This window comes from Lithobates pipiens, unplaced genomic scaffold, assembly GCF_037356315.1.
Source record: "Lithobates pipiens isolate NorthernLeopardFrog02 unplaced genomic scaffold, aLitPip1_a1.2 Scaffold_18, whole genome shotgun sequence".
Lineage (NCBI taxonomy): Eukaryota > Metazoa > Chordata > Amphibia > Anura > Ranidae > Lithobates > Lithobates pipiens.
In genome coordinates, this window is record NW_027507758.1 from 95,890,708 (window position 1) to 97,044,140 (window position 1,153,433).

The window sequence follows — 1,153,433 nt, forward strand, 5'->3', positions numbered from 1 at the left end:
CATTTTGGAACCTGCCACTGAGGTACAGCACATTCCACAAATTCACGAAAGGGGCAGAGTCTACCAGCTAAAAAGGTAGCAGTTGCAGTGCTAGCAATTTGGCCAAGTTAGCATTTAGACGCTGAGCATGTGGATGGCTGGGACCAAATTTCTTTTTACGGTTCAGCAACTGGGGTAGGGAAAAAATTTGCCTGCTAAAATCAGATGGTGGTGTACTGTTAGCAGATTGGCTGCAAGTACTTGGGACACATACTACTATCCCTTCATTCCTCTCAGTGCAGGTTTTTGAGAGGACTGGAGGTATAGTAGTGTTGGAGATCCCAGATAGGAAGCAAGGAGAAGTGGGTCTTTGATGTGGCTCTGTCAAGTACTGTTGCCAATGGACTGCATGGCAGGTCATCACATGTCTGGTCAAGCATGTGGTGCCCAAGCGGATGCTGTCATGGCCAGGCTTGATCTACTTCAGACATAGGTTGCAAACAGCAATGGTGCAATCTGCTGCACACGTGTCGAAAAAGGCCCACACCAAGGAACTTTTAAAAGTCAGCAGGAAATCAGCAGCACCCTGCATCTGAGGAGCTCTGTGATGTGATGCAATAGGGTGGCTGCCCTTAATCTGCCCCCTAGAGGACATGGGGGGGGCAGGTTGTTGGAGTTGTGCCTCCTCCTCCTCTATATTCTCTCAGGCACCCAAGTACAGTCAGTGACCTCATCACCCCCTCCCTCCTCGTCACTGGAGCAAACTTGGCAGTATTCTGCAGCTGGGGGAACATGACTGCCAGTTTCTTGTCCTTCTGTGGCACCCCCTCTCTCTAGGCTCACGTTACTCCCTTCCTCAACCTGGGAACCAACACCCGAGCCTTCAAAGGACTGCACAACCTCCAGCAGCATGTACCCGACACTGTAGTCGAATAATTCTGGGGACTCTTCCATGCATGATGGTGGGGCTACGGAAGGAGTGACTGTGGACAAGGAGCCGTGGAACAGGCCACTTTGGCAGCTGCGTTGGAAGGCAAGCTATCCTGAGCCTGGGTGACAGAGGAGGAAGAGGATGACGATGGATGTTATCCACTCCACCAACTCTTCTGAATGTTCTGGCTCAATAAGACAGCTAGCAGCAGAAAAAAAAGGGAAGCATGCCCCACGGCCACCTGCAGAGGATGCACCATGTCTACAACCACCACTGTTGACTGTAGACACAATGGCTGCTTGCCCTCTATTAGTGGCCTGTGAGCTTCAGCCTCTCCTTGGTGGCCTTCCAGACATGATGTATTTTTTTTTATTTGCAACACCACACTACACTGTATTAGATACTGTGTAAACCACCTGAAATGTATTAGAAATTGTACACACTGTATATATATATATATATATATATATATATATATATATATATATTGACTTTAAATGGGTTTGTTATTCGGGTCGGGACTTTCTTGGTGTTTGAAAGTACTGGCGTGAACAGAACAGGGTTCCGTTCAGCCCATCCCTATACATTAGCACAAGGGGAAAAATGATTTGTGCTAATTGTTAGTGTAACATTAAGGTAAGATTAACCGGTTCCCGACCAGCGCACGACGATGTACGTCGACAGAATGGCACGGGCAGGCATATTGGCGTACAGGTACGTCCAATCTTTAATGCCGCCCTGCCATCGGGAGCATGCCGCCGCCGGCGCGCTCCCTCGCTGGTCGGGACCCCCGTGAGTCCGGTCGCGAGACCCACGGACTCGATCGCCGCGGGCATACCCGCGATCGTCTCACGGGACGGCTGAATGGAGGAAATGCCGTGTAAACAGCATTTCTCCATTCTGCCTAGCAACTAGTGACGCTGATCTCTGCTCCATGTGATTGAAGCAGAGATCAGTGTTCACTAAATGAAAGCCCAACCCCCCCCACAGTTAGTAACACACCCCTAGGAACACTTAACCCCTACACTGCCACCCACTGGTTAACCCCTTCACTGCCAGTGTCATTTACACAGGAATCACTGCATTTATATAGCAGTGATTACTGTATAAATGACAATGGTCCCAAAAATATGTCAAAAATGTCCGATGGGTCCCCCACAATGTCGCAGTCACAATAAAAATCGCTGATCGCCGCCATTACTAGTAAAAAAATAAATAATAAAAATGCTATAAAACTATCCCTATTTTGTAAATGCTATAACTTTTGCGCAAACCAATCAATAATCGCTTATTGCGATTTATTTTTACCAAAAATATGTAGAAGAATACGTATCGGCCTAAACTGAGGGAAAAAAATTGTTTTTATATATTTTTGGGGGATATTTATTATAACAAAAAGTAAAAAAGAATGCGTTTTTTTCAAAATTGTCGCTCTATTTTTGTTTATAGCGCAAAAAATAAAAACCGCAGGGGTGATCAAATACCACCAAAAGAAAGCTCTATTTGTGGGAAAAAAGGATGTCAATTTTGTTTGGGAGCCACGTCGCACGACCGCGCAATTGTCAGTTAAAGCGACGCAGTGCCGAATCGCAAAAAGTGGTCTGGTCTTTGACCAGCAAAATGGTCCGGTCTGTAAGTGGTTAAGGTGTAACTAAAGGCAAAACTTTTTTTTTCATTTTGGATGGAGTAAGGGAAGCTTATAATCTCTGTCAGTTTTTGATATTGCCATCTGCGCCTCATTGGGGAAATGATGCTTCACTTCCTGTTCAATAACCAAAACAGGAAATGAGAGGAAATCCCTCCAAAGTGTGTCACCAAAACTAGTGTCCCCATTAGAAGATTTCCCCTCTATTTGGGATTTTTTTTTACTTTCTTTCAATGATGATGGTAAACAGGACATATAAAGAGGGTAAAGCTCCCTGATGGGGGCACAGACATAAATAAAAACTGACAGGGGCATGGGCGTCCACAGGTAGGGGCAAGGGGGGTCAAGTGCCACCCCCTGGAATCAAGGACCAGATCTTAAATTCAACACAGTTCCATCGCTATCGAGGTGCGGGTAGCCCACACCCGTGAGCACCCCGCCAGTGGGGTGACACCATCATGGTTCTGTCAAGCCCCCCTATAAGTGTAGTGTGACTGCAGGCTCTTTTCCCTGCTCAGTCCAGCAGAGAACTCGGCGGCGCTGTGATAGGAGAAAGGCGAACCGTGGGCTATCAGGTTTCCCCCGCCCCCCCCCCCCTTTTCTCCTATCAGGGAGAAGAGACGACAGCTCTCACAAGGTTCCTCACCCAGCTTCCTTCCCGCTCCGTTCCTTCCCTATTGGCCATAACTGAAGGCCAATCAAAGGAGACTAGGAGAAGAGAGCATCATGGGACATGTAGTCCCAAAGATTGGCGGCCCCATTTTCCACAGGGAGGCTACAGCTCGATCAAGCGAGAGATTGAGAGACTGAAGCCTGGAAAAAAGCTGAGAGAGAGAGTGCTACAGGAAAAAGAATGAGGAGTGTGCTGGGCAGAAGCCAGAGAGAGAGAGAGAGCCATGCTGCCCCAGGTCCACCAGAGAGAGAGCTACACTGCCCAGCGCCACCAGAGAGAGAGCTACACTGCCCCGCGCCACCAGAGAGAGCCATGATGTCCAGCACTACCAGAGAGAGCCATGCTGCCCAGCACCGCCAGAGAGAGAAAGACTGAGCCACTGCCAGGGTACAGACATGCTACACTACTGACCAGAGTTGCCCCCGGGGAACCCAGAGTGAGCGATCGTCCAGCTGGAGAGATCACTGCTGTAGTTTTGCTGGGTCTGGTAAGAGGGCCTGTTGGCCATTATCCATTACCTATCCTAGGGACTGTACTACGTCTGCAGTCTCTGACCATGATAATGTGATAATGACATTGTCGAAAGGGGGTGACCCTAAAATTATGCCCCCCCCCGAAAAAAGTTCTGCGGACGCCCGTGGACAGGGGTTCTAATCCCTCTCCACTCTATTCAAAACTAAAAAGCATATATGTTTTGCCTTTAGTTTCACTTTAAGTTGGGTTGGGAGAGCACTAATTTTCATGATGAAGACTTTTACACAGGTTGGCAATCACTAAAAAGTTTATTTTTCCTAACTCCATCATGACTAGCTAAATATAAAGGAGTGTGGAAACATTCTGTTTATCTTCTGTTACAGTGCATACTCATGGAGCGTCAGAAGCCCAGGAACTGATCGTTTCATTACTGGGCTTAGTTCTTGATGCTCGCAGTCACAAACAGCTGGCAATTCCAGCTTGGTCCCACAGGAGCCACTGAGACTGAGAATTTAAAACAGCATTGGGTACTCAAGGCATTAGGAACTTTGTGCTTGAAGGAAAAATTATTGGAGCATTCCAGCAACATGGATGGCTAGATGGAAAATTCACAGTACAATACATAATAGTATTGAGAGAGCTGGTTGGTAGTTTGAGCATTCTAAGTGTCTTTTTACACCAAAAAGCTGTGCATTAAGTGATGAGCACAGGTAAATGCATATGCATTGTGGCAGAGTGTTGTCCTGCCAGGGTCTAGAAAGAGGTTGTGACCCAGAATTCTCAACTAGGCAGGTTGAGGGGCTCCAGGGAGCTTGCGCAATAGAGAGGAAACTGGCTTTTCAGTTTCCTCAGTGTTTTGTAGTCTGTTTTAGGGCCTGGAGCCTGGACATTTCTAAGTGATCTGGTTGGGATGAAATCTTCTATCCCGAGTCCAGGTTTTCAGAGCAACCAGCAAACTAATTGTTCAATTGTATGCTGAGCTATTAGTAATGACCTGACCGTGGTTCTGGTCTCCACCCCAGTAGACAGGAGATCTGGCCCAGGAGTGAGGGGAGATCCACCTAGGAGAGAGATGGGGGCCAGTACAGCAAGAGGTTGGTATGCACCAAGTTGGTGAGTAACCACTCTGTGAGAGACATACCAAAGGCCTAAAGGGTAAGGCTAGAGCAGGCTGAGTGATCATTTGTTTTGAAGCAAGAGTAACATTCTGAAAACCCCTGCAAGGGAAACTCAAATGTTTTGTGTTTGCTGAACTCCCTTTTAAATATAAATGGGCAAAAAAAATGAGTGGTGGTGTCCTTAAAAGCTTTACATTTGATGCTAGTTCTCACAGCGTTTATGTGCATTGGCATGCTGCATTGCGGTATGTTGTGTTGCATTTTAAAATGCACTTTTCTCACTTCTTGAACTTTGCAAAGGATCTACCACTTGGTAGGGGAGCTAAGCTTGTGTTGACCTGCTGTTTTCCCTATGTGTTGTGGCGTGTTGCCCTGATATGCATCACTATTCATTGTGTTATTAAAAAGTAGGGCATGTCAGTGCAAAAACCAATGACAACTGCTACCATTCACATACCTCATATACGTTCTTACATTTACATACATTGAAAAAAAATGTGCCAGCGCATCAGGTATGAATGGACTCCAAAATTAGATGAACTAGTATAAAAAACAAATTGAATCAACAAGATTAAACTTGGGACAATATTTAACTCTAGGAAAGGCTATTACAATTTCAAGTCAAAATGAAACTGGTGTGGTTGAGGCAAAAAACCTCAGGTGACTGCTGGTATTTATTGGAATCAAGGAAGTATGTCCCCTGGTACCATAAAGGCTGTGGATTCAGAGATTGCCTCTGCCTACATACTCATACCTCTCGGCCCAATGTGCCCTGAAAAAATAGGCACTGTGCTTTAAATGCAAGAAAATTGAACACGTAGATATAATCTGCTGTACTTCTATGAGAAATTTGTGCAGTTACTGCCCCAAAGGTTTTCTTAATTGTAGATAAGTGTAATGCTTCCATTCCAGATAAACTAACGGTTTCTGCTAAAAATGTATATAATGAAGACCACATGGCCATATTAGGTCTATGCTTAATATGACCATACAGCCATAGTAGGTTGATGATGTCACAAGCATCCTTGCCCCTATGTGTCCATGCAGCTGCAGAGCTGGAAATACCCCAGCCACAGCTGAATGGGTTGGCACTGACATCTTCCTTCCAGGTTCAGCCAAACAGGAGTTCAGACTAAACCCATCTTATCCCTAGTCCCTACTGATTACTGACTATGCTTACAGCCCTCCTGCTACCTGTATGTGATTTAAACATAATTTTTTTCTTGATCATTGTCAGTAGGAAGGTCCCTGGGGGCCCCATCTAAATTTTGATGTGAGTCCCATGATCTATATTTACACCATATTTCCACTTGCCAATCGCCCTACAGCAGTTTTACCAGTACAGAGCGTCACTCCTGTGCAGGATCACGTATATATACGTGAAAGAGGAAGAGAGAGTGGTGCCACTCTCAGTGTAACATAGAGTTAAATCTGGAAGTTTAATATAAATTGTTCTACTCACATTTGAGCAGATAAAAATTGGCACCTAAGTGGTATGGTCACGAGAGTCCCTTCTGCACAGCTAGAGCAGAGAGCAGTCATCAATCCCGGCTGCTCCATTGGCATCCGAGGCTCAGACACTAGAGGAGTTCTGCTGGACATACAGTGAATACAGCATGATGGACAGGGGGTGTAACGTACCTTGGATGTGAGCCTGACGTTTAGAGGGAGGCCTCCCATACCACCCCGGCTCGGAGACCATTGGAGTGGGGACAGTGGTGGTAAGAGCACAGGTAAAGGTGCCTGTTTAGTCCTCACTGCTTGGAGCTGTATAGCCAAGTGGATGCCGAAACAACAGATATGGAGATCAGCAGATGCAGGCCAGAAAATGTAGCGGATGGAGGTCAGCAGATGCAGGGTTGCAGAGCAGTGGATGTCGGTCAGCGGATGCAGGTTTTCGGGGTTGTGGATGCAGGTCAGCAGATGCAGGGTTGCGGAGCAGCTGACGTGGGTCAGCAGATGCAGGTTTGCAGGGCTGTGGATGCAGGTCAGCAGATGCAGGCTTGCAGGCAGAAGTGTAGTCAGACTAGCCGGGTCATACACATCAGGTTGGGTCCTGTTGGGTTTTAATTAACTAGGGGCTATTTGGTTTTTGATGTTTTTAGCTCTCCTATATGTAATGGTGGGTTTGTTTTTTAGAGAAGGTCGAAGGTGTTGGTCTTCGAGCAATATTCCCCAATGTTTGCGGAGTATATGGTCCATCTTTTTGTGTTGTGTATGAAATTGAGTGACAAATCTGGTAGTTTGGGAGGGTACTGGATGATGACTGTTTTTCGGAGGTGTTTCATTGAGATAATGTGTGTATGCCTCTTGGACCAATAAGGAGGGGTGCCCTTTTTCCAGAAACTTTTGTTTAAACAGGTCCTCTTGTTCTATATAGTCCACCTAGCATGTACGGTTATGCCTTAGCCGACAAAATTGCCTCTTACTGATATTAGATATCCATCTTGGATGGTGGTAACTACTGAAATGCAAGTAAGAGTTCCCCACAGTGGGCTCAACATAATTAGTAGTTTCTGTGGGTCATAACGCCAAGCCCAAGAATGACAAGTTGTTGGGGTCACAGACTGAAGTGAATGACAAGCCTAAGTTATTGGTGTTACAGTGGGAGACAAAGTCATCAACCTGGGATTGGGAGCCATCCGATATGACTATATCATCGATGTATCCTTCAAAAAAAACAATGTTTTAAAAAAAGGGGTTATTATGCCAGATGAATCGTTGTTCCCAAAGGCCTATAGTCAGGTTGGCATAGCTGTGGGCAAAAATAGCCCTCATATCTGTGCCTTGGTTCTGTAAGTAGTACTGGTTGTTAAATAAGAAATATAGTGTCTTGCAAAAGTATTCACCCCCTTGGCATTTTTCGTGTTTTGTTGCCTCACAACCTGGAATTTGATGATTTGCGTCATTTAATTTACAGAGCATGCCCACAACTTTGAAGATTTTTTTTATTATTGTGAAACAAACAACAAATAAGACAAAATAACAGAAAAAGTCAATGTGCATAATTATTTATCCCCCTAAAGTCAATAATTTATAGAGCCACATTTTGCGGCTATCATAGCTCCAAGTCACTTTGGATAAGTCTCTATAAGCTTGCCACATCTTACCAATGTGATTTTTGTCCATCCCTCCTTGCAAAACGGCTCCAGCTCCTTCAAGTTGGATGGTTTGCGCTTGTGAACAGCAATCTTTAAGTCTGACCACAAATTTTCTATTGGATTGAGGCTTGGGCTTTGAGTAGGCCATTCTAACACATTTACATGTGTCTCCTTAAACCACTCAAGTGTTGCTTTAGCAGTGTGTTTGGGGTCATTGTTCTGCTGGAAGGTGAACCCCTGGCCTAGCCTCAAATCACACACAGAGTGGTACAGGTTTTGCTCAAGAAAATCCCTGTATTTAGCACCATCCATCTTTCCCTCAACTCTGACCAGTTTCCCAGTCCTGACAGCTGAAAAACATCCCCACAGCATGATGCTGGGACCTTTCACTGTGGGGATGGTGTTCTTTGGGTGATGTGATGTGTTGGGTTTGCACCAGACGTAGTGTTTTCTTTGATGGCCAGAAAGTTAAATTTTAGTCTCATCAGACCAGAGCACCTTCCTCCATACATTTTGGAAGTCTTCCACATGCCTTTTTGCAAACTCAAAAGGTGCCAATTTATTTTTTGCTGAAAGTAATGGCTTTCTTCTGGCCACTCTGCCATAAAGCCCAACCCTATGGAGCGTATTGTTGTTCTATGTATAGATACTCAAGTCTCTGCTGTCGAACTCTGCAGCTCCTCCAGGGTTACCTTAGGTCTCTGTGCTGCCTCTCTGATTAATGCTCTCCTTGCCCGGTTCATGAGTTTTGGTGTGCGGCCGTCTCTTGGCAGGTTTGCTGTTGTGTCATGTCTTTTCCATTTGGTTATGATAGATTTGATGGTGCTCCTAGGGAATTTTCAAAGATTTGGATTTTTTTTTTAACCTAACCCTCTACTTCTCAACAACATTGTCCCTTACTTGTTTGGAGAGTTCCTAGGTCTTGGTCAGCCACACACTGACGCGTTTCTTCATCACCACCCTCAGATGATGTCGATGACAAAAAGCTTTTAGTACACTGTCCGGAGACACGTCATTCACTACCACCGAAAAGGAACTATATTGCGGTAGGAGACACCATGTGGTTTCCGTTCATGCTGGCTGATATAACCTGTATGATGCTATGCTTTGTGACTTTGTGATTGATGTAAGTGCAAGACCTAAAGGGGGCGTTTTTTGAGGAAATAAATCGTGTTACCAGGATTGCACTATGGAATCTATTTCTTTCCTTTTTCTATGATTTAAAACGAGCATATCACTGTGTGATCCACACCCTTTGATGCAGTTGGTCCTGACATTGTCATTTATCTGCTTATACCTTATCAGATCCAGTAAGAATGTAATTCAGAGGGGGATGTGACTATTCCCCTGCTTCTTCACGTGTGGTGGTGTTGGTGACAGTCTACCATCCTGCAAGCAGGAATTAAACTTGCCTTGGATAAATCCTATGGACTTTTTACTGCTATCATTATGGACATGTATGCACTTCCTTGATTTCACTGCATGATGACTATTATATTTTTCTGGTATTTTTAATGTGATTAATAGGCTTGTGCACAACGGAAAATTTTGTTTAGTTTGGTTTGTTGTCATTCGTAAAATACATAATTTCTCTCTGTTATATTCATTATGTTATGTTAATACGTTTTCAGATATTTCGTTATTTCTGTAAAGTGTCAATATTCCTTATACTGAATCTCGAATCATGTCGAATTCATTCGTTATATGCACTACAATTTTGTTCGTATTAGTTTAAATTCCATATTTATGTATGTATATATATTCGGGATAATGATTCGTAGTTTGGAAAGTCGTTTGTTTATTGAATCTTTTAACACACACAATGAAAATATCTCTTCCCCTCTGCTCAAATACAATACAACATCCTTCTCACTCAGTTCTCAGGAATGCACTTTGCCAGTAATCTAACCTCCATAACAATATTAATCAGCTGACTGGACTGTAAGATTTACTTTGAGTTCACCTTTTGTTTCATTAAAATGAATTACCGAATCATGTCGAATTGATTCATTATATCCGCTATAATTTCTTTTGGATTCGTTAAAATTCATTGTTTTTATTCGGACATTCGGATGCATTCAAATGTCAGAAAGATGCAAAATTCAGCCGAATTTCAATTCGTTATGAAACAAATTGCACAAGCCTAGTGATTATACCATTAGTGTGTTTAGTGCTGCCTATACGTGTATTTGTCTATAGTAATCGGGGGTCAGATTACACATGCGCTTGAAAAAACAACCTGATAAAAACTCTGAATGTATGGGCCCTTAACATGGTTGGGGTTAAAAAAAGATTTTTGTTGGAAAGTAATGTGTTGTACTGGTGGAAAAGTGCAGATATGTTGTGTTAGATAGACAGTGTATGTGTCAACATCTCCTGTAAATAATTTTTTCAAGAGTGCTAGACAAGCAGTGACAAGCAGATCAAGAGCAGACTCTGGCTCATGGTCCTCCGTAGGATTATTATTGGCATATTTGATATTGTAGTATCTCTTAACTGTTAAATTCTGAACAAATTTATTCAGATCCACAAATAGAGTAAAGGGGTTGGGTCATGCTGAGGGGGCAAAACTAAGGCCTTTACTCAATAGGGATGTATCCTCAAGGGTAAGTGTATGAGGGGACAGATTGAAGATTTTCACAGTTTGAGGGATTTCCCTTTTCGTTCTATTTCTTCTTTCCCCCCTCGTCTTCTTCTTCATCAAGCTTTCTTATTAGGGCAGGTAGAGGTATCTAGTGCTTCATACACACCCTTATCGTATATATATGTGATCCTGCACTTCTGCATTCAGAGGACTCACGCACACTGCCACTGGGCCACTTCTGCTTTGATTATTCACAGTAGAAGCCGATCTGCAGGCACTCAATGTCCACCGACACCCACCGATCATCGGGCAGAGACTCAGAATGGACCTTTGCCTATGTAAATAAGGCAGAGTTCTGTTCTGACAAGGGGAAGGGATGGATTTTGTGTTCCTGCAAAGCAGAGACTAAAATCCATGTCTTTCTCTGGTAAACGGAGCATATACCATACACAAAAACACTGGCTAGGCACACAGTTAATCCTTTTATTGCAAATTAAAACAATGTTATTGTGCTGGAGTTTTGTGTTTAGGCCTTCCATAAATACATACCATAGTTTTTAGATGCTGTAACATTTGTGTAAGTGTATAAATATACACTTATTATGATTTTTTTAAACTGAATGCCGACCAGCCGTCGCAGTTCTACTGCGGCAGCATGGCTCGGCTGCGCAAATCGCCGTTATGTTACGTCATAACATAAACAGCCACTAGGGGGCTCCGGTGGCACGTGCATGCACCCACTCCCTCCCCAAGCCGGTGCGAGTGCCCGGCGGTCTCGATTGCCACCGGGCTCCCGCGATCGCTCTGGGCACACGGAGAACCCGGCAGCTGTGTGTATAAACAGACAGTTTCCACTTCTCTGAGCAGGGAACTGTCAGATCGTCTGTCCATACAGAATATGGACAGCAATCTGTTAGTTTCCCTGCACAGTCCCATCCCCCTTCAGTTAGAACAGAAAATAGGATACACATTAACCCCTCAACTGCCCCCTAGTGTTAACCCCTTCACTGCCAGTGACATTTTTACAGTAATCAATGCAATTTTAATCGCACTGATTGCTGTATTAATGACAATGGTCCCAAAAATGTGTCAAAATTGTCCGATGTGTCCACCATAATGTTGCAGTCACAATAAAAATCGCCATTACTAGTAAAAAAAAAATATATTAATAAAAATGCCATAAATCTATCCCCTATTTTGTAGACGATATAAATTTTGTGCAAACCAATCAATAAACGCTTATTGCGATTTTTTTTTCCCAAAAATATGTAGAAGAATGCTTATCGGCCTAAACAGAGGAAAATTTTTTTTTATATATATATTTTTGGGGGATATTTATTATAGCAAAAAGTTAAAAATAATGCGTTTTTTTCAAAATTGATGCTCTTTTTTTGTTTATAGCGCAAAAAACTAAAAACCGCAGAGGTGATCAAATACCACCAAAATAAAGCTCTATTTGTGGGGGAAAAAAAGGACGTCAATTTTGTTTGGGAGCCACGTCACCAGACCACGCAATTGTCAGTTAAAGAGACGCAGTGCAGAATCGCAAAAAGTGGTCTGGTCTTTGGCCAGCCAAATAGTCCGGGGCTTAAGTGGATAACATATAGCAGAATACATATTGGTCTAAATTTATGAAAAAATTAGATTTGTTACTTTTTTTATTGGATATGTTTTATATTTTATATATGTGTTTTTTTTTTTCAAAATTGTCTGTCTTTTTATATTTACAGCACAAAAAATAAAAAAGTGGTGATCAAATACCACCAAAAGAAAGCTCGATTTGTGGGGGAAAAAAATACATCATTTTTATTTGGGTACAGCGTTGCATGACTGTGCAATTGTCAGTTAAACTAACGCAGTGCCGTGACACAAAATTTGGCCTGGTCATGAAGGGAGATAAATCTTCCGGAAGTCAAATGGATATACACACCAATGGTCTTACTTTCACAGCAACATTTTTACATTAGAATTTGGGATGTCTCAGTGAAAAACATTGTTGTTTTTACGCTGATAGGGACACTTCTCTCTTCTCAGATCCTAGAGAGGGCAGGAAACAGAAAGATGAAAGGATGATTCCCACACTTGAAGTTTATATTTGCTTCTAAATTTTGTAAATGGAGAGAACTACTGTCATGTATACTTCACCTGATTCTGTGTATTTCTTAAATGAATTCTCTTTCTTCTTTTTTATGTGAGGTATACATCTAGAAGATGAACAGCTTTCTTATAAATTATCTTGCTCCAATTTTCCTGCCTTTGGCGGCAGCATCACTTGGTAATACGGATCTTGGGGAAAAAAATACATTTGTATTCTACAGCTAGTTTCCCAAAAATGTCCAGTTCAGGCATTTCAAATTAAAAAGTCTGCACTAAGTTACAGCGTCCGTAACGTCCTGAAGAATTTGCAAAACAAACCATTTTAAAATAGTTTTTCGTGGAAGGAATAAATCATTCTACACTGGCTTCAATGAATATTGAAAAATGACCTAATAGGAGATTAAACTGTCCCTCTGATATAAAACTTTACTGTAGCAACTTGAGCAGTAATATATTTATGTGTGTATGTATTTCTTTATGGCTCCACTGAGTAAGCAGGGTTTGCAATTTCAAGCAACACTTTAATATACAAAGACAGATTGCTTCTATCCCAGCCTGTAGAACTTTGCATTAAAAACTTTAGAAAATTAAAACTGGAAAAAATATGGCTGACAGGCACCAGAAGTTGTCAATATCATCAGATTCGCAGTTGTCTGTGTTTGGACAGCAAGCTGAGTTAGTGAAAAGGACTTTAGATTTGGAGGACTGAGGTCTCGTATTTAATCTATACATATATATCACTTGTACTGTCTACATACACTCACGGCCACTTTATTAGGTATACCTTGCTAGTACCGGGTGGGACCACCTTTTGCCTTCAGAACTGCTCTAATTCTTTGTGGCATTGATTCAACAAGGTGTTGGAAACATTCCTCAGATATTTTATTTCATATTGACATGATAGCATCACGCAGTTGTCTCAGATTCAGCTACTCATCAATAATGTGAATCTCCCATTCCACCACATCTCAAATGTGCTCTATTGGATTGAGTTCTAGTGACTGTTGAGGCCATTGGAGTACAGTGAACGCATGGTCATGTTCAAGAAACTAGTTTGAGATGATTTGAGCTTTGTGACATGGTCAAGGCCGGTGCTACCACTAGGCAAACTAGGCAGCCGCCTAGGGCGCACTTCTGCCTGGGGGCGCCGGGCCACTGGTGTTCCTACTTTCTGCCGCAAGCAACTAAGTCTCAACACCAGCAGGCAGCCGCCTTCGCACATAGTGTCAGAGGTGCAGCGCGGGCAGAGGACTGTGTCTTTGGCCTGACTCCCGAATGAATGGAAGCAAGCAAACATTCACTGATGGGCACTGGTAGGCTGCATTGATGGGTGCTGGTAGGCTGCATTGATGGGTGCTGGTAGGCTGCATTGATGGGCGTTGGTAGGCTGCATTGATGGGTGCTGGTGAGGCTGCATTGATGGGCGTTGGTAGGCTGCATTGATGGGCGTTGGTAGGCTGCATTGATGGGTGCTGGTGAGGCTGCATTGATGGGCGTTGGTAGGCTGCATTGATGGGTGCTGGTAGGCTGCATTGATGGGCATTGGTAGGCTGCATTGATGGGCGTTGGTAGGCTGCATTGATGGGTGCTGGTAGGCTGCATTGATGGGCGTTGGTAGGCTGCATTGATGGGTGCTGGTGAGGCTGCATTGATGGGCGTTGGTAGGCTGCATTGATGGGTGCTGGTGAGGCTACATTGATGGGCGTTGGTAGGCTGCATTGATGGGCGTTGGTAGGCTGCATTGATGGGTGCTGGTGAGGCTGCATTGATGGGCGTTGGTAGGCTGCATTGATAGGTGCTGGTGAGGCTGCATTGATGGGTGATGGTAAGGCTTCAGTTGACGGTGAGATGTACATGGGCAGGGGATTAAAAAGGTGGGGTGTACATGGGCAGGGGAAAGGGGGTGGAGCCAGAGGAGGGGCGGCAAAAGGAGGTTTTCGCCTAGGGTGTCAAAAATCCTTGCACCAGCTCTGGACATGGTGCATTATCCTGTTGTAAGTAGCCATCAGAAGATGGGTACACTGTAGCCATAAAGGGATGGACATGGTCAGCAACTATACTCAGGTAGACAGTGGTGTTTAGACAATGCTCAGTTGGTACTAAGGGGCCCACAGTGTGCCAGGAAAATATCCTCCTCACCATTACACCACCACCACCAGCCTGAACCGTTGATACAAGACAGGTTGGATCCATGCTTTCATGTTGTTTATGCCAAGTTCTGACTCTACCATCTGAATGTCACATCTGAAATCGAGACTCATCAGACCAGGCAATATTTTCCCAATCTTCTATTGTTCAATTTTGGTGGGCCTGTGCGAATTGTAGCATCGGTTTCCTGTTCTTAGCTAACAAGAGTGGCACCCCGTGTGGTCTTCTGCTGCTGTAGCACATCTGCTTCAAGGTTCGATGTGTTGTGCATTCTGAGAAGGTATTCTGCATGAGTTATTGTTGCCTTTCTATCATCTCAAATCAGTCTGCCCATTCTCCTCTGAACTCTGAAATCGAACAAGGCATTTTTGTCCACACAACTGCCGCTCACTCTGTAAACCCTATAGATGGTTGTGTGTGAAAATCCCAGTAGATCAGCTGTTTTTGAAATACTCAGACAAGCCCGTCTGGCACCAACAACCATGTCACATTCAAAGTCACTTAAATCCCCTTTCTTTCCTATTCTCAAGTGCTCGGTTTGAACTTCAGTAAGTTGTCTTCACCACGTCTAGATGCCTAAATGCATTGCGTTGTTGCCATGTGATTGGCTGAATAGCAATTTGTGTTACCAAGCAATTGAATAGGTGTACCTAATAAAGTGGCCGGTGATTGTAGATTCATATGTTTTCCTCCTAAATATAAAGAAAGAACTAAAAGCAAACCAGTTTTTTTTATTTAGAACAAAGTAAGGGAGGACCATAACTTCTATCAGATTTTTTTTCTTTTTCTTGCCATCTGTGTCCTATTGGGAATATTTCAGTTTACTTCTTGTCCCATATCCAAAACAGCAAGTGAAAGGAAATTCCTCCAAAGAAGTGAGGGTTGCACTAGGGTCATCAGAAATAGTGTCCTCATTGGAAGATTTCCACTCTATTTCTGTTCTGGAGACAACCAAAAATCAAATTTACTTTCATTTTCAGTGATAACAGTAAACAAGCAAATGGAGAGGCTGGCACACAACAATAAAAAAACCTGACTTCTCTCCCCTCCATAAACTAAAAAAATTCCCTTTACTTATACTTTAAAACAATCCTGTGCTATACCAATTCAGGACAAAGTAACATCTTTGCTCTAATGCACCCCTCCCAGGCAACACTATCGCAGCGAGCACGAGAGGGAATTCCCCTTCAAGAGCATACCAGGCTCTTAGGTCTGGTATGGATTTTAAGGGGAACCCCCTATGCCGAAAAAACGGTGTGGAGGCCCCCCCAAAATGTATACCAGACCCTTATCCTGAATCGTACCAGGCCGCATGGCCTCAACATGGTGGGGTGAGTGCTTTGGGGAAGGGGGGCGCCCTGCGACCCCCACCCCAAAGCACCTTGTCCCCGTGTTGATAATGACAAGGGCCTCTTCCCAACAACCCTGGCCGTTGGTTGTCGGGGTCTGCAGGGGGAGGGCTTATTGAAATCCAGGAGCCCCGTTTAATGAGGGGGCCCCTCACCCCATGTGAATGAGTATGGGGTACATCATAACCCTACCCATTCCCCTGGGGGGGGGGGGGGAAGTGTCAATAAAAAAACACACTAGACAGGTTTTTAAAGTAATTTATTAGGCAGCTCTGGGGGTCTTCTTTCAACTTCGGGGGTCTCTTCCGACTTCTTCACTCTCTCCGGCCTCTTCTCCCGGTGTCCGGTTCTTCTCCTGCTCTCCGGCCTCTTCTCCAAATCTCCGGTTCTTCTCCCGCTCTCTGGTTCTTCTGCCGGGCTCTTCCGCTATCTTCTGCTCTTTTGCCGCTCTTTTGCTAGCGGTGGCCTGGTCTCCTCCGTCGCCTTGATCCCTCTTCTCTTCTTCCGATGTTGACACAACGCTCTCTCCCACTGTAATGCCATGTGTGAGGTGCGCAACGTCTTATATAGGCATGGGGCATGGTCACAGGGCGATGTCACCCAGTGACCCCGCCCCTTATCACGTCACAGTCCCGGGGCATGATGGGATAAACTGACCTTATTGTTTGTGTCTGTTCAATTATGGCAAGGATTTTAGACTGTAGATAAAATAATATTTGCAATAACTTAGTTGTGGACAATTGAGACAGCACAGAAATATTCTTATTTAATCTTTATTTTTACTTTCTTGGTACCTCTGAAAACAAATATGTGAATCCAGCATCAAAGCACTGGGAGTGGAGGATTAGAACTACTTTGAGGAGTCACAAGATGCCCTCTCCCTTAGAAAATATGTTGCAATATCATATTTACCTACTCAAGTAGCACATTAGTATAATTATTTTCACAGTCATAAATATGTAACATGGTTTGTGAGGAAATGGGTGTATCACTCATGTGTAACTAGGGCAGCAGGAATGCTAACTGTTGCCCCAGGACAGGAACTAATGAGAATGTTTTCACATTATATCCTAAAGATTACAGAGCATGTTGGTGTTATGTACATAGATAACCTAAAAAAACATATTTTTGCATCTTCTTAAATGTTGATTTTATGTATTGTGAAGCACTGGCTGGCAGGGGTTGTGGATGGTGTATATGTTTCATCAAGGTCTATGATTTATAGTGAGGGGCTCCAGGGTCTGCATCTTCTGGTCTGAAACTTGGAGCTGGGAGCCTTTGTACAACCTTAGGTAAGATAAAGATGCCAATCCCAGGACCCAGGTGGTCCACACTTTACCTGTAAGCCCAACCTCACTTATTAGTCAGCTGTCCACAAGCATTTTTGTATCTAAGCTGATTTATGCTAATGGCTCTCTACCACTCCCTTTGCTGCATGAGAGACTGCTCCTGGATGAAAAGACCTTATAATTTGGCGCTCAAATACAAGACAGCCTTAAGGAGACAGAGCAGGAGACAGAGCAATAGGTAGATGAACTAGCAAGATTGTTTAATAGGGGAGCCTCAAAATGCCTACTTTGACCTGCAACCTCATGATGCCAGGAAGTGTCCTAAACTCAAAGAAGAAATCCTAGTCAGGCTCTGGGTTGCCATGGCAGCCCAAGTGCAGTATGCGTTCTCATGGGAATATGACCCTGGAAAGACTGTAAAGTTACGAGTGTATGATTTGCTCCACCTTACAAACAAATGGTTGCAATTGGAGATGCTCAATCCTGCACTAATTGTGGAACAAGTTGTTTGTGACAGTTACATTGGAGCCTCTGCTAGTTAAGATACAGCAATGCATTAGACACATCAAACAAGAGAATGGATGAGCTGGTGTTGCATTAGAAGATAGTCATTACAAGAGGTGTAGGCTAGAGTTTATAACTGCTTTACTTTAATCATAGATTACAGGAAAAAAAAATTGAGAAAATCAGTGATGTCAGCTACCAGGCATACCAACCCGGAAAAAGAAAACTATTCCAAATATACTGTGTTATCTTAATAAAAACCTTTAACCACTTCCATACCAGGCCTATTGTAACACTCCTCTCCTACATGTAAAAATCTAAAAAATTTTGCTAGAAAATTACTCAGAACCCCCAAACATTATATAGATTTTCTTTTTGCACAGTATTTGCACAACAATTTTCCATGATTTAATAAAATAACAAAACAGTAAAGTTAGCCCAATTTGTTTGTATAATGTGAAAGATGATGTTACGCTGAGTATATAGATACCCAGCATGCCACACTTTAGAATTGCACACACTCATAGAATGATGCCAAACTTCAGTACTTAAAAATCTCCATAGGCGATGCTTAATTTTTTTTACAGGTTACATGTTTAGAGTTACAGAGGAGGTCTAGGGCTAGAATTGTTGCTTGTGCTCTAACACACACTGTGATACCTCACATGTATGGTTTGAACAGCGTTTACATATGTTGGTGGGACTTACATGTGCGTTCACTTCTGAGCGTGAGCTACCGGGGACAGGGGCGTTTTATTTTTTTTTTATTTTTTTTAGACTTTCTTTAAAAAAAAAATTAATCACTTTTATTCCTATTACAAGGGATGTAAACATCCCTTGTAATAGGAATCGTTTGTGACAGGTCCTATTTATGGAGAGATACGGGGTCAATAAGACTCCACATCTCTCCTCCAGGCTGGAAAGCATGAGATAGGAAAAAAAAATCCACAATCTCATGCTTACCAGCCGCAATCGCGGCTTTGTTTACATCTGCGGCCCAGACGTGATGTCATAACATCGCGCCTGGGTCTCCATGGTCGTCATCCAGCGGCAGCCGATTCTTTCTCTGGGTCCCCAATGGCACGGAGAGCCCGGAGAAGCACCAGATGGTGGCTGGAGGGGGGATGTTCCCTCCCATTGCCTGTAAGCATGATCAGTTGGTGGAACTGCCGCTATGATCATTCTTATGGTGCACAGAATCGCGGGCTGAAAACAAAGATATCTGAATGATGCCTGTAGCTGCAGGCATCATTCAGATATTCCCACTGAAAGTCAAAGATGTCACATGACGTCTTTTGGCGGGAAGTGGTTAAGGATCGGGAGGCTCTCTCAGCAGAAAGTATCCCTAAAGTATTACCAGTGAATGGTTAGAATCCCAGATATTTCCGTAACTCAGATTCAGGAGACGGGAGTTCTTGCAGAAAAATTGAGAGGTGTTTTTAGAATAACCTGGATGATCTAAGGCAGTTTACCATGACATTGTAACAGTGCCTCACAGAAAAGTAAAGTTAAACCTTATTGGGCACCTGAAGCTCAAAGAAAAGCCATTTTAAAGGAGGTACAGAACATTTTAGCCCTTGGAGTTATAGCAGAATTTAATAGCAAGTAGTCAAGTCCCATAGTGCTCATTAGTTTGCTGGATGGCAGCCTAGGTTTATGCAATGACTTCAGAAAACTACATTGAATATGCTTGGGTCCTGCCTGTTACATTAGCACACTTGATCTTACTAAGGTGTATTGGTAGGTTCCCTTTACAAACAGAAGAAGGCAACTATTGTGATACCACATAAGCTGTACCAGTCGGCAGTCCTCCCTTTTGACTTACATGGTGCCCTCAACTCATTCCAAAGAATGCACATATTCTTAAGCCCCAGACAGCATATTCTTCAACATAACTAGATGATGTTGGCATTGTCAGTCTAGACTGGAATTCACACCAAAAAAAGATCCAAGCTGTTTTAGATTTAATGTGTAAAATCGGGTTAACAGTCATTCCTAAAAAAAAAATGTGCAATAGCCTTGGAAGAATTCCCAGTGTTTGGTCTACAGCAGTGAGCAGGTGGGCCATAAAGCCTCAGAAGCAAAAGACTGAAGCAATTTACAGCTGACCTTTGCTAGTATAAAAAAAGTTTGAACCTTCCTAGGAATTCTATCAGAGGTTTTGCTAGTATAAAAAAGTTAGAACCTTTAGGAATTCTATCAGAAGTTTGTGTCTAACATTGCTATTACAGAAGCTCCAGTAACTAATTTCATCAAAGAGAGCAAGTCCACCATGGTGAAGAAGCAGAGAAAGCTTTGCAAAGCTGAAGGTAATATTGTGTAAGCAATAACTATTAATCACCCCCAACTTCAGTCAGGAATCAGGTGGCTCTGGTGCTTATCTGGGAGCAGTATGTCCTAGGAAATTGATGGGTAGGAGAAAGGGTCAGGGTCATATCTCAGCTGGAAACTAACGCCTGCAGAGGGGTATTATTCAATTGTGGAAAGGGGGGGTCTGGCCATAAAGTGGGCATTGAGTAATTGAGGTATTACCTTTTGAGCATGTAGTTCTGATGAATTGAGGTATTACCTTTTTGAACATATAGTTCTGATGAATTACCGACTACCTCTACAATGAATAGCATGGGACAAAGGGAACAATGTAAGGAACACATGGGAGGAGATTTACTAAAACTATAGCATCAGAATCTGGCGCAGCTGTGGATGCTATCAAATCAGCTTCTAACTTCAGCGTGTTCAGTTAAGCTTTGGCAATAAAACCTGGAAGCTTATGGGTTTATATGCAGAGCTACACCAGATTTTGCACCGTGCAGTTTTAGTAAATCCTCCCCATTCTGTTTTCTGACTCTGCAAGACCTCAAATTTTATGTTTAACACAAACCAGGGACCCAACAAGGAAATACTGATGGGCTGTCTTTTATTTTTAAGGGCACCGATGGGCTGTCTAATGGGAAAATGTTCCCATTCTCACAGGCCTGAGTAGAGGGGGAGGGTACGTGAGTCACTGACTGTCAGGATTGTGGACTGTATGTATTTGTCACCTAAATTTCTCACCTACACATGGTGACTGCTATGAAGGAAACATTTTTTGTTCTTTTCTCAGATATTAATAAGTTCTCATTTGGGTCCTTGAGCCCATTGGCTCTTTGTAGAGCTTTGGGTGGGATAAAGCCTCCAGTCCTAGGTCCATATTTTTCCAGTTAGCCAGACCACACTAACTAGTAGTCATCTATACCCAGGCTTTTTTTTACATTTGAGCTCTGTGATGTAAGAGCCTGTTGCCGGGTGATTGCTGTAATACCACTAAAAAGGTACTTGTGCTGCCTGTTTGATTGAGGAACCCATTAGGGGATGCCATGTTATCCATGAACTGACTTACAGGAAGTTCAGTTAGCAGCTTGGGCAAGCAGATGTTATGTTTATTTTATACTATGGACTTGCTGTACAAAGCCCTCCTGCACTGAAATTTGTTTTCTGCCCTACTGAATAAAAGTGCAGGACAAACCTACGTGGACTCTTCCTGGGTGTCCCTTTTTTATGCACAGTCACCACTGTCAATTCCATTTGAGTCATTTCCACTTACAGTATATACTGGCTGATTTATATAGAGCAAAATGAGAAATGTAATAATACAGGAACCAAAAATAACTCCTTTATGAATGATTGTTTGCTATATATTGCTTCACCTTGCACTAATTATTTACTCTTAATACTGCTACACTGGAAACCATAACAGGTCTGATAATTGCTGGGTGCACTTACATTTGTTTTTGTGTGACTGAGTCTCTTTAAAGGTTCCATTATAAGATACACGTACTTTCTTTCTGCAGGTCCTTTCCTCTGGTAATTGATACTGGTCCACCACTCATCCATTCATTGTTTAATCTGCCTTAAAGCATAACTAAAGCCCACAAATACTCACCTCCCCAGCAATAGTCTGATATCCCTGTGTTCTCTAGTTGGTTCCAGCATCTTCTTCCCATCTTCTTCCTAGTGCCAGTCTCGATCACCCTGAATAGGGTGGCATAAACCTGAAGCAAAGGTAGGAGTTCAGTCATCCCAGTACACAGGCAGAAACGTAAAATGATCTGCACATGAACAACTCACTGAGCAGTCAGATAAGTTTACTTTATGGCAGAAGAGACATTTTATTTTAATCTATTTTGCAATAATAAGCCTTCATGCTGGAAACTTTTTAATGTTGAGTAGACATGCCCCAATCCCAGTTTTAACATCCAGCAGTTTTAGATCTAGCACTGCTCATTTCAGAAAGTACAAGCAAGCAATCCGCATCCAACACCCCTTTCAAAAACAGTAAATGTACCTTCATCATGTTGCTTAAAATGTATTGATGGACTAATTATATATATTTAAATACTTAGAACATTGTTATAAGTGAACGTGAATGCAGCAGTAGAAGTTGTTACCTGAAGGAATGGCTCTGAGATCCCGCAGTGACCATAAGTCAGCTAGAAGCCCTTCCATGCTGCTAGATAATAATTGTAGGTAATTTTAGAGAGGGTTCATCTTGATGCACGTTTGTTACAAATCCAAAACCATCATTATGATGTGTAATGATGGCTGGACTTTTGTTCTGATGGACCAACATGGCATGGGATATAACAATGAGTTATGACTTGGCTTTTGTTTCTGAGAACCAACATGGCATGAAGTATAGTAATGAGTATTTGTTGCTAAGCATTAACATACTGTAGCATAAGGCATGGTAATAACTTGGCTATTGTTAAGGACCAACATGCTATATTGGTAATGAATAATAATTTTTTTTTCCCCAATTAAAAGTCTTAGTAATAGCATTCAACAGACGTCATGAATATTTCTTCACGGTATGCCTACAATCTTTCAATTGTCTACAGGAAGCAGGCAGGCAGTTCATGATGCCTTAGAAATTCCCCAGGTGACAATATACATCCTAGCATGTCATTAATACCTCATACATTAAATGTCATCTGCAAGAATTATAGGGACTTTGCATGCAGCAGGACTGAAAGCTTCAGGGATGAAGAGGTCACATGTAAGATCATAAATGTTCCTGCTGATGAAATCATTCCCTTTTAGCCAATCAAAGAAGCAAGACAGCAAGATATTGGCAGTAACTGCTTCTCAAATACAGAATTGTGTGACCCATAGAGAACTCTGTAGGTGAAATATTTCCTGCACTGTAAACTATAACGACTAGTGCAACCATTTTTTTGTAGCGGGTGTTTTATACAGGGACAAGAAATTGAGATCCAGTATTAATTTTGTATGCGCAACAAATGCAGAAAAACTACTACAGTTAGAAATGTTGAAATGAAAGAAAGTGCATGTTTTTGTATGTATTTTCTTTATCTGTAATATTCAGGACTAAAATACACAATTATTTTGTCAGGTAAAAATGAAATACTGTATATCTGCTGTTATACTGGATCTGGCATTTACAGTTTGGGAACTGCTTTTCATTTGGGACTTTTTGTAACTTGAGGTCCCTATGTCTATCTTGCTGCACTAAGACAGCAATGCACAGTGCTCTTCACAAGGTCACAAGACAAGTATCATTCACAGGTGGGATAGTAAATTCCTTTTACAGGTACACAACCTCAGTAGTGAAGAACCATACTACTCTTATAGCATCAGTACAGATTCCACAATATTACTTCCATGAGCTATGTATGGAGCTGTGGTTACACTATGTGGTGTATGGTGTGGGACTGTGGGCTCCACCCACACGGTCAGGTCATTCCCAGTTTCCTGTAAATGCACTCCTATGAGTACCATCATCCATTGCAGCTGATGACTTATAGTTCTCAATCAGCTGTGAGGGTGCTGGTGAGTGCTTTGGTAGTCCGTTGATTCTTCCTGCCCTCAGATAACTGCCTACTAATGAGCAGAAAACTATGCTGAGAGTCTGCAGGGGCCAGACATTGCACCCACGGTCTGCTGGACTACATTGTTCCTTGTGGAATATATATCCTATGATCCATTGTGGCTGCATAGCATAGCAGTGATTGGCTCAAGCACTGCTGAAAGGAGGGATGAGAAGAAGGGGGGATTTTACACACAGACACTCCAGCAGCACAACCAGCAGGAAAGGGGATAAAGCCGGGTGATAAAATACACAGCCCAGCGCTCTGACACAGTGCAGTGTCATGTACCAGATAAAAGAGCCTGACACGATGAGGAAGGCCATCAACCTCACCTACTATGTAACTATTAACAAGACTCGTGGCCACTCATTAAAATTAGAAGAAAAGAGGTTTAACCTTAAACTACGTAGAGGGTTCATTACTGTAATACACACGGTCTAAAATTCAGACGGAAAAGGTCTGATCGCATTTTATTGTCGGAAAATTTGAGAGCAGGATCTCAAATTTTCAGACAAAAAAATCTGATCTGACTTTTTACGATCATTTGTAGAGAATTCTGATCAGACAAAGTGCCATGCATGCGCAGATCAAATTACGAAACCAAAGCTATTGGCTACTAGCATCAGCGTAGTTCCGTCGTAACGAATGAACGAACGAACGTCGTCACGTCCCGAACGATCAGATTTTCCGACAGCTTTGTCAGACCATGCAACACCAGTTTAGGACAAAATCCGTCGGAAAAAATCTGACGGAATTTGTTGTCGGAATGTCCGACCGTATGTAAAAGGCATAAGAGTGGCAAGGATGTGGAATTCCCTTCCATAGGCGGTGGTCTCAGCGGAGGGCATTGATAGTTTCAAGAAACTATTAGATAAGCACCTGAATGACCGCAACATACAGGGATATACAATGTAATACTGACATATAATTACACACATAGGTTGGAATTGATGGACTTGTGCCTTTTTTCAAGCTCACCTACTATGTAACTATATGTAACTATATAACTAAGGCCTCTCCTACACTTCAGGCTTGAGGCCCCTGAGTGAGCAGATGGCACACAAACACATGGTCTTAAAATATTGCTAGCAGTGGAGCCAAATAGAATATCCAGGCCAAGCGGCAGGAAGCCGATGATAGACCATAGTAGAGCAGGTGAGCTGAAACAGGCTGGCCCTGGTGACAGCAGACAGGGAAGGCACAAACTGATAGCCAACAGGTGATGAGAAAGCACTAACAGATAGAAAACTATGCTTGCAGCAGGAAGTCTCTGCAGGAGATAGGAAGTAGCAGAGTCAGGGAAGCTGGGTCAGATACTGGTAGTCAGATCAGATGTAGGTGCATAGGCAGGAGCATAGTCAGGGTACAGGCCAGAGTTAGCAACACTTCATTGACGCAGGGGCAAGGAAACAGGCAAAAGTGGAGGTCAGGACACAAGCTGGGGTCAGTACAGGTGCATTTCAAGAAATTGTCAAGACAAGCAGTCACAGGAATCAGCTTCAGAGTGACAGTATGGGTTGTATGGGAATGCTATAGGTGAGACAGTACCGGAGCAGAGCACTGGCTCTGTTTAAATAATCCATTTGGCACCATCATCTGTGACAGATGCGTGTGCACGCTGATGCACGTGAGTATGTGTTCTTAAGAGTATGTGAACTGGATTGCAACTGGGCACAGGAATACACCCAGAGTGGCCATTTTGCTTACTGCCATGCCCTTTCTGACAGGGGTGGGGGGGAGGGCAAAAGAGAAGAGCAGGCAAAGGAATTCACAGTTCACTCTTACAGCTGGCAGGCTACACAGTAATAGAAATAGACACAACAACATCCCCAAATGCATTCATATGAAATATCTCCTGTCTCTTAAGTTATAATCACATGGTTGTCCATGGACAAATTGTGACATCATCAGCATGCACTTAAATGTTTATTTGTTTGTTTTTGGATTGGACACGGCCGTCATGTGATCAGGAGGGCCAATCACAGAGCCCTCCTGCTGATCCGAGATGCGCCGTGTCCGGGTGACACGAGCACATTGGGATTGCGCCACTGCGCGGGCACGCGCGAGCGCGATCCCCCTCCTTCTGAAGGACGTTCCTGAACGTCCTATCAGAAGTAGATGGCTCCCACCCGGCCGTATATGTACATTGGCTGGGTGGGAAGTGGTTAAGGTACATCAAAAGCAAAAGACATTTTTTTCTATTTACATGAAGATCAGGTTAATATAACTGTGACAGACCTAGCTGGGACCGAGGCTTTTTGAGAGGACTGAATGCGAGCCTCTTGCCAACGGATTATGGGCCCTGGATTTTAAGGGGCACAGAGTGAATGAGAACCCCACTATAATCTGTGCTAGTCAGATTCAATGCTGTATATATGTATATATAATGTGTGTTGCCTCGTGCTGTTGGGACACAAACTGTTAGATGCAAATGTCTTGAACTCCAGCCAGCTGTCTGTTGTGTAAATGAGTCTAGTCGAGTATTGAGTATTCACACATTGTTGTTTGTGCTAATTAACCCAGTGTTTATGTTTATGGTAATGTTTATTGAATTGTTAGTGAGCTAGGAGCCGAAAAGTCTTATCCCTCAGTCAACTAGTCTGAGTGTTGATTTAGATAATTATCTTATGCTAATTAGGTTAGGTTTTAGTCTTCTACTGTATTATAAATACTTGGCATTTTGGTTCTAATAAATCAGTCCATGTTAGCACTAAGCAAGTCTCGTCTTGTTTTGTGCTTGTGAGCGGTTAGATTATCTGATCTCTATATTCAGACTTAGGAAGCGGTATACTGACGGAAGCACTCAATCGGAGTGTGGGATCGGTTCCGTCACATTGTTGGCAAGCAGTGGGATACTTCCTGCAGTCTGGAACATCCAAACCTCCACCTGGATCCAAAGTTCGGATAGCAGGAGAGGAGGAGAGGTACAGATACCAGCTGCCATGGAAAAGGAATTCAGAAGGAGGTTGCGAGAGATGCAGCTACAGCACAGAGGACCAGTATCAGAGCAGGTCCTGCTGGGAGGGTTTGATTATATTTGCTGCGGAATCTGGAAGGAAGCGCTAGCCCGTGAGCACCGCCATCAGGGAAAAGTTCTCCCCTCCAACCAGGAAAGGTACTGGTCGCAGTATGGATTGCGGGTGCTGTCTTTAGGAGAAAAACTGCACAAGGAGCAGACAGCTGAATTAAGCAGGCTGGTCTGCGCAGAGATGAAGCTGGATGAGAGTTACAGAGCCCTCCGGTGGCATGTATCCCAAGCATATCCCTGGATAGCGGATGACAGCCCAACGGAAGGCTTAAGCTACGGCGGCCTGGGACTGTTGTATGTGAAGCTGACAGGGGACTCTAACTTTGGGAGTGATTTGGAGTGGCGGTTGGATGAAATCATGGATTACAGAAAAGAGATACTGAGCATCTCGGAAGTGCACTGGAAGATTTGGAGTTTCTGGCCGATCAGGAATGGGAGCTGTAGATCGCCTACAGACGGCTGCTAGACTCTGCTCAGTGTCAGGGCTGGGCTCCCTTTGCCTGGGACTATCAGGAAATACCAGTGGACAACTCTGAAATCCTGGCTGAAGAGTCGGCAATGTGGCAGAGTAACAGTGTGCTTTGCCAGCCTGCCCCCACAGCTGTGGACGCGGAGGTCTTATGGTGGATGCAGCAAGTGCTGACTGACCTTGATGATCCTGTTTCTGCATGGGATGATCTTGGATGGATGAATGTGCCTGTCCAGCAGCATGCCAGAGAACCGGCAGTGGAAAATCTGGAGATTGCCATTCCCAAATCTGAAGTGCTGACAACAGGGCAAAGCTCTGCTAACCTCTGCTCAGCACCGATAGCATCTTCTGGGTTCCACAGACAAGAGATGGTGAAACTCTATCCCCAGACACCAGTTGCAGAGACAGGGGATTTGATAGACTTTTCTGCCGAGGAAGAAGAACCGGATGAGCCTCCAGCAGAAGAGCTGGTATTAGGGCCAAACTTTACTGTGCTCTGCCAAGTACCAACAGCAGTATCCCTGGAATTACAAGGAATTTCCCCAGCTGAAGCGCTGGTCACCGGACAGAGGGTCCAAGGTCTCTGCCCCACGTCTGTGGCAGTTCCGGAGGTTCAGGGTGACATGGTGGTGGTCACTTCCCAGCAGCAGATCAGGATACAGGGGGAGAAGGGAGAGGATGTGTTCGTCGTCCCTCCCCAACAGTTGGCCAGGGTGGAGGAAGCAGTCTTTCCTCTCCAGCAAAGATCTGTGCACCTGGAAGACAGTGATAGAGAAATGTCATCCCAGCAGCCAGATGAGGGAATGGAAAAGGAATCAGCCGGCTCACCTTCCCCATGGCAGTTACACCATTTGGGAGTGGGAGAAGCCAGCCTCCCGCCACAACAGTTAACCAGAGCGGTGGATGTGGAGTCCCCAGCAGAAGTGCTGGCAACAGGTCAGAGTGCTACCAACCTCTGCCCAGCACCGGCAACTGTGGAGTTACAAGAGACTGCTCCAGCTGAAGCGCTGGCCACCGGACAGAGGGTCCAAGACCTCTGCCCCACACCTGCAGTAGTTCTAGGGGCCCATGGTGAGAAGATGGCGGTCATTCCCCAACTGTTAGCCAGAGTGGATGATGTGGGGCCCTCGGCTGAGCTGCAAACAGGGCAGAATGCTACTGGCCCCTACACACAACTGCAGCTTGAGCTGACATCAGGGTATGGAACTTTGGTCTCCACTGACACAACGTCAGAAAATGGTGCGGCACTGAGACAGGAGGATGTCAGCCTTGCTTTGCAAGAACTGGGGGATTTTAACCTACCAAAAGTGGATGGGACTTCAGTCCCCACTTGTATACCCCAGGGATGCTGGGCGGTCGGCCCAGATCCCCAACAGCATTACGGAGTGAGCCAGTCACCCTGGCTTTTTGAGAGGACTGAATGCGAGCCTCTTGCCAACGGATTATGGGCCCTGGATTTTAAGGGGCACAGAGTGAATGAGAACCCCACTATAATCTGTGCTAGTCAGATTCAATGCTGTATATATGTATATATAATGTGTGTTGCCTCATGCTGTTGGGACACAAACTGTTAGATGCTAATGTCATGAACTCCAGCCACCTGTCTGTTGTGTAAATGAGTCTAGTCTCAGTATTGAGTATTCACACATTGTTGTTTGTGCTAATTAACTCCGTGTTTATGTTTATGGTAATGTTTATTGAATTGTTAGTGAGCTAGGAGCCGAAAAGTCTTATCCCTCAGTCAGCTAGTCTGAGTGTTGATTTAGATAATTAGCTCATGCTAATTAGGTTAGGTTTTAGTCTTCTACTGTATTATAAATACTTGGCATTTTGGTTCTAATAAATCAGTCCATGTTAGCACTAAGCAAGTCTCGTCTTGTTTTGTGCTCGTGAGCGATTGGAATATCTGATCTCTATATTCAGACTTAGGAAGCGGTATACTGATGGAAGCACTCAATCGGAGTGTGGGATCGGTTCCGTCACAATAACCAAGCACAGAATCTCCCCTTACATCAGAGTCTGCAGGATTCCCCCTCACAGTGCAAGGGGAAACTCTGTGGACCCAAAGCAAAAGGGGAACTCTGATGCAAAGGGGAATGTTGCAGAACATAATGAAAGGGGGAATGCTGCAGACTTTGGTGTAAAGGGGAACTCTGATATAAGGTGGTCTCTGGTCATCAAAGCCGCCCCCCCTTACATCAGAGTCCACAGCACTGCCCTTTACATCAGAGTTCCCCCTTGCACTGTAAGGGGGAATTCTGATTCCGGCACTTCTTCATCTAATTCCACTGATAGATCTTGTTCTGTTGGATACAATCACTCTCTGAGCTGTAACTTTTATCCCAGTTTCAGAACTGTGCCCTAATTTTTATGTCCCTTAAACAGGCTTTTGCCACCTCCAGGGACCATGCAGTTGTCCCAACCCACGCAGGCACAACCTCATGCATTGCAAACATTGCAAGTTTACTTGAATGGCTTACATTTGGTGGCAGTCTGGAGAATGTCCTGCTATTACATCTTTGCCATAGCTGCAATGCTTTGGGTATAGCCCTCATTAGCTGTACTCTCAGTTTAGGTTGGGGGGAGGACAAAATGTGTCTCAAGCACCGACATTTTTTCACCCCTTAGCCTGATCGTTCATGTGATTAAACCCTAATTGTGTTGCTAATTTGCTTAAGCAATATCCCCAATGCAAGGAGGGTGAAAAAGAAGGAACTCTGGAATAAAGCAGCATATTTTCTTCTTGCAGAATAATCAATTAGCCATTTTAGCAATTTCTGCGATTGATTAGTCATATTCTAAAAGTATATTTGCTCAGCTTCAGCAACATTAGCAATGGCATTTGCCATATTTATTAAATAGCCATGGGCTGTCTTGAAATTATAAATCTCTGGTTTTATCATTGATTCATCATTGAATTACTGAAACAGGGCAGCAAAACCAACTAAAACCACTAGAACCCTGCTAAATTTGGCTGCAATGAATTATATAAACCTCTTTCTGATGTTAGCACAGCTGCTGTGCTTCAAAACTAAGATTAGCCATTCACTGATCAGTTTCGTTCTCGATTAAACTCCCATTTTAAAAAATACGCATTGATTATTTTTTTGAAAAAGTCCTTATCCTTTAAGGTCATCACAGACGACAAGGGGGCACACTTTACCTCTAAAAGAAAAGAGATTTAACTTCCAAAAACAGAAAGGTTTCTTCACAGTAAGAGCTGTGAAAATAAATGTGGAATAGACCCCAACACCTGGTTCTGTCCAGCTCAGTAGATTTTTTTTAAAAAGGCCTGGATTCTTTCCTAAATGTACATAATATAATTGGATACTAACATTTAGGTAAAGTTGATCCAGGGAATATCCGATTGCATTCCTTTGGATTGACTGTGGTTATAGGATTGTTTATATAGAGGTTTTCTATTTGTGTGTGAATTTATTTTATTTTTTTCTCTGTGGGTTGATCTGGATTGACTTGTGTCCTCTTTCAACAAGACCAATTATGTAACTGTAGCACTGACCCCCGAAGGAGCTGCTGGTTTGATTTGGGTCTGCACTCTAGTAACAAAACCCCACTAATTTGCCTCAGTCCCCATGATAACATCTGTGGTGCAATGCAATACAATACAATATAATATATTACAATATGCCTGCATTGTCTTCTCAGAATCCACTGGCTCCACCTGCTGGGAGATAACAATACTCCTCACAAAGAGGTACTTAACCAAAGTATATTTTACTATATATATTTGTAAATAGGTGATTAGAGCAATTGTACTGCCATCCCAACATAGAATGACAGGAAAATGAATTTTGATAAAACAGTTGCAAACAATATATATATATGTGGGAGCTCCCCCTACTTTTATAGCTATGCGTGAAATCTCACTTAAAGTACTCAGTCTTTATCTTCTGATCTTCGCTAGCAATGATAATGCCTTATAAATTTGTAATCCAAGGTTAAAGCAGTTAAAGTTGAATTAAGGATGATCCTAGTGTTGCTTCCGCAAATATAGTACTATGCTTGAAGTGTGATAGTAAGTAGGCCTTATGCCTGCCTAGCGTCAGTTGCTATACTCCTCCTCCGTGGGACTAAGTATCCCAGCGAGGCCTGTATATAAGTCTGACTAGGTGCAATGGTTTAGAAAACGGTGGGTAGCAACCCGCTCACCAACTGGATCGGAAATTTGGTATGGTAACTTTGGTTCGGTAGTCACTCCGTCACTCCGTCCTATTCCAACAGGTGGACCTGCTCCTCCGATGCTCAAACGAGTGTCTCTGGATCCTCTCAATCTGATCTCTGTGTCTCTGGCACTTCAGGTCACTCACACAACCGAGCAGAGTGGCACTCCGCAAGGGCAATAGGCTGCTTCCCCCGGGAGGCCTCCACACAAGTCCTCACAGGCAGGCCATGTGTTCCCAAGAGATCTAAAATGGCTGCTCAGGGTCCTTTTATCTCCTACCCAGCATGCAATTCAAGAGAGGGTGTCCATGGGTATGTCACTCGGCATCCTGGGTAAAAAGGTCAACTCTCCAATGTAAATGACAGTCACTTCCTGTAAATAGTTCAATGCTTGAAAGCCAAAAATCATTTAAGTTCACTTTCAGTATTTGACCGCTAGATGGCGCCAAACACTAAGCTATAGAACCGTCCATAGAATTTCATTATAATTGCTAATACACATCAGAAGACAAGGATACCAGCATTACACAACTATACAAGTCTTTTCCTTGGTTGCTGAGTATATGAGACCAGAGGGTATTCACATTATAACTCTCCTTTGAGTTTGAATTAGGGTGTTTTGCTCTATTTCTGAAGGGTTACTCTGTGCATTTGTGAAGACTGCTAATATTTAGATGGTAGATATCAATATGTGTTTAGATTAGTTTGTCTATTCTATATACAGTGCCTTGAAAAAGTATTCATACCCCTTGACATTTTCCACAATTTGTCATGTTACCACCAAAATCGTAAATTTATTTTATTGGGATTTTATAAAATGGCACATAATTGTGGAATGGAAGGAAAATAATAAATGATTTAACATTTTGTACAAATAAATATCTGAAAAGTGTGGTGTGCATTTGTATTCGGCCCCCTTTACGCTTCAAAAGTCACCTAATTAGTAAATAGAGTGCATCTGTGTGTACCTGTGTGTAGTATTTAACCTCAGTAAAAAAAAATACAGCTGTTCTGTGAAGTCCTCATAGGTTTGTTAGAGAACCTTACTGAGCAAACAGCATCATGAATGCAAAGGAACACACCAGACAGGTCAGGGATAAAGTTGTGGAGGAGTTTAAAGCAGTTTAAAGCAGGGTCAGGGTTAGGTTATAACAAAATATCCCAAGCTTTGAACATCTCACGGAGCACTGTTCAATCCATCATTCGAAAATGGCACACCTGCAAACCTACCAAGACATGGCTGTCCACGTAAACTGACAGGCTGGACAAGGACAACTATTAGTCGTGCACTCCACAAATCTGGCCTTTATGGAAAAGTGGCAAGAAGAAAGTCATTGTTGAAAGAAAGCCATAAAAATTCCCGTGTTGCAGTCTGCGAGAAGCCATGTGGAGGACACAGCAAACAGGTGGAAGAATGTGCTCTGGTCAGATGAGACCAATATTTAACTGTTTGGCCTGCACTGCATATTACCCTAAATACACCATCCCCACTGTGAAACATGTTGGTGGCAGCATCATGTTGTGGAGATGCTTTTCTTCAGCAGGGACATGGAAGCTGGTCAGAGTTGATGGGAAGATGGATGTAGCCAAATACAAGGCAATCTTAGAAGAAAGGAAAAAGTGGGGGAAAACACTGCGCTATAACTGAATGTAAAACAAAAAAAGCAGCTGCCAACACTTAAAACAAACAAAGTTCCACAATCAAAAGGTAAAAAATAGTGTAGCGCTTCTGTAATAGTGAATGTGATCAACACATACACAAAAAATTCCAAATAAATGGTCACATGAGAAAGTCCATATACATAAAACAAAGTCCAATGGAATTGGGTATGGGTGATGTAACTGGTACAAAGATGGTTAGGCCATTTCAAGGAAAGAGAGGGATCTTGCTAAACAGATATACCCATGTAAAACAGCTTGTCTGTAGACATCAGGGAAGTAAATAAATACTCTTACCAACTGTGTTGGACTCACACGGTCATATGACAGTTGAGTCTGTAAAGCTTGGGGTCCCAATCTAGGGCCAGGGGGTGGATCGATGAGGGTCCGTCAAACTGGTGAGAGAACTCCAACCGACTGTGTACCAAGCGATGTGTTTCACGGATGGAACATCAGGATGGTTTCTTATCCAACTCGGACATAGCACAATCAACACCGATACTCTGATCACCCCAAAATAGGGTGAAAGATGTTAGAGGTTTTTTAGGCCAAAAAAGTGAAAGGAAAAAGAGAGCTCCACATGGTGCGGGTCAGACGGTATAAAACGGCAAATTTATTTAAAAGTCAAAAAAATTATATAAAATATTTTATGACTTAGTGATCACAAAAAGATTAGATAAAAATGAAAGTAAAAGCAATGTAGGGTGCCAACAGCTATCCCGACGCGTTTCGACACATATGTCTTCGACAGGGGCATGTTGGAGCCCACCACATTGCTAGCAAATTTATGGAGTGTCTGAGACAGTTCCGCCTACAAAAGGGGCGGAGACTTCAGTCTGGGACAACCCCTTACAGGTAAGGTAAACAATCATGTCAAACCAAGGTAAACATATTCAAACATGATAAACAAATGTAGATATCAATCTATCATCTATATGTGGCAGTACCTTCTCATACAATACTCAAGTTGGATTTGGTAACAGCAAAAAATGAATTAAAAGATAGCGATAATAAACAAATCTCATGCATTGGTCGGAGCCTCCCCAAACTTGTAGGTCAAGGGGGGACCAGTGATAGAGTGGTACACGTGCGAAATTGAGTCAAGCACATAAACATAGTTATCAAAACATGTAATATTGCCGCCATATATACTGTATTACAAATCCGTCACCTGGGAAAGTTTACTCACAATTGTATTGTATCAAGGTAGGTCTGTGCGTGTCAAGGTGGCAATGTCTGATGATGGTCTATCGTTGTGTGGGTTTAGATGGATCTTGATAACTTGCTGACAGTATACAGCTGGAAATTGTATGTGCGTTACCATAGCAACTGTTAATACGTGCTATCTATTTTGATAAGATTCCGGTCGCATGGCGGAATTACGTCCCGACGTATAGCACGAACGTAACGGCTCTACCAATCCCTGGTGTGTGCATTGCATCACCATGTAAGGGAGGTGTTAAAAGAGACGTATGTCCCTCTGACCACGAGGCTGAGGCGTGTACGTTTGAACGTCGCATAATGTATCCCCCATGTGAAACCATGGAGGAGGGGCATGCAGGCTTCGCGCCATTTTGCCGCGTTGTGCACATCTCGCACCACGAGGCGTGACGCGCGGCATCTATTCAAGGCGATCGGAACTTACGATGCAATCGCGTCGCGTCGTGCGTCGTGGCGTACGATGTCAACATTACACCCGGAACAGACGAAGCGTGTGACGCGACTACGTCACATCACAGTGCGCATCAAGCCACGTCGAAACCATGGCAACCCGTCCCCAATGCATGGGAACCGTCGTCATGGAGAAAGGGATGCCACAAAAAAAGGGAAAGAAAAAACCAGACTCCACACTAAGGCTGACATACTAAGGATTAATGTTAAATCAGTAATGTCAAATGGAAAATAAAATGAGTAAAAAAGATGATCCAATCCTATGAAATCTAGTTCTGGACCTACAAAAAGAACAGAGCCTCGTGGGCACCAAGGGCACATAAGCCTCAAAATGGGCCAGATTTAAATTGGCCCAAGATGATGCATACATGACAAAGACGCAAGCTATACCCAGTGGTCAAATGGAAAAGTTATATTTGTTTATATGTTTCCCAGAGAGAGCTGCACTTGCCCTAAGTCATATGAGGCTCGGGGGAGAGTGCAATGTTGTACATGGGCACACATATCTGTGGTGAGGCATAAGGCAGAAATTCAAAAACGTGTGAAAAAAACTATAAATTGAGCTGGAGACGTGAATGTGAGTGAGTCCCCTGTAGATTCAAAAAAGCAACACGAGATGTACGTAACAAGTTCCAAGGACAGTGATTGTCACATGGTTGAAGATTGGCAAGATCAGTGAGGTAGTAATAAGAATAAAGAAGGTAGGACAAATATTGTGTCTAAAAGAGAAATAAAAATTAAATAAATAAATGGTGGAAGTGGAGACGTGGTGTTAATAACCTGTAACCAAATGTATTAAGCCTGATTAATGAAACTGTTAATGTCCCAATCTGTATTCATGCCATGGGGGGAGTAGCACCTCAATTCATAGATCCAAAAAGTCTCGAGGCGTGACACCCCCCGTAGGCAGGAATCTCCCCTCCAGCTTGGAACAGATTTGTCTATGATTTGGAAACGTGTGCCTGTAGGGTCTCTATTGTGTTTTTCGAGGTAGTGTCTCGGGACCGTGTGTTTGTCACAGCCTTTTTTAATTTTACTAAGGTGTTCATTGACCCTGATTGAAAAATTGCGAATGGTGCGACCGACATATTGTTTGTTGCAAGGGCATGTGATCAGGTAAACAATATATCTGGTGGTGCAAGTAGTGAAGTGTTTCATAGAGTACCTACGTGAGGTGGCCGTGGATACAAAGGAATCGCTCTTCCTCTTGCCCAACATATTATGTATACAGACATTGCATTTTCTGCAGGGAAAGTAACCTTTGCTCTGTGGAAAAAATTGGATGAATCTGGGAATGTCTATTACATTGGGGGAGATATCACTTTGTATCGATCGGGCTCCTCTGTAGATAATTCCAGCTTTCTCAGGGATTGTTCCTCCTAGAATTTGGTCACTGCATAATACCTTCCAGTGCCTATTGATAATTTTCTTTATCTCGTTGTGTTGTGTAGAGAAAGTGGTAAAAAAAGACCATTTGAATTTATCATTTGTTTTTGTTTTGGGTTTCTTTTGGACAAGGGAGGACCTATCAGTTTGTAAGGCTGTTTGGATATCAGCATCAAGAGCGCATGGGTCATAACCCTTGTCTAAGAACCTCTTGCGAATGGTATAGGATTGGGAAATAAAATCGCTAACATTAGTGCAGTTACGCCTCAGTCTGAGAAATTGGCCACGTGGGACGGATCTAAGCCATTGATGGTGATGGCAGCTATCAACAGGAATGTATCCGTTCCTGTCTGTTGGTTTAAAAAAGGTTCTCAAGACTAGGCGTTTCTGCACTACTGTGACTTCCAAGTCCAAAAAGTGTATGTTAGTGGTACTGGCTTCAAAGGTCAAATGGATACCGCGATCGTTATTGTTAAGGGTTGCCATGAAGGCATCCAGAGATGGCCGGCTACCCCTCCACAGGAGGAGGATGTCGTCTATATATCTTGCCCACAGTACCAATTCAGGCCTGTCCAGGGCATAGACGACATCCTCCTCCCACTGGGCCATAAACAGATTGGCCAAACTGGGTGCATATTTTGCCCCAGTAGCAACCCCTTTGATCTGGGTATAAAAGGTGCCCTGAAACCAGAAATAATTGTGGGACGTAGCGAATTCTAGTAATTGCATAAGAAAATTTCTGTGTATCACAGGAAGTGTAGAGTCCCTTGAGAGAAATAACTCCACAGCACCTAAACCTAAGTGCTGTGGGATGCAGGTGTACAGTGCAGACACATCAGCTGTGACTAGAATAAGATCGTCATGGTACTGTATGTTTTCTAATAATCGAATAGTGTCGCCTGTATCCTGTAAATAAGATGGTATACTTCTTACTAAGGGCTGGAGATAAAAATCTATATATTTCCCTATTCGCGAAGTAATGGAATCTATACCACTAACAATTGGACAGCCTGGTGGATTCACTGGGTCCTTATGTATTTTGGGTAGTTGGTATATTGTCGGGATACGTGGTGCCAGTGGAATCATAAATTCCCTCTCCTTTTTATTTAGAATATTCAGAGAGAAACCTTCATCTATAATCTGTGTAAGTTCTTTTTTATATTTGGAAGTAGGATTCCCAGATAGGGGGCTGTAAGTGGTGACGTCGCTCAACAATCTATTCATTTCGTCAACGTAACGTGTTTTGTCTAGTACCACTAGACCGCCCCCCTTGTCTGCAGGGCGGATGATAAGGTTTTTTCTTTCACACAGGGATTTAAGGCCCTGTGCTATAGAAGGGTCTTGGTGTACCCTTTTAGTAGGCAACTTATCCAAATCATTTAAAACAAGATTTTTGAAAACATTAATGGATGGGGGTAAAATACCTGGGTTGAACAAAGAAGGGTTGCTCAATCCAGAATGTCTAACTAGTGTGGAGTCTGGAACTGCATTGGTTCTGCTAGGTGAAGACAAAAAATGTCTCTGAATATGTAACTTACGGATGAATTTCTGCACATCAATAAATGTATTAAATTTATTGAGTTTTTTTGGTGGGACAAATTTAAGGCCCTTATCTAAAATGCGTTTTTCACTCGCTGACAATGTTGCTGTACTGAGATTAAAAATACCCGCTCCTACTGTGTCCGTTTTCTTTTTCCATTGAATGCGCCGCCCCCCTCTGGTGCCTCGTTTGGTTTTAAATTTCCTCCACGGATGGGGGTGGCCCTGTGAAAATCCTGATGATAGGGGGGCCCAGGCGGATAGTTATAATTATATGTGGGTCTGGACGGGGGCTCGTCATTATATGTCATGTAGGGGGGAGGGTCACATTGAGAATCATAGTGGCCCTCATCCCTAAGAGGCAAGTAACGATTATAAGTACGTATAGGGGTACTATGGGGATAATCCTCCCTCCTATAACTAAATTTATCATCTCGCCGAGGTCTACTAGATTCACGGGGGGTGTGTTGATAGCCACCCTTGGTGTCACCATGGTGTCTGTCTTGACCGTGACTCTGGTTACCTCTGCCTCTACCCTTGTTTCGGGGTTTAGAACCTTTACCTTGATGGTTAGGGTATTGAGCTTGGGCAGGAGATCTATATACATAGTCATTTGTTCTGACAGAGCCAGAGGGAATGGGCTGGGACGGAGGAGGTTCATAAATCAACCTTCTTTCCATCTCCATGGCCTCAGGCTGTATATTATCCAATATTGGATTACTACCTGATTCGGAGGCGATTTTCTTCTGCCAATTGAAGACAAAATTAGTCTTGTAATCGTTAATGTCCCGATTATATTTCTTTTGTTTTTTGGTACGTTGGTCTTTTTCCTCTTTCTCTAAATGGTTTTTTAGATTGGAGGATAACGTGTTGTATTCCGATGTACCTAATGCTGGTGTGAGTTTTTCTTTGATATCTTTGATTTCTTTGTCAATGAAGGGTAACCTAGCCTGTTTCCTTTCTATCAAGAAATTTAACAGTTTGATACCCATATCATTGAAATAGTTAAACCAGACATCAAACTCCACCTCTCCTTGTTGGGGATATATGTCCCAACGTAGTCCCCGAGGGACCATCTTCTCCTTGATATATTGCCTCAAAAAGGCCCACTGGAGATGGACTTCTGAGACCATCACATTTTTGAGTCTGATAAAGAGACCACTGACTTCAGTGTTAGTGGAGTTGGTTGTGAAAACACCATCCGTGTTAAAGGATCTAGAGGTCCTATATTCGAAAATATCCATTAAAGAGTGAGACAATATGAAACAAGCTGCAGTGAATAATGTGTCACAAGAAACAAAGGAAAAAGTGGGGGAAAACACTGCGCTATAACTGAATGTAAAACAAAAAAAGCAGCTGCCAACACTTAAAACAAGCAAAGTTCCACAATCAAAAGGTAAAAAATAGTGTAGCGCTTCTGTAATAGTGAATGTGATCAACACATACACAAAAAATTCCAAATAAATGGTCACATGAGAATGTTTATGTGCTTGATTCAATTTCGCACGTGTACCACTCTATCACTGGTCCCCCCTTGACCTACAAGTTTGGGGAGGCTCCGACCAATGCATGAGATTTGTTTATTATCGCTATCTTTTAATTCATTTTTTGCTGTTACCAAATCCAACTTGAGTATTGTATGAGAAGGTACTGCCACATATAGATGATAGATTGATATCTACATTTGTTTATCATGTTTGAATATGTTTACCTTGGTTTGACATGATTGTTTACCTTACCTGTAAGGGGTTGTCCCAGACTGAAGTCTCCGCCCCTTTTGTAGGCGGGACTGTCTCAGACACTCCATAAATTTGCTAGCAATGTGGTGGGCTCCAACATGCCCCTGTCGAAGACATATGTGTCGAAACGCGTCGGGATAGCTGTTGGCACCCTACATTGCTTTTACTTTCATTTTTATCTAATCTTTTTGTGATCACTAAGTCATAAAATATTTTATATAATTTTTTTGACTTTTAAATAAATTTGCCGTTTTATACCGTCTGACCCGCACCATGTGGAGCTCTCTTTTTCCTTTCTCTTTTTTGGCCTAAAAAACCTCTAACATCTTTCACCCTATTTTGGGGTGATCGGAGTATCGGTGTTGATTGTGCTACGTCCGAGTTGGATAAGAAACCATCCTGATGTTCCATCCGTGAAACACATCGCTTGGTACACAGTCGGTTGGAGTTCTCTCACCAGTTTGACGGACCCTCATCGATCCACCCCCTGGCCCTAGATTGGGACCCCAAGCTTTACAGACTCAACTGTCATATGACCGTGTGAGTCCAACACAGTTGGTAAGAGTATTTATTTACTTCCCTGATGTCTACAGACAAGCTGTTTTACATGGGTATATCTGTTTAGCAAGATCCCTCTCTTTCCTTGAAATGGCCTAACCATCTTTGTACCAGTTACATCACGGAAGTTCATACCCATTCCATTGGACTTTGTTTTATGTATATGGACTTTCTCATGTGACCATTTATTTGGAATTTTTTGTGTATGTGTTGATCACATTCACTATTACAGAAGCGCTACACTATTTTTTACCTTTTAATCTTAGAAGAAAACCAGTTAGAAAAAGGCTTGAGACTGGAGTGGAGGTTCACCTTCCAGCAAGACAACACTCCTAAACATACAGCCAGAGCTACAATGGAATGGTTTAGATCAAAGCATATTCATTTTTTAGAATGGCCCAGTCAAAGTCCAGACCTAAATCCAATTGAGAATCTGTTGCAAGACTTGAAAATTGCTGTTCACAGATGCTTTCCATCCAATCTGAAAGAGCTTTGCTATTTTGCAAAGAATGGGCAAAAATGTCACTCTGGATGTGTAAAGCTGGTAGAGACATCCCCAAAAAGACTTGCAGCTGTAATTGCAGCAAAAGGGGGTTCTACAAAGTATTGACTCAGGGGGGCTGAATACATATGTGTGCCACACTTTTAAGATATTTATTTGTAAAAATGTTCCTTCCACTTCACAATTATGTGCTACTGTGTGTTGGTCTATCACATAAAATCTCAATAAAATAAATGTTACGTTTTTTGTTATAACATGACTAATTGTGGAACATTTCAAGGGGTATGAATACTTTTTCAAGGCACTCTATGTCAAACACAAGGCCCACAGGCAGAATCTGACCCCCAAGCCTTGTTCTGTGGCCCTCACTGCCAGTTTTGCAGCTAGAATGAGTCACCTCCAGCTCTCATTGCCTGCTCCCATGGTCGGGACAGATCCCCAGAGAAAGAACAATCTCCCTGCAAAGTGAGGCAGAGCCACCTACACAAGGAGGTACGAGAGCCAGGCCAGGTAGTAGGGAGAGATACGAGAAAGCTTGGGGGGTGGGGTTAGGGTTGGGGAGGGAGGGGGTGGTGGTACAAAAGGTAATAGCTGATTTGATGGGGATGGATAGGGTACAGTTTTTAGGTGGGTGTGGGATAGGCTTCCCTGAATAAATTAGTTTTCACGGATCGCCTAAAGGTGGACATGTGGTGGGCTGATTGGACATATCAGGGCAGGGAGTTCCAGAGTATGGGAGAGGCTCTGCAGAAGTCCTGAAGGCGAGCATGGGAGGAGGTAACAAGGGAGCTGGAAAGCAGGAGGTCCTGGGAGGAGTGGAGGGGACGATTTGGGTGATATCTGCAGATAAGGTTGGTGATGTAGCTGGGGGTGATGTTGTGGATGGCCTTGTATATTGTGGTTAGTATTTTGAATTTTATACGGTGGGGTAGGGGAAGCCAGTGAAGGGATGGGCAGAGAGGAGCAGCAGTCACAAATCAGTTAGTGAGGTGTAGTACTCTAGCAGCAGCATTTATAATAGACTGAAGGGGGGATAGCCTGTGTAGGGGTAGGCCATTAAGGAGAGAGTTGCAGTAGTCGAGGTGGGAAATAACCAAGGAGTGCATAAGTTGCTTTGTAGTGTCGTTAGTCAGGAAGGGTTCGAATTCTGGAGATGGTTCGGAGGTTAAGGTGGCAAGATTTAGCCAGCTATTGGATGTGGGGGCTGAAGGAGAGATCAGAGTCAAGGATTACACCCAGCACCCTGGCATGTGTGGAGGGACCAATGGTTGCGCTGTTGATCTAAATGGTCAGTTTTAGAAAGCTTAGTTTTAGAAAGATTGGGTTTGAGAGCGCAGTGTGACATTCATAGCGATATGTCATTCAGTAAGTTTGAGATCTGTGAGAAGATTGAGGGGCTTGTATTGTAAGCCGTAAAACTGCAAATTGGTCCTGTATGAGAACTAGTCTGGCAGCTCTGGTAGACATGTCAAACTTAAATGAAACACTTGAGTGGCCAAATTGAGTGAAAAGATTCCTTAAGGGTTCACATTACATCTACTGAGGGCCACACCTATATCATTCCAGAAAAAGATTGTATTACTGGTAAGTAATAACTGCAATCTATGACATTTTATCCCCCCAAAATGAGCCATAAAGCAATTTCTGAATGAGAGGGAGAATCACATTCCATCTAAAAAAAAACACCATCCTGACCTACATACTTGAGATCAATTCATGAAAGGATTTCATGCTTTTCTTAAGGAATAAAATATAAATAGTTCTTTGGAGTTTTGTCTCAGATATTTACACTTTAGATAGAAATCGTATCCCATCAAAACGGATACACCCTTGTCTTCCAATGGATCAACTAGGATTTTCAAAATGGTATTTTTTTTACTTTTTTTTTCATTCCGATGGCAGTATACCTCTATGTCTCTTCTTGACTGAACAATTATCCATAGAAGTATGGAATTTAAAATGATGGAACTAAACAGGAAATATGCTAACTGCCAACACCATCCTAAAAATCCCCAATAAATGTACACAGGATTGGTTTATGCTAGCTTGCTATTTCTATGTGTTAAATATGAGTTCAAGCAATGCCAGTTAAATCTTCTTAGGATCTACAGTAGTTATACATGTTGCATCAAGGTGTGTCCACTCGTGAATGTCATACCACTGAAAAAATGGCCAGTGCAGCATAGGTGATATCATTTGCCAACATCTCATGTGTAAATGCAACTTTTCTAATAAATAACACATATTACAAAAAATACAAATCTAGGTAGATAACTTGCCCTTGGATTAATTATTACTGAATTTTTTGTTTTGTTAAAAGTTGTTCTGGCCAAGAAGATATCAATACCTTAGAGTAACCCTTAACATGTATATAAACCTTAGCAATTATCTTCTTGAATTTGCTCCATTTTGGTCTGTAAAATATAATATTAATTATGTACTTTGTTATTTCTATTCAAAAGGGAAAAAAAACTAATTGATCCTGCCAGAAATTCCATTTGGTGATAACCTTCTTTACACTCGGCCCCTGTTGCACTGAAATCTCAAGCACTGTTATAAGCCCTGCTCAGTTTTCTTTGTGAGCTACAAAACAACTCTCTCTGTATTATTCCTAGAAAGCAAGGATAACTTGCCACAAATTTGTAGCAGTGTTGAATTGTAAGTCTGTTAACATGTTGCACATTTTAACTGGAAAGTTGTACACTTGCAGAGCACCTGAAGCACAAGTTCTAGCTGACACTTTTCCGATTTGTAGCAAATGTGCATGGAAAGTCTCTAGGAAGAGCAAAGTTGCAGTGGTGAGTCTACAGCAAGACCTCTGGAAGTCTACAGCATGAAAATTCAGCCACAGTGACCCCTGTGGTGGGATGACTATTGCACAACATAACTGAACCAGAACTTTTAGCAGACTTTCAGAATGTTTGCAAAGACCATTGATCTGGAGTTATGCAATGAGGACTTGCTGCAATTGTGCAACACATTTGTGAAGCCTGGCAAGTCCCCCAATAGCTTAGCAAGTCATTTTCAAACTTCCAGCTTAACTGCTTAGTATCTGGCTTGAAAAAAGGAAAGATACAGTATGGTGAGTGTTGTTACGTTAGGACAGGAAGTGTGAATCACAGGATGAGAATAAAGGAAAAAAGGACGAAAAATAAATAAAAATAAAACAAATTCAACCCTAACATCTAAGGACTGTTAAGCTGCAATGCATTTAATGTTTGTTCTTGAATTTGGATCCACTCGCATATTTATGAATGAATGAATGAATGAATGAAATACTTGTATAGCGCACAATGCGAACTGAATCGCCTCTAGGCGCTGTGGCGAGCTTTGATCATGTGCTAAAAGAGGAAGGTCTTGAGTTTTTTCCTAAAAGCCAGGTGATTTTCTTCCAGGCGGATGTTGATTGGTAGAGCATTCCATAGCCGAGGCCCTTGGACAGCGAATCTCCGATCCCCCTTGGATTTATACCGGGCTTTGGGCACGAAGAGGAGGTTTTTGTTGGCTGATCGAAGACTGCGGTTTGGTGTGTAATGATTTATTTTCTCCATTAGGTATTGCGGAGCTTCTCTATGCACGCATTTGTGGGTGAGGCAAAGGGTCTTGAACGTGATCCGATTTTTTACGGTTAGCCAATGTAAGCTCCTTAACGAAGGAGAGATGGATTCCCAGGTTTTTTTTCCTGTTATCAGCCTTGCCGCCATGTTTTGGATAAGTTGTAATTGCGCAAGTTGGTATTGTGGTAATCCTATGTAAAGCGAGTTTGCGTAGTCCAGTCGTGAATTAATGATTGTTCCAACAACCACTGCTTTGTCATTCTTTGGGATAAAAGGGATGAGTCTGTGAAGCATGCGTAGCAGATGGTGAGATCCACTGACTACAGATCCTATTTGCGCATCCATTGACATTTGTGCGTCTAAAATAACCTCAAGACTCTTCGCTTTGGTCTTTGGGGAGATTGTCTGCCCAAATACAGTTGGTGGAGACCAGGAGGTTTTGGTTGCGGGCTTATGATTTGGGTGTAAGATAAGAAGCTCTGTCTTTGATTCGTTCAGCTGGAGGGAGTTAGTGGTCATCCAGTCCTCTGTTGATTTGAGGCAGTTTTCAAGTTGTTGGTGGTGATCTTTTTTTCCATTGTTCCGGAAATAAAGTTGCGTGTCGTCAGCGTAAGAGTGGAAGCAGAGATCTGAGCATCTTATGATTTGGAGAAGTGGGCGAATGTAAATGTTGAAGAGAACGGGTGATAAAGGAGAGCCTTGAGGGACTCCGCAGGTGACTGCCCGAGTTTCGGAGAGGAATTTTCCTAGTTTCACTGTCTGTGACCGATTTCCTAGGAAGGACGCGAACCATTGGAGATCTATGTCTTGGACTCCGGCTACTTCTGTGAATCGGACGAGTAGAGTATTGTGATCTACTGTATCAAACGCTGCACTTAGGTCTAGCAGTACGAGGAGACACGGCTCTTCGTCATCTGCTGCTTCGAGGGCGTCATCCCAAATCTTGAGGAGAGCTGTTTCTGTTCCATGACCCGGGCGGAAGCCTGATTGCAGCGGGTCCAGGAGTTTGTGGGTATCCAGGCGAAGTTGTAGCTGATGTACTACAGCTTTCTCCATGATCTTAGAAATGGTGTTGAGGCTTGTAATTGGCCTACGGTTGTTTGGATCCTGAGGGTCCAGGTTTGGTTTCTTGAGTAGAGGTTTGACGATGCCTTGTTTGAGGATGCTGGGAACAATCCCTTCGTGGAATGATCAGTTTTTCGAGGTGGGTTATGGTTGGAGCCGCGATGTCGGAGCATTCTTTCAGTCGTTTTGGGGGAATGATGTCAATAGGTGAGGTACTGTCACGCAGTTTATTAATGATGTTTTTTGCGGTGTCTACGGTAATTGGGGATAGTAAAAATTTTGGCGGTTGCGGTATGTTGGTGCAGACATCCTCTTTATGTTTTTGCTGGCTGAGGTTGGATGTTTTCTTCTGACAAATTGTTTCCCTGATGGTTTTGACTTTATCGATGAAAAAATCCGACAGTTTGTCACAGTAATCCTGGGATTTGCTTTCTGGGGGTTCTAGGCACACCGGATTCATTGATTGATTAACCAGTTTAAACAGTTCCCATGGTTGGTTTGCGGCCGTTAAGATTGTATATGAGAAGTGGTCCTTTTTGGCTTTGAAGATTGCTTTCCGATAATTCTCTGTAAGACCTTTGTAGTTAAAGTGGTTTTCCTCTGTGGTATTTCTTCTCCATGTTCTTTCCGCTCTTCTGCATTCTTGCTTTAGTACGGCGAGGGAGCTATTAAACCATCCAGAGTTTTTCTTCCTAAAGAGAGCCCTGCGTTTTGGTGCTACCGAGTCTGCTGATTGCAGCAATGCCCTGTTCAGGGAGTTGAGTGTTTCCTCCGTAGAGTGGTTTAAGGTTATTGTAGTTATCTTGTTAGACAGAGTGGATTTGAAGGATTCGGAGTACAGTTTTTTTATGCGATCTGGTCCAGAGCGTTGTTGTTACAGGTTTCCGTTTTTCGTTGGTGATGTTGGTAGCTATTTTGAATTTGATGGCGTGGTGATCCGTCCATGGCAGAGTTATGTTGTCGAGTATGTTGACGTCAACGTTCTGTTTGAAAATGAGGTCCAGGGTGTGTCCTGACCCATGCGTGGGAGTCTTTATCAGTTGCTGGAGACCCAGTTCTTTTAGTTGATTGATGTAGGCAGTCGCAATGGGGTCTTTAGACTCATTTGCCCAAAGGTTGAAATCTCTGAGTGCCAGGAAATTTTTGAATTTTAGGGTGTGCTTTGCAAAAGATTCCATGAGGGGTGAAAGAAGATTGGACTTTGGTCCCGGTGGTCTGTAGCACAGTAGAATATGAGTGGTGTCATGGGGTGTTGGTTGAAGATGTAGCGTCAGGGTTTCCATAAAAGGCACTGGGTTCTGAGATGATGGTTTAGTGAGATCCAGGTGACCTTTAAAGATCACTGCTAGGCCTCCTCCTTTTTTCCCTATCCGGTGTTCGGTTAGGATCCTGTAGTTTTCCGGCACCAATTCGGTGAGGATGGTGTTGCAGTCAGAGGTTAACCAGCTTTTGGTGATGAAGAGGCAGTCTACATTGTTCTCGATGATGAAGTTGTGTACTTCAAGTCTATGTTTGACTGCAGACCTGGCGTTAATCAAGGCGCAATCTAATTGTAGTGGTCGAGTAGATGTCTTCCTGTGGTTGGGAGCTGCTTGTCATCCGGTTTTTAATAGTTGTTCTCTTTGAAAGTATTTTTTATATGGAAGATGGCAATGTGGTGTTGATGTTCCTTAGTCTGTGCAGAACTTCAGCTGAGTATTTGAAGTAGCACATGGTTTGTGGATGCTGTTGATGGTACTATGGGCCTAAGATGATGATCCTGATCAGAGTATTGATCCTGAGGAGGGGCTAGGTATCAGACTTGCTGCCGTGCTTGAGGCTATTAGCGCTAAAGTTGATCAGGGGATGCCTATATGGATGCGGAAGGAGTTGTTGTATTCGGTTGCTGGCTGTTCAGGCTACCTTTACTTAAGGTGAAGGTCTCCGCTCAGAAAAGAAGTCTGGCTGTGATCTGGAATAGTCGTCCTAGGATAGCGTGAAAAATGGAATGGAGGCCGGGGGTAGGGGTATGCTAACATACGGTTGTTCCTGATTGTTCCAGAGGAAGGCGAAAAACCCCCTGACAGTAGCAGCCAAATGCAGCAGTGGGGCAAAAATACCTTCCTGACCCCCGTAGGCGGTCGGACAGAGTCCCTGGAACAATCACGGGGGGGGGGGAGTGGAGGTGCGAGCTTACCTGGCTGCGGTGGTCCCCGTTAAACACTCTGGTTCCGGTGAATCTGGCTTGCTGTCAGCCTGACGTTTCCAGAGAGCTGTCTGGTTGCCCCTTGCAGTGGGATCTTTAAAATGGAGGGGAGGATGGAGGTAGGATAGAGGTTAGAGACTCCTGTCTTAACTCCTGTTTTCAACTCCTGGCTATTAACTCTCCACTTTAGTTCAAAAAATCCACTTGTGTTCACAAAATCCACATGCAAGCCACCATCAGGGAGCAAGCTCCTGGAGGAGTTTGTATAACTACCTTTTATACACCTCTATTTATAACATGAGAGATTAATTTGTATATATAAGCTGTACTACATATCTACCAACACCCCCATATTTCCCATGGTGCTCATATTATAGACAAACAAGCGGTAAGTGCCCTCTTATGTTTCCAGGCAGCTCAGAACACCCCAGCCTTATATCACTATGAGAGACAAGCACATTATCAATGCATAGGCTTTGCCCGCTAGACAACTGAGTAAAACGTTAAGTAGTGGCAGACACAGTAAAACAAAGAGTAGAATTGTTAAAATAAAGGACCTTATAAATATTTAATCCTGCCTTGTGACATTATGAGACCCGGGCTCAAAATATTTGTAATAGCGCAATTAACTAAAGGCACATTATCTGGCTAGTATCGGTTCAGTATTTACTTACAAATGATCCCGCAGGGGATTAATACTGTCCTATCTGGGGAGGAAAAGATGCAATCCACTTCTAAATTTTTAATTTTTTAATTTAAATGCCGTATTCTAAGCAGAGCAAGTCATTAAAAGTGTATGAAGCACAAAAAACCCAGTGCATCTAGTTATAGCACTATTGATGTATGTTGTAATTACACTGCTGTACAAAATACATTGCTTTCATGGTAAACTATTGTTATGAGCAGGGGATTTTAATGTTTCCGCACATAACTTATGATTGGTATTGCTTAAGCAGTGTAAAATCATTTATACAGCACATGTAAATCTCTCTGGGGAATGCAGGTGCGGAATACATAATTTACTTTTTTGGGCATTACAATTTTTATGTAAAATACCGGAGTTATATAATCATAAAGTGTTGTGCTGGAAAGACAGATTTACAGAGTTATAAGCTGTGAATGTTGTCATAGCGCCATATTTTACTGCACCGTCAAAGGAAGGATTGCTGAAATGGACTTTTTATCTTTAGTGCGTTATCTTTAAGACATATGAAAATAATAATCTTGGATGGTTTATACTGTATTTTACACGACATTACAGATTTCGTGCTGGAAGATTACAGAAGCAAGAGGTTTTTTTTTTAGGTTTTTTTATCACAAGAGGTTTAATGCTGTGTTAAGATGCAGAGTGCTTCCCATTACTGTGTAGTCAGCCAGGTAGTAATGGGAACATATAGCCATTAGGAAAACGATGCATGAAAATTAGGAAAAATGCACAGAAAAAAAAAAAGATTTAGATTGTTTGAGGTGAAAATCAAATTAGTAGAATGATGATAGCATATTCTGAACTGGTATACTATATATTATCTATACTCATTGAACTTCATTTGTAGTATCTGCACTATTGGTAAACAGTCACCATGATGCAATAGCAAGATTGCCGTCTCATACTTCCAGTTTAACCAGAATTTGCAAGATTGAACTCTTGAACCTCTTCTGACCTCCCTCACTTTTCTTTTGGTCAAGAATACCAATGAGAAGGCACAGGAGGCAAGGGAAAGCCAGAGCTTGACCTTTCCAGCTGTGGTGAGTGTTTTCATAAAAGAGCGTATGGGTGCCCTAAAATAAGCCTAAAAAAAAACTATGTGCACCCATAGGTTCCAGCTATTGCATTCAGGTGACAGTTTACTAAGAGTGTACTACAGTTGATTTTGCAGAATTTAAAGCAAATAAAAATAAAAAACTGCTTATGCAGAGGTACATTGTGTACATTATTGTTTATGTCCAGCTAAAACGTTTTTGGGTAAGGATTAGAATTCCTGTTGGGGTTTTTTTTAATAGAAATGTCCCCTTACATAATGCACTATCACAAAAACACCAGTTTCAACAGAAAGAAAATGTGCTATAATCTTAAACTGAGAATAGCAGTAAAACCCAACATGGGCCGGTATCATTCTCCACTTTATCCAAAACTAAACAACAACAAAAATATTTTTTTCTGGACATAAATATTAATAGCTTCTACATCCCCATCAGATCAGCTAAAAAAAAAAGCATAGCCGAAGAGCAAAGGGTAGATCTAGCACTGAATTTGCCATATCTACCAAGTGTAGTTAGCAATGCAGTGCAGAATAAATCTGGCAGAGATTCTTTGACAACTGGAGAACCTGTGTAGAATTGCATTTGTCCCTATGTAGCACCCTCAGTGTACAGAGTAGCTAAATTTGATTTGACTCATAAGCAGAGGATCTGGGGTTAATTTGTTTTTGTTTAGCTGTGCAGAGCTCTAAGGGTTGGCCTTCTGATACCTCCCCCTGGCTAGTAAAACTTGCTGGATAGTTCTGGAACTTGGAGGGTGGAGGAACAGAGGCTAAAGCCTAAATATTTATGCAGTTTCCACCAATCCCTGGGGAGGTGAAGCCCAGAAGATAGAGAAATAGGCCAGAAATGTCCAGGAGCTTGACACTGAGGGAGCAGAGTCCAGGGTCCAGTTGCCCGGAGGGGACCCCCGTGATCAGGGGATATGTCCTGGGCAGATGGAAGGAAAGGAGAAGGAGAGAGCAAGTGAAAGAGAGAGAAGGTGCAGCTGGAAGTCTCACCCCTTTACCAGCCTCAGCTAGGCTTAATAGAGCAAGATATGTTTTATTCCTCGTTCTTTGCAATTTCCATCTTACTTGTTGGCACGTGAAGCCCACAAGCACTATCTTACGGGCTCTAGTGCAGCTGAGTGACCAGCATGCACTGCCCATTCTCGCGCATGCGCAGTATGTACGTCTCGCAGCGCCGTACACTTCTGACGTTGCCATTGCAACGGGCGTCATCATCGTAAGTGCCCATCCTATTGTGATGGCAACGGAGCCCTCGGCGCTGCCCACTGACTCCCGGGAAATGATGACACACATCTCCCAGGAGCACTAGCGAGCATGGGCGCTGAGGAAAATTATGTCAGGCGCCAGGGAGAGGAAGAGGCAGATTCCAATGCACCCCTTAGCAACAGACTTGAAAATGTGAGTTAAAAAAAATTCCAAATGTTGTTTATAAGGTTTTAATGCTGCTGAATAATGCAAAGTTAATTTTATGGGTGGAACACCGCTTTAAGAAATGTGGAAATGTCTGAATTATCTTCTGACAATTTTTATATGATTTTATATAAAAATGTCAAAAGCATTACTTGAGTAACAGTGACATGTTTATTTCTACAGTCATAACATGTCAAAACAATTAGATTTTTACTGACAACTACTATAAAGGACCCAATGGATGGGTCCATTTATATTTTTACTGACAACCCAATGAAAGACACATCATGAATCACCATTTATGATTTCAAAAACAAAAACAAAAACTCACTTGCAATATTTGTGTGTTTCCATAAATATTACTGTCTTTTATAGAAAAGAAGATTAGGCAGTAAATCTCTGTTTGCAACAGAATAGTTCCAGTTTCTTTTGATACAGCAAGATATGTCTTATTAATTGTATATTAAGTCTTAAGAGGAATCTATTTTTTCTTGTATTTTTTGTTCATATATTTTCACCAAGTGAATTTATATTTCCCTTCGGATTTATTCTCATTTTATGAGCCATCTGCTTTCTGATTGGTTTAAGTAAAATCTGCATTATAATACGCCTCAACCAGCTGTTTTTGGCTAGTAAACGATAGCTTTATCTGTAAATAAAAGGCTGCAATTTAGCAATTGCTTGAGTGACGCATACGCACTTTGTTATGTTGAAAAGGACTTAACTTGTTTACACTGCTGGCACATAGTTTTATCACCGGCTTTTCGTTCATTTACATTATACTGTGCCTAGCAGCAAAATACAAATTTGAATACATAAAACATGGATGGAAATCGCTTTTGTCTCAGTTTGCAGATAGCTTTCCTAAAGAAGAACAGGGAAAATAATGAAAATATGTCACCGGTGTAATAAAACACATCGGTTTCTGTACATCATAAAATTAACCAACTTGTATTAAAGTATTCTTGTCATTTGTAAACCGCTAAGGCTCCTTGTCCTCATCTTCTGAAAATGCTAGTTGCCTTGCTGTCAGCCTGATCCTCTTTCTTTAATAATTACTGAATCGCTGAAGCATGTTGATCAGAAATATAAATTCCTTACAGTATCTGCATACTTGTTCTGGTCCTCTCAGCTCAAAGTGTTGAAGCATACTGAAAGCCAGACAACTGGCATTTTCAGTAGAGGAGGATAGCAAAAAAACAAAAAAAACTGCAGGCTAGAGAACTATAATAAGCAAGCAGATTCTGACTTTCCTCTGCCCTTCCTGATTCGGCTTTTAGATGAATAATTCAATATATTAAAGCCAGAGGATAAACATTGCAGCCATACAAATGGTATTTTCAGAAGGGGGGCAAGAACGGCACTCAGTCTATTTCGCTCATAATAAATCTACTTTAAAAGAGAAGTACAGCCAAAGCTTGTTTGGCTGTAATTCTCCAGTGTATCACAGGAGTGCGGATCATTCTGCACTCCTGTGACCTATTTTCAGCAGCCCGCTGTCTGTTGACCTCAAAGAGCCAGTCCAGGCTCGGACAAGATCACGACGATAAAGTAGAGATCCGTCCACATGCCTGGACCGGCACCCAGCTCAGCCTCTCAGAAAGTAGCTGAGAGCCTAAGCTACCCGATCCTGCCACCTCCACAGCCCAGCGCTTCAGCGAACGAGGAGGGGGGGGCAGAGCAGAGAGCAGTGACTGACAGTCACCAGCTCTCTGCTCTGGGAGCCCTGAGAACCGAGTGATCTGTGGTGTTAGATCGCTCGGTTCTCAGTGGTTGAGCCAGCGGAGAAAAGATGCAGCATTGGACGGATGCTGCATCCACCTAGGAAAGTATGATTTAGAAAAACGAATGAACCCCATACTTCTCATTTAACACTTTACCATTCTATTTGATACTGCTTATATTGTCAACAAGATGACTGGATGGTGTACCCATTACTTTTAAACTTAAAGTGCATCTGTACTTTGCCAATACGGGTTCACTTTATTGCAGACTTCCCCTGTGTCTCATACTAACAACTCCTCACACTGAAGAAAAGTCCAGTGTAAGGCCTTGTTCACACAGATTTCCTTAAAGTGGAGTTTCACCCAAAAATGGAACTTCCGCTTTAAGGGCTCATGACCATCTGATATGCCACATTTGGCATATCGTTTTTTTTTGGGGGGGGGGGGGTTGCGGGTACCTAGCTTTGACAGATACCCACCTCCCACTTCTGCTCATGGCGCCGCAGCACTGAGCGAAAGTTCTCCTCTCCCCCTCCCTTCCTGTAATCTTCAGGGACAAGTCACAGGTCCAGAAAGCTCCCAATTTCACATCCATGTGGGTGTGTGTCCCCGAACTCACACTATCTGCGATTGGGACCCAGGCTTGCACACACCCACATCTACATGGATGCAAAATTGGGAGCAGCATAAATCTAAAAAGGGCAGTGCTAAGTTCCCTTAATCAACAAAAAAAAAGTTATATACAGTATAAAAAGCGAGTACACCCCTCACATTTAGGTAAATATTTTATTATACCTTTTCATGTGACATCACTGAAGAAATTGCACGTTACTACAATGTAAAGTAGTTAGTGTACAGCTTGTATAACTGTGTAAATGTGTCTATCCCCTCAAACACACAGCCATTAATGTCTAAACAAAAAGTGAGTACACCCCTAAGTGAAAATGCCCAAATTGGGCCCAAAGTGTAAAAATGTTGTGGGGCCACCATTATTTTCCAGCACTGCCTTAACCCTCTTGGGCATGGCATTCACCAGAGGTTCACAGGTTGCCACTGGAGTCCTCTTCCACTCCTCCATGAAGACATCACAGAGCTGGTGGATGTTAGAGACCTTGAACTCCTCCACTTTTCATTTGAGGGTGCCCCACAGATGCTCAATAGGGTTTAGGTCCGGAGACATGCTTGGCCAGTCCATCACCTTTACCCTCAGCTTCTTTAGCAAGGCAGTGATCGTCTTAGAGGTGCTTTTGGGGTCGTTTCACTATTTGTGAGGGGTGTACTCACTTTTGTGGGATACTGTATATATCTATAACTAATACGTATAGTGCAGAATTTACACATATTTTAGTGGAAGACAATATTATAAAGTGACGGTGTGAACCCCATCCATCAAATATAAAGTGCATGTGCCTTTATGTAGTGTCTGAGAAACATTTTTTGGGGGCATTTAAAGTGCAAGTGCTTAAGAATTCCAACTTAAACTAATAGTAATATTATATGCAAAGTAAAATTCCATAAATGTCCAGAAACGTAAAATGGCAGTGGTAGCCCCTCATGTGCATTCCTCTATACAGAAAGCCAACACCGCTTCACGGTATTCAAATAAACTTAAGTGCTTATGTGCATGTAAGTTCACTTCCACCGTATTACATAGTTTGGGTGATTTTACATTGACAGTATGTCTTGCTTTCTATTATTTATTAAAATGTTGTTACATTCACATGATAGAAGAATAAATGGAGCCTTGTAGTTCAGGCCTCATTCACAGGCTCACTTGTCCCACCTGCTCACCTGCTCACCTCTCCAGGCTCACCTGTCCCCTACCTATCCATTATAAATGCATGTGCTTCCAAGATGGAGACTTTCAGTAGTTAGGGACTGCAGGAAACAGGATGCCTTGGCGGGGCCTGCAGCTTACGCATGTATTTTCAAATGTGTGCGACTAAACCCCTGTTTTTAAAGCATATTGTTAGACAGGTCAATTCGGTTGGTCACTGGGTGGTTGGTAAGGTTGAGCTTGGAAATCTCTTTATATTTGTTTGAAATATGTTGCCATTCCATTGCTCCTTGCTACAAAGACCAGTCATAGGTGGGGGCAGTGGACACTTTTTTGTACCTGAATATATTGGTCAGGCAATGTATTGATGCCCTTGCTGCCATAGTGCTTTTTTGCTGGATGTTCAGTGAGGCCCTGTACCTTTAAGGAAGGGTGGCTCCTTCCAGGCTCACCTGTCCCCTACCTATCCATTATAAATGCATGTGCTTCCAAGATGGAGACTTTCAGTAGTTAGGGATTGCAGGAAACAGGGTGCCTTGGCGGGGCCTGCAGCGTACGCATGTATTTGCAAATGTGTGCAACTAAACCCCTGTTAACACATAGTGTTAGACAGGTCAATTTGGTTGTGCACTGGCTGGTTGGTAAGTTTGAGTTTGGAAATCCCTTTATATTTGTTTGACATAAGTTGCCATTCCATTGCTCCTTGCTACAAAGACCAGACATAGGTGGGGGCAGTGCCCACTTTTTGTACTATCTTACACAGGGCTATGGTCTCAACATGTGACAGCACAGATTGGCCCGACCTTGCATCATGGAGTGAGTAACAATGTTCTCATACTTGAAAGGGTCAGGAATTTTTAATTTGGCCCCCAGCTTTGAACAGAGCAGTGGGGGAGTAAAGAAAAGCTCAATTTATGCTGTTGAGGATTGAGGGCATTCCAAAAAAAATACACAGGTGTGTTTTAATGAAACTCTAGCATTGAAATAAAAAATAAAAAACAAAAATATTATGTAAAGGAGGGGGCCTATTTGTCCCAGCACCCAATTCTGGAATATGTGCGCTGTTGCTGAGTATAGCCACTCCAAGTTTCTTCACATCTATCAGATGCCTGTGTTCCCCTTTGCGCTATGTGATTCTTTCCCCTGGCTCCTTTATCACTGCTGTGTCCTGTGGTGATAAAGAAGCTTGTAGAAATAACCATAGTTCTTATTTGAGTTGCTACTCAAGGGATCCATACAGAATCTGCTATGATGTCCCCAACATTTATTGAAGTGATAGACAATCAGCAGATCTCCAGCTGATGGGGTTCTACTAACTGTTGCTAACCTTGAAGCCAAATTTATTCAAATAGTTTGTTCCTTTAAAGACAGATTTGTAAAATGACTTATGAAAATATTTCTTAAATGTCCTTGAAGAAGCTCTAGAGTATAATGAATGGAAATTTCTATATAGTTTTATGTTGAAATGAAGAAATAAATAGCTCGGGGACACACTCTGGGAAGCAGACCAATTACACTGACATTGCATGGAGATAATGCGCACAAATAATTCTCGATTCAATCAGTGAGTTTTTCTAAAAGGCATGTCGTGTTTATATCACTCTGTGTGCTCACTGCTTACTTATCTTCACAAGTTATACAGTTTTCCCAAGGGAAGGAGGAGAGGGGTTAAAAGAGTTTTGGGTGAAATTTACATAGATCAGGTAGAAAAAAGGTGCTTAAAGTGGTTATAAAGTCAAATCATTTTTTACGTTAATGCATTCCTTGCATTAAGGTAAAAAATGTCCTACTGCCTGTTCCTTTCCCACCCTCCCTAACACTTACCTGGCTCCTCTTTTGATCCAGCACTGTCCCATCTGCAGTAGCACTGCTCCCTCTTCTCACAGGGCAGATTAAGAGCAGCGGGAGCCATTTGCTTCTGCTGCTGCCAGTCAGATCCTGCAAAAAGGGATCATGGGAGCAGGGTCTGTCCATGCTATGTGTGTCGATGGGCACACAAAAAAAAATCTAAAACATGTGCTGCGTGCTCATGCAACAAACAATAAAGGATGCATCTATATTATGCAAATAGCACTCACTGACACCAGGATACATGAATATCAAAACTACAGTATAAATACAAAAAATCCGCTGCGCTTTTTTTCAAGAGAAGTGCAATGAAGTAGCATAATAAATTATATAAAAGTCGCTTTTTCCCTGATGAAGTCACCTGACATGAGACACATGACGCAACACGTGCAATGAAGTAGCATAATCAATTATATAAAAGCTGCTTTTTCCCTGATTAAGTCACCTGACATGAAACACGTGACGCAACATGTATGATGGAGCCTGTGGGATAGCAGACTGGAAATGACGCCATACCAGGAAGAGCAGTATACCTGTTTAACTCCATTAAATGGCAGATTTTTTCAACTTTATTTGAGTGTTATTTTAACTTATATAAAGCACAGTCATTAATATACTACACTATTGGGAGCAATCCTTTCTGTCTTATCTTGACATGGCACTGGAATTATATAATATGGCAACACGTGGATAAGGTTTTCTTAAAGGGACCAGCACCCAATCTCCTAGGAGGAATATCCCGCAGGACACAGGCACCCTAGTGATTCGGAGGCTTTATTGCAAGTACACAGAGGATCCATTATAAGATATCGGCTGGAACGATTCAAGCCGTATATGACCATACATGTGCTGTGTCATATAACTAAGGTGAGGGCACTGAGAGCACAGTGGTGAATGGGAAGAGGTTTCAGTTGATGAACTGTCACTTTTTACAATATTTGATGAACTGTCACCGCTTAGTAATGTAGCGGTGCCCCTGTGGGGTCGCTGCGTGTTCTAGCATCCACACATCACCCTGCTGGTGACATCCATTTTAGGCACACTTTTCCAGTCAATGAACTGTCTCTTGCTTTTTTTTATATTTTTTTATTAGGGGATTAAACTTGGATGGGGAAAATGGACATGGGATGCCCAGATAATGAATACTTCTCAATGAAATCAATATTGGTTGAATCTAGATTTGATAGTCTCTTCCTCTGCACATCTCCATCTCCAGCACAATACATGAGATCACTTGCTCCACTTCACTGTCTAAATATAGGTTCCTGACACCATTAGCACATGGCTAGGCCTTAGTCTGAATAATTTTTTGGGGGTAATTGCCTGCAGCCAATTAAGACAATTAATGGGTGGAGCATGTGATCCTTAGAGCCAGTATTTATTTCAAAAGTTTCATGTCAGTAATGACTAAGGCCTTATAGGCTGAAACGCGTCAACCTTTCTTATTTGCGTTTGGTCACTGTGGCTTGTTATTAAATACTATATTTTTTAAGAGCAATCACCAGAATGGGGATCATCTTTTCCTTAGTCTGAATAAGTTCTAACATTTTCCTCATAGTCCATTTCAGGCAGGGGGCTGCAGTACCCTTAGAGGTAGCAACCACTTTAGTAGTGGAGAATGAATTTGCTAACAGACACTTGGTGGACTACTGATCCCAGCATGTCCAATGCAAATTCTGCCAGCCTTTGACTCCAAACACCACAGTCTCTACCTCTGGCTCCACATCCAACTCCTGGCATGTCTCGCCCAGAGCTTCACAGTGTGTTCATCACCCACCTACCCCGACATGGATCCCTCCTGAATGACTTGCCTGGCAGTGCTCCCAACTGTCCTCTCCTGCTCCTGTTCCAGGACACCTCTAAATGGCCGTGTAGAGAGAGGCTACCACCCAGCTCCTGGGCTCCAGGCCTGAGTTCAACTTCACCACCCCCCGACCATTTCAGTCTAAGCCCTTGTACACACGGTCGGAGATTCCGACAACCAAATCCGACGGATTTTGTCCGTCGGATTTTGTCCGACGGATCTTGTCCGAAACTGTTGCATACACACGGTCGGACAAAGTTGTCAGAAAATCCGATCGTTCAGAACGTGATGACATTATTTCGTTACGACGGGACTACGTTCAGGCTAGTAGCCAATAGCTCTGGTCTAGGAATTTGATCTGAGCATGTGTGGCACTTTGTCCGATCGGAATTCTCTACACATGATCGGAGTATGTCCGATCGGACCAGTTTGTCGGAAAATATTTCCAGCAAGTTGGAAAATTTGGTCCGACGGATATTCCGACGGAAACAGTCCGATGCATACCACACACATTATCCGACAAAACGGTCCGATAGGACACATTCCGAGGGATTCTCCGACCGCGTGTACAAGGGCTTACACTCCATCATTCAGTTCTTCCACCCGACAACTCCTCCCACAACAGGCTTACCATGGGTATACATAGCTCCCAACTGTCCCTGATTTCAAGGGACTGTCCCTGATTTGGAGCAATGTCCCTCTGTCTCTTTCTTCCTCATTTGTCCCTCATTTTAGTTTGATCTATACAGTTGTATATATAATGCAATATTTATCTTTCAAAAAGTGTTTCCAAGTGCAAAACCTTTCATCCAAATTCTAAATTGCTGCATTTGTAAAATGTAAAAGACAATATAATAGAATAGTAGTGGTTGAAAAATAGCACTTTGGGGATTTAATTAATCCTTTTTTTATTTAGGTGATTTTCCTTTAAGGGGGCATGGCAGGGGATGTGTCATATGCCTACATACCTTTGCTAGTAGGTGTCCCTCATTCCCATCTCTAAAAGTTGGAAGGTAAGGGTATATATAGGAGGCCTGCCCCCTGCCAATCCTAGTTGGGAATTGGTCAGGGCTCCAAAGTACACCCCATGTCACTCCAGCACTCTGCCCTGCCTCTTTTCAAGAACATTCTCACTGGAAACAGAGGAGATGCCAGAGAGATAAAGTGCACTTCAGTCACCTGCTGCTACACTAAACCCCTTCCCTGCCCCCAGATCAAAAACAAACAGGACTAGCTCACAGCTAGCCTGCCTAAATGTACCTGCACTGGTAGTATACACAAAAACCCACTACTCTAGCACCTACTTAAAGGTAGAGAGTGCTACACTAAGATTTTTTCAGAATAAGAGCAGACTGTTTTCAATCTGTAACATTGGTGTTATTATTTTCATGTGTACATATGTATCACTTTTATAGTATTGATTTATAATCTAAGTCTAGGATTTTGAAAGATTGGTAGAGAAAGCATTCATATAGCATCTATTTATTATATTCTTGAAATTGTAGAAACACAATTTAGTGCTTGCCGCCACCACATTATTATTAGTTGTCTTTTGTATATTATTATTTGTTTGGGTCACTGGGCTTAAATTGGGAGCACAGAAGTTACTCACGCGAATAGATATAAAAGTCCCAATGATGTGAAAAAACAAGTTTAACCTTCGGTGCCACAATAAATACTTCAGTGCTTCATCAGTGCCAAAGAAAACATCAATGCTCCTAAATCGACATATACAGCTGCTTGCCAGAATCCTAGGTCCTACACCGTTAGAGATCTAGCAATGCTATATACTATAAGAAACCACTCAGATCCCTGATGGATGGATAGATGCAGGCATAGACTGGCCATCGGGACTACCAAGAGTTTCCCGGTGGGCCGAATGGCTCAGTGGGCCAGTCAGATGCAGTCCTGGAGCCGCTCCTCTCTGACAGTGAGTTTCACTTCTGTCAGGAGGAGCTGCTTCCATCACTTTTGGAGAGAGCATTAGGCGTTATGCTCCCTCCAACCTGCAGGAGGAGATAGACACCCGGCAGACTTTCCTTCCTCTCTTCCTAACTGGAGAGAGGAACGAAAAGTTTCCTTCAAAACTGTGAGTACATGTGGGAGGGGGAGGAGAGGGAGGACACTCTGATGTGAAGGGGGCTGTTGGTGGATACTCTGATGTGAAGGGGGCTGTTGATGGGGACTCTGATGTGAATGGGGCTTCTGATGGGGACTCTGATCTGAAGGGGGCTGCTGATGGGGACTCTGATGTGAAGGGTGTACTGGTGGGGACTCTGATGTGAATATGGCTTCTGGTGCGAAATCTGATGTGAAGGGGGCTTCTGATGGGAACTCTGATGTGAAGGGGGCTTCTGATGGGAACTCTGATGTGAAGGGGGCTTCTGATGGGGACACTCTGATGTGAAGGGGGCTGCTGATGGGGACTCTGATGTGAAGGTGGCTGCTGATGGGGACTCTGATGTGAAGGGGGCTTCTGATGGGTACACTGATGTGAAGGGGGCTGCTGGTGGGGACTCTGATGTGAATGGGGCTTCTGGTGGGGACTCTGATGTGAAGGGGGCTTCTGATGGGTACTCTGATGTGAAGGGGGCTGCTGGTGGGGACTCTGATGTGAATTTGGCTTCTGGTGGGGACTCTGATGTGAAGGGGGCTGCTGATGGGGACTCTGATGTGAAGGGGGCTGCTGGTGGGGACTCTGATGTGAAGGGGGCTGCTGGTGGGGACTCTGATTTGAAAGTGGCTGCTGATGGGGACTCTGATGTGAAGGGGGCTGTTGATGGGGACTCTGATGTGAAGGGGGCTGCTGATGAGGACTCTGATGTGAAGGGGACTTCTGGTGGGGACTCTGATGTGAAGAGGGCTGTTGGTGGATACTCTGATGTGAAGGGGGCTGTTGATGGGGACTCTGATGTGAATGGGGCTTCTGATGGGGACTCTGATCTGAAGGGGGCTGCTGATGGGGACTCTGATGTGAAGGGTGTACTGGTGGGGACTCTGATGTAAAGGGGGCTTCTGATGGGGACTCTGATGTGAAGGGGGCTTCTGATGGGACACTCTGATATGAAGGGGGCTTCTGATGGGGACTCTGATGTGAAGGGGGCTGCTGATGGGGACTCTGATGTGAAGGGGGCTTCTGATGGGGACTCTGATGTGAAGGGGCTGCTGGTGGGAACTCTGATGTGAATAGGGCTTCTGGTGGGGACTCTGATGTGAAGGAGGGCTGCTGATGGGGACTCTGATGTGAAGGGGGCTGCTGGTGGGGACTCTGATGTGAATGGGGCTTCTGGTGGGGACTCTGATGTGAATGGGGCTTCTGGTGGGGACTCTGATGTGAAGGGGGCTGCTGGTGGGGACTCTGATTTAAAAGTGGCTGCTGATGGGGACTCTGATGTGAAGGGGGCTGTTCATGGGGACTATGATCTGAAGGGAGCTGCTGATGGGGACTCTGATGTGAATATGGCTTCTGGTGGGAAATCTGATGTGAAGGGGGCTTCTGATGGGAACTCTGATGTGAAGGGGGCTTCTGATGGGAACTCTAATGTGAAGGGGGCTTCTGATGGGGACACTCTGATGTGAAGGGGGCTGCTGATGGGGACTCTGATGTGAAGGTGGCTGCTGATGGGGACTCTGATGTGAAGGGGGCTTCTGATGGGTACACTGATGTGAAGGGGGCTGCTGGTGGGGACTCTGATGTGAATGGGGCTTCTGGTGGGGACTCTGATGTGAATGGGGCTTCTGGTGGGGACTCTGATGTGAAGGGGGCTTCTGATGGGTACTCTGATGTGAAGGGGGCTGCTAGTGGGGACTCTGATGTGAATTTGGCTTCTGGTGGGGACTCTGATGTGAAGGAGGGCTGCTGATGGGGACTCTGATGTGAAGGGGGCTGCTGGTGGGGACTCTGATGTGAAGGGGGCTTCTGGTGGGGACTCTGATGTGAAGGGGGCTGCTGGTGGGGACTCTGATTTGAAAGTGGCTGCTGATGGGGACTCTGATGTGAAGGGGGCTGTTCATGGGGACTCTGATGTGAAGGGGGCTGCTGATGAGGACTCTGATGTGAAGGGGGCTTCTGGTGGGGACTCTGATGTGAAGAGGGCTGCTGGTGGGGACACACTGATGTAAGGAGGACACTTTTTGGGGACACTCAAAATTAAAGTGGGATGGTCATGATGAAGTCCAGGGCCAAATTTTTGTCCCAGTCCAGCCCTGGATAGATGAATCTCCTCCTCACCATGTTTCCTAGTAGTGGTTTCCAAGAAAGTTCAGTATCACACAGAGGAATTATAAAAGGTGCAGTAAATCAAAACAACATTTTATACAAATGACAGATACTCACAAAATACAAGTCAACTTCAGACAGATCACAATAGCACAGCTCATCCAAGCGGGTGCGATGATGTCACTGCCAGGCTCTACTTGACACATTTCATAACAAGGGACCTCATCCAGGGGTGTCAGACAGGGAGCCCAGTGGTGATGTCATCTCGGATGAGCTGTGCTTTTGCAATCTGTCTGAATTGGACTTGTGTTTTGTGAGTACCTGTCAGGGACCTGGTGGCCATAGCGCAGCTGGAGCTCCAAGGCGAATTCAAATGCGCAGGCGTGGCTCTGCGGGTGTCTGTCTTGCTGGGCACAGGTGCACGCAGATGCACAGGTGCACGTGCACATTAGATATTGACACTGGCACCAAGTGGCCTATATAAGTCCAGCAGCTGCACTAGTCCATTGCTGTCTGATCTGTAGCTGTATCCATGTTCCTGTATCTGATTCTGCTGACTTCTGTGTTTGACCTGGCTTGCTTCTAACTTTGCTTGAAAGCTACCTGCCCTGACTTTGGCTTGTCTTTGGAGTTTGCTCTGTCTTCTGCCCATCTGCCTGATCTGATGTTGTCAACCTCTGCCAGTATCCTGACTACTTTCTGCCTGCTGTCTATGTCTGTATCTGACTGCTGCTGTCCTGGCTTGTCTGACTAAGCATCCAGTGAGTTTCCTGCCCTGCTTCCATCTACCCAGCACCCGCTTCCTCTACTGTGGGCCACCTGTGGGCTACATCCGGCACCTGCTATCAGCTATTGCCTACTACTGCCTGTTGTCTACCAGTACAGGGTCTGCTGTTCTAGCTGTCATGTGCTACTCCAGGTATCCGGCCAGTTCTGGTGACGCACCTGCTATGCATCACTACTTCCAGCAGAAGACTACACAGGCACTCATACCTCATGGCGCTCTTGTAACCACTGTTGCAACATCAGTTATCCCCGGGCTGGTGCTGTATGAGAGCCCTTCCTCTGCACATCAGGCTTAGCCACAAGGTACGTGACAATACCTGTCCTCATTTGAATAAAATGTTGACTTGTTTTTTCACATCATTGGGACTTTTATATCACTTTATTACATCACTTCATTGCACATATTGTATGTGTGTGTTTATGTGTCTGTAGCGCTGACATGCTTGTTTATTAATGTGTGTTTCCATGTAATAATCAAAAGTCTATGGACATTTCTATGGCTTAGTATTTGGGGCCATCTAGCGGCCAAATACTTGTGCTGAACTTAAATGTTTATTGCTTTGAAGAAAGCACAAAAGACATATACAGGAAGTGACTGTTGTTTTGATCAGAAGGTTGACCCTTTAACCCAGGAGGCTTGATGACCTACCCATGAACACTTTCTCTGGCCGGGTATGCTGGGTAGGACATAAAAGGACCCTGAGCGGCCATTTTTAGCTCTCTTGGGATCGCATGGCCAGCCTGTGAGGATCTGTGTGACGGTCCTCCAGGAGACAGGGCCACAGCCTTTGTGGAACGAGTCATCTGACGGTGCCAGAGAGACAGTGACCGGATTGGAGAGATCCAGAGACAATCGTTTGAGCATCAGTGGACCGGGGTCACCCAGTGGAGCGTCGGGCCCAGCTGACGGAGAAGCAAGCTGCAGTCACTGGACCAAAGCTACTACACGGAGCTCCGATCCAGTTGGTGAGCGGGTCACAGCCCACAGTTTATTAACTTTCACACGCAGTTAGACTCATACACAGGCCTCACTGGGATTTATAGTTCCACGGAGGAGGAGCAGAGCAACTGAGCAGGCTTGAGGCCTACCTACTCTGATATCCCAAGCCTTGTAGTATAAGTACTGAAGTTATATCAGGAGCACCTTCATGTCAACTTAACCTTCTTTAACCTGTGGATTACAAATCACAAGGAATTATTTTAGCTAGCGAAGACAAGAAGACCAAAGACCAAGTACTTTAAGTGAGATCTTACGTATAGCTTAAAAAGTAAGGGGAGCTCCCGGTTATTTATCTATATGTATATTGTTTGATATTGTTTATATTGAATCCCATTGTACTGTCGCCCTATGTTGGAATGACAGCGCAATTACTCTAATCACCTCTTTGAATATTTTCGCAGTAAAATACACTGTTGTTTAAGCATCCAGTTGTGTGGCGTACTGTTTTCTCCCAGCAGGTGGAGCCAGTGGATCCTGAGGTTATAATACAGGTACCTTGCATTGTATTATATTGTACTGTATTGTATTGCACCACTGTGTCAAGGGGATAGAGAGCCAAGTTAGTGAGGTGTTATTACCAGAGTGCAGGCCCAAATCAAACCAGCCGCTCCTTCGGGAGTCAGTGCTACATGCCTATTTAGGATTTTTTAATGATTGTCACCTTCATTGCTTCTCTTGAAAAACAGCGCCGATGAAGACCCCAGAAGGGGAGGTAAGGACTTGCTCCAATACCATTACACAGAGCAGGTAAGTATAAACTTAAGTAAGAAAACAAATTGACTTTATAAGCACTTTAAAATATGTCTAAAACCAAAAGGCAAGTTATTTTTTAGGTCAGAACCTTTATTACCTTGTACACACGGTCGGACATTCCGACCACAAAATCCGTCTGATTTTATCTGACGGATTTTATCCTAAACTGGTGTTGCATACACGATCGGACAAAGTTGTCGGAAAATCCGATCGTTCGGAACGTGATGACATTTGTTCGTTCGTTACGACGGGACTATGTTGAGGCTAGTAGCCAATAGCTTTGGTCTCGTAATTTGATCTGAACATGCATGGCACTTCGTCCGATCGGAATTCTCTACAAACAATCGGAAAAAGTCTGATCAGATTTTTTTGTCTGAAAAATTGAGATCCTGCTCTCAAATTTTTCCAGCGGAATTTACGATAGAGCCCACACACGATAGAGCCCACACACGATCGGATTTTCCAACAATATAATCCGATCTGACCTTTTCTGTCAGAATTTCTGACTGTGTGTATAAGGCATATCAGGTTTTATTACTGTATGTGTGTTGTGTCTACAAGACAGAAAGGAGGGGTGAGTTTTAGCGGCACTTTAGCGCTGTTTAAGCTGCCCTTTTCATCCGCTAGAAGGGGTTAAAAGCACCAACGCGCTTTTCAGGGGCTTTGGATTGGATTGGATTTGCATTAATTTCCATGGGTAGGGTATTTTGGGAGCACTGCTTGCAGGACTTTTCCTAATGTCCCACAAGTGCACCACCCCAGTGTGAAAAGACACACTGAAATGAATGGGAGGCAGTTTTCAGGCACTATTTAGAGGCTGTTTCTAGTGCTAAAACACCTGAAAACCGCCTCAGTGTGAGAGGGATCTTAAAGTAAATTGATGCTGCAGAGATAGATAGATATGGAAAAACATAAGCATTTTCTTCTTGTATGTACACAGTATTGGAAAGGGTGGTGGCTACAATTCAGACTGCATTTTAATTTTATCCTCTAAATGGCTATATTATGATTCTTTTCAGAAAAAAAACACCACCAGGAACCTGTAGAAGGATGCAGATATACATACAGTATATAATGTGATGATTTGTCCTATTTGGTGCAATGTGAGCTGAACTGTTAATAAATACAGATGGAGGCATGTGTATGACAGCGTTAAAAGACTTACAAGCTGGGCTTTGAATGTAAACTGCCCACCTAAAACATCTACATCCAAGTATTAAATTGATATACCGTAATTTTAACGGGAAAGTGAGTGTGGAATGGAGTATAGATTAAACATACACTAATTGAGTGACTCAGGGTATCATCCCGATATATATGGTGAAGGAAATGTAAGGGAGGTTTTGGGAGTTTAAATATATCCCTAGTGTCACTTATGTATAATTCAGAACATATTAGGTAATAAAATATTTTTTGTTATCAAATAATTCTATATCAATATACAACAAAAAATGGGCGGCACAGTGGTGTAGTGGGTAGCACTCTCGCCTAGCAGTAAGAAGGGTTGCTGGTTCAAATCCCAACCACAACACAACCTGCCAGGAGTTTGCATGTTCTCCCTGTACCTGCTTGGGTTTCTGCCAGGCACTCCGGTTTCCTCTCACACTCCAAAGACATGCAGGTAGGCTTCTGTCCAAAATTGGCCCTAGTATATGAATGGGGACCTTGGATTGTGGGCTCCTTGAGGGTAGGGCTTTATGTCAGTGTGCAATGTACAGGGATAGGGACAATTGTAGTCACTCACTCAGGTTGAACTGGTGTTTTTATTCAACCTTACTAACTATGAAAACATTTCCATCAAACTATTTTTTGTTTTTTATATTTGCGCCCACCAGACTACACTTCAACCATTGGTCAGGACCCTCCATCACCTCAAACCCAATAACCCCCCTCCTCCCAGATAAGGTTAACAGCATTATGAAATTAACCAGAGTATTAAATTTAATTATTACGCCTTACCAACACACACACACACACATATATATATATATATATATATATATATATATATATATATATATATATATATACAGTTATCCCCTTCACAATTTTATTTAAAAAAACTAAAAACCATATAGAAATCATAATAGGCATCATAAAGTCTGCGCGTTTCACAGACAGTCTTCAGGACCCCCAAACGTATTGTATATTCAGAGAGCTTGTTTACAATCATAAAAACAAATCTACAGAGAATAATCCATAATCAAGACAAGCTATTACATTGGCATATTTCATAGGTACAAGGCCAGTCACATTGTACATGATATATGTGGTTATACCAGTATAAAAGAAGAAAAAAGAGTAGGGTGGGTTTTTGTTTCCTGGAAGAAGCCTTGAATCACCTTGGGGCTGGACCTTGGATGTTACATAGGTTTATGGCCTTATATTCCAACTCTAGAGCAAAAATACACACATATGGTATACTCTCGGAATATGTACAAATAAAAAATGGTACCCAACAAGGTTGTGCCCTGTCTTCCTTGCTATATGTGATAGTAATGGAACATTTCACTACAGCTATTCGCAATAATAGTGATATTCAAGGAATGAAAGTGAACGGAAAAGAATATAAGATGTCGGTATATGCGGACGCTTTATTAATATATGTCACCAATCTGATAATGACACTATGTAATCTTAATCTTATCCCAACAAGTGTATTTCTGTTATCTCCCTGGAGTCAACACAAACTTCAATGCGATGTAACATGTCCCTCTATGGGTGAGAGAACATTCCGATTTCAAACTAAGACATGGGCTTTAAGTGTGATTGGTCATCAGCGTATAACTTAATGCAAACCTGCTGTACTTTTCCCATTCAAGGTAAAATACGTGTTTGTATGAGAATCCACCTCTCTGTTACTGATAATGACACTCCCCCTCCCTTCTCCTCCTCCATGTCCTTCTATTACTAAACACTATGGGGACGGGAATAGCTTCGTTTTAATATAACTCAGCATTAAATGTAATTGCTAATACAGGTAAAGTAAAAAAGGAGCCTTGGATGCAGATGCCATCCGAACAAAATGAAAGCTAGTGTCAATCATCTCTCACTCCTACACCATATCAATGCACAATAAATACACGTGATGTTCAATAAAGATTTATAGGGAGCCGTAAAACAATTTTTGGATGTTTATAAATTAATTTAAATTTCTCTTCTGAAATTGTTTTTTTTGTTTTTTTTCTCATGTGGCTGGCACAGTACCAATCAGGGTTGGTCAGACACAGACTCACACTGTAGAGAGCATACATCAGCAGAGTAATAGGAACAGACAAAACAGACCACAGGAATAAGGTTCTTATTTTTTCCTAAAGAAAACAAAATACAGTGGCATGTACTGTATTTATTTATGTGAATTAATTACTATATTTCAGGGGCCTCCAACATTTCTAAACAAAGGGCCAGTTTACTGTTTTTCAGACCTTAAGAGGGCCGGACTGTGGCCATTGTAATTAGAAAAGATCCTGTCTATGGGAAAAAGCAATGCCGCATCTTTGGTGTCAGTAGGAGGAATTGTGCCCCATCGTTGGTGTTATTGGTTGCGATTGTTGGTGTCATTGGGAGAAATTTTGCCTCATCATTGGTATCATTGGGAGAAATTGTGAACCATTGTTGGTGTCATTGGGAGACATTTTGTCCCATCATTCGTGTGTCTTTGGGAGGAATTGTGCCCCATTGTTGGTGTCATTGGGAGGAATTATGCCTGTTAATTGGTGTCAGTGGGAAAATTTGTGTCCCTTCATTCTTGTCAGTGGGGGGAATTATTCCCCATTATTAGTATCAGAAGGGAAATAGTGCCTCAAGGGCTGCATAAAAGCAAGCAAATGGCCACTGGGGGGTGTGCATGTGCTGCCAGAGGCACGTTCGTGCACTGTCCGGACACAGGGGATGCCAATCAGCAGACCTGATGTCCACCCGCCACCCACGATCGTTCCCCAGAGAGGTAGAACGGGGATTTGCCTATGTAAAGAAGGCAGGGTGCCTTTCTGACAGGGGAGAAAATAGAGATCTTGTGTTCCTGCTAAGCAAGAACACAGATTTCTGTCTTCATTTAGTTAAGCCATCTACACACAGTTAGAAAGCATCCTCTAGGGACACATTTAACCCTTTGGTCACCCCTGGTGTTAAATCCTTCCCTGCCAGTGTCAGTAGTACAGTAACAGTGCATATTTTTTGCACTGATCACTGTAATAATGTCACTGGTTCCCAAAAAAGTGTCAACAGTGTCAGTTAGGTGTCCAATTTGTCCGCTGCAATGGTGCACTGCCGCTAAAAATCGCTACTACTAGTAAAAAAAAAAAATGCCATAAAAACACCCCAGGGTGTGCAAACCAATCAATATACACTTATTGGGATAGATGAATAACTTAGTTTTTTACTGGGTATGTTTTATAGCAGAAAGTAAAAAAAATATTGTTTTTTTTCAAAAAATTTTGTTTTTTTTGTTTATAGCACAAAAAATAAAAACCGCAGAGGTGATCAAATACCACCAAAAGAAAGCTCTATTTGTGGGAAAAAAGGGACATCAATTTTATTTGGGTACAACGTCGCACAACAGCTCAATAGTTAGTTAAAGTAACGCAGTGCCGTATCACATAAAATGGTCTGGTCATGAAGGGGGTAAAACCTTTTGGGGCTGAAGTGGTTACAGAAATAAAAAATGATCATTGCAAGAACCCCTGCTAGTGGTAAATGGTTTGTTTTATCCCTGTAAACCAATACATTTGCAGGAGAGCTTGTTCTTTTGAAAAACAGGCTTACTGGCTGGATCACCAGATGAAAAGAAGGGAAAGAAAGCTCAAAAATGAAAACAAATGCAGCCATTACATCTAGAAATTGTTAAGTGGCCATATAAAAAAAAGTTTGCTTTTGGTTTTGTTACCACTTTAAGGGCTGTACTGATTAAAAAAATAAGGAAGGTTTTGCAGGTTAGGAAAAGATCCTGTATAGTGAACTTTGGGCGTGTTTTCTGCTGTATGTATTATAGAGCCCTTAGACTACATGCAACATTATATGGCCATAACTGTAATATTGTTTATTAGCATATCTGAAGGCAAAAGATCCACTTGAAAAGACGTGAGATTCTCATTCTGTGATTTATAGGTTTCATATGGGCAACACAAACACATAACCCTTCTATCTTCATGCTAGTGATGGCTCTATCTTTTGGCGTATTTCCCTGTAATGCATCCATATTGGTCAATAAATCTACATTAAGTCAGTGGGCACCAGAGGTCACAATCCAAATCATCATGTAATGCAGACAAATGGAAACAAAAAGCAAGAAAAAAATCTATTAGACCAATGTAGTATTGGCAATAATAATGTTAATTGTGACCTATTTTCACATGTGCCATAGGCATCCCTGTGACTACAGTCATCATCTCTTATTCATTATATTTATGTTCAGCTTTGTTTATTTGTTTATTTTTTTTTTTGTGTTGCAATGGATTTTCTATATATCATATTGCAGACATTCAATGTCAAAGGCAGGGCAAAAAAAAAATACTTTATAGTAAATAGTACATGCAAATTTACAAATATTTTATTCTATAAAAAATGTGCAAGTACAGAAAAATAACTGTTGAACAGCCAGACATATAGCATGCTCCTATTTTCCTCTTTAACCTCTTCAATACCAGGCCCTTAGACACCTTCCTGCCCAAGCCAATTTTCAGCTTTCAGCGCTGTCACAATTTGAATGACAATTGCGTGGTCATACAACACTGTACCCAAACTAATTTTTTTATCATTTTGTTCCCACAAATAGAGCTTTCTTTTGATGGTATTTAATCGCCTTTGTGGTTTGTATTTTGAAAAAAAAATAGTTTTTCTTTGTTTCTGTTAATTTTTTTTGTAAATAAGTACATTTTCTTCTTCAATGATGGGCACTGATATGGCTGCACTGACGGGCACTGATAAGGACGACACTGATGGGCACCAATGAGGTGGCACCGATGATGGGCACTGATAGGCAGCACTGATGGGCACTGATAAGTGGCACTGATAGATGGCACTGGTATGCGGCGCTGATGGGCACTCATAGGGAGCACTGATAGGCACTCATAGGCGGCACTGATGGGCACTCGTTGGCGGCACTGATGGGTACTTCTGGGTGACACTGATGGGTACTTATGAGTGGCACTGATAGGTGGCATGGGTGGGCACTGGTGGGCACTGATAGGTGGACACTGATGGGCAATGATAAGTGGCACTGATGAACAATGATGGTTGGAACTGATGACACTGATTGGTGACACTGATGACACTGGTGGCATTACTGGGCACCCTGTTATATAATGGTGCCAGTCAGTGCCCATTTGTGGGCACTGATTGGTACAGATTGGGCATAATTTGCACATGTGGATGGCCACGGAGTACATACCTGGCCATCCACACGTTGCCCCCTTCCTTGGTGGTCCTGGCGGCTCTCCTGGTGGTCTAGTGTGGGCATCCGAGGGGGGCTGCACTGATAAATAATCAGCGCAGACCCCCCCCCCCTATAGGAGAGCTGCCGAACAGCTCTCTTCTACTCACGTCTGAGAGATGCGAGTGAGGAAAAGCTGATCAACGGCCTTTCCTGTTGACATTGTGACATTGTGATCAGCCGTGTCATATAACGCCCAGTCAGGATAACGCAACCACCGCCCGGCCGTCGTTTTGCTATAGGCCAGGCGGGAAGTGGTTAAACTTTGCTGAATTGAAATCCTAACCAAACCCTGCCTGCTGGAGTACATGACTACACCCATATTCAACCCTTCTTTGTCCCATTCCACCTGCATACATTGATTTCCTTTCCAGAAAACCATTCTGCTTCCTTGAATCCCAACAGCCTACCCCAACACTGTATGTCGGGAAAAGGCTCTTTTGAAGATGTAGTTCTGGATGTGTGCCTACATAATTAGAAACAGCTCCAAACGGTTGTCATTACAAGAATTGTGCCTTTTTTTTACTTCTTTAAATGATTTGTATTTAAGGATTAAAGGCTTAGTTCACTTTAAAAAAAAAACTGACCTAACACTGGAGCCCCCCCCAACCCTGGTCCATGTGATGTCACTGACCACTTAGAATCCATCTGGTCCATTCTAGCAGCATAGGTTTATTTATTACAGGTACCTATATACAGTGATGTAAGTAACTCAGTTAAAATAAACAGAGTTACTTAACGCAGTTACTTTAGAGGGTAATGAGTAAGTCCCCGGGGATGCTGGGACTGTGACATCATAAGGGGTGGGGCCACCATGTGACATCACCTGGTGACCCGGCCCCTTATGCCTATATAAGTCCCTGCCATTACGGCCGGAGAGAGCATCGTGTCAACATCGGAAGGAAGAAGAAGAAGAAGAAAAGAACAAGAAGAAGAAGAAGGTGGTAGCGACAGCGACAAGACCAGGCCAACGCTGGTAAAAGAGCTATAAGAAGATAGCGGAGGCCGGGCAGAAGAAGCGAAGAGTGGCACAAGACCCCCAAAGTCAGAAGAAGACCCCCGGACAGCGGCGGTGACAAAGGAGAAAGCCAGGCTCCTCCGCTAGTAAAAGAGCTAGCGGTAAAAGAGCAGAAGATAGCGGAGGGGCCCAGCAAGAAGACCCCCGACATCGGAAGAAGACCTCCCGAAGCTGTCTAATAAAGTACTTTAAAAATCTGTGTTGTGCTTTTTCTTCTTAACACTTTTTTCCCCAGGTGAATGGGTAGAGGTACATCGTACCCCATACTCATTTACATAGGGTAGGGGGTCGGAATATGGGGGCCCCCTTATTAAAGCCCCCCGCCCGCAGACCCCAACAACCAACGGCCAGGGTTGTTGGGAAGAGGCCCTTGTCCTCGTCAACATGGGGACAAGGTGCTTTGGGGCAGGGGGCCACAGGGCCCCCCCTTCCCCAAAAAAACCCCCATGTTGAGGGCACGTGGCCTGGTATGGTTCAGGAAGGGGGGTGCTTGCTCGTCCCCACCCCCTTTCCTGACTGGCCAGGCTGCATGCCCAGATAAGGGTCTGCTATGGACTTTGGGAGGACCCCCACGCCGTTTTTTCGGCATAGGGGTTCCCCTTTAAATCCATACCAGGTGATGGGGCTCGCGAGGTGTCAATCTCGCCGATGGAGGCGTGACATTCACTTCCTTTGCTAGTCCCATCTATAGAATATTAAAGTCACAGTTACTTTACTGAGCAACTAATTACTTTTCTAATGTAGTAACCGAGTTACTAATGCAATTACTTTTTGTGAGAAGTAGTTTGTAACTTAACTAATTACTTTTTTAAAGTAAGATGACCAACACTGCCTATATAGCACTGTCGATGTATGCAGCGCTTCACATACATACAGTATCTCACAGAAGTGAGTACACCTCTCACATTTTTGTGAATATTTTATTGTATCTTTTCATGTGACAACACTGAAGAAATGACACTTTGCTACAATGCATTGCAGCGCTGAAGAGTGCATTGCCAGCCCTGATTGGCTGAAGCGGTGAAAGCTTCAGCCAATCGGGGCGCAGAGCACTGTCAGAGTCATGATTGGACACTGTCATCATGACTTTATCCAATCATGGCTTATTCCCACCCCACAGTATAAAAGTATTCTTTCAATAGCAGCCATTTTAGTGTAATTTTGGTGTGGAGAGAGATAGAACAGGGCTCTGTTCAGTGCTATTAGTTAGTGTGCTATACTGTGCTATTTTGCTTCAATTGTCAGTGTAGAATATTAGTTTAGAGAAGAAAAGGGTGTCAACACTCCAGGTGGGGCTAACGAACGTAAACCTCTTCACCAGTTTAGAAGCCACAGGTGTTGGCAATGCATATAGCAATGGATAGAATGTAATTCTGGACTGCCACACTCCCAAAAAAATGTGCCTTTTATTCAAAATGCAAGATCAAAAATACATGCTACTGCAGAACAGACTGACGCGTTTCACACTACAAATAGTACTTAACCACTAGCCTACCTCCTGCCATCACATGACGGCGGGATGGTAAGGCTCTTGTTCTGGGCAGATGTCATATGATGTGAGCCCATTTACACAGGGCATGAGCGCGATCATGTGCACACAGCCCTGTACTGTCAGTGGCGGCGCGTCACTGAGACACCACTCGTCACCGACGGGGTGAACAGCCACTGGGCGTGATAAAGTGTGAGGAAGTCACGGGCGATCACAGGTGGTACCGCCCCACTTTGCACGGCCCATGCGTGCAATCAGGAGCGAGCTGTGCGTGCATGTCGGTGGCAGCGAGTTCCCAGGAACACTGCACGTCACTGACGGTGGTAAATAGCCACTGGCCAGTGGCTGTTTATCATGTGATCGGCTGTGATCCTTTCACTAAATGTCAACAAACCAAGTTAACAAGATGTTACCGGTTCTCCTCTTCACACACAGATCGTGTGTGAGAAGGAGATTGTGGTAACATCTCGTTACTGCCTACAGTGTACACCAACACACACTGATTACCTCCCCAATAAAGAGGATCTGTCACCACCCATCAAAGTACCTGTCATCACCTATCAAAGTACCTGTCACAGTTCATCTGACTACCTGTCACAGTCCACCAGAGTACCCGAGTACCTGTTACGGTCCATCAGAGTAACCGAGTACCTGTCACAGTCCATCAGAGTACCCGAGTACCTGTCACAACCCCCCAGAGTACCCGAGTACCTGTCAAAATATATCAGAGTACCCGAGTACCTGTCACAGTCAATCAGAGTACCCGAGTACCTGTCACAGTCCATTAGAGTACCCGAGTACATGTCACAGTCCATCAGAGTACCCAAATACCTGCCACAGTCCATCAGAATACCCGAGTACCTGTCACAGTCCATCTGAGTACCCAAGTACCTGTTAGTCCATCTGAGTACCGAGTACCTAACACAGTCCATCAGAGTACCTAAGTAACTGTCAGTCCATCAGAGTACCCGAGTACCTGTCACAACCCCTCAGAGTATCCAAGTACCTGTCACAATCCATCAGAGTACCTGAGTACCTGTCACAGTCCATCAGAGTACCCAAGTACCTGTCACAGTCCATCAGAGTGCCCGAATACCCGCCACAGTCCATCAGAATACCTGAGTACTTGTCACAGTCCATCTGAGTACCTGAGTACCTGTCAGTCCATCTGTGTACCCGAGTACCTGTCACAGCCCATCAGAGTATCTGAGTACCTGTCACAGTCCATATGAGTACCGAGTAACTTAGTACCTGTCACCGCCCTTCATAGTACCCGACTACCAGTCACCAGCCCATCAGAGTACCTGAGTATCTATCTGTAGCCCATCAGAGTACCCGAGTACCTGTCCCAAGGCCATCAGAGTACCCAAGTACCTGTCACCAGGCCATCAGAGTACCCTAGTACCCGTCACCAGCCCATCAGAGTATCCGAGTACCTGTCACCAGCCCATCAGAGTATCCGAGTACCTGTCACCAGCCCATCAGAGTACCCGAGTACCTGTCACCAGCTCATCAGAGTACCTGAGTACATGTCACCAGCCCATCAGAGTAACCGAGTACCTGTCACCAGCCCATCAGAGTACCTGAGTACCTGTCTGCAGCTCATCAAGTTACAGGAGTACCTGTCTCCAACCCATCAGAGTAACGGAGTACCTAACTGCAGCCCCTGCCTCATAGAATATACGTTAGGGTGTTTGCTTTACAAATTGGGGTCATTTTGTGGGTAATTCCACTGGGCTGGTGCTCAAGAACCTTCAAAAGTGTTATGGGTAAAAATGAAATGAGATGTGTAATTTATACTCCTAGAACGCCTGAAGGTACTACTTCAATGCTGGTCCTCTGTATGTGGCCAGGTTGTGTAAAAGTCTCACACATGTGGTATCGCTTTACTCGGGAAGAGTACCAGAATGTGTTTTGGGGTGTCATTTTTGCTATATATGTGTTGGAAATATCTTATAAATTGACAACTTTGTGTAAAAAAAATGCATTTTCACTTTTTTCCACGTATTCCAAAAACTTGTGGAAAAAAAGAAACCATTCAAAAGACTCATTCTGCCTCATAGAATATATGTTGGGGTGTTTGCTTTCCAAAATGGGGTAATTTTGTGGGCAATTCCATTGTACTGGTGCTCCAGGGCCTTCAAAAGTGTAATAGGTGGTTGAGAAATGAGATGTGTCATTTATGCTTCTGAAAGTGCCACTTCAATTTTGGTCCTTTGTATGTGGCCAGGCTGTGTAAAAGGCTCACACATGTGGCATCGTCATACTCAGGTAGAGTAACAGAAAGGGTTCAGGGATTGGAATAGGGACCTCCTCCAAATGTCAAAGGTCAGCAGGCATGTCCCCCAGAGGTCAAGGGGTCTGGCTGACCCACCCCCATCAAAGTGTTCTGCCTACCGCAACTAAATCAGGGCATTAACAAGTTGGGGTAATCTTGTAATACCCTTTACACAGGGTTTGGATTGGGGGTATGGGAGGCAGAGCTAGAATCCAATCAGACTTTGCTGCAAAGTACATGTGCTGATAGGAGGAGAGAGCAGAGCAAGCAGATTGCAGAGAACACAGCTAACAGCAAACTATGTAGACTTTTTGAGATTTGCTAGCATTAGCAGCTGCCTGATTGGTCTCGCTTGTTTCCTCAAAATGATCTTTAAATCACATTCTACTGAAGGATAAACTATAAAAAGCGGAGAGGTTTGATGACTTTTGAATTCTACTTTAAATGTAAAACAAATCAAATTGCAATTCAGCACACAGGGATCTTTGATAAGTAACCTTATCATCTTTCAAAGAACCAAATATTCCCCCCATGTCCCATGTGTAAATCACTGGTGAATCTGATTTAAATACACTGGCCCTCTGATTAATTCTTTCAAAGGATTCGTCTTATGCATCAAGTCTATTTTTAATCTAGCTGTATAATCCATTATCTTTCTCTTTGAGAAAAGATAAAAGACATTCCCATCATTTATTAGATAATAGAAACTGAATTAAGTCTGCCTGTGAAGAGTTTAAGTATTAAAATTGTAACATGTGTAAGTTTATTGTTCATTTGCATCCCCAAGGACTAAAATTAAAATTTGAGGTCAGTGACAGTCTGGTAAAGGAAGGGGATTTTATAGCATTTTTGCAGTCCCATACATAAAAATTACTTGTAAGCTGTGTAAAAGATAAATGGAAATACCACTATACACAGTTGTGCTCATAAGTTTACATCCCCTGGCAGAATTAATGATTTCTTGGCCATTTTTCAGAGAATATGAATGATAACACAAAAACATTTCTTTCACTCATGCTTAGTGTTTGGCTGAAGCCATTTATTATCAATCAACTGTGTTTACTCTTTTTAAATCATAATCACAACAGAAACTACCCAAATGACACTGATAAAAAGTTTGGGCCTGCACCATTTTTCCTGATGCATTGCTCAAAAATGCACATATGGATGTGCTGGCTGGGAGAGTTTGTTTTAATTCAGACACATTGGAGGGTTTTCCAGCATGAACAGACCGTGTAAGGTCATGATACAGCATCTCAATTGGATTTAAGTTCAGGCTTTTAGGCCATTCCAAAATCTAAATTTTTCTTTGTTTGAACCATTTGGAGGTGGACGTGCTGTTGTGTTTCAGATCATTGTCCTGCTGCATAACCCAAGTGCACTTGAGCTTGAGGTCACGAACTGATGGCCGGACATTCTCCTTTAGGAGTAAAGCCGTGTACACACGGGCGGACTGTCTGGCCAACTTAGTCTGTCGAAACACATTTCAGCGGACAGTCCGCTCGTGTGTGGGCTTCAGCTGACTTTTTCAGCGTGCAGTCTGGCGGACTAAGTATTTCGGAATTTCCGTAATATTGTCCGTCATACTTTGGTTTCAGCGGACAATCCGCTCGTGAGTAGGCTAGTTCGACGGACTAAGTATGGCGCATGCTCAGAAAGGATTTACACGGCGAAAGGTTGCATTGCTGTGTATTGGACTTCCTATTTCTAGTCCCGTCGTACGTGCTGTACACGTCATCGCGCAAGCTTTCGACGGACTGTTTGTGCATCCGTGTGTGGTCAAGTCCGTTCATTCGAAAGTAGGACGGACTGTCCGTCGGATTGTCTGAAGGACTAAGTTGGCCATACAGTCCGCCCGTGTGTACGCGGCTTAAGTTTTCCAGGTCCTGAAATGGCAAAGCAGCCCCAGACCATCATGCTACCACCACCATCTCTGACTGTTGGTATGATGTTCTTGTTATGAAATGCTATATTTGTTTTATGCCAGATGTAACGCACACCTTCTCATCAGTCCACAGAATATTTGCCTAAAAGTCTTGGGGATAATCAAGATTTTTTTGGTAAATGTGAGATGAGCCTTTGTGTTATTTTTGGTCAGCGGTGGCTTTGGAACTCTCCCATGGATGCCATTTTTGCCCAGTCTCTTTCTTATTTTTGAATCATGAACACTGATCTTCCCTGAGCCAAGTGAGGCCTGCAGTTCTTTAGATGTTGTTCAGGGTTCTTTTATGACCTCCTGGATTAGTGGTTGTGCTCTTGGAGTCATTTTGGTTGGCCGGCCACTCCTGGTAAGGTTCACCACTGTTCCAAGTTTTCTCTTATTGTGGATAATGGCTCTCACCGTGGTTTGCTGGCATCCCAAAGCCTTAGAAAGGGCTTTGTAATCCTTTCCAGACTGATATACGTCAATGACTTTGTTTCTCATCTGTTCTTGAATTTCTTTAGCTCACTGCATTATGTGTTGCTTTTTGAGATCTTTTAGCATGCCCAATGTGTGGGGTTCCCCCCAGGTCCATACCAGGCCCTTCGGGACTAGTATGGATTCAGAGGGACCTCCTCCCCCCCCCCACGGTTGCTTCTATTAAGTCTAGGTTCACACCTATGAAGCTGCGTTTGATGCATTTTTCAGGCAAGCTTTTCAGTGCATTTTGCGTTTTTAAACCAGAAGCTTTTATGCCTTTTTGCATGCAGTTGTTATGCTCTTTAAACATACTGTAAAACACACTGTATAAAGCTGGTAGCTAAGGAGAGGGCCTGGAAGCCGGCCACCGCGTCCTTAGCAGCCGATGAGTTATCAGCTGTTTGCGGTGTTTCCCGCTGAAAGCTGAATGTAAAAAGAAAAATTGCCGGCAAAATAATTTGTGAAAAAAATGTGTGGGGTTCCCCCCAGGTCCATACCAGGCCCTTCGAGTCTAGTATGGATTCAGAGGGACCTCGAGCTCCACCCCCCCAGGCAATTAAAAAAAAAACAGTGTGGGGTCCCTCCAAAATCCATACCAGACCCTTATCTGAGTATGCCACCCGGCAGGTCATGAAAGGGAGGGGACGAGCGAGCCCCCCCCCCCAAATCATACCAGACTGCATGCCCTCAACATGGAGAGATGGGTGCTTTGGGGCAGGGGGGCTCTCCCTATAGTATGAATTCTGTCCCCTCTGAATCTATACTAGATCCAAAGGGCCTGGTATGGCAACCCCACGCTGTTTTCTTCCAGAATTTTTTTTGCTGGCAATTTTTTTTTACATTTGCCGGTTGCTAAGGATGTGGCTCCCAGCCCCCTGCTTAGCAACCAGCTATATACAATGATAAAATAATAAACACATCCAAAATGCACCACTTGCGTTTCTGGTGCAGCTCCATTGAAGCCTGTTAGCCACAAATCGCGGGGAAAAAGTCCTCGACCCTTTCCAAATATGCATTAGCCACAAAACGCATAGATGTGACCATAGAAAACCATGGTAAATGGACTGTAGTGCATTTCTGCAAACTGCAAAATGCACAAAAAAAACGCATAGGTGTGAACGTAGTGTCAAGGGATTTTTTGATTCAACAGGTCTGGCAGTAATCAGGTAAAAGAAAGAGGTGGAAGGCACGTGATCTGACACACAGCGGGTCTCACATGATCATCCTCTAATTCCCTTCCTTTGAAAGTACTACCATTCTACACCTTCACGAGCACATGAGAAAGTATTTCTTTGCTTATATTATCACTGGCAGTAATCAGGCCTGGGTGTGGCAAGTAAAATTTAACACAGCTTTTCAGCTGTCTTCTCCCTCTGTTCTTCTTCCGATATTAACTTGATGCTCTCTTCTGTTGTAATGCTGGGTGCGCGGTGTGCCACTACTTATATTGGCATGGGGCGGGGTCAACGGAGGCCCTCCCCTTATGACGTCATCGCCCATCATGCCCCAGGCGGTGACGCCAAAAGGGACGTGCATCCTGTGACTCCGCCTCATGCCAATATAAGTAGTGGCACATCGCGCACCCAGCATTAGAGTGGGAGAGAGCTTTGAGTTGACATCAGAAGAAGAACAGAGTGAGAAGACAGCAGAGAAGATCAGGAAAAAAGGGAGAAGATAGCGGAGAAGACGCGGCAGAGGCAGAAGACAGCCGACAGAGGGAGAAGAATCAGAGAGGGCTAGAAGACATCAGCAGTGAGCGGAGAAGACCCAGAGAGGGGAGAAGAACTGGCAGAGGCAGAAGACATCAGCAGAGGAGGCAGAAGACATCGCCAGAAGAGCCGGAGAGGGGAGAAGAACTCATAAGAGACCACGGAACTGCCTAATAAATTACTTTAAAAACCTGTGTACTGTGTTTTATTTTTGACACTGTTTTTTTTAGGTGAATGGGTAGGGGTACAATGTGCCCGATACTCATTCACATAGGGTGTGAGGCCGGGATCTGGGGGCCCCCTTGTTAAAGGGGGTTTCCAGATTCCGATAAGCTTCCCACCCGCAGACCCCGACAACCAACGGCCAAGAAGTCCCTACACAATTTTCTGTGCGAATCCAATGCGAGCTCAGCCATACAACTGTATGGCTGAACTCACATTGCTCAGAGATCTCATGTGATCGGTGCCTGCAGTGCGGGTGTGAATCACATGTGATCTCTGAGATCACGCTAGTGTGAACCTAGGCTTAGTGCCAGTTAACACTAGTGCGATTCGAGAACCCTGCTAATCCAGTGTGGGTTCCCGCATAGCACCTAAATCACACTGTGGTTCACACTGAGATCTGCGAACCTCTGCGGGTGTCAATGTAAAGTTAACAACACCCCCAGATTGGTCAGCAGATCACAGTGTGAACTTTGAAATGATGCAGGAATCAGATCACATAAGTGTGAACACCCATGCGATCTGATTCCACTGCGGACCAAAGAAAGGGTCCTGCACCATTTTGGTTGCGAATGTGATGCAAATTCAGCCATACAGTTTGTATGGCTGAAATTGCATCGCACAGACATCACATGTGATGTCTGGCATCATACTAGTGTGAACTGGGCCTTAAGGTCAATCTCACTTCAAGTCCATTCACATTGTGTTCAATCAAGCCCTGATGAAGTAGGCGTTTTTTGGACCCTCAAACCCCATTGGATACTCTTTGGACTGTCTTGCTGACATCTATTAGAATAAAGTTATATCTGGACCTCTTAGCTGTGGCATGGCTCTTCAATTTCTATTTTATTTTATTATACCACTGTCAGAAACCATGAATCAGACCGAGACAGAAGTACAATTAAGTCACACTTGTTTATTAATAAAAAATAAAAAGGTAAATAGAGTAAGCGTAGTGAAAGCATAGCCAGAGTCCAGTAACCAGATCGAGTAGTCAGCCAGTCCAGAGTTCAATAACCAGATCGGGTAATCAGCCAGGCCAGAAGTCAGGGATCCAAGTGGAGCAACAGTAAACAGGATAAGGTGCCAGAAGGGATGTCAGCAAGCCAGTCTTTGCGCAGGAGATGGTTTCTTGTGATGTGACCAAGGCGAAGGCAGAGATGAAGTGAGCTGGACAGCTTTAAGTAGGCAGGTCAGACGAGCAAGATCAGGAACAGCTGGGTAACTGTGGAGAGAGATGAGAGCTGGCAATTAGCCGACAGCTGAGCAACCAGCCCAGAGAAGGAAAGGCTAAGCCAGTCCTAACAACCACACGCCAAGAAGACTATGGATATCCTCTGGGGTGTTGAAGCCCCTTGCCTGGAAACCATATTATTTATGTCAACACTAGGGATGAGCTTCGTGTTCGAGTCGAACATATGTTCGACTCGAACATTGGCTGTTCGCCCGTTCGGTGAATTCCGAACGTTATGGGCCGTTCGCGCCAAATTCGTGTGGCGCTCACGGCCCACAATGCACTGCGTCATCGCAGTGCATTGCTGGCTCACGATTGGCCAAGCATGCACTGTGACCCCGCATGCTTGGCCAATCACAGCGCCAGCAGGGAGGAGAGCCATGATTGGCCACAGGCAGGATGCCTGTGGCCAATCATAGCTCAGGCTGTGTAGTACACGCCCCACACTATATAAGGCCGCCAGCACGGTGGCCTTGTGTAGGGTGTTGGCGTCTGAAGCAGTTAGTGGGTGTTCTGTGTACCTTCAACACAGTATACACTGATCGTTATCGGCCGATTTTCGATCTTGTTCTTCTGTAGTGGTTATTGTCTGCGTGCCCTGACCGCAGTATACACCGCTATATTAACCTCATATATAGCTAGTGATCTATCTTTTATAATAGAGCTTGCAGTCAGTAGTGTTAGGAGCTTGTGCGTGCTGTCTGCGTGCTCTGTACCCAGTACACACCCCTATATCCACCTACATAGCTCTTCTCTATTTGAGCCATCTGCCATCTGCAGGAGTTATTGGAAGTTGTGTGTGCCTCTAGCACAATATACACCTGTATCTACCCTTTATTGCTGTTCTCTAATAGAGCCATCTGCAAGGCTTAGTGGGTGTTGTGTGACTCCATTACAGTATACCCCCTTATCTCTGGTGTTCTATAATAAAGGCATCTGCAGGAGTTAGTGGGTGTTGTGTGCCTCCAGCACAATATACACCTGTATCTACCCTTTATTGCTGTTCTCTAATAGAGCCATCTGCAGGGCTTAGTGGGTGTTGTGTGACTCCATTACAGTATACCCCTTTATCTCTGGTGTTCTATAATAAAGGCATCTGCAGGAGTTAGTGGGTGTTGTGTGCCTCCAGCACAATATACACTACCCAACTGCTGTTTTACCCAACTCCCTTCAGGCCATTACCATGTCTGGAAGGCCAGCAAGGAGAGGCAGACAGGCACGAGCCGAAAAAAGAGGGCAAGCAGGCTCTGTGTCTAGAGACAACAGTGCTGGTCGTGGACGTGGTGCATTGTCATCAGCACGTGGCCATGGGATACGCTTGTCCTTCTTTTCGGCAGCTGGACATGTTGAACCGCAACATGCCAACGACTTGGTAGAGTGGATGACCAAGCCCTCTTCATCCCCCTCATCCTCTCTCACCCAGTCTCAGGGTACTAGCAAAGCAGCTGCCAACGCATCGTCTTCCCTCGTCTCAATGTCATCATCAGTGACTCCTTCCCTAGACCCACCACGTCCTCCTGAGGAGTCTCCTGAACTCTTTGAGCACAGTGTTGGGTACATGCTCCAGGAGGATGCCCAGTGTTTTGTAGGCTCTGATGATGACACTCAGCTAGAGGAAGGCAGTAGCGTGAATGCAGAGAGAGGGGATGCTCAAGAAGAACAGCAATCTGGCAGTCATGTTCCACAAGCTGCAGCATATTTCCAGGTTTGCTACAGCGATGAAGAGGGAGGGGATGATGAGGGCACTGACTCCACGTGGGTGCCTGGTAGGAGAGAGGAGGAGGAGGCACATGTCCAACGAGGCAGGATGCCCTCCGGGGGCCAGCTTAGGGGCAGCACACCGACTGAATCACACCGCAGAGCTCCGCCTGTGCAGGGCGCTGCCTCTGCGCGTTATTCTAAAAGTTCTTTGGTGTGGTCCTTTTTTGAGACGAGTGCATCAGATCGCACCGCTGCTATTTGCAACATATGTCTCAAGCGTATCTCCCGTGGCCAAAACATCAGCCGCTTGGGCACCACATGCTTGACCAGACATATGTTGACCTGCCATGCAGCTCGTTGGCAAGCGTACCTCAAAGACCCACACCAAAGAACAAAGAGGACCTCTCCTTGCTCCTCATCAGCTGGCATCTCCAACCCCACTAGACCTTCAGTCCTCTCTGAAATCTGCTCTGAGAGGAATGAAGGTGTAGAATTAGGTGTGTCACAGCCAAGTGCTTCCGGGCACTCTGCTAGCAGTACACCCACGTCCGATTATAGCAGGCAAATGTCCCTGCCCCAGCTGCTGGACCGGCGAAAGAAGTTCACTCCCAGCCATCCGCGGTTGAATGCTAGCTTGGCTAAATTGCTAGCACTTCAACTGCTGCCTTTTCAGTTGGTAGACTCGGCCCCCTTCTGTGAGTTTGTACAATGTGCGGTTCCTCAGTGGCACTTTTTCTCACGGAAGGCGATTCCGGCTCTCTACCGGCATGTGGAAGGCAATGTCCTTGCCTTGCTGGACAGGGCGGTCAGCGGTAAGGTGCATATTACCGCTGACTCATGGTCCAGCAGGCATGGACAGGGACGTTACCTGTCTTTCACGGCCCATTGGGTCACTCTTCTGGCAGCTGGGAAGGATGCAGGACAAGGTGCAGTAGTGTTGGAGGTTGTTCCGCCACCACGCCTCCAAAATGCTACTATTGGTTGTGACGCACCTCTCTCCTCCACCCCCTCCTCTTCTTCTTCCTTCATGGCCTCTTCCAGTGATCTGTCCTCAGAAGCAGCGTTGCTCCGTAGGCGTTCCAGGGGCTACGCAAGTACGCAGGCAAAACGATGCCATGCCGTGCTTGCGCTGGTTTGTTTGGGGGACAGGAGCCACACTGGGGCGGATGTTTTGTCAGCTCTGCAGGAGCAGGCCGAGAGGTGGTTGACGCCACGCCAGCTTAAGCCAGGAATGGTGGTTTGCGACAATGGCACCAACCTCCTCTCCGCCCTCCGACAGGGACAACTGACCCATGTGCCCTGTGTAGCTCACGTCCTTAACCTGGTGGTGCAGCGGTTCTTGGGCAGGTACCCCGGCTTACAGGATGTCCTGAAGCAAGCCAGGAAAGTCTGTGTGCATTTCCGCCAATCATTTACTGCCTGTGCTCGGCTGGCTGAGCTCCAAAAGGAGTTGAACCTGCCCAAGAACCGCCTTATATGTGACATGCCCACCAGGTGGAACTCAACATTGGCCATGCTGCAGAGGCTGCACACGCAGCAGAAGGTCATCAATGAGTACCTGTGCAACTACGGCACCAGGACAGGGTCAGGGGAGCTCGGTTTTTTCTCACCACGCCAGTGGGGCATGATCAGGGATGCATGCACTGTCCTGTCACCGTTTGAGGAGGCCACAAGGATGGTGAGCAGTGACAGTGCATGCATCATTGACACTGTACCTCTTGTCCACCTCTTGGAGCATACGCTGCGTGGAATAATGGACAGGGCACTTGAGGCAGAACAGAGGCAGGAAGAGGGGGACTTCCTTGCCTCTCAAGGCCCCCTTTATCCAGACAGTGTTCCTGCTGTGCCACCCATCACACAGGAAGAGGATGAGGAGGAGGAAGAGGAGGATGATTGTGTCAGCATGGAGGTGGAGGCTGGCACTCAGCATCAGCAGCAGCAGTCTTGTAGGGATGATTTACAGTCCCAAGAAACACGTGCACTTGTACGTGGCTGGGAGGAGGTAGCTGCGGATCATGTTGTCCTTAGTGACCCAGAGGACTCCAGACCGAATGCCTCAGCTAACCTACGCTGCATGGCCTCCCTGGTCCTGCAAAGCCTGCGGAAGGATCCTCGTATTCTTCGGATCAAGGAGAGGGACCATTACTGGCTGGCCACTCTCCTTGATCCACGGTACAAGGGTAAGGTTGCCGACCTTATCTTGCCATCGCAGAGGTAGCAGAGGATGAGACATCTCCGGGAGGCCTTGCAGAAAGGTCTGTGCAACGCGTTCCCAGAGACTGGGAGGTTACAAACTCCTGGTCCTGGACAACGTGTTGCTCAGGCATCGGCCAGAAGGAGCGGTGGAGAAGGTGGCGTCTGACTGATGCTTTCAGACAATTTTTTAGTCCACAGCCCCAAGGTATGATCGGTTCCAGCAACCATCGCCAGCGTCTGATTTACATGGTGCAGGAATACCTAGGGGCAAGATCAGACTTGGACACCTTTCCCACCGAAAATCCTCTTGCTTACTGGGTCTTGAGGATGGATCACTGGCCAGAGCTTGCACAGTATGCAATTGAGCTACTGGCCTGTCCTGCATCCAGCGTTCTTTCGGAACGCACCTTCAGTGCTGCTGGTGGCTTTGTTACCGATCACAGGGTGCGCCCGTCCACCGAATCAGTTGATCGACTGACCTTCATCAAGATGAATCAGTCTTGGATCACCCACAGCTACCAAGCACCTGAAGCTGATGTAACCGAATAATTTTTTTTGAAATATCACATCCCTTCAAGACTGCCTATGCTGATGCTGAGTGACTGTCCTGTTATGTTGATTGTCTATCCTCTTCCTCCTCCGCTGATATGTTGGAAGAACATTTCTGGTTCTGAGTGATGCCATCAGCCCAATTTTTCTGCCCCTGTTTAACAGGGGCGTTTATTTACAATTTTTGATGCAATGCTTTGCAGCAGGGCTAATTCCTGCAATAAAAATAGAGTATATGGGAGAGGTTGCAGTGTGGTGGCACCAGCACCAGTGTCTAAGGCCCAATTTTTCTGCCCCTGTTTAACAGGGGCGTTTAAGTAAAAATTTTGATGCAATGCTTTGCAGCAGGGCTAATTCCTGCAATAAAAATAGAGTATATGCGAGAGGTTGCAGTGTGGTGGCACCAGCACCAGTGCCTAAGGCCCAATTTTTCTGCCCCTGTTTAACAGGGGCGTTTAATTACAATTTTTGATGCAATGCTTTGCAGCAGGGCTAATTCCTGCAATAAAACTAGAGTATATGGGAGAGGTTGCAGTGTCGTGGCACCAGCACCAGTGCCTAAGGCCCAATTTTTCTGCCCCTGTTTAACAGGGACATGTAATTACAATTCTTGATATAATATTTCACAGGAGGGCCCGTTCCTGTGCCCACCCAGAGTAACTGTGAGGACTTATAGTGTTGTGGCACCAGCACCACACCCAACAAAGGTCAATTTTTCTACCACTGTTCAACAATGGCATGTAATTACAATTCTTGATATAATCGTTCACAGCAGGGCGCTCCAGCGCCCACCAAGAGTCACTTTGAGGGCTTACAATGTTGTGGCAAAACCAACACCTTGTTCTGCCATTTCTGCAGAGCATATAGGGCAGGCCCCTACTTTCAAACATCCAACTTACAAACATCTCCTACTTGCAAACGGAAGGAGACAACAGCAAGTGAGATGAAAAAAGATGTACGACAAAACAAATTATACAGGGGTGATAACCCTTCCCTATGTTTTCCAAAAAGCTTAAAAATTGTTTTTTTGACTGGAGCTACACTTTAAAAATGTACCAGTTGAAAATTACAAACAGATTCAACTTAACACAACAAACCTACACAGTCCCTGTCTTGTTTGGACCGCCTGTATACTGCTGTTCTGAGTATATAGGGCCTGGGGGCCACATGCATTTCCTTTTTTTAATATGGGTACGGGGTTCCCCTTAATATGCGTACAAGACCCAAAGGGGCTGGTAATGGGCAGGGAGGGCTACCCATGCCATTTTTCTCAATGATTTTCAACCATATTGCAGGAACCAGATATAACATTAAAACCGCAAGCAGTTTTAAATGATGTTATTTCCGTTTAATGTCATTTTGTGCAGGGACTGTTCTAAACACGGGAAACACGTGGCACTTCACAGGCATACTACAGACACCCCCCATGGACCATATTTAAAGGAATATTTCACTTTTTTTTTCACTTTAATCGTCATTAAAATCAGTGCTCCCGCCAAAACGGCCATTTTTAAAAACATTTTAGGCATTGACCCATGTCCCCTGGGGCAGGAGCCAGGTGCCCAAACCCTTTTTAGGACAGTATCTTGCATATTAGCCGTTAAAATTAGCACTTTTAATTTCAAAAGTTCGAGTCCCATAGACTTCAATGGGGTTCTAAAGTTCGTATGAATTTGGGGTCCGTTCGAAAGTTCTGGTGCGAACCGAACCGGGGGGTGTTCGGCTCATCCCTAGTCAACACCAATACCTTAAGATAGAAATACCAAATACATAATCATATGGTTTTTTTCCCACTTTCCTCAACTAGCTTTAGTGCGTAAAGGCTCCTTAGAGTCCTTAGGATGTGTGACACAGGAAGTAGTTCACCAACTGAACTCATTAGTACACTCCCTGCATCATCTACCCTCCTACTCTAGGAGATCATCACCATCCACCTCCTCAGGTGCACGTTTTTTAAATGCAATAGATGATCGATGTTCTCATTTAATACACAGGCTTAAAAATAAATCTACATTAATTTCATCTTGTATGAATCGTTCATTTGAGTGTGCAGGAGCTGAGTGATCAGGTAACAGCATATGTGGATAGAGCTGGATACTTAGTAGGGACAGTGGTCACTGATTGCATTTAAAAAAACTTGCATCTGAGGAGGTGGGTGGTAGTGATCTCCAGGAGTAGGAGGGTAGATGATGCAGGGTGTGTGCTAATGAGTTTAGCTGGTGAATCACTTCCTGTCACATGTCCTAAGGTCTGTCCAGGAAGAAATGGAAACATTTTTTATACAAGCACTGACACTGTGGAAGGACTGTGTAGGATAAACAGAAATCTTTTTTTATTTTTGCAAAAGAACTACCTCAATGCTATAGTGGTACATAGGGGAGTTGGAATTTAGAAAAAACAAAGGTGGACTTATGCCCTGTACACACGGTCAGACTTTCCGACGCAAAATGTGCGATTGGATAGTGTTGGAAAATCCGATTGTATGTGAGCTCCATCTGACTTTTTCCGTCTGAATTTCCGACACACAAAGTTTGAGAGCTGGATCTAAAATTTTCCAACAACAAAATCCGATCGTTTAAATTTCCGATCGTATGTTGACGTATGTTCTGACAGACAAAGTGCCACTTATGCTCAGAATAAATTACAAGACGAAAGCTATTGGCTACTGGCCCGTTTATAGTCCTGTCGTACATGTTGTACGTCATCGCATTCGGAACGATCAGATTTTGCGACAACTTTGTGCAACTGTGTGTATGCAAGACAAGTTTGGGCCAAAATCCGTCAGAATAAAACAGACAGATTTTGTCATCGGAAAGTCCAACTGTGTGTACGGGACATTAGCCTTTAAGCTGTCATTTACTGCTAATAATTTGTTCCTAACTACCTTGGAGGTAATGTTCCCTCATCTAAATGTAAAATAACCACAAAACTCAAAAGGCAGAGTGAGGATCCATTATAATGACCTCAGCAGATGAGCATACCAAGAAATTCAAAGACAGAGGATTTACTTTTGGAGTCCCTGAGAGATGTAAGAAACATTTAGGTGGCTTAGGTGATAATGAGAAGTAATTAAAACAATATGCAGATCTAAATAGCAATGCGTATACTCTGGAGGTAAAAACTAAAGTGATTCAACTTTGTAGAAGTATTCATAAATACTGTAATATTTTGGTGCACTCTTTGATTTGCTATAGAAAGAATTCATAGAAGCCCTTCAGAATGTGAGTTTATGTCAATTTAGTCATTTAAAAGAAACATTCAATAAGGTCCATATCTTTGATCAACATACAGTATGTAGAGTTAAACTGTCTCATGTTGCTATTGCTGACCCATCCTGGCCTGACCTAGGCTGACCTAGCTTCTTGGTTGTCATAGTGGAACTGAACTAAAAAAATCAAGATATGCCATGCTGAGGGAACATCTAAAAAGTGTTACCTCTGCCTAAGAAGTGTTCTGAAAAATCATCTTCTAGCCCAAATTCCTCCTAAAATAATAGCAGTGCACTGGTATGTGAGTGTGCCTAGGCACTGCGTATAAAGCCTGCTAGCTGTATATCACCCCATGGTGATTGGTGGTGTGGTGTGTCGCTCAGACACTGCATCTTGCATCCATGATGTAGGCTCTTTACCATGTGATCTGCTGTGTCTAATCACAGCTGATCACAGTGTAAATAGGAAGTGCCGCTAATCAGTATTGCTCTACTCATGCTGACAGTGTGTGAATAGAGAAGAGCCGATAAGCAGCTTTCCTCACGGGGGGGGGGGGGGGGGATCTACACTGATAATCAGTGCAGCCCTATCAGTGATGCCAATCAGTGCCCATCATTGCTGCTGTTTTGTCACATATGGCGACCTATCACATTTGGCTACCTGCTGTACTGCACATGCGTGATGCTGCAATATGTGTTCCACCCCTGAGTCCAGGTTCAACCCCCACCATCCAAGTGGACATAGAGTTAGATTATAATAATGCCGAGCGAAGGGAGGCCATGCCCGAAGCGTGTCGATTGAAGCGAGCCTGTGAGGGGCCCTGTGATGGAACACATATGGCGGCGTCGCGCATGCGCACTACAGCTGGTAGCAAAATGTGAAGGGTAGCTGAATGTGACGTGACACCGCCTATCAGTGTCCATAAAGGTGGCCCATCAGTGCTGCCTATCAGTGCCCATCAGTGCTGCATATTTGTGCCCATGAGTGTTGCATATTAGTGCCTCCTCATCAGTGCCCATCAGTGCAGCCTCATCAGTGCACATCAATGAAGGAGAACAATTACAATTTTATAAGAAAACCTTTTTTTTCAAAATTGTTTTTTTTTTAAATTTGTTTAGCAAAAAATGAAAAACTTAGTGGTAATAAAATACCACCAAAAGAATCTGTCTAAAAAAAAAATGATACAAATTCAATTTGGGTACACTATTGCATGACTGCGCAATTGTCATTCAAAGTGCGACAGCACTGAAAGCTGAAAATTGGTCTGGGCAGAAAGGGGGTGAATGTGCCCGGTATTGAAGCAGTTAAGAAACAAGCATCTACACTATATTACAAATATGAAGAATTTATCAAATCCTTTCTCAGTTTCTATGTATTTGTTAGGGTGTATTTGTCATACATTTCCATTTACAGATCCCGTGTTATCCATTCAGTGGGGCACAGTCAATGAAGGATTGGTAGCTTGGAGTCCATTATATCGATCACATGTAATATCAAGATTGTACTGAGGAGCACTTTCTTCCTTGCTCCTTTACTAGGCGTTCGAGGAAGGTCCCAACTGCACCCAGAGAGAAGTGATTCTAGTGTCAAATGTTTTTATAACGTTTTCTCATTTCTTTCCTTGTGCAATGGACGTTCCATTGGAAACAAAACAATTCTGATTGCTGCTTGGTAAAAATAAAACACAATAGCTTTTGCTCTTCTATAAATACAAATTAAACTAGAAGCTATAAAACAGGAAGATATTGTAGGTTTAAAAATGACCCTCTAGATTTTGACAATAGAAAACAATAGATAATCAATGCCGGCTTTGTCTCCAATATATTTATATACAAGACAAAAGCATACATATTCATTCTGTGTACAACTGAGCCACAGCAGTTTCTCTTGTTAAAAATAAATAAATAAATCTAACCAGCAGAAGATGTAATTATATATGTTTAATAAACATTATAAGAAATACTATACTTTATAACCATTCATTAGCTATGCGTGTTTAGTGGATATTGCAGAATAGCATACAGCTATGACCTTATGACCTTTGATAATAGAAGCAACTTTTCATTTGCTGTCAGCTTGAGTCTTTGGGGTTGATTTACTAAAGGCAAATAGGCTGTTCTCTTTGCATGGCAAATTGCACCAGAGCTAGGGATGAACTTTGAGTTCGAGTCAAACTCATGTTCAACTCGAACATTGCCTGTTCGCCAGTTCACCAAACAGCGAACAATTTGGGGTGTTCGCGGAACACCCTGTAAAAGTCTATGGGAGAAATCTAAATTGCTAATTTTAAAGGCTTATATGCAAGTTACTGTCATAAAAGTGCTTGGGGACCTGGGTCCTGCCCCAGGGGACATGTATCAATGAATTTTTTTTTTTAAATGGATTTTTTTTAGGGAGCAGTGATTTTAATAATGCTTAAAATGAAACAATAAAAGTTAAATATTCCATTAAATTTCATACCTAGGGGGTTTGTCTATTATGCCTGTAAAGTAGCGCTTGTTTCCCTTGCTTAGAACTGTCCCTGCACAAAGTGTCATTTCTGAAGGAAAAAAGTAATTTAAAAGCACTTGTGGCTATAATGAATTGTCGGCTCCCAGTAATACAGAGAACATTCATTGAAAGTCATTGATAAAAAAAAAAAATCGTGGGGGTCTCCCCAAATTCAATTACCAGGCCCTTCAGGTCTGGTATGGATATTAAGGGGAAACCTGCATCAAATTTTAAAAAAATGACGTGGGGTTCCCCCCAAATATCAATACCAGACCCTTCAGGTCTGGTATGGATGTTAAGGGGACCTCCATGCCAAATAAAAAAAAAATGGCGTGAAGTTCCCCCCAAAAATCCATACCAGACCCTTTATCCGAGCACCCCCCCAGAAAATTAGGGGGGATGAGAGCGTGCCCCCTCCTCCTGAACCATATCAGGCCACATGCCCTCAACATTGGGAGGGTGCTTTGGGGGTAGCCTGGACAAGGGCCTCATCCACCCTTGCCCGGTGGTTGTGGGGGTCTGCGGATAAGGGGCTTATTGGAATCTGGAAGCACCCTTTAACAAGGGGACCCCCAGATCCCACCCCCCCATTTGAAATGGTAACGGGTACATTGTACCCCTACCATTTCACAAAGAAAGTGTAAAAAAAAAACACACAGACACCGTTGGGTAAGTCCTTTATTAAAAATAAAAAAAAGATTCCAGTGGTGGTAATCCACTCTCGGCATCCTGCGATGAGTGATCATCTCTCCGGGGTCCAGTGATGGATGATCTCAGTCTCCAGGTCCAGGGTCCAACAATGATGACCAGCGCAGCGCATCCTGTCTCCACCGGAGACATATGGGGAATCACAGCAGCCTGACAGGTCTCTTAGTTGAGGGCGGGGCCACCCGTCACGTAACCCCATCCCCCTCTGACGCAAGGGGAAACCCGGGCCTTTTTCAGTGACGTGCGGGTGACCCCGCCCCCCTCTGATGCAACACTGTAATAATAAAAGTAAATCGAACAAACATAGTCAAAAGATAGCCAGAGTTCAGGAACTGGAACGGATAGTCAGATAAGTCAAAATGTCAGGCACCAAGAGATGAGTGTAGAACAGCAAGAAGGATCTGGAGCCAGAAGGAATGTCAGCCAAGCAAGTCTTTAACAGAAACACAGGAGAGTGTCTCTAGAGATGTGACCAAGGCAAAGGCAGAGATCATCTGGGCTGGACGGCTTAAGTTGGCAGGACTGATAAGCAGGTTATCATGAACAGATGAGTCACTTGGAGAGATAGGAGCTGGCAATTAGCTGACAGCTGAGCGGTCAGCTTTGAGAAGGGAGGGCTGAGCGCAGCCCTAAAAGCTTCGGTATGTAAACAAGGCCAGTGAGACGCAAGTTGATATCTTCTTCTGGTTCCGGGTTTTTTATTTACAGTGATTTTAACACGTGAGTGGATATTGTTTATTTTAAGGGAAAATAAACAGAATTACACTATAATGCTTTTATGGGCCATTTATTTACACCTTTATGGACACACAATAAGGACAACCTTTGTTGCAGCCTGACGGACATCAAAGCCCAGCCATCTACACAAGCATGGAGGCTTCTAGAGAGGGCACACAGAGGGGAGCACAGGTTTGCATGGGATAATCTGTTTACAGCACTTAGCACTTTTCGTTTTCACAAATGAAAATTTTAATCAGCACTAAAGATTATGGAAACATATGAAATTTATTTATTAGTTATTGTTATGTGTTGAACATTATTGAATTTCACCTACTGGAATCTTGCTGCACTAATGTCAACTGTGTTATAGTGTATGAATTAATGTTGGGTAGTGCTCATATATTGATTTTCACTTTCAAAGCCACAGTCACCTTTGGAGAGCAGCAACCCATTAAAGGGGTTGTAAACCCTCGTTCAAAAAAATAAAAATAAATAACAAACATGTCATACTTCCCTCCACTGTGCCGTTTGTTTTGGCAATTTTGAGGGGCCCCACACATCTTCTTCTGGGGTCCCTCAGCGGTGATGGTGGTTCCTCCCTGCATCGAGTGTCCATGATGGAGAAGCTCTCTCCTTGGTGGACACCCGTGTGGTCACGCTTCTGAGTCCTGCATCTGTGTCCATTTACACAGAATGCAGGACTCTGCCCCGCTCCCTGGCACCGCATCATTGGATTTGATTGACATCAGTGGGAGCCAATGGCTGCGCTGCTATCAATCTATCCAATCAGGACACGAGACATCAACTACAGATGGTGTGCTTGTTCCCGGTCAGAGAAAGATCAGTGTCAGGTAAGTAAAATGGGGGGGGGGGGGGGCTACTGCAGTACTACAGAAGTTTTTTCACCTTAATGCATAGAATGCATTAAGGTGAAAAACCATGAGGGTTTACAACCCCTTTAATCTAAGTTTTTTGCCACATATTCCAAATAATATTTGTACACATTCATTCATATATTCCGCCCCCGAAACCAACTACATTGCATTACGGCGCTGAACAGTGCATTGCAAGCCCTGATTGGCTGAAGCAGTGAAAGCTTCAGCCAATCAGGACACAGAGCATTGTCAGAGTCATGATTGGACACTTTCATTATGACTTTATCCAATCATAGCTCATTCCCGCCCCACAGTATAAAAATATTTTTTCAATGGCAGCCATTTTCAGTGTGATTTCCGTGTGAATATAGAACAGGGCTCTGTTCAGTGCTTTTAGTTAGTGTGCTATATTGTGCTATTTTGCTTCAATTGTCAGTGTAGAATATTAGGTTAGTGTCAGTCTAGGGATAGTGTGAGCGTAGTGAGGAGGACCATGATTCAGCTTTGCATAGTGTGCAGCTAGAGTAGGGACAGCTCAGATAGTTTCAGTGTAGTGTAGTGAGAACGTGTCACTAATCTTTACATTAGTGTATAGCTAGAGTAGGGACAGTTCAGATAGCGTCAGTGTAGTGACGATTGAACACCGTCAATTTGATTGCGTTACTGCCAGTTTAACGCCATTTACTTCTGTGTGCATTACTGCCAGTTTAACGCCATATAGTTTTGTGTGCGCCACTGCCAGTTTAACGCCAAATAGTTCTGTGTGCGTTACTGCCAATTTAACGCCATATAGTTTTGTGTGTGTTACTGCCAGTTTAACGCCATATAGTTTTGTGCATTACTGCAAGTTTAATGCCATATAGTTTTGTGTGTTACTGCCAGTTTAATGCCATTTACTTCTGTGTGCGTTACTTCAAGTTTAACGCCATATAGTTTTGTGCGTTACTGCCAGTTTAACACCATATAGTTCTGTGTGCGTTACTGCAAGTTTAATGCCATTTACCTCTGTGTGCATTACTGAAAGATTAATGCCATATAGTTCTATGCATCACTGTACGTTTGGCGCATTATATTGCAGTATATAATAGTGTATCCATGGAATGTGTCTGTGTAGTGTGAGTACTCAAATTAAAGTGCACCAAACACCACTTTACATTGATTAAAGTGCATCTACATACAGATTTCCACTTCTTTACATTTGCATAAGCACCGCACCCTCCCTCCCTCCCAATAATGTCGAGGAGGCAACAAGGAGAAGCAGACATTCCATTGACAGTGTAAGGGGGTCAGCAACAAATGTGTCCATAGGCAAAGGTGGACATGGTGGTCAGTCCTCAGGCAGGGCATACTTTCCTCTGTTTAGTGAGTTTGCCAGTGCTATTTTGAATATATGTGGTTTGATGCAGCTACGTTTCAGTCAGGGTTTGGGTAACATGATAGCTGTGGCATCTCTTCTTCTCCGCGCTCCAAGAATGACCAAGAGCCTCGGATTCCCAATATACATCTGTCCTAGCACATTCTATAGAGTACTGTGTTCTGTCCCCATACTTGAAACAGTCTATTTGACATACTGATTTGAGATTTTAACATTGCAAATCCCAGTATGATTTTTGGATTACTGGAAATTCAAAGAAACATAGATTGCACACAATCATATGGGTATTATTTCAAGTGGAACTCAAGCCACGTATAACGTTCTAGTTTTGGATAGAATAAGGTTAAAATCAGTCAACATTTTAGTTCTAAATTATAGTAGAAAACTCTCTGGCAGGTGCAAAATCAAGCCGCTGGCAAAAAAGCAGTCAGATACACTGTGTAACAGAAGAAATGCATAATTTGCTGCACTAAATGTGAAAATATACACAATCAATTCAATGTGAAAACCAAAAAAGCATAAAAAAATTTAAAGTCCGCTTTGTGTATGTGTAAAATATTAATAACAGTCCCAATCAAGTAATAAAGCACCACTGTGTTATTGAAAATATCTTGCTGAGTCAAACCTTGTGATTACCATGTGAATCATCACCACCATAAGGAAAGGACCATTACCGATTCAAATCAGCCTGGATGAAGTCAGTTATGACGATACGCGTTGGCTTGGGGCTAATATATGTGACGTTGCCAAGCCTGTTTGCAACATTACCTGGGAATGTTTACAAAAGCGCTGTTCTAAGATTCAATTGTGAGTAGTTTTATGGACTTTGAATATAATAAAAGTTTTATACAGATTCAAAAAATGTGGGCTTTCCCATTTTGATATCATGGTGGATTTTTGTGAAAAATATATGGTTGCTATTCATTTGTAAAATACACTGGAGAGTTGGAGGTACCACAGGAGTCCAGCTAAGCAGCATGGGTCAAAGACCTCCATGATGAGACTATCATTTAGAGGATGATTTGACTCTGTGAAAGAGTTTATCTGTTCTGGTAAGAGTCCATTCTTTATGGTGGTGATGGTTCAAATGGTGCTCCAACATTGAGTGGAATATATTTTATTTAATGTCACGGTGACACCCAATTTCTCCCTAGGATAGGAAGTTAGAGTAAATCTCCCAAATGCAGCAATTATAAGCCTAACAGTGCATTTAATTCCTTCTGCTCACTCTATAAGCAATTAAAAACAGCTTTAGCTGGAGGTTTCACTTCAAACTGCACTAGAAACGAGGAAAAAGAAAAATACAATGGCATGATTAAATCATGAACACAGACTTTATGGATAGAAGTGTTTTTTTTTTTTTTTTTTTATTGATATGTGATTTGAAAAGGTGTTTGCTCTAGTTCCACAACAATAGAAGGAATGCGAGTATTGTATGCTGAGTCATGTACTATAAAGACAACAAAAAACAGGATTTTTAAAACAGCTTACCTGTAAAATCCTTTTCTTTGAGGTACATTAGGGGACACAGAGCCATAGCAGTTATTATGTGGGTTAATAGGCCACCTTTAGGTGATGGACACTGGCACGCCCCAAAGACAAGAAGTGCACTCCCCATTTAACCCCTCCACTACTGGGAGTACCTCAGTTTTGTAGCCAAGCAATACACGTGTATACCAAAGAAGGGAGGGACCTCTGTGTCACCTGATGTGCCTCAAAGAAAATACATTTTACAGGTTTTCTTTTCAAACATCAGGGGACACAGAGCCATAGTAGTTACTATGTGGGATGTCCCATAGAAATGGGAACTGAAGGGAGGGAGACAACAAAAAAGCAGGGCATTAAGAGGCTAGAGGACTTATACTGCAGCCTGCAGCACACTACGCCCAAAGGCAATATACTCATGACCTTTAACATTGATTTGATAGAATCTGGTAAATGTATGGACTGAAGACCAAGTTACGGCCTTGCATATCTGAGCCATAGAGGCCTGATGATGCACTGCCCAAGAGGCACTAACAAACCTGGTGGAGTGCGCTTTAACACGAAAAGGAGGTTTTTTTTCTTCTTTAGACCATAAGCTTGAACAATCACTTGACAAATCCATTTGGAAATAGTAGATTTTGATGCTGCCTGTCCCCTTTTAGGACCTTGTGGCAGTACAAACAAAACATCTGTTTGACCTGTTTCTGTGCGAACCTGAGTGGTCTCCTTTAAATAGACTTTGATCGCTCTTCCTACATCAAGGGAATGTAGTGCCTTCTCTTCCCTAGATCGAGGCTCTGGGAAGAAAGAAGGTAGAGTAATATCCTGGTTCAAATGAAAATCCTGTCACCACCTGTGGTAGGCATTCAGGATGAGGACGCAAAACCACCTTATCCTTATGCATGAGCAAATATGGCTCTTTACAGAGCCGCCAATTCGGATAGTCTTCTAGCAGAGGATATGGCAACCAAAAATACTATTTTACTTGTCAAAAGAACCAAGGGAATTTCCGTTATAGGCTCAAAAGACTGATTCTGTAAAGCCGATAAATTCAAATCCCAAGGATTTAGAGGTGCCCTGACAAGGGGCTGGATTTGTGTTACCCCCTGAATAAAACTACGCACCAGAGTGAGAAGCAAGAGGCCATTGGAAAAACACTGATAAGGCCAAGAACTGGCCCTTAATAGTACTCAAGGCCAGTTTAATTTCCAATCCAATTTGCAGGAATTCAAGGATCCTACATATGACATACTTCCTGGGGTGCCAACCCCTGGATCCACACAAGGAAACATATGCCTTTCAGACTCTATAGTAAATGACTCTGGAGGCCAGCTTCCTAGCATTAACCAAAGTAGACACTACTGAAGAGGATAACCCACCGTCCTTTAGAATGTGGGTTTCAATAGCCAAACTGTTAAATTTAGCGTTTATAAGGTAGTATGGAATACCGAACCTTGCGCGAGAAGGTCTGGCCACAATAGCAAGGTCCAAGGGACTCCTATCGCCATCTTTATGATCTCGGCAAACCAAGATCTTCTGGGCCACCAGAATAACCTCCTTTCGTTCAAGCTTGATCCTGCGGAGAAGGCGCGGAAGTTGCAGAACCGGAGGAAATGCATAGATCAGTGAAAAATGATCCCATGGGAAGACCAAGGCATCTGTTCCGCATGCTAGCAGATCCCTCGTCTTTGATACAAAGTTGTGGACTTTGTTGTTGAACCTGGACATGAACAGATCCACGTCCGGAATACCCCATCTTTGACATATTGATAGAAAGATGTCGGGGTGAAGGGACCATTCTCCCAGAAATAATTTCTGGTGACTCAAGTAGTCTGCCTGCCAATTTTCTATCCCTCGAAAGAAAATCGCTGATGGGCAAGGAATGTTGCTTTCTGCCCAAGCTAGAACATGATTCACCTCTTTTTGGGCTGCATGACTTCTCGTGCCCCTCTGGTGATTGATGTAAGCCACAGCCGTGGCATTGTTGGCTTGAATCCTGACAGGACAATCCCGTAGCCTGAGCATCCAGGATTCTAGGGCCAGACGTACTACCCAAATCTCTAGAATGTTGATGGGCAAGGTCCTTTCTGACTTGGACTATTTCGCCTGGACAGAAGCTTCTTCCAGGATTGCTCCCCAGCCTAGAAGGCTGGCATCCATTGTTACCACTTTCCAGGATACTGGTAAAAAGGATTTCCCTTTTTGGAAGTTGCTGGATATCAACCAAAAATCGAGGCTCTGACGCACCTCGGGGGATAAGCGCATTGGAAAGCCTGAACCTTCTTGTTTCAGGCCGACAGAATGGCGTTTTGTGGCAGTCTTGAATGAAACTGCGCATAAGGGATTGCCTCGAAGGAGGTCACCATCTTCCCTAACAACTTCATGCATAGCCGAATGGAAGGATTTCTCTTTGCTTTGACAAGTTGAATCAGTCCTTTTATGGAGCCAATTCTTGCCTGGGATAAAAATACCTTCTTCTGTACGGTATCTATGACCAGCCCCAAGTACTGTAATCTCCTTGATGGTTTTAAGGAGGATTTTTCTAGGTGGAGTATCCAACCCAGAAATTCCGGGTAGCTTACAGCTGAGATTAAATTTTGGTTTAGACCAAAGACTGATTGATCTACTAAAAGCAAATCATCTAAATAGGCTAAGACAGTTGTGCTCTGAGCCCTTAACCTGTCTAAAGGAAGTGCCAAGATCTTTGTGAACACCCGTGGTGCAGTGGCTAGACCGAATGGCAGAGCCACAAATTGAAAATTATGATTTTCTATCTCGAAGCGTAGAAATCTCTGATGAGTGGGAAATATCGACACATGGAAATATGCATCCTTGATATCGATCGATACCAAAAACTCCCCTCCTTGCAAAATGGAAACAACCAATCAGATTGACTCTATACAAAAGGACCGGATATTTAAGTGCCTGTTCAGATCTTTGAGATCTAGAATTGGTCTTACCTCCCCGTTTGGTTTTGGAACCGAGAAAAGGTTTGAATAAAACCCTGTGCCCTGTTCCTCTAAGGTAACCATTGATATCACCTCCTGGGATAAGAGATGATCCAGAGCTAGAAAGAGAGACTTCCTTTTCTCTGGATCTCTGGAAACATTTGATCTTTGAAAACTTTAATTTGTAACCTAGAGAAACTAAGGAAGCCACCCATCTGTCTTGACATTGTTCCTGCCAGGTCTTTGAAAATTGCAGAAGCCTTCCCCCCACCCGAGCGAGCGTGGGCGCCCCTTCATAAGGAGGCTTTAGCATTCTGTTTTGCGGGCTTTCTGCCCCAAGTCCTCTTTTGGCCCTGGGGCTGCCCTTTAGGTTTTCCTCTTGAACCTGACGGTGGAGGCCATCAAGACTGCCTAGAGGCAGATGCCCCTGGCACTGGAGAGGAAGCACACTTAAAGGAGAAATGTTTAAACGTCTTCTTTACTGGTAAAAGAGAACTTTTCCCATTAGAGATTCTGTGGATGTATTTATCCAGATCGTCCCCAAATAACCGTTCACCATGAAAGGGGAAACTGGCCAAAAGCTTCTTACACGGTGCTTCGGCTGACCAATTCTTCAGCCACAGGACTCTGCGAGTATGCACTAGTCCTAGCATAAGCCATGAGGCTTGAATGATAGAATCTTTCATAGCATCCACCGTAAAACATACATGGCGTATCAGTGCATCTGATATGCCAGCCCATTGCTGGGCCTGCTGATCAGGAAGAATCTTAAGTATCTCCACAAACTGATCCTTTATGGACTGAGATACACCAATTGCCACAAGAACCGGCTGTGCTACTGAACTTGCCAGAGACATGTTGTTCTTAAAAAGAAATTCCAACTTTTTATCTGTTGGATCCTTTAACATCTGCGCATTATCCACCGGACAAGTGAAATTTTTGTTCACCGAGGCGATTGTAGCATTAATTCCTGGAAGCCCCCATTTCTTATGGAATTCCTCCTCCATAGGATACAGTGTAGTACACTTTTTTGGAGGAGAAAAATGATTATTCCCATTCCAAATATATCAGCTTTTTTTTTTTTTAGCAATGAATGAATAAGAAAAACATCCCCAGATCGGGGAGGCTTTAGTGATCCCAAACCAGAGGTGGGTTCATCAAAAGACTGCACTACAGGAAGCAAAAGTGTTGAATGAACCAATTTAGTAAGGGAGTGTACAAGCAAACTGTCTTGCGACACTACTCCCTCCATTTTAGGATCCTCGGAAGAGGATATATTAGTATCTTTCAGATCTTTTGGAAGACCTTCCTGATCCCCTGCCCCTTGCATCTTAGTATGAGGGTCCTGACCACTGGATGGGGATCTGCTACTCTTGGATCGACTATGGAGGGTGATCATAGCATCAATCTTCTTTTCCAAATTAGAAATGGTAGAAGAAAAAACTTCCTGTGTGATATATATAGGGGCTGAAGTGTCCAGCGCTGTTGAAACACCAGTCTCCCCTGACGGCTCAATCTGACCGGCCGCATCACTCTCAGAGGAGGATGACATTCTTTTGGAGATGGATTTAGGTTGTTGTAAAACAATCAAAACCCTAGAAACCCTTTGAGGAGTTCCTGGTCCCTCTTCCACTCATAGCCTGATGCACAAAGCAGAGGCACTACCAGAAGAATGCACACTGCTAGCCTATAGTCCAGCAATATAATGCTGCTATTAATGCCCAGCCTGAAGCAGTAATATTGTGTCAAGGGAAAATGCCTGTGTCACCAAACCTGAAGTAATGCCACCTCTCTGCTCTTGCGTCCCTCCATAGCCAGCAACAGCACACAGTGTGCTTTTATAAGCTTATTCCACGTGCATCTGGCATTCGGAAAACACAGGTGCCATTAGTCCCTTTAAAAGAATGGGTTATCCCATACGAGCAGCGGACTATAGGTACCTTAGCACCCAGAGCTAGCATTACAGGGGGTATATGAAAAAAACGCTGAGCTGCTGCTGCATCCCCCCCCAAAAAAGTGAATTTGGGCTTTCAAACCCCCGAGGGGGGGAATCCCAGCATAAGGGTGCCACATGCGGGGTGACAAGTCCCCCTCTAGCTTAACGGAGGACTGCTGCTTTGGCCGGAGGAGGAGGAAGTGATCGGCTCCTGAAAAAGAGCTGTTTCCAGCATGAGGCGGTGAGTGCTCAATACAGCCCCCAGTGGTGACACATAGGCATGACAACATTATTTACTTAAAGGAGACATTCATAAGAAAAGTCCAAGATATTTCTTAGAAAACTCCACTTACCTTCCCGCTGCAGGGTTTTCTGAAGTAAACCCAATCTTCAACCTTAACAGTGGGCTCCATAACCTTCAGGAGCAGGGGAACCTAGAGGTAACCCACAATCCTAGACCTGCAACAGCACCCTGCCAGTAAAACTTTTATGGCCTTACTACCAAAAAGTACTGGATCCCAGGGTCCAGCTCTCTAAAAATAGAAGTATTCAAAGGCAAAACCTTGTTTCTTCGGATACCAGGCCCGGGTACCATTCTATTAGGCCCAAAAAAGGACACATTGAACGGATCCAGTCAGCATGGCTAGCCCCAGCAAGGATTGTTCCAGTGGAGCTCAGCACAGCACATCTTTACTCGTGACCAACACCTTAGACACTGGCAAAAAAACCGAGGTACTCCCAGTAGTGGGAGAGGTTATATAGGGAGTGCGCTTCTTGTCTTAGAGCGTGCCAGTGTCCATCACCTAAAGGTAGCCTATTAACCCACATAGTAACTACTATGGCTCTGTGTCCCCTGATGTATGAAAAGAAATACAAATATAGTGTGCTGGGACTTATTTAGATTACTTACTAGATTTAAAAGGATGGGGGTAATCCAAGCATTTTGTACGGACTACAGGTTTTGAAGGCATATCCGTGAGGCCAGCTGGGACCGTAGTTCCACAGAGCAGGGAAACAGTCTGCATATGTACTAAGCAAATATGGCTGCCCAAAGTACCCATATAATTACAATTCATTTAGGGGGGGTGTCGCACAGTTTCTCTTTCCTCTCTGAGTGGGCAAAATTCATCACTTACTTTGGGATTTTCAGCACACTGCAAGGATTAAGTGCTCAAATTATGCCTAGAAGACTAGGAAAAGCTGCAAGACTGGTTCCCGCAAACCTCTTCTCCATGTGCCCCAACTCTCGGATGTGCTTCTAATGCCATCAAGACCGATGCAGATCCACTGCTAGAACATAAGGGATTGCCATCTGATGGGGCCAGAAAGGGCCAGTTTACTGTGTCTAGTGGGATTAGAAAATGCTGCAACGTAAGTGTAAGTAAACAATGCCCCATTGTTGATGTCATTTGTTGAATCCTGTCCTTTCAATGGTGTAAGTGGAAGAATAATGTCCAAGGGCCACAGAAAGGCAGGCAGAGGCCACCTTCCAGCCCACAGGCCACAATTAGGAGACTCAAACCCCACAGCAAGAGAGCATTTGTAATTTTCTGGCAGTTGGTTTTTAACAAAAGTTGGTTTTTAACAAAATACATTATGGAAAACCTTGTAACAGTAGAGTATTTCTTCAAGTAGCGTACCTAAATAAAGGTCATTCCTGCAGTGCTCTGCAGTGCTAGAAAAAAACAAAACAAAAAAAACAAGTCACATCAAGAAAAACATGTTTTATATTCAGTGAAAACAGATTCATACAAAGAATTACAAATTGCATATAAATTAAAGTATACAATGATAGTGATGTAGTTTATTTACAATTCATTATTATAAAGTTTAACCTGGTGTTCTTACAAATGTTATTACATGCCCCAAAATGAACACATGCCAATGAAAGTACATGCATTTAAATTTTAATTGCACCGCAATTAACATAATGTGTGCATTTATATTAAGAAAACAGAAGCTTGCAAAATATTAATGTTCATTTATTCAGTGCATTATGTGCTAAGAATTGAGGTAACGATCAAAATCTTGCTTTACATATATTTATATAAAACCTATAGAAATACTACATAGCATGATTGTACATGAACAGTGCAGATGTATAAAAGGCATACAACACAGATATACACAACTGAAAGTCCTTTTATGATTATCACATTAAGTGCTAATATGTGTAAGTTAAAGTAGTGGTGATATGATAAGCATTTCAATGTCTGGAAGAACAAATCTGTGCTTTATTAAGTTTTTACATAAAAAATGTGCTAAGGGCAAGAATAGCTATACTTAAAAGGGGCATACCATCTTCAAATCTTCAATGTAATTGCTTGTGTTTATCTTTCTGCAACTTTCACTTTATAGCTAAGCAAAGGAAAGACGTGTTATGTTGCCCAAAGCAACCAATAAGAAATTTACCTTTTTTTTACCTCCTTTAAAACATGACCTGAATCTTATTGCTGAGGACACCTTTTTTCTCTTCAATTATTTAAAATAAACGAACCTTGATTCTTTTCCCTACACATAGATGTCAAATCCATAGACAACAAAATAATAGTGTCATGCACTGTTGTCATTTGGAAAACCAATTCTCAGCCCTGCCTTAAATGTATGTCACAAGACAGCTGAGCTGTCAATGTTTGTCAGACACTTATCTGTAAAAAAACGTGGACCTTGTACATGGTCAAGTTTATAAATAGGGCTTGCACATGGGCAAGCTTAGAGGCAGGAGTTGAACTTGGCCCAGTTTAGAGGCTGGACTTACATGCTCTTCTACCATGCTGCGAGATTCATATTATCTTTCGAAGCGTGACTCTGTTTTATATAAATGTGGACTTACACATGGCCGATTTTAGAGGCTGGGCTCGCATTCTGCCAAGCTTAGAGGGAGGGCTCACCCATGGCAAAGACTAGAGGCTGGCCTTGCACTTGGCCTAGTTTAAAGGCAATGCTTGCACTTGGTCAAATTCAGAGGCAACACTTGCACATGGCCAATTTCAGAGTCAAAGCATGATCGAGTTTAGAGGTTTGGCTCGCATTCGTCCAGGCTTAGAGGGAGGGTTTGCACATGGCCGAGCTTAGAGGCAAAGCTTGTACATGACCAAGCTTAGAGGTAGGGCTTTGCACATGGCCAAGTTTAGAAGTGGGGTTTGCGCTTAGCCAGTTTTATAAGGACTTCCACATCCCCTTCTTCAGGCAGGATCTTAGGACTGTAAAAGGTTGCTGTTTTGATTTAACACTGGAAGTAAAGGCCCACAACTTCCATATACCAGTAACGTGGCTTAACCAATGCAAAAAGCACAATTGGAAGATCTAACACTATGTATGAACTATTTAATAAAAGGCACTTTCAAGAATGTAAATTCATCCATATGTGGACATCCCCCTTTAATAATATAGAGTTGAGATTTCATTATTTGAGATGGTTATATGCTTTAAACTATATTAAATTGTATACATCTTGCCATCAATGGCTGCTCATAACCGTTCTATAATTCTTTAAAATAAATTTGTCCAGGGGTCTGCTGGACCAGTGTTACCCCCAAATATGAATAATGTTTAAATATATCAAAGTTAAATTTTTCATACAATTTTCCTCTAGAATTAACATTATTACACCATTCCAACTTATTGAAGGAGATCTTATTGTGGGTTACTGTATTTATCTGGCATTATACCCACATATAGAAATAAATGGCAACTTTAAGAATATGCCAGCAAATAGACAATAAAATAGTTTGCATAGCAAACATCTTTAACTTGCTACATTTCAGTGTCCAAATCTGTTGGTTGGTTGGTTGCACCTATGCAGTCTTGGTTACAAGGAACACTTGTCTCAGGAACACAGAACTAGTCTTGAAAATTAATGGATGCTCAGATTTCTAACTTGGCTTGAGGATCTGAAGCCCCCTAAATGCTTAAAAAACTTGGTAAATAAAGCGCTCCCTGCAAAGATGATAATTATTAACCACCTTTCTCACAGCCCACACATGATCTTTGCTGTATTGAAAAGAAACTGCCACTTGAAGAATCTCTGGAACACTTCCAGGAGTGTCGATTTACTGGTCCCCTGCTGTACTATGTGCTTTATACAGCTGACTGCCAAGTCACTGTAGGACACAATAAGTATGAAGGGGTTGGCAGAAGGAACCGCAGGGCATGACTGGGGGCTAGGAAATCACCAATCCTGGAAGTGTTGGATTCTTTAGGCAATGGTTTCTCTGCAATACAGTTGAAATCATCTACATGACAGTAGGAGAGGGGAGAATTAATTATATTCTTCGCAGAAAGCACGTAAGTAAACAGTTTAGTTTTAGCAAAATATTCACTTTCATGATGATGGAAGAAGGCTGCTATCTCTGACCTTGCCTCCTGAAAATGCTAGCTGTTGGTTAGTCCCACAAACATTTTTACTTCAATCCTTTGAGTCAATGACCTGGAACATGTATGCAGATAATGGCTCAAAATACCCTGTATTTCTCTCAGGACAGTTACCTGGATTTTAAAGTGGTATTAAACCCAAAACCAATGTACAAAATTGCAGTTTACCAATCCTTAGATGAGGTGGCTGCATTGGTTTCCTTTTTTTGGCTCTTTTCTCTCTGTTTTCACCTGGTGATCTGGCCAGTAACATACCTCCTGTATTAATGTGTCTCCACTCTGGATAAAGGAGAACATGAGCAATTTTCAACAGCAGCACTGTCAGTCTGGGGGAGGGGAGTGTTAGCCCCTGCACACACGGTCGGAGATTTTGCCAACCAAATCCATCGGATTTTGTCCGTCGGATTTAGTCTGACGGATTGTGTCCGAAACTGTTGCATACACACGGTCGGGCCAAGTTGGCGAAAAATCCGTTCTTTCAGAACGTGATGACGTAATTTCTTTACGATGGGACTACATTCAGGCTAGTAGCCAATAGCTTTGATGTAGGAATTTGATCTGAGCATGCGTGGCACTTGGTCTGAACCAAATGCTACACACATGATCGGATTAGGTCCGACCGGCCCAGTTGGTCGGGAAATATTTCCAACATGTTGGAAAATTGGGTCGGACGGAGATTCGGATGGAATCAGTCCGATGCATACCACACACAGTCGGATTATCTGACGACACGGTCCGATAAGACGCATTCCGACAGATTCTCCGACCGTGTGTACAGGGGCTTAGATGTACTAGCATATCTAGATACACTAACAAATTGAAGCCAAACTCCAGCTCACACTGCAGTTACAGCAACAGTTCTATTTCTTTTGGGATAAAGGTTTTACATAAATAATCGAAAGCTGATATTTTTAAGCACCCCTATCAGTGGTAAAAAGTTTGTCTTAACACTCTAACTGCCACATGTTGAAAAAAAAACTTACTGGCTGCATAACTAGGTAAAAACAAAGAATAAAAGCCTAAACATGTTTTGCAGCCATCACATCTAAGAATAGGTAAGCTGCAATATAATAAATGTTTGCTTTTGGGGTTATTACCACTTTAAGGTTATACAATGGTGGCAATGACTTGGAAAAAGTAAGCAGATTAAGTGTACATAAGCTATAGAAAGCAAGGCATCTAGCATTTCCAGCAATGGCAAATGCCATATTCTCCCAGTCCAGATTTCTTTTAACAACATCAGTAATGACTAAGTATCATCTATATAGCTTTGACACCTAAGCTAGATATGCTTGATTGCATCTAATAATATTTTACAGCTATGTATATATACTTCTTTGCTTTCAATAGCTACAGCGTAGTTAAAAGCATATTTCGTGGCTTGTTATTTTCAGATTTGGTGAAGAATATTGTTAGCCTGCATATCATTACATAAAGAGATCTATATAGTTCAGTGCCATGGAAGGCGACAGGCTGAGAAGGGCCAGTATACTGTATAAATAAACCTAAATGGGAAAATCATGATTCGGTATACAGCGAGGTTCATACATTTTAATATTGTGAAGGCAATATAACCTGCACAGGAAGAGCAAATCCTTCACTGACTGTTATTTAAATGCTGCAATAAATAGCGTAGTAAGTAATCATTTATGGGAAAAATTTCACATTTTTAAAACGCTGGGTGTCTGTACAATATACAAGTGATTGAGACCGAAAGATAATCATAATTTATGAGGATTTAAAGGAACCCTATTCCTTTTTTAAAAGTGGAAAACAGAAGCTCCCTACAAAGCAAGCAATTATTACCCACCTGCCCCACCAAGATTCATGGATTGGAAAGACAATTTTGCTGAAAGATATTTTACATTTGACATGTCCAGGAGTGTTGGATGCTGACATCTTCTGCTGCACTCTGAGGCTCCATCCACCCACTATGTTGTCGCTGCAGGATACATTAGCTATGTAGAAGCCAGCAGAAGGGACCCAGAGTGCAGAAGGTGGGTATCAGATGCTGAATGACATTCAGCAAGTTTATATCTTCAATGCAACAGAGTTCTGCAGAGCAGTCGTGGGACAGGTGAAAATGAATTGCTTTCTTGGATGAGCCCTCGTTTTTCAATTTTAAAAAGGCATCACCTTAAAGAGACCCTCTCTATTTGCCCTGTTTAGCATTATCATTGAAAGTGAAAGAAAATAACAAATGTTGCGTTGTCCCCACAAAAGTAGGAGAGGGGAAATACTCCAATGGGGACACTTATTCTGATGACCTGGGGGCCCCAAGGGATTCCCCTAATTTTCAGGGATTCTTCTCATTTCTGGTTTTGTCTATGGGACAGGAAGTGAAGGTAAATCTCTCCAATGGGATACAGATGATGAAAAAAAAAATCTGACAAGAGTCCTCCCCTCTTCCCTACTCTATACAAGTTGAAAAAAGGTTTGCCTTTAGTTCTACTTTAAATAGGTAACCTATACAGTCATAATAATTTAAGACAGAATAATCAGACCCTTATCTAACTGTGGTTGGCTGTTTTTGAGCTGGAGTTTCCCACAGGGAAATCACCTGTTACAAAATCTGTTACAAACCATAATATTTGTAACAGAAACCTCTGATGGAAGCAACCATCCTCTGACTCCCTGGCCATACATCAGTTCAGAAACATGGAACAGAGCCTTGCTAGATGTGAATTCAATATTCCCAGAACTACGGTAGCAAGCAGACCAGAAGTCAGAAAATGCCTGCTTCAGTCTGAGCTTTTTCAAGCAGTTCTTTTAACTTTGGGGCAGATCTGATTTGTAGTACACTAAGTTACACTGGGGCATATTTGAGAATGAGACTAATGTATTGCTATAATAACAGGGGGCAAAGTAGACTGATATTGAATGCTTCTCACACATACACACTTTGGGCTGAATAACCAAAGCTAACACACCAAGTTATAGATACTTTTTTTTTTAAATGGACAGTTATTTTTAACAAATTCGATTTATAAATAATGAATTATTAAATAAGTATGCTTATTGTTGGGTTGAAGCTTTGTTAGTTGAATCTTTTGTGCGTTGATGAGGTCCAATATGCTCAAACATGTGTATGATGTATCAAAGCTGGCAGCATTATCAATACGGAGCTTAGAACAGGCATGGGCAGTTACTTCAAATTAGAACATACTTCTTTTGTCTTAAAAAAACAAAAAAACCATGGTGGTATTTGAAAATATAATTCACTTATGCACGTGTACTTAGATTTGCCAATTTTCTTTGATTTGAAAGTCTTCAGGTTTAAAGCCTAACCGCTGAGACTGTTTTTTTTTTTAATGTTCACTCAGTGGGGAAGTTAGAGAACTTCTCTCGGGATTTATGGCCATCTTGGGTCCCCACTTTGGAGATGTCCCCTTGTTCTTAGCTGGGCCAGAAAAGTGATAGAAAATCTCTCCAATGGGGACACAGATTACAAAACATTTCTGTTCAGTAAAATGTGAGAGAATTAGAACCTCTGTAAATTTACTATTACTGCCCTTTTTGTCCTGTCCCGGAGATAACATCTTCCCTCATTTCCTGTGGTGAAATCTACTCAAATGAGTTACAGAAAACAATAAAAACGTATTTATTGTTCCCAAGTCTAAGAAAAACTAGAAAAATGTATTGGTTGAATTTGTACTTTAACTTTTTTTTTTACCAGAAATATGTAAAATATGCATTTTTTACATGTGCTGCCAGAATATCAGTAGCCAATATTAAAATATCCCTGTCATAAAAGAAATACTTACCTGAAAACTTTTCTGAACAAAATTTCTGAAGACGCTAGCAGCCTGGCTTTCATGCTGATCTAATTAAACTTTCCAAGTCATTGACCCAGAGCCCATGGGCATGCAGGTCAAAAAAGTAAAATGTCCTAATCTGCATGCTTGTTCCAGGTCAATGACTCTGCATATTAAAGCAAAAAGACCAGGCAACTTGTATTTTCAGAAGGACAAGTCAGGAATGTGAGCCTCCATATGCTTCTAATGATACCTTTGTTAAGACTCAAGAAACAAGTCTGGCCTGGTTTGTGACAAATTGGTAGGCAATATGGCTGTTAATTAGCTGCATTTCCCATGACCCTTAGCACAGCAAACCATCATGTTTGTCCCAGTTCTTCGGCAAAGATAACAGCAAAAATCTGTACCTTGTGTACATGAGGAGTCTAATGAGGAAGTGTACAATATTGTGCTGAAGAGGTGATCATTTGGTTCTGGCCATTTGAAAAATGAAACACAAGTGCAGTACAGTCATGTTAGCTGTGAGATTCAGGATAGTTGTGTTGTTTGATGTACTTATACATTTAATCTGCAGTCTGCACATAAAGGCACTTTTTATCTCTTGTCGTGGTATAAGTCCTTATCCGGTTCCATGGCTGCTGTAGTCAAAGACTCCTTTCTTGAAGAATGGGGAGAACTCGCAGATTGTATGCTTGGAGAGGGTCAGACTGACCTTATCAATGTGCAATGGAGATGTAGGAGACTTCAGCATCACAGAGAAGAAGTTCCGCAAGTATTTCTAGGAAGGAAAATAAGAAACATTCAGTTATTATATGGTGTTTTCACCCATTGAAAAAATGGACCTAAACTTTATCCCAGAACTAAAACAAGTAGTCAGAATAGATAGATTCACTACAATTCTATTGAAGACAGTAACTAATCAGATGCCAAAATAACACCAGGGAACCCATCTCATTTATATAGGACATGTGAACAGCCAGAATATGTTCCTAAAAGTAAAACATTGGCAGACAATCCTGCTATAGAAGTCTTATTTAATTTAAATCAATATCTTGTAACATTATACTTGACAGATGTTAAAGCGCAATTTCAGACAGATTATTATTTCGGTTTGGATGTAGCAGATTTAGGTTTTGCTTGCCATCTGTGCCTACATTGGGGAGGCATCCTCTCACTTTCTATCAGGAGAGGAAGTGATGGGACATCTAACAGGGACAAAAAGCAAAAATATATTTTTTTAGCAAGTGAGGAGGGGGTATCAATGTTGTAACTGCTGTCTGTGCCCTCCTCTGCCAGTAATAACCCCCCCCACTCCCAACATTTCTTGTATGGAAAGCACAAGGACAGAAAGATAGGAAAAATATCTTCAAAACAGTCACAGATGGAGATAAAAATCTGATTGAAAGTAACTCTCCCCCACTCTATCTGAAACTGAAAAAAATGTGTCTAACTTCCACCCATATCTTCTTGTTTAGTTATCAAGGGTGCCAATTACAAAGATGGGCAAAAAAGTGAGGTTCACAAGGTGGGACATATCTCCTGGTAACTCTTCAAAAATGTGCAAGTACCTGTACAGTGTTATTGACAATTAAACACTTGAATTTACCCCTCATGTCTACATTAAAGAGTAGGTCTAGCAAAAACATTTTTTGGTTTGTTTCAATAGATAATACATGTAAACACAATTGAAATCAATGGTATAGAGAACTGTAAAACTTACAGTGCCTTGAAAAAATATTCATGCCCCTTGACATTTTCTGACAACTTCTGTGAACAGCAATTTTCAAGTCTTTGGACTTTGACTGGGCCATTCTAACACATGAATATGCTTTATTCTAAACCAGTGGGCTCCAAACTGCGGCCCTTTGCTTGCCTATATCAGGCTCTTGGGGCACAAATTCTCCCACTAATCCTCCCACTCATATGAGAGACTATTCTGCCATCTAACACCAACAATGGAGCACCATTTCTCCCTCACTAATAGGGCACTATTCCACCGCATGATACTAATGATGGGGCACTATTTCTCTAACCTAATTCCAAATGTGGTGATGTTTACTTCTACTGATGCCAGAAAAACTCCACTTCTGCTGGCCATGATCTGGCCACCCTCAAGTCTGGACAGTAAACCCGCCCTTTGTTCAAAAAGTTTGGCGACCCTTGATCTAAACCCTTTTTTCATTGTAGCTCTGGCTGTATGTTTGGGGCTTTGTCCTGCTAGAAGGTGAACCGCTGCCTCAGTCTCAAGTCCTTTGCAGACTAACGGGTTTTCTTCTAAGATTGCCCTGTATTTGGCTCCATCCAACTTCCCATCAACTCTGACCAGCTTCCCTGCCCCTGCTGAAGAAAAGCATCCCCATAACATAATGCTGCCACCACCATGTTTCACAGTGGGGATGGTATATTCAGGGTGATGTGCAGTGTTAGTTTTCTGCCACACATAGCATTTTTCTTTTAGGCCAAAAAGTACAATTTTGGTCTCATCTGACCAGAGCACCTTCTTTCACAGATTTGCTCTGTCCACCACATGGCTTTTCACAAACTCCAAAACAGCAAACAGGACATCTTATGGCTTTCTTTCAACAATGGCTTTCTTCTTGCCACTCTTCCATTAAAGCTGGATTTGTGGAGTGCACAACTAAGGCTGGGTTCACACTGGAACATGCAGTGGCTCATACCAGGATTCCGGTGAGTCTCCATACACCGTTTGGTTCAGCCCGAATTTTGGTCTGAATTCGGACCTGAAAGGGATCAAAAAGATGCACAGGGCTCCTGTGCAATTTGCCATAGAGTGCCAGTTCACACATCTGATAGCCTCATAGTTGTCCTGTGGACAAATTCTCCCACCTGTGCTGTGGATCTCTCCAGCTCCTCCAGAGTTACCATGGGCCAATTGGCTGCTTCTCTGATTAATGCTCTTCTTGCCCGGCCATGTTTTGGTAGGTTTGCAGTTATGTCATACTATTTAAATTTTTGGATGATGGATTAAAACAGTGCTAAATGAGATGTTCAAAGCTTTTTAATAACCCAATCCTGCTTTAAATGTCTCCACCACTTTATCCCTGACCTGTCTGGTGTGTTCTTTGGTCTTCATGATGCTGTTGGTTCACTAAGGTTCTCTAACAAACCTCTGAGGGCTTCACAGAACAGCTGTATTTATACCGAGATTAAATTACACCCAGGTGGACTCTATTTACCAATTAGGTGACTTCTGAAGGCAATTGGTTCCACTAGATTTTAGTTAGGGGTATCAGAGTAAAGGGGACTGAATACAAATGCACGCCACACTTTTCACATATTTGTAAAACCTTTTGAAAACCATTTATCATTTTCCTTCCCCTTCACAATTATGAGCCACTTTGTGCTGGTCTATCACATAAAAGCCCAATAAAATACATTTACGTTTTTGGCTGTAACATGAGAAAATGTGAAAATTTTCAAAAGAGGTATGAATAGCTTTTCAAGGCACTGTACAAAGATGATTCAACCTTATGGCAGAAATAATACAGTATAATTTTATTGCAATCCTTTGGTTGTTAACAATCCAGCCCCAATTACTGGGCATAAGAGGACAGTAAGGGGTCCTTTTACACAGGTTGCTGCACTCCATTCAGCAGGGAATCCATGAGCAGATCAGAGCAGAACGAGACTGGTGTAGTTTTGTGTCTGAAATTTTTCAGCTTCTCAGACTGTAGCAGATCCATGATGGCTCATTGAGTGGATGGATGTTACCAGACTTGTGTTAGTTTACATCAGGCTACCGCCAATTTGTCATGTCCATTTTTTCTTTCCAGAACTGGATGGACTGAGGTAGGCAGATGAAAATGGTTACAAGTCGATCAGGTCTTCCTAAAAAAACTGACAGGAAGACCCAATTAGAAAGCCTGTGTGAAAGGGACTTGGACAGGTTGTAAAGGCACAAGGTCTTTTACCTTCATGCATTATATGCATCAAGGTAAAAAAAACCTTCTGTGTGTAGTAGCCCCCCCAGCCCTCCTTAATACTTACCTGAGCTTTCTCTAGATCCAGCGATGTCCACAAGAGCCTTCCCTCTCTGGGGACTTGCACTCATTTTTTATTATTGGCTATTGGCAGCAGCTGGAACCATTTGCTCCCACTGTTGTCAATCACAACTCATGAGCCAACAAGAGGACGTGAGAAGTGGGCCAAGCACGCTTGCTTGGTCACCCTCAGAGCAAGCTGCTTGCTGTGGGGGCACCTGACAGGAGTGAGGAGCACCGGTTAGGGATCTGAGAAGAGGAGGATCTGGGTTTCTCTGTGCAAAATCATTAAGTATACCAGGTTTTATTTTTTTGAAAAAAAGGCTTTAATATTGCTTTAAGACCATTCATAAAAAGGGGCAAAAAAGAGAGAAAGAGAAAAACAGAAGAGGGAAAAGGGTAGGAGTGAGACCAGATAGCAAAAACATTTTTTTTAAATTATTTTTTGATGGTGTAAGCCCTCGTGTAAGCCCCGATCGGACAAAGTGCCACGCATGCTCAGATCAAATTCCTAGACCACAGCTATTGGCTACTAGCGTGAACGTAGTCCCATCGTAACGCAATAACGTCATCACGTTACGTACGATCGGATTTTCAGACAACTTTGTCCGATTGTGTGTATGCAACACAAGTTTCGAACAAAATCCAATGGATTTTGTTGTCGGAATATCCGACCGTGTGTACAAGGGCTAAGAAGGGTCAGAACCCATGGAAGGGTCTTACTGCTATCTGGTACTCCTTTAGAGAAATTTCCTATACATTTTTGTTCCATTGACAATATACAGGAAGAGAGACAAAAACTCCAACAACACAAGCAGAAATATATATATATATATATATATATATATATATATATATTTTTTTTTTTATTTCAGTAGAATAAGGGAAGGCTAGAACTGCTCTTGGCATTTCATTGCTGTCTGATGGTTGTCCTCAGAACAGTTAGTGAAATTTCTCAAACTGCTCCTTGCATAGCAACGGCCCCTTTCCTATTTTATACGAATTAAAAAATAAAAAATAAAGAATAGTTTAGGCTGAGCACAAACTATGTACGAATCTTCAGTAAATTACAGTTCATAAATCAACAAACAAAATTAAAAGTTGTCAGGTTTGGTCACACCTGTATATTAATTGGCAGCTGAAGACCTGGGCAGAATTCAGAATATAATAACGTGAAATATTAGGACTTCCAGAATAGATGTTGGAAATAAGCACACCAACAGTTCTGTGCCACATAATAACCTCCAGGCATATGGCGTACACAGGACATCGTCTTTCTTTTCCAAGTCACAATTTACTTTCTGGCTATTATACCTCATCCAGAATGTAGTTAGAATGTTAAAAAAAAAATAATTGAGGGTCAAGAACATTTTCAGATAGACATCCTGCTGCTGAGACAGCATAGGTCAGTAGACAGGAGCTAACACTCTATTGGTTTACCTTATTTAACTGGTCTGTGTGTTATACATAGTGATCAGCACAGTCTGTTCAGCAAAATAACAAGAGGATAGAGCACTAAAAATGAATAGATGCATTTTTTTTATTAATAGAAACTTCTCTGCGTTTTATGAGCTTTTTACGAGCTTAAAACGCTCAGGTGTGAATGCCTCAGTCAAATGTGTCATCTGAACATTCCTGATAGGCGGCACAACTGTCTGAAGACTACACTGTAAATAGGTAATGCAATACAGCCTGGTCTAGGACCCACAGCTAGGACATGTCTTCTGTTAGACTGACACTAAGCATAGCGTAAAATAGCTGTGTTGAGAAGATCAGTGCTGTTTATCTGCCTTCTGCTAACACCAATCCCCACCACTCCCCGCTCGCCCAGCTTGTCACAATATATTTCCATCCTCACATTTTATACTGAATTGTGTCTATGCTCTGTTCAAAAACATCTCGATTGCTCATGCAGCTTTACTGGCTAATAACTCTCTTAGTTCAGCATCTAGGTTCCTTACATAGATTCACACAGGAAAGCCCCATGTTGAGTCCATTGAAAGCTCCTATTTTAACTAAAGTTCTGTTGAAGGGAGAATTTCTTCTGGCCTCCAAAACGCATTGTTTTTTTTTCCGCGTAAACCAATAAATGTATTTGGACTTTATTATTTGATGCTGGTGCTCCTTTCGTTGGTGCATGATTTTTTTTCTGGTAACCCATTGGGTACCCACAGAAGGATTGCCCTGTCTGTTGTAAGCAGCCGAATCTGAGCCAGTGAGCTTTTCATCCAACTCCCAGTGCCTCTTGGATGTTGTTTTCTTCATTCAAGGCAAAGTGATAGATTCTCTGTCAAGACCCCCATCCCTCCCTGCCTCACCTTTGCAGTGCAAATGACCAGCTCCTGGCATTTGGCTGTGAGGCTTAAGCATCATGGGAAGAGGTAGCATACACCCCTATACCTAGAAGCACCAGTATTTTACAGTGGCTGTAAATGCACAAAGAAACGAGGGACACCTCTTAAGGTGAGTATGAATGGATTGAGATGTGGGCTTTGAAGAGGCTATCATTTTGGCCTAATGTATCCTTTTACTAAAAACAATATACTCTCCAGGGGAGTCCACTGCACTGACAGCATGCAGGCACCCACAAAAGGAAGAACCAACACATCTGTACAAGCAAGATCCCAAAATGTGAAAATCATGATGATTTCAGGTAAACGTAAATATTTCCTGAAAATACGGGATTGTTTCTGTTAAAGGCCATGGCCGTTAAATACAGATAAGCCAGTGCTGGGCTGCATGTGCCAGATGCTTTCCTATTATGGGCTCCAACACAACTGTTAACTTGCGCTTCAGGCTGAAAGGATTCAGTCTCCCCATGTGAATTTCCAATTGACTCCTATGGAGTATTCAGATGGTGGAGCTTATATATTACATTTGGCCTGAAGACAAAAGTGATGGAATAGATCTCCTGAGGTAATATAAACAGCTGGCATCTGATCTAAATCACCATAATCCATCCAACACTGAACTTCCATTTTGCTGTATTAACCTAAACAAGTACTTGATATTTTGAACAAGAGAATCTTTGAACACTAAAGAGGCTTTTTCAAAATTTTAGGGCCAAGTAACTTACATGGAAATCTAGAAGGATTTACTTAAAAGTATATGTAAACCCTCACCTTTTAAAACAACCCATTCTGTTTAAAATAGAAATGAAAGGCAAAACATTTGTGCATACAGTTGTGCTCATAAGTTTACATACCCTGGCAGAATTTATGATTCCTTGGCCATTTTTCAGAGAATATGAATTTAGAAGAAAAATAGAGAAAAACAGAGAATATGAATGATAACACAAAAACTTTTTTCCACTCATGGTTAGCATTTGGCAGAAGCCATTTATTATCAATCAACTGTGTTTACTATTTTTAAATCATAATCACAACAGAAACTACCCAAATGACACTGATCAAAAGTTTACATACCCTGGTGATTTTGGCCTGATAATATGCACACAAGTTGACACAAAGGGGTTTGAATGGCTATTATAGGTAACCATCCTCACCTATGATCTGTTTGCTTGTAATTAGTGTGTGTGTGTGTGTATAAAAGGTCAATGAGTTTCTGTACTCCTGACAGACCCTTGCATCTTTCATCCAGTGCTGGATTCTGAGTCATGGGGAAAACAAAAAATTTGTCAAAGGATCTGCGGGAAAAGGTAGTTGAACTGTATAAAACAGGAAAGAGATATAAAAAGATATCCAAGGAATTGAGAATTCCAATCAGCAGTGTTCAAACTCTAATGAAGAAGTGGAAAATTAGGGGTTCTGTTGAAACCAAACCACGGTCAGGTAGACCAACTAAAATTTCAGCCACAACTGCCAGGAAAATTGTTCGGGATGCAAAGAAAAACCCACAAATAACTTCAGGTGAAATATAGGACTCTCCGAAAACATGTGGTGTGGCTGTTTCAAGATAGGAAAGCATCTGGTACATGCACAATAAGGAGGCACTTGAAGAAGGATGGGCTGTACGGTCGAGTTGCCAGAAGAAAGCCATTACTACACAAATGCCACAAAGTATCCCGCTTACAATATGTCAAACAGTACAGAGACAAGTCTCAAACCTTTTGGCACAAAGTCCTTTGGAGTGATGAGACCAAAATTTAGCTTTTTGGCCACAACCATAAATGCTTCATTTGTAGAAGAGTCAACAAGGCCTATGATGAAGGGTACACCAATCCTACTGTGAAACACGGAGGTGGATCGCTGATGTTTTGGGAATGTGGGAGCTACAAAGGCGCAGGAAATTTGGTCAAAATGGATGGCACAAAGAATGCAGAATGTTATCAAAAAATACTGGAGGAACATTTGCATTCATCAGCTAGGAAGCTGTGCATGGGCCGTAGTTGGACATTCCAACAATGATCCAAAAAACAAGGCCAAGTAAACCTGTCATTGGCTACAGCAGAATAAAGTGAAGGATGTGGAGTGGCCATCTCAGTCTGCTAACCTCAATATCATAGAGCCACTCTGGGGAGATCTCAAACATGCAGTTCATGCAAGAGAGACCAAGAATTTAAAAGGAACCAGAGGCTTTTTGCCAAGAGGAATGAGCAGCTTTACCATCTGAGAAGATAAAGATCCTCATCCATAAATACCACAAAAGACTCCAAGCTGTAATTGATGTTAAAGGGGGCAATACACAGTATTAGGAACTGGGGTATGCAAAATTTTGATCAGGGTCATTGGGGTAGTTTCTGTTGTGATTAGGATTTAAAAAGAGTAAACACAGTTGATTGATAATAAATGCTTCAGCCAGATACTAACCATGAATGAAAGAAAAGTTTTTGTTTTATCATTCATATTCTCTGAAAAATGGCCAAGAAATCATAAATCCTGCCAAATCCTGCTAAACTTATGAGCACAACTGTAGATATAAAAAACATTACCTTGTTTCCCTTTTTGTTTTATAAGTGACCAAAATAAACTCTGTTCTCACATGCACAGAGGTGAGGGAGGAGAAAAAACAGCAGTATCTAATAGGCTTCAATATAGGGTGGACTCAGGTCACAGAGAGTACGCTCCGATCCCACTCCGAGTGGCTGAAAGGGCAGGCGATCCTATTGGACGCCAAGGAGGGGAGGAGCTGGAAGTTACCACGGAGGAGAGGACACGGAGCTGCTGCCTGCCACCCGCCATCATCGAGGTAAGCAGCTCAGGGGCATAGGTGCCGCTGGAGGGGAGGGGGTCAAAAAAACAAAAAACAAAAACAAACACCAGCTTCCACTGTATGACATTAGGACACAGTTTCAAGCAAATTGATTTACTCATCTTATATGGAGCGAGGAAGGGTTAGAACCCTTATTCAGATTTTAGTGCTGTGCCCCCACTTGGAATAATCCTCCTGTTTATGTGTCAACAGGACATGATATAAAATGAAATGTACCCAAAAAACTACACTACAAGTTTTTACGATGAGTTGAGAAACGCCTGAATATCTGTCAGGTATTAGTAGTGCCTGAAGAGACTTCTGGTCACTTTCTGGTCCAGTGACACACTTTGCATCAGAGTGTGACAATGTGTCACTATAGGGGGAATAATCTACCCTGCAGGGATAGACACTTTAGGAAAATGACAAAAAAAAAACATTTCCCTTTTCTCCATGTTAAACTTTACCCACTATAGTTTACAATAATAGATTAAAGTGGAAGTAAACCCATCGATTTAAACAGTTAAAAAAAAAAGGCATGCTGGGAATGCTAACTGCACATTGGCTGTGCTCTCAGCCAAACTATCAAACCATCCAATGGCTGGTGTCATAACAAATCACATGTGCAGCACCATAGCAGTTGAAGATTAAACAGAGGCAAAGATGGCAGCTTCCTTGGCTGAAAACGATAGGGGAGTTTACTTACACTTTAACAAGCAGTAAAGAAGCCTAAAAACAAGCTCACTTTCTCACTAACCCCTGTAGCTGCGGGCACTATGGAACAATTCACTCTGACCACTGACATTTTTCTTCAAGTAGTTCTCTCAGCAGCTCAATATACTGTGAACCCCCCTCCACCCAGCAGTGATTTAGCAGCCTTCTAGTCTCTAATATACTCACATTGCAGAAGTTCTGGGAGGGGAGAGTGTGGGGGGTTGAGCTGCTGAAAGAATGACCTGAAAATTTTCACTGCTTCTATTGTAAACTTTGAGGGTCCCAGAACAAAGGCTTTGTTTTGCATTGATGTCATTTCACACCACTAGCTTTGTGGTGCTGTTCATTGAAAAAAATAAAAAATTTCAGCATAGGTTGTCACACAAATTCCTGCCACAGTGGCAAAAGGAAGTTTATTAAATGTCTTGTGACATTTCAATGATGTTCCAACAAGAAAAAAAAAAAAAAAAAGAGAGAGAGAAAAGTGTTTACTGTTCACTCTCAGCGCACACCAGCGGTCATGTGATCAGCCAGCTACTGGTGTGAATGGGCCATGAGGATGTTTTACTTTACAATAGCTACAAAGGTTGGTGAGGGCTTATTTTAAAGCTTATTTACTGCTTCTTAACCACTTCCCGACCGGCACACGATGATGTATGTCGGCAGAATGGCACGGACAGGCATATGGGCGTACAGGTATGTCCCTTTAAGAATGGGTCGCGCCGGCCGGGACCCCCGTGAGTCCGGTTTGTGGGTCCCGTGGACTCGATCGCCGCGGGGATACCCGTGATCGTCTCAAGGGGAGGCTGAACAAGGAGATGTGGAAGTAAACAGCACCTCCTCATTCTGCCTAGCAACAAGTGACACTGATCTCTGGCTCCCTGTGATTGGAGCAGAGATCAATGTTCACTAACACACAGCCCAGCCCCCCACAGTTAGTAACACGCCCCTAGGACACACTTAACTCCTACACTGCCACCCCCTGGTTAACCCCTTCACTGCCAGTGCCATTACACAGGAATCAGTGCATTTGTATAGCACAGATTGCTGTATAAATGACAATGGTCCAAAAAAATGTGTCAAAAATGTCCTATGTGTCCGCCATAATGTCGCAGTCACAATAAAAATCGGCGATCGCCGCCATTACTAGTAAAAAAAAAAATGATTAATAAAAATGCCATAAAACTATCCGCTATTTTGTAAACGCTATAAATTTTGCGCAAACCAATCAATTGCTTATTGCCATTTTTTTTTGCCAAAATTTTTTTTATATATTTTTGGGGGATATTTATTATAGCAAAAAGTAAAAAATAATGCGTTTTATTCAAAATTGTCACAGTTTTTTTGTTTAAAGCGCAAAAAATAAAGGCTGGGGTGATCAAATACCACCAAAAGAAGCTCTATTTGTGGGAAAGAAAGGACGTCAATTTTGTTTGGGAGCCACGTTGCATGACCGCGCAATTGTCAGTTAAAGCGACGCAGTGCCAAATCACAAAAAGTGGTCTGGTCTTATGCCAGCAAAATGGTCCGGTCTGAAAGTGGTTAAGTGGCACTAGATTCTGGATTTAAAAAAGAAAATCTATTCAAATTATATATCTAAATAAAAAAAAGTACCTTCTATTGCTCTCAGCCTCCTCAAAATTCCTTTATTTTACTGCTGTGGTCCGACCACATGTAAGCTGGTGGCTACGTTAGTTCTCCATAGATCCACTGTATGTAGGAATGTGGCCATCCTTTTGTGCTTGCTCCCAAGATGGACTATGGAATGTGCAATGTGACTAGAGCAGTGCACATGACTACAATTATTTGTACACTGCTCATTCCAAACAAACGGAAGGGAGGGGGATTAGGAGCCCACTGAAAGGACGTCCATAGCCTGACCAAATCATCAAATTAAAAATAAACACATTCTGTTTTAAGCCTATACTGCAACAGAAATGTGTTAGGATCGCAACAAAGGGGTAAAACTGGTTCTCCATTGATACTTCCCACCTAGCAGCCTTGCTCTTATGGTTTTGCATGGATTTGATCTGGGGTAAGGCAATTCTGAGCGATTTTACTCGTTCTACTGCCCCCACCACAATCCTACTAGGGTGCACACACTAAACATTATTACAATAACTCTAATGTACGACTGCAGTTTTTTTTACATCTGCCGTTAAACTTATTTTTACACATTCCGAACAACTGCTGACAGCTCTATTCTGCAATAAACAGTAAACAAAAGGATAATTATATCTCTAATGCCTTAATTACTATAGAAAAATTCATATCTGTCTTCACAGTTGTGGGGGGATCACAAACTTATCAAATTAGCAAATTTGGTTCACTTACATTTTCTGTCATCACCATGTATAACAACATAACATAACATTTAATCTTCTCATTATACAAGGAATATTTTATTTTATTGAACATATCATGTAATAGAAGCTATCTGCACCTTTGTATGATGTGAAAACAAATAGAAGTTATTATGCTTTGGCTTTCTTCCATCCTTTTATTTACAGATTGTTTCTCTTGACGTGAGGTAAAATTTCTGATTGCGGAGGGCATTGTGTGTGATTGGTAAGTATGCTGCCCACAACACGTTACTTTCTGTAGCTGGTCCAAAAAGATATGGAATGTTATCTTGTCTTCCAAACGGTGCAACCCAACCACAAAGCAAATAAGTGAACAGCTTGTCATTTTGCATGTCTAGGACTGAATTTCGCCATTGACAGGAGTTTCCCTTTAAGTCTTCCCACTGACTAATGAGTGAAGGGAAGGAGAAGGGATGGAATTTATCAGAAATGCACCCCCCCCCCCCCCCCCTTTACTTTTTCTTTTAAGTAAAAGGCTGCAATAAATATCCCAGATAGTGATGGAGATCAATCCTGTGGAGTACAAATCAAAACAAGTCATGTCACTGCTATTCACAAATGACAACAAAGGAATTGAATTTACCACAGAGTCTGGGCCAGTAGCGACAGCTTGTCATCTTTTGGAATGGCCTTGGCAAGCAGCTACCAAAGTGTTTGACATGAATCATCCTCAAAACCCTTCGCCCAGATGAGGGAAAAAAAATGAAGAGTGACAGAGTTTGCAATAAAAAGTATAAAGCTAGCTGGCTCATCAGCGGCATTTTCACTAGCAGGTACAATATGTTACTTTTTGTACTAGAATATGGTAAAGCTTCACGCCGCAGAATGAGGAAAAAAAGAAAAGGAGGAATAAAAACTTAACTACCATTATTTTTATCTACAATTACAACATAAAGTAACACTATAGTTATTTTTATTTCATAGTTATTTTAATTTGACTCAAAATATACAAAATAAATATTTGGTAATGTAATGTAAGCAGGTTGCCTACCATTTACTGATTTACATGTTTGGCAAATGCTACCACCTCTGCCTGTATTCATGTTTTTTTACTGCTACTTCAAAATCTTCTCTTGCACGTCCTGTGTCCATCAACAAATGTGCAACTTTAGAGGGGCATCATAGTGGTCAGGGCACATCCCCGGTCATTTATTAATTTCATGAAGTTTCCTTATCTCGGTACTTTACAAGTAATGTGCCTTAAAGTACAGCAGTGATACCAGGTCTGAGAAAAGCTATTAGGCTATAGAAGTGATCTCCAAACTGCGACTTCTTTCCAACTTCCTTGGGTGCCAACCCCTGGATTCAAACCAGGACTCCAGACTCTAGAATATATGATTCTGGAAGCCGGTATCCTTGCATTAATCAAGGTAGAAACCACAGAACCTGATAGCCCACGCTTCTTCAGAATGTGGGTCTCAATAGCCAAGCGTTAAATTTAGCATTTGTAAGGTAGGATGGAATACTGGACCTGTGTGAGAGAAGGAGCGAGCGGGGGCACCCCTTCATAAGGAGGCTTTAGTATTTTGTTTTGAAGGTTTCCTCCCCCCAGGGGAGCTTTTATTCCTGGGGTTGACCCCGAGGTTTACCTCTTGAACCTGATGGCGGAGGCCGTCGTGACTGCCTGGAGGCTAATGCCCTTGGTACCGGAGAAGGAGCTTGTTTAAATGAAACATGTTTACGCCTCTTCCTAACTGGCAAGAGTACTTTTTCCACCAGAAATTCTCTGGATGTATTTATCCAAATCATCCCCAGTCATTTCACCATGAAAAGGAAAACTAGTCAGGAGCTTTTTGCATGGCTCCTCGACTGAACAATTTTTCAACCATAAAATCCTACGCATATGCACCAGCCCAAGCATAAAAAGCGAGGCCTGAAGAATCTGTCATGGCGTCTATTGCAAAAGATAACTCCGCTGGTAGTTCGGGTAAATCCTGGGCCTGCTGATCAGGAATAACCTTGAGCACCTGTTTAAACTGTTTCCTCAAGGATTGACATACACCAATTGCTGCCAGCGCAGGCAGTCACTAAACCTGCCAGAGAAAAGGTGTTTTTTAATAGGAATTCCAACTTTTTGTGCGTTGGATCCCTAAACATTTTAGCTTCGTCGACAAGTCAAACTTTTATTCACAGAGAATATAGCAGCGTCAATTGCTGGTATGTCCCACTCTTTTTAGTGAATTTCTCCTCCATAGGATAAAGTGTTGAAAACTTTTTAGGAGGAAAAAATTCTTATCTGGGTGATCCCACTCAGAATACAAAAGCTTTTCCAGCAATGAATGGACAGGAAAGGCATGCACAGCTTGAGGAAGCTTTACCAAACCTAAACAAGAAGTGTCCTTATCAACCGACTCAGTTAAGGGTAGCAAAAATGTGCAACGGACCATCTCAGTAAGAGAGTTCACCAACAACCTATCAGATTGTAAAGCTGATCCTTCTGCATTTGATCTCTCAGAAGAGGAGTCATCAGCCTCTTCATGGTCCCGTGAGGGAAATTCATCTTCCCCACACCCGAGATCCTCACTTGTGGGCATTGATAGGTGGCACTGGCAGGGGGTACTAGTGTACATAGATTAGGCATAATTGCCTCTTCCTCTTCGGGACCGATGTCCCTTGCAGATGAGCCGGTGATCGGCTTTTTTTTCTCCTCATGCTGTCAAAAAAACAAAACGATTACCAAGCTTTTGTTTACATCATGTGATCAGCTGTCATTGGCACTCTCCTGGACATGTAAAACACCCCACCATGAAAACTTTCTGGCTGAAAAAACCAAAGCACTGGATCCCGGGGGCCAGCTCTCTAAAAAGAGAAGTGTTACAGGCTAAACCTCGTTTCTTCCGCCATGAAGCCCAGGTACCATTCAATTCAGCCTGAAAAGACACTTTGAATGGATCCGGTTGCATAGGCTGCCCCAGCAAGGAATATTCTAGTGGAGCTCAGCCCAGCACATCTTTAGTCGTGACCAACACCTAAGACACTGGCAAAAAAACTACTAAGGTACTCCCAGTAGTGGGAGGGGTTATACAGGGAGTGTATTTCTTGTCTTGGGTTGTGCCAGTGTTCATCACCTGAAGGTGGCCTATAACCCACATAGTAACTACTATGGCTCTGTGTCCCATGATGCATGATAAAGAAATAGGAGAGGTCCAAGAACAGAACCTTGGGGGACCCTGACAGAGAAAGGAAGAGGAGAGGAGGAAGTAGAGTTGTAAGAAACGCTAGAGGTGCGGCTGGATAATTAGGAAGAAAACCAGCAAAGAGTACAGTCACGGAGACCAAAGGCGTGGAGTTTTTTGAGGAGGAGGGGGTAGTCAACCATATCAAAAGCAGCGGAGAGGTCCAGGAGTAGGAGTACAGAATAGTGTTGATTGGTTTTGGCCCTTAGTAGATTGTTTGTTAGTTTTAGGAGAGCAGTTTCTGTGGAGTGTTGAGGACGAAATTTAGACTGAAGGGGATCAAGAAGGCTATTATAAGCGAGGTGGACGCTCAATCCGTTGTAGACCAGACGTTCGAGGAGTTTGGATGAGAAGGGGAGCAAGGATATGGGGCGTAAGTTGTTAAGATTGGATAGGTCCAGTGAGGGCTTTTTAAGTATGGGTTTGACAAGTGCATGTTTTAGAGAGTTGGGGAAGATGCCAGAAGAGAGAGAGATTGAAGATATGGGTTAGAGAGTGTAGCAAAGCCCCAGAAGGTGAACGTAGCATTTGCAAGGGAACAGGATCCAGAGGTCAGGTGGTAAGGTGGACATTAGCAAGTAGTTTAGCAACCTTGTTTATAGATGTGGGGTTGAAAGAGGAAAAGTAATGATTGTACCTGTGGGCATGAATCTTCTCGCAAATTGTATAAATCTTCTGTTTGAAGTAATCAGTGATCTCCTGGGCAGTGAGTGGGTTGGCGGGTGGAGGACGAAGTAGAGAGTTGAAGGTAGAGAAGAGTTGAAGGGGACGGGATGATACAAGCCACTATTCCATCTATAGACATCAACAATGTAACACTATTTCTCCCTCAATGGCCCTGGCAATGTTCCTCTCACTGACAAAGTTGGGGCACTATTCATTCCCTAGTATGAAAGATATAGTACTTATTCCCACTGACAACAGGACATTTTTTACTGCCACTGCCCACAGTCCGGCTACTCTAAAGTCTGAAGGACAGTAACCTGGCCCTTTGTTTAGAAAGTTTGGAGACCCTGGGCTACATAATGTTTTACACATGCCGAAACATGCATCAATACCAGTTTCAATTGAAACTTTTCTTTCACAATATTTTTATTGAATAAAGACAAACTCCCATAACAGTGAACAGATGCCAAGGCCAGTGGCAGGAAGTGATTTGAGAATGAGAACATATATACCACAAATAAGTAGGCCTCTTATATGATATAGCTAGTAACTACAAAGACAAAAGGTAACCATTAGAGCATGCCCCGGTATTTTTACGGTATCTGTAGAATAATAACGAACCATGTAGCTCTCAATGATCAAAGGCTAGAAAGTACACTAAGCTAGCAGTATTTCAGGAATCATAACACCATACAATACCTGAGATTGACCTATGTTCATATATAAAAAGAAAGTCTGGCCAATTTGAACTTTTCTTCCAGTGCAGCACATTACGACACATGGGGCTTGATTTACTCAATCTGAGGAGTGCAAAATCTGGTGCAGCTCTGCATAGAAACCAATCAGCTTCAAGGGTTTTTTTTTTGCCAGCGCTTAATTGAACAAGCTGAAGTTAGAAGCTGATTGCTTACTATGCACAGCTGCACCAGATTTTGCACTCTCCAGTCTTAGTAAATCAACTCCATGGTGACAGAGCCGACATGTTTCTATTCCCTTAGCCCCTTTACCCTCACCGAGAAAAGCGGTGCATAGGTTATGTGATTTATGCTTTTGAAATATATAGCATTTTTTTAATACAATATGTACAGTAACTTGGAGCCTGGATTAGTAGCATTAGCTGTAAAAAGAAAACATTATTGTAGTTATGTAATAATTAAAATATGAATGTACTTTTTTTTGTATTTTTCATGTTATTTGATTTTTTAAGCAATTTTTTCAGGTATCATATACTGATACAACAGGCACGAGTTCATCATATTTTTTTCAGTTTGCTTTTACTTTTAGTATTAGGAGATTTGGGATATTCACATATATTTTTTTATAAAAAATAATAATTTGTATGACACCACAGTTATAATTATACACACTTTTTAAATATTTGTTGTAAGCAGCACCAAATTCCCTTCCTTTTCTAATTAATTAATTGGCTCAGGGGGGCCGCAGTTTAGCACACACCTAAACACAGAATTTTAGTTAAATAATTCCCATGTATGTAAAATGAATATGGATTAAGCTGTTTGCCTGGGGGCTAGTGTGTGACCATCCTCTGGAGTAACACCCCCATTTACAACCATGTAGTTTAATTCCCACCAATAACCTCTGGGCACCATTATATGTGTAATCCACCCCGTTAAGCCTCTTCCTTTTAGATGTAGTTGCCATATTCTTTAACCAGTCAAATACTGCACAAATGTCTCTGTAGTGAAAGAAAATGTAAACTGAATGAAGTTTTGTTTCTTAAAGCACTTCTGTATCATAAATATGATGGCTTTCTATTAACTAGGGATGAGCTTTGGGTTCAGGCTGAACAAGAGCTTGATCCAAACCAGATCTGTTTACAGTTTAGTGAACAGGTGAACAAACTAGCCATAATTGACCAGTTTGCTCACTCAAAGCTCTGCCTGATGTTGGTAAAACTGTATTTTTGTACTTGTAAAATCGAATTCTTGGAGTACATCACGGGACACAAAACAGGCTAAAATGCATGACTATCTGGGTTACTTACCACCAATAAGTGAATGGACACTGGCAAAAACAGACAGGGAGTCCTTCCCTATATAACCCCTTCCATACAGGAACCACCTTAGTTTTGAAGCTAGCAATAAACCACCAGAAAGAGGGGTAGGACCTCTGTGTCCTGTAATGTACTCCAAGAAATGGAAAGTTTAGAAACGCAGCTTTCTTTTTTGTACATCATGGGACACACAGCATCATGACTACCTTGCATGTCCCAAAGGAACCAAGGCAGTGTTTTAAGCAGCTCTAATATCCACCTGATAAAAACTCACAAAAAGGAGTGGATCTAATATCAGGTTATGGCCCTGCAGACAAGAGCTAGTGAAGCACGATGATGAATAGCCCAGGAGGGACTCGCTGCTGGTGGAATGAGACATCACGGGAAAACGGTAGATTCCCCTTTCAAACCACAAGCTTGAAGGTTGACAAATTAAATTAGAAACAGAGGACTAGAACTCCCATGACCCTTCTCTGATCCTACTGGAAGGACAACCAGAGAGTCTGACTGCCTAAGCCATGGTTGCTCAACCTGTGGCCCCCCAGCTGTTGCCAAACTAAAATTCCCATTATGCCTTTGGGAGTCATGCTTGTAATGATCAGCTTTGCAATGCCTCATGGGACTTGTAGTTCTGCAACAGCTGGAGGGCCACAGGTTGAGCACCCATGGCCTAAGCAAAACAGTAATAAAATATACATCCTGACAGACCAAACCAGAGTGTGTAGGGCCTTCTGCTTTGGTGAGGCCAGGGGAAAAGGATAGAAAAGCCTGAAAAAATAACCTGGTTCAAGCAACGGCTCCATGAAAAACACGACACACTTCGGGACGGTGAAGGCAAGAAGCCTAAGGGAAGGGAAGGTCTTGCTTCAGGTCAAATAGTAGTTTATGCAAACTGTTAGAGCTAAATTGAGATGACACAAAGCTACTGGAGACCTAGTTGGAGGAATAATCAATGTTACACCCAGAGCAAAGACATGCACCAGGGAATGAAAAAACAACTGGCCTCTGGACAAGACTGCCAATGCCTAAACTGTCCCTCGATCGCTCTCCAGGCCAAATTCCTATCAATTCCAATTGGAGAAAAGCCAAAATACTGCCCATCACCTACTTGCAAGGATGTAACTTTCTAGCTTCACCACAAGCCACATAGGATTTCCAGGTTACATGCTAAATCCTCCTTGTGGTAGGCTCCTTGACCCATCAAAGCAAATGCTCCAAGACTTCAAGACGTTTGACTGCAAACTATAACATCAAAGGTTTTTTCAGTCAGAATGAATAGATGATCGGATCTTGCAACAGGAGGCCTGGGCAGCTCAAAGCATCCATGGACCATCCCTAGACATGTTCACAATAACACCATGTTCTCCTGGACTAAGCTGATGTGAAAAAATCCCTGGTGTTGCTTTCACCTAAATCCTTTACTGAGAACATACTCCCCTACTTAGTGCATTTCTCCTCCATAGGGTAAAGCTGAGCAAAACCTCTTTGGCATAGCAAACACCTCATCAGCGTGTTTCCAATCCACATACATTAAACCCTTAGATGAGGGTGTAAATTTAATGACTCAGGGTCGTGACTGCCACAAGCCAAACGCTGAAGTCTTTATTGAAGCAAATTTTAGGAAGTGACAATCCCAGATCAGAACACAAACCATTTCCACAACTGACATCAAGGCCTTCTAAGTTCCTGTCTGACCCTGGGACAAAATCAAGCAATGCTGGGATCCTCTGCCCTGGATCTGTACAGTAACCCTCTGGAAAACCCTTGGTGAGTTTTTACTGCATAGGGTTCTGTATTATGCAGGGTCCAGCGTCGAATAGTTGCAATACAAAGAATCCCCACAGAAATTTTGTCCGTATCCATCATAGCACGGCCCGGGTACCATCCATCTTTGTGCCCCAGCTATAGGAATGGATCTAGACATCCAGTCTCTTGTTCCCTGTTGGAATCACTTGAGAATCTGGTAATAACCATACAGAGAGTTGTACTTCAGTGATCATCAACTTTATGAAAATGGAGGTACTTCCTGAACGTAAGGGGTTATATCTGTTTGTTTCCACCAGTGTCCATTTACGTATATGTGGTGCATAACCCAGGTAGTCTTGATTTATATAAAATCTGACAGTCCACATGATCCATACACCCACACTTGAAGTACCACCACTGCGCCAGGAATATACTAACTTAAAAAAGCTGTCACTTTAAATTGAAACAAATATATAAACAGTATTTACGAAGTAGATTAAAGTAAATACTAGCGCTAATAATTAAATAATAAAAACACCCAGTGCTAAGCGTTAATGATTGCCAAACTGATAATACATAAAGAATACTATTGTAAACATTAGAGGTCGACCGATATGGGTTTTTCTCTGGCCGATGCCGATATTTAGAAATCATGGTGGCCGATGGCCGATATATGATGCCGATATTTTTGGGCCGATATGTTAGGCCGATTTTTTATTTATTTTTATCCCCCTTCATCTCATAAAACCTAACAGACACCTTTCCCACTGGGGTGTTTTTTTTAGGCGCTTTTGGGCTAAAAATAGCGCCTGTAAAGTGCCTGCAAAACGGCTCCCCTGCAGTCTGTGTGAAAGACAGAGTGTTTTCACACTGAGGCGATGCGCTGGCAGGATGTTAAAAAAAAAGTCCTGCAAGCAGCATGTTTGGAGTGTTGTATACCGCTCCTCCACCACTCCTGCCCATTGATATTAATGGGCACCACTGACGAAGTGCATACAATGCGATTTGGCAGCGGTGCTTCACGGGCGCATTTAACCTCTTCTTCGGCGCTAGCTGGGTTATATGCGCGCCACTAGCAGCCGAATAGCACCGCTAAAATGATGGTAAAGTGCTGCTAAAACTAGCAGCATTTTACCATCCACGCCTGCTCGCTCCAATGTGAAAGCAGCCTATAAAATAAAAACAGGTAGTCAAAACTTTTGGACGAAAAAAAAACGGGCTAACTTTACGGTTTTTATGTTTTTTTTTAATCGTTTAGTGTATTTTTTCCCCTCCAAAAAAATGCATTTGAAAGACCTCTGCGCGAATGCCGTGTGACATAAAATGTTGCAACAACCGTATTTTATTCACTAGGATCTCTGCCTAAAAAATATATGTAATTTTTTGGGGTCCGAGTGATTTTCTGGCAGAAAATACAGGATTTTTACTTGTAAGCAATAAGTGTCAGAAAAGATTTAGTCTTTAAATGGTTAAACTGAGAACTCTACACACAGAGTTGAGTTCATTCATTCAAGTGTAAACATTGTATCTTTTTGCTCTTTTCTTGGCAGACTGCCCAGAGAGGAGACAAGTCGTTTCTATGAAGACGCAGGCAACTTGCATTGACTTCTATTACAGAAGTAATTTCAAAGTCGCGCTGTTCTAAATCGGCCTTTTTATCAGCTCAATTGGCCGATGCCGATTAATTTAAAAACGGCAAATATCGGCCGATATATCGGTCGACCTCTAGCAAACAGTCCATAACTAAACAGTCCATGAATAAGACATGTCGTCTTAATTGATATATAATCTTGAAGATCTTCCACTACATCCGTGCACTTGGCGATTTCACACCCCTCTAAATATGCACTCACCAGATGAAGATGCCTTGCATTCTCATACTCTGCAAATTAGCATCAACCCTCACAGGGTTAAATCATACAATGATATCCAATCATGAAACCAGATGTCATAGACTCTCCACATATAATAAAACAGAGTGCAGTATGATTATGATAAATGTATTATATTAAAAAGTTTCAAACATTGCTCTCACATGGACCAAGGTAAGTAAAAGCATGTGTAATTCACTGCAACAGAAAGAACTGGTGTGGTATGGTCACAGCGGACCCAGCATGGGTCCACTGTGACCATACCACGCCAGTTCTTGCTATTAGAGCACTTTGTTTTATTATATGTGGCAAGTCTATGACATCTGGTTTCATGATTGGATATCGGATGATTTAACCCTGTGAAGGTTGATGCCAATTTGCCAAGCATTAGAATGTAAGGCATCTTCATCTGGTGAGTGAATATTTAGCAGGGAGTGGAATCGCCAAGTGCACTTATGGTGGAAGATCTTCAAGATTGTATATTAATTAAGACGGCATGTCTTATTCATGGATTGTTTAGTTATGGAATATGTTTACAATAGTATTCTTTATGTATTATCAGTTTGACAATCATTAACACTTATCACTGGGTGGTTTTATAAGTCATGATTTATAGCCTGCTCTCTGCCCGGCTGATGTTCAATAAAGAAACAAACATTAGTCAGAATTCTGTCACTTTCTCCTGATACCTGTTCGAATCACTTGAAAATCTGGTAATAACCATACTAAAAGTTGTACTTCAGGGAGCATCACCTTTATGAAAATGGTGAAAACAATTGGAGGTACTTCCTGTATGGAAGGGGTTATATAGTGGAGGTCTTCCTATCTGTTTGTTTGCATTCACATACATGTGGTGCATAACCCAGGTAGTCCCGATTTATAGCCTGCGCTCTGTCCCGTGATGTTCAATAAATAAACAAACATTAGCCAGAATTTTGACATTTAGCAGTGATAGCACTACTATCGCTAAATTACATGGCAGATCATTGGCTGGCTTCAGTTTGTAGACAATCTGGCAGAGATCCTGGGTGATGTCATTGATCAAATATGGGCAGGATTATATTTGGTCAATGGTGTCCCTTAAGAATCCTGCTGGCTTATTTACATACAGAAGTGGCAGGGATCTGTCATTGGAGGTGAGTGGTAGCACAGCATCATCAACTGGCGGGTCATCATGGCGGTGTGTCAACATCATTGGGTGCTCATGGTGATTGATTTGGACACATCACTGGACCACATGATTGAGATTAGATTTGGACATTTTTTTTCATCATAAAGGACTTTTTCACAGCGTCGCTGTTTTTAATTACTTAATTTTTCATGAAGAATAACAAATGGTACTATGCAACCCGTACTCATTCACGTAGTGAGAAAATGATATGTGGAGTCCCTGTATCCTTAAGGAAGTGTCTAGATTCTGACAAGTCCCTCCTACAAACCCCCCAAATCCTTTTGGGGAGGACCAGATGTGGGGATGAGGCCCTTGTCCTCTTAGCATTAGCACAAGGTTCCTTGCAAGCCCCTCTTTACAATGTACCCTATCCCAATGCCCTTTCCAATACTCTCATTAAATGTCATACTCCTGCCTGTTTTTGTATGTTCATCTGCAGTGGAGGGCAGAGGTGACAATGAGAGTCTAATAGACCCCTGATGTCTCCATAAAGGTGACTGGTTACCTGCTATGTTGATAGCAAAATGTTTAAAGCAATAAAGTGAAAAAAAAGTAACTTAAATTGTAGAAAAATAAAAAACACATGTATGTAAACAGTATTTGGGATTGAGCCATCATTTGCTTTTAAATTCAAATTGGTAATCTGTACAATTTTGGGTACCGTAGAAAAATTAGCCATTATATTGTGTGTGTATGCATTAAAATGAATTTTAGTGTTTTTCCTACTGAAAATATGTGTGTGAAAAATAGTTGGGAAAAAAAAATTGTGCTACATAAAAAAATTGCATTGCGATGCATACTAGCACATTTTGACATTGCCTTGAAAGGCGAAAGCTTTATCTTTTTCATGGAAATTATATTACCACTCTAAGGCCGCGTACACACGCGCGGACTGTTGGCCCAACTTTGTCCGTCCAACAGTTTGAGCGAACAGTCCGCTCAAACTTAGCATGGACGGACATGGCCACACACGACGGACGAACAGTTTGCTGAAACCGTGCGCGAGGACGTGAACGGCACGTACGACGGGACGAAAAATACGACGTCCTATACACTGCAATGCAACCTTCCGACGTGGAAATCCTTTCTGAGCATGCGCGAGACTTAGTTGGCCGAACAAGCCTACACACGAGCGAACAGTCCGCTGAAACCTTGTTTCAGCGGACAGTTTTTCGGAATTTCCGTAAGACCTTGTTCGGCCAACTGTCCGCTGAAACTGTCCGCTGAAGCCCCACACACGAGCGGACTGTCCGCCCAAACACTGTTCAGCGGACAAGGTTGGGCGAACAGTCCGCGCGTGTGTACGCGGCCTAAGCCTTTGTACACACGGTCGGAGAATCCGTCGGAATGTGTCCTATCGGACTGTGTTGTCGGATAATCCGACTGTGTGTGGTATGCATCGGACTGATTCCGTCGGAATATCCGTCTGACCCAATTTTCCAACTTGTTGGAAATATTTCCCGTCCAACTGGGCCGATCGGACATACTCCGATCATGTGTAGAGAATTTTGATCGGACCAAGTGCCACGCATGCTCAGATCAAATTCCTACATCAAAGCTATTGGCTACTAGCTTGAATGTAGTCCCATCGTAACGAAATTACGTCATCACGTTCTGAAAGATCGGATTTTTCAACAACTTTGTCTGACCGTGTGTATGCAACAGTTTCGGACAAGATCCGACAGACAAAATCCGACTGATTTGGTTGTTGAAATCTCCGACCGCGTGTACAGGGGCTAAGTGTATGTGTTTTTTTTTCATGCTGCCATTTAAGTTGCATTAAAATACTCTCTATTTACTGAATGGTATTCTTTGAGAAAAAAGTTTGCAATGGTACATATCTCCATGGCAGTAGCAAGCTGCTCATGCCCTTTTTAATAAAATCTTGCATATTAGCCTTGTAAAAGGGCAGAACAAATTAACAAGAATCATCTCCCATAGATTTCAACGGGGTTCAGCATTTTTTGTGAAATCCCTGATAGGGTCAGCCAATGTGCAACGTGCAGTGTGACAACACAGGAGCAAAGTTGGAAGTCAGGACACAGCATGGTCACCCTATAACAGGAATTGCCTGAACAGAGGCCTTAATGGCAAGATACCCATGTTAAAAATATTGAACATGACTTTTGAAATTACATTAACGTCTTTAAACTTATACAAGATTTTAGTTATTGGGTTTACATATACCTGACATAAATTCACAACTCTAAGCCCTTGTACACACGGTCGGAGATTCCGACGGAATGTTTCCTATCAGACCGTTTTGTTGGATATTTCCGACTGTGTGTGGTCTGCATCGGACTGTTTCCGTCGGAATATCCGTCGGACCAAATTTCCCAACTTGCCAGTAAAATTTTCAGACAAAATGCTCCTATCGGACATACTCCGATCATGTGTAGCCTACTCCGACGGACAAAGTGCCACCCATGCTCAGATCAAATTCCTAGACCAAAGCTATTGGCTACTAGCCTGAACGTAGTCCCGTCGTAACGAAATAACGTCATCACGTTATGTACAATCAGATTTTCCGACAACTTAGTCCGACCGTGTGTATGCAACATCACTTCCAGGCCTCTTCCGGAATTAATCAGTCGGAATTACTCCGACGGATTTGGTTGTCGGAATCTCCGACCGTGTGTACAAGGGCTTAGAGGGGCTACATCCAACAGCCTCTTAGGTTTAGTAAACCTAAAGTTTAGAGGTTTTTAAAGGAATAAGGGAGTGGTTGATATGGGCAGTAATAATGGTTCCTTGTCCTTCAAACTCTTTGAATGAACATGACACCTTTGGATTAATGGCAAAATGCTTGGCACTACTTGGTAGGTGAAGAGATTCTACACTTTGTTACAGGAATACTATACTTTGCAGTGCTTTAGTGAAACACTCTTTGGTTCCTTTTAGTTAAGCTGAATACAAACTGAGTAGCTATTATAGCATGGCAACCCCCTGCTATACCATTTTCACAGAGCTGTGATTTCAATACCTTGCATATAACCTGTAACAGTTTTATGCAAGTTGGAATGAATGGCTCCGTAGATCTGTAATGTACTATAGTAGCAGTGGTTGTAGATGCACAGTAAGCTGAAGGGGCATAATGGAAAGAACTGCATGACGTTGACTATCATCATATAAGGAATAAAAGCCTTATTCTTTAGATTCATGATGGAAGTGATGACAAGAACAAGTTTTTGCTCTAAAGTTCATCTCTGGGAAACTGTTTCCTCTTCTTTTCCTTTTACCCTCTCCCACGCAATAAAGTGAACCTGAACTCAAAGTGAAGGTTTCGTCTAGTATAGAAAACCTCTAGATATGCAAATTTTACCCTGCATTTGTATAGTAATGGACTTCCTGGTACGTAATGGTACCTGGCTACTCCTGTCCATAGCCTCATAGCTGCATATCTTTAGTGTGATATATAAAGTACTGCTGCCAAGGACAGCTAGTCTCATGGAATTTGGAGTGAGATTTATGCCGCGTACACACGATCAGACTATTCGGTGGACTTAGTCTGGCGGAGAAACCACCGGACTGTCATCCAGACTGTCTGAACGAGTGGACCTGCCCACACGCGGGACTTTTTCAGCAGACTAGGTCCACCGGACTATCCACTGTATAGTCTGCCGGACTATTGAAATGAACTGACTTGCACACACACACGGAGGAAAGTCTGTTCATTTTGAGTGCGGCTCCAGGTAGCTGGGACTAGCGAAGGAAGCGTCACTGGCCCTGTCACCTGGTATGGAGTTAAAGGGGAAGCCCTACGCCGAAAAAACGGCGTGGGGTCCCCCCCCCAGGTCCATCTCAGACCCTTATCTGAGCACGCTACCCGGCCAGTCAGGAAAGGGGGTGGGGACGAACGAGCCCCCCCTCCCTCCTGAGCCATACCAGGCCACATGCCCTCAACATGGGGGGTGCTTTGGGGGAAGCACCTTGTCCTCACATGTTGATGAGGACAAGGGCCTCTTTCCGACAACCCTGGCTGTTGGTTTCCGTGTCTGCGGGCGGGGGGGCTTATTGGAATCTGGGAGCCCCCTTTAATGAGGGGGCCCCTGGATCCCGGCCCCCCATCCTATGTGAATGAGTATGGGGTACAATGTACCCCTACCCATTCACCTGTGAAAAAATGTAAAAAAAAAAAACACAACACACAAGGGTTAAAATAGTTTATTGCACAGCTCCGGGGGTCTTCTTCCATCTTCGGGGGTCTTCTCACCGGACTCCTCTGCTATCTTTTGCTAGCTCTTTTACTAGCGGAGGAGCCCGGCTTTCTTTTTCACCACCACCCGGGGGTCTTCTTCCGACTTCGGGGGTCTTGTCCCCCTCTTCGGTTCTTCTTGCCGGGCCACCACGCCTTCTTTTAGCTCTTTTACAAGCGATGGCCTGGTCTTCTGTCGCCACCTTCTGTTCTGTTCTTCTCTTCTTCTTGAGCAGTTGCCCCGTCGCTGTCTCCGGTCACAAATGACAGGCACGCGGCGTGCGGTGACTTATATAGGGACATCGCCGGATGATGTCCCCGCACCATTATGATGTCACAGTCCCAGCATCCTCTGTAGAATACAGGTATCTGCACCCACTTCCGGGCATAGATAGCCGCAGAATGTGCAGGTATTTACACCACTTCCTGCAGGGCCCCCGCTGTCTGCTGGGAAACACACGGATCACAGAGACAGCAGGGACCATCCTTATTGCACAGCGTGACTCGCGCATGCGCAGTAGGGAACCGGGAAGTGAAGCTGCAAGGCTTCATTTACTGATTCCCATACCCAAGATGGCAACGACAGCACCCGAGACAGATCAGCTTCGGGTGCCGACATCGCGGGTGCGCTGGATGGGTAAGTGTCCATATTTTAAAAATCAGCAGCTGCAGTATTGGTAGCTGCTGACTTAAAAAAAAAAATGGCAGAAAAATAATTTCAGACACAGGTACTCTCTGTGCAGTGTCAGCTTTGTTCTTCTAAAAAAAATAAAGCTTGCCATTTTAATATGTTATCAGTAATATAATGGAGCAGTGTTGTTTGGTTCATTAAAAAGGTAACATTTACAGGAAATTTAGGTATTGTTAGAAGAAGACATCTCTTCCATGGAGTAATACACAACCTGCCCATCTAGTTCTACATATACTAAGCAAAACTGGAAGAAAGACAAAGTTAAAGTGAAATTCATAGCAAACAACAAGTTCCAGGCAGCCATTTTCCTTTAAAAGTATGATGTTTCTGCTACTGGCAATGCAGTAGCAGACCACCAGAACCTGCACAGTTATCAAAGACCATGGTCTAGTGCAGCAGGGCTAGAAGGACAGCCAGGCAGCCACCTATGCATCATGCTGCTGTCAATAAAACATTACAATGTATTATAAAGAGATTCCAGATTATAACTCTGCCTACCAGGGTAATCCAGTTGGATCCTTATTGTTGCTGTTGATGTATGTTTATTTTGATGGAATAGTTTCCTGTGTACCCACAGTTTCACCCACTCTGGGCCCATATACTGGAACTCAACTGCAGAGAAGGGTGAAAGTTTTACCTATTTTTCAGGTTACTGATTTTGGGTGTTGCACGGGATCTGGGCACCTGGAGGATCTTCCATGTCTTGATAGCAGACATATCTAAAAATGCAGCGAGTGACTGAATTCTGCCTCTCTCTAGCCCAAGCAGAACACTTAGTCCCGGGTAGTATTTTGCTTGAACTATTCTACAGTATTCTTATAAGCTGCACATGCCTAATAATTAAAAATACACACATACACACACACCATACAATTTCACTAGTTTCATTTCAGTAAACCTTTCAAACCTCTCAAGGCTTTCTGCTCAACAGTTCCCTTGTCATCTCCTCCCGTGCTCCCCTCCAGGACTTCTCCAGAGCTTCTCTTCCTCTGGAATTCCTTACCCCAATCTGTTCGACTTTTGGCAATTTCTAAAATCATCTCTTCAAAGAGGCCTATCCTGCCTTTAACTAATAAACTGTGCTTTTACTTTCTTCATTAGCTCATCCCTAACAGTTATTTGTATCACTTGACCCTTTCTCAGATTGTAAGCTGTAATGAGCAGGGTCTTCTGATCACTTTTGTATTGAATTGCATTGTAAATGAACTGTCTCCCTCCATTTTTCAAAGTGCTGTGCAAACTGCTGTAAATCCCCAATAATAATAATATGGTGGCCCTCCTGGAAATGCTAGGTGCCTGACTGTTACACTGACCTCTGTTTCCACTACTAAGTCTTTTACGTCCTAGAACAGGAAAGTTAGAGAAAAGTCCTTAAATGCAGATTTGTTCTGGATTGCTGACTCAAAGTATTTGAAGCAAGACAATCAGCATGACAGCCTAACAGCTAACACTTACAAATAAGAAGTCAGCAACTGCAGACTCTGTATCTCTCGGGAAGGGTTTCCTTAGAAGAAGAGCTGTTGTCTAATTCTGTTCTATAGATCGTTGCTCACAAAGGCTTGGGTAAATTTTCTAAATGCAATTGTCCATCTATTTGTACAGCTTCTTGGCTTAGGGATAGCTGATACAAAGCAAATTACCAGTTCCCCAAGACCTTGACAGATTTAGTCTATGCCACTGTCCTCATGAGTTAGGATGACCAACAGCAGCTTAATGAAACAAAGAGCAAAAAGCCTGCGGTTTGTGAAATTTGGCATCAATAGAATCCCTGCTATACATAACATATCTGCCAATATTTGATGGAGTTTAGGTTGCCAGAGCTGTAAAATATAAGTGAGTTAACTTCAGATAGCATATGTTACTGGAAAAATGTGCACCTCTAGGAGTGTGAAAATGCTTCATTTTGGAAGATAGCAGGTTTAAACATAATTGTATATATGTGTTGATTGCATGAATCAGCTAAGGTTTGCTAAGGAAAGTCACATTCAAGCTAGCACAAGGATAAAGTAACCTTTAGGAACATTTTAAATGTCTCCCCCCCCCCCCCCCGTTTTTAGGGTTGAACATCTAACAAGTTCCCAATGCTGCAGCCACTACCCGATCCCCCCTCTCTGTGACAGCAATACGGGGAGAATTTTCCCATACTAGGTGTCAGTTTTTCAAATCAATGCCGCATGGGGGTCCAAACTCATAGCCATGCCATTCATATACAGGGCTCTGTGTATGAATGAATTACAAACCGGGTCATCCTTTGTGGATGTCGGCTTGTAGTCCTTAATGAATTACCATGGTGCTGCGCAGCGTTGTGGTAGTTCATTAATTGTTCCTGTCAGTGTATCTGCTTTAGTGTATTTTTTTCCTGAAATATGAGCTTGATAAGTGGTTGCCCAACAGAAAAGTTTGCAACAGCTACCATTTAAATCTACTGGGCCTCTGCTTTTAGAAATTATATAATTGTTAGGGGTTTTCTAGCAAAAAAATGCAGATTTTATCATGTGTGTGAGAAATTTAAAAACTGCCTTGCTACTAACGTGGTTAAAGTTCTAATCAGGGTTATGGGTTCTTAGGGCCCAACAAATGCAAAGACTGCTAATTTCCTGTTGAAGCTTATAGAACAGAGGAGTGAAAAGAATGTTAGGAAGGCGTTGTCCAAGAGCCAAGCACCACTCATGGAGAGCTTCAGAAAGACCTGGAATTAGCAGGTACAGGTCATTTAAAGTTTGCTGCACAGCATTTAGGCAAGCCTGTGAAATACTGGGAGAATATAGTCTGGTCAGATGAGACCAAAATTGAACTGTTTGGATGATATAATACACACCATGTCTGGAGGTGAAATGGCACTGCACATCACCCAAAAAACACAAACAGTGAAGTTTGGAGGTGGGAACATCATGGTGTGGGGCTGTTTTCCAGCCTACGGTACTGACAAACTTTATATCATTGAAGGGAGGATGAAACAATTGTGGATCTTTCAGCAAGACAATGATCCCAAACACAAAGTCAAGTAAACTCCCAATTGGTATCAAAGAAAGAAAAAAAGCTGCTAGAATTGCCCAGCTAATCACCTGACTTGAATCCAATAAAGAATGTATGGAAAGAACTAAAGATCAAAGTTCATAAAAGAGGCCCATGGAACCATCAAGATTTGAAGACTGGGCCAAAATCACACCTGAGCAATGCATGTAACTAGTTTCTTCATACAGGAGGCATCTTGAAGCTGTCATTACCAACATAGGAAGTATTAAATAGATTTCAGTTAGCGTGTTTAATACTTTTTCCCTGTGACATTCCATTTAATTACACATAACTTAATTTCTGAACTTTTGGTTTATTTGTATGTATGGATTGCAAAAGTTGTTATCCACGTAGTGAAAATGTCGTGTCAATAGCACCTTTAGAAATATATTTACCTAGAAAAATGGTGACGTGTTCAATATTTATTTTACCCGCTGTGTATGTGTGTATGTGTGTATATATATATATATATATATATATATATATATATATATATATATATATATATATGAATGAGAGAGAGAGAGAGAGAGAGAGAGAGAGAGAGAGAGAGATAGAATATTGTATATATATATATCTATATATTTATATATATATATATATATATTTTTTTTTTTTTTTAAACTTCCAGATTGCCTTAAATGGCACTTAATAAAAAAATGAAATTAAATTAATTTATTAAGCTAAAACTTTGCTTCCATAACTGTCAATGTTACAGTTTATGTTTTTATTGCATTTAGGATGCATTGTTAGTGCCATTGTAGATTGTTTAGCTGGATAAGAAGTAGAATAGAGTGATGGATATGGAAGGGCTCAGTAATTCCATGAAGAGGCAGACCAGAAAAGACAGTTGTCAGACAGGCTGTGTGACCCTCTGACATTGCAACTGAGATCATTAGGAGTTTACAGCACAGGCTGAGACGAGAGGGGTGCCGCTCAATCGTGAAGATGTGAAAGGACAGTGGAGCGTGTAGCAACGGTTAAGCCTGCCTAACATTAAGCTAACTTGCTATTGATTCTTGATTTTCAAAAAGCCACTCACCACTGCATCCCATCCTAATTGAATTTCCTAAACCACAGTGATATAAGACACAGAAAAATTCTAAAATACAATTTTGATGGCTGAACTGTTCTGCCTTCCAGAATATCACATTTTTCTGTTCAGTCTCATATTGTCATGTAATTATACTATATTTAGAACGACAATGGACTTGATTTAAGCAAAAGAAAATGTTATATTCACAGTAAAGCAATCAGATCTGTGTTCCAATTTAAATCCTGCCCTCTGAATACCAGTTGGCATCTGGGAAATCTATACAGTCCAATGCTCAACAGCTTTGCTTCAGTTTTTATATCTGCTCCATTGGTAGACTGCATGGTTGTCTACGATCTCAGCAGTCACGCCTTTCAGTGCACAGCCAGCTTATTTGGCTTTACAGCAGTGATGAGCTATAAAAACGTGCAGGAACTCACAGTGACCAACCACAAATAATTCTTGTTTTGACTGTAATAAAGTAAAATCTGGTTGGTTACTATGGATTGCTGCACGTTGCAAAACAATGTTGCATATTGCATGAACTTAGAAAATGTAATGACTTGCCATCAACCATGCAAATGCTACTTTTAAGCTGTTATGTGATGCCAGCTAAGCTGAACTATTTACCAACATTTCTGTAACTCTTCTCAGCATTTCTAGTGTCAACACAATTATACCATGCTATAAAGCTAGGAGACCGAGCTTAAAAAAAAAAAAAAAATTAAACAACCATATTACCAATGGTGTGTGTATGTTTTATATGGAGATTGCTGTAGCTCAAACATGTGTCTTTAGGCTCCTTTAAACCAACATATTCAATCACCAACAACTATCTCTCCATCAGTGAACCATTAATAAAACCTCATATGTCCCATATGCATAACAAATTTACATCAATATTAAAAGGTCCTATATCATGTGCACAATATTACCACATAAAACATCAATACTGTGTCCTAATATATATACGTGTACCACAAAGATATGACCACTTTATATTATTAAAAAGGGCCAATCTTCCATTGTCTTGTGCATAATATTAACACAAAGTTCTATCACCATCTAGGGAACTAGCTTTGATTTCTGAACAAATACCATACTGGTGACCCTACAATAGGGTTAAAACATTTTCCCAGAAGTAAGTTTAGCAAGATTCGTGGCCACTCATTAAAATGAGAGGGAAAAGAGGTTTAACCTTAAACTAGGTAGAGGGTTCTTTACTGTAAGAGCGGCAAGGATGTGGAAATCTCTTCCACAGGTGGTGGTCTCAGCGGGGAGCATTGATAGTTTCAAGAAACTATTAGATAAGCACCTGAACGACCGTAACATACAGGGATATACAATGTAATACTGACATATAATCACACACATAGGTTGGACTTGATGTCTTTTTTCAACCTCACCTACTGTAACTATGAACAGTTAGAAGCTCTTGGTTTTTCCATTGGAGTTATATGTGAGTGGAGTAGTATTGGCCATCGTGGGAACCTGGTGAAAGACTGTGGAGGATAACAGCAAAGGAATACAATTCATACCATAAGACCCCGGAAGGTTATATCCACCAGCGAGACAGACCCTCTTGCTGTAAGGCAAGGGGTCCACAATCTCTGAGTGCGGGGAAATTGGGGTCACAGAGCACTGCACTGGATCACAATTGCATGAATGTTTAAAGACACAACACTGGTGGACTTTGTGTTCATATTATGCACAAGGCACAAGAAGATTGGGACTTTTTAATACTAATATAAAGTGGTCATACATATGTGGTACACGTGAATGGATTAGGACACAGTATTGATGTTTTATGTGTTAATATTGTGCACATGATATAGGACCTTTTAATATTGATGTCAATTTGTTATGCAGTTGACATCAATATGCGATATATATGATAAAGGGTTTATTAATGGCTCACTAATAGAAAGAGAAAGCGATGTGGATGATTGGATATACACTATATTAGGGTTCAATATTGAGTTGGCCCACCCTTTGCAGCTATAACGGCTTCAATTCTTCTGGGAAGTCTGTCCACAAGGTTTAGGAGGGTGTCTTTGGGAATGTTTGATCATTCTTCCAGAAGCGCATTTGTGAGGTCACTGATGTGGACGAGAAGGCCTGGCTTGCAGCTTTTTTTTTTTAAAAGATATTTTTATTAAACTTTTGTGTCAACATACACATACAAAAGGTATAATACAAAGAAAAATGGGTACAGCGCCAATTGAATTTATCATACACTATCAGCTGATGAATTAGTGAAAACTAATAAGAAAATAGCAAAATAATAAAGGGCACGACAGTAGTGCAATACAATTAGGCTCAAGATCATATGTGAATATACAATCAATAAAAATGTATTATACAAGTCCATATGTATATATCTCAAACATTGCTGTGAGACATGAATGGGTAATTCTTCTATATGTTCCCAATCACAATGTGAAATTAAAGTGCTAGATGCTTGAAATAAAAGTGCTGAGTGCTTCAAATAAAATACTTCAAATTAAAGTGCTTCACCCAAAGCGGTATATTAAAACGCTCTCCAGATTGCATTGGCCATCAAAGGACCACCAGGCATGTAGTAAAGCGAAAGACCTCTTTCATCCCGTATACCCCTTCATGGGTCTTTCAACATAGACCAGCTGTATATTGATCAAACAATTTCAATCCAAATGAAAATTCGTATGCTTAAGCCTCATACACATGATCGGACTTTGCACAAACCTTCCCATGGACTTTTGTACAAAGGGCGTTCAATTATTCCAGCGCCATCTTTGGTCAACTTCTGTATTGTAGTCTGATCTTTTGCATTGGTTCTGAGCATGTGTGTTTTTACTTTGTACAAAGAGTCTTGGATCCAATGTATGTTTGCTTTCTGTATTAAGATGTAGGGAACTGGCACACTGTGATAGTAGATATCATAGTGAGCAAGTATAGTGAACCATGCAAGTTCCCATCTTTAGCAACATGCAATGGAGTGAGATACAGCCGCTATAGCTAGATGGGAGATTGCACACTAGCTTATGCTCCGTAGTATATGTAGAAGGGGCGGGACTTCAGACCAATGACACCTGTGATAACGTTAGCAGCGGAGCCCACCACACATGTTAAGTAGAGAGTCGCACTGCACGGCCACGCGGCCCATCAGCTCCACACAGCCAGTGTCATCCCGGGACTCATCACGACAGATATTTTGGGTGGAAAGCCGATCAGTAGTGAGCTTGGCGCTAACCTGTGATAAGCGGACTAATGTGTTTTATTCTTGTAAGCTGCATTTTTATTGGGGGGGATTGTTTATTTTAATAAAAGGTATAACACTATGGAAAGCATCCCCTTGCATTTTTACATGTAATTTATCAAATATTATAAAAGAGCGACAGATGCAAGTGTTAAGGGATCTTACAGGCTCTGTGTAAATACCTCTGTTACGTAGAAGCACTAAGGGGTGAGCATGTGGTGGACAGGTGAAGGTGTAGCAGTTGAAGGAGCATGCTTGTTTAATCACCAGTGGATTGGAAGCTCTTTTCCTCTCCTTTTCTCACTTTATACTGAACTGCCAATAGGAGGAAAGGATTTGAAGCACGTTCATTATATTGTAGTACGTTTCTCCTTTTTTATAGTCGGACTGATGGACAGATCCAGAAGGAATCGGATTCCATTTTAATTATGTTTCTAATAAGCAAACCATGTAGTTTGAGATTAGTAAACTACCAATAACTCTGAGTATTGCACCATATGAAATATTATTTGGATGAATATTGTGGATTCATAAGAAGCACTGTTAATGTTTAATTTTAAATTAGGCATATATATATTTTAGCATTAAAAGATTGAGCCAGCCAGGGCTGCCTGAGGCACCTTGTTTTAGAATAAACCAAATGTGTTTCCAGAAGACAAATAATGTGGGGACGCTGCTTTTTAAGGACCAAGAACACTAGGGAGCGCTTTTGAGGTGAGTTCAGTCCTCTAGTGTTCCAGCAAATTATTTTTAGCGGTGTAGCCATGGCAGAGTAATCAGCATAAGGTATACATCCCGAGAGGTAGTAGCACAGGTGCACCATTGCATGCCATGCCGTTTGGGGTATATACAACCAGAGACACACAATAACAGGCATAAGGCACAATTCAAGTTAGAGCAGCACAAATACATAGCGCAAAAACAGAATGTTTTCAAAAACCTGGCCAAAAATAAGGTCAGCCAAAATAATAAAAAAATTTAAAACCCTGTACCCCCCTCCCCGCTTCACCATCCCAAACACAGCAAGCCTTGGATCCCTGAATATAGAAAAAAAAACCTTCACTTAAGTGAAGAGAGAACGGTTTCGTGGCCTGGTTTGTGGTGTCTAGTGTGGCTCCCGAACCACAAAGCAGGAGATGAGGAAAAAAATGCCTCAGCATTAAAGCAATCTGGCTTCGGGATAGTCAACACTTGCTGTTGAGGGGATGCAAGAAGGATATAATAACGTATTAACATCTTCAGCAAAGTGGATTTGGCCTCAGTAAATGAAAGGGTTTTCATCTGAACTGGTTCAACTTGAACAGGTTGTAAACATTAAGGTTCTATTTCTGGAACCAATAGGAAAGGAGGTTGCACTTTTCCCCAGGATTGAAGAACAACTGTGGGTGACACGGTGTATGGTTCCCCTTTCTTCCCATAGACATGGTGAAACCGCCAGTCCGCAACAAATAAAGATATGCAGGGAGCCCAGCGACTTGTGCTCAAACTGCTCTGCGTCGTGGTACATTACCATACTGGTCGTTCAGCCATGCCATGGCTTCTTTGGGATTGGTGTAAAAAGTGAGCCTTGCCATCATGGATAATGCGCAGTTTGGCGGAGAAAAAGCATGACGTAGGGGAAACCCTCTGTGTGTAGGCAATGTTTTATTGCTGTGAAGGAGATGGGTTGTCACTGAACATCAGTTACCCTGATGAAGTCACGTGATGTGATGTCACGCGTAGGGACGGGAAGGAAGCTGACTGTGGATGCACTTTGCTGATTACTAGAAAAAGGCTTTTTTCTATCTATTAATGTGTGAGTACCCTGTGTATGAAAATTTTTAATAAATGCCATTTGTGAAATACTACACTATGGTATTCCCTCTCTATTAATCTATTGGGTCCTATGGAGCAATAAGAATAAAATTTAAAGGAGAAGGTGACCGAATTTACCAGGAGAGACATATAAAGAAATCTATATACCTCTATGCAAATCCCTCCTTGCTATAGGTAAGGGGCCACTGCCCACTAAAGTGTGATCACAGCGGGATTAAGCACTGGGAGATCCACACCTCAGTTGAGTTTGCACAAGTTTGCACTTAAAGGAGACTGTTTATTTAAGGACTTGAATATTTATATATTTTTATTTTTTTTATTTTTGATGGATTTCAATATGTATACTTAATCTATAGAGGCCGGATTCATTCTGATATAACCTTGTTACAGCCGGCTCTGTAGTGCGTTTACTACTATATATATTTTTTGTTTAATTCTAAAGTTTATTTCCATGTGATCAGGAGAAGGTACCCCCTTTTTGGTCTAGGTATACTTTCTTATTTTCTTGTATATCATTTGTTTATTATTAGGGTGGTTCACTTATAACACCTCTGGAGAGTGTTTACTTATTTGCACATTTATAAGACGCATTTGGCACTTTATGATCAATTCACTGTTTTTTGGCTTTGCACTCAATTGAAGCAGTTGTGTTTCTGTGGAGGTTTTCAATTAACTCTGTAGTGCGTTTACTTTTTTTAAGAGACTGTTTTTAGTTACTTACCTTTGTTCACTTGATTTTCATTTATTTGGATTCTATCACCTCTGTGGTGTGTTTATTTTATTTTATTTAATGTAGCACTTTGCACTTTTTGATATTATTCAGTAGACATTTATATATATATTTTTATATTGCACTATTGATTTATGTAACTAGGCATTATACTTATCACCCTCGGAGGGTTATTTAATATAGGGGCAGCGCAATACCAACATATCTTAAGTTTCATATTAATTGGATACGGTGTGATCCATTCCGGTAGTAGCAGCAGCCCTTGACATTTGATAGATCACCAGTGGTAGCGTAGGAATAAAACACTATCATTTTACACTGAACATCAGCTGAAAAACTGAAATGGTGTTTCCATTATACTTCAATGGGCCTTTCTCTCGTGAAAGATGCAAAATGGCAACTTTGTCTTGAAAGTTAAGGATCCGTGCAAAGCGTGGGGAAACTCCAGAAGGAGGAGGACGCCAAGGGGTACGATGTGCATGTTTAATAACATAGGAGAAGGAGGGTGCACTTGTCCCAAAAATATCCCTCAGGCAGGTATATAGGAATTTTTCGGAGTGGGAGCCTTCTCTATGCTCCGGGAACCCCACAAAGAGGAGATTGTTCCCACGGGAACATTTTTCCAAATAGTCTATTTTTGTGCAGAGGGGCACCAGTTTACCAGTTTGATCTCTCACATTAACAGATAAGGGGTGTACTACGTCCATGCGGATAGATGCAATTTGTGTAGTAAGGGAGGCCTTACAATCCTGTATAGCTAGCATTATGGTGGCAAGTGTAGGTTCTGTGGAAGGGGAACTGGGCCTGAGCTGTCGCCGCCGGCCTCTTCTTCCAACTTCGGGGGTCTTGTCCCCCTCTTCGGTTCTTCTGCCGGGCCACCGCGCCTTCTTATAGCTCTTTTACAGGCGGTGGCCCGGTCTTCTGTCGTCGCTGTCGTCGTCGCCTTCTGTTCTTCACTTCAGATGTTGCTTCGTCGCATCCTCCGCTCACAATGGCTCCGACGCGACGCGTGGCGACTTATATAGGGACATCACCGGATGATGTCCCTGCCCATTATGGTGTCACAGTCCCAGAGGATGCTGGGACTGTGACATCATAATAGGCGGGGACATCATCCGGTGATGTCCCTATATAAGTCGCCGCGCGCCCGGTCCCCGTCATTGTGAGCTGAGGGAGCGACGAGTCAACATCTGAAGAGAAGAACAGAAGGCGTGACATCGGCGACAGAAGACCGGGCCCCCGCTTGTAAAAGAGCTATATGAAGGCGCGGTGGCCTGGCAGAAGAACCCGAAGAGGGGGACAAGACCCCCGAAGTCGGAAGAAGAGGCCGGCGGCAAGGAAGAAAGCCGGGCTCCTCCGCTAGTAAAAGAGCTAGAAGAAGATAGCGGAGGAGTCCGGCGAGAAGACCCCCGGAGCTGTGCAATAAACTATTTTTACCCTGTGCTGTCTTTTTTTGTACTTTTTTTCACAGGTGAATGGGTAGGGGTACATTGTACCCCATACGCATTCACATAGGGTGGGGGGGGCGGTATGCGAGGGTCCCCTTATTAAAGGGGGCTCCCGGATTCCGATAAGCCCCCCGCCCGCACACCCCGACAACCAACGGCCAGGGTTGTCGGGAAGAGGCCCTTGTCCTCATCAACATGGGGACAAGGTGCTTTGGGGTGGGGGGGGCGTGCGGCCCCCCCTTCCCCAAGGCACCCATGTTAAGGGTACGCGGCCTGGTATGGCTCAGGAGGGGGGGGCGCTCGTCCCCCCCTTCCCTGGCCGGCCGGGTAGCGTGCTCGGACAAGGGTCTGATGTGGACCTGGGGGGACCCCACGCCGATTTTTTCTGGCGTTGGGGTTCCCCTTTAAGTCCATACCAGGTGGCGGGGTCAGCGACGTCTCTTTCGTGGGCCCCGCCTACATGGAGACCCGCTCAAAATGAGCGGACTTTTCTCCGAGTCGGTAGAAGCACCAGAGGGCGGCGGGAGGGGGGACGTCCCCTCTCGCCTCCTGTAAGAACGATCAAGCCATTGTTCTTATGGTGTAAGGAATCGCCGGCTGAAAAAGCTGAAATCTGAACGATGCCTGTAGCTACAGGCATCATTCAGATATCCCCTCACAAAGTCAAGGACATCATATGACGACCGGCGGGTGGGAAGTGGTTAAAATGCTTCTTTTTTTTTAACACAAAGTTGTCCATTTATACAATATTTCTAACACATAGCATGTACATAGCAAAACTGACACACCAAAATAGATTCTCCTACTCCTCCTGAGTACGGCGATACCACATGTGTGAGACTTCCACAGCCTGGCCACATACAGAGGCCGAGTACAGCCGAGCATGGCCGGGTATCACAGAGTATTGCAGGGTATTACCGAGTAAGGCTGGGTATTGCAGCATATCACAGAGTATGACTGAGCATGGCTGGGTATCGCAGGGTATCCCAGAGTATGGCTGAGCATGGCCGAGTATGGCTGGGTATTGCAGAGTATCACCGGGTATGGCTGGGTATTGCAGAGTATCACCGGGTATGGCTGGGTATTGCAGAGTATCACCAACTATGGCTGGGTATTGCAGGGTATCACGACTATGGTTGGGTATTGCAGGGTATCACCGACTATGGTTGGATATTGCAGGGTATCACCGACTATGGTTGGATATTGCAGGGTATCACCGACTATGGTTGGATATTGCAGGGTATCACCGACTATGGTTGGATATTGCAGGGTATCACCGAGTATGGCTGGGTATTGTAGAGTATGGCTGGGTATTGCAAGGTATCACTGAGTATGGCTGGGTATTGCAGAGTATCACCGACTATGGCTGGGTATTGCAGGGTATCACCGACTATGGCTGGGTATTGCAGGGTATGGCTGGGTATTGCAGGGTATCACTGAGTATGGCTGGGTATTGCAGGGTATCACCGAGTATGGCTGGGTATCACAGAGTAGGGCTGGGTATGGCAATTTATGGCAGAGTATTGGCAGGGTATTGCAGGCTATTGCAGATTATTGCTGGGTATTGCAGAGTATTGGCAGGGCATTGCTGGGTACTGCAGAGTATTGGCAGGGCATTGCAGAATATTGTCAGGGCATTGCTGGGTATTGCAGAGTATTGGCAGGGCATTGCAGAGTATTGTCAGGGTATTGCAGAGTATTGGCAGGACATTTCTGGGTATTGCAGAGTATTGGCAGGGCATTGCTGGGTATAGCAGAGTATTGGCAGGGCATTGCAGAGTATTGGCAGGGTATTGCAGAGTATTGGCAGGGTATTGCAGAGTATTGGCAGGGTATTGCAGAGTATTGGCAGGGCATTGCTGGGTACTGCAGAGTATTGGCAGGGCATTGCTGGGTATTGCAGAGTATTGGCAGGGAATTGAGGGGTTAATTGTCGGTGAGCAGCGATGTGGGCACTGCAGATCAAGCCCACATCGCTGCTGACACCGATCTCTCCCCCTCCGCTGTACCGATCGGTACAGAGAGGGGAGGGAGGAACCGGCGTCATAACATGATGCCAGTTTGTTTACAAGTGATCGCTCCGTCATTTGACGGAGCGATCATGTGGTAAACGGGCGCGATGATCTGTGATGCACAGGACCCGGCGGTCACGGATGCTCTCGAGTGCATGCCCCAGGGGGTGCGTGAGTGTAATTCTGGGAGGACGTCATGTGACGGCCTCCCAGAGTTAAGCAACCGCCCTGTAGCCGTCATTCGGCTATGGGACGGTTGTTAAGTGGTTAAAGGGCATATCCTTGAGATCTCCACTGACCAGGTCTTAATGCTGATGTCCACTAAGTCCTACAGTCAGTAAGAACTTCAGCCTTTCAGTGTTTTCCAAAAATTGTAACAAGGTTAAGGCTCCCCTTACACATTAGGTGGTGGTCAGATGGTAGCAAGAAAACTTTTTACACAGATGATTTGTGTATAAACATTCATGATTAGAACTCTTAAACATGTTTCTACACTGAAGAGCACCCCAGGCCCATACTATATCCTTGACCAGCAATAGCAATCAGATGTGAAAATCCAACCCAGCCAAACCCTCATTCCATGTCCTCTACCCACTAAAAAAACATCTCAGCCAATACGGTCTACATAAATCTGAAAAAACCCATAGACCCTATGCCCTTCAGACAGATTGAGAGACTATTATCGAATGTCTATGACTTTTGGTCTTTAAAGCAGATTTAGAATTATTCTTGCTAAAAAACTTAAAAATTCAAAGCATGCATGAAAAGGCCCTAAAGGATACAACATAATTTAATATTAACAGTTCTTTTTTCTTTTCCTAAAGCATTTACACACTTCTAAAAGTGAAAGGATTTTAAGGTGAAAGGCTCCATTCACAGTACAGCGGACCCAGACTGACAGCTAATCTTTAGTGTGTTTAAAGTACTTTTAGATTAAACTTCAATCAATTTAGCCAGACTTTCATTTATCTGGCATCAAGACTTTTTACATTCTTCAAAAGTAACACCAGGAGGTCTAAATTCAATGAACATTTAATGCATTTGTTTGTAAGATTAAAAAAATACTTTGCAAATTAAGTTAATTTGTCAAAATACAGTATTAATTAGCATTTGATATGTTGTTGCAATTTTTTTTACCCCGTATTGTATTTCTATTTTTGTTCAGCTTTTTCCAACTTTACAACCAAGAACAAGGTGTACCTAGGGTCAGCAAACAGGTTGATATCATTACAGAACAGGGAAGAAAACCTAATACGCAATGAATTATCAATATTATGTTTGCAGACTCTGTCATAGCAAGCGTAGACTACAGAAAATTAAGATTATAGAAAGAAAAAGTTGAGAAAAAAAAGACACGAGGAAGAGAACAGAAAAAAAGGAATTTAAATGTAGTTAAACACAACCTTGTGTACTTTTTGCATGAAGACAAAAATATAGAAAATTAGATGTAACAGATTATTACAGAATATTACCATCTTTTCAGTGGTATCCCTCTTTTAATACACCACTGTAGAAACTAATTTTGGGTTCCCAAAATTTACCAATCAGAGCCAATCTGTTGCCACCCCTAGAAAATTTAATATTTATTTTTCAGATGCACATTTTGCGATATGTATTTATAATCTGTGAATTGTAAAGCTTTGTATTGAAATCATTTTTGGTTTCCTCTACTGAGCATGCAGGGTAGCAGAGGAATGTTTATGGCCACCAAGTGCAGCAGCCCCTGTGAGCTATAACATTTCGGCCACTGGAATGCCCCCATATTTCATTACATTTTCAAGCATTGTAGTGGATTCTGATTGAATGGGGAATATTCCAAAGCACAATTTTAAAGTGTGACATGTAAGGTATCTATTTACTTGGCATAACATAATTGTTGATGTTTTAATAAATAATTAGTTATTGTATTGTGTGTGTCTGCACTACAATTCATTACAGTGTATTTTTCTCCCCCAAGAAAATTGCATTTGAAAAAACGCTGCGCAAATATTGTGCGACATAAAGCAAATTGCAACAACCAACTTTTTTTCTCCAGGGCATTTGCCTTCAAAAATGTATAGTTTTGGGTTTCCAAGTAATTATCTAGTACAAAAAAAAAAGTTTTCATGTATGAGAGAAGTGTCAGAATTGGCTTGGGCAAGAAAGTACAGTGCCTTGAAAAAGTATTCATACCCCATTGAAATGTTCCACATTTTGTGATGTTACAACCAAAAATGAAAATGTATTTTATTGGGATTTTATGTGAAAGACCAACAAAAAATTGCACATAATTGTGAAGTGAAAGGAAAATGATAAATGGCTTTCAATTTTTTTTACAAATAAATATCTGAAAAGTGTGGCGTGCATTTGTATTCAGCCACCTTTACTCTGATGCCCCTAACTAAAACCTAGTGGAACCAATTGCCTTTACAAGTCACCTAATTAGTAAATAGAGTCCATCTGTGTGTAATTGAATCTCAGTATAAATACGGCTGCTCTGTGAAGCCCTCAAAGGTTTGTTAGAGAACCTTAGTGAACAAAGCATCATGAAGGTCAAGGAAGATGCCAGACAGGTCAGGGATAAAGTTATGGAGAAGTTTAAAGCAGGGTTATGTTATATAAAAAAAAAATGAAAATCCAATGGAGCACTGTTCAAGCCATCATCTGAAAATGGAAAGAGTATGGCACAACTGCAAACCTACCAAATATGGCCGTCCACCTAAACTGATAGGCCGGGCAAGGAGAGCAATAATCAGAGAAGCAGCCAAGAGGCCCATTGTAACTCTGGAGGAGCTGCAGAGATCCACACCTCAGGTGGAAGGACAGCTATTAGTCGTGCACTCCACAAATCTGGCCTTTATGGAATAAGGGCAAGAAGAAAACCATTGTTGAAAGAAAGCCATAAGAAGTCCCGTTTGCAGTTTGCGAAAAGCCATACGGGAGACACAGCAAACATGTGGAAGATGGTGCTCTGATCAGATAAGACCAAATTGAACTTTTTGGTCTAAAAGCAAAATGTGTGGCAGAAAACTAACACTACACATCACCTTGAGCACACCATCATGTTGTGTGGATGGTTTTCTTCAGCAGGGACAGGGAAGCTGGTCAGAGTTGATGAGAAGATGGATGGAGCCAAATACAGGTCAAGGTCACAGGATGGAGCCAAATACAGGTCTGCTGGAGTCTGCAAAAAAGACTTGAGACTGGGGCAGAGGTTCACCTTCCAGCAGGACAACAACCCTAAACATATAGCCAGAGCTACAATGGAATGGTTTAGATAAAAACATATTAATGTAATAGAATGGCCCAGTAAAAACTCAGACATAAATCAAATTGAGAATCTGTGGCAAGACTTGAACATTGCTGTTCACAGACACTCTCCATCCAAACGGACAGAGCTTGAGCTATTTTGCAAAAAAGAATGGGCAAAAATTTCACGCTCTAGATGTGCAAAGCTGGTAGAGACATACCCAAAAAGACTTTCAGCTATAATTGCAGAGAAAGGTGGTTCTACAAAGTATTGACTCATGGGGGCTGAATACAAATGCACGCCACACTTTTCAGATATTTATTTGTAAAAAAATGTTGAAAACCATTAATCATTTTCCTTCCACTTCACAATTATGTGCCACTTTGTGTTGGTCTATCACATGAAATCCCAATAAAATACAATTACTTTTTTTTTACTTTTTTGGTTGTAACATGACAAAACAAGTATCAATACTTTTTCAAGGCACTGTATTTATGAAACTCTGTATTTTAGCAACTATAGCAAACTATAATTCAATTGAGGTATATGCTTTTTTCATAGTAACTTCCAGTGTAGCTTCAATATTCTTTATATAACATTTCGTTTTTGAAAACTTCCAAAAACATTAAGACAAGCTGCTGCCTGTGATAGTAAATACAATTTTTTTAATGGAATTTATAAGGATTAGCCAACCACCAAATATGCTGGAAATATGACACTATAATTGCTGCAAATAGGGCAGAACACTCTGTCCCTTCAGAAGGAGGTAAAGGCACTATCCCACTGTGACTCTGATGTGAAGGTAACTGCACAAAGAACTGTATAAAGTATGTTTTTATTTATTTAAATTTGAGGCCTGGAAATGTCAGTATGCAGTTCTGTGAATGTCAGTGGAGGAAAGGCCTTCTCCTTTAGAAGTACTTCTATCCAAAGCTCTGCAGTAGGATTAATAAAAAACATATCATTAGAGGGGAAAGAGACAGACTACTGTGTATATTTTTTTTCCTTGTTTCTGCCTAAATAAGATCCTTAAAATAATTTTCCTGGTTCAATATTATTATTGTAGTTTTCAGGAAGAACAGAAAAAAAAATAAGGGGGGGGGGGGGGGTGTAAACAATGTCAACCATACAGTAGGATATACGAAGTAGGGTCGTATGTATGGGGTACAACTGAAAGAGCAATTATAATAGGATTTTTATAACAGCTTAACTGTAAAATCCTTTTCTTCTAAGTACATCACGGGACACAGAGCCATAGTAATTACTATGTGGGGTTAAAGGCCACCTTCAGGTGATGGACACAGGCACACCCTAAGACAGAAAGTCCACTCTTTAATAACCCCTCCCACTACTGGGAATACCTCAGTTTTTGTAGCAAACCAATACACATGTATACCAGAAAGGAGGGAGGGACCACTGTGTCCTGTGATGTACTTCAAAGAAAAGGATTTTACAGATAAGCTGTTACAAAAATCCTATTTTCATAATTGTACATCACATGACACAGAGCCATAGTAATTACTATGTGGGATGTCCCAGATCAATGCCAACTGAAGGGAGGGAGACACAACTAAATTAAGGCACCATGAGATCAGAGGACTTATACTGCAGTATGCAGCACGCTGTGCCCAAAGGTGATATCCTCATGACTTTTTACATCTACCTAATAGAATCTGGTAAATGTATGGACTGAAGACCAAGTTGCACCCTTGCAGATTTGAGCCAAGAAGGCTTGGTGATGCACTGTCCACAAAGCACTAACAGCCCTTGTGGAGACGCTTTGATTTGAAAAGGTGGACTCTTCCTCTTTAAACCATAAACTTGAACAATTACTTGTGGAATCCATTTGGAAATAGTAGATTTCGATGCTGCCTGTCCTCTTTTAGGACCTTCAGGAAATACAAACAAAACATCATTTTTTTTAATCTGAGCAGTCGCCTTCAAGTAAACTTTGACTGCTCTCACCACATCAAGAGAATGTAATGACTTTTCTTCCGTAGAACCGGGTTCTGGAAAAAATAAAGGTAGAACAATTTCCTGGTTTAAATGAAAACTTGACACTACCTTTGGTAGAAAGTTAGGACAAGGATGCAATACTACCTTATCCTTGTGAATAATTAAATATGGCTGTTTACAAGAAAGAGCAGCCAACTCTGATACCCTTCTTGCAGAAGATATGGATACCAGAAAAACTAGTTTCCTTGTCAAAAAGACCAAGGGAATATATCGGCTCAAAAGAGTGTTTCTGTAATGCTGACAGAACTAAATTCAAGTTCCAAGGGTTCAGGGGTGACTTAACCAGTGGATTAAACCGCGTAACCCCTGAATAAAGCTACGAAACAAAGAATGTGAAGCAAGTGGTCGCTGAAATAATACAAAGGATTCTACCTATGACATACTTCCTGGGGTGCCAACCCTTGGATTCACACCAGGAGACATATGCCTTCCAGACTCTATAATATAAGATTCAGGGGGCCGGCTTCCTTGCCAGATCAAAGGACCACACCACCCGCTGATAATGCTCCGCGCCCACAACAAGACGTGGGAAGTGCTGGAGTCGGGCACATAACAGAAAGTTTAAGCATTTGTGATGTCTAAGCCCTTGTACACACGGTCGGAGATTCCGACAACCAAATCCGTCGGAGTAATTCTGACGGATTAATTCCGGAAGAGGTCTGGAAGCGATGTTGCATACACACGGTCAGACTAAGTTGTCGGAAAATCCCATTGTACATAACGTGATGACGTCATTTCGTTACGACGGTACTACGTTCAAGCTAGTAGTCAATAGCTTTGGTCTAGGAATTTGATCTAAGCACGCGTGGCACTTTGTCCGCTGGAGTAGGCTACACATGATCGGAGTATGTCCGATCGGAGCATTTTGACGGAAAAAAGAGAGCGAAAGTCAGAAGAAGAAGAGAAGAGGGGTGGGTGCCTTGGTGGTCAAAAAAATCCATCAAAAAGTGCCTTAAAAGGCAGTGCTTGTAGAAAGGCAAAAAATGTGTCCCTGAGACTTGTAAAATAGTACGAGCCTGAGGGACAAAAAAAACTGCCATGGGTTAGATTCTCTATAGGAGCCATGGGCTAGGTGGAGGCGCAATGACAAATACTGGGGTTAGAGCGGCCTAACAAGACAGTATCAGTTGTCAACCATAAAAACATGGAAGATATAAATGATGCATTAACCGGTGTAATATAAGCTTTAGGAGCTCAATAACATGGGGTGGGGGAGATAGGGAAACTGAATGGGAGTTGAATCTAGCCATAGTGTTCCCTAGAGCTAGTCTGTGTCTTAGTAGTTATGATACCAGCTAGCACATTAATAATTAGGAGCGAGTGGATGGCGTATGGTCTCAGCCTCAAGGTACAAACCAGCAGTAGTCTCTGTTGGAATGGTTTGAAAGGAGGTCTGCTGGGACCTGAGCAGTAGTACCACTGTTTTTTTTTATATATTCTTTATTTTTATTTTTCACAAACATATTTTTTCACAAATTAATCACTCATTATTTTACAAATCTTAAAGGAGGAGTCGTATAGTATATTACAGAACTACCGACTCCTTAACATTCTCTTCTTAAAAAATAAATTTAAAAGAATACATCTCCTCCCTCCCTCCCCCACGGGCAAAAAAAAAAAAAAAAAAAAAAAACGGACGGAGTTGTGCCCCCTATTCTCCGCCCGTGTCCTTCGTTCTCCTCCTCTTCTCCCTACTCCTATTTACTCAGACAAGACAGATCCCGCTCTCTATAAATGTCAGCCATTGTTGCCATTTCACTTGGATTGCACTCTCTGGCTCCAGGGTTTTATTGATCGAATCTTCAATCAGTCTACTCTGCTCCACCCTTTTCACCCACTCTAAAATTGTCGGCCCCTGGGGGTCTCCCCAATGCATTGGGATTACGGCTTTGGCTGCATTCAAGAGATAGGGAATGAGTGTTGCTTTATACTGTCTTACACCCATGTCTGTGTCGTGGAACAGGCAAGACCATGGACATTTCCTAATCCTCATTCCAGTTATCAAGTAGATATTTTCAATTATCTTATCCCAAAAGGGTCTTATTTTTGGGCAGTCCCACCAAATATGTTTAAACGTGCCTTGTTCTTTACATTCCCTCCAACACATCAAGTCCTCTCCTTTTCTTAATTTCTGCATTCTATTGGGAGTCATATACCACCTCGCTATTAGCTTATATGCCATTTCATATGTTCGTGAATCTTTCGCTAGTATGTATGTCATTTTTAATATTTTATTCCTTTGTTCGTCATTACTCAGAGTCCCCAGTTCCCTTTCCCATTTCCCTAAATATGTGGGTAATTCCCCTTCTCCCTCACCTCTTAATACTTTGTATACTTTAGATATCCTTTTCACTATGCTTTGTGGGTCCTTAAATAATTTTTCTAGTGGCCTTAAATCATTCATTCCTCGTAGGGGTTGTGGGAGCCCTTGTGTGAAATGTGCTAGTTGATTGTATCTCCATTTGTCTAAGGGTCTATTTCCCCATTGTTGAGTGATTTCCCTATATGTTAAGATCCTATCTCCAATCATCACCTCACCCAGTGTTACTTCTACTTTCTGTGCCCATCTGCTATAAAACATTCGCTCTTCCATTCCTGGTATAAAATATTTTGTGTCTAATAGTGACATTAAAGGGGAATTACATGTCCAGTTGTGTGACTTGTTTATTTTGTCCCATGTTCTCAGTGTGTGCCTTGTGATCATACTAGTGCCTATTCCTAGGTTCCTTACTTGGGATGGTATCCAAATCATTTTTGTTAAGTCTGTCCCGCTTAAGCTTATTTCCAACTCTGCCCAGTTCTTCCCCTCTGAGTTGTGTATCCAATCTACTATCCTGGATAATATTATGGCTTCATAGTATTTTTTAAAATCTGGTAGACCCACTCCTCCCTTTTCCTTCTCCTTTACTAGGACCTTGTGAGCAATGCGCGGTTTTTTGGGATACCATATAAATGCGAGAACAAGGGATTTTAATTTTCTAAAAAAACTGCTCGGGAGGACGATGGGGAGCATTTGGAATGTGTATAGTACCGTTGGCAGTATGAACATTTTTATTACGTTCACTCTGCCTATCCACGATATTCTTTTATGTTTCATATTTTCCATTTGGGATTTAATTTTATTGAGTAAGGGTATATAATTTGTTTCATACAGTTTCATTTTTTTTGCTGTCAGTTTAATCCCTAGGTAGCTCAATTCCCCTCCACTCCATTTAAAGGGTAGGCTTGAGGTTAGGTCTTTCTGAATTTCTTTGGATACATTCAGATTTAATATTTCTGATTTAGATAAGTTGATTTTAAAATTTGATATTCGACCGTATTGTTCTATTTCCTTCACTATCATTGGTATTGATACTCTGGGGTGCGTCACATATAAGAGCAGGTCGTCCGCAAATGCAGACACCTTATACTCTTTCCCTCTTACTGCTATTCCTCGTATGTCCTGATTGTCCCGAATTGCTGCCAATAATGGCTCCAGGGCAATCACAAAAAGGATCGGGGATAGAGGGCATCCCTGTCTCGTCCCGTTGAATAATTCAAAGGGGCGAGACAGGGAGCCGTTCACCTTAATCCTAGCTGTCGGTTTTTTATACAGCGCTTTTACCCTCTGCATCATTTTCTCGCCCAGCCCCAGGTGTTCCAGGGTCTCATTGATGAACTCCCAATCTGCTCTGTCAAATGCCTTCTCGGCATCCACCGACAAGAGCAGAGTGGGAGTCTCTCTTCTAGTTACTTCCTGTATCAACATTACTGACTTTAGGGCATTATCCCTTCCCTCTCGGCCCCTGACGAAACCCACTTGGTCGGTATGGATCCACCTGGGGAGGAGAGATTTGAATCGTTCCGCCAAAATTTTCGCGTAGAGCTTTACGTCTACATTCAGCAATGAGATCGGCCTATAACTTTCCATCGCTGCTGGATCCTTTCCTTCTTTTAAAATCAATGAGATGTGGGCAAGTAGGGCCTCTTCACGGAAGGTCCCCCCATCCCCCACCTCATTATAATAGTCGCAAAGCTTGGGTGCTAGAAAGTTTTTAAATTTTTTATAGTACACGATGGAATAGCCATCTGGCCCGGGGCTTCCCCCCATAGCTGTTTCCTTAATTGCCCTTTCCACTTCCATTACTGAGATAGGGTTCTCTAATTCCTGCAGATCCTCACTTGACACTTTTAAGTTTTTAAACTTCTCTAGGTAATCCCTGGTTATTTCTTTCCTTTTCTCCTTCCCCTCCCCTCTCCTACCTATGTTATATAATGCACTATAGTATGACTGGAAGTTCTCTGCAATATCCGATGTTGCGAATTTCATCTCCCCCTCCCTATCTCTGATCCTCGATATATAGGTCCTGTTCTTCTGTTCCTTTACTCTTCTGGCTAGCCACTTGCTTGATTTGTTGCCCCACAGATGTCTCTCCCTATTTATTCTATGGAAAGCAGTCCTCCTCTCTTGTTCTAAATATTCTTCTAATTCTCTTTTTTTTTTTTGTAGTTCCTGTGACTCCTGGAGCCCTCTGGGTCTGGAGGTTTGTTCTAATTCCTCAATCTCCTTATATAGCAGTCTCTTCGCCTTCTCCCTGTCTTTCTTTTTCCCTGCACCAATTCCAATCAGGATCCCCCTGATGACCGCCTTATGGGTCTCCCAAATAGTAGCCTTCGAGCACTCTCCTGTGTCATTCGTCGTATAGAAGTCACTTAATTCCTGCAGGACTTTTGCACTTACATCTTGTTCAAGGATGAGTGAATCATTTAATTTCCACGCGCTTCCTGTCCCCGTCTGACCTTGTATATCTAATTGGACACTTACAGGGGCATGATCTGACAGAGTAATTGACTTAATTTCTGTTTTTTTTAGGGAGGCTACCAATTGTTGTCCCACTAGGATATAATCTAATCTTGTAAAAGTTTTATGTACGGAGGAGAAGTGGGTATAGTCCCGCTCTTTCTGATGAGTAATCCTCCACCCATCATGTAGCTGAGCGTTATTAAGTGCTTTATTTATTTTCCTATACTGATGCTCTGCTCTCCATGAGCCACCCCCTGAGGAGTCCAGTTTAGGATCCAAGCACCAGTTTAAATCACCCGCCAAGATTACCATTCCTATTCTAAAATCTTCTAGTTTACTTAATATTCTCAACAGGAATTTCTCTTGGTTGCTGTTTGGTGCATACACGTTAACAATCGTACATTTCATATTTCCCAATTTGCCCTTTAAGAATAGGTATCTCCCCTCTGGGTCGGTCAGCCGGTCTTCAATCTCAAATCTTACTGATTTTTCAAAGCCGATCGCTACTCCTCTAGAGTGTACTGATGTGGAATCTCCATAGAACCACAATGGAAATTGATGAGATGATAAACTTATCCCGGAGCTACTAGTGATATACGTTTCTTGAAGGCATATAATTTTCCCCCCCATAAATTGGAGTTCTTTATTGATTTTGTACCTTTTTTCACTTGTATTTAATCCCCTTACATTATATGTTATTACGTTAATAAGAACCATTGGTATCTACTATTTCCTTGCTTCCCACGCACCGACCCAGAGTGGGTCCACCTCTTCCAGCGGACCAGGAGGACACGAAGGACAGATAAAAAAAAAAAAAAAAAAAACATCCCACTCCTTCCCCTGCTCAACACCCCAAACCCCCATCCTCCCTCCCTCCCTCTCCCCCAACTCTGCCACTGCAGGCGTTGGTAGGGGGTCTCTCCCCCCCAATGGATGTACATGAACCTGGCTCTGTCTCCCTGACAGTGTCTATACTTCATGTTTCTTTGGGGGTTCATACCTAGTAGTACCTACCCAATGACGACGATTCCCTCCTCCCCGCCTCCTCCCCTCCCTTCCCCCTGGATCCCTCGAGCCCTCAACTTTGCTGTCTCCTGTATCTGTTATCTTCCTCTCCCTCATTCCTCCCTTTAGCGCTCCTTCTCTGCCATCTTAGCTTTCTTTGGGGGGAGTGCGTATCTATCTCCTCCTGCCAACCAGGTAGCGGGTGGGGAGTGATCTCTAGGTTCTCGCAAAACCTTCTTAGGTCCTCTGGGAAGCGAAGTACCGCCCGGCGGCCGTCTCTTCGCCCCCGCAAACACGCTGGGAAACCCCACTGATAAGAGATGCCCGCAGCGGTCATAACTTCTGTTAGGGGTTTTAGGAGTCTTCTTCTCCTCAATGTTTCTGGAGCTAAGTCTGAGAATACTCGCAGATCTGTACCCTCAAAGGGAATCCCTGAAACTGCCCTCAATTTCTCCATTATTTGCCCCTTCTCCTCTACATAGTGGAACCTCACAATCACATCTCGTGTTGCTTCCCTGCTTACTCCTCCCCGATCTGCTATCCTGTGAACCCTGTCTAGTTTTATGTTCTCAGTTGGGTCTCTTTGTAATAGTGGGTTGAAGACCTGCTGCACTATTTTGCTCAGCTCTGCGGCGCCATATTTTTCAGGGATACCTTTAATGCGTACATTCTTCCTCCTGCTCCTATTCTCCTGATCTTCTAGTTTATAAAGGAGGGACCTATTTGTTCTCCGTAGATTCTGCACCTGTTCTGCTATCTCCTCTATTCTCAACTCCTGGTTATCCATTCTCTCTTCAACCTCCTCTACCCTTTCCAGCACTCTACCTATATCCGCCCGTATTCCCGCTATTTCTGTCTTTAAAGCCGTCTCCATTTTTGCAAACATTTCTCCCAACATCTCTTTTATTGGGGCGGGGTCAACTTGGGGATTGGGTCGCGGGGTCTCTTCCTCAGGGATGGATTCTCCCATTGCTCTCTCCCCCTCTTTCTCCACTTGGCCTCTGTGGGAGCTTTGGGTTATAGTACTTGTAATACTTGGGCTCGTTTCTTTCCTCCCCCCACTTCTAACCCCGTCTGCTTTTACACCTTTACCTTCTTCTCCTAACTTCTGTCTACTCGGCCCTGACCTCCTTCCTCCTCCCTGTTTTGGGCTTTCCTGCCCCTCCTCCAGCGTACTGGTGTTCGCATTATTACATGCCATGTATCTCTGTATCCCGCCAGGGCTGGATATCGGTGGGGCACTTTTACTTGATTTTGTCTTCCCCCTCATTTTGCCCCCTCCTTTGCTTACACACCTATATACCGCAATATCGTTGTACACCTGCAATAATCACAGAAGAAAAATATACAGATATATGTACAATATTCTTCCCCGTCAGCCTATATGGACTGACGGAGTTGGCCCTTGGGGGGATATCCAGACGCACCCTGAAGAGGCTTGATACCTCCCTACTCTTCTGAGGCAATAGGTTGGTAAAGGGTGCGCACGACAAAACCAGGAGAGAAGGAAGAGAGAATAAAAAATAAAATAAAAGATAAAGGAGGGAACTAGGGGGTGTTTTTATCCCCGTCAGAACTTAGTCATACACTGGGAAATATCACGTTGGTCAACCCACTACTAGGGGAGGTCAGCTTCTTACAGTCCTTTCAAAGGGGTCCTTCAGTCCCGAAAGTGGCTCTAATTTAGCGTCAGCCTGTGCTCCCCTTACTTCCTCAGGATATGCCACAATGTCAGAGTTAACCTTCCGTGTGCCCACTCGGGATATACTAGAGAAGAGAGAGAGTTTTCTTTCCAGACACTCGCACTAGGATGGAAGATTTATGGTATTTATGGTATGGTATGTTTGTCTCCAGAGGAGGTCGAATGACATAAATAGATAGTCTATTTCCAGGTCGGTCAGATTTTGGGAGGTTAATATACAGAGTGGTCTCAGCTGATGTCTTGCTACTACCTGAAAAGGTTTTCGAACCGACTCACTCTTCTGAGGCAAGATTTTGGAGGGATGAACTCGAAAGGAGATTGAGGGATTTGCGTATCTCAGATCAGTCTTTTCCCCACTCTGAAGATGAGTCCTCTGGTCACCGACTGCTAGCCCAGGTACCGACACCCGAACTCGACTCTACCACAGTTCATAAAGAGTCGCTTCTACTTCCATGTAGCTTTTTTTCTTAGCATTCGGGTAGGGGGAGGTCTGGTCTAGTCAAGAATCGTATGTAGACCTTCTATAAATGTTCACCCTCCATCATTCCCCCCTATATTTCCAGGACGATCTATAGAGTTACAGGATTAGTCACAGGGCTTATTTTACTTGCTTCGTGGCTGAAATACCTTTTGCACTTTACCATCTAAAGAGCTATGGTAATTTGAATCTCAATGGATTGGGGGATGACAGAACCCTTTTCCCCTCTTAATGCACAAACATGTCAGTCCAGGTCAGCCAATTTATGTCTTATCTCATCAGATCATCTGCAAACATTTCTATAGCAGTCTTTTCTTAGTAGGATCCTTATGCAGCAATATATGGCAGTTTACTCACTTGATATCAGGGTCCTGCTCCATCCCCCTACCCCGTCCGGTACCTTTACGCTCAGTCTCAGGCTCAGGCTCCGTCCCACGCTGCTTCCGGTTGCTGGCTCCTTGGCTCACACTCGGCCTGTTGATGTTACCCGTTTAGGGTCCGACCAGCTAATCCCCGGGCCGTCTGCTGAGTTGTCAGGTTGATACTCCCCTTTGCGCTGGTCCAGCGCGGCTTCGGGTTACCATATCATAGCCTCTCTGTAGCCTCTGACTTCTGCCGTGCAGCTTGCGGGTCTTCCGCGTGTCCGAGCCTCGCTCTCGGGTCCGGCGTCGGCGCTCCACTCATACGTCGGCATCTGTCATAGGCTGCTTCTTCCCGCGGGGATCCAGTGGGTCGCTCGTTCGGAGGGAGGAGGCGGATCGAGGGCCGTCCTCACTGCGCGCCTACGTCATGGCACTCCCCTCTGGTAACAGCTCCAGACACTATTGTATAGAAGCAAAGCCAACATACAAAAGTAGTTATGATACCAGCTAGCACATTAATAATTAGGAGCGAGTGGATGGCGTATGGTCTCAGCCTCAAGGTACAAACCAGCAGTAGTCTCTGTTGGAATGGTTTGAAAGGAGGTCTGCTGGGACCTGAGCAGTAGTACCACTGTTATGTGTAATTGAGGTGTAGATCATATCTCAAATATGAAATTTGGTACATTCGTTAAGGAGGCAGGGAACAGGGGTTGAGTCCTTGGAATCATTAGTATAGTTTTGAATATGTGTGCTTTGGAGAGGAAGAATTTAGGGTTTACTAAAATGTGTGGAGTTATGTGTAATGTAGGGGCTTTTTAGGGTTCCGAGGGATCATAGAGGTCCTGTAAATCAGGAGGCAGCGACCTTGGGGATCATTTGCTGTAAATTACATGGAATAGGTGGATTTGGTTTCCAAAAATCTAAATCTAGGGTTTGTGGCGTGAAGAGCAAAGGTTCTGGTGTCATTGAGTTACTCAGTTACTGCATGTGAGGAGGAGCATTTCAGTCCACTTACCAACCGAAATGACTAAAAGTCTGCAGCTGGCCATGTGGGTGGAAAAAAAAACCCCTAACAGTCAATGGAGGGGTGATTCAATCACGTTGTTGCGGTGTTGGGGATGAGTATCGTCCTCTTTTGCTAGAGTAGGCTTGACCGCGGGCTGTCTTGGCATTCCAGGTTTTCTGTGCGAGCTTGAAGCAGATCAGCGATGGGAATCATCTGTCGGTGTGCTGGTAGGCAGGAGTTGAAGGTGGTGTAGAGTTGTTTGAAGGTCGTCGGACGATCTGCAGGTGTAGTCGCTGCCCTGGTAAGAAAAAGCGAACAGCAAACGGGAAGCTCCATCTGTAAGTGATGTGATGTTGCTGTAGAATTTGGAGAAGGTGTTTCAAGGCTCTTCTTTTGGTTATCATGAGTGGGGACAGGTCTTGTAAAACTTGGTAGGTGTGTCACTGAAAGGTCAATACATCTTAGTTACGGGCACCAGCCAGGAGCTGCTCCTTGGTTTGGAAGTAGTGGAGCTTTGCAACTATATCGCGGGGCGGACCATCTGTCTGACGAGTGGAGAGGTCCCAATGGACCCTATCCATCTCTAGACGTTTGATTGGTTTTGCCCCCCCCCCCCAGGACCACCGAGCAACCATTCATCTGCTGGTTAACTTAACTTGAGAGGTTAATTGAGCTCTACTGTGAAGATGAGCGAAAGAATCTGGGAGGAGGCAGAGGTGTGTACACGATCTCCTGCTTTACACCAACTTACCGCCACAACAGCTCATACTTTTTTTTTCTGCTCGCCCTCCATTCAGCTTTAGGGAATATAGAACATACCCAGTACTCTCCAGGGATCGAGGGACATTTGACTCTTTGCCCTTCCTCTCATGTGATAGTTTTTATTCTTGGTGATTGGTCCAGTGCTGTTATATGGGAGCAGGGAGAAAGTCAGCAAAGGTTCACCTTACCATTTGATCATTTAACCACTTCAATACCATGCACTTTCCCCCTTCCTGTCCAAGCCAATTTTTAGCTTTCTGCGCTGTCGCACTTTGAATGACAATTGCACATTCATGTTACACTGCACCAACATTTTTTATTAATTTGTTCCCACAAATAGAGCTTTCTTTTGGTGGTATTTGATCACTGCTGGGGTTTTTATTTTTTGCGCAACAAATAAAAAAAGACCGAACATTTTGAAAAAAAAATTTTTTTTCTTTGTTTCTGTTCTAAAATGTTGTAAATTAGTAGGTTTTCTCCTTCACTGCACTGATGAGGTTGCACTGACGAGGTGACACCGGTATGCAGCACTGATGGACATTGACAGGTGGCAACTGATGGACACTGATGGGCGGCACTGTTGGGCATCACTAATGAGGAGACCTCTGGCAGGCATTCATAGTGGGCACGAACTGGCACCATTTGTGGGCACTGATTGACATCTTTTAGGGCACTGTGTGGCATCCCTGGTGGCCATGGGGGGCATACCTGCTCATCAATGTGTGGTGGGCACACTGGTGGTCCTGGTGGCATCCCTGGTGGTACATTGTAGGCATCCCTTGGGGGGAGCCTGCGCTGATAAACAAACAGCACAGACCCCCCTGCCAGGAGAGCCGCCGATCGGCTCTCCACTACTCGTGTCTGTCAGATGTGAATGAGGAAAAGCCGATAAATGACTCTTCCGGTTTACACTGTGATCAGCCGTGATTGGTCACGGCTAATTATGTGGTAAAGAGCCTCCATCAGAGGCTCTTTACCGAGATTGGTGTAGCGGTGTGTCAGACTGACATGCTGCATCTACAGGCACATGCTGCATCCACGGGCGCACGCCGGCAGGTAACCTGCTGGACGTCATATGACGCACAGTCAGGATAACTGAACCACCACCTGGCTGTCATTTTGCTATAGCCCAGATGGGAAGTGGTTAAAAAGAAAGCAGTTTTGGATCTGCAAAATAATAAATACCTTCCCAGTGTAATCGCAGCATACCTATAAACTTCATTCATTTCAGTCATCAGACTGTAGTTTTCTCCTTTCTTATAAGCAACAGAGTAATAAACCTTTCATACCACTATGATCCAAATATTACACAGTTTGTCACATCGACCAAAGTCTAAGTGCTTAAAATGAAATAAATCAGATATGACCAGAAATCTCCATATAATTAAGCTGTCATGGTGGATAAATAAAGCAAACACTATACAATATATTGCTGGTAAAAATGAAATTCTCCTACAGGATCTCTTACTTTATTTTGTGGAGCGTGCCTGGAGACATGTAATTAATCTCCCCATTCATGTTTTTGCAGTAGTTCCTGACAAATGTATTGGTGGCAGCTTGGGAAGTGACACTTTGTTTCTGCGAGGGAAGAAAAACCCAAGTGGTCCTTATGCTTTATATTTTGTCACATTGTGGCTGGAAGATGGACCTATTAGAACTAGTGGAAATTGACAGGTTTTTAACAGCAGGTTTCTTGAGCTTGGAAAAAATACATCTATTAATGTCACACCCTTTATACATGGCACAGAAATCAGGCATTTTATAGCTTTCCATTTTTAGATGAAAGTTTTGAACTCTGCAGAAAAATAACTGCATTTCACTAATTAATTTGAAAAGTTGACAATAAAGAAATAGAGTCAGACAAGGTAAGAGATGGGAATTTCAAAGAGCAAGGTCGAGTGATTCTCTTGTTAATTTAATTTGCTGAGGTGCAAATTAAATCCAGATTGTTTTTTTCTTAATTCTCTTTGTGTGTTTGATGATTCCGTAAAGCACAAGCTATACTAAGTACCATTTGCACGCTAATGACATATTTCAGATGCAATACTTTCTAAAGGAAAAAAATAAAAAAATTCTTTCAGTCCCAGGCTTAAAAGAAAAGTATGGTCAAAGCTTTTTTCTCTTGTGGGTCACAGGATTACACTTACTTTTTCTCTCCTGTGACTCAGTCAGCTATAGCCCGCTCCCAGCTGACATGGCAGAGTCGCTCCAAGTTTTGGAGAGATCACGACAATATTGTTGGGATCCACCCAGTTGCCTGACTGATAGCTGGCTCCACCTCTCAGCATGCAGATGAAAGCTGGATCTAGCTGTGCCCACCCCCTTCCCTGCCTGGCACTATAGTGAGCACTGGAGAGCAGACAGCAGTCACTGTTCTCCAATCCAAGGAGACCGAGGACTGAGCGATCAGTGGTCATGTGGTCACTTTGGACTTGGAGTTGATGTGGACAGCTGTGGGATAAAACTGGAGCTGCAGCATAGAGATAAGCATGGATTTTTTTGATCTGATTTCTTTGTATTTGAAATAAATTGCAGTTTTTGCAAACTGACAGCCAATACAGGGCAGCAGGGGATTGTCTGTGACCACTGCGTACAGAAGCTCCTGGGAATTAGTATGGTGCAGCCACTGACATGCCCCCATCCAACAGCAACATTGCATAAACAGATTATGTAATGGACATGGCATGTTTTTCTGAATCATTCCCCCAGATTGATACCTGTATTGCCACTCCATAGCCAGAAAGTTGGAGAGCCATTTTTTTTAAAGAATGAATCTCTTAATGCAAATGCAACTAATAACATGCAGAGATCACACAGAACCATTGCGAATAATCAATTGCGAATTCTGAAAAAGATACATTTAAACCCTTCTTTGTATAATTTTGGGGATAAGCACAAGATTGTTTCCTATGAATCAGGGGCAGATCCCCCCTCCCCCCCGAGAAAATAGTGAGCAGGCTGTCGGTGACTTAGTGGACAGGTTGCTGAGCAGGCCGCAGTCGCGGGTGAGTGAGCAGGCTGGCAGGTGCTGCGAGTCAGTGAGCAGCTGGCAGGTGAGGAAGCAGGCTGCTGAGCGAGCGAAGAGATTACATCATCTCTCACCAGTGGCGACATTATACTGTGCCCCCCCCCCCAAATAAAATGCCTTTTTTTGTGTAGTGTATGCTGATGCTGACCCCGCACATTCCATCAGGCACTGCTGCCAAAGGACACAGGGCATCGGCGCTGAATCTGACAGGCTCGGTGAAGGGACACAGGCAGAGCCGCAACTGCGGGGGAATTCCACTCCTCCTTGAGCCGAGCAGCTCTCATTCACCTGGCCCAGCAATGCCTGCTCCTATTCAGGGCCAATGACTAGGAAGTAACCAACTAGAGGATTATGGGACATGTAGCCCCGGACACCAGCAGGCCCCAGGATGATTCCCCGAGAGTGTCCCTGAAGCCCCCAACATGCCGAGCGGGACGGGAGAGAGGAACGTGAGAGGAGAAGAGGGACCACAAGGCTGTCGGGTGGAGGGAGCCAGAGAGAAAGTGCCAGTCCTCCTACTATATATCCCCCAAGGTAAGAACTTACCTCCAGGTGGGGGGAGCGAGGGGGGTGGGGATGAGGGGGGGCAGGGATGCAGGCTTCCATAAAGTTACAGGACCCTATCACTGGCTGCTCCCACCCTGTGCTCCCCTCCACCTGGCTGTCCTCACTCTGTGTTCTCCTCCACCTGGCTGCTCCCACCCTGTGCTCCCCTCCACCTGGCTGCATCCACCCTGTCCTCCCCTCCACCTTGCTGCATTCATCCTGTCCTCCTCTCCACCTGGCTGCATCCACCTGTCCTCCCCTCCACCTGGCTGCATCCACCCTGTCCTCCCCTCCACCTGGCAGCATCCACCCCGTTCTCCCCTCCACCTGGCTGCTCCCAAGCTGTCTTCCTCTTCACCTGGCTGCATCTATCCTGTCCTCTCCTCCACCTGGCTGCTCCCACTCTTTCCTCCCCTACAGCTGGCTGCATCCAGCCTGTCCTCCCCTCCACCTGGGTGCTCCCCTTCTGTCCTCCCCTTCACCTGGCTGCTCCCACCCTGTCCTCCCTTCACCTGGCTGCTCCCACCCTGTCCTCCTTTCCACTTGGCTGCTCCCACCCTGTCCTCCCTTCCAACTGGCTGCTCCTACCGTCCTCCCTTCCACCTGGCTGCTCCCACCGTGTACTCCCTTCCACCTGGCTGCTCCCACTTTGTCCTCCCTTCCACCTGGCTGCGCCCACTCTGCTGTAAATAAAAACATATCAAGTAAAGTTGTAAAGTTCACTCTAAAAATAACAGTTTGAAATTATGGAATCATAGCTATTGTAATAGCCTATAAATGCACACTATTGGCAACATGTTCTAAAACTATAAGCATGTCTATCTTTACAAATGTATGTTCCATTTTGTAAGAATCCAAATATCCATATCATAATAGATTAGCCTAACCTTTTAAGTATAGGTGTTATTTAGTTGTGTTATCTTCCTTGCCACAGCAAAAATTTCAGCCCAGTGCTTTGCCTCCCACGGAGGTTGACCTGTCTATTATCTGAACTCAGGGCATATCATTGTTGCTGAAAATGGACAAAACTGACAATTAAGACTTTTCGTTTTCTTGCATGCAATCCTTATTACACCTTTGTGATAAGGAAGCCGAGTGTTATTTGATGAAATTGAGATCAAGCAGAAATTAGGATAACCTTACAACCTAAGGCTGGCCATACATTATACAATTTTCTTATTAAATTTGCTTTAGATTTACCTTCAACTATGCAGTGCAAGGCCCTGCCAGATTGCATACAAACTGACAGCGTTTAGGTTTGACCCCAAATTATATGGTTTTGGTAAATTTAAAGAAGAGTTGTACAAGAAAATGTACAGCCACTTTTGATTTGGTAATGAGAAACTAAAATTAAGCAATCAAATTTTCCCTGATTTTTTATTTTTTTTGGGTAGGTTCACTTTTTTTCTGTCAAATCTTATTATTATCAAAATGTAAAGATGCACAAAAGGAATAATTGTTATTCCATATGAAACATAAGACCATTATCCAGCAGAAGCTGCATTAAAAAGGTATAGCGCTAAATAATACATTTCTAAGGAGGACATGATCAAAAAAACAGCCATTACCTCTTGCAAAATACTACAAGTAAATAAATAAGATTCACTATTTATATTTAAACAAAGCTTGTGCCATATTGTCTTTAGCTTTAGGATTGTCTGCTTGAGTTTGGTACCTCCAAAACGAAATCTGTCAGAAAAATGCCAGGATTCAAATTACCAGTCAGTGATCCAGAGACTAGGATGCAGTCCAGGAAATGCCAGGATCCAACATTGCTGATTTAGGCCTCAGCCACACCTAAAATGGCTATTCAATTCTAACCAGTACTCGTGCTAATCTAATGTCTTTGCTTTGTCTGTCACCACTTCCAGGCACACAGACAGGAGTGACAAGATTGAGCATCACTCAAATATATGTGAAATCTCAACCTTTTGATCATTATAAAACTAAAGCCCTTAACTCAATCCCCCTTAACTGCACTCCCTGAACTACAGTCTATAAACATTAAAGACCTTTAAGCCACCTTAATTTACAGCCTCCTAAGCTGATGTCCCCAACATTTAAAATCCCCTTAAACAATAACCTTTTCCCTAATGCTTCCAACAATCCTGCAATCTTCTAAACTAAACCCCATTACCCTTTACATTTCCTAATCTAGATTCACTGTTCCCACTGCCCCATAATAAATTGGTTCTCCCTAATTTACAGCGTCCTAAATTAAATATCCTACCACTAAAACATTCTAAATAAAGAAGTGTGGGAATATAAAAAAATAAACATACATTCTTACCTACCTGCTGCAGCATTGGTTTGATGCTGCAAGCTATCCCCCGCTGGCTCTAAGCCTGAGAACTGAACAATCACATGATTGCTGATCACTCAGTTCTCGGGTCCACTCTGAGCGCGGAGTGGTTCTTTCAGTAACCGCTCTGTCCTCTGGCCCTATAGCACTCGCTGGAGTTCTGGGCAGGAGAAGGGGTGGAAGCGGCTGGCTCAGGCTCTTAGCAATGTGCTGAAAGGCTGAGCCAACTGCCTGTAAGGCATCTGGGTGGATACCAACATTATTGTCAGGATACATCTATTGACTGGAGTGGCTCTGTGATGTCAGCAGTCTTTAGCCAACTGTAGGCTGATTCTGGGTCACAGGAGAACAGGAGTGCTCTCCTGTGGCTTACATGAGAAGTTTTGGCCATATTTCTCTTGTAAAAACACCTAAACTAAAACATCATAACTTTAGTCTCTAAACATAATCTTTAAACCTTAAAGCAACCCAGACTCTTAAAACAAACACGTGGGCAGTTTATGGACATTCACGTATTAACATTTTCCCAACAAGCTGTGCAAAAACACCCTATCAACACATAACTAACAATACATCTAAATAAACCACACCACCAACACACAAATTAGAAGCTCAAAGAACTGGCATATTGTGCTAGTCCTACATGAAGTAAGCTTTTCCTTAGACAAAATACAGGTAAAGTAAAGAGTTAACATTACTGAAAACCAGGAACCCTGAGGTACCAGAACGTACCTTATAAAATATTTCAGAGGTCCCTAAAACCCTGAAATCCAGGGTGCTCTAATATGCCCATATCAAAAACAGGAAAGAAAGTTGAGATCTAGCATATCCACTTGTACATAACCAACAGTCTCTAAGGCCAACCGTAATGTTTTAAGGATAATTGCATGATTAGACATACAAACAAGCTTGATGCAGAAGCTGGTACATGCTTCTGGCAATTCAGCAATTGGGTTTCCATAGAAATGCAAGCATTAAGACATCCTCTTCAGCTTGACACATGTGGCATGTAGCCTTTCAAACAATGCATTTATCTTTTAAATAGCAATTAGGATTCCTGAGTGGTGCAATAACGGGGTGGCCTGCCCTAAAATCTGCTTCCTTTAAACTTTGAAAACATTGTAGAGAAAGTATTCCTTTTTTGAGTGAAGTGCGAGGCTTCATTTTGTGTAGCGTGCAAGTACAGGGGAAGGCTTGGTTGAAGATAAGGGGGCATTTGCCTCCACTGCCCATATGAAGCAGATAAGTGGCCCTGAGTGAAGATACATCACCATTTTGACATCTATCTGAGCAGAACTTGCAGTCAGTCACACATTCTATAGATACTCTCTCCCCACAAGAAAATTCTTGCAGCACTAATTGTCATTGTAGATTTAACATGTGATGTAATTAAATGCATAGCACAAAGAAATCTGATGTTTTCACAATAATCTATATCCTTAAGAAACACTTACCATGTCCACCAATGTGCCCCCGTGGCACACTGTGGCAAAGTTTTACAATTCATTTGACCCACAGAAACCTGTCCCTACAATCAAAGTTTTAATTACACGAGTTTGGCCCTAGGCCAAAGGTTCCCAGTCATTACTTGTACAAGCATTTGCTTGCTTGGGTGCTAGAGGTAGTATTACCATGTTGAGCAAAATAAAAGATGATTAATGCACTCATATATAGTTGAAAAGAGGGCCCTTTCCTTCTGGTGGACCTGTGGGTAGAAGTAATGCTGTGTGCCAAAATGAGAATTCCTGTGAGTGTTTTAACGTATGTACTCTTGGTCAGAACGTGTTACTTTCCCAGTGTTTAAAATCATCATAATTATATGCCCCCCCCCCCCCACATTACACCTTGCTAGGTGTGCAAATCACCCCAGATTTCATGGTTCTTCAGACACCCAGCGAGTTTTAAAAAAGGTATGTGCAGTCATTTGTGGGCGCCCACTGTTTATGGTATTCAAAACTTTATATATTTTTTTTTTTTGCAAGGAAATATTGACGATAAGTTTTTAATACTGCCAAGACAAATACTGGTCTTTTTGAAATGTCGATCATTTCCTTTAATGTAGAAAATTATTTATATTAGGAAAGATTTTAGCTCTCTTCTAGAACTGATGACAGATTGATAGGCAGGGATGAATATGTTATTCACATCACAAGCGGTTGTGCCTAGTATGTTTATAATACATATCACACGCTTAATGCATCATTCATCAATCAAAAGTTTCTTCAGTTGATATAACCACAATGCTTTAAACAATGGACGTGTTCTTTTCTACTTTCAACGAACATAACAAAAAAAAAGAAAAAACAACAGAGCTATTACCGTATATACTCGAGTATAAGCCGAGATTTTCAGCCTCTTTTTTGAGGCTGAAAGTGCCCCCCTCGGCTTATACTCGAGTCATCGCTGTCTGCCCGCTCGATCAGCGTGTCGAGCAGACAGACAGCGGCCATTCTGATTCAAAAGCCGCGCCTCCGGCTCCGCCTTCGCCTGTGATAGGCGGAACACTGAATTTCCCAGCAGCCTGTGTTCCGCCTATCACGGGCCTATCACGGGCATCTTCTCATCCTCGTACTACGGACGAGGATGATACGACGTCCGTGATAGGCGGAACACAGGCTGCTGGGAAATTCAGTGTTCCGCCTATCACAGGCGAAGGAGGAGGCGCGGCTTTTGAATTTTACAATGGCCGCCGACGAAGAGGGCACGGGACGGAGGCAAGGCAAGGCACGGCACGGGACAGGACAGGACGGGACGGGACGAAGGCAAGGCACGACACGGGACAAAGGCTCGGGACACAGGTAGGCTGGACACACACACACACACACACACACACACACACACACACACACACACATGGAGACACACACACACGGATGGATGGATGGATGGAGACACACACACACACAGGGATGGATACACACACACACAGGGATGGATGGATGGATGGATGGAGACACACACACACAGGGATGGATGGATGGATGGAGACACACACACACAGGGATGGATGGACACACACACACACAGGGATGGATGGACGGACACACAGGGATGGACGGACACACAGGGATGGACGGACACACAGGGATGGACGGACACACACACAGGGATGGACAGGCATGTCTCACCCTCGGCTTATACACGAGTCAATAAGTTTGCCAGTTTTTTTGGGGGTAAATTGGGGGCCTCGGCTTATATTCGGGTCGGCCTATACTCGAGTATATACGGTATTTGAATCTGACATTGTAATTACGTTACGCATAAATCTGATCACTGCATCATTGTAAATAACATATAATCTCTGCAACACATTTTCTCTAGAGATAACAGTCTTGTAAATTCTATTGCCATTGAATATTAATTTTATAGTTGCATGTGACATTTACAATGTCTGTAGTGACTTATGTCAATTCAGTTCTTGTCAATGGTCTCTTTTTTTTTTTTTTTTCAGTGGACGATATTCTGCAGTAATTCAGCTTGCTTGACATTAAAAATCAGTGGTGTAGTCACTATGTCAGTGTAAAAACAGAAGTATTACTCTGACATTGGAGATGTATAAAGATATATCATACTGTGATAGCACATAAACAAAGATTCATTGCTGGGCATACACAAGTCAACACCTAAGGTTGCTGAATTAAAAACAAATCAGTGTCAGGCTAGTTTACAGGGAAGACGTTAAACGAGAGGGTGGTAGAATCTAAATTGATTTTTGTCTCTGTAATAAGAGCAAATGGGGAGAGAGAATAGATCAAAGTGAAATGCGCTTTTGTTAGGTTATAAATGCAATTTTAGATAATGCTTTCTTTCCAGCAAATTACAGTGTAGGAGTTCACTCCATTGCAGCAAAAGTTTGCAAAGGTTCTGACTTTCGTGCTGACCCCTTGCCAAGCAGGCCACAAAATCCACTTTCCAATCTATGATTAAAATGTTGCTTTTTGCCTGCATAAATATATTGATTTGATGAGTCAGACAAAAAAATTTCAGAATGTCTAGCAGGTAAATCTAGTGAAAAAAAAGTGATGGAGAATTTGTGATACATCAATAAAAAAAAAACATTAATTTCCTATGCACCTTGTTGGTTAGGGCAATGAGACATATTAATACAGACTGTGAAATGACATATTAATACAGACTGTGAAATGTCAAATGCTCCATTTACTACACAGTTTAATGAGCCATCATCTAATGACATTGGCAGAAAACTGAGGTCTCATAGAGTGGGCAGGGTTATAGAGATATGCACAGGGAGCATGTGCAGTGAAACTTTGCCAATCTCCAATTATACAGGATTTACATTACAGTGTCAACATTTTGCACAGAACTTTACACTATAAAGGCAGAGAGTGCAATTACAGTACTGTACAATTCAATTTAAGAGGGTTAGGAGAGTCTCGCTCCTGAGAGCCTACAATCAATGATAATAGTATAGACCGTGAAATGTCAAATGATCCATTTAATACACAGTTGAATGATCTAAGCATGTTAGTGTGGACTTCTGAGGCTCAATGCTCAATGGACTGTGGAAGTCCACTAGATACATTCATTTTGTAGGAGAAAGCATTTAGGAACCCCCTGTTCTGCACAACGCATAAAGGCCAAGGGTTGGGTCTGCCAATCTTGGCCACTTACCTTTCATCACCCTTTAATACTCCTGTGTAAAATTGTCCCTTGTATGCGTGAATGTGAGTTAGGGACCTTAGAGTGTAAGCTCCTTGAGGGCAGGGACTGATGTGAATGTACAATATATATATATATATATATATATGTAAAATGGTGCATAAATTGACGGAGCTATACAAGTACCTGTCATAAATAAATTAAACAAATAATGCTTTCATGTCAGCAGGCTTAGTTTGATCAGTGAGGAATCTCATGTGCTGTTACCTTGAACTGTGGTAGAACATGTAGTGGAGGGATGGCTGTTGTAATCGGTGGATAGACAATAGGCTCCTACATGCTAGAACAATACTGGTGTAGTTTATGATATACATGGCTTGCGCTAGCCTTTACGTGCTATGCTTGGCCTTATGGAGTAGTTTAAAGTGGGGGTTCCCAACCCCTGGGGCCATGGACCAATGCAAGTTCGTTGCCTGTCTGCAGCTGTTCCGCAAAGGCTGCACTGTGGGAAGTGCGGTGGGTGAGCAGAGAGATGGCATCATCTCTCACTGCCTGCCCCACATCACCACTGTTCCACTCTCTCTAGGTTAGGATGGAACCCAGCAATTGCTCATGTGCTGGTTTCCACACTCGGATGCCAAAGCGCTGGGGAGAGGCTCCAAGAAGAGCCTTTCACAGCAGAAAAAAACCCCTTAGAAATGACCTTAAATTATTAAAGTGACAAGCTGCATCTGGTGGCAGGCAACAGTGGCAAGTGACATGCTGCATCTGGTGGCAGATGACAGTGGCAAGTGACATACTGCATCTGGTGGCAGGCGACGCTGGCAAGTGACACACTCAGGGCTCCCACATATTCTGCATTATGGGGAGTTGAGCTATTTCATTAGATTTTACAATGTTTAGAATAGAAATAATGCACTTCCACAATCCTGACACCATATCAAGCAATACATGATAAAATATACTAATGTGCAAACCAATATCTAATAATAATGAGTAGCTGCCAACACAAAATATGTTCCCACTGATAAATAAAAATGAATATATGTGGCGTTTTCTCAGTGAACAAAGTAGTAAAGTCCATAAAGTGCTTGGTGCAGTGAATTGTCGGTGTACAGGAATAATTCATACACCATGTCACTGATCACAGTGCAAATTCCTCAATAGTGCTTCACCATCCGTGTCTACAGTATGCCCCAGCCTCTCACCTCAAAGGAAGACCATTAGATCTGTGGTAACTGGGAAGGAATATATTATAGATGAATTCATATCATGCAAAATGGAGGGGGTAATATAGCTCATAGAGTATCCTTCTAAAAATCACGATGTAGGTAGAACTAAAAGACCATTATGGAAACGGTTAAGGGAGCACATACAGAATATAAAAAATGGTTTCCCAAAGAAAGCCTGTCTAGGCACTATGCTCAATATCACAATAAAGATCCGTCTACACTAATAGTGATTGGCATAGAAAAATTCAAGCCACATTGGAGAGGGGATAACAAAATTATAGAGTTGAGTCAAGCTGAATCGCGATGGATACATGAATTACAGTTTCTGGCCCCTCTGGGGCATAATGTAGAGTTTGATTTTAACTGTTTCTTATCTAATTATTGATTATATAATGGAGGAGTCTAATGTGTTTTATCACTCTACCACTAGAGGTCGCCATTTGCCATTTACGATCCCATATCTGTAATTGTTCAATTTCACCACTAGATGTCCGTGATTTGAAAGGGTGGTTATAACATTGTGACGTAGCGTGTAGGGAAAAGCTGGGTGAATGTCACTTCCGGTCGTGGCCGAGACCGGAAGTACCTCACACATGAGAAAGCTGATGACTGATTTTTTATGTGAGTTGCTACATTTTTTAATAAAGTATCCTATTGGAATACTACACATGGAGACCTATTTTTATTGCATATGAGCCTTGTTTGGTGAAAAGTGAAGGAGGTGGAGGAGATAGCTATGTTTTAATGGAAATACCTGCTTGTATCTGTGAACACCACTGCACTAGTAGACTACAAGGAGAGAGCCTTGCTGCTGTGGATGCATATAAGAGATTCCTCATTGGTGCGACCAGACCCATAGGGGGTCTTCCTTTGAGCTGAGAGGCTAGCACACACTGTACACACGGATGGTGAAGCACTATTGAGAAATTTGATATATTGGTCTGCACTGTTATAGGTGACACTGTATGAATTATTTCTGTGCACTGAAGATTGACTGCACCAAGCACTTTATGGACTGTTACAATTATTATTGCACTTTTCGTTATATTTATCCATTATTGATTATTATTACATTACTTGAATTGATTATATTTTATCAATTTGCAAGGTGAAGGTTTTAACACCTATTTCTGGATTGAGGATTTGTTGCACTCAGCGCTGTATTTGCCATTGTAGAATTAGATATTTGGCTATCATTACACTTTACGATTTATTATAGCATTACTAATTTGTTCCCTGAGAAAACGCCACATATATTCATATCAAGAAATAACACCCCCCCCCTCCTCGCACCTGCCCTCCCAAGTCCGCAGTCCTTGTCAAAATTTTCCTTTACACGGATCTGTCAAATATCACTAAAATTTATTCATTTATTATGTAATGATTCATATCAGCTAAACATACCCTTTTGCCCATCCCCATTTTTCCCTACAATCTCCAATATGTTCCTTGGAAGGGGCAATACTGGACAAACTGAATTATTTCTATAACTATGCACAGCGTGGCTGCAAGTGGTGAAGGGATTAACACCTGTTAGGTGTATATCCTCCTTATTTATCACCATCTGCTGAGTCCCAGCATGTTACTCTTTCATCTGACTTCCCTCACCACCATAGGTGCATGAGCCATTAGCAACATTATTTGATATCGGGCATTACCTATCCAGGGTTCTGCTTATTCTCAATGTGCATCACCTTCCGACAAACTCTTTGAGTTACTGGACTTGGAGTCAGGGTCTGTCAACTATGCAATTTCCTCCTCTCAAGACTGTTTAGGAGGACATCCACTTTATGCTAGTACTTTAGCCACCACTTAGCTAACATCCACCTGCCTACAAGGAAACCCCCCAGCTCGAGCTTCCAAGGGGCTGACACATGGGAGTGCCTCCTTAGATAATTTACCTGACACTGACATACGGCTTCTTGCCGTGGTGGTCATCCCGTGTGCCAGTACACTTGGGCAATCTTAGAAAAAAACTTGTTAGAGTCTGCAAAGACTGGGGTGGAGGTTCACCTTCCAGCAGGACAACAACCCTAAACATACAGCCAGCGCTACAATGGAATGATTAAGATCAAATCATATTCATGTGTTAGAATGGCCCAGTCAAAGTCAAGAACTAAATCCAATTGAGAATCTGTGGCTTGAAAATTGTTGTCCATCCAATCTGAGAGAGCTTGAGCTATTTTGCAAAGAAGAATGGGCAAACATGTCACTTTCTAGATGTGCAAAGCTGGTAGAGACATCTCCAAAAAGACTTGTAGCTGTAATTGCAGTGAAAGGTGGTTCTACAAAGTATTGACTTATAGGGGGCTGAATACAAATGCATGCCACACTTTTCAGATATTTATTTGTAAAACATTTTGAAAAACATTTTCCTTCCACTTCACAATTATATACCACTTGTTGTTGGTCTATCACATACAATCCCAATAAAATGCATTTATATTTTTGGTTGTAACATAACAAAATGTGGGAAATTTCAAGGAGTATGAATACTTTTTCAAGACACTGTAAGGTTAGATCTAGTGTGTTCTCCTGGGGACATATCTCTCAAAGTCCCATACCGATTATATATGGGTGTTTGTAAACAGGTTTGTAGAAAAGGTGTATAATAAAACCACCATGAAAAGAATAAATAGATTAGGCCACAACATGGATAGAGAAGAGTTATTAAAGAACAGAAAAAGGGAAATGCAAGGATTTTATGATATGATGTTTGTTACGGGGTATAATAAAACACTAAGAAGTAGAAACAAGAAAGGGATTGTACATTGGGCAACATTTTATCAAAAAAAAAAAAGAAAACAAAAACACAAAGTTTAAATACAGGAAACCCCAGGCTTATAGAAGGAAATTGTTTATAACTGTCAGGAAATGCTCTGTAGAAGGAATCCTGCTGCTGGTGCACACTTGTGCGCACATGAGTCTTGGCGCTAGATAAACTATTTAAACAGGGCTTGTAAACAGAGCCAGTGCTGTCTTATCTTCAGCTTTCCTGTGACCCCTGCTACCTGTAACCTGCTCAGAAATCTATTCCATTGTTTGACTTGGCTTGCCTTTGACTTTTCCTGCCTTCTGCCTGTAACTGACACCATCTTCTCCTTAACTTTAATCCTGCCTGCTCCTCTTGTTACCATGCTGACCGCCTGCTGCCAACCTGGCCTGTACTCCAACCTGTCTTGCCCTCTGCACCTGTCCTGGCTTCTCAAACCTGTGTGTGCTTGTGCCTGTCTGTGCTCCACATTCCCTCAGGGCTGACCAGCTTAGCGCTGCTGCTAGCATCCAGGTGTGTGTTATCCTGATATCCACTGATCCAGCTCCACAACTGCCTGCTGTTATGACTGGTCTTTATCCCTGTGGCATCAGGAATTCTGGAGCAGCTCCTCTGACAACAAACCTGCCAGGCACTCAAACCATTCTGCACTCTCAGGTCCCCTGTCTGCTCTATCAGGGGCCGTGAGTTAGATACATAAGGGAGGCCTTCCTCTGCATTACCGGGCTCATCCACAAGGTATGTGAGAACACGACAATAACATCCCTGCCCCCCCCCCCCCATTTAAATATCACATTTTTGAACCAGATAGTATTTTAGAGGTGCGGATGTCTATTATGCAGAACAGTAAACAATAAAGAAAGGAAGAAGACGGCATTTTAATCGAAGTACACACCCAAAAGGTATTGAAAGGATACATTTATTTCATGTGACAGTACATATGTACCCATGTAGCCTCCAATATGTGGGCAAGACCACTAGAAGGCTCTTGAATGAGTAAACATATAAATAATATCTGCAATGGATACAGGAAACATAGGGTTTCAAATAATTTCAGGCTAGTCCACAAAAGAGACCCCAGTTCTAAACACTGGAGAAGATCCGATTTAAAAACAAATAGTTTTTCAAATCCAAAGCACATTGGATATAGGAGTTGGGCACACTAAATCCACATGGTCTTAACACTGATGATAGAGATCACAATTGTTTTGTTACAAATAACAAGCAGACGTACCTCTAATTGAGCTCTGCGTTCAGCAATCACTCGTTCATCCTTGTTTCCAAAGAGCTTCTTTGGAGGAAATTCTAAGGCATTAAGCTACAAAACAGTAAGAGAAAAAAACTACATTAGTTTCTATAATGAGTACAGTCACAGAAACACAATTTTTTTTATTACATTCTCTTTCATTGCTCCTACTTATTGTATGTTAGGAAACAATAATTTCTGAAGACTGCCAAATGTCTATAGTTAGCTCATTAGCATAGGTCTTAATACCCAGCAAAGAGTATGGATGCACAATCAGATTTTTAACCCTTTTAAGTGTATACAGATTGGTTACAATGACACAGCTGGAAACCCATTGCATTTATGTATTTTCTTTACAGTCTTTGTGTTGTGTTCCCTTTAAGCAGTTTTCCTTACTATAGGATGGGTCAGTGTTAAATGCTACATCCAAAATCAACGCAGAGTGAGTATGTGACCCTCTAATGTTTCTGTGTACCCACAATATTAAGCTCTATACAACAGGGGTTGGAAGAAAAATAAAATCAATTGTTGATGGGGGGGTGCCAATACTGAAATACTGATTGCTATCTCAAGCTTGACATTAAGTGGAAGTTCAGACAAAGCTAAACCTGCTCTCTGCCACATTCTAAAACTAATCTAGCTAACCCTGTAAAGCAAAAATTCCTATACTTATCTATTCTGCAGCGGATTTGGTCCTGTCCCAGCATCAGCTGTCAGCAGCGGCTTCAGTGCAGAGGCGGGTGCAGGAGAGGCAGCTGACAACAGAAGACCCATAATAACTCTATGGGTGTCGTCACTTCCCAGCTGTTGATCCTCTCCTGCACGCAGCTTCTGTTGTTGGAAAATGGACATGATCAGCTGCAGAATAGGCAAGTACAGTGATTTTTGATTTACAGGGATCGATAGATTACATTTAGAATGTGGCAGAGACCAGGTTTAGAGTTAGTTTGTTTTTGCCTGGACTAACACTTTAAGTGAATATTGCTCAACTTTAATTTAAAAAAAAAAATATATAAAAATCCTAAGAACAGAAAACAAGATACCTGCCTATAGCTCTGTTAGCCAGTCTCCTTTTTAATGCGCCCTTTTGTGATTTAATTTCACTTTTTTTTACAGGAAGAACATCAGGTGGTAGAGTGCCTACAGGGCCACCCACTAAGGGAATTTTGGCTGGTTAATGAGGAACCAGACAATTTCCACTCACTGTATGGCCAGTTTTAGGCAGCACTTTAAATTCCAAATTTTCAAGTGAAGCCCAGGTTCACTTAAAATAAAATGATGGAAAGGATGACCTTTAGCAACCCATGGGATCAATAATTGGACCCATGAGACAAACTAAAATGTCAGGGGCTTAGGGCAGTTTTAGATCTAAAAGACAGTCAAAAGAGTTACGTTCTAAGCATTCTGCAGCATGCATAATCATTCAGCTCCTCAATAAAATTAATGTGTGGTTTGGCCAAGATAAAGATATTAATGGATCATTAAAAAATTCATATATTTAACAAAGAGTCATAAAACATTAGGAACATAACTAAGGATAAGACAATGTATAAAGGGAATTTAAGCAGTAATATACTCAGAACAAAATAGTTGTCTATATAAATGATTCATAAAATAAAAGAAAAAATTAGGTTGTGGGAATATAAATGGCATTCCACCCCAAGTTTCGCAGCATTTCATCTAGCTGACAGTTTGAAGACATATAGCAGTATAGTAAATTTGATAAAGAGTGTTGGTGTAAAGTTAATGAGGGCTAAAATTAAACATGTATCAGGGAGATAAATCATTGCTAGATGCTGATAATTAGAATTAGCACAGATCATATATTCCCTTATAAAGCTCCATGTTAATGGCTCATAAAATGAAGGTAAAATAAGAAAGGGCAGAAGGTGGAAATAAAGAGAAAATTACTGTACCTTAAGTGAAAGAATCAAGAGGAAGAGAAGGAATAGAGAATAGCAATAAAACTATAACAAGATCCTCCCATTTCCCCACAGTCCTTTCTCCACCCTTTGCCTAGGTGGGCCTGGCCTGTTTTTTAAAGAGGCTCCAGCAAGAGAAGACTATGGCGGAAGCAGACATTCCTGAAACCAAAGACGTAACACTAATTTCATAAGAGAGACTATGAATCAGTTCATCTTCCCTGCTCCTGTGCCAACCAATGGCAAAGAAATCCAGAAATAGCCGCTTCCATCAAAGTCTTGTCACTGTTTGCTTTGTCCTTCGGCTGGCTCCTTTATCTGTATTCCCACAAGCTGGCTATACAATAAAAGATTTCTGAATGAACACACATACAAAAAAAACTATTAGCACATATGATGACATGACAAACTATGACGAATGCTGTTCAAAAGTAAACAGTGCTAATTAAAGTGCTTATACAATCAATCTAAATCAAAAAAATATTTTGCAAAACACTTGCACTTTAAGAGACTCATCTGCACATCTGCACGAGCGCTTTGTTTTTCACAATGGACTTTTTTTGATTTATATTGATTAAGTATTTTAAGCAGCAATGTTCACTTTTTTGCTGTATATAGATATTATAAATGGTTTGGAGTTAATTTGTTTATAAATTTTTGAGCACATTGCAATTTTTAGTAATAGAAGTGCTTGGTCTCTTATTCAATTCTACTAGTGTGTGGCCAGCTTAAAACAAGCATACACCAGGTGAAGTTAATTGTAAAGTGTGATCTGCATGCATTTTCTAAGTCAGCGATCCAGAAAGTAGAGAAGACAGAGGATCTACATGATGCCCAGGCAACTAGAAGGAGAGACCAGTGATTACCACCTGCCTATCTTTCTCAGCAAACTATTCTTTTATACAAGTTAGTAATGGAAAGTCTGCACCCTACAAAAAGGCTTTTTTGCTATGAAGATTTTTTTAAACTGATATACAGGCATTAGGAGATGTGTCTTAAACCTACTTAAAACCCTAGTAAAAAGGTAACTTTCATTCACCTCATTAACTTTTACTGTATCTATTAGTTTCTAGCTACAACTTAATACAGCAACATAAAGAATTAAAAGTTAATGTAACTCGTAAAACCCGGAGATCAATTAATTACATTCTAAAAGTCTTTAATGAAATCCATATAGAATTACACAATTTGCCCCTATAAACCTGTTATGTGTGTGTGAAATGACTTGTATTTAGGAACTAGGACCTAAGATATTGGAAGATGGATTTTTCACTAAGTAAAGCAGATGTTTCAGTGTGGGAAGCAAACGTACTCTAAAATTTCCAAGTAGAGAAAAGTGAATTAAAGTAAAATTTGATACTCAGACGGAGATCATGGAAATCTGCAAATGTTGCCTAATCTGTTGCTGATGAGTGAACATAAATATGAATAGCTTTTCCCTTCCGGGATACCAGCCTGCAACACCAGGGACATGAGCTGGTATTCCACTAGGCAGGAGTATGAGGGTCCCTTACTATGATGGTACCAGATCATATATTCTTAGGCTCCAGTTAGAAAATGCTATGGAAATTGAGGGTTTACCATGCAACCTCTTTCATGGTAAACATGTAGACAGGTCCACAGAACCGTATAGCATCATGTTAACTATATACAGGCTTAACAATGTGTAAGTGTAACACTCACAGGTATTATTATGAACTCTCACAGAGATCACATTCCTCTTCCAAACAATGCCTTCAGCTGCTTTTCCTATTAAATGAACAGTGTGCTTTGATCAGGCATCTTCCAATATCAGCATCGTCCTGGGCTGCTATGCTAAAGATAATCACAATCATGTTACTCCTGGTGCCTATACAGTTCACAAATGTCAGACACAGATCAGATATCTGCTGTAGCCTCTCACCCTGTGACCTAAGCCTACACACACAGGCCGAATGTTGGGCAGTTTATGTTGGCCTGTGTGTACTGCATTCGGTCCATTCAACCGGCTTCTGTCGAAGGTGCATCACCGAAAAAGGTCTACTGATCGCCACCCAGATCAGCGCTCTCAGCCAATGGATGAGAGCGCTGACCGGATTGTTCTTGCGGGGAAGGGGCACATCCCCCTGTCAGAACACAATAGAACAGCAGGGGAGATCGCTGTACGAACCTTGGATAGTTAATAGAGCAGCTGCTCCTGTACTGGGTTAAACGGAAAAAAAAACTACTAGTATGTACTAGGTCTAACTACTAAGTTTTCTTTGTTGCAGTCTCATAACCTGGGAATAGGAGACTGAGGAAATGCTTTATCCTGCCTGGAACAGACGAATAATATAATCTCAGCTTGTGCAAAGTCATTTGCCTGTAACTTAAAAGATGATTTAATGAGGTAAATAATGTTGCTGTATTTAATTTTTACACACACTTGTAAAGTTATTGAACCACGTCAAACACATGGTTGTACAGAGGCCATACATTGTGTAGAGCCTGCATAATCAACTTCCTAGGACCCACAGCTATCACATACAGCTTCCCAGTGAAAGTGATTAGAAGATGCATTGGTATGCAATTATGCGCCAGGCTTTGCATAAAGCAGTGTTTCTCAACTCCAGTCCTCAAGGCCCACAAACAGGTCATGTTTTCAGGCTTCCCATTATCTTGCATAGGTGATTTGTTCAGTTTAACTGCCTTAGTAATTAACACAGCCATTTCATCTGAGGTAAATCCTGAAAACATGACCTGTTGGGGAACCTTGACGACTGGAGTTGAGAAACACTGGCATAAAGTACCTGAATATAGTGTGCAATCGGCGCATATGTTGGTACTCCATTGAGTGCTTTCCACAACCCCCCACGGATAACTGCACACAGCTGCATCTTCTAATGCCTCGTACACACGTAGCAGACTATATGGCGGGTTTAGGCAGATTGTCCGCCGGACTTTCCGAACTAGCTACCTGCCCACACCCGGCACTTTTGCGGTGGACTAATACGGCGTACTAAGTCCGTCGGACTATCCGCCATACTTTTGAAATGAACGGACTCACCCACACACGCGGAGGAAAGTCCACTCATTTTGAAAACAACACACAAGGGTTAAAATAGTTTATTGCACAGCTCCGGGGGTCTTCTCGCCGGACTCCTCCGCTATCTTCTGCTCTTTTGCTAGCTCTTTCACTAGCGGAGGAGCCCGGTTTTCTTCTTTGCCGCCGCCCTCTTCTTCCGACTTCGGGGGTCTTGTCCCTCTCTTCGGGGGTCTTGTCCCCCTCTTCGCTTCTTCTTGCCGGGCCACCAAGCCTTCTTCTACATACTGTCCAAATGTTGGCTGGTGCCTGCTGAACCAGCTGATATATGGATTGTGTGTACCCAGGTTTAGCCTCTGGCTGCTTTGCTAGCCACTTGAAACCATTTTGTTACTTACCCTGACCCAACTAGAAATCCTCTGCTGCCAAACAACCTAACCGCTGCTGGTTTCCAGTCCCGTCTACCAGCACGGAGGTTGTTGTCTTTGCACTCACTACGCAGCTCAAATCTAATCGTTGTTGAATGCTCCAGAAGGTAAAAGGTACTGTCACACCACTGACAACTACATTCAGGGTCAATGAAGGCCAATGAGAGCTGCACAGCAGGTGTGCGCCTGTGTGTAAATCCAGTAAGTGAACAGGCAGCAGCTTCATCTGTCCACAGTTAAAATGGCTGCAGCCAGGCTTAGTCGAGGGAGATTTCTGCAGCATATTTGGCAAGTACAGAATCACAGTATGTATAAAATAATATGCAAAGTGGTTGGAGGGAAGCTTCAGAATGGCAAATATGTTTTTTTTATTACAAATTATGTGAGCAGGCTGCATTTTCTCTTTAAAATACCTATAAAGCAGCCATAGAATATCTTTTCTGCACATCAATGCCAATAATGTGTAACCTCCATTTATTGGAACTCTTCATTTGAGGAGGGGCAACTTCTACATGTTAGAGTGCCTTAGTATGACCGCTCTCAGCTCTACTGTTACTATGGTCAAGAAGACCAATGGAATCTTTTGTATGGTGGAATCACTACTAGGGTGAGCTTACCCCTGGCCATCAGATCACCTATTAGATGAAGGGCCCGCAGAGAACATATAATAGTGTAGTGTAAAAGGGGAACACGTCTGGATCCCTCCCTGTGCCTCAACATTCAGGGTTACTTGAGAGTCCACCTATGTCATCAGATACATAATAATAACATTTCTGCAACTATATTTGTACATATTCTGGATTTTGGATTGTACTGTAAACATGTATCCTATTTTGTATAAAAAATTGCTGAATTCTAAATACAGAGAGCTAGCATTTGTAAAAGCACACTGATATAAATTACATAATAAGTAACCACGTATGGGTGACCTACCTGCAGCACATCAACTACAAAGTAACAAGTCCACTTTGAATCATCTAATAACTATTTTTTTGGTCTTTTTCCCCCTGAAGCACCCCAAATGTCTCACATTTCAGTGTTAATTTAAAGAATAAATATAATAAAATATTTATAACTGTAGAGATTGACAAGCCCTTTTAACAAACTTTCAGTAAAAAGAACCAACATTGTACATTTCCATTAATTAACTCATCTTCAACACAGCAACGGATTAGAAGAACTTTGTCATTTTTGACAGAGTGTTCACATATAGCTTAAAGAAGAAAGGAGAGTAAACAACATTTACAGCCCTAGGAAATATGTGGATTTGCTTTCTTGTGAGGAATGAAAGAAGGAACTTTGCCTACTTCCACTTCTTAAAGCCTACACAAAGTAGCTTGAAAAACTGGGCTTACAGTTATATCAGTGCCAAAACAAAAAAAAATAATTAAAACCATTGTATAACAGTTTAATAAAATTCCTTTATTCTCAAGGACTCTCAAAACATTTAACACTAAAATATATTTGAACAGTTGGAAATAGTTCCAACAAGTGTTTAAGTACAAGACAACATACAACAGCCATCAATATTTCAATATTCTCAAAAAAAAAAAAAAAAAATGGAACTTCCCTGAAAAGTAAGTCAATAGTCCGGTTAAGGAGGACCAGCATTGTGGAAGCTGTTCACAAAAAAGGCAAGCAGAGGACACACGAATAGTCATCAGTATTGCCTGTAGGCTTTTTGAAGCTGATCTTTTCCTCACTGATGTATTATGTCTCCTTCTGCACTGTGTCGCTGTGTGGAGGGGTGCCAGAAACATTATGCCAGCAATCAGGTTAATGCATGTGTGCACAAGCATAAGCATGCTTACAGGCATAGAAGCCTAGCTAAATAAGTGATGGTGTGCATATATACAGGGAACGTACACTGGCACCAAGTGGGCAATTTAAACCTTGCTTAAAGTAATTGTACACATAAAAAATAAAATTAAAATACAAAAAACCCCAGGTCTATACTTACCTGCTCTGTGCAATGGAATTGCACAGAGAACATGCAAGCCTCATCTTCTCGGGTCCCCCGCCGATGCTCCTGGCTGCTCCTCTCTATCCAGTACCCCCTTGCTTCCGAGCCCCACCCTCCCCACTGGCTGTGATTGACAGCACTGGGAGCCAATGGCTTCCGGTGCCCCGGCAAATCCAGGAGACCAAGAAGTGAGGGGAGAGAAGAGCTGCAGACGTGCACAGCCATGGATCGAATGAGGACTCAGGTAAGTTAAAGGGGGGGTGGGGGTGATGCTGATGCCTAAACATTTTTTTACCTTAATGCAAGGAATGCATTAAGGTAAAAACATTTTTAGGCTTTAGAACCACTTTAATACGCTACCCAGTTACAAAAGTGGCATGGTTTTTGCTTGTGTGAAAGAGGCCTTACAAATGCCAACAAACAGCAAACAGAGCTAAAGACGCAAGATTTAGGCTCTGAAGTCCCTATTCACCTCAGGCCCCATACTTTACTGATGTGCCTTGAGCCTCATATACAGTATAAATCATGGAGGTAAGGGAAAAAGGGGAAAAACAAAAATGCCACTTCCTTTTGTAATCAAGAAGATCCCAGCTAACAGTTTTCCACAATAGGAAAGTAAAATGACACACAACATCCAAAAGTTTGCTCAATTTGGGTAAATCCGTATTTAAATATTTGTACTGAAAAAGTTCAGGCAGTAACAAACAAGACATTTAAACAATAACCCGTGCACGGGTTGTCAATCTGGTAAAGGTATAAAGCCATACAGCAATAGTAAACAGAAATAATGTAAATCATCAGCGGGAGAACAGATATAAGCAATATGACTGGAAAACCTCTATAATTATACCTGAGAATATTTATGTAAGCAGAACCATGTAAGGCCCTAAAGATAACCTGACAAAACAAGATTACTGTCAGGAAAGGCTTGCTGGGAGCAGCAGTTCTACACAAACTGGATCGTGATCGCGTGTGCCTGTGCGCATGCACGAGTGGGCACGATCCCTGGCGCCAGGCGGGCTATTAAAACTCAGCTGTTACAATTAAGCTCTGCTGTTTGATCTACAGTGTTCCCTGAGTTATCTGCGTATCTGATCTGTTCCTGTGATTACCCGGCTTGTCCTGTGACTACCTCTGCTATCTGCCTGCACCTGACCCCAGCCTGTCCACAACCTTGCACCTGCCTAATGATCTGGTCTATCTGTGCCTGCCTGTTACTGAGCCGGCTTGTCCAGGGACTCTCCTCCTGTCTCCTGCATCTGTTACAGTACTGCCTGTCTGTGTATGACCCGGCCTGCCTGACCTTCATGTGTTCCAGTTCCTGGAACCTCCTCTCTGTATCCTGTAAGTGCCTTCCTGATACAAGCCTGTTCCAGGCTTCAGTCCAGTCTGCTGTCTCCAGCCTGCTGACCCCTATAAGGTATGGGGGTACCTTTTTATTTATGCTTTACTTTTATTTTATGAGTAACAAAGCCTGGGCTATGTGTACGTAACAAACTACTGATAACGTGATAATTAGTAGCGTGACAAAAAGAAGATATTACTCAAGTCTGACCAGAAGGTCTGTCTCAAGTTTCTATACAAGCATCAATTGTCTGTTTCAACTTGTGACACCAACCGCATGGTGAGGTAATGCTGGTTGAGAATGGTTTTGCTGAACTCTTGACATATTTGGGGTCAGTCAGCAGACACTGATGTGCAAGCGTAACGAGCTAGGACAAATTTACTAACTTTTGGTCTATATTTCTTAACAAGGACTATTGTTTGAGGAAGTATAATGCTGACGTATGTTTATGTGTAATGACTTCTACGGGGCAGGGTCTTTTTCTTGTACTGCATAAAAGGCTATGTGTGAGTTAATAAATTTCGCAGTCATTATTCACGTACAATCGTGTATGTGTGGTGTCTGTCCACCGGTGATCGGGACCTCCGCTCCTCCATCCTAGCCTAGGCAACCAGGGGTGACTGATATTACTGAGAAGACGAGCACCTAACAGTTTTGGTACCAGAAGTGGGGTGTCATCTTGCGGCAGGTAAGTCACTTTACTCCTTTTTGCCTAAAAGGTGAATGGTGTGAATACTTACTCTGTCCAGATGGTCGCCATGAACTTAGTTTAATTTAAAAGAAATAACTGTGCCTTCGCGACGGACTAGGTTGGTCCCTCGGGAGGTTAAAAGGGCTCGCAAGGAATTTATAGGTTTAGGGGAGTCCGACTAGGTTGGTCTGACTTAAAACTATTGGTGGTAGTATTTTAGACACGGGAGGTAGCAGATTACGCCCGTGACAAAGGGATTGGTGGAGTGGACGCCCATCTAGAAAATTTAGAAAAAGTGCACTATAAACTGATAAATGTATTGCAATATGGTTGTTTTATGCCTTAAAGTATAATAAAGAATATGCCTGTTTTTCTCTAGGTACACGTGTAAGTATATAGAGTATAAGAATTACTATAGAGTATAAGGAAAATATTTGTCGCAGAAATTGCTTTTATTTTATCCCTATGGAAAGCTGTAGATGGGGCCACACCACAATTATTTACTACTACCATCATGTCGGGAGGCGATCCCAAAGTGACGCACTTGCTCAAATTCACAAACCCCAAATGGGCAGAGCAAGCACCAGATGAATTCATGAAGGACGCTAGGTCCAGAGAGACTTCAGGAGTCTTTGAACAAAAAGGGGGAATTTTCCCCTCCTTGACACAAACACAAACCCTAGTCACACCTGAAACCTCATCCTCACCACCGCACCTCATGACCATGCAGCCCTACCCACCTGACCAAGGATGTTTTAATTGTGGGGAACAGGGACATTGGAAATCACAGTGCCCATATAGACAGAGGGCGAGCTATCCAAGGGGCAGGGGAAGGGGGTACAATGCTGCTAATCGCCCCCCCCCTCACACTACAAGGTACCCCCAATATCCGCCACCTCCCCAAACACCATCTCAAAACCATGCGCTTGCACAGCCACCCTACACCCCAACCTCTAACAGACCTCCCCCTCGAATTCCCATGCAATGGCCATCTCGCCAACAACAATCACCCCAATAGGGATGCCTAGAGTATGTCCCTTCCCTCAGCCTAGTGTGTTACAACCCCTCATGGAAAAGCCTTCCTCAAGTTGTATTGCGAGTAGACAATCACCTAGTGTGTTTTCTACTGGGTTCCGGGGCCACATTCAGTTCAGTGAATGATGTTATTTTTGACACACCACAATGTACTGAGGGAAACTCTATTGGTATAAATGGGACATCTGTCACCCACCCCATCACACCACCGTTATCTGTAGCCACTCCAGAAGGACAAGAACTATGCACCCAGAGTTTTGCAATCTTGCCCTCCTGTCCCGTGTCTCTCATGGGCAGGGATCTACTGTCCAAACTTAACATTACGATAAAATTTGACAAGAAAGGTTCCCTCACAGCCAGCTCCCCACTTTGTGACTTGCATGCCCCGAAACGACATACACACAGAGGCTTCTTCATGATCTTACCCGCCCCCCTTGAAACACATGCCATCTGGGCAGAAAATAAGGGGAGCGTGGGTTTCATCAACTGTACACCTTACTCCCCACAGATGCGCCCTGATGCAGAGACACAATATCACAAACAATACCCCTTGCCCCCCGAAAAACCCCAAGGCATTTCCCCCCAGATCAATGATTACATATCTAAAGGTATCCTAAAACCAATTATTAGCCCCTGGAACACACCCATTTACCCTGTAAAGAAGGCCAGTGGCGAGTGGAGATTAGTCCAAGACCTCAGAGCAGTAAACAAACAAGTGGTTCCACTCCCGCCCTTAGTGTCAGATATCACATTTATTTTCTCACGCATACCGGCAGGCTCCCTCTGTTATACGGTAATTGATCTAGCGAATGCTTTCTTTAGCGTTCCTATTGCTGAGGAGGCGCAACCAATCTACGCCTTCTCCTGGGCCGGGGGCCAACTAACCTGGACGCGTTTACCGCAAGGGTATGTAGACAGCCCAGCCGCCTTCTCAATGGTGCTCAATGAGACTGTCAAGTCTTGGACATCTGAGCGAGGGTCGGTACTGATACAGTATGTGGACGACTTGCTCCTATGCAGTCGAACTGCTGAAGATTGTGCGGTCGATTCAACATCACTGTTGGGACACCTAGCCCGAGCTGGACACCTCGCCTCCAGGAAGAAGGTGCAATGGTGCCAATCCCAGGTTGAATACTTAGGTTGTATCCTTAGAGAAGGAACAAGGCTGGTGTCACCCAAACGCGCCGCAGCCCTGCAGGCTCTCAGTCCTCCAAAAGACAAAGCAGCACTTCTTTCTTTCCTAGGCGCAATTGTATATTGTCGCCAGTGAATCCCCGACTGTTCTCATTACGATAGCATCCTACGAGAGGCTACTGGGTCAAACGCCCCCAAATTGATAGATTGGACAGAAGACAGACTGAAAGCTTTTAAAGCTTTACTATACAGCCTGTCAAGTGCCCCCGCCCTAGGGTTGGTGAACTACGGTAAACCTTTTCAACTTTACTGTGTAGTTTCAGGAAGCTCTTTTGCCGCCATGCTAACACAACAACATGGATCAGGGTATCGCCCTGTCTCATATCTATCAAAAAAACTCCCCATCCAAGTACAGGGAATGCCATCCTGTCTCCAAAATCTTGCTGCCTGTGCAATGGCTGTACAAGATGCAAACAAATTAGTGCTAGGTCACCCATTGACTCTCTATACCACTCATTCAGTCACGCATCTTATTCAGAACATGAATACCCAACATATGACCTCGCAAAGACTTAGTGGTTATGAGATAACACTGATGAACACTGATAACCTCACACTCAAATATGTGCCTGCCAGCAACCCCGCTGTGCGCCTTTTGCATTCCATGTTGCGTTTACCACATGACCCAGACATTATACATGACTGTTCGGAAAAGGTTGCTGCTATTACCAGTCCCAGACCGGATCTCACTGACACCCCTATCTCAGGTGCAGAGGATGTTTTCGTTGACGGTAGCTGCTCACGTCCCTCTGACTCCACCTTTTTAACCAGTTATGCAGTTGTTCAACTACCAGACATCGTACTGGAGGCAAAATCATTACCTCCTTCTTCAGCCCAGGTAGCAGAGTTAGAAGCCCTCACTAGGGCCTGCATTCTATTCACCGGTAAAGAGGTGAACGTCTACACAGACAGTAGATATGCTTTTGGAGTGGTGCATGATTTTGGTGTGATATGGGCCAATAGAGGTTTTAAAACAGCAGACAACAAAATAATTGCCAACTCCACACAGATTAGTGCTCTCCTCCAAGCCATTCTTCTTCCAAAAAAGGTAGCCATAATTAAAGTAAAGGCACACTCCTCTGACAGCAGTCGTGTTTCAAAAGGGAATGCTCTTGCTGACAGAGAAGCTAAAAGAGCTGCTGCCTTTTCCCCTAACCCACCTGCCCCCACAACAATGTTTTTCAAGGAACACTTCGCAGCACCTAACTTTAAAACTGTCATAGCACAGATGCAATCAATGGCCACAGAAGATGATGTCCATTTTTGGACAAAGGAAGGATTGACCAAAGACCCTGCAGGTCTTTGGTCAAAAGAGGGGAAGATCCTGGGCATACCCGAAACAAACTGTGTACTTATACTCTCATATCTCCATGGTCCAGGACATATAGGGTCACCTACCCCCACCCTTGGGCCCCCTGACGGATTTGCAAATAGATTTCACTCACATGCCCAAGCAGAAAGGCAATCTGAAATGCCTCTGCGTTATCGTGGATAAATGGTCAGGATGGGTTGAGGCGATCCCCTGTACAGGTGAGACGGCCAACATAGCAGCAAAGTGTTTGCTCAATCACTGGATTTGTAGGTTCGGCATACCTACATCCATTTGGTCAGACAGAGGACCCGCATTCAGTTCCTCTGTGACCCAGACTGTAGCCAAACTTTTGGGGTTGCAATGGAAATTGCACATCCCTTATCACCCACAAAGTGCAGGAGTAGTGGAAAGAATGAATAGGAATATCAAAGATAAACTAAAAAAGGCCACAGGAGGCACGTTGAAAGGATGGCTTGACCATCTGCCTGCTGTATTGTTCCAAATTAGGACCACACCACATGCAAGAACAAAATTATCACCCTTTGAGGTCCTCATGGGAATCCCCGCAAACATAGAATTACCCCCATTAGACCAAGACACTGATATTGAAATTTATTCCCAACAGGAAATGTATGTGAAAAACCTGGTAAGTATGCTTCATGAAATGAACGAACAAGTTTCTGTCACCTTCTCTCCTGTCCCCACAGAGCCAACACACCCCTTCATCCCAGGAGATCAAGTGCTAGTCAAGCAACTGGCACACAAGAAGAGGATCGGACCAATCTACTCTGGACCTTGGAAGGTTGAAAAGGTGTCCAGAACTGCGGTCCTGACTGACCAAGGAAACACCTGGATCCACGCCAGCAGGCTGAAAAAGTGCCCACCGCTTCCCGCAACTCCGGACCCCCCGCTTGTTGAAGAAGAACCCGACCCACCCGAACAGCCACCGGAACTCCAAGAGATTCAGGAAGGCATTGGACAATTAACCCTTGAAACTCAACAAAATAGCGAGGAAGACGGACAAGCATAAGAACTACTTGTAGAAATGTTTTTACCTTTAATATCAGGAAAGGCCTTATGCCTCTTATGCTGTACTGCCCTAGTAGTGTTTTTACCAACCTGGTTGATAGCTAATTGTATATACCACCCAGAAGATTTGGGACCATTAAAAGGGATTTGTGGGACTCCCTCCCCCAAGACAAATAACACACCCGCTGTTAGACACAAAAGAAGTGAACCTCCCCAAGAGTTCACTGATAAAATGTTGTTATTAAAATTTAAATACAGTTATGCCCAAAAATCAGGTTTTGATAAATGCTGGATATGTAGTAAGCTTCACCCTAGTACTGCTAGGATTCCTTTGATGGCCATACCTTTAAATTTCACCCTTCTCCTTAAAGGCACACCCCCAATAGTTCTTACCGATGTTACAAGAAAAGCTTCTAACAAAACCCTCACTTTTCAGATCATAGGTAGAAGCCATTATCCAGATTGGTGTTTTAGGTTGGGAAATACTACCAAGGGAGCCGAAATTTGTAAGCAATCAAAGCTTAATATTTCAATGACAGCATTAAACGAGACCTTTTATAGAACTCAAGACACCACCTTAAACACCACATTATACCAATTCTTAAATACCAGCACCACTTCCCCTATGGCTCAACTCTTATCAACTCTTACATTTTCTGGCTATTCCGACAAATTGTATAAAGTGTTCCTCAAGCGCCCCATAGCCTTGGGGAATAATACTTATATCTGTTGTGGGAAGCTTTGTCACCCTTGGATCCCCACAAAACCCCAGGGATGGTGTTATCTCGCAGCACTAGCCCCCATTATGGGTGTGTTGGGGGATAAAGAAGGGAGTCACCTTCTTGAAGCCAGTGTTCATCCCAGATATCCCCTTAAACATCGTAATAAGAGAAAGATATTCCTAGAAAAAGATATGGCATGGGCCTGGTTCCCATCCTGGACAGGATGGGGAATAGATTTAATGAAGAGACTGAATAATTATACTGGAATTATTGATGAGATCTTGGAAAAGAATTCCAACGATATCACTAAATTAAACATAGAAACTAGGGCAATAAGGAAACAGCTAGAACTACATGAACTGGCCATAGAAAGTATGAGTGCTGTACCTGGATTCATAATACTAGCATTGAAATACCTGATTACTATAATATAATTGCACAACACAGAAAAGAAGTAAATAAACTCCAAGACGAGGCTAGGAATATTGCAATAACATGGGACCCTCTAGCCAATTTTAGTCTTGGAAATATAACCTCTTGGTTAAAAAACACAGCCATGACTATTGTGATCATATTGTTTTTTATTTTATTTTTATACGCTTGCTATAGAATTGTAGGATGTCTTTGTTCTGCTAAGGGGACTGTATCAAATCAGGAGACCCTAAAGTTAACCGCCATTCCCAATAGTTCAAATATTTGGTATGAGAATCAGGAACATGAACCTTGATTAGGTTTTGACCATTCTGTATAGTACAGAATGGCCAAAGGGAGGATTATAAGGTATGGGGGTACCTTTTTATTTATGCTTTACTTTTATTTTATGAGTAACAAAGCCTGGGCTATGTGTACGTAACAAACTACTGATAACGTGATAATTAGTAGCGTGACAAAAAGAAGATATTACTCAAGTCTGACCAGAAGGTCTGTCTCAAGTTTCTATACAAGCATCAATTGTCTGTTTCAACTTGTGACACCAACCGCATGGTGAGGTAATGCTGGTTGAGAATGGTTTTTCTGAACTCTTGACATATTTGGGGTCAGTCAGCAGACACTGATGTGCAAGCGTAACGAGCTAGGACAAATTTACTAACTTTTGGTCTATATTTCTTAACAAGGACTATTGTTTGAGGAAGTATAATGCTGACGTATGTTTATGTGTAATGACTTCTACGGGGCAGGGTCTTTTTCTTGTACTGCATAAAAGGCTATGTGTGAGTTAATAAATTTCGCAGTCATTATTCACGTACAATCGTGTATGTGTGGTGTCTGTCCACCGGTGATCGGGACCTCCGCTCCTCCATCCTAGCCTAGGCAACCAGGGGTGACTGATATTACTGAGAAGACGAGCACCTAACAACCCCCAGCTACAGCATCATCTGGAACTCCAGACATATCTTCCAAATGTTGATCCTGCCAGGCACTCGTGCTACCTTGTACTCCCACACCTTCTGTTCGCTCTATCAGGGGCCGCGAGTCAGGGACATAAGAGAGGCCTCCCTCTGCATATACTAGGTACTTGACAATTACCTAACAGGAAAAAGGGAGAAGGAAAAAACAGAATGAAGGAAAGAGAGAGAAAAGAATGAAAAGGGTCAACCCGAGACTCATCAAGGAACCGAGATATTTTGGATCCACGGATCCCATATTTTATCAAATTTCTTGATGTTATTATAAAGTGTATGGGTGAGTTTATCATTGATCATGAACCAATTAAGCTTGCTGTTGACATAGTCAAGGAGAAATTACCGATGGTTTCTAATATTTAGCAATGATAATTCTTGCCACTAACTAGATTAAATTTGGGTAAATTTGAATGCTATAGAGGTTAAAAAATATTAACCTCTTGGAGCGGACGGCTCCTGGCCCTTGAAGAGGTTTAGGACACTGGAAAGTGGGGCAGCTTAAGATCACATGACCACCATGGTTGGCTGTCACAGCGGCCACCTAGTCCGAAAACTCCTGATCATAAGGAGTGATAGGGAGCTTTCAGTAAAGCGACAATAACTGTGCCGGAAACTACGTCTTGGCACAGGTGTATTGGGAATTAAGGCAAATATGCGGCCTTCGGTGCTAAGGACCAGGCCCTGAAGGGCCGGATATTTTCCTACAGCCAGCATCAAGGAGTTAAATGCTTTCATGTGCTTCTGGTTTGGTTGGTCATAACAGGTTTTCGGAGATTAGATCTCAAACAGTACCACTTTGCAATGTACTATGAAGGAATAAAACCTTCCATATCTTGTGGAAAACTACTGCAAGGGACCTTGATCATATATTTAATTAGCCAGGTCATTTAACTGACCAATGCCCTCTCAAAACGTAAATATACATTTTGAGCAGAATTACCCCTTTAAAAATGGGTAAACTATAATCCATCAGGTAAGCAAGTGATAAGCAGGTTCCACAGGCTCCAGGTCTAAATCCTATGAGCTAAAGCCATAATATGTGTGTATCTTGGTGTACTTTGTGTATCACTGTTTTCAGACCTGTGCAATAAACCAACATGAAACTTTCCCTTTGTGCAGAAGCTTCTTGTGATAAAGACCGCTCACTGCTGCTCTCTCCTTGTGCAGGATGAATGGTTTTGTATCTGCCCTTCCTGTAGTTTTCTGCAGACAACCTCTAGTGGGTGAAGTTGCTAGGTCCCAACCACAGCTCTGTTCCAGTCATATGCAGCACAGTGATGACATTACTACTACATTTATATGATAATAGGGTTTTTTTAAGGTTTGGTGCACACAAAGCGGATGTATATCCTCTTGGATAGTGAGAAATATTGATGATGTGCCCAAAAATTAAGGGTTAACTGTTAAAGTGTGTAAAGATTTTTTTTGATCTCGGTCTACTAAAAATATAATTAAAAGCATTTTGAGATCTGTCAAAAAGTGTAAAAAAAATACCTGTTGATCCTGCCAGATATCTTTATAGCTGATAAATTCCTGTCTTCTCTGCCTGTGCTGCACTCATAAGTTACATTGTTTCAAGCCATCTCTGTGCAGCACACCTTGCCCAAGGAGTTGGAGAAAAGGAGAGGGGAAGATGTTTGTTAGTCCTGTCCTAGGAAGACAATGCTGATCCTTTACAAATACAGTACATGGAGTGACCATTGTCACCCTAGGACAGGAAGTGTGTTACTGGAAGGATCACCAGGTGAAAATGAGGGAAATAAATAATGCAGCCACCACAACTAGGGGCTGGTAAGCTTCAATATATTGTGTTGTTTTTAGGTTTGGACAGTTTTTAACCATCTTTGAAAAACAGTTTTTTAATTTACTAAGCAAAATATTTCTTAAAGGGGTTGTACGTTTCTTTTTTTTAAAATAACAAAAATGGTATACTTACCTTCTCTGTGCAAGGGTTTTACATAGAGTGGCCCCGATCTTCCCCTTCTGGGGTCCCCCCTTGACGCCCCTGGCTCCTCCCCTCATAGAGTGCCCCTTCAGAGACCCGCTTTCCAAGGGGGTACTCGTGCAGGCTCACTTCCGAGTCCTGCTGCTGCGTCCATTGACACAGACAGCAAGACTCTGCTTTGCCCCGTGTCACTGGATTTGATTGAGAGCAGTGGGAGCCAATGGCTCCGACTGCTATCAATCTGTCCAATGAGGACCCGAGACAGTGGCTGGAGCTGCCAGGCTCATTCCCGTCCCTGAAAAGATCGGGTTCATGTAAGTAAAACGGAGGCTCTCGGGGGGGGGGGGGGGGGGCTCCTGCATTACAGAAGGTTTTTCACCTTAATGCGTGGAGTTACAACCCCTTTAAAACTTGAGCTCTTTAAAAACAAAAAACAAAATGCATAGCAAGGACAAAACTGGATAATCCAAAGCGATATTTCTAAGTTGCTGTTAAAGACTCAAGCCATCAAAGCTGTAAAGTATAAACTGTAGTATGCACTTTGCCTTGCATCTTAGCAACCAGTTTGCAATTATTAACTGTGACAAATTAATCATTGCAATTCTGCTCTCACATACAGCTATTAAGTCTTAATTGAAGTAAACTGGTTGGAGCCAGATGCATAATAATGTTTTTCAAATCATGTTTATTCTTTTTTTTTTTTAAACTTATAATCTGGCTAAAAAAAAAAAAAAAAAGCAATACATTTTTAACTGAGAAAATCGAGAATTACTCCCAGTGACAAGATAAGTGTTGATAGAAGACACCCCAATCAAGAGCCATTAATGTTTTCTACCATGCTGATATGGAGACTAGTCAGGACAGTGTAATAAAAATCCAGATTTACATGAAGGAAATTGAGATAATTTACATTGCATTTTCCAAGAATTAACTATGTGTGAAATGTGTCTGGCAACAATACAGCTGAATGCAAGAGTAATGAAATGTGTTTGCAAGAAACATATGCTTAAGGTATCAAGATACATTTATATATACCAAAAGGTGTGATGTGTTGCTGAGAAACTGAAATAGGATTGATTCAACCGGTGTTCTTACTGCCCTTTGTAGAAAGGGTGGTTTTCTTCGGGAGTGTCTTTCTGAACTCTCAAAAACTTTAGCAAAGTAAGAGCATGTTTTTCTGTAGAGAGGCAGTAGCTTTTGACAAGGAACTACAGTTTTTGGGGGATCTAAGCACAAGGTCAATTTTCCTTTTAGGGATTATATTTGCGCAGTTAGCACTGATATGCACAATAAAGATGGTTGCAGACAGTTTGAAACTGAAACTGCTGTGTGGTTTCAAAGTATGGTCACCTTGGTGGTTCTATGCTCTTCCCATCTTGCATCCAAACAGCGTGGGTTTTGCCTAAGTACCGATTTGTTACTTCCTCCTCCTGCAGGACTTCTCCTCCTCCTCTCCCTCTATTCTCTATCTTGATCCTTACTTCTTTGTCTTTTTCCTTTTTTCTTCTTCTTCGCTGCTGAGACAGTGGTTATGGTCACCCTCAGTCTCTTTTGCTGTAGGGTGACGCTAAGTCCTTGGTCTCAGGGTCCATTCCTTGTTGGCAAGCGGCCACTGTAGTCTTTTTGTACCTCTCTACAGATTGCTCAATCTGACCTGTGTTTGGGGGGGGGGGGGGTTGGTGCAATAAACCAGCACATTCCCTTCTGCTGTAAAGCAGTGTACCCTCAACCCAGGCCCCTGTCAGATGGCCCTTAGGCCCTGGTGATCTATATGGACCTTTGGTTTACTCCACTAGGTTGCCCAGTGGACAGTTAATACTTAACCAGTTCTCGACCAGCTTGCGTACATATACGGGGGCAGAATGGCTCCCCTGCGCGAAACCCCCTTACAGGTATGGGGTTCCTTTAAGAGCCGCCAGAGGGCGCATACACGACACCGAAGGAGCGCTCGCCTGTGGCATGTGTAAACACAGAAATCCCTGTGCTTGTCAGAGGAGAGGAGACATGTCGTTTGTTCCTACTATGTGCATAGAGCAGCCCAGATCCTCCTCTTCTTGGGTCTCTTCAGTGCTCCTGGCCCCTCCTTCCTGTCAAGTGTCCAGATAACAAGCAGCTTACTATGGGGGCACCCGAGCCAAGTCACAGTTCCCCGTGCCCATTCAGATACTGAGCCGTGGCCCGGCCCCGCAACCTCTCTATCCTGATTGGCTATCTGACTTTGATTGACAGCAGCGGGAGCCAATGGAGCCACTTCTGTGTCTCAGCCAATTAGGAGGAAGAGTTTCCGATGGCCGGGACACTCTGGGACATCAATGGACCGAGAGGGAACTCAGGCAAGTATTAGGGGGGCTGCTGCACACAGAAGGCTTTTTATCTCAATGCATAGAATGCATTAGTTGTATGCAAAAAAAAAAAACTTCTGACTTTACAACTTTAAAGTAAAATAGGGCAGACAATGACTGACACAAAATATTCACCTATAAAGATTGAGGTGACCATGGAAGCTTCCATATATCTAACTTGACAGGTTCTCTTTATTCTGATTAAACCCAAGCCAACGTCAGGTCAGCTCAGGTATTAGGCTGCAGTAATATTAGACATTTTTTTTTGTATTGTAGAACTGAATATTAGCAGTCTGCTATGTTGTTCTGCAAAAAAGTAGCTAGAGTGGACTAACAGTATTACAGTCCTTATAAAGATGGTAGTAAAATCTGATTAAAGCAAGTAATTAAAAAGTAAACCACTCTCTAAAAAATAATAAACTTTATTTTATTTATATTTTTTCTCCGGCTTTCAAAATGTTATACTCTATCTTCTGCCTCTAATTGCATTCAATTTTATCTTATAATGGTATTAGCGATGCAGCATGAGAAAAATGCTGGAAGCAAACTATTTGATCAGGTTTTAAAACAGCGCCTCTGAATGAGTAAATAAATAAAAAAAAGTGTAGATAATTTGGCGCTCTGTGTAGTTACTGAAATGCAATTCCCATGAGGGTTATTGCAGTGAATCCCTCATCAAACTGTCAGAAACAATAGGGGAACAGACTATTTTACCAACAAACTTGACTGGCATCTAGCAAAAAGCAATATACTGCATGCAGTCCATAGAGTATTAATATCATATAGCAATGTGCCAGAGTTTAAAATCTCCATGACCGTGCTTGCAAGCTACAACAACATGTTCATAAATACAGATTTTGTTTTTGAGCACACTATGGGGTTAATTCACGAAATGTTTGGATGATAGAAGTCAGCAGAGCTCCTGCTAATTTACTAAGCTCTGGAGCAACAGCTCTTGCAGTTGGCAACTGCACTTTGCAAAGTGTAGTCTATTTAGTAAATCCCCCCAATGTGTTCTTTAAAGAAGACATAAGTGAGATAATAACAGCCAATAACTCTATAGGGGATTACGTTATGGGGACTAGACCAGTGTCTGCATGTGAGTAAGGGTGCTTACTGGTGGCACACATCATCGCTATAGTTGGACATTTCTGGGGTCAGCACGTGTTTGTGGGGGGTCTATAAATGTCCCTGAGGACCTTCTGCAGATGGGGGTGTGTCAAAACAGACTTCTGGGAGCATAGCTAAGTGGTATATATGGTCATTTTAAATAGCACAGGTGGCACTTAGACATTGCAATGGGTGTGGTGGTGGCATCCAACACATTGCTCTAGACAACTACAACTAGCCACATGTGGCAGTTGTGACATGGCATAAATTATAACTAATAACAAGAGACAGTTGTGGTATATCCACAGTACAAATGAATAGGCAGGCATTTTAGGCCCAACACCTGAAGTATCATTTATTCCCTGCTGTCCCTTTGAAAAAATTGAAAGCAGGTACACAGGAAATTGGTAAGTGGCTATTTACTCAGGATAGTTATTCTGTATTCTTGTAGGTAATAGTTGAGGAAGTATGAGTTTTTTTTTTTAACTAACCACTTTAATTTCAATGTGAAATAAATTAAATGCTACTAGAACATCACTACAACAGAAGCTTCTCTAAAAAGTGCGCTTGCGAATTTCCATTTCTGCAGCTGCACCAGGAAAATAATAGTGATCATTCAAATGAGAAATAATGCTTATTTACCGAAAGCAACTCAACGCCTTAGAAACATTAACACCATGTTGGCATACTTTTGCCTCTAAGAAAAATGTAGGATTGTCTCCCTCTTGAATTGCAAGTTGAAGCCTTTTACATACTAGTTATTTATTGATCATCACAATGTTTAGACAAGCAAAAAAGGGGCAATGGGCAGCACCAATTTGGGTAAAAAAACAAAACAAAAAACAATGAACCGCAATATTACCACCCAGCCATCAATCCTATAACCCAGTGGCTAGTAAATGTACAAATGGGTCATAAATAATAATAATATCCACTGCCCCATTTTTGGTTGTCTAAACATTGTGATGTGCTACACAACCATCTGCTGCTTCTGTGTATGGAAGCAATGTCCAGGCATGCATTTCGGTACACATCCTTTCTCCAATTATATTTGACCCATTTGGACATTCACTAGCCACAGGTTTATAAATAAAGGGACAGATAGATGGGCGGTAATATTGTGGTTCACTGGAGGAGTTTTTTTTTACCCAAATTTGTGCCACCTATCCCCATTGTCCGTTCCTGGTTGTCTGTCCTACTAACTTCATGGTGCGCTATATGCGATGGTGCCCCATCTGTCTTTCACAGATGGGAGCCACATCGTACAAGATTGGGTTTGCAATATACGTTATATTTGTGTGTCAATTCTCTTTGTCTCTCTGTGTCTTGTGCTGTCTGTTTTTTTGTCCTATTCCTATGTTAGGATATCCCCCCATTCCAATATGTATGTGCTTATATGTATCGAATGTTGTTTATATCAGGATGGGAGAGGATACGGTTGTCTATTGGTTAATTAGGACATGGGGTAACACAAGACTATATGGTGTTTTAAGATCATGTTTTTATATATCGTTTATATCTAGTGTTTATAGAACAATGTTTTCTCTTGTTAGAGCACATGTACATTTTTGGTTATCTGTTTTTTGTTTTTTTTTATATGCGTTATATATAATTATATATTCATGGGTCTCTTTCTCACATGTGAAGTCTATGTAAAAGGACTTCTGTAATTAGTACCTGGTGACACCTGTTATAGGTGGGACTATATAAGAACTGTCTTGCTGACACACCTGTGTAATGACTAAGCGCATGCGAAGTGTGCGAAACGCGTCTACCCAGCATTCTGATCCTGTAATTTTTGTGATGTCCGAATAAAAAGAATTTTGATCTACAGTGGTGTGAGCCCATTTCTTCTAATTTCATTAATGGCTGTGTGTCGAGTTATTTTGAGGGGAAAGCACATTTACACTGTTATACAAGCTGTATACTCACTACTTTACATTGTAGCAAAGTGTCATTTCTTCAGTGTTGTCACATGAAAAGATACAATAAAATATTTACAAAAATGTGAGGGGTGTACTCACTTTTGCGAGATACTGTGTGTGTGTATATATATATATATATATATATATATATATATATATATATATATATACACATATATCTTTATATACATTTCCTAATCATCCTTTGCTGAGCCCTGAGAGTACAATTCAGTTAAATAAAAAATAAATCCTCATGCTGGAACAATAGCCTGTGATTGTACAAGAGCTGCAACTATGCAATCACTTATTGTGCTTCTTTGATTTTTAGTCCTGGGTTTCTTGCCAAGTATCTTTTAGACGGCATAAAATGTTTACAGGGATGAGACACACTATGATAAGTGCACTGTACCGATTAAAGCTCAGAACATCAGTACAGTTCTAAGTTGTACTATATACCATGCTGAGATCCCCCCAGAGGCCCCTGATATACAAAGGATTCATCAGATCTAAATTCTGTGTGTCGAAATTAGGCATAAAAATAACATCTATTTCCATAAAAAAGTCAATGTTATGAAATAAAAAGAAAAGTTAAAAAGCTTAGCATTAAAGTAGACCTAGCATTGAAGATTTTATTTAATGTTCAGTGTAACATTTGAAGAAACCAACGTTAAAGGAATCGCTAAACAATTAAAGGAATATGACATAAAATTACAAACAATATTAATAAATTATATCAATCATGCAAAATACGGAAACACAAGTCCTAATTTAGCAATGAAATCTTGATCCATCACAAAATTCCCCTCCAGTGCCACCATGTATGGAAAATGACTCACCGTATTTATTTGACCTCTAAACATAGAAAGGTCAAAATTATATCATGGTCAATTCCATTAAGATACAAAAAGATTGATTCCACCAACAGTAAGGGAAGTAGATTCTTTTAAATGTATTCTACCTTTAGCAAGGTATCTCTGCTAAATGTGCTAAAAAAACAAAACAACGAAAAACACGTTTCCAATAGTAAAAAAATAGCTTGCAGCTATTTATCAAAACCTATAAAACAATTGCCAGATCAATCTATTAACCTTCTACGAAGAAATGAGCTGCTATCTAGATAAAGGAAGGCCTGTAGATGTGGTGTATCTGGATTTTGCAAAGACATTTGATACAATTCCCCACAAATGTGTACTGTACAAACTAAGGTCTGTCAGCATTGATCATAGCGTGAGCACCTGGATTGAAAACTGGCTACGGGGGCGAGTCCAGAGAGTGGTTGTAAATGACGAGTACTCGGAATGGTCTGGTGTGGAAAGTGGGGTCCCCCAAAGATCTGTCCTGGGACCAATCCGGTTTCATTTATTCATAAACAATCTAGAGGATGGGATAAAAAGCTCTCTATTTACAGATGATACAAAGCTAAGCAGTGCAATGACTTGCATGATGTGGAAACCTTACAAGAAGGCCTAAACAAAAACATGGGGTGGGCAACTACATGGCAAGTGAGGTTTAATGTTGAAAAAATGTAAGGTAATGCATTTGGGTACCCAAAATATCAATGCAAGTTACTCGCTGGGAGGAACCTCTGGGGGAAATTGAGGATGGGAAAGGACCTGGTGGTCCTAGTAGAAGACAACCTCAGCAATGTCATGGAATGCCAGGCTGCTGCCAGCAACGCCAACAGAATACTGGCTTGCACTAAAAAGGGTATTCATTCCAGAGATAAAACGATAATTCTCCCACTCTATAAGAATTTGGTCCGGCCGCATCTCGAGTATGATGTCCATTTCTGGGCACTAGTCCTCAGGAAGAATGTGCTGGAACTGGAGAGAGTCCAGAGAAGGGTAAAAAGCTAATAAAGGGGCTGGAGGACCTCAGCTATGGGGGAAAGACTACACGCATTGATCTTTTTCTCCCTAAGAAGAGACGCTTGAGAGGGGATAAGATATCAATGTACAAATACCGTACTGGAGACCCTGGCACAGAGAAACAACTTTTCAGTGAAAAGGAATTTAAAAACACACATGGCCATTCACTAAAATTGATGTAGATATTATGTAGAGCAACAATTATTTTTTTCAGAGCCTCAGAGTTCTTTGCCATGAGGCGGCATGTTGAAATTCCAGTGACCAGTATGACAGAGTGAGAGTGATAACACCAAATTTAACACACCTGTCCCCATTCACACCGGAGACCTTGTAAGACTAATGAGTCAAATGACACCATGGAGAGAAAATGGCTAATTGGGCCCAATTTCGACATTTTCACTTGGGTGTGTACTCACTTTTGTTGCCAGCCATTTAGACATTAATGGCTGTGTATTGAGTTATTTTGAGGGGACAGCAAATTTACACTGTTCTACAAGCTGTACACTAACTATTTTACATTGTAGCAAAATGTAATTTCTTCAGTGTTGTCACAAGAAAAGATATAATAAGAAATTTACATAAATGTGAGGGGTGTACTCTTTTTTGTGAGATACTGTATGTATGTAACCATGTAAATAAATCTCACATTGAAACTCACAATAGAGTTCAATATTCCCCCAACATACAACAAGGAACAGAGCAGATCCGCGAGGCAGATATAGCAGCAAATGCTACCAGCATGGAGAAACAGGATGGCATTACCAAAGATGCAACCTAGTCAGGGTCTAGAGTGCATTTTGATCGTCTAATGCATGGGGATCAAATAAATAGTAATGTGAGCTGCTTTTCCACAGCTGATGGCACCAGAGGGTGGCATGTGCACGGATTTGGTGTTACATGAAGATTTTATTGCTACATAAGGAATTCTTTCCACATTATGCATAAATGATGATATCATTTATTTATATTGTTTGTAATTTTAGTTTTTTAAATAGTTTAGTGATTTAATGTTAATTGACTCATGCAACTGCATGTTGCTTTGAGGTAGTGGTCTTATGCAGCCCTAAAACATTCCATACATCTGTTGTGATGGAATAAAAGCTAAGTAGATGTGATTTTGGAGTGCTGGTGGCATTATTTTACAACTGGGACTGTATGTTACAGTGCCATCGGTTACCAAGTTCCTTCAGCACACACCATTCAAAATAGGTCTTTTGAAATGGAGTTCACCAAGTTTTTTTTTGCCCCAGTGACACATCTTGGACAAATCAGCCCTGAGCTGCTGTCCTTTGCTCTATGATTTGTCACAGAGCATACAATGCACAATGTGTGAGTGGTAACTGGTGGGAAGGCTGAGGCATTACTTCTTTCTACATCCAACAGACTTTGTTATTATCTCAGACAGTACCATTGACGTCTAGTCAATAGTTATAAGATTGGATTTTATTTTTATTATATTGACAGAGAAGACTTGCATAGCTGATGCAGGTCCCTGCAGTCTGCTTAAAGCTGAAGTTTAGCTCTGGAAATTGATTTTATATAGTTGTTTTGGTCCAGCTAGGACCAATGAAATTTTGCATATGCCAAGCTGAAAATCACTGTAGTAAGCATTGCTCCTACAGTGATCTTCCCTAGCTTCCGGGTCCCCTGCTGAGCATCTTCTCTTATGTATTATAAACACAAAAAGTTTTAGGCTACTTTTACACTGAGGTAGTTTTCAGGCATTTTAGTATTAAATTAGCGCCTGTAAAGAGCCTGAAAACTGCCTCTCATGCCTCTCCAGTGTGAAAGCCTGAGTGCTGTCACACTGGGACGGTGCGTGTCCGGGACGGGAAAAAAAGTCCTGCAAGCAGCATCTTTGGGGCGGTGTGGGGGCGCTGTATACAGTGCTCCTACACCACCCATGCCCATTGGAATGAATGGGTAGTGCTTCCGAAGTGCCTGAAAAGCACCAGAAACACAAGTGCTATTAACCCCCTAATGGCCGAAAATCGCTGCTAAAACTAGCATCGCTTTACTGCTAACGGACTCGCTGCTTCAGTGTGAAAGTACCCTTAAGTTAAACTTACACTTTTAGATTTCTCTTGTTCAGCTCATGTCATTCTATATATTACCCAAGAAATTCACCCACTTTTGCTAGCCAGCAAAGCCATGTCCTTGACCTCACGCTTCTTTACTGCAGTTAAAGCAATACAGCTATATGCAGGTTACTCAATCTTTCCTTCTATACTTCCAACCCTTCTTTTGTTCCACATACTCACAGTTTCGTTTATTGCCCAAGATCTTTTTATGATTGATCCCTTGTTGGATCTCTACTCTCTAGCCACAGACTATTCGAAAATTCACTCTTTTTTTGCATACCTCAAGGTTGTTGTAGCTTCACCCCCAATGATTATGAATTATCGTGATCATTCATGCATTGTAAACAATCTTTTTTACAGTGCTGTATCAATATGCTGTCTTGTATGGGAAATGTTTAATACAACTTCACTATTTAAAAAAACAAAACAAAAAAGCAAAACAGCTCAGTCAACGACCACCCCAGCCTACAACTGGAGAGCAAAGGAGCAGCAGCAGATCAATGAAATGATCCATCTAGTCAGCAAGCTCTGTATACTGCCTTGTACACATGGTTGGAAATTCCGACGGAAAGGGTCTGATCAGATTATATTGTCAGGAAATCTGATCGTGTGTGGGCTCTATCAGACTTTTTCTGTTGGAAATTCCGATGGAAAAAATTTGAGAGCAGGATCTCAAATTTTCCAACAAAAAAATCCAATCTGACTTTTTCAGATCGTCTGTAGAGAATTCTGATCGGACAAAGTGTCACACATGTAAAAAATGGACCCTCGCGCCACTAAGTGCTAAACGTGAAAATGTATCTAAGTACGTGTAAAAAATGGAAAATATACCAATACACAATATAAGTGAAATAACCAGTGAAGTGATACAAAAGTGCAAGTGCTACTAAATAATACAAAATGCAGCGGGACAAAATAGTAAACACAAACTATCGCATCAAAATGAATAAAATGAAAAGTCCTGCGCAAATCGTGCCACTGAAAAAATTGATGATGAATATAAAAATAAAAACAGTCAATAAAAAAATCAAAAAATAAACACACCGATGAGTGAAGGTATAAAGTGGAAAACAAGAGAAAGAACGGGACCAAATGTTCCAAAATATATAAATCCAGGCTCTCAGAACTCTCACCTCAAGATGAAATATTCAGACAAATGAAAATAACCCCAAAAACTTCTCCTTTGCTTCTTTGTATACAATAACCAAGGAATTGCAGATAAAGCATGTAGTATACACTTCTGCCACTAGAGGGCCATTTCCAGCTCTTGAATGTAATACTGCAGCTATGAACTTGTATTTCCGTGGTGTGGAACTTGAAAAGAACACAGAGGAGAGGGGGAAAGGGGGAGAGAGAGGGCACTCCAATCGTGTAGTGGTTTCAATAAATGAACAAAATTTATTAAGCGATAAAAATGGACTCTCACATTTAAAAGAAAAAATTCAAACAGATAGAGTAAGATGGAGATCTGGCGTCTTCTGCCAGTCTTACGCTACTTCCGGTTTGTCCTACGGCCACTCCCTACGCGTTACGTCATACCACGTGACTTCTTCATGGGGATAACGAAAGGCCGTTCGAGATATATTTATATATAGAAAAAAACGGAAAAAAACGGAACCGGAAATGTCTGAACGGCCATTTTGGAAGAGGTAAGCAGGATGTAAACCAATGTAGACCGGATGTAGTAACTCCGCCATCTTGCTCCTCCTAAATGGTAAAAGGGAAGTGTATATACCACCATTTTAGACCGGAAATAGTTCCTCGGCCATCTTGCTCCTCATAAATGATGCAGAGGAAATACACATTCTCCCATCTTAAAAAACAATAGACCCGAACGGAAATACTAAATACCAATATTATAAAAACAGCGCATAAGGGTAGATAACTAAAATAAAAGAGAGCTATATGCATCTGGCAATTTTAGCATATATTAAAATAAACGAAAAAATCACAACAGGCACCAGTGTGTAAATGTCATATAAACAATAGAGGTATAATGGCAATATGGATAAAGACTATAAATACTATCCTAGCCATTTAAAGTGCTTAGTCACTATAATAAAAAATATATAGAATATATATAGCGACAGTGCTGACTCAACAAAAAATAATTTTAAATGTATAAAAAAATATTATTAAAAAATATTATTGAAAAATGGTAGATATGATAAAATATAAAAATAAAACCCATCAAAATATTCACCAAAATGGATAAATAAAAATGACATACCGGAAATAGAGCAGGACTTTACATAAATTATGTCCTATCATAGTAGTTCCCACAAGGGGATCAGATATACACACATAATAAGCAGCATGTAAAGTCCTGCTCTATTTCCGGTATGTCATTTTTATTTATCCATTTTGGTGAATATTTTGATGGTTTTATTTTTATATTTTATCATATCTACCATTTTTCAATAATATATATTTTTTTTTTCCCCACAAAATTTTATTGATAACAGAAAACAACAAGAACAAGCAAGTACATGCTTACACGTATGTTTACAGAGCCAAAAAAACAAGTATGATAAAGAACATATACTTGGATGTATACAAGCAAAGGTGTTATCCAAACAGGTGAAATATAAGGCTCGGTATGTAATCAATGAAGGAAAAAGAAAAACAATAGAATGACTATTTTCTTAGAAACGGTGATCACTAAAGGATTGAATTGTATTGATTCAAAGTATTTTATATTGCTATCTTATACTGTAAGCAATAGGGTATAACAGACATCAGTAGTTGTAGTAAACATGGAGAGGAGGGGGCGGTACAAACGGAACAAGAGTAAGCATAAGGGTGTTCAGCTAGACATGTGTAGTAAAATATTTTTTAATAATATTTTTTTATACATTTAAAATTATTTTTTGTTGAGTCGACACTGTCGCTATATATATTCTATATATTTTTTATTATAGTGACTAAGCACTTTAAATGGCTAGGATAGTATTTATAGTCTTTATCCATATTGCCATTATACCTCTATTGTTTATATGACATTTACACACTGGTGCCTGTTGTGATTTTTTCGTTTATTTTAATATATGCTAAAATTGCCAGATGCATATAGCTCTCTTTTATTTTAGTTATCTACCCTTATGCGCTGTTTTTATAATATTGGTATTTAGTATTTCCGTTCGGGTCTATTGTTTTTTAAGATGGGAGAATGTGTATTTTCTCTGCATCATTTATGAGGAGCAAGATGGCCGAGGAACTATTTCCGGTCTAAAATGGTGGTATATACACTTCCCTTTTACCATTTAGGAGGAGCAAGATGGCGGAGTTACTACATCCGGTCTACATTGGTTTACATCCTGCTTACCTCTTCCAAAATGGCCATTCGGACACTTCCGGTTCCGTTTTTTTCCGTTTTTTTCAATATATAAATATATCTCGAACGGCCTATCGTTATCCCCACGAAGAAGTCACGTGGTATGACGTAACGCGTAGGGAGTGGCCGTAGGACAAACCGGAAGTAGTGTAAGACTGGCAGAAGACGCCAGATCTCCATCTTACTCTATCTGTTTGAATTTTTTCTTTTAAATGTGAGAGTCCATTTTTATCGCTTAATAAATTTGTTCATTTATTGAAACCACTACACGATTGGAGTCCCCTCTCTCTCCCCCTTTCCCCCTCTCCTCTGTGTTCTTTTCAAGTTCCACACCACGGAAATACAAGTTCATAGCTGCAGTATTACATTCAAGAGCTGGAAATGGCCCTCTAGTGGCAGAAGTGTATACTACATGCTTTATCTGCAATTCCTTGGTTATTGTATACAAAGAAGCAAAGGAGAAGTTTTTGGGGTTATTTTCATTTGTCTGAATATTTCATCTTGAGGTGAGAGTTCTGAGAGCCTGGATTTATATATTTTGGAACATTTGGTCCCGTTCTTTCTCTTGTTTTCCACTTTATACCTTCACTCATCGGTGTGTTTATTTTTTGATTTTTTATTGACTGTTTTTATTTTTTATATTTTTATATTCATCATCAATTTTTTCAGTGGCACGATTTGCGCAGGACTTATTTTATTCAAAGTGTCACACATGCTCAGATCAAATTACGAGACCAAAGCTATTGGCTAGTAGCCTCAACGTAGTGCCGTCGTAACGAACAAACGTCATCACGTTACGAACGAACGGATTTTCCGACAACTTTGTCCAACCGTTGGTATGCAACACCAGTTTAGGACAAAATCCGTCTGAAAAAAATCTGACGGATTTTGTTGTCGGAATGTCCGACCGTGTGTAAAAGGCATAAGAATGACAGTGCTGAGTAATAAGGACCCACTCCTGCCCCTTCCTCCTCTCTTTACTACAAAGCTAGAGTGAAGTACTTAAATACATGTTTAAGGATTTTTTTTCTTTATAAATACAGAACTGTATTCAATTTGGATCTTTGACATCTGTCTATATGTCTGCTTTACGTTAGGATTTCTTATTTAAAAAAAGATTATCCCAACAGGCAAAGCATAAACAATACAGATGATCCAACCACAAAAGAAGACCTCTGTGACTTTGACTGGATAAAAGAGCATAACAAAATAGATAGTAAACCTGTTCTATCTGCCATAATATACTCTGCTTTTATTTTTTTTAATCTATTGGCTACTGAACATTAAGTTTACTGCATACCGCAAACTACTGTTTGTGCTTCCTTGTAACCTTTATTTATAGGACTAATGAATCAAGATTGCATTCGCTTAAAAAAAAAAAAAGTCCATCCCACACTTCTCAGCAGCTTCTTTCAAATCTACAATAATGAAAACCCATCAGAGGTCAGTGTATGCTCTCTACTGCTGACTGGCTCTATACACTTCGAGCAATCAAAATTAATAGCCGATCCCATTGCGCCATAAAAGCTACTGTCACAGAGAAATATGATTGTAAACAAATACGAATTTATCCTTGAATCTTTGATTTATTGTGGCTTTGGGCTGGCAGGCTTGTTTAACTGTGTCGAGATATCAAGAGTGATGCTGGAGAACAGTCTTCAACGTGGGTGCTTAAGTGTGTCATAGGATAGTTTTTATGCCTCCTTTTACTACACTTTTAAACTTGTTATTTCAAAGTGTCTCTGAGGAGTTTCTGATACAACTGTAAAGACGGAAGACGATATTTTTATTCAATGCCGTAATAAGACTTTACAGAGTATTTGTGGAAGCTGGTTTATGACATCCAAGTGTTACATGGATAACAATACTCGTGGAGATTGGAAGCACATGAATTTTGGTGAGCGGTTTCAGGTTTGTTTGCCTGTAGAGATGAGTCAGTATGGAGCAATATTGAAATAGCTGGCAAGTTGCACAAACATTTTAATCTCTCCTTACATGTCAGGCCTAGAGGATTAGACCAATCAATGAGAGATAATCCTCTAATGCTGAAAGCCCTGCACATACACATCACAGGTGGTGTAGAACTGTGATATACGGACACTCCAATAGGGAACAAATTGACCATTTCTCTTGAAAACTGTGAAATAGTATTCTTTGAGTGTGTTATTGTGACAGTATTACGGCAAGGAGACGCACCTGCTTTGTAAGTAACTATTTGTCAACAATAACTTCCCATACATATTCTGTAGCGTTTAAATTGGCCAAGGAGCATCCCCTTAAGCAATTTACAGGTATTCTCATTAAATATGCCGGGATTCTATCTGTTCAGCAATGGAAGGCATACTGGAAGCAGCAAAAGAAGCACACTGTGCTAAAGTTAACTTTACAAGAAAAGATACATTAAAGTGTCAGATCAACAAAAATTATGGTATTGGTGGATTTTGATGCCCTGAATCAGCTCCTGGCTTCTACAGTATATGTCTTGGATACACTGGCAGTGGAATTTCCCTACCTAAATGCCCGACTCCGTTCCTGGGGGTTTTAGACATTCCTTCTCACCTTATATGCTCCACCTTCTTCTGTTGCATTATCCAGAATATAACATATATTTAATATATTTAACAAAATCATATAAGGGCAATGCACATTATAAGACATTAAGACCACACAACAATGGCTTCTGTCTCAAGCAGCACCAACCAAGTAACCAAGTCAGCTAAGACATGTCAATTTATTCATTTTGAACAAGAGTTTGTTAGCACACTAACGCACCTCCATGATGTGATGCAACTGCATTGCAGTGTGCAGTAATGCATTACTGTGTGCTGTGGTGCGCAGCTTTGAAACAGAAAGGTGCTGGTACATTTCCAATCCGCTCTAGTCTGTCAGCATTAACATGGCACACCACAGCGGAAAAGCGTGAATAAGCCAAAACTTCTATTGCAGACAATGCTTAAAATTTGACTTCATCACACTGCAGACTTTTGAGAAATCCAGTGAGCCAATCACCCATCCACGAGATTAGATTTCTGTGAGTCGCCTCAGGTTGCCAAACTAAAAGGCAGCAACATTGGACGGTTTCAGAAGATTACAGTTTTTGCAGAATGAAACAAAGAGGTAATCGTAAATAATACATTGAATTTTGTACCAATTACATATAACTATTATTTTTATTATTATTATTTAATTTTTTTTACAAAAGTGGAGTTTTTCCTTTAAAGGGTAACTCCACTTTAGTGGGGGAAAAAAAATGGCAAATAAAGAAAAACATGATAACGCATATAACTGCGACACTAATCATATTGTAATTGAATGTTATTAAAAATTTCCTTTCCTTTTCAATCTGCAGCTCTGTAATTTTATTAGAATGCATTGCAACGTGGCTACCTGGAGTTGTTCCGTACACAGAGTGTGTACTGACCACTCCCCAGAAACATAATTTCCTGCTTGTGTGATTGGCTCACCAAATTTTCCCAGAAGTCTGTCTAAGGCCCCTTTCACACGGAGGCAGTTTTCAGGCGCTACAGTGCTAAAAATAGCACCTGAAAAAACCGGCCCCTTTTACTACAGTGTGAAAGCCAGAGGGCCTTCACACTGGAGCGGTGCGCTAGCAGGACGGTGAAAAAAGTCCTGCTAGCCACATCTTTGGAGCAGTAAAGGAGCAGTGTGTTCACCGCTCCTACCCATTGAAATCAATGGGGCAGCGCGGCTATATCGCTGGCATAGTGCAGCGGCACTTTAACCTTTTTTCGCATACCGCCGCTAAAACGACGATAAAGCACCGCTAAAAATGGCGGCGCTTTACCGCCGACGCCCGCACCGCCCCAGTCTGAAAGGGGCCTAAAATACAAGTCAGATTTCAGGCATCCCCTGCAAAATAAATGTCATTTTTGGAGAGATACTTTCAATAGGAACACCTCTAAAGGGATGCAGGCCCAGCAGATTTCCTCAGAGTCCTGCAGCTGCACACCTGACAGTTAATTATGAAACCACTCCCACTAGACTCACTCAGAACAGAGGCACAGAAGAACATACAGGGATTACTTCAGAATAATAAAAGGTAGGAATCTGCAACAAAGTTTGTTATAATTCTTGCAATGCACATAGATCACCCAGAGGGGAATGTTTTTTCTCAACAAAAGTGGAGTTACACTTTAACAACCTAAATACACTCCTTGCTTGTTTTTTAAAACCCTACAGCAAAAAATGCAAAAGTGAAGATTACGATTATGTGAAAATGTCTCCCAAAATGCAAAAGCACCAAGGCGATAAAATACAATTTTGAAAAACTTTCCTTGTAATCGGCTACAAATATAGTGTGTATAAGGCATTTGAGAATACAGCAGATATTCCAACAGAATAGAAAACGCAGATGTGGAGAAAAAGACAATGTCACCAATGTACTTATCAGCTGTACACACACAGACACACACACACACACACACACACACACACGAATTGAAGATCTGCTTGCTAGAAAGGTGTCAGAATATCATCCTTCTTTGTAATGTCTCAACCTGATGAGCATCTTTGCTCTCTTGTAATCAGAGAAAATATAGAAACATGACGTTTTCACTCCGGCTGTCATTAGTTCTTTACCACAGAACGATGGAACTTGTCATAACCATGAGTACACGGGGCACAAATTCATATAAGAGTAATCCACAGTATAACACATGAAGGTCACGCAACAATGGCTTCTGTCTCCAGCACCACCTACCAAGTAACCAACAAGTCAGCTAAGACATGTTACTTTATGCTGTCTTAAGAATCTTGCAATGCGCCAGGCAATTATGTGTAGACAAATTTCATGTCACAAGAAGGACAGATCAAAAAGGTAAGCTTCCTGTAAATATATATACTCAACGGCCACTTTATTAGGTACACCTGTTCAATTGTTTGATAACACAAATTGTAAATTTGCCAATCACATGGCAGCAACTCAATGCATTTAGGCATCTAGACATGGTGAAGACTACTTGAAGTTCAAACTGAGCATTAGAATGGGGAAGAAAGAGGATTTAAGTGACTTTGAACGTGGCATGGTTGTTGGTGGCAGACGGGCTGGTCTGAGCATTTAAAAAACTGCTAATCTTCTAGGATTTTCATACACAACCATCTCTAGGGTTTACAGAGAATGGTCTGACAAAGAGATAATATATCCAGTGAGTGGCAGTTGTGTGGACAAAAATGCCTTGCATAAACATGAAAATATAGATCCATTCTGCCTTGCATCAATGGTTCAGGCTGGTGGTGGTGAAATGGTGTGGGTGATATTTATTTGCAACAATTTGGGCCCCTTAGTCCCAATTGAAAATCTTTTAAATGCCCGAGTATTGTTGCTGACCATGCCCATTTTTTAATGACTACAATGTCCACAAAGCTCAAATCAAACTGCTTTCTTGAACACGACAACGAGTTCACTGTACTCAAATGGCCTCCACAGTCACCAGATCTCAATCTAATAGAACACCTTTGGGATATGGTGGAACGGAAGATTTGCATCATGGATGTGCAGCCAACAAATCTGCAGCAACAGTTTGATGCCATCATGTCAATATGGACCAAAATCTCAGAGGAATGTTTCCAACACCTTGTTGAAGCTATGCCATTAAAAATTAAGCCAGTTACGAAGGCAAAATGGGGTCCAACCTGGTACTAGCAAGGTGTACCTTGCTAGTACCAGGCAGGACTTCTCCCTGACGTCCTGCCAGCGCACCACTGTAGTGTGAAAGCCCTCGGGCTTTCACACTACAGACAATGGTACAGCTTTTTTTGGGCGGATTGCAGGCGCTATTTCTAACGCTATAGCGCCTGCAAAACGCCCTGGTGTGAAAGGGGTCTTAGACTTGCATTATAAGAAGGAGCAAATCGCAACAACCAAGGTGCAGAATCGTAAAGCAGGAAGTAGAACCAGTTTGTAGTGCATCTCCTAAGCACATAAATAATTACTAACTACAGACAGTAACATGGTTAAAAAAAAAAAATACAAATTAATAAGATTATTTACATCAAGTTGATGTCTCTAACACCCAAAAAACACACAGAAAACATGATACATTCACTTCTAAAATGCTGCATACATTCTTGTACTCTGAATGAAAACAAATGAACAGAAAATGTATGCCTGCATATCTGTATATCTGAAGCCACTTAAAAATACAGCAATTCTCAGATATTTATTTTATTCCACAAATTTTCAAGTCATAGTTAGTCATTTAAACGAAACCCCACTCTAAGAATAGAAACAAAATTTGACACATCCATAATGTTGGCTCCCAGCTAACTCATTGACATCTGTTTTGTTCATAAAATTAGAGACTGTTACAAAATAAACGCACTGCTAAGGATGAACAGTGTCAATCATGTTATGAAAACTTTATCCTATCAAACCCATAACTTGAAGCAAGTAGCTAAATTCAAAGTTAAAGCAGATTGATGGAGGGCAATTTAACTGCCAGAAAATCTTTATTATTTGCAACCAGTTTTGTGATTTAGGCACCACTGTAATGCCTGGTACACACTACAAGTTTTGGGTTGAATGAAAAAAAAAAAAAACAGCTCTGGTCAGAGTCACAGTACTATCCATCTGAAGTTAATGATGAGATTTCCCCCACTGAGTGGTTGTGTTCTGACAGGGGGACAGCCGCCCCACCATAACACTCCAATTAGCGCTCTCTACCATTGACTGAGAGCGCTGATCGGGAGTCAGACGGCTGATGGTTTTCCAGCATACACGCCCAGCTTCTGTATGACAGACCGGCATACACACGGGCCAAGTGTCTGCCGATTTTTATTAAACCGGCCAAAGTTTCTCGACATTTGGCCCCCGTGTGTACGGAGCTCAAACTGATACTAAAGTCTCTCGCTCTCTTTTTTTTTTTTTTTAAATAACAAACATGTTACACTTACCTGCTCTGTGTCATAGTTTTGCACAGAGCAGCCTGGATCCTCCTCTTCTCGGGTCACTCCCTCCTGCAAGCAGCTGGCTGACTTTTTCTCTCCTCATTTGCTCACTAACTTTGAGTGACAGCAGTGGGAGCCAATGGCGTTTTGCTGCTGTCTCAGCCAATGAGGGAGATTCTCAAACAGAGAAACAGCCCCAAAACATGTTTCCACCCTTGTGCTAGACGGTAGAGATGGTGTTCTTAGGGTCATAGTCAGCATTTTGCTTCTTCCTCCAAACACGGCGGAGGTGGAAACATGATGCTTTGGGGCTGTTTCTCTGCTAAAGGTACAGGCCAACTGTGCCGCACTGAGGGGCCAATGGGTGGGGCCATGTATTGTAAAGTCTTGGATGAGAACCTTCTTCCCTCAGCCAACACTGAAGATGATGCTGGGTCTTCCAGCATGACAATGACCCAAAATATACTGCCAAGGCAACAAAGTAGTGGCTCCAAAAGAAGCACATTAAGGTCATGGAGTGGCCTAATCAGCATCTAGATCTTAATCCTACTGAAAATGTATGGAGGGAGCTGAAACTGAGTTGCCAAGAGACAGAAACCTTAAGGATTTTAGAGAAGATCTGTAAAGAAAAGTGGACCAAAATCCCTCCTGAGATGTGCGCAAACCTGGTCACTAACTACAAGAAACGTCTTACCTCTGTGCTTGCCAACTAATTTTACAAACTGAATTTCAACTTAATTTATAACATTTGTTTTATGTGTTTTTTTCTGGATTTTTGGTTGATATTCTGTCTCGATCATTTAAAATACACCTATGATAGCAATTACAGACCCTTCATTTCTTTGTAAGTAGGCAAACACACAAAATGTTCAGGATATCAAATAATAATTTTCCCCACTGTAAGTGGGCAACACTGTTTTGTGCTAAAAAACCCTAGCATTGTGACCAAGCTCTCATTGTCGATACTCATTCACTGTTATAACTGAAGCTGTGGAATAGGCTCCCAATCACTGTAATCGCATGATTTGGTGTTGAGATCCATTTAAAGGGTCAGAACACGCTAGCAGAAAAGGGTTAAAGCTAATCTGCATGTTTAAAATGACTTTAAATTGTTTTGCTCAAACAAACGATTTAGTGCACTAACAGGTGCGATCGCTGGGGGTGCTGTATTACTGTATGTAGCCTCAGCTCCATTCAGTATACAGTGCTGTGTTCTGACAGGGAGACACAGATTTTGTCTCACTCTGAGAACAAAATAGAGTTGGGCTAAGCGCCCCTCAACCATTCATGGAAGCTCTATATTCGATGAATGAGATGAGCTTGAGAAAACATTGCAAAGAGAGGGCAGAACTGGGTTTCTGGCATGATATATAATATAGGTATTTTTATAAGAGAGAAGAGATGGCAACTCAAAAGTCCTTGATGTAAAAATGTATTGGCTACATATGAGCATTAAAAAGCATTTTGGCGTGAACCATAGTCTATTTTTTTTACTGATCAAACAGCTATAATATTAATACTTTCAATAGACATGTATAAAGATGTCACCAGTCCAAGCCTGTATTAAAATCCCCCACAGCTGGAACGCTTTCTGCCAACTAAAGGAAGTCCAACCATAGCACCCTGCAGCCCCACCCAAAACTGAGGAAGAAATTTGTTTTTAAAACTATTTTGGGATATTTATTATAGCAAAATGTAAAAAATATTGCTTTTTTTTGTTTATAGTGCAAAAAATAAAAACTGCAGAGTTGATTAACTACTTGCTTACTGGGCACTTAAACCCCCCTCCTATCCAGACCAATTTTCAGCTTTCAGTGCTGATGAACTCTGAATGACAATTGCGCGGTCATACAACATTGTACCCAAATTAAATTATTATCATTCCCCCCCCCCCCCCAAATAGAGTGTTCTTTTGGTGGTATTTGATCACCTGTGCGATTTTTATTTTTTGTTAAAAAAATTAAAAAATAAATACTTAATTAAAAAAAAAAATGTATTTTGTTATAAAATTTTAAAAATGGGTAATTTTTGTCCGTCATTGATGTACGCTGATGAGGCGGCACTGATGGGCATCGATAGGTGGCAGTGATGGGCACTGATTGGTTACACTGATAGGCAGCACTTCTAGGTGGCACTGATTGGCACCACTGGTGGGCACTGATAGGTGGCACTTGTGGGCACTTTCATATGGAATAAACGAGGCATAATTGCCTCTTCCGTTTTGGGACCGATGTCCCTTTAAGATGAGCCGGTGATCTGCTTTTTTTCTCCTTTGCTGTCAGCGTGAGGAGGAAAAAAAAAGCGATCACCAAACTTTTCTTTTGATCATGCGATCAGCTGTCATTGGCTGACAGCTGATCACATGGTAAGGGGCCGGGATCGCCCCTTACTCAGATCAGTGATCACCCGAGTCTCAGTGACTCGGTGATCATAGCGCACTCCGCGCCTGCCCTGCAGGGCGCGCGCAGGGAGCGTGCACAGGGGAGGCCGTCATATGACGGCCATATCACGGATGTCAAGCGGTTAAATACCACCAAAAGAAAGCTCCATTTGTGGGAAAAAAGTCAATTTTGTTTTGGTACAGCGTTGCACGACTGAGCAATTGTCAGTTAAAGCAATGCAATGCTGTATCGCAAAAAATGGCCTGCTCATTAAGGGGGCAAATCTTCCAGAGCTGATGTGTTTAAATTACTTCAGGAATGAGTGATAATTTGCAGTGCTATATCTGAATCCTATGACATTTTTGCAAGTTTCCTTAAAGCACATGTAAACCTAATATAAAAAAAACACAATTTACACACATTTCTTTAATCAAAATGGATGTAAATACCCTTTTCTCAAAGATTTATTAGTGAACACATGACTATCTGTGCTCCATTTAATGCACGCAAAGGGTGTGGGTTGAACCTAATACTGCTAATCAGGTGCAAAACTGCTGTCAGGATAAATGACGGTGAAGCTCTGAAGGATTTGCTGTCAATCATTTGATATAATCTGATCTGGAGGTGGTGCTGCATATGACTGGGAACATCTTGGGGCACAGTAAGCTACAGATGCAACTTTTTTAAAAATACAAACCTGGAGTATGTGCATGAAGCATCGCTGCAGATAAGCCACCAAAAATCAGGAAGAATGAGACACTGGCAGGATCAACAGATGTTCAAACAAATGCAAATTATGTATAATGCTGGGTTCACACTGATCCGACTTTGCCTTGCGACTTGAAGTCCTGTAGTAAAAGTCTTGTAGCAAAATACACCAGTGGGCGTAGCTATATTAATTTTCTGTCGCTACATTAATGCTATAAGAAGATAGCGGAGGCCCGGCAAGAAGAACCGAAGAGGGGGACAAGAACCCCCGAAGTCTGAAGAAGACCCCGGACAGCGGCAGCGACGAAGAAAGCCAGGCTCCTCCGCTAGTAAAAGAGCTAGCAAAAGAGCAGAAGATAGCGGAGTCCGGCAAGAAGACCCCCCAAGATAGAAGACCACCGGAGCTGTCCAATAAATTATTTTAAAAACATGTGTTGTGTTTTTTTATTCACACTTTCTTTTCACCAGGTGAATGGGTAGGGGTACATGGTACCCCAATACTCATTCACATAGGGTGGGGGGCCGGTATCTGGGGGCCCCCTTATTAAAGGGAGCTCCCGGATTCCGATAAGTCCCCCCCACAGACTCGGACAACCAACGGCCAGGGTTGTCGGGAAGAGGCCCTTGTCTTCATCAACATGGGGAAAAGGTGCTTTGGGTTGGGGGGGCCACAAGGCCCCCCTTCCCCAAAGCACCCCCCCATGTTGAGGGCACATGGCCTGGTACAGCTCAGGAGGGGGGGTGCTCGCTCGTCCCCACCCCCTTTCCTGACCGGCCATATTACGTGCTCGGATAAGGGTCTGATATGGACTTTGGGGGGACCCCCATGCTGTTTTTTCGGCGTAGGGCTTCCCCTTTAAGTCCATACCAGGTGACGGGGCTAGCGAGGTGTCAATCTCGCCAATGGAGGTGGCAACATTGACTTCCTTCGCTAGTACCGGCTACCTGGAGCCACGTTCAAAATTAACGGACTTTTCTCCATGTGTGGGCAAGTCCATTAATTTCAAAAGTCCGGCGGACTCCGGCCACAGTCCGGCGTGTTGTCCGCCAGACCTAGTCTGCTGGAAAAGTACGGTCGTGTGTGGGCAGGTCCGCTCGGAAAAGTCCGGCGGACCTCCGCTGCAAAGTCCGGCGGATAGTCCGATCGTGTGTATGTGGCATAAGAAGAATTAAGCTCAGCATTAAAAATGTGTAAACTCAAAGTACCATGAATAGGTTATCAGTACAAAAAAGGCTAATTACATATTTGAGAAAAATTTAATTCATTGAATTTCAGAGCAATTATACTACTTATTCCCTAACGGGACTCACAGATGAAGAGTCATGTTGCTTTTTTATTTGTATATGTGCAAGGATACAGAGTTCTAATGTAATATAGATTTGTTTTAATTACAAAGCACACCATGTTCCTAATATGTGACAGTGCCCAAAGCCCACCTATATCCTTCTAGTAATAGTATAAAATGAGGAGAACCGACCTATGGGTTACCTTTAACAAACTATATGCTATTGTATTTTACAATAATTACCATAATAGTTACAGCACAGGAGGCGTAACTAGCAATTAACATGCTCATTCAGTAGATGCAGGAAACCTAATTTTAAAAGCTATATCCACCTAAAATTAATATCTTTGCACTGAGTGTGCCATATTGCAGTTTTTTTTTTCTTTTTATAACAAACACGTCCTGTACCCTGTATTTTAGGTGAATTAATTAGCATTTTTCCATGCAAATCAACTGAATGGATCTCTTAAAGTGGTTGTAAACACTTATAACACACTTTGACCTACAGGTATGCCTAGATTAAGGCTTACCTGTAGATCCAAGAAATATCTCCTAAACCTGCACGGTTTAGGAGATATTTGCCCAAAGACAGGCACCGCTGTCTACGGTGCATGCGCCGTAGACAGCGGCGCGCAGGCCCACTGAGTGCACCGCGGTCAACGGTGATATACCGCGAGTGGCGGCTCCCGTGCGCATGCGAGGGAGTGACGTTATCGTGGCTTCGCCGAATGACAGGGGCAGAGCGGCGAGACCCACCGAGAAGATGGATGCGCCGGACTACAGGGGACAGCGGCGACTTCGCTGGGTCCTTTGTCAGGTAAGTGACACATAATGGACTACTATGCGATGCATAGTAGTCCATTATGCTTTACCTTTGCAGGGAATGAAAGAGGAAGTAAACCCATCAGGGTTTACTTCCTCTTTAAAGTATATCTAAATACAAGATGAAAATTGTTATATATTGCAGCTTGCTAGTCCTTAAATGTGGGGTAGTCCAAAGAGATAACTGAGAACAACATACTGACAACGAGTGCAGCACAGGCAAGGAACACAGGAAATTAGGAGCTTCTAACTTCCTGTACTGTTATCAGTTGGCAGCATTATTAGCCCTGCCTAGCTCTCTCTGTGGATTACAGAGCAACTTCTCCTCCCTAAGTTAAGGAGATGATGGGGCAGGGGGTGTTCTATAGTCCAGATCTCACACTAGCTAGGCTTTCAAATGTGGAAAGCACTAAAAGGAGCCAGACAGAAGCAGCATTTCCTACAGGGAAGGCTTAGTGGTATATCAGCCTCCTGAGAACATTGATGTATCTAAGCAGGGTTGTTACTATAGCTTAAAGCCTAACTTTTAGCTTAGGTGTGGATGGGCAAGAGTTCGATTTTCTTTATTTTCCTTTCTGTGACCATGTTATGGAGATTTCCTTTCACTTCTGGTCCTTGTTTTAGTGGAGGATAGCCAAAGTTAGGGGATCTCCCTCCCTCTCTGCTCCCTTAGGGTGGCTGGCAGACTTGAAGGACCTATATTGGGGGACGTTCGCAATTACTGGACTAGAGATTGTATTACAAGGTTCCAAGATTTTGGGTCCTTTTATTATCGCTAATGTTCCTTAAGCAGGAGATATCTTTATTTGGATGTACATGTTACGACCCAGGAGTCTGGTATTGTCATAAAGATTCACCGCTTGTTTTTTATGTTCCAAGATTTTACTGGCTTGGAGCCTTCCTCAACACCCCATTTTCACACCTTAGGGATCGGGGGCAGTCAGGTATACCCCCCATTTGTATCTATGTGCATGATCTTGAACTGAGGAACACCACTGTGTCAGCACCACCCATCTATGATCCTACTGTATAAATATAATCCACACTTCCAGAGGAAACCGGTCAAAGAACCTGAGAAATATGTAGAAGAACTGTACCCCCGCCCACCAAGACAGATTTTCTAACAATTATTGAAATAGGGTTATATGTGGATTTATATACAAGTAGCACATAAAAAATACTGAGGGGTGAAGAGCGGTACTATTTTGGTGGAATATTTGTCTTGCATTAAACTAGATAACTTATTGACTTAGTGATATGGTCGTGTTAAATAGTTGTACGTACGTTTAGACACAAGGGGGTTGATTTACTAAAACTGGAGAAAGCTGATACAGCTGTGCACGGTAGCCAATCAGCTTCAAACTTCAGCTTGTTCAATTAAGCTTTTATAAAAAAAAAAAAAAAACTGGAAGCTGATTGGTTTCTATGCAAAGTTGCACCAGATTTTGCACACTTCGGCTTTAGTAAATCAACCCCAAGTTTGTTTGAGGCTTGTGTGTATGTATGTATATATATATATATATATATATATATATATTATAATATTATAAATATAAAAAGAATTGAATTTTATGTCAACAAAGAAAGTTGTTGTATCTATTCTGACTCTAAGTTGTACCTGAAAAGTCCTGATACTCTTCCTTTCTCTCTATAATCCTGTCCCTGTGTTGCACCATACCAGAAATGGGGGAAGGGGGACAGTTGTCAGCTGGTCAAAAAGGTACAGACGGCGTTAAAACCATTTTCAGAAGTTGTAACCCTTTCCCACTCTAATACAAATGTTGTTTTTATTAGCGAGATATTCCATCACTAACTGTCCTGACACAAAGTGAGTGGAAATGTTCCCAACAGGGCAAAGATGGCAAAACAAAACAACTGGATTTTCCAACCATTAGCAGTGCTATCTAAAACAAATACAACATTTTAGCTGGAGTTGAGCTTTACATTTGGGCCTGGGTGCACTTAATATTCTGAAAAATGTTTGTGCTTACAAAAAAAAGTTTTGCTAAAAATAATAATGAGAGTTGAGTAAAAAATTTCAAAGCAAAGAAGACTCTCTTAGAAGTGTAATGTGATGCTGGGATTTGACACCGGAATCTGTGAACTGAAGAATACAGTGATTAGAAAAGAAAATACAGTTGCTCACGCAGAATGAAATTTTGCTTGCGGCACAGCAGGCGCATTCATTTCCCCAAACTTTGGATACTTTAATCTAAGGGAATCTTAATGAAACAGTTTAAACTGGTTTTACATTTGATTCTTGGAAGCCTCACCTTTTTCTCAACCTTAAAAGCAAGGAAAATGTGAAACAGTCTACATGGCTTTAAATGCTCGCTGTTCATTGATGTCTTCTGAGCTCATCTGCTTTGAATACAATGGAACATTAAAGAAACTTGTGGCAGAGACTGTGCTGATTTTAGAGTAAAAATAGCTAAAATAATTACACCGCAGGTATTCAGCTGTGGAAATGCAAGTTCTGGGCTGATTCGATTTATTTGGTTTTGACAGTCATAAGGTTCACTCGGTGAAGTCAACTGTCTGCTGAATTTCAATAACTGAAGCGAGACATGTCAGTAGCTAAAACACTTCAAAAATGTTCTTCCTGTCAGTCACATTCTTTTTAATTGCAAACTAACTGAGCCAAAATAATCCTATCGCTGTCTACATGCTTGCTTTGTGGTGTGACCAACCGTGTCCCTCTAAATGCACAGTCATTGTTTCATCTTAGTGTCTTCTGAGCTTCAGATTTAGAAACTACTTGCAGCAAACCATTCAAAAAGTAAATGTATTAAAGTTCTTAAAGCAGCCTTCAGCCCTAGGCAGAGAGTGCTGAATGCAGATTTTAATGATTTAGTGTTGGATGCAATTGTGAAAAAACTTTCAGCAGACTTTACGCAAGATTCAGTACTGCTAGAATATTGCTCCCAACTGTCCCTCATTTGGAAAGACTAAACCTCTTTTTTTGGACCCAATCTCAGTGTCTCTTGTTCATTCTTTGTTGTCCCTCTTTATTTATCTGATGTGTACATCTCTACAAAATGTATTATTTAAAGTGTTAGGCCGCGTACACACGGGCGGACTGTTCGCCCAACTTTGTTCGTCAAACAATCCGACAAACAGTCCGCTCAAAATTTGCATGAACGGACTTGACCACACACGATGAACGAACAGTCCGCTGAAAGCGCGCGCGATGACGTGAACGGCACGTACGACGGGACTAGAAATACGACGTCCAATACACTGCAATGCAACCTTCACCGTGTAAATCCTTTCTGAGCATGCGTGAAACTTAGTTTGTCGAACAAGCCTACACACGAGCGGACTGTCCGCTGAAACCAAGTTTCAGCGGACTGTCTTACGGAAATTCCGAAAAACTTTGTTCGTCAGACTGTCCGCTGAAACTGTCCGCTGAAGCCCACACACGAGCGGACTGTCCGCTGAAACACTGTTCAGAGGACAAAGTTGGGCGAACGCAGGCCTTACCATTATCCCAGGACCCTGCATTCACTATATCAGGTCTCCAACAGTACACAGAACATGGAAATGCAATTATTTTAGTAAATATAAACTGCTACATACCTTTTCTCATGAGCACTATATAGCAGACTTGTGACTTATATCAGTGCCTGGTTAAAGCTGCTGTTGTATCAGGCTGCAGGACCCCTGACCCTCTGTCAGGACAGTGCTTATTGGCCCTGTGCTGAATACATGCACCCTCCCAAGGAAAAAAAAACCTCTAGAAATACACACCAAACTGAGCATGTTCAGAGTGACTCTGTCTTAGGAGATGGATTGGGGACGGTGGAAGACGGGGAGGACCAGAGAAGACCGGATCAAACAGCCTTTTTACACAATGCGGAAGATTAACCCCTTAGGTTTCCCAGTGACTATAACAAGCATGCTTTACTGCATATACAAATTGATTTTATTGCTGTGGGTTTAGTAACACTAACTACCAAAAGTGTTATTCCGTACTTAACTTTTTATACAATAAAAGAGCTAAAGTAGAAATAGAGGTCAAACAAGCACTTGTGTGGTTTAGATGGTCATTTTCTGCATATTAGATCTTTGTGGTCTATATAACTAGGACCATGGCAGGGATGTGTCCTTTGTCTCCATACCGTGTGCTAAAAAGTGTCCCTCTTAATAATGTAAGAAAGTGGGGAGGGTATACTAGAGACTTGCTAAGGCCTGCTAAAGCTTTTATATAACCTACAGCCAGCATTCCCACACTGGAGCTGATTGATACCTTAAAGTAAACCCTGTTGCAATCTCAGCAATTCATATTGAGCATATGAAGAGCAACATAACCCAAATTTCTCAAATTTCTAAAGCCTCCCTATTGCTACTTAAATGTGATGGGCAACCTCATTGACCAGAAGTGAGAAGCATGGGAAGGCACACATAAAATTATTTAGGTAGTGAAGTGAATCAACAATTTTTTTGCACGTCAACCTATGTATATTGAGTGTCTGGGCATCAAATACCTCCATCACTACTACCCTCCCCTGCATCATCCCTCCTCACCATTTTCTGACCCATTTTTTCTGTTTTACGGGTAATGACCCTGCACTTCTGGCTTTCTTGCCTAGATTAAATTAACATCTGTATTGGTCATCATGCATCCCAGAAGGCTTTGGGCAATTTCTGCTACATTGCTCATAAGACTTGCAATTTCCTTACCACGCTGAACAAGTGCCAAGGTGCACCATCGGGAGCCACTGCAAGCACCAAGAAGAGACAACTGGTCCCCTGAAGTCTGTATAGAAGATATTGGGACCCAGCATGTTGCATAGGTGCACAAGATTACACCAGACAATGTATTCGCTGAGCGATGGAGCACTATACACTCAAACTCAGCTCTAATTGCTCTCAAATGCCAATTTACACTTACCCTAAACCTATTTATGTATTTAATTTCTCATAGCTCCAGGTGTAGAAAAAAAGCCTTAATATGGGTTACTCTTTGGTAACTTTACTGTTGAAATACATACCCTCTATATTTGCATAAGATCAAACCTAGTGGTAGGTGGAAACCAGCATTGTACATATTGTCTGCTCTCTGGGTTTTGACCACCATTGCAGACTTGGGGGAAAAAAAATTAAGTTAAACTGCATCCAAATGTAATTATACATAACACTAAGACATTACACAAACATACCTCTGGATACTTTAACTTAAACGTTTTATGCATTTCTCTGAATCGGCTGTAACGTCTGAACACCGTCCATGTTTCCTCTAAGACAATGATCTGCATAAGAAACAATAAAAAAAAACTTCATCTATGCAGGTCGAATGAACAGCATAGCACTGACCACATCTGTAGGATACTCAGCTTCCTTAATTCCCCTGCCCCACTGTTTGACTGCCAGAAGTGAATAAATAAATAACCGCTAATTCCAGGTATGCTGGAACATCTGATACCCCCCCCTTCTTCCTTGCGTACAAAAGCTTGGCAAATGGCTACTCAGTCTGCTCTGTCACATGAAAGTACCAAGAGAGCCCTAAGCCCTGTGCATGCTTGTAGTAATAACCTGAAGCTTGCATAGGAGCTCAGTCATTGATCCCAGCAGCCAAAACAAAGGGAGGGTAGCTATGCACAGCTAGAAATGAGAGTGAGATGGCATTAAAGTGAACCTGCTGCTGTGTCCTGTATAGGCAAAGCACAGGTTCACTTTAAATGTAACCTAAGTCAATAATGACCTTTGGCGTTAAATAATAAAAACAGCAAAAAAGGTTTATTAAGGTGAAACCTGTAAAATTAGGTTAATAAAGAGATTTAAACTGGACTAAAAAATCTTAGCACTAAAAACAATGCATCAAATGTTCAGCCCCCAAATAACCCCACTCTAAAATGATAGATCTTAACACACACACAACAAAAAAAATAAAAAATAATTTCAAGGTTACCTTTATTTCAAACTCATAGTGCTCATCCTTGCCTTGTCCACAGAGAACGTAACGAGGGATAGTTATTTTCACAGGATCGGTAAGATCATCAGGATTCACACCTAGTGACCGCGAGACCAATTTCTACAGGCAAGGAAAAAAAGGAAGAAAATGCTTAACGAGTGCACAGAACCTGGGTCATTTTTTTTAAAGAATAAAATGTTCACACCACTCAACACTTAAAATAAACATTGTGAATCTACACTTAAAAAAAACAAAAAACTGTAAGCAATGCTGTTTTATTGTGTGCACTGAATGCCTAAAAGTACCAATGCCACCTAACACTGAACATTCAAAGAGGGTGGATTCAAGAGCGCTTAAAGTGGTTGTAAAGACAATTTTTTTTAACCTTTTAAAGACTGCAGCTCCCCCCTCAGCCCCCCGTAATACTTTCCTAAGCCTGATCGCGATCCAGTGATGTGCACGAGAGATGAGGCTCTCCATCCTCATTGGCTGAGGTGCAGCAACAAGAGCCAAGGACTTCTGCTGCCAATCACAGCCAGTGAGGTGGGAGTGGGGGGTGGGGCTGAGGTGCACTCTCTGTGCCCTATGGGCACAGAGAAAGGGTCTCACTAGTGAGCATGTACAAGTTCTCCCGTAGCAAGTGGCTTGCTTTAAGGGCACACGGCAAGGAGGGGCAGGAAGTGCTGACGGGGAACCCAAGAAAAGGAGGATCGGGGGTTGCTCTGTACATAACTATTGCACAGATCAGGTACGTATGACATGTTTGGTATTTTTTTTTCCCCTTTACAAATTCTTTAATGACACATCAGACCTTAACATTTTTCCATACAAAAGATTATATTTTTGGGTAAGGCATCACTTTTTGTAAACCACAAACAGTGATCAAGGTCTAGGCACAGAATTATCTTGGTTCCTTTTTAAAAAAAAAATCATGTACAGTGCCTTGAAAAAGTATTCATACCCCTTGAAATTGTCCACATTTTTTCATGTAACAACCAAAAATGTACATGTATTTTTGTTGGGATTTTATGTGATAGACCAACACAGAGTGGCACATAATTGTGAAGTGGAAGGGAAATGATAAATGGTTTTCAAATATTTTTACAAATAAATATATGAAAAGTGCAACGTGCATTTTTATTCAGCCCCCTTTACTATGATAGCACTAACTAAAATCCAGTGGAACCATTTGCCTTCAGAAGTCACCTAATTTGTAAATAGAGTCCACCTATGTGTAATTTAATCTCAGTATAAATGCAGCTGTTCTGTGAAGCTCTCAGAAGTTTGTTAGGGAACTTTAATGAACCAACAGCATCATGAAAGCCAAGGTACACTAGACAGGTCAGGGATAAAGTTGTAGAGAAGTTTAAAGCAGAGTTGGGTTATAAAAAAATATCCCAAGCTTTGAACAACCCACAGAACACTGTTCAATTCATCATCCGAAAATGGAGAGTATGGCACAACTGCAACCTACCAAGACTTGGCTGCCCACCTAAATTGACATGCCAGTCAAGGAGAGCATTTATCAGAGAAGCAGCCAAGAGGCCCATGGTAACTCTGGAGGAGCTCCAGAGATCCACAGCGCAGGTGGGAGAATCTGTCCACAGGACAACTATTAGTTGTGCACTCCACAAATCTGGCCTTTATGGAAGAGTAGCAAGAAGAAAGCCATTGTTGAAAAAAAAAAAAAACATGAGAAGTTCGATTTGCAGTTTGCGTGAAGCCATGTGGGGAGATATGGAAGAAGATGCTCTGGTCAGATAAGACCAAAATTTAACTTTTTGGTCTAAAAGCAAATGCTATGTGTTGTGGAAAATGAATACTGCACATGGCCTTGAACACACCATCCCCCCGTGAAACATGGTGGCAGCATCATGTTGTGGGCATGCTTTTCTTCTGCAGAGACATGGACAGGGAAGCTGGTCAGAGTTGATGGGAAGATGGATGGAGCCAAATACAGGGCAGTCTTAGAAGAAAACCTGTTAGTCTGCAAAATACTTGAAAAAGGGGAGGAGGTTCCCCTTCCAGCAGAACAACAATCCCAAATATACAACCAGAGCTAGAAATGGAATAGTTTAGATCAAAGTATTCATGTGTTAGATTGGCCGAGTCAAAGTCCAGACCTCAATCCATTTGAGAATCTGTGGCAAGACTTGAAAATTGCTCATCACAAACGTCTCCATACAACCTGACAGAGCTTGAGCTATTTTGCAAAGACGAATGGGCAAAAATGTCACTTTCTAGATATGCAATACTGGCAGAGACCTCCCCAAAAATACTTGCAGCTGTAATTGCAGCGAAAGGTGGTTCTACAAAGTATTGAACTCAGGGGGAATATAAATGCAGGCATCAGGAATGGTTTCACCTGCTGGTGGCGCTGTCAGATCTATGGGCCGCAGTACTGGTGTTTACCAGCGGGCGACTCCTGACAGTCTGGAGCCGACATCTCCTGGAATCAGGCATCACCTGAGACTTATTGCAAGAGGTGTACTTATACCCGGCAGATGCTTGAGCTCATCGCCTTGGTATTGTTCCTGGAGCCCTGACCTGTATTTGCTATCCTGAAACCTGTATTCCTGTAACCTGTACCTTGTATCCTTTGTTCCTGAACCCTGCATCCATTCCTGGACTCCTGTCTTGCAGACTGATCCCTTCCTCCTGTTGTCCTCTCCCTGTCCTGTCCTGTTCCCTGTTCAATCTGATTGATCCCCCGTGTATGACACTGGCTTGGTTACTTTAATGATTATATCTTACACCTGTATATACATTTGGTTTGGAGAGTTATTATTGTGTGACACCATGGTTGGTTGCTGGTTTATTTTATTGTTTGTCACATCACAAGTACTTTGGTGTTTTACTTATCCTTACAATAAAGCATATCTATCGCTGTCCACATATTTCTGGTCGCACTGGTTCATAATAGGATGCCACACTTTTCGCATATTTATTTGTAAAACAAATTGAAAACCATTTATCATTTTCCTTACAGTTCACAATTATGTGCCACTTTGTGTTGGTCTATCACATAAAGTCCCAATAAAATACAGTTATGTTTCTAGTCGTAACATGACAAAATGTGGAACATATCAAGGGGTGTGAATACTTTTTCAAGAGACTGTATATAGACTTGCTCCATCTATTTGTGAGGGTGATCAGTAAATGTATCTCATTGATTTCGAAGGAGAAACTAAATACAAACTCTAACTTGAATTGGCTATGCCGAGGAAGAGGGAGTTAAGAGTTGTTAACCATGCTCACAGAGCTGGATATGTCTCTATAGCAATGCATGCTGCAAACTGAGGTTTCACACATAGCTAGCTAAAAGTTCATGAACGGATACTTGCATATAGATACGTAAATGCACAAAAACTTCCACCAGCCTACATGATGGAAGGGCAAATCTCAGACTAGGAGAAGAAATAGCAGGTTTTCTGCCATCAGTGAACATGCTTATATGTGGAAAGAGCACAGACTGATCTCATCAGTTGACTGCTGCTCCTTTACACTCCAGTCATAGCCTAGGGTGGGCCCTGAACCATTATGATGAACTGCATTGTAGTCTACAGAGATATCCATGTCCTAGCGGTGCAGGAATGCCTAAAGCCGCGTACACACGAGCGGACTTTTCAACGGACTGAGTCCGTCAGACTATTCGATCGTGTGTGGGCTGCAACGGACTTTTGACTCGCCAAAGTCCGAAGGACTTTAGAATATGGAACATGCTTCAAATTTTCCCGACGGAACTCCGCCGGACCCGGGTCCCTTCGAAAACTCCGCTCGTGTGTGTGCTATTCCGACGGACTAAAACCGACGCTAGGGCAGCTATTGGCTACTGGCTATGAACTTCCGTATTCGAATCCAGTCGTACGTCATCACGTTCGAATCCGTCGGAGTTTAGTGTGATTGTGTGTGGCCAAGTCCGCTCCGCCGAAAAGTCCGTCAGAACTCCGTCGGAACTCCGGCAGAACTCCGACGGAACTCCTTCGGAAGTCTGTCGGACATAAGTCCTCTCGTGTGTACGGGGCTTAAAACACTGATCTGAACACAATTACAAACCCTTTAAAAGGTAAACCAATCACATATTTGCAGTTAAACTGTGAATTTAGTTGTTTTCCTGCAGCTGAGCTTTCATGCTTTCCTCAATAACCTCTTTCAAGTAATTATTTATTTTAGTAGGTGAAATGTATTGCTAGAAAACCTTTTAATACCAGTTCAGTAATTAAACTGAAAGAATGTCGATTCTGAATGGTGGTTTCCAAACTGCGGCCCAGGGACCAGATGCAGACCTTTGCTTGCTTTTATCAGGCCCTTGGGTAACGATTTCATCCACTGATACCAACAATGGGGCATAATTCCCTCCTCACAAAAAACAGTGAAGGGGCACAATTCCTCCCAATGACACCAATGATGGGGCATGAATCCTTCCAATGAAACCAACAATGGGGCACAATCCCGCCCATTGACACTAAAGATGGAACATTATTTTTCCTGCTGTCTGGACCTTTTCTACTCCCCCCCTAAAATCTGAAGAACAGTAAACTGGCCACTTGTTTGGAGAACCCTAATTTAGATGAATAGTGAACTCAAAACCTTTTTTCTTACTTTCCCTTGATGCACACAAGCGTGGATGACCTGTAAAATAAATACTGTAGCACCCCCTTCCCCTGGGAAGGTGGTTAGGGTTCCCTAGTGGCTCGGTGGGTTAGCATTTTCACATTAGGGGTGAATCTCCAACTCTTTGTTGGGTGGAAGATATAGGGCATGAGTCACTTTAAGGCAGTTTAAGAGAGTTTATTATAGGGCCAATAAACTCAGGGAGAGAGGACCCTTAATATTAAAACTGTAGAACAGCTTTAGTTCAGCATAATTATCCTTTGGATGAGTCACCAGGATGCCCCACCAGCAGTAGATTCTACCCAGCTCTCCAGGACATGCTTCATTGGTAACGTCTTCACCGATGGTGATCCAGTTCAAGCTATCATCTTCCTGTTCCACTTGCCCTGGATATATTTTCCAGCAGGAAGCTTTAGACCCCAGTTTTTGTCCTCTAAGTCAGTGGTTCTCAACCCTGTCCTCAAGTACCCCCAACAGGCCATGCTTTGGGAATTTCTCTTAGATAAAATATCTGTCCAAAATACCAAGCCATTGACTCAAATTTAAAGCACCTGTGCAAGATAAAGGAAAACCTGCAAACATAGCCTGTGGGGTACTTGAGGACAGGGTTGAGAACCACTGCTCTATGTAACACAGCACACCCTCCCCAGGCAGAGCATGAGAGGCATGCAAGCATTCTATGGTAACCCCAAACATTTATATAGTGCCCCAGCATGCATCATTGACTATAAACCTCATAGAAGTGGATTAGGGATACTTACAGTTGTGCTCATAAATTTACATACCCTGGCAGAATTTATGATTTCTTGGCCATTTTTCAGAGACTATGAATGATAACACAAAAACTTTTCTTTCACTCATGGTTAGTGTTCGGTTGAAGTAATTTATTATCAGTCAACTATGTTTACTCTTTTTAAATCATAATGACAACACAAACTACCCAAATGACCCTGATCAAAATTTTACATACCCTGGTGATTTTCATACCCTTGTCATGTCCAAGTACGTCCCATGCGCAGCTTCCTGGCTGATGAATGTAAATGTTCTTCAACTATTTTTTGATAACATACTGCATTCATCTTGCCATCAATTTTGCCCAAATTTCCTGAGCTATTGTAGCTTACACCTTCCCGAAACATCAGTGTTCCACCTCAGTGTTTCACAGTAAGAATGGTGTACTTTTCATCATAGGCCTTGATGACTCCTCTCCAAATGTCGTGTTTATAGTTGTGGCCAAAAATCTAAATTTTGGTTTTATAACTCCAAATGACTTTGTACCAGAAGGTTTGAGGCTTGTCTCTGTGCTGTTTGGCATATTGTAAGCGGGATACTTTGTGGCATTTGCATAGTAATGGCTTTCTTCTGGCGACTCGACCATGCAGCCCATCTTTCTTCAAGTGCCTCCTTATTGTGCATCTTGAAATGGCCACACCACATGTTTTCAAAGAGTCCTGTATTTCACCTGATGTTATTTGTGGGTTTTCCATCCAGAAAAATTTTCTTGGCAGTTGTGGCTGAAATTTTAGTTGGTCTACCTGACCGGGGTTTGGTTTCAACAGAACCCCTAATTTTCCACTTCTTGATTAGAGTTTGAACACTGCTGATTTGTATTCTCAATTCCTTGGATATCTTTGTATATCCCTTTCCTGTTTTATACAGTTCAACTACCTTTTCCACAGATCCTTTGACAATTCTTTTGCTTTCCCCATGATTTAGAATCCAGAAACGTCAGTGCAGCACTGGATGAAAGATGCAAGGGTCTGTCAGGAGTCCAGAAACTCATTGACCTTTTATACACACAGACTAATTACAAGCAAACCGATCACAGATGAGGATGGTTACCTTTCATAGCCATTCAAACCTCTCTGTCATGGTTATGTAATAGAGTTCGTCTGCTTACCTGTCTCCAAGTGTTCATCTCTAGAGACCAACCGACCCTCACCTGACTGCTTTTGTAATCTATCCTCTGGCATGGCTCCACCCTAGCTCCTATCAGAGAACTCTATATTAACCTGTGCACTGCAGGCTAACTCTGCTGATCAACCTTTGTGTGTTTAGCTTCCTGTAACCTGCTGTGTGCTCTTCTGTTGTTCCGTTACCGACTTTGGCGTGTCTTTGACTATCCCCGTTTGCCTGTGATCCTGACCTTTTGGCATGTCCCTGACTATTCCTGTCAGCTTGTGGCCCTGACCTTGGCTTTATCCCTCACTATCCCTATCCTCCTGTTGCCTACTGTGGGTGTGAGCTGGGGGACCCCGGGGGTCGCGACCTGGAGCCAGTTGCAGCCCAGTCTAGCAGTGAACACCTGCTGGCTCTTAGACTCCGCGCCCAAGGGAATCTTACACTCTAACCTCGGTGGGATCTGTCTTGGTGTTCTGGCGGCCCTGCCTTCCTTATCACCTTGACCCCCGTCCACAGCAGTCAGCCGTAGGGTCCACAACCTTGCGGTGCACTCCTGATCCCTACGGTGTGCATCTGTCACCTGGCCTCAAGGCGACCGGAGACCCTCTGTGTCAACTTGTGTGCATGTTATCAGGCCAAAATCTCTTGATCAGGGTCATTTGTGTAGCTTGTGTTATCCTTATGATTTAAAAAGAGTAAACACAGGTGATTGATTATAAATGGCATCAGCCAATCACTAACCATGAGTGAAAGAAAAGTTTTTGTGTTATCATTCATAGTCTCAGAAAAATGGCCAAGAAATCAAAATTTTCTGCCAGGGTATGTAAACTTATGATCACAACTGTAAATAAGCATAGCTCGGGTTAGTGGATCCTCTTACACTACTATCAGAGGGAATCCCCAATAGCAGGCAAAAGCAAACACTGAGCAAAGGAAAAACCTGGTTAAGCTGGACTAGAAATTAAAGTTTAGGCTGACTACAGCCCGGCAGCAGTAAATCTAGGACAAGGGACACTACTACTTAGGGCAGGGCCCTTACAACATATAATACTTGTTCATAGTCTATAATGTTTATAATAGGACACATCATCATACTAGATCCGGTCTATGGTGTTAAGGGTTAAAAATTAGTACAATTCATGGACATTTATGTAAACCACATGGGTAGAATATAGAATATGAAAAGCACACCTAGGTTTTTCCATTATTTAACAGGATGCCCCGATGTGCTTACACTCGACACAAAAGCCTCTGTTAAAATGCACACATTTTATTAAGCTTTTATCCAGCAGCTTATAAAGGTCTGCTGTTCTGCAGTTTAAAAAAGCCAGACAAAAGTACCTGTGGTCCAAAACAATTCGAAAAATGCCACAAAAACTGATTCCCACAAAAAGCTGCTTTGCAATAAAAAGGCATCCCATAAACTCACCACCCCCAAATCCATCTACAATTCAGGTCTCTCAGATATTATCGATTGGAATATGTGAAGTGCGCTTGTTTGCACTGACTGCTGTTATACTCGGGTGGCTGGGTCTGTCCAGGAGAGACTTCACAGTTATTACCAGCAGTAAGATGATTCATTTTTCTGCTGAGTAAAAGGCAAGTGCACCGCCAAAAGCAAAATTAAAATAAACGTTGTGTCTTTGTGTATTAGCAATTATTATGCCACTGTGTTTAGTCACCTCAATTATTTTCTATTGGGATAATGCAATAAAAGAAAAGAAATGTACACATCACACATTATTGTAAAAAAAAAAAAAAAAAAAGACAAACGATATACTGTACACTGTAAAGGAGCATGTTAAAATTGCATGCGTCATGAGAAAATTATGTAGGCAATTATGTAGGGAATTATTAAAGTGGTTCTAAAGGCTGAAGTTTTTTTTTTACCCCAATGCATTATCTCACCCCCCCCCCCCCCACTGCCCCAAATACTTACCTGAATCCATTATCGATCCAGCAATGTACAGATGCTCTCTCTTTCCTCATTGGCTCAGATACAGCAGTGAAAGCCGTTGGCTCCCACTGCTGTAAATTACAACTAGTGAGGAGGGAGTGAGGGGGTGGAGCCAAACCACGCTTTGTGTGTCTTATGGACACACAGAGCCGACTTTGGATCAAGAACGCAAACGTTCCCCCATAGCAAGCACTCGGCAAGGGGGAGAGATCACAAGCGCTGGTGAGGGATCCCAGAAGAAGGGGATAAGGGCTGCTCTCTGGAAAACCATTGCACAGAGCAGGTAAGTATGACATTGCCTTTAGAATCACTTTAAAAGAGAAGTAAAGGATTTTTTTAGTCAGATTCATACTTATCTAGGTGGCTGAAGCATGGGACAGATGCTGCATTTGTCCCCTGGCACCTCCACACTGAGAACAGAGCGATAGAACACTGCTGATCGCTCGGTTTTCAGAGTTCCTTGAGCAGAAAGCTGCAGACTGTCAGTCACAGCTCTCTGCTCTGCTCCCTCCTCGCTCATTGGAGCACTGGGCTATGGAGGGGGCGAGGGCGGCCAGCTCAAGCTCTTAGCAGCTCGCTGGGAGGCTGAGCCAGATGTCAGTCTAGGCACCTGGTAGATCCAGACTTTATTGTCTTGACGAGTACAGCTGTGAACTCTTTTTAGAAAATGAAAATGAACAGTTCTCTTGGAATATTTTTTTTTGTGCATTAAAGTGTCACTAAACCCACATCATAAAAAAAGCTATTAACAAACACTGTATTACACGCTGTTCACTCTCACTAGTCATGAGATTGTTTTCTGTAATCTGCAAAAAACCTGGTGGATCCTGCTGTTCTCCATCTCCCCCTTTTATCCATGTCCCCATTTCAGCTAGGGATTTTGCAGAGCAGTGTTGGCAGCTCTGCGCATGCTTAGCTTTTTAGTGAGTGTCTATGCTGAGCATTTCCTTCAACCCGTGTCAATATATAGAGTCACACAGGTGGACGAATACGCCATAGTAAATGATAAACAACACACCCTCCCTTTTCTAATATATATATATATATATATATATATATATATATATATATATATATATATATTATTATTTTTTTCCTTACCTCCTCTTGAAATTACTTCCCTAGACCTTATGACTCTCGATGTTCAGGGTCTCAACTCTCCTCTTAAATGTACCAAAGCTTTCCGATACTTTTCTAAACTCTAAGCTCATGTTGTCGGTTTACAAGAAACATATTTCACAACACAGTCCACACCTAAATATTTGGGTTGAAAATATGATTGCTTCTCATCACACTACTCCATTTACCCTATGGAAAGAACTCAAAGATCCTAAAGGGTGATACCTTATACTCTCCGATCTCTTTTTAGATGATGAAGTCACTATAGTTTCTTACTATGCTCCCAATAAGAATCCTTTATCTTTCCTCTCACATTTATTATCAGTAGTAAAAACACATAAAAGTGGCACACTCATTCATTCTTGGTGGTGATTCAAATCTAATATTATACCCATTTCTACACAAATCCCCAACCACAGCCCCTCGACTCTCTTATCAAAAACTCCTTAACCAATACTCACTCTAGGACACATGTAGAGAACATACCCCAGCCAGAAGACAATATACGTATTATTCCCATCCCCACAAACAGTTTTCCAGAATAGACCACATTTTGGTGAACATTAGTACCTCAGCACTTATTCTTAACTCTATTATGCCTTGTACCTGGTCAGATCATAATGTAGTTATAACGACTCTTTCCTCTTTGGTTCCCAATCCAACCTCCACGCTTTGTATATAAACGATAGTTTATTGACAAATACCAAATATTGATTACAAATAGAAACAGCCATACAAGATTATCTTATGAATAACAATACTACTAAAACAGACCCTCAAACCCGCTGGGAAGCCCTCAAATCATATATTAGAGGGGTCTGTATTAGCCAAGCCTCACACCACCGTAATATAAAGCGTCAACTTCATAAACAATTAGAAGAGGCTTTCTATAAAGCTTCTGAGAAATTCCAAACAACACCCTCTCCATCAATCAAGATAAACTATGACAAAGCACGTTTAGAATTCGATCTTTAATTGACAGAATCAGCAGAAAATATTCTTTGCAAATCCAAACATTCCTTTTATATGAAGACAAATAAACAGGATACATTTTTAGCCTTAGCACTCTGAAAACTTGATCATCCCCCGAAAACCTATTCAATTAAAACGATGACTATACCAGCAATCCACTCAAAATTTTAAATGAATCTCGTATAAAACTTATCACGCTATACAAAACTACAAAAACATTTGATCATTCTCATTTGACCACGCTGTTATCCTCTATTAATCTTCCTTCCTTGTCTCCATATCACATCAGGAAACCATAGACAAACCTATCACACTAGCAGAAATTCAAACCGCAATAAAAACATTGAAACCCCATAAACGGCTTTTCATCTGCTTATAAACAGTTTTCCACAATTTTATCACAACTTATGGTATAGCGGTGGCTGTCTTCGGGTAAATATCTCCTAAACCGTATAGGTTTAGGAGATATTTCTTGGACCTACAGGTAAGCCTTAATCTAGGCTTACCTGTAGGTCAAAGTGGTTTGTAAGGGTTTACAACCACTTTAACCACTTAAGGACCAGCACACGGCGATGTACATCCTATTTTTGAAGAGGGATATCTCGGTAACGACAGCAGCTGCTGCCACAACCGAGATATCCATCTCTTCAGGTGGCGGTTGTCTGTACGATAACGGTGGTCTCCGCGGCAGATTCGCCGCAAGATCACCACTATCGGCGGTGGGAGAGGTGCCACCCCCCCTCCCGCTGCCCTCCCGCCGCTTACCGGAGCCATCGGTAGCGGCGGAGGCGATCGGGTCCTTTTGCTAGCTGGGTATGGAGACAAGTGAGGCTAAGATGGCCCCCACTTGTCTCTATGATCCATTTTTTTTTTAAACAGTGTAAAAATAAATAAAATCAATTAAAATAAATAAGAAAAAAAAAAGGTTTTTAAAAACACCCCGTCGCGACGAGCTTGCGCACAGAAGCGAGCGCATACGTGAGTAGCGCCCGCATATGAAAACGGTGGTCAAACCACACATGTGAGGTATCGCCGCGATCGGTAGAGCGAGAGAAATAATTCTAGCCCTAGACCTCCTCTGTAACGCAAAAAATGCAACCTCTAGAATTTTTTAAATCACGCTTATGGAGATTTTTGAGGCTAAAAGTTTGACGCCATTCCACGAGCGGGCGCAATTTTGAAGCGTGACATGTTGGGTATCAATTTACTCGGCGTACCATTATCTTTCACAATATAAAAAAAATTGGGCTAATTTTACTGTTGTCTTATTTTTTTATATTTTAAAAGTGAATTTTTTCCAAAAAAAGTGCGCTTGTAAGACCGCTGCGCAAATACGGTGTAAAAAAAAGTATTTCAATGACCGCCATTTTATTCTCTAGGGTGTTAGAAAAAAAACAATATAAAATGTTTGGGGGTTCTAAGTAATTTTCTAGCAAAAAAAACAGTTTTAAACATGTAAACACCAAATCTGAAAAAGAGGCCTGGTCCTTAAGTGGTTAATGGACAATGTTTTTGTACTGAATCTTTCACAGCTTCCATCTCAATGATACCTAAACCAAATATGGACGATACCTCATGGTCAAATTACAGACCGATTTCCATTGTTAACCTAGATATTGGCAAAAATTCTTGCAACCCGACTTAATCTCATAATAGGTACTTTGATCCACAAGGACCAAACTGGCTTTATCCCCTCCAGACAAATTGGTGACAATATTCGCAGAGCTACACTTCTGGCGCATACAGCCCGCTCTTGTCCTATCCCTACCGTTTTCCTTTCGTTAGATATACAAAAAACTTTTAACTCGCTATCTTGGCCTTATCATCATACAATTCTCCAGCATTGGAGATTCGGAACAAATTTTTGGTGTTGGATACTTTATATCAAAACCCAAAAGCTTATATTACTTATTCAGGATATCGTTCCAACCCCTTTAATATCGAGAGAGGTACCAATAGGGATGCCCATTATCCCCTCTCCTCTTTGCCCTAGCTATTGAACCCCTAGTACAACTCATTCAATCTAACACAAACATCCAAGGACTGGAACTTGGGGGTCATCATTACAAATTATGCCTGTTTGAAGATGATGTCCTGACATTTCTAACTTTGCCCGTTTGCAGCACCAGCTCTCATGGATATTCTTTCTAAATTCTTACAATTATCAGGCCTAACAATAAATTTCCATAAATCCACTGCCCTAAACATTTCTTTATCACCTACTCACCAAACTCAACTTCATGATTCTCTCCTGTTTGTCTGGTTGACTTCCCATATTTCTTATCTAGGCATTCATTTTACAGCAAATCCATCTGACCTCTGCACAGTCAACTACCCACCTATGCTTACACAATTTACTAAACTCCTAGCTAATTGGTCTTCTCTACTGCTGGCATGGATGGATAGAATAACAGTGATCAAAATGTCTATCCTTCCTAAACTTTTATACCTTTTTAGAGTACTGCCCATAACAATCCCTTCAAATTTTCTGCGTATTTTACAACAAAAAAAACAACCAATTCATTTGGGGCTCCCTCAAACCTTGTTAACTTTATGCATTCACCGCATTAGAGGCGGTCTTAGCCCCTGTACACACGGTCGGAGATTTCCACAACCAAATCCATCGGATTTTGTCCGAAACTGTTGCATACACACGGTCGGACTAAGTTGTCGAAAAATCCGATCTTTCAGAACGTGATGACGTAATTTCGTTACGATGGGACTACATTCAGGCTAGTAGCCAATAGCTTTGATGTAGGAATTTGATATGAGCATGCGTGGCACTTGGTCCGATCAAAATTCGCTACACATGATCGGAGTATGTCCGATCGAACCAGTTGGTCGGGAAATATTTCCAACAAGTTGGAAAATTGGGTCCGACGGATATTCCGACGGCATCAGTCCGATGCATACCACACACAGTCGGATTATCCGAGAACACGGTCCGATAGGACACATTCCGACGGATTCTCAGACCGTGTGTACAAGGGCTTAGTGTGCCAGACTTCACCAAATATTATTACGCAGCACAACTAGCACAATTACCCAAATATCACGCTACGAAGGAAACTCCATTATGGGTATCATTGGAGTCAATCGACTGTGACCCTCTTTCTATTGCAAATTTACTATGGTTAACTCCTACACAGCGGCGGTCAGAAATCCTAATATCAAACACAGCCTTTCCATTTGGGACAGATTGAAAACCAGATTTGGACTCCTGTTCAAACATAATCCCCTCCTCTCCTTGTTTCGTAACCCTTCTTTCTACCCAGCCTGGTCCTTCCCAAAATCTTTTCAGCATGGTCAAATGTAGGTTTGATTAGGGTTCATCATTTCTTTAAATCTCAAAATATCATACCATTTTCAGACTTATGCAAAACATATTCCCTTCCTTCCACAGAAACCTTTTGATATCTCCAAATTAAAAAAAAATGGAACACAACAAACCCACTTACACACAAACCCCTGACTTCAGGGTTTTTGAAAATGCTTCCAAATCTGACTCCCATAGACTTGGACTTATTTATGCCATATATGAACAATTACTCTCTCATGTAACCTCTTCTCCTCCAACATACACAACCGAATGGGAAACTGATCTTCATTTTCAACCAAACTAGACTGACCTCAAATTTGGCAAACAACTAAATCAGCCATGCCTAATATAGTGGCTCTCAAAACAAATTATAAGGTGCTAACTAGATGGTATCTGGTCCCATCCAGAATATCCAAAATTTCCCCCCAATATCCCTCTCACTGTTTGAGGCTATACTACTCTGGTACATATCTGGTGGGAATGTCCCATAGTAAGCTCTTTTTGGACAGAAATCTTCAAAATTCTTTTTATGTTCAACATAACCCTTATACCTGATCCCTCAGTAGCACTCTTGAACAGAAAAACACAAATCATAACACACCACCAATTCAAATGACTTCTTTTTATAAACACGGCAGCTAAACAAACTGTAGAAAAAGCATGGAAATCAAACTCTGCATAGAGTCAGTCAAACAATCTACTGTATGAATCATGTTAAAATTGAAGCTATACTGCTAGATAAAGTTGCATATTTTGAATCCTTATGGAGACCTTGGATTAAACATTATTTACCTCCTGGTCTGGACTGTTCACTAATTTCTGCCTGAGAGTTTATAATATTCACCCCGCTACTATGATTACTTTCACCGGACCCTCTAACCATTAGTCCCCCTGGACATTTCCTTCTCTCTCCCTTCTGTGCCCTATTCCCTCCACTAGGTTTATTCTTGTTAATTACCTAATATATCAACTGTACTAGAAGATATTTTGAATAGTTGGGATGTTTGACCTAGGCAACAGATAAAGCCTAGCCAAGAGAAGGAACTTGGCCCTGGTTTAGCCTAATTTATTCCCCAGCTATTGTACAACACATTAACTTTAGATTTCTTTAGGTTCTATATATTTCTATAGGTTCATTCAATTCTATTCTTTTCATGGATAACATAATTATATTATTTCAATCAACCCAATTTCTCAATTTCCCAATTATTTGTCGTCAAATAGCTGCCATGAAGCTATGATTATGACACTTCATGTTACATAATCTTATCCTACAATCCACTATGTTATCTATTTTCATTTATAAGAGTTACTTTCCTGAATGAGTAATTTTTTTTTCTACTATACTATTGTACATGCTCTGCTAATGGAATATCTCTATTTCTATTATATTATTGTACAAGCTCTGTTAATGGAATTTTGTTGATAACTATAAAATTCAATAAAATATTTGAAAAGAAATTAAAATAATTACAGTGCCATCATCCATGCACAGGAATAGAAGGGACATTGTAAATTAAACAGTTTGGGGGTCATTTACTATAGCACTAATATGCAATAGCGCCCATAAATACTCTCAAAATAGTGATATTGCACTAATTAGCACCCAAACTGAATTCACTATAGCGCTGGGGAATAATACTAACAAAATTTAATTTACTATAGCTCCCAGACAACAGATACCGCCAAAACCCTTACTCTAACCTGGAGTATTGCACATGGAAATAATTTTTAGAGCATGATATGATCGCTTAAATGGTACTTAAATATGTGGTAAATTGTATAACCACTTAAAGACCAGGTGCCACAGTTATACTGCAGCAGGTTGGCTCTCCTGGGCGAATCGTTGTCAGGATAAGTCAGCCACTTTAAGACCACTAGCGGTGCGACGCCGATGCGTGTGGCCGGTGGCCACCATGTCCGCCGGCCACCTGTGATCGCTCCTGAGGGAGACAGAGTATGGATTGGCAATGTAAACAGACAGATCCCCGTTCTGACAGGGGAGGATAGACCGATCTGCTACTCCTAGTGATTAGGAACAGCGATCTGTCTCCTCCTCCAGTAACTACACTGCCCCCACAGTTAGAAACACCTCCCTAGGGAACACTTAACCCATTGATCACCCCCTAGTGTTAACCCCTTCCTTGCCAGTGACATTCCTACAGTAATCAGTGGCTATTTTTAGATTTGATCGCTGTATAAATGTCAATGGTCCCAAAAAAGTGTTAAAAGTGTCCGATCAATCTGCTGCAATGTTGCAGTCCTGCTAAAAATTGCTAATCACCTCCATTACTAGTAAAAGAAAAAAATATATATAATAATAATTATATATATATATATATATATATATATATATATATACACAATGTATATATATTTAATAAAAATCCCATAAATCTATCCCCCATTTTGTAGATGCTCTAACTTTTGCACAAACCAATCAATGTAAGCTTATTGCAATTTATTTAAATCAAAAATATGTAGAAGAAAACATATCGGCTTAAATTGATGAAAAATGGCCTGGTCATTAAGGGGGTAAATCCTTCCGGTCCTTAAGTGGTTTAAGTTAATCTGCTTTTAAATTGCTTTAAAAAGTAATATATATACTGAAATATGTTTAAAAGTCTGAGAAGAGAAATTCCCCCTCTCTTTACAACTAGGTGCCAGCACAACTGCTGCTCTCATTTGAACTCCCATGCCTTTTTTACCTAGAGTTATAGTAAACACCAAAATTAGTGCTGGGCTAAAAAAAAAAAAGAAAAGCGTTTTTGAGAGTGAAAATAAGAGTTATGTAGCCCAATGAAACTTTCAGCCATTGATTCTAATGGTACAATTGTAATTTCCCCAAATAAATATGTTTAAAGGGGTTGTAAAAGTAAATGTTTTTTCACCTTAATGCATTCTATGCATTAAGGTGAAAAAACATCTGACAGTGCCTGCGCCCCCAGCCCCCCGTTTTACTTACCTCACCCCTCGAAAGTCCCGCGCTTGTCCCCCGACTTCCTTTTCACCGTTCAGCCTGGCCGCTGATTGGCTGGAGTGGATGGATGGAAAGCAGCGCAGCCATTGGCTCGCGCTGCTGTCAATCACATCCACTGACGCGGAGCGCCGGGGGCGGGGCCGTGTGATACAGCGAGCGGCTATAGCCGCCGGCTGTATCACGGGAGCGTGCCCGCAGATGCTTCTCACCATGCGAGGGAGCTCGCATGAACGTGAGAAGCACCTGCGGGAGGAAGCCGGGACAGCCACCGAGGGACCCCAGAAGACCAGGTTCGGGGCCACTCTGTGCAAAACTAGCTGCACATTGGAGGTAAGTATAACATGTTTGTTATTTAAAAAAAAAAATTCACTTTACAATCCCTTTAATGATGAGATGAAAATGTATCTTTCTCTCCAATAAATTCTCCTTGCAACAATGTTGCTTCATCTATTTTGTTTTTAAGAATGCTAGAATGTGGAATGTTTTCATGTTTTTGTAAAATAAATTTTTCTCTGTCTCTCTCACCTGTTGCTCTCCATCTCACAAAAATCTTAACCCAAACTCACACAGGTGTCTTCACAAACAACAAACAATACCATTGCTGATGCAAATTTAAAATGAGTGACAATTTTGTGTTGTTTAGCATTTCCAAATGATCATAAGTTGAGCCCACAAAATGGGATATGTGTACCTACAGCAGAAATAAAAATGTAATTCCCAAAATTCAGAGGGTAACATCAGTATTCTACACTCACACCCAAGAACGACCAAATATCACAGAATAAAAGAAGAATAACTCCTGACTAATGTAATTCCACCAACTATATGTCCAAAGAAATGCACTATTTATGTGTATTTAAGTATAGGAGAGTTCCACATGTGGCAGCACAGTAGCTAACAGGTTAGCAGTTCTGCCTAGCAGCACCAAGGCTCTTGGTTCAAATCCCAAGCATGCCATTTCAAGTAGAGAAGTTGTCCATTCTCCCTATTTTGTTAAACATAACTCTTGACTCAGGTCCGTACATACATTATGTCTAAATGTAGTATTTATGTGCAAGAGGGTTCCACTACCATTGCAAATTGTGTCATATGTTTTCCATGGGCAAGGACTATGATCAGCCTTAACATTTCCCCACCAGCACTAATTGCAGCCACTTACCAAGCTTAAACCCAAAAAATGACAGCTGTGTATCTCTCAGCATGCTGACAGTAATCAGCCCTAACCAACCTTCAAAATAGATGGCATATGCCATAAACCGGTTGTTCAATGGCTCTCTGGCCTACCACAGTACATCTGCATTGATTAACTTCTTGCACCCCTGGTACTTAGGACTGTTTCACACCACAGAGCCTACATACATGTGGCAGCACAGTGGCTAACTGGTTAGCACTTCTGCCTAGCAGCACTGATGTACTTTGTTCAAATCCCATTCCCACTACATGGCTAGAGGTTTGTATCGTCTCGCTCTGTTGTGGTGTTAAAGTTTCTTTTTCACCAGTGATTACATTTTTGATGGGTTTCACATAATGGAACCCCAAGAAATAACCTTATAAATCAAGCAAGTGTGGGTTTGAACCAAATCTAGACCTGATATGGATGTATAAGACTGTTGTGATCCTGCACACATATTCTAATGTTGTATGCTGATGATGAATGAGGAATGTGCCTTGTCAACAATGTGTGTGACGCAAAGTTGCCATTTCCTGTTTTGTACTCTCCAAATGCCCAACAATGTAAAAGTTTAATTTGGAGATTTTTGAGATCACTGATCATGGACATTTGTTATTTTGAGGTTTACCCTGCACAGATAGCTATGCTGATGCATTCTTTCATTTGTAAAGCATGTGTATTCCTGTTGAACAGGTGTGAGAACTTACACGAAGAGACAGTAACAATTACACTGGTGGGTGTGTCCTTTACTGTGTGGGTCTAGGTGGGTGTGCTAGCAATCATAGCTAAGTTATTTAACCGCTTGCCACCTGCTGGCTGTCATATGATTGCAAGGCGGCGCGGCTCTCGTTCGGGGAGGGCGTCATATGACATCCCTCCCTTTAAACAGGGAATGCGCGCATCCCTGTTCCTTCCTTCAGAGCCACCGCTCGCCACCGAGGGGGGTGAACAGCCATTTGGCATGGCTGTTTACAACATGATTGGCCGTGCGGAAGTCACGGCAGATCACAGGTGGTACCGCCCCACTTTGCACGGCGCATGTGTGTGATCTCGAGCGCGCTGCATGTTGGTGGCGGCGTGTTCCCGGAAACACTGCTCATCACTGACGCTGGTAAACAGCCATTGGCTGTTTGCCACGTGATTGGCTGTGATCCTTTCACAGCCGATCACTAAATGTCAACAAACCGCGGTAACCAGATGTTACCGGGTTCTCCTCCTCACACCGATTGTGTGTGAGAAGGAGATTGGAGTAACATCTCGTTACCGCTTGGTGTACACCAACCACACTGATTGCCCACCCCCAATAAGGAGAATCTGTCACCACCCACCAAAGTACCTGTCACATCCATCAGAGTACCTGTCAGTCCATATGAGTACCTGTCACAGTCCATCAGAGTACCTGAGTACCTGTCACAGTTCATCTGAGTACCCGAGTACCTGTCACAGTCCATATGAGTACCTGTCACAGTCCATATGAGTACCCGAGTACCTGTCACAGTTCATATGAATACCTGTCACAGTTCATCATAGTACCCGAATACCAGTAACCAGTCCATCAGAGTACCAAAGGAACTGTTACCAGACCATCAGTATCCAAGTACCCGAGTACCTATCTGTAGCCCATCAAAGTACCTGTCACCAGGCCATCAGAGTACCCGAGTACCTGTCTGCAGGTCATCAAGTTACCCATGTACCTGTCTCCAGCCCATCTGAGTACCCGAGTACCTATTTGCAGTCCACGATTCATAGAATATACGTTGGGGTGTTTGATTTCCCAAATGGCGTAATTTTGTGGGTAATTCCACTGGGCTGGTGCACAAGGACTTTCAAAAGTTTAATAGGTAGGAATGAAATGAGATGTGTAATTAATGCGGCTAGAACGCCTGAAGGTACTACTTCAATGTTGGGCCTCTGTATGTGACCAGGATGTGTAAATGTCTCACACATGTGGTATCACCATACTTGGGAAGAGTAGCAGAATGTATGTTGGGGTGTCATTTTTGCTATATACATGCTATGTGTTAGAAATGTCTTATAAATTGACAACTTTGAGTAAAAAAAATAAAATAATGCGTTCTTTTTTTTCCCCACATTTGCCAAAAACTTCTGGAAAAAAATGAACCGTTCAAAAGACTCATAATACCCCATAGCTTATACGTTGGGGTGTTTGCTTTCTAAAATGGGGTCATTTTGTGAGCAATTCCATTGTCCTGGTGCTCCAGGGCCTTCAAAAGTGTAATAGGTGGTTGAGAAATGAGATGTGTCATTTATGCTCGTAGAACGCCTGAAGGTGCCACTTCAATGTTGGTCCTTTGTATGTGGCCAGGCTGTGTAAAAAAGTCTCACACATGTGGTATCGCCATACTCGGGAAGAGTAGTAGAATGTATTTTGGGGTGTAATTTGTTGTGTGTGAGAAATAACCTGATAATATGACAATTTTGTAAACACAAAAAATCTTCATTTTGCAAAGAATTGTGGGAAGAAAATTACAACTTAAAAAAAAAAAATCATCATGCTACTTAATACCTTGGAATGTCTACTTTCTAAAAAGGGGTACTTTGTCAGGAAAGTACAAATACCCCACTTGTTAGTGTCTCAAGAAATTAGATTCACCTGATGTACTGAAGGTCTGTTCAGATGTGATCCATTTTTAGTGATTGGCACCATAATTTGTAGACTCTATAACTTTCACAAAGACCAAATAACATACACTAATTTTGTGTAGCAGTATACATTTCGGTAAAAATTTATGAAGAAAAAATTCCTAATTAGCAAAATTGTATGACAGAAACAAAGAAAAATGCATTTTTTTCACTAAATTTACAGCCTTTTTTTATTTATAGCACAAAAAACAAAAAACCCACTAGCGATTAAATACCACCAAAAGAAAGCTCTGTTTGTGTGAAAAAAAGGACGCAAGTTTAATATGGGTACAGTGTTGCCTGACTGAGTAATTGTCATTCAAACTATGAGAGCGCTGAAAGCTGAAAATTGGTCTGGGCAGGAAGGGGGTGTAAGTGCACTTTATTGAGGTGGTTAAAGGCCTGCATTTGTGGCAGCTGTTTGGCCTAAGAACAGGCCTGAATATTTCTTTGCAGTGTGTTTAATGGGTTACACATAGATATGTTTTTTTTTGTGTGGGGGGGGGGGGGGGTGGGGTGTGCATAATTCCCAACCCACCCCAACTAAGGCTGTTGATGCATGATTGCTTCTAAATCTCACATGTTAGACTTACAACTGCTATGTAATGGTTTAGATGAAAAAGAAGGTTCCTGCTAATTCATTCCTGCTGTGTGTGTCAATGTAGTTTGTGCACTGCCTTTTTTGGCTTTTGTATTAATTTTGTCTGTTTTTGCTTATGATAATCCTGCCTTTAACATTTTTGGGGTTTGGAGGAGGACTTATGAACACCACAAAGGTTTGCCATGGATGTTATCAGCTTGAATTGTATCCCTGCCATGTAACTTTTTTGGGGTTTGGGGCAAAGACTTTTGATCACCAAAAAGGTTAGTCATCCTTGTTGTTAGCTTGATTTGTATCCCTGCTTTTCTAATGTGATTTTTTTTTCTTGTGTCTAATTTTTCAATTTGCAATTTTTCATTCACATGTTTACCTAGTTGAACTCTTAGGCTACTGTCACACTGGGGCGGGGGCGCTTTTAACCCCCGCTAGCAGCCGAAAAAAGGGTTAAATGCACCCGCAAAGTGCCACAGCTGAAGCACCTACATTGATTTCAATGGCAGGGGCAGATTAGGAGCATTGCATATACTGCTTAAGTACTGCCCCAAAGATGTGCTTGCAGGACTTTTCTTCCTGTTCTGCAAGCGCACCGCCCCAGTGTGAAAGCACTCGGGCTTTCACACTGGGGTGGCTTGAGAGACGCTTTACAGGCACGATTTTCAGTGCAAAAACGTCTGAAAAGAGCCCCAGTGTGAAATGGGTTTAAATTGCCTGAAATGGGCGCAATTACATGTAGAGCACCCAGTACTCACTAGGACTCTTAGTAAATGCCCCCCTGTGTGTTTAGTATTGCTTCAAAAGTTCAGGAGAGGTTTGGCCATTTTTGTTGGGCTGTCTGTCAGATAGGACTCTACTCAGTAAATAAGCATATATCTCCAGCAGCACACCATCAGACTAGTAGCAGGGCCAGAAACATTCAACTGATGGTTTACTGTTCATCGAGCCAAGAATTGTATATAGGCTTCTCTTCAGGTTACAATAACATGGGAAAGTGTGTGTGATCGTCATACTGATGACTTGCAGATCCAAATCTAGCCGCTTCTTACTAACATAGATTCTTAAGATAGGTTTGTGCTGTATTTGCCTGGCCCCATAAATTACAGGTTTCTTCTATCATATTTCTACCTACGGCTTCTGAACCTGCTTCATGAGAGTGAAAATCGTTTAATTATAATTCTGAGATATTCATAAAAAAAATTACACTGGTTTAATCCCATTAAATGCTACCAAAAACACCAGTTAGGTGGACTGACCCTTTAACTGTCATGATTAATCTCTGGTGGGGATCTGAACACAGAAGGCTGTTACTTTAACCTTCTTTTACATTTTCATAGAATTTTTCATGGAATTAACCCTTACCTACCCAGAGATAGAGTTTGCATTCTATAGTGTTTTAGATGTCAGTATTTCTGCACCACTATATTTTATGTATTCTGACATCTCCTACATTGCCATTAAATCAAACTGATTGATCTTTGCTGTGGCCTTAACTTTTCCCCATTATACATCACAAGCATATTGCTTTCATGTCACTCGACTTAACAGATGCTTAAAAAATATCCGTCTCTATCCATGAAGCCTCGGTCTTGCTGGAAAATCAGTTTTACAGGCATCTGCAAATTTTCTCTAAATTTGCTGTGTTCAAGACTTCTGCAGATTTGCTTACTGCCTTGCTGATGCCGTATTACATTAATGAAAGCTTACTACAGACTTTAGATGACAGATGCAAGGGAAATTTTGATGGATGATTGATTGAACGAGGATTCAATTACCTTGCATATGCAGATTGCATATTAATGTCAACAGTAGGGGTGGGGGTAAAGCAGTTAGATACTCCAAGCATTGGCCTTATTTTGGGGTAAATAATAGTGGGCAGCTGGAGGATGGCCACACAAAAGGGCATTGTTCCTGGTGCTAAAAAAAAAACAAAAAAATAAAACCCAACAGTGAATGCTTGTGATTTCATACAAAGATGAAACCATGTAGTAGTGATTGACTAGTAAAAATTGCCTGCGTGTTCCCAGCCTAAATATTCTACCTGGTCAATGCCTGGTGTGCCCAGCCTAAATGTCCTACCTGATCAAAGCCTGGTGTGCCCAGCCTAAATGTCCTACCTGGTCAAAGCCTGGTGTGCCCAGCCTAAATGTCCTACCTGGTCAATGCCTGGTGTACCCAGCTTAAATTTCCTACCTGGTCAAAGCCTGGTGTGCCCAGGCTAAATGTCCTACCTGGTCAAAGCCTGGTGTGCCCAGCCTAAATGTCCTACCTGGTCAATGCCTGGTGTGCCCAGCCTAAATGTCCTACCTGGTCAATGCCTGGTGTGCCCAGCCTAAATGTCCTACCTGGTCAAAGTCTGGTGTGCCCAGCCTAAATGTCCTACCTGGTCAATGCCTGGTGTGCCCAGCTTAAATGTCCTACCTGGTCAATGCCTGGTGCGCCAAGCCTAAATATCCTACCTGATCATCATACCAGGGACGTTGAACACCAGTACCAAGCAATGATCATATCATAACTATAGGTATTTTGGCAACACTGGGGTATTAATGGTACTTAATATTCTTGGAAAAATGATTTCCCTTATTCAAAGAAAGACCCATTCATGGTGACACAACTGCATACTAATCAAGTAACTAGTCATGAAACTGAACTGAATATATGGGGAATTGTATAGGTTGTGCAACAAGAGTTGTCATAGAGGTCTGCCAGGACGGAAGGACATTTCTGCAAATGAATAAAGAGAAATTCCACCGAAAACTTTTCTGGTTTGGATGGAGTGGGCGGGATATTAAAGAAGCATTAAACCCAAAGGTGAACATTTTTTTTTAAATGCAGCTTATTTCTTAGATGAGGTGGCTGCATTAGTTTTCTTTTGTATGCTTTCTTTCTTCAATTTTTATCTGTTGATCGAGCCATTAATGTTGTTTTTGAACAGAACAAGCTCCCCTGCAGCTGTATCAGTTACATCGTTGAGACAACCATTTAACACTGGCAGGAGTTCTCTATTGATCCACTTTAATTTATTTAAAACTTTTTTACCAAAGGTATAAAAAAATATTTACTGTAACTGCTTATAACACGTAAGCCGGAGTTTGGCTTCAATTTGTTAGTGTATCTAAATCTGCTAGTCCAACGAACACTGCCCTTCCCCAGACAGACAATGCTGCTGTTTAAAGGTACCCCTGTATTCTTTCATCCAGAGTGGGGGCATTCTAAAACAGGGATGTGTGTTACTGGACAGATCACCAGGTGAAAACAGAGGGGATGAAAAAGCCCCCCCCCCCCCCCCCACAAAAAAGGAAACAAATGCAGCCACCACATGGAATGATTGGAAAGCTGTAATATATTACATAATATTTGGTTATTGCTTTAATACAACTTTAATACTCTAGTGAAAGCACCTCCATCAAAAGCTGTAAAACCCGGTATTTCAGCCAAGTTATTTGTTTCGACCAGTTTGAGTTTTCATATATTCTGCCTGTACTAGATTCCAGAAGATTCTCATTAGGAATATAATAGGAAACCTACATTGGCTCAAGATGAGGACAGCTGGTCTGACTATCCAAGCTGATCTTGCAGCAGCCATGCTGGAGATGGTGGGGGTTATCCCCCGGCTGGGGTCACAGTAATATAGAGAGAGAGAGAGAAATCTATATATCTTGATATAGATAGAGATCTCTCTCTCCCTCTCATATATGATAAATCTATCTCTCTCTCTCTCTCTCTATATATATATATATATATATATATATATATATATATACACAATCTCTATCTATCTATATATATATATATATATATTGTGAGGGGGTTCGCTCGGTAGCGGGTGTGTGTGACCCCCTGGATGGGTTCACAACACAAAGTCAGGCACAGCAGACAGCGGTGTAGGTGCAAAAAACAAAAGATCCGGTTTATTTAGGCTACATGCAGTGATACATATAACAGCCAAACAAAATAAAACAAGAAAATAAATCCTGGTCAGCTTGACCTCTAACTACACACGTAGACTCCCTGTCTAACAACTGGGTGCAGCCTTGTGCTGCCCCAGTCCCTGTCTCTATTGTAGGGGTTTGCCACACAGGCGTTAACTCACCGCACAGAACAGATCTCAGACTCCCCAGTCTATACACACAAAACTGGTTCCAGGATGGAGCATCTCCCTATGCATGCTGGGGTTTTTTGTATAGGTCTTAATGAGCCCACTTACTACAGCTGGGCTCATTAACTCTTCCCCTCTAATTGTAAAAGTCTGCATAAAGCCTGAATCTAGGACACACATATTTCCCATCCTGAATACAACCAGGTGATTTTACCTGCGTGCTGCCACAATATATATATATATATATATATATATATATATATATATATATATATATATATATATATATATTTTAAGAATGGTGTATATTCAAGTGCTACATGAAACAAGAACACAGGAGAATATAAGTAATGCAGAGCAAGGGAGCTACACAGCTTTCTAACATTACACATAAATCTACTATGACAACAAGGGAGCAACTGAAAGTCTTGTACAAAAAAAAAAAAAAAAAAAAAAAACGTATAACACTGTCAATGTTACCACTACATTTACCTGTACAAAAGGTACTCTTTTGTGCTCCTCAGTATATATGGTATATGATATGTATATACCATAATGCATATTGTATTTACATATATTTATACACAATTCTCCTCAAGAACCCTGCAATGGAGGTTGCAGTAACCCCCTGGAGTTGATTTACTAAAACTGGAGTTAAAAATATGGTGAAGCATTGCACAGAAACCAATCAGCTTCCAGGTTTATTGTCAAAGCTTAACTGACCACTTAAGGAGCAGCCGCCGCAGTTATACTGTGGCAGGTCCACTCTCCTGGGCAAATCGCCATCATTGTACATCAGCCGCTTTAATAGCTCTAGTGGGCATGTGCCCACAGCGCGACGCTGGGGCCCAATGTCCACCGGCCACCCGTGGTCGCTCCTGACAGAGACAGAATGGGGATCTGTCAAAGTAAATAGACAGATCTCCGCTCTGTCAGGGGAGGAGGGACAGATCTTCTGTTCCTAGTGATTAGGAACAGCGATCTGTCTCCTCCTCTAGTCAGTCCTATCCCCCATCGTTAGAAACACACGAGGGAACATTTAACCTCTTGATCGGCCCCTAGTGTTAACCCCTTCCCTGCCAGTGACATTTATACAGTAATCAGTGGCTATTTTTAGCTCTGATCGCTGTATAAATGTCACTGGTCCCAAAAAAACTTCAAAAGTGTCTGACCTGTGCGCCGCAATGTTGCAGTCCTGCTAAAAATCACTGATCGCCGCCATTAATAGTAAAATTAAAATTAATAATAAAAATGCCATAAATATATCCCCCATTTTTTAGACGCTATAACTTTTACACAAACCAATCAATATACAGTTATTGCAAATTTTGTACCAAAAATATGTAGAAGAATACATATTGGCCTAAACTGGAAATGTATTAAAGCAAAAAATTTTGTTTTTTTCAACATTGTCCTTTTTGTTTGTTTGTTTATAGTGCAAATAAAAACCACAAAGGTGATCAAATACCACCAAAAGAAAGCTATTTGTGGTGGGGGGAAAAAAATACATATTTTATTTGGGGACAGCGCCGCACACTGGCATAATTGTCAGTTAAAGTGACCCAGTGCTGCATCGCAAAAAAAATGGCCTAGTCATTAAGGGGGCAAATTCTTCCAGTCCTTCCAGTAAGTGGCTAAACAAGCTGAAGTTAGCAGCTGATTGGCTACCATGTATGCACAAGATTTTGCACTCTCCAATTTTAGTAAATCAAACCCACTGCATATGTACACTTTTCAAGAATATCTCCCAAATCTGATCAGATAAGAAGGGAACATCTATTACAGCCATTATATCAATGTTTCAGATTCATGACCTCTGAGTAACACAAAAAAAGCACAAGACTTCCTCTACTGCTTATAATGGGGTTGTGTGTGAGTGTGCTCCATCGTGCTGCTATATGACGGGGTCAGAAACAAAGAAGAAACATATACAGTCCTACTAATTAAGGAGGACCGAAGAGCAAATTATTTAATCTATGTATTTGTTTCATGCTCCGTAATCCCACCAGGGACAGGGCCCACCTCCTTACCACCACCACAAACCACACCCTCACCCTTCTTTTAACCAGCTGCCGACTGCCCCATAGCAGTTTTACAGCTACAGGGCGGCCGTGCTGTGCAGTGCAGAATCACAAACCTATACATGATTCTGCACTCCCTGGTAGGGGACGCAGCGCTTCTGCTGTGATAAGTCACAGCAGAAGTCGATCAGCGGGTGCCGGCCAACAGATGTCCACCAGCATTCGCTGATCGTGGAGCACAGGATGCAAAGCAGGGAATAAAATCCATCACATTCCTGAGTGAAAGCACCTCATATAGTACACACACACACTGGTTAGGCACACATTTAAACCTTTGATCGCCCTAGATGTCTAACCCCTTCTAAACCAGTGTCATTAGTACAGTGACAGTGCATATTTTTTAGCACTGATCACTGTATTAGTCTCACTCTTTCCCATAAAGTGTTCATTAGTGTCTGATGGCTCACCGTAATATCGCAATCCCGGTGATCACTGCCATTACTAGTATTCATTTTTTTTTTTTTATATATGTATACACCATAGTTTTTAAGACGCTATAACCTACCTATAACCTATATCATAGGCTCTTTACCATGATTGGAGACGTGGTGTGTCCGAGGGACAAACCACACCACTGATCTCTGTGCTGTGTGACCCTGGCATAAGCAGCCCGGTCTGAAGAATGTCATATGATGTCCAGTCAGCACGGTAAAGCCACCAACCAGCCGTCAATCCACTATAGGCTGGGTGGGAGGGTGTTAATCTCTGTATCTCCTGAGGATAGTCACTAGGTCAGTATAAGTAAAGGTCTACTGTAAAACCACTTTAATGTTAATACAGAACAGATAAGAGGGGTTAGGCAAGAGGGACAGTTCATTTTGCCTGGAGATGGGCTTTAAAACCTAAGCAGCCTAGATCACATGGTCTACCAAGGGCATTGTGGATGTTTCACTTTATTCAAGATAACAAGTATGTTATTTCCAATTAGACAGACCTTGTCTGACCCAAGAAGTATTGTGCCCTGTGCCTGGGCACTGCAGATCATTATTCAGGATGGCTTCTCCCACGCTGAATCTAATATTACATTGCAAAACAAAATTCGATCTTCCTTGGCACACATTCCCCATTAGATACAAGGAAGATATCCTTTTTTCCACACTTCATATATTTATCTCTTCATATGCCATTCATCAGAACCATATTAAACATCCTGTCATTTCTAAGAATTTAGTGATGTCTTCAGGATAGCTGAGGCCACATATAGACCAAGAACTGTCAGTTACATAACCCCCCTCCATAGACCATGTCAAATAGGCCCTTAATAAACCCCATAAAAGAAAAATAAATGAAGCCTCTACCTCAAGTGCCATAAATGTGATATAATTTAGAAACTGGAATGACAGGGATTATTTTTCACTCTCTGACACTTTATATATTACGGAAGGGAAAAAAAAATATATATATATTTTTGCAAGACGCACCATTCATTTCAAATTAATCTAAAATAAGCACAGCCCAGTTTTGAAAATGACTAATACCTGGGTAGATTTATGTGTTTAATATTTTACAGCAGTTACATATGAATATGTTCTGGTCACATTTCCCATTACACGGCAACGCAGGTAAGGTAGCATCAATCTTGACATGACAGCTCCTCCGGGCATAGAGTCATGTCATGTTGCTCGGAGTCTTGTTAGGGGTCCAAGTGTCGGCAGGGAAGGTTGTTACAAAGGAGGACTGGCCTCTGGAGCCCCGGCACACTGAAACAAAATTACACACACAGGATCGGTATGGATATCACAAGTCGCCTGCCGCAGTGGCCACTTGGCGTCTGGAGCCCAGGTGTGTGGTTGAAGATAGGGAGAATAATTGAAGCGGCAATGGATCTATCAGCGGAGATACTGACACTTTACTATCTATGCTGTGTTTCAGTGATGAATAATTATGAAGGATGATATAGCACTTCTGCAGCCTGCAGATAGGTAAATGCATTAGCTTCTGGGAAATGACTATATTATTTTTTGCTCACATTTCAGACTATTTTTGCCTCTAATAGGCTGCATATTATGGGACCACACACTACAGCCTCAATCTAAGCTTCTATGGATACTTAGAAATACTTACATCGCCTCTCTATCAACAACGGAAAGCCAGAATATAGATATTATAACACCATAACTAAAATAAGACTATCCATTAACTGCAGGCCTATTGCAAATAAGCACAATCTTCTATTATCTTCACAAAATACACAGCTATTCGAAGAATTCTGTGTATTCCAGTAAAAGAAAAAGGCCTGGTGTTTGAACTTAAAGCTTTATGTTCTATACCTTTCTGATAAACCTGACATTTTAGATTATGGTGGAAACGTAGTCACTTTCACTGTTTTAGTTACGCTTTTTTACTTTGCCAGAATGAGCTTTCAAAGTTGTGCTCATTTTCATTCATTTTATTATTTTTTGCTACAAGGTGTGCCATGGAGTATCAACGTCAAAATTTATAGTCTGTGTCCCACAGATTACTTTGACCACTTCAGCCCCTTTCCTGACCAGGCCATTTTTTGCGATACGACACTGCGTTATCTTAACGGACAATTGCGCGGTCATGCAATACTTTATCCAAATAAAAGTTAGGTTCTTTTTCATTTTTTTCCCCATAAATAGAGAACATTCTTTTGGTGGTATCTGATCACCTCTGCAGTTTTTTTTTTTCCTATCAACAAATAAAGACCAACAATTTAAAAAAAAAAAAAAAAAAAAAGATTTTTTACTTTCTGCTATAAAACATATCCAGTAAAAAAAATTTTTTTTTCATAAATTTAGGCCAATATCTATTCTGCTACATATTTTTGGTAAAAAAACAAAACAAAAAACAATAAGCGTATATTGATTGGTTTGCGCAAAAGTTATAGCGTCTACAAAATAGGGGAAAGATGTATGGCACTTTTATTATTATTTTTATTTTTTTACTAGTAATGCCATTGATCAGTGATTTTTAGCGGGATTGCGATGGACAGATCGGACACCTAGCTGACATTTTTGACACTTTTTTGGGAACCAGGAACATTATTACAGTGGTCAGTGCTAAAAATATGCACTGACATTGTACTACTGACACTGGAAGGGAAAGGGTTAACATTAGGGCGATCAAGGGGTTAAATGTGTTCCCTCAGTGTTTCTAACTGTGTGGGGGGGGGGGGGTGGGCTGCATGGGACAACACACAGATCCGTCTTCTTGCATAGCAGGAAGACAAGATCCTGTGTCATCGCCTGTCAGAGCGGAGATATGCCTTGTTTACTTCAGAAGATCCCCGTTCGGTGAATGATCACCAGATCTGCTGATTGGCTCCCCCATTGGTCAACCGACGCCCACAGAACCTCATGCACGAGCTGATGTACACCTACGGTGATTTGCGCAGTCGAGCCAACTTGCCACAGTATAACTGCGGCCGCTGGCCGGCAAAAGGTTTAAGCTGGACTCAAGGTACAAAAACTTCCATCTAAAGTGATTGTAAACCTCAGACATGGAATATGAACAAAACATATCCCTCTATAACAGCCTATTTCAACCAGGGTGCCTTGAGGTTCCTTCAGGGGTGCCTTGGCAAAATGCCTAAACATTGGCAAAAAAACGTATACAAGCTGGCGTATGGATGAAGCCTGCCTTTTAGTTACATAAAGCCACAGATTTTCATTGTGCACCAGTAGAACCTTCTAGCTGCTGGCGTTCCAACAACCAATAACATCATCAGCTGATAAGGAGGATGAGAGTTGCCTAGACGGCATCCTTGTTTGATCCTCTCTATTAGCATTGGGGTCACATTAGCTGTGTGATAGGTGAAAACAGAGGGAGAAGAGAAGCAATGGAAAATTAGTCAGTACCGGATTGTAAAATTGTATTTTCTTTGGAAGAATAAATCGCCTCTAATGTTGGGTGTCCTACATGTGTGGATGTTGCTCCATTATGTAAAATTATTAGAATACGTTTTTACATTTTAAAACTGGGTGCCTCAAGACTGACCATAATTTTGGAGGGTGCCTTGAGATTGTCCATACTTTTTAAAGGGTGACTTGACTGGAAAAAGGTTGAGAAACACTGCTCTATAGTGTGTATTTGTCTCAATCCAGAGCACTAAAGGAAAAGTACAGCCTAAGCAACTTTGGCTGTACATCTCCTAAGGATCAAGTTAGTGCAGTTAGTTCTGCACTCCAGTGACCATTTTCAGCTGGCAGCAGGCTTAAGACCGCTGTCAGCTGATGTCATAGAGATGGTCCAGGCTCTGAAAAGATCCCAACCAAATGGTCAGTATCTACCCAGAACCGTGGACTGGAAGCTAGTTTGGGCTATCAGAGGCTTGCTCCCCTCCTCGGCCAGTGAGCGTGTGTGGGGGATTGGTTTAGAGCTGAGAGCTGGAAACTGGCAGACCTTGGCTCTCTGGTCACAGAATGCAGAAGAACGTAGCAATCAAGTTTTCAGTACAAAGCAGACAGGGGACAGTTGCAGCATTTACCTAGGCGAGTATAATTTTTTTTTTTCTGTGTAATTTCTGTTCACTGCCTTTGCTGCCTCTTCTATCTGCACGAGTCACTTCTGACAAGGTATTCAGATTCAGATTACTTTATTAATCCCAAAGGGAAATGATTAAGATACAGTTAACAAATGGAACAAGACACAACACATTAAAACACCAAGAGATAGATGGGTGATGGTGGAGGAAGCACCAGCACACAGCCTGTTATTGATAGCCTCAGCTCTGTGTGCTGTGTGAAGTGGGGTGTGTCCGTTCACTGAGTATAACTTCTGCTCCCCGCCCCCTTCTTTCTGAAAGCTCAGGCAAGCTATATGAATTCTGCACTTTGAACAGTTGTAAATGCAAATATAAGGCCAGTCCCCTGCACAAGAAAACAGTATCAGAGAATTCCTGCAAAGGGTCAATTTGCAGAGTTATTTCATGTTGGATTATTGCACAGATCTGAACAACTATACAAACTATAGAAAGGAAATTAAGATTCAAGCAAAAACATGCTTCTTGTGCACCATACTTGGCAGATTAGCCAAATGTTATGGTTTAATTTGGTGCTGCTGCTTACAGGGCTTAAGGAGACCATTGACCTGCAGTAAGTGCTGCAGGATGGACAGTCACCTAAATTTATCTACATATGACCTTATTGTCCTGCTACACATGAGTGCACACCTTTGAGGTTTAACAATTTAAAAAAAAATGTGTTTGAATATTTGGCATTTGTACATTTTGGTATTCGGTATTTGTAAATTTATACACGAGACAATGCATTTCAATCCAAATTTCTCCTTGGCTTGTTGCCCTTCAAATTCCCAGGTTTAAAAGTGTGTATTGTGCGAAGTACTGTAGCTCACTTAATACTTTGTTGATGGGGACATAGGTGTGCAATGTCATGTAATTGAACCACCATGTCTCAGCCAAAAGCTAGCCCACACTATTCGCTCAGCTGTGTTCTGCTCTTCTACACATCATGGACAGGTGTTGGCTGCTTCCTCTTCCTTTTCTGGACTCTGGTTTAACCCTTTCAGGACCAAAGTCTCTGTAATCTAGGAAGTTCTTTCCCACCCAAAGGTCTCTCCGAGACCTTTGGGTCCCAAATGAGGACTTACCAATCTAGGAAGTACTGAAAATCAAGGAAAAACAGGTGTGTAAGCGCTACAACCTTCCCACATAACAGCTCCACCCAATGCCCAAACCTTGGTGCTGTCAACACCCCCAACATTCCAAAATAAGGAAAAGGATGATTGGCACACAGAAATGACATCCAAAAAGAAGTCCGTTATTTTACGACATGTACAATGCTGTAAAAACAGCATAAGTGCTTCAAACATTAGCCCTTAGTCATGGCTAAGGACTAATGACTGAAACACATAGTCCGTTTTCTACAGCATTGTGCATGTCTTTCAGTAAAGGAATACCATTTCCTTTTTTTTTTTTTGTCATCCTGAGTGCCATCTATTTCCTCATTCTAGTAATGAAAATCAGTCCTCTCCTCATATCGGACTACCCCAAACTCCCGACCCTGCATGGGTGAAAACTCCTGAGCACTAACAATGTCCCTTAAAAGGGACCACAACCCAAATAGTGGAGAAATACATCTCCTGTCCAGGACCCATCCTTGGCATCCTATGCATTACACATTTGGGCTCCCCTCATCCCACTTAAAAATGATTGGTGTCAAAGTTGATATTCTTCTCAGCAAGATTTATTATGAAAGATTGGATGAAAGGGAAAAAAAAAAAAGAGAAAGGGGATTGACAGCGCAGAAAAATAGTAAAATAGCATTAACAAACCATTTGACTACTGGAAGCCAGTCTAAAGAATATTTTTTACTCACATGAGTAAGCATCAACACCTTTTGAGTACCACACAATACGAGGCAAAAGCCCATAGGTTAGGCAACTTGGGTGTATAATATAAATCTCGAAAATGTAAAATGTAAAATGCTACATTTCACTAGAACCCAATAAAGATGACAAATGTCTAAAATAATAAAAAAAAAAAATGTATAGCCTATATATGACGACAAATGTCTAAAATAATAATAAAAAAAAATTCTAGCCTATATATGACGACAAATGTCTAAAATAATAATAAAAAAAAATATAGCCTATATATTTCTATTATTAGTTCATAGTAGTAGCCAAAGCACTAACTATTCAAAATAATATTTCAAGTTATTATGTATAGTGTGAAAACACTGTATTATTGAGTGGCAGAAATTGAAAAAAAAAATTGTTTTTAATCTCCAGAGATCGTCAGAGTCAGAAGGTAGTGTGTTTAAGATGTTGATTTCTCCAGTTAAAGTCAGTCTATGGCTATCTCACCCACTGGCTAGAATGCAATATGTCAGCTATGTACTGCATGACCCCAGGTCATCTTTTCATTTTCCCATTTTCTCCATAGCTCCACATAAAAGCTTGATATCTCAGAGACCTTAGAGTTGCAATGCCCAGCTCCAGGGAACCAACACATTCCAAACTTTGTTTTAAAAATAAAAGCTCTAAAACTTTATTCCACAGGTCATAAAATCAGCATTTGATAACTCCAACAAATTTAACTATCTCGCAGGCGCTGGTTTATTTTTAAAGATAAAGTTAACCTAACCTAGCCATGTCTGGCTGTACTAAGTAATGATAAAGGCAGCATATTAACTTGGCTGACAGAACTGTGGCCTTACAGCACTACAATCCATGGTTCAGTTTCCACTTACTTGGAAAATTTTCCTATACGTAGACCTCATATACATATTTCAGTTTCTGATCTACCCTGCGGAAGCTGCACAGAAGTGTTATTCCAAAAGAGATTTAAATATACAGTATGCTGTAGTTTCCTGAAAGTCAAACGGAATGGCCTTTCCAGCAGCAAGAAGGGTCAAATTGTACATATGTAAAACAATGAATTAATAATTAATTTATACATTGTATTTTAATTATTACTATTAATATGAATGATCTTGAAGTTTGTAAATTTGCTTTGCGAAGATCCGCACGTATTTACTTTCTTGAATTCTGTGGTCCATTTTCACTATATCCTGTTGATAGGCGCTGCTGTGTCACACGTTTTACAGAGCCTAGCTTCTGAACTACAGAGGTGCTGAGAGGAGGGGGTTTCAGGAGGCAATACAGAGATCTATGCTTGCAGACAGCAAGGTACCATGGGATATGTAGTCCTTAGAAAATTAAAAGTAAACAGAGGAGAAAATGCAAAGCACAATCCAGGAAGTCGTGGAAACAGATGGGCAGCAGATAAGCAGTATTCTCAATATGAAAATTAATTTTATAAAATAACCTTATATTAGATTGTCAAATATAAAAGGTTTCTGTATTGCTGTTACAATGATGATGTTATAAAATGTGTATGCTGTGCCTATAGATCTCCTTTAAACAGTAGGTGGGAAAAGGCTGTGATAAAAATAAAATATACTTAAAGCTGAAGGGTATATATATATATATATATATATATATATATATATATATATATATATATATATATATAATATAAAACCTGCACTAGGGATATAACTTTACTGTAATGAAGTGTGTCTCATGTTAGGCGGGCTGCTGCATAGTATAGAAGTCTTCCCCCCCATTGCCCCGGCTCCTCCCCATAGTGCTAATCTTCCAGCGCTCCTGGGGTTAAAGTGGTTGTAAAAGGCAGAATATTTTTTTTATCTTAATATATTCTATACATTAAGATAAAAAGCCTTTTGTGTGCAGCAGCCCCCCTAATACTTACCTGAGGTCCATCTACACCCAGCGATTTTGCACAAGCGACTCGGCTGTCTGGGACTCCCCTCCTCATTGGCTGAGACAGCAGTGCAGCACCATTAGCTCCTACGTCTGTCAAAGTCAGTTAGCCAATGAGGAGAGAAAGGGGGCAGGGCCAGGCCGTGGATCTGTGTCTGTATGGACACAGGGAGCTGTGGCTCAGCTCGGGTGCCCCAAAGCAAGCTGCCTGCTGTGGGGGTACTCAACAGAAGGAAGGGGCCAGGATCACCTAAGAGGGACCTGAGAAGAGGAGGCTCTGGGCTGCTCTGTGCAAAACCACTGCAACAGAGCAGGTAAGCATAATATGTTTGTTATTTTTATAGAAAAGAAAAAAACAAGATTTTAGTATCACTTTAACATCAGCTGCTAAGAGTGTGAAAGAGTTGTGCCGCTCCAGCTCCTCTTTCAAAGGCCTACTCTATTCATAGAACTCATACTATTCTTTCCCAGAATGCAAAGCATTCTGTGAATGGAGGACAAGCAGATGAATTACAGGATCTGCCTCCTCTAATTACAGAAAACTTTGGATTTAGGTAAAGAAAAGTGAAAGCTCTATGGATAGAGGAAGCGGGCAAGTGTCACAACTCTCTTACTCTTATATCAGTTGATGTTAACCCCCAAAGATAGAAAATCAGCTCTGTGGGCACTGGTTTATTTAGGTTTTGTGCTGCCCTAGGCCTGACTAAACTCTTGCGTACCCAAATTGAAATATGACCCACCCCTTCCTGTCAAGGCCACACTCCTTCATGTTTAAAGTGGTGTTGCCACCAAAAAAATAAAACTACTTAAAATTAGTAAAAAAAAAAAAAAAAAAATAATTGGCAAAAAAAAAATTTTTTACTCACCTCTAAATACCGGTTGCTAGGGGGTCCCTCGTAGTCTGCCTTCTTCATTGCCCAGGCTGGTGACATCACTTCCCCTCGCGCCGCACATTCACCTGGGACCTGTCATGTGTCCCAGGTGACTGTACGGCGTATCACGGCGCCCTGCGCCGCTCGCGCATGCGCAGTGGGTGCCCGGCTGTGAAGCCACAGCCGGGTGCCCACAGTATGCATGACGGCGCCGCGAGCGGAGCGGGGAGCGAGGGGGGGCTTCGTTCCCCCGCATCGCTGGACCCTGGGGCAGGTAAGTGTCCGATTATTAAAAGCCAGCAGCTGCAGTATTTGTAGCTGCTGACTTTTAATTTTTTTTTTTTAGGGGGTACCCCACTTTAAGACCTGCCCTGTGAGCAAATACACACACACACAATCTAAAAAACTATCTAAAACATACATATGCTATAAAAATATGCATAATATAAAACATTTAATGATTTAATAACTACAAGAATTAACAATGAAACATTTTTGAGATAATATAGAGTTTTGATATGGATAATAGAATATGCATTGCACACTGTACAGTATGTTGTAGAGAAGAAATATTTATACTACTGACTTTAGCTAATATGTAAGATATTATCTGGTACTTTGTTTTAGTTAAACTAGGACCTGCCAGCTTATATGTGCCATCACAATGTGTCACTGGATTAGTAAAATTACTCCTATCTTGTAAGATATTTGGACTTGTGTTTTCTGCCACTGATTATAATCATAGAATTATTTCACTTATTTGTACAATGACTAGGAAGTCTCTAGTCATACAAAAAAGTGAAATAATCAGCCCTCGGCCCAATCCACCCCATAAGACTGGTGCTACACTAAAATTGTAGCGTAATCCGGTGGGAATTCTTAGCTTGTTATGAGGGAACTTGTGCGGGTTCGATCCCGAGCCCCACTCTATTGACACACACAGGACGGCTCAGCCCCGACTCCCAGGATTTGATACCAATGGCTCCTGCTGCTGCTGAGCCTCCTGTGAGAACTGGGGAGAAAAGAGCAGCACTGCTGCAGACATAAACAGCACTGAATCAACATCGGGCATAGGAATTTAAGGGGGGCTGGGGGAGCTGACATTGAAAGTTTTTTTACCTCGGAGAATGCATTAAGGCATAAAACATTTTACCTTTACAACCACTTTAATATGTTCGGGTTTATTTGGTTATCATCTACTAGCTTTAGAAAAAAAAATCAGTATTTGGACAAATTCATAAAAAAATAAAATCTGAGCAGGTCTAAAGATAGTATGTATGAATAGAAAGTTTATTATTCTCAAAGTATCATACCAGAATGCTGGAAAGAAAACCAGGTTATTTATATGTGCCTTAGGTAGTAGACTGCCTCACTTAATCTTTTCCTGCACAAATAAGAATTGAGAAGCCTGTACGTACAGTATCTCACATAAGTGAGTATACCCCTCACATTTTTGTAAATATTTTAACTGTGTAAATTTGCTGCCCCCTCAAAATAACTCAACACACAGCCATTAATGTCTAAACCGCTGGCAACAAAAGTGAGTACACCCCTAAGTGAAAATGTCCAAATTGGGCCCAATTAACCATTTTCCCTCCCCAGTGTCATGTGACTCGTTAGTGTTACAAGGTCTCAGGTGCACATAGGGAGCAGGTGTGTTACATTTGGTGTTATCTCTCTCACTCTCTCATACTGGTCACTGGAAGCTCAACATAGAACCTCATGGCAAAGAACTCTCTGAAGATCTGAAAAAAAAAAAGAATTGTTGCTCTACATAAAGATGGCCTAGGCTATAAGAAGATTGCCAAAATTCTGAAACTGAGCTGCAGCACGGTGGCCAAGACCATACAGTGGTTTAATAGGACAGGTTTCACCCAGAACCATGGTTGGCCAAAGAAGTTGAGTGCACATGCTCAGTATCATATCCAGAGGTTGTCTTTGGGAAATAGACATATGAGTGCTGCCAGCATTGCTGCAGAGGTTGAAGGGATGGGGTGGGGGGCAGCCTGTTAGTGCTCAGACTATACGCCACACATTGCATCAAATTGGTCTGCATGGCTGTCGTCCTAGAAGGAAGCCTCTTCTAAAGAAGATGCACAAGAAAGTCTGCAGTTTGCTGAAGACAAGCAGACTAAGGACATGGATTAATGGAACCATGTCCTATGGTCTGATGAGACCAAGATAATCTTATTTGGTTCAGATGGTGTCAAGCATGTGTGACGGCAACCAGGTGAGGCGTACAAAGACAAGTGTGTGTTGCCTACAGTCAAACATGGTGGTGGGAGTATCACAGTCTGCAGCTTCATGAGTGCTGCCAGCACTGGGGAGCTACAGTTCATTGAGGGAACCATGAATGCCAACATGTACTGTGACATACTAAAGCAGTGGCCCAGTACTTTCGGAGACTGGGCCACAGGGCAGTATTCCACCACCCCAAACACACCTCCAAGATGACCACTACGTTGCTAAAGAAGCTGAGGGTGAAGGTGATGGACTGGCCAAAAATGTTTCCAGACCTAAACCCTATTGAGCATTTGTGGTGCATCCTCAAATGGAAGGTGGATGAGCGCAAGGTCTCATCCACCAGCTCCATGACGTCATCATGGAGGAGTGGAAGAGGACTCCAGTGGCAACCTGTGAAGCTCTGGTGAACTCCATGCCCAAGAGGGTTAATAGTGCTGGAAAAGAATGGTGGCCACACAAAATATTGACACTTTGGTCACAGTTTGGACATTTGCTCTTAGGGGTGTACTCACTTTTGTTGCCAGCGGTTTAGATATTAATGGCTGTGTGGTGAGTTATTTTGAGGGGACAACAAATTTACACTGTTATCCAAGCTGTACACTCACTACTTTACATTGTAGTAGTGTTATTTCTTTGGTGTTGCCGCATGAATATATGAAGATATAATAAAATATTTACAAAAATGTGAGGGGTGTACTCACTTTTGTGAGATACTGTACATTTAGTTCAATGCAATCATTATGCAGTAACCTTAAGCAACTAATTCGAAAATAAACATCCTTTATTGCAGCTATGTTAAACCACAAAATATTGATTTCCCAAACTATAAATCCCTAATGCCCAACCAGCAGCCTTGGGGCTGCATGAAGTCCTTTGGCACTTCTAGTGAGGCCCTAAGGGGCCCCTGCAATTAATAATCTGTTTTATTGTTTGCTCAAGCCAGTGAAGGAAAAATCCTCTCTAGACCGCCTTCTAGTAAGTCATGGTTTGGTTTATTTTTTTCTAAGCCGTCACTCCCTTGTTTTTTATTATCTCCTATATTATAACAACATTTTCAGACAGAAATAATTGTGGCACAAGCAATATTAAAATGGGCTGTAAGCAACATAAATGATGATTTGTAAGGGGGCTTGTAATGCTGTAATGCATACCTCCTAAATTTTTGAGATGTGAATGAGGGACACTTATAAGCAACAGTATGTAGGCAAAGGACACACCCCCTGCCACACCCCCTCAAAGGAGCATTATACAAATAAAAATATTAGTTAAACCCAAAAGTGCTTTTTTTACCACTATTATTCTTTTATACTCGCTTTTGAAATTTACAAATGCAGCAAATTAGAAATTGGAGAAAAGGTTTAGCACTGGGAAACGCTTTTTGAAAGATACAAAAAAAAAAAAAAGATTTTGCGGCTGGAACATCACTTTAACCTTCTGTTCCATACTCAAAACAGGAAGTGAGAGGAAATCAATGTAAATTAAAGGGAATACCTTGGGCCCCCAGCTCACAAGAACAGGTGTGCCCATTGGAAGATTTCCTCATTATTATTACTATGAAAAAAAAAGTTTTGCCTTTAGTTATACTTTAACCACTTCAGCCCATGAAGATTTTACCCCCTTCCTGACCATAGTACTTTTTACAATTTGGCACTGCATTGCTTTAACCTCTTCGCGCCCGCCCTATAGCCGAATGGCGGCCGTAGAGCAGGCGCTTTCGTCCGGGAGGCCGTCCCTGGATGTCCTGTTGTTTACTTTCGCAATGCGTGCTGCCGCGGGCGCGCATCGGGGAAGTTCTGTGTTTGCCGTGTCCCCCGGAGACAGGCAAACACAGATCGCTGTAAACGGCCAATCACAGCGGCCGTTTACAGCACGATCAGCGTGTCCAATGAGAGATGATCTCATATGTAAACATATGAGATCATCTCTCAGCGCCGCTCTCCCTCCTCACACAGACAGAGTGTGAGAGGGGAGAGATGAACGGCTGCAGCGGCCGTAAGTGTAAAAAAAAAAAAAAAAAAGTAAAAAAAAAAAGTGCCATCCTCCCCCAGTGACATCCTCTCCCAGTGCCATCCTCCCCCAGTGCCATCCTGCCCCAGTGCCATCAGCCCCAGTGCCATCAGCCCCAGTGCTATCTGCCCCTCGTGCCACCTGTTAGTGCCATCTGTCCCCAGTGCCACCTGTTGTCAGTGCCATTTCTCCCCAGTGCCATCTGTCATCAGTGCCACGTGTCATCAGTGCCACATAGTGCCATCTGTCATCAGTGCCACGTATCAGTGCAATTTGTCATCAGTGCCACCTATCAGTGTCACGCGCCATCTGTTGTCAGTGTTGCGTGTCATCAATGCCACTTATCAGTGCCATCTGTCATCAGTGTCACATGTCATCGGTGCCACGTATTAGTGCCATCTGTCATCGTGGCACGTATTAGTGCCATCTGTCATCAGTGCCACGTATAAGTGCCATCTGTCATCAGTGCCACATATTAGTGGCATCTGTCATCAGTGCCACGTGTCATCAGTGCCATGTATAAGTGTCATTATTGCCACGTATCAGTGCCATCTGTCATTAGTGTCACGTGTCATTGTCCTGGTGCTCCAGGGCCTTCAAAGGTGTAATAAGTAGTCAACAAGTTAGATGTGTAATTTATGCTCCTAGAACACGTGATGGCGCTCCCTGCATGTTGGGCCTCTCTATGTGGCCAGGCTGTGAAAAAGTCCCACACATGTGGTATTGTAATACTCAGGAGGAGTAGCAGAATTTTTTTGGGGGTGTCATTTGTGGTATACACATGCCATGTGAGAGAAATAACTTATTACAATGACAATTTTGTGGAAAAAAAATGAAAAATCTTAATTTTGCAAAGAATTGTGGGAAAAAAATGACAACATCAAAAAGCTCACCATGCCTCTTACTAAATACCTTGGAATACCTTTTCCAAAAAGGGGTCATTTGGGGGTTATTTGTACTTTCCTGACTTGTTCGGGTCACAAGAAGCGAGTGTGATCAATTTTGTGCGATTCGCACCACAGCTTGTAGACTCTCTAACTTTCACAAAGACCAAATAATATCCACTAATTTGGGTTATTTTTACCAAAGATATGTAGCAGTATAAATTGTGGCCAAAATGTATGAAGAAAAATTTATAATTTGCATAATTCTGTCACAGAAACAAAGAAATATGCGTTTTTTCAAAATTTTCATTTATAGCGCAAAAAATAAAAACCCCAGAGGTGATCAAATACCACCAAAAGAAAGCTCTATTTGTGGGAAAAAAGGACAAAAAATTAATTTGGGTACAGTGTTGCATGACTGAGTAATTGTCATTCAAAGTGTGAGAGCACCGAAAGCTGAAAATTGGTCTGGGCAGGAAGGGTGTTTAACCACTTAAGGTACCGCCGCATGGCAATGAACGTCGGTGAAATGGCACTGACAGGCACAAGCACGTACATGTACGTGCTCGCCTTCCAGCGGGTGGGGGGTCCGATCTGACCCCCTCCCACTGGATGCGGCAGTCCGTTTCACTGCAGGAGCGATCCAGGATGAGGGGATGGCCGTTGGTTTCTGGCCATCCCCTCTCGATTGCTCCTGGCCAATGAGAAGCTTCCCCCGCTGTGTATAGTAAACACAGGCAGGGAGGAAGTGATGTCATTCTCCTCGGGCGGTCTTTTTGACCGGACTACGAGGAGAACAGTGAAAGTAAGTGTGCACCAACACTACACTGACATGTAGGCACACAACCCCCCCCCCCTGATGACCCCCCCCCCGCCCCCTCACAGTGTCACTGATTGCAGTGATCATTTATTTTCTGTCAGTTGTGACAATAAAAACTGTCAGGGCAGTTAGTGTTAGGTCCAGGGTAGCCCCCTACCCCCCCCATAAAGGTTTAACCCCCTGATTGCCCCTAGAGTTAACCCTTTCACCCCCTTTTGCCAGTGTCACTAAGCGATCGTTTTTCTGATCGCTGCATTAGTGTCGCTAAGTAGCTAGTTATTTTTTTAGGTTCACGCCAGGTTTTTATAGCGCTAGGTACCCCGATATACTACCCAATAACGGTTTTAACCCCCTGATTGCCCCTAGTTAACCCTTTCACCCCCTTTTGCCAGTGTCACTAAGCGATCATTTTTCTGATCACTGCATTAGTGTCGCTAGGTAGCTAGTTATTTTTTTAGGTTCACCGCCAGGTTTTTATAGCGCTAGGTACCCCCATATACTACCCAATAATGGTTTTAACCCCCTGATTGCCCCTAGTTAACCCTTTTACCAGCGATCACCATATAAGTGTCACTGGTGATGCTGGTTAGCTAGTTAGTTATTTAGGTTCCCCGTCAGGTTTTTATATAGTGCCAGGGACCCCCATATACTACCTAATAAAAATGTGAACCCCCTGATTGCCCCTAGTTAACCCTTTCACCAGTGATCACCGTATAAGTGTTACGGGTGACTCTGGTTAGTTAGTTTGCTTTTTATAGCATCAGGGCACCCGCCATTTATTACCCAATAAAGGTTTAACCCCCTGATCACCCGGCGGGTGATATCAATTAGGTTTTAGGGTCAGGGTCTGCATCGCCCCAGACAGCGCTAGGTTAGTGCCAGTACCGCTAACACCCACGCGCAAAGCATACACCTCCCGTAGTGGTATAGAATCTGAACAGATCAATATCTGATCTGATCAGATCTATACTAGCGTCCCCAGCAGTTTAGGGTTAAAAAAAAAACGCATTGTTAGCGGGATAAGCCCAGATACCTGCGAGCACCTGTGTTTTGCCCCTCCGCCCAGCCCACCCAAGTGCAGTATCGATTGATCACTGTCACTTACAAAACACATAACTGCTGCGTTCGCAGAGTCAGGCCTGATCCCTGCGATCGCTAACAGTTTTTTTTTGGTAGCGTTTTATATTTAAATCCGGAAGGCAGTGCTTGGTTTTCTGGGTCCCGTACGTGGCTTGGCTCCCAAAAAGTCCCCCATATGTGGTTTCCCCATACTCGGGAGAAGCAGCAGAATTTATTTTGGGGTGTAATTTCACTTATGCCCATAGCATGTGTGAGCAGTATATCATTTAGCGACAACTTTGTGCAAAACAAAAAAAAAAAAATTGTAATATTCCTGCAACTTGTGGCAAAATATAAAATATTTCATGGACTCAACATGCCTCTCAGTAAATAGCTTCGGGTATCTACTTTCCAAAATGGGGTCACTTGGGGGGGTTTTGTGCTATTTTGGCATTTTATGGCCTTCGAAACTGTGATAGGTAGTGAGGAGTGAAATCATAAAATTTGCACCCTTAGAAATCCTGAAGGCAGTGATTGGTTTTCGGGGTGCCGTACGCAGCTAGACTCCCACACATGTGGTATCCCCGTACTCAGGAGAAGCAGCAAAATATATTTTGGGGTGCAATTCCACATATAACTATGGCATGTGTGAGCAATATATCATTTAGTGACAACTTTTTGTAAACTTTTTTCTTTTTTTTTTTGTGTCATTATTCAATCACTTGGGACAAAAATAAAATATTCAATGGGCTCAACATGCCCCTCAGCAATTTCCTTGGGGTGTCTACTTTCCAAAATTGGGTCATTTGGGGGGGGGGGGGTTTGTACTGCCCTGCCATTTTAGCACCTCAAGAAATGAGATAGGCAGTCATAAATTAAAAGCTGTGTAAATTCCAGAAAATGTACTCTAGTTTGTAGACGCTATAACTTTTGTGCAAACCAATAAATATGCGCTTATTGACATTTTTTTTACTAAAGACATGTGGCTGAATAAATTTTGCCCTAAATGTATGACCAAAATTGAGTTTATTCAATTTTTCTTATAACAAAAAGTAGAAAATATTTTTTTTCTCAAAATTTTCGGTCTTTTTCCATTTATATCGTAAAAAATAAAAATCGCAGAGGCAATCAAATACCATCAAAAGAAAGCTCTATTTGTGGGAAGAAAAGGATGCAAATTTCGTTTGGGTACAACATTGCATGACTGCGCAATTACCAGTTAAAGCAGTGCAGTGCGAAATTGTAAAAAGACCTCTGGTCCTTAGGCTGATAATTGGTCCGGGGCTGAAGTGGTTAAGTGCCCAGTAAGCAAGTGGTTAACTGACAATTGCGCAGTCATGCAATGCTGTACCTGTAAATATGCACTGATTAATGTATATATGTCTGCCAGGGAAGAGGTTAACATTAGGGGGTGATCAAGGGGTTAACTGTGTGTGTTCCCTCACTGTGTTCTAACTGTGTGGGGATGGGACTAACTAGGAGAGATGACAGATCTGTTGTTTGCAAGTTAAAAACATTTTTTTTTTTGCTGGAAAATTACTTAGAACCCCCAAACCTTATAGGTTTTTTTTCCTAACACCATTGAGAATAAAATGGCTGTCGTTGCAATACTTTGTCACATCGTATTTGCGCAGCGGTCTTACAAGCGCACTTTTTCTTTGGAAAAATACACTTTTTTGAATTAAAAAATAAGACAGCAGTAAAGATAGCCCAATTTTTTTTTTTTTTTTTTATATTGTGAAAGATAATGTTACGCTGTTAAAAATCTCCATAGGCGAAGTTTAAAAAATTCTACAGGTTACATGTTTTAAGTTACAGAGGAAGTCTAGGGCTATTATTATTGCTCTTGCTCTACCGATCGCAGCGATATCTCACGTGTGTGGTTTGAACACCATTTTCATATGTGGGTGCTACTCACATGTACGTTCACTTCTACACGTGAGCTTGGCAGGATAGGGCGCGTTTAAAAATGTTTAGTTTTCTTTCTTATTTTACCTTTTATTTTTAATTTGTACAATGTTCTTTAAAAAAAAAAATGGCACTTTTATTTCTATTACAAGGAATGTAAACATCCCTTGTAATAGCAAAAAAAAAGAATGAGCTCTTAAATATGAGATCTGGGATCAAAAAAGATCTCTCATCTCATATTTACACTAAAATGCAAAAAAATAAATAATGTTTTGACGTCGCTTCCACCCTGTAATGGTATGGAGACAGGTGGGGACCATCTTTCCCTCACACATCTCCATACCCAACACCGAGAAGGATCCAATCGCCACTGCTGACGGCTTCAGTAAGTGGTGGAGGGCACTGGAGAGCGGCGGGATGGGAGGCACCTCTCCCGCCACCGAGAAAGGTGATCTTGCGGGGAATCTGAAACAGAGACCACTATTATTGGAAACCAGACTGCCTGATGAAGAATAGGATACTGGGGTTATGGCAGCTAGCTGCTACAATAACAAAGATATCCCTCTTCAAACAGCTGACGTATATCGGTGTGCGGCGGTCCGGAAGTGGTTAAGCTGATTGTTGGCTTTCTGGTGGAAGTGATATGGGTGGCTGTAAAGCTGCCTGATCAATTTCGCACCCCCTCAAAAGGTAGTGCCCCCGCCATGTATTCCAGGCTCCACTGTCCCACCTGTGGGCTCGGAAATGGCATGGCAGATATTGGCAGGCGGAGCAGAGTAAGATCAGTGAACCTTTATTCATTTGTCTGCCCTCAAGTGAATGAACACAGAAGCGGTGAGGATTACTTCACGTCCACGTTCAGCACGGTCATTCCCTGGCTGTGCTAAACATTCTATATATATCGCCACGCACTCTGGAGAGAGAGCAATAATTCTAGGGCCATCCTTCATGGCAAATTTTTTATTATTCTTTAAATATAACAAAGATTGACAAATTGATTACATACAGGGATGGTGGTACAATATTCAAATAGCAATAAAGCTAAACATATCGATTCATGAACAGAATGAGTACATAATGTAAAAAAAAAAAAAAAGACGAGTAAAGCAACAAATAAACCAATAAAATATTACATCAAAAGCATTAAAAAATGGGCGTGGCTACCGCGCGTTGCTGGATGGACGGCTGAGAACAGCGCTCTGTTCTAGAGCAAGGATCCCACGACCTCAGGGGCTCTATCCTCCGCGAAAAGCCGTCTATCACGCGCTGGAGTGTCCGCCAACCTCTGGAGATGTCCCACAAGCGGGGAGCGGCAGTACAGCCTAAAAAACTGCTGAATTTCTTCTCGCTGGCCTCCCGCTAATCAGACCAAGATGTTGCCGGCGGCAGAGCCAGAGAACAGGCTTCCCCTGGCTCCTCTCCTGCAGGATCTGGCAGCCCTGACTCCCGCAACGGATCTGGCGGGCACTCTCCGGGAACCTCCACCCCGATAATCGGGAAGTCCTGTCAAATCAAGACCCAGGCTAACCACAGACACCCAGCAGGTGAGTGCTTGGAAAGACTCCATGGAGGATACAAGGGAGATGGCAGAGTTCATATCAGAGTTCCCCACCTCTGACAATCCACTTTCTGACACAACTCTGAAAGACATGCTCATCTCATTAAGAGCATCCCTCCACACAGACATGATGCAGTGCATAAGCAATTTTAAGACAGAAGTTGCAATGGAGGGCAGATTGGACCATGTTGAAAGCAAAATGGGTGACTTTGCCTCTGCACATAACTCGCTGGTGGATGCCCATAACGAGCAGGCTGAGGACATCTCTTGTCTAAAATCCAATATGGCGGACCTGGAATACAGGTCCAGGCGTAATAATGTTAAACTGCAGGGAATTCCAGAATCCTTATTACCCGCACAGCTTTCTCAATGCGGCCAGGACCTGATGAAGGTCCTTTTGCCTGCTCTTTCGGAGTCAGAGCTGACTATTGACAGCATTCATCGGCTACCGAAACCATCCCACCTCCTGGATAATATCCCAAGATATGTGCTAATGCGTTTACACTTCTTCCATGCAAAGGAAAAACTTATGTCAGCCTTTCACAAAACAAGCATTCTCCCGGACCAGTTTTCTCATATCCAAATGTATGCTGATCTTTCCCAGTATACAATGCGAAGGCGGAAGGCACTTCTACCGATTACAAAGGCGTTGCGTAATCACAACATCCCCTACAGATGGGGATACCCGCTAAAGTTTCAATCACTCATGAAGGGAATACCAAAGTGATCACCACTCTGGAGGAGGGCCTGGCATTTCTCCGCTCCGTGGATATTCTCCCAGAACAACCGGCTGGAAGCTGTCCCCTGCCTAGGCCGTTAGACACCCAGGAAGAGTGGAAAACAGTATCGCGGAAGAAAAAGAACAAAAAACGTAACATTTGATGTGCCCCCTTAATAGCATTAACAACCTGCTAAGGGATCCTTGCCACCCTTGGAGCTAGATGATGATCCTAGTTTTTCTTTTCCCCCAACAAATGGGCAGTGACTCTGCCCTTAGACCCAAGAGGGGTCTCACCTTTTTACTGCCTCAATTGGCAATTTGTTGTTTGTTGTTTTATTCTATTTTTTCAGCTGACTTTCTTTCCGTATGGCATGGTCTGTTTCCGGTCTGAAGAACCCTACTCTATTGGGTGTGGTGTTGCAGGCGCCCCACAACACGCCTTTCAAATAGTCCAGCAGTTTTCAGAACTTTGCAGGATGCACAGAAGGTACTATCAATGCTTTTCTTATCCCTATACCTATGGTGCTTAATTTTGTTTCCTTCAATGTGAATGGCCTAAATCACCCGGCCAAAAGGGCCTCGGCGTGGAGAGAGGCTCTCAAACTCAAGGCAGATGTTCTGTGTATTCAGGAATCAAATTTCTCCGCTACCGAGGTACCCTACTTTCGGCACCCTAAATTTCCACATATTTTTTTGCATCCGCCCCGAAGAAACAGAAGGGGGTAATCATAGCCATAAGAGACACGGTAGCTTTTACTTTGCACACCTCACAGACTGACCCTGAAGGGCGATTTTTGATCTTGACAGGAGAGCTCAATAACAAACTCTTCACGATTGTGAACCTATATGCACCGAACTCGCATCAACTACGCTTTCTAAACAAATTTTTCCGCACAATCCACAAAACGCGAGTAGGTTCATTGGTCGTGTGTGCAGACTACAACCTAACCGTGGACCACCTAATGGACAATACCACCAAGCCTAAAAGACCAACTCTGGGGCTACAACCAATCTTGAATGCTGAGGACGTGTATGATGTTTGGAGGTGTCAGCATGTGAGTGAGAAAGATTATTTGTTTCATTCAGCTAGGCACAACTCATATTCCAAGATTGACCTTATTCTGGTTGTTAAAAGGTTACTACAAGCAGTGTCCTCCTCCGCCATTCATGACATATCATGGTCAGACCACACTCCTGTCTTGATAACAGTGGAGGAGGAGCACACTCCAATCCAGATTACTTGTGGCGAGCTAATTCTCGCATTCTCCAGAACTCCTCGCATGCTGACACCATTTCTAAAAAGTTAGCTGAGTTCTTTGCACTAATGACTGTTTGGTAGATAGCCCTTCTACCCTTTGGTGTGCCCCGAGACCTTTATTAGGGGGATTATTTTACAACTATGTTCAAGGGAGAAGAGGCTGAGGACGCAGAAGCTGGACCACATTCTTGGAGAGATTAGATCCCTTGAATCCCTGAACAAGAGTAATACTGATCCAAAAATAGCCAGCAAATTGTCCCAACTGCGCCTAGATCTTAGATGCCTGGTCGTCGACCAATACGACAAACATGTTCGAGCACTTAAAATAGCCCACTATTCGTCGGGTAACCAAGCAGGCAAGCATTTAGCTCTCAGCTTGATAATAGCTAGAACTAAAACCAAGATTCCCTTTATATATCACCCTGTAGATTAAAAGAAAAGATTCAACCCAAAGGACATAGCTGATGCCTTTGCAGAGTATTATTCCTCACTTTACAATCTTCAGTCCGACCCAAAAACATCACAGCCAACAAACGAAAACATCCTCACTTTCTTGTCCAGCGTTAATCTTCCTTTTCTTTCTCACAACCAGCTAGCCTCACTCAACTCTCCCATCAGTGAATTAGAAATAAAGAAAGCTATTAAAATGCTCCCACTAGGGAAATCACTGGGTCCAGATGGACTCAATGATTATTATCACATCTTTTCTGATATACTCTCTCCTAAGCTAGTTGCGGTCTATGCTGAAGCAATGTCCTCCGCCTCTCTTCCCCCAGAAATGCTGAGAGCATATGTGGTCACTATCCCCAAGCCAGGCAAGGAGCCCAATGCCCCTGCTAATTTTAAGCCAATCTCCCTACTAAATTTGGATGTTAAGCTCTATGCGAAAATTTTAGCACACAGATTACTTCCTATACTGCCCGCTCTTATCCAACCAGATCAGGCCAGCTTCATGGCAGGCAGGCCTCAGATGCCACGAGACGTGTCATTGACATCATCCAATATGCTAAGACATGTCGAACGCCTTCTCTGCTCTTATCTTTGAACACAGAGGAGTTTGACAGGATTCATTGGGGGTATATGACACATACACTACGCAGATTTGGCTTTTCAGGACCGATCCTCTCCGTTATTTTGGCCCTCAACTCAGCACATGTGTGTACCTCGAACACCCTATCTTCCCCTTTTGCCATATCCAATGGGACGAGGCAAGGGTGCCCTCTCTCTCCAACCATTTTTAACCTTCTTATTGAGCCTTTAGTGGAAAGGATCAGAAACAACTCAGAAATTGCAGGCTTTTCCATACAAGGGAGGCCCCACCACATACATTTATTTACAGACAATATTATCTTATTTCTCACATTCCCTAAAAATTCACTACCTGCAGCCCATAAAGTACTCGAGGAGTTCAGCCAAATTTCTTTTTATAAAGTAAATTTCACTAAATCATTCATTTTAGACTTGGAGATCCCACCCACTCTCCGCTCTCATCTACAGGTATCTCTTCCATATAAATGGAATAAGTCGACCATAACCTATCTAGGGCTCCAAATCACCACAGATACCCACAAGCTCGCTGAGGCCAACTATGCTCCGTTGATTGGGAAACTCACCAAAGAGTTAGACAGGCTGGCTGGAGTGGAACTATCCTGGTCTGGCCGTTTGGCTTCTTTCAAAATGTTAATACTGCCCCAGATACTTTATATCTTTCAGACATGGCCCATTGTCCCACTCCCCACTTTAACCACTTTAAAGCTCTCAATGCACTGATGTCCCGATTCATCTGGAGATCAAAGCGCCCCAGATGCTCTAAAGTTTTATTAGTTAAACTTAAGCTGGCTTGGGGTATGGGCCTGGTTGATATATGCGATTACTACCGTGCAGCCATCATCACCCAACTAAAACACTGGTTCAACCCCGCCCTCACTTGTCTGCGGAGTGACATTGAGTGAACCTTGAGCCCTACGAAAACCTAAAACTCCTCCTCTTTATGGACATAATCAACCCCCTCCCTCTTCGGCATCTCCCAGATGCTTTGCAGGTTTCCCTGCTGGTGTGGAGGGATCTCCAACAGTTAACACCCAATTCTGCAAACAAGACAGTAGTCCCCATTCCTTTTAGCATCTTAGAACACACTATTCCTAATTTCTCCATAAAAGGGTGGATAAATAGAGGCATAGAGTGGTTGGCAGACTTATTTCAAGAACAGGCTCTGATCCCATTCCCTGAACTGCAGAGTAGATTTGGCCAAGAGCTTAATGATCTGTATTAATACAACTAAATCTCTAATTTCTTTAGAAATTGCAACCACCGTAGTATTCAGCTAGCGGATGAAGTATGGCGGTTTTTCACTGCACAATCCACCCCCCCCCCCAGAAGGGAATTGCCCTTTTCTATACATTTTTTCAACAGAAACTCACTTTTACTAAATCCTACCCATATCGGAGATGGGAGTCCGATCTCTGTCTCTGATGATCAATGGTGACATGCGCTTGATGCTAACTACAAAGCTTCCAAGTGCGTGGGTCATTGGGAAATAGCACAGAAGATAGCCCTTAGGTGGTATCTTACACCGTATAAGATCTCCAAGTTTGGTCGGGGCACTTCTCCGCTCTGCTGGAGGAACTGTGCGTAAGTGGGCAACCTTCTTCACATGTTCTGGACCTGCAAGCATCTGAAAAGTTTCTGGAACTTCATATTTCGTAACATATCATCTCTTACAGGGATTTTCACTAGCCCAAACCCAGGGTTAGCTATACTCAATTTGAGCATAAAAAAATTTCCCCCTAATTTTCGAGTGGTGGTCTCCCATATCCTACTAGTCGCCAGAACTTCAATTGCGAGGTATTGGAAGAGCAACGAAGCACCTAGTGCCTCGGAGGTAATGGTGAACACCCAACTTCACTACATCTATGAAAGAATTATAGTTAGCAGTGACTGCTCTAGGAAAAAGTTTGATATGAATTGGCAAATATAGGACAACTGGTATAAGAGGAATAGTTGACTAGCAAATATTTCATTTCCTTGACCTATACAGAGAATTGGAACTGTGGACCTGCTGCACAGCCAGGCCCACCCGATCTGGGACTAGGGACAGACCAACCGGTATTGTTTTTGTCATTGTTAATTTGTTGTTTATGTTTATACTTTTAACTTTTTCTATCTTGGTCGCACCATAACGTTGACGGACAATTTTCTGTGGCGTAGCCTATGGAATAGCAGATAAGCGCCATAAACCTTCTCTTATGCAAAACACTAAGCAACTTTGGGTTGAGGTGGGGGTCACTGGTGGGGGGAGAGGCTATGGTCCTCTCACCCTACCAGTAAGATGCTATGCTTAGTTGTCATATGGTAATTCAAAGATGTAATGATAAATGATCCCTACTGTAATATGTGATGGCTGTATACTTGCTTCTTTGTTCTATGGCTGTGCCGAATTTTACTGTATTGAATTAATTTTTTTTTCAATAAAAAGGAATTGAACAAAAAAAAAAAAAGCATTAAAAAATTCCAACAGAAGGAAAAAAGTAAGCTAGTGACTGACTACTGGTTTATTTTGGAAGAACAGTACTAAGGAGATCAATCCAATAGGTATATATAAAAAACAGAAGAGATAATGTGTATACAAGTATCGCACAATATTAAAAGAAAGGTAGAAAACAAAAAATAGGAGTAGATGGAGAGAAAAGGGTAGAAAAAAAAGAGGGGGGGGGGTTTACAAGTGGTGATGCAATCCCAAATGAATAAAAATTATAGTCAAGGAAAATAGAGTAAAATTACCAAGGCAATAATAATCGGTAAACAATGCTTAACTCAAGGAAGCCAGAATTTCTCAAATTGACCAATTCGATCTCTTTCGATTGCTTCCACTTTAGCATGAATAAGAGCTTTGTTAGTTCCGTGTATAATTTCAGCTAGAATTAAATATTTTGTTTTCCATGCCTTAGCAATGGTTTGTTTTGTGCCTGTAAGGAGATGTAAAAGAAGACTAAATTGATTCTGTGTGATCCCATCAGGTTTCAGGTTTAATAGGGCTGTATAGGTGTATTAAAGATTTTGGAGGCCAAGTCAAAACCTGCCATCCAGGATTTTTGGGCAATCCCACCAAATATGAAGTTGAGTGCCAGACTCTGAACAGCAGTGAAAACAAGCTCCATGGTAATCAGAAGCATATTTTGATAGTCCAACAGGAACCAAGTACAAAAGGGTTAACACCGTAAAGTTATGTTTCCACAGCAACAACAGTAGAAGAAGCAGCCTTAGTGGCGGACCATAGGGTAGACAATTCGGTAGCATTAAATGAGCGATTAAGGTCTAGTTCCCAATTGGAGACATATGAGGGGGAACCAGTGTTAGTACTAGCTAAAATTTACTGGTTCTCGCTCTGGCTGCAATAGGAAAATGTCACATTTTCCTATAGTAGCGAGTGCGAGAGATAAGCGACAATGTCGCCTCTCTAATGAGACCTGCATGCCTTCAGGGGCATACCAGGCCCTTAGGTCTGGTAGGGATTTTAAGGGGAACACCCCTACGCCGAAAAAACGCCCAAAATCCATACCAGACCACTATCTGAGCACGCAGCCCGGCCGGTCAGGAAAGGGGGCGGGGACCCCCCTTCTGAGCTGTACCAGGTCGCCTGCCCTCAACATGGGGGGGTGGGTGCTTCGGGGGAAGGGGGCGCCCTGTGGCCCCCCCCACCCCAAAGCACCTTGTCACCATGTTGATGAGGACAAGGGCCTCTTCCCGGCAACCCTGGCAGTTGGTTGTCGGGGTCTGCTGGTGGGGGCTTATCGGAATTCGGGAGCCCCCTTTAATAAGGGGGCCCCCAGATCCTGGCCCCCCACCCTTTGTGAATGAGTATGGGGTACATGGTACCCCTACCCATTTACCTGGGGGAAAAAGTGTTAAAAAAAACCACACAACACAGGTTTTCTTTCGACTTCTGGGGTCTTCTTCCGACTCCTTCGCGCTCTCCTGTTCTTCTCTGAACTGTATCTGTACTCATTCACATAGGGTGCGGGGCCGGGATCTGGGGGCCTCCTTATTAAAGGGGGCTCCCGGACTCCGATAACCCCCTCGTCCGCAGACCCCAACAACCAAAGGTCAGGGTTGTCGGGAAGATGGGGACAAGGTCGGGGACATGGGGACAAGGTCGCCCCCCTTCCTCCAAAGCACCCACCCCTCCATGTTGAGGGCATGCGGCCTGGCACAGTTCAGGAGGGGGGGCTCGCCTGTCCCCACCCCCTTTCCTGACTGGCTGGGCTGCGTGCTTAGATAAGGGTCTGGTATGGATTTTGGGGGACCCCCACGCCGTATTTTCGGCCTAGGCAGTTCCCCTTAAAATCCCTACCAGACCTAAGGGCCTGGTATGCCTCTAGAGGGGGAACCCATGCTGTTTTTTTATTTAAAATTTGGTGTGGAGTCCTCCCTTAAGATTCAAACCAAATACAGTGCCTGGTATTGGCGGGAATCCAATTTGGATCCCCGCACCAGTGTGAACCCGGCCTTAATGTCAGTGATACTGGTCAGGAAAGGAAAAGAAAAAATTTTCATTTCCCGATGTGAGGGCCGGCTCGGCGCTGGCTCCCACGAAGGGGCTCGCAGGGTGTCAATCTCGAGATCGACGAGATTGACACAATATCACGGGCATCTACTGTACGCATTCAAAATTAAACATCTGGGATAGTTGGCAACTGAGATAAGGTAAATGGAAATTTTTTTTGATTTGCAAATATTGGAACAGTTCCGATTAAGTCCAAATGTATCACACAAAGTAGGAAAATAATGTATAAAGGAGGCAGATACCAAACTATATAAATGGGATAAATTAGCTGTATCCCATGCTTTGAAAGAATTAGGAGCGATCCAGGCAGGGTAAACAGCGTGATTTTTAACACAAGAAAGGAACAGCAAATGAGGAGATTGAAGGCCAAGAGAAGTTTTGAATCTGTCCCAGATGGATAAAGAATGTTTTGTGACAGGATTGCGAATGAAAGTCCAATCAGTTGGTCTTAACCAGAACATGTTTGATACTGAAATAGGGTTACAGTCAATATACTTGTTACCCATACAGCAATTTCTTTCATTGCATGGTATTTTGGTAAATGTGCAGCATGACAGTAAGCAGAAATATTTGGGAGACCTAAACCTCCGCAGCATTGTGGGAGACAGAGAGTGGATTTAGAGGTTCGAGGTTTTGTTTTACCCCAGATAAAGGAGATAATTCTCCATTGTATAAGCCGTAAAAAATGAGATGGAACTGGGATGGGCAAAACTCTAAAAGATATAAAAACTTGGGCAATATAGCCAACTTAATTACATTAATTTTGCCTATCCAAGATAGAGGGCTAGAGAACCATTGTGATAATAATTCAGTAACCTGTTTTAGTAATGGAGGGAAGTTAGCTGAGTATAAGTCAGTTATCGTAGGAGTGAGTTGTATTCCTTGGTATGGAAGCCTATGAGGTGTCCAAGAGAAGGGAAGTGAATCTTTAGTAAGCTGAAGGTCTGAAGGAGGCAAGGAAATGTTGAGTACAGTAGATTTTTGATAGTTCACTATTAAGCCTATAATGTGTGCAAAACGGTTTAGGACAGAGAGGAGATTAGGTGCTGTCATATGGGAGATGACATGAAGAGTAATGCCGCATACACACGACCGGACTGTCCAGAAGACTAGGTCCAACGGAATCAGTCCATCGGAAAATCCGATCATTTTTCACATAAAAAAAAAAAAATAATCATACGGACCTAGAAATAGAACATGTTTCAAATCTATCCGACTGACTCAATTCCTATCGGGAAAACCATTCGTCTGTATGCTGGTCTGACGGACCAAATACGAAGGGAAGCTATTGGCTACTGAACTTTCTTTTTTAGTCCCGTGTTACGTCATCACGTTCAAAAAGAACGGACTTAGTTAGTTTGTGTGTGGGCAAGTCTGTTCGTTCGGAAGGTCTGTCGGAACTCCGCCGAAAGTCCGTTGGGAAGACCGTTGGACCTAGTCTGCCGGAAAGTCTGGTTGTGTGTACGTGGCATAAGGTTTTTATCTGCAAAAAGACATACTTTACGATGACAGCCAGCTAATTCAATAACTTTTATATTTGACTCAGATCTAATTAAATGGGCCAAGGGTTCAATAAGGAGTGCAAATAGGAGGGGGGAGAGAGGACACCCTTGGCGCGTGCCTCTTCCAATAGGGAGAGGGTCTTATTTAAAACCGGCATATTTGATAAATTCATTCGGCTTGACATATGAGGATAAAATCCACTTGAAGAATATATTGTAAGTATGGCTATGAAACAGTGTCAAATGCTTTTCTTATATTGAGCGATAAAAACACACAGATAGAGGTCTGGATTTGACAACAAGAGCAAGTATGGTAAGGTATGTCCCTGGAAAACCAGTGAATCTTTTGCTTTAGCTGCAGCTAGAAGTTGTTTCTTGGTACGGAAATATTGAAATCTGGCGATATCGCGTGGTGTTCCATCAGCTTTGCGAGGTGTGAGGACTCTGTGAACCCTGTCCATCTCCATTTGTTCTACTGGTATGGAAGGCTGAAGTTTTTGAAATAGGGATAGCATAGTGGCTTGCAAATCAGTGACAGATTCTGGTATTCCACATATACGGATATTGGAATACCGGGCCCTATGTTTGTAATCTTCTAAAAAAAAGGACTGCGTTTTCCTCTTTGAAGTTTTCAAATTCAACTGCATAAGCATGGGTGTTATTTTCAAGTTCATCAACCCGCAGTTAAATGTTTGCAGTGTGTTGGCGCAGTTCTCTGATTTCCCTAGTCAGACTGTTTTTTATATAATCTGTAGTTTGTTTAATCACTTAAAGAGGTGTTCCCAGTTAAAAGAAGAAATAAATAAAAGTCAGCAGCTACAAATACTGCATCTGCTGACTTTTAATAATCGGACACTTACCTGTCTAAGGGTCCAGCGATGCGGGGGATCGAAGCCCCGCTCGTCTCCCCCTCCGTTTCGGCAGCAACAGCATTGTAACTGTGGGCACCCGGTTGTGGCTTCACAGCCGGGCACCCACTGCGCATACGCAAGTGGCGGCGCACGCTGTGAGTCGCTGTGCAACCATCTGGGACCGGTCACGTGTCACAGATGATTGACAAGAGGGAGAGGGCAGAGCTGAGCCCTTCCTGCGTCGAGTGGAAGTGATGTCAAGAGCCCAAGCACTGAAAGAGGCAGACTATGAGGGACCCCCTAGCAACAGCCATTTAGAGACATGCTTGGCCAGTCCATCACCTTTACCCTCAGCTTCTTTAGCAAGGCAGTGGTCGTTTTGGAGGTGTGTTTGGGGTCGTTATGTTGGAATACTGCCCTGCGACCCAGTCTCCAAAGGGAGGATATCATGCTCTGCTTCAGTATGTCACAGTACATGTTGGCCTTCATGGTTCCCTCAATGAACTGTAGCTCTCCAGTGCTGACAGCATTCATATAGTCCCAGGCCATGACACTCGCACCACCATGCTGGACTGTAGGCAAGACACACTTGTCTTTGTACTCCTCACCTGGTTGCTACCACACACGCGTGACACCATCTGAACCAAATACATTTATCTTGGTCTCATCAGACAACAGGACATAGTTCCAGTAATCCATGTCCTTAGTCTGCTTGTCTTCAAACTGTTTGCAGGCTTTCTTGTGCATCATCCTTAGAAGAGGCTTCCTTCTGGGATGACAGCCATGCAGACCAATATGATGTAGTGTGCGGCGTATGGTCTGAACACTGACAGGCTTACTCCCCCCCCCCCCCCCCCCAACCCCTTCAACCTCTGCAGCAATGCTGGCAGCACTCATACATATATTTCCCAAAGATAACCTTTGCATACGACTCTTAGCACGTGCATTCAACTTCTATGGTCAACTATGGCAAGGTCTGTTCTGAGTGGAACATGTCCTGTTAACCACTTCCCGACCAGCGCACGACGATGTACGTCGTCAGAATGGCACGGGCAGGCATATTGGCGTACCGGTACGTCCAATATTCAATGCTGCCCTGCCATCGGGAGCGTGACGCTGGCGGCGCGCTCCCGCGCTGGTCGGGACCCCCGTGAGTCCGGTCGCAGGACCCGCGGACTCTATCGCCGCGGGCATCCCCGTGAACGTCATACGGAGCGGCCGAATGGAGGAAATGCTGTGTAAACAGCATTTCTCTATTCTGCCTAGCAACTAGTGACGCTGATCTCTGCTCCATGTGATTGGAGCAGAGATCAGTGTTCACTAAATGAAAGCCCAACCCCCCCACAGTTAGTAACACACCCCTAGGAACACTTAACCCCTACACTGCCACCCCCTGGTTAACCCCTTCACTGCCAGTGTCATTTACACAGGAATCACTGCATTTATATAGCAGTGATTACTGTATAAATGACAATGGTCCCAAAAATGTGTCAAAAATGTCCGATCGGTCCCCCACAATGTCGCAGTCACAATAAAAATCGCTGATCGCCGCCATTACTAGTAAAAAATAATAAAAAATTATTATTAAAAATGCTATAAAACTATCCCTATTTTGTAAACGCTATAACTTTTGCGCAAACCAATCAATAATCGCTTATTGCGATTTTTTTACCAAAAATATGTAGAAGAATACGTATCGGCCTAAACTGAGGGAAAAAAAATGTTTTTTTATATATTTTTGGGGGATATTTATTATAACAAAAAGTAAAAAATAATGCGTTTTTTTCAAAATTGTCGCTCTATTTTTGTTTATAGCGCAAAAAATAAAAACCGCAGGGGTGATCAAATACCACCAAAAGAAAGCTCTATTTGTGGGAAAAAAAGGACGTCAATTTTGTTTGGGAGTCACGTCGCACGACCGCGCAATTGTCAGTTAAAGCGACGCAGTGCTGAATCGCAAAAAGTGGTCTGGTCTTTGACCAGCAAAATGGTCCGGTCTGCAAGTGGTTAAACCATTGTATGGTCCTGCCACCGTGCTTTAGCTCAGTTTCAGGGTCTTGGCAATTTTCTTATAGCCTAGGCCATCTTTATGTAGAGCAACAATTCTTTTTTTTTTTTTTAGATCCTAAGTGAGGTCTTTGCCATGAGGTGCCATATTGAACTTCCAGTGACCAGTATGAGAGAGTGAGAGCGATAACACCAAATTGAACACACCTGCTCCCCATTCACACTTGACACCTTGTAACACTAACAAGTCACATGACAACTGGGAGGGAAAATGGCTAATTGGGCACAATTTGGACATTTTGACTTAGAGGTGTACTCACTTTTGTTGCCAGCGGTTTAGACATTAATGGCTGCGTGTTGACTGCTGAGTTATTTTGAGGGGACAGCAAATTGACACGGTTATACAAGCTGTACACTCGCTACTTTACATTGTAACAAAGTGAAATTTCTTCAGTGTTGTCACATGAAAAGATCTATATAATAAAATATTCACAAAAATGTGAGGGGTGTACTCACTTTAGTGAGCTACTGTCAGGATTATATGCATAAAGAACTTCAGGGATTTTGTACCAAAACATCATACATTTTGTAAACAGTTTCCTTATAAGAAACACAAAGATGACCTAGCAGCAGTCTCCCAAATTCTATTCAATTTAGGCAGTAAGAAGTGTCGCTGGTTCAAATCCCAACCACGACACTACCTGCCTAGAGTTTGCATGTTCTCCCTGTGCCTGCGTGTGTTTCCTCCGGGTACTCCGGTTTCCTCCCACAAACCAAAGACATGCAGGTAGGTTAATTGGATTCTGTCCAAAATTGGCCCTAGTATATGAATGGGACCTTGGATTGTGGGCTCCTTGAGGGTAGGGACCAATGTGAGTGTGCAATGTACAGGGATAAGGACAATTATAGACACTCAGGTTGAACTGGATAGACTGGTGTCTTTATTCAACCTTACTATGAAACTATGAAGAAGCATTTTAAAGGAGCTTATATATTGATCTCCAATTCAAATTGTGTGGGTTAAGGCTGTAGCATGGGCATATAATGCCTAAATTGTAAATAAGAATAAAACATACAAGTAGGTAATTTTTTGTGTAGCCTTAAAGTGGATGTAAACCCACTCTCATCATTTCTAAATGACTTCCATAGTGCTGATCTATAAGGATATACATGCCTCCTGCATGTATCCTTACCTGTCAAATATCTCCCCTTTAGCTGTTTGCAGCTGTGCAATACTCCGGATTCTGTGAGCGGCTCTGTTGTCCTTGGTGGGTAGAGTCATGATGTTAGTAGACTCCCTGTCCACCGCTACACTGCCCTTGGCCAGGCATCAATATTTCTTACACTGAACTTCTGCTTGTCTTATGGATTATGCCCCATGATCACTAACATCCAGTCAAACCAGGAAAGTCACCACATGACTTCAGCATGCCCAATCATGCCGCCAATCGAGCCACCAATCCCGGGAGAGCTGGAGCAGAAAGGAGGGGGGATGTGAAGTACACAGAATGCCTCTCTCACACTTGTGCATGATATAAGGAAATCATCTGTCACTCACAGCAAGGGGGAAGAAAGAGACACTTATTTCTCTGTGTGTCTGTTTTTATCTTACTGAAGAAAGATAAAAGGATTGCTCAGAGCTGGATTAACTCATCGTGGCAAGACTGGGCACAGCTGAAGTGACATCCTCTGCTGTAACAGATATGAGTCTTAATTAAATGTTTTTTTGGGGGTTTACGTCCACTTTAAGTCTTTAAAAGTGTGACGTTTTCAGGTGGTTGGACAGAGATGTTTTAGTTCGAATATACGAGTTTTGGGCCCAAGGCCTTATTTCAGTCTGAGAGACTTTCTGGAATCTCTGGGTTATATAGAGCGTTAATTAAAAGGGAGCTTAGAAATGCAATTAAATATTTTTTGCTTAAATCGCTGCCAGATGGTGAGTGAAACAAAATCACAGGGGACAAGAAGTAGGGTTTCACTGTTTTAAGAGTCTGTGCACAAGCAGACCAAATCAAATAGTTGGGATGTATGGGGGTGCATTTGGGCTCTTACTATTTCAGTTCATCTGTTAGAGGCATACTGAGCAGACCCAGACCAGGATACTAGCTGATGTAAATTAGTAGCCACATAGTAATTAGTTAGATCAGGAACACCCAATCCACCTCTAGCCTTTGAAGGATACAACAGAAAAACTAGCAATTCTATATATTTTATAATGCTATATAAAATTTGTAAAAGCCCTGTGAGAGCTACGTAAATGAGACATGGGCGTGTATAACAATTTAGGTAGTACAGACATTTTATGTGCTGTAATATGACCCATAAAAGTGGAAGACTATCCCAGAGTTTAAAATTTTAGTGCCATTCCCGAATCAAAGGGGGGAAATCTGCCTCAAATAAAGTGGAGTAAGCTGGGGTAATGCAGACACCTAGATATTTAAGAGAACCTGTACACTAGTAGTAAGAATAGTAAGACTAAAAGCTGAGAAGGAGGGATGTGGATACCTTTTGAATACTGCTTTATTGTGTAGGTACCTGGATTTGTTTGCTGTGTATTTCCACCAGTGGTTTGTATATTTTACTTCAGTTTTCCTTAAACTACTTACATACATGAAACCATTTGATTAATAAGAGCAACAAAGGCTAGTTAGCAATTAGGGGCATCACGTACACTCTGCTCTCCACTGGCCAATGAAAAGAACGCCCAAACACTTGGCGCACTTAAACTATTTTGAAAAATTAGGCTTTAGGCGTGTTTTTATGCTGCTTTTCTTCTGCCAGCCCAAAGTTACTAAAAAATGGTTGACTGCTTTAGAATACTATAAATACATTTCTTTTAATATATCCCTTTCATTTTACTAAGTGAACTACAATACATCAATAACATTGCATCCTGTTGTATTCTTACATCCTTCATTTGAGGATTTGATTAGATTGAACAGGCCACACCTGAAAACTGAAACTAGAATGTGTCATTCTTTCCCATAGGAAGGCAAGTAAACATGGCACTTCTAAAATACACTAAAGCACCTTATTGCAGAACTAAACAAGTACAGTACATACATGTCTCCTTCACAGCAATGTGTTTAAGCCAAGTCTACAAAAAAAAGCTGCGATTCTGTTCAAAGGTCTGTTGTGATGGCCTGGAAGCCCTTTCCAAATAAACGGGCTGCCTTAACTTGCATCACAAGTGCATGTGGAAATACACTGCAAATATTTAAATCTGAATCTATAAAATGAAATTATAAGGTTTAATTGATTTCATGAGGTCAAAGTCTGTGTTCAGTTACTGTTCAATACTTGTTCATACTCTATTTCTGGACTATAGTTGCTGTCAGGTATCAAAATTCAACTATGTTTTAAAAAGGAACAAAAAAAAAAATCAGAAATGAAATCCTTTTTATATAGATGTCTATAAAACCACTTTCTTTTAGACAAGGACGAGTGGTTTACAGGAAAATTGTGGCACATATTGCCATTGCAAGGTAATAAGAAACTTAATTTCATAATCCTGTGCTGTAGACTTATTACAAATCAATTGTCTGAATAAGTGTCTATAAAATGCTAGTAATTTTGGAGACAGCAGTAAATGAACAGGGAAATACAATAAAATATAGAAAACATTATTACTTTCCCAATCGATATTTTATTCATTGCAATGTCAAATTCAAAAATGTCAAGCTACCGTGACAAAATAAAGTCACTAACAGATTATATTGTATCGCACATAAAAGGAAATTGAACACACAAATTATGAAGATTTGCAATCAAGCATTAGTCTTTTTTTATCTGAATCTCATGAAGTTCATAAGCATTATAAATGTACACAGTGCCTGTTTAGGTTACAACTAGGCCAGTTATATCACAAGCGTGCAAAAGAAGTCAACAATGTCATGTCTATCCGCACCAACCTAGCTGAAAGATTAAAAATAGGAGGTACAATTGGCCAGGTAAGAACATCTTGTCCAGTTATGGTTTACTTTTTAGGTAGTTCTACATCAGAGAAATTGGCTCTCTGCTCTACAGGAATAAACGTGCATGCCCATGTGACCTGAATGTACTTGTTAAGGCAAAAAGCTGCTAAAAGCCCTTTCCAGACAGTTGAGTTTCGCTTGTACAACCAGTCGTCCATTGAGGCTTGTGGCCTCCATTAATACAAACTCTTTACCATTACTGATCAACTTGGTGAGCAGGGAACCCACTGTATGATAGAATAACCCAGGGAATGAAACAACGAGGCTTATTTAATCATGTGAAGCCATGGTGGCCAGATTTCCACTGAAAAGAAAAACTCTGATCATAAACGCACAAAATACCATGATCATGAAGGGGTTATACTCAAAGTAGATATGGCATACATATTTTTTTTTATTTTTACAGGTTAACTAATTTGTGAGATGTTTAATAAGAAAAAGTGCCTGTTTATGGGAGCTGAAGGTAAGTCTCCATGCATCGGTTACTGTAGATAACCTGTGCTCTGCATGCATCTCGGAAGTAACTGAAATTAAGTCATCTATTTCCACAGGCGTGTGCAGCTCATTGTCACTACTAGAGAAAACGAGAGTCATTTTTGTTAAATTATCTTTGTCTGTAAAGATAATGCATCTGACATCAGTCAAACTGTGGATTTTTATTTGGTTAAAAGTTGAAGATAAAGAACACAAGCCTGGAAGCAATGCTTCATCATGTACAAGAGCAACAGATGTGTTTGTAAGTGCTAGCCATGTATATACACCCTGCGCCCTCCCTGTTTCAACTTTAATGGCTGTGTACATCAACAAGCGCATATCTCCTAATGGTGGCTTGAAGCCGTTGATGTTCTCATGAAGGAGATAGACCATATCTGCTAATGCATTTTTGAAGTTACAAGTCAGTTTGAAGCCATTAGAGCAGACAATGTCAGATACATCAGCATTCCAGTCAGTTGACAGTTCCATCAGATCCATACTCAGCAATGGATGACTGACGAGCCTTTCATAGCTCAATTCAGGCATCAACATTTTTGCTAAGTCTTGACATAGCTGCAGGGTACAGCGGTTGTCAAATGTATATACAGCCAGAGGCGAGGACTCAAATGCCCCCAGGAGGTGTACACTTTGCCCTCCAAAACAAATGTGAAGTTCTTGCAAAGAAGTCAGAGGAAGAGAACAAAAAAGTTTCGGAGCATGGCCCAGAAATAAAATAAAGAAAAGATCTGATGTGAACGCAAGTAAACAGGCTGGCTGGGGTTCTTGAAGATGCTTGCAGCCAAGAGAATGCCAATATAGCCCTTTAAATGTAGTCTTGTCAACATGAAAGCCTGGCAATGTGCAGATGAGGTAATCCAAAAGTTCATCAAAAGAGTAGTCCATCAGTTTGAAATACTTATTAGGAAACTTCAGGAATGCAAGTGAGACCAAACTACCACTCTCTCCTGTGACAGAATAGCATTTTTGGCCATCACAATCTTCTGATCCTTTCCTCAAGGACAATTCAAACAGCACCAGCTGTTCAGCATTTTTATCATCTACATGTGATTGGCCAATGCTGTAAACCTTTACCTTGTTGTCATATGGATCAAAAGTAGCGCAACCTTTATTTAGCCTGTTTGACTCTATGAATGGTAAATACTTTCCAAATGGCAAATCTTTAATAAACGAAAGACTCCGAATGTTCTGTGTGCTATCAGCTTGTATGCTGTATAATTCTTTAGCTTGCTTAATAACATTCTGAATGGTTGGCAGATTTCTTTTTTTATAAAGATAAGAAAACTTGCTAAAAAGACTTTGCAGGTTGTATTTCTGATGTGTTAAATTTTGGCACACAGAGCTATCGCTGTTAGAATCAGAGTCACGCTGGTAAGCACGAGGCTGCTGGAGGATACCCTGGTGAGTTGGGCAGCAAAGCTTGTTCTCCTTTAATTCATTTTCAGGAAGCATATTGGTCTCAGAGAGATTACAATGCAATATATCATTGCACTCAGGTTGCTCATTATCAAGCGTCTTCATCTTGGAGGAGGACATCTGCTGGAAAAAAGTGTGGTCAGATTCCATTTGAAAGAAATCGCGGTCACCAGATACACTTTCTAAATGCTTCCCTTTGGTCTTGGCAGGAATTTTCTGAGCGGCAGATGAAATATTTTGATGAGAGCATTTGCTGTTACAGAGCTCTCTGCAGAGAAGGTGACTTGGTTCACGTTCTGTGTCAGACAGAAAGTCAAAATATTCACTAATGGATGATCTATTTTTCCTTTTCTCATTCTCTTCTTTCAAATGTTTCTCTTGAGAGTCAGAACATTTTCTTGTGAAGCAAGAATATGAATTAGCAGTCACAGGATTTAGATTTTGCCTTTCAACAACTGCCATCCTGGCTTGTCTCGTAGGCGGCAACGGGATGGATCCAATGTCAAGAAAAGATACCTTTCCAGGGTTTGCCCGAGGTTCTTGTATTTTCTGTTTAAAATGTTAAAGACAGGAAAGAGCCCAATATTCCCCTTGTGCACACACATCATTTTCAAAGAAAAGATCATTCATTGTGTGATTGGTGCTGATTAAGAATTTAGCCGGTTTCCATCACTTACTTTACAATATTTTACATAATTTGAAGTACTGTTTTGGTAGAGTTTTGCCAAAAAGGTTATGCTTCAACTTCATTTTCTTTGAGTTTTTCACATATATATTTTACTTAACCTAGCATGCCGCTCAAAAGAGATTGAAAAAAATATATTTTTATTTTAGTTTCAAATATGTTGGCGTCATGGACACCATATAGAAACAGATCAAATCAGCTACTAAGCAAGGATCTTTGTAATGACACATCAAGACAAATTGTAGATTGTCAATGCAACAACGGGAAGATAGGATGACAGGAAAATCTAAGTTGGACATATTGTTTACATTAGAGAAGGTTATTAAGTGCCAATATAAAACGCAGTATATATATTGAAAATAAGCTGGCATGGCCTAAAAAGTGCCCAAAGGTAACAATACTACTGGCAAGTGAGTTTTAATTTTTTAGATGTATCCCTTTGGAACACTTTTGATTAGAAGCCAAAGCTATACACAAGGATTTGATGTCTCCTTCAGTCCAAAAATAAGTACAGACTCTTTCAAGGCAAAACTATACTACATCACTCAACTGTTAAGTGCCAAAGCCTCCACAGCCCAATGAAGTTTTGACATCTGCTAAAAGGTTGGGGGAGAGGCAAAGCGCTAGGAATGGATAGGTCTTAATCTTGTATGGAGAGAAGTAGAGGCTCCATGTACAACCTAGACCTAAAATTCAACAGATTTTGCAGGGACACAGATCAAATTAAATACCTAAGCTGCTTATACGAGTATCACAAGGAACTAGGCACATTTTGTTAGACTAGCTACTGTCGAACAATCCTCTTAAAAAAAACAGCATTCGGTCAGGGCTTATAGGTCTGTTTGTTTTGTTTTTTTAATTCAACCTGCAGGTTGAAAAAAATAAATAAAATTGTCACCGTTAAACCTTGCATATGCAGGTATTTGCAGATACTATAAGGTTCCTGCCCCCCAGATGCATTTTTACTGTAGGTGAATTTGAGGTCAGGTTCATGGTTGCAGCAGTCATATCCTGCAGTTTCAATAGACTGGAATATAATGTACTGTATATGACACCAATGACTGCAACAGCTCTATGTTAAGACAGACGATTGTCTTCTGACACATTCAGTTAGATCCCTTTTGTTCCTAGTGTCATTGATGATTAGTGATATGATCCCACATCACAAATGATCATATAGCACGAGTATGAAGGCCCATGCCACTTCGTAAAAAAAAAAAAACGTATATGAAATTGTAACACTTTCTGACCATGTTCTGTTCTGACCATTTAAACAATGCTACAATCCATTCTATTGCCTAATCAACTGGAATCTGTATTGCTGTTCAGATGATTGCAACTCCATTAGCCCTGCAGTGCAGTATTTCACAGCTATGTCTGTAAAACAACAGGAAAAGGCAATAGAAATACAGCAGTGTCACTTACAAATCAGGGTGCTGACAACACCAAGCCTGTGCAATCACAGTATGTGATAAACATATAAGAACCAAAGTTGCAGTTCTGGTCAGCTTGTATTTCCCTTACATAGTGACCCTATGTTTCTGCTGGTGGAAAAACTGTAATGATCAGTTCATGGGAAAGAAATGTTTATCCATTGGAGATTTCCTAGAATTTTAGGTCTGCCAACATGCCATGGCTATCAAGAGGGAGTCTTCCTATGCATGTAGTATCTTATATTAATGCGAAGTGTTTGTATTTATTGCTACAACCAGGAATTTTGATGGGAAGAGCTTATTACTGCAGTTGCAAGGAGTACACAAAGTTAGTTGTCCAACCATAACTAAAATGTAAGTTGATGGAGGGCTCACCCTTTAAACAAAACAATATCAATCTCAATCTGATGCCACCAAAAATACATTAGATTACCAAAAGTATTGGGACACCTTGCCTTTACACACACACATGAACTTTAATGGCATCCCACTCCTAGTCCGTAGGGTTCAATATTCAGTTGGCCCACCCTTCACAATTATAACAGCTTCAACTCTTCTGGGAAGGCTGTCCACAAGGTTTAGGGATGTGTCTATGGTAATATTTAACCATTCTTCCAGAAGCGCTTTTGTGAGGTCAGGCACTGATGTGAACAGAAGACTTGTCTTGCATTCTTCACTCTAATTCATCCCAAAGGTGTTCTATCAGGTTGAGGTCAGGACTCAGTCAAGTGCCTTCACTCCAAACTCGTTTTACTATGTCTTTATGGACCTTACTTTGTGCACCGGTCCAAATCATTTGGTGGAGGGGGGATTATGGTGTGGGGTTGATTTTCAAGGGTTGGGCTTGGCCCCTTAGTTCTAGTGAAAGGAACTCTTAAGGCATCAGACATTTTGGATAATTTCAAGCTCCCAACTTTGTGGGAACTGTTTGAAAATGGCTCCTTTATGCTCCAACATGACTGCACACCTATGCACAAAGAAAGGTCCATAAAGACACGAATGAGCAAGTTTGGGGTGGAGATTGCGAGCCAGCCCCTCTCGTCCACATCAGTGCCTGACCTCACAAATATGTTTCTGAAAGAATGGTCAAACATTCCCATAGACACACTCCTAAACCTTGTAGACAGCCTTCCCAGAAGAGTTGAAGCTGCAAAGGGTGGGCAAACTCAGTATTGTACCCTATGGACTAAGACTGGAATGCCATTAAAGTTCATGTGCGTGTAAAGGCAGGTGTCCCAATACTTTTGGTAATATAGTGTATATTAGAATAAACATGATCTCAATAAATGGTAAAAAAAAAAAAAAAATCCCACCACCAAACTCAGCTTAAATCAAACTACAAATTAACATTGATCAAAGTGAATGAATCATTAGTCATGCAAATTAATTTTAGTGTCCCAAAAGGCATTAAATACATACCTCATACTTCATTTTTCTTTGAGTAATGCTGTTCAGAAAATTGTCCTTCCCCTGAAAACAACAAATAACTTATGAGAAGCGTACCACTAAAGTAGTCACAAAATGAAGGGTTTTCCTTAAGAACTAAACTTAATCTCAAAAAACACAGAGCAGCCAGTCAGCTTCCAGATTTTCTTTTCACTAACTGTCATTTCTCAGTTTGAGTTTAAAGTGGAAGAATTGAATTCCTCCCATAACATATTATTATTACCTGACGCTCCTCCAGGTAGATCACTTATTGTAAGAGACCAAACTATACAGCTAAAGTTGCAGTTACAGTTATGGAAGTCCCAGTCTCAGCTGCTAAATAGTCAGAGCAGCTGTCAATCATTCTATAGGGGCATGGACTGCGGCAAACTGGGTGAAAACACGGCTGCTTATAGTTCACAAACAAGCATGACAACGCTCCTACAGCATTGGTAGCTGGAGGTTACCATACTAACTTGCCACAGCGCAGACCTAAATTTCTGGGAGGCCATCATAGGAAGTCCTCTACTTTGCGCGCTCCCCACGTGCCCCCTGCAGAGACTTAGGTGATCACCGATCTGAGTAAGGGGGCGATCGCGGCCCCTTACCACGTGATCAGCTGTCAGCCAATGACAGCTGATCACGTGTGTAAACAAAAGCTCAGTAATCGGCTCTTTTTTCTCCTCATGCTGACAGCGCGAGGAGAAAAAAAGAGCTGATCAAAGGCTTATGCTCAAGGGAAGGAGGCACATCTGCCTCCTCCTCTGTGCCTGCAAGTGCCACCTGCCAGTGCCCACCACTGCCACCTATCAATGTCCATGAGTGTCATCTATCGATGCCCACCAGTGGTGCCAATCAGTGCCACCTAGCAATGCTAGGTGTTTCACCTGTCACTTGTAAACAAACCGGCGTTTCCTCCCTCCCCTCTCTGTACCGATCAGTACAGTGAGAGGGGGAGAGATGGCAGCAGCACTGTGGGCTGGATGTGTAGTGCCACAGTACTGCTCAGTGACAATCTGCCCATACTCTGCATCACTGCCAATATTGTGCAATACTCTGCCAATACATTTTAAAGCGGTAGTAAACCCGCTAATTTTTTTTTTTTTTTTACCACCTGCAAAGCAAAAGGCATAATGAGCTAGAATGTACCGCATACTAGCTCATTATGAAATATTTACCTTAGAACGAGGCCCCGGCATCTGGCCCGATCCACGCCGAGGGAGCCGACATGCTCCCTCGGCGTTTCTTCCGGGTATCGCGGCTCCGGCGCTGTGAGCGGCCAGAGCCAGATATCGTCACTCCCGCGAATGCGCGCGGGAGATTTCATCCCGGCCGGACCGGCCACTGCCGGACTTTCAGCCGAGAATCCCTTTGTGCGCATGCGCCGCTGCAGTCAGCAGCGCGTACCGAGGGGAATATCTCCTAAACCGTACAGGTTTACGAGATATTTTTTTATTACCTACAGGTAAGCCTTATTATAGGCTTTCCTGTAGGTAAAAGTTAAAAAAAATGAGTATACAACCACTTTAACAGAAACAAAGAATTCCTTTTTTTTTTTTTTACCAAATTTTCTATCTTTTTTGATTTATAGCGCAAAATAATAAAAAATAAAAACAGCGGTGATTAAATACCACCAAAAGAAAGCTCTATTTGTGTTAAAAAAAGGACATAATTTTCATTGTTGCATGACTGAGTAATTGTCATTCTAAATGTGAGAGCACCAGAAACTGACAATTGGTCTGGTTAGGAAGGGGGTTTAAGTGCCCAATGGTCAAGTGGTTAAGTGCCCAGTAAGAAAATGGTTAAAGAAGGCCTCAGAGCACAGAAAGTGCCAGAAACAACAGGTATTTATTAAACATATACACATAACCAATAGGAAAAAAAAACGAAAAAGGAAAAAAAAAAAGCTGGGATTTTTTTTACATCATTCTTACTTTTTCTGCAGGCTCTCTTTCCACATATTTCATAGCAGAGGACTGGTTTTCTTTACTATATTTTACTGAATTTAAACATTTTTGGGCAGTTTCTTTTTTTCTTTTTCTGTTAAGCTTACTTGCTCTGCGCAATGGGATTGCACAGAGCAGCCTCAAACCTCTTCTTCTGGGGTCCCCCACCAGCGATCATGACTCCAGGCTGTGTGGGTCCATTGACACAAACAGTGTGTTTCTGCCCTTCCTCCCGCTCATAGGATTTGACTGATAGCAACCAATGGCTCCCGTCACCCTCAGCCAAGCTTGTGAGAGCAGGGAGAGAAGAGAGAAGACAGACACAACACTGGACTGATATACTGTAGGACTCAGGTAAGTATTTGGGGGGGGGGGGGGGGCACAGCAAGTGGCAACAGATTTTTACTTTAATGCAGGGAATGCTTTAAGGTACAAACATGTTTTATCTATAGAACCACTTGTGGGCAGAACATCCATCTAGTAATGGGGGGTGTAGTCTGTGCCCAAAGCATGGGCTACAGGGAGTGCCACAAGTTCTAACCACCATGAAGACAACTATCTTTTGCAAAAGATTCTGGTTCTTTTGCTTTGGAATAGAAAAGGAAAGCAGTCAGCATTTTCCAAAGCATGTAAGGTGTGCTATCACAAAACATTTATTAAGAAAACTTTAATTGTGGACATTCAAATACCCTAGAAGGACACAGAGTTAAAATTCAGAAATAGAGGGTTCTATTGGATCAAATACACTACCTCTGAAGAATACGGGAAACAATGGAAGTGATAATGCTTGGATAATCTTACATCTTGATGCTACTCTATGTCCCTTATCACACATTTCTTTCCAGCCCACATTCTGCTTTCTCCTTTTCCCCTCTTTTCATACAACTGCCCACCCCTTTCAAATTACCGCTTCCCATCCCCACGTCCCTCAGACCACTCTAGTATGGCCACCTGAGTTCCCAGTGAACCCTTGCCTTCTCATCCCCCATACACATACTCCTTTCTTCCTCTTCCTCTAACTGCCCTCTTGTTGTTTGGTTACTAGTTCCTCCCCATCGTGACTTATTCAAGTTTACCTATACTACTCACAAGTTACAAACCACCATTATACCTACTAAACCCTATTTCCCATACACCTTTTCCCCTCTTCATTTAGTAAAATAAATGATCTTGAGGACATTTCTATCTATCGTATCTACGGTATGTAACAAATAATTATAAGCACACATTTAGTCTTGCCACAAAAAATGAATGGCATGCATAAGGATATTTCAAACATTATTATGATACTCCTGGAAAGTTGTCAACTCGATGTTTAACTTTGCTGTAACCCAGCAAACACTCTCAAAAATCATACAACCATTGACCATGTATGCGATACTGTATATCTGTATCTTCTGTATATATATATATATATATATATATATATATATATATATATATATATATATATATATATAGACACACACATACATCATACATACATATATATATATATATATATATATATATATATATATATATATATATATATATATATATATATATATATATATATATATATATATACATACATGTATAGTATCTCACAAAAGTGAGTACACCCCTGACATTTTTGTATATATTTTGTTATATCTTTTCATGTGACAACACTGAAGAAATGACAATTTGCTACAATGAAAAGTAGTGAGTGTACAGCTTGTATAACAGTGTCCCTTCAAAATAACTCAACACACAGCCATTAATGTCTAAACCTCTGGTAACAAAAGTGATTACACCCCTAAGTGAAAATGTCCAAATTGGGCCCAAAGTGTCAATATTTTGTGTGGCCACCATTATTTTCCAGCAATGCCTTAACCTTCTTGGGCATGGAGTCCACCAGAGCTTCACAGGTTGCTAATGGAGTCCTCTTCCACTCCTCCATGACGACATCACAGAGCTGGTGGATGTTAGAGACCTTGCACTTCTCCATCTTCCAGTTCAGGAGACCCCACAGATTCTCAATAGGGTTTAGGGCTGGAGACATGCTCGGCCAGTTCATCGCCTTTACCCTCAGTTTCTTTAGCAAGGCAGTGGTCGTCTTGGAGGTGTGTTCGGGGTTGTTATGTTGGAATCTTGCCCTGTGGCCCAGTCTCCAAAGGAAAGGGATCATGCTCTGCTTCAGTATTTCACAGTACATGTTGGCATTCATGGTTCCCTCAATGAACTGTAGCTCCCCAGTGCTTGCAGCACTCATATAGCCCCAGACCATGACACTCCAACAACCATGCTTGACTGTAGGCAGGACACACTTGTCTTTGTACTCCTCATCTGGTTGACACCACACATGCTTGACAGCATCTGAACCAAATAAGTTGGTCTCATCAGACCACAGGACGTTCCAGTAATCCCTGTCCTTAGTGTACTTGTCTTCAGCAAACTGTGGGTTTTCTTGTGCATCATCTTTAGAAGACACTTCCTTCTGGGATGACAGTCATGCAGACCAATTTGATGCAGTGTGCGGCATATGGTCTGAGCACTGACAGGCTGACTCCCACCCCTTCAACCTCTGCAGCAATGCTGGCAGCACTCATATGTCTATTTCCCAAAGACAACCTCTGGATATGATACTGAGCACATGCACTCAACTTCTTTCCTCGACCATGGCAAGGCCTTTTCTGAGTGGAACCTGTTCTGTTAAACCGCTGTATGGTCTTGGTCACCGTGCTGAAGCTCAGTTTCAGGATCTTGCCAATCTTCTTATAGCCTAGGCCATCTTTATGTTGAGCAACAATTCTCTTTTTCAGATCCACAGAGAGTTCTTTGCCATGAGGTTCCATGTTGAACTTCCAGTGACCAGTATGAAAGAGTGAGAGGGCTAACACCAAATTTAACACACCTGCTTCCCATTCACTCCTGGGACATTGTAACAATAACGAGTCACATGACACCGGGGAGGGAAAATGGCTAATTGGGCCCAATTTGGGCATTTTCACTTAGGGGTGTACTCACTTTTGTTTCCAGCGATTTGGACATTAATGGCTGTGTATTGAGTTATTTTGAGGGGGCAGCAAATTGACACTGTTATACAAGCTGTACACTCACTACTTTACATTGTAGAAAGGTGTCATCTCTTCAGCGTTGTCACATGAAAATATATAATAAAATATTTACAAACACGTGAAGGGATTACTCACTTTTGAGAAAAACTGTGTGTGTGTGTGTGTGTGTGTGTGTGTGTGTGTGTGTGTGTGTGTGTGTGTGTGTGTGTGTGTGTGTGTGTGTGTGTGTGTGTGTGTGTGTGTGTGTGTGTGTGTGTGTGTGTGTGTGTGTGTGTGTGTGTGTGTGTGTGTGTGTGTGTGTGTAAAAAATATTTTTTTATTCAACACACAAAGTAAATGCAGAGTAAATATGCTACCTTTCCAATTTCAGAAGAATAAGACAGACTCAAGCCACTGAGGTCTTCAGAAGGCAAATTAATATTTTGCAACCGCCGCTGTACTTCTTCTTCAATATATGCGTGTATTCTGGAAAAGCATTAATATGTTAAACAGACAGTCTGAAAGTAAATTGCACTTCTCTTGCTATAAGGGCCAAACAGGATTTTGTATACACTTAAGCCCAGCAATTTACGCCCCTTATATTGCACATAAAAAAAGCTAACATAATCAGAAAGGGATATTTGTCAGCAGTATCCACTTACTGCACTATGCACCAGGCAATTTAGGTATAATCACATAAATACGCTAAAAGCAGTGAAAATTACATTTTTTACTACAGTAATATTTTATGTGACGGTACAAGCCAGAATAACAATACGCTTCCCTAAAACGATAAAAGCATTGGACCACAATGTGTAGTTATTATAGCTGTGCCCGTGTTGTACCGTGCTTACTTAGCTGAGGATTTAAACATGATTATATACCTGTCATCAGTCAGCTGAAGGAAATGTGGCTGAGACTTCACCGGGCTTGCTGGAGAAGTGGCATGGGGAGGCTTTTCTTCTTGGGCTCCTGAAAAGCTTTTTGAAAGTGGATCAGTAGTCACGTGTATCTTCTGCTTTAGCTGTTGGATTTCATGAGCTAACCTGCATGTAATTCACAAGAGTCATCAGAGTCTGCATAAAAGAGTTAGGTGGGGACAACAATTTCTAAGACACAGTCAGGTTTATAATCACAACAGCAGTGCGCAAAACACAAAAAATACACATAGCAAGCAAGCCGCACTTACTGAAATCAGATCACTTTCCAGAGATAACTTCACCCTGCTAAGGGTTAGAGCAATGCGCAGTTCCTTTCTGAAGAAACCCAAACAAAGAAACCTCTTGGAATAAAATGCAAGATGGCATTTAACCACTTTAGTACCAGGCACCCCCCCCCCCCCCTTTTCCTGCCCAGGCCAATTTTCAGCGCAGTCACTTTTTAAATGACAACTGTGCGGCCATGCTACACTGTACCCAAACAAAATTTGCATTGATAGGCGGCACTGATGGGCACTTATGGGCAATGATAGGTGGCACTGATGGACAGCACTAATAGGCATCACTGATGGCACTGACAGGCATTACTGATGGGCACTGATTGGCATGTCTGGGCACTGACGGGCATCATGTCTGGGCACTGACTGGCATCCCTGGTGGTCATCCATTAACAGCATCCATGGTGGGCCTGGCGGCATCCCTGGTGGTCCTGGGTGGGCATCCGCAGGGGGGCTGCGCAGACCCCCCCCCCCCCCCCCCCGTCAGGAGAGCAACAGATAGGATCTCCTCTACTTGTGTCTGTCAGACACGAGTGGGGAAAAGCCGGTAAATGTCTTTTCCGGTTTACACCATGATCAGCTGTGATTGGACACAGCTGATCACATAGTAAAGAGCCTCAGTCAGAGGCTCTTTACCGAGATCGGTGTTGTGGTGTGTCAGACTGACACGCCCACCACCAATCGCTGCACTACATCAGCTGTTAACCCAAAATAAATCATATGACGTCTGGTCAGGATTACTGAAGCACCGGCCCAGCTGTCATTCTGCTATAGGCCAGGCGGGAAGTGGTTAAGCAAAACTACATCAGTTTAAAAGATTTTACCATAAGGAAGGTTTTACCATAAGGAATAAAAAGTTTGGTGAATGGTATCAGAAAATAAAACAAAACAGAAGATACAAACAGATTACCTTTATTGGCCTTCAACATAATCTCCATCCTTTACAACACACTTTTGGCAATGTTCATAAAGCTTCTGGAAACTGTTAGCAAAGGTCTCTTTAAGACTTGATTGCAGAACCACCATCACACATTTTTGGATTGCTGCCACGTCCGCAAAAGTTGTGCCTTTCATGGCGTTCTTCCGGCAGGAAAATGGAAAGAAGTCCGCAGGCACCAGACCAGGGGAGTATGGTGGATGGTCAAGAACAGGTGTGCCGTAATGTACCAAGAACTGGCACATAGGTCTTATCCCCTGTGACGATGGTTCGCAGAAAGGATGGATCCTGGTCACACATGATAATGAAATCTCAAGAGGTTTCCATCCATTTTGCTTCCTGTTCGTCTTTCAGATTGTGTGGTTCAAACCTCGAAACAAATCTTCCGCGTACCCAAATCTTAGTGGAATGGTGCTCAATTCCTCTGCAATCAACTGTAGAGTCAGTCGCCAATCTTGTGGTAGCATTTGTCGCACTCGCTCGATCACGTCTGGGGTTTTGCTCGTCGACAGCCGAAACCAAATGTGGCTCATCCTCAGTCGTTTTTTTACCACCATAAAAAGCGTTTGTACCAGTCGAAAACATATTTTCTGCTCACAGCTTCCGCCTTGTAAACTTGCACCAACATTTCATGCGTCTTCGTCACCATTTTGCCCCAATTTGTAGCAAAACTTGATGTTCCCTCGTTTTGCTCCATTGCACTGTAACCCTACCTCTCACACTGACTACAGTTGACTGCTCACAGCAGGTTTACCCTGATGGTCATGCATACTCCACACTAGACGTTGCTTCTCAATGTGTCTCTGGATAGCCATGTGCATGCGCGCACCTGGCTCATCTTGCCGTTGAGATGTCAGATCATTCGCTAAATTTTTAGACAAACCTTGCATAGCACTGAAGCTGGACAAAGACACCTATCTAGCATTTTCAGAAAATCAGCAACGGTGGGCAACAGATTTTTCACACCTCAGGCTTCCTTTATTTTAGGATAATCATGCTTAAAATGGTTGTAAAGGTGGAAACTCACCCCATGCGCTGATTGGCTCTCCCACTGGCAATTGTACGAGCTGACGTACAATGATGGTGATTCTCGGGAAGCAGCCACATTGGCGTAGTACAACTGCGGCGGCAGGTCCTTAAGCGGTTAAAGTAGAACTATAGGTAAAATGTTTTTTTTACATTTTGGATAGAGCAAGGGAGGGTTATAACTCTTTGATTCATTTTTTTTTTTCTCCCATATGTGTCCCATTGGGGAGATTTCTCTTCACTTCCTGTCCCAAAGCCAAAACAGGAAGCAAGAGGAAATCCCTGCAAATTAAGGGAATTCCTTGGGGACCCTCAGGTCACCAGGACTAGTGCTCCAATTGGAAGATTTCCCCTCTATTACTTTTCTGGGGACAACAAAAAATGTGTGATTTTCTTTTACTTTTAATGATAATGATAAAGGTAAACTGACAAATAAGAGAGGGTGCATCCCCATAACAGAGGCGCTGTTATGAGGAATGAAAAATATACAAGCATTCTAATACCTCTGAACTATATGCAAAACTAAAAAAAAAAAAGTTTAGTTATACTTTAACATTTTCAGAAAGTCAGTGGCAGCTTACAGCATTCTCATGGTCTGGGTTTATTTTATATTATGATAATCATGCATTAACGCAATTATATTCATTTAAATACATTTATAAAAAAAATCTAAAATTGCCAGAAAAATTTTAGTCCTCTGATTATCTTACTTTAAATGATTGCCCTAAGCAAAAGTACTAAGTATTTAATTATCACAGTTTAAATTGTTTATACCATTTTTCATTAACGGTTTTTATTTTTTTTATTTTGGGAAGCCCAGAATGTTGTACTTTCATAAGTTTGAATTTGGAAGACTTTCAAAATGATTTTTAGAACTTATATATCCAGAACTCATAACCACCCATTCACTGTGAACTGAAAAATCTCTTCGCTCTCAAATAAATGCCTATAAAAAAATACTGATACTTATGCTTACCGCTCTCTGTCTTGCTCCAAAGCTTTCTGTTCGGCTTCTAAGCTTGCTTGAAGACCAGCCTGTGCCTGGCTGCTATCCATTGCCGCAAGTGTACGCTTTTGCTCTTCTATATCAACATCTATTGTGGAATGTCTCTGGAGAGCGGAATGCCTGCGTTCCAGTTTAGCAACTGCTTGCTCCAAGGCTTCTCTTTGCTGCTTTTCCCTCGATTCTAGTATCTCTTTCTCCTTTTTCCTAACTTTCTCTTCTTGGCGAGCAATGTTTGCAGTAAACTCAAATGTTTCCTGCAGGTGCTGTAGTTGGTCACTACTGGCTCGAAATTGTGCAAGCTGATCAGCCTTTTCTTCAATCTCTTTCTCAATCTGATACAACGTTTTGTCTAACCCTAGCAGACCACTGTCCAGAATCTCAGATGCTCTCTGCTTTTCATCCAGCAATGCAGGCAATTGGCTGTGCTTTATGTACCCAAGTTGCCGCTCTTTACAGTGCAGTTGGTATTCCGTTTGTTTTATTGTGTCCCCATCTTCTGTTATTGGGGTTGTCAGAGAGCAATCATGTTCTTGCTTATTATCAACATTCAAGAGATTAAATCTACTAAGGATGTCTTGATCAGCAAATATTTCCCTCTCTAAGAAATCTTTTTGTTGATTTAAATCTTCCACCAAACTAGACAATTGCTCTACCTGCATTTTCTTAAACTGTGTATACTTATTTGTTGCTTTCTCAACCTCATCTAGATCTTCTTCACCTTCTGATCTTAACTCTTTAGCACGTAGAAAATCTTCTCTGACATCTTCAAGAACTCTGATTTCTTCTTCTAATCTCAAGAAATCCCCCTGCTTTAGAAGCTGGATCATCTCCTGTTTTTCTCGAAGTTGCTCTTCAAGGCGAAATACAATCTTCAACTGTTCTCTCTCTTGTTCCTCCAGCCTTCTCTTCTCCATCTCTAGTTTCATGTAATGTTCATCCTTTTCTTTTTTAAGTTTTTCCAGTTCTTTAAAGATTTCTATTTTCTCTGCTTTTTCTGTACTATGCAGCTCTTGAAGCCTCTGAAGTTCTTGCTGGACCTTCACAAAACACTCTTCTTTTTGCTTTTTTTTTTGCTGTTCTATCTCATGCTGTTCTCGCATTCTTTCTTCTTCAAATTTTTCCTTTTCGGCCAATAGGTCTTTTAGTCTGGTTTCAATGTCCAAACTTCTCCTCTTTAGGCTTTCTTCTTGTTTACGGATATGTAGTTGGACAATCTCTGTTTCTTTACGCTGAGATTCTACTTCCTGCTGCATTTTCTCTAGTTCAGCTTTTTCTGATTGTTGCTTTTCTTCCATCTCCTTTATCATTTTCCTGAAATAACAGATGAAATAAGGAAACAATACAAAAGAAATATATATTTATATATAGATATATACACATACAAATATATATATATTTATGAAATAAGCTTGGCCTAAAATTTCAGTCCATATTTCCAAATAGAACATGCAAAATACATCTCTGTAATGACTTACTGTCATTAAACATTGGAATTCACTGAAAGACTGTCAGCAGTGAAAGTGAGACCCAGAATTTTGATATTCAACTCAAAAGAACTGCTCCTTGTATATGAGAGAAAACTTCTGTTTGAAAAATTTAAATTGATACATGCAGAAAAGTGGTTTAAAGAGCTATATCTCACAGGGTGGAGGCCCATCAGCAAATCCATTTAAATGGAAATGCATTTAAACTCCCCATAATAAGCGTGTGTCTATTATCACCCTACACATTTTTTGGTTTGTTGTTCTTAAGACCCCTTGCAACAATCACATCATCTTCACTGCTCTGCTTTGTAATAATTGCTATCCTCAAGTCTTCTAAGATGAATGAAACATAGCACCATGACCCATGAGGACATACAGTAAAAGCAGTGAGTCATGGGCTCACCTCTTAATAGGCATCACAATGGCAGAGAGTGGCACTGGTTTGGGGCAGCACAGTGGCTAAGTGGAGAGCACTTCCACCTAGCAGAATTAGGGCCATTGGTTTGAATCCCAATCATGGGTTGGGTTTCCTCTGGGTACTCCGGTTTCCTCACTCACTCCAAAAACATGTTGATAGATTAATGGCTCCTGTCTAAATTGGTCCTAGTATGTGTATGTATATGAATGTGAGTTAGGGACCTTAGATTGTAAGCTCCTTGAGGGCAGGGACTGATGTGAATGTATAATATATGTAAAGCGCTGTATAAAATGACAGCACTATACAAATACCTAAAAATAAATATCATCCCATCAGCATCACCACCTGCAAGATCGAGGACCACTCACTGCCAGGAAAAGATCTGCAGAGGAAAAGGACCTTGCCATGTGACCAGCCTGAAGACATCTGGAAATCGTAAGTGTGAAAGAAAAAATGCTAAAAATACACACGTTGGGAATCAAAGAGGGTAGCAGGTTCTCTGGGATGAAAGAGCGTATCTCAAGCAAAAATGTTTATTTTTTTTATTTAATTTGAACACAGTGATGAGTGTTTAAAATACCTGTCGGGTTGTTATTGCTGCCTGTGTCCCCATTGGGAATGTGTCAAGTAAGTGAAGGGAAATGGGAGACTAATGGAAACACGAAAAAAAAAAAAAAGAAAACATATGGCAGGGGTTTAATCATAACCTACATAATTAAGATAAATGAAGGGGGTTCTGGCTTTAGTTTATGTTAACAACAGCTGATCTGCTCATTCACTTGTGCCTACCAACAATTGGCCCAAAAATGTTAGAGACCAAGCAAGGTATACTGTGCCTGTAAAAATTGTTAATACAGGATTTTTCACATCTGCTTGAAAGTGCTACAGATATTTTCGATTTCTTATACATGTAGCTATCTTTCTTTAGGTTCCAGCAATATTAGGTCCCAGCTGACATTCTACTGTGCAGAGGCAGTTAATTATGTAATTACATGACATTTTTAAGAATAGTTACAGTTAGACTATTCTTCCAATTTAATGGCCATGCATAACATTTATGCATTTCTACTACATATACATGCGTACACACGACCAGACTTTCCGGCAGAAAAGGTCAGACGGAATCATTCCGTTGGATATTATGATCATGTGTGGGCTTCATCTGACTTTTTTTCTTCAAAAATTCAGACGGATTAAGAAATAGAACATGTTTCAAATCTGTCCGACAGAATCAATTTCGGGAAAACCGTTCGTCTGTATGCTGTCGGTTAAAAGAATAGAAAATCTGGCAAAAAAAATCTATACTGTATAATTCCCTGCTGGACAACAGTGCCAAATACTATTTGCTAACTATCACTGCTCATTTCTCAGTTTCATTTCTCACATCCAGCTCATAAATTCAAGTGACACCAACAATAAGTGATGAATATATCATGTAAGCTTTAACATATGGTAACATGGACAGTACACTATGAGGCAACAAAATGGTATTGCTTAAAGTGGTTGTAAACCCTTACAAACCACTTTGACCTACAGGTAAGCCTAGATTAAGGCTTACCTGTAGGTCCAAGAAATATCTCCTAAACCTATACGGTTTAGGAGATATTTACAAAAAGCCGTAGACAGAGGCGCACAGGTGCACTGGGCAGGCCGCGGCGATATGCCGCTCGTGACGGCCCCCGTGCGCATGTGTGGGAGTGACATCATCGCGGCTCCGGCGAATCACAGCGCCGGAGCAGTGAGACCCGGAAGTCACTCCGGGATACATGGCAGAGGCGAACATAACGATGGAGGACCGCTTCGGGGGCTTCGTTCTCAGGTAAGTTATTCATAATGAGCTAGTATGCTATGCATACTAGCTCATTATGCCTTTGCCTTGCAGGTTGCATTATTTTTTTTATTTTTTTAACTGCCTTTACTTCCTCTTTAAGAATGGAGAAAAAATAAGATTACTTTTTGATAAGTAAATAGTTAATAAGTAAATATTGTAAAATATTTTGAAAATGAACTAAATTACTTTTTAAAACAGCAGTAGAGTATTTTTTATGCAAATATTCAAAATACAAAATTGCAAGTTAAACATTGTGCATAGCTAATTTCATGCCATTAGCTGCTGGGTGATGATATGTTATCTCTAATGTCAGTGAACCCGAAAGCTATGGAGACTTTAGTCAAGTCAAGCATCTTGTGCATGCAGAGTATGATCCTATGCTCTGTTGTCTCAAATAGCTAATCTATTGTGACATGTAGGCACAGGTAAGCTTCCGTAGGTATCAAGGTAAGATAGTTACTTTTTGTTTTAATTTTTTATAGATCAGCCTTGTTTAAATTCATGTTTTTTTCTTAAATAAAAGAGTATTGTTTAACCTTTTTTCTAGATTAGAAGTCCCCAAATTACAGTCCTCTGGTAGCCCCCGCAATGAGAAGTATGGCAGCGGGTGCTGGAATGCACAGTGTTCTAGCACCCAGCAATCTGTTACAAGCAATGTGGGCAGAACGATTTCCTGCTTGGTGGTGCCAGTACAGTCCTGGCTGTGAAGTCATTGTAAAGGGCAACATAGGACACCTGCCCATTGAATACCAAGCTCTGGATGGGACAATCAGGATTCCATTCATTATGGGGGGGGGGGGGGGGTTAGGTTTAAAGACTCCATTTAGAGGGGCGCATTCGCGACTTCCGCGGGACTGGCTGCATGTTTGAGTAGCTCCACACTACTCATTCCGATTAGCCTGCTTCCTGGGCCAGAAACCTACAAATTTCATCCCAGCCACCTCCACTAACACTTCCAGTATCACGCTGTGCATGCCGATTAAAAAAAAACTACCTGCTGCGGACACAAGAGAGATTCAGCATGCCTCTCCATCACAGATCTCACAGGAAGTCTACGTTCCACTGCATGACAGTAAGTACACTGCCCTCCTCACAAAAGAGAATGTAGACAAGAGCTTGGAATCTATTTACAGCAAAATAGCCACCAAATTCCAGCAAGAATTACACAAAAGCACAAATACCCTGACACAGGAGATTGCTGCTTTAGGAGCCCGTACTGACCAATTAGAAACCAAGCATGATCTACTCAGTATAGCTCACAATAATGATCTCTCCAGAGAATATGAATCCCTTGCTGCGACTGTCACGCAATTGCAATACCAGGTCGAAGATCTCGACAATCTCAGGATCAGAGGAGTCCCTGAATCTAACACTGACCTTATCCCTGCCATGCATAAGTTATTCCGGTCTCTGTTACCAGATCATGAAATTGAATCCCTTACTTGTGACAGCATACACCGGGCTCTTTGCCCAAACCCCCCCCCCAGATAAACCCCCTTGAGACATTGTACTCTGCCTGAAAGACTTCCTTATAAAAGAGGTGATATTCGGAACTGCCTGCAACTATCACCCTGGATGGTACCCCTGTACAAATCCATCCATACATCTCCCCAGCAATCCTGCATAGATGTCACAAAATGAAGGAAGTTACCACAGTGCTAGCAACTGCACACATTCATTACAGGTGGGGCTTCCCCTTTAAGCTCTTAGTCCTCCATAATGGTACAACTTACACAGCAACTACACTTTTGGGAGGGCAAGAACTCTTAGTTAAGCTGGGCCTTTTGGAAGCAGAAGCCCTTCCTCGTCCACCTTCCACACCTAGGCCAACACTTATCTGCAGCACGCCTTCCCAAGACGTGATAGAAGACAAACCAGACATGACATTGGCCAAAACTTCAATTGAATCTTATCTTGCTGATTATTGACACTAACATGGATCCTACGCCATCTTCTCACAATATGACTATTAGCCATTCCCTGATGTCAGAACTACACCTAATGGCCGTTTTTGGAAGTTCCTCTGTGCAGCATACCATAGACTGTGAACTATATCTCACTTGGTGCGGCAAACATCCAAAATATTCAGATGACAGGATCCCCCCAACCCAGATGACACCTGAACCTTGTCAGAAAAGACATCAGAACACTTGAACATTCCACCAAAATACCACCTAATATTTTATTGGCTCCATACCAACCATCCCTTTTTTTCTTTTTTTTTTTTTGGTAAAACTCTCTACTACAAACTGGTAAGGTGGTTATACAGGTAATACCTCCATTCTTTCTAAGACACTTTCATCAGGTCCCCCGGCATTAACTGCATTAATTTGCTTTCTGTCTACTTAAAAATAATTTCTTGAGCCTCTTTAGAAGCGTGACAAACATGCCCCCACGCAGACACTCTAAACGGAGGTACCGGTACTGCGCACGCAAATAACCGACCTGCTGCAATATAAGGCCAAGGCGGCTTTGCAATTTTGCCGCAAACTCTCATATGAAACGGGAAACAAATGTGGGAAATTACTAGCCAGGTCGGTCAAAGAAATTGAGTCAGCATCTTATATCCCCCAGATATCCGGCCCTACCGGTCAGTCAGAAAGCCGCAACCCCAAAGCAAAGTTCCAAAGAATTCAGAGACTTTTATTCCAATCTATACAACCTGCCGAGTCCAACTTCTACTCAGACAACTATAGACAGATACATTTCCGACTCCCAGATCCCGCCTCTCCCGACAGAGAGCCAGGAAATACTTGACTAGCCGATATCTTTGGAGGAGTTACAGGTGGCGGTAAATTCTATGAAGTTGGGAAAAGCCCCAGGCCCTGAAGGACACACCGCCCAATACTATAAAAGCTTCATCCAAATTCTAGGACCACGCCTAGTGACATTTTTAATGCTCTGGGCTCTGATACAAATTTTCCTAGCAATACCCTAAGAGCCCATATATCCCTGATCCACAAGGAGGGTAAAGACCCAGACCTATGTGGCAGCTACAGGCCCATCTCTCTTTTAAACACAGACCTGAAACTGTTCTCGAAGGTCATAGCCACCAGTATGGCACATCACCTTCAAAATCTGATACATCTCGACCAGGTCGGGTTCATACCCACGAGAGAGGCAAGAGATAACACCATTAAAGTGCTTAATCTCCTTCATGTAGCAAGATCCAATGGGATCCACTGTATATTTGTGAGCCAAAAAGGCCTAGGGTGAACTGGAACTACATGTTCTCCGTTCTCCGGCACATTGGCTTAGGAGATAAGATGCCGAGATGGATTAGCAGTATATACTCAAACCCCTCAGCCCAGGTAAAGGCAAATGGTGTGCTCTCGTGTGCAATCCCTATTGGAAACGGAACAAGACAGGGGTGCCCATTATCCACCCTTCTTTTTACCCTCTCACTAGAACCGTTCCTTTGCACCATCAGATGAAACCCAGACATTACAGTGCTCCAAGTGGATAGCCATCACTGCAAAATTTCTGCATATGCAGATGACCTATTATTCTCCTTAACAAATCCCAGAATTCTCCTTTGGGAATTTAAAGTTTACGGGGCAATCTCCCATCTAAAAATAAACTTCTCTAAATCTGAAGCTATGGGGGGTAGTGGTCACCCCTCACACCCTACTGGATCTACAAGCCAATTTTCTTTTAAGTGGACAAACACAGCATTAAAGTATCTAGGTACGAAGATGCCTTCTGATATTCTACGGACGTTTGACCTTAATTTCCCCCAATTATTGACCAAGACTCATATCCTACTGGATAAGTGGCACACTGGCCTCCACTCCTGGTTTGGAAGATGCAACCTTCTTAAAATGAGCATACTGCCCAAAATTTCTTTACCTTTTACAAGCCCTATCGGTCCATATCCCATCCCGCCCTTTTTTAAGCAGGTACATGCCCTCTTCACTAGATTTGTATGGGCGCATAAAAAGCCCAGGGTTCCCCCGCTCTCAAATGACACTCCCTAAACACTGCGATGGTCTGGCGCTACCCGATGTCTGACAATACTATCTCCCTTCACACTTGGGCCGGATACTCGACTGTAGACGAAACAAGTTATCCAAACTATGGGTGCAACTTGAGCAATCCCAAACTCACATCCCATTGAAAGGTGCGTTATGGTGTTATGAGGATTTCCCCCAGGGAGTGAAATCACATCCGCTGTTGGGAACTACCTTGAGGCATAGCCAACGCATAGCATTCCAGACAGCCCTCACGTCCAAGGACTCGCCACTACTCCCAATACTCGGCAACCCTAAATTTGAACCAGGCATACATTCGACTGAATATACTGGCCTTAGAGAATCTGAATGTGATCATGCAGCCAAATTTGTTATAGATGGGAAGTGGCCATCCGTCACGGATCTGACCAACTTAACAGGAGTTTACAAACTCCCTTTCTGGAAAGCGATACGACTGCACCATTTCCTCCATTCCCTCCCTAACCCCCAAGATTCTGTACATCAGCAAACATTTGAGGACCTTTGCTCGGGAACTGACCAGTTGGCCCATATTTTATCCCAAACATACTCATTACTAATCACTCCAAAAAAACAACCACATATACCCTGTCTGTCCAGCTGGGAGGTAGATCTTGACTGTACGTTCTCGGTGACACAAAAGCAATGGATTATCACTCTTGCCCTTAAATCCTCACTGTGCACTAGAATACAAGAAACAAACTTCAAACTGATGACCCGCTGGTACCTCCAGACTACAGAAATTCTTTCCTTCCGCCTCGAGTAGGTGTTGGCACTGCAATGAGGATGAGGGAACGCTGATGCATATATTCTGGTCTTCCCTACATTAAAAGACTTCTGGGGCGAAGTTCGCAGTATTACACAGAAGTTTACTGAATATGTCATCCCAGAGGACGCCGTATTCTTCCTACTGCACCATTTAAAGATCCCTATCAAAACATATAAGTCACTTTTACGGCATTTGCTCAATGCAGTAAAGGTGTGTATTCCCCTCAGATGGAAACAGAACTCCCCCCAGCGATTGCTCACTGGCTGTGAAAGGTGGAGGAGGTGAGGAAACTGGAGGATTCAAGAAGACCTGGGACATTTGGAACGCCTTTATTTACTCCGAGGAGGGACAACGTTTACTGGGTTCGTAGCATTTCTCCCTCTTTCTATGAAACTCGTAAACCTCGACTGCTGCCATGTCTTCTCTTTCTTTCCTTTATACCCCTCCTTCCCCCTCCCCCCTTTGTTCCAAAACTCACCCCCCGGTCCTGCCCCTTTTGCTACAAAAGTCAGATCTTCCTCTTTATATGGGAGATGGGGGGGGGCAGAGGGAGAGACCTAGACACTGACATTTCTCAACAAACTCGGATCCGGGTTGTGTGTGACCCGAGTGAGAGTTGGGCACTGGATACAGGAGTGTATATTAACACATGGACGGTAAACTATTTTAAATGTTGGTTATCCTCTGTTGATGATCACACTCATGTCTGTAATGTGTGGCTCTCTCCCTTGTTTTGAGTTGAATAAAATAAAGATTTATATTTTAAAAATAATTTGACATGCACACGTAATTTTTAAGCTTAGTAGGCTAGTTTGTGGAACATCAATGCTATGCCACGCCATGGCCCTCATATCTTCACTACTACTGGAAGTCTGGATATGACTCCTGGAGGTAGGGGCTCCTTACATATCTAATTTCCCTGTTTCAGGTTTTTGCTTTTCGCAACCTGACCCGACACTAGACTAGCTCAGTTTATGTTTCCGTTTTTTCAGTTATCAAAGCATATCAGTCAAATCATAAATTGCAATGGTCTTAATACTGTATATTCTAAAAGGTATCCCCTTATTGGCGTTGCCCTTGTGTTGGAGAATTCTGGCGGTGCACTGACATTACCACTATACCCACCAGGTAAGCCTAAATTGATTTCATTACATAAATGGTAATTCCGTGTATTAGGCCGCGTACACACTCGCGGACTGTTCGCCCAACTTTGTCCGTCCAACAGTTTCGGCAAACAGTCCGCTCAAAATTAGCATGGACGGACATGGCTACACACGACGAACGAACAGTTTGCTGAAACCGTGCGCGATGACGTGAACGGCACGTACGACGGGACGAAAAATACGACGTCCTATACACTGCATTATAGCTTTCGGCGTGAAAATCCTTTCTGAGCATGCGCGCAACTTTGTTTGACGAACAAGCCTACACACGGGCGGACTGTTCGCTCAAACAAGGTTTCAGCGGACAGTTTTTCGGAATTTCCGAAAAACCTTGTCCGTCCAACTGTCCGCTGAAACTGTCCGCTGAAAGCCCACACACGGAGCGGACTGTCCGCCCAAACACTGTTCAGCGGACAAAGTTGGGCGAACAGTCCGCCCGTGTGTACGCGGCCTCACACATAATGTGCAGGGCTTTAACTCTCCACACAAGCAGAAAAAAGCCTTTACCAGCTATAAAAATTGGGAGCTCAAATTATATTATTACAGGAGACTAATTTTGCCTCTAATAATCATCCTACCTTCTTTCACAGAGCATACAAGCAAGCCTTTTATACTCTGCTATGCCCCATACACACGGTCGGAAATTCGACGGAAATAGTCAGATTGGATTATGTTGTCGGAAAATCGAATCGTGTGTGGGCTCCATCTGACTTTTTCTGTTGGAATTTCAGACGGAAAAAGTTTGAGAGCTGGATCTAAAATTTTCCGACAACAAAATCCGATCTGACTTTTTAAGATCGTGTGTAGAGAATTCCGACGCACAAAGTGCCACGCATGCTCAGAAAATATTTGGAGATGAAAGCTATTGGCTGCTGGCCTCTATGTAGTCCCATCATCAGTTTTGTACGTCACCTTGTTCTGAACAATCGGATTTTCTGACAACTTTGTGCGACCGTGTGTATGCAAGACAAGTTTCGGTCAAAATCCGTCAGAAAAAAATCCGACGGATTTTGTGGTCGGAATGTCCGACTGTGTGTACAGGGCATTACAGTCAAAATGCAGAGGGGCAGCTATATTATTACATAACACATTCCCCTTGGAGGTGCAACAGGTCTATAAAGACCCAGATAGCAGATTCCTTATAATTAAAGGTTTAGTGGCTGCACAGGAACTTACAATTGCGAATGTGTATGCCCTCAATGTAGCACAGAACTCCTTTTTTGCCGTCTTCTTTAAAATCCTTGAATGATACTCTTCAACGCATATGTTTGTAGGAGGTGATTTTAATCTTGTGGCCAATCCCCAGATAGACAGAAGCACCTCTTCCCATCTCACTACAGCTTTCCCAAATCAATGTCCAAAACACTACAGTCCTTCCAGTTATCTGATGCATGGCAATCACATAATATAGGTGCAAAGGACTACACCTTTTATTCGCACCCCATAATTCTTTTGCCAGGTTGGACTACATTTTTTGCACTCCCCATTATTCTGGTCAACTCCATGAACTCTGTAATCCATCTCTGCCCATGGTCTGACCATAACCTTTATCTACTTCTATAATTGGATTGTCAGACACGCCTTATACTTGGCGTTTAAATGATTCTCTGCTTACGGACCCTATTACACGCCAAGAAATCTCTACTGCTATCCAAGAGTACTTCACCTTAAATGCCACACCAGACATATCCCCTAGTACTCTGTGGGTTGCCCATAAGGCAGTTTTAAGGGGCTGTCTCATTAGTATAGTCCCAAGGAAAAACAAAGAACGCTGGCAACAAATTTGTGTGTTAACCACAGAATTAGACAAACTATGCAAAATACAAATAGAGAATCCGACAATGTCCCATGAACGAATGGTAGCTCAGAAGAGGTTAGAGTTAGATACCCTGCTATCTGCCAAAGTGAAAAAGTCCCTCCAATGGTCCAAAGCCAAATTTCTCCTACATATCAACACAGCATCCTCCATGTTAGCCCGTAAACGTAATCAGACCTTGCACACCACCTCACCCCATCTATACAAACTCTGCAAATCGTCGGGTAATATGATCTCACACCCTAAAGAGGTCCTGAATATTTTGAAACCTTCTACTCCAAACTACTTACCCACCCGACCTCCTTCCCTTCCCAAGCCTCCCATGATGGGTTTACTGCTAGTTACAACTAACACTACGCCTCCATCTTAATTCCACGCTTAACCACTATCTTCAATAAATTTCTTAATGGAGACCATTTCTCGAATGAAATTACCCTGGCCAACATGTCCCTACTAACCAAACACCTTAAGGACCACTCACTCCCACAAAACTACAAACCAATATCGTTCATTAACAATGATCTTAAAATCTTTAGCCGTGCCCTGGCTGATAGTCTGGCTAACATTGTTGAGACTCTGACCTCTTCTGACCAATGAGGATTCATTCCAAATAGACTTATCACAGACAATATTCGCTTGACCCTGAATGTTCTCCAAGATGCTAATCTACACTCAAAACAGGTCCTTCTATTTTGGGGAGAGTCACGGCAGTCAAAATGACCCTGTTACCAAACTCTTATATCTGTTTAGAGCCCTCCCTATCACTATCTCCAAATCCTTTATTGACAAGCTACAGCAGGCTGTTAATGGATTTATCTGGCAGAACAAAAAGGCCCAGGTTTTCCAGACACATTTTATATACAGTCATGGCCGAAATTGTTGGCACCCCAGAAATTTATTGCAGTAACACGTTTTGCTATACACGTTTATTCCCTTTGTGTGTATTGGAACAAAACAAAAAAAGGAGGAAAAAAAGCAAATTGGACATAATGTCACACAAAAATGGGCTGGTCAAAAAATTCTTCACACCCTTAACTTAATATTTGGTTGCACACCCTTTGAAAAAAAAATAATTGAAATCAGTTGCTTCCTACAACCATCAATAAGCTTCTTACACCTCAAACCCGGAATTTTGGACCACTCTTCCTTTGCAAACTGCTCCAGGTCTCTCTTATTGGAAGGGCGCCTTTTCCCAACAGCAATCTCTCCACAGGTGTTCAATGGGATTTAGATGTGGACTCATTGCTGGCCACTTTAGAACTCTCCAGCGCTTTGTTGCCATCCATTTATGGGTGATTTTTTACGTATGTTTGGGGTCATTGTCCTGCTTGAAGACCCAAGATCTTGGAAGCAAACCCAGCTTTCTGACACTGGGCTCTACAGTGCGACCCAAAATCCTTTGGTAATCCTCAGATTTCATGATGCCTTGCACACATTCAAGGCACCCAGTGCCAGAGGCAGCAAAACATCATCATTGAACCTCCAACATATTTCACTGTAGGTACTGTGTTATTTTCTTTGTAGGCCTCATTCCGTTTTCGGTAAACAGTAGAATGATGTGCTTTACCAAAAAGCTCTATCTTGGTCTCATCTGTCCACTAGAGGTTTTCCCAGAACGATTTCGGCTTACTCAAGTACATTTTGGAAAACTGTAGTCTTGCTTTTTTATGTCTGTGTCAGCAGTGGGGTCCTCCTGGGTCTCCTGCCATAGCGTTGCATTTCATTTAAATGTTGATGGATAGTTTGCGCTGACACTGACGCTCCCTGAGCCTGCAGGACAGCTTGAATTTCTTTGGAACTTGTTTGGGGCTCCTTATCGACCATCCGGACTATCCTGCGTTGCAACCTTTCATCAATTTTTCTCTTCCGTCCATGCCCAGAGAGATTAGCTACGGTGCCATGGGTTGCAAACGTCTTCACAAGTTGCACACTGTAGACAAAGGCAAATCTAGATCTCTGGAGATGGACTTGTAAAATTTAGATTGTTGATATTTTTCCACAATTTTGGTTCTCAAGACAGTTCTCTTCTCCTCATTCTGTTGTCCATGCTTAGTGTGGCACACACAGACACACAATGCAAAGACTAAGTGAACTTCTCTCCTTTTTATCTGCTTTCAGGTGTTATTTGTAGGTTTGCTCACACCTGTAACTTGCCCCAGTTGAGTTTAAAGGAGCATCACATGCTTGAAACAATTTTATTTATCCACAATTTTGAAAGGGTGCCAAGAATTCTGACCAACCCATTTTTGGAATTGTTTGACATTATGTCCAATTTGCTTTTTTTCCTCCCTTTTTTTTTTTTTTTTTTTCCAATACATACAAAGGGAATAAACATGTGTATAGCAAATCATGTGTTACTGCAATACTTTTCTGTGAGAAATACTTGATTTTCTGGAAAAATTTCTGGGGTGCCAACAATTTTGGCCATGATTGTAAATCTCAAACCACAGGGGGCCTAGGTCTACCAAATTTATGGTTTTCTTAGCTGCTCATTTTTCCCAGATAGCTCAGTGGAATATCCCGGATTCAAGGGTACACTGGGTCAGGTTTGAATCCAACACCATCAGACCTTATTGGTCACCCTCCAACTCTATACATAAACTTACCCTCCTTAACTCCATTGTAACGCACTCTTTCATCCCCTGGAACCAGTATAAAATTAAACTTGGCCTGATTTCATCTGCACCCCAAGATTCGTCCTTTTTAGGAGAACCCTTATTTGCCACAGCGTTTGACCATCCGTAAAGTTTCTCACAGTGGATATCCAACTCCCTGGTCACCTTAGCTAATCTCCAACTAGGAGATATATTCGCCATGTTTTATCTCCTCCACACACAAAAACAAATCCCACTTAGAGAATACTATCACTTTATACAAATAAGACACTTTTATATCTACCATTTTAGTCTTACCCCATCCTTCCCACCTACATTGTTCAAACAGATCTGCCGTGACTCCCCCAAAGCCAAGGGCCTCATTTCAGTTCTCTACAAAACAGCGCTGGCTTCAGGTTTCTCTTCTCCATATAGAAGTAAATGGAACACTGACTGCAAGGAACAGTTCGCTCCAGAAGATTGGGATACAATGCTGGATAACTTATGCAAAGCTACAAAATCCTTGGCAGTTAGGGAAACTAGACTAGATGGTATTATACTCCTTCCAGACTCCAGGCCATATTCCCTGGAACGTCTGGACTATGTTCCAGGAACTGTCAGCTTCCAGATAACTTTAAACACATATTTTGGGATTGTGGGCTACTTTCTCCAGTGTTGAAGAAAGTGACTGCTATTGCTTCCGCTATACCTGGTACTCCCCTACAGTTCACAATCTCAAGGTATCTACTTGGAGCATCAAACCCAAGGTATCTTTCGAAAGGAGGAATGTCTTATAAACACTATTTGCATATACACCTTATGGGCCATTGCTCTTCATTGGATGTCCCCCGCAGTACCCCTATCCTCCATTCTAAACAGAATTGATATGGTTATTATAATGGAGAGGATTTTGTATACCTTGCACAGCACCTAATGTCTGAGACCTTTTTGATACTCTATTTAACCAGTTGCCGACTGCCCCATAGCACTTTTACTGCCACAGGGCAGCCATGCTGAGCAGGATTATGTACATATATACATGATCCTGCACTTCTGGATATCTTACACGAGTGTGCGCCACCGGAGGCTCACTCCTGCTGTGATTCTACACAGTGGGAGCTTAACATCGGGTCCCGTGGAATCAATGTTCACTGGCACCCACTGTTCGTTCTGTACACAGGCAGAACGGCAGTAAACAAGGCAGACTGCTGGTCTGTCAGTACAGAAGGCATGGATCCCGTGTTCCTGTAATGCGGAAACACAGATCCGTGCCTTCCACTAGTAAAAGCACCTCCCCACGGTCAGAAAACACATTTTAGGCACACAGTTAAGCCTTTGTTTGCCCTTTACCAGCCAGTGTAATTAGTAGTGACAGTGCATTTTTTGGTAAATCTTCCGGAGGTGAAGTGGATAATACAGTATAAACTACAATCATGGCAAAGATTTTCTGCTGTAAAGCCGGAGGCAAAAAAGGCAGAAATGATGCAACTTTTTACATGACATACAACATTGAATCTATTTAATTTAATATAATTCTAATATTTAATTTTACATTACAAATTTAGAAAACTATCCAATTAGTGCCGTTACTTCCAACTTGGTTAAGTACGTCATTGAATACTTCCTATTTGCACTAATAATTAATTTTCAGAACAAACATCTAAAGCGGCATTACATCCAAAATCAAAAATGTGATATATTGCAGCTTATCAATCATTAGATGTATTGGCTGCATTTGTTTTTTTCCCCCTCTGTTGACCTGGTGATCTGACCAGTAACTCACCTCCTGTATTAGAGTGTCCCTTCTCTGGATTAAAGTGGAAGTAAACCCTTCTATCTTTTTCAGTCAAGGAAGCTGACATCTTGGCCTCTAATAAAACTTCAACTGCCATAATGCTGCACATGTGATCAGTTATGAAACCAGACATTGGATGGTTTGAAAGTTTGGTTGAGAGCACAACCAATGTGAAAGTTAGCATTTCCGGCATGCTGGGAATGTAAGTGTATTTTGAAACGGGGTTTACTCCCGCTTTAAAGAGCACAGGGGGCAACTTTAGACAGCACCATGGTTATTTTGAGGGGAGTGTTAGATGGACTAGCAGATTTAGATATACTAACTGAAGCCAAATCCCAGCTAAAACTTAATTTTAAGTTACAGCAGTTTTTTTTTCTTTTTGTGATGAGGTATTTTTTACGTAAATATTGAGAACTGATCACTGAGCAGCTCCGTCAGTGGCAAATAGTTTGTCTCATTTCTGTAACTGATACATCTAATATCCGTTATCAGTTACAGAAATGAGACAAACTATTTGCCACTGACAGGGCTGCTACGGTGGTCAGTTTTCTATATTTACGTAAAACCCTCATCACAAAGGAAAAAATAAAAAATAAAAAAAAACTGCTGTAACTTAAATCAGTGTTAATTTTGACAGAAAATTTTGATTTAGAGTTAGTCATAGTCTTTTGACCTAAATGCCATTTTAGTTTTAGTCATATTTTAGTAATCTGAATTGCTTTAGTTTTAGTCATCTAAAATCTCCAGTACATTTTAGTTTAGTAAAATCGAATGGGTTTTGTTAAATTGTAATGCATTATTTAAGCATTTCTCTAGAATTGCCAAATTCACTATATACTCCTGGAGTAAAAAATCTACACGTTATTTATGGAATTAAGGTTTGAACATGCACTACAGATTAAGCCCCAGTTGACACTGCCGCAACTTTGAATCCGACATCCCTGCACGACTTCATCGCGGCTTGCATACGACTTCTTTAACTGTCAATGCAAGTTGTGTTAAAGTCACACCAAACGTAGTGCAGGAGCCTTTTTCTAAGTTGGAGCGACTTGAGTCACCACGACTAGAATTGTTCCATTGTCGTTAATAAGGTGTGACCCGTCATGCGACTTTGAACTCTTAAGTCATGGCAGTGTGAACCAGGCCTTAGCCATTGTGATATATAATGTAATTATTGCTTTTTTGACAAACAGAAGTGCAACTTTAAAATTATTTATATATATATATTTATATATATATATATATATATATATATATATATATATATATATATATATATATATATATATATATATATATATATATATATAAAATACACTGTACAATTTATTAGCTGTAATGCCTTTGCCCATATCTGAATATACAGTTGTGCTCATAAGAATTTATTTCTTGGCCATTTTTCAGAGAATATGAATGATAACCCAAAAACTTTTCTTTCACTCATAGTTGGTGTTTGTCTGAAGCCATTTATTATCAATCAACTGTGTTTACTCTTTTTAAATCATAATGACCACATGACCACAGGGGCTGCATATTGGGAACATCATGCAATAAGTGCAGTGCACTTTCCACTCAACATATTCAGGTAACACACTTAGCACACATCAATTTCCCCTGTCCTTCTTTCACATGCTTGTGTTTCACACTTTTCTCACTTTAAATGATAGTGTTCACTATGTTGGAACATCCCTATTGTTAGCAACACAATTTCACTATTACACATTTGAGTTCTCTCACCTCTAAACGATAGCGTTCACTAGGTTGGAGCATTCCCATTGCTTCCAACACGGATTCACGGTCACACATTTTCTGTTTCCTGCTCCCTATCTTTCCTTTTTCCTTTTCTTTCTCTATTTCTTTTCTTCACTGTTCCTTCCTTCCTTCCTTTTCTTCTCGTTCTTTCCCCTCTTCTCCTTTCTCTCCTTTTTCTCCCACCTTTCAATGTTAGCGCTTACTATGTTGGAGCATCCCCATTGTTTCCAACACAGTCTCACTATCACAGATACTTTGTCATCACACATTTTTCTTTTTTTTCTAAATTTTCACTGATTATCGTCTTTCACTGTTTTAGTATAGGGCTTGCTTCCCTGCTTTGCCATGTGTGCCATCTCAGCTCCCCTGCCAGATTCTGTCCCCGGCTGCCCACTCAACCACTGCCACATCCTCTCCATTGCCTCACCTGTTAATATGGGTGGTTGATTCAAGCAAATTCCGTCTATTTCTAGTTTTACTTTTTATATACAAGACTTACTCATTGTCTGATATAATACTCTCATTTTATACACATCCAATTTACATCATCTCCTGATGAGCGGCAAGATAGCCGTGAAACGCGCTGAGCTTCAGATATCAAATTCTATCATGCAGTTTTGTAACATATTCTGTATATACTGTTTTACCTTGAATATCATTGTCAATGTGCAATGTACTAATGTATGAATCAAGTAATCATGATGGAAGATGCAATAGGTACCACTGCTTGATGCATTTTACTGTGTAATATTTAATAAATTCAACATCATCAGACCCATACAGCTCATTTTTTGCTTCCAAATCCGCATCAAGTCCCAACTTCTTCTCTTGCTCTTATAGAGGAAAGGGAGCAAAATTCACGGAGAGCTAAAAGTAAGGTCTAGGGGTGATGCAGGCTGAACTTATGTTGGGAAGCCACGACCCTAGAGCAAAAGAGATACTTCGATATGTCAGGCCCAGGGATCCCAGATACATTTGAATTTCTCCAAATTGTCTAGGATAGTGTTGGAGATTTTTTCCTGGGACATTGTCCAGGAGATTTTTTGTTTGGTAAGATGGTATGAAACTGAGGGGGATTTCCAAGCACGTGCGACTGTCAGTTTGGCCTCTAGAAGTATAAAGTGAATTAGAGTCTGGGCTAATTTAGAAATTTTGGGAATTCGAAAGGTTGAGGTGTGATAGTAGGGTCTTGGTTAACCGCAATCCCAGTGGTCTTGCGGATTAAAATTTAAATTTTTGGGTGCGCATGCGCGGGACTTCCGGTCGGACGCCTTGATCGGGAGCTCCGTACCGCTCCGGCCCTTCGGCGCTAACATTAGCTTTTCCAGCCAGCGGGAACCTCCGCCGAACGTTACATCGAGCTCCGGAAGACACCAGGAGCCCGCACATATGCCCAAAGGCCGGGCAAAAACGTTCGCCAGCCGCCAGTTACTTTACGGCCTAGACGAGCCTGATCCGTCCAAGATGGCGACCGCTCCTCTTCCCGGCGGGGACACGGACACCAGGGACGATATAGCGGATCCCCCTCCTCCCCAGCCCTCCTCCACTGCCGTGAGTAACATCCAGGACCCCCAGACTTCTCCTGCTTCTACCATATCCTTGATCCATAGATCGCTGGCAGGCTTATCTTATTCACCTCAAACCATCTCTCCACACAGCCTGGCTGAGGCCCTGCAGGCCTCCCCTCAGCCTATACATCCACCTGACCTGACACAGCTCCTCAGTAGCTTTTCTGAAATGCTGGCAGCAGGCCTAGCTCAAAATGCTGTTCAGATAACTTCTTCAATCAAAGCCGACTTGCAGAACCTAGGGGCAAGAATAGATGTGATCGAACAGGCAGTAGATAATACTGCAGCTCGCACTAACCAGAACTCTAAATGCTTACAGTCCCTGCAGGAACAACTGGATTCAGCCCTTTCTAAATTAGATGATTTAGAAAATAGAAGCAGACGGTATAACTTCCGCATCAGAGGTGTGCCTGAATCTGTCACGGACATTCAAAGCACCGTCAAGGCCTTCATTAAGGACATTATCCCAGACGTTCCAGACCACAAGCTAGAGCTGGATAGGGCCCATCGAGCGCTACAAGCCCCCCGTCAGGACGGCTTACCCCGCGATATTGTGATCAAGCCTCACTTTTATGGAATTAAAGAGGAAATTATGATGCGATCCCGCAATCGTGACAATCTCACCATCCAGGGCAACAAAATCCAAGTCTTCGCAGACATCTCTCCCGCCACGATTCAAAAGCGAAGAACTCTCAAGCCCCTTCTGGAAGTTCTAAATCAAAATTCGATCAAATATAGATGGGCCTTTCCATTTCGCCTCCAGTTCCAGTGGAAAGATAGACAATACAGCTTTACCAACTTTCCTGACGGGGAATCCCTCCTCCTGCAACTTGGGCTCATTACTCAAGAGCTACAATCCATCCAGATGGAGAGCCGGCCGAACGCATCTAAAAGACCCCCCCCGAACAGCCCATTGGCCCCCCTGTGGGTGAAGCAAAAGTCGAAGAGGCAACGCGACTCTGCACCTCAAAAGTGACTCCTGAACCCTTAAGGCCTCTGGGCCACTGACTTTTTTTTTTTCTTTTTTCATTTTTGAATCCTGATGATTGTCGGGAGGGGCCGATGGACTTTCCGGCTTCCCTCCGGTCCTTTTAAGGACCCTCTGAACTCAGTTTTTCCATTTTGCGATATGTGATTTTTTCCTTTTTTCTCCCAATCCCCTGGCTCCCTCCTTCCCTTCCCCCCCCTTTTTTTTTTTTTTTTTTTTTTATTATTTTTATTTTTTTTTTTATTTACTTTTACGGGGTGTGAATGTCTGCCTAGATTTTCCTTAACATCCACCTAACATCCCGTGCTCTCCGCCCCCCCCCCCCCCCCTGCCCATGACACATCTCTCCTAACATTGCTGTCGTACTGATACCATTTGTTTTTTTAGTAATTGGTCTCACTATCTTGCTGGACAGTCCCGGATCTTATTTGTTGATAAGTTCTTCAAGGTTGATATGTTTTCTTGTTGTTTTTCTCTTTGTTAAATTTTTATATGGTTCCCTGTATTTGCCTGCTGGCACCTATTTTTTTTTTTTTGGCACGTCGATAGAGGCGCCGGTGCCGGAGCGGGGCTTAGTGCCATGTGCCACTCTACCTGCTGCCCCTTTGCGGAGATTTCTCCCTTAGGGTCTTCAGGAATGCAGTCTGATTTCAGACTGCCTTTGATTCGGGCCCTCCTGGCTCAGGAGGCTCGAGGTGGGCTCTGCCATTCCAGACCCACCACAGAAGGATCCGAGCTTTCCCGTTCTCGAGTCCTTCACCTTCTCCCCCCCCCCCCTCCTTCCCTCCCCCACTTTCCCTCCTCCTCTCACTCTTTTCTTCTCTACTTTTTTCTCTTTTCAGGAGCCCTCGGGGAGATCCCGCCTCTCAGTCTACGACGCATTTCAGCACATGTATCCTGCACCTTGGAACAGCAAACAAGTTCTCCTACCCAGGGTAAGATTGCCATTCCCTACCTTGTTCCCACACTCTGATAACCATGGCTGATCCGCATATTGATAAGACGACGCTCAAGATAGCGTCACATAATACTCAAGGCCTAAACTCCCCTTCTAAAAGACGTAAAGCTCTTCACAGCTACTACATTAGGGGCCTTAATATTGTTATGCTTCAAGAAACCCACTTCCCCAAAAATTATAACCCCACGTTCTTACACCGGAATTTCCCTACCTTCTTCTTAGCAAACGCTGAGGACAAGACGAAGGGGGTCGCCATTTTATTCTCTAAACATACCCCGTTCACCCACATTCAAACCATCAGAGATATCAAAGGGAGATATCTTCTGGTTAAGGGTCTTATTAACGATGTCCTTTTTTCCTTTGTTTCCTATTATGCGCCCAATAAAAACCAAGCTCCTTTCTTTTCGTCCATGCTGACTGCCTTATCCTCCCACCTGGAGGGTAAGGTGGTCATGGGTGGTGATTCAAACATCGCGTTTGACCACCTTATGGATAAGAGTTCCAATGGTAGATCCCACTTGAAACGTCCCCCTAAACAGAGTCTAAAAATTGCTAAACTTTTTCATTCTCTGGGGATGATAGACTCCTGGAGAGAGCTCCACCCTGATGCTAGGGACTTCACTCACTTTTCAGCTCCACACAGGACATTCTCCCGCATAGATCACATCTTTGTCCACACGGCGGATATTACCTTTTTATCTCGGGCTTGCATTAAAGAGGTTCCATGGTCTGATCATTCAGTCATTTACATTCAGCTCGTGGGCTTTCTAACTCCGGCGGGCCCCCCCCAATGGCGCCTCAAGGAGTCCCTCCTTGCCAACCAAATACACTGTACGCAACTGGAGAGAGACCTGAAAGAGTTCTTTCAACTTAATGACACTCCTGAAACATTGTGGGGGGCCCATAAAGCGGTCATGAGAGGTAAAATTATTCAGCTGACCTCCCAGCTCAAGAAGGAAAAAGCCCAAAGCGTAGTCAATCTGGAACGGGACTTCCAGGTACTGAGTGCTGCGCACAAGAAAAATCCATCACCCACTTCATTAGCCAAAATGGATACCGCTAGAATTGCTTTGAATTTGGCCCTGACTTCCAGTGCAGAGAGCCACCTTAAATGGACAAGTGGAAGATTCTATCTTCACACTGATAAATTTGGCCCTCAGCTGGCTGCGAGGCTTTCCCCCCGGCACAGGATTCAGGCCCTCCCCAAAGTAAAGTCCCTATCCGGTAAACTGACCCAAAACCCTAAACAGATTCTAGAGGCCTTCAATAAATTCTATTCTAATCTATACTCGGACACCAACCCCGCTGGTATTCCACAGTTGGAGGCCTTCCTGGACAGTATCGCACTCCCCAGAATCTCAGACTCCCATAGGGAGCTTATGGAATCCTCTTTCACGGAGGAGGAGGTTAGAGAAGTCATTAAAGGACTTAAACTTGGCTCGGCCCCTGGCCCTGACGGGTTTTCTACTAAGTACTATAAACAGTTTATAGAAGTCCTGGCTCCTTACCTGGCCCGATTCTTCAACTCCCTCAACAATAAGTCTTCCCTGGATCCGACAGCCAACCTGGCATTTATCTCAGTAATACCTAAACCCGATAAAGACCTAAGCCTAGTGAGCAATTATAGACCTATTTCCCTAATTAATAACGATCTGAAAATAATGACCAAGATTCTTTCAAACAGACTGGGCTCTTTCATAGGTTCATATGTCCATGGGGACCAGGTTGGCTTCATACCAGGCAGGCAGGGGCCGGACCAGGTGAGGAGAGCTATAGACATAATCTCCATCCTCCAGTCGGGCTGGGATGGCGGTCCTCTCCAGGAGGGTTTCCTATTATCCATCGACCTCCAAAAGGCCTTCGATACCGTTACCTGGCCATATTTGTTCCGCACACTAGAGCGATGGGGTTTTGGCCACAAATTTGTCAATACTCTATCCGCCCTTTATTCCCATCCTAGTGCCCGGATCAAACTTCAAGGCCATCTATCAGACCCTTTTCCCATTGCCAAGGGTACTAGGCAGGGTTGCCCGTTATCCCCCCTATTATTCGCTATAGCTATAGAAACGCTAGCAATCTCCTTTAGGACTCATCCTGATATCCACGGCGTGCGCTGTGGCCCCTCCTCGCACAAATGCGCGTTATTCGCGGACGATGTCCTTCTATTCATTACATCACCACTCATCTCCACTCCCAACGTTTTAAGGGTGCTTCATGAGTTTGGGCAAGCCTCTGGCTTGCAAGTCAACATGACCAAGTCAGTAGCTCTCAACGTCTCCGTTAACTCGGATTCGGTAGCAAAACTCCAATCCCAGTTTCCCTTTTCGTGGAACCCAACATCCATTCCCTACTTGGGGATCCACCTCACCCCGAGCATTGGTTTACTCTATAAGCACAATTTCCCCCCGATGTATAACAAATTGAAGGCGGATCTGGATCAGTGGTCCCTTTATAAGCTCTCCTGGCTAGGCAGAGTTAATGCCATTAAAATGACCCTACTCCCCCGAATCCTCTATCTTTTCCGCTCGCTCCCTATCTCAGTTCCCAAATCCCAAATCAACAGTTTGCATTCTGCTATACTCCGCTTTGTGTGGGGCGGCTCTTCCCATAGACTACCCAAATCGGTTCTCTTCAGACCAAGACGAAAAGGAGGACTTGGACTACCTAATCTATGGTGGTATTATCAAGCAGCACAGTTGAGCCAGATCTCCTGCATCTACTCTAACGGTAAGAAACCGGATTGGGTGGAAATGGAAAGACAAGCCATTCCCAACTTTACCATAGATTTTCTCATGTGGCGACCCCCCAAGTCCAGGCCTCCGATTATGTCACCCACTCTGTCTCACTCAATGGCCCTCTGCGATTCGGTTCACTCCAGGAATTTCCTGACTTCCCCGTGGCGCCCTCTAGCACACATTTTTAACAATCCTCAGTTTCCACCTGGACTTAACGTCAAAACATTTCAATGGTGGCTCAACAAGGGTCTCATTAGAATTGGGAACTACGTCAACTCTAATGGTCCCCTCACATTAGACCAGTGTATCTCTAAACTAGAGATGCCTCTGACCGAGAGATTTCGCTTCCGCCAAATCTCTCACTTTCTACACTCACTTTCCTCTCGTACATTAGGTCCACTGACAGTCACTCTCTATGAACAATGGTGCACATCAGCTGAGGTTATGAGAGGTGGTATCTCCCTGATTTATGCAGCTTTAGCAGATCCACAGGTTAAGACAGGATACATGCTGAAATGGGAGCGGGATCTGGACTTCGACTGGGACCTGGATACTTGGCATTGCAACTTTATGAGAGGGTTCAAGGGGATCATCAACGTCTCTCTAATGGAGGCCAGCCTCAAGGTGATTTCCAGATGGTATTTAGTCCCGCAACGACTTGCATCTATCTTCCCCCAATCTTCCCCACTTTGCTTTAGGGGCTGTGGCCACCTAGGATCCCTGATCCATACTTTTTGGGAATGCCCCAGAATCAGAAGTTATTGGAATGGTGTTTTTCACCTCATCCGCAAAGTCACGGGGCTTGGAATTCCCCAGGACCCCAAAATCGCTCTCCTCAATCAAGATATCCTTCGTGCGAAGAAATCCTCTCGAATTTTGGCCCAATTCATCCTTATTGGGGCAAAATTGTCCATTGCCAGGGCCTGGAAATCGCCTAGAGTCTCCCTCCACTATACTAAACGAAAGATTACTTGGATCATGCTCCAAGAACAGACTTCCGGTATAATTCTTGACAAAGTTGACCGATTCAAGAGCATATGGGAACCCTGGGCGAGTCATGTGGGGATCTCACTTGGTTATAACCTGTTCTCTTTTCCCCCCACTAGGGGTACTCCCTCAGACAGGTCGGGCCCTTCCTGAGGTCTCCTCTCCACTCCCCTCTTTCTTCATGTTATTCTTCTCCTTCCTCCCTCCTCCCTCTAACTCTTTCCCTAACCCTTCCTCCCCTCTGCCTTTTTTCCCTTATCTGCTTTTGTCCCAACTAACAGAGGCTGAAAATTTGGACCCTGCTCAGAGCGGGCTCCTGCTAACAGTGTTTTGCCTTAGTTTGGGAGGGCTCTGAGTTCCTGACACAGCAAGATCCCGGAAGGGGTGTTGGGGGCTCGGGGCAACTCCTGCCTCAAGTTGACTTTGGAGCCTTGCTCAATGTTGTAATTGAGAAAAGTTCAGATATGAGCAGGCTGATGGGTTTTGTTCCATTCACTCAGCGCTTCACTTTGCAAACTATAGAACTTTTGCCAGTTATGATTGTACCTATGTTGTGTAAACTCCTTCTTCACGACTCCCCTGCGTGGGAGACCCTCTGTTACATTTTTTATTATGTTTCAATAAAGCTCTTTTGAAACTCAAAAAAAAAAAAAAAAATAAATAAATAAATAAATTTAAATTTTTGTTCCAGTAGCCCCTGATTCTAGGACATTCCCATAAGGTGTGGAGGAGAATGCCTAAGAGACCACAGCCTCTGAAGCAGAGGGGGGAAGACTGAGCATAATATTTAGCGAGGCGGGTGGGAACCAGGTACCAGCGGGACATGACCTTGAGGTTGGCTTATATCAAGGAATTGTTGAGAATCCCTTTAAATGATCGGGCAAAATTAGAGTGCCATATGTCCATGTCCAAATCTATCTCAAAGTTACGTTCCCAGCTCAGCATATACAGTGGTGTGAAAAAGTGTTTGCCCCCTTCCTCATTTCCTGTTCCTTTGCATGTTTGTCACACTTAAGTGTTTCGGAACATCAAACCAATTTAAACAATAGTCAAGGACAACACAAGTAAACACAAAATGCAATTTGTAAATGAAGGTGTTTATTATTAAAGGTGAAAAAAATCCAAACCATCATGGCCCTGTGTGAAAAAGTGATTGCCCCCTAAACCTAATAACTGGTTGGGCCACCCTTAGCAACAACAACTGCAACCAAGCGTTTGCGATAACGTGCAATGAGGCTTTTACAGCGTCCTGGAGGAATTTTGGCCCACTCATCTTTGCAGAATTGTCCTAATTCAGTTACATTAGAGGGTTTTCGAGCATGAACGGCCTTTTTAAGGTCATACCACAACATCTCAATAGGATTCAGGTCAGGACTTTGGCTAGGCCACTCCAAAGTCTTCATTTTGTTTTTCTTCAGCCATTCGGTGGTGGACTTGCTGGTGTGTTTAGGATCATTGTCCTGCTGCAGAACCCAAGTTAGTTTCAGCTTGAGTACACGAACAGATGGTCGGACATTCTCCTTCAGGATCTCTTGGTAGACAGCAGAATTCATAGTTCCTTTTATCACGGCAAGTCTTCCAGGTCCTGAAGCAGCAAAACAGCCCCAGACCATCACACTACCACCACCATATTTTACTGTTGGTATAATGTTCTTTTTATGAAATTCAGTGTTCCTTCTACGCCAGATATACTTGGACACCCACCTTCCAAAGAGTTCCACTTTTGTCTCATCGGTCCACAGAATGTTGTCCCAAAAGTCTTGGGGATCATCAAGATGTGTTGTGGAGAAATTGAGACGAGCTTTGATGTTCTTTTTGCTCAGCAGTGGTTTTCTCCTTGGAACTCTGCCATGCAGGCCATTTTTGCCCAGTCTTTTCCTGATGGTGGAGGCATGAACGCTGACCTTAACTGAGGCAAGTGAGGCCTGCAGTTCCTTGGACGTTGTTGTGGGGTCTTTTGTGACCTCTTGGATGAGTCGTCGCTGTGCTCTTGGGGTAATTTTGGGCGGCCGGCCACTCCTGGGAAGGTTCACCACTGTTCCATGTCTTCGCCATTTGTGGATAATGGCTCTCACTGTGGTTCGCTGGATTCCCAAAGCTTTGGAAATGGCTTTATAACCCTTTCCAGACTGATAGATCTCAATTACTTTCTTTCTCAATTGTTCCTGAATTTCTTTGGGTCTCGGCATGATGTGTAGCTTTTAAGGATCTTCTGGTGGACCTTACTGTGTCAAGCAGCTCCTATTTAAGTGATGCCTTGATTGTGAACAGGTGTGGCAATAATCAGGCCTGGGTGTGGCTAGAGAAATTGAACTCAGGTGTGGACAACCACAGTTATAGTATGTTTTAACAAGGGGGGCAATCACTTTTTCACACAGGGCCATGATGGTTTGGATTTTTTTTCACCTTTAATAATAAACACCTTCATTTACAAATTGCATTTTGTGTTTACTTGTGTTGTCCTTGACTATTGTTTAAATTGGTTTGATGTTCCGAAACACTTAAGTGTGACAAACATGCAAAGGAACAGGAAATGAGGAAGGGGGCAAACACTTTTTCACACCACTGTAGGTTGCTTTCTCCGGTGGCTCAGCCAGGGCTGAGTATATCAGGGAGATACCCCCTCTAGTCTCCATCGATACCCCCTCTCGTATGGGGCTAATGATAGAGGGTTCACATTTTCGTTCCATATAGAGTTCAGGAAATAGGATATTTGGTAATAGCACACTTTTTCCATGGGGGTCATTTCTATTTTTCAGACACAGTAGCTTAATTTGAGGGGGCCATTCGAGTTCAAATAGTGCCCAATTTGACCTTGGTCTAGCCACCACTGGAAGGCCTTGATATTCGTCCCTGGGGGGATTTGGGGATTGTGAAAATGTGAGTCAATGGGTGCAAAGCTGATGTTATGAAATTTAAGTTGTATAGTGAGTCACAAAGCTATCGAGTGGGACAATGTTGGGGACAGAATTGGGGGGGCAGCTTCTGGGGGGGACTCCAGAGCAAATAATCTAAGGTGTAATTTAGAATCGCTTGTCGTTCCATCCCTATCTAGCACATTTATGGGTCGATTGACTACATTGGACTCCGTGGAAAAGGAGAGGGAAGAAGGGGCATCCCTGCCTTGTTCCTTTTGTAATAGGGATGAGATCAGAGTAGTGTCCATGAAGTCTGACTTGTGCCTTGGGGTGCGAGTAGAGTGTCTCCAAAGATTTGATGAATTTAGGGCCGAAGCCCCATCTCTTCAGTAGTAAACAGGAATGGCAAGGTGACCATGTCGAATGCCTTTTGAAGGTCTAGGATAGAAGAAAGCCCTCCTGAGGGGATCCTCCATCCCGACTTCATGAGGGATATAATATCTACCGCTCTGCTTATTTGGTCTGGACCCTGTCTCCCGGAATAAAAGCCACCTGGTCCTTATGGACATATGACCCTATGAAGGATGCTAGTCTGTTTGATAAAATTTTTGTCATTATTTTTAAGTCGGTAATTAAAGAGATTGGTCTGTAATTGCTTACTTCGCTTGGGTCTTTGCCCGGTTTGGGGATCACAGAAATATGCTCAATTAGCAGAGTCTAAGGGAGAACCCTTGCTGAGGGAATTAAAGAATCGGACCAGATAAGGAGGGAGGACATTGACAAACATCTTGTAGTAGTGTGTTGAAAAGCCATCAGGGCCTGGGGCCGAGCCTTTTTTGAGGTCTTTAATGACTTCTCAGACTTTGATTTTCACAGATAGAGGAGTCTAATATATAGCGATATGGATCTGAGAGTTTAGGTAGGGTAATGTCTTCTAAGAAGGTATGAAGCTTATGGGGTGTGTTTGGGCTGTTCTCGGTATAAAGGTTAGAGTAGAACAATTGGAAAGTATCTAGAATCCGTTTTGGGTTCTGAGTCACAGAGCCGGCCAAGGATTTAAAGAGGGATTCCACCTAAAAAAAAAATATTAAAAGCCAGCAGCTATAAATACTAAAGCTGCTGACTTTTAATAAATGGACACTCACCTGTCCCGGGTTCCAGCGATGCCGGCAGCCGAGGCCGAGTGATCGCTCGGCTCTCGGCTGCTGCCGTCACCATTCTAGGTGAGAGAATCAGGAAGTGGCTTCACTTCCCGGTTCCCTACTGCGCATGCGCGAGTCGCGCAGTGCAATAGGAATTGTCCGCGCTGTCACTGGGACCCGTGTGTGTCCCAGCAGACAGCGCGGCAGGACAGGAAATTACATAGACTCCCACGGGAGTCTATGCCCGGAAGTGGGTGTAAATACCTGTCTTTGACAGGTATCTCCACCCCCCTGTAAGGTGCCAATTGTGACACCGGAGGGGGGGGTTCCGATCAGCGGAAGTTCCACTTTAGGGTGGAACCCCGCTTTAACTTTGGAAAAGGAGTAGATTCTCTGTTTAGAGGAAAGTTTAGCCGCCAGGCGTGGACCAATTTTGTCAGCTTAGAGGTAGAACCAGCCACTCACCCATCTTAAATGTTTTTCTGCACTTGAGGCGAGGACCAAATTTAACGCTATTCTAGCTGATTCCAGTTTAGCCAGAGTGTCTGGCGTGGGTTTTCCATTTGTGTGTCGTACTGAGAGACTTACATTTCTTCAGCCTCCAGTTCCTGTAAATTCTTGGGCTGTCTTGCGCAATGATGTTGAGGTCAGGAGTCCGAGATGGCCACTCCAGAACCTTCACTTTATTCTACTGTAGCCAATAACAGGTCGACTTGGCCTTGTGTTTTGGATCATTGTCGTGTTGGAATGTCCAAGTACATCCCATGTGCAGCTTTCTGGCTAATGAATGCAAATGTTCCTCCAGTATTTTTTGATAACATACTGCATTCATTTTGCCAACAATTTTAACCAAATTTCCTGTGCCTTTGTAGATCACACATCCCCAAAACATCAGTGATCCACCTCTTTACCTTTCATCATAGGCCTTGTTGACTCCTCTCCAAATGTACTGATGACTCAACCATGCAGCCCATCTTTCTTCAAGTGCCCCCTTATTGTGCATCTTGAAAACACCACGTGTTTTCAAAGAGTCCTGTATTTTACCTGAAGTTATTTGTGGGTTTTTCTTTACATCCCGAACAATTTTCCTGGCAGTTGTGGCTGAAATTTTAGTTGGTCTACCTGACCATGGTTTGGCTTCAACAGAACCTCTAATTTTGCACTTCTTGATTAGAGTTTGAAAACTGCTGATTGGCATTCTCAATTCCTTGGATATCTTTTTATATTCATTTCCTGTTTTATACAGTTCATTTACCTTTTCCAACAGATCCTTTGACAATTATTTTGCTTTCCCCATGACTCAGAATCCAGAAACGTCAGTGCAGCACTGTACGGAAGATGCGAGGGTCTGTCAGAAGCCCAGAAACGCATTGACCTTTTATACACACACACACACACACACTAATTACAAGCAAAAAAATCACAGGTGAGGATAATTACCTTTAATAGCCATTCAAACCCCTTTGTGTCTACTTGTGTGCATGTTATCAGGCCAAAATTTTTTGATCAGGGTAATTTGGGTAGTTTCTGTTGCCATTATGATTTAAAAAGAGTAAACACAGTTAATTGATAATAAATAGCTAAAGCCAAACACTAACCGTGAGTGAAAGAAATGTTTTTGTGTCATCATTCATAGTCTCTAAAAAATTGCCAAGAAATCATAAATTCTGCCAGGGTATGTAAACTTACAAGCACAACTGTATTTCCAACAGTAAATATTAAGAAAAAAATGTATTTTTTTTGACAAAGCTTAATTGAACAAGCTGAAGTTAGAAGCTGATTGGCTACCATGTACAGCTGCACCAGATTTTGCACTTTAGTAAATCAACTTAATCATCCTTTAAAACAGTGGTTCTCAACCTCAGCCTTCCAGTACCCCAAACAGTCAGTCAATGTTTTCAAGTTTTCCTTTACTTTGCATAGCTGCTTTAAATCAATATAATGACATGGTATTGATAAGAGCTATTTTATCTAAGGGAAGTTCCCAAAACATGGCTCGTTGGGTGTGCTTGAGGACTGAGGTTGAGAACCACTGCTTTAAAACATGCCAAGATGCTGTAAGAGTCACCATATTTTGTACAGAGCATTGAAAAAGTATTCATACTCCTTGAAATTTTCCACATTTTGTCATGTTACCCCCAAAAATGTAAATGTATTTTATTGGGATTTTAATGCGATAGACCAACACAAAGTGGCACATAATTGTGAAGTGGAAGGAAAACAATAAATGTTTTTTTACAATTTTTTACAAATAAATATCTGAATTTGTAGTCAATACTTTGTAGAACCACCGTTTGCTGCAATTACAGATGCAAATCTTTTTGGTGATGTCTCTATTAGCTTTGCACATCTAGAGAGTGACATTTTTGCCCATTCTTCTTTGCAAAATAGTTCAAGCTCTGCCAGACTGGATGGAGAACACCTGAACAGCAATTTTCAAGTCTTGCCACAGATTGTCAATTGGATTTAGGTCTAGACTTTGAATGGGCCCTTCTAATACATGAACATGCTTTGATCTAAACCATTCTATTGTAGCTCTGGCTGTAGGTTTAGGGTCATTGTCCAGCTGGAAGGTTAACCTCCACCCCAGTCTCAAGTAAAGCCTTTTCCAGACTCTAACAGGTTTTCTTCCAAGAATGTCCTGTATTTGTGTTCAGGGTGATGTACAGTGTTAGTTTTCCGCCACACATAGCATTTTGGTTTTGGGACAAAAAGTTCATTTTTGGTCTGACTAGAGCATCTTCTTCCACACGTTTCCTGTGTCCCTCACATGACTTCTTGCACATTGCAAACAGGACTTCTTATGGCTTTCTTTGCAGAATGGCTTTCTTCTTGCCACTCTTACATAAAGGCCAGATTTGTGACATGAATGACTAATAGTTGTTCTGCGGACAGATTCTCCCACCTGAGCTGTGGATCTCTGCAGCTCCTCCAGAGTTACCATGGGCCTCTTGGCTGCTTCTCTAATTAATGCTCTCCTTGACCAGCCTGTCAGTTTAGGTGGACAGCTATGTCTTAGTAGGTTTTCGGATGTGCCATACCCTTTCCATTTTCGGATGATGGATTGAACAGTGTTCTGTGAGATGTTCAAATCTTGGGATATTTTTTTATAATCTAACCCTGCTTTAATCTTCTCCACAACTTTATCCCTGACCTGTCCAGTGTGTTCCTTGTCCTTCATGATGTCGTTTGTTCATGAAGGTTCTCTAACACACCTATGAGGGCTTCACAAAACAGCTATATTTATGCTGAGATTAAATTACACATAGATGGACTCTATTTACTAATTAGGAGAATTCTGAAGGCAATTGGTTTGACTAGATTTTAGTTAGGGGTATCCGATTAAAGGGGGCTGAATACAAATGCATGCCACATTTTTCAGATATTTGTAAAAAAAAATTGAAAACCATTTATCATTTTTCTTCCACTTCACAATTATGTGCCACTCTATGTTGGTCTATCACATAAAGTCCCAATAAAATACATTTAAGTTTTTGGTTGTAACATGACAAAATGTGGAACATTTCAAGGGGTATGAATACTTTTCCAAAGCACTGTATATATGCCCTGTTATCACATCTAACTGGGTTGGATTTTTCTGTACCTTCTTCCGCCACATAACAATCAGGAGCACAAAATACTTCTGCAATCTGAAGAGAAATTTTCAATGCAACGTGTGCTATACATTGAATTATTCAAATATACTCAGAGAGATGCTTTTAAACTATTTACTTGGCTGCTAAAACTCTAAAGTAATGGATGTATGGGTACTCACACAAATTCTGAGTTTTGCAAGTGCAAACTGACTGACATATCTTTATGTTTTCCATTAAGGTAGGACAACGGCCATCTTTTGATTTGCGATATAATGTCTTGCCTTGGAAACTCTATTTAGATTAAGGGCCTAATCTTGGAAATTGACAAACAACACCTATTTTTTTTACTCCTTTCTCTTAAATTGCTTTGGTTCTCATGGCCACACAGCTCAAGAGAGGGTAAGGTAAATTTCATGAATAATATTTTTCAGACAGGAAAATGAAGGTGAAAGCAACATACGCTTTACACAGAAGAAAAACACAAGGCTGGCTCTATAAAGTGAATCTTGCAAGCAAAAACAGACATTTTTATGTACATGGGTCAAGTTCATTTGGCTTTAAAAGCACGTCATCTGTATTTAAATAAATAAAAACATAAAAAAGTACCTGTGTGTTTCTAACCTGCCCTGACCTGTATAGTGATCCTGTTGCTGGAAAGCTGTTTCCAGAGACAAGAAGGCAAGTGTGACATTGGGGCTAATTCAATGTCTTCCCCAATATTTTAGCAGCAGCCGAAAGAACCCCACAATCCCGGAGGGGAAATAATATACACATAAAATCAATGCTCACTACCAGCAATCCTAAAAGTCCCAGTACATATAGATGTCTTTCCAAAATGCTCTCAATTTTTTTCCAGTCCAATGTAGACCAAAAGCTCCAACACCATCCTCTCTGGTTATGAATACCTAGTAGTGCTCTATTCAAAAAGGTGAAAATATAGAAAAAAAAGAAAATACCATATAGTGTAGTATGTCTAATCCAAGTGGTGTGTTTAGCCGGTTCCCGTCGGCGCACGCTGAAGTGTGTCAGCAGAATGGCGTGGCTGTGAAAATGGGCGTACAGTTACATCCCTTTAAATTTGCCACCATGCCATCGCGCGCACGCCGGCCGGGACCTCCATGAGTCGGGTTGCCAGTCCCGCAGACTCGATTGCAGCGGGATACCCGCGATCATCTCACGGGGAGGAAGAACAGGGAGATGCTAATGTAAGCAAGCATCTCCCTGTTCTGTCTAGTGACAGTGTTGCAGATCTCTGCTCCCTGTGATTGGGAGGAGAGATCAGTGACGTTGTCACATGTAGCCACGCCCCCCACAGAAAAACACGCCCCAGGACACATTTAACCACTACCCAGCCCCCTAGTGGTTAACCCCTTCACTTGTATAGCACTGATAGCTGTATAAATGACAATGGTCCCAAAAATGTGTCAAAAATGTCCGATGTGTCCGCCATAATGTCGCAGCCACGATAAAAATCTCAGATCACCACCATTACTAGTATAAAAAAATATATTAATAAAAATGCCATAAAACTATCCCCTATTTTGTAAATGCTCTAACTTTTGTGCAAACCAGTCAATAAACGCTCATTGAGATTTTTTTTCACCAAAAATATGTAGAAGAATACATATTGGCCTAAACTGAGGGGGGAAAAAAAATAATTATATATATTTTCGGGGGATATTTATTATAGAAAAATGTAAAAAATAATGTGTTTTCCCAAAATTGTTTTTGTTTATAGTGCAAAAAATAAAAACCGCAGGGAGTGACCAAATACCACCAAAAGAAAGCTCTATTTGTGGGGGAAAAAAAAGGACATCAATTTTGTTTGGGAGCCACATCGCAGGACCGAGCAACTGTCAGTTAAAGCGATGCAGTACGGAATTGCAAAAAGTGTTCTGGTCAGGAAGGGGGTAAAATCTTCCGGGGCTGAAGCGGTTAGATAATGCATTAATATTGTGCTTACATGAAAATCCTAAAAATAATTCCACTGGATCACAAGATGTGTATATATATATATATATATATATATATATATATATATATATATATATATATATATATATACATACATACATACATACATACATACATACATACATACATACATACATACATACATATATATATATATATATATATATATATATACCCCCTTACATAACACTCCAAGGCAGCTTTTCCTCTGTGTCTCTATATCCCCTCCAGAAGAATTCTTTCTCCCCTTTCTCCAAATAGGTAATATAAGCTCCCAAAAAGGAAGTATAAGCACAAAGCTTAATCACCACAAATTAAAATTTCATGCTACTCACAAAAGTGCATTTACATATGTGTATGTCCCTTTAAGCCCAGTACCAACTCCACTGTGCATATATTGGAGCATCAATAACTCTATATACCACACCACCTTTCTGAGTGAAGCACTGCAAAGGATTCATAACCAGAGAGGATGTTACCGGAGCTTTTGGTCTTCATTAGACTGGAAAAAAATAGAGAACTTTTTCAAAAGACATCTTTATGGACAAGAAATTTTAGGATTGCTGGTAGTGAGAGCAGATTTTGTGTGCATCTTATTCATCTAAAGTCTAGTTATAAGTAAGATTATCCAGGAGATTATGTCAAAGCTCTATAAAAAAAAAAATAACTTGTTAATACTTATAGTGGTTTTGCTACTAAAAAATAGGATCAAAAATATTGAAATAACAATGGTAACAAAAGTAAATGAGAGGTCATCTCCCAAACAGTAACAATACAAACTTGACAGAGGTTCTCTACCAGAGCTATCCATACCCCTGTGGGTTATGGGAACCAAATGAAGGGAGTATGGAGGTGAACCTCAGATCAATTAAAACAAATTTAAATATGATTCTCTGCATTACTGAGCCAGAACTCAAAGTAGAAAAATCAACTTGATGTGTCAGACATGCGAGTAACCTCGTTAGAAACCACGCCTCAATTCCAATGCATTTATTGTCCCGAAACCAGAGCAAAAATCTCACTAGTTGTAGCTAGCTTGTCTACTTGTGATCTGCTGTTTTCAGACAAATATATACAGTAAAATGCTTAAAAATTGCTTTCAGTTCTGTTCTTACCTATAGAAAAAAATGCGGGGGGGAAGAGACCCGAGGAGTTCAATGGGGAAAAAAGGAGCTGTTCTTACCTAGCCGTATGCAAAGTAAAACCTTTATAGTGGTAATGCACCTTTATAATGTTATCATACATGTAACCAATAGGAATAGGAATGTTGATGATTTTGACAGTTTGGTGAACAGGGTATGGAAGACATGTTGGGTAATACATCAGTGTTCTTGCAGTTGTAAACAGGTTAAATTCTTGTTGTAATCCAGGGATCACCAAACTTTCTAAACAATGGGCCAGTTTACTGTCCTACGACCAGAGGGAGTAGAAATTTCCCAGCATCAGTGGTAATAGACATTGGGGTTGATTTACTAAAATTGGAGAGTGCAAAACCTGGTGCCGCTCTGCATAGAAACCAATCAGCTTCCAGGTTTTTTTTTGTCAAAGCTTAATTGAACAAGCTGAAGTTAGATGCTAACTGGCTACCATGCACAGCTGCACCAGATTTTGCACTATCCAGTTTTAGTAAGGCGCCTTTCACACATGCGGACAGTATGTCCGTATTTCATCCATCTGTTTTTGGATGAAATATGGACATACATGCATCTCTATGGGATAGCGGGTGTCAGCGGATGAACATCCGCTGACACCCGATATCGTCCGTCTCCGCTGTGGTCCGATTCTGCAGACGGAGGAAAATCCTATTTTTCTATCTGTCTGCAGAGCGGATCGGATGAACACGGACAGACGGTCCGTGTTCATCCAATTCCCCATAGAGGAGAGCGGCGATCTGACAGGGCAGTCCCTGTCATCTGCCGGCTCCTTGGGGATAAACGGAGCGATCCCCGATAAGCAAGCAGATGTTCACAGGGCGGATCATTACGGATCCGCCCCGTGTGAAAGGGGCCTAAATCAACCCCAATGTCTCAGGCTGGATGGTCACTGGGAGTAGAATGATTACACAGTGCCAGTGGTTAGTAGGGGGAGGAATGGTGCTTCATTATTGGTATAGTGGTAAGCATAGTGTGCCCCATCATTGGTGTCACTGGAAGGAATAGTGCCCAATCATTTATATCAGTGGGAGGAATTTAGCGATATTGTTGGAGTCAGTGGAAGGAATGGTGCCCTATTGGTGTGAGTAGAAGAAATAATGGCACACCATTGGTGTCAGTGGAAGGAATAGTGCTCTACTGTTGGTGTCAGTGGAAGGAAACGTGTCTCATCTTTGGTGTCAGTGGGAGGCATACAGTCTCATTGTTCATTTGAGTGTGAGGAATATCAGTGGGAGGAACAGTTCCCCAACGGTCAGATAAAGGCATTGTTGGTCTCAGTGGGATGCATAGTGCATTATTGATGGTGTCAGGGAGAGGAATAATGCCTCATATCGGTGGGAGGAACTGTCCCCCCGAGAGTCAGATAAAGGAACTTAAAGGGTCCCATCTACCCTGAGGGCCACAGTTTGTAGACCACATTTCTAATCTATTCAAAAGTAAAAATAAAAACAAAAAACAAACTTTAGGCAGTTAACTTGTCACACTGTAATATTATCCAACGTGGCACTGGCACAATAGGCAGTAGTACGTTTAAAACTTTTACAATGCTACAAAAAATACATTGTTGCAAAATGGACGTACAATGATTGTAAAGTTATTTTTTTTTACAATCAGTGTGGTTTTGCTATATAAAAATGTATCTTTCTACCATCTCTTATTTTCTCCGTCACTTAGTATTTCCAATTCATCTTAAAATTAAAATATACATGTAAGTTAAGAACACATTGGGACATATGGCACATTTACCCATTTTTATATTCCTGTTTTACATACCTCTTATGTTCCAGTTTTTCAAGTTCTTCTCGTTGTTGTCTTTCGAATTCCAGTCTGGCAAGAAAGCAAAATTCTGTTACAGGGGCACCTTGATATTAAAAAATAATGTAGCAATGAATGATGACCATGGGAAATGTAGAGAAAGGACGATTTAAGATGGAGGGTTTATTTTTTCAGTTTCATAGGAAATGAAGAATGGGTTGACCAGGACTGCTAATTAGGTTTCCAGCTGCTGGGCACATCTATTTGAAAAGTTTGAATGCAAATGAATTTCTTAGGAGAAACTATTGAGGTGATAATGTTAAATAAGACGGATAAATGATTAGCACAGGCTTTGAGAGTTCACTACATTCAGGCACGGCAATCAATACACAGAAATTGAGTTTCTCTACCTTAGACAGATTGGTCCTTTTACAGGGAAAAAGCTGCCACCGGAGGTAGAGAGAAAGCAAAGTGATCAATTGTGAAAAGCTTTGGAAAGAGGTAAAAAAAATAAAAAAGAAGTATTAAAGGGTAAGTCCACTAAAAAAACATTAGTTCACCTATAGGTAAATGGTACCTGTATGAATCATCCCGCAGGCAAAGAGGAGGTCTTTACTTATACAGTCATGGACAACACTTCATCTATTCTCACATATATATATATATATATATATATATATATATATATATATATATATATATATATATATATATATATATATATATATATACATTTTATGTGTAATAGGGTGATCCTAGCAAAGGGAGTTTCATTGGGTGCCCAAGGTTGTGTGCCTACAGGCTCCTGTGAGGGAAATTCAGCCCTGGGTGATAAGATTGGTGCACTTGTTCCCATTGTGGCGGGAGGGGGTTCCACTCTAGATAGAAAGTGCACATTGCAGCAGGACAGAAACTTTTTCAGCTAAAGAGAAATACGTAGAAGCACATGGGTGATTATATACATCAACATCAACCCATGAATGATAGGAAGAGTGGACTGACCCTTTAAACTGACAATGTTCAGTTTGGTGTACACCATAGTGGAAGCATACAGTAAAATTAGGTGGGTAGATGAATTAAAAACCATTAAAAAATGTACAAAGTATAAATTTGAGGTAACAGACAATTAGGGGGGGGGGGGGGAGCTGGTAACTGACTGCAGCAAACACCCCTAAGTAGTTCTTCAGTCTGAAACAAAAAATTAAAAGTCAGCAGCTACAAATACTGTAGCTGCTGAATTGTAATAACACAACACTTAAGCCCCATACACACTATCAGATTTTCTGCTGAGTTTTTCCTTCAGATTTAAGCAAATTTTACCAAAACCATATAATATGAAGGTCAAACCTTAGGAGTTTAAATTTGTATGCAACCAGGCAGGCCCTTGCCCTACATGGTTTTGGTAAATCTGAAGACAAAAATCAGCAGAAAATCTAGGGTGTATGGGGCTTTACATGTCCAGAAATCCAGCGCGATCCTCTCTGAGCCAGCCCTTTGGCTGTCTTTGGGTCCAGGCGCCGCCAGCATGTTTACTTTGGGAAGCCGGCTGTGACGCCACTGTGCTTTCTAAATGGTCCCCCAGCTTTCTGGGACCAGTGGTGTGCCACAGAAGGCTGGGAGGGAAGGAGGGGGAACCAAACTTCTGCCAGGCTTGCTGCAGCGATCAGAGCAGTAGTAGAAGAGGTTATCAGTCAAAACCAGGTACCTGCTCCCCCCAGGTACCTGCCAAAAATCGATCCTATTTTGTAGATGCGATAAACCTTTTGCGCAAACCAATTAATATACGCTTATTGCAATTTTTTTTTTTACCAAAAATATGTAGAAGAATATATATTGGCCTAAACTGTGGAAGAAATTAGTTTTTTATATATATTTTTGGGGGCTATTTATTATAGCAAAAAGTAAATTTTATAGCCCAAAACAAAAACCACAGAGGTTATCAAATACCACCAAAAGAAAGCTCTATTTGTGGTAAAAAAAAAGGATGTCAATTTTACTTGGGTGCAACGTCGCACAATTGTCAGTTAAAGCGGCGCAGTGCCGTATCGCAAAAAAGGGCATGGTCAGGAAGGGGGTAAATCCTTCTGGGGCTGAAGTGGTTGTAAACCTCTGATGTGAAATATGAACAAAGCATAACCCTCTATAATGTGTACCTGCCTCAAGAGCACTAAATGTAATTTCGGTCTACTGCCTCTTTCCTCTGCTATCTGCACGAGTCACTTCTGACAGGTTTCCCAGACACCAAGAGAAAAAGGGGAGGGGGGAGGGAGCTCCAGCACACAGTCAGTGATTGACAGCCTTAACGCTGTTCCTGTGTGTTGTGTGATGGGGTGTGTCCCTTCCCTACCCCGTTTTCTAAAAGCTCAGACAAACCATATCAATTCTGCACCTTAAATGTCTGTAGATAAGATTCAGATTAATATGCACAACAAACGTAAGTGGATTTGTTTAATATATGTATCTTCTGGGGCTAGTCACTTCACTGGGTATAAGTAAGGCTTTACAGCCACATTACATGACACTAAATGATATCCTATTTTTTCCAAAAATAACCCATACACATTTACTACCTAAAGAGGTTCTAACCCTGTAACCATGGCTGCTGATCCACATTACTGATTATGTGTCGCCATCTCGCTGTGTATAGAGTCTCTCCCTCGCCCCTCCTCCCTGTCTGTCAGTTCCTAATGTGTGAGCCTATCTCTAAACCCACTCATCCCCTCCCCTTTCCTCCCTGCTGCCATTTCGTGTGGCAGTAAAATCAGTGGGCACAATTACTGCCAGCCCCTCCGTTATAACAAGCTATACTACACGGTGTCTGTTTTTTTTTTATTCTGCCGCTAAATACCTTATTTCACAGTGCTGATGCAGTTCTTAGATCGGGGAAGGAGAGCGGCAGGAGGTCACGACACCGTACAAATAAGTTAAATATGTTATATAGCTGCAGAATTTGAAGAGGAAGTAAAGTCTTACTTTTTAATTGTACCTATAGGTAAACCTAAAATAAGGTTTACCTATAGGTACTGTAAATATTTTACTGTAAATATTTCCTAAACTTGCACCGTTTAGGAGATATTTACTATATACGCTGCTGCTGACGTCATTGACACATATGTGCGGTTTCTTCAGAGCCCTGTGCTGTGACCAGTGGCTCCCGTGCACATTCTGTGTGTGTGGCTGGAGCCCGTGAACCCAGAAGAAACATCAGGGGAACATGTCAGCCCCGGTCAACTGTGTGTGGGCACTGCCGCAGGGCTTCGTTCTAAGGTAAGTATTTCATAATGAGCTATAATTCATACTTGCTCATTATGCCTTTGTCTTATGTCACGTACACACGATCGGAATTTTGGTCGTAAAAAGCTCTGATGGTTTTCCTGACGGAATTCCGACGGATTTCGCTCAAGCTGTCTTGCATACACACGGTCAAACCAAATTCCGACCATCAAGAATGCGGTGGTGTACAACACGTATGATGGGAATAGAAAAAGGAAGTTCAATAACCAGTAGCCAACAGATCCATCTCGTAGCTGAATCTGAGCATGTGTGAGTTTTTGCACATCGGAATTGCATACACACGATCGGAATTTCCGTCTGAAAAATTTACAACATGCTCTCAAATTTTTTCTGGCGGGAATTCGGCCAGCTAAATTCCGATGGCGCATACACACAGTCGCATTTTCCGATGAAAAGCTCTCATCGGTCTTTTGCTGGCTGAAATTCTGATCGTGTGTACGCGGCATTACAGGTATATATATATATATATATATATATATATATTTTTTTTTTTTTTTACAACCTCTTTAATAAAAACAGACACTGTGTAGTATAACTTGTTATAACAGAGGGGCTGGCTTCAATTGTGTTCACTGACTTAATAACCACTTTAAGGGCTCATGTACACAGGGCGGTTGAAAACCTTTTCTGAACACTGGAAACTTGACAGATGGAAACAGACAATAAAAAAAAAAGTCTGTTTTACAGCTTTTACATACTTTTTTTGTGAGTTTAGCAGCAGTTATGAGCATTTAAGGTTAGAAGCATTTTTTAAAGATAACCTCAGGAGACCCTCCCAAATACCCACAATGCATGAAAAACAAGTACATGATTAACTATTTCAGCCATTTTGTGAGAGAAGTGTGAGCAGCAGCAGAGAGAGCCATGAGCTTGTAGATAGTGGTCTTTTTTTTGTATTTTCACGATGGATCTCATCATGAGCATGTGAGAGGAAACGCTCCTGGTGTTGCTGAGGCTCCAAAGGGGTTAAAAGTTGCGTGAGAAAACCAGAGTTCATCGCTACTGGACTCATCCAATGATGCGGGCACCCACATGTGGGGGAACGTGTATAAAATGCGGTTACAAGCATTTGAAATGCCAGTAAACTACAGTCTTGAACGTGATTTTTCTGCGTTCAAAAAAACGGCTGTAACCTCTACTGCCTCTAAACATCTTATGTGTACAAGTACACTTTATAGTAAACAGAGGAGAGTTCAAGGGCTGCTGAAAACACCCAGCTACTCCTATACTTCAGTTTAGCAGCTGTAGTGTACATGAGGCCTTATGGCCCTGTAATCTATTTTTCATTATATTGTTTGTGTTTTTCTGCCTCCTTGAAATGTCTTCTGAGCTCCAGAACCTCTTCTTTTTACCCCTTACTTCAGTTTGTTTGGAATGAGCAATTCATTCTAGCCATGCTCTATGCCCAACAAATCCCATGGTCCTTATACTGCATCTCAGAAGAGCTCAGAAGAGAGGGTGGCTTTGTTCCTACATACAGTGGGACCATGGAAAACATGGTAGACGTTCTCAAACAGAAAGCCATTTCACAGCAACAAACAGGAAAAAAAGAGATTCAACTGTCCTCAGTTGTCTACAGTTACTTCATTTGCTGCACAGGACCAGCATCTTTATAACCTCTGCTTCCTCAATATTCTTTGCAAATGTGTTTTCATGTGTTGAAATTACGCTCACCACCAATGTTTACTGTGCTTATTCTACTAATAGATAGACACTTAGGGGGTTATTTACGAAAGGCAAATCCACTTTGCTCTGAAAGTGCACTTGGAAGTGCAGTCGCTCTAAATCTAAGGGGTAGATCTGAAATGAGGGGAAGCTCTGCTGATTTTATCATCCAATCATGTGCAAGCTAAAATGCTGTTTTTTATCTTCCTTGCATGTCCCCCTCGAATCTACAGCAACTTTACTTCCAGGTTCCCTTTCAGTGCACTTGCAGTGCAAAGTGGATTTTCCCTTAGTAAATAACCCCCATAGAAATAAACAGTAATACAAGCAAGTCAATACAAACATTCATTAAAGTGTTACTAAACCCAGGACCCTGCATTCACTATATCTTGTCTCCCACACAAGACAGAACATTGAAATGCAATCGTTTTAGTAAATATTAACTGTTAAATACCATATATTGAAAATGTTGGATGGTTTCTAGGGACAGATCAACAATTCACATCCCTTAGTAAAATATAAAAAGAAGGAAATGAGAGAGACAATCTCTCAGAGAATGATGGGATTCTAGTGAAAATGTTTTAAACTGTCAGTTTGAGGCAAGCACAATCACAAGTACTATAATTTTTTTTTATAAAGATTCATTACAAAGAAGCATAGTTAAAATAACAGTACAATAATCTGACAGGTCACATAGAAATTTGACCAGGGAAGATACTTAGTGCACACAATATGAAAAAAGATGCTTGGAATGCAGAGAAGACAACGCGTTTCACAAACTGCCTCTTCGTTGCTACTCAGCATGCATCTATAACATTACATAAATTGCTGTTCTTCCTCTTCTTTCCCTAGGGACGCTGGGACAGATCACAGAATTTCTCACTGGTCAGTACACTCATGTCCCCGTACTCACCAACAGGGCCGGTGCTACCACTAGGTACACTAGCCAACCGCCTAGGGTGCCCTGCTGCCTAGGACACCCGGCCACTAGTGTTATTACTCTCTTCTCTCTGAAGCAAGCAACAAAGTCTCAGCATCAGTAGTTAATGAATGGAAGCAAGCAAACATTCATTGATGGGCACTGGTGAAGCTGCATTTGATGGGGCGCTGGCGAGGCTGCATTTGATGGGGCGCTGGCGAGGCTGCATTTGATGGGGCGCTGGCCAAGGCTGCATTTGATGGGGCGCTGGCCAAGGCTGCATTTGATGGGGCGCTGGCCAAGGCTGCATTTGATGGGGCGCTGGCCAAGGCTGCATTTGATGGGGCGCTGGCCAAGGCTGCATTTGATTGGAACTGGTGAGGCTGCATTTGATGGGCGCTGGTAGGCTGCATTTGATGGGCTCTTCATTAAAAAGGCAGGGTATACATGGGAAGGGCAAAGGGGTGGAGTCAGGAGGGTGGATAAATGAGATTTCGCCTAGGGTGTGAAAACTCCTTGCACCAGCCCTGCTGGTTGACTTTTTATTTTTTTCTGAAAAAGTGAGATAGCACTTTAAATTTCAGCTTTAAATGCATCTAAAACCCAAAATATATTTTTTTTATGCTAGAAAAGGAAAGGGTTAGTGGCCCTATCAAGTTTAATTCAATTTGGCTGAAATATTATTACAAAGCTAACATTTATTGTGAAATAAAACGATCTTCACATATTTTTTCTCCAAGAATGAGAAATAAAAATGCTTGTGATTTTAACAGTGAACTTTGCCACTTTACTTCCAGTGCTAAATTGTTCTTTTCAGGGAATCTACAATTTATTGAAACAACATTTGTTAATTAAAAGAATCCGGAAAATGTGTAAATATTGTGCAATAGACTTCTTTGGCTTGCTAAAAAAAAAAAAAAAAATGATAATCTCAGACGAACTGAAAAAAAGGATGAAAAATTAAGGTAGGGTGGCAAATTTAGACGAAAGGTAAGCATTATGAAATGGAACCTGTTTTGACAAACATATGAAGACTGTCATTGCGGACCTCTCCTTCTGAAAATACTAAATATCTGGCTGTCATAATGGTTCTTCAATACCTTAAGTTACTGACCTAAAACATGGTTGAATATAAGGGGTTTCAGATATTTCTCTGTTTGCTGTTTTGTTGTTAAAGCCAAACCCAGCAAGACAACTGGCATTTCAGAAGACCTCATCTGGAATATGCAGTTCAGTTTTGGGCACCAATTCACAAAAAGGATATTGGGGAACTGGAGAAAGTGCAGAGAAGGGAAACCAAACTGATAAGAGGTATGGAGGAGCTCAGCAGTGACGAAAGAGGAACTGAATGTATGCTCTCTACAGAAGAGGCGATTAAAGTATATGTAAACCCTCACCTTGTAAACCAACCCATTCAGTTTAAAATAGAAATTAAATGATGAAATGCAAAACATTTGTGTATATATATATATATATATATATATATATAAAAGTGTTTTAAAAAACCTTTTTTCCCTTTTTTTAGAAGTTATCACATAACTTCTGTTTCCCACTGCAAAAGAATCTTCGAGAACTGGGGGAAGAGAAGCAGCAGCACACTGGTCTTCCCAGTGAATGGCTGTGCAGGCTAATTCCCACACACAGCAGGAGCCCAGCGGTGGGGGTACCATGGACGCGATGTCCGCCGGCACCCGATTGTTCAGTACACAGGCAGAACGGCTCTTTCAGTAGGGAAAGCATTAATCCTGCGTTCCTGCAAAAGCAGGGACATGGATCCATGCCATCCCTTATTAAAAGCACCTCCCCCAAAAGTACAAAAGCACTGGCTGAGAACACATTTAACCCTTTGATTGCCCCCCGATTTCAACCCCTTTCAAGCTAGTGTCATTAGTACAGTGACAATGCACATTTAAGCACTAATCCCGTTACTAGTGTCACTGGTCCCCAAAAAGTGTCAGTGTCGGATACAATACCGCAGCCGCTATATGTTCCCAATCATCGTCATTACTAGTTAAAAAAATAAAAATAAAATGAAAAAATACCCCATTGTTTGTAAACACAATAACTTTTGCACAAGCCAGTAGATATACGTTTATTAGGATTTTTTTTTACCAAAAGTATGTAACAGAATATATACTGGCCTAAATTGATGAAGAAATTCGTTTTTTTTTATTTTTCTCTTATTGGATGTGTTTTATAGCAGAAATAGAAAAAAAAAAAAATTTCCCAAAATTGTTGGTCTTTTTTTGTTTATAGCGCAAAAAAATATAAACTGTAGACGTGATCAAATACCACCAAAAGAAAGCTCTATTTGTGGGGAAATAAGGACATAAACTTTATTTGGGGTGAGCGTTGCAAGACCATGCAACTGTCAGTTAAAATAACGAAGTGCTGTATCGCAAAGAATGGTCTGGTCATGAAGGGGGGGGTAAATCTTCTGGAGGGAAAGTGGGGATATGATCACCATTTATAAATGCACAGGTGGTCCATTTAGTTAACTTATCATGACAAAGGACAAGGGGGCACTCTTTACATCAAGAGGAAAAGAGATCTAACCTCCAAATACAAAAAGGCTTCTTTACAGCAAGAGCGGTGCAACTGTAAAATAGGATCCCCCCCCAAGAACAAGTTCTGGCCAGCTCGGTGGATTGTTTTAAAAAAGAGCTGGATGCATTCCCAGATGCACAACACATAACAAGATACTAATATTTATAGGTAATAACACTAGGGGTAGTTGATCCAGGGAGTATGTAGGGGAATTTCCCCCACTGGAGCAAACTGGATCCTGCTTTATTGTGATTTTTTTTTTTTTTGCATTCCTCAAGCGTAACCGTGAGTATAGAATTGTGTAAATGGAGGTTTTCTATTACATTTGTTATTTCTTTATGTTGTATGAACTAGATGGACTAGTGTCTTTTTCAACCTGTAGTTATTATATTTTCTTTGAGGAATATTTGAACCCATGTTCTTGCATCCACTACACATGATGGCCATTGACCATGTAAATCCATCCAGTTCTCTACTCAGAGAAGAGTACAATAGTACACTAAACATGCTCTGACAGCCTTATATGACACACTGTGTAAAGGCAGGCCACATCACACCTTCATAAACAGACACCATTACAAAAGCAATAAATCTTATTACATGGTTTACAACTATTTTTCCAGGCTAGGTAGAAGATGTAAGGCTGTGAAACAGCCAATATTCTACTAGACATCTTGGATACAAGATACCCTCAGGGAAGAACTGACAATCAAAATGAAACTTGTTCCAATAACATTTTCCACTGCAGTTGTGGATCTTGGTTGCCGTCGACCTGCACGTCAAACAATTGTTCCGTTGAAGACTGGAACACACCCCCCCCCCCCATATGCAATCCCCATTCTTTATTTCATAGTTTGTACAGCATTGGTGTAAAGTTGGCAAACAGATGTCTCTATCCTTCAAAGCAAAGTGCATCAGATAGCTCTGGGCTTGACATGAACATAAGGGTGGTATACATGCAACTACCCTTTAGCCCATGGGTCTTCAAACGATGGCCCTCCAGTTGTTCAGGAACTACAATTCCCATCATGCCTAGTCATGTCCTTGAATGTCAGAGTTTTACAATGCCTCATGGGATGTGTAGTTCCGCAACAGCTGGGGGGCCGTAATTTGAGGATCTCTGCATTAGCCTATAGCTTCAATCTTTCTAGATTTAGCTGTGCCTCATCTGACATCTTAGAATAGCGTCAACAGTCATTAAAGTGATGTTTAAAATCGATCAGGTTTTTAATTTAGCACCATTCAGATGTTGGATTTATTTTTATCACTTCATATATGCATTTATGATTATTATTACAGTTACAGACAGTTTACGCAGCGCTTTACAACATTGGGGTAGACATTACAATACAGTACAATTCAAGACAAGGGGAATCAGAGGGCCCTGCTCGTTAGAGTTTACCACCTAGGAGGGAGGGTCAAGTTATAGAAAAGGGTAATAGCTGTGGGGGATGAGCTAATGGAGACAATAGTGCAGTTGTTAGATGGAGACAGGATAGACTTCTCTGAAGAGGAAAGTTTTCAGGGATCGCCTAAAAGTGGATAAATTTGGAGACAGTGACAGATTGGGGTAGTGAGTTCCAGAGGATGGGCGAGGCTCGGGAGAAGTCCTGTAGGCGGATATGGGAGGAGGCGATAAGGGAGCTAGCGATCAGGAGGTCTTGGGAGGAACGAAGTGGGCGAATAGGTTGTAATTTTGAGACTAGGCTAGTGATGTAGCTGGGGGCAGAGTTGTGGATGTCTTTGTAAGTGTTAGTATTTTGAATTTAATTCGTTGGGCAAGTGGCAGCCAATGGAGGGATTGGCAGAGAGGGGTAGCAGACACTGTGCTGTTTGTAAGGTGGATGAGTCTGGCAGCAACATTGATGGACTGAAGGGGGGATAGTCTATTTAACCACTACAATACAGGGCACTTTCGCCCCCTTCCTTCCCAGCCCAATTTTCAGCTTTCATCGCTCTAGCGCTTTCAGTGACAATTGCGCGGTCATGCTACACTGTACCCAAATTACATTTTTATCATTTTGTTCGCACAAATAGAGCTTTATTTTGGTGGTATTTATTCACGACTCAGTTTTTTATTTTTTGCGATATAAGCGCAAAAAAGCGGAAATTTGGAAAAAAAACAATATTTTCTTTTTTCTATTTTAAAAGAAATCCAATAAAATCTAATTTTGTCATAAATTTAAGCCAAAATGTATTCTGCTACATGTTTTTGGTAAAAAAAATTCCGTTAAGTGTATAATAATTGGTTTGTGTGATCACGGACATATGTACGCAAATGATCATGTACATATGTGTGCAGGTGATCACGTATATACATGTGCAGATAATCATTGGAACATGTGATTTTAGTGGGACATATGTGGGGGACATGTATTTATTATTAGGGACATGTGTTTTTATTATTTGGGGACATGTATGTTTTGGGGACATGTATGTTTTGGGGACATATGTGGGGACTGTGTTTACACTGTGTGGTGATGTGTGTATTACACTAGACTGGTGATCAGTGAGTAAAAAGCTGTAAAAAACAGCTCATACTCACTGATCATCAGCCGGCTGCAGCGATCTGCTCTCCTCTCCTCAGCGATGACTTCTGTGTGAGGAGAGGAGGAGCCGATTGCCTAGCAACCGGCTGTTTGTTTACATCAATTAGGCCAATTAGAGAGCCCTCCTGCCGATCTGAGATGCGCCGTGTCCGGGTGACACGGGCGCATCGGGATCGCGCCGCTGCGCGGACACGCGCGTGATCCCACTCCTTCTGATGGACGTTCCTGAACGTCCTATCAGAAGTAGACGGCTCCCACCCGGCCGTATATGTGCATTGGTCGGGTGGGAAGTGGTTAAAGGTGAGCCAATGAGAAGGGAGTTGCAGTAGTCAAGGCGAGAGATAACCAGGGAGTGAATCAGGAGCTTTGTGGTTTCATTGGTTAGAAAGGGACGTAGTTTAGAGATGTTGCGGAGGTTGAGGCAGCAAGCTTTGGAAAGTGATTGAATGTGGGGCATTTATGTTTTCTTATACACAAATCGATAATCTTTAACCACTTGCCTATTGGCCACTTTTACCTCCATCCTACCCAGGCAAATTTTCAGCTTTCAGCGCTGTTGCACTTTCAATGACAATTGCGCAGTCATGCAACATTATAGATATGTTGGTATTGCGCTGCCCCTATATTAAATAACCCTCCAAGGGTGATAAGTATAATGCCTAGTTACATAAATCAATAGTGTAATATAAAAATATATATATAAATGTCTACTGAATAATATCAAAAAGTGCAAAGTGCTACATTAACCACTTCAGCTCCGGACCAATAAACACCTTAAGGACCAGAGGTCTTTTTGCAATTTCGCACTGCGCTGCTTTAACTGGTAATTGCGCGGTCATGCAATATTGCACTCAAACGAAATTTGCGTCCTTTTCTTCCCACAAATAGAGCTTTCTTTTGATGGTATTTGATTGCCTCTGCGATTTTTTTTTTTGCGATATAAATGGAAAAAGAGCGAAAATTTTGAAAAAAAAAGATATTTTCTTCTTTTTGTTATAAGAAAAATCGAATAAACTAAATTTTAGTCATACATTGAGGGCAAAATTTATTCAGCCACATGTCTCTAGTAAAAAAAATGTCAATAAGCGTATATTTTTTGGTTTGCGCAAAAGTTATAGCGTCTACAAACTAGAGTACATTTTCTGGAATTTACACAGCTTTTAATTTATGACTGCCGATCTCATTTCTTGAGGTGCTAAAATGGCAGGGCAGTACAAATCCCCCCCAAATGACCCCATTTTGGAAAGTAGACACCCCAAGGAAATTGCTGATGGGTATGTTGAGCCCATTGAATATTTATTTTTTTTGTCCTAAGGGATTGAATAATGACAAAAAAAAAAAATTTTTTTACAAAAAGTTGTCACTAAATGATATATTGCTCACACATGCCATGGTTATATGTGGAATTGCACCCCAAAATATATTCCGCTACTTCTCCCGAGTATGGGGATACCACATGTGTGGGACTTTTTGGGAGTCTAGTCGCGCACGGCACCCCGAAAACCAATCACCACCTTCAGGATTTCTAAGGGTGCAAATTTTTGATTTAACTCCTCACTACCTATCACAGTTTCGAAGGCCATAAAATGCCAAAATAGCACAAAACCCCCCCAAATGACCCCATTTTGGAAAGTAGACACCCCAAGCTATTTACTGAGAGGCATGTTGAGTCCATGGAATATTTTATATTTTGCCAAAAGTTGCGGGAATATTACAAACTTTTTTTTTTTTTGCACAAAGTTGTCACTAAATGATATATTGCTCACACATGCTATGGGCAGAAGTCAAATTACACCCCAAAATAAATTCTGCTGCTTCTCCCGAGTACGGGGATACCACATGTGGGGGACTTTTTGGGAGCCTTGCCACGTACGGGACCCCGAAAACCAAGCACTGCCTTCCGGATTTGAATATAAAATGTTATAAAAAACAAACTAACCAGAGTCACCCGTAACACTTATACGGTGATCAGTGGTGAAAGGGTTAACTAGGGGCAATCAGGGGGTTCAAATTTTTATTAGGTAGTATATGGGGGTCCCTGGCGCTATATAAAAACCTGACGGGGAACCTAAATAACTAACTGGCTAACCAGCGTCACCAGTGACACTTATACTGTGATCGCTGGTGAAGGGGGGTGAAAGGGTTAACTAGCAGCAATCAGGGGGTTAAAACCATTATTGGGTAGTATATCGGGGTACCTAGCGCTATAAAAACCTGGCGGTGAACCTAAAAAAATAACTAGCTACCTAGCGACACTGATGCAGCGCTCAGAAAAATTATCGCTTAGTGACACTGGCAAAAGGGGGTGAAAGGGTTAACTAGCGGAAATCAGGGGGTTAAAACCATTATTGGGTAGTATATCGGGGTACCTAGCGCTATAAAAACCTGGCGGTGAACCTAAAAAAATAACTAGCTACCTAGCGACTGTAGCGACACTAATGCAGCGATCAGAAAAACGATCGCTTAGTGACACTGGCAAAAGGGGGTGAAAGGGTTAACTAGTGGCAATCAGGGGGTTAAAACCATTATTGGGTAGTATATCGGGGTACCTAGCGCTATAAAAACCTGGCGGTGAACCTAAAAAAATAACTAGCTACCTAGCGACACATGCAGCGATCAGAAAAATGATCGCTTAGTGACACTGGCAAAAGGGGGTGAAAGGGTTAACTAGCGGCAATCAGGGGGTTAAAACCATTATTGGGTAGTATATCGGGGTACCTAGCGCTATAAAAACCTGGCGGTGAACCTAAAAAAATAACTAGCTACCTAGCGACTGTAGCGACACTAATGCAGCGATCAGAAAAACGATCGCTTAGTGACACTGGCAAAAGGGGGTGAAAGGGTTAACTAGCGGCAATCAGGGGGTTAAAAACATTATTGGGTAGTATATCGGGGTACCTAGCGATATAAAAACCTGGCGGTGAACCTAAAAAAATAACTAGCTACCTAGCGACACATGCAGCGATCAGAAAAATGATCGCTTAGTGACACTGGCAAAAGGGGGTGAAAGGGTTAACTCTAGGGGCAATCAGGGGGTTAAATCTTTATTGGGGGGTGATAGGGGGCTACCCTGGACCTAACACTAACTGTCCTGACAGTTTTTACTGTCACAACTGACACTGAATGCATTGATCAGTAAAGAAATGATCAATGCAATCAGTGACACTGTGACTGGGGGGGAGGGGGGGCGGGGGGGGATCGGGGGGCGATCGGGGGGGCGATCGGGGGGGGGATCGGGGGGGGGTTTGTGTGCCTGTGTGTACCTACATGTCAGTGTAGTGTTGGTGCACACTTACTTTTAGTCTTCTCCTCGTAGTCCGGTCAAAAAGACCGCCCCGAGGAGAATGACATCACTTCCTCCTTCCTGTGTAAACAATACACAGGGGAGGAAGCTTCTCATTGGCCAGGAGCGATCCAGAGGGGGTGGCCGAAAACCAACGGCCATCCCCTCATCACGGAGCGCTCCTGGACCGAATCGGACCGCCGTAAACAGCGGGAGGGGGTCCGATCGGACCCCCCACCCGCTGGAAGGCAATCACGTAGATGTACGTGATTGTGCCTGCCTGTGCCATTGTGCTGACGTACAATGGCAATACGGCGGTCCTGAAGTGGTTAAATAAAATAAAATAAACACACCACAGAGGTGATAGAATCCAAATAAATGAAAATCAAGTGAACAAAGGTAAGTAACTAAAAACAGTCTCTTAAAAATTACTATTTTGATAAAGTTCAGAGAAAATGCAAAAAAAAAAAAAGGGTAAACGCACTACAGAGTCAATTGAAGGGGTACCCTCTTTTTGGTCTAGGTATACTCTCTTATTTTCTTGTATATCATTTGTTTATTATTAGGGTGGTTCACTTATATCACCTCTGGAGAGTGTTTACTTATTTGCACATTTATAAGACGCACTTGGCACTTTATGATCAATTCACTGTTTTTTGGCTTTGCACTCAATTGAAGCAGTTGTGTTTCCGTGGAGGTTTTCAATTGACTCTGTAGTGCGTTTACCTTTTTTTTTTTGCATTTTCTCTGCACTTTATCAAAATAGTAATTTTTAAGAAACTGTTTTTAGTTACTTACCTTTGTTCACTTGATTTTCATTTATTTGGATTCTATCACCTCTGTGGTGTTTTTATTTTATTTTATTTAATGTAGCACTTTGCACTTTTTGATATTATTCAGTAGACATTTATATATATATATATATTTTTTTTTTTTATATTACACTATTGATTTATGTAACTAGGCATTATACTTATCACCCTCGGAGGGTTATTTAATATAGGGGCAGCGCAATACCAACATATCTTTAGTTTTTATATTAAGTGGATACGGTGTGATCCATTCCGGTAGTAGCAGCAGCCCCTGACATTTGATAGATCACCAGTGGTAGCGCATGAATAAAACACTATCATTCATGCAACACTATACCCAAATGAAACTTGTATCATTCTTTTTCACACAAATAGAGCTTTATTTTGGTTGTGTTTAACCACTTCCCGACCAGCGCACGACAATGTACGTCGACAGAATGGCATGGGCAGGCATATTGGCGTACAGGTACGTCCAATATTCAATGCTGCCCTGCCATCAGGAGCGCGCCGCCGGCGCCGCGCTCCCGCGCTGGTCGGGACCCCCGTGAGTCCGGTCGCGGGACCCGCGGACTCGATCGCCGCGGGCATCCCCGCGATCGTCTCACTGAGCGGCCGAATGGAGGAAATGCTGTGTAAACAAAATGAAAGCCCAACCCCCCCACAGTTAGTAACACACCCCTAGGAACACTTAACCCCTACACTGCCACCCACTGGTTAACCCTTTCACTGCCAGTGTCATTTACACAGGAATCACTGCATTTATATAGCAGTGATTACTGTATAAATGACAATGGTCCCAAAAATGTGTCAAAAATGTCCGATGGGTCCCCCACAATGTCGCAGTCACAATAAAAATCGCTGATCGCCGCCATTACTAGTAAAAAAAAAATAATAAAAAATTATTAATAAAAATGCTATAAAACTATCCCTATTTTGTAAACGCTACAACTTTTGCGCAAACCAATCAATAATCGCTTATTGCGATTTTTTTTACCAAAAATATGTAGAAGAATACGTATCGGCCTAAACTGAGGGAAAAAATGTTTTTTTATATATTTTTGGGGGATATTTATTATAACAAAAAGTAAAAAATAATGCGTTTTTTTCAAAATTGTCGCTCTCTTTTTGGTTATAGCGCAAAAAATAAAAACCGCAGGGGTGATCAAATACCACCAAAAGAAAGCTCTATTTGTGGGAAAAAAAGGACGTCAATTTTGTTTGGGAGCCACGTCGCACGACCGCGCAATTGTCAGTTAAATCGACGCAGTGCCGAATCGAAAAAAAGGGGTCTGGGCTTTGACCAGCAAATTGGTCCCCGGTCTGCAAGTGGTTAATCATCACTGGGTTTTGTATTTCGTGCCGAAAAAAAAAAAAAACATTTTTTTGTAAGTTTGTTATAACATTTTTCTGCTTCACTGATGGGCTGCACCAATGAGGAGGCACTGAAAGGCACTGGTAGGTGGCACCGATTGAAAGCACGAGTGGGCACTGACTGGTAGCACTTAATCAGTGCCCTGATCATCAGTGTAGATGTCCCTTTCACCCAAGCCAGCTATGGGCTCTCCTCTCCTCATGCTGTCAGCGTGAGCGGCACTGATGAGGCGTCAAGTCCGTCACCCCCTCACCGCCCCATCAGCCATTCAGAGAGAGACGCCACACTCTTCATAATCGACAGGTCAGCTGAACCAGTGAGGCGGGGGTTGAGTGGTGACAGAGTGTCAGGGTTGAGAGGAGTGCGTCTGGCTGGACACATGACTTAACCCCTTGTGTGCCCACAGCGGTCAGCGAGACATACAGGGAAGGAGGGAGGGAGAGAGGAAGAGAGGGAGGGAGAGAGGAAGAGAGGGAGGAAGAGAGGGAGGAAGAGAGGGAGGAAGAGAGGGAGGGAGAGAGAGAGGGAGGGAGAGAGAGAGGGAGGGAGAGAGAGAGGGAGGGAGAGAGAGAGGGAGGGAGGGAGGGAGAGGGAGGGAGGGAGAGAGAGAGGGAGGGAGAGGGAGGGAGGGAGAGAGAGAGGGAGAGAGAGAGAGAGAGAGAGAGAGAGAGAGAGGGAGGGAGGGAGGGAGGGAGGGAGGGAGGGAGGGAGGGAGGGAGAGAGGGCAGGGACAGGCAGTACTGTGTGCACGGATGACGGCTCAGAGATGACAGCAGCCCAGAGAGCGAGGGAGGAGAGACTGGAGAAGCAGCCTGCTTTACAGACAGTCCAAGGGAGCTCCACCGCCGGGTGGGTGCGGACCTGGAAAATCCTCCAGCAGCAGTCACTGTTCAAACCCTTGGCTTGTCCCCTTTGCAGGTGGTATGCAGGTGGTACCTTACCTGGTGCAAAGATAAGTATTGCCTTTTGAAGTGTCTGGAGGTAAATTAGATGAGATAACTCTGTAGCTGGATTGGAGTTCTGAAATCAGCTCATTATCCCAACCTCTGCAGCGAGCAGAGCCCACAAGACTGTTTAGTCAGTCCCTAGGTCAGTGATGGCGAACCTATGGCACGTGTGCCACAGCTGGCAAGCAGAGCCATCTCTGTGGGCACGCGAGAGGGTCCTGGTTCACGGTGGGGAGAACATGGCAGCAAACAGCGGCGAGGTGCAGGAAATGAACTGCAAGGAAGTGAGTGGGTGCCCGCAGCCTCTGCGCGGAAGGCTACAGATCTGAGAGCACGCGAGGGAAAGAAGCAAGCAGAAGCGAGGTGCGGGAAACTGTCTGCATGAGTGAGTGGGCGGTCCCACATTCTCCACGTGGTAGGCTACAGGCCTGACAGTACGCACGGGAGGGAGAGAAGAGCTTTACTGCTTCATTGTATGGCTGAAGAGGGGCGCAGCATCCCTGGCGCCTTCCGGAGCTTGGACTCCTCAAACCTCCTTCAACAGTGAGGCCCAGAGAACAGACTGACCATGGGCCCAGAAGACAAGGACAGGCGAGAGGCGCAGGCTGTGAGGGAGCCGCTGGATGGAACAGGGATGGAGACAGGTAACGGGCACAATTATACACTGAATACCTGCAGACAAAGACTGGTGCAGTGAGGCAGAGCAGGGATTGCAGATAAGGACAGAGCTAGAGGTCTCCCTTTCTCTCAGCTCTCCTCTTTTTCAGCCCCCGTGTCCCCCTCTTTCTGCTCCCCTCTCTGTGCCTCCCCTCTCTCTGTGTCCCCCTCTTTCTCTCTCTGCCCCCCCTCCCTCTCTCTGTCCCCCTCCCCTCTCTCTCTCTCTGCCCCCCCTCTCTCTCTCTCTGCCCCCCCCTCTCTCTCTGCCCGCCCTCCTCTCTCTCTGTCCCCCCTCTCTCTCTGTCCCCCTCTCTCTCTCTGCCCCCCTCTCTCTCTCTGCCCCCCTCTCTCTCTCTGCCCCCCCCCCTCTCTCTGCCCCCCCTCTCTCTGCCCCCCCCTCTCTCTGTCCCCCTCTCTCTCTCTGTCCCCCCTCTCTCTCTGTCCCCCTCTCTCTCTCTGTCCCCCTCTCTCTCTCTGTCCCCTCTCTCTCTCTCTCTGTCCCTCTCTCTGTCCCCCTCTCTCTCTCTCTGCCCCCCCTCCTCTCTCTGTCCCCCCCTCTCTCTCTGCCCCCCTCTCTCTCTCTGTCCCCCTCTCTCTCTGTCCCCCTCTCTCTCTGTCCCCCTCTCTCTCTGTCCCCCCTCTCTCTCTCTCTGCCCCCCCCCTCTCTCTCTCTCTCTGTCCCCCTCTCTCTGTGTGTGTCTCTCTCTGTTTATCTGTGTCCCTCTCTCTCTTTCTCTGTGCCCTCCCCTTTATCTCTGTCCCATATCTCTCTCTCTGCCCCCTCTCTCTCTCGGCATCTCTCACACTCCTCCCCCTCTGTGTGCCCGATCTCTCTGCCCCCCATATGCCCCCCTCTCTGTGTGTGTCCCTATCTCTATCTGTCCCCCCCTCACTCTGTCACCTTTCTCTCTCTATGTGTCCTCTCTCTCACAGCCCCCTATCTCACAACCCCCCTCTCTCTTACACACAACCCCCATCTCTCTCACACACCCCCTCTCTTTTGCTCAGCATCCCTCTATCGCGAATGGCTGTGTTGGCACTTTACAACACAAAACCAACTTATTTATTTCAGTTTGGGCACTCAGACTCAAAAAGGTTCGCCATCACTGCCCTAGGTTGTCTATAAAGGTCAGGACATAGCATTTTCCTCATGCAGCTTATATTATAAGAAAGAGTAACTCATCTCTCCACAACTAAAATTTTAGGTATAATGAAAGGGTTTTGTAAGTCAGGAAACACAAGCCCTTAGAATAAAGTAAAAACAGTATCAGACAGGCACATAGAGTACAATTTTCTGGCTTAAAAAAAGTAATAGCAGGACAGTCTGCTCTTAGAAGGACTTAGATCTAAAAGTAAAAAAGGCAAACAGGGTTGACCTAATTACTTTTCATTGAACATGGGGAACTTAATGGTATTTTCTATATTCATCTGGAACCTATCTGAAGGTTTCGAAACACTGACGACGCTTCACAGAAAAGGCAAGTACCGTATATACTCGAGTATAAGCCGAGATTTTCAGCCTCTTTTTTGAGGCTGAAAGTGCCCCCCTCGGCTTATACTCGAGTCATCGCTGTCTGCCCGCTCGATCAGCGTGTCGAGCAGACAGACAGCGGCCATTCTATTCAAAAGCCGCGCCTCCGGCTCCGCCTTCGCCTGTGATAGGCGGAACACTGAATTTCCCAGCAGCCTGTGTTCCGCCTATCACGGACATCGTATCATCCTCGTACTACGGACGAGGATGATACGACGTCTGTGATAGGCGGAACACAGGCTGCTGGGAAATTCAGTGTTCCGCCTATCACAGGCGAAGGCGGCGGCGCAGCTTTTGAACTTTACAATGGCCGCCGACGAAGAGGGCACGGGACGGCACGGCACGGGACGGGACGGGGGCAAGGCAAGGCACGACACGGGACGGATGCAAGGAGGCAAGGCACGGCACGGGACGGAGGCAAGGCACGGGACGGAGGCTCGGGACAAAGGTAGGCTGGACACACACACACACACACACACACACACACACGGATGGAGACACACACAGGGATGGATGGATGGATGGATGGAGACACACACACACAGGGATGGATGGATGGATGGATGGAGACACACACACACAGGGATGGATGGATGGATGGATGGAGACACACACACACAGGGATGGATGGATGGATGGACACACACACACACAGGGATGGATGGACGGACACACAGGGATGGACGGACACACAGGGATGGACGGACACACAGGGATGGACGGACACACAGGGATGGACGGACACACACACAGGGATGGACAGGCATGTCTCACCCTCGGCTTATACACGAGTCAATAAGTTTGCCAGTTTTTTTGGGGGTAAATTGGGGGCCTCGGCTTATATTCGGGTCGGCCTATACTCGAGTATATACGGTATATATCTAGGGGAGCAGGCAAGGTGAAATGTATTTTTCCGCATTGTTTGAAATGTTCTTTTTTTTTTTTTTTTTTAATAAGAAACCAGAACAAACATAATTTGTGTTTGCTTGCAATTCATCTCTTGGTCAGAATGCATTACGTATAAAAAGGGAAAAAAGCACTTTGGCATCCATGCGAAGTTATAGTTACCATCATCCTCCATGGCCTCTGTGATTCTGCTTTATCCTGGTTCTCTTCCTACCTATCTCAGACACTTTCAGTGTCACAACTCCATCTCCTCCGCTCCTCTTCCTCTCTGTTGGGGTACCCCAAGGCTCCGTCCTTGGGCCCCTCCTATTCTCGCTCTATACCTCAGTTGATATACCACCTCTATGTCGATGACACCCAGATATATCTCTCCACTCCTCAACTCACCCCCTCTCAAACGTACTCAATGACATCTCGTATGGATGTCAAAACACTTTCTCAACTCAATCTTTCTAAAACTGAGCTTGTTATATTTCCCCCTTCCCGATCCCCCCCATGACCATTAAGATCAACAGCACAACCAGTGGTCCCTCCAACACATTGCAGGGTGCTGTATTTAATCCTGGACTCTGACCTTTCCCTTCAGCCCCCACATCCAATCACTGGTTAAATCCTGCCGCCTTAACCTCCGCAACATTTCCAGAATTTGACCCTTCTTGATTAATGGCACCACAAAGCAACGTATTCACTCCTTGATTATTTCCCGCCTTTCCCGATTTTGTAGTGGGGACCACCCTCCTGACTGATTAAAAGGTGGAGGATCTTTTCTTTGGAACTCATCACTGTTCTCGGGTGCTTCTGGTGTGATGCCACGATTAATAGATCACTAAGGATTTAACTTATTTGGTGGACTTTCACTTTTTGACTGGTTTTTCCAGGACTTTATTATTTATGTACTGTTTTAATCATTAATTCATTTCATTGTTGGATCATATCATTTTATTGCACGTTTTGATTTATTTATCTCACTAGATTCATTGGTATTTTGAGATATTTTATGTAAGCTTTTTTCAGCGCAGCTAATAAGTTTTGGAATTGTTTTGGTGTGGGTATCTCACTTTTTTTAGTTGCAGCAGTTAATTATTATTTGTTAAAATATTTTTTAGGACAGCGCAGTATTACCCTTTTTTATTCTTACATCTAATTATTAGTAAACTGCAATATAATTCATTTTTGGTTTGGGGTTCACTGTCACTTAAATGATATGTTTTATATGAGCAGTGCGGCTGATTGTCTATAAGGGGATTGTGGTGGTTTAAAATGTAGGCCTTATTGACACAGGGTGATTTGATTTATGCCCTTTGCAGGGCTGTTATTACCAACACAAGGATGCATAAGTGTTCCATGCATCCTCGTGCAGGTAGTCCCATAGATGTCTATTGGGATGCAGCATCTGCACAGACACAGCTGCTGCTCCCAATGTGGCATCTGTGCAGGTGCGGGTGCATGGATCTGAATGAACCCAGGCGGAGTTTGGGCCATGCACCTGAATGAACCCACACCCACATAAATGTCAATATTTGGAGCAGCAGCTGTGTATTTGAAGAAGGCAAATGGATGGACAGAAGGCTTGTGCATCCTTGTGTTGGTAAACAAGTCCCTGCACAGGGCAAGGTCAAATCGCCCCATGTGGACGAGCCCATAGACCAGTGTTTCTCAACTCAGGGGTGACACGACTTGCAGCGCGACTCACAGACGCGACCTGCACGCGACTTGCAAAACAACTTCTGTATAGAAGTCAATGCAAGTCGCCTGAAGTAGTACAGGAACCTTTTTCTAAGTCGGAGCAACTTGAGTCGCTCCTATTAGAACGGTTCCATAGTACAGAACGGAATGCGACTTGTCAGGTGGCTAAGTCACCTGACAAGTTGCTCCTGTGTGAACCAGCACTCAAGGCGCCCCAACATGTCACGTTTTCAGGCTTTCCATTATTTTGCACAGGTGATTTGATCTGTTTCACTGCCTCAGTAATTACCACAACTGTTTCATCTGTGGGAAATCCTGAAAACATGACCTGTTGGGGCGCCTTGAGGACTGGAGTTGAGAAACACTGCCATAGACTATCTTTGGCCAGCACACATGGTTGTGTACGTGTGGTTCTAATTTGGGTTAGGCAGTATAGAAGGTGGGTTCCGATCCAACATTTTCTCGGCAGCCAGCCTGGACTTATCTTCTCTTAGGCCCACCGAATGGATCCACCTATCAGTTTTTAGGTAGACCTGATCAGACCATCCACTGCCCTCCATGGAGCAGCGGATGTAAACGGCCACGTGTCCATTTACTTTCACTAACCTTCAAATCTTATTCTATCCGCTAAAAAAAAAAATGGGTGGGGAATCCGTTTGGCGGATTGGATGACAGGCTGTCCATTTCCATCCGACCACCCCATAGAGGAAAGCGGAGCAGATACAGACCTGCCATCCTCCTTCTCAGTGGGGATCAGTGGAGAGAGCCCCCCAGCTGGTGGAGTCTGCTGGTGTGAAAGAGTCCCATTGCATTGATGCACATGAATGCTGGTAAAATTAAGGCTTTTTCAGCAGCTCTGTAATTTAAAACAGCGTCTTCATTTTTCTATTAAACCAAAGTTTTTCTTTAACATAAGTCATGTTTATAAACTCAACAAATCAAAAGAGTAAATATTAAAAATATTGACCAACGATTGTGATACACGCCAGACACTTTGTTATTAATCTTGCTTTGTTGTCTTCTCAGAAATACCTCTTGGACTATTACTAAATAATAAAGCAGCTTTTTCGATTTGAAAAGCATAAAGCACAGTATGTAATTTAAGTCGTGCCTCTGCAAAACCTCGCTGTGATAAACAGGCGCACTAAAAGGAATAAGACAAATCACTAGTAGAGAAGAGAGCTAGAATTGAAAATGAAGAAAAATAAACAAAAAAGGGAGCTATAAGTACACATTTCATAATCAATCCAGCCTCTCCAAAATGCAGAAAACAGCAGAGCCTGGATAACCTTCAATTTAAGTCTCAAAGTCACTAAAGAGTACTCCCAGGAAATATGACAACATGTCACTCATACAGAGAAGACACAAAATAAAATCGAAGGCATATAATGTATACGAGCAGATAAAATAAGATCAAAGGCACTGGACATAAAATACAACATTAATGCGATGGCAGCTTTCAGCAGTGTGACAAAACTGCTGAACATTACTTACTTAAAAGCTGGTAAAAAGTGATGGCGAAATGACACCTCGCCCGGGATGTGCCATAGTTAGTAAATAAAGCTTTGATGTAATATTATTAGTTGTGACATATACATGAGCATCAGAGGGCAAAAGGAATACAATATTTGGAGCACGTGTAGATGGCCCTTAAAGGGCATATCCACCCCCCCCGCCCCCCGTGTTTTTTAAAGCACTGGTTACCTCCTAAACTGGGCTATCTTTAAAAATATACTCGTGGAGAGGAGTGAAGGTAGATGAGCTAGAAGACAGTAGAGAGCTGGGGTAGAAAGGTGAGGAGTAGAAGAATGATGGGAAAAGATAAACTGAATCCACTTCGAGGAAGTACCCATAGACTGATGATTGACATTGGCGGAGTGTAAGATGTTGTGCAGAGTGTATCTATGTTTCTACTAGGCTTGCCTTACCATATGTTATGTTATTATAGCCAGAGAGGTGCAAGGTTTGTTTTGTGTGTTTTCCTACTTTATTAACTTGATATATTATTTGTTATATATATATATATATTCCAACAAAAATATCTTATGGATTAATCTGATATATTTTGATTATATGAGATATATATATATATATATATATATATATATATATATATATATATATATATATATATATATATATATATATCCCCCAAAAATATGTTTAAAAAAACTATTTTTTTCCTCAGATTAGGCAGATATGTATTCTTCTACATATTTTTGGTAAAAAAATAAAAAAATAAAAATCACAATAAGCGTTTATTGATTGGTTTGCGCAAAAGTTAGAGCGTTTACAAGATAATGGATAGTTTTATGCCATTTTTATACATTTTTTTCCAGTAATGGCAGTGATACGTGATTTTTATCATGACTGCGACATTATGGCGGATGCATCGGACATTTTTGAGACCATTGTCATTTATACAGCAATCAGTGCTATACAAATGCACTGATTCCTGTGTAAATGACACTGGCAGTGAAGGGGTTAACCACTAGGGGGCAGTATAGGGGTTAAGTGTGTCATGGGGAGTGTTTCTAACTGTGGGGGGTGTGGCTATGTGTGACACATCACTGATCTTTGCTCCCGATCATAGGGAGCAGAGATCAGTGACACTATCACTCGGCAGAATGGGTAGATGCTTGTTTACATTAGTATCTCCCCGTTCTTTCTCTCCGTGAGACGATCGTGGGTATCCCCGCGGCGATCGAGTCCGTGGGACCCACTACCCGACTCTTGGAGTTTGCCGTGGGAGTGAGGCGGTCGGAGAGTGGTTAAAAAGCCCACTGGGCTCCACCTACATCACGTTGCAACTTTTAGTTTTTATAGATCTTTAGAGATTTACACTGTAGCCACACAGTAGGACTGTGCACATAGTGTTCAATGAACCCTAGAAACAACAGGTAAAGGGACATCAAACTTCTGCCTACATTAGTCTCATGATATGAGATAATCATTTAAACAGGAACAGCACAGAGATATAAACTTCAACCCCTTTGCATGCAAATATGTGGCCTCTTGGTGCCTGGTCCTTGGCGCAGAGGGGCCACATACTTGTGTGAATTGCTGTCCATACAGTGGTGCCGAGAGCACGCGCAGTGCGCGCTCCCGGCATCACTGCTCCCATACCGCACACCTGACTGGGGCATGTATATAAGGCACAAATTGTAACCCTATGTTATGGCAACTATTCCCATTTGTGGTTCCCTATATGTGGACAAACTTTTACTCTATGACATAACCTGGTTAGGTATGTACCTATCGTATCTATTTAGCAATGTTGCAGTAATATTAGGTTACTTGGATTGACTTACCATAGATCATTCTATCTTTACAGATGGTGTGGATCTAACCATTTTTTGCATTCCTTGTGCTTTAAGCTTTAGCGTTATGCTTGAAAGACACCTATATGAGATTCTCCGTTGATATAGTATATCTCCAGCTCTATTAATGCTGGCATTACATTTATTTGCCAATTATATTTATCAGGTGAGACTATATTGTATCATGCATACACTGAGTTTCTTCCCCTTTTCATTTTTTCACTTACAATATTTGATTAAACTCCTGGCACAGGTACCAGCGCCTAAACGAAAAGCTTACAATTAGGGCTGAAACAACTAATCAATTAATCGACAACTAATCGATTATGAAATTAATCGATTACTATTTTCATAATCGAAATAATCGGCCACTAACATAATGGGGTTAACAAAAAACTAAAATTAGCCCTTTATAGTACAAAAAGAGCAAATCGCTACTGTAAATATTACTTTCACTGTCCCATAGTAAAAAATTAACCCCTTACAGTAGCGATTATTTGCTCTTTTTGTACTAATTTTAGTTTTTTAACCCCATTTTGTTACTAAACATCTCAGGCCTGGGTCACACCTCTGTGTTTTTTGGTGCTTTCTTGCAGAAACACACTACAGTTCATGTACATGGTTTCCTATGGGACACGTTCACATTCATGATTTTTTCAGCTGCTGCGTATTTGGAAAAGACAAAGACTTTTTTTTTATTTATTTTTTTTCTTTTCAATACATTTATTATTGAAAGGTACATTGCTTAATTAACAGGCACTCTGTTGCTGCATGGTTTTAGCCCTCCAAAATGTGCAGACCTACCACTGAGCAGCTTATCTAGTGATGGGTAATATGCTATTCACCATTGCTTTAACTCAAAATTACACATTGCCTGTCTGAGCACAACACATAGCATTTCCCATACTATACATATGCTACAACAGGGGAACTTTAGGGTTAAACTACATAGTCAATTGTACCAAGCAGTCATTTAAATGACTCGTAGTTTTAAAAACATACTCATATCAGGCTACATCAGAGCATAAGTGTATATAAAGGGGGTGGAAGTAGTGGCAGTTAATACTAGTTGGCACATACATGCTGCATTAGAGCCACTGTACCCAAAACTCAGAGTGCATTGTACAGCAATTAACTGGCCAAGCTTTCCAACCTGGGATTGTTAGTAAGAGTGTTCATAGTGCAACACATCTTGCATGGTAATGTGGTGCATTGGGATGCCATTAAAAATGAATGGCACTGCAATGCATCAATATCACGTACAGTGCATTAGCCCACTGTGCTGGTGTGAAAGAGCCCAAAGCTTATCAATCATGAAGGCATAAGGCTAGCACCACCAATCAGAAAGGATTCCTATTCATTTGCAATATAAAGCACTCCAAATTTTGGGAGTCCTGAGCAGCTATATAGACTGCCAACTGGTTGTGCTTTCTAACTGCCGTAGGAGCCGCCCCCCCCCCCCGTTTCGCCACATACATACGCTAACCCTAAACACCTCGCTATTAATAATTACACTTTTGTGAAAGGTATGTATACACGAAAACATAAGTAGCAAAACTGATATACAAAGAATGCCAAATTTGCATCTGCATGTTTTTGCCCTAAAGATTCACAGGTGACTCAGTGCATTTACTTTAGTTCCAAATATTCCCCAGTTACAATATTCTGCTGTTAACAGATTTTTCACAATTGACAGTACCAGAAAGGCCTTTAACACTGTTTTTCCTTCTGTCTTTGGAAGGGTGTCAGGTCATGTACAGAAACAAGTCTTCATCAAGGGAATGGAGCGTAAGAAGATCTTGTCCTTTTCACTTATTGCCTAGCAGACCATGGCTTCACTAAACCAGGTGTGATGTTTAGGATATCGGAGAACAAAACTTGTAGGGGGAAAAAAAAAAAGCCCAAAAATCGCTACAACAGACTCCTACCATGTTTACATATGAACTGCTAAGGTTTCACTGAACCTTAAAAACATGCCTCAGACTTTAAAGTCAAACCTAAAAGGCCATTTTAACAAGTGTGAAAACAGTTTGTACCTAAAATCCTACACAAGCCCTTAAACAGCAGAAGTTACCCTTTACTAGGAGTAGATAGTTGTGTTTAGAAGTTTAATCTGCCTTGTTCAGAAACAAGTGCCATACATTTTTTCAACTGTGCAAAAGGTTTGAACGCCAAACTAGTACAGGCAGATCTATATTAAATATTCAGCAATGCAATGTCACAATAAATTAATTCAAAAAGTAAAGTGCATTTTTTTCCTTTTTAGAAATATACAGGACTTGGGTTTACATTTTAGATCAAAGATGGCAAACATTCTGTACTCATTTTGCATTGCTGGATACTTTTGGAGTTGAGTAACCTGGATGTTGTCAATCCTTGATTTAAATAGTAGTGTATTTTTCTTGACCTGATTTTAATCAGGTCCCATTCACACTTGGGCATTCTAATGGGGTGCATTAATACAGGTTATAGCAGCTATTGAAATGCATTGCATTAAGGCAGTCCTTTTTATGAATGGGCTGCCAGCATAATACAATGGATGAAAACCGTGCAGGTTGCCACAATGCTTAAGCGTGAATGGGTCCTGAAGCTAAAAACACAGTAGCATACTGGTTTTAGATTTCAGTCTGCTCAGCTATAAAAGTGGGAAAAGTACAAGTCACTGCAAGCAAAATCAACTGTATATGCTTACCAAGTTTTCTGAATTTTAATATAACTAAAGCTGAATTGCAAAGTTGACTTTGCATAATGGAAACATCCATCAATTAGCCTTGAATCAACTTTTTTTTTTTTACAAGGGATACTCTACATTAACTAAAAAGTGAACTTCTACATTAGTTCCTCCTGTATACTAACACTGAGGGATCCCATCAGTTTTCACTTTGTTGCTTATAAAAAAAGACTGATTATGACAATTTTATGCAACATTTCTGAAGAAAAAAACCAAGACTTGCAGGGGGAGGTGGGAAGACCACCTCAATGCATTGGCTCGAGATGCCTGTAATATTTCTAATATTAGAAGGCATGTATAGAGGCATGCAATAAGGCATGTATAGAGGAAGAAACTACAGCAGCCCTTTGATGCCTCCCTCTCGTCGCAAAGCATTTAAATATGTAGCCATATTTGTGTAGATTAGTTACTCTGAGGTTTAGGCTCACTAAACTGCACTTTCACATTTTCTGTTACAGTCTATGCATTAGTAAGGTCTTCAAACTGTATATATTTCCCCTATCTAAAACGTGTTCTAAGTTTTATGCTAAAGAAAAATGTAAACTAGCTGCCATTTTCTCTTTAGGCTTCACAGTTGTGCTTTCCTAAACAAGTGTGCCAAAGTCCATAAAATTATAATCACACTATTCGTATGCCATCTTCATTTGTATAACCTTCAACATCAGGAGCCAGTTTCTGGAATTGTGGGTAAATGTGCTATCTTGTAGTAACTGTGCTTCAGTTGTCTTGCTGTGCGACCCGATACAATCCATTTTAGCTTTTGTACATTCGGCTTGGAACATTTGTTTGAAGCATACTCTGCAAGGCACTTTGATACAAACTCTTTCCAACAAAACAAGTCCCGGCCACTGATCCTGGAATGTTTCTGTAGAGACTCCACCACATCTGTCAGTTCATGCAACTTCTGTTCCTGAACTTCAACAGCCAAAATTGACAAGGCCAACACAGAGGGCTTTGCTTTGGAGAATCCAATCTTACAATGACAGGCTTTCAGATTTGTTTCAAGTCTCTCTAATGTAAATAGCCTTTGCCTTTCACTAGACAGGTTCTCATAAATGAGGGAATGGTATAGGTGTAACAGGTTTAATGCAGTTGTAGCTTTCACTTTCCAGCTCAGCTTTTCTAACACAATCTTCTCCATCCGCATCATGTCAAACACTGTGAACTTATACTGGCTTATTCTGATTAAATCTGTTGCCAGGGGGACATTTCTCTCCTCTTCCGTGGCCTTTACAGCTAGATAGAAGCAGGTGAGGCCAACACAACCTAGGTGTTTTGGCTGCACCTTCATTTTAGCTAAAAACCGGTCCAGAAGGTTCACAGATAAGGAGAAGGTCTCTGTATTGAAACCAAAGAACTGCGTTAAGCTAAATAAATCTTTCACTTCAAAGTCACGAAGTCTTGCAGTCATCCGGAGGCCATTGTCATGCGTCGTTTCAATCAGCCGCAAACCACAAGCTTTTGGCTGGCATTTCAGCTCCTGTTCCAAGAGCAAGTTCAGCTGGTGAAGAAGGTCCTAAACTTCTGATGTTACAAGCGTGTCAATCATCTTCCGTGGGGTGCGGGGAGGTCGGTCTCTTGAGAAGTTCCTGTCCAATCTTGTCCGATGCTTTATAAGAATACTTTCTTCATCTACTACTAGAAATCAGGACGGCAGCTTGATGAAGCGTCCCCCACCCCAACCAATCGTTCCCCCCGGAGCCGCCGTACTCAGCTGACTGACAAAGACTTTTTTTTTAACGCAAAACTGTGCTATTTTGTTTTTTGGTTCAATATACTTCAATGGAGAAGCTGCAGAAAAGCATGTAATAATGCGTTTTTGCGGCAATTTGTGTTTTTTTAATCTGCCCAACAACAAATTGGCCAAAAAAATATGTAAAAATGCAAATTGCAGCAAACTTTTTTTTTAGGTTATTAACCGATTATTCGATTAATCGAAACAATAATCGGCCAACTAATCGATTATGAAAATAATCTTCAGTTGCAGCCCTACTTACGATCGCCGCTTGTGAAGTCTTTGGATCACATGACCACCGATCATGGCTGCCACATGCTCTTAAGGCCCACCCTGCCTCCCAGCGTCATAAAACTCTTAAAGGGCCAGGAGGTGCCAGCATTCAGAGGTTAGGCAGGATTTCCACCAAAAAGTTTTAGTTGAACAGCCCAAAAATCTGATATTGCTGCAATACCTAAAAGTGGAACTTTAAAAATAAAATTCGGTCCTGCAAGGTTACTTCAGGCTGACCCTTTTGCAGGTATAGCCATGTAAAACATTACAAATAAGTGTCTATACTGTTTAACATCTAGTAATATACTGTTTCACCCTGTTGTGCACATGCGCAGTTGTTTTCTATTTATGGGCATTTTTAGGCACTGCTGAATTTGTAGAGGCCAATTCATTTTGCATTAATGCAAAATTAAACCCTCCTATCCTTTACGGCCAAGGAAGCTGCTTCTGTTTGATCTGCAACTGCCATGGTGCTGCACATGTGATCAGTTTATTACACCAGCCATTTGATGGTTTAACAGTTTGGTTAAGGACGCAAGCAAATGTGACAATTAGCAATCCCAGCATTCCAAGAATGTAGATGTTATTTGAAACTGTTAAATCGATGGGTTTAGTTCAGAAGAAAAACAGGAGCAATGCTGGAGGCAATTTGTAGCACACACTAATTTTGATAGAATAATTATGAATGTGAAATATGCTCCTTGCTAAAGAATGTTATTTTTTATCAAGTTGTCATGGGTAAAGTTCTGCTTTAATCTTCAATCCTCTGCTGTACCATGTACTTTTATGAGAATATATCCTGTTCTCTCTGTATTGCTTATTTTATGTGAAATCCCTGGTGTTCCTGCCAGTCCCCTTGCTTTTCTATTAAAAACTGACCACACCAAGACATACAATAATTATCCTACAATAAGACTGCATGAAATCGGTCTTCAATGGTTTTTATTAAAATTAAGTGCTTTCAAAATGTCGTACAAAAGTTTTTTCCCCCTTTCTGATTTTTTTTTTCTTCTGCATATTTGTCACATGACTCAGATCATCAGGCTAATTTTGTTATGTATTTATTAATTTATTAAGGCAAAAAATCTGTCCAAACCTGCCTGGCTTTATGTGAAAAAGTAATTGCCCCTTAAAACTAATATCTGGTTGTGTCACCCTTGGTGGCAACAACTGCAATCAAGCGTTTGCGATAACTGCCAATGAGTCTTTCACATTTCTGTGGAGCAATTTTGGCCCACAGAAATGTTTTAATTCAGCCACATTGGAGGGTTTTCCAGCATGAACGGCCTGTGTAAAATCATGATACAGCATCTCAATTGGATTTAAGTCTGGGCTTTGACTAAGCCACTCCAAAACCTAAATTTTGTTTTGATAGAATCATTTGGAGGTGGACTTGCTGTTGTGTTTTTCGGATCATTGTCCTGCTGCATAACCCAAGTGCACTTGAGGACACAAACTGATGGCTGGACATTCTCCTAGGAATTTCTGGTAGAGCTCAGAATTCATGGTTCCATCAATTATGGTAAGTCGTCCAGGTCCTGAAGCTGCAAAGCAGCCCCAGACCGTGAATCACGCTACCACCACCATGTCTGACTGTTGGTATGATGTTCTTGTTAATGCAATGCTTTATTAGTTTTATGCCAGATGTAGCAGGACGCACTTCCAAAAAGTTACATTTTTGTCTCATTAGTCCACAGAATATTTGTCTAAAAGTCTTGGGGATAAGCAAGATGTTTTTTGGTAAATGTGAAATGCACCTTTGTGCTCTTTTTGGTCAGAAGTGGCTTTGGCCCGGAAACTCTCCCATGGATACCATTTTTGCCCAGTCTCTTTCTTATTGTCGAATAATGAATACTGATCTTACCTGAGGCAAGCAAGGCAGTTCTTTAGATGTTATTCTGGGTTCTTTTATGACCTCCTGGATGAGTCGTCCTCATGCTCTTGTAGTCATTTTTATAGGTTGGCCGCTCCTGGGAAGGTTCCCCACTGTTCCAAGTTATCACCATTTGTGGATAATGGTTCTCCCTGTGGTTCACTGGCGTTCCAAAGCCTTAGAAATGGCTTTGAAACCCTTCCTAGACTGTACATCAGACATGTACATTACTTTGATTCTAATCTGTACTTGAATTTTTTTAGGTTGTGGCATGTGTGGCTTTTTGTGATCTGTTAGCGTGCTTCACTTTGTTAGACAGCGTCTATTTATGTGATTTCTTGATTCAACAGGTCAGTAATCAGGCCTGGGTGTGACAAGTGAAATTTAACTCAGCTTTCCAAAAAATTGTGGTTAATCACAGTTCATTCATGATTCAGCATGGGAGGGGGCAATTACTTTTTCGCATAGGGCCAGGCAGGTTTGAACAGTTTTTCTTTTCCCTTAATAAATTAAATAATAATTTAAAACTGCATCTTGGATTGACTCGGGTTATCTTTGTGTATTATTAAAATGTGTTTGATGATCTGAATCATTTAAGTATGAGAAATATGCAAAAAAATAACAAACATCAGGAAGGGGGAAAATACTTTTTCACAGCATTGTACATGGATTTGTACCTTGAAAATCCCATATTTCTGTAATATAAAGAAAATCTGTATGATAATTCTTATATGTTTGTACAGAAATTCTGAAAAATCGTTCCTCTAAGCATTCCTTCTTGCCATCATTATGTCAAGTAAATTCCAACGAAAGCCCTTACAATTTTGTCCACACCTGCTACTTGAATGGAAACCCATTCATGTTTAATACAAACAAGTTTCTTTTGTGCTTAGAACATGGGCAATACAAGAGGTAAGATGTTTCCCTAATGAAAACCACATTCATAGTTTACATTCAAGAAAAAATGTCTATGCTGCTCCTTCAAATTTTCTATTTATTTGGTAAAAAAAAAAACGAATGTTGATTTGACCCCACTAACCATTAGAGAATCAAACCTTCCTGAAAAAAAATGTAGAACATTTTCTAACAAAATTCTTCTGGTGCTTGGCCAGCTTTACTTTCTCACTTTTAATACCCTGTGTGTTTCTTTATAAACGTACAGTCTTTGCAGATATTTTCTTAGCTTGCTAAACCTTTGTGTATCAGTACTGTATGAACAGAGAAGAAAGGGTAGACACCCTTGAAAGATTGTCCTGCAAATGTAATGGTCAGCATGCAATTGTTAGCCTAAATCAGTGATGGCGAACCTTGGCACCCCAGATGTTTTGGAACTACATTTCCCATGATGCTCCACCACACTACAGAGTGCCTGAGCATCATGGGAAATGTAGTTCCAAAACATCTGGGATGCCAAGGTTCGCCATCACTGGCCTAAATAAAATAATAAATATGATAAACAGCACTCAATTTCTTATTGCTGTCTTGGTCTACATTGTGGTTTTTCCATTAACTTATGTCCAACGCATGTCAACCGTAATAAAAAACAAAATAGACATTAAATCTTTCTCTAAAAAAAATCGTCAGGAGTTCCACTTAAAAGCCAACCTGTGCTTTGGCCATACAAGATAAAGTAACAAGTTAAAGTGTTACTAAACACAGGACCCTGAGATGCAAGAGAGATCATGGAGACCTGATCCACATGTTGTGGAGATGCCCTAAACTGCATATCTACTGGAGGGATGTGATGGATACAATTAACGGAGTATTTCGGGTCCAGCTGAAGGCACATCCTAAATTGTGCATATTGGGTATCATGGATGATGTCCCGGAGGAGGATCCCTTTAGGATAGTGATAACTAGAGCCCTCTTCCAGGCCAGGAACCTTATACTGAGGCAATGGAAGTCGGAAGAACCCCCTGTGGCGAGGGAATGGTTGAACCAAATGGGCGATACTATTAGATTGGAGAAGTATATATACCAACACAGGAGGAGTATGAAAAAATTTAAAAACATATGGGCATCTTGGTTGAATGTCCCTGGTTTATCTCTGATTGATCTTGTTATGGATCATCTGCTATTATAAAAGCTGGGGGTTGGGTGGAGTACAGCCTGAGGTACTTACTGTTGCCAGTTATATATGTCCCATCTGGAGCCACCCCATGGTATATGTTTCTGTATGGTGTAAATGACTGTTACCTATGTTATATGTCATTGTTTTATGGGTATAAGAACAATTGTGAAAAAGAACATATGACCATCCTGCTTGTATACATTTTGCATATTATCAATAAAATCCTTGTTGATTTAAAAAAAAAAAAAAAAAAAAACCCAGGACCCTGCACTCACTAGATCTGGACTCCCACGGTACACAGAACATGGAAATGCAATTGTTTTAGTAAATATAAACTGCTAAATATATTTTTTCATCAGCAGAATATAGCAGGCTTGTGATTTCTAGCAGTGCCTGGTGAAGCTTGTAGGATGAGTTTTCATACTGCACTGAGCTGTCCTATGAGGATGCAGGGCTCCTGACCCTCTGTCTGGACAGTGCCGATTGGCTCTGTGCCGATTACATGCACCCTCCCAAGAAAAGAAAAACCTCTCTAGCAATACACATCAAACTGAACATGTCCAGCATGACGCCAAAGACGTCTTATCTGGGACCATGCATCGAGGGCAGAATCTGTGCATACAGGCTCAAGCAGCCTTTTTGCACAGTGCAGAGGGTTAACCCCTTAGATTCCACAGTGAGTATAACAAGCATGCTTTACTGCATATACACACTGATTTTACTGTTGTCGGTTTAGTAAAACTTTAAGTTTAATCCCCCCTTCCCTAGCTGCATATACTTATTATTCCTTCGCTCCCTCGCCTCTCTTTTATACCATTGGGGATGGGTATTACCTAGTCCTTAAGGGTACAGAAGGGCAAATGACTTACTCCCCTTCCTTTTATATAACAGTGCCTAGGCTTGCGGATTTTCCCAGCACTGTCAAATGGGACAAGGAAAAAAAGTACAGTGCTCTCACTAGAAAGGCTCAGAGATGAAAGAAAGGTAGTAGTGCATTGGCAGATTACAGGTTTGCTTTAAAAGTGATCCTGTGCCCAAGACTATGCACATTAAAGTATTTAAAACAAGCCCTTATTCTCCCTAGTAGCCACAGGCATTTTTGAGAAATTCATCAACTTTACAATGGAAACACTGACACATTAGCTCTTTTTCTAAAAAAATTTATTACAAAAGAATCTTGACAGCCTATCAGCCCTCTAATGTAAACACATATTAAAGCCTAGTATACACCACTAGGTCGGAGTGGCCGTACTAACAACCCAATGTTAGTACAGCGATCTCCCCTGCTGTACTACTGTGCTCTGCCAGGGGGATGCCCCCCCTCCCCGCCAGAATATTCCAGTCAACGCTATCAGCCATTGGTTGAGAGTGCTGATCGGGAGCCGATCGGCAGACCTTTTTCAGTCATGAGCCTTTTGACAGGCCAGGCTTCTGTCAGACCGGCTGCCATACACACGGGCCAAATAGCGTCTGGTTTCTACTGACTGATGCCAGCCAACATTCAACCCATGTGTACTAGACTTAAAGTAGAATTATACATTTATTTATTTTTGGGATAGAGTAACCAACCCCTGTCAGACTTGTTTTCACCATCTGTGTCCCATTGTGGCGATTTCCCTTCACTTGATGTCCCATAGCCAAACAGGATGTGAGAAAAAATCCTGGTAAATTAAGGGAATTGCTTGGGAATCCCCCAGGTCCCCATTGGAAGGTTTTGTCTCTATTACTTTTCTGGGGGCAACCCAAAATGTAGGTTTTCCTTTTACTTTAATTTTCAATAAAGATGGTAAACAGGACGAATACAGAGGGTGACTCTCCCTAACGGGGGCACAGACTGACAGGGGTTCTCATCCCTCTCCACTCTGTACAAAACAAAGAAAAAAAAAAGGTTTTGCTTTTACTTATACTTTAATTTGTTTGTTTCCCTAACATTTCACATTGCTGTTATGCGTCTGCTGTACCATGTACTTGTATGAGAAAGTATTCTGTTCTCTTTTTTTTGCTTCCTCTATGTGGAATCTCCGGTGTTCTTGCCAGTCCCCTTGCTTTTCTATTAAAAAAAATTACCACACTAAGCAGGAGAGCCCATTATGGTCAGTTCGGTGGCTATGCTGGGAACTCAGTGTACTCTCCTCCAATGATCAGACTTGTCCTGATACGCCCCCACTGCACAGCTATTTAATGGGAAGCTCAGTGTGCTACTGCTTCTCCTGCCCCAGCTCTTATGCAGCTGAGAACAGAAGGAATGTGATCACTTATAAAAAAGCAAAAAAAAAGGTATGTTTTTTTTAACTATATAAACAAAAATGTTTTGCCTTTAATTTCCATCTTAAACTGAATAGGTTGTTTTACAAGGTGATCATTTACAATAACTTAAAGTGTCTCTAAGCCTTTACTGAAACCTTGTTTTGGAGTCTTTGTTGTGATCTTTAAGAATGTATTACTTCATAGTGCAAGCAGCTACGGAAGTCAGTGGAAGCTTGCTCTGGAGCTCGTTCCCTGCTCGTTAAAAATATATAAATAGAGGCTACCCCCTCCTTATAAATTTTAAGTCCTGGTTGATTTTGCTATTGCTGGGTGTTCTAAAAAGGTTGCCCCTGCACTTCATTTTAAAGTGGTGTTCCACCCAAAAAAAAAACATGAATGTGCCTAAAAAAAAAATTGGATTTTTTTTTACTCACTTCTAAATGGCTATTGCTAGGGGGTCCCTCATAGTCTGCCTCCTTCAGTGCCTGGGCTCTTGACATCACTTCCCCTCAGTGCAGGAAGGGCTCAGCTCTGCCTCCTCCCTCTTGTCAATCATCTGGGACACGTGACAGGTCCCAGATGGTTGCGCAGCCAATCATGGCACGCGGCGCCGCTCACAGCCACAGCCGGGCGATCACAGTTACAATGCCGGTGCCGCTGAACAGAGGGGGAAAAGAGCAGGGCTTCGATCCCCGCATCGCTGGACCCTGGGACAGGTATGTGTCCGATTATTAAAAGTCAGCAGCTGCAGTATTTGTAGCTGCTGACTTTTATTTATTTTTATTTTTTTTATGTGGGAACCCCGCTTTAACTAGAACTAATGTTGTATTTTCTGTTGGTTTAGGACCTCTTTTGGGTCACTTCATGCATATTCCTTTTTAATGTGATCTACTGCTCTGTGAATGCTGGATACCTTAAAAAAAGAATTTGAAGGAAAAATCTATAAAAATGAATATATAAATAATTGAATGGCAATAGTCTGGGTACAGTTGTGCTTTATGGGAATTTCATCTTCTAAAAAAACAAAAAAAACAAAAAAAAAACCTTTATGTTCCAAAAGAATATTGGACAGATTTGTATAGACTACATCTTTTTGGCATCTACCTACATATTTTCAAGAAATTCCAATTAAAATCAGCAAAAAAATGCACATTAAAGCATACAGAACTATGTCCTGCTTCTTAAAAGTATTTTTACATTTGCAAGCACTGCATGTTTGACATCTACCTGAAGATATGTGATAATTAAAAATAACTAAACTCAGCAAATAAACAGTAATTGCACATTACAACCTGCAGAAACATATCATGTCAGAGAAGAAGCATCCTTACATAGTCCTGCATCCACTGCATTTGACATCTACACACATAATTTCAGTAATTACATATAACAAAGATCAGCACAAAAAAAGTAATTGTGCACTAAAATTTACGTAATGTGTCTTACCATTTAGGTAATATTCTTCATTTGTCTTGCATGCATGGATGTTTAATAATTAAAAATAATTACCTTTAGTATATAAAAAGTAATTGTTGAAACTTAAAGAAATATGTCATGTTTAAGTTGGTGCCCTGTTAAGCCTTTGATCAAACTGAACTGAAGGCAGATATAAATAAATACAAATTAAATAGTTTTGTAGTCATTAAAAATCATTAACTGTAGTTTTAAATGCGACAAGTGTAAGTACCTGAATTTAAAGTGGTTGTAAACTTCTGAGCTAATAAATGTTTACTAGCTCCAATCCAAAGCACCAAGTGTAATTTCTGTCTGCTCTTTCTTCCCATTCTTTCTTATGACAAGTTATGCTAATTCTACAGAATTCCAGGGGGGGGGGGGGGGGGGGGTTACAGCTGTGCAGGTTTCCAAATGAGACTGTGTAGAAGGGGGTGTCCCCCCCCCCACTCAGGTCTCAGATTACACTCAGTTCCCTGCTCTAGGCAGTGCAGTGTGAAATCAGATCCCCATCCCTCGACCCTTGGAACTGAAAAATAGTCTTTGATCGGTGTACTTTGAACTGCTGTAAAGAAGAGATTGCTGCAGATAAACTGGTACAACTTATGTAGGAGGATTTATTTCATCTCTGTGTATTACCTGAGGCTAGTCACTTCAGTGGGTATATGTAAGGGTTTACAACTGAGTTTAAAACAGCCCCTCGCAATGAATTCACTCTACAGCAGAGCTCATCCCTTGTAATAAAAAAAAGCATGACAGGACATCTTAAATATGAGATCTGGAGTCAAAAAGACCTCACATCTCATATTTACACTAAAATGCAATAAAAAAAAAAAAATTTAAACAAAAAATGGCCCTTTAAGAGCTGTGGGCGGAAGTGACGTGTTGATGTGGGGCCATCTTCCCCTCACTCGTCTCCATACCCAGCATGGATGAACATCTGATCGCCTCCGCCACTGCCGACGGCTCCCTAAAGTGGCGGAGGGCACCAGAGAGTGACGGGGGGCCCCTCTCCTGCCATTGATAAAAGTGATTTAATGGCGAATCTGCCGCAAAGACCATTATTATCGGAAACCGGACTGTGAGCCGAAAGAGGAAACCAGGGTAATGGCAGCTAGCTGCTGCCATAACAGCGATATTCCGCTTCAAACTTAGGACGTATATCGGCGTGCGGCGGTCCGGTTAAATAAACAAGAGTGAAGTGAATTTGGATGTTATGATATAAACATTGGGGTTGTTGAAATTTTGATGGTTTTTCATTTTAAATACAGGGGCTGGAGTTGACAATTCAGAGTAGATGAATGTTGCAAAACCTCTTTTTAAAATATTTTTGCTATTAGCTGATTTACCAAGTGCCAACTAAAAAAGGGCAATCTCTTAATTTTATTCGTAAAACTACAGCTCTTAGCACAAACAAAAAACATATTATTTTGCAGAGCCCAAGCCCTATATAGATCGTGCCTCTTACCATGCAACATAAAAACTTGAGATTGTTTAGCTGCATTGCATTAGCTTTGGCACTGCCGGCAGAGATTGATCCGAGTGTTTCCTGTAGCTGTCGTGACATATTACACTCTGTCTGTAAGTCTAACTTGAAAACATTTTTTTCATAAGCTTTTGGACACTCTTGGCTTTTCACTGGATGCTTTTTTCTTGCTTGCTATAGATCTCGTAGAGATTTATTTTCTACCAAAGTAGAACTGAATCAAAGCAACTTAAATTTCTTTCTCTACAGTAGCTGGATAAGAGTTTATTAAAGCAAGCCTATCACAAGCCTGAGCAATTCAAACTGAGTTCTGGATTTAAAAAAACATAATTTGACTTTACTGTCACTAAAAAAACACATCAATATCATTAGAAGATGCAGATACGGGCAGCTGAAGGTACACTATATTACCAAAAGTATTGGAAACACCCTTTGCATCTATAACAACTTCAAATCTTCTGGGAAGGCTTCCCACAGGGTTTAGGAGTGTGCCTATGGGAATGTTTGACCATTCTTCCAAAAGCACATTTTCAGGGTCAGGCACTGATGTTGGACAAGAAGGTCTGGCTCGCAGTCTCCGCTCGAATTCATCCCAAACATGTACTAAATCGTGTTGAGGTCAGGACTCTGAAGGCCAGTCGAATTCCTCCACCCCAAACTCACTCATCCATGTCTTTATGGACCTTGCTTTCTGCCCTGGTGTGCAGTTGTGTTGGAACAGGAAGGGGCCACCCCCAAACTGTTCCCACAAAGTTGGGAACATAAATGTGTTCAAAATGTCTTGGTATGCCGACGCCTTAAGAGTTCCCTTCACTGGAACTAAGGGGCCCAAGCCCAACCCCTGAAAAATAACCCCACACCATAATCCCTCCTCCACCAAATAAGTTGGACATGTGCAAAAGGTCCACAATGTCTTCCAACAAACTTCTTATGAGCCTAAGCTGTCAATGACACACTCCTGGGGATGAGTCATCATACCAAACTGGACTCTTAGTACTCCTGGACAAATCAGTGCACACATGTCATTAAGCAAGTGCCAGTATGTCCAGTAGTATAACCCAAAGGAGAAAAGGAAGTACACATGAAACCACTATCAAGCAAAATGGACCCTGACATTGGGTATAAGGAAGCAGGGTTCTCCTATTGCTCTGACATAAGCCACATAACACAACAGCTGAAAATCAAGCTCTTCTTACTTCACACCAGATGTCCATACTGCTAAAGGGGTGTGCATTGCTAATGTTCTTTGCCCCACACAAAATCTGGGACTCTGGTGATCCACAGGCAGTTTAACCAGTCGAAGTATAATGCCTAGTACCGTGGTAAGGCTAGGAATGTTATACCAAAACATATGAAATGTCCAGAAGTGTGGCGTCCCCTTATAACCCTGAAAACAAGGCAGCTGGCTCGCTTTTATGGCATGTGAGTTCCCGGAGGAAGATCTAATCGCTAAACAACTGTGGCAAAAACATGCATGATCTAATTTGGGGAAACATCATGCATGAAGCTCCTTTACTTGCCTGAGAAAATTTGATCTTTTCCTTCCCAGGGTTTATTGGCCGAGCAGTGTCTGGGAGAGTCAGGCCTGCGGGTTGAATCCAGCCCACCAGACCATTTTATGTGGCCCTCACACCCAGGGGGAAAAGTGGAAATGAGATGTGGACAGCCCCTGAAAGAGCTGAATCCTGCACACTGTGCATAGCACACCCCTGAACCCTGATCTATGTACATAGGTCACCCCTAAAACTTCACTTTGTACATAGCACACCCTTAAACTCGATGCAGTAGGTGATCCGGTCCATGATGAAATTGAGTCTGACACCACTGCTATAGACATTTGCTTTCCAGTTTGGTTTGGGCAATGTTAGTACCTGGGGTTTACATTGTCTGAACTCCAGGCTAATAATAAAACACACCAGTTAGTACAATGATTACATCCATTTTAAATGCAACTAGTGTAGGTGCAATCCCCTGTACAGAAATACTGGGAGATAGAGTGCCAGTACTAGAAGCCAACCAGGTTCTGCAGCAATGCACATGTGCTCCTAGTACAATAATGTATATTAAGGGGGGAGTAAAAAATTGTCTCTTCAGTATGTTGCTACTACTTTACTGTTCAATCATTGGGCTGGGGGTGTTCCCTGGACCAGACTGTTTTTTTGCAGTGGTGGAAGTCCAAGACTTGGCTGTGCCGTCAGACAGAGGTGCTTGGATCAGGAGGATGACTGCACAGAATTGCAAATCCTTAACAAGGTAAGCCAGTGCATACAGTACATCTTTAATTGCATATTTGCTTGTCTAAAGCTTTAAAGTTGAAATCCGGGAATTAAACCAATTCTACCCTTGAAGTGGGTCTCCTCTGCACAGCAAGGCTTACATGCTTGTTTAGTTTAGTTAACTACTTCCATACTGGTACCCCCTTCCTGCCCAGGCCAAATTTAAGCTTTCATCACTGTCGCATTTTGAATGACAATGACATGGAAAATGGAAAAAAAAAATTGAATTTTTTTTAAAAAAAGCTAATTTAAAAAATAAAAATAAAAATAAAGGGTTTTCTTAATTTCTGTTATAAAATTTTGTAAATAAGTATGTTTTCTCCTTTATTGATGTGAACAGATGAAGATGCACCGACAGCAATGATCAGGTGGCACTAATATCCAGCACTGATGGGAGGCACGGATATGCAGCACTAATAGGTGGAACTGATGGGCACTGATAGTCGGCACTAACAGGCATCAATGATGGGCACTGAAAGGTATCACTGATGGGCACCACTGATGGGGCTGTACGGCTAGTCACTGCACTGATTATCAGTGCAGAACCCCATCAGGAGAGCAGCTTATTGGTTCTCCTCTACTCACGCTCTGTCAGCGTGACTAGAGAAATTTAAGAAAAAGAAGATTGGTCGCACACCATGGAAGGAAACACTTCTGTAGAACAGTTAACTTATTGTTAAGGTGCCAAAGAACGTAGACAGGATGTTACAGGAACATTGGTAGACCGATTTCACACGGATAACTTGTGCTTGTTCACAACAAAAATGTAGCCTCAAACCTGAGCTATTTAAAAGCTCCACCCAAAAGTGATGCAACAAAAAAAGCCCGGTTTGATTGGCTGACCAACATGTATAGCAATTAAACACACCAGATAAAACCAATTAATCACAAAGTGTGTAAAAACTAAACTTGAAAAAAAATTCAAGAATAAAACCAAAACAAAAAGAATATAAAATCATATACATTGATTGGTTAGTTAAACTGGAACAGAGAACACAAGAAGCAACCACTGAATCTAAAAGTGAGAACATGTATATCGATTGTAGGAGAGCGATCGAAAAAATGACACATAGAAAAATTATTACATAACAAAATAAAAACTATATATAAATGTATATATGTAACGTGTATACAATCAGATCGTAAATCCAACAACAGAAAAAGTCCTCTTTTGATCTCCTATAAACATGTATCTGAATATATGTAAAAGTACACATGGAAATATATGAGTGGGAAAAAAGTATGAGACAAAACAACCATACAAAAAGAATTGCAAGAAGCAGAGATGCAAGAAATTTAGTTATGAAAATGTGTGACATCCCATTTGAAATTTATACCGTATGGTATACGAGTTTTAGAATGAAAGATCCAAAAAAACGCTGAAGTACTTTTTTTTCCCTACAAATAGAGCTTTCTTTTGGTGGTATTTGATCACCTCTGCGGTTTTTATTTTTTGCGCTATGAACAAAAAATGAGCGACAATTTTGAAAAAAATGCAATATTTTTTACTTTTTGCTATAATAAACATCCCCCCCCCCCAAAAAAAAATATATAAAAAATAAATTTCCTGACAGACTCCATGGCAGCAACATGTGGGTTAAGTCCCGCCTCCACTACCCATAGGACACTACTCCCATAAATCTTTGCTCCCTGCCCCTGGCCGTGTTCTTTTTTTGTCCTCCTCGGAAGGACCCAGAGGTGGTCTTTCTACCTGAAGATTTATCATCCCCACGATCGAGGTCGGCCGGTCTGCGACTCTGGGTCTGGAAAGTCGCATTACTCCGCTAAGCCCTAGCTATTAGCAGGGTATGGAGTGGGCAGTGGAAGAGGCGCTGTGAAGAAGCCCATGTCCTTGCCACTGGCAGGCAGGCTGCGCATTGGTCGGATAGCCAGCTATTAGCAGGTGACCTGTTTTGCCCCCTGGAAAGTCCGGTGTCATCTTACCTTATCTTCGGCCGAGTGATCGATCGTGGTGGGAGTGGTGAGAGGTTCTAAAAGTTCTTATGGCAGCAGTTTTTGTATTTTTTATCTGTCTTCGTTTGTTTCTGTTTGTTTGTATGTGCAGGCATGGCGGCTGGTTCTTCCGCGTTCCAGCCGCCGTTCTACTTCCGGGTTTGCGTTTTCGGCCGTACTGCGCATGCGCGAACGCGGTTGAGATCGAGGCTTGGTTTCACGCATGCGCGATAGCGGCAAATTGCCGCTGTTTCGCGCATGCGCACAGGCATGGCGGTGACATCACAGGGGCGGGCTATTTAAAAACGGGGAATTAGTCTGCAAGCTTTGGGAATGCTTGCGGGCTGTTGCGGTGACTTCCCCCTGCCTCTGTGTTGCATCTACTGGTAAGTGGCATTCTGGGACAGGGTGGCTATCCCTTCCCTGTCCCTTGCACTGATCCCTTGTCATCTTTTCAGCGCGTATGGATATCGCTGAGGACATGGATTCTTTACCGCCTGTTTGTGGCCAGCCCTCTCATAAAAGGTATTTCTAATGTTCACCTGAAGGTCTGGTGGGGGAGGGGTAATTATCTGTTAGCTCTGTCCTGATGTCTTGTCTCTTGTGGTTTCTTGTCTTGTTCTTGTTTCAGCCCTTCCAGGTCAGAACAGCATCGCAGCTCTCATAGAGGGAGCGACTCCTCCAAGTCGCATCACCGGCACTCCTCTTCCAAATCTAAACATTATGGTTCCTCCTCAAGATCAGGACACAGTAGTGAAGAAAGATCGCACTCCTCGAGGACTCAATCTAGTCACTCAGCTAGTGCCTGTTGGGGGTGCAGAGCTCTTGTACCGGCAGGAAAATCTTTATGCGATCCTTGCTACGCCAAGGCTTCCAATGAAAGGGGTGACGCGGATCAACAACTTAAAACCCTGGTGGAAAAAGTTGTTAAGGAGTCCCTCAGAAATATTGAGGGCCAGTCCTATGTTCCCCCGGCAGAGCCGCCACTTTCTCCAGGAAGGGAGACTCAGCTGCAGGATACTTAGGAATCCTCTGCGCATAGCCACCCCTCAGCTGCCATATCTGACAGTGACTCTGATGAAAGTGATCCCTGTGTGGGCTTTGATTTCGCGCTACTGCCTCCTCTGGTCAGAGCTGTTAGAGAGACACTGAACTGGGAAGGTTCTGTGGCTGCTCCTTCCAAACAAAGAAAATTCTTTAAGCAATTAAAGAAGGATCGGATTAATTTTCCTTTTATCTCTGAGCTAGGTGAGATTATCACAGATGAATGGGGCAAGGTGGAGAAGAAAAATTCCATGCTATCGAAGGTTTCGAAACTCTATCCTTTCAATGAAGAAGAGGTGAAGCATTTGGAGTCAGCGCCATTGGTAGACGCAGCAGTCATGAGGCTGGTGAAACATGTCACTCTTCCCTTAGAGGATACCGTGTCTTTTAAGGACGTTCTGGACAGACGGATTGATGCTGATTTGAAGAGAGTGTATCTCACAGCAGGAATGGCCTGTAAGCCAGCGCTAGCTCTGGCCGCTATGTCCAAAGCAATGGAGATATGGACAGATAGTGTAGATGAGACACTTAGAAATATCTCTGAAGATACAGCTAAGAGCTCGCCTATCCAAGAGCTTAGGCTGGCCTCCGCCTTTCTTGGGGAGGCCTCTATCGACATCATACGTCTGGTGGCTCGGGTGATGCTTTCTTCTGTTACGGCTAAACGGGCTCTTTGGCTCCGCCCTTGGCTGGCAGACCCAGCCTCAAAACAAGTATGGTGCCGCATCCCCTTTGAAGGGTCCTCCCTTTTCGGCAATAAGTTGGATGAGGCTATTACCCGAGCCACTGGTGGGAAGTCGGGGTTCCTCCCCCAGGACTGGCGTTTGCAAGCCCAGAGAAGGTCTTTTCCAAAGAGACAGTACCAGGAACGAGCCAGGGAAGCTCGCAGTTACAGACCAGGCCGTGAATTTTCCACTCCTGGAAATCAAGACAATCCTCTTTTAAAAAATCTACAAAAAGTGATTTGAAGGGAGAGAGGGAACCAACTAAATCCTTTTGAGGTTGGGCCCGCTCAGACAGGGCAGGTGGGGGCTCGTCTTTTCCACTTTCGCCATGTCTGGGCGGCCTCGATCCAAGACTTCTGGACCGTCAAGACCGTCTCCTCAGGTCATGTTTGGACCTTCAAGGAATCTCCCAGACTCAGATGGGTCCCCACCTCTCTCCCGACCTCAGACGAAAAAAGTCTAATTCTTCTAGCCTACGTGGAATCTTTGTTGGCTCAAGGCGCCATTATCCATGTTCCAGTCATTCAGCGAGGCATGGGAATCTACTCTCCTTTGTTTATGGTCCGGAAAAAGAGCGGGGCCTGGAGGCCGGTCATAGATCTAACCCACTTGAACAGTTTTATCAAAAAAGAAAAATTCAAGATGGAGTCATTATCCACAATTCAACAATCTGTCCAAGCAGGGGACTGGATGGTCTCCATAGACCTCAAGGACGCCTATTTTCATGTCCCAGTTGCAGAAAATTACCAGCAGTATCTCCGCTTCTCCGTGGGCGAAAGCCATTTTCAATTTACTTGCCTTCCCTTCGGGCTATCAACTTTTCCTCGTGTATTTTCAAAAGTACTGTTGGCAGTGGTAGCTCTTCTGAGAACCAAAGGGATTCGTCTACATCACTACCTAGACGACCTTCTGTTGTTGGCTCAAGACAAGGATCAACTTCTGGTACACAGAAAGCAGGTCATCTCCACCCTACAGGAATTCGGGTGGATCTTGAACTTGGAGAAGAGCCAGCTGGTCCCATCTCAGCGGCTGGTGTTCTTAGGGGCCCTATTCAACACTGTCAGAGGCACCATCTCATTACCAGAAGAGAAGTTGTCAGTGGTCAGGGACAGAATCCGTCCAGCCCTCTCTGCCTCTCATCTCCAGGCTCTCCAGTGCCTGAAAATTATAGGCACTATGGTAGCGACAATTCCGATGGTGAGGTGGGCACAGTGGAGGATGAGGCCCTTTCAGAAGGGTTTCCTTCATCAATGGTCAGGCAGCAAAACCCAGCTGATTCGGATCACCTTATCCATGAGGAATTCCCTTCTGTGGTGGCTCCAACGGGAAAATCTCTGCAACTGCCATTCCATTCTCCCCATCTCATGGGTCACCATAACAACAGATGCCAGCAACAGGGGTTGGGGCACCCACTGTCTGGCGGAAGTGGCTCAGGGCACCTGGATTCTCCCCTCCAGAGGGACGGTGTCAAACATCCTGGAGTTAAGGGCAGTCTTTCAAGCTCTGCTAGCCTTTCGGCATCTGATTTCAGGAGCCTCGGTCTCACTCAGGCTAGACAATACCACAGCAGTGGCGTACATAAGAAGGCAAGGGGGTACCCGAAGTCTATCCCTTCTCCAGGAGGTGGAACCGATCATGACCTGGGCTCAGAGGAACCTGAAGGATCTGACAGCATCCTATTTCCCAGGGATTCAGAACGTTCAGGCAGACTTGCTTTCCCGGATACTTATGGACAACAACGAGTGGTCTCTCCACGAGGAAGTGTTCAACTGGATCCTGACAATGGGGCTCTCCCCAGAAGTCGACCTGTTTGCCTCCCCTTGCAAAAAAAAAACTGGAGAGGTAGTATTCAAGGTACAGGGATCCTCAAGCCTACGGGGTGGATGCCTTGACAGAGAAATGGTGGTTCCACAAGGCCTATGCCTTTCCCCCAACTCCTATTATTCATCAGTTCCTGAGGAGACTCAGGTCAGAGACAGCAGAAGTGATAGCCATAATCCCTTATTGGCCCAACAGACCCTGGTTTCCGCTTCTGATGCTCCTCAGTGTCAGGGATCCAATACCTTTACCATCCAGGCCAGACCTTCTGTCTCAAGGGTCGAGATTACATCCTTGCCCGGATCACCTGCGCCTAAAGGCTTGGTTTTTGAAAGGGGACGGTTGAAGGCTTTAGGCTGTCCTGAAGAAGTCATTCCCACTCTTCTTAGTGCTCGAAGAAGCAGTACTAACCGGGTATATGATAGAATTTGGGCGAAGTTTGCAGATCACTTGTCTTCAAGGTCCAGTTCCTGTAATACCCTGACAGTCCGGGACGTTTTAAGCTTTTTGCAATCAGGATTGGATATCTCCCTTTCGGTTAGTTCTCTCCGGGTCCAGGTTTCAGCAATTTCAGCTTTTTCTGGAGTCGCATGGGCCAATCATCCCTTGGTCCAACAATTCTTCAAAGGAGCAGTCAGGCTTAGGCCACAAAGGAAGCCTAGATTCCCCAAATGGGACCTTCCATTGGTTCTAGATTTCTTCTCTCAACTTGACAAAACGCTCTCAATCAGAGAATTAACCCTTAAAACCTCTTTTCTGGTAGCCATAACTTCGGCGAAGAGAATCTCCGAAATTCAGTCTCTAGGTGCAAAGGAACCTTTTCTCACCTTCTTTCCAGATAGGGTAGTCCTAATTCCGATGTTGGGGACAAATCCCAAGGTGACCTCTGTTTTCCATGAAAACCAGGAAATCACTCTTCCTACCTTCAATTCTGCTGGAAGTCAGGATCCACATCCACTCGATTTGGGAGTTACTCTAAAACAATATCTGGATATTACAGCTTCTTTTCGTCAATCTGACTTCCTCTTCGTGCTATTTAACGGGAAAAGTAGAGGCGCCAAGGCCTCCGTTAGATCCATCGCTGCTTGGGTGGTCCAGGCAATTCAATGGGCTTATAGAGAGAAGGGCTTGGCTCCTCCTGAGGCGGTTACAGCTCACTCTACCAGAAGTCTCTCAACCTCATGGGCGGCTTCGCGCCACGTTGCACCTGATGTAATCTGCAGAGCGGCCTCCTGGTCTTCTATTCATACTTTCATGTCTCACTATTGTGTTGAACCAGCATCTTTATCCTCTGTTGATTTTGGTTTGAAAGTCCTGTCGGCCGACAGTGTTAAATAAATCTTTTGTTCAGCATTTTGCCCACCTGGGTGTGTTTGGCGAGTTATTTCCCACACGTTGCTGCCATGGAGTCTGTCAGGAAAATGGAAAATTCCTATCAAAATACTTACCGCAATTTTCCTTTCCTGATGGACTCCATGGCAGCAGGAGTTCCCTCCCAAATGGCTGGAGTAGGCTAGTTACCGAACACGGCCAGGGGCAGGGAGCAAAGATTTATGGGAGTAGTGTCCTATGGGTAGTGGAGGCGGGACTTAACCCACACGTTGCTGCCATGGAGTCCATCAGGAAAGGAAAATTACGGTAAGTATTTTGATAGGAATTTTCCATTATTTTTCAGTTTAGGCTGATATGTATTCTACATATTTCTTCATAACTAATGTCTTCCAGACCCTTTATTATCATTGTTGCCCTTCTTTGTACTCGCTCTATTTCCAGCACATCCTTTCTGAGGACTAGTGCCCAGAACTGGACAGCATACTCTAGGTGAGGCCAGACCAGAGTCTTGTAGTGTGGGAGAATTATCGCTTTATCCCTGGAGTTAATCCCTTTTTTTTTTCATACATTTTTTATTGAAGTCAAAAACAGATACATGTTACATCAGAACATCACGTACATCATACAAAAGGTTTTATGGGCTAAAAATATTCTTCAGGTCGCATTATGTACCAAAAAGAGAAAGAGAATGCAAAAAAATCAGGGAATCATATAAAGCATGTTCTCCATTTAGCACATTGATTATAAGCCTAATTTTAATGCATGCCAATATTCTGTTTGCTTTGTTAGCAGCAGCTTGGCACTGCATGCCATTGCTGAACCCATCATCTACTAGGACCCCCAGGTCCTTTTTCATCCTAGATTCCCCCATAGGTTCCCCCCTATTGTAAAGATTGCATTCATATTTTTGCCAACCAAATGCATTATTTAAAAATTTTCTACATTAAACCTCATATGCCATGTAGTTGCCCACCCCATTAATTTGTTAATATCTTCTTGCAAGGTTTCCACATCCTGTGCAGAAGTTATTGCCCTGCTTAGCTTAGTATTGTCCTCAAATACAGAGATTGAATTGTCTACCCCATCCTCCAGGTCATTTATGAATAAATTAAATAGGATTTGTCCAAGCAAAGAACCCTGCCAACGGACCTAATTTTGTACAGTAAACGTTTATGGTGATCTGTGTCACATTTTTTGCAAAATCCAGATACACGTCTACGGGCCTTCCTTTAGCTAGATGGCAACTCACTTCCTCATAGAAGGTTAATAGATTGGTTTGCCAAGAACGATTCTTCATGAATCCATGCTGATTACTGCTAATGATACAGTTTTCATTACTAAAATATTGTATATAGTCCCTTATCATCCCCTCCGAGAGCTTGCATACTATTGATGTTAGGCTATAACTGGTCTGTAATTCCCAGGGATGTATTTTGGGCCCTTTTTAAATGTTGGTGCTACATTGGCTTTTCTCCAATCCGCTGTCAGTCAGTAGACTGTCAGGAAAAATTAGGAACAATGGTCTAACAATTACTTGACTGAGTTCCCCAAGCACCCTCGGGTGCAAGTCACCTGGTCCCAGTGATTTATTGATGTTAAGTGTCCCAGATCTAATTCTATCCTATGTTAGACTGGATTCACACCTATGCATTTTTAGTGCTTTTTGCATTTTGCAGATTTGCACTACAGAACAAGTTCCATAGGAAACCATGTTAAATGGGCTGTAGTGCAAATCTGCAAAATGCAAAAAGCACTAAAAATGCATAGGTGTGAATCCAGGCTTAGACACGAGGGTGCTTCCTGTGATGTGTCACGAGGATAAACACTGCAGTTTTGGTTACTGAAGCCCCATGATTCCCTCGTGAAGACTGAGGAGAAGAATAATATCAATACCTTTGCCATCTCCCCATCCTTCCTAGATGTCCTTCCTCATTCTTTAAGGGACCAACATGGTCCGTCCTCCCTTTTTTACAGTTTACATACTTCAAGAACTTCTTGGGTATTTTTTTTTTTTTGCTCTCCTCCGCTATGTGTCTTACATGTTCTATCTTAGCCTCCCTAATTGCACCCTTACATTTCTTGTTGCTTTCTTTATAAAGTTTGAATGCCGATGATGAGCCTTCAAACTTTGTATTTTTTGAAGGCCTTCTCTTTTACTTTTATATGCATTTTTACATTTACTTGGCATTAAGTACTGGTCTTTTGTTCGCTCTTTTCAATTTATTACCCAATGGAATGCACTGGTTAATGCCCTTATTTAATATGCTTGTAAAGCTAACCCATCTCTCCTCCATGTTCTTTGTTCCCAAGATTTAATCCTAATTTATATCTTCGAGCAAGGTTCATAGTTTAGGGAAGTTGGCTCTTTTGAAATTCAGTATCTTTGTATTTCCCTTATGTTTCCTATTTGTGTAATTTATACTGAAGCCAATTGACCTGTGATTTCTGTTTCCTAAATTGCCCGTATTTCCACATCCATGATCAGGTCTGTATTGTGGGTAATCAGTAGATCTAGCAACGCTTTATTTCTAGTTGGTGCAACTACCATTTGACCCATGAAATTGTCCTACAAGACATTTAGGAACTGGCGAGCCTTCGATGAATGTGTGGTGCCCTCCGCCCAGTCTATGTCTGGATAATTAAAATCCCCCATTATGATAACACTTCACATCCCTGATGGTAATCCAAATTGTGATAGGAGTTCCGCCTCCTCCTCGCTCAGGTTAGGGAGCCTATAGCATACTCCCAGTATTATTTTCCCCTTAGCTCCATCCCTTTGGAGTTCTACCCATAAGGATTCCTCCTCCCTAGCTCCCTTAGTGATGTCATCACTCACATTCACTTGTACAATATTCTTGATATACAGGCATACCCCCTCCTACTTTTTTACCCTCTCTATCCATGTAATAAAGGGTATACTCATGAATGGTTGCCAGACAATCATGAGAGCTGATGAACCAAGTCTCTGAAATTACCACAAAATCCAAATCCTCCTTGTACAAAAGTATCTTTAGTACACCCAATGCCAGGAGCGTATCTGTCACGCTCCTGGCATTGGTGAACACGTAGTTTAGAACGATCGCATACTATCCTCTTATTGGATGTTCTGAGATTTATCGCTTTTGGTATTTTTTGTCATTTTGCATTTTTGCACAGATATTTGCCGGCATGCTGGACAGTTTTCCAGGATTTACTGTCATGTCATACTTTTCTATCTTTAAGTATTGATATATTATTGGATTCCACAAGGTTATCATAGCATTTTATCAATCATGATACTTGTGATATTTGGATGGTTTTAGATCCGGTCTAATTATAATCAGTTTTAGTGCTACAAACATCCGTGATAAATAAAACCATAAATAACTTAAATTATTGTGAATAGATTCTCCGTGAAAAATAAATAACTTTAACTATAAGAATCTCCGTGAAACAAATAAATTATTAAACATCACATAATTAAATAAATAAATAAATAAATAAATTCACTAAAGGTAGTTGAGTGATTGTGGCAATAACGTTAATTGTTGCATATAGATAAATTCCTCCGTGTGCAAGTAAAAATCCCTCACTCAGATTCTTGCCGACTTTTTTCAGTTTTTTTTATATCAGGGTTTCAGTGTTTCAGTATATGGTGGTACTCACATTGGGACAAAAACAAAAAAAAAGCACATCAATAATTAATAATGACAATCTCCAAGGGTGGATATTCTCACTCACATTTGTTGAAATAACAACTAGCGCTTTGTGCAACAATCAGACGTGAGTATCTCCTCACTCCGCATCTAGTATGCAAAAAGCACTACAGATGTCGTCACTAGGCTCCTCCTGACGCCTTGAGAAAGTCACGTGACATGTGACGCAGCACGGATTGGAGCGACTTCAGGTAAATATAGCAATTTTTGTTTTTACAGGATTAGATCAGGCTTAGAATGGGGTTGGAGTAGGTGTAGAGTTAGTTGGGCTTTGCCTTTGCTTCCACTTTAACCTATCCATCCATCCCGCAGACTCCAGCACTGTTATCTAATGCCCAATAAGGATGAGCTCCGGCGTGTTTGCACACCCCACTTACAGAGCCCGCCAGGAAGTTGGCACTGCACTAATCACAGACAGGGTGACATTTCTGATCTCTGCAGCCGCGCATTGGGACGATGTTTCACTGCTTGTGATTAGCGCAGTGCCGACTTCCTGGCGGGCTCTGCACGTGGGCTGTGCGAACACACTGGAGCTCATCCTTATTACGCCAAGCTCCAGATAGTCCCTCAACATGATTACCTACAATGCGGGGCTATTAACCCTGCATTGTACGTGGAGGAGTTGAGAATGCAACCAAGGTTAACAGTGCCTTAAAGAGGCAGTAGCGCTGGACCTGGACTGGAAGGAGGCTGCTGGAACCAGGAATAAGGCAAGTATTACATCTTAGCCACACACCCTAGTATAAATAAGCATTTAACCTTTGCAGTGTGGGAGGGACCACTGGAAGGATAGCTTGTGTCTAAAAAAAATGCTTATCATAAGTTTTTTTTTTTTTTTTACTGAAATATTCAAATAGTAATTTTATTCAGAGAAAGAACATTCATTTTGCTATCCACTAAATTCTTTCCTAAACCATAGTTGCAAGCAAGTAAACCTCTACCAACTGGAGAAATAGCTTCTGGGTAAATGCCATTTTTGCAGTTACAAGCAAGAATTGGAAAGTCAACTGTAAGAAGCAATGCCTATTTCACAGAATATGAAGATGTGTAAAAATGAATATCTGAGGGATGATGAGGGAAAGCAGAAAAAGGCAGCAAGCCTTGTGCAAGAATCCAGCACGCCGGCTGCAGTAACTATGGCAGCAGCTTCTGACAGGTGATTTAGGAAGGAATAAGTCATTCGAACACGATAAAGATATGTATGCAGCAGGAACTTTTCCTCAGCTATGAAAAGTTTGAACCCTTTGAGAATAAGTATATGTAGATCTAATAAGGTAGGAGAACTAATACTTATCTCTAAAATGGCACTGTAACATAACCCTATCATAATTCTAGAAAACCGATAACCTTAGCAGAAATGAATAATACTGTTTATGATGTCCCCGGGCCTCTAACTGCGAAACACATAAGGGGAACATGAACCAGAGAAAACGAAAAAAAAAAAAAAGGCTTAGCTTTAATGATACTATTTCTTTTCATTGTATGATGTATGCAAGCATTTATCTGAGCTCCCGTAGCAAACAAACCATACAAAAGCATAAAGCATAATTCTAGTCTAATAAATAGGTGAAACAGCAACAAACTTTGTTAACCCAAACTTTACAAGGCTGACCCTTTATTTTTGTTTAATAAATCTTTACTGAAATGAAGTATATACGTACATTATTATAGAAAAACTTGGAGTGCAATGATATATACCCAATATTCATACATCCGGGTGACCCTTTAAATTCTATTACAGTTCAACCCCTTCCTGTTTACCCTGAGGCCCCTTTAGAAAGCACTAAACACCAGAGGGGGGGGGGGGGGGGGTAAAGAGCAGCTGATCACATGACCACAGTAAATGGCTGTCACATCGGTGACCTGATCAGAAGCCGGTGTTCTATCGAATAGTGCATCCTCAGTGGATAATGTTTTTGTGCTGAGAGCGTGTTCCCAGCACAGCTGTGAAAGACAGCTGTTGGTTCCTTCTAATAATTGTTAGCCAGCAGGACTATCGAAAAGTGCCCCCGTCGGACAATGCCTCTGCAGGACGCAATGACACTCCAGCTGATGTTTATCAGCTGGCGTGACATCAACATTGCGCATGCGCACATCATCGGAGGAATTATCAGACAATCAGCCGAGAGAGAATGTAATCGTCAAAGTCTGACTGCCTCTCATAAGGTTTCGTACTGTGCATGCGCACATTGTCGGAGGCGTTATCCAACGGGATGCACTTTGATAGTCCTGCTGGCTAACAATCATTAGCAACCAACAGCCGACTTTCACAGCTGTGCTGGGAGCACGCCCTCAGCACAAAAACATTGGTCGCCCAGAAAAGCATATATGCAGAGTTTGGGTGTTAAAGCTCTTTTTGTCACCACACGTGTATTAACTCATAAAGAGTTTAAGAGGGTAACACAGACACACAGAAGTTTTTTTTTTTTTAACCTTAATTCAGAGAATGGTAATAAAAAACCTTTTACCTTTATAACCACTTTAAGAACTAGTAAGCTTCCATATATTACATTTAGACACTCTTTAAAATTACTTTTACTTTTAATGGAAATGCACGTCCTGCTCTCCTCCTTCAGGGCTCTATGCTGGCAGAGCTGAGTACCAGCCACTCAACAATGTCCTCACATAGGTGTATTTAAGAGAAGGGGTGGGGGTGTCTAACCACGTCTAGTACAGTAAAGACTGTGTTTGGTCCAACTGTTGCCTATAATGCCGCATACACACAATCAGACTTTCCGGCTAACTTGGTCCGGCGGATCGGAATCCGTCAGACAATTCGATTGTGTGTGGGCTCCAGCAGACTTTTTTTTTCCCAAAAATCCGATGGACCTAGAAATAAACCATGTTTCAAATCTATCCGACGGACTAAAAATCAGGAAACCGTTTGTCTGTGTGCTAGTCCGATGGACCAAATACGACGCAAGAGCAGCTATTGGCTACTGGCTATTGAACTTCCTTGTTTAGTCTTGTTTACGTCATCACATTAAAAACGAACGCACTTTCAAATAGACTTTGTCCGGTCATGTGTGGCCAAGTCTGTTCAGAAAGTCTGTCAGACCTCCACCGAAAGTCCGTCGGGGAGACCGTCAAACCTAGTCTGTCGAAAAGTCCAGTCTTGTGTATGTGGCATTACAGCACAGCTGCTGTAACAGAAAAGTAGAGGTAAGACTATAAAAATTTAGGTTAGTAGAACAAGGGATATCTGAATGCTTATCTATTTCTGTCATTTCAGCTGGGTTTGCAATTATAGATCACAATCAAACACAGGAACACTGCTAAAACGAGGGTTGCATCGATACTGGATTTTATTGGCAAGTATGAGTACCGATACTTTCAGTCAAGTAATCGCTGATTGCACGTACTGATTACCTTTACAGTACAATTTTTGCCCATTCAAAATGGATGGGCTCAAATCACAGTGCAAAGAATCGCATGTGATTTGAACAGGAGTGTGATGTGATTCCTGTCTGAATCGCATGCCGTTTCCCCACCACTCCTGTGATCCCAGGCTGATATCACTATGACAAGCCTGGGTTCACACAGGAGTGATGCAGGAAACTTCATGTGATTCAGATAGAAAACACACCACATTCCTATTCAAATTGCACATGATTCTTTGCAGTGCGATTTGAGCACTTTCATTTTGTATGGGCACAAGCCGTACCGCAAAGGTATTGGTTTTGGGTATTGCAGCATTTTCACAAATACAAGTACTCTGCTAAAAGAAAAACAAATGCCATAAAGTCAAGGACCAACAACACATACAATAGGGCCCATCAGCTCAATGTTGACCTAGGACAAGTTCATAATCTCAGATGTGGAATGGTTACTGATATTTTTTTGCTTAGTTTTTACATTGCAGTCCCCGATTTTTTGCTATCCATACCTCTTAAACTAAATACACAATTTATTGTCAAGATATCCTTACTAAATGTTATATAAGGGTTTACATAAGAAAAGGGGATGGTGAGACAGTTGGATGACACATGGTGAGCAGATACAAATCAACTGGTAGACCAAGGAGCAAAGAAAGTCTACATAAAACATCCTTACTGATATACTCAACTCCACAATAAGAAATGGGGGGGGGGGGGACTGGGGTGTGGGAGTTGGGAAGGGGAAAGGGGAAGAAGCAGGGGGAAAGGAACCAAAGACCACAGCACAGTAAGCTAGTTAAGTACAAAGTCTACATCAGAACTAGTAACTTGTGATCAGTCCATAACAGTAACAGTTAGTAAGCCAACAAGACCAATGTTTATGAAATTTCAGATATGACATATTCTTAACAGACATTAGCTTTTCCATTTCACATTGATAATTAAGTGTAGCTAGTGTGTCTGTAAAGGAGTTCCAAAGCCTGGAAATGCTCAATTTAGGGGCTAGAAAGGGGTGAATTAATACAGTTTCTGTGTTTGACGGAAAGGAGTTTATGCCAAAGTGTAGGAGAGCTAGACATGGACCTGGTGGGACATTATATCCCACAAGGTCTGCATTTAGGCTAAACACTTTGTTCCAGAAGGAGCTTATAGACTTTCAGAACCAAAATATGTGGCAGGTGGAGCCTACTTTGCCCTGCATTGTCTCCAACATCAGGTGGTGTGGGAGGAGTATATTTTGGACAATTTGAAAGGAGAGAGGTACCATCTATGTACTATTTCTTGGAAAAGTTCCCAGGAATCTGTAGATCAGGAGGACGTATAAGTAGCATGCAAGGCTTTTTGCTATGATGTTTCAGTGGAAGAGACTCCTAGTTCTTTTTTCCCCATTTATTCAGTGTTAGATTTAGCGAAAGTGTCATTGCTATTCAGTAAGTTGTAAAACATGTAGATACCTTTTAATTTCCTAAGGGAATTATGGAGGAACTGGTAAATCAAGTTGGGTTAATACACAATTTAGAAATATGCATGTTACATTTTTCAAGTTTGGTACATATTGATGAGGAGAATTGGTGGTTCTGGGACAGCAGGACATATTTTTTAGTATAGTCTTTTTTTTAATGTGCTCTATTTGTGTATTTTATTATTTAGAATAAAGATATTAATTTTAATGCAGTTGTGAGCCTTCATGCATATCTCTCTCTCTCTCTCTCTCTCTATATATATATATATATATATATATATATATCTAATATAAATACATACATATACATACATATATATATATATATATATATATATATATATATATATATATATATATATATATATATATATAGATAGATATTTATTTATTCCATTTTTGAATAAGCCTAACCTTCCCCATAGTATAGAATTAGTGATCAAGACATATAAAGGAGGGGGTTGAGCCTATATCCATCTATTGTGGAGTTTTTGTGGTGATTTTAAAGATGGCAAGCCTATGCATTTCAGCCAGAAAATGAATTTTCTTGGAGTTCATCTTTTTCAGCAGTTACAGTGTTTCCTAGATACCATATCTGTCCGCTGATTGATTGTACTTTTTACCTGGAGCCGATCTTTGAGATTATGTAAGGTTTCTTTTATCATGTAGCATTTAAATGTACAAGAGACTAAAGATTCTATGTTAAAATAAAAATGCCTCAAAGCCAAAGTCCTTTTTTTTGGCAAATGCACTAAACTTGCATGAGCACCTAGCGCTTATGTCTGTAAACAGTCTGTAAAATAAAATATAACTAAAAGGCACATTTTTATTGCCTTGTGACTACAGCAATATTTCTTGCACAATAAAACTTCTATAAAATCCTTCAGTACTTGGATCACCCTGTTTAATGTAACATGTTGCCTCCATCACTGAGATGCCAGTTTATATTCAAGATTTGTGGAATATTTTAGGATTTTACACAGTGTAAGAAATGTCAGCAAGTTCATTTTCTTACCCGGGATTGTAAAGCATCACCGCAGAGAGATTTTCACATGATTTTGACAGATCTGTCATTGATAAACTGAAAGAGGACAGAAGGCCACTCTGGGGAGAAATCAAAAGATATCCATCAGTCTTTTATTCCTTACATGCAAATTGATTCACAAAGGGCTTTCTTTGCTGGAATAAGCAGCAACGTTGGGCACCTTGCATAAAACCTGCTCAAATGGATTCTTGCTTATGAACAGCAGAAGGATCACATTCCAATACAAAATAATTAGCATGTTTAAATGGAGAGCAGTAAGATTTGACAAGTGACCTTTTCATGTCAAAGACTGTACCAGGGAACAACTTGCTGCTTAAGGGAGAAATAGATTTCACCATAAGCTTAGGAAGGTGTTATTTTTACCCTTCTATCTCTTTGGCCCTACTTCTATAGGCCACCAGGGCACGTAAGTCTGCACTTCTGTGAACCATATTCAGCTAACAGCAGGCTAAAGTCCACAGTCGGCTAACGTCACACTCCGAGGCAGATCATGACTGTTGGGACCTAGCCAGATGCTGTGACCAGTAGCTGGCTCCGCCTCTCAGCACATCGCTGAGAGGCTGAGCCAGCTGATCCCACCCCTTCCACAGCCCTGTGCTCGAGTGAGCGCTGGAAGGGCAGAGCGGAAAGCCGGTGACAGAAACAGGCTTGATCATTGAAGACCGAGAACTGAGAGGTCTTTGATCACTCAGTTCTCAGTCTTTGAGGCAGCAGGGGACAGATGCAGCATCGATCCACCTAGGTGAGTATGTACCATATGTTTGTTTTTTTTCTAATTCCCAAGCTTCTCTTTTAAAACCACCCCACCATTTTTTTCATGGTATACCTTTCCAACACTCCTCTGCCCCTCAGCCTGTTGTGAGTGAGAAGAAACAGCCCTAAGTTCACACCACATATACTTGCCTAGTATATTTTGGGTTTGTTCACACCATGTGCAGAGACGTGCATTTTTCTAAGGTAGGTCTCTACAAGAACATAAAAGAAAATCGTTTTTTTTTTATTTTTTTTTATGTGTACTGTTCACACCACACTGTTTTTCTGTGAAAACAAATGTAACATAATGGTCTTTGCAAGGACACAGAGAAAAAAACAATTGTCACACAACTTTTTTTCTATACAGAAAAACATGTACAAGTTGCATATTTCCCCACACAGAAAAAAAAGCACATAACACTGGAGTTGTGGTGTGAATAGGCACATAGAAAACAATTGTTTTCTTTGTGCCCTTGCAGAGGCAGGTGCAGAAAAATGCATGTCTGAACATTGTGTGAACAAGGCCTTAAGTATGCCCCAGTTGGATCTCAGTTTGAGCTTACAAAGGGCAGTTGACTCTCCATCTGCCACATGTGACAGCAGTGACCCAATTACCAAATGCACATCTCTACGATGAAGCCCAGGGGATGTTAGCAGGGTAGACCTAGGGTGGAGAGCCACAGTGTGTGCGGTCCTTCAATAAGCTTGTTGGACTTTTGTGACATCATTGAAGTGTGATCCAAACAATCTATTTACTTTAATACAAGATGCAATGACTGTGTGCACTGTATTCGCTCTTTGTAGTTTCAGCTACATAGAGTTTGCAGGGCTATGTTCTTCCAATGGGACAAGACCTTCTTGTGGCACTTTGAAAAGAACATAGGGCTGGGCTAAGTGGCACTCAACTTTTTTTTACAGGGAGCTTTGTATTCTATGAATGAATACAAAGCTTCCACTGATAGGCAGAGAGGCAGGCTGATGATCTCACAATCTTTGATTCCGCCAATCAGGAAGGGAGTCAGTCAGGAATGGGACAGGAAGGTCTGGTCTCACTGCCGGACCAAAGAACTGTATACTGAATGTAGCTAAGGATACATACAGCTAATACACCACACACAGCCATTGCATCTCTTAGTAAAGATAAAAGTCCAAACGAATAAAGCAAAACTCCACCCAAAAGGGGAAGTTCTGCTCTTCCTCCTACTACTTTACATTTACCACTTTTTGGGGGGGGGGGGGTAAGCGGGGTACATGATTTTGAGAGGAACATGCTCCCCAGATCGCTGTGGCGATCCAAGCAGAAGTTCATCCCTCCCCCTGCAGCCATTCAATGCTTGGTTGTGCTGGCTGCAAGGCTTTATTTCTGGCTTCCCTTAGTCAAGATCCCGGCGCCTGGACCCAAAGCCAATTGAATAATGGGCTCAGGTGAGGACAGAGCTGGATCCAGGGGCAGGTAAGTGTCCTTATATTTAAAACCAGCAGCTATTTTTTTTTTAGCTGCTGACTTTTTCTCTTTTTTTGGGGGGGGGGGGTTGTATAGACTGGAGCTCTTCTTTAAGTGACATGAAAAGCTGGAGATCAGCTTTAATTACTTGTTTATGGATAAATACAAACCAGATAGTAATTTGTTCTCACCTTCCTTTTTTCTCTTAATTTAGCAGCTTCTTTTGGATGATTAAAGCGAAACATGTTGGTCCTACCCAAGAGGATGACCGCCCCTTTAAAAAAAAATAAAAAATGTATGAACATAGGTCAAAGGTTACATCAGATCATAGTAAGATATACCCACCAAACACTAGGGCCTATTAGGTGGAGTTCAATCTGCCTACTAGTATGCCTTTTGGAAATAATAGAAAGCCTGTACAAAACATTGGTAGGTTTTGAAGTCAGGACCAAACGCCACAAATCAAGAATGGTACTGCCTGCCTACACAACGTGATTAACATGATTATTGGATTTTATTTTTTTATATTTTTTGCTAATCCTATTCATACCCTTCCTTTATATGTTGCTACAATTTTTACAGCCTGCCGTAAATAAAACACACAAGGAAAACAAAACTGTCTTTTGAGGTCAACTTCATATTAAATTGCTACAAAGATTTCAATGAATGTCAGCAAAATAAAATTAAACCATCATACATAACTGAGCCGATAGATTACGTTAAGTCTCTGGCTGTCAGATGGAAACAAAACTAGCTTACGCACAGCAGCTTTTCAATACAAAATAGTACAAAAGGTGAAATATACAATTGCACACCAAAGTGTTACTGTCATATGAAAAATAATAATGAAAATCCTTATTGGGACACAACTCTGCATGACCCTGTACAACCTCTCAACAGTTTGATTCAAGGAGGCATAATAAATTCAGGAGTCTATACTGCCACTAGGGCATTGTAAAAATAACAGTGTAGAGCAATGGTTATTAACAAGTTGTATGTGTACCCCAGGGGTAATTCTCATGGGCTTAGGGGGCATGTCTGCATCTCACAGTAAGTTAATCATAACAGAAATTTTGGAAACTAGCAAACAATTAACATATATTAGTTTTTTTAAATATGGTGCTGTTTGAAAAAGTGCATACAATTAGAAGATATCAGAAAATAAATCTATGCATGCCAAGCATTACTTGAACTTATATATATAATGCTTTCTTCAGGTCAGCCCATATATAGCTAGCCAAGCAAAAATGTACATCTAGGCTCGTTCCCAGCCTTGACAACATCAAAGCACAGAAAAAGTGACAACTGTAAACGGTGTCCTCTAAAAATGTATTCTCCTTTTTCCAAATAAGTACAAGAAGATGGTTTTGCTTCCATTGCTGCCCCCCTTACTGCTATGACTAAGAAAAGTACAAATTGCAAGGTGTGGCCCTCAGAAGCGGAATTAGCTTTCCAACAATTAAAAAAAGACATGTTCAGCAAGGCTCCAGTTCTTCAGCATCTAAATCCCGATCTCTAGTACATTGTTGAGGTTGATGCCTCCAAGGTAAGGAATCAAGAACTACTGGCCATTGAATTGGCATTGCCTGAATGGCAACATCTTCTGTAAGGGGCTCCCAAGCCTTTCTATCCTTTTCTATCCTGACTGACCATAAAAATCTGCTGCATCTTTAGACTGCTAAACGTTGAATTCACATCAGGCTCAATGGGCTCTGTTTTTCTTCCGTTTTAATTTTGTTCTCTCTTATGTCCCTGGGCATAAAAACAAGAAAGCCAATGCTCTTTCCAGACAGTCCGCTACTTCTGAAGAAGATCGACCTACCGAGCAGTATATAATCCCACCTCACAAAATTGCCACACAGATCTCTAGGGCTCTTTCCCAACAGTTACAAGAAACCCAGAACCGTGTTCCCCTAGGCCAGTGATGGCGAACCTTGGCACTCCAGATGTTTTGGAACTACATTTCCCATGATGCTCAACTGCACTGTAGAGTGCATGAACATCATGGGAAATGTAGTTCCAAAACATCTGGAGTGCCAAGGTTCGCCATCACTGCCCTAGGCTATCACTCGTAGACTCCAGCCTTCTGGTGTACCCGCAGCAGACCAGCGGGTGAAAAAAATTCTGCTACACTGGAAAAAGATTTGGCTATTACTACGGAAGTCAGCAGGAAAGTATGCGTATTTCTCTAACAAACGAAGACGCCATATACCACCATATATGAGTTCGGCTATCAATGAAATATGTGAGACGTTTCATCAGTCCTTACAGAATTATTGCTCGAGTCAGGCCAGTCTACTATCATTTGAAATCGCCCTCCTCTCTCCGGATACATCCCGTATTCCATGTTACCCTCCTCAAAAAGGCAATTTTCAATCGCTACTCCAGAACACAACAGCTACCACCTCCTGTACTTGTTGTTGGAGAAAAGGAGTTTGAAGTCTCTAAGATTCTTGATTCTAGAAGGCAGGGTCATGGCCTATGGTATCTGGTTCATTAGAAGGGATATCCCATCACAGACTGTTCCTGGGTCCCAGGCAAAGATTTGCATGCCCCTGCTCTTATTCAAGACTTCCATGCCTCCTTTCCCGCCTGAGGGGTCTGCCTGAGGGGGCCCCGTCATGTACTTGGGTGTCTTCGAATCGGGATGTTCCCGGTCCCACAGCTGCAGTCTTACCTGTTGTGCCACGGAGGAGTTCTTGAGTTATTGCAATGTTCTAGCTTGATGCATTGCCTTGGACTCACTAGCCCCACCTGCTGCCAGCTGCGGACAATGAACAATCAAGCAGCCCATAAATAGCAGCACTTCCTGTTACTCAGTGCCTGTTTGTTTGGACTAGTTCGCTGGGTGTATTGATAACTCTGATTTGGACAACCGTGTATTGAACCTTCACCTGAATTCTTGACCATTCTCCAGCCTGCAGATTTGCTGCCGGCCTGTGTATGACCTTGGCCTGTCTGGCCATTCTTTGGATTTTGATTTTGTACCACTTTGCCTGATCTGTTGCCGACTTGACCTGCCTAAGTTTTCATCTGAGTTTTTGTCAAAGCTTGTTGAAAAAATTAGAAGAGGATTGGCTACCATGCACAGCTGCACCAGATTTTGCACTCTCCAGTTTAATGCCCCTTTCACACGGGCGCCTACGCTAAGAGGAATCTGCTTTATCAGCAGGAGGGATCTCTCTGCTGATTCCCGCTGAGCAGGCAGATGATAGGTCTGTGTCCACTCCACTATGCAAAGCGAACACAGACACAGTCATGCTCTCCTTTATGGGGCAATCAGATGGAAAGGGGCTGACTGTCTGTTTCCAACTGAAACCATCTGATCCGATCCGCCAGATGGATAGGGAAAAGGACCACCATCCGCTTGTTTTTGGCAGACAAGATCGGATCTGATGGTGGCGAATGTCAGTGGACATGAGGAGCCTGGAAGGTCCAATTGGACAGTCCGTGTAAAAGGGGCCTTAGTAAATCAACCCCAGTGTTAGATTTTAATTTTCCTTAGTTTGGGCAATTGAGATTAGCAAACCTTCATTGGGACTACTCTGGGAACACAGGGTTTTATTGTGGGGTGCATTAAAATAGAACTAAAACACAAACCTTTTTCAATTTGGATTGTTACAACCATTTTTTTTTTTTTGCCACGTGTGTCCCATTAAGGTTTTCCTTCCATTCCTGTCCCCATAGGGGGTGAGAGTAAAATCTCCAAACTTTGAGAATTCCTGGTTGCCTTGCCACCAAGATCACCAGAACTCGTGTCCACATAGGAAAATGTCCCCTCTATTCCTGTTCTGGTAACTACTCGTTTTTTTTTTTATTTTCTTTTACCTTGACCTTCTAGTTTTGCCTTTAGTTATACTTTAAGGTCAGAAACACAAAATTATCAGGGGAAATATAGTAAAGAAGGTATACTATTTTTATGTATCACCAGCTAAAGCAGCCATTGTCAACCAGGATTCCATGAAACCCTAGGGTTCCTCCAGAGGTTGCTATTTGACATTACATTTAAAGTGTTACTAAACCCACAACAGTAAAATCAGTCTGTATATGCAGTAAAGCATGCTTGTTATACTCACTCCTCTGCGTTGTGTAAATGCATTTCTCGGCATTGTGTAAAAATGCTGTTTGATCCTGCCTTCTCTGATCCTCACCCTTTTCCACAGTCCTCAATCCATCTTCTGATAGTACAGAGCCACTCTGCACATGCTCAGTTTGGTGTACATTTCTAGAGAGTTTTTTTCCTGGGAGGGCTTTTTTCTTGTCAGCACAGGGCCAATCAGCACTGTCCAAACAGAAAATCTGGGGTCCTGCAGCCTCATAGGACAGTCAGACACCAATAGAAGTCATACTATTGTTTTATACTGCTGAGAAAAGGTATTTAGCGGTTTATATTCACTAAAATAATTGCATTTCCATGTTCTGTGTACTGTGGGAGAACAGATATGGTGAATTCAGGGTTCTGGGTTTAGTAACACTTTGATACCAACAAGTTTCCACTTGGCAGAGCCAGCTTTTTGACACCAACAATCTATTTTGGTTCTCTGTAAGGGTGGCACTCTACCTCTGACCCCCAATAAACTGTTTTTTTTTCATAGAGTCCCAGGGGTTCTCTGAGACCTGAAAATTAGTTTCAAGAGTTCCACCAGGATAAAAAGGTTGAGAAAGGCTGCTTTAAAGACTCTCATCCTATAATATTCATATGCAGTGTGCAATTTCTAATAAAGGTCTGGTCTATTCTATAGACTAATACAGGTCAGGCCTTTCATGTAGCCTCCTGCTAAGTATTGTAAAGTATATATTGGTGACAGAGTAATCAATCTTCAGCAATCCAATAAGATATATTTACATCACTGCGTTTTAGCGGGATCTGTGAAAATCTGTTTTACTGGCTTTTTACACCTTTGTAATGAGAGAACGGTCAATAAACCTTTTGTTTAAATCCTACTTGTATATTTTGGTGGGGCCCCCTTCCATAGGGATCAATAGTAACATGTAAAATGTGTCTAAAACTCACCTAAAGCACACTGCATAGCAACTACAACACATGTGAACACAGTGATGTGAAGGTTGCTGTATTATGTACGAGTCTACCAACATTCATTATAGCCACAGATACAATTATCACGGGAAATATTTGCTACAAGCAAAATGCCACACACAATATTCATCCAGGTATCATGGGATAATACTGAAAAAAAAACACCTACTGGCCAAAGGGGAAAATACTAGGAACATCCATCAAAGAGGGGAAAACATGCAACATACATCCATCACATCCACAATATATGTTGACACCAGTCCCAATCATTGTGGAAAATGCCACACAACACCTTACAGCGGGAAGGAAAAAGGGCATACACAAGAATATACACAAATTCTCAGGTTATTCAAAGGTAATGTAATGTACGCCTGGACTAACATGCGTCACCTAAGACAAATAGAACAAAGACAGAATGATCATTTACCTTCACTGACACATAATATTTTCGGGTTTTTTTCAGTAGCAGTGACTGAAGCAAAATTGTAAGAAATACACAAAATGTTAATTAAGATCAATATACCCATTACCGCCTAACCAAATTATTTTCTCTTAGGAGATATTGCAATGGGAGGGTGATTTAAACATGGATGAGCAGCCAGTTGTTGCCAACATACAGACCTAAAGTGATATGAATGAAATTAGTCCTCTAAACAACAATATGCTCTAGCAATGTACAGAAGAAATTGGATGGACCCTTCATTTTTTTACATAAAAAGGTAAAGCTGGCTATACATGCATTGAATTTCAGATGATCCCTGCTAAATCAGCCACTCCCGGCTCAATCAACTTTGATCTGGAGATTCTGAAGGAGCTGCACAAAAAGTTCTCAGCTGTACAATGACAGTATCCACTCGGTAGCAGGTATTGTTCAGGTATTCTGCCAGCCAGTGGCACTAGCTGCCAGAATACAATAGCCGGCAGGGGAGATTTGTCCATCTTTGCCATTTATGGATCAAATAATTTGTTTAGCTTTTCTCTTTGGCCCTTTTAACACGGGCACCGCCATGCAATGGATTCTGCTTGCTTAGCGGGGGATCGCTCTGCTGTTTCCCACTGAGCAGGCAAATGACAGGTCCAGTCTGCTCCACTGTGCAGAGCAGACACAGTCTCGCTCTCCTCTATGGGGAAATCAGATGGAAACAGACAGCCTGTGTTTTCATCTGATCCTGTCTATCAGATGTATGCAAGATAAGATCACCATCCGTCTGAATTCAGGATCAGATAGGTGTCCATTGACAACCACCGCTCCATAGGGAAGACTGCAAGATCTGATCAGGTCCACCTGAAAAACGGACAGGGGGACCTCCTGATCGGACAGCCCGTGTGAAGGGGCCCTTTCAGACAACAAGCAAAAAAAAAGTGTGAATGGGCAGCTTAAAGAGCCAGTTCCCACCAGACGCAGTTCCGTTCAGTTCCGCGTGCTTTTTTTCTGCACTAAAAATGCATGCACAGTGTTTTCCATGTGTTCCAATGACTCTAGATCACACCATGCAGTCAGTTTCCAGGCAGTTTCTGGTGCAGAAACTGACCAGAACTGACTGTATTGGCCCCCAAAAAAACGGAACTGCATCTGGTGTGAACTGGCCCAAAAAGCGGATTTTTAGGGTGCAGTCCCACAGTGCCTGGCTTTGGGATCCAAGCACCTGTCCCTGCTAGTAAGTCAAATTTTGACATGTGGCTGTCCATGCAGCTGCTTTGTCTGCATCTATTTTTATGGGCTGCCTGCATGCAGCTCTGAGGTGGATGCGCATGCAGCAGAAAGTAGCTTAGCACAGAGAATGGGGCTCAGCATCCATTTGAATGAGGCCTTAAAATTACAATTCCTTTCTGGGTGTGTTTCTTTGTGCATGCAGGGCATGTCAAAATGAGCAAATAAGGGCTGAAATTTGCAGCCACCATGAACTGCAATACTAAGTAACAACCGGCATGGTGAAGGTTTAAAGCTGATCATTACAACCTTCCATCCAATATCTTGACTAGAACTGTACACTGAATATAAAGAAAAATATTTCAAACTTTTGCAGGAAAACTTCCAAGAAAATACACCAATTTGACAAAATAAGTCAACCGAAGTAAAAAGCATTTCATTTTTATTCACCTTTGTAGAGAATCATCTTAGTTTCCTTCTAAGTTCTTCCAAAGCTGTTGATCTTCCAGATCATATAGCTTTCCGCCTCAGTTCCTTTAATCAGCCATCCACCAGCTGGGTGTCTCAAAGCTGACTGAGGTCCACTTACAAAACCTACAATATTCCAACACAGTGGCTCTTTGGTTCAGCTATATAGCATTATAAAAGGACTAACAAGATAGAAAGATGACTGAGGCTAATAACAGCATTACAAATTAATGTATGATTGCCACTGAACTATAACAATGATAGATTTCCCTACTGGAGGGGGAATAACCCGATTATTAACCTTCCATTAAAGTTTCCAGAACTGTTCATTAGCTCTTTCAGTGAAAACCACCACACGTAGTTTAATATTTTCATGTAACTTTGATCACCTCAGCAATCTGAGAAAAGCGTGTTAATAATCATAACAAAACAGATGGTAAAGTGATGTACTAGGCGGAAGGTTAAGCATAATGGTTGTGTTATGTACTATAGCTCATTTCACTCACAAGGTATTTTGTTCTCGCTTACATGCAAGCGTTCTTTTTAATTTAATAAGCCTGGTAATGAAATAAATTGCTACCTATAAAAAAAAAAAAAAAATGAAAAAAAATTACATCTCAGCTCTAGCAACCAACTGATGATCTAAATCAAGCATGTCTAACTCCAGTGAAACAAAGTGGCAATTTTAAAAGGTTTGTTCCCCTTGTATTCATTGACCTCATGTTGATGATCGCTATGGTCTTCTTGATGCAATACAGGTGCCAGGAAGAGCCATTATGGGGAGTGTGAGCTGCAGTATGGACAATGACCAGTTCTGCAACTGCTACATTCTATTTATTGCAACGCAAAGTGAGTATTCCACTGTCTCCATACACTTATACAATGGATGCAGGTGAGAACAAAGTGATGGCTCCCTTTTGGTGCTCATGTGTTAATATGAGGGCCATGCTTGAAGTGCACATTTTACACTGAAAACATAATCGCTGTGAATTTTATTTCAAAGTAATTTATTTTCTTTCTTTTTTCACATTTGCAGGTTTATTGACATTCATAGGGATTGCCATTGGGGAAAATTAAATATAACAAAAAATATTTCCAGTTATAACACTATACTTTTCTGTGGCTGTTTTTTATAAAAAAAAAAAAAAAAAAAGAAAATGGGATAAACTTGAAGGGAGGAGTCACATTAAAAAATATGAGGGGGGGGGGATACAGGAATGCCGTTGCAGGAGAGGGAAACAGGGAAAGCAAAGAAAAAAGAAACTAAGCCCTTGTACACACGGTCAGACATTCCGACGGAAAATGTCCGATCGGACCGCGTTGTCGGATAATCCGACTGTGTGTGTGGGCTCCATCGGACTGTTTCCATCGGAATATCCGACGGACAAAGTTTTTGAGCTGGGCTATAAAACTTTCCGACAACATGATCCGATCGGACTTTGTCCGATTGTGTGTAGAGAAATCCGATCGGACAAAGTGCCACGCATGCTGAGATCAAATTCCTAGACCAAAGCTATTGGCTATTAGCCTGAACGTAGTCCCGTCGTAACGAAATAACGTCATCACGTTACGCATAATCGGATTTTCGACAACTTTGTCCGACTGGGTGTATGCAACACAAGTTTCGGACAAAATCCGATGGATTTTGTTGTCGGAATGTCTGACCGTGTGTACAAGGGCTTAAAGGTTAATTACACTTTTGTTGTTGTAAATTTGAAAAAAAAAGAAGCTTATCCTGCTCAGTAGTTCAGAAAGTTTAGACAGACATAGGTTCCTTCATTTCCACTACATTGGGTCTAATGAATATTTTGAACCTCAAGAATTGTCTGTTGGGTATATTTTGGGACCTAAATGCTCTTCATATGCTAAGAGATTGCTACATATACTATATTTTTATGCCAAGAAATCCCTTCTGTTATCCTGGAAGGGATCAACATCACCTAGTTTGAGGCATTGGTTAAAACTCATTAATGACTCCCTACCCTTATATAAACTTACCTTCGGAAGAAACCAAAAGCTTTCCATAAAATTTGGGGCAAGAGAATTACTAGTCCTTTAACTCTGGCTTCTGTACAGTCATAATAACTCTATACCTAATAGTGTTCTGCACTTTATTCTGACTGTTATTGTATTTGCATTTATTGCACTTACTGGGTGGCACGATTGTTACCAGCATGAGACATGTGAAATGTTCTGGTACTAATTTTTTATTTTTTTGTACAGTTTTCTTTTGTACACTTGTAATAGGTTTTGTCTTTTTATAAACTCAAAAATCAAAATTTATTTAAAGAAAAGAAAAAGCTTACCTGCCGTTTCATTTTTGCTTGCATCAGTCAATCATTTTAGTTTATTATAGCTACTTGTATAGTGCTGCCAATTTATGTAGCACTTTAAGATTTTGTATTTTGCCTAGTTTTCGGTTGCATGTGTATTTTGGGCGGTTTCTTTTGTTCTACGAGCCATCATTCTGTTTTCTGAGGATGGGTAAGAAAGATACAGTGGTGGTGTTGTGGGTATGTTAGTTTTCTGCAACCAAGAAATCCCAGCTTGGATTGGCAGATGTTTTCACTTGCAGGAATGTCCAAAGAAACTCTGTATATATAAAGGCACATATTGTGCATTCACACAATATAAATGTGAAAGAGTGACCAGAATGAAAAGACGCACCTTTTTTTTGTGTATGCAAGCAGAATGGACCCAGACCAAGTAACCAAAAAGAAGGCTGATCATTAGTAAGACCTCATCTGGAATATGCAGTTCAGTTTTGGCACCAGTTCATAAAAAGGATATTGGGGAACTGGAGAAAGTGTGGAGAAGAACTACCAAGCCGATAAGAGACATGGAGGAGCTCAGCTATGAGGAACGATTAGAGGAACAGAATTTATTCTCTCTTGAGAAGAGGAGATTAAGGGGGGATATGATCAACATGTATAAATACATACGTGGTTTAATACTTGGCATTGAGTAATTCCCTTTAAGGTCAGACTCACCACAGAGGACAAGGGAGCAATCTTTAGGTCTAGAGGCAAAGAGATTGAATCTCCAAATACGAAAGGGCTTCTTCACTGTAAGATCTATGAAAATGTGGAATAGACTCCCTGGAGAGGTGGTTCTGGCTAGCTCAGTAGATTGTTTTAAGAAAGGCCTGGATTCTTTCCTAGATGTAACCGGATACTAATATTTATAGGGAAAGTTGATCCAGGAAACATCTGATTGCCACTTGGGAGATCAGGAAGGATTTGTTTTCCTTGCCAGAGCAAACGGATTCATGCTTTATTGGGGTTTTGTTTTTCCTTCCTCTGGATCAACTGTGGGCATAGGATTGTATATATATATATTTTTTCCTTCTATTGGTTGAACTAGATGGACTTGTGTCTTGTGTCTATACAGCAGCCAATAAGCAAAGATGGACAATAATGCCTACAGCTATATTGCGACTTTGGTCAAAGAATAGGGAACATTGCAAACAAGAAAAAACACAAAGATAAAACTACTATATACACACTTTTACAGAGCTAAACAAAACATTATATTACATATTTAACTAGCAAAATTGGAATTACCCTTTAGGGAAATGGGCATGCCAAAGACCCTAGTGTATGTATCGTGTCTTTCATATATAGCATATTTTTTCTTTTGCATTTAGTCGTTCCCTCAGTCTTGGGACTGTAGTTTATTTCCATCAAAATAACTTATTTTCTTATTGTGTGATACTGTGTTATACTGCAAAAAATGGCATATGATTTTACCTTGCTGAAAAATTACATTTAAACTCGCTTTTCACCTAGTCCTTAATACACTTTGATTGTGTAGAAGCCACTTTTTACACCACTGAGTCACTGCCCTGAAATAGGCATGGGTATATTGGATATCTCAGCACCTGATATTTGCAGGCTTGTTCAGGGTCAGCGACTCACCAGGTGTTGAAACAAAGATGAACATAATATCCGTGAAATGTGCAACATGGAAACCAAATCGGCAGTAGCAGCTTCTAGATTTTTCTATTTTTGAACAATTACAAGGAATCCCAGGCATGACTTAATGAAAGTTCTCCTACACCTTATTACATGGGTCTAAAATTTGTAGTACTTCTGCTGATCTGAAATGAAAGGCAAAGATTAGCTACCAATTGTATGTTTTTGGTGTGCCCTACTGGCTCCAAGCATCCATCCATGTCCTGCACCTACCTACCTACCATAATTACAAAACTTCAGTCATAACTATGTATGTTACATGACTCGTCGACTATATCTAAGCAGTAAAAGCTAATCTTCATACTGCCAGGGTTCTGTAACAAGATGAATATTTAGCTCTAGAGACGTAGATGTACTCCATGTTCAGACTGTGGAAGTACTGCAAAACACTTTGACAAGCAGCAAGTTTAGAAGTCACTAAAGCATAAATAATTAATGCAGGGAAGAAGTCGGCAGTATGAAGACAAGCGTGGACCGCAGCCTTCCCACGCTGTGCCCGTCATTAACAGCGCACCTAATTCAACAGAGGTGGGAGACTGAAACCATGGTACCTGCAGCTCTGGTTTGAAATGATAAAAATTATGCAATGAAAACATTGAATATTTTATCCTGGAAAAAAATGCTAAAGAATATAAATGTGTATGTAGATCACAAAAATGTTACTTGTTTTGGCATTTCAATTGACCAATTTAATTTTTTTTTTAGACCAAAAAGGTATAAAAGATCTAAACTATGAAAACTATTTAAATTATTCATTCTTCATAAAAGATCATCTTAGTCACTTCCAGAGTCATCAGCTCAGTAACTTCTTTCTACAACAAAGTAGTATGATTATATTCAATTTCAACAAGAACATTGCTTGCAAAATACTGTACCACTCTTTTAAAAGGAGTGTTTTTTGCATATATTTCCTTATTTATTATGTTCAAGGATAAAAAAAAAAAAAAAATCTTAGTAGTCAGGTAAATTTGACAAACTGCACATGAATATATTATATTTACCACTTGCAGCTAAGCAGATGAAGATCTAGGCTATATTTCCACATTTTCATAAGGCCGTGTTGTCAAGCAGACTGTGTTGTGGACAGATAATATAGCCAGATGTAAAACTATATCCAGCTGAATGACTTAGAGCAGTGGTCATCAACCCAGTCCTCAGGGTCCACTAACAGGCCAGGGTTTATGTATTACCTTGGGGAGATGCAGACTAGAATACTGCAATCACCGAGCAGCAAATGATACCACCTGTGATGTATTTCCGTTATCTTGCAAACCTGGCCTGTTAGTGAGTCCTGAGGACAGGGTTGATGACTATTAACTTAGAGGACTTGTGTAAACCCTTCTACCCCAACAAACAAAATACCCATTTTGGTTTTCTACCTGCAGGGGCAGTCCAAAAGGGAAAAACTGGAGCTGGGATTTCATAAAACCAAACAGGCTGCTCTTTATTAGTATCAGTATAAAGAGCTCATATGGACAAATATTGCTGTGTGCTGTCATCCCTTAACTACATATAAAGAACAGATACCCCTCTTGGGAATGGGACTTTAAAAGGTACAAACTAAAAAGTATTAACAATAAAAAGTTTTGGTCATTTATTGGTACAAAAAGTAAAAAGCATCCAAGAATACATATTGTTCACAGCGACTGAGATATATACAATATATATATATATATATATAGATATATATATATATATAGATATATATATATATATAGATAGATATATATAGATATACACATACATACATACATATATATATATATATATATATACACACGCACACATATACACATGCATAAATACACAGACATATACATACACCAATCGCTGTGAACAATATGTATTCTCGGATGTCTATTCTAGGATGCTTTTTCACTTTATTAGTGTCATGTATAAATTACATTTTTTTTTCTAAAATAAATGTAAATGTTTTACAAGCTAATAATATTAAAAAAAAAAAATAAACTGGCTAAAAACCACATTAAGCCATGAAGATATCAAGATAAAATGTAGCTATGTATAGGCTTTTAGATTTCATATAGATATGCATTTTAAAAGTGAACTGAAGGAGATTATATATATATATATATACACACACATACATACATATACACACACATACTTACACATACATATATATATATATATATATATATATATATACACATATACACACACACACACACACACACACACACACATATACACACACAGTACATACACATTTATACATATGTACACAAAGATCATCAGGTCTGAGGCTGCTGTGCATATGACAGGAAGCTAAAAAGATTAAAAAGGTATGAATGAAGGTTTTATGGTAAATAAATGTAATAAATGAGTACACAACTGGATTCAATTTTATATCTGGAATAAACACTGTATTTTTTTCATTTACTAAAGAATAGAGTATGTTCACTTTGCAAAGCATATGTATTCTTTGTCAAATGATTGTTCACTTAGCTTGGTGTACAAGGAGAAGCCATTTTACACTTAGAATAACCAATTATGTGCAAAGGACAAAAAAAATAAAATACTGTATTTATCGACGTATAACACGCGCATTCATTTTAAGAGGGAAGTTTCAGGAAAAAAAACGTAAATTTTAAATAACGCAGCTAAAATTGAAGTATTGGCGTATAACACGCACACGCTATTTGCACCCAATGTATATTGAATTTAATAGAGCTTCAATTCATTCACACATCTAAATGAACATTCACTTTGCACAATGCACACATTCATTTTACAATGGGGACAGTCACTTTGGAAAGTGAGCAGCCTCTATTACTTTAGTAAATCAGCCCCAAGGTAATTGATTCTAGTGTTATGCAGGGGGTGGCTAAACTTAAAGAGGAAGTAAGCCCTGATGAGTTTACTTCCCCTTTCATTCCCTGCAAAGGCAAAGCATAATGGACTACTATGCATCGCATAGTAGCCCATTATGTGTCACTTACCTGACACAGGAGCCAGCGAAGTCACCGCTGTCCCCTGTAGTCCGCCGCATCCATCTTCTCGGTAGGTCTCGCAGCTCCGCCGCTGTAATTCGGCGAAGCCGCGATGACGTCACTCCCGCGCATGCGCACGGGAGCCGAGACGCGCGGCATCTTCATTATCGAGGATGCCACGCTCAGTGCGCCTGCGCGCCGCTGTCTACGGCGCATACGCCGTAGACAGCGGTGCCCGTCTTCGGGCAAATATCTCCTAAACGGCATAGGTTTGGGAGATATTTATTGGACCTACAGGTAAGCCTTAATCTAGGCTTACCTGTAGGGTCAAAGTGGTTTGTAAGGGTTTACAACCACTTTAAAAGTCTCAGTAAGGTAAATTGCATAGTAGCTCTTTTGTACTCATAGTAACCATTAACATTTAAAATCAAGATGGGTTGGATGCAATATGAATCAGCGATGTACAGAAATATAACTACTACTAAAGATATAAATAATTCACAGAAAATTTGAGTTAGGTAGAAATTGTGTAAAAGAGGAACTTGATCTTTAAATCACACTCTTCATCTATTAATGTAATGCAGTCAGCCTGCATATGCTTCTCTTTTGCTAGCAGTGGCCCAGCTCTTCAGGACACCCCTCTGAACACTGATCTGCTCAACAGCTCTACTCAGGAAGAAAGAAGGATGTTGATTTGAGCAGTTTTCTGCAGAGTCTCAGATCTCTGGAATACTTAAAGCTGAGTTCCACCCAAAAAATTGAATTTCCGCTTTAAGTGATGGTGACCCCCTGATATCCTGAGGAGGGATACACTCTTTTTAGAGGCACCCAGCTCCAACTTCCTCCCAGGGTTCATGGCACCGGAAGGAAGTTCACCTCTCCCCCCTCACCCTGCAATCTTCTGGGACACGTCACAGGTCCCAGAAGATTGCCCGGCCATTAACAACACGCATTGTGAAGCCACAGCCAGGTGCCCACAGTTACAATGCCGGCACTGCAGAGAGGAGCGGGGCTTCGTTCACCCGCATCACTGGACCATGGGACAGGTGAGTGTCCAATTATTAAAAGTCAGCCGCTACACCCTTTGTAGTTGACTTTTAAAAGGGTGGAACTTTAGTCTGCTCATATAATCTGTAATAAAAACATATTTTCCATTCTGAAACTTCCCTCCAACCACTTTGCATATTATTTTATTTATACTGTGATTCTGTACTTGCAAAATATACTGCAGAAATCTCCCTCCACTAAGTCTGGCTGCACCCAATTTAACTGTGGGCAGCTGAAGCTGCTGCCTGTTCACTTCCTGGATTTTCAGAGACACCCAAAGGCACAACTCAAGCTCTGCAGCTCCATTGGCCCTCTTAGGACTCACTCTCCCTCCCTTCCTGGCAAACTCTCACAAGAGAGAGAGAGCTGTGCATGATGTCATAAGCCTAGGCCAGTGATGGCGAACCTTGGCACCCCAGATGTTGTGGAACTACATTTCCCATGATGCTCAAATACACTGCAGAGTTCATGAGAATCATGAGAAATGTAGTTCCAAAACATCTGGGGTGCCAAGGTTTGCCATCACTGGCCTAGGCTTTTTACCAGACAAGAAACTGAAAGTGGGCCGTATCAGGTATTTACTGGCAGAAAAAATATTTTACTACCCAAAGTTAAAACAATAAGGGCAGAAGATTTAATAGATGGAAAAAATAAAAAAAATGACTGAAGGCCTGCTTTGAGTGAGTTTTTTTACCCTTGCTGCAGCACCTGGATGATGAAAAAGTAAAAAAAAAAGGCATATTTATTATTGTATATGCTGCCTGACTGCATTAGAAGAATAAACTAAGAAGGTTTAACCACTTTCAGACCGGACCATTTTGCTGGTAAATGACCAGAGGTCTTTTTACACTTTGGCACTGCGCTGCTTTAACTGGTAATTGCGCGGTCATGCAATGTTGTACCCAAACAAAATTTGCGTCCTTTTCTTCCCACAAATAGAGCTTTCTTTTGATGGTATTTGATTGCCTCTGCGATTTTTATTTTTTGCGATATAAACGTAAAAAGACCGCAAATTTTGAAAAAAAATGATATTTTCTACTTTTTGTTATTAGAAAAATCCAATAAACTCAATTTTAGTCATACATTTAGGCCAAAATGTATTCAGCCACATGTCTTTGGTAAAAAAAAAGTCAATAATTGTATATTTATTGGTTTGCGCAAAAGTTGTCACATCTACAAACTAAGGTACGTTTTCTGGAATTTACGCAGCTTTTAGTTTACGACTGCCTATCTCATTTCTTGAGGTGCTAAAATGGCAGGGCAGTACAAAACCCCCCCAAATGACCCCAATTTGGAAAGTAGACCCCCTAAGGAAATTGATAAGAGGCATGTTGAGCCCATTGAATATTTTATTTTTTTGCCTCAAGCGATTGAATAATGACAAAAAAAATTTTTTTTTTTTTTTTTTTACACAAAGTTGTCACTAAATGATATATTTCTCACACATGCTATGGGCGTATGTGAAATGACACCCCAAAATAAATTCTGCTGCTTCTCCTGAGTACGGGGATACCACATATGTGGGACTTTTTGGGAGCCTAGCCGCGTACGGGGGCCCGAAAACCAAGCACCGCCTTCAGGCTTTCTAAGGGCGTAAATTTTTGAGTTCACTTCTCACTACCTATTACAGTTTTGAAGGCCATAAAATGCCAAGATGGCACAAAACCCCCACAAATGACCCCATTTTAGAAAGTAGACACCCCAAGCTATTTGCTGAGAGGCATGTTGAGTTCATGGAATATTTTATATTTTGCCACAAGTTGCGGGAAAATTACAAACTTTTTTTTTTTTTTTTTTTTTTTCACAAAGTTGTCACTAAATGATATATTGCTCACACATGCCATGGGCATATGTGAAATGACACCCCAAAATAAATTCTGCTGCTTCTCCTGAGTACGGGGATACCACATATGTGGGACTTTTTGGGAGCCTAGCCGCGTACGGGGCCCCGAAAACCAAGCACCGCCTTCAGGCTTTCTAAGGGCGTAAATTTTTGAGTTCACTTCTCACTACCTATTACAGTTTTGAAGGCCATAAAATGCCAAGATGGCACAAAACCCCCACAAATGACCCCATTTTAGAAAGTAGACACCCCAAGCTATTTGCTGAGAGGCATGTTGAGTCCATGGAATATTTTATATTTTGCCACAAGTTGCGGGAAAATTACAAACTTTTTTTTTTTTTTTTTCACAAAGTTGTCACTAAATGATATATTGCTCACGCATGCCATGGGCATATGTGAAATGACACCCCAAAATAAATTCTGCTGCTTCTCCTGAGTACGGGGATACCACATATGTGGGACTTTTTGGGAGCCTAGCCGCGTACGGGGCCCCGAAAACCAAGCACCGCCTTCAGGCTTTCTATGGGCGTTACAGTTTTGAAGGCCATAAAATGCCAAGATGGCACAAACCCCCCCCAAATGACCCCATTTTGGAAAGTAGACACCCCTAAATTTAGGGGTACACTAGTGAGACTAGGTAATAAATGGCGGGTGCCCTGAAACTATAAAAAAATAACTAACCAACCAGCGTCACCTGTAACAGTTATATGGTGATCACAGGTGAAAGGGTTAACTAGGGGGCAATCAGGGGGCTTTATGCGGTAGTATATGGGGGTCCCTGGCGCTATAAAAAGCTGCGGCGAACCTAAATACCTACCTGCCTAACTAGCGTCACCTGTGACACTAATACGGCGATCAGAAAAATGATCGCTTATTAGGCTGGGTTCACACTGGAGCGATGCGGAAACGCCGCGAATCCGCGGCGGGTTCCCGCATCGCATGCCTCCCGGCGGCAGTTCACACTGCCCTATGCGAACTGCTGGGAGTGTCAGTGAAATGTTACTGACACCCCCAGATCAGTTCGCATATCGCAGTGCGATCTGCAAACTTCGGATCGCATGGTGTGAACACCCATGCGATCCGATTCTGCTGCGGGCCAAAAAAAGGGTCCCGTGCGAATTTGCGGCGGGTGCGGCGGGTGTGGCGGGTGCGGCGAATGGCTGAACTCGAATCGCACAGAGATCGGATGTGATTTGCACTGCAGTGCGGTGCGAATCACATTCGTTCTCATAAACCGCTGCAATGTGAACCCAGCCTTAGTGACACTGGCGACGGGGGGTGATCACGGGGTTAAACCTTTATTGGGGGGGTTAGGGGGGTACATTAGAACTAAAGGGGGCTAACTCTAACTGCCCTAACAGTTATTACAGTCACAAATGACACCAATGCAAAAAAAAAAAAAAAAAAAATGACATTGGTGTCACTGTGACTGGGGGGCAGGGGTAATTGGGGGGGTGATCGGGGGGTAAAGGGGGGGTGTGAGTGTGCCTGGCATGTTCTACTGTGTGTGTAGAGTGTTGGTGCAACTCACCGATCCGCTCTCCTCCGTGTCGGAACGAAAAATACCGACACAGAGGAGAGAATACATCACTTCCTCTCCTGTGTTTACATTACAGGAGAGGAAGTGATGTCACGGGGGATTTCCATTCGTCGAGAGCGATCGCGAGGGGGTGGCCATGAATGAATGGCCGCCCCCTCATCCCGGATCGCTCTCGAAGGAATGCCGACCGCCGCAGGCACCGGGGGGGGGCCCGATCGGGCCCCCCACCCGCGGGCAGGCAGGGACTTATATATACGCCCATATGCCTGCCCGTGCCATTCTGCCGACGTATATCGTCGTGCGGCGGTCGGCAAGTGGTTAATTGGGCTTCAAGATTGCATATCCCCCATCTTAATTATACGTTATAGTTCTAACTGCCCTCATCTTCGCCACAGTCTCAATCTTGAACATCATCCAAGACTTACAGGGGAGCTGAAAAATATAGTTCCACAAATTAGAAGAGGTTTTTCTGTAGGCTACCTCCTGGAGGAGCTCCTACTTGGCATATGTACACAATACTTCCTTCCTTGTGATGTTTTAAAGAAGTAGTGTCTTCTGGACAGTCCCGTTCTTAAATTTACCATTAAAATAGTAGCAAACTGCGGCTTGTTTAAAAAAAAAAAAAAAAAAAAGACATGTAAGGAAACTGCATAATGTGCTAGTAAGCAGATAAGAAATTAAGCCTTCCAGTGACGCGCTGTCACTGTTGAGAGAGCGGACATCTTCCCCCAGTTTTTCTTCCGGGTTTGCATGTGCTCCAGCTATGCGATTAGCCGGAGCCGCGATGACATCACTCCTGCTAAAGTGATGCGTGAGCCCTCAGTTGCGGCACAAAGATCTGAAGGTCCGGACCTTTAGAGTGCATGCCCTGGTGATATCACCAACTGTATCCAGGGTATCCATAGTAGCTCTTTTGTACACATTGGAACCATTACCATTTCAAATCAAGATGGGCTGGATGCAATATGAAGAATCAACAGTGTGCAGAAACAAATACTACTAAAAATATAAAAATCACAAAGCGGGCTACACTATCGCTTTAGGTAAGCCTGGTGATTCTTTGGAAATACGTTTTTGGTGTGGACCTCAGGTCCTAAGTAGATCAGAAACTGCAATTTTGTGGAAACTGTAAGGGTTTATGCCAGGGAAACAATTCATCAGGAAGAAAAAAAAATGGATGGCTAATAATAATGCAACAAACAACCATGTTTTTTTCCTTACCTTGGTTCAACTGAGAAGGTCCTCCAATCTGGATTCCATTTACAGAGCACTGTGCTTCATTCAGTGGAATAAGAGTTACTGTACCATTGAGATTTTCAAAGATACAATGTTCACTTCCCAAATCGAGTCCATGCAGCACTGTGTTTTGAAGATAAGGATGAATATGATTATTGCAGGAATGAATACAAAATATTCAGATGTGATGTATATAAAGTAATTTGTATACTATTAGAAAAGCGAAAATGGATATCTGGAAAATCCACATTTCCAATTTAGGAGAGAGAGCCTAGGGGACACACACAAGATGTTTTTTTCCCATTTCTAAGAGGTTTGTGAGTTTAGTACCCTATAACTCTGCATCCAAAGCCTATCCTAATAACAGATTAGTGGTTAGTTGTTTGTAGACCTAGGGCTTTAATAAGGTAACCAAATAGTAAACATTATATTTTTTCTAGGTTTTACTTAAGAAGGAAGAGGGGAGTTTTACAAAGCTATATAGGTTTTTGTCACTTACACAAAATAAGATTTACATTGTTAGCATGGAGTCTGATATTTACCCCTAAAATAATTCAAAGTCTTCTGATTTTAAAGATAGTTTTACATATTGTAGTAGATTGGTAAAAAGTCAAAATCTGTCTTTCAGTTTCAGACATAACTTTTCTATTTCATCCCCACAGACTGCTGCGGAGACAGGTAGGCCAGAGCTTGCATCATTCTTGCCCTTCAACAAAATGGCTGCTGGAGATCCCAAGAAATGCTGATAATATCCAAGCAGTCATTAGTGCTTCTGTTTTTTTTTTAGCAGATCAGGCTGGAGGTGGGGGGGGGGGTTGTAAAAGGACAAGTCCATTTACATGAGGTGAATGGAGGGTCCAATTGGGTCCACCTATAAAACGAACCTGTGGCTTTCCTGTAACTTTGTTGCACTTTGTAATACACTTCTATTAACTCCTGCAGGCGTGCTGCACTTTGTGAAAGTGCACCAAAACTCCTGAATGCAGGAGAACCCACAGGTAAAGACCAAAGTCTATGGCTCAGTGCAGGTAACCAGCAGGTACACTGCGCTGCACCTACGGATCAGTTTGGAAGCAGCCCAGTAACCCCTGTAGAACAGCTACGCCCATATATACACACTTTGATTTTAGTAATAAACTGACCTTTAAATAGCAGTCTTCCATTCAGGTATTGCTGGCTGTAGCTGTCCCAGGCATTTGGTATCACTCCGCCTGTGACAGGAGTCGGTGCTATGCAGGAAGCATTGGCTTATACCGCTCTGCTTCACAGCCACTTACTTCCTCTACCGCCGGCTCCATTCACAACACTGATGCTCTGGGATGGCTTGTCAGCTAACCGTGATCTGGGCTTGCTGATTCGCCATCCCATAGAAGGTCGCGGGCCACTGGTTGGGTGCCCCTTCCTTAATCTCTGCAGTAGGGTCAAAAAAATGCCCCACTACCTTTCCTACCCCCCATCCCTAAATACTTACTTGGCTCCAGGTCACCACTCCAGTGCTGTCCCTCAAACACCCCTCCTTTTTACTACCTGCTTTCACAGGAAAAGGTGAGGGAAGCCATAGGCTCCTGCTGTCAGTCAAACTCCTGAGGCAGGAGTAGGGGCTTGGCTTTCTGGTGCAGTGTGTGCTTATGGATGCACACAGCCTGGCTCAGGAGCACGCATGCACAGGTGTCTCCTTAGTACCCTGCTTGCTACAGGAGGCACCTGGAAGATGAAGCTGATAGTACTGAGGGGGGACTCCTAAAAGAGGTGAAAAACAACCTGTGAAATACAATTTTGAACAACCCAGGGGTACAAGACAACAATTTAGTATAGAAACATTTAGGAAATTAGAATTTTCTTCAGGAGACCTACAATGGTAGCCCCAATTCTTCCTTCTCTATGGTATCACTTTAATCTCTACAGGCCAGCAATAAAGGTCTGGACACTAATACCTATAGGCAATTTCTATTATCCACAATTAAAGAACAACAGAGATAATAAGTCAGACAGATCATACTTAAAACAGACTACAGTGCCGCTGTTAGCTGAGAGTGGGTAGGTTTTTTATTGTAGAAGACACATTAAATGTCTCTTCTGCAGTAAAAAAAAAAATGTACCGCCTGCTTGCGGTGTCCCCTGGCAAGTAAACGGAGCTGCGCGTGCACAAAATACAAGAACTTGATGGAAGTTGTGGTTTCTGTTTGAATCCACTTAGCTGCTTCAGATCCGCAGTATAGCCGAAGGACTGCTACAGAGCGGATCTACTTTGCCAGGAGTACGTCTTATTGACGTCCTCCCCTTTTTAGGCTCGCCACGCCCCCCTGAAGGGTGTGCGGCACACACTGAGATCACCCGATCACAGATCCTGGCCCCTTACCACATGATCAGCTGTTAGCCAATGACAGCTGATCACATGATGTAAACAGAGGATCGGTAATCGTTTCTTTTTTTTCCTTCTCACGCTGACAGCGCAAGGAGAAAAAAAAGGCAATCTCCGGCTTCTGTTTGAAGGGAGAGCCTCCTATGTGCCCACCAGTACCACCTGCCAGTATGACCGCACAATTGTCATTAAGAGTCACAGCCCTAAAAGCTGAAAATTGGTTTGGGCAGGAGGGAGGTTAAGGTGCCCAGTAAGCAAGTGGTTAAAGAACCCTACTGCAAGTAGAGTTAAACAATATTGTTTGTGTTAAAATACTAATACGTCACATTTTTTAGTCTTACCTATGTCTTGTTCTGATGCAGCATCCTCCCTTCCGACATATGTGCGGCCCTCCTAGAAAAAAAAAATACAAACAAAAACAAACAAAAAAAACAGGAAATTACAATTTTAATATTATTGTTTTTTTTTTTTTTTGCAATACATTTTTTATTGAAGTAAACAGAGAAATACATCTGATAACCAAAGTGACATAAACCTTTTTGACAAAGTTTGATAATACAACTTTTGAAAACATAAAGTAACAACCGTGTGGTATTTATACTAAGGTCAAGACTTCACTAAACATCTTGAATAGTAGAGGGTCAAATACCATATGTGGTGTATGTACATATGTCGTTTTTCAAATATTATTGTTTATTAACATTGTCTATTTTATTAGGGCTGTTTAATAATTTGTCCCTGTTTTTAACAAAAAAAAAAAAAAAAAAAAAAAAACACTACTCAGAGAAGTCTGCAAATAAATAATAAAATGATCATTGTACAAATTAGCAAACATGCCAAGTCTGATAGCGTGTTTGCCAGACGTGTACACCTTAGTGCACAGACACTTTGCAAATTTGGCTGACACAAAGACCCTCACTCATTGCAGTAGGCACAAGGGATGGGAAGGCCTGTCTTGTACTGAATTACTATCATCAGTAAAGAAATCGTCTACATCTTAGACCACATTAACCTTTAGCACACTTGTATTAAATCCATGGATCAATTCCAAAAACACCAAGATGCAGTACGATTCAAAAGGAAGGGAAAATGTACATATTGGCACCTGTTTAAATGTCCTCCATCTACTCAACAAAAAGTATTGTTAACAGACTGCTTGCAAAAAATGGCATTTTAGGCCTAAAGAAGAACCCTAACCAGCAAAAAAAAAAAAAAAGAAAAAAAGATGATTGAATTCTTTAAGGTACTCTGTATAAATAGATTTTGTCCCTTTTTCCATCTTTAAAGAGGTATCAGAACAGCACTTGTTGTATAACTGGCCCCCACCTCCCGCCAATGCTATCTGGTAACACTAAGCAATGGAGATGGAGTTCCAACTGACAGCACACAATGAGAACTAATTCTAAATTTTAGGAATGATTCAAACTCTGTGTGAAGAATAGTCGATTGTTAAGGAGTGGCCCAGGAATCTGGTAATGTAAACAAAAGAATGTCGGCAATAGAAATATTCAGGAAAAAAAACAGCGTGGGGTCCCCCCCAAATCCATACCAGGTCCTGCGGGTCTGTTATGGATTTTAAGAGGAACCTCATGCCAACTTTTTTTTTTTAAATAGCATGGTTCCCCCCCAAAATCCACACCAGACCCTTATCGCGCATGCCGCTTGACAGACCAGAAAAAAAGGCAGAGGGAGAGTGAGTGAGCCCCCCTCCAGACCATACCAGGCCACATACCTTCAACACGGGGGTGTGCAATGAAGGGACAACAATGCTGCACAGCTCCTAAATTCAGAGCAGATCTGCCGCTCCTATGTGTGTTCTCTCCCTCCTCATTGACTCAGAGGCAGCAGCAGAAGCCACTGATGAGGGAGTAAGGAGTAAGTTCTCATGAGTGTCCTCATAGCAAACTATACATGCAGAACTGAACCATACCATGCCCGCAACATGGGGGGGATGGTGCTTGGGGGCTGGGGGGGGCTCTGGAGACTGATTTTAGGAGTGCATAGTGCCCGATTGCACCTCTGTGGGATAAGAGAATGTTGTTATTGTCACTGCTGATTCACAAGCCTGTAGCTTGTCAGTTAGCGCCTGCCCATACCTAGCCCTGCCCGCTACTTTTTGGACTAGCACAACTTACTGTCATGCTGGAACCCTTCCTATTCTGAGCTGCAGTGTCTGGAAAGGGGAGTGTCTGAGACACAAATCAAGGAGGATTTGGCTGATTCAAGGGAGGTAAAAAATACTGTCTTGACCAAAAACAAACCTTCAGCATAATTGTGTTTGTGTGACATTGGAGGGGATATTAGACTGTACATTATGCTGCGGCAGGAAGTGAAGTAAATTAGCAAAATATGCCAAAAAAATAAAACAATTCAGGTCGATCAGTTTATAATTACAGTTTCCCAGTCCTTTCTGAGACAGTCAGCGTCTAGCTATTATAATAAACTTTACAGATCACAGAGATACTCTGAAAGGAAAAGTCTAGCATGTCTCTAAATTACTTTAAATGTACATTTCCTATGGATGTCTGCTCCAAATGAGCAATGCATTTACATATGGCACATCGACTTTAACGGAAAGCTGTCACTAAAAATACACTACTGATATTGAAATAGACAACCCTAAGCTATGTACCGTACTGCTGAAAAGTGTGTCTTATTCAGCATACATTTGTGAAATAAGGCATTTCCCATCGATTCCCCTGCAGCAATACATTGCTATTGCACAGTAAGTGCATCTCCATATTCTGGCCTTCGCTAACAAAGAGCTTCTGATCATTAAAATCTCACCTGAAGCTAAATGCGGCGGCACGTCAAGCTTCAGATAAGGATGCACATTGTTATGTATAATGCTGCCAAGAATTCTCATCTATATTAATATGTGGTGCTTCCCTTACCCTACCCCTAATACAATTTAAAGTGTAGCTATTATAGAAAGAAAATCACATTTCCAGCATTTTCATGTGGATTTTAGCATCACGTATAAGTCAAAATGTCTATTTTTACTTTTAAAGTATATAAGCACTTTTAGGAATACAAATTAGTGCAGTGATGGACAGGATGTGACTAAATATGTGAAAACATCTACTGACCTACACAAAGTAATGTGATCAAATACAAACTACATCTAATGAATTGTATGGAACACAATACACGGACCGGTGGAATGTGTAGCAGTAGTGAACATGCTATAATGTGTGAATAATATGTTCATGTAAAAATGGCAAAAAGAGAAAAATGAACACAAGTGTAAATCAAAACGACTGTTCAAAAATTGTGACAAAAATAAACATAAATGTCCAAACAAGTGCAATGAAGAGGAGAAACTTCCAGATGGAATTTTGACATAAAATCCAGATGAATCGATCAAATGCCAAAGTACACTTAGAAGGTGTGCAAATGAAAAAAGTTGGGTACTCTTATCGGATGCGGTGGACACACATACCGTACGGCAGTGAGTCAAACGAGCTCATAGCACCTCGGTTCCTGTGGCGTGGCTGCGCTCCTGGATAGGGGGGGTGTGGGCACATATGACGCACATCATGATTTTTAAGGCTATGCCTCCCATTATCTTATCCCACCATGTTGGACACCAGGTGATTTATCTATTTGATTTATTTTTTATGCTGGTAGATGCCTATTTCTACTGGTATTCATCTATCATGTTATTGGTTCTTATTTGTTCAATATGTGGTTATACATGCACATTGTGCAGTTCCTTTATTGGTGTATATATTTTTGTAGGTCTTTACAGCTTCCATTTGGTACCTCTGATGTATTACCAGACCATTAACATCTTCCCCTTGCCTCTTACCTCATCCTGTTTGATATTGAGGCTTGAGACGCAATCTTTTCGCTGACGCCTCCCCATATCAATTTTGGTACAGAGGCTATGGGCGCATGACGGCGGTGACGCTGTGGCGTGGCCACGCTCCCTTGTTTGGGAAGCTCTGGCACGTATGACGCGCATCGCGCCCATTGAACATGCCCTCCTTTCGGCAATTGGCCGCTTGGGGGGCATGTGACACACCAAGTGATTGGGCTTTGCCCTGTGAGTCTTTCATGATACTATGGGCGGAAATGACACCTAGTCTGTGTTCCAAGCCTCACTTTGAACAGCAGGGCAAGGATCAGTCTTATTAGGCGTTCTTGCACTGATCCATATTGTGCCACTGTTCTGTTCATATGTATCCCAAATTTCATTTGGAGTATTTGGCATTAAATACGATCTAATGTTTTATTAAAAAACCCTTTTATTTAGACCGATATAGAGGCTTGAGGCACATATTTGTTGCACTTCCAATTATGCCATGTTGTGGGAGGTCCTTGGACCCAATTTTCATCTATAAATAGCTTATACTGTACAGTGCAATGTGGGGAGGCAAAATGATGTTCCAGTTGTAGACCCATAGAGTCGAAACGCATCGGCCCAGCTTTCTTTCGCTTCCCACATTGTTTTTATCTACTTTTTTTATCTTGCATTGAGTTGTACGATATATCTTTTATTAAAACCATTTTTGGTTGATCTGCACCATATGGAGCCCATTTTTCTATTCTATTCCACGTCCGGATCATGCTGATTTCCCCTGCTCTCCTTATGGTACCACCCTTCAGATCCATCTGATTGTTGGTTCTTTTGCCATTCTGACCCACGTCTATAGACGTACGGTTGGAGTCACTAAACAACTACATCTAGTGCGAACATCAGGCTGTCGGTCCCATTGCTGTTCTGGCGTACGGTATAGAAAACGCATGGTTGAAGTCGCAGGACCATTATATCCAGCGTGAACACCAGGAACTGAGGTGCATTTGTTAAGAGTACCCAACTTTTCATTTGCACACCTTCTAAGTGTACTTTGGCATTCGATCGATGCATCTGATTTTTATGTCAAAGTTCCATCTGTAAGTTGCTCCTCTTCATTGCATTTGTTTGGACATTTGTTTATTTTTGTCACAATTTTTGAACAGTAGTATTGATTTACACTCGTGCTCATTTTTCTCTTTTTCCCATTTATATTTGAACAGATAATTCACATGTTATAGTGTGCTCACTACTGCTACACATTCCAGCAGTGGAACAAAAATGCATGAAAAAATGTATCCCTCTAAATTCTATGGAACTCTTCACACAAAGGCGCTGCAGGTGCAATGCGTTTTTAGAAGTCCTGTATGCTGCATTTTTGGTATAAATTTAAAAAGTGCACCATAAATGCACCTCCCCTTTGAAATGAATGGAAAACACATCAAAAAACTATTTTTGTATGCTTTTTGAGTCACATGTCCATGTTTCACAGGAGCATGATTTGAGTCAGGCAATCAGAAATATACCAAAAACGCATTTGTGTTTTTACTGTGTTTTTTTCTAATGAAGCAGTGTGAAAGGGCCCTTAAAAATCAATACTAGGGTTACCATTCAGTTCCATTACTCGATGTACTGTAAGACCCCTTTCATACTGAGCTGCCCCAGGCATCAGTGGTAAAGCGACGCTATTTTTAGTGCCGCTTTACAGGCATTTTAGCGGCGCTATTTAGCCGCTAGCGGGGCGGTTTTACCCCCCCCCGTTAGCAGCCGAAAAGGGGTTAAATCCTTCCAAAAAACCCTGCTGAGTCGGTATCACAGTGCTGCCCCATTGTTTTCAATAGGCAGGAGCGGTGGAGGAGCAGTGGAGGAGTGGTGTATTCACCTCTCATACATCGCTGCAAAGAAGCTGCTGGCAGCACTTTTTGTAACATCCTGCCAGTGCAGCGCTCCAGTGTGAAAGCACTCGGGCTTTCACACTGGGTTTGCAGCTGAGGCTTTTTTCAGGCGCTTTACAGGCGCTATTTTTAGAGCTGTAGAGCCTGAAAAACGCCTCAGTGTGTAGGGTCTAGGTTAGATTCCAAAGCAGATATTCAAGTTAAAAAGTGACAGTAAAGGCAAAAAAAAAAAAAATGCATGACTTGCATTCTGACACTAAAATTAAAGCAGAACTAAACCCGTCTCTCCTTTTCAGCCAAGGAAGCTGCCATGTTGGCCTGATTTTATCTTCAACTGTCATGATTTTGTACATGTGATCAGGTATGACACCAGCCTTTTGATGATTTGACGGTTTGGTTGAAAGCACAACCAATGGGACAGTTACATTCTCAGCATGCCAGAAATATACCCGTTTTTTCGAAATCATTAAAACAATAGGTTTAGTTCCGCTTTAACACAGCAGTCAGTTTTTCTGTGACATAGTTCTATTACCTGTAAAGAGGATAAGATCAATGCTACTTTTGACCAGCAGAAAACTGAAAGCTGTAAGTGAAACCCAAATGAACCTCAAGGGTGGGACCTCATGCCATTTTTACTTTGCGTGAGGTGAGGTCCCTCCAGTCTATATTAGGCCCTTCAGACCCTTTTTTTAATTTTCGGTTCTTTGGTTTACACTCTACTGTCAGTGGGCAATCTCCCGCTGACAGCAGGGATGAGTCCTGGTTGTTAGGATGCCAGCAGATGCAAAAACAGCCTGTTGTCCATTCACATCTGAATATATCCATTCTGGTCCATTTCAATGGACCTGGATGGAGCCTTGTTTCATAAAAAAAAACACAGACCTGAAAGGACGCGGGTGTAAAAATATGTAAACGGATGATCGTCTGTTTACACTTGTTTACCCATAGAAATTAATTGCTGTCCGTTTTACATCCATCAAGAGATGGATGAAAAATGAACAGATGACACACCCACGTGAAAGGGGGTGTGGGGAAAGTCTGTGGTTTCCTGCCTTCACATGCAATTTCCAATACTGCTTCAACACTCCATGAATTCTGACTCCTACTACTGCTAAAAAGAACCCATCTTCAGTATTCTGGCCTAGGGGCCCAATTTAAAATCATAGGGTCCCACAGCAAAAATCGGTTTCCTCCTCTCTGTTCAGAGCTATGGCCTAGGACATATGCCAATCAAATGTGCTTTTCTGCTATGTAAAAATACAATTTTGGAAACAAAGTCTATCAGAACCAAAAATACCTTGTGTAAAAAGAAAGTCCTGCAGAACTGCAAAGAGAAGTTCTATGAGCTGGGACTGATGGCAAACAGCAGGTCATACATAGAACACTTTGCAGACAGAGAAACAGCATGCTTCACAGCACATCTTAGCAAGTCATTGACATCCCCCAGTGCCATTAAAGGAGAAGTCCAGCCTGAGCTTTTTAGGCTGGGCTTCTCCTAAGGGTCACAGGAGTGCAATTAACATCACTCCTTTGACCTGTTTTAAGCAGAAATCGGTCTGAAGTCTGCTCTCCCCTGACGTTGCTGCTATCAGTCGAGGCAGTGCGTCATCCCGACGATTGATGGCAGACTCAGCGAGCTATTGAGACATTCTCTCTCGCCCCTCCACAGCTCATCGCTCCAATGTGCGTGGAGAAGCATACCCTGAGAGATGATGACTGACAGGCAGCATCGCTCTGCTCGGGAAGGGTGGCTTGGTTCTCAGTGCAGAGACACCGGGGACAGCTGCAGCATCCGTCTGATGCTCCATCCACCAACGTAAGTATGATTAGCAAAAAAAAACAAAAAAACTCTTCTTCTCTTAATGATTCCAAACACCCAGCCCTATCCTATCTGCCTTTCCTTCCAGCCCAGGGTCGTAGCACCTACACTATAGTTAAGTTATAGTTATAGTTAAGCCATTAGATTTTTTTTTAATTGGGTGCAGTTGGATGACTCTCCCAGTGTGGCTACTGTAGTTTGATAGTCAGTACAACTGGCTGTCGAAATATCCGAACAGTGGTTGCATCTGATTCTGATGCATCTGATTCAAATGCTGTTCTGCCAACAATTTTCCAATGGAGGGATGTCAGACACCCAACAACTCTAATATGGCAAGAACATAATGAAATCCTAAAGTCACCTTTGACCTTATATACTCCCATGTCACAGAATCAGCTAGGAAAGGCTCTAATCACAGTGATGGGAACAACACTGGCGTACAGTAGGGGGTGGGGCAAAGCAGCTACAGGGACGGAAGTCACTATTTGCATATAACCGCTTCCTAGGCTTCAGGACTCAAGCTACGTGAATATACAAGCAAGCATGTTTACAGGATTAACAACACTAACTTGAGCTTCTGATCACTTTAAAGACTAATTTAGGATGGGCTGACCTTTTACATACATTCTTAAAAGGCCTGGTTTAAAATCTGCTGTTCATTCTAATATCTAGCATTTCAGACAGAAAATATTCTCAGAATTCCTTTAGGAAATATTTGTATCTATGCACTCACAGCAGACCGAGCCTCCACATTGACGTTTATTGGGCATGGCATGTAGATTAAAGTTAGATCAGCTGGTGTGCAATTCTTAAAGATTAAAAAAGCGACAGCATAGTGAGGAGGAAAGACACAAGTTTTACCTTCAAGTGATACAATATAATGCCGGTGCTTAGAAGATCGTCATCAATGCCAATGAGATGAGGCAGTTCAGAATCCAACACGACACCAATCCCCTCTTTCCGGAGAGCCAGAGTTTGTTCCTGCATGGAGATAAGACATCGGGTTACTGTTTTGTGAGGTGACAACAGGGAGCCGGGTGACCGCACTGAAAATTACATTTAGAGCAAAGTGGCAGGCAGGCATTTATTCGGTTACAAAAATAATATTTGTCTACATGACAAATGGAACTGTGGATGCAAAATTGTGTAAATTGATGTTTGTTTATGCTTTAATAACAAAAGCAGGGCTCGCTCATAATGTTGCTTCAGCGTATTCATTTCACCGTTGTTAGCTTGACAGACATATCTGCCCTTGTTCTGTCATGGTCTGTATAAAGGCATTAGGGGAATACAGGACGATAACCCTTAAAGAAAAAAAAAACTTTATTGCCAAATTTCCAGTAAGTACACTTTCTGATTTATTATTTACCTACAAGTAATTGGACAAGACTTTCAAATTGGCTTTCTGAACTATATTTCAATCACAGTATTTTATACACACATCTGTAAACGCTTCCTTAAGTGGTTATTTGTAGGTTAGTACATGTCATTGGTAGTTCTGGCCCTATAAAGTATAATCAGGGGAAGTTGATTACAAGTCACAAGGAGAAGCCAACCGTACTAAATACGTTCTCCTCAGTTTTTTCAATAATAATAGAATATATGGTTAGTAACACAACATGGAACGTACCCCTGTGGCTAACAGAAACCAGCGTTCAAAAAATTACTCAAAATATCTAATCTGAATAAATCACCAGGACCAGATGGCTTACACATGGAAGTCATTAAAGAACTTAGCTATGTTATAGCCAAGCCATTAATCATAATCTTAGAAACTGGAATGGTACCAGTTGATTGGCAAAAAGCTAATGTGATACCAATATTCACAAAAAGGACCAAGATACATACCAGGAAACCAGTCAGCCTAACAATAGTATGTAAACTACTGGGGGGGATGATAAGGGACCATCATTTCCAAAAATTTGCTGATGAAAAGGGAATCATTAGTACAACGTAATAACTACCATTGGTTCATGAAGGATCGCTCTTGCCTTACCAACCTGTTAACATTCTATGAGGAAATAAACTGTAATCTGAAAAAATGAAATATAACCAGGGTCACTTTCCCTTCCCTGTACTGTGATTGAGCTCTTCCTTCCACTCTGTCCTCCTGTCTGCATGTTAAATTTCAGTATATTTGCATGAAGCACAGCTGATTGGCTCCTCATACTACCCCTTCCTCTTCTGGACTCTTCTGTGCAGGGTATTGCAAAGGGCCAATACCAAAAATATGATATTTAGTGACTAAGTTTTTTCCACTTCAATTTGGTATCTGCTTGGAGTTTAGCTTTAATATAAAGGTTTTGTAAACCTCTATAGTAAAGAAACACACATCTGTTTCTTCAACTCTTGAATCATTGTAAATGGCACACTGCTTAATATGTTGCTGCTTTTTAAATAAAGGATGATAGTAATAATATATAACTATAAAAGCCGTTCACAGCCCATATTTACTGGATATGCCCCTGTGCGTAAGGAAATCAATTTACTGTTAAGTACAATGGAGAGATAAGCTTCAGAGCACTAAGATGATAGTAAAAATGAATGGGACTTTTTATTAATAATGTATTAAGGCTATCAAAAAAAAAATAATGCCCAGACCATTGAAATGTAACTAGGTCATTTACAAAGCATCTATTAGCTCTTCTGTAGCCTTGCTGTGTACTCAGTGGAGCCTTCGTCTTATGTCATGCTCTAGTATCCCTGACTGTCTGTTTAGAGAATATTGCTGTGATAAAAGACTCAGTAGTTGATATTGGTGTAAGCCCTTTTTTTACTTGAACAAACAGACTTAGTCATGTTTGATGCCTCCTCAATCTTTAAAGAAGGTTCAGTAAAATAATATGGCAAAAGTGTTTAGACAGTGTGTTTAGCCTGCTGTTGCTGTCATTTACAAAAGTTTTTTTCTAGCCAAAACCCAGTATGTCGCATTTTTTACAATCAGTTTTTAAATTTATATAAGCTGGGATCTTCATGTTTGAAAAATATTGAATTCATTCATACTAGAGCTGCATGATTCTGGCTAAAGTGAGAATCACAATTTTTTCGCTTAGAATAAAGATCACGATTCTCTCAAGATTCTTTCAAAGTCATTATCTTTCACATTAATACAAAAAATTGGGCTAACGTTACTGTTTTTTTCCCAAAAAAAAAGCGGATGAAAGACTGCAGCGATAATACAATGTGACATAAAATATTGCAACAACCGCCATTTTATTCTCTAGAGTCACTGCTAAAAAAATAAAAATAAATAAAGATATATACACGTGTGTGTGTTTGGGGTTTCTAAGTAATTTTCTAGCAGAGAGTACTGATTTTACCTAACGAATGTCAGAAAAAGGCTTGGCCTTTAACCTAACGAATGTCCGAAAAAGGGTTGGCCTTTTAGTGGTTAAACTGACCTTATTTACACACAGAGGTTCGTTCCTTTGTTCTAAAAGATAGGAGCAATGCATTGCATCTCTTCTCTATCTCCCAGTGCTGAGGAATGTTGATACACATTGCGTTTTTTTTTTTTTTTTTTGTTTTTTTGGACAACTCTGAGTGGCTCTGCACTTGTCACATAGAATCGAGGAACTGGGTTAAGATTGCGAGGGGGGGTTGAATCGAGGTTGCAATCTTTTAACGATTAATCGTGCAGCTCTAATTCATACTAAATTATTTCCTGTATGGATACAAATTAGGATAGTCTGTGATGATGTGCATGGGTTAATAATTTGTTTTAAAGTATCCAGGGTTTGGGCAGGAATGGTGAGGTCCATACATATATATATATATATATATATATAATCACATGCATCACTAATCCGGCAAACGGACCTCCCTCTTCCATGGGCAGTCAAATTACCCAAGGTGACACCCACGGGAGGGTGATGACATAGCTCTTGCTAAAATAGGAGAGACATAGGATGATTGTTTAAACATGATTAATAAAAAATATTTAATACTGATAAGCATCATTGATAGTAAAGTCAAAAATGATATATATGATAATAAAAATATAAAAACCAACTCAAGGGAGCATAAGTGCAAGGGATAGTGACAATGCTGGCAAATTAATTATTACCAAATAGACACTTATTATACACAAGGAGAGCACAGAGAGCTGATGTGCATACTGTATCTAATCCTACTATTAGGACAGAAGGAGGGTGAAGAGTAAAGTGCCAGCGATAACCTACAACAGGACGACTTGCAGGCAATGGCATAGTGGCACATACAGCTAGCAAACAATCACCAGTCTTAGCGGTTGATAGCCACTAAGTACATGGTGCCAGATAGAGAATCTTCCCTCCTATCGATTGAAACACTCCTAAACCAGTCCCGCATCTGGGACGCACGCTACCGCGTTTGCATTCCACACAACAGGAAATGCGGGCCTTACGTCACTTCCTGCGCATCAGCCATCACTCTTTGATAACGTGTATGGCTACAATGTGCTGCCACCATTTTCTAGTAGATGAACCCATAGAGGGAAATTAGGGACAGTAAAAGTTACTACAAGAGGGAAAAAACTAGGGGATATTGAGACGGACGATTACCTACCGTCTCACCAATGCCAAAAATCAAAGGTGGAGGAGTTCCCATCAACCCTCAAGGACAATGCTGTCAATTGCATTTGCTCAAAAGGATGCATATATAATATAATGGTGAATAAATATCAGAGGTGGAAAACGTGCAGCCAATGACTGATTACAAAGGGGAAGTTGGCAATACCTATGTCATCCGTACACGTATAAAACAACCTTAAGCCCAAAATAGAAATTTGGTGCTTTTTGTTCTGTGCATGCGATGGAAACCACATCAGCATGTACGTGAAAATGTGCACATAGCGTCAATGGGGCCTCGATGCGCAGTATTACTAAGAAGAAGAAAAATCAGGTGAGTTTTTTGTTCCCTTGACACTCTTAAATAAGGACTCTTGCACAACAGTGAATATGCCTTGAAGCCCAAAGACAAATCATAGTTTTTTTTTTCCTTTTAGACAGAACATGAACAGAATTTTAAAAATTGTCAACTGTTACTACACTCTAAATCCCATTTAAGGAGAGGGTTCCTAATGAACAAAAAGCAAGTAAAAATCTCTCCACTTCCTGTCCATTTAATGAGTGGTGGGCATTAAAAAAAGGGAAGGAACAATAATGAACAGAGCAAGCAATAAACTTTTTTCGAAGTAATGAAAGATACTTTCAAGCAGAATGCGTGTGTTATCCATTCAGTCATGTCCACCTTTTAGTGATCCTATGGACCCGTTCTTTCCACATTTCCAGATTGCGTACTGCTTCGTTTAGTGGCTCTATGTTCTCCCTGGTGTTGACTTGCATGGTGTCTAACCATGGTCCCTTTTGGCTGTCTAGATTTCTTTTACCACAGACCATTCTAAGCAAAATGACCTTCTCCACTTAATTTGAAGACATGACATATCCAAAATAGGTGAGCCTGAGTTTTGTAATTTTGCCATTCATCTGGTTTTATGAACAACAGTATTTGTGGTGCATGGAATGCTCAGGGACAATCTATAGCACAATAGGCAGCTGTGGGGAACACAATAACGCAGACTAGTCTGGATTTGGTTGCCAGACTAACATTCTTGCATTTCCAGATTTTTGGAAAAGCAGTTGGGTAGTTTAACCCTGTTCAGGATTCTATTACTTTCTGTTTCCCCATGAGGTAGAGTTCCATTCACTTCCTGTCCAGATGACAGGTGTCATATAGAATAGGTGAAAAATGTCCCCTATTGGAATGAAGTGCTATTTAAAATCTAGTAGAAAAAAAAAAATCTTCTCTACAGGATCTCTCGAGGATTCAAAATCGAACAGAAAAACCTCCTAAACAGAGATGTAGATATCATTGAAAACCTGACAGAAGTTCTCCTGCCTGCTCTATCCAAAGCTAGGAAAAAGTTTTGGCTGGTTTTAGGCTTTTAAGTGAACCACATAGCGCCCCCACCGCACATACTTCCCTTCCCTTTGTAGGCCCTATTTCGTCTCTGGTAGTAAGAAGAGAAAGTACATTGTAAATTCCAGCTCGTTGACTTGGAGCTTACAAAAAGGATTGTTCCTGTCAATAAGTGGCCATACTGGATACCTGAGTAGACAATCACAAACCACCACTGCTGTCACATGGAAGGAAAGTTTGTGAGCCCCCTGCTTACTATGTATTACCTGGTATTCTTCTTCACTTCTGGTGGCAGAATGGGAGACAAAAAGAAGGGAGCGCATATATATTAGCGGTATATATTTTTCCCCATGTATCCGGTAGACAACAGCTGTGTTATACTGGATGTATGTATCTAATACCATTTATTTCATCCTAGATATAATACAAGACAATGGAACAGCAAAACATTTGTTACTGTTAAATTGAATTCTGTTTTTTACAAAGCAGAAAGTCATTCTTTTTTGTGCATATTATTGTCGATGTGCTCTTTGTTTTGTATAACAAAGAATTTAGGCTCACAAATAATGTTCCCGTCTTTCAGACTGTTTTTGTGTAATGCAACTTTGCAGAATAAGAATGTACAAGCTCCAACTGGGAAAATAAAATGATAGTGGGAATTGAGAAACACCTGAAAGCTGTCTATTAATCACTGCTTGGCCTGTCACACTGAGCTCCTCAATAGCCCCTCTGGATCGATTACTTCCTCTATATCTGTGCTCCGCTAAGCAATGAAATTTGTCATTTCAAAGCAAAAGAAACTCATATATCCAGACACTTCTCTGTTCACTGGTAAAGTATCCCATTGCAGATTATGATGATTCAGAGGTTATAGAAATATTTTTTTAACTTCCAAATTTTACTGTGACGCTAACAAAAAAAAAAGGAAGAAGAGATTGCTGGTAATGCTGACGCTGCAGCAGCATGACATTGAATAGTTAACACCTCCATGATTCACCCTGCCAAGCACAGGAGATATTGCATTATCCACATGATTGGGCATGATAGATTTTTCAGAGAAGCATTGTCACATCAGGTTTTAAAAGCTTTCTCAATGTCTTCAGAAGAAAAGAAACCAAAACTAATCACAGTTTTCCTCCTGGAGAAGAGGAGATCAATACACCATGCATCAGACAGGCATTTCTATGTATTTGTGTAAGCTGTCATTTTAGAAAAGTGGATAAAATTGAGATTATTTGAATAAATTCAGATTAATCAGCTTTCAACGAATAATGTAAAAAGTACTACAGGTTTAAAATGATTATGCACTCATTTCCATTTAGCAGATCTGTGGTTTGCTTACTGTAGGAAAGCTGTGCTTTAACAACCAGCCAAAAACCATGGTTTAGAACCTTAAAGTGGATGTAATCCCCCCCCCCCCCCCCAGTGAAGTGAACAGCCTCAGGTGATACACAAAGATGAAACAAATCTCCCTACATAAGTAGTACATGTATAGCCAATGTCTTCAGCTTGCTATATTATTTAGAATTCTAACATTGTGTTAGAATATTTACTTCCTCAGTCAGCAGTAGGAGTGGATTCTTGGTATAAACTGTGTGACAGCTGATTGGAGGAAAGGCACACACCCCCACTCCAGATTAGTAGAGGAAGGAAGGAATGTGCAGAGCTGTGCCCAGACAAGCTCTCTGCTAATCTATTTATAGCAACCTCCCACAACACAAATTTCAGGCTGGTTCTATCTTAGTTGATGGAGAACTTTTAGAAGTTATCATCCTGATAACCGAGCAAAGAAACAGCAGAAAGACACGAGACTTAGTGCTATGGAGAGAGATAAGTAAATATTGCAGATATATGTGCCCATGTCAAATTTCATGAATTGGGTTTATATCCACTGTAAGGCAAATGTAAGTGACTTTTTGCAATCAAAAATAATTTTACATTATTTATTATGCTCCAAAAGCAAAGTCTTAAATCCAACATATAGATATTCATCTTTGTGGCTGTAACAAAGCATAATACCTTTTCTGCTTACCCATCAGTCCAAAATGCAATAACAGCACTCAAGTGAACCCTGTGATGTCACCAACTGACAAATTTAGCTTGGTGATCTTGGTGGCTTTATGACCAGGGATCAGACTTGGTGATCTTGGTGGCTTTATGACCAGAGATTTAGATTCTGGTCTGTCAATTCTCATATGATCATATGCCCAATACTTCTCTCAGCCACTATCTTCTACTCCTTCCTGATATTTTACCATAAGCCCTGACTTTAAACTGCCCAAAAGCCATCTGCTAAAACATTACTTGCTAGGTGGGCTTTTGCCTGCATATCATCTATTACCAGCATGGAAAGCCTGAAAGCTTGGAGCTGGGAGCACCATGCTGCTCATCTCTATGTCCCCTTGCTCATGAAGCTTAGACACTTAGTGGAACTTCACCCAAAATGGGGAAAGTTCCACGTGTTTGCATCCTCCCCCAGCTTCACTGCTGGGTTCTCTTATCCAAGATGCTGGCGCCTGCACCTGAAGTTGATTGAAGAATCAGCTCAGGTGAGGACATCGCTGGATATCTAGACAGTTAAGTGTCCTTGTATTTAAAGTCAGCAGCTACAGTATTTATAGCTGCTGACTTTTATTTTTTTTCGGGGGGGGGGGTATTGGAGCTCCTTTTTAAGCTTGCCATGGATAGAGTACATTTCTTTCCCAAAACCACTGAACCACTGACTGTGTTGATAGGAGAATACCTCCTGTGGAGCCATTGTGTTCTCCCGGGGGTGGGGGGAGCTGTCCAGGCCGGGAGAATACCCAGTGATTATTGCTAGCGGCTATAACCACTGGCAATAATCTCATGAGAAATCCAACAGGCTGGTTGTACCCAAGTTGATTTATCAACTTGGGTACATTCAGCCTGCCCATACATAGTTCAAATCTCGGCTGGTCCCTGTTGAACCGACTGAGATTTAAACAGTTTATGGCTGGCTTTAGTTTCTGCATCGGAGGACAGCCAATGCATACTACCGATGACATCTGAAATCCACAATAATGTCCCCCATAAAACCAATCTAAAAGTTAGGTTTTATCAAACCAGTATTTGAAGCTGGATGGACAGAAAAGCCACTTTTGCTTTCACATTTACATATAAGATATGTATAAACCAAAAGATAAGGTGGCCTTCATGGGGCTTGAAAGGTGCATACCTTTCAAACCCCATGGGTGCCATATTATCTATTGGATCATATGTATCTTATGCTTTTCTGAGCACCCAGGCCCATTTTGTCTGCTGGATACGTGTGCACTGGCAACTATTGGATCATATATATATATATATATATATATATATATATATATATATATATATATATCACATATACCAATATCACTGGTAATTTCATGTTAATTAACAGTATTACTTGGGTAACACTTTAACACTTGACATTGAAAACATACTGAGATAACAGAGATCTCATTTGAAACCTCGCTTTACTGAGCAACAAAATACTGGCAGCTCTGAAATTAGACGCTGCGGCCCAAACAATTGTCAATCAGTGAACACACTTGAAAACGGATCAGAAAGGGAGATTAGAAAATTGCAGATTTTCTTCTCACGGCTCAGTGACAAGAGGCAGGTGGTAGAACAGGAAACAACCCAGGCATCAGTAACTCCCTGAAATGAATGTCAATTAAAAAGCTGCAGAGCGGTATCCAAATATCACAAACTGGGTCATCTAAACTTTAACAACCTGTTATTTTACAAAGAGTGTTTGGCCTCTTGAAAATAAGAGAGGAGTACGATTAAAAAAAAAAAAAGTATGGTATTCCGCAATGAAAATCACTAAACCCTACAGGAGAATGTTATGTGACTGAACCCATATAATCTCCGCATTGTACAGCATACCAATCAGAGTTTATAGGACAGGAAGCCGCAAGCCCAGGAAAGGACAAAGTCATGTTGTAAAACTGTTATAGCTCTACAAGTCTGTTAAAACAGAAAATTCATGTCTAAAGCACCCGAACAGTCTGTCTTCTTTCTCTGTCCTTCTTTAAAGAATTTTTTATTTATTTTTTGTAGACACTGCATGATTATTCCAGGGAAAGTATTCAAAAAGAGCCATATTAAGATCAATATTCTATCCAAAACTGTTGCCTATACTAGTGTTTAACCTTTTTTCAGTCATGGCGCCCTTTAAGGTTATAGGCAATCTCAAGCCACCCTTTAAAACTATGGACAGTCTCGAAGCACCCCATTCTAAAATGTAAAAAAACGATTCTAATGCCACGTACACACGGTTGCAATTCCGGCCAGAAAAAGACAGATGAGAGATTCATCAGAAAATGTGACCGTGTGTATGCTCCATCAGAATTTAGCTGTCCGAATTTCCTCCAAAATCATGCATGCTCAGATTCAACTACGAGACAGAAGCTATTGGCTACTGGCTATTGAACTTCCTTTTTCTAGTCACGTCGTACGTGTTGTACGTCACTGTGTTCTAAACTATCGGAATGTGGTGTAACCGTGTGTAGGCAAGACAGCTTGAGCGGAATTCCGTCGGGAAAACCATCAGAGCTTCTTCCAACGAGAATTCCAATCGTGTGTACGTGGCATAATAGATTTACATAATGCAGCAACATCCATGCATAGGACATCCAACGTTAGAAGTGATTTACTCTTCCAAAGCAAATATACTTTTTCACACTGGTACCGACTAGTATGCCAATGTTTCTCTTCTTTTTCAATTTCTCTGCTAATGTGACCCCAGTGCTGAGGGAGAGGAGCAGAGGAGGGTCATACAAGGATGCTGTGGAAGCGACAGGCATCCTTATCAACTAATGATGTCAGTGGTTGTTAGGATGCCAGTATCTAGTCGTTATGGTGCAAATGAAAACCTGTGGCTTTGTGTAACTAAAAAAGGCAGGCTTGATCCACCTGCTGGCTTGTATACAATTTTTGATACATTTTTAGGCTTTTTGCCAAGGCACCCCTGAAGAAACCTCAAGGCATCCTGGCTGAAAAAGGCTGGGCTATACATACACTTTACCCTGATTTACCAACTCAAACGTACTAGAACGGCTATTTCACACAGCCACATGTGCTTTAAAAGGTACAATCCTGTTCTAGTAATACCACATAGAAAACCAACCATTTCTCTAGTAAAATTAGTACCATAGAAATAACAAGCTAGAAAAGTTCAATAGTATGCCAATAGTCAGGTGTGGTGTGATGCCTCTGACACCAAATTATTGAACAACCTAACCTGTAACTGCTTAAGGTGGCCAGGCTGTGCATGCGTATGTAAACCATGGTCGCACCCCACGTGTGACATATCGCCGCGAACGCCAGAGTGAGAACAATAATTCTAGTACAAGAGCTCTTAGTTAACTCTAATTTGATGAGCTGTAAAGGCTTTTAAAGTGTCACGCGTGGTGATTTTTGGGCACTATAGATTTTGGCGATATCACGGGTGCATTAATCTTTAAGACATGGAATGTTTGGCCTCTATATCCTTGAAGGAGCCTCAGCTTTTTATAGTTTAACCATAAATGGGTATTATATGGTATATATTTGCCCCAAAATTAATTTTATTATATTTTTTCCAGAAAATTAGTGTTTAATAAACAGTTTAGGAAATATTATGTGACACAAAAAATTGCAACTATTACCTTTTAATTTTACAAGGCCTGTGCCTTCAGAAACTATATAATATTCTGGGGGTTTAGTAATTTTATTGACAAAAATTAAGATTTTTATATGCATGCGACAAATAAAAAAAAAGGCTCTAGAGCCAAACTGGTTAAAGGAAAGCTGTACTCCGAGAAATACAAATGCCCCCTTGCTTACCTTCTGGAATTAATAGGTGCCAAAACTGGGAGTCAAAACTGCCAATCTGCTTCAGGTCATTAGCAAAGGGATAAAGTCATTGGACTGGTATGACAAACAGGTTTCTGTTGTTTTATGGTACAGCATGCTAGGGGTGTCACAGCTACTTCTCAGGGGGGTTCCGCAGAGGGGATTTTTATTTTCTCATAAATGGCCCTAAACATATATAGTATATGACATCAAGTTTGTGACATCAAGACACTCCTCCAAATTACTGAGCACTGTTAAAGCTGCAGTATATAAAGACATTTTAAACCAGGGGTGTCCAACCTTTTGACCTTCCTGGGCCACATGGGAAGAAGAGGAATTTTCTTGGGCCACACATAAAATACACAGTAACAATAAGGATAGCTGATGAACAGAAAAGTTGGGCAGATCACCAGTTAACGATCACTGATACAGATAACATATCTATCTTATTGATAAAAAATATTTTTTATTATAAATGTAAAAGAGGGAACATAAAACTAGTGCGATATTTGAAACTCTCAATGAATTGTCAAGATCCTCATCAGATATTTTGGTTCCAACTTTGCCTTTCATCCGTGAAAGTAATTTCTCACAAATATAGGTGCTGCAAAAAACTGCTGACAAGATTGTGAAGAGTAGGATATATTTCTTTGGGAAGATACAATTTATAAAAGTCTAGTGCAAAGTAAATTTGCTTAGTGCATGTGTTTGCTAAGTGTAAACTCATTTTTAGCAAAAATTTGCAGTGGGCCGCATTCATAACTGTCTTGGGCCACAGATTGGACACTCCTGTTTTAGACAACTTTGCGCTTCCAAGTTTTTCGTAAGCAGTTTGGGGAAGGCTTTTTTTTGTTCCAGCATGACTGTGTACGAAGCCAGCGCCACAAAGTCCAGATTGGACAAGTTTGATGTGGAGAAACTCGATTGACCTGTACAGAGTCCTGACCTCAACCCTGGTGAACACCAAGGTAATGAGTTGAAAATGCCAACTGTAGGCCAGGCCAACATCACTACCTTTAATTGCAAATGCTCTTTTGAATGAATTGGCACAAATTCCCAAAGATACATTTAAAAATGTGGAAAGCCTTCCCAGAAAAAATGGAGGCCGTTAATGCTGGTCAGGGGGCACATTCCCCATCAGTGCCCATGGTTTTGTAATGAGATGTCCAACAAACTCATAAAGATGTGATGCTCAGATGTACACAAACTTAAGCTTTAGAACATAAAGTAATTTCAAAAGTAGTTTTCCATGTTTAAATCTGCCATTTTCATTAACATAGAACTTGGGGATACAGTGATGAAGTCCTTGTTAAGGCACTTCCTGTTATAGAATGACAACACTATGGGAGTGATTTACTATAACTGGAGAGTGCAAAACCTGGTACAGCTGTGCATAGAAACCAATCAGTTTCCAGTTTTTGTTTTGTTTTGTTTTTTGTCAAAGCTTAATTGAACAAGCTGATTGGTGCACAGCTACACCAGATTTTGCACACTCCAGTTTTAGTAAATCAACCCCTATATCTGTTTCTCCCAGTTGTGCTCCAGTGTTGTGACCATGTGACCTACGATAAATGCTTAAGGGTCCACGCTCAGGTTATCAAAGTCCAACGGGTTGGATGCCACTGACCAGTAAGGGTGCAGGCTGAGAGTTCAGTCCAGACCCAAAGCACACTGCAGAAATAGAAAGATAGCCCAGTGGCTGCACGCCTCGTCCGGCAAGAGTGGTTAGCAGGTAAAAGCAGCCTAAGCTCGATTTATCCAGGCAACGTCTCCAACATGTTTGCCCCAACCCCCCCGGGGTTCTCCGTGGGCTGAAACATGTTGTTGATGTGGCCCGAAGGAGTCGAACTGAGGCTGCTTCTACCTGCTAATTACTCGGGCCGGGCGAGGTGTGCAGTGGCCGGGCTATCTATTGCTATTTCTGCAGAGTGCTGTGACCCTGACACATGGGCATCCAATGGAGATGAAAAGTTTCAATACATAGACATGGTGCACCAATATCATTATCCGTAAACCATCACTGGACTGCATGTAGAAAGAAGTGACTGCAGAAGCTTCAAAAAGGATGTTAAAGGGGGCGTGTCCGGAAGCCGAGCTGGAAGGACGCTGTGAGTGAGAGCTCTCCTCCAGCCCAGCACTACATCGGCGTATATCGGGGGTTCTCCGCCGCTGTCCATGGGGAGATCACGGGCCACCAGGTCCTCTTCCGCCCGGGGGTCGTCCCAACCGCCCCCGGGCTCCTCGGCCTCTCTGAAGGCCTTCTTTATTCAGCCGGGAGGATCGCCGAGCGGGGGCCGCAAGATGGCGCCGGCCGACCCAGCCACGCTGCGGAGAGGTCCGGCCTCGCCTCCTCCCCCGCTGCACCCGAGGGACCTCTTCGTGGAGCACCATACGGCCCCACTCCGGGACGTGACCAGCCCGCACTACACCGCTGACCCCCCCCGCGGATCCCGGAGCACCCAGGCCGAGCAGGGGGACAGGCCGCGATCCGGCGTAGGCCGCGACCTCAAGATGGCGTCGGGGACGCAGCATGCGAGCAGCCGATCGGACCCCCAGGATGGCCGCTGGTCCCCACAGGAGCCGCCGCACGCTGGAGGAAAGCCAGGGGTGAGTGATGGTTCCCCCTCTCCCACCCCATCTTCTGCTGTGCTGGGACTGCGAGCTGCAGCCCCACTGACCCCCCCTTCCTCTACTCAGTGCTCTGAGGCCTTCCCCCGCTTGCTGCGGACGGCCTCGGACCCGGCCATAGTGGGGTCTTTCTCTTCCTATCTGCTGGGGGCCACGGAGGACCCCTCCTGTCCCGCTGGAGCCGCAGCACCCCCCCTGGCTGAAGGGGGGGCCCCACCTACGCAGCAGCCACCCGTTCCCCCCAAGGCCCAAAGACTGCCTCGATCCAGGGACGCCAGCCTGCCCCGACCCCGAGTAGCCAGTCACCCTACCTATGCTCAGGTGGTCCGTCCTCACTCCCCACTTCCGCTAGAAGTCCGTCAGGACCCCTTATCCGGATCTCCCCATGCCACGTCCTGGTCGGACCATCTGGATCCCCCACCGTCCTGGCCCCCATCTTTGGCAGCAAGGCCGCGACAGGGAGGTTCCCCTCGTCGCCCGTCACCACCCCTTTCCCCGCCGAGGCATCACGACGGTGATTATCCCCCCTGGCATGCCTATTTGACAGCCATCCCCACAAAAGAAGACTTTAAACAACTTGTAGCAGATGTGAAGGCTACCTGTCGCTCTGAAATCCAGTCACTGCACGCCGGCCTCAAACACCTAGCGGAACGGGTCGAGATGGCTGAGGAGGAGATCCAGGAGACAAAGCTGGCTGTCCATCGCACCCAGGTGGAGAACTCAGATCACCGGCTCCTACTACGTGATATGCAGCGCCATGTGGAAGATCTCGACAACCGGGGTCGGCGGAACAACATCCGCGTCCGCGGCCTCCCCGAAGCCGAGGGCCCTGAGGATCTGCAGGCCTCCTTGCAAGCTCTCTTCAATGGGATGTTGGGGGAAGACCCAGCCAAACCCATAGAAATGGACAGGGCCCACCGCGCACTCCGACCCAAAGGTCCTGCCTCCAAGCCGAGGGATGTCATTTGCCGGATCCATTCTTTCCCCCTCAAGGAAGACATCATGCGTAAATCCCGCTCCATCCGCAACCTTATGTTCGACAATGCTCCGATCCAGATCTACCCGGATGTCTCCTGGATAACCCTTCAAAAACGGCGGTTGCTGATGCCCCTTCTTCGAGCCTTGCAGGACCAGGACATACCTTACCGTTGGGGATTCCCCTTCTGTCTTACGGCCAGAAACCAGGGGAAATCTGCATCCCTCCGATTCCCGGAGGACCTGGCCCCCTTTTGTGACACCCTGGGCCTGCCAGTCCCCACGTTACCCGACTGGGACCTAATTGCCTCCCCGCCACCTCCGCCGGTGATCTGGCAGAAAGTTCCCTCCACCAAGCGGCACAGAGGACCGGAGCCGGCTCGCAACTCACCTTTACATCAGTGACTTGGACGGGCCCAGTCCAGTGGTCGTCTCCCCTTGGCAGCTTTAGCTTCCCCCCCCGTCTTAGGGGGGTTCCTTTTTTTTTTGTTTTTTTTTCTCTCCTCCCCCCGATTGCCAAAGCTACACCTGATTTTTCTATCCCTGGGCTGATTCCGGTTGAGTTCCAGGACGGTTTCTGCCCCCCCCCCCGTGGTTTTTGCACTAGTTGGTTCCTTTTGTGGTGTGGACTGTTGGTGCCTCCCTGACCCGGGTTCTTTTTTCCTGGATTTTTTGGTCAGGGAGTCGATAAGGAACTGTACAGATCCGGTGTCCCTATAGGACCCCCGGACCTGTTGTTTGATAATGTTCTCTTTTTTTTTGTATTCTGTTACTGTTTTTCTTCTTTCTCTTCTTTCTAGGCTTTCTCCCCCCCTGGTCTTACCTATGACGCTCTGCCAGCGGTTCTCCCGGTCGCCGCCTCTCCTCCAGTGGTCGCAGCTCCTTCCGAGGCATCCAGGCCTCCATCTCAGTAAGCTAAGTATGCCCTGTACCCCACCCTTACTTGATCATGGCTAAGATTTTGTCCCTTAATGTACACGGCCTGAACTCCAACAAAAAATGCCACCTAGCGCTTAGGGAGTTCCGGCAGGCAGGGGCGGATATAGTGCTGGTCCAAGAAACACATTTTGACCGGGGTGACTCCTTTACATTTGCCTCCAGATATTTCCCTCAGGTCTATCAGGCTTTTAACCCACGGAAGAGGGCAGGAGTCGCAATTCTTTTTCGACAGGGTACCCCCTTTACTTGCACTTCCGTATACCTGGACCCACGAGGCCACTACATCATTCTCCGCGGTCTATGGCGCACACAGGCCCTGACCCTCTGCGTCATCTATGCCCCTAATGTCCGTCAACACCAATTTCTGTCCAGGGTGCTTTCCCGCCTGTTCAAGACACCCCCCGGACTTCTGGTGATAGGGGGGGACTTCAACCTTGCTCAATCCGCACTCCGTGACCGCCTGGCTGTAGACCTTCGGGCACCCCAGGCCAGGACCTCCAGAGACTCTAGGCTGTTCCGCCAGATCACCAGAAGGCGGGGACTGTTTGACGCCTGGCGTGCTTTGCACCCACAGGACCGCCAATACACTTTTTACTCGGCCCCCCACAGCACACACTCGCGTATCGATTATTTTTTTGTCAACAACGCGACGCTTAGGGCGACTCGCTCTGCACATATACTTCCCATCACCTGGTCTGACCACGCCCCCATAACTCTGACCCTAGACTTGGACCTCCCCCTCTGTAAGCCCAGTACCTGGAGGCTGAACAATTATCTCCTGCAGCATGTCCCAGCAAAGGCGGAGCTGGAGGTTTCGCTCCGGCACTACTTTGTAGAGAACGCTACGCCAGACATCTCCCTCACTACCCTCTGGGCTGCCCTCAAGGCGGTCATCCGGGGGCGTTGTATTGCCCTGTCCTCGGCCTTGAAGCGAGACGCACGGGCCGCTGGGTTACTGGCCGAGAAACGACTCGCGACCTTAGAGGCCCGTCTTGCGGCATCCCCCTCCCTATCCACTCTTAAGCAAATTGTCCAGGCCAGGCAGACGCTTCGGGACCTGGCGTTGGGGTCGGTAGAGAAAGCACTGGTCCGCCTATGTCAACTCTACTACGACAAGGGAAACAAAGCACAGTCACTGTTGGCTCGGAAGTTGGCAGACCGCACAGTGTCCTCCACTCCGGCCCAAGTTAAAAATAGGGGGGGAGACCTTTTGACCCACCCCCAAGCGATAGTGGACGCGTTCGCGGACTTCTACACGGACTTGTACAATAGGCCTGACATCCCCCACAACCCCCCGACCCCGGGCCTGTCTGCCCGTATTGCCCAGTATTTAGAAGACATTGTGCTACCCCGACTGCGGGACGCGGACCTCCAGGAGTTGAACGCCTCTATTACTGAGGAAGAGCTCCTCGAGACTGTGAAGGCTCTCCCAGCCCATAAGTCCCCGGGACCGGACGGGTTCCCCTACGAGTATTACAAGACGTTCTTACCCCTCCTGAGCCCGCATCTAACCAAACTGTTCAACTCCTTTCTCCGCCAAACCCCGGTCCCGTCCGACATGCTGGGCTCATTTATTTCCCTCATTCCTAAGCCTGACAAAGACCCGACTTCTTGCGCTAGCTACCGGCCTATAGCTCTGCTGAATGCTGACCTTAAAATTTTCACGAAGCTCCTTGCCAACCGCTTAAATACGATCCTCCCTTCCCTAATACATAAGGACCAGGTGGGCTTTGTCCCCCTGCGACAGGCGGGGGACAACACCAGGAAGGTCATTGACCTCATTGACGTGGCGAACAGGGGTGACATGGCGTCTTTGGTCTTAAGCTTGGATGCCGAGAAGGCGTTCGACCGCCTCAGTTGGCCCTTCATGGAGGCCACGCTGCACCGTATGGGCTTTCGGGGCCCGTTTCTGCGCGCGGTACAACACCTCTACACTACACCTTCCTCACAAGTTAGGACCCCCTTCGCCACATCCTCCACCTTCTCCATTGCTAATGGCACTCGCCAGGGATGTCCGCTTTCTCCTCTTCTTTTTGCCTTGTGCGTGGAGCCTCTGGCGGCTGCCATTAGAAGTAATCCTGATATCCGTGGGATCCCGGTCAGGGGTAGAGAATTCAAGATTTCGCTTTTCGCGGATGATATTATCCTCACCCTGACTCAGCCTAGGATCTCACTACCCAATCTCCACTCAGAGCTGGACCGCTATGGAGGGCTCTCGGGCTACAAAATTAACTCTTCCAAATCGGTGGCCCTCCCTCTAAACATGGTCACGGCTGAGACGACCCATTTGCGCTCCGCGTTCCCATACAAATGGGAAAGCTCCTCCCTTAAATATTTGGGGGTCCTCCTTACACCGTCATTCCGTACCCTGTACCAAGCCAATTTCCCTCCCCTCTTTCGGACGATTAGGGATCTGATCCGTAAATGGAAGACCCACCACATCTCTCTCCTGGGACGGATTACGTCCATTAAGATGGTGGTCCTCCCCAAACTTCTTTACTTGTTTCAGACACTGCCAATCCCGGTTCCATATGCTCAGTTACGCGCACTCCAGAGGGACTTGCTGAAATTTGTTTGGAACTACAGGAGACATCGGGTCCCGAGTTCTGTTATGACGGCCGCACGTTCAGACGGCGGCCTGGCGTTTCCTGATTTGGTTCGTTATTACCAGGCCACTCAGCTGCGGGCCATAGCATCCTGGTTCCCACAGAGATCGTTTAATAGGTGGTCGGAGATCGAAAGAATCTGGTTAGCCCCGGTACATCCGAACAGTTTCCTCTGGGGTGCGGGTGTTGAGATGGACTCGGGTCGGCTTCTAGGGCCGATGGTTCACCTCCGTCTGCTCTGGCGGAAGCTCTCCCGCGAGCACAGTCTCCATTCGGAGTTCTCCCCACTGACGTCCTTCCTGTATAATCCGCTCCTGCCGGCTGGCCTGACCCATCAGATGTCCTGGCCCTGGGCTTCGCGCGATCTGTTCCACTTAGGGCACCTGGTAGATCCCAGAACAAGACAGCTTTTGTCCTTCTCGGAGCTCCAGGACAAGTACGACCTACCCAAAGAATTGTTCTACAGCTATTTACAAATTCGACATTTTGTGCAGTCTAAAGCCCCCCGCCTGCGTCTCTCCCCGCCCTCCCCTTTCGAACAGATAATTCTGGAAGGCAGACATCGCAGAGGCCTGATCTCGGACATATATCGCATTGTTAACACATATCATTTCCTAACGAAGGGTAAACATTCCTATATGAGACGCTGGGAGAGGGAGTTGGGTGAGGAGCTCTCCCTCGAGACTTGGCAGGGGGTGTGGGGCCAGGCAGCCAAGTCCTCTATGTGCACATTGTACAAGGAGAACTCCTACAAAATTATTTATTTCTGGTATCAGACCCCGGATATCCTCCACAAAATATACCCCTCCACCTCGGACCGCTGCTGGAGATGCCTGAAGGAGCGGGGCTCCCTGTTCCACATTTACTGGGCCTGTTCCTTGATCGCCCCGTACTGGCTAATGGTCCGCAGGCTGCTCCAGCGCTTGTTTGACGTCCCAGTACCCCACTCCCCTAAATTGTTTTTATTAGGCCTGTCCCAGCCCACACTGGCCAGGCCTAGTCGGAAGCTCCTCAGGCACGTCCTAACAGCGGCCCGTTGCTTGATAGCCTTAAACTGGAAATGCCCGGTGCCCCCGTCAAGGGAGGCTTTATACACCAGGATCAAAGATGTTGAGCTTATGGAGAAGATGACAGCCAGACTGAGGGATAAGCTGGAGGAGCATGACCTGGTCTGGGGGAGATGGCGGCTGCTGGAGGATTGATGGCGAACCGGTTTGGATGTGGTGATGTAGACCGCTGGCGCCCTAGCTCCTTTTCTTTTTCCGTTTCTTCTTCCTTGTCTCACTCTCTTCTTCTTTTCTCCGTCCTTTTTTTTTTTTTCTTTGTGTATGTTGTTGATGGTCTTTGTCCTGTTTCCCGTGTGGCATACGAGCTGAGCAGTAGACCCTGGGCGGCTTCGTGGTTTATTGTGCGGCCGCTTGACTTTCTGTGTCTCTCGTCCCGCTCTGCACCCCCTGGTCGAACCGCCTGTTTTTGCTATACCGCCCTATACCAAGTTACTATATGCTGTATCCCTGTAATGGGCCCTCCAGATTTTGGGAGCCTTGCTGTTTTTGCTGTATGCCTGCACTGGTATCTCTGTTTTACGACCATGAAAAATAAAATTGTTATTTGAAAAAAAAAAAGGATGTTAAAGTAGATTTCATTTACAAATGGCAGCTGTTTATGATACACAAATGTTATTAAGTTAGGGTTTACATCTTAGTTCAACAGTGGCAGTTTCCAGCATGAAGAAGGGGTTAAGCGCATTTCCTCTTAAGGAAAAATACAAAGGAATGGTGTTCTTTTAACCTCCTGATTGCAGCTGTATCATTTTGCACAATGACACAAAATCTAATTGTCTGGTTGAACTTCCTCATCACATCACCTCCTAAATCAAGCTTTTTATAAAATTACTACCTTTATAAATGCACAGGGACAAAACGTTTATCAAACCTCTCTGAGGACACAAAAAAATGCGGCAAGATGTAAAAAAAAAAAAAATAACGTGTAGTTTTCCTTTAAAGTGACTGATCAGATGGGTACATCTCCATTTCTTCTTGGTATATACCTTGTTATACCCTGTTAAAATATTTATAAATTCAAGTACAACAAACAGATGCAGAAGAAAACCTTAATGATTAAACATTTACATCTGCTTAGCGTTCTAAATATATAACATGAAAAGTAACACATTTCCAATGAGTTCTGACATCAAATCCCTATTTTGTACGTCAAAATCTATCCCACGGTGTATTAGGCTTTGCTAATTTTGCTAATGACAGCTTGAACCTGCCATGGCTATAAAAAGGTGAGAGCAACACAACATGATGGCTTACAGGTTAGTATTGATGGCTTGCAGTGTGGTCATACGATCCCTACTGTTTTTGTTTTCTGCTTGGAGGTGGCTCGTTCTCCTTCTGTTTAGGCAACTTTCCTTCCGATTTCTTTTTAGGCGACTTTCCTTCCGATTTCTTACTACAGTTTAAACCAGGGCTTGACAAATTTTCTTGGAATCTAGGAGCCAGCTAAAAAAAGTTAGGAGCCAGGTCGGTAACGTCGATCTGGACCTGTCCCTGGCCTGACATGGAGACGAGTGAGGGGAAGATGCCGCCCCCCCCCCCCCGTCTCCAAGTCATTGCCCATAGCTCTTAGAGGGACATTTTATTTCTTTTTCTTTTTTTATTTCTTTTTTTTCAAATGACAACATTTTTTTAAATTGCATTATAGTGTAAATATGAGATCTGACGTCTTTCTGACCCCCCATATTCTCATATTTTCATATTTAATTTTTACATTCCTTGTAATAGGAATAAAAGTGACACATTTTTTTTAAAAGTACAGAGAAAAAAATAAAAATAAAAGTAAAAAAAAAAAAAAAATAATAATAATCTTAAATGCGCCCTGTCGCGCCAAGCTCACGTGCAGAGGCAAACGCATACGTGAGTAGCGCTCGCATAAGAAAGCGGTGTTCAAACCACACGTGTGAGGTATCGCCGTGATCTGTAGAGCGAGAGCAATAATTCTAGCCCTAGACCTCCTCTGTAACTCAAAATATGCAACCTGTAGAATTTTTAAACCTCACCTATGGAGATTTTAAAGGGTAAATGTTTGTCGCCATTCCACGAGCGGGGGCGCAATTTTGAAGCGTGACATGTTGGGTATCAATTTACTCGGTGTAACATTATCTTTGACAATATAAAATAAAATTGGACTAACTTTACTGTTGTCTTATTTTTTAATTAAATACATTCTTTTTCCCCAAAAAAGTGTGCTTGTAAGACAGTTGCGCAAATACGGTGTGGCAGACAGTATTGCAACAACCACCATTTTATTCTCTAGGGTGTTAGAATAAAAATATATATAATGTTTAGGGGTTCTAAGTAAAGGGAAGGAGATAGGTGGGCAGTGAAAACAGGCAGGGGATAGCTTCATTAGCATTGCTGGTTGTCATACCAATGGCCACCACAAGAGGGCACCAGATTTCAGACGGAAGCATAGGATCGCAGAAGGCCTCAAAGCCGGGGCCTCAATTACCGGCCGGCGTTTGCGCGGCCCAACGCGATCACGCTGGGGGGGTGCACGGAGACAGAATACCCCCCAGCTGTGCTGCCCCAGGTCGCTAATTCTAGTCACACATGCGACCTGGCGCCTGGGGTTTGTCGAGCCCTGGTTTAAACATTAGGGGTTTTGAAAAGAATTGTTGACTTAATGAATTGCAATTCGGCGGCGAACGATTCTGCATCGATGCAGAGAGCGGCTGAATTGCGATTCAACAAATGACGTCAACCCAGCTGCTCTCCTGAGACAGCCCTGCCAGCATACTAAAAAGTTTTTAAAAAATCACTGTCGGTCTCTTCTAATAGAGCTTCTTACAGTGTGTCACTGTCATTGTAACCCAAAGCATGTAAATACCTTATTAGCTCCGTTCTTTCCGGTCGCTCTCCTCCGAGTGAGGAGGAGAGCGACCGGAAAGAACCTCCTAAATCTGTGTGGCAAAGAGGTCCTGTCAGAAAATGCAAAGCACAGTGGATACCAATGTACTGTATATACTGATGTCAGTGGACTGGAATCTAAATACAAGAGAACATTCCTGCTAAAAAAATGCTATCCCCTCTAACTACACATACATAATAAAAGTATAAAATGAAATACAAAGAAACCACCTATAGGGCAGTAAACTGAACTTTCTTTGTTGTAATGCAGGACTGGTACATCGGTTTGCCTAGGAAGCATACAGCCAATTGATTACACATCAGAAGGTAATGGGTAAATGCAGGAAATGCAGTATGGAAATAGCTGCAGTGTGAGTTGTAGGACTATTTAAAAGCACAAATGCCTAGAAGGTAATCAATAGATTATAGCGGGACTGTGAAAAAGATTAAAATATCTCAGCAGTTTGTTTATCTTCCTTGTTCTTTCACATCTCTGAGCTGAATTCCATTCTCCTCTATTTTACTTTCCAAGTACTAGACCAACAAAGACATTCACAAAAGGCTGGAAATGGAGGTTATGACTGTGAATCGCCTGTGCTAGCGAACAGTTCAAATATAAAATTGCTTCAAAAGTAAAACTCCAGTTTTGTTAAGAAAAAGAGGGGAGGGGAAAAAAAAAAAAAAAAGAAAAGATGCTCCCCGGGTCAATTACATACAATGCATGGATTTCAAGAACTTATCGCAGAGAATGCCCTGCTTTTGACCTGTAAATATCCAAAAGGTTCATTCAGGGCTGATTGTGCAAAGAAATTTGAGCTTCCATTAAAGTGGTTGTATAGTCATTTTTGGGACTTTTACCTACAGGAAAGCCTACAATAAGGCTTACCTGTAGGTAAAAAAAAATATCTCCTAAACCTGTACGGTTTAGGAGATATTACCCTCGAAATGCGCCGCTGGCTGCAGCAGCGCATGCGCACAGGGGATTCTCGGCTGAACGCCCGGCAGACGCCGGACCCTGCCAGGAAGAAATCTCCCGTGCGCATGCGTGGGAGTGACGATATTGCGGCTCCGGCCACTCACAGCACCGGAGCTGCGATACCCGGAAGAAACGCTGAGGGAACATGTCAGCTCCCTCGGCGTGGATCAGGCAAGATGTCAGGGCCTCGTTCTAAGGTAAGTATTTCATAATGAGCTAGTATGCGGTGCATACTAGCTTATTATGCCTTTTCCTTTGCAGGTGGGAAAAAAAAGAAAAAGACAACAGCGGGTTTACAACCACTTTAACACACCTAATGCATTAAGATGCATTAACGGTGCTTTTTTGGCGCATTTTTATTGTATGGAGTTTTGTATTATCATTTTGGCTATAATATTTTCTAAACGCATCGCAAACATGCTGTAAACGCCATAGGGGAGTTTGCAGTTTGTTTACATTGACATCAATGGAAGAATTTTGGGAGCGGCAAAGCCTCGAAAACAACTCGTTGGATTAGCTGTGGAATGATGCCAACGCAACCATGTGAACGACAATGGGAGTTAACATACACACAATTTTGACAGTTCGAAAACGCTCATGAAACACCTGCTTTTCAAGCTAGTGTAAACTTGATTTTTTTCTTTTCGTTACATGAATAGGACCTTTTCAGATTTTTTAAGCCTGCTGCAGTTATTGCCCAATGTAGCTTATTCATTTTAAATAGGATGTCAATGTATGGCAACTGATGAGAAACCACACCCGCAAAAAAATGCATGTTACTATAATACATATACTGTATCTTAGGGTGTTCCCAAAGCTCTTACCAAGGATTTACTACATGTTTTAAACCTACAGGCACTGCTGAAGATGCCAAATAAAAGCTTCTGAACAAGTAGACAGCCCCTTATAAGAGCAGGGGAATGAGGATTCTGGGTTATTCTACTGATAAACTAAATAGTTTCACTATCGATACCAGGGTATAAAGTAAAATCCAAAAGCCTAATTTTGTACCTTTAAGAAAACTATGCATATTAGGTGTAGACAAAACTTGTCAAGGTCTGGGGTCAGGCTGAGAGACCAGAATCTTTAGCAACAGAGAAGGTCCCAAAGACCAACAAGATAAGTGCAGCAGCAGGTGACCATGGCGGATGGCAAGGGCTCACCCAAAGTGTGGAGTCTAAGCACTAATCGGTATTGGCCAGAGCTACTGATGGTGGAGATGTTTTGCTGCGTGTTGGTACCAGATTGTAGTCCTCAGCAGATATAGCAGGTAGGTATTAATCAGATGCATAGTCCATAAACAAGCCAAAAGGTCAGCAACATGTGGCAGCAGGTTGGGATTAAGTATATTTTTACTGCTCTCTGAAATAACTAGTTCCATGGATGTCAGGCTGGCCATTTGCTTCATCACTTTGATCACTCAGAATGCGTATGCGGAATGGAAAACTTTTTTTCGAACTATCCTGACCTGCAATATTGTTCGGAAAACTCAGAGAATCAAACAGTTAAAACCAGTGCGACTACCGAACCAGGCAAGTAGACGTTTCACAAGCACATTAGCAATGGCAGGTTCATATTTTTCTCATGCAAGGTCTATTATATACATGGACTGTAGCTTAAACAAAGGTCATGTGCCTGATAACCTCATTATTGGATGAGAAGAGGTCACCATATGCAAACAGTGTACTATATCTCATAGAGAATTTGTATCAGAGTTCTCTGTCTGCAGGACACCACAAAGAGTTGTCACAATGTCACAGCAGGGATGATGCCGCAAGCAGCAAGAACAACCTTAAGGCTTCTATGGCTCACACCAACATCTCTAGCAGAGATCTTAGAGAACAGATTGATTACAAAGACATGGGAAAAAAAAAACTGCTACCTGGTCATCCATATTAAGTTTAACTTTTTCTATATTTAAAAAAAATATAATATATATAATATAATATTATATATACACACATACATACACACATATGGGTATACGGCTCTGCAGAAATTACCTGGCATGAACTACAGTCTACCAATTGACTGTAAACTGTCTGAACTTTGCAGACCAAGCCATTATATTAAATGCAGGAGAAAGTAGAAATCATTCTGTACCTTAAATGTCTTATAAGTGTTGTATACAACGATAAATGTAGTTTGTAATTCACCTCTTAGTTAATCTGTAGCATTAGAGGGCATAGCAACCTATACAATATTTATTTCAAGGAAAACAAGTCTCACGCTCTCATTCTGTGATCTATATCAGTAAAGCTCACCACATGCTCTACAATCTTGCTGTGCAATCTCTTTTAGATCTACCATCAACTATAAATTGCAATGGCATACCTGACTAAAGACTTTAAATAGATTTGGTAGGTCTTCACATTGCATGTATATGTTGAGCTTAAAGTGATCGTAAACAATCACTATGTAAAGCAACTCATTCAGTTTAAAATAGAAATGAAAGTTTTAAATTTTATATTTTGTACAAATATAAAAAAAAAAAAAAAAAATATGAATACCATTTTCCCTTTTTTTTTGTAAGTGATCACATTTCACCTGTTCTCAGCTGCATATGAGTTGGGGGAGGAAAAACAGCAGCTCACTGATCTTCCCAGTGAAAGGCTGTGCATGGGGGGGGTTGGTGTCAGCACAAGTCTAATCATTAAAGGAGACCACACAGAGTTCCCAGCATACCTAAAAAAGTGACTCTGGATGAATGAGCAGTCAGGGGGGGTGGGGGGGGGAGTGTTGGGAGTGTTGGATGTTCTAGCAGATTTAGATACACTAACAAATTGAAGCCAGACTCCAGTTCAAACTTTATAAGCAGGTACAAACAACAGTTTTTTTTTTTTGTGTAAAACATTTTATCCCAAAATGAAAAAAAAAGAAAAGCTATGGCGTCTTTCCAGAATTCCGCTCTCGCACGCCCCCTGGGGCGTGCACCTGAGAACATCCATGATCGTGGCCGTTTACCACATGATCGCATGACGAAGCATTTCACTTGTTCCTCTCTGTGTACCATTCAGTACAATGTGAGAGGAGAGGGGGAGAAAGCGATGGCGGCAGCACTATGGGCTGGATCTGTAGTGCAGACAGCGCTGCTCTGTGACAATTGCAGTCACATCCATCCATCCATGCTCTGCCATACCCAGCCATACTCTGCAATACTCGGCGATACCCATCCCTACTCGACGATACCCAGCCCTACTCGACGATACCCAGCCATACTCGACGATACCCAGCCATACTCAGCTGCACTCGGCCAGGCTGTAGAAGTCTCACATATGTGGTATCGCTGTACTCAGGAGGAGTAGGAGAATTTTAACCACTTCCCGCCTGCCGGCCATCATATGACGTCCTTGACTTTGTGCGGGGATATCTGAATGATGCCTGCAACTACAGGCATCATTCAGATATCAGCTTTTTCAGCTGGCAATTCCCTACACCATAAGAACAATCATAACGGCTGTTTCACTGATTGTTCTTACGGGAGACGAGAGGGGACGTCCCTCCCCCTCCCACCACCCTCCTGTACTTCTACTGACTCACCGCTACGATGGAAGCCAGGATCTTTTTTTTTTTTTTTTTTATTTCAGGCTCACCAGCCTAGAGGTGAGATGTGAGGTCTTAATGACCCCATATCTCATTGTAAAGAGGACATGTCATGCCATAATTCTATTGCAAGGGATGTTTACATTCCTTGTAATAGGAATAAAAGTGATAAAAAAAAATATTTTTGGGGAAAAAGTGTCAAGCTAAAATGAATAAACTAAAATGAATAAAAAAATAAAATAAAAATTTAAAGCGTCCCTGTCCCCGTGTGCTCACATGCAGAAGCGAACGCATACGCAAGTCCCGCCCACATATGAAAACGGTGTTCGAACCACACAAGTGAGGTATTTCTGCGAACGTTAGAGCAAGAGCAATGATTCTGGCCCTAGATCTCTTCTGTAACTCAAAACATGTAGCCAGTAAAAAAAAAAAGTGTCGCCTATGAGAATTTTTAAGTAGCGAAGATTGGCGCCATTCCACGAGCATGTAAAATTTTGAAGAGTAACATGTTAGGTATCTATTTACTCGGCATAACTTCATCTTTCACATTATGCAAAGACATTGGGCTAACTTTACTGTTTTGTTTTTTTTAAATCACAAAACTGTTTGTTTTTAAAAAAAAACCTGTTCGAAAAATTGCTGCGCAAGTATTGTGCGAGATAAAAAGTTGCAATGACCGCCATTGTATTCTCTAGGGTCTTTGCTAAAAAATATATATAATGTTTTGGGGTTCTATGTAATTTTCTAGCAAATAAATGATGATTTTTACATGTAGGAGAGAAATGCCAGAATTGGCCTGGGTGCTCCGTGTATGTTGGGCCTCTGTATGTGGCCATGCTGTGTAAAAGTCTCACACATGTGGTATCACCATACTCTAGAATAATAGCAAAATGTGTTTGGGGTGTAATTTGTGGTATGCATATGCTGTGTATGAGAAATAACCTGCAAATATGACAATTTTGCAAAGATTACAACTTCAAAAAACTCACCATGCCTCTTTCTAAATACCTTGGAATGTCTTCTTTCTAAAAAGGGGTCATTTGGGGGGTATTTGTACTTTTCTGGCATGTTAGGGTCTCAAGAAATGAGATAGGCTGTCAGTACTTCAGGTGTGATCAATTTTCAGGGATTGGCACCATAGCTTGTGGACTCTATAACTTTCACAAAGACCAAATATACACAAATTTGTACTTATTTTTACCAAAGATATGTAGCAGTATAAATTTTGCCCAAAATTTATCAAGAAAAATTACTAATTTGCTAAATTTTATAACAGAAACAAAGAAAAAATCTTTTTTTTTTTTTTACAGAATTGTCAGTCATTTTCTTTTATAGCGCAAAAAATAAGAAAAAAAACAACAGTGATTAAATACCACCAAAAGAAAGCTCTATTTGTGTGAAAAAAAGCACAAAAATTCCATACGGGTACAGTGTTGTATGACTGAGTAATTGTCGTTCAAAATGTGAGAGCACTAAAAGCTGAAAATTGGTCTCGTTATTAAGGGGGTTTAAGTGCCCCGTGCTCAAGTGGGTAAATACTTTAGGGTGGGCCAGTTCACACCACATGCAGTCCAATGCATTTTTTTCTGCATCAAAAACGCATATAAAGTAGGTTATATGGTTTTCAATGGCATAGTTCACACCAGTGCTTGCAGTTCCAGTGCGTTCCAGTTCCAGAAAAAAAGTAGAACATGCTGCATTTTTCCTGTACTGGAACACTGTAAAAAGCATCAAAAACTCACGGGAATGCACCAGAACGTGCAAAAAACGCACTTTAACACCCATGTTCTTATTTAAGGTTAAGGAAAAAAAAAAAGGGGGGGGATGCACTACACCGTTTTAAAAACTCACCAAAAACGTGCACGCAAAAAAGCATCTGGAGCGAATCTGGACTGCGATTCTATGGTGTGAACTGGCCCTTAAAGTGTAAAAAAACATTTCCCCTCCCCCGAGTGATCTCTGTACATTGGAAGGGTTCCAACAAACTTTGTTGCCGATTCCTACTTTTTTGTTATTCTGAAGGAGTAAGAAAGTTGGTCTAATGGGAGTGGTTTCATATTTATCAGTCAGCTGTGCAGCTGCAAAGCACTAATGAGGAAAGCTGTTGGGTCTGCATCTCTTTAGATGTGTTCCTATTGGAAATGTCTCACCAAAAATGACATTTTTGGTGCAGAGGATGCCTGAAATCTGACTTGTATCTTAGGCAGACTTCTGAGAAAATTGGTGAGCCAATCACACAAGCAGGAAATTATGTTCCTGGGGAGTGGTTAGTATGCACTCTGTGTCCATGCTGCCATATTGCATTGTATTTACATAAAATTACAGCGGTTTCACATTGAAAAGGAAAGGTAATTTTTAATAACATTCAATTGCAATATGGCTTGTATCGCAATTATACACGCTATTTTTCTTTATTTGATATTTTTAACCCCACAAAAGTGGAGTTACCCTTTAAGGAGTAAAATGTTGCAAAAGGATATTCTAAGGGCTCATGCACATGGCCAATCAAGGCCATACATCATCCAGATCAGGATATTTCTGTGGCCGTTATGGCCAAGTATTTTTGATCAGCCATGGACAGGAATCCTGTACAAATCAATGACATGCTAGAACTGTCCACACCTGTTTGCAGCTATTCACAAGCAGACACAATTATTTGTAGTTTGGGATAGATGTACACTCTTGGATTGTAAACACCTGGTTGTACCAGCCACAGAAATCCACTGATCCTGGCTGTGTACAGCTCTATTTAGCTGTGCATGAGCCCTAAACACAAGGGCATGTGGCAATGTTCAAACCTCATTGGCTCTTAGTACAATCCAACGAAGGCCCCATCGTTCCAATATCCCCTTAGTTGCGATCATGCTAGGTGCTTTCCATAGGAGCTCATCCAAGCTCATCCAAGCTCCATTAAACTCCATTAAACTCCACGCAGAAACACCGCAATTGTCCCTTCAACAAACTTAAGGTCCCCACTCAGCAACTGCCCCTCACTGACATTTCACCATCCTGGGCTTAGTCATAGAGATGAGGGAGGTCAGCACAAAAGGGTGAAGCATAGTAGCGGGTGCTGAAGCAAGAACTTGCAGAATACAGTAGGTTGTCGGATTAAATAAAGCTTGTTGAAGGGAAGAGGCACAAGACTGTGGCTTTTTTGAGTCTCTTATTAGCCCTTAGCTGAAAATAACATTCATTTTACATAATAAGGCCCCTCATCATTGTGCATCAGCTTTATGAATTGAGCCTTATGAATCTTTATATGTCCCCGATGCAAGTGCAGGCTAGGTTTACAGAGCCTGTATAGAAGGATAGAAAAGGTATTGCTTAGCTACACAACTTATGCTGGAGAGGACAAAAAGTATAGCGAGGAGCAGTTTGATAACGTAGTCTGCAGACTAGGGGTCTCCAGACTATGGTCTGTTAGGCCCACTTTGAGATTTCATCCAGCCTGCAGCTAGGGTCAGTGGCTTATTCTTAGACACTGGGCACAGACTAAGGATTAAGATCAGCTGATTTTCACTTCTGATGGGGACCCTGATGTAAAGGAGGACTGATGGGCATCCTAATGTATGGGGGAACTCTAACAGAGGACCAGACGTAAGGGGGGTTCTAATATGTTGGGGGGCTTCTGATGTGAAAGAAGGACTTTAATACAATGGGAGTAATCCTGGACAGAGCTCTAGGGCACTGGGTGCTGTAGCAACCATCTTCAAGAGACTGGATCATGAAAGCCACAATGAATATATTTGCCAGCACACCATGAATCTTCAAGTTGAGTCCAAATCACATCACAAACAAGAGAGTGCAACATTTATGAATTACGCGGGACTCCTTGTGATGATCACATGCCTGATGGAGACAACCACCCCCCCCCCCCCCGGTGGCGTGGCACTCACAACCCCCCCCCCCCCCCCCCAGGCTCCAGGCTAGCATGTGCAGGGTCCGTGCAGCGGCTCTACGGTGGTGGGCTTCCTCTCTGGCTCCAGTGGCTTCCTCCTTGGCTCCACGTCAGGCGTCAAATAGGATCGCCTGACATTTTGTCCAATCAGTTAACAGGTCTCACACCTGCTTCCCGATTGGCAGGGAGAAGATTTAGTGTGAAAATAGAGAAAATCAATTTACTATCGTCACAACTGGGTGGGATCGGGACGCAGTGCTCTGAGCCCTGAGCCCACCCTTTTTTGAAGCCTATTAGAGATTCTGGCTCTAAGCATGTGCTTTAAAAAACACACCCCCCCCCATAGGAATTCATGCATCTGGCGTCATAAAAGGGGCCAGGCACATTGATAGGGAGGGAGGTGGCAGTGTTGGGGGGGGGGGGGGGCGGTGCCCATGCGCCCGCAATGCACGGGGCCACTTCTGTTTGTGCTTAACATTGGTGACCCCTGTAGAAGAAGGGGAAAGACGAATGCTGCAAAGAAGAAAATGTATTCCTAATATGGAGTAGAATGGAATACCCAATCTGCTATTTCTCTCTCCTATGGGCGCGTATTAAGAATATCATTTTTTTTATTGATTTATAGAAGGATGGTGCCTCCATAGGTACATATTTTATTTCATTCACAACAACAAAACACAAAAATTCAAAGTGTAGATTCCAGAAGACCCAGCTAGATATTCAGAGGTTAGTCTGACTCTAAGACACCTTTCACACTGCCGAGCCTATAGCGTTTTTTAGCTGCGTTTTACCGTCGGATTTGCAGCGCATTTCAGCCACTAGCAGGGCACTTTTACCCCCCGCTAGCGGCCAAGAAAGGGTTAAAACCGTCCGCAATAGCGACGTTTTGCCGGCAGTAATACACAGCTGCCCCATTGATTTCAATGGGAAGCAGCGGTGGAGGAGCAGTAAACACACAGCTCCTACACTGCTCCAGAGAAGCTGCTGGCAGGACTTTTCCTGACGTCCTGCCAACGCACTGCTCTGGTGTGAAAGCCCTCGGGGCTTTCACACTGGAGACAAAGGAGCAGCAGTTTGCGGGCGGATTGCAGGCGCTATTTCTAACGCTATAGCGCCTGCAAAACGCCCTCAGTGTGAAAGCGGTCTAAGGCAATACAGCAAAACCGGGCAGGAAGGTTGTTTGCCATGGCTTGGTGTATATCCTTAACCTCTTTACGACTGGCACACGCTGATGTATGTCCATTTTTTGAAGAGGGATATCTTGGTAACAGCAGCAGCTGCTGCCACAACCGATATCCATCTCTTCAGTCGCCGTTGTGTACGATAATGGTGGTCTCTGTGGCAGGTTCGCCGCAAGATCACAGTTATCGGCAGCGGGAGAGGTGCTACCCCCCCACCACCGCTACCGAGGCGATCGGGTCATTTCATGTCCTGGGTATGGAGACGAGTGAGGCTAAGATGGCCCCCACCCGTCTGTATACCACAGCAGGGTGGAAGCAACATCAAAACGTCACTTCCGCCCATACCTCTTAAAGGCACATTTTTTTCAATGTCATTTTTTCAAATGACAGTTTTTTTTGTTTTTTGTTTTTTATTGCATTTAAATCCAAAATATGAGATCTGAGGACTTTTTGACCCCAGATCTCATATTTAAGAGGAGCTGTCATGCTTTTTTCTATTACAAGGGATGTTTACATTCCTTGTAATAGGAATAAAAGTGATCCATTTTTTTTTTTTAAACAGTGTAAAAAATAAATAAAATCAAGTAAAATAAATAATAAAAAAAATGTCCCGACGAGCTCGCGCGCAGAAGCGAACGCATATGTGAACGCATATGTGAGTAGTGCCCGCATATGAAAATGGTAGTCAAACCACACATGAGAGGTACCGCCGCAATCGGTAGAGTGAGAGCAATAATTCTAGCCCTAGACCTCCTCTGTAACTTAAGACATGCAACCTGTGTTTTTAAATGTCGCTTATGGAGATTTTTGAGGGTAAAAGTTTGACGCCATTCCACGAGCGGCACAATTTTGAAGTGTGACATGTTGGGTATCAATTCTCAATACTCGGCGTAACATTATCTTTTACAATATAATTGTCCTAGTTTTTTATTAAAAAAAGTAATTTTTCTCCAAAAAAAAGTGCGCTTGTAAGACCGCTGTGCAAATATGTTGTGAAAAAAAAGTATTGCAATGACCGCTATTTTATTCTCTAGGGTGTTAGGAAAAAAACATATAATGTTTGGGGGTTCTAAGTAATTTTCTATAAAAAAAAAAAAAAAAAAAAACTGTTTTGAACATGTAAACACTGAGTCTGAAAAAGAGGTTTGGTCCTTAAGTGGTTAATGGAGGATGTAAAAATGTAGCATGATAAACCTACCATAAAATCCCAAATTATTATAATGGGTTGGTAAAGATTACAGATATACATGAAATATTCAATTTTTTTTTTAAATAATTCAGCATAACACATTTTTAAAAACAACTGTCCTATCTTTCTCTGGAGAACAAAAGCAGAGCTACTTTAGGCAACCCGACGATTTACGGCATCTGCCTCAAGTTATCTCAGAAATACTTCAAAACAAAATAGTTAGAATCTCAATGTGTTGCACATTCAGTAAATTACCTGATAATATTTTGAAGCTTGTGGAATAATCTCACTTCCATTATGTGGCTTTCATCTGAATATTAAATTATTGTTTTGGCATTTTTTTTTTTTTTTTACCATGTAAATGCAGTCTGTTCAAAGACATCAAAGGAAAAACGTGACCATTCTACTGTATGTTAACTGAGTTGCTATTTAGTTATATTATTGCAATTGAACATTATTACTTTGAGTTTTGTTCCACTTTTATGTTTTGATAAAACAAGGAATAAATAACATCCGTACAGAACAATGAACACAAGCAGCTGTAAAAGGAAAAATATACTCTATTTACAAGTATGATTGATATCATCCCTTCCAAACTGACTACAGAAAATACCGAGAGAAGTGAACATTGGGCAGCACATTTACTTCTTCCCTGCAGAATTGGAACCCTAGTTTGAATCCCGTACAGGACAATGTCTGCATGGGGTCTGCATGGGGTCTGCATGTTCCTCCTGTACTTGCAGGAGTTTCTTCCAGGTACTCTGGTTTCCTCACACACTCCATAGACGTGCTGGGAGATTATAAGGTTACTGTCTCAATTGGCCCTCATATGCATATGTGAGATAGGGACAGTAGATTGCAAGCTTCTTGAGGGCAGAGACTAAGTGTACAACACTTGCATAAATTGTCAGTGCTATAAAAAATACATGTAATAATACATTTACTATATAAATATTTCACAAACTTAAAAAAAAAGTGTAACTAAACCCACAACAGTAAAATCTGTCTGTATATTCAGAATAGCATGCTTGTTATACTCACTGTGGAAATTAGGGGTTAACCCTCTGCATTGTGTAAAAAGGCTCTTTGATCCTGCATGGACAGATCCTCCCCCCTCCTGCAGGGTCACTCTTGGCAAGACCAGATAAGGGTAAACCAAATAAGGGTAGACCAGATAAGACCAGCGAGGGTAGTAAAGCTGCCTAAAGCTGGAAAACCAGTGATCCAATCAATAACACAAGCAGGAAATTATGTTTCTGGGGTGTGTTCAGTACACATTCTGTGTACAGAACAACTCCAGGTAGCCACATTGCATTGCATTTTCTGAAAATTACAGCAGCTGCAGATTGAAAAAGGAAAGGTCATTTTTAATACCATTCAACTAAAAATGTACTTGTGTTGCAACTTTATACGCTATATTATTATTATTTTTTTCTATATTTGCTATTTTTTTTCCCCCATGAAAGTGGAGTTACCCTTTACGATGGGCAGATAGGTTTGTTCCCCCCCCCTCCCCCCATTTAAAGAGCGGACTGAAAAAAAACAAAAAAAAAAAAAACATCATCATCTAATAGGTTTCTCCATCCACACAAGCAAGGTGGATGGAAGAACTCCCTCACTGGGGCATTGACTTCTGTCAAATAGGGAAACCTACACACTGATCGGAATTCCTGCTAAACCAGACAAATTTCAATTTGTCTATGGCAAGCTTTAGGCAGCTCAACCTACGTACATCATAGGATAAGAAATACATGAAATAAAAACATCAAAATGACCGGTAAACCTAGAGATGTACATGCTTAATGTGTATGCAAGAGCCAAATAAAAAAATGAAAGAAAAATTCAGGACATCTCTGCAATACATTAATGTCTACCCATATTTAAAGTGTTACTAAACCCAGGACCCTGCATTCATTATATCTGATCTCCCACAGTACACAGAACATGGAAATGCAATTGTTTTAGCAAATATAAACTTCTAAATACCTATTTTAATCAGCAGTACATAGCAGTCCTGTGACGGCTGAGGACAGGTTAAAGCGTGTAGGAGAATTTTCATTCTCCTCTGACTGTCCTATGAGGCTGTATGAGCCCTGATCCTCTATCTGGACAGTGCCAATTTCCCCTTTGCTGATCACATGCACTGCCCTCCCCCAAAAAACCGAACAAAACTTCAGCAATGTACAGGAAACTGAGCATGTGCAGAGTGCCCCCAAGGCTCTGTATTATCAACAGATGAATTGGGGACTGTGGTAGAAGGGGAGGATCACAGAAGGCAAGATCAAACTGCCTTTTTACACAATGCAGAGGATCAACCCCTTAGGTTCCACAGTGAGTATAACAAGCATGCTTTACTGCATATACAGACTGATTTTACTGTTGTGGGCTAAGTAACACTAAGTTCACATGTAAATCCAGTCCATATGCATACATTTTTCCTAGCAAATCCGTGCTAGGTGTGTCCTCCGAGACACGTCAGCTTGCCAATACGGTGGTGCATGGGTTAGGTCACTTAATGCCACAGCAGCTGCTCTTGCTAAAGAATGAAGGTTAAAGGAAATACATAATGCTGGTATAAGATCTAGGGGGGATGGAGAGGTTTCAGGACAAAGTGAACAGATCATTTCTAAAAGCTCCGGTCTGCTTCCAGCACTGGATTAAAATGTTATTGACCACCAATCTTGCAGAATTGTTTCAGAGGCTTAGTGTTTTGAGTTTATCCATGACATCTAGTCGCTGCAAAACGATGCAACAACTTTAAAAAGCCAAGTACATCCTAACCACCTTATTACCAGCAGGTTTCTTTATAAGCAGAAAAATGTGGCTGAAAAATGAGATCACCATACTTGTCCTGAGGTTTTTATTCTATATGTTTTATAACAAATTAAAGGGAAAACATATTTTTTAAATTTTTTAGTCGCTTTCCATTATATAGTAAAAAAAAAAATGAAAATAAAAAAAATTATATTTAAATAAAAAGTGGCTATTTATTATCAACAGATTGGTACATAGATTCAGCTGCGACTTATGCTTTTTGCTTTTTTTTTTTAACAAATGTTCAATTTTCAATTTAAAAACGGAAAAAATAATGATCCATGCAGTAGGGCTCCCCCAGCACTCCATGGGTCAAATGCTCATTTTGTGGAGGGAGACAATAAGAAAATGTACCCACCTTATCCCTCACCCCCACAGGATTCCTTTGAGCTCTACAACTGGCCCCCTCACTTCTCTTCATTGCTCCATCGGTCACACTCTGAGGTTATCATGTGCAGTGCAGGGCCGGCAGTGCAGCATTATAAAAGTGAATGCAGAAGGCCCACCTACAACCTGAAAAGTCGGTGGGAAGAAGAGTGCTGGCTGCTTGGGAAGTAACGATTCGGGTAAGTATAGTTGCTTTTCCTGTACCCCTTTCATGACACAAGCAATGGGGGCACGTTTCTCCCCCTGGAGTCCAGCTTTAAATTGCTAGGTCTCATTTAAAAGGAAATTCTACTTTACTTACAGGGCAAAATAATAGGGACACATTAATGGCAGCCACCCCACTTGTACATTGGTGGATTATGTCTATAGGGAAGTATCAAGATTTTACTTTCTCTTCTAGAAGCATAATGCTTATGAAAAAAAACAAAAAACAAAACAAAAAACAAACACACCTTAACCACTTCAGCCCCAGAAGGATTTACTCCCTTCCCGACCAGAGCACTTTTTGCGATTCGGCACTGCGTCGTTTTAACTGACAATTGCACGTCAGTGCGACGTGGCTCCCAAACAAAAATTGCTGTCTTTTTTTCACACAAATAGAGTGTTCTTTTGGTGGTATTTGATCACCCCTGCGGGTTTTATTTTCTGCGCTATAAACCAAAAAATATATAAAAAAACTTTTTTTTTTCCTCAGTTTAGGCCGATACGTATTCTTCTACATATTTTTGGTAAATAAATAAAAATCCCTCCATGCTCGCACACACAAGTAAAAGCGTACATAATTCACACAACCATATGTAGTGTTCAGATATCACTGTGATATCTAAGACACTGAGATAGCACTGTGAACGTTAGAGCGAGAGCAATAATTCTAGCATGAGACCTCATCTGCAACTCTAAACAGGTAACCTGTAAAAAAAAAAAAAAAAGTTGCTTTTTTTTTTTACCATAGTTTGTCGCCAATCCACGAGCGTGTGCAATTTTAAAGCCTGACCTGTTAGGTATCTAATTACCCAGCGTAACATCTTTTAAACAGTCTTTTACAAAAAAAACGTGGTTATCTATCGTGTTTATTGCATTAAAACTAATTAAGGTGTATATTTTCCAAAATAATTGTGATTAAAAGACTGCTGCGCAAATACTGTGTGACATAAAATATTGCAATGATCACCATTTTCTTTTCTAGGATCTCTGTTAGAAAAAAAAATATATATATATATATATATATATATATATATATATATATATTTATTTATTTATTTATATAATGTTTGGGGGTTCTAAGTAATTTTCTAGCAAAAAAAATACTAGTTTAAACTTTTAAACAAAAAGTTCCAGAATAGGTCTGGTCAGCAAGTGGTAAATAGTATAAAGCTTTAACATGTTAGAGGAATTTTGAATAGTTGGTTTAATTATTTATTTATTGTTTTAATCTGCAGTTTTTATTAAAATAACACCTGGCAATCTTGCAAAGAAGGTTCATGCTCGGGTACATCCTGTTATTATGTGACACCTCCGTCTCTGTCAACCAATAGTGCTTTTGCACTGTCATCCTGTCAAACATCCTCCTGGTGAAGACACCAAGCAGCCATGCTACCACATACAGTATACAAAGACATAGTCCAAGGAAGCTCGCCCAGAACACTCGGGTGCAAGCAAACGCTGGAGCGAGTGTTTTTGTTCAACTCGCTGGTTGAATGAAAAAAAAACTGATACATAACGAGTAGGGCCCTCGGATTCCTCTTGTACCAAAGTGTATTGTAACTGTAATGTCTGTCTTCATTTTGCAAAGCACTGAGCAAACTTTTGGCACTATATAAATCCTGAATAATAATAATAATTATACATGTATGGGCTTCTTTACAGTTTAGATCCATTTAAAAGCTTGCAAAAATAAAAAATAAAAAAAATAGCAATTACACAAAGCCTTTCCCTTCCTGTAGGCGGTTATTTGCATACATTTCACAGGGAGTGTTGTCTGCAATTTCCTTACTGTAGGTGGTGGTTAACAAAAACTTCAAGTGTGCATCAAGAGCTTAAGTTCTTCTGGGCTAGATAACATAGTCATGTATATAGGAAATCAATTTTCTATTAGACTGCTACATGAATTAGCTGACCTTTTGTGTTTCTCTGGTTTACAGATTCGATAAAACAGTACCTCCACCGTGTACTTTTTCAACAATTTATTTATTTTTTATATATTTAAAATAAGTACCATATAACTACATGAAATGGGATTTGTGGATCACATAACACTTGGTACATAGGCACGTGTACTGCACAGTACATTTATGCAGTGATGTACTGGGAGGAAAGTCCATATAAAGGTACCACCCACTTAAAGGATGCCCCAGTGCAGTGCCGCCAACATGCAGAGTAGCAGCCGTGTTCTGACTGTTAGAACAGAACCCAGCACTCAACTGTTATAGTAGAACTGTAAAAAGATATATCTGTGAGGTGTGATGAAGTGCCCGCTGGCACAGATAGGTAACATACCTGACTAATAAACAATATTCACAAAATGTGTAGCGCCCAAAATTGCATAAGTGACAAACCGTGAAATAAAGTAATAAAGTCCAAAAACAAAAACTGAAAAAATATATAAATTTTCTCAGCAGTACCAAGAAACAGGCTCATGCACAGAATCCCATGAAGGGATACAATTTGTGAAAAAAAAAAAACGTCCAGTGTAATGGTGTGCAGGAACATCAACTAATATATCTTGAGGTAAAGAGAAGTGATCCAATGAAGTGCTCCAAGATCAGCACCCCTGTGAAATGGACACTCACCAGAAAGGATGGCTGCCATTACAGTAGCAAACACACATTCAGTAAGTATCTGTCATCCAGTTAAAATGACTGTCCAGTGACACTCTTCATCAGGATTGGCTAATATAAATGAAGCACATAGGCCAAGGGTTCCCAAACTCTTCAGCGCATTGATTCCTTTGTGAAGTTTTAGATTGTTCATAAACTCCCGAACATCTTTTGGTTCAGAGGTAAGGTTCTATACCGGGGAATGGGATTCCTGGCTCACAGGCAGGTACAGCACAACACAATGGCTAACCAGACCATACAGCTTCGAAATCAGTGGTTCTCAACTCCTGTCCTCAGGACCCACTAAACAGGGCAGATTTTAATTATTACCTTGGGGCAATGCAGACTAGAATACTGCAATCACTGAGCAGAAAATTATATCACCTGGGATGTATTTCAGTTTTCTTGCAAACCTGGCCTGTTAGTGGTCCTGAGGACAGGAGTTGTGAACCACTGATGTAAATGAAGATCAAGCACCCTTGGAGCGGTTCTGGCTCGTAGGCTCTGCAGGGCGGGATGGTGCAGCGTCCAACATGGTCCTGCAAGTCAGGAATCCCATCCCTTGGTACAGAACCGCTCAACAAAAAGAGGTTTGGGAGTTTATGAACAATCTAAAACTTCATGGAGGAATCAATTAGCTGAAGAGTTTGGGAACCCTTGGTCTATATGCTTCATTTGTACCACCACCCCCTCCCTTTAGAATGTAAGCTCTACGAGCAGGGCCCTCCTGTACATTTTGTATTGTACTGTAATTGTGTTGTCCCCCCCAAACATTGTAAAGCGCTGCTTAAACTGTTGGCGCTATATAAATCGTGAATAAAAATAAATAATTTATTTTAGCTGATGAGGAGTGTCGCTGGATAGCCCATTTTAACCGGATGACAGATACTTACTAAATTCGTGTTTGCTGCTGTAATGGCAGCCATCCTTTATGGTGAGTGTCCATTTCACTGGGGTGTGGTGGCTGATTTTGGAGCATTTAATTGGATCACTTCTCTTCACCTCAAGATATATTCGTTTATGTTCCTGCACACCACTACACTGAACTTTTTTTTTACAAGTTTTATCCCTTCATGTGATTCTGTGCATGAGATGGTTTCTATGTTCTACTGAGAGGACTTTATTTTTATTTAGTTTCTGTTTCTGGGTTTTTTGGACTTTATTACTTATCACTTTATTTCACGGTTTGCCACTTATGCAATTTTTGGCACTACTACTACTCAAAATTGGTAAGAAATATTTAAAACGTCACCTATGGAGATTAAGGGTCAAAGTTTGTCGCCATTCCACAAGCGGGCACAATATTGAAGCATTACATGTTGGATATCAATTTACTTGGTGAAACATCATCTTATTTTATATTATAAAACATTATCATATATATAAAAAAATAAAATAAAATGGGCTAATTTTATTGTTTTCTTTTTTTTTTTAAATGTGTATTTCTTGCAAAAAAAAAATTGCGTTTGAAAGACCGCTGCGCAAATACATTGTAACAAAGCATTGCAACGACTGCCATTTTATTCTGTAGGGTGTCTAAAAAAAAAAAAAATTATATTATATATATATATATATATATATATATATACATACACACACACATATACATATACACACACAGTATATTATACATACATATACAATATATATACTGTATATATATATACTGTATATATATATATATATATACTGTATATATATATATATATATATATATATATATATATATATATATATATATATATATATATATATATATACATATACACATACATACATACATCTATAATGTCCGGGGGTTCTAAGTAGTTTTCTAGCAAAGACAAAAAAAACAAATTTTAACTTGTAAACAAGAAGTTTAAATAATAGACCTTAAAGAGGAAGTAAACCCTCTGAAAAATAAATAAATAAATACACCCTGCAAGACAAAGGCATAATGAGCTAGTATGCATAGCATACTAGCTCATTATGAATTAATTTCTTACCTGAGATCGAAGCCCCCACAGCGGTCCACGTTTCCCTCCTCTGTCTCCGCCATGTCTCCCAGAGTGCCTTCCGTGTTCGCAGACTCCGGCTGTGTGACTGGCTGGAGCCGTGATGACTTCCCTCCCACGCATGCACTCCAGAGCTGCCAGTGACGGCACGATCGCCCTCGGAAACGGCACACTCAGTGCACCTACGCCATTGTCTATGGCTATCGTTACAGACTTTTTTGCAAATAGCTCCTAAACCTTGTAGGTTAAGGAGATATTGCAAGCACCTACAGGAAAGCTTTAATCTAGGCTTACCTGTAGGTGAAAGTTGTCCCTGAGGGACACATGTGCAGTAGAGAAAAGTCTGATTGGATCCCAGTTCACCCCCAACCTTCCAATGTGAGTGCTACTTTACAGCGGATTACAGATGGCAAAGCTCAAGACGAATACATGGAAACTGTACTTTAAAATATATTTAAAGGTTCTTTATTAAAGCATACTTGCCATTGACTGGTGTTTTATCATAAATTGAGGAGTTCTGCTTTAGATAATAGATAATGAAGAGTATTTTATGTGAGCCATAAACGAATATGTAACTATGGAAACTGTAATGCTCCCTGAGAAATGTATACAAATAATGTCTCCATATCAGGAGGGATGGAAGTCATGTAATGTATGGAATTGAAAGAACTGTAGACAGCTGCTTTTTCCAATTGGAGATATTCTGACTGATCAAAGTTCCTCCCGCTATTTGGAGATGTCACCAAGCCATTCCTATAGAGGTGTCATCTTCCAAAAGTGTTATTTACATGATCAGTACTGGTGTTTTATCTGCTTAGTCTGGTGAAAACAAGAGACTTTTTCGTATATTCCCTAAAAGCAAATTTACTTATTATTTCTGATCGCTTTAAAGTAAAATAAAATATTGTGGGCTAGTGATCACCCAAAGATCTCAGTGCTTGGTGGTGACAGGGGAATAGTGTCCACCAAGGACACACAAGGGACTGTGTCCCAAAAGACCGGAGCTGTGAGAGCCACTAACTCAGCTCCCTACAGTTACTCAATCACAATAACAAAACTGGAGCCAGAAGACATTTTAAATGACCGTGGTGGTTCAGTCAGCTGAAAATTGTACCGGTTAGGCTGGCCATACACACATTGAGCTGTTTTAGTAAAGGGATTGAACAGATTCACTTATTTTGTTTTATTTTTTTAAATAAACAAACATTATACTTATCTGCTCTATACAATGGTTTTGGCCCTGATCCTCCTCTTTTGGGGTTCCAATGGCTTTGGGCACTTCCCATGGGGACATTTGTGTGGGCTTGCTCCCAAGCAAGTGTTTCCATAGACACATGCAGTGCAGCATGGCCCGCCCCTGGCTCCCTCCCCACAGGCTGTTATTGACTGCAGCAGGAGCCAATGGCTCCCGCTGCTGTCTCTGAGCCCATGAGGGGAGAGTGAGAGAGAGAGAGAGTAGCGTTGGATCAACATCAGACTCAGGTAGGTAACACCTTAAAGTGGTTCTAAAGGAAGACGTTTTTTTTTATCTTAATGCATTCTATGCATTAAAGCGGAGGTCCACCCTAAAATGGACCTCCGCTCATCGGAATCCCCCCCCCCCCCTCCGGCGCCACAATCGGCACCTTTCAGGGGGGAGGGGGGTGCAGTTACCTGGATAATCCAAGTAACTGCACCCACTTCCGGGCTAGCTCTCTGCGGAACGAGCGTAGGTTACGCCCCCGTTCCGCAAGCGCCCGCCCCCTTCAGCAAGTGCCCCGCTGCCTGCTGGGAAACACACAGCTCCCAGAGGCAGCGGGGACCGTCCGGATTGCGCCGCGCGGCTCGCGCATGCGCAGTAGGGAACCGGGAAATGAAGCCGAAAGGCTCCATTTCCTGATTCCCATACCCAAGATGGCGGCGGGACCCGGCAGCCGAGCGAGCGATCGGCTTCGGGTGCCGACATCGCGGGCGCGCTGGACAGGTAAGTGTCACTATTTAAAAGTCAGCAGCTGCAGTATTTGTAGCTGCTGGCTTTATAAAAAAAAAAAAAAAAAAAAAAAAAAAAAACGCGGAGTCCCGGTGGACTCCCGCTTTAAGATGAAAAAAACCTTCTGTGTGCAGCAGCCCCCCTAATACTTACCCGAGTCCATCTATAGCCAGTAATGTTGCAGGAGAGACTCAGCTTCCCAGGACTCTGCCTCCTCATTGCTGAAACAGCAGCAGAGAGCCACTGCCTCTCACTGCTGTCAATGTCAGTGAACCAAAGAGGAGAGAGGGGACGGGGCCTAGCTGAATCTCCATGTCTAAATGGAGCGAAGAGCACTGTGGCTTGGCTAGGGTATCCCCATAGCAAGCTGCTTGCTGTGGACGGCACACAACAGGAAGGAGGGGCCAGGAGCACAGAAGAGGGACCTGAGAAGAGGAGGATCTGGACTGCACTATGCAAAACCATTACACAGAGAAGGTAAGTATACAAACTGTTCCCACAAAGTTGGGAGTATGAAATTGTCCAAAATGTCTTGGTACGCTGATGCCTTAAGAGTTCCCTTCACTAGAAGCAAGGAGCCAAATCCGACCCCTGAAAAACAACCCCACACCATAATCCTCCCTGGACCAGTGCACAAAACAAGGATCATAAAGACATGGATGAGCGAATTTGAGGTGGAGGAACTTGACTGGCCTGCACAGAGTCCTGCAAGCCAGGCCTTCTCGAATAGTTAAACATTCCTATAGACACACTCCTAAACCTTGTGGACAGCCTTCCCAGAAGAGTTGAAGCTGTTATAGCTGCAAAGGGTGCGCCAACTCAATATTGAACCCTACGCACTAAGACGCCATTAAAGTTCATGAGCATGTAAAGGGAGGCGTTCCAACACTTGACGATATTGTGTATGTATAATCTCTCTCTCTCTCTCTCTCTCTCTCTCTCTCTCTATATTATATATTTTATATATATATATATATATATATATATATATATATATATATATATCCAAGAAGAAACTACAAGTCAATGAAAACCCTTATTCTTTATTCAAGCTTGAAGCTCAGCACACTGTAACCAACATAGTCAATTTAAGCTGATTTTCATTTTTAATACAATTCTTATACAATACTACTTCTCTTAAATTCACAGAAAATGTAAACAGTGAATTCAATTGTGAAATGTTATATTGTGAACAACACTTTTTAATTTGTTCCATTTTATATGTTTCCATTTTATATATGTTCCCCTGTCTGGTATAAATGCAATATCCTGAATTTTATAGAATTGTGTCTACAAATGCAAAACATAAAATAATCTTTTTTTCCTGGCAATGAGATAACACACAGAGGTTCCTGTAAAATGTCACACAGTACAATTTATGAATGTATAGAATAGATCAGGTGATCGTTTACACCGAGTTGTCAGGTATCGCATATGTTGATAAGGCCATAGAATGTTTTCCTAAATAAAAGCAGATAGCTGACATCATAACTGGAGTAGTCCACTAATGACATCTAGTGGCCACAATGTTAAGCGCACTAAAGGCAAACGGTGGAGGAACCATTTATATAAATAAGGTCAGAATTTATTCTTTGATGTTTTCTCCATGGAAAATACTGGTTCCAACAATTCTTCTTATTTATAAAGCTGCTATGGGCAATTTCTCCTGTCATTTTTACCATTTTTAAATCAGGAGACATTACTTCAGTCGTATATACAGATGTCATCAAATGTGCTGTATATGCATGTTAAGGTGCCTTGCCATTTATTTGCAAATACTGTACTTTGTTTTATGGAACTAATTAACACTCAACAAAAAAACATTTTATTGTGCAAAATTATTTCTACAAGATCAAACTCAAACAAGCCCATACACTTAAATTGTAACATAATTTTTGTGAAAAATATAACAAATAAAAAAAAAAATATATATATATATAGCAGCCTTTTTTAACCAGGGTGCCTTTAGGGGTGTCTTGGCTAAATGCAAATGGATAAAGCCTGCCTGTCTGTTACACAAAGCCAAGGTTTTCATTGGGCACTATTGCAACCTTCTAGACACCAGCATCCTAACAACCATGATGTCAACATCCTAGCTTGCCCCTCTCCTCTGCCCTTTTCGGTCAGAACTGGGGTCCCATTAGCTGAGTGATGTAAGAAGTGTTGAAATGTAAGCGCCACACCACTGCCAAGATAAGAAAAATAATAATATGGGTGCTGAAAGAAGAAAAAATAAAAATATAAGACGAAAAATAAAATTTAATAATAGTAATTTTTATTAGTGTTTTCTTCTTTCAGCACTCATTCTTTTTTTTTTTTTTTTTTCCAACACTCATGTTCTCTTTTTTATGTAGTTATTTTGACACTCATTACTATTGACTGTTTGGGGGACATTGTTTTGATGTCAGATTCACATGATAATCTACTTATGTTCTTTCTAGACCTAAAGGAGGCAAATAGACCCCTGAAACGCATTGGCTATTTCTTAATCTGTATCCCTAACCTTTAAAGGAATAAAGGTGTATCTGGATCTCTTAGCAGTGGGGTGGTGCCTACATTTCAACCCTTCTTACATTACGCTACAAGCCAAGGAGACTGTGGAGGTCCTCTGGGATATAGATGCCGCCTGCCCAGTAACCAGATCATTTACACTGATATTAATACCTTATGATAACAATAACAGTAAAATAAACCTACAGGTCCAGCCGGTGATGCCCTACACCATAAGAACGAACGATCATAGCGGCTGTTCCACCACTTGATCGTTCTTATGGGCAGCGAGAGGGGACGTCCCCCCCTCCCAACGCCCTCCGATGTTTATACCGACTCACCACTTCCATCGGCGAGTCGGAGAATGGATCCACTGGCCCCAGATGGTGACCATAGAGATTTCCAGCGGATCAGATGGTCGTCAGTCTCTATGATCGTTTGGAGGCTGGGTGCAATGTTATGATGTCACGGCCTCTGCTTTCAAACAAACGGCTCCACCTCGGCTGGGAAGCCGAGATCTTTTTTTTTTTCTGATTTCAGGCTTCCCAGCCTAGAGGTGAGATGTGGGGTCTTATTGGCCCTATATCTCACTGTAAAGAGGACCGATCATGCCATATTCCTATTACAAGGAATGTTTACATTCCTTGAGGGGTGCAACAGATCGTGACCGATCTGTGATCCGAACGGGCCGATCTGTTCGGATCGGCACCCCATGCGATCCTTCGGCCTAGCTCCGGAGCGGGCGGCCATCTTGGTACACCCGGTGGCGGCGAGCTGCACGCGGACGTCACCCCCTGCGCAAGTTGTTCAGCCTGTGTCAGCCCAAGTGAAGGAATTCCGGAGGAGTCACGCTGGATGCCTTGCCTGCCCTCATTCAAAACTTCTTTTATGCAGGTACCACTATATCTATTAACCTAATAACCAACTACTATCTATTAAATAGTAGTTAGTTATTATCTAATCCTATCTAAGCCTTTCCACTTGCTTTTATCATTCAGTTATGGTGGGCACTTAAACACTCGATAACAGGTACAAGGCACTGGCAGGCATTGAAGGCAATGATGAGATAAAAATTACATAAAAATACAAGGGAATGCTCAGCACAGCCACATTGTTTATTTAAATAAAAGGTATAACACTATCTCCCCCCCCCCCCAATAAAATGCAGCTTATTACAAGCATAAAAACATAGCATATCACTGATGATTTGCGCCAATAGGCGTCATCCCGGGACTCATCACGGCGGTCTGTTTGGAGGAACTTTGATTGGTGGTGAGCTTGGCGCAAATCATCAGTGATATGCCGACTATGTTTTTATGCTTGTAATAAGCTGCATTTTATTGGGGGGGGGGGGGAGATAGTGTTATACCTTTAACTTAAATAAACAATCTCCCCCCCCCCCCCCCCCAATAAAATGCAGCTTATTACAAGCATAAAAACAGTCAGCATATCACGATTTGCGCCAAGCTCACCACCAATCAAAATTCCTCCAAAAAGACCGCCGTGATGAGTCCTAGGATGGCGCCAATCGTGTCGCAACCCATCAGCGCGTCACGATTGGCGCCATCCCAGGACTCATCACAGCAGTCTGTTTAGAGGAACTTTGATCGGTGGTGAGCTTGACGCAAATCATCAGTGATATGCTGACTATGTTTTTATGCTTGTAATAAGCTGAATTTTATTGGGGGGTAGATAGTGTTATACCTTTTATTTAAATAAACAATGTGCCGAGCATTCCCTTGTATTTTTACATTTAATTTTTATTGCATCATTGTGCCTTCAATGCCTTGTATCTGTTATGGAGTATTGAAGTGCCCACCACAACTGAGTGATGAAAGCAAGTGGAAAAAAAGCATCTTAAAGGTGCTGTTTAATAAAACCTCTGGTAGCAGCACTAAGCAGAATCACGAAGGGGCTCTCACGAGGTGGATCGGTGAAGTTGTAGCGTTTTAGAGGAGCATGTGGATTCCATCACAGGGGGATTTGATGTTGTTTATAACTTCTCTGCACACCTCTGCTTTGGCGTACTAATAGGACAAAGGGTTTTGTTGCTTTCACTATCAATTGCAGCATTTCTATCACTTTTGGACTATTTAGAATTCAGTTCCATTTAAGCGGGGGTCCCTGTCTCTGCCGTGAAATGGGGGGGTCCCTTCTCTGCCGCAGAATGGGGGGAGGGGGTCCCTGTCCCTGCAGTGGAATGGTGGTAAGGGAAAGTTTTTACACCAATTCCTGTGTATTGGTCGTTCCCTATTGTAATATTACGTTTAGCGCAATCCTATTTTTCTCTTTTATTCGCTGTATTGGGGTTTTGTGTGGAAGCATTGCTGCTTCCACTGAGTTTGGTTGGTCGCACAAGTTCGCTTCTAGGTCTTAGCGCAGTTTCTTTCCTTTTTTCCCAGGTGAGTTCCCCTGCCTTCCCTGACTGGCGAGTCGAGCAACCGACTGCCCACTGTGTCCAGTGTTCCGTCCTCCCCTGGAACGTCCTGCAGGCTACCAAAGCACCTCCACATCCTGCCCTCTACTTTGGGGAAGGAATCGGTCCACGCACATACAGTGTGGTCATGGCGAGCGGAGGAACGGAGGCTTCCCTGTCAAATATGATGATGTAGGAAAGAGGTTGGTGAATAAAACCATGATGGCGTGTAGGCACTGTGGCACAAGAAAGCCATATGACACTGGAAACACATCAAGCATGGCCACGCATTTGAAGCGACATCACCCCGGTGTTTCACTGACAGGAGTGAAAACGAAAGCTGCTAAACAACCGCTTATCGCCACGGCATTTAAGCAGCCCCTTGTTGCGCAATTGGACTGGGCTAAAGCCATCACAAACGCTATCGGTGTGTTTATAGGTGCAGACATGAGGCCATATTCGGTTGTGCAAAACGAGGGCTTTAAACACATGCTGAAAGTGCTTGAGCCACGTTACGACATCCTGTCGCACACCCACTTCAGCGAAAAGACTGTACCAGATCTTTATGAGCAGGAGAAGAAAAAAAAACTGGATGAACTATCCCAAGCATCCTCTGTTGCGCTCACGACAGACGGGTGGACGTCCAGGGGAACGGAGAGCTATGTGACGATAATCGCTCACTTCATCACAGCAGACTAGGAGATGAGAAGTCTGGTGCTGTAGACACGCCCCCTCTACGAAAATCACACAAGCATTCATCTTGCGCAGGTACTGACACAAGCAGTGGAGGAATGGAAGATGAAGAGGCCCAGTACTAATATCCCAGTCACAACTGTTAGTGCCAAAAATCAAATAAATGCAGTGAATGAGGCAGGACTGGGCCCACAGATAGGGTGCTTTGCACATGTAGTGAATTTGGCATCACAGAAGGGAATCTCAGTCAATAGGATGGACCGCCTCCTTGGGAGGATCAGGAAGGTGGTTTCCTACTTCCACCGAAGCACAACAGCTGCTCATGTGCTTAAGACAAAGCAAGAAATGCTAAAGCTGCCTATTCATAAGCTCATACATGATGTCTCAACAAGGTGGAATTCCACTTATGATATGCTGGAGTGTTATCTGGAACAGCAGGCAGCTATATACTCTGCATTGACCAACAAGACCCTGAAGAAAATTGTCAAAGACATCATTACCCCATCTGATAATGATGTGAGAGTGGCAGAGTAGGTCCTCCAGGTGCTTAAACCCCTCAAAACTGTTACAACTCGGCTGAGCACTGAAAGTTCACCATCTATGTCAATGATCATTCCGCTGAAAACAAGGATTCTACAATCCATGGCTCCAAGTGTGGAAGACAGCACCATCACTCGAGATGTCAAGACTGCTATTAGCCCTTGTACACACGGTCAGACATTCCGACAACCAAATCAGTCGGATTTTGTCCGAAACTGTTGCATACACACAGTCGGACAAAGTTGTCAGAAAATCCGATCGTACTTAACGTGATGAGGTTATTTCGTTAGGACGGGACTACATTCAGGCTAGCAGCCAATAGTTTTGGTCTAGGAATTTGATCTGAGCATGCGTGGCACTTTGTCCGATCGGAATTCTCTACACATGATCGGACAAAGTCCGATCAGATCATGTTGGTGGAAAATTTTATAGCCCAGCTGGAAAACTTAGTCCGTCGGATACTCCGACGGAAACAGTCCGATGGAGCCCACACACTGTCGGATTATACGAAAACACGGTCCTATCGGACATTGTCCATCAGAATGTCCGATCGTGTGTACAAGGGCTTAGAGAGGACCTACCAGATCTACTGCCCTGGATCCGAGGTTCAAGTCCCTGTCTCACATGGACCCTGCCCTACACCCGAGGACATACAGTGACCTCTCCACTGAGATTGTGAGCAGTCTGGGCACTGAAGACTGATGAGATAAAGAAAAAAAAAATAGTATTTAAAAATGATAAATTTAAATCTAAATACATTTTTTATTTTCGTAATAATGGATTTTATTAAATGTTATTTAATAAACAAAATTGTTGATTGATTAAACCTATTTATTTTTATGTTTCATAGACATGAAAAATGTGGCAATAATAGTGCCACATTTTTCATGTCTATGAAACATGAAAATAAATAGGTTTAATCAATCAAAATTTTTTTCTGCAGGGTCAAGCTGCAGAGCCAACAGGAGCAAACTTGGACTCTTCTCGCCCACAAAAGAAGTCGGCGATGGCAGAGCTTTTTGGAGAGACCTTTGCCAGCAAAGACAACAAGACTCCTGCTGACATCAAAGAGGAGGTGGCATCCTACCTACCAGCAGCAAGCGGCATTACAGTGGATGGTGATCCGCTGACATGGTGGAAAAGCAATGACTGTAAATACCCTCATATTGCCAAGATGACAAGATGCAATCTCGCTGTGCCAGGCTCATCAGTTCCTTCCGAGAGAGTGTTCTCAACAGCAGGGGACATGGTGACTGCAACGAGGTCCACACTCTCCCCAGACAATGTAGACATCCTTGTCTTTTTGAAAAATAATTTGAAATTATAAGCTCAGGAATGCTTTGCTTTCTCTTTTATTCTTCTTTGATTATGTGGACATACTAGGCTTTCACTATCCATGTTTCAAGGAAGATGATGTGCCATCTGTTGCACTTTAAGTTGTTTTAGGCTCATTGCCCATTGGTCCATGTTTAAAGGAAGGAGATATGCCTTTTATGTTGCACTTTAAGTTGTTTTTCATTTTCATTATGCCAAAATTAAAAATAAGATATTATGCCTTGTGCACTTTAACTTAATTTTATATATTTTCAAGTAATTTAAAAGTGTTAATAAACAAAAAGACAAAAAAACTTATGTTTATTTGTCTTGTTTTTTTTTTTGCTGATCCGAAAATTGATCAGATTTGTGACTCTGATCCGAGGAACGATCCGATAGTTTTTGATCCTTTGCACCCCTAATTCCTTGTAATAAGAATAAAAGTGATCATATTTTTGTAAAGTGTCAAGCTAAAAAAAAAAAAAAAAAAATTTAAAGCGCCCCTATCCCTGTGTGCTCGCACGCAGGAGCGAACGCATACGCAAGTCCCGACCACATATAAAAATGGTGTTCAAACCACACATGTGAGGTATCGCCGTGAACGTTAGAGCGAGAGCAAGAGAGAGCGAGAGCAACAATTCTAGCCTTAGACCTCCTCTGTAACTCAAAACATGTAACCAGTAAAAAAAAAAAAAAAATGTAAAACATCGCCTATGGGGATTCTTACGCACTGAAGTTTGGCGCCGTTTCACGAGTATATAGTATTATATAATGTTTGGGGGTTCTATGTAATTTTCTAGCAAAAAAAAAATGAATTTTACATGTAGGAGAAAAATTTAAGAATTGGCCTGGATGGGAAGTGGTTAACATTAGCTGAGTGAGGGAGAGAAACGTACATGCCTCATGCAGATAACAGAGGAACTAGGCAGAGGAGATAAATTACACTTAAGGGGTTATTTACTAAAGCTAAAGAGTGAACCAATCAGCTTCCAGGTTTTCTTGCCAAAGCTTAATTGCACACGCTGAGGTTAAAAGATTGGTTTCTATGTAGAAGTGAGCCTGATAATGCACTCTCCAGCTTTAGCAAATAAACCATATAATGCTTTGGAGAGAGGCAAGCAAACACAGAAATATGTACTTTGTTCAGATTTAATGTCTGAGATTTACAACCTCTTTAATGCAGGTAATGCATTAAGGTGAACAATGTTAAAGTGGTTGTAAAGGCAGAAGGTTTTTTTAACCAAATGCATTCTACGCATTAAGATAAGAAAAAAAAAATGTGTGCAGCAGTCCCCCTCAGCCCCTCCAATACTTCCCTGAGCCCCATCTCTATCCAGCTATGTGAACTAGTGCCTAGGCCACCCGGGACTCTCCCTCCCGATTGGCCATGACACAGCAGTGGCTCCCGTTGCTGTCAAAGTCAGTTAGCCAAGCAGGAGAGGGGGGCTGAACCGCAGCTCGATGGCTTGCTGTTGGGGCACTCCACGGGAGAGAGGGGCCAGAAGAGCCAAAGAGGGACCCGAATAGAGGAGGATCTGGGCTGCTCTGTGCAAAACCTCTGAACAAAGCAGGCAAGTATAACGTTTGTTATTTTTAAAGAAAAAAGATAAATACTTTGTCACTTTAAGATTTTCACATCATGTTTTTAAAAGTTACCATTCCTTTTCAATCTGCGGCTGCTGTCATTTTCTACAAAATCCCATGCAATATGGCAACCCAGAGGCATTCTGTACAACATTGCTGTATAGAACACTCTCACAAATTGATTTTCCTGCTTGTGTGATTGGCTCACTGATTTTCCATAAAGTCTGCACTAAGATACAAGTCAGATTTTAGGCATCCTCTGCAATAGCAATTATACTTTTGTTGAGACACTCCCTATGGGTTAACTACTTCTAAAGAGATGCACACAACCACAACTTTCCTAATTAGAACACAATAAATCAGCTTATTAGAATGAATCGGTCTTCCGAGAACATGGCCAAACATAAACAGGTAGGGCACTGCTACAAAGTTTAATAGCTTTGCAATGTACATTGAGCATCCAGAGGGAGTTTTCTCAACAAAATTTGAGTTACCTTTTAAAATATCTATACAATTACACCTCCTGGACTCACATTCCATTGGGTGTATAATACTGTTCCATCTTCAATCACTCCCTGGTCTTACAATGTTATATTAATATACATCATGGTGGAAATTTGATGACTAAAGACTACGCATTTCACTGATCTTTCTGTAACTTTTTTTCAGGAGTACTGCAGAGATGATCACTAAAATGAATATTGTCCCGTACACACGATCCAAAAATCGGACAACAGATCATCTGGGGTTTTTTTTTCATGCTAGTCGAATATCAGAAATGGAGAGTTTACTAAAGTAACGAAAATTCTCGTACGACAGAAAAGAAAAAAATAAATAAATCGGAAGTGATGTCATGTGTATTTCTATTTTCAGACAACTGTACTGTTTAAAATGAATATCGTACAATCTGGTATCGTTTAGAAAAAAAATAATAATAATTGTGCTTGTCCCATAGGATAATATCGGATGAACTGTTGTGATCGGCTCTCGAAAACTCTGTACTACAGATCCGATTATAGTACGATCTCGTTGAAAGCGGTGTTTTCCATCCGATTTTCGGATCGTTTATACAGGCAATTAGTCCATCTCAATATTTCAGAGACATTCCATGAAATTTTCAGAGCACAGCAACAAATGGAGTGTCCGTGGTAGAAGACAGTGAGGTATTAAAGTTAGATTTAAATTTGGTTTGATGCAAATGGAAGAGCAGGGGACGGACTATTATTGCAATTTTTCATCCTAGATATACACCAGTTCAATCACACAAATCCCCATCCTGAATATTCTACAGATCAGATCAATTAATATGTTCCTTCAACTCCTTGATCACCCACATGCTCCTGGAGCCCATTATAAGGGAATTATTCATCTTGGGGTTTTTGTTACCCATGACAATATTGATGATGATAGGTCCCTTTCACTATCTCTGCCCCTCCTTCTCCCTTACACCCCAGAGAGCTGCCCTCTGCCGGAGTAGTTTGGGGTGTGGTTGTATTCCATTGTTTGTGTCTGTCTTGGAAGAAACGTATATTATGGGATGGATGTCCATGTGGAGGGAGGGGGAGGAACTCCTCCAGCAGCCCCTGCTGATAAGCTTGAATACACCTGACTTATGTGGCTATTGTCATTGGACAGTTAAACCCGCCCTGCTTCCAAGGGTGGGAGGCAAGTGTGTCAGAGATTTTGCTCTGTTGAAACATGTTCTGGAAGAAAGGCAGTTGTGCGTTTTGTCAGTCCTGCGGCCTCCATCCAGGGAGTGGGTTACCCCTGGCTGTGTACCATTTTGAGAGTGGATTACCCTTGGCTGTGTGCCATCCTGAGCATGGATTAACCCTGTGATCACTTACTCTGTGAGTAGAGCGAACTTTATTCTTATGTATCCAAGACTGAGCAAGGACTAGCCCTACTTGCCAGAACCCTGTTACTTCCTTTGTTTGGCCAGCCTGGCGCGTATTACCCTTTATCAACACAGACTCTGCTACCCCGCTGTGCATTTATACTGTATTCCGGACTCTTGCTTTGCCCGGCTGTGATAGCTGCTACCAAGATGTGTGTTAACCCTGCTACTGTAAAATAAAAAGCTTTCTGGGTGCGCCTACTCTCCGTGTGTGTCTGTTACACCTACATCTCCATTACATTCCCTATACGTACGTACTCTTAAGTCAAATTGCCCTTTATTCTGATTTGCACCCAATGCACATGAACAAAGTTGCCAGGTATTCTAAATGGGATCCCAATGCACATATAAAGCAAAGCCCCAAAATCTTTGTTTTTTTTGTGCATTGAGGTTCGAATGAACCCTCTTAACACAACTCGCTTTAATGGAAAGAAAAGGTATGTATAGAACTTTTCAATATAATGACCTTTATTTGCCAAAAATATACACCACTAAAATTAGAGGAGGAACTCAACTCAATGTCAATTTATATCCCTTAGTTTTTTCTTTTTTGCTCACAAGTCGGTCTACTTTTCACAATGTATATTTATTTTACACTTTGATATCACACCTTTCCACCTCAAACATCTACTACCGCAAATACATACAGCAAACTGCAGCAAATCAAAAAGAAAAAGTTATTTTGGTGATCTTTAAAAAAATGAAACAGGCTCCAAAGTTTTAGATCATTACTACTAAGAATAGCATCTAGTTCATGTAGGAGCAAGGCACAGAGAAGTTCCTTCTGCAACATGAAGCTTATTTTTTTCTGATTCAAACCAACTCAGCTAAGACAGGCATGTGGAATATTATGTGTAAAATAAACAAAACCTATGCTATTATGTTCACAGCAGGTCAGAACCGAGGAAAGAAATAATGTATGAAAATGTTTGTACAACAAAAAGGATTGTGTTTCGTTATTTGTGGTTTCTGATCATGTGCAGTCTTTGGTATCTGATATTTCTCGTAGAAAAAAATAAATAAAAATAAATAAAAATAAAATCGCACAAAAAACAGTACACATTAAAATGAAAAAATTGTTCATCTCTACAAGAAATATTAGTTTGGAATTAGTTTGGAAGCTCAGTATCTGCTGTCGAAAGTTGTGTACGCCCTATCAGAAAATAATACAATTGTTCCTTGGATGCAAATATTCACCCGATTCACCCATAGTATGTATGGTTATTAGTCTACTCATAAATACAAGAAAGAGATTTAAAGCAGCTCAAAATATAGCTAAAGTTCTAGCATCTAAATATAGATAAAACAAAAAAAAAAAAAGTGTGAGCTGGAGTTCAGCTTCAATTTGTTAGTGTATTTAAATCTGCTAGTCTGACAAAGCTGCTGCCAGACTGACAAAGCTGCAGTCCAAAGGTGATAAGGTGGTCTTTGTGCTCATTCATCCAGAGTGGTGGCACACAAATGGAGGAAGCGTGTTACTGGCGAGATCACCAGGTGAAAACAGAGGGAAAAGTGACAAAAAAAGAAAGCAAATGCAGCCATCACATCTAATGATTGGCAAACTGCAATATATTAAATTTTTGGTTTTGGGTTTAATACCGCTTTAAATAATACATTTAAAAGGTAATGTTAAGGAGCAATGCCCAGAAGCCCTACCACCAACTTTTTGCTGGTCTACCTCTTGGCCTCTGTTTTCTCCTTTTATTTCCATTTTCATCTGCCTTTTTTCTTCCTACTTGGTTTATCAATTAGTATAACTGCCAATGATGATTTTTCCAAAGAAGGAAAAAAAAAAAAAATCACTTCAAGATGTATAGGCAATTTTATAGTACTATGATGTAAACTATATATTTTCTTTCCTTCTGATGTCAGTCTTTACTTATTATAAGCTCCTGTTTCCTTCCTTTTTATAATGATTTCTCTGGTACAGAGGGACTGCCAGAGACGCAACAACAGTCACTGTGACAGCAGCAAAACAGATGCTGTAGACCAAGTGAAGGAACACTCCATGTATATCCTGGAGAGCATTTGGAAAGTTTAAAGAATATGGAGCCCAGCACAGTTAATCTCTCCTTCTGAGGATGTGAATATCTCTCACGTTGGTTCAATGGCTTCAGTCCTTTCTAGATCACTGACCTTGAACTAGTAAGCAGATCTGGAGTTCTTACTTCACTTTGATATTCTAATTTGCATGCTTGTTCCGAGTCAATGACCCATACTGGGGTCAGAGACAGGAAACTAGCAGAAAGTTAAAAGTTGGAATTGAAGCCTCCATGTTTCTCTAAGTACCTAAAAGCTGACCTCCAGGATCTTCTCCACAAACCTTGTCCTTCAACCCCCATCTTCACCAAGAAAGGTGAAGGGTCCTTCTATACTTCCTACTGGCTGCCAAATGCTTGATCCTCCCCAGGATCCAGAGGTTTACAGCAGCTTGATGTCATGGAGAGGCAACTGGTTGGAGGTCATAAACTGTAGTGCTGGCTTACCATCAATCGCTCCCAGAAGCAGGGATGGCAAGGGACAGAGATGGAGGAGTTAGGTGACTAAAAAAAAAAAAAGAGGAGACTTAAGAAGGTAGGCAATTTATTAACAAGCCCCATCTAGGTGAGAGGAGGTATTAAACAAAAGAAGCCTGTGTAGCAATGGATTTTTCTTTTGAGCATGTAGTCAATAGTACCACAAATTAAATCCTTAAAACCATTAGAAGCTTGATAGGACGCAACCGGAGAATGCGGTTTGGAATATTTGGACCTGCCATCTTACATACAGTGCCTTTTGGGTTAAAGATTTGGGTGGACTGATGCATCCCCTTTATGGATGGATGAATGGATTCAATCTAGATTCAAACCTTTGTATGAATATATTGTGTCCTTAGTTTCTGAAGTTCTTATTTTTGGTGTATTTTTGCCAAATGGAAACTTTAAACTATACTAATTTCCGCTCCTTGGTTCGGTTAATGAAACTGGCCCGTTTGCGAGTCCCTGAGAACAGGTCTAGGAAACATGGCGACGCGCCGCGACCTGACAAGTCGTCCCCGTTCTGTACTACGGAACCGTTCTAAGAGGAGCGACTCGAGTCGCTCCGACTTAGAAAAAAGGTTCCTGTACTACTTTTGGGCGACCTCGGGTGACTTGCATTGACTTCTATACAGAAGTCGTTTGCAAGTCGCCGCTGAGGTCGCGGCAGGTCGCGGAGCGGCAAGTCGTGTCGCCCCCTGTGTGAACCGAGCTTTATGATGGTCACTTACTAATACAAATGAAAATGATTGAAAGAAAGAACAACCTAACATTAAATCAATACTAAACACAAACTATTTAATTTACATTGCCCCTTCTATTTCTGTATGTGGAGTACCTTTTTCCTAATCATTATATGGCTGTCCCATGACTCAGATCTTTCCCAGCCTGTCTGCAGGGATACATAAGCAGGTGGAGCTTCTAGTCCCCTGCTGCTGTTCACAGTAAAAAAAAAAAAAGAAGAGGCATGTAAAATACAGAGTAGAAATCAATAAATAATATCAATAAACAGTTTTAACTTGTCATACAAATAAATAATTGAAATTAAATCTTTCTTATTTTGTGGAGTGGGTGGATTTCTGCTAGTCACAGGCTGCGTCACTCCCCTCCAGCCTGTGTCTGTGAATAACAGAGAGGTGAAACCGCCGTTAATCTACATGCAATATCCCACTTCCATTGTATGAAGCTGGTTAGTGGGCATGGAGGAGAGAGGGGGGGAGTGGGCCATCATTTACCACTGTGTATACACTCACGTGTCAATCGAACATCACATGTGCTGCTCAAATGTTATAGGGAGAAAATGCTCAGCACAGAAAAACACTGAAAACTGTGCAGAGTTGCCACACAAGCTGAAAAATCCCCAACTGCATGGGAGACATGGACAGGAAGGGGAGATAAAAAGCAGCAGGATCAACCAGGGTTTTTTTCAGAATACAGACAACAAATCTCATAGTGACTGAGTGAGTATAACAGCATGTAATATAGCATTTATTGATAGTTTTTTTATGATATGGGTTTAGTGACACTATAATTAAACTGGCAAACTAGCAGATTGTATGATATTAAATAGATTACTATTATTGAGATAAAATAGAAATAAATCAAATACAGGAACCCCCATCAAACAAATGAGGGGGTTTCTGCTGTATCCAATAATGGTTTCTTCAACTAGACTGCCCAGAGGTCTACTGAAAATAGTGGATTATTCTATTTTTTTATTTTATTTGTGGACTTAAAACGTAATTTAATTTTACCAGTCAGGGTACAAAGTTATGGTATGTATGCGAGTCACTCAGGCTGCAAGGAAGTGTACTCCGGTGCCTGCTGGTCAGGAAGGAGCCTGCCCAAACTCCAGACAATGGTAAATAAGAGTTGAAGGTCCCAGGAGCGGCACATCAGAACAAGACTCGCTGTGTGTGAATAAGTGGCAGTCTCAGCCTGGACCCCCCCAGGCCATGCCCCCAACATGTTTCACTCCGCTGACACTTATTCACATTCAGTGGGTCTTGTTCTGATGTGCAGCTCCCAGGGCCTCGCATTGGTTCAACTAGTAAGGCTGCAATACCACCTGAGAATATGAGTTGAGGCTTGAAGGTAGCAACAGAATCACTAGTGTGGCAAGGCCATTAGTCTTCATGTAGGTGCAAGACATGAAATAAAAGAAGTTATTTATTTTCAATTGTGTTACTTTTCTGAACCTTCTATATAATTTGCTTTTAGATAACACATCCAGAAAAATACAGCAACTAAGCATTTTTATTTTGCATTTCTAAACTGTGGTAAAGCAAGGAATGTTTCTCCAGATGCATAGACTCCGTTCAATGGGGATTAGGCGCAGAGGAAGGCGAAATACTCGCTGTACAGTATGACAGAAAGGCTAATAATCCAACACAATCAAACTATTCAACAAAATGTTAGACCGGTCTACTAATTTAAGACTTTTCTTCAAGCTAACAAGCTAGGATTAGGGAAATTGCTTGGTGATAAAGAGGCAGCAAAGTCATTTCAGTATCCCAATGGAAAAGAATGCTCCGATACCTTTTTCATTATCTCTCAGAAATTGGGTTCATGTATTGCCACAAACTGCAAAAGGCTTTGTGAAATGGAGACCGCCTTGTACTTTATTACTGCGGCCAAACTGAAACTGACTGTACCTTAATCTATGTTTATAATGGAAAAAAACATTCTCCTCCCCTTGTCTGCTTCAAACTGCAAGCTTGCAGCAAGCATTACCAGACTTTAAAGCAAAATTGTGGCTTAGATTTTCTACGGCTATAATAGTTGTAACCTACTATATTTCCCAGCATAGCCAGTTTACAAATCTGTCAGTTGTCTGTTATGCAATAGAAATGCTTTACCCTGAACTTATAGGCTCTATAATGACTATAGCATAGTGTGTCAACTTGACTCCGCTTATTAAAACATGTCTGACTTATGAAGCCCTCCCAAACCATTCATAGTGTGTGAAATATGACAATGTTTCAGCCTTGAGAGTCACAGCTATTGATGCAGCAACGATTACTGTAAAAGGTCTCAACTTTCAAGTGACAACTAGACTATGCTTAAAAATTATGTTTCCTTAACACCTTCAGAGTTACTTCCCTTGTAATATGATATATTTTCTGCTGTAAAGAAGAATTTTGTCTCCACCACCTGTACTATGATACCAGTGTATCAAATTTAGGTTACCCAGTTTTACTGTGTATTTTACTGTGTATTAGCAACTTCAGCCTGTTTTTTGCAAAGACAGGCATGATAATTGCACACCCGTGGGCTGGCTTTATATTACGATTGAGAGCCGGTTCACACAGGGGCGACTAGTCAGGCGACTTAGCCGCCTGACAAGTCGCGTCCCACTCTGTGCAATGGAACCATTCTAATCGGAGCGACTCAAGGCGCTCCGACTTAGAAAAAAGGTTGCTGTGCGACTTTTGGGGCGACTTGCATTGACTTCTATACAGAAGTCATTTTGCAAGCCGCCGCTAAAGTCGGATCCCGGTCGCCTGAGGCAGTCGCGCCGCCTCAGTGTGAACCGGGTCTCAGGAAGAGAGCTCAGAGCTCACACTTGGGAACAACTCTACCCTACAGGCAGGTGACCTGGTCTAGGAGTTGGGAGGGTTTCATGTAGAGACGGCTCCACGAGAGAGAGAGAGAGAGAGAGAGAGAGACAGGTGGTCTCTAGGAGTCCAAGGCTGCAGGTGGCAGTCAGAGTGCATCTCTGCAGGAGGCAGATGTGGCCCGCGACCAAGCAGAACAAAGCTGAGCCAGTAAGCTCCAGGAGGGAGTTTGATTGAGTGAGCCAGGAGACTGAAGTTTCTGTTATACAGTGATGGTGGAACCCCCTGCGAGGGAAGAATGCTGTTATTTTCTTTGAACTTTGTTTCCTTTAAATAAAAATTGGGCTGCCATGCCCTTAAAAATACAGTCTTGACTGACTGGTGTTCCTGAAAACGCATACACCACTTGAGCAGAATCATCCGGATCTTTCCAATATATGCACACGTACGCACACATTTTTTACCAAAAGTATTGGGATGCCTGCCTTTACATACACATGCACTTTAAAGAGGAAGTAAACCCTGATGAGTTTACTTCCTCTTTCATTCCCTGCAAAGGCAAAGCATAATGGACTACTATGCATCGCATAGTAGCCCATTATGTGTCACTTACCTGACACAGGAGCCAGCGAAGTCGCCGCTGTCCCCTATAGTCCGCCGCATCAATCTTGTTGGTGGGGTCTCGCAGCTCCGCCGCTGTCATTCGGCGAAGCCGCGATGACGTCACTCCCGCGCATGCGCACGGGAGTTGACACGCGCGGCAGCTCCATTCTTGGAAATGCCGCGCTCAGTGCGCCTGCGCGCCGCTGTCTATGGCGCATGCGCCGTAGACAGCGGTGCCCGTTTTCGGGCAAATATCTCCTAAACCATATAGGTTTAGGAGATATTGCTTGGACCTACAGGTAAGCCTTAATCTAGGCTTACCTGTAGGTCAAAGTGGTTTGTAAGGGTTTACAACCACTTTAATGGCATTCCAGTCTTAGTCTGTAGGGTTCAATATTTAGTTGGCCCACCCTTTGCAGCTATAACAGCTTCAATTCTTCTGGGAAGGCTGTCAACAAGGTTTAGGAGAGTGTCTATGGGAATGTTCCATTGTTCCAGAAGCGCATGTGTGAGGTCAGGCACTGTGGTTGAAAGGGAAGTCCTTTCTCGCAGTCTCCGCTCTAATTCATCCCAAAGGTCTTCTATCGGGTTGAGGTCAGGACTCTGTGCAGGAGAGTCAAGTTCCTCCACCCCAAACTCTCTGATCCATGTTTTTATGGACCTTGCTTTGTTCACTGGTGCGCAGTCATGTTGAAACAGGCAGGGACCATCCCCAAACTGTTCCCACAAAGATGGCAGCATGAAATTGTCCAAATTATGTTGGTATACTGACGCCTTATAAGTTTCCTTCACTGGAACTAAGGGACTAAGCACAACCCCTCAAAAACAACCACACACCATAATCCTCCCCCCCCCCTCCATTAAATGATTTGGACCAGTGCACAAAGCAAGGTCCATAAAGACATGGATGAGCGAGTTTGAGGTAGAGGAACTAGCCTGAACAAGGTCCTGATCTGAACCTTATAGAACACCTTTGGGATGAAGTAGAGCGGAGACTGCGAGCCAGGCCGTATCGAAAAACATCAGTATCTGAAATCACAAACGTGCTTCTGGAAGAATGGTCAAAGATTCCCATAGATCAACTGAAGATTACTTGGCACACATGCAGCGTGATCTTAGCTATAAATGTTCATCTCACTTCACGTAGTTAGGCTGGATGACCTGGAAAACAGGCTAAGGCGCAATAATGTGCGTGCCATAGGCATCCCAGAAAAAGATGAGGAGAAAAACCTGGTCGCTTTTATTGAAAAATGGCTCACAACTGTATTTGGCGCTGATGAATTCTTCCCCATGTTCACTTGAGTCCCAGTGCGTCCATTACCACCGGGGGCACATCCTCGTCCATTTCTGTTCAAACTTTTAAAATTACAAGGACAGAGATGTCATCCTAGCCAAGGCCCAAAATATGGTTGTGGAAACTAGTCATTGATAATAAAATATCGCTCTTCCCTGACTTTTCTGTGGAATTGCAGAAAGAGTGAAATTCATTGATCTGAAACGGCACCTCAGATCTCTGGAATTGAAATATGCGATGCTGTACCCAGCTCTGCTGCGAGTTGTGGTGAAGGGGGTGGTCCATTTCTTTGGCAAGTCCAACATGACGGCACAATGGCTGGATAGAGAAGAAAGCTCCCTCCAAGCATCGCAGGAGAGAAGGCCGGCACCTACCTGATTGCACCATCCAAACAGGTGCTTATACAGCACTCCGTTTAACCCAAGCATTATCCTCGGTAAAGGTGGCATATACCTGCACTGTTGACAAGTTTTACTACCTTATCTGCTTTAGAGAAGCACTGCTGTAGGGACTAATTACCCTTCCGTTAAGCCTCCACTGTTGCCTTTCATATTATCTGCTGCAGAGAAGCTCTGCTGTAGGGACTAATCACCCTCCTGTTGAGCCTCCACTGTTGCCCTTCACATGGTCCTATGTAGACTGACTGTTTTTTGTTATGTTGTTTGGGAGCCCAGTTGGCCCAAACCTGGCTTTCTTGTTCTACTAAATGGCTCAATATTACTACTGCCCAGTTTGTGCATTCAAGATTGTTACTGACAAAGTACCATGCAGATCTGTACTTGTTCTACCCCTGTGAGAACTGCCACTATCCGAACTGATTATTTGACTCCCAGAATGCTTTCATTCTGGCTCATCCTTCTCCTAAGGATATATGAGTTATTGTTGCCTGTTACTAGGGTTATTGATGTTACATTGGTGAGATCATGGCTAAGAATTTGAGAGTTCTGTCATGGAATGTCAGAGGCCTCAAAAATCCAATCAAATGATTGGCAGTTCTGCAAACTATTAAAAACATGGACACCTCTGTCATATGTTTACAAGAAACTCACTGCCATGCACTCCTCCTATTCTAGGGGCGTGAGTATACTCATATGCCAGAAGGACTCCATTTTCCGCACTGAATGTATTTGTTGATCCAGATGATCGATATGTTTTCTTGCTTTGCTCTTTATATGGCTATGTTGCATTTTAGTGGGTATGTACATTCCTCCACCATTCTCAGCTGAACCTTTAAAGACCCTGGCACCCTATATGGCTAGTTTCCCAGAGGTACCACTACTATCAGTGGGTTATTTTATTAAATTATATAGACCACGACCTGGATAAACTCACTGGTGTAACAACTGGGACACAATCCATGCCTAAGGGCCCAACTGCATTTGCTCACCTGTTGGGGGAGCTCGGCTTCATGAATGTGTGGAGGATGCGATAACCCAAGGCATGGCAATATTCGTGCTGCTCTGCTTCTAAAGGGGGGGGCTGTCTAGAATTGATCTGGGTCTCTGGAATGGGTCACTGCTTCCATTACTGGGTATGTCTGGGTACAGCACCAGAAATATCTGACAATTCTCCATTCTGGTTGGAGCTTTCAATTCCTGCTCAGACTGGACGATCTTTTTGGAAACTTGTTCCTGGATCCAGACCCTGTGCCGGAATTGTTAAACTTTTTTTGGGGCAAAATACAGATACAGCTGACTTATAGGTGGTATGGGATGCTGCTAAAACATACCTGAGAATGCAATGTATTACCCTTATTAATCGTATTAAGAGTGATTAAAAACTAGGGGAAACTTTTGTGCTATCAGAGGTGCAAAGGACTGAGTCTGCTTACATTGCCACTCCATCAGATGACACTAAATGTGTATGGTTAGCATCCTAATCTCTGTCCAGACAACTTGCATTACAAAATGCTAAAATAAAAAAAAAAATCTTTTTGCAACAGCAATACTTCGAGGAGGGTGAAACCACACAGGGCGTATGCTGGTCAAATAGAACTTGATGATTTTTTTAGATGTATAGCCTATGCCTTCACTGACAAGAGACACTGAAATACATAATGCCCCACTGACTGAAGAGAAGCTTCTTACTGCCTTGGCTCAAACACATAATGGGCAGTCACCGGATGTGGACGGAATGCCGGCCAAGGTTTACAAGACATATTCGTCTCAGCTGATACCAATCCTTCTCAAGGTTTATAATGATGCTCTCAGCAAAGGCAGATTGCCCCAGTCCATGAATGATTATTGTAACTCCTATTGCCCCATTTCACTCCTTAGCCTTGATGTTAAGCTTTTGGCCAGAGTCCTAGAAAATAGATTGGCCACGATTATCCACAAATTTATACTTGGAGAACAATAGGGCTTTAACCCTACAAGATCTACAGCACATAACATACACAGGCTTATTTGAATATGCAGTTGACAGTGGACAACTCAAGAAATAGGGCCATCTTCCCATTGGATGCAGCCAAAGCATTTGACAGCATAGAGTGACCATATCTTTGGGAGGTGCTGTCCAGGTTTGGGTTGGGCCCAGTTTTTATTTCATGGGTTAAACTGCTGTATGCTGCCCCATCAGCTAGAATCAGGGTAAATCGGGGAGGTATCAAATTCTTTTACGCTTCACAAGAGGACTCGGCAGGGATGCCCTTTGTCACCCTTGCTATTTTCCCTGGCTCTGGAGTCATTGGCTGTCCATGTCCATGTATCCCAGAGTATCACTGGGTTCATCTGTGGCCCCAGGGAGGAAGTCATCTCATATGCAGATGACACACTGGTGATACTCTGGACTCCCTGCAGAATGTTATGAGGCTAATTAACCATTTTGACATGCTATCTGGCTTCTCCATTAATTGGAGTAAGTCGGTTCTGATGCCACTAGACCCCACCTCGGCCCCTATCCCAGAGTGTGCTAGAGCAGTTAAAATAGTGACCTCATTCCAATATCTAGGTATAGAAATCACACCGGATCCTTTGCAGCATATTGAGCTGAATTTGATACCATTACTTCGTAGCTTTCGAACTAAGTGCTCCTCCTGGTCTAAGCTTTCATTGGTAGTGGTGGGAAGGGTACAATTTATTAAGATGGTGTGTTTCGCAAAAAAAAAAACCTATATGGTTACTACGTAGTTGGTTCTCAGAAATCACTTCTCAGTTCAGAGCATTGATATGGTGTAATAAGACATCTAGGATCAGTCTATACACATTACAATTCCAGAAGGATCGGGGTGGCTTAGCTGTCCCGTATGCAAGACATTACATTGCTTTCCAAATTCAGCATCTGGGGGCATGGGGAATGGAAGACCATCTGGATTTTGTCCGCAATTTGTTGGTGCCCTGTGGATCTCCCAGTCTGGCGCTAAAATTTTTGGAGGTGGATTGCTCGCACTTACAGCCTGATTTACAGACCATCTGCATGTTAAATACCCTGTGGTCATATATCAGACGGGCTTTGGGTGTTCGGGGAAGATGTCCCTGTACACATATATGGAAAGTTTCCAGCTTTACCAAAAATACTCAAAATTTGAGACTTTTAGGACTGGGAAAGAGCGTGAATCATTTATATGGTACAATTGTATACCAGATCAGTATTTAAGTAATTTTTCTGAACAAAAAAAAAAAAAAAAGGTTTGCCCTTCCTATAACCCACTTCTATAAGTATATGCAACTTAAGCGAGCAGTTCAGACCCAGGCAAGAAAAATTATACTCACTCCTATTGAGCACCCCCTAATGCATGGGATCCTCTTAGCGAAAGATAAAAGGGGAATGATCTCTAGAGGATTTTACATCAGTCCACACACAATGCCTCTAAACTCCCATGTAGAAAGGGATGGGAAAAGGACTTGGGACCTATTGATGTAGATGTGTGGGATATTTGTCTGACCTCTGCCGACACCTCTCTGGTGTCGGTTTTCGGCTTCTCAGAGATTGTCCTGCATTTATCTGGTACATAGAGTGTATAGAACGCCTGTTCAACTTCATAGATGGGGTAACAGGAGCTCCCCATTATAAAGCGAGAGAGACAATGGGGATTTGATAAATATGTTTTGGAGATGCCCCAAACTGTTCCGATATTGGTCTGATATTACTACCGCAATTTTTCAGGCATTTCAATTTTGCCTTCCATACAACGCCGTAGTATGTGTATTAGGTGCTCTAGAGGAGGAACTTCTCAAACCACAAGCACATCTGGCAGTGATACGTCTACTTTTTATCACACATAAACTGATAGCCTGGTATTGGATTTCACAACTGCCCACTAGGACCCAGTGGATGGAACAGGTTAACAATGTACTAAGAGAAACACTCACGTATATGCACAGGAAAGTACCTAACAAATTCTATAAAATGTGGCAGCCATGGCTGAATTCTCCGAGTCTGGCACCCCATCAATTGGTCAGGAATAGGCTTTTACAGGGCATTTAATAAATAAGCTTAAATCCAAACAATATGTACTCTGGCTGGAAACGCTTGGTTGATTTATATTCATGTATGTTTGGGTCATGACTACTTGGCCTAGTTTTGCGGCCTTTTTTTTTTCTTCTCTTGCTCCTTTTTATTCTCATAACTGTGCAGTTTTCAACTTAATCCAGGTTATGATAATATGTCAATGTCTAAATAACTGCATTTCCAGCTTCAAAATCTGCATGAGTATGTCTTTTTGCTTCATCCATTGTGGAGTGAACCTCAATCTTGTATGCAATATACCTTAATAAATGAATATACATATGCTGTCAAAAATGCTTTTTCGCCTTTTTAATGTTTGTTTATTATTTCTCCAATAATTTTTTTTTCTGATTAAAAAGATTCCCATATACACTCCTAAGCCTTATGGACAGCCTTCCTAAACCTTGTGAACAGCCTTCCCAGAAGAATTAAAGCTGTTCTAGCTGCAAAAGGTGGGCCAACTCAATATTGAACCCTATGGACTAAGACCCCTTTCCCACTGTGGCGCTCCAAAACTGCCCAAAACTGTGGCACTTTTGCGGCATTAACGGTGCACTTTTTTTTTTAAGGTCTCACGACATGATCTTTAACCGCTTCCCGACCGCCTCACGCAGAAAAGCATGTACATTGCCCTTTAAGAGGCGGCTCGCGGGCGCGTGCCCACCGGGAGTTCCATGACCGTGATTGCGGTCCCGCGGACGTGATGTCCATGGGGATACCTGCGATCGTCTCATGGTCAGGAAGAATGGGGAGATGCTAATGTAAAACAAGCATCTCCCTGTTCCGCCTAGTGACACTGTCGCCGATTAGCTTTCCCTGTAATCGGGAGCGCTGATCAGTTTCACACATAGCCCCTCGCCCCACAGTTAGAATCACTCCCTAGGACACACTTAACCCCTACAACACCAGCTAGTGGTTAAACCCTTCACTGCCAGTGACATTTTACAGTAATCAATTTTTTAGCATTAATCGCTGTATTAATGCCAATGGTCCCAAAAATGTGTCAAAATTGTCTGATGTGTCCGCCATAATGTCACAGTCACGATAAAAAAATCGCTCATCGCCACCATTACTAATAAGAAAAAATTATCAATAAAAATGCCATAAAACAATCCCCTATTTTGTAGACGCTATAACTTTTGCGCAAACCAATCAATAGACGCTTATTGCGATTTTTTTACCAAAAATATGTAGAAGAATACGTATCAGCCTAAACTGAGGAAAAAAATAGTTTTTTTTATATTTATAATAGCAAAATGTAAAAAATAATGCGTTCTTTTCAAAATTGTCGCAAATTTTTTTGTTTATAGCGCAAAAAATAAAAACCGCAGAGGTGATCAAATACCACCAAAAGAAAGCTCTATTTGTGGGGGGAAAAAAAGGACGTCGATTTTGTTTGGGAGCCACATCGCACGACCGCGAAATTGTTAAAGCGACACAGTGCCAAATCGCAAAAAAAGTGCTCTGGTCAGAAAGGTGGTAAAGTCTTCCAGGACAGAAGTGGTTAAAAAAAAATAAAAAAAAAATTCAGCACTTTTGAAGCGCTTCACATTCATTTCAATGGACAGGGCGTTTGTGAAAGCATCAACTGAAATTAATGGGAAGCAGTTTTTAGGAGCTTTTCAGGCACTATTTTTAGCGCAAAAGTGTCCGAAAAGCACCTCAGCGTGAAAGGGGTCCAAGACTGGGATGCCATCAAAGTTCACGTGCGTGTAAAGGCAGATGTCCCAATACCTTTGGCAATATAGAGTGTGTGTGTGTGTGTGTGTGTGTATATATTTTATATATAATTTATTTATTTATATACACACAAACACACACAATAGAGTATACTGCAGAGCAGGCATCCAATTGCGGACTACAGACCTGAACTATGTAAAAGCCCTATCCAGACTACCAGCCAGCCTGTACCTACCATAGATTCCCTCCCCTTCTACAGAGTGATTGGCTAGAAGAAACAAGCAGCATCCTAACAACCAGCGATGTCACATGTGTGCCCCGCCACCAGCATCTTAAGAAAATGGAAGTGTAATTTTCTCTGTTCAGACCTCCAGCATACTCCACTTCCTGGCTCCTACCCTCTGCCTGGTGCTAAAAGGTAAGAGGGCACTCTGATGCAAGGGGGCACTCTGATGGGGGCACCGGATGCAAGGGGGGCACCGGATGCAAGGTTGCATGCTGATGGGGACATATGATATAAGGGGGCACCCACTGAAAGGGAACACACTGATGGGACCACCTGAGGTAAAAAGCACTCCGATAGGGACATCTGATATAATACTGGTGGTGTGAGAATGGGAGGGCATCCATGTACACCCTCCCGGCATTTTTAAAGCCCATGCTGTAGCTGTCTTTCAGATATAGCATGGGTACAAAGTGGTTAACATTTTAATCCAAGACCCCTGCGGTCAGTAGATATATATGTATAGATAAACATGTGTCTGGTCTTTTTTTAACTTGCTCTGAGCAGAATCAAACATTAGAGAAGTGAAAATAAGCCAAGCACGGTAGATCATTTTGCAACTGATTGTGTAAGTAACTCGTTTAACCTGTAAATATCCAGGGCTTCTTGATTAAGCTTAGTTTTTGGCTCATCGCTGTTCAGATCCCACATTTAAGCAGCAATCTGTGTTTGTTTGCCTGCATATGTGTAATGGGCGCTCTCAATGAAATAACTTTTGTTTGATTCTTCAAGCAGAAGTTGGCAGTGTTCTCTCTATAATCAGACTGTCTTTTGTGCCGAGAACAAAGTGGTTGGGGAATTCTAGGTATGCACTGAATGAGATCTCAGGGTTTTAACATCTGTTTCACATCTGTCCAGGCACCAGAAAGATTTCAATGTGCCTCTCTATGATCCAATGTATGTCTGTGTCCTTGGCCCATAGTGAGTAATTTACAGAACTCGGAAATCAGACTCTCCCAGACAGTTGCACTAAACCAGGTGGGTACCAAAATTTAGGATAACAAATACTTCTCTTTTAACGACCGCTCAGACTTACGACTAGCTCTCCCCACCTGAACGACGCACTGTACATAACTGTATTATACAGTGCAGAATTTTCGTTTGCGTTCTGTACTTATGCAAATTAAACAATGTCATTGAGCTGGAATATTGTGTTTAGACCTTTTTTCACAATACAGTACAGTAGTTAAGAATTCTTAAAATATTCATGACTTGTGGCTCCTCATTTAACGAGCTGGTAGTTGGAACGGAACCTGGTCATTAAGTGAGGAGGGCCCGTACATAAAATATTATAACTTTTTGGAAAATCAGATAAAAAAAATATGAAGAGCGCAAAGTGACCTTCACAGGAAGGAATATAGAGGCTCCCACTACTGGCTTCTCATAATAATCTACTATAGATACCTTGTTGTCATTCTGATCCAACAGCTTTAATACTTTGAAAAGATCAGGAGTTCTGTCTTCATTATGGCTTTCTAATCCGCTTGCTTGATCTGGGTCAGTGACTTGGAAAATACTAAAGCCAGAGTAGGCCAGACTAAAACTCTTAATGCCAGCAATGGCAGCCTCAAACCGTGCACCCGGAAAGTATTCACATCGCTTGTTTCACTTTTTTCACATTTTGTTACAGCCTTATTCCAGATTACAAAGAATTACCGCTCTAAGGTAATGACTTCTCCCAAAACAGCTGTCTCCACAATCCCACAGGGTGCTGGCTCTGTTTGCAACAGGAACTGAAATAGAAAAGATGTAGGTGGATAGCCGCACTCCGAATTATTCAACTTTATTTCAAAAATGTAATTAAAATCATAGCATCTAGGCTGGTAAACAGACTAACTGCACAGCCGCTGACATGTTTCACACCGGACACGGTGCTTAGTCATAGCTCATGACTAAGCACCGTGTCCGGTGTGAAACATGTCAGCGGCTGTGCAGTTAGTCTGTTTACCAGCCTAGATGCTATGATTTTAATTACATTTTTGAAATAAAGTTGAATAATTCGGAGTGCGGCTATCCAGCTACATCTTATTCCAGATTAAATTCATTATTTTCCTCAAAAATTCTACAAACAATACCCCATAATGACAACATGAAGAAAGTGTTTGGAAACAGGATGCACCTGAGCTCAATTTTGAGTGTCATGGCAAAGGATATGAATACTTATGTTTATGTAATTTTTAGATTTTTAGATTTTTAATACATTTGCAAAGATTTCACTGATCATTCTTGAGATGTTTCTACAACTTGATATATGAGTCCACCTGCGGTAAATTCAGTTGATTGGACATGATTTGGAAAGGCACACACCCGTCTATATAAGGTCCCACAGTTAACAGTGCATGTCAGAGCACAAACTAAGTCATGAAGTCCAAGGAATTGTCTATAGACCTCTTAGGCAGGATTGTATTGAGGCACAGATCTGGGGAAATCTACAGAAAATGTCTGCACCATTGATGGGCCCAAAGAGCACAGTGGCATCTGTAAATGGAAAAAGTTTGGAACCACCAGGACTTTTCTTCAAGTAAACGATTAGGGGAGAAGGGAGGTGGCAAAGAACCAAGAGCTCCAGCATTTCTCTGTGGAGAGAGGAGAACCTTCCAGAAGGACAACCATCTCTGCAGAACTCCACCAATCAAGCCTGCATGGTAAAGTGGCCAGACGGAAGCCACTCCTCAGTAAAAGGCACATGACAGCCCGCATGGAGTTTGTCTGGAGGAAACCAGGCACCGCTCATCACCTGGCCAATACCATCTCTACAGTGAAGCATGGTGGTGACAGCATCATTCTGTGGGGATTCTTGTCAGTTGTATTAACTGTGAGACTAGTCGGGAAAGATGAATGCAGCAATGTACAGAGACATCCTTGATGAAAACCTACTCCAGAGAGCTCTGGGCCTCAGACTGGGGTGAATGTACATCTTCCAACAGGACAACGACCCTAAGCTTGTAGCATCATACGCAAAAAGACTTAAGGCTGTAATTGGTGTCAAAGATGCTTCAATATTAAGGGCAAAAAAAATTCCTTTAAAAAGCACAAAAGCAAAAGGGTTATTATCAGCATTCCAACACTACGAGGAATGCAAAAAGAAGTGTAATAACGCAATTAGGGCAGCTAAAACTATGAGACACATAGCGGAGGAGAGTAAAAAAATAATCCCAAGATTTAAAAAAAAAATGTATTAACAGTAAAAAGACAAGGTCAGAACACCTAGGCCCCATAAAGGACAAGGAATTTTACAGATGACAAGGAGAAGGCAGCTATACTAAAAGCTTTATTCTCCTCAGTCTGCACAGTGGAAAAGGAAGGGTATAACAACCATGACTGTATGGTTGGTAACACGTCACAGGGTCTACCCTTGTGGCCAACAGAGGCCAGAGTCGGGAAAGGATTACAGAAGCTCAACATAAATAAATCGCCAGGACGGAGGGGCATGCACGACAGCACCCGACATGGACACCTAGTCCAGGAGCTATGTCCCACTCCAGCCGTTTGAAGCCCTCCAGCTCTGTGGGCGCCCATGCTACTGAGCCTGCTTTACCCTCCACAAGCAGAGGAACCCCACTGACCTCCCTGATGTCTACGGTGAACGCCAAGCAAGATCTCAGGAGCCAATTTGGAGCAAAGGAGCCGTGGGTCTCTGATCCCAAGATGGCGGCCGCTCCACTGCTGCTAGCACCAGCCCGCCTCTCCAACTTGCAGGCAGCTTCTCTGGTTACTCCACAAGCTATGGGCACATAAGTGAGTACAACTCCCATGGGCCCTGCATCCCCTGCTTCCACAGAATCCCTGATCGATCACACCTTTGAAGCAGGCCCTCCAGAGCAGCCAGTAAAGCCCAGGGAATTGGGCCTAGCACATACAGAGGCTCTAGCAGACTTATTGTTAGGGACATGCTGTGGCAAGACAGAGGTGCGTGTACGTACACGGGTGTCAGTCCAACAAACTGGTCAGCAGCGTGGGTGTGCGCGAGGGCACACAAGGGAGGCGTGTGTGCAAGGGCATGTGCCAGATGCGTGTGCACTAGACGGTGCTTGGCACCAATGGGCCTTAAAGGGACAGCAGCTGCACAAGTGCAGTGCCGTTTGATCTGCGGCGTATGTGTCCCGATACCTGTACCTAGCATCTGATCATCTGTATGGATCTACCCGATATCTCCAATCCTAACCTCAACTTGCCTTGACCCTGCTAAAGAGACTTCCTTGTTTAATATCCTGTTGCCAACGTCAGCCTGTTTATCTGACCCTGCTCCTGCTTACAGCCCTACTCTGCTCGACTACCTGTGTTTGACCTGGCTTGTCTCACCTTGCTCCAGCCTGTTGCTACTTCTGTACCATCCAGCTCACCGGATCACTGACTTGCATCTGCCTCTGCTGACATCGGCATCCCGGACCTACCTGGTGGCTCATCATCCACTCATCTGTGCCAACTATCACAGATTCCACAGGCACTCCTAACTTGCTGTGCTCTCGAGGACACTGTTCCCACTCCAATGGCTCCTGAGCCAAGGCTGTGAGAGGTCTCCTCCTACAAGTCAAACTCCACCACAAGGTATGTAACACTTATTTTCTCAATGTTCAGCCCTACTTGACCATGGTCTACACAATACAGCTAACAAAATAACCAGTGACATTAAAGCAGCGCCCTCCAGACCTTAAGGCCCTGCATTGAAGTTATAGAAAACAAACTGGACTCCACAATCTCCAGAACAAACCAAAATACAGATCACATCCAAGATCTGAAAAATCAACTCAAGACAAGTCAAGATGATGACTTTGAAAATAGAAATAGGAGATGCAACTTCAGGATTCAGGAGCTCCAAGAAACCTTTAAAAGATGTCCCTGAAACAATACGCTCGTTTATTAAGGAGCTGATTTCTGATACCCCACAGCACAGACTGGAGCTAGATTGTACTCATAGGTCCCTTAAACCTCCACACTTGGATGGGCTCCCAAGGGGCATTGTGGTAAAACCACATTATTATGCCGTTGAGGAGGAGGTGAAGTCCTGCTCCATATCCAAGCCATCATTCTAGGGCCATGAGATCCATTTTTTTTTCAGATTTGTGCCCTTCTACGATACAGAAACGTAGAGTCTTCAAACCGCTGCTCACAATTTTAACAGAAAAGGATATCAAAGCTTTTTCTGTCCCAGCTCAAGTTTCTCTTCAAAAAGGTAAAGCCTACAAATTAGCTTCATTTTCAGAGGGAGAACACCTTCTTCCGCAGCTGACCTCATCCGGCAGGACCCACGTCAATCGTCCCCTGGCTTCGCTCCCACCTCCTCACAATGACAACTTCTTTAAAGCCCACTGACACCAGTTTGGGAGAAATCCAAATCCAAAAAGTGGAAGCAAGCCCTAACCCCTTGAAGAGATCAGGATTTACTTCTCTGATTTCTGGGAAGTTTCCGCTCTCCTGTTGAAACTCATTGAACCAACTGTTTTACTTGTGATTCTATAGGCCTCAGTTGAGGCTTGATTAAATTGTCCTTAGCCTAAGGAACCCTCCGTTTGTTTTCCCTATTTAGGCTGTTATACAATCTAGTTACATCTCATGTGAAGTAGAATTTTTTTACACTCAGGCTTCTCAATATCAGCCTGCTCAACTGTTATGTTTATTAGTTGTACTCAAGACTAACAAATCATTTTGGGGCTTTTTTTGATGGGTCTTCAGGTGCTACAGAGAACAGATCAACGCTCTAGACTTGCTAATCTAGTCCATAATTTAGCTTACCCTCCCTCCCTAGTAATCCTTTGATCCCGCTAACGCCCAGATTTTTTACCCACCCTCTCTCCTGTCAGAACATCGAGATCCAGAGCGGAGGTACATATTAATTAAAAGGGGTCATTGACGACTAGACTTAGACTTGTTTCATATTACACCCCAAACAAAAGGTTAATCCTCCTTATTTCCCCCAACGATCCCTTTCACCTTTGCTGGAGGGTACAGTGATCTTTGGGGGGGGGGGGGGGGGGGGGACTCAAATATTCCATTCCTCCAAGGCCTGGATAAGTCCCATCCACCGGGCAAATACCTCACTCGACCAACCAAAGAGAGCCTTCATATTGCTAAAATAAATTCATTATGACTTAGTAGACGTTTGGAGAGAAATCAACGATGCAAGATTATACACATTATTTGAGTCCACACAACTATTTTGCCAGGATAGATCACATATTCATTGCTACCAATGCGATTCCCCCGGTTTCTAAATCTTATTCGGGACTCTACCTGGTCGGATCACTCCATGGTATTCCTTACTCTACAGCGTCCCTTAGGACATAGAAGTAGTGGATGTTGGAGACTCAACGAGTCCATCCTTAATGATCCGATCAGGACTCGGGAAATTGAGCGTGTGATTAAAGACTGTTTTCAAACTAATGACACTCCAGAAACCACACTAACATGCCTCTGGGCAGCCCATAAAGCCATGATTAGGGGGAAACTCGTTTAATTAGCACCCCAGATCAGCAGATCTAGGCGAGCGGATATAGATAAACTAGAAAAGGAGTTTGTCAATCTTTTGAAAAAACACAAAGCGAATCTAAAGTCAGACATGGCCCGCTAAGCCCTGAACTTAGCCCTCCCATCCAAGGCAGAAAAATGCTGGAATAAAGCTTTGTTTTATTGCCAAGGAGACAAAATAGGTTCCATGCTAGCAAATAGATGGACTCCAAAGTCCAGGTCCTTTGCTGTACCCAAAAATGAACGTAGAGGGTATCACACTATCCCAGAACCCACAACGTATTATGGGAGAATTTCACAACTTTTACAAAAAAAAATTACATAGTGCAGGGGCACATCCAACACTGTCCAAGCTAGATCAGCTTCTCGATAACATTCAGATCCCTAAATGGGTGGTTTGTCACTGCCAGAAACTAGAAGCCCCAATTACGTTGGAAGAAGTATGTTCTGTCATTAAAAACGTAAAGGTCCAAAGTTTTCCGAAACATTGGCGCCCTATATGGCTTGTTTCTTTAACCACTTACCGCAAACCGCAGTAGCTGTGCCCGCTGTGCTCCAGCAGTCTCCACAGCTTATAGGACCTGCCGTTAGCGGCGGAGACGATCCAATACTGTCAGCTCAGTAGCATGGTGCTGAGTGAGGGAAAGATGGCCCCCACTCGGCTCCATAACATTGGATGACGGAAGCAACGTCAAATGTCACTTTTGCCCAATGGTCTTAAAGGGGAAAAAAACATTTTTGAACAAAAAAAATACTTTTTTTTTATTGCATTTAAGTGTAAATGTGAGGTCCTTTTGGCCCCAGATCTCACATTAAAGAGGTCCTGTCATGCTTTTTTTTTTCTATTACAAGGGATGTTTACATTCCTTTTAATAGAAATAAAAGCGACCCAAGATTTTTTTTTTTTTTTTTTTTTTAAAGGACCGTGTCAAAATATAAAGTAAAATAAAAAAAAATTAAAAATTAAAGCCTTTAATGACTAAGCCTTTTTTTTTACATTTGGTGTTTACAAGTAAATACTGAGGAATATTACAGAAACAGTCTTGGGTCCGATTTTACGTCCACGACCTAAGTTAGGCTGCATTCACACCTGAGCGTAGCGTTTTCAAGCAGAAAATCGCGCAAATTTACCGCAATTTTGTGGCGTTTTTTACCGTGATTCGCCACGATTTTGTGCAGGGCAAAAGGTCACCAATGTTAAAAGAAGAAAAAAACGCCCAAATCTGCTCAATTCGAGCGACAAAAAAGGGTCTGGAACTTGTTTGAGCTTCAGGCGTTCGGCTTCAGGCGACATGGAGTGGAGATGTGAACCATCTCCATTGAGAATAATAGATTTTTTCCCCTCTAGCGTTTTGTAGCTTCAGGCTTCAAGCTACAAAACGCTCAGGTGTGAATGGGGTCTTAGCCCCAGGGGAGATTGATCCCCAATAAGAGAAGCTGTTCGTCAGGATTTTATTCTTGTGGCAAATAAAGGGCGTGCAATACCTCTAAAGTCAATATGAGGAGAAAGAAGGAATTTGTGTCCTTTGCAACTGATAAAAAGTAAAAATATACGCAATTTCATTACCCGTATGACAGAGGGAGTGGTGTACATGCTGGAGTGCCTCTGTGGCCTTCAGTATGTGGGCCACACATCTAGGCAGCTTCAGGTATGCCTAACATTAAAGGAGGGGAGAAAATCATAATGTTTAAAGCTTTTTAGGTTCCACCACAATAAAGAGCCAAGTAGATTGAAGTTTTGAAGAGTGGAGAAAGTATAGAAACTCTGGAGAGGGAGCCACTTTATTAGACAGTTGAGTTGGAGGGAGTCTTTTGGATTTACAAGAACATGATCCTATCTCCCTCTGGTGTCAATATTGACTATGACCTATACCAGGGGTAGGCAACCTCGGCACACCAGCTGAGATGAAACTACAAATCCCAACATGCCCTGCCTCTAGAAGTCATGCCTGTGATTGTCAGGGTCTTGCAATGGCTCATGGGACTTGTAGTTTCACCACAGATGGTGGGCCGAGGTTGCCTACCCCTGATCTATACTGTTTCATTAGTGATTTGTGACCTTTTTTTTTTTCCCCCCCTTCCTTCCTCAGTAGTGTTTGGATTTATTTTATGCTACATCTCTTTTCCGTTTATTGAGTAGCTAGGGATTTTAGTAACTATCCTCCCCTATATATATTATTTTTGAATATATAAAATGTATCCTTATATTATTTTATCCATCATTTTAATGTTTAGATTTATTTGGTCTTTTTTACATATATTGCCTAGGAAGTTTAATATCATATTTGTGTGGTTAGATAGTGCTCGTTTTTATGGAATGTAAAGATGTGCAATGTTCAATGTTTCTTTTTTCATATTTCGATGTGCAAAACAAATTTCTTTTCAAATATTTTTATTGACATAACAAAAATAACAGAGGATAACAGTACACAAGTACAGAAGGTCGCATAGTAAAGAGGTACTATAACATCAAGATGCAGGCAACACTTCCAGTACAAGAATAACAATTGAGTTATAACTACCAAATATAAACACCAAGGATCTATTAGAACCCCAACAGAACGTTTAGGTTAGAAATAGTCACATTGGATCCAGGGTAAATCATAATGGGGATCCCACTAGCAGGAGGTCCCCAAGCAGGGTTAATCACCCCCAAGACTGGGGAACCGAAATCTTACCAAAGAGAAATACCCTACCACAGTGCAATCATAAAAGAAAACACAAAAAGACCGGTAAGGTCAACCAGCCATAGAGAGAGAGAAGAACAGAAAAGAGAACAGAGGTAAGTACAGTAGAGGAATGGGAAAAATGCAAGAGAGCACAGGGGAGAAGCAGGACAGAAAAGGACAGGCAAAGAACAGCTGACAGCCCGAGGTCCCCACGGGTCATGGTGAGGGATCAAAGATTACTATACGAGTTACAGTACTAAAAGCTGGGGGTCAAAATTTGGGGGCAAAAAGTGGTCTACCCATGGTTGCCAAACCTTACTATAGAGTGGAAGTTTATCTAAAATAATTGCTTCAATTTTACTATGAATCATGGCCTGGGTAACCCGGTTTTTCACTTCAGTGATGCTAAGGGTTGTGGTTTTCCATGCTTTTGCAATGGTCTGTTTGGCGGCCGTGATAATCTGTAAAAAGAGCCGCGTCCGATGTCGGGTAAACCTGCTAGGTATGAGACTCAAAAGGGCAATCGTTGGGTCTGGAGATAGAGAATGTTGGAAGAGTCTGGATAAAATGTTAAAAATATGTTTCCAAAACTCTGCCACCACCGGACATGTCCACCAAATATGGAGATGTGTGCCAGCTGCATCACATCCCCGGAAACAATTTGGGGAGTAGCCCGGCACAAATCTAGAAATCCTAGCCGGCACCAAGTACCAGCGCATTAAAACTTTATAATTGGCCTCAGCCGCAACTATGTTCTGGGTAGCGATCTTAGTATTATACCAGACTCTGCCCCATTCCTCAGAATCGATATTTAGGGAAAGATCATAGGACCAGGCATTAGCATACAGTAGAGGGGAGCTAAGGCTAGAGGAGAGGTAAGAGTAGAGGCATGATATGATTCCTGGGGAGTGTGGATCCGCTTTACAAATTGACTCAAAGGGGGACAGGTGGCCCAAATCTGCACATGACTTCGTGTGCATTTGAACAAAATGAACAATTTGGAGGTATCGAAAACACTCCTTGTGAGGGAGTTTTGTTTTGGCTTGAAGAACCGGAAACTTTATAATTGCGTTATTCGATACCAGGTCACATATTCTGGCTAAGCCCCGTTGGGACCAGGCATCGAACAAGGCAGGATCCGAATAAGCGGGCATAAACCGTGGATGACCGAGAAAGGAGAGTAAAGGGGAGTGAGATGATTGTAACTTATAGGCAGATTTCAGTCTATCCCACAACCCCAGTGAGAAACGGGTGACAGGATTGCAAATCGACTTCCTAGCCTGGGGAGGCAACCACAGCAGGTTGGATATAAGTAGGGGATGAACATCAACAGCTTCAAGACTGACCCACAAGGGCGACTCAACTGTCGCGTGATAAAGGGCCATTTGGGCTAATTGTGCTGCATAAAAATAAAACCGAAGATTGGGTACTCCCAACCCTCCCTGCAGTTTATGGCGAAACAGAGTCTGTCTAGAGACTCTGGGTCTTGTGGAACCCCAGATATATTTGAAGATACGACTCTGCATAACGCGATGGAAATACGGGGGGATCGCGACCGGGAGTACCCTAAAAAGATACAGTAGTTTAGGTAATAAAGTCATTTTCACGGCCGTGATCCTCCCCATCCACGAAACACAGAGTGGCTGCCATGAGGCCATAAGTGATGGAAGATTACGTAATGCGGGAAGGTAATTGGTCTGATATAATTGGGTTGGGTCACTAGTTAGTTTAACACCCAGGTATGGAATAGAAGATGATGACCATTAAAAGGGATAATTATCTCTCAAATTTTGGAAGATTTCCGATGGCAGAGACACGTTGAGGGCCCGTGATTTAGACTGGTTAACTTCTAGTCCCGAAATCAAAGCAAATTTATCTAAAATATGACAAAGATTAGGGAGCGAGGTGTGAGGTGAAGTAATAAACAATAGAGCGTCATCAGCGAATAAACAAAGCTTGTGCGGTACTGAAGCGACATCCAGACCTTTGATATTGGGATCTGCTCTGATTAAAGCCGCTAAAGGCTCTATAGCGAGAGCAAAAATCAACGGGGAAAGAGGGCACCCTTGCCTAGTTCCCCGTTGAATAGGGAATCTCTGAGATGTAAAGCCCGAGTATTTAACATATGCTTGTGGATGAGCATAAAGGGCCTGGACCCACTGTAAGAAATGCGGGCCAAAGCCCCACAACTGCAGCACATACTGCAAATATGACCAGGATAATGTATCAAAGGCTTTACGAATGTCTAGTGAGAGCAGGTGCATAGGTATTTTACGAGTTCTGGCGACATGTTGCAACAGAACCACTCGACGGATATTGTCACTCGCTTGCCGCCTAGGGATAAATCCCACTTGGTCTTTGTGGATTAAATTACCAATAAATCTATTAAGGCGCAGGGCCAATACCTTTGCTAATAACTTTATATCGGTATTGAGAAGTGATATGGGCCTGTAATTTGACCAAATTGTGTTATCATTATTGGGTTTGGGAATCATTGAGATGATTGCGGTCAGCGTGTCTCTACCAAAGGAGCCATCTTTCAGGAGAGAATTAAATGCGTTAGCTAGTAACGGTGCCAAAGTATCCGCAAATTTTTTATAATAAGAATTAGAGAGGCCATCCGGGCCCGGTCGTTTATGTGGTTTCAATGTACGGATAGCAGAAAGTATTTCCTGTAAGGTGATAGGAGCCTCCATAATTTCACGATTAGGGTTAGATAAAGAGGGAATCTGTAGGTTCCGGAAAAGGGAATCAGCAGCTTCTCTGGGACAGGGGGTATTAGCTTCATATAATTTAGCCAATTGTTTACTAAATTCAGACACTATTTTAACTGGATTACTAGTTAGGTTGTTTTTACCCACTTTTAACCGAACCGGTTTAAAGGAGCGTTCTGGATTCCTAAGACGTAAGGCTAAAAAGGTGTCAGGTTTGTTGGCCTTCATATAAATAGAATGCTTAGAGCTACGAATAGATTTATCGGCTGCTTCCGCCAGAAGCAGGTCCAGTTCTAATTTCGCCTTCTCCATGGCCAACTTATTATCGGCTGTTGGAGAAGCTTGAAACTGAAAGAGATTCCTATTATAACTGGCCTCTAAACGCTGCATTTGGAGAAGTTTATCCCGCTTAAGATGTGTAGAAATGGAGATACATTTACCTCGGATTACTGGCTTATGCGCCTCCCAAAGGAGGATGGGGGATATACCCGGGGTAGCGTTATATTGAATATATTCTGTTAGGGCCACTTGAATGTCCAGGCAAAATGACTGATTAGCCAGATGTTTATCACTAAAACACCAAGTCCTATCGGTAGATTGGGGGATCAGAGAAGTGATTGAGGTAACAACAGCACAGTGATCTGACCAAGATATCGGGTGTATGTGAGATTGTAACAGAACGGGAGAAGAGGACACAGGTAGGAATATATGATCTATCCTGGAAAATGAATTATGGGGGTAGGAGTAAAATGTAAAATTTTTCTTTGTCGGATTGCATTCTCTCCAGGAATCAAGGAGAGAGGCCTGTTGCAATAAAGTACGAAAGTGGGAGGAAACTGAAGAATGCTCCGGAGTATAAGGTGATCTATCCAAATGGGGGTGGATTACCAAATTAGAGTCACCACACACTAGCAGGGTACCCTTAGAGTGGGCCTTAATTGTTTGAAAAAGATGGGAAAAAAAGGGAACTGGGTTTCTATTTGGGGCATAATATGACACAAGAGTGACTTCCGTGTCTTGTAGAAGGCCAACTAAAATAATGTAACGGCCTTCTGGGTCCTTAATCTCTGAGATAAGGGTAAAGGGCAGCGAGCGATGTAAAGCTAAAAGAACACCCCTTTGTTTAGTTGTCGCTGAGGCGGTGAAAACTTGTGGATATTTATAGCTAAATGACCTAGGGGTATTGTGGGATGAAAAATGGGTTTCTTGAAGCGCAACTATGCTCGCCCGCAAAGCCGCAAAGGAGCGAAATGCCTTGACTCTCTTGTTAGGGGAGTTTAACCCTTTAACATTGAGTGACAAAACATTCAGGGGGGCCATGTTCTTTTTAATGGAGGAATAGGCTGATATACCCACGGGGACGCACGGGCTGCCCAGCAAAGGAGATAAAAGGAAAAGAGAGAGAGAAAGAAAGCAGAGAAGCAGACAGAGAAAGAGAAGAAGGAGAAAAAAAATGCATGTAAGGCGTATACATGGACCATCATACTATAACACGTCAGACTAAACACGCCCGACAGAAATGTGCACCGTCTTCCTGGCCCCAAAATCAGATCAGGGAGAGGGTGTACTAAACTATAGGGGGGAGCAGTGACAGCTCTCCGCCGAACACCGGGACATATGTTAAAACATGTTTGAGATCGTTGTATCATACCATCAAGTAACCATAACATATAAATGGGTGTGATAATCGAACAAATGCAAAAAATAACATAGCATAATAAAAACAACCACAATAAAGCTCCCCATAAGGGGTGAAAAGGCGTAAGGGGGGAAGGGGGAGGGAAGAAGGGGAAAAAGGGAAAATGGAGGGGAAGGGAGGAAAATGAAGGGGGGATTGGGAAAGAAGAGGAAAGGGGAAAGGAGGGGGGAGGGGGAGGAAGAGGAAATAGGCATATTTGGTTACTATTTTAGGAATAGAGAACCTTAGTCAGATTACAATTAACTAGAGAACAACGGGGACATGTGTCAAGTTAACTCCCTATATCAGGAGAAGGCAAAATACCGAAGCACACCAAAGGACAGGTGAGATGCCATGTCCAGATATAAACCACTCAACGGGGTACAAATACTTTAGGACTGACATAACTTGCAGCCTCAGGGCGTAAGGGGGTACCCTTACGGATTGCTGATGGAGTCGGAAAGTCACGTAGACCCCTCTTGGGTGTAGCCGCATAAGGATATGGACCTGGTCGGGCTGGAGTACGTGGGAGGACTGTGTCCAGAGGTTGAACTGGAGGCGACAGATGTAGCGATTCCAATAAGTTCTGCAGAGCTTCCGGAGTTGAAGCAACGTGTTACTGACCTTTATAAAAAAACTGTAAGGCGAAAGGGAAGCGCCACGTATATTTAATTTGTTGTTGAGTGAGAATTTGCAAGTGCGGCTTCATAGCGCGTCGTTTTGCAATAGTAAGGGGGGCCAAGTCAGTAAATAATTGGTAAGAATGTCCCTGGAAGGTGAGGCTATCCTTATTGCGGGCAGAAGCAAGAAGTTGTTCCTTTGTTTTGAAAAAGTGGAATTTGATAATTATATCTCGTGGGGGTCCGTCCGTTTGGCGACGGGTAAGGGCCCTGTGAATTCTGTCAAATTCCAACCGTTCCACCGGAATTGAGGGCGAAAGTTCTTGTAACAACGCAAGCGTGAATGCATGTAAGTCATCAACTGATTCTGGTATTCCCCGGAGGCGCAGATTCGACCTGCGGGAACGATTCTCTGAGTCCTCATACCGGGAAAGCAACATGGCGTTTTCTTCACGGAGTGATGAAAGCTCTAGTGCATGTTCACGGAGTGTTAACTCCATATCATCAGCACGGGTCTCAAGATCAGCCGTCCTCTGTCCAAGTTCCCTAATCTCCCTTGTAAGTTTATTGGTAATCTGGTCAGAGGTCGCTTTAAGAGCCTTTTTTAGCATTGTGTCCATATGCATTAAGAAGTCAGCCTGTGACATACCTGCTGAGGAGAGGTTAGGAGAGTCATCTTGCGCTAGAGTGTTTTCCTCATCCTCATCGCTGTGCTGATCCTCCGAATGTGAGGGGCTGTCACACTGCTGCTGCTGCGCTCGTTGCTGTGCTTGAGCCTGAGCCTGAGCTTTCGCCGCCATCTTGGAGGAGGCCCGGGCGAGCGCCTCCTTGATCGGTTTTGGCTTTGTTTTGCCTCGATGGCCGGTGAGGACCATCGCCGGATGTGCCTGAGAGGAGCCCGCTGCAATCCCGGTCGATGTGAAGCTGGGATCTCGCTTTAGGAAGCAGAACGAGTCCCGGGTATACGACGGTGAGTGCGGAGCTCTAGTGAGGAACGTCCATCACGTTGAGCTTCGCGCATGCGCCCCCGTGCAAAACAAATTTCAGTCCTGTGATCCATAGGAGAAGCTCAGCCAAACAAGCTTTGGCTGGACTTCTCCTTTAGGCTGGGTTCACACTGAAGCGATGCGGGAACGCCGCAAATCCGCGGCGTTTTCCCACATCGCATGCCTCCCGCCGGCAGTTCACACTGCCCTATGCGGACTGCTGGGAGTGTCAGTGAAACCTTAATGACACCCCCAGATCAGTTTGCATATCGCAGTGCGATCTGCAAACTCGGACAGGAATCGGATCGCATGGTGTGAACACCCATGCGATCCGATTCTGCTGCGGACCAAAAAAAGGGTCCCGTGCGAGTTTGCGGCGGGTTCGATGCGAATTCAGCCATACTATCTGTATGGCTGAACTCGCATCGCACAGAGATCGGATGTGATTTGCACTGCAGTGCGGTGCGAATCACATCCGGTTCTCGTAGCCGCTCCAGTGTGAACCCAGCCTTAAAGAAAGCTGGGCTAGTAATTCATCTTCTAGCTGCAGAGTATCACAGAGGAGGATGCTAGAGCTGTGCATCTCAACATTGTAGAATTCATTGCTCACAGACTCAGGTATAAGAGGGACAGCCTCATTTCAGAGAGAGTGATCCACTTCACCTGAAGAAAGACTGCAATTGCTCTTACAGGGTCAAAGATCTGCTTTGCTGCCCATAGAGTGCATGCAATTTAGTAATTCAGTAATTAAAAGGCTGTTCCTAGAGGGCCTACTGCTATTACTATTTTAAAACATCTATCCTTTCTTCTTGTTCTTTTTAGGTATCCTGGGCCACTAGACCGTCTCCTGTTCTTACGTTCAGCAAAAAATTTGCAAAAAGACTAAAGTGACTGGCTCAATTTTTTTCTTTCAAAAAGTTTTATTATCAATAAACAGACAGAGTATACAGTACACTGTTTACGTAGTTTCAGTATAACAGAGTATATAAAACAATAAACTAGGGAACAAGCGACATCATACTAAAGAATACGGTACAAGCAAACATATGCGTATGCCGCTTAGAGTTGTACAAAGAGTGTCAACCGAAGCATATATCGAACAGAATTGAAACACTCCGATTGAGTCGGAGTCAGCCAACTTAGATACACTCTTCCTCTATATTGGTAGCTAATAGAGGAGTAATGGTACTGCATGTACAAAAAGATTTCCAAATAAAAAGAAGGGTGGAGAAGGAGAGAACAGGTAGAAGAGGACAGAAATACAAGTCGGAAGATAGAGTAAAGGGAAAGGGGAGAGAGAGTAGGAGAAAAGGAAAGCAGGAGAGTTGGTCAACCGGTCCGCACAGACCCAGGCTTTCAAACGTCTGAGGCCAACCCAGTTCTGCAATTAACCTAGGGCTCAAGTAGATAGGGGTCGAGATCTGGGGGGAGAAAGTGTTGTATCCAGGGCTGCCATATTTTATAGAATTGGGGCATACGATCAAGGAGTTTCGCCTCTGATTTAGAGTGAATCATGGCCTTTGTAACCCTATACTTCATTTCAGCCACTAGAAGCGTGGGGGTTTTCCACGCCTTGGCAATAGTTTGTTTAGCTGCTGTGGTAAGCTGCAAAAATAAAGCCAATTATAGTTATGGGGAGTAGAGTTGAGAAGGGCTAGCGAAGGGTCTGGTAAAATAGAGTGTCCCGTAAGGGTCGATGCTATCTGGAAGGAAGTTATCCAAAAACGCTGTGCTACTGGACAAGACCACCATATGTGGAAATGTGTGCCCGCTGCGTTACAGCCCCTGAAGCATGTAGCGGGATATCCCGGAACAAATTTGGCAATCCTGGCTGGGACCAAGTACCAGCGCATAAGGACTTTATAATTAGCTTCAGAGGCTATAACATTCTGCGTTGCTTTATTTGTGTTAGTCCTGATTGTGTTCCATGCATCTTCTTCGAGGTCTAATTCAAGGTCTGCGGACCAGCCCCTAGTATAAGATGGGAGAGTTGTAGGGGGGGAAGAGAATTGAGTGTACAGCTGGGAGATAATGCCTGGTGCATGCGGGTCTGTTTCGCATATCTGCTCGTAAAAAGAGTTAGTATCATGGGGACTAATAGGTTTAGGGATCGAGTTGAGGAAATGGGCGATCTGCAGGTAGCGAAAACATTCGCCATTAGGTAAGCGTGATTGGGCCTGGAGAGCAGGGAAGGACCTGACTTTGCCATTGCGTATAAGGGTGCCAACTCGGTCGAGCCCTGCCCCAGACCAAGCCGTAAAGAATCCAGGTTCAGAAAAGGCAGGGATAAATGATGGGTGGCCGATAATAGAGAGTAATGGTAGATGACGAGATTTAAGCTGGAAAGATTTGTGGGTCTCGTCCCAGACTCTGAGGGAGTGTGCTGTGATCGGATTACTAAGTCTGCTTCTCAGTGTATGGGGGAGCCACAATAGATTGGATATATTTATCGGAGAGGCGTCTATAGCTTCTAGGCTAACCCATATCGGTATCTCCGTTCTAGCATGGTACAGGGTGAGTTGTGCAATTTGAGCAGCACAGTAATAGTGTCTAAAATTAGGTACTCCTAACCCACCTAATGTTTTGTGGCGGTACATGGTGGCTTTAGTGACTCTAGGCCTAATTGTTCCCCAGATGTATTTGAAGACTCTACCTTGAATCAATCGGTGAAAATATAGCGGGACACGAATCGGAAGGACCCGGTATAGATACAATAGTTTAGGCAGCAGTGTCATTTTGACTGCCACTATGCGACCTAACCACGATACGCACAGTGGCTGCCAGGACGACAGGAGACTGGTCAGCTTCCGAAGCAGCGGAAGATAGTTATATTGGAACAAATGTAACGGGTCTTTTGTGAGATTGACACCAAGATACGGGATAGAGGATGAGGACCATTGGAAAGGGAAATTGCTGCGAAGAAGATTAAGCTCATCACTCGGCAGAGATACGTCTAGAGCTCTAGATTTAGCCTGATTGACCTCTAGGCCGGAAATAGCAGCGAACTGCTCCAGCAATTTACATAAATTAGGCAAGGTCGTATGAGGAGTAGTAACGAACAGCAAAGCATCATCGGCAAACAGACACAATTTATGTGTCGTGTTTGCTATCTCCAATCCCCGGATGTTCGGGTCTGCCCTAATTAAAGCAGCCAAGGGTTCGATAGCCAAGGCGAACAACAAGGGGGAGAGGGGACAGCCCTGTCTCGTTCCTCTCTGTATAGGAAAGCGTTCCGACTTAAAGCCAGCATAGCGTACATAAGCACAAGGCTGGGTGTAAAGTGCTCCTATCCATTTGAGGAAATGAGGACCAAATCCCCAGTATTGAAGTATATATTGCAGGTATGGCCACGAGACCATATCAAATGCCTTGCGTATATCTAATGAGAGCAAATGCATGGGGATCTTACGAGCTTTAGCAATATGCTGCAGCAAGATGACCCTCCGGACATTATCACTGGCCTGTCTCTTGGGGATAAACCCAACCTGGTCCCTATGTATTAGCTTCCCAATGACTGGATTGAGTCGTAGCGCCAGGACCTTGGCTAGAATTTTGACGTCAACATTGAGTAATGATATCGGCCTAAAGTTAGACCATATTGTCGAGTCAGTGCTTGGTTTAGGAATCATTGAGATAATGGCTGTTAGCGCATCTCTGCCGAAGGAGTGTTGCTGGAGGAGAGAATTAAAGGATTTAGTTAAGAGGGGGGAGAGGGTGTGGGCAAATTTTTTGTAGTATAAAGCCGGTAAACCGTCGGGGCCGGGCCTTTTGTTAGGTTTAAGGGATTTGATAGCTGCAAGAATTTCTACAGTAGATAAAGGTTCTTCTATTGCTGAGCGGTCAGCGCTTGAAAGATTAGGGAGAGATAGCGGATTGAGGAGGGAACTCGCCTGGGTGCTAGAGAAAGGCGTACCTGATTCATACAGTTTAGATAGTCGAGTGCTGAATTCTGTTAAGATTTTCATAGGGTTATTGGTCATGCCACCTTGTGCCAGCCGAAGCTTAATAGGCTTAAAGGACCTATCAGGATGCCGTAGGCGCAGTGCTAAAAAGGTGCTAGGCTTATTCGCCTTTGTATAAAGTCTATGCGCCGATTTGTGGATAGACTTATCCGCCTCTTCAGCAAGCACAAGATCCAGGGCCAACTTGGCTTTATCTAGAGCAAGTTTATTAGCCTCAGTGGGGTCTGACTGAAAGAGAAGAAAAGAACGCTGATGGTCTTCCTCTAGCTGTTGTAGTTGGGCCTGTCTGAATTTCTTAAGTTGAGAGGATACCGAGATAATTGTACCACGGATAACTGGTTTATGAGCTTCCCAGAGAAGGGTAGGAGAAATTCCCGGGGTGTCATTAAAGGAAACATACTCATTTAAGGCTGTCTGAATGTCTAAACAATATGATGGGTTAGAAAGCTGAGATTCATTTAAAGACCAAGTCCTGTCCGTGTTCTGTGGGATTATTGACGAAACTGTCGTGATCACCGCGCTATGGTCAGACCAGGATATCGGGTGTATGCGGGAATGCATCAGAGTGGGCGCAGCAGCAAGTGGGATAAAAATGTGGTCGATCCTCGAGAAGGATTTATGAGGGTTTGAGTAAAAAGTATAGTTCTTCTTAAGGGGGTTGCATTCACGCCATGTATCGAGGAGGGTCGCGTGAGCAAGCTGTTTGCTTAGTCTTTTAGAGAGAGAAAAATTTTCTGACGAGTATGGGGACTTATCTAGGTGTGGATGTAGGACTAAGTTGGAGTCGCCACAGACATACAGCGCTCCTCTAGCATGCGTCTGAATTATCTGTAGTAAATGCGAGAAAAAGGGGTTAGGGTTAGTATTGGGGGCGTAGTATGACACAAAGGTAACTTCGGTGTCCTGTATATGTCCCGAAACCAATAGATAGCGACCTTCCGGATCTCTTACTTCCGACGAGATAGAGAATAGAAGTGAATGATGGAAAGCTAAGAGAACACCTCTGTGTTTCGTGGAGGAGGAGGCTGTGTAGACTTGAGGGAATTTGGCACTGAAAAATTTAGGCGTGGTATGGGCTGCAAAGTGTGTTTCTTGTAGTGCGACTACTTGGGCTTTCAAGGAGACAAAGGTTCTAAAGGCCTTAACTCGCTTGTTGGGGGAATTGAGTCCCTTCACATTAAGTGATAAGATACTCAGGGGGGCCATGAGACTTGGTAAAAATAAGCGAACATTAGCCTACCCAAGGCTGCACGGACCGATCGACCAGAGAAAGAAGGGGGAGAGGATAGAGAGAGACCTGAAAGAACAAAGGTTAGAGTAAAGAAAAAAGAATAGCAAAGGTAAGAGGAAAAAAAGAGTGTTGCACGGGGCGGTGTGGGCCGAACCCAGCAACTAGGGGGAACGACAATCAACCTGCCGACTCGCCAGTCAACAGGGGGTCGCACCATTAGGAGGGGGAGCAGTGACAATTCACCGCTGCGAACCGGTAACGAAAAAACATACATTTGCAAATAGATAAAATAGATAATAACAGAAAACGATCCAATAATAAAACAGGCTAGAAAACCTAGGGGTACAAACTGTGATACTTAAAGGTTATCAAGTAATACTAACTATTTTAAACCTTGTTACTGTTCTGCCGGGATTTGGGAAATCGCAGCTGCTTAAAAATAGGGAGATAAGGGGGGGACGGGGAACAGGAAAAAGGTGTTGGGGGGGGGAAGGGAACAGGGGGAGGGGGGGGGGCAAGATAAGGTAGGGAGGGGGATTCAGGATGATAAGAATAAGCACAGACCATAAAAGCATCATGCGACATTAACATTCTAAAAGTAGTTAAAAGTATATAAATAAACAAAGAACTCGCGAGGAGACGGTCAGGCCTGCGAGTCAGTGACCCGTCAATCTTGGCCAGATCAGCGGCCCGCGAGCTGGTATCTAGGATGGTCAGTAGGTACAACCATTACCGGTCCAACTTGATCGTCAACTGTCACGTAGAACACATATAAAAGTGGACCGGTTTAGGGAAGAAAAAAAAAAAAAAAAAAAGGGGGGGGGGCAAATGGTTGGAGGGGAAAAGATGTGGTTAAAGTACTTCGAAGAAAGTGGCAGCGTCTTAGACTCGGCTCTCTGCCTGGAACAGTATATGCTTGCTGGCCTGCGCTCAAATAACGTTAGTCTCATGGTGAGTTCAGGTTACGGCATTAAAAATTGGATAGAGAAAAATAAAGGAAGAAGTAATTGAACAAAGGGAGATCAGCGAGGTATGAATACCTTTGGGCTAGGATAACTCAGTCTAGAAGAGGATTTAGGAGTGCCTCCCCGAGGCACAGAAACGCCAGAGAGATCCTGCCGATTCCTCCTCGGGGTAGCCATGTTAGGGTAGGGTGCAGCTCGTGCCGGGGTCCGAGGCACCACTTCTCCCACTGGTGGGGGTGGGGCTGACGGGGCCAATTGGAGGCTCTCTAAGAGGGTTTGAAGAATCGCCGGTGTAGAGCAAGTATGTTGCTGTCCCTGGTATGAAAAGTAGAGAGCAAATGGGAACCGCCATGCATACTTAATTTGATGCTGTTGAAGGATTAGCAACTGTGGCTTCATTGCACGCCTCTTTGCAATTGTTAGTGGGGCTAAATCTGTGAACAGCTGGTAGGAATGGCCCTGGAACTGAAGGTTATTCTTTTCGCGGGCTATAGACATGAGTTGTTCCTTCGTTCGGAAGTAATGTAGCTTAACGATAATGTCGCGCGGTGGTCCGTCCGCTTGGCGTCTAGTGAGCGCTCTGTGGATACGATCGAATTCCAACCGTTCGATTGGAATAGAGGGGGATAGCTCTTGAAACAAAGCCGTCGTAAATGACTGGAGATCATCAACTGATTCAGGAATACCTCTCAAACGAAGGTTCGACCGACGCGACCGGTTCTCGGTATCTTCCAGTCGGGACAGCAGAGCAGCATTTTCCTCCCGGAGAGCCTCCTGTTCTTGTGCCAATTCACGCAAATTGAGCTCGGTGTCGTCGGCCCTGGTTTCCAAGTCCGCCGTGCGTTGACCCAGCTCACGAATTTCTCGGGAAAGTCTATCAGTTATCTGATCCGATGTCGTTTTCAGCGCTTTCTTAAGCATTAGGTCCATATGCGCCAGAAAATCGGCCTGAGACATGCCAGATACCGGTGGTGTTGGGGAGGCCGGAGATTGAGGCCTCTCATCATCCTCCTCGCTACTGCTACCATGGCCTCGAGGTAGGCCTTGTAGTTGTGTGGCAGCAAGGGCCTTCGCCGCCATTTTAGAGGTAGCGCGCGCTAAGGCCTCTTTAATAGATTTCTGCTTTTGCTTCCCTCGCTGACCTGTAAGAACCATCCCGGGTGAGGGGCAGTGGGGTACCCGAGGACCGGAGCAGATTCGGAGATCGTTAGCAGCGAAATATAGCGATTTATGAGCCGGTACAGCAGCGGTGAGTGCGGAGCTCTAGTGACTTGCGTCCGCCATGCTGAGCTCCGCGCATGCGCCCCCAACTGGCTCAATTTTTTTTTCTGTCCATATACCAAGGATCAGACCCTAATATCAAGCCATTAGCCAAATAAGTCACCTAGGGAATCACATCTACTGCTTTTATTCGCTTCCTGGAATTGCTCTTTAAAAGTGTATCATCCATAAACTTTACCAGTCCGTGTGAATAAGTGATGATGTCCCAAATTTAGAATAATAGGATAATAAAAAAATAAATAAAAAAATAATATGTTTTAATCATTAAAATGCAGCCCTTAGGGCTTGTTCACACCATGTCTGTTCCTGACTTCAGCAAGGGGATGAGCTGTATCAGACATGTATAAATACAGCCAAGAACTGCACAAGTGCCTCGATTTTCATGACTGTATCCTCTCTGAGCCAACATCTCCATCCAGGAATTAAATGCCAACCCTGGACAGTGCCTGAAGGAAGATGGTGCAGTGCATTGTCAGGTGATTTAATATTATCCAAGCAAGAGGAAATAAGAGTTAAAATTAAACATTACTGAGTCTGCATGCACTTAATATGAAATTATATCTGATGCTTGGTCCACTTTGGGAGTTTTCTAGAGAAGATGTAATGAAATTGCTTAAAACGTAAATCCACTTTTTTTGAGAAGAAAAACATTCCCCTCTGGGTCTATGTACATTGCAAGGATTACAACAAACCTTTGCTGCAGATGGTTATTCTGAATAAATCCATGTGCGTTTCTGCCTCCCTTTAGATATGTTGCTATTGGAAATATCTCACCAAAAATGATATTTTTGTTGCAGAGGATGCCTGAAATCTTTGGCTCACCAATTTTCCCAGAAGTCTGCCTATCACACAAGCAGGAAATTATGTTTCTGAGGAGTGGTTAATACACATTCTGTGTACAGAACAACTCTATGTCGCCATATTGCATTGCATTTATATAAAATTACAGCAGCTGCAGATTGAAAAGGAAAGGTATTTTTTTTTTTTTTTTTTTCAAAAAGAGTTTATTGAGATATCACAATAACAAGCATGCGAAGATAACATATTGTACACTATATGTTGAAAGTCATGCAATGGTAGGACCCAATATACAGTTACATAATAAGTATTCAGCAGGGAATGTATGCTGCTAGTACCTGGGATCACAGGCTTAGGGTCCTGTAGCCAAGATCCGTGATCCGTGGGTGATAAGGTCCGGTAAGTCCGGAGGTGAACCATTCCCCCCAGACACCCCTATGGGCTGTGCCTAGGGGGGATGCAGCACCACCTAGCAACGACAAGACAAGTATGACAATGTGTAACAGGTAGTCCCTCTATATCTAAAGGGTAGCTGCTGAAGATATCTAAGAGCTACACGTGGAATCTAGCTGACTTATAACAGATAGATAAATAACAAGAGAACAACAATCAGGTGATTCTCACTGCCGGCTCTATCTGGTCTGGGTGGAATGCTAAAAGAGGTCATGTGAGGGTTATGCAGCCAGGGTGGGCCAGCCAGGAGGACCAGTGTTTGTCAAATCTAGAATTTGTCATGTGAATTTTTGAAAAAAAATTCCATGCGACAATGTTCATTGAGGATGGCTCAAAAAATGAGCTCAAAAAGGGATGGAGGAAGGAGGTTTTTCCATGCACGTGCTATGAGCAGACGTGCTGAGATTAGTATATGATGTATCAGAGGTAAACTGATGATGGGCCAGTGGTGAGAGTCCAGACCAAATAGAGCCATACGTGGAGACAACTGTTGGGAAGAGTTGGTCAGAGACTGTACAAGGGAGGATACTTGGTTCCAGAAGATAGCTATAACAGGACAGCTCCACCAAATGTGGAACATATCCCCTGTAGAGTTACAGTTCCTCCAACATTGTGGAGAGTGATTGGGGAAGATAGCAGCTAATTTGTCGGGTGTGTAATACCACTTATGAAAGATTTTCATGAGTGTTTCCCAATGGGAAATGTTCCTGGAGTAGACTAGCGGGGTGCGTAGAACTCGATGCCAATCGTCTATCGAAAAAGAGTGTCCTAACTGCGATTCCCAGTAGATCACATTCGGGGGTTTAGTAGAGGAGGTAGATCTGGCGAGAAGAGAGTAGATGAGGGATATTCCTTTAGTAGCACTAATGGGACGGTTGTAGTATTTAAGAAGCTCCTTGGAGGTGTTTTCTGTCGAAGTCAACACTTTGGAGAGGATATGTCTGATTCTGAGATATATGTAGAAGTCCTTATGTGAGAGCCCGAATTCCGAGGACAGTCGTTGAAAACATTTTAGGTCTGAAGAAAGATAGAGATCTCCAATCGTTTTGATTCCAGTTGTATACCAATGTTGGATAGGGAGGTCTGGGGACAATAATTGTAGCGCCATAAAGTGTAGATTTCTTAATGATTCTCCATGTATACCCTGTGAGGCAAGACAGATTGCGGCCCATTGCTTTAACAAGGCATGTACTGTGGGAAAGACAGGCCGTGTGATGGGCAGGGACATCCAGATTGCTGCTAAAGACAGTTGAGGGCTATCAGTAAATGCTATCGATTCTATTTGTTTCCACCTCGATTCCGAGATGGACGACCATAGTGGCTTTCCTTGATCCAATATTACCGCTTTATAATATTTTTTAACCTCTGGTGCTCCCATCCCACCATGAACAGTGGGTGTACATAAGACGGATGACTTTAAGCGGGGCTTACGCCCGGCCCAAATAAATGAGTCCAGGATACGCTGGATTCTAGATAGGTCTGCAGTCAGAATGGGAAGTGGAAGAGTTCGAAAAAAATAAAGAACATGCGGGAGGAGAAACATTTTAGTAAGGGCAATCCTGCCAACCCATGTTGCTTTTATGGGTGCCAAAGTCCAAGTCAGACTGTTCAGCTTCCCCAATAAAGAGACTAAATTGTTCCTAAGCATTACAGAGGAGGGGGAAGTCAGTTGAATGCCTAAATACATCATGGAAGCACTGGGGGCCCAGGAGAAAGGAGAGATTTTGGATATTTCTAATCTCAGCGTTGGAGGGATATTAAAGCCGAGCATAGCAGATTTTGTGTGATTCAATTTGTACATGGACACTTCACTAAAATCATGCAAGACATCAGTCAGGGCGGGTAATGACTTAGCCGGGTCAGTGAGAGCTATGATTACGTCATCTGCATATAATCCTATCTTATGACATGTATCTTTCACATTTATACCTGCAATCTTAGGGTGTAAGCGAATCGTCTGGGCCAGCGGTTCCATCACCAGAGCAAAAATCAATGGTGAAAGCGGGCATCCCTGCCTAGTACCATTAGTAATTTTAAATGGGTTGGAAAGGATGCCCGAAGTACGAATCCTTGCTGTGGGTGTTGAGTACAAGCCCATAACAGCCTTCAAGAGGAAAGGTATTTTTTAATAACATTCAAATTATAAATAGACTTGTATCACAATTGTACAGGCTATATTATTTTTTCTTTATTTGCTATTTTTTTTCCCCCACAAAAGTGAAGTTACCCTTTAAGTGTTCTAACAGAGGTCTGCACATACAAATAAATGACCATATGTAACAGGACTCCGAAGCTGCCCCTTGCTGTAGTTTGTGGGATTTGTTCCCCTCCACAAACTGGTATGTCTTACTGCAATGACAGTTGCATCTAGTAATACCAGTCCATAAAACCATTCCACAGCTATATCAAAGTATTCATAATTAAAATAGGAGCTGCTAAAAGAGGAGGATGTGCACGCCGGAGATGTCCCCTGTATGAACCTTGGAGTGATAAATAAATGTGAGAATTTCAGATTTCAAGTCCTTTTCTTAATTTAGGTTACTAAATGTAGTTCTCCTCATGGTTGTATCATTGTCTGCAGTACGTATAGCAAAATGTGAACCCAGCAATTAACAGGTATGAAGAGTCTGGAAACCAACACTAATGGGTGAAACACATATCCCTTGCCATAATATCAACCTTCAGCGATCTACTGTGTTTTTAGATTTTGTCTGCACAACTAGAAAGGTTGTGTTAGGCCAATATCACAGTTGTGATCCTAATGCTGGCAACAACCAGCAACAGGAATGATATGCAGGACAGTGAATGTCAGAAAAAATTACCCTGGTTTTCACAGGTCATTTAATTTAATTTCATTCTGTAACACCTCCATTAGCATAGGAGCAGTGCGTCACTCATCTGACCAGCAATGGAGCAATCTCTGGAAAACTGCCATTTTCCCCGCTTGTTAGTGATCCTGTCGTTGGCAAGCCATCACCAGCGGTAGTAGGGTTGTCATTTGAAATCATGGAGCCTCATACAACCTACCTAATTGCATCTGCCCCCTCCTCTTCCCCAAATTAGCTAAATGGCCTTTGAGAATTCATTGGAGAGTGGAACAATCAAGCTACTAACTGAACTTCTTTTACTGCCCTGAACATACCAGAAAGAAATTTAGCAGCAATATTCCATACAGGATATGCCAGAGCGTGAATCCCTTATCAGATCGAGTGCTTCCTTCTCAGTAGCCCTCAGTGTTCTTGATCCAGCTCCTTCTCCGCCTGTCATCAGTAGAGTAGGAACATGCCTGCCAATCCCAAACCTCATCTACAGGGGAGCTCATGCTGCTTCCAAGCCGAATGTAAGCACTCCCTGCTTGGATGGGAGTACTGCCTGCAACCCCCCTTCTACCCCAATGGGGTCTGGGCCAGAAGTACTGCCTGTGAATCCCATGTTGATCAAATAGGGTCTGGGCCAGGAGTACTGTCTGGAACTGCTGACCCAATAATGTCTGGGCCGGGGGTAATGCCTGTATCCACCTGCTGACTCAATAAGGTCTGGGCTGGGAATACTGCCTGTACCCCCCTATCAGCAGCCCTGAGTGATATGAATGAAAAAGTTACTTGGGCCTTATAGCATGCCTATTTGGCCTCTGAATTATGTCCTGAATCCTATATAAAAACTACAGTAAATATATACTTTTATTTCAGGGAAAAACAAAGTAGAAGAAGCTAAACTTCCACTTTCCATTCCAATAATATTTTAAAGTTTCACTCTTATCTTTGTCTACTGAAGACTACAGACAGACTAGTTGATAGTCAAATTAGATCTGAGCCTCTCATGACGAGAATCAGGGCCCAATTCTGTGCGATCTTCTCATTAAGTATTTCTTAGTACAAATTTGCATCTCGTTACACTCCCTAATACTGCGCCACTGTTGGATATAATGAAACCAATAATTCTTGTATGCAAAATTGGGCAAATTTGTTAAATTACTTTTCCAATTAGTTATTCATTAGGTATGGGACTGGAGGAGATCAAAAAAAAACTTTTAGTTATTGCATTTTCTGTTTTTTTGTTTTTTAAATGCTAGGCAAATTAAAGTAGTTATAAAAAAAAATGTAAATATAATGAAATATAGAATTTCTTTTTTTCTATCCAAATATAGTAATATAAGTTCCAATACTTTTGGATCAGAGTCCTTCAGTATAATTTAGAAACTGTCCACATGGCATGGATCATTTTTATTTCTTCCATTTAAGTTTTACAAAATGTTAAATTGATTTTGAAGCAACTTCTATAGCTTCCATCCACAACCTTCCACTACACAGTAACAAAACAATACAGCTGTATGTAAATGTAATCAGGATTATATTAAAAATAGCTTGTGAGATTGGAAATAAAATCTGTCTTTTAAAGGTTTCTTCAATGACGAAAAAAAAATTCCAAGCATTTCTGGGACTTTGATGTGAGTTCATATAAAGTAGTAAGAGGACAAAAACATCCAGAGATCTCACTGGCTCATGTTAGGCTGCTCACAACAGACATGGCTACCCACCCTCCAGTGGGTACCACAGCAAGTTACCAGGAAAAAATGCACAAATGGAAAGAACACCAGGCCAAAGGATAAGAGTCCAAATTCATTCATTAGTTATTACTGAAAACAGCTAAAACATTTCAGTGGTCCGAAAAAAAAAAAAAAAAAAAACGTCCCCTTCATCAGGGCTTCAGTTGAAAAAGGAACCCTAAATGTACTCAAAATAGAGCCTTCCTGTGTGAAGCTGTGTAGGGGAGCGAACTGCTGGATCAGGAGTGTCACTAGCCAGCCGTATCCACATGGGCAATCAAGATAAGGACCTTCCTATATTATTTAAATTGAGTCTAGGTTTTTTTTTTTTTTTTCTAAAATAACAAACATGGCATACATACTTGTTCTGTGCAATGTTTTTTCACAGAGTAGCCCTGATCCTCCTCTTATAAGAGCCATCACCATCGCTTCTGGCTCCTCCCAACTTTGAGTAATCCCCTTAGCAAGCCACTTTCGAGGGGGGGGGGGGGGGACTCGTGCGGGCTTGAATCCGAGCCACACTGTGTGCTTCTATTGACACACACAGTGCTGCTCGGCCCAGCCCCTTGCTCCCTCAACATTGAATTTGATTGATGACAGCAGGAGCCAAATGGCTTCTGCTGCTCTCACCAAGTCCAGTGAGGGACAAGAGAGCAGTGTCGCTGCTCTCGGGTACATCGCTGGACCAAGATCAGGTCTCAGGAAAGTATTTAAGGGTATACGGGGGCTGCATATAAAAGGTGTTTTCATCTTAATACAGAGAATGTGATAAGGTAAAAAACATTTACAACCACTTACAGACTGCTTACAGACTGCTTACTATATATATATATATATATATATATATATATATATATATATATATATATATATATATACACACGTTGCTACTTTGACGTTGAATACCGGGGTCATGGCAGCAGCTAGCTGCCATAACCCAGGTATTTTTTTTTTTGGAGTGGGCGATCCTCTTGCTCATAACAGTGGTCTCAGTGATGGATTCGTCACAGCATCACTTTTATGGGCAGCAGGATAGGTGCTGCCTCCACTCCAGAAGCTTCCCGGTCGTTTGTACTGCTTACCAGAGAGATCAGCAACGATGGAAACGATCTGATTCGGTGGAGTGATGGCCCCCCACTCGACTCCATGCCGTTGGAGGACCGGAACAGCATCAAACTCCACTTCCGCCTTCCAGCTTTAAAAGGCCCTTTTTTACTTTTATGTGAAAACATAAAATTAATTATTATTTTTTTTTTTTTTTTTTTTTGTCCCCAGATCTCACATTAAAGTGGCCCTACTTATTTATATTACAAGGGATGTTTACATTCTTTGTAATGGGAACAAAAGTGATCAATACTTTTTTTTAAGGGACCATGCAAAAATAGAAAGTAATATAAGAAAAAAAAAAAAATCAAAGTGCCCCATCCCTCCAAGCTCGCGCACAGAAGCAAACGCATACCCAATTCACACACACACACATATGTAATCTATGTTCAAACCGCAAGTGAGCCATCGCCGTGTTCGTTGGAGCAAAAGCAATAATTCTAGCACTAGACCTCCTCTGTAAAGCTAAACAGGTAACCTGTAAAAAAATGTAAAGTGTCGCCTATGGAGATTTTTAAGCAATGTAGTTTGTTGCCATTCCACGAGTGTGCGCAAATTTGAAGCATGACATGTTGGGTAACAATTTCCTACATGCTGTTGCTGTTATGCATGTTCTAATTAGGTTTTCCTTGTTGCGCTTATTTGTTTGTTTTGAGCCTGGGTATGCCTAGAGGCTCTGTATCTGTACCGTTTTTTCCATTTGTTTCAACAAAAACAATAAAAAAAAAAAATGGTAAGTAAAAAAAAAAGTTCAAGAACGAACAGCAAAACGTACCCATTATATACCATGCCCACTAGTGGGACATACCAGCGCTACATCTGGAGAACCCCCTTGTTCCAAAACAGCCACTTAGTTTTAACAGAAAATAAACTCAAGATCACGATCTGTGATAAATTAAGCAGTACCATGCCGTTGCCCAACAAAGAGGCCAGAGCTCATCCAAAGACCCTCCTAGTCGCCATGACGCCCATCATATAGTCAAAGGTTGAAGGTAACAGATCCAGGGATCCCAAACCCTCTCAAACCTCGATGCGGTATCTTTCAATATTCAGCTGTTTTAACAGCACTAGGAAATAGCCTTGAGACTTTCACTGCAGGGCAAATGTACCACAAATTAAAGTGTTATTAAACCCATAACAGTAAAATCAGTCTGTATATGCAGTAAAGCATGCTTGTTATACTCACTGGAACCTAAGGGGTCAATCCTCTGCACTGTGTAAAAAGTGGTTTGATTCAGTCGTCTCTGGTCCTCACCTTCTTCCACAGTTCCCAAACCATCCCCTGATAGAACAGAGCCTTGGGGGCAAGCTGCACATGCTCAGTTTGGCATGTATTGCTAGAGTTTTCTTTTTTCTTGGGATAGTGCATGTGATCAGCACAAGGCCAATTAGCACTGTCCAGACAGAGGATCAGGGGTCCTGCAGCCTCATAGGAAAGCCAGAGTAGAATGAAAACTCATCCTACACGTTTTAACCAGACACTGATAGAAGTCAGAAGACGGCTATATACTGCTGATGAGAAAAGGTATTTAGCAGTTTCTATTTACTAAAATAATTGCATTTCCATTCGCTGTGTACTGTGAGAGACCAGATATAGTGAGTGCAGGGTCCTGGGTTTAGTAACACTTTAACATTACCTATTTATTTTATTTAACTGAAAAACATACCTTTTTGACCGTTTGCCGACCGCCGCACAAACATTTACATTGACAGAATGGCACAGAAAGGCAAATTGGCGTACAGGTACGTCCCTTTATATTTGCCACTGGCGGCATGCGCGTGACCCTGTAGCGAGCTCAACGAGTTTGATCATGGGTTCCAGGGTTTGGATGTCCGCGGGGAGACCCGCGATCATCTCACGGAGAGGAAGAACAGGGAAATGCTGATGTAAACAAGCATTTCCCCATTCTACCTGGTGACAGGACACTGATCACAGCTCCCTGTGATCGGGAGCGGTGATCAGTGTCGTGTCACGCGTAGCCCATCCTCCCCACAGTTAGAATCACTCCCTATGACACACTTAACCCCTGCACCCCCCCTAGTGGTTAACCCCTTCACTGACCTTTACACAGTAATCCGTGCATTTTTAATCGCACTGATCGCTGTATAAACGTGAATGGTCACAAAATAGTGCCAAAAGTGTCTGATATGTCCGCCATAATGTCACAGTCACGATAAAAAATGCAGATCGCCGCCGTTACTAATAAAAAAAATATATATTAATAAAAATGGCATAAAACTATCCCCTATTTTGTAGACGCTATAACGTTTATTGAGATTTTTTTTTTACCAAAAATATGTAGAAGAATACATATCAGCCTAAACTGAGGGGGGAAAAAAATTATATATATTTTTGGGGGATATTAATTATAGTAAAAAGTAAAAAATACTGCGTGTTTTTCAAAATTGTCGCTTTTTTTTGTTTATAGTGCAAAAAATAAAAAATGCAGGTGATCAAATACCACCAAAAGAAAGCTCTATTTGTGGGGAAAAAAGGATGTCAATTTTGTTTGGGAGCCACGTCACGCCACCGCACAATTGTCAGTTAAAGCAACACAGTGCCGAATCGCAAAAAAACACACTCTGGTCTTTGTGCAGCCAAATGGTCCTGGGCTGAAGTGGTTAAAGAACACTTTTACCCACTAGATTGTTCCCCGGCACATTTCAACATTCTATAGACACAGCTGTAATTTTCTTTCAGCAATTAGCAAAGTTTGATAATTTCCCACTGGACACAAGGCATATTTCAACAGCTTGCAAAGACATGATTGAGATTTGTGATTAATGAGAATAAACATGCTGGGGTGAGAGAAACTGGTGTGCTGCCCCTAGCAGAAAGGCTTTTTAACCAAAGAAATGGCCTGTCTATGAGAATAAGAAGGAAAAGATGTTTGCAAAAGTCCAAAATTATGAAATAAAGTGTTTGAGTGAATAGTGTTCATGGAATACACATCATTTAACATGACTTGACCTTGCTTGAAAAGTGCTAAAGATAGTAACAGTGCTCCCTCTAATGCAATGGTTAACAGTTCGAGAGTTTATCATCCATTCTGCTAGTGGCATTTAACAGAAACATTTTAGGGTGAGCTTTCTCTGGGAAAAGGAAAGGTTTAATCTGGACTTCAGGAGAAATCAAGGCAGCCTGGGGCTAGGATCCAAGGGGCTTCACATGGACCACTTCGAACAGTTGGGTATGTGTTGGCAAGACAAGGTACTTAAACTTAAACTGTTATCTTAGAACGTTGTAGGCTAGGGTCTGGTTCAAATTAAGTTGCTAGGAGCGGGCAATTTTGGAAAAACATATGGAGAACATTTTCATTGTCTTAATAAGCTTCCCTGATTTTTTTGCCATAAGATAGCATACATATACTTAAAAATATGCAACTTTCAAAGTAAATAATAAAAATATTGGCTAGCCACATATGGTTTGATGTCAGCCTAGGTGAAGTACGTATCCTTGGAGGCCATAACAAGCATTTTAGACTTTGTAAACACTCATTCCAACTGGACGTGGCCAATTGTTTTGCAATGAAAAATGGGAAGGCGTTAACCATATGCATGCAGTTCTTGTCCATCAATTGTATTTTGTGATCAGTTCTGGAGGATTCTAGGACAAAAGACATCAGAGAAAATGTATGCCTGAGTTCCACTCATACTTGACAGAAGAGACACTGCATTGTCTGTGCCACCAATACACAGGACACATAGGAATACTGCATCATGCTCAGCAAGAGTAATATAAAAAGAGAACTTCCTTGCACATCAAGTGGAACATTATCTTTTAAGGCTGAACTCTGATCCTAAATAATCACAAGGGATTATAAATCCACTTTATGTAAACGTAGCAATGATATCATCACTGTGCTGCACATAGCCTGTGCAGACAACAGAGCTGTGCGAGGGATGCAGTAGGCCCACCCAATATGCTCTGTCTACAGAAAAATACAGAAGGTACAGTAAACCTGCCCAAGGAGAAAGAGCATCAGGGACCGGTTTTATTCCTGCACAGGGACAAACTTTCACACTGGATTACAGCACGGGTTTTTAAAGAAAAACACAAAGCCCACCAAGATTAAAATAAGAGTATACATTATGGTTGCCAGATTCTTAAAATGAAATCCAGGCACACCCTACAAACTACTGTATGCCCTTAAAACTGCACCCTAATTTGTAGCCATATCTAAAAAAAATCCTCACCCACAAAATCAACACCCCCTTTTTTTACATGCCCTGTAAAAATTGGCCCAAAGGGGAAGGATGATGTGCATGTCGTGTTGAGCTGTGGGTGTGGCCAAATAGCGGTCAAAGTGGGCAGGACTTAAATGTGTATGATTAAATAAAACCTGAATCTATACTGTTATGGCGCAAGAGAGAAGGAAAAGAGTTCAGGGGTAAAGGATTAGGTAATGAATAGTGTTCAGGGGCCAGGATTAGGTAATTAATAGAGTTCAGGGGTAAAGGATTAAGTAACAAATAGAGTTCAGGGGTCAGGATGAGTTCCGGCGTGTTCGCACACTCCATGTGCAGAGCCCGCCAGAAAGTCGGCGCAGCACTGTGCTAATCACAGGCAGCGAGACATTTCCCGATCTCTGCAGCTGCGCATCAGGGCAATGTCTCACTGCCTGTGATTAGTGCAGCGATGCGCCGACTACCTGGCGGGCTCTGCACGTGGAGTGTGTGATCACGCAGGAGCTCATCCTTAGTCAGGATTAAGTAACGAATAGAGTTCAGGGGCAAAAGATTAAGTAACAAATAGAGTTCAGAAGTAAAGAATTAAGTAATGAATAGAGTTCAGGGGTAACGGATTAAGTAATGAATAGAGTTCAGGGGTAAAGGATTAAGTAACGAATAGAGTGTAGGGGTTAGGATTAAGTAAAGCAGAGATTTCACAGGTCAAAATTAAGTAACAGAGTTTAGTGGTCAGGATTAAGAATTTAAGGAACAGGTATTCACAGATTGCAACTTGTCTCAATTATCTGCAGGAGCCCAGAATTGTCCTGGGGAGCCGAGTGGTGTAGTATAAAGCTTGCAGTGCTCAGACTCCAGCTCATCACACTACAAGCATCAATCCAAAATGGCATGGCTGGAGTGGTGTGTGTATATGTGCAGCAGCAATAATCTCTGTGCACGTGCAGGCTGCTCTAGCAACAATTTTCATTTCTGCTTAAGGGAAGTCAGAGCCTGCACACTGAAAACGTCACTATGCCCAGCACCCGGGACAAATCTGGGGGTGCCCATTTCCAAGGGACAGATTCCTCACGAGGACTGTACCCAGAAAACATTGACAAATGGCAACCTTAGTACACATGCCTCATGTAATTAAACAATATTTGCAGATTGCAAAGTTTAGCTTTAATTAGGAGACTAATCAGATTGGATAAATCTCTATGCAAAGTAATTCACACATTTTCTATTGATTCAGACAGAAGGCACCTTTGTCTATCTCAGATATTTAAATTGTAAACAATCACCTTGTAAACCAACCCATTCAGTTTAAAATTGAAATGAAAGGCAACATATTTGTGTATAGTATATAAAAAAAAAATTAAAAAAAACACACACACACACACACACACACACACACACACACACACACACATTATAAAGATTTTGTTTTCCTTTATTATAAGTGATCACATTGCCTCTGTTCTTCTCAGCTGCATAAGAGCTGGGGGAGGAGAAGCAGCAGCACACTGAACGCTCCAGTAAATGGCTGTGCGGGGGGGGGGGTTAGTGTCAGGACAAGTCTGATCAGAAGGAGAGCATGCTGAGTTCCCATTATAGCTAGAGAACTGACCAGGTGTGTTGTCCTGTTTGTAACACTTTCAAGTACGACTAACGGCAAAAGCTTTTTTTTTTTCTTTTTAGTTTAGGATTGGGAGTGGAGGGAGATTTGAACAGCTGTCAGTTTTTTAGTGCTTTCTGTGTCCCTGATAGGTAGATTTAACCTCTCTATTTATCCCATTTACCATTTTCATTGAAAGTGAAAATAAAAGAAAATCCCAAATTTTGGGTTGTCCACTGAAAAGTAATTGAGGGGAAATCTTCCAATGGGGACACTAGTTAGGGTGACCTGGCGGTCCCCAAGGAATTCCCTTAACCACTTGCCGACCAGCGCACGACGATGTACGTCGACAGAATGGCACGGGCAGGCAAATGGGCGTACATGTACGTCCCTTTAAATTTGCCGCCCTGCCATCGGGAGCGAGCCGCCGGCGGCGCGCTCCCGCGCTGGTCGGGACCCCCGTGAGTCTGGTCGCGGGACCCGCGGACTCGATCGCCGCGGGCATCCCCGCGATCGTCTCACGGAGCGGCCGAATGGAGAAGTGCCGTTGTAAACAACATTTCTCCATTCTGCCTAGCAACTAGTGATGCTGATCTCTGCTCCATGTGATTGGAGCAGAGATCAGTGTTCACTAAATGAAAGCCCAACCCCCCCACAGTTAGTAACACACCCCTAGGAACACTTAACCCCTACACTGCCACCCACTGGTTAACCCCTTCACTGCCAGTGTCATTTACACAGGAATCACTGCATTTATATAGCAGTGATTACTGTATAAATGATAATGGTCCCAAAAATGTGTCAAAAATGTCCGATGGGTCCCCCCCAATGTCGCAGTCACAATAAAAAAATCGCTGATCGCCGCCATTACTAGTAAAAAAAAAAAAAAAAAAAAAATTATTAATAAAAATGCTATAAAACTATCCCTATTTTGTAAACGCTATAACTTTTGCGCAAACCAATCAATAATCGCTTATTGCGTTTTTTTTTTACCAAAAATATGTAGAAGAATACGTATCGGCCTAAACTGAGGGAAAAAAAAGTTTTTTTATATATTTTTGGGGGATATTTATTATAACAAGAAGTAAAAAATAATGCATTTTTTTCAAAATTGTCGCTCTATTTTTGTTTATAGCGCAAAAAATAAAAACCGCAGGGGTGATCAAATACCACCAAAAGAAAGCTCTATTTGTGGGAAAAAAAGGACGTCAATTTTGTTTGGGAGCCACGTCGCACGACCGCGCAATTGTCAGTTAAAGCGACGCAGTGCCGAATCGCAAAAAGTGGTCTGGTCTTTGACCAGCAAATTGGTCCGGTCTGAAAGTGGTTAATTTGCAGGGATTTCCTCTCACATGCTGTTTGGCTATGGGACAGGAAGCAAAGGTAAATCTAAGCAATGGGACACAGATGGAGAAAACAAATTTGACAGGGGTAATAAACCCTACCTTCTTCTATCCAAAATGAGAAAAATTAAAAAATAAAAAGAAGAAGCTTTGCCTATAGTTCTACTTTAAGTAAATTATTATTCTGACAATGCAACTTTAGTTTGAATACACCTTTATAGCCCTCTGATCCCTTCTGTATGGATTTGTATTGTAACTGTACTGTCTTTCCCCCATGTCATAAAGCGCTGCGTAAACTGTTGGTGCTATATAAAAATTCTAAATAATAATAATTATTATTATACATATTTAGGATTTGTTTAGCGCCAACAGTTTGTGCAGTGCTTTACAACATGAGGGCAAACAGTACAGTTACAATACAATTTAATACAGGAGGAATCAGAGGGCCCTACTCGTTAGAGCAGGGGTAGGGAACCTTGGCTCTCCAGCTGTTTTGAAACTACAAATCCCATCATGTCTCTGCCTCTAGGAGTCATGCCTGTGACTGTTAGGGTCTTGCAATGTCTAATGCAGTGTTTCTCAATTCCAGTCCTCATGGCCCACTAACAGGTCATGTTTTCAGGATTTCCCTCAGATGAAACAGCTGGGGTAATTACTAAGGCAGTGAAACTGATCAAATCACCTGTGCAAAATAATGGAAAGCCTGAAAACATGACCTGTTAGTGGGCCATGAGGACTGGAATTGAGAAACACTGGTCTAATGGGACTTGTAGTTTCAAAACAGCTGGAGAGTTGACGTTCCCTACCCCTGCGTTAGAGCTTACTATCTAGGAGAGAGGGTCAAGCGATGCAAAAGGTAACAGCTAAGAGGGGGGTGATCTGATGGAGAAAGTACAGCTGTTAGGTGGAGGCCTCTGAAGAGAGAATGGTTTTCAGGGATTGTCTAAAAGCAAGCAGAGTAGGAGAAAGTCAGACAGATTGGAGTAGGGAGTTCCGGAGGATAGGAGAGGCTCTGGAAAAGTCCTAGAGGCAAGCATGGGAGGAGGAGACGAGGGAACTAGAGAGCAGGAGGTCTTGGGAGGAAGGTAGGGAACGAGTAGGTTGGTGTTTTGAGACTAGGCTAGTGATGTAGCTGGGGGCCGAGATATGGATAGCTCTGAATCTAATTTGTTGGGTGAGTGCAAACCAGTGGAGGGACTGCAGACACAGAGTGGCTGGTAAGGTGGATGAGCCTGGCAGCAGAATTCATGATGGGCTGAAGGGGGGATAGACTATGTAAAAGGTAATCCCGTGAGGAGGGAGTTGTAGTAGTCGAGGTGGGAGATGACCAGAGAGTGAACTAGGAGTTTTGTGGTGTCACTGGTTAGGAAGGGGTATATTTTAACATTTACGCAATTCACTTAATAATAATAATAATAATATTCAATTCAAATATCAAAATTATTAGTCTGACAACCAATCAAAATAAGCAAGGTATGTGTCATAACAGCAGACAAATGTAATGTCCACATAATCAGCGGTCTTATTATATATTGTCGCCTAATGAAAGCCATAATAACTAGAGCACTGGTAAGGGAATGTCGGCTATTTGGAGAGCCCCTGCCCAGTGTGGATCTAATAATAAAGCTCTAAGTGAATACAAGCAGACTATCTTGTCAACATTCCTCACAACATGAAAGGAAAAAAAAAAAAAAAAAAAGAAGTCTTTATGCTTGAAGGAGCGCTGTGTGAAATTTCCTCCATTTGCTTCCAGAAGCAATTTGAAAATTGCTTTTCTAAACAGCAATGCTAATAGCTGCTCAATATAATACCCCATTCTAAAGAGCAGGCAAGGTTGCCTTTCTCATCTTGTTCTCCATGTGCCATTACGACTCACCGGGTCAATCTGGGTTTAAGAGATTGCAGCCAGTAAGTAGAAATTCAAACAATGCCTAAGAAACATATCAATAATGACAAGTGATTTGAAAGAAAGTGTATGCATCCGGATACGGATTCAGCACTTATCTCGATATATATCCCATCTAGCATCAGATTACTGGGGTGAATAACGAGGATAAAAACTGCATCAATTGTTCCGTTTCATGCATGGGGCAAGCTAAACACATTATGTGTCGCAATTTCTCCAAATGTGCCTACCATTATGTACTGAGCCATGTTAAATCGCTATGCCATGGCAGATTATGCTCTGCACTGTTGGCATTTGCGTACAATGTGAATACATAATCCATTGAGGTATGTTTATGGAGGATAACGATGCTTGGATATATAGTAAGGGTGGATAGCAGTTTTCATCAAGAACCACACATATGGGCTGATTTACTAAAACTAGAGAGTGCAAAATCTGGCGCAGCTCTGCATATATACCAATCAGCTTTCAGGTTTTATAGTCAAAGCTTAATTGAACAAACTGAAGTTAGAAGTTGATTGGCTACCATGAGCAGCTGCACCAGATTTGGCACTCTCCAGTCTTAGTAAATCAACCCCATTGTCCTCTTAGGGATCACATACCTCAAGTGACCTTTGTCGCAAATCTGGGTAAGCAACCACCAGCTTACTGCGGCTGAAATGGGCATCTGCCAGCTCACTAATCTGCTTTAGTTTAGTGTGTGGGCAGTGTGAAAAGACCTTTACTACCCCCACCCCCTCACCTTCTCACTCATTTCCTTTCCTACTTGATTCCTTTTTTTTTTTCTCATTTCCAATTCAAATTTTATCACCCACAGCCTTCATTAAAGTGGATCTAAACCCTCTCATATACCCAGTGAGGTGAATAGCCCCAGATGATGCATAGAGATTAAACAAATCCTCCTACATAAGTTTTACTTGTTTATCTGCGGTCTTTCCCTTTCTACACTCTTTAGAAAGTGCAGATCATGTTAAAAATCTTTCCTCCTCTTTCAGCAGCACATAGGGGTGGGTGGGGATACTGGACTTACCCTATGTGTGAGCTGATTGGAGGAGGGGACACACACACACACACAGGCAGAGGAACAAAGGAACATGCAGAGCTGTAGTCTGAATAGACAAGCTCCCTGCTGGCTAGTGTGTATGTACTACTATGATGTATGATGAAGCACACTGTCAGCACTTCATTTGCGCCCCCCCTTCAGCAAATTCTATCGCCTAGGGCATCCGCCCCTTCTGCCCATGCCTTGTACCGGCTCTGGTCATCAACCCTGTCCTCAGGGCCCACTAACAGGCCAGGTTTTATGTATTACCTTGGGGAGATGCAGACTAGAACACTGCAATCATTGAGCAGCAAATGATATCACCTATGATATATTTCAGATATCTTGCAAACCTGGCCTGTTAGTGGGCCCTGAGGACAGGGTTGATGACCACTGCCCTAGAGAATAAAATGTTGCAATATTTTATGTCATACTGTATTTGTGCAGCGGTCTTTCAAATGCAATTTGTTTGGAAAATACACACTTTGATGAATACATTTTTTTTTTTTAAATGTAAAAAAAACAGTAAAGTTAGCCCAATTTTTTTTTTGTATAATGTGAAAGATGATGTCACACCATGAGAATTGTGATCTTTATTCTAAGCAAAAATAAAATAAAAAATTGTGATTCTTATTTTTCCCAGAATCATGCAGCTCTACATGTACAGATACATCGTTTAACAGTTGTACTGTTCATTTTGTAATATTTTTTAAACAGTATACCCCTAAAGCATATCATAAAGTAATATATGCACATTTTCCTGCGTTTTATCCCTTTAAAATAACCTGCAAGTACAGGAAAATACCAGTTGATCTGTCAAACATGCACTCCACTTCCAAGTCTTGTAATGGACTGACAAACCATCATTTTTTAATGGTTTCAACTTTGCCCGGGGTCATTTGTTAAACTACTCCACCAATCCCAAATTTTAGATCTCTACAACTAAAAGGCTAATCATTCTGTATTCACAGATAAGAACTAAGTGGGCTCTTTGAGATTCATTACATTCCGTATCCGGGAAACGTTTGGAAATACCTGTACTACAATACAAACAGGTATGTGACAGCTTAATTGTCGGTTATGCTTGGAGTGTGTGGTTGTTGTGAAGCTTAAAACAGCTACTAAATGTATGCAAAGTCAAGCTAGACTTAGAGGTGTGATAGCTCAGAGATCATATATTGTCAAGTGATGATTCGTATGTATCGTACAGGCATCCATTTACATGCACACTCCCACTCCAAAAACCAGCCTGAAAGTGGTTGTAAAGCCTAATGCCGCATACACACGATTGGAATTCCAGCCAGAAAAAGACAGATGAGAGCTTTTCATCGGAAAATGCGACCGTGTGTATGCTCCATCGGAATTTAGCTGTCCGAATTTCCGCCAGCCAAAAATGATAGCATGTTCTATTGGAAATTCCGATCATGTGTATGCAATTCCGACATGCCAAAAATCAGGCATGCTCAGATTCAACTACAAGACAGAAGCTATTGGCTACTGGCTATTGAACTTCCTTTTTCTAGTCCCGTCGTACGTGTTGTACATCACCGCATTATAAACTATCGGAATTTGGTGTGACCGTGTGTAGGCAAGACAGCTTGAGCCGAATTCCATCGGAATTCCATTGGGAAAACCATCAGAGCTATTTCCGACGAGAATTCTGATCGTGTGTACGCAGAATTACAACAACAGTGGCTGGCCTTAGGTGATACACAAAGATGGAACAAATCCTTCTATATAAGTGGTGTGTGTTCATCTGCAGCTGTATTTCCCCTACATCCCACCAAAGTGCAGAAGGATCTCTCAGCTCTGAAAAGCAGGGGGTGGAGAGCTAAGTTTTCGGTCTTCTGGTTTTTTGGAGGCCGATCTGTGGCCAGCGAGAATAGAAAATGCCCCATCATTAGTATCAGTGGGTAAAATAGTGCCCCATCATTGGTATCAGAGAGAGGAATAGTGCCCCATCATTGGTATCAGAGAGAGTAATAGTGCCCCATTATTAGTACCTGTTGGAGGAATAGTCCCCTATCATTGGTATCAGTGGGAGGCATATTGCCCCATTATTGGTATCAGTGGGAGGCGTATTGCCCCATTACTGGTATCAGTGGGAGGAATAGTGCCCAATCATTGGTATTAGTGGGAGGAATAGTGCCCAATCATTGGTATCAGTGGGAGGAATAATGCCCAATCATTGGTATCAGTGGGAGGAATAGTGCCCAATCATTGGTACTAGTGGGAGGAATAGTGCCCCACTATTGGTATCAGTGGAAGGAATAGTGCCCAATCATTGGTATTAGTGGGAGGAATAGAGCCCCATTGTTAATATCAATAAGAAGAAAAATGCCCCCATTGTATTTTGTCAGTATAGGGAGTGGTACTCCATCATTGGTATCAGCTGGTGGAATAGTGCCCCAAGGGCCAGATAAAGGCAAGCAAAGGGCCATATCTGGCCCCTGGGCAGCAGTTGGAAGACCATTGCTATAGAGGGGTATGCCTTGTTCATATTTGATCAGCACTCAAAAGCTGTGTACTAACAGATAATTTTCGGACAATTGCTCCAAATGCGGTTCTCATGTGTACTAGGCATTATTGAGGGTAAAAGGCAGCTTTTGGTTGATTATGGAAATCCAACCCTCCCCTACCCAAAGACTTAATCAAGACTGAGTGACAATCCTTAACTGGCCATTGGTACCTTCTGACATTAGTAAACCCAATAGCAACTTAAGTACTAAGCTGCTTGATGCAAGAAAAACAGAAAAAGATATATTATTCCAAAATAATGAAACATAACTCAGAGTAATGAAAAGAAAAATATACAGGGCAATAGGAACCAATTTAAAGGAGTTGTAAAGGCAGAAGGTTTTTTCATCTTAATGCATTCTACGAAGATAAAAAGCCTTCTGTGTGTAGCAGCCTCCCCAACACCCCCTAATACTTATCTGAGCCCCATCTCTGTCCAGCAATGTCCACAAGTCCCTCGGCCATCTCCCTCTTGATTGTCAAAGACACAGAAGCAGCACCATTGCCTCCGGCCGCTGTTAATCAAAGTCAGTTAGCCAATAAGGGGGAAGGGGTGGAGACAAATGGCAGCGTTGTGTCTGAATGGACATATGGAGCAGCAGCTTCGGCTCAGGTGCCCCCATAGGAAGCGGCTTGCTGAGGGGGCACGCGACAGTTGACAGGGGTCAAGGGCCAGGAGCAGTGAAGAGGGACCGGATAAGAGGAGTATCCAGGCTGCTCTGTGCAAATCCACTGCACAGAGAAGGCAAGTACAACATGTTTTTTATAAAAAATAAAATAAAAAACACATAAAAGACTTTATGATCACTTTAACAGATATTCAGATACACCGCAGACCAAAGGATGATGTTAAGTGTGCCGATTTTTGTGATGAATAGGACTCCTTATGATCATACCATGGATTACATTGCTATGCACATGCCTTTAGATTTATATACTACACAAAAATGGAACATAATTATACTTCAAATCTATTAATAAAAAATAAATGCAACCATATAGAATGCATAAAAATTACCACTATTTTCTTTTGAAGAGACACTATGATGTAGGCTTGTGACAACGATTGCTGACCATTATGTGTCAGAATGAGCCGCTGATTAACACTGATCCATTCACATTCATGTGTTTCTTTATCAGAGAAACACACAGCCCAATACAATGTCAACATATAGTGCAGACAGGACAGACATCTAAATCCATCTAATAGCTGTGGCTGCATGTATAATCTGACAGCCACAGATATTGGTTAACTTGTTGTGAGTGCTAAAGGACCTTGCTGTGTCAATAACCTGTCATTACATAGCTGGTATTGCAATGCATGCATTTAAACGTGTAATAAAACACACACACATTATTTATATATATATATATATATATATATATATATATATATATATATATATATATATATATACACACACACACACATATACATGCACACACAGTATCTCACAGAAGTGAGTACACCCCTCACATTGTTGTAAATATTTGAATATATCTTTTCATATGACAACACAAATACCAGTTTGCTACAACGTAAAATAGTGAGTGTACAGCTTGTATAAACAGTGTAAATTTACTGTCCCCTCAAAATAACTCAAACACACAGCCATTAATATCTAAACCGCTGGCAACAAAATTGAGTACACCTTTAAGTGCAAATGTCCAAATTGGGCTCAATTAGCCATTTTCCCTCCCCGATGTCATGCGACTCATTAGTGTTACAAGGTCTCAGGTGTGAATGGGGAGCAGGTGTGTTAAAATTGGGGTTATCGCTCTCACTCTCTACTGGTCACTGGAAGTTCAACATGGCACCTTAATGACAAAGAACTCTGAGAATCTGAAAAAAGAATTATTGCTCAACATAAAGATGACCTAGGCTATAAGAAGATTGCCAAAACCCTGAAACTGAGCTGCAGCGCTGTGGCCAAGACCATACAGCGGTTTAACAGGACAGGTTCCACTCAGAAAAGGCCTTGCATGGCCAACCAAAGAAGTTAAGTGCACATGCTTAGCATCACATCCAGAGGTTGTCTTTGGGAAATAGATGTACTGCTGCAGAGGTTAAAGGGGTGGGGGGTCAGCCTGTCAGTGCTCAGACCATACGCTGCTCACTGCATCAAATTGGTCTGCATGGCTGTCATACCAAAAAGAAGCCTCTTCTAAAGATGATGCACAAGAAAGCCCACAGTTTGCTGAAGACAAGCAGACCAAAGGCATACTTCCTGGAACCATGTCCTTTGGTCTGATGAGACCAAGATAAACTTAATTGGTTCAGATTGTGCCAAGCGTGTGTGGCGGCAACCAGGTGAGGAATGCAAAGACAATGGACTTGCCTACAGTCAAGCATGGTGGGTGTGTAATGGTCTGGGGATGCATGAGTGCTGCCGGCACAGAGGAGCTACAGTTCAATGAGGGAAACCTTAAAAGCCAACACATACTGTAACATACTGAAGCAGAGCATGTTCCCCTACCTTCGGAGGCTGGGCCACAGGGCAGTATTCCAACAAGATAACGACCCCAAACACACCTCCAAGACAACCATTGCCTTGCTAAAGAAGCTGAGGATAAAGGTGATGGACTGGCCAGGTATGTCTCCAGACCTAAACCCTATTGAGCATCTGTGGGACATCCTCAAACTCAAGCTCTGTGAAGTCGTCATGTAGGAGTGGAAATGGGCTCCAGTGGCAACCTGTGAAGCTCTGGTGAACTCCATGACCAAGAGGGTTAAGGCAGTGCTGGAAAATAATGGTGGCCACACAAAATATTGACACTTTGGGCCCAGTTTTGACATTTTTACTTAGGGGTGTACTCACTTTTGTTGTCAGAGATTTAGACATTAATGCGTTTAGACATTAGTGTGTTGAGTTAACAGCAAATTTACACTGTTATACAAGTTATACACTCACTACTTTACATTATAGCCCCATTTTTCCAGTGTTGTCACATGAAAAGATATAATAAAATATTTACAAAAATGTGATGGGTGTACTCACTTTTGTGAGATTGTGAGATTGTGTGTGGGTGTATAATATAAAATATAATATAATATCTGTCATCCATATAGCTTTAGAGAAAAGAAAAAAAAAATACAGTTTTTACCTTTTCAATATGGTACCCAAACCCACTTTTAGAGAGCTATTTGTTAGAATTGAAATTCTAAGCTGATTCTAAACAGTCTTAAAGCGGAGTTTCAGCTTTTTTCTTTTTTTTTTTTTAAACACCTCCATGTTTCCACCTAATCCAACGGGATTAGTAGTGAATGTAGGATTTGCAAATGTTTTTAACCACTTCCTGCCCACGACCGTCATATGACGTCCCAGACTTTCAGTGGGAATATCTGAATGATGCTAGCAGCCACAGGCATCATTCAGATATCCTTGTTTTCAGCCGGCGATTCTGTGCACCATAAGAATGATCATAGCGGCAGTTCCACCGCTTGATCGCTTTTACAGGAGATGGGAGGGGACATCCCCCCATCCCGCCGCCATACGGTGCTTCTCCAGGCTCTCCCATGCCATCGGGGACCCGGAGAAAGAATCGTCCGGCGCCGGATGATGACGATAGAGACTTCCGGTGACCAAATGGTCACCAGTCATCTCTATGACCGTCGGAGGCCCGGGCGCGACATTATGACATCATGCCTGGGTTCCCGGAAGTAAACAAAGCCACGATTGCGGCTGTCAGCATGGGATCGTGAAATTTTTTTCACAATCTCATGCTTTCCAGCCTGGAGGAGAGATGTGGGGTCTTCTTGACCCCACATCTCTACATAAAGAGGACCTGTCATGAATGATTCCCATTACAAGGGATGTTTACATTCCTTGTAATAGTTGTAAAAATAAAGTAAAAAAATAAAATAAAGTAAAATAAAAAAAATTGTTTTTTAAAACGCCCCTGTCCCCAGTAGCTCGTGCTCAGATGCGAATGCACCCATTAGTCCTGCCCACATGTGTAAACGCCATTCAAACTACACATGTGAGGTATCGCCACGTGCATTAGAGCACGTTCAACAATTCTAGCTCTAGACCTCCTCTACAACTCTCAAAATGTAACCTGTAAAAAATTTTAAAGCTTTGCCTATGGAGATTTTTAAGTACTCAAGTTTGGCGTCACTCCATGAGTGTGCGCAATTTTAAAGCGTGACATGTTAGGTATCTATTTACTCAGCGTAACATCATCTTTCATATTATACAAAAAAATTGGGCTAACTTTACTGTTTTGTTATTTTTTAAATCATGAAACTTTTTTTTTTCCTAAAAAGCGTTTGAAGAAATTGTTGCAATGACCGCCATTTTATTCCCTAGGGTGTCTGCTAAAAAATATATATAATGTTTGGGGGTTCTGAGTAATTTTCTAGCAAACAAATTATAATTTTTACATGTAGGAGAGGAGTGTCAGAATAGGCCCGGTATTGAACTGGTAAAAAAAAAACGTACTTTGCTGGGATTCTGGGCTAACTCTCACTCCACTGTATCCCATAGGTCTTTTTTACCCTTTATAGCAAGATCTGCTTAATCTTTTTGCATGTTATGTAAATGTGTATGGGATTGTGCCTTAAGGGTGCTTGATGTAATGTGACTTGTATAGCTCATGGGTAACTTGGAACCTCACTGCTGACATGTGTTTGCTTGTTACAGCTTAATAAACACTATTTATAATTTTTTTAAAAATAAATTAAAAAAAACACCTTACTGTCCCCACCGAGTGCACTCCCATCTTCAGTATGGGCATCTGAAGCCCACTGGTATCTTCTGGGATACGGCGCTGCTGGCTATCTTGCACATGTGCATATCATACAAAGCATGGTGCAGTGAGGCGATGCTGCAAGCGGCAGATTCCCATTGAATCCTGGGATTGATGAAACCCATATACCAGGAGCCAATGGGCAGGCAGGCAAAAATGAAAAGAGGTATTTGTACTGCAGGAAAAAATGCAAGAATGCAGGGTGGGGTTGGAGTCAATAATCTGTAGGAAACGTTCCTTGGGAGGGACTTCCATTATTCTGCTTTTGTATGCATTCTAAAGTGTAAGTCTGTGTGTGACCAGTCCAGTTTCAAAAGGGCAATTAAAATTACAATTATAAAATGTAAAAAGAAAAATGTTTTATAGCTCCCTATAAATCTTTAACAGATGTGTATTTTTTGTGCATGAATATGGTGTGGTTATAGATGATTGACACTTTACTTTATGGGTATTAGCAATTACAGTACATTAGATATATTTAATACTAACTTCTATGAAAACTATGCATTGTTGTGACTTTATTAGTGAATGTACACAATCCACATACTATATTTCACCCAACAGTGTTTAGCAATAGAAGGACATGTAGGAGGAAGAGTGGCAGTTACCACTCTGTATACACCCACATGTGTGGCTCTATAGTCACATGGGCTGCAGATGGAGTAAATGAAGATCTTAGAAGGGAACTGAAATATAAGCATGCTCAGTAAAGTACATCAGTGTGTCTACACAATCTCAGACTGCAATGGGGGCATAGAGAAGGTGAGAGGGACAGCTGAAGGCAGGATTGACCAGGTATATTTCACTATACACAAAACAAATGCTTTAGTGGCATTGTAAGTATGCACACTTTGGTATATCGCATGCAATGAGAGTTTTTCATAGTCTGGGTTTAAGGACACATAGCCCCATTTCTGGATAGCTGATATTTAGCCCCAATTCTGGAGAGGTGATATGCATACAAAGTCCAACTTCTGGAAGAGTGGAATGGTACACAGCCCCATTTCTGGATAGTTGGTATGTATACACAGCCTTGATTTTAGAGAGGTGGTATAGACACACAACCCTTCTTCTGGATATGTGGAATGGGTAAACACACTTCTGGAGAGATGAAACAGTAACACAGTCCCACTTAAGAGCAGTTGTGGGTACACAGCCCCGCTTTGGAAGCAGTAGTATGGATACAACTCCTGGAGAGATGGTATAGTTACACAACCCCACTTTCGGAGAAGTGGAATGGGCACACAGCCCAATTTCTGGTTAGATAGCATAAATATAGAGCCCCATTTATGGAATCATGGTATAGATATACAACCTCTCTTCTGGAGGAATTGAGAAGGGTACACAGCCCCATTGCTGGAGAGGTGTTATGGGCACACAGCCCCATTGCTGGAGAGGTGTTATGGGCACACAGCCCCATTGCTGGAGAGGTGTTATGGGCACACAGCCCCATTGCTGGAGAGGTGTTATGGGCACACAGCCCCATTGCTGGAGAGGTGTTATGGGCACACAGCCCCATTGCTGGAGAGGTGTTATGGGCACACAGCCCCATTTCTGGAGAGGCGATATGGATACACAGACACTTCCAAAAGGTGGTATGGGTGCAAGGTCTCATGTATGGCACTGGTGGTATATACACACACTTAGGCCTCTAGTAAAGCTGAACAAGCAAAGCATCTGTAAAATTATAATCGTTCTTGGAAAGCCAAATTTAAATGCAATTTTTCTATGCCACAGCCCTACCTTTAAAATGTTCTGTGTTTCATTCCACTTATTGGTCCATTCTTTAGTCAACTCTTCAACCTGAAAGATAGTGGATACATTTTAGTAATAGCACATTTCATTGCAGAAGTTACAAGACTACTCCATTCCAGCAAGCAGCCTGGACATCTATGGGGCAAACCAAGTACCTTTTTCACATGCAACAAGTCCAGGACTAGAAAGCACCCAGCAACAATGCCAGTGATAGCAATATGTTTGCTGAGTAAATTTGCAGCATATCATCAATACAGCACAATTTTGCTTACGCATTTCTTACAGTCACTCAATACTTTGTCACATCAGCTTTGACTAAGACTAGTACTAGCCAAACACGTCAGATGAAGATGAGAGGAGGGGAAGCTCTGATAACTTCCAACATCCAATCATATGTAAGCAAAAGTACTGTTTTTATTATTTTCCTTGCATGTAATTGGGTATTTTTGGCAAAGTGGATGTTCAGCACATTCACAAAGCTCTAGAGAAAATTCTCTTGCACAGTGCAATTTCCCTCGCAAAGTGAACAGCCTATTTGCCTTTAGTAAATAAACTCTCTAAATCGAAAGTGTTTTAAGCAGAATGTTACTCAAACTATTTATACACTACCAACCACCCATCAAATGTTTTTGTGTGGGTCTTGTTTAATAATCTTATTAAATCAATTTCTTGATCTATTTAACATTCCAGCATCAGGACCTGCTGCAACTTCACCCTGTATGAACACTTTAATTTCTCTACAGGGAAAAATTAAGGCATGTGAATTGCACATAGGAAGTTTTTTTTTCCAATTTGCTGCATTTTAAAACTAGAGAAATAGCCTTTCTGGCTTGCTTTATTTAGGGGCAGCCTAAATTAGAATAAAAGGGAGATTCTGCGTAGGCATCAGATGATCATTTTGCATGGGGAACAATAGAAAAAGCAAAAAAAGAGACCTATACAGTATATGCATCCATAGATTCAGTGTATAACTGCATCTTCCATTAATCTGCAAATGTATGAACACTAGGGATGGGTGAACGGTTCGGGCCGAACTTTGGTTGTTTGGATGTTCTGTGAACATTGAACAATATGAGGTGTTCGTGCCAAATTCGAAAGCCACCGAAACACTGTTAAAGTCTATGGGACACCAATATGAAAAATCAAAAGTGCTCATTTTAAAGGCTTATATGCAAGTTATTGCCATAAAAACTGTTTGGGGATCTGGGTCCTGCCCCAGGGGACATGTATCAATGCAAAAAACTACTGTTTTTTGTAAGCAGTGATTTTTTTAATGCATAAAGTGAAACAATAACAATTAAATATTCCTTTAAATAGCGTGTCTGGGAGTTGTCTATAGTATGCATGTAAAGTGGTGTATTTTTCCCATGTTTTGAACAGTACCACAGCAAAATGACACCTCTCCTGAGGGATCTAGTATGGATTTTAGGGGGGACCCCTACACCATTTTTTTTTATTTGGTGCAGGGTTCCCCCTTTATTTTCATATCAGACCTGAACAGACTGGTATGGATTTTAGAGGGACCCCCACGCAATTTTTTTTGGTTCAGGGTTTGCCTTAATATTTATACCAGACCCAAAGGGCCTGGTAATGGGCTTGGGGGGGGCTGGGGATCCCATGCCCCTTTTTTCAATGAGTTTTAGCTAAATTGCCGAGACCCGACAGTTCCTTAAAGCCGCAATCAGTTTTAAATGACAATTTTTCCTTTAGAAATGTAATTTTTGCAGTCAAAATGCACCACTTTAAAGGCATAGTATAGACACCCCCAGGCACAATATTTAAAGGAATATTTCATTTTTTGTTTCATTTTAAGCATTAAAAAAAATAAAAAAATCACTGCTCCCGAAAAATATCTGTTTAAAAAAAAAAAATTTGCATTCATATGTGTCCCCTGGGTCAGTACCCGGGTCTCCAAACACTTTTTACGATCATAACTTGCATATAAGCCTTTAAAACTAGCACATTTGATTTTTCATGTTCGTGTCCCATAGACTTTAACAATGTTCCTGTGTTCTGCCAAATTTCTTGCCTGTTCGGTATGTTCTGGTGCGACCGGAACGGGGGTGTTCGGCTCATCCCTAATGAGCACCTTAATACATTGCAACTGATTACATTTCCATGAACTGAAGACATAATTGAAGACATAATTGAGGCAAGGTCAATTACAGCTGGTTGCAGTTCCTCCTTTATTTCACATACTGCTATTTGTTTCTGTAATCAGGATTAATACACATTTCAGACATATGCTTGTAAGAAAAAACAACACTTACTTTTAAAAAAAAAATAAATAAATAAAAAAGACTGTGGTAAGTCTACTAGAGTGGTTATTGAAAAATTGGATTTTTATAACCGCTTACCTGTAAAATCCTTTTCTTAGAGTACATCATGGGACACAGAGCCTTAAGTAATTATTGGGTTATAGGCCACCTTCAGGTGATGGACACTGGTATACCCAATCCAGGAAGTTCACTCCCTATATAACCCCTCCTCCTTCTATTAGCACATCAGTTTTTGTAGCAAAGCAATAAACTTAAATCCCAAAAAAGAGGGGAGGGGCCTCTGTGTCCCATGATGTACTCCAAGAAAAGGATTTTACAGGTAAGCTGTTATACAAATCCTTAAGTAATTACTTAATATGACATCCTATAGCAATGCTACTTGAAGGGAGGGTACCCCCAGACTTGAGGACCTATACTGCTGCCTGCAGCACACTGCGCCCAAAGGCGATATCCTCATACCTCCTTACATTCACCTGATATAATTTTGTGAATGTATGCACTGAAGACCAAGTTGCGGCCTTACAGATCTGAGCCATGGAGGCATGATGGCGCACTGCCCAAGAAGCACTAACCACCCTGGTAGAGTGTGCCTTAACTTAAAAAGGGGGAATCTTACCCCGTAAATCATAAGTTTGAATTATAACTTGCCGAATTCACTTAGCAACAGCGGATTTCGACGCTGCCTGCCCTTTCTTAGGACCCTCCATCAGAATAAATAAGTCATCAGTCTTCAAAATCTGTTGCCTTTAAATAGATTTTCACTGCTCTCCCCACATCAAGACAATGTAGTGACTTCTCTTCCCTGGAACATGGTTTTGGAAAAAACAATGGCAGGACAATATCTTGGTTCAGATGCAAACTTGAGACCACTTTTGGTAAAAAACCTGGACGAAGGCTCAACACCACTCTGTCCTCATGCAAAATCAAATATGGCTCTTTACAAGAAAGAGCAGCCAATTCTGAAACCTTCCTTGCTGAGGATATAGAAACCAAAAATATCAACTTCCTTGCCAGAAGGACTAGGGGAATATGTTGCATCAGTTCAAATGGCTGTTTTTGTAACACAGACAAAACAAAGTTCATGTCCCAAGGGTTAAAGTGAGGTTTGACGGGTGTATTAAGCCACATCACCCCTTGCATAAAACCCAGACTAAAGAATGTGTAGCAAGTGGTCTTTGAAATAAAACGGATAACGCTGAGACTTGGCCTTTAACAGTACTCAAGGCCAATTTAATTTCTACTCCTAATTGTAGAAAGGCAAGAATTCTGCCTATGATATATCTGCGAGGGTGCTAACCCTTGGATTCACACCAGGAAACATAAGCCCTTCAGACTCTAGAATATATATAGTTCTGGAGGCTGGCTTCCTTGCATTAATTACAGTAGAGATAACCGACCCAGAAAACCCACGTTTCTTCAGAATGTGGGTTTCAATAGCCAAGCCGTTAAATTTAGAGATCGTAAGGGAGGATGGAATATCGGTCCCTGTGAGAGCAGATCTGGCCGTAGTGGGAGGGACCATGGGCCCTCCACTGCCATCTTTACAATTTCTGCATACCATGACTTTCTGGGTCATGCTGGTGCTACCATAATTACCGGCTTTCTTTCCAGCTTGATCCTGCAAAGAAGTCGAGGCAGCAACTGAATAGGGGGGAATGCATAGATCAGTGAAACCTGCCGATAGGCACGGAACATTCCTTTCTGCCCAAGTTAGAATATAGTTAATCTCTCTCTGCGCTGAGAGACTTTTGGTGCCCCCTTGGTTATTGATATAGGCCACAACTGTGGCATTGCTGGCTTGAATCCTGACAGGACAATCCCGTAACCTGAATGTCCAGGCCTTTAGAGCCAGACACACTGCCCAAATCTCTAGGATATTGATGGGCAAGGTTATTTCGGTTCTGGACCACTGTCCCTGGACAGTTGTCTTTTTTAGTACTGCTCCCCAGCCTGAAAGGCTGGCATCCGTTGCTGACACTTCCAGATAACTGGTCTGAAGGATTTTCCTTTCAGCAGATTCTGGGTTAGTAACCACCAAGTGAGGCTTTGGGACACTCTTGGGGACAGCCACATTGGCAAGTCTAAAGCTTGAATTGTTTTGTTCCAAGTCGACAGGATACTGTTTTGCAACAGTCTTAAATGGAACTGGGCATAAGGAACTGCTTTGAATGAAGCCACCATGGTTCCTAGCAACCTCATGCAGAGGCAAATGGAGGGATCTAACCATCCGCACCAGCTCTCTTATGGAGATGATCTTTGCCTGAGGCAAGAACACCCTTTCCTGGGCTGTGTCTGATCAGACCCAAGTACTCCAGCCTTTTTAGTGGTATTAAGGAAGATTTCTCTAGGTTGAGAATCCAACCCAAACTTTCCAGATAATTGGTTGTAGTGCGTGCGCTTTGCTCCAAACCAGCCACGACTGATCTATTAGCAATAGATCGTCTAGGTGCACTACGACTGTTATGCCCTGTGCCCTTAGCCTGGCTAGAGGTGGGGCCAGCACTTTTGTGAACACCCAGGGTGTTGTGGCTAGCCCGAAGGGCAGGGCTACAAACTGGAAATGCTGCCCTTCTTACTCAAACCGCAGAAACTTTTGGTGAGCGGGAAATATAGAAACATGCAGATATGCATCCCTGATGTTGATAGATGCCAGAAGTTCTCCTCGTAGAAGAATAGGAACTACTGACCCAATCGTCTCCATATGAAAGGAGCGGATCTTCAGGAACCAATTTTGATTTTTTAGATCTAGAATAGGTCTGACATCTCCATTTGGTTTTGGTACCATAAAAAGGTTTGAATAAAACCTCAAACCTTGCTCTTTTGCGGGGATCTGTATGGTCACCCCTTGAGAAATTAATCAGTCTAGTGCCTGAAACAGAGATTGTCTTCTCTCTGGATCTTTGGGAACACCTGACCTCAGGAAACGAGACAGTGGAAAGTTCAGAATTTTCAGCTTGTACCCCAGCGTTACCATGGAGATGACCCATCTGTCATGAATTTCCGATTTCCAGACTTCTGAAAACTGCAGAAGTGCCCCCCCGACCTTGGTGAGGGGGGTTGCCTTTTCATGATGATGAGGTTTTAAGATTCTGCTTTGCAAGTTTCCGAACCCCAGGACTTTTTTGAGCCTGGGTCTGACCCTGAGGTTTTCCTCTAGAGTCTAACTGTGGAGGCCATCGCAACTACCTAGAGGTGGAAGCCCCTGGCGCAGGGGAAAGAGCCTGTTTAAATGAAGGGCATTTATACTTTCTTTTTACTGGCAAAAGAGTACTTTTTGTTAGAAATTGTTTGGATATATTTATCCAAGTCTTCTTCAAATAGTCACTCCCCATGAAAAGGGAACCCAAGTAGGAGGTTTTTAGGTGAATAGAATCTTTAATGGCATCTATGGCAAAGCATAATGCTTTTGGTAGTTGAGCCAATTCCCGAGATTGTTGTGCAGGAACCTCTCTAAGGGCCTGTTTAAATTGGTCCTTTAGGGATTGACAGACACCTATTGCAGTGACTGCAGGCTGAGTAACGGAAGCTGCCAAGGAAAAAGTTGATTTTAACAGGGATTCCAACTTTTTATCTGTTGGATCCTTAAGCAATTGTGCATTGTCTACAGGACAAGTTAGGCCTTTATTCACACTGGAAATTGCAGCGTCAACTGCTGCTACATTCCATTTTTTGGAGAATTTCTCCTCCAGGGGATAGAGAATTGAAAATCTCTTAGGAAGGAGAAAATGCTTATCCAGGTGATCCCATTCAGCAAAAATAAGGTGTTCTAGTAATGCATGTGCAGGAAACGCATGCAAATGTTGAGAAGGTTATAAGGAACCCAAAGAAGAAACCAAGCTTTCAGGGAACTCCATTAGAGGTAGCGCGAAAGTAGAACCATCTCCCTAAGAGATTGTATCAGCAATTTCTCAGATTGAGAAGCTGAAAAAGGTTCATCTACCATTGTTTCCTCCGCAGAGAAATCAACGGTTTGTTTTTCCTCCTGATCGCCTCAGGGTAAAACCTCATCCTGTGCCCTATCCATTTGAATGGAGGATGTGATTAAAGCCACTCATCTTCCAGACCCTGCAGGGTGGAAGAAAGGACATCTTCAGTCACGTATACAGGGGCTGAGATGTGAGAAGCAGTTGCACCAATTTGTTCCAATGGCTCACCCTGGCTTGCCCTAACTGGTAATTCAGGTGAGGATTACATCATGGAAATGCGACCCGAGATCCTAGCGCTTGGGGGTGAAACCTTTACTCCCTTTTTGGTCTTTGTGGTGTCTTTTTTAGTAGGCATAGTCCTAACCACAAAAACAGAGGCACTATACAATTGCACTTAATTGCAGAATATAGTCATGACATTTAAAGCCGCTATAAAGTTCAGCCTAGTGTTGGGAAAAAAGGTGTCCTTCCTGTATCAGGAACACCAGTTTGCAACCCTCACGTGTCCCACAGCTCGTGTCCCTGTGTGCAGACTGCTTGTTTACTCCTTGCCTGCCGAGGAGAGACTGTCCCAGCTGTGGTTTTATTTTTTATAGCCTGCCGTGCGTCCATGTGGAGGTTCACGAAACTGCGCTTAGGTCCCGCCCCTCCAGAAAAAAAACCCGCCCCTTATTTAATTTTAAACGTTCCAGCACTCGTGTGTGGCATTTTCGGGTCTACAGACCCAACACGAGGCAGGGGGGAGGGGAGCTGAGACCTGTTTAGCAGCAAGCAAACAAAACAGCTTTAAAAACAGTACATAGTAACAGTATCAGAACAGCGGGACCTCCGCACCCCCCACGGCGGGGGGGGGTGTTAATGTAAGGGGGGTACAGCACTGATGTCCCCCCTAACCCTCTGGACCCTTCAAGGGGGAGAAGGAAAACATTTGGCGGATTTCTTTTACCTGAGAGAAAAAAATCCTCTTGCATACGCTGTTGCAGCCACACAGAGACAACAGATTAAGGTATGTGCACAGACTCCCTCTAGTGGAGAATTAAGGCATGACAACATTTTTTTCCCTTAAAGAAGAATACATAGGTGTTTTTAGTACCCAAGTTTCTTCCCTTACCTTATCCCCGCCACAGGATTTGCAGAATTAACAGACAATCCAACCTCACCCATCACGGCGGGGGGTTGTGTTTAGCAAACCTTCAAGGACCGGGTCTCTAAAATGGGATTCCACTCCCTTGGACCGGTAAAAGCATCCCACCAGGAAATCTTTAGGTAATGTAGCAAGACCTAAGCCCTGGGTTCCTGGGGTCCAGCCCTACAAAGAGGCATTACAGGCAAAACCTCGTGCTTCAGATACAAGGCCACAGGTACCATCCACTTAGGCCTCAGTGGCACTTTGGATGGATCTGGTCTATGGAGGCTATTTAAATCCAGTATGGATCCCTCCTGGAGCTCCTTAGAGCACATCTTCACTTGTGACCAATACCTTAGACACTGGCGAAAAACCTGATGTGCTCCTGGAAGGAGGAGGGGTTATATAGGGAGTAAACTTCCTGGATTGGGTATACCAGGGTCCACCTTAATTACTTAAGGCTCTGTGTCCCATGATGTACGATAAAGAAACTCAAATATTTCTATTCCAAAAGGCTCCAAAAAGAAAGTCTTCTACAAAATAGGGGATAGATTTATAGCATTTATTATTATTTTTTTTTTTTACTAGTAATCGCGGCGATCTGCAATTTTTATTGGGACTGCGACATTATGGCGGACACATTTTTGGGACCATTGCCATTTATACAGCGATATACTGCTATAAATATGCACTGATTACTGTAAAAATGTCACTGGTAGGGAAGGGGATAACACTAGGGGGCGATCAAGGGTTTACGTGTGTTCCTTGCTACGCGTTTCTAACTGAAGGGGGAGGGGACTGACTAGAAGAAGTGATGGATCGTGGTTCCTAGCCAATAGGAACACACAATCTATTACTCCTTTCAGAACAGAAAATGGATTTGTGTGTTTACGCACACGCACGCACACATGCACACGCACGCGCGCACACACACACAGCAAGTGGTTAATTTACATCATCCCTTCTTTTTCTGAATATGGATGCCGGAACTGTAATATCTTAGAACATTTTTCCTAATCGATATACTGTACAGCTATCATATGACCCAGCTCTTTCCCAGCCTGTTTGCAGGGAAACATAAGCAGGAGGAGCTACTAGTCCTCTGCTGCTGGTCACATGCTTAAGATAAAAAAAATTAAAAAAGCCTTTGGAATACAGAGTGAAAATGAATAATTAATACCAATAAACTTGTTTAAATTGGCATACAAATATATATTTGAAATCAAATCTTTATTCATTTTTGGCAATAACATAGTGTGGGCAGATTTCTGACAGTTACAGGCTGTGTCACACCCCTCCAGCATGTGTCTTAGAATAAGAGTGAGGTGAAGCCTCTATCAATCTACATATAATATCCCGTCCCCATTGTGTTTAGCTGGTTATTGAGCATGAAGGAGGGAAGGAGGGAGTGGGCTGTCATTTACCACTGTGTATATATACACATGTATGACTCTACAGTCACATGGGCTGCTCAGATGTGATAGAGAGGAAATGCTCAGCATAGAAATTCACTGAGCATGTGCAGAGTTACCGCCACAGCTGCAAAATCCCTAGCTGAATATGGGACATGAACAAAAGCGACTGAGTATGAACAGCATGTAATACACCATTTATTGATGGTGTTTATGATGTGGGTTTCCTGACACTTTAAATTCCTATCACAACAATTCTTAGTTTAAAATGAATGCTTTGTTTCCTGCATGTGATGGGCTTGACCTTTAAAGATCCTACGGGCACATTTTCACCTCTACCACTTGCTTCTAAGTAATAATCTCCAAATTCTGTGCTCTACACCCAAGTTCAAAAGCTGTTCTGTATAAATTATGCAGCTATTTCTCCGCAGAGAAAATAGAGGAAGATGCTTTTAAAACTACTTACACGGGCTTCATTCTGTTGCAGTTTTTCTTCCATACTTAAAGCCGTTGGTGAATCCAAGAGTGCAATCTAGAATAAAATTGAGACTCATTATCATTTTACAGTAATTCGCACATAAAAACAGTGGTCAAAAAAAGAAAAAGAGAAAATCTCTATTTAATGGCCACTGCTCAATGGTAAAATGTTTTTTTTTTTTTTTTCCTGTGCAGTCATTCATCGTGCCTGTTAGGGCACTCCATACAGCAAGGTGAAACCCCATGCCTAAAAAAATGGTGTGCTTCCCCCAAAATGAATACTAGGCCCTTCAGGTCTGGTTTGGATTTTAAAAGAGATCCTCAGCAAAAACAAAAATGGCATGATGTCACCACTTAAAAAAGCATACCAGAACCTTTTCCGAACATGCAGCCTGGCAAGCCAGGAAGGAGCCATACGAGGTCACATGCCCTCAACATGGGGTGGATACTTTGGTACTTTGGGTATGCCCATATATGGGGGTATGTCCATATATGATCAATTATGTCACCAGGTGACCCCATCCCCTTATATCATCATTGGCCAATAATGGACATGTTTTCCTCCATGGTGGGGGGGGGGGGGGGGACATAGATGTCATTTGGTGCTGGCAAGCAACAGGGCCACATGCTCGCCACCGTCCACCCCCCTCCTCCTCCTCCTTTTTTGGCCTGCCAGGCTGCTTGCTCACATAAGGGTCTGCTATGTATTTCTGGAGGGACCCTATGGCATTTTTTATTTTTTTGCGTGGGGTCTTCCATACAATCCAGAAGGGCCTGGTATGGATTTTGGGGAGCCCTATGCTATTTTTTTTCCACGGTATCCCCCTTAAATTTACAACTGACACAAAAGGGCCTGTATGAATTGTAGGGGGACCCCCATCCCATATTTTTTTCTGTCCTTTGTTTACATTCTGCTGTCAGCCAGGAAAACTGAAGAGTGCAAAATGTATTACAACTCTGCATAGAAACCAATCAGCTTCCAGGATTTTTGTTAGAGCCCAAAGTGCAGATCTTTTTTTTTTTTTTTTTTTAAGTTTATGTTCCCAATGTCCTCCCAGTGTACAGTGCTAAAAGGATACTTTTGCCCGGCTGCCATTTCCTATCATTAAGCATTCCCATTGACTCCCGGGACACAGTATCAATGGCATCCATCCCAGATTTGGAAGGTGAAGCTGCATCCAATTCTGGAAATACAAATGAGCCGCAACCAAGGTGGACCCTGCCTGCTTCTGAGATCATGTAAGATATAAATAATTTTTAAATAGCTAGCATGAAGATATTTAGGATAGTATGCAAATATTATTGTGTATCATACATGGACAGTCAGGGGTAACATATACATATACACACATTATATATATATGTGCTTACGGGGACTGGAGCTCTGCTTTACTTGAACAAGCTGAAGTTAGAAGCTGATCGACTACCATGCACAACTGTACCAGATTTTGCACTCTGCAGTTTTAGTAAATCAACCCTAATGTGTCAACATTTGGAGCAATGAGAAAAAGGGCTCAGGTTGCATTGAGGTGGACCATAAGGAAACGTCACATAGCAGAAATGAAAAACACAGTAACCCAAGCCATGATTCACAGCAAGATTGAGGCCACAATCCTAGATCGTATCCCCCAACATTCTAAAATTTGGACACCGTGGGTGGATAACTTCCTACCTGCAGACTTTGATACAAACCTACTTATACCATGATTTCTAATATGAACGTTGTTGGGTGCTTTGGTGGTCTCCTCCGGGTTCCCGTGCAGTCCCGTCGATGCAGAACTACTCTCCCACCTTATTCTTCTCTTCTCTGACACTTCTTTACTCCCTTCTTTTCCCTACTCCATATCTTCTTCTCTCTACCCCCAATTATAAAGTCTATATACATACTTCCTATAGCAAGAATAAGACTCTTAGACCAAATATCTCTCATGGTTAACATTCCCCTGACCTGATGAAGTTTGCTTAGTGTTATGTGCTGATGTGGTTTCGGGAACACCTCCATTTGACACTTGATGTTCCTATTGCAATTGTACTACTACTCCTTTCTGTTTAGTAGTTGCATGCGCTAATGGCACTCAAAATGTTACACTGTTATTGATGTAGTAGTGTGAAGATACATGTACGGTGAGATATTTGATGCATCACCAAACCTGATCTTGTTACACTCTGATCTTTTATTGCCAATAAAAAAAATTGAAACCGAGGTGGACCATAGGGAACCTACCCCTCCACTAATATACTGCAAGGTATAGCACTGCCTTGATTCAGTTTTCAAGGGTGGGTGGGTCAAAGGGGTAATTCCTACCTTGGTCATTTATTTTGCTGTCAATATGTCCATTTAACACAGAAAATTGTTGGATCCTAAGCAGCCATACCATAGCATCAATATCGGCGCTTTCGTCCCCTCTTTGAAAGGGAAAATGGAGAGGCGGTCAGTTCCACACCTTCCACTTCCATAAATTTCAAATGACAATCTTATAGATTGTCGTTGTAGAAGTCTATGCACAAGATTATGGAATCCGGAACCATAAGTCTCAAGTGCTGATAGAACACGGTTTAAAATCTTGTAAAAGGCTAAAAGCTCTACAGTGCATTGTCTCTGTTGTCTTCTTCTATTAAGTATTTCACAATCGTATCACAAGTAATGCTTAGCCCACGTTTAGGATCTCACAACACTGCATACTGTTGATGTATCATACAAATAGCTTATAACTTTCCATCCTGCACAGGGCATCCATAATGATGGCACAATAATACCCAATGTTTCACTGGGAAGCCATCCTTTATGTTTCCGAAGCCAATCTTTTGAGAGCTCCATTCTTTTAGAGGTTTCTTTTTAGCTGGTTTCTTCTCTCTGGAGTCGTTAAAACCAGTTACTGCATATATGTACTTGCTCTCTTGCATACCTGCTATATATAAACCTTTTACACACCTGATCAGCCTAGAATAACTGGACATACTTAACTACGCCCTACAAAATGTTTGGGTCTTTATCTTCAGTCTCTTTTTCTTTCCATGTCAAATTGTTTAAAAAAAAAAATTTGCCATATGTCCAAAATTGGACACCAACTTTTGGAATGTTACTTCATGAAATCTGTGTTCTTTACTTATTGGTAGCGAAATTGTATTGATAATTACTTGTTTATGCACCTTCAAATTTAATGAAATACGATGGATTTAAAAAATAACTTATAACTTACTTGAAGCAGATAAAGTCTTATTTTTTTAGCCATCAAGTTTGCTTAGTTATTTACAGACTTCATCATTGCGCTTGGCTTTATGTTTCCCTTAAAGTGTAGTTCCAGGCTAACACCAACTATTCTTAATGTTCCTTTCCCCTCCTCCTACCCTGCCTACCCTGTGTGAAAAAAAGCTCTATATATACTTACCTTTGCATTGGCTCCCCTGTGTCAAAAAGCTGTGGCTGCAGGGGAGAGGAAAACAGCTGGGCCATGGGAGACTATGGGCGGCTTCATGGCTCCCAGAATTCCCAGCTGTTGTCAGTCGCTCATAAAATAGGGAAGCCGAAGCTGCAGGATCAAGTGACTGGACTTAAAAAAAAAAAAAAAAAAATGTGTATACTTCGATGTTTTAACACAGGGTAGGCAGGATAGTTATTAGATGAGGGAGGAAATATTTTTAAGAACAGCAAGAATTAAGCTTGAATTGCACGTCATAGCCTGCTTAGCTGAATATTTTTTTTTCTAGTCTTCTGTAGCAAGAAACAGCTTTTTTTTTCTTTTCTTTTTTTTTTTTAAGGTCAGCTGCTGGGAGCTCAGTTCCTATTGATGTAGGCAAACCACCCAGAACTACGTCACCCAATAGCCCTTCCCTACACTCTGTTGTCTATTTATAGAAAAAAAAGCATTCAGCTAATCCACATATTGCCACTAGATGCAGCCGACACTCATAGGAAATCCCCATAGTAAGCAAAATACATCTAGAATTAAACACATTTTGCTTACTACGGTGATTTCCTAGGAGCGTTAGCTGCATCTAGTGGCCATATATGTTATTTTATTCAGAAAATTTGAAAAAGCATTATGGCCGCCCGCCGCCGTTAGACGTCTGTACTTTGATGTTGAATACCTTTATTATGGCAGCAGATAGCTGCTATAACCCCAGTATTTTAACGGCAGGTGGTTCTGCTTTCGGATAAAAGTGGTGTTTGTGGCAGATTCACCATGAGAGCACTTTTTTAGGTGGCGGAAGAGGTGCCCACCCCTCTTCCACCACGTTTTGGTCGTCTCCGCCGCTTACCGAAGCCGCCAGTAGAAGCGGAGACTATCCTATCCTTTCCCCTCTGAGGCATGAAGTTGAGTGAGGGAATGATGGCCCCCACTCTGCCCCATACCACTGGATGATGGAAACTACGTCAAACGTCACTTCTGCTCAATGGTCTTAAAAAGCATTTGTAAGACTGCTGCGCAAATACGGTGCGACATAGTATTGCAACGACCACCATTTTATTCTCTAGGGTGTCTGAAAAAATAAATAAATAGATAAAATATAATAATAAATATATTTTTTATATATATATATTTTTTTTTTTTATTATTATAATGTTTGGGGGTAATTTTCTAGCAAAAAAAAAAAAAAAAAACTTTTTCAACTTGTAAACACCAAGTGTTAAAAATAGGCCCGGTCCTTAAAGTGATTGTAAACCCTTACAGACCACTTTAACCTACAGGTAAGCCTAGATTAAGGCTTACCTGTAGGTGCTTGAAATATCTCCTAGACCTACATGGCGATTTCTTCTGTGCATGCTCCTAAGTTAGAAAGGGCACGCTGTGCCATTTCTATGCTAGTCACAGAGTCGGAGTTTGAGGAAGGGTGAAGAATGGATGCTCGCTGCTAGGGAGGACGATGGGACATCACAGGCTTCTCCTGCAAGTAAGGTGTCACATAATGGGCTACTATGCAATGCATAGTAGCCCATTGTGCTTTAGCTTTGCAGGGAAACAAAGAGGAAGTAAAACCCATCAGGGTTTACTTCCTCTTTAACGTGGTTAAAAGAAACTATGACTTTGCCTATTGAGTACCCCATTTCAATAATAGTATTATAGTGAGGAACCAGTCACATAGAACTATGTCCTCTTGTACATAGGACTCTCAATGTTGGAAGTATGGGGACAGTCATTGCAGGGCTTCTTCTGAATATGCTAGATGCCTGGCTGGGTCCTCAAAAGGTTTCATTCACAGACTGGAATAAGGATTGCCGTAAATGAGTGTCAGAAATACTTAGCTCTATTTTTGTTCAGCAATTCAAACAGCATTGAAGTCAAAGTATCAGAATGACAACCGAGGAACTAGCACTTTCAAAAGAAGAGTTTAGTAATGACAGCCTCAATTATTCTAAAGTGACAGCGTCACTTTAAGCCCTAGCAAATAAGGTGAAGCAGCTTTCATGCTCTAACCTGCATCAGAAGACCAAAATCTGACTGTCTGCCATAGGCAGCACCCATATTTCGACTGAGGCCAGTAAATAAGGTCAGCCTAGTGGTGCATTGCCAGGTCAGGAAAAAGTCGCAGTTGTCACAAGGAAAACATCAACACATCTATTACATACAATTTAAAGTTTTACTTTAATACAGTTTTTAAATTAACAGCATGGATGCGGTTCTTCGGTGCACTTTCCCCCCGAATACGATCACATGTACATAAAGCATGTATGCATTTAATGAGCTCAGCTCCAGGCAAGATATTTCAAATACATATTAATTTGGTCTTCAGTTGAAAAGGGACAACTAAAGTGACAGACACAGAAAAATACAGTAAGTGGGCTGATTAGAGTCTAGCTACTTCCTCATATCTGGAGGTGGTGGATGTATACTCTTACCCAAATAAATTTAATGAAAGAAATAATGATCGTATTAAGACCTTGAAATAGATGCCATTAGTCAAAGAAAAGTTAATTATAAGTTGAGAATTAAAAGCACTAACCTGATTCCCTTGAGCTAGCAAGGCTTTCAGGCGAGCTATTTCTGCTCGAAGCTCCCGGATTAGCTTGACATTAGCATCCTCATTAATGGTGGGCTTGTTGATAATGTTTTTGGCTCTATTTGCATAGCGAAGTGTACTTAAGGTTTCTCCATAATTGATATCAGCAGGCGAAATAGCTGTGAAGAAAAGAAGTCAAAGACAAATTATTCAGCACCTTCAGCTCCAATGAACAAGAAGTTGGTTTAAAATTTGAAAGTCAAATCGCTTAAGGCTACTATGAAGATGACGCATTTCAGCTCTCCGTTGCCCATTTTGGGGGAAAAAAAAAAAAAAGATACTGGTAAAGCTGGACTCCAGCAGATGTGAAAAAAAAAAAAAACACAAATGGTTATGTATCTAAAAATTAAATATATTCTTAAATGCAACAAATTGAAGTGCCTTGATTTGTCCTAATATCAGACTGGGAGAGGGAGGCACTAGTATACAATCAGATTCTGCTGCATACACATTCGTTGAAATGGAAGATGCTGGCAGAAAGAGAGAAGAGTGAGAACTCTACTTCCCTATCCATTCAGCAGGCTTAGGTTCTGGACCTAGTTGGGCTGCAATGAGGGCCCATGCTAGTGTTATCTAGCATGGATGTCTGGATCCCAAGGTCAGCTAAACAGGAATCTTTTTGTACCTGGAGCTAAACCCTTTGTAAGTGGAACTAAACCCTCCTCTACTTTACAGTGAGTTTGGCTTTAGGAAAGAACCTAAGTGTACCGCGTATCTGGCAAGGCTCAGGGTGCCTGAGATAGGGTAATATTGCACCATGAACGGAATGTGAGATAGGATATGTGTAACCTTACCACACGATTCAGACAATGAGGCTTCCCCTGACTGGTCCATAGAAAGGGGCAGGAAAAGTGCAGAAAAAAAAAAAGATAGGGGGGACTCTCCCGAATCCTACCAGTAGGTGTATCTTCCTCAGGGGGGTTTATAGATACACCACACCCTGAGTATCGACACGCGTAGGGGAGGGGCCAGGATGGAGCGAGAGACAGTACACCTGCCTAGAGGAGATACAAACAACAATAAAACACTGTAAACAGTATAGGTGAGTCTTATGAAGTACCGTGCACTGAAGCACCTTACACATGTGAGTACCCCGGTGGGGGAATGTTTTTCAACTTGTCTATTAAATTTTGAAAAACGGTATTGCACTATTAGTCTTTTTCCTTTTTTCATGCGCTTCTGAGATCATTGCATTAAGGATACTACTGATCCAGTGTAACAGCTGAGAACCCTACAGTGGTTCATATGCGTAGTTTGACTCGTAAAAGCTGGTCACACGCTCTGAGGTGAGCTTATTACCATAAGGGGTTCCCAGATTTCACCTATACATGATTCAGAGCCATGGTTGGATGTAACAAGCATGTCAATAGTATGATCACTGGAGATCACGTCACCTGCATCTAGTCTCACATCAATCAACATTTTGTGTTTCTTATCACAGCCCAAGACAGGCTGCCACAAAGAACAGTTTTTTAATAATACAGAGACACTTGTATGGTTTATGCACTTGCACCTTTTTATAAGTTTTTTTATTTATACATGTTTGCTATCACATATGTATGCATTTAGCACTTTTTTTCATCTAATATTATTATTATTGATATTTTATTTCCTGGTATGTTATTGTGCATGTCACCTTGTAACTTTAAGGGGTCCATATAACCTCACAGAGTTTTATTGGCACTTGTGCACTTTATATTTAGTTGTGCGTTTACAGATTTTGTGCACATTATTTGTTTTGCTATATTTTGCACTTGCACTTTACACCAGTTGTATGTTTACTATTTTATGCACATTATTATATTCTTGTGGATCTATAACTATAGATTAAGATACAGATTATTCAGTGCATAGCCATTCCAGTACAGTGTATATTCAATTTTGGTTTAAATGTGCATGAACGTATGAGACATGTTTAACGTTTGCAGCTTGTTAGTGGCAGATAGATAGGGGGTCCTTTAAGGCTCGCAGGATTTTGTTGTTTTGTAATCTCCAAATGGTAGCAGGTGATGTGGTAAGTGACAATCCACATCTGGTGGCAAGTGACAATCCACATCTGGTGGCAAGTGACAATCCACATCTGGTGGCAAGTGACAATTCACATCCAGTGACAAGTGACAATCCACATCTAGTGGTAGGTGACGGTGGCAAGTAACAAGCTGCATCTGGTGACAGGCGACGGTGGCAAGTGACACGCTTAGGGCTCCCACTGATTCTGCATTATGGCAAGTTGAACCACTTCATTATATATTAGAATGTAACAATAGAAACAATGCGCTTCAATCACCCTGAGACCATATCAACCCTGGTGCCATGATGATTGAAGCGCCAAACACCAGCCATTGCCCCCGAGCCTTCAAAAAGGTTGGTGAACACTGCTATGGGCTCTAGCCCCAGATATTTTGCGGACCTAGGTGTAGAACCACCTTTCACTGCAGTTACAGCTGCAAGTCTCTTTTGGGATGTCTCTACCAGCTTTGCACATCTAGAGAGTGACACTTTTGCCCATTCTACTTTGCAAAATAGCTTACGCTGTCAGATTGGATGGAGAGTGTCTGAACAGCAATTACAAAGACTTGCCACAGATCCCCAATTGGATTTAGGTCTGGACTTTGACTGGGCCATTCTAACACATGAATATGCTTTGATCTAAACCATTCCATTGTAGCTCTGGCGATATGTTTAGGGTTCTTGTCTTGCTGGAAGGTAAACCTCTGCCCCAGTCTCAAGTCCTTTGCACTCTAACAGGTTTTCTTCTAAGTTTCTCTGTATTTGGCTCCATCCATCTTCCCATCAACTCTGACCAGCTTCCCTGTCCTTGCAAAAGAAAAGTATCCCCGCAACATGATGTATTAAGGGTGATGTGCAGTATTAGTTTTCTCCCACACATTTTGTTTTGCTTTTAGGCCAAAAAGTTAAATTTTGGTCTCATCTGACTAGAGCACCTTCTTCCATGTTTCCTGTGTTCCCCACATGGCTTCTCACATACTGCAAACAGGACTTCTTATGAATTTATTTTAACAATGACTTTCTTCTTGCACAAAGGTCAGATTTGTGGCGTACACAACTAATAGTTGTCCTGTGGGCAGATTCTCCCATCGGAGCTGTGGATTTCTGCAGCTCCTCCAGAGTTACCATGGGCCTCTTGGCTGCTTCTCTGATTAATGCTCTCTTTGCCCGGCCTGTGAGTTTAGGTGGACGGCCATGTCCTGGTAGGTTTGTAGTTGTGCCATACTCTTTCCATTTTCAGGTGATGAAATGAACAGTGCTCCGTGAGATGTTTAAAGCTTGGGATATTTTTTTATAACCTAACTCTGCTTTAAACTTCTCCACAACTTTATCCCTGACCAGTCTGGTGTGTTCCTTGGCCTTCGTGATGCTGTTTGTTCACTAAGGTTCTCTAACAAACCACTGGGGGCTTCACAGAACAGCTGTATTTATACGGAGATTAACCACTTGCAGACCGGACCATTTTGCTGGTCAAAGACCAGACCACTTTTTGCGATTCGGCACTGCGTCGCTTTAACTGACAATTGCGCGGTCGTGCGACGTGGCTCCCAAACAAAATTGACGTACTTTTTTTCCCACAAATAGAGCTTTCTTTTGGTGGTATTTGATCACCCCTGCGGTTTTTATTTTTTGCGCTATAACCAAAAATAGAGCAACAATTTTGAAAAAAACGCATTATTTTTTACTTTTTGTTATAATAAATATCCCCCAAAAATATATAAAAAAACATTTTTTTCCCTCAGTTTAGGCCGATACGTATTCTTCTACATATTTTTGGTAAAAAAAATCGCAATAAGCGATTATTGATTGGTTTGCGCAAAAGTTATAGCGTTTACAAAATAGGGATAGTTTTATGTCATTTTTATTAATAATTTTTTATTATTTTTTTTTTTACTAGTAATGGCGGCGATCAGCGATTTTTATTGTGACTGCGACATTGTGGGGGACCCATCGGACATTTTTGACACATTTTTGGGACCATTGTCATTTCTACAGTAATCACTGCTATATAAATGCAGTGATTCCTGTGTAAATGACACTGGCAGTGAAGGGGTTAACCAGTGGGTGGCAGTGTAGGAGTTAAGTGTTCCTAGGGGTGTGTTACTAACTGTGGGGGGGTTGGGCTTTCATTTAGTGAACACTGATCTCTGCTTCAATCACATGGAGCAGAGATCAGCGTCACTAGTTGCTAGGCAGAATGGAGAAATGTTGTTTACACAGCATTTCCTCCATTCGGCCGCTCCGTGAGACGATCGCGGGGATGCCCGCGGCGATCGAGTCCGCGGGTCCCGCGACCGGACTCACGGGGGTCCTGACCAGCGGCAGGGCGGCATTGAATATTGGACGTACCTGTACGCCAATATGCCTGCCCGTGCCATTCTGTCGACGTACATCGTCGTGCGCTGGTCGGGAAGTGGTTAAATTACACACAGGTGGACTCTATTTACTAATTAGGTGGCTTCTGAAGGCAATTGGTTCCACTGGATTTTAATTAGGGGTATCAGAGTAACGGAGCTGAAGACAAATGCACGCCGGACTTTTCAGATATTTATTTGTAAACAATTTTGAAAACCATTTATCATTTTCTTTGCACTTCACAATTGTGTGCCACTTTGTGTTGGTCTATCACAGGGGTCGTTAACCCCCGGGCTGTGGCCATTTTGCAGCCGGGCGGGTGTAGGCGGCCGGCATGAGACACCTGGGAGAGCAGCATTAAAGAGCCGTGCGGCCAGCATGTGATGGGATGGGTGGATGGAAGAAGCGAGTGACATCTCTCTCCGCCGGGGGGGGGGGAGGGGGTTACATTGCAGATGCGCTCCCGAGTCCAGCATTTGCGTCCATAGACACAGAATGCCGGATTCGGTACCTACGTCATTGGATTTGATTAACGCCAGCCGGAGCCAATGGCAGCACTGCTATCAATCTATCCAATCAAGAGTTGAGAACGAGAACCCCGGGCAGAGAAGATGAGCGCGTCTCCGCTGTGGAAACGAATGGGCTCAGGTGTGTAAAAGGGGGGGTTGCCTGGGGGGCCGGTAACTGGCAGGTGTTTTTTCACCTTAATGCATAGGATGAAAAAGTGAAAAAACACGAAGGTTTACAAGCCCTTTAAGCTTTAATAATAAAACCTGGGAGCTGATTGGTTAATCACTTCCCGACCGGCGCACAACGATGTACGTTGGCAGAATGGCACGGACAGGCATGTGGGCGTACAGGTACGTCCCTTTAAGAATGCCGCCGTGACACCGCACTGGTCCATCTAGTTCAGCCAATAAAAAAAATTTAAAAAAACAAAACAAAAGAAACGCACACAAATGGAAAGCCTCTATATACACATTATATAGGAGGAGGGAGGCGACCAAAAACAAAACCCCAATAAAGCATGATCCAATGTTCTCCATCGGAGTAAAAAAATCCTTCCTGATCCCCCATGATCGGATATTCCTTGGATCAACTGCCCCGGTCATTATTACCTCTAAATAGGAACATCCACTTATATTCTGTGCATTTACGGATGCATCTAGGCCTTTTTTAAAGCTATCCTTTAATTGTCCATCTTTGTCTGAAGTTGTTCTTTAAAATGTTTTCTGCATCTTTAAATAGAGAAACAGAGAGTGGCACAGTACAGCTGAGCATATAAAGCAGTGATTAAAAATAGAGGAGTACTAAAACCTTACTGGCAATCATTATAGTTTTAGCGTTTCCTCCCAGGCTATCTTTTAACAGCCAAGTCAGAACAGAATCCCGGTAAGGCACGAACACTTGCTTTTTCTTCGCAAGATGGTTGGTTGCGTCCTGAGATAAATCAGCTGAGAACAAAGAAGAAAAAACGAAAATCATTTTTAAGGAATAGGCTTCACTTTTCCCCCCCTGGGATATTCTCTGCATTTTTACAGTCATAAAGTCGACAACATAATTTAAACTTTTAAATGGACCACGGAAAGGCATATTATATGTCAACGCTACAAAACACTGAGTGCAACATTAACAGCGAAATGGAAACTGTGCGAGGCAATGTCAGCTTCAAAGAGGACCAGTCGCGGTCTGCAAGGTTGACTTTCCTATTTTACCCCCCCCACCACCACCACCACTGTTCTAAAGCCGTACATTGTATATATTTCCTCAACACTGACCTGTCCTGGATAGCCTACTGTTATGGGCTCCGTCACTCAATACATCACCTAAGGCAGGCCATACACGTTGCACATTTTATTCCTGCAACGGTAGCAGGAAATAAATGTGCACGATTCCCCCATAAATGCAGACAGGGGGGGTCCCTCCTGATGAGCGATTGTCTGCTCCTGGTGGGGGGGCGGAGTTGGGTGGGGGGAAGCCCTCCCCACCAGGAGAAGACAGTGATTATCACAACCAACTTGGGTACAACCAGCCTGACGAATTCTCTTATGATTTAATGGTGATAATCACAAGAGTATTCGGTAGGCCGGTTGTACCAAAGTTGCTTGATCAATCAATTTATCGATCAATTGATGTGTCTAGCTTGATGGGCGGCGGCCAACCCTCTGGCAAGTATGTTCCATTTCCTAATTGTTGCACGTGTGTGATGCTGGGAGGAGGCCGCTGATCACTCTGGGCACATATAGTGTTCCCATTTACTGTCAGCCTCCCCACCAGGCAGCACGTCCTGTCTCTCACTGCACCTCCATGGACCACATACAGATAGATTTTTTTTTACTACGGGTAATTATTTGCTCACCTTTTTGACACTTATGCCCCTTTAGTATTTAGTTGTAATTTTTCACACTTTTTTTCTCCCCCCCCCCACTATGGTTCTTTAACCCACATCTTTACTGAGGCTATAGTCCCTCTAGCCCATTTATTATATCACACTCATATCCTTTAATTGGATTTGTGGCTCATCTATGTGGGGATCATGGTATGCACCCAGTCTTTTCAATGCTGGGTTCCGACCTCAGCTCCCGGGAATGATACCTTTGGCAGCTCTCCCTGTCTGGATGCACAGATTCACACTCTACTAGCTTGTAAAAATCCATAGGGGTGAGTTTACATCTCTCTCCCTATATGTACTGTATATACTTCTCCCACATATGGTTTCAACAGTAGTACATATTTACTTAATCATGTTTTGTTGTAGACCCAAGTGCACCTGCCCCTGAAGAGTGTAAAAAATAAATGTCTGCACATGCACAGTACGCCACTTCACTCCAGCTGATATGTTGATCAGCTGGCGTGATGTCAACACGGCGCATGCGCAGATCATCAGGGTACAGTTTTACAGTGTCTGAGTATCTGCTAAGCACGGAGAGAGAATAAAATTGTCAGACGCTGCCTCACTGTTGCGGGGCGGGATTTGGCTGTATTGAACAGCGTGTTTTCTGTCTGTTGCACGGTGGCTTGAGTGTGTTAAACAGTGGGTTTTTTTGTGTCCAAGGGCAGCTTAAAACAAACAAGCACAAAACCCGCCCTTTAACACACCCACGACCCGCCCTGCAATAGCGAAGCAGAATCTGACAATTGCATTCTCCCTCGGCAATTAGCAGATCATCGGATAGCGAAGATCTGCGCATGCGCCGTGTTGACGTAACGCCCCCTGATCAACATATCAGCTGGAACGCCGTTGCACACTGCGCATGCTCAGACCCATTGGAGGCATTTTTCGACGGAGGGCATTTCTCAATAGAACAGAGGTCTAACGCTTAAACAGTGGTCATGTTGTCTCAAGTGGAGGAAGGAACAAAAACAAAAAATGGAAAACTACTGCTAAATGGTCTATCAAGGAGGATCCAATGAACACACCAACTTATTTTTATCAAAATATAATATCTTACCGCCATAAAGTTCAAAACATTGTATGCACTCATTCACACAGACAAAAAAAAATGCTGCATTAAGATTTTTTGATGCAAACTCAGCACTATAGTAATCAATGAGCTCATGCACACAGCTGCATCTACATAGGGAAATGTGTTGTGTTTAGTTGTGCACATAAAAAGTAAGAAACAGCTGTAGAATTTACACACGTAGTTCAGATTTTACTCACATATATGAAAAAATGTGTATAAATGTGCATAAACGCAAGTACTTTAGGCATGTATTTTAAGCAGGATCCTGTAAAGGAAGGGGGGAGAAGCAGGTTATGGGGCTGTGCATGCTGACCTCATTTCATCTTACACCCTAAATATGGATGTAGCACAAAACCTGTTCAAAAATGAGGCTGTACCTTTAAGAAAATAAAATATAGCAGCATACCTAAGGCAGAAATGACATTTCCCAGAGTTACAAGAGATTTATTTATGTTTCCTCCTTCTTTAAGTCGCACGCCAGTTGCGCCGGTAGCATCGGCTCTCTCACTTCCAGCCAGATCCACTAAATGAATCTTGCTTACCGTCTCACAAGGCATTTCAGCATCAAATTTAGCCTGGTGGAAAGCAACAAATTAGACAAATTAAAATAACTAGTTGGCATAGAACTGCCAGTGCGGAAAGTGACACAAAGTGGTGAAATAAAAGACAATAACTTTATAGTTTGAAGGGAACTTCACTTGATTAAATTAATATATCCTGCAGGCTCTGTCAACTGTCACATGTGCAAATCAGAACTTAAACTGCTCCTACAAATTAGAGAGAGGAAATTTGGGCTGCAAAGGGAAAAGGGCAGGAAACAGCTAAATCCTAACTAGTCTTAAAGGGGTTGTAACGGTTTGTTTTGTATTGTTTAAATAGGTTCCTTTAAGCTAGTGCATTGTTGGTTCACTTAACTTTTCCTTCGATTTCCCTTCTAAATGTTTTTTTTTTTCCTTTGTCTGAATTTCTCACTTCCTGTTTCTCCTCAGTAAACTTCACACCATCATCCGAGCGGTGTTTAGTCAGCCAGAACAGCTTACTGAACAGCTTACTGAGGAGGAACAGGAAGTGAGAAATTCAGACAAAGAAAACAAAGAAAAAAAAAACATTTAGAAGGGAAATCGAAGGAAAGGGTAAGTGAACCAACAATGCACTAGCTTAAAGGAACCTATTTAGAAAATAAAAAAACAACCTTTACAACCCCTTTAAAAATGCTCCCTCTCCCCTCCTAACGCCTATGCTGACCAACAGGTGTAAAAAAAAACAAAAAAAAAAAACACATACAATATATGCGAATTAGATGCGCATCCAATTTGCATGACATATGAACCAAAAACGTCTTTCTATGCAGCCGGTTCACATATATTAATGGGGTGGGCAACTACATGGCAAATGAGGTTTAATGTAGAAAAATGTAAAATAATGCATTTGGGTGGCAAAAATATGAATGCAATCTATACACTGGGGGGAGAACATCTGGGGGAATCTAGGATGGAAAAGGACCTGGGGGCCCTAGTAGATGACAATGCCAAGCTGCTGCTAACAAAGCAAACAGAATATTGGCATGCATTAACCACTTCAGATCCGCGCTATTGCCAAATGACGGCATTAGCGCGGACCTACATTTCCGGGACTACGTCTATTGACGTAGTCCTGGTTACGAGCGGCCTGCGCGCCCCCTGAGGGGCGCGCGCGGCGCGCTCTGTGATCGGCGAGTCCGTGAGACTCGCCTGATCACCGATCCGTGTAAGGGGTCGATCCCGACCCCTTATCACGTGATCAGCTGTCAGCCAATGACAGCTGATCATGTGATAGAACGGAGCCGGTAATCGGCTATTATTCCTCCTCGCGCTGACAGCGCGAGGAGAGAAAAAAAAAGCCGATCACCGGCGGCCGTGATCGGGACATCAGTCCCGATCACGGCCATCAATAAAAGGGACCACCTGCCACCTGCCTGTGCCCACCTGCCTCCCGCAGTGCCATCCTGAAGTAAAATAAAAGAAAAAGTAAGTGCCCCCCGTCAGTGCCCCCTGTCAGTGCCCATAGTGCCACCCACAGTGCCACCCACAGTGCCACCCACAGTGCCACCCCACAGTGCCACCCACAGTGCCACCCACAGTGCCACCCAATCTGCCTCAAAGGTGCTGCACCCCAGTGCCGCCCATCAGTGCCCAGCAGTGCCGCCCATCAGTGCCCAGCAGTGCCGCCCATCAGTGCCCAGCAGTGCCACCTATCAGAGCCACCTATCAGTGCCACCTATCAGTGCCCATCAGTCCCATCTATCTGTGGTACCTATCAGTGCCCATCCGTGCCACCCATCCGTGCCACTTATCCGTGCCACCCATCCGTGCCACCCATCCGTGCCATCTTATCTGTGCCCATCTTTGCCCATCAGTGCCGCCTTATCTGTGCCCATCGGTGCCGCCTTATCTGTGCCTATTAGTGCCGCCTTAACTATGCCTATCAGTGCCCACCAGTGCAGCCTATCAGTGCCCACCAATGCAGCCCATCAGTGCCCACCAATGCAGCCCATCAGTGCCCACCAATGCAGCCCATCAGTGCCCACCAATGCAGCCTATCAGTGCCGCCTAATCAGCGCACTTCAATGAAGGAGAAAAATGACCCGTTTGCAAAATTTTATAACAAACTATTAAAACATGATTTTTATTTTTTTATTTTTTGCATCTTTTTTTGTTTGTTTAGCAAAAAATAAAACTCCGAGCTGTAACTAAATACCACCAAAAGAAAGCTCTATTTGTGGGAAAAAAATGATAAAAATTTCATTTGGGTACAGTGTTGTATGCCCGCGCAATTGTCACTCAAAGTGCATCAGCGCTGAAAGCTGAAAATTGGTCTGGGACTGAGGGGGGTTTAAGTGCCCAGTAAGCAAGTGGTTAAAAAGGGGATTAATTCCAGGGGTAAATCGATAAATCTCTGCTCTACAAGACTCTGGTCCAGCTGCACCTAGAGTATGCTGTGCAGTTGTGGGGAGGAAGGATGCACTGGAAATGGAGCGAGTACAAAGAAGGGCAAATAAAGCCAATAGAGCTAATAAAGGGTCTGGGAGGATATTACACTGAGCAAAATTATAAAAACGCAACACTTTTGTGTTTGCCCCTATTTATCATGAGCTGAACTTAAAGATCTACAACTTTTTCTATGTACACAGAAGGCCTATTTGTCTCAAATACTGTTCACAAATCTGTCTAAATCTGTGTTAGTGAGCACTTCTCCTTTGCCAAGATAATCCATCCACCTCACAGGTGTGGCATATCAAGATGCTGATTAGACAGCATGATTATTGCACAGGTGTGCCTTAGAGCCCATAGCGTCGGCGGTAAAATGGAAATATTTTTAGCAGCGTTTTACCATCGGATTTGCGCCGCATTTCAGCCATTAGCGGGGTGCTTTTAACCTCCGCTAGCAAGCGAGAAAGGGTTAAAACCGCCCGCAATGCGCCACAATAGCAGCGTTTTTCCAGCAGTATAGTCGTGCTGCCCCATTGATTTCAATGGGGAGCAGCGGTGGAGGAGCAGTAAACACACCACTCCTTCACCGCTCCAAAGAAGCTGCTGGTAGGACTTTTCCTGATGTCCTGCCAGCGCACCACTCCAGTGTGAAAGCCCTCTGGCTTTCACACTGAAGACAATGGAGCAGCTGTCTGAGGGCGGATTGCAGGCGCTATTTTTAATGCTATAGCGCCTGCAAAACACCCTTGATGTGAAAACGGTCGTAGGCTGACCACAATAAAAGGGCACTGTATTGGGGGGGGGGGGGGGGGGGTGTCGGGTCTGAAAACCGGTCAGTTTCTGGTGTGACCATGGATGATCATGGATGAATGTCACAATGGGCATCAGGATATTGTCATGGTATCTCTGTGCATTCAAAATGATGTCAATAAAACGCACCAATATTCGTTGTCCATAGTATATGACTGCCTATATCATAACCCTACTGCCACCATGGGCCACTTGATCCACAACATTCACATCAGCAAACCGCTCACCCACATGATGCCATACACGCTGTCTGCCATCTGCCCTGTACAGTGAAAAACTGGATTTTATCCATGAAGAGAACATCTCTCCAAAGTGCCAGACGCCATTGAATGTGAGCGTTTTCCCACTCAAGTCGGTTATGACAAACTGCAGTCCGATTGAGACCCCGATGAGGACGACTAGCACATAGATAAGCTTCCCGAGACAGTTTCTGGCAGTTTGTGTAGAAATTCTTTGGTTATGCAAACTGATTGTTGCAGCAGCTGTCTGGGTGGCTAGTCTCAGATGATCTTGGAGGTGAAGATGCTGGATGTGGAGGTCCTGGGCTGGTGTGGTTACACGTGGTCTGCGGTTGTTAGGCCGGTTGGATGTACTGCCAAATTCCCTGAAACACCTTTGGAGATGGCTTATGGTAGAGAAATGAACATTCAATTCAAGGGCAACAGCTCTAGTGGACATTCCTGCAGTCTGCATGCCAACTGTATGCTCCCTCAAAACGTGCGACATCTATGGCATTGTGCTGTGTGTTATTGTGGCCAGCCTAAGGCACACCTGTACAATAATCATGCTGTCTAATCAGCATCTTGATATGCTCACTAACACAGATTTGTGAACAATATTTGAGAGAAATAGGCCTTTTGTGTACGTAAAGTCATAGATCTTTAAAGAGGAGGGCCGGTTTAAAAAAAAAAAAAAAATTTTTTAAGTCAGCAGCTGCAAACACTGTAGCTGCTGACTTAATAAGCACACTTACCTGTCCAGGGCGCCCGCGATGTCGGCCGCCCGAGGCCGACCCGTCCCTCGGCTCTCGGATCCCGGCGCCACCATTCTATCCAAGGAAAACTGGCAGTGGAGCCTTGTGGCTTCACTGCCCGTTTCCTACTGCGTATGCGCAAGTCGCGCAGCGCTTTGTGAATGGGGCGCGCTGTGTTCTGGGACACACAGTTCCCAGAACACAGCGCGACCCATTACCCAGAAGACGCCGCACGTAGGAGAGAAGAAAGAAGATCTCCGCAGAGGAGGAAGAGGCAGATTAGGATGATGTGCCTAGCAACAGGCATTTCTGGTAAGTAAAAAAAAAAAATGTTTTTTTAATTATTTTTTTCAAATTTTTAATCTATTTTTTTTTTTCAGGGTGGCCCAGCTCATGATAAATAGGGGCAAACACAAAGGTGTTGCGTTTATAATTTTGCTCAGTGTAGTTCTGCAGAAAGGTTGCGAGCACTGAAATTCTCTCTGGATAAGAGACGCTTGAGAGGGGATATGATTTCAATTTACAAATACCATACTGGTGATCCCACAATAGGGATAAAACTTTTTTTGCGGAAGGGAGTTTAACCACTTCAATACTGAACACTTAGACCTCTTTCACACAGAGGGCGTTTTGCAGGCGCTATAGCGTTAGAAATAGCACCTGCAATCCGCCCTCAAACTGCTGCACCATTGTCTCCAGTGTGAAAGCCCGAGCGGTGCGCTGGCAGGACGTCAGGAAAAGTCCTGCCAGCAGCTTCTTTGGAGCGATGAAGGAGCGGTGTGTTTACCGCTCCTCCACTGCTGCTGCCCATTGAAATCAATTGCGGCGTATTGCAGTCAGTTTTAACCCTTTCTCGGCCGCTAGCGGGGGGTAAAACCACCCCAATAATGGCCAAAATGCGCTGCAAATCCGACGGTAAAACGCCGCTAAAAATATCGGCATTTTACCGCCGAGGCTATGGGCACGGCAGTGTGAAAGCCCTCTTATAGACCTTCCTGCCCAAAGCAATTTTCAGCTTTCAGCGCTGACGCACTTTGAATGACAATGCAACATGCAACACTGTACCCAAACACTATTTTTATCATTTTGTTCCCACAAATAGAGCTCTCTGGTATTTGATCACCTCTGGGATTTTTATTTTCTGCTAAACAAATTTTTAAAAAAAGACCGAAAATTTCGAAAAAAAAAATATTTTTGTTACAAAACTTTGTAAATAAGTACGTTTTCTCCTTCACTGATGGGCACTGGTGGGGCTGCACTGACGGGCACCGATGAGGTGGCACTGATGATGGGCACTAATATGCGGCACTGATGGATACACATAGGTGACACTGATAGGCACGGATGGGTGGCACTGATGTACACTAATTGATGGTACGGATAGATGCCAATCCGTGGCAAAAAATAATGCCTGCCAATCAGTGATGCCCATTGTGGGCACTGATTAGAATCCATTGTGGGCACTGATTGGCATCCCTGGTGGTCTAGGGTGGCATACCTGGTGGTGACATCCCTGGTGGTCCTAGTTGCATCCCTGGCATCCAGTGTGGGCATCCTCGGGAGGGCTGCGCTGATAATCATTTAGCACAGACCCCCCCGCCAGAGGAGCAGCTGATCGGCTCTCCTCTACTCGCCTCTGACAGATGCGAGTGAGAAAAGGCCAATCAAAGACTCTTCCTGTTTACATTGTGATTAGCCGTGATTGGACACGACTGATCACATGGTAAAGAGACGCGGTTAGAGACTCTTTAAGTAGATCGCGTTTTGCGGTGTGTCAGAATGACACACCTCAAAACAATGATCGCCGTAATGCGCGCCCTCGGGGGCACGCAGCGGCTTGATATCCTGGCGACATCATATGATGCTTGGTCAGGATATTGAAACCATTTTGCTGCCCCCATTTTGCTATATGGCGGGCGGCAAGTGGTTAATAAGACATGTGGCCACTTACTAAAATTAGAAGAAAAGAGGTTTAACCTTAAACTACGTAGAGGGTTCTTTACTGTAAGAGCGACAAGGATGTGGAATTCCCTTCCACAGGCGGTGGTCTCAGCTGGGGGCATTGATAGTTTCAAAAAACAAATAGATAAGCACGTTAATGACTGCAGCATATATGAATCTACAATGTAATACGGACATATAATCACACACATATGTTGGACTTGAGTCTTTTTTCAACCTCACCTATATGTAACTATGTAATATGTGCTGCAGCCGCAGTGCAAATTTGCTGGGAATTTAAAGAGAGTCCTGTGCGTATACCGAGCACTGCAATGCGATGCGATTCAGATGTGAATTCCAGGCTCATTGGCACCCCCACCCTGAATCATACCAGTCCACATGCCCTCAACACAAGTCCCCTGTGCACAGACACCCCCCCCTCCACTCCAACAGCACCTTGTCCCCATGTTGATGGGGATAAGGGCCTCTTCCCCACAGCCCTGGCCAGTGGTTGTGGGGGTCTTCAGGCAGGGGGCTTATAGGAATCCCACCCCCCCACACGTGAATGAGTATGGGGTACATTGCCCCCTCACTCATTCACCAAAAAAAAAAAAGAACAAAATAAAAACAAATACAGTTTTTGACAATTCTTATTAAAATGTCCCCTGGTGTAGATCCATTGTCAGTTACGACACCCGCCAACCCCACCGACCCCAAAAAAAAGTCCACTTGTGCCGAAGGCTCCTGTTGTCTGCCAGTTCTTAAATAGCAAAGGGGCAGGACCACACAGTGATGTCACTAGGTAACCCTGCTTCCTTGTACCGTCACCGACCCAGACCCAGCATGCACAGGTTGATGACGTCACAAGGGGCAGTGCCATCCAATGAGCCAGAGCCCCCCCCCGTACTGATTCATCCCCCACATGGGTCTGGATTTGGCATGGGGTTCCCCTTAAAATATGTACCAGACCTGAAAAGGGCCTGGTATGGATTGAGTGGGACCCCAACACACTCTAAAATATTATATTCCACCTTACTTTCAGTATTGACAGTAGTCACCTGACACATTTGGGCAGATTTACTAAAACTGGAGCACTCAGAATCTGGTGCAACTTTGCATAATAGCCAATCAGCGTCTAATTTCAGTTCAATTAATCTTTTCCAATAAAACCTGGAAGCTGGTTGTTTACTATGCAGAGCTGTACCAGATTTTTAATGCACTAGTTTTAGTAAATCTCCCCCATAGAGTCCCCAGGAACACAGAAAGCAATAAAAGATTGACAGGTGGCCAAACTCGTATCTATTCTATCCAGAACTAAAAAAAAAAAATTAAGAAAAATAGCTTTTAGGGGTTTTTCTTATGAACCTGCACTGAGTAAATTCTAGAGCTGCACGATTCTTGCCAATATGAGAATTACCATTTTTTTTGCTTCAAATAAAAATCATGATTCTCTCATGATTCTTGCAGTGAAACATCTCTCACAGTCTACAAAAAAAAAAAAAAAAAAAACTGGGCTAACATTACTGTTTCGTTTTTTTTATCTTTTTTTTTTTTTTTTTTTTTTTTTTTTTTTTTAATTCATTGCATTTGAAAGACCGCTGCGAAAATACAGTGCTACATAAAATATTGCAACAACCATCATTTTATTCTCTAGGGTAAATAATATTTGGGGGTTCTAAGTAATTTTCTAGCAAAAAAAAAAAATTACCGATTTTAACTTGAAACCAACAAGTGTCAGAAAAAGGTTTAGTCTTTAACTAGTTAAACTTCCCTTATTTACAGACCAAAGTTCATTCCTTTGATCTAAAGAATAACACCCTTACAATGTTTATAGCTCAGCAAAGAATGGTGTGATACTTGGCAGACTGCCTGTTTTGTTTTGTTTTTTGACAGCTGTTGGCTTGAGCAGAGAATTCTCTGCATAGGAAAAAAAATTAGGAAAATGCTTTGTTAAGATTGTGGGTGGATCCAGATTTTTAACGATTAATGGTGCAGCTCTAGAAAGAAAATTCTTAGGCATATCTAAATAAAATAATATCTCATGTATTTATAATTATAGAATAATAAAATGTATTGTTAAATGCAGCCAGAGGGCAGTCAGACTGGGAGAGGAAGGAGCAGTGCTGTGGGGCAATCTGATGTCTCATTGTTCATGCATTGACAAAAAAAAAAAAAAAAAAAATTATTTTAAATGGTAAGGAACATTCTGATCACTTCAGAGAACTATTACGAAACAATTTTGAGATTATGTTCCCCCATTGTGTATTCAACATTAGAGAGCTTGTATTCCTGTTTCTGGTGTCTGAACATGACTTGGCACCAGGATTAAAAAAAAAAAAAATTCTACTTATTAGCAGAAATAGAGGCAGTCAGGCGCGACGCCTACCTGAGTGAAGTTGATGGTAAAGATGGCGTGTGATCGACTGCTCACATCATTCATTCCGGTGGCAGCTGTGGTCCTGTTAATGTTCCCGGCATCCATTAACTCCTCCACGTCACTGTAATTCTGAACTAAGTGCTTTGACAAGTCTGCAAATATGACAGGAAATGGGAAATGCAATATAGTCAACATCTACACGATTCTGTAATGTTTATGCTTTAATCAGAACCAAACTTGTGTGACTGGCATATCTTATATGTGTACTCGACTACTACCCACCAAAATGTCAAGGACAAAAATGACTGAAAGGACACAAGCTGCCCCAACTGGCCCACTCGCACTAACTGCATTGCTATGCTCTATGATTCATTTACCAACATAGGCAAAATGCATGGGCATGGAAAAAAAAAAAAAAAAGACACTGGTTTTTAACAGGGCCATTTCCAACCAATCACGGTGTTGTACTATAAAAATGTTGGGAAAAAAAATGGATTGCATTCTGATTCTCTAGATCAATACAAATAAAATCTTTCAAAAACAGCCTTATAAGGTGAATGTACAAATCTCCTTTAGGCGAACTACACACATTACAATCTGGCTGTACAATCTCCCTTAGATCTACCAACAATTGTGTAGTGCAGAGGTCTCCAAACTTTTTAAATAAAGAGCCAGCTTATTGTCCTTCAGACTCTAGGGGGGGGCTGCATTATGGCCATTGACAGTTAAAAAAAAAAAAAAAAAACTTTGTGGCAACAGTGGAGGTAAACAGTAGCTCGAATTGGTGGTCAAGATTGAAATAATTACACGGCTCCTGTTGTCAATAGAAGTGGCACATCAATGGTATTAGTGGGAGGAATAGTTTTCCATCATTAGTATTAGTGGGAGGAAATGTTGGTATTAGTAGGAGGAATAGTGCCCTATCATTGGTATCAGTGGGATGAATAGTGCCGCACCATTGGCATTAGGAGGAATCCCCCCATCAATGATATCAGGAAGAGGAATAGCCCCCCCCCCCCCATCATTAATATTAGTAGAAGGAATAGTCAGAGGAATAGTGTTCCCTCATTGATATCAGTGGAAGGAATAGAGCCCCATCATGTGTATTAGTGGGGGGAATAATACCCTATCATTGGTATTAAAGGCAGAAATAGTGTCCCATCATGGGTATTAGTGGGAGGAATAGTGCCCCATCATTGGCATTAGGAAGAGGAATAGCCCCCCCCCCAATCATTGGTGTTTGGAAGAGGAATAGCCCCCCCCCCCCCATCATTAATATTAGTAGAAGGAATAGTCAGAGGAATAGTGCTCCATCATTGTTAGCAGTGGAAGGAATAGTGCCCCATCATTGGTATTAGCGGGAGAAATAGTGCCTCATCATGGGTGTTAGTGGGAGGAATAATATTCCATCATTGGTATTAGTAGGAGGAATAGTGCTCCATCATTGGTATAAGTAGGGGAATAGTGCCCATCATGGGTATTATTGGGGGAAATAATACCCCATCATTGGTATTAGCGGGAGGAATTATGCCCCATCATGGGTATTAGTGGGGGAAATAATACCCCATCATTGGTATTAGCGGGAGGAATAATGCCCCACCATGGGTTTTAGTGGGAGGAATAGTGTCCCATCATGGGTATTAGTGGGGGGAATTGTGCCCCATTATGAGTTTTAGTGGGAGGAATAGTACCCCATCATTGAGTATTAGTGGAAGGAATAGTACCCCATCATGAGTATGAGTGGAAGGAATAGTACCCCATCATGAGTATTAGTGGGAGGAATAGTGCTCTGTCATATAGATTTGTGGGAGGAAAAGTGCCCCATCATTGGTATCAGCTGGAGGAATAGTTACCCATCATTGGCATTAGTAGGAGGAACAGTGCCCCATGACCACTATCAATGGGATGGATAATGCCCCATCGTAGGTGTCATTGGCAGGATATATGCCCGGCTGTTGGTGTTCAGTGGGAGATATAGTGCTTTGTAGCAGAGGAAAACGGCTCCAACGGCCAGATAAGTAAGAGCCAGCAAAAAGTCACATCTGACCCATCTGGATACAGATTGAACAGTTTAGGTAAGTACTACTACTACAGTTAGATTGTAATGTGTACCTATATGTATATATGTATATTTACCAACTACATAGGGAGGGCCCAGCCAAACCATCCATGCAATTTATGTCCGATCAGACAGTCCATGACCCTACACAGCTTTTACCAAATCTAAAGCAATTGTAAAATAAGATAGTGGAAGTTGCCTGCTGTAATAAAAGGTAGGCTAGCCTGGCTTCAACAGTCTACAATGCAGAAGTCCATCACGCTGGATGTGTTCCAATGGTGACACTCACTTCATGTTGATTAAAGAAGGGCCATTTTCTTAATATGTGTGAAAAGGAATACAAATGAATTTTAAGCAGAAGCAAATTGCTGTTCTGCAGCTCAGGGCATCTGAAAGAGTAGGACATGTTCCATTTTCGTGTGTGAATGTGCGTTAAGCAGACACATAGAAATGAACAGAAAAGGCACAGAAACATGTCATGCGTTTGCCTTTGGAGCCTCAACATCAAAAGCAGGTAAAACAAATCTGTGCTTTGCCTATGAAGAACAAAGCAACGAGTTTGCTTTCATGCCCCAGCAGTATATAGTCATTTCCCCTTGGATTTGCTTTAAAGCTGAACTGCACAGAGTTTAAAAACAAATTATTACAGCTAGTTATTCATTAATACATCTTTTTTAAATGTACAGTAAAACCTTGGTTTGAAAGTAACTTGGGTTAGGAGCGTTTTGCAAGACAAGCTAAATTTTTTAATACATTTTGACTTGATATACCAGCGATGTTGTGATATAAGAGTAGTGTCATATCACAACTGAGTATAAAAGGGAAGAGAGGCGCCTCTAAGTGTAGCAATATGGTTACATTTAATGAAGGTACAAAATATTGCTTGACTTAGAGGCGCCTCTCTTCTCTTTTATACTCTCTAGCTCCTGCTGGAATAAATAGATAGATATCCAACATGTCATGCTTTGAAATTGCACACACTCGTGGAATGGTGACAAACGACGGTACTTAAACATCTCCTGAGGTGACGCTTTAAAAATTTGTACAGGTTACTAGTTTAGAGTAACAGAGGAGGTCTTGAGCTAGAATTATTGGTTTTGCTCTAATGATCGTGGCTATACCTCACATGTGTCGTTTGAACACCGTGTACATAAGTGGGCACGGAGGGACGGGGCACTTTTACAGTCTCTTTACATTTTTTTTTTCTTCTGATCATTTTTATTGTCGTCACAAGGAATGTAAACATCCCTTGTGACAGTAATAGGCAGTGACAGGTACTCTTTATAGAGAGATCTGGGGGTCTATAAGACCCCAAATCTCTCCTTTGTACTTAAAAACAATCAAAATGCAACTTTTTATTTTATTAAATTTGGCACCTTTGAGTCTTCTGTAAACCGGAAGTGACGTCATGACATCGCTTCTGGGTTAATAGATCCGAGACTCGATCAAAGCCGATTCTGGCTTTGTTTGGGTCTCCGGCCAGCCAGGGGATGTGACTGTTGGTTGCTCGGGCCTCTCGGTGGGACTGGAGAGCCATAGATGGTCCCCTCCAGCTCCTTGGGAAAACAGCCGAGCGGGTTTTACTGCCATCAGTTGGTATCACAAGAAAGCCGGCCGTTTATTTTTTAAAAACGGTACCGGGGTGATGCGTGCAGCTGCATGCATACCCCCGATACTATCCCTTAAAGCTGAGGCCTCATATTTCTGTATGGGGATTAAAAGGATAAGTTTGCCTTTACAAAATAGGATTTTTTTTCAACATATTTACCTGTAAAATCCTTTTGAGTGAATCATGGGACCCAGAGTTAGGCTAATATTCATTACCTGCTGGGTTATACTTCATCTCCAGGTGAATGGACACTGGTAGACCAAAGGTCTTTAGACAGAACGTGATCCCCTATATAACCCCTCCCATACAGGAAGTACTTCAGTTTTGTAGCAAGCACTGAATTCTCAAAAAGAGGGGAGGGACCTCTGTGTCCCATGATGTACTCAAAGAAAAGTATTTTACAGGTAAATATGACTGGGAAAATCCAAATTTTTTTTTTTTTTCCATACAGGAGGTTCCTACACCCCTGGTAGAATGAGCTCTCACCCTGAAGGGAGGAGCTTTATGTTTCAGACCATAGGCCTGAATGACCAATTGACAGACCCAATTGGCAATGCAAACTGCCTACCCCTTCTTGGGTCCTTTTGGTAAAACAAAAAGGAGTCTGATCCTCGGATCTACGCAGATCTAGACAAATAAACCTTGACTGCCCAGACAACGTCCAAAGAATGCAGTCGTCTCTCTTCTGACAAACGAGGCAGAGAAAAAAAAAAAGAAAGCAAAATAATCCCGATTTAAATGAAATACTGACACCACTTTTGGCAAAAAGCATGGAACAGGTCGTAACACGACCCTGTCGTGGTGAAGGATAAAGTATGGTTCCCTGCATGAAAGGGCTGCCAATTCTGACACCCTTCTAGCCGAGGGGATCAGGAAGGCTAGCTTGTATGACAGCAAGTCTAATAGAATTTCCTTGATAAGCTCAAATAGTTGTTTCTGTAACACAGGCAGCATCAAGTTCAAGTCCCAAGGACACATAGGTGACCTAATGGGGGGAACCAAGCGAGTTGCCCCCTGCATAAAGGTTCGGATCAGTGAATGGGAGGCTAAAGGCCTTTGGAAGAACACGGATAGGGCTGAAACTTGACCTATGATTGTACTCAAAGCCAAAATTTGATTTTCACAGCTGACTGTAGAAAAGAGAATTCTCCTAATCACGTATTTCTGAGGATGCCATTTTTTTTAGCTTCACACCAAGCAATATAAAAGTCTTCCAGACCTTATGATAGATCTCCCTAGTAACAGCTTTTTTTTTTTTTATAGACACCACTGGTCCCAAGATGCCACAGTACTTTAACACCCTGGCTTCAAAAGCCAAGCCATCAAAAATTTGAGTCTGTAAATTGGCGTGGAATATAGGACCTTGAGACGGTAGATCGGGGCGACATGGAAGCGTCCATGGCCCGTCTATTGTCAGTCTCACAATCTCCAGGAACCAGGGCCTTGTGGGCCAGGCCGGTGCCACCAGAATGACTGGAACTCTGGAGTGGAGGGAAAAGCATAAACCAGGGGAGTACTGGCTCTATAGAACTACCAGAGCATCTGCTCAGATTACCAGAGGATCTCTTGCCCGGGACACAAACTACTGTAGCTTGTTGTTGAACCTGGATGCCAGTAGGTCCAAATGATCACCAAATAAAACATTCCCCATGAAAGGGGAAACCTGCCAATAATGTCTTACAACCACAAAAGTCTGCACACTTGTACAGACAAGAAAGCCAAATGAGAAACCTTCTGTATTGAATCCTTTAAAAGGCGCCAACAGCCAAACACAGCTCTCGAGGAATATCTGCCTTATTTTCAGGCAGATCATCCTCCTGGTTAGGCCTGTCAGGCCGTCTGACCTGATCCTTTATGGACTGGCAGATACCAATTGCTGCAACAGCTAGCTGAATAGCTGAACTGGCCATGACTCCAATTTCTTGTTAACAGGGTCTTTTAAGCCTTAATCTACCAGACAAGTCAAGTTCTTGTTTAAGGAAGAGACTGCTGCATTTACGGCTGGCATGCTCCACTTCTAAAACTTTTCATCCAAGGGATATAAAAGGGAAAACCTCTTAGGAGGAACTAAAATCCTGTCAGGATGTTCCCAATCAGCATACACCACCTGTTCCAACAGAGGGTGTAAGGGGAAAGCCTGTGTGGCATGAAGAGGCCTCGGGGATCTCAAGAGGACCAGGGAGGCTCAGTAACCTCTGCAAGAGGCAACTTAAAAGGCAAAACCAACCATTTTAGTAAGAGTCAGGATCAAAAGCCTCTGTGATTGAGAGGCAGACACCAACTGGATATCTTCCTGTCCAGATTGCTTGGAAGCAGACTCTTGCCACCTGGCGGGATGGAGGCAATCATGCCAGTAAAGCTCTAACCTGGCTAGAGCTGAGGACAATTCATCCTTACTGATAAAGGGTGAAGCAGCGGCGTTGACTGTAGGCACAATCCCAGATAGGCGCAGCGGCTCAGATTGCCCGGGAGCCTCTGGTTCTTCAGGGGATAAAAGACATAGGTGTGCCCTGCCTTGTAGTGTTAGTCCCACTCCTCTTTTTTGAAGTCATTTATTAGCCACAAAAAGGGAGTGCCTGGGTGTAGTATTAACACACTTCAGAAGGGATACCCTTTAATTAGGCTCACCGATCCCCTATGCAACAATCCTGCTAAGCATCTTTAGCCTGCCAAGCAACACCTGGTGACCTGGGTAAGGAGAAATTAACCACTGCAAGTGCCTGGTTCAAAGCCTGCTCTGTGTTCCACAGCTGCCTTCTGGAAGCACCACATACTTGGCATACGCATCTTAATTAAGCTGGCTGAACGCCGGAACATCCTGTACATGCATGCGCACGCATGTGCACGGTTCGGGCAAACAGGCATGGCCGTATTAACCGTATTAACTCATGACGCAAATCTTTGTGTGCCCAGATAAAGGCTATGGCGCATTGTGCGGCGAAGCCGCGTGCACCATGGCCGCCAAACTGCTGTGAAGTTTGCCCATGGCAAACCAAAACTAAATGGTGCACCATCATGCGCCATCATACAGGTAAAAAACAGCCAGACTCAAGCAAAAAAGGTACACTTTGCAAATGCCCACAGCTAGTCCAAAAACTCCCCTGTATGGTCACTGCACACAGGTGTCCAGCCTCTAGCTAGCTTGACTGATTGTTACAATCATTGGGACACCTCACAATAATAATAAAGGGTTTCACTTAACCGTCCAGGCGCAGGGCCGCTTAGAAACTAAGAGCCCAATCTTCACTCTTCACAGCGGGTTCCTGTCACTTGAGGACCTTCGAGGACTGTGTACCCTTTTCATGTTTAGGGGTCCACTCCCTTGGACATGTACAGAACCCTGCAGGAATGCCTTAGCGCTGTAGTGTCCAGGATTCCACTTTGCAGGGTCCAGTGCCTGGAGGCCGGATTACAGGCAAAATCTTGCAGGATCTTGAGTCTTCTTTGTGAGGCTTGGGTGCCATTTACCTAAGCCTATAAAGCCTGTGCCAAATGGATCCAATCTGTCAATCCTTCGATTCATTTAAGAACCGTTTGTGGGACTAGAGAGCTCAAACAACCGTGCCATAGACCTTGCAAACACTGGTAAATAAAACCAAAGTACTGTATGGGAGGGGTTATATAGGGGATCACTTGCTGTCTAAAGACCTTTGGTCTACCAGTGTCCATTCACCTGGAGATGAAGTATAACCCAGTAGGTAATGAATAATAGCCAAACTCTGTGTCCCATGATGTATGAAAAGTAAAAAATAAAAAGAAATGCACTTTTTTTTTTTTTTTTTTACTTTTGGAGCCTATAAAGCATTGCTCCAGTGTTTAGCAGATCGCTGGTGCCATGCAGGTCTCCTTCAGATCGGTCAGTATGTCTGTGTGCCATACATCCCCCATATGGGCAGGCAGATACACTGACATGAAGAAAATCAATGAACTACTACAACTCTCCACAGTGCTGTGGGTAGTTCATTGAGAACTGCAAACTGACAGCCGCAAAGATTGATGGGGCTTGTAGTGCATTCACACACGGAGCTGTGTGAAGAAATGATGCAGACATGTGGGAAACCCCTTCCTGTACTGCTGCCACAGGGAGGGAGGGTAGCAGGTGGTGGCTGCAGTATTGGACACATATTACATTATGCATTATTAAAAACAGGAGGAACATGTAACGTGTTCTCTAAAGTGAACTTCTCCTTTAAATGACTATAAAATGTTTTGGGATCAGCAGGCGGAGTTGCATGCAATGCAGATTCTTCTTGTTTGGGGAAAAATTCAACTTTAAAAAGGTAAACATTCTATAATAATATTTAGTTGAATAAAATGATGTATAAATTACCCACCTTCAACATAAGGGCCTTCTTTGGGATGCTCTCTAACTCGTAAATTAAAGGTTTTTGATGTCTTCCTTCGCAGCAGATCTCTCACTCGCTCATTGTAAATTTCTAGGTAGCTAAATGAAATGCAGAAAATACACGAGAGCTATAAGGTGCTGTGCCAGGGAAAAACAAACATTAGCTAATGTACTGTACAGCAAACAATATGCAGCCATTGGTACTGGTAAGTTGCTTTAACACACATTGGGTAAGCCTGTAACATGCGTTTTTCATGCAGCCCATTTATCTGAATCGCAAGGCAGAAAAACAGACCTGCAGCATCTTTTGCAATGCACTGCAATATAACGCAAGATTCTCTGTTACCGTGCATTGATATGTGGTGCAACATGCATTGGGGTGCCATTAAATATGACTGTCACCCGCCCATGATGCATATACCTATATAAAGGTCTGAAAACTCTGTTCCACCAGACCATGCTACTTGGATTTCTATGATTGACTACATGCTTTTAATTGAGAAGTTGATGTATCAAAGAAAGGTTTGACCAGCTAAATTTAAAAAAATTGAGTATAATTGAGTAACAGATTAAATTTTATTGATTTGTAGAATTCACAGTATTCATATTTGTGTCACAGCAGATGATGGTAAAGGTAGGTTTCCTAGAATTTATGTGCAGTTATAATTTGGTTTCTCAATTTTGATGAGGCTATAGCATTTAGGTGCAGGTGGAAGGCGCAAGCACAAGGCGCTGCAGCGCTGCCGCGCTGCCAGCAGTCTGTTAAACAAAATAAGAGGGCGATAGCTGCTGTGGCTGGATGGTGCACAGAGTTCTACTAGCATTTAGGGCAGTATTCACTGAGTGACGGATGCATTCCTCCATGGACGCATACTGTTCTAAGCGTTGGTAGCATTCAATGAACCATAGAGCCACAGCAGCTATCAGCCTCTCATAAAGGCTAACAAGCTACCAGCAGTGGGGCTACTTGGTGTTCCTTTGCCTTCCGCCATCTAAAATGCCAGAGCCTCATGCACTGGGGCTAAACATGAGGTTTATTTACTAAAACTAGAGAGTTCAAAATCTGGTGCAGCTGTGCATGGTAGCCAATCAGCTTCTAACTTCAGCTTGTTCAATTAAGCTTTGCTGCCTGCGCTATAGCCGAAAGACAGCTACAGCACGGGCCTAAATTGCCAGGAGGGGGTCCATAGACGTCCTCCTGAGTATGAACTGTCTGCGTGTCCCTGCGGGTTGCACGGCACACTCTGTGATCACCAAGTCTGAGACTTGGCTGATCACAGATCGAAAGACGGGGTCGATCCTGACCCTTTAACATGTGATCAGCTGTCAGCCAATGACAGCTGATCATGTGATGTAAACAAAAGATCGGTAATCAGTATGAGGGGGAAAAAAAAGGCTGATCACCGGCTTCTGTCAGAGGGACATTGGCCCCTCACACTCCTGAGGAAGCGTTAGGATCGTGAAACATGTCGAGCATTTACCTGTATGTTTAATGCAATCTCCAGGACCCATGATCATATCTCAGCAATCTCAGCCAGTGGCCAGAAGGTAAGATCACTGGTGGGGTAAAACTATGGAATAACTACATTTGCGTTTTAGACTAAAAAATATACATTTTAAATAACTGTGTATGATAACCTTATTCTGGAAAACTGAACAATCATAAAACATACCTGACTTCTGTACGAAATGATGCAATGCCCCTCCTCGTAACGTCAGCAATCCTACTGAACAATCCTTCACAAATCCGGGGTATTAGACCAGAATCGCCCTGTGGTACCAGTGCAATCCAGGAGATTAGACAGGAGAATTTAAAAACAAATCCTTCAAACTACACAATCATGCTGCTTCTTATTAGAGTTTAAGCAGAGGCTGAAGAACTGCAGTGCACAACTCAACAACAATTATATACAATCTCACAAGTATGTCCACAAAAGCAAAGAAAAAAAAAAAAAAAGGTACATGTCAAGTGAATTGAATTACATACTATGACTTACTAAAGGAGTAGAGCAGGGGTGCCCAAGGAGCGAGGGTGACTTAAAGCGGTTCTCCACCCTAAAGTGGAAGTTCCGCTCATGTGATCCCTCCCCCCCTCCGGTGCCACAATCGGCACCTTTCAGGGGGGAGGGGGTGCAGTTACCTGGATAATCCAGGTATCTGCACCCACTTCCGGGACAGACCGCCGCAGATGCCCCGCCCCACCCCCGTTGTGTTCTGGGAAACACACAGTTCCCAGGACACAGCGGGGACCAGCAGAGACGCACAGCGCGACTCGCGCATGCGCAGTAGGGAACCGGGCAGTGAAGCCGCAACGCTTCACTTCCCGATTCTCTGACAGAGGATGGCGGCGGGGGCAGCAGAGAGACGAGCGACCGCTCGTCATCTGCCGCCGACATCGCTGGACCCTGGGACAGGTAAGTGTGAATTTATTAAAAGTCAGCAGCTGCAATATTTGTAGCTGCTGGCTTTTAATATTTTTTTTAAAGATGCAGAACCGCTTTAAGTGATTTGGTAACCAGCCATGGGACACAATGGGGGTCATTTACTAAAGGCAAATCCACTTTGCAGTACAAGTGAAAACTACAAGTGCAAAGTGCACTTGACATTGCACTGAAAGTGCACTTGGAAGTACAATCGCTGTATATCCGAGGGGGACATGCAAGGAAAATAAAAACAGCATTTTAGCTTGCACATGATTGGATAATAAAATCAGCAGAGCTTCCCCTCATTTCAGATCTACCCCTTAGAATTACAGCGACTGTACTTCCAAGTGCACTTTCAGTGCACTTTGCACTTGTAGTTTGCACTTGTAGTGCAAAGTGGATTTGCCTTTCATAAATAACCCCCAATGAACTATGGGGTTTTACCGACCCCCAAACGGCAAATGTAAAACAAGCCCTCACTGTCCTGAGCCCCCTAAAAGGCTGCTTTCACACTGATGTGCTGTAGTTTACCCGCACCAGGCAGCGCGCCTGTGGCTTCCCTGTGGGTTAGCTGTGCTTTGTCGTAGATTTCCATTACATCTTGCAGGTGTGGTGCACTTTCTGAAAGCGCACCAAACCCACAGTATATTATAGAAGTTTATGGCTCAGTGCAGTTAACCTGCAGGGAAGCCACAGGTGCACTGCACCGCACCTGTAGATCAGTGTGAAAGCAGCCTAATAACCCTTTATTATAAGTGCTAATATGCCCATTGAAAAGTGTGGTGTATGATGTTTAATACACTGACCTTCTTTTCGTTTTCCAGCCTCTGCTGACATGGCTCCCCAGGCTGCTAGAAAGGTCCCAGGTGAAGTGCACTTGATATCACTCCTCCTGGGACAGGAGCCAGTGCTACAGAGGAAGCATCGGCTTATGCGGCTCCTGCTCCCTCCATGGTGGTCTGCTTCCTCTGCTGCTGGAAGTGGCTTCATGCACTCTGATGCTCCGGATGGCGGGTCGGCACCCTATTGATCGTGATCTGGGCTTGCCGACCCCCCCATCCCAGAGCATGGGCATGTACTACCCTAGTTTGAGGTTGCGGGCCACTACAAATGGCTCTGCGGGCCGCCAGTGTTCATTTTGTCGACTAAATTACTACTATTTTAGTCGACTAAATGAATACTATTTTATAATCGACTAAAATATGACTAAAACTAAAATGCCATTTTAGTCAAAAGACTAAAACTAAATTGAAATTTGACTTCAAAATTAACACTGGCCTGTAGTACATGTTCATACCTCAATACCTAAATAATAACAGGTTAGATTTTTCACTCCAGCAGTATATAAAGTGTTTGGAAATTGTAGACAAATATTAACATTATAATGCATTACAATTTAATTACACTCATTAGATTTTAGTCGACTAAAACGTCCTGGAGATTTAGTCGACTAAATCCGACTAAAACAATTACAGAAACTAAAATGGGACTAAAACTAAAATGCCATTTTAGTCCTAAGGTTAAGATTAAAACTAAATTGAAACTTGCTGCCAAAATTAACACTGCTGGCCACATGTGCCACGGGTTTCGCACCCCTGGAGTGGTGTGTGTTTACAGTGCAAAGTAAATGTTCAATCAGCTTAGTAAAAAAAATAAAAAAAGTCAGAGCTATGTTCACTTTGAAAACCCAAACACCTACATAAGTTTAAAGAAAGAAGATCCCCCCCCCCAAGGCACAATTGAATGATGAGTGGAAAGCAGCTTCATCACATATATTAAGGTTAGTGAATATGTACCTTGCTAGGTGAAAAGTCTGTTGCCCCTTGAGAAAAAAAAAAAAAAGCCCCTCTCCTAGTTACTGCTTAATATGCAAGGTGGACATCTCCCCAAAGATTCACACCTAGGCATTTTTAGTGGTTTTTGCATATGTGTACTACAGTTCATTCAACATGGTTTCTTATGGAACATGTTCTGTAGAGCAAATCTGGCAAATGCAAAAAGCACTAAAAATGCAGAAGTGTGAATCAGGCCTAAGCCAGAATTGAGGTCACCCACCTACTTCAAGTACCCAGTTATGACTACCGCAGGACATGGAGAGATGGATCTCCTTTTCAATATCCTTGATGGTTAGTGGATAACTAACTCTATACATGTTCACTGCAGAAATCACGTCTTAAAGCGGTAGTAAACCCGCACATACAAGGAAAAAAAAAAAAACCCTGCAAGGCAAAAGGTATAATGAGATAGTATGCAGCGCATACTAGCTCATTATCAAATACTCACCTTAGAACGAAGCCCCCGTATCAGTGCCCAGTCCATGCCGAGGGAGCTGACATCTTGTCCTCAGCGTGTCTTTCGGGTTCGCAGCTCCGGCGCTGTGAGTGGCCGGAGCCGCGATGACGTCACTCACGCTCACGAGCGCAGGAGTTTTCTTCCCGGCAAGGTCTGGCAACGCTGCCGGACCTTCAGCTGGGGCATTCAGAGCGCATGCACCTGCTGACGTCAGCGGTGCATGCATGGGGAATATGGTTTACGAGATATTAATTTTACCTACAAGTAAGCCTTGTTATAGGCTTACCTGTAGGTAAAAGTGTAAAATTTCAGTATACAACCGCTTTAAAGAATATGTTACCCAACATTTCATATTTCTGATATATGCCCGTTGTACCGTGTATTTGTGTTTGAAAAGTATCCTATTCTCTTTGTGTATTGCTTTATCTGAGTGAAATATCTGGTGATCTAGCCAGTCCCCTGCTTTCCTATTGCGATCTGACCATGCTAGTTTTAAGAGCACATCCATCCCAGCGTGATAAGTTTTCGGTTTGTGCTGAGAGAACAGCCTGCCTGTCTGCCAATGGTCAGACTTCTGCTTACACGCCACTCCCTGGGCACAGCCATTAATTTGAAAGATCGGTGTAATGTTGTTTTTCAAGCCCACCTCTCTAAGCCCCATTAGCAGCTGAGAACAGAGATTTTAGTTCTGGACTGAACAGGTTTTTAATAAAATATTACCAGTCCCAAGTGTTTGAATCAGAAAAGGGCTGGCAACTCGCATGCTCTTGAATAGCAGTCCTTTATTTGGTTACATGGGTAGATGGGTACAGACTACGCTGGCGCGTTTCGGCTAAGAAGCCTTTATCAAAGCAAGTACCAGCCCCAAGTGTCCTTGTGCAGCACTTGCACCCTGGTATAGGGTGACAACACTGTCCTTGTCTCCTAGCTGGTTTCCTGCATTGTCACTTTGTTATAATGTTTTCCAAGAGGAAACTACAAGCGGTTGTGGACGTATATTGCACAGGCATGCTCCATTATTGTGACTTGCAGGAAAAAACAAAAACAAATTTTAAAAAAAAGTAGCTATAGTGGATATATGTAGCAAGAAGTGGCGTAAAAAGACTACTAGAGATAAGCAGTGATAAGCTACAAAGGATGAACAAAAAGGAGAAAACAAGTATTTTATTTAAACATTCTGACATTTCTGATATGCAGTGCCTTAGAAGACTAAATATTCAGCTAAGGGTTACTTCCACTTTAAAAGGCAATGGCTGAAATGGTGCATTTGAATAATTTTCTTATTGTTTTCCATAAGTACTCAGCTGGGATAACAATTATTCCGCAGCACTTTAATATCATTCTCAGTGCCATTTCTAGGAAATGTGGATTGTACTACATAGATGCACATATGCTCATTACCTCCAGCGAATGCTTGACTGAGTAAGCGGAAGACAGATTGCACAAGCCTATGGAATAAACTGAATCTGCGTGGAACGATTGTGGCGTTTTATTACACCCCTCACTGCTGGGTACATTTACACCGTGCAAGTGAAGCTGCGCTAAGCCATAAAATTACAGAAACCGTTAATGAGGCAAAAGTTGCTGCACTGGAACTTTTTATGTCAATGAAAAGATGGCAGAGGAAGAAGATGCATCACAGGCTGCAGCAGGCATTGATTTTCTAAACAGATTTATTTATTTTTTATGCAGAAAGAATTCAGATGAATATGATATATGAAGTGATATTTGGGGATTGTAGAGATTGTAAGACACAACAATATTTAAAACTATAAATACTAGAAAATACCTTAATACAGGGGTCTCTAAACTTTCTAAACAAGGGGCCAGTTTACTGTTCTCCAGACTTTGGGGGGTGGGGGTGGGGGGGGGGGGCGGACTGTGGCCATTTGGACTAGAAAAGGTCCCGACGACAGTAGGAAAAAACAGTGCCCCAATTTTTAAAATATATAAAGGTGCATACAAAACTAGTGCTAAAGATATAATTAACTAATTAGTTGCACGTGGCGCTGTTACCTGTGTGCCTTTCAGTCAACACTCCCTAATCTTCTAGAAAATCATATCCCACATCATACAAAATGTGATAAATAATAAACACTTAAGTAAATATCCAAATTTACATTTAAATTAAGTATACAGTGACATAAATGAGCAAACGTGAATATAGTCCATCCGCCAAATACTAAAAAAAATCTAGAATGTATAAAAAAATATATATTATCTATAAAAATAAAACAAAAATTTATATATAATATCCAAATAATAAAGAGTCTTTTTATAGAAGCGTGAGCAAGTCTCCAGTGTTTAAATCTCCTTATACACGTGACTCCTTCACCACACCATCCGTGCTTAATGACCCCCCTTCGTGAAAAAAACTCACCAAATACTAAGCCTTACACTCTCGTGTGAGGCAAAATGTGCACTAATGGGTTAGTTTATATTATATGTTAATCATTGGTGTAAACGTTGGCGCATTGGTGACACAGCGGTAGATAAGTGTACCAGTCTGTATCTGTAGAAAGACTGGTTCATCTACTGTGTGAGGACACATTGATTAAGCAGAGTGTACTGGGTACAGGCTGTTATTTAGAAAGATACCGCCTCATAGATGGAGAGATACTATAGATGGGGACTGACACCACCATAGGTATTGTGATTGGTTTCGCACTTTGTGTGGTTCCAGAAGACGGTGACACGGATTCTTACACTTGAGTATTGTGGAGACGGGGACATGCGGTTTCGATCTCGGCGCATGCGCGACCTGGTGGGACGCAGCCTGTGTGGACACCTGAGCGGAATTTACCGTGTGTCGAATATTACAACTATGGTCGAATGTTTCGACGTACCTAGTATACTTTGATACACGCACCGGAGACCGTAGCGTATTGGCGGATCGAATATTTCGATCACCAGTTTTCGAAAAAGGGGGATATCGAATACTGTGATTTGAGCATGCGCGAATCATAGTTCTGGCTTCGGCGCTTAATGTGTACGACAGGACACATCCCAGCAATATGGATGTGAGACTGACAGTGAGATGAGCTGATTGGACGATGGGGGAATATAAGGTGGGGTGCTAGGCCAGATAGCCAATCCCATGAATAAGTCTGATATGACGAAACATGTCGGGGGCGTGGCTATCTGGTGAACATTGAGCTGACATACACGGAGCTGGGAAGGAGGTACAGGACTAAGTGAACTGAATCATCTGATCTGAAGGCGCCTTTTTCGAACGGACCTGCTGTGTGGGACCAGGCGGGACGCACGAGGAGGGGTGAGATTAAGTGATCCAGTACCATATCTAATAAGTCCGCTGTGACCACCAATGCCCCGACGTATTCAGAATGCTGTTGTGGAGTGGATTTGTGAAGCAAGTTTCTTTATCCTTTTGAAGTGATTTTACCCTTTTAAGTTCATGTGAGTGCATAAAGAGTGCGATTTTTTACATTAAAGAGTGATTGCAGTATTACACTATTGGGGTCTCCCTCTGTGATTTTTCTTTGAGGTATTCATACATACACATTGAAGTACGCAATTGGAGAAGATAAAATCGGATGTGCTGATATCTGAATTACATCTTGAGAGATCTGTTGCAAGCCCTTTTGCCTCACACGAGAGTGTAAGGCTTAGTATTTGGTGAGTTTTTTCACGAAGGGGGGTCATTAAGCACGGATGGTGTGGTGAAGGAGTCACGTGTATAAGGAGATTTAAACACTGGAGACTTGCTCACGCTTCTATAAAAAGACTCTTTATTATTTGGATATTATATATAAATTTTTGTTTTATTTTTATAGATAATATATATTTTTTTATACATTCTAGATTTTTTTAGTATTTGGCGGATGGACTATATTCACGTTTGCTCATTTATGTCACTGTATACTTAATTTAAATGTAAATTTGGATATTTACTTAAGTGTTTATTATTTATCACATTTTGTATGATGTGGGATATGATTTTCTAGAAGATTAGGGAGTGTTGACTGAAAGGCACACAGGTAACAGCGCCACGTGCAACTAATTAGTTAATTATATCTTTAGCACTAGTTTTGTATGCACCTTTATATATTTTGATAGTTTGTAACAAGTGGCAGCTAAGTTGTAGAATTCTTGTCATTTAAGCGCTGTGGTGATACACTAGGTAAAGGGTTCGGTGTGTGTGTGTATCTTTAATAATTTAGTGCCCCAATTTTGGTGTTATTGGGGGGGATTTGTGCCCCATCGTTGCCATCATTGGGAGGAATTGTGCCCATCATTGCTGTCATTGGAAAGAATAGTGCTCTGTCACTGCAAGGAATAGTGCCCCGTCGTTGATGTCACTGGAAGGAATTGTGCCCCGTCACTGCTGTCACTGGAAGGAATTGGGGTCTGCCATCTGTGTCAATGGACACAGCATTAGGATTCGGGGGCGTGCTTCACGAGTGCCCCCAGGGAATGTGGGTCTCCGAGGGGGCACTGGAGAAGAGTGGGAACCAGGAGTGCGGCTGGGGGATCACCTCTGCGGTTTTTATTTTTGTGCTATGAACAAAAAAAGATCGACAATTTTGAAAAAGAAGCACTATTTTTTACTTTTTGCTATACTAAATATTCCCCACATTTTTTATTTTTTTTTAAACCCCAATTTCTTCTTTATGCCGATGTGTATTCTTCTACATATTTTTGGTTACAAAAAAAAAAAAAATTGCAATAAAGCGTATACTAAAAAATTAGGGGATAGATTTATGGCATTTTTATTCATTTTGATTTTTTTTTTTACTAGTAATGGCGGTGATCTGCTTTTCTGATTTTTAGTGGGACTGCAACTTATGGACTTGCAGATTGGACATTTTTTTAGGACCATTGACATTTATACATCGATCAGTGCTAAAAATAGTCACTGTATAAATGTAATTGGCAGAGAATGGGTTAAAACTAGGGGCCATCAAGGGGTTAAATGTGTGTCCTATGGAGTGAATCTAACTGTGGGGGGATGAGACTGGAGGAGACCGATCACTGTTCATACTTAGCATGAACAGCAGACCTGTCTCCTCTCTCCTGACAGAACGGAGATCTGTCTGTTTACATTGAGAGATCTCTGTTCTGTTTCTCTCAGGAGCAATCTACGGCGCACAGCTGCCCAGGGGAGCCAACCTGCCATAGTATAACTGCGGCAGCTGGTCCTCTAGTGGTTAAAAAAAATAAAATAACACTTACCTTTACAATCCCTTTAATGTAGAGGAGTTGAAAAGAAAAAGAAAAAAAGAAGAAAAAAAAAAGAGAGATTGACATGTCTAAAATCAGGCTAGGGCAGATGATTTCTGGAATCTATCTGCCCTTACTTAAGATGGCCATGGCCAGGAATTCTAGGGGTGGTTTTTAAAAGTGATTTCTCAAAATAAAGCATGGAGACATGGATGGATGGGGGAATTTGCATTAAAAATTTATTCAATTGCGTTTTTGGTTTGTGTTGCTCAGATGCAGTGTAGTTTTGCTTTAAGCAATACACTTTCAAAAGGTGCAGTTTTGACCCTGAGGTTTTCTTCTATAATTTGTAATAAATGTGGGTACCCTCTCCCACTTCTGATTGGGTTGCTGTGGTGGATCCACCAGAACTTCTCTCCTCCCCTCCCCCCCCCCCATGCCTACAGCCTACTGGGACATGTCATAGGTCCCAGAAAGCTTCAGGGCCATTCACGCATGCGCAGTGGGTAACCGGCTATGATGCTACAAAGCATCACAGCCAGCTGCCCACAAATAACATGCTGGGACCAGGGACCTTAGACCAGTGAAGAACCGGCCCGGGAGAAGATGGTGCTGGATGCCTGGACAGACAAGTGCCCTTTTAAAAAAAAAAAAAAAAAAAAAAAGGGTCAGCAGCTACAGAACCACTTTAAAGTGACACATTTTAAGTTCTTCCTTCTGACATCATTTCCAAACAATGTAAAATCATAAAAAAGGGACACTGGATGAAGTGGGGAGCTACAGACAGAACAAGTCACCTATACTAAGCAGTGATTGGCAGCGCCCAGCCAATATTTGGAAGGGAAAGGGGATGATCTATTCTTGGGTTACTTGCAGCCTAATCATTGGGCCGCACATTACAATTAAAATACCGTATACAGAGCTGAAGAAGACACTTGTAGAAGAAAAACATCTTCATACCGGGTTTCCCATCATAGTATAGGACTTTCCAGAGCCAGTCTGTCCATAGGCAAAGACACAGGCGTTGTACCCTTCAAATGCTGACTTGAGAACGTCGCTGCCAAGATCCTTAAAAACCTGAAGAAGAGAGATTTTTGATTATCAAAATGAAAATATAACTGAAGGCAAAACTTTTTTTTGTTTGTTTTAGTTTGAGAGTAGAGAGAAAATAGAAGACCTGTACAATCTTTATTGCCGTTTTTGTCCCTGTTAAAAGAGACGTCGTCGTCCCCCTCCTCCCCCCAGCAAAAAATTAAAAGTCAGCAGCTACACATACTGTAGCTGCTGACTTTTAATATTAGGACACTTACCGAATCCAGAGATGTCGGCACCTCAGCCAATGTGTCCATCGGCTCTCAGGTGCTCCTGCCGCCATTGTCTGTAAGGGAAACTGGCAGTAAAGCCTTGCGACTTCACAGCAGATTCCCTATGGCGCATGCCCGGCGGCGGGGGAAGGAGGATGGGGGCCAAACTTTAGAGTAATCACGCCGTAGCGCAATCTCACAGAAGTAGGAACAGGTACCTGTTAAAAGACAAGGTGGCACCGGAGGGGGGAGGAGTAAGATACGCGGAGTTCCACTTTTGGGTGGAGTTCAGCTTTAAGGAGAGACGCCCTCTCTATATGTTCTGGTGACCACCATCACCAAAAGGGAAAAAAAATCCTGAATGTTTAGTGGTCATCAGTACAGCAACAAAGGGAAAATCGTCTAAATGGTGACACAATAATTCTGGTGGCTACAGAGATTTCCTCCGACTTCCTGTTGTGGCTGGAGAAATGTCAAAGTGAACATCAGACAATATAAAGCTGAACATTGGGATAAGCAAATATTGTCTACTAAATACAAGAGACACGCAATTTGCTTTGTGTATTTCTTTCAGATCTGTGCAGTAATCCAATGTAAAATTCTTTTATTATGCAGAAGCTTCCTATAATAAAGACCAGTCACTGCTGCTCTCTTCTCCTTGTCCAGGGCTGGTCTTGTCTCCCCCTCCTGTAATTTTCCATAGGTTGCCTGTAGTGGGTGGGCTCATTGGGTACTTCCCACATCACTCCTCTCCGCACAGGCTATGTGCCACCTACTGATTATGTCATTACCACTTTAAAAAGCCAATATCTGGGTTTGTAAGGCATGTGGTGGTAGCCACTTTAGTTTATGAATTGTATATTTAGGACTCATGCACACTGCTGCGGTTAAAGTGGTTGTAAAGCCTAAACATTTTTTACCTTCATGCGTTCCTTTTATGAAGGTAAAAAATGTTTAGGTGTCAGCATCACTCCTCTCGCCCTTTTACTTACCTGAGCCCTCATTTGATCCAGCGCTGTGCATGTATGCAACTATTCTTTCCCCTCACTTCTGAGGGTCTCGCTGGCTTTGCTGGGGCATGGGGAGCTATTGGTCAGTGACGAGGGGGCGGGGCCAAAAGCCGCTGTCTGTGGACGCATGGACGATTTTAGCACTTTGGAATTTAGAGCAGTGCTTCTCAACTCCAATCCTCAGGACACACCAACGGGCCAGATTTTATGTATTACCTTGGGGAGATGCAGACTAGAATACTGCAATCACTGAGCAGCAAATGATATCACCTGAGATGTATTTCCGTTATCTTGCAAACCTGGCCTGTTGGTGGGTCCTACAGGAGTTGAGAACCACTGGCTTAGAGGGGGTTTGCTGCACACCCAAAAATCATATTCAGGAGAAAGAGAAGATTTAGACCACACAAAACGCTGTTTAAAGCACCTAAACACGTTTAAAAGCTAGGCACATTTAGCACTTCAATGTTTATTTCAATGGCCAGAAAAAAAAATTACAGTTCTGGCCAATGAAATAAAAGCCCGATCCCTGCTACACTCTGCTAAACTGGTTTGAAATAATGTAGCTTAGGTTTATAATGCCGATTTTCTCCTGTCAGGATAAACAGCGTTTACAAGTAACCAGTGTGCGGTAAGGTCTAAAAATGAAAGTTTTTTTTTAGTTCAAGTGTGCATGAGTCTTTAAAGGGGTTGTAAAGGTTCATGTTTTTTCACATTAATGTATCCTATGCATTAAGGTGAAAAAACACCCGTCAGTGACCTCCTCTCCCACCCCCCACGTTTCACTTGCACGCTCTCTCTGCAGGGGGTTCTCGGCTTTTGATTGGATATATTGATAGCAGCACAGCCATTGGCTCCCGCTGCTGTGAATCAAATACAATGACGCAGGGCGCCGGGGGGCAGGGCCGAGTCCTGCATTCACCCTCTATGGATGCCGAATCCTGGACTCGGGAGCGCACCCACAAGATAACCCTCCGGGAGAGCGCTTCTCCCAGGGGGTTATCTGATGTGGGGAGGAGCCACGAGAGCCACAGAGGGACCCCCAGAAGACCAGGTTTAGGGCCACACTGTGCAAAATGAGCTGCACAGTGGAGGTAAGTACAAAATTTTTGTTATATATATATATATTTTTTTTTTTAAAGGCCCGAACCTTTAGCGTCACTTTAAGGAAACCTGTACAGAGATATACATGGAGGTTGCCATTGCCAACCACCTTCTGAAAATGCCCGTCTAGCTGCCTCTGCCCCCACTGGTATCCTAATTGCTGGTCTGGAACAAGCATGCACCCAAGGAAGTCAGAACTTCTTCTACAATTCAGGTCAAAATGCCGCCACCACAACTGGCTCTGGATGTATTGCTACCGTCTAATATTTGATATACATTAGACCGGGGGGTCGTCAACCTTTCTAAACAAGGGCCAGTTTACTGTTCTCCAGACTTTAGGGGGCTGGACTGTGGTCATTGTGAGTAAAAATTGACCTGGCATCAGTGGGAGTAAACAATACATTTTTGGGATTAGAAGGAGTAATAGTGCCATATCGCTGGTGTCAGTGGAAGGAATAGTGCCTCATCATTGGTGTCAGTGAAAGTAAGCAATGCATCTTTGGGGTCAGTGGGAGGAATAGTGCCCCATTGCGTGTGTCAGTGGTAGGAATAGTGCCTTTTTTATTGGTGTCAGTTTGAGGAACAGTGTCCCATGATTGGCATCAATGAGAGAAATAGTGCTCATTTGTGGTTATCAGTGGGAGGAATAATGTTTTGTATCAATGGAAAGAAAAAGTGCTCCAAGAGTCAGATAAAGGCAAGCAAGTGGCTGCATCCGGCCCCCGGGCTGCAGTTTGGAGACCACTGCCTTAGACTCATGTACTGTGTCGGACAACAGTCCTCCCCTTATTCGCTTTCAACCCTGTATTATTGAAAAATGTACTCAATTATTTACCCAAAAAATAAATAAATAATAGAATAAAATTTTGGAGGCCATTGTAAGGCAAATCAGCATTTTCAGGAGAGGTTGGTTGAAAAGCATATCCCACTGATCTCTAGTGATTTCGTTAAATAAGCCCATTAGTATTTAGCATATGGTTTTCAGAAAACCAGCTGTGAATTCATATAACCATATAAAATGCTTTTAAAGAAAGAGAAGGCTTTGACATTCAGAAATTATACCGCAAGAATTTACATCTTTGCTGAATAACTGTAAATATACGTGTAAATTCACCCCCAAAGTGGAATATAAATGCCATTTTCCACATTTCTTTTCCTAAAATTTTAAGGTCATAAGCATGCCAAACTCCCTCTAAAATGGAAGTCACCCCGTACAATAACTGCATTCTCTGAGCAGCTACAAAATGCTGGAAGTTTGCTGTGAATACAAAGCAGCTCCCACCCTCCGCCAACAAAATCACATTTTTTACAAGGTTTAAAACCCCATGCCACATCAGTACCACATGAGGCTAAACACAATGTAAGAAATACAGAGAATTTATGGAAAGTGAACAATTATAGGCCGAATCATGGAAATGCTTACCCATTCTTGAGATATGTAGTTTGCATTTTTAGAGTCTGCTGAGAAGTAGGAGAAGTCGTAGGTAAATGTTTTGGTCCGTTCTCGCCCAGAGTCCCCGGTTATCCCATCCGGCAACTGTGTAAAAACAAAATATGCCTGGTTAGGAAAACATATTCCTGTTATAGCGGTGTACAGAACATCCCAAAGCACCCTTCACACCAAGCCAAGTATGATACCTTTCCTAGGATTTTCACAATACTATTCCTTTTGGTTGTAAATATTAACTTTATGTATATCCATATACATTTTTGGGCTCCCCAATTCAGCACCCTACTGTTTTGGACTCCTGGTCTTCTCTACTTTTATGTCCTCTCACGTCCTTAACTACTTAACCTCTGAAAGATTTGCCACCCTTCATGACCAGGCCATTTTTTTTTCTGCGATGCGGCACTGCGTTACTTTACCTGACAACTGCACGGTCATACATACAATGCTGTACCCAAATAAAAAGGTCCGTCCTTTTTTTTCCCCCACAAATAGAGCTCTCTCTTAGTGGTATTTGATCATCACTGTTTTTTATTTTTTGCGCTATAAACAAAAAAAATACTAAAAATTTTGGAAAAAAAAAAATATACACAATAAATACGTTATATAACACGAGACGGCGTATAACACACACACCCCCAATTTAAGAGAGAAGTTTCAGGAAATAAACACTTATTTTTTTAAAATAAACCACTTTGAAGCAAAATAAGTCATTGAGCATCAATGCAGCGTGATTAGTGCCCATCTGCAGCTTCAGTGCAGCCTGATCTGTGCCAATCTGCAGCCTCATTTGTGACAATCTGAACCCTAATCTGCTCCCATTTCCCCCATCAATGCAGCTCACCATCTCAAATAGGAATTTACAGAGTCGGCAGTCACATTTACAGTCCTGCCTCTGCCATCGGCATTGGACCAGCTCCTGTGATAGACAGAACACTGGTCCAATGCCGGTGCCGGAGGCGGGACTGTGTGCGTGACGTGCGAGCCGAGTTAGAGCCGAGTGGAGAGGAGTTCTGTGAAAAATAATTTGCCCCTTCCCGATTTTATTTTTTATTTTTTGCAGACTTCTCACACTTAAATGATTCAGGTCAAACAAATTTTATTATTGCACAAAGATAACCCGAGTAAATCCAAGATGCAGTTTTTAAAATTATTATTTCATTTATTAGGGCAAAAAAGCTGTTCAAACTTGCCTCGCCCTATGCGAAAAAGTAATTGCCCGCTCACATGCTGAATCATGAATGAACTGATTAACCCCAATTTCTTGGAAAGCAGAGTTAAAATTATTTTGCCACACCCAGGCCTGATTACTGCCAGACCTGCTGAATCAAAAAAAATCACATAAATATGCCTCCAAGCTCATCAAACACCTTGTCCATGATCAAATGAGTCGCTACCTCATGGACAACCACTTTCTCGACCCCCCCCCCCCCCCCCCACAGTCCAGCTTATGTCCACAACAATCCACGGAAACTGTCCAACTAAAACTCACGATGGCCTGCTAACTGCTAAAACCAATGGCCATTACTCCATACTCATACTCTTAGACCTCTCTGCTGCCTTTGACACAGTTGATCACCTGCTTCACTTGCTCAAACTCAATCTTTCTAAAACTGAGCTTGTTATATTTACGCCTTCCCGGTGTGAACCCCCGCCCCCATGACTTTACCATTAAGATCAACAGCACAACCATTGATCCCTCCACACATGCCAGGATGCTGGGTATAATCCTCGACTCTGACCTCTCCTTCAGCCCCCACATGCAAACGCTGGCTAAATCCAGACACCTTAACCTCCGCAACATCTCCAGAATTCAACCCTTCCTAATGACACCACAAAGCAACATATTTACTCCTTGATTATTTTCCACCTTGACTACTGCATCTCTTTCCTTAATGGCCTACCCTTACACAGGCTATCCCCCTTCAGTCTATTATGAATGCTGCTGCTAGAATAATACACCTCACTAACCGATCCGCGACTACTGCTCCTCTCTGCCAATCCCTTCACTGGCTTCCCCAAACCCACTGTATAAAATTCAAAATACTAACCACAACATACAAGGCCATCCACAACTTCGCCCCCAGCTACATCACCAAACTCATCTACTGGTATTGCCCAAATCATCCCCACCGCTGTTCCCAGGACCTCCTGCTCTCTAGCTCCCCCTTGTTACCTCCTCCCATGCTCGCCTTCAGGACTTCTCCAAAGCCTCTCCCATCCTGTGGAACTACCTGCCCCGGTATGTCCAATCAGCCCCTAACCTGTCCACCTTTAGGAGATCCCAGAAAACTCACTTATTCAGGGAAGCCTATCCCACACCCACCTAACAACTGTCCCCGAACCACCCCCATCAAATCATTCCCTGCATCTATTACCTTTTGTACCACCAACCCTCCCTTTAGAATGTAAGCTCTACAAGCAGGGCCCTCCCGTCCCTTCTGTATTAAACTATACTGTAATTCTGCTGTCCCCCCACCCCCCCTGCAAAGTGTTGTGTAAACTGTTGGCACTATATACACACACACACACACACACACACACACACACACACACGTAGCAGTAAAACTGCTATAGGGTAGACCTGAAGTGGTTAAAGCAGAACTAAACCCATCGATTCAAGTTTCGGAAAATAGTTACAATCCTGGCATGTGACGGGAATGTAATTGTCAATTTCACTTGTGTTCTCAACCAAGCTGTCAAACTATCAAATGGCTGGTGTCAGAACTGATCACACGTGCAGCTTCATAGCAGTTGAAGATCAAACAGAGGCCAAGATGGCAGCTTCCTTGGCAGAAAAATGATAGGAGGGATCATTATTAAATGATAGATCATCATTATTAACAATTTATTATCCCGTCCCGTAAACTCTTTTCTACCTTCAACTCTTTACTTCGTCCTCCACTGCCTCCACCCACTGACTGACTCACTGTCCAGGAGATCGCCAATCACTTTGAACATAAGAGTGATACAATTAGTGAGGAGATCTCCACTGTACAGATGCCTTCTTCACCTAACACCCCATGTCCGCAGGTACAATCATTACTTCCTTCATTCAACCCTGCCACTATAGACGAGGTTGCTAAACTTTTTTCTAATGTCCACCTTGCCACCTGCTACCAGGCTGGGCTCAGCCCTTCCTTCTCTGAGCTGGCCGCTCAGCTGTCGGCTAATTGCCAGCTCCCATCTCTCCCCACAGTTACTCAGCTGTTGATGATCCTGCTTGTCAGTCCTGCCTACTTAAGCCGTCCAGTCCAGAGGAGCTGTGCCTTCGCCGCGGTCACACTACAAGAAACTATCTTGTGTTCCTGTTTAATGACTGGCTTTGCTGACATCCATTCTGGCTCCAGATCCTGCTTGCTGCTCCAATACATGGATCCCCGACTTCTGGCTTGGCTGATTATCCAATGAACTTGGGCTATGTTTTGACTACGTTGTTCTTTTTACTCTTAATATTCAACAAGTGTTATTTAAATGCACTTCTGTCTTGGTCCGATTTCATGGTTTCTGACAACTGCCCCCTGGACCCTGTTCCCTCACAAATGCTACATTCATCCTGTGGCTCTATTCTACACTCCCCAACTCACATCTTCAATCTCTTCCACTCTTCTGGAATCTTCCCAAACACTCTAAAACATGCATTAGTCACCTCCATTCTTGAAAAGCCCTCAACCTACACATCATCTCCTTGCTACCCCTTTTATGCAAACTTCTTAAACGTCTTGTCTACAAATCGACTGAGTGACCACCTCGCCAAGAATAACCTTTGTGATTCCCTTCAGTTTGGATTCCGCCCTCAACACTCCATGAAAACTGCTCTCCTAAAAAACTCAAATGATCTACTAACAGCTAAATCCAATGGACACTGCTCTGTATTCCTACACTTAGAAACTTTGATACAGTGGACCACCACCTCCTCTTCAAAAAACTCCATGCCTATGGTCTCCGCAACTGTACGCTTTGCTGGTTCTTAACCTATTTATCCAACCGCACCTTCAGTGTCACTTACAACTCTACTTCCTCCTCTCCCTTTCTCTGTTTGGGTCAACCAAGGTTCTGTTCTTGGACCTCTCTTATTCTCCATCTACACCTCCTCCCTGGGTCAGGTAATAGCCTCCCATGGCTTCTAATAACATCTCTATGCTGATGACACCCAAATCCATCTCTCTACCCCTCAGCTCACTCCTTCAGTCTCCTCACGTAACACTAATTTACCAACAGACCTATCAGCCTGGATGTCACACCAATTCTTCAAACTCAATCTATCCAAAACGGAGCTCATGATTTTTCCTCCCCCACGCGTCTCTTCCCCGGATTTCTCTGTCAAGATCAATAGCACTGCTATTAGCCCTTAGCCCATCCTTGCATGCCAAGGTATAGGTGTAACCCTGGACTCTGAACTATTCTTTCGGCCCCACATCCAAACATTTTCCAAATCTTGCCGCCTCAACCTCTGCAACATCTCCAAAATACACCCCTTCCTAACCAACGACACCACAAAGCTTATAGTTCACTCCCTGGTCATCTCCCACCTCGACTACTACAACTCCCTTTCTGCTGGATTACCTTTTACATAGGCTATCCCCTCCCCCATTCAGTCCATCATGATTGTGCTGCCAGACTCATCTACCTAACCAACCGCTCAGTGTCTGCTACCCCTCTCGATCAATCCCCCCACTGGCTTCCACTCACCCAACAAATTCAATTAAAAATACTAACAACTTAAAAAGCCATCCACAACTCAGCCCCCAGCTACATTACTAACCTACTCTCAAAATACCAACCTACTGGTTCCCTTTGTTCCTCCCAAGACCACCTGCTCTCTAGTTCTGTCACTTCCTCCCACGCTCGCCTCCAGGCCAAGCCTCTATGAAACTCACTACCCCAATCTGTCCCTCTAACTCCTACTCTGCATGCTTTTAAATGATCACTGAAAACCCTTCTCTTCAGAGAAGCCTATTCTGCCTTCACCTAACAACTGTACTTTTAGTTTGTCCATCAGATCATCCCCTACAGTTATTAACTTTTGTATCACTGGACCCTCCCTCCTAGAATGTAAGCTCTAACAAGCAGGGCCCTTTAATTCATCCTGTATTGAATTGTATTGTAATTGTACTGTCTGCCCTCATGTTGCAAAGCGCTGCGCAAAATGTTGGCGCTATATAAATCCTGTATAATAATAATAATAACTATTTAACTTTAAATCCCAAATGAACATTCTGTTTTAGGTTTCTTGCACACACAGACATAAGAATTTACTGGTGTTTATACTCAGGATCTTGTTGACTAAAATTTTAAATGTTCTGTAAAGACCTTGCGTATACGTGTTTAGGCACGTAAAAGTGCGTACGAATATGCATGCATAAAATTGCTCTTCACCCTCTTCTAGTTGCCATTGTTGCAATATATGTTCATATAAATGTGTATAAGCATAAAATTACTGCACTCAAACTCAACATTCTGGATTTTTATTTTATGGTTCTCTGCTCATCAGTACTTTACTGATCACTATGCAGCTGTGTGCATTGTTCCATAGACAACAATGCACCTGTGTTCAGATCAGTAAAAAATGTGGTGTGGTTAACTCCCACGTGCAAAAGGCCTATATCTGCTAAAAACATTTTAGATGCATCAAAACAAAAAGCAATGTTTTTCAGTTTATTTTCCTAAGAAAGCAGCAAACATCTGAGTAGAAAAGCCTCTCCCTCTGCCAGACGCTGCAGAGTGAGAGCCTTGCTCTTTTTGTTGAGGCAGTGGCCTCTCTACAGGGGTCCAACACACCCGTTGAGTCAGAGCTCTCCTGGTTGCAAAGCTTGAGCTGCAACTCAGCAGGGGGGCATTTCAGACCTGACCTATTTATCATCTGGCTTAAAGTGTTAGGGCCGGTTCACACAGCGAGGCGAGGCGAGGCGACACGGCTCGCCTCGCCTCGCTCCCGCAAGTCGCCCCCATTCAGTACTATGGAACCGTTCTGAGAGGAGCGACTCGAGTCGCTCCGACTCAGAAAAAAGGTTCCTGTACTACTTCGGGGCGACTTCGGGGGCGACTTGCATTGACTTCTATACAGAAGTCCTCTGCAAGTCGCCGCTGAGCTCCCCGCAGGTCGCGGCGAGGTAAGTCGGAGACGCCTCGCCGCGCCTCGCTGTGTGAACCGGCCCTTACTAAATCCACAACAGTAAAATCAGTCTGTATATGCAGTAAAGCATGCTTGTTATACTCACTGTGGAACCTAAGAGGTTAATCCTCTGCATTGTATAAAAACGTATGTATGTTGTATGCACAGATCCTCCCCTTTTTACATTGTACCCATAACATTTCTGGATTAAGACTTTGTACAAAAGTCCTATGGTTTTCTGTACACACAATCAGACTTTGCTCCATCTGACTTTTGTTGCCAGAAAGTTTGTCCGTTCGCACAGCCAACAAAAGTCTGATGAAAACCAAAAAAAGTTTGTCCGATGGAGTGTACACATGGTCGGATGTTGCTCCAAAACAGCTAATTTGCATGTTTGTTGTCAAAAAGTCTGATCGTGTGTATGGGCCTTTAAGTGTAGTCAGCCTGCACATACTCAGTTTGGTGTGTATTGTTAAGGCCCATACACACGATCAGACTTTTTGACAACAAACATGCAAATTAGCTGTTTTGGAGCAACATCCGACTGTGTGTACGCTCCATCGGACAAACTTTTTTGGTTTTCATCTGACTTTTGTTGGCTGTGCGAACGGACAAACTTTCTGGCAACAAAACTCCGATGGAGCAAAGTCTGATTGTGTGTACAGAAAACCATAGGATTTTTGTACAAAGTACAAAACAGGCATGCTCAGAACCAATGCAAAAGATCAGCCAACAATACAGAAGTTGACCAAAGGTGGCGGTAAAGAGCAGAAAAACCACATGATTTGGTGAAAGTTGGCTGAAAAAGTCCTGCTGTGTGTATGCAATACAAGTTCAGGGCCAACGCCCTTTGTACAAAAATCCAAGGGAAAGTTTGTACAAAGTCCTATCGTGTGTATGAGGCTTTAGAGAGTTTTTTTTTTTCTTGGAAGAGTGCATGTGATCAGCACAAGGCCAATCAGCACTGTCCAGACAGAGGATCAAGAGTCCTGCAACCTCATTAGGACAGAGTAAAATTAAAACGCCTCCTACAAGCTTTAACCAGACATTGATAGAAGTCACAATACTGCTGATGAGAAAAGGTATTCAGCAGTTTAAATTTAGTAAAACAATTGCATTTCCATGTTCTGTGTACTGTGGGAGACCAAATGTAGTGAATGCAGGGTCCTGGGTTTAGTAACACTTTAATCACTTCCCTTACATCTTGTTCCTATGCTGTATCCCTAAAGATTATAAGCTTGTAGGGGAAGAACCCACTCCTCATTTGTTCCTCATTGTTCTTACACTTTGCAAAACAAATGTATTTGTTTTTAGTACATTGTGTGTATTACATGTACTAGCTTCCCTAGTACATCCATTACTTTGTACATCATCATGGGAGAGGACGGCGCTATATAAATATTGGCTCTAGCTCGCCATTACATGATCCATAGTTTTCCAGACCAATAAGTAATCAAATATCTGTAAATGTGAAAGAAAAAAAAAAAAAGAAAAAAAACTATAACCAGCAAATGTGCATATTATTGTTTCATGCATGTAAAGAGAACTTTGTAATGCACATATATTTGCTCTCAAGGGATATTTATCATGCAGGTTACTGGACAGGATCAGTTGCAAAGCAAACTGACTCATTTAGCAAAGCATTTCTTGCCTAACCTGTGCTTTAAATCTTACGCTGGATCCTATGCCACAATGAATGTTTCTCGTCCCAGCAGCACATCCTCCCCCTTTCCTTCATCCCCCCCCCCCACTCATTTGCTAAAAGCGAGTTAAACCAGATTTACTCTCCAAGTTGCTCTAGTTGGAAAACACATGGTTGAGAACTCTCTCCTTGCCCCTATGGAGTAGATTTAATAAAACTGGGGCACCCAGAATTTGGCGCAGCTGTGCAGGGTAGCTTATCAGCCTCTAACTTCAGTTTGTTCAATCATGCTTCGACAATAAAACCTAGAAGCTGATTGGTTACTATGCAGAGCTGCACCAGATTCTGTGTGCACCAGCTTTAGTAAATCTCCGCCTGTGCGATATATTACCAAACACCAGCCCTGTCAAATGAGAGAGTCACATGTTGTCTATACACGTTTGCAACTGGGGCTCTCTCTCAAAGTGGGGCTATTTCTTTAAGTGGGAGCACTTCTGACTTTGCACTCATCATTATCTGATTTTCTCATCTGAAAATCTCTTCCCTCATCCGACAGGTAAGTGCGAACCATCTCCACCCAAAAACTGAAACACTGCTATCTGCTTTTCTTATGTCTATTTAATAATTACTGGTATGTTATTTTTGCTTAAATGTCTGTAGACCTGTCCACATTACAATGCTTTGTTATCTCCCTTATCTTACCCAAAATGATGGCCCGTTTAACTTTAGTGCCCTCTTACTAGTCCAGGGCTTGACAAATTTTCTTGGAATCTAGGAGCCAGCTAAAAAAGTTAGGAGCCAGGTCCGTGACGACGATCCGGACCGGTCCCTGGTCTGACATGGAGACGAGTGAGGGGAAGATGGGCCCCCCCCCCCCCGCAGCTGTCTCCAAGTCATTGCCCATAGCTGTTAGGAGGGACCTTTTATTTATTTCAAATGACTATTTTTTTAAATTGCATTTTAGTGTAAATATGAGATGTGAGGTCTCTCTGACCCCAGATCTCATATACAAGAGGACCTGTCATGCTTTTTTCTATTACAAGGGATTTTTACATTCCTTGTAAGAGGAATAAAAGTGACATTTTTTAAAAAAAAGAACAGTGAAAAAAATAAAAATAAAAAGTTAAAATAAGAAAAACATTTTTTTTTTTAAATGCGCCCTGTCCTGCCAAGCTTGCGTGCATTAGTGAACGCATATGTGAGTAGCGCCCGCATATGAAAGCGGTGTTCAAACCACACATGTGAGGTATTACCGTGATCGGTAGAGCTAGAGCAATAATTCTAGCCCTAGGCCTCCTCTAACTCAAAGTGCAACCTGTAGAATTTTTTTTAAACGTCACCTATGGAGATTTTAAAGGGTAAAAGTTTGTCACCATTCCATGAGCGGCACAATTTTGAAGCATCACATGTTGGGTATCAATTTACTCGGCATTATCTTTCACAATATAAAAAAAAAAAATTGGGCTAACTTTGCGGTGTGACAGACAGTATTGCAACGACCACCATTTTATTCTCTAGGGTGATATCTATATATATATATATATATATATTATAGTTTAGGGGTTCTAAGTAAAGAGATAGGCGGGCAGTAAAAATAGGCAGGGGAAGCTCTATTAGCATTGCTGGTTGTCATACCAACGGCCACCACAAGAGGGTGCCAGATTCCAGAAGGAACCGTAGGACCGCAGGCGGCCTCAATTACCGGCCGCCGCCGGCGCGGCCAGGCGCGATCACGCTGGGGGGGTCCACGGAGACAGGATACCCCCAGCTGTGCTGCCCCAGGCGCCAGGTCGCTAATTCTTATTTTTTTAACAATCAGGAGTGCTTTATTAAACATACACATAATACAAAATCTGCATACAAGGCATACTGTAACATCGTACCAAGGTCAGCAAAACAATCATAGTGAACACTGAGGATCTGTGAGCCAAAGGATAGCTATGACAATGATATAACCCTCTTAGGGGGGAAAAAAAGGGTGAAGGCAAGACAGCCGATTCAGAAAAAGAAAAGAGGAAAGGAGGAAAAGAAAACAGAAAAAAAAAAAAAAAAAGGGGGGGTGAGAGTAGAGAGGGGGGAGGAGATGTCAGAGAAAGGGGGAGGGGAGGAGAGGGAGCTCACCAGAGAGAGACAAGAAAACGCAAGAGGGGTAAGACACAGGGCACCTCGCCACCCTCCGCCCATTATTCAAGGGTAGGTCCAGTCCAAGGGGACCATACCTTGTCAAACTTCCAAGGACATCTCCTACTTAGATAAGTCAATTTGTAAAGAGGCAACACAGCATTGATTTTATTCTCCCATGCAGACACCCTAGGCGGCACTGAGGATGTCCATCGCACCAGAATCTCCCTCCTAGCATAGAAACAAAGGATAGAGATAAGGATCTTACTGTGGTGTGACCTCTGATCATCCTCTTGTACCCCCAGGAGAGCGACGGTATATCACCATGCCATGCCATGCCTCCCACAACCTAGCCATCCTGGGAATATCCTTTGGCAGTAAAACACCATACAAGGAGGAGAGGGGCTTTCGTAGTTCACCATCAGACAGAAGATCCTCCACTGGATCCAACTGGAGCAGGGGGGGAACCGGGAATTGGGCCCTGGCTGCATGACGTAGTTGAATGTAACGGAAATACATCCAACCCGGTAGATCATGTTTCCCAGTCAGCTGTGTAAAAGTCAGTAGGGTGCCGTTAGGCATAATATCCTTGAGTGTCATTATCCCATACCTAGCCCACACCCGGTGGTCCGGAACCGTACGAAAGTGTTGCAAGTTGGGATTACCCCAGAGTGGCTGAGCAGGAGACCATTGCGCGGCAACCGAGAATCTACGCCTAGCCACAACCCACGCCTTCAATGTAGTTTTTGTCGGGATAGGGAGATCAGAGTGAGCCCTCACCCCCTTATACACCAGATCCTGAAGATCTCGTCTGGTACCCACCCGCGCCGCCTCCACATGCACCGCAGCGTTAGAGCGACTCCCATCCAACCACCAGTGCGCTGTAACCAATATTGCCGCCCAATAATAGGCCCGCACATCGGGGAGAGCAAGTCCCCCCAAATGTGTAGGAAGGCGCAATGTAGCCCTAGCCAGACGAAGGGTCATACCATTCCACAAAAAGGAGGTAAGGTATCCATCCAGTTCACGAAAAAAGGAGGCCTGAACACACCAGACTATTTCTAAAAATGTAGTTGAGCTTGGGCAGCAGCACCATCTTAAAGATACTGATGCGACCCAGGAGGTTTAGTGGCAACCCAGCCCACGACCGAAATCGGTCTTTGACAAAACGTAATAAGGGGCTTATATTCAGTCTGTAATAATGAGTGGGATCTCTAGATACCAGCACCCCCAAGTACTTAAAAGACGATACCCATTCCAAAGGGCCAGAATCCACGCCATCACCCACCCCTCCATCCAAGGGAAGCAAACTCGACTTCGACCAGTTAATACGGATACCGGAGTGAGCTCCAAACTGGTCGAAGATCCGTAAGGCGGCTCCTAATGAGGGGCCAGCATCCCTCAGATAGAGCAGGGCATCATCCGCATACAGCGAAATCTTTTCTTCCACTCCGCCCACCACCAGTCCCTGAACTCCCGGGGACTCCCTGATGTAAATCGCCAGGGGCTCCAAGGCCAGGGCAAATAACCCGGGGGACAAAGGACATCCCTGACGCGTGCCTCTGTGGAGTGAGAACAGCTCCGAGAGTCGATCGTTGGTGCGCACCCTAGCCCGGGGCGCCCTGTAGAGCAATTGCAGCCAACGCAAAAAACCGGGGCCAAACCCAAAGCAACGAAGCACCTCCCAAAGGTATCCCCACTCCACAGAGTCAAACGCCTTTTCTGCGTCAAGGGACGCCACCACCCGGGAACCACTATTGTCATGCGAAATAGAAAGATTAAGGAAAAGACGACGTATATTGATGTCCGTGCCCTTACCAGGCATGAAACCAGTTTGGTCGGCATGGATCAACTTCGAAACGACCGATGTGAGTCGGGTGGCCAGAACCTTTGCTAGTATTTTGGCATCTACATTTAGTAGAGATATGGGTCTGTAGGAGGAGCACTCCTGCGGGTCCTTACCCAGTTTGGGGATAAGGACAATGACCGCTTCTTCCATGGACTCAGGAAGGGCATCCGCCGCCCCGAGTCCCAAGAACAAGGCAGTAAGTTTAGGGGCAAGGAGCTCCATATTTTGTACATAGAATTCCGATGGTAACCCATCCATACCCGGGGCCTTACCCGGCTGAAGCGCCCCAATCACCGCCTGTACCTCCTCCAGGGTAATATCGCCATCCAGCATATCCCTGTCCGTCTGAGATAACATAGGGAAGGGGGATCTGCTGCAAATAATTCCGCGTCTCTGCGGAGTCAGGCCCAGCACGAGAAGTATAGACCCCTCTAAAAAAGTCAAGGAACCGAAGATTAATGGCAGCAGGGGAAGACAGTAGATCCCCAGTGACATCCCGAATCTGAGCTATATGTGTGGATCCCATCTGCCCCTTTGCCAGCCAGGCCAGCAGCCGCCCATTCCTATCACCGAATTCAAAGACTCGCTGCCTAGCGTGTAGCATAGATTTTTTAGTCTGTTCCACCCTACACAGCGAGAGCTCCCGCAACGCGCCCTGCCACCGTAAGTAGTTAGAACCGCTGGGATCCAAGATGTAGGTCGCCTCCCGCCTCCCAGCCTCCCCCTCCCGCTCCCGCACGGTCCGCTCAGCCTCCCTCTGCACATGGGAGATATGGGAAATGAAAGCCCCCCTCGTCCAGGCCTTAAAAGGATCCCAGGCAGTCAGCACAGGTGTCTGTACCTCATGAGTAGTCCAATACTGACAGAGTGCTTCAGTCATCGGTTCCAGAACCCTGTCATCCGTCACCCAGAAGCCCGACAAACGCCAGAGTCTCAGTCCAGGGGGGTCTATCCAGAGATAAGGTTAGGCACAGTGGGGAGTGGTCCGAAATACCCCTGGGCAAATGGCGGACCTCCTGCGTCCACACAAGCGCCCCGGAAGAGGCATAAACTAAATCAATTCTGGAGAGAGCTCTGTGTGATGCCGAGTGGCATGTATACTCCCGATCACGCGGGTGGTAATGCCGCCACACATCAGTCAGAGCGAAGGTAGTGGCCCACTGCTGTAACTCAGAGGAAGACCTGTGCCCGAGGTGTAGTCTATCAAGATCATCCCTAGGAGTCAAGTTAAAATCGCCGAATATAAGGATCTCCTGTGTGGAATAGCCCATCACCACCCGCATAATGTCATAGAGAACCGTCGAATCGGCTGGAGGGGGAAGATATAGTCCCACCAAAACCACGTTTCTCCCACAGACAGTCAGGTGTAGGATCACAAACCTTCCCCCAGGGTCAGTACGGACATCCAGAACCTGAGACGGGAGAGATTTCCGGATCAGTATGCTAACCCCCCTAGCATAGTTCGAGTAGGTAGAATGGTAATGCGTGCCAACCCACGCCCTCCGGAGACCCAGGATCCGCTGGCCAAGCATATGCGTCTCTTGGAGAATACACACGTGGGGGGCATACCTCTGCAAGTACTTAAACACCAGAGACCTCTTAACAGCAGAGTTTAGCCCCCGCACGTTCCAAGATAAGATGGAGACATTAGCCATACTGTGCATTACAAAGCCATCGGACCCAGGCCGCCCCCCCCTCCCCCAGCCACCAATCCCCAGAGATCACACCACAGTGCCTGTCACATACTGCCACCGTACCCATGTATAGACATGTACCCCCACAGGTTAGCTCGCGCCTTGTATTATAGTAGCAACTCCGAACAAAACAGCAAACAAAACCACAAAAAAACATAAAAACACAAAACACAACCCCACCGTCTGCAACTGCAGACACGCAATCCCAAACCATAACCCCCCCCCCCCCCCCCACCCCGCACCCCCCTACAACTGGCGATGCATTGGTTCCCATACCCAATTACAAAAACGCAACAGTAAGAAATATCAAAGGGACGTTAGCTGACAGCAAAAATCCCCCACCCTACAAGACAGTAGAGATCCTGGAACGCTAACATATTAACATTCTCCTAAGCACACTTAGGGGCACACAACTTAAGCAAAGACATGTAAATGAACACTGCCTCCCACATTCCAAAAACACATAAAAAAATAAAAAAAAGGGGGGGGGGGAAACAGTCAAAGAGGAGGGAGGACATCCCGGGTACACAGCATCATACATATACATTCCCCCCCACCCCCCCCCCCCCCTCCGGATACCCTCCATGAAATAACCCCCCACCCAAATGTCCAAACGTCCAGCTGCAAAGGCTTGTATATCCCCAGCAACATGTAGGCATGTTCCCGGCCAGACATCCAGCGCCACAAGTGAAGAGGGGGGGGGGGGGAAGACCCCCCCACCTGGTAACCCCCGTTCCCTGTCGGCAAAGCCAATGAGAGCATAAAGGGAGCACGCCACCCCCACCCAAAACCAATACATGAACCCAAGTTCAACATTCAGGCAGAACGACATGTTCACAGGCAGGGAAGGGGCTTTGTGTCACAGTAACAGATAGGACAGTACCTCATCCGATGCAGTTGGCCAGCCTGCGCACAAGGCACCACCAGCAGTGTAAAAAGAGAAATGAGGAATACAGCCAGAGTACCCAAATAAACAGGGGAGTAGAGAAAACAGTGGGACAAAATAGAAGCTTGCACTCTTCACCCCCGGGGGGGGCAAGGTCTCCAACACGCGGCCGCGTCCCGCGGCGAGGTGAAAAATTGCACTGTCTCACCATCTTGGACCCGCAACTTGGCAGGGAACAGGACACTGCACTTAATTTTTCTCGCCCGCAAACCCGCCTTCACTTGGTCAAACGCACGGCGGAGCTTCTGCGTTTCCATGGAGTAGTCTGGAAAGAAGAGAAGCCTGGCATTGTGGTACGATAGGTCACCCTGCGGAAGTTCAACATGCGGAAGATTAGCGTCCGTGGACGAGCTCCGGGCGGTCCGGGGGCAGGAGGCACGCGGTGCGCCCGCTCCACAGTAAAGTACGGGGAAAATTGTGCGTTCGGTAGCAGGGACCTTAGCAACTCCTCCACGAACACCGTCGGATTCTTCCCCTCCTCACCCTCCGGCAGACCGACAAGGCGGAGGTTATTCCTCCTATTCCTGTTCTCGGCGTCGTCCACTTTATACTCCAGGGCGCGAACCCGAGTCTGAAGGGAGCGAATGGAGGCCGTGTGCTCTGCCACCGTGTCCTCAGTCAGGCTGGACCTGTGTTCAACCTCCGTCACCCGAGACCGTAGCTTGTCCAAGTCCTGCCTGATGAGCCCGACATCTAGCTGCACCGCTTCGATCTTATTGGTGAGGGTCGCCTGACAGGTGGCGATCGCCGCCATCACTTCTTGAAAGCCAAGCTGTCTCTCCTCCGCCGGGTCCGCCATCTCCGTCTGCGAGGCCATGTTTTGTAGACACCTCGAGGAGGCCGCAGCACGCGGGACCTCTTGCGACCCAGAAGTCTCAACAGGCAGCGGGAAATGGAGTCTCTTGCCCCTGTGCCTTGTTTTGGAGGACATCTGCCGCAAGATAGGCAGTGTATATAGCCCACAGGCTGTCCGGAGTCAGGATAAAGACAGGATATCCAGCAGAGCTCTAAATCTTGCTGCCTCCTAGATCGCCATCTTGGCCACGCCCCCCCCAGGTCGCTAATTCTAGTCGCAAATGCGACCTTGTGCCCTGGTTTTGTCGAGCCCTGTGCTAGTCTGTTTCTGAAGTAAGAATTTTGCCCTGTTAACCAGCCAAGCTTTATTATCTCCCAGTTTCCGATTTGAAATCCACCCACACCCCACCCTAGCAGTATAAATATAAGCTTCTTTTGGGGGAAGCATTTGCAGGGGGCACACATTTGCAACTGGGGCCCTTTCTCAAAGTGGAGCTCATTCTATAAGTGGGAGCACTGACTCTGCACTTCAGCGAAGGGACACAAGAAAAAAACTTTATATATAGAATATACACACACACACACACACACACACACCTCACAATAAAAATCTCCAAGACCCTGGGCCATGTCCCTTCATATAAATCCCACTCCCATATTACCTCCCTCACCCTCCTGCTTCTCCTAACCTCTGGGGATATACCCCCAAACCCTGGGCTTCCATCATTTAACTGTACCCCATGCACCCATCACCCTGCACCCTCTGGCAGCAGCTGCAATCAACACAATTTAGTTCCCATTTCTATTCTTCCCAAGACCAGACTCCCTTTCTCTTGTGCCCTTTGGAACTCCCGCTCTGTCTGCAACAAACACCTTTTTACATGACCTCTATATCGCCAACTCATTTAACCTACTCGCCATTACCAAAACCTGGCTCCACAAATCCGACACCGTCTTCTGCTGTGCTATCCCATGGTGGTCTTCTCTGGACTCACTCCCACAGATACAGTGGACGTAAGGGAGGAGGTGTCTGAATCCTTCTAGCCGAACATGACACCTTTCAGGTACTTCAGCCCCCTCCCTCTCTGTCACTCTCCTCTTTCGAAGCGCACTGCATTCGTCTTTTCACTCCAGTTTCTCTATGGATAGCTGTGATCTACAGGCCCCCTGGACCAGCATCAACCTTTCTTGATGACTTCTCTGCTTGGTTATCTTACTTTCTTTCCTTTGAAATCCCCACAATCATTCTCGGGGACTTCAATATCCCTAATACTACTAACACTCCTGCCCCTTACTTCTACTCACTCTGAAGGCAATACCCTTGACCTCGTTTTCTCTCACCTTTGCACTCCATGCAACCTCTCTAACTATCCATTCCCTCTCTTTGAACACCACTTTATTGGTTTCACTCTCTCTCTCTCCTCCACCTCCTCTCCCTCAAACTGCCTAAAATCTACCTGCAGAAACCTACATCATCTCAACCCTTATTGTCTTTGCTATCGACAACCTCTACGACAAAATGTCACCCTTATTCTGCACCAACCTAGCCACTTCTGTCTACAACTCTTCACTTATAGCCTCACTGACCCCCCTCGCTACATACAGAATCAGGCCCCCGACCCCTCCAACCTTGGCAAACAGATGATACTAAAAGTCTGAAAAAAACGTAGTCGTGCTCATGAGCTCCTGTGTCGTAAGACTAAGTCTCAGAGATTTCAACCAATATAAATCTGCACTCCAAAAATACAATTCCAGCCTCCTCTCTGCCAAGCAGACCTATTTTATCACTCTCATTAGCAACTTATCATCCCGTCCCCATCAACTCTTCTTTACCTTCAACTATCTACTTCATCCTCCACCCGCCAATTCACTCACTGCTCAGGAGATCACCAATCACTTCAAACAGAAGATTGATACAATTTGTGAGTTTATCTCTACTGTTCGATACCCTCCACGCTTTACACTTCATGCCTACAGGCACAATCATTACTTCCCTCTTTCAACCCCACCACTATAGACGAGGTTGCTAAACTACTTGGTAATGTCCCCCTTACCACCTGCCCTCTGGATCCTGTTCCTTCACAAATGCTATGTTCGCCCCCTGGCTCTATGCTACACTCCTTAACCCACATCTTCAATCTCTCCCTCTCTTCTGGCATCTTCCCCAACTCTATAAAACATGCACTTGCCAGACCCATACTTAAAAAGTCCTCACTGAGATATAGGGTGAGAAAAGGGGAACCTAGGCTCAGCTTTTAACTATATTCCACCCCCCTGTCGCAACATTTAAGTATTAATCGCTATATAACCCTTCCCACATCTACCACCTGTATATAGTCAATAATATAACAATGTGCAAATTTACAGATTCTTTTCTATTATTCATCTAACCATAATCCTTGTTATATTCCTGTACTACATTTTTTGTTATTGTTATATATTTTTATACCTGTACCATCACTTAACTGTTTTATACTCTGACCTTGCAAATAATAAAAATCGTTTGTAAACAAAAAAAAAGCCCTCACTGGACCCATCCAATCTCAACAATCTACGCCCCATCTCCTTACTCCCCTTCTTATCCAAACTCCTCGAACGTCTGGTCTACAATCAACTGAGGGTTCACCTCGCTGGTAATAGCCTTCTTGATCCCCTTCAGTCTGGATTTCATCCTCAACACTCCACAGAAACTGCTCTCTTAAAACTAACAAACGATCTACTAATGGCCAAAACCAATTGACACTATTCTGTACTCCTACTCCTGGACCTCTCTGCTGCCTTTGATATGGTTGACCCCCGCTCCTTTTAAAAAACTCCACGCCTTTGGTCTCTGTGACTGTACTCTTCGCTGGTTCTCTTCCTACTTATCCAACCGCACCTTTACCGTTTCTTACAACTCTACTTCCTCCTCTCCTCTTCCTTTCTCTGTTGGGGTCCCCCCAAGGTTCTGTTCTTGGACCTCTCCTATTTTCAATCTACACCTCCTCCCTGGGTAGCCTCCCATGGCTTCCAATACCATATCTATGCTGACAACACCCAAATCTATTTCTCTACCCCTTAGCTCACTCCCTCTGTCTCCTCATGTATCACTAATTCACTATCAGATATATCAGTCTGGATGTCACAACACTTCCTCAAACTAAATCTATCCAAAATCGAACTTATAATTTTTTCCTCCCAAATATGCCACTTCCCTCATCTCTCTGTCAAAATCGATGGCACAACTATAAGCCCATCCCCACATGCCAAGGTTCTAGGTGTAGTCCTGGACTCTGCACTCTCCTTTAAGCAACACGTCCAATCAGTGTCAAAATCTTGCCGCCTCAACCTCCGCAACATCTACAAAATACACCCCTTTCTAACCAATGACACAACAAAGCTCTTAATTCACTTGCTGGTCATCTCTCGCCTACTGCAACTCCCTTCTTATTGGCTTACCTCTACATAGACTATCACCTCTTCAATCCATCATGAATGCTGCTTCCAGACTCATCCGCCTTACCAATCACTGTCTGCTACTCCTCTGTCAATCCCTCCACTGGTTTCCGCTCGGCCAAAGCATTAAATTCAAAATACTAACAACTACGATAAAAGCCATCCACAATTTCGCCCCCAGCTACATCACTAGCCTAGTCTCTAAATACCAACCTACTTGTTCTCTTCATTCCTCTCAAGATCTCCTGCTCTCTAGCTCCCTCGTCGCCTCCTCCCATGCTCTCCTCCAGGACTTTTCCAAAGCCTCTCCAATCCTATGGAATGCCCTACCCCAAGCTGTCCGCTTATCTCCTACTTTATTAGCTTTTAGACGATCCCTGAAAACCCTTCTCTTCAGAGAAGCCTACCCTAGCCACACCTAACAACTGTATTTTCATTTTCTCGATCAGCTCATCCCCCACAGTTATTACCTTTTGTTTCCACTTGACCCTCCCTTCTAGATTGCAAGCTCTGATGAGACGGGCCCTCTGATCCCTCCTGTATTGATTTGTATTGCAAGTGTACAGTCTGCCCTCATGTTGTAAAGCGCTGCGCAAACTGTTGGCGTTATATAAATCCTGTAGAATAATAATAATAATAATAATAATAATAATATACTCAGATGTATGGGACAATACCTACATTAGCAGTAAGAACGGAGCAGGGGAGGAATAAAGAAAAGGCACATTTATGCTGCTGGGGAGGGAGGCATTAAAGCCACCTGTTGCTTTGCTCTGCATGAGTAACGAAAAATAAAATAAAATCACAGATTTGCTTTAAAACTATTTTTTTTTTAACTCCGCATGTAACCCAAGAAACAAAAGTATCAGGTCAAAAATGTGATACTTCCTTTACATCACTCACCTTGACTTATACAACGTTCACATTGACCTCACTGAACACATTCACTTTGGAGTATAAATCATATAAGATGCATTTATCAAGCAAAGGATAACAAATTTGTAATTTCAGTTGAAATCAATAAATGGCCCACCCTCCATAGACAGAACACAACCTACATAAAGGTCACCTAACTTTAGCCGTCTACAGACATGGGATGGCAAGGCACCCTTATGTTCATTTTCAGATGGCGATTGGGATCTGATCACGTTCACAGGGAACAGATAATTGAACAAGAAAGATAACCTGGCCCAGATTTTTATTGTTCCCCAATGAGCAGTGTTGTTAGCACTAACTAGTGCACATGTGTCAAACACAAGGCCCGTGGTCTGAATTAGGTCCTCCAGGCCATTTCAGGTGGCCCTCATTTCCCCTGCAGCTGCTCCTCTCTATCCCTGCCTTGTGGTGCTCTATAATGTAAGGGACAGTGGAGGACCCTTGATTTTGGATGGCTCTTCACATTTGATGTAAGAAGAGGGATAAGGTGCTCTCTTTTTTTTTTGTAAATAGTTTTTATTGAAAGGTTTTCACAAAAAAATATACAGTACAATGATAAACAGTCATTAATGACTCTCCCAAACTATCTCAACATTACATAACGTAGTACAATCAGACAATAGGAGGAAGTAGAGAGCTTGGTTATGAACATACTGCAAAACAAAAAGAAACATAACAGTAAACAAAACAATAGGGAACAGGGAATGGTTGGTCTGATACATGTCCGAAAGGAAAGACCCATATGAATACAAATGTAGATCACAGTAAGGAGTGTTACAGTATATCAAGAATAATTAAACTCTAGGGTGAAGAAAAACAAAGGAAGAAGATTTTACGGCAGGTGAGTACTCTTATACCAAGTGTTCCAAATTCGCCAATGATTATCAAACTGAATTTTTTTCCCCATTCTGAGGGCCAGGACTAGCTCATAAGAATAGTGTAGGGAGGTGGTCGACCATACCTCAGAAACATTGGGGGCTTGGTCATTCTTCCAGAATCTCGCTATCAGTGACCTAGCCACCAGGAGGATGTGGGAGACAACAAACCTAAAGTTAGGCGGGTATCTCTCAATACCTAGGTTAAGGACTGCTAGACCTGGTTCAGGGGTAGAGAGGAGACCTGTAATATCAGAGATAGCTCTAAAAATAGTATTCCAAAAGCTCCGGAGATGTTTACAGGACCAGAACATATGAAGTAGATTACCAACCTCTCCACAATTCCTCCAGCACAGGGGGGAGGACTCGGCCAGGCCAAATTTAGAGATCCTAAAAGGAGTAAGGTACCACCTTAGGGCAATCTTCTGGGCTAGTTCCCAGTGCCCAACGCACCTGGAGGCCTTGTAGTTAGCTTTGAATGCCTGACTCCATTGCGCCTCAGAAAAGGCGCAACCTAAGTCCTCCTCCCAGCGCAGGAAGGGACGAGATTTGCTAAAAACACGTTTTTGTTGTAGGAAATTGTAAAATAGAGAAATTCCTTTAGGTAAAGGGGGGTTAGCATTGAGAAACTGCCAGAGAGGCTCGGCTACCGAAACACTAGTGACTCCACCACCTCGGAGCAAATGGGCTATTTGATAGTGTTTGTATATGTCTTGAGGGCTTTAATTGGAATTGTGTCCGCAGGGATTGGTATGGGATCATGGAGGGGCCCTGGAAAAGATCCTGCAACGACTGCAGCCCCTTCTTGGTCCAGTCTTTAACAGAGAAATCGGGAATTAAGGATTCTAAGGACACTAGGGGAATGGGCAGGGGGACCAATTTATCGGACTGAGGTGTGGACCTAAGAAGATCTCGCCAGGCTTGCAAGGAAGCCCGAACTGGAGAGGCCAGGGCTTAATCGAATCAGTGAGAAGAAGAAGTTTTAGATCGCGGGTGGGGGTAAGGGCTCGTTCGAGGCAGCACCACTTCGGTTCTGTGGCCGAGTTGAACCAATGGGAGATCTGAGCCAGTCTGGATGCAAGGTAGTAGTCTTTTAGATCCACCAAGCCCATACCCCCAGCCAACCTATGCTTCAGTAAGAGTGTTTTGGGACATCTAGGTTTTTTAGAGCTCCAGATGAATTTATTCATCAGGAGATTGAGGCCTAAAAGATGCTTCCTTGAGGGAGAGACCGGTAATGCTCTAAATGTGTACAAGATTTGGGGGAGTAATAGCATCTTAAAAGAGGCTAATCGTCCCGACCACGAAAGTTCGTATTTAGCAAGCCTATTAGCCTCTACCGTAAGTTTGTCAATAAGAGAAGGGAAGTTAGCCTCCGCTAGTTGACAAGCTGATACGCTTAAATTTATGCCCAGGTATGGGATGGTGGAGTCACACCATTTGTATGGAAACTTGGACATCAGCTGTGTCCGAAGAGGAGGTCTAAGGCCGGTATCAAGTATCACTGACTTGGAAAAATTCACTTTGTAGTAGGAGATCAGGCTAAAGTCCTGAAGTATCTGATGGGCCTGTGGCAGGGAGGAGGTTGGGGAAGTCAGGAAAAGAATGATATCGTCTGCGAAGAGGTTGATTTTATGTGGTCCTTCCTGCATGGGAATACCTGTGATTAGAGGGTGAGAGCGGACTTTTTCTGCCAGCGGTTCAATAAGGAGGTTGAAAATCGTAGGGGATAGTGGGCACCCTTGCCTGGTGCCATTGGAAATGGGGAAGGGAGATGACCGCATATTGGAGGTGTAAACCTGTGCCGAGGGGGCCGAATATAGGGCAAGGATGGCCGAGAGGAACGGTCCCCCAAAGCCAAATTTGCGAAGAACCCTGTCCATGTAACCCCAATGGATCCGGTCGAACGCCTTCTCCGCATCCAAGGAAAGGAGCAGAGAAGGCGTTCGACGGGCTTCTGCAAATTGGAGAACCCCTATAACACGTCTAGTGGCGTCTGAAGCTTGCCTACCGGGTGTGAACCCCGACTGATCTGGATGAATCAGCTGGGGGATGAAGGGGAGGAGTCTTTGGGCAAGAATTTTAGCATAAATTTTGATGTCAGTGTTTAAAAGGGATATAGGCCTAAAATTAGAGGGGGTATTAGGTTCTTTACCTGGTTTGGGAATCGTTACTACGTAGGCTCTAAGCATCTCTGGGGGGAATGAGGCGGATGAGAATGCCTCGTTCTCTCTTTTTTTAATATACACTATAGGATTGTAACAGACCTTGGTGCCTCCTCACCCTCTTGTCGGGCCCTGTTTCAAGCCACATTCCTGTTGGAATATTGTGTCTAGGTTTCAGGTGGACTGAAACCCAGACACAAGGTTCAAAACCCAGACTGTCGAGGTGAATTCCGGACAGGTGGCAACCCTACCTGCCCTTCTCAGCTTAAGTCTTAAATTTATTACTAATACCACTAATATTCAATATTCAAATACAGAGGCTATTATTTAATATAATAAAGAGTAGATACATTTATGTAGTCTTACAGATACAACCAGCCGTTTGATGCTGGATGTTGGGACTGACACCATAATAGGCGGGGACATTATCCGGTGATGTCCCTATATAAGTCGTCGCGCGGGAGCCATTGTGAGTGCAGGGAGCGGCGAGTCAAGATCTGAAAAGAAGAAGAGAACAGAAGAACAGAAGGCGGCGGCGGCGGCTACGACAGTGACGACAGCGGCGACAGAAGACCGGGCCACCGCCTGTAAAAGAGCTATAAGAAGGCGCGGTGGCCCGGCAGAAGAACCGAAGAGGGGGACAAGATCCCCGAAGTCGGAAGAAGGGCGGCGGCGAGGAAGAAAGCCGGGCTCCTCCGCCAACAAAAGAGCTAGAAGAAGATATTGGAGGAGTCCGGCGAGAAGGCCCCCCCGAGCTGTGCAATAAACTATTTTTACCCTGTGTTGTGTTTTTTTTTACTTTTTTCACAGGTGAATGGGTAGGGGTACATTGTACCCCATACTCATTCACATAGGGTGGGGGGCTGGTATCCGGGGGCCCCCTTATTAAAGGGGGCTCCCGGATTCCAATAAGCCCCTTGCCCGCAGACCCCCGACAACCAACGGCCAGGGTTGTCGGGAAGAGGCACTTGTCCTCATCAACATGGGGACAAGGTGCTTTGGGGTGGGGGGGCCGCGCGGCCCCCCCTTTCCCCAAGGCACCCCCCATGTTGAGGGCACGCAGCCTGGTACGGCTCAGGAGGGGGGGGAGCTCGCTCGTCCCCCCCTTTCCTGGCCGGCCGGGTAGCGTGCTCGGACAAGGGTCTGATGTGGACCTGGGGGGGAACCCCCACGCCGATTTTTCCGGCGTTGGGGTTCCCCTTTAAGTCCATACCAGGTGGCGGGCCAGCGACGTCTCCTTCGCGGGCCCCGCCTACCTGGAGACGTGCTCGAAATGAGCGGACTTTCTTCCGCGTGTGTGGGCGAGTCCATTCATTTCAAAAGTACGGCGGACTTAGTACGCCGTATTAGTCCGCTGAAAAAGTGCCGTGTGTGGGCAAGTAGCCCGTTCGGAAAGTCCGACGGACAGTCTGGCAGGAAGTCCGCCAGACTAAGTCTGTCGGATAGTCAGCTACATGTGTACGCGGCATTAGGGACACTCACACAACAGCTTCAATAACTTGTTACCTTTCAATTAGTCACATGCATCTTTTCAGAACTGTGCTTGCTCTACCAGTTATGAATTAGGGACACCGGCTTTCTTCTGTATAGTATCCTGGACTTTCCAGAACTAGACTGACTACATTTTTTACAACCTGAAGATAGGGAATCCCTGTTTTGCTTTTTGGTACAGTTCACTGCTTCAAGTCCAAAGATGAAATGGCTAAACAACCTATCATGTGGCAGTTTAAAGACCAATTCACAGCACAGGGCTTAGTCTATAATTATTTCTATCATCCAAGGCAAACAAGAGAGCGCCGGGACAGAGATACCAATACTGCAACTATTTTCCAATTACAGTAACTAATGTTGTTGTAGCTGTCAAAAAGCAATGCACTTCATATCCAAGACAATTTGACGGAAAAAATAAAAAAGAAGGGGGCTAGCTGCTGAGAAAGAACTACAAAAGGATATATATCTACCTGAATGATACTAATAAAAATCAGGCTGCTTTAAAAACATTATTATTAACTAGTAGTTTCTTGTACTTTGAATGAATGCTGTAGAGCAGTGGTCGCCAACCTTTCGGACCTCACAGACCACTAAATAGTTTGTCAGATTGAAAAAAAAAAAAAAACATCTAGTTCAACCAAAAAAAAAAAATATATATATGTATATGCACAATCCCATATACACAATCCTATACTCACAGTTGATGCAGAGGAAGGCAAAAAACCCCAGCAAAACATGATCCAATTTGTTAGAGCAGGGGGAAAAAAACCCTTCCTGATCCCCCTCCCCCCCCGAGAAGCAATCTGATTTTCCCTGCATCAATTTTACCTATAAATGTCAGTACCCAGTTATATTGTGTACATTTGGGAAAGAATCCAGGCCTTTTTTAAAGCAATCTACTGAGCTGGCCAGAACCACCTCTGCAGGGAGTCTATTCCACATTTTCACAGCTCTTACTGTGAAGAAACCTTTCCATATTTGGAGATGAAATCTATTTTCCTCTAGACGCAAAGAATGCCACCTTGTCCTCTGTGATGACCTTTAATTGAATAACTAATTTCACTATATGGACCACCTATGTATTTGTACATGTTGATCATATACCCTTTTAATCTCCTCTTCTCAAGAGGGAATAGATTCAGTTCCTCTAACCTTTCCTCATAGCCAAGTTTATCCATGCCTGTTATCAGTTTGGTCGCCATTCTCTGCACTCCCTCCAGTTGCCAAATATCCTTTTTGAGAACTGGTGCCCAAAACTGAACTGCATATTCCAGATGAGGTCTTACTAAAGATTTGAACAGGGGCAAAATTTAATCTCCCTCTCTGGAGTACATACCTCTTTTAATACAAGAAAGGACTTTGCTCGCTTTGGAAACCACAGCTTGGCATTGCATGCTATTATTGAACTTATGATCTACCAAAACCCCCAGATCCTTCTCAACCATTGACTCCCCCAATTGTACTCCTCCTAGTATGTATGCATATTCTTAGCCCCAAGTCTATAACTTTACATTTATCAACATTAAACCTCATCTGCCACATAATCCCCCAATTAGACAGAGCGTGGAGGTGGGCTAGAAATTGGAGACATCCTGTAAGGACGTTATTCCACTGCATAGCTTGGTGTCATCTGCAAAGACTGAAATGTTACTTCTAATCCCAGACCCAATATCATTTATAAAGATATTAAAAATCAAGGGTCCCAGCACTGAACCTTGGGGTACACCACTGATAACCTTAGACCATTCAGAGTAAGAATCATTAATCACTACTCTCTGAATTCTGTCTTTTAGCCAGTTTTCTATCCATTTACAAACTGATCTTTCCAATCCTATAGATTTTACCTTAAACATGAGCCGTGTGTGGGGAACTCTGTCAAACGCTTTTGCAAAATCCAAGTATACCACGTCCACCGCCACCCCTCTGTCCAAGGTTTTACTTACCACCTCATAAAAAGAAAATCAGGTTTGTCAAACTTCTGTCTTTCATGAATCCATGCTGTCTGTGGGTTAAAATATTTTTTTCCAGCAAGAACTCGTCTATGTGGTCTTTTATTAAACTCTCCAGCATCTTCCAGACTATAGAAGTTAAACAGGTCTATAGTTACTCAGTAAAGACTTTGATTCCTTTTAAAATATGGGCACCACGTTGGCTCTATGCCAATCCAGTGGTACCATTCCAGTTATTAACGAGTCCCTAAAAATGAGAAACAATGGCCTTAAAATGACAGAGCTCAATTTATTTAGGATCCGTGGGTGGACGCCATCTGGTCCAGGTGCTTTATCCACCTTTATTCTGTCTAAATATTTCTGGACCATATCTTTTTTGAGCCATTGTGGATCATTTGGGGCCGTGTCACTACCACCCCCATTATGGACATGCATTTCCCTATGCTCCTTTGTATTACACAGAGCTGAAGAAAGGATTTAATAAATGTGGCTTTTCTTTGTCCCCAGTCACCTACTCTAGATTATTTTGTAAAGGGCCTACATGCTCAGACCTGACCTTTTTCTATTAATATTTGGGAATATTCTGTTATATTCTTTGTGACATTTAAACGATGATGACGTTGCTTCATTTTTAAGTAGTAAACCACACCATTTTTAAAATCCTGCAAGGTTAAGGCATAATGTGCTAGTATGCATTGCAATACTAGCACATTATGAAATACTTAACTTAGAACGAAGCACTCCAGCAGTGCGCTGGTCTACTGAGAGGGCTTCCAACTTCACCCGGTCTTCCTTCTGGGTTTGTGTGCTTCGGTGTTCTGTTAAAACAACTCGTCCAAATCTCCAATCACATCACTTCCAATTACTATCCAGGATCAATAATTTGAGATTTCAACGAGGATGTTGTTTTGACACAAAACCACGGCTAAGGAGGAAAAAGTTGTCAGTGCCTTGGAGGCAGCCATTTTGTTGGTTAGTATTGGGTGGACCAACAATGTCCACTCGTATTATGTACTGTACTATATACGCTGCCAGTGTTGTGTCAAAACAGAAAACTCATCAAAATCTCCAATTACTGATGCTGGAGAGCAACTGGAAGGGACGCGATTGGAGATTGATGAGTTGGCTGTTTTGACAGAACACCGGCCATCCGATTGGCCATGCCGCAATGACATCACTTTGTAAGTGGGAGATGCAAGGCTCGGGCTGTGAAGGGACGATACGGCCCTCCAGCTGTGGCAAAACTGCAAGTCCCATGAGATATTTCAAGACCCTGACAATCAGAGGCATGACTCTAATGCCGCATACACACGATCGGAATTTCAGACGAGAAATGTTCGATGCAAGCTTGTTGTCGGAAAGTCTGACCGCGTGGATGCTCCATCGAACACTTGCTGTTGGAATTTCCGCACACAAATGTTGGAGAGCAGGTTCTCAAATTTTCCGACAACAAAGGAATGTCCAATCCTGTGTACACAATTTCCGACGCACAAAAGTCTACGCATGCTCGGAATCAAGCAGAAGGGGCTGCACTGGCTATTAAACTTCCTTTTTCTCGGCTCGTCGTACGTCTTATACATCACCGTGTTCTCACGTTCGGAATTTCCGACATTTGTGCGACCGTGTGTATGCAAGACAAGTTTGAGCCAACATCCTTCTGACAACGGTTTTGTTGTCGGAAATTCCAATCATGTGTACGCGGCATTAGAGGCAAAGGCATGGATGGGATTTGTAGTTTCACCACAGCTGGAAGGCAGAGGTTGCCTACTCCTGTCCTAAATGGTGCAGGTTTAGGAGATATTCACGGTACCTATAGGTAAGAAACTAGGCTTACCTGCAGGTACAAGTGCAAAAAGAGAAAGTTTACTTCCACTTTGAAAGAAGTATTAAAATATGAGACTTGCTGGTCGGATCACCAGGTGCAAATAAATGAAAACAAGCCTACAAAAGAAAACAAATGCAGCCATCACATCAATGGTTTGGAAAGCTATAATATAGTAAATTTTTCCTTTTGGATTTAGCCATTAATATATGGCGTCATTGTTGGGTGAAGAAGGGATCGACCAAAGACTGGATCATGGGTTCTGATCTTCCATATGTCCTGTGTATGGATTAGCTCAAAAGAAAGAGGGAAAAAAAAAAAAGTGCCGATCTTCACAAAAACAATCACCTGCAAAAAAAGTATTGAGGTATTGTCTACAATGAACGCTGAATAATGCACAGGCGTTTCTGCTGTATCTTCTATAAACAGGAATTTGAAGGTATTTCCAGTAAACTCCCTGAAACATTAATATAATAGCCCAGCGAGGGATGAAAAGCTTTGTGCTGGCAGCACTTTTCGTCTTGTCCATTACCTCAGAACCTAAGACCTCAATCGGCAATGCCGTATATAGATGCACAGTATACATTTACTATGGCTGTCTGGCACAGGGTAACCTGAACTGCAATATACTTCTGCAGGCCATTATACGATCTCATTAATTCCGCCTTACTTGAATATAATTATAATAAAATAAAAAAAAGGCACACAGGCAGATTACAGAATACACTTCTCTCCAGATGAAACCCTTGGGTGCCACTAAAAGTGCAGCATTCATCAACAAATAAATATTGGATCGCACTTGCCTTCATATTGGTAATGGTTGTTTTCTTGCCTTCCATTTCAATAATAAATTTAGCCTCCAGATCCTTCTCCCTGAAGAACAAATAAAAGAATGTGTTAAGGTCCGACAGCATCGTTTGTTCTCAAAATGTTTGTGCATATAATCTCCGCGCACATTCATACAGACATTCCACAAACTATGTTTAATATTCTTATACTGCAGCGTATGCACAGAGGTAACATAACGGCGCAGAAAGTACACATCTGTTACTGGCAATGAGTCCATCCAGGATTGGAAGTACAGGCCTATTTCAAAAGGGAAACACCCCCTTCATACATTCGAAAAGAAATATCACAGATGGTTATGTGCTTAAACTTTTTTATTTAAAGCTAAACTCCAGGCAGATACAAATGACACTTGCCCTCCGGAAGATTTACCCACCCGCATAACCAGGCCACTTTTTGCGACACGCCATTGCGTTATTTTAACCACTTGACCACTGGGCACTTAAACCCCTTCCTAACCAGACCAATTCTCAGCTTTCGGTGCGCTCACACTTTGAATGACAATTACTCAGTCATGCAACACTGTACCTATATGAAATTGTTGTCCTTTTTTCACACAAATAGAGCTTTCTTTTGGTGGTATTTAACCACCTCGCGCCTGCCCTATAGCCGAATGACGGCCGTAGGGCAGGCGCGTTCGTCCGAGAGGCCGTCCCTGGACGTCCTAATGTTTACTTCCGCAATGCCCCCCCAGGGACAGGCAAACACAGATCGCTGTAAACGGCCAATCACAGCGGCCGTTTACAGCGCGATCGGCGTGTCCAATGGGAGATGATCTCATATGTAAACATATGAGATCATCTCTCAGCGCCGCTCTCCCTCCTCACACAGACTGAGCGTGAGAGGGGAGAGATGAACGTTCTGCTTTCCTTTGTTATGATAAAAAAAAAAAGTAAAAAAAAAAAGTGCCATCCTCCCCCAGCAGTGCCAACCATCCTCCCCCAGCAGTGCCATCCATCCTGCCCCAGTGCTATCCATCCTGCCCCAGTGCCACCTGCCCCCAGTGCCATCTGTCATCAGTGCCACCTGTCATCAGTGCCACGTATTAGTGCCATCTGTCATCAGTGCCACGTATCAGTGCCATTTGTCATCAGTGCCACCTGTCAGTGTCACGTGCCATCTGTCATCAGTGTCACGCGTCATCAGTGCCATGTATTAGTGCCATCTGTCATCAGTGCCACGTATTAGTGCCACGGGTCATCAGTGCCACGTATAAGTGACATCTGTCATCAGTGCCACATATTAGTGCCATCTGTCATCAGTGCCATGTGTCATCAGTGCCACGTATAAGTGTCATCATTGCCACGTATCAGTGCCATCTGTCATCAGTGTCACGTGTCATTGTCCTGGTGCTTCAAAAGTGTAATAAATAGTCAACAAGTTAGATGTGTAATTTATGTTCCTAGAACACATGATGGCACTACCTGCATGTTGGGCCTCTCTATGTGGCCAGGCTGTGAAAAAGTCCCACACATGTGGTATTGTAATACTCAGGAGGAGTAGCAGAATTTTTTGGGGGGTGTCATTTGCCATGCGAGAGAAATAACCAATTACAATGACAATTTTGCGGAGAAAAAAAAAAAAAAAGAAAAATCTTAATTTTGCAAAGAATTGTGGAAAAAAAAATGACAACATCAAAAAGCTCACTATGCCTCTTACTAAATACCTTGGAATGTCTACTTTCCAAAAAGGGGTCATTTGGGAGGTATTTGTACTTTCCTGACTTGTTCGGGTCACAAGAAGCGAGATAGGCCACCAGTACATCAGATGGTGATCAATTTTGTGTGATTCGCACCACAGCTTGTAGACTCTCTAACTTTCACAAAGACCAAATAATATCCACTAATTTGGGTTATTATCTGGGGTGCCAAGGTTCGCCATCACTGCTCTAGAATGTCTGTTCCTCACTTTGCATCCAGATGCACTCACACCTGCCTGCTGCCATTTCACTGGTGGTGCCCAGATCCTGCAGCTGAATCAACTGTAGGAGACGGTCCTGGCGCTTGCTGGACTTTCTTGGGCGCTGTGAAGCCTTCTTCACAAATGCAGTGGAAATATATATTTTTTATGGAATCAAAAGGGGTTGTAAAACCTCATGTTTTTTCACCTTAAAGCATCCTATGGGGGGGGGGGGGGTCTATGGACACAAATGCTGGACTCGGGAGCACGCCTGCAAGGTAACCCCCCCCCCCCTCCCCAGGAGAGCGCTTGTCTTAGGAGGTTATCTAATAAGAGGAGAAGCCACAACAGCCAGGAGGTACCCCAGAATGTGGTGTTTGGGGCCACTCTGTGTAAAACGAACTGCACAGTGGAGGAAAGTTTGATGTTTGTTATTTAAAAAAAAAACAAAAAAATAAAATTAAACGCGAACCTTTACAATCACTTTAAGGCAATTCATGGCACCGGGGGATTTTGCAATTAATTGTAATTCATCCGACCGCTCTTCATAACTTTTGGCCACGGTTGTATCCTCTGGTTAATCTGGAGATGAAGAGAAACTCACTTGCTCTCTGTGTGGAAGCAGTATCCCCTCTGCAGAGGTACAACACGCCCTACTGAATCAGCCAATCAGCAAAGTTTGGGTTTCCCGTTTACTAGGACAGATGTAGCTCTGATTTAGCAGGGGGTGTGTTGAGCCTCTGCAGAGAGATTACCGTTTCCACATGGAGAGCAGGGGTCTTTCTCTATAGCACACAAGCAGGGGGTCAGGTTGTGGCTGCTCTCTAAAGAAAAATTGTCTTAGCATGCCTTTTGTTTTGATGTACCTGGGATGTATTTAGCCAATTTAAAGCCCAACCCTAGGAAGAGTAAGCCCTTGTACACACGGTCGGAGATTCCGTCGGAATGTGTCCGATCGGAGCCTTTTGTCGGATATTCCGACTGTGTGTTACCTGCATGGGACTGTTTCCGTTGGAATATCTGTCGGACCAACTTTTCTAACTTTCCAGAAATATTTTCCGACAAAATGCTCCGATCGGACATACTCCGATCATGTGTAGAGTATTCCAATCGGACAAACTCCCACGCATGCTCAGATCAAATTCCTACACCAAAGCTATTGGCTACTAGCCTGAACATAGTCCCGTTGTAACGAAATAACGTCATCACATCGGATTTTCCGACAACTTTGTCCAACCGTGTGTATACAACAGTTTCGGACAAAATCCGTCAGACAAAATCCGATGGATTTGCTTGTCGGAATCTCCGACCGCGTGTAAAGAGAGTAAATGTCCTCTCTGAGTCGGGTGATCCACACTGCAATGGTTACTTTGTCATTAGGTCTAGGAAAAGCAGTTTTACTTATCTGATCCTTCCCTCCCCCGGTAGACCGTGCACCCCTACACTCCGGAGGTAGATTATCCCTTGGCTTCCTTGTAACTGCTGCAGGGCCCTGGTCCCTGCATCTGTCTTGAGGACATCAGGGGCATTTGACCACCAGAGTGTAGAGGAGAAAGGGCAGCACAGGGTGGTCTAGCAGCACAGAGAAGCCTACAGGAGTGGAGGATCCGAGGCTTTACCCAGTCCCCTTGACATAAACAATTAATGTAGTGCTGATGCAGCCCCCAATGCAAAGGTGGACTTTATTTTTGCCATGGAGTTCAGATTTACATTTATTAGAGTGGCGTAGATACACAACGATCTTTTTTGCCTTAAGAAGCAGAGTTCTACCCACATATTCAATTTTATTTATTTATTTTATTTATTTATTTATTTTTACACAAACTCAGATTAATGCAGGATGTATATTATACAATTGTTACTCTTGTCATTAGCGCTTCATTTCTTAAAAAAAAAAAAAAAAAAATACCTTTGATTGAGCCAGCTCAGGCATTCCCATCTTACTTGCAGGCAAAGCCCACAAGCATATTCTTCCGGGATACGGTACTGCTGTATTCCCAACATTCACAGCCCGTTCTCGCGCATGCGCAGTAAAAGCACGCAGTGGTGCAGAAACTACACAGGCTGCCATCACAACGTGCGTCGGAAGTCCTCGCCCAGTTGCGATGGGCAAATACTGCGATTCTAGCCCTTGGCGCTGCCCACCGACTCCTGGGAAACTATGACACATATCTCCCAGGAGCAGTAGCGAGCAGAGGCGCCAAGGGAAATTACGCCAGACGCCGCGGCAAGGAAGGGGAAGATTAGAAGCTACCACATAGCAACAGGCATTAAAAAGTAAAAAAATAAAAATAAAAAAATAAAATGTCCAAATGTCGTTGGTTAGGTTATTTGTTGCACAGTAATGTAAAGTTCTTTTTATGGGTGGAACTCTGCTTTAATGTAGTGAATGCACGAAGGTGAAAAAACCTTCTGCTTTAAAAAACACTTCGGAATTTAAAACAGAAATAAGATAAAAAGGAATACCCAATAAAAAGAGAACATTAAAAAGGAAGCTTTCTATGCAATATCAGGGTGGATAAAAATCAAGGAGAGCCTGTGACTGTTGGCAGAGATGAGCAGAGTTCATTGATAGATCTGGTTAACCATTAATCTATAACTAATAACAGGATTTTAGAGTAACGGCTTATGTAATACTGCGAGCAACTGTTACCTGCAAGTGACAGAACCCATGCCAGGTAACAAATAGACCCGCGCCTTTCTGTTGTTACTGAGATTGTGCAAGTCTGATAGACACCATTTCAAACCTCATTCACATGGGTGGCAGGCGCCACAGCCATTCTAATAAAGCATTTTGCAATGGATCGCATTTTGCAGATCCGGTTTCTAGGTATTCAGGACATTATATTGCTGTCCCTTGAATGGCAGTTTGCCGCAACCACCATAGCAACATTCGCATGTGGTTGCAGCGCGGTCCCATTTACTTTGGGGTCAAGAGGGGTCGCCAGGATTTTTTTTTTTTTTAAATCAGATTTTATTTTTCAAAAGTGTTTTGCCATATTCATACAGAAACACGACACAAACAGGACAAATACAACTACAGCTCGGAGTTCGGCAGTGGACAGGGAAAGATTACTTATTCATTCGTTTTTTTGTAAAATAACTGTATAAACCATAAATTTATAACAGGCACCCGAGAGGATAAAGTGGATGTAAACCTCAGACCTGAAATATTAGTGTCATTTCTGTCTGCTGCTTCATTCCTCTGCTATCGGCATGAATCACTTCTGATAAGTTTTCCTGACACCAAGAGAAAAAGGTGACAAAAGAGGGATCTTCAGCACACAGCCTTGCTGCTTCACAGCCATTTCCCTACACTGCACCTTGTGAATGGCCTGGTGGCAGCTTCCCCTTTTGGGTGGAGCTCCACTTTAAGATCAAAGAGAGACTGTACAGATTACAAAGAGCTTTAATATATGGCATCTATGCATCACAACCAAACGTACATGTAGTATTGTGTATAAAATAGGTTATTATCCTTTTCAAATGGTTTACACGAACATTAGGGGTGCACCAAAATGAAAATTTAGGATGCACTTCGTTGAAAACTGAAACGTAAATGGACAGATAAAATATTTATATATATATATATATATATATATATATATATATATATATATATATATATATATATATATATATATATATATATATATATATATATATATATATATATATATATATATATATATTCCATTTTTTAATTAACATCATGAATTTATATGAATATGAATTTATTTTCAGCACCTTTAGCTCTATTTTCACTGGTCATTATCGGTACCTTTTTCTCTATCGGAAAAATCATCATCATTTTTCACAAAAAGGTGAAATCCGTATCCTTTAACAGACCGAAAATAAGGGAGCAAATAAAGCCCCGTACACATGATCGGAAATCCCGCCAGCAAAAGTCCGATTTGAGCAGGTTCTCTATTTTTCCCAACAGAAAAAAAGTTTTGTTCGTAAATTACGATCGTCTGTAGCAATTCCGACAAACAAAATTCCTACGCATGCTCGGAAACAATTCTGCGCATGCTTGGAAGCATTGAACTTCATTTTCTTGGCTCGTCATAGTGTTCTTGACCGCATTCTTGACTGTCAAAAGTTCAGAGAACTTTTGTGTGACCATGTCTATGCAAGCCAAGTTTGAGCGGAATTCCATCAGAAAAAAACATCCAAGATTTTTTAGACCAAAACTCCGATCGGCATAAGGCTTCATTCACACATTTACTACATCGTGCACCTCTGTAAGGGCCTTGATTCCCAGCATGGGGATGCACAGGTGTACTGTGTATCCCTGTGCAAGCAGTCCCATTCATGTCAACTGGGATACAGCACCTACACGGACACAGCCGCTGCTCCCACTTTGACATTTGTTCGACCGTGGGTGTATGGCCCTGAATACTGAAAACATGAGTTCAGGGACACGCATCAACACCCATGCTAATGCCAAATTGGGAGCAGTGGCTGTGTCCGCGCAGATGCTGTGTCCCAATTCACATGAACAGAACTGCCTGTGCAGGAATGCACACATCTGTGCATCCACATACAAGAAAAGAACAGCCCTCATGTTGTTGAAAACTGTTGTCAGGGGACCAATACTCGCACAGCTACAGCTACAGCTAATGCTCATTCTTGCACAGTTAATGCTCATTCCCATGCAGCTAATGTTAATGCACACGTACCAGCACAGACAAGCTCAAGGTAGTATCCAGTGTGCACTGACACATGCATCAGCAGGCATGTCCAGGTGCATAGGCGCCAAGCTGCTTAATTAAAGGAAACCCTGGTGTGCGCCAATTGCTGTATGTTCTTCAGCCCTCTCGTGACCTGTGTTCTTGCTTTTGCTGACTGATCTTCAATTACTGGCCTGGCTCTGTGGACTTTGGATACTGACCTCGGCTTGACTTTGACAATGCTTTTCCTGCTTCCCCGATACTGACCTGGGCCTCCTACTTGACTTTGCTCTGCCTGCTTCCCGATACTGACCTTAGCCGCCTACTGGGCCTTGTTCTGCCTGCTGGCCTGATACGGACCTTGACCTTCTACTGAACCTTGCTCTGCCTGCTTCCCTGATACAACCGCAGCCATCTACTAGACCTTGCTCTGACTGCTTCCCCGATACTGACCTCGGCCTCCTAGTGGACCTTGCTCTGCCTGCTTTCCCGATACTCACCGTGACTACATCTCTGTCTGTGGCAGTCACCTGCTAGCAAGCTACCAGCACCCGAGATTCTTTGAGCCTTGTACCTGTCACCACATTCAGGGGTGCTCAGACCAGAACCGCAAGGGAAGCCCTCTTGCCTCCAAAGCAGATACCTGACTTCTGTAGCACACTTTGTGTGAATGAGGCCTTCTGGAGAAAAAATTTACTGTTCGAGTTTGCATACACATTAACTTTTCAACAGATTCCAAAATACATACTTAACACTAAAAAAGAAAGCCATTTAGAAAATAATAAATAAATAAATAATAAACCGCAACAAAAATGTATCTTTGCCAGTAAAAAATAAAAATAAAAATAGAAAAAAAAAAAAAAGAGAAAAAATGAACTTGGTACCGACATTTCAGTCACTAACATAAAACAGCAACATATTCAGCAAGGTAAAATATGCAAAGTATCGGCAGCATCATGTATAATGGAATAGGATAAGTGACACGCCGGATTCGGAGTAGTCGCAGATGAAGCACGATGCATTCACCGGGGACTTGGTGAAAGCTGCAACACAAATCTAGTCTCTGAGCAGGAACATAAAACAACCTGTTCCTTTCAATTAGAAGGTACAATATTTTGCATCCCGTGCATTTTCCTGTGCCGTGTGTTCCCTCATGTCATACACTATTAATGTGGCCTAATAAAGAGCCAGCTACGGTGCTTTATAGTTAACATATGTTCCTCCTCAGCCGCTGTCCCTGTGCACAGTTTGTTTACTAGGAGTTGTCAGGATGGGAGGATCTGATACTCTGAAAGCTCCTGTGTATAGCTCAGCTGTCATTATGTTTATAGCAAGTGCTTGATAAAAACTGAAAAACTGCTGATATAAAAAAAAAAAAAAAAAAAAAAAACACACACACACACACACACACACACACACACACACACACGCACTCTAATATGTACAGGATCAAAACACAAAGGAAACTGGTGTCAAGTGGATCCACTAATAAAAGTGACAATATGCAAGTATGCGTTTGCATAATAAAAGCCAAAGCTCATTTTAATCCGATAATTGCAGAAAAACGATCCTATGCTTAAAGCTGAACTCCAAAGAAATAGATACTTACGCCCCTTTCACACTAGAGCGGCGTTTTACCGTCAGATTTGCGGTGCCATTTTACCCCCCCAGCAGCCAACAAAGGGTTAAAACCACCGCAAAACGCCTCTACAGGAGGTGCTTTGCCGTCGTTATAGCCGCTCTGCCCGATTTTTTTCCCCAGATTTCAATGGGCAGGAGCGCCGCGCCGAAGATGCGGCTAGCAGGACTTTTTTTTTTTTTTCTCCCATTCAAAATTTTTATTAGAAATAGATAATGGTTACAGTAACAGAGCACGTAACGTGCGTGCAAAATCAGTACAGTCCAACACATAGCACATATTAAAACATATCACAAATATTATGCGTCCGAGTACAACATATTTCCAGGTTGAGTTTCCGGAGCAGAACCTACTCACACCATGGGAAGGTCTAACCTTCTGCTATCATGTATAAAGTAGCTCTTCCCTTTCCATCCAATCAGCTGTCATAGTGTTTTGAACAGGTCGCACTGGAATGGTCTAAGTAAAGGATCTACTGTCAAGTCTAGGAAGAAAAGTAGGGTTCTGTTCCAAAGCAAGTCAGTCATCTTACGCGAGGTCATTTGTGGGCAAATTGGTAGACCGTCCAAATTATTATAGTCTACTGGAAGTGAAAAATGAGTAGTTGAATAAGTATGAAGGGTTATCTACGTAGGTAGAAGAGGGGGGGGGGGGGGGGTAAAGAGACAGAGGGGTATAAGAAGAGGGGAGGGTGTAGGGAATATGATTGCCTCTCCGGCTTCCACCGTTCATAGCACGTGGGCCCAGTTTATCTGGGTCTCTGTGTTGCTTGCGATGCAGCTGGGATCGAGTAGATCCCAGTCCGTCTTAGCCTAGGAGGAGGAGGGGTATTGTCCATGTGGTCACCTAAAGATAGTGTGCGGGACTTTAATGTGGCTGATATCTCTCTGAGTTTGTGAAATCTCTCCATTGTCCCCAAGTTCTGGCAAACTTATGTGGGGTATCTTTCGCAATGTGGATTAGCTCTTCCATTTCTGCCATCTTCTCGATGCGTTTAAACCATTCTGAAACAGAAGGGGTATCCGGGGTACCCCAGTGAGCCGGCACGCATAATTTGGCTGCGTTAAGCAGGTGCATAGACAGAGATTTTTTGTAAGCTAGAGCAGGTATATCAGAATGGTGCAGAAGAAATCTCTCAGGCGAGTAGTCTAGCTGGGTATTCGTGATTTGGGATATGGTGGTGTGAACTAGCATCCAAAAGGTCTGTAATCTGGGGCAAGACCACCAGACATGAAGGAATGTGCCACTCTCAATGTTGCATCTCCAGCACCTGTCCGTGATCTCTTTGTTGTATTTGTTCACCAAAGCTGGTGTCCTGTACGGACTTTTTTTTTTTAACCATCCTGCTAGCGCACCGCTCCAGTGTGAAAGCTCTCGGGGCTTTCACATTAGAGAGACAGCAGCGGCTGTTTCAGGTCGGTTTGTAGGCGCTATTTTTAGCGCTGTAGCGCCTGCAAAACGACCCAGTGTGAAAGGGGTCTAAAAGTGGTTCTAAGGGCAGAACGTTTTTGCTCTTCATGCAATCTCTGCATGAAGATCACAAACCTTCAGTGTGCAGCAGCCCCCCTCATACTTACCTGGGCCCCATCTCGATCCAGCAATGATGCACGAGAGCCTTGGCTGTCCCAGACGCTGCCTCCTGCTTGACTCACTTGACACAATTGGCTTCCGCTGCTGCCAAAGTCAGTAAACCAATTAGGAGAATTTGATCTGATGGCACTCACAGGAAGGAGGGGCCAGGACTGCCGGTGTTCTATCGATATGTGCCCACCATCGACAAGTGCCCGTGCAGGACAGAGCCGCACTCCAGCTGATTTCCCGATCAGCTGGAGTGACGTGACCACGGCGCATGCACACATCACAGGAGGCATTTTTTGTCGGGAGAGGGAGTCGGTCTTTGCAGCCGGCCGGTGATCAGTGTGTATAAGTTGTTGTTTTTTTGTTAGTTTTTTTACACTGATCACCGAGCTAGCTTCCCCAAAATAGCAAAAAAAAAAAAAACACACACACACACACACACACACACACACACACACACCTTTCCCGGGGGCGTGACCAGAAGCCGACCATGATGGAAGCTTAATCCTCCTGCTCCCTCTCAGCCCGCAAGAAAAGGTGCTTTTGGGGACGTTCTGCATCCATCCTATGGGCAAATCCAGGACCACTCGATCCTCCACAGCCTGAGGATCATCACTACCCCCGCCTGGATTCGCCACAAACCGCCGGGCCTTCTTTCCGCCGACGCATATGCCGCTCAGTGGAGCTTCCAAAATGGCACCGGACGCCACTGCAGCCCGCTCCCGGACTCTGACTCCAACACCACAGGCGACATGCGGGCAGGATCTGTCCCCCAAGGGCCATCCATCCACCCAGAGGGATGCCACGGACCCCCCCCCCCCCCCCAAGCTGCGAGTCCCCCAAACAGCCCTGCACTCCAGGACGCCCCACCGCTAGGCCTGAAGGCCGTCATATCTGGGCCCCTTCCCCCACAGTACACACAGTGCTCGAACGCATTTCCCCCACCTGCTGAGGATGGCTTCAGATCCCTGCATTCTCACCACTGATCCAGGATCCCCTGCATCCTCGGATTTCTCTGCAGACTTCCTGGCCCTGGCAGGCCCCAAGTATCCAATCGGTCGGATACCTCAAGAGCCTGAGGAGAACCAAAAGGTCATTAGCCATGCAGAAACTGAGCCACCACCTTCCAAGGCCCAGAGACTGTCCTACCCACAGGCCCTCAGACCCCTTAATGACCGGGCCGACCCACCAATATCCTATGCACAAAAAGTATGCTCCCCTGCTCACCACCCTCATGGAGCAGGACCAACAGGGCCCCCTCCCAGGCATTACCCTGGAAAGGGACATGGGATTCGCCACCCAGGCCTAACCATTCGGCCCAGAGCGCGGACGCCTCAAAACCTCAACCTCTGCCACCCCACACAAATTTGCCACAGCAAGAACCAATGTTAGCCCAGACCTACACTATACCCCCGCAATGGCAACTATACCTGCAGCCAATCACCACTAAGGAGGGCTTTAAGCAACTGGTAGAGGACATAAAGTCCACATGCCGCTCAGAAATACAAATGATCCAATCAGGTCTCAAGTACCTTGCAGACAGAGTGGAAGACATCCAAGGCACCAAGCTAGCAGTCATCAGTGTCTAAGTACAGGGAGCAGATCACTGTACCCTATTGCGAGACATGCAACGCCACGTAGAAGACCTAGACAATAGGGGCGCAGGAACAACATCAGAGTGAGCTGAATCCCAGAAACTGACAGCCCCGAGGACATACAAATTATCTTGCAAGATGTGTTTAACAATCTTCTAGGTGAACCCACCAAACACTTCGAAATGGACAGAGCCCACCAAGCCCTTTGCCCCAAGAATGCCACTTCCAACCCAAGAGATGTCATCTGCAGAATCATATCCTACCCCCTGAAAGAGGAGATCATGCGGCAAGCCCGCCTGGCACGCAAAGTGACTTTCAAAGATGCCCAAGTGCAACTCTTTCCTAATCTCTCATGGACCACCCTGCAAAAGCGCAGGCTCCTCCAACCCCTGCTACACACTCTGCAAGACGAAAACATCCCTTGCCGCTGGGGGTTCCCTTTCAGCCTCACAGCTAAACACCAAGGCAAATCCTGAGATACCCAGAGGACTCTTCTGCGACGACCTGGGGAGTTCCTACTCCCAAGCTACCAGAGTGGGACCTTGTGGCTACTCCACCTACCCCACTCACAGTTTGGCAGAAGGTCCCTCCACGTCAAAGACCTCAGAACAGAGATGTATCCCAGAAAAGCGCCAAACACAGAAATGGCTGAAGCATGCTAGATCCCTCTTCACACCAAATGAGTAAGAAACACCTTACGTCAACTGCGGACTAGTCCCAGGACATTCCCAAGTATCTAGTGCCCCTGTTTTAACCCCCAGTTTTTAGTAAAAAACCTGACCCGACCCTTGGAACTCGAGTTGGGTGGTTCCTTGGGAACCCATACTGACCTGGGTAATCCACCCAGTTCAAAATGTCTCACTGCTTACTGAATACTAACTATCTCTGAAATTCCTTCCTTCAACTCTCTCTTCTCCTCCTCTCCTTGTCACCATCTTGTGGCTCATAACGACACCAGCGGATACCACCTGGTCCCCCTCCCAAGGATTGCCTACACCTGGCTCCTGGTAGTCGACACCAACTCTCCATATCAGGCAAGACCCCCCCACCTGACACCATGGCTAAGATCCTATTCCTGAACGTCCACGGTCTAAACTCCAAAAAAAAAAAAAAAAAAAAAAAAGACACTTGGCAGTAAGGGAGTTCAAACAATCGGAAGCGGACATTATCTTTGCCCAAGAGACACACTTTGACAAAGGGGGATCCTTCGCATTCACCTCCAGGCAATTTTACCAAATCTACCACTCCTCAGGGCCTCATAAGCGGGCAGGAGTGGCCATTCTCATCATACACGGGGCCCCCTTTACCTACTTAGACCATTATAGTGATCCCCAAGGCAACTTTGTCATCCTCAAGGGAATGTGGCCAACCCAGAAAATCACCCTCTGTACCTTATATGCCCCAAGCGCTCCCATGAACAGATTCCTCTCTAGGGTACTGATCCGCCTCTAAGTCTGAACGCAGCTTTTTGGTGGTGGGAAGCGATTTTAATCTAACTCACTCGACAACTGTAGATCGCCACGTGGTGACCCCCACGGCAATGCCAGCACGAGCCCTCAGGGACTCAAAGCTCTTCCTCCAACTCACTAAACTATATGCACTCTTCGATGCCTGGCGGGCCCTCCACCCAGGAGATCGGCAGTAAACGTTTTACTCAGCCCCCCACCAAACACATTCTTGTATCGATTATTTCTTAACAACCCCACACTCAAAATAACACACAAAGCACAGATTCTCCCAATCTCATGGTCAGGCCATGCCCCTATTTCAATCACACTAGACCTAGGCTCCCCCAATATCAGACCCTATAACTGGAAATGAAAACACATTTCTGCTCCAACATCTCCCATCAAAAACAGAGCTAACCTCCACCTTAAAATACTAATTTGCAGAAAACACGCCTGACATCTCCCTCTCTACACTCTAGGAAGCCCATAAGGCTGCTCTCTGAGGCAGATGCATGGCACTTTCTTCTGTCATGAAGAAGGACACTATTGCCACAAAACTCCAAACTGAAAAAGATCTTAGAGTGCTAGAGCATCAATTACAATCATCCCCTACTTTAAGCCTCCTAAAAAAAAAAAAAAAAAAATTTTTTAAATTACAAGCGACCCTAAATGATCTGGCCCTAGGCCGTGTAGAAAAGGCACTCCTTAGGATAAAGCAAGCATACTACGACAAAGGTAACAAGGCCCACACCCTCCTAGCGAGGAAACTACGCGACAGCTCTCACATGTCTACCCCCCCACCAGATTAAGAACAAACTAAACTGCGTAATATCTCATCCTAAGGATATCACTAACACGTTTGCAGAATTCTACAATAATCCTGACATTCCTAGTAATCCCCTCTCCCCAGATCTCCCACCGCATGCAACAATACGGCAAACAGAGTGGTGTCCCCCAACTCCAAGAATCCGACCTGGCAACCCTAAATGTATCAATTACGGAGGAAGACATAGAACAAACCATCAAATCTTTACCAGCCCATAAACCCTCAGGCCCAGACGGTCTGCCCAATGAATACTATAAATCCTTCCTCCCCCTTCTACTCCCCTATATGTAGAGACTCTTCAACACCGTCCTCCAAAACTCCCCCATTCCACCAGACATGCAACGTTCCTTTATCACCCTAATCTCCAAACCAGACAAAGACCCCATCCTTTGCGCCAACTACAGACCCATTGCCCTATTAAACTCGGACCTAAAACTTTTTACAAAATTGCTCTCAGTTTGAATATGGTCCTCCCCTCCCTTATCCACAAGGATCAGGTGGGCTTTGTCACCATCAGACAAGCCGGGGACAACACTAGGAAGGTGATTGACTTAGTAGATGTGGCGAACAGGGAGAACTTGGCATCCTTGCTACTTAGCATGGATGCCGAAAAGGCCTTTGACTGTTTAGGTTGGCCCTTCCTGTTTGCCACATTGCAGCACGTCGAGTTTGGAGCACTCTTCATGCAGGCGATCCGACATTTCTACTGCAATCCTTCCTCCCAGGTCAAGACCCCCTTTGAACTTCCCCCTCCCTTCTCTGTATCCAATGGTACGCGGCAGGGTTGCCCGCTATCGCCCCTGCTATTTGCCTTATGTGTAGAACCCCTGGCAGCATCCATCTGAAAAATACCGGTTAGGGGCAAAGAGTTTAAGATCTCGCTATTTGTGGATGACATCATCCTCACCCTGACGCAACCCAAAATTTCCCTTCCCAATCTACATGCAGAACTCGACCGCTATGGAGCCCTCTCGGGATATAAAATGAATATGTTTAAATCGGAGGCCCTCCCAATAAACATTCCCGTAGTGGAAGTCACCCATCTACAGTCTAACTTTTCCTATCACTGGAAGTTCACCTCCTTGAAATACCTAGGGATACACATCTCCCCAAAATTTACCTCACTATACCAAGAGAACTTCCCCCCCCCCCACCCCTTTTTAGCTCGATTAGAATTCTACTCCTACAGTGGAAGAAACACCATATCTCCCTTCTGGGAAGGATAGCCTCAATAAAGATGACGATCCTCCCAAAGCTTCTATACCTTTTTCAAAAAACACTACCTATCCCTGTCCTCTATAACCACCTGAGAAGATTACAATCCAATCTACTCAAATTCACTTGGAACCACAAGAGACACAGAATACCCCAATCAGTACTGATGGCACCACACCTAGACTGGGGCCTTGCATTCCCTAACCCAGGGGTTGACAAATTTGCTTGGAATCTAGGAGCCAGCTAAAAAAAGTTAGGAGCCAGGTCAGTGACGGCGATCTGGACCTGTCCCTGGCCTGACCTGGAGACGAATGAGGGGAACCAAGGTTCATCAAATGTCCCATCCATGGATGTCGCGAAACTTATTTCATTACGGGACTGTGGTAGAACCCAGATCGCGTAGATTACTGCCCTATGCGGATTGCCAGGCCAAATTTGACTTACCACACCAGGCGTTTTACAGCTACTTACAAATGTGTCACTATGCCCGGACCATCTCACCCGACCTGCAAATCTCTCCCACATCCTCTTTTGAAAACCTAATTCTAGCGGACATGGCTCAGAAAGGTCTATTATTAGACATCTACAAAATACTAAATGCCTTTCCCATGTAACTCAAAGGCAAACACGCATATATTTTTTAAAACAACCAGAAATATATACTGTATGCACATACGTTTGACCTCAGCGCTCATGTAAGCCAGTAAGATTAAAATAAATTCTATTGCTAGAATACAAATCTCTCTCTTCTTATCTTTTAGCAGCTATTATGTATCAAAGTAACAATGTAACGAATGTGATTGATCTAAACAAAAAATCGTATGTGTTCACGGAGGATGTGAACACATACGATCGGACCGCTGCCCAATTAACATCCGGGGACACCATATCCGATATCCGGAGGTGAACAAACCGGAAATACATAGGTTGCAGACAGTGATCCGATCGGATGGGAGGAAAACGAGGGGAGACGGGAGGAGTCAGAGGATGTGGCGCCACCCTGCCTCCACTTAAGCCTACTATAAATAACTACAGCGTACACTGCGTGGCCACGCCCTCTGAAGACGTAATCACGAAACGCGTCAGTAAACGAGTAGTGGAGGTTGAGCAGGAGCAAACTAACACCCGGGACTCTACTGACAGGCAGCAACGTGAGAGGATACCAGCCTAATGGCGAGACGTTCATTTTGGAGTACTGACAACCTATGTAGATGCTTTTATTTATTGATTTTAAAGTAAGCGCAATTTGTAAGGGAGGAAGAGGGTGTTTTCAATAAAGTGTATAACACGATGTTGGACCCCTTGCATTTTTTTCACGCTTAATACCAACGAGGACACCAGAATAAAGCGGAGAGAGCAGGAGGAAATAAGAGGTGCCTACCTAACGAGATTAAGCAGACGGCGGTCATTTAAGGGGATCCACACAGCGGTGCAAACGGTGAAGGTGTAGGACTCTGATTATTGCCAGCTGCACGGGAGGACTTCTTTTGCCCTGCATGTTCCTCATAAATAGACTGATGGAAATATTCTGATGCGCTTTATGTTGGACTGTTTTATATTCATTTTTAACTCTTTCTGGATATTGTTTGATGTTAATCACTAAGACTAATAGTGATACATCAAACACATGTGGACTGCATTTATAGAATTATAGACAATTAGTACTAATTTGAATATGCAGTAAAGCGCTGTTAGTGCTTGATTTTTTGTTTAGATCAAACACGCATATATGATCAAATGGGAGAAAATCCTCAATGAGGAGATCCCTATGGAACAATGGCGGGCGATATGGTCACAGGCAGCGAAAAGCTCCCTCTGCAGCTTATACAAAGAAAACACATACAAAAGTACTATTTTTTTGGTACATGACCCCCGACATACTCCACGCCATTTACCCCTCTAGCTCTAACCGCTGCTAGCTGTGTCAAAAAGACAAAGGCACCCTTCTCCATATTTACTGGAGTTGCCCACTGATTGTCCCCTTCTGGACTGCAATTCAACAGATGCTGGCTCACCTTCTAGATTCATAAATACCCGACTCCCAAGTTTTTTCTACTTGGAGTATCACAGTCAAAACTTCCTACAGCACACAAAAAACTAACACGCCACATTCTGACAGCGGCACGCTGTCTTATCGCCCTAAACTGGAAAAATAAATCCCCCCCTACCTCCGATGCCCTATACGCCAGAATTAAAGATGTGGAGTTGATGGAGAAAATGACGGCCAGGATGCAGGACAGGCTGGAAGCCAATCACAAAATATGGGAGCTCTGGCATCTTCTGGAGGACGCAACATGACCAGACGAAACGGGCCACTATGGTGATGACTTCTTTTTCTTTTCTTCTTTCTATCCTTCTTCCACTTCTTTACTGAGAGTATTCTTGTGACTCTCGCCATTTTGCAAGCATAAACACAGGTGATCACATACTGTCCTAATACAGGCTCACCATCTTCAGATAAGCGAAAATTATTATGTTAACAGTGCTATGTGAAGACTTCAAGCGGTTGTATAGTCTTTTTTATATAAGGCTATAATAAGGCTTACCTGTAGGTAAAAAAAATCTCCTAAATCTGTATGGTTTAGGAGATATTCCCCTCGCAATGTGCCGCGGACTGCAGCGGCGCATGCATACAGGGGATTCTCGGCTGAAAGTCCGGCAGACGCTGGACTCTGGCGGAAAGAAATCGCAGCTCCGGCCACTCACAGCGTCGGAGCCGCGATACCCGGAAGACACGCCGAGGGAACATGCCAGCTCCCTCTGTGCGGATCATGTGAGATGTCAGGGCCTCGTTCTAAGGTAAGTATTTCATAATAAGCTAGTATGCGGTGACTTTTCCCTTGCAGGTCAGAAAAAAAAAAAAAAAAAACACCATCAGCGGGTTTACTCCCACTTTCAGTGATTGCCGACATGAATCTCCATGCTTTTTTAGTTTTGTTTCTTTTCTAGCATAATAAGTGTTGTACAATTCTTTTCTGTTTTACATGTAATGCAAATATACTGAATAAAATGTTATTTGAAAAAAAAAAAAATAAATAAATAAAAACACCTGGCCCACATACGTCCCAGTAAAATCATCTGTCCCAGTGATCATCTGCGCATATCTGTCTGTGATCATACAAACCAATTATTATACAGCTATCAGATTTTTTTTTTTTTACCAAAGACATGTAGCAGAATACATTTTGGCCTAAATTTATGAGAAATTTGATTTTATTGGATTTCTTTTAAAACAGAAATTAGAAAACATTGGATTTTTTTCAAAATGTTCGCTCTTTTTTATTCGTTTATATCGCAAAAAATAAAAAACACAGTGGTGAATAAATACAACCAAATGAAAGCTCTATTTGTGTGAAGAAAATGCATAAAATGTGATTTGGGTACAGTGTTGCATGACCGTGCAATTGTCATTCAAAGTGTGACAGCACAGAAAGCTGAAAATTGGTCTGGGAAGGAAGGGGGTGAAAGTGCCCAGTATTGAAGTGGGCACAATTTATATTAATAATAATAATAATCATATACTTGTCAATGTCTGTTTGGTTTAATGGTTTTGAACAGAGTAGCCCCGATCCTCCTCTTCTCTGGTCCCCCGCTGGCGCTCTGGGCCCCTCGCTTCTGCGGAGTTCCCCCCTAGCATGCCACTTGCTGTGGGTGCACTCATGCGTGCTCTCTCCTGAGCAGGTGTTCTAAAATTTCCTGCGACTTATGAAATTCGCTCACCCCGTCACTTCCGGTGCGGCTCCGTCACTGAAACAGCTGACGGCGGGCCTGTTCCGCGCATGCGCCAATCCCCTGCCATTAACAGCGCATGCGCTGTAGATTTATTTTCACTGACTTGCGGTTGGGCGGGCGGAGCTGAACAGATGGTGAGAACGTCCCCGCCCACCCCAAGATTTTCTTCACTGGTCAAGAAAAATCATGGCTTCAAGCTGTATTAGCGCATGCGCGGGATATTTGTTCAGCGGTCGACCAAAATTAGCGGGCGCTAATACAGCTTGAAGCCATGATTTTTCTTGACCAGTGAAGAAAATCTTGGGGTGGGCGGGGACGTTCTCACCATCTGTTCAGCTCCGCCCACTCAAGGCTATAATTTTTCTCCAACGTGAAAATAAATCTACAGCGCATGCGCCGTTAATGGCAGAGGATTGGCGCATGCGCGGTACAGGCCCGCAATCAGCTGTTTCAGTGACGGAGCCGCACCGGAAGTGACAGGGTGAGCGAATTTCATAATTCGCAGGAAATTTAAGAACACCGGCTCTCTACGCCCATGAGACAGAGTACAACTCAGCCCCGCCCCCTGCTCCCGCCTCACTGGCTGTGATTGACAGCCACTCAGCCAATCAAGAGGGAGGGACCCGGAAGAGCCTCGCGTTTCACGCAAAAATCGCTGGATCAAGATCGGGTTTAGGCAAGTATTAAGGGGGCTAAGGGGGGCTGCACGCTGAAGGTTTTTTTACTTTCATGCATAGAATGTATGAAGGTAAAACAACTTCAGCCTGTACAACCACTTTAAAGCGGAACTAAACCCTCCTATCCTTTTCAGGCATGGAAGCTGCCATCTTGGCCTCTGTTTGATTTTCAACTGTCATGATGCTGCACATGTGATCACTTATGACACCAGCAATTTGATGGTTTGACAGTATGGTTGAGAGGCATTCCAGAAATGTAACCGTTTTGTGAACTCCTTAAATTAATGGGTTTAATCTTGCTTTAAATTGATACTAAACACACACACTGTTTAATTGACATTGTGCCTTCTATTTCTGTCTATAAATGATGGCACTGTAATTATTTTAATTTATAATTAAAAAAATAAAAATCTAAGGACCTTTTTCCTAAATCGATATAGAGCTGTCACGTGACCCAGCTCTTTCTCAGCCTGTCTGCAGGGAAACAAACAGGAGGAGCTTCCAGTTCTCTGCTGCTGGTCACATGCACAAAATAAAAAAAAGCCTTTATAATACAGAGTAAAATCAAATAATATCAATAAATTGTCATACAAATATATATTTGAAATCAAATCTTTATTAATTTGTGGAAATAACATGGTGTGGGCAGATTTTAGCCAGTCACAGGCTGTGTCTTAGAATGAAAGGGAGATGAAGCCTCCATTAATCTACATGTAATATCACTCTCCCATTGTGTTTATCTTGTTATTGGGCATGGAGGAGGAGGGAAGGAGTGGGCTGTCATTTACTACTGTGTATAAGCCCACATGTATTATTATTATAATGGATTTATACAGCGCCAACAGTTTGCACAGCGCTTAACAAAATGAATGCAGACATTACAGTTACATTACAATGCTTAATACAAAAAAGGAAAATAGCTGTGGGGGATGAGCTGATGGAGAAAGTAAATCAGTATATTAGTTAGAAGCAGGATAACCTTCTTTAAAAGGGAAGGGTTTTCAGGGATCGTCAAAAGATGGATAGATTAGGGGAAAGTCGGACAGATTGGGGTAGGGAGCTCCAAAAGATGGGATAAGTTCTGCAGAAATGCTGGAGGCGAGCATGGGAGGAGGTGAAAAGGGAGCTAGAGAGCAGGAGGTCTTGGGAGGACCGAAGAGAGTGGCTTGGTTGGCATTTTGGGCAAGGTTAGTGATGTAGCTGGGGGCAGAGGTGTGGGCGGCTTTGTAAATTATTGTTAGTAATTTTATACGTTGGGTGAGTGGAAGCCAGTGCAGTTATTGGCAGAGAGGGGTGGAGGACACTGAATGGCTGGTAAGGTGGATGAGTCTAGCAGCAGCATTCATTATGGACTGAAGGGGGGGTAGTCTATGTAAAGGTAGTCCAATGAGGAGGGAGTTGCAGTAGTCGTGGCGAGAGATGACCAGGGAGTGAATAAGAAGCTTGGTGGTGTCATTGGTTAAAAAGGGGCGTATTTTAGAGACGTTGCGGAGGCGAAGGCGGCATGATGCAGGTGGTTGGAGTCACAGTTTTACCGCATATGTTAAAGTGGTAGTAAACTCTCTTTATAATTATAAGCTTTCATTACAATGACATGTACCATTTGCAATAATCTTAATTGTTATGTTCTCTTTTGATAAAATAAAAACATTTATGGATATAATTATAAGCTTTTCTGTAGGTAAAATGAATATCTCCTAAACTTGCACTGTTTAAGATATATTCTAGTGAGCAGCGGTTGTGACATCACCGATGCATGCGTTCTGAAGGAACAGCACTCCCTTGTCATTCCTTCAGAGATGTGTGCCGCTGCCGAGACTCGTAGCTTCATGCGGTGCATACTAGCACATTATGATATTGCCTTGCAAGGGAAAACTTTTTTTTTCCCCCATAGACTTTACTACCACTTTATCTATGATTAAAGCCCAACCACAGTTAAACAAAATGTCCTTCCTTGCAGTTGGGCTGAGCTGACACTGCCCGGGGTTAACTGCACGTTTGCTTGAGTGATCAGCAAGAGAAACTTTGCTCACGTGGTCTCCACTCCTCCGGTAAAGTTTGTCCCTTCACTCCAGCAGTGAAGTATCCCTCGGCATCCTCATGTCCAGTGCAGGCCTATGGTCCCTGCATTGGTCTTGATAAGGTCAGCAGACCTTACACTGCTGGGGTTTAGGGGAGAAAAGAGGGCAGCGACCAGTCTTACCCACAGACTCCTCTGTACTGCATTGGGTAGGTAGAAGCGCTTTTGCTTGTTCCCAAGACATAAACAAGCAGTAAACATTTGCAATCCTTCAAGGGAGGAAAGTGACACAATCATTAAAGGAGTTGTAAACCCTCACGGATTTTCACCTTAGTGCATTCTATGCATTAAGGTGAAAAACCTTCTGTTCTGCAGCTGACCCCCAGAGCCCCCCCCCCCCCCTTTTTCTTACCTGAACCGGATCATTTCAGCAATGAGAACGAGCCCAGCAGCTGCAGCCAGTATCTCAGGTCCTGATTGGATAGATTGATAGCAGCAGGAGCCATTGGCTCCTGCTGCGGTCAATGAAATCCAGTGAAATGGGAAACAGGGGGGGGGGGGGGGGCGCGAGTACTGCTGTCTGTGTCAATGGACACAGCAGTAGGACTCGGGAGCACGCCTGCATGAGTGCCCCCATGAAAAAATCTCTCTCCATGGCGGCAATCAATGAAGAGGAGCTGCCAGGAGCGCCACTGGAGGACCCCAGAAAAGGAGGATTGGGGGCTGCTATGTGTAAAACCCTTGCACAAAGCAGGAAAGTATAACAGGTTTGTTATAAACAAAAAAAAAAAAAAAAAAACCCACAAACCTTTAGCTTAGGTTCACATTGTTGCGAGTTAAGCTGAACTTGCACAATTTCAACCCGGCAATACAGTTCCTGTACAGATGTCTATTGAAAAATTACACCCAAAGTCGCCAAAAGTAGTGTAGGAACTACTTTTGGGAATCGGTGCGGCTTCATAAAGTCACCGATTTGGTATGTAATTTGACTTGTCAAATCGCATGCCAAATCTGACCAATGTGAACCTGGGCTTACAATCACTTTAAGAACAAAGAGGGGTGTCATTGCTTATCTGGTGAAGAAAATGCTAGTTACCTGTATAGGTGAATTACAGAGACACTGACGTCTTTCCCATGCAAGGCAAAGGGAAAAATGGTCTCTGCAAATGGGCACAATGCCCTCTCACTTGCCTTGCCTCCACTCCCTGCTCTTCTACGTGTTGACGTCACTACCTTGATTAATGTGGTAGGGATTGGGACTAGCAACTGCCTGCTAGGCCCAAGAACTGTCACAGGGGAGGTCACATGCTTCCCTTTTTCTGGAAGCCGCGGGTAATGTCACCAGCTGCGACGGAGGAAGGAGGAGCGCTGGTAAGGCAAGTATGAGGTCTTTACCCATCAAACGGCACTGGGGACGTTTCACATTAGAAACTGCACTGAAACAAAAGCCATTAACAAGCCTGAGTCCGTAGCCTTAAACAAGTCTGCAAACATGTAAAAATTAAAATCAGTGGCCCAAAAAGGACTGAAGTGAATGAATCTGCATGATAGCCAGGCAACTGGTATTTTCAGTAGTGAATGTCAGAAATAGCAGACCACATGTTTCGCTCTGTGCAGATTTCCATTAACATGCCAGAGCTCTGCCACTAATCAATGTGATCAATAAATCTTTTAATTTTCATTATTGATAGCTTATGGTTGCTAAAGTATTTCTGTGAAAGAACAGCTGTAAGTCTTGTAAGCAATCTAATGAACAGGAGCTCTAACCGTCTGTAAGGTGAAACCATTTAAAACAGCAAAACTGAAATGCACAATTAGAGGAGAACAAATAGTCATTGTTACCGGTCACATGACCACCCCGGCGTTCAGCGCAGACAAAGCATCACATTTTTCAGGGAATTGATTTCTACTGAATCACAGCAGGTCACAGTTTACATTTCCAACACATTTATATTTTCAGAGTGTTGGGACTAATTATTGCCATTTCTTAAACATACAGTGCATCTGGAAAGTATTCACAGAGCTTCACTTTTTCCACATTTTGTTATGTTACAATGTTACAATTATGTTATTCCAAAATTGATTAAATTCATTATTTTTTTCAAAATGCAACAATACCCCATAATGACAACATGAAAGACGTTTGTTTGAAATCTTTGCAAATTGATCAAAAAAAAAAAAAAACCCCATGTATTCACAGCCTTTGCTCGATACTTTGTTGAAGCACCAATTACAGCCTCAACCACTTCAGCCCCGGAAGAATTTACCCCCTTCCTGACCAGAGCACTTTTTGCGATTCGGCACTGCGTCGCTTTAACTGACAATTGCGCGGTCGTGTGACGTGGCTCCCAAACAAAATTGACGTCCTTTTTTTCCCCCCACAAATGGAGCTTTTTGCTGGTATTTGAGCACCAACAAAAAAAAAAATAGCCCTAATTTTGAAAAAAATATGCATTTTTTTTTTACTTTTTTGCTACAATAAATATCCTCAAAAAAATATATTAAAAAAAAAACATTTTTCTTCTACATATTTTTGGTAAAAAAAAAAAAAAAAAAAAAAATCACAATAAGCATTTATTGATTGGTTTGCGCAAAAGTTATAGTGTCTACAAAATAGGGGATCGTTTTACGGCCTTTTTATTGATAATTAAAAAAAAAAATTACTAGTAATGGCAGCGATTTTTATCGTGACTGTGACATTATGGTTAGAGAGTAAGTAAACTCTGCTTTACTTTGTTTTTATGACAATTTTCCAAAAACTAGCAAAGTATTAGCAGTCATTCAACGTTGTAATATTATTAAAAACGCTTCAGAACTACCTTTATTTCGTGTCATAAAAAAGATCTTCTTCCGGGAATTGGCAGAGGGAGAAGATATAGCAGAGGCAGAAGACAGCGGACAGAGGGAGAAGAACCGGAGAGAGCTAGAAGACATCAGTGGAGAAGAGCCGGAGAGGGGAGAAGAACGGGCAGAGGCAGAAGAAGACGTCGCCAGAAGAGGGAGAAGAGCCGGAGAGAGGAGAAGAAGTCAGAAGAGACCCCGGAGCTGCCAAATTACTTTATTTTTGACACTGTTTTTTTTTTTTTAGATGAATAGGTAGGGGTACAATGTACCCAATACTCATTCACATAGGGTGGGGGGCCGGAATCTGCCCCCCCCCCTTGTTAAAGGGGGCTTCCAGATTCCCATAAGCTCCCCGCCCGCAGACCCCAATAACTAGGGCTGAAACAACTAATCTATTAATCGACAACTAATCGATTATGAAAATAGTAATTGATTAATTTCATAATCGGTTAATCGGCCAGTAACATAATGGGGTTAAAACAAAAACTAAAATGAGTCCTTTATAGTACAAAAAGAGCAAATAATCGCTACTGTAAATATTACTCACAGTTCTACAGTAAAAAAAAAAAAAAAAAAAAAAATGAACCCCTTACAGTAGTGATTTTCTTTTTTTCCTTTTTTTTTGTACTATAAAATGTTTAACCCCATTATGTTACTAAACGTCTTAGGCCTGGTTCACATCTATGTGTTTTTTGGTGCTTTTTGCAGAAACGCACTACAGTTCATTTACATGGTTTCCTATGGGACATATTCACATCTGTACTTTTTTCAGCCGCTGCGTATTCAGAAAAGATTTGATCTGAGTCTGATATTTACCAGATTCACCCTTTAATAGTATATATCCTCTAATAGTATATACAGTATATCTCCTTTAATAGTATATACAGTATACTTACCATATAGTTGGTTATTTTTTTTTACCACTGCATACACAGATATTTAAGAATAAATTGCCTTTTTTTAAACTTTACATATTAGCTAAATTATACACCACACTTTTTCTTAAGATTATTAACCAATTAATCGAAACAATAAAATCGGCCAACTAATAATCGTTAGTTGCAGCCCTACTGACAACCAAAGGCCAGGGTTGTCGGGAAAAGGCCCTTCTCCTCATTAACATGGGGACAAGGTGCTTTGGGGTGGGGGCGCAGGGCTTCTTATAGGACCGAACGTGCAGTTAACCCGGGCAGCGTCAGCTCAGCCCCACTGCAAGGAAGGACATTTCGTTTTCCTATGGTTGGGCTTTAATCATAGATAAAGTGGTAGTAAAGTCTATGGGGGGGAAGAAAAAAAAAAAAGTTTTCCCTTGCAAGGCAATATCATAATGCGCTAGTATGCACTGCATAAAGCTACGAGCATACATACGGTCACATTTTCAGATGAAAAGCTCTCATCGATCTTTTGCTGGCCGAAATTCAGATCGTGTGTACGCGGCATAAGAGCGGCATTCTGACCAAAATGGTAAGGGGGGACATTCTTCCCATGTGGCCAAAAATGTATTGTTTTTAGCAGGGGTACACCTAGATCTGAAAATAATTTCAAGGGTTACACTAGGGTGAAAAGGTTGTATAGATCATTATCACTTGTGTGACAGACCTGAGTCTGCTGGAGCTACTAACACCACATCCAAGATGGTGGAGCCAAGGAGCAGTCTCAGGAATACTGGAGGACTACACAAGAGGTAAATAACATCTATAAAATGTTAAATGCAAATATAATCCTTTTAAAAGATTGTTGTTGGAATAAATGGTCTAGTATAGGGTCACTTTAAGGTTTAAACAAAAGTTGTTGAAAGTTTAGTGAAAGCTTCATATACAGTATCTGCTTCATAAAAGTTTCCTGGAATCATTAGTCGTCAATCTGGAGTCAGGAAGCTGAAGGCAGTGACCTAGGCCTTATATGTTGGTTGTGGCGTCTGTTATTAAACCTGTTTACAAGGCACAGCTGTTGTTTGTTCTCCTCCTGTGTACACATTATCCCAAAGAACATTCCTAAACACACACACACACACACACACACACACACACAGGAATGTAACCCTGGATATCCCAACACCTCCCACCAATGTACAAGGGGTTATCGTCCACTGTTCAATCATTCCGATCAATAGACATTCCTGGAGACAGATCAATGCACTCAACAAAAGCACTGTATGGGTATTGAGCCGGGGTGCTGTCTACACTATGGATACAGAACAAGGAACTACCTAACGTAAATAACTTTAAAGACAAAAGCCATGTATCGAGATAGTGTGTGGTGATCACTGCAATAATATAATATACAATGTCAGTTTAATAAATGGGGCGAGTTCTAAAACATGGACCAAAGAAAAGACAGAGTTATTTCCAATAACGATCACCTTCATGTTAAAATGTCCTCCATCATGGAGAAAATTAAAGTATGATGAACCAACTGCTATAGGAGGAGCTTTACATATACAGTCATGGGCAAAACTATTGGCACCCTTCTATTTCTGTCAGAAAATGCACCACTTTGCCCAGCGATTACAAATGATTAGGCATTCTCAGGTTTATTTCTTTTGTTTGTACTGGTATGACAAAAAAAAGTGGAGAAACAAGAAGCCAAATTTGACACATTCCTTACAAAACACCAAAAATGGACTGGACAAAATTATTGGCACCCTCAATTTAATATTTGGTAGCACACCCCCTTGGAAAAAATAACTGAAATAAACCACTTCCTGTAACCATCAATGAGTTTCTAATACTGGAATTACTGGACCATTCTACTGGAATTTTGGACCACTTTCGCCAGCTGCTCCAGGTTTCTCAGATTGGAAGGGATCCTTTTTCCAACTGCCGTTTTGAGATTTCTCCACAGATGCTCAATGGGATTTAGATCTCATTGCTGACCAGTGCAGCACTTTGTCTTAAACCGTGTCCAGCGCTTTGTCTTAAACCATTTCTGGGTGCTTTTTGAAATGTGCCGTGGGTCACTGTCCTACTGCAAGACCAATGACCTCTAATGGAGACCCAACTTTCTGACACTGGGCCCTACATTGCACCCCAGAATTCTTTGTTAGTCTTCAGATTTCATAATGTCATGCACACAGTCAAGACACCCAGTACCTGATGCAGCAAAGCAACCCCAAAAGATCGGTGAACCTCCACTATATTTGACTGTAGGGACTATATTCTTTTCTTTGAGGCTGGGTTCACACTATTCGCATGCCAGGAGATGTGTGAACCAGCTCCATTGAGAGCCGTTCATAATCTCTGGTGCGGCTGCGGAACAGAATGCACAGGGGTCCTTTGCGTCTTTGGCTCTGTTTCAGGTCCAAATTCAGGCAAAAATTCAAGCCCGATTCATCCCTGAAACGAAGTACAGGGACTCACCAGACCCCTGCTGTCAGCCACATACATTTCAAGTGTGAACCCAGTCTAAAGGTCTCATTTCTTTTTCTGAAAACAGTAAAATGATGGGCTTTACCAAAAAGCTGTCATTTTGTTTCGTCTTTCCACAGAACATTCTCCCAAAATAATGTTGCCTTCCTCACGTACGTTTTGGCAACCTCTGATCAACTTTTCTCTTTTGCCCACGTCCAGGGAGATTAACTACAGTGCCATGGCCTGTAAACTTCTTGACAATGTGGGCTCAGGAACATTAAGATCTCTGAAGATGGACTTGGGACATTGAGATTGTCCATGCTTTTCTACAATTTTGGTTCTCAAATCCTCAGACAATTCTTTGCTGCTCGTTCTCTTCTCTCCGTTGCAACAATTTTCTGAGCAAAGTGGTGCATTATCTGACAGAAAATGCAGGGGCGCCAATATTTTTGGACATGACTTTATTTGGCAGGATGGCAGTGTGCTTAAAGTGGTTGTAAACTCCAGAAAAAAAAAAAAAAAAAAACAAAAAAAAAACCTTCAAGACAAAAAGGTATAATGAGCTAGTATGCATAGCATACTAGCTCATCATGAATTACTTACCTTAGATCGAAACCCACGCAGCGGTCTTCATACCCAGCTCCGGCCAGCCGGTTATATCACTCCCAGAGTTACTTCTGGGTATCACTGGCTCCGGCGCTGTGACTGACCGGAGCCGCGATGACATCACTCTCACGCATGCATGCGGGAGCCACCGGTAACGGCACACTCGCGCTGATGATGTAGGCACATGCAGATACAGGGGATATATCCTAAACCATGCAGGTTTTAGATTGCAAGCTCTAACGAGCAGGGCCCTCCGATTCCTCTTGTACCAAATTGTAGTGTAACTGTAATGTCTGCCCTCATTTTGTAAAGCGCTGCGCAAACTGTTGGCACTATATAAAACCTGTATAAATAATAACAACAATATCCGGAGTAGCTACAGGTAAGCCTTATTATAGGCTTACCTGTAGCAAAAAGTGGCTGTAAAAGGGTTTACAACCACTTTAAAGTACAAATAAAGATAAAACGTTTTTTTCTTTGTTTTGGAGAGAGTGGAGTGGGATTGGAAACCTTATCAGGCTTTTATTTCTGTCTTTATCCCCATTAGGGAGAGATACCCTCTCTATTTGTCCTATTTACTGTTATCAATGAAAGTGGAAGTAAAATACAATCCTAAATTATGGGTTGTCCCCAGAAAAGCAATAACGGGGAAATCTTCCAACGGGGCACTAGTTCTGGCGACAACCAGGGTCCTCACTTTGAAGGGATTTCCTCTAACTTCCTGTTTTGGCTATGGGACAGGAAGTGAAAGGAACTCTCCCTAATAAGACACAGATGGCAAAAAATAAACTAACATGGGTCATAATCCTTCACTAGTCTATCTAAAATGAAAGGAAAAAAAAAAAAAAAAAGTTTTATATATAGTTCTACTTTAAAAGAAGAATTCCAGGTATTGATATTTTTATATATACACACACACACACACACACACACTATATTACCAAAAGCATTGGGACACCTGCCTTTACATGAACTTTACTGGCGTCTTAGTCTATATGGTTTAATATTTAGTTGGCCCACCCTTTGCAGCATCAACTCTTCTGGGAAGGCTGTCCACAAGGTTTAGAAGTGTGTCTATGGGAATGTTTGACCATTCTTCCAGAAGCTCATTTGTGAGGTCAGGCACTGATGTGGACGAGAAGGCCTGGCTCTCGGTCTCCACTCTAATTTATCCCAAAGGTGTTCTATTGGGTTGAGGTCAGGACTCTGCAGGACAGTCAAGTTCCTCCAACCCAAACTCACTAATCCATGTCTTTATGGACCTTGGTTTGTGCACCGGTGTGTAGTCAGGTTGAAGCAGGAAGGGGCCATCTCCAAACTGTGAAGGCAGGCATCCCAAAATTTTGGTCATATACACCATACCTGGCCAATGCGCCCGGAAAGCTGGAAATCACTTTTATAAATCAATACAAAGCATTCTCTGATTGGATGTGGTGGAGCAGTGACATCAGGTACCAGGCGCTGACTTTTTGCATTCAGAAAGCAGCAAGTTGGCCACTCAGCATGGGACCCAGAACTTAGTGGAGATCAGTGGAGCAGTAGTTTCTACTTTGGCTATTTCCAGCTCCCAGAGGCATCAGCCAGGTATGGTATATACATAGTTACATTGAACCAAGCTGATAGCAGTCCAGAGGTAGAGAGTAAAGGAAGTTATTGGTATTGATGAGCTCAGACCAAACCCATTTCAGTGAGCCCGCCAGGAAGCTGCCATCCATACTGGGCCAATTATATACAGTCAAGGCATTTACCCCCCCCCCCCCCCCGCACATATACACACACACACACACTATAATTATAATATATATATATATATATATATATAGTACATTCACATCAGTCCTTGCCCTCAAGGAGCTTACAATGTAAAGGTCCCTTAGTTCACATTGGAGCGACTTGTCATGCAATTTGGCAGGTTACATCGCCTGACAAGTCGCAGCCAATTATCGGCAATTGCTCTGTACTAGGGATGAGTTCAGGCGTGTTCGAATGGTCCACGTGCAGAGCCCGCCAGGAAGTCGGCGCAGCGCTGCACTAATCACAGGCAGTGAGACATTGCCCGATCTCTGCAGCCGCGCATCGGGGCACTGTCTCACTCCCTGTGATTAGCGCAGCGCTGCGCCGACCTCCTGGCGGGCTCTGCACGTGTAAGTGAATAAATGAAGTCGCACTACGGACTGCCCACCCTGTGAGTGCTAGAATTTAAAGTCAAGTGAAATTGAACATAGAAATGAAATCATAAAAATAGTAAAACTAAATTTTCAGGGGTTAGAGCTGCCTTCACCTGTAGCCTCCTCCCCTTAGTATGGGGGGGGGGATTTTAAATTCAAGAGAAAAGTAGGTTATGGCGCTAAACCCAAAATTATGTGCTTTGCATATGTATGTATGCTGTTAGAGATCTATCTGCAAACAATGTGATGCTAAGAATACTAATTAAACCATAAACAATAAAATGAAAGTGAAAAAATACGTATGAACACTGCTATGTCAGATTAATATAAAGTCCATATAGTGATAGCATCAAAATTCATATTATCAAAAATACATATCAAAAAGTTGGTGCCAAATCCTTGTGCATAAAGGAAAAAAACTTTTAAAGCCACATAGGATCAATACAAAAAGTCACTTTATAAAGTCCTGAATGGTCGTGACATAAAATAAAAATGAAAATCGAAATAAAGTGGCTAGTGCAAAAAATGCCAATTTGCAATACAGGAAAAAACCACATAAGATCACTACGGATGTCCCCTAGTAGTATCCTGGGTGGTGGTGACAACAAAGTAAAGTGACTCGTGCAAACAGTGCATCTCTTCACTGGAGATAAAACATTTGTCCCCGGTGCGCCACTCAGTGTTGTAATAATGTGAATGCTCTCACCAGAACTTGTACCCCTATGGGGTCGGATGGGCTTTCACAGTATGAGCCACTGTGCTGCTATCTGGATGCTGCTGCTGCTACTGGTGCGCTGGGGAAATGTTCAATCTTCCATTTGCATAGACTCCAATGTTATGAACATATAAGGGAAAGCACATCCATGGTGTAGTACGTTTTAAACCAACATTTTATTTATTAAAATCAAAACTACTCACATTTGCAAAATAAAAATGTTCACGTTACATGTAAACAATCACAGCCGACCGCTTTTCGCTATGGGAAGGGTGCACGTAACGTAGCCACGCCCTACGCGTTTCGTCAGAGCGACGTCTTCTGGAGCGTCACTCTGACGAAACGCGTAGGGCGTGGCTACATTACGTGCACCCTTCCCATAGCGAAAAGCGGCCGGCTGTGATTGTTTACATGTAACGTGAACATTTTTATTTTGCAAATGTGAGTAGTTTTGATTTTAATAAATAAAATGTTGGTTTAAAACGTACTACACCATGGATGTGCTTTCCCTTATATGTTCATAACATTGGTGTCTATGCAAATGGAAGATTGAACATTTCCCCAGCGCACCAGTAGCAGCAGCAGCATCCAGATAGCAGCACAGTGGCTCATACTGTGAAAGCCCATCCGACCCCATAGGGGTACAAGTTCTGGAGAAAGCATTCACATTATTACAACACTGAGTGGCGCACCGGGGACAAATGTTTTATCTCCAGTGAAGAGAGGCACTGTTTGCACGAGTCACTTTACTTTGTTGTCACCACCACCCAGGATACTACTAGGGGACATCCGTAGTGATCTTATGTGATTTTTTCCTGTATTGAAAATTGGCATTTTTTGCACTAGCCACTTTATTTCGATTTTCATTTTTATTTTATGTCACGACCATTCAGGACTTTATAAAGTGACTTTTTGTATTGATCCTATGTGGCTTTAAAAGTTTTTCCTTTATGCACAAGGATTTGGCACCAACTTTTTGATATGTATTTTTGATAATATGAATTTTGATGCTATCACTATATGGACTTTATATTAATCTGACATAGCAGTGTTCATACGTATTTTTTCACTTTCATTTTATTGTTTATGGTTTAATTAGTATTCTTAGCATCACACTGTTTGCAGATAGATCTCTAACAGCATACATACATATGCAAAGCACATCATTTGGGGTTTAGGGCTCTGCACGTGGACCAGTCAAACACGCCAGAGCGCATCCTTACTCTGTACAGAGGTTTGCGGCGCCGCAGCAATTTGACAAAGTCGTTCCTGCACTACTTTTGACAATTTCGGGTGTGACTTGAATAGACCTCTGTGCATAAAGTTGACATGCGGCTTTGAAATCGTTTGATTTCAGATGAAGATGCATAATATCAAAGACACAGTCAATGTGAACAATAATTCACATTCACATATACACATACTAGGGCCAATTTCGACAGGGGGTAATTAACATGCCACCGTGTCTTTGGAGTGTGGGAGAAAACCAGAGTACCTGGAGGAAACCCACGCAAGCACAGGGAGAATGCAAACTCCAGGCAGGTAGTGCTGTGGGTGGGATTTGAACCAGCGACCCTAGTGCTGCTAGGTGGAAGTACCAACCACTTAGCTACCCTTAAGGTCCCACCCAAAATCAAAAGTCATATTATGTGCGGAGAGCCTCTTATTTACAATAGAAGGCATCTGAGCCTTAGAGCCAACTATTATTATTATTATTATTTAGACATCAGACCACATAGACAGCGACGTGTGGACCCCCCGCATACAGCAGACCCCTTACCTGCGGTTCATCGGTCGGACTCGCACTGCCACCTTGACAGACGCCATGTCTCATGCCTGTGATGGGGGTCGGCTCCAGGTGAGCACCCAAATCTTCAGAACTCCAGGAAGGGGGACCCCCGTGGATCAATTACCTGGGCAAAACCCTAATAATCCCCCAGTACATAGGGAGCAGTGTGTGATGTGTGTAGTGGATCCCTCCAGGGACAATGTGATCACTGTCACAAGTTCAGCATGCTGACTGCAGACACAAGCAGTGGAGGGGACAGGTGCAGTCTGGCAGGGTCTCAGTCTAATTCTGTCCGGCCAGTTGTCAGATGGGACTCCCAGCCTAATGATATTCCTTATTGACATGTAATTCACAAGAAGACCTAGGCTCCGCCCCGCACCGCACTACACTACACTGTCATCATTCCAATCAGCTGCCCTCGTTCACCATGTGACACAAGCCGGCCGCGCGGGGCATGCTGGGAGGAAGTGTAGTTCCCTCGTGTAGAGGAATGCTGGAGGCGAATGAACTTCCGGACTACGAATCCCAGAGTGCGCCGCGGCCCCGTACTCACATAGTTAATAGTCATGTGCTTGTTAGTACAGGATATAAGCAGAGAAGCCGGTGTGCAGAGCGCAGTGTACTTGTAGTGCAGTGGGGGTATGTGAGGAGGAATATGGCGCCTTCTGCAAATGTGTGGAACTGTCAGTGTATCAATGGGACCTTCCTCACCAGTGACATGGAGGACATACAGGACTTGTGAAGTCTACACATGTACTTATATAAGAGTGCTGTACATGTGTTGTATATTCACATTGCTCTCTGTTCATAGGCCTTATTCATAGCACTGCGTCTCGCTTTTATTTTTTTGTGTTGCATTTACTGCGCTACAGCATAGTACAGCACATTCATCAGAATGGATCGCTTTCCATAGGTCAAGTGTGCCAAAAGAAGCGCTGGGACCTTTTCCGGGATTGTTTTGCCACGCTTGTCATGTGACAAAACATGTGTAGCGCCAGCTACTAAAGAGCACGCACTATGTGTTTTTGTCATTTAATATTCCTGGAAACGAAGTTTGGCTTTGGGTTAATTTACACCAAATTTTGGTCTCAGTACCAGTCTAGCTGGATTGCATTGTGTTCTGCTTGACCATAGGTGGCACTGTCATCTCTGGCAGGTGCTAGAACGCAGTCCAGTTAGGTGCATTGAGTGCCCATTCTTTCTCTGAACCAGCCCAGTGGGAGTGTCATCCTGCTGTGCATTCTGGGAGAGGGTACTTAAGGTACTGACGTCACGTGCTTCAGGGTTTCTGGTCCAGAAGTGCTTTCTGTCTGTTTGGTCCTGGTCCTCCTGACCAGCCCCCAGGGCTCTCATGGCCTGGGGTGCGGATGCATCCAATTCCGAGTCTCGGGGCTGGCTAGCCCAAGGAAAAGTAACTGGAGGGAGGGTTCGGAGGTGCCCTCTCGGTTTGTGGAGAGGCCCAGCAACTGCAGAAGCGTCCAGGGGAGGACTCTTCGGGAGAAGGCCATGCAAAAGGCTGGCTTCTCAGAAGGAGCCTGGAGGCTTAGTTAAATGACCCCAAGCGAATCTGTTCTCGTATGGTATCACCGGACCGTCTGCAAGATCCTGGTACCGTACAAGGGTTCTCTAAGTTTGTCTACACCCTTCAGTCATTCAAGTGCTCTACAACAAGTCTGTGGCAGAGACTTTATTCATTTGTTCTACAACAAGTCTGTGGCAGAGACTTTGCTTGAGCACTCTATCGGCTGCCAGGCCTAGTGAGAGAAGGACTGTCCGATAAGGGTGAGGATCCAGTTGTGAATGGCTATTCTCTGGATATTCTAATGTGGGAGACTTTTCTATTTGATAAGTTCCAAGAGCACCTGGACTTTCTACATAAACCCTCTAACCCTCTTTGAGAGACTGTGTTTTGTCTAATTCTTTGCAAATAAAAATCCCTCAAGTGGATCTGGTGTCAGTCTCTGCAGTTCTTGGGCCATCTACCTTGGAAAACCCCTAGACATACACGAGGTCAAGAAGGTAACGGTAAGCCCAATTAAATCAGCTGCTCCTTCGGGGGTCAGTGCTACACGTGCATTTGCTAGCCAAGTTTGGAGTGCCATTAACTGCACTACAAGCGCAACGTTTTCCCAGAACACTCAGATATAAATGGGGCCTCGTACACACGATCGGATTGTTGGCCAATAAAACCGTGGAATTTTGTCCGAAGGCCTTTGGTGATATACTAGACGAACTATGTGGTTTTTCAGCTCTTTAGCGCCACCCTTTGGGCTCCTGCTGTTAATTTAGTGTTAGTAGAAGTTTGGTGAGTGTTGATTTGCACTTTTCTTTTTGCGTTTGTCATTTATCACTTTTCATTTCACGCTTTTCAGTTTGTTTCTGAACGGCCGTTCGTCAACCAGACGTGTTGCATAATCGGAGGCGATAACATCTTATTTATTATTGGCCTTGGAGTTATTGCTTTGACATTAGTAGAAAAAAAAGCCTTTGGATATAAGTTTGTAATAACTCCATCAGTATCCCCAGAAAAGCAGCTTCATTATTATCCCATTAAAGAAGAAGAGAATTGTGCGCTGCATTTGGAGATTTCATAGTTTGCCACATCACAAATGTTAATTCTCCTTTACAAACGCTAGTTTACAAGACCGACTGCTTCTGCTTCTGAGCATGTCTGTTTGTACTTTGGACTTTTGTCCGACAGACTTGTGTACACGTGCTCCGAAAATCCGACAACACACATTTGTCCATGGAAAATTTGAGAATCAGCTAGCCAACATTTGTTGCAGAAAGTCCGATGGAGCATACACACGGTCGGATTTACCGACAACAGCCTGTCATCGAACATTTCCGGTTGGAAAGTCTGATCGTGTGTACGGGGCTTTAGGCTCCATGCACACTAGTGTTTTTTTTTTAAGCTAGACAAGAAGTTGCTGGTAATAGGTTTTTGTTGTAGTGTTTGTGTTTTAGTAACGTTTTTGCAGTTCCGTTAACCACTTACCGACCAGCCGCCATCATTATACTGCGGCAGGTTGGCTCTATTGCACGAATTGCCGTAGCTGTACATCGCTTCGTGCAATAGATACAGCACCGGAGCCAATGCACATGACCCAGGGGGGCCGCAATGTCCGCTGGCCACCCGCGATCACTCCACAGAGAGCCAGAACAGGGATCTGTCAATGTAAAGAAACAGATCCCCCTTCTGACAGGGGAGTAGAAAGAGATTGTCTGTTCCTAGTGATCAGGAACAGCGAACCAGTCAATCCCATCTCCCCCCTACAGTAAAGCCTTGTACACACGATCAGATTGTTGGCCAACAAAGTGTCAGACTTTTGTCCAAAGGGCATGTGCCAGGAACTTGTCTTGCATACAAACGGCACACAATTGTCGGCCAACAAACACAAACGTAGTGACGTACTGCGTGGAATTGCAGCTGTTGAGCGCCACCCTTTAAGCATCTTCTGCTAATGCCGTGTTTGGTGAGCAATGATTCTAAGCATGCATGTTTGTACTTTTAGCTTTTGTGTGACGGACTTGTGTACAGACGAAAGTAAAATCTGACAACAGACTGTTGTCCGCCAAACATTTACTAGCCTGCCATCCAAAAATTTGGACAAAAAAGTTAAACAAAAATTGTCTGAAGGAGCATACTAACGGTCAGATTTTAGGCAAACAGGCTGTCATCACACAATTCCCTGCCAAAAATCAGATTATGTGTACAAGGCTTTAGAAAGCACCTCCCAGGGAACACATTGATCACCACTAGCGTTAACCCCTCCAATGCCAGTGTCATTTATACAGTAATCAGTGTAACATTTTTATAGCACTGATTGCTGTATCAAAGTCACTGGTTCCAAAAAAGTGTCCGATCGGTCCGCCGCAATGTCGCAGTCCTGGTAAAAATCACGAATCACCGACATTACTAGCAAAAAAAATAATATTAATGCCATAAATCTATACACTATTTTGTAGACGCTATAACCTTTGCGCAAACCAATACGCTTATAAAATACGCTTATTGGGATTTTGTTTTCTACCAAAAATATGTAGAAGAATACATATTGGCCTAAACCGAGGAAGAAATGTGTTTTTGGTTTTTAATATACATTTTTTTGGGGGGATATTTGTTATAGCAAAAAGGCAAAAATATTCCTTTTTTTTTAAATTACTCTATTTTTTTGTTTATAGTTTATAATGTATAGGACATACATTTTGTTTGGGTACAGCATTGCACGGCCGCGCAATTGTCAGTTAAAGCGGCATGGTGCCGTATCGCAAAAAATGGCCTGGTCATTAACCACTTCAGGACCGCCGTATTGCCAATGTACGTCAGCACAATGGCACAGGCAGGCACAATCACGTAGATGTACGTGAATGCCTTCCAGCGGGTGGGGGGTCCGATCGGACCCCCTCCCGCTGGATACGACGGTCCGTTTCCCTCCGGGAGCGCTCCGTGATGAGGGGATGGCCGTTGGTTTTAGGCCACCCCCTCTGGATCGCTCCTGGCCAATGAGAAGCTTCCTCTTCCTGTGTAAACAATACACAGTGGGGAGGAAGTGATGTCATTCTCCTCGGGGCGGTCTTTTTGACCGGACTACGAGGAGAAGACTAATAGTAAGTGTGCACCAACACTACACTGACATGTAGGTACACACAGGCACACAACCCCCCCCCCCGATCCCCCGCCCGATCGCCATGGACTCAACATGCCTCTCAGTAAATAGCTTGGGGTGTCTACTTTCCAAAATGGGGTCATTTGGGGGGGTTTTGTGCTATTTTGGCATTTTATGGCCTTCGAAACTGTGATAGGTAGTGAGGAGTTAAATCAAAAATTTGCACCCTTAGAAATCCTGAAGGTGGTGATTGGTTTTCGGGGTGCCGTGCGCGAGTAGACTCCCAAAAAGTCCCACACATGTGGTATCCCCATACTCGGGAGAAGCAGCAGAATGTATTTTGGGGTGTCATTTCACATATGCCCATAGCATGTGTGAGCAATATATCATTTAGTGACAACTTTGTGCAAAAAAAAAAAGTTTGTAATATTCCCGCAACTTGTGGCAAAATATAAAATATTCCATGGACTCAACATGCCTCTCAGTAAATAGCTTGGGGTGTCTACTTTCCAAAATGGGGTCATTTTGGGGGGTTTTGTGCTATTTTGGCATTTTATGGCCTTCGAAACTGTGATAGGTAGTGAGGAGTTAAATCAAAAATTTGCACCCTTAGAAATCCTGAAGGTGGTGATTGGTTTTCGGGGTGCCGTGCGCGACTAGACTCCCAAAAAGTCCCACACATGTGGTATCCCCATACTCGGGAGAAGTAGCGGAATATATTTTGGGGTGCAATTCCACATATAACCATGGCATGTGTGAGCAATATATCATTTAGTGACAACTTTTTGTAAAAAAAAATTTTTTATTTTTTTTTGTCATTATTCAATCCCTTAGGACAAAAAAAATAAATATTCAATGGGCTCAACATACCCATCAGCAATTTCCTTGGGGTGTCTACTTTCCAAAATGGGGTCATTTGGGGGGGATTTGTACTGCCCTGCCATTTTAGCACCTCAAGAAATGAGATCGGCAGTCATAAATTAAAAGCTGTGTAAATTCCAGAAAATGTACTCTAGTTTGTAGACGCTATAACTTTTGCGCAAACCAAAAAATATACGCTTATTGACATTTTTTTTACCAAAGACATGTGGCTGAATAAATTTTGCCCTCAATGTATGACTAAAATTTAGTTTATTCGATTTTTCTTATAACAAAAAGAAGAAAATATCTTTTTTTTTCAAAATTTTCGCTCTTTTTCCATTTATATCGCAAAAAAAAAAAATCGCAGAGGCACTCAAATACCATCAAAAGAAAGCTCTATTTGTGGGAAGAAAAGGACGCAAATTTCGTTTGGATGCAATATTGCATGACCGCGCAATTACCAGTTAAAGCAGCGCAGTGCGAAATTGCAAAAAGACCTCTGGTCCTTAAGGTGTTTATTGGTCCGGAGCTGAAGTGGTTAAGGGGGTAAATCCTTCCGGTCCTTAAGTTGTTAAAATGTTTTTTTTTTTTTTTAAAGCACAGAAAATGCTATTAGCAGCTATTAAGAGCGTTTTTGCTGTAAAAACGTTCCAGGAAACTACAAAAATCATTTATTTTTCTGCTCCTAGACTCTCAGAAATGGTAATAGCCTAAAGTCATGTGCATGGACACATAGGATGACACTTTTTAGCTTCTAGGAGCAGTGCTTGGTAAAAGCTTTTTGTAGCAGCGTTTTAGGAGCTTTTTTGCAGGTCTTTAAAAAAAAAAAAAAAAAAAAGGAGTGTTGTGAGTGTCTCTGCTGGAACCACGCTCCAAAAAACTCAATTCTATTTCTGCTCCTAGACGCTAAAGCTCCAAAAACGCTAATAGCCTAAAGCAATGTGCATAGACACATAGGATAACACTATTTAGCTTCTAGGAGAAGAAAGCAAAATGCTAATAACAGCTTCTAGGTAGGAGCTAAACAAAAAAAAAAAACACTAGTGTGCATGGAGCCTTAAAGTAGAACTATAGGCATTTGTTTTCTTTCATTTTGGAAACGGTAATGGAGTCATTATGTAATTTTTTTGCTGTGTCCCATTGCGGAGATTTCCCTTCACTTCCTGTCCATTGCCAAAACAGGAATTGAGAGGAAATCCCTCCAACGTGAATGAATCCTGGGGGGGTCACCAGAACAAGTGTCCCATTTAGAAGATTTCACCTTTATTACTGTTCTGGGACAACCCAAAATTTGGGATTTTATTTTAGTTTCACTTTCGATGATAATGGTAAACAGGACAAATAGAGAGGGTGAATCTTCCTAATAGGGGAACTGACAGCTAAAAAAAAAACCTGATGGGTGTTCTAATCTCATACCTGGGAACCGAACTTGATTCGCCAGGACCATCCTGGAATTTGATCCCAGCCAATCAGAGCTGATTCCAGTGTGCAGGGCATCCTGGTTCCCACACGCCACAATACACTACACTTGCGATAATAGCCAGAATCTCTCCCCTCTCACTGAACCCGCCCCTCTACCCCCTGTGTTTTCCTGTAAATAGAGGAGAAGGCGGGGAGCAGTGCACCATTCTTCTGATCTGAGGTCTGTGATGATTTCTGTGTACACAAGACTTGCAGAGGAGGGAGGCATGGGGAAGATAGTGGGGGGTGTGGAGCTGGAGGGGATCAGGGAAATGGATAGAGTTGGGATGGGATTGGGGGATGGATGGAGCCTGGATGGAATCAAGGGAATGGATGGAGCAGGGATGGAATGGGGGGGAATGGATGGAGCCAGGATGGGATTGGGGGAATGGATGGAGCCGAGATGGGATTGGGGGAATGGCTGGAGTTGGGATGGGAGCGGGGGAATAGATGGAGCTGGTATGTGATCGGAGGATGGAATGGAGCTGGGATGGAATCAAATGAATAGATGGAGCTGGAATGGATACAGTAGGGGGGGTGGATGGAGCCGAGATTGGATCGGGATGGTGGATTGAGCTGGAATGGGATTGGGGTAGTGGATGGAGGCGGGATGGGATCAGGGTGGTGGATGGAGCTGTAATGGGATCAAGGGGAATGGATGGAGCTGGAATGGGATCGGAGAATGGATGGAGCCAAGATGGGATCAGGGGAATAGATGGAGCCGGGATTGGGGTGGCGGATGGAGCCTAGCTGGGATCAGGGTGGTGGATGGGATCTTGGGAATGGATGGAGACGGATTGGAGAAATGGATGGAGCTGGGATTGGATTGGGGGAATCAATGGAGTTGGGATGGGATCGGGGGAATGGATGAATTTAGGATGGGACTGGGAGCATGGATGGAGGTGGTCAGGGTGGTAGATGGAGCCAGGATTGGATCAGGGTGGTAAATGGAGCCGGGATCGAGGGAAATGGATTGAGCTGGAATGGGATCGGAGAATGGATGGAGCCAAGATGGGATCAGGGGAATAGATGGAGATGGGATTGGGTGACTGGATGGAGCCGGGATTGGGGTGGCGTATGGAGCCTAGCTGGGATCAGGGTGGTGGAAGGGATCTTGGGGAATGGATGGAGACGGATTTGAGAAATGGATGGAGCCGAAATTGGATTGGGTGAACCAATGGAGTTAGGATGGGATCAGGGGAATGGATGGATTTAGGATGGGACTGGTGGAATGGATGGAGCTGGGATGGGATTGGGGGAATGGATGGAGCCGGGATGGGATTGGGGGAATGGATGGAGCCGGAATGGGATTGGGGGAATCAATGAAGTTAGGATGGGATTGGGAGCATGGATGGAGGTGGTTGGGGTGGGGGATGGAGCCAGGATTGGATCAGGGTGGTGAATGGAGCCGGGATGGGATCGGGGGAATGGATGGAGCTGGGATGGGATCAGGGGAATGGATGGAGCCGGGATAGGATTGGGGGGAATAGATGGAGCTGGGATGGGATCAGGGAATTGATTGAAACGGGATTGGATCGGGGTGGTGGATTGAGCCAGGATGGTATCGGGGGAATGGATGGAGCTGGAATGGGATTGGGGAAATGAATGAAGTTGGGATGGAATCGGGGGAATGGGTGGAGACGGATGGGATTGGGGTGGTGGATTGAGTCTGAATGGGATTGGGGAAATGGATGGAGTTGGGATGGGATTAGGGGAATGGATGGAGTTGGGATGTGATCAAGGGAATGGATGGAGCTGGGATGGGATTGGGGGAAAGGATGGAGCTGGGATGGGACCGGGTAATAAATGGAGCTGGGATGGGAGCGGGGGAATGGATGGGACTGGGATGGGATTGGTGGGAATGGATGGAGACGGGATGGGATTGGGGGAATGGATGGAGTCGGGATAGGGTTGGGGGAATGGATGGAGCCAAGATGTGATTGGGGGAATGGATGGAGCCGAAATGGGATCAGGGGAAAGGATGGGATCGGGGAAATAGTTGGAGATGGGATCGGGGCAATAGGTTTTGTTTAACCACATCCCTTAAGCCCCTCCCACTGCTAAGATCTTGGCCACGTCCACCTCTTTACCACAGTGTGCGTAGAGCTCAGCCAGTCTTGTCTGTCCTCCATTGTCCTTTATTCTGAAGTTCAAATGTTGGGAGGTATGCTAATCCCTCTCCACCCTATTCATAACTTCAAAAAAGTTTTGCTTTTTTTAACCTCCCTGGCAGTGATCCCGAGTCTGGCTCGGGCTGGGATTTCAGTACCATAAGCGGTAACCCCGAGCCAGACTCGGGATCGCATCGCTGGATACAGGGAGAGTTACTTACCTGGATCCAGCGATGTCCTCCACGCTGTGTAATCGAGCTCCTCCGCTCGATTCACACAGTGCCCAAGTGCCGCCGAGCTCCGTTCCCTGCAACGTTGCGGCGCACGGGAGCGGAGATCGGCGCCAAATTCCAAAAAGTAAAAACACACAAAACACACACAGTACTGTACAAAAAAAATGACACACTCCCTTTGTCCCTAGTGGTCTGTCCAGTGCCCTGCATGCACTTTAATATTATAAATACTGTTTTTTCTGCCTGGAATTTGGAGATTGCCCATAGCAACCCAAAACTGTCCCTTTATGTCAAAAGTGATTTTAGACCAACTAGAAAACAGCGATAATAAATTATAATCACTTGCAGAATTGCGATTTGTGGGGAAATTCGTCATCAAACACTAAATCTAATGACAGCGACAATTCTGCAAATTTCAGTGTTTTGGAATTTGATTACATTATTGAATCATTTTTATTATTATTTATTATCATTATTTATTATATTATACATTTTATCATAACCATGATGAACAATTGCAGGCCTACAATATAAAACGCCAAATTTCCATGCAAAATAATTGTAAAGCCCCGTACACACGAGCGGACTTTTCGACATCCAAACTCCGACGGACTGAGTCCGGCGGACTATCCGCTCGTGTGTGGGCTGCAACGGACTTTAGCGAAGCTAAAGTCTGACGGACTTTAGAAATGAAGCATGCTTTAAATTTTCCCGACGGAACTCCGCCGGACCCGGTCCCCTTCGAAAAATCCGCTCGTGTGTGTGCTACTCCGACGGACTAAAACCGACGCTAGGGCAGCTATTGGCTACTGTCTAGGAACTTCCTACGTCGAATCCAGTCGTACGTCATCACGTTCGACTCCGTCGGAGTTTGGTGTGATGGTGTGTGGTCAAGTCCGTTCGGTCGAAAAGTCCGCCAGAACTCCGTCGGAACTCCGGCGGAACTCCTTTGGAGGTCTGTCAGACTTAATCCCTCTCGTGTGTACGGGGCATTACACTTTCAGCACCTAAAATCAGAACTAATCATACCGCCAGGGAGGTTAAAGAGGTTGTAAACCTCATAAAAAAAACCCTGCAAGACAAAGGCATAATGAGCTAGTATGCATCGCATATTAGCTCATTATAAAATACTTATCTTATCTATGCACTGCAGTGCCGCCCGTGCGCCACTCCCATGGCCGACATCTTTCACCGGAGTTACTTCCGACGTGCCCCGACGCTGCAATTTGCCGGATCCGCGATGACGTCACTATCGTGAATGTGCACGGGAGCCGCCAGTCACGGCATGGCCATTGAAGGAATGGCACCAGCGGGCTGTTTCTTCAGTACGGCATGCACCGATGACATCGGCAGCAACGCATGTAGTGAATATCTCCTAATTAGTGCAAGTTTAGGAGATATTTACAGTACCTACAGGTAAGCCTTATTATAGGCTTACCTGTAGGTACAAGTGGTGTAACAGGGTTTACAACCACTTTAAGGGCCCTTTCACAATGCTCTGTAGCAAAATTGCGGTAAAAACGCATATGCTTTTATGTGTTTCAGATGCGTTTCCTACGCGTTTTGAGTTGCCTGCACCTGTGAAAAATGGGCATGTGTCTCAAAAACACATAACAAATGCAAAACATGGTGCGATTTTACCGCTATTTTGATGCCTTTGCCATTCATTTCAATGGCAAGCTTCATTTTTGGTGCGGTTTTAAAAACTGCACCAAAGATGCAGCTTGCAGGACTTTTCAAAAACGCACTGCACCCGTAATGCAGTGGTGTGAAGAGTCCCATAGGATTTAAATGGAAACATTTTTCTTGCAAGGTAAAAATGCAAGAAAAATGTATCAGTGTGAAAGGGCCCTCATGCTTTAACCACTTGCTGCCCACCCACAGTACATTTACTGCGAGTGAGCCGCAGCTACAGGAACCCTGTACCATGTGATTGGCTGTAGCAGGGAGGGAGAGCTGACAACAGAAGGACCATTAAAGCCAATGAGTGACGTCACTGCTCCAGGCTTTACTAGCCATTGCCGGGTTGTCAACACTCTCTCCTCTCCCCTGCGGCTGCATCTGGCTGGCATAGGGGAGATCACCTGACCGGACCAGAGTGGGCTGAAAATAGGTAAGTACTATATATAGATCTGTTCCAACACAGGTCAGTCAAAATATGTGTTAGGACGGGGAGGAGCATTTTTAAGATTAATAGGTGGTTCCTGGAATTACACGTTTTAAATGTTTGCTGTTGGGTTTAGATACACTTTAACCACATCAATACTGGGCACTTGCACTTCCTTTCCAGACCAATTTTCAGCTTTCAGTACTCTCACATTTTGAATGACAATTACTCAGTCATGCTACACAGTACCCGAATGAAATTTTTAACATTTTGTTCACACAAATAGAGCTTTCTTTTGTTGGTATTTATTCACCACTTCATTTTTTATTTTTTGTGATATAAGCGAAAAAAGAATGAATATTTTGAAAAAATAAATAAAAAAAATCTACTTTCTGTTTTAAAAGAAACCAAAAAAATCGAATTTTGTTGAAAATTTAGGCCAACATGTTTTCTGCTACATGTCTTTGGTAAAAAAAATCCTGATAAGTGTATGATCATTGGTTTGTGTGAAAGTTATAGAGTCTGCAAGCCATGCTACGCATTATTGAAAATATATTAATCCTAATGCACTGATGGCCTATCTCATTTCTTGAGGCCCTAAAATGTCAGGACAGTACAATTACCCCCCAAATTACCGCTTTTTGGAAAGAAGACAGTCTGAGGTATTTAGTAAGAGGCATAGTGAATTTTTTGAAGTTGCAGTTTTTTCCCCACAATGCTTTGGACAATTAAGAAATATAAATATATATATATATATATTGTGACAGTACAGTTCCCTGTCCTAGTAATTGTCACCCAGGGTTCTCAAATAGGCAGGTTGAGGGGCTCCAGGAGTATTTAATGTGGAGGAATCTGTTTTATCAGTTTCCTCCAAAGTTTGTAAAATCGACTTGGGGACCTGGAGCCCGAAGATTCCATAGCGTTATGGGTGGGATGGAATCTCCAATCCTGGGACCGGGTTTTTGGAACAGCCAGAAGTCTGGCTGGTTGATTGAGCAGGTGGGTCCTGGGCTTATAGCAGAGTCAGGATTAGGGTTCTGGGCTGCACACAGAGAGACAGGAGGTCTCCAGGAGTCCAGAGAGTGCAGGTGTGCACTAGAGAAAGCCAGAGACCCAAGTCTGAGGATCAGAGCAGTGAGGGGCTGCTTTGTAGATAGACACTGTGTGTGTGTTAAAGCTGTGCGCATCTGAGACAAATGAGAGCCTGAAGTGGAAGGCCTGAGCAGCAAGGAAGCTGAAGAGAGGTACAGTAGTTGTGTGGGAACCCTGTTATAAGGCCAAGAGGGCTGAATTGTGAAGCCTAGGTGGCAGTGCTGCTGAAGAAAACCAGGTGGCTTGGCATTTTTCATGTATTTTTTTTTGGCAGAAGAACCCCTGTGTGGGCAACCAAGTGCATGTGTGTATGTTGTTCCTTTTTAATAAAAGTGGGCTACCATGCCCTTAAACGAAAGTTTCTGTTCGCTGTGACCTTACTGAAAAGGCATCTGCCACTGAGTTAAACATCCCCCGAGTTAAACATCCCCCTGAGTTAAACATGTTACAATATATATATTTTTTTTTTCTTCTTTACTAAATAGTCATATTTACAAGTTATTTCTCACACACGGTGCAGGCGTAATTGCAATTACACCCCAAAATACATTCTGCTATTCATCCTGACTATGGCTATACCCCGTGTGTGAGACTTTTCCACAGCCTGACCCCATTTTGGAAATAAAACACCCCAATGTATATTCTATGAGGCATAATGAGTCTTTTGAACATGTCATTTCTTTCCACAAGTTTTTGGAAAATGTGGAAAGAAAATTAAAACCTATTTTTTCGGGGGGCGTGCCCGGATGTAGCCGAGTGAGGACGTGCTTTTGAGGAGCTCCACTGATCCTGAAATCATCCGCATCCATCCTGCCTTTCCAGCGCATGGAGAGTCTCCAAACTCTCCATACATAGCCTGACTACCCTCCTGCACAAATCCCAGTGGATATTGCCTGGCCCGGCCGACCGATTGCAGCTCTGCGGAGCTGTGGCTGCTTCTCTGCCCTGTGGACCCGCCGCCATCTTGCGGCCTACATCGCTTCCGCGATCCCCGGGCTCGAGTGCCGCGATCCGCGGAGCGGCGCATCAGGGAGCATCGCCGCCATCCGGATTGCCTGCCACCCCTCTGGGGGACCCCGAGAGGTGAGGAGGCTTTGAGGATTGACGGGGAGGAGAGCTGTTTATCCCCGGGAGCTCGCGGCCGCCGCCATCTTGGGCCCAGACAATCCGGAGCCATCCTCCCTTCCCTTGTACCTGAGGGGACTCCGGACTCATCCTGGGGGCTGATGGGCATCGGCTGCAGCCACCCCACCTGAAATTGTACAGCCTGCCCGTCCGGTGGATCACTGCGGGGTCGCGGCCGGATCTCCACTCCCGGGGCCTACTACCATCTTGAGGCCTGCTCTGTCTCCCCCCCTCACTGAGTTCCGGAACTCCCATCTGCAGCTGAAGAGGCATCAGACTCCTGTATCCCTGTTGGAGGACCCTGGGACAAGGTTGGTCTGGGACTGGGGGGTAGTTTTGCAACCGTTCACGGGTGCCATCCTGAGCCCTTCTCCCCCCACCTCATCTTCCACTCTCGGGGTCAGGGCTGTTGTACTGTTTTGCCCTCCTATCATCCTGGGCCCTGGAACCACCCCTCTCCCTCCCTGTGTTCCCCCCGTGGTGGCCATGCTTTCCTGAGGACCCCACTCCTGTGTGGCAAGTGGACTGCCCCCCTGTCAGTTGCCCCAAGTCCGGCACCCGCCCACTGGACTGTTGCCCTTTGGTGGAGAGACATTGCTCCTGACCCGGCCCACCACCATCGCTGCAACCCCTGCTTTGTTGCTGTGGCGCAGGCTCTCAGCTCTCGGCTGGAGGACTTACCAGGACCCTCTTACATCTCGAGGGGTGCCTCGGATGGGCCGACCTAAGACCCGCTGCTCCAAGTCTGGCTCCTGCTCCCCTCGTGTCCCTCCGCCGACCACTGCCTCATCTTCCAGGCGGTCCACCGCGGTGATGGCGTCTGGCTCGCGGGTGGTCGCGGACTCGGGGGTGGTGGAGGCCCCCACGGGTGCAGAGATCCTAGCAGCCATAACATCCTGTAAAGAAACTTTGACGGCAAAGATCGACTTCTTGAGTGTAGATGTTGGCCTCATCCGCCAGGACATGGATAAGTTCCGCTCGCGTGTTGCTGAGGTGGAGGATAGACTCTCCGCGGTGGAGGATACAGTTCGCTCAGATTCCAGAGAGGTAAAGGCCTTGCAGCTACAAGTGAAAGCGCTACAAGATCGTGCGATAGATACTGAAAATCGCCTCAGGCGAAATAATATCCGCATACTTGGACTGCCTGAGAGGGCTGAGGGCCCCAGACCCGCTGAGTTTGCTGAGAAGCTCCTGTCCACCCTGCTCAACCTGGGGGAGATGCCGCCCACCTTTGTAGTGGAGAGAGCTCACAGGGTCCCACCACTCCCTCCGAGGCCTGGGGCTCCTCCACGCCCCTTTCTGCTACGGCTGTTAAATTACCGTGACAGGGACCGCATCCTGGCGGCGGCTCGCACCATGCCTGAAATCAAATATGAGAACACCAAACTTCTCTTTTTCCCGGATTTCTCTCAGGAAGTACAGCAGAGACGCAAGTCCTTCACGGATGTAAGACGCAGGCTCAGAGAGAAGGGAATTCGCTTTGGTCTTCTGTATCCCAGCAGGTTAAGAATCTCGGACGGTGATAACACCCGTTTTTTTGACACTCCGGAGGCTGCGGCAGCATGGCTGGATGCCCGTTGAACATATGTGGTCAGGAAGACTGAGTAGCTGGGCGTGATCGACGGGAGGTGGCCAGCTCTTCCTCTTCTTCATTACAAAATTGATTCGATTGAACCCCTGGCATCGTTTGTGCTTGTCTCCAGCCACTTCCTCCCCATTGGGTCCCACTTTGCCCTTACTGATTGCCCATTTATTTTCCATTGCGGGATAACCTGCTGTTACTCCTGCCTGAGGAGCTCCACTGCAGATCACTGACTTACCCCACTTTTTGGTTAGACGCACCCCCCTGTTTATTCCCCCTCCCTCAGTCCCCCCCCCCCCCCACGATCGGACTCCCTCTTCCGGAATTGATCCGGATTCTACCGGGAAGGACTGTACTCTTCTGTGACCCACCATACAGGGGTCTCAGTGATCTGAAGATTTTGAAGTTTTGGGAAGAAACCCCGCATCGGTTTGTATGGCTCGATGGCCGAATGTTTTGGTCATTGACCTTGGTTTGTATGATGTTGGGGTAGGGTTTTTTATGTGTTCTATGTTTTGTGGGGAGGGGATTTTTTCCTTAAAAGCTAAGTTTACATTTAGTGCTGCTCGAATATGGCTGAATATGTGTACTGACTTTGGGTTGGCCTACGCCTCCTGGTTATCTAAGCTCATCCTGATTTTGTTCCCCCCTGGGGTTCCATGATGGCTCCCTCAGATACCGAGTCGCTGACTATTATATCATGGAACGTCAGGGGACTCAACTCAAAATATAAGCGGTCTCTGTTATTTCAATATTTAAAACTACATAAACCTCACATAGTCCTGCTGCAGGAAACACACCTCACCGGCAGCAAGGTTCTAGCTTTGAAAAAACCCTGGGTGCAAAGGGCGCTACATGCGACCTACTCCTCGTACTCTCGAGGGGTATCCATACTAATTAGTAAGCGAGTGCCTTGCGTGCTCCAGGAGGTTCATCTGGACCCCCAGGGGAAATTTGTCATGGTGGTACTGAGCATTTATAATAAGAAATATGTCATTGTTAATGTCTACCTGCCTCCTCCGAGCCAGATTCACGTCCTGTATAGCTTATATGAGAGGCTGGCTCCGCATTGCCCGGCGTGTGTCCTGTTTATGGGAGACTTCAACGCCACCTTGTCTCGTGATCTAGATAGACCCTTCCCACAATCGACTTTTAATCCTGATCTTAGTGTCTGGGCCCAGGCAGCGGACTTTCGGGAGGTGTGGAGATGGCTTCATCCCCAGGATAGAACCTACTCCTGTTTTTCATCCACGTTTAAAACATCCTCCCGTATTGATCTGGCGTTTGCTAACGACCTCCTCCTGGCTAACGTCCAGGAGGCTAGCTACCTTCCCTCTGGCTTATCGGATCACCACCCCCTTAAATTGATTGTTAGGACCACCAAGTTTAAGAATAAAGCCCTCTGGAGACTGCAGCCCCATTGGATTAACAACACGGCAGTCCAAGATAGAGTTTCTCCCTCCTTGCAGGACTACTGGCTGCACAATGCGGGGTCAGCCTCCTTGGGGGTGACATGGGATGCCTCTAAGGCTTATGGTAGGGGGCAGTATATCTCTGCAGTGGCGGCGGTTAGAGCAGAAGTTGGGGACAAAGTGTCTGATTTGCAGCATGAAGTTGAGGAGGCTTTGACTCAGTACTCGGCCTCGGCAACGGTCCCCAACTTCGAGCGCCTCTCATCACTTAGGCGGGAATTGCACCTCCATGTCTCAGACACTACCAGGCTTGATATACAAGACAGCAGACAGAAATACTTTGAATATGGTGATAAGAACAGCAAACTGCTGGCTATGCTGGCGCAGCAGGACAGGCCTGTAGCGGTTATACCAGAAATATTCACAGCAGAAGGGTCACTGGTTACCTCTCCGGAGGATATTTTGACTGCCTTCACCAGGTTTTACTCCTCTCTGTATGTCTCCTCACTCCCTGACAGCTTTGACCCCACACCAATGACCTCGTTGTTAGATACGCTAGCACTGGGATGGCTCTCTGACACGGAGCGACTACTCCTTGTCTCGGAGATCACACCAGAAGAGGTCCTGACAGCCATCAGGTCTTTCCCAGCGGGGAAGACCCCGGGGCCGGATGGACTACCTATAGAGTATTACAGAGCCCACGCGGAGCTGCTTGCCCCCAGGCTGGCTCAGATGTATCGAGCCTGTCTTCAACAGGGCTCTCTACCGGCTTCTATGAGAGAAGCTCATATTGTTCTCATTCCGAAACCTAATAAGGATCCTAAGCAATGTGCCTCTTACAGGCCGATAGCACTCCTGAACTGTGATTTAAAAATATTGACTAAGATTTTGGCCACTAGACTCAATACAGTAATCAAATCTCTGATTGACTCCGATCAAACAGGCTTTATGCCAGGTAGGTCCACTGACATCAATATCCGCAGATTGTTTTCTAACATTCATGCCCCCCATGATAATCAAGGTACTAGGACTATTGCCACCCTTGATATGGAGAAAGCATTTGATACAGTGGAATGGGTGTATCTGTGGGAGGTCCTTAGAAGAATGGGTTTTCCATTGCGGTTTATTGCCTGGATACGTACACTTTACACCGGTCCTACGGCATGCATTAAACTGAATGGTTCCCTGTCACCCTCGTTCCCCCTGCAGCGGGGCACCAGGCAGGGGTGCCCTCTCTCCCCGGCCTTGTTCGCCCTAGCCATGGAACCTATTGCTGAGGCTCTTCGGAGTTCGGTCGGGGTCCGTGGTCTTCGGGTGGGCTGGCTGGAGGAGAGAGTGGCCCTCTATGCGGATGATCTTCTGCTTTTTTTAAATGATCCCGGTGACTCTCTGCGGGGCGCACTTGGAATCATGGATGCCTTCTCTGCCTTCACTGGGTTGAGGGTGAATTGGCATAAATCTCAGCTCTTTCCGGTGGACGAGGGGGCCAGGACCTCACCATCCTCCACCACGCTTCAATGGGTGGATAGGTTTACCTATTTGGGTATTGTCATTTCAAGAGAGACCAAGGACTTTGTCCGGCTCAATCTTGAACCTGTTCTGATAGAAATCAAGCCCAAATTAAAGGCTTGGGGCAATCTCCCCCTCTCTCTTATTGGCCGCATAAACCTTCTTAAAATGAAGGTCCTTCCCAAACTTACATACATATTTAGGAACTCCCCACAATGGCTGACTAAAGCCTTCTTTAACTCTCTGAAACAACTTTTTCTCTCCTTCATCTGGGGACCCAAGTCCCCCAGATTCAAATACACCACGCTCACCAGGCCTGTGGGCAGTGGAGGGTTAGCTCTTCCCGACTGTCACAAATATTTCCTAGCTACCCAGCTTGTTACCGTCCACTGGTGGCTGCAGCCGGACCTGACCAATGCTGCGACGGTCTTGGAGGCAGCTATAGTGGGGTCTCTGGAGGCCTTAAGGGGGTTGGTTTTCAGGGGCCCAAAAACGCCTCACTGCCTCACCCCTTCTATGCGCACCACTTTAAGGGCGTGGAGGGCGGGAGAGGCACTGAGGGCGTCCCTGCCGAACTCCTGGTCTCCTCACACCCCCCTGTGGCTGAATCCTGGCCTTCCGCAGTTTAATACCATCCCGGACCCTCAGGCCTGGGCCAAGTGTAAGATACTGACGCTCGAACATGTCGTTCTCAACGGGGAACTTGCTCCCTTTCATATCCTGCGTGACAAATTTAATGTGCCTACATGGGCCCACTTCCGTTATCTTCAAGTCGCGCATGCTTATCGCTGTCAATTTTTGGGACAACCGGTCGTACTGGAGTACTCTGAGCTTGAGTCCATCCTTCGGGTAAAAGACCTGGAGAAACCCATGTCTCAGATTTACAGGTCCCTACTGGTTGCTGCCGTCCCCGAGCTGTCCTCCCTCCGCAGGAAATGGGTGGTGGACATACCGGAGTTGGATGACGATGACTGGAGGGAGATTTGGGATTTTCCGTTCTCCCCTTTGGTTTCAGCCAGGGACAAATTGGTCCAATACAAAATTGTACACAGAGTCCACTACACGCCCCACAGACTGCACAAGATGTCGCCGACGCACTCCCCGGAGTGCTGGCGCTGCTCCTATCAGCCGGGAGACTTCATTCACATTTTCTGGGCTTGCCCAGCGATTGTATGCTTTTGGAAAGAGGTTCTCCTGGTGATAGTTAAGACCACTGAGGTTAATATTCCTTGCGATCCTAAATATTGCCTGCTGGGGCTGGTGGAACAAATGTCGATCCTCAGGGCTAGGAAAACACTCATATCCCTGTTGCTCTACTATGCACGCAAGGCCATCACCATGACCTGGAAACAATCGTCTCCCCCCTCTATTAAATTCTGGAAAAACCTGGTGAACGCTAGCTTACCCCTCTATAGGGCCACCTACTTGAACAGGGGTTGCCCAAAGAAATTTGAGAAGGTGTGGAACTGCTGGCTGGATGATAACACAACGGCAACAGATGTAGTAAATAACCCATAGTTCGGTATGGATGTAGTATGGTTATAGGCTGACCCACCTGCTCCTATGACACTTTATCCAGTCATTTTAATACTTAGCACGAATTATCCTACAATATCCTCTCCCCACAGTGGGGTATAGATAGGCAAGTTTATGTTTGTGTTAATTTGCCCTGTTGCGGTCGGTTGCCGCATCAGAGGCAGGGTATATGTTTTGTAATGTGCTTTGTTGTGGCCTGTTGCCGCATTTGGAAGTTTACCCCTGTGTGGGAAATGTTTGGCCCCTGCGTGGGCGATTTTGGATGACACTGAAAATTCAATAAAAAAAAGATTAAAAAAAAAAAAAAAAAAAACCTATTTTTTCTCACAAAGTTGTCGATTTAGAATATCTTTCTAACAGATAGCATGTACATAGCCAAAATGACATCCCAAAATACATTCTGCTACTCGTCCCGAGTATGGCAATACTCCATGTGTGAGACTTTTCCACAACCTGGCCACATACAGAGGCCCAACATCCATGTAGCACCATCAAGCATTCTAAAAGCATAAATTACACATTTCATTTCCTGAGTACCTATCACATTTTTGAAGGCCCTGGAGCACCAGGACAATGGAATTACCCACAAAATGACCACATTTTGGAAATAAAACAACCAATGTATATTCTATGATGCATAATGAGTCTTTTAAACATGTTATTTCTTTCCACAAGTTTTTGGAAAATGTAGAAAGAAAATAAAAACCAATTTTTTTCTCACAAAGTTGTCAATTTAGAAGATCTTTCTAACACATAGCATGTACATAGCCAAAATGACACCCCAAAATACATTCTGCTACTCGTTCCGAGTATGGCAATACCCCATGTGTGAGACTTTTCCACAGCCTGGCCACATACAGAGGCCCAATATCCATGTAGCACCATCAGGCATTCTAATGGCATAAATTACACATTTCATTTCCTGAGTACCTATCACATCGTTGAAGGCCCTAGAGCACCAGGACAATAGAATTACCCACAAAATGACCCCATTTTGGAAAGAAAACATCCCAATGTATATTCTATGAGGCATAATGAGTCTTTTGAACATGTCATTTCTTTCCATAAGTTTTTGGAAAATGTGAAAAGAAAATGAAAACCTATTTTTTTTCTCACAAAGTTGTCAATTTAGAAGATCTTTCTAACACATAGCATGTACATAGCCAAAATTACACCCCAAAATACATTCTGCTACTCGTTACAAGTATGGCAATACCCCATGTGTGAGACTTTTCCACAGCCTGGCCACATACAGAGGCCCAACATCCATGTAGCACCATCAGGCATTCTAAAGGTATGAATTACACATTTCATTTCCTGAGTACCTATCACATGTTTTAAGGCCCTGGAGCACCAGGACAATGGAATTACCCACAAAATTACCCCATTTTAGAAATAAAACACCCCAATGTATATTCTATGAGGCACAATGGGTCTTTTGAACATGTCATTTCTTTCCACAAGTTTTGGAAAAATGTGGAAAGAAAGTCGTCAATTTAGAAGATCTTTCTAACACATAGTATGTACATAGACAAAATGACACCCCAAAATACATTATGCTACTCGTCCTGAGTATGGCAATACCCCATGTGTGAAACTTTTCCACTACTTGATCACATACATAGGCCCAACATGCAAGTAGCACCTTCAGGCTTCTAACATATAGCATGTACACACCAAGAATTGCACCCCAAAATACATTCTGCTGAGCAAAGGGTAAAAAAAAGACTCATCTGTGGTTTTAGCAGACAGGAATACCATTTCTGGAGCAGTCAAAGCATTTGTCCAGACAGCCAAAGTAAGTGTCCAGGAATTGTCCAGGCAGCAAACAGATATGGAAAAGTATGAACATGGTTCAGTGCAGTCCAAGGTTTAGAAGGCAGTTCGGGTGGCAGGCAGAGGCATGGCCAGATCAGGTGGCAGGCAAAGGCATGGCCAATTCAGGTGGCAGCAGGCAGCACTATAACATTGGGTAGGGGTAGAGGCTTCTTCCCACCCAAATCTCTACGAAGCCTCCGAGTCTCCAGACCCTAATCCGAGAAAACTGTACAGTGGCAGGGCAAATGGTCAGTTCAGGAGGCAGGCAAAAAGCATGGTCATTTAACAGGCCGAGGTCAATTCACATTGAAGGCAGAAAGATGTTTGGCAGAGGCATAGTCGTTAACAGTCCGGGTCATTCACAGAAATGGCAGATAGTGAAAGCTGGAAAAAAAATCATCTTTACTACTGATAGTGTAGTGAAGTGTGATAGCTCCGATAGCACTCTCCAATACAGAGGCCTGGTTCGGAGGGACATTGGGGACAGTAGTATCGGGTGTCATGGCAAATTCCTCTACTTGTGCACACACAACATTTTTTTGGGGGTTTGCGACCTGTTTATGTAAGAGGGAGGATTTTGGGAAAGTGCCTTTCATGGAGTCTGGCTAATGCATGAGAGCGAATTAGATGATAACGTCTTCTTGAAATTTCAGATAGGTTAGGGAACTTTGGGTGCACTTAGAAAAAATAATATATGAATTGAACAGGGCTAGTTGCATCAAATAAATGGCAACTTTCTTGTAACAGAACAGTGATTTCCTGGTGGCCAAGTAGGGTTGCATCATCTGGTCGTTCATATCCACCCCCCATGTATAGGTTATACTCATGCACACATTTTGGCTTCTGGGTGGGGCCTTTTCTTCTCTGCAGTTCCACCAAGGTGTCATCATGCATTGTGGAAAGGATGTAGACATCTCTTTTTTTATCTCTCCACTTCAGCGCCAGTACCTCTTCAGTCTGCATACTGCCCATTTCACCCTCTTTCAATTTCTTGGCAACCAATCTCTGTGGGAAGTCTTTGCGGTTGGTCCGTGCTGTCCCACAGGCCACAGTCTTCTTTTGGTACAAATGGCGGAAAAGTGTGAGACTCATGTAGAAATTATCTAAGTATAGGTAGTAACCTTTCCCAAGTAATGGTTTGATCGGCTGCCAGATAATTTTGCCACTTGTTCACATGTAGGTAGGGCATCCAGGGGGGTTTAGCTGTCTGTCTTTTCCATCACAAATGATGAAGTTGTATCTGTAACCCGTGGCCCTGTCACACGCCTTATAACATTTTACCCCATGTCTGGCTCTTTTACTGGGAAGGTATTGTTTTATTCCAAGTCTTCCGGTGAAATGTACTATGGATTCATCTACACAAATATTTATATCAGAGGTAAACATCTGCTTGAAGCTGGTGCAAAAAAAAAATTGATTAGGGGCCGAATTTTGAATAACTTGTCATAACTGGAATGATTTTGAGGGGGCATTGGGCATTGTTGTTGAAATGTAGAAATTTCATAATCATCTCGTAACGGGTTCTGGGCATCATTGAAGAATAGACCGGCGTGTGGTGGATAGGTTGGGTAGACTAGTAGGCATGGAGTTAATTTTTTTTGTCAGCCCCATGTTGAGGGTTAGGCAAAGGAAAGTTTTAAATTCTTCCACGGTGAGGGGTTTCCAAACAAAGGGCATATGAAGAATTTGGATTGTTGGCTATATGTTGGCTGGTGTATAGGTTACATTGCTCCACAATGTAATTTAGGAGATCATCGGTAAAAAAGAAATGAAAATAATTGGGGTTACATTTTCTGACTGTATCTGAGGGCCTGGCTGGGCTGTAAAAAGGGGAATTACAGGTTCTACTGACCTATCGGGCAGCCATGTTGGATACAGTAGAACATCCGGGAGCCTAGTATGATCCCTCATTGATGGAATGCTCCATTGCTAGCATCTGGCCCATCCTCTAGGAAGGTTGCAGAACTGCTAGTGGATGCCTGCCTATCCCAGAGTGCTGCACTGCTGGCGAATGCCTGCATATAATCCTGGAGTGCTGCACTGCTGGTGGAAGCCCTGGAGTGGTGTGCTGCTGGTGGATGTCTGCGCCTGCTCATATCTCCTGATTCTCCTTGTTAGAATCCTATTTTCCTTGGTTTCCATCTTAGGGCCACTGCTTTCCACTGGCTCGTAGTCGCTATCTGAGTCTGACGGAGAGAGTTGCCTGCTACTCTTGTCCGACATACTCTGGAGTATCTGGAGAGCCTCCTCTGCACTGTAGGGTCTTTTTGTCATGTTGGGGGGCAGATGTTCCAGATGGTGGGCAGATGTGTCAGATGGCGGGCAGCAGATGTGCCAGATGTTGGCAGGTGGCAGATGTGACTGATTTTGGGGAGCGGCAGATGTACCTGATGTTGGCAGGCGGCAGATGTGCCAGATGTTGGTGGGTGGCAGATGTGACTGATGTTGGCAGGTGGCAGATGTGACTGATGTTGGCGGGCATCAGATGTGCCTGATGTTGGCAGGCAGCAGATGTGCCAGATGTTGGCGGGTGGCAGATGGGCCAGATGTTGGCAGATGTGCCTGATGTTGGTGGGAAGCTAGATGTGCCTGATGTTGGTGGGTGGCAGATGTGCTTGATGTTGGCGGGTGGCTAGATGTGCCTGATGTTGGCAGGCGGCAGATGTGCCTGATGTTGACGAGCGGCAGATGTGCCTGATGTTGGCGGGTGGCAGATGTGCCTGATGATGTTGACGGGCTGATGTGCCAGCTGTTGACGGGCAGATGTACCAGCTGTTGACGGGCAAATGTTCACTGTATGACAGGTGTTTTCACTGTTTTTGGGACACTGTGTTTTGGGGACATTAGCAGACAAACAGCTAAAAACTTACTGATCTCCTGACTGCAGCACAGATCTCTCTTCCTCTCCTCACTGACAGGCTCTGTGTGAGGAGAGGAAGAGATGAGAGCAGTTACACCGCTCTCTATTTACATTACATGACGACTGTGATTGGACACAGTAGTCATGTGATCAGGAGGGCCAATCACATGGCCCTCCCGTCTTGTACCACTTGCCTGTCTCTGGGGGGCACAGGCAGATCGGGATCGCACCGTTGCACAGACACAGCCATCGTGCGGATCAGGAGGGCAAATGACAGTGCCCTCCTGCCGTTCCGAGATGCGGCCTGTCCGGGGGACACGCTCGCATCGGGATCGCGCCAACGCGATCCCGCTCCTTCTGAAGGACGTTCGGGAACGTCCAGTCAAAAGGAGAGAGCCCCCACCTGGCCATTTATGTGCAGTGGCCGGTTGGGAAGTGGTTAAAGCAGAACTAAACTCCCTCAATCAACATTAAAGTGAAACTTTATGTAAGAACTAAAAAATTAGGCAAACAAGCGGGGAAGACATACTATACTCCTGCATTAAAATGTCATTACCTGCCTGTAGGCTAAATTTCAGCGAAGCCAAGATCAATAAACGCGGGAGTGACATAATCTCGGCCAATGAAAATGGCTGAAGATCGCTATACAAAGTTGATCCAGCCAAATGATGGCAGCGGCCTACGGAAATCTTCAGGAGGCCGCAATACATGGGCATAATTTTTTCATCTCGAGGAGGGTCTTTCTCAGCTAAGCATGCTTGAGCTAAGGGCAGATGGATTCCAGGAAGTAAATTCTACATGAATAATATGCCCTTTCTCAAGATGGCTGCAGCTTCAAATGATAAGGGGGGTGTTTTTCAAAGTGATCTCTCAACAAAATTAAGCATGAAGACGTGGATGGGTGAGTTTGTTTTGAATATTAAAAATGAATGAAATGGCATTTTCAGTTTCAGCACCGGCGGGAGACCTGAGAAGGGGAGGGTCGGGGTTGCTCTGTGCAAAACTATTGCACAGAGCAGGTAAGTATAACATGTTTATTATTTTTAGAAAAAACAAATTACTTTGTAAAAAATAATTGGTAATTGACTACAATGGCTACTGTTGCCAAGTGGCCTTGGTTGTTAGGACACAGGCCACTTCTGCAATCTAGTGTACTGGGTTTCTAAGATGCAGGCAGCTCCTGCTATTTAGCACCCTTGGCTACTTGGATGCAAGTGATATCTGCTAGGGCATAGGTGTCTGCTGCCACCTAGCATCCTAGGCCAAGGTTTATCAACTAGGGTTCCTCCAGGGGTTGCTAGTAGTTCCTTGAGCAATAACAATTTCTGCCTTCCACTGACACTGTTGATCTTTTTAGCTGTCTATAAGGGGGGAATTCCTCCCAATGACCACAAGTGTGAAGGAGCATTCTTCCCACTGACCACCACACTAATGAATCATGAGTTGTAGATATATTAATTTTTAGCAGGGGTTCCTCGAGACCAGAAAGTTATTTCAAGGGTTCCTTTGTGTTGAAAATGTTGAGAAAGACTGTCCTAGGCTGTTAGGACACAGGTGGCTCCTGACGCCTAGCATACCGGGTTTCTAAGTCACAGGCAGCTCCTGCATCCTAGCATCCTTAGTAGCAAGCAGGTGTGCTTTTTCTGTGGGCCTTATAGCAGCTGGCAGGTGGAACCACAGCCTGCAATGGAGGAGGATATCTGACAAGTCAAATTTGTCCGATGGTGAAAGTATAGCTAAAAGAAAAACTTTTTTTTTTAGCTTTGGATAGAGTGGAGAAGGATTAGAACCCCTGTCAGGTTTTTATTGATATCATCACCCCTATTAGGGAGAATCACCCTCTCTATTTGCCCTGCTTACCATTACCATCACAAAAAAAATCTCAAATTTAAGGCTGTCACCAGAACAGGAATAGAGGATAAATCTACCAAAGGGTACACTAGTACTGGTAACAGCCAGGGATTCCCAAACTTAATGGGATTTCCTTTAACTTCTTGTTTGGTCTGTGGGACAGAAAGTGAAAGGAATGAGACATAGATTGCAAAAATAAAACTGACAGGGGTTATAACCCTGCCTAATGCCAACGTACACACGACCAAACTTTCCGGCAGACTAGGTCTGACGGAATCAGTCCATTGGACATTCCGATTGTGTGTGGGCTAATCCAATCATTTTTCATTTAAAAAATCAGACAGACCTAGAAATAGAACATGTTTCAAATCTGTCTGACGAACTCAATTCCTAGCGGGAAAACCGTTCCTCTGTATGCTGGTCCGACTGACCAAATACTATGCAAGGGAAGCTATTGGCTACTAGCTATTGAACTTCCTTTTTTAGTCCCGTCTTACGCCATCATGTTCAAAAGGAACGGACTTTGGAACGGACTTAGTCCGTTCTTGTGTGGCCAAGTCCGTTCATTCGGAAGTACGTCGGAACTCCGCCGAAAGTCCGTTGGGAAGACCGTCGGACCTATTCTGCCAGAAAAAGTTTTAGTAATCAAATATACAGCTTACAAAAAATGCTTAACTTGGATACATGGATACAAATGTGTATAATAAGATTTCCAAAGAACGTTAGGACAAACCAATACTATATTCCATTGTGGTATTATTCCCAGAAGGGGAAAGAAAAAAAATATATATATCAGAAACAACCACACATTTTGCAACATTAAGACTCAGTTCTACTGGAAAGTTTAAGAGATGTTACCTATGTCCTATAATCAAGCGTCTATGCCCATATGTCCTATCACAAATGGTGAAGTTGTTATCACTTTTGTTATCGAATAGTACTTCAGTGATTTTGCATAGCTATTATAGTTGCTTAAAGAGAAGAGTATAAACAAAGTAGGGATCTAGTAAAGAGAAAGAGAAAATGAGGCAGTATTACTGTGTTCAATAATTACTTCTGGAAGAAAAGTACCATGTCCCTTTTAACTGCTGATCTAGAAGTTCTTCAGATCGTCATATGATTTGGAGTAGCAAAATACAATCCACGGGGACCAGGTATTATGAAACTTCTCGACTTTCTCGGTAGATTGGGCTAGTGTCTCCTTCATTGCATAGGTTTCAGAAATCCTATCTAGCCTATAGAAATCCTATTCACAGTCGGAGTTTGGGAGGGGCGCCCGTGAATCGGTATCAGTGCTTTAGCAGCAATAAGTAAATGTTTGGTCAATTAATTCTTGTATCTTTGGAGTGGGAAATTGGATATATGTAATAGGCAGCATGCTGCATCTAACCTAATCCTGGTATCCGTTATTTGTACAATTAGTGCCTTAACTTTGTCCCAGAAAGGAGCCAGCAAAGGGCAATCCACCATATATGTGTAAGGGTACCCACGTCTCCCCGGCACCTCCAGCATCGGGGGCACCACCTATGCAATTTATCAGGTGTGAGATACCATTTCGTTAGCAATTTGTATGCAGTTTCCTGCATTTCTGTACTAATTGAGCACTAATGGGCCAGTACACAAGCGCTCCTCCATTGAGACTCCGTAATGTTCATCTGAAGTTCGCGCGACCACTTCTTTCTAAAACCATCTTCCTTTATGTGCTCCGAGTTTTGTAGCCATTTGTAGGAGATTGAGGTAGACCTATCGAGACATTCACCAGACAAACAGATTCTAGGTCTGTCGGTTGCCAGTTTTTTTTGTGTGTTGAGTTATTGGTATAACTTCTGATTTGAAAGTAGGACGAATTTTTTTCTTTACCTACTTGAAGACTCTACAGTTAGTAAAGAAGCAAATATATGAGGCACGGATGATACCTCTTTATTTACAGGGATTTATTTATTTATTTGCAAAAGTTTCACTTTAAACAATACCTCTATAATAGTGCCCTAGTGTTACATCATGCCCATGTAAAATAGTTGTTAACAAGTTATACAAGGCTTCATAGAAAATGGTAGAAAGGTAAACAATGTTAAGCAGAAATAAAAGTATATTATGTTCACAGTGAACTTCATGGAACAAAGGCTCCATTCTTTAACAGATCCAGTGATAAGTTGTCATCCAAGATAACACTTCCTCAAATCATATCAGGGAAGAACCAACTCAAAGTATAGAATTTTAAGGAAGTAATTATTACTGAGCAGAACTGGGATTGTTAGCCAAAGATTCATTGTCATATTCATAAATCATAACACTATCGATTAACAAAGATCGTCTCCCGGATCTTTTTAGTTTTGTCAAAACTCGGGGATAGGACTATAAGTTGTATTCTGCTCAGTCTGCAGGTATTAGGTTACATGAAACAATGCACGTTATATTGTGTGTATATATATATATATATATATATATATATATATATATATATATATATATACATACAGTGTATATACACACTATATTACCAAAAGTACCTGCCTTTACACACACATGAATTTTAATGGCATCCCAGTCTTAGACTGTAGGGTTCAGTATTGAGTTGGCCCACCCTTTTACAGCTATACCAGCTTCAACTCTTCTGGTAAGGCTGTCCACAAGGTTTAGGAGTGTGTCTGTGGGAATGTTTGACCATTCTTCCAGAAGCACATTTGTGAGGTGGGCACTGATGTTGGACGAGAAGGCCTGGCTCGAAGTCTCTGCTCTAATTCATTTTAAAGGTGTTCTATCCAGTTGAGGTGCAGGCCAGTCCCACGCCAAACTCACTCATCCATGTTTTTATGGACCTCAACCTGATAGAATACCTTTGGAATGAATTAGAGCGGAGACTGTAAGCCAGGCCTTTTCGTCCACATCAGTGCCTGACCTCAAAAATGCACTTCTGGAAGAATGGTCAAACATTCCCATAGACACACTCCTAAACCTTGTGGACAGCCTTCCCAGAAGAGTTGAAGCTGTTATAGCTGCAAAAGGTGGTCCAACTCAATATTGAATCTTATGTTCATATGACGTCTGCCTCCGAATACGCTGATCTCTGGTTTCCTGATTAGTGGCCTGCCTGACTACCCGCCTTGGCTTCCGACCCCTGGCTTATGTTTTGACCAGGTTTACTGATCTGTACCATTTTTACTATTACATTAAAAGGTGTGAATTTTACTGCATTTCTGCCTCAGTCTGATTCTTCGCTCCTGACATTCATTCAGTCTGTTTTGTTGTGATTAGCTGTGATTGGTCAAAGCTTATCACATGATACAGATAGGCTGTAATCGGCACTGTCTGTATCATGGGATCAAACTGACCAATCACAGCTAGCAACATAGTTGTACACATTGGATGGTGTGAAAGAAAGCCATCCATTGTGTACAACTGTCATGTGACCTGCTGTGATTCATCATGGCTGTCACATGGTACCGACAACAAGCCAGAACACTGATCAGTCATCGGCCGTGTCCCGTAGACATGGGCAGTGACAGATGGCATCAGGCATATGACTTTAGTGATGGCCGAACGGTTCGCCCGGCGGTCGTTTCGCGGCGAATTTCGGCTGTTCGCGGTCTGCAAGTTCGGCAGACTATTGGCGCCGTTCACCCGGCGGACTTCCGTGTTTACTGTGTAAAAGAACTTTGACCTATGATGACACATCCATCATGGGGTACAGGACAGCCAATTGAGACATTACAGCACATGGACACTTGGACATTCCCCCTAACTTATAAATACACCCGATCCGGCGGCCATTTTACATTCTTTCTTCTGTTACTATAGGGAGAGGTTGCTGTGTGGAGCAGGGAGAGATTACAGTGACCCAAATCGCTAGCTATTTGGTACACAAAAGTTCTTTTCAGGACTGGTATAGGTGTTAGGTGTAGTTCAGGATAGGCAGTGCTGTGCTAGTGATTGTTGCAGCAGCCTGAGTGTCTTTTGTCAGTTTAGAGAAAGGGACAGGACGGTGTGTGCTGCAGGGACAGCCAGTTTAGACATTAGCTGTTACTATCAGGTCCACAAAAGTGCTATTTCAATTATTGTTCCAGTAGCCTATGTTTTGTCAGTTTATATAGGCACAGGCAGGAAGCAGTGTGTGAGGCAGTGAGGGTCAGTTTAATCAGTAGCTGTTACTATTAGTTCCACAAAGGTTCTTTTCAGGACTGGTATCAGTTGTATGGTAATAGGCTTGTACAGGTATACTATTCTTTCTTCCAAATATAGAAAGAAAATTATACTTGACTGCTGCCCTTCTGCTGCAGTCTGCTAATCATTCACAACCCACTTGTTCCACAAAGCTCCTTATAAGGACTGGTAACTTGGTCTGTCTAGGGTGCTACAGTACATAGGGTTGAGTGAGGTACAGTCTGCCATTCTTTAAGGACTGGTATAGGTCCACAGTACATAGGGTTGAGGTGCACTACTGCTGACCGCTGCCCTATACTGCAGCAGTCCTTCATCGGTATAGGGACTGACGTACAGTCTGCTAATCACTCACACACAACCTACTTGGTCCACAAAAGTCCTTATAAGGACTGGTAAGGTATAGGGTGCTACAGTACATAGGGTTGAGTGAGGTACAGTCTGCTACTCTATAAGGACTGGTATAGGTCCACAATACATAGGGTTGAGGTGCACTACTGCTGACCGCTGCCCAATACTGCAGCAGTCCTTCATCGGTATAGGGACTGACGTACAGTCTGCTAATCACTCACACACAACCTACTTGGTCCACAAAAGTCCTTATAAGGACTGGTAAGGTATAGGGTACTACAGTACATAGGGTTGAGTGAGGTACAGTCTGCTACTCTATAAGGACTGGTATAGGTCCACAATACATAGGGTTGAGGTGCACTACTGCTGACCGCTGCCCTATACTGCAGCAGTCCTTCATCGGTATAGGGACTGACGTACAGTCTGCTACTCACTCACACACAACCTACTTGGTCCACAAAAGTCCTTATAAGGACTGGTAAGGTATAGGGTACTACAGTACATAGGGTTGAGTGAGGTACAGTCTGCTACTCTATAAGGACTGGTATAGGTCCACAATACATAGGGTTGAGGTGCACTACTGCTGACCGCTGCCCTAAACTGCAGCAGTCCTTCATCGGTATAGGGACTGACGTATAATCTGCTAATCACTCACACACAACCTACTTGGTCCACAAAAGTCCTTATAAGGACTGGTAAGGTATAGGGTACTACAGTACATAGGGTTGAGTGAGGTACAGTCTGCCATTCTATGAGGACTGGTATCGGTCCACAATACATAGGGTTGAGGTGCACTACTGCTGACCACTGCCCTATACTGCAGCAGTCCTTCATCGGTATAGGGACTGAGAGTTTTGTCACAGGGTCATTTAAAAAATGACAGGCAGAGGAAGAGGCAGGCCCTTCCGCAGGGGTGGTAGGGGTAGGGCAGGAGCAACAGGCTTGAGCCAAAGTGGGAAGTTGCAGAAGGTGCGTTCAAGTACTTTAAAGGACGCACCAGACTTGGTTGAGTGGCTAGCTCAGCCTTACTCTTCTGCCTTACTCTTCTGCACCCTCCTCATCCTCTCGATCTGCACCCTCTTCTTCACTCTCTGCTATGTGCACCCCCAAAGACACTACCACCAACAACACCACCACCACCACCACATACCTTCCGCTTGAGTCACAGGAATTATTTTCCGATCCATATCAAGACATTTCTGATGCGCAGCCTCTCTTGGTATTGGATCAGGAAGAGGAGGTAGCAACAAGCGCTACTCAGCAGTCTGACGACAGTATCCAGATCAGCCCAAGGAGGAGGTTGGTCCCCGGTGTTGCTGCCTACTCCGAGATCTCTACTTATAGCGGTGGGGAAGGTGACGTTGATGATGACGTGTCTAGTGATGTCGCGTGGGTGCCCACAAGAGAGGAAGAGGAGGGGAGCTCAGAGGGAGATATGGACCAGCAGATAGGGAGGAGAAGCAGGAATAACTTACATTGCACAGGAGGGACAAAGCAGTCCGCTGCTGACAATAGCGTTGCCATCTGCAATCTTTGCAGTCAACGCATTAGTCGCGGTAAGCCCAACACTCACCTAGGGATGACCGCCTTAAGAAGGCACATGAGCAGCCATCACCGAGCCGAGTGGGAGCAACGGAACACACAAAGCCACACTGCAGGCTCTCACCGTCCAGCCTCGTCTTCTACTTCTCCTTCTCCTCTCTCCTCACAATTGTCCTCCACTCTATAAGGTATAAGGTACCTTTTTTATTTATGCTTTACTTTTATTTTATAAAGCCTGGGTTATGTGTACGTAAAACTACTGATAACGTGATAATTAGTAGCGTGACAAAAAGAAGATGATTACTCAAGTCTGACCAGAAGGTCAGTCTCAAGTTTCTATACAAGCATCAATTGTCTGTTTCAACTTGTGATACCAACTGCATGGTGAGGTAATGCTGGTTGAAAATAGGTTTTGCTGAACTCTTGACATATTTGGGGTCAGTCAGCAGACACTGATGTGCAAAGTGTAACGAGCTAACTAACCTTTGGTCTATATTTATTAACAAGGACTATTGTTTGAGGAAGTATAATGCTGACGTATGTTTATGTGTAATGCCTTCTAAGGGGCAGGGTCTTTTTCTCCTACTACATAAAAGGCTATGTGTAAGTTAATAAACCTAGCAGCCATTATTCACGTACAAATCGTGTATGTGTGATGTCTGTCCACCGGTGAAACGGGATCTCCGCTCCTCCATCCTAGCCTAGGCAACCAGGGGTAACTGGTATTATTAAGAAGACGAGCAACCTAACAGTTTTGGTACCAGAAGTGGGGTTCGTCTTGCGACAGGTAGGTCACTTTACTCTTTTTACCTGATTGGTGAATGGTGTAAACACTTACTCTGTCCGGGCGGCCGCTACGAACTTAGTTTAAATTTAAAAGAAGTAACTGTGCCTTCGCGGCGGACTAGGCTGGTCCCTCGGGAGGTTAAAAGGGCTCGCAAGGAATTTATAGGTTTAGGGGAGTCCGACTAGGTTGGTCTGACTTAAAACTATTGGTAATAGTATTTTTAACACGGGAAGTAGTAGATTACGCCCGTGACAAAGGGATTGGTGGAGTGGACGCCCATTTGAAATTTTTTTTAAAAAAAGTGCACTATAAATTGATAAATGTATTGCAATACGGTTATTTCATGTCTTAAAGTATATTAAGAATATGTATGTTTCTCTCTAGGTACGTGTGTAAGTATATAGAGTATAAGTTTTAATATAGAGTATAAGGAAAATAATTGTTGTTGTTTAAATGAGTGCAGAGTATGAGGAGCCCTCTTGTAGTGACATAGCATCCGCCTGCCCCCATTGCACGTTAGGTCTACTCTTCCTAAGAATAGATGACAAGTGGATTTTACTGACCACCAGACCAGGGGGGTTCTCTTGCAGACTTGGTGTAAGAGGGGTATATCCCGCCACCAGGAAAAGATTTACCCTTCATCGTATATTAAGGGTAAATCTTCATAGTTTTATATAAGTCCATCTGCCCCAAAAAAGATCAGGGATCCTACTCCCAGACCAGAGACCGGATTGTTGGACAAACCGGGTGTTATCACCTGTGTCCTGCCACTAGACACGCACTGCCCAGACTACTAGATGGGGAATTCTGCAGCAACCCAAGCCATGGCCACCCCATCACCCTATGAATTTGTCAGTAATATGATCCCTGGCCCCCAGGTAGAACCATTTTGGACACAAGTCCGAGAAAGGTGTCAGCAATTGGGGATACATGACCCAGGGCCATATGGTCCTTGTACTGAGGAAGACTGGCAGGAAGTAAGTAAAATATGCCAAATCCACAAAAATTCGTACCCTCCAGGGAAGTGGGAAAATATTCAATATATAAAAGATTGTTACCATGCATGGGATAAATGTCTACACAAATATAAAAAGAAGCATATTAATAAAACTACAAAGCTTACTCCAAATATAGGACCCAGTGCTATGGCTGAAGCCCCTGCACCCCCTTCACCTCCCCCTCCCCCGCCTCAATGTCCACCCCCACCTTATGTTATGGTAAAAAACGAGGATGGGACGCCAGGTCCATACCTTCAATTATATCCTACACTGGATCCTGTAGTCCTAGCCGCCATAGCACACACCACAGCAACACCACAACAAGTGGCCCAATGGGAACAAATAAGCAGGGGCAGAGAGGAAGAGGGGAGACAGGAAGAAGTTACAGGACAAGAAGAAGTGGGTAGTCCCGAAATGCAGGAATTAGAGGCAAAAATAAAAGAGTTTGAAGAGAGGAAAACGGAGGAAGAAGAGAGAATAGGGAAGAGGAGAACTGAGTTAGAAACACTTATGGAAGACCTAACACAAAAAGAAATAGCCCTCAATGAGGCAGAAAAGGTACAAGTGGATAAGAAAATAGAGTTAGAAATGTATCAGAAAAACTTGGAAGAAAGGGAGAAGGAATTTCAGGAGGGAAAAGAGAGAGAGGTACATAGGATGGAGGACTTACAAAAGGAACTAGAAAAGTTAAGAAAGCAATTAGGGAAGAAGGAGGAAATGTTGAAAGAAGCGCAGGATAGGATTATAGCGCTGCCCCCCACCACTACAAGAAGCCATACAAAAGAGACACCTATTCCCAAAACTGAGGAGTCAGGTCCAATTAGTAAAACAGGGACATTATCCATAGAAGAGGAAACTGAGAGAGAAGCAGTAGGGGCTTCACTCAAAGCACCTTTGATGACCATGGGGAACACCGAGGTGCATATACCATTACCTTTGGGTACACTCTCCAAAATAAAAGAACTATGTCCCAATCCCAAGAAGTATCCACGAGATGCAGGTACCTTTCTGGCAAAATATAGTGCAGGCACAGGGCTTGACAAAGATGACATAAAAAGTATTCTTAGCATTATAGACCCAGACAGCCCAGAAGTAGCCCCTGTAGACGACCTATGGACAGCCCATATCCAGACCGATAAGGATTGGATATCCTTTTGGAAAGGCATGGGAGGTCATTGGTCCAAATTATACAAAGGATCATCTGCACTCCAAGAACTGATCCTAGCCAAGCAGGGACCTAAAGAGAAATTCTATGATTACTGTACCAGAGTATACTCCCTATGGAAAGCTGTAGATGGGGACACACCACAATTATTTACTACTACCATCATGTCGGGAGGCGATCCCAAAGTGACGCACTTGCTCAAATTCACAAACCCCAAATGGGCAGAGCAAGCACCAGATGAATTCATGAAGGACGCTAGGTCCAGAGAGACTTCAGGAGTCTTTGAACAAAAAGGGGGAATTTTCCCCTCCTTGACACAAACACAAACCCTAGTCACACCTGAAACCTCATCCTCACCACCGCACCTCATGACCATGCAGCCCTACCCACCTGACCAAGGATGTTTTAATTGTGGGGAACAGGGACATTGGAAATCACAGTGCCCATATAGACAGAGGGCGAACTATCCAAGGGGCAGGGGAAGGGGGTACAATGCTGCTAATCGCCCCCCCCCCTCACACTACAAGGTACCCCCAATATCCGCCACCTCCCCAAACACCATCTCAAAACCATGCGCTTGCACAGCCACCCTACACCCCAACCTCTAACAGACCTCCCCCTCGAATTCCCATGCAATGGCCATCTCGCCAACAACAATCACCCCAATAGGGATGCCTAGAGTATGTCCCTTCCCTCAGCCTAGTGTGTTACAACCCCTCATGGAAAAGCCTTCCTCAAGTTGTATTGCGAGTAGACAATCACCTAGTGTGTTTTCTACTGGATTCCGGGGCCACATTCAGTTCAGTGAATGATGTTATTTTTGACACACCACAATGTACTGAGGGAAACTCTATTGGTATAAATGGGACATCTGTCACCCACCCCATCACACCACCGTTATCTGTAGCCACTCCAGAAGGACAAGAACTATGCACCCAGAGTTTTGCAATCTTGCCCTCCTGTCCCGTGTCTCTCATGGGCAGGGATCTACTGTCCAAACTTAACATTACGATAAAATTTGACAAGAAAGGTTCCCTCACAGCCAGCTCCCCACTTTGTGACTTGCATGCCCCGAAACGACATACACACAGAGGCTTCTTCATGATCTTACCCGCCCCCCTTGAAACACATGCCATCTGGGCAGAAAATAAGGGGAGCGTGGGTTTCATCAACTGTACACCTTACTCCCCACAGATGCGCCCTGATGCAGAGACACAATATCACAAACAATACCCCTTGCCCCCTGAAAAGACCCAAGGCATTGCCCCCCAGATCAATGACTACATATCTAAAGGTATCCTAAAACCAATTATTAGCCCCTGGAACACACCCATTTACCCTGTAAAGAAGGCCAGTGGCGAGTGGAGATTAGTCCAAGACCTCAGAGCAGTAAACAAACAAGTGGTTCCACTCCCGCCCTTAGTGTCAGATATCACATTTATTTTCTCACGCATACCGGCAGGCTCCCTCTGTTATACGGTAATTGATCTAGCGAATGCTTTCTTTAGCGTTCCTATTGCTGAGGAGGCGCAACCAATCTACGCCTTCTCCTGGGCCGGGGGCCAACTAACCTGGACGCGTTTACCGCAAGGGTATGTAGACAGCCCAGCCGCCTTCTCAATGGTGCTCAATGAGACTGTCAAGTCTTGGACATCTGAGCGAGGGTCGGTACTGATACAGTATGTGGACGACTTGCTCCTGTGCAGTCAAACTGCTGAAGATTGTGCGGTCGATTCAACATCACTGTTGGGACACCTAGCCCGAGCTGGACACCTCGCCTCCAGGAAGAAGGTGCAATGGTGCCAATCCCAGGTTGAATACTTAGGTTGTATCCTTAGAGAAGGAACAAGGCTGGTGTCACCCAAACGCGCCGCAGCCCTGCAGGCTCTCAGTCCTCCAAAAGACAAAGCAGCACTTCTTTCTTTCCTAGGCGCAATTGTATATTGTCGCCAGTGGATCCCCGACTGTTCTCATTACGATAGCATCCTACGAGAGGCTACTGGGTCAAACGCCCCCAAATTGATAGATTGGACAGAAGACAGACTGAAAGCTTTTAAAGCTTTACTATACAGCCTGTCAAGTACCCCCGCCCTAGGGTTGGTGAACTACGGTAAACCTTTTCAACTTTACTGTGTAGTTTCAGGAAGCTCTTTTGCCGCCGTGCTAACACAACAACATGGATCAGGGTATCGCCCTGTCTCATATCTATCAAAAAAACTCCCCATCCAAGTACAGGGAATGCCATCCTGTCTCCAAAATCTTGCTGCCTGTGCAATGGCTGTACAAGATGCAAACAAATTAGTGCTAGGTCACCCATTGACTCTCTATACCACTCATTCAGTCACGCATCTTATTCAGAACATGAATACCCAACATATGACCTCGCAAAGACTTAGTGGTTATGAGATAACACTGATGAACACTGATAACCTCACACTCAAATATGTGCCTGCCAGCAACCCCGCTGTGCGCCTTTTGCATTCCATGATGCGTTTACCACATGACCCAGACATTATACATGACTGTTCGGAAAAGGTTGCTGCTATTACCAGTCCCAGACCGGATCTCACTGACACCCCTATCTCAGGTGCAGAGGATGTTTTCGTTGACGGTAGCTGCTCACGTCCCTCTGACCCCACCTTTTTAACCGGTTATGCAGTTGTTCAACTACCAGACATCGTACTGGAGGCAAAATCATTACCTCCTTCTTCAGCCCAGGTAGCAGAGTTAGAAGCCCTCACTAGGGCCTGCATTCTATTCACCGGTAAAGAGGTGAACGTCTACACAGACAGTAGATATGCTTTTGGAGTGGTGCATGATTTTGGTGTGATATGGGCCAATAGAGGTTTTAAAACAGCAGACAACAAAATAATTGCCAACTCCACACAGATTAGTGCTCTCCTCCAAGCCATTCTTCTTCCAAAAAAGGTAGCCATAATTAAAGTAAAGGCACACTCCTCTGACAGCAGTCGTGTTTCAAAAGGGAATGCTCTTGCTGACAGAGAAGCTAAAAGAGCTGCTGCCTTTTCCCCTAACCCACCTGCCCCCACAACAATGTTTTTCAAGGAACACTTCGCAGCACCTAACTTTAAAACTGTCATAGCACAGATGCAATCAATGGCCACAGAAGATGATGTCCATTTTTGGACGCAGGAAGGATTGACCAAAGACCCTGAAGGTCTTTGGTCAAAAGAGGGGAAGATCCTGGGCATACCCGAAACAAACTGTGTACTTATACTCTCATATCTCCATGGTCCAGGACATATAGGGGCTGCCCCTTTGATCAATATATATATGAAATCCTTTTGTACAAATAATCTGAACAAACAGGTCAAGCTCCTGACTAGGAGTTGTCTAACCTGTGCCCAAAACAATGTCCAGGGGAAGAGACATGGTTTGCATGGTCACCTACCCCCACCCTTGGGCCCCCTGACGGATTTGCAAATAGATTTCACTCACATGCCCAAGCAGAAAGGCAATCTGAAATGCCTCTGCGTTATCGTGGATAAATGGTCAGGATGGGTTGAGGCGATCCCCTGTACAGGTGAGACGGCCAACATAGCAGCAAAGTGTTTGCTCAATCACTGGATTTGTAGGTTCGGCATACCTACATCCATTTGGTCAGACAGAGGACCCGCATTCAGTTCCTCTGTGACCCAGACTGTAGCCAAACTTTTGGGGTTGCAATGGAAATTGCACATCCCCTATCACCCACAAAGTGCAGGAGTAGTGGAAAGAATGAATAGGAATATCAAAGATAAACTAAAAAAGGCCACAGGAGGCACGTTGAAAGGATGGCTTGACCATCTGCCTGCTGTATTGTTCCAAATTAGGACCACACCACATGCAAGAACAAAATTATCACCCTTTGAGGTCCTCATGGGAATCCCCGCAAACATAGAATTACCCCCATTAGACCAAGACACTGATATTGACATTTATTCCCAACAGGAAATGTACGTGAAAAACCTGGTAAGTATGCTTCATGAAATGAACGAACAAGTTTCTGTCACCTTTTTCCCTCTTCCCACAGAACCAACGCATCCCTTCATCCCTGGGGATAAAGTGCTGATCAAACAATTAGCACAAAGAAAGAGTATCGGACCGGCTTTCTCAGGACCATGGAAGGTGGAAAAGGTATCCAGGACCGCAGTGTTAACAGACCTAGGAAACACCTGGATCCACGCCAGCCGTCTTAAGAAGTGTCCCCAGCTTCCCTCGACTCCAGAGCCCCTGGCAGTGACAGAGAGCAGCAACTCCCAAGAACAAGATCTACAAGAAGTTCAGAGAGGCATAGAACAAATTTCCCTGGAAGATCCCACACCCCCTCAGAAGGACAAAACAGAGCCAACAACTGCCGGGATGAGAAACGAAGAAGAAGAACAGAACTCTTAGATAACAAATAATCAGAACTTTAAAAAACAAAGATGCTTTCTCCATCAGTGTCAGGGAAGGCCTTGTGCCTCTTATGCTGTATTACCCTAGTAGTGTTTTTACCAACCTGGTTGATAGCTAATTGTATATACCACCCAGAAGATTTGGGACCATTAAAAGGGATTTGTGGGACTCCCTCCCCCAAGACAAATAACACACCCGCTGTTAGACACAAAAGAAGTGAACCTCCCCAAGAGTTCACTGATAAAATGTTGTTATTAAAATTTAAATACAGTTATGCCCAAAAATCAGGTTTTGATAAATGCTGGATATGTAGTAAGCTTCACCCTAGTACTGCTAGGATTCCTTTGATGGCCATACCTTTAAATTTCACCCTTCTCCTTAAAGGCACACCCCCAATAGTTCTTACCGATGTTACAAGAAAAGCTTCTAACAAAACCCTCACTTTTCAGATCATAGGTAGAAGCCATTATCCAGATTGGTGTTTTAGGTTGGGAAATACTACCAAGGGAGCCGAAATTTGTAAGCAATCAAAGCTTAATATTTCAATGACAGCATTAAACGAGACCTTTTATAGAACTCAAGACACCACCTTAAACACCACATTATACCAATTCTTAAATACCAGCACCACTTCCCCTATGGCTCAACTCTTATCAACTCTTACATTTTCTGGCTATTCTGACAAATTGTATAAAGTGTTCCTCAAGCGCCCCATAGCCTTGGGGAATAATACTTATATCTGTTGTGGGAAGCTTTGTCACCCTTGGATCCCCACAAAACCCCAGGGATGGTGTTATCTCGCAGCACTAGCCCCCATTATGGGTGTGTTGGGGGATAAAGAAGGGAGTCACCTTCTTGAAGCCAGTGTTCATCCCAGATATCCCCTTAAACATCGTAATAAGAGAAAGGTATTCCTAGAAAAAGATATGGCATGGGCCTGGTTCCCATCCTGGACAGGATGGGGAATAGATTTAATGAAGAGACTGAATAATTATACTGGAATTATTGATGAGATCTTGGAAAAGAATTCCGACGATATCACTAAATTAAACATAGAAACTAGGGCAATAAGCTACAGGGGCGGCACAGGATGTGAGGTCGCTGTGCGCGCCTGTGGGGAGGGGCTGACCTGTGCTGTCAAGGGGCGTGAGCCCGGAGAGCGGAAGAATGGAAGCCGCGTCCGTGCTCAGAGGAAGCGTGGAGCTCCGAACGGAGCGTTTACAATACCCCCGGAGACAACACGCCGCCTAAGCCGCAACCCCTTCGGCCACCATCGGAAACGGACCGCTGCACGAAAGACCACCGGCGAGCGATGATCCTACCCCCCCTCTCCTCCCTCCGGCAGTAGCAGGTCATCGGGATTAAACGCCGGAGAACATATGGCTATCGGAGAGCACGAATAGGACAACCGCCCATGACAAACGGAGGACGGTATTGTAACTGTTAATTGGTTGAACCAACTGTCTGGGAACTGCACAGCCGAGCGTGGGGAGGGGATGCCCCCTGTCAAACGTAGTGGGTGACAAACAGGGCTATTTTTAAGTAAGATCCCGTAACTCCCCTACCCAGATAAGGAGCTGAGCCTCCGAGGAGGGAGAGGGTTAAACTCTCCTTGTGTTCCCCTCGTTCTCTTGTGCTCCCTCTCCTTTCAAGGTATATTATTCATAATCCCGTATGCATAAATGAAAGACACCAAGACACATGTTTTACTACAAATTTGCCTTGTATTGATTCTGTGCTACCACGAGCCATCGGCGGGCAGTTTCTAAATACCAATGCTTATAAGCGTGTAGAGTATAAGTGTAAGTGCCCTGCAGTGAACGGGTGAATAATCTGTTTTGTTGTGAAGGGGGGTAATATAAACGGGCTCCGCATCACCGAGGTGAAAGATAACAAATGTGAACAGTATCAAGAGGTATATATCGGCAAATTTGCTCTACTATCAAAAACCCTCTCTCACAGACTTGCCCTCTACTCGTGGTGTATAGAACGGTGTAAGGACTGACAACATGGATGTATAAATCCTGACTGAGTAGCAAAGGAAGGATACGCCCTTTTGGGGGGCTTTCTTTTTTTTTTTCTTGCTGTTTTGTTCTTCTTTTCTTTTTGTGGATAGAAGTGCTTGCCTAAGGAGGAGTGCACATGAATAGGCTTTGAATAGTAGGCCCATATACAGCTCGCACGACGACAAGAGGTACAGCAGCTGAAACAGATGCAAGGCCAGCCAAGTGGATTTTTGTTTTGTTTTTTAGACAAGGGCAAGTGCACCTGTCTTGGCATCGTTAGTAAAGTCGGATCAGACCACGATAAACACTGCTAGCGGGTCCTAAAGGGTGTCTTAGCACACAGGTATCTAGCTTAGTGGAAAGATCTGATTTCTACTTAGGATAAAGTAAAGGGGGTAAAAAATTCCCCTAGAAACTATAGTTTTAACGTATTATGCACAAATACCCACAGTGAAGCATAGGGAAGTACAGCGGGAGTACTATAGCCCTAAAATTGTGATTGCTTCTTAAAGGGCCATACCAAGCCATACCAAGCCATACTAAGCCTGAGGAAAGGAGGGGAGGAGAGAGAGGGCCAGGAGAAACACGAAGTGGTTAACAAGAGTGAATCAAAGATCCCACAAATCACTATGAGTAAATCAGCCAACAAAGCCACTAAAAGCGGAACTTCGCGGTCTGCAAAAGAGAAAGGCTTAGACACCACCATACAACAATATTTAACGCAAGGAGGCAGTCCCAAGCACACAGGCACAGGGAGGAAACAACACTCTGAGCAAGAGCAGAGAAAAGGCCCAGGCAAATATCAGGAAGAAACTACCACACATGTAGGAGTGGAGATCGGGATGGATAGCGATATTGACAACAGCAAAGTAGATGAGTCAAGGATTATAGATCTACCCCCTTCAAAAGGAGAAATGCGGGAGATGCTCTTGAGTTTGGAAAATGCAATCAAGGTGGACATTCGTGGGCTCCGAGAGGACTTAGGGAGCCTGTTAGAGAGGGTAGAGGCAACGGAAAATCGCATTGAACATCAGACCCAGGAGGTAAACAAAATGAAGGAATTGGTAGAAACAATAAGACGTGAGCAGAGGGAGATATGGTACAAATTGGAAGATCAGGAGAACCAAAGCAGAAGAAAAAATCTCCGGATTCGATCCGTCCCGGAGGAAAAGGGAGAAGATCTGAAAAAAATACTTGAAAGTATATTCGACGAACACTGGAGAGAGGAAAGAGAAAACCCCCCAAAAATTGATAGGATCCATAGAATAGGCAGAAGACGCCACCTCGATACAGAAAGACCCAGAGACATTATTGTAAGATTCACCTATTTTGAGGACAAGGCAATACTCTGGAGAAAGCTTAGAGGAAAAACCATACGACAGTATAAAGGTCGCGAGATTCAAATTTTTTCTGATCTATCCTATGCGACTCTAGCGAGGAGACGGCTTTTGAAGCCGCTACTAGTAGAGATGACTGCACAAAACGTAAAATATAGTTGGGGTTTTCCAGCATGTCTGACGGGGTTCAAAAATGGTCAATCAGCGAAGCTGATTTACCCAGATGACCTAGCAGATTTTTGCAAGAGATTGGATTTAAAGATCCCGGAACTCCCAGGCTGGTTATGAGCTGGACTGGTTTAACATGGTCGGGTAAAATTCCGAGATAGAAGATGGCTGGGTGGGAAAAGGGGGGGAGGGGAAAAATAAAAAAAAAAAGGAAAAAAAAAAAAAAAGAAAAAAAAAAGGGCGGTCCGCGATGAAGGTGGAAGGAGGATGGGAGACTTGGGGGAGTGCCCTCTCTCCTGCCCAAAACGGAGAGGAGAGAGGAGGCATAGGTCAAGGAGCCCCAGACCCTCAGAACAAGTAGTCTGATAGATGGTAAGAGCATATACGACCATCTATGAGACAAGGGTCGAGTTTAGGCCACAGGAAGGGGGGGGTTGGGGGAGGGGGGATGGGGTAAAGGGGAGGGAGGGAGGGGTTAGACTGGGTACAAGGGGGAAGGGGAGGGTATTGTGGGAGGGGGGTCGAGGGATAGGGAGGAATGGTAGAACGGCTGAAAAAGTCAATAATAGTACCCAAATAAGAGTTGAGAGGTGCCAGGGAACTAGGAGGCCAAGGGACATATGAACAACATAAATTTTTTGACATACAACGTGAAGGGATTGAACACCCCAACCAAGAGGCATAAGATTTTGGCAGAGTTAAAGAGATATGACGCTGACGTGGTGGCTCTTCAGGAGACACATATCTCCCTGACATCAAATATTAGACTATATTCGAAGCAATTCCCTAATTGGTATTATAGCGATACAATTTCCACTAGAAGTAGAGGGGTTGCGATAGGTTTTTCTAAAAAAACGAACTTCCGACTGGTAGATAGGATGAGCGATGTGGAAGGGAGATATCTGTTCCTGAAGGGTACACTAGATGAGACAGACTGCACAATAGTGAACATCTATGCCCCGAATACTAACCCTATCGGGTTCCTACAGTCGATATTAAACAAATTAACTAAGTTCAAGATGGGATATGTGATATTGCTAGGGGATCTTAATTTTTGTCTCAATCCGGGAGTAGACAGCTCGTCCGGGATACAGAGGATGAGGAACGATCAGTTAAGAAATATTCAGCAAAAATTATTTACTGGCCAACTAGTAGACGCGTGGCGAGTTATGAATCCAAAAAGTAGAGACTATTCGTTTTATTCCCCGGTACACGCGACATACTCCCGTATTGACTATATTTTTATAGATCATGGGTTATTAGATCAGATGGTTGATGCAAGAATAGAAGTAACTACCCTTTCAGACCATGCCCCCGTTAAAATTAAAATTAAGAAACTCAGCAATAGGATAAGATCCTCGACATGGCGGATCAATGAAGATCTGCTTTACAATGAAGAAGATAGAGGTAGGATTGGCAAAGAAATTGAACATTATTTTGCTATGAATGATACCCCGGAGATAGCAGGCCCAATAGTCTGGGAAGCACATAAAGCTTATATAAGAGGGATACTGATCGCAGCAGGGTCAAAAAGGAAAAAAATGAGGGCCATGCAAACGAAAAGGTTAATGGAGGAAATTTATAATTTAGAACAAGAGCATAAAAAAAGTCAGCCCCAAAGGGAGATTTCATACAAAAAATTAGTAAAGACTCGCAAGGAATTAAAGGACCTTCTAGAACAAGAAACCAGGAGGGTATTAAACAGTAGAGCTCGTGAACGCTACCTCTGGGGAGACAAAACGGGTAAATATTTAGCTAAGAGCGTGCAAAAAGAAAAAACAAAAAATTTTATCGGTAAAATATTGAATAAAAACAGAAATATGGTTTTCTCAACGAAAGAAATAGCGGAAACCTTCAGGAAATATTATGAAGAGACTTACTCAGTTAGTGAGCAAAAGGTACAGGGTGAGCTCCGTGAGAAGAACATTGCTGCCTACCTAAAAAAAATTAGACTACCCAAAATCAGTCCGGCAGAAAGGGAGTCCCTCGATCGACCAATCTCGGTCGAAGAAATAAACAAGGCTTTGACAAAATCATCTGCGGGAAAATCTCCAGGACCAGACGGGTTCACAATACTCTATTACAAAATCTATAGAGAAATTTTAATCCCAAAAATATGTCATTATTTCAATGGGTTGGGAGAGAAATTTAATATGGCTAGTGAGGGTCTAGCGGCCACAATTACACTGATTCACAAGGACGGGAAAGACCCAACCCAATGCACCAGCTACAGGCCAATTTCGTTACTCAACACAGACACAAAATTATACGCAAAGATCATAGCTGAGCGATTGAGGGTCCTGATGAAGAGCCTGGTCCATCCAGACCAGGTGGGGTTTGTACCAGGAAGGGAAGGGAGAGACAATGGTCTGAGAACCCTGTTGTTGATACAACAGATGCAACGGAGGGAGACCCCCAGTCTACTTCTGTCCACGGATGCACAGAAAGCATTCGACAGAGTGGACTGGGGGTTTATATTCCAAACCATGGCGAAGATGGGATTTGGATCGACAATAATCCAAAGGGTGAGAGTTTTATATAATCATCCCACTGCGCGAGTAAAAGTTAATGGACAGGAATCTGCTAAATTTGAACTGAAACGAGGGACAAGACAGGGATGTCCCCTGTCACCCCTCCTGTTTGTGTTGTCTCTGGAACCCCTCCTTGCATCAATCCGAGACAGTCCTGATATATCGGGGGTAAAAATGGAGAAGGAAGAACACAAGCTATCAGCCTTCGCAGACGATGTATTATTTTATATATGTAATCCCAAACGGTCTATCCCTAATTTAATAAGACTATTAGAAAAATACGGAGAGCTATCCAATTTTAAAATAAATAGATCAAAATCAGAAATATTAAACATAAATATAAACAAGATCGAGGCGCGAGCACTTCAACAAAATTGGTGCTTTCCGTGGAGAAAGGAACTTAAATACCTCGGTATTAAACTGGCCAACTTTGAGAAGAGACTCTACCGCACCAACTACATACCATTACTAAATGAAATTAAGGCGGAGTGTAAGAGGTGTAACAAAAGCTTGATATCCTGGCTGGGGCGTATCAACATCGTAAAGATGACAATATTCCCAAAAATCCTGTATCGTATGCAGATGCTACCGATAGCGCTATCTAATACATACCTGGTTAAACTGAAGACAGTTCTATATAAATTTATATGGAAGCACAAAAAACCCCGAATAGCATTTGCGAGCCTGAGACAACCAAAAGATAAAGGGGGGTTGGCAATCCCAGACATTCAGCTGTACTATAAAGCGGTAGCCCTGTCAAGGGTGAGTGAGTGGACCAAAAGAGAGAATACGGAAAAAAAATGGGTAAAACTTGAACACGAGAGCTGTGGAGCACAATTAGGCAAACAAATATGGAACCCCCCACATAAGAGGCAGAAATTAGGATTAGGAAATAATATAACACGTAACACGTTTCGAATATGGGATATGGTATATAAACACGTTAATGGAAAATATAACTCACCCCTTATGGCACTAAAAGACAATAATTATTTTTTACCAGGATGCACGGAAATAGGAGGTAATTGGGTAAAGGAGGAAGCACAGCTTAAAGACGTAATGAAGGAAGGTAATATTGTACCTTTCCACGAATTAAAACAAAAAACAGACATAATGGTGGTTGATGAGTGGAGGTACTGCCAGCTCTCCCGTTTTATAAAGACATTACCACAACCAATCAGGGCGGCTGAGGAAATGACTACACTGGAACAGACGTCCATATCAAAGAATTCCAAGGGGACAGTCTCCAGATGGTACAAGTTACTGTTGTCGACGGGGGAGTCGGGAATACCTCCATTCGTCAAAAAATGGGAAAGGGATTTAGGTTCACAAAAGGATAAGGCAATGCTAGGTAAAATTTTCAAATTGGCCCATAGCTCAGCTATTGATGCGAAAACCGCAGAGATGAATTATAAATGTCTGTCGAGGTGGTATTATACCCCAGATAGAAAAAGCAAATTCCAAACAGATCTGACAGGAGAATGCTGGCGGGGATGTGGGGAAATAGGCACCATGGCCCACATTTGGTGGGGGTGTCCAAAGATCAAGATCTATTGGAACCAGATTTTATCGCACATTAAAATTATAACTAGCTCGGTTGTAAATGCAGATCCATGGGTTGTCCTGTTTCATGCCACAGAGGGCAGTGTAAAGCAGTACAAGAAGTCTTTGATCCCACATTTATTAAATGCGGGGAAAAAACTAATCCCAAAAAAATGGCAAGAGCCGGAAGCGCCTACGATGTGGGAGTGGGTGGATGCCGTAGAGGAGATCTATAAGATGGAATGTTCGGAGGACAGCTTGGGGGGTAGAAGCAATAAGTACACGCTGGAGAAATGGAAAAGTTGGCAGAAATTTAAAGGGAGATGGAGCACCTCAGAAGGATTAAGATCAATGATTTAGTGGGTATCGAGAAGTAAAACGTATTTACTCATATACCGATCTACCAGGGGGGGTAGGGGAGGTGGGGGGTGAATAAGTAGGGGAGGGCGGGGATGCATATTTAGAAAGGGAGGTATGAGGGAGTTTAAAAGGGAAGGTTTTGTGCCATGAAAATTGGTTTGGATTTTGCATATGATATAATAAAAAAAAAAAAAAAAAAACAGCCACTATGATGTAAAGAGATGAGAGGTAACCTGAGCACGCGGCGGACGTGAGGACTGGGTTTTCCTCAGAGATCAGTGGTTTTACTGAGTTGGCTATAAGAAAAAAAAAAAAAAAAAAAAAAGAAAAAAAAAAAAAAAAAAAAAAAAGAAACTAGGGCAATAAGGAAACAGCTAGAATTACATGAACTGGCCATAGAAAGTATGAGTGCAGCACTCACAGGGCTTTGTGAAGTTACGGAAGACTATGAGTGCTGTACCTGGATTCATAATACTAGCATTGAAATACCTGATTACTATAATATAATTACACAACACAGAAAAGAAGTAAATAAACTCCAAGACGGGCTAGGAATATTGCAATAACATGGGACCCTCTAGCCAATTTTAGTCTTGGAAATATAACCTCTTGGTTAAAAAACACAGCCATGACTATTGTGATCATATTGTTTTTTATTTTATTTTTATATGCTTGCTATAGAATTGTAGGATGTCTTTGTTCTGCTAAGGGGACTGTATCAAATCAGGAGACCCTAAAGTTAACCGCCATTCCCAATAGTTCAAATATTTGGTATAAGAATCAGGAACATGAACCTTGATTAGGTTTTGACCATTCTGTATAGTACAGAATGGCCAAAGGGAGGATTATAAGGTATAAGGTACCTTTTTTATTTATGCTTTACTTTTATTTTATAAAGCCTGGGTTATGTGTACGTAAAACTACTGATAACGTGATAATTAGTAGCGTGACAAAAAGAAGATGATTACTCAAGTCTGACCAGAAGGTCAGTCTCAAGTTTCTATACAAGCATCAATTGTCTGTTTCAACTTGTGATACCAACTGCATGGTGAGGTAATGCTGGTTGAAAATAGGTTTTGCTGAACTCTTGACATATTTGGGGTCAGTCAGCAGACACTGATGTGCAAAGCGTAACGAGCTAACTAACCTTTGGTCTATATTTATTAACAAGGACTATTGTTTGAGGAAGTATAATGCTGACGTATGTTTATGTGTAATGCCTTCTAAGGGGCAGGGTCTTTTTCTCCTACTACATAAAAGGCTATGTGTAAGTTAATAAACCTAGCAGCCATTATTCACGTACAAATCGTGTATGTGTGATGTCTGTCCACCGGTGAAACGGGATCTCCGCTCCTCCATCCTAGCCTAGGCAACCAGGGGTAACTGGTATTATTAAGAAGACGAGCAACCTAACACACTCCACCTTCCATCACGCCAAGCTCACGTTTTTCTGCAAAAAGGCAGACTTCCGTGGGCCTAATGTTCGAGCGTAAAAAAATGATGACGCCGGATAACCCTCTTGCCCAACGGTTGAAGGCTGGCTTGTCGGAACTCATAGACCGCCAACTACTGCCATAAAAACTGGTGGACTCGGAGGCCTTTCGCAAATTTGTGGCCATTGGAACACCACAATGGAAGGTCCCAGGAAGGAAGTATTTCTCAGAGAAGGGCATCCCAGAGCTATATGGCCATGTTCAGCGGCAAGTGAATGTATCTCTGGCACACAGTGTCGGTGCCAAGATACATCTGACCACAGACACGTGGTCTAGCAAACACGGGCAGGGAAGGTATATCACTTTTACTGCCCACTGGGTGAACCTTCTGATGGCCGTCAAGCATGTAACCTGTGGCACCCATGTAGATTTAGTTTTTACCCCACGGATTGCATGCAGGCCTCACTCTTCTTCTCCTGCTCCTCCTACTCCATCCCCCTCCCTCTCCTCCTCGGCTGACTCCTCCTTTTCCGCTGATAGTGTCTCTTCCGCTGCGCCGCTCAAGCTCCCCAGAACCTATTCGACATGCCAGGTGAGACGTTGCCATGCCGTGCTGCGTCTGTTGTGCCTGGAAGCCAAGAGCCACACTGGCACTCCTTTCAGCTTTGCATTCACAGGCAGATCAGTGGCTAACACCGCTCAATTTGACAGTTGGTAAAGTGGTGTGTGACAACGGTGCCAATCTGCTTAGCGCATTGAAACAGGGCAAAATCACGCACGTGCCATGCATGGCACACGTCTTAAACTTGGTCATGCAGCGATTCCTTGTCAAATACCCTGGGGTCCAGGACATCTTGCGGCAGGCAAGGAAAATCTCGGCCCATTTCAGAAGATCTGAAAATGGCTCGCCTTGCTGACATTCAGCGGCGACACAATCTGCCGGTCAGACGTCTTATTTGCGATTGCCCAACGCGATGGAACTCAACCTTCTATATGCTTGATAGGCTGCTCCAGCAGAAACGTGCAGTTAACGTCTACCTGTATAAACTCTGCGGCAGAACCGGTTCTGGGGAGCTGGGTTTTTTTTCACCGCGCCAGTGGCTGCTCATGCACGACGCATGCAGACTTCTGCGCCCATTTGAGGAGATCACCAAACTGGTCAGTCGCAGCCATGGGGCCATCAGTGACATGGTACCTTATGCCTTCTTTATGGAGCGTGCATTGCGTTGTGTCATTGATCAAGCTGTGGAGGAGCAGGAGCGGGAAGATGAGGAAGTTGCAATGCTGGATGAATTCCCAGGGGGGGCTACTCTATCTATCTGAGACAAGTCAACAACAGGAGCCTGAAGAGAAGTCAGAGGAGGATGGTGCCGGGGCGGATGAGGAGGAGCAAGAAGAGCATGCTTTAAACCTTTCTGGGATGCCTGTTGTGCGTGGATGGGGAGAGGAGAATGAAGAGGACGACATTATCCTGGATGATGAGCAGGAGCCAGGCCACCACACCGCTTCCACTTTAGTGCAAATGGGGGCCTTCATGCTCCAGTGTTTTAATAGGGACTCCCGTATAAAAAGCATAAGGGTCAAGGACCAGTACTGAGTGGCAACGTACTTAGACCCCCGGTACAAACACAAAATGGCGGAAATGTTACCGCCGTCACAGAGGGCTGTCAGAATGCAGCACTTCCAGGCCTTGCTTCAAGAAATGTTGCATTCTGCTTTTGCGTGCGCTGGCAGAGGAGCAATTCCCACTCCCAGAGAAGGAGTTGCGGGTACCAATCCAACAGCGCCTGCAAGAAGAGGCCGGTTTGAAGATGTGTTGGTGACTTCGGATATGAGGTCATTCTTTCAGCCGACCCATCGACAGGTGTCATCCGGATCCAGCATCAGGGAACGCCTAGACCGTCAGGTGTCCGACTACATCGGGTTAACGGCCGATGTGGATGCTCTGAGGAGTGATGAACCCCTGGACTACTGGGTGGGCAGGCTTGACCTCTGGCCAGAGCTTGCCCAATTTGCAATCGAACTGTTGGCTTGTCCCTCATCCAGTGTCCTGTCCGAAAGGACGTACAGCGCAGCAGGGGGGATCGTGACCGATAAGCGTACTCGCCTAGCTCACGACAGTGTTAACTACCTCACATTTCTAAAAATGAATGAGGCATGGATCTCGGAGGAATTCAACACATGTGACCAGTAGACCATGTATATGTCTATAAACAATTTTTTTAATCGAGCACAAAGACCTTCTTTCTTCATTTGGCTCACTTCCTTGTCCAAAAAAAGCACACCGTACTATATGCCCATACCCTCCTCTTTGAAGAGGTTGAGCGGTGTCATATTTCTACTGGGGCTGCTTATTATGAGGGGCTCCCACCATCCCTGTGCTGTGCTGACATCCTCCTGGGGCTGTACCTCTTCTGTGCATATTATGAGGGGCTCCCACCATCTCTGTGCTGTGCTGACTTCCTCCTGGGGCTGTACCTCTTCTGTGCATATTTTGAGGTGCTCCCACCATCCCTGTGATATGCTCATTATGAGGGGCTCCCACCATCCCTGTGTTGTGCTGACTTACTCCTGGGGCTGCTTATTATGAGGGGCTCCCACCATCCCTGTGCTATGCTGACATCCTCCTGGGGCTGCTTATTATGAGGGGCTCCCACCATCCCTGTGCTATGCTCATTATGAGGGGCTCCCACCATCCCTGTGCTATGCTGACTTCCTCCTGGGGCTGCTTACGGTGCAGGTGTCAGTGCTGTATATCACGGTGCTGATGTCAGTGCTCTCTGTCACAGTGCTGCTGTCAGTGCTGTATATCACGGTGCTGGTGTGAGTGCTTTATGTCACGCTGCTGATGTCAGTGCTCTCTATCACGGTGCTGTTGTCAGATCACTCTATCATAGTGCAGGTGTCATTGCTGTATGTCACACTGCTGATGTCAGTGCTCTCTATCACGGTGCTGCTGTCAGATGACTCTATCACGGTGCAGGTGTCATTGCTGTATGTCACGCTGCTGGTGATCATCTCCTGCACCCTCTTCTTTGCCTACCCTGGTCCCTGACCTTCCCTCTCCTCCATTGCCTTCATGCGCTCCACAGTCCTGAATTGTCACAACAATTTCCCATATAAAAAAAGAATGCTTGTAGTTGTCGATCCCAGATTCACCTCATACATGTGTTATGTCATTGGCCATGTGGTGGGACTATGGGGCCCGCCACGAACGTTCCGGTTCGTGAACTATCGGCCGCGTTCGCGGTCCGCGTTCGCTAAACGTCCCGTCGGAAGTTCGTCCATCACTATATGACTTCCACCCGGATCGAGGAGAGGCTGGTGCCGCGGTAATTTGGCCATAGGCGGGCGGTAAATGGTTCAGATACTGCAGAGGATACAGCAGTGTAAAACTGACCAGCAGTAGGGCAGGTTTAATCAAGGATATTAGGCCTAACCAGTTTATGTCTAACTTTTATTCTATCTATAGGGATGGGAGGGTGCGGTAGATGTGAGTGATATCATTTGAGGTGGTTTAGGTGCACACTGTTCTTGCACTTTTTTTTTTTTCAAATGATGCAGCTGTGTGCTTTCAACAAAAGACAGCTCCAAAAACAGTAAAAGGTGAATGCTGTAATAAAATTAATAACCCCCCACCCCCCCCCCAAACAAATTAAAATCCCCAAATAAACACACTCTTGAAAGTCTAGCAGAAAATAACAGCAAATACATTATTAATAGCATATGATTCATATCATTATCATGCTATTGTTTAAACAAAATGGTCCTCTAAAAGCATTTCATAATAATCCTCTGCCGCACCTTGCAATGTAAAATAGTTTTGCTTCCTATTTGTTTGTTAATATAATTCTGCAGTTCCAGCCTTCCCTCATCAGTATTTAATAGCTATGGAAATAGCATTACATCTGCAGCTTTGGCCTCTAAATGAATTTTATAACATTTATTATATTTAAAGTATATTTTGTTCTTTTGAAATTGGCCAGTTTGTGATGACTTTTTACTCATCATAAACCAATCATTCTATTTTCAAAGCGACGGAGAAGGTCATGTCAAATGTTAATGCTAAAAAAGTATAATAAAAACAGTGAGTTACACATGCTAATAGATATTTTAGAATGTTCTATCTGGCTCTTCTGAGAACATGTGTATATTAGATTTCAGAACGTAACTATGTATTTGGAGATTTTAAGTTAACAAAAGATTTATGACAACCATTACTACAACAAACTCAAAAAAACAATTTTTGTTTAATTCATGTCAGCAATTCCCCTTTGCCATTAAAAAGGAACCTGTGCTTTTACAGTGCTCCTCAATGATTTTCCAGAGGAGTGTAATGGGAACATTTGGCAATAAAAATACCTTTAAGCAAAAGTGTGTGAGTAGCATAGAGTGAATTTAACTCAATGTCTAGCACTGGCGTCATTCATCCATGTGTCAGTTCATATTGTCCACTTTTATTTATGAATGCACTATTCTTCTTTATCGCACCCATGAATAGATATCAACAAATCATTGGCTGCTCCAGGGTTGAATTTTGTTTACCAATAACTCTATACTTTGGATCCTTGCTATATCATCATACCCAAGGCAGTGTATAACCACTTAAGCCCCGGACCAATTTGCAGCCAAAGGACCAAACCCCTTTTTGCGATTCGGCACTGCGTCGCTTTAACTGACAATTGCGCGGTCGTGCGACGTGGCTCAAAACAAAATTGGCACCCTTTTTTCCCCACAAATAGAGATTTCTTTTGGTGGTATTTGATCACCTCTATGGTTTTTATTTTTTGCGCTATAAACAAAAATAGAGCGACAATTTTGAAAAAAATTCAATTTTTTTACTTTTTGCTATAATAAATATCCCCCAAAAATATTTACGTATTCTTCTACATATTTTTGGTAAAAAAATCGCAATTATCGATTATTGATTGGTTTGCCCAAAAGTTATAGTGTTTACAGAATAGGGGATAGTTTTATAGCATTTTTATTAATATTTTTTTACTAGTAATGACAGCGATCAGCGATTTTTATTGTGACTGCATTATGGCAGACACATTGGACATTTTTGACATATTTTTGGGACCATTGTCATTTATACAGCAATCAGTGCTATTTAAATGCACTGATTCCTGTGTAAATGACACCGGCAGTGAAGGAGTTAACCACTAGGAGGCAGTGTAGGTGTTATGTATGACTTTATGTGTTTTTTATTGTAGGGGGCGTGGCCTGGCATGTGACATCACTGATCATCTTTCCCTATAAAAGGGAAGAGACGATCGGTGACAGCCACAGTAGGACGCATGGGGAGAGGTTTGTTTACACAGACCTCTCCTCATTCTTCTGCTCTGTGACCCGATCGCGGTACACCAGTGGCGATTGGGTCTGCTGGTCCCGCGGCCACGGTCACAGAGCTCAGGACCGGGTCGGGAGCGCGCCGCCGGCGGCATGCTTCCGACCCACGGCTGGGCACTTAAAGAGCAACATACAGGTACGTGCTTGTGCCCAGCCATGCCATTCTGCCGACGTACATCGGCGTGAGGCGGTCCTTAAGTGGATAACTAGCTTTACCTGTAAATGCTGACATCTATAGGGATTTTACACTTTAGGGATTTCTAATGCCTCTCCAAAGACTGTTATTCCACATACGCATGACTGGACTTTTTCGATGGACTAGGTCTGACTGTCTTCCCGACGGACTTTCGGCGGAGTTCCGATGGACTTTCTGAACAAACGGACTTGGCCACACACAAGCACACCAAAGTCCGACGGATTCAAACTTGATGACGTACGACCAGACTAGAATAAGGAAGTTCATAGCCAGTAGGCAATAGCTGCCCTAGCGTCGGTTTTCGTCCGTCGGACTAGAATACAGACGAACTGATTTTTTGAACGGACTCGAGTCCGTCGGAAAGATTTGAAACATGTTTTAAATCTAAAGTCTGTCTGATTTTTAGATAGCAAAGGTCCTATGAAGCCCACACACGATCGAATTGTCCGGCGGATTCGTTCCCTTGGACCTAGTCCGTCGAAAAGTCCTGTCGTGTGTACGTGGCATTAGTGATCTCTTGCCTCTCACCTGCTAGTCATTTAAATATCAAGAGCATTTACTTTATAGCTTTAGAATATCAAACATACCAAGGAGGAGATTTGAAATAGGACAGGTATGGATATATTAGATTAAATAATGTTATCATAAAGGCTAACAGTTTTTAATTACACTATATTGTCAAAAGTATTGGAACACCTGCCTTTACACACACATGAACTTTAATGGCATCCCAGTCTTAGTCCATATGGTTCAATATTGAGTTGGCCCACCCTTTGCAGCTATAACAGCTTTAACTTTTCTGGGAAGGCTGTCTACAAGGTTTAGGTGTGTTTCTATGGGAATGTTTAACCATTTTTTCCAGAAGTGCATTTATGAGGTCAGGCACTAATGTTGGACAAGAAGGCCTGGCCCTCAGTCTCGACTCTTCATCCCAAAGGTGTACTATCAGGTTGAGGTCAGGACTCTGTGCAGACCAGTCCAGTTCCTCCACCCCAAAGTCGCTCATACATGTCTTTATAGACCTTGTTTTGTGCAGTGGTGCACGGTCATGTCGGAACAGGAAGGGGCCGAACCCAAGCTGTTCCCGCAAAGTTGGAACCATGAAATTGTCCAAAATGTCTTGGTATGCTGACACCTTAAGAGTTCCCTTCACTAAAACTATGGGGCCAAGCCCAACCCCTAAAAAACAACCCTATACCATAATCACCATAATCCCACCAGTGCACAAAGCAAGGTCCATAAAGATATGGATGAGCGAATTTGGGGTGGAGGAACTTGACTGGCCTGCACAGAGTCCTGACCTCAAACCCATAGCACACCTTTGGGATGAATTAGGACTGAGCCAGGCCTTCTCATCCACATCATTGCCTGATCTCACAAATGTGCTTCTGGAAGAATGATCAAACATTCCCATAGACACACTCCTAGACCTTGTGGACAGCCTTCCTAGAAGAGTTGAAGCTGTTATAGCTGCAAAGGGTGGGCCAACTCAATTTTCAACCCTACGGACTAAGACTGGGAAGCCATTAAAGTTCATGTACGTGTAAAGGCAAGCACCCCAATACTTTTGACAATAATGTGTAATATATTATCTAACAGCTTGGCACACCAAGCATATGTGCTGATACCACCATGCCAAGTCAATAAAAGCCAGCTTGCCTTTCTGAATTGAGTAGGTCCTCTAAGGGGGAGGGCTGATAGACAAAGGGCTCTTTTATCTCCATGTGCTCCAATGTGATATGAAATAATATGAGAAAATGTATGTGCAACTAATTTGTATCCATTTATCATATTGTAAGTTAAAATTATCATGTTGGGAGAATTAAAAATCCAAATAAAGTCCTCCTGTAAGAGAAAGAGTATTATACTCACCTATCTTTGGCATCCCATGTTGCCTATCTTCTATAAATTCCAGTGCTACAATTTCCATTATTGTATTTGGTATTTAACATTTCCATACATTTTTATTTATCTATATGTAAAGATTACTGTCCTCTTTCACCAGTGCAAAAAAAAAAGAATAAAAAAAAAAGAATAAAAAAAAAAATCTAAAAGGTTTGTTATCTTTGCATTTCCAATTGCATGGTCTCATCTTTATTTATCTTGATTACAAAATTAAAATCACCAATGGTAACTTAAGAAAATTCTTGTTTAATTTATTTAAGCTGAAACATAAGTTGAGCGGTTACAAACCAAGTAATTTTAATGAACCAGCCTCAATGTAACAAGCTGACACAGAACAGCAAAGATAAACGACCCTCCTAGTTATTTTTTCAACCCTTTATATCAATTAACTGGCAAAGGGGTGTCAAATTTGTTTCCACATTTACTGCAACCAGACTCACTGTGTAGCAGCAAACAAGCACAGCCAGCTGCCCACAGTTAATATGCCGATACCAGGGTCCAAAGAGCTACACTTTTTTAGCTACAGTTTTTCCACAGGAGACTGAAGAACCACTTTAAGTCCTTATATGGAACTTGGAATTAAGAGGATCATAGAGATTTTTGGGTGTGAAAACACCTCAAACCCTAATACAGGTGCTGTAGCCCTGAAAGGGTTAGTCCACCTGCAGGAGAGACCAGAAAAGGACGAGAAACAGCAGGTGTCCACGAAGTCTGAGGCAGAATAGGACCTACCTTTGAGAGGCGCGAGGAGCTTTCATGTATCCTAGTGAATTAAAACTGGATTCTTCTGATTCTGGTCCTGCAACTATATTCACTCTGCCACAGGAATATCTGAGTCTTTGCAGCATATACTCTGCTTAATGCTTCTGCCCCTTTGGACTCTTTAGCTCCCCCTGCATTCTAGTTGCAGTCATTTTGCATTTGCAATCAGTTCAGGCTTTAAATAGCAGCACTTCCTGTGGTCTGGGGCCGTTTGTGTGGATTTGTTCCCTAGGTGTCTGCCTTCCTGTGTGAACTGCTGAACTACCGGTTTTGAATTTCTGCCTGTTTTTCCAACTATACTTCCTCCTGACGATTCTGCTTTCCTTTGCCGGACCATTTTGTGCCTTTCTGCCAGATTTGTTGCTGACCCAGCCAACCTGACTACACCTCTACCCTCAACCTAAGCTCAACTTCAGACTCTACCTTATAACAGATACCTTATAGGAGCTGTGTACTGTGTGGGCTACTGAATCCCTGTTGGAGTGTGGAGGCTTTCTTTGGAAAACCAGGGGTGGGCAGGGACTTCAGACCCTGTTAAGGAACAAGGTTTTGCTGGTGGTGAGTTAAACATTTAAGCTATACCAGAGGAGGATAGAGGATGTTTTTTGTTTTATTTTCTATAATGAAGTAAGTTGAAAAATAAAGACTCTTTGCTTTTACCAACTTGGCTGGCTGGTGATCCTGGGCTTTCTAAGATATTACATTTGTAACAATATTTATACCATTGTTTTATCAAAAACATTCATAAATGGTGGTTTAATTTTTCCTTATTTATACTAAAATAAAAAACAACAGGTACAGAATGCCTGTTCTCAAGATGATTAAAGACATGTACAGTTGATATATATATTAAAACAACTTCACATTTTCAATAATCCACTGCATTCATACAATTCAGGCATCATTCAAAGTATTGGTACCTGAGGGAGTCAGACAAGCCTTGAAGCATTTAAAAAATAATTTCCTCACGTCATTGCTTGTTGCTTACCAACTGTTTTTCCATTACATTTCAGAAGATAATGTATAGATGGGAATTCATCTAAGAGGGTAATGCAAAATTCTTCATACTGCGTAATTACAATATTAAACCAGAAACCCAAATAAATACTTGGCAGAGCATAGAGAAAAATAAACTGTGAGGCCATTCTGCCATGAAGTCTAATATTTATTTCCCCGGTCTGATAAAACAGTTCCTTGCAGATGAAGAACGGAGACCTTTAATGTTTCTTCATTGCCTGCCAAAGTGCTTCTTCCTCTCCACATACTGATGAATCGCCTAGCACACTAAAACTAGTTCAATAACTCAATATTCTGCAAGGCTTTGCGCCAACAATACATTTACTTGCAGGCTGCCCAAAAATAACAACAGCCTTAGAACAGCAAATAAACACTGCAATTTGACTATAAGAAAGTGTCCTGGGGTCTAAATGGATATATTTAAAAGGAAAAAGCATGGTGCTTTTAGAATGTATACAGTGGCCATGGAGTGTGTGTTTGCAGAAATAGGGATCTAACAAGATATGTAAAATGTGCTGAGATGGTAGTATCCCTGCAGAAGAGCTATACAACTCTTATCTTTATTCATCTCTCACAATAGCATGAATGATAGACCCATCATCTTGACATTAAGAACATTTTTATATGAGAAAGACTTTAATAAAGTACCGACAGTTTCAGTATTATAAAAATAATCTAATTTTCAAGTGCAAAGCAGGACAGTTAAAGTGTTGGTTCACCAAAAAGGTATATTGTATATGAAGGCAAAACCTATTGGGCAGCCACTGGAATCGTATATTTTTTAAACATCCTAAACAAACATAGAAGAGCTGACAGGCTGAGGGCCCCTGAACTAAATGACTATTATATAGCAACCCTATTGGTCCAACTCAGATTTTGTTTTTTACAACCTAACTCTAAACCTTGGTGTGCCCTGGAACAGGAAGCAATTTTAGTTGGGTAGCTTATGCTCACTACTATTAGCAAACACTTTCTCCTTAAACCTCAAGACTGGTCATGATCATCGCACAATTTTAGCTACTATAAGGGCATGGAAATACTTTCTAAAATTTGGTAATATTTCTACCCATATGGTAGAAGCCCAAATACCCCCAGAAATGTTTCAATTAATCCTTCCTGGCATTGCCCTCAGAACCTGGGAGACGATGGATTAACAAAGTATTCAACATCTTCAGGGACAGTAGACCCATCCCTTTTGGGGAACTATCCTCCAGGTATAACTTTCCCAGTGGAAAATTCTTAACATATGCCAGACTGACTACCACCTTAACACAAGCCCCTATTTCAGAACTAAGCCCTTGTACACACGGTCGGAGATTCCGACAACCAAATCTGTCGGCGTTATTCCGACGGATTAATTGCGGAAGAGGTCCGGAAGTGATGTTGCATACACACGGTCGGACTAAGTTGTCGGAAAATCCGATTGTACATAACGTGATGACGTTATTTCATTATGACGGGACTACGTTCAGGCTAGTAGCCAATAGCTTTGGTCTAGGCATTTGATCTGAGCATGCGTGGCACTTTGTCCATCGGAGTAGGGTACACATGATCAGAGTATGTCCGATAGGAGCATTTTGTCGGAAAATATTACCGGCAAGTTGGAAAACTTGGTCCGTCGGATATTCCGACGGAAACAGTCCGATGCAGACCACACACAGTCGGAATATCTGACAAAACGGTCTGATAGGACACATTCCATCGGAATCTCCGACCGTGTGTACAAGGGCTTAGACTTCCTCCTGCGGTCTGGCAGTTTTGGTTTTCACCAAACCCCATTTGGAAAGGTATTTCCCTTTTTTTTATAACTGCCTACATGATAAACTAAGGTTTGCCATATCCAAACCACTATCAACATGATCTATTGAACTTGAACACCCTATTACTGATCAGCAATGACGTAAAGCAATTACAATTAACTTGTGCTTCTCACTGGATTCTTATATTTTAAATAATACAACAGTGAAATCCTCTTCCCATAGATTACAACTTTTTTCCTGTCTACCTTACAGTTTTGGATGTTCTCATCCACCTTTATGTGTTACAGCAACTCTTGTTACTTTATGTATAATTCTTCCTATATAAAAGGAAGTAAAGGCGAGTAAAGGTGAGTAAAACTCTTTCCATGTTTCCTGTGATCTAACAGTGCAAAGAGCTCAGTCCAGATATTACTAATGAGCCTCAAGCAGCTTACAGCACATGTGATTCTCAGATGTGACACGGGTGGTGTAGGCTGGTGCAATTGCACCTAAAATTCACACATCAAGAGAAAAGGTGTGAGCTATCGTTCCTGTCAGACTAGCACTTACCGAACCGGTGAGTCCGCTTGGGCAGAGGGTGGTCTCCCGTATGTGTCCGACTTACAACCCCTGATAGAGCAGACAGGTCGCTGAGAGTGCGGAGTGGTAAGAGAGCCTTTGGTATGGCTCCAGGAGCAGGAACTTGCAGGAAACTTCCAGCAGCAGGTGCGTAGGCAGGACACAGGCAAACTGGGTATAGAGCAGGAGCTGAGCAGGCAGGTCCGGGTTCAGGCAGGGTTTGTCAACAGGCGGACAGCAGAGGTACAGAAGGAGCAGGCAGGAGCGAGGTCAAACAGGCCGAGGTCAGGTGCAGGCAGAGGTCAGAGGTGTCCAAGGAGAGCTGGGTCATCAGGAGATCAGGAAACAGGAACGCAGAATACGGGCAACGGAACAGGAACCGGGGAGCTGTTGATCAGGCAGCACCTGAACGGTCTAAGCAGCAGGCCTAAATAGGCCAATTGGTGCCAAGCGGCGCGCACGTGCGCGCGCACCCGGGCGCCAGCACACACACCAGCGCTACCCGAAGTGCCCACAACAGCGTGCACCGGCGCGCGCCGATGGGCACCGGCGCCAGCAGGAGCATGCAAGGCACACACCGGCGCGCACCAGCGCTCGCAGGAGCACGCACCACCACGCGCACAGGAACACGCACCCCCGCACGCACCGCAGGACATCGGCGCACACCAACGCGGGCAGCACTGCAACCATCCAGGTAACGTCCCTGACAGTGCCCCCTCCTTAAGGGCAGACTCCGGCTGCCCAGGTGAGCCGATCTGGAAACCTGGCGGTTCATGAAGGCCCGCAAAAGTTCTTGAGCATGTAGGTTGCCCTCGGGCTCCCAGGAGTTGTCTTCAGGGCCATACCCCTTCCATTTGATGAGGTACTGGGTTACATTACCCTTCTTCCTCCAATCAAGAATTGCTTCGACCTCAAACTCTTCTTCATTGTCCACTATAACAGGTTCGGGTGGGCCAGTAGTGCGGCCAGCAAAGGGATTTGGGGTAACGTGTTTCAATAAGGTCACGTGAAAGACCGGGTGTACTCTAAAAGAGTCAGGTAGGTTAAGTTCATAGGCAACTTCATTTATCTTCCTCTTTACTGTGAAAGGGCCCATGAATTTAGGGCCTAATTTCCTGGAGGGACAGGCCATCTTTAGGTTAGCTGTGGATAACCATACTTGGTTGCCGGGCGCCAGAACAAGTTCTCCACGCCTCTTCTTGTCAAACGCCCGTTTATAGCATTCCTGGGACCAGGCCATAGTCTCCTTTAGGAGTTTGTTGTTATTGGAGAAGAAGTCCAATGTCTCGGAAACTGCCGGAACAGTGCATTCTGGAAATGAACTGGGTAAAAAAGCTGGGTGGAAGCCGTAATTGGCAAAGAACCCCCGCACGCACCGCAGGACATCGGCGCACACCAACGCGGCCAGCACCGCGACCACCCAGGTAACGTCCCTGACAGTTCCTCACCCAGGATGTAGAAATGATGGTTTATGCATTACTCCTTTCTGAAACCAAAATAACCTCTCTTTCTGTTTTCACTTTCTCCTTTCTCCGGAACATGACCAATTCCTCCTTTGTATCCTTCCCCAATGGAACACAATGAGCTGCTGCCATCCTCTCCTATCCGCCCCCATAATAATGCTCAGATCAGATCTGCATCCACTCTTTCTTGTCCATGATTAGCATGCTTCCAACCCACATCCTGCCTCCAAGTGCAAATGCTTTGGTTCTGCTGACAAGTTTCTCAACTTGCCTCACACTATGGAATGGTAGTACATGGGATGTGCATAAACTCCACTACTAGGAAGTGGAATGACTTGTGGGGGTGGTCCATGAGGTGCTACAGGGAGATATTGCTCAGACAAGTAAAAAACAGGGCCCTCTGGGGGAATGAACTAGTTAGCACTGGATCATACTGGGAAGAGGGGGGGAGGGGAGGAGATGGGGAGGAGGTAGTTCTGAGATACACACTTCAGCAGCACTTCAAGGAAAGGGAAGCAGCTCTCAGTAGAAACAAAAAGGAACAGCAGAAGGCGCTTCTAAGTGCAGTGGTTACAGGTATTTTATTGCCTCAATGAGATAAAAACAATTACTAGAAACAGTAGGTGTAAAGGCTCATCAGAGTCATAAGATCATGGAGTCACAGCAGTGTCCAGGAGGTGTCCAATGTGCTGTGTGCATGTAGGGATCTCTGTCCTGGACACAGCTGTAAAAATATCTGTAACCACTGCACTTAGAAGAGCCTTCTGTTGTTGCTTTTTGTTTCTACTAGGGAGTAGGGATGAGCTTGTGTGTTCGACTCGAAAGCATGTTCGCTACATATTCGTGTGGCGTGAATGGCCCACAATGTACTACGCCATTGCAGTGCATTGCTGGCTCATGATTGGCCAAGCATGCACTGTGATCCTGCATGCTTGGCCAATCACAGCGCCGGCATTGAGGAGAGCCATAATTTGGCACAGGCAGGATGCCTGTGGCCAATTATAGCTCAGTGGGGTTTAGTACATGCCCCACACTATATAAGGCCACCAGCGCGGCGGATTTGTGTAGTGTGTTGGCATGCAGGAAAAGAGCAAGATAGGCAGGAACAGTGTCTTTTTGCTTGGGAACCTTGCGCTGTTACAGTGGGTGTTGTGTGCCTCTTGCACAGTATACACCTGAAGCTACCCTTTATTACTGGTGTTCTGTTTCTGTAATACAGGCATCTGCAGAACTTAGAGTGGGTGTTCTGTGCCTCCTGCACAGTATACACCTGAAGCTACCCCTTATTGCTGGTGTTGTTTTGTTTCTGTAATACAGGCATCTGCAGCAGTTAAAGTGGGTGTTGTGTGCCTCCTGCACAGTATACACCTGAAGCTACCCCTTATTGCTGGTGTTGTTCTGTTTCTGTAATACAGGCATCTGCAGCTGTAAGAGTGGGTGTTGTGTGCCTCCTGCACAATATACACCTGAAGCTACCCCTTATTGCTGGTGTTCTTCTGTTTCTGTAATACAGGCATCTGCAGCTGTTAGCCCTTGTACACACGTCTGATAAATTCCAACTCATTTAGTCCGGAAGTGCTCCGGAAGTGGTGTTGCATACACACGGTCGGACTCAGTTGTCGGAAAATCCGGTTGCCAAGAATGCAGTGATGTAAGCCGCGTACGACGGCACTAGAAAAGGGAAGTTCAGCACCACGTTCCGGCACCCTTTGGGCTCCTTCTGCTGATCTTGTGTTTATCGCGTGTTAGTAGAAGTTTGGTGAGAGACGATTTGCGCTTTTCCGATTTGTGCTTCAGTTCGTTACTGCTCTTCAATTTGTGCTTGTCGGTGTGTATCTGATTATCAGTGCGTGTAGTCAGTAAGCATTGGTTGCTCATTGTGGACTATATCTTGGTATAGTATGCTTTGATTTGCATTGCTTATTGTCTACTCGTTTCTGCTTTTCAGGTCGTTCTTTCAGGCATTGCTGTTTATCGGTGCTTTCTGTTGTCCGTTCTGACCAGCCGACCGTTTTAAGCCATGTTTCGTGTACGTACTCGTCGTAGAGTTTGTGCTGTGCAGGGGCTTGGTGTTGGCCTGTTAGCTTTGACACAAGCCCGGTCCATGAACAGGGCGAGGAGGAGTTTGTGGACCAAGAATTAGTTGCGCCAGTGTGACCAGTTCTCGCACATGCCTTTGCTCAGTGAGATCCGGGAGAATAATCCTGATGATTTCAGGAATTATCTCTGGATGAAGGACCCCGTTTTTCACCGTCTGCTGGCTTTGCTGTCCCCTTATATCACCAGGCAGGATACCTGCATGCGGCAAGCCATCACTCCGGAGCAGAGGCTCATCGCCACATTGCGCTACTTGGCGACAGGGAGAAGCCTTCAGGACCTCAAGTTCTCTAAAGGCATCTTCACCCAGGCTCTGGGGATCATTATTCCAGAGACCTGTTCTGCCATCATTCAGGTCCTGCAAAAGGACTATATGAAGGTAAGTTTTCTCCTTTAACATCACATTCTATGTATTTAATGATTGCTAATGTCTTGTATTTCTTTCCTCATTCCCTAATTACCATGATTGCAATATGCTCTAATTGATATGCTGTGCCCCTTTGTCCTCATGCATGCTGGAAGCTTTTCAAGTTCCTTTTTTGTCCTTCATGCATATTTGCCTTCACTAACCTCCCCAGCATGCTCTTCTGGGCCCATAAACCTATAGTCTAGTCACTTAGCAATGTCTTTTGTCAGCTCCATAGTATTTCTTTCCCCTAAACACCCCCTAAAATGTGTACAAATGTTATGTGTGTGCTTAAATTCATGCAGAGTACCAGATTTTTTTTTTTTGATTGGGCCAAATTCATTAGGAACCCCCCTCCCACCAACTGCTAGGTCAGCTGATAGCAATCCTCTATCTGCTGAAACCCAATACACACTATACCTACCTTTTTCCTGGTCAGATATATGGAAAAATTCACCAAAGCATGTAGTGCAAGGGCCTGCCTCAATACTTTCAAATGCTACAGTTTCAAGTTTTTTTTCTCCTATTATTATCTTGATAGGTAATAGCAGAATGTCAAAATGTGCTTCCATTTTTTTTTTTTTGTATTATGACACTTCTTATCTGTCCGGTGGGCTGCCAATAGTGTAAGTAAGGAGGGGCTGGCCAAAGTATCACACGTTATTTCTGCATTCAGCTCTCAATGAAGTGGAGAGGGTTACCTGTCCAAAACATCCCCCCCCCCTCATTTTTTGCAAGGGCCCATCAGATGGGGAGTGATTACTCTGATAAGGGGACCTTATTCTTTAGGCTTTAAATAATAATTTCCAAAAATGTTATACTGATATTGTCCAAAAATGTTTGTGTCTAATCTGCTTGCAATGTTGATGTGCAAAATTCCTAATTTTTTTTTCTTGTTTCACCCCTTCAACACCACAGGAATGGCAGACTGTGGCCTCCAACTTTGCCAGCCGTTGGGACTTTCCCAATTGTGGAGGTACAATTGATGGGAAACACGTCCACATCGTCCCACCCCCCAACTCGGGGTCGTACTATTATAATTACAAGGGGTTTAATAGTATTGTGATGTTGGCGGTGGTGTCAGCGACCTATGACTTCCTTTATGTGGACGTGGGGCAAAATGGCCGGATGTCGGATGGTGGAGTATTCGCACGGACGGAATTCTACTGGCGTCTCCAGAGTGGCAGTCTGGGCTTGCCACCTCCAGAGGAGAATCTGGAAGGACTCCCGTTCATTTTCGTCGCGGATGAGGTGTTTGCTCTGTCAAACCATCTGATGCGGCCTTTCCCGATGAGGACCGTCATCCCGGATCAGAGGATCTTTAATTTCCGGCTGGCCAGAGCCAGAAGAGTCGTGGAGAACACTTTTGGAATACGGGCCAGCCGGAATATAAACTAAATCACATTGTGCTTGCCTGCTGCGTTCTGCACAATTTTTTGAAAAGACATTCAGCTAACTATGTGGTCTCAGTTGGCCCAGATGCAGACTTGCCGGAAAATGACAACCTCACGGCCCTTGAAGCTGCTCGTCCTGGCTTGCCCCCCCAAAGCGCCTACGAAGTCAGAAACCAATACATGGAGTACTTTGTGGGTAGGGGGGCCATTGATATGCCAGACAATGTCTGAGAGGCATTTTTGTAATAAATTTTTCTTTGAAACTCCAATAATCTTTGTTTTCATTTACTGTTTGGCTTTGTTTTAGGTGTCTCATAGGTATTTTTGCTGTTTTTTTTTTGGGCCTTTTTCTACAACAGTGCAAACCCAAGTTCTGATCAAGATGAGGTGCCAGTCTCTTCTTCAGATAATCTTATTATGTTGTGGGTCTGCTACACACACATCTTGTTTTTGTTGCTAATGTATGTAGTGCATTACTGTCAAAAATATTGCTCATTTTCAGCACCATGGCAGAAATATGTGGGGTCATGAAAATGGCGTGATTGGGGAAATTTAAACATCACTGTGGGTGTTATTTACTAAAGGCACATCCACTATGCACTACAAGTGCACTGCAAAAGTGCACTTGAAACTGCACTTGAAGTGCAAAGTGGATTTGCCTTTAGTAAATAACACCCATTGCCACAGAAACTAACAACTTTACTCCAAATACTGCTTTTGCGCATTGCAAAAGGAAGCCACACATTGTTGATAATTTAACTTTTTACTTAAAGCACATTCTCATGTGCATTTAGAAAAGGGTTTTACAACAAATCAACATATATGGTGTATAGAAAACATTATTTTGGGTAACATTTTTATAAGTTGGCGTTTTTGTGTAAACAGGCATGTATCAAAGCATAACATACAGTACACAGGAACTTACAAAGTTCAACTTTGAAAAGTGAAGACAATATCAGACATGAGTATGTACAAACTGTGCTGATATTGCCTTCATTAGATGGGGTGTCACCCCTGGAAAAGCCAAATTTGGAAGATGCACACACTGAGAATACAAAAGTGGCCATTTTCTTCCTGATCCCATGCCTAATGTCAACATGTGCTATCTCCCATCATGGGGTATCAATGTACATGTTTTGGGGGTGCAACCCCTTCATCTCAGCCACTTTCCACAAAACACGTACATTGATCCCCTATGATGGGAGATAGTACATGTTGACACACTGTCCACACTTTCCAAATTTGGCTTTTGGAAAAATATAAAAGTTTTTGGAAAAAATAAAAAACTATCCTAGCTAGTTTGGGGTGTTTCAGACTCTCCCCAAAACATCAATGATCTGTGAGCAGAGTGAGGACGATCGTGCAAATGAAGGTACAATTTTTAACTTGGTACATCACTAGCCTATACTGCTTCTATATAGGCCTATGTTGGGACAAGATTAGGAGAGTTTAGCATGGCATTATTATTATTATTAGGGTTTGTCTTATGTTGTGTCTTGCAGACAAGATGGATCCCTTCAAGAACTTTTATGGGGCTATTCATTGATCTGCTCAGGGAGGTGCCCTGCCTGTGGCAGAAGAACAACCCCTTTATAATGACCGAAGAAAGAGGAATGCAGCGCTGGAGAAACTTCTTGCTTTGGTGAGGATCATGGTCCCCACGGTAGACATGACTTATGTGATGTTTAAAATTGGTGCCCTGAGGAGTACATATCTCAGGGAGCGAAAGAAGCACCAGGATTCCCTGAGATCAGGAGATCCAGATGCCATTTATATCCCCAGGATTGTGTACTACGAGAGGCTGCATTTTCTGGCAGACCAGGGGGAACCCATGCCACCACTCTCCAGTCTTCCTTCAAGGCTTCCTTCACCCCCAGCTGAGGCTTCTGATGTCCAACCTGGGCCTAACAGGCAGCAACATGTGGAGGGGCCCAGCTTGAGACAGGTATAGCATTGTGGAACATATTTCTTGTTGTACATTTAATGATGTTAACTAGATGTTATTATTGAATAGTAAGTTGTAATTTAACAAATTGGTTTACATATATGGCGAGGGGGGCGTGTTGGAGGAGTGTTCCGCTGCTCACCTGTCTCAGTATATATTCAGTATGAGCTGCGCTGCCCGACCACGCCCACAGACGAAGACGTAATGACAAAACGCGTATTGGCGTGACCGTGCAGCTTCACATCACCACAGAGAGAGAGCTTGTTTTCCCGGGACCCACCGCTGATATCGATACCGTTTATGATCACAGAGATCCGGACTACGGTGAGACAAGTTTGACCTCTGCTGGTGACATGATATACGATATGAAAGAGTTTTATTGTGTACGTATGTTTTTATAGAATGCGCAAGAAGGTTGTTTATTAAAGTCAGTTTGCACTATGGATTGTGTTTCTGATCTCTTCTATATGTGAAAATGTGCTGCGTGGAGAAACGCTGAATTGAAGGTCTAATTCTGAGAAATTCCAGGAGCCAGTGATTAATAGACATGCCTATATCTATTTAGAATTTTGGTAAGTGCATTACCATAGGGAGCATCACCGTGCATGGAGTTTTCTCACACTGGCGGTTTGGTGAATGGCTTGGAGATGGACTTCTTTTCTTTTTTATGAGCATTAAGCTGAAATTCTCTATCCACAATTTAGGACTCAGCACACCGTTGGAATTTATGGAATTTATGAACTCTGATTTTTATTTATATATTTTTTATTTTCTGTTAGCCTCATTTGATTTAGTGCTGTCAATATAGTATATTTCATGTTGCGAGTTATGTAGGAATTATTTATACTATATATTTGTGTGGTACCCCTTATTGCTGGTGTTGTTCTGTTTCTGTAATACAGGCATCTGCAGCAGTTAAAGTGGGTGTTGTGTGCCTCCTGCACAGTATACACCCGAAGATACCCCTTATTGCTGGTGTTGTTCTGTTTCTGTAATACAGGAATCTACAACTGTTGGAGTGGGGTGTTGTGTGCCTCCTGCACAGTATACACTTGAAGATACCCCATATTAATGGTGTTGTTCTGTTTCTGTAATACAGGCATCTACAGCAGTTAAAGTGGGTGTTGTGTGCCTCCTGCACAGTATACACCTGAAGATACCCCTTATTGCTGGTGTTTTTCTGTTTCTGTAACACAGGCAGGCAGGTGCAGTAATTACAGTCGGTGTACTGTGTCATCTGCTCAGTGTGCACCTAAAGCTACCCCAATTGCTGGTTTTCCCATATCCCTGCAGGCCATTACTATGTCTGGAAGGCCAACAAGGAGAGGCAGACAGTCACGAGCCAATAAAAGAGGGCAAGCAGGCTCTGTGTCTAGAGACAACAGTGCTGGTCGTGGACACGGTGCATCGTCATCAGCACGTGACCATGGGAAACGCTTGTCCTTATTTTCGGCAGCTGGATGTGTTGAGCCGCATCACGCCGAAGACTTAGTAGCGTGGATGACCAAGCCCTCCTTATCCTCCTCAGCAGCCTCGGGGTACTAGCAAAGCAGCTGCCAACGCGTCCTCTTCCCTCATCTCAATGTCAGTAGTCACTCCTTCCCTAGACCCACCTTGTCCTCCTGAGGAGTCCCCCGAACTGTTTTAGCACAGTGTTGGGTACATGCTCCAGGAGGATGCCCAGCGTTTTGAAGGCTCTGATGATGATACCCAGCTAGAGGAAGGCAGTAGCGTGAGCGCAGAGAGAGGGGATGCTCAAGAAGGACAGCAATCTGGCAGTCATGTTCCACCAGTTGCAGCATACTGCCAGGTTTGCTCCAGTGATGAAGAGGGAGGTGTCAGGGCTGGTTTAGCCCTTCCTTCTCTGGGCTGGCTGCTCAGCTGTTGGCTAATTGCCAGCTCTCATCTCTCTCCCCAGTTACCAGCTGTTCCTGATCATGCTCGTCTGACCTGCCTACTTAAAGCTGTCCAGCTCACTTCACCTCTGCCTTCGCCTTGGTCACATCACAAGAAACCATCTCCTGCGGTTCTGTTTAAAGACTGGCTTGCTGACATCCCTTCTGGCTCCTTATCCTGCTTGCTGTTGCTCTACTTGGATCCCTATCTTCTAGCTTGGCTGATTACCCGATCTGGTTATTGAACTCTGGACTGGCTGACTACTCTATCCGGTTACTGGACTCTGACTATGCTTTGACTACGCTTTTTCTATTTACCTTTTTATTTTTATTTAACCCCCCTGACAGTATTCCCGAGTCTAGCTCGGGGTGGAATTTTTGTACCATTAGCGGTAACCCCGAGCCAGACTCGGGACTGCATCGCTGGATCCAGGAGGACGCTTACTTACCTTCTCCCTTGGATCCAGCGTTGTCTCCCCGCTGTACGAGCGGGCCGTGTCTCGCTTGATCTATCACAGAGCTGATCTCCATTCCCCTGCGAGCGTTGCGACGTGCGGGGACGGAGATCTGCACCAAATTCAAAAAGTGAAACACACAGTATACATGCAGTATAATGTAATCTTACAGAATACATTGCTGTATGTAAATATTTCACATCCCCTTTGTCCCTAGTGGTCTGTCCAGTGTCCTGCATGCAGTTTTATATTATAAAAACTGTTCTTTATGCCTGGAAACTGGAGATTGTCCATAGCAACCAAAACTGTCCCTTTACATCAAAAATGGTTTTAGACCAGCTAGAAAATAGCGATAATAAATTGGAAGCACTCGCAGAATTGAGCGACATCGATTTGTGGGGAGATCCGTCATCAAATATTGAAAAGTAATGACAGTGACAATTCTGCAACTGAGCAAATTTCAGTGTTTTTGATTTGATTACAATATTGAACAATTTTTATTATTGTTATATTATTATTTGGTACAATTATTTATAGTTATTTATTATATTATAATTTATGATTTCATTTTTCAAACTTTATTATATCCGGGATGTCTGCTAGACTCTGGTTTGGACAGATTTAAGAGAGTTATTCCTAAGAATTACAGGACTACAATATAAAACCCCAAATTTTCATGCAAAATAATTGTACCGCTTTTAGCACCTAAAATCCGAAATAATCGTACCGCCAGGGAGGTTAATAAACAAGTGTTATTTAATTGTATGTGTCTAATTCATGGTTTCTGACAGGAGGGGATGATAAGATCACTGACTCTACATGGGTGCCTGATAGGAGAGAGGAGGAGGCACATCTCCAACAAGGCAGGATGCCCTCCGGGGGCCAGCTTAGGGGCAGCACACCGACTGAATCACACCACAGAGCTCTGCCTGTGCAGGGCGCTGCCTCTGCGCGTTATTCCAAAAGTTCTTTGGTGCGGGCCTTTTTTGAGACGAGTGCATCAGCTGCTTGGGCACCACATGCTTGACCAGACATATGTTGACCTGCCATGCAGCTCGTTGGCAAGCGTACCTTACAGACCCACACCAAAGAACAAAGCGGACCTCTCCTTGCTCCTCATCAGCTGGGATCTCCAACCCCACTAGCCCTTCAGTCCTCTCTGAAACCTGCACTGAGAGGCATGAAGGTGTAGAATTAGGTGTGTCACAGCCAAGCACTCTGCTAGCAGTACACTGACGTCCGATTGTAGCAGGCAAATTTCCCTGCCCCAGCTGCTGGACTGTCGAAAGAAGTTCAATCCCAGCCATCCACGTGCCCAGCGGTTGAATGCTAGCTTGGCTAAATTGCTAGTACTTCAACTGCTGCCTTTTCAGTTGGTAGACTCGGCCCCCTTCCGTGAGTTTGTGCAATGTGCGGCTCCTCAGTGGCAGGATTCCAAACGCCACTTTTTCTCACAGAAGGCGATTCCGGCTCTCTCCCGGCTTGCGGAAGGCAATGTCCATGCCTCGCTGGATAGGGTGGTCAGCGGTAAGGTGCATACTACCACTGACTCATGGTCCAGCAGGCATGGACAGGGATGTTACCTATCTTTCACGGCCCATTGGGTCACTCTTCTGGCAGCTGGGAAGGATGCAGAACAAGGTGCAGTAGTGTTGGAGGTTGTTCTGCCACCACGCCTCCAAAATGCTACTACTGGTTGTGACACACCTCTCTCCTCCACCACCTCATCTTCTACTTACTCCATGGCTTCTTCCAGTACTTTGTTCTCAGAACCAGTGGTGCTCCGTAGGCGTTCAAGGGGATACGCAAGTACGCAGGCAAAAAGATGTCATGCCGTGCTTGCGCTGGTTTGTTTGGGGGACAGGAGCCACACTGGGGAAGATATTTTGTCAGCTCTGCAGGGGCAGGCCGAGAGGTGGTTGACGCCACGCCTGCTTAAGCCAGGATTGGTGGTTTGCGACAATGGCACCAACCTCCTCTCTGCCCTCCGACAGGGACAACTGACCCATGTGCCCTGTGTGGCTCACGTCCTTAACCTGGTGGTGCAGAGGTTCTTGGGCAGGTACCCGGGCTTACAGGATGTCCTGAGGCAGGCCAGGAAAGTCTGTGTGCATTTCCGTTGATCATATAATGCCAGTGCTCGGCTGGCTGAGCTCCAAAAGGAGTTGAACTTGCCCAAGAACCGCCTTATATGTGACATGCCCACCAGGTGGAACTCAACGTTGGCCATGCTGCAGCTGCTGTACACACAGCAGAGGGCCATCAGTGAGTACCTGTGTGACTACGGCACCAGGATAGGGTCAGGGGAGCTCGGGTTTTTTTCATCACGCCAGTGGGGCATGATCAGGGATGCATGCACTGTCCTGTCACCATTTGAGGAGGCCACGAGGATGGTGAGCAGTGACAGCGCATGCATCAGTGACAATGTACCTCTTGTCCACCTGTTGAAGAATACGCTGCATGGAATAATGGACAGGGCACTTGAGACAGAACAGAGGCAGGAAGAGGAGGACTTCCTTGCCTCTCAAGGCCCCCTTTATCCAGACAGCGTTCCTGCTGTCCCACCCATCACACAGGAAGAGGATGAGGAGGAGGAGGATTTTGTCAGCATGGAGGTGGAGCCTGGCACTCAGCATCAGCAGCAGCAGTCTTTTAGTGATGATTTACAGTCCCAAGAAACCCGTGGACTTGTACGTGGCTGGGAGGAGGTGGCTGCAGATCATGTCATCCTTAGTTCCATAGTGACCCAGAGGACTCCGAACCTACATTGTATGGCCTCCCTGATCCTGCAAAGCCTGTGGAAGGATCCTCGTATTCTATGGATCAAGGAGAGGGACCATTACTGGCTGGCCACTCTCCTTGATCCACGGTACAAGGGTAAGGTGGCAGACCTTATCTTGCCGTCGCAGAGGGAGCAGAGAATGAGACATCTCCGGGAGGCCTTGCAGAAAGGTCTGTGCAATGCATTCCCATTTATTGGGAGGTTACAAACTCCTGGTCCTGGACAACGTGTTGCTGAGGCTTCAGTCAGTCACAGAAGGAGCGGTGGAGAAGGTGGTCGTCTGTCCGATGCGTTCAGACAATTTTTTAGCCCGCAGCCCCAAGGTATGATCGGTTCCAGCAACCATCGCCAGCGTCTGATTTACATGGTGCAGGAATACTTAGAGGCAAGGTCAGACTTGGACACTTTTCCCACCGAAAATCCTCTGGCTTACTGGGTCTTGAGGATGGATCACTGGCCAGAGCTTGCACAGTATGCAATTGAGCTACTGGCCTGTCCTGCATCCAGCGTTCTTTTGTAACGCACCTTCAGTGCTGCTGGAGGCTTTGTAACTGATCACTAGGGATGAGCCGAACACCCCCCCGGTTCGGTTCGCACCAGAACTTTCGAACGGACCCCAAATTCGTACGAACTTTAGAACCCCATTGAAGCCTATGGGACTCGAACGTTCGAAATTAAAAGTGCTAATTTTAACGGCTAATATGCAAGATACTCTCCTAAAAAGGGTTTGGGGACCTGGCTCCTGCCCCAGGGGACATGGGTCAATGCCTAAAATGTTTTTAAAAATGGCCGTTTTGGCGGGAGCACTGATTTTATTGACGATTAAAGTGAAAAAAAAGTGAAATATTCCTTTAAATATGGTGCCTGGGGGGTGTCTGTAGTATGCCTGTGAAGTGCCACGTGTTTCCCGTGTTTAGAACAGTCCCTGCACAAAATGACATTAAACGGAAATAACATCATTTAAAACTGCTTGCGGTTTTAATGTTATATCTGGTTCCTGCAATATGGTTGAAAATCATTGAGAAAAATGGCATGGGTAGCCCTCCCTGCCCATTACCAGCCCCTTTGGGTCTTGTATGCATATTAAGGGGAACCCCGTACCCATATTAAAAAAAGGAAATGCGTGTGGCCCCCAGGCCCTATATACTCAGAACAGCAGTATACAGGCGGTGCAAACAAGACAGGGACTGTGTAGGTTTGTTGTGTTAAGTTGAATCTGTAATTTTCAACTGGTACATTTTTAAAGTGTAGCTCCAGTCAAAAAAACTATTTTTAAGCTTTTTGGAAACCCCTGTATAATTTGTTTTGTCGTACATCTTTTTTCATCTCACTTGCTGTTGTCTCCTTCCGTTTGCAAGTAGGAGATGTTTGTAAGTTGGATGTTTGAAAGTAGGGGCCTGCCCTATATGCTCTGCAGAAATGCCACAACATTGTAAGCCCTCAAAGTGACTCTTGGTGGGTGCAGGAGCTCCCTGCTGTGAACGATTATATCAAGAATTGTAATTACATGCCATTGTTGAACAGTGGTAGAAAAATTGACCTTTAGTGGTTGTGGTGCTGGTGCCACAACACTATAAGTCCTCACAGTTACTCTGGGTGGGCACAGGAACGGGCCCTCCTGGAAAATATTATATCAAGAATTGTAATTACATGTCCCTGTTAAACAGGGGCAGAAAAATTGGGCCTTAGGCACTGGTGCTGGTGCCACAACACTGCAACCTCTCCCATATACTCTAGTTTTATTGCAGGAATTAGCCCTGCTGCAAAGCATTGCATCAAAAATTGTAATTAAACGCCCCTGTTAAACAGGGGCAGAAAAATTGGGCCTCAGGCACTGGTGCTGGTGCCACCACACTGCAACCTCTCCCATATACTCTAGTTTTTTTGCAGGAATTAGCCCTGCTGCAAAGCATTGCATCAAAAATTGTACTTAAACGCCCCTGTTAAACAGGGGCAGAAAAATTGGGCCTTAGGCACTGGTGCTGGTGCCACCACACTGCAACCTCTCCCATATACTCTAGTTGTAGTGCAGGAATTAGCCCTGCTGCAAAGCATTGCATCAAAAATTGTAATTAAACGCCCCTGTTAAACAGGGGCAGAAAAATTGTGCTGATGGCATCACCCAGAACCAGAAATGTTCTTCCAATATATCAGCGGAGGAGGAAGAGGATAGACAATCAACATAACAGGACAGTCACTCAGCATCAGCATAGGCAGTCTTGAAGGTATGTGATATTTCAAAAAAAATTATTCGGTTACATCAGCTTCAGGTGCTTGGTAGCTGTGGGTGATCAAAGACTGATTCATCTTGATGAAGGTCAGTCGATCAACTGATTCGGTGGACAGGCGCACCCTGTGATCGGTAACAAAGCCACCAGCAGCACTGAAGGTGCGTTCCAAAAGAACGCTGGATGCAGGACAGGCCAGTAGCTCAATTGCATACTGTGCAAGCTCTGGCCAGTGATCCATCCTCAAGACCCAGTAAGCCAGAGGATTTTCGGTGGGAAAGGTGTCCAAGTCTGACCTTGCCCCTAGGTATTCCTGCACCATGTAAATCAGACGCTGGCGATGGTTGCTGGAACCGATCATACCTTGGGGCTGCGGACTAAAAAATTGTCTGAAAGCATCAGTCAGACGGCCACCTTCTCCACCGCTCCTTCTGACCGATGCCTCAGCAACACGTTGTCCAGGACCAGGAGTTTGTAACCTCCCAGTCTCTGGGAACGCATTGCACAGACCTTTCTGCAAGGCCTCCCGGAGATGTCTCATCCTCTGCTCCCTCTGCGATGGCAAGATAAGGTCGGCAACCTTACCCTTGTACCGTGGATCAAGGAGAGTGGCCAGCCAGTAATGGTCCTTGATCCGAAGAATACGAGGATCCTTCCGCAGGTTTTGCAGGATCAGGGAGGCCATGCAGCGTAGGTTAGCTGAGGCATTCGGGCTGGAGTCCTCTGGGTCACTGATCCGCAGCTACCTCCTCCCAGCCCCGTACAAGTCCACGTGTTTCTTGGGACTGTAAATCATCCCTACAAGACTGCTGCTGCTGCTGCTGATGCTGAGTGCCAGCCTCCACCTCCATGCTGACACAATCATCCTCCTCCTCCTCTTCCTCCTCCTCATCCTCTTCCTGTGTGATGGGTGGCACAGCAGGAACACTGTCTGGATAAAGGGGGCCTTGAGAGGCAAGGAAGTCCTCCTCTTCCTGCCTCTGTTCTGCCTCAAGTGCTCTGTCCATTATTCCACGCAGCGTATGCTCCAAGAGGTGGACAAGAGGTACAGTGTCACTGATGCATGCACTGTCACTGCTCACCATCCTTGTGGCCTCCTCAAACGGTGACAGGACAGTGCATGCATCCCTGATCATGCCCCACTGGCGTGGTGAGAAAAAACCGAGCTCCCCTGACCCTGTCCTGGTGCCGTAGTCACACAGGTACTCATTGATGGCCCTCTGCTGCATGTGCAGCCGCTGCAGCATGGCCAACATTGAGTTCCACCTGGTGGGCATGTCACATATAAGGCGGTTCTTGGGCAGGTTCAACTCCTTTTGGAGCTTAGCCAGCCGAGCACATGCATTAATTAATCGGCGGAAATGCACACAGACTTTCCTGGCCTGCTTCAGGATATCCTGTAAGCCCGGGTACCTGCCCAAGAGCCGCTGCACCACCAGGTTAAAGACGTGAGCTACACAGGGCACATGGGTTAGTTGTCCCTGTCGGAGGGCGGAGAGGAGGTTGGTGCCATTGTCGCAAACCACCATTCCTGGCTTAAGCTGGTGTGGCGTCAACCACCTCTCGGCCTGCCCCTGCAGAGCTGACAAAACATCCACCCAGTGTGGCTCCTGTCCCCCAAACAAACCAGCGCAAGCATGGCATGGCATAGTTTTGCCTGCGTACTTACGTAGCCCCTGGAACGCCTACGGAGCACCACTGGTTCTGAGGACAGAGCACTGGAAGAGGCCATGGAGGAAGAAGAAGAGGAGGGGGTGGAGGAGAGAGGTGTGTCACAACCAATAGTAGCATTTTGGAGGCGTGGTGGCGGAACAACCTCCAACACTACTGCACCTTGTCCTGCATCCTTCCCAGCTGCCAGAAGAGTGACCCAATGGGCCGTGAAAGACAGGTAACGTCCCTGTCCATGCCTGCTGGACCATGAGTCAGCGGTAATATGCACCTTACCGCTGACCGCCCTGTCCAGCGAGGCAAGGACATTGCCTTCCACATGCCGGTTGAGAGCCGGAATCGCCTTCCGTGAGAAAAAGTGGCGTTTGGGGACCTGCCACTGAGGAACCGCACATTGTACAAACTCACGGAAAGGGGCCGAGTCTACCAACTGAAAAGGCAGCAGTTGAAGTGCTAGCAATTTAGCCAAGCTAGCATTCAACCGGGCATGTGGATGGCTGGGAGTGAACTTCTTTCGCCGCTCCAGCAGCTGGGGCAGGGACATTTGCCTGCTATAATCGGACATGGGTGTACTGCTAGCAGAGTGCCCGGAAGCACTTGGCTGTGACACACCTAATTCTACACCTTCATTCCTCTCAGAGCAGGTTTCACAGAGGACTGAAGGTCTAGTGGGGTTGGAGATGCCAGCTGATGAGGAGCAAGGAGAGGTCCGCTTTGTTCTTTGGTGTGGGTCTTTGAGGTACGCTTGCCAACGAGCTGCATGGCAGGTCAACATATGTCTGGTCTAGCATGTGGTGCCCAAGCGGCTGATGTTTTGGCCACGTGAGATAAGCTTGAGACATATGTTGCAAATAGCAGCGGTGCGATCTGATGCACTCGTCTCAAAAAAGGCCCACACCAAAGAACTTTTAGAATAACGCGCAGAGGCAGCGCCCTGCACAGGCGGAGCTCTGCGGTGTGATTCAGTCGGTGTGCTGCCCCTAAGCTGGCCCCCGGAGGGCATCCTGCCTCGTTGGACATGTGCCTCCTCCTTCTCCTCCTCCTCCTCTCTCCTACCAGGCACCCACGTGGAGTCAGTGCCCTCATCATCCCCTCCCTCTTCATCGCTGTAGCAAACCTGGCAGTATGCTGCAGCTTGTGGAACATGACTGCCAGATTGCTGTCCTTCTTGAGCATCCCCTCTCTCTGCATTCACGCTACTGCCTTCCTCTAGCTGAGTGTCATCATCAGAGCCTACAAAACACTGGGCATCCTCCTGGAGCATGTACCCAACACTGTGCTCAAAGAGTTCAGGAGACTCCTCAGGAGGACGTGGTGGGTCTAGGGAAGGAGTCACTGATGATGACATTGAGACGAGGGAAGACGATGCGTTGGCAGCTGCTTTGCTAGTACCCTGAGACTGGGTGAGAGAGGATGAGGAGGATGAAGAGGGCTTGGTCATCCACTCTACCAAGTCGTTGGCATGTTGCGGCTCAACATGTCCAGCTGCCGAAAAGAAGGACAAGAGTGTCCCATGGCCACGTGCTGATGACAATGCACCGCGTCCACGACCAGCACTGTTGTCTCTAGACACAGAGCCTGCTTGCCCTCTTTTATCGGCTCGCGCCTGTCTGCCTCTCCTTGCTGGCCTTCCAGACATGGTAATGGCCTGAAGAGAGTTGGGTAAAACAGCAGTTGGGTAGTGTATATTGTGCTGGAGGCACACAACACCCACTAACTCCTGCAGATGCCTTTATTATAGAACACCAGAGATAAAGGGGTATACTGTAATGGAGTCACACAACACCCACTAAGCCCTGCAGATGGCTCCATTAGAGAACAGCAATAAAGGGTAGATACAGGTGTATATTGTGCTGGAGGCACAAAACACCCACTAACTCCTGCAGATGCCTTTATTATAGAACACCAGAGATAAAGGGGTATATACAGATGTATACTGTGCTGTGCTGGAGGCACACACAACTTCCAATAACTCCTGCAGATGGCAAGTGGGCTCAAATAGAGAAGAGCTATGTAGGTGGATATAGCGGTGTGTACTGGGTACAGAGCACACAGACAGCACGCACAAGCTCCTAACACTACTGACTGCAAGCTCTATTATAAAAGATAGATCACTAGCTATATAGGTGAGGTGAATATAGTGGTGTATACTGCGGTCAGGGCATGCAGACAACAACCACTACAGAAGAGCAAGATCGAAAATCGGCCGATAACGATCGGTGTATACTGTGTTGAAGGTACACAGAACACCCACTAACTGCTTCAGACGCCAACACACTACACAAGGCCGCCGCGCTGGCGGCCTTATATAGTGTGGGGCGTGCACTACACAGCCTGAGCTATGATTGGCCACAGGCATCCTGCCTGTGGCCAATCATGGCTCTCCTCGCTGCTGGCGCTGTGATTGGCCAAGCATGCGGGGTCACAGTGCATGCTTGGCCAATCATGAGCCAGCAATGCACTGCGCCAACGGCCCATAAAGTTCGGAATTCGCCGAACGGGCGAACAGCCGATGTTCGAGTCGAACGTATGTTCGACTCGAACACGAAGCTCATCCCTACTGATCACAGTGTGCGCCTGTCCACCGACTCTGTTGATCGACTGACCTTCATAAAGATGAATCAGTCTTGGATCACCACCAGCTACCGAGCACCTGAAGCTGATGTAACCGAATAATTTTTTTAAATGTCACATCCCTTCAAGACTGCCTATGCTGATGCTGAGTGACTGTCCTGTTATGTTGACTGACTATCCTCTTCCTCCTCAATGATCCTGCTGATAGCTTGGAAGAACATTTTTGGTTCTGGGTGACGCCACCAGTGGCTAAGGCCCAATTTTTCAGCCCCTGTTTAACAGGGGCGTGTAATTACAATTTTTGATGCAATACTTTGCAGCAGGGCTCATTTCTGCACTCCAACTAGAGTATCTGGGAGAGGTTGAAGTGTCATGACACCAGCACCGGTGCCCAAGGCCCAATTTTTCAGCCCCTGTTTAACAGGGGCATGTATTTAAAATTTTAGATGCAATGCTTTGCAGCAGGGCTCATTCCTGCACTCCAACTAGAGTATCTGGGAGAGGTTGCAGTGTCATGGCACCAGCACCAGTGCCTAAGGCCCAATTTTTCAGCACCTGTTTAACAGGTGCATGTAATTACAATTCTTGATATAATATTTCACAGCAGGGCCCGTTCCTGCGCCCACCGAGAGTAACTGTGAGGACTTATAGTGTTGTGGCACCAGCACCACCACCCCCGCCACAATCACCAAAGGCCCAATTTTTCTACCACTGTTCAACAATGGCATGTAATTACAATTCTTGATATAATCGTTCACAGCAGGGCGCTCCAGCGCCCACCAAGAGTTACTTTGAGGGCTTACAGTGTTGTGGCAACACCAACACCTTAGGTCCAAATTTCTGCAGAGCATATAGGGCAGGCCCCTACTTTCAAACAACCAACTTACAAACGTCTCCTACTTGCAAACGGAAGGAGACAACAGGAAGGGAGATGAAAAAAGACGGACGGCAAAAAAAAAATTATACAGGGGTGATAACTCTTCCCTATGTTTTCCAAAAAGCTTAAAAAATGATTTTTTGACTGGAGCTACACTTTAAAAATGTACCAGTTCAAAATTTCAAACAGATTCTACTTAACACAACAAAACTACACAGTCCCTGTCTTGTTTGCACCACCTGTATACTGCTGTTCTGAGTATATAGGGCCTGGGGGCCCCACACATTTCCTTTTTTTAATTTGGGTACGGGGTTCCCCTTAATAGCCGTACAAGACCCAAAGGGGCTGGTAATGGGCGGTGGGGCTATCAATGCCATTTTTCTCACTGATTTCCATCCATATTGCGGAAGCAGACATTACGTTAAAACCACAAGCAGTTTTAAATGACTTTTTTTCCGTTAAATGTCATTTTGTGCAGGGACTGTTCTAATCACGAGAAACACGTGCCACTTCACAGGCACAATATTTAAAGACATTTTTCACTTTAATCATCATTAAAATCAGTGCTCCCAAAAAACGCCAGTTTTTAAAAAAAAAATTGGCATTGATCCATCTCCCCTGGGGCAGGAGCTGGGTCCCCAAACCGTTTTTAGGACAATATCTTGCATATTAGCCTTTAAAATTAGCACTTTTGATTTCAAACGTTCGAGTCCCATAGACTTTAATGGGGTTCTAAAGTTCGTACGAATTTTCGTTCCGTTCTAAGGTTCTGGTGCGAACCGAACCGGGGGGTGTTCGGCTCATCCCTACTAGGGAGATATTGCTGTGTGAAAGGAACAAGCTGATACCCTACACTAACATATAGTTACATAGTTGGTAAAGTTGAATAAATAAACCAGTCCATTCAGTTCAACCTGTGGGTTTTTTGTGTGTGTTAGCTTTCCACTAAAAGATTGAGCTCTAAAAGGATACATTCAGGGTTCAGTACAGGTTTGCTTGAAAGGTTTACAGGTACAGGTTACACTTTACTTGAAAATACCCTACTTTGGATCATTTCAGTGCAATCATAGGCTGGGACAACCCAATTTGCCTCCTTATTAATTCTCAGACCTTGGTTTGCTTTCACTCTCATCTGTCCAGAACCAAATCCTGCTCAACTCTAGGGATGGGCCAAACAGACCCCTGTTCAGTTCTCACCAGAACTTTTCGAACACTGCAAAAGTTCGGACCCTAATAATGAACCCCATTAAAGTTAATGGGACCCGAATGTCAAAGATCAAAAGTGCCCATTTTGAAGGCTTAAATGCAAGTAATTGAGCATACAATGGTTATAGAGGTCCAGGTCCTGCCCTGGGGGACATGTATCAATGAGCAGTGATTTTTAGATTTTTAAAGCGAAAGCATAAATATGAAAAATTCCTTCCAATATAGTGCCTGGAGGGGGGGGGGGCGGTCCCCTTAGTCTACCTGTAAAGTGGCAGATTTGTACCATGTCTAGAATCTGCTTCAGCAATAATTGCATTTATAAAGCCAAAAAAATAACATTTTCCCTGAGGCCACAATCTAGTACACTGGGAACAAAATTAGAGATTTTTAGAGATATACAATGCCTTGCAAAAGTTTTCGGCCCCCTTGAACTTTTCAACCTTTTGCCACATTTCAGGCTTCAAACATAAAGATATAAAATTTAAATTTTTTGTGAAGAATCACCAACAAGTGGGACACAATTGTGAAGTGGAACGAAATCTATTGGATAATTTAAACTTTTTTAGCAAATAAAAAACTGAAAAGTGGTGCGTGCAAAATTATTCGGCCCCTTTACTTTCAGTGCAGCAAACTCACTCCAGAAGTTCAGCGAGGATCTCTGAATGATCCAATGTTGTCCTAAATGACTGATGGTGATAAATAGAATCCACCTGTGTGTAATCAAGTCTCTGTATAAATACACCTGCTCTGTGATAGTCTCAGGGTTCTGTTGAAAGCGCAGAGAGCTTCATGAAGACCAAGGAACACACCAGGCAGGTCCGTAATACTGTTGTGGAGAAGTTTAAAGCCGGATTTGGATACAAAAAGATTTCCCAAGCTTTAAACATCCTAAGGAGCACTGTGCAAGCGATCATTTTGAAATGGAAGGAGTATCAGACCACTGCAACTCTACCAAGACCTGGCCGTCCCTCTAAACTTTCAGCTCAGACAAGGAGAAGACTGATCAGAGATGCAGCCAAGAGGCCCATGATCCCTCTGGATGAACTGCAGAGAACTACAGCTGAGGTGGGAGAGTCTGTCCATAGGACAACAATCAGTCGTACACTGCACAAATCTGGCCTTTATGGAAGAGTGGCAAGAAGAAAGCCATTTCTCAAAGATATCCATAAAAAGTCTCGTCTAAAGTTTGCCACAAGCCACCTGGGAGACACACCAAACATGTGGAAGAAGGTGCTCTGGTCAGATGAAAGCAAAATCGAACTTTTTGCCCACAATGCAAAACTATATGTTTGGCGTAAAAGCAACACAGCTCATCACCCTCAACACACCATCCCCACTGTCAAACATGGTGGTGGCAGCATCATGGTTTGGGCCTGCTTTTCTTCAGCAGGGACAGGAAAGATGGTTAAAATTGAGGGGAAGATGGATGCAGCCAAATACAGGACCATTCTGGATGAAAACCTGTTGGAGTCTGCAAAAGACCTGAAACTGGGACAGAGATTTATCTTCCAACAAGACAATGATCCCAAACATACAGCAAAATCTACAAAGGAATGGTTCACAAATAAACGTATCCAGGTGTTAGAATGGCCAAGTCAAAGTCCAGACCTGAATCCAATCGAGAATCTGTGGAAAGAGCTGAAAACTGCTGTTCACAAATGCTCTCCATCCAACCTCACTGAGCTTGAGCTGTTTTGCAAGGAAGAATGGGCAAGAATTTTAGTCTCTCGATGTGCAAAACTGATAGAGACATACCCCAAGCGACTTGCAGCTGTAATCGCAGCAAAAAGTGGCTCTACAAAGTATTAACGCAAGGGGGCCGAATAATTTTGCACGCCCCACTTTTCATTTTTTCATTAGTTAAAAAAGTTTCAAAAATCCAATAGATTTTGTTCCACTTCACAATTGTGTCCCACTTGTTGGTGATTCTTCACAAAAAATTAAAATTTTATATCTTTATGTTTGAAGCCTGAAATGTGGCAAAAGGTTGAAAAAGTTCAAGGGGGCCGAATACTTTCGCAAGGCACTGTATGGCATTAAACTAGCAGTAACGCACACAGAACTATATGGCATTAAACTGGCAGGTAACGCACACAGAAGTAAATGGTCTTAAACTGGTAGTAATGCACGCAAAACTATGTGGCGTTAAACTGGCAGTAACGCACCGAGAAGTAAATGGCGTTAAACTGGCAATAACGCACACAGAAGTAAATTGCGTTAAACTAGCAGTAACGCACAAAACTATATGGTGTTAAACTGGCAGTGACACACACAAAACAATATGGTGTTAAACTGACAGTAACACACAGAGAAGTAAATGGTGTTAAACTGGCAGTAACGTACACAGAAGTAAATTGCGTTAAACTGGCAGAAATGCACAAAACGATATGGTGTTAAACTGCCAGTAATGCACACAAAACAATAAGGTGTTAAACTGACAGTAACACACAGAAAAGTAAATGGCATTAAACTGGCAGTAACATACAGAGAAGTAAATAGCGTTAAACTGGCAGTAACGCACACAGAAGTAAATGCCGTTAAACTGTCAGTAATGCACAAAACGATATGGCGTTAAACTGGCAGTAATGCACACAGAACTATATGGTGTTAAACTGGCTGTAACCCACACAGAAGTAAATGGTGTTAAACTGGCAGTAACGCACACAGGTTCTTCACTGTCCCTGGTTGGTGAGAATTCTGCTCTGGTACTTGCTTCAACTACTCACTGTGGTCCCTGGTAATAAGGTGGTTGGTCCCTTAGTGGCGACAGCTTCCCCTCTACCTCCGATTATGGCATATTCTCCGGCCGGCAGAACCGTCAACTGCGGTTGGACTGCAAGCCACAATCTCAACCCTGTGCTGCTCTCTTGCTTCTGGATAGGACCTCAGACAGCTTAGCAGCCAAATGTGCCCAGGATATGCCCAAACTCTGGCCTAGCAGCCCGGGTAGCACAGAACTCTGATCACCTGACTCCAGACAAATATATAGGTTCTCCCAGCAGGCCAAGGGATCTGACCTTGCATTACCCTTGTCTTATCTAATGCCACCAAGTGCCCGACCACCTAGTGGCAAAAAGAGAAGTGCAGCAATTACAGACAAATGCCCTGTACACACGGTTGGACTTTCTGACTGCAAAATGTGCAATCGGACTGTGTTATCTGAAAATCCGATTGTGTGTGGGCTCCATCTGACTTTTTCCGTCGGAATTTCCGATTCACAAAGTTTGAGAGCAGGATCTAAAATTTTCCGACAACAAAATTCGATAGTTTAAATTCCGATCGTGTGTAGACAATTCCGATGAACAAAGTGCCACGCATGCTCAGAATAAATTACGAGATGAAAGCTATTGGCTACTGCCCTCTTTATAGTCCCATTGTATGTGTTCTACGTCACCACATTCAGAACGATCGGATTTTCCGACAACTTTGTGCGACCATGTGTATGCTAGACCTATAGGTATTCCAAGATATTATTATATGTAGAAAACTGTATTTAAGAGTGGGATAGCAGAATGCTCATACAAAACTGACATCCCATTGCTCACTCCTCAGACCTTCTGAGTGGTTGGCTCATTTCTGCCAACATTCTCCTTGGGGACCAGAAAAAAGGGGCTACATCAGTAGTTGAGAGCTCTCTTTTACCATCAATCAAGGAACATCAGCCAAGATCTATGAAAGCCACTGATCCATCTTGCTCATTGACTGGACTCTGGCAAACTCAGTAAATCAGACTTTGTTAAACATTTTTAACTTTTAAACCCTTTTATTTTTCTGTTGCATTATTGTCTCTTTTCCCTTGTATTACTCTTCTTATGTAAATATCTTATTTGCACCATTCTATTGTCAGGATGTTTGAATGATGAATTAAGTCAATGATATCGATGGTTTCATTCATCTATGTATAACAGTGCCTGAAATACAAAAAATATTTATTAAAATAATTAAGCTGACCAATTAATTATTCCTGAGATTTGCTGCTCTCTGCAGATATGCTTTAAACTGTTACTAAACCCACAACAGTAAAATCAGTCTGTATATGCAGCATTGAATAAATAACAGTGCAGCGCTAATATTACAAAAAGCAGACTAACATATTGCTCATAACATATAATATGGAAAGTTCCCTTTGATATAGAAAAAAGGAATGGATGGAAAAGAAGAGTTGACAGAAACAATCTCCTCTGTGGTGGTAAGGGTGCTCACAGATATTCATATATTGCGACTTAATCCATGATTCCACCACCAGCTAGCCAAACTGCTCACCTCAGTCACTAGACCCCTGAGCTAACAGATGGGTCAAACAGGCATTCACCACTGACAATGGTTATAAATGGAAGCTTGAGTAGGCAGATGGATAGGATAGGATGTCCCGCCACTTTACACAACCGCACGTTGTTACTCTTAGTTTCCAACCATAGTACCATGAAATACAATAAGATATATATAGTGCACACTGTGTGGCTAAAATCACTTTCTTTATTCAAAACGACAGGTACTCGAATAGTACTGAATAGTATATAGTCTTTACAGACATAGGTGGATAAGGTGGCTGCAGTGACGTCCCAGGGTCCTCTCGCATGTATATCGTCCTTAGCGGGACTTCCTCAGCGATAATAGAGGCCTGTGTGTCTAATTCTATATATAATATGCCACCTATATGATACACCTGTGTACTTTCCTCTGGCGAACGCCACCCAATCAGCTTAGATCACCTGGAAGTTACGCAATCACTTCCTGTTTAGATCCGTCCTTTACTATAGCAACCGTGACGTCAGCGACGGCATGACTCCTGGTCATGTGACCACAAGCACATGATACAAGCTACTAGCTGGAACGCACAACAAAGCTTTTTCTTTTCTGTGCGTTCCAGCGTTCCTCGGACACAGCCCATCCCAGATCCATGTAAATAACCAATAAAAATGTCTCTTTACTACGTGACTGACTGTGTCCAATTACAGCCGGTCACATGTATTGCCCACATACACGGCGATCGTGCACGCCCCTAGGGCGCACACAGAGTGGTGGTCAGGGACAAGGCTTGTCACCCTGACACAGCCCAACCCCGATCTCAGTACCTGTCACAGCCCATCTGAGTACCCGAGTACCTCAGTACCTGTCACAGCCCATCTGAATACCCGAGTACCTGTGACAACCCATTTGAATACCCGTGTACCTGTCACAGCCCATCTGAATACCCGAGTACCCGTGTACCTGTCACAGCCCATCTGAATACCCGAGTACCCAAGTACCTGTCACAGCCCATCTGAGTACCCGAGTACCTGAGTACCTGTCACAGTCCATCTGAGTACCCGAGTGCCTGTCACAGTATATCTGAGTACTCAAGTACCTGAGTACCTGTCACAGCCCATCTGAGTACCCGAGTACCCAAGTACCTGTCACAGCCCATCTGAGTACCCGAGAGCCTGTCACAGTATATCTGACTACTCAAGTACCTGAGTATCTGTCACAGCCCATCTGAGTACCCGAGTACCTGTCACAGCCCATCTGAGTGCCCGAGTACCTGTCACAGTATATCTGAGTACCCGAGTACCTGAGTACCTGTCACAGCCCATCTGAGTACCCAAGTACCTGTCACAGTATATCTGAGTACCTGAATACCTGTCACATCCCATCTGAGTACCTGTCACAGCCCATCTGAGTACTCGAGTACCTGAATACCTGTCACAGCCCATCTGAATACCTGAGTACCTGTCACAACCCACCTAAGTCCCTCGGACACAGCCCATCCCAGATCCGTGTAAATAACCAATAAAAATGGCTCTTTACTACGTGACCAACTGTGTCCAATTACAGCCGGTCACATGTATTGCCCACATGCAAGGCCATCGTGCACGCCCCTAGGGCGCACACAGAGTCACCCTGACACAGCCCAACCCCGATCTCAGTAAAGTGAAGTACCTGCCACAGGCCATCCTAGTACCTGTCACAGCCCATCTGAGTACCCGAGTACCTGTCACAGCCCATCTGACTACCCGAGTACCTGAGTACCTGTCACAGCCCATTGGAATACCTAAGTACCTGTCACAACCCATCTGAGTACCTGAGTACCTGTGACAGTCCATCTGAGTACCCAAGTACCCAAGTACCTGTCACAGCCCATCTGAGATCCCATCTCCAGATGACGTTGTGGTGACAAAACGCGTAGGGTGTGGCCATAGGACGCACACTCTCCGCAACTAGCTGTAGCGGCCGGCAGATGGTTTTATGCATTGGCGTTTTCACTTTTATACAAATGTGAGTACAATATCTTTAATTTAATAAAATCTTTTTTGAAAAACGGGTCACACTATGGATATTCCTCTTTTCCATTGAGAGCCTAAGTGACATTTCCCCAACGGATGACAAATGAACCCCCCAGAGAATCGTCAAACAGTGACACAGGGGCTCACACTGTGGAGGCTATCCCACCCCAGCAGGGGCAGGGCATCTGGTGAGGGCAATATCAATATTTGTCACACGCACCGGAAAGATCTTTTATTAGTGGTCACACATCTTCTGCACAGTCTACTTCTACATTCTTTTGGACTTTTTGAATTTCTATCAGCGTTTTCTTGCATTTATATTATCGCATGCTTTCTGACGATTTATGGACTGACTTTACCCTTTTTCTATTATATGCATTTTTGTCACAAGTATTTATGTTCAAGATTTTTTACAGTGTGATTGTAAAAGAGATTTATATACACATACACTAATAGTATAGATATAAAATTATAAAAGGGTTTTTTTTTGTTTTTTTTCTCACATGTGGTAACATTACACTTAAATCAACCCCAATTTAAGGGGATTTACAATTACTGAGTTTTCCATTTTATATTGTGGATTCACCCCTCACATCTTTTTATTTATTATTATTTTGTTTTTTCATTTTAATTTATTATTCAATTTATTATTTTGTTTTTCTTTTCTATTATTTGGTCTCACCATAGTTTATGATTTAAAGGTATAGCGCCAGGTCTACTTTTTCTTTCTTCACAGCCCACCTGAGTACCTGAGTACCTGTCACAGTCCGTCTGAGTACTCGAGTGCCTGTCACAACCCACCTAAGTACCTGAGTACCCGTCACAGCCCATCTGAGTACCCGAGTACGTGAGTACCTGGCACAGTATATCTGAGTACTCGAGTACCTGTCACACCGATCTGAGTACCCAAGTATCTGTCACAGCCCATCTGAGTACCCGAGTACATGTCACAGTATATCTGAGTACCCGTGTACCTGAGTACCTGTCACAGTATATCTGAGTACCCGAGTACCTGAGTACCTGTCACATCCGATCTGAGTACCTGTCACAGCCCATCTGAGTACCCGAGTACCTGTCACAGCACATCTGAGTACCCGAGTACCTGAATACATGTCACAGCCCATCTGAATACCCGAGTACCTGTCACAACCCACCTAAGTACCTGTGTACCTGTCACAGCCCATCTGAGTACCCAAGTACCTGAGTACCTGTCACAGCCCATCTGAGTACCCGAGTACCTGAGTACCTGTCACAGTATATCTAAGTACTCGAGTACCCGAGTATCTGTCACAGCCCATCTGAGTACTCAAGTATCTGTCACAGCCCATCTGAGTACCTGAGTACCTGTCACAGTATATATGAGTATCTGAGTACCTGTCACAGCCCATCTGAGTACACGAATACCTAAGTACCTGTCACAGTATATCTAAGTACCCAAGTACCTGTCACAGCCCATCTGAGTAACTAAGTACCCGAGTACCTGTCACAGTTCACCTGAGTACCCGAGTACCTGTCACAGCCCATCTGAGTACCCAAGTACCTGAGTACCTGTCACAGCCCATCTGAGAACCCGAGTACCTGAGTACCTGTCACAGTATATCTAAGTACTCGAGTATCTGAGTACCTGTCACAGCCCATCTGAGTACCCAAGTATCTGTCACAGCCCATTTGAGTACCTGAGTACCTGTCACAGTATATCTGAGTATCTGAGTACCTGTCACAACCCATCTGAGTACCCAAATCCCTGAGTACCTGTCACAGTATATCTAAGTACCCAAGTACCTGTCACAGCCCATCTGAGTAACTTAGTATCCGAGTACCTGTCACAGTATATCTGAGTACCCGAGTACATGAGTACCCGTCACAGCCCATCTGAGTATTCGAGTACCTGAGTACCTGTCACAGTATATCTGAGTACCCGAGTACCTATTACATCCCATCTGAGTACCCGAGTACCTGTCACAGTGTATCTGAGTACCTGTCACAGTCTATCGGAGTACCCGTGTACCTGTCACAGTTCATCTGAGTACCCAAGTTCCTGAGTACCTATCACAGCCCATCTGAGTACCTGTCACAACCCACCTGAGTACCTGTCACAGCCAATCTGAGTACCTGTCACTGCCCATCTAAGTACCTGTCAGCACCCATCAGAGTACCCGAGTACCAGTCACCAGCCCATCAGAGTATCCGAGTACCTATCTGTAGCCCATCAGAGTACCCAAGTACCTGTCACAGTATATCTGAGTACTCTTGTACCCAAGTTCCTGTCACAGCCCATTGGAGTACCTGAGTACCTGTCACAGTATATCTGAGTACCCGAGTACCTGTCACAGCCCATCTGAGTACCCAAGTATCTGTCACAGCCTGAGTACCTGAGTACCTGTCACAGTATATCTGAGTACCCGAGTACCTGTCACGGCCCATCTGAGTACCTGAGTACCTGTCACAGCCCATCTGAGTACCCGAGTACCTGTCACGGCCCATCTGAGTACCCGAGTACCTGTCACAGTTCATCTGAGTACCTGTCACAGTCTATCGGAGTACCCGTGTACCTGTCACAGTTCATCTGAGTACCTAAGTATCTGAGTAGCTGTCTCAGTCCATCTGAGTACCCAAGTTCCTGAGTACCTATCACAGCCCATCTGAGTACCTGTTACAACCCACCTGAGTACCTGTCACAGCCAATCTGAGTACCTGTCACTGCCCATCTAAGCACCTGTCAGCACCCATCAGAGTACCCGAGTACCAGTCACCAGCCCATCAGAGTATCCGAGTACCTATCTGTAGCCCATCAGAGTACCCAAGTACCTGTCACAGTATATCTGAGTACTCTTGTACCCAAGTTCCTGTCACAGCCCATTGGAGTACCTAAGTACCTGTCACAGTATATCTGAGTACCCGAGTACCTGTCACAGCCCATCTGAGTACCCAAGTATCTGTCACAGCCTATCTGAGTGCCTAAGTACCTGTCACAGTATATCGGAGTACCTGAGTACCTGTCACAGCCCATCTGAGTACCTGAGTACCTGTCACAGTATATCTGAGTACCCGAGTGCCTGAGTACCTGTCACAGCCGATCTGATTACCCTAGTACCTGTCACAGCCCATCTGAGTACCTGAGTACCTGTCACAGTATATCTGAGTACCCGAGTACCTGTCACAGTATATTTGAGTACCCGAGTACCTGTCACATTTCATCTGAGTACCCAAGTACCTGAGTACCTGTCACAGCCCATCTGAGTACCCGAGTACCTGAGTACCTGTCACAGTATATCTAAGTACTCGAGTACCCGAGTATCTGTCACAGCCCATCTGAGTACTCAAGTATCTGTCACAGCCCATCTGAGTACCTGAGTACCTGTCACAGTATATATGAGTATCTGAGTACCTGTCACAGCCCATCTGAGTACACAAATACCTAAGTACCTGTCACAGTATATCTAAGTACCCAAGTACCTGTCACAGCCCATCTGAGTAACTAAGTACCCGAGTACCTGTCACAGTTCACCTGAGTACCCGAGTACCTGTCACAGCCCATCTGAGTACCCAAGTACCTGAGTACCTGTCACAGCCCATCTGAGAACCCGAGTACCTGAGTACCTGTCACAGTATATCTAAGTACTCGAGTATCTGAGTACCTGTCACAGCCCATCTGAGTACCCAAGTATCTGTCACAGCCCATTTGAGTACCTGAGTACCTGTCACAGTATATCTGAGTATCTGAGTACCTGTCACAACCCATCTGAGTACCCAAATACCTGAGTACCTGTCACAGTATATCTAAGTACCCAAGTACCTGTCACAGCCCATCTGAGTAACTTAGTATCCGAGTACCTGTCACAGTATATCTGAGTACCCGAGTACATGAGTACCCGTCACAGCCCATCTGAGTATTCGAGTACCTGAGTACCTGTCACAGTATATCTGAGTACCCGAGTACCTATTACATCCCATCTGAGTACCCGAGTACCTGTCACAGTGTATCTGAGTACCTGTCACAGTCTATCGGAGTACCCGTGTACCTGTCACAGTTCATCTGAGTACCCAAGTTCCTGAGTACCTATCACAGCCCATCTGAGTACCTGTCACAACCCACCTGAGTACCTGTCACAGCCAATCTGAGTACCTGTCACTGCCCATCTAAGTACCTGTCAGCACCCATCAGAGTACCCGAGTACCAGTCACCAGCCCATCAGAGTATCCGAGTACCTATCTGTAGCCCATCAGAGTACCCAAGTACCTGTCACAGTATATCTGAGTACTCTTGTACCCAAGTTCCTGTCACAGCCCATTGGAGTACCTGAGTACCTGTCACAGTATATCTGAGTACCCGAGTACCTGTCACAGCCCATCTGAGTACCCAAGTATCTGTCACAGCCTGAGTACCTGAGTACCTGTCACAGTATATCTGAGTACCCGAGTACCTGTCACGGCCCATCTGAGTACCTGAGTACCTGTCACAGCCCATCTGAGTACCCGAGTACCTGTCACGGCCCATCTGAGTACCCGAGTACCTGTCACAGTTCATCTGAGTACCTGTCACAGTCTATCGGAGTACCCGTGTACCTGTCACAGTTCATCTGAGTACCTAAGTATCTGAGTAGCTGTCTCAGTCCATCTGAGTACCCAAGTTCCTGAGTACCTATCACAGCCCATCTGAGTACCTGTTACAACCCACCTGAGTACCTGTCACAGCCAATCTGAGTACCTGTCACTGCCCATCTAAGCACCTGTCAGCACCCATCAGAGTACCCGAGTACCAGTCACCAGCCCATCAGAGTATCCGAGTACCTATCTGTAGCCCATCAGAGTACCCAAGTACCTGTCACAGTATATCTGAGTACTCTTGTACCCAAGTTCCTGTCACAGCCCATTGGAGTACCTAAGTACCTGTCACAGTATATCTGAGTGCCCGAGTACCTGTCACAGCCCATCTGAGTACCCAAGTATCTGTCACAGCCTATCTGAGTGCCTAAGTACCTGTCACAGTATATCGGAGTACCTGAGTACCTGTCACAGCCCATCTGAGTACCTGAGTACCTGTCACAGTATATCTGAGTACCCGAGTGCCTGAGTACCTGTCACAGCCGATCTGATTACCCTAGTACCTGTCACAGCCCATCTGAGTACCTGAGTACCTGTCATAGTATATCTGAGTACCCGAGTACCTGTCACAGTATATTTGAGTACCCGAGTACCTGTCACATTTCATCTGAGTACCCAAGTACCTGAGTACCTGTCACAGCCCCTCTGAGTACCTGTCACAGCCCATCTAAGTACCTGTCAGCACCCATCAGAGTACCCGAGTACCAGTCACCAGCCCATCAGAGTACCGGAGTACCTATCTGTAGCCCATCAGAGTACCCAAGTACCTGTCCCTAGGCCATCAGAGTACCCGAGTACCTGTCACCAGGCCATCAGAGTACCCAAGTACCTGTCACCAGGACAGCAGAGTACCCGAGCATCTATCTTCAGCCCATCAGAGTACCTAAGTACCTATCTGCAGCCCATGCCTCATAGAATATACGTTGGGGTGTTTGCTTTCCAAAATGGGTCAATTTTGTGTGTAATTCCACTGTCCTGGTGCTCAAGGACCTTCAAAAGTGTGATGGGTAGGAATGAAATGAGATGTGTAATTTATGCTCCTAGAACGCCTGAAGGTACTACTTCAATGTTGGGCCTCTGTATGTGGCCAGGCTGTGTAAAAGTCTCACACATGTAGTATCGCCATACTTGGAAAGAGTAGCAGAATGTATTTTTGGGTGTCATTTTTGCTATATACATGCTATAAAAAATAGATGTAAAAATTGAAAACTCTAGAAGAGTTGCAAATCAAACATCAAAGCGGCGCTCTCATCAGTTAAAATAAAACTGACTGACTAGCATGTGGTCACTACCATATACTGTGTACAATAAGGGAAAAAGACTAGTGAGGATCAATAAAGAGTCTCTAGTGGACGTAGATGGTATATACAGCAGAAAATTGACGAGTGTACCATTCACCAAACGCTTTTCCACCTCATGCTCCGCACACCCACAAGGGGTTCAAACTCACCAGAACCCGGGGTTTATCAGGCCTCAATCAGTATCCTATAGTCTGTTAACTCTCAATGTCCTCATAAGATAACTATATAAACATTAGAACCCTGGGGTTATCAGGCCTCAATCCGTATCCTATAGTCTGTTAACTCTCGATGTCCTCATAAGATAGCTTTATAAACATCTCCGAGATCAATTAGGACAGACTTTCTTCATGTAATGCATGTTCCCTCTCTTGGCAGGAAATTACTTCATCAAGGGTTTTCTTGCACATGCGCAAAGGTCTCACCAATTCTGATTCTAGGTTCATTCGATGATGCCGAAAGTTCATCTGCTGTTTTTTATTTCTCCTGAAAGCTTGACTTCATAGTTTGTTGACAATTCAGCCAATTTCCCTCTCTTCAAGCGGAAGCAGAAATAATTCAACAATGTTCAATATTTGGACAGAGTGAAACTGGCTGGCGTGCCACTTTGACTCAAAAGCAATCCATCATACAGGCTTTCTTCAACATCAGCTCATTTACATTCAGGAATTACACTGAGCCGCATGGATGTAAGTGCTGCAGGTCTTATAGATACTAGTGCTGAGGTCATATCTCTGCCACATAACTCCAGGCGTGAAGGTTCTGTACACTCTAGGTTGCCTTACCGCATTTAATTTTTCAGAAAAACTACAGCGCTGCAGACTCATATACAGCGCGGCTCAATCCAATGAGAGAGAGGGGCATCTCTCTCATTGGATTGAGCTGCGCTATATCTGGCTACATACAGAGGCCCAACATGCAGGCAGCACTGCCAGGCATTCTTGGAGCATAAATTTCAAAGGCTTGTGGAAAAAAATGAACCGTTCAAAAGACTCATTATGCCTCACAGAATAGACATTGGGGTGTCTGCTTTCCAAAATGGGGTCATTTAATTCCACTGTCCTGGTGCTCCAGTGCCTTCACAAATGTAATAGGTCATTAGGAAATTAGAGGTGTAATTTATGCTCCTAGAACCGCTGATGGTGCTCCCTGCATGTTGGACCTCTCTGTGTGGCTAGGCTGTGTAAAAGTCCCACACATGTGGTATCGCCACACTTGTTATTATGACAATTTTGTGAAAAATAAAAATTCTTAATTTTCCCAAGAACTGTGGGAAAAAATTACAATTTCAAAAAACTCACCATGCCTCATACTAAATACCTTTGGCTGTCTATTTTTCAAAAAGAGGTAATTTGGGGGGTATTTGTACTTTCCTGACATTTCAGAGCCCCAAGAATTGAGATAGGCTGTCAGTGCATCAGGTGTGATCAGGTTTGATACATTTTTAGTGATGTGCACCATAGCTTGTAAACTCTATAAGGTCCCTTTCACACTGGGGCGGTGTGGGTGTCGGTGGTAAATCGGCGATATTTGGCTGTTTTAACCCTTAAAGAGGAAGTAAACCCTGATGAGTTTACTTCCTCTTTCATTCCCTGCAAAGGCAAAGCATAATGGACTACTATGCATCGCACAGTAGCCCATTATGTGTCACTTACCTGACACAGGAGCCAGCGAAGTCGCCGCTGTCCCCTGTAGTCCGCCGCATCCATCTTGTTGGTGGGGTCGCGCAGCTCCGCCGCTGTCATTCGGCGAAGCCGCGATGACGTCACTCCCGCGAATGCTCACGGGAGTCGACACACACGGCAGCTCCATTCTTGGAAATGCCGCGCTCAGTGCGCCTGCGCGCCGCTGTCTACGGCGCATGCGCCGTAGACAGCGGTGCCCGTTTTCGGGCAAATATCTCCTAAACCATATAGGTTTAGGAGATATTGCTTGGACCTACAGGTAAGCCTTAATCTAGGCTTACCTGTAGGTCAAAGTGGTTTGTAAGGGTTTACAACCACTTTAAGGGATGAAACTAAGGGAAAAATAATACTGGGAGTATGCTATAGGCCCCCCTAACCTGAGGGAGGAGGGGGGGATGGACCTCCTCTTACAATTTGCATTAGCAGCAAGGATGAGAAGTGTTATCATAATGGGGGGGGTTAATTATCCAGATATAGACTGGACGGAGGGGACAACGATCACAGGTGAATTGGCTTCAGTATAAATCACACAAATAGGAAAAACAAGGGGAACACAAAGACACCGAATTTCATAAGAACTAACTTCCCTAAACTATGAACCTTGCTAGAAGATATAAATTAGGATAACATATTAGAAACAAAGAACACGGAGGAGAGATGGGTGTGCTTTAAGAGATTATTAAATAAGGGCATTAGCCAGTACATCCCATTGGGAAATAAATTTAAAAGAGCGAACAAAAGTCCTGAGTGGCTTAACTCTAATGTAAAAATGCATATAAACGCAAAGGAGAAGACCTTCCAAAAATACAAGACTGAGGGATCATCATCAGCATTCAGACTTTACAAAGAATGCAACAAGATATGTAAGGGTGCCATTAGGGCGGCTAAGACAGAGCGGAGAAGAGCAAAAAAATTCCCAAAAATTCTTTAAGTATATAAACAGTAAAAAATTGAGGACAGACCATATTTGCCGCATAAAGAACGAGGAAGGACATCTGGTTACAAAGGCTGGGGAGATGACGAATGTATTGAATTTATTCTTCTGCTCAGTCTTCGCGAGGGAATCAGATGGTCTTCAGTAACCAAAACTGCAGTGTTTGTCCTCATGACACATCACAGGAAGCACCCTCATGGCAAACAGAGGACAGAATTAGAAATAGACTTGGGAAACATAACATTAATAAATCACCGGGACCAGAGGGCTTGCACCCAAGGGTAGTTAGGGAACCCAGTCAAGTAATTGCCAGACCATTATTCCTAATCTTTAATGACAGTCTACTGACTGGAATGGTACCAGCTAATTGGAGAAAAGCCAATGTAGTGCCAATATTTAAAAAAGGGCCAAAATACATCCCTGGGAATTACAGACCAGTTACCCTCACAGCAAGTTCTTGGATGGGATGATAAGGGACTATATACAAGATTTTAGAAGTAATGAAAATGCTATAATTAGCAGTAATCAGCATGGATTCATGAAGAATCGTTCTTGCCAAACCAACCTATTAGCCTTCTATGAGGAGGTGAGCTGCCATCTAGATAAAGGAAGGCCCGTAGACGTGGTGTATCTGGATTTTGCAAAAGCATTTGACACAGTTATCCATAAACGTTTACTGTACAAAGTAAGGTCCATTGGCATGAACAATAGGGTGAGTATGTGGATTGAAAACTGACTACAAGGGCAAGTTCAGAGGGTGGTGATAAATGGGTTCTGGGCACCGGGCCTCAGGAAGAATATACTGGAAATGGAGAGAGTACAAAGAAGGGCAGCAAAGCTAATAAAGGGTCTGGAGGATATTAGTGAAGAAAGGTTGCAAGCACTGAACTTATTCTCCCTGGAGAAGAAACACTTGAGAGGGGATATGATTTCAATTTACAATACAATACAATACCATACTGGTGACCTCACAATAGGGATAAAACTTTTTTGCGGAAGGGAGTTTAATATGACGCGTGGCCTCTCACTAAAATGAGAAGAAGAGAGGTTTAACTTTAAACTGTGTAGAGGGTTCTTTACTGTAAGAGCGACAACGATGTGGAATTCCCTTTCACAGGCTGTGGTTTCAGTGGGGGGGGAATTGATAGTTTCAAAAAACTATTAGATAAACACCTGAACGACTGCAACATACAGGGATATACAATGTAATACTGATATATAATCAAACACATAGGATTGGACTTGATGGACTTGTGTCTTTTTTCAACCTCACCTACTATGTAACTATGCAACTTAACCACTTAAGGACCGAGCCTCTTTGTGAGATTTGGTGTTTACAAGTTAAAAACTGTTTGTTTTTTTGCTAGAGAATTACTTAGAACCCCTAAACATTATATATTGTTTTTCTTCTAAGACCCTCGAGAATAAAATGGCGGTCGTTGCAATACTTTCTGTCTCACCGTATTTGCACAGTGGTCTTACAAGTGAACTTTTTTTTAAAAAAAAATAAATGTTTTTAATTAAAAAATAAGACAACAGTAAACAGTAAAGTTAGCCAAATTTTTTTTTATATTGTGAAAGATAATGTTACACAAGTAAATTGATACCCAACATGTCACGCTTCAAAATTGTGCCCGCTTGTGAAATGGCGACAAACTTTTATCCTAAAAAATCTCCATAGGCGACGTTTAAAAAAATTCTACAGGTTGCATGTTTTGAGCTACAGAGAAGGTCTAGTGCTATAATTATTGCTCTCGCTCGTGGCGATACCTCACATGTGTGGTTTGAACACCGTTTTCTTATGTAGGCGCTACTCATGTATGCATCACTTTTATTCCTATTACAAAGAATGTCAACATCCCTTGTAATATAAAAAAAAGCATGGCAGGACCTCTTATGTAATTCCACGCAAAGGAAAAAAATATTTGTAATCCAAGATAATACCAGCAGAGAAAATTAAAGTGTGTGAGAAAAAATGTGGAGAAAAAAATAAAATAAAATAAAATAAAAGGGAACTGCTGCCTCTACTAATTACTCCCATCTAGGTAGGGAAAATGGTAAGGAAAAATTAAATAAAGTAGATGTGGTGCTGTTCATTAATAAATATAATACTAACTTAACTAAAAATTTAATTTTACTGATGTTAACGTGATAAAATCCAGTGATTCAAAATTGAAGTACCATAATCAAATATGCTTGCATACCATTATGCCAAAATAACACCTAATAATTGTAAATAAATAGTGAACTTGACATACAATCATGTGCAAATATGTGCAAATAGGTGCTTTTAAATGGTAAACATAAAATCCTGATGCAGAATATAAATGCAGATGAAAATATAAAAAGTAAATAAAAAATAATAATAATAAAAATCACATTGCATTAAATAATTAGTAACATGGATAATCCGCACTACCCCCAATCAGTGCTGATGAAAAATAAAATATAAATAAAAATGAAGTGCTATATATATGATGGTGCTGCAATCTACCAAAAAACAACAAACGGAATATTCCATTTGGAAATGTATATAAATAGCCTCCTTTCCCTGTGGATGCCTAATACAGAGAAATGCAGCGTCGGGCGGAGCTAGAAGATTGGAAATCACCATACACCACACATCAGCCAGCTGGCGCGAGCCGCAGCTGTATCTTTTCGCTTTGAAGTGCAAGTTTGCTTTGCTTTGCTGGTTACAGATGATAGTGATGCAGTGTTGTTGCTTTTTGGAATTAAGGAACTTTGTTTTTTTTTAAAAACTCACTGCACTATGAAGCCTCCTTTTTTCCTTTCTTGATCCACCCATTTGAAAGCCCTTATTTGCACGGGTCTCATGGAGCAGAGTTGAGTCTGAACTGGCTATCGTGTGGGACCATGTTGTGAAAAGAAAAGCTTTTCTGGGGTCTTACGTCTGAGGATTTATCTTTTCTTTTCGTTTTTTGAACATAATTGTTTGAATCTGTATGTTGCTTTTAGCACAGGATTTACATGCAGCACAGGTGTTGCACAAATATTCGTTTGTTTTTGCACACATTGGTACACTCTTCATTTTTGGTTGCACATCTATTTTCCTATTTATATTAAATAATTAGTGTCCAGGGGCGTGGCCAAGAGCGGCATGTGATCGGACGTGTCTCACAGAGCTTCCTGTAGATATCCTGTCAACGATCCTTCTCCCGACCGACCCGGGGCTTATAACGGGCACCGTAACACACTGACACCTCCGGGAACCCAGCAGGCACCAGCCGGACCCTCCGTCTGCTACAGACTTGCCATGCCGGCCCGTAAACAGCTGAAGGGAGAGGAGAGCCTCTCGCAAGACAACCAAAATGGCGCCGCGCTGTCCCAGCAGGAGCACTTTGGTGGCTTAACCCTTTCCCGCCGAGCGTACGCAGATATGCGTACTCGGCTTCCGGGGGTATACCGGGATGATGCCCGCACCTGCAGGCATCATCCCGGTACCGTTTTTTTCAGCAGGCGATTGGCTATCCAGGCATAACAACCGATGCAGCTAAAAGCCGCTCAGCTGTTATGCCGGAGGAGTGGGAGGGGACTCCCCCCTCTCGCCGCCTCCTGCCGCTGTTATCGGTGCTCCCGCTCGATCGGGAGCACCGATTCAAGTTGCGCTGCCTCCAGCTACTGGGGAGGAACTGGAACGAAGCCGTAATCGGCTTCGTTCCAGTCTCCTCATAGTAAACACGGAAGTGGCGTCATGACGTCACTTCCCGTTTACTCGGCTGCCAATGGCGCCAGTTTTAAAAAGATATACGGTATTCAGAATCGCCGTTTTCGGCGATCTGAATACATTGAAGTGTAAAGGAGGGGTGGGGGGTCTTTTAGACCCCCGATCCCTCCATAAAGAGTACCTGTCAGCACCTATTACTGTCACAAGGGATGTTTACATTCCTTGTGACAGCAATAAAAGTGATCAAATTTTATATATTTTTTTTTAAAACAATTTAGTCATTTTAAAATAAATAAAAAAAAAATTAAAAAAATTTTTTTAAAGCGCCCGCCGTCCCCGCGAGCTCGCGAAGCAAAGAAAACGCATACGGAAGTCGCGCCCGCGTATGTAAACGGTGTTCAAATCACACATGTGAGGTATCGCCGCGATCGTCAGAGCGAGAGAAATAATTCTAGCACTAGACCTCCTCTGTAACGCTAACCTGGTAACCGTAAAAAATTTTTAGAGTGTCGCCTATTGAGATTTTTAGGTACCATACTTTGTCATCAATCCACAAGTGCGCGCAATTATAAAGTGTGACATGTTTGGTATCTATTCACTCGGCGTAACATTATCTTTCACATTACGCAAAAAAATTGGGCTAATTTTACTGTTTTTTTTTTTTTAATTCATGAAAGTGTCCCTTTTCCCAAAAAGTTGCGTTTAAAACTCCGCTGCGCAAATACCGTGTGACATAAAATATTGAAACAATCGCCGTTTTATTCTCTAGAGTCTCTGCTAAAAAAAATATATATATAATGTTTGGGGGTTCCAAGTAATTTTCTACCAAAAAATATGTATTTTAACTTGTAAACACCAAATTCCAAAAATGGGCTTAGTCATGAAAGGGTTAAAGGAGGAGATGGGACTGATTAGACATGACATGCAGAAAATCAGAGAGTGCACAACAGCGGTGGAGGGTCAGGTTAGTGAGGTGGAGGATAGGATTGCGCCCATGGTCACGGCCAGAACTGCAAATGCCAATGAACTTAAAAATTAGGACATTGAGAATTGCCTGAGAAGGAGCAACGTCCGTATTGTAGGATTGCCAGAAAAGACAGAACGCAGAGATCCTACTGAATTTGTGGAAAACTGGCTGCTGGAGGTGTTCGGCCGTGAGGCATTTACTCCTTTTTACTCTATTGAGAGGGCGCACCGGGTCCCATCCAGACCCTTACCAACGGGCCATCCGCCGCGCACCATGCTGGCTAAACTACTCAATTATAAGGACAAAGAGATCATACTGCGCTTGGCCAGGGAGAAGCGAAATATTCAGTATAATGGTGCGAGAGTCTCCTTTTACCCCGATTTCTCGGCGGAAGTGCAGAGGCGCAGAGCGAAATTTGGGTATGTGAAAAGAAGGCTGCAACGTCTGAGAGCCAACTACGCCATGCTATACCCTGCCAAACTCCGCATGAGTGTGGGGTCGGGAAAATTCTTTGAATCCGCTGCAGAGGCCTCTGCGTGGTTGGAGGCAAATGAACATCTTCTTCGCCAAGAAGGAAGAAATGAGGAGGAAGCAGACTGATCCTACGAAGCATTTATTTGACTGTGGCCCCTAAAGGAACACAGTGGATTACAAATTTCCTACTTAAGGGCTCTAAGGACTATTGGCTGCTTTCAGGCCATAAGCATGCTCGGTCGGGAGACATATTTACTGTGTTGGCAGAAAACGAGCACGCACCAAGTTTTCAATGCGATTGGCCCTACGGTTGGAGTACAACCTATGTGTTACATAGTTACATAGTTAGTCAGGTTGAAAAAAGACACAAGTCCACCCAGTTCAACCACAAAAAAAAAAAATATATAAATATATATATATATAATATCATACCAGCCCATATACCCAATTCTATACCCACAGTTGATCCAGAGGAAGGCAAAAAACCCCAGCAGAGCATGATCCAATTTGCTAAAGCAGGGGAAAAAATTCCTTCCTGATCCCCCGAGAGGCAATCGGATTTTTCCCGGATCAACTGTACCTACAAATGTTAGTACCCAGTTCTATTATGTACACTTAGGAAATAATCCAGGCCTTTCTTAAAGCAATCCACTGAGCTGGCCATAACCACCTCTGCAGGGAGTCTATCCCACATTTTCACAGCTCTTACTGTGACGAAACCTTTCCGTATTTGGAGATGAAATCTCTTTTCCTCTAGACGTAAAGATTGCCCCCTTGTCCTCTTTGTTGACTGTAAAATGAATAACTCGACACCAAATTCCTTATATGGACCCCTTATATATTTGTACATGTTGATCATATCCCCCCTTAATCTCCTCTTATCAAGAGTGAATAAATTAAATTCCTCTAATCTTTCCTCATAGCTGAGTTCCTCCATGCCTCTTATCAGTTTGGTTGCCCTTCTCTGCACTTTCTCCAGTTCACCGATATCCTTTTTGAGAACTGGTGCCAAGAACTGAACTGCATATTCCAGATGAGGTCTTACTAATGATTTGAACAGGGGCAAAATGATATCTCTCTCTCTGGAGTCCATACCTCTCTTAATACAAGAAAGGACTTTGCTCGCTTTGGAAACCGCAGCTTGGCATTGCATGCTATTATTGAGCTTATGATCTACCAAAACCCCCAGATCCTTCTCCACTATGGATTCCCCCAGTTGTACTTCCCCTAGCATGTATGATGCATGCATATTCTTAGCCCCCAAGGGGATAACGTTACATTTCTCAACATTAAACCTCATCTGCCACATAGTCGCCCAAGTAGACAGAGTATTGAGGTTGGCTTGTAAATTGGAGACATCCTGTAAGGACGTTATTCCACTGCATAGCTTGGTGTCATCTGCAAACACGGAAATGTTACTTTTGATCCCAGACCCAATATCATTTATAAAGATATTAAAAAGTAAGGGTCCCAGCACTGAACCTTGGGGTACACCACTGATAACCTTAGACCATTCAGAGTAAGGCCGCGTACACACGGGCGGATTGTCTGCCCAACTAAGTTGGTCAGACAATCCGACAGACAGTCCGTCCAACATTTGAATGAACGGACTTGACCACACACGATGAACAGACAGTCCGCTGAAAGCTTGCGCGATGACGTGTACAGCACGTACGACGGGACTAGAAAAACGACGTCCAATACACTGCAATGCAACCTTCGGCCGTGTAAATCCTTTCTGAGCATGCGCCATACTTAGTCCGTCCAACTTGCCTACACACGAGCGGACTGTCCACTGAAACCAAGTTTGGACGGACAAAACCAAGTTTGGACGGACAAAATTACGTAAATTCCGAAAGACTTTGTCCGTCAGACTGTCCGCTGAAAAAGTCCGCTGAAGCCCACACACGAGCGGATTGTCCGCTGAAACACGGTTCAGCGGACTAAGGCCGCGTACACACGGGCGGATTGTCTGCCCAACTAAGTTCGTCAGACAATCCGACAGACAGTCCGTCCAAATTTTGAATGAACGGACTTGACCACACACGATGAACAGACAGTCCGCTGAAAACTTGCGCGATGACGTGTACAGCACGTACGACGGGACTAGAAAAACGACGTCCAATACACTGCAATGCAACCTTCGGCCGTGTAAATCCTTTCTGAGCATGCGCCATACTTAGTCCGTCCAACTTGCCTACACACGAGCGGACTGTCCGCTGAAACCAAGTTTGGACGGACAAAACCAAGTTTGGACGGACAAAATTACGGAAATTCCGAAAGACTAAGTCCGTCAGACTGTCCGCTGAAAAAGTCCGCTGAAGCCCACACACGAGCGGATTGTCTGCTGAAACACGGTTCAGCGGACTAAGTTGAGCAGACAATCCGCCCGTGTGTACGCGGCCTAAGTTGGGCAGACAATCCGCCCGTGTGTACGCGGCCTAAGAATCATTAACCACAACTCTCTGAATTCTGTCTTTTAGCCAGTTTTCTATCCATTTACAAACTGATATTTCCAAACCTGTAGACTTTACCTTACACATGAGCCGTGTGTGCGGAACTGTATCGAACGCTTTTGCAAAATCGAAATATATCACGTCCACCGCCACCCCTCTGTCCAAGGTTTTACTTACCACCTCATAAAAAGAAATCAGGTTTGTCTGACAACTTCTGTCTTTCATGAATCCATGCTGTCTGTTGCTCAAAATATTTTTTTCCTGCAAGAACTCGTCTGAGTGTGGTGAGACATTGGTCACTGTATGCTTGTTGCAACGGGGGCCGGTATGGGTTTTTGTTTACACCCAAAGGTTCTTCTTCGTTCAGTTACTGAAGTTTATTTTTTTCTCCTATACTAAAGATTTCGCTCCTGTAGGGAGCAAGGTGCAATCAAAACAGCATTATGGACAGATCACAAAGAAGAGTGCAACGGGTCAAGCCCGGCAGGGGGAATACAACACAGTATTTGTGCGGGAGTGCTCGGGTCCAGATATCATTTACAGTCAAGGGTACTCTCTGCTTTCTGAGACATTCCTGCACTGCATTTCATGGTATCCCCGAAAAGGGGGCAGGAGGGGGTCTTGGGTGTATAAGAGCTGGGTATATCTAGCAAGTTATAATATGTTTTTAAGGGGTAGTGACCTATTCTGTAATACTCATTCTGTTGATATGACATGATGGCGTGTACTCCCATAATCTCATGGAACGTGAGGGGCCTTGGGGATCCCTGCAAGCATACTATGGTTTCCACAGCTATTAGAAAACATCTTCCGGGTATTTGTGTGTTGTAGGCCGAATTTTGCATCTTTCGGACATTCGGATGCATCCGAATGTGCGAATAAAAAAATAACGAATAACAACGAATACGAAAGAAATATAACAAATGAATTCGAATGAATTCGACATGATTCGGTAATTCTTTAAAGATCTAATGAAACAAAAGGTCAGCTCAAAGTAAATCTTATAGTCCAATCAGCTAATTAATTTTGTGCCGGAGGATGGATTACTGGCAAAGTGCATTCCTGAGAACTGAGTTAGAAGGGTGTTGTATTGTATTTGAGCCGAGGAGAAGAGACGTTGTCATTGTGTGTGTTAAAAGATTCAATAAAAAAACGACTTTCCAAACTACGAATCATTATCACGAATGTCTATACATACATAAATTGCGAATTTCAACGAATACGAATGAATGAATTCGGCACTCTATGAATAATAATGAATTATCCGAAAAAGTATTAACGTAACATAATGAATATAACAGAACGAAATGATGTATTTTACGAATGACAACGAACCGAAACTAAACGAAATTTTCCATTGTGCACAAGTCTAGTGTGTTGCAGGAAACCCACCTAACGCCGGACACGTTGTCTCGTTTGGGGTTTGCCTGGGCGGGGTGGACGTACCATTCCACTCACACCTCATATTCTAGAGGGGTGAGTGTGTTGGTGCATCGTACCCTTGACTTTCAGCTGATCGACTCAGTGGTTGATCAGGAGGGTAGATATGTGTTTTTGTTGTGTAGAGTTTCGCAGTTGCAATTTATTCTGGCAGCAGTGTATATACCCCCCCCCCCCCATTCAACCCCATGGTTTTACGTGCCCTATTAACGTTCCAATTGGCAAATAAGGGGACTCCCTTGGTGGTGGTGGGAGATCTTAATGGAATCATAGACCCTGTTTTGGATAAACACCCTCCTCCACCAGGGGGCCACAATAAGAGTATAACGGCCTTGGCGAGGTTTATGGGGGAAGTGGGGTGGACAGACCCGTGGAGACATAGGAACCCAACCGAAAGACAATTTTCATGCTTTTCTAAGACACACACATCTTTATCTAGAATTGACCTGTGCCTGTGCTCGGCCTCAGCGTCTCAGTATGTAGAGAGGGTACAGTACCTCACTAGAAGTATCTCTGATCACTCCCCTTTTTTAGTGCACATAACGGTTAAACCAGCCTCCACTTTGCAGAGAGCCCCATGGAAGCTTAATGCCTTCTGGTTGAATCTTCTCCCTCCCACCAATACAATCGAAACAGACATTGTGGCTTACTGGCAGAGGCATGCAGAGTATCCTGATTCGAATGCCGCCTGGGATGCTTTAAAGCTTTCCTGAGGGGGCTTTCATATCTGAGGTCAATGCCATTAAGCATAATACGTCTGCCCAGAGGGAACAAGCTGCCTGGTTGGTGCGATGCCTGGAGGCGGAGTACATTGCTGACTCGGGTGGGACCACCCGGGAAGCATGGATAGCTGCACAGGATGCCATTAATAGAATAGACGCCTCCAAAGCGAATCAAAAAAGTTTTTTTTAACAAATTGGCTTTCTATGAGGAGGGTGAGCAGACCGGCAAGCTCTTGGCCACGATAGTGCACTCTCAACGGTCGTCCCCATCTATTGGGACTTTGCGCAACAAATCAGGCAGGCTGGTTAATACCCCTGACCTGGTGGTGCAGGAATTGGTGGACTTCTACTCTGAGCTCTATGGAACCAAGCAGACATGTACTATAGAGGAGGTTCGGGATTTTCTACAGGGGATAGAGCTACCGTGCTTAACGGAGTCCCAGGTGGAATTTCTTGAAGCTCCCATTACGGTAGAGGAGATGTTTATAGCCACTAACTCGTTCCCCAATTCTAAAGCCCCAGGAGATGATGGCATTCCGATCGAGGTGTATAAACAGTTTGGAGATGTAATATTGCCTAAATTACTCCACACACTAAACTTAGCAAGGGAGTCACATTGCCTCCCGGATTCTATGAGAAGAGCCAGCATTGTATTGCTTCTCAAACCAGGGAAAGACCCGCTAGACCCTGGTTCGTACAGGCTGATATCGCTCTTACAGAACGATATAAAAATTCTTGCCAAAGTGCTGGCCCTGAGACTTAACACTGTGCTATCCTCCATCATCCATCCGGATCAATCGGGTTTTATACCCGAAAGGTCTACGGCAATTAACCTCCGCCGTTTATTTCTTAATATGCAGTCCCGCGCAGATAATGTGGGAGACAGGGCGCTGCTTTCGCTAGATGCCCATAAGGCTTTTGATAGCATCGAATGGCGGTACCTATGGGTGACTCTTGAAAAATTTGGGTTTGGGCCTAGCTTTTTATCGTGGGTTCAACTATTATATAATTCCCCCTCTGCGGTAATAAGGGAAGCTGGAAGGGTGTCTGCCCCTTTTCCTTTATATAGAGGGACTAGACAGGGATGTCCCCTCTACTTTTTGCCGTTGCCATAGAGCCCATGGCAGCTCTGGTGCGATGTAACTCTTTAATAACAGGTTTTAAATATGGGCAGCTGCACGAAAAATTAAGGTTATATGCTGACGATGCCATGCTGCTATTAGGGGTATGCCGGGGTCCCTGGATGAGGCCATGAAGGTGGTTAAGAAATATGGGTCGTTCTCGGGTTTAGTGATTAATTGGACCAAATCAAATATTATGTTATTAGACTCTACCTCTCCGCAAGATCCCACACTGCATGACATTCCAGTGGCTACAAAATTTAAGTACCTAGGGATATGGGTCACCCCACAGCCATGCGAATACATACCACTGAATCTCTCCCCATTATTAAGTAGGATCAGGGATAAAACAGGGCCTAGAGACCTTATCGTTCGCCAAGTCAAACAGGCAGTTTCCAACATATGCCCTAATTCAGAAAATTTGGAATAAAACACGCCAATTACAAAATGTGGAGGGCTTCACTGAGTACAGTCCGATATGGAATAACCGGTACTATGGGGAGCTGCTTGGTCTGACTTGTGCTGAACGTTGGAGACGATACGGAGTGACCCACCTGACTCACATTTTTACTGGGGGTAAATTGCTCTCCTTTGTAGAGTTGAGGGAAAGATATGGTGTCCCCCAGGTTATGTATTTCTATTATTTGCAACTGCGAAACAATCCCTGGATACAATCTCCCGTCCCAATCTTTCGCTATGTGATAGAAGTCACCAGTTACAAGGATTTTATATCCAGTTCATATGCTATGTTACTTAACGCATTTTTGCCTGGTTTCCCAGCAAAGGTAACTGCCTCATGGGAGAGGGATGTAGGAGCATTTGAGCAGGACCGATGGGCTGAGGCCCTACAGGCAATACAGGGTTGCTCGCTGAATACGGCACAGCGATTGTCACAACTGTACATTTTAATGAGGGTGCACCGCACGCCGGCCAGACTGTACAATATGGGGATTGGGGAGGGAGATCAATGCACCAGGTGTGCCAGGGACTGGGGAGATCTCATTCATTTACTATGGCGCTGCCCCAAATTGCATATATATTCGAAGGGAGTCATTGATACTCTCAATGGGGCCTTCATGGTGATGGTGCCACAAGATCCAAATGTGTGTCTCTTAGGTATACTGGACGACCTCCCAATGGAGGCGAACTCTAAGGAGGCCATAGGTAGAGCCCTTTTCTAGGCCCATAAACGTATCCTTCAACACTGGAGAGCGAGTGACCCCCCGAGGTTGAAGTAATGGATAACCCAGATGGGAACCATGTTAAGCATGGAAAAGTACATTTATCAACACAAAGGGCCGGGCAGGAAAATTTGAACGGCTATGGGGTCCTTGGCTTGATGCCCCCGGGTTGTCCCCCTTGGAGCTGGTTATGGATAGATTGCTTATCTAGGACGTGTAAGGAGAGTCATACCTGGGAATATAGAGACATAGAGAAATAACAACTGAATTGGTGAGGGCATGCCCGGCTGCACAGGGGTTGAGGCCTGAACGGGCCATATTATTTCTTTAAATTGGTATGCTGTTTATATAGGAGACTATTTATACCATAGTGGTACGTGACATTGACAAGCGAGAAGTACTTTTCTTTGTATGCTGTATGAACATGTACGATATGTTGATTCTGTGATTGTCATTTTTATTTTTGTACCAATAAAATCCGTTTTGAGAAAAAAAAAAAAAAAAATTTGTGTCCAATAAAGTGCTTTGTGCTGGTGAAAAAGCTGATCAAATTTCCTCTTCAGAAGGTGAACACAGCATACGTGACTTATCCGTGCTCCTAATGTGACTGCACTCAATGCCTTGGGTATAAGGCATTCACAGTATTTGCCACTGTGTAGCACCCTGAGGACTGGCCAACCCGGAGTATTTTGGTAATGTTCCACTCATATATCATGTAAAGGAGAGAAGGATCCCAATAGTGTAATAATGTTAAAATGATTTATTTTAGTAAAAAGAAGTGGAAATGTACTCACATTTAGACACAAACAATAAAGCATGTACTGCTGACACTGTTGCCGAGGACCGTAAGTGATGCAAGGACGTGTGTTGACCCCGCCCTATGCATTTTGTCACTCTGACCTCATTTGAAGCGTGGCTCCAATCCCTCAAAGAAGAATACTCTCTTCCACACCACCTAGTGTTTAGGTACCTGCAACTTCACCATGCTCTATGGTCCCAGTTTAGGAACCTCGCTGTTACACTACATCACCCCCCCCCCCCCCCCCGGTCCTGGAGGTAATCATGGGCACAGATCCCAATAAATTTATATCCAATCTGTACTCTACAATTAGACTTCCAAGGGTGATGGCAATGATTTAGAGGCCTAAAGTGGGATGGGAAATGGATGTAGGGGCCATCAGTGACTCAGATTGGGATGAAATTTTAGAAAATGTCAAAACAGCAACTCCCAATTTTTCAGACAGGTTGACGCAACTATACATTGTACATCAAGCCTATCTGACACCACAAAGGATGGCCAAATTCAACCTACATTTAGTCAGATTTGTCCCTTGTGTACCCACAATATAGGCACGTTCTACCATTTTATGTGGGACTTCCCCATTTTACGAACTTACTGGACACAAGTAATTTGATTTCCTCATGATGAAATGGGTTCCCCAGTAGTACTGAACCCTAAGTTGCGTATACTGGACCTTTTACTAGATGCAGACGTAGACTAGTTTCAAGCTACATTTATGTACAAAACTCTCTTTCTGGCCAGAATGGCTGTAGCTCGATCCTGGATGCAGACACTCGCCCCTATAGTACAGGAATGGAAGAAGGACATTAATGCTACCCTTCCATTCAAAAAGTTGATATATATACATAGAGGGTGGCACTCAAAAATTCTCTAAAGTCTGGAATAGGTGGTTGAAGGATGGAGAAACACACACATAACAGTTAAATGATATCATAAAGAACATTTGCTATACCAGAGTGAGAAGCTGGACTAAAGGTGAAAAGGCTCCCCCTCTGTGTCAAGGGTAGCTCATTGGGTCTCTAGTTACAAGCCCACAAGGAGTCCATAACAAGGTATTGATATTTGTGACTAAAAGAGGTGCCTTTTATTGTGCCTTTTGTAAAAAGAAGGATCTGTTCCTGGCTACTGTGGGTACAGATCTGTGTCTTGGGGCCTGTTCTGTGAGGGCCATCCCTTTCAGCTAATAAAGTCAGTGTCAGCCAAAGGGGATACTAGTGAGTCTGCTGAAGAAGAGAGGTGCATTGAGTCTGCTGGCAGAGCAAGCAAAGGACTTATTCTTCCACACAGCTATAGTGTGGTCCAGCAGGGAGTCTGCTATCCAATTCAAATTAAAGGTGTCCAGTGAGAGTTGTGCTCATCTGTGTATAGTTGAAATATCCCATTAATCCCTTCTCCTATCCAAGTTCTACCAATAAATACCAAAAAAAAAACAAATACCATAGACTGATCACTGGATAACGAGCAGAAGAGTTGTGGGTGATAGTGTGAAAATACCCAAGTGTCTGGCTGCAGGATAATCAGAGGGAGGCCCAGGGAAAACTATACTCAGCAACCCCTACGGAGAGGCAGTGCTACATAAAAATAAAAAATAAAAATACCACAATCTATACTTACAGTATATTGCAGTCTGACGGCATAATAAATAAAACACGTTCCATTTGGCTTTAATATAACTACTGTATGCTGTGTAGAAAACAAGTCATATAATTTTATTACAGCAGCCCACAATTTAGGATGGGAAACTCTTAAAAAAGAAAATAATGATAATGGTATAAGAAAATGAAAAGGCCAACCAGAGACATAAAAGCAAATTACACCGAGTGATTGATTTTTCTTGGTGTCAGGAGTGTGACCCAGTTTACTTAGATGCAAGCTAAGAAATATGAGTCCCAACGTGGGCTGTAGGACTAGAAGCCTTAAGCTGAATCTGCCATTCATATCCATTTCTAATACCCTTAATTAAAATATATTGTGAATGCATATCCCTTCATCATCAGTGGCAGATATGATTTGCCATTTAGCACTTTGTTGATAATCCTGCCTCTAAACCTCTGCTCTATTCCTGTATGGTTCATAAAACAGGCAGATATAAAAGGTATTATATTACATTTATGGCAGCTCTTACTAATTCGCTAGAAATGTCAAGTAGTTACAACTTAATTAATTCCAGCTCATTTATCTATATTAATTACACATTTTAATAACAAAGCATTTTATTAAAGAATCGACTATCTCATAGGAAGAAGTACCATAAAACAGTACAGAAACAGCAAAACATTAGGGATGATTGAGATGATTGTGACTCCATTGGGTCTATTATACAATGATATTAATTCTGTGAACAATGACAGCTTTCTGGGAAAATAACATGTTACGTGAATTTGTATTAAATTTAATTGAGTTTTTTTTTATTTTTTATTTCTTTATTATATTTTAACAAAGGAAAATGAACAGCCTCTTCCATGATTAACATACAACATATGCATACATGCAGCCAAGAACATATCATTAAGTTCAATACTAATTTAATCTTGCAGTTGTCTCTAGGGGGATATCAAGTGAAAAGTATCTCCATCTAAGTTCTATTTTCCAAATTGCTACCCTAAACCCGATCGGGGCTGACGCTACCTCTGATTCAGGATCCGGCGCAACAACTACCCCTCCTAATATTCCGGCCATGGCAGCTAATATCAGACCATTCCCTTCCTTTTCTTTACTACCCCCCTCCCCCCACCTAATTAAGAGAAAGAACCCCCCCCCAAATCCAGCAAAGGGAAACAGAGGAAAGGGGGGCCCTCCCTCACAATTCCACCCCCCCCAAAAAAACATTCTCTTTATACCCCCCTCGAAAAGGACCTCATCTCCTGGGGGTTGCATCAATACGTTTTCTCCCTCTGAGGAAACAGAAAGATTCCATGACGACCATGTTTTCATATAAAATCCTTGTTTTTGTCGGGATGTCTTCCATTCAGTTTACATCCTCTACCTTGTTAAGCCACATTCCAACTTTAGGAGGCTGTGCCTGTTTCCACATGAGGGGGATAAAGGCTTTAGCTGCATTCAATTAATGACACAAAAAGGACTTCCTGTAGATTTTAGCCAGGATTTCCGATAGATGCAGTAGGAAGGAGGCTGGGCAATCCCGAACTTCAGTATCACAGAATTTTTGTATGATCTCCCGGACGTCTCTCCAAAATGTTCTAATTCTAGGGCAAGACCAAAAAAAATATGTAATAGAGTCCCCTGTTCCACCTGGTATCTTCAGAAAACATATTTGGAGTATAACTGGGGTTCTGTACCATTGGGAAATGATCTTATCTTAATTTGTTTCCTGCATTTTCGTACAGGTCGCTGTTTTAAATATGGATTGTATTATATTAGTACTTGGGCCTTCCGAAAAGGTTCTGCCCAGATTCAGTTCCCACTTTCACAAAAAAGGCAATTGGTAGTTCTCCGGTGGTTTGATCAATAGCGCATACATCTTTGAGATCGTATGCGAAAGTGGTCCATTTTCCATACAGTATTTCTCAAATGGCAGCAAGCTGTGATCCAAGGACTCAGGGGGGCCCATAGTATGTAAAAAGTGTCTTAATTGTGCTGCCCACCAGAAGTCTAACTGAAAAAGAGCCATTTCTATCTGTCAATTCCAACAACCTGATCTCAAGAGGTGCGAGGCCTGATATAATCCCCGCTTAATTAATATGTCAAAGGATCCCTTCTGCAGACCTAATATGAATCATGGTTTCCCCAAATTAGGGACCAGGGGTGAATCCCTTGAGGATAATTTACCCTTGGAAAAGAGATTATAGCACTTGCGTAGTGTTGGTCCTATAGTTGTATGTGACTTGGTCGTAGGTGGGAGGTCCCTAAAGAACCATGGTACTCTGTGCATTAACTCTCTACCCTGTGCTTGCTCCAATCTTGGCCAGATCTTTAGATCACCATGTCGGCACCAGTCTATCATATGGCCTACATGAGATGCCTGATAGTATTTATGCATATCAGGGACCGCTAGCCCCCCATATTGTTTTGGCAGCGTCAAGAGTGTCCTTCTAATCCTTGGGTGCCTATGTGCACAGATACATTTTGTGGATAATGTGTGGATAGTCCTAAAAAATATCCTGGGGATAGCAATGGGTGTAGCCTTAAAAAGGTATAGGAACTTTGGTAAGATGTTCATTTTTATTATATTACTCCTTCTGAACCAGGAATGTAGTCCCTTATTCCATCTCTCCAACAGATTCCAAACCCTGCATAGCAATGGAAAGAAGTTAAACTCATATATATACGTGAGGAGTCTGCGGAAATGCAGTTCCCCAAGTACCTCCAGGACCGATCCGTCCATTTAAATATGTGCTTTAACTTCATTAAATTTATCATTTCATTCGAGACTGCTACCGCCAAGGTTTCTGATTAGTAAACTTCTATTTCCCTAAAAAGATTTGAGAGATTATTGGGTTAGTCATTGAAAAAAGCATATCATCTGCTTATGCTGATATTTTGTATTGTATTCTTTCCACCATTATCTCTCAAATATCCGCATTCAGCCAAATGCTACACAAAAGAGGCTCAAGAGACAAAGCGAACAGTAGAGGGGACAGTGAGCAACCCTGCCTTGTCCCATTAGTGATCGCGAAAGGAGGGGATATAACTCTATTTACCTTGATGTGGGCTGTAGGCCACTTATAGATACTAACGATCCATTTGAGATTTTTTTTCTCCTAATCCTATATGTTGCAGGACAGCAAACATGAACCCCCAGCCAACCCGATTAAAAGCCTTCTCTGCGTCTGTTCCGAGGAACACACATAGGGTTGAGTTGGCTATGTGCATTCAATTCAAAGCTTTGATAGTATTATCTCTGGCTTCTCTTGTTGGTACAAATCCTACTTGATCCTAATGGATCAAGGAAGGCAATTGTTGTTGTAACCTTACAGCTATAATCTTACTGAAGAATTTCAGGTCAACATTTAACAGAGATTGGCCTGTAGCTTCCACATTGTTTCGGGTCTTTGGCTTCTTTTTGTATCACCGAGATTGTGGCTTTCACAGACTCTAGATGGAAGGATGTTGTGTCACCCAACCCATTAAGCATCTTGACCAGATAAGGCCCCAAAATGGGTAATAAAAGCTTATAATACTGGACTGTAAAGCCGTCTGGTCCTGGTGCCTTTCTCATCTTTTCTGTTATTATTCATTTATTACCGTTTGTAATTCTTCTGTCGTAATCGGTGATTCCAACTCCTGCTGTGTAATAGCTGTCAGACTCGGCATTCCACATGATGCCAAATAATCCTCCACAATCAACTGATCTGGTACAGCCAGATTCAGATTATAAAGTGATGAGTAGAAATCACCAAACACATCAGCAATTTGTTTAGGTAATTTAACTTCATCTCCCTCAACATTTAAAATTGAATAAACATACGTCGTTGAATGCCATTCACGCAAAGCTCTGGCAAGTTGACTACCGCATTTATTACCGGACTCATAACTACATTTACATCCTACTTGTAGTGCCATTTCAGTTCTGTACTGGAGTAAATCAGTCACTTGTCTACTTGTCTAAGAGTTCTTGTTCTACTGTAGTCAGGACATGTTTATGTCGCGCCTCTAAACAATGGATGTTTAATAACATCATTGTTACTTTTGCTTCCCTTTTCTTCTTAATTCTTGCTCAGTGCTTAATCAGTACTCCTCGTATTCCTGCTTTGTGAGATTCCCAGATTACTCCAGGAGCACATTCTGGGTTATCATTCATTTGAAAAAAACTATTTTGCTCCCTCTGGACATCCTCTATTACCGATGGGTCCTGTAGGAGGCTTTTATTAACGTTTCTACCTTGTAAGACCTGAACAACACCTATCCACAAGATTATATTTAAAAAAAATTGGTGTGTAGTCCGACCAAGTGATTGACCCAACAGAGACCTCCACGACTGAGTGCAATTGTTTATACAAAAAAAGAAATAAAATCAATGCATGAGTATACTTTTTGTGGGTTGGAGAAGAAGGAATTGTCTTTTTCCCCTGGATGGAAAAGGTGCCATATATCCACTATTCTCGCTTCTACCATTGTCTGGGAGATCCTCTTCCTTGTCCTTGGCGTTACTGATGAGGTATCTTCCTTAGGTATCAAAGGAACATTAAGATCTCCTCCCATAATCAGCTGTCCTTTGAACTCCGTGAGTTTATCTAGTATATTTTTTTTTAAACGGTCCTGTTGTATATTTGGAGCATAATAAGAAGCCAAAGTTACTGCAATCCCGCTAATTGTTCCTTTAAGGAATAAATACCTTCCTTTTATGTCTATCCGGGAGTCTGTGTAATTCCACTGTACTTTATTTGAAATCATAATAGATACTCAGATACTAATAGATACACAGCCTTCCAGACTGGTCCTGCAGCCTCCTGGGATGTGTGATGTGTTCAGGAAGGCTGTGGACAGCTGGGGAGTGGGCCAAGAATTAGCCAAGAATTTTAGAAGTTGGAGCAAATACCTGTCAGAAAAAAGTACCCGCTCCCAGAAAAAAAAAAGTAGGGAGGAGGAGGAGGATGTTGAGCGTAACATTCACTTTTAACTGAAGTTCCACTTTAATATGAAGTGTCTTTTGTTGATGCTGGCTATCATCATGGAAATCTTCAGTCCTTTGCTCCCCTACCATGCCTCGCAGCCATAATCTTCCAGTGCCGTGGGGGTTAGGTTAGCCAAAATTAAAGTGTATTGAAATAAACTTCTGTGTCATATTGAAGAGTTAAGCTGCCTGTGGATGGTGCCAAGGCAGCAGATGACCATACAATCTGGACAGACAGGATTTTAGGAGATGTGTCAATGCATAAATGGAAAAAAGGAAGAGAGCACGCATAAGTAAAAAGCACATATGAAAATATATGAATGAATTAATACAAATTCTGTAGTGCATATAATAGAAATATCACTAAAATTAAAAATCCTTCAAAATATGAATGAAAATATGTAAAAATGATATTAAACCACAGTAAACCATAACCAAATAATAGTCCATGTGTTAGTCTCTGAGTAACCCATGTGTTGGTCTCTGCAGTGGTTGAAGGGGTCGGGGGTCAGCCTGTTAGTGCTGAGGCCATACGCCGCACACTGCATCAAATTGGTCTGCATGGCTGTCATCCCAGAAAGAAGCCTCTTCTAAAGATGATGCACAAGAAAGCCCACAAACAGTTTGCTGAAGATAAGCAGACTAAGGACATGGATTACTGGAACCATGTCTCGTGGTCTGATGAGACCGAGATAAACGTATTTGATTCAGATGGTATCAAGCGTGTGTGGCGGCAACCAGGTGAGGACTACAAAGCCAAGTTTTTCTTGCCTACAGTCAAGCATGGTGGTGGGAGTGTCATGGTCTGGGGCTGCATGAGTGCAGCCGGCACTGGGGAGCTACAGTTCATTGAGGGAACCATGAATGCCAATATGTACTATGACATACTGAAGCAGAGCGTGATCCTCTTGCTTCAGGGACTGGGCCGCAGGGCAGTATTCCAACATAACGACCTAAAACACACCTCCAAGATGACCACTTCCTTGTTAAAGAAGCTGAGGGTAAAGGTGATGGACTGACCAAGCATGTCTCCAGACCTAAACCCTATTGAGCATTTGTGGGACATACTCAAATGGAAGGTGGAGGAGTGCAAGGTCTCTAACATCCATCAGCTCTGTGATGTCATCATGAAGGAGTGGAAGAGGACTCCAGTGGCAACCTGTGAAGCGCTGGTGAACTCCATGTGCAAGAGGGTTAAGGCAGGGCTGGAAAATAATGGTGGCCACACAAGATATTGACACTTTGGGCCCAATTTGGACATTTTCACTTAGGGGTGTACTCACTTTTGTTGCCAGCAGTTTAGACATTAATGTCTGTGTGTTATTTTGAGGGGACAGCAAATTTAAACTGTTATACAAACTGTACACTCAATACGTTACATTGTAGCAAAGTGTAATTTTTTTCAGTATTGTCACATGAAAAGATATAATAAAATATTTACAAAAATGTGAAGGGTGTACTCACTTTTGTGAGATACTGTATGTTGTGCAATGGTCATCCCACCACAGGGGGTCACTGTGGTTGAATTTTCATGCTGTAGACACGCAGAGTTCTGCTGTGTAGACTCACCACTACAACTTTGCTCTTGCTAGAGACTTGCCATTGCAAATGTGCTACAAATTGGAAAAGTGTCAACTAGAACTTGTGCTTCAAGTGTTCTGCAAGTGTACAACTTGCCAGTGAAAATGTGCAGCAAGTTAATAGGCTTACAATTCAGCACTTCCACAAACTTGTGCCAAGTTATCCTTGCTATCTAGGCAGAAAATTCAAAACAGGAAGCCTGACCTGGGTCTTAACAGCTTGCCGACCGCCTCATGCTGATATACGTCAGCAGAGAGGCTCGTACAGGCAGAATCACGTACCTGTACGTTGCCCATTAAGAGGCAGCCAGCGGGCGCGCATGCACCCGCAGCAAGCTCCGTGAGTCGGGTCGTGGGTCCCGTGGACTCGATCGCCGTGGTGATACCCGCGAATGCCTCACGGGGAGGAAGAACGGGGAGGGCTTTTTTTTACCACTACTATTTCTTTATATTGACTTTTAAAATTTACAAATGCAGCAATTTAGAAATTGGATGAAAGGTTTAGCACTGGGAAACACTATTTTAAAGATAAAAAAGGTGCATTTTATATACAACTATATAGATCAGAGCAAAATGAGGGACAAATGAGGAGGAGAGAGGGACAGAGGGACATTGCTCCAAATCAGGGACAGTCCCTCCAAATCAAGGACAGTTGGGAGCTATGGATGTGAGGACGTCAGGAACAGTCCACTGCTAAACGTGGGTGTCAGGTCACCTTGAGGCGAGGTGACAGATGCACACCAAAGGGTTCAGGAGTGCACCGCAAGGTTGTGAACCCTAAGGCTGACTGCTGCGGACGGGAGACAGATCCCACCGAGGTTAGTGCGTAAGATTCCCTGGGGCGCGGAGTCTAAGAGCCAGCAGGTGTTCACCAGAGCCTCTAGTGGTGAGGATCGACTTGGCTGCAGCTGGCTCCAGGTCACGACCCCCAGGGTCCCCCAGCTCGCACCCACAGTAGGCAACAGGAGGATAGAGATAGTGAGAGATAAAGCCAAGGTCGGGGCCACAAGCAGACAGGAATAGTCAGGGACATGCCAATAGGTCAGGATCACAGGCAAACAGGGATAGTCAAGGACATGCCAAAGTCGGTAACGAAACAACAGAAGAGCACACGGCAGGTAACAGGAAGCTAAACACACAAAGGAATACACAATAGTTGATCAGCAGGGTTGGCCTGCAGTGCACAGGTTAATATAGAGTTATCTGATAGGAGCTAGGGTGGAGTCATGCCAGAGGATGGATTACAAAAGCAGTCAGGTGAGGATCGGCTGGTCTCTAGAGATGAACACATGGAAACAGGTAAGCAGACAAACTCTATTGCATAACCATGACAGTACCCTCCCTCTTACGAGGCCTCCCCCTCCCCCGCCTGGGTCCAGGCTTAAAGGGAATCTCCAGATGGAACCTCCTCAACATACTAGGAGCAAAGACCTCAGATGCAGTGATCCAGGACCTCTCCTCAGAGCCAAACCCTTTCCAATGTACGAGGTACTGAAGAATGCCTTTACGGAGCCGGGAATCCAAAACTTGACTAACCTCGTATTTTAGATTATCCTCAGAGACTGGAACCGAGGTGGGGAGAGGACGAGAGGACTTGAGGACTAAAGGCTTTTTAGGAATGGGTAAGGGCATGAGAAGATCAGGAGCCTGAGCAGCGTCCCCCAGACCCTTAAAGATGAGCTGGGCATCTAGAACAGGACCACCAGACTGGGCAGAGGTCAGTGGATCCCAGAGGTCAGGTTGGTTAGAAGGTGACATGTCACAAGAGTTAAGCTGGATAGCTGAAACACAAACAGAATGCAGAGAACCCTGAGAAAAAGATTGAAAACCCAACCTGGCCGAATGAGGCAGTCTATCCAAAGGATGGATTGAGCCTCTTAGCCCTTGTACACATGGTCAGAGAATCCGTCGGAATGTGTCCTATCGGACCATGTCGTCGGATAATCCGACTGTGTGTGGTATGCATCGGACTGATTCCGTCGGAATATCCGTCGGACCCAATTTTCCAACATGTTGGAAATATTTCCCGACCAACTGGGCTGATCGGACATACTCCGATCATGTGTAGAGAATTTTGATCGGACCAAGTGCCACGCATGCTCAGATAAAATTCCTACATCAAAGCTATTGGCTACTAGCCTGAATGTAGTCCCATCGTAACGAAATTATGTCATCACGTTCTGAAAGATCGGATTTTTTCGCCAACTTTGTCCGACCGTGTGTATGCAACAGTTTCGGACAAGATCCGATGGACAAAATCCGACGGGCAAAATCCGACGGATTTGGTTGTGGAAATCTCCGACCGTGTGTACAGGGGCTTAAACGGGTTTGAACGGACATAGTAGCAGTAGGGTGGTGCCGGGTCACCGAAGGTCCTGAACAAGAAGCAGGAAGCTCATTGAGCATGGGCTGGACTGGCGTAACTGGTGCAGAGGCCGACTGACTAGTATTGTCAGGTGTAGCGACCATCTCAATCGCATCACAGGGCATAGCAACTGTGGAACTTGCAGACAAGTTAGCCTGGCTGTGCGTCCAAGGGAGATTAGGGACAGGCAAAGGTAAATGGTTATGCAAACTGGAGTGAATGATTGACTCAGGTTCATAGGTGGGCCCCTCATCCAGATTACCACATGACCTAGAGAGTGCATCAGTCCAACTATTGCAGGACGCATCCCAGAGATCGCTATATACAGCGGGAAGAGCAGAAGATACTGGGATGGTGGCAACAGGAAGTTTCTCTTTTGGGGTACCCTTGAGTAGGCAGGAAGAGGAACAGGAGGGACCCCAAGCCAGGATCTGTCCAGCAGACCAGTCAACATGTGGAGAATGGAGCCATAACCAAGGAAGACCTAATATGATAGGAGATGATGCCTTAGGTAAGACAAGGAAGGATAGCCACTCCCGGTGGAGTGTCCCTACTGACATATTAACAGGAAGAGTCTGGAAGCGGATAGGGCCCCCTGGGAGAACAGTGCCATCAATCGCCAAGACCACCAATGGCGTTGTAAGGGACAAAAGGGTAAGTCTCATGGAGGATGCAGTTTCCCAATCCATGAAATTGGCAGCGGCTCCGAAATCCAGATGTGCTGAGACCGAACGAGAGGAAGCACCGACATGAAGCAACACAGAAAGGAGAAGACGAGAAGGTGAAGGTGATATTTCAGGGTCTAATACTCCACCTTCAAGATGTATTAGCCCTGAGTAGGCTTGTGCAATTCGTTTCGTAACGAACCGAAATTCGGACGAATTTTGCATCTTTCGTACATTCGGATGCATCCGAATGTCCGAATAAAAAAAAAAAAATTACAACGAATACGAAAGAAATATAACGAATGAATTCGAATGAATTCGACATGATTCGAAATTATTTCAACCGCATTCAAAATTATTTCAACATGATTCGACATTATTTCAACTGCATTTGAAATGATTTCAACATGATTCGACATTATTTCAACCGCATTCGAAAATATTTTGTGACCCGACTTTAGGGCCATTTATCTCGGGGTTACTTGGTGCTAGACACTTCGGATTTGGATATGTTGTAGTGCTAGTACCATTGTGTTTGCATACCAAATTTGGGGTTTCTAGCTATAAGTGACCCCGAGATATGTGGCCCCAAAATCGGGTCGCAAAATGTTATTAGTTAATAGAGCAGAGAATGACATTTTGCAACCCGATTTTGGGGCCACATATATCGGGGTCACTTATAGCTAGAAACCCCAAATTTGGTATGCAAACACAATGGTACTAGCACTACAACATATCCAAATTTGAAGTGTCTAGCACCAAGTGACCCCGAGATACATGGCCCTAAAGTCGGGTCACAAAATATTTTCGAATGTGGTTGAAATAATGTCGAATCATGTTGAAATTATTTCGAATCCGGTAGAAATATTTTCAAATTTTGTTGAAATATTTTCGAATGTGGCCGATTTTTCGAAGTCGGTAGAAAACTAAACGAAATCCGAAAACGAATTTAAGGAAGTTAACGAATATAACTAAACGAAATTAATGAATTAACGAATTAAAACGAAACCAAACTAAACAAATTTTTTCCTTTTGCACATTTCTAGCCCTGAGCGTTTTTCCGGACGAAGAGAACAAGTGTCACGGAAATGACCTTTGGCCCCACAATAGAGGCATAGGCCCAGAGTTCTGCGTCTAGCGCGTTCTTCGGGAGATAACTTAGTCCAGCCCAACTGCATAGGTTCCTCAGTAGGCAGGGGGTGCTCCTCGGATCGAAGAGAAGGGACTGGGGGCTCAGGCTGCCTAAAGAACGGGGAGTGCTGGCGTCTTTTTTCCAGGGCCCTCTCCTGAAAGCGAATATCGATCTGGTTACACAAGGTGATGACACTGTCCAGATCAGCAGGAAGGGATCTTCCTGCTAATTCATCCTTCACTCTATCAGAGAGGTCATGTAAAAAGGTTGCAACTAGGGCCTCATTATTCCAGCTCAATTCAGCTGTAAGGATACGGTACTGAAGAGCATACTGTCCCACAGAAGCATACTCTTGACAGAGAGACGTAAAAGAGCGCTAGACGCTGAGGAGACACGACCCGGTTCCTCGAAGATATTGCGAAAAAGTTTCAAGAAATCAGACAGGCTAGAAACCACTGGATCATTCAGTTCCCACAGAGGGGCAGCCCAAGCTAGCACCTCACTGGACAGGAGGGATATAATATATGCTACTTTCGCCTGATCGGACAGGAAGTTTTGGGGCTGAAGTTCAAAATGAATTGTGCACTAGCTAAGGAACCCCCTGCAAGCCTTGGAGTCCCCAGAGAAACGGGCCGGAGCTGGTAGTTGCAATGAATGTGTGGCTGCGACTGATGCGATAGGTGCAGCGGCAGATAGCGGTTGAGGTTGTCGAACCGAGGGTCCTAATGAGGCCTGAACCTGTTCAACACGGGATGCCAAATCCTGAAGGAATCACATCACCTGGGTCTGATGCGATTCTTGGGTCTCAAGTCTGCGAACTAAGCCCTGCGATGGGTCATCTGCAGATAGCGGCACATCAGCTGGGTCCATGGCTGATCAAACTGTCAGGTCACCTTGAGGCGAGGTGACAGATGCACACCGAAGGGATCAGGAGTGCACCGCAAGGTTGTGGACCCTAAGGCTGACTGCTGCAGAAGGGAGACAGATCCCACCGAGGTTAGAGCGTAAGATTCCCTGGGGCGCAGAGTCTAAGAGCCAGCAGGTGTTCACCAGAGCCTCTAGTGGTAAGGATGGACTTGGCTGCAACTGGCTCCAGGTCACAACCCCCAGGGTCCCCCAGCTCGCTCCCACAGTAGGCAACAGGAGGATAGGGATAGTGAGGGATAAAGCCAAGGTCGGGGCCACAAGCAGACGGGAATAGTCAGGGACACGCCAATAGGTCAGGATCACAGGCAAACAGGGATAGTCAAGGACACGCCAAAGTCAGTAACGAAACAACAGAAGAGCAGGTAACAGGAAGCTAAACACACAAAGGAATACACAATGGTTGATCAGCAGGGTTGGCCTGCAGTGCACAGGTTAATATAGAGTTCTCTGATTGGAGCTAGTGTGGAGTCATGCCAGAGGATGGATTACAAAAGCAGTCAGGTGAGGGTCGGCTGGTCTCTAGAGATGAACACATGGAAACAGGTAAGCAGATAAACTCTATTGCATAACCATGACAGTGGGGGAGCGCCGTTTTCCAGAGGATCTAAGGATTGGGTGAGTATAGGTGCTGTGTTCACCCCTAGACAAAACAATGAGTTAACCCATGCATGGGAGAAAAAAAATGGGACCGGAGTTGGGCTTTAAGATGGCGGAGCAAGATCCAGTGTATGGCAGTGCAGTGGCAGAATAAGGCAGAGCAATGTTGGATTCAGTTAGTCTGGAGACTGTGCAGTTATGCTGGGGTCTAGATTGTTAGTCTGGGACCTGTACAGATGTGCCAAAGGACCCTGTCTAGACTTTGGTCCTGGTAGAAGCCTGTGGTACATGTGTGGAAATCCCCTGTATGTGTGGAGATGTGCCAAGCTGGGAGGTTTATAGACATATACAGTCATGCCAAGCTTTGAGACTTCCATATTTTTGCTGTCTTTGTGCATGTGCAGGAAACCCGGGTGTAGACAGATGTACCGCAGGACTCTGCTGGGATCTGAAGCCCTACGGTGCTTCATCAAGGGGGGGTTCATCCTCACCTATGCAAGAAAGAAGGAAGTGCTGCATGTTGCAGCACAAAACTCTTATGAAATAAAACAATTTATATAATAATATATTTTAATTTATTTTTTTAAAGGTCCCTTTTAAATAATTTATTATCCCAACACTTCATATGCCTGATATGTGGCTGCTGTACAAGAAATAAGAAAGTATAAGAAAGTCTCCTGTTCTCTTTGCATTGCTTCTCTTATGTGAAATTCCTTGTGTTCCTGCCAGGCTCCTTGCTTTACTATTAAAAACTGACCACACTATGCAGGAGAGCACACCGTGGCCAGTTCTCTAGCTATGCTGGGAACTCAGCGTGCTCTTCTCCAATGTCTCAGAGGTGTCTCTAGACTAGAAACTTTCTGGATATACCAGCTAAAATGTTATAGACCGTATGGGTTAAATTGTCAGAAACCATGAATCAGATCGAGACAGAAGTACAATTAAATCGCACTTGTTTATTAAAGAGGGATTCCACCTACAAAAAAAATATTAAAAGCCAGCAGCTATAAATACTACAGCTGCTGACTTTTAATAAATGGACACTCACCTGTCCCGGGTTCCAGCGATGCCGGCAGCCGAGGCCGAGCGATCGCTCGGCTCTTGGCTGTTGCCGCCACCATTCTAGGTGAGGGAATCAGGAAGTGAAGCGAATCGGCTTCACTTCCCGGTTCCCTACTGCGCATGCGCGAGTCGCGCAGCGCAATAGGAATTGTCCGCGCTGTCTCTGAGACCCGTGTGTCCCCCAGCAGACAGCGCGGCAGGACAGGAAATGGCGTAGACTCCCATGGGAGTCTATGCCCGGAAGTGGGTGTAAATACCTGTCTTTGACAGGTATCTCCACCCCCCTCCCCCCTGAAAGGTGCCAATTGTGACACCGGAGGGGGTGTCAGAGAGTTGCCCGTAGCGGACTTGTCACTGGGCGTGCTGCGGGGCGTCGGTGTGTGCTGGTGCGCGCTGGCGCTGCTGGGCGCATGCGGTTGCGCGTTCGCGTGAGCGTTCGCGTGCGTCGGTGCGCGTTGGCGCCAATCGGCCTACTTAAGTGTTCCCCCGTGGTGTGCTCGGTGCTGTCCGATCTGCAGCTTCCTGTACCCTGTGACCTGTGACTTCGCTTGTGTTCCTGAACTCCTGTTTACCCGGCTCGTCCCTTGGATTTCCCTGTCTGCTGCCTGCCTTTGACCTCGGCCTGTCTCTGACCTTGCATCTGCCTGCTCCTTGTACCACGCTGCCCGCCTGTTGCCAACCCTGCTTGTGACCCGGACTCGAACTTGCTTATCCCTTTTCTGCACTACCTGCCTGCTGTCATCTGTGCCTGTGGCTGGACCTGCTCCCACCTTCTGCTTGCATCTGTTCCTGCATCTAGCCATGAGGGACTGTCTACCTGTCTGAACCCTGCCGTCGGATCCCTCCTTCAGCAACTAACCCGCCAGGCTCTCATACCCGTCTGCGCTCCCGTGCCTCCTGTCCATCCTATCAGGGGCCGTGAACCAGACCCGTAAGGGAGACCTTCCCCTGCTATTTCGGGCTCACCTGTCAGGTACGTGGGTCTGACAGGGGGGGAGGGTTCCGATCAGCGGAGGTTCCACTTTAGGGTGGAACCCCGCTTTAATAAAAATAAAAAGGTAAATAGAGTAAGCGTATTCAAAGCATAGCAAGAGTCCAGTAACCGGATCGAGTAGTCAGCCAGTCCAGAGTTCAATAACCAGATCGGGTAATCGGCCAGGCCAGAAGTCAGAGATCCAAGTGGAGCAACAGCAAGCAGGATAAGGAGCCAGAAGGGATGTCAGTAATCCAGTCTTTCAACAGAACCGCAGGAGATGGTTTCTTGGGATGTGACCAAGGCGAAGGCAGATATGAAGTGAGCTGGACAGCTTTAAGTAGGCAGGTCAGACGAGCTGGATAAGGAACAGCTGGGTGACTGTGGAGAGAGATGAGAGCTGGCAATTAGCTGACAGCTGAGCAGCAAACCCAGAGAAGGAAGGGATAAGCCAGCCCTTATATAAATGTAGACTGGGATATTAATGCCTACATTAATCAAGCTTGAGCCCACTACCCTATCTTTGTTTCAGACATTGCTATATGTGCAATGATGCTAATTAGTCTTTTCAGGGCAGATTTTTTTTTTTTTTATTACGCTGCCCCTGATATGACTAATATGTTTTTTACACTGTAGTTACATAAAATATTTTTCTCGCTTTCTTTTCCTGGCTATTGGATTATTCATCATCAGTTTTATCCTTTGATTAGGATTTATAATAATACCATCTGTACAGGATGTACATTACATGCAGCCATATTGTGATGAGCACTTTAATTTCATTCATACAGCACGATAAACTTGTAACACATAGTTGTTTTGGCACGTTATGTATGATATGGATCTTAATGCTTAGATCAACCATTCTTATTTATATTCTTTTTATGTATATGATTATCTATATTCTGCTCTCAGGTCGATATTATTCTTCAGATCAATATAATAGTATGAGTGTTTACATCTATATGTTCTTCACTCTATCATACAATTTCCTTTATATGTTTTTTTAAATATGTTTTTACATATGTTTTTATTGAAAAAACTGTTCATGTACAAGCTTGTGTGGCCTTACCAAATTGTTTAATAAATTATTTTCTATATATTCACATTTTAGAATACTTAAAGCTGTCAATTCAGCTAGCCGGTTTGGATCACATTTGTATTCTGACCAGTTATTTTAAATTGCAAGTACTCAGTGTCACCATAGTACGTTGGTCAAACAGATTTTGAGACTTTTAACTCATTCCCCCATTTAGTCATTTTATGTTGATACCACTAGGCTGTGTTGTATGTGCCTGGTGTGATAATTTGTGGTCCACCCCTAATGAGTCATTGCCACATCATATGTGGCTTGCGCCGCTCTGAGTTACACGTTTACACACCCCACTAGTGCAATCAGGGATTTTCTAGCTGAAGGCATATCCCTGGGTCAGAAGTTGTGGTGTGTCCGGCCAATGGCATGGTGGTCACGTGGCTCAGGACATTGGCGCTATTGGTGATCCATATGGAGGCTTGGTCATGGCACATCACCATTTGCCACACATCCTGTTGTTACATCCATCTACGGTATGGCGTTGTGGCGTGTAACGTCGTGACGCTTGGAGCGCAGCTGTGACTCATGTTGACGTATAAGGTCACGTGCTGCCACGATGTTTGGAACGCAATCGGGACATTGGCCACACATCCTGTAGTTACATTCATCTATGGTATGGCGTCATGGTGTGTGACGTCATGACGCTTGGAACGCAGATGTGAATCACGTTGACGTATAGTGTCATGTGACGTCACAAAGTTTGGAACGCAATCGGGAACCGGAAGCCGGAATCCCGGCCGGTCACACAGGCTTGTAATCACTGTAATTACCAACTATATATAAGTGCAGGAGGTGGACGGCTGGCGTGTACCCTAGTTGAAGTCCCTTAAGACAAAACGCGTAGGGTTAGCACGCCGGCCCTTGCCACTTCATACTGCGCTGATTTTTATTGTTCAATTGAACTGTTTTTATCAATATTTCTATTTGCTTAAATATCCTTTTTTACTGCAATAAATTCCATTAAACGGATTTACACCATGTGGTGTTTTTTTATCTCTTATATGCCTTGACTTTAATACCCTCTACCTGGAGGAGGCGGTTCCGTGAATCGCTACTGCTTTCCTTTGGAGAGTTCCACCCATCTCCATAAAGATTGGCATTTTGGATCTCCTTTGGCCTGCGGAAGAGGTTACTCTGTGGCCCATCCTGGAAGCCTGACTCCAGTTCCAGGCCTGATAGATCCACCACCGTACTGTGAGTTGGGTCCACTATTTTTGGAAAGAGTACATTTTTCTCTCCCCTCTGCTTGGAACGTGAAGGCACTCCCGGGTGTGTATATCCATCACTGAACACATCTACTCCAAAGACTGTCATATATTTGCAGCAATTGCATTTTTATAATCATCACTATGTAACTTTGATACCTTTTGGACTAGTACATTTTTATATTCATTTGTCACCTTTTTTACAATTGTAATTAGCATTGTGCTATTTGACATACCCATGATTGTATATGGGTCTGTCTCCTTTATGTGCATAGAATAGTGTGTTTCTCTTTAACAAGTCACTATCACTATTACTTTGAGGTCACTTTACTCCATGTTTGCATTGGTTGGATTATATGGAAGTTCATCTTACCAAGCACTTCCATACGATACTATGATTTTCATTCTATTTTTATAATTTGAATGTTGCGATTCTCCTGCCACACACTGTTGCATGGGGTCTTTCCCATGCTGTGATTTATTATTTATGTTGTCACGCTCTTCATTATGAGGGACTGATTTATGTATACATCTCTGACCAGACAGCTCCTCTTTATGTTCATTCATTTTTAGCACTACACTTTTTACCCATGCGCTCTTCTCCAATGATCAGACTTGTCCTGATACGCCCTTGCTGCATAGTCTCTCATTGGGAAGATCAGTGTGCTGTTCCTTCTCCTCCATCAGCTCTTATGCAGGTGAGAACAGAGGGAATGTGATCACAAAAGGGAAAGAATGTATTTATAATGTTTTTTCATATCTATACAAAAATGTTTTGCCTTTCACTTCTATTTTAGGCTGGGTTACCTCCTAGCGTGAATTGGATGAGGGTTTCCCCGCATCCAATTTGCATGACAGGAGATTGTGATTGACTCTCCTGGGCGGCTGGGGAGCGGATTGCACAGGGGTCCTGTGCTTTTTTGGCTCCATTTCAGGCTTCAATTCTGGCAAAAATTCGGACCTGATTCGTCCCTGAAATGAAGAGCAGGAACGAACTGAACCCTTGCCTTGAGCTTCATGCGAAGACAGTGTGGACCCAGCCTCAGTCTGAATGGTTTGTTTTACAAGGTGATCGTTTACAATCACTTTAATCACTTCCGGACCGCCGGACGCCAATATACGTCCTTACTTTGAAGGGGTAGTGGTGTGGTGGATTCACCGCAAGATCACTTTTATCGGCGATGGGAGAGGGCTCCCCCCCGGTGCTCTGGTGTCCTCCGCCACTTACCGGAGCCGTCGGCAGCAGCAGATCGGATCTTCACCCTTGCTGAGCATGGAGACGAGTGAGGGGAAGATGGCCCCCATTTCCATAACAATGCAGGGCGGAAGCGACATCAAAACGTCACTTCCGCCCATAGCTCTTAAAGGTCAATTTTTTTAATTATTTTTTTAAATGACAAAAAATGTTTTTATTGTATTTAAGTGTAAATATGAGATCTGAGGTCTTTTTGACCCCAGATCTCATATTTAAGAGGTCCTGTCATGCTTTTTTTCTATTACAAGGGATGTTTACATTCACAATAGTAATAGGAATAAAAGTGACACTTTAAAAAAAAAAAAAACTGTCTAAAAATAAAAAATAAAAGGTAAAATATATAAGAAAAAAAAAGTAAATTGTTTTAAGCGCACCCCGTCTTGCCAAGCTCACATGCAGAAGCAAACGCATACGTGAGTAGCGCACGCATATAATGAAGGTGTTGAAACCACACATGTGAGGTATCAACGCGATCAGTAGAGCGAGAGCAATAATTCTACTCCTAGACCTTCTCTGTAACTTAAAACATGCAAATATCCCCCTGCTCCTAACCGCCTCCATTCCCCTACCCACCCCCTGTTAATTCATCTCCCTATTTATACCCTCACCGACACCCATAATTCCTATACAGAAGTATGACATCCAATCCAGACCCATCCTAGATAGAATGAACTGTTCCCAAAGGCGTTAAATTTAAAGAACTTTCTCCCAAGCCGCTCCTCGATACACTGCAGACATATGAGCATAAGAGCAAATGAATATGACACATTAGGCCCAATGCAGGGGCTAATACATTCAGACCAGGAAGGTTGATAACTCACACACAAACGACTCTACAGTGTACCCTACTTCATCTATCACGCTAATATTTCATTATATCTATGGTTGCTTTCTTTCGCCCACAATGTTGCTTTGTTGCACAAAAACGTCCTGTCTTGGATAAACGTCATGACTGTACCCTCTGTAAAGCTGCTTACTTCTGTAATGTTACTTATTGAGCTGTTACTTCCCTTTTTTTTTCTTCAATAAAATATTCATGGAAAAAATAAAAAAAATAAAAATAAAACATGCAAATAAGGATGAGCTCAGGCGTGTTCGCAAACAGCACGTGCAGAGCCCGCCAGGAAGTCGGCACTGCACAGCGCTAATCACAGACAGTGCAACATTTCCCGATCTCTGCAGCCGCGCATTGGGACAATGTCTCACTGCTTGTGATTAGCGCTCCGCAGTGCAGACTTCCCGGCGGGCTCTGCACGTGCTGTTTGCGAACACGCCTGAGCTCACCCTTACATGCAACCTGTAGAATTTTTTAAACATAGCCTATGGAGATTTTTAAGGGTAAAAGTTTGTCGCCATTCCACCAGTGGGCGCAATTTTGAAGCGTGACATGTTGGGTTTCAATTTACTCGGCGTAACATTATCTTTCACAATATAGAAACAATCGGGCTAACTTTACTGTTGTCTAATTTTTTTATTTAAAAAAGTGTATTTTTTCCCAAAAAAGTATGCTTGTAAGACTGCTGTGCAAATACGGTGTGACAGAAAGTATTGCAATGACCGCCATTTTATTTTCTAGGCTGTTAGAAAAAAACATGTTTGGGGGTTCTAAGTAATTTTCTAGAAAAAAAAATGTTTTTAACTCGTGGTTAAAGTGGTTGTAAACCCTTACAACACACTTTGACCTACAGGTAAGCCTAGATTAAGGCTTACCTGTAGGTCCAAGAAATATCTCCTAAACCTATACGGTTTAGGAGATATTTGCCCGAAGACAGGCACCGCTGTCTACGGCGCATGCGGCATAGACAGCGGCGCGCAGGCGCACTGAGCGCGGCATCGTCAACAACGAAGATACCGCGTGTGTCGGCTCCCGTGCGCATGCGCAGGAGTGACGTCATCGCGGATTCGCCGAATGACAGCGGCGGAGCTGTGAGACCCCACCGAGAAGATGGATGCGCCGGACTACAGGGGACATAATAGTCCATTATGCTTTGCCTTTGCAGGGAATGAAAGAGGAAGTAAACCCATCAGGGTTTACTTCATCTTTAACTTGGTGTTTATCCCTGAAGATGGATGACCATTATTGCAGTAATATTAGACCCCTTTCACACTGGGGTGGCGGCTCCATTAGCGGTAAAGCGATGCTAGATTTAGCTGTGCTTTTCGGCCACTATATTACACGATTTGGCGCATTTTTGTTTCTTTTGGTGATACGTCTTTAAGCCCTGTGAGAGGATCCGAGCGGATTTGAAGATCACGTGACATCCGAACGATTGGGTAAATATCCGGCATCCTGTATCGAGACGTCTATGTGATTTGTGATCAAATCTGCGCAGTCTGACCTCCCTTAACAGGGTGTCACTGGGGATCTGGTAAGCCTCCATTTATTACTGGTTTATAGAGGTAAAGGATCCACGTGGTCAAGTATTATTATTGTTTTTGAACAAACAAGATTAGCTACTTTTGTTTCATATTCACATGGGACATTATTTATATTATTTTGTTGCATCAATTTATTTATGATCATTTGGATTCACAGTTCGTTTTTCATTCTATTGGACACTTGAGTTTCGGAAACATTTTTGACTCTATTGGACACTTGAGTTTCAAAAGCATCTTATATTAATGTTTTTCACAATATTTATATTAATGTTTTTTCACAACATTTATATTTTGATTTCACGGTTTTCTTTGTTTTATATTTATTAGGCCACATTCATATTTAGTGGCCAAGCGCTGCACTTTATTTCTTTTGTTTTCGGCCACTAGCGGACGTGCTTTTAACCCCCTGTAACGGGTGAGGAAAGGGTTATTATTGACCGTTTTGCGGGGCTGCTGAAGTGCTTTGCGATGGACAGGGGCAGTGTAGGAGTGCTGTAGACACCGTCCCAAAGATACTGCTTGCAGGACTTTTTTTTTCCTGTCCTGCAAGAGCACCACCCCAGTGTTAGGCCCCTTTCACACATGCGGACAGTATGTCCGTATTTCATCCATCCGTTTGCGGATGAAATACGGACATACATGCATCCCTATGGGATAGCGGGTGTCTGCGGATGCATATCCGCAGACACTAGGGTTGCCACCTGTCCAGGATTCACCCGGACAGTTCGGGTTTTGAATCCTGTGTCCGGGTTTTAGACCACCTAAAACCCGGACACATTATTCAGACCAGACTATGACTTCCTAGCAGGGTTGCTGGCTGCAGTTGTCTAAGCTGAGAGTCTATTACACTCTCTTTCACACTGCCCAAAGCCAGCACTAACAATCCACGCCCCCTACACTGACAGGAGAGGGGAAAGGGCTCGATCTGCTCCTCTTCCTCCCATCCATACCCCTCTGTGTCTAACCACATTCCAATCCCTGGCTCTGTGCCTCAGAAAATGAAACAGGGGGTGGGAAATTTGAAGCCCAGCAGTCGCAGATACATCTGGATGAGAGGTGCTGACTGCCAAGGGGTGAGTGAGCTCACCATCCATCCCTGTCTGTGACTGAAGTCTTCCCCCCTCTCTCTCCTGCCTCTGAGTGAGTACTCTAAGGTGAATCAGAGTTCTCAGAACACCCCTTACATCAGAGTTCCCGTTTACACCAGAGGCCACAGTGTTTTTCCTTACATCAGAGTCCACTCCGTACATCAGAGCTCTCAGTGTACCCCCTTAAATAAGGTTCCCAGAGCATCCCTTATGACAGAGTCCCCAAAGTTCTCCCTTACATCAGAGTCTGCAGGATCCCCCCTTAGAGTGTAACGAAACTCTGCTAGTTCAGATATAAAAAGGGAACTCTGCGGATTCCAGTGTAAAGGGGGACTCTTGTGATTAACTTTATATGATTGGAAATGTTATTTAATCGCAAAATATATGTATAGTTTATACTGTAAAAAAAATTGTTTTGTTGCGCTAAAGTGTTCGGGTTTGACTTGAAGAAAAGGTGGCAACCCTAGCAGACACCCGCTATTGTCCGCCTCCGCTATGGTCTGATTCTGCAGACGGAGGAAAATCCTATTTTTCTATCCGTCTGCAAAGCGGATTGGATGAACACGGACAGACGGTCCGTGCTCATCTGATCCCCATAGAGGAGAGCGGAGAGCTGACAGGGCGGTCCCTGCACAGTGTGTGGAGACCACCCTATCCGCCGCCGGCTCAGCTGGGACAACGGAGCGATCCCCACTGAGCGAGCGGATCATCACGGGGCGGATCATTACTGATCCGCCCCGTGTGAAAGGGGCCTAAAAGCACTTGGGCTTTCACACTGGGGTGGCTTGAGAGATGCTTTACAGGCGCTATTTTTAGCGCTAAAACACCTGAAAAGCGCCCCCAGTATGAAAGGGGTCTTAGTGTATTGATTGCAGTACATTAGAGAATGACATGTCATATAAGCCCCCCTCCTTACTGGGCTAATTTGGAAATTACAAAAGGTACAGAACTGATATTTCTACAACACTGAGATGTTCGTGCCAGAAACAAATATGGCCGCAGCAGTTTCACGAGCCTTACACGTCCTATACGTCTCCTGCCGCAGCTTGTGCAAATGACGGAAAGTTGGCGCATGACGTCAGCGCGTTGCCGTAAAGCGCCAGGAAGCGTGTGTACCCGGTGAGTAGAGGGAGATTTATATGTAGTATGTGCTGTTTATGTCCACGTTTATTGTGCGGGCGGGAGACGGTAGTGCACCGGGCTGAGGGTGGAAGCAAAGAACTTCTATCGGTGAATACGGACTAAAGAGAACCGGTCACCGGTATTCCACTCAGTCACGTTTTTCCCCGCTGTGTAGTACAGGAAGTAAACAGTGTGTGTTCATGAATGGACGGTACATCTCAGGGGATGGCTTGTGTAGTTTGTGAGGAGCCCAGAGCCCGGGATATCACCTACACCGATCATCAGAGTGCTGGGGGAGCAGCTGCTCGTGTATGGGGGGGGGGGGGGGACAATGACTGATTGGGGGGTGATGAGGATGGACATCTTGATTTGTACGATCTCCCCCAGGGCAACTTCACACTAATGTGATGCCAGACATCGCATGTAAGTTGCCCTGCATTGCTGTGTGCATCACATGCGATGTCTGGGCGATGCAAATTCAGCCGTACAAACTGGCAGAAATCTCATTGCATTCGCACCAAATGGTGCCGGACCTTTTGTGAGGTCCACGCTGGAATCGGATCGCATGGGTGTGAACAGCTATGCGATCTGATTTCACAGTTCGCTCTGCAAACCAATTTGGGGTTATCATTAAAGTCGAGGGCCAGCCTAAAATAAAAAAAGTTAATATTTTCAAAATATTTTTTTTAACTTACCTGAAACCGCTGTTGCTAGGCTTCCTAATCTGCCTCTTCCTATTCCGCAGCGCTTCCTTCTCTTTAGCGAGTGGCCCAGAAAAAAAATGGAGCCATTCACAAAGCGCAGTGTGACTCGCGCATGCTCAGTAGGAAACGGGCAGTGAAGCCGCAAGGCTCCACTGAATGTTTCTCTTCGTTAAGATGGAGGCGCCGGCAGCCGATCCAATGGCCGAATCGGCCTCGGGTGGCCGACATCACGGGCTTGCTGGACAGGTACGTGTCCTTATTAAAAGTCAGCAGCTACAGTGTTTGTAGCTGCTGACTTAAAAAAAATAATAAAAAAATTGCGGCCAGAACACCACTTTAACTTTACAGCGACACCCGCATCGGTTCGCATACGGCAGTGTGAGATGAGAATCGGGAACCCGCCCAGGAATCTCGCTGGTCCCCGCATAAAATGTGAATCGGGACTCGCTCCGCCATGCATACACTCTCCATTAGATTTATTTAGATGTAATGGGTGTACACACCGTCCGCTTTGTATCCAAGCCCTTGCACTTCATAGCTGGAAAGTAAGAAACGATTAAAAAAAATCCCATTTGCCACGGTGATTGATCACACCGGCACAAGTACAGTGAGGTGATGAGGTGACTGCACGGGTAGTCTATTGATTACTCCCTCCAGCTCCATGATGATAGGTCCATTCCTCTGTACGGATCTGGGGCTGGGGTGTAAGCAATGCATTGTACCCGCCGCAGCATATGGATCACTGTTGTAATGCTCTGCAGGACTTCAATGGAAACACTTGATAAATGCTATTTTTTGTTTCTTTTATTAATGTGGGTCGATTTTATTCTTTTTTTTTTTTTGGTCTATGCCTTTAATGTTGCAAAGACTATGAGAGGAATTTACTAAGACTGAAGCAAGTAGAATCTGGAGCAGTTGTGCATAGTAACCAAACAGCTTCTAGGTTCAAAGCCTAAAGTCATCCCCCAGGATAATTTTGTGACTGTTGGATCAAATAGAAAATCCCATGCTAAGACTGGCCATACAATATACGATTTTCTTGTACAAGTTTCCTTTTAGATTTACTAAAACCGTATAATACGAGGTCAGACCTAAACACTTTCAATTTGTATGCAGTCAGGCTGGCTCTAGCACTACATAGCTGAAGATAAATCGTGTCCCTTTTCACCTTAAAGTTGTTGTAACAAAAAAAAAAAAAAAAAAAATCCAGTTTCTTTAAGGCATGATCTATAGCAGTGATCATCAACCCTGTCCTCAGGGCCCACTAACAGGCCAGGTTTTATGTATTACCTTGGGGAGATGCAGACTAGAATAATGATATCACCAGTGATGTATTTCAGTTATCTTGCAAACCTGGCCTGTTAGTGGGCCCTGAGGACAGGGTTGATGACCACTGATCTATAGCGCAGTGCTTGTGCCATGTAATTTGCCCCCTTCTATGTTGTAATATACCTGGTTGATCCTGCCTGTTCCTGTGTCCTTAGTGTGCTGACCACAGTAATGGCTGCCGAGCCATGACCCCGTAGTCCGTTTACATGCCTCCCTTCAGCCCGCTCTCTGCTTTGAATCTCTCCCCCCCCCCCGCACATCAACGTGAGATCGGCTCTCCTCTCTGCCCCTCCTGCTACTATTCAGCTGCAATATGCAGCAAAAATACTTGTTTCCCCTCTAGATTATGCAGTTAGTAACTGTAGTGTTTTTTTTTTTTTTTTCTGCATAACTGTTAGTAACTGTATAATTCAGAGGGCACACCAGTAAAATTACAGTGTGACTTTACAAATTTTGCCATGGTTATGCAATGCCACAGCCCAGAGACTTCACTTTTGTTTATTTCCTGCTTGGGTCTTTAAATTACACTTTTTATTGGATATCCAGCAGCAGGGATCTCTCAGGATCCAGAGGAGGACTGACATCATCACAGTTGGGACTGTGGATGACTAGCGATCCTGGGCTTCATTCACACTGCTGATTCATTATCCTTAGCACCTAGAACTGGCAGTGTTGAGGGGGAACTCAGGTAAGTATATCTGGCTTGACAAGGTAAGGGAGGGGAAAAACATCTAGTGGGAAATTACCTGAAGAAGCTGATTGGTTGGTTGCCATGCACAGCTGATCCAAATTCTGTGTGCTCCAGTCTTAGTAAATTCCCCCTTTGTCTACCTTTAATGTCACAAAAGGGACTTCTGTTCGGATTCAGTGGGGGATCTGTTTGTATCCCCTGCTGATTGGAACATATGCTGTCCAAGTGAAAGATCCTAATAAAAAAAAAAAAGTATGTAAACTGCTGTTACGTTGTATTTGTTGTGTTGTGCATTTGCTTCCCTTTGTATTATAGTAATCACGCTATGTTTGTCTTCAGGTTTAAAAAGAATTGAAAAAAATGGATATCCGGCCGAATCATACTGTTTATATTAACAACTTAAATGACAAAGTTAAGAAGGACGGTAAGGAAAGGTCAAGCTTTACTGGAAAGGGGATGAGTAAATTGTAGATATTTTTCTTATGTTCAGGACTAAAATTAACTATATAAAATGTTTTAATTTTACTCTGCTAAATATGGACCTTTCAGATTCCCTATTTGTAGCCAGCAGGTGAACTCTAGACTAATTTTCCCAATGTTTCCTTTAAAGTGGAACGTTAATCAGAAAATGAAGTCTGCTAGATTAATTCATGCTTGCCCCTTTTGTAGGTATAGCTATGTAAACCATTCAAAGCAAGTGCCCTTTACTGTTTAAATTCCAGTAATACACTGTCTCGCCCTGCTCTGCACATGCTCAGTTGCTCTCCAGTTTTGGGCACTGTGCTAAACTTGTAGAAGCCGATCTGCTGACAGTCTAAAGGTTTACTGATGCTCAGGGCTTCAGCAAAATTACAGCCTCCAGAGAAGAAACAATAGCAATGCTGAAGACAATTTATAGCACACTAATTTTGGTAGCATGAATATTAATGTGAAATGTTTGTTCTTTGCTAAAGAACATTATTTGTATCAAGTTGTTATGGGCAAAGTTACGCTTGAAAGGATAAGTTCACGTTATGGGGAAAAATAATAAATGCACATATTTTTGCAGGATCAAAATGGGCATTTATTTTTCCCTGGAAACCATTGCACCCTGCACCCATGGTCAGTGGTGTAATGCCAGACTACTGCGAACAAGCCCTGCAACTTTCAGCCCTTACCTGCATCCGGTCTGGCTGTATACAAGCCGCAGAGCTTGTGAATGAACTATGAGGCTGCTCATTAGCAACTTTGCAGTCCATTCAGAACTACAAGCTGTCAGCCACAAAGGTTGAGGATATTTGTAGTTCAAGTCATTCACAAGAAACTGTTAATGAATGGCTCGTTATCTTTTCAAATAGGGACAGCGGTTGCCCAGTGGTGTTCCCAGCTCACTGTCATTTGGGTGGGGGGGGGGGGGGGGGTGGAGGGAGAGGCTGCAGCTACTGGAACATGTTACATGTTACAAAAGATGAACTTATCCTTTAACCACTTGCTTACTGGGCACTTAAACCCCCCTCAGTCCCAGACCAATTTTCAGCTTTCAGCGCTGATGCACTTTGAATGACAATTGCGCGGTCATACAACACTGTACCCAAATGAAATTTTTATCATTTTTTTCCCACAAATAGAGCTTTCTTTTGGTGGTATTTAGTTACAGCTCGGAGTTTTATTTTTTGCTAAACAAACAAAAAAAGATGCAAAAAAAAAAAAAAAATCATGTTTTAATAGTTTGTTATAAAATTTTGCAAACGGGTCATTTTTCTCCTTCATTGAAGTGCGCTGATTAGGCGGCACTGATAGGCTGCATTGGTGGGCACTGATGGGCTGCATTGGTGGGCACTGATGGGCTGCATTGGTGGGCACTGATGGGCTGCATTGGTGGGCACTGATGGGCTGCATTGGTGGGCACTGATGGGCTGCATTGGTGGGCACTGATGGGCTGCATTGGTGGGCACTGATGGGCTGCATTGGTGGGCACTGATGGGCTGCATTGGTGGGCACTGATGGGCTGCATTGGTGGGCACTGATGGGCTGCATTGGTGGGCACTGATGGGCTGCATTGGTGGGCACTGATGGGCTGCATTGGTGGGCACTGATGGGCTGCATTGGTGGGCACTGATGGGCTGCATTGGTGGGCACTGATGGGCTGCATTGGTGGGCACTGATGGGCTGCATTGGTGGGCACTGATGGGCTGCATTGGTGGGCACTGATGGGCTGCATTGGTGGGCACTGATGGGCTGCATTGGTGGGCACTGATGGGCTGCACTGGTGGGCACTGATGGGCTGCACTGGTGGGCACTGATAGGCACAGTTAAGGCGGCACTAATAGGCACAGATAAGGCGGCACTGATGGGCAAAGATGGGCACAGATAAGATGGCACGGATGGGTGGCACGGATAAGTGGCACGGATGGGTGGCACGGATGGGCACTGATAGGTACCACAGATAGATGGGACTGATGGGCACTGATAGGTGGCACTGCTGGGCACTGATGGGCGGCACTGCTGGGCACTGATGGGCGGCACTGCTGGGCAGTGATGGGCGGCACTGCTGGGCACTGATGGGCGGCACTGGGGTGCAGCACCTTTGAGGCAGATTTTGGGTGGCACTGTGGGTGGCACTGTGGGTGGCACTGCTGGGTGGCACTGTGGGTGGCACTGTGGGCACTGCTGGGTGGCACTGTGGGCACTATGGGCACTGCTGGGTGGCACTGACAGGGGGGCACTTACTTTATTTCAGGATGGCACTGCGGGTGGCAGGTGGGCACTGGCAGGGGGCAGGTGTCCGCTTAAATTTCTGGCCGTGATCGGGACTGATGTCCCGAACACGGCCGCCGGCGATCGGCTTTTTTTTTTTCTCCTCGCGCTGTCAGCGCGAGGGGGAATACTAGCCGATTACCGGCTCCGTTTTATCACATGATCAGCTGTCATTGGCTGACAGCTGATCACGTGATAAGGGGTCGGGATCGACCCCTTACACGGATCGGTGATCAGGCGAGTCTCACGGACTCGCCGATCACAGTGCGCCGCGCGCGCCCCTCAGGGGGCGCGCAGGCCGCTCGTATCCGGGATGACGTCAATAGACGTAGTCCCGGAAATGTGGGTCCGCGCTGTTGCCGTCATTTTGCAATAGCGCGGTACCCAAGTGGTTAAGCTGACTATAGACTGGTCATTTATCTATTTTATTTTTTTTCATCTGACGGGCTGAACGAAACCAAAAAAAAGTACACCAATTCCTCCACCCACACACGAGAGGTGGCTAGAGGAATCCACCCTCTGCTCAAACATTGTATTTGGGCATGTTTTGATCTAATGGTCGACTGCTGTTGAACAGAGACTGCTCTGTTCTAAATGATTAAAGTGATTGTAAAGTCTTGTTTTAAATAAATAAAACCAAACATGTTATACTTACCTGCTCTATACAGTTGGTTTTGCACAGAGCATCCCAGATCCTCCTCTTCTTGGGCCCTTCTTTGCTGCTTGTGTCCTCTCCCTCCTATCGAGTGCCCCCACAGTCAGCAGCTTCCTATGAGGGCACTGGAGCCGAGGTACAGCTCTGTGTGTCCATTCAGCCCCGTCCCTGCCCCCTCTCTCCCCTGATTGGCTGGCTGACTGACTTTGACAGCTGTAAGTGGCAATGGCACTGCTGCTGTGTCTCAGCCAATCAGCAGTGTCCCAGACAGCTTAGACATTTGTGGACATCGTTGGAGAGAGATGGGGCTCAGGTAAGTGATTAGGGGGTGCTGTGGGGGCTGCTACACACACAGAAGGTTTTTTATCTTAATGCATAGAATGCATTAAGATAAAAAAAAACCTTGTGCTTTTACAACTCCTTTAAACATAAACTATTATTTACCATGCTGAATGGCTGAAGTTCGCATTGCAAAAACAGCTAATTGAGTCTGAGGAGTGACTCAAACTCTCCCCTTCTTTCTGCCTTAAGCCTCCTACACACAGTAAAAATATCGGATGAATGATCGTCCGTCGTTAGTTTTTTTTCTTTTTTTCTTTTTTTTTTTTTCTTTTTCTTTTCTTGGGCTTATATATCAAAAACCAATAGGTTACTAAAGTTAACAAAATTCTAGTATGACAAAATACAACCTCGAAAGTAATGTATTGTATTTAATTTCCGAGCATGTGCAGTCTTTGTCGCACTATTTTTTTATTTTTTATTGGTACAAATACCATACCAATTACAAGAAAATTGTTTGTTCTGTTATCGCATAAGAAATTTTTGTGTTGGTCCCTTTTGATTATTTTCGCATGAACTGTCATGATCGGCTCTTGAAAGCTGTGCACTCAGATTATCAGATCAGATTATCAGACAATAGTTCCAAAAGTGGTCATTTTCATTTGTTTTTCTCACCGTGTGTACTAGGCATTATTTCACAAGTTTACAAGGCTAAACTTGACTGCTTTGTTGGGAAAAAAAGTCTGTTTACAAGTGACTAATGTTCTAATTACACACATGCTTGAATGAGTCAGTTATGTACTGTACGGTATGTCTATAAAGAGACTTTCAGTTAGACAGAGACAGTATGAGAGAAAGCAAACCTCTCTAAGCACCTTAATGGATTTACCAGTCTGATATTAACCACTTGACCACTGGGCACTTAAACACCCTTAATAACCAGACCAATTTTCAGCTTTCGGTGCTCTCACATTTTGAATGACAATTAGTCATGCAACGCTGTACCCATATGAAATTTTTGTCCTTTTTTTTTTTTTTTTTTTTTTTTTCACACAAATGGAGCTTTCTTTTGGTGGTATTTAATCACCGCTCGGTTTTTTATTTTTTGTGCTATAAAAGAAAAAATACAGAAAATTCTGTAAAAAAAATTAATTTTTCTTTGTTTCTGTTATAAAATTTAGCAGATTAGTAATTTTTTCTTCATAAATTTTGGCCAAAATTTATACTACTACATATCTTTGGTAAAAATAAGTACAAATTGGTGGATATTATTTGGTCTTTGTGAAAGTTATAGAGTCCACAAGCTATGGCGCCAATATCTGAAAATTGATCACACCTGAAGTACTGACGGCCTATTTGAATTCTTGAGACCCTAACATGCCAGAAAAGTACAAATACCCCCCAAATTACCCCTTTTTGGAAAGAAGACATTCCAAGGTATTTAATAAGAGGCATGATGAGTTTTTTTGAAGTTGTCATTTTTTCCCACAATTCTTTGCAAAATCAAGATTTTTTTTTTTTTACTTTTTTTTTTTTTTACTTTTTTTTTTTTTTTTCACTAAATTTTCATATTATCAGTTTATTTCTCACACGCAGCATATGCATACCACAAATTACACCCCAAAACACATTCTGCTATTACTCCCGAGTACGGCGATACCACATGTGTGAGACTTTTACACAGTGTGGCCACATACAGAGGCCCAACATGCATGGAGCGCCATCAGGCGTTCTGGAGCACCCAGGACAATTCTGACATTTCTCTCCTACATGTAAATATCATAACTTATTTGCTAGAAAATTACTTAGAATCCCAAAACATTATATATGTTTTTTTAGCAAACACCCTGGAGAATACAATGGTGGTCGTTGCAACTTTTTATCTCGCACGGTATTTGTGCAGCAATTTTTCGAATGCTTTAAAAAAAAAAAAAAAAAAAACCACAGTAAAGTTAGCCCAATTTTTGCATAATGTGAAAGATGAAGTTACGCTGAGTAAATCGATACCTAACATGTCACTCTTGAAAATTGCACACTCTCGTGGAATGGCGCCAAACGTCGCTACTTAAAAATCCCCAAAGGCGACAATTTAAATTTCTTTTAATGGTTATATGTTTTGAGTTACAGAGGAGGTCTAGGGCTAGAATTATTGCTCTCGCTCTAACGTTCGCAGCGATACCTCACATGTGTGGTTTGAACACTGTTTTCATATGTGGGCGGGACTTACGTATGCGTTCGCTTCTGCATGCAAGCACAAACATTTTTTTTTTTTTTTATTGTTCATTTTACTTTATTTTAGTTTGACATTTCTTTTCCCCAAAAATAATTTTTTTGATCACTTTTATTCCTATTACAAGGAATGTAAACATCCCTTGCAATAGGAATATGGCATGACAGGGCCTCTTTACAGTGAGATATGGGGTCAATAAGACCCCGCATCTCACCTCTAAGCTGGGAAGCCTGAAAAAATAAAAATAAATAAAAAAAAAGATTCTGGCTTTGATCGTATTGGTGAGTCGGTAGAAGCACCGGAGGGCGGCAGGAGGGGGGTTGTCTATGGCTGGGTATCTCAGAGTATGGTGTTGCAGAGCATTGCAGGGTATTAGTGGGTGTTGCAGAGCATTGCAGGGTATTGGCGGGTGTTGCAGGGCATTGCAGATTAATGGCAGGGAATTGAGGGGTTAATTTTCGGTGAACAGCGATGTGGGCACTGCAGATGCAGCCCACAGCACTGCTGACACCGATCTCTTCCCCCTCCGCTGTACCGATCGGTACAGAGAGGGGGAGGGAGGAACCGGCGTCATAACATGATGCCGGTTTATTTACAAGTGATCACTCCGTCATTTGACGGAGCGATCACATGGTAAACGTCCACGATGAGCGGCCATTTACCGTGATCCGTGATGCTCTCGAGTGCGCGCCCTAGGGCGGAATTCTGGGAGGACGTCATATGACCTCCTCCCAGAGTTAAACAACCGCCATGTAGCCGTCATTCGGCTATGGGCCGGTTGTTAAGTGGTTAAAGCAGAACTAAAGTTGCAAAACAGGCGGGTAATTTATTGCTGAAGAGACATTTAGTGTTTCTCTACTTACCTGCGTGTTCGCTGGTAAGTAGAATGTACACTGAGCTGTGCCTATATGCTGCAATGACTGCACTCCTGTGCATGAGTAAGAGTCACAGTGATCCTCCACGGCCAATCGTCATGGCAGAATACTTGCACCTGAAAGTAGCCAGGTAGAAGATGGTGAGGGACCAATTAAACTTTAGCTCCACTTTAATTGCTAAATTATTAAAAGACAGCCTGAAAGTAAACAGCCTTTACTATTGTTTCTCTTTAGCAAACCCATAATGCTCAGGGATATTGGTGTTATGGGTACACCTTGTATTCAATATCTACTTTTTTAGCACCAGCACCATGACAGCGCTGTTACAGCTCTCGGATGTTATTACTAATTAGAGGCCAGTAGGATGGCTGTCACAGTGAACATATGATCAGGTGCCCATGTGCCCAGGAAATATCTCTGACCTTAATAACCCTTTAAAATGCCATCAGGAGCTGGTGGTAAGGGGTAAATGGATGCCACCACATGTGATTTTGGTGAGAATAGACATTGGCTGGACATTTATAATGGAGAGCAGATATACTGATGTGTTCTCCACTATATACCACAGTATACCTTACAACTGTGTCCTGCATTTAACCCACAACAGAGAGAGCTAGGTGCTTCCTACCCGACTTTGACAGATGATGTGACAAGGCCCTCCTACATTTAGAGACCATACATAAATGCAGAATCCTTTTTTGTTTTATTCCTTTTTTCTTACTGATGCTTTATAAATAGTCCCCAGTGTTTTAGAAGGTTTTTGGAATACTGAGGAGAGAAGTAGGGTAAAGGCAAATGGCATAGTGAGATAAATATATGCAGTAGGGGTTCCTGTATTACTATATGAATATTACTAATTTAAAAACAAAACCCTATAGTCTTAAATTTGTATTGTTGGAATTTAATGCCATATGATTTTAGTATTTTTATATTTGCATGCACAACCTTTGAAATAAGACATTCTGTAATAAGGAGAGTATTTATCATCACAGTTTGGTATATGTTGATTAGTGTAAAATTATCTTTGGGGTAATTTGTTATGTAAATGACTGTCTGTCTTGTTTATCAGACCAGTTGTAATATTTTATTTATTTTTTTGTTTCTAGAACTGAAGAGATCTCTGTATGCACTCTTCTCCCAGTTTGGTCATGTAATGGACATTGTGGCTTTAAAAACAACGAAGATGAGGGGACAAGCCTTTGTAATATTTAAGGAGCTCAGTTCATCTACCAATGCTTTAAGACAACTACAAGGATTTCCATTTTTTGATAAACCAATGGTATGTCATATCTTAGCCACCATGATTTCTCACACCTGGTGGAAATTTCCCATTAGAAGAGGACATTTGGAGCTGATACTGTGCACTTGTTTTTTTAAGGTCCAATCTCCAGGGCTGTTCTCATCTTTAGGGATTGTGTATTTGAAAAAATGCAGCATGCTTGCAATTGCACTCATCTTGTGTTTGTGATCTTGCTGAGTTCCTCCAGAGCTGCTTCTGACCTTGTAGGCGGAGAAAAGGCGCTTTAATGCAGAAAAATGTCCTTGTGTACAATATTCTTAATTTCTTGGTTCTATCACTCATTTATGCTTGTCCTGAGTCAGAGAGTTCCTAGGTAAAGAAACACCATTTGGTATGAGATGGGTATTGTACATGTAGTTGGGATATTAAATATTCTTTGCTATATGCTTGCACAATTACTGAGTAGGGACCATCTACTGAGGTTCTGAGCCGCCCACCCTTGCTGACCTGCTGAAAGCACGTCTGGCTGTCATAATGAATCAGCAGTGTCAATATTTTGTGCAACTGACCCAAGAAAACATACAGATTGGGAGCTCTGACTCCAGATTGACATTCCTAATCTGCAAGATTTGTGTGGGCTAGTGACTCAAAGTATTGAAGCCACTGGAAAGCATGAGAGTTGGTCATTTTTTATTTTCAGAAGCAGGTCAACAATGTCAGGCATTGTATATCGCTCATTACAGCTTTACTTTAAAGAAGAAAGAAAGAACATAAACATATGAAATGTGCTGGGTTACAAATACTTAAGCGCAAAGCGGTAGTTTTCTTTACTAGAGGTGCACCAAAATGACAATTTTCGTACCGAAAGCATAAATTGCAAAAATGACAGTTTAAAAAAAATTATATATTTTTACATATAATTGTATTCAACGTTTTAATATCATGAAAAGCTTAAAAAAAAAAAAAAAAAAAAAATACTTCCATTTAAATTCTAAACTTCCATGCTCCCCTTCAGTTCCCCACTCACCAGATCCCTGCAGGAGTAAATCACATGCAGTGAGTGTAGTAGCTATCCTCGGGGCAATCAACTCCTCCTTAGCTCAGCACCTAATGGGGCATCCAGATCCTTGAGCCTCTCCGGGGGTAAGCCGCTCCCAAAAGATTTGATTGTAGTAGTTACCTCCTCCGTGGTAAACCACGGGTTATCCTCATGGACAAAAGAGATGGGTACTCGTAGTAGGTGGAGCTTGGTACGCACTCGCATCATTTCCGGTTGCAGAGCTCTGGTCAGTGGAATGCAAGCCAAGTTCAAAGCTCCTGTATTGCAATCAAGCTATGCTAGCTTGCATACTTGAATGTGTCAAGTGTTGTTTTTTAAACTTTTAAGTTTTAGTAAAATCATCCTGATTTACACTACTAGTACTCATCTCTTTTGTCCATGAGGGTAACCTGTGGTTTACCACAGAGGCGGTAACTACTACAATCTAATATATTGGGAATGGCTTACCCCTGGAGAGGCTCAAGGATGCCCCGTTAGGTGCTGAGCTAAGGAGGAGGTTATAGCCCTGAGGACTGCTACTACAATCTCTGCATGCGATATACTCCTGCAGGGTTCTGGTGAGTGGGGAACTGAAGGGGAGCACGGAAGTTGCCTAAATTGCTACATAGGCAGGAGTCACTTTTGGACCAGCACAAGTCACTTGAAGCCTTGCCATTTTTTGCACTACTAAAAGGCTGAACTTACAATCAATTTTATAATATATATTTTTTTTTTTCACAGAAAAATTCATTTTTAATAGACTGGGTTAATTCACTTATTTTTGTTCATTTAATGATTTGGATATAATTAACTCATGTTGCACATTTATGATATAGCTTTTGAGATGAATTGTTTAGGATGAAATTTGGTTATAATTGCTGATTGAGTGAGACACTAATCATTACATTAAGCACATTCACTTTCACATTGCAAGCTGATACACCAGTTTACAATTAGCACCACTATTAGGGCTTTATTTGTACAAAATTGCCTTTAAATACAGGGTGAGAACACCCGTCATGATATTTATTTTATTTTGAGCTTAACCACACTATTTAGCACTCACTACTTATCCTTAAGTGATTCACTGTGGAGGATTACCCTTCAGGTGACAGCAGTGTCTTTTTACCTATTTATTGTACATTCACCTGGAAAGAGTAACCCATTGCGGAGGAGCACTCTTCAGGTGATGGCCAGTGCCACCCACCCCTATATTCATATCATTTTTACTATTGGTACTCCAGTTAGAGCCCCTTGGGGGAGGCAGCAGCCCAGCCTACACCTAAACGTGAAATCTAACAAATATTATAAAGAGTAGATTATGATGAGCAAGGAGGAGGGAGGGGACTGTGCTAGGGAATTGGTTCTTCCATTTTGTTTGTTTTTTTCGAAAATTCAAAGGCACGTTTTAAATTGTGAAAAAAAAAGTTTTATAGGAGAAAAAAACATTTAGGGTCCTTTCACACGGGGCGGATCAGTTCTGATCCGCCCCGTGCATATCCGTTTGCTCAGCGGGGATCACTCCGCCGATCCCCGCTGAGCAGGGAGATGACAGCTCCGTCTCTGCACACTGCGCAGGGACGGACCTGTCACAGCGCCGCTCTCCCCTATGGGAGATCGGATGACGACGGACCGCAGTGCCCGTCGTCACCCGATCCGATCCGCAGACGGATGGAAAAATAGCTTTTTCCTCCGTTACACTTTTTCGGATCGGAGCGGGTCGGATGTCAGCGGACATGTCACCGCTGACATCCGACGCTCCATAGAGCTCTATGGAGCACCCGTTCAGGTCCGCCTGAAAAACTGACAGGCGGGCCTGAACGGGACGTCAGTGTGAAAGAGGCCTTAAACTACACCTTTTTTCTCTTCTTTTTTTTTTTTTTTTCTTCTTTTTTTTTTTTTCCATGAAATATTGGTGACCTGGTCACTCCAGTTTTGTAGATGGCAGCCAAAAGGTCCTGTTGGAAATCTCTTAGGCTATTTTCATAATGTATTCATAGCTGATACTGATTGTACTTTAAAGTGAGCCTGTCGGTCCTAAAATACATTCAAATTAATTTGTGCATCCACTGCCATCCTTGAATTGGACTTTTGGGGACAGGGGTTCCACAGGCAGAAATTGCTTTGCTGATTAAACGCTTTGTGATGGCATTTTTAGTTCACATGAAAAATGTCTCTTGATGTAAGCACATTGACTTTGCTGATAGCTGTGCAGCAAATGGCTACTAATTCAGAACTCTGTGTGTTCCTAGTTCTCAGGTTTGATATCAAACTGATAAATTAGTCACAGCAAATATGGCTGGTCACAAAACTGTAGCACAGGTATATTTATAGCTAGCTATTGGTGGAAACCTCCAAAATGCAGCATCCTTGCAGAGGGTACCAGTCAAAAAAAGTACAAACTTCTGCAGTTAATGTTAAGCTTGTGAAATTCTGAATCTTCCACTAGACCAGCTTTTATCATATAGGTGGTTATGTAAACACAACTTAGTCTAGCTACTGATATTGTGCATTTTCAATTAATAACTAAATTCTTACATCCTGCAGCGAATTCAGTATGCAAAGTCTGACTCTGATTTAGTATCCAAGATGCGTGGAACATTTGCAGATAAAGAGAAAAAGAAGGAAAAGAAAAAGAACAAACCCCAAGACCAGGCTGCAAATGCAGCAAATAAAAAACCTGTACAGGTGAGTCAATGCGTGCTGTAAAGGGATGCAGATTTTTGACATTTATTGGGGTATATTTTCCAAACTTGTTGCATTAACTGCAACACACAGTTTAGTTGCAAAATTTGACTGATTTACTAATTTATTGGTGACACCTTACAGAAAGCTGCTCTTCATAAAAAAAAAAAATAAAAAAATAAAAATAAAAAAAAAAGTTGCTGCAAAAGTGCAACAAGTAAAGTGTATTGTCACATAGATCATATAAGTTTTCGGCTGCTAATAAGGCTGTGCCATCCCATCCCTGAAGATTTAAGTCCATTATGACTTAAATCTTCAGCAACCAGCAAATATAGGTGCTGTATGTGTCTGAACAGAGAAGTAGAGGAGAGTTTTGACAGGGGTGGAAGAACATTTGGGAAGAGGAGCATTATGACAGCTTGGACCCGACAACTAGAGAAACAATTTAACAGCGGTGAAAATAACTGGAAAAAGAATTTGATCCCGGGCGACGCTCCCCGGGAGGGGAACGTTCTGATCCTGGGGAGACGCTCCCCGGGAGGGAAACGTTCTGATCTTGGGGAGACGCTCCCCGGGAGGGGAAGTTCTGATCCTGTGGAGACGCTCCCCGGGAGGGGAAGTTCTGATCCTGTGGAGACGCTCCCCGGGAGGGGAACGTTCTGATCCTGTGGAGACGCTCCCCGGGAGGGGAACGTTCTGATCCTGTGGAGACGCTCCCCGGGAGGGGAACGTTCTGATCCTGTGGAGACGCTCCCCGGGAGGGGAACGTTCTGATCCCGTGGAGACGCTCCCCGGGAGGGGAACGTTCTGATCCCGGGGCGACGCTCCCCGGGAGGGGAACGTTCTGATCTTGGGCCATTCTGACAGTGGATGTGTGGTTGAGAATGGAGTATTCTACCGGGGATTGGGGGTTTTGGGTCACAGCTGGGAGAGGAGCATTCTGACAGCATGGGGTGTCCACTTGGGATTTGCATTAGGATTATAAGTAAAAACCTGCTCAATACCATTTTTATTTATTTTTATTCGACAACATTTCAGTTGCAAATTGGATCTGCAGGTATTTGCAAAACAGTCGCAGTTGCTAAAAATCAACAGCTACAACGCAATTGCCATTTGGTTTTGCAACAGAAAAGTATATAAATTTTAGGATGCGACAACTATGGAAAAACAAAATGCATGTTTCCAGCCATTTTGTAATCTGTCTCTGACATGTAGAGTTTTTATTTCTACTGAGCTGCTGGGAATTATGATGTTTACAAGGATAAGGTTTTCTGTATGTTTTCATCTGCCTACATCCTCATTTGCTGTTCTCATCCTCCTGGTTTCTAGCAGATGAAAACATTGTCCCATCTGCTCTCAGCACAGGCAAGCCATTCAGTTCCCATCTGTGAGCTATTGTCCATTATAGTTCCAGATATGTGGCAACAGGCTGCTTTTTAAATGTCTGAATTGGAAATCATATTATTGTGTTTTAAAACATTGTAAAATGGACTAAAAATGTATACGAGGAATACACTATAATGTGAGCAAAAGTATTCTTTTTAGTTACCAGTTTGCTTCAAGTGATGTACCATGTAATGGCCCCTGTTTTGTATTGAATACAGGGTTACTAGATTGGTAAGCTACTGAACTATATGTGGGTGATTTTGTAAATAAAGGGTCTTGTGGATATAACTGCATATTCAGATATACTTCTAGATGCTGTTTTCTAAGTGTATTCTATGAAGGGTGCTTCAGCACCCTGAGATAAGTTAAGGGGTGTTTGGCTGATGTTCAGTTGATTTCAAGACTGGAGGCATTACCCCCATTAAGGCCCCTTTCACACTGGGGCTGTGCGGGCGTTGGCGGTGAAGCGCCGCTATTTTTAGTGGCGCTTTACCGTCGTTTTAGCGGCGGTATGCGGCCACTAACGGGGCGGTTTTAACCCCCGCTAGCAGTCGAAAAAGGGTTAAAACCACCCGCAAAGCGCCACTGCAGCGGCGCTTTGCCGGTGGTATAGCCGCGTTACCCTATTAATTTCAATGGGTAGGAGCGGTGAATACACCGCTCTTTCACCGCTGCAAAGATGCAGCTAGCTGGACTTTTTTCACCGTCCTGCCAGCGCACCACTCCAGTGTGAAAGCCATCCGGCTTTCACACTGGAGTGAAAGGGGCCGTTTTTTCCAGGCGCTATTTTTAGCACTATAGCACCTGAAAACCGCCTCGGTGTGAAAGGGGCCTTAGACAATGAAACTGACAATCTGGCTTTTTAATGTTGTATAGCAGTGGTCATCAACCCTGTCCTCAGGGCCCACTAACAGGCCAGGTTTGCAAGATAACTGAAATACATCACAAGTGATATCATTTGCTGCTCAGTGATTGCACTATTCTAGTCTGCATCTCCCCAAGGTAATACATAAAACGTGGCTTGTTAGTGGGCCCTGAGGACAGGGTTGATGACCACTGCTGTATAGGATATAGTAATTTCAAGTGTCAGACCCCAACGATAATTCAGCTACAACCCAGAGAACATCTTGACCTGTATAAGAAAATACCTGCAAATGGGCTTGTAGCGTGTTGGACATTTCACAGTACTGATCTCTATCCAGATATTTGGTTATCCTGAATCTTTTTATAATGACTATTATAACAAAAAGTGCTAAAATATTTTTCATCAACTGCTTGACATGGATATAAAAACCTGTACAAGGTCTGGGTTACCTATTAGTTATTTTTTATTGTTCTATGCTTTGGCGTGCTTATTGTTGATGTTCTTTACAGGTTCCAGGACAGGAAACGGACACTGCAGCGCCAGGATCAGCACAGAGCCAGCAGGTAATAAAGCACGTGTATGGCTTACACAAAGAAACGTGGTCTCTGTTATGCTTTTAGATAAAATTACTTGCTTTTGGGTTATGCTTGGAAAAGGCAATGCTTTCAGTGTAAAATTCAGGCAACTGCAGCGTTCAGTGACATTAGTCTATTAAAGAGCACTTACAGTGTAAAATAAAGTACCCATTAGTAGTTGGTCATCTATTTCCCAGGAGACAGGAAAACATTACCAATTCTTCATTTAGTATATCTCTGTCCATGCCATGTTTCCTGCTATAGAATGCTATTTTCGGCCTATATCTTGTGTGTCCTATATATATGATGGAATTTGTTTACAGTTTTTAAATCTATCCATAAAAACCTGAGGCTCCTTTTTTATCTTTGCTTGCTTATTATCTGATATTTGTTTTGAACTGGTTGTAAAGCCTAAACATTTTTTTACCTTAATGCATTCCTTCCAATAGGGTAAAAAATGTTTTAGGTGTCAGCAACCCCCCTCTCCCTTTTACTTACCTGAGCCCTCATTCCATCCAGCGCTGTGCACGTCTGCAGCTCTTCTCTTCCCTTGCGTCTTGGTCTCGCTGGCTTTGCTGGGGCATCAGGAGTTGTTGGCTCCCAGTGCTGTCAATCAAAGCCAGTGACGAGGGGGCGGGCCGAGTCCCCATTCCTGTGCCAATAGATGTAGCATCCAGGCTCAGGTATGAGTAGACACAAGTGCCTCCATGGGGCAGGTAAGTATAGACATGTTTGTTGTTTATTAATTTTCCTTTACAGTCACTTTAATGTTAACTGGTGCTGAGGAAGTAAATTTAATACCCAGACAATATCAGCCAACATCCTAGGTCAGTGAAAGTCCACACTTGATTAAGATAGGTACATCTAGACTGCGTGCTGCAGGGGACTCCGTCCACAGATTCCAGGTCTTTTGACATTTATTAGGACAGGCTTTGCCATTGTAAATTATTTTATATTTGGTGAGATCCACATTGATCAGGCAAAATACTTGTTGCCAGTGTTGGATGGTTGGATTTTTCCAGTTTAGTGTAGACTTCCTTACTTGTAAAAGTATTAAGCAAAACATAATGCGCTCTTGTTAGGGGTACAAAATACCTAAATACCTAAAAGACAGATTTCAGAGGTTCTAGGGCCAGTAGAACTCAGCGGGATTCCATTTTGGAGAGTAGCACATCCCAAAATCTGGTAGTACATGGGCAGGTTCACAACACATGGTATAAAGTAACATGAGATTCACCATATCGGTAGCACTGGGCATGAGGCCCATAAAAAGCAAACTTGTCTGAGGGGTAATGCAGGTGATTTTTACATTTTTAAGTGTTACTAAACCCACAACAGTAAAATTGGTCTGTATATGCAGTAAAGCATGCTTGTTATACTCACTGGAACCTAGGGGGTTAATCCTCTGCATTGTGTATAAATGCTGTTAGATCCTGTCTTTACTGATCCTCCCCTTCTTCCACAGTCCCCAACCAATCTCCTGCTAGTACAGAGCATTGGGGGCAAGCTGCACATGCTCAGTTTAGTGTGTATTGCGAAAGAGTTTTTTCTTCTTGGGAGAGGGCATGTGATCAGCACAGGGCCAATGGGCACTGTCCAGAGGGTCAGGGGTCATGCAGCCTCATAGGACAATCGGTGAGAATGAAAACTCCTCCTACAAGCTTCAACCTAGGCTCGGCTGAACACTGATACAAGTCACAAGACTGCTATATACTGCTGATGAGAAAGTATTTAGCAGTTTATATTTACCATTTCATTTCCATGTTCTGCGGAAGACCAGATAGTTATTTCAGGGTCCTGGGTTTAGTAACACTTTAAATTGCATGAGCCTTGTCCACTGTGCTAATGATATCCGAAACTTCCTCCCAATTTCCCTCATACACAGTGATAACATTTTCTGTGTCACATTGCAATTTAACATTGATAGGTAAACAAAAGCAACAGCATATCAGGTGATGCGGTAGCTTTCTTATTGTCATAGAGGCTGAGAAAAACTTCATCTTAAACAAATACCTTGTGATCCTGCCAGTATCCTGTGTGCAAGTAATTTTCCTCTTTTATTTCAAAGCAAACCCATAGTGCATTGACAGTCATACACAGTGTATTCACTATTTTGCACACTGCTGTAGGTACGGTGTGTCAAATGATTGCAGTCATCCCTGCCTACGGCCTGAAGACACTTCTTGGGTCTCCGTAGAGCAAAAAAAAAAACAGGCATCTGGTAAATTAGTGGAAGCCTCCCATTCCCCTCCTACAACCCTCTTTCCTCCAACCAGTAGAGCTGGGGAGACAGTGGGTTCCAGAAGTCACATTACTGCCAAACCATTGTGAAAAAAATTATTTTTACTTTTGTTTTTTATTAACCACTTGCCTACCCAGACCAATTCTAACATTTTGCTCCCACATGTAAAAATCATCATCTTTTTATTTATTTATTTTTGCTGGAAAATTACTCAAAACCCCCATACATTGTGTGTTTTTTTTGTTTTGTTGTTTTTTTAAGCAGAGACCCTAGGGCAGTGATGGCAAACCTTGGCACCCCAGATGTTTTGGAACTACATTTCCCATCATGCTCATGCACTCTGCAGTGTGGTTGAGCATCATGGGAAATGTAGTTCCAAAACATCTGGGGTGCCAAGGTTCGCCATCACTGCCCTAGGGAATAAAATGGTTGTCGTTGCAACTTTTTTTTTTTTTTATCTCGCACGATATTTGCACAGTCGTTTTTCAAATGCATTTTGTTTTGGAAAAAAAAGTTTACTTATTTTTTTTTTTTTTTTTATGCATCAAAGTTGGCTAATTTGTTTGCATAATGTATGATGATGATGTTGCACTGAGTAAATAGATACCCAACATGTCATGCTTTGAAATTGCATACACTCATGTAATGGCGCCCAACTTCAGTACTTAAAAATCCCCATAGGCAAAGATTACATTTTTTATTTTTTTACAGGTTACGTGTTTTATAGTTAAAGAGGAGGTTTGGTGCTAGAATTTATTGCTCTTTAAAACGAGACATGGTGTAAGTCCCCACATCTCGTCTCTAGGCTGTAAAGACTGGAAAAACAGTCATCACTTCCCAACTGAGGCAGAGACATTTTTTCAAATGCAGAGGCGGAGCGTGATGTTATAACATTGCACCCAGCCTCTGAAAAAGATCATGGAGACGTCCGGGGGCCATCTGGCCCGCTGGATATTCTATGGTAAACTTCCAGCATGGGCCAACTCCTTCTCCCTTTTGCCAGTTGTACGAGCGAGCCAGGAGAAGCACAAGAGAGTGGCGGGAGGGGGTGGTCGTCCCCTCCCGCTGCCTGTAAGAACGATCAAGTGGCTGAACAGCCAATATGATTGTTACGGTGCAGAGATTTGCCTTCTCTAAAAGAAGATATCTGAATGATGCCTGTAGCTGTAGGAGGAATTTTTACCTATTGCTGGTGTCGGTGGGAGGAATAGTGCCCCATTGTTGGTGTCAGTGGGAGGGTTAGAGCTTTATATCAGTGGGAACCCGTGCTAAATAAAGGCATGCAAAAGCCCATATTTGGACCCCAGGCTGCAGTTTGAAGATCTCTGATGTAAGCTGTCAGAAATGTGCTGCTGCAGCTAAATCTGAAATGATCTTTGGGCACTTCATGGACAAGGAAACTTAGCATTTTCAGTACAACAGGTAATATGTAGTACGAAATGTATACGTAATTGTGAACGATTATTGAATTTTATTTTTTTATTTTATTTTTTATTAGGTGCCTGACAACCCACCAAATTACATCTTATTCTTGAATAATTTACCTGAAGAAACCAATGAGATGATGTTGTCAATGTTGTTTAACCAGTGAGTATTGTCCATTTTATCTCACCATTGTGAAGTAGTGTTCTGTAGTTTCAGATACCTGCACTAAGGTGTTTCAAATCTCTTACTAGGATATTTTAAGTTAAAGAAACTTTTCACGTGAATTTACTCATTGTATTTCAGATGGTGGATAATTGCTTTTTATAGTCTATTTGTTTTGATGCATTGCCATGAGGATCTCTCTTCTCTTCTCCCTCCCATTTTAAATAAATTGAAATATTTTACTGAGTTGGGAAACTATGCATGCAGAAGCAATGACCAGCTTTCTGGTTTAAGATTATGGTTGGTGTGGGTCAGGCGTGCAGGCTTGCCGATTTTGTTAGAGAATAAAGTTTATTTGTTTTAAAAACCTAGAGAGAAATTCCATATGCCAACACACTTTCACAAACAAAATAGATGCACAGTGTAATATTAGGTAGTTGGTCTGCAAAGATGAATAACTTTGAGGGGTAACAAGTATGTGATTGCTCACAATCGTTAAACTTTGGAGGATTAGATTTCCTGACATCATTGTAAAGATGCATCATAAGAAATGGTTTGTTAAACATGACCTCCAGCCATTTGGGAGAAGGAAAGCACAGTAGTACTGTAAATGCATAAAGTATGTAAAGGTCTGTATTGGATAAACCATAAGGAAATGTTCTATAAATGTTTTAGCGTTAAACATATCAGTGCTGATAAACAGCAGATAGGTGGATATCTTTTACAGGACTATCAAAGGTTAGAATTTAAATTCCAGCATACAGAATACCAGTCAGTATATTGGCTAAATATGTTTTACTTAAAAGAGAAGTATGGACTTTGTTTAGTTTAGAACTCTACTTACATGGGTGGATGCAGCATTGAACGATCCTCTGCCGACTCTAAAGCCCCGTACACATGATACGAGAATCGGATGGAAAAATTTGTACGATGAGCTGTCTGCTGATTTTCAGATTGTTGGTATGGTGTTTTCGACAGCTGATTTTGCTTTATCGTCAGACAAAAGCTGGATATCTTTGTCGGCTGTGAATTCCATATCTGATTTTTGTTTTCATTAGTATGGATTTAGTACGAAAAAAATCCTAAGCGCAATGCTACGCATGCTCAAGCGAAAGAATGCATACAAAACTACTCAACACATTATGCCACTTCTGACGACGTATTCTGTCATGAAAATTTAAAATTTTCGTGTTGTGAGTAACCTTTTCACTTTTGACATGAGACTAGCATGCCACAAAAAATGGACGTTAGAAAATCTGATCGTGTTTACGAGGCTTTACATTCCTCAGTTCTCAGTGCTCCCTGAGCAGAGAGCTGGTGGCTGGAGCGCTGAGCTGTGGAGGAGGCAGGAGCGGCCAGCACAGCCTCTTAGCGGTTTGCTGAGAGGCTCAGCCGGGTGTTGGTCCAGGCATGTGGGCGGATCCCAACTCCATTGTCGTAATCTTGCTTGAGCCTGGACTGGCTCTCTGACGTCAGCGGGCTTCCGTCTGCTGTCTGCTGAAAATGGGTCACAGGAGTAAGAAGGAACTGCACTCCTGTGATCCAAAGGAGAAGTACAGCCAAACAAGCTTTGGCTTTACTTCTCCTCTTTTAAATATTACAATCATGGAAATGAGGAGGGGTGTAGAGAATGAAAATTAGAAACGTATTCTATTTTAAATTCCTGAAATAAAAACATCAGTAAATAGGGATGAAGTTTTCATCCTTGCACTTAATGGCATCTTGTCACAATGAGAGAAAAGGTAGGCTTTATAATTATATATGTTGTGTGGACTTTGAAGACTGGAATGTATTTCTAAAGTGTAACATTTAATGTGACCTGTCCGTAAAAATCTTCTTACCCTGTAAAGTGTTAGTATTGTGCATGATGATGCATTCAGGAGAATACAGTGTACATAGTAGTGCTCCACAGTTTGACCACATTGGCCGTTGAGCGATGTGTTGCCCCCTATTGCCTGCATGGGACTTTAAAGAATTCCTGCTTGCTCTACTAGCAAAATTTAACTTTTTATTATTATTTACACATGTATTGTACATTCACATCCATCCCTGCCCTCGAGGAGCTTACAATCTAAGGCCCCTAACTCACATATACATACTAGGGCCAATTTAAACAGGAGACAATTAACCCAACGCCGTACCTTTTTGGAATAAAACCTACGCAGGCACAAAAAGAACATGTAATCTCCAGGCAGGTAGTGTAGTTTGAGTTTGCATTCTGATAACTGCTTATCGCACAAATTGTACCAAAGAAGGCTTATCATCCATTCACACTGGAACTTTACAGCATTTTGCAGCTGTACTAAGATTCTCTTCAGCGCTATAAGCTGTGATGGAGTTGTAGTATACCTGCAGAATACTCCCAAATATCTTGCAGTGTATGCCTCCTGCCATTAGTGGTTAAAAGCTTTATCAATCGTTATATAAGTGGCCCCCAGATTTTTAGCTGCAAGAGTTAAACACATTTTGTAAAATTGTAAGAATTTTTTTTTTTTTTTTTTTTTTTTTTCCTACTGAGATCTGCACAATTCTTGCACTTGCTAATTGATTTCTCTAGAGAACAACCATAGTAATTCCTTGTCTGTGTGAGACTAACTGCAATCCATCGGAAGATCAATAGCCATCAGGTCTTTTCATGTTGATGCTGCTACTCTTACAAGCTTTGTGCATAGCACTTTTGGGTGTCCGAAGATAATACAAGGGGCGGCAAGATATTTAGGATTTCATATATTTTGTATGTGTATCTATAGGCATTTTTTTTTTCTAGTTTTGGATCAAGACCCAGTCATGTCTTACTGCTCTTCAAAGCTCTGTTAGGGAGATTTTCCCTCACTTCCTGTTGGTGACACCACTTTTCCATACTGGGAGTGAGTAATACCCTCCAGCAGTAATACAGACAGAAGTAAAATTAGGTTAAAAGAGAAGTATGAAAAAAAAAACATTTATACTCCCCTAGGGGGATGCAGCATTGATCTGATGCTGTTTCTGTCCCCCTCTGCCTCTGAAGTGTGAGAGATCAAACTATGCTGATCACTCAGTTCACCCCCTTTGCTCTGAGTTGGCTCAGTCACTGGCTCTCAACTATTCCCCACCTCCTCCCTAGCACCCATTTGAGCGCTGGGTTGTGGGGGGGAGGTGGTTAGGGGCTGGCTCAGTGTATCGGTGAGAGGCTGAGCCAGGTGCCGGTACAGGAATCTTTCCCGAGCTTTAGCCCACTGTTGGCTAAACGGGTCACAGGAGTGCAGTACAAACTCCTGTGACCTACAGAAGTATAGCTAAAATATCTTTGGCTATACTTCCCCTTTCAAGAAGGGAAATGCTAAAATTCCTAACAGCTTTTTTTTTTTTTTTTTTTTGTCCGTTTCCTTGCTGCACATTTTGCCCTCACTTCTAAACTGGTTTACAAAAAAAAAGTGTCACCAGGACGGGAAGGAAGGGAACATCTTTTTAATAGAGCCTCAGACAGCAGTAAAACCTGACAAGAGTTTTAATATTTCCCTATTCTATATACATTGTGTTCTTTGGAGTTCCTTTTTACTTTTACCCTCTCCAACCTGTTTAAATAGCTTTATGGTGATGTTAGTTTAAGGCACCGACTGTCATTTTTAAACATCTAGTAAGAAGGGAGTAAAAGCTGCAGATGAAAACTGGGTAGAAAAAGTTGAGTGATGCTTGTAATTACTAGTTTTTACTCTGCATCCATCTAATTCATTGCAGCTCCTTTTTTCTCTTCACTTTTCTATCCCAACAGGTATTAGCTGAATACAATGAGCTTATATATCCATGTCTGCACTCAGCACAACCTTAAAGTTGTATTAAACCCCAATACAAACATTTAATAAGTTGCAGCTTCCTTGGTGTGTGGTTGCTGTATTTGATTTCATCTTTTTAAAGCTTTTTTCCCCTTTTTTACCTGACCAATGAACACTTTCTAAACAGATACAGCAACAATTTGTTTCCCCCTTTGGGACAAAGGTTTTCTTCAAATAAAAGCTGACCATTGTAAGCTCCACGGTCAGTGGTATTTGGTTTATATCAATCCTCTACCATTTTATTAGATAGCTTGGTCTGTAAGGCTCCGTTCACATGCGGCATTTTGGCATCTTGGACAGAATCGCTGACACTTTGCCCATGATTTTAAATCACACTACATTTGCAAAAAGCTGGTTTGGGTGCCATTATTTTAATGGCACCTAAAACGCAGTGCAGTTTTGCCACAGTTATTGCAACGAATCCTAACGCACAAAGTTTGTTTCCCAAGAGAAGCTCCTGGTCTTCTTTGGTGACAAGGTGTGCTGGTTGCGCCTTGCCGTGTGATTTATTGACTGGCAAAAAAACTGTACCGTGTTTAGGGCGACATTGAAAATGAATGGCTCCCTAACATGCGTTTTTTAAAGTGTAGTGCGATTTGAGGTTGCCAACAGAATCGCATGATTTTGCTTAAGATCCCAAAATGCCATATGTGAATGGAGCCTTACTGCCCGGTTCACCAGGTGAAAATAAAGACAAAGGCAAAAATGCGAGTATCGTTTTGCAGTATTGCTCATTTAGAGTGTTTCCAGATGGTTCCTGTGCTAGAGAACTATTGTTTTAAATCAGAGAAGGGATCAGTGTTACTTTCTATTTTGTGATCTAGCAGCTGACTTTACTATCTTTTACTGCAGATTCCCTGGCTTCAAAGAGGTTCGCCTAGTTCCCGGAAGACATGATATTGCCTTTGTAGAGTTTGAGAATGAGAACCAGGCAGGCTCTGCTCGGGATGCACTTCAAGGTTTTAAGATTACGCCATCACATGCAATGAAGATCACATATGCTAAAAAGTGAAAACCGTTGCAATTTCTGGACTTTATTCATGGCTTTTAGTTCTTCAAGAATTCATATTTGCTGTTCAAACATTGAACTTCTATAGGTATTGGTTTATGTCAGATTGCCATTTTTGTACAAATAAATGTTTTTGTTTTTTTTACTCCATTTGCCTAAAGCTAAAATCTGGGACAACATTTTTTTTAGCTTCCAGAGCCACGTATCTATTCTTAATATTGGTGCCCTTTAACCACTTCAGCCCTGAAAAAATGTACCCTCTTCCTGACCAGAGAACTTTTTGCGATTCGGCACTGCGTCGCTTTAAGGGACAATTGCACGGTCGTGCAACGTGGCTCCCAAACAAAATTGACGTCTTTTTTTTCCCAAAAATAGAGATTTCTTTTGGTGGTATTTGATCACCCCTTTTATTTTTTGCACTATAAACAAAAAAAGTGACAATTTTGAAAAAAAAAACGCTTAATTTTTTACATTTTGCTATAATAAATATCCTCCAAAAATATATATAAAAAAATAATAATTTTTCCTCCGTTTAGGCCGATACGTATTCTACATATTTTTGGTAAAAAAAAAACATTGCAATAAGCGTTTCTCGATTGGTTTGTGCAAAAGTTATAGAATTTACAAAATAGAAGATAGTTTTATGCCATTTTTATTCTTTTTTTAACTAGTAATGGCGACGATATATAAAAAGACATTATGGCGGACACATCGGCCATTTTTGACAACTTTTCGGGACCATTGTATTTTATACAGCGATCAGTGCTATACAAACACACTGATTCCTGTGTAAATGACACTGGCAGTGAAGAGGTTAACCACTAGGAGGCAGTTAAGCGGTCAAGTGTCCTGGGGAGTGTTTCTAACTGGGGGGGCGTGGCTATGTGTGACATGTCACTGATCTCTGCTCCCGATCACAGGGAGCAGAGATCAGCGACAGTGTCACTAGGCAGAACGTAGAGGTGCTTGTTTACATTAGCATCTCCCCGTTCTGAACCTGGGTATCCCTGCGGCGATCGAGTCTACGGGACTGGCGATGCGACTCGTGGAGCTTGCCACGCGCCCGCAGGCCGCATCTTAAAGGGCAATGTACAGTACGAGCTCTTCTGTTGATGTATGTCAGCGTGAGGCGGTCGGCAAGCGGTTAAATATTTCGTCCAGATCTGTGCAGTATTTTACTTCTGTGCAGAAGTGTCCTGCAGTAGACCCACTTTTGCTGCTCTTTTTCCTTGAGCAGGATGACTGGCTTTGTATCTGCATTAGATGTTTTCTGCAGTTAGATGACTTGCTGGGTCACACCTACAGCTCCTTTCTATACATATGCTATGTTTATCACACATATGATGTCACAAAAATGTATACAGGGTAATCCTGAGTTTGCAAAGGGGTCGGTTGCACACAAAGTGGATTTGTATTCCTTGTGGCTATTAAGGAATGTACTTTGAGTGTTTGTGTCTGGAGTTCCATTTTAACTCGTATCCTCCCCAGAGCAGAAATCCTTCCGAAGTGAAGAAATCCCTGGTTGTCACTAGAACTGGTGGACCCCATTTGAAGATTTCCCTTCTATTACTGTTCTCTGGACATCTGAAAATTTTAGATTTTCTTTTGCTTTCACTTCATTGATAACTGTCATCAGGACAAATAGAGAGGGCGAATCTCCCTAAAACGTGTCCTAACCCCACTCCACTCTATTAAAACTAAAATAAGTTTTGTCTTTTAGTTATACTTTAAGTCCCGATTCACACTATTGTGATGCTGGAAACCATATATGATTCTGATAGGAATCGCACTGCATTCTTCAAGTCCCATGCGTTTTATTTTTATTTTATTTTTTTTGCAGTTCGATTTGGATCATTCCATTTGTATGGCTCAAATCATACTGCACCCACAGGAAAGGTGCAGGCCCCCCTTTCTTTCTTTTTTTTTTATTTATTTTTTTTTTTTTTCTTCCCCAGCACTGGCATTTGATCACATGGGTGATCACACCCATGCAATCTTATTCAGCCAAGCGTGCTGCATTTTACGAACGGTTTTTGCTGTGTCGTTAACATACGCACCTGCAGCTGTCCGCATGAATGCAGTGCTTTTGTGATATGGGAAACGCACAGGAATCGCTGCAGATACCGCACCGCATCAGTATGTACTGGCAATAAAAGCAGTAATAAACCCAAATGCGAACATTTATTATATTGCAGCTTACCAATTCTTAGATGTGATGGTTGTATTCCTTTTCTTTTTTATGTTTTTTTTTTTTTTTTTTTTTTTCTTCTGGTTTTTCATCTGGTGATATGGCCAATAAGAACAAACTCTCTTCCAGATGTATCAGTTTACAGGAATGAGACAAAACATTTAATACTGGTAGGGGTGCTTACAATGATTAGCTTGTATTCATACAAAAACATTTAACCCAAAAGGAAAAAAGTGCTGCATCTGAATATTTATAGCTGTAGTTTGGCTTCAATCTGTTTAACCGCTTCAGCCCCGGAAGATTTTACCCCCTTCCTGACCAGAGCACTTTTTGCGATTCGGCACTGCATCGCTTTAACTGACAATTGCGTGGTTGTGTGATGTTGCACCAAAACAAAATTGATGTCCTCCCCCCCCCCCCCCCACAAATAGAGCTTTCTTTTGGTGGCATTTGATCACCTCTGCGTTTTTTTTATTTTGTGTGCTATAAACAAGAGCAACAATTTTAAAAAAAAAAAAAAACTTTTTTTTTTTTTTTAACTTTTTGCTATAATAAATATCCCCCAAAAAAATGTTTTCCTCAGTTTAGGCCGATATGTATTCTTCTACATTTTTGTTGGTAAAAAAAAATCAATCAAGCGTATATATTTTTGGGACCATTGTGATTTTTATAGCGATCAGTGCTATAAAAATGCATTGATTACTGTAAAAATGTCACCGGCAGGGAAGGGGTTAACACTAACGGGCAATGAAGGGGGTTAATGTGTTCCCTCGTGTGTGTTTTATAACTGATGGGGGGAGGGGACTGTGTAGGGGAAGAGATAGATCGCTGTTCATACTCTGAACAGACGATCTGTAGTTTTTTTTTCTTGTCAGAGAACTGGAAACTGTTTACACACACACACACAGATTCTGGTTCGCCGTGTCCCTAGAGTGATCGCAGGAGCCTGATGCGCGCGCCCCTAGTGGCCACAGGGCGAAGCGACATAACATAATGTTGTTTCGCCCAGCCGTGCCATTGTGCCGCAATACAACTGCGGCGGCTGGTCGGCAAGTGGTTAAATCTGCCAGTAAATGTACCACTCCTCTCCCACAGATGTCAGCTGTGCCCTCTCTGCTCATTCATCGAGGGCGGGGGGCACTCTAATGCAGAGGTGTATTACTGGCCAGATCACCAGGTAAAACCAGAGAGGGGAGGGGGGCCTAAAAAAGAAAACTAATGCAACCAACCCATCTAAGGTTTGGTAAACTGCGATATATTACATCTTTGGTTTTGGGTTTAATACTGCTTTAAAATATAGCAAGAAGATGCAGGACTTTGATCCTGATCACCTATTGAGTAACGCTGTGTATACCACTCCTGCCCATTGAAATCAATGCAGCAGCGTTTTACGGGTGGTTTAACCCGTTTAAAAGCTCCCTGCTAGCGGCTGAATACCTCCGCAAATATGATGTTTAAGTGCTCCTAAACATATCAGCGCTTTACAGCCAACTGACCCACCGCCCCAGTGTTAAAGGGGCCTTACTTGCCATTTTATAGCTTTTATATAGTTGGAATTAAAATAATCTGGATTTTGATTTCCCTAACAAGTAATTTACTCTAATGGGTTTTTCCAACCATCTAGTAACTTAGATTTATCTAAACTTTTTACTGTTCGTATTAGGGCTGAAACAACTAATCGATTATCAAATTAATTGATTACTATTTTCATAATCGATTAATCAGCCAGTAACATAATGGGGTTAAAAAAACTAAAATGAGCCATTTATAGTACAAAAAGAGCAAATCGCTACTGTAAATATTACTGTCACTGTTCTACAGTAAAAAAAACGCTTACAGTAGTGATTGTTTGCTTTTTTTGTACTAATTTTAGTTTTTTTTTATTTTTTTTTTAAACCATTATGTTACTAAACGTCTTACACCTGGTTCACATTTATGTGTTTATTGGTGCTTTTTGCAGAAACGCACTACAGTTCGTATACATGGTTTCTTATGGGACACGTTCACATCCGAAAAGGTCAGGGACTTTTAATGCAAAATGGTGCTTTATTGGTTCAATATACTTCAATGGAGAAGTTGCAGAAAACCATGCAATGCATTGCAGTAAAATCACGTGCGCAAAAATGAAATGCGCTGCAAAAAGCACTGCAGAAACAGACCAAACTGCATAGGTGTGTACCGAGCTGTATGCTGGCCACATGGATCAGTTTTCAGATCAGAATATTCAGACGAAAAATCTTTGTACATTCACTGAATGAAAGAATTTTGTTTGAAATTTTCACTTGTTTTTAACATTCTGTTTTTAAAATGAATGTAATTTCTGAACGAAAACCACATACACTGTCTGAAAATTCCTTTGACTAAGAAGTTTTCTATTTCCAAATTTTCCCGTCACTGTGGTTGAAAATGAATGTCGATTTGACCCACTTTTTTTTTTTTTTTTTTTTTTAAGGTTATTAATCTTAACAATCAGCCAACTAATCGATTATGAAAATAATCATTAGTTGCAGCCCTAGTTCGTATGTATTTTGCTGTTCATGCTACCTTACTGGACAAGACTGCTTGCATTCATAACTGCCTATTCCAGATAGCAGTGGGTTTTGGAGAAAATTGAGATTGCTAAATCAGCAAAAGCAAGGCCTGCATTGCCTTTGGCACTCTTCTCACTGCTGCTAATATGTATAGTCATCTGACAGTGTATTACTGTCAGGATTGATTTGGGTAAGTTATGGTAATGGTAAGCACTCCTTGAGAACCCATCCATTCACGGAAGCAAATAATTTTCCTAAACTTTTTTTTTTCTCCATCTATTCACTAATGCAAGGATAGCCATGGGGTGATTAGAATAAGTTTCCATAAAACTGCACAATTATTTTAGGCAACTGCAAGAAGATATCCATAGTGTTCCCCCAGGAAAATCTTTTTAAGTCATGCAGGTTCCTGTTTGTCATTTGTAAGAAAGTACCAACTTGAGTTACTGTGTGATGCACAACCTCGTAATCTAACCATGGGTGCTTAACCTGTGGCCTTCTAGCTATTGCAGAACTATAAGTCACACGACGCATTGCAAGGCTGACAGTTACAAGCATGACAAGCATGACTCCCAAAGGCAGAGACACGATGGGACTTGTAGTTCCAGAACAGCCTGAAGGCCATGAGCCTTGCCTGATTGAATCAAGTGCTTGTTTATTTGTGTCTCACACTTGCCCTTCCAGAAACTGCAGCACACAGTATGAGGGAGTAAGCAACAGAGGCAGCACTGTCAATTTATATAGAAGTGGGCAGGACTAGATGCACATTTCCAAGCTACAGGCTTGTGATTCAGCAGCAACAATACTGATAATCGGGCCTCCCTGCAACAGGTATTATCCTGCTGTAGGGTAAGCAGGGACAGACTACATGAGAATGGCAACTTTTCTCTGAGCACTCGGGACCAGTGCAGCATTGTTGCCATCCGGTGGATTTCATTGGCAAAATCAAAAGGTATTTGTGGGACTAAACAACTATTAACCAAGTGGAGATACACCTATTCTTAGGCGGAGCATCACATTTTTTAGAAGGAAGCAGTAGTTTTACTTTAACCACCTCAATATCATTTCATCTCCTTCCTGCCCAGGCCAATTTTCCGCTTTCAGCACTGTCACTCTTTGACAATTACTCAGTCATGAAACGCTGTACCCAAATTAAGCTTTCTTAATCGTACATCACGGAACACAGAGCCATAGCAATTACTATTTGGGTTATAGGCCACCTTCGGGTGATGGACACTGGCACACCCTAAGACAGGTCCACTCCCTATATAATCCCTCCCACTACTTGGAGTACCTCAGTTTTTTTGCCAGTGTCTAAGGTGTTGGTCATGAGTAAAGAGTTCAGCACAGCACATCCACTGGAGCAATCCTTGCTGGGGCTACCTATGCAGCCGGATCAATTCAAAGTGTCTTTTTAGACCGAATTGAATGGTACCCGGGCCTCGTGGCAGAAGAAACAGGTTTAGCCTGTAACGCTTCTCTTTCTAGAGAGCTGGACCCCGGGATCCAGTGTTTTTGTTTTTTTCAGCCATACGTTTTTTCTGACTGGGTGCTATTACGGGTCTGGGAGTGCGGATCCCCCCATAAAAAGGGCCCTGGTTCCTGAAGGTTTTTTTAAACGGAGCCCAACGCAAAGGGTGAAGATTGGGTCTGTTGGTTTTACCACAGAAAACCCTGTGGCTGGAAAGGTAAGTGGAGATTTTTAAGGAATTTTTAAGCTTCTTATGAACTGTCTCCTTTAAAAAGTAAATGTTGCATGCCTAAAAGTCGCCACTGGGGGCTGTATAGAGCACGTACCTTGTCATGCTTCCTCAAAGATCACGCTGTCTCAGCAGAAGCTGCAGATCTCCATCCGGCTAGCAGCCCAGGCCTCCGGTATGATTGGGAGTTTCTTACAAAAAAAACACACCCCACCTGGAAAGAGCTTTCCCCCTCTCCCTGGATAGGGGGAAGTCATAACGATCCCGTCAGATCAGAGGCCCACGCGGGAAAGAACTTATTTCCGCCCAGGGGGTGGTCCCTTGGACAACAACCCTCCAGCCTGCCATGCAGCCTTCAGTTTTATTTTTCCTAGGGAAGGAGAAGGACCTAGGAACTCTGCGGCCCCATTGGTCCGTGCTTTTTTTCTGCAGAAGCGTGAATTTTTGCGAAGATGATTGATCCTGTGATCTACTATCAACAGCCGGCTGGGTGACAGGCTGGATACTCTTATCCTTGTAGTCTCCCCAGTCCAGCCATCGAGCGTGTGCAGGCCTCAGCTACGCGCTAGGCAGGCCACGACAAAACCTCAGCTCCAGAGGTAGTCGTGAGCTTTATCCTCTGGGGCATACATATGACCGGGCTACTGATGTCTGCGTCACAGTAGGCCGGGCCAGCAGCCACCCTGAACTGATCAGTGAGTGGGTCTGTGATGGAATGTCTCCCAGCTCTTCAGGACTGGTAAGTACAGCTCCCTCTGCCTCGGCGGGGCTGAGCAGCTGGGCATTCCCTGGGAGGTCGATTCGGGGGTCCCTCACCTCCCTATATTCCCTCCCTGTGGGGGATGCTGCATGTGACTGCCGAGCGGTGTGTGTGTGCGCTATGCAGGGGCTCTCCGGGGGGACTCTCACCTGGGAGGTTGCGCTGGCTAGCTGTGTCCTGTTCTTCATGCCCCTGGAAGGTGTCTGTGGGGCCATGCTGATGTCCTGTGCAGCGCTGTGCTCACCGCCATTGATTTCTCGGTCTACCTCATGGAAATGCTTTCGGCAGCCCTTTTAGGTGTGGGCAAGGGCAGCATGCTCTCTTGGGCTTCAGCGGCCATTTTCCTGGTGATTTCCTATTCAAGACACCAGCTGCCATTTCTTGTAGCCTGAACACGTTTGAGTGTTCTCTAGCGGCAGCATGTGCTCTTTTGCCCTCACAGCCATTTTCCCTGTGTTTTATGGCCTTGTGCTGGATGGCCATTTTCTTGAAGCCTGAGCACACTTCAGAGCGGTTTTAGCGCCATTTGCAGCTGGTTCCACCGACACAGCACTGTTTTCTCTGCACCTGGGAGCCAACAGGGACTACAGGCACTACCTGCTGAATAGCGCAGAACTCCTCAGGGTGGGGAGTCCAGCGGGAAAGAGCCCCTCAGCCAGCGGCAGTAAGGAGGGTGGGACTGTCACTGTCCTAAGTCCCCTTCAGGTGGCAGACAGGTTAGGGTCAGCATGGCTTCAGAAACTGGTGTGTGTTCCCCCGAAATCCAAGCAATTGCAACCGGTCGCCTGTGGACTGCGCAGTGCCTATGGACATCCTGACGGCGGTCCTCAATTCGTTCGTTGCCAAGATGGAGGCGGCACGTGGGAAAAAGGGTGCAAAAAAGGGGCCCCTGCCCCCCCATCCTCTGAGGAGAGCTCTGACGCAGACTCGGGTCCTACTGAGGCTGGTGACCCCTGCTCTGTCTTCTCAGATGACGCTGACCAGGACTGTTAGGACAGTGATGATGAGTCCCTGTCTGGGTCCGTGCGCGACAAAGCGCTTGTTGGAGCACTTATCACAGCTGTGCGTGATACCCTGAAGATTCAGGAGCCAGCAGATCCCTCTGCTGGTGTACCGGTCCCTTTTGGGTCCTGCAAGCCAGCAAGTTCACCTAAGGAGTTCCCATATCTGACTTATTTTGACAAGTTCATTTCGGTCCCCAAATCCATGTCGGTGCGTTACCCTTTTGAGGAAAGCCTTCTCAAAAAATGGTTGGCTCCTCTGGTCGTGGACCCCCCAGTATCCAGGTTAAATAAAGTAACCAGGATCCCGAGGGGACTCCTGCATTTAAGGATCCCGTGGACAGGAAGGCAGAGGCAGTGACTCGTTCCTTGTTTATGGTGGTGGGGTCCGCCGTGCGACCAGTACTGGCGTCTGCACTTGTGTCGTAGACACTAACTGAGTGGGCAAAACTGTTGCACTGCGAATTGGGAGAGCAACAGGCTTCTCCTGTCTGCGTGGAACTAGCAGACCAACTGGTGCAAGACCTTAAGTACGTTTTGTGACGTGGCCCTGGATACTCTTCCTCTGTTATCCAGGGCTTCAGTGTCAGCAGTGGTGCTGAAGCGCCTGATTTGGTTAAAATGCTGGTCTGCTGACCAGGCATCCAAAAAAGCCCTGACGGATCTTCCCTTCCTTGGTGACCGGCTCTTTGCAGCCTCTTTGGATGACATTATTACAAATGCCACTGGTGATAAGTGTACCCTACTCCCACAGACCAGGAAGGCTAAGGAGCCACGCCATAGACAAGGGCCCTCTTTTTCCGCTCACAAACGGCTTTTTCGTCTGCCCGGAGCTTCGGTTAAATGCCCCCAGCCCGACAGGACGACCACGGAAGGACAAAAATGTCCCTGGAACCCCAAGCCTGCGAACAAAAGTGCTACTGCATGAAGGTTTTCCCCCACCCTCGGTTGGGGGGTCACCTTAGGGCGTTTGCAGCTCGGTGGTCCTCTCGACTATCTGACCAATGGGTCTGCGATCTGATTTCCTCCGGCTACAAGATGGTTTCCTTCTTGGCCTCCAAACAGATTCTTCCCCTCCAACATACCCGTATCCCCGGCTTGCTGCGAGGCCCTCTTGGTTGCAGTAAGGGACCTGTTGTACCGGTTCCGGAATTGGAACGTTTCCACGGATTCTACTCAAATCTGTTTGGATGTACCCCTTCCTTCTTGGGAACTACAATCTTGGACCTAAAAGCCCTCAATCACTTTGTGAAAGTGCAGAAGTTCAGAATGGAATCAGTTTGCTCAGTAGTCACTGCACTCCATCAAGGGGACTCCCTGGCATCCTTAGACATCCAGGATGCGTACATGCATATACCCATATGCCTTCGGCATCAAATGTTTCTGTGATTTGCAGTCAGGGAAGCCCACTACCAGTTTGTGGCTCTCCCTTTTGGTCTGGCATCAGCCCCCCGAGTCTTTACCGAGGTATTGGCTCCAGTTTTGGCATTGCTGCAGCAACGTGGGATCGTGATCGTGGGATACCTAGACGATCTTCTCCTGAGGGCATCTTCTTCCTCAGAATTAGAGGAGGATGTGGAGATCACCATGCAGACCCTGAAAGAATTTGGGTGGCTGTTGAACCTAAAGAAGTCGAGATTGTACCGACCCAGCATCTGGAGTACTTGGGCTTGCTGCTGGAGTCCAGGGAAGCGAGACTGTTTGTTTCTCCCTTCAGACAAACTGCAGACTCTCAGATCCGTGGTAAAACTGCTGATGAACAGCAAGAGGTCATCGCTCCGATTCTGCATGCAAGTCCTCGGGCTCATGGTAGCTTCCTTCAAGGCAGTACCATATGCCCAGTTCCTCACCAGAGTGCTGCAGAAGGAGATTTTGACAAAATGGGACAAATCAAAGTTGTCCCTGGATCGACAGATCCAGGTGAGCCAGTCAGTCAGTCAGAGATTCACTAATCTGGTGGCTGAGGTCCCCGGTGATTCAGTCCGGGAAGTCGTTACTACCTCTGAAGTGGACAGTGATCACAACTTACGCCAGCCTATCTGGCTGGGGTGGAGTGATGGGGGTTCAGTCGGCTCAGGGCCTCTGGTCGGTGGAAGAATCCAAGTTGCTGATCAATCTGCTCGAGCTAAGAGCGATCAGGCTGTGCCTCTCCTTGTGGTCGATGAGACTTCAGGGGCATCCGATTAGGATCCAGTCAGCCAACGCCACGACTGTGGCATACGTCAATCACCAAGGGGGAACAAGAAGCTCAGCCGCCGCACGGGAGGTCGCTCACATACTTCGGTGGGCAGAGCGACACGTACCAGCCCTGACGGCCATTTACATCCCGGGAGTGGAGAACTGGCAGGCGGACTATCTTAAGTCGCCAGATGCTGGACCCAGGAGAATGGGCGTTGCATCCGGAGATATTCAGGCTACTGTGCCTGAGGTGGGGCACACCAGACGTTGATCTTCTGGCCTCCTGTCTCAATCGGAAGGTGCAGAGATTCATGTCCAGGACAAGAGATCCGTGGTCAGACGCGCTGGTGGCTCCGTGGGATCAGTACCAGCTGATCTACGCATTTCCTCCACTAAAACTGTTACCACATCTGCTTCGCAGAGTGGAAGTCAAGGGGATCCCCGTAATACTGATTGCACCGGATTGGCCTTAGCGTCCTTGGTACGCAGACCTAGAGCACCTTATGGTGGACACCCCATGGCGACTGCTGTTGCGAGAGGACCTTCTGTCTTGAGGTCCGATTCTCCATCCTGCTTTACCATCGCTGGCTTTAACGGCATGGCTATTGAGAGCCAGGTGTTGAGGAAATGGGCTCTATCGGACTCGTGATCCCAACTATGTTGAAGGCGCAGAAATCTTCTTCTCGGAAGATACATCATCGTACCTGGAAGGCCTATGTCTCCATGTGTGAGGAGAAAGGATGCCATTCGCGCTCCTTTTCCATATCCAGGATCCTGCTGTTTCTTCAGCAAGGAGTAGACCATAAATTGGCGTTAAGCACCATTAAGGGGCAAATTTCAGCCTTGGTTGTCTTTTTTTTTTTTTTCCCCAGCGACCCCTGGTGTCTCACTCCTTTGTGAGTACCTTTGTTCAGGAGGTGCGACATTTAGTCCCTCCGGTGCGTCCACCGTTAACCCCGTGGGATTTAAACCTGGTGTTATCGGCACTACAAAAACCGCCATTTAAAAATATCAGGGAGGTTCCCCTGTTGACTCTTTCCCAGAAAGTGGTCTTTCTAGTGGCCATCACATCGGCCAGGAGGGTGTCGAACTGGTGGCTTTGTCCTGCAAGTCGCCTTATCTGGTTATTTACAAGGATAAGGACATGTTGCGTCCGCAACTGTCTTTTCTGCCGAATGTGGTCTTGGCTTTTCATATCAATGAGGACATTGTGTTACCATCTCTGTGTCCTAAGCCGAAACACCCTAAGGAGGTGGCCCTTCACGCTTTGGATGTGGTTCGGGCTCTTGAGGTGTATTTGTCTGCCACTGCTCCCTTTCGGAAGTCAGACTCATTGTTTCGGTGGCTGGTCCAAAGAAAGGCATGGCGGTCTCGTCTGCCACCATTTTCAGATGGTTCAGACAGATTGCAGTACAAGCCTACGCCTTGAAGGGGCAGGTGCCCCCCTTTTCCGGGCACGGCCCACTCCACAAGGGCAATCGGAACGTCTTGGGCCTTCCGACACCAAGCATCTGTCGTGCAGGTGTGTAAAGCGGCGACCTGGTCATCTGTCCACACGTTTACTAAGTTCTACAAGGTAGACGTCAGTGCATCGGCTGATGCCTGTTTTGGCCGCAAAGTTTTGCAGGCGGCCGTATAGTTGCAATTGAATAAATTTAAATGAGCGCTAAAAAAAAACAAGTGAATGTGACCAATCCAATGGATTACATATGAAGTACACTGCCAACTGAATAATTTGATGTGTTAAAAATCAAATATATGTGACCAATCAAAAGTCCAATATAAATAACAAGTGGAAAAAGTAAGAAATAAAAGTCCATCCACCAAATATCAATGAAATATGCAGGTTCCTGGGTTCACCCACAGCAGAGTGATTTATGGTGAAGGAAACACTCCAAGCTTGTGCCCTCCACCACAAATGAGCCTCTTGTTGGGTGCTAAGGATCTCCAGTAACAGAGATCAATCAAGCATGTGCCATGACAGGTATATCCTGTGGTGGTCCTCATCCAACAATCAAGCTGAGCAGCTCCAAGTATACAAACCCAGACCATTTGTATCAACCACATTGGAGGAAGAAAATAGAGGCCGCATATAGTGAGAAAAATGTTAGGCATATACAGTATCTCACAAAAGTAAGTACACCCCTCCCATTTTTGTAAATATTTTATTATATCTTTTCATGTGACAACACTGAATTAATTAATTTGCTACAATGTAAAGTAGTGAGTGTACAGCTTGTATAACAGTGTACATTTGCTGTCCCCTCAATATAACTCAACACACAGCTATTAATGTCTAATCTGCTGGCAACAAAAGTGAGTACACCCCTAAGCCCTTGTACACACTGTCGGAAATTCCATTAGAATCTTTCCTATCGGACCGTTTTGTTGGATATTCCGACTGTGTGAGGTCTGCATCGGACTGTTTCCGTCGGAATATCCGACGGACCAACTTTTCCAACTTGCCGGTAAAATTTTACGACAAAATGCTCCGATCAGACATACTCTGATCATGTGTAGCCTACTCTGACGGACAAAGTGCCACGCATGCTCAGATCAAATTCCTAGACCAAAGCTATTGGCTACTAGCCTGAACATAGTCCCATCATAACGAAATAACGTCATCATGTTATGTACAATCGGATTTTCCCGACAACTTCTTCCGGATTAATTCCGGACCTCTTCCGGAATTAATCCGTCGGAATAACTCTGAGGGATTTGGTTGTCGGAATCTCCGACCGTGTGTACAAGGGCTAAGTGAAAATGTCCAAATTGGGCCCAATTAACCATTTTCCCTCCCCAGTGTCATGTGACTCATTAGTGTTACAAGGTCTCAAGTGTGAATGGGGAGCAGGTGTGTTATATTTGGTGTTATCGCTCTCACTCTCTCATAGTGGTCACTGAAAGTTCAACATGGCACCTCATGGCAAAGAACTCTAATGCCCCATACACACTATCAGTTTTTCTGCTGAGTTTTTCCTTCAGATTTACCAAAACCATATAATATGAGGTCAAACCTTAGGAGTTTCAATTTGTATGCAATCAGGCAGACCCTTCTACTACATGGTTTTGGTAAACCTGAAGGAAAAACTCAGCAGAAAAACTGATAGTGTGTATGGGGCATAAGGATCTGAAAAAAGAAAGAATTGTTGCTCTACATAAAGATGGCTTAGCCCTAGGCTATTTATTAGAAGATTGCCAAGACCCTGAAACTGAGCTGCAGCGCAGTGGCCAAGACCATACAGCGGTTTAACAGGACAGGTTCCACTCAGAACAAGCCACGCCATGGTCAACCAAAGAAGTTGTGTGCAGGTGCTCAGCATCATATCCAGAGTTGTCTTTGAGAAATAGATGTATGGGTGCTGCCAGCATTGCTGCAAAGGGTGGAGGGGAGGTGGGGGTCATCCTGTCGGGGCTCAGACCATACGCCGCACACAGCATCAAATTGGTCTGCATGGCTGTCATCCCAGAAGTAAACCTCTTCTAAAGATGATGTACATGAAAGCCCGCAAACAGTTTGCTGAAGAGAATTAGACTAAGAACATGGCTAATACCCTGTACACATGGTTGGAAATTCAGATGGAAAAAGTCAGATCGGATTATGTTGTTGGAAAATACGATTGTATGTGGGCTCTATCTGACTTTTTCTGTCGGATTTTCCGACGCACAAAGTTTGAGAGCAGGATCTAAAATTTTCCGACAACAAAATCCGATTTCATAAATTCCGATCATGTGTAGACCAATTATGTCATATGCCATTGTTGCGGGAGCTCCGGGAGAATAATCCAGATTATCTCCAGAATTAACTCCGGATTGACGGACCCCTACTTTCACCAACTCTTGCCATTGTTGACCCCCCTATATTAAGAAGCAGGACACATACATGATTTTATTCCCCCCCTCCCCCAACATAATATATGGCCAGGCAGCACTGTAAAATGCCAAGATATTAAATAGGCCACCGTAATGTGCCCGCATCTTGTTATAGTGATTTTGGCTAATGTTGACTTGGGGAATAAGGTAATTTTAATAAAAAATAAATAAAAAAATTAAATAAAATTAATTATAATAGACAAGTAAACCAAACAGGAATTATGCTAATAAAATGTAATTTGGTTGCACCAATGTGGCTATACTTCAGTCCTTAGTAGTCATTATTAAATTTAAATTACCCATATATTAATTATTCATATATTATTATTAGGAAAATCTTTCATTAATTTATTGTTATTTTATCCATTATCTATATTTTTGGATGCATACAATGCACTTTTTGGTTAAGTCCTATTGGCAGATGGCATGTCTAATTTTATTTTTATCTTTTTTTAATGCACAATTAAAAAAATTTTGTAGAATAATACTTGGCTATGTGTTTTACTTCAAATTACAGTTTGGGAGTAGGCAGTTACATTTAAAAAAAATACAATGCAAAATTAACAAGGGACACCAACGTAGTTGTATTTTTGATCTTGAAAACTACGGGATAATGGTGTTGTGGTAACTTGCACCAAAAAAAAAAAATAACAAGCATAATAATAATATTCTTGATATCACTAGAAAAAAAAATTTGAAAATTAGTTTGCCATAACTCCATCAGTATCACCAGCAAAGCAACTTCATTATTATCCTATTAACCACTTCAGCCCCGGAGATTTGACCCCTTTCCTGACCAGAGCACTTTTTGCGATTCAGCACTGCGTCACTTTAACCGACAATTGCACGGTCATGCGACATTGTACCCAAACAAAATTGATGTCCTCTTTTTTTCTTTCCCACAAATAGAGCTTTCCTTTGGTATTTGATCGCCTCTGCAGTTTTTATTTTTTGCGCTATAAACAAAAAAAAAAAACGACAATTTTGAAAAATATGCAATATTTTTTAACTTTTTGCTATAATAAATATCCCCCAAAAATGTATGAAAATTTTTATTTTTTACTCAGTTTAGGCCGATATGTATTCTTCTACATACTTATGATGGAGATCTGCGATTTTTATTGGGACTGCGACATTCTGGTGGACACATTGGACATTTTTGACACTATTTTGGGACCATTGTCTTTTATATGCTATAAAAATGCATTGATTACTGTGTAAATGACACTGGCAGTGAAGGGGTCAACCACTAAGGGAAAGTGAAGGGGTGAAGTATGTCCTAGGGAGTGATTCTAACTGCTAGGGGACTGGGCTTTAACACACAGGACAGTGATCACTGCTCTTGATGACAGAGAGCTGTGATCTCCGTCCTGTCCCTAGGCAGAACGGGGAAATGCTTTGTTTACAAAAGCATCTCCCCATTCGTCCTCTCCGTGACACAATAGCGGGCATCCGGCGGGCACACGCCTGCGACACCGCTTCTTAAAGGGGACCTACCTGTACACCCTTACAGGTAGGTCCTCTTTAAGAAGCGGTGTACGCTTGCCTACCAGCGCCATTCTGCCGACGTACATAGGTGTGCGCTGGTCGGCAAGCGGTTAAAGAAGAGAATTGTGCGCTGCATTTCGAGATTTCATAATTTGCCACATCACGAATGTTAATTCTCCATTACGAATACTAGTTTACAAGACCAACCACTTCTGGCTCTTCCTTACTTCTGAGAATGCGAGTTTGGACTTTGGACTTTTGTCTCAAGGACTTGTGTACACACGCTCGGAAAATCCGACACCACATGTCTATCCTGCTCAATGTGTGTCACTGATTATCTAATGAAATAACAAAACTGCCAAAGTTGGTATTTCCTGAGATTTAATGACCATATGTTGTTTGCCAGCCATGTTGCATCTCTGGCTTCAGTGTTTTGTGAGGTACCTGGAACAAGTGCAGCAAGTGAAGTGAGAGGTGTATTCATAACTTCGGATCTATATATGTACTTGTTTGGATCACTGGCTGAACGCTTCTAGGCCTTTGGATTAGCATGACAGCCAAGTGACCACCATTTTTTTATAGCAAAGATTTCCATTACAGCTGATTTTCTGATTAGTTAAAAAAAAGAAAGAAAGACCTAAATATCCCAATTTTCTTTTCTAAAGCTGCAAATCTGTGATGTGGGGGTGTCACAAAGACTGTTTGTTTTTCAGCAGCAGATTATGGTTTCCATGACTATAATGTCGTGGGTTACATAATGGTGGGCTCAGGTAAGTAAAACAAGGCTGTTAGAATGGCTGGGTGGAAGAGACTAAAGGTTTTAGTTAATATGATGGAACCTTCCTGCACCAAGCTTGGGTGTTTCCGTCAAGATATGGCTTTCTCCAGTCTGGACCCAGGAATTATAGCTGAATATTGCACCCAATAATCTAGACAACACTAGCTTTGGTGCTCTGGGAACTGGAGGACCCAGATATGTAAGTCAAACAAGACTGTTAGGATGGATGGTTGGGAGAGACTTTTTTGTCTTCAGATTTTTTCTGCAAGGATTTTGCACAGAGCGGCCTCCATCCTCCTACTGCTATCAATCTATCCAATGTGGAGCCGAGACAGTGGCCCGGAGATTTTACCCCTTTCCTGACCAGAGCACTTTTTGCGATTCAGCACTGCGTCGCTTTAACCGACAACTGCACGGTCATGCGACGTTGTACCCAAACAAAATTGATGTCCTTTTTTTTCCCCCACAAATAGAGCTTTCCTTTGGTATTTGATCGCCTCTGGAGTTTTTATTTTTTGCGCTATAAACAAAAAAACAGCAACAATTTTGAAAAACACGCAATATTTTTAACTTTTTGCTATAATAAATATCCCCGAAAAATGTATATAAAAAAAAAAAATTTACTCAGTTTAGGCCTATATGTATTCTTCTACATACTTTTTGTAAAAAAAAAAACACAATAAGTGTATATTGATTGGTTTGTGCAAAATGTATAGCTTCTACAAAATGGGCACGTGCTCGTCGCTGAAACATTCGGGTTCAGGTAAGTAAGAGGGGGGCTCTGGGGGGCAGCGCAGAAGGTTTTTCACCTTAATGCATAGAATAAGGTGAAAAACCTTGAGGGTTTACAACTCATTTAACATAGCTTACAGCTGTATTAAACCCAAAATCAAAAATGTATTCTTTTGAAAATTACCAATCATTACATATGGTAGCTGCATTCACATTAGTAAGACAAATCTGTGGGAATTAGCACAGGAGACACAGCTGACAGCAGCATTGTGATTCTTGGGGAGAGCGGGGGCAGTGGCGGAACTACCGCCATAGCGACACACGCAGGCGCTATGGGGCCCACAGCCGAGCGGGGCCCTGTGAGGACAGGCTCTGCAGGTGAGAGCACGGGCGTGAGTCGCTATGGCATTAGTCCCGCCACTGTCTGTGTGTCTTACTACATTGTACATGGTAAGAGCGTGGGCTGGTCAACCAGGGAGCAGGCGGGCGGGGGAGCAGAGAGATGACATCATCTCTCACCACCCCGCGCCCGACCCTACATCCATGCAGTGCAGTTCCCCCCTCACTGTGCAGGCAGCTGGGAAGCAGAGAGATGACATTATCGCTTTGCTGCCTGATAATCTGCTGCCTGACTCTGTGATACAGCAGGAAAGTGACACAGCAAGTGACAATCCATAATGTGTGGCAGGTGACGTGGCAAGTGGACAATCCGCACCATGTGACAAGTGACAATCTGCATCTGGTGGCAGGCAACGTGGCAAGTGGATAATCCGCAGTGTGTGGCAGGTGATGTGGCAAGTGGCAATCCATAAAGTGTGGCAGGTGACGTGACAAGTAACAATCCGTAATGTGTGGCAAGTGACAATCCAGGACGTGGCAAGTGGACAATCCGCAACATGTAGCAGGTGACATTCCGCAATACAACATTTTGCTATGGGGCCTGTGATTTCTAGTTACGCCCCTGGGGGGGGGGGGGGGGGTATTGTTAAATGTAGTAGCAGATTTAGGTACACTAACAAATTAAAGCCAGCCAAACTCTAGCTCACGCGTTATGATCAGTTATAGCCTTTTGGGATAAAGGTTTTGCATGAATAAATAAAATTAAATTTATTTGGCCAATAGCAGAGCGCAGCGTGACTTGCGCATGCCGTGAAGTCGTAAGCTGTCACAGCCGGGTGCCCACAGTTGCAATGATGGCGCCAAGGAAAGGAGGGGGAAAGGAGAGAGGCTCCGGGCGGCTGGATCGCTGGACCATGGGACAGGTAACTGTTGGTTTCTTAAAAGTCAGCAGCTATGCTTTTTGTAGCTGCTCATGTAAACTGATACATTCTGCTGGAGTGATTGAGCTTGTGAAAAACAGCAGACGTGCTAGCTGAATCACCAGGTGAAAGCCTTAAAAAGGAAAATAAAAGGAAAATAATGCAGCCATCACGTCGGACTTTGGTGTGATTGTGGGTGGCCAAGTCCGTTCATTCGGAAAAGTCAGTCGGAACTGCGCCGAAAGTCTGTCGCGAAGACTGTCGGACCTAGTCCGTCGAAAAGTCCGGTCGCGTGTACGTGGCATTAGTATCTTATAGCTGCTTCCCCCACTAGATTTCTAATAATCTCTCTCTATCTATCTATCTATCTATCTATCTATATATATATATATATATATATATATATATATATATATATATATATATTCTGTGACTTTAAATTCTGGTTTCTCAGTGCCTTATTAAAATGTTCTACGACGCTGCTCTTCAGTGTACAATGTGACTGGTGCCATTGTTCAATCACATTTTGACACCTGTCAGAATTTACACAAGTCGCTCATGTGTAAATGAACTGTACCCTGCTGTCTCCGGCTTTTAACTTTTTCCTTCTTTTTTTTTTACACAATTCACTGAGCTAATTTTTTCTTGTTTAAACAGTTATAACCTGAAGTATATACTTTACAAACTTTTTTTCAATAACTTTTTTGTCTTCTTAACATAGTTTGTGTTTGCTTAGCCACTCTTGCATACTAAACGCGGTCTTTTACGCTTCACTTGCAGTTTCAGGCTCTCTTCTTTGCTCCTTGTAAATAAATTAAGGGCAGAAACTTTGTGATTATGCAGAATCTCAGTGTGTGTGCCCTTCAAGAAGGAACAGTTCTTCCATGTCATTCAGCCACACACACATGATCACAGCCTTGAAAGTTTATCCGCAGCTGAAATTCCTCTGAGGTCTTCTTTAAAAACGATCCTTTGTGATTATGACATACGCAAGGTCTCTGCGCTCTCAATGCTCCCACATTTCAGGATTTGAAAAATGGCATTTAACAAAAAAATAAAAATAGAAAATTGTGTTTGTTGGAGACGGAAGCCAGCTTTGTTTCATTAATTTATTGCTACATTCTTCTTTTAAAGCCTGTGTTGCGCTACACCTGTAGGAGCTGCTGATTTTAACTGGTTCTTCCCCAAACAGTGTAGAGGCTACCAATCACACAGGCAACAGAACATAAATTCCAATAACCACTTAAGCTCCGAAAAGGTTTTACCCCATTCATGACAAGGGCATTTTTTCTACTTTAAGTGGTAATTGTGCGGTCATGCAATGCTGTACCCCAAAAAAATTTATATACATGTTTTTCACACAAAGAGCTTTTTTGTGGTATCTGTTCACCACTGTTTTTTTTTTCTTGTGATATGAATGAAAAATAATCTAAAATTTTGAAAAAAATAAAATAACCAAAATATATTCTGCTATGACTTTTATTAATCCCAATAAGCGTATATTGATTGGTTTGCATGAATGTTATAGCATCTATAAACTATGGTATAGATACTGGATTTTTTTTTTTATACTAGTAATGGCGGTGATCAGCAATTATAGTGGGACTGCAATAGTGCAGTGGGCACTCTGACACTAACTGATGCTGGAGGGAGGAGGGGACTGACTAACTAACATTGACATCACCAGTGATACTAATACAGTGATCAGCACTAATCATATACACTGTCACTTTACTAATGCCACTGATTGGGAAGGGGTTAACATTTAGGGGCAATCAAGGGGTTAACTGTGTTCCTAACAATGTTTTCCCAAAAATAAGCCCGGGTCTTATATTCATTTTGGCAACAAAAGTATGTTTTCTGTCATGTGCTGTCTTCTCCCCCTCTCCCTCCCCGTCTGTCAGAAATCCCAAGTGGAACGGATTAAAAGTGGTTGTAAAATCCTAGAATCCACTCTATTACTGTATTATATAATGTAAACTGTGTATGTTTCTGTAATATAATTGTGCCAAATACCTTCTTATAGCGCCAATTGGCGCTTCTGTGACCCGCCAGAGCTCTCTTCCCCGATCTGAGCACTGAGGGGGAAGGCCAGATCTCTTGGGAGAAGAGGGGGAGAGCAGCGGGAGGTCAGCTGAGCGCCAAGAGCCGCTGTACCGAAGCTATTTGGCACAATTCTATTACAGAAACATACACATTTTACATTATGTAGCGGGTGTCTAACTCTATAACCCACAACCCCGCCAAGCTGGCCAGAACAATGTACACAGGCCTTCCAGCTTGAGTTAGGGAGAGCTGCCTGCCAGCAGCTGCAATGGGGATTTTCACCCTCCCCCCTCATTCTCCCTGTTCACAGACTGAGTTTGTTGTAATATGAGAACACACACAAAGATCTGTGCATTCAGTAGCCTCTCTTGTGCCCATATTGGCAGGAAGAAATAAGACAATTAAAGGCACAGTTACAGCAGCCAATGAGAGAGATTGTACTAAGCTGCATGAAGCAGCTGCAATGGATTCTGTGCCATGCAGATCCCTCACAACGCGGCTCTATAGCCTGGTATTCAGGAAGGAACTACAAAAAGCCCAGGATGCTTTGCTGGCAGGAAAGTAAAAGACTCCATTTTGTGTCCTGAAGAAAAGTTCAGTCAGCGATGAGGGAGTAAAGAGACCAGATCTGAAGCAGAGGTGCTGTCTCTCAGATGATCTCTCTGCGCAATTCCGGGCCTCCGCTACCAATCGGGACATCCAGCCTAAGAGAGGGGGAACCCAGGTGCATATAGAGGCAAATGCACCAACGGTAAATCGTTCCAGTGTGAGGTGATTAGTCGGGTTGCCAAGAGAGCCTGTCTGTTCCAGGACATTTGTTTGGATCTTAATTGCAGGATTGGGTATTTCTGCCCATCTGCAGGGAACAGAGACACTGCACTACAGAAGAGGTTATTTGAACACTGTATACAGACATCGTTGCTGGTAGTCATCTTGCTGACACTTGTAGTACCACAGGGATAAAGAATAAGGCTACCCATTTTTGGGACAATGTATACAGACACCATTGCCCTCTCACCTTGTTGAACAAAACCCTGCCTGTTTCACCTGAAAATCTGGGCCAGTTGTGTTGTTTGGGCCCGCTATACAGGAGTTTAACCACTTGCATACCAGGCCATTGTTAAATGACATCCGCAAAAACACCCTGCCATCCCTGGTGGATGTTATATGACGGCCTCAGCTTCTCGCTCATCCCCCATCAGATTAAAGAGCCAATTAAATTGTCTCTTTACCACGTGACTGGCTGTGTCCAATTAGTCGTTAACAAACGGCTGTAGCACTGTTTCTAGGTTCTCCTATTCAGTGTGTGAGGAGGAGACCTGGCTGAAATAGTGCAAGAATGTGCCGGATTGCCCCCTCAAATAAAAAGGACCTGTCCCAGCCCATCAGGACTACCTTTCACAGCCCATCAGTGTACCTGTCACCAGCATTAGAGTACCCATCACCAGCATCAGAGTACCTGTCACCAGCCCCAGAGTATCTGTCACCATCCCCACAGTACCCGTCATGGCCCACCTGAGTACCTATCACCAGCTCATCAGTTTTAGAGTACCCGGGTACCTGTCACCAGCCCATCACAGTACCCGAGTACCTGTCACCAGCTCATCAGAGTACCCGTGTACCTGTCACCAGCTCATTAGGGTACCCAAGTACCTGTCACCAGCCCATCAGAGTACCTGAGTACCTGTCCCAGCCCATCTGAGTACCTATCACCAGCTCATCAGAGTATCCGAGTACCTAACATCAGCCCATCAGAGTATCTGAGTACCTGTTAGCAGCCCACCAGAGTACCCGAGTACCTGTCACCAGCCCACCAGAGTACCCGAGTACCTGTCACCAGCCCACCAGAGTACCCGAGCACCTGTCACCAGCCCACCAGAGTACCCGTGTACTGTACCTATCACTAGCCCACCAGAGTACCCGAGTACCTATCATTAGCCCACATGAGTATCCGAGTACCTATCACCAGCCCACCAGAGTACCTGAGTACCTATCACCAGCCCATAAGAGTACCCAAGTAGCAGTCTCCAGCTCATCAGAGTACCCTGAGTACCTGTCACCAGCCCATCAGAGTACCCAAGTACCTGTCACCAATAGGTGTGTAAAGTTGGGTCTGTGGTGTCAGGGGACAGGAGAGAGAGGCCTGACACAAAGGGAGTCATTCCTCTGCTCTCCTCCTGCCTGGACTCATAGGGACCATCTGAGTAAAGGTAACCAATCCAATTTAAAGTGTCATATTGTGTTTTATTTACTGTTAAAGTGTGCCTCCGCTCTTGGGGACATTCTCAGGTTTGGAATCCCTTGAAAGCAGCTTGAATCTAGGATTGAGAGCTATATTCCTCTTAAATCTCAGTTATTGATCTCTAGTTGATCACTTGATTATATATTGTTACTGTCTGCTATCCTTCCACAGAAATATTGCAGCAAAGACAATTTCTGTGTTTTATCATAACGTGTCACACTATTGCCAGGTGTGCCAGAGGGGGCTGAGGCCTTTACTAGAGAGGCAGAGTAACAGACTGAACATACTTAACCTGCCCCTTCGGGGGAATCACTGCACTAATACACTTACATTACAATACTGTAATAGTGTGAATTCTAGGATCTTAAAACCACTTTAAACTAGGGCTTATTTTTGTGGTAGGGCCTATATTACCGCCCTCCCTGAAAATCTTATTTTCAGGGTAGGCCTTATTTTTGGGGAAACATGGTGTGTGTAATGTGTGCTGGTTTCACTAAGCAGTGTGTTGGTTCATCATTGCCCGGGACCCGCTGATTGGCTTGTGCTGCAGCAAATGGCAGCTCAAGAATATGGATGTACGCGGACCTAGAAGAAAGCTGCAACATACAGGTACGTTATGGTGCCTGTACAAGATGACCTGCTGCAGTATATGTACTGCGGCGAGGCGGCAAGAGGTTAAACAGTCTAGGGAATGGCGTTTTAAGATTTATTGCTTGTAGAACTTGTAAAAAGAGAGGGTTTGGGATGTTATGGGATTATCCAAAAACTTGTAACAGGACACATTTCACTGAAACTTCTTTGATCAGTAGGAGAAGGCCAGAACTGAGACCCTGTAAGAGCTGTCTCAGAGAAAGCTACTGCTGGCACCCCAAAAGTAGAACAGAACACAATCACTAGGATCTTGAATGCAGGTCAGTCCTCACAATGTCCCAGGGCAGCTACACACCTTCCAGCCTCCACCAGTGTGAACCTAGCTTAAAGTGTTAATAAACCCAGTAATATGAAAATAGTTAATAGTTAAACAGAGCATGTGCAGCAGTACTACCCTCACTGTGTCTTATCTGGCCCTGTCAGGAGGAGTGACCCTAGAGCAGTGATGGCGAACCTTGGCACCCCAGATGCTTTGGAACTACATTTCCCATGCTGCTCAATTACACTGCGGTGTGCTTGAGCATCATGGGAAATGTAGTTCCAAAACATCTGGGGTGCCAAGGTTCGCCATCACTGCCCTAGAGGATAGGAAGATCTGTGCATACAGGATCAAAAATCCTTTTTATAAAATGCAGAGGATTAATCCCTTACGTTCCACAGTGAGTATAACAAGCATGCTATTCTGTATATACAGACAGATTTTACTGTTGTGGATTTAGTAACACTTTAAGTTAACAAGCTTAAGATCAAGTTAAGCTTTCCTGCAGCTGTAGCAGTTTCGAGGGTGGAGACAAGCCATTCACCACTGACAGGAGTGCTTACAATGATCAGCTTTTATTTATTTATGTAAAACCTTTATCCCAAAAGGTAAAAAAAAATGTCTGTAACGGCTAATAAAGTATGAGCTGGAGTTTGACTTTAATTTGTTAGTGAACCTAAATCTGCTAGTACATCTAATATTCCCCCAAACCCCAAATTTGTTCCTTCATCCAGAGTGTGTTACTAGCCAGATCACCAGATATATACAGAGGGAAAAAAACTGAAAAAAAAAACAAAACAAATACAGCCACCACATTTTGAGTGGTAAGCTGCAATAAATTAAATTTTGCCGTTTGGTTTAATACCACTTTAAAGCTAAACTCCAGGATAGACAAATATTGTTCTAAAACTCTTAATACAAGAGACATATGTATTCTTCCTTGATGAATACTGTGTATTTTTTCATAATCTGTGTAGTAATCCTTGGTGAAACGGGGTTGCTTTTTCACCTAAATGCATCCTATGCATTAACCCCTTCCAGACCAGCGCAGGTTGGCTCCCCTGCGCCAGCCGTCGTAGCAGCGTGTCCCCGGAGCCGATGCGCCTGCCCGGCAGGCACAATGACCGCCAGGCACCTACGATTGCTCGTGACAGAGCGAGAACCGGGATCTGTGTGTAAACACACAAATCCCAGTTCTCTCAGGGGAGAGGAGACAGATCGTGTGCTCCTACTAAGTAGATATGCAGAAGAATACATAATGACATAAACTGATGAAGAATATATATATATATATATATATATATATATATATATATATATATTTTTTTTTTTTTTTTTTTTTTTTTTTTTGGGATATTTATTATAGTAAATTGTACAAAATATTTTTTTTCAAAATTGCTGTTTTTTTGTTTATAGCGCAAAAAATAAAAAACGCAGAGGTGATCAAATACCACCTAAAGAAATCTCTATTTGTGGGGAAAAAAGGACATGAATTTTGTTTGGGTACAATGTCGCACAACCACGCAATTATCAGTTAAAGCGATGCAGCGCCATATCACAAAAAAACAGCTTCCCTGTTTTACTTACCTGAGCCCATTCGTTCCCACCCCAGAGACGTGCAAACCCCCTCTAGCCAGGGTCTCGGCTCTTGATTGGATAGATTGATAGCAGCACAGCCATTGGCTCTAGCTGCTGTCATTTAAATCCAATGACGCGGGTGCCCGGGTGCGGGGCCGGGTTCGGCATTCTGTGTCTCTGGACGCATATGCTGGACTCGGGAGCGTGCCCGCACTGTAACCTCAAGGGAGAGAACATCTCCTAGGTGGTTTCCCGATGTGGGGAGGAGCCGCAAGCGTCCTTGGGGGACCCCAGAAGACGAGGATTGGGGCCACTCTGTGCAAAATGAACTGCACAGTGGAGGTAAGTATAATATGTTTGTTATTGAAGAAAAACAAGGGTTTACAACCCCCTACAAGACCTGTTACTGCTGCGCTCTCATCTTGTGCAAGGTGACTGGTCTTTTCTCTGCCCCCTCCTCTAGTTTTCTGCAGGTGTTCCATCATATTAGGCGACCCATCAGAATTGGTAACGAAAGTGACGTTCCATCACCGCCATCTTGCTACACCCCGCACTCCTCCACAGTAACAATACCGTAGAAAGGGGCAAGCGGACATCTTGTTACATCCACCAAAGTTTTGCATTTCACAGTTATTTTTAACAGAAAGCAGAGTTTATAAGGTGAAATACTGTGGAGCAGTGCAGGGTGTAGCAAGATGGCGGTGACAAAACGTCACTTCTGTTACCAATTCTGACGGGTCGCCATATCTGACGGCTATATCTACTGGGCCCCTCCTACAGCTCTGCTCTTTACACAGTGATAAAAAATGGTAACCTGTTGGCAAATCAAAGATTATCTTTAAAGTGTGTCTATACCCTGTTAGGTTTTACACTCATCTGGGGTTCTTTTAGAGGAAGAGTATTTATCCTGGGAGGGTGGATTGGGGGGGGGGATTTGTGTTGCGGGAGATTTTTAGGAGGAAATGGGGGGGGGGGGATTTGTGGGGTAGGGCAGGGATTTATGCTGGGATGAAGAAGAAGAGGGGATCATGCTGGAAGGGGGGAGGATGAGAATTTGTACTGGGAGGGAATATTTTGGGGGCTGCTCTGCGTGTGTCATATACACCTAAACCCGGCACTGACTGCAGCACTGTGTGTTATATACTCCTGATCCTTGAACACATTACACACCCCTGACTCTCTGCACTCTGTTATGTATTCCCAAACCTGATTGCAGGTTGCTGGTTGTTAAGCAGCCCCTGACTATTTTAATTACTTCCTGCCCATGCTATACATGAAAGACGGCTACAGCATGGACTTAGTTTGCCGGTAGGGCATCCATGTCCTGCCCATGCATTGGGTGTATATGCACTCTGTGATCACCGAGTCCTTTGGGCTCAACTGATCATCGATCAGGTTAAAGTGCCAATCACAGCAGCCCTTTACCACGTGATCAGCTGTGTCCAATGACAGCTGATCACAGGATGTAAACACACGCCAGTTCCTAATGCTGAAGAGAGCCGATAACCAGTTTTGTTAAAGGGACATTGACACTGATAATCAGGGCACTTATTATCAGTATCCTGATTCAGTGCAGTCCCACCAGTGCTGCCAATCAGTGCCCACCAGTGCCGTCTATCAGTGCCAATCAGTGCTGCCAATCAGTGCCTCCTCATCAGTGTCATATATCAGTGCTGTCTATCAGTGCCACCTGTCAGAGCCCATCAGTGATGCCTATCATTGCCACCTTTCAGTGCCCTTTGGTGCCACCTATCAGTGCCCATCAGTCCTGCCAATTAGTGCAGCCTCATAAGTGACTCCTCATCAGTGCCACCTATCAGTGCCCATCAGTGCCACCTCATAAATGCCACCTATCAGTGAAGCCTTCTCTGAGCACATCAATGAAGGACAAAAATTACTTGTTTGCAAAATTTTATAACATTGATTTTATTTTATTTTTCTAAATTTTCATTTGTTTAGCAAAAAATTAAAATCCCAGTGGTAATTAAATACCACCAAAAGAAAGCTTAATTTGTGTTAAAAAAATAATAAAAATGTCACATGAGTACAGTGTTGCATGACTGCGCAATTGTCATTCAAACTGTGACAGCGCTATAAGCTGAAAATTGGCCTGGGCAGGAAGGGGGTAAAAGTGCCCAGTAGGCAAGTGGTTAAAGTTCTTCTTTAGGCTGGGTTCACATCTAAGCTGCAGGCGGCTCACAGCAGGAGTTGGGTGCATCTCCATTCACCGTTTCAGATCCGATTTCATCCCAAATTTTGGGCTGAATTCGGACCAAAAATGGATCAAAAGACGCACAGGGATCCTGTGCAATTCGCTCCGAAGCCACTGCGCAGATGTGTGAACCGGTTACATAGAGAGGTGGTCACAATCTCCTGCTATGTGAATTGGCTGCAGGGACACCCACATCCAAATCACATAGGTGTGAACCAAGCCTTAAGGTAGACAAAATGTTAGCGCTCTGTCTATTTTCAGTGTACACAAAATCATATGCCATGGAAGCATTTTTCTGATGATTGTGTTTATATGTATCTGTGAGACTCTTGCTTGTGGCTCAGCAATCAGAGCATTTTTTTTATAGGTAAAAGCAAGCCCGGGTTTTGTTTAGACCCCTTTCACACTGGGGCGCCCTGAAAGAGCCGCTGCTGTCTCCAGTGTGAAAGCCCGAGGGCTTTCACACTGGAGCAGTGCACTTGCAGGATGCTAAAAAAAAGTCCTGCTAGCAGCATCTTTGGAGCTGTGAAGGAGCGGTGTGTACCATGCTCCTTCACAGTTCCTGCACATTGAAATCAACGGGGCAGCATGGTTGTACCGCCGACATAGTGCTACTGCAGCAGCGATTTGCAGTGGTTTTCAATCTCTCGGCCGCTAGCAGGGCGCTTTTACCGAATAGTGCAGCGAAATTGGCGGTAAAGTGCTGCTAAAGATAGTGGTGTTTTACCACTGGCACACCCACCGCCCCAGTGTGAAAGGGGCCTTATTCATACTCCTTAAGCCCCTCCCACTGTTAACAGTTTGCCCACACTGTCCACATGTATGCTGCATTACTACTCTCCCTGAGATGCCCAAAGGTGCCTTCCTTGTTTTTAACCCCTTCCCGCCGAGCGTACGCAGATGTGCGTACTCGGCTTCCGGGGGTATACCGGGATGATTCCCGCACCTGCAGGCATCATCCCGGTACCATTTTTTACAGCAGGCAATTGGCTATCCAGCCATAACAACCGAACCGGCTAAAAGCCGCTCGGCTGTTATGCCGGAGGAACGGGAGGGGACGTCCCCCCTCCCGCTGCCTCCCGGTGCTCCCGTTCAATCGGGAGCACCCATCACACATCCAATGCCTCCGGCTCCTGGGGAGGAACTGGAACAAAACCGTAATCGGCTTTGTTCCAGTCTCCTAATAGTAAACACGGAAGCGACGTCATGACGTCACTTCCCGTTTACTCGGCTGCCATGGGCGGCGGTTTTAAAAAAATATACAGTATTCAGAATCGCCGTTTTAGGCGATCTGAATACTTTGAAGTGTAAAGGAGAGATCGGGGGTCCCTCCATAAAGAGTACCTGTCACCACCTATTACTGTCACAAGGGATGTTTACATTCCTTATGACAGCAATAAAAGTGATCAAATATTTTTTTTTTTTTAAAACAATTTATTCATTTTAAAATAAATAAAATAAATAAATAATAAAACATTTTTTTTAAAGCGCCCGCCGTCCCCGCAAGCTCGCGAAGCAAAGAAAATGCATACGGAAGTCACGCCCGCATATGTAAACGGTGTTCAAATCACACATGTGAGGTATCGCCGCGATCGTCAGAGCAAGAGCAATAATTCTAGCACTAGACCTCCTCTGTAACGCTAACCTGGTAACCGTAATTTTTTTTTAAAGCGTCGCCTATTGAGATTTTTAGGTGCCGTACTTTGCCATCATTCCAGGAGTGCGTGCAATTATAAAGTGTGACATGTTTGGTATCTATTTACTCGGCTTTCACATTATGCAAAAGAATTGGGCTAATTTTACTGTTTAGTTTTTTTTAAATTCATGAAAGTGTCCCTTTTCCCAAAAAGTTGCATTTAAAACACCACTGCGCAAATACCGTGTGACATAAAATATTGCAACAATCGCCGTTTTATTCTCTAGAGTCTCTGCTAAAAAAATATATATAATGTTTGGGGGTTCCAAGTAATTTTCTAGCAAAAAATATGGATTTTAACTTGTAATGCCAAAAATAGGCTTAGTCATGAAAGGGTTGAAATTCAAACAATGCCTTCATGGCTGTCATAATTTACCCACAGCTACTTTTTGCTGTGGCACACAAAAAGTCTAAATACACTTTCTCCCTGAAGTTCTCAAGTTCTAAAGAAGTTCTTAAATTCTAAAGTTAGGAGGTATTCTCTTTAAGCATACTTTTAAAAGAGAAGTATGGGTATACTTTTCTTTTTTTAATCATACTTACCTAGGTGGATGGAGCATTGGTCCAATGCTGCATCTGTCCCCCGTCGGCTCTAACACTGGGAACCGAGAGATCAAACATCGCTGGTTGCTCGGTTCTCACAGTACCCTGAGCAGAGAGATGCTGTCTGTCAGTCAGCAGCTCTCTGTTCTGCCACTCCCACGCTCACTGGAGCACTGAGATGTGGAGGGGGAGGGATCGACCGGCTCAGGCTCTCAGTGGCTGGCCGAAGTCTCCCCCTTCTCTCTCCTGCCTCTGAGTAAGTACACTAAGGTAAATCAGGGTTCCCAGAGCACCCCTTACATCAGATTTCTCCTTTACACCAGAGGCCACAGTGTTTCCCCTTACATCAGAGTCTTCTCCGTACATCAGAGTTCTCAGTGTTCCCCCTTAAGTCAGGGTTCCCAGAAAATCCCTTATGTTAGAGGCCCCAGAGTTCTCCCTTACATCAGTCTGCAGAGTCCCCCCTTACAGTGAAAGGGAACTCTGCGAGTTCAGATGTAAAAAGGGAACGCTGTGGACTCTGATTTAAAGGGGGACTGTTGTTCTTAACTTCATATGATTAGAAATGTTATTTAATAGCAAAATATATGTATCGTTTTGACTATAAAAAAAAAAAAATTGCCTTGCGCCGCTAAAGTGTTCAGGTTTGACTTGAAGAAAAGCTGGCAACCCTACAGGTATGGCATATATATTCTCACATTGGTCCAGGCTGGACCAATGTAATTATGCAAATAATCCATATGTGGAGTTCAGCTTTAAATCTGTACAATGCTAATGTCTACTGCAAGTCACAAAAGTGAGTAAGGTGCAGTTATAGAAAAGCTGCCGAGTTTATTGTAGAGTATTGCAGTTATTCAACTTTGTTACCTTTACCCACATGACTTTGTCAGACACTCTTCTCTTAATTTTACCAAGTCAGCTCTTCAGAGCCACTTACATTGTCTTTTAACTTAGAATTCTGCTGACTTTACACATCTTTAATAAAAGCCAGAGCATCTGCTATAAAATGTGCTACATTGTGCAGGAGCGGATGCTGAATTAAGAGGCATACTATCTGCCTTGTATGTATGTATGTAGAAAGGCTACAGATCTGCTATGTGTAATGAATGATTTTTGCAATATATTATCTAACAAAATCATGGTAATTGCTGAACAGGAAACATTGATACAACTGTAGGGACCCTGCCTAGTATTCCTAATTAGTTAAAGCAGAACCTAAAGTAGTTTTACAGGCTAGACATTTTACCCCAATGCATTCCCTGCATTAAAGTGGATGTAAACCCACTCTCATCCTTTCTAAACTACTGCAATATTGGTTATCTAGAAGGATATACATGCCTCCTGCATGTATACTTATCTGTCAAATGTCTCCCCTCTGTCTGCTATGAGACCCACAAAACTGCAGATTTTGTGGGTAGGTCTGTTTTCCAGAGCTCAGTGGGTGGAGTCGTGATGTCACTAGACTCCCTGCCCACCTTTACACTCCCCCTTATCAACATGCATTTTCTCCTGTGTATTTCTTACACTGAATTTCTGCTATGATCACTAACATCCAGTCAAAACCCCAAAAAGTCTCCACATGACTTCAGCATGGCAAATCATGCTGAGATGTGGAACAGCCAATCCTTGCAGAGCAGCAAAAGAAACGAGTGGGAGGGCATTAAAAAATAATGCATGTCTCTTAGGCTAGTGCACAAGATATGTACAGGCATACCCCACTTTTAAGTACACAATGTTGTTTATTTACTAAAGATGGAAAGTGCAAAATCAGGCTCACTTTTGCATAGAAACCAATGAGCTTCCAGGTTTTATTACCAAAGCTTAATTGAACAATCTGGGGTTAGAAGCTCATTGGTTTCTATGCAGAAGTGAGCCTGATTTTGCACTTTACAGCTTTAGTAAATAAACTCCATTGTGTACTTAAAAGTGGGGTATGCCTGTAAATCACCTGTCACTCACAACAAGAGGGAGGATTTGACAAAGTTTTTCTCTGTTTGTCAAGCTTTATCTCACTGAACAATAAAAGAGGATTGCTCAGAGCTGGATTAACTCTTTGTGGCAAGACTGGGTTCAAATGATAGGAAATCTTATACTCTACATCATGACATAAAAACAAAACAAAAAAAAATTTGGGTTTACATCAACTTTAAGGTAAAAAATGTACAAATGTCTCAAAAATACATACAGTGGTGTGAAAAAGTGTTTGCCCCCTTCCTCATTTCCTGTTCCTTTGCATGTTTGTCACACTTAAGTGTTTCGGAACATCAAACCAATTTAAACAATAGTCAAGGACAACACAAGTAAACACAAAATGCAATTTGTAAATGAAGGTGTTTATTATTAAAGGTGAAAAAAAATCCAAACCATCATGGCCCTGTGTGAAAAAGTGATTGCCCCCCTTGTTAAAACATACTATAACTGTGGTTGTCCACACCTGAGTTCAATTTCTCTAGCCACACCCAGGCCTGATTATTGCCACACCTGTTCACAATCAAGGCATCACTTAAATAGGAGCTGCTTGACACAGTAAGGTCCACCAGAAGATCCTTAAAAGCTACACATCATGCCGAGACCCAAAGAAATTCAGGAACAATTGAGAAAGAAAGTAATTGAGATCTATCAGTCTGGAAAGGGTTATAAAGCCATTTCCAAAGCTTTGGGAATCCAGCGAACCACAGTGAGAGCCATTATCCACAAATGGCGAAGACATGGAACAGTGGTGAACCTTCCCAGGAGTGGCCGGCCGCCTAAAATTACCCCAAGAGCGCAGCGACGACTCATCAAAGAGGTCACAAAAGACCCCACAACAACATCCAAGGAACTGCAGGCCTCACTTGCCTCAGTTAAGGTCAGCGTTCATGCCTCCACCATCAGGAAAAGACTGGGCAAAAATGGCCTGCATGGCAGAGTTCCAAGGAGAAAACCACTGCTGAGCAAAAAGAACATCAAAGCTCGTCTCAATTTCTCCACAACACATCTTGATGATCCCCAAGACTTTTTGGACAACATTCTGTGGACCGATGAGACAAAAGTGGAACTCTTTGGAAGGTGTGTGTCCAAGTATATCTGGCGTAGAAGGAACACTGCATTTCATAAAAAGAACATTATACCAACAGTAAAATATGGTGGTGGTAGTGTGATGGTCTGGGGCTGTTTTGCTGCTTCAGGACCTGGAAGACTTGCCGTGATAAAAGGAACTATGAATTCTGCTGTCTACCAAGAGATCCTGAAGGAGAATGTCTGACCATCTGTTCGTGTACTCAAGCTGAAACGAACTTGGGTTCTGCAGCAGGACAATGATCCTAAACACACCAGCAAGTCCATCACCGAATGGCTGAAGAAAAACAAAATGAAGACTTTGGAGTGGCCTAGCCAAAGTCCTGACCTGAATCCTATTGAGATGTTGTGGTATGACCTTAAAAAGGCCGTTCATGCTCGCAAAACCCTCCAATGTAACTGAATTAGGACAATTCTGCAAAGATGAGTGGGCCAAAATTCCTCCAGGACGCTGTAAAAGCCTCATTGCACGTTATCGCAAACGCTTGGTTGCAGTTGTTGCTGCTAAGGGTGGCCCAACCAGTTATTAGGTTTAGGGAGCAATCACTTTTTCACACAGGGCCATGATGGTTTGGATTTTTTTTCACCTTTAATAATAAACACCTTCATTTACAAAATGCATTTTGTGTTTACTTGTGTTGTCCTTGACTATTGTTTAAATTGGTTTGATGTTCCGAAACACTTAAGTGTGACAAACATGCAAAGGAACAGGAAATGAGGAAGGGGGCAAACACTTTTTCACACCACTGTACTAATCAGGTGCAGTGCCCATCTGTAGTGGCCATCTCTTCTCTCCCTGCATTCACAGGACAGAGGGGCAGCAGCGGGAGACATTGGCTCCTGCTGCTGTCAATCAAATCCTGTGAGCAGAGGATGGGGGCAAGGCCGACCTGCATTGTATGTGTTTATAGATGCACACAGCCAGGCTGGGGAGTGAGCATGCAGGTGAACCTCCATAGGAAGCAGCTTCCTATGGAAACGCACTGAGAAGAGGAGGACCTGAGAGCGCCGGTGAGGAAGATGAATTTTAGGGCCGCTCTGTGCAAAGCCATTACACAGAGCAGGTAGGTAAAACATGTTTGTTTAACCACTTGGGATCCGCGCTATTGCCGAATGACGGCATTAGCGCGGACCTAGATTGCCGGGACTACGTCTATTGACGTCGTCCCGGTTACGAGCGGCCTGCGCGCCCCCTGAGGGGCGCGCGCGGCGCGCTCTGTGATCGGCGAGTCCGTGAGACTCGCCTGATCACCGATCCGTGTAAGGGGTCGATCCCGACCCCTTATCACGTGATCAGCTGTCAGCCAATGACAGCTGATCATGTGATAAAACGGAGCCGGTAATCGGCTAGTATTCCTCCTCGCGCTGACAGCGCGAGGAGAAAAAATAAAAGCCGATCGCCGGCGGCCGTGTTCGGGACATCAGTCCCGATCACGGCCAGCAATTCAAGCGGACACCTGCCCCCTGCCAGTGCCCACCTGCCACCCGCAGTGCCATCCTGAAATAAAGTAAGTGCCCCCCTGTCAGTGCCACCCAGCAGTGCCCATAGTGCCCACAGTGCCACCCAGCAGTGCCCACAGTGCCACCCAGCAGTGCCCACAGTGCCACCCACAGTGCCACCCAGCAGTGCCACCCACAGTGCCACCCAAAATCTGCCTCAAAGGTGCTGCACCCCAGTGCCGCCCATCAGTGCCCAGCAGTGCCGCCCATCAGTGCCCAGCAGTGCCGCCCATCAGTGCCCAGCAGTGCCACCTATCAGAGCCACCTATCAGTGGCACCTATCAGTGCCCATCAGTCCCATCTATCTGTGGTACCTATCAGTGCCCATCCGTGCCACCCATCCGTGCCACTTATCCGTGCCACCCATCCGTGCCATCTTATCTGTGCCCATCTTTGCCCATCGGTGCCGCCTTATCTGTGCCTATTAGTGCCGCCTTAACTATGCCTATCAGTGCCCACCAGTGCAGCCTATCAGTGCCCACCAATGCAGCCCATCAGTGCCCACCAATGCAGCCCATCAGTGCCCACCAATGCAGCCTATCAGTGCCGCCTAATCAGCGCACTTCAATGAAGGAGAAAAATGACCCGTTTGCAAAATTTTATAACAAACTATTAAAACATGATTTTTTTTTTTTTTTTTTTTGCATCTTTTTTTGTTTGTTTAGCAAAAAATAAAACTCCGAGCTGTAACTAAATACCACCAAAAGAAAGCTCTATTTGTGGGAAAAAAATGATAAAAATTTCATTTGGGTACAGTGTTGTATGACCGCGTAATTGTCACTCAAAGTGCATCAGCGCTGAAAGCTGAAAATTGGTCTGGGACTGAGGGGGGTTTAAGTGCCCAGTAAGCAAGTGGTTAAAAAAAAAAAAAATAATTCCTTTACCACATATGAATGGCCTCCCTTGATCCCTTGTTCGCGTGCCAAATTTTAAATAAAAGACGTATGCACAGATGCCCAACCAGTCTCTGGCAGTTCCCAAATACATTGGCTTTCATTTCAAGTGCTGCCAGCTTCTGGTAGATGGGCACAACAGCTGTACGACAGTGCCAGAAGAGTTGGCCCTTTCAGGACAATCATACTGCTTATGTGGCTCCTTGATGAAATTAAGTTTGACACGCCTGATTTAGGGTATTAATGTTTTACCTAAATAAAACAAACGCTGATCATTGTAAGCACCCCTGTCAGTGGTAAATGGTTTGTCTTAAGCTTCTAATTGGTCCAGGACAACTTGTTCTGTTGAAAAACAACAAACTTACTTGCCAGATCATCGGGTAAAAATAATGGAAAGAAATCAAATGCAGTCATAATATCTAAGAATTGGTAAGCTGCAATATAATGCATGATTTCTTTTGGATTTGATATTGCTTTAAAGCAAACCTGAGTAATAGGAAGATAAGTAGACAGCATTTATGGAAATCTGCTTTAAAGTCTTTTGCATATCTTAGGTATGCGCAGGTTCACCTAAAAATATCAATTCACAACAACGGTGGAGTTTTTCTTTAATATTTTGGACCAGATATTTCTGTCTATTTTGTGTGCTTACAGCGTTCTCTTCCTATACCGAGCATTGCTCCTACTCAGTGTCTCTGATAAACAACTGCACAGGAGCTCTCTTGTATCCACATGCCCATGTGTGTGAATGGAATGCTGGGCAGGTCAATCCTATTGGCTGCCTCTGTTTTTCCAGATGTTCAGTTCCAGCATAAATGTACTGTAAGTGGTTCAAAATATACACAGTACACTCTTCTAAGACACTGACCGAGCTCCTGGGAGGAAACTCTGGGGAAAATGGCTAAGACTTTTTATGTTGCGGTCATAGTCTTATGTCTGGGATTTATCCATCAAAGAGCCTATGGGGTTTACATGCAGAAGTTGTCAGATAAGAAGCTCTGCGCCGATGATGAATGCATTTGTAAGTTTGCCGAAAATGCAAATCTTTATTTTCGTTTTTTTATCTCTTCTAATGTATTTATTTTGTTAATTTTTAAGTCTACTAAGTTACAGAATTTTTTTTGTTTTAACACTCATTTTTGGGGTTCTTAACAAGTGGTATTGTAACCGCGTGGTAATTCTCAGAGGTACCCAGGGGAATTGTTTGATAGATTAAATCACGTGCAAGTCTGAAGTTTAGTAAATACTAAATATTATACAAAACAAACTGGATTTGCTAAGCATTAAATAATGCTGTATCAAAGTTTCATATGATATATTGAATTTATAACACTTTACCAAGTTACTCTACAATGTAGAAAAGCCTCGACAGCCAATGGAAACTGAGGTTTCAGGAGTTCAAGACAGTATGGGTTAAGTTATGCTGTTTGAACTGTGTTTTTAATTAGGCCAAACATGATTAGTAATAAAACAAACGTTTCGTTTTTTGATTCTTAAAATTACAGTTTTTTATTTTATTTTATTTTTTATCGCCTTTAAAAAAAGTCTTAGAAAGTGATCACACAGGACACCAACCTGTAGCTGAGTTATCACTGTCTTTAACTAGTCTTTAAATTGTGTATATGGTAGACATTCTACAAGTGATCACCTCCAATTTGTCATTTTCCCATTCTTCTCATCCTTTTGACTTTTGAAAATGATAAAAATGTGGTTGAACAAAGGTCACTATATATGTGTATGGGTGCATTTATGGCCCATGTGTAACACGAAAGTTTGATACAGATCCTTATATCTGTATAGGTGATAAATGACAATCGTCAGGTCTGTTATCTTAATATATATATATATATATATATATATTAAAAAAAATGTATATATATATATATATTTATATATAACACTGTATATGTGGCGGTAACCCCCGTAAGGGCTGCTGGTTGAGAATGATTAAATGTAGTAAAAGCACAGTCACTGCATATTTCCTTGTAGCAGCAGGATAAATGATGGTCATGCAGAGGCTGCCAGCACACATACCGTACAGCAGTGGTTCCATACACACTGAACCAATTACCAGGGGATGGGGATGTATTTTGAGTCTTTATGCTTAAGAAATTTATAACTGGGGAGGGGTATAGGGCATGGGATACTCAGATCAATTCTAGCTCCAATAAAAGTGGGCACTAACTTCGCTGTTCTACAAATAGTGTTTCCAATCTCTGAGACTGGAATAAATGGCCAGATCAGGGGCACTGTGAAATGAACACATACAGCTACACTGGCTCTTATATCCTTAAAGAGGAATTGCAGTCTGCTCACATAATTTGTAACACAAACATCTTTGCCATTCTGGAGCTTCCCTCCAGCTTCCCTCCACTTTGCATATTATTTTATATATACTGTGATTCTGTAGTTGCCAAATAAGCTGCAGAAATCTCCCTCCACTGAAGCTGCTGCCTGTTCACTTCCTGGATTTACGCAGACACTCAGAGGCATACCTCCAGCTCTGCAGCTTTCAATGGCCCTCTTATGACTCACCCCCCCTCCCTTCCTGTAAAACTTTTACAAGACTTTAAAAGCACCAACATCACTTGAATCAGCAAACAGTCTTTTCACCAAATTGCTGCCCGGAATTAGCTTTCTGTGACCTTCTAGTGAGGTTTTAGCCTCCAAGGGGAAGTCTCTGTAGTTGCAGGTGTAGGCCACTCAGCTCTGCCACAGCGGGGGCCCTAGTGGACATCAATCCTGATAAGCAGCCATGCCTTCAGGAACTGCAGCTTCCCAAACTGGTGAAGCACATACGCTATTTGGGTAAAGCTCTCCTCACAGCACATGCTGGACCTCAATCAGGCTGTAGGTTCCAACAACATAGACAGTTCAGCAGCAACTTCCCAGGCCTTAGCCTTAAGCGAGAGAGCCAGAATATGGCTTTCCCAAATATATATACCGTTCCCCATCATGAACCACCTACTGGTTTGGCTGGAGTAAATATAAATATTCATAATGCAGTTTAGTATTGAAATCTCCTACTATAGCCAGTGGTACCAGAAGCACCTACTGGCAATGACAGCGAGAAATTGCAACCCCACTGAGCTTAGGGAGAAACCAAGTGTCTCTATACTAGTAAAAAAATGTGAGCAGGGGTGAACCAGTCTTGTTGGGAATGACCACATTCTGTTTCTTTGGAGTTGAGGGATTTTAGTTTTGGATAGGGCAGGAAGGCATCAAATCCCCTGGGGGTTTTTATTGCATCCCAGCTAGGGTTATTCACCTTCCTTATTTGTCCTAGTAATTCATTTTAATTATGGGATATCTAAAATTTTTGATTTTTCATCAGAACAAGATGGGAGGGGAAGTCTTCCAATGGGACACTACTACTGGTGACTGTTTAAGATATGAATTCCTCTCACTTTGTAGAGTTTGCCTGTAAACAGTCAGGGGTTTAAACCCTTTCCTACCCTAGCTAAAACTAAACTAAATACAGTTATTTTAGCTTTACATATGCTTGCTCTAGCCAGCTTGTTACAGTCAGATCTAGGATTGTCGACCCTGGTTGAAATGTACCTGTAAACCTAACCACCATCCGATGTCTGTAGGTTGCTTTAGGTTTATGAGAACCAGGGGATGCCCTGTCTGTTAAGGATATGCTCTACTAGAGGGATTGAATATTTTTCACTAGTTGTGCTATTTGCTATTGCCCCTGAGATAAGACTCAACCCAATTTGTCTTGTTGTCCTCTCTCCAACTCAGCCTGTGATTGGATAAAGAAAGAATATAACCGACTGACAAGGTCATGAATAAGTGTGTTTCTTGTCTAAACATTTTCATGCAGCTCACCACATTCACTCTTAGTCCTGCCCTTCTCACTCCCAAACTTAATGCCACTGTACAGTGGATTACAAGAGGCTAATATCAAGTCAAATTTGGCTGGTTTATGGAGCACTGGGAAGCATATTTTCACTATTCAAGTTTACATTGGTTTACGATATTAGGAAAATGTATTTGTACTTATCAGAGATTTCTATAAACATAAGAAGCATCATGATCAGGAATACCAATTGAAAGAAAAGCTCTTGGCCTGTGTACTGGAACATGCTGAGTATTCTGTCCTGATCATTCCTCAGATGCTATATCAATTGGTAGAGCTGAAGATGATTACAATGCCCCAGACTGCAGATTTGTCAACATTAAGAAAGGAGAGCTGGTCTACATCTACACCAAGTTAGTGAAGGAAGATGATGACGCGGGTGAATTCTGGTCCGGAAGTGTAAGTTTTACTATAGTATATTATATTGTCATTGATGGACAATGTTGTGTTAATTTAGACTTCCTTGGTACAGGTTTTCAAATACAGCAATGTTCGTTTCTCTGCAAGTATAATTTTAGACATAATTGCTGTAAATTATTTTCCCAGGAATAGCCACTTTGTTTCTGAATGTTGAACATATTACAAAAACTCTCTAAAAACTTGTATTATTCTACAGTATGTTCCTGTGCTAATTTGAATCTATTATATATTAATTACATACCTCCCAACTTTTTGAGATGGGAACGAGGGACACCTATTAGGAAATGTATGTAGGCATAGGACAAACCCCTTGCCATCCCCCCTTAAGGAGAATTATATAGAAAGTGCTCTTTTTACCCCTATTATTCCTTTAAACTGGCTTTTGACATTTACAAATGCAGCAATTTAGAAATTGTATGAAAGGTTTAGCACTGGGAAAAAAGTTTTGAAAGATAAAAATGTGCATTTTCTATACAACTATATACAGTGGTGTGAAAAAGTGTTTGCCCCCCTCCTCATTTCCTGTTCCTTTGCATGTTTGTCACACTTAAGTGTTTCGGAACATCAAACCAATTTAAACAATAGTCAAGGACAACACAAGTAAACACAAAATGCAATTTGTAAATGAAGGTGTTTATTATTAAAGGTGAAAAAAAATCCAAACCATCATGGCCCTGTGTGAAAAAGTGATTGCCCCCTAAACCTAATAACTGGTTGGGCCACCCTTAGCAGCAACAACTGCAACAAAGCGTTTGCGATAACGTGCAATGAGGCTTTTACAGCGCCCTGGAGGAATTTTGGCCCACTCAGTTCAGTTACATTAGAGGGTTTTCGAGCATGAATGGCCTTTTTAAGGTCATACCACAACATCTCAATAGGATTCAGGTCAGGACTTTGGCTAGGCCACTCCAAAGTCTTCATTTTGTTTTTCTTCAGCCATTCAGTGGTGGACTTGCTGGTGTGTTTAGGATCATTGTCCTGCTGCAGAACCCAAGTTCGTTTCAGCTTGAGTACACGAACAGATGGTCGGACATTCTCCTTCAGGATCTCTTGGTAGACAGCAGAATTCATAGTTCCTTTTATCACGGCAAGTCTTCCAGGTCCTGAAGCAGCAAAACAGCCCCAGACCATCACACTACCACCACCATATTTTACTGTTGGTATAATGTTCTTTTTATGAAATGCAGTGTTCCTTCTACGCCAGATATACTTGGACACACACCTTCCAAAGAGTTCCACTTTTGTCTCATCGGTCCACAGAATGTTGTCCCAAAAGTCTTGGGGATCATCAAGATGTGTTGTGGAGAAATTGAGATGAGCTTTGATGTTCTTTTTGCTCAGCAGTGGTTTTCTCCTTGGAACTCTGCCATGCAGGCCATTTTTGCCCAGTCTTTTCCTGATGGTGGAGGCATGAACGCTGACCTTAACTGAGGCAAGTGAGGCCTGCAGTTCCTTGGACGTTGTTGTGGGGTCTTTTGTGACCTCTTGGATGAGTCGTCACTGCGCTCTTGGGGTAATTTTGGGCGGCCGGCCACTCCTGGGAAGGTTCACCACTGTTCCATGTCTTCGCCATTTGTGGATAATGGCTCTCACTGTGGTTAGCTGGATTCCCAAAGCTTTGGAAATGGCTTTATAACCCTTTCCAGACTGATAGATCTCAATTACTTTCTTTCTCAATTGTTCCTGAATTTCTTTGGGTCTCGGCATGATGTGTAGCTTTTAAGGATCTTCTGGTGGACCTTACTGTGTCAAGCAGCTCCTATTTAAGTGATGCCTTGATTGTGAACAGGTGTGGCAATAATCAGGCCTGGGTGTGGCTAGAGAAATTGAACTCAGGTGTGGACAACCACAGTTATAGTATGTTTTAACAAGGGGGGCAATCACTTTTTCACACAGGGCCATGATGGTTTGGATTTTTTTTCACCTTTAATAATAAACACCTTCATTTACAAATTGCATTTTGTGTTTACTTGTGTTGTCCTTGACTATTGTTTAAATTGGTTTGATGTTCCGAAACACTTAAGTGTGACAAACATGCAAAGGAACAGGAAATGAGGAAGGGGGCAAACACTTTTTCACACCACTGTAGATCAGTCCAAAATGCTAAGGAGAAAAGAGGGACAGATCAGGGACAGTCCCCCAAAATCAGGGACAGTTATGTTAAATCTAATGCTTAGAACCCCCACATCCGAAGCTAGGTCACCACATGGACTTGGTTTAAAATGCATGGTTGCCAATCAGCTTCTAAATTCAGTTCAATTAAGGCAAAAACCCTGGAAGCTGACTGGTTTCTATCAGTGTTGCCAACTTACCAGATTGAAATTTACTTACACAACACCCAAAATTTACTGGCACAGCTAAGTTTTTACAGGCATTTCCTAAAGTTACAAAATTACAGTTTTAAGTGCAAATTTCAGTATTTAGGCTATACAGTACAATATGCAATTAGCAATGTGATTTAATAAGTTCGTAAAGATGTGGAAACCCTGGACACAAAAGATGAAATACCCCCTGTGAGTGTTGGTAAAGTGTAGTAATAAGGAAGGGGGACAAAAGCAATAAGTGATGGAAACCAGGAAATAGTATGCTCACTGCCAATGGATACCCCCCATGGGAAATATAGGGGGCCGGGGGGGGGGGGGGGGGGGGTTGAGGAGGGAAAGAAAAGTAGTAAAAGAGCCAAGAAACAGTAGCAGTTGAGTGATGAAAAACAAAAGTAAAATATAATGAGCAATTGTATGTTTTTAAACGTTTGAAAGAAATAAAAATTTTATTATTAAAAGCAATGTGATTTAAGGTAGATATTTAGGAAAAAAGGATATTTCTTTCTTTTTTTTCTCGATATAGTAAGCAAGCAGCTCATGGACAGGACACATGAAATTGACACATACAGTGACACTGACAGCAGTGTGCAGCAGCAGAGATGATGACACCTCACATGACATGTCCCCTCCCGAGTCAGAGTGACAATCTCTACCCCAGGTGGTCCCTTCTCTTCACTTCCACTCCAGTCCAAACGGCACTGACAGCCCCACTCCCGGCTTGCCTTGCTCCCATCTTACAGACCTGCAAACAAGGCTCTGGTCACTCCGCTCGGCTCCCTTGCCCCATGACATCACACCACACGCTCCGGCACTGCCCCCGCCAGACCCACTCCCACTGGCACTGCCCGAACACACTAAAGCAGGCCCTTGGATGGTCTCGGTGGGCTCCGAACCAGAATGCACAATTCTGAGCCATGCATCACAGCCATTTTTTTTACTGGCAAACTTTTCCTGTCACTGGCATATACTGGCAGAAGAAAAAGTGCACGTTTTTTTTACTGGCTGCCAGTAAAAATACTGACAGTTGGCAACACTGGTTTCTATGCAGAGCTGCACCAGATTTTGCACTCTCCAGTTTTAGTAAATCAACCCATATGGCTTTCCTAAGTCCTGTCTCTGCAATGAAAGTGAAACTAAACTGAGCAAGTGCGAGAGAGCAGGGGTGTCTAGCTAGGGACTGTACTGACCAGAGACAAATCAGTGGTGGGGGAAGGGGAGGGGAGATGAAGGATGGAGGGCAGTTAGAGGAACACACTCTCTACTGGTACACGTAGAAGCCACTATATTAATAACATAATTAAATACATTGCAATATAACACAAAACTATATGGGACCAAAACAACCATCCTGGCACAGACCCCTGTTGTTAATGCAGGTTCTCATCTCCAAAGCCCCCAAGTGCCCTACATTTAAACAGAATCCTGCAGTCCTGCGGATCCAGGACATGTCTCACTACAGCAGTTAATGAATGGCTGGTGGGCCAAGCTGTTATGCCGAGTACACACGACTGGACTTTCCAGCAGAAAAGGTCCGCCGGTCTTCCCGACAGACTTTCGATGGAGTTATGACGGACTTCCGAACTAAGGGACTTGTTCACACACGAACGGACTAAAGTCTGTTCGTTTTGAACGTGATGACATACGACGGGACTAGAAAAGGAAGTTCAATAGCCAGTAGCCAATAGCTGCCCTTGTGTCGTATTTGGTCCATTGGACCAGCATACAGATGAATGGTTTTCCAGATAGGAATTGAGTCGGACAGATTTGAAACATGTTCTATTTCTAGGTCCGTCTAAATTTTTCAAAGAAAAACGATCGGTCTATCCCACCATATTCTGCTGGAAAGTCTGTTCGTGTGTATGCGCTATAACAGTCCACCGTAGAAGGGAGTCAGTGCCTGCTGGTCAAGTGGTCAACCATAGAAGTAAATGGGTGGCTGCCTGGCCCAAATGTCCACGGTTTCTTGCATTTGTAGGCCCAACCACTGACGTTGGACCTTTTTTGTTTGTTCTAGCCTAGCAGCATACATGTTTTGCAGTTATTCTTTTAATTTGGTTCACCTGCAGCAAACAGGCAGTACAGTCACAAGTAAAGCACAATTTAAGGTTCAGTGTGTAAAGACCCTGTAAGTCATCAATGCCTGTAGGGTATAAATATTATTATTCTAAATATGTTTCTGTTCAGACCTTCACAACTCAGTTTGATTAAGTAGTAAATTCATATTTAGGTTGGTATTGAAGTTATCTCACTGTTTGGATGTCTGAACTGATGCAGCAGCTGAAGTTCCCCTAATGAGAGTCTATACTGCATGAAACATGTACGTTAGAAGAAAAACCTCTGCAGTACACGATTAATGATCTTGAAGGCGGAGGTGTGATTTACCGCTTATTGGTGCCACATGTGGTCCATCTGCTCGGCTAGCAACACAATTTGTGAGATCTGTTTGACTATTCATGTGTAAGAATGCTGAGAAAAACAAGTGGCTGTAGAGTGGATGTGACAGCTGTGTTGTTCTGTACTAGTATGAGCCTGTGCAAACTAGAGGTGCCTTGTTGTAACTCTACTTCTTACTACTGACAGGTTTATAGTGACCAGTACAGGGATCAGCAGGGACTCGTTGGTTATTTTCCCAGCAGTCTTATCACTGAGCTCAGTGTCTACAAGGATGAACTTCAAGAATTACCCACCACAGTAAGTACGAAAGATACAATATATATGAGAACTGCATTAAAGAAATTTAGGCAAAAAGATTCTATTTGATTAACATTTTCAGAATGCAGAAAATTTATTGTTTAAAATAAACCTGTACAATTTTATTAGCAGGCAAGGTGAGACAAATGGTATACAGCAGGTACCACGTCCTGCTCCCTTCTCTTTTAATTTCATATTTGATAGAGAAAGGGAGGGTTATAACCCCTATCAGGTTTAATTTTTTGTAATCTGTTATTCTGTATCTCATTGATGAGATTTCCCTTCACTTCCTGTCCCATAGCTAAAACAGGAAGGGAGTGGAAATCTCTCCAAAGTGAACGAATCCCTGGTTGTCACCAGGGTCACCAGAACCAGTGTCCCCATTGCAAGATTTCCAATGGAAGTGTCCTCTATTTCTCCCTTCACATTACCCATTCACAGCGGTGTCCCCTGTCCTTTACACAACCCCCCCCCCCCCTCCACAACGGTGCCCTTTGTCCTCTTTCACATTACCCCCCTACAGTGGTGTCATCTGCCCTCCCTTCACATTACCCCCCCCCCCCCCCCACAGTGATGTCCTCTTTCCTCCCTTCACGTTACCCACAGCGATGTTCTCTGCCCCCCTTCACATACCCCCCCCCCCACAGCAATGTCCTCTATATCCCTCATTCACATCACAGCTATCACAGTGGTCTCCTCTGCCCCTTTACTCTCCTACTTACACAGAGGAGAGCAGGAGGACATACTGTTCTGAGCTGCGAGCAGGAGCCGGCTTTCCCCCCCAAGATCTGGCCCCTGTCATTCTCAGCAGAGAAGAGCGGCAGGCATATACAATTATGAATGGCGGGAGGGAGTGGCTTTTCTTCTTAACAAGCTGATGATTGGTTGCTAGGAGCACCCTGTGTCCTAGCAACCAATCCCCTGCTGGTAAATTTGAAAAGTTAACTACTGAAGCTCCAGCCCTTGGCCACTGTTTAGAACTGTATAGCCTGTCACTCTTCTCTGCTGAGAATGACAGCAGCCGAAGCTTGGGGGAAAAGCCAGCTACTAAATGGTGGAACCACGGTGGTCTGGATAGGACAGCAATTAGGTCCGGATCCAGACCACAATCCGCCATTTAGCAATGCCTGTTCTAGAGGAACCCTGTCTGAGAAAGGCTGTTTTAAATAGTAAATTGTTGCTATGTATGATTCACCAGACTAAATACCAGCAAAAAGAACAGTTATTTGAGTATTTTTATTTACACATGTGAAAGTGAAGCAACATTTGGCAGCATTACTTATTCCTGTACATTCATGTTTTCCTCCACTCTTCCCCAAGGAATTTTGTTCTTATCTACCTGCGTGCTGCAACCTGTACAGTGGCAGTACACAGATTCCAATATTTTCTACATATTTTAGCTAATTTATTGAGCTTTGACATCTTTCACATTTACCTGTTATGCACACAGTTTAACAGTTTAAGTGAAAAAAAGTTTTACTTTGTAACTTTAAGTTTTGTGTTTAATCGACTTCATCATAACTGTTCATCCTGACCCCTTTTTCTCTACTCCACTGCATTTGGTGATTGTATATCAGTGAAATATTGTCCATACAGACGTCAATTTTTTTTGGTCTGATGATTTAATGAATTGATTGTTGAAACTGATTGTTCAATTCATATCAAAGGAAGACTTTTCTAGATCAATATCATTGCCCATAATTGCAAAAGTGAATCTAAAGCTCTTATTTGTAGCTGGCTAAAAGGATCATTTTGTGCTTCAATTAATTGGTTTGAGCGACCATAATTACATATTTAATGTTTCCTTTGAACCGAATTGATAAAAATGATGCTAGGACAAACAATCTGAGTGATTATTTAATAAAGAAAACTTAAAGTGTAACTAGCCTAAAATGCTTCATTTGATTTTGGATTAGAGTGGTCAGAGGCCCAGCCAGGTTTTTATTGCTTTTGGTGTCCCCTTAGGGAGGTTTACCCTCTCTATGTGTCTGGGTGACCATTGTCATTTGGATTAAAAGTGAGAGAAGATTGCAGCCACAAAAGATTGGTAAGTTAAATGTTTTCTTTCCTGGTGCCAACAAAGCGGCATGCCTGTGCTAGGGCTCTGCCTCTAACCACTCCCTTAGGACCAGTAAATAGCATAAAAGAAAAAAGTTACCATCCCCCAGTATTCTCCTTCTTTCCCTCATACCTCATGCACCAGTGAATATGCAGCAATATCCCTTTCTCGGCCTCAGAGCAATATTCGTCTGGGTTCAGCCCCTCCCAGACACAATCCCACATCTCTGGCTACTAAATGTGCTAAATAGTCTGGGAGCCCTTCTGTTGGTTTTGAGGCATTGTGGTGTTTTCTCACTAGGAAAAAAATCTGCCTAAAGTGTCTGGGAGGTTTGAAGTATGGCGTGGTCAGCTTCCTTGTTACTTTGTCATTTTTTTCTTGCTTTAAATTTTCACACAGGTTGGTTGGGCTCTGTTCCTGTCACCTGTCCTCTGTCATAGGCAAAGCTGCTCCGTAGGGTGCACATGGTGCTTCTGGTCGATTGAGGGAAAGGGGTTGGAATGATGACATTAGACCACTCTCTGGGCTATTTATGCTGTAGCACCTAGAAGTCATGGCTGCCAACTTTGATGAGGGCATTTTGCCCTTATGCACTGGTAAACATAGGAGGCACCTCTGGAGGGATTTGTCTGGGCTTTAGTCAGGCAGAGGAATCTCTGTATGCTGCAGTCTCCCACCGTGGGCCTCAGCTGAGCTGTCTTCATAACCATAAGCTGACCTCCCTGTACTCGAAAAACTTGAGCCAATCACCACCATTACAATACCCTCACTTGCATAATAGGTAAGGGATCTACGGTCAGGTAAGTTGGACTGACATAAAAAGAGTATATCCGACAGGCTCCTTTTTCTGATTTCAGCCTTGCCTGGTCACACTATAAAAGATCTAAGAGATTATCAAGCGATATGCTCATCCAGATGATGACAGTCCCTCCTCAGAGTCTCCCAGGCATCGATCCAGGGCGAGGTGACACTAATCCTATTCACCAGAGCATCCCCACCATCTAGGTAAAGGGCTTGCTGGATCAGAGGATCAACTCCCATGCCAAACAAATTAGTCAGTAGGAGCTGTCAGTCTGAGATGCCAGTGGATAAAGGAGAAGAATGCCTGCAGCGACATTCCCAAGCAAGACTTATGCAGACTGCCTGGAGTGTCCCACAGGAGAACTGGAGCAATCCTCACGCTTTTCTTTTACTAGCCCAATATTTTTGGGGCTGTCACCCAGTGGGGGCATCCTAGACAGGAGGGAGAGGAGGGAGAGCAATGAGGGTTACGCTTTACCCTAGTGCAGTTCTATTTTTTTTTTTTTTTTGAAAGAAGAATTTTCCAAAAAAGACCAAGAAAAATGTTCCTTTTCATTCAGAAGTGGCAGTTCTATTTTCCATTTACGGAAGAGTTAAAAGTATTGTCTGCACAGGGGTGGAAAAGACAGAAAGAGATATTCACACCACTGGTGGTGGATGAGGCGATAATAAAATTGACTAATGTTGATGAATGATGAACTGATGAATGATGAATGATGTTGATGAAAGTCACCCTCCCAATGGAAGATTCAGCAACTTTTAAGGACATCTGAGAGAGGAGGATCAATCTGGACCTCAGAAATGTTTACCTGTTGGCAGGAGGAGCATATTAACCTGAGGTCGTATTAACCTCTGTGGCAAATGCGATTAATGTGTGGACCCAAAACATTGAGACTGCTATCAATGAGAGGATATTATCCCTGCTCTACAGGAACTAAAGATGCTTGTGGACTTTATAGACAAGGCATTCATGGACATCATCAGTTGTTCGGCAAGAGCTATACTCCTTTTCATGATGGCGAAGAGAGCCCTCTGGTTGAAAACATGGGCTATGGATGTATCATGAAGACAAAGTTGGGGTAAGATTCCCTTTGATGGGAAGTCCCTCTTTGAAAATAAACTAGAGACAGCAATCTCAGGAGTGACGGGGGGAAGTAGGGGATCCTTCCCCAGGGCTGGAAGCTGAGACATACAAGGTTTTGTCAGACCAAGTTTCACACATAAAGGTTGAGAGATTCAAGAACTTTTTGACAGGTTAGGGTCACTGAGAAAGACTGGAGAGACACCCAGTCAACTTTCTTAAAATCACAGTTCCAGAAGACCTTGAGTGTTCAACAGAATCCTCAAAGTCAACAGTCAGCATGTCAAGGCTCTTGTGGTGAGAGCCAGGTTGTCCCACTTCCTAGGAGTTTGTGAAGACAAGTTGGTGTTATCTACAATGACACACAGCCAGTTTGTATGTCCACTGCCTGTCAATTTCCTTATGCTCACAAAAATACCAGCTTCACCTAGGAAGGTGTAATTACTGGTTCAGTACAATCTTACATTACTAGGCTAAAATGCTGTTGCACCGGTTCCCTCCTTGGGAAGATTCAACAGGATTTGTTCAACTCCTTTTCTAGTCCAAAAAAGGAACGACGGTTGGTGACTAGTCATAGATTTGAAGAAGCTAATTCAGTATATTTTTTTTGGAAGATTCTATATGGAATCCCAGCAAACATTAGGTCAAGCAGTATAGCCAGGAGCCTTGAAACTTTCAGTAGACCTGCAGAATGCCAATCTGAATATTCCTATTCTGCCATTCTTTCAAAGATATCTCAAATTTACAGTAGACCAGCTCTACCTACAATTCTGCTGCCTTTTGTTTGACCTCTGCACCTCCCTGAGGACCTTCACCAAGGTCTTGATAGTGGCCCTAGTACTACCACCACTACCTGGACAATGTTGTTCTCTTGTCCCGCAGCAGGAAATAACTACTGAGTCACAGGGAGATTTAAAAAAAGGCATTCTTTTTGGTGTAAAATCAGCTTGGGAGCCCTCTTCAAGGCTTTGATTGCATTGCCTCCACTGAAGATGGAGTCCTTCAGAAAGAGGATTTACAGAAGCGGTAGCTTCCCCTCTCTTCTTGGCTTCACAAGGTCTGAGCGCATTGGGAACAGTGTCAGGGCATATCCTACTGGTCTCTTGGGCACACCAGCACCTAAGGCAATTCCAGAAATATTTCCTTGCCCAATGCAAGAGACATCACTAGAGGCAATGAATCACTGTGTCACCCTACAGGTGGAAGAGCATGTGGTAGTGGCTGAAGAAGGATTTGTCATGATCCACAATTACAAAGAATGCCAGTGAGAGGGGCTGAGCGGGCCCATTGCAAGGGCATCTGTATTCAAGGAAGGTGGAGTTTTTGTGTGAAAGGAATGGTCTCCAAAGTTCTGGGGATACAGGCAGCCCATTATGTCCTTTCAGCCCTTGGTGCGAAGTCAAAAGGAAGATGAACACTGCAGGAAGATGAAGATACTGCAGATGAACACAGCACTGGACTCAAATGTGGGGTGTTTCCCAAATGGATCTATTTCCTTCCTTGAGCAATCTTGACTCAATTGCCACACCCCAAGGCAGAAGGGGTGGATGTTCTTTCCTAACTGTGGAAATTTGGCCTGGCAAACGCCTTCCCTCTGCAAACCCTCTCAATGAGGTTTCTGTCTTAGACTGTCGAGAGAGGAAGTCTTGAGCATAGCCATCTAACCATACTGGCCATGCAGACCCTGGTTTTCCCCCACACTTCATCTCAGCACTCAAGTCCCAATTTCTCTTCCTGTCCTGCAAGATCTGCTGACACAGGTGGAGTCATCTGAATCCACCCAGACGTAGCCTTCCGGCATGGCTGTTGAGAGGTGGAGACTAGAGGTCTAAGGATGTTCCTCACAAGTAATCACAACCTTGTTAAAGCCCAAAAAGCCCTCCACTAGTAACATCTATTCAAAGATCTTACCTCTCCATCTGTTTCACATCTGCTTGACTTTCCACAGTCCAGACTAGACCTGAGTATGAGCCTGAACATCTACAACTAAGGGCAAGTGGGTGGAAGATTTTCTAGTAGTATATTTCCTCAGAGCCGTGCTCAAATCCATCCCCCCAGGAAGATAACCTTTCCATATTGGGACCTGTCTCTTACTGGACTTTCTCTCAAAAGGACCTTTGCTCCCACAGAGCAGTGTTCGCTATGGGATATAATGCAGTTTTGTTCTTGTGGCAGTGACCTCTGGGAGGAGGGTGTCAGAGCTTCAGGCCCATGGATCTTCACAAAGCTATGTAACCTTCTGCCCGGACAAGATGAAGCTTCATTCAGTGGAACAGTTTGTTCCAAAGGTGGTCACCTACCAGAATCCTGGCCTTACCTAATTTCCCAGAGTCACAGGTGGGTGCCCTTACCACCAATATTGTCCAGGGCTTGCCCACGGGCCATCCTACTGAATTTGCACACCGGCCACCTCACCTGTACACACTCAGGCCCCCCGCAATCCTGTATATTTGTCAGCCCCCCTCACACCTGTAAATATGTCAGCGCCCCACCCCCCAAACACCTGTATATATGTCAGCCCCCCCATGCACCTGTATATATGTCATCACCCCACCCCCACACACCTGCATATATGTCAGCACCCCCCCACACACCTGTATATATGCCAGCCCCCCCCACACACACACCTGTATATATGCCAGCCCCTCACACATACAAACCTGTATATATGGCAGCCCCTCACATACACAAACCTATATATATGGCAGCCCCTCACATACACAAACCTGTAAACACAGAAGGCTCTGGCCCCTCCCTGTACACAAAAAGCCCCCTCCCTTTCCCTCACAGCCCCTACTTGTAAAGAAGGTCTTCCTACCTAGTTCCACCTAGTTCCAGTTTCACAAAGCTGACATGTTGCTGAGAGGCAGAGTACAAATCACACGAGGGATGCACATATACATAGTAGCCAGAGGTGGCAGTAAAGAGCTTGATGTCTGAGCTCAGTGACACAAGAACAGCATAAGCTGTGAAATAATTTCTGTAATGCACAGCACGGCTCCCCTTCACCCGTCCTGCCTTCTGCTGGCCTGGTGGGCCCCTTACAGTTGTGACGGCTGTACCCCCCTGATTGCAGCCCTGGCCCTACATGAACTTGATGTTTCCTCAACATTGAAGGAATACCTCTCAGCCACAGCTTCATTTTGGGCTTTGGGAAAGCTGTTTGTCATACCAAGTGGCAAAAACAGGGGGACATTTTTTTTTTCTGGACCTTAACTAGATGGATTGTGAAGCTTATCCATAGGGCATACATGGCTGTAGGTGTAGATCTGCCAGCAGTGGTGATGGCACATTTGACAGAGTTTGTTGCAGGTTCCTGGGTGGCTTATTCCAGGTTTTCCATGGAGAAAATTTGCAGGACCACCTCTTGATCGATGCATCGTACCATTCTGAGGCATTTTAAAGTGGATCCAGGGATCTTATCTATAATGAATTTTGTGAGGAAATTTATCAGTGCCTCTGTTTCCTCCTTACAATGAAACATTTATGTTTTGGCATCTTCACACCCTGTCAGCTAATTATTTATTACAGGTATGTTGACAACAGGAAAATGGAAAGCACAGGTGTCAAACACAAGGCCTGAGGGCCAAATCCGGCCCGTAAGGCCATTTAATGTGGCCCTTGCACCCAGGGCTTTTTTTCAGCCAGAGTGTGGTGGAACAGAGTTCCGCCACCTCTGGCTCCTGCTCACCACTGTCACTTGTAAACATAGAAGCCTGTGTTTACAAGGACAGCTTTCCTCTTAGGGGCTCTCACAGATCCCTGCCTGCCCTGCACTCATGGTATTGACAAGAGGGATATAGATGCAGATGAAGTGTGGGGTGGGACATCACATAGTAAGCTGCACTGTGATCCCCATCTGTGCACAGATGTCGACCAATGATCTCCCTGCTAAAAGTGAGAAAAAGCTGACACTGCCTACACTAGAGGTAGTAGAGATGGGCTGGGTAGCTACAAAGGGGGAATGAAAAAATGAGGGGTGTAGCGGGAGATGTGTGCAGAGGTGGGTGGATGAGGGAAAGTGGTGCGGAGGTCAGAGCCGAGGAGAGGGGGAGAGTGAAATGTGGACAGTCTATGAACTTCTGAACCCTGCACTCTGTACCTGTGCACCCCTGAACTCTGCACTCTGTATGTAGTGCACCCCTGAAACTGCACTCTGTAGGTAGCATGCCCTTGAACTCTGCTCATAACACACTCCTGGTATTTATTGCCCCTTTAAATCCTCCCACTGCCAGTGAAATATGGCCACACCCACTGTTCCATCGGGTCAGCAGGAGGCATAGTTAAGTTCAGCTCCTATTCTCTGAGAAAAAAAGCTCTGGATACCTTTATATAGTCTTACAGTCTTGCAACTGGCCCTTTGGGGGCAACCATAACACTGATGAGGCCCATTATAAAATTGGGTTTGCCACCGCTGATCTACAGTGTTCAAAAAAAAAAAAAAAAAAAAAAAAGTTTGCTCTAGCTATTCAGTACATTTACTTTCCAGTTCAGCCTACAGCTTTGATATTTGATTTGATGTTGTGAAGTCAGTTGCAAGGGATTAAAATATGGTGAAGAACAAACTGATATTACTAGAATTATTCACAATATCAAAATGATCAGTTTATTAACCACTTTCAGACCGGACCATTTTGCTGGTAAATGACCAGAGGTCTTTTTACACTTTGGCACTGCGCTGCTTTAACTGGTAATTGCGCGGTCATGCAATGTTGTACCCAAACAAAATTTGCGTCCTTTTCTTCCCACAAATAGAGCTTTCTTTTGATGGTATTTGATTGCCTCTGCGATTTTTATTTTTTGCGATATAAACGTAAAAAGACCGCAAATTTTGAAAAAAAATGATATTTTCTACTTTTTGTTATTAGAAAAATCCAATAAACTCAATTTTAGTCATACATTTAGGCCAAAATGTATTCAGCCACATGTCTTTGGTAAAAAAAAAGTCAATAATTGTATATTTATTGGTTTGCGCAAAAGTTGTCACATCTACAAACTAAGGTACGTTTTCTGGAATTTACGCAGCTTTTAGTTTACGACTGCCTATCTCATTTCTTGAGGTGCTAAAATGGCAGGGCAGTACAAAACCCCCCCAAATGACCCCATTTTGGAAAGTAGACCCCCTAAGGAAATTGATAAGAGGCATGTTGAGCCCATTGAATATTTTATTTTTTTGCCTCAAGCGATTGAATAATGACAAAAAAAAAAATATTTTTTTTTTTTACACAAAGTTGTCACTAAATGATATATTGCTCACACATGCTATGGGCGTATGTGAAATGACACCCCAAAATAAATTCTGCTGCTTCTCCTGAGTACGGGGATACCAGATATGTGGGACTTTTTGGGAGCCTAGCCGCGTACGGGGCCCCGAAAACCAAGCACCGCCTTCAGGCTTTCTAAGGGCGTAAATTTTTGAGTTCACTTCTCACTACCTATTACAGTTTTGAAGGCCATAAAATGCCAAGATGGCACAAAACCCCCACAAATGACCCCATTTTAGAAAGTAGAAACCCCAAGCTATTTGCTGAGAGGCATGTTGAGTTCATGGAATATTTTATATTTTGCCACAAGTTGCGGGAAAATTACAAACTTTTTTTTTTTTTTTTTTTTCACAAAGTTGTCACTAAATGATATATTGCTCATGCATGCCATGGGCATATGTGAAATGACACCCCAAAATAAATTCTGCTGCTTCTCCTGAGTACGAGGATACCACATATGTGGGACTTTTTGGGAGCCTAGCCGCGTACGGGGCCCCGAAAACCAAGCACCGCCTTCAGGCTTTCTAAGGGCGTAAATTTTTGAGTTCACTTCTCACTACCTATTACAGTTTTGAAGGCCATAAAATGCCAAGATGGCACAAAACCCCCACAAATGACCCCATTTTAGAAAGTAGACACCCCAAGCTATTTGCTGAGAGGCATGTTGAGTCCATGGAATATTTTATATTTTGCCACAAGTTGCGGGAAAATTACAAACTTTTTTTTTTTTTTTTTTTTCACAAAGTTGTCACTAAATGATATATTGCTCACGCATGCCATGGGCATATGTGAAATGACACCCCAAAATAAATTCTGCTGCTTCTCCTGAGTACGGGGATACCACATATGTGGGACTTTTTGGGAGCCTAGCCGCGTACGGGGCCCCGAAAACCAAGCACCGCCTTCAGGCTTTCTAAGGGCGTTACAGTTTTGAAGGCCATAAAATGCCAAGATGGCACAAACCCCCCCCAAATGACCCCATTTTGGAAAGTAGACACCCCTAAATTTAGGGGTACACTAGTGAGACTAGGTAATAAATGGCGGGTGCCCTGAAACTATAAAAAAATAACTAACCAACCAGCGTCACCTGTAACAGTTATATGGTGATCACTGGTGAAAGGGTTAACTAGGGGGCAATCAGGGGGCTTTATGCGGTAGTATATGGCGGTCCCTGGCGCTATAAAAAGCTGCGGCGAACCTAAATACCTACCTGCCTAACTAGCGTCACCTGTGACACTAATACAGCGATCAGAAAAACGATCGCTTATTAGGCTGGGTTCACACTGGAGCGATGCGGGAACGCCACGAATGCGCGGCGGGTTCCCGCATCGCATGCCTCCCGGCGGCAGTTCACACTGCCCTATGCGAACTGCTGGGAGTGTCAGTGAAATGTTACTGACACCCCCAGATCAGTTCGCATATCGCAGTGCGATCTGCAAACTCGGATCGCATGGTGTGAACACCCATGCGATCCGATTCTGCTGCGGGCCAAAAAAAGGGTCCCGTGCGAATTTGCGGCGGGTGCGGCGGGTGTGGCGGGTGCGGCGGGTGCGGCAAATGGCTGAACTCGAATCGCACAGAGATCGGATGTGATTTGCACTGCAGTGCGGTGCGAATCACATCCGTTCTCATAAACCGCTGCAATGTGAACCCAGCCTTAGTGACACTGGCGACGGGGGGTGATCACGGGGTTAAACCTTTATTGGGGGGGTTAGGGGGGTACCTTACAACTAAAGGGGGCTAACCCTAACTGCCCTAACAGTTATTAGTCACAAATGACACCCGCCGGGTGATCAGGGGGTTAAACCTTTATTAGGTAATAAATGGCGGGTGCCCTGAAACTATAAAAAAATATCTAACCAACCAGCGTCACCTGTAACAGTTATATGGTGATCACAGGTGAAAGGGTTAACTAGGGGGCAATCAGGGGGCTTTATGCGGTAGTATATGGGGGTCCCTGGCGCTATAAAAAGCTGCGGCGAACCTAAATACCTACCTGCCTAACTAGCGTCACCTGTGACACTAATACGGCGATCAGAAAAATGATCGCTTATTAGGCTGGGTTCACACTGGAGCGATGCGGAAACGCCGCGAATCCGCGGCGGGTTCCCGCATCGCATGCCTCCCGGCGGCAGTTCACACTGCCCTATGCGAACTGCTGGGAGTGTCAGTGAAATGTTACTGACACCTCCAGATCAGTTCGCATATCGCAGTGCGATCTGCAAACTCGGATCGCATGGTGTGAACACCCATGCGATCCGATTCTGCTGCGGGCCAAAAAAAGGGTCCCGTGCGAATTTGCGGCGGGTGCGGCGGGTGTGGCGGGTGCGGCAGGTGCGGCGAATGGCTGAACTCGAATCGCACAGAGATCGGATGTGATTTGCACTGCAGTGCGGTGCGAATCACATTCGTTCTCATAAACCGCTGCAATGTGAACCCAGCCTTAGTGACACTGGCGACGGGGGGTGATCACGGGGTTAAACCTTTATTGGGGGGGTTAGGGGGGTACATTAGAACTAAAGGGGGCTAACTCTAACTGCCCTAACAGTTATTACAGTCACAAATGACACCAATGCAAAAAAAATAAAAATAAAAAAAAAATGACATTGGTGTCACTGTGACTGGGGGGCAGGGGTAATTGGGGGGGTGATCGGGGGGTAAAGGGGGGGTGTGAGTGTGCCTGGCATGTTCTACTGTGTGTGTAGAGTGTTGGTGCAACTCACCGATCCGCTCTCCTCCGTGTCGGAGGAGAGAATACATCACTTCCTCTCCTGTGTTTACATTACAGGAGAGGAAGTGATGTCACGGGGGATTTCCATTCGTCGAGAGCGATCGCGAGGGGGTGGCCATGAATGAATGGCCGCCCCCTCATCCCGGATCGCTCTCGAAGGAATGCCGACCGCCGCAGGCACCGGGGGGGGGCCCGATCGGGCCCCCCACCCGCGGGCAGGCAGGGACTTATATATACGCCCATATGCCTGCCCGTGCCATTCTGCCAACGTATATCGTCGTGCGGCGGTCGGCAAGTGGTTAAATGATTCAGTTCAAATAAACTATATGTGGCCATCAGTATCAAGCCTTTTTTGTTGTGATAGAACCCAGGCCTTGGAATTCTCTCACTTTCAAATTTCTAGAAGTCTTGGAGCTGCTTCTACTCTGCCTTGAAGCAACTGATAGGCGGCTGCCTGGGCAGCACATTTCCCAGATCTCTGCCCAGCTAGTTTTTGCTATCTTGTTAAAAGAGGAAAAACCCTTTCATTATCATCTATAATCTCAATGGAGAAGTGCACTGTTAAAATATCGTTATTATGGTATTAATATCGATATATTCAATAATTCATATTGATGAGAAAAGTTCCAAGAAAGTCCGTTAAGTTCTTGGGTAAAAACTCAAATTGATTTAGTAATAAAATAGCAAAATATTACAAGAACAATATCAAAATGTAGAATATTAAAATATCAATAATGTATTATATTCTTAAGATGAAGATTGAATCAGATGTGTGTCTGTGTGTGTGTGTGCGTGTGCAAAATCTGAGACCCTGTCCTTCTATTACTAGCGTTTTTACTCCTAAAATCTGACCCCTCCTTCCTAAAAGTTAAAAGTTCCTCTGAGCTTTATTGTTCTACAGAAAACCGCAGGCTTTAATCCCCTAAGGTAAGGGTGGGAGTTGCTCAGTTTCTATGCATTGACATTCCTGAAGAGTGGGCAAGAACAATGTGTGAAACCATTTAACTTATACAATATAAGTTTCCTTTAACATAAGATTAAATACTATATATATATATTATTCATTAAAAACCTAATGTTCTTATTAATATCCTAATCAAGAATTGGAAAGATTGTAGTATAAAAAATTATAATCTTAACTAAAACATAAACTTATGCATCTTAAGAAATGTGAAACCTTACTTCTCCATCTGTGATGGGGGGAGATAAGAACCAAGCTCTAGATTCCTAATTACTAACACATGTTTGTTTCTCTATAGGAAAGATTATGAACCTATATGTATACTTTTACAAGTATAAAGCCTGTACACATTATAAGATTTTCTGCTGATTTTTTCCTTCAGATTTACCAAAACCATGTAGTGCAAGGGCCTGCCTGATTGCATACAAATTGAAACTCCTAAGGTTTGACCTCATATTATATGGTATTCGTAAATCTGAAGGAAAAAATCCGCAGAAAATCTGATGTGTATGGGGCTTTATAGTCTATATAATTTCACTTTTTACATAACTGATATATATATATATATATATATATATATATATATATATATATATTATATACAACGCAATTATTCTGTAAGGATCAAATCCATTCATTAATTTGTTAATATTTGTTAATTGATGAATATTAGATATTAAATTAAAAAAACTTTCTAACTTCCACATAAAATAGACTGAACAATTGTGGGTGGCTTCCAGCAGATTCAGTCACTTTTACTAGCTCCCAGCCCCCCTCCCTCTCCCCCATTACAGCTTTGCTTCTCTTCTCCCAAATTGTAAAACATATATTTTCAAGGGTTTACAGAAGTTGGATGACACCACTGCTTAGTGTAGAACAAAGCTAGTTTTTGCCGCAGCTGCTGCAGGTGAAGGGACTGCCTCGGATGATTCCTACGTTTTTGTTTACTTTTGAGTGGACAGTAATATGCTAACATGCCCTGGCATTTCGTTTTATTAGTCAGTAAAGAGGTCCAACCTAATCTGTCTCAGTTGCATACCTTTCCATATATATATATATATATATATATATATATATATATATATATATATATATAACAGGGCTTTGCTGGGAACAGATGCTGCCTTAAGGCAGCCATTTTTGCTTTGCCACCTCACTACCTCCCTTGTCCACTGCTAGGAAATTAGGGGCCTGGCCATATATCAACATTGGTTGCTAGGATGCAGGCCATGCACTGAAGATGGCGGGGCTGACCTCAATGCTACCCCTCCCCCCACGCTGCCTCATTTGGCTTCATAGGTGTCACAGCCTTGTGTTAAAACTTCCTGCCATAATAAGGCACTGACAGTGGAACATATATTATAGCTTTACAATGTGAATAGCGTAATCTAGAGGGGGCCATCCATTCTCCCTATGATGCATGCATGGGGCAAATACAGACTTACAAAAGTCAGCCGAGGACTTGTTCATAGGTCAAATGCAATAATCTCTTTTCTTTTCTATTCCAGGCTGTTGATTTTTACTGCGATTAAAATGAAGAGGTAGTGTGAGAAAACGAGTGACATGTTTCTGGGGAATTCTCTGCAAATATGTTCAAAGATTCTATTGCACGCATTTAGAGGAGAACTAACTACCTTTCCTTCATGTTTCATTTGGATTTATATTTTATACTGTTAACAACTATCATATGGAGCGTATGGATATCCTTCAGGCTACTACTGATCAAGATCCGATAAGGTTAGTCAGCTTAGAAAATATTTAGTTCTAGGCAACTCAATCTTCATGAAGGAGGATCCACCCCTGACCACTCTGATACAGGAAACATGTAGCAGAGAAATACAAAGACTGAGTCATCCTTCTGAAAATGATAGTTGTCTGGCTGCAGTACATACCAAGGTTCTGACCTGGACCAGGTACAGTGGGTATAGAAAATAATCAATTTAAAATAATCACATTTTGTTTCTTTGTAGACTGAAATTAAGGCAGACACAGTGTTTGAGTTTTTGTTTTATCCAGCTGTATTTTCTAGCGCAACTTATAACATCCAAGTGAAAGATATAATATGAACATGTCAGAAAAAAAAACAAAAAAAAATGAATCACTGAGTTGGAAAAAGGATCACCCCCTTTATGTCAGTATTTTGATGAACCACCTTTTGCTTTAATTACAGCCTTTTGTTTGTTGGGATATGTCTCTACTAACTTTTGCACATCTAGACTTTGCAATATTTGCCCACTCTTCTTTGCAGAACTGTTCAAGTTCAGTTACATTTGATGGTGACCATTTGTGGACTGCAGTCTTCAAGTCATTTCACAGATTTTTAGTGGAGTTTACTGTAAGTCTGGCCTCTGACTAAGCAATGGAAGGACATTAACCCTTTTCTCCATCAACCACTGTGTGGTCCTTTTTGCTGTGTGCTTTGCGTCACTGTCATTCTGAAAGGTAAACCCTTTTACCATTGACAACTTTCTGGCAGAGGGCAGCAGATTTGATTTCCTCAAGAATTTTATAGTATTTTACCCCATCTATTTTTCTTCTATCCTGACAAGTACTCCAGTCCCTGCTGCAGAGAAACACCCCCATAACAGGATATTACCACCTCCATACTTTACTGTAGGAATGGTGTTATTTGAATGGTTGTATTTGATTTCTGGCTGACATATCGTTTGGTGTTGAGGCCAAATAATTTAATTTTAGTTTCATCTGACCATAATACCTTTTTCCATGTGGCCTTGGAATCTTCAAGGTGTGTTGAAGGTGGTCATATGAGTCTAAAATTAAATTATTTGGCCTCAACATCAAACCATATGTCTGGTGGAAATCCATCCAAATAACACCATTCCTACAGTAAAGCATGGAGGTTGTAATATCCAGTTATGGGGATGTTTCTCTACAGCAGGGACTGGAGCACTTATAAGGATAGAAAAAAAATGGCTAGGGCAAAATACCATCAAATTCTTGAGGAAAACCTGCTGCTCCCTGCCAGAAAGTTGTCAATGGGAAGAAGGTTTACATTCCAACATAACTGACCCAAAGTACACAGAAAAAAATGACCACACAGTGGTTGAAGGAGAAAAAAGGTGAATGTCCTTGCATGGCCTAGTCAGAGCCCAGACCTAAACCCCATTGAAAATCTGTGGAATGACTGCAGTCCATCAAATTTAACTGTCAGAGGGAAAGTGTTGGGTGTCGAATTAAACTGAACTTGAGCAGTTCTGCAAAAAAAGTGGGCAAATATTGCAAAGTCTAGATGTGCAAAGTTAGTAGAGACATATCCCAACAGACTAAAGCCTGTGATTAAAGCAAAATGTGCAGAAATACTGACATAGGAGGGGTGATCCTTTCTCCAACTCAGTGATTATGTGTTTGATTTAAAAAAATAAAAAAATCTGACCTGTTGGTATTATATCTTTCACTTGGATGTTTTAAGCTGCAGTAGTAAACACAGCAAAGCAACAATATTTGATTATTTTAAAAGGGGTGATTCTTTTCTATACCCACTGTATCCAGCATGGAAAGTGAACATTTGATCTGCTCCATATCATCAATTCAGAACGTATTGAAGACAGGTTCAGTCAGGCAATTATATTTTTTAAGATTGAGATCACCAATGACAGCCAGAGTGGGATCATGCACAGGGCAATCTAGGTAGAGGACTAAGGCCCGGTGGATGTGCGGAGAGCTCAGCTGCAATCTTCATGCTTCTTCTTCTTCTTCAAAAAAGGGGAGGACGCACAATTGGTCAAATCTGTGTACCTGCCTGCCCAATCACAAAGAAGGAAGCACGTGTAGGCAGTTAGTGTCTGATAAGATAGGCCATGCTCTTATAGATAATGCAAATGGTCCAGCTTCTCTGTGCCTACTGCAGTGTTTATCAATGTAATTTGAAGAGATGGTGAGCCCCATTCTGCCGTAATGCATCTTTGATGGCAGCCTGCATATTTATCTCATCATGAGTTTTCTTTAGTAGAATCAAACATCTCTATCCATATTTTTTCTTTTCAATTAATCAATATGTTCTGAAAATACTGAGACTGGAAATTGAGTAATGGCAGGGTTCTAATGTTTCTAAAAGTGTTTGGAAGCTGGCGTAAGCCCTTGGGTTCTTCTTAGTAAAATCTGTACATGCCCCAACTTTATACCACAGTATTATAGACAGCCAGCAGTGGTGCCTACATTTTAGTTCCACTGGACTGGAAGTTTGGTCATGGACAATGTTAGCTGCTATGATTTACAGTATATGGCAGGCCTCTGGGTTTCAGTCACCCTGGTGAGTGGGGTGTAGATATCATCTGTGCTGCTTTTTCTCAGATCCAATGGTCCAAGCCCCTTCACCTCTTTATCTCTTCTGCCTAGTCTGCTCTGCATGTCAGGCAGCAAATTTCTCTGTACAGACCAGATGTGGCAGCAGGGCTAGATAGAAACCTTTAGAACTCTCAATGTCAGTAAGGAGGCATAGCTGTCATTTACAAACCTACCTCACCTTTCATGCATAACACCGGTGGGGTTTATATGGAGTATAGTGCTCTTGGAAACAAATGAAAACACCTTTTAATTGTATCAGTACATTTTTTCAGGTAACAATTATTTAAGTTTATTGATTGTTGAATCTTTGAATATCTCTTTGAATCTGCTTTATATACATGACACTTTTTATATTCCTAAAATTTCTGTATCCATGTTAAAAATAAATATTGCGCATAAAAATTTATTTTAGTATTAATTGTGCTACCTGTTTATTTAACAGACAACTTTCAACAGATTATCATAGAACACAATGAGCCTAGTGAACAGGTACTTCAGAGTTTAACTGTTCTAATTACTAATTACAGATCTTTTCATGGAAAAGTGAAAGAAACAAGAGAGAACTGTTTTTATATAAGGAGTATACACTCCTATTGTGGGATCTCTATTTACAAAAGGAACATCAACCTAATTTACCTAATTCACTAACTAGTGTCAAAAACAGCCTCAAAGCTAACTATTGTTTGAAAATGTGTTGCCCATAGAAGGAGACCAACATTATCTAAAGCCAGTTTTGGATAGAAGAGGAATGGTAAGAACCACCCACCGATCCACCTAACCACTCTCAACACTGGGCATTTGCTCCATAATGGCTGTGAAAGTGCGAGGCCCTGCTACTGTGGAAATGTAGAAGAAACTGACATAGGATTCACATTAAGACTTAATGCGAAGTTCCAGACTATCATTTCTAAGCAAAAAAAATGGTGTTTTTAGTTTTTTTGTAGTCCTAGATTGGGGCCTGGAGCTTGAAGGTTCCAAAGTGTCTTGGGTGGGACGGAACCTTCAACCCTGTGTCTGGATTTTACTGGATACCTGCAGCCTGTGTGATTACACATGTGTGCAGGGTCATTATACACAAAGCCTTATGATAGCTCAGAGCTCCTAGTTTGGAGACAGTTCCCATATTGGAGACAAGAGGTGTCACCCAGGGGTCACAGGTGCCCCCATTCAGGAGTCAAGAGACAAGAGGTCTCACACAGGGGTCAGAGAAGCCCCAGCCAAGAGTTTGCAGACAGGAGGTTTCACCCAGGGGTCAGAGGAGCTCCAGACAGGAATCTGGAGACAGGAGGCCTCAACTCGAGGTTGGAGATGCCCCAGCCAGCAGCCAGGAGACAAGAGGTCTCGTCCCAGGAGTCAGGTGAGTTCCTATGAGGGTGTCAGGAGAACCCCTATCCAGGAGCCAGGAGTGGGCCATGTAGCAGGGCACTGAGACTAAAGGCTGAGTGAGTCAAGTGAACCAAGAGAACTGGGGAACACAGTCAGAGAAACTGGTAAGGAGAGCAATTTTTTTGCTGACAAGCAAGCCAGGTGGCTTGGCACTTTCAGTTTACTTTTTTATGTTGATAGTGGAAACCCCTGCATGACCAGCTGATTTATTTGTGAACTATTCCCTTCTGTTTAATAAAAATGGATTGCCATGCTGTAAAATGCATTTTGTTGCTGGCATAACGCTTTGGAAAATGCATCTGCCACAAGATCATAATCACCCCAACACCACACAACATAATGAAAGTTCTTTGGGGAGAGTATCATTTTTTTCTAATATATTCTTTAATATTGCTGGAAATGCCACCTAAAAATAACCATACATCTTGACACTGTTACTTCTTCTAGGACTCTGAATAAATGCTGTTGTGGACAGCAAATACAGAGTTTTAAGCCACTGTCACTTAATAGTTTGTTCTGTGCAGTGGAAAGACTTCTGTAGTTCATGGGATATTTAAAGTGTATGAACACTTCTAAAAATCAGCACCTCTTCTTTGGTCCTCTTTGATCTGTTAAATGTTCAATAGACAGTGTTTTGTTAAAAGGGGGCTCCAGCACCCCCCCCCCCCCCAAAACAGAAAAGTCAGCAGCTATAAATACTGGTTCCCTATTACGCATGCACCAAGTGCGCTGGGCTTCCTGAACGGCGCAGTGGTGGAAGGAGGAGGGGGCTGAACTTCCAGGGCAAGGTCTCCTGGAAGTGGGGGCGAGTACCTGTCAAAAACAGGTACCCACTCCCCCCTGAAAGGTGTCAAATATGTTAGCGGAGAGGGGGAAGTAAACAAGCGGAGCTTCCCCTTTTAGTTGAAACTCCGCTTTAAATCTGTTTGACAAATACCTACCTGTTGAATGTGCCAGAAATCTTGTGAGCTGACAACTTCCCATGCTCCTTGTCTGTGCTGATTCTTATCAGTTATATTTTTCTCTGAAAACAATAAAACCATGCCCCTATATGTTATGGACAATAGGAGAGGGCAGGATTCCATAGTACTATCTTGTCCTAAAAAACAGAAGGGTGAGTGAGTTTTGTCCTCCTATGATTGGTGGTGTGTTACTGACAGAATTGCAACCTGTGATCTAGCCTTTTAGTCCGTCCCTCTTAGTATAAATAATATAGGTATTAAATATATGTATACATATAGATACACACCACTATTATTCTTAACCTGATGACTTTGCAAGCATATTTAGAAATGTAAGTCATCTTTCATACTAAGTAACTGGATAGAGCAGCTAGGCATGTAATATCCCGGAGCCACAACAAATCTTATTGTGAAATAGCTATCTGCTTGTTCATCTTACATGTTTCCCTGCTATTAATTCAGCATATGGGACGTGAAATGAATTGGAGAAGTAAAATGAATTGGAGAGCGCACCAATATGTGACAATAACATTTATTCATGTTTGGTTTGTCATAAAGTCTACTTCGATTTTTTATTCTGCCTACAGCAAATGATGGCAAAATCAAGCAAAAAGAAACACTAAAACTATTTCACATAAGAAAACATTGCCAGCAGTGTGGAGTGTTCTGTTGGGAGCATTCCCTGTGGGCCCCAAATCTTACAGTGGAATTATATTAATTTCTGCAGCTTTTTATTTAGAAAAGGAGAATTCACCAGGGACAGCAATCAGCCATTTAATTGAATATTTAACAGGTAGGTTATGCAAAGTAATTAAAACTTGCATGTAAAGTGTTAATCATAGCCTGGCTGGGTGGGATTGAAGACTCTTTTTAGATACTTATTTGCATATATTTCAAATATGCCCGATCGTTTTGAGATTTAAATATGGTAAAGGGGATATCAGATCTTTCCCAATGCTAGGGAATTTTTATTAGGTTGCTACAATACAGCTAATATCCTTTCATATCATGTTCCCCTAGCAGATATAAAAAAAAATATAGAAATGAATGCAGTTATGGATGCAATAAAAATTAAAATAACAAAGAACTGTAAATTTTTCAATTTTCTTAAATTTTTCAGTGTTCTGTCTTCCAGGGAAGGAGGTACATTTAATACTTTGTCCCATCTTCCTATGTGCTTTGGAAGCCCAGCAATGAGGTCAGAGAGAGTGCTCCACCTCCCCCCCTGGCCACCCGACAACATGGTTAGCAAAGAGATGGCTGTTGTATAACCAGTACTAATCTCAGCTCCAAGTAAGAGAAAAGAGTCAGCAAGAAAAATATAGAGGGAGGAGGCACATGCCAGCCTCCTCTCCCTTTGAATTGCTCTTGATGCCATTTGTCTCAGGAAAATGCTTGAAGTCGAGACAAACGCTAGTTATCAAGCAGCCATCTCCTTGCTGATCGCGTTGTCAGATGGCTGTGGGGGAAGCTGGTCCTCTCTAACCTCATAGCTTTATACAGTATACTGTATATACAGTACTGTGCAAAAGTCTTAGGCAGATGTTAACCATTTCAGCCCCGGACCATTTGGCTGCCCAAAGACCAGAGCGTATTTTGCGATTCGGCACTGCGTCGCTTTAACTGAGAATTGCATGGTCGTGCGACGGGGCTCCCAAACAAAATTGATGGACTTTTTTTCCCCACAAACAGAGCTTTCTTTTGGTGGGATTCGATCACCTCTGCAGTTTTTATTTTTTGCGCTATAAACAAAAAAAGAGCGACAATTTTGAAAAAAAAACCGTAATATTATTTACATTTTGCTATAATTAATATCCCCCAAAAATATATAAAACATTTTTTTTCCTCATTTTAGGCCGATATGTATTCTTCTACATATTTTTGGTAAAAAAAAAATCGCAATAAGCGTTTATTGATTGGTTTGCACAAAAGTTATAGCTTCTACAAAATAGGGGATAGTTCTCTGTCATTTTTATTAATATTTTTTTTTTTTACTAGTAATGGCGGTGATCTGCGATTTTTATCGTGGCTGAAACATTATGGCAGACAGATCGGACACTTTTGGCACTATTTTGCATTGACATTTACTGTGTAAATGTGACTGGCAGTGAAGGGGTTAACCACTAAAGGGTGCTGCATGGGGTTAAGTGTGTCCTAGGGAGTGATTCTAAATGTGGGGGGAGGGGCTAGAGGTGACAGGACACTGATCACTGCTCCTGATCACAGGGAGCTGTGATCAGTGTCCTGTCACTAGGAAGAATGGGGAAATGCTTGTTTACATCAGCATTTCACCGTTCTTCCTCTTTGTGAGACGATCGTGGGTATCCCTCCGACCCGCAATCATGCTCACAGAGCTCGTGGCGCACACCCACAATGCAACATCTTAAAGGGCAACGTACAGGTATGTTAATATGCCTGTATGTGCCCTTCTGCCGACGTATATTGGCGTGAGCCGGTCGGCAAGGGGTTAACAAGGGGTTAACATTTTTTGTAAATTAAAAATACTTGCAGAAATAGAAGTATTAATAGTTTATTTTTATCAATGAACAAAATGGAAAGTAAATGAACAGAAGAGAAATCGAAATCAAACCAATATTTGGTGTAATCACCCTTCAAAACAGCATCAATTCTTTTAGGCATGCTTGCACACAGTTTTTGAAGAAACTTGGCAGGTAGGTTGTTTCAAACATCTTGGAGAACTTACTACAGATGTTCACAGTGCATAGTTGAGCCGCTTACCCTTGTTTCCATGTCTTATGCTTGAAAATATAGGAACTGGGGTGCAGAAAAATGGCAGAAGGTGTTCTGGACTGATGAGTTCAAATTTGAAGTATTTGGCTGTAGAAAAAGGCAGTTTGTTCGCTGAAGCGCTTGAGTGCGGTACAATAACAAATGTCTGCAGAGAACAGTGAAGCATGGTGCAGGTTCCTTGCAAGATCAGAGCTGCATTTCTGTAAATGGATCTGTAGATTGGGTCAGGATCAATCGTGTCATCAATGCTATGAAATACAAGCATATACTTATCCATTATGCCACACCATCAGGGAGGCATGTGATGGGCCCCAAATATATTCTGCTGCAAGATGACCCCAAACATACAGCCAATGTCACTAACAACTATATTCAGTATAAAGAAGAACAGGCAGATCTGGAAGTGATGGTTGGGCCGTACAGAGCCCTGATCTCAACATTGCCAAATGTGTATGGAATTACATGAAGAGACAGAAGTATTTGAGGCAGTCTATATCCACAGAAGATCTGTGGTTAGTTCTCCTAGATGCTTGGAACAACCTACCTGCTTAGTTCCTTCAAAAGGTGCCGTTTTGAAAGCAAAGGGTGGTCACACCAAATATTGATTTGATTTCGATTTCTCTTCTGTTAATTTACTTTCCATTTTTTAACTGATAAAAAAAAAACTATTAACACTTCTATTTCTGAAAGATTTCTTAGTTTACAGCATTTTTTCACACCTACCTAAAACTTTAACACAATACTGAACAAATATATATATATATATATATATATATATATATATATATATATATATACATAGCTTATATAGAATGTAGAAACATGTAACAAAGTACTACTTATACTTAGCCCCTTGGGGACAGAATGCTGAAATATAATGAAGTAAGGGTTCACGCAATGCCAAACATGGCATGGGGAATAGCTAGGACCCCGCCAGGGTTCTTTTCTGTCCTTGTCTCTTCTGGAGATTTCTCTTCACTTTCTGTCTTACAGACAAAGCAGGAAATAAAGAGATCCTTTCAAAACTGATGCCACTAGAACAGATTTACCCAATGGAAGAGTTAGCCTTACCTTCTGTTCTAGGAGACAATGGGCACCAGGAACAATAGTGAAGTTTATCCTTCCATGGAGAAATACAATAAAAACCTGAACTTTCGGATTCTATCCAAAACTAAAAAAAAGTTCTGAAGTTCCAGCTTTATTTACAGTACACTATAAATATCCATACATTAGAATGAAAACGGGGCGGGGCATCACCAGTAGCCAGATATGCAGTGCGGATAGTAAATGTGTTGACAGAAGGAGAACAAAGTGAGCAGAGGGATGGGTACCAGATGGGTTGTTACTAACTAAGCTTTGCCATGTAGGATACATTCCTGACTGTGCTCAGCACAATTACAAATCCTAAAGCGAATACACTCAAAACCAATATTTCAGTTAATGGTGGACACCATACATTTGAAATCAACCACTACATATATTTTTGGGGAACTTCATTAATGACAGCTTTTCACCTGAGCTCCCAGGTTTTCCCATCTGCAATGGCCATTCCTTGGATTTATGTATTTTTTAATAGCAGGGAGTAGGGTCATAACATCAACAGGGAGGTGTAGGAACTATAGTCCCTGAGGAATGTAAGATCCCAAAGGTGAGAGTACCCAGCAGAATTTATTCAAAGTGGAATAATCTAAACGTGGACTAACATTTTTTGGGGGTCCCTGGTTCAAACATTGTTCTATAAAAATGCTACCTATTGATTGAAGGGTCGTGGGCAAAGCTGGCCAACTGGAAAGTTCAATGCTTGAGTCCAATTAGTAAACTAGACACCAGGAGCAATAAAATATTTTGTACAATAGCTGATACTATAGTGGCTAATGACATACTATGTAATGGCTCGAGTTCTTGGCACAAATACCCCCTCTTTATTTTGGGTGCCCTCCTATCAAGTCACAAACTCTGCTAAAACCTTGACAGAATCGCTCTGTCTCCTGAAAGCTGTTCTGTACTGATGCTTTCAATATGTTTTATCCAAACAATTATTGTGAGCATTGGTGATATTAAAGGAGCTGCATTTATTGATACAACAGTATTGACCTTTAAGGCGCGCAGGGAACAGATGGCTGTGTTTCAATAAATGTAGTGCAGTTTATTTCATGTTTGACAAGTTGATGTCAATTAATAATTCCTGTTGTACTTCTGAAAAAAACAAAAAACAAACAGTCTTTCTAAGTCTGTGGGAAAAAAAAATCTATAATTTTTTTGATCATGGTTTTCCCTACCATATTATTTTAGAATTTTTAGACTTATATAAATACTGGCAACATTAAGATGCTTGGTGGAGCTTTTCTGACATCTAGTGGACAGATTTGAGAGTGTTTATACTATGGACCACGTATTGTATATTATTGAATTACAGGTCTGGTTCATAGTAGAGTTATATTGTATAGAGATGTTCATAATAAAACTAACATGAATCTGCTATTTTGCCCTTCATTAGCCAAAGGTCCTTAGGCCTATAATAATTATAAGTGGAGGCAGAATTTTCATGATGGATTTCAGAAGAAGTTCTTTGGGGGGGGGGGCATAATTATAATAAAATCAAGAAAAAAGGAACCTAAATACATGGCAGACTGGAATGAGCTGAAATTATTAATATACTGTATAGAATTATGAAAATAAAAATCTGATAAGTCCATAGAACCCAGAAAATAAATACTAGTAGAAGTAGATGTTTCACAAACCAACATTTTCTAGGCAGAAATGAAAACAACACACTGGTTTAATATCAAAAGTGACAACTTTAATAAAAAGCAATATTCATCCATATCGTATAGAAATAGTGCCGGGCCAGCCAACATAGATGTCATTATCAGGATTATATTGTTTTAGTGAACTAAGGTTTTTAATATAAATAAAAAACAAAACAAAAAAAACACTTTCTTCCGTAGTGACATAATCTATCTTCATGCCAATCCAGGAGAGTTTACAAAATGTATTTTAATGGATCATTTGTTCCATACGAACCTTTATGCTTCATTTTGTAAATAAAAAATATGAATTTTTGTTGAATGAAAGTTATAATTGTTATATGGTATATTTACAACAGATTGTGTAATCTATTATTCTTTCTCTGTGATACCAGACTGTTTCACAGCACTGTTGTAAAATAAGCTGCAGAAAACTTTTACCTTTGCTTAGAATTTGCCCCCTGTAAATATGTATTGCATATTTACGTAATTAATAAGAAAATGGACATAATAAAAAAAATAAATAAACATAACTTTAAAGATGTTTCTGTAAGGAATAAAGTAAATTCTTACCCCTCCCGCTGCCTGGACTGTCAAATACTATTCTGATGAAGAAGAATCATCTGTTGGAGTTTATTTAGAAGCTGAAGGAAGTGTCGATCTTTTGCACTTGGTGGCTCCTCCCTACCTATGTCACTACAGCACACAGCACTGATGATGTAGAAGCATCAAGCTAAAAAATAGGAATGAGGTTTGGTTTGGGATCAATTCTACAGGTTTGAACTTTACAGTCCTGGTGAATATTTGTGTCAAAATTAACGCTGGTCGTCAGTGCATGTTCATACCTCAATACCATAAATAATAACATATTAGAATTTTCACTCCAGCAGTATATAATGAGTTTAGAAATTGTAGAGAAATGCTTAACCTTGCCGACCAGCGCGCAACAATGTATGTCGGCACAATGGCACGCCTGGGAAAATTGGTATACAGGTACGTCCCCTTTAAATCACAGTCTAATTGGTGTGCCCCCAGATCAAAACAAACAGGCCTAGCTCACATGGACCCAAACACAATGGGGGGATGTCTGTGCCTAACATTCATTTACACACATTAACATGTCTATTGAAACACACTACAGACTGGGTGAATGAAACATCTATATATTTTAACCATACTTTGTGTCTCAAAACACCTTCCTGTCCAAAATAACCCACCTTTTTCCACCAGGCGAGTACCATAATGCGTACCACAGATGGGCAGACAAAGGTGTAGCTTATATCCATCAGCTTTTCTCAACCTCCTTGGGCAATTCACTAGCATTCGAAGAGCTGAGATAAATACATAATTTCTTTCCTACAGACTACATATATAGTACTTTCTGCAACTAACAGCTTACTGGAAAAACTGACCTATTCATATCATCTATCTATCCTTCCCTCCCATGTTCTTGTCATCACACTGGAAGAAATAACATTAAAGATCCAGTTCACTTCTAGTCTATTCACATTGTATTGAAACAAGCCCTAAAAATGGTCCCCAAAATGTGCTGGAGACTCATTTAATTGCCCCCCTTTTGTTGGTGCTTCAATTTTCATTTTTGTTACAGTATACTACAAGGAGATCATGGAGAACCTCTGGGGCGTAGAAGCCACCTGTCTGGATCCAGATTATTCACATCAATGTCAATAATTTAAGATAGCAATACCAATAAGACATATTTATGGGTCTACTTTCCTCAACTATCTTAAAGTGGTTGTAACCCTAAAAAAAACTGCACCAACAAAAGGAACAGGGAAATAACACCTTTCATTTCAATTACATGCTTGGGTGATGCTATGACAAAAATCTGCCATCGCATGTTTTGGATGTGTAATTTCAAAACCACAATCCACATTCCAGAGATGAGGGCATTTTTTATTGTGAAATAAAAATTAATTCAGAGAAAATTGTTACACATTGTGGAGATGCGACCCCATGTCACAGGTGCATATAAGCAGTATATGCCTGATTTTGGCAGGAATACTAATTGCACACCTGTGGGCTGGGTTCATAAACATGCCAGGAAAAGAAATCAGTGCTCAGACTTGGAGACAGATCCGCCCAGCAGACAGGAAGTCTGGTCAGGAGGTCGGGAAGGTTTCAGTAGGAATTGGTTCCAGGAGAAAGAGACAGGAGGTCTCGGAGTCAAAGACTGTATGTGGCAGTCTGTGTGTACGTTTGAAGCAAACAGGTGTAGCCTGTGACCAAAACAGCACGAAGCTGACAGTGAGTAAGCCAGGAGGCTATCGTTTGGTTATACAGTGATGGTGGAACCCCCTGAAGATTACTGTTTGTTTGAACTTTTTCGTTTCCTTTAAATAAAAGTGAGCTGCCACGCCCTAAAAACACAAGTCTGGAGTGGCATGTTTCTGGAAACTTGCATGCACCACTTGAACCTAATCACCCCAGATTGTCACAGCATATAGTACATATACTACAGTGATTGAACATATGTAAATAGCTTGATTAGGCTGCAAAGTAAAAGGTAGAGACGAGTCAGGTTTTATCATGAAATTACGGTATTTATCAGGGTATAACACGCGCCTTTTCCCCTTTAAAATCAGGGGAAAATCGTGGGTGCGTGTTATACGCCTATCCCCCGCCGATTGTGAGACTGTGGGGTGGCTTTCGGCTACCTTCAGCCATTCTCGGTGGCTGCCGGCCACCTTCGGCCATTCTCGTCGGCTTTAGGCCGCTCTCAGCCGTTCTTGCCAACCGAGTGTGGCCGAAAGCCACCGAGAGCAGCCGAAGGCGGCTGAAAGCCTCCGAGAATGGCTGAAGGCAGCCGAAAGCAGGACATCCGGCTCTGTATCTCGGCGGCACCATTTTTAAATGGCAAAGCTGAAAAAGACACTGACAAGGCTGCATGACAAGGCTGCATGGCAAGGCTGCAAATGACCCTGACAGGGCTGCATGACAGGGCTACATGACAAGGCTGCAAATGACACTGACAAGGCTGCAGATGGACACTGATAAGGCTGCATTGATGGGCATTTAAATGTAATTTTTTTTCCTTAAACTTCCCACCTAAACTTGGGGTGCGTGTTATGTGCTGGCACGTGTTATACGCCAATAAATATGGTAGTTAAATTAGAGTGTATTAGAGAAAATAGCCAGAAATATTGTACAGACTCAATGCACAGTATGTAAGCAGTTTTACTAGGCTACAATTTAGGGGGGACAGAAAGAACAGATAGGGCATGTTTTATTGTGGAATAAAAGCAGTGAGAGTATTATTTTAGAGATAAAAGCACAACATTTTGTACAGACTTTAAACAAAGTGTACCCATTGTAGCAGGGTGACCCTGTGCCACTCTGTAAAATTGTGGTTTTTGCCTTTGTGGGAAGCAAGCACACTCGTGGCACTCTCATGCTTCATATGAGAGCCAAAGATAGAGCTTAGAGCCCCACCCCCTCGAGGAGGTCAGCGTGTGAAGGGAGCCATGTGAGGTGCTGTTGTGCATTATGGTGTCCAGGTCAGGACAGAGGAAGGCCCGAGCCTGATAAAGAGTCCATGAAGGACAGAAACAGCTAGGAAGCTGTAAGGAAGTTGTAGAGCTGAGATGCAGCGTCTGTGCATAAACACTGGGACATGTTTCATTATCAGGAGGACCACAAAAAGTTTTTTTCCTTAAAATTCCCCCCTCAAAGTGATTGTAAACGATCACCTTTAAAACAACCCATTCAGTTTAAAATAGAAAAGAAGGGCAACTCATTTTTTACAGATATAAAAATGCATTATAAATACTTTTTTTCCCCTTCTGTTATAAGTGATTACATTCCCTCTGTTCTCAGCTGCATAAGAGCTGGAGGAGGAGAGGCAACAGCACACTGAGCTTCCCAGTTAATGGCTGTGCAGTGGGGGTGTGCCAGGACAAGTCTGGTCATTGGAGGAGAGCACACTGAATTCCCAGCATAGCTAGGGAACTGACCACAGTGTGTTACATAGTTACATAGTAGGTGAGGTTGAAAAAAGACCATCAAGTCCAACCTATGTGTGTGCTTATATTTCAGTATTACATTGTATATCTCTGTATGCTGCAGTTGTTCAGGTGCTTATCTAACAGTTTTTTTAAACTATCGATGCCCCCCAGCCCCCCGCTGAAACCACCACCTGTGGAAGGGAATTCCACATCCTTGCCGCTCTTACAGTAAAGAACCGTCTATGCAGTTTAAGGTTAAACCTCTTTTCTTCTTTTATTTTAATGAGCGGCCACGTGTCTTATTAAGCTCCCTTCCGTGAAAAAGTTTTATCCCTATTGTGGGGTCACCAGTAGGGATGGGCTTTATGTTCGGGTCGAACATGAGTTCGACTCACACATTGGCTGTTCACCTGTTCGCCGAATAGCGAACAATTTGGGGTGTTCGTGGCAAATTCGAAAGCCACGGAACACCCTTTAAAAGTCTCTATGTGAGAAATCAAAAGTGCTAATTTTAAAGGTTAATATGGAAGTTATTGTCATAAAAAGTGTAGACACCCCACAGGTATGAAATTTAAAGGAATATTACAATTTTATTGTTTCACTTTAAGCATTATTAAAATAACTGCTCCTGAAAAAACTGCAGTTTTTAAAACTTTTTTTTGCATTGATACATGTCCCCTGGGGCAGGACAATACCATGAATATAAGCATTTAAAATGAGCACTTTTGATTTTTCATGTTTGTGTCCCATAGACTTTAACAGTGTTAGTGTGTTCGAACTAATTTTTTGCCTGTTCGCATGTTCTGGTGCGAACCGAATGGGGGGATTTCGGCCCATCCCTAGTCACCAGTATGGTGTTTGTAAATTAAAATCATATCCCCTTTCAAGTGTCTCTTCTCCAAAGAGAATAAGTTCAGTTCTCGCAACCTTTCTTCATAATTAATATCCTCCAGGCCCTTTTTTTAGCTTTGTTGCCCTTCTTTGTACTCACTCCATTTCCAGTACATCCTTCTTGAGGACTGGAGCCCAGAACTGGACAGCATACTCCAGATGAGGCCTGACCAGAGTCTTGTAGAGTCTGAGAATTATCGCTTTATCTCTGGAGTTAATCCCTTTTTTAATGCATGCCAATATTCTGCTTGCTTTGTTAGCAGCGGCTTGGAATTGCGTGCCATTGCTGAGCCAATCATCTACTAGGACTCCCAGGTCCTTTTCCATCCTTGATTCCCCTAGAGGTTCTCCCCTTAGTGAGTAGATTGCATTCATATTTTTGACACCCAAGTGCATTATTTTACATTTTTCTACATTAAACCTAATTTGCCATGAAGTTGCCCACCCCAATAATTTGTTCAGATCTTCTTGCAAGGTTTCCACATCCTGTGGAGAACTTATTGCCCTGCTTGGCTTAGTATCGTCCACAAATACAGAGATTAAACTGTTTACCCCAGGCATGTCCAAAGTCCGGGCCCGTGGTCCAGTTACGGCCTGTGTTCTGGTATTTTACGCCCCCCTGGTAATTTGCATATATATATCTTTTGTGGCCACCAGGGCCACAAAAGCTATATACCGTATTTATCGGCACTGCCTCGGAGGGGACAGGGAGGGGGCGGGACGAGTGCTGTCAGATTACATTCAGGAGAATCTCTTGTTTAATTCAGGAGAACCTCTTGTTTAAGTCCCGTCTCCTGTGCTGCCATTGGATGACTGTCTATTATAGGAGGAGGGACTTCCTATTACAGACACCACTGAGTAAACAGGAGATTCTCCTGTATGTAATCTGTCGGTGCTTGTCCCGCCCCCTTCCTGTCTCCACCGAGGCTGTAGATGGGCATGGATCAGGCTGCACTGATGGCAATGGTAAGGCTGCATTCATGGAAATAGTAAGGTTGCATTCATTGTAATGGTAAGGCTGCATCATGGCAATGGCGAGGCAGCATTCATGGCAATGGTAAGGTTGCATTCATAGCAATAATAAGGTGGCATTCATGGCAATGGAAAGGTTGCATTCATGACAATGGGAAGGCTGCATTCATGGCAATGGTAAGACTGCATTCATGGCAATGGAGAGGCTGCATTCATGGCAATGGTGAGGTTGCATTCATGGCAAGGCTGCATTCATGGCAATGGTGAGGCTTCATTCATGGAAATGGTGAGGCTGCATTCATGGCAATGGCGAGGCTACATTCATGGCAATGGTGAGGCTCGTGTGTACGAGGCTTTAGACCGAATTTTAATGGTTCAAAGAATGTCAGACAAAATGGTCGGCCCTCAGGCATGTTCACTTCATCAAATCTGGTCCTCTTTGAAAAAAGTTTGGACACCCCTGGTTTACCCCATCCTCGAGGTCGTTTATGAACAAATTAAATAGGATTGGTCCCAGCACTGAACCCTGCAGTACCCCACTTCCCACCCCTGACCATTCCAAGTACTCCCCATTTATCACCACCCTCTGAACCCACCCTTGTAGCCAGTTTTCAATCCATGTACTCACCCTATGGTCCATACTAACGGACCTTACTGTGTACAGTAAATGTTTATGGGGAACCGTGTTAAATGCTATTGTAAAATCCAGATACACCATGTCTACTTTATCTAGATGGCAGTTCACCTCCTCATAGAAGGTTAATAGATTGGTTTGGCAAGAACGATTCTTCATGAATCCATGCTGATTACTGCTAATGATACAGTTTTCATTACTAAAATCCTTTATCTAGTCCCTTATCATCCCTTCCAAGAGCTGGCATACTATTGATGTAAGGCTAACTGGTATGCAATTCCCAGGGATGTATTTTGGCCCTTTTTTAATAATAATAATAATATTTTTTATTAATAATAATAAAAAAGGGTAAACAGAGTAAACGTAGTCAAAACATAGACAGAGTTCAGGAACCGGAACGGATAGTCAGATAAGCTAAAACGTCAGGGCGTCAGAGATGAGCATAGTAGAACAGCAAGCAGGATCTGGAGCCAGAAGGAATGTTTGCCAAGCAATTCTTTAACAGGAACACAGGAGAGTGTCTCTAGAGATGTGACGAAGGCAAAAGCAGAGATCATCTGGGCTGGACGGCTTAAGTAGGCAGGACTGACGAGCAGGATATCATCAACAGGTGAGTCACTGTGGAGCGATAGGAGCTAAAAATTAGCTGACAGCTGAGCGGCAAGCTCAGAGAAGAAAGGGCTGAGCCCAGCCCTGACACTGTCAGAAAAAATTAGGAATAATGGTCTGGCAATTACTTGACTGAGTTCCCTAAGTACCCTCAGGTGCGAGCCATCTGGTCCCGGTCATTTATTATTATTACGTTTACCAAGTCTATTTCTGTCCTCTGTTAGCCATGAGGGTGTTTCCTGTGATGTGTCATGAGGATAAACACTGCAGTTTTGGTTACTGAAACCCCCTGATTCCATTGTGAAGACTGAGGAGAAGAATAAATTCAATACCTTCACCATCTCCCCATTCTTTGTAACCGGATGTCCTTCCTCATTCTTTATGGGGCCAATATGGTCTGCCCTTCCTTTTTTTTACTGTTTATATACTTAAAGAATTTATTGGGATTTTTTTTCTCTCCTCCACTATGTGTCTTTCGTGTTCTATCGTATCTATGTGTCTTTCGTGGTACCCTCCGGCCAGTCTATGTCTGGATAATTAAAATCCCCCATTATGATAACACTTTTCATCCTTGCTGCTAATCCAAATTGTGATAGGAGGTCCGTCTCCCCTTCCTCCCTCAGGTTAGAGGACCTGTTCTCCTGCTTAGTGTGGCCAGTTTTTAATAGGAATAAGTTTAATAGGGATAAGCAGAGGGACTGGCAGGAACATCAGTGATTTCACATAAAGGAAGCATACAAAGAGAACAGGATACTTTCTTATACAAGTACATGGTGCAGCAGGCACATATCAGAAATACAAAGTTTTGGGATAACGAACGCTTTAGGTTCAGTAGAGACCATAAATAGGTACTTGAAGCAGTAAAGCTGCCACAAAAGAGCCAGGAGGCTGAATGTTATGTTTTGCAGTGACGGTGGGAACCCCCGCATGGGAACATATACCCGTGTGAAGTTTTTGATGTTAATGTAAATATAAGTGGACAGGAAAGCCCTGAAAACTATATCTGCCATAGAGTAAACTCACTGTTTTGACGCTACTAAAATTAGAGTGTATTAGTTTAGAGACAATTGCCAGAAATATTCTGCAGATTGAATATACAGAAGCCGTATTAGGCCTCGATTTAGTCGAGAGATATGAGGCAGGATTTACAGTATAGTGAAAAAAAATATAGAATGTGTTATTACAGAAACAAGCACTAGAAAATTGTATAGACTCAATGTAAGCAGCTGCAATAAAGGATGGAAAGACGAAGTCGATTTTTCCAATAAATAAAAATTATAGTGTATTATTTCAGAGAGATAGTAGCCAAAATGTTTTTGATTGCCAGAGCAATGGAATAGGCTGCAAACTAGGACAAACAGAGCATGGTTTGATGGAACAAACATTAGAAATTTTTCAGCACTTTAAAGTGCCTGATCACTGGCACAGGCTGCAAACCTTGAATTGCAAAGAAGTTTCCTCAAGACCGAGAGCTTCCGCGCAGACTACAACTCCTGGAATGCCTCACCCACCCCCCGCCCCCAGGTCGGCCTTATTAGAGAAGAATTTTTTTTTAGCAGGCAGTGGCTGCCGGCTGTATTGAACATTTAGTTGTTAGAGTTAGGTTAAGTTAGGTTAGAGTGGCCTGGTGGGAAATTGTCACTTTGCTCCCGGGCCCAACCCACCCCTGGATGCGGTCCCTGCCTTTTCCCAGGCATTGTTGAGCACGCACATATGCAAAAGGTACCCCCATGTGTAGGAGTGAGTCCGGTCCACACGTGGATGAATGAACTATAACTAGTGCAGCAGACGGACTTGTAGTTCCCAATGAAACACAACTGCAATAATCACTGCAATCTTATTCCATTGACACTTCCTCCAGCTCTCTAACTGAAAGCGTTTGCTATGGACATGGGGAGTCTGCAGGAACCTGGCTTTGCATCCACAATCCACTGCTCATGGGAGCAATGCTTTGCAGGCTTCTACGCAAAAATATAATAAATGCACGTTATTTTGCAAGTATTTTTGCATTTTTTTTTCTAAAAGTTTGAATTGCCCTTTAAAGTGTAGCTGCAGTACTTCTTTTCTGCCACTAAATGTCCTACATTTTCTAGGTTAAATATACTTTTGCTTAAAGGGGTTGCAAACCTTCGTATTTTTTCACCTTAATGCATCCTATGCATTAAGGTGAAAAAACACCTGGCAGTGACTGGCCCCCCAGTCCCCCCATTTTACTTACCTGAGCCCTGGAACTTGACCCGTCTCTCTGCCCCGGGTTCTCGGCTCTTGATTAGATAGATTGATAGCAGCACAGCCATTGGCTCCCGTTGCTGTCAATCAAATCCAATGACATGGGCACCGGGGGCGGGGCAGAGTCATACAGATGCCGAATGCTGGACTCGGCATCGCACCCGCAAGGTAACCCCCTCGGGAAAGTGCTTCTCCTAGGGGGTTATCTGATGTGGAGAGGAGCTGCGAGAGCCACCGGGGGACCCCAGAAGAAGAGGTTTGGGGCTACTCTGTGTAAAACGAACTGCACAGTGGAGGTAAGTATGATATGTGTGTTATTTTAAAAAATAAATAAATGAACCCTTACAATCACTTTAAAGATACGCTGAAATATCTTCTAGTAGAATTCACTGAGCTCAAAACACGGTCATTTAGCCTAGGTTCCCATTGCTTCAAGTTAGAAATCGTGCGAGTTCAGCTGAACTCGCACAGTTTCAAACCGGCAATGCAGTCCAAATTAGGGGGTGATTTGACAGATATCTGTGCCTGTTCCTGCACAGATGTCTATTCAGATTGCCCCCAAAGTCACCAGAAGTAGTACAGGAACTACTTTTGGGAATCGGTGCGGCGCCGCAAAGTCAGCGTCGCACTGATTCAGATGGTGCAATTGCCGGCAATAGTCACCAATTTGGCATGCAATTTGACATGTCAATTCACATGTCAAATCGGCCCGATGTGAACATGGGCTAAGACAAGGAACCAATTTATTTATTTTTAACAGAAAAGGGATTTTTTTATTAAACAAATCAGCATTACAGCATATGCATCAAAAAGCATTCTTGAAATTACAATACAGATTAGTATCAATAATAATAATACATACAAGAGGTACAGTATCCAATGGTTTATCATATAGTCCTATTTTAAGGGAAAACTTAAAACAAAGTATAACAATCTGCCAGTTATAATATCAGCATTTATCAACCCTCGCCCATTAGCTAGCAACATTTGGTAAAGGGTAATAGAACCCTATGGGGGGGGGGGGGAGCAGAAACAGGAGAGACCCGTGCTGTGAGGCCAATATAATGGAGAGGATTCACTCAGAAAATAGGAGAGGAGGAGTGTATGCTCAAGGAGGGCAACCCCTCTCTACACCCCTCAGCCACAGGCATCTATCTATGCAGACCACACTGTCAAATTTTCCCAGGCATTGCCTAGGTAAGTCTGTATAGGGGCAATAATGAATTGACCAATTTCTGACAGGAGTCAGGAGTAGGTGGCTCAACCGATTATCATTTTAGAATTATCTCCCTTCTTACATAGGACAGAGAAAAGGTTATACATAGCTTAAAATACCTGTCTCCCTTGTTCTACTCCAGATAATACAGCAGGAGCACCAGAGGGTCTAGGGGTATCTGGGTGTCACTCAGTTCGCCCAGAGTCCTAGCCACCTCTTCCCAGTATGTCCGGAGCTTGGGACAGGACAAGAACATGTGCCAGAATGGGGGTATATGCTGGCCATTCTATGCGGAGTGTAGTAGGCTCTGTGGAGGAACTTAAGCTGGATGAACCTATTTTTGTCCGCTACCATAAATGGTATAAAAGTAGAGACAAAGTCCTCCCACTTCTCTTCTCCCTGGGCCAGAACATCCATTCTCCATTTATCTAAAGATTGGGTGGGTTTAGTGTTGTAAGCCACTGTCAGGAATAAATACAAAGTGGATAAGGGCTTACCCATCATGCTGGAGGTCAGCAGGGGCTCAGTGGAATCGGACTTGAGGACTATCAACCCTGTGAATTGGGCCCCAACTGCATGTCTCAGTTGCCAGTATCTAAATTCAAAAGAGGTGGGTAGTGAATGTATGCGTCTTAGTTCCCGAAAAGGCATAATCTTACCATTCACTATAATATGTTTCAGGGTGGTGATCCCCCTCTTTGCCCACAAAAAAGGTCTTGGAGTGTTGTAAAAATGAGGCAGCCCTGTATTTCCTCAGAGTGGTGTATGTGGGGATACACGAAGAGGCTTCTGTTATACAGCCCTAGTGTCATGCCACACTCTTATTGTGGTCCTCATGGGGTAGTCAGGGAGCAGTGAGCACCAGATTGCTCAGACCCACATAGGACCCCAGAATGGCTGCCTCCAGCATAACGGTTGGGTTTTGTTTTAGCTGGGAGAACCACCAGCGCACCGTAACCAGGACTGCCACCCAGTAGTAGAGTAAGACATTAGGGAGCGCCAATCCTCCTCCTAAAAGGGGAAGGTATAGGATCCATTTCGCCACCCTGGGTGGGTTCCCAGCCCAAATAAAGGAAATCAGAATCCCCTCGAGACACCTGAAGAAGGCCCTGGGAATGTGTGATGGAGTGTTGTAAAAGAAATACAGAAATTTAGGTAAGTATATCATTTTCAGCAAGATAACACGGCCAACCGGTGTAAGTGGAAGGGTACTCCATGCATTTACTCGTGAGCTGGGACAGAAGGGGGATGTACGTTGTTTGCTAGGTATTAGTCTGTTGTACCGCTTATCTTGATACCCAGGTAGGTGAATTCATTCACCCACTGGAGAGGTGAGCCCATGTTCAGGCGGGGAACTGAGGGGTGCAGTGGTAACAGAACCAACTTTCCCCAGTTAATACAGATTCCTGAGAAATGACCAATGATTTCAAATATTTTCAGCGCCGTTTGAAGAGACGAAGGGGCATCCGCAAGATAGAGGAGGGTCTTGTCCGCATAGAGGGATACCTTTACTTCTACTTGGCCCACCTCTAATCCCCTCACCCCTCTCTCAGCCTTAAAGATAATGGCCGAAGGTTCCAACACTAGGGCAAATAGCGGATGCCGTCGGGGCCAGGGGTTTTACCTGATTGGAGCATGTTGATTTTGAGTTAAAAGCTCCTCCGTAATGGGGTTATCCAGCCTGTCAAGTTAGCAGTCAACATCCTCCTAATAAGCAGTCAGCTCTGCGCTATCATAGGTTGCCCTGGAGCTATAAAGGGTTTAGTAAAACGAGACAAAGCAACTGTTTATCTCATCAGGGGCATATAGTCGATCACCGTTAGACCCCAGGACATGCAAAACACTAATTTCCCCCGACTGCTCCCGAGAGAGTCAGGCCAACAGTTTCCCCAATCTTTCACCCTGTTTGAATATACATTGAGACTTGGTCAACAGCCATTTCTGAGTGAGAGAGGTGTGAAGACAGAGCACCTCCCCAGTCAGAGACTGTAGTCTAACATAATGTTGGGGTCTCGAGATCTGATAAACAATGCCTCCTGTAAACTTGCCTCAGATTCAGCCTTGGTAAGGTCAGCTCTCCCTCTCCGCTCTCTACGAATATTAGCGATGATGGTCTGGTACTGTCCCCTTGTATATGCCTTGAAGGTGTCCCATACCACCAGGGTATCAGCTGCACTGGGATTAGTGCCCAAGTAGCCCGTCATTACCCCCTTAAATTGCACATCCACCCCTGCATCTGATATCCAGAATCTAGAGAGTCTCCACAAAGTATCTGCAGGGGTGACAGATAGGTCCAGGCTCAGAAGCAGCGGTGCATGGTCTGATATACTCCTAGACAGTATTTTGATGTCCGTGACTCTAGGCAGGACAGCCTGCCTGGCACAGGAGAAGGTGCGGTGGGAGGCAGAGTGACAGGTGTAGGCCCCAGAGTGAGGATGTCTCCATCACCATATGTCTGTCAGACCATATGTCTCCGCCCAGTCCAGCAATCCAGAGTGTAAGGGGCTACTCGTTGACATCCTATCCATGTCAGGGACCAGGTTGAAATCACCCAGGATGATGGTGTTGTTAATGGCAAACTCTGCAATCCTTGACGTGATCCGGTTCAATAGTGACAAAGATGCCGGAGGTGGCAGGTATAGTCCCACTATTGCCCACCTAAGGGATGGAATCTGAGCATGTAGAATGACATATCTGCCATTCGGGTCCGAGGTTAAATCCAAGAGTCTAAAGGGGAGTGTCCTGAGTACGAATATACTGACTCCCCTTGCATAATTGGAATATGTAGAATGATAATGGTGATTGGTGACCTATCCACGGCTTCTCGAGAGCTATGGTTTTACTGCCTACCAGGTGGGTCTCCTGAAGTATACATACATGTGGATTATAAGACTTAATAAATTGGAACACCAGAGAGCGTTTAACCAGTGAGTTCAGTCCCCTGGTATTCCAGGACATTATGTTAAGGAAGGACATATTTGTGACAGGTAGCATGGGATACAGAATTAGAAGACTCAATCACCCCCTGAAAGAGTCATTGGACCTGGAAGGGACAGATCATAAGACAGTGCAATGCTGAAATAATGAATATGTTATCGCATACATGTGAGAAAAACATCATAAACCTCAAATGAACATAAAATAGAAGAACAAACCAGCCCCAACAGGGCAACCATCCCCCCCCCCCCACCCACCCCCCTAAAACTGAGGAGGGTTTCCATCCCAACCCAAATCAGCACACCGGCTACAAAGGGGGATCCTGTGCAAGAGGCAAACCCCACCCCACTGGATAGTATCTAGGGGGTGTGGTAGTAAGCAAAGGCAGCAGAATAGCCCCCCCCCCCCAGCTATACACAGCTGGGACCTTGATAACACTAGCAGAATGTTCAGCTGGACTTCCTAGAAAGGCAGCTACCCTTTTGGCTGGGAACCTCTCCTTCTGAGGAAGAACCCTATTCTCTGAGGTTCCAAGCTATTTATACACTCTCCCAGCCACCATCTGGGCACCTTCCCCCTGGAATTGGATGGAGCTGCATACATATTTAGACTGCTCACCTGACTCTCCCACCCACTTCTGGTTGGTACTTAGGCGCCCATTTGGGGCACAGGTGGAACTACACTCGCTAATGCCTGAACTTCCAGCGAGGAGCTGCAGTCATGTGACAGTCAACCAGTGGCGTCCTGTCCACTAGGGGATGCCCGTATGCCGCCTCCTCTCTCCTCTCCACGCCCTATATGCAGTGCATAGATTCATGCTTAGCACAAATCTATCCAGGGCCGCTGCTGCCGCCCCCTATTCATGTGTCTGGGCCCTTTCTGGTCACCAGGCACATGTTTTACAGTGGCCAGATTTTTTTTAAGCCCCTGATTAGAGCAGTAAGCTCTAATAGGCTTTAAAATCACGTGGGCTCGGGATGCTGAGGATGCACTCCTATCCTACCCAGGTGTGTTGCAACAGCGAATGAATATTCGCTGTTGCAACACTGATCCTCCTCCCATTCAATCGGGAAGCAAGTATGAAACCTGATTGGCCAAAATGTCAGGCAATCCTATTGGACGCCTAGTGCCGGGAGGAGCAGAGAGGAAATGCACCGGGGAGAGGACTCCAGGAGAGGACACCGAAGCCCGCCACGCTGGAAGATGGCCACAGCATCTGCGACCGCTGCTCTCACCGCCCGCATCCACTGTAAGGACAGCAGGTGGTGGGGGGGTGTTAGTGCTGCACCATGCACGATGGAGGGTAGCTGGCAGTTGTGCTAGTGCTACTCCACTGGTGGCCCGGGGGGGGGGGGGGTGGGGAGATGGTTCTCTGTGATGACTATTGCACTGATGACACTTGTACACTTCAGACACTCTCTTATGCATAGAGAACACCACTTCTCAAGTGTGAACCATTGTGAGGATGGTACCGCTGAGCCTGTACCGGGCTCCATTAATCCAGCAGTTCATGCCACCACCCTTCCAGTGACACATCCCATGGTAGCTATAGCATACAGAGAACACTGTTTCTCTCCTTCTCTCTCCAACCTCCAAGCTTGCTCTCTTCTCCAGGGGCTCCTCTATACACTCTCCTTTATGACTCTAGGCTGGGTCCCTAGGCACTCTGTGCTGCGGGTCTGGTCCCAATTAGTGGAGAACTGGCTGCTATCGGAGGGATCAAGCACTTAACCCCCTCCACTACCAGAGGAATTGTCATGCCTGCCAGTCACATGTCTCTTGGCTAATTGGCTGCCTTAAGCAATGACACAAGCACTGTAGTCTTTAGCAACAACGCATTAATATATCCAGAAGAAATAGCTGCACACCACTGCCGATCCTTATGAACCATTTATTGTATAATCTTCAAGAGCAGTTAACACTTAAAATGACACAAAATAGCTGCTGTTGATGCGTTTCACATGAACTTGTGCTTAATCAATTAAGCTTAAAAGGACACAAAATAGCTGCTGTTGACATGTTTAACATGGACTTGTGCCTAATCAACACCAGCTATTTTGTGTCCTTTTAAGCCCTTGTACACACGGTCGGAGAATCTGTCGGAATGAGTCTTATCGGACCGTGTCGTCAGATAATCCGACTGTGTGTGGTATGCATCAGACTGATTCCATCCGAATCTCCGTCCGACCCAATTTTCCAACATGTTGAAAATATTTCCCGACCAACTGGGCCGGACGGACCTAATCCGATCATGTGTAGAGCATTTTCATCGGACCAAGTGCCACGCATGCTCAGATCAAATTCCTACATCAAAGCTATTGGCTACTAGCCTGAATGTAGTCCCATCGTAACGAAATTACGTCATCACGTTCTGAAAGATCGGATTTTTCGCCAACTTGGCCCGACCGTGTGTATGCAACAGTTTCGGACACAATCCGTCGGACTAAATCGAACGGGCAAAATCCGACGGATTTGGTTGCCAAAATCTCCGACCGTGTGTACGTGGGCTTAGTGTTATCTGCTCTTGAAGATTATACAATACAGTGCATCCAGAAAGTATTCACAGCTTTTCACTTTTTGCACATTTTGTTATGCTACAGCCTTATTCCAAAATGAATTAAATTCATTATTTTCCTCAATATTCTACAAACAATACCCCATAATGCCTACAGATAAAAAAAGGGTATAGAGCAATGGACAGCTGTCATCATAAACCCTGGTTGCTGAGCATTCCAAGAGGGCAGTTTGTGAGATTGAGAAGGAATTGTACCAGGAAGGAAAAATATATAGAACAAGCAGTGCAGTTTGAGGAAAAGTTTGTACAAAAAGGCTATGATAGTGTTTTTGTTAACCACTTGAGGACTGCTGACTGTACATTTACGACAATGGCACGGACAGGCACAACCACGTACCTGTACGTGCCTGCCTTCCAGCGGGTGGGGGGTCCGATCGGACCCCCTCCCACTGGCGACGGCGGTCCGTTTCGCTTCAGGAGTGATCCGGGATGAGGGGACGGCTGTTGGTTTCTGACCACCCCCTCACTATCGCTCCTGGCGAATGAGAAGCTTACCCTGCCTGTGTAATGTAAACACAGGCAGGAGGAAGTGATGTCACTCTCCTTGTGGCAGTCTTTTTGACCGGACGGCGAGGAGAGAAGACACCACAGTAAGAGCACCAACAGTCCACTGACACGTAGGCACACATAGGCACACTTTCACTTCCAGTCACCCCCTGATCACCCCCCAGATCACCCCCTGCCCCCCTAGTCACAGTGTCACTGATTGCAGTGGTCATTTATTTACTGCATTTAGTGTCAGTTGTGACCGTAAAAAGTGTCATGGCAAGTGTTAGGCCCCTTTAGGTCAAGGGTAGACCCTACCCCCCCTAATAAAGGTTTAACCCCTTGATTGCCCCCTAGATAACCCTTTCACCCCCTTTTGCCAGTGTCACTAAACAATTGTTTTTCTGATCGCTGCATTAGTGTCACTGGTGCCGCTATGTAGCCAGTTATTTTTAAGGTTCACCGCCAGGTTTTTATAGCATTAGGTACCCCCATATACAACCTAATAAAGGTTTTAACCCCCTGATTGCCTCTAGAGTTAACCCTTTCACCAGTGATCACCGTATGTGTCACTGGTGACGCTGGTTAGCCAGTTAGTTATTTTGTTATTTAAGTTCCCTGTCAGGTTTTTATATAGCGTTAGGTACCCCCATATATTATCTAATAAAGGTTTTAACCCCCTGATTGCCCTTAGAGTTAACCCTTTCACCAGTGATCACCGTATAAGTGTCACTGGTGATGCTGGTTAGCCATTTAGTTATTTAGTTATTTAGGTTCCCCGTCAGGTTTTTATATAGCGTCAGGTACCCCCATATACTACCTAATAAAGGTTTTAACCCCCTGATTGCCCCTAGTTAACCCTTTCACCAGTGATCACCGTATAAGTGTTATGGGTGATGCTGGTTAGTTAGTTTGCTTTTTATAGCATCAGGGCACCCGCCATTTATTACCCAATAAAGGTTTAACCCCCTGATCGCCTAGCGGGTCATATCAATTAGGTTTTAGGGTCAGATCGGGTCTGCGTCGCCCCAGGCAGCGCCAGGTTAGTGCCAGTACCGCTAACACACATGCGCAAAGCATACACCTCCCTTAGTGGTATAGTATCTGAACATATCAATATCTGATCTGATCAGATCTATACTAGCGTCACCCCAGCAGTTTAGGGTTCCAAAAAACGCATTGTTAGCGGGATAAGCCCAGATACCTGCTAGCACCTGCATTTTGCCCCTCTGCCCAGCCCAGCCCACCCAAGTGCAGTATCGATCGATTACTGTCACTTACAAAACACAACACACATAACTGCAGCGTTTGCAGAGTCAGGCCTGATCTCTGCGATAGCTAACAGTTTTTTTTGGTAGCATTTTATACAGTCGCCGACAGCCTAGGTGCTTTTTTACCTGTGAATCTCACTAGTGTTCCACTAAATTTAGAGCCCAAAATGGCAAATCAAAGCTACTCTAGTGACGAGGCCTACACGTTTCTAAGCATGACAGATAGTGAAGAGGAGGTCACTCATCTGTCAGATTCAGGCTCAGAATACGATCCTGTAGAGGACAGGGGCTCCATGACAGATAGCTCTGACGACGAAGGTGAGGTCCCTGCTAAGGTCAGGTGTACCCGATCCTGATCTTCTGATGTTGTTGAGGTGCGGGAACCGCAGGTCCCTCGTATGGAGCAGAGAGCCAGTACTAGTGCCGCTACTCCTTCTGGTAAACTGGCAAGCACCAGCGGCCTAGTACACCCTGGACGTACATCCAGCACTGTAGTAACACGTGGTGATGTGGCGAGTCCCATAAGTGCAGTTCAAGCTGGCGAGGTGGCAAGCACAAGCAGTGTCCCGCTGCCACCAAGAAGAAGACAAAGGCAGGCCTGTTGTTCCCATAGTGTCCTTCCTGCAGAATTCGCCAATCTTGATTGGGTGCCCACCACTTCTGCAGAACCCGTACTTCCCCCATTCACTGGCCAACCCGGTATTCAGGTGGAAACAGCTGACTTTACGCCACTTGATTTTTATTTGCTGTTTTTCACTGAAGATCTCTACAGATCTATTGTGGACCAAACAAATTTATATGCTGGTCAACACATCGCCGCTAATCCCCAGTTGCCTTCCCTTGCCAGAGATTGGAAACGAATTACGGTTTCCGAATTTAAGACCTTTCTGGGCCTTTCCCTCAACATGGGCATACATAAATTCATGACGTTGCGGACGTATTTATCCACGCATCCGATTGACCATATTCTCTACATCCATGTCCAGGAAATGATACGAGCAGATCTTGCGGTTCTTGCACTTCAATGACATTGAACTTTGTCATCCTCGTGGAGACCCTGAATACGATCGGCTCTACAAAATTCGGCCCCTCATAAACCACTTCAACCAAGGTTTTGCAGCCTTGTTTATTCCCCATCAAGTTGTCTGCGTTGATGAGTCCCTGATTAAATTTTCTGGCCGCTTGTCTTTCAAACAGTACCTTCCCAGCAAGCATGCCAGATACGGGGTCAAGCTCTATAAGTTCTGTGACAGGGCAACAGGCTATGTGTCTGTTTAATTATTTCAATTGGCTTTGCTGAACGCTCAGGTGCTATACAGAGCTTCAGGTGGGACTTTATCCTTTCTTATATTCCAGAGAGAGATTGTCACAGACCTTCTGTATCCAGACGGTTCTGCACCTCACCATTCCCAACCAAATGCAGTAAGCCGGCTGCATGAGAGGCATTTTCCGTATGTCCTCCCGAGTACCCCTACCCAACGAGCCCCCTAAAGAAGATGCTATGTCTGTACCAAGTGTGGATATAGGCATGACACCCGTTATTATTGTCCACGCTGTCCTGGCAATCCTGGTCTTTGCATTGGTGAATGTGAACGCTACCACACACTAGTGAAGTTTTAGCGTAGGGTACAGCATTTCACAGGCTAGGACACACTTACACAGGGTCTCCCAAGATGCCATCGCATTTTGAGAGACCCAAACTGTTACAGTTGTTACAGTTACAAAAAAAAGTGTAAAAAAAATTTAAAAAACGTAAAAAAAAAACACCAAAAAATATAAAATATAAAAACCAAAAATAGTTGTCGTTTTCTGGCTCTCTCTATTCTCTCTCTATTGTTGCTCTTTTTTACTGTATTCTATTCTGCAATGTTTTATCATGCTTGCTTTTCAGGTATGTAATTTTTTTTTATACTTTACTGTTTACTGTGTTTTATTGTTAACCATTTTTTTGTTTTCAGGTGTGCCATTCAGCTGCAGCGCAGATTTATTTATCTTGACAGCAACAGCGTTTGCTCCCACGATACATAAAGCCGTGACACCAGTGCTGTAGGAGGTGATTTCACCACCACAGTTAAAAAAAAGAGCATATATGCCGAAGCATGGGGATAGCAGGGGCGGAGGAGTGATTTTGCTCCTAATGTCGTGCACATACAGTCGAAATTCTGACGGAGGGCTTGCCCGTGGAAAAGTTCGACCGTATGTACGCGGCATAACTTTTTTGCGGGAGGATGCCCCCATGCTTCGGCATATATATTTTAGGCACAGGTTGCGTTAAAAAATGTTTTATTTTTTACTATGTTGGTATTTGCTTTGCAGATATGGTATGGTAAGGTCTTACTGTTATACTGTAATGTTACTTTGTCTTAATGTTAACCATAATTTGCTTAGCAGGTACGCCGTTCAGTTGCAGCGCGGATTTATTTATCTTGACAGCAACAGCGTTGGCTCCCACGATACATGAAGCCGTGACTCCAGGTGAGGTGAACTAAGGTGATTTCACCACCACAGTTAAAAAAAAAGAGCATATATGCCAAAGCATGGGGGCAGCAGGGGTGGATGAGCAATTTGCTCCTAATGCCGCATACATACGGTAAAAATTCAGACGGAGGCTTGCCCGTGGAAAAGTCAGACCTTGTGTACGCGGCATAACTTTTGCGGGAGGATGCCCCTATGCTTTGGCATATATAAATGGTGCATGTATGCCCATCATTAGAAGTGGGTGGATGAAGGGAAGTATTCTAATGGTGGACATACCCAAGATCAATCTCTTTTTTTCATTCAGCCAACAGGCTGCATGAAAAAAAAGATTACAATATATGTCCAACAAGGACCAGCAACGTACTGGTATGTTGCTGGACTTTGAATGGTTATACCAGAATGATGCCTGCTGGTTTAGGTATCATTTTGGTATCATTCTTTTCAGCCAGTGATCGGCTTTCATGTAAAAGCAATCCTAGTGGCTAATTAGCCTCTAGACTGCTTTTACAAGCAGTGGGAGGGAATGTCCCCCCTCCTGGATATAAAAAGCGCCACTGGGAAATTGGGAAAGCATTTTATCACACAGAAAAGTGGGGTCAGATGCTTTGAGGGCAGAGGAAAGATCTAGGGTCTAATAGACCCCAATTTTTTCAAAAAAAGAGTACTCGTCACTACCTATTGCTATCATAGGGGATATTTACATTCCTCAGATAACAATCAAAATGATAAAAAAAGAAAAAAGGAAGGAACAGTTTAAATAAAAATAAAAAAAGCAAGCGTCGGTCTGGCGTCATATGTAAACAGCAATTGCACCATGCATGTGAGGTATCACAGCGAAGGTCAGATTGAGGGCAGTAATTTTAGCAGTAGACCTCCTCTGTAAATCAAATGTGGTAACCTGTAAAAGCTTTTAAAAATGTATGTTTATCACCACTGCGTGTTTTAAAGCATGTCATGTTTGGTATCCATGTACTTGGCCTAAGATCATCTTTTTTATTTTATCAAAAATGTGGGCAATATAGTGTGTTTTGGTGCATTAAAATAAAAAAAAAGTGTATTTTTCCCCAAAAAAATGTGTTTGAAAAATCGCTGCGCAAATACTGTGTGGAAAAAAAATGCAATACCCACCATTTTAATCTGTAGGGCCTTTGCTTTAAAAAAATATATAATGTTTGGGGGTTCAACCTAATTTTAACGTCTTTCAAGGGTTTTCCACTTCATCAGAGCCTTGGTCTGCGTGTTATAATAGAGAGACAACTGGAGGGATGGTATAACTATAGTTGAGTGATGTAAAGATTTGAGTGAAATATCCTTCACTTTTGGGATTTATCCTTCCACATCACAGTGTTCTCAGCACCATGGGGGAATAAACTCAAATGCAGTTGTCTGTAATTTGTTTTTATTGGTCAGGAAGACCTAGTAATTAGTTCAGGTGTCTCAGCCAGGGATCTGTGCCTGGAAGTCCAAGTCTTTGCTGTCCTAATGTGGCAATTAACCTGTCTAGGTGCTGTGCAGAGTCAACTGCTAAGGTGCAGCTGTGCAGTACTCAGCGTCATTAGCTAGTATTATTACTATTTTAATGTTGAATACTTAGTATACACCCCTGTATTAACTAATTTGTTTATTGGAATAAACTCTTTACTATGATTAATGCATCAGACCATGCACATTCCTTTCTTTTTTCTACATATACTTTTTTTTTAGGGGCCTCTCCTGGAAGCGAATATCGATCTGGTTATAACAGGAGATGACATCGTCCAGATTAGCGGGATGGTTCTTGCCACTAATTCATCCTTCACTCTGTCAGAGAGGCCTTGTAAAATTATTACTACTAAGACCTCATAATTCTAGCTCAACACAGCAGATAGTATACGGAAATGAAGAGCATGCTGTCCCACTGAAGCAGACTCTTGGCAGAGACATAAAATGGCGCTGGAAACTGAAGAGACATGACCCGGTTCCTCAAAGATATTCCAAAAGAGTTTCAAGAAGCTACACGGGCTAGAACCACTGAATTATTCCTCTCCCACAGAGGGGCAGCCCAGGCTAAAGCCTCACCGGACAAGAGGGAAATCATACAGGCTACCTTTGCCCAATCAGATGGGAAGTTTTGGGGCTGGAGTTCAAAATGAATGGTGCATTGGCTAAGGGATCCCCTGCAGGCCTTGGAGTCGCCAGAGTAACAGAACCTTGCTGGTAAATGCAGAATATTTGTGGCACTGACTGGAATAGGTACGGCACTGGATTGTGATTGAGGTTGTTGAACCGGGCTCCTAAGGAGGCCTGAAGCTGTTCAAAGTGGGAGGCCAAAGTAATCGAATCACCTGGGTCTGATTAGATTACAGGGTCTTGAGTCTGCAGACTATGCCCTGCAGCTGATAATTGGTAGGTAGAGGCACATCAGCCGGGTCCATGGCCCAAGCAAACTTTCAGGTCACCTCTGGGCCAAGTGAATAGGAGCGCACCGTAAAGGTTGTGGACCCAACGGCTGAGGGTCGAAGGTTCTGAGAAGTAGCTACACAAGGTTGCAGCCACGGGCCTGGACAGGGATCTAGAGCGTAAAATTCCCCAAGGCGTGGGGTTTAAGAGCCAACAGGTTTTCACCAGAGCCTCTGATGGTGAGGATGGACTTGGCTGCAACTCCAGGTCGCTGCCCCCAGGGTCTCCCAGCTCATGCTCACAGCTGGCTCTGGTGGATGCAGAGGAAGCAGCAGTCCAGGGTGACAAGTAATAGTCAGGAGGACAGGCCAAAGGTTGGGGCAACAAGAAGACATTATTTTGTTTTTTGCTTTATAATTGTATACAGCAAATATTAGTTTGCATGGTGTACGTACTAGTTCACATTGATATTGTTTATTGAATATATGCATTTGTAATACTGGCAGTAAATATGCCATATTTTTAAAGCGCTACACTTTTCCATAATATTCAAGAAGACAGGGATGGTTAGGAGAACATGCCAAAACGTTAGGACCGGAGAGGTAAGTCGACAGTCAGGACATGAACCATTACTGCAGATTCATGACATGGCTCAACTAACTTGAGAAAATGAGCACAGCCAGGGGAAACATATGCTTACATAGGCAACATAGCCTCCAGAAGACAGGGGGAGCAATAAAATGTGCAGCCTTCAGAGCCCAGAGCAAACTAAATCAATCCCATGCTGCCCTGCGGGGAAACAGCAATGCCACAAAACTAAATTTGCCTTACCTAACTAGCAGCCTATCTGGGAGAATGTTGAGAGGATTCTCAAATCTTTTGGATATCTCATTTGTGAGATTAGCTGTTTGGTCAGGAAACCCCATTATTATCATGAAACCTTCTGTTTCTGAATCCCAAGGGTGGAGAGTGTAATGCTTGGGCTTTCACAAGTATGCCAGCTGGGGGCCTTTTGTTCTGGGGTCTTGTTGAAGAGAATTTTTCAGTTGTGCACATCATGTTGTTGGTCTGTTTATTCTTTGTAGAGTAGCTATGCTATGCCACATGTTTTGATGTTTTTTTTGGTTTCACAGCCTTTTGCTGGTTTAAGCTAAAGCCTTGTGTGCACATCATGTTGTTGGTCTGTTTATTCCTTGTAGAGTAGCTATGTTATTCCACATGTTTTGATCGCATTGTTGGCCAACAAAACCATGGACTTTTGTCCAAAGGGCATTGGCCTAAACATGTCTTGCATACACATGGCACACAATTGTTGGCCAACAATCACGAATGTAGTGACGTCCTACATGGTTTTTCAGCTCTTTAGCGCCACCCTTTAGGCACCTTCAGCTAATTATGTGTTAATAATTTTGGTGATTCATGATTTTAATTTCAAGATTTTCATTTCAAGGTTTTCAGATGCACAATGCTCAATGCACAATAAAAAAAATGTGGAGAATAATACTTGGCTATGTGTTTTACTTCAAATGACAGTTTGGGCATAGGCAGTTACATTTAAAGAAATACAATGTAAAATTGGCAAGAGACACCAACATAGTTGTATCTTTGATCTTAAAAATGACGGGATAATGGTGTTGTGGTAACTTTCCCAAAAGCAGTCTCTCATCATCTGACTAATTGCCTCAAACCCGTCAATATCCAGTAAGGCTATGGGGAGACCAATGTAGAAGAACCTAACATGGGAATTCCAACTCTGGGAGATGGAGCGGGCCCAGCAACATCTCCAGGGGGCCTGCAAACCAAACTCGAACCCAGGCTCATCACCTTAACTTTTATGTGATGTAGGAATAAACCCTCCACAGCCATATTTTATAGTAGGAAATGGTGGTATACAGATATGAAACTAAAAGCATATCAACCCAAGACACAAGGGATCCCACAACAGGACAACAGGTTTAGTCTTGAACAATGTATATATTCCTAGCCCAACGGTATAGTGATCACCATAGAGGCTACTGGGTCTCCTGAGGGCCCAAACCCATGGTGTAGCATGTGGCTAAATAGAGCAGGTACTTTTTTTTTTAATGCGATACTGTAACAGCTTATTCAGAATAAAAGGGCCACCTTAAAACAACATACTTCAACATACAAAAATGAATGTGACAAAGGATGAATTGGGTCATAAAGGAAAAGTAGTGGTTGCAGAAGTGCCTACTTTACAGACCATGTAACCAGGGTGTAACAGTTTTCAATTTAGGCACAAAGATGTCTTTATCTTCCATCCCAGAAAACTGGGGATATGATTTTGTGTTGTGGATATTCATAAAACATATTCCCTGTTATTCCGTATTGTAAAACACGCCATTCTAGTCTAATGACACTAGGGGGGGCAATCGGACTGCTTTTTGTACTTTCAAATTAAACAATAAAATGTTACTGTAGTTTCTAAAAATAGTATTTTCCCTTCATAGCCAATCTTCTTATACTGTCTGTGTATAAAAAAGTGGAAAGCATTTGCTCATAACCTTTCTATATATCAACAAAGACATTTTTGAATTGAGTAGACATATTTTAAATATAATTATGTGCCTTAGACTGTTTCTCCCACATTTCCAAGATAAATGCAGAAATACTATAAGAATTGTGGAATAATTATTTTTTCTGGTGATCACATATAAAGCAGACCCTCTAACATGACCCACTCCACCTTCTAAAAATCACTCAGCTCCTGATCATCTCTGCCTTTATGATTACAACCTTGTAAGATTAATCAGTGGGTTCCTGTTAAGGGTTTACGTAAATGTCATAAGAGTGTAATTAGAGGTACAGGTAGATCAGGAGTGTTTCCTACCTACTGGAGTGTGTCATATTAGATGGTCTTTAAAAGCAGCTCTTAGGGCCCATTTACACTTGTACATGTCTGTGGCGTGTTGCATGTGCTTGTTCATTTTTAAAGGGCCCTCAAAAATGCAACCATGAACCAAACAACGCATCTGTCTTATTATTTTTTTCCAACCAAAGGTAATATATGTTTTATTTTGTTCATCAATGCACAAATGAATGGCACTACAACGCACTAACATGTGTGTGCACAGTGCATTAACCACGTAAGCCCCGGAAGGTTTGCCCCCCTTTATGACCAGGTCATTTATTGCAATACGGCACTTCATTACTTTAACTGACAATTGCGTGGATGTGCGACACTGTACCCAAATAAACTTCATGTCCTTTTTTCCCCACAAATAAACAAAAAAATATTTTTTACTTTCTGCTATAAAACATATCCAATAAAAAAAAAATGAATTTCTTCATCAATTTAGGCAAATATGTATTAGTTACATAGTTGGTAAGGTTGAAAAAAGACACAAGTCCATCAAGTCAAACCTGTGGGTGTGCACTTTTATGTCAATATTACATAGTATATCCCTGTATGTTGTGGTCGTTTAAGTGCCTATCTAATAGTTTTGGAAATTATCTATGTTCCTTGCTGAAACCACAGCTTGTGGAAGAGAATTCCACATTCTTACCACTCTTTCTTGTAAAGAACCCTCTACGCTGTTTCCGGTTGAATCGCTTTTCCTCTAATTTTAGTAAATGGGCGTGAGTCTTTTTAAATGCCCCATAGCGGAAAAGTTTTATCTCTATTGTGGGCTCACCAGAACGGTATTTGTACATTGAAATCATATCCCCTCTCAAGCATCTCTTCTCCAGAGAGAATAATTTCAGTGCTTGTAATCTTTCCTCATAACTAAGATCCTCCAGTCCCTTTAATAGCTTTGTTTCTCTTCTCTGTACTCTTTCCATTTCCAGCACACCCTTCCTGAGGACTGGTGCCCAGAACTGGACAGCATACTCCATGTGCGGCCAGACCAGAGTGGGAAAATTATCGTTTAATCTCTGGAGTTAATTCCCTTTCTAATGCATGCCAATATTCTATTGCCTTTTCTCGCAGCAGCATGCCGTTGCTGAGTCTGTCATCTACTAGGACCCCCAAGTCCTTTTCCATCCTAGATTCCCCCAGCGGTTCTCCCCTCCAGTGAGTAGATTGCATTCAAGTTTTTGCCACCTAAATGCATTATTTTAAATTTTTCCACATTAAACCTCATTTGCCGTGCAGTTGCCCACCCCATTCATTTGTTCAGATCTTGCAAGGTTTCCACATATTGTGGAGAAGCTATTGCCCTGCTTAGCTTAGTATCGTCCGCAAATACTGAGACTGAGCCGTTTATCCCATCCTCCAGGTAATTTATGAATAAATGAAATAGGATTAGTCCCAGGACAGAACCCTGAGGTACCCACTTTCCACATTGGTCCAGTTCGAGTACTCCCCATTTATTACTACCCTCTGAATTTGCTCTTGTAGCCAGTTTTCAATCCAGGTACACTACTCACCCTTTGGTCCATGCTGACAGACCTTAGCTTGTATAGTAAACGCTGGTACCATACCAGTCAGTAGACTGTTCGTAAAAATTAGGAACAATGGTCTGGCAATTACTTGACTGAGTTCCTTAAGGACCCTCGGGTGCAAGCCATCTGGTCCTGGTGACTTATTTAAGTTAAGTTTTTCAAGTCTGTTTCTGATTTTATCCTCTGTTAACCATGGTGGTGCTTCCTGTGATGTGTCATGAGGATAAGCATTGCAGTTTTGGTTACTGAATCCCCCTGTTTCCCTCGTGAAAGCTGAGGAGAAGAATACATTCAAAACCTTCGCCATATTCTGCTACATATTTTTGATGAAAAAAATCACAATAAGCATATATTGATTGGTTTGTGCAAAAGTTATAGCTTCTACAAACTTTGGGATGTTTTTATAGATTATATTTAATTTTTTTACTAGTAATGGCAGCGATCAGCAACTTATAGTGGGGCTGTGATATGGTGGCGGACACATCGGACACTAAAGAGACATGTTTGATAATTTTTTTGGAACCAGTGACACCAATACAGTGATCAGTGCTAAAAAATATGCACTGTTGCTGTACTAATGACACTGGCAGGGAAGGGGCTAACATCAGGGGTGATCAAAGGGTTAAATGAGTCCCTAGGAAGTGCTTTCTAACTGTGTGGGGGATGCTTTAACAGTGAGAAGGCAGAGATCCGTGTTCCTGCTTAGCAGAAAGACAGGATCTCTGTCTTCCCTGGTTACAGAATGGCGATCTGCCTCTGTCGGTAACGTTTGGTGGGTACCGACGGCGGCAGACCCAGAAGGGCAGAATCACGTACAGGTACATGATTCTGCCTGTAGGAGCCGCCACCCGCAATATATGTATGTTGGGCAGTCGGCAAGCATACATATGCAGTCAAACCCTCAAATATTACACACTCCAGTAGTAAAGAAGCACTCCTGAATAAATGTGCTGTTCAACTTTAACGTGGAAGAGAACCTTAACTATAACTATTATAACATCCTCCTGCCTATCCTGCCTAAGCTATATAAAAAAATTATCTGTGCACTTACCTTTTTTCAATCAACCCCACTTGACAACAGCTCAGCAACTCTTCAGCTTACTGACACAGGCAAGTTGGAGCTGCAGGATCATGTTACCGCACCAGTACACACTTTTTAGGCAGAATAGGTAGGAAGATAGGGAATATATTAAGGAATAGTTATTGTTTAAATATGAGACCCTGAGTAGAGTTGTCCATAGTTGTGGGCATCCCGATGAGTTGGTGCTCCCAATGTGAATCAAAGGTCCCAATCAAATTTCTGGAAGCTCCCATTCTCTTGCCCCCTTCCCCCCAGGAAATATTAACCCCTTCCTCCTGACCTGGGCAGCCAAGTAAATAACTAGTCACAGGTCACAGTAGGCAAACTGCCTACAAACAAATGGGTCCACCCATCCCCACAAACAAGATGGTTCAAAGAATCTTCCCCATTGTGCCATTGTATTCTTATGCCGCGTACACACGATCAGACTATCCGGCGGACTTAGTCTGGTGGACAAACCGCCGTAAAGTCTCCCGGACTGTCCGAACGAGCGGACCTGCCCACAAACCACTGGACTATCCTCCGTACTTTTGAAATGAACGTACTTGCCCACACACACGGAGGAAAGTACGTTCATTTTGAGCATGGCTCCAGGTAGGTGGGACCAGTGACTGAAGTGTTGCTGGCCCCGTCACCTGGTATGGACTTAAAGGGGAAGCCCTACGCCGAAAAAACTGCATGGGGGTTCCCTCCAGGTCCATATCGTACCCTTATCTGAGCTCGCAACCCGGCCAGTCAGGAAAGGGGATGGGGACGAACGAGCGGCCCCCCTCCTGAGCTGTACCAGGCTGCGTGCCCTTAACATGGGGGGTGCTTTGGGGAAGGGGGGCCACATGGCCCCCCCACCCCAAAGCACCTTGTCCCCATGTTGATGAGGACAAGGGCCTCTTCCTGACAACCCTTGCCGTTGGTTGTTGGGGTCTGCGGGCGGGGGGCGGATCCCAGCCCCCCACCCTAGGTGAATGAGTATGGGATACAATGTACCCCTACCCATTCACCTGTGAAAAAAATGTAAAAAAAACACAACACACAAGGGTTAAAAATAGTTTATTGCACAGCTCCGGGGTCTTCTTCCATCTTTGGGGGTCTTCTCGCCAGACTCCTCCGCTATCTTCTGCTAGCTCTTTTACTAGCGGAGGAGCACGGCTTTCTTCTTCGTCGCCGCCCTCTTCTTCCGACTTCGGGGGTCTTGTCCCCCTCTTCAGTTCTTCTTGCCGGGCCTCCACGCCTTCTTCTAGCTCTTTTACAAGCGGTGGCCCGGTCTTCTATAGCCGCTGTCGCCGCTGTCGCCGCTGTCTTCGTCGCCGCCTTCGTCGCCGCCTTCTGTTCTTCTCTTCTTGAGCTGTTGACTCATCGCTGTCTCTGGCCACAATGACAGGCACGCAGCGTGCGGCGACTTATATAGGGACAGCACCGGGTGATGTCCCCACCCATTATGATGTCACAGTTCCAGAGGATCCTGGGACTGTGACATCATAATGGGCGGAGACATCACCCGGCGATGTCCCTATATAAGTCGCCGCACGCCGCGTGCCTGTCATTGTGGCCAGAGACAGCGACGAGTCAACAGCTCAAGAAGAGAAGAACAGAAGAACAGAAGAACAGAAGAACAGAAGAAAAGAAGAAGAGAAGAACAGAAGGCGGCGACGAAGACAGCGGCGACAGCGGCGATAGAAGACCGGGCCACCGCTTGTAAAAGAGCTAGAAGAAGGCGTGGAAACCCGGCAAGAAGAACCGAAGAGGGGGACAAGACCCCCGAAGTCGGAAGAAGAGGGCGGCGACGAAGAAGAAAGCCGTGCTCCTCCACTAGTAAAAGAGCTAGCAGAAGATAGCGGAGGAGTCTGGCGAGAAGACCCCCGAAGATGGAAGAAGACCCCCAGAGCTGTGCAATAAACTATTTTTAACCCTTGTGTGTTGTGTTATTTTTTTATTTTTTTTCACAGGTGGATGGGTAGGGGTACATTGTACCCCATACTCATTCACCTAGGGTGGGGGGGGGTCGGGATCCAGGTGCCTCCTTATTAAAGGGGGCTCATGGATTCCAATAAGCCCCCCACCCGCAGACCCCGACAACCAATGGCCAGGGTTGTCGGGAAGAGGCCGTTGTCCTCCTCAACATGGGGGCAAGGTGCTTTGGGAGCACCCCCCCATGTTGCGGGCACGTGGCCTGGTATGGCTCAGGAGGGGGGCCGCTCGCTCGTCCTCACACCCTTTCCTGACTGGCCAGGTTGCGTGCTCGGATAAGGGTCTGATATGGACCTAGGGGGGGACCCCATGCCGTTTTTCTGCGTAGGGCTTCCCCTTTAAGTCCATACCAGGTTTACTCGCTCGTCCCCACCCCCTTTCCTGAACGACCGGGTTGCGTGCTCGGATAAGGGTCTGATATGGACCTAGGGGGGACCCCCACGCCATTTTTTCGGCGTAGGGCTTCCCCTTTAAGTCCATACCAGGCTACCTGGAGCCACGCTCAAAATGAATGGACTTTTCTCCGTGCGGGAAAAGTCCGTTCATTTCAAAAGTAAGGCGGACTAGCACACACACGGCCGTATTGTCCGCCGGACTGCGAGTCCGGCGGACATATTTTGATGCAAAACTACTTTCTTAGTCTGCCGGACTTTTGGGTAAAAAAAAGTCCACCGGAGCCCACACACTCGAGTCCGCCGGACTTTTCCACCGGATTGTTTGATCGTGTGTACACGGCATTACAGCGGGACTCTGCTGTCAGAATATGCTGATTAGTGGCTGCAGCTGACTGGCTACAGCCGACTGATGAAGACATTTTTTTTCATAATTAGATCAACTTAATTTCTGCGAGAACTGTCATAGATGGATTGAAATTTGACCAGCCTCTGTTGAACTGGCCGAATTGTGATTCATCTTTAGCCAGCTTTTGTATGCTGTGTTGCCTTTTATTTCAAATCACAAGGAAAAATTCATGTCTATTTGTTTGAACAAATGTGTTCATGTTCTTTTAGGCTGCAGTAGGGTAGTAGAACAATATAAAAAATATATTATTGCATAGTTTGAGATGTTTTTCTCTGCTTTTCAAATAATCCCTGGATGTAGAGTTCTCAGTATTGCAAATACGTCCTGAGTCAGTCAGTCAATAATGTCATTTGTGCAGGCACAGTCACAGTCACTGCAGATGCTGTAAGATAGAAATGAAACGTTTTTTTTACACTTGCTAGTGTTTTAAAAGACTAGTTTGATGTTCAGCATCAGATCCAGTTTGAAGCAGATCTAAGCCCCTGTACACACGGTCGGAGAATCTGTCGGAATGCGTCTTATCGGACCGTGTCGTCAGATAATCCGACTGTGTGTGGTATGCATCAGACTAATTCCGTCCGAATCTCCGTCCGACCCAATTTTCCAACATGTTGGAAATATTTCCCGACCAACTGGGCCGGTCGGACCTAATCCGATCATGTGTATAGCATTTTGATCGGACCAAGTGCCACGCATGCTCAGATCAAATTCCTACATCAAAGCTATTGGCTACTAGCCTGAATGTAGTCCCATCGTAACGAAATTACGTCATCACGTTCTGAAAGATCAGATTTTTCGCCAACTTGGCCCTACCGTGTGTATGCAACAGTTTCGGACACAATCCGTCAGACTAAATCCGACGGACAAAATCCGTCGGACAAAATCCGACGGATTTGGTTGGCAAAATCTCCGACCGTGTGTACAGGGGCTAAGAATTTCACCATTCTCATTTCCTATATGTAGGATTGACAGATAACAAAGCCATTGACATCGGGTCACTTACTTTATTCTCCAGCCAGGCAAGGCAGTAACTGAACCACATACACTGGCACAAACTGGGATAAACCATACCAATTTTAATAATTTGTGTTGCTTACAGCTTAAAGTGGTTGTAAACCCTTACAAACCACTTTGACCTACAGGTAAGCCTAGATTAAGGCTTACCTGTAGGTCCAAGAAATATCTCCTAAACCTATACGGTTTAGGAGATATTTGCCCGAAGACAGGCACCGCTGTCTATGGCGCATGCGCCGTAGACAGCGGCGCACAGGCGCACTGAGCGTGGCATCGTCGATGACGAAGATGCCGCGCGATGCCACGCGTCTCGGCTCCCATGCGCATGCGTGGGAGTGACATCATCGCGGCTTCGCCGAATGACAGCGACGGAGCTGCGAGACCCCACCAAGAAGATGGATGCGCCAGACTACAGGGGACAGCGGTGACTTCGCTGGCTCCTGTGTCAGGTAAGTGACACGTAATGGACTACTATGCGATGCATAGTAGTCCATTATGCTTTGCCTTTGCAGGGAATGAAAGAGGAAGTAAACTCATCAGGGTTTACTTCCTCTTTAATACATTGTTAACCAAGAAATATTCCAACCCGTCACTAGGAAAGTGAGGGGAAACCTCCCATCTGAGGATGCAATAACTTTTCTTTTCAGGAAATTCCTAATGTTAAAAACTCAGATGAATATTAAAAACTGGTGATGAACCCAGAAACTGCATGTGCTGGCATACCTAGCCAAAATGTTCAGGGACAGATATTCAGGAAGCAAGTCAAATGAGAACAATACAACAATACAAACAACAATCTGTAATATCGCGTACACACGATCGAATTGTCCGGCGTACTTAGTCCGGCAAACAATCCGGCGAATAGTCCAGCGGACTTTCTACTGAATGGACTTGGCCACACACGGACACGCGGAAAGTCCGGCGATTGCTAGCGCGATGACGTACAGCACGTACGACGGAACTAGAAAAAGGAAGTTCAATAGCCAGAAGCCAATAGCTTCCTTTTCGTACTTGCTTCTGAGCATGTGTCATTCTTAGTCCGCCAGACTAGCATACTTATGAACGTATTGTCCGCTGAAAAAGTCCGCTGAAGCCCACACACGATCGGATTGTTCGGTGAAATGCGGTCCGGCGCACTAAGTACGTCGGACAATTTGATCGTGTGTACGCGGCAAAAGACAATCTGTCTCACAGATTATATTACTCCCCTAGCTTATTAAATCCTATGGCACCTGATCAGAGAATCAGGCAGTCTGTCCAGCCAGGCAAGTGACACAGAAAATGGAGCTCTTTAGAAAAACAATCCAAAGCAAAGTGCCAGTCACTTGTCCAAACACAGGGAACTGTTTGCAGAAATGGAAAGTTTTTCATATTTATCCTAGGATGTTGAGCAAGATGTCATCTAAGTAGTTTATCTTTCTTGAACCTAGATGGCCCCTTAGCAAAGTTCCTTTAGTGACACATCACTTCAGAATAGCTGCTATGACAAGACCCCGATTCACCTGTTTTCCTAATTGCCAAATCCTTATGGAGCTCATAGTAGCTAAGGCTCTATTACCAAACCTCCCCAACAACACCACCCACACCTGGCACCTTAGCATCCTCAACTTCCAAGGCTCTATGCTTACCCTAACAACCCAGGTGTGGGTGTTGAAGATGTTCAATACCTAGTCAGGTATGTTGATGGTGGCCATAGAGCAAATGAGAAAGTTGAGGGCTTGCAGGGATTGTATGGTTTTAAGGGCAGCTGTAGGTGTAGGTTATATTGCGTGCAGGAGTGGTGGAAGGGATGTTAAGGGCTGCGCAACCATTAGTCACTTGTAATAAAAGAGACTAATATGGCCAGCAAACATAAATGTTACTCTCGAAACTGAGGTTAAGTCTATCCGCTGGGGTTAAGTCTATCTGATTATAACTTTATGACTTTAGACTGAGCAGTCTCAACAGACCAGGAGGGGAAGTAAGGATATGGGTCACTGCACTGATTTATTCAGTTGAAAATTTCAGCTTGAGGCACAAAATAAATGTAAACAGCAGGCTTCCTAAAAAACAAATGAAATAAGACACGACTAGTTTAGCAAACATGTGAAGAGGAGCCTAGAGCTCCACCTACTGGGTGAGAATATGAGAATATGCATTAGGGCTGGTTTACTAAAGGCAAATATGCTGTTCATTTAGCAAAGGAATTTTTGCTTAGCGTAGTGAATGAGGTACAGCTCCGCTGAACTCCCCCATTCTGTCAGGATCAGAGGGTAAGACCACCTGGGACTGTAAACTCAAGATCTAGCAGGTCAATGGGATAACTAAACAGGTGAACCCTGGTACCAGTCCTCACAGAATGACCACACGCAAACAGAGGTTTGGCAGAGTTGCAGGATCTAAAGAGCCACCCACTATTCACCAGAGTCATTGGAGGTGTGGATGTTGCGCTGTACCCCCCCCCCCCCCCGTTTTTGGGAAAAAAAAGATTACAGCGCACACATACAAAAATTACATTTTACTCCTGCAAGGCTATATAAAACTATCTGAGCACAATCAGAAAATACGGGGTTTGGTCACACTATATGGTCATATAGTGCTAGGCCCACTTCCTGCGACAAAGTACCCCAAATTAGTGGATCCTACGCTATCCATAGAATGGAAGATCCTGCTTCTCTGAACAATGGGAGAAATACACGCCTCTATATGGGAGAATTAAAAAGACTCCTCCTTTAACACAGGTGGACACTAATAAGAGGCAATGATGTTTGTCTAGTGTATGGATTCTGACCAAATCCCTTTGGGCTGGAGCACCCCCCCCCCCCCATCATTGCCTTTTATTAGTGTCAACCTGTGTTATAGGAGGAGTCCTTTTTAATTCTCCCATTTAGAGGAGTGTATGCTCCCATGGTTCAGAGAAGCAAGATCTTCCATTTTATGGATAGCGTAGGACCCACCAATTTGGGGTACTTTGTCACGGTAAGTGGGCTTAGTATTATATGACCATATAGTGTGACCAAACCCCCGTATTTTGTGACTATGCTCAGGTGGTTTTAAATAGCCTTGCAGGAGTTAAATGTAATTTTTGGATGTGTGCGCTGTAATCTTTTTTTTATGTCTGCATGATCTTATGACTGCACCATCTTTTATGCATTTTTTAGGGTGTGCCTCCCAAATCTTTGTTAGCCCCCAGGTTTCGGCTCTCTAGGACAACCGTGCAGGCACAGTGCAACCAAATAACATGCTGGAAGGAAACAGGTTCTCACAGGAGACAAGGAACTAAGAAAACTTACTGCAGCTAATTAGAAAGGGACACCAGGGGAGAGGATGCAGGGAGCAAGCATAAAGTGCAGGTGAGGGGGATGCTGAGCAAGGGTGCAGAGACCGAGAGACTCAGCAAGCTGGAAAGGGCTGCAGGCAAACAACAACAAGAAACAAATAGTGGGAAAGACACACAGCAACAGGAAATAAAGGGGATCCACGGACAGAAATTAAAGGGAATATAACTGCACGGCCAGAGGGAAAACACTGAGTACAAAGACAGGATCAAACAACACTCAGAATTTGCAATACCCAGACAGCGGTGAACACCACAGGAAATGAGGGGTCCGGCTTCCACGTGAAGACATATTGCTCAAACACTAACACACAGGTGCAAAGGTTTAATAATACCTAGGTTCAGGGTGGATAGGCAGGAACCTGAGAAACTCATATAGGACACAAAACCTGCCGCTGGATTGATGTGTACGGAAGCGTGACACATTCAATCATGTGCAATTAAATATACTGTTTTTTATTTTTTTATTTCTCTTGCATGTAACTGGGTATTTTTTGCAAAAGTAATTATTACCATATTCGCTAAGCTAAGGGAAAATTCCCCTTCAAAGTAAACAGCCTACTCTTACTTACAAATGGAGGGAGACAACAGGAAGTGAGAGGAAATATATCCCTAGGAAGGGAAATTCACTCCTGTAAGAGATATTATGGGAAAAAGGCATCACCACTGAAGCTTTATCACTAAAGCCCCATACACACTATCAGATTTTCTGCAGATTTTTTCCTTCAGATTTACCAAAACCATATAATATGAGGTCAAACCTTAAGTGTTTCAATTTGTATGCAATCAGGCAGGCCCTTGCACTACATGGTTTTGGTAAATCTGAAGACAAAAATCTGCAGAAAAACTGATAGTGTGTATGAGGCTTAATCCTTATTTCCACAACAACCCACAATTTTCAAAATCCAATTGTCATAAGGACAGAAAGCGAGGTGATATCTTCTAAACAAGGACATAGACAGCAAAACAAATGTTACAGGGATGTCAACCCTTCCCTGTGCTATCCAAAAAGCTTAAAATTTGTTTTTTTGGCTGGAGTTACACTTAAAAAATGTACCTGTTCTGACTTACAAACAAATTCAACATAAGAACAAACCTACAGACCCTATCTTGTTTGTAACCCAGGGACTGACTGTATTTGCTTTTAGTAAATGAACCCCAATATATTAATTTGTAGTGCTGTATATTTCTATTTGCTTAACAAAAAAATAAAAATATTTTTGAAAATGTATATTTGTCCTGACCATAATTGGGGAAAAACGATTTACATAGTTAATATACAGCCCTTATAAGGTAGCAGACATATTACACTTGAAATTGATATACAAAAATTTATGAACAAAATATGTTACATAATAAGACAAAACAAACAATCCAGCAGACATTCTGCCCCACAACTCACAATGGCACTCTTAAATATATAAAAAAATATATAAAGTTGCATATTTATAAATAGCTTGGCAGCTCTATGCCTCATGGAAATGTCACTAAATGAATATTTTATGAGTTATTCCGGAATTGCTAGAGATGTCATAAGTGCCTAACGTTCAGGCATATAAAACACTGTAAACTGTTATCCGTTCAGTCATAACTTAGACTGATTGGGAAGATACACAACTACTATTTTCATGTTATTGTCTGATTCTATTGCTTTTCAAGGCTAATTATTAGTGTATCATTTTTTAATTCTTTATTTCTACTCCACAAATTACAAATTTAACGGTGATATATAAAAAGATTATTATGGTAAGAGAACACGCAAGAATAAGAGATTGCAATGTATGTAATTGTATCAACAAGAAACCATGGGGTTGATTTACTAAATGTAAATACACTATGCCCTTTACAAGTGCAGTTGCACTTTTTTGTCTTAGTAAGGCCTCTTTCACACTGACGTCCCGTTCAGGCCCGCCTGTCAGTTTTTCAGGCGGACCTGAACAGGTGCTCCATACAGCTCTATGGAGCGTCGGATGTCAGCGGTGACATGTCCGCTGACATCCGACCCGCTCCGATCCGAAAAAGTGTAACGGAGGAAAAAGCTATTTTTCCATCCGTCTGCGGATCGGATCGGGTGACGACGGGCACTGCGGTCCGTCGTCATCCGATCTCCCATAGGGGAGAGCGGCGCTGTGACAGGTCCGTCCCTGCGCAGTGTGCAGAGACGGAGCTGTCATCTCCCTGCTCAGCGGGGATCGGCGGAGTGATCCCCGCTGAGCAAACGGATATCCACGGGGCGGATCAGAACTGATCCGCCCCGTGTGAAAGGACCCTAAATGTAAATGTGGTAAAGCTTCACTTTGTAAATAATACCCAATCAGGTGCAAAAAAACAGTCAAAGTATTTATAACAGTCACAACAGTAGTAAAAGTTTATAGCCAGGATTATTTTAGAGAATAGGTGCAGGAACCCAACCATGCCACCACTGTTGACACACAACACCCCGGCCAAGTTGCACTAACAGTGAGGGGGTCTTAAAGGCACGTTGGTAAATACTGGGAGTGTTACATACAGAGTGCAGGGTGCAGGATTCTGTTGTTGAGTACAGAGTGCAAGGTATAGCAGTGCGCTATGTAAAGTGCAGGATTCAGCAGTGTGCTACATACAGAGTGCAGGGTTTAGAATTCTACTAAGTACAGCCAGGTCCAGGGTTCAGTAGTGCAATATATACATAGTGAATAGTGCACAAGTGCTTTATTTGTTTTTTGAACCTCCAAAGGATGTAGTGCAATGTGGAAAATAATACATGTGAAATATTAAAATGAAAGGAGAAGAGAAAGATCACAAGGAAAAGTCCTGAGCAATCCAAAGATCGGACAGGGGTGGGAGGGGGGGGGGTCAGGGTTGAGGATAAGGTGAAAAATACAGAGAGAGGAGGCTGCCCCGACACCGGGGGGGGGGGGGGGGTCAACTTATCTATGATCAAATACTGCATACAAGTGAAGGGTGGATGACATATTGGGGGAGATTTACTAAAGCTGGAGTGTGCAAAATCTGGTACAGTTCGGCAAAGAAACCAACCAGCTTCCAGGTTTTATTGTCAAAGCTTAATTTACCAAGCTGGTCTTAAAAGCTGATTAGCTGCACAGCTTAGTGCTCCAGTTTTTGTAAATCCCCCCATTAGGTCTGGTGAGAGAGTCCAAAATTGAATTTCACAGTTTTGTCTGGTGGCCCCCACACCCTCGATGCTATTTAAGCCTAGGCCAGAATGATGTAAACCCCTAAGAGTACTTTACAAACAAGAATGCTGTACATATGTAGACCCCAAAGGAGTCTCTTGGGTATACTTGGCTCTGTGCTCTTCATTTCAACCCCAAGAACAGTCTCAGTCCCTCTGGCATACCTAATAGACAATGTCACTGCAGCATAACAGTAAACAGATACAAATGGTAGTAGACCAGAAAGTGTCTTTACTAAGTGGCTTTGGTCATAGAACAACAGAAATAATGACACTGAATAATAAAAAGACTTGAAAACTGTGATATAAACAGTATATATATATAAAGGCACAGGCAGGTTATAAAGTAACACAGTTCAACCGCTTAACATGGCTCAGGTGTGTGCCTATGTGCTCAGGGATTAAGGGGGAGAAGAAATGGCTTGATGTAGACCAGTCTGTCTCCCTGAAATTCTGAAATTGCAGGACCCAACTTTATAAACTCCATGCAACTTCTCAAATAATCCTTTTCCTCTCTCTGACCATGACCTTATTAGTTTCTCTCTCTCCCTGTCTTCCAACACCTTTCCCTCCAATCGCCTAACCATCACCCGTAGAAACTTTCGTAACTTCAACTCTTCTCTCCTCTATTCTGCTGCTGACCACCTCTATGACAAAATCTCTCCCTGTCCTGCCCCTACCAAGCCACTTCCATCTACAATAAATCCCTGTCCTCCACCCTGGACAAGCTCACTCCCCTCACTACAGGCAGAATCAGGCCTCGACCCCTACAACCCTGGCAAACAGATGACACTAGAATTCTCAAAAAACGTAGTCGCGCTCTTGAGCGTCTGTGGCACAAGACCAAGTCTCTCAAAGACTTCAACCAATACAAATCTGCCCTCCAAAAATACTACTCTTTCCTCCACACTGCCAAGCAGACCTATTTTACAACTCTTATTAACACCTTCTCGTCCAGTCCCCATAAACCCTCTAATCTTCAGGTTTGTGAGGCTTGGTACGAAGATGATGTTTGGAACTACCTCAAGGTACCAAAGCCGCTTCGGAAAAGGGCCTTTTCACGGGAGCTTTATGAAAGGTTTCAAGCGTGTTTTCTACACTGGAGCTACGGTCGGCACATCTACAGTGACAAAATTATAATATGCCGCCTGGAAAAAGAAAGCGCTATCTACTTCATCACTACAGTTGATGCCAACGGGAAAGATCTGTCTCTACCTGACCCAAGGTTCTATTGGTGAACTGTTCCTGGAGCGAAGTTCTGAGAAAGTTTGCAGAAAGAAAAGGAGAGGAGTTTCCTTGTATCTTTACATTTTTCAGTGTTTCTGCAATACACAAAGACTCTGGGGTAGTTAGACAGGTGGTTCTATAACAGAATGCATGTCAAGTTCTTCAGGCTTTTGGGCCCAACGTGTTCACTTGTTAAAGGACTTGCAGTTACAACGGCTCTGACCACTAGGTGGTGTGAGTCGGCAGGAAAATATTGATAGTGCGCAGAGACTTTTCCTTTCACTAATGATTAGAATGTGTTAGAGAAGACATTTCATATGCTGTTGAAGGAGGAAATTCTACACACCGGAATTTTGCCCTTCAAACTCTAGAATGCATAGTGTACAGTGTTGCCTTTTTGCATTATGTTTTCTTTTTCAGGATACATTGAGATCAGCTATCAAGGTCATCAGAGGAGTCCGGTTAGGTTAGATAGCTAGGTGGGTGGTGTGCATAGAGCATTGATGTGACATTGTGATAAGTGCTAAATGTTTGAACATGTTTCCCTTTCTTTCCCTTCCCCAACACCAAAAACAAGAACTCAGGTGCTGTTAGTTTTTTTGTTATTGAATAGGATTTTTACCCCGGTTGTTACCCAGACGATGGGGACATTGTCTAAATGGCTGGGGGGATGTGTAGCGGATGACATTTGGGATCAAATGTCACACGCATTGTAAATTTTGATTTTGGCCTCAGGACAATAAAGGTTTTGAGGGTTAATTATTGTAGGTAGGCCTAACACCAGTCTGGCCAGGCTGTGTTTAGAAGTTCTGCCTGGTCATGTGAACAGTGAGGTGCACATGACTGCTAAACCTGCAGTTCAAGGTGCCTGAGTTCTTCACCCGTGCCCTCTGTTACCTAAGAGACTGTGTTTGTGAAAGTTCTACTGCAAAATAAACCTTTTTGAAAGGACTTCATCCGTGTCAGTGTACAAGTCATTGGGTATCAACCCTGGGAACCCCTAGATGCGGTAAGCCCATTAAGAAAAGGCCGCCCTGCGACGGGTAGTGGCCGCTACAACAAGTAACTATGATATTCTTTCCTATTTATTTACTAGCAGCATAATGATTAAAAATAGTCAATGTTAATTGAGAGGGTGAAGTTCCGCTTTAAACTTTGTCCTCCTGTTTATAGTTGCTGATGGTTTTTGAGTATCCTCATCCCCCCTCTCCAGTTTGAAGCATTGCAATAAACATAAATCTGTAGATTGAGCCTGTGTTTGTAATGCCGCGTAAACACACGTATTCTGACAGTGTGTATGCTCCATCGGACATTTGCTTTCGGAATTTCCGACAACAAATGTTTGAGAGCCGGATCTCAAATTTTCCAACAACAAAACTTGTTGTGGGAAATTCCGAGTATGTGTACACAATTCCGATGCACAAAATTCCACGCATAATCGGAATCAAGCAGAAGAGCCGCACTGGCTATTGAACTTCATTTTTCTCACTCACCTTACATGTTGTACATCACCACTTTCTTGACGTTTGGAATTTTCTACAACATTTGTGTGACCGTCTGTATGCAAGACAAGTTTGACCAACATCCATCAGAAATAAATCCACGGTTTTGTTGTCGGAATGTCCGATCGCCTGTACGTGGCATTAGTGTGTTTGGAACTGTGTCTGGGGCTAGAAGTCTCTGAACTAGCAAGGGAGGCATGGGGTAATCTACAGTGGCTCCTCAAGCGTAAGCGCTACAGACCTATTTGACCAATGGCATATATGATACTTGATAGGGTGATACATGATAGTTTGAGTTAGACAATGTGTCTCTCATAGAAACAGATGAATAAGGAAAAGGTAAAGGATACGCCCACGTGGGAGTGACTACCTAAACTTTCTAAATAAAAGGCCAGTAGCGTAAGCTGAAAAGGGGGCTCCATAATAACAAAAGAACTAAGAAGGAAAATATCTGCCAAAGGTGATTTCATAGATCCAAAGAAGGAACTTTACCTGGTGATCTAAATCTATATTACGAGAGCGGACGGTTTCCTTTAACAATCACTTGGGTAGCCTGAGCCTAGTTTGTTATGGAAACTTTTTATGTTGTGTATCACTATTGCATACCATCAATTTGCTGAAAGGGTTGGGTGGTGTGTATATGTGTGTTAAATGCATTTTTTAGTACTCTATTTGTACTGCCTTGTTTTCCTACAATTGCAAGTATTTTGTATGTGTAACAGGTGTGGAATTTCACAACCCCCACCAATCAGCCTGCGCCAGACACATAGGCAGCAGCGCATACTGGCAGAAACAGAAGGGGACAGAGCCGCAGCTGCAGAGGAGTTCACCCTCTCCTACTCACACTATACAGGAGGCGAGTGGCGCTCACAATAACTCTACTGCCCACTCTGCTCCTTCCCCTTCTTTCTCATTGGCAGGGGGGAGTGGGCCAATGAGTTTAAAAGATTATTACTGCAGCAAAGGATCATGGGACAAATAGTCCCATCCATGAGCAGCCACAATTCCTAGGATCAGACTACATAGTCCAGCGTGTCCAGCAGAAGGGGGAGTGAAGCCAAGTGAAGAAATTGAGGAGGCTGCCTGGGAGCTGGGGGGAGACACCACAAGGTGAGGAGAAGACCGGACAAGTGAGGGGCTGCTGCTCCAGGGTGGGTGTGACTATCTCCGGCCACATATCCACGGTCCGTCGTGGATATCTTGCCAGAGAAGGAACCCAGGTGTATTACCAGTTGCATCTCTGCATATATCTCAAGGCATTCTGGTCCCCAGGTAGCCATTTGGGGAACCTACAAGGGCCAATTCCAGTGTCAGGTCATCTGAGGCCAGGTGACACATGCACAACACTGCTGTCAGGAGTGCACGCTAAGCTTGTGGACCCTTTGGATGAGTGCTGTGGGTGGAGCTTCTGGGTGGTTCAGGAAAGCAGCTCCACCTGAGCACCGACACAGATCGAACAGGGAGCTAGAGCAAGTTTTCCCAGGGCTCGGAGTCTTAGAGCCAGCAGGTTTTCACTAGAGTCTCTGATGGTGAGGATGGACTTCGCTACAGCTGACTCCAGGTTGCAGCCCTCAGGGTCTCCAAGTTCACGCTCACAGCAGGCTCTGGTGGAGGAAGAGGAAGCAGCAGTGCAAGCCAATGAGAAATAGTCAGAAGGACAAGCCAAGGGTCGGGGTAACAAGCAGACAGGGATGGTCAGGAGAACATGCCAAAGGTCGGGGAATAAAAGCAGACAGGATTAATGAGGAGAATATGCCAAAGGTTGGGGCTACAAGCAGACAGGGATAGTCAGGAGAACAAGCCAAAGGCGGTACAGGGAATCAATATAGAGCACACAGCAAGAAACACACAGGGTAGCCTAAACGCACTATTTTTTCGGACAAAGCTGGCTTGCAGTGCAGGGTGTTAAATAGTGTTTCCTGTTAAAGGCTTGGGTGGAGCCATGCTGAGATAAGATTACTTAAACATGCAGGTGGGAGACCTCGGTCCCTAAGCTGAGACACAGACCAGAGGTAAGCAGACAGACAGGGCATGAAACATTACTGCAGATTCATGACATCCAGGACATCTCTCCATCTGGCCTTCTGTCACAGGATTGGTGAGCGGGCACTTGCACATCTTTCAGATACAAAGAGACACTGCATGCAGACACCGTTATATACTTGTATCAACGCTAAAGAGAGAGACCTTGTGCTACAATTACTTTGCTGAGCAGCAATAAGATTTCTCCTGCTTGACAGAACTCCACAAGTACACTTTACATTAGCCTGCTTGCCAGCACATCTTAAACCTACTTTGTACTCAGAGTCACTCTGTGGATGGTGAGGAAAGGAACAAAGAGCAACAAGGAAACAAAGACCTGAAGTGTGCCAAAGGTCACGTGGTCAGTATGCCTAAAAGGGGGCATACCCAAGTATGAAATGTAAAGAATGAAATTAAAAGAAAAAGGGAATGGGTGGGTGGGACACGAGAGCCGATGTCCAACGAGAAGGAGGCAGAGGAGGGCAGGCTTTATGCAGCCTGACTCCTCCTACAAATACAGGCTTACCCTGCGGTCAGCCTTTACACTTGTACTCAGAGTCACTCTGTGGATGATGAGGAAAGGAACAAAGAGCAACAAGGAAACAAAGACCTGAAGTGTGCCAAAGGTCACGTGGTCAGTATGCCTAAAAGGGGGCAAAAAATAACACAGTAGTAAGAAAGCTCAACAACCAGATGACCCAGTGAATAACGTCTAACCTGGAGTGGTGGCAAATGAGTTATGCCTTTGCCGCAGAGAAGGAAACGCTAAGAAAGGCAGTAGCCCCTCCCCTGGCTTCAGGAACCACAAGGCCAGCTATAGCACCCCCTTGAGCCCAACCCAGCGACCAACGCAAGATAACCCTGAGAGTACGTGAACGTCATAAAATGAAACCCACCATGGAAAGTCAGCTAAGCACAGCAGGGAGTCCCCACCGCTGGAGACCTGGATGGCTTCAAACAGAAAAGCCGAAAATAAAACAACCTGACAGATCATTCAACATGAAATGCTGGGACTTAACTGGATACGCCCAGAAAGTGCTGAAGGCTGATACAAGCTGGAGGAGGCAAAAAAGGAAACTAAAACAAAACAGAAAAGCAAAAGGAACTAGACGTTTCACCATCAGGACTGGAAACCTAGCCTGGAAACATGCCAAGCAGTGTCATGGGCCTTCCTGGAATTTAAAACAAAACCCAATGATCAAGGCTGCAGTGCCAACCAAATGGAAAACCAATCTACCACAACTGGAACTGACAAGAAAGTGCGTCACTGGAACCTGCTTCTGAGACCCGAGCCTACAGATACTGGCCCGGGCCCTGTGATCCACGAAAGCCCCTGAGCCAGTAGAAACTGTGGATCAGTGAAAAACTGACCAACCAAACTTCCATACCCCAGGACAACTCCTGGCCGGAGACGCAGCTAGGAAATTAAAATAAATAGTGAGGAATGGCACCCAACTGATCAGGAACACAACTAGCGAGAGAATCGTGATCAAACAAAAAATACCTGCGACAAAAACAAAACCTGCGATAAGGAAACGTGACTGAACGAAAACATGAGAAGCGTGAACTGATCACCGTGAGCGGCTTAAGAACCGCGGCTGCTAGAAAACATGACCTGCCTAGGAAATGCAGGTTGCACAAATTGATGAAAAACACAAAAGAAAACCCTGGGGGGTACACAAGAGAAAAGAAAAGCATATGACACAAAACGTGCGGCATATAGGAATATGTAAGAACACGAGAAAAGGCAAGAAAACACGAGAAACAAAAGAAACATGGGAAACGCGAGAAGATGCATGAGACACGTAAATAGCATCAGACACGTACAATACATCCGACACTAACAAGCATGAGGAACGTAAAAAAGCCTGAGAATCATGAAATTACACAAGGGTAATGACATGAAAGGCATACGACATGAAACGTGCGGCACATGGGAAATACGGAAGGAAACACCGGACAACACGTAAGGAAACATGTGAATACGTCAAAACCATGGAAATACGTCAGAAAATGCTAGAAAAACATGGGGAAACGTCAGAAACAAGGGAAACACAAGAAGTTGCATCACGTAAATAACAGCCACGAACATTACATCTGATACGTGAATTGCATGAGAAACGTAAAAAACCCTGATAACCATAAATTTATGAGAACCATAAAAGCGCAAGAACTGTAAGTCGTTTAAAAACCGTCAACTGCCAGCAAAACACACGAGAACGCAATTGTATGAGAAACTGTAAAATTGCATGGAAAACCATCAAATGTATGAGAAACACCAACTTCATATGTAAATCACATGAGAGACCTAAATCACATGAAAAAAACAAAATTGCGTAAGAACCGTAACTTCAAGAAACACCAACTGCATGGAAACCGTGAATTGCATAAACTGAATTGCATGAGAAAACGGCAATTGCATGTAAAACCGTAAAACGAGTGAGAACCGTGCGTGAAAACAAAGCATGAGAACGTCAAATCGAATGAGAACATAATCGCATGAGAACGTAAAACTAAACGAGAACATAAAATGCATGAGAACGTAAACGAAAACGAGAACATGATTTCATGAGAACGTAAACGAAACGAGAACATGAGTGTATGAGAATGTTAAAATGAAACGAGAACATGGGTGCATGAGAACGTAAAACGAAACGAGGACATGAGTGCATGAGAACGTAAAACAAAACGAGGACATGAGTGCATGAGAACGTAAAATGAAACGAGGACATAACTGCATGAGAACGCAAAACATGAAATGACAAAAAAGCATGAAACGCAAAACGCATAACGCTGGAACGCGATAGAGAAACCTGGAAAGCGATAGAGAAACCTGGAAAGTGAGAGAAACCTGGAAAGTGAGAGAAACCTGGAAAGTGAGAGAAAACCTGGAAAGCGAGAGAAACCATAAAAATGCATGAGAAACCGTAGTTGCATGAACCGTCAACTGTACCACGGGAATACGTCAGAACCACGGGAAACGTCAGAAAACGCTATAAAAACACGAGGAGGAGGGGGTGGTCAACTGTGTCAAAGGCAGCTGAAAGGTCCAGAAGTAGGAGTACAGAATAGTGTCCGTTGGTTTTTGCAGTTAGTAGGTCATTTGTGAGTTTTAAAAGAGCAGTTTCTGTTGAGTGTTGAAGGCGAAATCCGGATTGAAGGGGATCAAGAAGGTTATTTTTAATGAGGTAGTCACTCAGTTGGTTGTAAACCAGGCGTTCAAGGAGATAGGGCGTAGGTTGTTAAGATTGGTAGGATCCAATGGTGGCTTTTTAAGTATGGGGGTGACCAGTGCATGTTTTAGAGCATTGGGGAAAATGCCTGAGGTGAGGGAGATTGAAGATGTGAATTAGAGAGTGTAGGATAGACTCAGATGGCGACCATAGTGTTTGAGAGGGAATAGGATCCAGGAGGGAGGTGGTTAGGTGGGCGTTAGAAAGGAGTTTAGCAACTTCGTCTGTAGTAGCAGTTTTGAATAAGGTTGTAATGGGGTCTTAACTGATATTGTATCAATCTTGTTTTTGAAGTGATTAGCAATCTCCTGGGCAGTGAGGGAGTCAGTGGGTGGAGGCGGTGGAGGACGAAGTAGAGAGTTGAAGGTAGAGAAAAGTTTATGGGGACTGGACGAGAAGGTGTTAATAAGAGTTGTAAAATAGGTCTGCTTGGCAGTGTGGAGGAAAGAGTAGTATTTTTGGAGAGATTTGTATTGGTTGAAGTCTTTGAGAGACTTGGTCTTGTGCCACAGACGCTCAAGAGCATGACTACGTTTTTTGAGAATTCTAGTGTCATCTGTTTGCCAGGGTTGTAGTGGTCGAGGCCTGATTCTGCGTGTAGTGAGGGGAGCTCCCTCACCTCAGGCATTTTCCCCAATGCTCTAAAACATGCACTGGTCACCCCCATGCTTAAAAAGCCACCATTGGATCCTACCAATCTTAACAACCTACGCCCTATCTCCTTGAACGCCTGGTTTACAACCAACTGAGTGACTACCTCATTAAAAATAACCTTCTTGATCCCCTTCAATCTGGATTTCGCCTTCAACACTCAACAGAAACTGCTCTTTTAAAACTCACAAATGATCTACTAACTGCAAAAACCAACGGACACTATTCTGTACTCCTACTTCTGGACCTTTCAGCTGCCTTTGACACGGTTGACCACCCCCTCCTCCTCAAAAAACTTTACTCCCTTGGTCTCCGTGACTGTGCTCTTCAGTTGGCTCTCATCCTACCTATCCCAATGCACCTTCAGTGTCACTTACAATTCTACTTCCTCCACTACTCTTCCCTTCTCTGTCGGAGTCCCCCAAGGTTCTGTTCTTGGACCTCTTTTATTTTCAATCTCCACCTCTTCCCTGGGTCAGCTGATAGCCACTCACGGCTTTCAATATCATTTCTACGCTGACGACACACAAATCTGTCTCTCCACCTCTCAACTCACTCCATCAGTCTCCTCACGCATCACTAACTTACTAACAGACATATCTGTATGGATGTCACACCACTTCCTCAAACGCAACTTGTCCAAAACCGAACTTATAATGTTTCCTCCTCCACATGCCTCTTCCCCTGACTTCTCTGTCAAGAGCAATGGCACAACCATCCACCCATCCCCACATGTCAGGGTGCTAGGTGTTATCCTGGACTTTGAACTCTCATTTCAGCCCCACATCCAATCACTTTCCAAAGCTTGCCGCCTCAACCTCCCAAACATCTCAAAACTACGTCCCTTTCTAACCAATGAAACCACAAAGCTCCTGATTCAATCCCTGGTTATCTCTCGCCTTGACTAGTGCAACTCCCTCCTCATTGGCTTACCTTTAAATAGACTATCCCCCCTTCAGTCCATCATGAATGCTGCTGCCAGACTCATCCACCTTCCAAAACGCACAGTGTCTGCTAACCCTCTCTGCCAATCCCTCCATTGGCTGCCCCTTGCCCAACAAATTAAATTAAAAATACTAACACTTACAAAGCCATCCACAATTCTGCCCCCAGCTACATCACTAGTCTAGTCTCAAAATACCAACCTATTCGCCCACTTCGTTCCTCCCAAGACCTACTGCTCTCTAGCTCCCTCATCACCTCCTCCCATATCCACCTCCAGGACTTCTCCCGAGCCTCACCCATCCTCTGGAATTAATGAACAACAATCTGTCATAATGTCTCCAAATTTATCCACTTTTGGGCGATCTCTGAAAACGTTCCTCTCTAGAGAAGCCTATCCTGCCTCCATCTAACAACTGCACTACTTTCTCCATGAGCTCATCCCCCACAGCTATTACCCTTTTGACCCTCCCTCCTAGATTGTAAGCTCTAACACTCTGGACCCTCTGATTCCCCCTGTCTTGAATTGTATTGTATTGTATTGTAATGTCTGCCCTAATGTTGTAAAGCTCTGCGTAAACTGTCGGCGCTATATAAATCCTGTATAATAATAATAAACCTAACAACATGTGCAAACAATATTAACTTTAGTACGGAAGGTAGAGTTCCCCAGTGTAAGTGCAATGTGAGTTCCTGATGAACAGAGCAGAGATGTGAAAGTCTGCACAGTGGATATGTCCAATATCTTCAGCTAGCTCTTAGTTGGTGCACTTTAGGTGTTCTAGCAGGGTTGAAACAAAGTAGATTTAAGATGTGCTGGCAAGCAGGCTAATGTAAAGTGTACTTGTGGAGTTCTGTCAAGCAGGAGAAATCTTATTGCTGCTCAGCAAAGTAATTGTAGCACAAGGTCTCTCTCTTTAGCTGAGTTGATACAAGTATATAACGGTGTCTGCAAGCAGTGTCTCTTTGTATCTGAAAGATGTGCAAGTGCCCGCTCACCAATCCTGTGACAGAAGGCCAGATGGAGAGATGTCCTGGATGTCATGAATCTGCAGTAATGTTTCATGCCCTGTCTGTCTGCTTACCTCTGGTCTGTGTCTCAGCTTAGGGACCGGGGTCTCCCACCTGCATGTTTAAGTAATCTTATCTCAGCATGGCTCCACCCAAGCCTTTAACAGGAAACACTATTTAACACTCTGCACTGCAAGCCAGCTTTGTCCGAAAAATAGTGCGTTTAGGCTACCCTGTGTGTTTCTTGCTGTGTGCTCTATATTGATTCCCTGTACCGCCTTTGGCTTGTTCTCCTGACTATCCCTGTCTGCTTGTAGCCTCAACCTTTGGCATGTTCTCCTCATTAATCCTGTCTGCTTTTATTCCCCGACCTTTGGTGTGTTCTCCTGACCATCCCTGTCTGCTTGTTACCCCGACCCTTGGCTTGTCCTTCTGACTATTCCTCATTGGCCTGCACTGCTGCTTCCTCTTCCTCCACCAGAGCCTGCCGTGAGCGTGAACTTGGAGACCCTGAGGGCTGCAACCTAGAGTCAGCTGTAGCGAAGTCCATCCTCACCATCAGAGACTTTAGTGAAAACCTGCTGGCTCTAAGACTCCGAGCCCTGGAAAAACTTGCTCTAGCTCCCTGTTCAATCTGTGTCGGTGCTCAGGTGGAGCTGCTTTCCTGAACCACCCAGAAGCTCCACCCACAGCACTCATCCAAAGGGTCCACAAGCTTAGCGTGCACTCCTGACAGCAGTGTTGTGCATGTGTCACCTGGCCTCAGATGACCTGATACTGGAATTGGCCCTTGTAGGTTGCCCAAATGGCTACCTGGGGACCAGAATGCCTTGAGATATATGCAGAGATGCAACTGGTAATACACCTGGGTTCCTTCTCTGGCGAGATATCCACGACGGACCGTGGATATGTGGCGGGAGATAGTCACACCCACCCTGGAGCAGCAGCCCCTCACTTGTCCGGTCTTCTCCTCACCTTGTGGTGTCTCCCCCCCCAGCTCCCAGGCAGCCTCCTCAATTCCTTCACTTGGCTTCACTCCCCCTTCTGCTGGACACGCTGGACTATGTAGTCTGATCCTAGGAATTGTGGCTGCTCATGGATGGGACTATTTGTCCCATGATCCTTTGCTGCAGTAATAATCTTTTAAACTCATTGGCCCACTCCCCCCTGCCAATGAGAAAGAAGGGGAAGCTCTGTAAACACACGTGTAAGCATGTACTTGCTTGTTCTTGTTGTTTTTTCTGTTATCAATAAAATTTTGTGGAAAAAAAAAAGAAAGAAGGGGAAGGAGCAGAGTGGGCAGTAGAGTTATTGTGAGCGCCACTCGCCTCCTGTGTAGTGTGAGTAGGAGAGGGTGAACTCCTCTGTAGCTGCGGCTCTGTCCCCTTCTCCTGTTTCTGCCAGTATGCACTGCTGCCTATGTGTCTGGCGCAGGCTGAATGGTGGGAGGTTGTGAAATTCCACACCTGTTACACATACAAAATACTTGCAATTGTAGGAAAACAAGGCAGTACAAATAGAGTACTAAAAAATGCATTTAACACACATATACACACCACCCAACCCTTTCAGCAAATTGATGGTATGCAATAGTGATACACAACATAAAAAGTTTCCGTAACAAACTAGGCTCAGGCTACCCAAGTGATTATTAAAGGAAACCGGCCGCTCTCATAATATAGATTTAGATCACCAGGTAAAGTTCCTTCTTTGAATCTATGAAATCACCTTTGGCAGATATTTTCCTTCTTAGTTCTTTTGTTATTATGGAGCCCCCTTTTCAGCTTACGCTACTGGCCTTTTATTTAGAAAGTTTAGGTAGTCACTCCCATGTGGGCGTATCCTTTACCTTTTCCTTATTCATCTGTTTCTATGAGAGACACATTTTCTAACTCAAACTATCATGTATCACCCTATCAAGTATCATATATGCCATAGGTCAAATAGGTCTGTAGCGCTTACGCTTGGAGGAGCCACTGTAGATTACCCCATGTCTCCCTTGCTAGTTCAGAGACTTCTAGACCCAGACACAGTTCCAAACACACTAATGTCACGTACAGGCGATCGGACATTCCGACAACAAAACCGTGGATTTATTTCTGATGGATGTTGGTCAAACTTGTCTTGCATACAGACGGTCACACAAATGTTGTCGAAAATTCCAAACGTCAAGAAAGTGGTGACGTACAAGACGTAAGGTGAGTGAGAAAAATTAAGTTCAATAGCCAGTGCGGCTCTTCTGCTTGATTCCGATTATGCGTGGAATTTTGTGCATCGGAATTGTGTACACATACTCGGAATTTCCCACAACAAGTTTTGTTGTTGGAAAATTTGAGAACCAGCTCTCAAACATTTGTTGTCGGAAATTCCGAAAGCAAATGTCCGATGGAGCATACACACTGTCAGAATACGTGTGTTTACGCGGCATTACAAACACAGGCTCAATCTACAGATTTATGTTTATTGCAATGCATCAAACTGGAGAGGGGGGATGAGGATACTCAAAAACCATCAGCAACTATAAACAGGAGGACAAAGTTTAAAGCGGAACTTCACCCTCTCAATTAATCATTATGCTGCTAGTAAATAAATAGGAAAGAATATCATAGTTACTTGTTGTAGTGGCCACTATCCGTCGCAGGGCGGCCTTTTCTGAATGGGCTTACCGCGTCTAGGGGTTCCCAGGGTTGATACCCAATGACTTGTACACTGACACAGATGAAGTCCTTTCAAAAAGGCTTATTTTGCAGTAGAACTTTCACAAACACAGTCTCTTAGGGAACAGAGGGCACGGGTGAAGAACTCAGGCACCTTGAACTGCAGGTTTAGCAGTCATGTGCACCTCACTGTTCACATGACCAGGCAGAACTTCTAAACACAGCCTGGCCAGACTGGTGTTAGGCCTACCTACAATAATTAACCCTCAAAACCTTTATTGTCCTGAGGCCAAAATCTAAATTTACAATGCGTGTGACATTTGATCCCAAATGTCATCCGCTACACATCCCCCCCAGCCATTTAGACAATGTCCCCATCGTCTGGGTAACAACCGGGGTAAAAATCCTATTCAATAACAAAAAAACTAACAGCACCTGAGTTCTTGTTTTTGGTGTTGGGGAAGGGAAAGAAAGGGAAACATGTTCAAACATTTAGCACTTATCACAATGTCACATCAATGCTCTATGCACACCACCCAACTAGCTATCTAACCTAACCGGACTCCTCTGATGACCTTGATAGCTGATCTCAATGTATCCTGAAAAAGAAAACATAATGCAAAAAGGCAACACTGTACACTATACATTCTTTGAAGGGCAAAATTCCGGTGTATAGAATTTCCTCCTTCAACAGCATATGAAATGTCTTCTCTAACACATTCTAATCATTAGTGAAAGGAAAAGTCTCTGCGCACTATCAATATTTTCCTGCCGACTCACACCACCTAGTGGTCAGAGCCGTTGTAACTGCAAGTCCTTTAACAAGTGAACACGTTGGGCCCAAAAGCCTGAAGAACTTGACATGCATTCTGTTATAGAACCACCTGTCTAACTACCCCAGAGTCTTTGTGTATTGCAGAAACACTGAAAAATGTAAAGATACAAGGAAACTCCTCTCCTTTTCTTTCTGCAAACTTTCTCAGAACTTCGCTCCAGGAACAGTTCACCAATAGAACCTTGGGTCAGGTAGAGACAGATCTTTCCCGTTGGTATCAACTGTAGTGATGAAGTAGATAGCGCTTTCTTTTTCCAGGCGGCATATTATAATTTTGTCACTGTAGATGTGCCGACCGTAGCTCCAGTGTAGTAAACACCCTTGAAACCTTTCATAAAGCTCCCGTGAAAAGGCCCTTTTCCGAAGCGGCTTTGGTACCTTGAGGTAGTTCCAAACATCATCTTCGTACCAAGCCTCACGATTTTCCTTAATTTCGGCAGCCCATGAGCATTTCCCTCTCCAGGTGGTATGCAGGAGTTTGGGGATCGCTGCACCAGCACGGCAGAGCCCCTTTTTAGTGTGGACAACTTCACAGGCTTTGGGAGAGTCACACTCACCATGACAGGACCCGCCACGTTCAACACTCCATTCCCGGAGGTCAGCTCTAACCAGTCTGTAACATTTGCACAAGTGGCGGCCACATCATCTCCCCCTGCCCACAACCACTCCTCCGACAGTACCCCAAGAATGTCCCCATCTTCTAGATCCGACAGTGTCTCTAGCTCCGAATCTCTATATTCCTCTGCCAGCAAATAATTAGACACAGATGTACTCACGGTCAGACTTTTATCCGCAACAGTTTCCTCCTTCTGATCAGATCCAGCTGGACTCGGTGGCGGGACCTTGCGTTCCTTCCTTGAAGACTTTGCGTGCTTCACTCTTTCCAGTGGAGGCATGGCAACTTCCGAAAAAATGGAAGAAGCAGTGTCCATTTGTTCCAGGGTGGTTTCCTCCGCAGTCCCCGTGGTGGAAGCAGCAGCATCTCTCTCCGGAACATCAACAACAACCGGTGTGACCTTTGTGGAAGGCCTCACCAGCGGAGCGAGAACAGCCGGTTCATCTGTTATCCTACCCGTGGCCCAGTCCATGCGGTAGGCCCTTGGCGGCCCAATCGGCTGGTCCACCTTGAAGACATATACTCCACACTTGCCACATCTACAGAATGGCCGAGGGTTGGCGACCAGACCGCTGCACTTTCCGCACAGCATACCCAGGCCGTCGACGTCTCCAGTAGTGTAGAGCATAAACCGCCCTTGCGGTAGCAAGCAAATCCCTGTATTATGGACCTCCCACAATCCTCCTCACCTCTCCGGTCAGGTCTGTGTTTAATTAATAGAGATAAGAGTGATGTCATGGGACCTCCCAGGATCCCCCTCACCTCTCTGGTCAGCAGTGGCATATATTCGTGGAAATCGCTACCTGGTGCACAATACAGTTAATACAGGGATGAATGGCCCCCTGGTGGCCCAGTGTGGATGTCCATGATTTTCCAGTTATTTACAGTTGAAGACCCCCTGGTGGTAAAAGAGAGAACGGAGGCTATTTACTTTACTTGATGTGCTATTTTATCAAGGAGTGGAGGTGAGAGTTCTGAGAGCCCATATCTTTCTGTGCTATAGGAATATTTTTCATCTGCTGTTTCTCTGAATTTTATCTATCTGAATACCTCTGGTGCCGTTGAACAATATTCAAAGACTTATTATATGGACTAAATTTTGTGCCTGCTTTCTAAATATTTATTATTTATTTATTATTTATCTGTTTTTAAGCACGTAGCAATTTAAATATTTATCATTACACATTGTATTTGCGCAGGATCATTATGAACTTTATTTAGTCTTTTTTTACTGGGGGGGGGGGGGGGGGGTAGAAACGGATAGCCAGCTAATTTGGGACTCTGTAAGTAGTCCCATTCCTGCCAACAACCTCTCACACTTAATACCCTGAGCACATGCATACCTAGGATCCTAGATCAGGGCCTTAATGACAATGTCCAAGCACAGCTGTCACCCATTCCAGCTTCCTCATGAAAGTTTCAGTGAGGGAGAAAAGGATACTCCTCTAGGCCAGCCACCACAGGTGATGCCCTCCAGCAAATGTCCTTTCATCACATCTGTTTCTTGGCCCCAGCCAACACATGCTAAGGCCAAGCAACAACGTTTCTCAGAACATACGCTGGTTGTCTCCTAGGGGCAGCAGCCACAGGAGAACAAGAACATGCTCAACAGGCCTCCCAAACATTTATCATCTTCCCAAGCCACCTTATGGGTACCTCTTTTACCAGGGATTGGCTTAGGTTCAATAAATGTCCCTAACTCAGTGGTTGACCCTGCTTTTGGAGTAACCAATCACTGTACTCAGGGAAACCTTACCAGACCTAAAAAAAAGCAGATTAATATTCCACTGAATACAGCAGAGCCAAGTTAAGATTGGCCTAACTAGGGCAGGGCGCTACATGTCAAAAGATCATGCTATTGCCAACTTTGATTGATGTATCCTGGGTGCAGTGTTTGACCAAAACTCCTCTAAAGCAATAGGAGCAGCTTAAAATGTGTACACTGAGTTTACATTGCATTAGAGGACAGCATGCACAAACATGGTTCCAATATCATTTGTCAGAGAAATGTTCAAACAAGAAACTAGGTAGGTAGGTGCTGGAGTGAGGATGTTTGGTTAGGATTAAGTAAATTTAGGCAGGCCTGGGTAGTCTGGGCTAGGAGTGACTCACAGGCAGCAGCACTGAGACCTCCCTCTTCTTTCTAGAAGATTCTGGAAAAAGAGGAGGGGAGGAGAGGTTGAACTGCCTGAGGTATTCTAAGTAGCCCTGACCAATCCCAAACCTGGATTGGCAGGGGGCAGGTCTCCTTTAATACTCAGGTTCAGCCCATCTGGGGAGGAGTTGTCACGTGGAAGACCTTGAGTGAGAGATTGTGGAGGTTGTCGGGTCCTTTGGGGGAGCTCCCCAGTATGGGGGGGTGATCTCGGATCTGGGCTCAGGTGCAGTTGGGACCAACTTTAAGAATACGTCAAGAGGTCCTGGACTGGAGGCACAAGAGAGAGCAAAGAGAGGACAGTGGGAGAGAGCACTGCTGAGAGACTTCAGGGAGGCCAACTGGTCGCAGCCGGGAGGGCTGGTGAGGGAGGCACAGTCAGGAGGACTGGGGAGGTACACCTGAGGGGACTGGGAGCTTGCAGTCTGAGACGGATCCAGAACCAGAAGAGTGGACTGTGATGAAAGGGGCAGTGGAGAGAGGCAGCTGCAGCCAGGTGGGCTGGCAGAGCCTGAAGATGGCTTACTGGTCTCAGTAGCCGTGTTTAAGACAGATAGCACCAGAGACTTTCTATTTTGCTACACTTTAGGGGCCCGCGGTCCCTGCCTGCAAAGGGCAATTGCTAAAGGCCTGGCTGAGCCAGTGTCAGGCCTAACCACTTTGTGCTAGCTGTGCTTGGAGATTAGAGAGGAAGTGATGTGCTGGAAGAGAAAGACCTGAAGATTAGAGAGGAAGCGATGTGCTGGAGGAGAAAGACCTGAAGATTAGAGAGGAAGTGATGTGCAGGAGGAGAGATGGCATGTATATACTCGAGTGTATATAGTCGTCCCAAGCAAGTTTTGTCAATTCTGATGGGCATCCCATATTTCCCTAACCCCATCCAAGTTCAATCCCCTGAATAAAATAAAAAAACTAAGTTCTCTGACTGTTCCATGTCTCTGAGTGACTGAGAAGTGAATACTGGGCTGGGAAAGGTGATGGGTGAACTACAACATCTAGCAGCCCCTATAGGGGTACTGCTACACTTCTAAAAATAACAGATTTTTATATATAATTCAAAAAAAATCACCAAACCTACACTATATGTGATCTGTTGGGGAGGGGGTTTCACTCAAGTGTAGTACTCACAAGTGAATACAGTCCATGCCAGATATGCTGTTTTAGGGCTTGCTGGCCCACTTTTATTCAAATAGGAATAAAAGTTCAAACAAAACAAAGAGTTGCCCACCACCACTATGAAAAAACCCAAAAATGAATATCTTACTGGCTTTGTTCTTCAGCACCACTGCTCAGGCCCTAACATCAGGCCTCTGGTTTGGACCCACAAACCAGCTCCCATCACCATTGTGCTAGCCTACAAATTCTGTACCTCTGTCTCTGGCACTCCCAGCTCTCTCACAGCTTTCTTTCTTTTCTTACAGCTCCCTGCTGTTCTGGCCCTCAGGCTTAAGGCTTCCATCTGTTCTGTCACAGACTGCACCTGCACTGTGCAAACTTACATACCTCTGGCTAGTTCTTGGCAACAACATGGACTCCTCGGAAGGGTGGAGCAGCGAAGTGCTGCCAGATCCTAGATTACAACAGGGGAGCACACCTGCACACTCAGCCTTCTGGTCTCCAGCAAAATCTGGACACAAAGCTATTCAAGCCTAAGACCTTGATCCAGGAATTACAAAGCCCATAGAAACCAAAAGTTTTGTGTTCTATGATCTAAACAGAATTTCTGGAGCCCCTCACTTTAAATACATGTGTTATATTTTGTGTTATATTCATATATATCTGAAAATGCATTCCGCTCATGCTTTTTTCAGACACCACATAGAAAATCAAGTAATTTCTAATAACGCTATTAACAAACATTCACTCGCCATGAATGCCACCCCCCCAGGGTACAACATGATACATCAAAGGCTTTCTACACAGCTCTTGTAGTCTTCCATCATTCTCTTCATCATGAAGCCACTTTCTATGGATCAAATCGCAGAGAGCCTGTGGAGCAGAAAACAAAGTGAGTTATTTGTTTCTTCCAATAATACATTGAGTAGGATTATAGGGGTTCAATAATGTTGAGTTATGTATATATAGAGGCTGTCACTTTAGGAACATTTAATACGCTTGTTTTCTTTCTTGCTTAGGTGCCTTGTTTCTTTTACCTGAGAAGTGAATCTGAATAACCTCTGTGATGACAGGAACTGCTGATAAGAACTCAAAATACAGCTCAAAAATAGACTGTCTTATCAAACCAATTTTAGCTAGAACCCTCATGGCAACCTCTGTTTCAAGTTTCACTTTCTATCGGTCACATGATGTTATCACCCATTTAACTGTTAGCTTGCTATTAAGAGGAAATGAACTCTGGCTGAACTTACATGGTCACACATAGATTACAGACTAAAATACACCTAGACCTTATGCCTATTCAATATTCATAACTATAAATTGTTTAACTTAATGCTTGTAAGACAGAGATACTTCCTTTTCACTTGGCTCGTATAAGCTGGGTCTTTGTGTGTTGTGTCTCTCCACTGCAGTGTATGGAATAAATTGCATTTATTCATTTATTGATTTGGGCTCACTGTCTCATGCGTAAGGTCTTGTTTTAAGACTCCCTAACTTGACTTAACAACATAAACTGTAGAACCTGGTCTTTCAGCTACAATCTCTCCTCTAACTAGTTTCTTGCCTGGTTCTCTGACCAATACTTTACCACCTGTAAATGTACCACATGTATCAATGCAAAACAAGTTTTAAAAACGGATGTTTTTTCAGGAGAAGTGATTTTAATAATGCATAAAGTGAAACAATAAAAGTGAAATATTCCTTAAAATTTCATACTTGGGGGGTGTTTATAGTATGCCTGTAAAGTGGCACATTTTTCCTGTGTTTAGAACAGTCCCTGCACAAAATGACATTTCTAAAGGAATAAAAGTCATTTAAAACTGCTTGCGGCTGTAATGTAATGTCTGGTCCCGGAAATATAGATGAAAATCATTGAGAAAAACAGCATGGGCGCCTCCCGCCCAGCCCATTACCAGGCCCTTTGGGTCTTGTATGGATATTAAGGGGAACCCCCGCACCCAAATTTAAAAAAAAGGTGTGGGATCCCCCAGGCCCTGAATGTGCATTCAGAAAGAACGCTGGATGCAGGACGGGTCAGTAGCTCAATTACATATTGAGCAAGCTCTGGCCAGTGGTCCAGTGGACCCAATAACCCAATGGATGTTCTGTTGGAAAGGTCTCCAAGTCTGATCTTGCCCCTAGATATTCCTGCACTATGTAATTCAGACGCTGGCTCCATTCAGATGGTTACTGGAACCGATCAGACCTTGGCGCTGAGGACTGAAGAATTGCCTGAAGGCATCGGTCAGCCGGCCACCTTCTCCACTGTTCTTTCTGTGACTGAATGAAGCCTCAGCAACACGTTGTCCGGGAAGTTGTAACCTCCCAGGCTCTGGAAACGCATTGCACAAACCTTTCTGCAAGGTCTCCTGAAGATGTTTCATCCTCTGCTCCCTCTGTGAAGGCTGGATAAGTTCTGCAACCTTACCCTTGTAACGTGGATCAAGAAGGGTTGCCAGCCAGTAATGATCCCTCTCCTTGATACCACGAATCCTAGGGTCCTTTTGTAGGCTTTGCAGGATCAGAGGCATTCGATCCTGAGTTCTTTGGGTCACTAAGGATCACATGATCCTCAACAACCTCCTCCCAACCACGTACAACTCCATGGGTTTCTGGGGACTAAAAACAATCCCTTGAAGATTGCTGCTGATGCTGAGTGTTATCCTCCACCTCCATGCTGAAACAATCCTCCTCCTCTTCTCCTTCCTGTGTGATTCGCAGACCCGCAGGAATACTATCTGGATAAAGGGGGCCTTGAGAGGTAAGGAAGTTCTCCTCTTCCTCCTGCTGTTCTGCCTCAAGTGCCCTGTCCATTATTCTACGAAGTGTGTGCTCCAACAGGAAGACAAGAGGGGCAATATCACTGATGCAAGCACTGCCACTGCTCACCATCCTCGTGTCCTCCTCAAATGCTGACAGGACAGTGCATGCATCCTTGATCAGTAGACACTGGCATTGCGAAAAAATCCAAGCTCCCCTGACCCTGTCCTGCAGCATTTCCAACATTGAGTTCCACCTGGTTGGCATGTCACAAATGAAGCGGTTCTTAGGCAGGTTGCATTCCCTTTGAAGGTCAGCCAACCGAGCACTGGCCTTATATGACCGGTGGAAATGACCACAGACTTTCCTGGCCTGCCTCAGGAGATCCTGTAAGCCTGTGTACCTGCTCAAGAACTGCAGCACCACCAAATTCAGGACATGAGCCAAACAGGGAGCATGGGTCAAGTGTCCCTGACGGAGGGCGGAGAGGAGGTTGGTGCCATTGTCGCATACAACCATTCCTGGCTGAAGCTGGCTTGGCATCAACCCCCTCTGAGACTGCCCCTGCAGAGCTGACAGAATATCTGCCCCAATGTGGCTCCTGTCCCCTAAACAAACCAACTCAAGCACTGCATGGCATCTTTTTGCCTGAGTGCTTGTGTAGCCCCTTGAAGGCCTACGGAGCGCCTCTGGCTCAGATGACAAATCTGCAGAGGAAGAGGCCATAGAGGAAGAAGAAGAGGAAGGGGTGGAGGAGAGAGCTTTGGCAGAATCACCACTAGCATTTTGGAGGCATGGTGGTGGAACAAGCTCCAACAATACTGAGCCCTGTCCTGCATCCTTCCCAGCTGCCAGTAGAGTTACCCAGTGCACCATGAAAGAAAGGTAACATCCCTGTCCATGCCTGCTGGACCATGAATCAGTGGTAATATGTACCTTACTGCTGACTGCCCTGTCCAACAAGGCCAAGACATTTCCTTCCACATGCTGGAAGAGAGCTGGAATGGCCTTCCGTGAAAAGAAATGGTGTTTGGGAACCTGCCACTGAGGTACCGCACATTACACAAATTCACAAAAGGTGGCCTAGTCTACCAGCTGAAAAGGCAGCAGTTACAGTGCTAGCAATTTTGCCAAGCTAGCATTCAGGCACTGAGCATGTGGATGGCTGGGACCGAGTTTCTTTTGACGGTTTAGCAACTGGGGTAGGGAAATTTACCTGCTAGAATCGGATATTGGTGTACCGCTAGCAGATTGGCCGCAAGTACTTGTGACACCTATTTCTATACCTTCATTCCTCTCAGTGCAGATTTCTGAGAGAACTGGTGGTATAGTGGGGTTGGAGATCCCAGCTGATGAGGAGCAAGGAGATGTCCGCCTTGTTCTTTGATGTGGGTTTTTTAAGTGCTGCAACGGATTGCATGGGAGGTCATCATATGTCTGGTCAAGCATATGGTGCCCAAGTTGCCTTGTTTTAGCCACGCTTTATACGCTTCAGACATATGCTGCAAACAGCAATGGTGCGATCTGCTGCACACGTGTCAAAAAAGACCCACACCAAAGAACTTTTCAAAATAGGTGGGGAGTCAGCAGTGCCCTGCACCTGCTTAGCTCTGCGGTGTGATGCAATAGGGTGTCTGCCCTTAAGCTGCCCCTGGAGGGCATTCTGCCTTGTTGGAGATGTGCCTCCTCCTCCTCTCTTCTATCAGGCACCCAAGTAGAGTCAGTGACCTCATCATCCCCTAGCTAACTGAATAACCTGCCATTATCACATTACACGGGGCCGACGTGCAGGCAGCCTTATATAGTGTGTGGCGTGGACTTAGTAGCCCTGAGCCATGATTGGCCAAAGGCACCCTGCCTTTGGCCAATTAGGGCTCTCTTAGCTGAGGGCACTGGGATTGGCCAAAGCATACAGGTCATGTTGCATGCTTTGGCCAGTCATCATACAGCAATGCACTGCGCTCTCGCAGTGCATTATGGGGCGTTATGCAGCGCTCAGATTTGGCACGAATGCCCCATAATGTTTGTTTTTCGCCAAATGGGCAAACACCCAATGTTTGAGTCAAACTCATGTTCGATCCGAACATAAAGCTCATCCCTACTCTGGCTCATTACTTATTCACTGGCCCATATATATCTTTCATACATTCAAAATTTATTGAGTACTATGTAACTATTAATGTGTATGTGTAATTATCTTAGCAGCTCCTTTGCGTATGTACCAATGCCTGCTAATATGAAATACCTTGTATTACATTCATCAATGCTTACTATCTCTTATGTGCTGCCAAGCTGACATATATGTATCCATTATGTTTATACCATGTGTGCATGTATATATATATATATATATATATATAAATACTTTTTTATTAGTGTTACAAATAAAAAATGTTTACTAAATACTCTACTTCCACAAGTCAATTGCCTCATTTAAAGTCCCACATTCCCTTTTTATGTACTTGAACCCGGGATGGAGGTAAATTTTTTGTGCCTCATTTAAAGTCCCAAACGCCCCCCTCTCATCCCTACTCTAGACGTAAAGAGTGCCTCTTTGTCCTCTATGATGACCTTAAAGGGAATAACTGTAAAATCCGATCAGACCCGCTCCCGCTGGATGCGGTGGTCCGTTTCGCTTCAGGAGCGATCCAGGATGAGGGGATGGCCATTGGATCCTGGCCACTCCCTCTCGATCGCTCCTGGCGAATGAGAAGCTTCCCCCGCTGTGTATAGTAAACACAGGCAGGGAGGAAGTGATGTCATTCTCCTCGGGGCGGTCTTTTTGTCCGGACTATGAGGAGAAGAGTGAAAGTAAGTGTGCACCAACACTACACTAACATGTAGGCACACATAGGCACACAAACGCCCCCCGATCACCCCTCGATCACCCCCCCGATCGCCCCCCGATCCCCCCCGCCCCCTCCTCCCCCTCCCAGTCACAGTGTCGCTGATTGCAGTGATCATTTATTTTCTGATCACTGCATTCAGTGTCAGTTGTAAAAGTAAAAACTGTCAGGGAAGTTAGTGTTAGGTCCAGGGTAGCCCCCTACCACCCCCCAATAAAGGTTTAACCCCCTGATTGCCCCTAGAGTTAATCCTTTCACCCCCTTTTGCCAGTGTCACTAAGCGATTGTTTTTCTGATCGCTGCATTAGTGTCACTGGTGTCGCTAAGTAGCTAGTTATTTTTTTAGGTTCACCGCCAGGTTTTTATAGCGCTAGGTACCCCGATATACTACCCAATAATGGTTTTAACCCCCTGATTGCCCCTAGTTAACCCTTTCACCCCATTTTGCCAGTATCACTAAGCGATCGTTTTTCTTATCGCTGCATTAGTGTCACTGGTGCCGCTAAGTAGCTAGTTATTTTTTTAGGTTCACCGCCAGGTTTTTATAGCACTAGGTACCCCAATATACTACCCAATAATGGTTTTAACCCCCTGATTGCCCCTAGTTAACCCTTTCACCCCCTTTTGCCAGTATCACTAAGCGATCGTTTTTCTGATCGCTGCATTAGTGTCACTGGTGCCGCTAAGTAGCTAGTTATTTTTTTAGGTTCGCCGCCAGGTTTTTTTAGCGCTAGGTACCCCGATATACTACCCAATAATGGTTTTAACCCCCTGATTGCCCCTCGTTAACCCTTTCACCCCCTTTTGCCAGTGTCACTAAGCGATCATTTTTCTGATCGCTGCATTAGTGTCACTGGTGCCGCTAAGTAGCTAGTTATTTTTTTAGGTTCACCGTCAGGTTTTTATAGCGCTAGGTACCCCGATATACTACCCAATAATGGTTTTAACCCCCTGATTGCCCCTAGTTAACCCTTTCACCCCCTTTTGAGTGGAATGGATGGATAGTGAGTGAGTGGGATGGATAATGAGTGAGTGGGATGGATGGACAGTGAGTGAGTGGGATGGATGGACAGTGAGTGAGTGGGATGGATGGACAGTGAGTGAGTGGGATGGATGGACAGTGAGTGGGATGGGATTGACAGTGAGTGGGTGGGATGGATGGACAGTGAGTAGGTGGGATGGATGGATAGTGAGTGGGTGGGATGGATGGATAGTGAGTGGGATGGATGAACAATGATGGGATGGATGGATAGTGGGTGGGATGGATGGATAGTGAGTGAGTGAGTGGGATGGATGGATGGATGGACGGACAGTGAGTGAGTGGGATGGATGGATGGACAGACAGTGAGTGAGTGGGATGGATGGATGGACGGACAGTGAGTGAGTGGGATGGATGGATGGACGGACAGTGAGTGGGATGGATGGATGGACAGTGAGTGGGATGGATGGATGGACAGTGAGTGAGATGGATGGATGGACAGTGAGTGAGATGGATGGACGGACAGACACACACAGATCAGTGATGAGGACTTACATGTCTGTTAATGAGGCTCTGTCCTGAGCAGGAATCCATGGCTAGTGACAGGCAGCTGTGACTCCTCCACTGGCTGTGGTCTTATCTCGGTGTGTAGACAGTCACACAAGGCTGGTCTCCTTATATATACAGGATGGGCTGTGTGTTTAACAAGTGCCTCCGCTGACACTGCCAAACCGAGACACAGCAACACCAGTGGAGATAATAGAAGCACTGACGATCAACACTTGTTAAACACACAGCCCGTGTGAAACCTCCCCATCCATCCATCCTGTAGAAATAAGGAGACCAGCCTTGTGTGATGGTCAATGCTTCTATTATCTCCACTGGCTGTGTCTCGGTTTGGCAGTGTCAGTGGAATTATTCTGCTTTGCCCCCTCCTGTGGATTTCCTACTAGGTGATTGTTGTTTTGTCTCTGACAGAGGCAAGTGAAGGAATCCGCTCCTCTGCTCAGGCGCACTACTAACTAGTCTGTCACTCAAAGCACACAGCTATAGTAATCCTATGGGCGCTGGGCGGATGCAGATCGGCACTTTTTATTGCGCCACAAGGAGGGTTAAAACGAATGAAGAGCCGTGTCTGCAATCTTGTGATTGCATTGAGGTGGCGCTTCTCATAGTGCACTGTGTCCGGCGCTCGAACACAGTGCACTTAAGCACTTTTTCTCATTTATTTTTATTTTTTTTTAAAGGGCCATATGAAGAAAAATAAAAAAAATTTCAATTTTTTTTTCATTTTTTCTTTTTGTAACTGACTGCCTGGAGGGGGGGATGGGGGGGGGGGCGGCGCCCGGGCCCCCCCTAAGGACGGGCCGCCACTGCATGTTGGGCCACCAAAAGGACTGCTGGATTAGTTCAACTGTCTTATGAGCCCTGAAATGTCTGGCTAGCTGGTGGTCATGAAAAGTTTTAAAGACCCATGGCCTTTCTTCCAAGAGCACATAGATTTTGTCACTCTGCCACAGTACCCCTCTTTGGTTCTTCAGCAAGCTATCTTCAGACTCATAATATACAAACAAACGCACGCTAGAGCTGCCTGTGACTATACACTCATGTGTTGCTGCTGTTCATCATATTAATAATATACATCAAAACACAGCACAAACAATATAAATATTCCAATGGGCTTACAACAAAAGTGCCACAAATGTGCATACAAAATTAGTTATATTCTAGCAAATTATATCAAGCAAATATTTGTAAAGTCCAACGTAAAAAAAGGGAAAGTTCCCAAAAAAGGTTTCTTCCAGAGTGCTGATATGCAAAGAGCTGTAGTGCTCTAAACAGCCTGTGTGTCAGAGCTGGGCCCAGCCCTTCCTTCTCTAAACTGGCCGCTCAGCTGTCGTCTAATTGCCAGCTCCTATCTTTCCACATTGACTCACCTGTTGATGATATCCTGCACGTCATTCCTGCCTACTTAACCGGTTCCCGACCAGCGCACGACGATGTACGTCGTCAGAATGGCACGGACAGGCATATTGCCGTACAGGTACGTCCAATATTCAATGCCGCCCTGCCATCGGGAGCGCGCTGCCGGCGGCGCACTCCCGCGCTCGTCGGGACCCCCGTGAGTCCGGTCGCGGGACCCGCGGACTCGATCGCCGCGGGAATCCCCGCGATCGTCTCACGGGACGGCTGCATGGAGGAAATGCCGTGTAAACAGCATTTCTCCATTCTGCCTAGCAACTAGTGACGCTGATCTCTGCTCCATGTGATTGGAGCAGAGATCAGTGTTCACTAAATGAAAGCCCAACCCCCCCACAGTTAGTAACACACCCCTAGGAACACTTAACCCCTACACTGCCACCCACTGGTTAACCCCTTCACTGCCAGTGTCATTTACACAGGAATCACTGCATTTATATAGCAATGATTACTGTATAAATGACAATGGTCCCAAAAATGTCCGATGGGTCCCCCACAATGTCGCAGTCACAATAAAAATCGCTGATCGCCGCCATTACTAGTAAAAAAAAAATTGTAAAAAATTATTAATAAAAATGCTATAAAACTATCCCTATTTTGTAAACGCTATAACTTTTGCGCAAACCAATCAATAATCGCTTATTGCGATTTTTTTTACCAAAAATATGTAGAAGAATACGCATCGGCCTAAACTGAGGGAAAAAAATGTTTTTTTATATATTTTTGGGGGATATTTATTATAACAAAAAGTAAAAAATAATGCGGTTTTTTCAAAATTGTCGCTCTATTTTTGTTTATAGCGCAAAAAATAAAAACCGCAGGGGTGATCAAATACCACCAAAAGAAAGCTCTATTTGTGGGAAAAAAAGGACGTCAATTTTGTTTGGGAGCCACGTCGCATGACCGCGCAATTGTCAGTTAAAGCGACGCAGTGCCGAATTGCAAAAAGTGGTCTGGTCTTTGACCAGCAAAATGGTCCGGTCTGTAAGTGGTTAAGCCGTCCAGCCTAGATGATCTCTGCCTTCCCCTTGGTCAAAACTCTAGAGACGTTCTCCTGTGTTCCTCTTAAAGACTTGCTTGGCTGACATTCCTTCTAGCTCCAGATCCTGTTTGCTGTTCATCTCTGGCTCCCTGATGTTTTTGCTTGTCTGACTATCTGTTCTGGTTCCTGAACTCTGGCTATGTTTTGACTGCGTTTACTCTGTTTACCTTTTTTATTATTATTAAACAAGTGAGATTTCTATCTCAGTCTGATTCTAAAATGGAGGAATGTAGACAGGGGTGCATTTTGCATTACTTCTTACCACAGCATCCACTACCCTGTTTAGTCTGAATTGACTGACCTAGAAGTACATTCATTCTAAGAATATTTTCAGGTAACTCTGATACCAAAACATTTGTCAAAAATCCTGGCCCCTTGCCAATAGCTAATTTCACCCTTGTCTTGAATACTGGTGTGGTTTGCCCTCCCGAACATTCAACATGTATCAGTTCTCCTTTGTGATGGGAAAGATTTTCTGTCAAAAGTATGACTTCAGCACTAGTATCCACCCATTTCCTAGAGAAAACTAGACTGGTTTTCTCTGCACCTTCTGTCTTCTGTCCCACCTTCCCTTTCTTCCTGTTCTTTTCTGCTTATTTTCTTCCTGCCTGGCCTTAATCTTTTCTATTGCCCTGACATGTTTGCTTTTAGTCTCATTTAGCTCCCTCAAGTGGACTAAAAGGATAGTGGTTCATGAATCCTGCTATTTAATTGTGAGCAAGGACAATAATGGACCCCTAAGAGTAAGTGGCACAGACTTCACCAGCTTAGAGCACAGAGTAGATATAAAGAGTTCCATATCTGAACGTATCCATTCTGGGATCTTAGTTAATCCAGTTATACAATCCATTTCATGTAACCTGGCAATACCTTCTCCTATCATTCTCCATGAGTAGGTATTTCCCAAGTCACTAGAATTAGCTTATGCTCAGACTATCCCCTTTCTCATGAGGTTTAACAGTCACTGCTTCCTTGTCTGGCAAAATAACACTGTCTGCTCCCTTCAACCCATCAATGTTGGATCCAAATTATTAAAGGCTTTGTGGACCTCTGTTTGCATTATTTTGCCAGTTTATGTAGTTCAGTTTATGAAAACTCTCTTAATTCTTTCAATTCTACATCTATGGGGTTGCAGTAATGCACCTCCCCATCTTCTATGTCCACTCTATCATGTTTCCTTTTCCTGTGCTTAGTAGTTAAAGGTCTACCACACTTTTTCTTCCCCACTGGGTGCTCATCATCAGAAAAAATAATTCTATCTCTTCATTCTCACAATAGGAAGTTGAGGAGAGCACATCCTCACTATTCCAGTTGTGGAATGTGACAATTGACCTTACTAACAAATTTATGGCCTTCTTTTGCCTTAGGGCATGCATTGATTTGGTCATGTGGGCTGCACACTGATGTCAAAAATCACTAGCCTGATTTGCAGTTGAAACAACACACTACAAAGCAACTGCTAGCTTTTAATACTTTAATGTCTTTACTTAAATCAAATCCCTCAAGACAAACTTTACAAAATGATCTTAAACGTTATTACCACAAGTCCTATTAAAGAGAGAAGCATAGTTTGCTAATTCCTTAGCAAGAGGCATCCACTAACTATCTCTGGCCCAAGCAAGCAGCTTACATGCCTCCAACAGCCTTGATTTTCACAAGCATTTTTCAGCAACAGAAACATATGTCTGTTTCAATTCAACTTTAGAGAAAATCCTAGACAGGTCCCCAATTCTTTTACATTGTCTCTTTTGGATTACCTTGCAGTGAAGCAAGGAAGCAGAAACCTCTGTAGTATATGCATGTGCTTTACCAACAAGAATGCTGTACATACAATTGTAGGAGAACAATATAAGACATACAGAGTATTACAGAAATGCATAGAACACACTACCTAACCTTCCTAGCAAATGAGCATTGAAAATTGTCTGTATACAACAGTGATACAATAAAAAGTTACTTGGCCTGGGTTAAAGGTTGTGATTTCCATAACAAACACGACTCAAGCTACTCAAGCAATTGTTGCAGGAATCCAGGCAGTCTTGTAGTGTAGATTTTGTGTCATCCCCAGGTGAAGTTCCTTCTTTAGTCTTGTGACGTCCCCTTTGGCACAGACTTTTCTTTTTAGTTCTATGCTGCTGGCCTTTAATTTAGAAAGTTTGGGTAGCCATTCCCACATGGTCATATCTCTTTATTTCTTCCTTTCTACATCAATTTTTATGTGAGAAGGATTTTTTTTACTCAAACACTAAATGGCACTATAGTATCATACATGCTATAGGTTAAGCATAACAAAATGTAAAGCTATTGTTGACTTTTATTGGGTGCAGTGTTTGACCAGAACAAAACAATGAGAGCAGCTAAAAATGTGTACATTGTGTTTACATTTGTCCAATATACAACACTAGTATCTAATTTTCCATTGTAATAGAGGACAGCATGTGCAAGTATTGTGCCAATGTCTGACTGATGTTTACTCCTTAAAAACAGATTTTCAAATGTACTGGATATGTATGGAAGATACTGAAGAGTTTAATAAAATACCACATAGATGAGTTCTTGCTAGAAAAAAAAAATGTAAGCAACAGGAGGCATGGATTCATGAAATACAGAAGTTGTCAAACAAATCTGATTTATTTTTATGAGGCGGTAAGCAAAACCGTAGACACAGGGGTGACTGTGGATATTGTATACTTGGATCTTGCAAAAGCATTTGACACAGTTCCCCTGTCACGACCGTCCTGGCGTCCCGATCGTTCTTGGAAGATCTGCTCACAGAGGTCCCATGTTGAGAACCCGTCGTTCCCCTTTAGCGCATGTCAACGCGAACGGACGCACGCGGTTGCGTCCCGGTACGATCAGGCGCACGCGGGTGCGCGACGTGGCAAACGAGCGCACGCGGGAGCGCGGGGTCACGAACGGGCGCACGACCTCCCACGGGGGCACGCAGACCCGTCGTACGACCGCTTTGGCGCCCTAGAGGCTTCTTAAAGACTCGGTTTCCACTCCCCCCTCGCTGTCCAGTCTACAGCGTGTTCGGAGATTCTGCTTACCAGTTACCTGCTACCTTGATTCCTGTGACCCGGCTTGTTCTTGACCACGTTTGCTTGCTGCCTGCCACCGACTACCTGCCTGCCTGACCACGTCTCTGCCTCTGCCCTTGTGCTGTGTTGCCCGTCTGCTGCCGACCCTGCCTGTACCCGACTACGCTGCTGTCTACTGATCCATCCGGATCTGCTTGTGCCTGCTGTTCCTGCCTTGACCTGCCAGTGTCCGCTGTCTCCACTGATGACCGTCATCTTGCCAGTCCACCAGTCTGTGCCTGCTGTCTCCTGCTGACTGCTGTCCGTGTTGCTGTTGTTGTCCGGACCTGCCTACACCTGCCAGGCACTTGTGCCCCCTGAACTTTCGAATCTCTGTTACCACCTCCAGGGGTTCTTGAGCCAGGGGCTACGAGGGGCCGCTCCCTGCACTCCAGGCTCGTCCACCAGGTACGTGACAGTACTGGACAGCCATGTCCGAGCCTACGCAGGGAGCCTCCCCTATGGACGAGCTCTGCCGCCATCTTGCCGGCCTTACCCAGGCGGTGAAGAGTCTGCAGGAAGGGTATGGCCGACTGGAGGAACAAGTTCAAGCCCTGTCTGCGACCCCGCCAGCTGCCTCTGGGCTCCATGCCCCACCATCAGTGGTGATGATGCCACCCGAACCCAGGGTCCCTACTCCGGAACGATTTTCGGGCAACCGGAACAAATTTAGAGCCTTCCGCAACTCTTGCGAGCTCTTTTTCGCTTTACAACCAAGAACCTTCTCTCTCGAGGCGACCAAGGTGGGGTTCGTCATTTCCTTATTGACGGACGAACCGCAGGCCTGGGCACACCGCCTTTTGGAGCGGAAGGATCCATCTTTAGACACTCTGGACGCCTTTTTCCTGGCAATGTCAAGACTTTACGAAGACCCTCAACTTGCTGCGACCGCAGAGGCTGCCCTACACGCCCTGCAACAAGGTCGCAGGCCTGTGGAAGATTACGTGTCGGAATTCCGACGCTGGAGTTCCGACACAGAATGGAACGACGCAGCCCTCCGGTACCAGTTCCGTTTGGGCCTATCTGAACCGCTGAAGGATGAATTGGCACGTGTAGGCATCCCAGAGACCCTGGAAGCCCTCATAGACATTTCGGTCCAGATCGACAGACGTCTAAGAGAGCGTCGCCAGGAGCGCTCCTCCACAGCCACACGCCCCGTCTGGATGTTGCCACGTGTACCCAGCTCAAGTCATGCGGCTCCACCTGCCCCTGCCACAGCTACACTGGATCAGCCGGAACCCATGCAGCTGGGGCTACTCTGTCCCTCCCTGACACCTGAAGAACGTCAACGTCGCCGGGTTGGAAACCTTTGCCTTTACTGCGGAGGTTCAGGACATTTTGTTCACACTTGCCCAGCTAAGATGCGTAAGTGCCTTTTCATTCCATCTGTTCCTTTGCCTGTGCTACCTAACAACACTACTCACCTGGCTGTCCCTGTTCTTTTACAGCTTCCAGAAAGGACTGTCCGGACTCACGCAGTTATTGATTCTGGGGCGTGTAGTGGCTTTGTGGATACGACCTTCGCTCTAAAGAACAAGATCCCCCTTCGGCCCAGAGAGAAGGGACTTTCAGTATTTTTGGCCGATGGTTCTACCCTTGAATCCGGACCAGTGACCCAGAAGACCATCCCTTTATCTGCTACCATTGCCGGGACCCACCAGGAATTCCTATGCCTAGATGTTATTAAGTCGCCACTGTTTCCCATCATTCTAGGCATGCCTTGGTTAAGAGCACACAATCCAAGCATCAACTGGGCCACTGGAAAGATTGAGTTCACTTCGGACTATTGCCGTCAACATTGTTGCCCTGTTGATGATAGAGACTCTTCTGCCCTCCTCTATTTGGAAACAGACTCTGAGACCCGACAAGCTGTACCCAAGGACTACCACGATTTCCTGGATGTATTTAGTAAAAAAGGGGCTGAAACCCTACCACCCCACAGGCCATACGATTGCCCAATTGAATTACTACCTGGGGCAGAGATTCCCTTCGGAAGAATCTTCCCCTTATCTGAGTCCGAGCTGGGTACCCTGAGGTCCTACTTAGATGACAACCTTGAGAAGGGATTCATCCGACCTTCCACCTCGGCAGGCGCAGGAATCTTCTTTGTCGAGAAGAAGGATCATTCCCTTCGCCCGTGTGTGGACTACCGGGCATTGAATAAAATTACTATAAAGAATCGCTACCCCCTGCCACTGGTACCTGAACTTTTTCAGAGACTTGGTTCTGCTAAAATCTTCTCCAAACTGGACCTCCGGGGTGCCTATAATCTTGTCCGCATCCGGAGGGGTGACGAATGGAAAACTGCCTTCCGTACCCGCTTCGGGCACTTCGAATACCTTGTAATGCCGTTTGGATTGTGTAATGCCCCAGCCACATTCCAACACTTTGTCAATGACATTTTTAGAGACTACCTTGACTTATTCGTAATAATCTACCTTGATGATATTCTAATCTTTTCCTCCACTCTAGCCGACCACCGAGAACACGTCAAGAATGTCCTGGCTCGTCTCCGACTTCATGGCCTGTACGCCAAACCTGAAAAATGTATCTTCGAAAAACAGAGCATCCAGTTCCTGGGTCTGGTTATTTCCGTAAAGGGGGTGGAGATGGATCCCCAGAAGGTCTCTGCTATTCAGGACTGGCCTGCCCCATCCGATAAGAAGGGAGTTCAGCAGTTCGTGGGGTTCGCCAATTTTTATCGTAAATTTATCAGAGGATTCTCCTCTATCATCTCCCCTATCACCGGTTTGACCAAACAGGGTCAGAAGTTCCGTTGGACCCCCGAAGCACAAGAGGCTTTCAAGACTCTGAAGGACCGGTTTGTTTCGGCGTCGGTCCTAAAGCATCCTGACTCCGCTCTACCATACATCCTGGAAGTGGACGCTTCTGAAATAGCGGTAGGGGCGGTGCTCTCCCAGAGACAAGGGCCCAAGTCCTTGCTACACCCGGTCGCCTTCTTCTCCCGTAAATTGTCCGACGCAGAGAAGAATTATGATGTCGGTGATCGTGAGCTGTTGGCGATAAAGGCAGCACTCGAGGAATGGCGCTACCTTCTTGAGGGCGCCACCCACCCGATCCTGGTTTATACAGACCATAAGAACCTAGAATACCTCAAATCAGCAAAAAGGTTGAAACCACGTCAGGCCAGATGGGCGCTCTTCTTCTCCAGGTTCTCACTACACATTACCTATCGTCCAGGATCCAAGAACGTCAAGCCCGACGCCTTGTCGCGCATGTTCAGCCAACCAGAAAATTCTCCATCTTCAGATACCATTCTCTCCGCGGGAAGCTTCCTCCTGCTCCAAGGGGATTTAGTATCTCAAGTTAAGCAGGCCTCCATGGGCACTACTCCTCCACCTGGCTTCTCTTTGTCTTCTAGCAATGATCTTCTTTGGTACGAGGGCAGGATCTTCGTCCCCCAGGAAGCACGGACTTCGGTTCTGGCCGCTTGTCACGACCACCTATTGGCCGGCCATTTCGGGGTACACAAGACCTTGGAGCTACTCCGACGCTCGTTCTGGTGGCCTCGAATGAAGGATGACTGCAGGAGATATGTTGAGGCTTGTATCGTCTGCATCCGAAACAAAAGCAGTAAGTCAAGAGCCTGGGGTCTACTGAAGCCACTGCCCGTTCCTGACAGACCATGGAGGATGATCTCCATGGATTTCATCGTCGAGTTACCCCCTTCAGAAGAATACTCTACGATTTTTGTCGTGGTGGATAGGCTTACCAAAATGGCCCACTTCCTACCCATGAGGGGCACCCCTTCAGCCACAGAGACGGCCAAGACCTTCATTAGGGAGATCGTGAGACTCCACGGCATCCCCGCTAATATCACATCCGATAGGGGGGTGCAATTCACCTCGAGGTTCTGGAGAGCACTCTGCGGAGCGCTGAAAATTGATCTCCGCTTATCTTCCGCATATCACCCCCAGACCAACGGCCAGACCGAAAGGACGAACCAGACGCTGGAGCAGTATCTACGCTGCTTCTCGTCATTCTCTCAAGACGACTGGGCCCCGCTTCTTCCTTTGGCTGAATTTGCCTACAATAATTCAATGCACTCCGCCACCAAGCAATCCCCATTTTTTGCGAATTTTGGCTTTCACCCACTATTTCTATCTGGCGACCTCCCCGAGTGTCCGGTTCCAGCGGTGCAGGAGAACCTCAACTTCTTCGAGACAAATAACAAGCTTTTGCAAGAAACCTTGACCAAGTCGCAGGAATATAATAAAGAGGTATTTGATAAGAAAAGAAGGGGGGAACTGGACCTCAAGGTCGGGGATCAGGCCTGGCTGTCCACCCTGAACCTCAAACTGTCCTGCCCATCCAAGAAGTTGGGGCCGAAATTTGTGGGTCCCTTCCCAATCGTAAGAAAGCTGAATAGTGTGGCATTCGAGCTAAAGCTTCCGGAGTCTTTTCGGATTCACCCTGTTTTCCACGCATCGCTACTGAAGCCTGCAGTTCCAGATTCTTTTTCCGATCGAGTTACCAATCCTCCAGAGCCCGTGATGGTCGATGGGGAAATCGAATTCGAGGTTGAATCCATACTTGACTGCAGGAAGAGGCGGAACCAGGTTCAATTCCTGGTTAAATGGAAGGGGTACGGGCCTGAAGAGAACTCTTGGGAACCAGAATCCAATATTCACGCGAAGAGACTAATTTCTGCTTTTAAGAGATCCCACCCGAATAAGATGGCACAACTGGGCATCCGGAGGCTGCCCCTTGGGGGGGGGGCAATGTCACGACCGTCCTGGCGTCCCGATCGTTCTTGGAAGATCTGCTCACAGAGGTCCCATGTTGAGAACCCGTCGTTCCCCTTTAGCGCGTGTCAACGCGAACGGACGCACGCGGTTGCGTCCCGGTACGATCAGGCGCACGCGGGTGCGCGACGTGGCAAACGAGCACACGCGGGAGCGCGGGGTCACGAACGGGCGCACGACCTCCCACGGGGGCACGCAGACCCGTCGTACGACCGCTTTGGCGCCCTAGAGGCTTCTTAAGGACTCGGTTTCCACTCCCCCCTCGCTGTCCAGTCTACAGCGTGTTCGGAGATTCTGCTTACCAGTTACCTGCTACCTTGATTCCTGTGACCCGGCTTGTTCTTGACCACGTTTGCTTGCTGCCTGCCACCGACTACCTGCCTGCCTGACCACGTCTCTGCCTCTGCCCTTGTGCTGTGTTGCCCGTCTGCTGCCGACCCTGCCTGTACCCGACTACGCTGCTGTCTACTGATCCATCCGGATCTGCTTGTGCCTGCTGTTCCTGCCTTGACCTGCCAGTGTCCGCTGTCTCCACTGACGACCGTCATCTTGCCAGTCCACCAGTCTGTGCCTGCTGTCTCCTGCTGACTGCTGTCCGTGTTGCTGTTGTTGTCCGGACCTGCCTACACCTGCCAGGCACTTGTGCCCCCTGAACTTTCGAATCTCTGTTACCACCTCCAGGGGTTCTTGAGCCAGGGGCTACGAGGGGCCGCTCCCTGCACTCCAGGCTCGTCCACCAGGTACGTGACATCCCCACACACAGCTAATGTGTAAGGTAAAGTCTACAGGCTGGGAAAAATCAGTTCGTAAATGGCGAGAAAACTGGCTAAAAGACAAAATTCAGAGAGTCTTAATTATTAGGTTTTGAGTTATTAGGTTTATTATTATGAGGTTAATTATTCTTACTCTGAATGGTCTAAGTTTTTCTAGTGGTGTACCCCAATGTTCACTGCTGGGAACTTACTTTTTTAATATATTTGTAAATGATATAGGGTCTGGAATTAATAACACCGTTTCAGTCTTTACAGATGACACCAAGCTGTGGAGTGGAAGGACTTCCTTACAGGATGTCTCAAATTTGCAAGATGACCTCAATGCACTGTTTAATTGGGCAACTATGTGCCAAATGAGTTTTAATTTTGATAAGTGTAAAGTTATGCACTTGGTGGCTAAAAATATGCATACAACATACATGTTAGGAGAAGAACAGCTGGGGGAATCAATGGTGGAGAAGCATCTAGGTGATCTGGTAGATCATAGGCTTAATAATAGCATGCAATGCTAAGCTGCCATTTCCAAAGTGACCAAAATCCTTTCTTGTATTAATAGCGGTGTAGTCTGCAGAGAGAGAGAGAGATATAATTTTGCCCCTGTAAAAATCATTGGTAAGACCTCATCTAGAATATGCAATTCAGTTTTGGGCACCAGTTCACAAAATGGACATCAAGGAACTGGAGAGAGTGCAGAGAAGAGCAACCAAATTGATAAGAGGCATGGAGGTGCTCAGCTATGAGGAAAGATTAGCTGAACTGAAATTATTCTCTCTTGAGAAGAGGAGATTAACCACTGGCTGACTGCCTCCTGTAGGAGTATGGCAGAGCAGCCCTGCCAGGGACAACATGGAGATCGGCTGTTTTCAGTGATCAGGAACAGTGATCTCTGTGTTGTTCCAGTGAGCCCATCCCCCACACAGTTAGAACACACCCAGGGAAAACAGTTAACCCCTTGATCGCCCCCTAGTGTTAACCCTTTCCCTGCTAGTGTCATTTATACATTGATCAGTGCATTTTTTTTAGCACTGATCACTGTAATAATGTCACTGGTCCCCAAAAAATATCACTTGGTGTTAGATTTGCTGCCGTAATGTCAAAGTCCCTAAAAATCACAGATCGCTGCCATTACCACTAAAAACATAAAAAATATATAAAACTCCATAAATCTACCACCTATTTTGAAGAAACTATAACTTTTGTGCAAACCAATAAATATACGCTTATTGTGATTTTTTTTACCAAAAATATTTAGCAGAATACATTTTGGCCTAAACTGACAAATACTTTTTTTTTATATATTTTTTTGCAGATGTATTATAGCAGAAAGTAAAAAATATTGTTTTTTTTTCAAAATTGTCGAACGTTGTTTTTGTTTATAGCGCAAAAAATTAAAAACGCAAAGGTGATCAAATACCACCAAAAATAAAGCTCTATTTGTGAGAAAAAAAATCATACATTTTGTTTGGATACAACGTTGCACGACCGCACAATTGTCAGTTAAAGCGGTGCAGTGCCATATCGCAAAAAATGGCCTGGTCATTAAGGGGGTAAATCCTTCCGGGGCTGAAGTGGTTAATATGAGATCCAGCTCTTCCAGGTAGGGGATGTGCACACGTCCTTTGTGTTGGCTGTGCTTTAAAAAGACACAGCGCAAGCCGAACAGCGGGTCCCACCTAATGATTGATCACTGGCACCCGCTGATCTGCAAACAGAATGACAGGAAAGAGCTCTGTGAATGGAAACAACACAGAGCTCTGTTTTTCATCTGAATCTGGGTCATAGGAGTGCAGAAATAAGTGCAATCCTGTGACCCAGAAGAGAAGAATGGGCAAAAGAGCTTTGACCATACTTATCTTTTCATGTATTTACAAAACTTGTGTGTTTAGCTGAGGCCATTCGATAATTATATTTAACATAACCCTGTAGGTTTACTAACGTACAATACTAAACTGAGTCTTAAGGAAGAGAATAGCGCTGCCAAGGCACAGATTGACACCCGCCGTTTAGCATCTGTTTTCTGTGATTGCACAGCTCTTCTAATGGTTCAGTGACTGAGAGAGAATCTGATTATAGCTATCACATAGCACAAGAATAAGTGTTTTCACATGTCTTCACCCAGAAGCCGTGGGCTGATCGACTGTATGGAACCTCGCCACATACATTCGTACAGTTCAGACGAAAATGTATGGCTCTCTTTTAAGAAATCCCCAACACATCACAGCTGTGTACTCAGTGGGGGCCATGAAAAGATTGTATAAGAAAGCACTTCGGGAAGCTAGGTGAGTCATCTAAAATTAGATAGCCAGCATAGACCCGCCAATGCTCTGTACTGAGCATGCTAATCTAGTTAGTTGAATGAGGGATGTAGTAGGGAAAATTGTACTATAATGAGCATGTACTATACCACCCTGGGAAGAGAGAGGTGAGCGGCTCCAGTTCTATAAGGTTTTCTGTTCTGAAAGAGTGGTAATGTATTCTTCAAAACGTTAACACTAAGCATCTGCCCATACCGGAGCTGCTTGTGTATTCATCCTGTGATATTCCTAGTGAGCGGCCTGGATTAATGCTTCTCACATAATTGCCAGCAGGGGACCTGCAATGGCAGCAGAAACATCATTAATTTATTGGATTTAATTTTCAGCAGCCCACATTTTTCACTGGCTGCAACTGTGAATTCCAACTGAACTGGAATATGTTAGAAGAATCTGTGATACCATATAATAGTGTACATTCAAAAAGGGAACATGGGAACTGATCTATCTACTCTATCTATCTATCTATCTATCTATCTATCTATCTATCTATCTATCTATCTATCAAGTTATATTCTATCTATCTATCTATCTATCTATCTATTTATCTATCTATTTATATTCTATCTATCTATCTATCTATCTATCTATCTATCTATCTATCTATCTATCTATCAAGTTATATTCTATCTATCTATCTATCTATCTATCTATTTATCTATCTATTTATATTCTATCTATCTATCTATCTATCTATCTATCTATCTATCTATCTATCTATCTATTAAGTTATATTCTATCTATCTATCTATCTATCTATCTATCTATCTATCTATCTATCTATCTATCTATCTATTTATCTATCTATCTATTTATATTCTATCTATCTATCTATCTATCTATCTATCTATCTATCTATCTATCTATCTATCTATCTTTCTATCTATCTATCTATCTATCTATCTATCTATCTATCTATCTTTTTATATTCTATTTATCTATCTATTTACATATTCTATCAATTTACAGTATCTCACAAAAGTGAGTACACCCCTCACACTTTTGTAAATATTTTATTATATCTTTTCATGTGACAACACTGAAGAAATTACACTTTGCTATAATGTAGTGAGTGTACATATAACAGTGTACATTTGCTGTCCCCTCAAAATAACTCAACACACAGCCATTAATATCTAAACTGCTGGCAACAAAAGTGAGTACACCCCTAAGTGAAAATACCAAAATTGGGCCCAATTAGCTATTTTCCCTCCCTGGTGTCATGTGACTCGTTAGTCTTAGCCCTTGTACACACGGTCGGAGATTACGATGGAATGTGTCCTATCGGACCGCTTTGTCCGATATTCCGACTGTGTGTGGTCTGCATCAGACTGTTTCCGTCGGAATATCCGACCGACCAAGTTTTCCAACTTGCCTGTAAAATTTTCCGACAAAATGCTCCTATCGGACATACTCCGATCATGTGTAGCCTACTCCGACGGACAAAGTGCCACGCATGCTCAGATCAAATTCCTAGACCAAAGCTATTGGCTACTAGCCTGAACGTAGTCCCGTCGTAACGAAATAACGTCATCATGTTATGTGCAATTGGATTTTCCGACAACTTAGTCCGAACGTGTGTATGCAACATCACTTCCGGACCTCTTCCGGAATTAATCCGTCGGAATTACTCCGACGGATTTGGTTGTCGGAATCTCCGACCGTGTGTACAAGGGCTTACAAGGTCTCAGGTGTGAATGGGGATCAAGTGTATTACATTTGGTGTTATCGCTCTCACTTTCTCATACTGGTCACTGGAAGTTCAACATGGCACCTCATGGCAAAGAACTCTCTGAGGATCTGCAAAAAAAGAATTGTTGCGCTACGTAAAGCTGGCCTAGGCTATAAGAAGATTGCCAAGACCCTAAAACTGAGCTGCAACATGGTGGCCAAGACCATACAGTGGTTTAACGGGACAGTTTCTGCTCAGAAAAGGCCTTGCCATGGTCAACCAAAGAAGTTGAGTGCACATGCTCAGCATCATATCCAGAGGTTGTCTTTGGGAAATAGACATATGAGTGCTGCCAGCATTGCTGCAGAGGTTGAAGGGGTGGGGGGATAACCTGTCAGTGCTCAGACCATACACCGTACACTGCATCAAATTGGACTGTATGGCCGCAACCAAATGAGGAGTACAAAGACTGGCCAAGCATTTCTCCAGAACTAAAATCTACTGAGCATCTGTGGGGCATCCTCAAATGGAAGGTGGAGGAGCACAAGGTCTCTAACATCCACCAGCTCCATGATGTCGTCATGGAGGAGTGGAAGAGGACTCCAGTGGCAACTTGTGAAGCTCTGGTGAACTCCATGCCTAAGAGGGTTAAGGCAGTGCTGGAAAATAATGGTGGCCACACAAAATATTGACACTTTGGGCTTAATATGGACATTTTCACTTAGGAGTGTACTCACTTTTGTTGCCAGTGGTTTAGACATTATTGGTGTGTTGAGTTATTTTGAGGAGACAGCAAATTTACACTGTTATACAAGCTGTACACTCACTACTTTACATTGTAGCAAAGTGTAATTTCTTCAGTGTTCCCACATGAAAAGATATAATAAAATATTTACAAAAATGTGAGGGGTGTACTCACTTTTGTGAGCTATTGTATATATTATCTATACTATTATGTCAAAACTATTGGGGCAGGTGCCTTTAAACACACATGGACTTTAATGGCATCCCAGTCTTAGTCTGTAGGGTTCAATATTTAGTTGGCCCACCCTCTGCAGCTGTAACAGCTTCAATTCTTCTGGGAAGGTTTTCCACATATTTTAGGCGTGTGTCTATGGGAATGTTTCACGATTTTCCAGAAGCGCATTTCTGAGGTCAGGCACTGATGTTGGACAAGAAGGCCTTGCTCATCCATGTCTTTATGGACCTTGCTTTGTGCACTGGTGGGCAGTCATGTTGAAACGGGAAGGGGCCACCCCCAAACTGTTTGCACAAAGTTGGGAGCATGACGCCTTAAGAGTTCACTGGAACTAAGGGGCCAAGCCCAAGCCCTGAAAAACAACCCCACACCATAATCCCCTATGCACCAAATGTTTTGCACCAGTGTACAAAGCAAGGTCCATAAAGACATGGTTGAGGGAGTTTGGGGTGGAGGAACTTGACTGACCTGCACAGAGTCCTGACCTCAACCCAATGGAACACCTTTGGGGTGAATTAGAGCAGAGACTGCAAGCCAGGCCTTCTCATGCATATTAGTACCTGACCTCACAAATGCGCTTTTGGAAGAATGGTCAAACATTCCTATAGACACACTCCAAACCTATAGACACATTGCTAAAGACTAGGGTGCCATTAAAGTTCATGTGCGTGTAAAGGCAGGTGTCCCAATATTTTTGAAAATATAGTCTATCTATCTATCTATCTATCTATCTATCTATCTATCTATCTATCTATCTATCTATCTATCTATCTATCTATCTATCTATCTATCTATCTATCTATCTATCTATCTATCTATCTATCTGGGTTTGCAGTCATTATGATGGTTTAGCAGCTGAAATAAATCTGTATTGAAATAATGGAATTCATGACTTATAAATGGTTATGGACATCATTGAAACAGTTATGCATGCCAATCATCGTATGCCTTTGCTAAGTGTGACCTTAGTGGTCATGTTGGGACACTGTAGCAAAGGGGAATGAGCACAGCTGTTGAAAATTCATAATAGCATATATTTTAGCAATTGTAACAATCCTTTCTAGCGTTTTCCTTCCCTTTTTTTTGGAATGGCTACCACTTTAGTTCTTCCTTCTCCTCATTAAAACGGTAGAAAAGTCTTTTAAAAGAAAATAGAATTCCACCTGCAAGACAATATCATAACGTGCTAGTATGAAGCCCTCCAGCGGCACGCTGTCACAGATGCAAAGACTTCCATCTTCACCCAGTCTTCTTTCCAGATTTGGGGACTCCAGCCGTCTGGTTGGCTGAGCCGCAATGATGTCACTCCTGCGCATGCTCACCTTCATGGCACACAGCTCTGAAGGAACTGCACAGGTATGCCCGACTGCACCAAGACCATCCATGGGGTAAGGTTACCACATGACTCTGTACCATGGAAACAAAGATACAAATCTGAGAGGACAATATGAACCTTCACAACCTAAATACATGCATTATATATCCATTTGTTTAGAATCTGCTTCTGGAGGGAATTTATGTAGGGATAGATAGGATAGGTGTTTCAAAAACTCAGTATTTACCTAAAGCAAAGCGTAGAGCAAGAAAGATTTATAAGTATACATCTTGTTTAGTCCCTGGAGGAATGGGTGCCTTTCAGCACTCAATTCAGAGCATTTCACGCTGCAAGATTCGTCGATCACAGCCGCCCCCCCCCCCCCATGTAGGTCTGGGAAGATGACTTCCAAAATGTAGAAAGAGACCACCGTATTGTCATATCTGTGGTGCAGTCCTATGTGTCTCATCACAGGGGTAAGTATTTTACCGTTCCCTGAATAATAGGTATGGTCACCCATTCTTTGACCAATTGACATTTAGTCTTGCCTATATAAAAGGCTTGGCAGTGACAGATCATGAGGTAGATGACCCCCTGAGTAGTACAGTTAACAAAGGTATGTAACCTATTTTGTTGGCCATTCGGGAGACAAATGTGATGACCCTCTGTTACCTATGGACATCAGGGACAATTCTCACAATGGTAATGTAGCGGTACCCCCGTAGGGGCTGCTAAGAATTTTGGTTTGTCTGTCATCCTGCCCAGCCCTGCATTCACTCTTAGGCACTCCGAGACATAAAGCAGTCAGTGAACTTTGTTTTTTTTTGTTTGTTTTGTTTTGTTTTATTGAGGGGTATAACTTGGATGGAAATGGGAGCTATGGGATGCTCTTTGTGGATAAATAGAAACAGCAATTGATTTTGTGTACACTCCTGTACACCTCCCTGTACACTCCTCCAGCACATCACTTGCTGCACACTGTTACTTCTAGTCACCTCCAGCACATCACTTGCTGCAGACTATTACTTCTAGTCACCTCCAGCAAATCACTTGCTGCAGACTGTTACTTCTAGTCACCTCCAGCAAATCACTTGGTTCCCCAGGAACTAGTAGCACTATTTGTTGGTTAGGCCTGACTGACTCAGCCAGACCTCAGCAAATGCCCTTTGCACTCTGGGACCAATCATGTAGCAGGAAAGTCCTTGTGCTAGCTGCCCTACTGTGGCTACTGATCCCAGTTAGCCCTCTTCAGGCCCTTCCAGTCCTCCTGGCTGCAGCTGCCTCTTTTCACTGCCCTTCCACCACAGTCCACACTTCTAGTTCTGCACCCATCTCAGACTGCAAACTCCCAGTCCTCTTAGGTGTGCCTCTCTAGTCCTCCTGACTGTGCCTCACTCACCAGCTCTCCTGGCTGTGACCAGTTGGCCTCCCTGGAGTCTCTTAACAGTGCTCTCATCTGCTGTCCTCCCCTTGCTCTCTCTTGTGCTTCCAGTCCAGGACCTTTTCATGTGTTCCTGAAAGTGGTCTGGACTGCACCCGAGCCCAGGCCCAAGGTCACCCCTCCAGACTGGGGAGCTCCCTCAAAGGCCCCAACAGCCTCCACACCCTCTCACTCCAGCTCTTCCACCGGACAAATCCTCCCCAGGTGGGCTGACCATGGGTATTCAAGGAGGCCTCCCCCTGCCAATCTAGGTTGGGGATTGATCAGGGCTCCTCAAACACCCCAGGTGGCTCCACCTCCCCTCCCACCTCTCTTTCCAGAAAGCACTAGAAGCTTCTGGGAAGAAATAGGAGGACCTGATGACACCACCTGTAAGTCACTCAGTCCTACCCTGAGCCACTCCTAGCCCAGAAAGAAAACAAACAGGTCTAGCAACCAGCCAGGCCTGTTTAAATTTACAGATCCTCTCTAGCACACTACTAGGGGGTGCTACAGTAAGTACCATAGGGTAATGAAGGTCCGGTTTTTTCAGGGCAATAAGGGCTAGTTGTCAGTCGGTCTCACAGTAAAGCTGCTCGTCTAAAGACTAGTTCGGGGGTAGGTCTCACATATTTGGAACGAGTATGTTCCTCTGTAAGGGGGTGCCAATGTTTCAAGGTAGTTTGTATTATAAAGTAGAGATGTTCTAAAATGGCTTTTTTCTTTATTGTAAGCTTTTTTAAAAAGTGAACGAGAGTTACCCTGAGTCAATAGGTGGTGCTTAAAGCAGAGTTCCATCCAGAATATTTTTTTTTCGATGTAATTCATTCTCTTAAACTTGTAAACACTATTACTGTTTGCCGACCGCCTCATGCAGATATACTGTGGCAGAATGGCACGTACAGGCAAACTAACGTACCTGTACATTGCCCTTTAAGAGGCGGCCTGTGGGCGCGTGCCCCACAGCAAGCTCTGTGAGTCAAGTCACGGGTCCAGTGGACTCGATGTCCGTGGGGATACCCGCGATCGTCTCATGGAGAGGAAGAATGGGGAGATGCTAATATAAACAAAAATCTCCCCGTTCTGCCTAGTGACAGTGTCACTGATCTCTGCTCCCTGTGATCGGGAGCAGAGATCAGTGACATGCCACACGTAGCCACGCCCCCCAGGTTAGAATCACTCCCCAGGACATACTTAACCCCTATACTGCCACCTAGTGGTTAACCCCTTCCCTGTCAGTGTCATTTACACAGGAATCAGTGCATTTGTATAGCACTAATTGCTGTATAAATGACAATGGTCCCAAAAATGTGTCAGAAAATGTCCGATGTATCCGCCATAATGTCGCAGTCATGATAAAAAATTGCTGATCACCGACATACTAGTAAAAAAAAAAAAATATTATTAAAAATGCCATAAAACTATCCCCTATTTTGTAAACACTATAACTTTTGCGCAAACCAATCAATAAACGCTTATTGCTAAATTTTTTTAATCAAAAATATGTAGAAGAATACGTATCAGCCTAAACTGAGAAAAAAACATTTTTTTTATATATTTTTGGGGGATATTTATTATAGCAAAAAGTAAAAAATAATGTGTTTTTTTCAAAATAGTTTTTTTGTTTATAGCGCAAAAAATAAAAACCGCGGGGGTGATCAAATACCACCAAAAGAAAGCTCTATTTGTGGGAAAAAGGACGTCAATTTTATTTGGGAGCCACGTCGCACGCCCACACAATTGTCAGTTAAATCGGCTCAGTGCTGAATCGCAAAAAGTGCTCTGGTCTTAAGTGGTTAACTAATGTTAGTAATGTAATCGCTGCTCAATTCCCATTTTTAGATCTTACTTACTTTAGATTTCTGCTATATAGAGTGCTTCCATCTCTGCTGTGGGCATGTGAAGGCCACTAGCAGTCTCTTTTGGAATATGGTGGTGCTGTATACCCAGCATGCACCTCCCGTTCTTGCACGTGCGCCATATACACAGGGCGCAGGGAAAGAAATCTTATTTTGTTGTCATAACAATGGTCGGTGAAGGAGGAAGTGTCCGCCCCATTGTTATGGTTTCACAGATAAGATCTACAGAATGCACAAAAAGCCTCAGAGCAGCATGCAATGGAATCATTTGCAGAGCTGGTTTGAGGTGAATATGCTTTGCTTTGTATATTGTATACTAGCTTGTAATATATATCATAATGGCAAAAAAGGGCTTTGTTCCCTTTTTAAAAATGGCGCTTAAATCAGCCTTTGCTCGTGTCACTTCCGGTTTCTAAAGAACGCGATACTAGCCCTCGGCGCTGCCCACTGACTCCTGGGAAAGGATGACACACATCTCCCAGGAGCACTAGCGAGCAAAGTTGCAGAGGGAAATTACGTCAATCACTGTGGAGAGGAAGTGGCAGATTACAAGGGACCCCATAGCAACAGTGCAGAAGGGGTGAGTAAAAAAAATGAAAAAATTTACAAATGTTGTTGCTGAAGGATAATGCTGTTTATTTCTGCAAAGTACATTTTATGGATGGAACTCCGCTTTAAATGTATTGGCTTGATCTTGAAAATCAGCATCACGTGTACAGTTTCTGTGAAGTCACAGGTATTGGGCATACAGAATGCTCCTCACTAGAGGCACTGGATGGGCACTGGTTGCATGCAACAAAATCTAAACAGATTGATCAGTGGGACATCAATAAAATGGAACCAACACAGCACATGTGTGAGCCATGTCGCATTCCTGTCATCAGAGAAGATCATCCTTTCCTCGCTACTTAGGTAAATATTGGCATATGAGGGTGTGTAACAGGTCCCCATTGCCGCTCTTTGGGTCTGCAAGAAGATTTTGTCCATAAAAGTTAAGAAGTTTTTGGTTAGACTAAATCTCAGCAGTTGAATTACAAATTGGTTTAGGGGCCAGGTCGACCTATCCTGTTCCATAAGGAATGATTCCACCGCCCGGATGCCCAGCTTGTGTGGGATACTCCAATAAAGGGCTTTGATACCCACCACCACAAGCATTTATATCTTCTCTGGAGTAGCCTCCCAGGTAGAAGTGACCCCAACTTTGGGGGTGTTTTAACTGTCAAGAGGGACAAATCTGTACTTTGTGCATTTATATGGCTTTTACATTGTTTTGTAAATTATATGCACACAATAAAATGTTGTTATTTTATTTGTAATGTCCTATGATGGTACTGACAAAATCCTGTTGCCCCACCTCACCTGTTGTTTCCCACTATTGTTTTATGTTGAACACTGAATTTATGTTTATGATTTAAGTTAAACAGCACTACCTTGTATATAGATTGTGCATTAATGTGGATACGTGATTTATATACAGTAAGTTGTGCGCGTTGCAAGGGAATTTGCCCTAGAGTTTAGTAAATGTGGTAAGTTTTCACTTTACAAAGCATACCAAATCATGGATGTATCCAAGTGTTGGCTGTGTCATTACCTTCACTTACACTTACACTTCATTAGTCTCCTTCATGTGCTATACATAGAGCACTTTCCCTCTAGTGTTCAACATGGGGAATAATCACACCACTTTCTTAATGCAGGGAAAACAACTATTCACTGATAGCAGAGGATTGTGGGACATGTAGTCACCTAAATTTACACTAGACTTAATACTATTTGAAGCTACAAGCTCCAGAGTGCTGGAAGACTGAAGGAATTCTGGGCAAGTAGATAAATTGGACTGTCCATGGGCGAGCACGCTCTTTTGAGAAATGGTATTCAGAGCTGCAAGAGGCCGTCACTCTGGGTGTTGTTGGTGGGCACCACGGCCTGGGCAAATCTGGGATCTCTCACCCTTAGGGCTGTATTACTGGGTGCAGGGTGGCCACCACAGTCATTTGCAGCTTCCGCATCTACTGCACACCCACACAGTCAGTCATTGCTGGACTTCTGAGACTACATGCTGCCATCCGGTACCAGGACCCAGGTCCCCAAACACTTTTTAGGACAGTAACTTGCATATTAGCCTTTAAAATTAGCACTTTAGATTTTGAATGTTCGAGTCCCATAGACTTTAATAGGGTTCTAAAGTTCACACGAAGTGTAGGTCTGTTTGCAGGTTCTGGTGCAAACCGAACCAGGGGGTGTTTGGCTCATCCTTAATAATCAGTTTTCAACCTGTTTATTTGACTTACTGCTATTGTTATTTCATTGTGTGTTCTTGTGATCTTATCTTATTGCATTAACACCCAAATTGGGTCATATCTGATACTGTTATAGTCTGGTTGATCTAACCTTTCCATAAAGTTTGACTTGCAAAATGTACTAATTATTAGTGTCACTGCGTTTTATGCTTCTTGAAGTAGGTCAGAACCTAGAGTGTCAGAGGTGGTGGGGGGGGGGGGGGTGGTGGTGGGGTTTGCAAGGTAATGGCAACCAATGGGGACAAACAACTTCCAGAGGCCCTTGTGGGGGTAGCACTGCATGTGCAAAGAAAATAAAAAAAAAAGCAGCATTTTTGCTTGCACGTGATTGGACAATGAAAATCAGCAGATTTACTAATGAGATTCACCTCATTCACTAAGCTTTGGGTCAAAATCACTTGCAAAAGTGCAACTTTCCTTGAAAAGTAAACAAACTATTTGCCTTTAGTAAATTAACCCTTATGTCACCTCTGCAAGCAAAGCTTCTTCTTCCTTATTTTCATTGTACACTAAGAATGCAAGCTTTGCATCAATAAAGGGCGTATTTGTGGACCTTATTTTCAATTTAAAGCAGAAGTACAGGTTTAAAAACAATTTAAAAATAAATTGCCCATATGTTCTAAAAATAAAAAAAACTGCAGCTTTCACTTCCATACAGTGTATGGAAGGTCTGCATCCCTGGTACTCTTCGAGATTAAATTATGGGCAGTGTTATTCAGTGTTGTGAGCCCAGGCTTTATCCTGAGGGTACACCACCAGATAGCGGCTTGGGCCCACACTACAATACTTCAAAGAGTAACTGTGACGTTATAACATCGGCATTTGTCTCTGTGGTATTGAAGACTGCCAAAGCTGGAGCAGAAGACTCTGATATATTATGTGACCTGCTAGAACACTGCTGGATTTAAGATACGCATACAATAATTTTGTTTAAAATAGGCACGATGGGGATATTTTTTATAGAATGTATATTTTAGAAAAAATTTAAAGTTTAACATAGCTACAACCCCTATGTCCACAGTTCAAAGTAATGGTCAACTATATGAAAATAAATATGTTGATCGTTCCTGATATCAATATATGATCTGCACAGTTTTGTGCAGTTGGAGATAGTTAAGTTGTCCATGTATGGTGAAAGAAAATATCTAAATAACAAAACAGATCTTTAGTACAATCTGAGGAAGACAGTTTGCCATTGCAGGATAAGTGGCTGTCTGCCTGTCAGAGGGGCACAGGCAGGGGCTCTTTTGTTACATGTTACACCCTACATACTGGTGTGGCATGCAATATGCTACCAAAGGTGAACTTATACTTTAAACAGTTGCCAGAGAAACAGGTGTCCACATTTGAAGGTTTCCCCCCACCTCTTGTTCCACTGACAATTTTTGGAAATTCATCACTTTCTGTCTCTGTGACAATGCACATGAACATAGAGGGTAAACCTCCCAAGCAGGGTGATAGACAGCTCCAAATCAACACACTAAGAGTGGTTAACCTATCCCCACATGAAGCAAAATTACCCTTTTTTAGCTAAATGTATATTTAGTCAATGGCGGCGGCCCATCCATACAGGGCACAGGGGCACCACTGACTAATCTACATGCAGGGTTCTGGACGCATTGGATTCCAATGTTTTTTCTTTTTCTTTAGAAGCACGTGATTAATTGACTTCAAGAAAGGGTGGGCTTGAGGGGGAGGGGGGGGGTAGAGAACTATCCCCTGAGCTCATCCCAGTTGTATAACGATACAATTGTCCTCCTGTCCAATCAGGAAGCGGGTCCTGAGACCTGTCACCTGATTGGCAGAGAGGCGAAGTGATCCTATTCGCTGCCAAGGAAAAGGAGGGAGGAGATGCATGGCGGAAGCCGCCGTGATGCACCTCTCGGAGAAAGCACTGCCCGTGACCTAAATGGGATAAGTGTGGGGCTGGTGACCGACTGACCGGGAGTGCATTGTTTGCTGCCCCCTAAAAAAATATACCAATATAATATAGCTGCCACTGTATTTACTAGCTTTTTAGGAGAAAAACACTAAGGCCGCGTACACACGCGCGGACTGTTCGCCCAACTTTGTCCGTCCAACAGTTTCGGCAAACAGTCCGCTCAAAATTAGCATGGACGGACATGGCCACACACGACGAACGAACAGTTTGCTGAAACCGTGCACGATGACGTGAACGGCACGTACGACGGGACGAAAAATACGACGTCCTATACACTGCATTATAACTTTCGGCGTGTAAATCCTTTCTGAGCATGCGCAGAACTTTGTTTGACGAACAAGCCTACACACGCGGGGACTGTCCGCTGAAACAAGGTTTCAGCGGACAGTTTTTCGGAAATTCCGTAAAACCTTGTTCGTCAAACTGTCCGCTGAAACTGTCCGCTGAAAGCCCACACACGAGCGGACTGTCCGCCCAAACACTGTTCAGCGGACAAAGTTGGGCGAACAGTCCGTGCGTGTGTACGCGGCCTTAGAGCCTTTTCAGACTGAGCCGCGCTGGGTGTTAATGGTAAATCGGTGCTAGGTTTAGCGACGCTTTACTGTCATTTTAGCTGCGCTTTTTGGCCGCTAGCAGGGCACATTTAATCCCCACTAACGGCCGAAGAAAGGGTTAAATGTGCCCAAAAAGCACCCCCATCGAAACGCTTTTCAGGTGCTTCGGCAGCGCTGCCCATTAATTTCAATGGGCAGGGGCGGTAGAGGAGTGGTGTATACACAACTCCCCCACCCCCCCCAAAGATGCTGATTGCAGGACCTTTTCTAACGTGCTCCAGTGTGAAAGCACTCGGGCTCTCACACTGGGGCTGCAGGGGAGGCATTTTTAAGGTGCTATTTTTAGCCCAGAAACACCTGAAAATTGCCCCAGTCATATGCCGAGTACACACGACCGGACTTTCCGGCAGACTAGGTCCGACGGTCTTCCCAACGGACTTTCAACGGAGTTCCAACGGAAGTTATGAAAGAACGGTTTTGGCCACACACAAACAGACTAGTTCTGTTCAAAAGTCCGTTCATTTTGAACGTGATGACATAAGACGGGACTAAAAAAGGAAGTTCAATAGCCAGTAGCCAATAGCTTCCCTTGGACCAGCATACAGACGAACGGTTTTCCGGATAGGAATTGAGTCCATCGGACAGATTTGAAACATGTTCTATTTCTAGGTCCGTCTGATTTGTATAAAGAAAAACGATCTGATTAGTCCACACATGATCGGATTGTCCGACGGACTGATTCCGTTGGACCTAGTCTGCCGAAAAGTCCGGTCGTGTGTACGCGGCATTACAGTAATCCCCACATTTTCAAAATTAGAACAATATTATTCAGTGTTGGAAAAAAGCTTCAAATGTTATTACAGAAGAAACATAAAATACCTCTGCTTTGTAAATGGGAAACAGTCACATCAGGAAAGAATCACTCTTACTCTATAACATCTGCTGTCAGTCCTCCTCTGCTATCTCTACTGCATTGTTGTCCTTTCCAGCAGAAGCAGGTGAAGAAACACTAATAGTTTAATGTTTAGGATTTGATAGAGTTTCAAGCTTGTGGTTACGAATTGAGACAACAATATTTGCAATCATTTACTGAGTAATTCTTCCTGGGCCACACAGCATTTTACTGACAGCTATCCTTCCTACACTGGAGTGATAAGTCATTTCCTAAGGTCAGTTTTCATTACCTTGACAGATGAGAACACACATCCTACCTCAGCTGTCCCATGGGAAAGTGAAAGCATATTTTTCTCAAATGTTACCAGATTTTGGAATTTAGCTGTTCTCAGATTGTCCTGTCCAGCTTTGACCTACCTTTAGCATTTAAAGTGATACTAAAGTCTTGTTTTTTTTTCTTCTTTAACCTCCCTGGCGGTATGAATATTTCAGATTTTTGGTGCTGAAAGCGGTACAATTATTTTGCATGGAAATTTGGCATTTTATATTGTAGGCCTGTAATTCCTATGCCGCGTACACACGATCGGACTATCTGGCGGACTTGGTCCGGCAGACCAGAGTTCGCCAGACAATCTGCCCGTGTGTGGGCTCCGGCTGACTTTTTTCCCCCAAAAGTCCGGCGGACTTAGAAAGAAGTTTTGACTCAAAATTGTCCGCCTGACTCGGCAGTCCAGCGGACAATCCGGCCATCTGTGTGTTAGTCCGCCGGACTTTTGAAATGAGGACAAGGGCCTCTTCCCGACAACCCTGACTGTTGGTTGCCGGGGTCTGCGGGCGGGGGCTTATCGGAATCCGGGAGCCCCCTTTAATAAGGGCGCCCCCAGATACCGGACCCCACCCTATGTGAATGGGTATGGGGTACAATGTACCCCTACCCATTCACCTGGTGAGAAAAATGTAAATAAAACACAACACAAGGCTTTCAAATAATTTATTGCATCCGTCTTGGGGGGTCTTCTCGCCGGACTCCTCCGCTATCTTCTGCTAGCTCTTTTACTAGTGGAGGAGCCTGGCTTTCTTCTTCGTCGCCACCTGGGGGTCTTCTTCCGACTTCGGGGGTCTTGTCCCCCTCTTCGGTTCTTCTTGCCGAGCCTCCACTCCTTCTTCCAGTTCTTTTACTAGCGGTGGCCCGGTCTTCTGTTGTCATCGCCGCCGCCTTCTCTTCTTCTTCTCTTCTTCTTCCTTGAGATGTTGACTCGACGCTTTCTCTGGCCGTAATGACAGGGACGCGTTGTGCGGCAACTTATATAGGAACAATGGGCGGGGTCACGTGTGATGTCCTCGCCCCTTATGATGTCACAGTCCCATCATCCTCTGGGACTGTGACATCATAAGGGGAAGGGACATCACCCAGTGATCTGGCCCATTGTCCCTATATATGCCCCTAAGTCGGCGCACAGCGCGTCCCTGTCACTACAGCCAGAGAGAGAGCGCCGATTCAACATCTCAAAGCACCCTCCATGTTGAGGGCACGTGGCCTGGTACGGCTGGTATGGCTCAGGAGGGGCGCTCGCTCGCCCCCACCCCCTTTCCTGACTGGCTGGGCTGCGTGCTCGGATAAGGGTCTGATATGGACCTTGGGGGGGACCCCCACACCGTTTTTTCGGCGTAGGGCTTTCCCTTTAAGTCCATACCAGGTGTATGGCCTGGTACGGCTAAGGAGGGGGGGTGCGCTCGCTCACCCCCACCCCCTTTCCTGACCGACCGGGCTGCGTGCTCGGATAAGGGTCTGATATGGACCTTGGGGGGACCCCCACGCTGTTTTTTTGGCATAGGGCTTCATCTTTAAGTCCATACCAGGTGACGGGGCCGGCGACGTGTCAATCTCGCCACCGAAGGTGGTGACATTGACTTTCTTCGCTAGTGCCGTCTACCTGGAGCTGCGTTCAAAAGGAACGGACTTTCCTCAGTGTGTGGACAAGTCCATTCATTTCAAAAGTCCGGCCATAGTCCGGCGGTTTGTCCGCCGCACCTAGTCTGCCGGAAAAGTCCGGTCACATGTGGGCAAGTTCGCTCGTTCGGAAAGTCTGGCGGACCTCCGCTTCAAAGTCCGGCGGTTTGTCCGCCGGACTAAGTCTACCGGATAGTCCGATTGTGTGTACGCGGCATTAGGAATAGCTCACTTAAATTTGTCCAAACCAGAGTCTAGTAGACATGCCGGGTATGATAAAGTTTGAAAAGTGAAATCATAAATTATAATATAATAAATAACTATAAATGTTTATACCAAATAATAATATAATAATCATAAAAATTATTCAATAATGTAAACAAATCAAAAACAATGAAATTTGCTCAGTTGCAGAATTGTCACTGTCATTACTTTCAGTGTTTGATGACGGATTTCCCCACAAATCCCTATCTCTCAATTCTGCAAGTGATTCTAATTTATTGTATAAAGAAAACTCTGAAAAAATGGTTCAACTCCTACAAAAGGTGAGTTAATCCATCAAGAAAGAGTTAAAAACAGCGCGTATTATTTCTAAATACAGACAGTAACAATAATAAGCATTCACATAGTTTAAAAATCTCCTCAAAATATTCGAACCAAAAAAATGCTAAATGATTTCCAAGCTCAATGTTTTATATTGTGTCCATTTAAACCAATGTCCAGCTGAAAATTAGTGCTTGGTAACGGAGATATCGATCTCACAATTATTCAACATAGTTCGTTGGAAATTATATATAGTCTTATATTGCACTATTGCCCGACATGCACCTCCACACGTGCATACATGTAAAACACTGCCCGAGATTGTTGCCAGTAAAGAGATAGTCCCCCTTAGGTATTACTCTTACCAGACGTTGGCTGGTTTCTCGCAGTTAATAAAGAAATCCTCATAGGCGAAAGATGCAGGCGTCTTCCTTTCTTCCTTCATATACTCCTCCACTCAATCTCCGTCGAAGGTATAATTAGAAAGAAAAGTGCATATAGCGTAATTCCGTAAAACCAATGAATGCTTTATTAGATTTAAAAACCCACAAACATTGCACTCACAAACGTAAAGAGATTTCAAGCATAAATTCAATATGCAGATTGGCAGCTAGGGTCAGGTAGAGATAGCTAGGCTAAACGATGGTCCTACCGCCCTCAGCGTCAGATCACTCAGCTGATATTCCTCGGCTTAGCGCTTCTCCCCTTCTTACTCCTGTCACTCCTGCTGTGTTCAACCTCATATGGTTCCACCCTGACGCGTTTCGTCTTACTGACATCATCATTTGACCCTCAGATGATGTCAGTAAGACGAAACGCGTCAGGGTGGAACCATATGAGGTTGAACACAGCAGGAGTGACAGGAGTAAGAAGGGGAGAAGCGCTAAGCCGAGGAATATCAGCTGAGTGATCTGTCGCTGAGGGCGGTAGGACCATCGTTTAGCCTAGCTATCTCTACCTGACCCTAGCTGCCAATCTGCATATTGAATTTATGCTTGAAATCTCTTTACGTTTGTGAGTGCAATGTTTGTGGGTTTTTAAATCTAATAAAGCATTCATTGGTTTTACGGAATTACGCTATATGCACTTTTCTTTCTAATTATACCTTCGACGGAGATTGAGTGGAGGAGTACCGTATATGAAGGAAGAAAGGAAGACGCCTGCATCTTTCGCCTATGAGGATTTCTTTATTAACTGCGAGAAACCAGCCAACGTCTGGTAAGAGTAATACCTAAGGGGGACTATCTCTTTACTGGCAACAATCTCGGGCAGTGTTTTACATGTATGCACGTGTGGAGGTGCATGTCCGGCAATAGTGCAATATAAGACTATATATAATTTCCAACGAACTATGTTGAATAATTGTGAGATCGATATCTCCGTTACCAAGCACTAATTTTCAGCTGGACATTGGTTTAAATGGACACAATATAAAACATTGAGCTTGGAAATCATTTAGCATTTTTTTGGTTCGAATATTTTGAGGAGATTTTTAAACTATGTGAATGCTTATTATTGTTACTGTCTGTATTTAGAAATAATACGCGCTGTTTTTAACTCTTTCTTGATGGATTAACTCACCTTTTGTAGGAGTTGAACCATTTTTTCAGAGTTTTCTTTATACAATAGTGATAAGGTTGTATCAGCGTATAGAACCTAATTAAAACAGCTGCGAAATAGGTACATAATTCCACATCCTCCAGAAAACGCACACATACAGTTTTAGATGTGAGCGCTTGTTAATTTTTTTACATCTAGCTAGGCGGCGCGAAGTGTAGGAAAATTGTGGTATTTGATTCTAATTTATTATCGCTGTTTTCTAGCTGGTCTAAAACCACTTTTGATGTAAAGGGACAGTTTTGGTTGCTATGGACAATCTCTAGTTTCCAGGCAGAAAGAACAGTATTTATAATATAAAACTACATGCAGGGCACTGGACAAACCACTAGGGACAAAAGGGATGTGAAATAATTTCATACAGCAATGTAATCTGTAAGATTACAGTGTACTGTATGTATTGTGTGTGTTTTACTTTTTGAATTTGGCACCGTTCTCCGTCCCCGTGCGTCGCAATGCTTGCAGGGAACATGATGAATCGAGCGGAGGACGAGCCGCTCACACTGCGGACAGACATCGCAGGATCCAGGGGACAAGGTAAGTAAGCTCTTCCCGGATCCGGTGATACGATCCCGAGTCTGGCTCAGGGTTACCGCTTTTGGTTCTGAAATTCCACCCCGAGCCAGACTCGGGAATACCGCCAGGGAGGTTAAAAATAACAAACATGTTATACTTACCTTCTCTGTGCAATATTTTTGCACAGAGCAGCCTGGATCCTCCTAATCTCGGGTCCCTCACCAGCGCTCCTGGCCCTTCTCTCCTGTTGAGTGCCCCCCACAACAAGCAGCTTGCTATGGGGGCACCCAAGCTGAACCGCAGCGCTGTGTGTCCATTCAGACATAGAGCGGTGGTTCGACTCTGCCCCCTCTCTCTCCTCTTTGGCTAACTGACTTTGATTAACAGCAGCAAGAGCCAATGGCACTGTTGCTGTATCTCAGCCAATCAGGAGGGAGAGTTCCAGGCGGCCAATCCACTTGCGCACATCGCTTGATCAAGATAGAGCTTAGGTAAGTATTAGGGGGGTGGCTGCAATTGCATTCAGAATAATAACCTTCTGCCTTTAGAATCACTTTAACAATCACGTCAGTCTCAGTTAAGCCCATACACACTATCAGTTTTTCTGCTGAGTTTTTCCTTCAGATTTACCAAAACCATATAATATGAGGTCAAACCTTAGAAGTTTCAATGTGTATGCAATCAGGCAGGCCCTCACACTACATGGTTTTGGTAAACCTGAAGGAAAAACTCAGCAGTAAAACTGATAGTGTGTATGGGGCTTAACATTATTTGTCACTTGGTATTCAATACATTTAGTACTAAGAGCCCATTCACACAGGGGCAACACGACTTGTAGGCGACTTGAGTCAGGCAACTTGGACACGACTTGAGTTAAGATCACAGCGCGACTTGGGACGACTTCAAAACGACTTGTGATGACTTCAAGCCCGACTTGGGACGACTTACAAGTCGCCCCAGGCCAGGCGACTTTTGCCGAGGCCAAGCAGAGAATGAGCTCAAGGGGGAACTCCACGGCAAATTTCTGAAAAAAATTTGGCGTGGGTTCCCCCTCCGAGAGCATACCAGGCCCTTAGGTCTGGTATGGATTCCAAGGGGAACCCCCTACGCCGAAAAAACGGCGTGGGGGTCCCCCCCAGATCCACACCAGACCCTTATCCGAGCACGCTACCCGGCCGGCCAGGAAAGGGGGTGGGGACGAGCGGGCGGCCCCCCCCCTCCTGAGCCGTACCAGGCCGCGTGCCCTCAACATGGGGGGGTGCCTTGGGGGAGGGGGGGCGTGCGGCCCCCCCACCCCAAAGCACCTTGTCCCCATGTCGATGAGGACAAGGGCCTCTTCCCGACAACCCTGGCCGTTGGTTGTCGGGGTCTGCGGGCGGGGGGCTTATCGGAATCCGGGAGCCCCCTTTAATAAGGGGGCCCCCGGATACCGGCCCCCCACCCTATGTGAATGAGTATGGGGTACAATGTACCCCTACCCATTCACCTGTGGAAAAAAAGTACAAAAAAAAAACACAACACATTGAAAAAATATTTTATTGCACAGCTCCGGGGGTCTTCCGTCTTCGGGGGTCTTCTCGCCGGACTCCTCCGCTATCTTCTTGTAGCTCTTTTACTAGCGGAGGAGTCCGGCTTTCTTCCTCCCCGCCGCCGGCCTCTTCTCCCGACTTCGGGGGTCTTGTCCCCCTCTTCGGTTCTTCTGCCGGGCCACCGCGCCTTCTTATAGCTCTTTTACAGGCGGTGGCCCGGTCTTCTGTCGTCGCCGCCGCCGCCGCCGCCGCCGCCGCCTTCCGTTCTTCTTCTTCTTCTCCAGGAGATGTTGACACGACGCTCTCTCCGGCCGGAATGCCAGAGCCGCCCTGCGCTGCCACTTATATAGGGACAATGGGGCGGTGTCACATGGGTTGATGTCACATGGGTTGGTCACATGGGTTGATGTCACATGGTGACCCCGCCCCCTTACCATGTGACATCAACCCATGTGACCAACCCATGTGACATCAACCCATGTGACACCGCCCCATTGTCCCTATATAAGTGGCAGCGCAGGGCGGCTCTGGCATTCCGGCCGGAGAGAGCGTCGTGTCAACATCTCCTGGAGAAGAAGAAGAACGGAAGGCGGCGGCGGCGGCGGCGGCGACGACAGAAGACCGGGCCACCGCCTGTAAAAGAGCTATAAGAAGGCGCGGTGGCCCGGCAGAAGAACCGAAGAGGGGGACAAGACCCCCGAAGTCGGGAGAAGAGGCCGGCGGCGGGGAGGAAGAAAGCCGGACTCCTCCGCTAGTAAAAGAGCTACAAGAAGATAGCGGAGGAGTCCGGCGAGAAGACCCCCGAAGACGGAAGACCCCCGGAGCTGTGCAATAAAATATTTTTTCCCTGTGTTGTGTTTTTTTTTTGTACTTTTTTTCCACAGGTGAATGGGTAGGGGTACATTGTACCCCATACTCATTCACATAGGGTGGGGGGCCGGTATCCGGGGGCCCCCTTATTAAAGGGGGCTCCCGGATTCCGATAAGCCCCCCGCCCGCAGACCCCGACAACCAACGGCCAGGGTTGTCGGGAAGAGGCCCTTGTCCTCATCGACATGGGGACAAGGTGCTTTGGGGTGGGAGGGCCGCACGCCCCCCCTCCCCCAAGGCACCCCCCCATGTTGAGGGCACGCGGCCTGGTACGGCTCAGGAGGGGGGGGCCGCCCGCTCGTCCCCACCCCCTTTCCTGGCCGGCCGGGTAGCGTGCTCGGATAAGGGTCTGGTGTGGATCTGGGGGGGACCCCCACGCCGTTTTTTCGGCGTAGGGGGTTCCCCTTGGAATCTTTTTTCAGAAATTTGCCGTGGAGTTCCCTCTTGAGAGCTGATAATTCTGTCAAAGTCGCCTCCGTATAAACGGAGATCCGACTTGGAGGCGATCTCCATTGAAATCAATGGGTACCAGTCGCCTACAAGTCGGATAGAAGTAGTACAGGAACCTTTTCTGAAGTCGGAGCGACTTCAGTAGTGTGCATTAAGACGGCTCTCATTCACTTACATTGATTTTTAAATGTTGTCCGACCTGAGGCGACCTGAGGCGACTAGGGGCGACCTGAAGTCGGATCAGGAGTTGCCCCTGTGTGAATGGGCTCTAAAGCCCCATACACACGGTCGGACTTTGTACAAACTTTTCCGTGGACTTTTGTACAAAGGGCGTGGTCCACAAGTTTGTATTGCATACACACGGTCGGACTTTTTGACAACAAACACAAACGTAATGACGTCACAACGTACTGACGCCACTTCAAAAGAGGACGTTCAATGACTCCAGCGCCACCTTTGGTGAACTTCTGTATTGTAGTCTGATCTTTTGCATTGGTTCTGAGCATGGCTTGTTTGTACCTTGTACAAAAGTCCGATGCTTTTGCGTACACACGGTCGGACTTTGCTCCATCGGACTTTTGTTGCCAGAAAGTTTGTCCGTTCGCACAGCCAACAAAAGTCAGATGAAAACAGAAAAAGTTTGTCCGATGGAGCGTACACACAGTCGGATGTTGCTCCAAAACAGCTAATTTGCATGTTTGTTGTCAAAAAGTCCGACCGTGTGTACGGGCCTTTAGTGTGACTCAGATGGGGGAAAATTTGTGGAAAATATTTGGCAAGTTGCATAATATCCCCAGGTTCAGAGGTAGACCTGCTTAAAGGTTTAAAGCCAACAGCTTAAAGTGATTGCAAACGATCACCTTGTAAAACAACCCATTCAGTTTAAAATAGAAATGAAAGGCAAAACATTTTTCTATAGATATAAAAAAAATTATAAATACCTTATTTTTCATAAGTGATTATGTTCCCTCTGTTCTCAGCTGCATAAAAGCTGGGAGGGGGCGAAGCAGCAGTATGAAGCGCGTCAGCCAGTATGCTCTCCTGGTTAGTGTGGTCAGTTTTTAATAGGAAAGCAGAAACACCAGGGATTGCACACAAAGGAAGCAATACAAAGAGAACATGATACTTTTTTTTTCAAGTACATGGTACAGAGTGCACAAATCAGGAGTATGAAATGTTGGGGTAACAAAGACTTTAATGATACATTTTTCAATGGGTATCTGTTTTTGTAATAGTGGTTACTGCCCATGTATAAAATGTCATTATTTTCACCATGGACTGGTGTTCAGTTTACAAATCATCCACTATGGATATATGTTCTCTTGTTTGATAGCCAATGAAAATACTGTCTGCTGATCTGAAGTTTGTACTGTTACTTATTCAAATGCAATCAGTGGATCATTTTTTAATTAAACCAAGTTTGGACTGATAAAAAAGCTCATAAGACCTTTAAGCAGTTGACAGTGATATACAAACAAGTAAGGGAATACGGAAATTGCTCTGGGACATTTTATTGAATTGGGTGAAATTTGACAGAACTGCTAGAAGAAAAAAAGCATCACTTAGTTATAGTATCTTGTAAATTGATGCTTATTCTGTCCATAGTTACCAAGAAGTCTACATCATCACTTGATTGAAAATAGCTTAACGGGGTGTAGGCAGGTTAAAAGCTGTGGTTCTAGCAAGTTAGCAGCTGGCCCAGGCTGGGGGAAAGGGTTAACTGTTGTAAGCTCTATTCCCAGGCTTTTTGGTCCAAGCCAGGCCACCTGTGTTATAAAAAGTGGGAAGGCTGAGGTCAAGGGCTCTTCCTTGTCAGATTGGTGGGTTCTATTCTGTTCATGGCATCGGAATTGATGCGACTTGCTGTCTGCTGAAGACCCTGGGATTTTCCAAGGCAGCCAAGGCATGGAGAATGCCAAAATGGACTCTCACGTCCTGGAGGTATGCCTGGGCAGCAAAACTATTGTAGTTAGGGTTAGGGAATAAGCGTTGTTCACGTTAATCTGCTATGCCATAATCTGATAATTAAAGTTACATTAACTGCTCTAAGCCTGGTCTAAAGTTATTCAAAGGGGTGCATGTTGGTTCTGGCGTATTTAAAGAACCAGGATCTGTAAAGCACAACGGGATATGAAGTAACACAGCTATAGAAGGTTTAACTCAGCAAGATAACAAGAGACGTGTTGTTGCTAAGACTAACCAAGTACATGTTCAAGACACAAAGCAACCATTCATTAGGTGTAGTACCTTGTAAATTGACAGGTCCTCCTCTGCGAGTGGGTCTTTTCTCTAGCGGTCGGTATCCATTAGCAACCGGATTCAAACCCGCATTATGGAGATCTATGATCTGGTCACAGGGCATTGAAAGTAAAGTAGTTAATGAGTGCACGCATGAGGTCCACGACGTGATCCCATTCTGTTACTGGGAGTGAGGTAACAGTGGTAGGCTGGACTGGTGCAGTGGGCGCAGGCTCAGCACATCTCTCCTAGTGCAACATATAAGTTACAGTGTGTAGTGACATAGGGCAATATATTTTTACACACAGTGAAAGTTTGGAGAAATGCCTTAATTTTAGATTTTTCACATGACCGTAGTGTTCGTCTGGTCCCTGGCTTCCCAGGAAAGGTACTTCTACGTGCAAGACGAGTAGGCTCCACCCACAAGGGCATCGTATTGGTTTCAAATGTGACACAGTCAAGCTTAGAAAACCACCTGGAAGAATAAAGCTACAGAATCCTTAGGCTTTACCTGAAACTGTTGAGTAACTTTGCATAACCACTATTGCACATAGTTGCAAATATTTATAGTTGTATCACAAATTTCAGGAATTCATAGATGCAGATTGTCTTACAGCAATCTATAGCACACAATGCAGCAATTTGACAGGTAAAGTAAATGTGAAAAATTAAAGACTGCTGTGATTTGAAGAGGCATAGCACCGAGTTTCTTGGACCAACCATTACACTTGCTCCACCTGTACCAAAAGCCATAACATTTTTTAAGGGAAATACAACCTTCCAGAAAACATTGTTTAACCGCTTGCTGACCAGCCGCCATCTTTATACTGCGGCAGGTTGACACGGCTGTGTGAATCGACGTAGGTGTACTTCACCCGCTTTAAGAGCTCTAGGGGGCGTGTGCACGCCGTGAAGCGGACATCACAGCTGCCGGCGACCCACGGTCGCTCCTCAGAGAGCCAAATTGGGGATCTGTCAATGTAAACAGACAGATCCCTGTTCTTTTAGGGAAGTAGAAAGGGGTCTGACACTTATAAGAGCCATTCCTCTGCTCTCCTGTAGCCTATTCACATAGGCATTATTTGCATTTACTTGAGCATAGAGATTTTAGTGTTCACTATTGAACGTTTGAATCTTAGAGGTAATAGTTGTTTCGCAGTTAATAACATTATTGGAAAACAATATTTCAAAGTGTAAACCTTATTTGACTCTTTCATTTATTTTGCTATCATATCATTGAGTAAACTATTTTCTGACTTAATCAATTCTGGTGTATTTATGTCTTACTGCTGTTATCTAAAGGGAAAAAAATGTTTGAACCCAGGGTGTCAGAGATGGCAGAGGACTCACAGGGTCAGGGCAACCAGAGGGGTACTGATTCATCTTGTGACCCTGAAGAGGGCAGCACTACACATGATTCATATTTTAACCTGTATTTGAACTGTACATCTGTTAGCCAAGAGCCTGACAAGGAACATAGCCTAAGCTTGTGAGGGAGATTTGCAGGAGGAGGTTTCCATTTCTAAAGTGGAACTGCAGACAATGCAAACGTTGGCAATACCAGACCCTTTATATTAGGCCCACCTCTGTGTGTAACCTACAACCATCACCAACCTCTTAAATTTGACCCACTTCTGGATGTAATCTATGGCAAGCATCAGCCCTTACAGGTTCACCCCATGGCCAATACCAGCTCTTCCTAGTGACTGGAACACAGAATACAGATTTTACTCAGTTTGAGCTGCCCCCACCCAAAAAACTCCCAGGTGAGGTCTGCCCTGCCCTGCTGCCCTGCTGCCCATCTCCAAGACTCCATTCATCTCCCAGTCCCTTCTTACCCTTCCCCAGGATAAAGTGACTGAGTGTCCTCACAGATAGAGTAATTGACGAATGACTGCCTCTATGGATTTATAGGTGGAGGAGCTGAAGTAGATATGTGTCATCACCACATACTTACCCTTTTATTTTACCTGTTACGTAATCTTAGTCCTCAGTGTCTACTGTGAAAGTAAGGAGTGAGGGAAGTGATGCTGGGGTGGTAACAGGACTCAGGTAAGTGTTTAGGGATGGGGGCAGGTATGACAGGTAGTGTGGCATATTTTACCTTAATGCAAAGAATGTGTAAAAACCTTTTGACTTTCGAGCCATTCTAAAGTGTTTCTAAAGCTAAAACTTTTTTTTACCTTAATGCATTCCTTGCATTAGGGTAAAACATGTTTTAGAACATGCTGCTCCCCCCCCCCCCCAAAAAAAAACTTACCTGACACCTGGATCGATCCAGTGCTGTGCCCGGCTGCAGTCCTCTCTCCTCTCTCCCTTTTCACACAGGGACTGATAAGCAGCAGCTGTAGCCATTGGCTCCTCCTGCTGTCACTGAAATTCAGTATAGAGAAAGCAGGGGGTGGGGCTGAGCGGCACTGTTTGTGTGTATAGACGCACTCAGTGCAGCTCGGCATTGAGCCCACATAAGTGCCCCCATAGCAAGTGACTTGCTATGGGTGCACTCAGAGAAGAGGAGGAGCCAAGAACGTTGGTGGGAAACCCTAGAAGTAGAGGTTTGGGGCTGCTTTGTGCAATATCATTACATAGAGCAGTTAAGTATAACAAGTTTTTTATTCTGAAAAGCAGAAAGCAGCTAATTTAGTGATGAAGCAGTACATTTATTGTAACACTAAGGGGTTAATTTAATAAAGGCAAATAGGCTGTTCATTTTGCAATTTTTTACTTTGCAAAGAAATTTCCCTTAGCTTACGAATGTGATGAACATTCACTTTGTAAAAGAAGCCCAATTACATGCTAAAAAAAAGAAATAAAGAAAACTGTAGTTTTGCTTACACATAATTTGATCATGGAAGTTAGCAGAGCCTGACCTCATTCACTTAGCTAATGGAAAATTCCATTGCAAAATGCACAGCCTATTTGCCTTTAGTAAATCAACCCTTTAAGCTGGCCCCACACTATTAGATTTATTTTCACTGGGTCTGTGCGTAGGCAGGTTACCTACAGAATTTTAACTAGGCATTTGGCCAGCCTATCTGCCCGGTGATATAAATAAGGGGTAAGGCTAGCTTCCAGAGCTTTGGCCAGCTCAGAAAGATGTCATGATTGCTCCAAAGCACCTACAGGGAGGACTGCGGCACCCTGCAGTCCGCCAGAAGGCACCGGAAGTCTGGAGAACTACCAAGCCCTGGAGGATGTCACTTATGCACTATCACCTTGCTGAGGTATGCCTGGGCAGCCTAATTGAGATAGCTAGGGAATGTTCCATTGAAGTTGTTCATATTAAACTGTACCTTTAGGTTGCCAAGTAAAGTTACATCAACCATTCTAAGCCTGGTGCATGATGGTGCATGATGGTTCCTGGCATATGAAAAGAACTAGGGTCAGTGAAGCACATGTGGGGTATGAACCAAAGCCTCTACTCAACAGGACAAGCAGGAGGAGTAATACAGTTGCTATGGGTAACCAAGAACTAGTGCAAGGTACATTGCACCCGGTCCTGAGGGGTGGTACCTGGCATGACAGAGGGTCCTCTGGTAGCGAGGGGGTCAGCAATCTGGCTCCCTCCCCAACAGTCAGTTTATGCAAAGCAACCGGGACTGAACCTGTGTTATGGAGACCCATAGCCTGGCTGCATGGTACAGAAGAGAAGGAGTTAATGAGTGTATGCATGAGACCCACCCTAAGTGCACAGCGGGGCCCCATTCTGACACTGGGTTTGAGGTGGCAGAGGTACACTGGACTGGTGGAGTGGGCATAGGCTCAGTAATGTCCCTCCTTAATGCCACATACTTCTAGCTAAGGTGAGTAGTGACACAGGACAAGGACACTTCACAGAAGAACTCTGTATGTTTACACACTGCATACTGTTCAAGTCTCCTCTCTAAGCCAGGGGAACTCCATAATGTTTGATCGCTACCTGGTCCTGGGAATTGATGAACGTACTCCACGCGAAAGGTATCCTCACGTTCAAGGTGAGTGGCCCCCGCCCACATGTGGACTGAACAAAAAATCAAACAGATTTCTCCATTGACAGTTTACAGTCTTGATGTTGTATCTCCTGCTGCAGCTACTATATTCTGATAGCTGGCTCCATTGGCTGTTAGAATCCGTGAACAGCAGCTGCATGTGAGTGAATGCAGCTGCTGTTTGACCAACAATTTTCTGTTCGGCTTCTGCAATTTTTCAATCAAATCATGTCAAGCAGGAAGGTTGAAAAAAGGGACAATCATCAAGTGAATTTTGACCTGTTCTTGGTGAACTTTGCATAGTCTATGGCCAGCTCAGTGTTACAGTAATCTTTTTGAAATATGTGCTTTTGGAGCATCTAACGCTATAGGTAGAATGGGTAGGTCGCTACCATATTCCTCACTACAGTGAAGGTACTGTATGCATGTGGGTATGCAGCCAGATCTTTAGTTTAAATACTTCTTCTGGAGCACAGTTTTGCTTTAGGGTTCAAAACTCTCTATCTATGCATTGATGCATTCATGAAAATGTGAATCTGCCAGTGTAGGTGTCCATGGACTTTGCACTGATTCAAAAATCTCATGTGCACCTTGATTGACTGCACTGGCTAAGTTCAATGCAAGTTGAACTGCAGCTGCAGGGCCCTCCCACTTGTTCTTTTCATGGATTATTAAACCCTATGAGCTGGTTTCCTCCAGCACAATCTAATGCTTGACTGTTTTGCAGAGAGCATCTAAAAAGGATAAGATCTGATCCAGCTTCCACTGAGCACAGTAAAGGATAAATGGGGCACTTTGGTATAGCCCAGTTATACCTATTTAGTAGAAACAAGGCTGATCATAAATGAAAACGGATATTGCGTTATTATTCAGCATGCATGATACACAGTAACTGAAAGTTAAAATCCATGTCACCTCAAAATAAACAATATGCATAAAACCTCTGCAATACAAGCACATTTTCCCATGTTTTATCCCTTTAACCACCTGCCACCTGCCTAGTTCTGGGAGGCGTCATATGATGGCCCCCTGTGAACATGCCCGCCGTGAGCCTGCTGAAGGAGCTTGGGTGGTGTGATCTGTAATCAGTGTCCTCAGGACACTGCTGATCACAGATTGCAGTAAAGAGGCAATCGGTGGCTCTTTATAACGTGATGAGCTGTGTCCAATCGCAGCTGATCACGGATGTAAACAGAAGTCGGTTATTGTCACTCCTTTCCTTATGCTAACAGCATAAGAAGAGGAGAAGAGAGCCAATAACTAGCTTGAGTAAAGGGACAAGTACACTGATAATCAGGGCACTGATTATCATTGCAGTCCCAACATTTCCCCCCAGTGCTGCCAATCTGTGCCCACCAGTCCTGCCAATCAGTGCCACCTATTAGTGCCCATCAGAGCCGCTTTTCAGTGCCCATAAGTGCTGCCTATCAGTGAACATCAGTGGTGCCGATCAGTGGCACCTCATCAGCACCCATCAGTGCAGCCTATTAGTGTGCATCAGTGCAGCCTCATCAACGCACATCAATGAAGGACAAAAGTTACCCGTTTGCAACATTTTATAACAAAATTTAAAATAAAATGTTTTCACATTTTTTGGCCTTAATTCATTTATTTAGCAAAATATCAAAAACCCAGTGGTAATTAAATACCACCAAAAAAAAAGCTCTATTTGTGTGAAAAAAATTATAAAAAAAAATTGTTTGGGTACATTGTTGCATGTCCATGCAATTGTCATTCAAAGTGAGACAATGCTGAAAGCTGAAAATTGGCATGGGCACAAAGTGGGTAAAAGTGCCCAGTAGGCAAGTGGTTAAAGACCCTGTCCAAAAAACTAAAACCTGCTGATCTGCCGGCAATGAGTGGTGGTATCCCTGCCCAGTTTCTTTTGCCAAAATACTCAGTCTATCCCACTGTCTTTATCTTCAAGGAATAGGCACTAAGTGACTAGTGGAAACTAGGAGGGCTAAAAGGACTTGTTGAGATAGTACAATCATTGAGGATTGGACACAGGACAGCTAATCATGTAAGGCAACATCAGAATTTGTTTTTTTAACATATAAAACGGAAATAACCAATTGCTTCCAATGGTATATTCCAGCACCACACTATTTGACCATTGGCAGGTTACAAATGCTGACAGTCATGTGGCAGAGATACTGTACATTATCATCCAACAATCCAGTCTAAATCTAATTAGATCTTCTACAGAGTGACCCAAAACAAAATCCATTTGGAACTTTATTTTGACCTGATAATGTGGGGCAGTGTGTGCAAGGAGAGGGGGAGACGAGGTGTACAGAAAGTGAGAGGGCAGTCTGTATAGACAGGCTCCCTCACTTGCCAAGCTGACTGTTATTGTCAACAATTAAATCTAATTGTCAGCTCTTTTTTTTCCTATAAACAGTGCAGAGCCAGAGATGTAAAAAATAAAAAGACATTCCCCAGGGCAAAGAGATAATGAAGAGATACAATGTATCTCTCAGTTCTTAGAGCAAATTAATGAACTTCGGTCTGTAGACGAGGACAGTTTAACTACTTAAAGACTAAAGCTTTTTCTGTCACTTGTTGGTTACAAGTTGAAACCCATATTTTCTGCTAGAAAATTACTTAGAACCCCCAAATATTATTGGCATATAACACTCACCTTTTCACCATGAAAATCGGGTGCAAATAGCATGTGCGTGTTATACGTCAATACTTTAATTTTATCTGCCTCCGAGGGGACAGGGAGAGGCGCAGGACAAGCACCATCAGATTACATAGGCCGCGTACACACGCGGGGACTGTTCGCTCAACTTTGTTCGTCAAACAGTTTCAGCGGACAGTCCGCTCAAAATTAGCATGGACGGACTTGGCCACACACGACGAACGAACAGTCCGCTGAAACTTGCGCGATGACGTGAACGGCACGTACGACGGGACGAAAAATACGACGTCCTATACACTGCAATACAACTTTCGGCGTGTAAATCCTTTCTGAGCATGCGCGGAACTTAGTTTGACGAACAAGCCTACACACGAGGGGACTGTTCGCTCAAACAAAGTTTCAGCGGACAGTTTTTCGGAAATTCCGAAAAACTTTGTTCAGCAGACTGTCCGCTGAAACTGTCCGCTGAAGCCCACACACGAGCGGACTGTCCGCCGAAACACTGTTCAGCGGACAAAGTTGAGCGAACAGTCCGCCCGTGTGTACGCGGCCTTACAGTGAGAATTGCCTGTTTACTTGGCGGCCTCTGTAATAGGAAGTCCCATCTCCTGGGCTGCCATTGGACCAGTGTTCTGTCTATCATAGGAGATTCTCACTAAATGGCTGCAGATGGGCATCGATCAGGGTGCACTGATGGCAATGGTGAGGCTGCTGCATTGATGGCAATGGTGAGGCTGTGTTGATATGGACTGATGAGGCTGCATTGATGGCACTTGTGAGGCTGCAGATGCGCACTGACCCTTATTTTGCTTCAAAATTCCTTATTTAAAATGTAAGTTTTCTACCTGAAACTTCCCCCTTAAAATGAATGTGCGTGTTATATGCCTGTGTGTGTTATACGCCGATAAATAAGATATATATATATATATATATATATATATATATATATATATATATATATATTTAGCAGAGACCCTAGAGAATAAAATGACGGTTGTTGCAATATTTTATGTCACACAGTATTTGTGCAGTGGTCTTTCAAACACAATGTTTTGGGAAAAAAACACACTTCCATGAATTTAAAAAAGCTAAACAGGAAAGTTAGTTCAATTTTTTTGTATAATGTGAAAAATGTTACGCCGTGAGAATCGTGATCTTTATTCTAAGCAAAAAAAAAAAAATAGTGATTCTCATTTTATCCAGAATCGTGCAGCTCTGTTAACCAAAAATTTGATGTGATTAAGTGATTAAGTGGATGTAAAGAACTGATGTAAACTGATACGTTTTTTCTTTGAAAAAACTTGACTAAACTGATGAAACAAACTGAAGGCATGTGCGAAAGTGACGTACTTCTGAGATCCAACAATGTTGTAAGGTACAAGAAAGACCAGAACATGGTGAACAATGGTCTTCTGGAGATTACCTTTATATGAAAGATCAGATGTCAATTTAGATTTGCCACAGCTGAGTTTCCATCTCAGTGATCCAGCTGTGTATGTAAGGTTTGAATATTTATTCAGCAGGCTCAATAGATAATTAATCACCCAGACTGTTGGCAGTATGAAGAGTCTAGTTGTTATCACAAAGCTATGAATCATATTGTAGTGTGGTAAGTCACGTCTGACAAAATTGTCTGTGCATGTCAAAACAATCATTTCTAGATAGATGAATATCAGATATGGCAGTCTGGAAAATGTAGATTTTCTGCATGCCGGCTTTATACAAGATTAGGGTAGACACGTCAGGGTCATGAGGTTAGCTTGGAAGTCCTTCTGATGACCACATGCTGCGGCTTCTCCAAACTATGACTGGTAGATTCATATTGATAATAAATATAGTGGAAGCTTCATTTTTACCTGATTTGTTATGTATTGTATGTTCATTTTATTATATAGAGAGTGAAATTACGTTGGTAATTAAAAATGCATCTTTAGTAATTAAAAATGCATCTTTAAGGTATATGTAAATCCAATTAGTAAACTTTTTAGAAGTTTTAGCATGTTAAAGTATATGTGACCCCAGGGGCTGACTGGCAACTTTTGGCCCAGGGGGCAAGTACAACCCAGTGGCCGATGGTGCATTGACTCAGAGCGCCCCCTGCTCTCCCTCTTCCCTGCCTCCTCCCAACCCCACATCCCAGGCTAAAGTTATGCTCAAGGTACTCTCTGTTCACTGGGTGGGTTGGGCTGGATAACACCTGCTGCACTAACTCTGGGTTTCTGAACTGGCTGGTAGAAGGTGGCCAGGGGCTGCAGGAGGAGAGGCTCTGGCAATGCACAGAGCCAGTCTCTGCTCGGACACGGTATGCACCCCCCATACCAGGGGGGCAGTCTGCGCTCTGTCCTTATCCCACACTCACCAGCGGTGACTTTTTACTCCTCTTCACCAGGAAGCCTTTAGGCATGTCTGCGATGGAAGAGGTGCAGAATTTTTACATGACATCAGAGTGGCACAGGAGGCAATTGCCCCCTTGCCTCCAAACCAGTCTGCCCCTGTGTGAACCCCTACCTTGTGAACTTAAAATAAACCTAAAATAAACTAAACTTAAAATGGCTCCCACCCCCACTTCTAACTCCTATTTTAACTACGGTACTTTGTAGAAGTAGTATACTTATATCTATGTACAGTATTTTCAGAGTGCTTCAGTTCAGTCACATGATTTCCCTAGTGGCTGGCTTCAGGGGAGAAGAGAGAGCACCGACAGCGTATGAAATGCCAGGGTGGTGACGTCATCCATAGTCTTACTAAAGGGCATCAGTTGTCAGCTGTTCCTCCTCTCCCCTGAAACGGGCCACTGGGAGCCAATCACATGACTGGACTGGATCGCCCTTGGAATAGGTAAGTATAGGCATATAGGCATTTTCCTTCGGCATTGTAGTTAGAATAGGGGTTAGGAAGAGGTAGAAGATGTTTTAAGTTTAGTTAGATCTAGATCGGACTTCTACTTTAATGTCACATGGACTGCATTGTCATATGAATGATTTATTTATTAGGATAATAAATTATTTATTAGGATTTCAGTGCTTGCACATTATGCATATACAAGCATCCTGTGATATTATATGAAGCTTAATTTAAAGTAAAATTTTATTTTTCCCAAAATAAGGTTAGTAAACTGCTTCTATAAATGTAAAGCAAGAACTTGGAGGTTTAAATATATAAATGGTAATTTCCCACTAGAAGGAGTGCTGTATTTCACTCATAGGGAGATGGTTGACTCATAGACTTGCATTGTAAAGAGCAGTAAAGCAGAACTACTGTGGGCAGCTCCCATATAGCTCAAATCTTTTTCATATACTGGATATCCCTCACTTTATATACATTCCCTTTAATCTCACCAATCACAGCAATCACAGTTAGAATAGTAAACAAGGCTGTCATTCATGCTGCCATGTTTAATACTGTGTGATCTCTGTGATTGGTCACAGAGATCACGTGATACCAGGGCCAATCACAGTGTCCCTGTACCATGTGATAGCTGTGACCAATCATAGCTTTACATCAGTAAACAAAGGTTTCATGAATCACAAATTTGAACAGTGTTACTAATTGCTTATTACAGTGATGATGACTGTATTAGAAATCAGAGTTAAAAAAAATCCTGATGATTCCCCCAGAGTAGTATCACTATGGTGACACTGCACTGCACTGATGACAATGTTAAAAAAAATTGTAAAAAAAAGTGGTCAAAAAATTACAAATATATATACAGTAGTATATAGTTATATAGATATACTATATATATATACTTTTTTTTTTTACATATTGACACCAGAGCAAGTGAAGTGTCACTGTGGTGATAATTTGCCAATGTGTGATCATGTACTCATGTATAATGGCTGGTTGTTCTGATATCACTGTATGTCAGCGCCATTATTTTTGAGCACCACCACAACCAGTACAACGTCACCAGACCAGTGCTGCAAGTCAGTATGCCTAATCAACGCAACCCAATCACAGTGTCTCTAATAACTGTAGTCCACTTACACTGGCCCTACCCACCGCAACCTATTCACAGTGTCCATATTCACCGCCACACCGAGTGTTCCTAATTACCATCGGCCACTCAATGTCCCTAATCAACATTTTATCAGTCATATTGTCCCTAATCAGTACAACACCAGTCATATTGTCCCTAATCACCGCTACACCAGTTAAAGCACCCCTGATCACTGCCACACCATTCATATTGTTTCTGACCACTGCCACATGTGTTACAGTGTCCCTGATCAGTGATAGGTAGTCAGGAAATTATGTGCACAATTTATGGCCCTTAAAAGCCCAAAGATGCTCCTTGGATTTTAGGCCCCTCTATGCATCTTGTCTGTGAAAAAGTCTCACACATGTGGTATCCTCATACTGGGGAGGCATAGCATAATGTGTTTTGGGGTGTAATTATAAGTTTGCCTATGCTTGTTTAAATGGCAACTTTGTGAAATTTTTTTATTTATTTTCGAAAATATGTGGCAATTCCTTGGACTGTATACTTTCCAGAAAGGGTTAATTTGGGGGAGTATTTGTACTGTCCTGAAATTTTAGGGCCTCAAAAAATGAGATAGGCAGTCAGTAAATCAGGACTGATCACTTTTCAAATATATACCACAGTTTGTAGACTCTCACACAGGCTAAATACTATATACTGATTTAGATTATTTTTACCACAGACATGTAGCACAATACATGTTGGCCTAAATTTATGAAGAAAGATTATTTATTTGCATAATTTTATAACAGAAACAAAGAAACAGGTGTTTTTTTTTTTTATATACTTTTTGGTATTTTTTCATTTTATAGCAAAAAATAAAAAAACAGGCACTTTTCCCCCCTTCTTTCCCAGGACAATTTTTTAGCTTTCAGCACTATTGTACTTTGAATGACAATTGTGCGATCATGCAACACTGTACCCAAACAAATTTTTTAGCATTCTCTTCCCACAAATAGAGCTTTCTTTTGGTGGTATTTGATCACCTTTGTGGTTTTAAATTTTTGCGCTATAAAAAAAAAGACCATCATTAAAAAAAAAAAAAACCTGATGGGCACTGATAGGTGGCACTGACGGCACTGATAGGCGGCACTGGTGGGTACTGATAGGCTCCACTAATAGGTGGCCCTGGATAGGCATCACTGATGAGAATCTACTGACAGGCATTACTGAGGGGCACTGATTGGCACTTCGATGGAGCACTGACAGGCATTACTGATGGGACACTGATTGGAACTTTTTTGGGCACTTATTGGCACTGTTGTGGGCACTGATCGGCACTGTTGTGAGCACTGACAGGCGTATATTATGGGGATAGGCTGGCAGGTGTTGGGCACTTATTGACAGCTGATGGGCACTGATCAGCACTCCCTGTCAGCGTGAACCGAAGAAAGCCGTTTACGGGCACTTCCTGGTTCAAGCGATGATCCTGATCACGTGGTAAGAAGCCTCTGTCAGAGGCTCCATACCACAATCAGAGTAGGTGTTAAAATGGTAGAGTCAGGGATCCTGAGCCTTCTTTTCCTCCCTCAAAGGGTCTGGTCAGAAGAGGTGTCCACCGCTGGATGGATAGGCCGGCTATCCATCCAGTGGATGTGTTTCTTGAGCAGTCGCAGTGCAATGTAGTGGCAAGCCACACTCCTTTTTCAACAGACGGATGTCTGTTGAAAAAGGAGTGGGGCTTGCCACTACATCGCAACGCGCCTGCTCAAGAAACGCATCCACTTCTGGTGACGTCATCCCCTGCAGCCTTCCGTCCTCTGCGCCTCATGCCTTGTCCTGAGGTTGTCTTCTGGAGCCAGCTTATATCCATCCAGCGGCGGACACCTCCTCTGACTAGACCGTTTGAGGGAGGAAGGCTCAGGATCCAAGGTCACCACCCTGACACTACCATTTTAACACCTAAATGCCTGTCACTTTCTGCTGAAATGTGAGTTGATGACTATATCTGCACCCAGAGGCGCCTCTCTCCTTGTTTTTGCTACAGCTTCCTGGAACTTGGTTTCGGTTCTATTATGATGGCAGTCCTGCTTGCTCTGGACCTTTAACCCCCTCTTAATGTTTGCACATTGACTTTCATAGATTGTGCATATATTATGGATTTGTTACAGATCTAATACAGATTGATTACATATTATTACAGATCTTTATTGAGTCACTTATGGTTTTAAGTTGTTGTGCCTCCACTTGTTATATTAGACTGACACACAGCACCTCCGATTGCTGCGCTGCACGCCCCCACTGGCTTACATAACGTTTAACCCTTCCCCCTTTATCCAAAACTAAAAACAACACTTTGTCTGGCGTTCTGCTTTCTACAGTCTAGAAAAATGCATTAATATTGATGCTATCTGAATCCTAGCATACACATCCATTACCAGTAGAACACATTTACAAAATAATTAACTGAAGAGAAAAAGTCTGAATAATTTATCCAATGTACTTTCCAGTGTTTTGTTATTAAACGTCATAATTAAAAATAAATGTCTCTTTATACTGGATATTTTTTTCTCTCCTTTGTAGTAAACATCAACGTTTTTTTTTAATGCTGCCTGGATAATATTGTTAAAGATTTTAGTATAGTTGCCTCATTCTTCACTAGAACTCTCTCTGATGCCTTAAGTAGGTAATCTGAGAACACGCAGTACCAATCTTACTTTGTGATGCCCAGTTGATGTACTTGTTGACATGGAAGATCACAACTATGTGCAGGATTTATTAGGGCCAGTGAGTCATCTATACTGGTTCAATGAATTTGTCTACAATCATTTATATTTACAGACTGGTATCTGTTTGGTTCTTGTTGACCTACACCGGGGATATATTTGAAATAATATCAGAACAAGTCAGGTAAGCATATTCGTTTAATATCAACTCATTCCAAAATGATGTCTCTGTTTTGGACAGGTACCAGTAGGTTTGCATACAGAGACCCTTCTTATATAGTATCTTCCAAAGACTTCAGTGGTGGAGCTTGCCAGCAGCAGTTTAAATGTCTGCCTCCTTCTACTTCCTGGTAATGGATATACAGTGGTGTGAAAAAGTGTTTGCCCCCTTCCCCATTTCCTGTTCCTTTGCATGTTTGTCACACTTAAGTGTTTCGGAGCATCAAACCAATTTAAACAATAGTCAAGGACAACACAAGTAAACACAAAATGCAATTTGTAAATGAAGGTGTTTATTATTAAAGGTGAAAAAAAATCCAAGCCATCATGGCCCTGTGTGAAAAAGTGATTGCCCCCTAAACCTAATAACTGGTTGGGCCACCCTTAGCAGCAACAACTGCAACCAAGCGTTTGCGATAACGTGCAATGAGGCTTTTACAGCGTCCTGGAGGAATTTTGGCCCACTCATCTTTGCAGAATTGTCCTAATTCAGTTACATTAGAGGGTTTTCGAGCATGAACGGCCTTTTTAAGGTCATACCACAACATCTCAATAGGATTCAGGTCAGGACTTTGGCTAGGCCACTCCAAAGTCTTCATTTTGTTTTTCTTCAGCCATTCGGTGGTGGACTTGCTAGTGTGTTTAGGATCATTGTCCTGCTGCAGAACCCAAGTTCGTTTCAGCTTGAGTACACGAACAGATGGTCGGACATTCTCCTTCAGGATCTCTTGGTAGACAGCAGAATTCATAGTTCCTTTTATCACGGCAAGTCTTCCAGGTCCTGAAGCAGCAAAACAGCCCCAGACCATCACACTACCACCACCATATTTTACTGTTGGTATAATGTTCTTTTTATGAAATGCAGTGTTCCTTCTACGCCAGATATACTTGGACACACACCTTCCAAAGAGTTCCACTTTTGTCTCATCGGTCCACAGAATGTTGTCCCAAAAGTCTTGGGGATCATCAAGATGTGTTGTGGAGAAATTGAGACGAGCTTTGATGTTCTTTTTGCACAGCAGTGGTTTTCTCCTTGGAACTCTGCCATGCAGGCCATTTTTGCCCAGTCTTTTCCTGATGGTGGAGGCATGAACGCTGACCTTAACTGAGGCAAGTGAGGCCTGCAGTTCCTTGGACGTTGTTGTGGGGTCTTTTGTGACCTCTTGCATGAGTCGTCGCTGCGCTCTTGGGGTAATTTTGGGCGGCCGGCCACTCCTGGGAAGGTTCACCACTGTTCCATGTCTTCGCCATTTGTGGATAATGGCTCTCACTGTGGTTCGCTGGATTCCCAAAGCTTTGGAAATGGCTTTATAACCCTTTCCAGACTGATAGATCTCAATTACTTTCTTTCTCAATTGTTCCTGAATTTCTTTGGGTCTCGGTATGATGTGTAGCTTTTAAGGATCTTCTGGTGGACCTTACTGTGTCAAGCAGCTCCTATTTAAGTGATGCCTTGATTGTGAACAGGTGTGGCAATAATCAGGCCTGGGTGTGGCTAGAGAAATTGAACTCAGGTGTGGACAACCACAATTATAGTATGTTTTAACAAGGGGGGCAATCACTTTTTCACACAGGGCCATGATGGTTTGGATTTTTTTTCACCTTTAATAATAAACACCTTCATTTACAAATTGCATTTTGTGTTTACTTGTGTTGTCCTTGACTATTGTTTAAATTGGTTTGATGTTCCGAAACACTTAAGTGTGACAAACATGCAAAGGAACAGGAAATGAGGAAGGGGGCAAACACTTTTTCACACCACTGTACATCAACATCCTTTTAACATCCACCTTCTAGTACACCCCAGTAAAAAACACATGTCCACCTGCTAGTACACTCCAGTGTCCAATACATGTCCATCTACTCCTAAATCCCAGTAACTAATACATGTCCACTTTTTAGTACACCCGAGTTAGCAGTACATGTCCAGGTTTTATTGTATAGAGTAAAAACGGGTAAAAAGGACTTTAGGGACACCAATAAAAAAATACACAAAGAAATTGAATTTTATTTATATAAAGAATAAAATTGTTGTAAAAAAACAATGGCTGATCAGACGGGAGATATTCACTCTCATTGATAGAGTATTTCAGAATCTCAATATTAGAATATCCATAAGATGAAAAGCACAAATTTCTGTAGGTTACATATATATTTTGTTGTAAATGTGGTACTCAGTCTATGAAGAAGAAGATTTTATGAGGGATGGAACTTCAAGATATCATTAATGAGAGTAATATACTTATCAGTTCTATGAGAGTTAAAATAATACCAGCCCTTAGATCCAAATTGTGGTTTGGTTCTAGGTGTACAAAATTAGAATGATAAATGGTAAGTACACAACTCTAGCAAAAAAATCCTCCAGCAGTTAGGACCCATCTGGATTGCTCTAGCAGTGAAGCAGTCTTTAACTTTTCATTTGCACACTAATATACAAACAATATCTAATAAACATTATGTCATGGTTATGCAGTGATCTTCCTGTGTTTGCTTACCTTCCCTTATGTCTTCAGACTAAGAGGTCAGCCACTTCCACCTGGTGGTTTTTATAACCTCTCCTCTAAGCATGGCTCCACCCCAGGCCCTATCAGGGAGCCCTATATTAACCTGTGCACTGCAGGCCATCAGTGCTGATCAACCATTGTGTATTCCTTTGTGTGTTAGCTTCCTGTTTCCTGCCGTGTGCTCTGCTTCTGTTTTCCGTTACCGACTTTGGCGTGTCTTGACTATCCCTGTTTGCCTGTGATCCTGACCTTTTGGCGTGTACCCAACTATTCTTGTCTGCTTGTGGCCCGACCTTGGCCTTGTCCCTCACCATCCCTATCCTCCTGTTGCCTACTGTGGGTGTGAGCTGGGGGACCCTGGGGGTCGCGACCTGGAGCCAGTTGCAGCCAAGTCCATCCTAACCACTAGAGGCGCTGGTGAACACCTGCTGGCTCTTAGACTCCGCGCCCCAGGCAATCTTACGCTCTAACCCCAGTAGGATCTGTCCCCCGTCTGCAGCAGTCAGCCGTAGGGTTCACAACCTTGCGGTGCACTCCTGATCCCCACGGTGTGCACCTGTCACCTCGCCTCAAGGTGACCTGACACAATATCTAATATAATATCTAACAATATCAGACCTGCTGCTCAAAGCCATGGCCCATGCAAAAGTTCATCCCTGGTGTTCAAACAATTATGCTGCTGTCCTTATCTCATCAGAAACAACAGGGGTGTTCTGAGAAAATCCACTTCAACCAAATACTAGTTCACTGGAGAATAATTCTCAGGGGATCATCACTCAAGCCAGCTTAGAATTACTTGTTCAAACAAGAATAATTTCACACCCGTTAGGGCCCTGATTTTAGTCCATGTCGATAAGGTTGAGTTCCAGACTGGAACAAAAAATTTCCCTTGCTGTGCCCCCCCTCCCCACTACAAGGGTTAATGTGGTTGTAAACATGTACCTATTGAAGTGACTAGCCTCAGGTAAAACAGAGATCAAACAAATTTTCCTACATAAGCTGTAAATGTTTACCTGCAGTCATCTTCTCTAACGCCAAAGTACAGAATATAGACTGCATTTCTCAGCTCCAGAAAGCAGGGGGATAGAAAACGGAAGAACTCTGGACAGCTGCACTCCGGATCGAATAAAGTAAACTGTGCCTTTATTTTCTCAAATGAAAAACCTCACATCACACAAATCACAGCAGCAAAGGGAAAAGTACAGAACAAAAAACGGACGCGTTTCACGATAAAATTAGCGCTTACTCATAGCTATGAGTAAGCGCTAATTTTATCGTGAAACGCGTCCGTTTTTTGTTCTGTATTTTTCCCTTTGCTGCTGTGATTTGTGTGATGTGAGGTTTTTCATTTGAGAAAATAAAGGCACAGTTTACGGTACTTTATTCGATCCGGAGTGCGGCTGTCCAGAGTTCTTCCGTTTTCTATACCCCTACTTGTCTGGAGGAGAAGAAAACAATTCTCTGGTGGATCGGCCTGGAGTGGTGGATCCCTTTTTACAGAAAACAGGGGACAGGGATCTGATGTCACAAACTGCCACTGCGCAGCATAGAGCAGGGAGCTGAGTATAATCTGTGACCTTAGTGGAGGCAATGGACACACCCCATCAACACAATCTCATAAAGAAACATGCATAGCTGGGGCTGTCAATCACATGCCATGGGCAGGAAGGAGACAGGGCCATCCTCTGGAATTGTTTGATGTCAAGTTAGATTGTCAGAAGTGACTCAAGCAGATAGCAGAGGAATGAGAGATCAGACTGATATCACTCTAAGTGCTATACTGTAGATTGAGGCTCAAACACATTATAGAAGAATATTGTCAGGGCACGTCTGCCAGTATGCAGCATTGACATGCTCAGATGTAGAGAAATGTGCACAGGCATGTGACAATCATGTTATTGCACACATGTATGTCTTGAAAATGGCAATAAATGCCATATTTAAGGAAGAGAGCAGCCATGAGAGGTTGCTGGATGACCTTCGGCTCCCACATACACCTTGTATCCATGATCCCTGCTTTGGTTTCTGATTTCCTGTTACTGACTTTGCCTGCCCCTGGACTTCCCTTCTGCTTGACTTTCCATTGTGACCCCACTTGTTTAAAGGTCTCTGCTTCTTTAATCACCTGTGTTTGACTGCTTTTGCCCTCCTGACATCCATGCATGACCTTGGCTCTTGCTCCTGACCTCTCTTCCTGCTCTATCCACATATAACTTCAGCTTGGACCTAGACCATGCTCACTTTCCTCCATGACAACCTGATCCTGCACTTGCCACGGGTGACACTACTGGCTGCTACATACTACCTTCTCCTCCACTCAGGTCTCCTCTATCTCTGCCAACTGTTGAAGTACCAACCAGTCAAACACTACCAGAAGCAATACCAGCAGACCAGCCTAATTGGCAACCATGCTTCTTTTGGCCTTGTACTCCCTATCACCATCTCCAGAGGGGCTTGGGCATCAGCCACAAGGGAAGCCCTGTCGGCACTCCAGTGTCCAACCAGGTACGTGACTGATATGCTTTGTTCAGTTTATCTTTTCAGAGGTTTACAACCATTTTAATGCGTGTTATGTCTAGGGTTGCTGAAATAAGGAAAAATGCTTACAGTACCTTATTCTGCTCTCCAGCAGGCTTCCTTTGTCCATGTGACAAATCCAGGGCTGCCACCTCCCTAAACCAATCAAGGCTGCTGTCACACGCTCACTACCTCCACATACAATGCAGGGTTAATAGACCTCTATTGCATGATGACACTAAGGGATGGGCTGGGGGGGGGGGGGGGGGTGGACACACTGCAAGGGTTTTTTATTTTTTATTTCCTGCCTGGAGTTCAGCTTTAATGTACTTAGCAAATTTTCACTTAAGTTGCATTGTTTCTGTCCATCTTCTGCAAAATGTTGCTTCACGTGTTTGAACAAGTGAAAAAAAGAGCTGTACATTTGCTAAATCTGTTTGTACTAGCGGTGTTGAAATGGGATGTCTGAGTGTTGGCCTTTGTTTGCTAATTGCTTAATTTGAAAGGAAAAGCAAAAGCCAGAAAATTTCTGATAAGCTTCAACCTGCGTATGGAAAGAGTCACACGTGTAAGCCTAAAATAAACGGATGCTTAGCCTGTCTAGGGCCGTGTGCCCAGTGGTGCATCCCAAATATAATTAATAATTTTACTTACATTCTGAGCTCACAAAGGTAATTGTAAATTGACCGTGAAGTGAAAAATTTACAATAAACAGACAGCTCAGAGGAAAACATGTTTTCTAGTTTTTGATCTTTTTTTTTCAGGTCAATAGATCAGGGATTCAACAATACTTTTCTTTTCTAAACCAGAATTAACTATTTAAAGCTGAAACTGAATCTGCATTTATTTTCCTTTACCATGCTCCTTCTGTTTCCCCTCATCAACATGCTAAGGGAAATTTCAAATAAAAATTACATTTTCAAAATATATTTTACTTTACTTTACATCCAGTGATGTCATTACTGGATTAGTCTTTGTGGTTCTCTATGCAATTCAGACAGATCATGGCTGAGGGAGGGGCCAGCAGAACAAAGCTTCCTGAAAACATTCCAGCACCGGCTTCTGTACTCTTTTCAAGAGCTTTCAGTCTCGATGCAAGCAGCGGGATAGCTCGGAAGAAAATACACAAATATCAAAAATGCCTCGATGGGTGGATATCAGTTGTCACTGCGTTAAATGTCTGCCTGGCCTGGCCAATTTTCAGCTTTCAGCACTGTCGCATTTTAAAAGACAATTGTGTGGTCATGCAACAGTGTACCTATATGACATTTTTAAATTTTTTGGAGACAGATAGATTTTTTTTAGTGGCATTAAATCACCACTGGGTTTTTTTTATTTTTTGCTAAACAAATTAAAAACAGACCAAAACTTTTGAAAACAAAATATATAATATAACATTTTGCAAAAACATAGTTTTTTCTCCTTTACTCATGAGCACTGGTAGGCTGCACTGATGGGCATTATTAGGCTGTACTGATGAGCACTGATAGACTGCATTGATGGGCACTGATGTGGCTGCACTGATGGGGACTGATAAAGCAGCACTGATGGGCACTAATGAGGCGACACTGATAGGCAGCACTGATGGGCACTGATATCCTGCACTGATGGGCACTGATAGGTTTCACTGGTGGGCATTAATAGGCTACCCTGATGAGCACTGATAGACTGCAGAGATGGGCACTGATGGGCACAGATGAGGCTGCGCTGATGGGCACTGATAAGGTATCACTGATGGGCACTGATGGGCAGTGATGAGGCTGCACTGATAGGCAACACTGATGGGCATTGATATGATGCACTGATAGACACTGATTGGCACTGATGGAGGTGCACTGATCAATGCCCTGATTATTAGTGTAGATATTCCCTGTCACAGGAAAACTGCTTATCGGCTTTCCTTTCCTCAGACACTGACAACACTGAGGAAGGGAAATGACGATAACCAGCTTTTTTATTACATGGGATCAGCTGTGATTGGACACAGGTGATCACATGGTAAAGAGCCAATGTCATTGGCTCTTTACCCTGATCAGTAATTTGATTTGTCCAAGGGTAATGGCTGACCACCAATTGCCACTTTGAGTGCCCCTGGACGCTTTGACTAGGAGGACATCATATGCCACTCAGAAGGAGGATTGTCCTGCCTGGTTTTCAATCTGCTGTAGGCAGGGCTGGAACTGGTTAAAGAAATTCTCTAGTTAGTAAATACAGTTGATTTTGTTGAACATTTCCTGAAGTTGTACTTGTATTTATTTTCGATATGTGAATGTGTTTAGTTTAATGTAAATAACCTTATTTATTTGATAGCCCAATTGGTGGTTACTAGATTTGACCTGAAATTCATATAGATTGGTGCAGATAAATTTTGTGAAAGAGTCTTACATTCCTTCTAAAAATGGCACAGCATGAATCGTGTACCTGTGTAGAACTTATACTTGAATTTGGCACACATTGCACCACTTAGAGAATGCATGCAAGACACTTCCACAAAAATCCATGTGCGCCATGGTCTGTCTTCATTTTCATAAGATACGAACTGCCGGTATTTTATTTTGAAATTGGTGCAGGCATTTTGCCCCATTATACAAGAGGCACATTTTAGAACTACCTGAATTTGGTGCACCAGTCACTCTTAGAACTAAAAGTATTGCAGATATTTTATGAATTTGGTGCAACAAATTCATAAAGCAGGGGTAAAAGTAAAGCACGGGTACATAACGTCATTGTAAAAAGGAATAAAGTAAAACCAAGCAGATTAGATTGAGTTAGCTGGTCATCCTAACAGCCGCCTGGCAGTACTCACTGGTGCCAAGGGAGGAAACTTAGGAGAGATCATGTTGGGTGCACGCTAAAACATAATAGGTCAATATGTTTTGTTTTTAATATTACCCAACCATACACATTAAATATTCTCCTTCTTCAAAAATGTATTTATTCAAATTTCTAACAATATCAAAATCTATTTTATTGAAAGCTAATTATTATTCCTAATTATTCAGAAGTGGTTTGCCTAAACAAAAGAAGCACTGTGGGATGTAAGCAAATATGAATGAAGAGCAAGTATTTTTATTTAATTAATTATCTTTTTATTAAATAGAACACAAGCTAAGACTAGCTCTAAATACAAAATTGCCATTTAATGTGCCTCGGTTTCTTTTCCTTTGCTTTTAGCATAATTAAATCTTTTATTTGAAAAACAGCATATTGACTTGATAGAGGAAATTAAGAAAAGCAATTTAGATTATTTATTTAAAGTGGCAATGAAATCTATTAAAGCTGCATGCTGATATTTATGAAAACTATATGCTTATAGTGGGTCCCCCCAAATTACAAGCTTTACCTAATCATTCCGTCTAGGGGTAGGGAAATAAGCTGTAATACTTACCTCCTTCAGGTTTCTGGTGCCCTCCTCTTCTCTCCGATGTGCCAGGTTGTGTTGGGTCTTCATCGCCCCCATGTACAAAGCTGAACTACTGGGTTTGCATTATATGTAATGATGTCAAAGTACAACTGCTGGCAGGAGCACAGGAGAGAAGAGGCTTTGGGGGCCCCATCACACAGCAAGAATATTTTATACAAAATTCCAGAGCTTAGCTTTAAAGTGTATCTCCACTTCTGCAGTTGAATTTGTGGAAACCACTATATGTTTGTTATGTGTTCCCAAATACACAGAATACCTAAAAATAATAATAAAAGATAATAAAACTTATTTTTATAGGTGTTTGTTTGGAGCAGGCCTTGGGCAAACAAATTACAATTTATTAGATGTGATCAGTGTATGTTTTGCTTTGTGTCTTTTAAAGTGGAACTTTACACTTCCAATCCACAATGATTATTTTTAACCCTAATGCTGCTAGCATTAGTAAGTAGATAGGAAAATATATCATATTTACTTGTTTTACATTTCCAACCCAGACACATAATTGTGAAGTGGAAGGAAAATGATAAATAATTTTAATTTTTTTTTACAAATATCTGAAAAGTGTGATTTGTATTCAGCCCCCCCCCCCCCCCCCCAAGTCAATACTTTGTAGAACCACCTTTTGCTGCAATTACAGCTGCAAGTCTTTTTGGGTATGTCTCTACCAGCTTTGCACCTCTAGAGAGTGACATTTGTGCTCATTCGTCTCTGCAAAATAGCTCAAGCTCTGTCAGATTGGATGGAGAGCATCTGTTAACAGGAATTTTCAAGTCTTGCCATAGATTCTCAATTGTATTTTCGGTCTGGACTTTAACTGAGCCCAGAGGCATTGCTAGGTGTGAAAAAGACCTGAGGCTTCAGCCCGAAGTCCAACTCCGGCGGTGGCAGAGGACAGTGCTGATTGACTGCTTGGTGGGGGGGGGGGGGGCTAGGCTCAGTCGCTGGTTGCTGCCTGGCTCACCATTGCCCATCCATGTTGACCACTAAACTGACCTACCAGACCCCTACACTGACCCTCCTGACACCTACATTGATCCCCCCTGACACATACATTGACCCCCTGACACATACACTGATCCCCCTGACACATACACTGATCCCCCTGACACATACACTGATCCCCCTGACACATTGACACATACATTGAACCCCCTGACACATATACTGATCCCCCTGACACATACACTGACCCTCCTGACACCTACATTGATCCCCCTGACACATACATTGACCCCCTGACACATACACTGATCCCCCTGACACATACACTGATCCCCCTGACACATTGACACATACATTGACCCCCCTGACACATATACTGATCCCCCTGACACATACACTGACCCTCTTGTCACATACATTGACCCCCTCGACACATACACTGACCCCCCTGACACATACATTGACCCCCTTGTCACATACACTGACCCTCCTGACACATACATTGACCCCTCGACACATACACTGACTCCCCTAACACATACATTGACCCCCTGACACATACATTGACCCCCTGACACATACACTGAGCCCCCTGACACATACATTGATCCCCCTGACACGCACACTGATCCCCTGACACATACATTGACCCCCCTGACACATACATTGACTTCCACTGACACATACACTGATCCCCCTGACACATACACTGAGCCCCCTGACACATACATTGATCCCCCTGACACATACACTGACCCCTCTGACACATACATTGACCCCCCCGACATATACACTGACCCCCTGACACATACTTTGACCCCCGACACATACACTGACCCCCCCTGACACATACATTGACCCCCCCCCCAAGTCATACACTAACCCCCTGACACATACACTGACCCCCGACACATACACTGATCCCCCTAACACATACACTGACCCCTCTGACACCTATACTGACCCCGCTGAAACATACATTGGTCCCCTCATGACAGGTGACCTCTTGACACTCCTGCAGCTCAGCCTTACCTGTACAATGTAGCCATCTCATTCTGACCACTCCACAGCAGGCTGCATGCACCAGGGAGAGAGAGTTGGGATAGGAGAGCCGCTCCGCTACTGCCCATTTACATAGAACGAGTGGGGATCTCCCAGTGCCCAGAGTGGCCACAGTGTCATTCTTGCCTCCTTCTGGACCTGGTGGCACCTATGATGGATGTCACAAGTCCCGTGGTCTCGGCATTGGACCAGTGGGACGTCCATCATAGAAGCCAGAAGCGGGACTTTTTGTACGTCACTCTGCCGCGCTGCATAAGCAGGAGATCATACCCTGTTGCCTGTGGAAACGGCTCATGGCTAATAATAAAATCAGTACTATAGAGACCTGGGGATTTTTGGGGGCACACTCGGGGCTCCAGCCCCTGTCAGCCCCCCTTCCGACTCCACTGACTGAGCCTTTATAACACATGAATATGCTTTGATCTAAACCATTCCAGTGTAGCTATGGCTGTATGTTTAGGGTCATTGTCCTGCTGGAAGGTGAACCACCGCCCCAGTCACAAGTCTTTTGCAGACTCTAGCAGGTTTTCTTCTAAGATTGCCCTGTATTTGGCTCCATCCATCTTCCCATCAACTCTGACCAGCTTCCTTGTCTCTGCTGAAGAAAAGGATCCCCACAACATGATGCTGCCACCACCATGTTTCACACTGGGGATGGTGTGTTCATGGTGATGTGCAGTATTCATTTTCTGTCACACATAGCATTTTGCTTTTAGGCCAAAAAGTTCAATTTTGGTCTCATCTGACCAGAGCACCTTCTTCCACATGTTTGCTGTGTCCCCCACATGGCTTCCCGCAAACTGTAAATAGGACTTCTTATGGCTTTCTTTCAACAATAGCTTTCTTCTTGCCACTCTTCTATAAAGGCCAGATTTGTGGAGTGCATGACTAATAGTTGTACTGTGGACATATTCTCCCACCTGCGCTGTGGATCTCTGCAGCTCCTCCAAAGTTACCATGGGCCTCTTGGCTGCTTCTCTAATGAATGCTCTCCTTGCTCGGCCTGTCAGTTTAGGTGGATGGCCATGTCTTGCTAGGTTTGCAGTTGTGCCATACTCTTTCCATTTTTGGATGATGGATTGAACAGTGTTCCGTGAGATGTTCAAAGCTTGGGATATTTTTTTATAACCTAACCCTGGTTTAAATGTCTCCTCAACGTTACCCCTGACCAGTGTGTGTTCCTTGGCCTTCACGATGCTGTTTGTTCACTAAGGTTCTCTAACAAACTTCTGAGGGCTTCACATAACAACTATATTTATACTGAGATTAAATTACACACTCTATTTACTAATTTGGTGACTTCTGAAGGCAATTAGTTCCACTATATTTTAGTTAGGGGTGTCAGTGTAAAGAGGGCTGAATACAAATGCATGCCACACTTTTCAGATATTTATTTGTAAAACATTTTGAAAATCATTTATCATTATCTTTCCACTTCACAATTATGTGCCACTTTGTGTTGACCTATCACATAATATCCCAATAAACTACATTTACATTTTTGGTTGTAACACGACAAAATGTGGAAACTTTCAAAGGGTATGAATACTTTTTCAAGGCACTGTAAATAGTGTTTTTGTTTTGTGGTGCTCAGATGCCGTGAAGATCTGCTTTAAGATTCTTTGTGGTTAAAAGTGGATGTAAACCCTCACATGTACCCAGTGAAGGGAACAGCCTTAGTTGATACTCAGAATTGGAACAAATCTCCCTACATAAGTTTTACATGTATATCTGCTGTCTTCACCTTTCTATATTGTTTAGAAAGTGCACATCCTGTTTGATTTTTCACTTCCTCGTTCATCTGTAGGGGTGGATTATTCCTAGACACTGTGAGACAGCTGATTGGAGGAAAGGCACTAACTCCTCCCACACATGCAGAGGTTGCCTGTGCATAGTTTAGCAGTCTGCTAATCTATTTATAGCAACCTACCCCAACACACACTTCTATCTTTCATCTCGAAGAACTTGACACAAGTTCTCAGGCTGATAACAGAAGAATGGAGCAGGACAAAGCTACAGGACATAGTGCTTTGACAAGAGATAAAAAAACACTACAGATATATGTGCCCAGCTCAAATTTCATGAATCGGATTTACAGTCACTATAAGCAATTAAGCACTTAACCACCTGCCTACTGGGCACTTTTACCCCTTTCCTGCCCAGGCCAATTTTTTAGCTTTCAGCACTGTGGCACTTTCAATGACAATTGAATGTCATGTAACACTATACCCAAACAAAATGTTTTTCACATAACTAAAGCTTTCTTTTTGTGGTAATTAATCACCACTGAGTTTTATTTTTTATTTTTTGCCAAATAAATGAATGAAGACCAAAAAGTTTGAAAAAAAAACTTTTTCTTAGTTTGTTATAACATTTTGCAAACAGGTAATTTTTTCCTTCACTGATGTGAATGAATGAATGAATGAAATACTTATATAGCGCACAATGCGAACTGAATCGCCTCTAGGCGCTGTGGCGAGCCTTGATCATCTGCTAAAAGAGGAAGGTCTTGAGTTTTTTCCTAAAAGCCAGGTGATTTTCTTCCAGGCGGATGTTGATTGGTAGAGCATTCCGTAGCAGAGGCCCTTGGACAGCGAATCTCCGATCACCCTTGGATTTATACCGGGCTTTGGGCACGAGGAGGAGGTTTTTGTTGGCTGATCGAAGGTGTGTAATGATTTATTTTCTCCATTAGGTATTGCGGAGCTTCTCTATGCACGCATTTGTGGGTGAGGCAAAGGGTCTTGAACGTGATCCGATTTTTTACGGTTAGCCAATGTACCGTATATACTCGAGTATAAGCCGAGATTTTCAGCCTCTTTTTTGAGGCTGAAAGTGCCCCCTCGGCTTATACTCGAGTCACCGCTGTCTGACTGCTCGATCAGCGTATCGAGCAGACAGACGGCGGACATTAAAATTCAAAAGCCGCGCCTCCTTCTCCGCCTCTGCCTGTGATAGGCGGAACACTGAATTTCCCAGCAGTCAGTGTTCCGCCTATCACGGACATCCGTTCATTCTCATACTACGGACGAGTATGAGAGGATGTCCGTGATAGGCGGAACACAGGCTGCTGGGAAATTGAGTGTTCCGCCTATCACAGGCGGAGGACGGAGGCGCGGCTTTTGAATTGTAGAATGGCCGCCGAGAAGAGCGGCGATCCATCGGCACGACACGGGACGGAGGAGGCACGGGACGGAGGAGGCACGGGACAGAGGAGGCACGGGACAGAGGAGGCACGGGACAGAGGAGGCTCGGGACGACGGCGGCTCGGGACGGAGGCTTGGGACACAGGTAGGCTGGACACACACACAAGGCTGCACGGACACACACACACACACACACACACACACACACACACACACACACACACACACACACACACAGGGATGGATGGATGGATGGATGGATACACACACACACACACACACACACAGGGATGGATGGATGGATGAATACACACACACACACACACACACAGGGATGGATGGATGGATGGATACACACACAGGGATGGATGGACGGACACACACACAGGGATGGATGGATGGATGGATGGATGGACACACACACAGGGATGGATGGACGGACACACACACAGGGATGGACGGACACACAGGGATGGACAGCCATGTCTCACCCTCGGCTTATACACGAGTCAATAAGTTTTCCAGTTTTTTGGGGGTAAATTGGGGGCCTCGGCTTATATTCGGGTCGGCCTATACTCGAGTATATACGGTAAGCTCCTCAGTGAAGGAGAAATGGATTCCCAGGGTTTTTTCCCTGTTATCAGCCTTGCCGCCGTGTTTTGGATCAGTTGTAATCACGCAAGTTGATATTGTGGTAATCCTATGTAAAGCGAGTTTGCGTAGTCCAGTCCTGAATTAATGATTGTTCCAACTACCACTGCTTTGTCATTCTTTGGGATAAAAGGGATGAGTCTGCGAAGCATGCGCAGTAGATGGTGAGATCGACTGACTACAGATCCTATTTGCGCATCCATTGACATTTGTGCGTCTAAAATAACCCCGAGACTCTTCGCTTTGGTCTTTGGGGAGATAGTCTGCCCAAAGACGGTTGGTGGAGACCAGGAGGTTTTGGTTGCGGGCTTATGATTTGGGTGTAAGATAAGAAGCTCTGTCTTTGATTGGTTCAGCTGGAGGGAGTTGGTGGTCATCCAGTCCTCTATTGATTTGAGGCAGTTTTCAAGTTGTTGTTGGTGATCTTTTTTTCCATTGATCCGGAAATAAAGTTGCGTGTCGTCAGCGTAAGAGTGGAAGCAGAGATCTGAGCATCTGATGATTTGAAGGAGTGGGCGAATGTAAATGTTGAAGAGAACGGGTGACAATGGAGAGCCTTGAGGGACTCCGCAGGTGACTGCCCGAGTTTCGGAGAGGAATTTTCCTAGTTTCACTGTCTGTGACCGATTTCCTAGGAAGGACGCGAACCAATGGAGATCTATGTCTTGGACTCCGGCTACTTCTGTGAGGCGGACGAGTAGAGTATTGTGATCTACTGTATCAAACGCTGCACTTAGGTCTAGCAGTACGAGGAGACACGGCTCTCCGTCATCTGCTGCTTCGAGGGCGTCATCCCAAATCTTGAGGAGAGCTGTTTCTGTTCCATGACCTGGGCGGAAACCTGATGTGCTCTAATAAGGCTACACTAAGAGGCACTGATAGGCTACACTGATGGGCACTGATGGGAATTGATGGGCACTGATGAGGCTGCACTGATAGGTGGCACCGATTAGCACTGATAGGCACTGATAGGCAGCAATGATGGGCACTGATCCTCATATGACGACATCCCAGAACTAACCAGTAGCACTGTAGCCATCATTTGGCTATAGCGCTGTCGGCAAGTGGTTAAAACTCTTTAGTGTATTAATGTGTTTTCTCTAAACAAAATGCTGTACATACATACTACTACAATTATAGTAATACAGTACAAGAAGGACAGATATTACAAAATATGCCTACAATCATGTACAGATGCTATCTATCCTCCTAGCAAACACAATATACAGTGTGGGTCATTTACTATAGAGCCAATACATTATCCTGCAATCCTGGAAAATAGCACCCAATTAAGGCCAATTAAGACTTCAACTCTCAGAAACTGGGCGCTAATGCAAATGGAGGCAGCACTATTGCCGGCGAACGTGCCTGTTAGATCACATATGCGGGAATAGGGGAAGTCAATGGGGCTCGAACCTGCAAATTCCAAACTTCTCACTGAAGACTTATATGTAAGTGCCATAAAAATTGTATGGAGACCTGGGTCCTGCCCCAGAGGACATGTATCAATTGGAAAAACATGTTTTTAAAACTGCAGTTTTTTCAGGAGCAGTGATTTTAATAATGCTTAAAGTGAAACAATAAAACTTAAACATTCCTTTAAATATCATGCCTGGGGGGTGTCCTTAGTATGCCTGTAAAGTAGTACATTTCTCCATGTTTATTACTGTACCACAGCAAAATTACATTTCTAAAGGAAAAAATGTCATTTAACATTGCTCGCAGCTTTAATTAATTGCCTGTTCGTGGCAATATAGAGTAAAAATCAAAGAAAAAAACAGCGTAGGTTCCCACCACCATCCACCCCAGGTCCTTCAAGTCTGGTATGAATATTAAGGGGAACTCCATGCCAAAATGTAAAAAAAATGGCGTAGGGGTCCCCCCCAAAATCGATACTAGACCTTTAATCAAGCACACCACCTGGCAGGTCAAGAAAGGGGGGGCGAGCGAGCGCCTCCCCTGAACCATACCAGGCCACATGCCCGCACCATGGGGAGGGTGCTTTGGGGTCCCCCTCAGAACACTTTGTCCCCATGTTGATGGGGACAAGGGCCTCATTCCCACAACCCTTGCCCGGTGGTTGTGGGGCTCTGCTGGGGGCCTATCTGTATATGGAAGCCCCCCCCCATGTGAATGGGTATGGGGTACATTGTACGGGCAGCCTTAGTCATTTCTTAGTCATTTCTTAGTCATTTCTTCTCCCTTTCTTTCTCCTCCCCTCTTTTTCTCTCTTTCTTTTCATACTATCACACAATCGGTTTCTTCGCCACCTGGTCACACCTGTGTGTGTCCTTAACTTTTTATAATACAATTCCTAATCCCATTATTATCTTTCAACCAGAGTCTATTAGGTACAATCCCTTGTATTTGCCGCAGGGGGAATTTGTTGGGCCCTTTGGTCTGCTGCTTCCGTCCATGTGGGTGAGCCGGTCTCCTTAGTTAAATTTTGATTGTAAAAAATGTTTTGTTATCTTTCTTTCACATATATATTTGCTTTATTGATTATGTTTTGCTCGAAGATATTATTTATTCTATAGACTATCCTCCTGAAGAAGCGGTTCGCCGCAAAACTGGTTCAGGAATTTTGTATACCCCTCTTCAGCAGAAAACTCTACGTAGGAACCCGACAATAGCATTGTTTAATTATGGTGTATACGATTTTAAAGATTTATAGTTTGTATTTATACATTTCCTGTCTTCATTAACCACTTGAGATCCGCGCTATAGCCAAATGACGGCTACAGCACGGATCTCCTTTTCCGGGACTACGTCTATTGACGTAGTCCCGTGCACGAGCGGCCTACGCGCCCCCTGAGAGGCGCGCGCGGCGCGCTCTGTGATCGGCGAGTCCATGAGACTCGCCTGATCACCGATCCGTGCAAGGGGTCGATCCCGACCCCTTATCACGTGATCAGCTGTCAGCCAATGACAGCTGATCATGTGATATAACAGAGCCGGTAATCGGCTATTATTCCTCCTCGCGCTATCAGCGCGAGGAGAAAAAAAAAAGGCGATCACCGGCGGCCGTGATCGGGACATCAGTCCCGATCACGGCCAGCCCTGCTAGTGCCCACCTGCCCCCTGCCAGTGCCCACCTGCCCCCTGCAGTGCCACATGTATTAAAAGTAAGTGCCCCCGTCAGTGCCACCCAGCAGTGCCCATAGTGCCACCCAGCAGTGCCCACAGTGCCACCCAGAAGTGCCCACAGTGCCACCCAGCAGTGCCACCCACAGTGCCACCCAGCAGTGCCACCCAGCAGTGCCCACAATCTGCCTCAAAGGTGCTGCACCCCAGTGCCACATATCAGTGCCCATCAGAGTCATCTACCAGTGCCCAGCAGTGCCGCCCATCAGTGCCCAGCAGTGCCACCTATCAGAGCCACCTATCAGTGCCACCTATCAGTGCCCATCAGTCCCATCTATCAGTGGTACCTATCAGTGCCCATCCGTGCCACCCATCCATGCCACCCATCCGTGCCACCCATCCGTGCCATCTTATCTGTGACCATCTTTGCCCATCAGTGCCGCCTTATCTGTGCCCATCGGTGCCGCCTTATCTGTGCCTATTAGTGCCGCCTTAACTATGCCTATCAGTGCAGCCTATCAGTGCCCACCAATGCAGCCTATCAGTGCCCACCAATGCAGCCTATCAGTGCCCACCAGTGCAGCCTATCAGTGCCGCCTAATCAGCGCACTTCAATGAAGGAGAAAAATGACCCGTTTGCAAAATTTTATAACAAACTATTAAACATGATTTTTTTTTTTTTTTTTTGCATCTTTTTTTGTTTGTTTAGCAAAAAATAAAACTCTGAGCTGTAACTAAATACCACCAAAAGAAAGCTCTATTTGTGGGAAAAAATGATAAAAATTTCATTTGGGTACAGTGTTGTATGCCCGCGCAATTGTCATTCAAAGTGCATCAGCGCTGAAAGCTGAAAATTGGTTTGGGACTGAGGGGGGTTTAAGTGCCCAGTAAGCAAGTGGTTAAATATCATTTTTTTTTATTATTTTCTTTCATTTGTTATTCACTATCAAGTACCGAGATAGTCCATTCAAACCCAAAGCCTTATAGATGTGGATGTTTAAGGGTCAGCATCAGCAACTGCCCAGACACTTCCACATCTTTTAGCATTTTACAACTCTTGAGTAATGAAATTCTATCACCTCTATGGCCAAAGAAATGCAGTATTTATGTGTATTTATGTGTAGGTGGTTTTCCACATGTGGCAGCTCTGTGGCTTAGAGGTTAGAACTTCTGCTTAGCATCACTGAGCATCTGGGTTCAAATCCCAAACATGCCACTTCATGCAGAAAAGTTGTCTCATCTCCCAGGTCCTAAATGTAGTATTTATGTGTAGGAGGGTTCCACCACCATTGTAAATCTTGCCAGATACGGTATCCAGCCAAAAGTATTGGCAGGCTTGCCTTTACACACACACATGAGCTTTAATGGCAGCCCAGTCTTAAGACTTGTACACATGATCGGATTTTCCGCAGACAAAACTTCAGACTTTTGTCCGAAGGGCATTGGCCAGGAACTTGTCTTGCATACAAACGGCAAGGCCAACGGCCAACAAACATGAATGTAGTGGTGTACTAGACGTATTAAGAGCCAATAAAGAGGAAGTTCAGTTGTCAGACGCCACCCTTTGGGCTACTTCTGCTAATTTCATGTTAGTAGAAGTTTGGTGAGTGTTGATTCGAGCTATTCATTTTGCGCTTTTCATTTAACACTTTTTTCATTTTGTGCTTATCAGTTCGTTTCTGAACAGTCGTTCGTCAACCAGCCATGTTGCAAAATTGGAGGAGATAACGTGTTATTTATTCTTGGCCTTGGAGTTATTGCATTGACCCAAGTCCAGGAACCGAGGAAGAGGATTTCTTGGAACAAAAATTGGTTGCTTTATTAATCATGACCGATTGTGTCATATGCCTTTGCTGCGGGAGCTCCAGGAGAATAATCCGGATGATATTCACAATTATCTCCGGATGACGGACCCTTGCTTTCACCTCTTGGCATTGTTGACCCTCTATATTAAGAAGCAGGACACGTGCATGAGGCTTTTATTTTATTTTTTGGTTGAATAATGGTTTGATTTGTTATATTTTCTATATTTTTGGATGCATAGAATGCACTTTTTGGTTAAGTTCTATTGGCAGATAGCATGGCTAATTTGATTTGTCTTTGTGGAGAATAATACTTGGCTATATGTTTTACTTCAAATGACAGTTTGGGAGTAGGCAGTTACATTTAAAAAAAAACTACAATGTAAAATTAACAAGGGACACCAACATAGGTGTCCCTTAAAAAATATGGGATAATGGTGTTGTGGTAACTTGAACAAAAAAAAAACAAGCATAATAATATTATTCTTGATATTACTAGAGAAAAAAAGCCTTTGAAAATGTGTTTGCCATAACTTCATCAGTATCACCAGCAAAGCAGCTTCATTATTATTCCATAAAAAAGAAGAGAATGTGCGCTGCATTTTGAGATTTCATAATTTGCCACGTCACGAGTGTTAATTCTCCATTACAAACGCTACTTTACGAGAACGACTGTTTCCGGCTCGTTCTTGCTTCTGAGCATGTGTGTTTATACTTTGGACTTGTGTATGATGGACTTGTGTACACATGATAGGAAAATCCAACAACAGACCACTGTCCGTGGAAAATTTATAAGCCTACCATCCAACATTTGTCTGTGGAAAATCCAACAACAATTGTCCGATGGAGCATACAAATGGTTAGATTTTAGGCCAACAGTTTGCCATCACACAATTCCCAGTGGAAAATCTGATAGTGTGTACGAGGCTTAAGTTCGTAGGGTTAAAATTTGATTTGGCACCCTTTGCAGCTAGATCAGCTTTTGGGAGGGTTAGGAAGGCTGTCCCCAAGGTTTGCAGTCTCTGCTCTAATTCAGCCAGAAGGTGTTCTAATGGGTTGAGGTTAGGACTCTGTGCAGGCCAGTTATGTTTCTCCACCCCAAACTCGTTCATCCATGTCTTTATGTACCTTGCTTTATGCAGTGGTGTGCAGTCATGTTGGAACAGGAAGGGGACATCCCTAAACTTCCCACAAAGTTGGGAGCATGAAATTGTCCAAAATGTCTTGTTATGCTGATTCCTTAAGAGTTCCCTTTACTGGAACTAAGCCCAACCCCTGAAAAACAACCCACATCATAATCCCCCCTCCACCAAATGATTTGGCCCAGGGCACAAAGCAAGGTCCATAAAGACATGGATGAGTGAATTTTGGGTGGAGGAATTTGAACTCAACTCAACAGAACACCTTGGGGATGAATTAGAGCGGAGGCTGCGAGCCAGGCCTTCAAGCCTTCAGGTTTGCGAGCCACAAAAGTGAGTATACCCCTCACATTTTTGTAAATATTTAAGTGGCACCAGGCCGCCCATGCGCGGGGGGATTAGTGAAGGCCTGGCTGCATTTGATGGGCACAAGTAGCTTCATATGATGGGCACATTGGCTGCATATGATGGGTACAGTGGATGGGCACAAGTGGCTGCAAATGATGGGCACAAGTGGCTGTATTTAATTGGCAGAAGTGGCTGCATATGATGGGCAGAGTGGCTGTATATGATGGGCACAGTGGACGGGCACAATTGGCTGCATGTGACGGGCAGAAGTGGCTGCATTTGATTGGCACAAGTGGCTGCATATGTTGGGTACAGTGGCTGCATATGATGGGCACAGTGGACAGGCACAAGAGGCTGCATATGAAGGGCACAAGTGGCTGCATATGATGGGCACGAGTGGCTATATATAATGGGCACAAATGGCTGCATATGACGGCACAAGTGACTGCATATGATTGGCACAAGTGGTTGCATTTTACAGGTACAAATGGCTGCATATGATGGACACAAGTGGCACTGCATTTGATTGGAACAAGTGGCTGCATTTGACAGGCACAAATGGCTGTATATGACAGGCACAGGTGGCTGCATTTCATTGACACAAATGACGCCCACAAGAAAAGTAGAAATCCGCCCATCACTAATTTTTAGATTTTAGATCTAATTCCGCCCCAAAGTGCCCATAAATCCACTGGCCATGTAATTGACGCCTATCAGTTAGCTAAACACGCCCCACAAGCATAAATCCACCAATCACAAAGTTTTTTTTTTGCAGCACTGGCCATCTAGTTATGGCCAAAAGTGCCCATTAATTTCACCCACAAGAAATGCAAAAATGCACCCATCACAGAATTATATTTTTTTTCTGCACTGGACATCTAATACTGCCCACAAGAGAACTAAAAATCTGCCCCAGGAGCACGGCGGAGTGTGGGGCACAATCTGAAAGAATAGAAAAAAATCTATCAACTCTTCTGCGCCTGCACCATCTCGCCGTAAGAACAGCTGATGTTAAAATAAGCTGTTCTGTTGTTACGTACGGCGCTTGCGTTGCGCATGCACAGTTTAGGCTGGGCACTGATGGGGGCCACTTCTCGACAGAACACCGGCATTGAAAAATATCTGTTCTGTTGTTAAAATATGCCCTAAAATAAAAGGTCTATGATTGGGTTTTTCTAACTTACTTGGGGCAATAATGTTTTTTATGGTACGTGCTTTTCTGAATGCTATTTGTGGCTTAGGAGGCAACAAAGAAGCCAGGCTTTAAAATATTATAATGTTTATGGATTTTTTTTTTAAATAGTTCTGTATTTGGTATTAAAAGTAGACACAAATCTAGCCGTATTTTCAGTTTCTTTAGTGTGATTGTCTTTGTTTTTTGGTGGCATATTAATATGTGAAAAAAAAGCATCTTGGACTAAATCTCTGGGGTGACCCTTCTCTACAAACTTTTTTTGCATATATTCACCTTGTGAGTTATAGTCTTCCACTCTTATGCAGTTTCTCCTTAATCTGTGAAATTGCACATTCGGGATGTTGTTCTTCCAAGTGGGGTGGTGGCAACTATCATAATGTAAGTAAGAGTTGCCACTGATGGATTTAGTATGATTACAGGTAGTGATGTTCTGCTGATAGCGAGATAATACCAAATCCAAAAACACCAGCTAAAATGGGGTCTAACACATGTGTGAAAGATAGTCCCAGTATATTGGTATTACAATAGGTGAAAAAGGAGGAGAACAAATCTGGGCCACCACTCCTAGAACACGTGATGGTGCTCCCTGTATGTTGGGCCTCTCTAAGTGGTTAGGCTGTGAAAAAGTCACACACATTTGGTATCATAATACTCAGGAAGAGTAGCAGAATGTGTTTTGGGGCATTATATGTGGTATACACATGCCATGTGAGAGAAATAACCTATTACAATGACAATTTTGTGGAAATAAAAATTTCATTTTGCAAAGAATTGTGGTAAAAAATGAGAACATCAAAAACCTCACCATGCCTCTTACTAAATACCTTGGAATATCTACTTTCCAAAAAGGGGTCATTTGGGGGGTATTTTTACTTTTCTGGCTTGTTAGGGTCTCAAGAAATGAGATAGGCTACCAGTACTCCAGGTGTGATTCATTTTTTATGATTTGCACCACAGCTTGTGGACTCTCTAACTTTCACAAAGACCAAATAATATCCACTAATTTGGGTTATTTTTACCATAAATGTGTAGCAGTATAAATTGTGGCCAAAATGAATGTAGAAAAAATCTATAATTTGCAAAATTTTATCACAGAAACAAAGACATTTTTTTTTTTAATTTTCTTTTTTCATTTCTAGCGCAAAAAAATAAAAAACCTAGAGGTGATCAAATACCACCAAAAGAAAGCTCTATTTGTATGGAAAAAAGAGCAAAACATTAATTTGGGTACAGTATTACATGACTGAGTAATTGTCATTCAAAGTGTGAGAGCACCAAAAGCTGAAAGTTGGTCTGGGCAGGAGGGGGGTTGCCCAGTAGGCAAGTGGTTAAGGAGAGAAAGTATTTTTCTTATCATTTACTAAGGATAAAGCACCACATCTCTTGAAAAATAGTTTGAAATTTAAAATTGTATTTGGGATTTTTAAGGTCCTGAATTAGAACAAAATCATTTATAAAAAGTAGAAATTTATTAAAGCATTAAAACAAACATACAAAAGGTAAATATTGAATTACAGTACTAATACATGTGCTGACTGATTTCATCTCTATATGTTTCTCCTTGGTAATTGGCTTGCCTGATATAAAATAATTTTCCTGAAGAAGCCAACTACCAAGGCGAAACATACAGAGATGACATCAGTCAGCACATGTATTAGTACTTTCAACATTTACCTTTTGTATGTTTGTTTTAATGCTTTAATACATTTCTACTTTTTATTAAAAAAAAAATTATTCAGAACCTTAAAAATCCCAAATATAATTTTGCATTTCTAAATCTGAATTTAGTCCATGGTTCATATTTATATATATATATATATATATATATATATATATATATATATATATATTTATTTATTTTTTGGCTCCTACTCATAGAGTGCTGCTTTTTTGTTTGTATATGTATATATATATATATATATATGTAGCACTAACCCCCGAAGGAGCTGCTGGTTATTTTTGGGCTTACCGTTACCTTCCGTTCTCCTTGTTGCACGTCTAGGGGATGTCCTGTGGTAAGTGGCCCAGTAACTTGAGACTGACAATAGATCCACTTGAATGGATTTTATTTGAAAAACTTAGACAATTGAACAGTCTTTCAACTTGGGATCAGAGGGTTGGAAAGGAAGTTCAGGTACTCTTAGTGTCAAAGTCAAAAAAATGTTGAAGAACTTGCTTACTTTGACTGCATCCAGAGAATAGCCATTCCCAACTGGGTGATCACTCAGGTTGGACAGTCCCTCTCTCACAAGGCCTAGCAGCCAACATGGTGCTTACTCAGGAACAAGTCTCTGCCACAGACATTGTTGTAGAGACGTACAAGATAATGTCTCTGCCACAGACGTTGTTGTAGAACCCGTAGGAAAACTAAGCTTGAGAACACTTGTGGGATAGCTGGATCTCTCAGCCTGCTTGGCGATATCCACAAGACCGGATTCTCTCAGTTACTTCAGCCCTTCCAGGTTCTTGCTAAGAAAACCAACCCGTACGTGGTCTTCTTCTGAAAAGTCCTCCCCTGGAATGCTTGAAGTACACGGGGTCTCTCCAGAACCGGAGACGGCACCCCACCACCTCAGAATCCTTCCTTTAGTTTCCTTGCCTTGGGCTAGCCAGCCCCGAGACATTAAAGTCAGGTGGATCCGCACCCCAGGCCATAGCCTTCCTGGGGGCTGGTCAGGAGGACCGGGACCATGAAATCAGCACCTCATTCTGGACCGAAACCCCGAACCACGTGATGTCCGCATCTTAAATACCCTCTCCCAGAAAGCACTGCGAGAGCGCCTCTCCCAATGGCCGGGCTCTGAGAGAGAGTAACTTAAGCACCTAACCAGACCATAGTTCTATGCCTGCCAGAAGAGACAGTGCCCCGTGTGGCCAGGCTGAGCATCTCACAGTCAGGTAAGACTGATGCTGAGGCCCAATTTACTGTAGATACCCAATTTTGTACCCAAACCAAACTGCACTTGTCAGGAGTCGCCGCTACATATATATATATATATATATATATATATATATATATATATATATATAGATATATATATAGATATATATATATATATATATATATAGATATATATATATATAGATATATATATATAGATATATTATACATTTTTGTTTTGGGTGCAGACATGCTTGAGGGCCAGTTACATGGGCCAGTTACATGCACTACATTTATGGAATTCCAATTCACCTTCCTGATAAACATAAGTTGCAGTGCAGTTAAACATGCAACAATACACTAACGTGCATTGAGTTGCGCTGTGCTGAAATAAATGGTACACACACCACTTTTTGGTGCATTTTAGTGCAAAATTAGTGAGCTTCCTTACACAATGCATGTTAATATGCAACATAATGCATGTACATGTGTGTGTGTTAATGCACAATAAAGATGTAAATGGGCCCTTAACCACTTGGGTACCGCGCTATTGCAAAATGACGGCAATAGCGCGGACCCACATTTTCGGGACTACGTCTATTGACGTAGTCCCGGTTACGAGCGGCCTGCGCGCCCCCTGAGGGGCGCGCGCGGCGCGCTCTGTGATCGGCGAGTCCGTGAGACTCGCCTGATCACCGATCCGTGTAAGGGGTCGATCCCGACCCCTTATCACGTGATCAGCTGTCAGCCAATGACAGCTGATCATGTGATAAAACGGAGCCGGTAATCGGCTAGTATTCCTCCTCGCGCTGACAGCGCGAGGAGAAAAAAAAAAAGCCGATCGCCGGCGGCCGTGTTCGGGACATCAGTCCCGATCACGGCCAGCAATTTAAACGGACACCTGCCCCCTGCCAGTGCCCACCTGCCACCCGCAGTGCCATCCTGAAATAAAGTAAGTGCCCCCCTGTCAGTGCCACCCAGCAGTGCCCATAGTGCCCACAGTGCCACCCAGCAGTGCCCACAGTGCCACCCAGCAGTGCCCACAGTGCCACCCAGCAGTGCCCACAGTGCCACCCAGCAGTGCCACCCACAGTGCCACCCAAAATCTGCCTCAAAGGTGCTGCACCCCAGTGCCGCCCATCAGTGCCCAGCAGTGCCGCCCATCAGTGCCCAGCAGTGCCGCCCATCAGTGCCCAGCAGTGCCACCTATCAGAGCCACCTATCAGTGCCACCTATCAGTGGTACCTATCAGTGCCCATCCGTGCCACCCATCCGTGCCACTTATCCGTGCCACCCATCCGTGCCATCTTATCTGTGCCCATCTTTGCCCATCAGTGCCGCCTTATCTGTGCCCATCGGTGCCGCCTTATCTGTGCCTATTAGTGCCGCCTTAACTATGCCTATCAGTGCCCACCAGTGCAGCCTATCAGTGCCCACCAATGCAGCCCATCAGTGCCCACCAATGCAGCCCATCAGTGCCCACCAATGCAGCCTATCAGTGCCGCCTAATCAGCGCACTTCAATGAAGGAGAAAAATGACCCGTTTGCAAAATTTTATAACAAACTATTAAAACATGATTTTTTTTTTTTTTTTTTTTTGCATCTTTTTTTGTTTGTTTAGCAAAAAATAAAACTCTGAGCTGTAACTAAATACCACCAAAAGAAAGCTCTATTTGTGGGAAAAAAATGATAAAAATTTCATTTGGGTACAGTGTTGTATGACCGCGCAATTGTCATTCAAAGTGCATCAGCGCTGAAAGCTGAAAATTGGTCTGGGACTGAGGGGGGTTTAAGTGCCCAGTAAGCAAGTGGTTAATGATGTTTTTAATTTATGTTTTTAATATCTGCCTAAATTTCAGCTTTAATCCCTCCTGTTCCTCTAAAGCCCTTCCCTATTACAGCAATGTCAAGATAGCAGCAAAGCACTTGCCAATATACTTTACTTGTGAAGCATGTGTAGGAATAAACGTTTGTCATTTCTTCTGGATGAGGATAGCCTTCTTGTGTTGCGTTCTCCTTATAAAGTAACATTCTCTTGATGAACAACAAGCCAGGGCCAGTTACACTGCAAATTTTCATCAAGCTAAACCCTGAAGTTCAAGGCCATGGAGGCCGAACAATCTGCTCACTGAGTTCCTGAACATAATAAGTAACCCAGCGGGGGATCAAACCCTGCTGCGGTCCACCCAGAATCTAATAATCTTCTTCCAGTGGACTTGACCTTTGAAGTAAGATTTAAGGTAGCATTTCTCAGAGCAACTTTTTTTTAATAACATTGTAATTAAATGAAACTCTTACCCGAGGACAACTCAAGGTCTTTTATAATCAAAACTCCGTCACGCTGCATTTAGAGTCTTAATTAAAATATGGAAAAGATTAAGCTTACAGTAATGATACTGTTAGAAATAATGTATGTGTCCTATTACACAGTATATCAGAACACATTGAAATAGAAACAGCTATATATGAGTGTTTAAGAAAAGAGTCAATCTTAACATTTACTAGGGTATAATTTTTTTCATGTTCCAAAATTAGACTGAAAAAAAAAAAACTTCTATTACTGTATGTGTATGCAGATGTTTTATTATTCAGCATTGATATCACAATTCGTATTACTTTACCGAAGTCAAATGATTTAACTAATAACTAACTTCAAACAAGAAATCTTTTATTTATAATTAAAAACCCAAAGGAGAGCAAAACTGCATTGCAGCAGTGAACGGTGGGTGTAGCCAAATTGTGAACACAATGGTCAGAGATATGTAATGTACAATATAATATAAATAGTGCAGGAATCTATAAGGCACACAGTGAAAGGGTCAGGGGTGTGTAATGTGCAAAGCGCAGGGGTCAGGTATATGTTGTACACAGAGGTGTGGTGCTCTGCATAGAAACCAATTAGCTTACAGGTTTTTTTTTTTTTCAATGCTCAATTGAACAAGCTGAAGTTAGAAGTTGATTGGTTACCTTTCAAAGCTGCACTCTCTAGTTTTAGTAAATTAACCCCAAAATGTAAGCATCAGTAGTGCAAAATGAGCACATAAGTCAAGTGTGTGTAATGCACGTTGGCGGTTATTTACGAAAGGCAAATCCACTTTGCATTACAAGTGCAAAGTGCACTTGAAATTGCACGGAAAGTGCACTTGGAAGTGCAGTCGCTGTAGATCCGAGGGGGATATGCAAGGAAAATAAAAAACAGTATTTTAGCTTGCACATGATTGAATAATAAAATCAGCAGAGTTTCCCCTCATTTCAGATCTAGCCCTCGGATTTACAGTGACTGCACTTCCAAGTGCGCTTTAAGAGCAATTTAAAGTGTACTTTGCACTTGAAGTGTGCACTTGTAGTGCAAAGTGGATTTGCCTTTCTTAACTAGATGCCGACCGCTGGCCGTCAAATGACGGCCAGGCGGCACACCTATTGTGGCGGGAGGCCGTCATATGACGGCCTCCCGTTTAAACAGGGAATGCGCGCGATCGTGCGCACGCATCCCTGTTTCTTCGGTGGTGACGTGTCACGGAGACACCGCTCGCCACCGAAGGGGGTGAACAGCCATTGGTTATGGCTGTTTACCACGTGATCGGCCGTGATGAAGTCACGGGCGATCACAGATGGTCGCACCCCGGCTGTGCACGGCGCATGCGCGCGATCGTGAGCGCGCTGCATGCTGCGCGTGCACGTCGGTGGCGGCGGGTTTCCCCCGGGAACACTGCTCGTCACCGATGCTGCTAAACAGCCATTGGCCGGCTGTTTACCCACGTGATCGGCTGTGATCCTTTCACAGCCGATCACTAAAATGTAAACAAACCGCGGTAACGAGATGTTACCGGGTTGTTCTCCTCCTCACACACCGATCGTGTGTGAGGAGGAGATTGCGGTAACATCTCGTTACCGCCTAGTGTACACCAATCACACCGATTGCCTGCCTGCCCCCCCCCCCCCCCCAATAAAGAGGACCTGTCACCACCCCTCATAGTACCTGTCAATCACAGTCCATCAGAGTACCTGTCACAGCCCATCAGAGTACCCGAGTACCTGTCCCAGCCCATCAGAGTACCCGAGTACCTGTCACAGCCCATCAGAGTACCCGAGTACCTGTCACAGCCCATCAGAGTACCCGAGTACCTGTCCCTGCCCATCAGAGTACCAGAGTACCTGTCCCAGCCCATCTGAGTACCCGAGTACCTGTCACAGTTCATCTGAGTACCTGAGTACCTGTCCCAGCCCATCAGAGTACCCGAGTACCTGTCACGGCACATCAGAGTACCCGAGTACCTGTCATGGCACATCAGAGTACCCGAGTACCTGTCACGGCCCATCAGGGTACCCGAGTACTTGTCACGGCCCATCAGGGTACCCGAGTACCTGTCACGGTCCATCAGGGTACCCGAGTACCTGTCATGGTCCATCAGGGTACCCGAGTACCTGTCACAGTCCATCAGGGTACCCGAGTACCTGTGTCACGTACCTTTAAGCAGAGCCCGGAGTGCAGGGAGTGGCCTCTCGTAGACCTCTGACTCGAGAGACCCTGGTAGTGGTGACAGGGGCTCAGGAGCACAGAGCAAAGGACTGTTGAAGGAGGAGGTGTATTGTAGTCCGGTGTCTGAATGCAGGCAAAGGTGAGATAAGTTCCAGCAGACAGCAGAAGGGTTCCTGTAGTCCAGCAACGGTATACAAGTGATTGCAGGAAGTGACAAACAACAGAGGGGTATTGTAGTCCAACAATGGATGCAGGTGCAATGGATAAGCGGAAGCGGAAGAGTCCAGTAGTCTGCGGCCAGAGATAGAAGGCTACAAACGCAGAAGGAGTACAGCCAGATATTGCAGAGGACTGGGAGGTGTCCTGTAGTACAACAGCAAGCAACTTACAGTTGACGGATGGTGTAACAGTCCAGGTCAGGCACAGGCGGGCAGATCAGGTACAGAAACGGAATCCAGAAGAGTAGTCGGGTACAAGCCAAAGTCGGGGGGCAGGCAGCAAACAGCAGAGTCGGGAACAAGCCGGGTTCGATACAGATCAGGGTACAGGTACAGATACAGGTACAGGTTCAGGTTCAGATTCAGATACGGATCACCAGGACGCACAGGAACGCTGTTGATCAGGCAGCAAGGCAGTGAGGCATGGATCCAGTTTAAATAGCGCTATTGGCGCCAATTTGCGTCAAACGGCCGCGTGCGCACCCGCGTGCGCGCTCCCGCGCGCACGCGCACCGCCGATCGCGGTAACGCTCCTGGAACTGGGCAAGAGATCTTCTGCGACTTTCGCCGCTCGGACGTCCGTGAGGAAGATCTTCCTGACATTGCCCCCCCCCCAATGGGCAGCCTCCGGATGCCCAACTGGGACATCTTACCTGGGTGAGATCTTTTAAATGCCAGAACCAACCTCTTGGCGTGGATGCCAGTCTCTGGTTACCAGGAGTTCTCTTCTGGACCATACCCCTTCCACTTCACCAGATACTGTACCTGGTTGCGTCTCTTTCTGCAATCCAAAATTGCTTCTACTTCAAACTCCTCTTCACCATTAATAAGCACAGGTTCAGGAGGGCCCACGTTCCGATCGGTGAAGGGATCCTGGATTGAAGGTCTTAAGAGGGACACATGAAACACTGGGTGAATACGCAGCGATTCTGGTAATTTCAGCTCATAAGCCACATTGTTAATTTTCCTGGAAATTGGGAAAGGACCCACAAATTTTGGGCCCAGTTTTCTAGATGGGCATGTTAATTTTAGATTCAGAGTAGATAACCAAACCAAATCTCCGGGTTTTAGGTCGAGCTCCCCTCTCCTCTTTCTGTCAAAAACTGCTTTGTTGCGTTCTTGAGTTCTTGCCATCGTTTCTTGAAGCAACTTGTTATTGGTGCAGAAAAAGTCCAAAGTTTCTTGAACTGCTGGAACCGTGCATTCTGGGATATTGGCTGATAGGAACTGAGGGTGAAAACCATAGTTCGCAAAGAAGGGAGTTTTATTAGTTGCAGAATGAACAGAGTTATTGTAGGAAAACTCGGCAAGTGGTAAAAGGGATACCCAATCGTCTTGCGAAAAAGAAGAATAACACCGCAAATATTGCTCAAGGGTCTGGTTTGTTCGTTCGGTCTGGCCGTTGGTCTGGGGATGATAGGCAGACGAAAATGAAAGATCAATTTTCAAGGACTTACATAAAGCTCTCCAAAATTTTGATGTAAATTGTACCCCTCGGTCGGAAACAATGTTCGCAGGTATACCGTGGAGTCTTACAATCTCCTTAATGAAGATCCTTGCGGTCTCAGGGGCAGAAGGTGTACCCTTCATGGGCAGAAAATTAGCCATTTTGGACAATCTGTCGACCACCACAAAGATAGTGGTGAAGCCTTCTGACGGAGGTAATTCAACAATAAAGTCTATGGAAATCATTTTCCAAGGCCTTTCCGGGATGGGGAGTGGTTTCAGCAACCCCCAGGCTTTGGTCTTGCTACTCTTGTTCTGGGTACAGGTAATGCAAGATTCAACATAAAGTTTACAGTCTCTTAGCAGCTGAGGCCACCAGAAGGTGCGTTGGAGAAGTTCGGCGGTCTTGTGTACCCCAAAATGACCGGCCAATTTGTGGTCGTGGCAAGACTTGAGAACAGCAACCCGTAGTTGTTGGGGCACGTAGATCTTGTTTTCATGCCATAACAAGTTATTGCTAGAGAGTAAGGTGGTGTTTGAGGGATGTGGAGCTGACGATGAAGCCTGCTTAAGTTGGGATAGAAGATCTTCCTGGAGCATAAGGAAATTTCCGGGCGCAAGGATGGTGTCTGTGGGTTGAAGAACTTCGGGTTCACTGAACATCCGGGATAGCGCGTCGGGTTTGGTGTTCTTTGATCCGGGCCTATAGGTTATGTGGAAGGAAAATCTTGTAAAGAACAGTGCCCATCTGGCCTGACGCGGCTTCAGCCTCTTAGCAGTCTTTAAATACTCTAAGTTCTTGTGGTCAGTGTATACCAAAATGGGATGGGCTGCTCCCTCCAGGAGATAGCGCCATTCCTCAAGTGCGGCTTTGATAGCGAGTAACTCCCTGTCCCCGACATCATAATTCTTTTCCGCTTCAGACAATTTACGTGAGAAAAACGCCACTGGGTGTAATAAAGCCTTTGGGCCCTGTCTCTGAGAAAGGACTGCTCCCACTGCAACTTCGGATGCATCCACCTCAAGAATGTAGGGTAGCGCAGAATTAGGATGCTTCAGGACAGATGCTGACACAAATTGTTCTTTAAGGGAAGAAAATGCGGCTTGTGCCTCCGGAGTCCACTGGAACTTGATACCTTGTCTCGTTAATCTGGTGATTGGAGCGATGATTGTAGAAAATCCCTTGATGAATTTTCGATAAAAATTCGCAAACCCCACAAAGCGTTGAATTCCTCTTTTATCAGTAGGGGCTGGCCAGTCCAGGATGGCCGAAACTTTTTGTGGATCCATCTTGATTCCATCTACCGAAATAATCAGCCCCAAAAACTGAATGCTGCGACGTTCAAATTCGCACTTCTCAGGTTTTGCGTACAAGCCGTGTTGGCGAAGCCGAGTGAGAACCCTCTTAACGTGTTCCCTGTGAGCTGGCAGAGAGGGGGAGAAAATTAAGATGTCGTCCAGATATACTAAAACAAACAGGTCGAGAAAATCTCTAAAGATATCATTCACAAAATGCTGGAAAGTCGCAGGAGCGTTGCATAGCCCAAAGGGCATTACGAGATATTCAAAATGTCCGAAGCGGGTGCGGAAGGCAGTCTTCCATTCGTCCCCGCTTCGGATACGGACCAAATTATAGGCTCCGCGAAGATCCAATTTTGTGAAGATACGAGCTGATCCAAGGCGCTGGAATAATTCGGGTACCAAAGGCAGTGGGTACCGGTTCTTGACTGTAACTTTATTTAAGTCCCGGTAGTCAACACAAGGGCGGAGAGAATGGTCCTTCTTTTCTACAAAAAAGATTCCTGCCCCAGCTGGGGACGTAGAAGGACGTATGAACCCCTTCTTTAGATTGTCATCAATGTAAGTCCTGAGAGTCTCCAATTCCACTTCTGTTAAGGGAAATATTCTCCCGAAAGGGATTTCGGCTCCGGGAAGGATCTCAATTGGGCAATCGTAGGGTCTATGAGGGGGAAGTGTTTCTGCCCCTTTCTTGCTGAACACGTCCAGGAAGTCATGGTAGGTCTCAGGAACGTGCTGGCGAGTCTCAACATCGGTCTCCATACACATTAAATGGGGTGAAACCTTAGTTGATTCTTGAAAGCAGTGTTGACGACAATAGGGGGAGAAAAAGAAAATGTTTCCGGTGGACCAGTCTATTTGCGGGTTGTGTGCCCGAAGCCAGGGCATACCCAGTATGATAGGGAAAAGGGGAGATTCAATAATGTCCAGGCAGAGTTGTTCCTGATGGTTACCGGAAATAGTAGCAGTCAAAGGACATGTCTCTTGTGTCACTGGTCCTGATTTGATAGCTGACCCGTCGGCAAGGTGTACAGACAACCCTTTCGCCCTGGGCCGTAAGGGCACTTGGAACTCTTGGGCAAACGATAAGTCCATAAATCCACTGCACGCTCCAGAATCAACTATTGCGGGGACTTGAATGTTCCCTCCGGGTAGCTGAAGAGAGACGGGAACAGCCAGGTGAGTAGCATTACTAGGCACAGCAGGTAAAACAGGAGAAGATACATAAGAGTGCTTACGGAATTTGGCAGGACAGTATCTCACGTAATGTCCGGGTTCTCCACAGTAAAGACACAGATTGTTGAGCTGCCGGCGTTGTCGTTCCTCGGTGGTGAGCGTTGGTCTAAGTAAGCCCAGTTGCATGGGTTCAGGCGTGTCAGCAGCAGGATGTGCAGGGGGATTAGGTACACGGGGTAACATCCAGACTGGTCGGGACGGCCCGGCAGTGCGTTCTGTTCTCCGTTCTCTCAAGCGTCTGTCTATCTGGATGGAGAGGTTGATAAGGGCTTCAAGAGTTGCTGGAACACCCACCCGGGCCAATTCATCTTTTAGAGGTTCAGAGAGTCCCATGCGAAACTGGTAGCGCAGAGCAGCATCGTTCCAGGTAGTATCGGAACTCCAGCGCCGAAATTCAGACGCGTAGTCCTCTGCCGCTCTGCGGCCTTGCTGAAGAGAATATAAAGCTGCTTCCGCTGTGGCCGCCTGTTGAGGATCCTCATAGAGCAAACCCATGGCTTGAAAAAATGTATCCAGGTTATTAAGGCAGGCTTCCTTTTGCTCCAAAAGGCGGTGGGCCCAAGCCTGGGGCTCACCCAGTAGAAGGGAGATAACAAAACCCACCTTAGTGGATTCTAGAGAGAAAGTTCTGGGTTGAAGTGCAGAAAACAATTCACAGGCATTGCGAAAAGCTCTATACTTGCTGCGATTTCCCGAAAACCTCTCCGGAGTTGGGACCTTGGGTTCTGGGGGCAACATAACCACTGATGGCGCAGAAGAAGTTCCCGACACTGTAGGGCCTGTGGTAGATAAGACCTGGACACGCTCTTCCAATCGAGAATAGCCTTCTTGTAGAGATTTAACAGCCTGGGTAAGTCCAGCAAGATGACGGCATAAATCATCCATGGCCGAATCTCCCTGCGTGGGCTCAGACATGGCTGCCTGATACTGTCACGTACCTTTAAGCAGAGCCCGGAGTGCAGGGAGTGGCCTCTCGTAGACCTCTGACTCGAGAGACCCTGGTAGTGGTGACAGGGGCTCAGGAGCACAGAGGGGCACAAGTGCCTGACCGGATAGCAGGTGGTAGAGGCAGAAGACTGTTGAAGGAGGAGGTGTATTGTAGTCCGGTGTCTGAATGCAGGCAAAGGTGAGATAAGTTCCAGCAGACAGCAGAAGGGTTCCTGTAGTCCAGCAACGGTATACAAGTGATTGCAGGAAGTGACAAACAACAGAGGGGTATTGTAGTCCAACAATGGATGCAGGTGCAATGGATAAGTGGAAGCGGAAGAGTCCAGTAGTCTGCGGCCAGAGATAGAAGGCTACAAACGCAGAAGGAGTACAGCCAGATATTGCGGAGGACTGGGAGGTGTCCTGTAGTACAACAGCAAGCAACTTACAGTTGACGTATGGTGTAACAGTTCAGGTCAGGCACAGGCGGGCAGATCAGGTACAGAAACGGAATCCAGAAGAGTAGTCTGGTACAAGCCAAAGTCGGGGGGCAGGCAGCAAACAGCAGAGTCGGGAACAAGCCGGGTTCGATACAGATCAGGGTACAGGTACAGATACAGGTACAGGTTCAGGTTCAGATTCAGATACGGATCACCAGGACGCACAGGAACGCTGTTGATCAGGCAGCAAGGCAGTGAGGCATGGATCCAGTTTAAATAGCGCTATTGGCGCCAATTTGCGTCAAACGGCCGCGCGCGCTCCCGCGCGCACGCGCACGCGCGCACCGCCGATCGCGGTAACGCTCCTGGAACTGGGCAAGAGATCTTCTGCGACTTTCGCCGCTCGGACGTCCGTGAGGAGGATCTTCCTGACAACCTGTCACAGTCCATTAGAGTACCGAGTACCTGTCACAGTCCATTAGAGTACCGAGTACCTGTCACAGTCCATCAGGGTACCCGAGTATCTGTCACAGCCCATCTGAGTACCCGAGTACCTGTCACAGTCCATCAGGGTACCCGAGTACCTGTCACAGTCCATTAGAGTACCGAGTACCTGTCACAGTCCATTAGAGTACCGAGTACCTGTCACAGTCCATTCGAGTACTGAGTACCTGTCACAGTCCATCAGGGTACCCGAGTACCTGTCACAGCCCATCTGAGTACCCGAGTACCTGTTCCAGTCCATCTGAGTACCCGAGTACCTGTCACAGTCCATCTGTGTACCAGAGTACCTGTCACAGTCCATCTGAGTACCCGAGTACCTGTCACAGTTCATCTGAGTACCCGAGTACCTGTCACAGTCCATATGAGTACCTGTCACCGCCCTTCAGAGTACCCAAATACCAGTCACCAAACCATCAGAGTACCTGTCACCAGGCCACCAGAGTACCCGAGTACCTGTCACCAGGCCATCAGAGTACCCGAGTACCTGTCACAGTCCATCAGGGTACCCGAGTACCCGTCACAGTCCATTAGAGTACCGAGTACCTGTCACAGTCCATTAGAGTACCGAGTACCTGTCACAGTCCATTCGAGTACTGAGTACCTGTCACAGTCCATCAGGGTACCCGAGTACCTGTCACAGCCCATCTGAGTACCCGAGTACCTGTTCCAGTCCATCTGAGTACCTGAGTACCTGTCACAGTCCATCTGTGTACCAGAGTACCTGTCACAGTCCATCTGAGTACCCGAGTACCTGTCACAGTTCATCTGAGTACCCGAGTACCTATCACAGTCCATATGAGTACCTGTCACCGCCCTTCAGAGTACCCAAATACCAGTCACCAAACCATCAGAGTACCTGTCACCAGGCCATCAGAGTACCTGAGTACTTGTCACCAGGCCACCAGAGTACCCGAGTACCTGTCACCAGGCCATCAGAGTACCCGAGTACCTGTCACCAGGCCATCAGAGTACCCGAGTACCTGTCACCAGGCCATCCGAGTACCCGAGTACCTGTCACCAGGCCATCAGAGTACCCGAGTACCTATCTCCAGCCCATCAGAGTACCCGAGTACCTATTTGCAGCCCATGTCTCATAGAATATACGTTGGGGTGTTTTCTTTCCAAAATGGGGTCATTTTGTGGGTAATTTCACTGTCCTGGTGGTCCAGGACCTTCAAAAGTGTGATAGGTAGGAATGAAATGACGTGTCATTTATGCTCCTAGAACGCCTGAACGTACTACTTCAATGTTCGGCCTCTCTATGTGGCCAGGCTGTGTAAAAGTCCTACACATGTGGTATCGCCATACTCGGGAGGAGTAGCAGAATGTATTTGGGGGTGTAATTTTTGCTATATACATGCTATGTGTTAGAAATATCTTATAAATTGACAATTTTGTGTAAAAACAAAATGCGTTTTAATTTTTTTCCACATATTCCAAAAACTTCTGGAAAAAAATTAACCATTCAAAAGACTCATTATGCCTCACAGATTATACGTTGGGGTGTTTGCTTTCCAAAATGGGGTCATTTTATGGGAAATTCCATTGTCCTGGTACTCCAGGGCCTTCAAAAATGTAATAGGTGGTTGAGAAATGAGATGCGTCATTTTTGCTCGTAGAACGTCTGAAGGTACTACATCAATGTTGGTGCTCTGTATGTGGCCAGGCTGTGTAAAAGTCTCACACATGTGGTATCGCTGTACTTGGGAAGAGTAGCAGAATGTATTTTGGGGTGTAATTTGTTGTATGCATATGCTGTGTGTGAGGAATAACCTGATAATATGACAATTTAGTAAAAAAAAAAAAAAAAAAAAAATCTTCATTTTGCAAAGAATTGTGGGAAAAAATGACAACTTAAAAAAACTCACCATGCTACTTACTTAATACCTTGGGATGTCTACTTTGTAAAAAGGGGTCATTTGGGGGGTATTTGTACTTTCCTGACTTGTTAGTGTCTCAAGAAATGAGGTACACCTGATGTACTGAAGGCCTGATCAGAAGTGATCAATTTTCAGTGATTGGCACCATAGTTTGTAGACTCTATAACTTTCACAAAGACCAAATAATATATACTAATGTGGGTTATTTTACCAAAGATATGTAGCAGTATAAATTTTGGCCAAAATTTATGAAGAAAAATTACTAATTAGCAAAAATTTATGACAGAAACAAAGAAAAAGGCATTTTTTTCACAAAATTTATGTTTTATTTTATTTATAGCACAAAAAATAAAAAACCCACTAGTGATTAAATACCACTAAAAGAAAGCTCTATTTGTGTGGAAAAAAGGACGCAAGTTTCATATTAATACAGTGTTGGATGAGTTATTGTCATTCAAACTGTGAGAGCGCTGAAAGCTGAAAATTGGTCTGGTCAGGAAGGGGGTGTAACTGCACTGTATTGAGGTGGTTAAATAACTCCCATAGTGTAGGTGTATTCTCCACCCCCCCCCCCCCCTTCCAGCAAGGCTATTTTCTTCTAATCAAAACTGCAGAATTTCTGCCCTCCTCCAAGTACAAATCCCCCCTCCAGCTGAAATATCCCCCCCCCCGTACAAATCCATCTCCCAGCACAAATACACTCCTCTCTCAATCATTCCTCCCAGCATAATACATCCTCCCTCCAATCACATCTCCCAGCACATATCCTCTTCCCCCAGACAGAAATCTTTGTTACCTCCTCTCCCAAGTAATTTTCTGCCCAGTACAATTCCCTCTCCCTCCATGAATTTACAGACTTCAGACACAGCACCACAGAATATCGCGGGATGTCCCTCCTCCTTGGCTCCCCCTTGTGGTGTGCCATGTGACACAACAGAGCTAAGGAGTAGCCCAGGGGCATTTTTGCTCAGAAGTGTAGTGAGCTTCTATCTTTTTTGCTGCACTGAAATCCTAAGCAGTGTTGTGAGTCCTACCTGAGCTCTTGTCTGCAATGCAAAACAGGTTCTCTGTAGTGTGTAGCATACAGCTTAGCTTTGTACTGTAGTGTAGCAGAGGCAGCATTGTCACTGCACTATAAGAGGTTAGGAGCACCTTGGATTTCTGGCAGGATCAACAGGCATCTTTTTGAGCTCTCAGCATTTCTAAAGAGACAGTACATGGGAAATCTGCATATATTGAGATATAATGAATATTTTTATTTTACCCAGACATACACTTTAAGGCAAAATTATAGGTTTTTAAATGTAAACTTACCATAATCATCACATTGTAATGTGTATGTAATAAATATGAATTGAAATAATATTAATTATCCACCAGGAATCCTTTCTATTATTGGTCATCATAGTGAGGCTGGCCAACTCAATCCTTATGGGGAGGCAATACTGATTGATTGCTGGCATGTGTGAGAAAATATCATAATCAACCAGTTGCTTCTGCTGTTAACTTCTTGGGAATAAAGACATAAGTCACCCTGCACTGCTCAAACACCTTGCAGGAAAAATATAAACATTAAAACAGACTCAGTCACAATGAGTGATAATATTATAAAAACGATATGAGTAATAGTCACAAAAGCAGCCACAGCAATTTTCTGAAAGCTTTCTGAAAAAATCATATAAATTGTGCTTTGACTGCAACTTTCAGATGTTTTTCAGATATTTTTCAATAGCCTTCTTTCATCCACAAAGCTGAAAGCTGAACTCTGGGAAAAAATGTAATTAAAGTAAAGTTATCCAGTCATTTTTATTAATTAAAGCAAACAAAAAAAAAAAAAACATTTCTAATATCGGATTTTTTGTTGTTGTACTGCCCTATATAACAACAAATGGACTGGACGAAGGCAGGTCAGCTCTCTGAGCCAATCAGAGCCCTGGATAAAATGAAATACAAAGCACAGCAATGTCATCATCTGTGTGCTGCTGCCCCTTTATTGTCTACTCAACGAGCTGGAGGTGGGTTAGCGACTGCTGTTTTGCAGTAGGGTCAGAGTCCTGGCTTTGTCCACTTGCACTGTTGGCTGGATCAGACTTGCTGAACAATAGAGTACATTGGTTTAGAGTCCTTTGGTAGATAGAACAATCCATATGTAGTAAATATTTTTACACATTCTTTATTTAAAGAACATTTTCACAATTACAATAAGCAGAAAACATAGTAATACACAAGATACATAGACCTAACCATCCAAGTACGTATTCAAAAAGGGTACCAGTAGGATACCACCTAATGTCTAGGTCTAAAATATTCGACATAGGTCCAACATAAACCCATCTTGGGCCAAAAGCATATCCCAACAAATTTAGTTTGTTAATCAATAGCCTGTCACGAAACCCAATGCAATGTGGAAGGGTATACAGGAGGTATATATAAGAGGGTATACATGAGAGAAATGTAACTTTGGAAAAGAATAAAAGGGAGAGAGAAGAATAAAAAAGGGGGGAGAGAAGCGAGGAAAGGTCAGCTCTTTGAGGCAATCAGAGCCCTGAATAGGGGCGTTTGCTAGGGGGTGGCTATGGGGGCTATACCCTCGAATCTGGGGCCCATAGCCTTGAGTCTCTTGCCGCAGGGTCCTTGCCTAACCAGTGGGTCATGGCCGCAGCTGCTGTGGCGGGCGGGCTGGCTGCATGAGACAGATGGAGGAGATGAGAGAAGTGAGCAGATGGACAAGCAGAGAGGACATCCCTCCCCGCCCACTCCACATCAGCGCTCTTCACAGCTGAGCCTCTTCAATGTGGGGGCAAGGTGCGGCAGGGAGCAGAGAGGTGACATCATCTCTCACTGCCCGCCACACATCAGCACTCTTCCACCCTCACAGCGCGGTGCAGTGGAGGTCACGTGCTTTCTGTCATCGGTGGAGCTCCACTTTGCAGCCAGACCCCCTTGCTTCAATGTCGGAGGTGCGGCGGGGAGCAGCGGGATGACATCATCTCTCACTGCCTGCCCCACATCACGCTCTCCTGTGCTCACTAAATGGACCAGTGCTACAAGCAATGCAGCATCAATGCACATTTGGTGGCATTGGCTGGCATGGCAAGTGACAATCCACATCAGTTGGCAAGTGACAACTTACATCTGATGGCCGGTGACGTGATAAGTGACAACCCACATCTCGTGGCCAGTGATGTGACAAGTGACAATCTGTAAATGGTGGCAGGAGATGTGGCAAGTAACAATCTGCAAATGGTGGCAGGTGATGTGGCAATCTACAAATGGGGGCAGGTGACGTGGCAAGTGACAAAACCACATCTGGGGGCAAGTGACAGTGGCAAGTAAAATGCTACATCTGGTGACAGGCGATGGTGGCAAGGGACACGGTGCATATGGTGGCAGGAGATAGGGCAAGTGACATGCCCAGGGCTCCCAATGATTCTGCATTATGGTGAGTTGAACCACTTCATTATATATTAGAATGTAATAATAGAAACAATGTGCTTCAATCTCCCTGACAGCATATCAACCATGGTGCCATGATGATTGAAGCGCCAACACCAGCCATTGCCTGCAAAATATGGATTACCACTGGCGTCCCCCCCCCCCCCCCCTCCGTGGGCCTGCAAAAAGGTTGGTGATTGCTGCTATGGGCTCTAGCTCCACATGTTTTGCAGACCCAGCAATGCCCCTGGCCCTGAATTGCTTTAATCGTCGTTCAACTCTGTCCAAATAGACACAAATAGAGCTTTCTCTTTTTTTTTCACCTCTGCGGTTTTTATTTTTTGTGCTATAAACAAAAAAAGAGCGACAATTTTGAAAAAAAAAAACAATATTTTTTACTTTTTGCTATAATAAATATCCCCAAAGTTTAAAAAAAACTAATTTCTTCATCAGTTTAGGCCAATATATATTCTTCTACAAAATTTTGGTAAAAAAAAATCGCAATAACCATATATTGATTGTTTTGCGCAAAAGTTATAGCGTCTGCAAACTATCGGAAAGATTTATGGCATTTTTATAGCATTTTTTTTACTAGTAATGTCGGTGATCTGCGATTTTTAGCGGTACTGTAACATTGCGACGGACAGATACTTTTGACATTTCTTTGGTAATATTGGCATTTAGACAGCGATCAGTGCTAAAAAAATGCCCTGATTACTGTGTAAATGTCTCTGGCAGGGAAGGGGTTAATACTAAGGGGCAATCAATGGGTTAAATGTGTTCCCTTAGCATGTTCTAACTGTGTGGGGAGTTTTTCCATCTTAGTTGGAAGAAACAGTATGGCTCCTCTCCTCTGAAAGACACAAATGCCCGTTCTGGTGCTCGTGCATGCGATCGCTCGTTGCCGGCGGCGATTGTGCCCGCCAGCCACGCGTATCAGGTCCCCTGCCATGCAGCAGGCGTGTGTGCGCGCCCTCTGGTGGCCGAAAAGGAGTAGGACGTACCCATAAGGGATTTCGCCCAGGAGTGATATTGTGCCGCAGTATATCTGCGTGACACGGTCAGCAAGTAGTTAAAGTCTTGTGAGGAGGTCCTAGGGTTTTCTCTCATGCATTTCAAGAACATTTGACAATATAAAACAAGGAAAAGTACTTAGATGACCTTGATATGTTTTCAGAGACCACACAAGTATACAAAAAAAGGTATATGTGTAGTAGCAGACATAGGGCACATTTGTCTGAAGCAGAAGAACATCTTTTTACTTGGATCTTGGCTTAGTGTCCTGATTTCCCAATGGTAGGAGTATGGGGACTGTTAAGAATAGGTATTGAAATGTTCCAGAGATGCTCAGCACAAAACAGTAACTTCACTAAAGCACTTATGTGTATTAGCCATTTGGTTATGTGCCCTATTTCTGACCTTTTCTGTTTGTGAGTGCCCGTCCTGTGCCCCAGTTTAATGGCTTCAAGTCCAGTCATAACATATAGTGTATATGGTATTATCCTAATATTAAAATAATTTGCAATCACTGGTCGAGAAATATTTGCCAGCATTGTAATGTTTAGCCAATTGATAATAGATGGTTCAAGACTACTTGGGTAATTTTTATATCCTTACTATAAAATACCTAACCAATCAATAGCACACAATGCATTAAATTGACAAAAGTCATGTAAATCCTCAGAGCCATTCATTTCTTCCAGGGTGAAGTGATTTTCATCTGCCATTGATTTATCAGCCTTGTTCTCAAGAGCTACTTGTAGAAACTCATTGAGACAGGTTAGACTTGTGACTAGCCAGATACCATAAATTTGAAACTTATATTATTTACAAATAATACTTATGTTTCTGTCAATCCAAACTGAAAGCAGCATCTTAATTTCTCTGAAAAACTGAGAAGGGTTGACATGCAACCAAGCATTTTGGATTAGGAACAAACTGCACTTGTTCAATGAACATTGGCTCAATGGTCTCACTAATGATTATGGCACAGTGGTGGAGGCTTGATTTATCAAATTTAGGGAAGCTTAATCAAAATAAAAAAAAAAAAGAAGAAGAAAAAAAAAAGGAAATAGGTAGCCTTTTGTATATATTTGATGTTTGTATTTGTAATGTTTTAAACAATTTTTTTTTTTAATTTGTCAGATAAATATAAAATACAGCATATCAAGATTTAATATTACTGTTTAACAACAGGTGAAGCTCTAGAATCCTTTTGACATGTTTACCAAGCTAATCTTAGCTGCTTTATTGAAGAAAGTCTACTTCTTACAGGACTTCTAAAATGTACACAAATAACTAGGTCCATCTGAAAAACTGACAGGGCCCTAAAACCAGTATTAAAGCGGGACTGTACTGGGGAAAAAAATATTAAAAGCCAGCAGCTATAAATACTACAGCTGCTGACTTTTAATAAATGGACACTCACCTGTCCCGGGGTCCAGCGATGCCGGCAGCCGAGGCCGATCGATCGTTCGGCTCTCGGCTGCTGCCGCCACCATTCTAGGTGAGGGAATCAGGAAGTGAAGCGAATCGGCTTCACTCCCCGGTTCCCTACTGCGCATGCGTGCGTCGCGCAGCGCAATAGGAATTGTCCGCACTGTCTCTGGGACCCGTGTGTGTCCCAGCATACAGCGCGGCGGGACAGGAAGAGGCATAGACTCCCACGGGAGTCTATGCCCGGAAGTGGGTGTAAATACCTGTCTTTGACAGGTATCTGCACCCCCCTCCCCCCTGAAAGGTGCCAATTGTGACACCGGAGGGGGGGAAGGTTCCGATCAGCGGAAGTTCCACTTTAGGGTGGAACCCCACTTTAAATAGTTATTTATAAAATATAGATGTTATATAAATAGAAAAAGAAAAGAAAATCTATTTGAAAACAGACATATTTAAACTATAGTTAAAGCCAATCAGAAATTAACTCAGTAGGGTTTGGTTAAAACCCATCACAGATTTATTTTATGTCTGTGTCTCCATGAGGATGTTGAGATTGAGTAAATATAGATCCCCATGCTACTATATTCTACCTCAAACTTATCACAGAAATGATAAAAATATGATATTCCTATAAACAATGTATATAACGTGCCACAGAAGATCAATGATAAAAAGCTGTGCACAAAAAGTGCAACAAAACAGTACAAAAGGTTTCAGATGCTTATCATTTTGTCTTGTCAAGGGGGGGTGAATAGTCATGGGGTCACACTTAAGAAAGTAAAGCTAAGGCTTGAACCTCTGCAGAAATCCCCTACATTAACATTACCACTTTCAGAAGCACCCAAGGCAGATATCTCTACCACAGCTGCTGGAAGAGAAAAATTCTCCAGATCACTCTCATTCCCAGTGTCTTAATGCCAGCTTGGTAAAACATCTGGATTTGCAGATGCTCTCTGAATGGTTTGGGCCAAGCAAAAGTTCGGCCCGAACATCGTCTGTTCTGCAAACACCTGAATTTGCGGGGCGCTCAGCAGAATGTTTGCTTGCCAAGTACCCCACTATGCACTGCGTGCTGGTCAGATCAAAGGCTTTGCCAATTAGGGCACAGAGCACAGTCAGAGTCCTGATTGGACAAAGTGATGATGACTTTGTCCAATCACGACTCAGTGCTCATAGTCCCACCCACACTATAAAAGGTTCCTTCCCAAGTACAAACACGCATGATCAGAGGCAAGGAACGTGGTCGGTCTTGTAAACTAGCCTTCGTAATGGAGAATTAACATTCGTGGCATGGCAAATTATAAAATGTCTAAATGCAGCACACATTTGCTTCTTCTTTAACCACTTCCCACCCGGCCAATGTACATATACGGCCGGGTGGGAGCTCTCTACTTCTGATAGGACGTTCAGGAACATCCTTCAAAAGGAGGGGGATCGCGCGTGCGCGCTTGCCCGCGCAGCGGCGCGATCCCGATGTGCTCGTGTCACCCGGACACGGCGCATCTCGGATCGGCAGGAGGGCTCTGTGATTGGCCCTCCTGATCACATGACAGCCGTCGTGATGTAAACAAACAGCCGGTTGCTAGGCAATCGGCTCCTCCTCTCCTCACACAGAAGTCATCGCTGAGGAGAGCAGATCGCTGCAGCCGGCTGGTGATCAGTGAGTATGAGCTGTTTTTACAGCTTTTTACTAACTGATCACCAGTCTAGTGTAATACACACATCACCACACAGTGTAAACACACATGTCACCACAATACATATGTCACCACACATGTCCCCAAAACACACATGTCCCCAAATAATAAAAAGACATGTCCCCAAATAAAAAAACACATGTCCCCCACATATGTCCCACTAAAATCACATGTTCCAATGATTATCTGCACACATATGTACGTGATCACCTGCACACATCTGTACATGATCATTTGCGTACATATGTCCGTGATCACACAAACCAATTATTATACACTTAACTGAATTTTTTTTACCAAAAACATGTAGCAGAATACATTTTGGCTTAAATTTATGACAAAATTAGATTTTATTGGATTTCTTTTAAAATAGAAAAAAGAAAATATTGTTTTTTTTCTAATTTCCGCTTTTTTTGCGCTTATATCGCAAAAAATAAAAAACGGAGTCGTGAATAAATACCACCAAAATAAAGCTCTATTTGTGCGAACAAAATGATAAAAATTTCATTTGGGTACAGTGTAGCATGACCGCGCAATTGTCATTGAAAGTGCGAGAGTGATGAAAGCTGAAAATTGGGCTGGGAAGGAAGGGGGCGAAAGTGCCCTGTATTGTAGTGGTTAATGAGATATTAATGAAGCTGTTTTACTTGAGATACTGATGGAGTTATGGCAAACATATTTTAAAAGGTTTTTGTTTTCTAGTGATATCAAGAATATTCTTGATATTCTTGAATATTATATTACAGTATGCTTGTTGTTTTTTTTTGGCCAAGTTACCACAACACCGTTATCCATTTTTATCCATAATTTTTAAGATCAAAGATACAACTATGTAGGTTGGTCTCTTGTTAATTTTACATTATATTTTTTAAAATGTAACCGCCTACTCCCAAACGGTCATTTGAAGTAAAACACATAACCAAGTATTATTTTACACAATTTTTTGATTGTGCAGAAAAAAAATAAAAAAAATTAAATTAGATGCTATCTACCATCCAAATACAAAGAATTTAACCAAAAAGTGCATTCTATGCATACAAAAATATATAAAATATAACAAATAAAATCATTAATAAAAAATAAATAAATTAGTAAGTGGTAAAGGGGTTAAAATCCTTAGTCCAGCGGTCTTGTTAGGGGGTCTTGGGGCTGTTATTGTCACTGAACGCCATGCTGCTGTGGTGTGTGGGTTGACTGTGGAGGTGGTGGAGGTGGTGCCACATAATCAGAAATGTGGGTAGTTTCTGAAATTTGGCCCCTCACCCCCTTGTTGAGGAGCTGCAGGTTGAGTTCCTCACACCTGCTCCTTTACTCACCAGCCATCTGCCTTAATTTATTGGCTGTCACACACCCAAATGCATCAGCTTCATCTGGGTTAGTATTGAGCGCAGTACTGGCCTTCCAGAGAAAGGAAGCTGTGGCCATCTCCAGATACCTGCTCTTCTTAGCCCTTTTAGCAGCAGGGGGGCATAGGGGAGGGATCTGCGACTCCGTCTGGCTGCTGACCGCTGGCTCCTCCAGACTGACACTTTCCTGTGTATGAAAATGGGACATAATTACAATATTTTTTATGGTTTGGTCATCAATCACACACAAATTTGATCTCCTCACTGTTGCAAACTGAATGTGGAAAAATAGAAAAGACTATCATTCTGACCCCAGCATTTTTCATTCTTGTTCAAATCATTTTTGGTCACTACTGTATATTGATATGGAAACCACTTTGTTAAGGCAGAAATATTTTACCAATAACGTCTAGTTATCATCATTGTATTTTTGGATAAAAATATGTACAACAATGATATACCTGGGTCAAGCTGGGCTCCTACACATCTTCATCCTGTGCATCAGGACTTGTGCGGACCTGTGGCCTCAGCAGGTAGAAGGGAAGGGAGTGTAAACAGTGATGGCCTGACCATAACTCACTATGTAGTTCCTCAGCCACTTGACCATTGTTCCCTTAATACTTTTTACTCTTCTTACTAGGTCATGATCTTCCACGATGTACTATTGCCAGAATGAGTGCAGATATGTTACATTTTTGAAGGACTTGGAGCAAATCAAGAAGGCTGCCACTGCTTTACAGCAAAGAATCAGAGATTTTGTGGACATGCTTGCCAAATTCTAATTTCCTCTTTCCTGGTCTGAAGTTTATTGTTCCACTTGGCTCCTGTTTGCCCTTGTAATTACCATGTTTTTATGCTGTTTTTATTACTTTTTATTTCAAAAGTTTAGTGACAGAACTCAGTGTTTCTACACTCCACTCCTCTAGGTGCACCACCAGGTCCTGTTTTATTATTTTTCCTCAGTCTAAAATGACTGTGCGAATTACTAACAGTGAAAATGACATCATCACATGTGCCAAATTCACGGAATCTTGAAAACATGACCTGGCTTTGCATCTTGAGGAGGATAGTTGGGAAACACTGCCCTAACTAATGTGAATTGCAATGTTTATGTGTTTTTTATAATCTAAAACCACAAATTTAAAGGTGCTCCAAATTGTATCTTAACATTCTTATTTCCCCATGATCACATGCCTAAAATGTGTGTAGTTCCATACATCTAAAGTAGCTCAGAGGAAGGGGTTGCATCCCTGAAACGCGTCCATTGATATCCCGTGATGGAAGATAGCACATGTTGACAGACTGTGTGTTTTGTGTGTTTAGAAAAATAGATGTTTGTAACTACCAGGGATGGGCATTATGTTCAGGTCACACATGAGTTCGACTCGAACATTGGCTGTTCGCCGGTTTGCCGAACAGCGAACAATTTGGGGTGTTCGTGGTAAATTCGAAAGCTGCGGAACACCCTTTAAAAGTCAATGGGAGAAATCAAAAGTGCTAATTTTAAAGGCTTGTATGCATGGTATTGTCATAAAAAGTGTTTGGGGACCTGGGTTCTGCCCTAGGGGACATGTATCAATGCAAAAAAAGTTATTTAAAACTACTCGCGGCTATAATGAATTGTCGGTCCGACAATACACATAAAAGTTCATAGATAAAAATGGCATGCAATTTCCCCAAACCCTGAACCAAAATTAAAAAAGAAATGCGTGGGGGTCCCTCTAAATTACATACCAGACCTTATCCGAGCATGCAACCTGTCAGCCTCAGGAAAAGAGGCCACCTGGTGACCCCGCCCCCTCTGATGCACAGGGACTTCCCTATGGCTTTCCCCGTGATGTCAGAGGAGGGTGCTGTCACCCCGTTTACGTAAACGGGTGATGCCGCCCCCTCTGACAACACAGAGAAAGCCATAGGGAAGTCCCTGTGTGTCAGAGGGGGCGGGGTCACCGGAAGACCCCACCCTCTGTTATATAAGAAGTGTCAGAAGAACCGAAGCGTCACACGGCAGAAGACTCCCACTGAGGCAGATCGTGCGGACGGAGTGGAGAAGAAACCGGAGGAAGATGTGGGGCGAGAAAAGTGGAGGAAGAAGAAGATGGAGAAGAAGAAGATGGAGAAGAAGATGACGGAGGAAGGAGAACACAGAAGGAAGACCAGAAGAAAGAAGATGGAAGAAGAAGTGGAAGAAGAAGAAATTAATAAAAGGACTTGTCAAAAACTGTCTCTTGTGTTTTTTAAACTTTTTGACACTTTTTTTGGTGAAATGGTAGAGGTACATTTGTACCCCATTACCAATTCACACGGGGGGGGTGGGATCTGGGGTCCCCTTGTTAAAGGGACTTCCAGATTCCGATAAGCCCCCCGGCCGCAGACCCCCACAACCACCGGGCAAGGGTTGTGGGGATGAGGCCCTTCTGCTCATCAACATGAGGACAAGGTGCTTTGGGGCTACCCCAAAGCCCCCTCCCAATGTTGAGGGCAAGTGGCCTGGTATGGTTCGGGGGGGACACTCTCTCATCCCCCCTCTTTTCCTGTGACCTGCCAGGTTTGCGTGCTCGGATAAGGGTCTGGTATAGATTTTTGGGGGGACCCCATGCCATTTTTATCAATGAACTTTTATGTGTATTGTCGGACCGACAATTCATTATAACCACTAGTAGTTTTAAATTACTTTTTTTCCTTTAGAAATTTCATTTTGCTGTCAGTTCTAAACACGGAAAACATGCGCCCCTTTACAGGCATATTATAGACACCCCCCAGGTATGAAATTTAAAGGAATATAACACTTTTATTGTTTCACTTTAAGCATTATTAAAATCCCTGCTCCCAAATTTTTTTTTGCATTGATACATGTCCCCTGGGGAAGGACCCGGGTCCCCAAACACTGACAATATAACTTGCATATTAGCCTTTAAAATTATCACTTTTGATTATTCATGTCCCATAGACTTTAACGGTGTTCGCATGTTCGAACAAATTTTTTGCCTGTTCGCATGTTCTGGATGCGAACCAAACCGGGGGTGTTCGGCTCATCCCTAGTAACTACACACATTTAGGCATGGGATCCTAAGAGACATTTAATCATTATGACTCTACTTGTATGTGGCTTAAAATCTTGGCTTTTAGAGGGGTGAGATCACCCTATCTGAGGAAGGCAACATCCACACAGTCTTGTCGTTTGGCCTTCACTTTACCAAACTTGAACTTTGTAAGTTACTGAGTTTGGGATGTGCATCTAATGTTTTAGAACATGCCTGTTTAGCCACAAAAAAGGAGAAATAATTCAAAACATACATGCTATACACCAAGATGTTGGTTTGTTTTAAAGCCTTAAAACACACATGTGAATGCTCTTTTAGTAAAATGTTTTTTACTAAACAATGTGTGGCTTATTGTTTCATTGCTCAATATCAGTGTATTTTGTACCGTATATACTCGAGTATAAGCCGAGATTTTCAGCCTCTTTTTTGAGGCTGAAAGTGCCCCCCTCGGCTTATACTCGAGTCACCGCTGTCTGACTGCCCGAACAGCGTGTCGAGCAGACAGACAGCGGCCATTCTACCTTTCAAAAGCCGCGCCTCCGCCTCCGCCTCCGCCTGTGATAGGCGGAACACTCAATTTCCCAGCAGTCAGTGTTCCGCCTATCACGGACATCGGCTCATCCTCGGATGAGCCGATGTCCGTGATAGGCGGAACACTGACTGCTGGGAAATTGAGTGTTCCGCCTATCACAGGCGGAGGCGGAGGCGCGGCTTTTGAACAGGGGAATGGCCGCCAGGGCGCCGACGAAGAGCGGCGATCCTGGCATGGGACGACACGGAGGCTCGGGACGGGACGACACGGAGGCTCGGGACGGGACGACACGGAGGCTCGGGACGGGACCGGACGGAGGCTCGGGACACAGGTAGGCTGGACACACAAGGCTGCACGGACACACACACACACACACACACACACACACACACACACACACACACACACACACACACACAGGGATGGATGGATGGACACACACACACACACAGGGATGGATGGATGGATGGACACACACACACACACAGGGATGGATGGATGGATGGACACACACACACACACACACAGGGATGGATGGATGGATGGACGCACACACACACAGGGATGGATGGATGGACACACACACAGGGATGGATGGATGGACACACACACAGGGATGGACACACACACAGGGATGGACGGACACACAGGGATGGACGGACACAGAGGGATGGACGGACACACACAGGGATGGACAGGCATATCTCACCCTCGGCTTATACACGAGTCAATAGGTTTCCCAGTTTTTTGGGGGTAAATTGGGGGCCTCGGCTTATACTCGGGTCGGCCTATACTCGAGTATATACGGTAAGTTGCAGTTACAGTGGCAATGTGCTCTTAAATGTGGACAACTACTGAAATTTCAAGGCCTCAAAAAAAAAAAGAAGTTGTAAAGGCATACTGTTTTTTGAACTTCATGCATTAGATCCATTAAGAACAAAAACATTGTGTAGCAGACCCACAGCACACCATAATAATTAGGTGAAGAAGAGATTGTCACCTCATGTAGCAATTAAGGTACATTTGCATTATTGGAGCAAGTAGACATAAAAAGCCCATTTAGGAATATATTAGGCATAAAATGCTGCATACACATGACCGGACTTTCTGGCAAACTAGATCCGACAGGATTAGTCCGTCAGACAATCCAATTGTGTGTGGGCTAATCCATTCATTTTTCAGGAAAAAAATCTGACGGACCTAGAAATAGAACATGTTTCAAATCTATCCGATGGGTTCCATTCCCAAAGGACTCAAATCGGGAAAACCGTTCGTCTGTGTGCTGGTCCAATGGACCAAATAAGACGCAAGGGCAGCTATTGGCTACTGGCTATTGAACTTCCTTGTTTAGTCCCGTTTACGTCATCACGTTCAAAATGAATGGACTTCCGCACAGACTTAGTCCATTCATATGTGGGCAAGTCCGTTCGTTCAGAAAGTCCGTTGGAACTCCACCGAAAGTCAGTCGGGAAGACCATCGGACCTAGTTTGCCAGAAAGTCCATTCGTGTGTCAGAAACACAGACAACAGTAGTTCAAATGAAATAGGAGTTTATGATCTTACAAACATTTTTTTAATTATCAGCTACAATTTGCTGCCAAGACACTGCCCCTCTACCCACAAAATATTATTATTATTATTATAGTATTTCTGCCGTAAATCTCTGGCAATTTGTGAGGGCAATCCACCATGGCCATTTTCAATAGCCATCAGCATGCCCACAGATGGACGAGCTGCAGCCTCTTCAGCTGGGCCTGCCACTGCAGAGTCCACATCACTTGGCAGTGAAGCTAGGTAGCTGGTAGCATTCCTCCCTAAAAAAAATATGGAGAATACAGCAGCACAGGACCACATGATTTATCTTGTAGAGTGCCACGTTGATTGGAGTCAAAAACAGCCAAAGGAGTTTTCAACCACCCTTCTGGCACGAAAGAGTCTGTAATTCAAGATTCTCTGCTCTGGGGTGAGGTTCCTGATAGGAAACGGCTTCATCAGATGTTCCCCCAGAGCAAAGGCCTCATCTGCCATGAAAACAAAATTGAAGCCCTCAACATTCTCCCTAGCAGGTGGCAAGTTTAAGGTGCCATTCTGGAGCCACTTGTAGAACTCTGTCTGCATGATCACTCCTCTATCAGAGTTGAGGTTGTTCTTCCCAACATCCAGATACAGGAACTTGTAGTTGGCAGATACTACAGCTAGCATGACTATGCTGCAAAAGCCCTTATAATTAAAATAATAGGAGCCAGAGTTGGGTGGTGGTACAATATGGACATGCTTGCCAATGCCATAAATAGCACCACCACAGTTGGGAAAATCCCACTGATAATGGAACTGGGCTGCAACGTCCTGCCATTGCTCTGGGTTGGAAGGAAACCGTGGATTAAAAAAAGAAAAAAGGAATTACTACTTTTTTTATATAACATTGCAAACAGATTTGACACAAACATGCTTAGCCAACATAAGGATACACTTAATTGAGTATTTAAAGACAAAAGTGGAATGTCAACTTATTTGATTCCTCCCCCTCTCTGGTGGCGATTAGACAAATTTTAGGGGGGGTAATGGGAAGATGTTTTGGACAGGTAACCCTCTCCAATTCCATGAGAGCTGTTTGCATAAATAATCAGTGATACTTTGGCCAGCCCCTCCTTACTTACACTATTAGCAGCCCAGTGGACAGGGAAGATGTGTCATAATCCAAAAAGCTGGATACACACTGTCCAAATTGCAGCACATTTTGACATTATAATTTTAACCAATCAATATAATAGGAGCCACATAATTAGGAAGTTTCAATTTGTAGGTAATCAGGCAGGCCCTTGCACTACATGGTTTGGGGAATTTATACAGAAATATAAACACAAAAAAGGCATAGTGTGTATTAGCTTTGCAAAGTCAGCAGATCGAGTATTTGAATCTGTTGACTTAGCATTTTGGGGGGGGGGGTTCCAAATGAGTTTGGGCCACAAATTAACAGATTAACAATAACATTTGTACACATTATAGTTTTTTTTTTTAGGGTAAGCCCCAAAATGTAGCTGACAAAAAACATTGTTAAGTGTGCTAAGTGTGTATGGGCCCAGGATAGCATTCTGGGGAGGTTATTGAAGGAAAATATGCATGTAGGCCAAAAAAGGAGCAAGGAATGGTTATAGCATGCATGGGGACAAAGAGGACATTCACAGCATATTACAATATTAAGAATTACGTAATAAACAAATTAATACAATACAGTACAATAGCAAAGATAAATACATAATAATTTTTTCCTATAAAGAAAAACACTGCGCTATCCAAATATCTAGAAGCTGCTAACACACTAAAATGGATATTTTAGTTGAGAAGACAATGTCTATGAGGACGAAACACGTCAGAAGGTCTCCACTGCCACCATTTTTTATTGAAAGCACTTGATAAACTACATAAATGTGAGTTTGTTACTATATCGTTTTAATAAATTTTGATTTTAAATGGAATTAAGCTATATGGCCCCATTTTTCCATTCTATGTGTTCATCATTCTGAGTCGGGCCTCTATATGGTTGGAGAAAACCTACTGTTACCATGTGTGTTTGGGAAAGACTGCTCTGACGGTTTTTGGCATTCCAGCACCTGCGAGTTCTTTTTTCCACAGATATTATAAAAGCGTGTACGACCCTTGGAGTATATATTCTCTTGGGTCAGATACATACGGTAAGCCCGCATCTGCTGAGGTGGTGGTATCGGCACATGGGTATTCGTATGTTAACCCTTTTAAGATCGGATGGTGTATCTGAAGTCTAACTATGCACGTGGGACTTGAATATTTTCTTTGTTACAAAGAGACTTTATATTTATAATTTTTTCTTTTTCTTTTGATTGTTTTATTTTTGTATATATATATATATATATAAGCAAAATTCCATATGGAATTGGTTTATTAATATGTTTTGGTGTTTACTAACATAATTATTCACTATAGATATCACGAGAATCTATGTGGTTATACACGTGGATGTTATATATTTTTCACAAAGTTTGCACAATAATTTCTTAGCGCTACACTTTTTTATAATTTGTAAACATAAATACATAGAATGTGATCTTAAAGGTAAATACTTACCCTAATATAGTCCTTCTGCAGGACTTGAATAATGCCTGAGCAGGTGTCTGGAATAATGACTCCTAGAACCTGGGGGGAGATCCCAGTCATAAACTAGAGGTCCTGGAGACTTCTACCCGTTGCCAAGTACCGCAAGGTGGCTATGAGCCTTTGCTCTGGAGTAATTGAAAGCCTCATACATGTGTCCTGCTTCTTAACACAGGGGGACACCAATGCCAAGAGTTGGTGAAAGCAGGGGTCTGTCATCCGGAGATAATTCCAAAAATAATTTGGATTATTTTCCTGGAGCTCCTGCAACAATGGCATATGACATAATCGGTTACGATTAAGCAACCAATTTTTAGTCCAAGGACTCCTCCTCCTCCTGTTCCTGGACTAAAATTGGGTCAAAGCAATTACTCCTAGCCCAATGATAACATGTTCTCTCCTCCGATTACGCAACATGGCTGGTTGACTAACGGCCTTTCAGAAACTAACTGAAAAGCACAAACTGAAAAGCGCGAATCAACACTCACAAACTTCTACTAACACAAAATTAGCAGAAGGAGCCCAAAGGGTGGTGCTTGAGAAATGAACTTCCTCTTTATAGTCTCGTAGTACATCTAGTACGTCTAGTACATCACTACGTTGTTTGTGTTTGTTGACTGACAATTGTGTACCGTTAGTATGCAAGACAAGATCCAGGCACATGCACTTTTGACAAAAATCAGACGCTCGGTTGGCCAACAATTGCATCGTGTGTACGAGGCTTTAGTGTAGTGTTTAACATAGCATTAAATAACATTTAGTGCAGTATACAGTGTTGTATACCCTTTTTTTTATTTGATTGCTGCGTGTTTTTTTTTGTTTGTTTTTTTTTGTTTTGTTTTTTTGTCTCCTGCCTGCCCCCCCTTTTTTTAAATTGTCAGCCGTTTAACAGATGGAAGTCTCAACGCCTGCATGAAGCTTAACCGCACCACGTATCAACCAGACTACAAAGCCATCAGCAAAACCATGCAGCACCAGAAGTCGCATTAATGGTAAGAAGTACTTTATTCATCATTGGTTAGCAACAGCATAACAACGTTATTAAAAAGAATTCAGAGGTCATGTCATGTTTGGCAACTTTGCCGTATTTCTTTGTTCTGTGATTTATCTCTTAATAAAGAACACCTGATTGTTTAATTCAGAGACTTATTGTACTTTCGAAGTGTTGGTCTTACATAAAATGCACACATTTACTTGTATTTAGTTTTAAACATATTGTATGGCTCTCATGAAATTACATTTTAAAATATGTGGCGTTCATGGCTCTCTCAGCCAAAAAGGTTCCCTACCCCTGTTGTAGCCTAACCAAGATGCTTCTATGGATCAAAACTTCCAACACAGGATGGAACTGTGAGAGTTTAAGGTAGCACAGTGTCATGTCCTAGACATCAATAGTTAAATAGAGAAATGGAAAAACTGACTTTCCAGGCACCAATCATAGAAAAAAATATACAATTTATATTAAACATTTAATACAGAAAAAAACATTCAAATTCGGCAAATCTCTCCAATATGGATCTTGAAAGTCAAAACCATGTCAATGTGGACATGTATGACTGTAATGAATTATAACATACAAAAAAGCTCTACATGTTTTGTGAAAATCGCTTCTTCAGGAGCTTGATAAATATTCTAAGGAGAGAGAAAGGCGATCGATAACAATTATAATAATTTGTAATAATAGTATAAAAGCTCAAGAATTGCAGGGAATGTCCAAACAGCAATCAAAAGAAGGCTGGAACCAGGGCATGCAGGGAGTGCAGCGGGTGATATGTGGTAACGATGTAAACGTGAAATATTTAAAGTGCACAGAAAATGTAGTAGAGGTGCAAAGTCAAAGAAATAGGCAAGAGAATAACAAGGCTTGGATATAGTTCATAGAACAGCTCACACCATATAAAAAGTAAGGCCGGGTTCACACCGCTGCGATGCGGGAACGCCGCGAATCCGCGGCGTTTTCCCGCATCGCATTACTCCCGCCGGCAGTTCACACTGCCCTATGCGGACGGCTGGGAGTGTCAATGATATGTTAATGACACCCCCAGATCCGTCCGCATATCGCAGTGCGATCTGCCGACTCGCACAGGAATCGGATCGCATGGTGTGAACCCCCATGCGATCCGATTCTGTTGCGGACCAAAAAAAGGGTCCCGTGCGAGTTTGCTGCGGGAGCGATGCGAATTCAGCCATACTATCTGTATGGTTGGACTCGCATCGCTACGGAGATCGGATGTGATTTGCGGTGCGAATCACATCCGGATCTCCCCCCGCAGCAGTGTGAACCCAGCCTAATAGTGTGTAGTCAGGTTCTAAGATCCTGACACAGCCTACCTTAATAAAGAACATGATTAGCAACAGCCTTGGTGATTATTGTATAGCTGTAGACCTTGGCTTAGAACTGAAACTGTGCTTGGCGGCAGACACGTCACCTAAAAAGTATATGTATACAATTTAAAGTAAGGTCCTTCGTGCTACTAATTAAGTGAATAAACAATGAAAACGAATAATGTGAAGTACGTGAAATCGCTGCAAGATCTGAAGTGTACACTAAACACAAAAAACAGTAAATAATGATGAAAGTGATCCGTTCAGACTTCTAACACATTAATGTTATAGAAAAATAATTCCAAATAATGTAAAAAAGTAAACACAATAGCTGAAATCCAAAATAAAATATGTATACATCAAAAAAGTCAATCAAAGTGATAGATTAATGACATAATCCTGGTGAATCTTCTAAATAAGCAGTTGTGTTGTGAGATTGATGTTAATCTTCGTGACTAAATATTTCCATGATGCTCCCAGAGCCCTTACCTCCAAATGGAGAAACATAAGTCTTGGATCTATATCCTGGGATGGGATCGCCTATGTGTCATCTGTATTCCCAATCAATGTCCGTGTAGATGATTATGGATGTGGTTCACGATCCGCTGAGCAAGCCATCTCTCTGCTGACAGCTTGAATGGTGTCAGGTCACCTGAGACCAGGTGACAGATGCACTCCATAGGAGTCAGGAGTGCACTGCTAAGGTAGGGGACCCTAGGACTAACTGCTGCGGGTTGAACCCTGAGAGGTTCAGGAAGCAGGTCTACCAAATCACTAACACAGATCCCAGTGGGAGCTAGAGCATAGATTCCCCAGGTTGCGGAGTCTAATGCCGCGTACACACGATCAAACAAGCGGGTGGAAAAGTCCGGCAAACTGAAGTCCGCCGGACAATGCCCCGTGTGTAGCCTCTGGCATACTTTTTTGACCCGAAAGTACGGCGGACTTAGAAAGTAGTTTTGCACTCCAATCTTCCCGCCGGACTCGCATTTCGGCGGACAATCCGGCCGTGTGTATGCCAGTCCGCCGTACTTTTGAAATGAACGGACTTTTCCCGGAGAAAAGTCCGCTCATTTCGAGTGGGTCTCCAGGTAGGCGGGGCCCGCGAAGGACACGTCGCTGGCCCCTCCAACTGGTATGGACTTAAAGGGGAAGGGGAACCCCAATGCCGCCGCCTTCCGTTCTTCTTCTTCTTCTTCTCCTGGAGATGTTGACTCGAAGCTCTCTCCGGCCGCAATGTGACATCAACTCATGTGACATCAACCCGTGTGACATGTGACATCAACCGATGGCCCCGCCCCTTGTCCCTATATAAGTCCCCGCGCAGTGCGTCCCTGGCATTGCGGCCGGAGAGATCTTCAAGTCAACATCTCCAGGAGAAGAAGAAGAAGAACGGAAGGCGGCGGCGGCAGCGGCGGCGGCGACAGAAGACCGGGCCACCGCCTGTAAAAGAGCTATAAGTAGGTGCGGTGGCCCGGCAGAAGAACCGAAGAGGGGGACAAGACCCCCGAAGTCGGAAGAAGATGCCACGGCGACGAAGAAGAATGCCGGACTCCTCCGCTAGCAAAAGAGCTATAAGAAGATAGCGGAGGAGTCCGGCGAGAAGACCCCCGAAGACAGAAGACCCCCGGAGCTGTGCAATAAATTATTTTATCTTGTGTGTTGTGTTTTTTTTTGTACTTTATTTTTCAGGTGAATGGGTAGGGGTACATTGTACCCCATACTCATTCACATAGGGTGGGGGGCCGGTATCTGGGGCCCCCTTATTAAAGGGGGCTCCCGGATTCCGATAAGCCCCTCGCCCGCAGACCCCGACAACCAAAGGCCAGGGTTGTCGGGAAGAGGCCCTTGTCCTCATCAACATGGGGACAAGGTGCTTTGGGGTGGGGGGGCCGCGCGGCCCCCCTTCCCCAAGGCACCCCCCATGTTGAGGGCACGCGGCCTGGTACGGCTCGGGGGGGGGGCGCTCGCTCGCCCCTCCTTTCCTGGCCGGCTGGGTAGCGTGCTCGGACAATGGTCTGTTGTAGACTTGGGGGGACCCCACGCAGGTGGCGAGGCCAGCGGCGTCTCCTTCGCGGGCTCTGCCTACCTGGAGACGCGCTCAAAATGAGCGGACTTTCCTCCGCGTGTGTGGGCGAGTCCGTTCAGTAGGGCGAATAGTACGGCGGACTTAGTACGCTGTATTAGTCCGCTGAAAAAGTGCCGTGTGTGGGCAAGTAGCCCGTTCGGAAAGTACGGCGCACAGTCTGGCGGGAAGTCCGCCAGCAGTCTGGCGGGAAGTCCGCCAGACTAAGTCCGTCAGATAGACGGCTACGTGTGTACGCGGCTTAAGAGTCAGCAGGTGTTCACTAGAGCCTCTAGTGGTGAGGATGGACTGAGCTGCAGTCTGGCTCCAGGTTGCGGCCCCCAGGGTCTCGCAACTCACACTCACAGTAGACTACAGGAGATAGCGTAAGGAAGCAGCAGGCAGGAACAAAAGGGATAGTAAGGGGATAAGCCAAAGTCGGGGTAACTAGCAGACAAGGAGTACACGCCAAATGTTCAGGGTCACAGGCAAACAGGGATAGTCGGGGACACACCAAAAGGTCAGGGTCACGAGCAGACAGGAATAGTCAAGAACATGCCAAGGTTGGTAACAGAGACAAACGTAGAGCACACAGGAAACAGGAAGCTAAACACACAATGGTTGATCAGCAAGGTTGGCTTGCAATGCCCAGGTTAATATAGTGCTCCTAATTAGAGGCCGGGTGGAGCTATGCTGAGGGAAGATTATTTAAACAGTCAGATGAGGGTGGCTGGCCTCTAAAGGCGAACACAGGAGGAAAGGTGAGCTGACAGACACATTACTGCATAACCATGACAAATGGCCTCAGAATCTCCTGGTTCTGTTATGGACGTTCAATATTCGCCATTAAAGGAAATAAAAGAAAACAGGCCTCTCATGGTGTAATATGTAAAGATAATACAATTTATTGAAAATGCCAAGTTGCCTCTTACATCAAAAAGTTAAAAACAAGCTTATCTGTATGTAGCTGTGTGTCAAACACACTCCTTGCAACACTTCCGGTCTCTCAAACTTCCGGCCAATCCCTACGCATGTTACATCACAATGTGTGACTTCATCATGGGAACTGGATTGGTTGTTGAGCTATTCTATTTATGTGTAGGAACAGGAAGTGAATTAACGGCCATTTTGTTTAAAATTGTCCTCACCATGGCGGTGGCCACTTTTTTGGAAGGTGAATAAAAGTCGGGAACATCTTAAAAAAAAGTTCGGTGAACTTTTATTATGAGAATCGTCGTCCTCATGGTGGCGGCCATTTTGTAGGTAGGATTCTATATTAATGGATATATTCTAAAGTACATTAATAAAAAATGTATCTTGAATGAAAACATTTATAACTGAGTATGAAAATCTTTGATTATGTGTAAAATATTAGGTATATATTAAAAAATTTACAATAAAAAAGGAGATAAAAATTGAATTAAAATTAGAATAGGAATTTTTAGAGACCCCAATATTTTAATAATGGATGAAATCCTGAGATGTTTACTAACATAACAATCCAAAGCTGATCAAGCTAATTAAAATATTGAAATATATATTGAATAATCAGGGTGACCTCCTAAGTGAGAAAATTGGTTTTAAGGAATCCATAAAATAAAGAGAATTATATTCTGGAAATGGTACAATTAGTATACCAATATTATAGGATAAAAGTAAAAAATTACTCAGAAAACAATTTAAGTCGAATTCCACATTAAGACCGTCAGGTACAAAAGTATGTAAAGTGTGTATCCATTTGGATTCTTTTTGACTGATTGACTGACTTTTTGTGTCTCCCCTCCACAGTCTGTTGTATTTCTCTATGCCCCAAAATTGTAAATGTTCAGGGTCATTATTGTGTACTTGAGAAAAATGTCTTGATACATTGTATTAACCACTTCCGCCCGGCCGTCATTTTGCTATAGGTGGTTCGGTTATACTGACTGGATGTCATATGATGTGCTTCAGGATAACAGCTGCCGTGCACATCGTGGTGATTGGTGGAGTGGTATGTCAGTCTGAAACACTGCTACACTGATCTCGGTAAAGAGCCTCCAACGGAGACTCTTTACCATGTGATCAGCCGTGTCCAATCACGGCTGATCAGGATGTAAGCAGGAAAAGCCGTTGATATGCTTTTCCTCACTGACAGACGCAAGTAGAAGAGAGCCGATCAGCTGCTCTCCTGATGGGGGTTTTGCGCTGATTGTTTATCAGCGCTGCCCCCCCTCGGATGTTGCAACTGGTCCACCAGGGAAGCCGCCAGGACCACCAGGGAAGTGAGCAACATGTGGGTGGCCAGGTATGTACCCCATGGCCATCCACATGTGCCCAATCTGTGCCAATCAGTGCCAATCAGTGCCTACAAATGGGCACTGACTGGCACCATAATGTAACAGATACAATGACTAATGCCCAGCAATGCCACCCATCAGTGTCATCAGTGCCACCCATCAGTGTCCATCAGTGCCACCTATCACTGCCCATCAGTGCCCACCTATCAGTGCCAATCCATGCCCATCTGTGCCACCTATCAGTGCCACCCATAAATACCCACCAGTGCCACCCATAAGTACCCACAAGTGCTGCCTACGAGTGCCCATCAGTGCCGCCTACCAGTGCCACCTAGCAGTGCCCATTGGTGCCACCTATCAGTGCCCATCAGTGTCGCCTATCAGTGCCCATCAGTGCCACCTCATTGGTGCCCATCAGTGCCACCTTATCAGTGCCCCTCAGTGCAGCCATATAAGTGTCCATCATTGAAAAAGAAAACGTACTTATTTACAAAAAAATTGAACAGAAACCAAGAAAAACTTATTTTTTTCTAAATTTTTGGACTTTATTGATTTTTGTGCAAAAAATAAAAATCGCAGAGGTGATCAAATGCCACCAAAAGAAAGCTCTATTTGTGGGAACAAAATGATAAAAAAATTTGTTTGGGTACTGTGTAGCATGACCACACAATTGTCATTCAAATTGCGACAGCGCTGAAAGCTGAAAATTGGCTTGGGCGGGAAGGTGTCTAAGTGCCTGGTACTGGTTAATGGTCTTTTTGTTCTTCCCACATACTGCAGATTGTAGCTACATTGTAAAATTAACACTACCCCCTCTGTGTGACAACTAATGAAATCTTTAATCGGATAGCTTTGTCCTGTTTTAATGGAGATGAACTGTGTATGTTTTTTTTTTTTTTTTTTTTTTTTTTTTTTTAGAATGTTTGCAAGGAAAAAAGTCTTTGCCATTAAAAAAGGAGTAACCCCTGGTTTTCGGTGGATCAATGACGTCTTTTACAATAATGTCTCTTAAAGTTGGTGCTCTCTATGTTCAGTTTTTCAGGAAGAATTTTATTGAGATATTTAGTATGTGCCAGTGTTTTTTTTAATCGATTTTTCTATTCTGTTGAATATTATAGTTTAATATTAAAAAAGCTGCTTCCGATAGTTGTTGATGATTGTCCTTATTTTTATTTTGTAACATAGTGGTTCTATCCAGGTCTTTTTACCTTATCTACTGTATTTGATGTTGCATAAATTCTTCAGTGTAACCTTTGTCCTTAAATCTACTACTTATAAACGTGGCTTGGGTTAGGAAACCTTCTTCAATCGTGCAATTTCTCTTAATTCTTACAAATTGGCCCTTTGGAATATTGAAGAGTCATGGTTTAAAATGACAGCTGTTGATAGGAAGGTAGTTATTCACATCAATATTTTTGAAATGTGTCTTGGTAATAAATTTTTTCTCTACAAGAGTGATATCCAGAACTAAAAAGTTGATTTGTTTGTTGCTGATATTCCACGTAAGTTTGATATTTTTTATCATTATTGTTTAATTTTCCAAAAAGATCTCCAGTGTGTCCTTGCTTCCTCTCCATACGATGATAAGATCATCTATGAATCTTTTGTAAAGGGTTAATTCAACTGGTGGATTAGTGTAGACCACTGATTCTCAACCAGGGTTCCGTGGAACCCTAGGGTTCCTTAAGCATTGGGCAATCTGCCTCTCAGATAAGTTCCCACTGACTCCATTGATCTTTTTAACTATCTGTAAGGTGCTAATTCTTCCCAATGACCACAAGTGTAAGGATCATTCTTCCTAATGACCATCATACTAATGTATCATGAGTTGTAGATTACTAATTTTTAGCAGGGGTTCCCTGAGACCGGAGAACTATTTCAAGGGTTCCTCTGTGTTGAAAAGGTTGAGAAAGGCTGGTGTAGACCATACTTTTTGCCCATTGTGCCATAAAGGCGTTTGCTACACTGGGTGCAAACTTGGCACCCATAGCTATGCCTGTGGTTTGCTTGTATTATGTTTGGTTGTGCCAAAAGTAATTGTACTTAAGGCAGAACTCTAAGTATTTGATCAAATACTTTCTTTGTTTACAAATAAGAGTGCTGTGATTACATAACAGCCATTTTATTGACTCACAGGCCTGATGGTGTTGTACAATGGTGTACAGGGAAGATACATCCGGTGTCACCAATAAGGATCTACCTTCTAATACTGGGATGGTTTCAAGTAGCCGGAGAACATGTTTGGTGTCCTTAAGATATGCTGTGGTTTGTTGTACCACTGGCTGTATAAATATTCTTGAAGAGAGTGAATCAATCCCATTCACAATGGGTCTACCTGGTGGTTTGTCTTTATCTTTATGTATCTTGAGGACAGTGTAAAGGACAGGTATTCTACATGATTCTGGTATAAGGAATTTAGCTTCTTTTTTGTTTAGGATATATTTTTTTATACCGAGATGCACTATTTTTTCCAGCTCCTTTCTAAATTGAATTGTAGGCTCTGCAAGTATTTTTAAATATGTTGATTCATCTTGAAGCTGATGGTGAATCTCTTCCTGATATTGTTCTTTAGGCTGGATGACTACCGCTCCCCCTTTATCAGCTGGGCGTATAACGATATTGTTCCTTTGTGTCAGTCTTTGTATTCCTTTCTTTATGTGGATTGGGTCTGCACCTTTTCTCAATTTCAATACTTCCAAATCTTCTAGCACCAATTTTTTAAATACCTCAATGCATTGACCATCATATATTTGAGGGTTATAGAGAGAGTTGTTTCTCAATGTGCTGTGCTGGATATTCTGCGCTTCATTCGGTTTTCTTATGAGTATTAAATGGATTGCCCAAAATGTATTTTTTAATGTTGATTTTTCTGACATATTTTTGAATGCTAATGTAGGTATCAAATTTATTAAGATTTCTTGTGGGGGCATATTTGAGGCCATTATCTAAAACAGCTATTTCCTCAGTTGTTAACGTTTTTCCCCTTATGTTGATAATTTTTCCTCCTACTATTCTCTTTTTCTCTTTGATTCTCTTTCCTGCTTTGCATCCCCTCGTTTTGGGTAATCCATTTAATCTGTTGCCTGAAAATTGGTCAGGATTTAGTATAAATATTTACTACTAAGTTCAGGTCATGTGAATTTCAAACAGGATTTGATTAACACTCTGTGAATTCAAACTTGGCAGATTCACCTATCCCTACTCCCAAGTAGCAAGTAATGTTTATTGTTGGCCATGCAATTTCAAGTGTAAACCCATCTTCAACAGTTATAATGTGGATAATATGAAAGATGGTAGGTCCTTTTTAAAAAAAAAAATAGAAGGCAACACTCTATATGTCATCCAGCTTTCATTGTTCAAATAAAGTTCAGTTTAAAACTGTGATTCATAAAAACAGTCTCTGCCGCATTGCACAGGGATTAAGTGTACTCGATCTTTCATCAGTAGTATGAAATCCCTGTGCGATTTACTATAGTGTAGGCATTAGGGCATCCTATATTAGAGAATGTCGAATTTACTGTAAGCAAACAACCATAAAGAAAATTAAAAACATTCTATTTCATACATGATTTTGAAAAAGTATTCACCAAAGTATTTTAACCATTTGACCTTGCACTGTGCAACATTGTACCCAAATGAAATTTATATCATTTTTTTCACACAAATAGGACAATCTCTTGATGGTATTTCATCTCCACAGTTTTTTTTTTTTGGGGGGGGGGTTATTATATAAATGAGAAAAAGACTAAAACATTTTGAAAAAAATTTATATCTTCTTCTGTTATCAAAAAATAAAAAATAAATAAAATCTATTAATTTAATCTATGCCAAAATTTATTCTGCTACATGTCTTTAGTAAAAAAGAAAAAAAAAAATACCAATAAGTGTATAATAATTGGTTTGTGTGAAAGTTATATCGTCTACAAACTATGATATATAGTAATGGCATTATTCAGAGACTTATAATGGGACTGTTATAGGGTGACGGGTAAATCTGGCACTAACAGACACTGGTTGGAAGGGTCACTAACTTACACTGATGTCACTAGTGACACTAATACAGTGATCAGTGTTAATACTGTACAATGACATTGTACTAATGGCACTGGCTAAGAAGGGGTTAACATCTAGGGGCAATCAAGCAGTTATCTGCGTGCCAAACAACGTGTAATGTGTGCTGCTTTTGCTTTCTGATCTGGCTGTTTTTCCCCCCTGCTTTTCAGGGAGAATAAACAGCCAGATCACTGTTTTTGTAAACACAGAACACTGTGGGGGAGATTTACTAAAACTGGAGAGTGCACTCTGGTGCAGCTGGGCATGGTAGCCAATCAGCTTTTAACTTCAGTGTGTTCAATTAAGTTTTGGTAATAAAACCTGGAAGCTGATTGGTTTCTATGCAGAGCTACACCAGATTTTGCACTCCCTAGCGGTAGTAAGTCAACCCTGTGTGAGATTGGACATAGCCGATCAGCAGGTTTCAGACAAAATAATTTGTAGAAATCTGTTGGCAAACATGTGCTGTGTCCAACCACAGCACAGTGCGGCAGGGGCGTGCGCATGTGTGCCCCAAACCTGGAAGAAGGCCAATCACATACATGTATGTGACTGTGCCTGTACCTGCCACCCGCTCGCAGTATATTTACAATGAGTGGTTGGCAGGTGGTTAAAAGAATGTACACTATATTGTCAAAAGTATTGGCCTTTACACGCACATTAACTTTAATGGCATCACAATCTTAGTCCATAGGGTTCCATATTGAGTTGGCCCACCCTTTGCAGCTATACAAGCTTCAACTCTTCTGGGAAGGCTGGCCACAAGGTTTTGGAGTGTGTCTATAAGTGGAGCCTGTAATGCAGGGCGCGGGGCGCCTCCCCCTAGTCCATGGGTCTCGCCCACTAATCATGCAGGGCGCCGGACGCATAGATTTCAATGGGGGTTTTTTTTTTTAAGCACATGATTAGAGCCTGAGGCTCTAATTGGATTAAAAAAAAGGGTGGGCTCGGGGCGCAGAGCACTGTGTGACAGTTGTGTGACAATAGCGAATTAAAGGGATTGTAAAGTAAAAAAAATAAAAAATAACAAACATGTTATACTTACCTCCACTGTGCAGCTCGTTTTGCACAGAGTGGCCCGAACCTGCTCTTCTGGGAGCGGCTGTCTCGCCTTACTCCTGCAGGTGCTTCTCACGTTCATGCGAGCTCCCTCGCATGGTGAAAAGCACCTGCGGGCGCGCTCCCGTGATACAGCCGGCGACTATAGCCGCTCACTGTATCACACGGCCCGCCACCGGCGTGCAGCATCATTGGATGTGATTGACAGCAGCGCGAGCCAATGGCTGCACTGCTTTTAATCCATCCACTCCAGCCAATCAGCAGCCAGGCTGAGCGGCGAAGAGGATTGCGGGGGCGAGCGGGGGACTTTCGAGGGGTCAGGTAAGTAAAAGGGGGGACTGGGGGTGCCGGCAGTGTGAGATGTTTACCTTTACAACCCCTTTAATACTTGCTATTGTCTTCCTGATTCTCCTGCCAGTCTTAGGACTCCTAGTCAATCGGGTCTCAGGACTCACTTCCCGTTTGGCCAGGAGGAGAAGCCCTGGCTCTTCCGTCGGCTGGAGCCAGAAGCTGTTATAGCTGCAAAGAGTGGGGCAATTCCATATTGAACAGTATGGACCGTCTGGGATGCCATCAAAGTCCATGCACGTGTAAAGGCAGGTGTACCAATACTTTTAACAATATAGTGTAATTATAAAGCATCAAGTCTCACTGTACAGTTTTCTTGCAGATAGATATTGCTAAGCTACTGCCTGTCAATTAGCAGCAGCATTGTCCATCTACAATGTATGCTCATTTAGTTGGCTGTTGGGTTTCATATCAGTTCTGAAATAGCAAACTAAGGGAGCACACATGGCAGTCTGACAATCTTGCCGCTAATTGACAGGCAGTGGCTTGGGGTTGTCAGCTTGAAACAGAAAGAGCTGTTTATTAAGGTAAAGCTGGCTATACATGGGCCAGTTATTTCAAACAGTCAGCAGGCTAATCAAAAAACTGAACAACCCCATCTCCAGTGCTGGCTATCCTAAATTTAGTCATAGATGACTTCCCTGTACATCTATGCACAGTAATCACCCATACTCTTATAGCCGCTAGACTAGTTATCGCAAGACTCTAGTTATCTAGTTATCGCATTAAACAGTCTCTTGCCTCTGACCCTTCATAGGCTATTGAGCTGCTTAAAACAAACTGCACTAATAAAAAATGTTAACATTGAGACTTTGATGCTCTTGTTAACTATACCTATTGCATGATTCTCCATGGACTGGTTGAGATTATCTTGCTCATGTCATATATTTTGCTCCTTTTAATCTTAGGCCGCGTACACACGGGCTCGTCAAACAGTTTGACAAACAGTCCGTTCAAAATTAGCATGAACGGACTTGACCACACACGACGAACGAACAGTCCGCTGAAAACTTGCGCGATGACGTGAACGGCACGTACGACGGGACTCGAAAAACGACGTCCTATACACTGCAATGCAACCTTCGGCGTGTAAATCCTTTCTGAGCATGCGCGGAACTTAGTTTGGCGAACAAGCCTACACACGAGCGGACTGTCCGCTCAAACCAAGTTTCAGCGGACAGTCTTACGGAAATTCCGAAAAACGTTGTTCGTCAGACTGTCCGCTGAAACTGTCCGCTGAAGCCCACACACGAGCGGACTGTCCGCTGAAACACTGTTCAGCGGACAAAGTTGGGCGAACAGTCCGCCCGTGTGTACGCGGCATTATTGTTCTTTACCTGCTGTTAAGATTGTGTCCTATTTTGGGCACTGTTTGTAAACTTTCTATTCATAAAATCAATCAAAAAAACAAAAACTGAACAGATTCCCCCATCCACACAAGCGAGGTGGATGGGGGAATCCTTCCTGCTGTTAGAGTACAATAACACAGCAAAAAGGATTCCGCTATCCACCTCGCTTGTGCTTCCGAAAGGGAACTGCCATAGACAGATCAAAATTAGGATAGTCCCTGCTGAACCAGCCAAATTTCAATCCATCTATGGCCAGCTTAACCACTTAACCACTTTCAGACCGGACCATTTTGCTGGTCAAAGACCAGACAACTTTTTGCGATTCGGCACTGCGTCGCTTTAACTGACAATTGCGCGGTCGTGCGACGTGGCTCCCAAACAAAATTGACGTCCTTTTTTTCCCACAAATAGAGCTTTCTTTTGGTGGTATTTGATCACCCCTGCGGTTTTTATTTTTTGCGCTATAAACAAAAATAGAGGGACAATTTTGAAAAAAACACATTATTTTTTACTTTTTGTTATAATAAATATCCCCCAAAAATATATAAAAAAACATTTTTTTCCCTCAGTTTAGGCCGATACGTATTCTTCTACATATTTTTGGTAAAAAAAATAGCAATAAACGATTATTGATTGGTTTGCGCAAAAGTTATAGCGTTTACAAAATAGGGATAGTTTTATAGCATTTTTATTAATAATTTTTTATTATTTTTTTTTTTACTAGTAATGGCGGCGATCAGCGATTTTTATTGTGACTGCGACATTGTGGGGGACCCATCGGACATTTTTGACACATTTTTGGGACCATTGTCATTTCTACAGTAATCACTGCTATATAAATGCAGTGATTCCTGTGTAAATGACACTGGCAGTGAAGGGGTTAACCAGTGGGTGGCAGTGTAGGGGTTAAGTGTTCCTAGGGTTGTGTTACTAACTGTGGGGGGGTTGGGCTTTCATTTAGTGAACACTGATCTCTGCTCCAATCACATGGAGCAGAGATAAGCGTCACTAGTTGCTAGGCAGAATGGAGAAATGCTGTTTACACAGCATTTCCTCCATTCAGCCGTCCCGTGAGACGATCGCGGGGATGCCCGCGGCGATCGAGTCCGTGGGTCCCACGACCAGACTCACAGGGGTCCCGACCGGCGCAAGAGCGCGCCGCCGGCAGCGCGCTCCCGATGGCAGGGCGGCATTGAAGATTGGACGTACATGTACGCCAATATGCCTGCCCGTGCCATTCTGTCGATGTACATCGTCGTGCGCTGGTCGGGAAGTGGTTAAGGACCGCCTCGCGACGATATATACGTCGGCAGAATGGCATGGCTGGGCACAGGCATGTACAGGTACGTTGCCCTTTAAGAGCCCAGCCGTGGGTCGCGCGCACGGCGCCGGCGGCGCACTCGCGACCCGGTCCTGAGCTCCGTGACCATGGCCGCGGGACCCGCAGAAAGATCGCCGCTGGTGTCCCGAGATCGGGTCACAGAGCTGAAGAACGGGGAGAGGTACGTGTAAACAAACCTCTCCCCGTGCTTCCTAGTGAGCCTGTCACTGATCGTCTGTTCCCTGTCATAGGAAAAGACGATCAGTGAAGTCACACACCAAGCCACGCCCTCTACAGTAAAAAACCACACACACTCACACTTAACCCATACACTGCCCCCTAATGGTTAACCCCTTCACTGCCAGTGACATTTTTACAGTAATCAGTGCATTTTTAATCGCACCGATCGCTGTATAAATGCCAATGGTCCCAAAAATGTGTCATAATTGTCCGACGTGTTCACCATAATGTCACAGTCACAATAAAAATCGCTGATCGCCGCCATTACTAGTAAAAAAAAAATTATTAATAAAAATGCCATAAAACTATCCCCTATTTTGTAGACGCTATAACTTTTGAGCAAACCAATCAATATACGCTTATTGGGATTTTTTTTACCAAAAATATGAAGAAGAATACATATCAGCCTAAACTGAGGGAAAACAATTTTTTATATATATTTTTGGGGGATATTTATTATAGCAAAAAGTTAAAAATATTGCATTTTTTTCAAAAATTAAAAGCCGCAGAGGTGATCAAATACCACCAAAAGAAAGCTTTATTTGTGGGAAAAAAAGGACGCCAATTTTATTTGGAAGCCATGTTGCATGACCGTGAAATTGTCAGTTAAAGCAATGCAGTGCCAAATCGGAAAAAAGGGGCCTGGTCCTTTAGCTGCAAAATGGTTTGGGGCTTAAGTGGTTAAAGTGATTCTAAAACCTCAAGGTTTTTTACCTTAATGCATTCAATGCATTAAGGTTAAAAGCCTTTTGTGCTACAGGAGTCCCCCAGCCCCTCTATTCTTACCTGAGCCCCATCCGATCCAGAAATGCACACGAGAGAATCAGTTCTTGTCTCCCTTCTCATTGGATATGCTCTACAGTAGCAGAGCCCCAATTTGCTCACTATACTTAGATGCAGAGACAGGCCACTCTAATTCCTTTGCGCAACTCTCTGGGTTCCTGGACACACCCAGAGAATGTGTGTTACTCAACTTCTCTCCCTCAGCTGCTCAGAAAGGCCCCTTTGATGAGGCAGAGGTAGCTGGACAAGTGATATGCAGTGAAATGAGTGGCCCTCCATTGTCAGAACTGGTGTGCAGGGAGCCAGGTAGGAGTCTAGTGGCATGCAGTTTCTCCAGAAAAAACAGCTATTGTGGGGAGTAGTGGCAGCCCCATCCATATGGGGCACAGGGGCACTGCCCCCCTAATCCATGAGCCCAGCCCCTAAGTTATATGCAGGGAGCCGGACACATTCATTCCAATGGGTTATTTTTTTTGAAGCACGTGATTAGAGCCTGAGGCTCAAAAAAAGGGTGTGCTCGGGGCGCAAAGTCCACCCAGTTGTGTGACAATAGAGAACTAATATTCACTATTGTCTTCCTTATTTTCCTCCAGACCAATCAGGAAGCAGTTACTGTGACCCAATTGGCCAGGGAGTCGGTCTCCCATGAATGGCCGCATTCCCATCCGTCTCCCGCAGGTGACAGAGGGTTTTGATTGCCACATGGGGGTTAGGGGTTAGTTTGCCTCCCCCCCAATATATTAAGCACCAGCTGCCACTGGTGGGGAGCTCCTTTCCAATTCAGTTCCAGTAGGGTGTCCCTTTGTCCTTACTTTTTGGATCCCCCAGCTGTTCACCTGTGTTGCCAGAGCTACCCTGAATTTCACTGAAAATCACTGTTTATAAGAATAATTTTAAGTAGCCATTTTAGTTCTGAATTATTTTTCTGAAGTAGTGAATCTCAACTAGATTCTATTCTGTTAAAAGGTCTTATAAAGACTATGCTATGCAGCCATATGTTACCACAGAGATATTGTTGTGAAGAGTCCATGTTTGGCAGCTTTCATAATCTGCTTTGTAAAATTCTGCAGTGTATGGATGCTCTTTGCTATCTTGAAACTGTTTTGCAATTTTACCTTTTTCACAATTTTGCAAGTTTCCCTGTTTGATTGTTTGATCATTCAGTCAATTACCTATTCTGTTAAAGTACAACAATCCAACAATGCACAGACTTTGAGGGATCATCAATGAGGCAGAAGCCAATCTGGAACCCTGTTATACATGGGAATATGTTACTGGCTGTTACAAATAATTCGGTATTATGGGATCTCTATATTATCATGGTCTGAAATAAAACACATGAGATCATCCTCCACACATAATCATGCCTTCACAAGTAGGACTCAGCCTTTTATAATGGACTTTAAATATGTCCAACTGGTGTTATGTGATCCTACTTCATACAGTAACTTTCTTCACTGTTAAAATATAAAAACAGATCACCTAGGTAAATCCAAGTTACAACCCTGAATACATAATAAATTGGTCTAAAATGCTTGAGCTGCACGATGTAACAGTCTACATGTTTCACAGGGTTACCGCTTTCTTCAGGACTGATAACCACTTGACCTCCGGAAGGTTTCCCTCATTCATGAGCAGGACATTTTTTGCTATATGGCGTTACTTTAAATGACAATTGTGCGACACTGTATATAAATTAAATTTATGTCATTTTTCCCCCACAAATAGAGCTTTTTTTTGGTGGTATTTGATTGCCAGTGTTTTTTTTTTTTTTTTTATGCTATAAAACAAAAAAGACAGACAATTTTGCAAACAAAAAACAATATTTTTTACTTTCTGCTATCCAATACAAAAATCAAATTTCTTCACAAATTTAGAGCAATATGTATTCTGCTGCATATTTTTGTTAAAAAAATCCCAATAAGTGTATATTGATTGGTTTGCACAAAACTTATAGCATCTACAAACTATAGTATACTGGAATTGTTTTTCATACTAGCAATGGCAGCAATCAGCAGCTTATAGCGGGACTGCGATATTGCGTCAGAAAATTTTACACTAACTGACACTTTAGACACTTTGTGGGAACCAGTGACAGTAATATAGTAATCAGTGCTAAAAATATGCACTGTCACTGTAATAATGACCCTGGCTGGGAAGGGGTTAAACATCTGGGGCGATCAAAGGGTTAAATGTGTGCCTAGCCAGTGTTTATGTGTACACAGTATGACATTTTAACTAAGGGATATGCTGGATTTTATTCCCTGCTTAGGAAAACAAAATCCACCACATCCATTCTGACAGGACAGAGCTCTTCATTGTTTACATATGCAGAGCTCTGTTCTGTGTCTCTCCTCAACGATCAGAGAGTGCTGGCGGTCATCCATCGGCTGACACCCACTGATCGTCTTTCGCTGTGACTAATCACAGCAGAAGAGGCCTACATGCATGTGCGCCCCCTATGCAGAGGTGCAGAATCATGTATCGTGTATATGTGTGTGTGTATATATATATATATATATATATATATATATATATATATATATATATATATATATATATATATATATATATATATATATATATATATATGTGTGTGTGTGTGATTCTGCACAGAACAGCTGCCCTGTAGCAGTAAATCTGCTATAGGGCAGTCGTGAACTGATAAGTAAATAAATAATAAATACATGAGTCTCCAGGAGATGGGATGAGGCTAACCATGTCAACCATGACTTGCTGATGGCACGTGTCCACATTGACTTTCCAGCCTTGCCCTACCATGAGTAATAAAAGCAGCAACAGGAGAGGATAACCGTGTTTGCTTATGAAGTCTTCTGGTAGAAGCAGGAAGAAAAGAAGGTTGGCCAAGATTTCAAGGGTGGCATAATAAATTGGCCCTAGTGTCAGTGGTTCTAAGGCTCACTGAGGTTTGTATAGGCATCTCTTAATTTTTTTGGTGCATGCATTGATATTGAACTTGACATTATTATTATTGGAGCTTAGTTTACAGATAGTAAGCCCATCAATGTAGTTTCTCCCAAAGGCTTACCCATGTAAGGTGCCTGCTTAGGACACCTTACCTTTGATCTGCCCATGGATCTGGGAAAGAGCCATATAAAATGTTAGTTGTGTGCCCTGTGTATGCACTACATGAATAATTAGTATGTACTGTATATTGTATACAAATCTGCATATTAACCTCAAAGCCCTATTTTCCTCTTTGTTAATATGTCAGACAAATACCTTTTCACATATGCAGTGGTTTGGATGAGATTATGAAAGTGATGGACATCAACCGCTGGAGAAAAAAAAGTAGATAAACAAGGAGCCCCATCTGTGCTTGACAAATGTAATTGAACTTGTGCAATGCAGTATTCCCACTGATTAAAAATAGCTGCGTTTCAAGGCTGCGTACGCTTTCTGAAACAAAATTTTCTGATTCCAATTTTTTTTTTCCCCGAGTTTGACATCACAGAGCATGACTTTGCCATATTATCTCCATGACAACATATTAATCTTTATAGTATCATAAGGGACTAGAGAATATGACAGGATACCTGTGCATACCAAGTTTTAATTTAAAAGCAACCCGTGTCTCGTCTTTCTGAAACTCAGAACATCATGAGACTGAAAAACTGTGACCTTCAGACTAGAGTGAAGTGGTGTAGCTATATTGCTTTCTTTTTTTCATGAAGCAATAAAGTATATGAGCCTGTCTTTGTCTTGTCTATTAGACAGGAAGTCTTTATGGAATATTTATATGCGTATAGTACATGTGTGGTTAACTAATCTCCAGTGGTGTATTGGAAATTGTTTACCCTCTATTGATAAAGATCGAATGTAGGGATTATTAATGATGTTCTAGTTGCTTTGAAAATGTTAATAAAAATGTTTTTTTTCTACCAGTGTAGCAGCTAGGACAATAGTTGATGGTAATGAGCACTGTAGTTTTGGCTTAGCCTTTGTTTTAGGATTTAGCTTAATAAGTACGGTATGTTAACAATATCTGCTATAGTGACCACATATCATTAACTTGGTAGCTTGAAGGATACTGCTTTTCTTACTTTAGATACTGAAACAATCTGACAGTTGTGACATTTCATAATTAAAGGTTGGATTGACCATTAGTTGGCCAAGTGTAGACCTACAATTAAAATTCCCACTTCATAGTAAATCAATACCTTTTCGTTGCCATGAATAAAAAAAAAAGTGTTAGGGACTTAAGCCTCGTACACACGATTGTATTTTCCGATGGGAATTGTATGATGACAGGCTGTTGGTGGAAAATCAGACCTCGTGTATGCTCCATTGGACAATTGTTGCTGGATTTTCCGCGGACAAATGTTGGATAGCAGGTTTTAAAATTTTCCGCGGACAAATGTTTGTTGTGATTTTCTGAGCATGTGTACGCAAGTCCATCAGACAAAAGTCCAAAGTACAAAAGAACGGAAGCAAGAACGAGCCAGCAGCTGTCGGTCTTGTAAACGAGTGTTCATAATGGAGAATTAACATTCGTGATGTGGCAAATCGTAAAATATCGAAATGCAGCGCACATTCTCTTCTTCTTTAATGGGATAATAATCAAGCTGCTTTGCTGGTGATACTGATGGAGTTATTACAAACAAATTTCCAAAGGATTTTTTTTTTCTAGTGATATCAAGAATAATATTATTATGCTTTTTTTTTTTTTTGGCACGTTACCACAACACCATTATCCCCTAGTTTGTAAGATCAAAGATACAACTATGTTGGTGTCCCTTGTCAATTTTACATTGTATTTTTTGTAAATGTAACTGCCTACTCCCAAACTGTCATTTGAAGTAAAACACATAGCCAAGTATTATTCTCCAAAAGTTTTATTTATTGTGCATTAAAAAAGAAAACAAATAAAATCAGACATGCTATCTGCGAATAGAACTTAACCAAAAAGTGCATTCTATGCAACCAAACATTTAAATATACCAAATCAAATCATTATTATTCAACCAAAAAATAAAATAAAAGCTGCATGCATGTGTCCTGCTTCTTAATATAGGGGGTCAACAAAGAGTTGGGGAAAGCAGGGGTTCGTCATCCAGAGAGCTCCAGGAGAAAATTCCGTCATCCAGGGAGCTCCAGGAGAAAATTATCTGGATTATTCTCCTAGAGCTCCTGCAGCTAAGGCATATGACATATGACATATGGCATATGACATATATAGTATATATATAAAGTAACCAATTTTTGGTCCAAGAACTCCTCCTCCTCCTGTTCATCGATTGGGCTTGGGTCAAAGCAATAACTCCAAGTCCAATAATAAATAACACGTTATCTCCTCCGATTCCAGAACATGTCTGGTTGACAAACGGCCATTCAGAAACAAACTGAAAAGCACTAAATGAAAAGCGCTAAATGAAAAATGCTAAATGAAAAGAATGAATCAACACTCACCAAACTTCTACTAACACAAAATTAGCAGAAGGAGCCCGAGGGGTGGTGATAAAGAGCTGAAAAACTACGTAGTACGTCAGTACATTCGTGTTTGTTTGCCAACAATTCCTTGCCGTTTGTATGCAAGACAAAATTTAGGCACACGCCTTCAGACAAAAGTCTGAGGTTTTGTCTGCAGAAAATCCGATCGTGTGTATGAGGCTATAAAGGGGTTGATTTACCAAAGGCAAATAGACTTTGCAAGGTGCAGTTGCCCTCTGCAAGAACAGTTGCTCCAGAAAAATAGATTTATAATAATATAATAAAATAATAACAGATTTATAATTGGAAGTATCCGCGCTGGTAAAGGGACCCCAGAAGAGGAGGTTTGGGGCAGCTCTATGCAATACCATTGTACAGAGCAGGTAAGTATAACATTTTTGTTATTCTAATTAAAAAAAATGTAGCTTTGAAATCACTTGCCGTCCGCCATATAACAAAATTACGTCGGCAAAGTGGTTGCGATATGCCATATGACGTGATTAGGATATCAAGCTGCGGCAATCGTTGTTGCGGTGTGTCAGTCTGGCACACCGCAACTCCAATCTAGGTAAGGAGTCTCTGACAGAGACTCTTTACCACGTGATCAGCCGTGTCCAATAACAGCTGATCACCATGTAAACAGGAAGAGCCGTTAATCGGCTTTTCCTCACTCGCGTCTGACAGACGCAAGTAGAGGAGAGCCGATCAGCTGCTCTCCTGACTGGGGCACAGCCCTCCCTCACGTTCCCACCCAGGACCACCAAGACCACCACCACACTGGACCACCAGGTATGGAACCCTAGACCACCAGGGAAATGCCAATCGGTGCCCAGGCAGCTGCCAATCAGTACCAATCAGTGCCATATAAAAATGCCTGCCAGTGCCAGTGAGGTCTATCAGTGAAATCCAGTGCCAGTGCCAGCCATCAGTGCCCATCAATGCCCATAAGTGCTGCCTTTCAGTGCCCATCAGTGCTGCCTATCAGCGCCCAGCAGTGCCGTCTATGAGTGCCACCCTTAAGTATCCATCAGTGCAGCCTTTCAGTGCCCATCAGTGTCACCTATCAGTGCCTATTAGTGCCCATCAGTGCCACCTATGAGTGCCCATCAGTGCCACCTATCAATGCCCACCGGTGCCACATATCAGTGCCACCTATCAATGCTGCCTATCAGTGCCACCTATCAGTGCCCATCGTCAGTGCCCATCAGTGCCACCTCATCGGTGCCATCTCATTGGTGCCACCTCATCATGCCATCTTATCAGTGCCCATCAGTGCAGCTTATCAGTGAAGAAGAAAACTTCCTTATTTACAAAATTTTATAATTAAAACAAAGACAACCTTTTTTTCAAAATTTTCTGTCTTTTTTTATTAGTTTATCAAAAAATAAAAACCGCAGAGATGATCAAATTCCACCAAAAGAAAGCTCTATTTGTGAGAACAAAATGATAAAAATATTGTTTGGGTACAGTGTAGCATGAGCGCGCAATTGTCATTTAAAAAGTGACAGCACTGAAAGCTGAAAATTGGCCTGGACAGGAGGGTGCCCTGTGTTGAAGTGGTTAATAGGCCTATTTTTTATTTGAAGCTCATCTCTGGGTAATACTGTTCTACATTTGAGCATGCCTAAAGCGTTGAACTTGGCCTGCCCTTCTTCAAAAATCATGAACCCTTTTGCCATAGCCCTTCCCTTATTTACAAAGTCCTGCACTTCTTCACAAAGCCCTGCCCTTATCACAAATCCTCACCTCTTTTCACAAAGTAGTGCTCTTCTTCGCAAAATTTGCCCTTCTACATAATGGCCTGCCCTTCTTTGCAGACTTTGTTTACAAAGCCATTTCTTTTAAGAGCTTTATTAAAATCAGAGTAGATGGATTCTCAGCATGGTTGCCATCTCATTCCTCTTACTGGCTACTCTATGATATACACAGAATTTGCAGCCTGTTGTAGACAGGTAAAATATTTACTGAATTATATTAACCACCCAATCCTTAGAAAGTTAGTCATAGAGTTTACAGCATAGGTACACAGGCAAACACAAGCCCACCAATTCATATGATACGAAACCCCATCTTAGTGCACCTTATTTTCTAAGTACATTTTTGATTAATTTGTTGATCACCCTTCTTCTTAATTCAGAAGAACAAACATAAGTCTGAATCAGGAGATTATAGTATGTTAATTCATCAAGTGTGGCTGCTAGGAGTTGGAGTAGAAGGCTCTTATCTACTGTTTGGTTAAAATGTCTGTTTATTTAACTAATGGAGCCGGGAGGGAAGAACGCTGAGCAAAATGGCTTTCCTTGCTCAGTGTTGTACAAACAGTACATGTAACATACACAATGTATTAAATGAAGCAGCTTGGACGGTAACATATTTTCTTTAAAAATTGTACTATTTGTTATGACAGAGACACAGATAGAGAGAAAAAAATCAGCCCTGGAGTATAAAGTATGCCAAGTTTTAATTTTGTCTATGTGATCATAGTAAATGCTACCTACAGGCATGAGATTAACCAGTACTGATTTATTGGTTTGGGCGATTATTTTTTTGTACAGCTTAATATTATCATGTATTATATATGTGATTATCATCCTGATTATAATTAATTCCCTGGACAGTATTCATTTTACCTAAGGATTATGGATAATGTAATCTGTGTTGCGATCTAGAGCAGTGGTTCCACCCCTTTTTTAACTCGGGTACTTGCCCATTTACATAAATTGCATCTGTCTCCCCTTGTGGGGATAGGACCAGTGCTGTATTTTGGCCCAGGCCGACAAGGGAAAGGCCTAGGATGGCACTTTGCAGGGGGGGGGACTCTATTGGCCATTGGTTGCTAGAGCCGCTTGGTGTCTAGCAACCAGTGACGTCACGGCCACGACTCCCTGCCCATAATTCAAAGTGGAGTAGGCTTTAACTTCCTCCTCCTCCACTCCTAGAGCTCGCTGGGCCCACAGAATCCTGGTGGTCCAGTGGTGGCGAGTCCTGAATCCTAGGCAGCAGTGGACGCACCATCCCTGGTGCCTCCCAGAGCCTGCACTGCTTCTCCAATCTTCTCTCTGCTCCCAGCTGGAACATCAACAGGAAGACAGGCTGACCAAGGACCCAGAGGATGGGAAGGAGCAAGGTGCATAACATACACCTACCCACAGACAGGGAGACACAGGAGGGACTGCAGATAGGGCTAGGGGGTCTCCCACCCACACCCCTCTCTCTCTCTCTCCTACTCCCCCCCTCTCTCTCACCCCCTCTCTCTTGCGCCCCCTCTTTCCCTCATTCCCCCTCTCTCCCTCATCCCGCTCTCTCCCTCGTCCCCCTCTCTCTCTCTCACCCCCTCTCTCTCTCTTCCCTACTCTCTCTCATCCTACCCCCCCTCTCTCTCCCACCCCCCTCTCATCCCCCTCTTTCTCATCCCCCTCTCTCTCATCCCCCTCTCTCTCTCTCTCACCCCCCTCTCTCTCACCCCCCACTCTCTTAACCTCACCAACCCCCTCTCTCTTACCCACCCCCTTTCTCTCTGCCACCCCTCTCTCTCTCATATCCCCCCTCTCTATCATCCCCCCTCACCCACCCCCTCTCTTTTTCCCACCTCCTTTCTCCCTCTCTCTCTCACCCCCTCTCGTGAGATCTCAGGGGTTCTTGCTTGGACTTGTCCTTCAATTTTGGAAGGAGTCACATCAAATAAACAGGAAGAGGTGGGGCAAATTTACAGGAGGAGGGGCGCCCAAGTTTAGTCTTACCTAGAGCAGCATAAAACCAAAATACACCACTGGGTAGGACAAGGTTGAAGTATGAGCCGGGGGTTATAGTAGTGCTGAAATAGTGCCAATAGTTGTGGCATACAACCAATATATAATTAGTTCAATATGTACTACTGATCCATACTTTAATGTTACTCACTGACTCCGGCAGCAACACTCTTTTGATCTGGGCTCCTTTCCAGGTTCTCCTCCTACAAGACAACCCAACAGCTATGATTTAGGACTCCTCTAGACTTTGGACTCTTCTGGAGTCTGGACTCAGAAACCTAGATACAGAACCCTGGAGACAAGACTCTACTCAATACACTAGATACTCTACTCAGGACATGGAAACTGCCCTTTGGGCACAGGACACTGGGCGCTCAACTCAGGACACTAGACTCAGGACTCTACTCAGTGTTCTGACACTCTGAACTCAGTACAAAGTACAAAGGACACAGGGCACTGGTCTCAGGATAGAGGATTTAGTACACAGGGCTTAGGAAACTGGATACTAGACTCAGGACAATTTACTTTGGACACAGGACTCTGGACACAAGACACTGGACTCTGGACACAGGACTCGGGAAACTGGGCTCAGGAAGCTGGACACAGGACCCAGGAGTCAGGACACTGGACTCGGGACAATGGACTTGGGACAATGGACTCGGGACACAGGATTTTGGACACAGAGTTCTAAACACAGGACACAGAGTTCTGAACACAGGACACAGAGCTCAGGACTCAGGAACCTGGACTCAGGACACAAAACCTAAGACACAGGGATGAGGTCTTTTAAATCAAATGAAAAGCTGTACACATTGTTTTCTCCACCCCTCTTTTCAAAATAAATGCAATAAGGTTTAGTGTGTATACTGTATATAATAAGAAACTGGGGATCCAGAGACAAGCAAGAATGGATTTTCTTATCTTATCACATTAAGGCAGGTATGCTATAAGCAGAGGAAACAGTGGACATGGACACAATTATTTCCCAATACATTTTGACATTTGTAGAAAATAGGTTTATTTAGTACAAAATATGTGTTAAAAAATTATTAGATGAAAAAGAAAGCACACCCTTTGCACCACAGTTTAGGACTCAGATTAAACAGGCTGTAAGTTCAGGGTGCCATCAAAAGACATGACACTAAACTTAAAATTACAAAATGTATTAACAAAAACTGATATTATAAGAACATCTACAAAAAAATATAATGTAAAACATAAATCTGTCCTTCTGTACGGCTGCACTACACCCACACAGCAGATGTCCTCAATACCATCAGGTGTATATATCCTATATGAGATAGTGCATTTAGTCATTTGGACCCAACATGTTTTGCAGTCGCCCGCTTCTTTAGCAGTCTATTTGAGGGATTGGATTCTATAAACTTAAAAAAAACACCCAACGTGATACCAGTAACAAGTATTATGAAATGTATGGTTATATATAGAATTACATGTGATTGCTGGATTGGGTTGCAACACGTACCCCAAAGGCCAAATGGAGATAGCCGACATTCACCACAGAGACCTTAACAGCAATGTTTGCCGGGCGAGCATGGGAGTGAGCTACCAAGACACAAAATGGCACAAATAATTAAATCAGTATCCAAGAACAAATTATAAAAGGAAAAAAAAGAAAGTACTGGTCTATGCAAAATACACATACCAATATTGGTCCTGAACTACTCAAAGTCACCTCATTGATGTTCAGTTCTGCTCCACCTGCCCTATTTCCATAGTTTGGAATTACAGCTATTTTGGGCCACTCTTGGTATGTGCATTTTGCGTAGACCAGTACTTTATTTTTTTTCCTTTTATAATTGGTCATTGGATACTGATTTAATTATGTGTCATATATATTTTTAGACATCTTGTGGCTTGGTAGCTCACTCCCGTGCTTGCTGTTGAGGTCTCTGTGGTGAATGTCAGCTATCTCCATCTGGCCTATGGGGTAAGTGTTGACTCAGCCATCCATTCCAGCAATCATATGTAATACTGTATGTAACCATAAGTTGCATAATAATTTTTACCTGTTTTCTTTTTATGTTTATAGAATGCAATTCCCTCAAATAGACTCTTGAAGAAGCGGGCGACTACAAAAACATACTGTATTGGGTCTGATTGACTACATGCAGACTCTCATATAGGATATATACCTGATGATATTAATGACATCTGCTGTGTAGGTGTAGTACAGCCATACAGAGGGACAGATCTGTTTTATGGCATATTTTATTGTAGATGTTCTTATAATGTCAATTTTTGTTAATACATTTTGTAACTTTTTAAATTTAGTGTCATGTCTTTTGATGGTACCAAGTAAAATCCTCTTGCCCCCATATCTTTTCTAAACATATTACTATAGGATGTAGGTATCAGCTATACTTTCTCAATCTGAGCATTTGACCCTTTTTTGGTTAAAGGTCAGGTTGAAGGGTCATGTTTAGGCTTAGGTGTTATGTTTCGGCTAAGTCAGGAAGAAACTTTTACTTTTTCAAGAGTGATATATCAATGAATACTTGTATAATTCATACTGAAAAAAAAAAACACTTGCTGAAAATGTATATGGCAACAATTCTGTTTTAAAAACAACCAGGCTGGTTTTCAGAACCCAAAAACCGTTGTACCATTGGCAGTTGCAAATCCTCTCTCCTCATCAATGTTAGCAAGCCAGCAGTGCCTACCTGCTGCTTGCTCTCCTCTCTGTGTAGGTGCTAAAGTAATGAGCGGGTTATTAGATATTGCCTGAACCTGGTTGGATCATTTCTCGTTCAAAAGTTTTTATTTTATGTTAAAATAAATTACATGTACAGAATATAAAACAAATTATTTGATACCAGAAATAAAAAGACATATTGAAGTACGGATGATATAAAGCAAAGAAGAATTTCAAGATATTCTCGTGGGAATGACAATAAATAGCCTTATATATTTTAGAATTTGAAAACATTCTTATAGCTGAGTTTTAAACATTTTAATCCCAAGAAAATATAAATATGTCTAAAAGAAAATATATGATTTTAAAGTTTTGACCATAACTTTTAAAGTATGTTTATAGTAAGTATTATATAGTAAGGGAGGAACATAAAAGGTATATAGGAGGGGAAGGGGAGGGTTATAATTCTCTGGAGAAGGTTTTATATATCAGCTAATGTTGTAACTCTATAAAAAATCTTAATCACCATAACAATAAAACTCGGCTATCAATATTATCTGACGTATAATATTTAATCCAGGGTTTCCATATGATATCAAACTTTGTCATCTGGTTTTTATCTATAGCGTCCATTTTAGCATGGATGAAAGATTGATTCATTGTACGTTTGGTTTCTGCAATATTCACCACGTCTGTTTTCTACGCATTGGCTATAGTCTGCTTTGCGGCTATCAGGAGTGTAAGAACTAATTTGAATTGTTTCTGATTCAGAAAGGCTGGTTTTAAATTAAGGAGAGCTATAATTGGGTCTGGAAAAATTGGACGATCAAAAAATTTTGTAATTATCAGAAAGATCTTTTTCCAAAATGATTGTACAATTGGGCAATGCCACCAGGTATGTATATAGGTACCTTTTTCTGGACAGCCACGAAAGCAGAGGCCAGTGTTGTCTGTTGAGAATTTGGCGATTCTCGCAGGAACCAAATACCAGCGTGTGAGAACTTTATATGATGATTCAGACGCCAAGGTTGGATCATTTCTATGTGCCTCTCCACCCTCTTAAATCTTTGGTATCTCACAGGGAAATGCTATTCTCGTATTGGCACTGCCTCAATTCAAACATTAATTCTGACAAAAGCAGAATTGCAAAAATGCTATTACATGTTTAGCTATCCAAATAACAAAATATATTTAATTTGATCAGTCTGGTCAGACTGGTAAACTTGCACTGTGAGACAATAACATGAAATCTAAATTACTGGGCAGCCCTACTCATATTATGTGGGAACCAGCTTCAAACAGTAGAGCATTGAGAAACCAGCCACTCACTAAAAGTGGAAATTCAGCCTAAAACTATCTCTAAATCTACTCACAGACAGACACATTCTAATGCCCCATACATACGATCAGAAATTCGTCCAACAAAAGACCGATGAGAGCTTTTGGTCGGAAAATGCGATCATGTGTATGCTCCATTGGACTTTTGCTGGTGGAATTTCGCCAGCAAAAGATTGAGAGAATGTTCAAAAAAACTCACGCATGCTCAGAATCAATTACGAGATGGAAACTATTGGCTACTGGGTATTGAACTTCCTTTTTCTAGTCCCGTCCTACGTGTGGTACGTCACCACATTTTTGACGGTCGGAATTTGGTGTGACTGTGTGTATGCAAGACAGCATGAGCGAAATCCTGTCGGAATACCGTCTGGAAAATCATCAGAGATTTTTCTGACCAAAATTCTGATTGTGTGTATACGCGGCATAAGACTAAGTGCTCATGCACACGGACGTTTTAAAAAACTGGCTGCAAAGCTAGCTCCGATGCCTGGAAAAATCGTTGTTAAAAACATGATTTTTACCGCGTTTTGCATTGGCGTTTTTGCGCGTTTTTGCGCGTTTTTTAGCGTTAGCGTTAAGTAGCGTTTTTTAAGAAACACATCTCTTGGCTATAGCACTCAGAAAACAAAGAAAATATGTTGCGCGTTTATGCGCGTTTTTGCGCGTTTATGTGCGTTTTTGCGCGTTTTCCCGCGATTCGCGTTTTTACAGCTCTAGCTCCACGCCACGGAACGCACTGGTCCTGGGTTTTTTTTACAGCTTAAAAACGCCTATGCCATTTGCAGCTCAAAAACGCCTAGGTGGGCATGAAGCCATAGACTAACATGGACAGCCGTTTTTAAGCTGCAAAAAAAGCTCAAAAAAGTGGCTGTAAAAACGTCCGTGTGCATGAGGCCTTACCCTGTAAAGCAAAAATCACTATACATAGCTTTTCTGAAGCCGATCCGGTCCGGTCTCCAGCGGCGAAAGCTGTGTGCAGGAGCCGACAATGGCGGGGAAATGCCAGGCAAGTGACATCACCCATAGAGTTATGATGGGGCTTCCATTGTCGGCTGCCTCTCCTGCACCCACCTACACACAGAAACCACCTCTGACAGCTCAGTGCGGGAGCGGATTGGAGAGGCTTCAGAAGAGGTATGTATAGTGATTTCTTCTTTATAGATAGGTTCGTCTTAGAATGTGGCTACGAGGAGTTTTAGAGTTCTTTTTAAGCTGAACTTGTACTTTAAAACTTTTTTTATGAGGATTTTTCTTGCCCATATTTATTAAAATAAAATTAAAGACATCACATGGGTTTCCCTTGCACAGTTTTTCAGCATTTCTCAGCCACAAAACAAATTTTCATCAGCCTTGGGGCTTACACATCACTGCTGCTCTTGCCTCACACATCAGGCCCTCTGAGTGTTTCCTCCAGTCTTCTTACATAATTCATGCATCTAGCAGCTTCCTGCTGCTCTGGCTCCCACTTGTCTCCTAAGTGGAGGCCTCCTGGCTCCTAGACAGAGAACGCCTCTGCAGGGCCGTCTTTAATATTGATTGGGCCCTGGGCAAACATTTTCTTGCCCCGCCACCCCATTCTGAGATATATAAAAAATAGCAGGTGGACACAGAATCAGTTTACTGCAGCGATTGCAATTGGTTGGTAGAGGTTACAGCCTATCCTTACCGCTCACTGGCTAGTTGCTAGAGGTTACAACACATAATTTCTGCTTCCCAATTTGTTGCTAGAGGTTACTGCACAATATTAGTGCTCACTGATTGGTTGCTAGGGGTTACAGCACATCATTATCCCTCATTGATTGGTTGCTAGAGATTACAGCAGATCACGTTCACGGATTGGTTGCTACAGGTTAATGCACATTATTACCACTCACTGAGAAGTGGAGCAATCCCAAATAATTGAGCAAGTAAAGTGGCACATTAATAAAAATACTACAGGAGATGATCAGAGACTGCAAATATACTGCAGAAGAGCATCAGAGACTGCAAATATACTGCAGGAGATGATCAGAGACTGCGGACATGCTACAGGTGACAATCAAAGACTGCAGACATGCTACAGGTGACAATCAGAGATTGCGGACATGCTACAGCCACATGATGTTCCTGTCCTAAGTCTTTTCTCTGGGATCATAGACAGAACTCCTTAACTCTAAGCCCTTGTACACATGGTCGGACATTCCGACGAAAAATGTCCGATCGGACCGTGTTGTCGGATAATCCGACCGTGTGTGGGCTCCATTGGACTGTATCCGTCAGAATATCCGACCGACAAAGTTTTAGAGCTGGGCTATAAAATTTTCCGACAACATGGTCTGATGGGACTTTGTCCTATCGTTTGTAGAGAATTCCGAATGCCACGCATGCTCAGATCAAATTCCTAGACCAAAGCTATTGGCTACTAGCCTGAACGTAGTCCCGTTGTAACGAAATAACGTCATCACGTTACGAACGATTGGATTTTCTGATAACTTTGTCCGACCGTGTGTGTGCAACACAAGTTGCAGACAAAAACCGACGGATTTTGTTGTCGCAATATCCGACCATGTGTACAAGGGCTTATAAATAAACATTTGTGACTGCAGAACCTGTGGTTTGAATAGGCTGTGGCCCTTTATTTATAGCTGTCTTCTGTACTCTTCTTGCTCTCTGCTTTTTTTTAATGATGCATCCTCTTCTTCTTTAAATAGGTACCCGCTAGTGACAGTGGACCATTAATAGGGCAACTGTCGGATCATCTTTCTATACAATGTATTTAGAAAAGAATTTGATGATGTCAGCACAAGGAGACCATTGGGCACATTACCGGTCCCTGGCACCCCAAAAATCGAGCAAGCAAGAACCCTTGAGTAAAAGTCCTGCCAGCAAGCAGACACTATAAATCCTGGGTCCTGACTTTCCCTGACATCATAGCTAAGCTCCACCAATTACCATCCCCATAACTGATGATATAGCACCGTATAGCCACTGGTGCAATGTCATCTGACAGTGGAATGGCAGGGCCAAGCCAAGTCAGGGAAAGTTTAGACCCCAGAATCAAAGTAAAATTGAATCAGAAAGGGGCAAATAAGAAGCTTTTATGGTAAATTCAAGTGGTATTGAAGTCAAATTGTGAAAAAACACTGACAGAAGGTTTTTTTTTTAACAGAAGTGACCCTAGTGGTCTCTATAAATGCCTCTCTTGGCACGTCAGTGGTATTCTGTAAAATAATCTGAGCCACAGATACACAGCTAAGACCACATTTACGTCACCTACCCTGTGGCTGGGTGAAGCAACTCTTGTGCCCATGTGTGTTAGTGATATCATCATGACCCTGTCATTCAAGCGGCCAGAAGGAACAAACCCAGAAAGAAGAGCAGGCAAAGATGAACCAGTTGGAGTGGTAACAGCGCAGCGCTGGAGGGCTGGACAGGTGTGTCTGCCATATTGTGCTAATATGCGGTGCATGCTAGCACACTATGGCATAATCCACCTGCGGGCCCATTAAAAAGGAAAAACATAGTGGAGTTCAATACCGCTTTAAGGTAATAACCAGCATCTGATGAAGTTTGCTGTTAGGTAGGACTTTTAAAAGATTAACATGGAGCATGAATTCACTTTTAGTAGAAATGTAGTATATAGCCATCTGGCATTGCATTGTAACATAATAATGCTGCAGGAGACTGGTGTATCGCAGACAATTTAAGATTATATTACACACTACGTGAACTTGTATTTGAGCCAATGTAAAATGTTCTACAAACTATGGAAACTTGTATTACAGCCAATGTAAAATGATATTGAAACCAATGACCATAGTATTACAGTCAATGTAAAAACGTATAAAACCCAGTGACCATCAATATTATAGCTAGTGTAAAATAGCATAGCAATCAAATGACTGCAAAATTAAAGTAAAGGCTTATAGATAGAAATGTAGAAAAAAAAATGAGATGCAAAGAAAAATAGAATTACATTATTATCTATAATATATAACTGCTAGTGTAAAATTGTATAACAGCCAATGACTCTTTACAACTGGAGTGGTTCCCAAATTTGGGATGATGGTAAATTTGGATCTTATGTAAATTTCATTGTTGGAGTTTGTGATTTGGATCAAAGGCTTCTTCAAAGGCTGTTTTTGCAATTGCCTGAGCACTCTTAGCTTGCCTGCCAGTTTCACTAAGTTCCACCTTTCTATTTTACTATCTATTATATTATTTACAATATACAGTTTGTCTGTGTTACTGTACAATTGTGTGAAAAATATTTTGTTCTCCTTGCATTGCTTCCTGTGTGTGAAATACCTGGTGATCCTGACAGTCTTCCTGCATTCCTGTTTTAAATTGACCACGCTAGGCACGGACGTACATCCATCTCAGCGTGATCAGTTTTCTTCTTTGCATTCTACTTGAGAGCTACAGGATGATGTGCTCACACACAGCATGCTTATATTCCACTGGTCAGACTTCTCCTGACATGTCTTCCTCCATTTCTTCACTGAGAAGATCAGTGTGTTGTGGTTTTTCTGCCTTTGCTGACATGCCCCTCTGTACTGGTCATCGCAGTATATTTTCTTCTGCATTTTACACAAGTCTGTGTCTGTACTTTGGTCTGACTGCTGCTGCCACAACAACCCCCTCATCCCCTGTTTTTTGTCACAAGGAGTCTCCACCCTAATCTCTCGAAGCCCCTTATGCATATGGGAACAGCGTTTCCATAATCATTCATAAAAAAAAATAATAATTATAATAATAATTTTTAAAAATATATATTCAAGTGTTCCCCTTCCAGACTGAAAAGGTTCTTTTACAAGGTAAGGGACAGGGTTCATATAAACGTGAATTCTAAAACAAAGATTATGTGGATAAACAGTATACATGTCGCACCCTCTAGTTTGCTACTAGTGTAAGTGCTAGTGAAAGTGCAGGCACATTTTTTTTTGGGCTCATGCTAAAATGAGTCTTTGAATCTGAATCAAAAGTTTACAGCAGTTCAGGGCTGGATCACTCATATAGGCAGGACTCTGGTGACTCCCCCTGGTTCTGGAAGATTGGAGAAACATCTGGAAACTGGAGGGCGGAGGAACGAAGAGTTGATCTGCAAAATAAAGTGGAGTTCCACCCAGAAATTTAACTTCTGCTTATCCAGTTCCTTCCCCCCTCTGATATCACATTTGGCACCTTTCAGGGGGAGGGGGGAGCTGATACCTGTCTAATCCAGGTATTTGCACCCACTTCTGACAAAAGTAGAATCCACAGTGAACTACACCATGTCCGGCCCCTCTTCCGCCCCCCCCCCCCGTCTTCTGGGAGAAACACAGGTCCCAGAAGGCTTCACTTCCCGATTCCCTTACTGAAGATGCCAGCGCCTCCACCCGGAGTTGAGGGATGGGTCGGCTTTGGGTGAGGACATTGTGGGTGCCCTGGACAGGTAAGTGTCTTTATTTTAAAAGTCAGCAGCTGCAGTATTTTTAGCTGCTGACTTAAAAAAATTTTTTTGCAGGTGGAACTTTGCTGTGAGGCAGTTTGGCCAGTCCCCAGGCGATGGGCCTGGCATGGTGGCACTGCCTTCGGCTGACGCTGGGGCTGACTTGCGAGGATTCTACAGCATCACAGTGTGAGTACATTAGCATGGTCAGGAACTTGCAAAGGGAAAGCCTGTCACATGTAGCAAACCTTTCTGGAAGACAGCGTTGGGATTAAATCTTTCCTTTACTTTGCCCTGAGAGATCTTCAGTAGCAGCCATGTGGGCTAATGAAGAAGCAGCCAGTGGGCTATTAGTTCCTGCTGTTAGCAGAACTGGAATCAGTGCCTATGGTGGAGTTTGAGTCACTAGTGCATGCAACCTATAGCATTTTTGTGCTACGTTCCAAAGGGACTGAGACTTCCTAGTCGTTAAGGGGCTTTTACTTTTTCTATCAGAGACTGTCAGCAGTCGGGAGTGAGATCAATCTGGAGTGGTACAGTGCATAAGGAAAAAGTGGAGACAAATCAGAGTTGTAAATAGGGAGCAAGTTGTCCATGGTTTTGTTTCTATCAAGTTGGGCATCCCATATTTCCTATAACCCATCCAAGTTATTACCCCTAATACAACATAAAAAAAACAAGCTCCAACAAGCTCAAAGACTGTGGTGAACCCAATCACCAGTGGCTCACTTATGATATACTCATTTGTGTATGTGTTTTAGAGATCCCTTAATATGCAATCAAATGCCACCCCTGAAGAAGACTTAAAGGGCTTGTAAACCCCCATGTTTTTTCACCTTAATGCATCCTATGCATATCATGGAGCTGGTGGATGTTACAGACCTTGGGCTCCTCCACCCTCCATTTAAGGATGCCCCACAGATGCTCAATAGGGTTTAGGTCTGGAGACATGCTTGTCCAGTCCATCACCTTTACCCTCAGCTTCTTTAGCAAGGCAATGGTCGTCTTGGAGGTGTGGCCCAGTCTTGGAACGGAGGGGGTCATGCTCTGCTTCAGTATGTCACAGTACATGTTGGCATTCATGGTTCCCTCAATGAACTGTAGCTCCCCAGTGCCAGCAGCACTCATGCAGCCCCAGATTATGATACTCCCACCACCATGCTTGACTGTAGGCAAGACACACTTGTCTTTGTACTCCTCACCTGGTTGCTGCTACACACGCTTGACACCATCTAAACCAAATAAGCTGACAAGCTCACCCCCACCCCTTCAACCTCTGCAGCATTGATACGTCTATTTCCCAAAGACAACCTCTGGATATGATGCTGAGCACGTACACTCAACTTCTTTGGTCAACCATGGCGAGGCCTATTCTGAGTGGAACCTGTCCTGTTAAACCGCTGTATGGTCTTGGCCACCGTGCTGCAGCTCAGTTTCAGGGTCTTGGCAATCTTCTTATAGCCTAGGCCATCATTATGTAGAGAAACAATTATTTTTTTCAGATCCTCAGAGAGTTCTTTGCCATGAGGAACTTTCAGTGACCAGTATGAGAGATTGAGAGTGATAACACCAAATTTAACACACCTGCTCCCCATTCACACCTCAGACCTTGTAACACTAATGAGTCACATGACACCGGGGAGGGTAAATGGCTAATTAGGCCCAATTTGGACATTTACATTTAGGATTGTACTAACTTTTGTTGTCAACGGTTTAGACATTAATGGCTGTGTGTTAAGTTATGTTGAGGGGACAGCAAATTTACACTGTTATGCAAGCTGTACACTCACTACTTTACTCCCTACTTTTACATTGTAGCAAACTGTAATTTCTTCAGTGTTGTCACATGAAAATATATAATAAAATTTTTACAAAAATTTGAGGGGTGTACTCACCTTTGTGAAATACTGTATATATACAGTATATATATATACATTTATGTATATCAAATACTGAAGAGAGTGAGGTGCATCACGGCAGGTGCAAGTGCAAAGCAATCAAGCCTTCCCAAGGGCCGTATATAGAAAAAAAGGTATATAGTTCCCAGAGGTAATAAAGAATAAAATATATTTTAAAGTACTATATATTTTCAAACACTATGGGGGTTATTTACTAAAGGAAAATCCACTTTGCACTGCAAGTGCACTTGGAAGTAAAGTCGCTGTGGATCCGAGGGGGACATGCAAGGAAAATAAAAAACAGCGTTTTAGCTTGCACATGATTGGATGATAAAATCAGCAGAGCTTCCACTCATTTCAGATCTACCCCTTATGCCATGTACACACGACTGGACTTTTTGACAGCAAAGGTCCGACGGAACGAGTCCGTCGGACAATTGGATTGTGTGTGGGCTCCATCGGACCTTTGCTTGCCAAAAATCCGGCAGACTTTAGAAATAGTATGCTAGTCCAACAGACAAAAACCAACGCTAGGGCAGCTATTGGATACTGGCTATGAACTTCCTTATTCTAGTTCGGTCATACGTCATCACATTCGAATCCGTCAGACTTTGGTGTGATTGTGTGTGGCCAAGTCCGTTCATTCGGAAAGTCCGTCGGAACTCCGCTGAAAGTCTGTCGGAAAGACCGTCGGACCTAGTCCCTCGAAAAGTCTGGTCGTGTGTACGCAGCATTAGATTAAGTGTGACTGCACTTCCAAGTGCACTTGCAGTGTAAAGTGGATTTGCCTTTTGTAAATAAACCCCAATATGTTCTGCATATCTGAAAAAGCTATACAACCAGCAGCTAAATTGTTTTGTTTATTGTTAACCATTTATCTGTACATTCAATCTTGTCTTAATTTTTTCAGACTGCTTTAACCACTTGAGCCCGGGAAGAATTTTTCCTGAACACAGCACTTTTTGCGATTCGGCACTGCGTCGCTTTAACTGACAATTGCACGGTCCTGCAACGTGGCTCCCAAACAAAATTGACGTCCTTTTTTCCCCACAAATTTTTGGTGGTATTTGATCACCCCTGCGGTTTTTATTTTCTTGCGCTATAAACAAAAAAAGAGCGACAATTTTGAAAAAAAAAAAACGCATTATATTTTACTTTTTGCTATAATAAATATCCCCAAAAATATATAAAATAAAAAAAAATTTCCCCTCAGTTTAGGCCGATCCATATTCTTCTACATATTTTTGGCAAAAAAAATCACAATAAGCAATGATTGATTTGTTTGGTTATAGCACTGTCACTAGGCAGAATGGGGAGATGCTTGTTTAGATTAGCATCTCCCCATTCTTCCTCCCAGTGAGGCGATCTTGGGTAACCCTGTGGCGATCGAGTCCACGAGACCCGCGACCCGACTCACGGGTGCGCATGCCCACTGGCCGCTTCTTAAAGGGCAACATACAGGTACGTGATTCTGTCTGTACGAGCCCTTCTGCCGACGTATATCGGCGTGAGGCAGTCGGCAAGCGGTTAAAGCTGACCACACATATATAGGAGCTTTTTACCTGCCAAAGGATTTATATGACTGTCCATCCAGTCCACAGCTCTGGTCTCCAGCACAGCCCTGTCTAGTAGGGCAGGAGCCCTGATTCTTCTCTGCTGTATACAGGTCTTGTTCCTTCCTCAGCCTGGGATTGGACAGTGAAAGGGGAAAATCAGACCAATTAGCTCATCTCTCTGTCACTCTGCTCTCTCCTTTTATCAGCATGTCACTTGTTAGCACACGGGCCTTGCAGATAACTGGCTCCTTGTAATGCTTCTCTCTCTCCTAGTTTGAACTCTGCAAAAGGGTAATAGCAGGTCAAATTAGGATACTTCCATTACAATAAAAAAAGAAAAAAAATACTTTGATGTATTAATAAATAGAGCTCTGCATTAACTTGTGTATTTTAAATTTTCCTAGAGTAGCGCTTAAATTTCTAAAGGATAGTTGATTTGCTTTACTGGTTTCTTGCCTTTTAAGCAGTTTTAAAATTCATTATAAAGTATGTGAAATACCTGAATATTTCTTTGTGTGTTTATGGGCCTGTTTTATAAACACAATTGCCAGAAATGAATTATTCTTTTAATTGAATCGTGCAGTATCCCTTGTGTGCTGCATGTGGCTATACGCTTAGAATTGCGGGCTTGCTAACAGCTAAGAGTATTAATGAAGATAATTTATCACAATATTCATTGTAATATAGACTCTAATTTCCACTGTGAAAATAAAAGCCCTAATGACATCATTGCCTAATGGTATTAGCCGACTGATTCACGTCACCGCAGCTAGCCGACTATTTGCTTTGCCTGCCACCTACGTAACAAGCGAATCCCTAACCACATCAAACAAAATACTTTTGGTCTCCAGGGGGAAAAAAAGAGAGAATAATAACGAGATGTAATTGGGATTTTTCTAACCTTATTATTTGCAGCCTGAAATGTACATAGAAAATTGCTCTAAATATCCTGTGGATATCAAAGCGTAAAAAAAAAAAAAAAAAAAGTGGTGCAGAAAAGTGCCCACAGCTGTGTAGCTGTCATGGTTATATCTGTGTAGGTGTTCACAGACAATTGGAAGAGATGTGGGATGATTGTTTTCAAACATCTTCTCATCTCTTTCTACTACAAGAGCGGTGCCGAGCTTCTGAATACCTTATGATCATTTTCTGTTATAGGCACCTCTCTTTCCTTTGTTGAATATATAAAAAAAAAACATAGTTGTGCAGACAAAATAATTGGTAAGTGAAGTTAAGGGACTCATTAAGCACATAGACTTGCATTCTGAGAAATGCTTGAAATTTTTTTTTTATTAGGTCTGAGACCTTAGTTGGAAATGTCAGCGCACATCCTGTAATTTTCTGTAATTTAAAGGAACGTACCATACTAACATTAGAAATGGACCGACAGTGAAAATTAATCATCTCATCATCCTGATTATCACACCCTTTGTTATAAGGAAATGGCATATATAAAAAGCCTACTTATACTTGTGCTGCAGAAAACACTGCTCCAGGCTTCCAAAGGACCTACTCACATGACTATACAGTGCCTTACAAAAGTATTCACCCCCTTGGCTTTTTACCTATTTTGTTAGATTACAGCCTTTAGTTCAATGTTTTTTTTTTTTTTTCATCTGAATTATATGTGGTGGATCAGAACACAATAGTCTAAGTTGGTGAAGTAAAATTAGAAAAAATATATACATAAAACTATTTTTCAGAAATAAAAAAAACGCAAAATTGGCATGTGCGTATGTATTCACCCCCATTATGAAGCCCATAAAAAAGCTCTGGTGCAACCAATTACCTTCAGAAGTCACATAATTAGTGAAATTAGGTCCCCCTGTGTGCAATCTAAGTGTCACATGATCTGTCATTACATATACACACCTTTTTGAAAGGCCCCAAAGGCTGCAACACCTAAGCAAGAGACACCACTAACCAAACGCTGCTATGAAGACCAAGGAACTCTCCAAACAAGTAAGGGACAATGTTGTTGAGAAGTGCAAGTCAAAGTTAGGTTATAAAACATATCCAAATCTTTGATGATCCCTAGGAGCACCATCAAATCTATCATAACCAAATGCAAAGAACATGGCACAGCAGCAAACCTGCCAAGAGACGGCCACACACAAAAACTCACAGACCGGGCAAGGAGGGCATTTATAAGAGAGGCAGCACAGAGACCTAAGGTAACCCTGGAGGAGCTGCAGAGTTCCACAGCAGAGACTGGAGTATCTGTACAAAGGACGACAATAAGCCGTACGCTCCATAGAGTTGTGCTTTATGCCAGAGTGGCCAGAAGAAAACCATTACTTTCAGCAAAAAACAAAATGGCATGTTTTGAGTTTGTGAAAAGGCACGTGGGAGACTCCCAAAATGTATGGAGGAAGATGCTCTGGTCTGATGAGTCTAAAATGTAACTTTTTGCCATCAAAGAAAATGCTATGTCTGGCAAAAACCCAACACATCACATCACCCAAAGAACACCATGGTGAAACGTGGTGGCAGCATCATGCTGTGGGGACGTTTTTCAGCAGTCGGACTGGGAAACTGGTCAAAGTTGAGGGAAAGATGGATGGTGCTAAATACAGGCATATTCTTGAGCAAAACCTGTACCACTCTGTGTGATTTGAGGCTGGGATGGAGGTTCAGCAGGACAATGACCCCAAACACACTGCTAAAGTCAAAGCTCAGACCGCAATCCAATAGAAAATTTGTGTTCAGAATTAAAGATTGCTGTTCACAAGTGCAAACCATGCTGGAGCAGTTTTGCAAGGAGGAATGGGCAAAAATCCCAGTGTAAGATGTGGCAAGCTCATAGAGGCATATCCAAAGAAGTGACTTGGAGCTGTGATAGCTGTGAAAGGTGGCTCTACAAAATATTGACTTTAGAGGGGTGAATAGTTATGCACATTGACTTTTTCTGTTATTTTGTCCTATTTGTTGTTTGATTCACAAGAATAAAAAAGAATCTTCATGTTCTGTAAATTAAATGATGCAAATCCTCAAATAGTCCATGGTAATTCCAGGTTATGAAGCAACAAAACACGAAAAATGCTGAGGGGGGGGGGGGGGGGTAGTGTACGGTAAGTAGTTTTGCAAGGCACTGTATGTCCACAGATTTGATTTGAATAAATCAAATCCTAATCCTAATCCTAAGCAGGGAATAATGACATGTAGAGTACCATGAGGATTCTTTAGGTGTTATCTTAAGCACCGGTTCCCACTACAACAACTTGGAGTCCGACTTGTAAGTCCTCAAGTCGCCCCAAGTCGCTGGGCATAAGAAATGCCATAGAAGTGAATGAGAGCCGTCTTAATGTACACTACTGAAGTCGCTCCGACTTCAGAAAAGGTTCCTGTACCACTTCAAGGCAACTTCTAGGCGACTTGTATCCATAGATTTCAATGGAAGTTGCCTCCAAGTCGGATCTCCATCTATATTGAAGCGGCTTTACAGGAAAAAGAAAATAATTTACCCAGGTACTCCCAACATTTTCCCAGGCAACCCCCTCCCTCCCACAGAGCTGATTATTCTGTGATTGGCCACAGCCATAGTCGCCTGTCCTGGAGGCAACTTTAAGTCAAGTTGTAAGTTGCTCAAAGTCACCCTGAAGTCGCCTCCAAATCACTTTGCAAAGTCACGCTGTAATTCCGGTTGACCATGTGTGAACTGGCACTTAAGAGCTTAAAGCAGGATCTCCTGAAAGTGAAGGGAAATCCAACCTTTCATAGCTTTTACCTGAACAGGTTTCATTATTCAGAGAGATTCCCACTACTCCTGTTCGAGTGACAACTACACATTTTAGATTTCTCTCTTTTTTCTCATTTCATTGGTAATCAGCACTGAGCTTAGCCTGACTGGCAAGCAGAAATATGCATGCTAGGAAGTGTGTACATACAATATATTGTCAAAAGTATTGGGACACCTGCCTTTACATGCACATGAACTTTAATGGCATTCCAGTCTTAGTCCATAGGGTTCAATATTGCATTGGCCCACCCTTTGCAGCTATAACAGCTTCAACTCATTTGGTAAGTCTGTCCACAAGGTTTAGTAGTGTGTCTATGGGAATGTTTGACCATTTGTGAGGTCAGGCACTGATGTTGGATAAGAAGGCCTGGCTCGCAGTCTCTCCCCTCTAATTCATCTCAAAAGTGTTCTGTCAGGTTGAGGTCAGGGCTAGTCAAGTTCCTCCACCCCAAACTTACTCATTCATGTCTTTATTGACCTTGCTTTGTGTACTTGTGTGCAGTCATGTTGGAACAGGTAGGGGCCATCCCAAAACTGTTCCAACAAAGTAGGGAGCATGAAAAAAGATGATAAGTTGTGCTCAAAAATCAATACATAACATGAACATAATAATCAAAAAAGTACATTTATAAGTACATTCAGCAACAGAGGCTGAGTGAAGGAAAACAGTTAATTGAAATGAATCAACAACAATCTAATGTGCTTATGCAAAGCAGTCCAAAAGGAATCCTCCACCTTATGACGTCACCAACAGTAAAGTCAGGATTTGTTCTTACCCCAATTAATGGACCCTCTATTATGGAAGGTCACATAGGTATTTGGATATGCCAGCTGTAACGTATCCACAATGCGGCAGGTCCCTGAGACATTTCCCCTTAACACCACTCTGCCATCCCAGAGCCTCCTCTTCCAGCATAAAATGGCGTCAAAGGGTAGCCCTAGGCTTTACCCATTTCATTACTGTTTTGTTATGTCACATCTCACAATATTTGTAGCAGCTATTTTGTTATTATTCACACAGCGCAAAATTATTTTGTTGTTTTTCCAAATTTGGAAGCATGAAATTGTCCAAAACGTCTTGGCATGTTGACGCCTTAGAGTTCCCTTCACTGAAACCAAGCTCAAGCCCTGAAAACAACCCCACACCATAATCCCCCCTACACCAAATGATTTCGATCAGTGCACAAAGCAAGGTCCATAAAGACATGGATGAATGAGTTTGGGCTGGAGAAACTTGACTGGCCTGCAAAGAGTCCTGACCTCAGCATGATAGAACACCTTTGGGATGAATTAGAGTGGAGACTGCAAGCTAGGCCTTCTTGTCCAACATCAGTGCCTGACCTCACAAATGCACTTCTGGAAGAATGGTCAAACATCCCTATAGGCACACTCCTAAACCTTGTGGACAGTCTCCCCAGAAGTGTTTATTAAACTTAAAAAATTGCTAAACTAATGAAACATCAAAGCCGTGAAATACAATAAATTGCAATTAAACCTTATAACCAATAAATGATTCACATATCTCTTAACGTATAAAAATCAAATAAACATGTGCCAATGATTAATTAATTAGTGTTCTTAAAGTAGTCCAAATAAACAGATCCATTTCAGTGCTTCAGTGTAATCAAGTGATAATCAGAATGAAAATCAAGTACAGATGAAGCTTACTAATTCTTCACAAATCCTCAGATGTGCTTATAATAATTCACCTCAATGCTCCCACCATGCACTCACCACGTGAAGTGTGGCCTCACATTTAAGTTAGGTCAAAAACACCTTATAGTCAACTTGGACTAACAAAATGTGTTTTCCTCCTTCCCGTCCTGTCAGTTTTTCTCCACCATTGCTCAATATATGTGAAAAGAAAGGAGCTCCAAATAGTACTTATATCTTTTAAAACCAATAACTTTTTTTTTTAAATAGTTGTATCAAACTCACATTTATCAAGTGCTCCAGTGCACCAACTATGTACAGCATGTAAAAGAATCTACGACACTGCAACAATTTTGAGCCACTCTGAGAGTGTTTTACATGTCTTGTCAAACCATCTGCTTCTCCCCTACACGTTGCATCACATGGTCACATGACTTCCTCAGGGGGATTCCTATTGGTGAACAAGACATTATTTCCTTGTATTCTATTCCCACTCCACCAATTTGATTTTCAGTCTGTGGTGCGGCGATGTGTTTATACTAAAAAACGCTGCTCACATAAGACATCACGGCACCTAGGACTAATGAGATCAACCAAATTCCAATCTATGTGTGTATGTGGAGATAAACAAAGCTATTGCCCCAATGTTGTTGCTGTCCGGTGGGTTAGATCAAACAATGTTTCACCATTCCTATAAGTCATTAGGGGAAATCATACAATTTATATAAAATATTAAAAATTGTTTTAAAATTATGACAGTATATAAAGGAAATGTAAGTATATGATTTTATCTTTTTTTCCACAATTATTAATTAAACCCCTATTGAGCATTACAATTGGTGTCTCTCTTACTATGAAAACATCCTAAATCAACTTCCTTGTTTAACCCCTTTGACGCCATGACAGATAATTCATGGATCCACCATGATTCCCTTTTGCTTATCTCCATAACTCAATTTTGTCCCCTCTAATATTTTTTTTTGGGCTTCTATACCCCAAAATTGCAGCCCTCCTATAATCTCTATTATGAACTTTTTTGAAATGTTAGGGAAAGATGATGTTTTTCTCATCCAAAATCAGTGCCTTACTTCACAAATGCGCTTCTGGAAGAATGGTCAAACATTCCCATAGACACACTCCTAAATCTTGTGGACAGCCTTCCCAGAAGAACCAGGGCTGGACTGGGACAAAAATTTTGGCCTGGACTTCATCATGACCGTCCCACTTTAATTTTGAGTGTCTCCATCAGCACTTCCCCTTACATCTCAGTGTCCTCCCTCTCCTCCCCCTCCCACGTGGAGGCAGCTTCTCGTTCCTCTCTCCAGTCATATGATAAGTGACAAGTGATAAAGGGAGAGAGGATGGCCAGATGTCTATCTCCCCCTGCAGGCTGGAGGGAGCAGAAAGCCTAATGCTCTCTCCAGCAAGTGACGGCAGATGCTCCTCCTAACGGGAGTGAAATTGCGATCACTCACTGTGAGAGAGGAGTGGCTCCAGGACTGCACCTGACTGGCCCACTGAGCCATCGGCCCACCGGGAAACTCCCTGTAGTCCCGATGGCCAGTACATGCCTGGAAAGAACTGAAGCTGTTATAGCTGCAAAGGGTGGGCCAACTCCATATTGAACCTAATGGATTTAGACTGGCATGTCCTTAAAGGTCACGTGCATGTAAAGGCAGGCATCCCAATACTTTTGGCAATATTGTGTATATTTCTGTGAAACTAACCAACTCAAAGTGAAGGACCACAAGCCAAGGCAAACACGTATGCCAGCCTGTGGCTGTGCCCAACAGTGAATTCTTCCTTAAAATATAACTATAGACATGAACTTCTTTTTAGTTTTGGTTCGAGTTATGCCACGTACACACGATCGGAATTATGGTCAGAAAAAGGTCTGATGGTTTTCCCGCTCAAGCTGTCTTGCCTACACACGGTTACACCAAATTCCATCCGCCAAGAACGAAGTGACTTACAACAAAAAGGAAGTTCAATAGCCTTGTAGCCAATAGCTTCCGTCTCGTAGTTGAATCTGAGCATGCGTGAGTTTTTGCGTGTTAGAATTGCATGCAGACGATTGGAATTTCCGATAGAAAGTTTTTCCTTCGGGAAAATTGAGAACATGCTCTCAAATTTTTGCTGCCCGGAATTCGGCCACCTAAATTCCGATGGAGCATACACACGGTCGCATTTTACGATGAAAAGCTCTCATCGATCTTTTACTGGACAAAATTCTGAGTGTGTGCGGCATAAGGGAGGATTATAACCCCTGTAAGGTTTATTTTTGCCCTCTTTGTCCTAATGGGGAGATTTTCCCTCACTTGCTGTCAAATACCCAAAACAGGAAATGAGAGGTAATCCCTGCAAATTAACCACTTAAGCCCCAGAAGATTTGGCCCCTTAAAGAGGAAGTAAACCCTGATGGGTTTACTTCCTTACTTCCTCTTTGATTCCCTGCAAAGGTAAAGCATAATGGACTACTATGCATCGCATAGTAGTCCATTATGTGTCACTTACCTGACACAGGAGCCAGCAAAGTCACTGCTGTCCCTTTGTGTACAGAGCCTCCATCTTCTTGGTGGGTCTCGCTGCTCCGGCACTGTCATTCGTTGGAGCCGCGATTACGTCACTCCCGCACATACGCACGGGAGCTGCCACTCGCGGCATATCAGCGTTAACAGCAGCGCGCTCAGTGCGCCTGGGCGCCGCTGTCTACGGCGCATGCGCCGTAGACAGCGGTGCCTGTCTTTTGGCAAAGATCTCCTAAACCGTGTAGGTTTAGGAGATATTTCTTGGACCTACAGGTAAGCCTTAATCTAGGCTTACCTGTAAGTTAAAGTGGTTTGGAAGGGTTTGCAACCACTTTAATGATCAGGCCATTTTTTGTGATACGGCACTGTGTCGCTTTAATTGACAATTGCGCGGTCATGCGACGTAGTACAAAAACAAAATTGACGTCCTTTTTTTCCCACAAATAGAGCTTTCTTTTGGCGGTATTTGATCACCTCTGACTTAATTTTTTTGCGCTATAAACAAAAAAAGAGCGATAATTTTGAAAAAAAACAATATTTTTTATTTTTTGCTATAATAAATATCCCACTAATTAAAAAAAAAAATGTCATCAGTTTAGGCCGATATGTATTCTTCTACATATTTTTTGTAAAAAAAAAAAAAAAAAAGCGTTTACAAAATATGGCATTTTTAGTATTCATTTTTTTTTTTACTAGTAATAGCAGCGATCTGTGATTTTTATCGGGACTGCGACATTGTGGCAGACAGATCAGGCACTTTTGAAACTTTTTTTGTGACCATTGACATTTATACAGCGATCAGAGCTCAAAATTGCCACTGATTACTGTATAAATGTCATTGGCAGAGAAGGGGTTAACATTAGAGGGCGATCAAGGGGTTCAATGTGTGTCCTAGTGAGTGTTTCTAACTGTGGGGGGATGGGGCTGCCTGGGGGAGGAGACCGATTGTTGTTCCTAAGCATTAGGAACAACTGATCAGTCTCCTCACCTCTGACATAGTGGAGATCTGTCTACTTACATTGACAGACCTCCGTTCTGTCTCTGTGAGGAGGGATCGTGGGTGCCTGGAGGATATTGCGACCACCAGGCACGAGCAACAGCTCAGTGGTCACACTGCAGGTGGCCGCGTGCGTCCCTTAGTGGTCTTAGAGTGGCAGCTACAATGGCTCGCCTAGGGAAACCAACCTGCAACCTGTAACTGTGGTGGCTGATTGGGAAGCAATTAAGGGAATACCTTGGGAACCCCCAGGTCACCAGAATTAGCATCCCCATTAGAAGATTTCTCTACTATTACTTTTCTGGGGACAACACAAAATGTGGGACTTTTACTTTTACTTTCAGTGATAGTGGTAAATGGGACAACTAGAGAGGGTGAATCTCCCAGGGGACAGAGACAGCAATAAAAACTGACAGGTGTTCTAATCCCTCTCCACTCTATCCACAACTGCAAAAAAAAAAAAAGCCTTTTGTTTTACTTTAAATGCATACTATGTGCTCCACCTGCACTGCTCCACCCTTAACTATGGCTCCTCCATATGGCATTATTATGCAGGCTTTGGGAGTCAGGAGACATGGGCCAGAAACCTCTGGTGCTCTCCGGGTTCTGTGACGGTGCTCTGAAATTGACTCTGTTGTCTTGGACTTTACCTGGTTGATGTAAGCACATTTCTTTTATGTTATCCGGACTGCGCTAAAACCATCAAGGAACATTTTGAATTTTCTTTTACTGTTATGGACTTTGTTTGCTGCATATGTAGTGTTCACTCCCTCAAGGACTCACTGATTTGATCCCAAGGTTCTTTTCCCAATAGGTGGTCTAGCAGGCAGATATAGTCTCAGTCTCTCCTCAAGCTCCTTCTCAGGCTCAAAAATCTATATTTTTCTTGCTTTATTGAAAGAAACCTGAACTTGGATGGGTGCAGGGTAACCATGGGATACTCCAGCAACGTTAAGTAGTAGCTTGAGGACACCTATCTTCCTCTTATGCTGTGTACACACGAGCGGAATGTCCAACAGAAAAAGTTAGACGAGAGCATTTCATCGTATATTCCGATTATGTGTATTCTGACGGACCTAGAAATAGAACATATTCTAAATATTTCCAACTGAACTAATTCCTATCGGGAAAACTGCTCATCTGTATGCTGTTTCCGACGTACCAAAAATGACGCATGCTCTGATGCAAGTACGAGACAGAAGCTATTGGCTACTGGCTATTGAACTTCCCTTTTGTAGTCCCGTCGTACGTTTTGTACTTTACTGCATTCTTGGTGGTCGGACTTTGGTGTGATCGTGTGTACGCAAGACAGTTTCAGTGGAATTCCATCGGAACTCCGTCGGAAAAACCTTCAGAGTTTATTCCGATGGGAAAACCGGTCTTGTGGGTACACGGCATTAGAAATTCTGAACATAGTCCTTGGAGCAGCAAATGCTAGACTAAGATACACAGGAACACCACACATTTTAAGTACTGGCTGGCTCATTGCAAGAAGGACAGCGGCAGCACACAGTCACTGGGATCTCAAACACCAGTCTGTACTCACTAATGTCCTTGGATGATTGGATGCTTCCTTCCAAAATCATTCAGATCTCTCTCCTGTGAATTCTCCAGACCAGATTGCAAAAGTAGACCCTCGGTCAGCTCCAGCAGAGTAGCCCCTGCCCCCCCCCCCCCCCCCCGGCAAGCATAGCAGGGACCTCAGTAAGCAGTAGAAAACACAACTGGACTGGCCTTCGGGCTGGGATCTCCTCCCCCTGGACCAGACCCCTCTGTTTCATGCCCAGAACTAGTTATGCTTCCTCCCAGCCACCATCTGGGTCTAAACACAATCAACTAAAGCAATAATAAATATGATATAAAAAAAAATTGATAATTGTGCATAAATAAGTCTCTCTTAAAGTGCCAGTGCCCAAAAAAAGTGTTCAAAGCCATGCTTGTGCTTTAATGCTGTAATCTATTGTGGCAAGCTATTCCCCACTAACATTCCACTTTGTGCAAAATAGTGCCCTTTCTAATGGGAACACACTCACCAGTTGGGTATGGCCCCCTTAGCGTATACCAAGGCAGGTTTCAAGGGCTCTTTCCATAGATCAGCTGTGCGTGGCAAAATCCTTTACTTCCAGTGATTAGAACAGAGGTCTGTGACACCATTCATATGTAGAGAAGAATTTGGACAGAAAGGCATGGCATGTACCATATTTATTAAAATCCTCATATAAACAGTTACAATTACACTCAGAGTGTTTGGTGACCCTGCTGGCATCCCGGGATCATCTGCTGATTATTTAAAACATACCAAACCATCGTTCCACTCTGTGAAAGCTGGCCTGAGTTCCAACACTCTGAAGCGGCTTTCCTAACCCAGTATGCCGGCTGCCTTGACCTGTACATGTTTCGTCACTCCAAAGGACATCATCAGGAGAAAATTATTATTGCTTTAGTTGATTGTGTTTGATTTGCACAATTTTTTGGGTAAACGCAGCTTTATTTTACTTTTGATTGGTATGTTAAAGTTAGAACATTATTAACAGCTGTAGCTACCCGACATTGCACTAGTAATATTACCATTGCTCGGGTTCTGTACTATATTATCATTTGACATCCCCCAAGGATTGGCTGAGATTGCATAAATATTCAGCTGCTGATTTGACTCTCCCAACCCACTAATTTCCAGAACCCTTCAGAAGACAGGGGGAAGCAGTCAATCCTGTAGCCAACATTCACAAGCAGTTCAACTGATTACAGTGGCGCTAATAACTAAATTTATCTAACCTAGTACCTCTCTAGGAGGGTGCTACACATACAAGCCATTTGAGTTGAATAAAGCAATGCCTTATTTTCGAGAAGCCATCCTGAGATCTCTCTGACCCCCAAACATTACATTGCACACCCTTTTTCCATAGGTATTCAGTCCATCTCAGGGGTCCAATTTCTTGTGTTCTTCCTCTGGCAGGTCCTGAATGCTGCGGACAGCAGCGCAATATAATGACCTGCCACTTTTTTTTGCACCATTATCCTATGAGTACAAGTAAACTTGATGATACACTTCCTGAGGGCATGTCCTTGATGCTCTGGGCTCATGGAAGTCGGTTAACTGATGTTGGCTGTCAGTCATTTAACTCAAAAAATAAATGCTGCTGGATTGCAGACCAGGGAGTCTCTAGGGGACAGTGGAGATAGGATAAGTACTGATTTTACAGCTGCTTTTTAGTTTTAACTGGAACAATTTTTTTTGTACATTTTATCTTTACTGACTGTTGGTGATCTCAGTGATTAAAATAAGACTTTATATGACCATGGAGCCTGGACACAGTGTGAGGGTTCCCTATATATTTCCAAAGGTACGCAACCTCTGATTTTGAATTGGAAACAGATTAGCACTTGTGTTAACAGTTTTTTTTGTGCCAAAACTACTTTTAACCTGAAAACACGCTGCATTTGCCCGTTGATAAAAGCAGGCTCTCTTTGGTTACAAGTAGGGCTGAGTGCCAGATAATTTTCATCTAAGCTGCATAGGCCATTTTAATAGCTGAATTGTGTTACTAAATTAAACAGTGATAAATCATTGAAAAGCAGCGATGCATTGTTAATGGATGAAACAAACAGCTCCCTATGGTATAAGATATGCAGCAACATATGGTTGTAATTAGTCATACAATCACTACATTGTGCAATGCAATGTAATGAATTGCTATCACTATATGCTAATATATATAGCATAGGAGCCCATGGCTGCCACTCACACTGTGTGCTTTGTGTCCTGCCTCACTTTGCTATAATTTGCTACTAAAAATTACTGTCTAATATGCTTACTATATGAAGATTTGAAATCTAAAATTGTTAAATCAAAGTGGAAAGAATGGTGATAATCTAAATACAATACAATAGCAAAATAACAGAAGCATATATGGGGTTGATAGGCATATAGTGGTGGCTGCTCATGCAGAGCCCAGGGGGTGCGGACCCCCAAACTTTGCGTCCGGTCCCTAATCTACATGCAGGGTGCTGGATGCATGGATTCCAGTGGGTCTTTTTTTATTTTTAAAAGGCACATGATTAGAGCCAGAGGCTCTAATTGGCTTCACAAAGGGTGGGCTCTGGGTGCACTGTGAGCGAGTGCCAGGGGGGTGGGGGTAGGGTTGCCACCTTTTCTTCAAGCCAAACCTGAACACTTTCACAGCACATGGCAATTTTTTTGTAGTACACACTATGGGATTGTAAAATACCTGGGACACCTTTTGGGTTACCCAAAGAGAGTAGTAATGAGGTGTGCTACACTGAACAGTGGCTGTGGCCAAATTGCATTAACAGTCGGGGGGGGGGGGGGGACTTAAAGGGACATGGTTATATATAACAAAACAATTTGTGTACCTATAAAATATGATTCAATTAATAAAAGAAATGTCAGTTAAAATATGAAACTTGCCTACCTTAAAAGTGGACACTATCAGCCAGTAGAGTGGGGGATGGTGTCAGTAGAGCAGTGGACGGTGTCAGTAGAGCAGTGGCTGGTGTCAGTAGAGCAGTGGATGGTGTCAGTAGAGATGGTGTCAGTAGAGCAGTGTATGGTGTCAGTAGAGCAGTGTATGGTGTCAGTAGAGCAGTGGATGGTGTCAGTAGAGCAGAAGATGGTGTCAGTAGGGCAGTGGAGGGTGTCAGAAGAGCAGTGGATGGTGTCAGTAGAGCAATGGATGGTGTCAGCATGGCAGTGGACGGTGTTAGTAGAGCAGTGGACGGTGTCAGTAGGGCAGTGGATGGTGTCAGTAGAGCAGCATTCACTCATTAGTTTTAGGGGTTGTGAAAACTTTCTTTTTTGATTGAAGGTTCATAGGGTATTTTCTCTCAGGATCAAACTTTCTATGAATATGTTGCATTTAGTACTGAATCAAGTTCTGCTTATATTCATCAGAGAAATTCATACGATAACACGTATGTAGCGCTCTCTAGTGTGGGCTACTAGAAGTGTAGTACAGGCAAAACAATCTGGCTCTGAGTTAAACCATTGAATCTGGGTCAGGGTTATTAAAGGCCAGGGCTGGATGACTCATCCTGGCGGCTCTCTGGTGCCCCCTACTGTTTCTGGAATTTTGGACAACATTCAAGAAAATAGCGGGCAGAGGCTAGAGGTGTTGCCTTGAATATTTAGGGGCCTGTGCCAAATTTCCAGGTACAGGGCCTGGCAGGGAGCCAAATAAGCCCTTAAATAGATAGGAGCCATGCCAGCAAGGGAGTTGAAAAAGCAATGCTGAGGGAAGCTGTTGTGGCCCTTGAGGGACCTCTTACTGGGGGGCAGTTTACCTTGAGCTTGGGAGGCTGGCTTGGAAGGATCCCACCACAGGAGGCAGTTGAAGGGATTGCTGAACTGGCAAAAGCCTGTCAGTAGACATGTGCACACTGAAATATTTTGTTTCGAAATTTATTTTTCGTTGGAAAAATACATTTATTTAGTTACTCCCGAAATTCGTTTTTATTTATTTTGTTTCGTTACAAAATGCATTAATCCGAAAATCCGAAATAATTAAGGTCGAATCTGTCATTGAAGGCTTATGGTGTCTGTCGAATGTTCTAAGAAGATTCGACAGAGCAGCTAAACTGTACTGCAATCATACATTTCCGGTCGAATGTTCCGCCTACAAGCTATAGTAGAATTCTAATGTTGTATGACACTAGTAATAATTATATTATATTTATTAATTATTATTACTAGTCAATCAACATTAGAATTCTTCTATAACCTATGGGCAGAGCATTTGACCATAAACGTTCACTCACGGCGACTGCTTAGTCGAATAATCTTAGTCTAATAGAGTTAGGTTAGGCACATTCAACCTTTTTTGCTATTGTCTCTATAATGTTGAATCTTTTCTCTCCATGTAGAATAATTTTGGATTAATAGAGCTAAGGTTAGGCACATTCGACCACAGTTTCGTTGGACACAGATTGCTATGGCCAGCGTCATGTTGAATCTCCTATCTATATCAAACTGTTGTCACTAGGGATGAGCTTGGAGTTTGAGTCGAACTCATGTTCGACTCGGACATTGCCTGGTTGCCCGTTCGCTGAGCAGCGAACAATTTGGGGTGTTCGCTGCAAATTCGAAAAGCTGCGGAACACCCTGTAAAAGTCTATGGGAGAAATCTAAAGTGCTAATTTTAAACGCTTATATGCAAGTTATTATCATAAAAAGTGTTTGGGGACCTGGGTCCAGCCCCAGGGGACATGCATCAATGAAACACAGATTTACATTACATCAGAGGGGGCGGGGTCACCCGCATGTCACTGGGGAAGCCCGGGAATCAGGGGGATGGGGTTACGTGATGGGTGGCCTCAGCTAAGAGACCTGTCAGGCTGTCGGGATTCCCGCGGTGTCTCTGAGACAGGATACGCTGCTTTGGACATCATCGTTGGACCCTGGACCTGGAGAGTGTCAGGTCACCTAGAGCCCAGGTGACAGATGCACACCGTAGGGTTTAGGGGTGCACCGCAAGGTTGTGGACCCTACGGCTGACTGCTGCAGATGGGGGACAGATCCCACTGGGGTTAGAGCATAAGATTCCCTGGGGCACGGAGTCTAAGAGCCAGCAGGTGTTCACAAGAGCCTCGAGTGGTGAGGATGGACTTGGCTGCAACTGGCTCCAGGTCGCTACCCCCAGGGTCCCCCAGCTCACACCCACAGTAGGCAACAGGAGGATAGGGATGGTGAGGGACAAAGCCAAGGTCGGGGCCACAAGCAGACAAGAATAGTCGGGTACACGCCAAAAGGTCAGGATCACAGGCAAACAGGGATAGTCAAGACACGCCAAAGTCGGTAACGGAAAACAGTAGCAGAGCACACAGCAGGAAACAGGAAGCTAACACACAAAGGTTGATCAGCAGGATAGGCTAGCAGTGCACAGGTTAATATAGAGTTCTCTGATAGGAGCTAGGGTGGAGCCATGCCAGAGGATGGATTATAAAAGCAGTCAGGTAAGGCTCGGCTGGTCTCTAGAAATGAACACATGCAGACAGGTAAGCAGACGAACTCTATTGCATAACCATGACAGAGAGGAGAGATCATCCATCGCTGGACCCCAGAGAGGAGATCACCCATCGCAGGATACCGAGAGTGGATTACCAACCCTGCAATCTTTAAAAAAAAAATATATATTTTTAATAAAGGACTTATCCCAACGGTGTCTGTGTGTGTTTTATTTTTTATTTTTTACACTTTCTTTGTGAAATGGTAGGGGTAAAATGTACCGTTTACCATTGCAAACAGGGGGGGGGGATCTGGGGGTCCCCTTGTTAATGCTGCTTGATTCCAGATTCCGATAAGCCCCCTGCCCGCAGACCCCCACAACCACCGGGCAAGGGTTGTGGGGATGAGGCCCTTGTCCCCACCAACATGGGGACATTGTGCTTTGAGAGGTCACAGACCCCCAAAGCATCCTCCCCATGTTGAGGGCATGTGGCCTGGTACGGTTCAGGAGGGGGGGGGCGCTCTCTCGTCTCCCCTCTTTTTCTGTGGCCTGCCAGGTTGCGTGCTTGGAAAAAGGGTCTGGTATGGATTTTTTGCAGGAAATCCACACCATTTTTTTTTAATTTGCAGTGGAGTTCCCCTTAAAATCCATACCAGACCTGAAGGATCTAGCACAGTATACAGCACAGTATACACCGGAAGATACCCCTTATTGCTGGTGTTCTGTAATACAGGCATCTGCAGCAGTTAAAGTGGGTGTTGTGTGCCTCCAGCACAATATGCACCTGAAGATACCCCGTATTGCTAGTGTTCTGTAATACAGGCATCTGCAGCAGTTAAATGGGATGTTGTGTGCCTCCAGCACAGTATACACCTGAAGATAATCCTTATTGCTGGTGTTCTGTAATACAGGCATCTGCAGCAGTTAAACTGGGTGTTGTGTGCCTCCAGCACAATATAGATCTGAAGCTACCCTTTATTACTGGTGTTCTGTAATACAGGCATCTGCAGAGGTTAAAGTGGGTGTTGTGTGCCTTCAGCACAAAATACACCTGAAGCACCTTTTCTTACTGGTGTTCTGTAATACAGGCATCTGCAGCAGTTAAATTGGGTGTTGTGTGCCTCCAGCACAATATACACCTAAAGCTACCCTTTATTAGTGGTGTTCTGTAATACAGGCATCTGCAGCAGTTAAATTGGGTGTTGTGTGCCTCCAGCCCAGTATACACCTGAAGCTACCCTTTATTTCTGGTGTTCTGTAATACAGGCATCTGCAGGAGTTAAAGTGGGTGTTGTGTGCCTCCAGCACAGTATACACCTGAAGATACCCCTTATTGCCGGTGTTCTGTAATACAGGCATCTGCAGCAGTTAAAGTGGGTGTTGTGTGCCTCCAGCACAGTATACACCTGAAGATACCCCTTATTGCTGGTGTTCTGTAATACAGGCATCTGCAGCGGTTAAAGTGGGTGTTGTGTGCCTCCAGCACAATATACACCTGAAGATACCCTTTATTGCTGGTGTTCTGTAATACAGGCATCTGCAGCGGTTAAATTGGGTGTTGTGTGCCTCCAGCACAATATACACCTGAAGCTACCCTTTATTACTGGTGTTCTGTAAAACAGGCATCTACAGCGGTTAAATTGGGTGCTGTCACTGTGTGCCTCCAGCACAGTATATACCTGAAGCTACCCTTTATTACTGGTGTTCTGTAATACAGGCATCTGCAGCAGTTAAAGTGGGTGTTGTGTGCCTCCAGCACAGTATACACCTGAAGATACCCCTTATTGCTGGTGTTCTGTAATACAGGCATCTGCAGCAGTTAAAGTGGGTGTTGTGTGCCTCCAGCACAGTATACACCTTAAGATACCCCTTATTTCTGGTGTTCTGTAATACAGGCATCTGCAGCAGTTAAAGTGGGTGTTGTGTGCCTCCAGCACAGTATACACCGGAAGATACCCCTTATTGCTGGTGTTCTCTAATACAGGCATCTGCAGCAGTTAAAGTGGGTGTTGTGTGTCTCCAGCACAATATACACCTGGAGCTACCCTTTATTACTGGTGTTCTGTAATACAGGCATCTGCAGCAGTTAAATTGGTTGTTGTGTGCCTCCAGCACAGTATACACCCGAAGATACCCCTTATTGCTGGTGTTCTGTAATACAGGCATCTACAGCATTTACAGTGGGTGTTGTATGCCTCCTGCACAGTATGTTTCTGTAACACAGGCAGGCAGCTGCAGTAATTACAGTCAGTGTACTGTGTCATCTGCTCAGTTTGCACATAAAGCTACCCAATTGCTGGTTTTCCCATCTCTCTGCAGGCCATTACTATGTCTGGAAGGCCAAAAAGGAGAGGCAGATGGTCACGAGCCAATAAAAGAGGGCAAGCGGGCTCTGTGACTAGAGGCAACAGTGCTGGTCGTGGACACGGTGCATCGTCATCAGCACCTGGCCATGGGACACGCTTGTTCTTATTTTCGGCAGCTGGACATGTTGAGCCGCATCATGCCGAAGACTTGGTAGAGTGGATGACCAAGCAATCCTCATACTCCTCATCCTCTCTCACCAAGGCTGATGATGATACCCAGCTAGAGGAAGGCAGTAGCGTGAGTGCAGAGAGAGGGGATGCTCAAGAAGGACAGCAATCTGGCAGTCATGTTTCACCAGCTGCAGCATACTGCCAGGTTTGCTCCAGTGATGAAGAGGGAGGGGATGATGAGGTCACTGACTCCACGTGGGTGCCTGATAGGAGAGAGGAGGAGGCACATGTCCAACGAGGCAGGATGCCCTCCGGGGGCCAGCTCAGGGGCAGCACACCGACTGAATCACACCGCAGAGCTCCGCCTGTGCAGGGCGCTGCCTCTGCACGTTATTCCAAAAGTTCTTTGGTGTGGCCCTTTTTTGAGACAAGTGCATCAGATCGCACTGCTGCTATCTGCAACATATGTCTCAAGCGTATCTCACGTGGCCAAAACATCAGCCGCTTGTGTACCACATGCTTGACCAGACATATGTTGACCTGCCATGCAGCTCGTTAAAGACCCACACCAAGGAACAAAGTGGACCTCTCCTTGCTCCTCATCAGCTGGGATCTCCACTAGACCCTCAGTCCTCTCTGAAACCTGCACTGAGAGGAATGAAGGTGTAGAATTAGGTGTATCACAGCTAAGTACTTATGGCCACTCTGCTAGCAGTACACTGACTTCTGATTGTACCAGGCAAATTTCCCTGCTCCTGCTGCTGGACCGTCGAAAGAAGTTCACTCCCAGCCATCCACATGCCCAGCGGTTGAATGCTAGCTTGGCTAAATTGCTAGCACTTCAGCTGCTGCCTTTTCAGTTGGTAGACTTGGCTCCCTTCCGTGAGTTTTTGCAATGTGCGGTTCCTCAGTGGCAGGTCCCCAAATGCCACTTTTCTCTCACGGAAGGCGATTCCGGCTCTCTACCGGCATGTGGAAGGCAATGTCCATGCTTCGCAGAAGCTTCTTAATAAAGTCCTCTAGGTCCGACGGTCTTCCCGACAGACTTTCGGCGGAGGTCTGACGGACTTTTTGAACGAGCGGATTAAGTCCGCTCGAAAGTCCGTTCGTTTTGAACGTGATGACTTAAACGGGCCTAAAGGAAGTTCAATAGTCAGTAGCCAATAGCTGCCCTTGCATTGCACACAGACAAACGGTTTGCACGCTAGAAAGCTGAGTCTGTCGGACAGATTTGAAACATGTTTTATTTCTAGGTCCGTCGGACTTTCGGGGAAAAAAAAGTCCACTGGAGCCCACACAAAATCGAATTGTCCAACTGATTCTGGTCTGCCGGACCAAGTCTGCCTGAAAGTCCAATCGTTTGTACGCAGCATTAGTGTTAGGATATGAAGTGGACAGCACTGGTACACCGTTTGCAATGTCTCAGACCATGGAAACCTTACAGTGATTGTAAACGTTCACCTTGTAAAACAACACATTCAGTTTAAAATAGAAATGAAACAAGGCGAAACGTGTGTATAGGTATCAAAAAAAAATTATAAACACTTTTTTCCTTTTTTTTTTTTTTATAAGGGATCACATTCCCTCTGTCCTAAGCTGGATAACAGCTGGAGAAGGGGAAGCAACAGCACACTGATCTTCTCAGTGATAGGCTGTGTGGGCAGGTGGGGGGGGGGGGGGGGTGTCAGGACAAGTCTGGTCATTGGAGGAGAGCAGGCCAAGTTCCCAGCGGAGCTAGAGAACTGACCATGGTGTGCTCTCCTGCTTAGTGTGGTAAGAGGAGGAATTGACTGGAACAGCAGGGATCTAACACAAAGGAAGCAATACAAAGAGAACAGCATACTTTTTCATACAAGTAGATGATACAGTAGGCACATATCAGGAATATGAAATGTTGGGGTAGCAAACACTTTAAACTGAGTGTAACAGGTGTAAAAAAAATAGCACAGTCACAGAGATCCTCTCTTCCTAGGTCTGTTCTGACAGTGTCCTCTGGGCTTGTATGTCTCACTCAACAAGGTAGACTTCTCTATAGCACTTTCAGATAAGATCCTCAGTGGCACCCCACTTTGGCTCCCAAGAGACTCATAGAATGATATGCTACCCAGCTAAGTACAGCTGGGACCTTGATGAGCTTTGCGGGATCCTGAGCAGAATGACCATGAAGGGCTGGCAGCCCTCCTGGGTAGGAACCACCCCTCCTAGTAAAGAACATTGCTCTCTGAGGCTCCAAACTATTTATGCAGTCCCCAACCACCATCAGGGCACACCTCCCCAGGGATTGGCTGGGGCTGTGTAAATATCCAGACTGCCTATCTCATTCTCCCACCCACTATATTCTGGAAACTTCCAGAAAACAAGGGGAAGCAGTCAAATTAACAGTCTGCAGAGCCCAGATCAGCCCAAAGTAATTACACCCAGCTCCACTGATTACAGAAGAGCCACAGGACTAAATTTGCCCATCCAAATACTTGCAGCCTATCTAGGAGGGTGCTACATCTGGATTAAGTGAGTACTGAAGGGGAATGGAAGTTGGGACAGGCAATCACCTAACACAAAGGGCTATCCTAGAAGAGTTAGGATTGGCAATCTTCTTTGTGCTGAGATGCTGTGGTCATGAATGATTTCCACCTCTTACTTCCCACTAATGTCCTTTGGCCTAACCTACTACTGTTGGGGCCAATCTGTGGTTAAAAATTCATTACATAGGGTGGTACAGTATTCTGACACAAAGCTGGGCAAATCTTTAAAGTTAATCGGAAAGGATTCTAGAGTTGAAATTAATTTGGAATTTTTAATTAAATGCTATAATTTAATCAAAATGTAATTATTCCAGGTAATTCCTAATCTTTCAAATATGCCATAATTCTTCAATCCTTTCCACAAAGAATTGCAGCAACAAGAATGCTGGTCCATAGTGGCTCTCCTTTAGGAGGGGATTCACACCTATGCATTTTTAGTGCTTTTTGCATTTTGCAGATTTGTACTACAAAACGGGTTCCATAGGAAACCATGGTAAATCTACTGCCGTGCAAATCTGTAAAATGCAAAAAGCACTAAAAATGCATAGGTGTGAATCAAGCCTAAGACTCGATTCACACTAGCGCGTTTTTTGATGCATTTTGCATTTTGCAGAAATGCAAGGACATTTTTTAACATGGGTTCCTATGGAACATGTTCACATCAATGCATTTTTGTGCCTCTGCGTTTTTGGAAAGGGTCGGGGACTTTTTTTCATGCAAAATGCAGCGTTTTGCATGTAATAGAAGTCAATGGACCTGCATCAAAAACGCAAGTACCGCGTTTTGACCGTGCTTTTACCGCGTTTTGCCACGATTTGCGTTTTGCGTTTTTTTTTCACTGTATATATCTGGTTGCTAAGCAACCACAGTGTAAAAAAAAACCGCAAAACGCGGGAAAAAACGCGGCAAGCACCGCAAAAGGCACTGGAAAAACGCTCAAAGGCAACATGCATAGATGTGAATCGAGCCTTATAGAAGCCCTTATTTTAGTGAAAAGATCATGGCTGTTGAATATAGATATCCTTTAGGGTCCTTTCACACAGGGGCAACACGACTTTCGGAGGCAACTTGGACACGACCTGAACACGACTTGGGGCGACTTACAACACGACTTTAAGTCGCCTCAGGCCAGGCGACTTTTGCCGTGGCCAATCAGAAAATGAGCTCTCAACGGGAAACTCCACGCCAAATTTCTGAAAAAAAATTTGGCGTGGGTTCCCCCTCGGAGAGCATACCAGGCCCTTAGGTCTGGTATGGATTTTAAGGGGAACCCTCTACGCCGAAAAAACGGCATGGGGGTCCCCCCCAGATCCATACCAGACCCTTATCCGAGCACGCTACCTGGCCGGCCAGGAAAGGGGGTGGGGACGAGCGAGCGCCCACCCCCCTCCTGAGCTGTACCAGGCCGCGCGCCCCACCCCAAAGCACCTTGTCCCCATGTTGATGAGGACAAGGGCCTCTTCCCGACAACCCTGGCCGTTGGTTGTCAGGGTCTGTGGCTTATTGGAATCCGGGAGCCCCCTTTAATAAGGGGGCCCCCAGATCCCGGCCCCCCACCCTATGTGAATGAGTATGGGGAAAAACGTACCCCTACCCATTCACCTGTGAAAAAAAAGTACAAAAAAAACACAACACAGGGTTAAAATAGTTTATTGCACAGCTCCGGGGGTCTTCCGTCTTCTCGCCGGACTCATCTTCCAACTTCGGGGGTCTTGTCCCCCTCTTCGGTTCTTTTGTCTATTTTAACCCTGTGTTGTGTTTTTTTTGTACTTTTTTTTCACAGGTGAATGGGTAGGGGTATGTTGTATTATTAAATTAATTATTAAAGGGGGCTCCCGGATTCCGATAAGCCCCCCCGCCCGCAGACCCCCGACAACCAACGGCCAGGGTTGTCGGGAAGAGGCCCTTGTCCTCATCAACATGGGGACAAGGTGCTTTGGGGTAGGGCGGCCGCGCGGCCCCCCTTCCCCAAGGCACCCCCCCATGTTGAGGGCGCGCAGCCTGGTATGGCTCAGGAGGGGGGGCTCGCTCGTCCCCACCCCCTTTCCTGGCCGGCCGGGTAGCGTGCTTGGATAAGGGTCTGGTATGGATCTGGGGGTGACCCCCACACCATTTTTTCGGCGTAGGGGGTTCCCCTTAAAATCCATACCAGACCTAAGGGCCTGGTATGCTCTCCGAGGGGGAACCCACGCCAAATTTTTTTTCATAAATTTGGCGTGGAGTTCCCTCTTGAGAGCTGATAATTCTGTCAGAGTATCCTCCGTATAGACGGAGATCCGACTTGGAGGCGCCTAAAAGTCGGATTGAAGTAGTACAGGAACCTTTTCTGAAGTCGGAGCGACTTCAGTAGTGTACATTAAGACGGCTCTCATTCACTTACATTGATTTTTAAATGTTGTCTGACCTGAGGCGACTAGGGGCGACCTGAAGTCGGATCTGAGTTGCCCCTGTGTGAACGGACCCTTAATCAATACTTTGAAAATGTCACATTTGTACAACCTCCATGTGACTGGTTACAGTGGTCAAAGTGGGAAACTGAAAGGCATGGTTTATTTAGCAATTGCAAAATGTCAATGGTATAAAGTATAAAAATGTATTAAAAACATGGATTTGTATATTTAGGCTCAGTTCACACTTACGCAGTTTGATTTTGATCATTTGTGTCGTTTTTGCACATGCGACTTTACCGCGATTTGCATCTTGCTTTTTTATGCTTTTTGTTCTTTAGGCCAGTTTTTTGTTGGGCAGATAAAAAATGCGGCAAAAATTGCAGCAAAAACGCACTAAATGCTTTTCTGCAGCTTCTACATTGAGGTCTATTGAACCAAAAAAGCAAATAAAAAGCACTGTTTTGCATTAAAAAAAAAGTCCCTGACCCTTTCCAAAAATGCAGTGGCAAAAAAAAAGCATAGATGTGAACGTGTCCTATTGGAAACCATGTTAAATGAATTATAGTGTGTTTAGTGTGTTTCTGCAAAAATCACCAAAAAACGCATAGGTGTGAACAAGACCTTAGGCACGTCAACATGTTTCTATCTCATAGAGTTATTCTAGAGTTATTCTAATGCTGTGTACACACGATCGGATTTTCCGGCAGACTTGGTCCGGGAGGCCAGAGTCCGCCGGACAATCCGCCGTTGTGTGGGCTTCAGCGGACTTTTTGGCGAGATTGACACCTCGCGGGCCCCGTCACCTGGTATGGATTTAAAGGGGAACCCCTGTGACGAAAAATGGCGTGGGAGTCCCCCCAAAGTCCATGCCAGACCCTTATCCAAGCACGCAGCCCGGCCAGTCAAGAAAGGGGGTGGGGACAAGCGAGTGTCCCCCCTCCTGAGCCGTACCAGGCCGTGTGCCCTCAACATGGGGGGGTGCTTTGGGGAAGGGGGGGGCCCTGAGAGAAGAAGAAGAAGAGAAGAAGAAGAAGAAGGAGAAAGAAGAAGGCGCAGTGACAAGACCGGGCCAACGCTAGTAAAAGAGCTGCAGGAAGCTGCAAGAAGATAGCGGGGGCCTGGCAAGAAGAACAGAAGAGCGGGACAAGACCCCCAAAGTCAGAAGAAGACCTCGAAGTTGGTAGAAGATGCCCGGACTGTGGCGGCGATGAAGGAGAAAGCCAGGCTCCTCCGATAGTAAAAGGGCTAGCAAAAGGGCTAGCAAAAGGGCTAGCTCCTCCGCTAGTAAAAGAGCAGAAGAAATCGGAGGAGTCCGGCAAGAAGACCCCCGACTAAGTCCACCGGATAGTCTGATCGTGTGCATAAGTGTGACATCACCATCCCCGCCTCACCACTTCATCCACTCAAGGAAAGCTTTGCTTTCGATGAAAACAATTTTCTGTAAATGGTGCGCATGATGAGAGAATGACCCCCGTGTCCACTATGCAGCAGGGCAACTGCTCGGCATTGGGCACACGCATAAATACATTGGTCCAAGCTGGACCAATATAACCTGTGAAATAAACCATACCTACCTTTAAAGTATAAACAAATGAACATAAATTAACAGCTAACATACAGCTGCTCATGCTTGTATACATGCCACAATCGCAATGCTGTGCTTTGTGGCCATGGTAAAACATAAATAGCGTGTAGCTTCTGGCAGGCATTGCCACTACCAAAAGTGACTAGTGCAGCTCTATGGGGCTGCAGTGGGGCACAATGACACTTATAGGGTTAACACAAGCAATGAGGGGGCAACATATCGCTTCTCTGCATGTTAAATAGCTCTGAAAAATGATCCGAGAATGGATCGCTTTTCAGAGTAGAGGTAGTTCCTGCTGCATATGTGAAGAAGCTCTGAGATGCCATATGATATAATGCTGAGAGTAGCAAAGGAAGCTGATGCTGAAAGATGTCCAAAGGTATGTCCCAACACAACTTTTTCTTTAGGAACAGCCACCAATCACTGCACCATCATCACACACTTTGTGTGGGACACGTTCTTTAGCCCATTGAAATCTTTCTATGGTTCCCTAGACTAGACTAGACTAGAAAGGGCTAGTCGGTTGTGTTTGTCCCCCTGCCTAGTTTCTTCTCTGTTCCTGAGCTGTTGGCGATATCTGCCATGCCAAACGCAAGTGAAAAGTTTAAGTAGCTGGGTGGACAGCCAAACAGTGACTGCAACCAATTAGATGCAGTCAATGTTGGGGTTTTCAAGACACGGTTTTGGGTTGAATACAATAGCCAGCAGCAAGGATTCTTCCATATACAATGGGCAAAATCATTATTTGATCCCCCTGCAGATTTTGTAAGTTTGCCCACTTACAGAAAATTTAAGGGTCTATAATTTTTTTATCATAGGTGTTTTTTAAAGGATGGAGACAGAATATCAACCAAAAATCCAGAAAAAAAACACATTATATAAATGTTATGGAAGAGCGAAAAGAGGTAAGTGGGACTGTTACGGTGCTAATATTAGTGAGAAAGGTAGATTTTGTTTAAAAGAAGAATGTTTTATTAGGTATAGTAAAAACGACCAAAAGGGTACAATAAGATCAAAATTTAAGGAACTACAAAAATTGATTTTCATACAAAACAATGTACACAGTCCATCAATTAGTTTATATAACCATATTCTTGGCAGTTCAGATGGAAAATTCCCGACATGTTTCGCCTACTTTTAGGCTTCTTCAGGGGAGCCAATGATTGATGGAAAAAGGATTATTTTATTAAAAGACAAATAAGAAAATTCACTGTAAATAGAAAAAACACAAAATTAATGGAGCCGGTCATGTTAAGAGAGCACAACCTAAGTCCCCGCCAAAGCCCACCCATCTCAAAACAATTTAACAAAAAGACAAAGCCAATAATATATATATATATATCTCATTCAAGGGTATGTCCAGAATGATACCTACCAATCTCAAACAGATTCGCCTAAGCCCCAGAAGAGAAGACCCCACTCAAAATTGGAGAGCGAGACAATCTTCAAGACCGCCAAAAAGAAAGGTGACTGCAGGAGACAAATATAGCGAACAAACAGGTCTAATGTCATATAGAATTCACAGGGAGCCTAAAAAGGCTTCCATAAGAGTAATTGGTTAACTAAAGGGTTAAAAGATCCTGTTTTTGTATTAATTAATTTGATTAAGTCATTTTTTGCTTATACACAGTATCCCAATACTGTTGATCGTTATTTCGTTTTGAATAATGCAGTTGCCATTTCTATTACTGCTTTGGATCGTCATGAGTGTTTTAATTTATTAATTCGTTGTTTATTACTTTGTGTTCATTTTCAATATTTGTACTTTTGTGGAGTCGGCCATCAGGCACAATCCCTTCCCTTCTTCTTGCCCACTTGTTTCAAAAATGTACTGAAACACTGTGTGAATAGCCATTTTATGGCTGTGAATCAGTAGATGAATTTGTAATAGCTTTGTTACATTATCACTGGTTCTTCCTTTTTCTTTTTGTATTCAAGTTCGCCCCCTTTGAGGAGACCCCCTTTTGGTAGAGCGCGCCTGATCACTTCATCTCCGTATAGGTGCCTGTATGGACACACAGGTCCAGCTATGTGGAACCTGGACCTGTTAATATGCAGGCTGCCACTTTAGCACATGCACCTCGCTGTGTTCCTGGACCGACATCTCTGTGTAGGGCTCTTTTGAGCCCTCCAATTGTCCCTCCTGCGATCCCCGTTATTGCCTGTTGCGGCGTTCCGGTCTCCATGGTTACGGTGACGCAGCCGCAGAGCACTATGGGGATTGTAGGCTCATATGCGTGGCACGCATGCGCAATCTTGCATTCACTGTCCGCTCACATCCGGCGCCGCTGTTGTGACGCCGGATGTCGAGGGAGATAAATAGGTGTTCACTCACTATGCAGGTACGTCCGCCCTGCACAGCTTGCTAGAGAGGATCCCGCCGTAAGGTCAGTCTGCAGAGAAAGCACACCGTCTGTCCACACAGACCATGTTGCTGCTCCAATTTCTTTTCTTTTCTTTTTAACCTTATATGCATATCTTCTTACCATTTGTCTTGCTTTTTCTTATATCTTAGATTGATCTCCTTAGGCTGTCTTACCCTTAGTCCGATCGGTCTAACTCTGGAGCCATTTGGTACATAATGTGTTTATGTTGTTGCTTGTAATATATAGCAACAACTGAGTCTGCTTTCTCTTTTTTGCTTATGGTAAGCATTAATTAACGAATCTACTAAAAATCTTTTTTGAGCATTCTGCCAAGTGACTTCCTCTTTTCCTGCTTATTCTTAGTTTTTTTCTATATACCTGAAAATTATCCCTCTATTTTTTTTTTTTTAATTACTTTAATACAATTTAGGTTACCATACTGGCTACAAAAATACTTCCAAGGACTCCCCTCTGTGTAATCTTCAGTTTTTCATATGTGATAAACCTCACACTCAATTAGCACAGGTATGACTTTCCCTTATTTTACCCTTCACTGATAAGGATCTTTTAACCCTTTAGTTAACCAATTACTCTTATGGAAGCCTTTTTAGGCTCCCTGTGAATTCTATATGACATTAGACCTGTTTGTTCGCTATATTTGTCTCCTGCAGTCACCTTTCTTTTTGGCGGTCTTGAAGATTGTCTCGCTCTCCAATTTTGAGTGGGGTCTTCTCTTCTGGGGCTTAGGCGAATCTGTTTGAGATTGGTAGGTATCATTCTGGACATACCCTTGAATGAGATATATATATATATTATTGGCTTTGTCTTTTTGTTAAATTGTTTTGAGATGGGTGGGCTTTGGCGGGGACTTAGGTTGTGCTCTCTTAACATGACCGGCTCCATTAATTGTGTTTTTTCTATTTACAGTGAATTTTCTTATTTGTCTTTTAATAAAATAATCCTTTTTCCATCAATCATTGGCTCCCATGAAGAAGCCTAAAAGTAGGCGAAACATGTCGGGAATTTTCCATCTGAACTGCCAAGAATATGGTTATATAAACTAATTGATGGACTGTGTACATTGTTTTGTATGAAAATCAATTTTTGTAGTTCCTTAAATTTTGATCTTATTGTACCCTTTTGGTCGTTTTTACTATACCTAATAAAACATTCTTCTTTTAAACAAAATCTACCTTTCTCACTAATATTAGCACCGTAACAGTCCCACTTACCTCTTTTCGCTCTTCCATATCTGCTAAAATTGGGATGAGGTGCGCTGACAACTCCTTGCCTAACCTAGTTCTTTCTATCCCTTTATATAAATGTTATAAATTGAGTTTAAGTTCAGTGAGTAAAATAAGTATTTGGTCCCCAAGTAAAACATGACTAAAACCATGGCGAAATCCAAAGGACACGGATCCCAATCCCGCTCTCAATCCCTGAGGGGATCCGAGAGCCAAAACGGACGCAATATCCCGGAGATATTCCGGCCCTGATCACGAGACGCTGAGGCCTCACATCAGACCTACACAGACCCGCACTTTCCCGGCCGGAACACCCCAACGAACGAGACTCTGCCGAGGTCGGATAGCCCGCCTAGCTCCCGTGCCCTCACCATGTCGGATCTCAGGTCAGTCGCAACGGATATCAAGAGCTCCTTAACAGCAGTAATCACAGAGCTTAGAAAGGGATATCCACACCATGCATGTGTGGGTTGCTGAAGTGGAGGAAGTAACTGCCCGCCATGACACCGCCATTACACAGATACAACAAGCATCACAGAGGTTCAACACGCAAATGAGAGATGTTAACAGGTACATGGAAGACCCGGACAACAGAGGTCGCGGACATAATGTTCGGGTAAGAGGAATACCAGAAAGTGTTGAACAAGCACAATTAGTCCAGGCCCCTATACAGATTTTTAATGATCTGCTTGGCAGACCACCAGAATCGCCCATTGAATATGAGAGGCTACACAGGGCTCTGAAACCTAGAAGCAGAGACACTGACCCTCCCAGGGATGTTATCTGTTGTCTGGTAAACTTTAAAATTAAAGAGGACAGAGACCGTCACAATTTGCTCTATCAGGGTGCTGAGATAAAGATCTTCCAGGACCTTTCTCCTATAACATTGCAAACCAGGAGAGACTTGCACCCCCTACTTGAAATTCTGCGCCGTAAAGGCATTCAATACAGGTGGAGGTTCCCCTTTGGCTTCACAGCATCTGCAGCTGGTCGAGCAGCCTACTTAAGAATACCAGAGGACCTGAGAGGTTTCTGCGACACCTTGCAAATACCCCTAGTGGACCTCCCGGAATGGTACAAAGCATTTAGTGTCAACACATTCCAGAGAACCAGCTCCATGGATACTATCCCAGAGAGGGATGACTTCCACATAAGGAGACGCAGATCATCATCACCGAACCCGCTTCCACAAAGAAGTCCAGGTGACAGAGCATACACCAGCCCCACAGCTTCACCCACTCATAGATGAGTCAGACCAGACTGCTCATAGGTTTATCTGAAGCAACCAGGAGCCTATTCTATCTCGCCCCCAAAAACCAGATACCCAGGCAAATTGCATTTGCTTGTCCCGCCTTTACCATTCTTCTGCCCCCCCCCCCCCCACCACTCTTTTGTTTTTGTTTTTATTTGTGTGGGATTGAACTTTTTTTACTAGGATAAGTCTGTCTATGACCTTTCAGAGACTGTCCCGGTCACCAGAAGTATCCCATTGGACTACGACATAAATAAACTCAATTCTTCTTAGACCTTCCATATAAGCCGAGTGGGGTTGGAGAATCCTCACCCTAAGACTTTAGTTCAGGTGCGGCCTTCCCTCATCAGAAGCCCATCACAATGACTTCCACTTTCTCCCCTCAAGTAAAAGATCAATACCCCCTTGCACGTACATCTGAGAGCAAGTCTACACCCATCCCCTCCATATCCCCTTCCCCTCCCCTACCCTCCTTCCCCACCTTGCTACCCCATACTTTGGTCTATTTAGACCCCTTTATAATGCTCAGATGCACGTGTGGGAATGTTCTTGTTACTACAAGAGGTCTATGGACACCTCCCCACAAGGTTACTTGACTATATCACTATAGATCATCATTTTTGTTGGGATGGGCTACATAAAAGCTCCCCAGATAAGTTAAAACATCCGATGGGCCATGCACCCACCGATACTCAGATGCTACCAGTTTTCTTTTTCTCTATTTTGTTATTTGCTTTTTTGTTGTTTTACTATAAGGTTTCTGTTTAACAACCATGGTTATATGTTGCAAATTACGAATAGAGGGCCTACCCCTCTCTCTCTCATGCCGCATACCCATCCTGATCAGGGTTTTTCCTTTTCTTTTATTTTTTTTTGGGTGGGGGGAGGTGGGAAAGATTGATCTTTACAGACAATAACAATGTTACTCTTTCTTGGTATATGATGGCCTCATTCCAAACCACCATTGCTGATTGTAACCCTCTCTCCTCTTTATACCCCTCTTTCCTATAATGTATTGTGACCAATGTGAGATCTAACTTAATGCTCTCCCTATGCTTTGTCCCTTGTAGTAGGCTCCTATTTGCTTACATACAACCACCCAAGGTTTCCCGCAGGACCGACATTCATAAGAACTTGACTCGGACTACCTCACACGCTCTCACACAGCGGAAGACCACCTCGACCGCTGACCCGTCCCAGACCTGACGACTGCTACACAACTTCCCAGTTTCTACAGTTCTTTCTCTAATATTTCCTCCCTCTCCTTCTTGTCCCTCACCCTTTTTCCTTACTATACCCACACTCTCCCCCATAACCTACTTAAATCACTATGTCTGGACTGCTTCTAGTCAGGCTTGACCTCAATTCACTACCAATTTACCCTCTCTAGATTACAACAGGGAATAACTGATGCACATAAAATCACTAGTGATTCCTGTGCCATTGGTGGTAAACATGGCTACTCCAAACCCACATTTAGAGTCAAATACTCTTAAAATAATTTCCCAAAATGTTAAGGGTCTTAATATACCTGAAAAATGGAGTCAAGTTTTATACTTGATGTCTAGGATGAAAGCAGACATCATCTTTTTACAAGAAACTCACTTCTGTACTAAAATCATTGCCAAACTTGCCAATCCCAAATTCCCCACAGCGTACCATGTTACAAATCCTCTAGCTAAAACGAAGGGAGTTTTGATCCTATTTAAAAAAAATATCCAATGGCAACTTGAAGACTTGCTAATTGATCCAGAAGGACGCTTCATTTTCCTAAAGGGACATTTACCTAATCACCCAGTCACACTGGCAAATATATATAGCCCCAACTCCGCCCAACTAAGCTTCTTCCGCTCAGTTATTGATAGCCTGACAAATTTTCAAATAGGATTGACCATTCTCGGAGGAGACTTTAACATGTCACTTCAACCTCTCTTAGACTCTTCATTAGGTACATCTTCCCTTCCCTATAGGACTCTGAGACAGATTAGGTCCCAACTGCAAAGTCTTTCCCTACATGACACATGGCATACTTTACACCCAGACACCAAAGACTACACCTTCTTCTCCCACCCACACAACAGATACTCCAGACTTGATTACTTATTTCTTTCCCAGACAGACCTTCCCTTCCTCAAGTTTACCACTATTGAACCCCTTCTCATTGCCGATCATCACCCGATTTCGATACTCCTCACACTCCCAAATCAGAAACAGACAACAAAAACATGGCGCTTTTCCGCATCACTTCTCACTTCAGAATCTAAAATTAACATGATAAAATCCAGCCTCAATCAATATTTTAACCCTCTTGCCTCATGCATTTCTATCTGGGAGGCTCATAAATGCACTATTAGAGGACAGTTCTTGCAACTTGCGTCCCTTGAGAAGAGAGAAAACCAAGCCACAATGTCAGAATTGATTCTTAAAATCAAACGATTAGAATGAACCCACAAACGATCCCTAGCACAGGACACCTTACAGGAGCTGTCTAATGTGAGACAGAGGCTTTTGGAGCTACTGGGAGGCAAGACACGTCGTAAATTCATTCTCACGCAAAAGCTCTTCTACGAGCAAAGCAACAAATGTGGCAGATTACTTGCTCGTACCATTCGTCTGAAAAAAGATGCCACGAACATTTACATGATAAAAGATGTGATGGGTAAAACACACACCTCTTTGGAAGATATAGCAGCCCAATTTGAATGCTATTACAAGGAGCTATATAATCTACCTAGTCAACCAGAATCCTCTAAATCCGAGAGTCGGAGAGCAACGTTGATTACCCGATTTCTTACAAAATACAGCCCCCGCGCGATACCCGGAGAAGTGTCCCGAGACTTGGATAAACCTATTACAGAGACAGAACTCAAACAGGCCATAAAACAACTAAAACCGGGTAAGAGCCCGGGCCCAGATGGCTTCTCAGCCCTCTACTATAAAATTTTCGCTGACTTCTTATCAACACCCTTCCTTAAAGCATTTAACTCCCTAAACGAGACACCTACTCCTTTCCACAGGCTTCTAGAGGCAAATATTACTGTGATTCCCAAATCAGGGAAAGACGCATCCTCAGTCACTAGCTATCGGCCAATTTCGTTACTTAACCTTGGCGCAAAATTATTTGCCAAAATTTTGGCTAACCGTCTCCTCCCCCTCCTGCCTTCTCTTATCGTAAAGTACCAAGCGGGATTTGTCCCTGGCAGGGAAGCCAGGGATAATACTATCAAAGCCATCAATCTCCACCACTGGCTATCTTCCCTGAAACACAAAGACTTTTTCCTGTTTTTGGGTGCGGAGAAGGCATTTGACAGGTTGGCCTGGGACTACCTGGGGGCGGTGCTTCGCCACCTAGGCCTACCAGATAGGATGTTTAATCTCATTATGTCCCTTTACACTATTCCGACGGCAAGAATACGAGTCAATGGCCACTTGTGAAATGCCTTCCCCATCCGAAACGGGACAAGACAAGGTTGCCCCCTTTCCCCCATTTTATTTATTTTAACACTTGAACCCCTCCTGAGACGGCTCCAAAGCAACACAGATATTAAGGGTGTTCCAGTGCCTGGACACACCCTTAAGCTAGCGGCCTTCGCAGATGACATTCTCTTATTTTTAAGCGATCCGTTAACCTCAATTCCAAATTTGCTCAAAGACTTTGAATTCTTCGGCCGAATTTCCAACTTGAAGATAAACTTCTCAAAGTCAAATGCCCTTAACATATCCCTACCAAAAGATATAGTCACACAATGTCAGAATTCCTTCCCGTTTACCTGGAAACAGGACGCCATAACCTACCTAGGGATCCAACTGCCCGCGAAACTCCACGATCTATTTCCTTCCTCTATCCCGTGCCATAGCTGAAGACTTATGCAACTGGGATAGACCCCACTTTTCTTGGTTTGGCCGTGCAGCCATTCTTAAAATGAACGTGCTCCCACGGGTTCTCTACCTCCTACAAACTATCCCCATTCAGATCCCCTCCTCTTTGCATATGCTCAAAATTTCTTTGGAATCGCAAACCTCCCAGAATAAGTTATACCCAACTCACGAAACCTAAAAATAAAGGAGGGATCGGCTTTCCGGACCTTAAAAACTACTCATTAGCTTGCCACTTAGTCAGAATAGTAGACTGGACAACACACGAAACAAACAAAGACTGGGTCAAATTAGAGGACTCATTTTCAAACATCCCACTTAAATCCACACCCTGGATCCTGCCTCCAATATCCCTAAAATACTAAAAGAACATCCCCTAATTGTAGCAACGCTAAATATTTTTAGGGAAGCGAATAGGAGATTCAAACTTTCCTCTAACCCAGGGCCTTTAACACCTCTTCGGCTTAACCTCGCTTTTATTCCTGGAATGTCCAGAGATTTTCTCAAAGATGCCTGGCCATCTCAGGATATTCAAGCCCATCAGTTCTTCAGAAATGGAGAACTTCTAGACCACACTTCCCTTCCCACTAACACAGAGAATCCTCCCATTCCTAGGTGGACTTACATCCAAATACGACACTTCCTCAGGGCAACAAATCGAGACGAAGCGTTCTCTAGACAGCTGACCCCATTTGAGACTTTATTTTCTCAATCAACACCTCAAAGACACTTTATTTCAGCGACCCATTCATTACTCTTATCACCTCTTTCCCCAAATAAGGGAAAGCTTGTCAAGCCTGGGAAAGGGACCTTCAACTACACTTCCACGAGGAGGATTGGGAAAGAATACTATTGATTGCTCATAAAGGTTCCCTAAATGTAAATATCCAAGAAAATAATTTTAAGCTCCTCTCAAGATGGTACTGAACACCTGATATTATCAATAAATTTCACCCTGAAGCTTCAAACAAATGCTGGAGATGCCTCATCAACACAGGGACACTCTTACACATTTGGTGGACCTGCCCAAAGATCCAACATTTCTGGACTCAGGTACACAGTATAACCTCCTCAATCACTGGCCTCAACATAAAATATTCACCAGCTCGCATGATTTTCCACCATACACACACTCCCGCACATATTTACAGGAAATATGCCTACATTTACTTAACGCCGCCAAGCTGTGCATCCCAGCTCACTGGGGTTCCTCTGACGTCCCCCCCATCCGTGAGTAGCTCCACAGGGTGGTGAAGATAGCTGAGATGGAGGAACTCATACACACGGCAAGAGACTCCCCACACAAATATGCCCAGACTTGGGAAAGAAGGACGCTTTACCTAGCCAACGAGCCGTTATTTAATGGGAACAATGCTGACATCACGAACAGTATGACTACCTAATCTACTACGCTCATCCCTATAAGACATTCATAGCAAACCCTGAATTAAGGGCGCCGTACATCCATACCTAGAATGGGAGAGAGGTCCAGACTGTTACAACCTGATCATACACCATATATCCATGTTCTTACCTCAGTTCACGCCTTTGGAGCTTGGGGGAGACCGGAGAGACGTCTCCCTGCCCCACTCATCCATCTTATTCCCTTCCCTCTCCCCCCTAATTCTCTCCTCTACTCTTCTCCTGTCCACCCCCCCCCCCTTTTTCTTGCTACACCCCCAATTCCCCCTAGTTAAACTCTTCTTTTCCACTGCTTTCTGACTAGTCATAATACTACAGATACAGGCATCCCAAACTGACTGAAAACCGACCGATGACACACGACATATGAACTATACTCCCGACTATATTCCTGACACCCACATCTGTCACCTATTTGCCGCAGCCCCTAATACATTAGCACTACCCATAACGACTCATACCTCACTAACAGACACTCGTAACTACCAGACACAGCCTGAATCATAGGCTTTACCTATACAGCCACCTAATCCTCCAACTGTCACAATAAGAGATCGTCATAATATCTTCTCACCTGGGAATTTTTCAGCTAGGGGTGGTCCTATCCAACTGAGAATGTAGAGGTAAAGACATATCGGTTGTGAATGAAGATTTCTCTGTTTTCTGCAGTTGTAATATGCATTACGTACATTTTGTCAATATGTAAACACCTGTTATTGTTCATTCTGAAAATCCAATAAAACCTTTATGGAAAAGAAAAAAAAAAGACTTTTCTTGTAGTTAGCTACCAGGTTTGCACACATCTCAGAAGGGATTTTGGTCCACTCTTCTTTACAGATCTTCTCTAAATCCCTAAGGTTTCTTGGCTGTTGCTTGGCAACACAAAGTTTCAGCTCCCTTCATACATGTTTCATAGGATTAAGGTCTGGAGACTGGATAGGGTACTCCATGACCTTACTGTGCTTTTTCTTGAGCCACTCCTTTGTAGCCTTGGCAGTATGTTTTGGATCATTGTCATGCTGGAAGATCCATCCACAACCCATCTTCAGTGTTCTAGCTGAGGAAAGGAGGTTCTTATCCAAGATTTTACAATACAAGGCCCCATCCATTGGCCCATCAAAAAGATGAGAAATGGCATATTGTTATGCTAATTGCTTACAATACATGGTGCTTTAGCAAACTAAATGTCATACAGTTTGGATTCAGGTCCACTTTAATAAATAACTGGATTAAAGGGCTTTTTATAGCGATTTGTGACATGCTTCTTTTTTATGGATGTTTTTATAGCAACTAAAACCTTGATTGTGATTACACTTAAATCTCCATTAACACCTCCTTGTACTGATGTACTTCTGTATAAATCTAGACTGTCATCAGTGAATTGTCATTAGTCATATTGCTAATTATCCCACACAACAAAGCTCTTTATATCAGGAAATAGGAATTGATTGCTTGAATAAATAATAATTACAATACTGTATAAATCCACCATAATTGAAGCATTATACAGCTTTTCAGGATGTCATTAAAAGGTCTGATAATTGTCACACACTTGCAGCATAATAAATAAATTATAATATTGTGCTCTAATGTCAACATTATTTTTTTCATTGCTTTATTCAAGGGCAGTAAAACATTATCATCCATACAATTCAAAATGTATAACGCACTTAGACCACACAGGGGCCGCGGCCGCGTTAACGCTCAAAGCGTCGCTCGTTTTAGCTCTGTTTAACCACTTACAGACCGGACCATTTTGCTGGTCAAAGACCAGACCCCTTTTTGCGATTCGGCACTGCGTCGCTTTAACTGACAATTGCGCGGTCGTGCGACGTGGCTCCCAAACAAAATTGACGTCCTTTTTTTCCCACAAATAGAGCTTTCTTTTGGGGGTATTTGATCACCTCTGGTTTTTATTTTTTGCGCTATAAACAAAAATAGAGCGTCAATTTTGAAAAAAATGCATAATTTTTTACTTCTTGTTATAATAAATATCCCCCAAAAATATATAAAAAAACATTTTTTCCCTCGGTTTAGGCTGATACGTATTCTTCTAAATATTTTTGGTAAAAAAAAATCGCAATAAGCAATTTTTTATTGGTTTGCGCAAAAGTTATAGCGTTTACAAAATAGGGATAGTTTTATGGCATTTTTATTAATAATTTTTTATTATTTATTTTTTACTAGTAATGGCGGTGATCAGCGATTTTTATTGTGACTGCGACATTGTGGCGGACACATCGGACATTTTTGACACATTTTTGGGACTATTGTCATCTCTACAGTAATCACTGCTATATAAATGCAGTGATTCCTGTGTAAATGACACTGGCAGTGAAGGGGTTAACCAGTGGGTGGCAGTGTAGGGGTTAAGTGTTCCTAGGGGTGTGAACACTGATCTCTGCTCCAATCACATGGAGCAGAGATCAGCGTCACTAGTTGCTAGGCAGAATGGAGAAATGCTGTTTACATGGCATTTCCTCCATTCAGCCGTCCCGTGAGACGATCGCGGGTATCCCCGCGGTGATCGAGTCCGCGGGTCCCGCAACCGGACTCACGGGGGTCCCGACCGGCATGAGAGCGGGTCATCACATTCTGCTGATGTACATCGGCGTGCGCTGGTCGGGAACCGGTTAAGCAGTGCTTTTTGACTGCTACCAAAGAAGGGGTTAAAAGCGCCCGTGTTAAAAGGGGTTAAAAGCGCCCGTGTTGTGGCACTTCTGAAGTGCTTTTCCATGGGCAGGGCATTTTGGGAGCGCTAAATACAGCCGTTCTATAAGTGCACCGCCAGAGTGTGAAAAGTCATACTGCAGTGAATGGGAGGTAGGCACTTTACATGCACTATTTCTATCGTTAAAACGCCTGAAAACCGCCTCAATAGTTACATGCTATACACCAGTGGTAGGCAACCTTTGAGAGGTTGAGATCTACCTGAACAACACGAATGGGATCAAAGATCACTGGTGTTCAACACCCTTCTTTTGAAGAAATTAACTAGCAAAGCCAAACTAAATAGTAAGGAAAACTTAGAAAAATACAAAAAAACTAAAGTCAGTGTAAAAAACGTATCTTAACTACTTGCCACCTGCCCATAGTACATTTACTGGTGACTGGTGGCACAGCCAGGCTAGTCAATGTACTGGTACATGGCCTAGCACATGCTCATGAGTGTGCCCCCTAAGGCGTGCAACAGAGCAATCCCATGATATTGGTGGACACAGTGGATCACAGCACTCAGTACCCACTCACTGTTAGCAGTCTGTATATCATGTGATTGCTATGAATGTTCATAGCGATCACATGATTACCACGTCAACAAAACAGTCAGGAATGGCTTCCATTCAAGACTATATTGTGATGCTGTGATTGGCTCACAACTATCACATGGTACCTGGAACTCCAGCAGCAACATCTCCCTGTCAAAGTTCCTGACTATGTTGCTTTGCATTTTTGAGCTTTTAAAGATTCTGACCACTTTGAGGTGTTTCCGTTGTACCTGTTGCTTTTTCTATAATACGAATGAATAAAAAATACAACAGGAATAGCGGGGTCCTGACTGCCTCACAGAACATAACTGTTGCTTTGCAGTGAAATGTTAGTGACATTCTGTGCATATTGTGAAATACGCAGGAGGGGGGAGGTTGGGAGGTATTTGTGCTGGGAAGGGTATTAGGGGGAAGGGGGGAATTTGTGTTAGAAGGGGGAATGTTGTGGGGGGGGGGGCGATGTAGGTGTTAGGGGGCAGAATTGGGGAAGGTTTGTGCTAGGAGAAGAGAATTGGGGAAGGGTAATTTGGAGGGGGTTGTGCTATGAGGGTGGGTTTGAAGCGGTTTGGGCTAAGAGGGGGGATTTGTACTAGGAAGGAGATTTGGGGGAGGATATATGTACTAGGAGTGGGGATTTGGAGAGAGGGTTTACACTAGGAATGGGGATTTGGGAGGGGAATTTACCATGGGAGTGGGGATTTGGGGGCAGGGTTTATGCTAGGAGTAGAGATTTGGTGGGAGGATTTAGGCTAGGAGGGGGAATTTGGGAGAGAGGATTTGTGCTAGGATTGGGGGAGAGCATTTGTATAGGAGGGGGATATTGGAAGGGAGAGGGAGGATTTGGGGAGGTGGGTTTATGCTAGAAGTGGGGATTTGGGGGGAGGATTTAAGCTAGGAGGGGGTAATTGGGGGAGAGGATTTGTGCTAGGAGGCGGGATTTGCGGGGAGGGTTTAAGCTAGGAGTGGGTGATTGGGGAGAGCATTTGTACTAGGAGGGGGATATTTGGAGGAAGAACTTACACTAAGAGGGGGGATTTGGGCAGCGGATTTACGCTAGAAGTGGGGATTTGGGGGGAGGGTTTAAGCTAGGAGGGGGTGATTGGGGGAGAGAATTTGTGCTATGAGGGGGGATTTGGGAGGAGAATGTATGCTAGGAGGGGGGTAATTGGAGGAGAGCATTTGTGCTCAGAGGGGGGATTTGGGCGAGGATGTATGCTAGGAGGGGGGATTTTGAAAGAAAGATGATGTGTCCTAGCAGGGGGGATTTGTGGGGAATTGGGGGGATTTTAGCTGGAAGGTGGGATTGGGGAGGGGGGGGGGCAAAGATATGTACTGGGAGGGGGATTTGGACTGTGAGGATGGGGAATATTTGCACTTGTATGAGGAGAATTTTAACTTGCAGAAGGAATTTATGCTTAGGGGTGAGTGTGTTGATTAGTGATTTTTTGGGGGGGGAGGGGGGGCGCTTCAAAATTCTCCTGGAATGTAAGTCTGGCCCTGATTACAATATTTATTTGTAATATTCAGGTTTTATAGAGATAATAAAAAAAGAGATTTAAGACATTTAAAAAAAAACGTATACATTTAAATAAAATTGCCCCGTAATCATTCTGTTTTCCCTTTTGGCTTTTATTTCAATAAAGTAGGGCAGACATCCAATGATCCTTTCAGCAGGCTGGAAAGCACACTTGACCATCAGTAGTTATTTTGATGGTGATCTGCTTCAGCTCTTTCATAGGGTTCACTTTGCACAGTAAGCAATCACATTAGTTTTGTACCTTGAAAAATTAATGATCCGTCAGAGAACAAACTGTATGTTATTAATCATCCTTATTAGCTTTTAAACTGGGGAACATATGTTAGCCTGATAGGTGTTTGCATTTTAGTTTTGTTATTTTGCATTTGAGCAGTTTAGTGGTAATATATATGGTCTTTTAATAAGTACACAGTTATTTTTCTATGTACTTAAACTTAATTTTTAAAGCTGAACTTCAGGGATGGGACAAAATCTACCCTTGTGGTGGGCCCCCCTCCTGTACTGCAAGGATTAAATGCTTGTTTAGTTTAGGGGTGCAAGGATAAGGTGTACAGAGAGATTTATATACAGGATTTATATAGTGTCAACAGTTTGTGCAGCACTTTACAAAGTAAAGGGAGACAATACCATTACAACACAATTCACTATAAGAACTTAGGAGGACCTTGCACAGTGGCTTTCTAATCTGTTCTGCCTGTTGGTCTTTCAGGTAGACCTAAACGGAAATTCCATACAGCTCTATAAGCAGGCTGATATAAATGAACTTGTGTCTATTTACAGCCACCTACCTCTGAGTCCACATAAAAAAATACTTTCTTTCTGGACCTATATGTGATGGAGGCAGCTTCATGTAAATGAAAATGGATACAAGACCGTTTTACATTAGGCAGGCCATAGATCCAACATGGGTCATTCACAGTCCACTGTCAAAATACTGAATAAATATGCACAAAAGTTACATTCATCCCGTTGTGCTCTGATTCAACGGGGTATCCGTTTATGGATCCCCTGCTTAACAGAGAGGAGAATACCTGTGTGAAAGCACCCTAAAATGAAGGACAAGAGATACAAAAATTATAATCAAGTATACAGAGATGATGGAGAAAGCAAAATTAAAATTTTTAGGTGAAGATGAGATAGGCTTCCCTGAAGATAAGAGTTTTCCGAGATTTCCTAAAAGTGAACAGAGTGGGATATAGATATACAGGTTGGGAAAGGGAGTTCCAGAGGATAGAGAGGCTCTGGAGAAGTCCTGAAGGCCAGTATGGGAGGAGGTGACAAGGGAGTTAAAGAGCAGGAGGTCTTGGAAGGAATGGAGATGATGGTTTGGGTGATATTATGACATAAGGTTGGTGATGTAGCTTGGGACAGAGTTGTGGATGGCTTGTGTGTTATTGTTAGTATTCTGAATTTTATATTTTGGGCAAGCAACAAACAAAAGTCAGTGGAGGGATTGGCAGAGAGGGGTGGTGGGCAGTAAACAATTGGTAAGGTGGATACGTCTAACAACAGAATTAATAATACAATAGTTATGATACTGAGTGTAGGTATCCAGCAACTGCCGGGGTGACCAGTTCAGTGTAGCTGTACTTAGGCAACTGAGACCAGACTTTATGGTTAGAGTAAGATTTATTAATGCACTAGAATCCACAAAAAGGGGACTTTAAAGGTAGTAATTACAACACATTTTTTCTATAAAAGTTTAACAATTTATATAATTAAATCAATAACATCATTAACATCATTACTCACTGGAGCCACGAGGGCATTCCAAGCCTCAGACACGCTGTTTCCAATCTTCATGTTTGGTTAAACCGTTCATCAGCTGAGACAGAGACTGCAGACACCCCGGTGGTGTCAATAAGATTTATTCCCTACTCTTGGACCTTTTGTGTCTCCAAAGGCCATCTAATTGGTTGCACTGTGGTCATCAAAATGTTGGTTCCAAATTTTGATATAGAATCAATGTTCATCATTGTCTATTAAAATGGTTCAATATACAGTACAGTGTGCTACAACAAACTCCTGAAGAAGCCATAATAAGTGAAGAAGCTATAATAAGCCATAAGCCAAAAGTCAGGGATCAAAGTAGTGGAACAGCAAGCAGGATCTGGAGCCAGAAGGGATGTCAGCAAAGCCAGTCTTTAAACAGGAATGCAGAAGATAGTTCCTAGTGATGTGACCAAGACGAAGGCAGGGCTCCTCTGGACTGGATGGCTTAAGTAGGCAGGACTGACTAGCAGGATCATCAACAGCTCAGTAAATGTGGATAGAGATGGGAACTGGCAATTAGCCAACAGCTGAGCAGCCAGCTCAGAGAAGGAAGGGCTGAGCCCAGCCCTGACAGTACCTCCTCCTCAACGACCTCTCCCCCTCGGAGGACCACCAGGCTTGAGGGGAAAACATCCATGGAAATCACGGAGGAGGACAGGGGCATGCACGTCCGAGGATGAGACCCAAGAGCATTCCTCCAGACCATACCCTTTCCAATGCAACAGGTACTGTATGCGCCCACGGAACCTACTTTACTTCTGTCCGTGGGAAACGCCTGGGGGAGCCTCTCAAAGTATATTGAGCACGCAAAGGAAGTAAGGAAAAAGGTTACATTCCTTGCCAGCAGCCAGCATCAGGTGAAACTAATTACTGGGACTACTGAGAGACACCTGCTGGTGGCCACCAGAACTACACCCTTCCACTCTGGGAGCCACAGTGGTACCAGCAGACAATCCAGGCCCTGGCACTAATGGGGGGATAGCCTGTGCAAAGGTAGGCCAATGCGAAGGGTATAGCAGTAGTGGAGACAAGAGATAACCAGGGAGATTGACATGTGTAAATATGGCATTGCTGATTTCTTTAAAAATGTCCATGGCATGACTGTGATCCTGATCTCACTACCTACCTGACATGGTAAAAACAGTAAAATCGGAAAATCTTCTAATTCTGCTTACTTGTGCCAGGTCAGTGACTAAGTGAAGCCAGGGTCAGGATGACAAGCATGAAATTTGCAACTTTCAAAAACAAGTCAACAATGGCTGCTGACATCATTCCATAATCGCAGGTGCACTTTAAAGGGATCGTATATTATAATTCTAGTGAGCACTTATTCTGAGTTATTTTTGTGATGTACAGCAGCTGTGAAAGTGTGCACGGCTTTCTAATAACAATTTAAGAAAAAAAGACATTGGCAAAAGGAATTCTACTCTTAATGCATCTTTAAAAATAAATTGAATTGAATCCAAAGGTTGATGATGGAGCTGTGCAGGTGCAGGCTGCTGTAATTAGCTCATACAAAGCCAAGCTAAATGACATATATTAAAACCGGGGTGGCTTTCTGTATGGGACAAAGATTAATGCTGGAGATATGATTCAACATCTAATGCACATTAATGTTAGGGCCACAGTGACTTAAGGGAATCCTCTTTTGAAACTCCCTCTATCCTGAAAAAATTCAATGTTTCTCCTTCAGAGTAAGCTGGAGAAAGAAAAGCCAGTGTTTTAGGCATATTTCACAAAATGAACTCACATTATAGCTGCAAAAGCCCGCGTGGGGAGATAGAATTACATTTGGCTTTGGGAGTTTGGAGCTTGGAGCTTCTGGTTCCTAAATTTAAATCTTTTTCTAGCAAGTAACCTAAAATGTAATCTTCTGTAAGGGTTGAAATGGATCTGTGCTTTTCCCATGCAAACCAAGCAACAGGTTAATTTAAAGATGAATTTGGTGAAAATGAAACATTATCTCTTGCAATGGGGCCGCACCAGCACCGCAAGAGTTAAAGTAGAACGATAGGTAAAAATGTTTATTTTTTTATTTTGGAAGGAGTAAGAGAGTTATAACCTGTCAGGTTTTTTTTTGCCATCTGTGTGTAAGGAAAGCCCGGGCAACAAGCGCACAGTGGTGCGCAGGCGTGGACATTCCAGAAGATGCACAAGAAAAGACATGTAGTGGCGCATACGCGAGTGCGCGCCGTCGCACGCGTGTGCGCACTGGTGTGCCTGTTGGTGCATGCGCGTGCGGGTGTGCACCTTGGTGCACGCACACGTGCGCGCATCGGCGCCAGTCTGTCTATTTAAACCTGCCAGTGACATGCACACCTTGCAGCTAGTGTTTGCTTACCCGATGTGAATCAGTTTCCTGTATCCTGACTGGGCTTGTCTGACCCACCTCTTGACCTCTGCCTGCCTACTTGTGACCCCAGCTTGTGTTTGACTCCGCTTCTGCCTGATGTTCCTGTGCCTCATTGCCCGACTGTGTACCGAACCGGGCCTGTGTTCTGTCTTTGCCTCTGCCTCACGTCTCGGTACCTGCTCTGCCCGGCTGCTGATGAACCCTTGGCTTATGTTCCAGCTACGCTTCCAGCTGCTGATTCAGCACCACGGAGCTCCTGTCTTCAGTTACGGCCCAGCGCTCTCAAATCACCTGGTCCCTGCCAAAGTACAGCCAGTGTCCTCCACTCCCTGTCATTACTACCAGGGGTGCTGGACAGGAGGTGCAAGAGAAGCCCCTCTACAGCTCGATCTCCACCAGGTACGTGACACTCTGTCCCATTGGGGAGATTTACCTTCACTTCCTGTCCCATAGCTAAAACAGGAGGTGATAGGAAATCCTTGCAAATTAGGGGACCCCCTTGGGGCCCCCAAGTCACCAGAATAAGTGTCCCAATTGAAAGATTTCCTCTCTATTAATTTTCTGGTGACAATCCAAACTTTGGGATTTTTACTTTCACTTTCAATGATAATGGTAAACAAGGCCAACAGAAAGGGTGATTCTCCCTAACTGCAGAGGTAGCAATAAAACCTAATAGGTGTTCTAATTCCCCTAAAGAGTATTGCATGGATAGCTTTCTTAAGAGGCGGGTATCCTTGATCAATAAACTCTGCAGATTATTGCACAGGGCTAGCTATGTGGGGGCTATTATCAGTGATAAGAGAGCTGTGCAGAGTATTGCACAAGACAGGCTATGTGAGACTGATATTAGTGAGCAGATAACGGGGCTAAGAATGGGAAATTGTAGCAGTCAGACACCCCAACCTGCAAAAACAAATTTCAGGGAGGTGGCCAACTAATTTCAGGGAGGTGGCGCTTTACGCCTGCAAATTCCCCCCTCCCCCCCACCTCCCGCGGCAAAATATTATTTAAATCACTTTATCAATATTTTTTCACAGTGTTTCTGGGGAAGGGGGTGGGTGGCAGTGGCCGGTGTCAGTTGTTTTTTTACTTTTAATAATTTATTTTTTTACATTTTAATTTGTTTTACATTTATTTTCACAATGCTTTTTTTTTTTTTACACTTTTTCATTTTTTTTAAATTTGTTTACAATATTTTTTTTTTTTTTGGGTGGGGGCTTTGGTGAGATGTCAGGGGTCTAAACAGACCCCTGACATCTCCCCTTTGAGACAGACAAAGTGACTGAGGACACATTCCCCAGTCCCTTTCTCATCCTAAAGATGAATGAACAGGAGACAGAGGCTCCTGCCCATTCAAAAACTGAGCAGAGTAAACACAGTTTACTCTGCTCAGTAATCACAGGACACAGGAGCAATCTAGCACACTGTGTCCTATTACTAGTTCACCCACAGCTAGTGGGACAGGAGGGGAGCCGGTTGCGGGGGACGAGGGGGGGGCAGAGAAGCTGGGGATGATCAGTGCACAGCAGGAGGGACAGCCACTGCATGAATCATTCCCAGGGGAGATCGGGAGGCACTTGCGGGTATGCGGGAGACACTGCTGAAATGCGGGAGTCTCCCGCACCTTCCGGGAGTCTTGAGATATCTGAGCAGTCCAGGTCAGCGGGACTGGGGCAGTTGACCTGTGTAAGTTCACCTTTTTCAAGTTTTCTGTAAAGGTGAACTTACACTTTAAGTAGCCATGCAACAGACTCAAGCAGAAGGAGAGACCAATGAGAAATGCTATATACCAGGTTTGTGACAAATGTTATATACCAGGCTTTGTGAGAAATGCTATATACCAGGCTTGTGAGAAATGCTATATACCAGGCTTGTGAGAAATGCTATATACCAGGCTTAGTGAGAAATGCTATATACCAGGCTTGTGAGAAATGCTATATACCAGGCTTTGTGAGAAATGCTATATACCAGGCTTGTGGGAAATGCCATATACTAGGCTTGTGAAAAATGCCATATACCAGGCTTGTGAGAAATGCTATATACCAGGCTTGTGAGAAATGCTATATAACAGGCTTGTGAGAAATGTTATATACAAGGCTTTGGGAGAAATGCTATATACCAGGATTTGTGAGAAATGCTATATACCAGGATTTGTGAGAAATTCTATATGCTATACTCTGCTGTGATTCTGGGCTGTATACTCTGCTGTGAGTCTGGGCTGTATGCTCTGCTGTGATTCTGGGCTGTATACTCTGCTGCGAGTCTGGCCTGTATACTCTGCTGTGAGTCTAGGCTGTATACTCTGTCCTCTGATGAGCTGTGATGAGCTGTCCTGAGCTGTATACTCCTGACAACATGGGTGGAAGCAAGTGGAATACAGGGGACGGAGTGGGTGCATGCTATCAGGGGTAGGGCTTGTAAGTGGGAGGGGTCAAAAAGGGGCGGTCCCCCATCCTAAAACTTCACCAGCCGCCACTGATATATATAAATAAATAAATATATATATATATATATATATATATGTATATATATATATATATATATATATATATATATATAGTGCCTTGCGAAAGTATTCGGCCCCCATGAACTTTTCAACATTTTGCCACATTTCAGGCTTCAAACATAAAGATATAACATTTTTATTTTTTGTGAAGAATCACCAACAAGTGGGACACAATTGTGAAGTGGAACGAAATCTATTGGATTTTTGAAACTTTTTTAACTAATAAAAAAATGAAAAATTGGGGCGTGCAAAATTATTAGGCCCCCTTGTGTTAATACTTTGTAGAGCCACCTGTTGCTGCGATTACAGCTGCAAGTCGCTTGGGGTATGTCTCTATCAGTTTTGCACATCGAGAGACTGAAATTCTTGCCCATTCTTCCTTGCAAAACAGCTCGAGCTCAGTGAGGTTGGATGGAGAGCGTTTGTGAACAGCAGTTTTCAGCTCTTTCCACAGATTCTCAATTGGATTCAGGTCTGGACTTTGACTTGGCCATTCTAACACCTGGATAGGTTTATTTGTGAACCATTCCTTTGGGAAACCATGATGCTGCCACCACCATGTTTGACAGTGGGGATGGTGTGTTGAGGGTGATGAGCTGTGTTGCTTTTACGCCAAACATATCGTTTGACCAGAGCACCTTCTTCCACATGTTTGGTGTGTCTCCCAGGTGGCTTGTGGCAAACTTTAGATGAGACTTTTTATGGATATCTTTGAGAAATGGCTTTCTTCTTGCCACTCTTCCATAAAGGCCAGATTTGTGCAGTATACGACTGATTGTTGTCCTATAGACAGACTCTCCCACCTCAGCTGTAGTTCTCTGCAGTTCATCCAGAGTGATCATGGGCCTCTTGGCTGCATCTCTGATCAGTCTTCTCCTTGTCTGAGCTGAAAGTTTAGAGGGATGGCCAGGTCTTGGTAGATTTGCAGTGGTCTGATACTCCTTCCATTTCAAAATGATCGCTTGCACAGTGCTCCTTGGGATGTTTAAAGCTTGGGAAATCTTTTTGTATGCAAATCCGGCTTTAAACTTCTCCACAACAGTATTACGGACCTGCCTGGTGTGTTCCTTGGTCTTCATGATGCTCTCTGCGCTTTCAACAGAACCCTGAGACTATCACAGAGCAGGTGCATTTATACAGAGACTTGATTACACACAGGTGGATTCTATTTATCACCATCAGTCATTAAGGACAACATTGGATCATTCAGAGATCCTCGCTGAACTTCTGGAGTGAGTTTGCTGCACTGAAAGTAAAGGGGCCAAATAATTTTGCACGCACCACTTTTCAGTTTTTTATTTGCTAAAAAAGTTTAAATTATCCAATAGACTTCGTTCCACTTCATAATTGTGTCCTACTTGTTGGTGATTCTTCACAAAAAATTTAAATTTTATATCTTTATGTTTGAAGCCTGAAATGTGGCAAAAGGTTGAAAAGTTCAAGGGGGCCGAATACTTTCGCAAGGCACTGTATATATATATATATATATATATATATATATATATATATATATATATATATATATATATATATATAATATATATATATATATATCTTATACACACACAACACCAAGGCACAAACATTTTGTTCTTCAACAAACAAAATCTAGCAGCTGAAAATGTAAACTTCAGCTCCTTAATTTTAATCTAAATCCTGTGTTGCCCCACATGTCATAAGACAGACATTGATGGTCAGTGGCTAGCTGTTTATACTCTAGCAATGCTCAGTTACTCTGCTAGAGAGCACTGTTGTTATCAAATAAATATAGCATAGCCAGAGGCTAATAAAATTCAAGGCCATTACCGTTTTATAAAAAACCCACAAGACGCTTTTTTCCCTCTCATTCTCCTCTTCCCACACACAACTAATTATTTAAGCATTACATGAAATTGTATGAGCCAGATGAAAGAAATCTCTTTTTCTATGTACCAGCACTGAATCTCACAGCGATACACCAGACATAATTCATATAGATAGAAGCCTAAGCCTTAGTAATAACAATGACTGCACAATATATAAATAAAGAGTAGTGCTGTGCATTGTGCATAAAAGAAAACACATAATTCAGTCGCATGCAGAAAATCATCAGAAAAGTATAGGCTCAGACTGTGTGGGAACAAAGAGATGTAGGGTAGGCATGGGTGAATGGTTCAACCTGAGTATAAGTTCAGGTGGAACTTTTGTTATTCGGACGTTCGATGAACATCCGAACAAACGGTACGTTCGACTGTTTGTTCGCCCCCCCCCCCCCCCCGAACCGACCACAATGCATTGTGGCACTGAACAGTGCATTGCAAGCCCTCATTGGTTGAAGCAGTGAAAGCTTCAGCCAATCAGGGCACAGATCCCCGTCAGAGTCATGATTGGACACAGTCATCATGACTTTATCCAATCATGGCTCATTCCTGGCCCACAGTATAAAAGAAGTCTTTCAATGGCAGCCATTTTCATTGTGATTTCAGCATGGAGAGAGATAGAACAGGGCTCCGTTCAGTGCTATTAGTTAGTGTGCTATACTGTGCTATTTTGCTTCAATTGTCGGTGTAGAATATTGGTTTAGTGTCAGTCTAGGGATAGTGTGAGTGTAGTGAGGAGGACAATCATTCAGCTTTGCATAGTGTGCAGCTAGAATAGGGACAGCTCAGATAGTTTCACTGTAGTGTAGTGAGATCGTGTCATTCATACATACATTAGTGTAGAGTACAGACAGCTCAGATAGTTTCACTGTAGTGTAATGAGACCGTGTCAATAATCTTTACATTAGTATATAGCTAGATTAGGGACAGTTCAGATAGCGTCAGTGTAGTGACAGTTTAACACTGTCTATTTGTTTGCGTTACTGCCAATTTAATGGCATTTACTTCTGTGTGTGGGTTACTGCCAGTTTAACGGCATATAGTATTGTGCGTTACTGCTAGTTTAACACCATATAGTTCTGTGTGTGTTACTGCCAGTTTAACGCCATATAGTTCTGTGTGCGTTACTGCCAGTTTAACGCCATATAGTTTTGTGTGCATCACTGTAAGTTTGATGCCATATAGTGCTGTGTGTTACTGTACATTTGGCGCATTATATTGTAGTATATTATAGTGTTTCCGTGAAGTGTGTCTTTGTAGTGTGAGTACTCAAATTAAAGTGCACCAAACACCTCTACATTGATTAAAGTGGATCTACCGCCCCTCCCTCCCCCCTGTATAGCATTGACATCAAGGAAAGGCAGATGTTCCCTTGGCACTGTAAAGGGGCCAGCAGCAAATGTTTCTACAGGCAAAGGAGGACATGGTGGTCACCAGTCCTCAGGCGGGGCATAATTTCCTCTGTTTAGTGAGTTTGCCCCTGCTATCCAGCCACAGTATGCAGTGGAGGTGGTGGACTGGCTTACTATACCTTCCTCATCCTCCTCATCCTATGTCACGCAAGCAGAGATAAGTGTGCACTCCCTTGCAGTTGCCAGAGTGGATAAACCTGCCTCCTTGTCCACCTGTTTGACAGGTGCATATCATTGCAATTTTTTACAGCAAGGCCAATTCTTGCTTTCATCAAGATTACCTCTATAGGGTTATGGTGGGTAGGCGCCACCAACACCCAAAGACAAATTTTTACGCACCCTTTACTTCTATCCAAAGTCAAAGTGACACCAGTATGTATCCAAAAAATCTCCAATCTTGTTCCCAGTGCACTGCATTCTGGCCTCATCATACACATTGGCTCCCCAGCTGTTGCTGTGCAAAAATAAAGGCAGCTTGCAGGGAAAATGTCACTTTTTTGGCTTTATAAATGCAAATATTGCAGCAGATTCTAGACATGATACAGATCTGACACTTTACAGGTAGACTAAGGGGACCCCCCAGGCACTATATTGGAATTTTTTTTTTTTTTTTTATGCTTTCACTTTAAAAATCTAAAAATCATTGCTCCTTTAAAAATTACGTTTTCACAAACTTTTTTTTTATTGATACATGTCCCTCAGGGCAGGTCCCGGACCCCTATGAACATTGGTTGCCCAATTACTTGCATATAAGCCTTCAAAATGGGCAATTTTGATTTTTGACATTCGGGTCCCATTGACTTTAACCACCTCAGTACAGTGCAGTTACACCCCCTTCCTGACCAGACCAATTTTCAGCTTTCAGCGCGCTCACAGTTTGAATGACAATTACTCAGTCATCCAACACTGTATCCATATGAAACTTGCGTCCTTTTTTCCACACAAATAGAGCTTTCTTTTAGTGGTATTTAATCACTAGTGGTTTTTTTTATTTTTTGTGCTATAAATAAAATAAAACTTTTTCTTCGTTTCTGTCATAAATTTTTGCTAATTAGTAATTTTTCTTCATAAATTTTGGCCAAAATTTATACTGCTACATATCTTTGGTAAAAATAACCCACATTAGTATATATTATTTGGTCTTTGTGAAAGTTATAGAGTCTACAAACTATGGTGCCAATCACTGAAAATTGATCACTTCTGATCAGGCCTTCAGTACATCAGGTGTATCTCATTTCTTGAGACACTAACAAGTCAGGAAAGTACAAATACCCCCCAAATGACCCCTTTTTACAAAGTAGACATCCCAAGGTATTAAGTAAGTAGCATGGCGAGTTTTTTTAAGTTGTCATTTTTTCCCACAATTCTTTGCAAAATGAAGATTTTTTATTTTTTTTATTTTTTTTTACTAAATTGTCATATTATCAGGTTATTTCTCACACACAGCATATGTATACAACAAATTACACCCCAAAATACATTCTGCTACTCTTCCCGAGTACGGCGATACCACATGTGTGAGACTTTTACACAGCCTGGCCACATACAGAGCACCAACATTGATGTAGTACCTTCAGACGTTCTACGAGCAAAAATTACGCATCTCGTTTCTCAACCACCTATTACACTTTTGAAGGCCCTGGA

General features: G+C 43.2%; 4 protein-coding genes and 1 pseudogene across 7 annotated transcripts; 3 read left to right on the plus strand and 2 right to left on the minus strand.

Annotated features, from left to right (window-relative positions):
• Nucleotides 1-103,071: 103,071 nt before the first annotated feature.
• KIF16B (kinesin family member 16B) lies at nt 103,072-669,223 on the minus strand. 2 transcript variants are annotated; one of them, XM_077485929.1, is made up of 26 exons: nt 668,813-669,217; nt 636,005-636,074; nt 607,343-607,456; nt 603,465-603,581; nt 594,282-594,379; nt 592,598-592,707; nt 584,605-584,747; nt 575,932-576,100; nt 573,381-573,512; nt 567,637-567,812; nt 561,683-561,748; nt 552,462-552,521; nt 435,882-436,001; nt 427,849-427,900; nt 425,131-425,268; nt 405,589-405,671; nt 403,171-403,259; nt 345,136-345,189; nt 307,762-309,102; nt 304,491-304,652; nt 303,984-304,092; nt 298,635-298,685; nt 230,296-230,418; nt 229,547-229,636; nt 181,620-181,703; nt 103,072-110,269 (listed from the first exon to the last, which is right to left on the minus strand). In XM_077485929.1, the coding sequence occupies exons 1-26, from the start codon at nt 668,857-668,859 to the stop codon at nt 110,111-110,113; spliced, it is 3,957 nt and encodes a 1,318-aa protein (XP_077342055.1). In that variant the 5' UTR covers nt 668,860-669,217; the 3' UTR covers nt 103,072-110,110. The 2 variants fall into 2 exon arrangements, with proteins under 2 accessions (XP_077342055.1, XP_077342054.1); XM_077485928.1 differs by lacking the exons at nt 103,072-110,269; nt 181,620-181,703; nt 229,547-229,636; nt 230,296-230,418 and adding an exon at nt 292,839-295,646 and having other exon boundaries at nt 668,813-669,223.
• On the minus strand, nt 371,443-375,047 carry LOC143987296 (cyclin-G1 pseudogene; annotated as a pseudogene).
• Nucleotides 669,224-801,874: 132,651 nt separating the features above from the next.
• Nucleotides 801,875-828,042, plus strand: SNRPB2 (small nuclear ribonucleoprotein polypeptide B2). Of its 3 annotated transcripts, none has more exons than XM_077485930.1 (7): nt 801,875-801,955; nt 805,022-805,106; nt 812,564-812,736; nt 816,284-816,424; nt 819,182-819,235; nt 822,988-823,076; nt 827,741-828,042. In XM_077485930.1, exons 2-7 carry the CDS (start codon nt 805,043-805,045, stop codon nt 827,898-827,900), a joined length of 681 nt encoding a protein of 226 aa, XP_077342056.1. In that variant the 5' UTR covers nt 801,875-801,955; nt 805,022-805,042; the 3' UTR covers nt 827,901-828,042. The 3 variants fall into 3 exon arrangements, with proteins under 3 accessions (XP_077342056.1, XP_077342059.1, XP_077342058.1); XM_077485933.1 differs by lacking the exon at nt 801,875-801,955 and adding an exon at nt 801,960-801,980; XM_077485932.1 differs by lacking the exon at nt 801,875-801,955 and adding an exon at nt 802,073-802,097.
• Nucleotides 828,043-863,881: 35,839 nt separating this feature from the next.
• On the plus strand, nt 863,882-887,740 carry OTOR (otoraplin). Its single transcript, XM_077485934.1, has 4 exons — nt 863,882-864,083; nt 867,184-867,326; nt 872,252-872,362; nt 886,768-887,740. Exons 1-4 carry the CDS (start codon nt 863,960-863,962, stop codon nt 886,789-886,791), a joined length of 402 nt encoding a protein of 133 aa, XP_077342060.1. The 5' UTR covers nt 863,882-863,959; the 3' UTR covers nt 886,792-887,740.
• Nucleotides 887,741-1,009,332: 121,592 nt separating this feature from the next.
• Nucleotides 1,009,333-1,058,094, plus strand: LOC143990075 (uncharacterized). Its single transcript, XM_077490279.1, has 4 exons — nt 1,009,333-1,009,495; nt 1,010,347-1,010,415; nt 1,015,276-1,015,459; nt 1,057,130-1,058,094. Exons 1-4 carry the CDS (start codon nt 1,009,335-1,009,337, stop codon nt 1,057,163-1,057,165), a joined length of 450 nt encoding a protein of 149 aa, XP_077346405.1. The 5' UTR covers nt 1,009,333-1,009,334; the 3' UTR covers nt 1,057,166-1,058,094.
• The last annotated feature ends 95,339 nt before the right edge of the window (nt 1,058,095-1,153,433 follow it).

What these genes read in the sequence shown, in the direction of transcription:
- SNRPB2 (XM_077485930.1), top strand. Translation starts at nt 805,043, where the DNA reads ATGGATATCCGGCCGAATCATACTGTTTATATTAACAACTTAAATGAC. An exon ending in GATCAGCACAGAGCCAGCAG is followed by an intron (nt 819,236 to 822,987) that starts GTAATAAAGCAC and finishes ATTTTTTATTAG; the next exon opens with GTGCCTGACAACCCACCAAA. An exon ending in TTGTCAATGTTGTTTAACCA is followed by an intron (nt 823,077 to 827,740) that starts GTGAGTATTGTC and finishes CTTTTACTGCAG; the next exon opens with ATTCCCTGGCTTCAAAGAGG.
- OTOR (XM_077485934.1), top strand. Translation starts at nt 863,960, where the DNA reads ATGGCTAAGACTTTTTATGTTGCGGTCATAGTCTTATGTCTGGGATTT. An exon ending in CGCCGATGATGAATGCATTT is followed by an intron (nt 864,084 to 867,183) that starts GTAAGTTTGCCG and finishes ATCATTCCTCAG; the next exon opens with ATGCTATATCAATTGGTAGA. An exon ending in GTGAATTCTGGTCCGGAAGT is followed by an intron (nt 867,327 to 872,251) that starts GTAAGTTTTACT and finishes TACTACTGACAG; the next exon opens with GTTTATAGTGACCAGTACAG.
- KIF16B (XM_077485928.1), bottom strand. Translation starts at nt 668,859, where the DNA reads ATGGCGTCTGTCAAGGTGGCAGTGCGAGTCCGACCGATGAACCGCAG. An exon ending in ACTACATATCTCAAGAATGG is followed by an intron (nt 603,582 to 607,342) that starts GTAAGCATTTCC and finishes TCTCTTCTTCAG; the next exon opens with GTTTTTAAGGATCTTGGCAG. An exon ending in AAAGAAAAATGAAGTATGAG is followed by an intron (nt 295,647 to 298,634) that starts GTATGTATTTAA and finishes CATTTTAAACAG; the next exon opens with AAAATACAAGAACCTCGGGC.
- LOC143990075 (XM_077490279.1), top strand. Translation starts at nt 1,009,335, where the DNA reads ATGCCTTGTCCTGAGGTTGTCTTCTGGAGCCAGCTTATATCCATCCAG. An exon ending in CTGTCACTTTCTGCTGAAAT is followed by an intron (nt 1,009,496 to 1,010,346) that starts GTGAGTTGATGA and finishes TTATATTTACAG; the next exon opens with ACTGGTATCTGTTTGGTTCT. An exon ending in ATAATATCAGAACAAGTCAG is followed by an intron (nt 1,010,416 to 1,015,275) that starts GTAAGCATATTC and finishes TCCTCCACTCAG; the next exon opens with GTCTCCTCTATCTCTGCCAA.